Here is a 1153433-nt window from a genome sequence, read left to right as displayed (position 1 = left end):
CAACATGAGAAAAGGCAAACAGCACTCAGTCAGTACTCACCACTACTGCCCGCGTTTCAAAGTAGGAGTCCTATTTTTCTCTGCAAGTAGATTCCTGGTTTTCAGCTCTAAATATTTGTCTCTATCTGAGAAATTCCCCAAGACTGGTTGGATGGCTATAATCTGGAAATCTACCATCCAAAATTTTGCCAATTTTGAATCTTTTCAGGTGCTGAAAAGAAGCCACACTTGGAAACTCTTCACCTGACCTCCTTGAAAGGCCCCTCCATAACACAGGTGCTGCACACCAGATGAGGTCACTGCCCTAGCTTACTTCTGTTGCAGTGGTAAACATCTTACCCAAAAAACAGAGGTGCTCTCATTTAAAAACCAAACAATAGAAGTTTTTTTTTTTTTTTTTTTTAAGTTTCTCTAAATAAACTAGATTCCATGGGGGGTGGGGGGAGGGGAACAGAACCAAACAACAAATGCTATTGAGGATACAGGCAACACCTGCATACCACTGTAAATATGTAAACTAGATCGGCAACTATAGAAATCTGTGCAAATCCTCTTGAGAAAACTAAAGTTAAAAATATCATAAGATCCAGGGCTACTGCTCCCTGGTCCATACATAGCCAAGGGAATCAGAGCCAATATTCTACAGAGACATTAGCTCAGCCGCATGCATCACAATAGCAAGTTTATGCATTCAGCCTAGGTGTCCATTAACAGAGGGATGGAGGAAGATTGTGGAGTGTGTATACTCAATGCATCACAATCCAGCCGTAAAAATAAGATGAAATTATGGCATCTGTGGGGAAATGAATGGACTATAGGTGATTGTGTTGAGGAAAGCCAAGCCTGGAAGGATAGAGATTGCAGAATGAGGATTCAAAAGCCTTAAAATCAGTGGGAGGGTTTATTCGGGAAGAAGAAGGGGACCAGTGAGAAGAGGGAGTGGTCGGAGGCACTGAGACAGAAGAGAAGTGAAGAACGCCCCACGCATCCATGAGAGTGTCATGATGAAATCTGTCATCTTTTACAATAAATGGTCACTGTTTTTATAAAGAAGACCTCACTGTGAAACAGGCACGACTCTAATCTAATAGTTGTGTTGGGGATGGGATCCAGGACCTCATGCTGGGAAACACTGTGCACTGAGCTGCCTCTCCTGTCCAGGACAGATTCTCATTTCCCCTGTTAGCCAGCTAAAGCTCTGTATTTATTTAGCCCAAACAAGCCCAACTGAAAAAGGCATACCTGATTCAAGTTTTGTTTTGTTTTGTTTTCAGAAAAAGGGAAGTAATATAGTCTTGCTGCATAAGATAGAAGATATATTAGAACATGAAATGAAAATGCACGTTTTTACTTGCAAACATCTTTCAGACTTTGGGAAGCAAAGTGGTAGGAAAAACACAAGGTTGAGACCACTGTTGCTCAAACTGGCCTCAAACATGCTCCTGTGATGCAGTCTCCCAGGTACTAGGATTACCAATATACCACCATACCCAGCTTGAGTAGAGGCTTTGAGAAATCATTTCAATGAGATTTTTCTCTTACTTACTATAATGTCCCCAGAAACAAAGGTAGATAAACAATGTAAGAACCCTAAGAAACAACATGCCATAGAGACTGTTCTGTGCTGTGGATAGAAATAGATGGCACCAAAACAAAGGGAGACATCTGGCTTTGTCTTCTCAGAGGCCAACCGCGGCAGCAGCACCCCCCACACTCAGCTTTGGACGACGCTTTTTGCTTTTGTTTTCCTATTTTCAACCCTTCAGCAAGCCTCTGCTTTAAAGCCTTGATTATATTGGGGAGAAAGAATAAAAACGTTTGACCTTTCAGAGAAAGTGTTAAGCTTTCAGCACTGGGGGCTCTAATTCAGAAAGAGTGGCCAACCCAGTCCTGGTCATGAGCAGAAACAAATAATGACATCTGTGGGCATGTCTCAGCCAAGCCACTTTCATGGTTTTCAAGGTCACACTCCTTCTGAAGTGTCTCCAGAACAAGTTTTATCAAACTGTTGTGTTAATCACGTTGCCGTATGAGGGAACAAACTGCTTTCCAACACAGTTCTGGGCAGAAAATAATCTACTTTTTCCCCTTGATATTTCATGAGATTGATGTGTTCCAAGTTACCAAGGCAAAGGACAGACATAGATGAGATGTTTACAAGAATACTGAAATTTGGAGGGGAAATTCTTGGTATAAGAGCCTTTGAAGATAAGAGGAGACTGAGGCCAACATTCCTGGCAGCTCAGTCAGACTCTTCTTGGAGATGCCATTGAAAGGTTGAATGACCACAGTCACGGCCACGGCCATGGTTGTCCCAGATTCAAAGCTGCTCTGCCATGTTTAACCCTTCTAAGAAGAACTTGTCTCTCCCAGCTGTCTCCACAGGAATTTCAAGATCGATTTTGGCAAATGCCCTTCAGTTCAACCACCAACACAGATTCAGCTCTCCAGACAAGATTGTGAAGGAAGAATCAGAGGAAAACTTGCTAGCAGAGTATTCTCAGCCATGGATTTGGGAATCTGTGAGCAATAGGAAGGATTCTGAAGTTGACTTCTGGCTAATGCATTCATGAATTGGTGGCCTTCGCTCCCAACACACTATGAAATCAAACCTCTGGGCTCTAACAAAAGTAAATAAAAGCTTGGTTTTTATCATTATTTATGTTTTTTTAGTTGAACAGAATATCATTTGTTTTTAATAACATTTTTATTTATTCTTTGCACATTTCAAACACTTATACACTATGTTTTGATCATATGTATCTGTCATAAATACCATTTGGAATAAACAACAACAACACCAAGGCCACACTCGTCAAAGCCTTTCCTCCAGTGACAGCTGTGAGGGCTTGGAAGGACAGTGAGGCTCCTGGGAACAAGAGTGAAAACCTCTTGATTTTCTCCAGGCTCACAGCAAACCCACCTGGTTCTCTCAAATTCAAAACTGCTCCTCAGAGTTTTTCTTACCCAGCCCCTGGGGAAGCCTCCCACCAGAGGAGCCTCTGTTTTATATGTTAAAATGTGTCTCACCAGCAAGGAGCACTAGTGGACTATCTCAAGATATCAATTCCTGTAAAAGAGACACAATAAAAAGGATGGTCTGTGGTTCCTGTTATAGACATAAATAAATAAATAAATAAATAAATAAATAAATAAATAAATAAGACCCATCAGGTAAGCATCAAGGCTGAGCTGCTGCCCAGAGCCCACTGCACTGTGGACAGATAGCTGGCAACTGCCAGCAGCCCACCCTACACTCAGTTTTTTTCGAGACTTTTGATGTAATCTCTTCTGTACTAGATGCCTCAAGACCATGCCACAAGTTTGACATTTACTTCATTTTCTGGAGGAAATAGAATAATGTTACTGTTACAAATGAAACAAGTTACAGGATAGACCAGATGGGCAGCTTGTCTGCATGCTGTCCGTAAGTTTTCATAGGCCTCAGGCAAAAAACTAATCCAAAGCAGGGTTGTGTGATTCTCCTCCCCAAGCTGTTATTCTTCTCAGCAATCCTGTAATTAATATTTAACAGGCCATGAATGAATTAATAAGATAATGTATATTTAAAATATGAATATTGATACTAATATTAAATATTCTATAATACAAAGTCACTTTGCAGGTGACCTGGTAAAGATAGATGCCCACAAAACTATGAACAGGACTCCGTGAAATAAAGTGTACCTGTCTTTGATACTATCCTTGTCACTTAATCTGTTTTTCTTTAAAACTTAAACTACTAGTGGGTTTCATCAATTGATTCCTCAGCTCTAATGTGTCTAGACACTCAGACCAGAGCACATCATGTTAAATAAACTAGATTCCCATGCACAGAACCCCTTTCAAGGGGAGAGTGCTCCTGCAATCAGCCCTCCCTGCTCTCCTGGCTATTTCTAACACTTCCATTTGGACTTGGATGTAACTAAGCAGTTGTTGAGTCATGAAATTCCTCTGAATGGTATTTGCTGGTCAAAGTCTTGGTTTTCACCAACATCTCCAGGACTTGACACTACTATGATGGAAAGCAGTTAAGAGGGTGGCGATCTGACTGTGTTTTCAAGAGTGGTTGCCAGCTCTCTCAGTGTCACGAACTTCAGGCCATAGAAGCAGATCTCTCAAAGCATGACTTGGCCAGTGGAAGATAGCTAACTATTCCTTTATCCAGAAATAATAATTTTAAAATGACGTCAAAAGCAAATTTCCTTGAGAAATGTTCAAGATGGAACTGTCAGAGCACAAGCAGATCCAGCCTGAAATCTCCTTTGGGTTATGAACCCCTGTCACCCAAAAGAGCAGCCCCCAACCACAGGACCCATGGAACACCTGAAATGTACCTGGTGTGACAAGTCACTGTGAGTTTTTAATTTCCTTTGTTTTCCATTATTTTCAATTTAACTTGAAATATGATGCTCAACTGGGGACTAGAAAACCTGGGAAGTATATTTCAGCATATTGGGATTTATGAGTCTATTTTTAATAAAGTCAAGTACTAAACCCTTCCAATGAAAATGTAGTTTCTCAATGGTGATGTGCGGTACATATAGAACATACCTGGCTTAAAACACTTAAAAATGCAAATTTTGTGATTAGTAAGTTTTTATGCTGACTTCATATGGAAATAGAAATATTTTGGTATTGTCAACTAAGGAGTCAAACGGGTTATGTCATGGTTTGTCAGGCATGGTTGAAGACAACTAAATGGTTTATTTGGCTCACCTGAGAAGTCTGTTGAATGGAGTTGAGCCAGGTTTTTCTCCCTTTCCCATCGCCCACACTTTGTTCAGACATCAGTAGAACAATATCAGTGATGAAGACCTCCCTCAAAGCTCAGCCATGTCCAAGCTGCCCAATGTCACTATGGGTTGTAATTCATGGAAGAGGAAACTTCCAGCTGCTCAGAGTCAATCAGAAAAAAAACCTAGACTCAACCACTAGTTTCTTATTTTATTAGCACTTAAATTTATAAATGTCCATCTTACCTATGTTTCCATATTCAATTTTCTCAAACTACTTTTCTCTGTCAAGCACACATGTTTCAGACCAAGTGATACATTAAAATGTCCTTAAAATTGGGGCTACAATTATCCATGTATGAACTATATGATTATCAAAGCCATTGTTAATAATTTTAGAATATGTAAAGATAAATGGAGGGAGTTTAAGTGACCAAAGAATGTGCATTTTTGTATCTATCAAGTTTAATCTATTCTCTGTACAGAAACATCATGTTAACAGTAGTTACTAGACAATGGAGGCTGGCTCTGTTGCTAATTGTTTTCAATACTTTAAGTCAATGGTTCTCAATCTATGGGTTGTGACCATAGATTGGGGGTCAATTGACCCTTTCACAGGGGTCAACTAAGACAAATACTTATATTACAATTCATAACATTAAGAAAATTACAATTATGAAGTAGTTATGAAAATAATTTTATGGCTGTGGTTCACCACAAAATGAGGAACTGTATCAAAGTGTCACAGCATTAGGAAGGTTGAGAAGAACTGCTTTAAGTAGATACTTTATTTCACTTAATCCTCAAAGAAATTAGCCATTTGATGTCAACTCTATGATTGCATTAGGAGTTTCACATGAAATGTGAGATATGAAGGACTTAACACCCTGATTCAGGAAGAAACCTCAAGAGCAGAAGGAATTGGGCTTTCCACTGCCCTCAGTCATCACCTGTGCACTTTGTCCCCTCAGTAAGATGTCTAAGGACATTCAAGTTCTGTGCCTATTCCTGCATTATTCATAGTCATACAACCAATAGGATAAAAATGGGTGTAGAAAAGAAGCAAAATTTCCACAAAATCTCAGCAATATGATTGCATAAACAAAACCTGCACAATGGCACCATCAGTTGGCATGTCAATTTAAATGGGGAAGTTCCACAGGTCTCATGCCTAGACAAAGAGCTACAAGCAATCAATAGATGCTGAGAGAGAGAGAGAGAGAGAGAGAGAGAGAGAGAGAGAGAGAGAGAGAGAGAGTGAGTGACTCTTTTCCACGGATGACCCCCCCCATGGATTATTCAATCCCAAGTGATCAGCCCTAGGCACATGCAAGTATGAGCAACACTAAGTGGACTAACCATGTAGCATGTATATATACACATTCACACAATGTAACAATAATAAAGAAGAGGTTATAAATTTCAGAGGAAGTAGAGGGCACAGGAGGAATTGGAGGGAATAAAGGGGAGGTGGAGATGATGTAAACCAATGGGGAAATGGAAAGATTTACCCTGACCCCAGCCCTTCCGTTCACCTCTGTGATTTCTGGACCATAAGATAGGCAGAGGTAGCCCCTGCCACAGGCTCCTACACAGTTCTCACTCACCTTAGGCCCAAAGCAGTGGATCCAGCCCACTTTTGATTGCAAGCTATGAACTGTAAGCACAAAGAAATCCCTCCCCTTTCTAAGTTGCTTCTATAGGAATTTATCACAGTAATGAATATCTGAAAAACACAGATGGCCAGCCATAATTCCAGATAAATTACAGAAGCAAGTAACTTATACATTTCAATAACTCTTAATATAAAGTGGTATTTATTTTATTCTTATTTATATTTTAATGAATTTATTTTTAATTTTAATTATGTATGTGTGTGTATCTGTGTGTGGATTTATGTTCACATGTGCATTTGCACACAGAGGCCAGAAAAAGGAGGTTTGCCTGGAGCTGGAGTAATATCTGGTTGTGAGATGCCTAATATGGATTCTGGGAACTTGATCTGGATCCTCTGCAGAGCAATGCATAATTTTACCTGTTGAAAGATCTCACCAGGTTGCCTTTATTACTACTCTTAATCTCATAGTGTATCTAATTTATACAGCATTCTTTGTCATAGGCATATCTGTGTGACAATATATACATATACATATGTATAAATATATATTTATATATAGATTATATATATTTATTATGTAATATAGTACATATTATTCATATTCTATAGATTTCATACAAATATAGGTATAGATATATACCATCAAGTTTCAGGTACTCACTGATGATCCTAGAATGCTTCCTTGATGGGGAATGTCCTTCTGTATATATGTTTCTCTTATTGGTTGATGAATAAAATACTGTCTGGCCAAGAGAGGCAAGAAGATAGGCAGGACTAGGAGACCAGGAGAATTCTGGGAGAGGTAGGAGGAGAGAGACCACAAGGAGACACCATGTAGAGACTGGGAAGATAGGGCACACCAGGTGTTCTCTGATAAGATAAGGCCATGTAGAAATACATAGATTAGTAGTTATGGGTTAATAATTAAGAGAGGGCTAGCCAGTAAGAAGCCCTAACCATTGGCTAACAGTTTATAAATTAACATAGTGTCTGTGTTTATTTGGGGCTAAAGGGCAGTGGGACCTTGTAAGACAAGAAACTCCAGCAACAAAATGGTGCCCACCCACAGGGAGATTTTCCACATAAAATCTGACCAAAAACTTCAAAGGGGATTAAAGAAAACTCTGGTTACATTCCCCCCCATGCATAAGGCAGTTACTACTATAAAATCAAACAGAGTGAACAGGAAATAATTATCTCTACTATGGGGAAAAGGTACTGGTCTTGATCATTTCAGCACGTCTAACTAGTCAATGAATTTGTGCCTCACTTTAAAAAGTTAGTGTAAAACAATTATTGTAGATTTCCACTTCCTATATTTATAATAGGAACTTTTAACAAATGAAAGCAAAATAAAATAAATATATACTGAAAAAAGTGGAAAGCTAAAATTAAAGCAGTAGTTTTATAGTTATAGACCCATTAAAAATCAATTAACAAATATGTGGCCTAGTGCTAGTTACTAAACATAGTTGACTACTGGTTCCACTGTATTAATTGGGCATTTGCTTACCCTCATACTCAATGGCCATCATTGAACAACCATCATACTCAAAGCCAACTTTCGAATGACTCTGTAGAACTCATGAGACTGAGCTCCCATGGGGCACAGTGTAGAAACAACTCCCCAAAGGCAATGTAGGTGGTACCATACCTCTGCCAAATTCCCCTTTATTGTATTTATTGTATTCAAAAAGTACACTGGGGTGACACCATCAGGAAAAAAAAATAGAAAGCTAAATGGAAATCACTGAGGACACCATCTGTGTAGCTAAAAAGATATAACTATAGAGTCTTCCTCTCCCATCAGAGACCCAAGAAGGATAAAATATTACCTAAGTAAACAGGAAGCACAGTACTATAGATATGACAGAAACAGCTGGCTGCCTGGCCACCCAAGGTTACTCTGCAATGTTAGGACACCTGTCTTTGGCCTACAGGCCTAGAATATCTGCCAGACTTTTCTGTGAAGCATCCTCTAGTGTCTCCTTCACAAGAGCCAATTCTTTCTCAGCCTCAGCTGATAATTTTATTGAACTATGTAAGTACTTATCACTTTATAAGGTTTGAAATAAATTACTTAGTTTATGAGTTGTTTATCCAATCAAGTACCATAGACAGAAATTTCGAAAATCATTAAGAGTTTGTAATTGATGTCTCCTGATTTGTAATTTGTGTGGTTGAATTTTTTGGAAACCTATTTTATATCCTAGGTAATTAGTAGAATCTTGAAGTGATTTGAAAAAAAAAATGACCCCAAATGAAATGTCACTATTAGGAAGTGTGGACTTGTTGGAGGAAATGTATCACTGTGGGGATGAGCTTGGTGTCTCTTTTGCTCAAGCTTCCTTAATTGTGACTGTCAGTTGACTTCCTTTTGCCTGCAAAATGTAACACTCTCAGCCCCAGCACCATGTCTGCCTGCACCACACCATGATGATAATGGACTAAACCTCTGAAAGTGTAAGTGAGCCACCTCAATTTAATGTTTTCTTTATAAGACTTGTCATGGACATAGTGTCTCTTCACAGCAATAAGAACCCAAACTAAGACAAATCTCCTCTTCGTATTCATTCAAGAATTTGTAATCCCCAGTATGGCAAAAGTTTCCTTACTTCTTCCAACATTTTTTCTAAGGTACATCTGAATCAGCTAGTAAGAAATCATCTATATAATACTAAATTATAAATCAAGAAAACTGTTTATGATTTCTGATAGCTGTTGTAGAAAATATTGACACAAGGTGGGGCTGTTCAACATCCCATGTGGAAAAACATTCCACTGATAACCTTTTAACAGGGTGGTAATTATTAGAAGTGCTGTGAAGACAAAGTTTTCTTTATCCTATTTCTGTAAAGTAGAAAGCAATCTTTTAAATTAATCACTATAATAGACCACCCTGTAGGTAATAAAGAAGGCAAGGGAATCCCAGGCTACAAAGAGCCCATTGACTGAATCACTTTGTTAATAGCTTTCTGATCAGTTACCATTCTCTATTTTCCAGATTTCTTTTTAATGACAAATATAGGAAAATTCCAAGGGATGATCAACTCTTCAATATGTTGAACATTTACTGCTTTTCTAGTGCCTGTAATTCTTCTTATGTCAAAGGCCAGACAGGTTTGTCAGTTAACCATTCTAAAGGTAAGGCTGTTGGTACCTTTAAAAGATCAACAGCCGTTAAGTCCTTGCTTATGTACAACTTGAATAGGCAGGGACTGTTTTTGATAATACCTTCAAATATTTCTCTCAAAAGAACTCCCTATTTTGTGCTTTGTTTCTAAGGTTGGAGAAATGTTAATCTGTGGTTTCCATTTCTGCAACAAATCACAGCCCAAAAATACATTGCTATGTTAGCTACACAAGGCTTTAATTTCCCTATCTGTCCTTCTGACCCTACACACTTGATCTACCTCATACATTGTTTTACCTGAGATTGCTAATCCCTAGAAGATGAACATCGACCTCCTGAAGAAGCTAATCTGGATGACAAGACTTTGGTGAAATTACTGTTGTATCTGTGTCTGTGATGACCAAATCTTGAGTTACAATGGCATTTATTCGTATTTTTATCTTTGGTCTTTTATAGAAGTTTGCCAAAATACTTGTTTTATGGTCTCTTTTGAAAAAAAAATGCTTTATCTACTGAAAATATTCTGTCATCCAGAGCAGAATGGTTTTAACAACAGGCATTAAATCACTTAATTGCTCTCTGGATGAATTTCTCCAATGCTGACATGGAATGATTAAACCAAATTTGATACTAAAGTCTGTGAAAGGCCCCTTGAGCCATTTCCCAGTGGCAAAGGGTTACCTTGCATGTCCCTTATTGACCTGCATTCATTAGTCCGATGCTAGTCTTTGCTGAACCTTCTGCATACTACAGAAGGCTTGGCCTTCTATTTAGATTATCTCTAGAGAAAATATTGTTTTTAGGAATGCCTTGCCTATAATACCTTTTCAGATGATCTTTTTCACCACAAGTAAAACAACTGGCATTTTAATTCTTCTTAAAAGTTTTAGAATCACTTCTATCAAAGCAGCATCAATATCAGCTATATTTTGGGACACCAAAGAAGACTTTGCTGATTTTTTACAAATATTGACTTCAGTTGTGAATTCAATAATATCAGATCTAGAAGTTAGACATACATAAATGAAATCTTTGGCTTTTGAAAATGCTAATTCAGAAAGCAAAAGCATGAACAGATCTTTAAAAGGCAAGATCAGCACCTGTAAATGAATGGATCCAAAATACAGCTGATATTGAAGCTGCCTCAGTCTCCATGTTGACTTTTGACATTTCATCCAACAGTTCTAGATCCATCCATTTCTCTAGGATCTCAGTTTCCTGTGATCAGATTTTTGGATTGAAAGCCAAACTCTAGAATTCAGATGAGCTCATCACTACTGGAATATTGTCACTTCTAAATCCTACCACCTGGCAAAAGAAAAGATATGTGTATTCACTAACCCAGGAACGTGGACATATTTGAAAATACTTTTATAACTAATACATGTGAGCTAATATGAGTCACACTAGAGCCTTCAACTCCTACCTATTCCTACATGGTTTACTGCAGCCTCCTCCTTATTGTATCTGTGAGTCCATTTTAAATGAAGAACTCTTGACTACCACCATTTATCATCCATTTATTATATATATATATATATATATATATATATATATATATATATATTTGTGTATATGTGTGTGTCAACATACATACACACATACGTTAGCATCAGAATCATTGGCTCATATCTGTGTGGGAAACAGTCTTCCCAAGCAGAGTTTGGACATTTTCTTTTTTCTTTTTTTACTTCTCTTGCCTTTAGTTTTATGTGTATGGTTTATTTTCAAATTTGCCTAGCCATCTCCTTCCACATTCTCTAAACTTTCTTTATTATTTACTCACTTATAATAAAATTATACCCTTTTAGCTCTTCATCCCTGATGCTCCCCAGATATCTACTTTTATTTTACAGACATTAAGGTCCACTATGTACAGTCATGTTTCACAGGAACCGAGGAATACGTAAATTCATGTCTTCATGTTGACAGTATCACACAGGATTATTTGGCTTTCTCAGAAATATTTGCTGAACTTCACCACCCTTTCTTTCTCTAAACCCTAGTCACCCAATGGCCATTTTTTGATGTATTAGGGTTGGATGATGCAAACACATGTGCAGGTGCCCACAAAGACTGGAAGAAGGTGTCATTACAAGTGCTTGTGAGCTCCCAATATGGGTGCTGGGAACAGAACTTGGGTTCTCTTCAAGAGCATACACACTCTTAACCACTGATTCATTCCCAACAGCCTTTAGCCAATGGTTTTAATTGTCTAATTTCATCCTAACAAGAATACCCTGTAACTGGACTCACACAGCAGGTAACCTTTTAAAAATTGCTTCTTTCTCTTAGAACTATTCTTCTAAGTTTCCCTAATGTGTTCCCATGGTATGCCAGCTCATTTATTTTTAGTGCTAAATAATTATTCTATAATTCCACACAATATTTAATCATTCATTACTGAAGGGCATCTTGGTTTTAACATTTCTTGACACAGAAGGATCCAATGGCTATAAACATTTATGTTAGGTTCTGCACATACATAGTTTTAAATTTTGTTGAGTAAATACTTAAAAGCACAATGCTGGATTCCAAGGTATGGATATATTTTTCTCCATAAGCAACTATGAAACCATCTTCTAGAATAGCTGGGCCATTTTTGCATCACACAATCAATATCCCAGGGCTCCTGCTATTCCAATGCTCTATGCATGATACATGATGCTGTCGTCCCAGCATTTTAGACTTTCTGAGGTATGTGCCAGCAGCTCAGTCTGAACTCACAGTTTGAATCTGCAAGCGATCTTGGTGTCTGTTCATGTGGTTGGCTTCCAGGTTTACATCTTCTTGTATAAAATGTCCCTTATTGGGTTGTTTTTGTTCCTGTTATTGAACTTTAAGAGTTCTTTGTGTGTATTGGATATGTGCTTCATCAGATATGACCTCCACACATATTTTCTCCTAGCCTGGGGCTTATGTATTCATCAAATTGTGATTTTAATAGAATGAGTTCTTTTAATTTTAAGAAATTATTATTATGTAAATTATGTATATACATGATTGTGTGGAGGGAATACACATGCCACCGTACTCATAGATTTCAAAAAATAACCTTGTGGGGTCACTTCCAGGGATCACATTCAGATACCAGGTTTGAACTGCCTGCCTTGAAGATTTTAGTTTTAATAAAGCTTGGTTGTCAAGGATTTTTTCTCTTAATCCTGTTTTTATATTGTGCCCTCCAGCTTTACATTTGGGTCTCTGATTTGTTTTGTGTTATTTTGTGAAAAGTAGCAAATCTGTGTCTATATTCCTTTCTAATTTTTTCTTATTTTTGAGAAATTCACACAGATACACAATGAAATATGATAGCATCTACCCAACTCCAGGCCCCTCATACCTATGACAGCACACTTAGCCAAATTCATATTAATTTGTTTGTTTGATAACCCACTAAATCCAGTTAGTACTACCCCCTTGTGCTCAGATATGGAGACATCCAGGGAGCATGGGCATTCCACCAGTAGTAAATGCATGTCCAGCTAATTCTGTACTGTTTACTGAGATACAGCATCCGTCCTCCATTGCTTGGCTTTGGTATGACATCAAGGCTCAGTCAACTGTTTGTGCACTGTTCCCATTCTCTCACCAGTCCTGGTTACCATAGCTTTAAGTAGTGTGGCATCCAGCTTTGTTCTTCATTGTTCTTCTGGTTGCTTGGTTGATTTCTGCGAAGCAGCCCACTGGTAGTTTAAGACTGTTGAATATAAGCCAGGCATAGTGGCACAAGCCTGTAATCCAGCACTCACAGTCTGAGGAAGGTAGATTGCTACAGTGTGTGGACTACCAGAGCTACCTAGTGAGTACTGGGCCAGCATGGGCTACAGACCAAGATGCTATTTTGAAATAAGAGACAGACATGCACTTAGGCTGTGCAAAGTAAGAATAGCAGATGTCCCCTGACATCCTGTCCTCACTTCTACCAACAGAGACTTTCTCTCCACCTGTTTGATTTCTTTCATTAGACTTTTGCACCTTTCCTCCTGTGGGTTTTGTATGAATTTCATCAGCAGTATAGATAAACATTCTCTGGTACAAGAATGAATTACACTGACTTTTTAGCTTCAAGTTTCAGTGGCCCCTTGCTGGGGCATAGGAAACCATTTGCATATGAGCCCTGCACCCTGTGCCCTGTGCCCCATGGTGCCCTGTGCACTATGCCCTATGCCCCAAGTCTTGAGCCCTGAATCCTCAAGTCCCACATCCTGCACTGCCCCCCCCACCAGACCAAACCTCAATAATATTAAATATCGGTTGCAAGAAGGTCATTTACTCCTAATTCCCTAAAGTTATTTTAAGCTAATATTTCAAGATTTAAGCTACTGATTTTCTAGATCTTTCTTATTTACTATTATATATATATATATATATATGCATATATATATATACATTTTATTGCTATGTGTTTGACAAGTAGAAAGTATACACTTTAAAATATACAATTTAGTGATTTAATACACATATGCATTGTAAAATAGCCATAAGGTTAATAAAATAGCAATCTCCTCAGCCATTTTCTCTAGTGCATTTAAAATTGAAATTTTCCCATCACACAATCCCATCCCATTGCAATTTTCAGTAAAAACAAGTAACTTCCATCTTACTAATGTGTTCTCTTGAAACTTGCCAATGTGTTCTTTAGAAGTATCTTGTTTAATTTCCAAGTACTGAGGTATTTTTTAACTATTTTTTGTTATTAATTTGTGGTTTAAGCCTGTGTTGGCCAGAGAACATATTCCATAGGTTCTGTCTTACTTAGGGTTACTAATGCTGTGATGAAACACCATGACCAAAAGTAGTGAGTGCAGGAACTTAAGCAGAGCAGGAACCCTGAGGCAGGGCCTGATGCAGAGGCCATAGAGGAGTGCTGCATACTGGCATGCTTCCCATTGCTTTCTTATAGAACCCAGAACCACCAGCCCAGGGGTGACCAAACTCCATATCCATTGCTAATTAAGAAAATGCCTACAGCATGATCTTGTGGAAGCATTTTCTCAATTGTGGCTCTCTCCTTTCTGATGACTCTAGCTTGTGTCAAGTTGACATAAAACTAGACAGCACAGGACCCCTATTGTTTTTAGTGAGTTAAGGTATGCTTATGTCTTCTCTCTGGTAATATTTCCTGCATCATCTTTAGAAGTGTGTTGCTGTGTGGCTGTTGGATGAATAACTCTACAAAAATCCACACAACCAGGTTGATTATATTGCTCTCAGCTCAGCTGTATGCCACTGCTTCTTTCTCTTCCTTCTTGAAATTTTGATGACATACACACACACACACACACACACACACACACACACACACACACACACACACACACACGTGATCTACCAAAGGACTCCTTGTCCTACCATAGAGACACTGGCTTGCCAATGCCTACTACCACTGTAATCTTAATAGCAAGGCAGTGGCATCAACTGTTCATTGGCAAATGAGTAGAGACTAAAATGAGGTATATACACACAGTGAAATTTCACTTAGCAATAAAGAAAAACAAAACGATAAAATCCATAGGGAAATGGATAGATCTGAAAATTATATTAAGTAGGATAACACAAATTCAAAAGTACAAATAATGAATATTTAATTGTGTGTGGGGGGGTTGCTTACATCACTTGGTATTCTTTTACTACCCAGGATCTACTGTTTGCTATGCCATTCATTTTGTAATTGTCAGCCATTATTGCTTTGAGCATTTCTTCTGCTCCTTTTCGTAGTCTCCTTTTACTATTTCAAATGTACATGTGTCTCTCCTTCATCAGAATATGTTGTATGAAAAAAGTTACTTGTTTAATATAAATAAATAAATTGCACTTGCTTGAAAAAGTTAAAAATAAAATCTTCCCATGGTTCCTGGACATAAAGCTCTGTATTTTTGTTCTTTTCCCAGTTATATTTTAGTTAGGATAGATTCTCAAAAGTTCTCTCTCTTCCCTCTTCTCTCTCTCTTCTCTCCTCTCTCCCTCCCCCACCCTCTCTCCTCTCCTCCCCTTCTTCCTCTCCATCTCCCCATCCTTTGTCCACTTTTTACATTAAAACCATTAGTATATGAATTATGATTTTTTTAAATTTCTGGGTCTTCTCATGCTTTGTTATTTCAGATAGTCTTTGTTGTTTTGTTTTTGCCTGCTTAGCTTGCCTTCTAGTTTCTATTGAAAACTAGGCTTGCTGTATTGAGTAAGAACTGAAGTAACCTAGCTGTTAGAAGGATAGGAGACATCTTGTGTTGCTATGCTGAAGCCAACCTTCACTTCCAGGTTTCTGTGTTCGTGGTATCAGAAGCTAGCCTGTCTTCTGACATCTGTGTTTTTCTTTCTCCAGTGGTCTTTAGGTGTCCCTGAAAATTTCTTAATTAGAGCTCTCTCTTGTAGCATCTTCAGCTTCAGTCTATTTACCTCATGTCATACAGTGGTGAGGAAAGTTAGTGAGAAATCTACATTTTTACGATCCAATCTCAAACTCATTGCATCCATGAACTATGATCATTGTAAATATTTCTTGCTATTCTCCCCTCTCCCTTTTAGGAGAAACATTAAGGTCAGCACATGCTGGAACTGGACAGTCATCCTTCCCTCTGTGTGAGCTGGGTTCTGACAAACTCTCACTAGAGAGAGAGAGCCTTGGTCATGGAAAACACACTGGGCATGTTTCAAAGGGTTAGCTCACTTTTCCTCATGCCAAGGACACAAGGTAATTTTTCTTGGATCCTACCCTGAGAACCTGCTGGTATCCTTTCTGTTAGACTTGATGAAGCAGAACTTCTTCACTCTCTCTTGACTTTCTACAAACTTAGCATCCTGAAATCCTTCAAGTTACCATCCAGGCTAGGCCAGCCTTTTGGTGTCTGCAGTGAGCTCTATCACAAATAAGCAGATCTCGGCTGTCTCTTAGAACTGACTGTTCAGGTGGCAGGTGACAGTTTTCCCTGGTGACTCAATACTCTCACACATCTAAGAAAAACCATTCGTTTCCTGGTTTTCCTTTTTTCCAGTGGCTTTTTAAATGTCATGACAATAAGAGTGGCAGTTTCCTAATACTTTCGAGGTGGGTACTGAAGCCAGAATGGATTTGCATCTTTTTTTAAAGTAACATATTTAAAAGGAGTGACACCATGGTTAACATCTGGTTGCTAGATTAAAATTTTGTGGTTAGGAAAATATTTTTGAAAGTACGAGGCTAAACGATCAACCCATAAAACTTTGTGCAAATGAACAAGTGTTCCATGGATAAAAATCTCTTTAGCCATTGGGAGGGTGGTAGCCATAAATCCGTTTTTCTTGCAGGCAATTCTACCAATTCAGTAGATGAATGCCTAGTTAAAATGAAATCTATCATCAGAGCAAACTCTTTCCCTAGTTATTGAGTTAACTGAGGTGTGGCTAGATTTTCTTAGGAAGACATTTGTCTTCTAAGGAACAGGGCTGGAGTTTATGTCTAACAGTTTAACTCACTTGCCTGGAGTTCAAAATGTAAAAAGAGACCAAAAGAAAAATACCTTAGTAATGAAGACAAATAATACTCTAAGGCAGCAATTTAAAAAAAAAAAAAAAAAAAAAAAAAAAAAAAAAAAAAATAAATGAGTGGAGAAAAATTCATGAAGAACAAAATACCAAGGCACATTTAAACAAAGACAGAAAGAGAAGCAGAGCCAGCCAAGAGGAAAGATCTCCACTGCGCACTTTGTTCACGCGTCCTTAAGTTCTGTACACACAGCAGTATGTCAACTTCAGCCTAGTCTTAAGAAGGAAAGGTACAGTCTTAAGACATGGAAAATCACCTTCCAACGTGTGTAATAAATAAGAGACGATTAAAGAATGCTTGATACAGAAAGGCTTCTACGTGAAAAGTATTGCTTACTCCTTTTTCTTTTATTGTTGTTGTTGATTTTAAATGATGAAGCTGTACTTCTACCCAGTAGGTCTTTACATTTGGAGGAAAGGGATGAAGTGATATGAAATGCCTTTGTTTGCAGCATGGGCACACACCCACCTATGGGGAGCAGAGGAAGTGTGTGAGGTCCTTAGTGAATGTGTGTTATGGTCATGTCAAAGACCCCAGCCTCACACCCAGAAGAGAATGTCCAAGCCTTCCCTTCTAGTCCACGTGTGGATGTTGATAGTATGTACAGAGAATATCCAGCATAGATGTCTCTCCCCTTTGGAGTTTACAGCTTGAAGATAACTCCCATACAGAGACTGCTCCTAAAGAGATTAACTAAACCTGCTTCCTTGATCCACATATGCACCATAAACCCTGCCTCCTTGTTTATCTGTGTCTAATAACTCCGCCTCCTTGACCAGCTGTATGAAATAACTCTGCCTCTCTGTTCAACTGTATTTAATAAACATACGGAGCTTCTGAAGTGCTGAGGTTTCTCCATCAGATAGCCTAGTCTACCTGACCCAGATTTCCTCTGTGTGTGTGTGTGTGTGTGTGTGTGTGTGTGTGTGTGTGTGTGCACGCACGCACGTGTGTTTCTTTGTTTCTTTGTTCATTCTCTTGCTGCCTAGTCAGATCCATACCTGGAGTCATGTTGACTTCACATATGTGAACACACACAGACACACACACACACACACACAGACACACAGACACACACACACACATACACACAGAGGGTTGGGTGTGGAAGGGGCCCAGAAGAAAGGAAAAACCAGCCTCATCACCCTAAGAATCTTTCTGTGGCTGTCTACAATTAGGCATCCAGTCTTCCCATGTCTTTGAACTCCTAGGTCACTCACTGCTTTCTCAAGCTGTTTCTACCCTTAAATACCTGCCTTTTTATTTTAAGTATATATGTCTTTGCTGTTTAAAACAGTAAACACCGAGTGTATCTTGATATCTGTTGTGATGTGCTTCCTCCCACACATCACACATGTCAGTCACCCTCACAGAGGCCCTTCTTTACACAGGAAACGCACCTGAAATGCCTTCCATTGCCAAATCTGTCTGTTCCTCTCTTTGTAGCTAAAGAGGCTTGAATTTATACTCAGATGCCAGTTTTCTAATAAGAAGAAAGCTGCCTTTTAAGTACCACTGTCTTTTTAAGTAAATATATTTTATCACTTGTATAAATACATATTCTTCAGTTATATAAACATATTTAAGACAGTCCACTACACACTGTGTGATTTTAAAATGTGTTAGAGCAGAAAGGATTTATCTTATCACTGAAACATTCCAGCATTTCTTTTGATCTCATTATACATGATCAAAATACACTCAAACACGTGGGTTGAGACTTGGTGGGTGGTCGTCATGGAGGGGAACAGTTTCCCTACGTGTTGATTAGTGGCCCAGGTACATGCAAGCACTCAGCCCACAGAACTTTCAGGAATAGATGTTGAGAAACAGCCATGAAGCTTGTTCTCTTGTGAGCCCAGATGGTAATCAGGGCAATCTGGCATTTAATATTTCCAAAACTTTAATACCCATAAACTTTTAAACAGTAATAAGAGGGGGTGGAAATAATCTGAATTCTGTAGGTAAAAATTGTACATTGAGTACTTCCAAGTTCATATATCAAGCCAGAGATAGCAAGCTATGTGTATATGTTAAATTTAATCTATAATTGGTTTTGTTGTTGTTGTTTCTTTTTTGTTTTTAAGTTAAATATTCGATTAAGACTACATGCCAAATCAGAAAAACCCAGGCTACTCTCAATACTAGCTATTGATTTCATGTCCTGAGTCAAAAATTCTTTAATCTCTTCCTATCACAATTTGCTAATTCCATGTAACTTCCAAAACACTTTCATCTTAGTCCAGCCTTGCCATTATAAATTTTTTAAAAAGAGAAGAGGGAAATTAGCCCAGCATATGTTATATTGCTTAGACATCTCAATAGGGTAGTGTGTCACTATAAATTTATCATGTCATGGACACGGATTAGGGAAGAAAGACCCATCTCCAATATTAAATTTCATGTTTAATTATTTCTTAGTCGAATCCTTTGAGTGTGCTACTTTCAAGATTTGCTGTAAAATCTTGTGAACTCACCTAAGGACAAAGTGAAGGAGACTAGAAGCTAAATAAACTGGACATGGCCTGAGGCCTTGTGACGCAGTGCATCAATACAAGAAGGGGCCATTTCCACTGGAAAATGCTTTCTCACTCCACAAATTTCCATCTTGATGTACATTCAATACCAGCACAACCAATGCACGAGTAATGCAAAGAATTCCTGTGGGTTGAAAAGGCTGGAAAAAGAGATCAAGCAACAGTGTCAGTAGCTCTGGATGGTTTGATCATGGTCCCAGATTTCAGGCAGATACTTAACTGCATTCTTCACATAACTGCATGCCCAGTGTTGCATCTCAGAGATGGGAGAGGCTTTGTGTTGCTTTTATTTCTGAGTGGGATCCTGAAAGGACTTCCTAAGTAAAATGTTGGCAGAGAAACAATTCCATCACTAAATGTCCCTGTCATTTTTGTCTTTTATGTGATTAGAGGCAGATGTTGCTTCACAGAAATCCTCTTCTCTCTGTCCAGCTACCCTTTGCACTCTCCAAACCCCAGCAGGATAAATGTCAAATATGCCTCTTGCCTATTATGACCAAGCTCGGACACATACATATTCTTGTTTCAATGGACTGTCACTTATTTTATACAAGGAATTTCCAAGTGGTTTCAGATTATATGGTGAAAATGAGCACATTTGTTAAACATGATTTTTAATGTTGGTTGAACTATTTTCAATTGTCAAATACAGAGAAGCCTGACCAAAAGTCAATTCACTGGAGAGTGGATCTTCATGGTTTCTTAGTCTGACCTATCAGAGGTATAAATGAAATGACTGGGAAGTTCGTGCATTTATGTTCATGAGTGCACACACTCACACACCACAGTGTATATGGGAGGTCAGAAGACATCTTGCAGGATTCGGATCTCTCCTTCTACTGTGTGTCCCAAGATAGAATTCAGACCGAGGCTTGGTGGCAGCACTTTCAGACCCTAAGCATCTCACCAGACCATGTGTCACTTCTCTTAATCCTTCTCCCTGGTAACCAAAAGGTTTCCATGAGTATTGCCTCATCTTTGAATCAATAACACTACAAGGTTCCATGCAGATAACACTGCATGAAACATGCTAGCTCTTTTCCTTTGATTTATTTACTGAACATTCTTTTTAAATGTGCACATGTTTTCTTAAGTGTGGTTTGATAATTTCTTACCCAAACATGACTTACTAGAAATATTAGGGGGAAAAAACAACTCTTTTGAGTAGCTTCTTTTTGTTTTATTAATACTTTGATAATTTTTTGAGAATTTTATACAATGTATTTTGTTTGCATTCATCCCAAACTTGTCCTACAGCTATTTTCTCAACTTCATGTTTTTGTTTTAATGACTATTGTTGCCTGGGGGGAGCAGGGCTCAGAGGGAATCCACTCATGGAATCCTAGTATTACTTTTCTTATCTGAAGTGGTAAAGGGAAAGAAACTCACATACTCTCTTGGCAGATCTAGAAGGAGGGTTAAGAAAAGAGAATTATAGATCTCTCTTTATTCTCCCATATTCTCTCATCTTTAATGTTTTCCTTCTAACTCTACCTTTATTTTTTTCCCTACAACTCATATATTCCAGCAAAATTTTTCAAGCAATATAAAAATTACAATGTAGTGACATTCTATTTTTCAAGTGAATGATTACAATGAATATAAGTTAAAAAGACAGGATGTTTTCCATATCCTTTACATGAGTAAACACTTTAGGTATTACAGGTAAAAAATGAGTTATCTCAAGAACCCATGTACTTTCATATCCAAGCAACTTGTTATAGATTAACAGAGTGTAAGCAAGCAAGGTGTTCTTCTCAGCCAATTCTTTTACTGGCAAGCTGCATTTTACAGTTACAAAGAAAGGATAAATCATTTTATTATTTATCTTGAAAGGTAAATGTATAAGGAATCAAAGGAATAACAAGCCTAAACTTTTATACATGAAAAAGAGTCAACTCTCCTTTAAATCTTAAGGATGCATACCTGCTCATCAATAGATTTTTATACCAGAAGATTGGGGGAAGCAATGGGTACAAGGAATTAATTGTCATCTTTGATCATCAGCCAATCCTTGCAAGAAAGCTACATCAGCTAAAGATAATTGGGATGCTTTGTTTTTTGGTCACTAACCTAATGAATCTATAACTCGGCTGAATGTCCTTGTGAACTTTATATTGTTTTCTAGGATTTTACATCTCAGAGCTAGTACCAAAACATCCTATTTAAAGTGGAGTCATTTTGAGGCTTTGTTTCAGCTATGATACACACTGAAACCATCTCTCTACATTAAGATTAAAAGAGTTTAAGCTACCTGGGATACTGGGACTCCATTGTTTATCTTAATCATTAACCTAAGCCACAGTCTATACAGCTTCTCAATAGACAACTCAGTGTTCTATCTGTGTGACACTCCCTTGTTTAATTTTTTATTCTCTGCAGCCTCTGCTTTATCAGAGGCAGGGGCAACATCTTATCCTACCTTTACCTATGTTAATTTTTTTTTCACTAAACTAACCTCTGTCACAATACTAATACTACATTTATTAAAAACCTTCAATCATCAAAATCTTATTTAAACTACCACTATTATTGCATAAAATCATTGCTTCAGTAAAACAGTACAGTTTAAGAGTAAATCATCTGCATAATAATCCATGGGTAAAAGCGGGTCCAGTAGAATGGATTATTTCTATGAGATAAACACACTGCATTATAGACAGTGGGGAATCTCCCCACACCCATTCACACCAAGCCAGATATCAGAGGAAAATGGCAGAAGCAAATGCCTGAAGGCACATCAGAAAAGACATTCTGGAGTCTGTGGTCTCAAGGACTTGCCTATCTGAGATTCATCTATCAGGGATTCACTTCCTGGTGGGCTGATGCTAAAACTTCATTTGTCACCTGCTGTTCCTATGACAAGGCCACTGACAAATGATTCCTGTTCATATTGCCCATATATTCCTGGATGTAGGGCCTTTCACTGGTCAACCTACCAGGAGCCATTCCCTTAAAGAAAGCTTAATCTCTGTCCCCTGGAAGCCATTAATTGTCCATAGATCCTCAGTTACAGAAACTCCTCCTTCCAAGCTAGAAGACTGTGGTGGTTTGAATGAGAATGTTCTTCAGTAGGATCATAGGTTCAAATACTTGATCCTCAGTTGTGGAACTATTTAGGAAGGATTGGGAGGTGTGGCCTTGTTGGAGCAGGTGTGTCACTAGAGATGGGATTTGAGGTTTCAAAAGCTCATACAAGACCTAGTTGGTACCCCCTCTCTCTCTTCCTATTTTTAGACCAAGATGTGGATCCTCAGCTGCTTTGGTCCTCATGTCTTTACTGTTATGAATTCTAACCCTCTGAAACCACAAGCCTAATAAAATATTTTCTTTTATAGGGTGTCTTGGTCTTGGCGTTTTGTCAGAGCAATGGAAATGTAGCTACTACCAATGCTGACCAGATTGATCTTGTGCAAGCAGTCACATTTACTGTGAGTCTGTGAATGCAGTGATCCTGCCACATCCAGAAAGCACTGTTTCACCACAGCTGCCCTTGAACTCTGCCTACACTTCCTTAATGATCGCTGAGCCCTGAGGAGAGGGCAGTATGGATGTCCCATTTGTGTCTGAACACTCCACTCACACTTATTCTCTTCAGTTTGATGTGTTGTGAGTTGCTGCATTAGCTAACTGCTTTGGGTGGCATCACCCACAATGGGCTGGGCCCTCCAGCATCAACCATCAAGCCTTCAGGCATGCCTGTAGGCTAAAATGAGATGAAGACAATGCCCCAACTGAAGTTCTGTTTCCAAAGTCAATCTAGTTTGCATCAGGTTGACAAAAAATGACCATCACAGTAGCCCACACCTGGCACTGGCCTTTTCAATTGGCACTGTATGGCTTTTGAGAGGCCTGTGTAGGATAACTCCAATTAAGTCCTTCCTATGAATAATTTTATTCATTTATATGACTATATATGAAGCTTATAAAATAGTAGGTTTCCATATGACTTTTCAACCATCCTTGGTCTTAATTATCCTTCCTCTCCCCACTTAAACCTCCCTCTCCATTGTTTTCTTCTTCTCCTTCATATAACCTTAGTTTTCTTTTTTGTTTACCTAATAAGCATGATTTAGTGGCACTTCCAATTATCTTGCTGTTAATATTCTCATCTAAAACTGTTGATGCTTATGTGAATGAGATTTCCATAAATACTTTATATGTTGTGATTGTATGGATGAAAATGGCTTATAGAGTCAAATGTTTGGTCACCAAAGAGCGGCATTGTTTGAAAAGATTAGGAGTCATGGCCTTGTTGGGGGAAGTTTGTCACTGGGGATGGATTTTGAAGTTTCAAAAGTCCATGCCAAACCCAGAGTCTCTCTCTTCCTTCTGCCTACAGATCCAAATGTAGAATTGTCAGCTACTTCTCCAGCACCATATCTGCCTGTGTGTAACCATGCTTCCAGACATAACAATGGGCTAACCCTCTGAAACTATAAGCCAGCCCAATTAAATGTTTTCTTTTATAAGAGTTGGCATGTGTCTCTTCACAGCAAAAGAGCACTGACTAAGACATAAGTAAACTATGTTTTTATAAGGGGAAAAACCCAAGTATTTTCTATTATGAGTGCCACAGTTCTTCATGCAATACAGAAGGTCAAGTGAACAGGCTAATTAGCTTTGATGACTTCAGTTCATTTTATCCAACAAATGACATAGGTAGCATATCCCTTTTTTGTTGAAACTGAATCATATGGCTACTTAGTAAAGGCTCCCAAAGGAAGGAGTGATAGCTCTGAACCCTCTGAAACCAACCTTCCCAGCTATCTACCATAGCCTCCATCTTCTACCTGACTGTGATGTCTACTGATAGCATTCCCACACTCAGCTCTAAGTGATCTACCAAGCCTTATTTGAAGGTATACACAGAATATCTTCCATAGTGCCCAATAGATGAAAGCCTGTCAGCCACACTCATATTTGCTAAATAAACAACATATATCCACTGAGCACCATGAGCAGACTCAGCCTAAAGTCTCAGAAATGATGCTTGATCAAGTCAAATTTTATTTTCCTATTTCTGACATTTGTTTCTAATAATTTCTTTTTAATTATATTAAGCATGTTTTGAGTACTCTTCTTAATTTTTTTGGTTGCCTTGGTAATTCTTATAGCCTAAAGCTTCCATATGAAATACCAGAGCAAGAGGTTCCAATCCTTTGTCTATAGCTTTTGATTTCCAGTTTCTCTCTTAGTCCATCTTCCAATTTCAACTTCACTGCCTGATAAAGTCACCAAACAAAAATGTAGAGAGAAATCTTCATGCAAACAGTTATTTTGTTGTTATTGGATAAGAAAGAGTAGGATTGCAAAGCAGGGCACCCTCACTCTGGCCGGGACAACCTATGGCCTTTCTGGGGCACAAAAGGAAAGACTAGAAGGCTGGTGTTCTATTTTAGGTAAGAAGTGCTACAGAAGGTTTCTGAAAGGCTGGCACAGCACAGTGCTGTGGCTGATGGGTGGGAACAGAGTAGCATCTACTAAATGAACTAGTTAGAACTATAGCAGGCAGTTTCAGCATGTTGGTTTTATGAGATGGGTATGTCAAGCAAGTATCTTTGTATGTGACTTGCTGTCTTTCTGTTGCTAAGCTGTCCTCATATGATGTACTGAGTGAAGTGTGGTTTGAAAAAGTGTCTTATAGAAGTTTCTGGACTGAGCCGATCACAGAGCACAATTTTCTTCAACAACCTGCCTCTCTCCCCAACCCTCCACCATTGCCTGACACCTGTGACATGCAGCTTACCCACAAAGCCTCTGTTTGTATTACACCCTTGAAACACACACCAGACCCTGGCACCTGTGTTGCCATCTTGAAGCTGTCAGTTTTCACATTAGCTATGATGGGCTTGGCAACTCTTCTTAAATCTAAGGAGTTGGGTATCTGAAGACATGGATGTAAAGGAAGTGTGAGGCACTCACAGGTAGCTAGCTTTCTTGGGTTCTGGATCTAAAAGGGGGGAATATTTCATGTGTTATTACTACAATGTAAATAAGAGTTGGAGTCATCCTAAATCTTAAAATATAGCTAAGATTGGCTCCAATCTTAGTCAGTGTCTTCGGTGTCTCTATATTTGTGAGAACCCCTGGTGTTTTGTTTATTTCTGAGACAGGCTCTCCTAGTGTAGCACTAGCTGACCTCAAACTCTTAATCCTCCTGCCTCACCTTTCAGAATGTTGGAGTTAGTGCTGTGAACTACTACTCCATGCAAGAACCCCTAACATCTGACTTACACTCCTCGCACTGCTAGCAAAGGGCTGATTAGGCTTCATGGGTGACCTTGATGAAGACAAGTGAGGAGTTACATTGCTGCTCCATTCAGTGGCTAATTTGACTAAGAGTAAAATCCTTTGGCACCTATAATACTAGCCCTTGGGAGAGAAAAGCTGAGGCAAAAGGTCTATGAGTTTGAGGCCAGGGTGAACTACCTAATAAGTCCAAGGCCAGTGCAATGAAACAATCTCAAAAAAAGAAAGAAAGAATTGCAGATTAAGGTCCTCGAGCACTTCTCTTGACAGAAGATGCAGGGTCCTACTTGGAGCTCATCCACTCTCTTGTCTCATCTAATCCACACTCTCTTCTAGGCTCATTCCCATTTTCAGTAAAATCTTTGCCAGCCATCCCTTAATGGTGGTCCTGGAGGCTTCAGCATCACTCTGTGCTCTTTTGTCACACAGGGAAATGACTCCAAGAAATTTTTCTAAACCAGAAGTAGCTCTTTCATTTCAGTCACTAAAATACTGTCAACTGCTCAGCTGCTCACCCCAAAGGCCCTTAGGTAGGCATGGCTGCCATTTCCTTCCTTGCAGGGACAGATCTTCAAACCTCTGCTCTGCACATGGGTGAGAATATGGGATACTTTATGTTAGGAGAGCCTGAAATATCTAGTAAGAGCTTTTCAATGACCAGTGATATTTCTTTGCTGTAGAAAAATCTTGGTACACTATAAATATGCATTGCTCTCATTGTTAATAAAAAGCTGATTGGCCAATGGCTAGGTGGGATTTTGAGGGCAGAGAGAATGCTGGAAAGAAGAAGGGTAGAGTCAGAAGAGTTGCTAGCCAGACATGAAGAGGAAACAGGAGGTTCAAGATAAAAGATAGGTAATAGCATGGGACAGGATGTAGATTAATATAAATGTGTTAATTTAAAATGTAAGAGTTAACTAATAGCAAGCCTGAGTTATTGTCTGAGCATTTATACTTAATGTTGTCTCCATGGTGGTTATTTGGAAACTGGAAGACAGAAAAGTCCAGCAACATTTCTTCATTTCATTTTGTTAGAAAACAGAAATGTATTGTTAGTGTTTTTATATAAAAATATAGAACTATGCTTCAATGGGTAAATTCATGACAACAAATGTCATGATGAAGCATGAATAGAATCATACCCTGCACTTATGAACATTCATATATATAATAGTTCTATACATATTTTAGATGTGATATAACTGTGTTATTATATTTTATTTTATCATTATTATATTTTACATATAAATGATACACTTAATTATGTGATTGTCTATGAAAGCTAATTCACAACAGTACACAAAATGTAAAAATACTCATATATCAATTATGTCACACACATATTCACCGTGCATTCAATGTTATGAACACAGTGTATGTCTGTGTGGACCTATCATCTGCCTATGATGCATAGTGAGTCTACACCTCCCATCTTTTTCTCTCTCCTGTCATGTTCCTTACAAGCAAGATTTTCACTATCCCTACCACTTATATGTCTATTCATGACCCCAGAAGTGCTATGAAGGAGCAGAGGCAGATCCAGCAATGACTGTCGGTTATACCTAATGTGTCTATTCTAGCTGTCAGGGTCAAACCATGGAAAGGCATGGGAGAAAATCTGGTTCTATTACAATCAAATATTCAGCTCAGACATGAAACTCAGGTCTGACCTTGTGCTCTGGCTCACTACACAGTTGAGAGCTCTGTCCTTCCTTGTAGTGAAGAGGTGAGTTTGTCCTCTGATGTCAGGCCAGCCCCCATTTTGTCACACCGATTATACTCACACATACACACGGGGTACCATGGCCCCCTCTGTGGCAGGTTATGTACCTGAAGAGTCTGACATCATATTTTTCCATCTTCATCCTTTTGAAAGCTCTAATATTATTGCTGTAAATGTGATTATACAAAGCTATAAATTTCTCACTTAATCTGTTTTAAATCCCTTTGACATATGAGCAGGAGTTGGAAATACATAAATGTTAAATTTTATGGTTTTTTTCCATGTTACCATAGCCTGCTCTTCTATTATAACCTGTCATGTCACCCAATCAAAGGAAAATGGGTAATAAAGCTTAGGTTAGTGCAAGGAACATTCCTTTTGGTTTGGATTTACCTATTTTAATAGGATGTAGTCAGAATGATAAAATTTGGGAGTGTTCAAAATGGTAGTGAAGAGTAAGGGAAGAATTCATCTTAGGTATCTTTGTTTCTCCCTAGCCCCCCTCTCTCTCCCTCTCTCTCTGCCCCTCTCCTTCTCTCTCTCTCTCTCTCTCTCTCTCTCTCTCTCTCTCTCTCTCTCCCTCTATCTTTCTCTCTCTGTCTCTCTCTCTCTGTCTTTCTCTCTAGGGTCCGTCTGTTTCCATGTGCCCTGTGGGGAGAAACACATTTCTGTAACCCCAGCACATGCCCTTCTGATCATTTTATAAATTACACTGGGACTGTCTCTCCAAGGCCTCTTACCCGGGAAGAAGAGAGGGCAAGTGATCACGGAGATTGCAGTTTTTCATAGCGGGAGGCTAACACACTGCTTCTGCGGCACTATTTCACTCTAGCAGCTGAGGTTGACTACTAGCTGACCAACACTTTGGCAAAAGGAAAATTCTTGACCTTTGCTTCAGGTTCTAAAGAAGTGAGTGCCTTTGACGCTTGAAGAGCTCCTACCTCAGAGCTGGTTCCAGCCTTTTCAGATAGAAGCTTTCTCTTAGCATGCATTCTCATCAGCAACATGGCAGTAATCAAACACTGTGATGGATTCCACTGTGGTTTTGTCTCATCCAAGGAATGAGGTCTTTAGTCCCCCAGCCCACAGAGTAGGCTGCTAGCCTACTAATCACCAGTAACTACTAGCAACAAATTTTACAGTACCTGTAGCTTCCAAAACAACCTTGAAATGTCAATATGGTAGGACTCCTTAAAGAAGTGCTTGAGTGCAGGGTTATGCAGCCCCCTGTGGTTCATGAAAGTGAAAAGGTAGTGTCTGGAGGGGTTATCTGGGAGCCAGCCTGAAGAATGGCTGACCCTGGAGTGACCTTCTACACTGCTACCAGGAAAACGCAATGGATAACCCAGGAGCTAGCATCCTGTTCTAAGGAAACAAGAGGAAAATCAGCTCCCAGGGAAGAACCAATAGACCTCTGTAGATTTCCAGTCAACAAATGGAAGAGAGGTCACAGTCAATATTAGGAGCCAGAGACAATCATTGTCACATACATATGGCCTTTCATTTCCCAGTGTTCCCCTTCCTGGCCACCAGACTCATGCATATGGCCCCCCTCCAGCCAGCCTACAATCCTAAGACACACTGACTGGCGATGATGACATCACAGCTTCTATGCCAACGGGTACTAGGACTCTGGTCCCCACTTCAGGGGCACTAATGGCTACAGCAAGCTCATGACTAAACCAAGAGAAAGGAGGCAGACGTGGCTTGGGACCACCATGTGAAATAGGTGGGTGGAAACCGGTCCAGAGAAATGAGAGAAACAGCCAGGGAATGCCCGGGGCAAGCTGACGTCACCCAACTCATCCTCACCCTATTCTCCATTGACCCACTGGGATTCACTTTCAAGACATACATCTTCAACAGAGAGATCACAGAAAGAGTGCAAGAGTGAGCCTTGTGCAACAGTCCTTTAGTGCCAGTGAGTGGAGTGAGATAGACTCTCCCAAACAAACGGTGATCAGCTCATCAGAGATAAAGCTGGTGACTTCCTGGACTCACCCACTGGACACCGTGGGGCTGGCATTTGGCCAACTCAAGCACAAAGCCCAGTAAGATAATGACAGGGCCAGTTACCAGGAACACCAGTCAAAGCATGAAGCACAACCTCTTGCTAGTGCAGTCACAGCAAGACTCTGATGGAGAAGGAGAAGGAAGGGGAAGACAGTCTGTTCTACTTTCCCTTCTGAGGCTGTTATAAAAACTCCGTGGAAAGGAGTTTCCAACTGGCAGTGGCCGCCACCACCTGGGGGACCCGAGATCTGCTGCAAGGAGTCTGAGAAATCCATAGAGTTTTCTTGGGGAGATGATGCGGTGTTGGAAGATGAGCCTGAAGAGCGTGCAGTATCTCCAGAACAACTGAGAGAGAGACAGAGACAGAGGCAGGTCTTATGGGAAGATGCTTTTAAAAAGTGGTTTCATGAAATTGGAAAAGAAAAGAAGAGAGACGGCAGAACAGAGGTGCTGCTGGGGAAAATAGCGGAGCTATAGCTCCACAGTGGCGACAGGTATGTCATTGCCTATAGGGACAGCATAGCCCCATCACCACCCATTAGGCTGGGGACGCTTTTGGGCCCACAGGTTTGACCTGGACCTGGAGCCACCCTCGACCGGCAGGGTTGCCAGAGCAGAGGATGGGGTGGTGTACAGCATCCTGGAGCTCTTTCCGGTCCTCCTCCCAGACACACTCCCAACCACACACTCACCCTGACTCTGAGCAGCAGCAAGGTATCTGATACAAGCAATGGTTCGTTTTCTGGATCGAGCCTCCTCAAAAACAAACTTACGTGGTCCGTGCTGCCACCAGAGTGACTGCTGATCGCTGCTGGATCCATATTGCAGCTGCTGCAGGCTGCTATGGGAGAGAAGCTTCTTTTGCAGTGGAATCTGATGACTGCTGACTCATAACCAAGAATGAGAGACATTGAAGGCTCTGTCACAACCTCTCTCCTGCAACCTCCAAAAAAGAAAAAAGGAACAGTCCAGACAGGAAGCTATTAAAAATTGTGATAAAGACTCCAAAGTGTAGCTCTTCACAGTTGATGGCTTCTAGTGGCAGTGGGTGTGGGGAGGGTGACAGACTCAGTCATCTTTAGGGGGCTGGCCACTGGAATATACTCCACTGAGTATATGGGCGACACAAATTATACTTGGGGGGAGCACAAGGGTGGACCTGGAAGGAACAGGAAGCGAGTGTGGTCAAGAAGCATAATTAATAAAAAATGTTATGTTAGAGGGAGAAAAAAACAAAACCAAATAAAAAAACACTCTGACCAAAACAACTTAGGGAAGGGGAAGATTTATTAGGCTTCTGTTTCCAGGTCATTGGCCATCATTAAAGGAAGTCAGAGCAAGAACTTAAGCAGAAACCATGGAAGAACATTCCTTGCTGGCTTGCCCTCTGCTCACTCTCTGGTTCATACTTTTTAATGCAATCTGAGACCTTTTGCCTAAGGATGCTGCTGCCTACAGTGGGATGGGCCCTCCTGCATCAATTAACAACCAAGACACTCTCTCAACCACATGTTCACAGACCAACTTGACTAAGGCAATCAATTGAGACTGTTTTGGGGTTATTCTGGGTTGTGTCGGGTTTAATGTTAATGCTAACTAGGATGCATCCTTAGAGTGCTTGGGGTTCCTGGTTACAAGGGGCAGGACCCTGCTCATGAGCAGGCTGAAAAGTGGGTAAGAGAAAACAGACAGCTGTCTGCAGTGACTCCTGTGCTGAGGGACTAAAAGCAAAGAAAGGAATTAGATCTGTCCTAAGAAGCCACAGGAAGCCACTGGAGAACCGGACCCAAGAGGTTCTCTGAGGAATCAAAGAAGACTATATGGCCTATAACCCATGATCCAGGTGGTGTGAGCAGTGGCAAATCATTCTAGAAGTCTAGTCGCAACAATGAATGAAATATGAAGGGCAGCCTCTGAATCCACCGTTGAGAGAGTCAGACTTCTGGGTAGTCGGTAGAGAGAACGAGTCCCTCTCAGGGAAGTCTTGGGACTTCTACTTCTGTGATAAAGATATGTGAAGGAAAGGGTTTATTTTAGCTTTACACTAAATGAGCCCATCACTGAAGGAAGCCAGTGCATGATGTCAGGGCAGGAACCTAGGGGCAGCATAAAAGCAGAGGCCATGGAGGAGTGCTGCTTATGGGCTTTCTCCCCACAGCTTGTTCAGACTGACTGCCTTTTTTATACCATCCCAGACCACCAGCCCAGGGCATGTAACCAAACACAGTAAGCTGGGCCCTTCCTTATCAATCACCAATCAAGAAAATGCCAAACAATCTTGCCTGCAGGCCAGTCTTGTGGGGGTATTTTCTCAGCTGAGGCTTCCTCTTTTCAAATGACTCTAGATGTGTCAAGTAGATATAGAATTAGCCAGCACATGCTTGAAGAACATGATAAATATTCCTGGCCTCCAAGGTATGGGAGTATATCATTGTTTATGGAAAGGCTTCACATTTTACTTGTGTGTGTGTGTGTGTGTGTGTGTGTGTAAAATGACACAAGCCAGACAAGTGTTGGCAGCACTGAGATCCTAATCACAGTCTTGGGCCTACAGCCTCCATCTCTACCCCATGTTCAAAGGGACATGTAATGTAGATAAGAGTCCAACTGGGCCTGAGAAGGGGCATCATTCCTGCATGGCATTTACTACAGGTTCTTTGTACCCAGTCAGGTCTGTGCACTTGGGGATGCATTATGTCACTAACTGAACTTTCTGGATCATTACCATCGGATTTGGAGTCTTACTTGGTCTGACCAAATGTACCCAATTTCAGTTCCTCCACTGAAGAACATTCACAAGGAAGGTATGTGTGTACTTGGATGGCAATTGACTCCTGAAGTCCATTGTGCATGCTAAATGCTTCTCTCACCCCAACACACACACACACACTAGACCTCTCTTCAGAGTTTACCTGTATGTTCTGGTTCTGTGCCTCTCCCAGGAATGCAGAACAGAGACCCGCATCCTAGTTTGCTTCCCTATTGCTATGATAAATACCATAACCAAAAACAACTTGGGAAGGAAAGAGTCTGTTTGGCTCAAGCTTTCAGGCCACATTGCATCATTGTGGGAATCCAGGCTGGAGCTCAAGCAGAAACTGAAACAGAAACCAGGGAATACTGCCCCTTCATGGCTCATCCCCCTTGCCTCATGCCCAGCCAGCTTCCTTATGCAGTCTCGGCCTGCCAGCCTGGGGATGGCACTGCCCACGGGGATTCTTCCACATCAAGCATCGATCAAGAAAATGCTCCAAAGACATATCCACAAGTCAGAGCAGTACCTCTTGTAACTTTTGATGTTTTAAATCAGCAGGTGAAGCTAAGAGATCATGTTCACAGCCAGATTGCCACAAAGAAGGGCAGAGGCAGTATCCAAAGCTCTAGTATCCCTCTTAACATTCACTGAGTTGGGCCTTACTCAAAGTTCCCTCTTTATGTACAGGTAGGTAGGCACATAGATATGATGTGATATTATATGATATGATATGATATGATAAGTAGGAAAAGGTAGGAAAAAGGAAAAGAAATGGATATGTTGATTTAATTCAGGTTTCAGAAAATAGTCTAATATTGGTGTCTAAGTTTCCCAGAACTACCATAAAAAAACAAAGACCAGAAGCCTTGAACAACTACAATTTTATTTTCTTCTAATTTTAAGAGCAAGCGGATATATCAAGGTGTCAGCAGAGAGAAACGCTGGTTTCTCCTGAAGACTTTCCTGTCTTGTGTAGATAGATACAAGTACATGGCTGCCTCCCTGCCCAGGCCTCACATCTTTCCTCTCCCAGAGAATGAGCCTTATGCGTTTGTATAAGGTCAGAGGAGTAGAGTCCACTCCAATAGCCTCATCTCACCTTCATTAACTCTTTAAAGAGCTTTTCTCCCAATGTAGTCACATTCTGAAATACTGAGTCAGCTCATCCCATGTGGATTTTAAGGGACACCACTTAGCCCACCACAGCGAATTCTCCTGCTGTGGTGATAAACCCTATGACCAAGAATAGCTTGATGAGGAAAGGGTATGCTCTACTCACATATCATGATCACAGTCTACCACTGAGGAAAGTCAGGCCAGGAACTCCAGCAGGAGCAAAGGCAGGAACCATGGAGCAAGCTGCTTCCTGGCTTGCTTCTCTATGGCCTCCGCTTTCTTTTTTATATAACTCAGGACCACCTGACCAGGGGTGGCCACTCCCAAAGTGGGCTGGACCATCCCATATCAGTTAAGCAAGATAATGTCCCTAGGAATTTGACTACAGCCAATCCGATGGAGGCAATTTCTCAGTGTAAGGTCTCTCTTCCCAGGTATCTCTAATTTGCTCCCCCTATACATGGATTTTGTGTGAACAATTGCAAACACCGGTCCAGGGCTCTACTCAGTATGTGGTAGACACAGCTCAAGAGTGAAGTTGACATATCTGATCCATTTGAATCTGTGTGAGAGCTTTCAATGCAGAAGAGACAGCCATTTGTGTCTGCTTTCCTTCATTCTATCTATTTAAACATACAGGGGGCTATAAACACCACTACTGTGCCATGGTTGGTAAAGGATTCCAAGATTTCTAACACATAGTCTCTACTTTCACTTTTAAAAGGTTCCATTACTTTTAACTCTGTATGATTGTATGTGTTTGTGTCCATGCCTGGGTGTGTGTGTGCACTGGTGAGTGTGGATACGCACTGGGTCCAGAAGGCGTAGATCTCACAGAGCTGGAGAAACAGGTAGTTGTGAGCCACTCAACATGGGTACTAGAAACCAGGCTTGGGTCCTCTGAAAGAGTAGTATTTACTGAGCTGAACTAGGACAACAGCAATAGGCATGCTAACCTGACTGGGGAAAGGCCAAGAGGCTCTGCACTACACGAGGAACTATAGGCAAGTGAGGGATGCTGGCAGCAGGGGAATAGTTATTCCCAGAGAAGAACACACCACAACGAAGGGTGTACTTATATTTTTAGGGGTATGTGATTACGTACACATACACATATGTAACAACAATTAATAATTTAAAAAAGAGGCCATGAATTTGAAAGAGAGCAAGGAAAGATACATGAGAAGCTTGGTAGGAAGAAAGGGAGGGGTGATTATGTGATTATATTATGATCTGAAAACAAGAAATAACTTTTAAAAAGACCAGTATGCCCTCTAAACTACTGAAACACTTCCCTATCGCCCCCCTTTCTTTCAAGTTCTCACTAAAACCTAGTGAGTGCACTAAAAACTGCACAGTTGCCACTTGATAAGCAAATACAAGCAGTCCTCGGAACCAATGTGACTGGCATGTGGCAGTCATGAGCATATGTGCAGGATTGTGTAACATTATCTTTCACATGTGATGAGGGAGAGAGTAAAGTGATACTGTGCTTCAGAAGTGTCTCTGTGACATGTGTCTATAACAATGGAGCCCTTAGACTGACAGAGGAACAAACAGTTGTCAGAGGAGAAAGTCAAATGAAGGAAAAAACCCTGCTCATCTTCACTAGCCATCGGAGAGATGCAGTGTGACATTGTCTCTTCCTCCAGGTAGGGTGGCCAATAGGAAAAAGACAAAATTCTGGGCACAGCTGCACATGCTCACATGGGGAGTTTCGGGCAGGAAGGTCACGATCTTAAGATTAGCCTGGGGGTTGTAGTGGGATCCTACATGAATATTTAAAAAGCAAAGCAAAGCAAGGATGTGGAGCAAAAGGAACTCTTCTGAGCTGTTGGTGGGTATAGCCACTGTGCACAGAAATGCAGTTCTTAAGGTAGTAAAAATCCAGGCTCTAGGATACTGCTGCAGCTCTTCTGGAGGTATGCAAAAGGGAATGCTATTGGCCTACCAGAGAGACATCTGAGAAGCCATGAAACACTAATGCTTCTCAGACACTACTCATAATGCCAAAGGTATGGAATCCATCTAGATGCCTATCAGTGAATGAATAGATGCAGAGACCATGAAACAGAGATAGATAGATGATAGATATATGGCAGATAGGTAGATAGATGATAGATAGATATAGATGATAGGTAGATTATAGATGGATAGATAGATAGACGATAAGTAGATGATAGATGGATGGATAGATAGACAGACAGACAGATAAAGGGTGCCTTATTATTTGCAGAAAAAACTGAGATCTAACTGGAGGACCTTCTGCTAAGTGAGATAAAGTCAGATGAAAAAAAGACAAGTACTAAATATAATACTGTATATTCTTTCTCATATATGGATATTTTTAAAGGCTAATATCATTTATAAGGGTAATTAATAGGGTGTGGGTATGGTGGGGCAGTGGGAATAGTTAACAGTGAATAGTTGTATATTTTGTGAGTAACTAGAAGAGAGTTCAGTTTCCAGACACTAAGCAAAGGTGCAGAGATGGATGCTGGTTGATTAGCACATTTTATAAGCAAATTGGGGGTACCACTATGCACAGCCTAATACATTCAGTTATTAAAGGTTAATCGAACCATTTATACATTATTTAGGAGACAGAACTGGTCACTGTATATGATGCATTCACTACAAATTATTACAATTTACTATCTACCATTGTGTAATCAAAATAAGTTTTTGAAAGATTAAAGCCAAGACCATACCTTACATAAGCTGGATGTTAAAACCTTAATGTTGGCAGCTCAGGACCACCTGTGTTGATTCAGCATACTTTTCTCCCTGGAAGAAAGGCTTTGAAAATTCCTTAAGAAAGATCAGCCCTGCTAAATGGAGGGGCAGTAGGAGACACAACTATGGGATGGCTCTCTGTGTTTTTAGATGTCCAGTGTGTCTGGACCATAGATTAACCCACTGTTAAAGTAAAATGCTTCCTGGGTTTCCAGATCTTTGTCACCTTATTATCTAGCAACTGTCATAGCACATCTTTTTTCCTCCTTAGTGAACATTTTTTTTTTTTGTCCCCTTTAAATATCATGGAAAAGATCCCTTTGCATGGACAGCCAGTGTGTCACACTTTCTTCCTTCTGGAATTTCATCTGTGCCAAGCAAAATCCCTTTATACTCAGTTGCTGATGGTGACCCAGACGGGCTGCCTTTGAACTGTGTCACACCCCATGCTAGAGTCTCTTCCAGCTTAAGGCCAAGACTCGGGCGGGCACACAGTATTTTCAGCTCTGTGGCAGTTTGGTAACAAAGGGACCGTAAATAATTCCCGTGTGAAGTGTTCCAGTTTTCATCAGTAGTTTTGACTGAACACAAAGGCATTTTAGAAGCAAAGCCCCATTACTGTCTGCGGAACAATGCAAGCCTGCGGTAGGTCTATTTGAGACAAGATTTTACAGCCATGTCATAAAACATATCTGAGTAAAAACACATGCTTTCTTGATCATTAAGATTTTTCCAAAAGAAGGGGCCAAACTTCACAATACAGCAGAATCTCGGGTTTGCTTTGATTCCTGTAATGAATGACCAAGCAATCCCAGGAGTCATGGGTTTTAACACACACACACACACACACACACACACACACACACACACACACACACACACAAATTAACCATTCCTGAAACACCAGAGGCCTTCTGCTCAAGTACCCAAGCAATTTGCCCTCTTTTCCTGCTCAGTCTAGAGTGAACCACAGGCTGTAGACTGAGCCCCACTCAGGCTCAGAGCAGGTTCTTGCCCTGGTGTCAGTATGTACTGTCTGTCCCAAGTCACTTCCTAATGACAGACAAGATTGTCTCCAAATTAATAATGGGGCAGAAAGAATCAGGCAGAAAATTAACTAAAAATGTCTGGTTAGAAAAATATTAGCAAAAATTCATTCCTAAAAATTCCTTAAATTAAACAAACTCCTAAGATTGCCAAGATTTCAACAGGCAATATGTTAACAGTAGCTGTCCCAGGGAATGTTAGCTCTCTGAACTTATTTTTCCAACACAAATGCAAGCCCCTGCCCTGTGGTCAACTGGTCCTCCTTCCTCCCTGGGAAGGACTCATTTCTCATCCATATCTACATGTTTGATGTTTCAGATTCCACTTAGGAGTGGGATAATGATGTATTTTTCCTTGATTATTCTTATGTTTTTACTTTTCAATAATGTACAAAGCAGTAGGTTTCATGCATATCTTATTTTGGCTGTTCCTTCTTCCCTCTTCCTCTTTTCCTTCCCATCCTCCAAACCTCTGTACTCTTCTTCCATACCCAGAAGTCTTCCTCCCCTTTCCATGGCCCCATGTCCTGTGACCCTTCCCCCTTCAAAATCCCCCCATAATTCTCTTTCTATATTGCTGACCTACATACACACACACACACACACACACACACACACACACACACGCATGCACGCACACACACGTACACAAACAATCCACAGGAGGAAATGTGTGTAAATTAAAAGCTAGGATCCACATGAGTGATGTAGTACTTCAGTACTTGCATTTCTAAGTCTGGGTTACCTTGCTTAAAACAATCATTTCTGAACACATCCATTTTCTTGCAACTTTTATAATTTGATTTTTCCTCACAGCTGAATAAAATCCCATTGTGTCCGTGTGCCACATTTCTTTATCCATCCATCTGTGGATGAACAAGCAGGGTGATTCCATTTCTTGGCTACTATAAACAGAACAACAATAAAATGAGTGCACACTTCAAAAAGCTTCTGTACAACACAGAAAAGTATTAGCAGAGCAAGCGCACAGCCTGCAGAATGACAGAAAGACTTTGCAAGCTATACTTCTGACAGGGACTTAATATCCTGGGTATACAAAGAGCCACAAACAGTACATACCTAAAAAATAAAACTGCCAATCAATAATAGGCCAGTGAACTGAAGAATAACTTTTCTTTTATACCAAAACATCATATTGTAAGTCTTAAATGTATATACATAAAAAGAAATGTGGCCAGATTCAATGCACACCTCGGTTTCAGATTTCAGGTGATTGGCCTGAGCATAGGGCACATAGCAATTGCCGTTCCTCTGAGTATATTCCCATTGCTTTATTGTGAAAGGAAGTCACTGTGTCCAATAGCTAAAGTGAGCTATGTAATGCTTCCAAACGCCATGTAGGTGGTTGGCATCCATGTCCTCCACACTCATCACAGACCTGCCACCTCCTCACACACAATGTTGGTGGCCCCTGGCCCAGGACAGCCTGTTGCTATGAAGGGATATGTGTTCTCCAGGTAACTTCATCTCCCAGCAGGTTCCTAGGAACTACCACCCTCATCCCTATTCTAGCTTTGGCAGCGATATTTCAGATTTGGAAAAGTACTGGGAATAACCATAGGACTCAGTAACTCCCTTAGGCAGGGTGTTTTTAATGCTACTTGGCTTATCCCAGGTTCTTAAGTTACATTCCTTCCCGGTGTGCTTTTCTGGCCGTGGGTGGCCTGAGTAAGTCACCCCAGCTCTCCATGGCACATGGTGACCTCCACCGTAGCTGCTCTTTGCTTCACTTTTGGCTGTGGTTGAGAGACGTGGAGAGCTCCCTTCAAGTAGCAAGAAACAAACAGGCTAGTTCGGGATTTCAGAGTATTAAACACATTCCTACATTGAAACTTGAAGTCTGTGGCCAGCTCACATTTCACCTAAGAGACCAACCAAGAGCCTGATAACTTTTCTGGATACCGAACACACACACACACACACACACACACACACACACACACACACACACACACACACACACCACACACCACACACACACCACAGAGAGAGAAAGAACAAGGAAGAGCAATTAACAAATCACTCTCAACAATTAAGTAAAATAAGCTTCCCAGATAACAAAGGTATATGCCTTTATTACTCACCATTAGTAGATAAAGCTATTTCCAGCAATACATTATATGTTTATATAGCCAATCTCAAGACAATAACGGGCATATACAGTAATCACAAAATGTTGGCTAGCTTTGTGATTCAAACAATAAGTATTAATATTAGGCTAGAAGTGGATGTCACAGCCCTTTAAATGCTTTACAGGTTTCACACACCAGCCAGGTGGACTAAATCAAGGCAGTAAGGCTCACAGAAATCATGTGACCAGTCCAGGGTCTCAAGTTGCAAGCAGCTGACCTTGGATCTGACCATGAGTGCAGCTTCACCATCTAAACTGAGACCATGCACACAACGTCAAGCAAAGAAAAGCTGCTCAAGGTCTGCTTGCTGCTAGCCATGTAACTAAAAATCCAGGAAGAACAGTGACCATTGATAAATTCAGGCAACTGACTATTTTGTCCCTACATGAAGAAACAGAATGTTCAACCTGTTTCATTTAGATGCAGGAACATTAGATACATTTTCTGTCATCATTTTACCTCCATCCACATTTGTTGGCTTCCTAATTTTCATTGTTTTTCTGAATTGTGAACTCATAGGTCCATCAAAGGCAAAAATATTTTTATGTGAAAGGTATTTTGGCAGGTCAGGGGTGAGAATTGAATTCTTTAAGAGTTAGATGCCCAGCGGAACATTCTGATTTCTGGATAGGTTCAGAGCCTTCATTTCACTAGTACAAGTTTGATGATGGAAACTGTGTGACCTTAGTGACTGTCTTAATTACTTTTCTATTGCTGTGATGAAACACCATGACCAAGGCACCTTGTGAAAGAAAACATTTCATTTGGGACTTACAGTTTCAGAGGGTTAGAGTCCATGATGGCAGAGCAAGGGCATATCAATCTACAAGTAGGAGGCAGACAGTGACTGGGAATGGTTCAAGCCTTTTGAAACTTCAAAGCCTTCCCCCAATGACACACCTCCCTAATCCCAGTCACACCTAACCTGTCCCTAATAGTTCCACCAACTGGGGACCAAGCATTCAAACATAGAAACTTATGGAGGCCATTCTTATTCCAATTACTATGTTATCAAGACTAAATTGTGTTGATCATGTGTAAGTTGAAGAAATAGGCAACAGCAAATGGAATTTTCACTACTCAGCCAGGTGGTCTATAGATAGAAAGGGTCACTATACTGCCTAATAAGGGGAGAATGGTTATGATTACTGAAAAAATGTTTAAGGTTTGGACCTGATAAGACTTGACCCATATTTTCCATTCCAGATGCAACCCTGCAAAGGTTGAATGCCCCTCTTTGCATTTTGTCACCTCTGTAAGATGACTGTGGATTGTGTGAGATAACACATTTAGAAGACTAGCATGCCTGACCTTAAGGCCCTAAGAAGTGGTGTTTTAAGTTATATGTGGAGATGGGCACATAAGCAACAGGTTGTGTCCTGTTAGGCTCTAGTTATGGCCTTTGTTAGGTCAGGGATGTAACTTTTCCATTTTTCCTGTTTGGAAGAAGGTGGACAGGATCAAGTGCATAAAAAGAGCTTGGATGCTGAGCTTGGGCTGCAGTGGCTGAAGGTCAGAGAGGGTGGAGTAAAGGGCTACCTACCCAGATGACTAGACCCTGTGCCGGCAATAGGGCTTGTCCAAAATATGAGATCCCTACTTGGTGTCTCTTTGAACATCTCCTCATCCATCCACCACCATCATACAATCCATCACTATCCTAGGGGCTTGAACCATTGATGTAAAAAAAAGGTCCCTGGGTCAATAGTTCTCAGCCTGCCTGTCACAATCCTTTGAGGGGTCAAATGACTTTCACAAGGGTCACCTCAGACCATCAGAAAACACACATATTCACTTTATGATTTGTAACAGCAGCAAAATTACAGTTATGAAGTAGCAATGAAAATAAATTTATGGTTGGGGGGAGTCACCACTACATTAAAGGGCTGCAGTATTAGGACATTTGAGAACCATTGTTCTACATTGTTCAGTCATTCATAGAATTACGTTAAGTTCCAAGTACTCAGCTTGGGGTTAAGGTTGAGAAAAGGGGGGTATAGTGTAAAAGCAACAAACAATATATTGTGGGTGTTGAATTGAATACACAATAGAAAATAGAGCAATGAAACAATAACAAGAGGCATTTTCTAGGGAGGATTTGACAGAGGCTCCAACCTGGGCTGCTCCCATCCTGTCCATCCAAAACCACCATCTCTCCCAAAAACCCCTGAGATTGGTCACCTCATTCTTACAATAGCCACTAGCCTATCTCCACGGCCCTGCACTGATGGGAGATGTCATTCTGTAAATATGTTTCTCATACTGGTTAATGACTAAAGCACTGTTGGCCAATAGGAAAGCAAGATAGGTGGGACTAGGAGACAATGAGAATTCGAGGAAGTAGTAGGGAGGAGTCAACATGGGGAGATTGGAGAGAGCAGAACACCAGCCTGCTCTCCGGTAAGATGAGACCACATGGAAATATTTAGATTAATAGAAATGGATTAATAATTAAGACAAAGCTAGCCTATATGAAACTAATACCTGACAGCATTATGTCAAATACAGTCTCTCTGTGTTAATTGGGCTGGCGTGGCGGTGGGACAGACCAGCGGCGGGAGGAAAAACCTTACTCTTAACTCTGCACACCCCATGCTAAGGGACTTTCTCAGCAATGAATGAATGACTGGCTTCTTACACTGCCCATAATCTTTCCCCCGCCTCTTCAGTGCTCTGACAAACATGGCACCCTTTGTGATGGTCAAAATCAATTATAAAGTAAGGACCCACCATATAGTGGAACTAAATGTGATTGTCATAGAAATGCAGGGTGGGACTGAACCCCATAGTCACATGTGCTCAGAGAGCATTTCTTACTTATTTTTTTGTAGGAATTAACTAGATGTATGGGAAGAAATAAAGAATGCTAATTTGGATGACCTCAACAAAGAGGTGAGGCTTTCCTTGAGAGGTGGAACCTCAGATCTGGCTACACGGTAATCAGGGTGCAGGGCCAAACAACACACTAGCCAGATTGCAGATTGCATGCTTCAAGATAGGGTTTCATATCTGAGGGAAGAGAAGGGGAAGGGCGTTCCATTAGGGCAAGACTGGGGAAGTTAGCTGTGTTTCCTAGATAAGCTGTTCTTGAAACTGCAAGTCTTCGTCTCTTTTTGCAACCAGCGGGTGTCTGGGTTCAGCTGCTTTTCTGTAGTCTCCAAATAGCTGTCTTCCTGGAACACTGAGCTCAGTTTAGGGCCTTGGCCTTCAGGGGGTATTCATTTAATTTTAAATAAAGGAAAAATGAGGGGGGCAGTAGGGAGACAACACAGAACATTCTCTCTCCCACCACACACACTTTCCCCCAGTTTGTGTGAGCTATTATACACTTGATGGACTTACCAGAAGGAAGGAAAGTGCAGTGAAGACAAACAGAAAGAAGACTGAGAGCCAGCACATCTTGTCCAAAGTGACACATGGCCCTGTGCTTCACAGCCACAGACATCCCCAAATCTGGTAATGGTCACAGGACACTGCCCAGAATAAACAGATTCTGAAGAAAGAAAAAAGTTCAAACTCTCCATGCACCATCATAGTTTTGCCCAACTCAAGATGGTGTTTATTTGACAGATGCCACCGTCTGGCTAGATGTTATGTGCCCTAGTGGCTCTGGCTGAGCAGATGCCTGGACTCCCAAGTCCTGTGCCTCCACCTGGCCACCGAGCTGCCCAGCACTTCATCACACAAGGAACACAGAAGGCAGGGCAAGAAAATTGGCTTCCCAGCCCCAAAGCAGAGCTGGAAGATGCTCTGGTGCCTCAGTCTAACTTTACATGATAAAATCTCTAAAGCTCTGCCCATGTTTATCCTTCTAATATTTTTCAGCCATGGTTCTAGATACTAGTGTGGTATGGGAGACTTTTCCTGGGTGGTACATCATACATAACAAACACACACACACACACACACACACACACACACCACATCTATTTCCCCCAGAAAGAGACTCCAAGATTAGACAGAACTGAATAAACTAATAAGAAGTCCTGGGGTTACTAACTGGCTGGGAGACTCTATGGCCTGTAGCCCACTCCATGAAGACTCATGGGAGAAAGCTGCATTCCTGAACAGTGCCACAGTCTGAGAGCCCTCCTTGCAGCCTGGCTGGTCCATGGCTCCTCCCCCATCAGTTGTTAACCACATCTATAATCCTAGGGAGGGGTCCTCATGAATCTTGCAAGTTTCTGCTGTCTCAAACTTGTGAAATGTGTTTCCTCCTGTATCTCATGAGTATGTGACTCCCTCCTGGAGGGAAAGGTTCAGTTCAAAGGGGACTTCCCACGGGACTGCTAAGGTGTGACATGAAGAGCTTGTGGCTGTACTTGTTCTTCTGTCCTTGATCTTCTTTCAGTCTCTCCCAAGCCTGAAACCCTTCCTCGGCACCTAACCATACATACATATATGCATCCATGTCATATGCATGTGCACACACATACACACACAAAGTCATGACCTTCACTGTTTTCCTTTTATCTAAAAAACAATACCTTCAACATTACCAAGAAGTATTTCTTCCATTACTCTACCAGTCAGGCTCTCCCAGATTTCTTTGAATAAAAACTAACTTCTACAAGAAGTTAATTCTTCTGACAGATTTGTCTATGCTAAAACCATCTGAGATGAAGGTGAGGACAGGATCCATGATTTCTTGCTCTATGCTTCATCCCTTCTTTGCCCAGAGCTCCACCAAAGTGTTAAAAACAAAATGGAAAGGAAACAGGCATGTTTTCTGCTTCTTCTCATCCCCAAGGCCAAGCCAGGGCTGTCCAATGGCACCTCCTGATAGCAATCACCCAGATTAGAAGGCACAATGCTATTTCCATAGAGAAATCCATCTTGTTATGTGTGACACATTTGTTTCCATTGCAAAAACAGCAACTTTTGGCTATAAACATAGCTGAACAGACATTCTACTGCTGTTGTGTGGACTCCTGATAATGGGTCCATTAATCTTCACGTCACTCAGGCTTGAGGAGACCCTAGCAGGTCTGCTGTGGTGAGAGCAGCTGATTTCATTTTTTCTGAGCTGTCACTGATTAAAAAGGAGATGGCATAACAGCAGATGTCACCTGAAGTGGCCCTCTACCATAAATAGCTATTCACCACTCTCTCCTCTGCTTCTTGGTCTCTACCCTCCCCACGTCTCTGCAGGGAGAACATGAGGGGGTACAGGAGATGCAACTCTTGTCATGACGGACTGACTAAGAAAGGCATTTGGACTGGATGTTCTGCTTCAGTCCTTGGAATTTTTAATCAAATTTTCAGTCACCCTGAATCTGCTCTGGAATTCAAGAAACTTAATAATGAGGCCATGGAAAGGAATTATTGCAGATAGCGACATGATCCCGTCCAAACGATCCTTTACATTGTAGAAAAATACCGTCTTTGAAGAAGGGCCGTCCAGAAGGGCCCGTTGGCTCCCACCGACCTGCATACTTTTGATTTCCTAATACTTCAAGCCCACTGTTGGCACTCCACCAGGAATCTGGGATAGGAAAGTTTTCATTTAGATACTTGCATACAATAAATTTTAGCTGACAAGCCAGCCACTTTTATTACCTAGTCTCATTTTCCCAGGCACATTGACTGAAGATGCAGGAGACTCAGCCTGCCTCACAGGAGAGTAAGTGTGCTTTGTGCAAAGCCTTCCTTGAAAGGGTTCGAATGAGACCATGTGTCTAATTATATTTCCTAGAGAAAATTTAGTGTCTTGCAAAAAAAAAATCCTACAAATTTATATGAGACAAGCTCACTAGCTTAATTAAGTCTTTATGAATCCTGCTATGACTAAACTATCTGTCGTGTCCTGTCTGTGTGAGAAGCTACCTAATTGTTTTCTTCTTTTATGCTAAGGAAGAGGTAAGCCAGAGGGATTTCCATTAGTTCAGGGACTTAAAGAGTGACTCCTTTAGGTGTTCGTAAGTGTTAGGAAACTTTTAAGTGATATTGCTGCGTAAATGAATGCATGTATTAGATCTTGGGGAAAGCAAGGTTCAAACTACTGGTCATAATGCTAATAAGACATGGAAATCTCCCAGCAGTGGAGAAGATGCGTAGGCACCAAGCCACAATGAAAGACTGCACCCTCTCACTGCCCATCCTGAAGGACAGGTGGGAATGTGCCCCATCCCCTCACCCTCCAATCTCTCAAACCCCCAGAAGCTGCTTGGGGCCTCTTTTCTCTTTCTGAAAACCATTCCCTGTAGTGAGAAAGGAGGAAAATTGTACCAGGAGCTAAAACCCTAGGTTTTCCCCACCTAGAGCCCCATGATTCATTTAATCATGAATGCTCACTGACCTCTGGATCTGACCTAGGCCCCATACATGGCTCCTCCCAGGAGAGGGGCTGCCATCCCCACCAATTTCCCACTTGTAATTGCAAAACAGATGTCAAAAATGCACCAATTGGCCCAGCCTTTCTGAGGAGTAAAGTCTTGTTCCCTTTGTTATCAGGACTGACTGAGAGCTCTGGTCATTGCTAATGGCCCTGCATCGGGCCCGATTGTGGAAATAAAAACTCTTAAATCAGTCCTCCTAAGATGAAAACTGTTTCTGAGGCCTGCAGAAACCATGCAGCCTTATCTATGTCTTGGTTTGACCGTAAGCAGGGAGACACTGGCCCCTTCACTTGGCCCCAGGTGCTTTTATTCTGCAGATAAAACCCACAACTTACCCATCTTGCAGAAGACCACATAACAACTGAAATGCATAAAATTAGAAATCATCAGATTATAGCCTTGGGATCCTATTTTTGCCTATAGAAGAAGACTATCTGTGAGTTCCCTAAACTGCAGGCCACTTAAAAAAAAAAAAAGTACAAACCCACTGGTGCCAGAAATTCTAATATTAGCACCTATTCCTTGAAGTTAACAGTTGACCTGTTCTTACAGTACCTGGCAAAAGTGTCCAGGAGCCTAGAAATGAGACCACATTTGGTCTGTGACGTGCCACTTGTGTAACTTCATCAAGTCGTTCTTGAAAGCAGGGAAGGTGGATCAGAAAAAAGAACTGCCGTCTAGGGAGACTAGGGACAGACACATGAAAAGAAAAAGAAACAGAAGCCCTTGGTGGCCTTGCAAAGTCTTGGGCTCCTGGACACCTAATCCTCTAGGGAAGCCCTGACTGCAGCCATGTCCCTGAAGCTGAAAGTAGCAGAACACACTGACAGCTGAGCAGGCTAGACAGAGCCCTGGGGCTTATCATCTCACAGAGGAGCCCTGGGGGGTGAAATTTACACTGTCATTAACCACAGTGAGGTTGCAGCACCTTCTGGCTGTGCTGATAAACCTGGCCCTGGATGGAGGTTGGTCCATTCAGGATGGAAGCCAGGGAACCAGGTCCTCACTGTTTTTCTTTCTCTGGTTTTAATGAGGTGCCAAGTATGCAGTTTGATTATAAGTGCATACATTCCAGTGATGTCAGTGTCTTAGCTGCTGAAGGACAGGCAAGGCAGTGGTGAGGCTGGAACCAGGGATCTGGAGCCACCATCACTCCATAGGAACGCATGCACTCAGCACCCAGGCACGCGCAGGGCAGCAGGCCTTTAGGTAATGTCTAGGAAGAGCTGGCTTCCATTCGAGATTCTCTGGAAAGAACAAGGCAAGAAGCTAGAAATTTCTGGAAAGATGAGGAACTGTAAGTCTACTAGACACAACATAGGATATGCCTGTATGTACAAATTCCCTTCTGCTGTTTTCAAGTAGCTTCATGGAAAAGTTCATCTGACCATGCCAGTTACAAATGCATTCAGTGGGCTCAGGGATGTTTTCCCTTCTGTGAGATAAACAAAGCCATCACCTAGTTTGATTTTCTTTTATGCTGCATTTTTAAACATTATTTTCTACATTTTAATGTCGAGCATTTTGCTATAGAATTCAAAGTTATTTTACTCTAGTTCCAGGGGGTCAAGGTCATGATGTGTGTGTGGGGGGGAGGGTGACCCAGAGACAGCTGACCTGAGCTCTTGGAAGCTCACGGACTCTGGACTCTGGACCGACACCTAGGGAGACTGCTTGGGACCAGCCTAGGCCCTCTTCATTGTGTGACAGTTGTGTGGCTTTGTTTGTTGTGGGGCTCTTAGCAGTGAGGTCAGGGCCTGTCTCTGACTCTTGAGCTGGCTTTTAAGAACTCATTCCCCATGTTGAGTTGCCTTGCCAAGCCTTGAGGCGGGGGAGCTTGGCCCTGCCTCAACTTGATATGCCATGCTTGGTTGATTCCCATGGGAGGCCTACCCCTTTCTGAATGGAGACAGAGGAGTGGATGGGGGAGGGGAGTAAAGGGGGGTTGTGGGGAGAGGAGGGAGGGGAAACGATGGTCAGCATGTAAAATAAATGAAAAAAATTGAATAAAAACAAAAGTTACTTTTGTGTGTGTGTGTGTGTGTGTGTGTGTGTGTGTGTGTGTACTGTGCACACGCATGCTGGTGCCCAAGGAAGCCAGAAGAAGGTAGAGGCTGTTGTGATGAGGGTGCTAGCATCAGACTCTAGTCCTTTGCAAAACCAGCAAGTTCTCTTAACTTTTTCTCCAGCCCCTCAAAAGTAAATGCTAAAAAAAAATTATTGATAATTCTTCTTAGATATATATTATGTATATCCTAAGAATGCATTTAATCTAAAAGATAAGATAACATTTGTGTTGTCTTATTCATGATTTGAACAGGTTACTTGCTATAAGCATGTCAAGATTACATTTTTAAATTATTTTTATGGTCAGGATACAAATGAATAACCAAATGCTTTTCACTGCAGGCTTGGTCCTCAGGTAGTTGCTATTGTTCAAGGGTCTGGAGGCATCAGGGAAGCTGGTCCCTGAAAGCATGTCCTGAGCCACCACTTCTGTTTCTGTCTGCTTCCTGGTGTCCATAAGGTGCACGGCTCCACCCCTCCACTCCTCTCTCAGCACACAGAGACAACGGAGCTTCTGGAATGGACTAAGACCTCTGAAACAGTAAGCCCAGAGAAACTGCTCATTTTTTTTTCTCTAGTTTTTTCAGATGTTTGTCACCATCACAAAGGAAGCTAACTACATAAATGTCTAATTGGTGACCTCTGACATATTAACAAATTACTAATATGTAGTAAGCAAAGTTATTAATAGCGTAATTGTATATTTAAGACTAAAGCTTATGGAAAAGTTCCTAAACAAAATAATAACCAACATGGTGGAGAATGTAGTTCAGTGGTAGAACACTTGCCTAGCATAGGCTAGGTTCTGGGTTTGATTGCCAATGCTGAAATAAAAGAAAAGGAATGCGAAGGGAAATGAGAGGAGAGGAGAAGAGAGGAAGGGACGGGAGGAGAGGAGGGGAGGGGAGGGGAGGGGAGGGGAGGGGAGAGCAGAGGGAGCAGAAAGCAGAGAGGAGAGAGAGAAGAGGTGGTTGCATCCTAACATTCTAGTACTCGGTGTGTCTTAGCCACACCTTGCAGTTTCATGCCCATAGAATATAGCACAATTGACTTTTACTATGCTTTTCTTGCAAATGGGTAATATGGTCATTTCAGACCAGGAGACTGTAAGAACCGATTGTCTGTCTATTGTAAAGCTGCTTCCTTCCTGGATTTTTTCCTTCTCTGAATGTTGGGATGTTAACAAACAGCAGCTGCTGGGTACAGACTAGATCTAGTACATTCTGTGTAAGTGGTGTGGCCACAAACAGCAGCCACTGGACTGAGAAAAGATGGTGCATTCTGGGTAGGTGGTGTGGGCACAAACAGAGCAGCCACCAGTCAGAGCAAAGCAAACTCAGTAGAGTGCCTAGATAGAAGCCAGATGATCTGGAGAAATATCACACCTCATCAGTGAAAAAAACTATCTCCATCCAGCCTGTGCTGTGAAGGTGACAGGTAGATGTTTTATATTTACAGATTTACATATTATTAATATTAATGCAAGTGCATAAATATGTAGCTGTTTATTACACATACATATGCACATGTGTAGGCAGGCTTTCATAATCAAACAGCTGCCTTAACATTTCTCATTTTCAACAATTTCATTAATATACACAGTCAACAGGACAGACATATGTGGATATCTCTTTGACCCCAAGGCAGGTTTAACCATTCTTTAGCAGGATGTTAGATCTACTTACTACATTTTAAAAAACACTCCCTTTTTAGGGAGGGGAGTGTGGCATGAGTCTTAGTCTGCTTTCTATTGCTATGATAAAGCACTGGCTAAAAATAACTTAGGGAGGAAAATGTTGATTTGCCTTATAGGTTATAGAGGCCATCATCATCATCATCAGGTGAAATCAAAGCAAGAACCCAAGGCAGGAACTGAAGGAGAAGCCATGGAGAAGTGCTGCTCATTGTCTTGCTCCCCATGGCTCTCTCGAGCTACCTACCTATACACCCTGATCACTTGCCCAGGAGTGGCACAGCCCACTGGCTGTCTATCCTGTGTTAATTATTAATCAAGAAAAAGACTTACAGGTTTCTCAGTTGAGGTTCTTCCCGGATGACTCTAGCTGGTATCAAGTTGACAAAAACAGGACAGGGTCTCATGTAGCTCAGGCTGGCTCCAAACTTGCTGTGTAGCTGAGGATGGCTCCTAATCTTTTTGTCTCTGCCTCCTAAATGCTGGTATACAGGTACACAGCACCATTCCCAGCCTATATTCAGTCGACACTGTAACTGGGGGTTTCCACTGTGTTTCTCTTAAGGAGCTGACCTGTCCTTGGGAGAGGCACAATCAAGGACATGCCTCTGAAGTCAGTCGTCTTAGGCTTGGTCCATGGTTACATTCCTTAGTGGTTCCTACTGCGAAGTCATTTCCCATCTATGCGCTTTACTTCCATCGTATGTGAAAAGTGTTGAACGTATTCTAATGAGTGAAGTGAGCATGAAGGAAGTCAACATATGGCATGTGTCTGAGACAGTACGCACGGAGTGAGCTGATGAGAGTCTTATTACTGGCAGGACTGGGTACATCTGTGTCACTGTCACTGTTGCTGAATTTGTGGTTATCGGGGCCACCCTGTTAATGCTTTTGATTAACTTCCATTGTTTCTTTATCTGTGTCTATGTCACACAGTTTAGCCAGCATAATCGTCACCCATGGTTCAAACCCATTGCTTCTTACCCACAGTTTTGATTAAATCTAAGAAAGTGACTCTATAACATCATAGTGTAGTCAGCTCTCCATCTGAGAGAGTCAACCTAAAAAGAGCAAAGATTATTTTAGGGCATGGTATAGAGGATCCTGACTGGTTAGCCACTGCCAAGCCACACATCATTGTGAGGAAACAAGACAGAGCAAACCCACTCACCTCATAGCAAGGAAGCAAAAGAACAAAAGTACCACAATCCCTTTCAAGAGCACACTCTCACTGTCCTCACACCTTTAGAGGCTCCGCCAGGGCTGGGACAGGCCTGTGATGTGTAGGCTAAGAAGCAACCAAGAGCCAAACTTCAATTACCTCTTCTTGTGTTTTGCTTTGGTTTGTTTGTTTGTTTAGTAGTTGGGGGGGGGGGACTGGACCCCAGGGTCTCTCTGGCACTGAGCTAGGGCCCTTTTTTATTTTTCATTTGATCTGAGACAGGGTCACAGCCAGGTGGTGGCGGCACACACCTTTAATCCCAGTAGTTGGGAGGCAGAGGCAAGTGAGTTTGAGGTCAACTTAGTCTACACAGTGAGCTCCAGGACAGCCAAGGCTGCACAGAGAAACCCTGTCTCAAAAAAACAAACAAAGAAAGAAAATGGAGGTGGTGGGTTTACTAAGTTACTTGCATTAAATTCACTCTGGATCCCAGCAGGCCTTGAACTTACTTGTGATTCTCCTGCATCAACTTCATAAGTGAATGGGATACAGGCACTAAAGCACCAGACCAGGCCATGGTTCATCACTTAACACTTTTCCCAATGCCTATGAACAAGAACATTTATTTGCAAAGCTTCTATTTAGCTTTGAAATAGAAATAATCAGAGGCAAATTGTCATTCAGTTTTGAAATTTTAAAAAAAATTATCTTAGCTAGGGTTTTATTGTTGTAAAGAGACACCATCATAGAAACTCTTACAAAGGAAAACACTTACTTGGGGCTGGCTTATAGTTCAAAGGTTTAGTCTGTTATCATCATGGAGGAAGCATGGCAGCTCGCAGGCTGACATGGTATTGGAGAAAGAGCTGAGAGTTCTACAACTGTGTCCTTGGGCAGCAGGAAGAGACTGTGATACACCAGCCGAGCTCGAGCATTTGAGACCTCAAAGCTTTCTCCAACAAGGCCACACCTCCTGATGGTGCCACTCTTTAGGAGCCTATGGAGGCCATTTTCTTTCAAACCACCACAGACATTAAGCCATACTTCTTTAAATTACAATGTATTGACTACATGGGAAACCCGATGAGACACAGACAGAAAACAGAGGCACACTACTATAACCAATAAGTGGATTTATCTGGGTGACAGAATTACATTTCCACACAGCTATAATCAAAACTTTGAATATGGTATTATAAGAGAAAACATCACTTAAAACATTTTGAAAAGGAATCAAACTTACTGAGACACTATAGAAAAAAGTTATCTTTACATACATCTCAGAAGTGATGTGTGCAAGTTCCCAGTAAGTAACAGATGTCAGTGTCCAATACCCTCCCCTAACTGGAGCCATCATCTCTCCACCACGGTGTCTTTGCAGAACGATCTGAGGGTGTGAAGCAGCCACATCCTGTGTTGCTGGTGGCAGTAATAAGTGATAGTTATGGTGGGAGTTAGTGTGTTTCTGAAGGCTAAATATGCTTTTACCAACTCATTAATGAATTCTAGGTTTCAGAAAACACACTGTTTAATTATGTCTTTCATTAAAGAACTAAGTGGGCCAGGAAGATAGGACAGATTTATTTATCGGAAAGCCATTCAAAGGTCTAAGCTTGCCTTGGAGTCTGGTTCTGTGTGACTGCAAAGCTCCACAGTTCAACATGCTGGATGTGGCCCAGTGTTAATCTTTTAAGGGTGCTCACATGCCCAAGAGTTCCTTTGAACATAAGAAATAAATTACTGAGATGTACACATATGGATTAGGCTATTTTATTCACACCCAAGAATGCTGGGCAGCAAATACATGTGTCTGTAGAGTAGTGTGACTCTCTAGTCATCACTCCAGTTGACTTTTAACATATGTGTTAGAAGAAATCAACAAGCATGCTACTGTCTGTTTCCTGTCAGTAGTCCTATACATTATTAAAAGGAACTGAGTGATGGCACATGCCTGTAATCCTAGCACTTGGGATTTGAAAGTAAGATAATTGGGAGTTCAAGGCCAGTCTAGGCTATACAGTGAGTATGAGGCTAGCCTGGAATACATGACACCCTGTCTCAATGCCTCTCTCCACACCCACCTCCCAACCCATTACAAAGAGTAACTTTCTCAGTATTGTGAATGCCTTACTGGCAAGATTGGTTTAGCAAATTTAGAAATATGTTAGGAGCAAAACATCATAAAAGGATTATAGCCATTGTGCTTTAAAAGCAGCTCATTTTTACCTAAAATAAATAAGCCAGGTGTCTTATCTGCTCACAGAAGTTCCATAGCAGTGTGTGTGTGTGTGAGAGAGAGAGAGAGAGAGAGAAAGAGAGAGAGAGAGGGAGAGAGAGAGAGACTTGAGTATTCATGAGTGTGTGAACATAAGGATGTATGTGTGTTTGTGTGTGTGAGTGTACAGAATTTTTCAAATCAACCTACACTAAAGTAGTAGCAACAGTCATCTCAGGTCCCTTGATGCCTCAACAGTATGCATGGTCCCACGCTGACTGTCTCAGAACAACCCAGAAGTTGCTCAGTTCACCAGGATTGGTTCCTCCGCATTCCCAATCTGGCAAGGAAAACCTGAAAATCCCCTTAATGTAGTCACAGCTGAAACCTGGGATGCTGTAACAACAGCAACAACAAAGGGAACATCTATTCTGCAGCAAAAGCAAAGGCAGACCAGGCAAGACCGAAGGCCAAGGGGAAAAGGAAAGCCAAGGAGAATGGTCTTGCTTTGGCCATGACCGTTTGCATCTAGGCTGCTACCTGAAGGAGCCACCACATTTGAGGTGGGTCTCCCCACTTTGGCTAAGGCAATTAAGAGAGCTCCTCATCTGAGGTTCCCTATTAGGTGATTCTAATTTGTGGAAAGTTGACATCAAACCAACTATCACAAAATGGCTAGCCACCTACCACTATGGTTCCAGTGTGTGGAAAGCCATTTCTAATGATTGCTTTCATTATGACTTTCCCTTATTCTCCTGCATGTATGTGATTTTAGGATGTTTGTACAGAAAAAGAAAGAATAATCTCTTGGCTGCTTTGATAACATGCAGCATCCTATTTGCTCGTACCTGTGACCTGCTTGCAGGTGTCCTAAGATTGTGATGGTGGGTGGAAGAAGAAAGGTAACCAGAGATGCTGACACACCTGTGTTCCTGAGTTTACCCAATCTAACAGCTGCAGTTTTAAAATTGCCCTTGTAATTGTTACCAACGTGGACCTGTGCTTTTAAAAGGCCACTAAGGAAGCATTTGTAGTCTTTGCAATCCTAAATTCCTAAATTCTAGCATGGATTTTGTGAAGTATGAAGCCCACGCTGATATTTTCAGTGGCTTCTTAACTCACAGGTATATTTCTTCAGTCTTTCGTTGTAACTATATCATATTTTCACTTTGTTTTGAAAACGCTATTAAAAATGTAAAATTGGCACTACATGAATTTAAAAAAAATACTAATGCCGTTTGTGTGTTGGTATGGTGTGTGTGTGTGTGTGTGAGTGAAATGTGTTTGTGTGTCCATGCACACCACAGGCTGCTTGGGGTGGGGTTAAGTGACAGGATTAACCCCAGCAGTCCTCTTACTACTCCTTACAGGAAGAAGGCAATTGTTTAATTATTACTGACCCAGGGCAAGGGGAAGGAGATGGGGAAACTCCGTGGAGCATGGTCCATGATCTGAGAGCCACAACAGTTGTATGGAAGTGGTGACTGAGTGTCGATGTTTCTTAGGAAGAACGTTAGAGCTCCGAGGTCTCTGAAAGACCGAGGAGGGGAAGGAAGTGGGGAGGAGAAGGGGAAGGAGGGAAATCTAAGAGAAGGTGGTTATCTGAATGTATAAAACTATGACACGTGCTACATGCGTTCTCAAAATGAGAATTCTGTGTTTGAATGCCATCTGCCGTTTCTCCGCTGTGACCCTGCTCAGGATGAGTGGTGTGGACTGGAAGTCAAGGCTACCTACAGCTCTTCTCTGTGTATGAAGACGGCAGGAGGGACGGTTAGGCCTTTGAGAACTAAGCTGTAATCAACTATGCTGAGGGCAACGCCATTAACGCCATACTGTGCCAAGTAGGATATTATAGCTCAGGAAATGTCTGTCACGGGAGGGGTTCCGTAGAGACTCCTCCTGATCCTCACCTCTCACAGGGCTCTGGGTGCCAGCAGGACAAGAGGAGCTCAGAAAATCCCCATTCTGTTTCCCTTTCTCTGCTGGTCTCCAGGCAGTCTGCTCTATGGGACTAGTAAACGTTCTTTCCATGATGAAACATACCCAGACAGAGTGTCAGATGAGAGACTGAAAGAATGTGCAAAGTCCATCAGTGATGCCAAAACTGGATAGAGAGGAGACGCCTAAATCAAGAAAACCAACATGCCTGGCATGCCCAGGGCACCACAGCACGCTGCTTCAGGAGCACCATCATTTGGGTCCTGGTGTTATATCCCACATGACTGTGCTTTGCGGGAGCAAGTGTTTGTTATTTCCATTTTCTCACAAGTGCCCTTTCACGGGTGCCTCAATATGCTATGAAAACAATTTAAAAGACACTTTTGAGTACAAGCCAGGCCATGGGTTTCCGAAAATTTTGCTTGAGAAGTACAGAAAGTACACCAACCCAAGCATCCTCAGAGCTGGAATGCAACAAGCACAAAGCCCTTCCCTTCCTCTACTTTTCTAGGTAGGGGACTGCTACCTCTTCAAGGATCCTGGAACGCCCATCCCATCTTTCCTGACCTTTCTCTTTTCAAATCTTAATGCATTTCCAATGTGTTACAAATGCTTTTCTGAACTAGTTCAACATCTTTTACTACTTGCATTAGTTGTGGTTTAGATCTACTGTAAGAAAAAAAGCGGTTTCTTACCCCAGGAGGGCGACAATCATGGGAGGAGGGGGAACATAAGAAAGAAGGCATCCTGGAGAAGCATCTCCCTTTCCAAGAGGCCTCCAGCTTCCTCATGGTCCTGTTCTAGGTGCTTCCTCTCCCAGGACCCTCTCTCAGACTGAGAATCCAACCCTCCTTTTTTCCAGGTGGGAATTCCCAAGGTTTATCCTTAACAAAGAGGGCGGGTTTTCTCCCTGCCTCTAGTCGGAGCCCATAGCAAGGCAGCAGCCATAAATTGACTTTATGCAGCTACTATGAGGGAAAACATGTACCATGGGTGGCTATTAGAAAGGATTTGTTGTGTTGATTGAGGGGAGAATATAAAGATTTAGAAACTTGTTCTACAGAGGACATTGCTAGAGAGATCAAACACATCAGTAAATCTTAATCATAAGATGGGAGAGCTGGAGATTCAGTCTGTAATTGAAAAATCAGTAGCAGCTGCTTGTAGTGGACAGGATGGGGATGTCTGATCACATCATGCCATGTGGATTGACAGCAGACATTTCTTTCTGCAGTCTGACTTGATTACAACATAGTCTTGTTTCTTCCAACTTCCCAGAGTGGCCTGTATTTGGCCACTGTGAGCATTGGTCCAGATCCTGCAAGCCATCTTGTTCTCTCCACAAACACCTGGTTCTACAAAAAGGAAAACATAAAATTCATGTTCTTCAGCCTGATACCATGCTGACACTTTGCTGATAACGCTCAGTATGTCATAGGATGAGTGTCATATCTCTCATCCCAGGGGATTTGCTGGATCTTCTGCTGTGACATGTGCTGCCTGGAAGTCTTAAAGAGTCCTTTTTGTTTTGTTTTGTTTTGTTTTGTTTTTCAAGACAGAGTTTTTCTGTGTAGCTTTGGAGCCTGTCCTGGAACTCAGTTTGTAGACCAGGCTGGCCTCAAACTCACAGAGATTCGCCTGCCTCTGCCTCCAGAGTGTTGAGATTAAAGTTGTGCACTACCAACACCCAGCATCTTGAAGATTCTTACAGAGTATGTTGGCTGGCAGACTTTAACAAAAGCAGTTACAGGGAAAGAAACAAAAGCGCCAGCTCTTGGGCCAAGTCCTGTCTAAGCATTGAACCCTTCTGGGTCTCTTATTTGCTTTTCTCTTTTTGTAGTGTGTGTGTGTGGTATGGTGTGTCTGTTTGTGTAGTGTGTGTGGTGTGTGTATATGTGTGTGTGTGTGTGGTTGGGAGGAATTGTAAGTGGTTGGGAGGATGTATGCACCCATGCTATATGCAGAGGCCAAAGGAGATGTTGGGTATCCCACTCAATCACATGCCACCATAAGACTGGTTCTCAGCCTGTGGGTCATCACTCTTTAGGGAGTCTAACAGTCCTCTCACAGGGGTCACATATCAGATATGCTGAATATCAAATATGTTATTTACATTATGATTTATAACAGTAGCAAAATTAGTTATGAAGTAGCTAAGAAATAATTTTATGGTTGGGGTCCACCACAACTCGAGGAACTGTATTAAAGAGTGGCAGCATTAGGAAGGTTGAGAGCCACTGCCTTAAGACAAGGTCTGTCATTGAAGCTGGACCGAGGCTGGCACTTCAGCAGTCCTCTTATGTTTTGTTCACCCCATACCTGGGGTTACCACCAGGTTTGTGGGTTCTAGAATTCAAACTCAGGTCTTCAAGCAAGTGTTCTGACATATTCAACCATCTCCTTGGCCCTTTATCTGCTTATTCATCCATTCATTCATCTATTTCCGCCATGCTAGGGATAGAACTGAGAATCTCATAAATGGTAGGCAAACACAAGCACACAGCCACTAAGCTCCACCCACAACTCATGACTGTATGTTAGAAGGCCAGGTGTTTCATTCATAGAAATGTAGCAAGTGTTCATTCTGCTTAAATTACACCTTGGTTAGTTAAGAAAGCAAAGACTGATCCGCTGTTATCACAGTGACTAACGGTTTAAATGTGTTTGTCAGCCTCTTACATGTGTTGTGTGAGTGTCCAAGACAAAATTCTTTTTTTTTTTTTTTTTTTTTTTTTTTTTTTTTGGTTTGGTTTGGTTTTGGTTTTTTGCTTTTCCAGATAGGGTTTCTTTATAGCTTTGGAGGCTGTCCTAGAACTCTCTTTGTAGATCAGGCTATCCCTGAACTCACAGAGATCCACCTGCCTCTGCTTCCCTAGTGCTTGGATGGGATTAAAGGCATGCACCAAGACATGAAGCCATAGTGTCCCTAGGAGACCTGTAGTCAGCATTGTGTGTAGGGAGGGTCATTCCATTTGTCACTTCGGGGAATTTTGTGTGTGACCTTATATCACCTCACTTCAAAGTTTCTGGGTAATTTGTTTTTATGGCAATATAGTAACCTAGAAATGCTATCATCATAAATTTTTTTCAGGCTTCTCACATTTATCTTATATATAATAGGTCCAGAGATGTCAATCCAATGCAAGCCCTTTCCATACAGGAAAGAATGCCCTGGTTGTGCAAAATGCATTGGAGAACTGTCATTTACCATGGCAGATGTCACTGATTTCTTCTGAGTGGATTTTAAATGGACTTAAGGTATCTTTGAAAGAACCAGTTGGTCACTGGGGCCAGTATGGCCCCAAATTGGTCTTTTGGTTCATTGATCAGTTCCTCTTGAGACAACTGTTGTGACCTGGAGGCTGGAGCTATTAGTGTCAAGGAAGGTACCTGGCTGCCATGTGAAAAGGGATTTACTACTAGAAGTGACTGCAAACTAGCTATGGGGAGGTAAGGTAGGGGTTAGGGTGGAGTTAACTGCAGCACCAATGGGCTGGGACAATGCTTGGGAGAATTCTGTGTGTCTGTATGTGTACACACTTATTTCAGATTGCCTCTCTATAGTCTATTTCCCACTTTCTCAGAGCTGAAGGATCATTATCCAGTTCCAAGATACAACCACCATTGCTTAGGCTTCTCTAAGAGGCTAAAACCCTTGAACAGTGAGTGCTTCAGTGAAAAAGAAACATGATTTGGAGCTATAAATATCTAGCTTCTTTGGAGTTTGGGGGAATGGATCTCTGAATCAGCTAGCCTTCTGAGACTTAGAACAGAGGCAGGCTAGACCACACTTCTGCCATGTTGACTTGTAGACAAGGAGGAAGAACTAAGCATTATGGTGACCTGTTCTAAACATGGATGATATTCACTTGGCCTTACAAGTAGGATACCAGTGTTAGAGAGGACGACTTCGTTGCAGGAGAAAGAATTTCAAAGTGGAGTTCTGGAACATGTATCCATTCCCTAGGAATCACTGAGTGCTGGTGAGTTCAGAGGCCGTGCCTCCAAGCACTTTGTATCCAGCACATTGCGCTTCAGAAGTGGTGGGCGGGAAACACTTTCTTTTTATTCCCCTGTCTGTTTTCAAAACATCATTATGTGCTATTGAAGTTTGTGGCTCCACTTGTCACCCTGGCACCCACCAAGGATAAGATCATTAAAAACACCTTTTTTTTAAGTTTTTATTTATCAGAACCATGGAAAGATTACATTCCTATTAGCTGTAGTTGGAAATATTGGAAAGGGTATTGTAGCTCGTTCCAGGTAATATCTTTCTTTGTGTTTGGCTATTACTCAACTCGATCTAAAGAAATACTTGAGTGTGAATTATGTCAAAATCAAAGTCGTCTCTTGAAAATTTGAAATGCATTACACACCTGAGGTGCTGACAGCAGAGCCCATGCCAAGCATTTGATCCACTAATACCCATTTCCAAGCACTCCAGAGCCTCAGATCTGTGTTTCTTCCATTCTTGCTCAGGCCAATTTTCAAATAAGGGATGGGGAAACAGTTCAGGGATCATAAATCACACTGATGGTTGGGGAAAAATGTTCTTTCCCTTCCTCAGATGTGGCTCCACGCATTTTTACACATCTTTCAGTTAAATCAGAAATCCAGATGCATCATTGTGGTGCTTGCGTATGCCGTGTCTATTTGTGGATATTCCATGGAAGAACGGAGGAGTGCAAGACTGAATTTGGAGACTTTGGCATAATAAAGTGTGCTGAATACAGTAGAAAGCACTGGACAAAAATGCTCTTAAAAGTGAAGGTGCTTTCCACTTCATGTGTGCAGTCAAAACAGACCAATTAGCTCAGCCAAAATAGAGTTTCACATACACACACACACACACACACACACACAAGTGAGCTAACAGCTGATTGTGCTCAGTGATGGCTTCAATTTCACTAAAGGTCTGAGCTTTCTGGTAAAATAATGGACTATAGTTTTTCTTAAAATTTTACATTTTAAAAATTCTCATTGTTTTCATAATAATAAAGTGTTATTTTTTTAATCATAAAATATATGCCTAAGGTCAAGGGATATGGCTCAGTATAGCAAAACACTTACTTAGCATGAACCAGTCCTGGAGTTTCATTCCCAATTGAAAATTAAATCCCCAAAAAGGATATTGGTTGTATTATTATATTATATTGCAGTGTTATACTACATCATATTGTATCAAAAGTCTATCCTCTTCCCTGGCTGCTCTGATCATGATGACCCCTTCCTAGTTTTCCCACTTGATTTTCAGGTGATGGAGGTTCCTCCTGTGAGGATCATGTTAACTATCCTTCAGTGTACATGATGTCTGTCTTCACGGCAGATATGCAAGAGTTTCAGCTGTAGGGATGATTTACAGGGGGCTCAGAGCGTCAACACTATGTAGACGCAAAGCTTTCTGCACTTTTGTGAGAAGAACTTACTCCTGCTTCTCATGGCCCTTGTCATGATATCAATATGAAATGATCCCCACAAGCTCGGGTGCGAAATGCTTGGTTCCCACATGGTACCTCAATTTTGGCAAGTTTTGGAAACATTAGGAGGTGGGGCCTGGCTGGAAGATTGTGTTCACTAGTGGGATGCCTCTCTGTGTTATAAATACTCCTCCCAGCTTCCTTTCCACAGTGCAGTCAGCGGGTCTTCTCCAGCACAAGCTCCTCCCACCATGATGCTCTGCCCAAGCCAAGGGCCACCCAACTGTGGACTGAAATCTGTGAAACTGTGAGTCTTCATAAATACCCCCCTTGAGCTGTTTCTGAGAGTTGTTTGTCACAGAAAGAAAAGAAATTCGCCTGTTATTTGATCTTTTAAAGACCCAAAAAGAGCCAGGTGTTGGTGGCACACGTCTTTAATCCCAGCACTTGGAAGGCAGAAGCAGGTGAATCTCAGCGAGTTCAAGGCCAGCTTGATCTATCGAGTTAGGTTCAGGACAGGCTCCAAAGCAATACAGAGAAACCCTGTCTCGAAACACACACACACACACACACACACACACACACACACACACACACACAAAAGACCCAAAGGAAATATATAACAAATCACAAACCCTTCAGCTCACCACCAGCTTGCCAGGTTGTCTGCCTGTCTTTTCAGGAAACACCTTCCTTTCTTATTGAATGACATTTCTGGTCATTACCTCAAAATTTCAGATTCTTCTCCCCAATTTGAGAAGAAAGGCATCATTTTTATAATTATTTTACTTATTTGAATTCTTATCCTTTCAATGAAATACATCTCCCTTATTGATACCAGTTTCGAAAAAAATTTAATTATGAAAATTTTATTATTCTACATTATTTCATTTGACCTGTAATCTCATTATTATTTATTTTTCAATAATTAAATTAATGATTGTTTGTTGTTTTTTAATGTCTTGTGTTTTAAAGAAAAATTCCCAGATAGTTGAACCTTTTCAATAAGAGAATGTACCATATGCCCTACTCTAAACACAATCTGTTAGGGAGCTCTATTAGTCATATTTATGTCATATATACAAAGTGCAATGATTTATCATGCCCTCATGCACACTGCTGTGTGTTGCTTCCCACTTGATGGATTGATTTTGTAAAGTTTTTGAAACATTATGATATTGGACCTTGTTGGAAGAATTTGTTAGTTGAATTGGCATGCCTGCCTAGTGTATTACCTACTCATACATACGTCAAATGGCCTCCTGACAGATCTTACTATTCCTACTGATTGTCTTACTTATGTTTCTGTTGCTGTGATAAAACACCCAGACCAAAAGCAAGTTAGTGAGAAAAGGGTTTATTTCAACTTACAACTAACTCTCAGGTCACATTCCAGAACTGAGGGAAGTCAGGGCAAAAACTCCAGTAAGAAACTGGAGGCAGGAACTGAAGTAGAGGCCATGGAGGAGTGCTGTTTAGTGGCTTGCCCCTCTGACTTGCTCAGCCTGCTTTCTTTTGTATCCCAGAACCACCTGCCCAGGGGTGACACTGCCCATAATGAGGTGGGCCTGTTCACAACAACAATCAATAAAGAAAATGCACCACAGACTTGCCCACAAGCTGCTCTTATGGAGGCTTTTTTTTTTTTCAATTGAAGTCTCCCCTTCATAGATAACTCTAACTCCTGTCAAGTTGACATAAAACTAGCTAGCACACTGATGGTGTCTTTACCTCCTTTGTTCAGTGTATCAGTGACCATAGTTCTTTGAAAAAATGAAAGGCAGAGCTTGCCCCTATTCAAAGCTGTTCTGTGGCTCCCCATATCCTGCCAATTAAAGCCCAGGGTCAGTGCAGCACATGGGACACGATCCCTTTTCAGACCTCTTCCATGACTCACTTTCCTCTGCTTACCAATCATACAATCATCACCAGCTTGTCCTGGCTCACTCTTGACTTGTGGTCTTTGAACTGGATGACCCACATCAGGGATAATCTTCCCCTTCACATCCAGGTAGCTAAACCCCTCACTTTACTGAAGACTTCTCAAGTGTTGCCATCTCAGGGTATCCTTCCCCAACCCACCTATTGAAGAATTTATCCCATTCCCTATGCTAACATTCACAGCCCCTCTCATTTCTTGACGTATTGTCTCCTTCCCCATAACATATTAAAACTTGGGAAGTTTTATGTGGGTCAGTGGTGTTGTTAACTATCTCCCTATCAAGCTAACATATAAGCCTCATGTATGTTGGGATTTATTCTATTTATTCATAGATATTACCTCAAACACACTGATATATGACAAATATTCAATAAAAAATCTTAAATATTAAATTAACACAATTTCAATGCCACTACACACTCTGTTTCAACACAATTGCCCTTAGACCTTGCCCAGTCCTAAATCTACATTTTTTCCTCATCTGCCCCAAACCTTTATCAGCAGAGTAGAGACACTGATTCCAGCATCCTCATCATTGACATGTTCAACAAGTGCCTCTTTAGACATAGAATGACATGCTAGGCATTAGACTTAGATGATTTAAAACAAATTTCTTAAATCTCAATCATTACATTCTTTCTAATTAAGAAGAGCAGGGTTGCTAGCAAAATGTGTGTTTAAAAGAGTAAGAAAAAATATTCTTTTAGATTATAAAACTCTTATCACTAAGGCTGGTGAGAAGGCTTAGCAGGTAGAGGCTCTGACATACAGGCCTGATGAGCTCAACCCCAGTTCCCCCACGGAGTGGAAGGAGAGAACTGACCGAAAAATGTCCAGAGTTGTCTGTCCTCATCTTAGTCTGCTTTGACTACTAGGATAAACACGGTGGCCAAAATCATGTAGGGGAATAAATGGCTTTTTTTCTGGGTAAGTAAGTCAAAGTAGGAACCCAAGGCAAGAAGTTGGAGGCCAGGGAGGATGCTGATTACTGACTTGATCCCATGGCTTTCTCAGCTTGCTGTCTCATACAATCCAAGGCCACCTACTCAGGAGTGATACTAACCACCTATAGTGAGATGATGGGCTCTCCCATATCAATCATTAATCAATAAAGTGCCTCACGGGCTTGCCTAAAGGTCAATCATATGACTCTTATGGGGGTATTTTCTCAGTTGAGGTCCCCTCTTCCCAGATGACCCCAGCATATGCTGACAAAAAAAAAAAAAAAACTAACCAACATAACCTCTGACTTAGATAAGCATGCAGCAACATGTGTGCACCTGCTCTCTGTCTCATACACACACTCAAATACACACATAGTAAAATAAATTTTAACTCTCTTAAAACCACAGGCCACTTCCATCGCATCACACTACACCCGTTGTCACCCTACCTCATGACTATCATGTCACCAGTATGACATCATCATCACAATCGCTACTATTAGAACCAACCATCAACATCATAATCACCATAACCACTGCTACAGTTACCATCACCAGCACAACCACCAGCAACACTACCATCACCATCATTAACACAATTACACCATCGTGCTCCTTGTGATGGGCATAGTCACCTTTCACTGTCACCTCTGCATCATCATCAATATCATCATCCTACCAACAAGTCATCTCAGTTTCTAGGAGAGAATTGAAATTGCTCCTATGAGGTAAAAATAAACATGAATCCACAAACACATTGTCTTATTGACATAATTCATAACTGTGCTTGCTCTGGGCTTTAATGGGAGCATATATTTCAATAAGGCAGTAGCTAATGATCTAGGGATGAGCTCCAGAGCTGAAGTTCTTTTCTTGTGGTATTATTTAAGGACCTAAAAGAGGATGTTACAAGATTAGCCTGAGACAAGAATTTACTGTAGAAACATTTAAATTATCTTAAAATATGAAATAAAACTGTATGTATGCCAAATGGTATTAGTGTAGAGAATGTTAAATACCAAACAGCAATAGATACTCAGAGGTAGTGAAATGAACATCAGTTTTGTCTCAACTTTTGCTATGCAGATACTGAATCTCCCAAAGACATTTAGTTAAAACATTGTTGATTAGAAAACATCTGAAACGTATATAAATGCTTATATACAGCTTTTTTTAAAGTGTAATTACCCTCCCAGAGTCTCTGTCAGACAAGGAATGAAATAAACAAATTTCACTTTTAGTAGATGGTATAGATACATTTAAACAAAAGAACAGCAAAACAGTTTTTACCCCTCTCAAGTGGGAGACATGTCTTGTAGATGCCATATCATATGGAAAGAAAAGAAGATATTGGTATTATTTAAAGACATTTGTCATGTACTATATTTTTCTCTAGTGTTTAATTATAGGCAGCGAACTATGGGGGTAGCTATCTGGCATATAAGGTTGTGCACTCTTAATGTGTTTGCAAAAATGACATCATTGGAGGAAGAGAAGTGAGGAAATAAGCATGGCAATCTTACTGAATGAATGCCCTTTCCATGGAGGGGTGTGCCAGCTGAAAAAGCAGTCTGGAACACTGTCACAGACAAGGTCTGGTACTGTTCACTTCTAGTTTGTTTGGATACATGGTGAGGATTTGTCTTCTTCTTGGTGTCTCTTTGGATGTTTTCTAGTTCAGAGGGATTGCCTGGCTCAGTTTTTAAACCCAAAGTGCAGGTGGATGCTGTTTCTGGGCCTTAGCATGCGTTTCCTATTAATTTCCACACAGTGCCTGGCTTGTTTGCAAATGTGGACAGGTAGGGTTTCCTCTGTGTGTGTGTGTGTGTGTGTGTGTGTGTGTGTGTGTGTGTGTGTGTGTGTGTGTTTTAAAGACATAGGAAGCCACCCAGCCTGTCAATGACGAGTGTGTTATCCCAATGACGTGTTCTTTTGAATACTGTGCACCTGGAGCTGCTTGCTAAACCAACCAACCCTGCTGCCTGCAAACCAAGTGCCCTGTTGATCTCTCATGACTTCCTGATGTGCCCCTGGGTGTGCTCTCTCTCTCTCCCTCCCTCCCTCCCTTTCCTTCCCCCCCCCCCTGCCCCCTTGGATTCTCACTGCTTCTTTTCCCTCATTGTCATTGTCATTCACTTGGTCATCTTCCCCAACAGGAACCTAAACTCCCCCTGGGTTTCAGCTAGGTCAGCCTCCTGGCAGACTAAGATTGCTCTCAGTGAAGAGCCTGACACACTCATCCCAGTCAAAACGATCTGTCTGCTTTGCTTTGGTAAGTAGAAGGGTATATAATTAAAGCAATATCTTATTATTTCTATGAGTTGTTTGATTTAAACATCAATAAGCTATAATAAGCATGAACTTATTTTTCAAAGCCTTTTAGGAAATCCTTATAATGATACCAAGAAAGGAAACTGTGACTAGAAAAGAAAGTGGTCCTTTCCCTTGAGTGACAGGTGGGGTGTAACAATGTAAAACAAAGCAACAAGAAGAAACAGAAAAAGAAAATCCAGCTCTCTGTGGGATTTGGTAAATTTGCTATAACAATGACTGAAAACAAAGCACAAGGTACTAATAAGCTTAACTTTGGGAGGGAACTTGATGACCCCATCAGAACAGTGTGAACACTTCACACTGGATGGATTTTGTTATGAAGAATTGTACATAAATGATCATAGGGTTTCCATATAAATTGAGTTTAAAGTGTTTGTAAATAATTTAACTTCTTTTTATTAGAAAGTAGCCCAAGTGCATCACATTGCTATGCTTTTCTGTGCCACAAAGGAATACATAGTGAACGACCATGTCTAGGTCCATGTTCCTACCACAGTCAGGGTCTGTGTGACATCCAGGGCCTGTGTTACCACCAAACCATACAGATGCTCAGATCTGGGCTGCCACCTGTGGCTATGTTGGTGTCCAAGGGTGTTACTGACATCAGAGCCATGCCAATCAGAGTGGCCTGAGCTGCCACCCAGGGCCATGGTATTGTGAGACCCTGAGCTACTGCTGATGGCCATGTCTGGGACCCTGACCCTACAGGAGCCAGGGTCTGAATTGATGTCTGTGGCTCCAGTTACCACCAGGGGCTATTCAGAGTCTGGGCCACCACCTAAGGCTATTTTTGGTATATGAAGGTCATGCTGCAGCCACAGCCACGCTGATTTGAGTGCATGTATATACACAAGCTTATCACACCACACACTACACACACACACACACACACACACACACACACACACACACACACCGACTCCACAGAATAGGACAGAGAGTTATGAAGCTGGAAACTGACATCCCCCCACCTCTGCTAAAGGGAAAATTACTCAACATGAAGACTGAAATCTGCCTCTTGAAATGCAAAAAAGAAAATCTGTCCAATATAGTAGAAGGAATGTCATCCTTTGCTACATAAAGTAACCTCAAAAAAGACATCTATCTCTTCACCAATTCCATTCAACATAACTTAATTAAGGCAGGGATATCTTGACATCTTTGTCATATTTTCTTAGACATAAATCACAGTTTCCATCCACAGAAGACAAGATGACTAAGCCAAGTCCTTGATCTCAGGGGCCCAGCAGTTCTCCCGTGGTATGAACGGTTCCTGTCAGAAGTTACATTGCAGTTTCCTTCAGCTCGCTATGACCGACCCAGAATCTCAGCAGCACACTCTTTCCTTTCCAATATGTATTTAAAATATTCAGTGAACAATTGTAACATTCAAAAGGAAGAGAAACAGGCCATTCAGTGGGAAAGAGCTCATCAAATATGTAGAAATTAAATGAGAGTAAAAACCTGTTGACTAAGGACATAGTTCACTCACAAAGCTGAGTCTCAGAATATGCAGGAGGACATGGGCACACACAGCAGGGATCCACCACTTTCAGCAGGTGGGGGTCCTATGTCAGGGGAGCCCTGAGTACAAAGAGCAGGAGATTGGGGGGGGGGGTGCTCAGTAGGCAGTTTGCTTAAGCTGTTCTAACCCTGCTGTGCTCTTTTTAAAGCCAGTGTTCATTTAATTCCCACCTAAGGAGAATGCAGAGTTAAAATGTGGGGAGACTCTGCTTCATTTACACACCTAGCAGGTCTTATTTAAAGAATGAGTTAGAATCTGCCTCTTTAAGTGCCCTGATTTCCCTTCCTTTCTCTGTGGGAAAAAAAAAATGCCTGGCAAGGGCAGCTTTAAAGGAGGAAGGACTCACTGGCTTCTTGCTTCCCTTGCCAGCCCACACTGAAGGGAAATCAGAGTACAGCACCTAGAAGCAGCTGGTAACATACATGATGTCAAGAGTAAAGAGAGAATGAATACTTGCATGCCTGGTCTTTAGCCCGTCCCCTTTTCATATAGTCCGGGACCCAACCCCGGGAGGAGTTGCTGCCAATTTTAAGTTTGTGTCTTCACATAAACCAAAGTAATCAAGGCAACCCATCCACCCTTCCCCAGCTGATTTTCCAAATTGTTGAGTCAACAGTTTGAACTGACCGGTACACTGAGCACACTTTATTTTTAATTGTTAGTGTGTTAACAGTAACCATCAAACAAGAAATGGTGTCTGCCTTCTGGGTGGTGGTGGCACACACCTTTAGCCCAAGCACTTGGAAAGCAAAAGCAGATGGATCTCTGTGAGTTCAAGGCCAGCCCTGTCTACAAAGTAAGTTCCAGGACAGCCAAGCTACACTAAGAAACCCTATCTGGGGGGGGGGGGGGGGAGGAGAAAGAAAGAAAAGCAATAGTGTCTGAAGATAGCCCATCCTATTTGGAACAGCAATTTTCAAACAGTAAGCATCACTCAAAGTAATTCTTGTCCATTAGTAAAAATTCAAGAAGGAGAGAAAAAACAAGTAAGGAAGCAAATAGCCATAAAACTGTTCCATGATCATTACATTTAGGATTCTTTGGTCTTGTGACTCTTTAGTGTACAGTCATAGCACAAATAAAATGGTAGGTTTTCTTTGCTAGGGAAGCTAATCAATGCCTTACTCAGTATCAGAGAAGCTTCTCCTGTAACAGATGAAACAAATACAGAGAGCCATAGCCAGACATTATGAAAAGAGTGGGAGACCTTGGGACACGAAGATCTAAATGGGATGTTTCCATAAAACCACTCTCCTCAGAGCTCAGGACTCCCCATGGGAGAAAAGGCAGAAAGAATGTAAAAACCAGAGGGCATGGAGGACACCAGGAGAACAAAGCCCTCTAAATCAACACAGGCAAACTCATGTGAATCCACAGAGATGAGGCAACACGCACAGGGCCTGTGCGGATCGGCACCAGGTGCTCTGCCTATGTATCATGGCTTCCAATTTAGTGTTTTTTATGGGACTCCTGAGAGTGAAAAATGTGTGGGTCTCTGTTTCTTGTGCCTTCCCTTGGGCTCTTTTCCTTCTGTTGGTTTGTCTTGTCCAACTCCAATGTGTTATTATGCTTTGTTTTATTGTTATCCCTTAAAAGCCTATTTGTTTTTCTGATGAGAGACAGAATGAGAAGGAATGGATCTGGATGGAGGGGAGAATGGGGAGGAAGTGAGAGGAGAGTGCAGGGAGGGGAAACTGTAAGCAAGACAGAAAATATGGGACAAAAATCTATTTTCTATAAAAAGAAAAAAAACAAAGAGAGAGAGACAGAGACAGACAGACAGACACAGAGAGAAAGAGAGAGAGACAGAGAGGGAGGGAGAGAGAGAGAGACAACATGTATAGTGTATAAGAACTTGGAAATACTCAGAAAAAAAAATGGTTGGTCTCTCTGGAACTCTTTCTTGTCCAGTTCTGAATAGCAGATTTGAATTAGAGAAGATATAAAAATTTCAAACTTTAAAGGTTGATGAGGAAGAATTTGAGCTTTTTATTTATATCTTTGTTCTTGGGTGGGGATGGGGGGGTAATTCTTAGACAAAATGCTTTTCCAGGTCGATATACCAAATTAAGAATGATTAAAAACAGCTTAGCATTTAGAGTCTGGCACTCAGAGGCCTTTAAATCCCCATCAAACAACAAAACTGATGATTCTAAGACTTCCATTAGTGTCAGGAGGGCTGGGATCCAGAAGGAGAAAATTAAAAGAGTTGTCCCCAGTTGTAAATTCAGAACAGGTCCTATTCCAGAAGAATGATGAGGACTCAATGCTATCAACTACAGTGAGCCTCCTACAGCACCTCCAGCTTTTAGGCAATCTATTATATCATCCTGCAAATATTCATCCAAGGCAGATTTTATTCACAGCACTTGCTTCTCTGAGGTAAGTAAACAAAATTCCAGCTGTCCAATAATTCATTGCTGGCATTTTTCTGGATTTTTTTTGTTTTGTCTTGTTTTTTGGAATAGTAGCATTATGAGACTGCAGGGTGGATAAAATATCTTCTTTGAATTCCTTCTAATCTCCTAATTTTATTAAATGTCTTGTTGCCAATTCAAGAGGTCAACATCTTCACTCCAGCACATTGGTAAGAGCTTAAACAAATATATAGTTATTGTAGGGCTTTGGAAAGGATATTAGCTTACATACCAAGGAGCTAAAGTCAACATAAAGACACATGTATGCCTCTGTCTCCCCATGGCAGCATTTTGATCCCAAAGAACTCTTGAGTTGAAACTGTTTATTTAAGTATCTCTCCAATAGCACAATGTCAACAAGTGACTACACTGGCTGGACATGTGATTCTTTTACTACGTAATGTGTAACTATATCTAGCTGTTTCCAGATGATCCTACTGGCTTTAGACAGCTAAGACTGAGCACTTCTTCCCTCTCTATGTTAAGGTACCTGTAGAGCTAACACGATCTATGGAGCAGTATAGGTTAGTGAAGCCTCATTAGTATAAAAAAATCAGGGAGTGCTTTTATTGCAGAAGTACATAATATCGTTGGTTTGAATGAGTATGAATGCTCATGTGTGTGAATGCTTGGCCCATACGGAATGGCACTATTAGGAGGTGTGGCCTTGTTGGAGAAAGTGTGTCATTGTGGAGGTAGACTTGAAATCTTTTGTACTCAAGGTACCTCTGAAACTGTAAGCCAGCCCCAATTAAATGTTTTCCTTTATAAGAGTTACACGGTCATGGTGTCTCTTCATAGAAATAGAAACCATAAGACACTTAAAGACATGAATTATGCATATTTATGCTAATGTGCAGAAAGAGAGTTCTGTGAAGAAGAGGGAACTGCCAAATTAAATCTTTCCATGAGTCAAGGATTCAATTTTGTAGTGATTCTTTGCAAATTTGTCATTCTTATTTTAGTTAGAATTGTTTCAACTTGAGTGGAACTGGACAGGGGAAGCTGAATACATTGCCTGGCACCATCATTTGGGATTCAGTGAAGGTTTTTTTGTTTTGTTTTGTTTTTTAAATTGCTTCCAAAACTAATTTCAGAGACCATTAGGTAAAAATCACCAAGAACATTCAAGAACCACTCTCCTCTCTAACCCTATCCCCAAGGGAATACAAAGATCTCCTTCCCAACCCCACCTTCCTTCCCCCAACTCATCACATTTACCCCAGCCTCTAACTCCAGCAGGCACTCACTGGGCACATATCAATCAAACAGAGCAAAGGAAAGGTAAACTACCTGAAGACTCACTACTCCCTCCTCCCCTCCAATCCAAACCCCTGGTCTCCTCCCTAGTGCTGTGATACCATCTGCACTTCCCCAGTTCTGCTCCTGTGGATCCCATAGACCATTCCCACACCTACTTCCTTCCCCATAGTCTTACTGTATCCCAGTCCCAATGTCCAGCAGGCACCTGATGCTAAACAACAGGCCATGCCTTTCAGAAAACCAGGTAGGCTTCCCACAGACTTCTTTCTTTATTCCCTGAGGTCCAGTCCTCATTCTCATCCCCAGCTCCACAAGAAAACACCTTTGGCAGGCTTCTCTGTCCCCCTGCTCCCATCTCCTATTGATTCCACAGATCTTCCCCTTCTAACTTTCTCCTCCACACAAGTTACTTTGTCCCAGATCCCAATCCCAGCAGGTACCCAAGTGCTATTCCTCCCAGGGCAACAAGTAGGCTGGAGGTAGAGCCACACCTCTCCCACTGCTTCTGAGATCCCACTCACCTTCCCACCTGGTTTCATCCTAGCTCTGCAGCAAGAAATCTGCTGTGGTTTCCTGTTCCTCTCTGACTCTATCCCCAAGTGACTGATCCAAAGACCTTCCCCACAAACCTTCCTTCTGCCCAACTCACCACAGGATTCAAAGCTCCCAACACCACCAGGCATCCCTTTTTAACACACCAGCAAAGCAGTCCAGGAAAACAGGTAACACACAGCCATCACATTCTCCTAAAATTCAGGAACAAAACAGGAAGAAGAGAACAAAACTCCCACCCAACAAAGACAAATTCAGAAATCAGCACCTAGACCTATAACCATCCCAGACAATCAATGATGTCCAGGGCAATATGTCTCTGTTAAAGCCCAGATATCCTACAACCCTACCACAGCAGGTCTTGACTATTCCAACACAGCTGAAACATAAAAAACAGATCTTAAAACCAACTATATGAAGATGATAGAGGTTCTTAAAGAAGAAATTAATGAGTCCCTTAAAGAAATCCAGGAAAATGTAAAGAAGGTGTAAGGAAATGAAAAGAAATTCCTTAAAGAAAGCAAGGAAAGCACAAACAAAAAAATTAAAGGAAATGAGTAAAATCCCTTAAAGAAACCCAGGAAGATTCAGTTGAAGGAAATGAATAAACTGTTCAAGACTTGAAAACGGAAATAGAATCAATAAAGAAAACACAACCTGAGGGAATTCTGGAAGTAAAATATCGAGATAAGGGAACAGGAACTACAGATGCAAATATCACCAACAGAATATAAGAGATGGAAGAGAAATCTCAGGTATTGAAGATATGATGGGAGAAATGGATAAACTGGTCAAAGAAAATGTTAAAAAAAAAAAAAAAACAAAAACAAAAAAAAAACTCCCAACACAAAACATCCCCGAAATCTAGAACACTGAAAAAAAAATCTAAGGAAGAAGAAGAAACCCAGCTGAAAGACCCAGAAAATCCTGTAAAAGAATTTGCCTAACACAAAGAAGGAGATACCTATAAAAGTACTAAAAGTACAAGAAGCTTACAGAACACCAAATAGACTGGACCAGAAAAGAAAGTCCCCTAGTCACATAATAATCAAAACACTAGACATACTAAACAAAGAAAGAATATTAAAAGCTGGAAGGGGAAATGACCAAGTGCCATTTAAAAGTAGACCTATTAGAATTAATATGACCTCTAATTGGAGACTCTAAAAGCAAAAAGGACCTGAACAGATGTGCTGAACACTCTAAGAGACCACAGATGCAAGCCCAGATTATTATACCCAGCAAAATTTCCAATCACCATGGAAAAAATAATATATTCCATAATAAAGTCAAATTTAAATAGTATCTATCTACAAATCCAGCCCTACAGGTGCTGTAAGGAAAATTCCAACAAAAAATTAATTATACCCATGAAAACACAGGAAATAATCTCATATCAGCAAAATCAAAAGAAGGGAATCACGCTCTCTCCCTTTCTCTCTCCCTCTCTTTCTCATATACACATGCATACCTACACGCACCTGTGCACACACAGCCTCTGCTACCATCAACAAAATAACAAAAACCACCAATGATTGCTCATTAATATCTCTTGATATCAATGGTCTCTGTGGTGATACCTTTTTTTGAACAAATAAAGCCTGTCTTGGGATCAGAGAATGAAGCCTGTCACTAACTAGACATAGAGGTCTGGAGATCTGTACAGACAGACAGGAAATGACATAGTTGGGCAGAAACAGGATATAAGCAGGGAGAAACAGGAAATTTCTCTCTTCTCTGTGGAGACGCTTAGGAGGTAAGGTGGCTGTGGCTTCCTCCTTCTCTCTGATCTCTCAGCATTTCCCTCTATATCTGACTCCAGCTTTTTATTATCTATTTTATTATTAAGGACTCCCTTTACAGGTCTTAATTTCCCAATAAAAAGACACAGATTAACAGAATAGATACAAAAACAGGATCCAGCTGGATGGTGGTGGTGCATACCTTTAATCCCAGCACTCAGGAGGAAGAGACAGGCAGATCTCTGTGAGTTCGAGGCCAGCCTGGTCTACAGATCAAGTTCCAGGATAGGTAGGCTCCAAAGCTACACAGAGTAACCCTGTCTCCAAAAACCAAAAACCAAAACAAAAAACAAAATCAAAAGAACAAAAAAAAAAAAAAAAAAAAAAACCAGGATCCATTCTGCTGCATCCAAGAGACATACCTCAATATCAAGTATAAATATTACTTCAGAGTTATGAGTTAGAAAAAGAGATTCCAAGTAAATGGACCTAAGAAGCAAGTTGGCATAGCCATTTTATATCCAATGAAATAGACTTCAAACCAAAATTAATCAAAAGAGCTAGGGAAAGACATAACACACTCATCAAAGGAAAACACCAAGAGTACATTTCAGTTCTTAACATCTATGCCCCAAACAAAAGGACACCCATGTTTGAAAAAGAAACACTACTACAGCTTAAATCACATACTGACTCTCACACACTGATAATGGGAGATGTCAATAACCCACTCCCTCCAATGGATGGGACATCCAGACAAAAATAGAACAGAGAAATACTGGAGCTAACAAACACTATAAACCAAATGTATCTAACAGATATTTACAAAACATTTCACACAAACACACAAGAATACACCTCAGCACCTCATGGAACTTAACTCCAAAACTGACCACATACTCAGAAACAAAGCAAGTCTCAACAGATACAAGAAAATTGAAATAACACCCTGTATCCCATCAGACCAGCACAGATTAAAGCTGGATAAAAATGACAGAAACAATAGAAAACTTACAAATTCATGGAAACTGAAAACTATCTACTGAATGAAAAATGGATCAAAACAGAAAAAAAGAATTCAATGAAAATTAATGCCCGACATACCCAAACTTACAGGACACTGGGAAAGAAGTGCTAAGAGGCAAGTTCATAGTACTAAATGCAGACATTTAAAATTGAAGAGATCTTATGCTAGCAACTTAACAGCACACCTGAAATCTATAGAACAGAAAGAAGTAACCACACCAAAAAGAAGCAGATGGCAACAAATAATCAAACTGAGAGCTGAAATCAATAAAACAGAAACTAAGAGAAAAATACAATAAAATCAGTGAAACAATGAGATGGTTCAAAGACAGAAAAAACCCTTATCCAAACTAACTAAAAGGTAGAAATCCAAAAGGAGAATATCCAAATTAACAAAATCAGAAATGAAAATGGGCACATAATAATAGACACCAAGGAAATTCAGAAAACCATAAGGACTTGAACTCCACAAAATTGACAATCTAAAAGAAATGGATAATTATCTCAATACATACCACTTACCAAAATAAAATCAAGATCAGATAATTTAAACAGACCTATAATTACTAGTGAAATAAAAGTCATTAAAACTCTCCTAGCAAAATAAAACAAACAAACAAACAAACAAACAAAAAAAGCCCAGAGTCAGATGATTTTAGTATAGATCTACCAAACTTTCAAAGAAGAGTGAATGCCAATACCTCTCAAATTATTTTGCAAAATATAAGCAGAAGGAACATTGCCCAATTCATTTCATGAGGCCATAGTTACCTGACACCCGAACTACATAATGACACAACAAAGAAAGAGAATTATAAACCAATTTCTCTTAGAAACATAGATGTCAAAATATTCAATAAAACACTGGCAAACCAAATCAAGAACACATCAAAAAGATCATCCACCATCATCAAGTAAACTTCATTCCAGAGACACAGCGATGATTAAATGTATGAAAATCAATAAACTAAAAGAAATAAAAGAGACACATAATCATCTCATTAGATACAAGAAAGGCCTTTGACAAAACCCAATAACATACTTAAACGTAATAAAGACAATTTATTTATTTTTTATAAAGACAATTTATACCAAGTCTATAGCCAACATCAAATTAAATGGAGAGAAACTTAAAGCAATTCCACTAAAATCAGGAACAAAACAAGGCTGCCCACTCTCTCCATATCTATTCAATATACTAATTGAAGTTCTGGACAAAGCATTAAGAGAACTGAGAGAGAGATTAAGGGGATTTAGATTGTAAAGGAAGAAGTTAAAGCACCATGATTTGTAGATGATATGACAATATATGTTAAGTGACCCCAAAAATTTCACCAGGAAACTCCTGCAGTTGATAACTATCTTTGGTGAAGTTGCTGGATATAAGAATAGCCCCCCAAAAATCAGTGGTTCTATATTATATACACAAATGACAAAAAGGCTGAGAAAGAAATCAGAGAAACATAATAGCCACAAATAATATAAACTATCTTCCAACCAAGCAAGTGAAAGACTTGTATGACAAAAATTTCAAGCCTTTGGAGAAAGAAACTGAAGAAGATATCAGAAGATGGAAAGATCTCCCATGCTCATGGATTGATAGGATTAACACAGTAAATATGGCTGTCTTATCAAAGCAATCTACAGGTTCAATGCAATCCCCATCAAAATTCAAGCATAATTATTTGTAGTGCTTGAAAGAACAAGACATCAATTTCATATGAAAAAATAATAAACCCAGGACAGCTAAAATAATCCTGTATAAAAAAAGAACTTCTGGAAGTTTCACTTTCCTTGATTTCAAGCTGTACTATAGAGCTATAGTAATAAAAACCTCATGGTACTGGCATAAAAACAGACACATCAATCAATGGAAACAAATCAAAGACCCAGGCATAAATTCACACACATATGGATACCTGATTTCTTATAAAGAAGCCAGAAATACACACTGGAAGAAACAGCATCTTCAACAAATGGTGCTGCTGAACATGAATGTCTTCTTATAGATGAATGTAAATAGATCCGTACTTATCACCCTGAACAAAAGTCAACAACAAATGGATCAACAACCTCAACATAAAACCATATATATACTGAAACTGATAGAAGAGAAGGTGGAGAATAGCCTTGATTCATTGGCACAGAGGACAACATTCTGGACAGAATACTGATAGCTCAGGTACTAAGATCAGCAGTTAATAAATGGGACCTCATGAAACTGAAAAAGATTCTGTAAGGTGAAGGACACTGTCAGTTGAACAGAGTGGCAGCTTACAAATTAGGAAAATATTTTTTCCAACTCCACATATGATAGAGGACTAATATCTAAAATATATAAAGAATTTAAGTAACTAAATATAACAAAACCAAATAATCAAATTTAAAAGGGGTATAAAGAGCTAAGCAGGAAACACAAATGGCTCAGAAAAAATTTTTTAAAATATTCAACACCCAGAAGACTATAGATAGATCCATATCTATCGCCACACACAAAACTTAAGTCCAAATGGAACAAAGACCTCAACATAAATCCTGCCACATTGAACCTCTTAGAAGTGAAAGTGGGAGGTACCCTTGAATAAATTGGTACGTCAGACCACTTCCGGAACATAATACCTGTAGCACAGACACTGATATCAACAATTAATAAATGTGACCGCCTGAAACTGAAAAGTTTCTGTAAGGCAAAGAACACAGTCAACAAGACAAAATAGCATCCCACAGAATGGGGAAAGATCTTCACCAACCTCACATCTGACAGAGGCTGATCTCCAAAATATACAAAGAAGTCAAGAAACTAGTCACTAAAACACCAAATAATCCAATTAAGAAGTGGGGCACAGAACTAAATAGAGAATTCTCAATAGAGGAATCTAAAATGGCTGAAAGACACTTAAGAAAGTGCTCAACATCCTTAGCCATCAGGGAAATGCAAATCATAAGAACTCTGAGATAACATCTTCTGTCAGAATGGCTAAAATCAAAACAACCACAGACAGTTTATGCTAGAGAGGATGTGGAGAAAGCAGTATCCTCCTCCACTGCTGGTGGCAGTGCAAACTCCTACACCCACTTTGGAAGTCAGGATTGGTGGTTCCTCAGGAAAATGGGAATCAGTCTACATCAAGATCCAGTAATTCCACTTTTAGGTATATACCCAAAAGATGTATATTCACACAACAGAAGTTATATCTCAATTGGGTTTAACAGACATCTATAGAACATTCCATCCATACACAAAAGAATATACCTTCTTCTTTGCTCCACCTGGAACCTTATCTAAAATCGACCATAAACTAGGCAACATAACAAAACTCAACAGATATAAAAAAATTGGAATAGTCCCCTTTATCATATCAGACCACCATGCTTTAAGGTTGGAATTCAACAACAACACAAACCACAGAAATCCTAAAAACTCACGGAAACTGAACAATGCACAATTGCACCATACCTGGGTCAAAAAAAGAAATAAAGAAAGAAATTAAGGACTTCCTAAAATTCAATGACAATGAGGACACAACATACCTGAACTTATGGGACACCTTGAAAGCAGTGCTACCTAGGAAGTTCATTGCACTAAGTGCCCATCCGAAGAAAACAGAGGATAGTCACATTAGAGAATTAACAGCACAACTGAAAGCCTTAGAACAAAAAGAAGCAAACTCACCCCAGAGGAGTAGATGCCAGGAAATAAATAATTTGAGGGCTAAAATCAATAAACTAGAAACCAGAAAAACAATACAAAAAAATCAATGCAAAAAAAGAGTTAGTTTTTCAATAAAATCAACAAGATAGACAAACCTTTATCTAAACTAACAAAAAAAGCAGAAAGAGAACATGCAATTAACAAAATCATAAACGAAAAGGGGAACATAACAATGAAAAAAGTATGACCTGAAAATCTAGACAAATTGGAAAATTGTCTAAATTGTCTAGATTTTCAGGTCATACTTTGAAAACCTGTACTCCACAAAATTTGAAAATTCTAAGGAAATGGACAAATTTCTGGATAACTATCAGTTACCAAAATTAAATCAAGAACAGACAAACAACTTAAATAGACCTATATCCCCTAATGAAATAGAAGCAGTCATCAAAAGCCTTCCAATCAAAAAAAAAAAAGCCCAGGGTCAGGTGGCTTCAGTGCAGAATTCTATCAGAAATTCAAGAAAAGCTAATACCAATACTCCTCAAATTGTTCCACAAAATAGAAACAGAAGGTTCATTACCAAACTCTTTTTATGAGGCCACAATCACCTTGGTACCCAAGGCACACAAATACATAACTAAGAAAGAAAACTACAGACCAATATCCCTCATGAACATTGAAGCAAAAATACTCAATAAAATAACGGCAAACTGAATCCATGAATAGATCAGAGAAAGCATCCACCATGACCAAGTAGGCTTCATCCCTGGGTTGCAAGGATGGTTTAACATATGAAAATCTTTCAACCTGATCCACCATATAAACAAACTGAAAAATATAAACCACATGATCATCTCACTAGATGCTGAAAAAGCCTTCAATAAAATTCAACACTCTTTTATGATAAAGGTCTTGGAGAGGTCAGGGATAACAGGAACATACCTAAACATAATAAGAGCAATATACAGCAAACCAACTGCCAACATCAAACTGAATGGAGAGAAACTTAAGCCAATTCCTCTAAAATCAGGAACAAGACAAGGCTGCCCTCTCTCTCCATATGGCTTCAGTATTGTACTAGAAGATATAGCTAATACTATAAGACAACAAAAGGAGATCAAGGGGATCCAAATTGTAAAGGAAGAAGTCAAATTGTCTCTATTTGCAGATGATATGATAGTTTACATAAGTGACACAATAAACTCTACCAGGGAACTCCTACAGCTGATAAACACCTTCAGCAAACTAGCAGGATACAAGATAAACTCAAAAAAAATCAGACGACAAAGAGACAGAAAAAGAAATCAGAGAAACATCACCCTTTACAATAGCCACAAACAACATAAGTCATCTTGGAGTGATGCTTACCAAACAAGTGAAAGGCCTATATAATAAGAACTTTGTGTCTTCAAAGAAAGAAATTAAAGAAGATACCAGAAAATGGAAAGATCTCCCATGCTCTTGGATAGGTAGGATAAACATAGTAAAAATGACAATCTTGCCAAAAGCAATCTACAGATTCAATGCAATCCCTATTAAAATCCCACCACAATTCATCACTGACCTAGAAAGGATAATAATCAACTTTATATGGAAAAACAAAAGACCCATGATAGCCAAAGCAACCCTGTTCAGTATAGGAACTTCAGGAGGAATCACCATCCCTGACTTTAAGCTGTACTACAGAGCTATAGTCCTGAAAAGGCCTGGTATTGGCACAAAAATAGACAGGTAGACCAATGGAATAGAATCGAAAATCCTGGCATTAACCCACACACCTATGAACACCTGATTTTTGACAAAACAGCTAAAAGTATACAATGGGAGGAGGAAATTATCTTCAACAAATGGTGCTGGCACAACTGGATGATGGTGTGTAGAAGACTGCAGATAGACCCATGCCTATCGCCATACACAAAACTCAAGTCCAAATGTATCAAAGACCTGAACATAAATCCAACCACACTGAACCTCTTAGAAGAGAAAGTGGGAGCTACCCTTGAACAAATTGGAACAGGAGACTGATTCCTGAAAATAAGTCCAGTAGCACAGACACTGAGATTGACAATTAATAAATGGGATCTCCTCAAACTGAGAAGCTTCTGTAAGGCAAAGGACACAGTTGACAAGACCAAACAGCAGCCCACAGAATGGGAAAGGATCTTCAACAATCCTACATCTGACAGAGGGCTGATCTCCAAAATGTACAAAGAACTCAAGAAACTAGTCAACAAAACACCAAATAACCCTATTAAAAATGGGGTACAGAACTGAAGAGAGAACTCTCAATAGAGGAAATCAAAAAGGCTAAAAGACACTTAAGAAAGTGTTCAACATCCTTAGCTATCAGGGAAATGCAAATCAAAACAACTTTGAGATACCATCTTACTCCTGTCAGAGTAGCTAAAATTAGAAACACCAATGACAACTTATGCTAGAGAGGATGTGGAGAAAGGGGAACACTCCTCCACTGCTGGTGGGAGTGCAAACTTGTACAGCCATTTTGGAGATCAGTATGGCAGTTCTTTAGAAAAATGGGAATCAGTCTACTACAGGACCCAGCAATCCCCCTCTTAGGTATATACTCAAATAATCCACATCCATGCAACAAAGATATATGTTCAACTATGTTCATAGCAGCATTATTTGTAATAGCAAGTACCTGGAAGCAACCTAGATGTCCCTCAGCTGAAGAATGGATAAAGAAGATGTGGCACATTTACACAATGGAATACTCCTGTGTGGAAAAAAAACAATGGAATCTTGAAATTCCCAGGCAAGTGGATAGAACTTGAAGAAACCATCCTGAATAAGGTAACCCAGTCACAAAAAGAGGAACATGTTATGTACTCGCTTATATATGGATTTTAGACATAGAGCAAAGGATCACCAGCCTATACTTCACACTGCCAGAGAAACTAGGATACAAGGAAGATTCTAAGAGATTTATATAAGGTCCCTCACAGAAGGGGAAATGGACAAGATCTCCTGAGCATATTGGGAGGGAGGCAGTGAGTGGAGAGAGAGCTAGGAGAGAGAGAAGGGGAGGAGAGGAAAGCACATGGGACTAGGATGATTGAGTTAGGGAAAGAATAGACAAGAGAAAAGAGAGAGAGAGAAAGAGAGAGAGAGAGAGAGACCATAAAGAGGGAGCCGTTATAGGTTTGAAATGAAAACTGAACCTAGAGAAATGTCCAGAGACTTATAAGACTAACCCCAACTAACAATTTGGGCAACAGTGGAAAGGCTACTGTAATGCTCTTCCCTGATAATGAGATTGATAACTAACTTTTCCACCATCATGGAGCCCTCATCTAGTAGCTGATGGAAACAGAAGCAAACACCCACAACTAAACACTGAGCCAAACTAGAATCCAGATGCAGGGAGGAAGGACAAGACCAAGCTACAGAAACACATAGAGACAGCTGACCCGAACAAGGAGGAGATAATGGGCCCACCAGACTGATAGCTGGGAATCCAGCATGGGACTGACTCAGACCCCCTGAACATGGATCTCAGCTAGAAGGCCTGGACAGTCTAAGGGACCTCGGACAGGGGAACCAGGATATATCCTTGGTGCACAAAAGGACTTTGGGAACGCATCCCTCATGGAGGAATACTTACTTAACCTAGAGACAGGAGAGAAGTCCTAGTCCCTACTCCAAATGACAGGTTTAGATGACCCCTTCTGGAGGGCATCACCCTGCATGTGGAGTGGAGGTGGGGTTGGAGGGGAGGGTGGTTAGGGGGTATGGGAGGGGGGAAGAGAGGGGAAGAGGGAAGGAGGGAGGGAGGGAGAGAGAGGGAGAACTGGGATAGATATGTAAAATAAGAAAAGACTGACAGTGGGGGCCTATTGCAGAGAACAACACCCACCCAATTCACTGAACTTGGTGAAATAGGATTGGTGCCTACATCAAGCTTTCACCCCTACGTTCTAGTGTATTTTATGTGGGAACGTATTCTGCAAGCTCCTAAAAAGAAATATGGATACAACCCAGTCACAAAACCTTTGACCTACAATCTGTCCTACCTGTGAAATATGCTAGGGCAATAGTGGCACAGAACTTGTGAGAGTAGCCAACCAACGCTTGATATAACCTAAGACCTACTCCATGAGAAGGAACCCATACCCGGCAGGGCTAGGGTAACCAAGAACTAAAGACTAGATAGCCCTCATACTTGGATCAAAAACAAATGGCCCTTACCTTGTGAACCTGAAGACCAAAGTAAACAGATTGTTCCCCCATGTTTCCAGACTCCAAACAGACAGGGAGAAAGAAGTTTGTCTCAAGAGAGATTAGCATTGTTGAAAGATGGAGGGAGGGTCTTCAGCATTTGTCCCCTGGCCTGGGTTCATGTATTCCTTAGATTCCCTTATCCAATGAATGCCTGGATTTGCTTTGCTTTGATACATGATCTCACAATGTAGCCCAGGCTAGCCCGAAACTCACTCTATGTCCCAGGCTGACATCTATCAGGGAAAGGCCCTTACTTTTCAGGTGTAACACTCCATCCCTACCTCCCTGTGTTTCTCTGCCTTTGGGCATGTCTCTTATGGTACAAATGCTAGCCACTAACTTTAGCTCACATCCAGTATAGCAAATGTTCATCCTGATTTAGTTCTACCTCTTCTACCTATTCCAAATCAAGTCTATCACTGAAATCCTTGGATGCATGGGTCTTGGAGGATGCTATTCAACCTCCTGCGTTGTTTCATGGCTACAGTGTGTTGATTCATCTTTGTGGCTCCAGTGGGTATTACTGGTCAGTACTTAGGAGGCTCAAGTAAGCATATGGAGGCCCTCCTTCATTAAGTGTCAAATAGGATCAGTTTTAATCTTACTGTTTAGATAAATACAGCAACTGACACCCACTTTATCTGAGCAAACTTTAAGATTCAGACTCAACTTTCTAATCTTTGGCTTCTAACAAAACTGGTGTTCATCTCACAGGACTCTCTTTTGACTCCTGCATCTGTGAATGTCCCCAGGTAAGCTCACCTGAGCCTACCATCCACTCAAGCCATGGTTTTAGAAGTTAGCCATTTCTGGTTAAAGCTATACTTCATCAGCTCTTTGCTGACCTCTCTTGTGGGGGATGATCCTTATAGACCATGGATGCTTCTGAATGATAAGACTGTAGCTGTCTGGCTTTAGCAAACAGTTAACATTCTGGACTTGCATTTCTTCATTTGAAAAATGGGGATAACAAGGCTACCTACAGCAGAGTATTGTTATGAACATCCAGTAAACTATTATTTTTAAGGTTCTTGAACCACTCAGGCTCAGAATGCATTCTTCCTCTATAGTCATTAAGTAAATAACTCTTCATGTTAATCAGACCTGAGGAATTATTATATATCTGTCAAATGCCCAAAAAGTGGAGATTGTTTCTTATGATTTTCATACAGATGTGGTGGCTTCAAGCCAGTTTCATCAAGGTAGTTACTAAATTCAGCAACATGAAGGAAAATTTTCTGAGAAGCATTTTCCTGGCCCAGCTTAAAGGTCTGCCTCCCAAACACTTCTGTTTTGGAGATATGACACTTCATAGCATGAATGGAAAAAATTGCCTGGAAGTTACTTTGTGTGTGTGTGTGTGTGTGTGTGTGTGTGTGTGTGTGTGTGTGTGTGTGTGTTAACATAAAACTGTTGCTCATGGCATCTTACAGTTTGCAGACTGTTTGTGCTAAATAGTCAATAAGGGTACAGACAGTATGCCTGATAACCATCTTTAGCTATGAATGGAATATAATCTGAGGAGATCCAAAGGATGTCTTTGGCTCATAGTTTGCATGCTCACTTGAAGGGCTGTCAAAGTTGGCATTACTTAAATGTCATTTTTCAAGTAACTGAGGACTTAAAGTCAGATCAAGGTTCTATGAGTCTTCTCTCTCTCTTTCTCTCTTTATCTTTCTCTTTCTCTCTCTCTCTCTGTGTGTGTGTGTGAGAGAGAGAGAGAGAGAGCACATGTACACACACACACTAGCTATAAGCTGTGTGTATGTCTGTGTATACAATGAGAGCCTTTTTAACAAGCATTCCACATTATTGAACATGAAAACTAACACAGACTTCACTTACAAATAGCCACACTTGTCATCTACCTGTAGGACTGTTTCACCCAAGTCCAGTCAATGTGTCACTAAGGAGTTGTTAAGAATGACATTGACATGAGAAACATTCCACAGATCTTAATTCCCCTTCTCTTGCTTCTATCCCTACCCCCACCTTTCTTCCTCTGCCAGAGACTGAAATCTGTTATTATTCCCCCTGGGAGGTCCGTTTACATTGAATGAACATCTGGCTTAATTGGGTTGACAGCTGCTCCAGGTACTGTTGGACAGAGTCCAGCCATCTCTGCACGTCCCATTCACCTGACAGTTTTAACCTTTCACAATCAGTTCTCTAGAGTGCCCGTGAACTCAAAGAAGTGTGCTTTGATTATTTGTTAATACATGCTCATTTTCTGCCTTCCTATCCAGATCATTATCAACAGAGACCACACCAAGATGGGAAGGCTGGGCCCTTGATGCCAGTTGGTGATCTGTGAAGCCCACACTCAAAGAACCCAAGATGAGGAGTCCAAAAAGCAGAACAAGAAGCCAGCCAGAGTGGTTGGAGAAAGGGCTAAGGAAACAAGCTGGTTTCAAGGCTTGTGGCTTAAGTTTGCTTTTATAAAATATTTAGGCAGTAAAAAGTGATTACAGCTATGACTGTCTTCAGCCACAGCTGAACGTGGTCTTCAGAGTCCCCACAGACTCGGGTGGTTCCCATTTATACTGTTGTTCTCCCAGCCGCTCAACACTTTGCTCATGCATATGGGACAAATCAAACAGTTGCCAAGCCACTTGGTCTGCATTTTATATCACCTTTAACAAGAGCCTTTGCAGTTTTTAAATTGATTTTTGCCTCATTTTGGTCCACAGTGCTCCACCCAGAAACAGTGTGAAACATGACAATTGCCCTCGGCTGCCTCCATTAAGACACAACCCAAATTCATCAAAGCAAAGGTTATTCCAACAGACCCATCCAAAGAAGAGCAGTTAGCTTTACTTTACCCTTCCCTGCTTACTATGAGAAGAAAGCTGTCTTATTTAGCAGTTGCTCTTGGCCTTCCTGGATGCTGGATGTTTAAGATCATAGGCTATTTGATTCTCACTAGAGACTACATTGTTTTAGAAGTAACACCCTAGAGGAGCCAGAAGACAAAGGAACTCTTCTGAAACTAGGCATCCTTTGACTTATGAAAACTCTGACTTCCCATCATCTTAGCAAATTTTTTCCTATCCTTTATAATTTCATTTCCTTTTGTTCCTATACGTGCATCATACCAAAACTTCACTATGTGGGACCTCCTCCAAAAATTCCGTGCTGAAATATGTTTTCTCTCATAAACTGGGCTAAACAGCTTATTTTTCACCTGCTCACTTTTGTGGCCTTGACTTCAGATTTCAAATATTTCATTTTCCTGCAGGCATTTCATGGAAACTTGATGAAGTTCGTGGCATGCAGCATACAGCATTCAGGCCCCAGTGTAGGTGGCGGGGACAACGAAGTAAAACGAAGTCAGTAGTAGGAAAACTAGGAAATAAGGCCATCCGGAAGGATTCTCCCCAGCAAGACACAGGAGTTATATGGGCAGCTGCACTCCTTACAGTTCGTAGAGGCAGTGCCACTTTGGGACTGACTGAAGTCACAGTATCAGGCTCTTCATGTGGACAGAGGAGAACTGCCTGCTCCCACAATTCCTACTACATGTGGGGGAGGGGGAACTTCCCAACCTTTAGGAACTGTCACAAGCTAATTTCCCTACTTAGAACAGGAAAATCCATGCCAGAGTCCTCATTCTTGGGCCCTAACCGGTCAGTGGCAAGGGAGCATCCTAGTGTGAGGAAACAGAAGCCACCTTCTCCAGAGCAACTGGAGTTGCAGGTTCTGGTGGATAGAAAACAGCCAAACTTATCCTATAAGTAAACGACTTCTGAACATGAATCCATGGACTTGCACAGATGAGGTAGGACACCGGGTGAGGCCTCATCAAGTATACCTTCTCCACCACCCTTGGAAGCCCTTCAGAGGCTAGGATGCCACCAGCCTTAGGTCAAGATCTAGTTGCAGCCATCTCACATTTTCCTTTCAGAACAGAGTAGGAAACTCTCCAAGCAACCAGGGACTTTGATGAAAGCAGCTGATGAGATGACTGGGGACCATCACTGCATGATCCCATGGAGATGTCAGTAGCTCCAAGAGCCATCTCCTTGCTCCATAGCCGGGGTGCCTGTGAATGGCTGAGAGGACTGCCTGCCCTTCGGTAGCTAGTTTGTTGTAGATAAACAGGATGCCAATAAAACCCAAAGGCCAAGTAAGCAGTTGTTTATTTTGTTACTGAGAGATGCATATCTACAAGAAAATACAGCTTCTTCATAAAGCATTTACCAGAAGCTTTACTCACAGTGTGTTGGAAGATGGGATACAAAAAGGTTAGCAGGCTTAAAATTAAAAAACCTGACATATGATTCTTCCTGTTGCTGCTCCAGCCAATGAAGTACACTTTACCTATGCTATTAAAAGGCATTCTCGACCAGCTCAAGCATCCCCTTTTACATCCATCTCCTCAGAGCAGGGAAAATGAACTATGCTGTTGGGCCAGCAGAACATTAAGTCATGTGTTCCCCCATTTCAGTGGGACGATCATCCAGTCTGCTCTTCCAAAGCAGACACTACCAGGAGAAGTGACATTTTTTCTTTTGATATTTTTCAAATCTGCATACAACTCAGCTCCATTGTCTGCTTTAGTTTCTAGAAATATAAATAAATAACCACACAATAAAATTTTATGATCTAATCACACATCCTGCCTGAGATATTAGTCACAGGGCAGGCGCAGAGCTTCCTATGGCTGTAAATCACTCGGCATGCTTACAATAAACTGTTTTTGACAAATGCAGTGCAGCCTCCCCCTACCCCATCTCCTCCTCGACACCCCTTATTAATTAATATACTCAACAAACACTGAAACTATCCCTGACACAACAGCACCCTTCTGTTCCCTTGCCTGCCTCCTTGTCCTGCATCCCCCCACCCAGGCCCCCTCTGTAGGTGTTGTTTCCTCAGTGATTAAAGGCAAGAAAGTGAGGCTAAGCCATAGGTTCAAATAAGCAAGTAGGTCTGAGTGATCCCACACCAGTCAGGAGCTTAGGAGCCTGCAGAGAGAGCCTTCCCACCATCCCTGGCTCCTACAGTTGTCATGCTATGACAGCAAGTTCTTCCCAACAGGAAGGCATTTTCTTCCAGCTTCCCCAAGGTCTCTTGTCACCCAAAGCCACTGCCAATATGTTTCTGCAACTCACATCTTGATTTTCATTTATTCACTTTTAAAGGCGCTAGTCTTACCAGTTGGTACAGAGAATCCAGTTTAAGCATGAAAAATACAGCACAAAAAACAACAGTACCAGCTACTTGATTTATTTTAGACCAAACATCCGCTGTTTGAAAGCCTGTTTTTGCCTGAACTTTTATTTTCACCCATCAGATGTCTGGCATTTTTCTAGATTATGTTTAACTGCCTGCATTAGCATAAAAGGGTCCATTTCAAAAGGAAAAGTGATGTAATTTGGCCAAGCTGAAAGAGACCTGTATCTTTCTCAGCACCATCCAAACAAACTTTCCTCACCTCCTTACAACCTCCCTGCTCAAAGGGGGGTGGGTGTCTCTATGAAATCACTCTTCATCCTCTTGCTAATTGTATCTAGGGTAAGGATTGTTAGGCCAGGGCCAAAGCTGGGAGGCCCCTCAGCAGCCTGTTTGCTTCAGCAGGTGCCGTCCTGAGGAACACCTGGCCCACTGTCAGCAGCCAAGCTCCAGTCCAAGAGATGTTGCCATTCCCAAGGAAGCCTCATTCCAAAGCAGAGATGTGGAGTGAATTTGAACCCAAGGAATCTTCCTACTTCAGATGCCTGTCTCACTAGGTGTAGAGCCACCATACCTGAATCCTGAGGCTGGACCACCACTGGGATTTTCTGGATGCTCAAGTTTGGAACCATCCACGTAGAACAGATAGACACTCCATGAAGTGTCCAAGTGCCCTAAACACTGTAAGGCGAGACTTGAGCCCTGTAGACACTAGGGCTGTCTTGGCCTCCCTCCCCCATCTCTCTGTCTCTCTCTCAAGAGTACATGGCTTGGAGGACTCAGCAACCCCACTGCAGGTACAGGCTTGGAGCTCCTCTGGTAAATTCCTCCAACAAGGCAGATAGCAATGTGCTGAGACCGATGAGTAAAGAGTGGGAGCAGTTATTGACAGATATGCAAGGTAACAGTGGGTTATTTTGTAAATAGAGAAGTATTTCTGCAGCCAGAGGTTTATGCCAAGTCTCCTCCCAAGCCTTCTTGCCTTTGTGAATGTTGCAACCAATTCCTGGTGAAGATGAAGAGAAACTGAAGTCTTTTTCCGTGAGGTCATGATCTGGAAGGGGAGTGTGAGTAATCACTTGTTCTCAGGGTTCCAATTTGTACAGAATTAAGCACAGAGATTCCAAGCACTTGAAACAATATGTTTGTCAAAACTTAAATCAGTATTAGTAACTGTCGCTGTTTTTTAAAAGGCAAGGGCTGGAGAGGTGGCTCACCTCTTAAGGGCACTCGCTGCTCTCCTAGCAACCAAATGAGTCAGCTCGCAACTGTCTGTAACCCCAGTCCAGAGGACCTGAAGCCTCTGACCTCCACAGGCACCCACACTCCTAGGTCCATACCCACACATGGACATGTACAAGTGCACATACATTAAAAATAAAACAAGAGTTGCTATGGCTTTTGTTCATTTTCCATCGTACAATAAAGTAATCACAAAAACTGAGTGGTCAAGAGCCCAGACATCATCATCAAGATTGTATACATTGTTTACCACCCAAGTGATGAGGTTGGGAGTTGGGGATATGGCTTATCACTTCTGCACACATATGAGTGGGTGCAAGTGGTGAATAAGAGACTAGATTTTTCAAGGTTCATGAACCTCACGTGTTAGGCTGCCATACTTCACAGACCATTTAAGCGAATGTGTGGAGAAGGGTTTGTGCGGGGAAAAATGTTAACTCACTTTGCATTTTTAAATGTCATTCTGGTTGACATATAGAAAAGTGGATTTCAGAGGCATAGTAGAAACAAGGGGGTTTTAAGAGCCTATGAAGGTGTTTCACCTAAATGGCTAAGTCTGGATTATGATCACACAGACGGATTTAGTAGAAAATGGTGACCATTCAGGGCATTAGGAAGCCAAGCAGTTGTGAGTGCTTTTGTAGGACTTGGGCAGCAGTAGAAATGGTTCATACCTAGAAAGACAGGGTGAGGAATGAGTTTAGAATGAAAAGGATAATCCAAAGAATCAATTTGGAATATGTTCAAGCCAAGTTGCCTGCAGACACCTGTAGTGGGCTGTGAGCAGGTGGGAGGTAGGGCCTATATACTAAAGACGGTGTGTCAGTAGAGGCCCAGATTTAGCCATAAGCTTAGGAGATAGAGAAGGGCCATGACTCGGTGGCAGGGGACCCAGGAATTCATGGTCAGGACAAACAGCAGAGGCCAGGGGGCAAGTGGTCCACAGAAGCCTGTCTGGACTGTCCTTTTTCCATCACCCCAGATACAGCATTAGACTTGACTCTGACTTTCACAGCACTCTCCAGGCTCTGCCAGGAGTCTTTTACACCATGTACTTTTCTCTACAAAGACGAGGGTTGCTTTCCATTGTTCTGTGCCCTGAATGTGACCCGGCTAAATGGTAGTATTTGTGGAAGGAAGAAAACTCAGCCCTCAAAAGGTACTTAGATAGCCTAAACTTTCAACCCATTTCACAAGTAACTCCTACTAGTAGCAGCTTAAATTCCACACAAAATGCTAGTCTGTCACTAAGGCATGACCCTTGGTATGTCTGGAATGACACACATTACCCACAGTGTCTTTGTTGTTGTTGTTGTTGTTTTCAATATGTAAGACAAAAAGAAAAAAATCTTATCTGCTCTTTCTGTCCACTCCCTAGTCTCTTTATTTGCTGCCCCCTCCCTCTACTCTCTTGTTTGGAAAGTCACAAGTTATGGCTGGAGAGAAAGCGCAAAAAATTAAGAAAAGCAATTCTGAAATATCACATTGAAAATATTACTTAATTAATGTGCATGTTTATGATGGGGAGGGCACTCATGCTACAGCACGTATGTGTAAGTGAATGAATAACTCTGTGGAGTCGATTCTCTCCCATCTGCTGTCCACGGGCTGGAACTCCGGTCACTCGCTTGCAAGAGCCTTTATCCACTTAGCCACCTCATTGCCCTCCCCAGTTGCACAGTTTGGCTCATTGTTCTTTATCTGCATAATGGCACTGTGGCAGCCACCTCCATTCCCACTTCGGCCTTGTTCTCCTCCGTCCCTCAGGATCTCCATGCCCGTCTCAGCATACTCCTCCACTCACACACATATTCATCAGCTGCCCCTCCTCCCTCTCTGCTGATTTACTTCTTGCACCATATACCTCCTTGTTATGTTTACAAGATGACATGTGCTAACTCATTTTTATTATCAGAGTCCCTGCGTCTCATTTTGTAAATGCAATGCTGCGCATACATTTTAATGAACCGGGCACCTGGAACTGATAGATTTACTATGAGATATCATATCGCTAATGAAATAGAACTGAAGTGTCAGCCTCATTAGCTCTTTCAACTGCCCAAGCCATCGTGTTGTAGGTGATGTTTCATACGAGGCTCATTTATGCCCTCTAAGTATCAGCCTCAGTGCTTCTGACCGGTGAAATGGGGATAATATCAGCAGTCTTTCCGTCTTATGAAGTCATATGTATTTCTAAAGAAAAGTTGATTTCCTTCGACCTGTGTTGTTAAAGAAGTCTTTCTCCTTAAAGCTCATGAGCTTTGCCCGAATCACAAGAGGGTCCATCACTGTTGATGTTTGCTGGCAACCACAGCCTGAACCAGAAATTTCCATAGAAGCTGACCAAGTCATGTCCATGATTGCAGATGAAATCTATGGGGACAATTAGCTCATAAAATTTAGGATGATGAGTTTGCTAGGATGAGAATAACATCTGTAGTTGTACCGTGAAGGATACAATTGCCGGGGCATACAATTGCCAGGGCAACCAATCCTTTCCCTTCAGGAGGCCAGCTCAAGAACAACAGCTGCTTTGAGATTTTTCCCACTCACATTGCCGCTAAGATTGGGCATGGAAATAAGCAGAACTCCTAATCCAGGTCCCTGTCACCAACAAATACTGGTTTATTAGAGAGCAATTCTTCTCCCTTCCTCCCAGGAAAAAATTTATGATGTCTTGTTTTATTTTAAGATTTCTTTTAATGTTTGTGTACCAGGGTTTTGCCTGTGTGTAAATTCATGCAGTACCTGGGGCAGACAGAAGAGAGGGCCAGATCCCTTGCCACTGGAGTTAGTTGTGAGCCAACTTGTGGTTTCTGGGAACTGAACCCAGGTCCTCTACAAAAGCAGCAACTGCCCTTAACCAATGAGTACTCCTCCAACTCCAAGATCTATGCTTTCTAAGGAAATCAGCAGACTTTATGCTCGCGGAAGGAGCTCAGTCAAGGGTGAAATTCAGGCAAACAGGAACAAGAGCCACAAAAATACAAAACAAAACAAAAACAAAAACAAAAAACCCTACCACATGATTACTGCAGGACAGAGCTGACTGATCTAAAGGACAAGATCCTTACTCTGATTTTGCTGCCAAACTTCATGGGCAGCTCTGAGGGCAGTCAAGTCCCTCCTTTGCATGTACCTCTTTCTGACCTCTTCCATCTATAAGGCAATGAAAATGAAAAGTATTTGGGAATTGAGGTTCTCATCTTAAGAACTGTTCAAGATGGGCAAATGTGGGAAGGAAACCTGAACCTAAAGGTAGGGTGGCAGGCTAAGCACAAGACATAGAAGAGTCATTGATGTCATAAATCAACAAAGGTGAGCATAAATCAGTAGAGGCCTGAGGGGAGATTTTGCTGTGGAGATTACTAGGGTAAATGGGAGTGTTACTACAGAGAAGAGAGGGAAACCCTGAAAGCTTCTGACACAGCTTCAACAAACACCCAAAATCAGAAACAAAGCTAAAGGAAAAATGACTAAACTGAATTTCCCAAAACCAGTGTGCTTTAGTGACTTTTTCTTTCAGTGGTGTTTTTTACAGTTCTTTATTAGTAGTCATATCTAATTCTTGGCTATCTTATGGATAAACAAAAATGTATGTTGCTTAAATTGACATGTTTTACTGAAGAAATGGATGAGAATTGCTCTGTGAGTTGATGATAGAGATGGATGGCTTGAGCAATGTGCACCATGTACACTGGGCTCTTAGCAGAAAGATGAGTGATGCATGGTCTGGGTGCTCTCGGTACAGCACTCTGTTCACATAAATAAATATCTCTGGGTGTGCACCAAGCCACCATTTTACACAGACACCTATAAATGTGTCAATCTCAAGCACTAGGCAACCATCTGTTCTTGTGTTCTTCTGAGAACTCCTTCCTAGGTATGCTAAACTGGGATAAATCCCTTCTATCCCTTCCTATGGGCAGTAGCATCCTTGGTGTTTGGCTGGAGGGAGGAGGGTGGGCACAGGACAAGGACACCTTGACAGTGTTCTCTTGCTCCCTTGAAGATTTCCTTTCTGTCTGCTTGCTACTGTCCTCATTATTGCCCCTCCCCTCCCAGAACTCAATAAGCCCCTTGTGAACAAACAATCATGTGACTGAAGGGTTAGATAAGTGAATGGGAGCACCTTTGACATGATTGACCCAGACAGTCCTGAGATGCGGACAAAAGAAAGAAAACTATTTACCTGGACCTATTTCAAAAATATTTTCCCTGAAATTATTCATGGATAATGAGCTAGAAATTCATTTTTAATCAGAATAATGTGCTAAAATTTCCCAGTTTCTCTCTAATGCATTTTGCTGCATAATTTAGGACTCATATTTTGCGGGTTAGTGTGGTTTCTACAGCATTCTTTGAAAACAGCACCGCCATCTTTGTTAATAACTATTTTAAAAACACTTCAGAACGACTACAGCTTATATACAGACTCTACCCACAGTGCCCATGTGAGTTATGTCAGGGGACAATCCCAGCTACTGATAAAGAGAACTTTCTTCCATGGTACACGAACAAGTTTACCCATTTAAATGTTTCTTGCAGATTTTATAATGAAAATATTTTCTATCTTGAGCAATGGTGGTTGTCAGCAATCTGATACACTCCACAGCGGGAAAAAATCTGGGTTTTCTGACAGAAGTGGATTTCCTGGGCAAGATTAGTCATAACTTGTTCTTATGAAAACACCCAAGAAAGGGGGTACAGCACATTCTTGCCTGGGAGTGAATGGGAGGAGTTTTGAACCTAAAGCTTAATGGCATCATTGTTTCACTAATACACTATAATGAACCAAACTGTTCAGTTTGAATTACTAATTGGGGGAATCCCACAACAGGCCTGAGCCCAGGGCTCCTTCTAAACCTGTTGCTAGACACCAGTCTCATTAAGTCATGCTTGCTTGCCACACCTGGACTTCCTAAGTCTCTCCCTGTGAAAAACCCCTCCAACTGGGGCATTTTCTCTGCTTTGTAATTACTGACTCCTACAAGAGACACCAAAGAGCTGACTTAGAGAGAATGAAGGGGTGCCATCAACAAAATACAGACATGCGTGTGATTAATGGAGTGGGTCATATTTCAGATGCACAGGGGATTTGCAGCATCAATTCTAGTTTTTAAAAAAACCACTTTTGATTCCTTGTCAAGTACTTTTCAAGGCATCTAATCTCTTCTTTTCACCTCACTTAAACTTATATTAAGTCGGCTGGACCTATCATCTGTGTGTGAGTTGAGTTTTTGTTTTTGTTTTTTTTTTTTCCCCTCAGAAGAATCAAACTACTTTATTACAGAGAAGCAGGCACCAAGCAGATATTTGAATCCAGGCCTGCTGGCTCTGGTAGAAGATCAATTTTGAAAAACAAACAAAATGCAACTCTTCTCTTTACTCTCTCAGAATGTAACATTAACTCTGTCTGTCTGTGACAGTAAGTTTTATTATTTGTTAGCACAGACCCAAGAACTGAGTGAAGCAGTCAGCTGGTCAAACAGCCAGGGCTTGGTTAGGATTTCACAGGAGAGTACAGGGCTCCACACTGGTAAACCAAGACATGTGAAGGTCATGATCATTGCCTTCCCTCCCCACAAAAGAAGTTTGTCTCTTCCCTTCAGAGACTCTCTGGACTAACAAAGTTTGGGGAGTCCCTGATGTAGACAGTCAACCTTTGAATTTCATAAAACTGCCAAACACTTCTTAGCTTGAAAGAATAATCAAGACAAGAGAAATGATTGATGCAGACCAAAGGGAGCTGTATGCTTCCAGAAGGCTGGGCCAAAAGGGAATAAAACATCCTCCTTGTCCGCAGCGCAGTGAAAATAAAATGCTGCAGTGAGGAGTTCACAATTTTTCACCGGGCAATTGGAAATTGAGGATACAGGAGCTGTGAGTCCTGGGAAGCCCTGGTCCTTGGCTCTCTGCTGATCTGCTGTGTTGCCTAGGAATGCTTGAGAACCCTAAGTCAGGACAGAGATGGAGCTTTTGTGTTCCCTCAATTCTTAACACCTTCCAAAGGAAATGGCTGTTACACTTCACAGTGGAGTTCTTTTCTATCCCGTTTTTCTCCAAAGCTGTGGTCCTACTAACAATCCAAGGTATATAAACTAGAGCAAGCTAGGGGAAGGGGAGAAGACACCTACACCATGCATGGAGCTGAGTAAGATGGCCCCTTCTTGCAGCTCTAGGAAGTCTCCTGCATTTCGCAGAAAGATTTAGGATTTACATAAGAACCTTGAGACAACATGAATTAGAGCAATGACCAAAAAAAAAAAATTGAATGAAGAGAGCATGAAAAATGGAAGAGTACCACTGAGGACAAATAAAAAGTACATTATATATGTATAAAAATGTTCATCTGTATGCTTAACAAAACGTTATTTGGGAAACAAAATGCAAAGACAAACAAATAAAGAACCCCTCCCAAAGGAAAAAAATGAACTTTGACCTGGAAAGAATCCACTACCATATGCAACCTCATTCAGATGCAGCCCCTTGAGAGATGTCCCCAAGCTCCCTACTCTAGAAGCCCCATTTGGGCTGGGTTGTGCACACAGCCCCTCTTGCAATAATGTTCTTGGCAGCCTTGTTCTTCCCCCTGCAAGGATTATGCACACACACATCCTTCTCCAAACAATGTGCTTTGTAACATCAGAACCCACTGACCCTCCCTCTGCATTGGGGCTCCAGATATTCCTGCCTGGAAAATAGTCTGTTTCTCTACTTTATACTATATCACCCTACACTATTCTGGTAATGATCAAATTTATATAGTTTCTATTCAAGTGTATTCCCAACACATCCAGGTATAAAAAAAAAAAAAAAGGCTGATCCAGCCTGAACTGTTTTGGGTTGTACACCTTCCCTTTTCATGTAGTAAAAAAAAAAAAAAAAAATATTTTGCTTGACTTCAGTTCTTCCCTGAGTACAATTATTCCTGGAGAATATGGTGTGGCAATTTCTTCTGAGTTGAAACAGAGGGAAAACTAAAGTCTGGGAGTTCCAAAGGGAGGCTGGTGAAGGCTCTGGAAAAGCCTATCACAAGCTTCCTCCCCACATGATATATGAAGAAAGGACCACTGTGTGGAGGGGGCTATCCAAGCTGTCTGCATTGTGCTCCAGGGTTCCAGCTTTCTTGAGCTGTCACTCATACTGGGGTGGGCTTCCAGAGATATGGCTGCCTTTGACTCATTCATGATCCTGTAAGGAATCCCTCGCCTTCCTCCCTTCCTGTATTGTAAGCAATAAAATAATAGCCAGAAAGGAAGACATGGTGGTACATGCCTTTAATCCCAGCACTCAGGGGCGGTGGCAAGCAGATCTTTGTGACTTCAAGGAGAGTCTAGTCTACATAGAGAGACCTTGTCTCAAAGACAGACAGACAGACAGACAGACAGATCACATATATAGATATATACACAGGAAAATGTGAAGCTGCATGTGAGGGTAGTCACAGAAAAGGCAAACCACAGGAACTTTCACACGGTTTTCCACCAGGCCAGGTATTTGCCTGTGAGGTTATTTTGCTGTCAGTAAAAAAGCAGGAGCTCAAGTTCCTCCGTTCTGTCTGCTGCAGGGCATCACAGCATATCAACAGAGACAAATGCTCTTAATTACGGGCACTCTGGAGTTCTCTGCGTGGGTACAGATGTGGCTGCTGCCTCGACCCGGCTCTCCCACTGCCCCTCCCTGGAAGAGCTTCTTCACGTGGAACCCCACTGGAAGGCGCTTGAGTATTTCCAACATCATTTCAGAACAAAATTGCTTCCACAGGACTTGGACCAATTCCTAGCCCACAAACAATGATGAGGAGTATGGCTCACTTCTGTGCCGGGCTTGGTGCTCTCACGGGCAGTCTGGTGGGTGCCAGTGGCCTCATATCAAGCTTCAGTTTCCATTTCTGTAGTTATTACTTAGGACAATCCACACAATGTTGCACATGGCAGTTTCCCTAATCTTAAGTTCCAAAATCTGAAACTCTTTTGACACCAACAATAATGCTACAAGTGGAAAATTCCACATCTCACCTCACATGATGAGTTACAGTGGAATCTTAGACCCACTGAAAACATAGTAAAATTACATTCAGGCCATGAGCATGTGGTGTAATTGCAATCTCAATGTAATTCGTATTTAGTCTGGACACTGCCTACCAGCTATGGCTTGTATGTGGTTTGAATGTCCTATGTATTAGAAGTGTAGTCTTCAGTGAGGTGGTGGCCCAGTGACTGGGCCATCAGAGTGCCACCCCTGAACAGAATCAACTTCTTACTGTGGGGACACCAGTGTGTTCTCTCATGAGAATGGATCACCTTCCACTCTGGCTCCCCATCTTGCCCATCCAACTTTCCTTTCTGGGACCCTCTACCCACTAGAACATAGTCTGCCACCAGAGTGTCATAGGAACAGAACAAAAGCAGGCAACAACATGCTCTTGAACTTCCCAAAGTTCAATATAGCAGAGGAAAATGGAGTCATACACATCCTGTCATCCTTGATTACGTCTATCCAAGCATTCTAAAATCAAATATAAATTCAAAAGTCAGCCTGCTTCTTGTCCCAGGATTTTAGATGGGAACACTAGGCTCAAAGTATAATTTCTACATAGACAAAACCTTATTCCAAAGGTCTGTCATTGCACTTAGCTTAAGTGGCATTGGTTGGACACAATTTGCAAAACTTATTCTTATAAAAATATTTTTCCCTTCTTAGTGTTTTCTTTTTATATTTTATTTAAATGAAATAAATCTCATTGATAAAACAGTCTTCTATAATTCCAGGTCAAAGAGACCACCTAGGTCTTCACCTAACCATTTCAAACTGTGCCCTTCACGTTTGAACTTCAACCAGGAGAGTTTAGAGTTTGAAATAAACTCATATTTCTAGCTAGCCCTCCGTCCCCTTAATAGCCAGTAATTGCACCATTTTCTGAAGCACATTCATGGTTTACATGGCTCTGGTCCTGTCTTTAGAGAGTCTATCCCTGGACAGTCCCAGCTGAATTCTTGGGCTTTACTAATGTTATTTTCAATCTGGAAGATGCCTTCATTATCCCCTCTCTCTTTCTGTTTTCATCAATATTCTCTTATGAATTAGAATATTTCCAATGTCTCCATGTAAACCAATGCTTAGCTAGTCAAGTTTCATTTTTAAATGCCAATTAATAATGTGATTATGACCTCGCTGAATTTGTGCATTTTTTTCAAGCAAAATTAACCTCTTATTTTCACATTTTAAATTTATCCTGGCTTTCTGTCTGATAAATTTTACAAACTTTTTTTTCTGGGCAGGCTTGAATAATTTTCTTTAAATATATTTCTAAATAAAAAGAGTGGTTTTGATGATGTGACAATCAATTAGTCTACTTTATTATGTTGCTAGTGTTATAAAGTTTGTCTCTATTCTAAATGTCAAAGTTAATCTGTCTTCTTTCTCATTTCAAGGGCTCCTCTACGCTGGCTACAACCACAGAGACGTTGTTGGAACTTGCTGTGTGCATGCTGTGCCGTTTCTGTCCTCCTGGACCCGGGACCCTAGTATGTTCTCTGTTATAAGGACACTACACTCTTGCTCTTCGATTTCTCTGTTCCGTGGCTGATACTGTTACATTCTCCGCTCCCTTTGTTGTGATCTTTTAAGAGATGAGTTCTTAAGTGGATTCCCTTCCTACTTTTAGTTCCCAATCTAAAGTTTCTCCATTCACTTCCTAAAACGATGTGTGCACCATCCTTTTGCTGTGTTTAAATGCTTTGTCTTTTGATGCTTTCTTGGGGTGGGAGCATCACCTCTAAAGTCTCTAAGCTTGTCATTGAACAGTGGTATCAACTACAACTGATTTCTTTGGGTGGATTTTTGCAGTTTTGTTTGTTTGTTTGTTGTTTGTTTGTTTTGTCCATGTGCCAACCACAGTGGCATCTGTTTTGTTTATCTCTGAGTATTTCTAAGCTTTTCTGTTTTTCGGAGTCTGTGGTGCAGCGCAGCACAGATTTTCTCCTTTTAAAACAATCTTGTTACACTCACTTTGCAGTTCTTGGTATTTTGCTTGAATTGATGTGCTGCAGCTTTATTGCTCATTGTGTTCAGACAGCAGTCTGTTTGGTAATCTACTCAGGTGGAGGACTGACCACATTTATTTCCTAACCCAATGTAAGATCTGAAACCTTCTCCCAGACCACAAGGGCTTCACTATATTTCGGCTCTTCTCCCATCTTCTTATTTCATCTCATTTTCATATGGGATGTGAGTATTTTGATGATCAACTTTTAAGTACAATAAGATTTTTTAAACGTTGTTTTAGATTTATTCAATTTATCTTTATGTGTGAGTGTTTTGCCTGTGCGCATATATGTGCACTACTTGCATGCCTGGTATCTTAGGGGTTAGAAGAGGGCATCAGATTCCCTGGAAATGGAATTACAAATGGCCGTAGATTACATGTGAATTGAATCCTGGTTCTCTGCAAGGACAAGTGGTCTTAACCACTGAGCCATCTCTCCAGCCCCTAGAGTAAAATTTTTAACATTTTTTTTCCTGCCTACCCTGGTCTCTGGTGTGGCTTTCTTCACAATGTGCACGCCATGGTTTTTAATCCATCTCTGTTTACACACTTCGTGTTGGGGCCTGATTCTTTCTGAGTCCAGTTCATGTTCCCTGTTGTGCAACTCTCATTTGTATACTTTATTGTTTATGCTGGCAAAATTATTTGTTACAATTATTTTTATTTTTTAAAGTCCCCTGTCTCTCAGAAACAGGGGACTGATTAGATCTGCCCTGCTGAGGACAACAGACAGAATGGACCTCACCAACCTTTCCCCAAGATTCTGAATAAAGTGCTTTGACTCCAAAAAAAAAAAATTTTTGAATGACTTTTGTCAAATTATATTTTGAGATTTCAATTTTAATTCATTGATTTGGGGGAAGAGTCAACATTTGAGATTGTTGCAATGTAATTGTGTCTCCTGAGACCATGGCCCCGGCCTCTGCATAATCTGCCTTCTGCCCCTCTCGACCACTCTTTCTCATTTCAAAAACAGCATCTCTGTCCTTTTGAGGCATATCTGAGCAAATACCACAGGGTTGGGTTTCAATTCTCTAATCCTCTTTGGAATTAAGACATTTGGAATTTGGATTTGTGGGCACAACTGGTATAGCAAATCAATCTCCTCCTCCCTCCCTCTCCCCACATACCCCCACCCCATGCACACTGTTTCTTTTTCTTTCTGGAAATCATTGTTTCTCTCTGTCTGCCCCCAAAGCCCCACCCCTGAGCTCTGTTTCACAAAGCCCAGAGCTTGCTCCAGATTGATCCCGGGACTAGAGCTGGTCTAGCTGCAGTGGAAGCGTCTTGCTCTATATTCTCAAGGCACCCACTTCTCAATCACTTAGGGACAAGGGGCAGAAGGACCCTCCAGCCCTTGGCCATGTGGTATTGCTATCATATTCCTATGGCCCCTTCATCAGGGTCTTACCATGACTCCATTTCTCCATCCCTAATCTTCAAGCCAATCACCATCTTCTGAGGGCATAGGGCGACAACAGCACAATCGTGGAAACATGGATGCAGAGATGAACTAGTAGTGATGGCACTGAAGACTAGGCATTAGCCCTGCTGTGGGCGGCCATGTTCAGTGGAACACTCCTTGTCCTGCAACCCCAACTCACCACCAAACACCTCAAGTCTCTCTCAAAGCTGCTGGTTCTCTCTCTCTTACAACACTCTCAAACTCAGCGAGGTAGGAATAATTCTGAATTCTTTTTCAACCACACCAACCAATCAAAATCTGCCTTTGTGTCCTTATTTGTTGCTAGAGTCTGTCTTCTTTGTGTCTGGTCTGATGGGTGTCCTTGTATTCATCATATTTTCACCATTGCATGGTCCTTTCACTAGAAATCCAGATGTAATGCCTGAGTAAAGTTTAAACCCTACTTTTAAAATAAACATTATATCTCCATTAAATAACAAATTGCCATTAAAGTTCATTATCATTCACACAACACTCAGCAGACACCATTGCACTTGTTTTCAGTTCAGTTGTAAAAGACGCACAATAATAATACATCAGGATTATGTGATATTTAAGCTAGTAAATATATAGACTAGATATGACAGGCTGTTTTTGAATAATTATTTAGGAAAATGAGGTACATAGTTGCTTTTCATGCTGCTGGGATCAAACTTAACCTTATAAGAGCAATATGAAGAAGACGGGGTTATCTGGCTCATAACCTCAGGAAATACAGTTGATCCTACCTTGGAAGCTCGGGGGCCATAGTTCTGTGGTAAGGACAGCATACTGGGGAAATTGTCACATGCTCTTCCCACACAGATCTGCAATTTTCAAAAAAAAAAAGAAAAAAACAAAACAAAACAAAACAAAACAAACAAAAACAAAAAAAAAAAAAAAAAAGGTGCCAGGCTAGCTGTGGGGTCATGGCCATATCTTCTAGAAGTAGCCTTCCCATGTGGGAGTATATTTGCATGTGCTTGTTCATGGTGCTGTGTAATTTGCTAACATGAATAAGGAGAGACACAGACAAGCTTGCACTGGCTTCCAACTTATTTCACAGGATCAGTGTATATGGTACCAAGAACTAGAGGGCAGAATATACCCATTAGAGGGAAAGCCAACTTGAGAGGCCTTTGGCTCCGTAGACCAAGCACGGAGAACTATACCATAGAACTATAGGTGATATTAAATATTTGATTTTGTGTTTAAGTAAATTATTCACTCAAAGACTAAATACAGAGCCTGGAAGGCACTGTAATCTCATGGGCCTGTGTGAGAGAGGTGACCACTTGGAAGCACTAAGCTTTGTATTTTTGTTGAAGAGCAAGTGTGTACATGCCTGAAGCCTACATGGTACTTATATGTTATAAAGGTTAAAAGTCAGTAGACATATACATGCAGATTATTGTAGATTAGATTACAGTTCTATGAACAAACCCAGGCTACTCTCTACTCTTCATCTCCAATGAGTTTTGCAGTATGTTAGGATACTTGCAAAGGGACCAAGTGACAGTTTCCTCTTCCCCGTCTTTATCAATAAGATGTTAAATGGGCATAAAAAGCATTGTTCATGATATATGTCTCTTAGGTTTATGTAGGTTATTAGAAGAGGTACAAAGAAGATGGCCATATGCAACAAAAGTTTCCAGTAGGAAACTACAGCTCTCAGTACAAGTTCATTCTCTCAGCACTTGAGTCCTGTGAAGAAACTGTCCCTGGATTCATAGGAAGAATCAATGAAGAATGATACTAGAATGATTTCCAGAACAATGGACCAAAAGCATCTCAGTTTTCTTTTTAGATACTTAGATGTGATCTGTTTTATTGTCTTCCTATTCTTTATCACACAAGTGGCTCAACCCAGACATGTTCAACCTTTCTGTGTCAAATGTGTCTAAAAGCCTTGTGATGAACAGCAACATGTATGTGTTCATATTTAATGAGAGAGTATTTACAAATTTATGGGGCAGAATTCCACCCAGGCACAGTGGACTTGACATGACACATTGTAAACGTCATGGTTTGAATCTTCTGTTGTATTGTACACAAATCTGCGGGTTTTGCAGGACATGGGATCACGATGGGGAATCAGACTGTCAGAGCCCAGCGGCACTTCCTTCCTTTTGTACACACAGTAGACAGAGATCAGGGTTAGATTTGACAGCTTGAGCCTTGAATTCCAAAGAGAAAAGCCAAAGGATTCGTGAGGAGCTAGTGAAGCGGAAAGAGAAATGGGGCTGAGAGGAGATGGGAAGTGCAGAGCCTGTGTGGACTAAGGCTTCCCTCCTGCCTCTAGATGAGGGGAGTATCCCTTCATGGGGAATGTGCTCCCAAAGTCCTTTCATGCCCCAAGGATACATCGTGGTTCCACTGTCAGAGGTCCTATAGACTGCCCAGGCCTTCTAACTGAGACCCACGTTCAGGAGGTCTGGGTCAGTCCAATGCTGGTTTTCCAGCTATCAGTCTGGGGTCCATGAGCTCCCCCTTGTTCAGGTCAGCTGTCTCTGTGGGTTTCTGTAGACTGGTATTGCCCCTTGCTCATCACTCCTCCCTCTCTGTAACCGGATTCCAGGAGTTCGACTCAGTGTTTAGCTGTGGGTGTCTGCTTCTGTTTCCAACAGCTACTAGATGAGGGCTCTAGGATGACATATAAGTTAGTTATCAATGATTATAATTTTAAGTTTACCTGACAAAAAGGATAATTTCAATGCAAATAAAAAGGGAAGAACAAAACAGAAAAGAAAAATTCAGTTGGCAAAAGTTGACCATCTGCCTAGTGTGCATATGAATTGTATTATGGTCTTGTTTTTTTTCTCTTCACACCAATGACCCTGACACTAATAGGTAGACAGAGTTGAAAATTCTGAAATGCATGCATGTTGAATTTGTAAAACATGAGATTTGGCCTCCTATCTTTATATTCAGTTCTTCCCTTCTAATTAAAACAGGCTGGTTACTCAGCTGCTAACTCACTATCCACCTACTGATTTTCCCCCAATATAATATTTTTATTAATTATTTGAGAATTTCATTCAATGCCCCCCATCATTCTTGCTTCCCATTCCTCCCAGGTAATCCTCCCACTCTAATGCTCCCCCCCCAAAAAAAAACACCAAGTACAATTTGTGTTACCCACATACTCTTTGGAACATGATCGAACTCCCATTGGCCAGTCTCTTAAAGAAAACTGAGTTCTTCCCCACCCAACCCCTCTGCCAGAACCCATCAACTGTGAAGAGCTACACTTCAGCATCTTCATCACAGTTTAAAGGACTCTCTTTAATAACTTACTGTCTGGACTGTGTCCTTTATTCAGGGGAGGGGGTAGCAAGAGGTTGTCACACAGTGTCTCTCATTCTGTTATGAGTCTGCAGTCATTGATATCACCACAAAAGAAGCATCCCTGCCCATAGCAGCTGTCAGCACAGAATGCAAACATCAACATGACTTTAGGGGGCAGCAAGGACTACAGACATCAACATGGCCGATGGTGGCAACACAGACCACAGTCATCTCTCCAGGAGACCCAACCCAGAAAATAAGCCATTCTCCATCTCCAACATCTCGGTGCTGCCATTTAAAAAAAATGGCATTGTTCAAAGATGTTCAACTCATTATCAGTATATCCAAGCATCATGTGTACGTGTTGTCTGTTGTGGTCAGTAATTCTGAAACAGTTTTGTCTGAATGTGTCTGATAGGAAAACCAATGCCACAGAGTGAGACTTCCTCACAGCTTAGCTAAACATTGTTTCACTATGCTGAGCAGTTCATGACTTTTCAGACCAGCACAAAGACTTGCCTCAGTCATGATTTTGTTTGGAGACAGCATCTCAATACGTAACCCAAGCTGGGCTGCAACTGGCAGTCCTCCTGCCTCAGCCTCCTGAACTCTGGGACTGCAGATTAGTGTGATGGTTTTTCAGACAGTGCTAGATTCAATAATCAGATATGGGTTATCCAACAGCCTTAGGAAATGAAAAGTAGTTCCTAGAAATAGATTTAACTATATCCTCAAATCTGTTGGGTTCTGCCTATCTCTAATTTATGTTTTCACTTATATGCCAGGGGTCTTCTCAATAGTAAATAACTATGTCCCGTTAAGTTGATCTGCTAAGTTAAACATAAACTCATTTTAACTCACCACACACCACTTACAACTCTGAATGTTATGTATGTCCAGTCATTTGTCATATGATGTGTACAGTACACTCAAAAATAAGCCAATCACATCACAAAATCAAACACAAACACCTCAGAGACCAACCACCACAAAATCGTTAACCATCAAAGTGCTGTCAACGGCCACAATGTCTCCTGTAACCAGTGTCTTCTGCCACCACAGGCCTGATTGTTGAACTCTAGCAGATCCCCGAGACCAAACCCGCTGGTGATATTTCAATTACTCTGCATTTGGGGAATTACAAGCTCTCCACTGTAAAAGAACAAGAAGGAGAAATTTCAGAACCTGATCACTGATAATTTTGGTTTGTCCTCAAATTAGATGTACATTACTTACGGACTGTATTTGTCATCTGGAATCCTAGTAAGAAACCAGAGCTGGGTAATTAATCATCTCACACAAGCATATGCAAAGAAGCCAGGACACTCTGAAATGCATATGTAAATTAGACATAAATTTCAAGAAAAATGAAAACACCAAACCTTTGCCAGACTGAATATATTCTTTGTTCTCTTCTTCTGAAAGGAATCTCATTAGAAAAAAGGTGTACTGGATTTCTGTGACAAACCTGCTCACCACAAGCTAGCCTTTGTGCTGAGCTCCCTGCTGTGTGGGTGAGAGATGAAGCAGGTCCCCAGAAGACCCACTAGAGTACTTACTGAGTGTCCTGCTGAGGCAGTTTGCTCTCCTGCAGCTCCTCCTCTCATGGGTGTGTCACAGGAGGGTGTTTGAGCACACCTCTAAAGAATGACTCACTTCTTCAGCGCTGAATTGTAGCCCCTCACTGAATCAGGCTCAAGTCTGGAGCACAGTCAGCGCTTGTTCTGATCACTTGGGTTCTGTTTCTGGTTCCCAAATTAGTTGTTGCTCTAAGTGCTCATTGAGAGCACCTCTGTACATGTTCAGCTTGAACATTATTCCCCTTCTGTTTGGCTGCACATGCACAAATCTCCCCTAAAAGGCTCAAGGAGCAAATAAACTCCCTAGTTACTACATCTCTGTGCCATATACACAACCCAACAATGCTCATAAGTCACTTAACGAATGAATAAATGACCTGCACCCCAAACCTGTTGGTCCTCTAAAATCCTTACACTTACATTTATATATCTAACCAACAGTAGATCAAAAATATCTGGAAAAAAAAGAGCTATACATGAACAAAATGTCATTGTTCTTGTCATTGATCCTGAGATAGTACAATGACTACTTAGATAGCAATAACATTGTCTGAGTACTGTGATGTGACTTTCCTTGGGGGACAAATGCCTGGTCCCTCTAGACCAAAGAAATGATGCTACCCAAGTCTAACATAGCAGGTCGGTGGGTTCCTCAGGTTACTTACAGGAACCTGGGTATCTTAATGGTAGCTGTACATCAAAAACAACAACAAACCAGTGTGAGTGCCCACTCATGAAGGCTGCATTCAGGAAGCTTCCCACCCAACTTTCATTCCACTCCCTGGAGAGAGTGGCTTCTCTCCAGCAACCATTGATGCTTGTGTGATCTTGGAGAGACATCCATCCTGTGGATCTCACAACTTTCTGAACTGCCTAAGTGAGCCTTGCAAGCCTCACTCCATAAAGGAGTAAATATACAAGAAGACATACTGAGGTTGTATGCAAATACTGCATCATTTTATAAAAGGAATGGGGCCATCCATGGTTTCAGTACTGGAGGGGCCTCTGGAACTTCACAAACCCCAGAGGCTGTCCTTCCATATAGCCTGAAGATGAGATAGAGATAGTGTTGTGAATAAATTTCCCTGAATGAAATTAAAGGCTGCTTAGGTATTTTTATATTATTTTATTTGTTTATGCAATGTTGCTTATAAAACCAAACCATCTATAGAAAGACTCTAAATAGCCCATTTCACTTGGCACTGTCTTCAGATTGTAAACAGGATTGTAAATGAAAATAAGGAACCTCCTAAAGTTTTTTGGTGTTTAATTGTATTTCCATATTAGAAAATTATATGTCCTGAATATTTGACATTACATTTTACATTAGTACATTTTATTAATTGAAAAATATTTACATAAAACATTTTAAAACTCATTTCAAATTAGTGGTTCAAGTGTAAAGACAAATTGAATAACCTTTTCTGCCAATACCATCTCTTTGACAGTTCCTACTTAAGAGGTAAAAGAAATATTAACATGGATGGTTCAGAATTGCTCCGGGCACTTAGAAAAATGCTTCCCTTCACTAGGCACATTTGTTTATCTTATATCTAAGACCACTCTGTGTAAATAGGAAATGGCCACAAACTGTTCCCTTTTATCTTGTAAGGCAGAAAAATGACATGGAAGTCCCTACCTCAGAAATACATCAACATGTAAATGACTAAAGGTCACTGCCTTTGTGGCCATAATGGAGAGGCAGATAGAGCATGAGGTGGGAGGTGGCACTCTCCTGGACACTGGAAATTCTTCATGAGGGTACTCTGAAGTTCCTAACTAGTTCCTGATGGAGATTCTCCATTTCCCCCGAAGGGTGGAATCCATCTGACTGAGTTGTGATGATGGAAAGTTAATTGCGCACCTCTTTCCATCTCTGTCTCCCATAGATTCTACACCTGTGAACAAGACTCCTTGCAACATCTATGCTCAACAACAGAAAGTAAACAGCTTTTCAGGATATGACCTGGGAAATCCACCACACTGTGCAGAGGGTGTGACCACTAGTGGCTGTAACTGGGGCCCTTTCTTATTGAAAGAGCATTTTGCTACAAACAAGGCAATTTGGAAAGCTGTGGCCTGTAAAGCCAGTGCATGAGAATTGGTTCAGCAGCTCACAGAGGCACCATAGTGGTGAGAAATGTTATCAACAGGAGAAATGAGCACTGGGTGTGGGAACTCTCCTCCCTTGCAACTGTCCTGTAGACCTATAAATACTCAGGCAAGTACCTGAATGCTTTCATTGCTAACTAAATTATTGTAACTAAGATGAGGTCTTTTCAGGAGGTTGGGATTAGCCTGGAGCATTTCTGTATCCCCACCAATTACAGGAGAGACTGAATTCAGGAAAAAACATCTTCTACATTTGATTTTCATAAAAGAGCATGCTTCCTTCTGCTCATTTCTACGGAATAATGAGGCAGGTTAGGTGAAAATGGGTTGACAAAATGAATCTGACTACAAAACACCATGAGTTATTAATATGAAATTAGTAATGTTTAGTCTTGGAAGTTGTACAAAATAGTCTCCAGGGGACCAACACCCATTGAAAAATGGCACATTCAAAGTAATAGTCCATTTTATCCAATAGTTGAGAACAGGATGGGGAGTCACATCACGGTACGAGGAACCATCTGTCTGGGAAAAGAACATGGCTTCCAGCAGCTCAGAAGCCAGCCAGATCTTGTGTGGGACTCTGCATCTCACCTACTGAACAATTACAGCAATCAGAAAGGATGGAGGATTTCTGAGTCTCTTAACTATGATTCATTTCAAAATTATTTCCCCTGTGTTTTCCCAAGCATGTCCAGCATCACTGTGAGTAAGAAAGACAAGAACTCCTGGCAGGAGCCACACCCCTTAGTCCCTATGAGAGCCAGTGAAGCAAACTGTGTTCAGTTTGCCTCTTTTTCAAATTAAAAAAAAAAAGTGTTTTCTGTATATTCAAGTTTGTATATTTACATATATGCATGTGTGTGTGTGTGTGTGTGTGTGTGTGTGTGTGTGTTTTCATGGCACCAGTAATAGAGTCTTGTCAGATCTGTAGAGACAGTTATCAGTCACATGGTTGAATTGGGGACTCTATGGACCTATGGCCTTAGCCTGAAGAACAGCTCATCAATTGCAGAATTTCTTGTAGCTTCCAGTGGGGACCAGACTTATGCTAAATCTCTCTTGTGCTTAGACTTGTGCAAAACAACTTTGAAGATTCCTTAAGAAAGACAACTTTTGACTGAATTCAATACCTCAGCCTATATTATTACCCTGAAAGGGGTCTTTGTCTCTTGTGAGGGATCTGAGATAAGGTCTGAGTAAGGGTGGGCTCATGTCTGCACTGTGGCTGGCTCCTGGAGAAGGTTTGGAGCAGGCTGCTGGGCTATGGAGAGGGCTGCTTTCACACCTCCAGCTGGAACACCAAAGAGAAGCGTGCAGTCCCAAAGCCACTCTACCACCTGCTTCCTGCAGGTCTCCATACAGTCCTGAGGCGGGTCTCCATACAGTCCTGAGGCGGGTCTCCATACACAGTCCTGAGGCGGGTCTCCATACAGTCCTGAGGCGGGTCTCCATACAGTCCTGAGGCGGGTCTCCATACAGTCCTGAGGCAGGTCTCTATACAGTCCTGAGGCGGGTCTCCATACAGTCCTGAGGCGGGTCTCCATACAGTCCTGAGATTGGTCTCCATGCAAAGTCCTGAGGCAGGTCCCCATACACGGTCATTCCCAGGGTGCCAGCTGGTCACCATGTCTGGGAAAGTTCTCGAAAGCTGAAATGTCCCATCAGACTAACAAACTGAAGAACCAACAGAAATACCAATAAGTAGCAGCAAGACTCAGCCCAGGATTCCTCAAGTCACAAACAGCTGTCTCGTGTCTCTATGAGAGGCAGGCAAGAAGTTTTGTAGAGTGCCTTTCCGAACCTCTACTGTTCACAAGAATGTTTGAGCTTCCATACACTTACCATGAATGACAGTCCAGACACTCTTTGTCTAAACAAGAAGTGGGTCTACCTCTGCAAAGCAGATTCAAGTGATGCACTACTGGGTCCTTGCCCACTGTGACCCAACAGAGTCTTGGAAAGACCAAGATGTCAAATGGCTTTAAAAGGGAAAAGAGTAAACAGGCCCTCCACCACCTAACTGAAGTGGCTCCTTAAACAAACCTCAGTTTCCGTCACTGCAAAGACAAAGCAGAGTTACCACCCACCCACCACCCCCAGGTGCTCCCTGCACTGTGGCCCTCACCCTAGCCTTTCTCTTTACCTCTCTCCACCCTGGTTTTTCAGTGACAGAAAGGTAAATGGCTCTCTAGGCTTGGACTCTCATTCCACTGTGAGGATTCTAGATGTATGGCTGCTCCTTGAGAAAGAACAGACCCCACAAGGCACTAGTTATCAAAGGCCAGCCATTGACATGGGGGAGCTGTGCCTCACTCTGCTGGTGAATCTGTGGTGACCCCAGAGCTGCACTCTGAGTGCCCAGCCCTGTCAGCCCCCTCAGGAGGAATAAGCTATGATAGAGAGCCACTAAGACAGTGCTACACTGCCCAGTGATCCTTGGCCCCTCTAATGTTCCAGAAACTCATTTTGTTTGAAGCTACTGTCAGGTGGATTGGCCTCTGGTTTGGAGTGGCTATTAAGGAACAGATATCAAGGAAACATGGCTCCTGATACATGCTTCTGCCTCAATACCATATAGTTCAAGGGATGAGAGGGGCAGGGAAAAGGGGTGGGGGGAAGAAGAGGCAAAGATGGGGAGGGAAAAACTAGAGAGAGAATTCCTGAAGAGACTTGAAAGATTAAACACTCAAGGTTTCAACCACCAGTAAGCTTCAATTCTTAATAAGAACTGCCAATAATGGTAACCCATTAGACATCGTTTCACATAGTTTAGAATTACATAGTTTAGAAGCTGATGCAGGAGGGATGGCAAACCACATCCTCATTCCTAAAAAAGCATTTTGGTTTCAGAATGGAGACATCAGTAGACATCAGAGCAAGATTAAAGAACATGATATGATACCCAGGTCTGCAAGTGATGCATCTCCTGAATTTGTCCCCAGCCAAGGACATTACTTTCCCTCTGGAACTTGGCAAAATGATGAGACACATAAGAAATCAGCTGTGCACTTCTGTTTCTGCCAAGTGTGGTTTTCCTTTCTCTGCAAACACAGCATCCATTCTCAATATACTCTCCCTCAGATCAACAGGTATCCATGCTGTTGTGAACACAAACACACGGCCGCATAGCTACAATTCCAAATAGCTTTAACACAAGCTAGGATAAAGTAGCATTTTCAAGTATTTTTTTCCTTTTTACTTAAGCTTGAGATGTATTCTCTTCATTTTTTATTCATGTTAGATAAAAATAAAATCTCATTAACTGCAGCTCTATCACTCTTCATTTCTAACTCTAATATAAAATTCACCTCTGAGAAAGCTTCAATACTTTCCAATTAGCCCTATAACTAAGAATGGCACGTGGAATCCAAGCTCTACCTAGCAGCATAGCTGCCTCACAATGCTATTGTTCTAGGAGGCGCTGAAATAACAAGTGACAAAAATGCACCTGGACCCAGCCTAAGACAAAGAATATATTGGCTTAATCAGCTATGAAGGGGACAGCTGACCTTGGGCTGACAGGATACAGTAGAGTCAAGGATTCCTTGGGAGTCTGGTCTCCTCCTACTCTGTAGCCTCTGCTATGAAGTGCATGGCCTCGAGGTTCTGCTGAGCTTCCTGACTGCAAGATTTCTCCCAGAGCACAGAGTTGGCACTGCATGTAAGCCTTCAAACCCAGAGATAAGACCATCATCTTTTAGATTTAACTTTATTTTCAGTCTGATTTCATTAACATGATAACTTCACATGCTTACAAAGAACAAAGCAATGTTTCATTTGAATTCATGAATCAGAGCAGTTAGCATATTCATCACCTCCAACATCAACTCTTTCTGGTGGGAGCACTCTAAATCCTCATTTCCAGATGTTTTAAGGAAAACAGGGTCTTGCAATTAACCACAGTCACACCAGAATATATTTCTTATCCCAACTATGCCTTCACATGGGTATATGTGAGGAGAGTAACAGCTGCTGGAGAGTGTGGAAAGACAAGGAATATGGGTAGCACCTAGAAATGGTCTTCTAGGACATTCTGGGGAAAGGTTTAGATGGATTGTTTGGGTTTGGTCCTGCCCAGTGTTCTTGGGTTGGTCACTGCATCCAGGCTGGTCTTGGGAAGCCAAACTGAGACTGTCCAGCTCCTGCTGTGGCTAACAAGTTCAAGCTCACAACCCCTCTCCCAGCAATGGGCTTTACATTGGGTGACATGTTCTCTGTGGAGACAATTGCAAACAAACAGTGCATCCAATGACAGACAGATTTCTCTCTTAGATAGTCTCTTTTTATTTTTGCTTAATACACTTTGGGATTGTTTTGTGTCACTTTAAATAAACCTAAGCTAATGTATCCTACCATTTCCATGTCTATTAGTTCTTTAAGGTTTTTCTAAAAGAGCCTCTAATTTTCAGACTATTGGACCTTTATAGTCTTTCAAAGGTGATGGTACCACAGTCAAGAAACTAGAAGGCATTTTGAACTAGTGGTCCTGGTCTCCAGGCCAATCCTAACTCTTACAAGCCTGTGAATTCTTGCACATCACTTCATCTTAGAAAACCCAAATGTTAGTAGAATGGTGTACCCTCCTTGGTGGGTTGTTGAGAGACCCTAATTAGATACTACATGTCTGTATACTGCCAAAAAAAAGTTTAAATGTGTGTTTCAATTTTCATACTAATTACAACTAATTTTACATACTTGACTTTTATTATGGTCTAGTTTTACTCTTTTGCTCAAATCAGACATCATTTAAAATAAATCATTATGTGCTGTATCCCTAAAATAGTTTAATAGCCTAGCAGGCATCCAGAAAACATTTGTTTCATGCTTGGCTCTGAAACACACCTAAGGATAAATAGTTGGGCAGTTGTAATCCTATAACTGTGAATGCTGACCTACTGCAATACCACTCCAGCTCAAATGAAAATCAAATAGACTCATCACACTAGGATGGACAATCTCCATCTGCCCATCATTGTCTGAAAAGAGTGTTTAATTCACACCTTTTTAAAGGAGGAAGGAAAGGGACTAGAAATTATATTATATATATAAAAAGAAACTACTCAGTCTGTCACTATGACTTTATGAAACTGGACAGAATTTGGGGGCTATAGTCCATTTTGACTATGGTGTATAGATTGTACTAACCCTTCATTTGTCCATTAACTGAGAGAGCGTCCCTGAAACAAAGTGAAGCAATATGCAGCGTGAAGAGAGAGGGATGGTCAGGTGGGCAGAAGTGAATGTGTGTAAGAGACATTAAGTAGATGCAAAAATACCTCTCTAATGAATGGCTTCTCCAGTTGTCTTTGAAAGTGAACTGCTTTGCTATGATGTATTCTGTGGAATTCTCACATTCTTATGATATATTTCCTTGTTTCCTATAGATATCTTAAGAAGAAAAAGGCCTTGCTAGCCTAATGGCACCATGCCCAACACATGAAACAAATAGGAATCTCTTCACTGCCCATTTCAAGGGGAGAAGGAAAACATTAGATTAGTAGAGGATGGAATGACAAGGGAAGGGACAATTCTGTTCTAGTTGGGAGTAGAGACTTCATACAAAGATCACACACTCATGTCCCCATGCAATAGAAAGTGGGCCTCATCACTAACATTATATTGACTAAACTTGTTTCCAACTGTGCTCTCAAAAACACAATATCTATGTCACACATCCAAAGGTCACACATTCTCTCTTGGCCCATTTTTCCTCTTGGTAAGAAATGTAGATAACTTGAATCTATTACATGGAGTTGTGATAACTGAATGTTAAAAATAATGTACCAGCCAATGACACTATCTAACAACTATAATTGTCTTATTACTATGCTATGGATTTCTACAGAATTCGGGTGAACATGGAGCTGGTGTGTATCCCCATGGCAGAGTGTTTGCTTAGCATGACCAAGACTCCTAATCTGAGTTCCCAAGAGACAGAGTCTTGGGGCGGAGGGGGGGATGACAACACGAAAGGAGAAAAAAAACAACACTTAGAAATAAGGTCAACAGCCTCTTCTTGATAAAAAGAAAATGACATAATTTGAGATCAATGTCAGTCCATTCAGGATGTTCCCAAGTTGGGTCATCTCAATCCCTAGCTCTGAAATGGCCCTGATCAGAGCCCATTTCTCCTATGACGTACACTTGAGCTCAATATCACAGTCTGCCATTATATGCCTGTTATACCCTTTCCCTGTAGTCTGAGCACTGGAATTAGAGAAATCAGGTGCTGTACCATCAACAGTCACTAAGAAAATTAAAATTCTTTTTGCTGAATTTAATTATGCAAAAAAAAAAACAAATTGGCCTACATCAGGAAAATATTTATCAAAGCAAAATAAAACATGTTTTTACATATGACTCCAAATTTCAATTAATGACTCTATTGCCCAGATATTGGCCTTATTATTTATGTCTTTATATTTATCAACCTATTCATCTGCAAATCTTTTGTTTTGATGGGATCTCATGAAGCTGAGGCTGGCCTCAGACTCAAATCTAGCTGAGGCTGCTCTTTTATCTCTGCCTCCCAAGTACTGAGATTACATAGGAATCACCATGTCTGGCTTTCTATTTGCCAATTATGACAGTTTTTATATGTTTTGTGAGATGTTTTTCCCCAGAGAAAAGTGACAGAAACATCTATTTATTCCAGATAAGGAACCAGAAGCAGCGACAAACCAAAATAATGATCTGACAAAGGACAACTTGGCAAACCAGTGCGTGTGTTGAGGTTGTACACAAGAGTGTAGGTGAGTGACCACTCAAAGGCAGCTATATCACCAAAAAGCCAGCCTGGATGTTGGCTGAATCACAGAAGACACATCCATGAGCTCTCTACTCAAGGGCCAGGCAGGTCCACTGGTCAGTAAGTTAGAGAGCTTCCTCATCACAGGTCCTTACTGATTATAAAAGCTTAGAGAGGAAGATACCTTGTGAATCTGATAAGTTTCAGGGGTATCCTCTGAGAGAAGTCTAAGGATCCTCCCTCTGGTATGAAATATTTCAAATACAATATTACTACACATCACCAGAGGCTACACTCTATCTTCCTAAGCATGTTTGTTGTGTACCAGTGCAATTTCAACCTCTCCTCATCAAAATGAGAGCCCTTTCCAATCTTTACATCCTGTTGAGGGAGAGAAAGGAGACCCCATTAAGTCATTATACTTTACTAGTCATTAGCATTTTCTAGGAAGACTTAGGTGTGGTAGAATATAGAAACCTGGATTAAAGTAAAAATAGTTTTCACTTCATTACACAACTGTTTCCATCATGTGCATGGAAAGTGAGGTGTTCACTGGAAGATCTGTCTCAAAGGGTAACCTCTAAATAGAAGGGCTTTTAAAAATTCTAATTTGGTGTATTAGTTGAAAGATGCTAAAAATAAAATCAAAACTGGGCTCCTTCAGGGGAAATATTAACATAAATTGCAGCCAGCAAAAGTACTCTATGAAATGCCATGCCAACAATAGTATTAAATCATATTTTATTTTATATTTTGTGTATGGATGTTTTGCCTGCATGTATGTCTGTGTGCCACATGAGCGCCTGGTCCCAATGGATGCCAGAAGAAGGCATCAGATCCCCTAGGACCACACTTACAGTGGAGAGCCATCATGTGGATGTTGGAACCTCTGGAAAAGCAGCCGGTGCTCTTAGCCACTAAGCCACCTCTCCAGCCCCTTAAGTTTTAGTTTTGAAAATACTTTTTCTTCTAAGTAAGCAGTTAGTGTGACCTAAATTTTTTTGTGATCTAAATTTGTTAAGGGGCTTTTCACTGCCAAATGGGCTTGCCGCTTCCTTTCTGTATATTAATGCTTTACAGTGATTTAGCGGCTTCTCTCTGATCATTCTTTCCAACTTAATCTTCAACTTAAGAGATGGGCACAGGTTGTGGTTTGAGATGAAATTATGACATTTTAACTGTGTCTTCTTACTCTTCTATCCACTTATATCCATCTCCCTTTAACCTGGAGCCCTGTAACATGAGCGCTTGAACTGCCTTTCTTACACACATAAAGTGTTTACATGCACAGGACTATTCAACGCTAAGGAGAAAAAAAAATAGCTTTTCCCCTTTCTAACCCACTCTCTACTGACACAGAATCTCATTGAAAAGTCACTGTTGAGTCTGGGAATGACTTTCTGGTAAAGTACCCATTCGTCTACCATCTGTGAGGCCCTGGGCTCATTCTCATCACTGAAAAAACACAAAATAAAATGGGAACACTAAGCAAATAGCAATATCAAAAGACCCACCATCTACTTTGCAGAGCAAATGATTCTAATTTCTTTACAATTCTACGTATAAAGATTCTACCTTCTTGCCGGCTACAGTGTGGGCATGAGCTTTGGACAGCTTGTGGGCTTTGTGGCAAGCCATGGAAAACAAGCAGCCTGCATGCTTGGCCCTGGGCCACCAGTTACACCAAGGAGGAAGAGGGGTTTTCCTAAAATTAATCCTTTTATCTTTATAGTAAAATCTCCTCTCAACACCAACCCCCTGGCTGCCATCAGGGATGGGTTCCCCACTAAATACTCCTATGAGATCTCAGCGGTACTAACTGCCCTGCAGAGTAAATAAGGACACAAGAAACGGCAAAAACATAACAATTGATCATGCTGACAGGAGATTAGCATGCATCGTGCTTTAAGTCCATAGATGGATTTTTGTGATTAATCAAGTTCTTTCTATTTTAACTATGTTTACCCCATTTTAAACAATGTTAGCAGACAGACAGATACCCCCTCTCAATGTACTAGCATGTTAATTCATTCCTAAAAGTCCACCGAAAGGTAAATGCTGGAACTAATGGATGTGTAGCCATTCGATGTGTGTTCCGCAGTTTTCCCACTGCAGGTGACAAACCTATTCCGAACTTGCCCTCACCCTCAGAGAACTGACTCCATGCGTACTGACAGCTTTTCAGTACCTACAATCTTTCGCATCTTTGCTGTTGTCACACTGGTAGCCATATTTTAAAATACATTCCATGCTTAACGTCTTACTGTTGTTTTTTTAATTTTTAAAACTTATTTGCAATTGACACATAAAAGTATAAAAACTACTTATATCTATGTGTGTTTTCTAATGAAAACCTTGTGCAGTGTTTAAATCAGGATAAATATTTTTAAATTTTAAAATGTGTTTATTTATGGTAGAAATCCTTCTAATTTTCCTTTCTCTGGCTTTTAGAAGTGCACAGTAAATAACAGTGGCTGGCAGTCACCCTGCTGCTCAATATCAGGCTGTAGCTTCTCCCTGTTAATTGTGACTTCGTTCCCATTGATCTATCTTTCCCCATCCCTGTGTAGCACAGTTGATAATATTTACCTGCTGGTGTATTGATTGCTAGTTGAGCTATGGACAGCTAAGCAACTACTGAGAGCTCCTGGAAGGATGAATCTAGATTATCGTTTTCCTCAGTTAGAATGATTGTATCAAAAGCAAGATTGTGATGTTGGGGGTGTTTTGTTGTGGTTGTTCCTAAATTTGCTTTATGAATTCATGCAAAATATTCCAGATCAGTGTGTTTTAACCCCCCCTCCTCCTCTTCATCTTGGTTAATGTGGAAGTAATTTACTCTCTTTACTGTTAGTGAGGATAAATATAAATTACATAGATTATTCCTCAAGTATTTTTTGGCAAGATAGTTGAAGTCTGTTTTGGGCAAAGCTACCACAGAAGTCTCTCTTCCTCTTCTTCATGGTTGCAGCCTCCTCCTGCAAGATGTCCTGCTGGGCCATTCATTTTCATTCTCTCCTGGATGACCTGCTGGTGAGTGCCGTGGTGGCAGCAGGGCCAGAAAGGCTGTGATGTTTTGTACAGTGAGACCTGTGTTAGCATACACAGAGCTTAGAAAATCTCTTCTAGTTCTGAAGTGGGAGTCTCACCAGCAGGCCATCTCATGGGTACTACTGAGGCAGAGTCTCCAGTCAGACATAACTAAGCTGAAGAAGTATCAACGCACCTTCTAAATATAGTCCTGCCTTGTCAACAAAGAATCTTTAGACTCTAACACATTGTATGAGACACCTGAAGACTGCCAAGCATCGCTTCCTTTCCAGAGGGGCACTGAAGTATCACTCAAGAGAAGGAGATGAAAATCCATGCCAAGGAAGAATATGCATATCATGTTTACACACAGGGGCCAGGCAAAGTCACACAGTAACTGTTCTCTCACAGGCTATCTGGCTGAATGGCATTTTGAAAGACAATCTCATAATGCATGCAACACACCACACTGTCAGGAGGACTAATTAACAGAGTGATTGCTCTGAGAGTTTGAGTGATCTGGGAGCTCTCCAAGGACCAGGGAGTCAAGCTCACATCACAGAGAACAAATGGCTGTAGCTGCATCAGCTGAGAGCAGGCACTGGCCAGCCCAGGGCTCCAGGCATCTTTTTCCAGGGAGTAAGATGAAAGCAGCTTTTGGGAGGAGAGAACATGCTTCCACACTTAATGGAGCATTATTTGAGCCTCAGAGCTCAGGATGCTTGCACACAAAAGCCACAGACCCTTAGCTTCGACACTCTGATCAAGGTTAGAGGGACACATTTGCATCAACATTGAGTTCGAGACCAGGTTGTGTTTTCTTGAGTTTATTAGGTGGGGACCAGAACACAGACTGAGGTGCACATCTAGGGGAGCATTGGGAGCCCACAGACTATTATCAGAGACCAGAAATTGAACCACTTCCTGAGCGGGCCTCAGAGACATGAGGAATGGAATTTATGTGAAAATTCTGGTGCCTTTCCCAGATGTTTCCCATGTCTAGACAGTGAGTGAACAGAGAATATCTTTACTCTTACTTCATGTAGCAAAAATCTCCCCTTTTAACATGCCTGCCAAGACTTCCACAGTGGATGGAGAGACCTAGAAATGATAGTCAAAGGATGATTCAAAAACGAGGAGCAAACTAGCATTTGCCTCTGTTTTGTGTTTTGTTTTTGTTTTTGTATGAGAAAGCCTGACTGATTCTTTTGGAGCCAGGATCGCGCGCGCGCACGCACACACACACACACACACACACACACACACACACACACACGGTTGGGGGTGAGGCCCTAATTCTGTCGCCTGACCAGAAACTGTGACAAATGGGTCTCCTCTTTGCTTTGAACTCACCCCCTCTACTTGGTATTTTCCTGTGAGAAGAGGTCTGCATCAATCCGGTGTCCCAGCTCTCAGTTCCAGTGAAACTGAAAGCCAGAGTAAGGAAAGACTTGAAGATGTGACTCACAGAAGCCAGAATGGAACCACGGAGTGCTTATTATAACTAATTAATCTATTGATTTGCTTATGCTCTTTTCAATTTAAGTTTATTTTAGCTGACTTAGTAAATACAAATTACACATGCTGGGGGCTGGGGAAGTGGCTTAGAGGTTAAGAGGTCTTGCAAATTTTACAGACAACCCAGATACAGTTTTTAGCACTCAAATATCAGCTCATAAACTCCACTTCCAAGAATCCAACTCCCTCTTCTGTCCTCTGCAGGGACTCGGCACATACATGGTACACATATGTACATGCAGGTAAACCACTTACACATATAAAATAAAAATACACAAATCTCAAAAAGAATACACATGTTAATGCACAAGATGACACTTCAATCCATATGTGCATTACACAATTAGGTAGACCAGCTCTCCTATCTCCTTAGACATTATTTCTGCATAGTGTACTTTTCTACATGCTTTTATGGAGCTTTATGAAATGCACAGTTTATGACTGTCAGGGAGAGTCACCCTGTTATAAAGAGCTAACCCTCCTGCCCAGAGCTGGTAGGGACACTACCCAGGGATCAGCCTTTCATATAACCCTAGATCAGTGTAACACGTTAGGTTTATCATAGCTGAAAAGCAATGAGTAAAGGAAAATTATGTCTGAGAACTGAAGGGCTGAAATGATTTAAAGAGAAGGTCAAAGGAAAGAAATGGAATCATTGCTGTTTCCTTTTCTTATTTTTTGTAGTAATGTGTATGGTTATATGTATAATGTATATGGATATATATGCACACACATACGTGGGCACACCTGAGGGAAGGGGAAGGTGTGCATGTTGAAGACCACAGCTTAACATCAGATGTCTTCTCCATAAGATAGTTTCTCCCTGAACCTGGAACCACTTATCTCCAAGATATTCCTGTCCCTACCTCCCATCTCTGGCAGGACAGGCTCATGCTGCCAACCTTGGCTTTTCTGAGACTTGCTTGGGTTGAACTCAGGTCTTCATGCTTGTCCAGAAAGCACTTTATTGACTGAGCCATCTCTCCAGCCTCAACTGTGGGGTCTTGGGATGAGGTAGCCATGAATTCTGATAAGGCTTACTTTGGATGCCTCCTCTGGGGTTTACAAGCAGTTGACTTCTTGAAGTTTTGCTTACAGAAATATCAGCACATGTGATGCTAATTGTCCACGAGGTCTTCACTTCCCTTCCGCACATTCCCTTCTAAGTGCTGACAACTACAGAATACTTCAAAATATCCACGCTAAACACAGACATACTGATTAACGTCAGATACTTACAACATGGCTGTATGGTAGTCTTCAGGGCCCAGGGGTGGAATTGCAAGATCCAAAGTCAAAGTCAGAACTCCTGACCACATGTGCATCAGATGAGGATGAAAGGCCACCCGATTAGTGAAGGCCATGCAAGTCACCTGAGCTGCATGTTTGTTTTCATTTAAATTTGATGTTGTCATTAAAAGAGGTACCATAAACAAACAGACACGGAGAAAAAAAATCTATCAAAATAGTAATCAAGCCTTAAATGCACTGCCTTTATCAGAGACATAGCTCAGCGGTAGAACATTTGCTAAATATGTACAAGGTCACAACTTCATGCCTTAGCACTGGAATTAGTGAAATAAAACCAATACAGCTTTGAGAATCCCCATGGCAGACAAGGGTGTTTGAGCTTCAAGAGTGTATGCCATGACTGAGTTATTGTCTCTCAAACTTGGTATCAGACGCATTTTTCTGGATAATTTTTAATAGTACTTGTAACATCTACTTAATATATATATATATATACATACATATATATATATACATACATATATATATATACATATATATATATATATATTTACATCCTCCTATGTCCCCATGCTGACAACTAAAACTGAACAACATACTGTTGAATGTTTGCTGAAGGCTAAAATTTCCCCCCAAATATGAAATGCTGCAACCCAGAACTGTTTTAATCCCTATTTCTTCTTCTCCCCCTCTTCCTCCTTCCCTTCCTTCCCCTCTTCCATCCCCTTCCTCTTCTTCCTCCTTGTCCTCCTTCCATTTCTTCTTCAGCCTAGGTAGGCCTGGAACTGGCTGTGTAGATGAAGCTGGCCTCAGTCTTACAGACATCTACCTGCCTCTGCTTCCCACCTGGAGAGAGTCAAGGTGTGAGCCACCATGCCCAATAATGTGTAATGACAGCTTCTGCCTCAGGCCCACTCTGCCTCTGCTTTGAATTCAGTAGCCTATATGCCAAACACCCCAGGACAGGATTAAACAGTCAGCTTTCCTTTCCATTAACGTACTTATATTCTGGATTGTTCATAAGACTGTAATATTTTCAAAGATTTGCTTGTTGTTTTATCCACTCTTTCTATATAGTCTCCTAAACCAATGAGTCACAAAACCTCATTTGACAGTTTCACTCTGAATCACCCCTAACAAAATTTTTATTTTGAAGAGCTGACTTAGCACCTGTAAGGTTCATTTTCATTCATAAGCATGTGGCATAAACACCTTGGCTGGTAAGGAAGGAATTTAAGTGGAAGCCTCCACTCCTGTCCCTATGGCCAAGAACTGTTCCCCTGCACATGTGAGACTGCTAATTTACATCTGAGCAGGTCAGGAAGCAGAGGGATGGAAAGCCAGATTCATTAGGGTTTCACCTCCAGGCTAGGGTGGAGGTGGAGGGCCATCTCAAGTCAGGGGATTGTCCCTCCTCAGTTAACCTCTGAAGACACCCTCACAGACATGCCCAGAGAGGTGCCTCCCAATTCTGAATATAGTCAAGGTGAGCATGACGATTAAGCATTCCAAGAACCTCTAGCAGAACTGAGAACGCAGCTCACAAACCCTGAGGTGGGCCTGGGCTTCGTGTAGGCAATTGATTACAAAAGCCTGTGTGTGGTTTAGGCAGCTGCGATCCTTGGTGAAGGCAATATGAACCCAAGTCATCAGGACAGACCTCAAAGTGGTAACATCCCCAAGTTTTGCTTCCTGTATTATTATTATTTTATATTTATTATTATATTTTAGTTGTCCTACTTCAAATACATATATTTGCAGGAGACTATATGAGATATGGGGTTATTTTTTCCAATGAATATGTCTCTCACCCCAAATATTTATATGTCTGAGTTGGGAACACTCAAACCCTTCTATATTTTAGCATATAGGATAGTTATTGCTCACCATGGCTACCAACTGTGGTACTGTTGTAACCTGCTACTATTGAGTGAGGATGTGTAGCATTTGGTTGCTGTACCTAGCTCATTTCAACATTACCTATGTTTTATGAGATAGATAAGAGGTATAGATGACAGTGGTGGCCATGGTGACCCTGGATCCAACACAGCTGTCTCATTGCTCTCAGGGAACGCCACCTGACTCGGGAGAGACATCTGATGTCACTCTGCTGCCGTGTCTGCCTTGGTGCCAGAGTCATTCTCTAAATGTTACACATAGGAAGGAGCTCCTGTGTAATACCCACCATAACTATTCACAGCCAAAGGCTTGAGCCTCATCCCCAGTAGCTCCCAATAATCCCAGGGTGATCCCGTCTGAAATGTGTAGTACCAGAAATGTTTCAGATTTTTCTTTATTCTTTTCTTTTCTTTTTTAATTTGGAATACTTGCAAATACCTTATGAGATCTCTCGGTGACGGGACACAAGTCTAAATATGAAATTTATATTCTCCACCCGCCCCCCAGCTTCTCTCTCATTACTTTCATATTGGGGAAGATATTTTCCAGAATTCTTTGAAAAATGGTGCTTGGCAGGTCAGCTTCTTGAGAAGGCTCGTGACTGAACATGTCTTCATTATCCTCATTTTTGGTCTGTGGTTGGCTAGGTATAAAACACTAAATTCTCCAGCTTTCATTGTACCCTCCTGCCACTCACTCTCTGCACAGCTGGCTAAGAATCTCAGCACTGCTCTAGTCTCTTCTCCCCCCATCTCCCCCGTTCCTCTCCTGGGTTTTGTTTGTTTTACCCGTGTGCATTGTGTAGACTCTCAATTCTGTAACTCTTAGCTCATTCCCAAAGCTCCATCTCGATTCACATGCAAATTTACAAAAACCTTTTGTTCCTTAATTGCAAAATGTATAAAGCAACGGAAGAGAAATTGTACAGCTATAGCAAACAGCATTACTGCGTGCCGGATGAGATTGTCAGTCATGATGAGGCTGAGCAAAACCATTAGCAGGACATGTGACCTTCCTGTGTGGGTCTAAGGCTGTCTCCTGAGCTGTTAATCTCAAACCTAATAATAGTCTTCTTGTTTCCTTTTCCTCTGGGCCTTTCTCCATTTACAAGTTAACCACTCAGAAGTGTCCAAGTTCTCTTCCATCTTGTCTCTTCTTCTTTCTGATTTTATGTTTTGTTTAGTGTCTTCTCACACTGCTGTTCCTACCCCCAAATAGGATTTTGTTTCTAGAATTGGTCTCAAAATATTTATTTAGTCAACTTATTTTATTTTGCTAGTCATATTATTGTTCTCTTATTATTTTACAGTGTTAATTAAACAAAAAATATCAGAAAACTAGGCCAGAATCCTAAAACAGAGGTTAGCAAACTTATTCTGGGAAGGTCTGAACCATTCACACCCCAGACTTTGCAAGCCAGTGTCTGCAAATGCTCAGATCTGCTGTTGTGGTGTGGACATGGCCGTGAAAATGCACTCTGGAGGGCTATGTTCCTATCAGACTATTGTCAAAGAGGTAGTGAGCCCTGAGCTGAAATGTGCAATCCCTTCAGAGATGTGAGCCTGTCCCTACTTGCACTAATCACCTGTCTGACATCAGAAACTGGGTCCATTGGCCCCAGTATCATAAAACTGTTTCAGTAGGAATAATTTCTTTTTATTTTTAGTTGTTATTATTATTATTGAGGTTTCTTCCTCTCACCTGCTATATCTTATGCACCCACTGAATGATTTTTTAGACCCAGTTCAAATGTCCTATTTCCTTCATTTCAATTATACATCCAAAATACATTTTAAGTACCAAGTACCAAACACCCATTCTTATTCAAACTCAGCTACATACGATATTTCTATTCTCATAAGTGATTAACATATTGTAAATCTGAATTTTAATTTTGTTTTACCGATCTCTCGTCAACTCTTGACTTTGAAGTTAGCCCTCAAAGTCTCAGTGTTTATGGAATTAACTGGTATGTCCTTTGCACTCAGCACTTGCAAGCATTTTTGTGATATAGTGACCTACATACCTGTGAATTAACTTTAGAGTTAAAAAAAAAAAGGTGTGTTCTTTCATTACTTACGTTTTATCTAAAATGATCCTCTTTTCTTCCCATATATGTTTCTATTCTTGTTAATATCAGTCAGTCATCAATCTTCACTCCCCAATGGCTAGCTAGGTAGTACACGTTTGGGCATGTTGTTTCAGGAACAGAAACTGGGCAAACAGGCATGAACTTGAAGTCTAGTTGGATCCTGTGTATATGGTTAATTTATGTAGGACTCAATTTCCTACACACACACACACACACACACACACACACACACACACACACAAATGGAATGAAATATATACTACAAGAGTTCTGCATACCTAAGTAAGTCTGTGCTCTAGCCCATGGCTAAGACTAATCCTCTGGAAATGAAAAGATCTCCCTGTGTGGACTGTGTCATACCAGGGAGCCTCATGTCAGCAAACTCCAGTGAATGTCCTTTTCTCTTTAGCCTTTATCTGCTACCTGATGCCCTTTCTCCCTAATACATGACGTTTCCCTAATACATGGAAAATTCAGTGAGAGCTAATTCCTTTTAGAGACACATGATATGTCAAGCTCCATTTCATGGCCTATAGCTAAATGAGTTTAAAATTAAGTGATAAATATTTAATTGGACTTAAACTTAAGTTTTTTTATCAAAGGGAAATATGCCTTGGTTTACATTTATAGATATACGGAATCAAAAAAAAAATCACACTGGCCTACTGTCTCTTAAATATTCCTTAACATTTTGTATAGATCTTGAATTACAATAAGTTGGACAATGGGATATTTTAATATTTTATTTTAAAGCAGAAACACTGAGATAGTTGCTGAATTAATACCAAGTCTTTCTGTATAATACAAACTCTTGGGAATGCAAAGCTCATCGATTTGGGTCTGGAGTAAGCTTTTAATTGATTATCCATACACTTCTGTTATCACTAGATTGGAAGGTGTATGCATGAATTAAATTCATTTTCTTAAGATTTGGATTCTCACTCTGAGTGTTAGTACTACATGTTGTGGATATGTTTCATTCTTTTCTTATCACTGGGTTTAATGTTCCGTAAACTATCATCAACAAAACAGATGATCTTCACAACCCTGTCCCAAATGTTTCTTGATTCCAAATGAGAAACTTGCTGCTTTTAGAGTAACAATTTGCTGGCTTTGAGGAAAAGCTGGTGAATAAAAGAAACATGTCCAAGTATTCTCAGAGAGCTACCATATGACTAGTATTGTAACTGAAAGCATATAGTGTATAATATCTTTTCTTCCTTTATTTATTTAATTTGATACAAGATCCCACTCTGTTGCTCTAGCTGGCCTGGAATTCTCTGTGTCATCCAGTCTGGCCTCAAAATCCCCCTACAGATCCTCTGTCTCAGCCCCCTGAGTTCTTGAATTAAAGGTTTGTACCACCACAGCATGTACTACTGTCTTACCAACGGTGTATCATGTAAAAACTATTGCATAGGCATCATGTCCCATAACTGCCTTTTTGTTGGAGAATTTCTTGGTTGAAAAGTTGTTGCAGTTATTATTTATCTTTGCAACACTTTCAGAACTGATCTACTAAGATGCAGAGCAGGAATCATCAGTAGAAATATAAAAGTAAGCAGTGAGTTCCACAGGAAGTTTATCAGACTTAACAAGCTAGTAAGAATTGCAAAAAAAAAAAAAAAAAAAAAAAAAAAAAAAAAAAAAAAACATTTTACACAGAACAACCATCCAAAAAGTGAAAGCCACGAACTAACCTTTGTCCACCAGCCCCACCGCATGGCAGTGTGAGAATTTACAGTTCATCAAAGGAAGCTATTTTTAACAATTATGAGAAAAGCTTCACAGTGGTTGAATTCTTCCTAACAAATGTTAATTTCAAATGGTAGAAGTGCTCAGCATCCCAGGAGGAATGAATGTAGTCTTGGCATTGTCCCAAGCCTAAGAGACCATAGGAATGGAATGCTTTTTCCTGCTGGATGCACATGTTACAGTAGACTAGCCTTGCATTTTCAACCCTAATGCTTACAGAAAACTTTGCCATATTGTTTTCCAGTTTAAAATAGTGGATCAGAAGGGTCCATGGTTTGCTTTATTTTAGGCAATAACATTTTATGCCTTAAAATATGTCCAGGTGTCATGTTATCTATTGTGTGTAGTAGTCTTGTGTCTCCAAGCAAGTCATAGGTAGCATTTCAAAGAATGAGGAGACATAAAACACTACAGCACCACTCACAACTCTAAGAAGCCTTCAGAAACTGAATCAGTGATTTCCCCCTTCTCACTTCTACTTCCTGTCTCCTACTGCTCCCTCAGTTTGTTACCTAAATTGTAGCCCACAAGCATGGCTCTTAGTGATGTTTTCTTTTATGTGAGGGATTTTTTTCTTCAATCCAATGTATCCCCTTTTCATACATTTTATTGTATATATTTAAGTTATGCAACAATGACGCATAAGAAGGTTGCTATGCTGAAGCAAACTCATATGGCCATCATCACCCGGTGTTACATAGTAGCCCCCTTAGGGTTTTTTGTTTGTTTGTTTGCTTGCTTGCTTGCTTGCTTGCTTGCTTGCTTGCTTGCTTGCTTGCTTGCTTGCTTGCTTGCTTGCTTGCTTGCTTGCTTGCTTGCTTGCTTGCTTGCTTGCTTGCTTGTAGGGGTCGGGGGACAAGAGCAGCCAAGGTCTCTTCATGCACTGTGAGTTCTACTTAAAGTTTACCTTTACTAAGTGCAGCCCTTGTGTTTTACACGCAGCCTCTGGGCCTCATACCTCACACCTTCTCCTATAAATCTAAGGTCTTTAAAACACAGAGACTTTATGCCCATTTTCTCAGACTGGAGTGCAGTAATATATTTTAACAAAGTAAATATATTTTTAAAAGTAATTTCTCAACAAAATTGTTATAAACAACAAACCCCAAAACTGAATCACTTTAAGACACAAAACAGGGGCCTTGAGAGTAACTGACACTCACACAGACCCACATCACTGATGACAAAAGCTCAGAGCAGAGCCCACTAGGTGCCTGTGTGGCGACACAGGTATGAATGTCTCTTCCGACTGTCCCATGACAGCTGTAGTTAGGTTTGCTGAACGCGGGTGCCACTCATGAACTCGCCCACTATGCCCACAGTAGACTGCACTGGCTCAGACACCTGGGAAGCAGTTACAAGGCACCTAGGATGACCGGATGGAGTGAACCAGGTCATATAGAATACGCACCTAGAAGGCAGTGAAACCAGCTGTGGCAGAACACTGTCCCTAGTCCCACTGGGTCCAGGCCAGTTACTAAAGCTACCCCGACATATTCTGTGTTGCCAGATAACTGAACATTTGTAGCCCACTAGATTTAGGTCAGAAATTTGATGAACAGATTTTAGATGACAAGTTGAATACTGTGTGAGAACTAGGGAGCTCTGCATATGTCCACAGGCTTTTTTCTGGGCACAGAACATAGTAGCTCACCAGCTGCAACACACTATCCATCAAGAGGCACTGGGTCACACCCAAAGTATTAAAGAACAGGAGAGCTGAAAGACTTTCCCAACAGCACTCATGAATGGCATTGTACACGGTGATCTGGCGGGTAAGGGCGGCTCATTGGGACTGTGATGAGAAAATAGTATTTAGAGACAGGGCACGGTTCTCCCTGGAATGCAGTGAGTGTCCAGGATGTGATGGTGATACATGGCATATGCTGCACGAAGGGACCCTAGGGGCATATGCTATGTGAAGTAAACTAGTCATAGAAAGACAGCAATGTATGATTCCACTCATGCCATGTCTACACAACAGCCTACATCATGCACTCAAGTCGATGGTGGATTTCAGGAATCATAGGGATAATGATGTAAGCTGCTGTTCCCTGGGTACCAACTTCTGCTTTCACAGGAGGAGAAGAATTACAGAGCTGGATGCTGCTGGTGGCTGAACAAAATTACCAATGAATTTTGTATCACCAATCATTGTACCAAAATATAATTAAGATGGCAAATTTTGTTGTATTTTTAAACAATTTTAAAATTGGGAAATGTGTCTGAAAATATGAAAGACACATTTTAAGATTGCATTGAGAGATAAACTAAGCTCTCCTCCAACTTGCTGAAAAGGATACATATTGTGCAAATACAACTGCAGTGTCACTCCTAGTGAGTAGTGCTAGCTTGAGGCCAACACAGTGGCTTTTTTTTTTTGGACCTGAGGCTGAGCAAACAAAAATAAACAATACTCAGCTTGAGGGCCACAGTCTTCAACCCTCTGAGATCAGCCAGTCACAGAAACTAAGAAAGTGTGCACAGAGAGACTGGAATTTCTACACAGGGCAACAGCAACCCTCTGTAGAGCACCCGTCAGCTGCTTTTCCTACCCTGTCATGCTGAATCTTTTCCATGCAGGTGTTAGACTGCTCCTACCACTTCCTGGTAACAGGTGAAGAGAGAGACTACTTAAGTGGCTGTTCCAAGTATGGGGTCTGGGCCCAAGTATGTAAAAGCTGGCTTTTGTCCACTTTTTTTAAGTTTTACTTTTGATTTTGTTTTGATTCAGAAATTTATGCTTTTTCTTTACACCTCTAGAAAATAATTAATGTTTGTGAGTTCAATCTCTTGTCCCCAGATACACTTTGAGTTTCAGGTCACTCACTGCCCTGTGCCAGCAATATGAGGCCTCCTAGGAAAACCACTGGTACTGGAATCTCTAGACACCATAAACAACTCTCCCTGATAGTTGTGGATGTACAGCTTTTACATCCCACTGGTCACTTCTGAGAAATGTGACTGGCTCTGGCAGCTATAGTGACAGTATTCAGTCAAGAACAACTGGTAGAATCCTCGAACACTTTTCTGGCATTCCAACTGATGCTTTCTCTCTATCAGCACCCATCCCATCAAAAGATGAACAAAGATCACGGCCCTGGAATTCAATATAAGAATCATGGCCCCTGAATTCCCTTTGTCGGTAGCATAGCCAGTGTTCTTCAGTAAATGTGAACTTGTGTGCAGTTCAGTATGTGTAAGACGCCACCAACTAACATGACTGCAAATGTTGTTTGTTTTGTCTGTGTTCTATATCCCAGTGGACTTCTTTTGTGAAAGCAATTCTGGGTATTCCTTGCCAAGGGTTTAACCTCTTCTGTGGGGCCAAAGGAATGCTTGATTCTCGCATTTGTGGGATGCTTAACAACTGTCCATTTATCCACTTTGTCTTCCCCCTGCCTGAAGTAGCTTGCCCGGTCTAGATATTACCACTTTCATACATAACTTTATTTCCTGTTCTTATCATTGTATTGTTGACTTTTGGATCTTCACAGTTGATCTGAGTCTTTTGTTTCAAAGGAACACTCTATTGCTGAGGCCTGTGAGGTTTTTCCAGTCGTAAACTCAACTCTCTATTCCACCCAACTATTCACTTTCTTCTTAAAGCATATTAAAATATCAAGCCTTGAAATGAACTTTTAAACACTCTATCCATCATGTTTGGGTACTCTAGAACTGGGAACACCCTGCTGACCTTTATTCCTCTTTGCTGGACAATAGTAAATATTCCGAAGCAGAAAATGCCATTTGGATATGAGGGAGCTGTCTGGAAACACTCCTCTCAGACAGTCACTGGCCTCTGTCTAGGACGATTCATTTTGAAGTGGTTTTGAAATCATCCATCTCACTGGGATGCATTCCTTCTTTGCTCCTCCAACCTGATGAACTTTGAACTGGTTGGTCCTCCCAGCAAGGGACCACACACCTCACTGCTGGACAGATGCTGTCTTGTCTCTGAAAGTTACAAGTGGATTTGGTTAAGAAATCCTTTCTTTCCTAGACTCTATTCATCTTTTCACAATATAATATTGTATTCAGCCACCATTTCCCTAACTATGTGCTTTAAAGTATTTATCATAAAGTGCTAAACAGCACCGTTTGCTCATTTAGAGGATTCTAGAACACTCCTTTGTGAAGCTTTTTAGGGGAATAGGGAGAGTATTTTGAAACTATATGTCCCCACAGGGGGATGAAATATTGAGAAAACAAATCTCTGGAAAGTGTGTGTGTGTGTGTGTGTGTGTGTGTGTGTGTGTGTGTGTGTGCTCGCACGCATGTGTATTCATACTGTGAGAAGAGAAACAGGTCAGAATAAAACACATTAGAAACTACAAACTTCAGATATATTATAATGATATATTAATACTGTAAATAACAAAAAAAATGGGGTTTGTGGGAAGTTTTCTTCTCTGAATTTTAAGTAATTGTTGCAACATAACTTAAATAAAATTTGTATTACATTTCAGAAAGTAGACTATACAGACGTAATTACATGCTGTCCTAGGCTTACCGTGATGACCCAGTTTACAATGGTTAGGCTCACCTCTGTTCAAGCTGGTGCTGGTGGGAAACAACCAGATGACTTATTCTTCAGATTCCCTTTTTTTCCTGCACTGATGATTCTCATAGAGAACCCCCAGGCACATGCTCTCTAGGATGGCAATGAATGAAGTCAAATGTCAAAGTACAAAATTACTTAAGACATTACCAGATTCAAAAACAAACAAACAAAAAAACACTAATTATTTAAACTCCACTGTTCTGTTCTTGAGCATGAATTTTGTAGATGGCAATGTCTATCACAATGTCAAAGACTGTACATGAGTGACAGATTGATCATTTTTCAGGATGCTGAACAGAATTTGAAGCCACAGTTTCCAGTCAGCATCACCATCATTGACCACAGACCACCAGAAGAAACTCCCATGGTGCACTGCACTCTGCTGCTAAGCTTACTGTTCTGTAGGCTGCATTCGTTCCATGAATTCAGTGTAGTCTGCAATTGCTCAGCCTATGATATATTTGTCTGAATGTAGCTCCATCATAAATCAAACAGCACCGGTAAATGTTAAAACAGTTGAGCTTTAAAGTTAGTCTGTCATTGTAGAAAACACAGAATCTAAGTTGCAGGCTTTTAGTATTATTGATAAACGAATTTAAAAACAGACTCAAAAGGGAATTTGGGTGTAATTTCTTAGAATTGGATCAAAAGGATGGCAGAGCAGGAGAGCTGGAGGTCTGCTGGAAGGAAGCAGATGGGAAGGGGACAGAGAGCACACACCAAAAGACTTGTGGGAGAAGAAGGTGAGCATGTTGGGAACAAGTAAAGCCAGGTTTCTGGGGCCCTTGAGTCCTGTAGATTTTAATGTAGGGGCTAAAACCTTGGCCCTCTTGTCATAGTGATATGACCCTTGGGTTTAAAAACACAGTATTTCCTCCTTTTTAGCCAGGGGTTAAATATTTAACAGAAGGTGAGGATGTAATTATTTCACTAGACCTGAGATAGGTATTTATTAGGAAACAACAACACAGAAAAATACAAGGACCCTTTTTCCGCTTCCCTCCGCCTGAAACCGCACCCAAAGTGGTGTGGCCACCATTACAGGCAAGACCACTATATTTAACCTTCATTTTGCTCAGTAGTGTTGTAGTCAGCCAAGAATTTCTCTGGGTAACCTAGTATTCAGGAGGTGTCTAAAATGGAAGGGAACATCCGCTATCACTGAATCACTGTTTACTTTTTCAATTTAGTTAGCATCGAGCCAGGGAAGAAATACACTGCAGAGCCTGCTGATGTAAAGTTACTTTTGGACCATTTTAAAGCTTCTTTCACTGGTCTTCCTTAGCTGTGAAAAGAGCTACAGCCCCTGGATGTCTATTGCTTACTGAAAGGCCAGCAATGGTTTATTCCCACAGCTCCATAGGAAGAAAGCACTCAGAAATCAGTTACAATCTGCTGGAATATTTTCCAACATACTGTTTGAAATCCATCTCTTTTAGAAAGTATTTTGATTCCCTCTATTCCATGGTGGTGCTGAACACTGATTGTGCCGTTAGTCTCAGAAGAGGTTGACACAGTAATGCAACTGTGTTTGTTTCGGATGATGCTGTAGACACTGCAGGTGCCTTTTTTCCTCCCCTCCTGATGCTGAGCAACCCTTCCTCGGTGACCTTTTTGTGGAAATAATGAAATGCTGACGAGAAGTCACCTGAACCTATACAGAGCACAGAATCTATACACGTTTTTATCGTAATTATTTGTGGGTCATGCTGTGAGCCTCTTACACATTGCTCCACCCCTCCCTGGGTTTGGGACTCATCACTGCTGCTGATTTCCCATCCTCTTGGGATAAAAGACAGAGTGGAATGCAGGTGTTTCCCAAGCACACAGTTCAGGGAGGCAGGAAACCACCCAGCAGACTTACTTTATTATTCTCCTCGCAAAGAGCACAGACCTTTGATAGCAGCAAGCATGTCGCCTGCATCTCAGTTTGCTTGCAGCTGTGTGTTTCCTTCCAAGCCTCCTGTCTGCTCATCGTCTAGTCAAGGACAAGTGACATGTGTTACAAAGTGGTAGATGTCTGTGCCGTCTTTTTACCTTTCTTGCCATACTGCCCATTTCCTTCTTTCTGGGCCCTCAGGCCCAGGAAACACATAGACTAGACATTGTCAGATGATGTCACGCCATCCATGGCCTGAACAATATCTTGCTGACTTGGTCTTTTCAGATGCCCTGCCCCTCACATTATTTCCTTATTGTCTTGCTTTTTGTTCACTTTTTTTTTTCTAGTTTTGTTTATAGCAAATTCAAATTCCCACTCTGGATAAAGTCTGTTTTTTCACACTCTGAATTTCATCAAAACTAGTTACACATATTTACCCTTCCCTAATTTGGGTTTAACTTTAACTTTAAAATTAACTAAACTGAATTCAACTTAGAAATAAATAGAGATCATTACAATTACTAAAGAATCAGAAACAGTCTACATCTATCCAGAAATAGCAGCTATTGCATTTAAAGTACTGGTGCATTTAAAGTACTAAAGAATCAGAAACAGTCTACATCTATCCAGAAATAGCAGCTATTGCATTTAAAGTACTGGTGCTATGAGGTCTCTTTGCTCATATCCTTGAGGCCTTGTAGGAAATGTACAGCCTACTCTTGGTTTTATTGTTTGTTTGTTTTGTTTTACTGCTGCTGCTGCTGCTGCTGCTGCTGCTGATGATGATACTGATGATGATGCTGATGATGATGCTGAGGTAGGCTCCTTCTTTGCAGCTTGAACTTCCCTGAAAGTCACAAAGCTTCAGCTTCAGTCATCTGAGTGCTAGAATTACAGGCATGAGCCACCCACCGTGCCCAGCTACTTAGCCATTAAATTAGTAAGTTTTACATCTAATACAATGGAGAACCACACCTGATAAAAAAGGACACAAAACTACATTTGATGTGATTTCTAATATCTGTAAACATGAACATATCTCATATGTATCTGTTACTTATGTATAAATGTGCATGTGTATAACGTATAGGGTGATGGTAGATGTCATTCTGTAAATGTGTTTCTCTTATTGGTTAATGAATAAAGCACTGTTGGCCAATAAGAAAGCAAGATAGGTGGGAATAGGAGACAAGGAGGTTTTCAGGGAGAAGTAGGAGATTCAACATGTAGGACAGAGAGAGCAGAAATCTGAACCCTCTCTCTGGTAAGATAGGACCACATGGAAATACTTAGATTAATAGAAATTGGTTAATATTTAAGACAGAGCTAGCCAGCAAGAAACACTAGTAACAGGCCAACAGCTTTATATCTAATACAGCATTTCTGTGTGTTATTTGGGGCTGGCGAGGTTCTGGGACCAGGCTGAAGTAAAAACCTGCTCATAACAATAAGGTTTGCCTGAGTTTTACATATTATATCGTGAACAGTTTTGCAGTTCATCAGATGTTTCCTCACTCTACCTATGTATTACTGATTTAAAAGTACCGCCATTTATTTGTCCGTCCCTCTGAAAACATTTACATGTTTCCCAATGTCCACACTATTATATCTATTGTTGCATCATCATTCTTGTATTTGAATTCTAGATCAGGTCTTTAACAATGACCCTGGACTCTGCTGTAAAAATTGACTAAAAATTAAAAACATTTTAAAATTTTGAAACATACTACTAATGCATTTATAGAAAACATTTCCTCAAAGTATCTCTCTGACCTCAAATTAGTTATACTACCATTGTGCCCTAGGTCAGAGCCTTCATATTCTGGCTATCACAGATCATATCCACACTAATAAATTTTGAATTGATTTGTCATTTACATGAAATTTATGAGTTGACCTTGGATCATTTGCATTTGTGGCTTCATTTAGTTTTTAATGTTTATAACAAGCTATTACATATTGTAGAAATTGATAACTGATATAGCATTTATATAGCAAATTTTCTTAGCCTTAATGACTTGATCTTTGGACTTCAAACAAGTTGGAACACATTCATATTCTCCTCTATGACCTCAATTATTTTCAATATATTGAGCATTGGTGTTTTTCTGTGTGGTCTCGTTAAAGCAAATGATGACTGATGAGAACAAAGCTGAACTTCTCCAACTACTTCAATTAGTGATTTCCCCAACACTGTCAGTCAAAGGAGCCATTCTCCCATCACTTTCATGATTCGCTCTCCTGCCCTTTCCCTTACTTCCTCCTCCTTCCTCTGTTCCTCCCCTTCTCTCTCTGACAAGGGAGAGGACATTCCACAGTTTGCACTATTCCCTATGTTAAAACTAACAACATTATAGTGATTGCGTTTAAATATCATTTTATATCTGATAGGACTGCCCACATTCTTATTCTTTGTTGTTCACTTTATCATGCTATTACTTTCTACTGGTATTTTATGTTTTTTATTAAACATTTTTAATGTCCTCACCAAACCTTGCTTCTTCGTCCCCTGAGTAGACACTCCAGTTTTTTCAGAAACACTCAACATATTTTCCATAATACTAGAATTAATTGATGTGCTACTGACTATGAAACCCATCTTTCCCTGAATACATGCTAGCATCTATTATTTTTTTTCTAATCTTACTAAAGAAATACTAATTCTACTTCACAAAACTGCCTAATACATTATCACTGGAGCAAAGGCGAGTCCAAAGTCCAGTCCTGGATGCCGTTAAAGCACGGCTTCAGTTTTCAAGTCCGTTTCCCCATCTTTAAGTTGCTTTGTTTACATAAACAAGGCACTCTCTTGAACTTGGTATGCTTTCCCAGGTGTATATACATGCATATTTATTACCTCAATCAAGACACAGAATATCCTCATTGCATTCAAGAGTTTTCCTGAAACCTTTCTCCTTGCCGAGAGGAGCCCTTCCAGTTTTTACCACTAGAAACAACGGAAGCAGGAGAAGAGGTATCACCAGATGAAATGCCATTAAAAGCCATAGGACAGTGAAAGTTGATGGACAAGGGATGGCAGACAGGACAGGGAAGAAAGGTCAGACCTAACCGTTTAGAGTGGATGGTTGAAAGACAAAACAAGAGGAATGACTGGGTGGAGCATGGGTTTCTGGGATAGTAGAGCAACTCTGTAAGATACTAAAGTGGTGTAATAATGTGATGGATACAGAGCATCCGCACTGGTCCAAACAGCATGAATGAAGACTGTGTGCACTATGGACTTCAGTGATAAGGCCATGTCAGTGCAGGTCCATGCTCTGTAACAAATGCCCCTGTGTGCAAGATGTTGGCAGTGGAGGAGACTGGGTATGTGCAAGGAATAGCAAATACACTGAAAGGTTCTGTGCCCCCAATGCTCAATTGTTCTATGAACATAAAACTGCTATGGGGAAACAATCTATTTTAAAATGAACTGTACTATACCAGAGAACTCCTCCGGAAAGAATCAAAAATAGATAGCAGCTGTCTTTAAGCTGGAGCCTAAGGGTGGCCTGCAGGTGAGCAAATGGGTGTCTCGGGCCTAAGAAGCACCACTCATACCTTGCACCAAAAGGCACGCTCAATCACCATGCTCCCCCCTGAGTAGGAGGCAAAGGCTTCCTATCAGTGGGTACCGAGACAGAATTCTACAAAAGAGGAGATGGACACCATACATACTGGGAAAGCACCACACCAAACACAGACACAGACACAGACACACACACACACACACACACACACACACAAGTATACACACAAAGACAAGAAAACAAAAGAAATAAGAACAGTGGGTTGAAGGGACAGCTAGACACTCAGTGGCCAGATTAGCTACCTTCCAACTCCTTCCCTTGATTGATTTTCAACTTGGAAGAAATGTCTGTAATTTTTTTCTAGGAGATGTCAGAGTCAATGTTGGTAGAGAGGAGTCAATGAAATGTCCAAGATGTTGGTGGTGGGATGAAGAGTAGTATGCATGCCATGCTGCCATGCTCATGACCAAAGAACAGCCATCGGGGACACACGCACACGCACACACACACACACACACACACACACACACGCATGCACACACGCACATGCACATGCATGCACGCGCACACCCACATGCACGCACACACGCACATGCATGCACATGCACACACGCACGCACACACATGCACACACACTCCCAGGTTACCTGATCTCTAGACTAAATAGAAATGAATTCTATAGCTCCATCAAAGAACAAATTTGTTGATGGGTACCCAGAAGGCCTGTAATTTAGAAGTTAAACACTGTGATTCTGACAAAATAAAAACAAATAAAAGATATGCATATTCAAAATGTATGTGCCATCCATGAATGGAACTTACCTGATTACAAGTCACAAAAGCTAGTTATTGGTTTAACCAAAGATTGTCATAAGTGAAATTGAGAGATCGGATGCGGCAGCACACAGGTCAAGGGTGTGACCATGTAGGGCTACTGTGCATGTACTGGGGTGGAACTGATGAAGGATACAGGGGAAGTCTAAATGGTGAATGAAAAATTAATGGACATTTCAGTGTGGTGTTTAACACTTAACATGAAGGGCTGGGGAGAGGGCTCCATGGTTCTGAGTACACATTGCTCTTACAGAGGACTGGAGTTCAGTTCTCAAGCACCCACACCCAGCAGCTCACAACTGCCTGTAACTACAGCTGTAGGATCTGATGTACTCTTATAGCCTGTAAATTTGTTCACAGATCTACATACATAATTAAAATTAAAGGTTTAAATAATTAAACAGCAAACATGATGGAAGCAATTGCACATGAGAAAGGGACTAGATCAGCAGGGCAGGTGTGGCCTGCATGGTTGTTGTGCTCTAACTTTATTTTCCATGTGCATTTGAGTTAGATCTGACCTAAGTCCCACCCTGGGGACTAGCTGTCACAGTGGGGAAACAGAAGCGGAAATTATATAATTATATCTTAACTAAAATTTGTTTGAAAAGCATAAAAACACGTGAAGATCTGAGTGACATGGGAATAAAGTTAGCAGCAGCACACTAAATGAGATGCTCCACTGCATGCCACTGACCCCAGTCCACTGGCATCCCTGCACAGAAGACCCCATTACCTGCATTTGGGAGGCATTGGAAGTTCTGAGAGATGGTTCTGTATGCAGACAGACTTGCACCCTGGTTATCTCACCCAAGTCCTATTATAGATCCCACAGTGTGGCACCAGAGAGCCCACACCTGAAAGTTGTCCTCTGACCCCCACGGGTACATCTGAACAAAGACAGACAGTCAGACAGACAGATGAATAAATTACATTTATTTCCTGTTTTTTTTAAATCATCAAAAAAAAATACTCTGAATTTCACATCCTAATCTGATGCATATAATGTGCATACAGGCAACTGTACACAGAATGTGAACACACGTACACATGTGCATGGTACCATTATTAATATACCATCACTAGCAAAAGAGTTCACTGTCAAGCCAGCCCTTATTTAAAATCCATTTCCACGCATATCATTCATATGCTGTTGCACTGGATGCTTAAACTTCCATCATTCTTTTTCTAAATTTTTATTTTTTTAATTTAATATTTTTTACATTTTAATCCCCCTCCTGTTTCTCCTCCAGCTCCCCCACCCCCCTCCCATCTGTTCCACAGAGAAGGAAGGCCTCCCCTAGGAAGTCTACTGGGTCTGTCCCAACCCTGTGTCTAGGCAAGGTATCTCTCCATATAGAATGGGCTCCTCTAAGTCAGTCTGTGCATTAGAGTTCGATCTTGGATCCAGTGCCAGTGTCCTCGTGTATTGTCTCAGCTGCACCATTGTCACCTATATTAAGGGGTTCTAGTTCAGTCTTATGCAGGTTCCCCATTCTCTCTATCATTCTTAAAGGATAACAACGAGTCACTCAGGCTGCCATGGAGACTAAAGGTAATTATAGATATTGCCATTTGTAGCTTCTATACAATATAGATGAGGAAAATATTGATTATTAGTCCCCAAACATTGGTAAATGGCAAAAAGACTTCAATACAATTATGCATAGGTTTATAGGTCTTGATGAGTTAATTTATGGAAAGGAGACAGACTATTAACAGTTATGTGATGTAACAAACACAACATGGACTAAGACTCTGTGAATAATGGGTGCCTATCTACAGAAACAGGCACAAAACTTCACCAAGTCAGCAAAAATTCTGGTTCTGGGTTGAACAGAAACCCAGACTCAGTTGGAAAATTCAATGCCTAGATGATGTCTTTCTGACCTCTATCAAGATCAAAGCATCACTCAGCCCCTTTTAGATGGTCAAGGTAGCCTAGCCCCAGGTGGAAAGTGACTAGTGGCCAGACCAGGCACTAGATCTTTTAAAAGCACACACCCTTCCCAATCCCTAGTAATGGCTATTCTTCCAATGCTGAGTTTTTCTGTGTAAAGTCTCAACTACATTCTTTGTACCTCCTCGCTGGGCCCTCCAGCCTCAAAGTGGTCTTAGGCCTCAAAGAGAGTCTGTATGTAAAGGAAACACACAGTTCTGCTGTTGAAACTTTTTAAAAAGACATTCCTTAAAAATGTCTCCTATTAGTTACAACTCGAGTGTTGATTACAAAGAGAAACAATCTTCCATTCAGGGCTGCTAAAATCCCATTTCCTTTAATATATTCATTCAGTCTATGTTAATTCTCTCAAGGTCTTCACCGGGTGTGCGGGCATCCCCTCTACTCACCCCCACCCCAAACTCTGAAAGGAACATAAAGGATACTGGACAATACACAATGAAGCAAACAGAGGGACAGAAACAAGTGGCTGTTGTGATGGGAAAGTCAAGAGATGCTTGATCAAGACTAAGGGTCAACAATCGATGCGACCAACAGTGATGGCAACAAGAGAGCCTTGTCCACTCAGAAAGCTGTGCTTTGTGAATGAAGAGAAAGCGTCCAAAGCATTTTAGAAAGTTCTCTAATCTTCCAGAACACAGATGCTATGAAACCAAGAATAGTGGCGTGGAATGGCAGCTGATTCAGCAAACTGGTCTACATTGTCAAGGTCTCATCATAGCCAACAGTTAAGTTCAGCGTACAGTTTTTATCTACAATCTTTATCATGCTAGCTTTGACTTCCTGATATTTGCACTCACCACACTGGCATGGAAGTTTCTTTTTGCCTGGGTGTCTGAGTACTCATAGCTTTCTATTTAGCCGAGAGCCAGGGTGAAAGTCACAGTTTGATGAGAAGAAAACATCCAAGAATGGGCAAGAATGCCTTCTCAGCAATGGTGGGAGTATGCTTCCTAGCCAGAGATTTTCAGACATGGAGAATGGAGCCTTCACTTCCCTGAATATGTGGATAGAGAAGGAGTGGGGAACTGGTAAGAAGTTAAATGGTCACATGGGAAGAGAGGACATTTTCATGTTACATCCTTGACCCAGAGGGGACTGAATGAGAGCCTTTAGCTACCTGTTGTAAAGGTTCCATAAACGAGCACCTGTTCTGTTATAAAACAAGGAATGCTTTGTGTAGGAACATGTAATTATGTATAATTTTTACAAGTAATTTTATGTATGTATAAAATTATATGTAATTTTACAGTGGTCAAATTAGAAAGATTTCACAAAGAGAACATATTTTAGATAAAACTATCATCAAAATATTTATTGAGTTCAACCAGTTGCAACATCTATTCATGGCACATATTAATGGGTTCTATATAGTGATTCATGCATACACACGGGGCACACAAGTCACATAAAGCCACCCATCCTCTACCTCCCCAAGACCACACACTCTCCCCAAAATCTGATGATTTCTAACCTCTTTCTAGGTTGATATTTTTCAGATTCCACATGTTATGACTCATATCCAGAAGTAACTTCATTATCACATGCACGGTTCATATCCTCCTTAAGGTAGATATGAGAACAGATCACCTGACCCGGCTTTGTAGCATGAGTAATTTAGATGCAACATAAACCAAAAACAAACAAAAAACAAAAACAAAAAAAAACTTCCAAGGTAAAACTCAATCAGTGTGAAAATAAACTCTATCCTATTTTCACTGACTCTATGATATTTTTTTCAATGATGGATTTTATAGGCATTATATTTTTATTTGAGAATCTAATGACTTAGCTATACTCTAGTCCTTCGTGCTTAGCCAAACATAAACGTTTTGTACTGATTCAAAGTGGATTGCCTAGACTGAGATATGAAAGTAATGCTTACTCTGAGTGGTTGTGGAAGAACTTTCCAATTTCTGTCAGAAGGGATAGTGATTTGCCAGCTGCCTCCATACACCCTTGAATATTGTCTTGTCATGAGTGCATCTGCATGTATCACAACTAAATCAAAACTATAATGACTTGACTTCAGATGTAAGTTTATAACCAGGGGTAACTACAAAAACCAAGAAATAAGAGGGACTGCGGAGGAGCTATAAAGAAGGATACAGGTTGTTTGAAGGGGTAAATGGGAAAAATGGGGGAGGGAGTTTTAACTACGGAAAAGGAGGGAGGTGGATAAAATAGCAGTAAGGATGTCTGAAAATTCCCATAAAGAATCATATTATCTATTTTGAAGTTCATATATGTAAATATATATGTCTGTGTACACATACACAGAAATAGTTTCGCCATGTAGGTTGTCAATGTTCCACCACTCCACACCCAAGAGTCACAGACTACCTAGCAAAAATCCCAACATTGGACATGAGAAGTTCCTTTTGAGTTGTTGGTCTGGATGGTCCAAGAGACTCACAAAACATAAGTTATCAATATTGAGCTTGGTTGCCTCTCAAAGGTAGAAGGTGATTACCTATTGCAGAAGACACCATGAATATTGGATACAGGATCCAGAGGACCCCTGACCTGAATCTGACCTGATTGCCCCCTCGCTGAGGACTAACTTTCATGGTGCCAGAAGATGCCATGTAAGCTTCCTAAGGAGGGAAGCAACCAATAGTAGTACCTTGCTATAACACCTATTAATGACAACAGTTACCAACATTGGCACAATAACTCTAAGGATGCAACAGTGACACCCATAACTTGGTGGTAACCAACAGCTCTATAGTGGAAGAAGAAATGTAGAAGAAAGTGTGAAATTATTTTATAATTAGAGGAATGGGCAGTTCACTGTGAGATTGTCTCCTGGAAATGTCAGAAAGACTACATCAATGAAGTCTCATCAACATGGCTTCCTAACAAGGCCTGAATAATGACAGCACCAATGGACATGCTAGCATAGCAGGGGAGGCAACTGGGAGAGGCTTATAGAAGGAGAAATTGTCTTCCTCAGAGAAGAGACCCTCAAAATACCAAGTGTTCAATCAGTTCTGAGATCATGTAATATAGGTAACAGTATATAAACTGATCAGGTTGTGTTTGTACTTAGGTGTGTGTGTGTGTGCGTGTGTGTGTGTGTGTGTGAGAGAGAGAGAGAGAGAGAGAGAGAGAGAGAGAGAGTATGTGTGTGTGTGACAACAATTAAAGAAAACAAGGTCATGAATTTGAGACCTTGAAAGAGGACAAGCAGGGAAGGTACTTGGGAGGGGGTAGAGGAAGGAAATGGAAAGGGAGAAATAATGTAATTTATTTTAACTATGTTATTTTAAAAGTCCCTTTCCCTCCCCACCATGTACACACACACACACACACACACACACACACACACACACACACACACACACAGATCCTTTATCACATCTTAAAATTCACCTGTGACTTAAACACAGCAATGAGATCTTACAAGTATATCAGAACCCATCACCTTAAATTATTTTCTTGAAAGCCTGAGGGGTCAGGTCATTAGTAGCCCAACACTGTTATATATTAATTCAAATCTCAAAAGTTAAGTTTTCTAATGAGAAAAATTAGATGGGGTAACTGACGTGCTTTCTCTGGATGCCAGCAGGAAGAAGACCCAAGGAGGAAGAGACAGCTCTGTAACAAATGGTTCCAGAAGCACTACCCATCTATAGGAGAATGAGCATAGAACCCTACCACAAACTGCAATGAAAAGCAACTCCAATTAAATATCTAACGTAAGACCAAACTCAATGAAACTGCTACAAAGAAACAAAGGGAAAATATTCACGACATTAATATGACAAATGATTTCTTGGATGTGACCCAACAAAATAGCAACAACAAAAAGAAAGACTCACAGCCAGATAATATGTAGAGACTGGGAGACCTTGGAACACTCAGTTTTAAAGGGGGGGTGTCTCTGTCAAATCCCTCCCCTCAGGACACAGGTGACTCTGTGAAAGAGGAGGCAAATTGGTGTAAGAGTCAGCCTGGATGTAGGACACCATGAATTAAGGCCTCTAGACAGAACAGGGTTGGCACAGACAAGGACTCCCAGGGAAGCTGGCAACGTGCAAAAGGCCTGCATGTGTCGGCACCAGGGATCCCAGAGCTGAAAGGAGAAGTGGACACATGTCCCATCCCTAACCCAGAAGCTACTGAAAAATTAGTTTTCTTTGACAAAAATCTCATGGGGAAACAAATCCCTCTTAAGGGTCGGCCCCATGCCTAGCAGTAGGTGGGAAGCACAAAACAAACTCAACAGCATCTTTGGTGGTTCTTTGTCTCATAATGTTAAGTTATAGCTTTCTTGTTTGTTTGTTTGTTTACTTGTTTATTTATTTGCCATACAGGTTCTTTTATATATTATAGCTTCTGGATCTGGGATTTTATAGGAGTCTTGTGTGTGCAAATGTGTGAATCTCTATGCCTGTATGACTTTCTCGTGGTTTTCTTTGTTTCTTTTTCCTGTTTGATTGTTTTGTCATAGTACAAATTGTTTTTATTTTACTTATTATCATCCTTTAGATGACTGCTTGTTTTCTAAGGAAGAAAGGTGTTGTCTTAGGTAGGGTTTCTATTGCTATGAAGAAACACCATAATCACAGCAACCTTTTTTTTTTTTTTTTTTTTTTTTATGCCGAACACTTCCTGTGTCCCCAAAGCTACTCAATTTTCATGGGTCACCAATCTTCACACCAGTGCATCGTAACTAAGGTCAATTCTCTACCCTGACCCTGTGTGACCACAGATATGTTTGGGTGTCCCCGGTCTCCACAATGCATAGTCCAGACCTCATGACATGGAGTAAGCCAGCTCAAAGTGCCAACTGGGCTGAGGATGAAGAGCCCAGATGAACAGGAACATGTGTGAAGAGTATCAAGAACAGCTGAACAGCCCTTCTGTTCCACAGGCCTCTCACAGCAACTCTTATAACGAAAGCATCTCATTGGGGTGGAGGGGAACTCACAGTTGCAGAGGTTTAGTTCATTATCATCATGGTGGGCTGCATGGCAGACATGTGGCTGGCTACATCTTTATCAGAAGGCAACAGGAAATTGTCCCCCACACTGCACAGTATCTTGAGGATAGGAAACCTCAAAGCCAGCTCCCACAGTGACACACTTCATCCAGCAAGGCCACACCTACTCCAACAAAGCCACACCTCCTATGAGCTTATGGAAGCCAATTCCATTCAAACTACCACATGAATGGAAGGGGAGGTGGAGAGGACCTAGGAGGAGTAGGAGAGGGAAAACCATGACCAAACTATATTAAATGAAAAATCTATTGTCAATAAAAGAAAAGTGAAAGTTTAAAAAGTAGACAATGGGATTTCTATCTGTACAGAAAGGGAAAAATTCAAGAGAATTAGAAGAAAGCCTACTTGCAGAAAAGGACATATTCTAGGCTACACATTTTCTTAGAAGTTAATATGTAAATATGAGAAATTCAAGATAACTCAATCACTAAAAACAAAGAGCTCAATATAATGTAGATAAGAAACCTGAGTAACATTTCCCCCAAAGACTTACAAGTGGCCAACAAGTCTGTGGAGAAAATGTGAATACTAGTACTTATGGAAATACAACTTGAAACCACTCAGATCCATTGCTCCCACCTACTAGAACAGTTAATATTAGAAAGATAAAAGGGTGCCCAGCAATGGTGGTGCACGCCTTTGATCCCAGCACTCGGGAGGCCAAGGAAGGTGGATCTCTGTGAGTTCGATGCCAGCCTGGTGCTCTACAACAGCTAGTTCCAGAACAGGCTCCAAAGCCAAAGCCACAGAGAAACCCTGCCTCGAAAAACAAACAAAAAAAAAAAAAAGAAAGGAATGAAGGAAGGAAGGAAGGAAGGAAGGAAGGAAGGAAGGAAGGAAGGAAGAAAGGAAGAGGGGGGCTGGAAAAGCAGGTGAAGTGCTTGCCATGCAAGCATGAGAAACCAAATTCTGAACTCATATGTGTGTATGAATGTATGTATGTAATATATATATATGTATATATTAATGATTATTGTTTTTTGAGACAGGGTTTCTCTGTATTGCTTTGGAGCCTGTCCTGGAACTAGCTCTGTAGACCAGGCTGGCCTCAAACTCATAGAGATCCACCTGCCTCTGCCTCCCGAGTGCTTGGATTAAAGGCGTGTGCCACCAACGCCCAGCTCACATTAATATATTTTTAATTAAAAAATAAAAACAAAACAAAGCATGGTGGTATGTGCTTATAAGCACAGTGTGGGAACGTGGAGGCAGGTGGACCTGAGGGGCTCCCTGTCCAGCCAGGGTAGCCTGTTTGTCTAGTCCCAGGCCAATAAGAGACTATCTCAAAAACCATGTTGGGGAGCAACTGAAGAATGACAGCCAAGGTTATCCTCTGCCCTGTTGAAACATTTGCAGGTACACTCATCAAAGCATATTCATTCATGCAGACACACACACACACGGTGGAGGGAAGAGAACAGGTGTTGGGGAGGAGGAAGAGAAGTTTACACAGTGATGATGATGGCAATGCAAATGAATTCAGTTATTACAAAAAGCAGGGCAGACTGTTCTCAAAACAGTCATATGAACCCACCACTGGACTCAACAATCCCACCACTGGGATCGAAAAGAATAGAAGTGCCCCTCAGCAGGCGAGATACCAGAACACACAAGACCTTGCGGCTGCTGCTGAATAGAAACTTAGTGTAAAGCCTTTCTTACATTGAATTTGACTAGATGTGAATGGGAAACCAAAATAAACACAGGAATCATGTATCATCAAAGATTTCTTGTGTCAAAATACAAACACACTGGATGCCTGTTTGCTAAGGGTATGGATAAATCCACTCTTGGCAATGAAACCTTGTTACCTCCTTTCCAAGTCCCTGCTTAAAGTCCTACATGCAGCTGGGGCAGAGAAATGAGAAAAGGGAGGTCCTTAACCCAGAAGATGCCACAGATCTACACCTGGAGGAGGGTGAAGACAGACAGATCCCATCTTCAGTGTCAGGAAATCTGAGTTGGATTGGTATTAAAACATGCAAAGGAATTTTTTTTTCAACTTAAGAGTAAGAAAAGATCCACAAATTTTGGTTGTGGTTATGAAAGTATTAAACTCTTGCTGTTATTGTTGTTGTTTTAATAATTCAGCAAAGGAAACAAGGGAAGTAATGTAAAGAAAATCGTGCTGTCTGTTGAATCAGTGTGATGAAATTATGCCGCTCCTTTCCTTACATTTAGTATCATTTTATCACTAAAAAAGAAGTGACAGATTTCAAAGCAACACTTAAAATGTTTTTGAATAATTCACTAAATCATCTGAAAAATCCTGAGGTGACCCACTTTCTGAACACATGCTAAAATATAACAAGCACCGTGCAGTTTATTACCTTCAAACTGATGCTCTCCCTCCCCGTTCTATTTCTTTTTTATGCTACCTCAAGTGAAACAATGATTTCTTATTTAAACACATGATCTTAATAAAGTACAGAGTGATTTTTGTGATTTTAAGAGCCAACTACAATATGAATTCTTAAAGTTAACCTTGTCCCTTTCAAAACCATGGTTACTGAGTGATCTGGATCCTTAAAAGATAATTGAGTTTTTTATAGATATACTGAACATTTTTAATTATTTTATTTTATATGTGAAAGTATTTTGCTTGCACGTATGTATGTGCCTGCAGAGGTCAGAAGAGAGCATTGCATCCCCTTGAACTAGAGTTATGGATGATGTGAGCCACCTTGTGGGGACTAGGAACCGAACCTATATCCTCTGCACCAGCATCCAGTGCCCTTAACAGCTGAGCAGTCTCTTCATCCCCTATATTTCTTAAGGAATAAGTAGACAGCCCTGTGTAAAGGGAAACAGGCACACAAAGGAAGTAAAATGTATGTGTGTATACAGAAATATTTGCATTGGGCATGTTTTTCAGGGGTGATCAAAATAGAAAGAAATGTGGTGGTGTATTTAGCCAAGTAAACTGGTGTCCTGTTGCTCATCAGGTATGGACAAGTGGAAGTATATAGGAAAAATACTAAATATGACTCCCTACTAAATTATTTTTAGGCTGGTGATGTAGCTCAGAATACGTGTACCCAGTATGTACACACGCCTGGCTTTATGCATCAACACCAGGAAAATAAATAAATAAACAAATGCTAAGCTGTAATTGGAATATAGCCAAAAGCATGCATTGTGTTATGTTATCTTTAATAAACATGGAGTGCCCACAAGTAAGATGTACAACCCTCACTAAAAGTGAGAAAACTCACACCATCAAATCTGGCTGTGATTTTTTTCCCATGGGGAAGAATTACTAAGTATCTGGTACATGTGTAACTGCAGCTACTCAGGGTGCTTGAGATCAGGCCAGGCAACTCAGGAAGACCCTGTCCCTAAATAAAACCAAAAGGGCTAGGGACGTAGGTGAGAAGTCTAGCACTTGTCTAACATGAGCCCTTGATTCAACCTCCAACACACACACACACACACACACACACACACACACATCACCACCACCACCACCGTGTATTTTAATTACAGTTTGAGGGGGAATTAACAAAAGAAAGAAAAATAAATATCCTAACCCAGCAGATTGAAACTTTCTACAAAATATTTTAGTTGGTTTTCAACTTAAAGATTTTAAGGCCCAGTCAAATGCCAGGCAGCCTGTCATATCTTTCTAAACGCTGATGTACTGACACTGTCTGACAAGGTTTTTAAATATCTTTACTGAGAAATCTATTGTAGACATTGTTTAACAATATCAATTGTCTTTTCACCAACATTATGGAAGATCTAATGTTGCTCAGAGAACTGAATTTACTTCTCTCTGAGGTTAAGTTTAAAGAAAGAAAGTTCCTAGGAGCACAATTTTGATCACCCTTCTGGTCTCTGAATGAAGAAAACCGATATAAAAGCTGATTAGGAGCAGTGTCCTCCTCTGAAGCAGCATTGTGAGGACCCTCTCCTGGGGCCGTGAGACACCCAGTGCTAGCCAGCCTTCCATGAGCATCAAAACAAGCTAGTGAAGCCAAATGCCTTTGAAAGGGTTGCTTTATTGCACATCGTAAGCCCAGCTGAGGAGCCAGATGAAGCTTGAGGCCATGACCCTGCATACCTGGGATTTTTTCAGTGAGATGGGAAACAAAGGATGTTCTTCTCTAACTCAAGGATGATTAGATTTTTTTTCCTACTTTCCCATTAACAGGCCTATCTCTCTCTGACTCCAACCTCTCTCACTTCTTGCTCAACTATTTGAGTTTGTCTATCACTAAACATGTAGCATATTCCTTGCAGAAGCTTCAAAGTGATGTTCAAATCGGAAGATAAAACATGTCAGGCCCTGTCAGAGTGGAGTACTGCTACAGTAAATGGACAAGGAGGACAGAAGCCCATGATAGCTGGAGCCCAAAAGCTCTTTTCTAGCACAGGCCACCACACCATAAGCATACCTCTGTGAGTCTGTGAACTCAAGAATCTGTACTCCCCTTGAAGACTCCCCTAAAGTTGCTGACACCACTCGACAGAAAAAGATCTATCCAAGTCTTGATCTCTTTAGCTCAGCACAGGCCAACTCCAGCTCACTGTCAATCAAAGTGCTGGAAATGTGACCCACTCTTTGCCAAAGAGAAAAACTGCCCAAGACAAGGCAAGTTTCCCACCTCCCAAGGGTCCTCACTGGACAATGGGTAGACACACAGCAAGTGAGCTAAAGACAAATGATGCTTTTATCTTGCATGCCCCCTCCTGCTTGCAATTAAAGTTTATGTTAAAGCCACTTAGCTGTCTGGAGCACAGCCTGGTGGATTACCTGTTGGTTTGAACCAAGTTCATTACATGATCATGTGACCTGGGAAAGGTTGAAAGAGGGAGTTGTGTAAGGTTGGTTTTGCTTTGAGAACACCTTCAGCCTCATATTTTAAGTCTCACAAGAACTTGGCTCCCTACCCCCACCCCCCCACCCCGCTGCTCCAAGGAAAAGGGATGGAAAGACAACCAAATACCAACCAAATACAACTTCATCTTGATTTAAAATTAACTAAATTGAAAGCTTAAAAATGGGTCACTTGCAGTGGGATAGAAGTACAGAGAGAGTGGTGAAGGAAAAGCTTATCGCTGGGATAGGTTCCAAGAGCTTTGGGGCAAAGCATCCGGTGGAATTCCAGTCAGCCTTCACAGGTAAGGTGAAACTGGAAAGTCCTGAAGCCACTTTTGAAGGTCAGTATTCTGAGGACAGTCATCTTCCTTGTTGGCAAAGTTGGACCAAAACACCTGAAGTGATAAATTGATCCATCTCAAACAAGGTCAAAGCTGTTCTTGTTCTTCAAATGGATCTTGATTCCAAGAAGGAATTCCTTGTCGCCCATTACCTGAGTGAACTGTTTGTTTCGTGCACACAATTTTATCTCCTTCAGTAACCCAGGATGGAAACAGCAATACACCAGAGTGGTTCCTTTCTCGTCTTGGTCCCACAGCCTAATCTCAAGGTCTCACAACACTGTGTTGCTATTAAGGGACTCTAAGGTCAAAAGTGGATATGGATACCTCTGCATCTGTCACACCACTTTTTTCTTTTCTTTTCTTTTCTTTTAAGCGTTTTAAATTATTTTATACATTTAGAGAATTTCGAACGTGAATATTATATTTACACCATTTCCACCCCATTCCAACTGTTCCCATGTCTCCCACTCCCTTTAAAAACCATGAGCTCTTAATTATCATTGTTATATATACATGCATGTACACTTATACACACATGTAAGTACAAACTGCTAAGTCTATTTAGTTATGAAATCAGGATCCAATAACCTACCAAAGAGCTCATCGCTGGAGAAGATTGATTGTCCCTTTCTCGGCAGCCATTGATAGCCTATCATTCTTCATCCAAGAGTGGGACCTTATGTTGACTCTACATTCTTATTTTTAGGACCAAATAATTGAGTGCCTGTGAAACTGGAAAGATATCTGGGGCATACCCTTCCCTGGTGCCTACAAGGAAAGCTGATGTCTTGATCTAGGACTTGGTCTCTCCAGATCAGCAATGGTCGACCTGGAAACTGATACAGTCACACAGTAGGGAAACGCAGTGAGCACTTTTTGTGATATTCTACCCTATAGCAGGACCCTGCCTCATCCTGGTACCTACCCTTGATCTTTGCTAACTTGTTCTCAGAGATGGCTGGATGAGTCAACCACCTTGTGTTCTCAGTCCCATTCTCTAGGCCTAAGAATAAAGGTGTCCCCACCTACCAAAGAGCATCCTTGCTTGAAATAAACCAGGTAATATCATTTGCCTCTATTTTGTCACCTTGAAACTGGACTGTTTATACATGTGTGTGTACACATGCTTGTGTGTGAGGGAGGTGTGAGACATGAAAATAGAATGGAGACATGAGAGGAAAAGAAAAGATCTTAAGAGGAAGCAAAATATGGAATGCATGTATTATGAAAACAGAGGGCATACTACATGAGAAAGGAAGATGGAGACTGGCATGACAGATGGGGTGAGGAAGGTCAGTGTGGGAGAGGAACAAAACATAACAAGTAGAATGCACATATGTATGAAGATGCCATAATGAAACCCATTACCTTGTGTCTTAGTTACTTTTAAATTGCCACAAGAAAACACCATAATCAAGGCAACTTATGTAAAAAGCTTATCAGTAGCTTACAGTTCCATGACCACCAAGGCAGGGAGCATGGTAGCAGGCAGATGAGCATGGTACTGGAGCCATAGCTGAGAGCTATGGTCGAGAAAGCTAATTGGAAATGATGTGGGTTTTTAAAACCTCAAAGCCCACCCCTAGTGGCACACCTCCTCCAACAAGGACACATCTGGTCCTTTCCAAACAGTTCCACCAACTGGGACCAAATATTTAAGGGTATGAATCTATGGGAGACCATTCTCATTCAAACCACTCCACCTTGTATGCTAACTCTGAAACTTAATAAAAGCAGATGGGTGAGTTGCAATCCCATTTCCAGCTTAACTTTCTAAGGGCAAATGAAAACATTACTTCTAGAGGTGAGTGTCTCCTCTTCTCCATCCCATCTCTCCCAGTTACTCCTTTGAATTTTGGTCCGAGCAAGGTGGAAACCCTCCAGTGGCCTATATACATGAGCCCTTCTCACTGGTCTCCCAATAGGAAAATTCTCACAACAATGACATATATTATGTTGACATTATTCTTTCCTTTGTCCTAAATTTGTTATCAAAAAGCACCTAACTGCTGTGACATGAGGTTAACCTGTAAGAAGCTGAATATCCACAGCTGACTGGGTTCCACCCCTTTGCTGTAGCACAGATGGCTTAATTCCTCACCCACAAAGCCTATTTGATCTCCACCTCACACTTTACCCTCTCTTTCTCTACTGTCAGGATTGTTCATTTGTGCTGGGGATGTAGCTCAGTCATATAGGCATGCTCAGCATGCACAGGCCCTGGGTCCCAACCCCAGCACTGAAAAAAAAAGTATTACTGTGTGTTTAACATCTCTTTCCCTAACTTATCATCTCCAATCCAACTTCACTGAGAAAACCAACTAACCAACCATGAAATAGCAAGTAACATTCCCTTGTTCCCCTGCATCCTCAGAATCCATAGCTCACCCTAGTAAACCTCAAGGAGTTAAGATGCCACCAGCAAGTTCTAAGAAGTGTTGTCTAAATATTATCTAAGTGATCATGTACCAAGTTGGGGGAAACATTGTGTATATTCTTGAAAGAAACTAGCAAATGTGAGTGCATCTGGGGATAAGCGAGGGTATCTGGGGATAAGCTTTCTCATTTTATTTTGTCAGTTTTATTATTGTGATAAAATTAAAAATTCATAAAGATAGAAACTACAGCAGTTCCTTCACAGCTACTAGTAACTAAAGGTGAAAAATAGGAATGCTGAGTTTTGACTTTGATAAGAATTTTAAATATTTTTTAAACCATAATATGCAGTATATGTGTTTTGCCCATGCAAGCCATCTTTCAACGTTATTTTTGTATTGATACATAGCAATTTCACACCTGTGTAACATGCACTGTGATCTTGCAATACACTCATCACTGTATAATGCTTAACTAAGGACATGTGGTTTATCCATAATCCAAAACCTCGCTCATTTCTTGTAATGAAACACTCAGGGGTTGACAATGTAGTTCAGTGCTATTGCACTTGCATAGCACATATGAAGATCTTCATTCAAACCTCAGGACCAAAAAACAAAAGACAAGGAGGGAGGGAGGGAAGAAGGAAGAGATGGAGGGATGGCAGGAGGGAGGAGGAAGGGAGGGAGAGGAGGCGGGAGGGAGGGAGGGAGGAAGGAAGGAAGGAAGGAAGGAAGGAAGGAAGGAAGGAAGGAAGGAAGGAAGGAAGGATGGAAATATCAAAGTACTCTCTCCCAAAAATTTTGAACTTTGCAATACAAGACTGCTGATTAACTTCCCCTCTTGTATCAAAACCCCAGGACAATTTCTCCCTTCTGGTTGTGCTAATCAGCTTCTGTTGTCCCCTTCTCTCAATCCTCTCTAGCATCTGGTAACCACTTCACTACTCTCTGTGATCTCTGTACTCCGAGATTATATACCCAACATCATACATTCTTAGTCTTGTTGTGCCTGATTTATTTTACCTAATGTTATCGATCTCAGTCCCATCATGTTGCTACAAATGACAAGATTTCAACCTTACCTTGGCTGAAGGGTACTGTGTGTGTGTGTGTGTGTGTGTGAGAGAGAGAGAGAGAGAGAGAGAGAGAGAGAGAGAGAGAGAGAGGGAGGGAGGGAGGGAGGGAGAGAGAGAGAGAGAGGGAGGGAGGGAGGAAGGGAGGGAGAGAGAGAATGGGTGAAACTTAGACACCCACACAGAGAGAAAGAGACAAAGACAGACAGACAAGACAAACAGATTTTCCATATGCCCCCACCCCCATTGATGGACACCTCACCTCCTGTCTCCTGTCTTTGCTAATGTGAACACCAGTGTGATGCAGACACAGACATCTCTCTCACATGCTGCCTTTACTCCTTTGGATACAATCACCACAAAAGTGGGATTTCTGAATCTCTTAGCTGTTCAATTTTTAATTTCCATAGCATTTTCCAGCATGGCTGTACTAATTTACCACTTCTACCAATAGATTATTGAAGAAGAACCCATCTCCCAGCCTTCACACATTGCTTGTGATGGGGTTGTTCTACTTTGTCTTTTGTTTGGAGAGGCAGGTTGGTTTAAGATGGTGGTGATGGTGGTGGTAGGTTGCCTTTTCTTTCCCCCTTAATGGGAGTGTACCTGGAGTGAAATGACATCTCATAGTGACCTTAATTTCCATCTTTTTGGTAATGAGTAATGTAGCCTATTTTTTCATAGACCATTTACAGTTCTTTCTGGAGAGTTAATTGTTTGGTTCTTTTTTTCTTCTTGTTCTTCAAGTTTCAAGGTCATTATTTATTTCCTGTTAAGGTCTTTGAATTCATCAAGAACTATGGATGTGATCTTCCTGTACAGGTTGTACACAGTGTCTCTCGCTCTTCGGTGTCTCTTCACCAATGATTACATCCCATCCTTTGTGCTGACAAAACCTTTCAGCTCAATGTGAAAATATCTGTTTTCTTGTCCTTGCCTATCTTTTATATTCTTTTCCATAAAGCACTGCCTAAAACCAGTCTTGGTGTATTAATGTATTTCTAGCAATTAAGAGGCTGAGACATAAGGATCCTGAGTTTGAGGCCAGCCTGGGCCAGATAAATACACACACACACACACACACACACACACACACACACACACACACACACTCCAAGGTCATAGAGCATTTCTGCTACATTTTCTTCTAGTAGCTCTACTGTTGCAGATTCTTCATCTAAATCCTGATCTGTTTTGAGTTAAGTTTCATAAATAATCAGAGAATAGGGTCTAGTCTCACTCTTCTAAATACAGATGCAGAATTTCCCTAGTATCACTTATCAAAAGAAGAGTTTTCTTAGCCAAATATGTTTTATTCACACTTTCACTGAAATCCATGTGTCTTTAAGTGTGTACATTTATTTCTGGGCTCTGCTTTGCATTCCATCAATCTGTGGCATTTTATTGCTGTGCCACATGGCGTTGGTCATGATAGCTCTGAAGTATAGTTTAAATCAGGTAGCGTGAAGTCAATTGTTGTGCTCAAGGGTGCTTTGGCCACTTGGGGTCTTTTATGATTCAAAATGAGTTTGGAGATTTTTCTTTCTTTTTTCTGAGATAGGGTTCCTCTGCATGGCACTGACTATCCTGAAACTCACTATGTACTATGTAGACCAGGCTAGCCTCAAACTCGGAGATCCACTGGCCTCTGCCTCCTGAGTATTGGGATTAAAGAGGTGCACCACCACTGCCTGACTGAGATTTATTTTTCTATTCAATTAAAATTTGATAAAGATTGCATTAAATATGGAGAGCTTTTTTGGTAATATGGATTTTTAACTATATAAATTCTTCCAATCCATAAACACAAAATGTTTCTCTTTTTCATAAATACCTTGTTTTTATTGTAGAGCCTTTTTAAACCCTCAATTAAATATATTTATAATTATTTGGACCAATCATAGATGGGTTGCTTTCTTAACATCTTTCTCAGACATCTGCTATCTATCAGAATATAGGAAGGTTACTGTTTATACATGCTGATTTTGTATCCTGTAACTTAAATGGTTTTATTAATTTTCTATAAATTTTGGCACAATCTTTATGATTTTCTATATAGATAATTATGCCATCTGCTAACAAAAATAAGCCCCAAGAGCTCGGCTCATCCTGTAGAACCTTGTTTTATATCATGAAGCCCTTACTGGCCCAGACCCTCCTTGCTGTGGAGACCAAACTGGCCTGGAACAGAGTTTTGTTTGCCTCTGTCCCCTAAATGCTGGGATTAAAGGTGTGTGTGTGTCCCACAGGGTCAGCCAAATCTTGGTTTACAGCAGTGTCTCAGCAGGCAGGCCCCATTCATAAGTAGCAACAGCAAGTCCCCTCTACAGAGAGAGAAGGCAGCCTTGATTACTCACATGAACTTCTTCATTGGTGAAAGGGGAGGAAGACATCCACTACAAAGCAACCCTTTTACTTACCTGTTTTCTGAATCTCAGTTGTGTTTCCTATCCCAAACCAGTGAGCAGTAAAGGAAGAGATGCCCCAATTAAGTGTGTGGTTTCCTTCAGCAAATCAGAAATACCTCTTTGGCCAGATAACTATGTAAATGCAAAGGATAAATTATGTTCTACGCAACATGCATTGGAATGTAGTGCATTACAGGTTAATGCATTTTTATTTACTATTTCTGAAATTCTGTCTTTTCATTTTCAAGCTCCAGGGAAAGAGCTGCTCTCAGGAAAAATCTCTCTCTCTTTCTTTCTCTCTCTCTCTCTCTCTCTCTCTCTCTCTCTCTCTCTCTCTCTGTCTGTCTCTGTCTCTCTCCCATGCACCCATGCATGCATGCATTAATGCACACATGCAGGTATAACATACTGTTATAACATACCTATATTGAAAGAGCTATGTTGTCTTCTACATAAATCAATGAAATGCTTTAATTCTTTTTTCATTGCTAAGGCACTATGAGTATATTACTGGGCTTACACTGCCATCAAGTGGTAAAAATGAGAAACTAATTATTAATTTTTAGTTATTTTTTATGTTTTTTCAAAGGTATTTAAAATGTATAAAATAATATAACAAATGCAAATCCAATATTTTGTTTATAAAGTTATTCACTTACTTGGTTGCTATGTTTCTGTAATTTTTATAATATTTTAATTAGAGCCAGGTAAAAATTATTTGGTTATATAGCGGATGCAACTTCTAAACTCAGACATGCACAAGCAGACTCTCAGCCTTGGGGATGCCTTGTGGGCTCCAAGACTCATCTGAGGCTTGGGAAAGCTATTTATTTTGCTGTCCCATCACAGATATTACAAACCTACTTGTTCTTGCAAAAAAGATCTTCAGAAAATGGCATCTAGAAACCTGCTTGAACTACTGCCATCCTATAACAGTGTCTGGTGAGTCAAGGGAAGGAGAGAGAAGAATGTGGGTTTCAACCTATGTAGAGTTCCATCTTAATTTGTGTAATATTTTCAAATTAAGCATCATTCAAATTTTATGTTAGATTTTAGATGTTTTCCTATTTCCTTTCTTATTTAAAATTTTTCATAGACTATATCTTGATCATATTCTTTCATCTCCTCCCACTCCTCCATACCCACTCCTGGGTCCTCCATAACCCTTACTCCTCCCAACTTCATGTTCTCTCTCCCCACCCTCAAACAAAAAACAAAAAAATTTTAAAATCCACACACAATTAGAACAAAATGTCCTGTACTGGGATGTGGTTGATATTTAGTGATATTTCATTGGAGAAAACAGTTTGTCTTTTCCAGTAGATATCAACTGCAGATGGCTTCTTGGTTAGGGGCTAGGACTCTGTCTGTTTCTGCTTGTCTGTGCAGGGATATTGTCTAGAATTTGTTCAGGGCTTATGCTTGCTGCCACAGTCTCTGTGTAGCCATATGTGTATCTGTCCTGTTGTGTCTAGAGACACTGTTTCCTTGGAGTCATCTACTATTTCTGGATCTTCAATCTTCCTACCCCCTCTTCCACATAAATCCCTGATCCTTGAGGTGAGGAAGCTGGTAAAGACATCCATCCAATTTAGGACTGATTCCAAAGACTCGTTCTTTGCAGTTGTGAGTCTGTTTTAATTAACATATGTTGCAGGAAGAGACCTCATTGATGAGGGTTTTGCAATGCACTAATCTACAAGTTTAACAATATACCATTAGGGATCGTTTTATTGTTATGTCCCCTTAGCAGAACAACAGTGTTAGGTTTTGCCCTAGGGCCCATGACTTATCTAGGCTCAGGCCCTTGGCCACTTTAGCAGTGTTAGGTATGGGTTCCATCTCATGGAGTGGGCCTTAAATAAAATGAAAAAAAGTGATTAGTTACCGCCAAAACATTCATATCACTATTGCATCAATATCGAGCAGGCGGGTCATTGTGGAGGTCATAGAGTTTGTAGCTGAGTGATACTGATTACTTTTCTCCCCCAATAGTGTGTAAAGTGCCTTCCAGAACCATGAATATTAGTGAGTATGGGTGAATGGGGATCCCTGCAAGCATCATGGCAGGCAGAGAAACTAACAACAAAGACATAAGAATGAAAATTCAGTTCAGTCCAATTTAGTCAGCCAGGCTGGATCAAACTTCAGGAGGCTGATGCCATGTGGTTTGTTGCTAGCATATGTAAACACAATGCAGTTTGGGAAAAAGTTTCCTGTTGTAATGCAATTCCCAATGCTCAAGGAGGCATAATTATGTCAAGATTCAACATAAAGTACATGTGATTTCTTCCAGGAAGATGGGTTCTAGAAATGGGCTAACTGTTTAGCTCAAGGGTCTAAGGAAGATCTGGTGTGGTTTTGGTCACATAGATAAAGCAGAGGACATTTGGACTGTTGACCATCTTCAGTCCTGCCTGTAGAGGCTTGATATGGCCTGGCCCTTGGGATACTGCAGGCTATTAACCACCTCCAATCCCCACCCTTCTGGATGAACAAAACAGATTATATGTTCCTTCCCTTTGAGAAGACAATTCTGAGTGCTTAACATCCCTGGTTTCCCTAGAGATCCATGACCACAAGGGTTTGTGCAATCCCAATAGCAATGAAATGAAGTTGAGCATCAGCTAGGTTCCTCCATGTTCAGTAACATTCCTAAGTAGGGTCTTCAAAAAGAGAGGTTAACAATCATGTTGTAGAGAGCAATCAATAACCTTGGAACTACCCTGTGATATTTGGGGGATGGGTTTCATGGAACACCTTTGGTCAATTAATCAACTAGATGTAACTAACCTGTTCCTGGAACTGGATGTTTTAGTGGGTGGCATAAAATACTTAGTTGGTTCACTGTCTCCTCTGTTTAAATTCTTTAAACATATGTATATATTTTAGAAATATTCTATAGTAGTGAACTTTCATATGACTTTTCAAAAGGTCCTTAGCGTTAATTGTCCCTCCCCATATTCCCTCCTTTACCCTGCTCTCCCATCACTCTCCTTATTCTACTTTCCCCCTTTATTTCTTTAGAAGACTATATTCTATTTATCCTTCCTTGGAAGATCCTCTACTCCCCCTTCCTGCACCCCCACCCTTACTAGCCACCTAACCTCTGGTTATTCTGCTTGAAACACACAAATCTAGAGTTTGAAAGCTAGCCTCTCTGTATAAGAGAAAGCCTCTTTGGAGATCTGGGTTACATCATTCAGGATGATTGTTTCTAGCTCAATCATTACTTGTAAATTTCATTTTTCTTAACAGCTACATAATATTCCATCATGTAAATATAGCACATTTTCATTATCAATTGATTATTTGGCAATGGATATGAACTGTTTAAATTTTCTGGCTGTGATGAATAGAGCAGCAATGAACATGTGTGAACAAATATCTCTGTAGTATCATGTAGAGTCCTTCAGATATATACCCAAGACTGATAAAGCTTGATCTTGTGGTAGATTTATTTTCAGCTTGTTAAGGAACCTCCATAGTGCCATACCAATTTGCATTCTCATTAGCAATGAATAAGTGTTTCCCTTCCCTGAATTCTTGCCAGCATGAGCTGTCATTTGTTTTTATTGATCTTGACCATTCTTACCGGTATAAGATGAAATCTCAAGGTATTTTTAATTTGCATTTCTCTGAAAGCTAAGGATATTCAACAATGAAATGTTTCTTGAATATTTGTGTGTCATCTTCTGAGAACTCTTTGTTTAGCTCTGTACCCCATGTTTGAAATTGGGTTATTTTTTTCTTGATTTACTTTTTCATTATTTGTATATTTTAGAAATTAACCCTGTGTCAGATGTATAATTTGTGAAGATTTTTTTCCATTCTATATGCCACTGCTGTGTTTGGACAATGGTATCTTTTGCTGTGTAGAAGTATTTAGCTTCACGAGATTCCATTTATTATTGGTCTTAGTGCCTGTGCTATTGGTGTTTTGTCTAGAAAGTTCAGTTTTTGACAGTGAGTTCAAGTCCACTTCCTGCTTTTTCTTCTATCAGATTCAGGATATCTGGTCTTATTCTGAGGCCCTTAATCCATTGGGGTTGAGTTTTGTACATGGTGGTAGATATGATATGATGAAAGATGCTGCCTTTTCTCTAATGTGTGTTTTTTGGCTTCTTTGGCAAAAATCAGTGTTCATAGATGAGTGAAATTGTGTCTGGGTCTTCAATCCTATGTCAATGATCAGTGTGTCTGGTTTTCATGTCGATACCATGATGTTTTTATTCCTGTATGTCTATGATTCAATTTGAGATCAGGGATAGTAATGCCTCTGGCAATTCGTTTATTGTTCAGGATAGTTTTAACTACCCTGAGTTGTGTTTCCACATGAAGTTGAATTTATTTTTAATTTCTATGAAGAATAATGTTGGAATTCTGGTGGAGTGCATTGAATTTGTAGATTGCTTTTGATAGGGTTTTTCACAATATTGTTCCTATCAATCTATGAACATGGGAGACCTTTACACCTTCCAATGTCTCCTTCAGTGTATTTCTTCAATAACTTAAGGATTTTATTATGCAAGTTTTCACTTGCTTGGTTACGGTCACTCAAAGGTATTTTTGAGATTATGAAAAGTAATGTTTCCTTGATGTGTTTGATTGTTATTTATATATTGGAAGACAACTGGCTTTGTGTGTTGTTTCTATATCCTGCTACTTTGCTGAAACTGTTGTCATCAGTAGAAGTTTCCCAGTGGAGTCTTTAGGGTCTCTTAGATACAAAACAATAATATCATTTGCAAATAAAGATACTTTAACTTCTTCCTTTCCTATTTGTATCCCTTTAATATCCAAGTACTATATGTCTGGACTGTTTGACTTTGTGCTATATAAACTGGACATGCAGGACCCACAGAAAAGTGATTGCTGATTCAAGATGGACATTGCTATAGAGTTCCTGCTTCATGGAAGAGTCTGCCAGACAGTCTGCAGGACACAGAAAAAAGTGACGGACAAACTGCCAATACAAGAAGACAGTTTAAAGTCTCCTGCTTTGCAGAAGAGTCTGCCAGACACACTATGGCCTAAGGGCTGAAGATGGAAGATTACAAAAGAACTTCGGGTGACCAGGCAATGAGATGTCTCTGTCATTTGTAGAGTTTATATACTATCCTTCTATGGTCTTTGAAGGAGTTGAAGACAGTAATGGTTATAGTTTTCATTAGTTAGGGTTAAAGATAAGTTACTTAGACTTTAGACACACAAAGATAGAATAGATGATGAAATATTTTCTTCAAATCTTGCTAAATGTTAATGGACTAAATATTGATAAGTGTGATTCTTGATAACTGTTGTATAATATATTTTGCTATGTTAAGGTTAAAACCCTTCTTTTTATTTAGACAGAAAAGAGGAGATGATGGGAGATGTCATTCTATATATGTTTCTCATACTTGTTAATAATAAAGCACTGTTGGCCAATAGGAAAGGAAGATAGGAGTGACTAGGAGACAAGGAGGAAATAAGAAGTAGGAAGGAGGAGTCAAGATGGAGGGTCTGGAGAGAGCTGGACACCAGCCTCCTCCCCGGTAAGAGAAGGCCATGTGAAAATACATAGACCAGCAGAAATGGGTTAATAATTAAGACAGAGCTAGCCGATTAGAAACTAGCACCTGGCCAACAGTATAATATCAAATACAGAGTCTCTGTGTGTTATTTGGGGCTGGCTTGGCTGCGGGACAAGACCAGGCGGCGGCAGGCAGAAAAACCGTACTCGTTACACAAAACAATAATATCATTTGCAAATAAAGATACTTTAACTTCTTCCTTTCCTATTTGTATCCCTTTAATATCCAAGTACTATATGGAATAGGTACGGGGAGGGTGGACATCCTCAGCTTGCTGTTTATTTTAGCAAAAATGCTTTCAGGATCCCTCAGTTTAGCATGATGTTGGCCATGGGCATGCTGGAAACTGCCTTTATTATGTTGAGATATGTCACTTACATCCCTAGTCTCTCCAGGACTGAAATTTTTAATTTAAAGATCCATCCTTTTCACATCAATTACCACACAGGGTGGCAAAATGCTTGAATTAACCATTGCTTTCTACAGCTTTTCTAATTTATAAAAACAAAATCCCTTTTGGTAGTCTCACATCCATGGATACTTTGTTCTAATGAATGGAAGATTTCTCATCCTTTCTCCTGAGATCTCCCTCCATATTGTTGGTGGGATAACAGATGACAAACACTTTGTTTATACCAGCAGAAAACACAATTAGATTTGATATCCAAGTTTGTTCTGTTGCTGAGTGGAACCCTCATCGGTTTCTGTCTCTAGAGGCCCTGCCTTTTCTGTTCAGGGTCTTCACTGCAGCAGGGTGTTAAGGAATGGGTTGGCTTTTGACCAGCCTCTGCCTACTTCCTGTGGTCTCATCACACACCCCTCTCTGTGCTATGTACCCTACCCTCATCCTCTTTCATTTTGTTCCTCAGGGTACCATCTTGTTCTCTATTACTTGTAGCCCTGTACAGGGTTACTCTGCCATGTCATCATCTTGATCTCTGATCATAACTTGGGTCCACCATAGTATCACATCTTCAGAGAAGTTCAATCCAGTTGGTTTGTAAAGCATGCTCTTTCCTAAGTCTCCCATCTCAAACACTGTTCTAGTATTAGTCAGGGTTCTCTAGAGTCACAGAATACAGAATATATGGAATGAACCAGGAGAGAGAGAATTCATTCATATACATAATTAGATGATAGATAGCTAGATAGATATCCTCATCATAATATATATAAATCTATTTCATATATGTGTATATATTTTACATGTATATCCATATATACATATATATGTATACGTATATGGAATTTATTGGAATGACTCACAGGCTGCAGTCCAACTAATCAAACAATGGCTAGATGTGCATAAAAAGTCCAAGAATCTAGTAGTCGGTCCTACAAAGCTGTGTATCTCAGCTGGTCTTTTGTATATGTTAGTATCCCAAAGAAGTAGGCTTTAATGCCAGTGAAGTGATATTAGAGACAAAAAGTTAGATTACTCTTCCCATGAGTATTTCAGAAGTGCCTATGTAGTGTTGTGTAAGACCTGTGTCTGAAGAAACGTTGGTACTGTAGGTAAGGCAACATTCTGTAAAAGCCAGAGAACTAACAAAAACGTGCCTGTGTAAGTTGAATTTCTATTACTTCAATAAAATACATGAGACTAACAATTTTCAAGGGGGGAATATTTATTTTGGTTCATGGTCCTGGAGGTTTTGTTCCAGTGGGTCAGGAGTTGTGGTGAGCCAGTCCAGCATGGCAGGAGCACATGAAACAGGAAGAAGCTGTCAGATCACTGCAGCCAGGAAGTAAAGGAGAGACAGGAAGGGGCAGAAGCTCTGAATCTCTTCAAAGGCACACACCATGACCTAAATTCCTCTCACTAGGTCTCATTTCCTACAGGTTCTGCTACCTCCTGGTATCCCCCACAGGATGCCTACCAAGCATTTAATAAACATACCTTAGAGGGATGTTCCAACTATGCCTGTGATGTTGCCCAAAAATAAGACCATACTTCATTAGGACAATTGTTTTGCACATTTCCTAAGCCACAAGTGGACAATGGAAATCCCAAATTCAGATAATTTTAACAGGCAAAATATTAATATGTGTAATATGTGTATACTACAAAAAGGTTATATTTGGTGCTTACATTCTTACATTTTATAGCTTCCAGGAATTAAACACAGGTCAGTGTAACATGAATAATAAAAGCCTACAGACAGATATTGGGGTTCAAGCTGAAAGATCATAGAAGCAAAGCAGTCGGCCACTAACTCTTACCTCTACCTCGGGCTTAAAGGGCTGTCCTGTCCTCAGTGTAGCTGGAGAATAAATATCTGAGACTGAATACTGAATGCCCTTCTCCTATCTTATATACCTCTCTAGAGCTGGGATTAAAGGAGAGAGATCCCAAGTGCTGAGACCTCCTTTGTGTGAGCTGTTTCTCTTTTAGACTGATTCACTCTAATGTGGCCTTGAACTCACAAAGAACCATCTGTCTGTCTCCTGAGTCCTGGGATTATAGATGTGTACCACCACCACCTAGCTTCTATAGCTAACTAGTGTTGCTGGCTTTGTATTCTGATACTTCAGGCAATCTTTATGAAATCATAAATAATACATCATCAAAGAAAGGGGTTGGCTTAGCTCACAGTTCAAGAAGATACAGTCCATCATTGTAGTTGAGGCATAATGCTAGAGTTGGCAACTGCTCATTTGATATTACACTCACCAGGAGGCCAAGAGCTCATACTGAACCAGTTCAAGTCCTGAGTCTCTAACCATGTCTCTCTGACTTTGTTGGCCAGTTAGGATCTAAGGATAAACACTGCTAAAGCTTTCTCATTTTAGCACAAAGCCTTAAAATATATGTGTTTGTACAGGGCTTTTCAAATTCAAACCATATCATTCTGTCTCTTATCTCCACAGGCTCATGATGATGCAAAATGAATTCATTCTAACTCACATGTCTCTGTGTACTTAATGACTTGGTACTGCTCAGGATAGCATTTAAAGGAGGTTCTGAGACTCAAGGCACTCTCAAAACTCAGGGTTCATACTTGCAATATATAATGGCTCAGAGTAAACATTCTCAACACAAGAGGAATCAGGGGTGGGTGGGTGGGTGTGTGTGTGTGTGTGTGTGTGTGTGTGTGTGTGTGTGTGTGTGTGTGTGTGTGTCCACAGAATGATGGATACTACTACCAGAAAAGGAATGCATCAGTAAACTGTGTAGCTCCATCTTTCCTTTGGAGCTCCTAGAAACATCCTGCTTCCTACATGCACATCCTCTTTTTAGATCATCCCAACTCATTACCCAGCTTTCCCAGAAGAGGACCTCATATTCCTGGCATACACAGTGTCCCAGGATCACCATAGGTGTACACACTATCCTTTCACTGCTTCATGCACAGCCCAGTGAGGAGCTCTATGCAGAGGACCCAAGTGTTCTATGTATGTGCTAGCCTTGGTCCTTTCCTGGACTCTTGGTGCAAGCTTCTATGACTACCTTGATTCACACATGCCACAAAGCAAAGCCAGGCACAGACTCTTGAGTCCACTGCTCCCTAGAGATGTCCTTGTCCCTCTATTCACCACTGCCAGGGTTTCTGTTTGACCGGATCTGGGATCAATTTCACTAGGGAGTTGTTTTTGAGCAGGGATCTCTTCAGGTTGCGCTCAGTTCAGGCGTTCTCCATTCAGATGAATTTGTATTCTATACTGCTGCCCAAGGCTACAATATGAGGTTTTGCTTTAATTGGGTTTCTCTCTAACAATTGCTGTTGCACCAATGGCTACATTGCATTGTCCCAATTTTCTTTATGAGTCACTTTTATCGTAATTGTGACCAAACAGGTTTTTGACAAGCAAGGTAATAAGATTTTAATTTGCTCCAGGGGAACTAGATACATGCCTTCTAAGTGGGAAGGTACGGTAGTAAGAAGCCTGTCTGGGTGTAAGAATAATAGAGGGAAGCTGTGACATGGTGACAACCAGGAAAAATGTGTGGCCCCTGATTTGACCAGACATTTAAGATACTGACCAACATAAGTATTTGTTGTCATGTTCCACTTGCTTTTTTTTTTAAGGACTGCTAATTCACAACATAGTTTCTTACTGTGATTTCCATCTTTGTCTATAATATATTTTGAGTCCATTTTCGTGAAGCACAAAACTGTTTACAATGTTGGAATTTCAAGTGTTTCTGTCTGAACCACTGTACCAAAATTCTTTATTCCATTTTGTTGTCTTTTCTTTGGTGGCAAAGATGAGTTTGCCAGATTTGCCTGTCTATATCTGACCTCTTTCTGCCCTGCTGACATATGTGACTGCTTTGTTTCAGGAAGACCACTCTAGGCTTTGGAGGAAGTTACTATTCTAAGAAGTACAAATTCCCTGACTTAGCTCAACTGTACTATTGAGTTTCTTGGAGTCTTTTCCCTCCTTTGTAACTTTTAGGTCAGTTCTTTGTACCCACAAAAGGAATTGTGGTTATTTCCCTCATAGTCATTATCAAGCCCTGACCATAGAGACACTTTTACTCAATTTCAAAGCACAGGTTTTGTGAAGATGATAAGCATTGCTGTGCTTAACCATTGACGCATCCCTCCATCCAGGAAATATTTTATTATTTAATGGTTATGGGTAAATTTTTAATTTAGTGAAAGCTTTTTAAAAGTATATTTTTATTGTAATTTTTAAGAAAAGATACAAAGCAAAAAAGTTATTAAAACAATGAAGGTATAAAGGTTTACTCTCTCTTCAGTATCTCTAAAAACAAAATAAAATAATCCAAATTGACACCAGAATGACTGTAGTAGAAGCTCATGGGTTTCCTGGTTTCCAGAGAATGACCACACCCAAGTCTATGCAAACCACTTCTGTGAAATGTCTGTGCATTACTTAGCCTATTAACAACTGAGTTCTTCACTTCCACTTTTAGCTTGAGACCCTTGGTGTGTTCAAATGAGTCCTGTGCTCTATGTGTGCATTAAGTAATTTATCACTGTCTGTAGCTTCTTTCACTGTCATGATGGTGAACAGGCACACAGTATGTGTGGCCACTTTCCAAGATGCATGTTTCACCTGAAGTGCATGGAGAGTCTGAGCCATGCTGTGGCTGAAGCAGCCACAGCTATGTTTGCTGTGGTTGTGGTGAGCTTGCATGAGCCATGCTAGAAGGTGCAGGCTTCCACCTGCATCATTTCCAACTCCACACATCAGGTCACACACCTAGGTAAAGGAGGCAGGATATGAGTTAAGTAACTTTGTCACAATATTTGCCCAAGTTTTCAATTAGTTACTTGACTTCTGTTTATCTCCCTGCCCTCCTTCCCTTCCAGTCCTCCTCCTTACATGAACACAATGATGTCATTGGCCAAACTCTGCATAGGCTGTCTCTAACAGTTCCCCAACTGAGACTGACTGAGGACTTTCACGTTCATCTCTACATTGCCCAGTTTTAACACCAGATCTCCCAAACTGAGTAAGCCAAGACTTCTTTCAGTAACCCTACAGGTATGGAGCACTTTCCATGACTGTTAATAGCTATGACAGTAATCATGCATGACTTTTCCTCCTACCACTTCATAAGATGCTTCAGGCACATCGCATTTCATGAGAAGGAAAGAGCACCAACCTGCTTCAGGAAACTGGTAAATTGAATCTAGACTTGAATACAGGCAAGTCTAGATTCCCACCTGTCTAAGCCACACCTACTTACTATTGAGCAATCAGTGTTTACTAAGTGAAATTCACCACACTTTCCAAGTACTCTGATGCTTGCCCTTGTGAAATGTCTGTGTCTCTGTTTTTTTCCTTGGTCTCTGATAGTCACCAAATGACATTCGAAAACCATACACAAGTCCCTCCAACTTGTGTAAAAGAGCCTTTCTGTGGACTATAGGCTTGTCCCTTGCAGGGCTTAATTCCTTTAAATCTGCCTTGTTTTCCATTGTGATTAAGTATTGAATTGAGACCAACAGAGAAATCAATGAAGAGATGCCATAGGCTGATTGTAGACTCCATCTGTCTGGGATTCAGTCAAGGAGAAATCCTGAAATATATTAACAAGAAACCCAGCACCTCAAGATGATTTGCTAGTGGTTGTCCCTCTAGTGTTTTCCTGTTTTGTCAACTACAGCTTGTCTGCTTCTTTGGTGTCAACTGAGTATCTAAATAAATCATTTAACTCAGTGTGGTTGGTACTTGGTGGGGTTGAGAGGGATTGTGTTCTTAATGAGGATTCCAAAGTAGGAACTGGTGAAATGGGAAGAGTCAGTACCCCAAGATGGTTGAGTGCATTTCTCCAAAGACTGCTGTAATTATCATCATCTCTGAGTGAATGCCAGGTGAATAGAAATGCAATGTTCTGTCCTGTTAAGCAAGATGAGCAATCTGCTCACTGTGGTTGGAGTTGTCATAGATACGGCAGTCCTTGACTTTATAGATAACATGTAGACTGGGCCTATTTCCTTGTCTCATCAGAAACCGGGTCATTTTAAGATAATAACTCACTCCAGCTGTACAAATATTTCTGTCTTTGTTGTAGTCTATTAGTGGTTGTCCCTCTAGTATGTTCCCATTTTGTCAGCTACAGCCTGTCTGCCACTTTGGAGTCAACTGAGTAACTAGATAAACCATTTTATCACCCCCTTCCTTATCAATTATACATCTTTTTGGAAACTCTAGGTCTTGCCTTGAATTCTGAATGAAATTCCTTAGCCTTGGGTGAAATATAGTTGGAGACAGCTTGTGTGGATTTTTGCCAATGACATCATCGTGGTCATAGGAGAAGGAAGAATGGAAGAGGAGGAGGACAGGGACACAGAAATTAAGTAACTGGAAACCTGAGCCGAAGCTTTTCATACAGTCAAAGCCATTGAATTCCATGTTCACATGACAATATTTTGTCTCGGGTGCTGTGGGATGCAGTTAGAGCAAAGTATTCCTTAAACTTTTAATATATTTATCTCACAGGAACCATGCAAAACATGTTCTCTGCCACATTTTACATGAGATGCACAGAGCACAGCCATCAGCGGAGTCCATTCTCCTCCACTGCCTGTCTGACTTCACTGCCTTTGAAGATTATCTATCCTAAAGCACTTCATGGCCCCTTTATAATCACCCACACACTGCACCACCTCAGTAACTGCCTCAAACTTATAATTACTCCATTCACTTACAAGAAAACTGAGTCAGGATGCTGTTTAATGTACCCACAATCATATTCAATAGTAAGGATCCCAAATCCTATCTGGAGACATTGGCACAGCCCTCAGCTTCCTACCCACACTGCATTGCTGCTGTGCCCTCCCATCCTCCACCCCCAGGACTTCACAGGTGAGGAAACCACACTTACTCAAGGCTTCAGTTCCCAACCACTTTCTTCACTTATAATCTTTGCACCCTGGGACATTTTATCCTTGATCCTGAAGAACAAACACAGTGGAGGAGATTCAGTCACCACATAAAACTCTTCCAAGTTGTCCTATAAGAGAACAAGCTTACTTGGTGTCTCTGCAGAGTAGCCTTTAAGGACTGGTTTCTCTCAGACTGAGAGACTCCAGGCTGCATGCTCACTTCGCCATCCTTGTCATCCCTGAACTCAGCAAGTCAGGCTTCTAGGAGCTAGAAGTCCTGAAAGCCATGGTCTGCACCCTTTCCAACTAAGTTTTCCAAGAATCAGACTTCAACCTACCCAGTCTAGCAGTCAGTGCCTTCGTGGTGGACATGGTATGAAATACCATGCTTTGGTAGGACTGTTAGGAGGAGTTTGGGGAAACTTAGAGCAGATACAGGAAGGGGAAGAAACAAGAGATGGACACTTAACTGGAACTCTGTCAATAGAGGAAGAGGAGGGCATGTGGACCATTAAGGTGGGGAAGAAGGAAGTATGCCTTATAGCAGGGAAGTGGGTAGGGTGGTAAACAGACAGGGAATTGGTCTTTGCAGCAGGTCTAGGGGTGGTAACTGGCACAGGCAGGAAATGAAAGGAGGCTGGAGGAAGAGAGAGAGAAGGTGGAGAAGGCTGGTTTCGTAGAGAGCCCAGGGATCTAGGGAGCTTTCTGGTCATCTTTTCAGAAGACACAGCTAAAGTCTGTGAGCAACGGAGATTGTGCCAAATGTTGTGGCAATTATCTCCTAGGTAACCAATGGCCTCACAGATGACATACTGCACATTGTGATGCATACACTCTCTCCCTCTGGTACAGTACACCAGCCTAGTCAAGCCAGGGTCTGGGTATAAGGGAATGGATGCTGACAATGACTCTGCTCCTGGGATCACATGGAGACTGGCAGTCTGTTAACCTAGAGTGGGCCCAAACATGACTTATGTCCATGTGCTTGGGGCCTTGGAGAGCTTTCCTGGACCTTACAAGACCTAGAACTGGAACAAACCAGTATGCCACTTTGACTATGTATTTTCCAGGACCTTCTACCTTTTTCATCATGTGGAAATGTGGAAATGAAAGAGAATTTCAGAGGAATAACCTTGTCCGTCATGGTAACACTGTAACCAGGAGGGAACTATAGTAGGCAGTTCATCATTGTATCATATTTACATTTACAACTTTTAGTTCCTATGTTTTTCATTTAAGAACTAAACTTGAGTGCAATCTACTTTTATCCTTTCTACTCCTTTTTTCTCTGGTCAGATCCGTACTGCTCCCCCAACCACCCCCATCTCAAATTCATCACCTCTTACAAAATTATTTTTATATAAATATACATGAACACATAATCTGAGTATAATTAGTGTTACCCTTATTTGTTTATATTTAGAGATGATCCCTTAGAATTGTGGCTTCTCAGAAAAAGAAAGGAAGAAAGGAAGAGAGGGAGGAAAAGATGGAAGGAGGAAGGAAGGAAGGGAGGGAGGGAGTTAGAGAGGGAGGGAGAGAGGGAGGCAGGGAGAGAGGAAGGAAGGAAAAGGGAAGGAAAAAAGCTGGTTCTTCTTCAGTAACCATTGACTGCCTATAGATCTTCATCTAGGGGTTAGGCCTTTTGAAATTTTCTTCCATCTATGTTGGAATATTAACTGGTATTATTTTATTCAGCAAAAAGATTCTTAATAGTTGATGGGAGCAACCATGCTGTCTCATCTGGAAGAACCTGTTACTTAGTAGTCATCCTGGTCCTCAGGCTTGTAAAATCTTTGTCCTGTCTCCATGTTTTCTAAACCTTAGGCGTAGGATTGGGTTACAGATGTCTTCTTTGGAGCTGGGTGCCCTACAATCACTTATTCTCTGCATTTTGACTCATTGTGGATCACCCTAATGGTCTTCATCTACTGTGAAAAGAAGCTACTTTGATGAGATGTAAAATTGCACTCACCTATGGGTATAAGGATGAAAATTTGGAAGACAGTTGAAAACTATAGTACTTTAGTAATATGGTAGTATTATGTTGCCTCTAGAAACTTTGATTTCTCTAGCCATGGATTCTTACATATATTTACAATGCTATGTATAAATTCTCTCCATAATGTGGCCTTTTGGTCCAGTAGGACAGCTGTTGTTGCCCCCAAGATACAAATGCCTTCTTTGTTTTATATCATCTCTCCAATCATATTTTTAATTGGGTTGTGAGAAGTAGGCTTTCAGATGGCTTTTCATCTGCCCTTCCTTTGGTTGGTCCGACTTTCCATCTGGGCTCCTCCATACCCCCAGACCCTCCTCATTTAGCCTTTCCACACCCGGTTTTCCACCTTTTTATTTTCATTTCCCTTATAATCCATTCCCTTTCTTTCTCCCTTGTTGTATTTTCCCAGCTTTCTGGCTCCCCTTGTGCTCAAACTTAAAAACACAGAAGACTTGAAAGTAGACTCTACGTGAGAGTGAGAACCTGTGTTTCTTTCTAGGCCTGAGTTGCCTCACTCAGGGAAGTGTTTTTTTCCTGTTCTGATGTTTTCCTGCAGTTTTCATGTTTCAGTTTTTCTTTACAGCTGTGTCCATTGTATGACATTTTACTTATTCACACATCTATTGATAAACATTTAGATTGATCCCACTTCCTGGCAATTTCTAATAGAATGGCAATGGACTGTGCAAGGATCTCTGAAGTAGGATTTAGAGTCCTTATATACATTCCCACGAGTAGATCATGTGGCAGGTCTATATCTAGTTTTTTGAGAACCCCTCAGACTAGTTTCCAATGCAGCTGAACTAGTTTATGCTCATTGTAATGCCTCTCCTCACATCCATGCCATAATGTGTTGACACTCGCATTCCCAGTAATGCCCATGCTGACTACAGTGAGTTATGTAGTCTAGACAGCAATCCTCCATCACAAGAACAGCTGGCTAAGATTTTCGCTCATTCTGTGGACTGCCTGTCCCCTCACTTGTTTCTTTTGCTGTTTAGCTTCATGAAACCCCCACTTATCCATTGTTGGTCTTACTCCCTGTGCTTTGCTTTCATCGGAAAGTCCTTAGCTGTGTCCATAAGTGGAAGAGCACCCTGATCTTTCCTCTGGCAGTTTCAGGGTAGCAGATCCTATGTTGAGGCCCTTGATCCAAATGGAGTTGAGTTTTATACAAGATGAAAGTCAAGAGTTTCATTTCACTGTTCTGTAAGCTGAAGTCCAGTTTTCCCTGCATGTTTGTTGAAAACACCATTCGTTCTTCATTGTGTATTTTTATCATCTTTGGAAAATTCAGATACGGCCTCATATCTGGGTTCTCAATCATAATCCATTGATCTATGTGTCTGTTTTATGCCAATATCATGCTGTGTTTGCCATGATAGCTTGGTAGTATAATCTGAAATCAGGTGTGATAACATCCCTTCATTGCTCTTTTTGTCCAGGATAGCTTTGGCCATCCTTGGTTTATTGTGCCTTCCTATAAATTGTTGGCTCATTTTTTTTCTATGTCTGTGAGAATAGATTGGTGTTGGATTTGATTTGGATTGTATTGAATCTACAGCTTGCTTTTGATAAGATAACCATTTTTGAAATTTTAATTCTTCCCATCCACATACAAAGTCATCATTTTATTTCAAATGCATGTATGTGATCACATTTAAACTGTAATTTTCAGACATCATCAAAATTAATTTTTTTCTACCTTTTGCTACTTAACCTCTTTAACTGATTATTATAAACATTGAATTTAAAGTATTATCCCTGATCCACACATCTTTCAGCCTTCATCAAAGAAGCTTCTCTTTACAATAGATGGTGATCATTTTAGAAATGTGCAACTGCTCAGTGTGCAAAGAATAAGAGACCATGAACTACTTAGACCTAAAAGGGACATCTATTATGATATTCTCTTTCTTAAGGCTTAGGCACCATCATGGAAGAGGGACCACAAAGATTGTAGGAGTCAGAAGTAATAGGAGTCTGCAGCAAAAAAATATTTACTGGACATGACAAAGCTTTTACACACACAAAATCACTGCACACAAGACCTGTTCAATATCAAGCCAGTCAAAATCCTGGTGTGGATAAGAAGGCCTCATGAAGTCCCATCCCTAGCTAAGATGACCTATGAGGGGAAGGAGAGTTAGTTTTCTTCAGGGATATAGTCAGTGAGAGGCTACCCATGTACCAGTGGTTGGTCCTACACAACTATGTGTGTATAGGCAGTACTAACTGGTCTCCATGTGTTTTTGAAATTGAGAGTGTGTGAAGTTGAGAGGCAAGTGATATGGCAAATATGGGAGGGATTAGAGGGGAGGGATTAAAGGAAAGATTTTATCAAAACATTATAGGTTTGTATGAAATTCTTAAATCATAAAGAAAATTCAAAGCACTGAATTTAAGGTACTTCCTAGTCAAACTGATACCTATTAAATCTCTTACATGTTTCTCTTCCTGTCATGTTCCTTGTTCCCATGTTTTTCAGTCCTGTATTTTCTGCCTTCCTAACTAGTGAAAATTTTATTGGAATCCATTTTTGCCCAGGATAACCCATATATTCTATATTCTACATACACTGGATTGTTTAAAAGATGTTTTTAAATTCTCAGATTTAAAATATACATTTAAAACTAATTCATCTCATTATGCTACTTTATGTATAGTATATGTAATAGTGAAATATCTGTAACTTTTATTTTAATTCTCCTTGTATTAGGCCACCAGTTGAATGAATTTCTCTGTGAAGTTCAGAAACATACATACATCCCCTGCTCAAATTCATATGTTAAAATCTGTATTTTAAAATACTCCTAATTCTCCTCCTTCCATTCTCATGTCATTTTTCTTACCCACAAGTACTCATATGGTTATTTATATTTACATTTGCTTACATAGATGGACGTGGAGGAGCAACATATTCTTACTAGTACTTTGGAGAATTGCTTTTGGTGAGATGTTTGATGAGAGTAATCTTTTATATTATATTCACTCATTTATTTGATTAAATTTTATGTTATATATTTAAGATTATAAATCTTATTAGTTTTTTGATAGTTTTATTCAAAAGTTTTGATCATATTCACTCCTGTAGTGGTTTGAATAGGTATGGCCCACATAGACTCATGTGTTTCAACGCTTGCATTTACAGAGTGGCACTATAAAATGTAGAACTCTCAGCTCATTCTCTAGTACCATGTCTGCTTGCAATTCTCCATGCCTCTTTCCAAGATGAAAACAGAATGAAACTGTAAGCCAGCCCCAATTTAATGTTTTCCTTTATAAGAGTAGCTTTGGTCATGGTGCCTCCTCACAGCAATAGAAACCCTAACTAAGACAGAAGTTAGTACCAGGGATTGGGGCATTGTTGTGAAAGGCCTGACCATAATTTTGTTTGGAGAAGTGTGGACTTTGGGGTTTTGGATTAGGAAAGCAGTTGAATGCTTTAAGTGGGTCTTAATGGGACATCCTGGTAGAAGCATAGAAGGCAGAGGTACTTAGGATGATTGAACTGTCGGGGGCTGACTCAAGAGGTTTCAGAGGAGAATAATTTTTGTATGTAACCTAGAGATCATTTTGTGAAGTTTTGGTGAAGAATGTAGCTGCTTTTTCCTTTATCTGGAGTCTGCCTGAGGCTAAAGTAAAAGGATTTGGATTAATTCTGTTGGCAGAGAAAATCTGCCAGACTTATATGGAGTCTGTAGTATGGTTATCAGTGTTAATTCCAATGAAGATTTAGAATGAAAAGGAGCAATCTGAGAAAATTAAAATATAAAATGTACAATTTGAGGAGAAAAAAGAGCACTAGGAAATGGAATAGAGCTAAGTCCTGTGTTCAAAGAGACAAACAGATTAAGAACTGAAATAAAGGGAATGATCTAGGGGCAAGATCCCACACCAGCTAAATTTCTAACATATGAAAAAGAATTAAAGAAAAGCTTAGAGCCAGGTGTAATGGTACACATCTTTAATCCCAGCATTTGGAAGACAGAGGCTGGTGGAGCCAGCCTGGACTACAGATCCAGTTTCAGGACGGACAAGTTTAGGCAGTGAAGGAAATCATCAAAACAAAGTTGATAAAGATGTAATTGAATAAGGGGGCCATGTTCCAGCCCCAGCAAGCAGCAGCACTTGGCAGTTTTGGCCATGTGGTTCAGGCTTTAGAGTCAAGGATAGAAGAAGGGGTTATGGAATTGTCCTCTGAGGCTAAAGAAAGCCACTGAGGTCAGGCATGTGTCAAGGGTGTCCCTGAATGGAGACCCAAAGAGGCCATTGTGTGAAGCTTTGAAGCTGAAACCTGGATTGCCTTAGAGACCCCAACATGCTGGAAATGCCACAGCTGTGGGATACCTGCCCAAGAAATCTAACAGGGAGTGGTACCTGTTAGCTCAAGAGAAAGAACTGTGTTGCAGTCAACAAAGCTGAAAGAAGTTGGACATCTGAAGAACATTTTGATATCATACATGGAAATGCTGAATTTGGAGTTTGCCCAGCTGGCTTTCAGTCTTGGTTTTGGTCCAGTATTTCCTCACTATCTTCCTTTTCTTCCATTTTGAAATGGTAATGTATATCCTGTGTCATTGTATGTTGAGAGTGTGTAATCTGTTTTTTTTTAATTTTGATTTTACAGGGGGTTACAGTTAAGAGATTGCATGAATATCAGAGACTTTGAATTTTGGACTTTTAAATGATGAGACTGTGACTTACTATGGGGACTTTTGAAGTTGGACTAAATACATTTTGCATTATGATATGGTTACAAGCTTATGGGGGCCAGAGAATGGAATGCAGTGGTTTGAACAGGTATGGCCCCATAGATTCATGTGTTTGAATGTTTGGCCTGTAGAGAGGGTCACTATTAGGAACTATGGCCTTGTTGCAGTAGATGTGATCTTGTTGGAGGAAGTGTGTCACTGTGGAGGCAAGCTTTGAGGTTTCATATGCTGAAGCTATGCCCAGTCTCCTTCTACCTGCAGATCAAGATATAGATCAAGATGTAGACCTCTCAGCACTTTCTACAGGACATGTCTGGCTGCATGCCACCATGCTTCTCACCATGATGATAATGAACTAAACTTCTGGAACTGTAAGCCAGTCCCAATTCAATGTTTTCCTTTATGAGTTGTTTTGGTCATGGTGTTTCTTCATAGAAATAGAAACCCTAACTAACACAACTCCCCCAAGCTCTTAAGTATTTTGTATAAATACTTAAGGTTGGGGGATAGAGGGTGGGTGAGTGTATATTGATATACTCACCTGTGACTGTGGGTATTGAGTCTGGAGACAGATTCTCTCATTGAAGCTGTAATTCCTATAACTCAGCACTTTTAGCTAGTCTGGCTGCAGGTAAGCCCAGGGAAGTCCATGTTGAGTCTGCCCAATGCTGTACACTGCTGTACCCATCCTGCTGTGTCCATCAGAATTGAGAGCTGAGCTCCACTGCTCTTGTTTGGGAAACAGGCACTTTGTCACTAAACTGTCACCCTAGATCCAGAGGTAGACTCTCACTCACTTGCTCATCATGTGACCCAACCCCAACTTTAAGTATTTTCTTAATCATTATTTTAATATGAGGAAATAGGTATCATTTCATCATCTATCATTTATTAGGTGGAATTTTTTGGTGTTTACCTGCCTTGCAACCCTCTGATCTTCATGGCAATGCAGTCCCTGGCCCTGCCTTGTTTGAGAAGAAATTCTGACCCACTATAGCCTCAAGTGTTGTGCTTGTTCCCTTCTCTTTCTGGCATTCTGCTATACATACAATTGGTATTTTCCAGTTTCCTGGCTGTTCTTTGCTATTCTTACATTTTTATCCTGTTCTTCCTCAAGTATCAGAAATTTCACAAAACTTCTTTGGTCTCAGAGTTTGTCCAGTCCATGTGCTATTTGCTCATTGGCCCATGAAAAGTTCCTTTCATTTCTTATATGAAAGTTGAAAGTTATCAGTGAGTTTGTATTGTCAAGTTGACAAGTGCTAGAATCCCAAATGACACAAAGCCTCCTGGACCATGTAGGAGACACTATCTAGATTAGGGCATGCCTGAGAGGGAACATTTAGATTATTAGGTTAGCTTCTGGGTACACCTGTGCAGCCCCATGTTCAGCAAGTGTTCTAGCTCTGAGTTACATCCTGAATCCCAATAATTGATTTATTTTAATATATGCATATTGATGCAGGAAATGAAAAACGTATATTTTGGCAAACTGCTATAAATAGTCATAGGCCTAGATTGATAGTTAAGATGAATAATAGACTGTTTGAGGGTCTGGTGGACACTGGAGCTGATGTAACTATCATATCTAATAAATCTTGGCCTCAAAGATGGCCCCTGCATGAGGTAAATGTTCAATTCTTAGGGATTGGAACCCTGGCTCAGGTAAAACAAAGCACGAGATGGATTGACTGTATAGGACCAGAAGGACAGAGAGGGAGGTTGAGACCATATGTGGCTGATGTAGTGATAAATTTATGGGGTCGTGATCTATTACAGCAATGGAATACACAGATTAACATTCCTCCTGTATTAGATAGGAACCATAGACGACCTCATGATTGTGGAAAGAATACTGTTAAGTACTATACAAGACAGAGACCAAATATCCAGGCAGTACAAAAACAAAATACAAATGCTGAACAAACAGAGGAACCAAAAGCCCTACCTTTAAAATGGCTAACAGAGGAACCTGTCTGGGTAGGACAATGGCCTATGACCTCTGAGAAGTTAGAAGCTTTAGAAAGCCTGGTTCAGGAACAGCTAAATGCTGGACATATTGAGGAATCAACCAGCCCTTGGAATTCTCCTGTATTTGTGATCAAAAAGAAATCTGGTAAATGGAGAATGCTTACAGACCTGAGAGCCATCAATAAAGTTATCCAGCCAATGGGCTCTCTACAGCCTGGAATGCCCTTGCCTTCTTTGATACCCAAAGAATGGCCTATTATAGTTATTGATTTAAAGGATTGCTTCTTCACTATACCTTTACAAGAACAAGACAAAGAGAAATTTGCCTTCACGGTACCTAATTATAACAATTCTCAACCGGTGAAGAGATATCAATGGAAGGTTTTGCCACAGGGAATGCTAAATAGCCCCACCCTGTGCCAATATTTCGTACAAAAGCCGTTAGAAATAATTCGTAAACAGTTTCCACAATCCATAATCTATCATTACACGGATGATATATTGTTAGCTGACTCTAAAGGAGAAATATTAGAAAAAATGTTTGAGAAAGTAAAGGAAGTTTTACCTCGCTGGGGATTACAAATTGCACCTGAAAAAATACAAAAAGGAGAGTCTATCAACTACTTAGGATATAAAATAGGTCTACAGAAAATTAGACCACAAAAAGTACAGATCAGAAGAGATCGCTACCAGACTCTTAATGATCTTCAAAAATTACTAGGAGAGATTTCTCAACTGCAAACCATAATTGGAGTAGAAGGGCATGATTTGAAAAACTTGAAAATGGCCCTAAAAGGAGATAAGGACTTGAATAGTCCACGAATACTATCAGCTGAAGCTGAGAAGGAATTAGAATGGGTAGAAAAGAGGATACTAGAAGCACATGTGGACCGTGTGGATCCAAACCTAGACTGTATTCTGGTTATATTACCATCTAGAGAATATCCTTCAGGGATTTTGATGCAGAGAGAAGATATCATATTAGAATGGATATTCCTACCACATAAACAGAATAAAAAACTGAAAACATATATAGAAAAGATCTCTGACTTGATTATAAAAGGTAAATTAAGACTTCGTCAGCTAATAGGAAGGGACCCAGCAAAAATTATAGTACCTTTAACTAATGAGGAAATTTCTTCCTTATGGAAAGATAACGAATATTGGCAGAGAGCTTGCAGTAACTTTTTGGGAACAATTAGCAACAACTATCCCAAAACTGAGAGAATCAAATTCATAAAGAAAACGATTTGGATTCTTCCACGCATTGTAAGAAAAACACCTATTTCTGGAGTTCATACATTCTACACTGATGCAAATAAATCAGGTAAGGCAGGATATAAATCAGGAAATATTAGTAAAGTGGTTCAAAGCCCTTACAATTCTGTACAAAAGGCAGAATTGTATGCCATTCTCATGGTACTTATGGATTTTAAAGAACCCCTCAATATAGTTACTGACTCTCAATATGCAGAGAGAGTCGTTTTACACATTGAGACTGCAGAATTTATTCCTGACAATACAGAATTAACTTCATTGTTTATACAGTTACAAGATACTATCAGAAAGAGGACTCATCCTATATATATAACACACATCAGATCCCATACGGGTCTGCCAGGTCCTCTAGCACAAGGCAATGATGAAATTGATCGTTTATTGATAGGAAGTGTGCTAGAAGCCTCAGAGTTTCATAAGAAACACCACGTGAACAGCAAAGGTTTAAAAAAGGATTTTTCTATCACTTGGGAACAAGCCAAGGAAATAGTAAGGAAATGTCCTACTTGCTCATTCTATAACCAAACTCCTTTACCACCAGGCAGTAACCCTAAAGGTATAAATAGGAATGAAATATGGCAAATGGATGTGTTTCATTTTGCAGAATTTGGAAAATTAAAATATGTACATCACACTATAGATACATTTTCAGGGTTTCAGTGGGCTACTGCTCTGAGCTCTGAAAAGGCTGATTCTGTTATAACGCACCTTTTAGAGGTAATGGCCATTATGGGCATACCTGCACAAATAAAAACTGACAATGCTCCAGCATATGTCTCCAGCAAATTGAAACAGTTTTTTGAGTATTACAAGATAAAGCACATAACTGGTATACCACACAATCCTACAGGACAAGCAGTGGTTGAGAGATCCAATCGTACTTTAAAAGAAATGCTCCATAAACAGGCAGGAGGAACCAAAACACCCAAACACAGATTACATAATGCTTTATTAACATTAAACTTTCTTAATGCTGATGAAAAAGGAAAAACAGCTGCAGAAAGACACTGGACAATAGAAAAAACTTCTGAACTAAATCAGCCAGTGTATTTCAAGGATGTACTGACCTCAGAATGGAAAGCAGGATATGTGTTACGTTGGGGTAGGGGTTTTGCATTTGTATCTACAGGAGAAGAAAAACTATGGATACCATCTAAGTTAATCAAGATCCGAGTTGAACAAGAGAAGCATCTTAATGAAGAGAAATGACAAGTCATCCAACAAACTAGGTCCTATGAGGTGTGCGGAGGCCTCTCAAAGGTAGGGGAAGTGTTCTGTTCTTGTTTTTACAGGAAAACAGAGAAAACCTATCATCAAACAGCCAAAAGACACTGAACATGTAGGTGCCTACAGAAGAGAAGACAGCTCTTCAGAAACAATCACTTAAGGAAGCAGAATCTGATATATGGTAAAAAAAAAAAAAAAAAAAATATTTAATTGTAGTAAACTATTTCTATATAGAAATCTATTTCTCTCTATTATCTAGTATTCCTGAAGTCCCAAATTTTGTAAACCAATGCTGGCTTTGGAGTTGGATTTGGCTTTCCTTCTCTAAATTCAAGCATGTTGTTAAGATTAAATTCATGGTTTCTGCCTTAAATCAAGAAGCCAATTGGTGTAAGGCAGAAGAAACAAAATCTGGGGACTCATATCTTATGCAATTTTCTCTCTGAAATCCTAATTTTCTCACATACTTTTAATGCTTATTGTTGTCTTTCCCTAATGCATACCTTAAAACTTGAAAATTTTACTTTAATATTGATGTGTAACTTTTCCACAAGGAATAATAACGATTCTTAACAGCAGTCTTTGAACTTTCCGGAAAGAAGATGGGGCCCCACATCATCATTTCCACTTGACTCAACCTGATGCATCGGAACTACAAACATCACCCTAAAACCGGTTTGAGACTGTTTTGCTCGAGACAACTCATGACTAGCTAGCTGTAATGGTGCACCTTTTTATTACACCCTGGCCAGTTTCAAATAGAACTACAGTCAAGAATTTTCTGCCACACAGTGACTAACTACATATGTCACAGACAGTTCTGTTGAGAAATTTGGTTGCTAAAAATTTTCTTCCTACAGGATCCATTGGAGCAATCATCGTCCCATTTCAGCAGGAAGTAATCTTAATATGACTACGCCCCCTTTCCCTACCCTTGGAAATTTGGGATAATAGTCATCGTCTTTGGGTTGGTTTTAGTTATTTGGGATTGGGTGATGCTTACACTCGGGTTTATCTTTTAGACAGGAATAGGGAATGGTGGGTAAAGGTATGGTTTAGATGGGATATAAGTAGATTAGCCTATTTCCTTGAGAATTTGAGTTTGAATGAGATAGTATTTTACAGCTTACATTGTTATGCATTCCTATGTGGTAAGCTATGTAAAATTAAGTTTATATTTTGTTATATTGTGTTAAATGTTTCCACTTATAATATTTATGCACATTATTTTTTACCATATTCTATGTATGTATACTTTTCTTGTGTTCAAGACATTTTGTATATTGATACAATTTGGGATATTTATCTTGCTGCCCTTTATAGTTCTACCTCTTGTCTTGACACTTATACTCTACCTCTATTTTAGGGATTTACATGTAGGTATATGTAAATAGTTATATTGTTTAAGTATTTGTTCCTGCTTTACTCAGGAAAGTTTTAATCAGTCTTTTTAGCTAAGTTCCCGAGTATTATAGATTATCTTCACTCACATTTCCTGTACCTATGAGATTAGTCAGATATAGATGCTTAATCTTCAATCCTTCATAGACATGCAGAACATGGCATTTAAATGTTTTAATATTAGTACTCCTTTGACATGAGACACTGTTGCTCCTGACAGCACCGTGCATTTTCCCGAAAATATGTTGGACACTGTTGTTGCTCCTGCTGGAGTTCAATCTCGCCTCAGCTAATGGCCTGTTGGGCATAGAATTGCCCCCACCTTGACCACTGATTTGGACATGCAGTCCTATGTGCTTGCAGGAGACAAATATAGAAGACTGCTTGACCTTGCCAAGTCAGGGTAAGACAGCCATTCTATTTCCCTGCTGTTGTTGTGGTCTGTCAAGTTCTCTTGGCCTTAGCCAAATCTGGGTGTACCAACGTCACTGTGAGACCTAGGGTGACTGTTCAGGTGGCTTGCTGTTTCTGTCCTTGCTGCACCGTTTTGGAAGTTGTCCATCCGCATTTCCTGTCTACTCTAGTATTGTTATTTTCCTTCTCAGGTCTTGATGAGGTTGAAGATTAAACTATCACAACTATTATTCTCTCTTCCTAGTTAGATATATTAGGTACTAGACTTACGTTTTCCAGCTTAGGACAACTCTATTGTAAACTCCATTATGCCCTCACCCTAGGACTAGATATGTAGGTCATTTTGTTCTCGATTTTCCTTTTCTTAGAGCACACTTGTTATTCACTGTTTTGTATATAGTTTTGTATTAAGCGTAAATCTTTTCTTTAGACTAAAAGGGGAATTGTAGTGAGGTAGTCCTTCTGTAGCACTGACCACGCCCATTGGGGGGTGGAGCGATGGGCGGAGGTGACCTGAGGAAGGAGGTCGGAGGGGGCCAGGAAGGCGCTCTCTTTCTGGCGTGACTCGGACAGGAGAGGATCGGGTTGAATTTCCTGGTGTTCATCTGTCTAGGTTGTAAGTTATTTCTCCCTGAATAAACATCTATTCGGCCTATTTGTTTATCCTGACCCTTATTTACCGCAATAGTCTCTTGTGTAATTTTTTTATTAATTATGTCTTTCCAGGAATAGCTTGTTTTATATTTATGTTAGCTTAGAGTGAGGCAAATTGTTTACTAATAAAATTCCTTGTTTTTCACATAACTGGCCTGTGTATTCTATATCTTCTAAGATTTCATTGGCAGGTGGGAGAAATGGCTCAGCCGTTAAAGGCTAGGCTCACAACAAAAAATATAAGATTTCATTGGCTACCACTATAATTTTTCCTTATGTTTACTTTTGATTTTATTCATTTTGTAGTATCTGTATTTTAATATAAAAGTATAGCTGTTTTCCTTTTATCTCTATTACATGATTATTATCCTCTATGCAATTATTATGTTTCACACAGATTCACACAAAGTTTGTTTTATACCCTTTATTTAAAATTATTTTTAAAATCCTAAGAATTCTTTACTCACCATTACTTTATATAAAAGTATGTTATTTCGTCTCTGTACCTAGGAAATTTGTATTTCTCTTGGTGCTGGTTTCTAGTTTAACTTCCTTTGATTTGAGAGCTGAAACTTTGATTTCTATTCTTTTCAGTTTTTAAGATGTGCTTTGGGTTTGACTGTCGTCTATCCTGATCTTGACTGTGTTCTGTCCTGAGCTTGACTGTGGTCTATCCTGAGCTTGACTGTGGTCTATGTGAGCTTGACTGTGGTCCATCGTGAGCTTGACTGTGGTCCATCGTGAGCTTCACTGGGGTCTATCGTGAGCTTGACTGTGGTCTATGTGAGCTTGACTGTGGTCTATGTGAGCTTGACTGTGGTCTATCATGACCTGGAGAAGGTGTGACCTGCTGCTGATACAGGAAGTAAATGATGCAGTAGAGCTTGTCCTTGCTGATTTTCACTGTTTCCTTCATTCCCCTTCTGATAAAGGGAGGTCGAAGTGTCTAATGAAAATACCAGTTTCTCCTTATTTCCACTTTCAGTTTTTATAGTTTTCCCTCAAAAAAATTGAACCATTATATTCTATCAGCACAGTTAAAGGGTTATGTTTTTTCTTCCTTCCTACTGACCCATTATCAGTAAAAATAACTATTTCTCCCTCTTAATTTGTTTAGAAATCTGCAGTCTAAAATTGATAATTTGCAAATGAGACATTTATTCCTGTGAATCATGTCTGCTTAATTTTACACATGGAATAACTACATGGGAAGCATGCAGTGTCTGATCTTCTTACCCCAGGTGTTATATTTTAGCTTTCTAGACAATAACATCCTCTGTGGGTCCTGGAGTTCCTTGGGAATCTGAGGTTCCATCACTGCAGGTTTCCTTGGAGAGAACACAGGATCAGATAGGCACACATAGAAGCATGGACCTGATTTAAACAGCCTCTAAATGTCCTTACTGGTTATTTCCACAATGGAGTTATCATATGACATCAGAAGTGTAATGAAGTTGAAGGAGAAAGTGCTTCACAGATTTGAGTCTCTCTACCTTCCACATAGAGAGCTAGCTAGCTTCGTGAGAGCGCATAGTTAGAGAACTCTCAGGGATAGTTGTTTCAAAAGGTGGCTGGTGCCTGTAAGTCTTGCTAGGATTCTAGTATTACTGGTCATCAGTGTCCAGGGTTGGATGTTTCCATGTTCTCAGCCAGGCATTCAAGGAATTGAAATAAATGTACATTATAGATTGCAAAAGTAGCAGGGAGACATTGAAAGCAGAAACCATTGAACAGGCCAGAAAACACTGCAAATGGGCAAGTGGCACAGAGTAAAGTTACTTGGGGACCCAGACTGTTGCTTGGCACTTGCTTTTAACGAGACTTGAGAGAAGGGTATGTGGTTACTTCTTCTTGCAATTGGTAATGGTTAATGCAGACACTCCTAACTGGGCAAAGTGCCATGTATTATGAGTAACTGAGAACTCATCTGGGGTCATCTATAATAGATAACCCTCTATTTGGGGAATGAGGAACATCTTGGGAGAGGGTACAGAAAGAATATGAGAGCCACCGGATGGGGAAGGAGAACTGTGAAATGCCAACTTCTAAACATAGCTTGGTTATTGCATACATTAATTCATATATGTGATAGTTCCCACACAGACCTTTACAAGATCAAGCCAGTCAAAATTCCAGCATGGCTGTGTGAAGGGCCCCTTTGGCCCCTCCATTAGTGGAGGAATTATTGGCTGTTGATGGCTACTGAAGGAGGGAGGGAGAATAAATCTCCTTTTGGGACATGACTACTGTTAAGATTCCCATACCACAGTGGACAGTCTCTCTGCTCTTGACTATGGATATAATTGACTAGCTTGCTTCAAATTCCCATCTTGACTTCCCCACAATGATGGACTGTAACTGTCTTGTAAGCCAAATAACCTTGTCTCTCTCAGGGGTATTTTATCACAGCAACAGAATGGAACTGATCATGTTGTTTTTCCCTAGTCATGTGCAAGAGACTAAAACTAAAGTATTCCTCTAGATCCCGGGGAAGTACACTGAAGTTTATAGGAGGGATACAATCTTAATGCGTAATTAATAAAAGGATGAGTCTGCTGAAGTCTCACCAAGAAGTGAATAAAAGAAAAACAGCCCCTTAGGCTAGTTTCTGAGACTCTATATTGTGCAATTAACGTAAAGGACAAATATTCAGCAAATGTTACAAACTGACATGAGGCAGTTTCCCATTGGGTATGACTTTCCCTTTCCCTGTATTAAAGAATGTAAGGCCCTCCCAGGGCAAAGAACCCCACATGGGGGACAATCAAGTCTTTTCTGGCCACAGCCACATTGTTCTGGAACTCCAGATTACGTCTTAAAGATCTAGGATTCCTAAATCTAATGTTTATTGAGGTACTGTGTTTGCCAATGGTGACAATGAGGGGTGTTGTCCTCAGTTTTATAATGATGTACAGGCATGTGGAATTTGTTAACCATCTGTAAGCTGGACAAGCACAGCCTCTGATCTGAAATGTGCAGAAATGGCTTGTCTGTGTTCCTGGCCAGGACAGTCACACATGTGCTGCTTGTTTGTCTGTTTTTCTTTTCGGGGGGTGTTTTTTCTTTTGGGGGTGTGTTTTTTCTTTTGTTGTTGTTTGTTTGTTTGTTTGTTTGTTTTGCAAGACAGAGTTTCTCTATGCAACTCTGGCTGTCTTGGAACTCATTTTGTAGACCAGACTGGCCTCCAACTCACAAATATTCACCTGCCTCTACCTCTCAAGTGCTGGGACTAAAGGTGTGTGCTACAACTGCCCATCTCACACCTGGGCTTCTTATTTTGATGAAGCTGCTATGCAATCTCCTAGAAGATCCAAGTTGCAGCCCTGTAGACAGCAGTGTCTGCCTATGCACACCTGCACACCAGGTGTGCATCATCTGTGAAAGGGGAAGTAGTGTGAGGGTCTGAGTTTCCTGACTTGCTAATGGGGAAAGCTTTTATCTTACCCTTTCTTTTCTCTATCCCAAAACCATTATTTGACCAAAGACAGCTCAGGCTATCCTGAGGTATTTTTTCAGCAGACCTGATGTTTAGAGGCTTCCAACTTCATGTCTATATAAGCCAGTGTTAGTCATATAAGCCCAAATCTGCAAGTGTGTGCCTATATTCATTGAGGCCTTTTGGTGTGACAGGCACCATAGAGAAAATTAACCAAGGCCACTTATTTATCACTCCTAACTGGTTCCAGACTGCAGTCAATCTCGTTATGACAAGATTGCTGGGTTATCACACTGGTCCCCAGACAAACCAATGTCACAAGTGGGAAGCTGAATCCAGATTTAAACCCCAGAAAGATTGGGCCTCTGTTCTGTCTTTTTAGGTAGAACCTCCATTTCTACTGTACTTGCCAGAGCTTACTGAGTGAAATCACCAAGCTTAAGCAGGACTTGAGTATCCTCCACTTCATAGTTTCTAGTTTGCGTCTCTGGATGCTGTTTCTCTGGAACCTGAAGAAACAGTGAATGGGGTTCATGACCAGTTCTAGGTCCCTCAGTTTATCAGATAAAAGCTTGGTGCCATTATTCTGACAGTTGGCAGTAAAATCTTTGGGGCACTGGTTTCACTCATATATCTGGGATATTATCTTAATTATCAGCCCACATCTATAAATTTTTGTATTTCCATGTGTTTTCGGATTACCAGAGAATGCCTGGCATGTCCTATGCTCCCAGTCTCTACATGGTGTCCTCATCTAGTCCCACCCATCTTCCTGCCTCCACTGGCCAAACAGTGTTTTATTCATCAACCAATAAGAGAAACATATATACAGAAGGACATCCCCCATCATTCCAGGCAGCATAGTGGCTATGTCACCCTCTTCTCATGTACACCTGGCATAACCCCGACACTGCTAAACTTCATGTGTGCCGGGTAAACCCTCCCATGGAGGAAGGTTGATTCATCCCATGAAGGGTGACTGCCTTGTGTTGGGGGTTAGACAATAGGGAACTATTGAATTGCAATATTATAGGAGTAGGTCCAATAGCATGTACAGGGTGCTCAGAGAAAAGTCTGGAAAAGAGGAAGAGATAGGCATAGGGCTAAGGGGGGATAATGGGAGGAGTATGGATCAGAAAACAAAGGATGGGTTGGGCTGGGGAGCAGGCTGAAGGGTACTGAGCTAACAGGACAGGATGGGGGTAAGGACTGCTGGAACAAGAATGGGAAGACAGAATAGGAGTGGGAAATTAAGTTTAACATACAAAATGCTCCAAAGCCATTTTGTCATCTCTCCAGAAGACTCTCCAGACCTCTCTCTTCAGTAAAAGCAGAGACTAACTTTGCATGTGCCAGAACTGCATGGCAGTCACCTTGCAGTTCGCCTCATGTCTGTTGGACCTGATGAACACTGAAGCACCATTGCCTCCCTCTTTGTCCAGTGCATCAGCCTGAGCAACCAGGCAAGAGGCCCCCATGTCTGTTCTAAGAATGATCAGGGCAAGTGAAATGAAAGAAATGGAGCTGTAACACTAGTGTGTGCTGGTAGGATAACATGGGCATCTCTCTCCCTTCAGATGGCAGGGATAAGGCATGAGACAGAGGAACTTTGTTGGGACCTAGGGGAGCTTCCCTGAGTCAAGAACTAGGAACAGAGTCATTGGGGCGTGGGGACGGGTGTGGGTGTGGTAGATATCTCACTACAAGTCAGCACCACATGAGTACATCTTCCAAAGGCTTCTCATACAATTTACAGCACTTGTAAGACTCGAGCCAGCAGAAAACAGATACTTCTTCCTTTTTATCAAGCAAGAGGAGTGCACAGACCAGGACAGGAGGGAGGTCTCCTCTGAAGGCACACCAGCCTCTGATTTTTAACATAAATGTGTTCTTCTTCAAGCCAGTTTTCACATAGACAACAAATAGGTGGGTCTCATTTTGTTTCGGTCTCATTTCAGCCGCTCACCTGGTGAACTTAATATGCCATATAGATTTTGGGTCGATACCTGCTGCATCTGGAACTGATTACTGTCTGCTGTGATGTGTGGCTCTCCTCTCAGTACAGGTGTTGCCCATATTTACACGCCCATATTTACACCAGGGGTTTATATGAAACATTGGTTTCTTCCCTGTCAGTTATGCCTCCTTTATAAGCTTCTTGGCGATTTCTCTAGATTTACAGTATACAAACAACCTCAGAGCCCTACACTCCTCTTGAGACAACACAATACATTCTAACTACAAAATGTCCATTCTACTTGAAAGTTGTTGCCTAACTAACTCATTTGACAGTAGTGCTTCCCTCTGTAACGTGTGTGTATGTGTGTGTCTGTGTTTATGTGTGTATGCTGGTTGAATACCCTACTCCCTTATTGCGTGTCCTTTCCTTTTCTCTTATGAAATATCCTAAGCATTTATTGATGTCCTTGCACAATTGTTAGCACTTGTCACTACATCATTGACCCCTATGAAAATGACTTACTCTACAGTATCTCCATTTCATGGCAAGGAAACTGAGTCATGAAATGGTTTAAGATTATACTTCCAATGGACCTAAGGTGAACCCAGAACCCTGAACAGGCAGGCCTGTTCCTCTTAGTTGATACCTGGGGCACTACTGAGCTTGCTGGTGCTCACTAAGCCATGCTTACCAAGGGTGTGGGGTTCCATCTGTCACCTCCAATTCCAGGATCTGTGTTTGGAGAATTCTTCAACTCCCGGAGGATATGCTGAAAGACATCCAGAAACGTGTGGATCCCTCTGAGGAAGGCTTTCTGATGACTGTGGAAACCTCTTCTTAGGATTCTGATTTCTCTAAACCCTCTAGGAAGTATCTCAGTTAATGCCAGATTCAGCGAGAGAAGCCAATACAGAAAGCAGGGGAGATGACCTCCAGGCTGTCATCTGGCTACATCATCCTGCTTTCCCTGTGTTCGCCATGATGGGCTGCTAGGAAAACAAGCTTGCCATTTCTGAAGTGAACCATCTACAAAACCCTTCTGTGAGGTTTTAGACTTACCCAGTCTGACTGAGGGTAGCCAGCTTCCTGATGGGAAAGAGAAACTAGACAACTCTCCAGTGGTGAGCTTTTAGGAGAGGTAGTCATGAGGGTAGACAAATAGGAAGATGGTTCGAAGAGAGCAGGGTGTTTAGAGGAAAGTTTATCTACACAGGAGGAGCTGGGCAAAGTGATCATAAAGGTGGGGAAGTAGGCGGTGTTCTTTAGAGGAGGGAAAGAGGTAGGGTAGAAAACAGACAGAGAGTTAGTATGAAACGCAGGCTGAGGGGTGGATGGCTGAGATGGGAAGAGGCGAATGCTGGCTGGATTAACAGAGGGCTGGGGAGCCTGAGGAGGGAGAGGATTGCGTAGACTTCCCAAAATTCTTGGGTGCTTTCTTCTCATCTTCCCAGCATGCTGCAAGGCCCTTACTTTACTAATGGCAGTTAGTGACTGAGCTTCGCTAGCCCTGCTGTGGCAGTTATGTCACAGGTCAGCCCTCACCTCATTCCATGACAGAATGTCCATTGTGAAGTGCACACACTCCCTCTGCTCCAGTACATCAGCCCCACCTTCCTGGGAAACGGGCTCAGGGTCTAGGGGTAAGAGTGACTGTGGCAAATAGCACTGAGTAGTGAGGCTGTCACATTAGTCTTTGTCATCAGATAATGCTTTCCTTTCATTGGTGGAGACTAGACAGACACATGGGCTAGGTCCACATGCCTGGGTCCTGAGGCAGCAGCCCTAAAACAGGAATTGGGAAAATGCGTGGATATCAGTTTAAGTGTCTTTTTAAGGGCTTTCATGCTACACAGTGAAGTAACTAGAAATGATTAGAGATCTGTGTGTGTGTGTGTCCCTTTTTAAACCACACTTCTCTCTCTGCCTCATGCCTCATGCCTCATGCCTCATGCCAGTGGATCAGATGTGAGCTCTTAGCTACTGCCCCAGCATCATGCCTGCCTGCTGCCATGCTACCCATCACAATGGTCATGGACTCAATCTCTGCAACTGTAAGCCCATTAAACTCTTTCTTGGGCTTGGCCACATTGGTCATGGTGTCTCTTCCCAGCAACTAGGACAGATGTAGTACCAGAGAGTTCTGGTCTTGCTGTGACAGACCTGATCATGCTATGTTTGGAGCAATGAGAAGACCGGCTCTTTAGACAAGAAAATAGGTTAAACATTGTAAATAGAACTTAATGGTGCATCCTAATAGGATCTTGGAAGACAATATTGCCAAGAGCCATGTGTACCATGGAGCCCCAGCTCAAGGGGTTTCAGAGGGAAACAATATTTGCAACTGGGCTGGAGACCATTCTTAGGATAGTTTGGCAAGGAATGTGGCCACTCTCTACCCTTCCCCCACTGTGCTCCTTTTCCTGCCTGTCATATGTAATGCATATTCTGTGCCATTGTGTGTTGGAAGGGTGTAATTGATCTTTGATTTTTATATAGGGTTCCAGTTAAGGGAGTGTGTCCCAGAACAGACCTTGAGTCCCTGAACAGACTTTGCACCTTTAAATTGCTGAGACTGAAAAACATGGGCTGGGTTGTTACATAGAGAAACCCTGTCTCAAGAAACAAACAAGGTATTTATTTCAGAATAAATTTCCATCCCTAGCTTTTTTAAATTAAAAAAAATGAACTTTATTATAAAACACACACACACACACACACAAAATTCGTACCTAAACTAACTAGACCCAAAGATTATAAAACTCAATGAATTTCTCCATAGAGTAGTCATGCGAAATGGAAATTTTAATTCTACAAGAAGCAATATAAATTTAAAACTCTTTTTACTGCTACATAATGTCTTACAGTGATTATATTCAATGTATATCTTTTATGATTAAAAATTCCTGAGGAACCAGGCATAGTGGCTCATGCCTTTAATTCCAGCACCCAGGAGACAGAAGCAGGCAGAGTTCTGTGTGTTCCAGGCCAGCATGGTCTACATAGTGAGAAGTCCTGTCTCAAAATAAGAAATTTCTGGAAAAATATGAGGGCCATAGAGACCAAAGAACAAGTATAAATAAAATATAAATTAAGGAAATGTAGAGTTGGGATAATGGCTTAGTGGTTAAGAACACTGGCTGCATTTGCATAGGACATGAATTCAGTTACCAGCACCTACTACAGTGTAACTCTAGTTCCAGGGGATTTGATGTCTTCTTTTAGTCTCTGCAGGCATTAGACATGCACATGGTACACATACATACATACATACATACATACATACATACATACATACATAGATATGAAAAAAGAATGAACAAAACTTTAAGTACTGAGCGGACTTTATGATGTTAACAGGATGACAAATTTGAACCCCATAGTCTGTACCTGTAGAAAAGGAAGCTATTTCTCAGCTTTCTGATCATGTAAGGAAAGCAGCAATAATGGGAGCACATGCATTGACACTATCCATTCAGGCAAACACGTTTTATTTTTAAAGGTTTTTTATATTTTGTTTTTTGAGATTGGTTTCTCTACGTAACAGTCCTGGCTGTCCTGGAACTTACTTTGTAGACCAGGCTGGCCTTGAATTCACTGCCTCTGTTTTCTGAGTGCTGGGATTAAAGGTATGAACTACCATTGCCCAGCAAACATGTACTTTTAATGTATTCATATTTGTGTGTACATGTATGCATGTACATACACATTTGGGTGCTGATGGAGGCCAGAAGTGTCTGTAGAATTCCCTGGAACTGGAGTCACAGATACTTGTAAGTTCCCTAACATGTGCAACCGCTAGGAGCTGACCTCCACAGGCGCAGCAAGTGCTCTTACCCTGTGAGCCATCTCTCCATTCCCTAAACCACTTACTAGGAAAAACTGGATCTGAAATAATTTTTAAATTATAGATAATGCAAAATGAGTTAAATGGAGATTATTTTATATGCGATTTCACATAAAAGTGGGGTTAATTTTTATGGGAAATGTTCTTACATTTCTGTTTGCTTGTAAGACAGTATTCACAGAGGGGGTAAGATGTTGGGAGTGGTCTTTGTGGGACTGCAATTGGAGCCAGCCAAAGGGCCCCAAGTCCATACCTAAGTGGGGGAGTGTGGATGAGGAAACGGATAGCTATAAATGATAAGGAAAGAAAGAGAGACAGAATAAAGGTCAGGAGGGCAGATCAGTCAGTACTGAAATGCCACGAGTTTATTTTTCACCACTCTTACATATCTTAACCAAAAAGGAGAACACAGTATCATGTATACAGAACAAACAGACTTTTCTTCCTCACTTATTCTAAGGATTCAGTAACCACACCTTAGCTCCAATTTCTTGTTTCCTAGCCTTGAGGTCAGGAATAGCCATACGTCAGATTCAGGTCTGTTGTTATTTAGACTAAGACAGCCAAAACATCCTCCTGTATCCATCCACACCTTTGACCATTAGGTCTTGTGACTTGCTGACAGCTTTGAACTCTCTACCCTTGTGCCAAGATGGAGTGCAGCCATCTTTACCCACAGTAAGATTAGTGTGAATCTGAGTTGCCTTTTCTGTATCTTTGCAGATTTTTTACTACTGCGTCTGAAGACGTTGGCCAGGGCAATTGCTTTAGTTTAATATGAAATGCCCCCCCCCCAGGCTTGCCTGTTTGAACACTTGTTTCCCAGCTGGTGGTGCTGTCTGGGAAGGTTGTGGAACTTTGAGGAGATGGAGGCTCTCCAGAGGAAGTGAGTCACTGGGGCAGGTTTCTGCATGTCATGGGCCAGTCCCACTTCCTGTTCAGGCTCTGCTTCCTAAGCACGCCTGGACACAGATCACACCTCACACCCTGAGCATGCCTGGACACAGACTCCACCTCCCACCACTGAACATGCCTATACACAGATCATACCTCACACACCCCACACCTTCCCCTGCCACAGCTCTGTCTTGTAATTAGCTGGTAGTCTTCTCTGCCAGCTGCCACGTGGTCTCAGCTGCAAGGGAATGATCCCCTAGAAAGATAAGCCAGAATAAATGCTGTTTTCTGTAGGTAGGTATTTTATCATGGCAAAGAGAAAAGTAATATGCTTTTCAACTAAGAACTTCCAAATCCATTAAACCTACTTCAATTGAAAAAAAAAAAAAAAGTTACTTCATCAGGAAACAATTGATAATGTCTCAGAAGAAGAAAGTTGGGGGAGGTATTTTCAACTAGTATATGGTCACACTGGCTGAACGGATTCTAAAAATCCTTGGTTTACATTCAGTGCACTTGTGGTGTTGGCAGTAGCCAAGCAGACAGAGGCAGGTGGTTAAGCACTTCCAGTCAGTTAACTACTCTGTGATTGTTGCTGAGGCCAGTAATCCATTATGTGAAAGCTTTGAACACATATTCTCATTTTTTTATGTCCATTTCCAATTCTTTCTGGGAAAGTGTGATGCTAGCTGTGACAGAACGTACCTAAAACTTGTTTCCATGAAGACAAAACTTACCTAGTGAGATAGGATGTGATGGAAAGCATTAGACTTTTGTTATAGTTTTGTGACAGACCTGTGATCATCACCTAAGATGGCTTTGGAGGTTGAGTTGTGGCTTTACATCCCATTTAAGTCATTCCTTTCTCTCCAAATCACTAAAGGTAAGTAAATTGTGTTCAAATCCATCAGTCAGTTCACAGTGTGTTATTTTGACAAATTTAACAACTCTGTAGTGGTTGCAATGAGTGTCTGATAGTTCAGTGTATTTGATAAAATGGAGAATTAAGAAATTCATTGTCTTAGTTATTTTTCTATTGCAATTACAAAACACCATAATTAAGGTAACTTACAAAGGAAAGCATTTAATTGGGGACTTGCTTACAGTTTCAGAGCATTAGTCCATGACTATCATGGCCAAAAACATGGCTTGGCAGGCATAATACTAGGGCAGTAGCTGAATCGTCACTTCTTGGGGCAACATCCAAGAGGCAGAGAGAATCAGCTATAATGGTGTCGTGTTGGTTTTTGAAACCTCAAAATCCACCTGCCCACCCCCACCCTATGCCCTCTGGTGACACACCTCTGACAGTCCTACCTCAAATCCATCCCAAATAGTTCTACCAACTGAAGACCAAGCTTTCAAATACTTGCTCTTACTGGGGGCCATTCTCTTTTGACCACTATATCTGAGAATATTCCTGAGCTTTGAAACAGAAGGAAACACCATACTGCCAGGTAGCAGATGAACCAAAGGAATATAAGGAGAAATAGGAAAAAGCTTTGCAAATGTGTAGAATGAAGACAAAGACATCCCTGAATGTATCAGATGAAAACATCTTATTGCAAAGAGTAAGTTTGTAGTTTGAATGGCACAATTTTTATTATTAAATTTATTCATTAACTTTACATCTGACCACAGTTTCTCCTTCTTCCTCTTCTCCTATACCCTCAGCCACATGGCCACATTTTTTTAAAGAAACATGCCAATAACTTAGCCTTGCTCATTCATATTCTAAAAGAAAGGGAATTACGCATAAAGTGAGCAGAATGGAAGAGCTAATACAGTTCAGATGAAAAACTAATGCATTGGAAAAGAAAATAGAAGAGAGTAAACAGAATGAAAAGTGACCCTTTGAAAAAATCAGTAAGATTGTCAAGCTTTCAGTTAGAAAGGCCGAGAAGAAAACAAACTCAAATTATTAAAATCACTTGCTGAAGCCATCAACACAGATTTTGTAGGAACTTAAGGAACAATCAAGGACTTTAGATGACTTAGATGAGTAAGAGTAATGTTTTATTTTTTAAGACCAAGTCTCACTATGTAGCTCTGGCTGCCCTGGAACTCAGTTTCTGTGTAGACCAGCCTGGCCAGTTGTGATGCTTTATCACAGCAATAGAAATCAAGATACTCCTTAAGATCAGGAACAAGACAAGGACGCTGACTTTCACCTCTATACATATTTCCTGGGATGTGCTAGCAGAACACACTGGTTACAAGTTAAAAAGAATTCAACAGAGGAAGTGAAACTGTCTCTCTAGATCACATGGGGATCGTGTAGACAATTCTAAGGGGACTTCCTAAGCATATTATAAGTACAACCTTTCAGTAAGATTGCAAGATTCAATAAGCTGAACAATACTTGAACATATCTATACTTCAAAGCCTACAGATATATCCTGTTATGTGACAAAAATTACTATATGCGATTAAAGATCTTATGTTGGAAAGTTATACTGGCTTATCAATTAGGTCTACCATAATCAAAATGGACTTCAGCCAGGCATGATGACACATGCTTTGATACCATAAATTGGTAGAAGGCAGAAGCAGGTGTGTCTCTGTGAGATTCAGGCCAGTGAGGGATACATGGTGAGGTTTATTTATCTCAAATCAGTGGTCTTTATAAAAAATAAATGACCTTTTTAAAAAGGTCATTGTCAGTGGAGCCTGGTGCACAAAAGGACTTTGTGAACACATTCCCCATGGAGGGATAACTGCCTTAATCTAGAGACAGGAGAGAAGCCCTAGTCCCTGCTTCACATGACCTGTCAGATCTACATGACCCCAACTGGATGGCATTCCCCTACATATGGAATTGGGGTGGGGGGATGGGAGGGGAGGGTGGTTAGAGTGCATGTGAGAGGGCAGAGAGGGTAAAAGGGACAGAAGGAGGGAGGGAGGGAGGGATGGAGGGAGGGAGGAAGAGGGAACTGGGATCGACATGTAAAATAATAAATTTAAAAAAAATGCTTTGACTCCAAAATTTAAGTTCAAGGACAAGTTACTGGGGAAATGGATTTCTATTTTTGTTTCCACAGAAAATGAAAAGATGTGGATTCCTTCCAGACTAATGTGGTTTGATCACGCCAGACCGCCTGAAACAGAGTACCAGGTGATCCTACATTCAAAACAGCTGAACAAAACAGCCCTACAGACTACAGCCAGGATATCTGAATCTTCTTCGAATCCCCAAGACAGTGCCCCTTACCAGCAGGAAGTAGTTTGGAAAGAACAACGCCCAAATTCCCAAATATTGTGTATATATGTTTGTTTTCATTTAATTGGACTTTGTTATATAAAATAAAATAAAATAAATTAATAAAAAAAGGTCACTGTCAGATATAAGATATGAAGGTGCAGATGTTATAGTTTGGATCCTGAAGATCTCTCATGCAGTCCTGCATTAAAATCTTGGTCTTCGAGTACTAGAGGGATGGCTCAGTGGTTAAGACCACTTGCTGCCCTTGCAGAGGACTCAGATTTGACTCCCAGCACCCACATGGCAGTTATCAACCATTCTAATCCAAGGGGATGCAATGTCCTTTTCTGACCTATGAGGGCACCAGCATTATAGGAATCTTTCTGGAATAAGCACTCCAACACCAGTGAGTGTGGAAGAGAGGAGCTGCCAGTTGTGGACCAAAGCTCCTGAAAACCTTCAATAGTTTGTATTATCGTTTTATACTCTAAAACCACAAGGTCAGACAAGCAAGCAAGCATGATTTTATAGAAGCATACATGGCATTCCAATAGTGAAATCACACTTGGCAAGCAGGCAGTACAAGCAGTGCTTTAGTAAACCAACAATAAATTAATAAATAACATCCAATAATGGGTCTTTTCTACCTTATTCTGTTTCAGAAGGAGAAAGCCAGTGCCTGAAAGCTGTCCTCTGACTTCCAACCCGTGCCATGGCATGTATGTGTCAGCACACATGCACGAAGACATGCACAAGAAGCCATCTAATCGATGCTGGGTGAACAGAAAAGAAGCAATTCTGAGAGCCAGTCAATTGCTGCCCAGAAGAGTCCTTCCTTTGAGCGAAGCAGCTCTCCTCAGCTGAAGCAATCAATCCAAAGAAGACAGGGGGCTGAAGCTGAGGCAGGGCAATGTCTTTCCTCAGCCGAGTTCTAGAGGACCTCATTTCACGGTAATAGCTGACGGAGGTGAGTGAGATGAGCAGTGCCCCTTCCGCTGTAACACAGTGACCCTCTCCCTTCTGTGCTGTGTCTTCAAGACCCTTGTACGGATGAGCACTTGTGGAAGTTTACATGATTTGTCTAGTGGACTGTTCCATTTTCCTTCCTGCTCTACCTTCTCAGGACCTGCTAGCACTAAGAGTTGTATATGCTGATTATCTCAATGTCAAACATATGCTTCAATGGTGTGACAGAGCTGCTGTCTCTGGATGACAATCAACCACTCCAAGCAAGATTCTCCTGTTCCTGATCAAATGTTGGGCTTTGGCATGAGGGGCTCTAGAGTCGGACTTTGCTTTGGGCTGCCAGCTCACAGCAACATGGATACTTACGACGATGTAAGCTTGGCCTTAGCTTAGGCTTGTTCCTAACTAGTTCTTCTAACTTAAATTAGCCCCCTTCCCCCCTTTTTTAAATCTACATTCTTCCACATGGCTCATTACCCCATCTCTTTGCTGATCATCCTGCTTCCTCTGTGTTTGGCCGGTGACTCCCTGTGCACCTAGATTTCTTCTCTTCTTCCTTTCTCTCCCAAGAAATCCTGCCTATCCTCTCCTGCCTCGCTATTCAGCTTTTTGTTACACAAATCACAATAACACGTCTTCACACAGTTTACAGATATTCTGCAACAGAACCCAAAGTGTCTGGATAGTGATGTAACTTCTATTTCAGTGAGGACTTTTGCTGTGTTCCCTTTAGGAATAATTCCCCACTGGGAACAAAAACCTTTAAACTGATGGCCTATAGATGTGATTAAAATGACAAGTTTCCCCAAGTGGGGTTGATAAGAAATAGGAATATTGCCGCTGCCATGCTTCTATAGTCCCACTCCTAGGTATTCTCTTTTTATCAATACAGAACCGTGCAATGGTCAGTTAGACCATCACTGTCCCCTGTAGGTAGTGCTTTATCTACACAGGTTATCATTTCCAAGCTGACTCTTCAGTCGTACTGTCTGCTGGCTGATTCATTGCTTATCCGGTCAGTGGATTCCAGGTGGTGTACCATGTGACTGGTCAGGTAAATTCTGTGGAAATGTGAGCAAGGCTGTCTCCTTTGTTGTTAAGTGGGTCCCTTGTTTTGATAGAATGATAGGTGGAATGCTGTGTTGGTGGATCAAATATAAACTGGTGAGATTGTTCAAGCCTAATGATCTGAATTCAATCCCTGGAATCTCTGGTTGAAAGAGAACCAGCTCCTGAAAGTTGTTCTCTGACCACTACATACACACTGGTACATGTGCAAGTGCATACAGACACATATACAGATATACTGTATGTGTATATATGTTATACACAACAATAATAAAAATTTAAAAGGTAATTATAAACTTTAAGCCCTTGAGTAGTCATGTTGGCTGAGATCCTGAAGTTAAACTCATAAAGAGTGTCCGTGCCTGTTATTTTAACTTCAGCACAGTGGCTGAGCCTTGATCTACTAGCAAGCAATGGCAACTCCATAGTTATTGGCCTGCTTTTCTGGTCACTTAGACTGAAGCCTCGTGGATTTTGTTCCTGCAGGTGCCAGCTCTGTCCCTGCCACTAGAGGTAGCTTTAATCTCTGTTGTTCTATTTATAAATCAGACTTGAGATTCAAAGGCTGGGATGAAAACCAGCTAGCTCAGAGAGGTTGAGTGCAACTAGGTAACCTTTTGCCCTTGCTGGTGTCTCTCCCAGAGAGCATCTGTAAGCTCCACAAAAACAAAACAAAACAAAACAAACAAATCTGTGCCACTCAAAATCCCTCCCTACTACCCCTGTTGTGTCTCTCTATCTCTTCCAGAAGCCCTCTGATGCTGTATGATTACTTTCTGTCAACCAGTTGCTAACTCAACCTCCTGATCCAAGGCCAATTTTACTTAACAGAAAGGGAAACTTGGGATTCACCATGTGATCAAATGTCCCCCAACATCTGCCTATCCCATTAAAATAAATGGCTGACCTTCCCCTGTGTGTTAAGAGTCCAATATGATCAATTTACCACCAACTGGATGGTTGGTATTTTCATGTGTTCCCTACCCACTTTATACCATGCTGGATCTTAGCAACAGTCTCTACTGATGGCAGTTTGTAGTCTTTACATTAACACTGGTAAGTGAGAGATCATGGAGCAGGTCTATGTGTAGCTATTATCTTCATAACCATGTCGTCTCTGTTTGTGGATCTGTTGTGCCAGTGCAAGGATGCCTGATGAAAAAGCTGACTGACAGACCACTGTAATGGTTAAGCAGGGAAAGGGGTCTGCTGCCAAGTCTGGTTATCTGAGTTCAATATGCAGGATCCACATAGTGGAAATTAAAAACTGACTCCACACTTGAGCTAAGACATCACACACACACACACACACACACACACACACACACACACACACACACACGGGTGTCAGTGAATTGAGAGGCAGTGGAGGGGCATGGGAAGAGTTGGAGAGAAGGAGGGGTACAGATAATGCTGATACAGTAGTCATGCACCAAATTCTCAAAAATGTCAATTAAAAAGAAGTGATTTGTAACACAGATTTAAGCTTAAGGTTACTAGAGAAGCACTTGAGCAGAGGGAAGTATACCTCCAAGTGTTCGTGTCTGCTTCTCAAGAAAGAGCACTGTGATTATCTTTATCAGCTGTGATATAGACTGGTCTGACTCTGGGGCCACCTGCTGAGGTTCCAGGTTCTTGTTTCCTGGAATAAAATCGATCCAGCACCCAGGAATATGATGGAAGTGCAGGTTTCATAGCAGAAGTTCTCCATAGAGAGAGGGCAGTCTGCTCCACCCTTCTCTCACATTCAGAGGGCCACTCAGGAGGCTTTTCCCCAGCATGCTCTGCTTTGTTTCATGTAGCTCCTGGGAGGGCTTTCCAGTCTTTGTGCAAGCTGGCTTCTTTTATGTTAATCTTAATTTTTTTAAAGCCCTACCATATTTTGAACTTGTTATAGTTGTTTATGACAAATGTTGGTGGCTTCTGAAGTTCCTAAGGGTTCTTACAGAATATAAGTGAGACTATAGTGAAATCCTGGTAGGTTTACTATCAGGATTCTGATAGGAACTGGCTAGGATTACAGCTAATAGGTTAAAAAAAAATCTAGATACAAGGATGTGTGGGGAAGTTGGATGTTTTCAATGCCAATCTCCATAATTTTCCCTTTCTATCCTCCCTCAAGTCTACCAAATTGCCATTCTTTTGGTGGAGCTACTCCATTTAGCAAATAGATCTAGCCAATAGTCAGTTATTATAAGTCCATACAGTTCTGTTTCAAAGAGTTCATGCTGTATGAGAGCACATGAGAAGAGATAATATCTTAGAGGAAATGCACAGTAGTACATTGCCCTGCACTGTGAAATCCCTGTTTTGACTATGCAGTGTTTTTGGAAACTAGAGTAGTTGCAGCTGAGGCTGAAGATGTCGAGTCTGCAAGAAGGAAGGGTAGGTCGTGTTTGACCTCAATTTTGAAAGATGAGAGAAGACCGATGAGTATTTTGGGAATTGAGAGAGAGAGAGAGAGTGCTGGAGTCATTAAACTGGTAAAAATAGATTTTATTCAGGAACTAGTACAATAGGGGAAACGACATTAGAATACAGAACAGGGCTCAATTCCTATATTGCAATAATTTTTAAGTAACGTTTTTTTAATCTCTTCACTGCCTGGCTTTTTTTCCCCGTTTTTCTTCAAGGAAGGAGGTGGTGATATTGGACATTTCAGATCAAGGCAAAAAGAATGAACGAACACTGAGAAACCTACATCAATTTAAGGAAAAATGTAACGCACCGAAAGTTTAAATGCTCAAGAGAAACAAGAATTCTCTATAAGCAGTGTTGTACTCGGGGAAGTATCAGCGGATAGTAAGGGTTTTGTAGGAACACATCCACTTACTAGCAGCGGTTCTCAACCTACGGGTCTCACATCAGAGTCACAACTAGAAAAATTATAGCAAAGAAGTAGCAACGAAATAATTTTATACATGGGGACTGTATTAAAGTGTCACAGCGCTAGGAAGGTTGAGAACCACTGGCTTCGAGGTACACGGAAAACAACGGATATTTGTATTCACTTCTGGGAGCTCCAAAGTGAAAGGTTGAGTCTGAACAGGATTGCTACAATGCTGTGCCAAGGAGTTTGGACTTTATTCTCTAGTGCCAATGGGAGCTCCCGGGGCCCTAGCGAACTTTATAGCTGATACTGTTCTGCCAGGCTCGTGCTGCACCAAGCAGCCACTCCCTTCCAGGACTCAGTTTACCCGCTTAGCACAAGAAACGTGTTGAGGCAGACAGCTTTCAGTCTCCTGGCCTCTGTCTCCCGGGCTCAGACGTCGGTCCAGCTTTCGTCTGGCGTTTTCCATCCAGGACAGGGGGGGGGGGGGGCGGAGAAACACGTGTTCTGATAAACAGCGGCCTGGAATAGGCGGGGCGCGGGGCGGGAGGAAGGCCACGATCCGCCGCCATGCTAGGTAGCATCCGTGTTCCGGTTCTTCCAAGAGAGGCGAGCCCTGGCCGCGGCTACCCTTGCCTTCTGTAACCCTGCGCCGGCGCCTGCGGCGCGGCCTGGAACAGCAGCCCCGTCTGGGGTCTCTGTGAGCCGCAGGGCGCGCGCCGCCGGGGCGTCACGTGACGCGAGCCGCCCACGTGACCGGTGGCGCTCGCGCTCGCACCCGGGCTGCGGGCGGAGCCGACGGAGGCGGCGGCGGTGAGGAGCTAGCGGAGCCTGGGCCCGGCGGAGCGGCCTGGCAGGTAGAGCGGGGCCGGGCGGAGGTGCGAGCGGGCGGGCGGGCGGGCTGGCCGGAGCCGTGCTAGGCGGCTGCGGAGCCCACGCTCGGCCCCTTCCGAGCGCCGTGGGCAGCAGGCGCGCTCGCGACTCGACTCTTGGCAGACGCGGACTCCGCGCTCCGCGATTCTGTATTGCGGGGGACTTGACCCAGGTGTGCGGTGAGCTGAGCAAACGGCCGTGCCCGCGGCCTTCCCTGCTTGAGAGGACCATCGAGGCACGCGGGTTAGCGCCAGGGAGCTGTCTGCTGCAGAGCGTAGACGCTGAGGGCTGCAGTTTTATGAGACTATAAATGTCTCTTAATAAAAAAACAAAACAAAACACTTGCGGTCTCCCTTGGCTTTGCTAGTAGGAGGCGAAATCTGAGTTTCTGAGACTGGTGTGTGCTATAGCAGGGGTAGTATCAAAAAACAAGAAATGCTTGCAGGCGTGAGAAGACGCTTGTACTCTAACGGGACTTAAGAGTATGCTTTAACTTCAACTGTGTTTAGTTTCTCTTAGCACGTGGGCTGGCTTTTAACCCATCGTGTGAATACCAGTGCATTTATTAGTTCCTCTGTGGCTCTTTTTCTCTCCTCTCTTAATTTTGTTTTGTGCCTATTGAGGAAGAAGTGATGCATCTTTGAAGTGTCTCTTCTACAAGTTATTTTTATGACTTATGATCCCAAAGGGTTAAGTAACACGGATCTCAGAAAACCAAAGTTATGGAACTTGTAGCTTAAAGTTTGTTTTTTAAAGATTTTTCAATTGAGTGTCTGTGTGTTCCAGGAGCTTCGAAGTGTGGGATCTTTATCTGAGAGTCATGAAATTGAAAGGCCCCTTTTGTATTTGGTACTTTAAAAAGAAGCATAGGAAGCAAGGGTTGGCCTTTCATGAGTCTAGAGGCCAAGACACTGAGACACATTTTCTTTCCTACTAGATTTTAAAATGTTGCATTAGCTTGTGTGTATTGAGCAATGTGATGAGAACTGATGGACTCTAACTGGAATGGATTTCCTAGGATGTCAGTTAATACTCTTCTGCTATGTATTTTATGGACTCAGTTTTAAAGTTTTCAAGTATATCTAGACCCCAGTGTATAGCTTGTAAGAAGTTTACAAGCAGAGAATGGAGGAAACTTAGAAGAAAATGTTAATAAATATAAAGAACAATGTACATAATCTGTAAATTTTACTACCTAGAAAAAAACATTTTGTATTTTAGGGTGTGAATTCTATTTACTGTGCAAGTCAGGGGAGTTGTGGAGTTCACATAGTTAAGATTTCAGATTGTAAGAGAAAGCCACTAGCAAGTGTTTGGGGATTGAAGCTGCCAAAGTCTGCTTGACTCTAGAATTTAGGTAGTTTGAATAGCAGTTCAAATAACTAAGCTACTTTTGTGTCCTGAGAAGTACATACACTCTTAAAAATATGATCATACTTATGCCCCCATAGTCACAGATGGTTAGGTGTGAAATGACTTCAGGAAGTGTCGGAGTTCATTCAGTGAGGCCTTTTCTGGAACCTTCTCTGAAGTGTTAGGGGAGCCCGTAATTTGCAGAGGTGTCCAGCTGTTTGCTGGAATAACTGTGATGCACTAGAAAGAATTGTAGTAGTAGAGATGAAATACCCTTTCCCAGATGGGTCAATCCTGGATCAGCATAGCAGAGGTGGCTCAGCGCCATCACATAAACTGTGGGATACCTTTCCCGAGATACCTAGAGCAGCCTCGCTGCCTGCTCCCTCCTCAGCAGGTGCAGGTGGTTTTCTCTGCTTCATTTGAATCTAGGCCTTTATGGGGTGTTCCACCTATTCTGGGTGTGGCCCTTAGGAGGCATGGCAGCTTTAGCCTTCACTATGGTGAAGGAAGTCTGTGGGCAGTTCTAGGCTGGTAAATTACCAAGAGATGACTGAATCTCAGTACTTCTGAGGTGGAGAGAGAGGATCTTGAGTTCAAGGCTATCTTGAGCTGTGAAGTGAGACCCTGTTTAAAAAATAGATAATTGGAACAGCATAACCTCTTGTACCTTAAAACCCTTGGTGTCAATCTGGGCCACTATAATTGAGTTCCAAGATTAAACCCTGAGCAAGGATTGTCAGCATGTCTGGTAGCAGGCTTTGGTGACAGATCTATAAATCTTATACTATAAGACATATACTGAATTAAAGTGAAGTTGACAACTGGCTAAATATAAATACAAATTTTCTTCTGTATCATTGGTTATTACTGATGTGATTATTGTCACTGGTTTTGCATTAGCTCTTGTGATATTATCCGAATGATGAATGTGTGACATTCCCCCTGTAGTTTGTCATTTGATGAAGTTTAGCATCATGCATATAGTAAATCCTTATTTCAGAAGATGTTAGATCTTCCATGAACATGTATAGGAGAAGGAACCTTACTTAAGTCGACTGTCATTTCTAATGTGTCTGTCACATGGCTTTGAGCAATTGAATATTGGTTTTCTTAGGAACACTTTTGTCTCTGCCTTTGAGAAGAATCATCTGAGCAGCTTCCTGTTCCACTTTAGGCTAGAGCCAAAAAAAAAAAAAAAAAAAAAAAAAACAACAACAACAGCAGAACAGAACGAAAGAGAAACAAACCTCTTTCCTGGAGAAGGAAATTCTGAATCAGAATATCAGAATATACCTCTAGACTGTAGAACCTGGTGATTGTAGTGTCCAGTTTCTGGCTCTGCCTCACCTGGTTGGTTTGGTTTTAGGACATGGCTGGCCTGGAACTGTCTATGTGAACAAAACTGGCCTTGATCCTCCTGCCTCTGCCTTCTGAGTGGCGAATTAAAGAAAAGTGTCCTTTGTCATAGTCCACGTCACAGGATATGTTTCCTCCTACTAACCCTATAGCCACTTGGATGGTTTGTTTCCCAGTCAGATCACATGGTTTCAGTATTATTGCTTTTACTTAACAATGAGCTGTCAGAGTCTCTGTCCTAGAATTGCCAGGAACTTCTGGGCAGTGACATGAAAGCAGCCCCTTGGGTGACAGGGCTGCAGAAATGCTTCCAAGGGCCATTACTGCAGGTTGTGCTACAAATCAAGTAATTTCTGTCTCTTAGGGAAGGACAACTATAGAACCTTCCATTCTCATTTCAATCAAGTATTAAATTTAGACAAACCAATTATGCAAATGTGAACACCATCAGTGTTAGGAAATTCTAGGATAGTAGTCACGTTGTCTTTAATGAAGGTGGGAGGATGATCCTCAATGACCTCTGTGCAGGTGGCCTTAGCTGTGTCTGAAGAATGATGCATCCACAGATTCCGAGTCTTGTGCAGATTGAAGGCATGCTTTCCCTTTTATTCTCCCAGTTCTATAAGCTGTTCTTGTGGCCGGGGCAGTGATAGAATTAGTGTCCTGGCCAAACTTTGAAGTTGCATTTTACTTGTAGCCCTGTTAACATTGAAGGAGAGAAGAAGTTTTAAGTCATATTTCCATTCTAAAAGGTTTGAGGCTGGTCTGTCTTAGAGGCTTATCTGGACCTGGGCACTGTACTACTGAGTGTCCGAACAGGAGGGTTCGAGTCTTGGCATCCTAAAGCCCACCCGAAAAGGTATGGAAGAAGTTGCTACAGGTAAAATTTGCCTCTACAGGAAGCCAAATAATTTTCTGATCTTACGTTGTAACATAGATAGATGATAGTTGCAAGGTTGTACTCCAAACAAAAAGTTTGCCCCAAACCCTAGAACCCTTTTATTTGAAAGTTTTCCTAAAATACAGATACAGTGAACTAAGAAATGGAGAAGATGACTATATTGTTAAATCTTCATGCATTCATGGGCACTTAGAGCTGGGCAGGGTGGCACCTTCCTTTCATCCCAGTATGTAGAGAGATTGATAGGCAAGGAAGAAATTTAAAGATGCTTGCTCTGGAGGGAATATGATGTTTTTTGCCAAGGAGATGCTTATACTTTGTTTTTGCTAGAACACATGACAGCTTTTGTGTGATAATTTTCATATAATTGTCATTACTTTGCAGATTTAGCACATGATTGTGTCACATGGATTGTGTACTTGCATGCTGTCTCCTCCCATCATTTGCTTAATCCAGTTTGGTTTTGCATTTAAGGTTTGCACTTGGGATCAGAATCCCTAACAGGCATTTTGACCTTCAGAGGGCATAGGCCCTGATTGTAATGCTCTTTACAATGTCCTTAGCATTATTGGTTCCTAGGGTAATTGCAGAGGAATTAGTTAGCTATACTATTCATTTGGTTCATATTATTAACTTTGTGTTAGAGGTGTGTGTGTATGTGTGTACCTCATGAACTACAAAAAAAGTTGAGTTTTGAGGCATCTTAACTTCTTAAACTGATGGCAAAAAGCATATCCCATCCTGTTTATAAAATAGAGACGTTGCTGTAGGAATCTTCAGCATATTATCTAAGTGCTTAGTTAAACACAATTTGAAATTCAGAGATCTTGGGTATATGACATTGCAGATTCTGATAGTGTAAGTGTGGCTTTAGAGCAATCGCAGGGACTGTCCAGCCTCTGGGGTCCTGTGCTTTCACTGCCTGGCTATTTCCATGCTGGAGAATGTGGCAGACTGGCCTGCTCTCCACATCACACCAGACTGGTTAGAATTTTGGTGCTGGCTGGATTTGAAGAGTTGCTTTCTTTATTCTCTTTTCCTTTAGTAGCTTTCAGACCAGCAGAAAAGCTGTTCAGAGGGAGAAAGTCCTGTTGGTGACGCCATTCCCTTTGTTCCAGATACATTCTAGATAGTCTGGGAGAGGATCCCTGAAGTTTATGAAAGACATGCACTTACAGGTCAGCTGTAACTTCTCAGTATTTTTTTAATATGAGACAATTTATTTCATCAGAAACAAATGTTCTATACTATTGATCTTGATTTCCTGTCTTTCAAACTCAGTAAACATATTCATATATGGTTTTTTTGTTTTGGTTTTGGTTTTGTTTTTTTTTTGCCAAGTCAACAAAACAAAAATTTTCCCTATCTTACCTTACTTAATACTTGATTCCTAGGGCAAAGTAAAATAAATGAGCTCTTAAGAGGATTGATTCCCTGCTCCTTCAGCCATCTATTCTAAATGTAGATTTCTAAATTTGGAAGGTTAGTATTCAGAGTCCCTGAATTTACTTTAGAGAATATAAAATGAAATAAAATAACCTTTCCTGTGTATACCACAGGCTCTCTGAGCTAGGAAAAGCCATGGTGGGGAGTGGGTTATTGATCTGCAATGCTAATGGACAGAGAGGAAGCAGGGTCTGTTTTCAGTGCCAAAGATGCTCAAAGTCTACCTCTGCTCGTCATTTCTCTGTCCTTCCTGTTGTTTATTATATCCACAAAAAAAAAAAAAAAAAAAAAAAAGATAATTCAGAAATCCTGGCTGTAGCCTGTAAGGCTGCTTTGTTGGACTTGGTTATATAAAATAAATTTTAAGAAAAGGTAATTCAGGTTGGACATGTAAATGCAGATGGTGAGAAAGCATTTCCTATAAGAAATTCAGGTTAAAAAAATTGCAAAAATTACTTTTAGTTAAGCACTACAAGAATAGCTATTGAATATGATGGACATGCTGATTACCCCTCATGGTTATGATTATCAGTCCAGCCCTGGGAAGACTCATTACCTTTGTGATTTTTATTGGATATGTTATATTGCTGTATGTGATAGAAAAGCCCCTTTTTCTTTTAGAAATGTTCTGTTGAATATACCTATAATCTGTATTTAACATTCAAAAGATAGAATTAATGAAGCATAATTGTACTTTTGCAGATCCACTTTTTCAGGATTGAAACCTTTTTATGTAAAATTTTAATAATGCATCCTTGAATTTGCTGAAGGATGATGTGAACATATTATCGCTCAGATTTTTGTTGAGGCAGGGATTCAAGTCTCCCAAGCTAGTGTCAGACTCACTCTTCAGCCTAAGGAGAACCTTGAACTTGTGATCTCACTGCCTCCACCTCTGGAGTAGAGGGTGCCAAGATCGCGCGTGTGTGTGTGTGTGTGTGTGTGTGTGTGTGTGTGTGTGTGTGTGTGTTTCCATGACTGGTTTTATGTGATACTGCTACTCAACCCAGGCTTTTGTGCCTACCAGACAAGCACTCTCCAGCAAGTGAACTATATCTCGGCTCATCAAATTACTGGATTTTTAAAAATTATGGTAAGGTATATGTAACATAAGTTTACATTTTAAACATTTTTAATTTTTAAGAATTTAGGCATATGAGGGTTTTGCCTACATGTATGTACATGTGTGAGAACCAAAACCTGGTCCTCTGCAAAAGCAGCTGGTGCTCCTAATGTTTCAGCCATCTCTCTAGTCCTATATCATTTTTAACATTTATAAATGTCTAATGGCATTAAGTACATTGTTTATTCTGTTCAGTTACCCCTACTGTCCATCTCTAGAACTTTATTGTCTCAAATTAAAACTGTACCCTTGGAACAATAGCCACCACCACCACCCATTTCCTCCAGTGCTCAGTTCTTGACAATCACTATTCTTTCATTCTTGTTTGTTTGTTTTCTTTTGAAACAGGGTCTCACTACATAGCCCTGGCTGGCCTGGAACTAACTGTAGACCAGGCTGACGTTGAACTCACAGAGTTCCTCCTGCCTCTGCCTCCTGTGTGCTTCTGTTTTTGACTGTTCTAGATACCTCACAGTGGAATCAAGAATTTGACCTGTGTGATTAGGCTGCCTCACAGTAACACAGTAACTTCAGGGTGCATCCTTGCTGTAGCATGTTCAGAGTTTCTTCCCTAAGGTGGAATGTGTGGATAGGTTACATTTTACCTACTATTCACTGTCAATAACATTGCTTGTCCACTGACTGCTGCAAACTGAGTTTGTGCTCTTAAGTCTTCTGGCTGTACTAGAGTGAAATGGTTAGGTAGTTCACTTGTCTGAAGAATTGTCCTACAGTACTCCTTAGCGCCTGTATCATCCTGTAATCCTATTTTTTTGTTTTTGTTTTTTTAGTAACAAGTTCTTGTTGTGTAACCTAGGTTAGCTTTAAACTTTCAATCCTCCATCTCCAGGCTCCCGAGTGCTGAGATTATAGGCATATGCTGCAATGTCCAGCTTTATATTCCTACCTTTTAAATAATTTTAGAGATTTTAGAGCTAGGGCAACGGCTTTGCAGATGAAAGAAATTCCTGTGCAAGCCTGATGATCCAGATTCGATCCTTGGAACTCAAGAATGAGATAAGCAATCCCACAAAGTTCTTCCCTCATTTCCCATATGTGCACCCACACACAGTGCAAACTACATACAATATAGTGGTAATACAATTTTTAGTTGTAGATTTGTGTTGTATGTATGTGTTCGTGTATTATTCTGTGTTCGTGTATTATTCGTGTGTGTGTGTGTGTGTGTGTGTGTGTGTGTGTGTGTGTGTGTGTGTGTGTAGGCCAGAGATCAATTTTAGGTCTCTTCTCTTACTGTGCATCTTATTTTTGAGCCAAAGTCTATTGCTGAATGAGCATAACAATCACTGTACTACTGAACTATACCCCAGTTCCCCCAACTTTAAAGATTGTTGTCTAAACAGTCCACTCACTACTCTAGGTTGTAAATCTAAGACAGGCATAAATCTTAAAAATTCTTAGGAATTAGACTAAAACACAATTCAAATAGTCATGGCATTCTGGCGGAGTTATCTGTCACCCCATTGATCATCATGGTTGATTTGGCTGATGTGGTTGGTTCTTTCATGGCTCAATGTGCTTCCCTCCTGAACCTAACTACATGCTTGATCCTGCATGGTGGGCGACAGTGTCCCCCATGAGTAAAGGAAGATGGGTCTTTGTTCAAGGACATATGAGTAGTGTACGCCTGTGCTAGAACCTTCAAACAAGTTCTCAAATAGTTAGACTTGTGTTTTTATTTAAAATGCGTATCTAAAAACTATAAAATTGTATTTATTATTGCATGAGTATGTATGATGTCTGGGGGACGGGGGCTCATGCCGTAGCATCATGGGGATCAGAGGAAGGCTTTATGAAGTTGGTTCTCATCTATTTTTATGTGGATCCCTGGAATTGAACTCAGATCACTGGGTTTGGTGCTGGGTATTTATTTTTATTGGTCAGAAAGTATTGGAGAAATCTGAGGATATGTTTTTAAAATATAAAGAAAATGTCACCTGTAACCTCTAGAGATATATGTTAGCCTTTTTCTGTGTGTTTTCAAGATTGTAATTATATAGTATTTGGTAACATATCTATTAAATCTCGCGGGTACTTTTTGTGCTTTTGTGTGGATTTCATTTGTACTTGATTAAGCACATGGCTTGGCTGTGTTAGATTTTCCTAGTGTCTTTCTTTGTGTGTTTCCTTAGGAGTAGCTTTAGTTTGTAGGTTCCAGAATAGCATGAGAAAGACAGCATTGGATTGTGTGTGTGAGGAAACATAGTTGAACATTTTTGAACCTGGAGGCTGGGCTGAGTGTGCCAGTTGAAGCTTCTTGTCAGCAGTGGTGACTCTCAGCACTCAATAGAATCACTTCATATCTCACTGTGTGAAGCATCAAAATTCTTCTACAGCCTCTGTGATGATGATTTAAGTGAAGTTTAATTGACTGGTAATATCTCTTTGTGTTATGACTTTAAAAAGTAGAGTGAAATCAATTTCTCACTGCCCCCCCTTGGCCTACCTAAATTTTTTTTTGTTGTTGTTTGTTTGTTTTGTGTATGTGTATGTATGTGTGTGTGAGAGACAGACAGACAGACACACACACACACACACACACAGAGAGAGAGAGAGATCCCAGGCTGGTCTCAAAATCACTGTGTAGAAAGGATGGCTTTGAATTTATGATTCTGCCTCAGTTTTTATAGTGTTGGGATTACAGAAACTGAACCTAGGGCTTTGTGCTTGCTAGGAAAACACTGTATCAACTACGTTAGTCCACAGTCTATGAAAATTGCATTTAAAATTTCTCAGATTACACTGTTTAAAAATTCTGTATGAAGATGGGAGTGTACCATGGTGTGGACATGGAGGGCTTAGCTGTGGAAGTTGGTTTGGTCCTTCTACCTTATAGGTCTTGTGGATTGAATTAGATCCTCGGGCTTGACAAGAGGTGACCAGTTTTGATCAGTTTTGCTGACCCTGAAACTTAATGTTTTCAATCAATTGTATGTCATAAAAATGTGGATGGTTAAGACAAATTCCTTGTGCAGGTTGGGCTGTTGGGAGAAGTGTCTGGATGGTAGGAGCTGAGGCTGAAAGGCACTCTCAGAAATGTTAAGTAGGAGGTAGGAGGTGTTAGAGCAGAGAGAATTGCCTCTCCCTAGCTGTTTTCAGAGAGCAAAGGTGAGAAGTGGGAACTTGAGCAGTTTGGGTCCTCCTTAGGAGAGCCTAGTTTTGTTATTTGCAGAGGTTAGAGCCAGGATGAAAATTCAATAGCATGATAGGGCTTGTGTTTGTACAGATCCCTCCCCCAATATTCCCACCCCTACTTTTCAACCTTGCAGAAATAAGAGTCCCATCTAAGATTCTGGGCATAAAACTCCATAACCAGAATCATATCTACTTCATGTAGGGCACCTTTTAAACTAACCAAGCCTGGCCTGAAGGTACCAGCTCAGCACCCAGATTGGAATAAACTTGGTTTTCATTGTAAATGTGAGGTGAAAGCTGTGTGTTAGTATGTAGACAGTTTCATTCAGTGCCTCTTGCAGCTTTACCTATTCTTGGCTTTCTGAGGGATGCCACGTTCTTGTCATGAAGGGTTGCTTGTGTGCCAGGGATTTTCTGTAAGAAATGAGTTTTTCAGGTGCCCTGGGTTTGTGTGAGTGTGGAGGTAGAGATAATGTTGCTGATTTTCCTAATTCCCACCCTCGCCTGGTTAAGAACTAGCACACAAGGTAGGATTGTAATTTTTTTGTTTTTGTTTTGTTTTGTTTTTGGAATTTGGTTGGTTTTGGTTTTTGTTTGTTTTTCTCTGTTATGTAGCCCTGTCTGTCCTGGAACTTGCTATATTGCCCAGGCTGACCTCATACTCACAGAGATCACCTGCCTCTACCTCCAGAGTGCTGGGATTAAAGGTATGAACCACCACAACTGGTTTTAGTACTGTAATTTTTATCTGAATCCCTGAGTGAAATCTCCCAGAGTGAAATATCATGGAGGTTTCTCTTTGTTAGATAGTAACACGTGCATGTGTATAACAGTAAGTCGGCTAGTATTTGGCAAGAGAAACTCCTGGTTCTAGTATGCTGTGTTCTCATTTCAGTGAGAGGCTTGGTTTTGAAGGCTGGAGGATTGGACACTCTGGGGAAGTGAATGTGACTCATTTCTATAAAGGTAGGTCAATTTTTCTGGGATTATCTTTTGGTGGCTTTTATTGATAATAATTATGAAACTCTTGTAAAGTTGGCTTAATGGTTATTACTTTTTTCCTGAAATATTTTTTCACTCTTGCAGCAGAGATGTCAGCTTATTTATAGGAATCACCCAAAGCTAGAGTCATGGTGGATGTGGGAAAGTGGCCAATCTTCACTCTGCTCTCACCCCAGGAAATTGCATCAATCAGGAAAGCATGTGTCTTTGGTACCTCTGCCAACGAGGCCATCTATGTCACTGACAATGATGAGGTAAGACTGGAAGCTGGAGTTTTGTTTTGGGTCCTGTTTGGGGTTGCATGTGAAACCCTATAGTTTGAAAGCTGGGAATAGGTTTGGGATAAAGAGAACCTGAAGTTCAGGAAGAGTGCCTCTGATGTGTTTTCCAGTTTTCATATTGTAATGCCTTCTGCTCTATGGTATAGACTAATCCTGAGAAGCCTGAGTATTGTCGGCAGAGGCTGAAGATTTCTTAGTGTCTTCAGTAGTCTCTTCTTGTGGCCTGGGCTATCAAGCTAGACTTGAGTGTATCTTATTTTCTGAGTAGGGAAAGGAGATTTCAGTGTAATTTCAAGTCAGGTGACTTAGGCAAAGGTATTTGTTTTCTAGGTCTTCGTGTTTGGATTGAACTGTAGTAACTGTCTAGGAACTGGAGATAATCAGAGCACTCTAGTGCCCAAGAAACTAGAAGCCTTGTGTGGAAAAAAGATCAAAAGCCTTAGTTACGGGAGCGGCCCCCATGTCCTCCTCAGCACTGAAGGTAAAGAGGGAAAACTGGCTTTGGGGTTGTGGGTAATTGAGCAGTTAATTTCTGAGCCAAGGAAAAGAGAGTGCTATATCAAGTAACTAACTTCAGACTGTTCTTTATTTCTGGAGCGTATACAAAGAACGTATAAGTTAAGACATGTGAGGCCAACAGGAATAGCCACAGTGTGTCTTGTATAGAGACAGTCTCTAAGATTCTAAGACCTCCATGTAAATTGCAGAATGCTGGAAAAGTCTGACTCAATTTTTTCATTGGATGTGTGGACACAAGGTAACAAACTGTGACAGGGTTTCAAATACACACACACACACACACAAATTCAGGTTATATGTATATGTAGTATGGGGGGATGTTCACATTAGCACAGGGCCAGAGGTGTTAGATCCCAATGGAGCTGGAGTTACAGATGGTTGTGAGCCATGTGATGTGGGTGCTGGGAATTGAACTTTGGTCCTGTGGAAGAACAGTACATGTTTTAACCATTGAGCCATCACTCCAGCCCCCTTTGTTGTATTTTTATAAACATCATAATCTATGTTTTCTCCTTTGTGTAGTTACTGAATCTTAGGTCAGCTTGTTTATTCTGAACATTCATATGGGTGCCATATTGAAGGGGTAGGAGAAGTGGACAGATTTTTGTTCTTTGACTGTCCCTCACCAAGGTAACCAAAGAAGCATGGATAGTCTCCTTTGGTAGTTGTCTGTACTGTGGGCAAGTAGCACTCTGAGAGTTTGTCACATGTATCTTCTTCCCTTTGAGTCTTAGGTATTTTATTCTAAGACTCCGTTTTGTTAGATGGTCCTATAGGGCAGCCTGTGGGAGACAGAGTATCTCCACTTCATGTGTCTGCACTAAGGAACCTCAACTTCCACGGATGCTGTCTCAGCCTTTGTGCCTGCCTTGTGTGTGGCTTCCAGTGACTCTAATCTGAACCCAGTCTGTGTTCTCTGCATCTCTGTCAGGGCTGTTAGAGCCAATCCTCATACAGGAGTCTGACTGGGTTTGAGCATTGTGAGGCAGCTCTGTCACAACTTCTCTGAGTGATCATTGGATGGCCACCACTCGGCCCTTTGAGCTGATGTTCTCTCTACCAGCTGGTCCACTCTTCCCCATCATGGCCTAAGGTTTGAAGTTTTCCAAACACAGCCCTCATAACCAGTTCTCGATATCTGACCCTAAATACTAAAGAATATTTTTATTTAATATTGCAAATATACTTTCAAATTACTAGCCAAATTAAAGGTCAAGTTGTGACCTTTGGACGCTGTCATGATCCTTAGGAATTATGCTATAGTCTAAACAATGTTTTAAGTATTGAATATTAAATTTAGTATGAAAATAATTAGGGCTTGCTGAGAAATATTTTCTTGTTAGGTTTAATAGTACACTTTATGCAATATATGTTAAGCAGTGTATACATTGTGTGCCATATGTATGCTTGATTACTATATTACGTGTGTTATAATCAAATCATTTAAAACACTGTGTGTAAATGTATGTTATGTTTGAGTATAAATAAGTATAGTGCGCGCATACGTGTGTGTGTGTGTGCGCGTATGTGTGTGTGTGTGGTGCTGAGGATTGAGCTGCTGTTTAGAAGGAATCGATTCTCATATTTATTATTATTGTTGTGTTTGTGTATGAGTGTGAGCACATATGCCACAGCATGCACAGGATTTGAGAGGACAACTCTTGGAGTTCTTTTCTCTTGCTCTCCTAATGAGTGGTTTGGCTGATACCAGAATTCTAAAGTGGGAGTCTGTTTTTTCATACTGTTCAAGTCATGGTTCTTTTTGAAATTTAGTATCCACACTAAAGCCTTTCTCCCTGCCACTCTTTCTGTGTGCACATGTGGAGGCTGGGGGCCAGTGTCACTCTGTTCTTTCCACCGGTATCTCTGAGACGGTCTCTCACTGAACCTGGAGGAGTTTATCCATTCACAGATTGGTTGTCCCCTGAGCCCCTGGGGTCCTGTTTCTGCCTCCGAGCTCTGAGATCACTGTGCATGATGCTGTCAGGCCCTCCATTTTACACACGTGCTGAGGTTTGAACTCAGGTTCTCATGCTTGTGCTGCAAGCACGTTATCCATAGAGCCATCTCCTCAGCTCCACTTTCACTTCTTTGTGTGTGACTGTTTCCCCTTCTTTTGAACATTAGAGATCTTTTTCTCTGTTCCAAATATCGAAAGAGCCATGGTTGTTCTTGAGTGGGTACTTTTTAAGCTTATTAGTAACCTATAGGTCCTGCCTTCATTTCTAGGAAACATTTTTATAACTTTCCATAGATAATTTCTTTCTTTCTTTTTTTTTTTTCTGCTCTGTCCTTTTTAGAATTTTTTTAGAATCTGGAAAATTAACTTACTAAAACCATGTGTAAATAAATTTTATTTATGCCCATGTTTGTGCAGTGTGTGTGTGTGTGTGTGTGTGTGTGTGTGTGTGTCCGTGTCTCCGTGTCTCCCAAGTTCTCACCCAATTCTTGCAATACCACAAATACCATACAACTCCATTCCAACTGGTGATGACAGGAGAGTCACAGTGTATCCTTGCTATGTATCTCTTAAAACTGATGGCACAGCATTTTGGAAATTTAGGGCTGGAGTTGCCTGATGCCTTTTCTTGTTTGCTTTGTTAGTTACAATATCTGTCGGTTTCCCATCTCCAGAGTTTTTGTTTCAGGTAGCCTCGGCTGTCCTTAAATACATTCTGTAGCCAAGAGTGACCATGAACTCAAGATCCTCTTAACCTAATGTAAGAATCCAATATAGAGAAACCTTATTTTTACACATAAACTTTGACTTGACCACAAAACTGATTTTGTATGTAAGTGCCCAATTCCTTTCATGAAAGGTTTGCCTCTGTCATCTCCAATCCTTTGCTCCCTGACTCCCAAATAGTGGTTATCTTACAGAGAGGAGGACACATACTAGAGCAATGGAATTGCAAGGGGTTACCAGTTCTGCTGGAGCTAGTGCTTCGTGTGCTTGTGTGTTTAGATGGAGTTGTCTACGCCTGGGGCCATAATGGATACAGCCAGCTGGGGAATGGGACCACCAATCAAGGCATTGCTCCTGTCCAAGTCTGTACTAATCTCTTGGTCAAGCAGGTGGTTGAGGTAGCTTGTGGGTCACATCATTCGATGGCTTTAGCAGCTGATGGAGAGGTAAGTGTGCTTTCGATTCCTTTAAAGAATTGTCATAAACTGCATAATACAAAGCTTATTACCATAAGCATGTTGAACACACAGCTTGGTGTACATTCACACTGTTCTGTCTGTCCACTCACAGACCTCTTTCATCTGAAAAAACTGAGGCTGCAAATCTGTTAAATGTCAATTCTTGACATTGTAACTCTGATCATTCTAGGTACCACCTGTTCGTAGAACCAGATAGCTGTCCTCTAGTTCATTCATTTCTCTGGTGTGTGACAATTTTGTACACTTATGTGCATTGTATCTTGATCCTCTCTACCTCCTTGCTCTACTCTTCAGGACCCCTCCTGCCTGCTCCTCCTACCTTTATGTCCTCTTTTGGGGAAGGGAGGTAACCCATTGAGTTAGTGCTCCTGGACTATTGACTAGTCTTGTTGAGTTAGTTCTGTGTAGGTAACCATAACTGCAGTGAGTTCATTAGTGCAACAGCTGTGTCATGTCCTGAAGGCATTTCATAGTACTCTTCCGTGTATGTCCCTTTTAAGGCTGAATAATACTCTATTGTATATATGTTACATTTTGTTCATGTACGTATGTATGAAAGGGATATTGGGAATTGAACCCATGGCCTCACATATGCTGGCTAGTGCTCTACCTCAGGCCTATTTCATTCAACTTGATGGTTCTATGGGGCATTTCCATTCTTCAGCAGCTATTGTTAGACTTTGTAGCTAAAAACAGTTAAACAGTAAAACCCAAGTGGATGCATTCTTTCTCAAGGAATGCTTGTGTCATGTAGTCAGAATTACCCTTAGCTGGACTCAGTGTATACAGGTACATAGTCCTAGCACCAAGGACTTGAAAGCAGGATGGAGATTTCTAGGCTAGCCCTTGCCATAGAAGAAGAACTTGTCACAACAAATTAAAAAATAGACTTAACAAAAATATCTTAAATAAATTTTTTTAAAAAATAATTTATTTGCATTGGTGTTTTGACTTGCATGTATGTCTGTATGAGAGTGTCAGATCTTGGAGTTACAGACAGTTGTGAGCTGGAAATTGAACCCAGATCCTCTGGAAGAGCAGTCAGTGTTCCCTTAACCACTGAGCCATCTCTCCAGCCCCTAAATAAAAGTTTTTAATTGCATTTATTTGGGGGCTGTGCCATGATGTTCGTGTAGACGTCAAAGGGCAACTTGGGGGAGTCGGTTCTTTCCTTTTACAATGTTTGTCTGGGAATAGAACTCAGGTGTCTCTCTTTACCTGCTGAGTTACCTTGTTGGCTTCAACAAAAAAAAAAAAAAAAAAAAAAAAAAAAAAACCCTTTTGCTGCCTTCAGCAGCTCTGGAATTGAGGGGGAGCCATGGAGTCAGCAAACCAGTCATTCAACTTGACTCCTTGAGGGAGTAAAACGTAATTCTCTAGGGCCAGTGAGCAAGGCAAAACATAACTGTCTGGGGCCTTCGAAAAAGGGAAAAGCATACACATATACCTTTAGGGTCTCTCCATCACCTCCCTCTCATCTCTTTATTTCTTTTTTTCTATCCAGATGTATCCCTTCTGTCTCTTCTTAATTTTTCCCTTACAACTTATATACCCCAGAAAAATCTCTCAAGCAGTATAAAAATTATAATGTGGTTACATTCTATTTCTTTTAAGTGAATGATTAAACTGAATACAAGTAAATAACAGCATGTTTTCTATGTCCCTTACATGACAATACTTTACATATTATAAGTGAAAAACTATCCCCAAGAAGTCACATACTTTCATATTTAAGCAACTTGTTACAGATTAACAGAGTGAACTCAGCCAGTTCTTTTACTGGCAGGCTGCATTTTGCAGTTAACAAAGAAAGGATCAGTCACTTTATTATTTATCTCAAAAGATAATCTTATTAAAACATCTTAACTACAAATTTAAACCTTTACATAATGAAAAACAATCAGTCAGCTCTACTTTAACACCTCAGAGTTCATACCTGTTCATAATAGTTTTTATGTCAGGAAGCTGAGTGCAGAAATGGGTAAAAGGAATTAATCATCACCCTTGATCGCCAGCCCATCCTCCCAGGGATACATCAGCCAGCAATAGCCAGGCTGTCACTGTTTTTGTTCCATGACCACAGTGAATCCTTCGCTCACCTATTAAAAGTGCACCTTTCTAAACTTTAAATTTTCCCCCAAGGTTTTCTCCCCCAAAAGCCATTAACAAAAACATTGATTAAGCTTTATTTCAGCTAAGATGCACACCGGAGACCCATGAACAAATCTCACAACATTAAGATTAAAAGAATTTCAGCTGGCCTAGCTGGGACTCAGTTGTTTTCCTTAATCATTATCCTAAGCCACAGTATATCCGGCTCATAAGTCCTAGCTGTGTGACACTTCCACGTTCTTTTTTTCTATCCTCTGCAGCCCCTGCTCTACCAGAGGTGGAGGCAACATTATATTCTACTTCTACCTTTACCTAAACTAACCTCTTAATAATCCCTTACTATTAAAACCCTCAATCATCAAAATTCTACTTAAACTAACACTGTTATTGTATAAAGTCATTGCTTCTGTTAAACAGTACAGCTTAAGAGAAAATTATCTTCATAACAGTCCTCAGCTAAAAATGCCCAGTAAAGTGGGATATTCCCATGCGATACTCACATTGCATTAAAGCAGTGGGGATCTCCCCACTCCCATTCACACCATGCCAGATGGCAGAGAAAAATGGCAGTGGCAAACATGTATAGGCACAGCAAGAGACATTATGCAGCTGAAGACCTTGGAGCCTTGCCTGTCAGATTCACCCATCAGCGCCTTGCATTCTGGTGGGCTGGACTCCTGAATTCAAGTCCCACCTGCTGCTCCTCTGCGGTGGTCCTCCTCTGCCAGCACCTTCTGATGACAGAACTCAATGTTCACAGTCATGCTCTTTGCCATGATCACAAATTACATGTTACATGAAAGCTTCTGAGGATGTATTTTGTTTTCAATGTGAGTGGTAATTCTGGAGAAAACAACTCTCCCAGCAGTGTGTAAGTAACTTGTTTAGCCCCATGTCTCTGCTTATCTGCTCACTCTCCCTCTGACCTCTGTAACCGCTCCACCTGTACCTTTGCTGGAGGAGTCTTGCCTCCTGCCTGTGCTGTTGCCATTGGTCTTTGTTAATAACTTTGAGTTCATGCACCCGGTCTTCCCTGGCCCTCTGTGATTTCTAAAGCACAAATTAGGTTAGTTATATTGTTCGTTACTTAAAGTTCTCCAGTGGTATTAGTTAGTTCTCCCAATTGGGAACAAGTAGAGAGGAAAATACCACAAACCTGATGATGACCTGGTTTTATGGTTGGGATATACCAGAGGTAGGCATAGCACACAGGCTGTGTACAAACCCACTGTTCTTGTCCATTGTCTGTTCAGTGGAACCATGGTCCCCATTTAAAGGCAGTGAATGCTGTTTTTAAGGAACTTGGAATGTTCCAGAAGTACCTGAGGAGTGATCAGGAAGTTAGACAAATCTTGCTCATTTCTGAAGCCTGGATTCTGCTTTATTTTAATCATTAACATGTGTTAATTTCAGTAAAGGTGCAGACTCCCTGTATTATTAAACTAGATATTTCTATGACTATCCCTTAGTGAAGTATATGTTATTTTTCTTCTACCTGTAAAATGCATATTTCATGTGGGTTTTCATAGTCAAGACATCAGCAGTATCTTGGACTGTTGTCTGGGCAGCATCAAACATGTAAAATTATGACGTATTAACAGGGAAGAAAGATGTAGAAGCCACACTGAGTGTGTGTGAAGGCTGCTTGTCACAGGAAAAGGAGTGGGGTGAATTAGGCTCTTAGACATTCTGCTCTGTTCCAAGGGGTTCTTTCTTCTTCTTCGGTTAAAGCTCTCCATTCTCCACCCCCAAGTCCTCTTCCTATATTCTTTCCTAAACACATCCCCATCATTTTCAGAAATTCACAGCAGTTGTGTTACCCACATAAGACCAAGTCAACTCAAATCCCTGCAAGAGGTAGGGTGATATCTTCAAGCTCCACTCCTTACTGAGAGCTATTGGCAGTTGATAGCTACTGTGGGAGGGCCAGGGAAATCATTGTTTGTTTGTTTGTTTGTTTAAGGGTGTGGCCATTGGCAGAACATTGGGGTTTTGTTTTTCATATATTTATTTCTGTTGTTTGACTAGCATAGAAAGTCATTTGTGTGTCTCTAACAAAAATCTAATGTTCAGTTTATGGTAGATAATAGCAAAAGTAAGTTGTGCAAGGTTGACAGTTAGCAAGTGAGAACTCAAGTACCCAGAAGAACATTGTAATAATCAGTGGTATTTTTGTAGGAACAGACATGTCCTTAGGACATATGTATGACTATTATTGTATTATGGTGAGAATTTACAATGGAAAGTTATAAGCTTGATGGTTTTTGTAAATATACTGTGTCAGAAACATAGACCAGCATGTTTGTATCTACATAATGTCAGAGTTTTTCGAGTAACAGTAAATTGACAAGGTGCAGCACGTTGGGAGCAATTTGTCAAGTAGCCCTGCTTTCCTTGGTAGCCCTGGCTGAAGGCCATCACAAATTATATATCCCAGTCTTTTAAAATTCCAATCTTAATTACTTACATTAACTCTCAGAGCACACATTATACTGCTCTCTGTGTCTGTGTGTAAAACATAAATATTATAGAGGGCTTAAAGAGGCCACAGCTGAGCCAAAGGCATTTCAAAGAGACCTGAGAGGCAAAAGCTGATAGAGGTTCAAAAAAGTCTCTGTGGGAGTAAGATGAACTTAGGCTGGATCTCTCTGGGAGAGTCAAAGTGTGGGGTCAGAATTGAGCTTCAGAAGTGAGGTGAAGTAGAGGCTCTAGAGGCAAGGGTTCAAATGGATGAATGGGCAGGTGGATGGACAATAGGTCTAGACAGGTGCATAGCAATTTGAATTGGCCTTGTTAACAGGGTGTCCATGTTGAGCTCAACACCTTACGACAGTTGGGAGTTCTCTGCTTCCTGTACAAAGTAGTCAGATGACAAACTTGTGGGGTCATTACCATTGCAGAGTTAGTTGTGTTGTTTATGGGACCCAAGTGAGAGTGTTGCACCCTTTTCTTAGTCTGGTATGTTCTTGTGCTTGGTTTTTCTGATGTAATTTTAATGTGCTGGTGGGCTCCTACAGTCCCAGTTTACATTGATAAGTTTATACCGTCACACTCTTATTTATCATTCTGTGTCCTGTGGGTGGGTGGCGCCAGACAGATGGTGCTATTTAGGTGTTCACCAAGTGCAGAGTCATCATCTTTAGTAGAGTAAGAATCTGCTCATGAGATGAGCTCATGAGATGAACTCTGTCAGGGCAAGGCACAATTTGAAAACCATTTTACACATTGTGAAGTTACTTAGAGCATGGCACAGCCTGATCTCAACAATAGTCTTGAGACAGCAATTGTGAATTGGTGAGACAGGGAAGAGAACAATAAATTTGGAAAGCTTTCCATGAGAAATAACAAAAATCTGTGTTCAAAGATTTGAGTGTGCTTTTTACATCATTGATGCTTTGCCTTATTAATTCCAAAATTAACAAAATATACCAATCTATGTAGTTGTCAAACTTAGAGGGACACTATAGTACAGTTGTCAAAAGCATAGTGCAGTATTTGGGCTCTATATATCTATTGCCCAGTGGATGGGAATACTTGCCCCAGGGCTACTATATGGAATTACTATGAAGATAAGTGGGTAAGTGCACATAAAGCATTCAAAACCATGGCCAATGGTCTAATGCCTGGTTTCTCTTGTTCCTTGGTTTGTAGGTATTTGCGTGGGGCTATAACAATTGTGGTCAGGTGGGATCAGGATCTACAGCAAATCAGCCAACTCCTCGGAAAGTTACAAGTTGTTTCTATGCTAAGAAAGTGGTCAGCATTGCCTGTGGTCAGACCTCATCCATGGCTGTTCTGGACAGTGGTGAGGTTTGTACTCTGCATTTCCCTGTCTCTCCACCTGCATTCAAAGGTGCCAGCATGGATAGAAGGAGTTTGTTAACTGACCCCTAAGGAGGACCTGCCTAGTGCTCACTTAACCCTGAGAGTGACTTCAAATCAAAGATGTCAAGTAAAATTTCTAATGTGTCTTTAGTTTTTACAAGATCCCTGTAGCATCATGGTAAAGGCAGAGGGTGGGGTAAATGTTAGACCCCGGGTAGTCTAATCTGTGTAGATATTTGGATTTAATGCTGTCGACTGAGAAAGAAATTCCTTTTTTCCAGTGGAAGATTCACCTGGGTATTTTTAAAGTCGGCTAATGAATTCTTCATCAACCACCCACAACATTTCACATTTTATTGGAAGATTATTGTTAGCTTCTTGCCCTGTACCATGGTCCCTTTTGAGCTGATGGCTACTTCTATGAAATGACTGGTGCCACTTAAATGGGCCCTGTACCACCTACACTTTCATTTGTGCATGGTGATTGAACAGTCTTTGGGTATGGCATCATGCTATGAGTTTGGGGTGCTGTACATGTTACTTAGTACTCACCTAAGTTGACTTTTTCTTCTTTTTTTACTCAATCCTGCTATCATCCTTGAATACTTCAGAATTCTATGGGCAGTCTTCCAATAATCTCTGTTCAGTGTTCTCATGCTTTTATTTTTTAAGATTTACTCCTATCTTTTTTGATTTATGTGTTTATGCATGTCTATGTACATAACTGTGTCCATGGAATTCAAAAGAGGCTGCCAGGTCTTCTACAGATGGAATTATGGGCTGTTGGGAATCCTCTGCTGGGAACCGAGCTAGGTTGTCTTCAGGAACAGTACACTCTCTTAACTGCTGAACCACCAAGTTTAACTTTAAAATAATTGCTATGTGCTTACTTTTACAAAGGGGAAGACAATGAAGCATGCAAAGTAAACATTAAGTAGCTTTTTCCAAATCATTGGTATTTTCATGTGTGTTCTTGTGGACTTTTCTTTATAAGCAACTATCTGCAGATGAGTTTGATTTACCTTATTTGACAAATGTGACTGACAATTAGCACTGCTGTCGTCTGTCATTCTGTGACTGTTCCCTCACACAGCACGTGTTTTGTCGGTGTGCTGTCTCAGATCTTCTGTAGCTCTTTTCAAAACGCTGCTTAGTTTGCTTCTGTAGGCGACAGACAGCTGAACTCTGCTGAAGGGTTTTTCAGTTGTTTGTAATCTTTGTGGTTGTGAAATTACGTTACTGAAATTAATGTTACTGTGTGTATGTCTTGGTACCATGTAGGTATTTCTATAGAATAAATAACCAGCATACAATTTTTAGGTCAAGAAGTATGCCATTAAGAATATGAATAGCTGTTGCCAATTTTTTTCCAGAAGACCAGTACCTGTGACATGAAATATCCTGTAGCCACATCTCACCCTCTGCCCCTTTCTACTTTACTTTGTCCTGAAAGCCCCACTGTGCATTTGCCTGTGCCCATGTGGAACTTGGTGCCACAGAAGTTTGTAGGCATCTAATTTGAACTTGACCTTTTAAAGTCTGTTCTTGGTCAGAATGTATTACTATGGCCCACACTGGATATTCCAATCCATTAACCCTCCTGACTAGCTACTACTACTTCCAACAGATGATTCATGTCACAGGAAGCACCTGAGAGACCACCCAATTTTGTGATGCCCATTCTGTCTCTTGGTCCTCTGACAAGTCTTAGCTCAGAGCCTTATGAGTGCTCACTTGTTTCTTTTATTGATGGGACATGAAATTACCTACCAAATAGTTTTTTGTCTCCATTCACCCTTGTCTCTGTGATCTTTTAAAACTGAAAATTTAATCTCTATTTTTGAATATTGTAGTAACAGTTCTTTGAAGTTCTTTTTTGGTTTTTGTTTGCGTTTGTTTTTTGTTTGTGTGTTTTGTTTTGAGGTAGTGTCTTGCTGTGTAGTCCTTTCTGGTACTTGATATGTAGCCTAGGCTTACCTTGAATCTGTGGCAATCTCCTGCCTCACCATCCACAGAGCTGGGATTATAGGCATGTACATAATGCCTAGCTTTGTTTTTGTTTGTTTGTTTTGTTTTTCCATTGGTTTATTATCTGGCTCCTTCTTCTTTTCTTCTCCCACTCTTCTTCCTACTTACTTACCTTCTGCCTCCGCCGTGACACTGTGTGCCTTCTGCCTGGAGTGCCATCATCTAACCCTGCTCAGGCCTCCACTTTCTAAAACCCTTCCCTGACATTGCTTCTTAGGAAGAGATTCCCACTGTTCCTGCAGGACTTTGATGGGCTCTCTTGTGGCTCTTCCTACCTGCTCACCAAGTATGCACATGTTCATTGCCTTTGCTAAACTTGGGATAAAGACTCCTTCCTAGAGCCTTTTACTGTATAGGACACATGGTAGGTGCTTACCAATCATTAATGAGCCTCAATGGTCTCATTCGTGAAGTCACGGGATAGGAATACAGTTAGTCATCTTCACCCTCAGAGCCTCCGAATTATATATGTAGGATCGCATAGTGTACAGCACAAGTTTGGGAATGATTTGTGTAGGACAGGACTTCTATTCCCATTGGCAGTTCCCACAGCTTGTCCTCTCTTCTCTCTCTCAGGTGTATGGCTGGGGCTATAATGGCAATGGACAGCTGGGCTTGGGAAATAATGGTAACCAGTTGACCCCAGTGAGAGTGGCAGCTCTGCACAGCTTGTGTGTGAACCAGGTATGCATTGCATTTCTTGCCATGCATTTCATGGCAGATGAATTGGACATGAATTCTTTTGCCATTCATTTCTGGCAATTCTTTATGCCTTCACTTTTCATGTTTAATGTTTAACCTTCCTATTTTTCTGTTAGAAAAGGGAAGCCCAAGGTATTGGATGTGGTCTTCTTCACAGGGTAAAGAAATTCATGAAGAAGTCCAGTGGCTAAAGAATTAGACTTCCCCGATGCTTCTGAATATTCCAGCAGATGCCAGTCCACACATGCAGCTGACCTGGCATTCTGCAGAGGCCAACTGTGGCCTGAGCAGGTGGTTGCTTTGCCCTGTCTGTCTTCTAGGATGATAACCATTTGTGTTTACTTTCAGATTGTCTGCGGGTATTCACATACTCTAGCACTAACAGATAAGGGCTTGCTGTATGCCTGGGGAGCTAACACATATGGGCAGCTAGGAACTGGCAGTAAAAATAATCTACTAAGCCCAGCACTCATCATGGTGGAAAAAGAAAGGTAAATTTACCATGCCATGTCTTAAAGACTGTGTGTGTGTGGCCTTGGGACTGTGGCAGGGCTGTGGTATTTAACTTGTATTTTATAAGTCAGAATGAACATGTATAAACTTGCCCTGTCTTCTGAGGCACCACCTACCTGTGATTGCAAGGAACTAAGGCATCTTAGTTCTGAAGGACTTGAGCTATGCGTTTTGTAAGGAGGTTCTTCAGGGTCTGCATCACTGAAATTCAGTGTGGCACCAGCTTTGTACCCACCAAATTCACTTTTAAATAATAAGCATGGCTCTTTAAAGGACATTATCTATTTAAATATTGATTTGGCTTATTGTCTGCTCCTGGAATAGGTACTTATTATTTGTTCATCAAATTGTGAGGTTTTATGCAGTTTGGTTGGGACCCTGCCTTAGGAGCATTGTGAAAAATGAAGCCGCCTGGCTTGATGCCCTCTTGGTTTGGAATGTTCAGCGCCCATGAGCCTCAGCCCAGTGGTATTTATCTTAATGAAGATGTTGAACTCTGGGTGGAGATGAGGGAGAAAAAAAAATGTATCTATAAGGAAATGCTTATTGAAGTTAAAATATACAAGGGGGGATGATGGAGAGGAGAGGAATAGTTGAATCAGGAAAGAGCTTGTAAGTACCAGAGTTTGATCACCAGAACCCATATTTAAAAAGCCAGATGTGCTGGTGTGTACTTTTAATTGCTAGCCAGCCTAGCCTATTTGGTGAGTGCCAGGCCAGTTAGAGACCCTATCCCAATAAAAAGCTTTATAGTATCTGAGGAATTATGCCTGCGGTTGTCTTCTGGCCTTGACACAGATGTGCACACTACTGTCATCACCACCGCCCCCCATGAACACACACACACACACACACACACACACACACAAAATAGGGTTAATTTTTTTTTTTAAATGTAACTACATGTATGTATGTGCACCGTGTGTGTGCCTGGTGTCTGTGGTGTCAGAAGAGTGTGTTGGATCCTCAAACGAGTTACAGATAGTTGTGAACCACCATGTGGGTGCTGGGATACAAATCCAGGTACACTATAAGAGGAAGAAGTGTTCATAACCTCTGAGCCATTTCTCCAGCCCCAGTATTTTTTGTTTATGTACTGTTTATATCCCCATAACAGTGAAAACATTTTGTCATTGTCCATTGTCCTCACTGACCTTAGCTTCAGTCTCTTTCCAAGTTTGCCTCAACAGTATGTATTATTTATATATTCCTACCACAAGATGAACTTAGGTGAGAAGTGGGCCCTTAGAGACACACAGAGGGAGGAGGTGGGAAGGTTAGGGGAGCTCTTTCCTGACCTTTGGTTTTGTAGGCAGGGTGTGTTGCTTACATCACTGACCTTGGGCTCACTTGTGAGGTGTTCAAGCATGAATTTCTAAATTACTCTATAGAGTAAGCTAGAGGCACATGGGATAAGGAAATAACATGAGTTTTTCTTCAATGTTTCAGGGTTGTGGAGATTGCAGCCTGTCACTCCAGCCACACATCTGCGGCTAAGACCCAGGGTGGGCACGTGTACATGTGGGGCCAGTGCCGGGGCCAGTCGGTGGTCCTCCCCCACCTCACCCACTTCTCCTGCACCGATGACGTGTTTGCCTGCTTTGCCACCCCTGCAGTCTCGTGGCGCCTCCTGTCTGTGGGTAAGCCACTCAAGCCTGCTTCCACCAGGGTAACCAAATCCTCTTCCGTATGTATTTGGTAGCTGTGAGCTGCTTAGGTCCTAGGATGTTTTCTGTGTGCTAGTTTTAATGCTTTTCCTGAATAATAATCAGATTTATTCATAGGTCATGAAACATTCTTATAGACTCTTTTTTTTTATTCCTTAAGTAGTTTATTTTAGTTGAATTCATATTTAATAACAAAATTAACCAATACAATCAAGTGGAATTTAGTCAATCTATAATGCTTTGTACCCACTGTTTATATTAAGTTCCAAATGTTTTTATTGCTTTAAAAGGCAACCACAACTCACTAAGCAGTCACACCTCATCCACATCCCCTTTTCTTGAGGGAAAGAGGATGTTCAGGAAGAATTAAGCTGCTAATAAACTTCAGGAGAAACAAAGAACATTTTTTTAAAAATGTATTTTACCAGGTCAGTCAGTATAATACAAAACATTTGGTTCAGTGAGTGTGGGACCATTAGGTTGAAATCACATTTGTGTTTAGCATATACAGCCAAATAGGTCAGTACAGCACAGCCTGAGGTTTCCATGTACTGCTCCAGCCGGCCTAATTATGAAGGGTTTCTCTAGGTTCTTGTTTCTTAAAATGCAGAAATCTTATTCAGAACAGTATTTATTACTGTTTGGCGAAGAGATGAACTAGCCACTGACCTAACTGTAAATTGTTTCTTTCCTTCCAGCCACTAAAGTCAGAGGACTTCCTCTTCTAGCTGTGAGTTCAGTAGTTAGAGAAGTAGTTCTCTTAAAGCCGGTTATAGTGGTCATCACAAAGAGGGAAGGTTATTTCCATCCTGTAATGAGATGCTGGAATACCCATAAAAACCTTTGTTTTGGGTGGGTGGTTAGCCATCACCCATATCCTGGACCCTGCCCACCTTAGTTATCTCCTTTCTTTTCGCTGGAACACTCTAGGCTATGGGGTCAGGGAGGCAAGTCCCTACTTTTTCCAAAGCCACCACGCTCCTGGCTCAATTGTTGTTCACAGCCTAGGCAGTAGAGAGCTGTCTGCTTTGGCTCAGTACCCAGCCTCCAGATGGGTCTTTCCCAGTGTCATTTGTTAAAATTCTGTTTCCCTGTAGATATAAAGTATCTGATGTGTTTGTGTTGGATCCTTGACTGTGTTCGCAATCACACTGTGCTTCTTGGGTAGACTCCTCACAGCAGCTCATATCACAGACATCATTGGTTTTCCTGCAGAATGCTTGAGTCTTTACAAGGAAAGTTGGCTACTTCTAGATAGTGTGTAGTGTGGAAGGACTATTGTGATAACTTTAACTTTCAGGGTTAAGAGTAATGTTTAGTTATCAGATGGCTAAGAAGTTCCTCTTCCTAAGAAATGCTTGCATGGTAAGGTGCTTTGGGTTCTTCACCTTGATTTGAATATGTCATCCTCTAAACTGCTCAAAAAAGAATAAGATGTCAGTGTGACAGTCAAGGGAAATTGGTAGGCAGTTAGTTCCAAAGAAAAACCACTCAAGTTATGAGAGGTTGGCTGTGTCTCCATAGACTACCTGTGAGGTTTGTTTGTTTGCTTGTTTATTTTTATTTACATATTTTTGTTTTAAGACAGGGTTTCTCTGTGTAGCCCTAGCCACCATGGAACTTGCTTTATAGATCATGCTGGCCTCGAACTCACAGAGATCCACCTACCTCTGCCTTCCCAGTACTGGGATTAAAGGTGTGCACCACCACTGCCAGCATGAGGTTTATTTCTAGTGCATATTTTCATGTTTAATTATACATGAAGACTGTTACTTGAACTTTCCCAGATACTCATTTTGTTTTGTTTGTAGTTTATAGATCAATTACTTTAATACTGCAAATTTGAATTGTTAAATGAGTCATGGACTTTATTGGAATTATGTACTATAATTATCTTTTGAAAGCTTCTCATGCCTGATTCTGTGTCCTGAGCTTTGTGTTAACAGTATGTCTTTTGCTTCAGAGCACGAAGACTTTTTAACAGTTGCAGATTCACTGAAGAAAGAATTTGATAGTCCAGAAACAGCTGATCTGAAGTTTCGAATTGATGGGAAATATATTCATGTCCATAAAGCTGTTTTGAAAATCAGGTATTTTGCATGAATTTAGCGTCATCAGTAACTTTACTTTCTTTTTGCCATTTCTGTTTGTTTATTACACCACAGAATAGACACTAAGAAATTGCTATGGCAGTACAAAGAATATGACAACTTAGTATTTTTTGGCAGTCATTAGTTCTACTTGTTATCAAAGAGTATCTTTTGCTTGTGTTCATGCAACTTTTGGGGAATATTATTTATGTTTTTTTCTGTTGTTTAGTTTTCTATAGTACTGGAAATTATATATACTTGTGCATAGTAGGCAAATGCCCCTAGTTCTTACTTTGTTTTTCAAATTACAAATTGGACTGGGAATGTAGCTCAGTAACAGAGCACTTGTCTAGCATGAGCAGTGCCCTGGGTTTGATTCCCTAACAGTAAAAACAAATGAATTAATAAATTAATTACAGCTCTAGTAGATACTTACTTGTGAGTAAATATCCGTATATATTCTCTTCAAAGTTTTCCCAAGCAGAAAACTTTTATAATAAGAAATGTAAATTGCCAACTAAGAAAAGTTGTTTAGATAGAATAAGTGGCAGGAGTTCCTGAATAAATGTGAGGGGACTGAGCATTAATTAGTAATGACCAAATGATTGTTTACCTAGATGCCTTTACAGAGAGTACACACATGAGCTCAAACCACTGAATTGGCCATGTCTTCAAGAAATTCAGTTAAAAGCCTATTTGTGTGTGCGGGTACAACTTGGTTGGCAGAATGCTTGCCTACCATGTGAGAAGCCCTGGGCTAGATCTCTTGCACTTCAGAAAACTGCTCTTTCCAAGCATTTGTGGGGGGAAGCAACAGAATAGTAAATTTTAAGAGAACAGCATAGCCATATGTCATTTATTACTTTGAGCAATAGCTATATGGACACAGTAGTGGATGAAAAGATCATTAGACATATGACTCTATCTGTGTATGTGCTTGTCTTTCTCATACAGCCTTCCTTACCTGTTATATCCATTCTGTATTACTTAGAAATATTTTTAACCCCTCTGAGTAACTATCACTGAACCTTTGAACCTTTTTTTCTTTTTAAGAATTCTAAGTAAGTGCTGTGTGTTTCTGTACCATTTCTAACTCTTCCACTAAGCTACATCCCCAGCCCTTGTTGTGTTGTTGAACTGCATTTCTGTGTACATAAAACCAAAAACAAATTATCCAAACACTTGATGGAGACAGTACTGTTGAAGTTCTCGTTACTTCTGGGCTCTCTATTTAGTTGCTACTGTTAAATGGTGATACCAAGATGAGAGTGATTTTAGCAACATTGCACATAAAAGTCCTTGCATAGCAAATGTTTTTGGTGCTAATAGTGAATGATCCCAGCTTGTGCCAGCACAGAAGGTAAAGGATACCTGTAATATCTTTTATTTGCTTTCAGACCTTTTGTTGGTACGGTTTTGCTTTTGTTGTAGGTGTGAGCACTTCCGATCCATGTTCCAGTCCTACTGGAATGAGGACATGAAGGAGGTGATAGAGATAGACCAGTTTTCTTACCCTGTGTACCGTGCCTTTCTCCAGTACCTCTACACAGACACAGTGGATCTGCCACCCGAGGATGCCATAGGTACTGCACGGGCACTGGTCAGGCCATATGCCCATGATATGGTCTTATTCTTAGAGCAGTGGAATATAGTAATTTAGAGGGGTATTGACTTTTGTACACTTAAAAATGTTTGAAGTAAACATCTATGAACTGCTACTATTATTGAAAATTATGGATATACTTTGTAACTGCAAATTTATTTACAATTTATAAATGAAAGTATAGGTTTCTAATGCATTTAAACTTTTAGAAACAAAATAAGGAGGAGAATCCCTTTTTTATTCTTTGTTACATGGCAGAAATTGTATAAAGTAATTATACGACAGGTAAATTTTTAGAGGTATAAGAAATGGAGTTTAAAAAAAATATTTACTCAGATTGAGAATAGTGCTTACTCAAAAACTGCTCACATGAAATGAAAGTGGTGTGTTTTCATCTGCCGTGGGTACCGTGAACTGGAGTGACTTTAGTGCTTCTGCCTTTTAGGTCTTTTGGACTTGGCAACATCGTACTGTGAAAACAGACTGAAGAGGCTTTGCCAGCACATCATCAAGCAAGGCATTACTGTAGAGAACGCTTTTTCACTATTCTCTGCTGCAGTCAGATATGATGCAGAGGTAACATAGAAGTGCCCCAGCTCCCTCTCTGCAAGCCCACTCCCCTCTCCTGTGACACAAGGAGCATGGCTAGCTTCACCTCTCTTTGGTGACTCATGACAAGGCCTTGAATGAAATTGGCCTTGCTTCTTTCGTCTCTGTTCACTGTTTCAGGACCAGTTGTGTTTCTGCTTCTGCTCTTAACTAATTGGCTGAAGGCTGCAGTGGGAGTATAAAGTGCTCTACTCACTGGACTGGCAGGCAGCCTGCTTTAGTTCCATCTTTTGATGTTAATGCATCTGTGTTTCTCAAGACCCACTTTGCTGAGTCCACCCTGTCAGAAGCCCAGGATACTGTTTGCTTTACATCTGTGTGGGTCTGCAATTCTGTCATTGTCCTGTAGCTCACTTAGTCTTGTGTAAAGAACTTACTGTGTACTCCTCTTCCCCCCCCCCCTTTTAAGGTTTTAGTGCACGCACGTCTGTGTGTGTACACATGTACATGACTGGAGACTAGAGGACAACTTTCAGGAGTCAGTTCTCTTCTTCCATCTTTGCATGGACTCTAAGGATCAGAGTCAGTTGTTAGCCTTATGCAGAAAGTGTCTTTACCTATTGAGCCATCTCAGCAGTCCCTATTCTGTTTATACTTAGTTGTATTCAAGTCTGGGTTTCTCATATTTCTAGAGTCTGATGAGTGGTGTTCTGTAGTGTGGATTGCATTAAACTTTCCTGAGTTGAGCAGAGCCATCAACTGTAGATGCCTCATGAGCAGAAGTTGCACCTGGTAGAAGCAGTGATGCATAGCAATGCTCTTGAATTGTGAAGACAGGCCACAGGAGGGCATAGGAGAGAGAGTTAATGAACATAACAGGTTCAGAATGGCTGGCTTTGCTAAGTACACCATGAGCCTGTATTCTAGAATTGTTTTGTCATTTGATAGCTGGAAATTTATTAAAGATACACATGTGACTTGTGAGGTATAACAGGATAAACTTATCTGTGACACTTAAGGACTGAGTTGACCATTATGCCTTTTATTTTCAAGACATATCCTATTTTTTGCTTGAGGTTCTTTTATGATAATAAATATTTCACAAGGTCAGTTGTAACTGACTTTGGAGGCTAGTAATAAATGGAAAATGGGTTACGGAGTCAATTGTATCTAGTGGAAAATGGAGATGTGGTTTGTTTTCTTCCCCTTCCTGTCACACCTTGAGCCTGTCTGTAGCACAAATTCTTCATAATAAATAAAAGTCCAAAGTCAGATATAGGGGAAAATGCTGAAAGATGAGACGAAGGAGCAAACTACAGACAGCCACACCTGACCTCACTAACCTTCTAGCCAAAAGAGCCTGAGCTCCTTTCTCCTCCCACCTTATCACTTCCTCTCTCCACGCAGCCACATCACTTCCTGTCTGTCTGTACAGACCTCCAGACCTCTATGGTTAACTACTGACTAGCTCTACCCTCTGATCTCCACACAGGCTTTATTTGTTAGAGTATAAACAAGATATCACTACAACTGTCTTGTTACAATTGCTGTCTCTTTAGACTTCATTTCTCTATAAGAATATAATTTTAAATTGGGTTGATATTGTTTCCATTGGGGTTTGACTCTAGACTCTTCTTGTGCCTTTCCACACTTCTCCACATTCTGAGCTCAGGCCTGTTGATTATAACAGCCAGGACAAGCTGATGAGAGGCTGGCAGCCTAGATCCTCTTACTGGAAATTCATTCCCTACTTTCACCTAAAATCAACCTTTAAAAGTTTACAGGGCAGAGCCAGGCACACATCTTTAACCCTAGATTTGGGAAGCAGAGCCAGGAGGATCTCTGGGAGCTTTAGGCAGCCTGCTCTACATAGTGAATTGCAGTCCATCCAGGGCTACACAGTAAGACCATGTCTTAAGGAAAAACAAAAACCAATCTTACAGGAAGAACTCAATGCCATGTTGAGTCTCAGCAGCCCATGCCCTTTGTTTATTTTCACTCACATATAAATTCACCTTTAATCCCAGCACTTGGAGGCAGAGGCATGTGGCTCTCCAAGTTTGAGGCCAGCCTGGTCTACAGAGTGAGTTCCAGGACAGGCTCCAAAGCTACACAGAGAAATCCTGTCTCAACACCACCACCACCCACCCAAAAAAAAAGAGAGACCAAAAAAAAAAAAAAATTGTTTCTTAGCCAGGTGTGGTGGCACATGCCATTAATCCCAGCCCTCAAGAGGCAAAGGCAGGTGGATCTCTGTGAGTTTGAAGCTACCTGATCTACAGACCAAGTTCCAGGACAGCCAGGCTCTTACACAGAGAAACCTTGTCTCAGAAAATGAATGTGATTACCTGGAGCTTATCACCATGTGAGCAGAGCCAGCGCTCAAAAACATACGCTGAATTGTATAAATAAACATGTTTGAAACACCAGAAATATATATCAAATTGAATGAATAAATAGTTCATAGCACTTCACTACAAAGGGGTGTGCATATATATATATTATGTGTATATATATAATTATTATTATTATTCAAGATAACAAGCAAACCTTAGCTCCACAAACATGACACATTCAGCGTGGAAATAGTACAATCGTTATGATACACTTCTTAGATTTTCATACTGAGCTATATGGTCAATGAGTATGCCTACACATTTTAATTTATTTCATTAGTACTTTTGAATGGCTTTCAAATCAAACCCATCACATACCTTAGTTGATAGGAGGTGACTGAGATTGGTGACCAACTGTAAAAACTAATTTTAGAAGCCTAGCTTTGGGGTAGCAGATGCCATTGGGTCATGGCTAGTGCTCAGTTACCTGCTTTGTAACTGGTACTCCTCCATGCACCCTTTGAAGGAAGCTTTTGAACTTAACGTTCAGCAGAAGTACAGGCATAGTAGTTGTACCTACAAAAGCAAGGCCATGGTGAAAGTGTTAGGAATGCATACGGTCAGACTTGACCTGTTTTACAATGGACTGAGTGAGAGGAGCCACAGTCCTCCATTGCAGAGCAGTGAGAAGCTAAAGTGCTGCCTCTGGTAGCAATTGTTAAGTGCAGCTGGAGGACATGTCTTTAAACACTGAAAGAAACATTAGCTGAGTGAACTTCTGAAGAAGGGGCAGTGTTTGACTTATCTCTGTCAAAGTCTTGGGCTGCTAGAATGTCACTAATTGCCATTTTAGTGCTTTAAACAAGAATGTTAGGGCCCCAGCCAGGTGTTTTTAGAAAAATGGTAGACATGAAAAGCAATTTGGCTTTTCAGATTGTGTAATGATTGGAATAATTTCAACATAAAAGATTTGGACTGTGAACCTGGGAGCTGACTCAGTGGGTAAAGGTGCCTGCTACCAACCCCAGCAGGGATCCAACTCTCTAACTCGGTTGAAAGCCACACGTATAGAAGGACAGAACCAACTCCTGAAGTTGTCCTCTGAGTTCTGTGCCTGTGTCCCCTCCAAGTTATTTTTTGGAATATTTTTTCAAAATAGGCATTTAAAAATTTGTTGCTTCCTGCTAACTACAGTGAATCTGACACTGAATCTGCCCTAGAGCTACTTTGTAATTTCTCCACAAATTGTAAATTTTAGTTTCTAGTACAAAGGAGACCTCTTAATTTTACATCCTCTCCTCCCTGTCCGTGCAGCTTAAGATTCCTAGGTTTTATTATGTGTGATCTCTGCTGATGAAATGCCCCTTCATCTACTCTGATTTATTGTAGATGTCTTTTAATCTATGGGTAAGGTGGTCCCTCTTTGGAATGTTTTATATTTGAAGTTTAACAGTTCTTGATGGCTGGTGTCTAACACTGCAAAGGTTGCAGTTTTGTATCTTATTTGTGTTTTATGTTCAGTTCATTCAAGAGCTGGCCGTTTGCAAATGAACATGTCCTGTGCATTCTTAGAAGGTGAGGGTAGTCTCATCGCATCAGAGGAAAACTGACTTACGCATCCATGGTTAATAAGATGGCTCAGGGGGTTAGGGTGCCAAGCCTAACAACCTTAGTTCAGTCCCCAGGACTCCCATGGTAAAAAAGGGGAAACGACTCCTGCAAATTGTTCTCTAACTTCCACTTGCTTACTATGGCTTGCCTGTGCTACCTTCCACCCCAAATAAAGAAATGCAAATATAAATAAGAAAGAAACATGGATCAAGTCAGGTGTGGTGATATCTGCCTATAAGCCCCTAACTTGAGGATGAGGCAGGAGAATTCTGAGTTTTTTTTATTAGGGTCAGCCTGAGTTACATGGTGAGAACTTGTCTTTAAAATTATTTATAAACCACACAAAAACAAACGAAAGCCTGGATCCAAAGATATGCTAACATTGTAAATGTCCTTTTAGTTGTCTGGAAAATAAAACTTGGGCAGCAGCTGACTGAGACAAATTAGCTGTGGTTTCTTTCTTAGTGGTTATTCATCTGGGTGAGTTTTCTAGGAGTGGGTCTTTTTTTTTTTTTTTAGTCTGGTACAGTGTTGGAAGCTGTCTTTGTGGGGCTGCCCCAGGTTCGCACCTGAGTGGGGGGGGGGTGTGGGTGAAGGACAGGCTACTAAAACAGGATAACTGTTGAGAGGGCAGATTCAATACCGAATGTGTCTAGTTTATTCTTTCACCATCTTAAGTATTCAACTATCTTATGTATTAAACCAACAGTGGGGGGGGGGGGGATAGCAGACGACTTCTACCATCATGTATAAGAGGCAATTCTCCAGGTATTTGCTATCCACACCTGCCATCCAGCCTTCAGGGTCAAGAGTAAATGTACCTGGGCCCAAGTCTACCAAGGCCAGAACATCTTATAGCCAACAAGCTATAGACTTAAAGACATAAGGACATTTTAAAACTCTCTGGCCTTTAGTCAAAATGAAGTGGACTCCTTTTCATGAGTCCTGACAGGACGGAGAATCCTATAGTAAGGAAATAGAGGTGTTCATAGGAGTCTGCCTGAGTGCAGAAAGCGGCACTCTGTTCCCCTGCTCTGCTTGTAGGGATCTTCCCTGAACTGTTTAGGAATCTCACCCCAGGGCAGCTAGACGTAGGAAGTCCTATGAGTGGATGTGTTAACACAGACAACCATTTCTGTACGATGCGTTATTGCTTAATGTTGGCAGTTGGTGACTTTTCATTCATCTGCCTGTCAACTCTAATCTCTGTAAATACACTTGTCTGGGGCTAATTAGGGGCTTTTAATAGCATGCTGAAAGACATATATTATTGGGGACTTTAAAAATGAATTCAATTTTATTAGACCATGAAGGTAAAGTTTTGGAGATACTCTTTTTAAATATCATTTTGCTTTCTTAAATGTAACAAAACATGTATGGACTAAAGTGGCATTGGGATTTGTAGAGTGGCTTGAGATAATTGCACTATTTGACAACCATGGAAGGCCTCTGATGATTCTGTGTGTCTGTCATACTTGGGTTAAGGAAACCATGCTTTTCTCTTGTGAGCAGATGGCAGGTGCTTTTCTGAAGATGTGTAGTCCTCTTGCTTGCCTGGTTTGAGCTATCTGGTTTCAGGTATCTCTTCTGGGAAGGGGAGAGAGTTGGGATGAGGGAATTTGCAGAGAAACAGTTCATGGTTAATAAACAAAGGCCTCTTCCTGTTCTTATTTTTGTTGTGTATGTCCAGGATTTAGAAGAATTCTGCTTTAAGTTTTGCATCAATCATTTGACAGAAGTTACACAGACTACAGCGTTTTGGCATATGGATGGCCCCCTGCTAAAGGAGTTCATTGCTAAAGCCAGTAAATGCGGAGCCTTTAAGAACTGAAGCCTCAGGCTGCTGGGCTGGGTGTGAGTGCTCACTCTGGGGCACTGTGGGTGATGTGATTCTGCAGGTAAAACCCCACTAGATGGCTTTTGTCACAGCAGAGACAGTGCTCTGTAGGATGTTTGCTTTTCATAAGCGTGTTTTACACAACTCTTGTTTCTAGATACATATATTTCAAATGTGATTTTCTTACATTTGGCTCATCTCTGTGAAAGGATGAAAGTTTAGTTGCTTTTGACTTTACAGTTTTGATGAGAGGATCTTTTGAACTTGGATTAAGGAAGTCGGTGAGCCGTCCCTGGGCCTTTGGCAACTGCCTGTGAAGGACAAGCCCTGCCCAGTGCTCCTGAGTGCTGTTCACTGTCCCACCGCCACCATCCTGAGAGTGCCAACACTGTGGGAGGCTCCTCAGAAATACTGTTGAATACACATTACCAGCCAACAAGTGTTTTGTTTTGCTGAGGGTCTCTTAAGATGTGGGCATCTAGGCACGCTGGAAAGAAGGCTCAGCAGGTAAAGGCTCTTATCATTAAGCCTAATTAATGGCTTCAGTCCCCAGGACCCACATGGTGGAGAGCGAGAGCAGACTTTACAAATTGTCCTCTGACCGCATACACATGCACGGTGATCACACGCTTGCACACAGTAAAGGAGTGTAATTAAAGAGAAAAGTTTTGGATGCTGAAGAGTAGTGACTAGAACTTCCCGCGAGACACAGGAGAAAAGCAGCAGCTTGGTTTGATAAAGGAGAGTAGGATAGAAGTTACAGTCTCCACTAGTTCTGGACTTAGCCTGAACACTCACAGCAGTGTTTCATTAGGGTTGCATTTGAGATTGGTGCATACTACCCCTCAGCCCCACCCTGTAAGTACTCACAGTGGCAAACTCGACATGTGTGCTCCTTTGTGAGATGATGGGACTGTTAAAACCACCCTTCTTACAGGAATCCACTTTTTGGGTGGGGGAGTCTAGGCCACATTCCATTGCAAATTTATTCAAAGCTTCACCTTCCAGTATTGGTTTTCCTTTCTTTAATTGTGTTGGGAATAATTTTTGACTGACTTTAGCCTTGAAATGGGGTTCCCCAAGTCACAGTTTCCCTAAAAAGGCCATTTTTAAGAGTGTTTGTCCTTAGGTCTGACTGTGAACATTAGTGGGATGCAGGAGTGTTCGTGTCCCAGCTTTACCCACTGAGCTTGCTTTCATGTGAGCCATTGTCTGCTCTCTGCTCCCTGAAACTCCTGCACGTGTGTGTGTTCAGTTTCCCCCTTACATGGGGCCTGGACTTAGCCTGAGTGTGGAGCCGTGTTGACAGGGAGGGAATGCTGCAGACAGTGTGGCAGTGATGCTTTAAAATGAGTGTTACCAGGGCAGAGGGGAGCATTGCTGACAGGTGAGATAAATGCAAACCCAGAACTCAGCCCCCTTTTCTTGATTGTGTCACAGTGATTGCTGCCTGGCATATTAGTAAGTTAGAATTGACTCTTCTGTGACCATTTTTCTTCCTAGGACAACAAGTGCACATTAATTTGAATTGCTATAATAGGCCGTCTGTACAACCACAGTCCTGCAGACTTAGGATGTCAAGGTGGTAACTTCAGTATGTTTACTATTGCTCTTACTTGAAAATTCTCTCCACAAAAAAGCACAAATTACAGCTGTAAATCCATAACCATAGATAGTTCACCTGACAAAAACATACTAAGTTCTGACACAGCTGAAGACGCACTTCTCAGCTTCTTAGGTAGCTTGAGTGAGTGTTTATGAAAGTGGAAGATCAAGTCCTTTCAAAAGTGTCTGAGTATTTTTTTTAATGCAGTCTTTTTATTTTTCTATTTGGTTTTGTTTTAATCATAGAAAACAAAAATTATTCTTGAAATTAGTATTTTCTTTTGATGTAATAATGGAAGCCAGAGAAGTCACAATTCTTAAAATAGCATAAACTTTACTGGACTTTATTGACTTTACTGGAACAATGTTTGATATACATATTTAGGATGCATTTATGTAATTTCTTGAATGGCATTAATAAATAATCTCTTAAGGCAGGCACGTACCGTTGTGGTTGTTTTCTCCTTTAGAGAAAGTAATATACAGCCTGAAAAAGGGAGGAGCTTGTTCTTTTTGTACAACATGGATTAATTTGTGGACTTCAGTGAAAAAAAAAAAAAAGTCAGCTACAAAAAGAGAAGCAGTAAGTGGTCCAGTTCCTAGAGACAGAAAGAGAGTGGTTGTCAGGGACTGGGAGAGGACAGAGCTGTTAGGTGGGCGTGTTCTGTTTTTCACGAATGAATGATAATTTTTGACTATATTTGATGTTACTGAACTGTATATTCTTTTTTCTCATATACATTATTTGAGTCACACAGCTGTATGAATTAAGCACAGATTATTTTTACAGTTAGCAAAGCTTCATAGACAAAGAAGGTGATCTTAAAAGGTTAGAAACAGTAAATTTTATTACATATATCACAATTTTAAAACTTAGCAACATTAGAATAAAAATAAGATACCACTGTGTGCTACAAACTGCAAGATCACCCAGTTGTCCCACAGCCACCATTCCATGAGATCACCCACCAAAGCCAGGGGCCCTGCATGAAGGAGTTCAAACCAACGTGAAGGTCATATGTGGCGTTATAGTCTTGTAAGTAAAAGTGGCTGTGTCTTGCTGTAGATCCTTCTGGTAACTTTCTCCTTTTTGTAGCAAACTTGGGATTTACTTCCCACAGCTCAGCACTATATGGTCATTTACTGGGAAAAGTTTCTCCTGTGCATTTGGAGTTTCCTAGCTATGTGTAAGACCTGTTCTCCATTACCAGGTGCTAGTTTACTGATTACACTAGCTGTAGGTGAGAACTGTTTCCCACTACCAGGTCCTTGTTCCCCAGTCCTGTGTAATGGCAGAGATCTGCCTTCCTGCACTTGTCCTTACTGACATGCATTTGGTCAATATTTAGGGCCCAGGAAAAGCATTCCACCTAAGACATTTCCAGGTATCCAGGGACATAGAATTACTACATGCCTAAAACTGGTGATTCATAGCCACTTAGATAAGAAAACAAGCATGCCCTGGTTTTACTTCACTGGTAGATAGAAAAGCAATAAACTAAACTAACCCAGCTCTAAAAGATTCTCAAACTTCCGCATTCACCTTCATCCTGGTTTATTAAATCAAGATCTTAGCTTAGATTTACTGCTTGTGTTTCCCCTGAGGAGATAATAGCCTACTTTCTCATCCTCAGGAAAATGTACTTTCCTGGAGACCGTGCCACTACAGAGCACTGGAAGGTGCTAAGTTCTCTTTCTTGTACAAATTAAACTTAGACCCTCTCCTTGACTTACAGTCCTAAGCAAATGATGCTAAAAGCTTCTCTTAGCAGGAAGTCATAGCAAAAGTACCACAGCAGACCAAAAGCTGCTTGCTTGCTTTCTCTGTTATTTACATAGGTTGCCTGGTTACTCGATACTCTCTGTGCATGCTAGGAGAAAAGCAGCCAATGAATATAAAGACCATCTTTGCCATACTCGTGATTTTACTAAATATACACTTTTTAGCTCTTTATCTACTTAAAAGTATATCATAGCACACTGGTGTCCCTTTCTAGAATTCCCTAATGATTTACTCTCTCTTAACTAACCTTCTCCTTTAAGGCCTTCACAGGACATTCACAAAGCCACTCCCACCTTTGAGCTGACAGCTATGACTTGTCTATGTGTATGTAAATTCTTATCTGTCTTTTATGGTGCAAAAGAATTCCAGTCCTGGACCCCACTAGGGAGCTGGGAAATTGCTCCTTGCAAAGGTATATAAACTGGAAACATTGGTTACTGAGATACAAAAGAAAAAAGATACAGAAGAATAAAGAAACATGCAGAGATGCAATTGTGTGTGTTGATTTTTTTACCTCAGACCCCCATAATTATTTTTACCAGGAATTTTGCCAGGAATCCCAAAAGAGTACTAGTACCTCAAAAAGATCCTGAAAATTGAATGTGTCAACTGCTTCTCAACTATCTCAACCCAATATTTCTGTTAAAAGGATATAGTTGAATTATCAGAGTGGGAAAAGCATTTGAATTGGTAGGAATTAAAAATGAAAAGTAGCAGCCACTGTCCTTGTGATACATATCAGTTATTAGGGCAAAATACAGATTAGGTTAATAACCAGTGATATAATGGGATATTTATAGTTTTCAAACAGTTTTGTATATGGGCTGGGTGTCGGGTGTGCAGTACATATCATGGCACTCTTGTGGAGGTCAGAGGGCAAATTGTAGAAGTCAGTTCTGCTGTGTGGGTCCCTGGTGTTAAACTCAGGTCATCAAGCTTGGTGGCAAGTGCTAAGCCATCTCACCATCTTTTTTTGTTTGTTTTCTTTTTTTAAAGAATGGAACCAAGTGGAGTTGACCCATTTGTTCTGAAGATGGTTTGTGTAGAATAGGGGGAGGGAACATAAACTTATTTTTGCTCATCTGTAAAACAAGATAACCATGGGCGTTGATGAGTCTTCCCCTAGGTCTACAAAATACATCACTTCCCACAGTGCCATCTACTGTACCCTGGGCTTCTATACATTCTCTTATATGGAAAGATGGATGTAATTATTTGGCTCGTTTTTCAGTAATAACAGAGCAGGCTTATTTTATCAGTTTGCCCAATATGTTCCAGCATTATGAACCCAAGCAAGTGGTGCTCCCTTTTGCCATGAAATTACTGTGATTGAAAAAGTTGAATGAAAGGCAGGAGAGGAAGCTTTAACATGATGCCCCACTGATTCTGATGATCGCAGCCATTCCAGTTTACCCTTCATGAAGTGACATTGGTAGCCACAGTAGTGCACCAGGAATGATTCCTTAACAAGTATACTTTGAGCATTCACTCCAAACTGGAAACCATGCTGGAGACACGGCTCAGTCCTGTTTTGAGGGTCGTGGTAGGAATTAGAAATGTGACTGTGAAGGAGTGAAGCGGCAAGAGTGATGTGGGCATGCAGATCTGAACTGCATATTGTTAGGTGGAAAAAGAAGTCTTCGTTTTTCCCCATTCCACATTCCTAATGATGTTCTTATTCAAAGCGCTAAGTTCCTAATGTTGGTGTTGCCTTGAAGATGACACATGCTCTTGCCTTGTAATTATAACTGTGGCCACAAAGACACTTTTTTCTCATCATCTAATTTTTTTTTTTTTAGTTTTGATAATATTTTTCAATTTAAATTTAAAACAAACTTGTTTTACATGTCAATCCCAGTTCTCTCATCCTCCCCACCCCCCATCCCTATCCCATCCCCTTTCTTCTCCCTGGGGTGTGGGGTGAGGCCTTCCATGGGGAGTCCTCAAAGTCTGTCATATCATGTGGAGCAGGGCCCAGGCCCTCCCCCATGTGTCTAGGCTAAGAGAGTGTCCCTCTAGGTGGAATGGGCTCCCACAGTCCATTCGTATACTAGGGACAAATACTGACCTACTATCAGAGGCCCCATAGACTGCCCAGTCCTCCTAACTAACATCACATTCAGGGGTTCTGGGTTGGTCCTATGCTGGTTTCCCAGCTATCATATGGGGGTTCATGAGCTCCCTCTTGTTTAGGTCAGCTGTTTCTGGGTTTCTCCAGCCTGGTCTTGACCCCTTTGCACAAAGACACTTTTAAAGAGACTAATGAAGACCCCATATAAAATGGATAAGACAGAGCAAAGCATTCAACATGCTTACAGCTGAGGGCTGCTGTAAACTGTATTAAACAAGCTGTCCACTCTATAGAAAGTGTATTCTACAAATGTTTATTGAGTTGTTAAGTCTTGGAAATGTGGTAGTGAGCAGAAACCCAGGTTAACAGTAAGCAAGGCACAGGAATGAGTTTCTGCCCTAGTCTACTGGCGTCAGTAATACTGAGAGGCAGCTGTTGTGAGATATGCAAAGGCTCTGGTGCTGCTGCAGTTGACTGGGGTGGGAAGGGAAGGCACCAACCAATAGAAAGACTTCCTCCTTGGAGAACAAATGGGGAGAGCTGTTCTCAGCTGATCCAGTTGGCCTGAGGAGGAGGTTTTACTGGCAAGGAAAAAGGACAAGAGATGGCAAGAGGACTAGAAACACCCAGTCAGGTATAAAATAGCGATCAGCAGGAGCAGGTCAGAGAGGGATGGGGACCTATGTGGCTGTCTTTTGAGCCTGCTTGCATTTCAGCAGACTCCTAGCATTTGAACTGGTGGTTCTTATGAAGACGGTGGGGATCTTGAAGTAGAACTTCAGTGGCTCAGGTCTCCATTTTCTTGAAGTGAGCACAAGGTTTGTTCTAAATTCCCAAGTGCCTCAAGCTGCTGTTTCAGCTTCCTCTGCCTTTCTTCCTGTTCACAAGCTTTATTCTGTATTACTTTTAAAAGAAATGATGTGGCTTTAGTTTATGCAGTGATTTGATTAAAAATTTACTTTCTCTAGTCTGGATTAGTTCAAATATATACTTCATAGTAGTTGTGCCTCAAATGAAAACAGTGATGTGAACAGAAATTAATATTTCAGAGTTCAAATGGGAATGAGTAACAGGAAACCAAACTTAGAGAGGCTATGCATATTGAGGTGACACAGGGCAAACTCTTTTCTCACAGGAAAAACCTGTTGTCATGTCGTTAGTTACTGATAGGTGCATCTGTAAAAATGAACATTGTAAGACAGAGTGTTAGGCAGTAACAGAAGGAGCTATTCATACCAGTCCTGTGGGAATCTGGTCCTCACCCATGTCCATGGGTGCAGTGCAAGAGGTATTTAGTACTAAAATGGGGCATAATAAATGCATGCTTCTTATGTTTGTCAAACAATGTTTCACTATGTACCCAGGCTGGCGATCCTCCTGCCTTACCCTTTCAACTGCTGGCATTACAGGTGTGCACCACAATACTCAGGTAACTGCATCTTAAACACACACACACACACACACACACACACACACACACACACACACACACACACACAAAACATTTATTAGCTATTCTGCTTTTTTTCTCTCTCTCTCCTGATGAATTTTAGAATTACAGTACTCGCTGCTTCAGGAGATGAGCTTTGAAAATAAACCTTAGGAAAAGATACAACATTTCTTCAAGTGAGAGGGAGGTGAGCTGCAGGATGGGTCACTGTTTCCTCCATCATGCTGCCTGTGGGCAGAGAGGCTGCAGGAAGCCTCATGTGTCTGTATATGGATAAAAAACACTCTGCAGTTTTAGAATAAAAAACTTTTGTTGTTTCTGCCTTGTCAGTTTTTCTGGTTACAGAAGTATTTGTATGTCTCTGGAAAACACTGAACTATAATCTATCCACCTACAAATCACTGCTATTTCTAGGAGGTGATCTGTCTGTCATCTGTGTCTGTGTATATGTGTGCAACTACAGTCTTTTGCATGTATTTCTTCTCTGTGTGTCATGCTGTTTTTGTAATGGGATTTTTTCATTTGATAAAAACTCTTTTAGAAGTATGTTTATTGTTTTGTCACCTGTCATTTTGATTTGAATCAAAACTCTAAACCACACTGTTATTTTATAAATCACCTACCTTCTTGGAATTTTATTAATGTATCTTCAAACAATCCATGGTCAAACAGTAAAGTATCAATGTCTTCATAGTCTAGAGGGAGAAACAGCTTCCTGTGTTAATTTTAATGTGAATAAATCCCATGAGGAAAAATCAGAACCACCCCCCCCCCATGGAAGAGTAAGCAACCAAGCAATGCAGCACAGCTCAGAGGCCATCAGGGAACCCATGAGAGGCATCAGTTCAGTATCCCTGTATAGCTAGAACCTCTGGGGAGGTTATAAGAGGTCACAGTAACTATATCCTTGCATACTGCAAGTGGATCTTTTTATTCCCTAGGAACTCATTAAGAAAGAAACTTCTGTTACAGAGTTGATCTAAACAACTACTCCATGGTCTGGCAAGATGGCTCAGCAGGTATGGGTGCTTGCTGCTACCTGATAACCTAAATTCAATCCCCAGAACCCACATGGTGGGAGGAGAACGGATCCTCCAACTTGTCCTCTGCCCTCCGTGTGTGTGCTGTGGTGGGTGCACAATGCAGATTTAAAAGAGATTTTATGTGTGTGCGTGTGTGTGCGTGCGTGTGCTTGTCTACATCTACAAACAGGTGTAGGTGTTCTCGGGGTCCATAAGAGTGTCAGCTCCCCAGGCTATTGAGGTACAGGCAGTTGTGAGCTGCCAAACACGATGTTGAAAACTGAACCTAGGCCTTCTGCAAGAATAGTGCTCTTTACCACTGAGCTGTTTCTCCAGCCCCTGTAATGATTTTTTTAAAATCTTTGGTTTATTAAGGAATAGAATTTGAGGCACTTGAAAATTATAGCCTATACTTTAAATATAAAGAAAAGAATAAAATTATAGCCTAGAGGCTGCTTCCCAGTACCATGTTGGGTGGTTTATGACTGCCTACAATTCTGGCTTCTGGGGTATCAGTTCTGTCATCTATGGGCAATGTACCCCCATGTACATACTTCCCACACACATATTTACATATGTAAAAATAGTAGAACTGTTTCTTAAGACATTAGCTGTGGCAACAACAACAAAACCAGTCAAACCAACACAACACAGTTGCGATGAATGTACCTTTACCATTCAGCTGTGTGTACCTCTGGGAAACAGTCTTCCATATCTAGTTGATTTACTATGGATAGTAGATCTGGCAATAACTTGATTTTTTAGTTTTATTATTTTGTGTTTGGGTGTTTTGCCATTATGTACACACAGGTAACATGTGCATTCCCAGTGACTGTACAGGATAAAAAGGTGTTAGATTCCCTTTGAACTGGAGTTATGGTTGTGAGCCACCATGTAAATGCTAGGAACTGATTTTGGATTTGCTGCCAGAATAGGAAGTGCTCTTGAGCCCTGAATAATCTCTCCGGTCCATAAACTGATTTTAAAGAATAATTTAAAGAAGGGAGGGAAAATGCATGTAATGATGGTTTGTTTTCTAGTATTCATTTACATTTAGCTGATTCAGTACCTGATTCTGAAGCAGTCTCATTCAGGAGTTTTCCTTGAATTGAATCAAGTTTTTCTAGTATCCCTTCAAATAATTCATTAAGAAGTCCTGCTTCTTTGCATTTCTTCAGAAAAGGAACATGGGAAATTGCACCTAAGAACAAAAAAAAAAAAAAAAAAAAAAAAACAAAACAAAAACAAAAACACGTATTAGGAGGAAATAGTCTTAGGGCAGCTATTCTCGTCATATGATTACTTTATACTTTACCAGTTGATGGGTGAACATAATTGTCTGATTTTTCTGTAGTTCAAATAATAAATAGTAGTACAAAAATAACTTTTCTCTGTTTATAGTAACTATTTGAATTAATATGATTTTGTAAAATTTAGCTCTAAGTGCTTGAGGTGACAGCCTCTCATTTTTGTCACAGATGCTGGAAGGATGGCCCCTTATAGAACAAAAGCTACCCTGCCACTGTGAGTTGTAGCACACCACTAGATTCTGGCCTCAGGCAAACCTACCTTCCTTAATAATTGTGTCTCAGACTAAGAAGTAATGGTCCATTCCAACTCAAATAATTTTATATGGCAGGGGTTCTAATAAGAGTGCATAGTTGTAATAAAATAAAGACTGTTGTTCTTATTGGGTACCAAAAGTCCAGAAGAATAGAGACACCAGCATTAGAAGAGATGGGTCAACATTTTTGTAAGTATTTGGAGGCCACTGTATTTGTACAACCCTCACTGAAAACAAACCTTTGTGCCCGAGGGGCTCATCTGTCATGTGTCTTTTGGGTCTACCCAACTTCTTTGGTGGCTAGAAGAGAAAATCAGATTATATGTTTTAATCAAATGCAACAAAAAAGCTATGTTAGACAGACTTTTTTTTTTTAAAGTTTAGTTTTGGTAAATTGGATCCAAATGGCACTCTGAAATAGCTGAGACCTGTATGGTATGCTGTTTGTGGCCTGCAAAATAACTCTTGAATAAACACTAAGAAGGAGAGATTGTTATCTTGTACTTGGTTTATATACACTGATAGAAATGTTGTGTCAAATCTTTCCAAATCTTTTAAATTCTAGGTCTACAAATCCTGAAATTTTTAAGTTATAAATTAGGTGTGGACATATGTGGACATGTAGCTGGGAAACACTTGGTTCTGAACAAATGCTTGTCTGTACTCTCAGCCCATTTAGGACTAAGTACCCTGTAAGGTCACATGTTTTCATTAAAATGCTGCCAAGGAATGCTTGATAGAAGCCAAGGGGACACTGTAATCTCCTGAGCTCCTTACTAATCTCAGTGTGATTCTAACACATCAGGACCCTAAGACTAGCTCCAGCTCCACCAGGAAGAGAACACACATGAAGGATGGTGTGTAAATGCAAGCTCCTCCGAAGATTTGAAAAGTGTGAGCCTCTGACATTCAGAATTTTAAGTAAGGACTTTATGTGAAGAAATGATAACTGTAAGTTAAATTACCTGTTCAGGGACGTCTAAAGGGAGACGTTTCTTCCTTCCTCTCTTTTTCTGCAAGCTTGGGCCCTCAGCTAAAATAGAAACCATTTAAAACTTAGAATATATAAAGCAAAAGATTGCTGGGTGGTAATGGCTTTAATCCCAGTACTTGGGAGAAGGCAGAGTCAGGAGAATCTCTGATTTCAGGGCCAGCCCGGTCTACAGAGCAAGCTCCAGGGCAGCCAGTGCTACACAGAGTCGGAGAGAGGGACACACAGAGAGAAATGGTTACTGTTTGTATAAAATAAAAAACATATGCCAAAAGTTGCAGAAGACTGGGTAAACTTGGACCATAGCATATACAACTTACAAAAGGACTGATTTTAATTATAAGTTCATAAGCCAATGTTAAACTGATAAATGACAGGTGGTGTTAGACAGAACAGAAAAATCAACTCTGGTCATAGTTGTTGAGAAGGTGCAGTAACACATTTTCATTATCAAGCTGACAAATGTCCTCTAGCTAATGCTTGCAGAGATTTGGGCAGATGTGTTTTCTTTGTCTAGAGTAGGATTTTCATAAGATTACTAGCCATTGATGGCTTATCCAGAGTTTTATCATTTATATCCTTTGGTCCAGTGATTTTTCTTATAGCAACTATACTTAACAGTGTAGTTAGGAAGTGAGCAGGTTTGATGGTGAATAACTTTTTGTTTGAGATGAGGTCTAACTATGTAGCTCAGGCTGTCCTGGAACAATTCCCCCCCCCCACCCCACCCCATACATATATATACCTATACACATATAATTATCATCATTCCCTGTCAATATACAATGATGGCAAACAACCCTTTAATGGTACTTTCCAATGAGTTAAAAATATAGTGACTATAGCTAGAGATAGATGCCTCAGTGGTTAAGAGCACTTACTGCTCTTCCAGAGGACCCAGGTTTGGTTCCCAGCACCCACATGGTGGCTCACAACCATCTGTAACTTAAGGTATCCATACAAATAGGAGCACATACGAAATTAAAATTGAGAAGAAATTAGATTATTTCATGTTTTACCTAAATAATTAACTTTCCTTAAACCCACTTTAGAAACTTACCACTTTGACTGGTCCCTGGTAGTTCTGGAGCATGTTGTTGGCAAAATAATCTGAAAATATAGAATTTCAAAGAATCACCAAATTGATGTCATTCTGTAAATATGATTCTTTTATTGGTTAATGAATAAAGCATTGTTGGCAAATAGGAAGATGAGATAGGTGGGACTAGGAGACAAGGAGGATTCTGGGAGACAGAGTGAGAAGAGTCAAGATATAGGGACTGTCTGAACTCTGCAGTAAGATAAGACCACATGGAAACACTTAGATTAATAGAAATGGGTTAATATTTAAGACAGAGCTAGCCAATAAGAAACACTAGTAAAAGGCCAACAGATTTATATCTAATACAGGGTCTCTGTGTGTTATTTGGGGCCGAAGCAACTATGGGACCAGGCTGGTGGGAAAACTGTTCATAACACTGAATCTTTTAATTTGTAGTGATCTACCTGCCTCTGCCTCCCCAGGGCTGGGATTAAAGGTGCACACTGGCTAACGCATTTTTAAAAAGAATGTGTGTAAGTCTGTAAAATCATTAACCCACATTAAGTGTGGGAGAGTCTGGCCAGTATCTTTGTACTCTTTGAGCATTAGAAAGGGAGTCTCTTCTCTGGAGGCATGAATGCTGAGTCAGGATTTTGAGCAGTACTATGCTGTGATGAGGGGCATCTAAGGAACTAATGTCTCAGGTTCTTAAGCTTCAATCTGCCTACCTGGAATTTTGCTGCTCTTCAAAAGTAACACAGAAGCATGTGCATTAATCTGGAGGACTTTTCAGGACCAGAACATGCCTTCACTAGAGCTTGTCTTTGTAGGGCATGATGCTCTCAGATAGCAGCAGAGCAGGCTACCGTGAGGAAGTTGTAATGGATTGCCAGCTCCTAGGCTTGATTTGTCTTAGCCCCTGATGGGACCTAGTGCCCCCTTCCCCTTTACATCAGTGCTCCTCCATGCCTTCCCCAGCAGCTCAGTCATCTCCTTTAGACCTGGTACCACTGAGCACTTTTCATCTGGTTTCAAACTTGTGCCTTCCACCACCTCTCCTGCTTTGATTTGAGGCATGCACTACCATGCTTGCCTATAAGTTTTTTTTAACATGTAAAAGAGTAATAGGAACTATTAGGATAGGCCTCTCCCGCCCTCATGCCCGCCCCTTCCTCTTGCTTCAGCCCCTCCCATGAGCTAGTGTTCATAGTTGCCTTTTTGTGCCCCTCCCCTAATCTGATGATACTTTCTCTTAGGTTCATTCTTCATGTCCCTTAGTCTCTTGTGAGGTGTCTCAGGTATTCTCTGCACCTCAATGTTTAAATTAAAATTTAAATGGCAGAGACATCCACCTGTTCCTTATGGAAATAATTAAAAGTTTTTTTAATTGAGTTAATTAAAAAGTTCTGTATCTGGGTCCAACACTAGAAGAAAAGAACTCATTCCCACCAGGCAGGTGTGTAGCCCCCTGAGCCTGTGGGTGTGAAGTGAAGGGAGAGCTCAGCAGAAGAGCAGGCTTGAAGTAGTGCCTGTCTCTTCGTGACCCATTAGGAGGGCATGTTGCCTGCAAATGAGGCTCTCCAGAAGGAAGACGGTACAGAGAAGTGTTCGAAAGTCAGACAGATGCTGAGTGGTTCTTTTCATGTCATATACAGCAATGTTATGCAGCGGAGTTCCTGATGGGTGTCCCACAAATCCTGTTCTCGGGTAAAAAACACTTGCATAAACTAAGCTTTAGAAGTATGTCACAATCTAGCCATTCCTTACCCACCCACCCCCTCTGCCATGTAGTTTTAAAGCTACTTAATTACTTATAAGTTCCTTTAACTCCATCAACTTGTAGAATTGTGTTGTCCTTCTTGGCACAGAAAAAGTGGTAATTCTTGGCACAGGATTCTTTATCACATCCCACGGTGGCTCCTCCTTCATTGCAAAGTGTGCATTTCTATAGAAAAATAGGTCATACTAGGTAAGTGCCCATTTCTTTGATGTCATTTAAGTCAGAAGCCCTGCATTTTTACCCTGGTTATCACTGGTATATCCCAGCCTCCATACCCACACCAAATGTGACTAGGTCATATCCAGACCCAGGCAGGAGCCCAGCACAGGCTTAGGTATTCCAGATCTCTCTAGCTAAGCAGAGGAGTAGACAGTGGTGGCCATGTGGGAAGAAGGGGCCAACAGGATGTGTCTATTTTCTCAGGAGAAATAAGGTGCTTGTGCATGTAGGGTGTGGTGAGTGGGTGACTGATGAGTACTAATAAGGAGTCGATTAAGACACAGCTTGTGGTTGGGTAGGGAGAGGCTTCAGAGAGTAGCTTCAGAGGGTGGAGGGAAAAACAGGAAGTGGCCAAGGCCCGGCTGTGGTTTTTAGCTGTGACTTGAGTATCAGGCAGTACACAAAGAAGCTTAAATGGGCATAGCCTTTTCCAGAGACAGTTTGTCAACACAGGTCAGCATTCTAAAATGGACTTCTGAGCTGTCAAGGTATACCCTGAGAAGTACTCGAGTAGGCTAGGCAGAAATGCCTGTCTCAGCACTGCCTGTGCAGTGAAACATTGGCATACACTTGTTACTGAGTGAGGTCATTACTTCACTATGTAGGAGTGAGGAGTTTGGTAGAGAGAATAACTACAGTGACATCCCAGGCTGACAGTGATCCAGTGTGCCTTGCTCCTTCTGGCCTTTAGCACATTGGTTTCTGTGCTGGCTACTTCACATAAGCTACAGTCATCTGAGAGGAGGGAACCTCAATTGAGAAAATGCCTCCAGAATATCTGGCTGTGGGCAAGCCTGTTGGGCATTTAATTAATTAGTGATTGATGAGGGAGGCCCCAGCCTATTGTGGGTGGTGCCAACCCTGGGCTGGTGGTCCCAGGTTCTATAAGAAAACAGACTGGGCAAGCCATTGAAAGCAAGTCAGTAAGCAGCACCCCTCCATGGCCTCTGTATCAGCTCCTGCCTCCAAGTTCCTGTCCTGACTTCCTTTATAACAGACTACAGTGTGGAAATGTAAGGCAAATAAACCCTCCCCAATTTACTTTGGTCATGGTGTTTTGTCACAGCAATAGCAACTCTAAGATAGTTCCCTTGGGAATTCTTTATTCTTTCTTCTCCATCCTTGGAAATGGTTTGGAGGTCCTGCTTCAGGAGAAGCCTTGTGTGAGGGTACTACCAATCCCTCCCAAAGTATATATACAGCTGTTCTGTTACTGCCTAGGGACTGGCTTCTCTCCCCCATGAGGTATGCACTGAGCAGCTGTCCAGACACCAGGTTCCAGAAGCAGTAGTCGGTGGGTAGCCATCACCTCATATGACTTGCTTTGCATTCCTACCATTGTTATCCTTCAGTTCAGTGCATCTGAGAGTTCTCCCATGAGGAAGGTCTTTGAAAACTGTCAGGTGTAACAACCTCTTCCTCAATATTCTACTGTACTCAACTGCCCTCATTCTGCAGTTGGACTGTTTGTATGTAGGCAACCTCTAGAACACTGGTTCTCAACTTGTGGGTGGCAACCATCGGAAAACATATTTTCCATGCATGGTCTTAGGAACTGAGAGATTGCTCAGTTTCAAAATCACAATTATGGTGTAGCAACCAAAATAAGTTTATGGTTGGCGGTACTTAAGACTATCAGAAATATGTGTTTTCAGACTGAGAACTGCTGCTCTAGAATCTGACGGACAGCTTTCTTTAATTCTATCCATAAACTCCCTCAAATCCAATTAGCAAATTATTGCGGTAAATAAGGATCAGGATAAACAAATAGGCCGAATAGATGTTTAATCAGGGAGAAATAACTTACAACCTAGACAGATGAACACCAGGAAATTCAACCGGATCCTCTCCTGTCCGAGTCAGGCCAGCAAGAGAGAGCGCCTTCCTGGCCCCCTCCGACCTCCTTCCTCAGGTCACCTCCGCCCATCGCTCCACCCCCCAATGGGCGTGGTCAGTGCTACAGAAGGACTACCTCACTACAGCAAATAATGATAAAAAATAATCTTTCAGTTGAGGTTGTCCTGCCACTTTGTAATTGGAAGGAGAGTTTACATAGAGCCTGCTGGTACAGATCCTGACACTTCACAAAGAGCACATACACGCCTGTGTGTCCCCAGTCATTAACCCTTTACTGTGGTGTGCTCAGCCATGAGGCACTAAGACTTGCTACACTGTTTACTAATCTTCAAATGGCCTTTTACAAAGGAAGCCTGGAGACCCAGTAAACCTAAGAAGGTACTATCTGAGCCATCCTTTACTGCATAGGCCATTATGACCACAGCTCCAAGGCAGATGCTGACCAGAGATAAAAAAGACACGTAGCAACAGTAGACAGTTAGAAAGCATCCTACTCCCAGTGAAGGGTCCAGCCCGGAGCTCCGGGCCTGCACCTTTATGCTTTGGGGGTGGGAGAGCAGAAGGATGAACCTGAAATTGGTGTTTGCTCTGGTGAAATGACAGTAAGGGCCTTGGTAAAGCCTGTCTGATTGGAGTGTTTTCTCTCCGACAGAAACATCGTAAGCCTACTTTACCTACGTGTGGGATAGGCTACTGTAAGTAGACAGTGCTTAGCCGAGTCTCACTTTCTCACAGTGCTACTTTCAGTTCTCCATGTTGCTACTCCATGGTACCAGTAGACTTCTTTTTAGTGAAAAGTTTTATTTTTACTTCTGCATATGTGTGTCTGAGTGAATATGCTAGTGCAGGTGCCTGTGGAAACCAGCAGAGTGTTTCAGGTGCCCCAGAGCTGGAGTTACAAGCAGTTGTGAGTGTCCATTTTGTTGCTGGGGACCAAACTCAGGTCCTCTGGAAAAGCAGCAAGCTTTCTTGACTGCTAAATTGAACCATCTCTCTAGTCCCGCCCCATAGACTCTCCTTTGACTGTAGCCCCCAAGACTCATGCTGTATGAGTAATAAAACCATGTCAACTTACCAGTCTTCTTCCTCTCCAGATCTCTTTCTTTACTGATTTCACATCAAAATTCCTAGCTTTATTAAGGCCATCATGATCCTCACATTCCACCAGTGCTGATGAATACAGCTGCAGGTTAGGGGGAAAAAAAAATCCAGAGTTGACATGAAGTATCCTGAGCGGTACAAGTCAGAGAGGGTACTGAAATGGCATTCCAGGGAGTGTAGAGTGAATGATGGTCCTGGGGATTGTGCAGGTGTATGAACAGACACAAGCCATCTGGCTTCTGTGAGTAAGCACAGTCTCCAGACAGGGTTTGTGCTGTGTAACTTAGCTCCACTGTCTCTGAAGCACTGACAGTGGCTCCTACACCACTCTTCCCCTAGCCCAGGAAGGTGCCACAAGGCTCAGCAATGGCTGAAGCCATGCAGTCAGAGTAGTAAAAGGACAAGAGGCCATTCCTAATGACTTTCCAGGGCTCACTTCTTAAACTTCCAGAACCACACCTGCCTCCACACCCCTTCACTTTTGTTGTTGTTGAGGCAGGGTCTCACTGTAACCTAGCTGGCCTGGAACTCATGTCCACTGTCGGCCATCCGAGTGCTGGGATTAAAGGCACACATTACTATACCTAGCATTTACCTGGACCCTGGCCTCTTTCCTGAGCCTTCTGAGCACTGAAAATGTCTGTATGGGGCACCACAGCTAGGCACAAACCCCTGCATGTTTTAGCTGGCACAAGTTTCTTTCCTCTTCAATATTTTAGGGAATGGAGAGATGCCTCAGTGGTTAAGAATGTGTATTGCTCTTACAGTGTTCAGAGGACCCACATTCAACTCCTGGCACCCACTTTGAGCAGCTCAGAGAGTTATCTGAAAGGAAGAAACCTCAATTGAGAAAACACCTCCATAAAAGGTAGGACTGTAGGGCGTTTTCTTAATTAGTGATTGATGAGGGAGGGCCCAGCTCATTGTGTGTGGTGGTCCTGAGTTCTATAAGAAATCAGGCTGAGCAAGTCAGTAAGCAGCACTCCTCCTTGGCCTCTGCATCAGCTTCTGTCTCTGAATTTCCTGCCCCATTTGAGCTCCTGTACTGACTTCCTTTGATGATAAACGAGATGGTAGTATAAACCAAATAAATACTTTTCTACCCAGTTTGCTTTTTTTGGTCATATTTTGCTGCAGCAATAGAAACCCTAACTAAGACAGCTTTATGCCTGCCCTCCTGTATGCTTAAATTATTTCTGGAGTAGTACAATATAAATGCTATGGAAATGTTGTCTGCTGTAATTCTTAAGGCAACAGGATAAGAAAAAGTAAGTGTATGTTCAGTAACAGTTGCATTTTTTCTGAATATTTTAGAGTCCATAGATATAGAACCCAAAAAGGCAAAATGCACATGGGGCATAGAAGAATCTCCAAAACCCTGCTGAGCAAAGGAATCCACACACTAAAGATCCCGTTCTGTAGCAGTCCTGTCATATGGTCTCTGAGAAAAGATCAATCTAGAGGGACTTGGAGTAGGTGGGAGTTGATTGCAAAGAGGCATGAGGGAATGTTTTAGAGTGCTGGGAGCTCTCTGAATAGCGACAGGGATCACATGGGGTCATACATGTCTCAAAACTCAACTGCACACTTAAGTTAACAACATTTTGTTTATGAAAACTGCACCAATAAAGTTCACTAAAAAAAAAAAAAAACAGCAAGTTAACAGTTCATCAGAACTGGTTTATCAACAGGGAAAAAAAAGTAAGTACCTAACAAGTTAAAAGGAAAAGGCCTTAAGGGATAAAAGCTTCATGTAATCCATGTGCTGTGCATTAACCCTTTGTCATGTTAGGACAGCAGGTGAAAACTCAAGTTGGGGGATTAAATGGTACTGTAGACCCAATGCTAATGTCTTGTTTTGATGACTAAATTGTACTTACTGGAGAGAATGCCCTTGCTTGTAGCAATACTACATTCACAGGGTAGATGGTACATAATTTAAAACAGATCTGACAAGTGGGTGCAGGGTGGCACACACCTTTAGTCTCAGCATTCAGGAGACAGAGGCAGAGGTAGGTGGATCTCTGGTGATTTTAAGGGCAGCCTGGTGTACATATTGAGATCCAGACTAGCCAGGGAGTTCTGTCTCAAAACACACAAGAAAAAAAGCAAGCCAGACCAAGCAAACAAGCAAACCTAAAATAAAATAAAGCATCCAATCCTGCTGTGGCCAGAAGATTAAAAAATAAACTTATAATACATCTCAACAAATGTATACAAAACATTTTAACATTAAATATGCTAATTTTAACAAAATAAGTAAAAGATAACATCTTTGTAGAAATATTAAAGTCTAAAGCATATGCAAATTTAGATAAGACTATAAAGCTATACTCCTGATAGAACAAGACAGGGCTCCCTCCTTTAACTGTTCCTAATCATCACTACAATGAATGCTCCAGAAAAACACAATAGAACAAAAAAAAAATTAAATCATATAATTGGGGGTTTGGAGATGGCTCAGTGGATAGAGTGCCCTCAAGGTGAAAGTACTCATGTAGGGGTCATGTTTTGCTTTCAATCTTTATTTTGTATGTATGTGCATTTTGGCTGCATGTCTGTCTGTTAAAACATAAGTACCTGATGCCCTCAGAGGCCAGATGAGGGCATCACATAGCCTGGGACTGGGTTATGGGTGGTTATGAGCCACCATGTGGCTCCTGGGAATGGAACCTGAGTCCTCTGGAAGAGCAACCAGTGCTCTTAACCACTGAGCCATCTCTCCTGTCCTACACATGTAATTTTAAAGATATTTATTTTCAAGTAACTTACCAAACAATTTTCATGAGCAGCTATATTTTCTGATGGTGCAAAGTATATCACACTCCAATCTTGGCCTTTGGGGCAGAAGGCACATATCCTTTTTTCCATCTTTTCTTTATTCTGACAGATCCCTATAATAACATCCAGGTTAAAAGCAGCAAAGTGTCAGGCGGTGGTGGTGTTGCACACCTTTAATCCCAGCACTTCAGAGGCAGAAGCAGGAAGATCTCTATGAGTTTGAGGCCAGCCTGATCTACAAATTGAGTTCCAGGACAGGTTCCAAAGCTACAAAGAGAAACTCTATCAAACAAAAAACCGCAGCATTTATGCCTTTGGTAGCTCTTCCACTTTTAAAGAAGAAGTCAGGGCCCTATTCTTATGGTAAAATATTAACTCCTGGAATAACAACAAAATCAGCAGTGTAAGTCAGAAAAAGCATTTCTTGTGTGGCACAGACTCCATTCAGTGTTCTAGACCAGTATTGCTAACAGAAACAGAGCAAGGCACAAAGGTGGGCTATGGTGTCATTGAAAAGCTCTAGGACCTGTACTAAAATATATAAAAGCTGCAGAGGCAGGGATTTAGAGTAATGTTTGATACCATATCTATTAAGTACAAATAGTAGTAGTAAGCCCATCTCTGGGGCCTATGAGCTCCCTTACCATGGGTTCTTTGTCAAATTTGCAGTACCAGATATGTGCTTCCTTCTGCTGGCCTTCAATCCAATTAGAGATCAGTTGGTTACCCCTCTAATATTCATGTCACGATTGCATCCATGAGCATATTTTGCCATGCTGGTTGTTCTTGTAGCTTATAGTGTTCACAGCTATATAAGACTGTTAGTTACTTTTTTTCTCCAACAAGCTACATTGTAACTTCCAGAACTATGAAAGCTAGCCAACAGGGAAGAACTTCCTGGTAATTGCTTAAGTTCTTTGTGTCTTGTGACTAAAAAGTGTGGTATCTTTGGCAATAGAGTCTTATTGTCTTATTACCAAGTTCACAACTTGTCAAAGTGTAGAGAATAAGTATCTGTGGAATGCTCAGCCACAAATGAGACACCCACAATAACCACCACCTCACCCAAGGCTTAAGGAACATTCTGGAAGAGGGGATGGAAGGAATCTAAGATCCATAGAAACAATGTCTTCTAAACATGACAGAAATGCTGTAATCATAAACTCAAAGCAGCTGTGGGTGCAGCTGTGTTTGCAACTTAGGTGCAGCTGTGGATGCAGCTGTGTTTGCAGTTTTGGGTGCATCTGTGGCTGTCTGCCCAAGGTCTGCACAAGAACAAAGCAGTCAAAATTCTAGCTTGCATGATGGTAGAAAATAGGGGGAGGGTTGGTGAGCATCCACCCCTAATTGAGGAGCTATTGCCAGTTGATGGTTTGTGGGGGAGGGAGTGTCAATTTTCTTTTTGGGTGCAGCCCCTGATAGGTCCACCATGCTCTAGTGAGTGGCCACATGCATCCGCACATAAGTAATGTTCATCACAAATTGGAGATAGTAAACTGGTCCAGATGGAGAGAGCAAAGGAAGATTTGACGAACACAATTCAAGGGAGGAGCATGATAAAGATCCCAACAGACATAACAGAACACCTGGGTCTGAATCAGAGGCTAGATACAGCAATTCCACCCCACTTCCCCCAAGAAGGCTTTAGGCTTTAATCCCAAGATTAAAGAATTTGAAAAAAGCAGTTATTAGGTAAGACTACTAGGGAATAGATACTGAGGCAGGCTTGGAGAAACAAAACATGGTATCATATATGCTTGATTTCAAATCCTATGTTCATAGAACCACTTGGACAGATGGTTAAATGAACAAGTCAAAGAACAGACAGTATAGGCAAAAACAGGTCATACCCCACATTTGTAAATTCAATGGCTGATACAGTGCCATTTGCATTTCTTCCCTAGAAGCAATGTCTCAGCCCATTTTTCTATTGAATTATTATATTTTTACAGATTTATTAAGAGCTTGTCACATGTTCAGAGTATCATCACTTAGAGCAGGACACCCAGCATCCTCCCCTGGCCTCTTCATGCACACCAGTGAGCACTGACACACACATGTACATGTACCGTACACATACATAATTAATATTTTATAAGTCTTACATGCCACTTGAGAGGTAGAGGTAGGTGAACCTCTGTGAGTTTGGGGCTAGCCCGGTCTACACAGTGAGTTCCAGGACACCCAAGGCTACACAGAGAAATCCCGTCGGGAGTAGGGAGAGAACAAGCGTCTACATTCTTTATGTAATAAATTCAAAATTCTTTTATGGTTTCTACCCTTAGTTAAGGGGGATATATTTAGAAAATAGTTAACTCTGGTTTTATAATATTAATATGGAATTTATTTTAAAGTACAAGATGAACATATAATTCATTTTCATAATGGTTAGCCATGAGTATTTCTAGTCCTATAGCAGATACAAAGTATGGGAAGTGGCTTAGAGCCTCTTCTCTCCTGCTCCTCACCCTGAAGTCTACACACAGATTAGCTAAATGAAATAGTTGACCACCTGGCTAGTGGTTGCCATGTGTTGTGGAGATTGGTACCTTCATTTGTGCCAACTTCTCTGCCTAGAACAACTTTTCAAGTTTTCTATCTCTTGACTTGAAAAAGTAGGATGAGGGAGGGGAGGGAGGGAGAAAAGGAGGGAGGGAAAGAGAGAGAGAAAGAGAGAGCTTGCTGTTTCTCTGGAGGACCCAAGTTTGGTTCCTAGCCCTCATATTTGGGAGGCTTACAAATATAACTTCAGCTCCAGGGTCTCCACACACAGCGATATGAACACACACACACACACACACACACACACACACACACACACACACACACACACACGGAGCTAGAGCCCACTTAAAGATTTAAGCTTTCACACTGACACACACACACACACACACACACACACACACAAACACATGGAGCTAGAGCCCACTTAAAGATTTAAGCTTTCACACTGCTGAAAGCCCAGGTCTACCCTTAGCAGTGTCCTGCAGTCTCCCTGGTGACCAAGGCTCCCTGAGCTGGGGAAAGGGAGAGTGGAGTGTGGCCCCTTCCGGCTGGCCACCACTTGGTACTTACCAGCAGGGACTGGGTCACCAGCTGGTGGTGCCTCTTGGGCCATGATTGTGCCGCTTCACTCCCAGATGCAGGACTGATTGTTTGTGGCTTTTAGTTTCATTTCTCTAAGTCTGGGTGGTGACAGCAGGAAGTAAGCTGGGAGGAGGTGCAAACTGGGGCAGTTAGCTTGCAGATTTTCAACTCTGAATAGTATTTTAAATGGTGTTCTCATTTGGTTTCTCTGTCAATGTGATGAACACCATGGCTCAAGATAACTTAGGGGAGGGGAGGGTGTATTTGATGAATATATTACAGTCATACAGGGACGAAGGGAGAAAGCAGGAGCAGCAGTACTTTCTGGCTTGCCTCCCTTGGCTCTTGAACCTGCTTTGCAGTACAACCTACAACCACCTGCTCAGTGGTGGTACTGACACAGTGGCCTGTGCCCTCCTCCATCAACTAGTGTTCAGAAAAATGCCCCATAGGTCAATCTGATGGAGGCAATTCCTTGAAGTTCTCTTTTCCCAGGTGTGTCAAGTTGACAACCCCAAATAGCCATCAAACAGCTTAAGAAAAACCACATCAGGAACCCTGATTCTTCCTTCCTTTTTTTTTTTTTTTTTTTTTTTAAGCTTAAGAACCAACTGATCTGTATTTCTGAAAATTCTACCATACCCTTTGACCTATGCAGTAGTATCTTTGAACAACACAAAATTAACAGTCCTAGACCTAGTTGCCAGTAAGGAATCTTTACTTAGCACCAGTGGTGTACAAAGCACCATACAAAGCCAGAGTTTTCAGTCCATGTAACAAACAGAAATATCCACACAGTCACCAACATACAGGAAATATAATTTTAAAAGTTAGGTGCTTTGCTGGAGAATTCAAGATAAACTTCAGGGAGGCTTGGACTCTGACAGGAAAAGGTACAGACTTGGCCTGGCAGAAGGAAGGTTAACTAAACAAGGCAACTTGGACAGCTTGGATAAAATGAAAGGTTCTAGCACAGGATGGAAAGTACCTTGAGTAGGTACTGCAAAGTCCTTTCTCACACTCTTCAGTAAGAATAGATGAGCAAGCTGGGAAGTGGTGGTACAGGCCTTTAATCTCAGCACTTGAGAGAGAGAGGCAGGTGGGATCTCAGAGGGTTTGAAGCCAGTCTGGTCTACAGAGGGAGTTCCAGGACAGCAAGGGCTACACAGAGAAACCCTGTCTCAAAAAACAAAACCCTAAAAAAGAATAAATGAGTAAATTCTGTAATTCTAAGAAAAGCCTCTAACTTCAAATAGCCACACGGGAATGCTTGTATGGGCAGATACACACAAAATACATTTAAATAGTATATTAAGCTTTTATTAGTATGTATTTCAAAGTGTGAACATGTGTGCCATGGCACACGCATGGCAGTCAGAGTCACTTCAGGTCATAGTAATTGTCTCCTATTATGTGGGTCCAAGGGACTGGTCAGGTTGTTGGGTTTGGCAGCATGTACCTTTACCTGCTGAGCCATCTCTTTGGCCCATAAACAATATCTTAAAAGACATATAACTATTGCAGCTATGGATCAAAACAGGATTCTTTAAAGGATTCTCCCTGGGCATGGTGGCACACACCTTTAACCCCAGTACCTGGGAGACAAAGGCGGACCGGTCTCTTTGAATCCGAGGCCAGCCAGGGCTACCTAGTGAGACTATCTCAAACAAACAATTCTCAAAGAAGAAAGCCCGTAGAAACAAAATTTGCAGGGGCTGGAAAATGTATCAGTGGTTAGAGTTCTAGCTGTGTAAACACAAGGACCTGAGTTGTCCACTCCTCACCACTCCATGCAAGTCAGGGGTGGGATAGGCACCAGTAATTTCAAGGCTTTAGGGGACAGGGACAGGAGGATGCTGGATGAAATGGCAAACCAGGTTCAATGCAGACTCAATGGGATAGGATGAAGATTGATAAAGTCAAGCACACAACGTCCATACTTACATAAACCAAAAGAAACAAAAATTAACACATTAGAAAAATACAATGCAACAGATAGTTTGAAGATCAGGTTCCCATAAAGCAGAGGAAGATAAAGCTAAAAATAAAAAGGTAAGAAATCAGAAAGCACTGGGAGGGAGGCAGGGGAGCATAAAGACAGGAGGGAGAGGAAGATGTTAAGTAAGGATGTCTGGAAAAGTTATAAGGATCTAAAATTATCTAGCTAAAACACCTATAATACACTTCAGTCTGTATGCACGTGTAAGTTTAAATGGAATCTTCCCATTCTGACCAGTGGTGCTCCCCCCACCCCCAAGTGCCATAGACTTATCTAGCAAGACCTCCAACACCAGGCACCAAACGCCCTCTTTTGATTGGCTGGCAAGAGTTGTTCAAGAGATTCCCAAAACATACAGGCTATTGCTATTGCCTTTGATTGCTCCCAGAGATGAGAGGTTAAATCTCTATTGCTAGAGATACTATGCATTCAGACATAGGTTCCAGAGGACTTACATCCAACTTGAGACCCTCCTTCTTAAAGATTGTCATGGTACCACCAGGCTCTATGTAAGCTCCTGAAAGGGGGCAGCAACCAGTTACCTTAAAGACTGAAAGCATTCACTTAATAAGATTGGTTGATGAACAACATTCATAGTACTGCTTGTTGTGGGGGCCAATGGGGATCAGTTGAAGCCAGTAACTTAATCCTTTGTAAAACTCTTTTAAAGATTTCTGAAAAGTATTTTATTCCTTCCCCCATATGATCCTTTCCATGCTGTTCAATACATAACAAACCCTGTTATGAGGGACATCCACACAACAGACACACACAAACACAGACAAACACAACAGTTACATACAGGGACAGCATTCTTCTGGTGGGCACAGAAGATAGATGACACAGGGAACATGAAGTGGATAATTAAAATCTGGACCAGCTATTGGTAAATAGACTTCAAGATGGAGTGCTTTTATTTCTTGTCTTAGTGTAACACCAACATATCACTGGCAACTCAGTGTTAGTTCCTAATGTGTTTGTCTAATTGATATACACAGTAACTAACAGTTCTGTAATTGGTCTTAAGACCTGCTCAACAAGAAGGAAATCATGCCTGGTACTGGAAACCTAGACAATTTACCAAGGTTAGTGAAGTCATGGATTTTGGAGAACCTACAAGTTCCACTTTACAAAAGTAGCATAATCCCTAATTACATTCTAAATATTTGTCCTTATACCCACAGATAAATATAGCTCTACCTTTCATCAAGGAAACTTCTCTTCGAAAAAACAGATGAAGAGCATTATAGAAAACTACAACTGATCAAAATGCAGTTGTAGAGCCCATTCCCAACAAATACATAATTCCTATACCTAAGTAAGGATCATTGAGGTAGAGGAGGCAGAAAGATTAAGAGCCAGAGAAGAGGAAGTTTACTGTGAGAACTGTATTTTCTAGAAATGACAGGGAAGGTACAGTCATGAAGTCTCACCAAGTAGCTGCCTAAACATAAGCTGAACAAGGACAACACCAAAAGACATGCTAACTGGAAATGGAAAATCCCAGAAGGCCTGAACCCTAGGCAAAGAACTACAGGTTATTGAGTAATTCTGAAAGAAGAAATAGTCTTCCCCAGGGAAAACACACCAATTATTCATCCAAAACCAACCTTAAAAACATGTATACACAAGTAACATTATACAGACTGAGTAGGATGTATTTGTTTATTTAGGAATATACATATTCCTAAATATACACACACAAATGTAATTAAAGAAAAACATAATGAATTTGACAGAGAGCAGGGATGGGGTGGGGTAGAACATGGGAGGTATTGGAGAGAGAAAAGTGGGGAGGGGGATGATGGAATTTTTCTAAATCTCAAAAAACAAAGAGTTATAACTAAAAAAGTCAGAAAGCTGGCTCAGAGATTGTTGCAGGAGAATTGGCAGAATGACTGTAAAAGCTAGAATTTCAGGATGGAACTGAAAGTCTTCTGGACATGACAGGTTCTCTATAGTCATGAACTTAACAGCAGCTATGGTTGGTTGCTTGTAAGAGATCAAACCTGTCAGCCTTCAAGCATGAGATGGAGCTCATCAGCCCCAACCCTGAGAAGCTATTCATAGTTGATGGTTTTTAGGGGAAGGAGAGTGAGTTTTCTTTAAGGGTGTGGCACCTGGTGACCACACGAGTATATGGGCAGCATAAATTGGGAATTGGTGGGTTATTAAAAAAAATACAAAAAAACAAGACATGAAGTTGGAAGAGAATAGGAAAATGGTGGATGGATGTAGGAGAATATGACCAAAGTATATTGTATGAAATTCTCAAAGAACTAATAAAAATATTACATTAATAAGTCAGAAAGCAATTTTTTAAAAATTCTAACATTTTAGTAACTAATTCCAAAGCAAGAGAAATCCTTAAATTGTTTAAGATTTTCTTACATGGAAGGACTGTTTTTTAAGGCTGAGAACTTACTAAGCACCTGACAGAAGGGGTGAAAACAGACCCGTCACAGCAGGACAAAGGTAATACTACAAATGTCAAGTGGTAAAAATTCTATACAGTGCCAAAATACCAAGAAAGTCTAAAACAGACATTCTAAGCATGCAGCCTCAAAACATTTACTTCTCAATTTTTTGTTTTCAAAAGTTACTGTTTCACCTTCTTTTGGGGAAAAAAACAAGTAAGAGGGAAGTCTGGCCTGTAAAGTGGCATGTGCTGGCTGGCAGGCACCAACACCAGGAAATGCAGATCAGGCTTTCTGGAGAACTTTGTCCAAGAGGATGATATTGATAAAATACCTTTTTCTGGAAGTCGAATGGACTCCAAAGTGAAATCTCAAGAAAACAAAGGTGTTTCACAACAGTCCCTTTTGGACAAAACAATTTTCCATAACAATCAGGCCTCCTCACTTTGTTTTAGTGCCTAAAGCCCTCACATCATTACCATGAATATCTTGACTACCTGCCTGCAGTTCAAAATGTTTCTCTTTTTAATTTGATTTCCTTCATTCTACGTTACACAATTTTGACTAGCTTCAAGATTACCTTTATTTGTATCTCTACTCTGTGTTGAAAAAAGTATTAATGTTCTTCCAGGTTTCTGTGTTCCTTTTGTCTTGTGCACCAAGGTACTACAGAGTTACCGGAAATGAAGTTCTGTCTTCAAAGAGTGTATTCAGAATGGCCTCCTACTGGAGTGATAAATGGGAAAATGAAGTAATAAATAACTTGGGAGGGCTGAAGATATAGCTTTGTGGTAGACTGACTGCCTAGCATGTAAGAGGTCATGGGTTCAATTCCCATCAAAGAAGAATATGTTCAATTAATGTACATAAAGTTAGCACCTACACATTCTTCAGACTCTTGCCCCTTATTTGTAGTTTATAATGGTCAGTGAACTGTCAGGAATTTAACAGCAACTTTGTAAGTTAAAGATGTAAATTTTGGTCCTTTGGAACATAAATTAAAAATAATAACTCCCACCCCCCAAAAAAAGGACAGGTGGTGGCGGCATACACCTTTAATCCCAGCACTTGGGAGGCAGAGGCAGGTGGATCTCTGTGAGTTTGAGCCAGCCTGGTCTACAGAGAAAGTTCCAAGACAGGCTCCAAATTTACAGAGAAACCTTATCTTGAAAAACAGAAAAAAACAAACAAAAACAAATCACAAAACAATTTATAAACATACAAATTCTATTATAATTTTTGTCTTAATATATAAAATACAAAGTTATAAATTATACAGTGATATGTACACAAATATGCTATTTACATTCTACTCATGTAAAATTAACAATAATAAGTGATACTTGATGCATATGAGAGTGTCCTTATTTTGTTTCTGACCTAAGTTATTCAAAATCAGATATAAAGCATGAATACCCTGAATAAGGAAAACAGAAGGATTAACCACAATTTCATTGACAACTGATATAGTTCCAGCTTGACCAGATCATTTCCTCAAAAGACATCTGAGATAAAGTTATATTATTTTTTTCCGACACTTATTAACTCCACATTGGCAGAGGATTTCCTTTTCAGGTATGGTCCCAGCTTCATAACCATAATCCCATGTTAGTTCTGTTCTTGCTTTCACATACCTGTAAAGTATAAATAAAAAAGAATCATACATAATCCTAAATAATTCCACATGAATCAACCTTGAATATGCCAATTTTCAAATTAACAAAATCAATCATTCTAAAGTTTATCTATTCTCTCTCCACATCATCCACCATTTAAGATAATCATTTGACTTTAATTTCAAGTTTCCCAAATCCTATGTAAGAAGTGTATCTATGAGGAATGGTGTTTTGCAAACATGAAGGCTGTGGTACACAAGCAAATGGAATAATTCCGACTGTAAAGAAGATACAAGAAATGGCTGTATTCCTTATATGGGATAGTTTTCTTATTCAATTGCTATTTTTACTTCAGGATATTAATGTTTTCCTTTGGGCAATGATTTTGGGAATTAAAACCATTTGCTATTTTTTTCTCAATATTTTTCTTCTTGTATTTTTCTCCTACATTTTTAAGAACTATGGAAGACAGTGTACTCCTCATTCAATGTAATTTTGCTTGTGGCCATTTTAGCACCTCTAAATTGGGACTCATTGTTGTGCTGGACTCTAAGCTGATTGATTATTCCATCTCTGGCAGACCAGGCAGTCAGAGATAACTGCTTTCAGAATCAGAAGGAACCTGCAGGAAGTTGCTAAATAAACCTTGCTGTCTGAATAGCAGGATCTGCATCCTGGGGTCCTTCAGTACCTGTCTCTCTTCTATGGACACAACTAACTGTGAACATGATATATGCAAACAATACTGTGTGTCTGTATCACCTGGCATTAGCCTGTCTAAGAAGTGTTCTTTGTGTAGGTATAGGCTAGTCCCACTGGTTTCCTCAACCTCTCTACCTAGCTACGATAATCATGTAATGATATAACATTGACCCTTTTATGATAGTTGGCATTTGCTCTTTCCTGGAAATTCGAGTGTAAGTGTCATATGTATTTGATGGCCAGTCACTTGTCATTTGTCCTAAAATGATGCATGCAAAGCCATAGCGATCCATGACATGCTGTCTCACAGCACTGACTACACCTCAACTTGGCAGGACTCATCCACTCTTTCTGTCAGAGCAATACCTTTGTGTGTGTTGGGTGTTCTAAGGCCTGGCTATATCCCAGCCTACAAGTTACTTTACTTTTAAAAAGCTGTTTAACACATGTTAAACATCCTGTTTCTTCATAAATAAAACTCTCACATTTTCATACTAATACTTTTAAACAATTCTACAGATTATTAAACCTTTCTGTGGAACTGGGATTAAATTTGAAGTAGATAAAGAAATTATCTTTAAAAAAAAAGAAAAGTAAAGGTCTAGGTGAGGCCCTCAATCCCAGCACTTGAGAGGCAGAGGCAGGCAGATCTGAGTTCTAGCAGATTACACAAAGAAACACTGTCTCAAAACAAGATAGATGGATGACAGATAGATAGGTATGTAGGTAGATAGATAGATAAACAGACAGACAGATGTGTTCATGACCAACCTGGACTATGTCTTGAGTACCAGGTCAGTAAAGGGTAAATGGCAAGACCCTATCACAAAAGCAACAAAAAAGCTAACTGAATCTCTTCTGCAGAATTACTGCAGGTTTTCTCCAACATATACAATTTTATTAACTGTAAAAAAAAAAATGTATTTAGCAATAAATCAAATTATACTATTACACACTGAAGTTTGTTTTAATACTATTTTCTGAGTATGCACAATAAAAATAAGAACTCTGCTGATAAAAACAAAAAGGATACAGCAATGTTCCTGTTCCCCTGAACTGACCAGTGTAATCTGATGTCCTTGGCCCCTTAAGAAATTAATTCTAAATGAGAATAAAAGTAGAAATCCCAAGTGTTCAAATTTTTACTAATAATTAATAGTTTAGGATAACTGACTGTTTTAAGATACCAGAAATTTGGGGTTATGTTTCATCTTTTTATACTTTTTTCATATTTATTAGTTTAAAAACCATAGGTGCAGCATTAAATTGTATAAGCAAAACAATTAAAACCTGTTGGTAAAGAAGGCGACCAATGGAAAATTCTTGTCATGTGTTTCTACAAAAACATTCTGTATGCAGAGATTCGGGGAACAACTGTGCTGTTAAAAAAGAAAAAAGAAAAAAGAATTAAACACAAAGGTTAGACAGTCTAAAATTTAAAACCTTGCTATTTAAAGTATGTGAATACCATTGTTTCCTACACATCTCACTTATTTTGTCTTTCTCATTTTAGGTAATATGCAATCTACCACATCTCTTAACAGTGTAGTTAATAGCAGAAAGCTATTCAGTAAAACCACTTAGATATCTTGAAATATATTGTTTGTCAGTACTTAATATTATTATAAATACATTTATCATTCAACTCAACAACACTATATTAAAAATGTATTGTACAGAGCCATCTGACAGATATGTAAGGTTGTTAATAAACAGTTTTTAAACATTTGGAAATAATACCCACCTATAGGGAGCTATTTAATAGTGACATAATAGAATTCTATGCCGCATAAAGGGAGAAACATGCTAATAAGAAGAATCATGGCCATGGAGATAGTTCAGTGTGTAAAGGCATTTGTCAACAAGCCTGATAACCTGAGTTTGATTCCTGGAACTTACATGGTAAAAGGGGGAGAACCAACTCTCCAAGCAGTTCCCTAACCTCCACACATTCAAGTGGCATGTATGTATCCCCAGGCCACATAGAAAATAAATAACTAAATATAAAAAAAGAAAAAAATCAGGAGCTCCTGTGTACTGACACATACTGATCTTCAGGATAGTATATTGTTAACTCAAAAAGTAAGTATAAGAGATAGCTCAAGCAGGGCAGTGGTGGTACACACTTTTAAATTCAGCACTTAGGAGGCAGAGGCAGACCGATCTCTCTCTGAGTTAGAGGCCAGCCTTGTCTACAAAACAAGTTTCAGAACAACTAGAACTACATGCGCGCGCACACACACACACACACACACACACACACACACACACACACACACACAGAGAGAGAGAGAGAGAGAGAGAGAGAGAGAGAGAGAGAGAGAACTCAATTAGTAGTGTATTGCTATGTAAGCAAGTAGACTTGAGTTCAATCCCTAGACCCTACGGGAAAAAGCCAGGTGTGGTGGCACAAGCTTGTTCTATCAGGGATAGAGAGGCAGAGAAAGAAGATCCCTGGGGCTTGCTGCCAGACAGCCCAGCCTGATTGGTAAGCTGCAAACCAATGAGTAACCTTGTTTTAAAAAACCAAGGTGAATGGCACTAAAGGAACAACACTCAAAACTGATCTCTGGCTCCTAAACACACAGGCACACATGTGCATGCAGTCAAGCACCCATGCACTCACACACACTCATTAAGTGAATAAGCTGTACAAAAGAGAACAACATATGCATTCACTTGCATTAGCAGAGCAGGGGTAGGGGGTAGGGGCAGAATAAACAAGAGCCACACAATTGAGTCAGGGAAGTTGGCAGCACAATACTTTTCAAGAGAAGGCCTTGGCTGGGCAGTGGTTTAATTCCAGCACTGGGAAGCAGAGGCAGACAGATCTCTGAGTTTGAGGCCAGCCTGATCTACATAGTAAGTTCCAGGACAGCCAGGGCTACACAGAGAAAACTCTGTTCCCAAAAAACAGAATTACATACATACATACATAGAAAGGGCCTTGAAAACAAGCAAAAGTGTTGACAGAGTTTTAACACGAGAGTGTATACAATCTAATCCTTGTATCCTAATCCAAACCAGTACCTCTGAAGAGGAGACATGTATAAGCAATCAATTTCTCTCAACATAGCATGCCATGTAACTTTTCCTAGGCTTGCAACATGACATTACTCTCAATACCACCATTCCAGCACTTTTTAGCTGCCCACTGTCTTCTCAATGTTGACATCTATTACTATCAACAAGACTCACAAAGATACCAAATCTCTCCAATACTCTCGAATATATCCATCACTTAGTTTCAATGATGATTATTTTCCTATTCAATTATTTTGTGCAACTTAGACAAATGAATTTGAAAACTGTGTGTTTGATGTATGTGTATATGAACCTATCTATGGAAGCTGGAAGTCAAATGTCAGATGTCTTGATTGTTCTTCACCTTACCTTTTCATACATGTAATAACTTTATAACCTTACTTTTTGAGACAAGGTCTCATTGAACTTGGAGGTTGATGATTGGCTAAACCAGCCAGTAAGCCCCAACATCTTCCTGTCTTCTCCCTGCTGCTAGTGCATGTCATGATGCTGCCTTTTTTTGGGTGTATGTGTGTGTCTGTATATGATGTACTGTGTGTGGTATTGTGTGCATGTGTGTACACAGGTACACGTCTGTGGATGTACATGTGGAAGCCAGAGGTTGGTTATGCAGCTTTCTCGTGCTCCACCATAATCCCTTGAGATACCACCTCTCACTGACATTGGATCTAGCAAGTCTGTTTCCATTCCCAAGAGTGCTGGGGGTTACAGGCATGCCTATTGCCACACCAGATTTTTAGTGGGTGCTAGGATCAAAACTCAGGTCTTCATGCTTGGCAATCACTTTACTGACTGAGCCATCTCCCCAGCCCTGGAAACTGGCCGATGTGTTTATTTTTCCATGGCTTTATGTTTCGTTTTGTTTTGTTTTAAAGACAGGTTTTCATACTGTAGCCCAGGCTTGTCTAAAACTCAGGGAATCCTCCTGCTTCAGCCTGAGAAGTGCTGGGATTACAGGCATGAGTCACCATGCTCAGCCATTTCTTAAGTTTTCTAATGCAAATGATTACTTTATGGTAAGTACTTTCAAGCAATTTATATTAATTAGTATGATCCCCCAAGACACCCTAGTCATTCCCAAATTAGCAGTAGGAATTAAGCATCAAGAAGTAGCATACAGAGGTACACAAACAGAGGAATGAACCAGTCTGTCTTTACAATCTATTAATCCCATCTTCCTGATAAATTTTAAGGAAAGGAGTGCTTAGAGATAGGAATCAATCCTGATACTCACATTAAGGAAACGGCCCACGTTTCCTTCTTTGGAAGCATCCAATAGAAATATATTCTCTTTACTGAGCCTTGTTAGAGAAGGTGGTGGTGTCTTTGTCCTTTCACTTGGCAATTCTTCATCACAGAAGACCTGTTGATCGTGAGAGGCTGCAGATTCTTCTTGGGACTTTTTTACTGGAACTTCAAGCACCTTTTTAATATTCTCATTATTCAATGTGGCTATGTGCTTACACCTGCCATCTGGTGAAGCGTCTTCTCTACTTTTAGTTATATCTATCATGTTTAATTCAATCAGCTGTTTGTCTTCAGAATATCCAAATTGGTTTGAACTTAAGTCCTCTAGTAGACATTGTTAGGAAGGAATTGTCAGGGCATATACTTGGTTGAATCACAGTACTAAGATTAAGTTAGATGACAGTTACTTTAATTAGCACTAATCCTTATCACACATTTTCTTTCTATGGCATCACATCTTTTAATAAATCTACTGTTGCTTCCTCATCAATGTATTTATATCAAATCCAAAAAAAAGGTGGCTTTCCATCCATTGACTCTAGAGTCTGCACTTAAGTATATTCTCGATTTGAATAACAAAAAGAGGAGCGAGGCCTTTAACATGCCATAGTTCTAAGAAAACTCTGTCAGGAGTTCTTTTTTTTCGAACTCCAGCAAAAACAACTGCATTTCCAAGGGCTTGCACATACTGATGTTTGGTGCCTTTTTTAAACGACCAGTCAAAAATTGTACTTTTATAAACCAATTAAGGTGTTGAGCTTAGTTTTTGTATCCAAAATGGAACTAATTCTTTGTGAACATCCAAAGTATGAATACATGTTAGATAGAGTAACTAAACTCAAGGTAAAAAAAAAAAAAAAAAAAAAAAAAACCAACCCACTCATGCCCCACCAAATTATACTTAGTTTAAAAGTTGATCTTAGGCTGAAGATATGGTACGGTGGGTGAGAGTACTTGCTGCCAAATGTAAAGTCCTGAGTTCAATCCCTGGCACCCCTTGTGGTGGGAGGAAGAACAGATTCCCAAAAGCTGACCTTTGACCTTGGCATGTCAGGGCATGTGAACATTTCTATCCCTCAAATAAATGGATAAATATTTTTTTTAAAGGAGGGGGGAGGCAAAAAAAAATCTTTGAAGATATTTTCCTGTTTTTCTTAAAAAAAAAAGTTAATGCAGAACAGTGGTAACTAGAGCCAGAGAAGGATCTGAGGAAGAGGGAACAGAATAAGATGGCTAATAAGTGCATGGGTACAGTAGGATAGGAGGTGTAATTCTAATGTCCCAAGTAGCAGAGTAAAATAGCAATGGTTGGCTATAATTAATGGTATATTTTCAAATAGCCAATAAGGACAATTTTAAATGTTCCCAATATCAAGAAGTAACAAATCCTTGAGGTAAATGATCATTACACACTGTATACTAAATGCCATACCATACTTATAAATATATGTAACTATTAATTTAAAATATTTTAGAAAGAAATTCTACTTACTAAACAATAAAGGCTCATGGTTAAGTCATTATCATATAGATGTTGATCCTCCAGTACTTGTAAAGATTTCTGATAGTTTCTACTAGCTATATGGTGTTGTTATTTGGACTGCATGCTACATATATTTAGCAACTGGTGAACATAGAGAGTCAAAGCAACCACACTCATTATGGACCATGTATATCATGTAAAATGCTCATTCTTAATAGAATCTCTCAGTCAGGAGCAATCTTACCTCCAGCAATCTATCCTTTAACTCTAGGTGGGGAGTTGAGTTGCAGATTAAGGGTATGAAATGGGACAAGAGGCAGCAGTGGCAGGCCTGTTCTCCAAAACAGGGCATCTGTCATCCGTATCTCTTTATTAAGGGATCCATCAAAATACAAAAGTTCCTAAACCCAGGTCTGTCCCCAAGCTGTAACATTTATCACACAGAGGCTGTACTCTGAGACAGTCCTCTGTGGAGGGAGATTTTGTACCCTTGGTAGCATTACACTGAGGATCCTACACAGTGGTGTGGGCAGAACTACTAGAATAATGTATCTTTAAGAGTCCAAAAGGAAGACTTGAAGTGTGGCTGCTTTGGCTAGCGCTTCCAAAATCACAGACACCTCAGAACCACACAGTCAGAGCCATCCACTCTACCCCTCCTGACAAGCAGTAGGTCATTGCTAAAAGCAGACCAGAAGTTTGCAAACTCCTGTAAATGTAGCACTAGTCAGCAAGTATTTAGAAGTCATATGAACTCTGTTGTGACTATTCAATTAGGCTGACATAGAGGGAAAGTAGAAACATGTAAACCAATGTCTGTAGCTATATTCCACTAAAACTTACAGACACTCATGTTGTAAGTTCTTATAATTCTCAAAGGTCATGAAATATTATGCACCATCTGGTTTTCAACTGTTTAAAAATGTAAAAAGTATTCTTTTATCAACCATAATTAACATATGACAGGCCAGATTTGGAGTACAGTTTACCAGTTTCCCCATGACAACCCCATCAATGTTATAAAGTCTATGGAAAGAAGTGGTATATATTGAACAAAAGGGACAAAGAGGCAAGGAAGACAGTCATATGGAAATGAAGCCTACCGTGAGCTCTAGCTTTAGAGTTTATGTGTTCTTGAGCTGGTTTAAATCCATTCTTATCTTCAGAGGCAGCAGACTCTGAGGAAACAAATCCCTTCAAAGAAAGTAAGAAAGACAGCTGTGCTCTCTAAGTCAGGAAAAAGTACTCAGCAGTAAGGCCTCTTTCACTAACTATCACTCTTTACAGGCCATGCACATTAGGTTAGTTCCGAAAAGCTACAAAGCTGGTATTGTAAGGAGCCAACACATGTGCCTCTTTTACACTGTCTATTTCTAGGCATTTTAATAAGCTACAACAATTGTCAGATATTATCTCGGCTAAAAAATATAATAAATTTGTCTGTATCTCAGACTTGAATAGCTTGTATGTTCAAAAAAATAAAATAAATCCTACATAGTATTATGCAGTCTAAACATTTAAGTAAAGGCTAGAAAGGTAAAATAATGGTTAATGTCTTTTGTTTTTCAAGACAGTGTCTTGCTATGGAGCCCAAGTTGACTTCAAACTCATGATCCTCCTGAATTGGTCTCCCAAGCACTAGCATTGCAGGCATGCCACTATGCTCAGTTTGATCTTGTCTTTACCATGTTTTTCTCATCATAATAAAAAACAGCTGTCTTGAATTTAGGGCTTCTAATGACTGAATGACGCTGAGTTCTTGAAATATTTCTGTAGTTCATTTCCCTGAAAAGGAAAAGAAAAGTTATTCTGTATATCACTAAAAGTTTATTTTATTAGACTATAAAGTATAGGTGATATCACTACTTTACAAACTTCCATTATTGTTAGAAATTAATCTAGGGACTGGAGAGATGGCTCATTGGTTAAGAGCACTAGTTTCTTTTCCAGACGATCTGGGTTCAATTCCCAGCACCCACATGGCAGCTCACCATCCCCAGTCCCTGGGGATCCAAAACCTACTTCCCCTGAGTGCACCAGGTACAAAAGTGGTAAGGCCAAACACCCATACACATAAATTAAAACTAAAATATAAAAAAATAAATTAATCTATATATATCACATCTACACTACTTAATAGAGGAAAGAAAAGGTAATCACTAGATACCAATAACTTTAAAATGTGTTTTTTAAAAAAAGGGACCCTAATAAAACTTACCAAATAGAATGGTGATACAAAAATAAAATTAAAATGTATAACATTCATAAAGAGCCAGATGAAAGTTACCCACCATGAATTCAGAAATGGGTACCAAAGGAAATGTGTTGGCTAGATTTTTAAGGTGAAGCTGTAAGACTTCTAGATTTGTTAAACTTTATTTGTGCAGCAAGAGGATGTTTAGAGGAGAGAAATGGAGAGACATAGAGGGGGGAAAAGCCCAAACACTCCTGATCCATAACAAGGGGGTATACCATATGGAAGTTCTTACTTACATAACAGGTTCATTGATATCACTGCTAAAGTTAGGAGGACATTTCTCTGAACATTCAACTTGTAGTTTCCTCTTTTTGGAAAATGTATTTTTCACAATGTTCTGTTGTTCTCTTCCATTTCCATCGGCATTTGGTTTCTCAGGAGTGGCTCTGCTTAATAATCTTCCTGAAATACAACAGACAGTGATCAAAACAGGAAACAACCACTACCAACAGGTAGGCATCTGTTCTTTGTAAATAAAGACTTGAGGCTAAGTGCACTGTATTTCTAGAAAAGAAACTCACCCTAAAAATTTTAGAATCTAGGTAACTCATCCAAGAAAACCATTCCAAGACACTATAAAAAGACTAATGGGAGACTTCTGTCTTACATTCATAATAAATATGATCTGAAAGAAGCACCAGTTCATTCTGGTATTTTAAAAAGAAAGATCCACAGTAATGTAAAACAAAAACAAATAAAGTGCTCTAGATAATGAAAAGTAAACACTTAAATTTTCAGTTTGAAACCTTAAACTCTTCTGAAAACTGACCTATTTAAAATGTGTGACAGTCTACTTACCATATTCAGTTTAATATTAAAATCTTTGTCTCATTTAATGGATTTTCTTTTCAGAGTCAAAATTATACTCCCTTCTCAGGTAGAATTAGTGACTAGATATTCCCACTCATCTTTTTAGGTCACCTTTGGGTATATGTTCTAAGCTCTGCAGACACTGCCAATAACGCTTTCCTAGACACCTCTTAGGGTGCAGAGACAGCTCCCACTCAACGGTTAGCCAGAGAAATAGGACAAATGTCTAGGTAGGCTAGGTAGTGTATGCATGTCAGTGGTGTATGACAGATTCATGCATGACTGACTATTCTGGAGTCCCTGAAACTAAGTAAGTAACATGATTAAAGTAACAGTGTGAATCACCATAAGCAAATACTCATTACAATATTAACTTGTGAAAAACATTAAGGAGTTTTTACCTTAGTGAGTCATTTAGTTCTTATTTAGAATGTTCCTTCCCTTACCCCAGAGCATCTGTAGCTATGAAGACAATGTGCCTTGTAAGTCTTGAGCATTAGTGAAATAGAGCTTTCCCTTCCTGAAGTACCAATGGCATCTTAGCTCTTTGGGACCCAGGATCCAGTCACTTGTCTCCTTTAGTGCTCCTCCTACATCTTTTTGTTCAGCACCTTGCTAAAAATGCCAATGGCTGTCTAGGACAATCTATATTCAGATGTATACAGATCCAACTAGGAAAAGTAATTAGAAAACAAGTCTTTGCTTTACCTGAATAAATGCACACAAATGTCCCTCGGTCAATGTCATCCAGGCAGCGTACTCCCCAGCCCTTCTTCTCACTTTTGAACACCTGTAGCCTCACCTGGGGACCATGTTGGACAACTCGGTTTTGACACAACTGACGGTTACACTTGCACAAAAGGTTGCACTCATAAATGCTGTAAATAATACACAAAAGACAACATAAATTGCTATTTCATTTAACTAGTAGTTAAATTGAGATAAGTGCAAAAGCTTAGGGCTAGATTGCCTGGGTTACTAGCTATAGTTTCTGTTTTAAAATAGTTTATTTTTATTCATTTATTTACTTTTATATACATGAGTTTTTGCCTGTGTACATAACTGCACCATCTGCATGCCTAGTGCCTTCAGAAACCAAATGAGGGCACTGGATCCCTGAGACCAGAAGCACAGCCCAATGTGAACCCTCAGGTGGGTGCTGGAATTTGAACCTGAGTCTTGATCACTGAGCCATCTTTCCAATCTGAAATGAGAAGTTTATATAACAGAGCTTAACCCACAGGGCTGCTTCATCAACATCTACACCATAATATTTACCAGATATGTAACATGTTGCTCAATAAATGTTAGCTTTTTAAATGTGTAAAGGAAATACAAACTCTTTTAATTCTAGTTCTATAAGGTGTTATTACTTAGCATCTATTTTGATAGGCTGAAAATTATCAACTGACAAATTAGTTTCCTACATTCAGTTCTTCTTTTAATAAATATACATTTTAATATTATTAGTGCGCATGTGTGTAGTCATGCTCGTGTGTGTTGCACACAGCCATACACACACACACACACACACACACACACACACACACACACACACATAGAAGCCAGAGAAGGATGTCAGGTGTCTTGCTCTGCTTTAGTCCCTTGAGACAGGACCTCTTCACTCTTTTCATTGAACCTAAAGCCAAGCCAGGGCCAGCAAACCCCAGAGGTCCTGTTATCTTCAGCTTCTAATAGCTCTGGGATTACAGGCACACACAGCCTCTTAGATAAGTTCCGAGTATTTAAACTCAGGTCCTCATGCTATTTCCCATTGAGTTATCTAGCTCCTTAGTCCTTTCATATGCTTTTGAAATAGCTTCCCTATGTAGTTCTGGCTGGTTTTGAACTCAGTATCATCCAGCACATGTGGGAGGCAGATGTTTTAATGGGAAAATGGCTACTCAGAGTCACTCATTTCCTGTAATTCTAGGCTTGAAGCAGATGAGTGTTTGAGTATATACTGATGTATGTGTGGTCTCTGACTTCCATTTCTAAGAATATGCTTGCATGTTATTACCTCTTAGTAATTTAGATTTTCAGTATTAGGAACAAATATAAACAAAACCTGTAAGAATGTAGACCATATTAAAAGGAAGTACTCTCTGGGCCTGGGGAGATGGATCAGTGGTTAAAATGCTTGCCATGAAAGCATAAAGAGTGGAGTTCAGACCCTTAGAACTCATATAAAAGCTGGGCATGGTGGAACATATATGTAACCCCAGATTGGGGGAGGGCAGCTGACCAGCCAGTCTAGCCAAACTAGGAAGCTCCAGTCTCAGTGAGAGAACTTATCTGAAAAAATAAATAAGATGGATGGTGACTGAGGAAAACATCCAGTTTTAACCTCTGGCTCCCATGTTTGTGTGCATGCACAGGCACAGGTACCACCCCAGCATGCACACAACATACAAAAGTGCTATCCTTCACAGACACACACACCCTGTAACAAATCACTAAGGTCCCTCACCCAGTAGGTATGAGTCTCTGCAGTCTTTTGTATTTATATCCAGTACACACTCCATCAGGTAACAAGGGACATGCTTTAGCATTTTTTGCTGTCAACTGAAGACATGGACATTTTTTTCTAAAAGAAAGGAAGTAGATAGATAAGTCAAAATAAAAAAGATCAAATTATGAGATTTGGTAAAAGTGTAAATGACATTTAAAAACACAGTACTTTTATTTATAAGACAGGTTTCTGCTCAAGGACTATATGGAAACTCCTCTAAACACAATAGGTGATGTGGAAAACAGTATCAACCAAAAGCTTATTACAACTAATATAAACTGCACTGAACTATATGATCATGCAACAGACATTTAATTATATGGGTTTTAATTTTTCAAAATGGGTGTTTTACTCTTCAGATGCTTCTTTGTTGATAGCCTTAGTTCTGCTCTTCTATTATAGATTATTTTAATAGTTATTCCCTCATTAGTAGAGAGGTATAGTCAAGGATCCCAAAATGCTTAAAACCTTGTATTAGTACCAAAGTCTATCTATTTGTGCTTTTGCCAATACTCTGAAAAACTGCCACATAATACCAGAATTAATCTGTCCTTGCATGCTTTATTTTCCTGCATATTATTACTTGTGTCCTTTGGGACCATTATTAAGTAAAATAAGTCTTACCTGAATGTATTGCAAGTATGACACTTGATCTGATAATCAATGTGACTGTTTCATGACTAAGTGGAAGGTCATGAACAGTGTGGACAAAGATGATTCACAATCCAAGCGGGATTGAGTGGGGCATAAAATGTATGAATTAAGTATATATGGAACTCTCCACCTAATGTTTATCATTATTATTATTTATATATGGGTGTTTTGTCAGAATGCAATACTATGCACCACTTGTGTGCATGACACTTGTTGCCTGGGGACAGTAGTGGATCTCTTGGTGCTAGATTTGAATTGCCATAGGGGGAGGGGCAGGTACTGAATCTGGGTCCTCTGGAAGAGCATCTAGTCCTCTCTTATCCTCTGAAATACCTCTCCAGCACAATACTTTTAAACTACAGTTGACCATAGGTACTGAAGCTACTTTAAAGGAAAGAACTGCTGTAGCGTAGATAGTTTTCACCATCTTCTCAATATGAAATAAAAAATGACAGGCAGATCCATGGTTTACCAGCCAGTTAGTCACTCAATAGCCATACTAATTATCAGATCAAGCTACCTGCAATGTTTCAGAGCATGTAGAAGAAACACAAATAAATAAACTTTGTTTCTAATACAAGATTTTAAGCATTCAGGAGTCCTTGAATAAACCTCTCTGATGATGAGAGAATAACTGAAATAAAATAATTTCCCTTTTACTTTTACTTAGTATAAGTAGCTAAATTTGCATAGAGTTATCATATATATAACACAAATCTATTCTATTACCAGAAAACTTACAGATGCATATGTATTACACACACCTTTAAAATAAAATGTTTCTCCATGTTTTCATTTTCTTGATGGAATGTCAATACAATATTAAAGAATGACAGTTGTAAGCACACTGAAATTCCAAAAAACTAGCTGGTAATGATACTTAATTTGTAAAAGCAAAATATAACAAGTGACATAGAAATTAGGAAAAAAGGTTCTAATACTGCCTCTCCAATCTGTCTGCTATGACCTCTTTGAATTTGTTTCTGAGACTAATTTCCTTATTAGCATGACAGAAATGTATTACCTACCACACAGATTTTTGTGATGATAAAGAGAATGAGTGTATTTAAAGTGTTTGGACATGTGTAGTACTCACAAACAGCTCTATAATTGCTATTATAACTGTGCTACTACATAAAAGGGAATACTCATCCTTAGAAGAAATAAATTTCAAATTACCATTTTTGGCAAAGAGCTACAGTTAATGAAATTCTGTCTTTTCATTTATTTCAGACAATTTGTGCACAGGGTTTAGACAGCCAGGATGACAACCTGGTATACACTTGGATTAAACAAATGTGTCTACATCGAGGGACTGAAATACCATGTTTTTCACTTACATGTCTACGCATCCCTCAGAACAGTCACATGAATCAGAAAACATGCTGGAAAAGTTTAGGTAGTATGCTCGGGGCCATACTGTCTTCCTGTACTTAAACTGTGGAAGTTTCCTACTGTCAATTTCATTACAGAAAGAAATTGGCACTGATTCCACTCCATGACTAATATCCACATCAGAAACAACTGCATCTTGCTTTGGGTAATTCCGAGTCAACTGGACATAAGTATTGAAAGAAAAGTTGTCTGTGAATAAAAAGTTACACTCTGTCTCAATAAGGTAATGAAAAACTTCCTCCATGTTTCGCAGACTCCGACCACAGGGGGTTTTATAATTCACATGAAGAGCAGAAGAATGAGAGTTTGTCTTTGCATGTCGTCTTTGGAAGTGACACCTGATGGGTAGCTGTAGAGGGTTTTCTCCCTTCAAGGACAGTGGTGTTTCCATCAGACAAGCACTGGAGCAGACGTGCCTATGGAAAGACACACTTGAAGGGGATCCCTCCTCTCCCAGGTCTGTAGCTTTACTGTTCTCAGGGAGAGATGCTTTGTTTCCTGTAGACCTAATAGAATAAATTAATATTAGTATGTCAAATTTATAATCGAGCTTCATTTTTTTTAAAACACTGTGCACTAATGTGGCAATTACTATATCTTCTTGGACAGCAGTAAGATAACTCAGACTCTGAAACATTTTATAGATTCTCAAGGCATTCAAAAATCAGAGGTAACTTAAACCATTCCAGGAAGTTTAAGCTAGCTGTGACTTTCTACTAGGCTCTGACACATACACTTAGCATAGGCTAAAACCAACATTTCTTCATGTGGGATTTGCCTAGAAAACTAAGGTAGCTGAAAAATTAGTTAAGAATCCTTTACAAAACCTCCATCTAACAACTGTTTAACTGATTTTTCTCCACAATATATAATCCAGCTGTCAATCATATTGATACTCTGAGAACAATAGCAAACTGACAAAAGAAAATGGGATGATATTTAATTTAAGGGGAAGAAATCTGAAAATAAAAGTTCTTGTACTTTAAACCTTTTTTATTCTTTTCCCGATAGGGTTTTTCTGTGTAGCTTTTTGAACCCTGCCCTGGAATTCACTTTGTAGACCAGGCTGGCCTCTGCTTCCCAAGTGCTGGGATTAAAGGCATGCACCACCACCTGTCTTGAACCCAATTTTTAAACTTCTTCAAAGTTTAAATTTTATTTTACTACATGTCTACTATATATTAAAACAGATATATTGCTTTTGTCTAAAAAAAAACCCCAAACACCTGTGTTTTAATATGTAATAGACATTGAAACACATGGAATGCTCTGAGATTACAAATCATCACTCGATTATCAGTGGTTAAGTGAAGCAACTTCACAGTGTACAGCTCTCTCTACCATTCCCGTTAGTCACATTATACTACTGTAAACCAATTTCTGTTACTATTGACAATTTTATGTTGGAACTTTCTCCAATTTGTCTCTGTGTCAGTGCTTTGATGAACATCTTCAGACATAAATCTTTGACCAAGTTCCTGATTATTCTTACATCCCTTTAAGAGGAATTACTGCTACACATTAAAATAACAACAACAAATCCTTGGTAAATAAAAATAGTCACATACAAGAATATATTTTCTTATAAAGACCCAGATATCCCTTTGAGAACTACAAAAATCTCACCAAATAAGGAAATTATCCAAACTTCTGCAATAGAAGATAACTACACTGTCAAAGTTCCTAGTAAGCATAAGGCCACATGCCTATGATGATTCATGCCTTCCTTTGAAAAACATGAAGGATTGGGTTTGCAGTTAAGTGATACAATGCATCTTAGCATGCATGCATACGGTTTTGGGTTGGAAATACAGAATGGTAAAAACAACAGCAAAAACTAACAAAACCCAAATTCTTCCTGAGAAAGTTCCACACTACCAGGGAGAATATAAAGTTGTTCCAGGATCTAATGATGGGCAGATGCACTGCCAGTCCTCCCTACACTTTCTCTGAGGACTACTGAGAGGGGCCAACATTCATGATCCCTTCCAGTTTCCTACTATGTCTTCCATACAAAATTTTCTCAAGGATGTGAAAACAATGCTTTTGGGGAACAAAAGTAATTTGGGGGCATCAGTATTCCAGTTTCTGTAGGAGAATGGAATTCTAACTTCAATAACAATGGCATTTTGTTTTGATCCTAGGGCTAGCAGACCTTGTACATGGTGGCAGGGGTCTACCAATTAGCTACATCCCAATTTGATAATGTTAAATGCCAACAATAGACACAGCTGTTCTAATCATTCACACTGACCAAACATTTTTGAGTTCTTATGTGAGCCCAAGATTGCTCTGTAATTCATAGCCCTTCAAGATGCCCAGTTACTCCTACACAAAAAAGATTGGAGTTTAGTTCTTTCTTTACTGTCAGTAGTATTAACTGAAACCTCACTAATATGGCCGTCTCAACCTTTAAGTTTGACCAGGCTTTACTAATTATTGACATTTTTAATTTATTCTATTCTTTTCTTTCTCTTGTCCATTCACTTTCTTCTGCAGTATTTTAAAGCAAGCTTCTCTCATCACATCTTTTTACCCAAAGCAATTCAGTAGGTGTTTCTAACAAAGTTCAGTTTTTTTTTCAATGACTCACATCATCTATTTGTCCAAACCCAAACTTAATGCTATACTTAATTCTAGTATTTTTTTTTCTTTCCCTTTAACCTAGTATCAATGCAACCTCCCCTTTGTTTTATGATATCTGTTAAAATTGAATTTTGTCACTTGTTCTGTCATTTATCACACTTTGGAAATTAGCTCATGCCACCTAGTGGTGATGCTATTTAATTCAATTCTCTACTTAAGTACAATGTAAGTTAATTGGTAATCCTAGAAACTAAGATTCAAGTTCAAAATTTTGTGGGGGAGGGGGACAAGAAGAAATGAATCACAGGTAGTGGTGTGAGTTTCCAAGAGATATACAATGTCTTGAAAACTCACTCTTTGAGATGATAAAAACTGATAAGCAGAGTTTGGGTATTTCCAGCCAAACAGTCATGAATACTTCACTTAGGCCTTGTGATCATTTGAAGTGTGGAAAAACTTTCACAGCAATTTAATATTGATACATTTTGTAAGACCATTGCTTCTCCACAAACTAGAGGTTTAAAACCAAATAATGTCCTCACCTCAACTAGATGGGAGGTGCCTTACTCCTCGTTTGGGCTATGAAGGACGCAGACTTACAACCAAACCAACATGTCATCATTGACTTCTCTGGGCTGCAATATTTAAAAACTTGGCCTTTTTTACATTTGTTTATTGTGTGTGCACATGGAGGTCGGAGACTACTTTTGGGAGTCTGTCCTCTTTCCATTAAGTGGGTACCAGGGATCAAATTCGGGTTGTCAAGTTTGAGGCTTGTAACCTTACCTGCTGAGTCATATCACTGACTGAAATTATTACACAAAGAAACTTCCTTTATTCTCAAGTTATCCTGGTACATAACTAGAACAGGAGAAGTGTAGTGTTTGATGCTCCCTCTCTTGTCTATTTACTAATATCCAGAACAATAAGTTATATCTCAGCAAGTATCAAGGTGCCAGAGATGAAAATAGCATCTTGTTTTAAAAATATCTTTCTCTAATAAATACGTTTATCACTCTCTCTTTGGTGAAATGATCATTTACAAACTTTTCATTAATCATCAAAGAATTCCTCAGTGTCTGATGCAATACAAACTACAATGAGAGTTCTTGGAGAATTAGTAGAGAATTAATTTTTACAATAAATTATAAATTTTTAAAGTAAATGTGTTAGTTGGGTTTTTGTCAACTTGACACAAACTTAGACATATTTGTGATGAGGAAGTATTGAGAAAAATGTTTCCATAAGATTGGCCTGTAGGCGGGGTGGTGATGTCACATGCTTTTAATCCCAGCACTTGGGAGGCAGAGATAGGTGAATCTTGAGTTTGAGGCCAGCCTGGTCTACAGAGGGAGTTCCAAGACAGCCAGGGCTACACAGATAAACCCTGTCTGGAAAAACAAAAAAACATAAAAAGACTGGACTGTAGGCAAATATATAGGGCATTTTCTTAATTAATGATTGATGTGGGAGGGCCCAAACCACTTTGGGTACTGCCATCTCAGGGCAGATGGTCTAGGGATGTACAAGAAAGCAAATGAAGTAAGCCATGAGTAGTAAGCCAGAAAGCAACTTCCACCATGGCCTCTGCTTCAAGTTCCTGCCTGATTTTCCTCAGTGATGGGCTGTGATCTAAAACTTCCAAGCTAAATAAACCAATTCCTTGAGTTGCTTTTTGTCTTGGTATTTTACTATAACAACAGATATCCTAAATAAGACAGTCATAATATATGCCATGGGAACACAAAGATATCTAATCCTTATTATTTTAGGACTTTGGGTTCTTTTCATTTGTTTTCTGTTTTTAGAGACAGGGTCTCACATAGCCCACACAGGTCTTGAAGTTGCTATGGAGCTGAGGATGACCTTGATCATACCTCTACTACTACCAAAGTACTATGATTACACTTAAAATTTAGGTTCTATTCTTATAGTTTATTATGGACTGAACATCCAACTTCATCTTGACTCTATTTTTCTTTGTGGTGGTGTCTTCTTGAGACGTTCTGTAGCCCAGGCTTACCTGGATTCTTGGGCTCCTACTGCTTTAGTCTCTCAAGTACTTGGCTAAGAGGCATGCACTTTGGAATTTATTTTGTATCAAGAAGACCCAACTTGAATCATACAAATAAAATACAATTGTTCTAGCATATTTCTTGCAGCAAATCCTCTATGTCTCCTTTTAAATGTGTTCTGAATATTTATTGATGTATCTTTTGAGGTTAAATTTCTAACAAACAACTTGCCAAATAAAAGCTCCAATGCCAGACAGTGGTGGTGCATGCCTCTAATCCCAGCATTTGGGAGGCAGAGGCAGGTGGATCTCCAAGTTTGAGGCCAGCCTTGTCTACAGAGTGAGTTCCAGAACAGCCATGGCTATTCAGAGAAACCCCGTGTGTGTGTGTGTGTGTGTGTGTGTGTGTGTGTGTGTGTGTGTGTGTGTGTGTGTGTGTGTGTGTGTGTGTGTAGTGGGGTTGGGGACTCCAAGTATAGAGTGGTGGTAGGGTGTTACTTGGTAATAGAGTATGTTCTTTAAAAGACCCTATGTTCAATGCCCACCTCTACCTCCCACTACCCCAAAACTCCAAGTACCAGAATCCCATACAAATCAAGTTAAATCTACAATTGTATTTGAGAAGACATTTTTATAATAGTCTTTACATCAAGAAACACAGAAATCCGTTACAATCTCTAGATTTAGCTAGGCATGGCAGTATGTAACTTTAGTTCCAGCTCTTTGGGAGGCTGGCATAGGAATATGAGACCAACCAGAAACAGTGAGAGACAGCCTCAAGAAACAAAATAAAATGTCAGTTTGAATTTTCTTGAATATCTTTGCCTTGTAATTACTTTCATATTCTAAGCATTATCAATAAGAATTTTATTTCATATTTTTCTAATAGTGTGGCTTACATTTTCTATTTTATGTGTCTACTTTACTGAACCACATTTTAGCCAATCGATTAACTTAATATTATACTTTCTAAGCAGATTAAATTATCTACAGTAGGCTGGGGGTATAGCTCATTGGCAGAACATTTGCCTAGCCTGGGCTTAAAAAGATTATCTGAAGCTTGGTGGTTATAAGGTTAGTTTTCAGTACACATGGTGGCTTAGAACCACCTATAACTCTAGTTCCAGGGAATCCAATCCCTTCCTTTCTCCAGTCTTCAAGGGTACTTATGTGTGCATAGTGCACATAAACTCATGCAGTCAGGCATGCACGCACATGTCTTTAAAAACATCAACAATTTTACTTCACGCATTGCAATGATATTTTGGACATCACTATGTTGGCTACAAATTCTAGAAAAATCCTGGAAAGTAACTATGACAGTAGGAGAAATGTTTCTAAGGTTTTATTAATATGATTATGGGCAATGGTTTGATAAAAATATTCTCTATAAAATTAAAAATTCTATTTCTTGCTATTATTTTCTAAAATGGCTTGACATTTGCTTTGTTGAGACTTTTTTATGTTTACTTTTGTAAATAATTTCATACATTTCCGTCTCTTAAAAAGTAAGACTTCAGGGCTGGATGATGGTGATGCACACCTTTAATCCCAGCACACCGGAGACACAGGCAGGTGGATATCCCTGAATTCAAGGCCAGCCTGGTCTACAGAGTTAGTCTAGGACAGCCAAGACTACACAAAGAAACTCTGTCTCAAACAAACAAATAATAGTGTGACTCCTCCAATCTTATCTTTTATGTTTTACTTACCTTTGTGAGTGGCTGAGAGTTTTCTGGAAAAATATGTAGGAAAAAAATTTCTGAGATTTTACCTAAAATTGTTATGTTTTAATTTTGATACTATGCCTTTTTTAAAAACTTGTTTTCATTCTAGATAGATGACTCAGTGGTTAAGAGCAATAGCTGTTCTTCCTGGGTACCAGGGTTCAATTCTTAGCATCCACATGGTAGCTCACTCTAGTCTCATGGGAACTGATAACCACTTCTGGCCTCCTCAGGCACCGGGCATGCATGTGGTGCACAGACATACATGAAAACAAAACACCCACACACATAAAATAATTAAAAAAAAAAAAAACAAAAACAACCTATTTTTGTCCACTAGTACTCTGTTACTTATAGAAGTCTTTTACCTCCAAACTTGGTATTTTCTTATTCTCTCAAGGCCTTTCAGTTTTGAGTTTTTTGAAACAGGGAGTTCAAGAAGCCCAGGTTGGCCTAGAAGTCACTATATAATAATGATAACTCCTGATCTTCCTGTTTCCAACACCCAAATGCTGGTTTTATAACCCTTTGATCCACACCTAACCAAAGTTTATCTTCTTGTGTTTAATCTATTGCTAAGAATTTCCTTTCTTTTTCTTTTTCAAAACAGGCTTTCTCTGTGAAACAGTACAAACTGGCCTCGAACTCACAGAAATCTGCCTGCTTTTGCCTCCTGTGTGCTGGGACTAAAAGCATGCACCACCACTGCGCAGCTTGCTTAGAATTTCTTGCTTTGTATGTTTGGATGCCAAGTTCCTTCTAAGCATTTTCTAGTTATAAAGCATAATAGCAGATAATAAACTTTTTAAAAGGTTTATTTTTAATACATTTTTAAAAATTATGGTGTGTGTGTGTGTGTGTGTGTGTGTGTGTGTGTGTGTGTGTGGCTGTGTGTGTCGAGTATGCCATGTATGTTCAGGTACTTGCAGAGGTCAGAAGAGGACATCAGATCCCCTGGACCTGGAGCCAACTGATAGGAGTTCTGAGAACCAAACTCCTCTGGAAAAGCAGCAAGGGGTCTTGACCACTGAACCATCTCTCTATCCCTGCCAATTTTATTTCAAATGATTTTCCCAGATGACTCTAGAGTCATCCCCCAATACCACCAAAACAAAAATGCATATGTGAGGGTAAGGAGAGACAAGGAGAGAGAGAGAGAGAAAACTATCAGACATGTTTGCTTTTGCTCAGTCTCAGTCTCAAAGCTGTTGGATTATCACATATATACATTAAATATCTAAAACCATCTCTCAAGATTTAAATTAAAAATACATCATGAAGTAACATATAAAACTAGGAATTTATAAGAATTTAGCTGAGGCAGCTATGTAAAATGCTGTGGTACCAGAAGACCCTGCATCAGTGAAGCAGCATCTCAGCACCCACTTCCTGGTTCCAATTTAGTGCCTACACTGCTTGCTGCGCCCTTTGTGAATATATACATGTATATACACAAGAGTCATTCTGCCAGATTCACATGCTTGTCTATGAGAAACCAAGTAATTTATATTTATACCTGTGTGTTTTAGCAGCTGGAAGTTAACTGTCATCTTGTGTGTTGGTCAACACTGCACACTGGTATAGCTCTAATAAATTCTACCAAATTGTTCTTGATGAACCAAAAAGCACTTGACTAAGAAAGAAAAATGAATTATGCTAATTTTCATAGAGACATCCTTTTTTAAAAAATTAAATATTTTACTGCATCTACGAATTTCAAATTCACCTATGTGGAATGGAAATTCAATTCCACTCAAAACTGAAACGCTGAAAGCCTACTTCCTAACCCTAAGACTTTCATGCTTGATTTTACCACTATGACATGTTGTTTATCTTGAGCAATGCAGAGGGCTGAGAATCTACCATATAGCTTATTAACCTGCCTATGTGACTACTGATCAATTAAGGGGTTTTAACTACTGAAAGAAAACAAAACAAAAATAACCAAACACACACACACACACACGACAAAAAAACCAAACCAAAAACAACTCATAACCATCAGGGACATTCAAATCAAATTATTTTAAAATAATTCTAGTCAATAGAGTGGTGGTGCGCTCCTTTAAACATTCCAGCACTATAAGCTGGGCACTGGTGGTGCACGCCTTTAGTCCCAGAACTTAGGAGGCAGAGGCAGGAGGATCTCTGTGAGTTCAAGGCCAGCCTGGTCTACAGAGTGAGTTCCAGGACAGTTAGTCTCAAAAAGACAAAAAAAAAAAAAAAAAAAAAAAAAAAAGGAAAGAAAAGTAAAGAAAAATTCCAGCACTCAAGAGACAGGAGCAGACAGATCTCTGAGTTCAAGGCCACCTAGTCTACAGAGCAAGTTCCAGGACAGTCAGACTACACAGGGAAACCCCGTCTTGAGAAAAACAAAAGAAACCAACCAAACAAACAAAATTCTAGTTTAATGTTGCCTTGGAATTCTTAATGCAAAGAAGAAAATTCTGAGCTTAATTAGACATATTCTTTCATCTGAAAAGATGTCCCTGGATATATGAACTCAGGTCTGATCTCTGAGTAACAGACAGCCCAGTCCAAGAGCTCTCAGAAGTTCTGAAGAAATGAAGTTCTGAGTGTGCAATCGGGAATATACCTAATGGAATGGATTAGTGGCTAAAGAAGTCACTTTAATTTCTTTGGGAAGCTTAGCTATGTACCTACTTATCAATTAATCAACAAGGTCTCCAATGTAGACCTGACTGAACTGGAACTCACTGACAGCCTTGAAGTTGCAGTGGTCTCCTGCCTCTGATTTCCTAGTGCTCAGATTAAAGTTAAGTGCTATTTGCCCAGCTGAAGCTTTTTTAAAAATTTAACAAAGGAAAGATGATCAGTAATAAAGATATTAGTCCAAATTTATACAGAAAGTACTATTAAGACTTGAGCCTGGAAAGAATTGGGGCTTTAAAAAATGTAAATGAAAATTTTTTTTCTTTTTAGTTAATGCTAGGCTTAGGACAAGAAAATAATATTGGGGGGAAGATGGCAATTAACAGAGAATGAAGAGACTCTAGAAAATAAGTTTGTTGTTATCTTTTTCACCTGTAAGTATGGCTCTCAGTTTTATAAAGACCAGACTAAAATGGAAAGGAACTGAGGTTCTAACAGTTAAAAGAATATAATAGAAGTTGACCTTACTTAAAAGCATCAGGGACTCTATATTCAACTCTGGAGTTTTGGGGTGAAAAAACAGTACTTCAAATACTGAAAAACAATACAGAGAAAATGCTACCACCTGATTTGCTAAAAACAGGGCACCAAGCATATAATTCTAGGTATTTAGAATTTGAAAAGGCAACACTAGTTGCTAAGTAGACCAAGAATTAAGTCAGAAAACTCCAGGTCAACCAATTTTTTTTTTTTTTTTTGGTGTGTGTTTGTGTGTGTGAAAGTTTTCATAGAGTTTAGTGATACTACAGAATCCTAAAGCAGTAAACTAGTTTCTCATGACAACCACATAAGACATGTATGTAGAACAGACAGTAATAGGGCAAAGCAAATTTAGAGTTGTTTGAACAGATATTTCTAAAAAGTGGTAAAAAGAGTCCCTGATATAGTAAGCAAAGAAGGTTTTGGCTTTAGCTATATTTCATTCAGTATATTTTCAGTGATCATACTAAAAGATTTGAAAGGTATTTGTCCAAGATAATCTAGAAAGACAAGATGTGTAAAATTAAAAGCTTTCTGGTATGCTGTTATAATGAACTTATCCAAAAAGTAAAGTTTACCAGGAATAAACCAAATCTTCTATTTTGGTCTAAACGGTAAGTGCTTGGGGCTCAGTGACTACAAGTGCTTCATGCTGATCCAAAGGACTGAGCTTAGTTCCATACTGGGTAACTAGCAACAGCCTGTAACTCCAGGTCCTGAGCCTGGACCCCCTCTTCTGGCTTCTGTGGGCACCTGTACTCACATGTGCACATATCCATACACATAATTAAAAATAACAAACTATATCTTTAAAACTATGTAATTACCTAAGCAGAAACTGAAAGAGAACTTGTTAGGCAGAAATTTTTGTGAAAGAAACATCTTATATCGAATGGTTGGTTTGTGTTTAAAAACTAATGAGATTTTATGCTGTATATAAGGTTAACATTCCTAATTTAAAAACATTGTGAGCTACTAAAAGCCAGTGAGGGGAGTTATAAAAGTGTGAACTTTGATTTCTATAAGAGCATATTAAATTCTTTTGAGACTCATACTACATTGATGTCTCAACTGGGAGGCAGAGGTCACAATTCAAGGCTAGTCTCAACTCTCTAGTGAGACCTTGTCAGGCAATAATAATAAGAATAAGAATAAGAATAAGAATAAGAATAAGAATAATAATCAACCAAACCCAACAAGACATCTCTACTTTTTATAAAATCTGCAAATTACATCTAACAGTGTTTATCTATATTCTTCAAAGTACAGAAAGTAAAAATAGGAAAAGAATTTTTTTCTTGAGAATTTTTTAAATGGGCCGGTTTAATTTGACAGTAAAATTAAAGCAGCAAGACGGGGGTTTTATCAGCACTTGGAGGTTTTGGTGCAGGCCTTGTTGTCAGCCAGGCCTCATATCTGCTCTTGCACAAGTCTCCTGGGAGCTACAGAATGTTCACTGAAGTCAGTGGCAGAGCAGACAGGGTAAGACAGCAGAGTTTCTTCTCAGACTTGACACTCATAGGTGCTGACAATATTGAACTGACATTGAATGCAATTTTAATACACCCAGATATTTAGGGGTTTTTCCTCAAAGTTGCTTTGGCAAATTTCAGTTGATTAACAAAACATAGACATCCTAAGCTAAATTTTATAAAAAGAAGTAATTACTTAGGGATGTTTAGTAAAGAGCATATTAAGGGAGTATTACACAGTAAATGTATACATACAGAATGGTACAGTCCTCAGGAAAGGAGTTTTCACATGATGTAGAGGGAAATGCATTTGATTTGTTTTCCTGTTCATTCTGAGTCACTGGTATATGATCTACATGGAAAAAATACAAATATGAACAACAGAAATACAAACAAGAATCACTCACTAAAATAGCTAAATCATATCTTCACTGATTAGAAATTATGCCTATATGGAACACTAAAATTTGCAAAGATACTAATATTTTTGAGACTCTGCAATAAGACTGTCAATATTTTCAAAAGTATTAAGAAAATAATTCAGAATAACTTAAAAAATCTTTGAAGAAAGTACTCCTGGAGAATGAGTTTAATATCAATTTAATCAAAATAATAGCTATTTCAGGTGAATATCAAGTATTGGTAGTTCTGCCTAAATTTTATAGACAAATAGCATGGTGTTTTAAGGCCTTTAAAGGCCATAAAATGTTAAGTTGGGATATCTTGTTTCCTTTTGTTTGAGGAAGGGTTTAAAGCATTTGATTACCTCCTTTGATTTATTTGTCATCTCTTATTTCTTTATATATCTTTTTACCCCCGATCTATTTTTTTTCTTTCTTTCTTTCTTTTTTTTTTTTTTTAATGAGAAAACAACGAGTAATTTCAGTTGTAACTACGCATGGGAAGGAAAGGTAACTAGTGGTTTAGTCAGTGTCTAGGGAATGCAGAACTAGATCTCCAAGGGCTTGTTTAGATCTCAACACCAAGCCTTTTTGTTTTTCTATACTGGGAAATAGATACACAGACATTTTTATTCTAATAAAATTGTTCCAATTCAGTTGAATAGACTATATAAAACAAAAATCATGATGTAGCATTTCTATTGATAATGATTCAAACAAAAACCCAACTGAGTTGAAAATACCTTGTTTTAGAAAGGAAAAGAAGTATCTCTTAGGATTAACTCCTTGTACAATTTCCTCTTTCCCTCTCCTACAAAACTACTGTAATCCCTTAAGGGTGTGTTCACTATGAACGGATACAGAGGTGCTACAGTAGCAAAAGGATTGTTCTGAGCTGAAATATTTGAGAATCAACAAATAAAGGAAAAGCTTTTCTTGCCTATGGATTTTTAAAAATTGGATCATCAAAGAAAAAGGAAAATCGAAAGCTATAGATCTCCTCTTTCAGAAGATTCAACCAGAATACTGAGCCATCACAAGAAAACACAGAATGCTAGCACTATGCCCATGCAGACACTATTACAATCTAGAGTATAGAGTATAGAGTATTTTCCTCAGGGCTCATTCACCTTTCAAAGGTCATATGTACTTCTCTGTTCTCCACTCTCTTCTAAGAAACCACCTCCTCTACAAGTGCCCTTCTGCCTTACCCTCCCTACTAACATATCAGTTTTCAAAACTCACTGCTATGTTGAGTATTCACTTCTATGTAAACTGAATGAATATACCTATGCACCTTTTAGACCGCAATTTTCTTTATGAGTTTGATTTATAGCCCCAGTACCACACACACACTTCTTCCTTTATAATTCCAATGTTACTGAAAATTCAGAAAGGAAAGAATTTTTTTTTTTAAAGAGGACCCATCTTAAAAATATAAACATACACATGAGCACTGAAATTGAGAGTACTGAGAAAAAAAATTACCCAAAATACACTGGTATCATGACACACAACTTTTTCATAGTTAAAAACTTTAAGCCTCCAAATTTTGATAGCAAAACAAAAACTATCAAAATTTTCTGAGCATATCTAACAATATAAATTAAAATTTGATAAATGCACTTTCAAAACTTAGGGCAAAGTTATGACAGATTAAAATTTATGGAATGGTAATACTGATAAAATAACTTCAAACTGTCATTTATAGTCTTGGTATATATGGCACAACAAGAATTATATATTTGGTCTGCCCTAGTTCCTGACAGAATTACTATAATCCTTATAATTTCCTGAGTGACAGAGTGAGAACAGCATCTTCTATTGTAACTTTGGTCTTAGTTCCAAACACTTCTAAAAGCTTTGACCCTCCAGGGTGATGTTTGTCTAGTTCACTACTGAGATGACTGCTAACTACAATCCCTAGAGAGTTTCAGCATGGTGGCTGGTCCATTAGAAAAACAAAGCAAGAAAGCACAATTACAGGGCTGGAATTTTCAGACTGAACCAAACCATGAAGTAAGAAAGGTGGGAGGCAGAGTCAATCACCAGTGGTCAGTGCACTACTCATGTATTTATGCCTATATAATGAGCTCTCCACAAATGCTCTATATAATGGGGTCAGAGGCTTTGGGTTGTTGAAAGCATTCATATCCTAGGAGGGTAGCACACTCCTCAAACTTGAGACTGGGATACCTGCATTCCTTCAGACCATCTCCCACATGCTTCTTCACCTGGCTGTTAATCTGTGTCCTTTATAACACTTTATGACACTTTTCATAATAAACTGTTAAGAGGACAAACTGAATTTCCTTGAGTTTCCTGAGCTATCACAGCAAAAATTTTAAGAGATTTATTTTTATTTTTGTATGATGCATATACATGTGTATCTGTGTGTGGAGGAGTATGTGCACATGAATGCAGGTGCCCACAGAGGTCAGATTAGGGTATCAGAGCTCCTGCAGGAGGAGGTACAGATGAATGCGAGGTGCCAAGCATGGGTCCTCTGGAAAAGCAGAAAACACTCTTAACCACTGAACCACCTCTCTAGCAAATGATTAAACCTATAGCAGGTATTAAGAGAACCCAGACAAGTCAGCCAGAAGTCACAGAGGCCCAGGGTTTATGAGTGTCATTTCAAGTAAGGGCAAGTATTGGGGTATTGACTGTTTAACATGTTACACCTCACCAATAATGACATGAAACTGGAAACTTGCTTGCTGCAGAAAATGTACACACCTGATGTCAAAAGTCTCATGAATATAAGTTTTAATTTGTTATCTTTGATTTTTTGTTTGTTTGTTTTGTTTTGCTTCTAGAGACAGGGTTTCTCTGTATTGTTTTGGGGCCTGTCCTGGAACTTGCTCTGTAGACCAGGCTGGCCTCAAATTCACACAGATCTGCCTGCCTCTGCCTCCTGAGTGCTGGGACTAAAGGTGTGCACCACCAATGCCTAGTTTTTTAAACAAGTTCCTTTTTTTTTTTTTAAGATTTATTTATTTTCTGAACATGAGTGCTCTTTCTGCATGTATGCCTTTATGCCAGAAAAGGGCATCAGATCCCACTATAGATGGTTGTGAACCACCATATGGTTGCTGGGAATTGAATTCAGGACCTCTAGAAGAGCAGCCAATGCTCTTAACCACTGAACCATCTCTGCAGCCCCTATCTTTGATATTTTTAAATTAAACATGCTTAGCTATTAGAAGACCAGCAGTTTGAAACCAAAGTGAATTAAAAAAATAATTATCCATTAACTTACCTATAATGGGATGTGCCTCCCTAACAGTGCTCTTTATAGAAAACAGGCTTACAATTCTTTAGACTCTTAGAATCTATTTGCCCTGTTTATATGGCATTTTATGAAGAAAAAAAAATAAACTTTCATTCTCCTTGGGTGTGTTCTCAATCTCTGGAGGGGGTAGGACTTTTCATAAGGAAACTGTGGTTCAAAAAACATAGGAGTGTGGATCTTAACAAGTTATTTCAAGTTATCTTTAACATGACAGATTAAGATTGGCAAGGAAAGAACAAAGAATATTAGGATTAGAATAAGTAATGAACATACCCTTTGCTGGACTGTTACTTATGGTTGCTTCATTTACCAGAATCATTGCTTGGACATAGTCTGTTAAGATAAAAAAAATAAAGATAAAATAAAAGGAATAAACACAATACCAATCACCTCTATTCAGGTTACCAGCTACAATACTAAACAATTTACATTTAATCTTTCAGCTCCCCTGAGAGAGGCTTATGATATCTGCACATGAGACTGAGAGGTTAGTTATTAATGTCAATTAACTAAAAGTGATAGAATTGTATTTAAACTTACATATATCTCACTCATGAAGGATTGAAAGTTGCTTTATAAAAATGAGAATAAACAATAGACTGTCATAGTCTGAAATGTCACTAGCATAGTATAGCAGTGTTTCCATGCTGAGAGAAAAAGCCTCTGGCAGTGACAAGAAGAACCTGTCCCCAAAGAAACTTTTAACCTGTATCTTTGCTAAATCTATATTTGCATTATTTGCTGGCATAATTCCATCTTTCCCACACAATTTAATATTGTTTCAGAATAGGTAGAGAAACATCAGAGTTGTTCTCTTCTCACTTCTAAACAAAACTGTAAAAAAAAAAAAAAAAATCCTCCCAGTACCAGCACCTATCTATCTTCTGGTTTTCTTTTACAACCAGGGAGAGTATCAAGAAATAGCAACAGTTGAAGACATCTTTGCTTTACAACTATATCCTCATGAGCTAGAAGATCTGACATTTACAGCCTCATGTTCTATAACCAACTAGAGTTGAAAACACATAGAAAAATAAAAAACTGAACTTTGTTTTCATAGAACTAGTACAGAAAGTACTGTTTGAAGCAGGCAAAGCAGTATATGTTAGTACAGAAAGTTTTGTTTGAACCAGGTGATATTTATGCTGTTGAACCTAGGGCCTTACACATGCTGATCATGCCTTTTAACACTAATGAACCATATGTGGACCAGTTGTCTAAATGATGGAAGAGACATTTTTTTGTTAGATTTTCCTATTTATGTCAAACTTATACAAGAAACAGGTATTATTTGCACAACATTCTTCCCCTCCACTTCAAAGACACAAAGGTATAAAAAGAATAAATATAAATAAAGGAGAAAAATGTAGCCAGATTTCAACTACTAGGGAGGCTAAAGGATGAGTGCTTAAGCCTAGTACTTAAGAGGACTTCTGGGCCACACATACAGTGGGGTAGACAGAGAGTCTTCAGAAGCTATCATTTACAAAAATCAGGTTTACCCACTTTTATGGGATGCATGGGGAAAGCAAGTTCATAGAAGCAAAGCATACATAAAGTAGGTAAAGCTCAAATTAGGGTCTTAGAAAATCGATAATCTGTTGTTTAAAATAACCACAGGAGAATTATACTGCATTACGTATGTAACAATAATATTCATTTTTCATACCTTTATTTGTGGCAGACCCATCTTTTATCTTCTGTTTCAGCGACTGCAGCACATCTTGCGTTTTTTCAAACATAAAATCCACTTTACCATCATCTTGTAACTCCATCCAGAAACTCCTTGCATCACCTAAAATAGAAGTGGATAATCTAAGAGGTTAATCGAAGTGCACCAATTTCCCTAAGGCACAAGTTAGAGAAAAGTCTACTTCATTTCTAGGCAAAAATTAAGATTCAATTGGTCTATCACTTTTCTTGAGGAAAAAAGATTTGGAGCATATTTCCTTACAAAGAACTAGATATAAAGAATACAACCCAATTATCTTGCTTATGGTGGTGCATGCCTTTATTGCCAGCACTTGGGAGGCAGAGGCAGGTGGATCTCAATGAGTTTCAGGCCATCCTGATCTACAGATCAAGTTCCACAACAGCTAAGGCTACACAGAGAGATCCTGTCTCAAAAAATAACTACAACAAAAACAGAAAGTGGTGCTGGAGATGTAGCAGTTGATAGAGGAGTACTTGCATCACATGTATGAAGTCCTGAGTTTGATTATCACCAGCACTGTATAAAACTGATAGTAGTACAACCTAGAATCCCAGAACTTGGGAGGTAAGCAGGAAGAAAAATTTCAAGGTCATCCTTGGCTACATTGTGAGTTCAAGACCAGTATAGGCTACCAGACATTTTTATCTTAAAAAACCAAAAAACTCAAAACTTCAAAGATACTAACTGGAAAACAGAATGACTCCAGGCTAGAATCATAATAGGGCAAAGATAAATGTATAAATAACACTCATCTTTAACATTTCCAAGATACAACCTCTATTATGTGTAGAAGTAGATAAGAAAGAAACACCTCAATTATCAATTGTTGAAATGGCTAAATGTCTAACAATATTACTTTTTAAAAAGTCTTTTATAGGAGCTGGAGAGATAGCTTAGTGGTTAAGAGTTCATACTGCTCATCCAGAGGACCTGAGTTTGGTTCCCCTCCCACTCATGTGGGGCAGTTCACAATTTCAGCTCCAGGTATAGACCTGAAATCGAATGCCTCTGGTTTCCACAAGTGCCTGCAGTTAAGCTTACTCTGTTTCTGTCTCTGTGTCTCTCTCTGTCTCTGTCTCTCTCTCTCTCTCTCTCTCTCTCACACACACACACACACACACACACACACTTAAAAAATAATTACAAAACAAATTTTAACATATTACATATTAACCTGGTTTTTACAAGGAAATTTATGCAAATTAAGGGCTATCATTTCTGATATACAGCAAACTAAAATCTTAGTCAGTTTTTCTAGAAGTTTTTCAAGTTAAAAATAAATGACACAAGTAACCAAAACTAACAAAAACCAAATCTTGTATTTACATTATTACATTAAAAGTAACAAAAAACCCTAAAATGTCAAACACAGAGGGAGACAGATCTCTAAGAATTCCAGGACTGTCAAGGCTACATAGTAGAACTCTGTCTCAAAACAAGCAATATAAAATTATTTAACATTAATAGGATCTTAAGGAAAGAAAAGAAAAAAAAAAGGATATAATAATTGAAGTTTAGAAAGGCTACCTGAGTAGCTATTGAGAACAAAAATTAAGTCCTAAACCTGCAAGTTGACAATGGAGGCAGAATCTTCATAGGAAGGAGGCTGGGTCCTCTGATTCTCAACTCCTACTGGGAAAGTCACCTTCCCAAAGCAAATGTCTGGTTAATTAGGGTACTGCCAAGAAGTAGCCTCAGGAGGGGTGCTATTTCTCTGATACATACTCCACATTAGAAAGTCTGCTTTTAATTCCCCATAGCATAGCTACAAGGCTTTAAGATTTGAAACAAAAGTAACTTGAGAGAACAAAATGGATGACAAATCGTTAGGAGGGGCCATGACATCAAGGGCCTTATAGATCATGCTAACTTTACTTTTACATATAGGGCTGCTCGGGTTTAAGCATATTGTGTTGTGATTAGATAAAGCTTCTTCCACCACTTAGAAGTCAGGCATGGTAGCACACACCTGTGACCATGCACTTAAAAGGCAGAAGCAGCTTTAGAAAAAAGGAAAAGTACAACTTTGAGGCCAACCTGGCTAGTCTAGGCCACATTGAAAAGATCACACAAGTAGTTGTGAAAAGACTGAAGAATGACTTGTATTGTTCTATGGGAGGCAACCACAGGGACAGTAACACTATGTGCATTAAGATAAGGAAAATTTGCAAGCACTAGGTTGCTTTAAAAAAAAAAAAGGCAGAAACAGGAAGATAACCCAGTCCTGACATGTGATTTCCACAAGTGGGAGCCTCTACCACGAATGTGCATATATGAGACACGTGCACACTAAAGAGGTAAGAGGAAGAAAAAAAGAAATCACTGAGAATGAAACCGCGGACATTCCACAGTTTAGAACAAACTGTCTACAAACATCAGGACATGATGTAACAATGTGCTCCATGACCTACCATTTCTTTCTCCCATCTTTTGGTGTTACTAATATAAAATTCTTCAAAATTCGGTGAGTCAAGAGAACCACTTTGATTGGAGCGTATCCTGGAGTCCAGATGGAGTCTCTATGAAGTTTGTAGTCCTCAAATAGAGTATGTCTTTATACCATTACATAATATTCTTTGATACTCAAGTTTTCACATAGAAGCCATGCTTGAAGTCTTTCAGAATGACTACTAGTCCACACAAAACATCTCCATCAATGTCAAACTGACAGCTGAAGCAGGACCATTGACAATGTCTTTTCAAAAATAAAAATAAAGTCCATGCTTTGGTCCACAAATGCACGAAACATTCTGTGGGAAAAACAGAGAATGGTGCATATTCACAAAGAAAAAATAATAAGAGGAACAAGATACTATATAACAACTCTATCTTTAAAAAATAATACAAAGCGTTATAAAAACATACATTAACTTTAAAAAAAATCTATAAAAAATTAGGAAAAATACAGAGAAGAATCACCCATAATCCTATTGCCCATGTTTAACATGTTAGTTAACACTTAACCTATATTAATAATCAACAAGCTAGCCCTCTTAATACTTCATAAAAACTTTTAAAAAATAGGAGTGATCATGATAACAGCCTCATGCATTGTTGTGAGGATAAAATTATCACTAGGAATAGTATTTGACACATAGGAGGAATTCAATAAATGTTAGCAATTATCTTCTCAGTGTACAATTTAAAAACAAAATTTAGATTTTAGTGTACGTGCTTTTTCCATGATCACAATATCGATTCTTTCCCCATCATTGATGTTTTTATATAAGCTAAATGGCTATATTATATGTTTTGGACAATAATTCATACACAAAGGCTTTAATACATTTTTAATTATTAATTGACAATATAAAGTTCTGTATCAGACATTCAATATTTTTAAACTGTTACACATAATAGTAAAATAAGCATTTTGTACATCTTTCTGATTGTTTCCTTATGATATATATCTAGTGATAGAACTAATAAAAATTTTCTGAATTATCAAAGTATTAGTACACGATAAATTTTTTTGTCTTTTCCACATCATAAACCAGAGGAATATTAGAAGGCTTTAAAAGTTCATGTTTAAAACTAAAAGAGAACTCAATTGATACAGTCCATGAGGCCTCTATGAGGAAATGAAAAAGGAAAAGTTCAAGATAATGCCAAGCAAAATCACAACACAAAAGATGACAGGAAACCTCCCAAGGAAATGGGAGTTCTGAATACATGAAAATTACTGTGAAAATGAGAAGTAGCAAGCCCATTAAACTGCTGGGGCTGTGCTTAAGATTAAATATTTCTAAAATAAATGTGAATATATCTGATATCCTCAAGGGGCAAAAGAAATGTGCAATTCTGAAAAATAACCAATTAAGTATCGTGGATATAAAACCAGTTCTTCAATCAGCTGTTCAGGTGAAAATCACAGAAAAGACTCTTGGGAAAAGCCACCTAGTACTCTAGAAAATGGTAGTTAAATTTATGGGGTTAAAATAAAGGAATGAGGTGATAATGACCAAGAATTCCTCAAAACTGGAAAACACATAAGCTGTTGTCCACTGAGTGCCAAGTAGAATATACTTTTTCAGACAGGCTAGCCTTGAATTGGCTAAGACACCAAGGACATGGCTTTGAACTTCTGATCCTTTTGCTTGTACTGGGATAACCTACATGTGCCACCACAATGGACTTACAAAGGGATCAGATTCCAAACCAGAGCTTTGTACAAGCTAGGAAAGTATTCTACTGATTGGGCTATAGCTTTACCCCAGAACAGACAGGCTTTGCATACTACACCAATCTTGATATGCTTTAGAATAACAAAAAATGAAGCAATTCTTGGAAACATGAAGAAATGTCTGTTAATTAAAATGGAGTGTGTATCAAACCGGTAATGACACTCAGCAGAAATACAAAATGTTAAAAGTATAAACCAGGAACTGTATCTCCAGCCAAGCAACCTTTGCATTGTAAGTCTACAGATACCCAAGAGCCACTAAGAGACACTGCCCAGGTGCCTTTCAGGATGGGTCTAGTAACTTCCACACCTCAACACACTCACTAACAGCCTATCATCTCAGCAAAGGGCAGGGGCAAGCCAGAGGACAGTTGTTCAAAGTCAGTCTCCACTACACTGAACTTCAGAGAGCAGACAACAACAAACTGAATAAGATCTCACCAGTGTAGCTTGAAAACTACTGATTTACAAAAGAAAAAACTTTGCAAAGCAGAAGCGTTAAGAAAGAAAATTTAAACCGTAAGCTTATCTTCTGGAGACAGGACTAATATTTCATTGTCAGGGGAATTTTTGTTTGTTTTGTTTTTGGAGACCAGGCTGGGCTCGAACTCACAGATCTTCCTACCTCATAATAAAAGGCTTGCACAACCACCACTTGGCTTGCAGTGCAATTGTAAATTTGGTTCTTTTCCGGTCTCTGGCTTTTATCTTGTAGAAAATACAGCCCCTTTGATTTAGATCTACGTTTCCTTTTTACTTGAAAAAAAAAAAAAAACCAAAATAAAAAAGGCTAAGATACCACTATCTTCCTGATTCCTTGAGAGGCATGACATTTACAGTAAGTCAGGGGTCGGGTACTTACATTACTCCATGTGTTCCAATGTAACCCACACAATAATAATGGAGGGAAAGCTTCTGGCGTTTCCTAGACAGTGTTATACCACATGTGGCAGCCCAGTTGGAAGAGCTCATGCTCTGATTATCCCAAGCTAAGGTTAAACGTAAATTAACCTCCCCACCTCGGTCTTCTTTATTCACATTTAGAGAACCATGCTAAGTGTCCACAAGCCAAAGAGCTGTCAATCACAATCCTTTCTGTCCCGACTTCCCTGATCTTGGACGTGTCAATCAGTCGCTCCTAAGATACAGATCAACTTCGGTCGATAAGCAATCTCATCTATTCAGGGAGTGTGACACCTTACCTGTGGAATGGACCAGCTTCCAGTCCTGCTATTCTGTACTCCGCTGCTCACAGCCCGTTACAGACAGCTAGCAGCCTAGAAGGCGAGCGCCCCGAGACAGAGGCGAGCGGGGAGATCGGGCCGTCTCCGCTCCCGGGACTGCGAGCCGCCTGCTCGCGCACGTTAGAAGCTGGCTGACCCGCGGAGCGCCGCGCCCCGCGCACCCCACACCTGAGCGTCCTGCCCAGAGACGCCCTCACCTCAGCCCTGGAGACTCAAGCCCTAGCGAGAGAGCTCCGCCGCTACGAGACGCCCGCCTTCCCCGGCCCGGCCAGACGCTCATTGGCTACAGCCCCTGCCGCTCAACACCTCGGAAGCTCCGCGCGCGTTCCGCGGCTGTTTAGAGAGTGCCGCCACATGATTGGTCAGCCCCGCTCTCGGCGGGTCTCGCACTATCTGCTGCGGCCAATCGGGATCCCCGCATTCTAGAGGGCAGCCTCGCTGGAGTGGTGGCGCAGCTTTTTGCTCGGTAGGTGCGCGGCTGCCATCTTGTGTGTGGCTACGTGGGAGGGGGCTTTCTGCTCTGGAAGTGTGTGTACTGTAGCAACTAGTCCCAGGCGACTCCGGACGGTGACCCGAGTGATGGAGGGACGGGGAGACTTCCCCACAACCGGTTCTTCTCCGCCGGGGTCTCCTCCCTGGGTTTGGGAGGCAGGCGTGGTGGCGGCGCTGAGCCCAGGCTTTGTTTTGCTGGTCTTTGGAGGCTTTCACGGCTCACCCTTGATTCCTTGGTTTCCGAGAGTTCTCTCGGCAGAGTTTGTGGCGCGAAGATCCCCGCCATCGATCCCTCCCATGGCTGCAGGATTCAGAATGGGAAACCGGCCATGACACGGTGCGGGATGTCTCAACAACTAACCTCTGGGTCGATAGAGAGCCCTTCCTTTTTTTTTTTTTTTTTTTTTTTTTTCTCCTGTCAATTGCCAGGGATCGACTGCTGAACTATTGCCCCTCTCGAGAGCTCGTGGCAGTAGCCCTTTAGACTATGGCCACATCCTTTGGTCTAAGTGGACATCAGGTTGCAAGAAAGTAGTTTTATTCAAAGTGTGCGGCCAGCATTTCGTCAGTGGCCTGTAAATAAATAAATTAATTAAAAAGTATTGGTCTGCAGAAATGGCAAGTAAGGGGAAAAGGTCACATAACTTTTTGTTGTGAGACAGAACCCTACATACTCCAGATCCGATTCAAACTAGGTATGTAGCTCAGACTGATCTTCTGCCTCCACTGTCCCAAGTGCTGAGTTTACAGGAGCGCCTCACCATAGAACCTGTTCTTGTTTCAACTGTGTTGAAAATGTATTGTAAATTTCTCTTCACAAATTTTTTATTTTATAAACTTTATCATAAAAGAACTTGCAAATAAATAAAAATATCACACCAAAATTTACCAAACCCCACATCAGTACAACTCAATGAACTTCAATATAATTAAAATTGGCAATTCAGAAAGGAAATTGTGAAGTTTCACATTGAATTCACACATGCTGAATATGTTCTATGCACTTAGCCACAACCAAAACAAAACAAACAAACAAAAATCCACTACAGATTTATACATTTCTGGATCTGTCTGTAACTATGCTCGGTATTCTCATCATGGGGCAGGGCGTTTTTTAAGGAGAATGTTTGAGTTTGCTGTAGGGCTGGGAAGAGCAAGACACTGCACATTCCTTTTCCCATTCATCTGCTGCTCTTGAAAAGAATTAAGACACCCAACCCACCCCACTTACGCAGTAGAAAGCATTAGTTATATTTCATTTGAAAGAATCTGCCAGATCTGAAAATCTGTCCAGTTAGAGACAAGATATTATGTGATTAACTTTAGCAGTTAGGATAGACATGAGAAGCTAAGACTTTCCTCAGTGCCTTCATTTTAGTTTTCAGTTGTTCAAAGTTAATGTGGTTCTGCTGAGTCAGCAGTACAGGAAGGGGATATTTTGTGATATAAATAACCAAACAAAATTGGGATCCACAACAACCCCAAATTTCTAAGATTAGTTTTTAAAGCCAGGATCCATACTAAATCTTTCTTGGAAAACAGAAAAGGATAAGTTGATGATCAAAGTAAGCATTAGGTAAAGGATGTATGTATGTATGTATGTGTTGGCTGTGTGTAGTGGTGGGAGGAAAGTCTGAATTCCTCCTTACTATGCCAGTAGCCATCTTAATTTGCAGAAAGTTTTGGGACAAAGGCTAGAACATATGAAAACTGGGCTATGAGACAGGTCTTTAAGATGTAAAGATGTAAAGATTTCATTGATTCAATGACTTCCATAAAGTGCAGTAGTTATTTTGACCTTTAGAGTTCTAAATCTTTATTTTTCGTTGCATTGTTTAATCTCATAATGGAGTCTATTGATTGAAACCAGTAAGTTGACAGCTAAATGTTCTAAATTAAAATGGAGTATACAGATATTTCTTTAAATTCAATTGTTCACAAAATGATAGTTTATAGAATCCGCTCATATTAAGGTTATTTCTAGCACTTGAATAATTTTGAAAGGTTGAGAGTATGGCTCATCGACAGAGTGTGTACTTAGCATGCAAGAGATTCTGGTTTTTATATTCAGCACCCAATTCAATAATAAAAGTCACTGGAATTCCTGTAAACCAGTGTGCTGAAACAGTGGGATATTTGAACGAGATTGTTTAGCTTAAAATGGAAAAAAAGAAAAAAATTGAGAAGTATATATTTGACCTGTTGTCCCTCATTCTCTCACAGTACTTAGTATTGTTGGTTGTTTTTGCTCTTTTGGGCTCTTTGTCTTTTATAGGGACACACCCAACTCCCAAGTAAATCACATGGAAGCTTAGTCGTAGTTTTGAATGCCTGGCCTTAGCTTGGATGGTTTCTAGCCAGCTTATTATTTTATTTTCTATAACAAAGTCCAATTAAATGAAAACAAACATTTATACACAATATTTGGGAATTTAAGGGGCGCTGTCATGGGAGATTCGAAGAAGATTCAGAAATCCTGGCTGTAGTCTGTAGGGCTGCTTTGTCCAGCTGTTTTGAATGTAGGATCACCTGGTACTCTGATTCAGGCGGTCTGGCATGATCAAACCACATTAGTCTGGAAGGAATCCACATCTTTTCATTTTCTGTGGAAACAAAAATAGAAATCCATTTCCCCAGTAACTTGTCCTTGAACTTAAATTTTGGAGTCAAAGCATTTTTTTAAATTTAATTTATTATTTTACATGTCGATACCAGTTCCCTCTCCCTCCCTCTCTCCCTCCCTCCTTCCCTCCCTTTTATCCCCTCTGCCCTCTCACATGCCCTCTAACCACCCTCCCTTCCCATCCCCCCACCCCAATTCCATATGTAGGGGAATGCCATCCAGTTGGGGTCATGTAGATCTGATAGGTCATGTGAAGTAGGGACTAGGGCTTCTCTCCTGTCTCTAGATTAAGGCAGTTATCCCTCCATGGGGGATATGTTCGCAAAGTCCTTTTGTGCACCAGGGATACATCCTGGCTCCACTGTCTGAGGTCTCTTAGACTACTCAGTCCTTCTGCTAGCCAGCTTTTCTTATCTTAAATTATTCCACTTACCTTTTCCCTCTGGGCTTTTATCTTTCTTCTGTGTATCTTAACTTTCCTTTTTTTCTCCATGGCTGAGTGGCTGAGTGACTGACCCCAACGTCCTCCTCTCCTTATATTACTCCTTCTCTTTTCCTCATTTTCTCCTTCTATTTATATTCCCTCCGCCTGCCGGCCCCACCTATTTCTCTCTCCTGCCTCTCTATTGGCTGTTCAGCTCTTTATTAACCCATCAGGTGTTTTAGACAGGCACAGTAAGTAACACAGCTTCACAGAGTTAAACAAATGAGCATAAGCAAAAGCCACACACCTGAAAATAATATTCTACCACAACTTAGATTAACTTCGGGGCCTAGTACATGCTAGCTGAGCTCTTGATCTCTCATCTACACCCTAACTCTATTTGGCTTTTTGTCCCTCTCAATACTGAGAATACATGTAAGGCTTCCTGGAAATCATTGTCCTTGTTGCTTTACTTTTCTTAAAGGATAATGGAATCCTTCCTGGTCAACCTTTAACTTCTGCATTCACAATCTCATTTGTTCCTGTTGCTTAAACTAACATTTTAATGCAAGTGAGACCTATATGTCCAATTCTTGCTTGAGCACTAAAAACACATATCTGATGGTCTTGGCAGATCTTAATATGTACACACTTCTTCCCTCATGTTTCCTATATTACCTTGACCGTTAATGTGGGCATCTTCTCTGTGGCTCAGATTTAAAATCAAATTCTTCCTTTTGTCCCACTTAATAACCTGTCTGTAGCTGCAATTCCTGTAATATCTTTCCTTTTCTTTCTGCTCTCTCTCATTCACTCCAAGTACAACATTTAGTGGTGGCAGTGCTGACCTCAGTTTCCAGGGAGACTGGGGCAGGAAGATCCCCATGTTGAGGCTTGTCTAGTCTATGCAGTGAGATTCTGTCTTAGTAAAACACAATACTTATATGCCACTATGGTCATGACAAATCCTGTGTTCCTTAGCTTGGGATTTATTTTAATTAAGATCCAGTTTGGCTATGATGATAGAGATACTAAAGAGTAAGTGTGGTCTTTGAGAATAAACTTTATCTCTACCCTACATAAAAGAATATTAGCTATCCAGGTGTCTTTGTTGCACATAGGTGTCAGGGACCTATATTCCTGCCATTTGGCCACTCTCATCATTCACCTCCTTTTTATATATACCATATTCTTAAATGGAATGACAAAATCTGTTTTGTTAGAGGATAAATATTTGCAAGTGGTAATAACTAAATTTTGTGCCTTCATTTGTTTCAAGTCACTTTTACATGGCCACATTATATTCATGTACTAATTTCATCACTTTTGGGACCATTCATGATGGTTTTTGAGGCAGGTGGGTAGAATTTGTCCTCCTCAATATCATGTGTATGGCCTCTTATTTATCTATGGACATAGTATTTGTTATTTGTGTTTGCAGCAGTGGTTCCCAATACTAACAAGTATATTCTTTTGGTAGTAATTAATGCTGTTACTTGATCCAGGTCTGGCTGTTCCTCACTGCTCCCCAGTGATTTGGGGCAAGAAAAGATTTGGAAAGACAAAAACCACAGAAGATGGGAAACTGCCACCAGCAAAGACTGTTTAGAGAAGAATTTGGGTGCAAAGAGCTTTTCTAAAGAGGTAAGAGAGAAGCAAGGGGCAATAAGTCTTCATGCTGAGTGGGGTCTCCATCACCCAGAGCCTGTGTTTTGTTTTCTACTGGGTTAGCTTTGAGGTATCAATCAAATTTTGTCTCCTAGGCCAGTCCTTGCAGTTTTTAAGGTAAAAACAGGTGACTTCTGAGCCAATTAAAGACGATTTCTTTTTAGTTAGAGAACAAGATAGCAAATCCTTCATCTATTCTTTGATACCATCCAAAGACAGATACCCTGAGTTCTGTAAATCTAGAGAAAAGTAAGTTGTAAGATGCTGGCCTTAGGGCCTGAGTGATAACTCAGCTACCAAACCTGAGAACCTGAGTTCAATTCCAGACTCACATGGTAAAAGGAGAGGACCAGTTCCCACAAGTTGCCTTCTGACCTCCACATGCATGAGCACACATAGTAATATTTTTTTTAAAGAATCTTAGTTGTAAAAAGAACAATGTCAAATACCATTTGGACTTCTTAAAAAAAGATGTCTGTGTGCAGATACTTCCTTCCTTTGCCCAGGAGTAGCTGACCTTACAGTTAATCTCTAAGTTACTAGAAGCAAGCCAGGGATGTTTGCTCATGCCTGTGATCCTGGGATGAGGCATTAGGATCATGAGGTCAAGATCAACCTGGGACATAACATACTTAGAACAACAGCAGAAAGCAAGACATAACAGTTTGAGCCTATTAGGTAGGTGGGCTAGTAAGAGACTGATCAAACAGAATCTTGCTGTGTAGATTGGCAGCTTCCTGAGTGCTAGCATTGTCAATGTGTATCACCACCAGTGATTGTTTGCTTGTTTTATTTTTGAGAATGGGTCTTACTGTAGTCCATACTAGGTTGGGACTTGAGAGCACTTCTGCCTGACACATGCTGGGATTAGGGCCTAAACCAACAAATCTGACCAGAATTAGTGTGTGTGTGTGGGGGGGGGGTTGCTTTGTTTAAAAGTCAGATAAAACCAAGGAAACTGGAGAGCTTATATACCCTTGGGTTATAGTGCTAGGCTCAGCCTCTTGAAAGTGTAGACAGGGTTCATTCAATTAGTTAAGCCAGAGGGAATTCCTTGAGATGAAATACCTTTTACTGAGAGTAATGGTGAATGTTATGTGTGATAAGTGTGTGCTCATTTAAAGTATATCTCAAATAAAAACTTTGGTGGAGAGGTTATGATGAAGACTTTAAGGCTTTACTGAGGCCTAGGATAGCTATTGTTTGTAACTTGGTTGCATAGTATCTTGCAGCAACCTTGATGGAGTTTATAGTTGACAGCATTGTATTGCAGTGTCAAAACATTGGACACACTGGTGCCAGAAGTCTGTATTATTATTTCTTCTTCTTCTCCTCCTCCTCCTTCTATATAACTCATATGTAAAGTGTATTGGGGGTAGGTGGCGGGAGAAAGGGACAGTGAGACAGTGATCTGCCTCCTCAGAGAAATGGCAGAGAAAGAGAACGTTTGTATTTTCGTAGTCTATTACTTTCCTGCAAGGAAATAACAATGGCAATACCAGATAGAAAAGAATACAAAAGAACATGGAAAAACAGCTTTGCTTTTTTTTTTTTTTTTTTTTAAAGAAAACAATAACAAGAACTTGGTAAAAATGAAGGACATGTGGAATCAGTGAAGTTATTTTTTAAATTTCCAAGATAACTATCTCTGAGATATAAGAAGATAAAAGTCCTTAGTAACTGGTTCAGATAGGTTTGCATCATTTTTCAGGATGCACCTTAAGATATGCCAACAAAGAAGTCTGTCTTGACTTTTTCTAGGAGAGTCCTGAGGAAATTAAATCAAAGCTTTATGCTCTCCTGTAACTTTATCCTTGTGAAAAATTGAAACTACCAGAATACTCTATACATTGTGGCATGACCATTGTGGTGAGTTGAGTTTCAACTTTTTGAAAGGGTTTTTTAGAGATCACTGTTTTGTGTCTAATGAAAAAAGTGTGGATAATTGGAGAAACAACCTGTGAGAATTGTAACATGTACTGTTTTCCCGCCTGCCGTCGCCTGGTCTTGTCCCGCCGCCGTGCCAGCCCCAAATAACACACAGAGATTTTGTATTCGATACAATACTGTTGGCCCGGTTACTTGTTTCTTATCGGCTAGCTCTGCCTTTAATTATTAACCCATTTCTGCTGATCTATGTATTTCTCTTACCAGGGAGCCGGCGGCATACTGCTTTCTCCAGACTCTCCATCTTGACTCCTCCTTCCTACTTCCTATTTCCTCCTTGTCTCCTAGTCCCTCCTATCTTCCTTTCCTATTGGCCAACAGTGTTTTTATTATTAACCAGTATGAGAAACATATACAGAATGACATCTCCCATCATCTCCTCTTTTCTGTCTAAATAAAAAGAAGGGTTATAACCTTAACATAGCAAAATATATCACATAACAGTTATCCAATAAGAATCACAGTTAACAATATTTAGTCCATTAACATTTAGCAAGATTTGAAGAAAATATTTCATCATCTATTTTATCTTTGTGAGTTAAAGTCCTATATGTAATTTATCTTTAAGCTTAACTAAGGAAAACTATAACCATAACTATCTGTCTTCAACTCCATCAAAGACCACAGAAGGATAGTATATAAACTCTAGAAATGACAGAGACAACTCACTGCCTCGTCACCCGAAGTTCTTTTGTAATCTTCCATCTTCAGCCCATAGGCCATAGTGTGTCTAGCTGACTCTTCAGCAAAGCAGGAAACTTTAAACTGTCTTTTTGTATTAGCAGTTTGACAGTCACTTTTCTTTGTGTCCTGCATACTGTCTCGCAGACTCTTCCATGAAGCAGGATCTCTGTAGCAATGTCCATCTTGAATCAGCAGTCACTTTTTGTTGGGTCCTGCATGTCCAGTTTATACAGCATAAAGTCAAACAGTCCAGACAAGAGCAGTATCTTGTCCAAATGGCTAGTCTTGCCATATTGGAAGTAAACTCCATAATGAGTTTCTTCAATGTCCATCTTCATCTTCCTTTCTGACGCAGGTGGTGTTGCCAGGAACAATTATGTCTCATTGTCAAGAAAAACCCTAAACCATTTTAAATGCCATATTCTGTAGGTCTTTGAAAGGTTTGAAGAATTCCTATCTATCTCAAATACATCTCTGTGTATCTTGAAAAACCTAACTAACTTAACTCTAAACTTTGACTATCATAGATAATTATCTATTATCTGTACTACATTGTACATTACATTTCTAACTGAGCTCAATAAACACGATACCTAAACAAGAGGAGAAATATACATATCATAAAATTGACATTAAATTGTATCAATAAATGAAAATCCATTCCAAAACAAAGTAATCATATCAATACCATAATTCCCTTTTTACCTTTAAAAATAATTGGCTGTGATCATTACCCATTTATAACCAAGTCCATTTAAATGAAAACAAACATTTATAAACAATATTTGGGAATTTGGGCGTCGTTCTTTCCAAACTACTTTCTGTTGATAGGGGGCGCTGTCGTCGGGATCCTAAGAAGATGGCTGTAGTCTGTAAGGCTGCCTCGTTCAAGCTATTTTGAATGTTGGATCACCAGGAACGCTGTTTCAGGGGGTCTGGCTTGATCAAACCACATTAGTCTGGAAGGAATCCACAGCTTTTTATTTTCTGTTGAAACAAAAATAGAAATCCTTTTCCCCAGTGACTTGTCCTTGAACTTAAATTTTGGAGTCAAAGCATTTTTAAAATATATAAATTGAATTAATGTAGCAGCATTTCCTTTATCAGTTGTTGTTTCCTCAGCAGTCAAACAATACAAAGACAATATAATATCGTACAGTATACAAATTTTCTCCATCTGTGGCTTTTTATTATTTTGTTTCATTTTTATTTTTTGAGACAGGGTTTTTCCTTGTAACTCTTATCTGTCCTGGAATTTACTCTGCATACCAGGTTTACTTTGTAAATCACAGAGATCTGCTTGCCTCTGTCTCTCAAGTGCTGGGATTAAAGGCGTGTGCTACAACACCCAGTTCCTCTTTGTCTCTTTAAAACCATTTTTTTTTTCAGTTATGGAAAACAAAAACAAGTGGCTTGGCACAATGTAACCCATGGATTTGGTGCTTTGGGTAGCTACATTTCATTCTGGATAATAAAGCAACAGTTTAAAAAAACTATTAAAGGAAATATAATAATTCATATCACCAGACTGTCCTTTAAGAACTTGAGGACATTGCTGGGTATGGTGGCATACCTGTAATCTTAGCACTTTGGAGCTTGAGGTAGAAGGATCGGAGTTCAAGATCATCCTGGCCAATGTGGTCTACCAAAAGGTTCAATCACAAAACAGTTTAAGGATTGTTTCAATGCTTCTTGAAGGGACATACTAGAGAACAGATTTCAAACAGTTAATGATATGGGAAATGTTCAACGTAAAATCAAGTGGTAAGCATTAAATATATTGTAATGGCTCCACTATGAAAAGATGGGAATGATAGTTTTAGAGCTATGTGGTCTGACAATGTAGAAAAAATTTAACCCACCGTCAGGAAGTCTATTTCAAAGGAAATAAAAGTACTGTGCTTCAGCTGAATAAGCTCAAGCCATGTTTTAGAAACATGAATTCAAGTTATTCTGATGGGAATAAATTACCTGAGGTTTATAGTCACAGAAAATCATAAATCAATTTAAATAGTTTTATTCCTTGTTAGTTTCATACACAAATCATAAATATGTATGTAATATATTTAGATCATATCAATCTCCACTATTTCCTCTGACTCATCCCAGACCCATACCCCTTTCAACTTTGTGGGTCTTTGGTTTTTTATTTTTTGTTTTTTCTCTCTTTTCCCCCACTAAGTCCTTTTATTGTTGACCATATGTGTATGTGTATTGATTACCGTCCACTGGCATATAGACAACTTGCCTTGGGCCATACCACTGAAGAAGACCTACTCTTCCTCTTCCAGCAGCTATCTACTGACCATAGTAACTTGCCTAGGGGATGGGACCTCATGCATTCCTCCCCTTTCCATACTGGAGTGTTTATTGGCTTGAACTTGTGTATATTTTGTGCTTACAACCACAGATGCTATGAGTTCATAAGTGCAGTGGCTTTCGTTTTATAGCAGTTCTCCAGACCTCTGCTCTTAAAATCTTTTTGATTCCTTTTCTGCTGTGTTTCAAGTCTTGAGGGATACAGAAGTCCCATTTAGACTGAGCACTCCCCAGTCACTTAATCTCTGCACTTGACCAGTTGTGAGTCTTCATATTGTTTTCCATCCATTTCATAAAGAAGTAATAAAATTTGAGAGTTGCACTGGTCTATGAGTATAAGGATAAGTATGTAGAAGGCAGTTTGATACCTTGCTGCTTTAGCAAAATAATGGTGGTAGGGTTTATGACCTGCCTAGCCATGGGTTCTTACCTTGTTTTAAAAGTACCAGACATGAATATCCTGCTGTGAAGTGGGCCTTAAGTCCAAGTAGAAAGTAGATGGTTAACCCCATAACATTTGTGTCACTATTACACAGTGGACACACCTTCCAAGCCAGATGTTATAGCTCACAGGTTCCACAAGTGGGTAAGATGTGATGACATTTTCCCCTCAGCAGCCTACATGGCACCTTCCACCATATGTAAGCTAGCCACCAGGAAGGAAGCTTGTAAGATTGGGGATGATTGCCTGATGAACCAATTATGTCATCAAATAATTGGAACTTCAGGTATGGGAAGATAGTTCCATTGAAAAGTGCTTGCCTTGCAAGCATGAAGATAGGAATTCAGTCCCCAGAAAGCTAGATGTGGTGACTCAAACTTGAAATCCCACTATGATGGAGGCAAATATGGTGAGCTCCTGGGACACCCTTGCCAACAGCCTAGCCTACTTGTTGATCTTCAGCCTTTGAAAGACCCGGTCTCAAAAATAAGATGCATGGTACCCGAGGAATAGCATTTGAGGTTGCCTTTAACCTCTGTGGTTACACTGTGGTTCACTAGCACACATACACACTAGGATTTCCCTTCCCTGGAAGTGAAAGGATGTTTGAATTTAGTCCCTAGTGTCAATTATTTAGTCAACTCATGCCTGCATAGCTGAGCCCCCATTAAACTTCTAAGTGATAATGTTCCTGGATAGTACACAGACATACTAGGACAATGGTTAAGTCTAGGCAGGGTATGGAAGCTCTGCCCATCATCCTCTTGTCTGTTTGGCTGTCCTGAGTTAAAGACGTTATAATATATTGATGGTGATATTACTGAGATTTTCTGCTATAAAGCTTAGCTGTGGGTTTCAAGACTTGCTCTAACCCTACATTAAGATAGAGGGGGGGGGGAACAAAAAAACAAAAAACAAAAACCAATTATATATGTAAGTTTATGGGAATGTGAATTCATTTATAGTTTGGCCAAACCTGGTGAAATAGAAGTTCTCGATTTGCCTCTGCTTTGCCTGTATCAGTGTCATAAATTATAAATAATAATAATAATAATAATAATAATAATAATGAAGGAATCTGTAGATTCGGTTTTGGATTGTGGTTATTTTTCCTACGCCAGGACTTTTGAGGTGGATGTTATTTCCTATATGGGCCACATTACAGTGCAAACCCATTTTCTTGAGTTTGGTAAGTTCTGCAAATTATTGGCTCCTAGTAGGTGTGTTGTGCACACCTCTAATTCATAACTGGTTGCTCAGAAGATAACAACCTATGTTCTGTAACTGGTGTGGAAAATAAGTGACAGTCCTTAACCTGCTAAATGGACAATCTTGTAACTGAATACTAGGATATCCAGTGATATAAAGAGACTTAGACAATCACCTACTGTGGGGAGAAATCCATGTAGTTGGTGTCCCTCCAACATGTGAATGTGTACATGTGCATGAAGTTTGTCAAAAAAGGAATTTCAAGTTGTTACATAAAGGAAATGCAGCATAAGCATGAATAGTAGAGGACAGAATAATGATAATATAGTTATTAATAATAGAATAGGGGGGTCAGGGTGTACTAACTAAATGTAAACATTTCAAATCTTAGTAAAAGATGAAGGGAGAGGCTTGAGATATGGTTCAGAGATAGAACACTTCTGACTCATGTTGTAAAGCTTCAGTTCAACTCCTATCAGATCCCAAAACCCCTAAAAAGAGTTAGACAAGAAGAAGGTAGTCTGGAAAGTATTTAAGGACATGAACAGAGCAGGAAGCTGGCAAAATGCTTGTCATGCTGGATAGAAGGAAGACCCAAGGAAATACTGAGATATATGAAACCTGTATATGTGCCCAACAGGCAGTCTCAAAAATGTGCTGATTCAGTGTGGCTGGATTTATATTGAGGTCTTTCATCCATTTGGACTTAAGTTTTGTGCATGGTGATAGACATGGATCTATCTGCAGTCTTCTACACACCACCATCCAGTTACGACAGCACCATTTGTTGAAGATGCTTTCTTTTTTCCATTGTATACTTTTAGCTTCTTTGTCAAAAATCAGGTGTTCATAGGTGTGTGAGTTAATATCAGGGTTTTCAATTCAATTCCATTGGTCTACCTGTCTATTTTTGTGCCAATACAAGCGTTTTCAGGACTATAGTTCTATAATAGAACTTCAAGTCAAGGATAGTGATGCCTCCAGAAGTTCCTTTATTGTACATGGTTATTTTGGCTAGCCTGGGTCTTTTTTTTTCCATATAAAGTTGAGTATTGTTCTTTCAAGGTCTGTGAAGAATGGTGCTGGGATTTAGATGATTATTGCATTGAATCTGTAGATTGCTTTTGGCAAGATTGACATTTTTACTATGTTGATCCTACCAATCCAAGAGCATGGGAGCTCTTTCCATTTTCTGGTATCTTCTTCAATTTCTTTCTTTAAAGACTCAAAAGTTCTTATCATATAGGTCTTTCACTTGTTTGGTTAGCATTACCCCAAGGTATGTTGTTTGTGGCTATTATAAAAGGTGATGTTTCTCTGACTTCTTTCTCAGCCCCTTTTTTTGTCTGTATATAGTGGGACTAGTGAATTTTTTGAGTTAATTTTGTATTCTGCCACTTTGCTGAAGGTGTTTGTCAGCTGTAGGAGTTCCCTGGTAGAGGTTTTGGGTCATTTATGTAAACCATCATATCATCTGCAAATAGTGAAAGTTTGACTTCTTCCTTTCCAATTTATATCCCCTTGATCTCAGTTTGTTGTCTTATTGCTCTAGCTAGAACTTCAAGTACAATATTGAAGAATATGAAGAGAGTGGACAGCCTTGTCTTGTTCCTGATTTTAAAGGAATCACATTGAGTTTCTCTCCATTTAGTTTGATGTTGGCTTTTGGTTTGCCGTGTATTGCTTTTGTTATGTTTAAAGTATTGACTGAACCTCTTAGAAGAGAACGTGGGAGGTACCCTTGAATGAATTGGTACAGGAGACCACTGTAGCGCCATTGCTACAATCTGTTCCATGAATTAGGCTAAGGCTTAGAGATTGAAATAAGAACCAAGACAGTGTGTCATTCGTTCGACAGCAATGTCGGAATGTCAAATGTTTATTGAGGGGATGGAGTGGGCTTATATACTGATTCACAGCACAGTGGAAAATAACAGGGTTTTCAGGCTTAGCTTCTCCCCACCAGATGTGTATTAGCAAAACAGGAATAGTACCAATGACAACTCCTGGTGGCAAAAAAACAGGAAGAGTACCAATAACAACTCCAGGGCAAGATGTTCCAGCCAACAGCTTCAGGCTTGCTCATTGTGCCTCAGGGAACCATGCAGGGCCCTACAGGTCCCCTTTTCTTTTAATATAAACTGCCTTAGGTGGCAGATGACATCAGCATAAGTGTTCCTGTGGGAGGCTAGTTTGTAGATGTAGTTTTAAAATGCCAATTTGTACTAGACAGTTGGGTGTATTTTGGGTGGTTAAGTGGTACTATTCCTGCAATAGACTAAGGGTCACCTTTGAGGAACTTACCCAGTCCTCTTCCTTGGTCAGCCAGCATATTTTTAACAAGCTCAGTAGTAAGGATCGCTCCTATGGCCTAAAGCACATCTCTTCCCCAAAGATTAACAAGGATATAACTTAACACAAAAGGTTGAAAAAGGCCTGAATGTCCTTCATCAACTGACTATTTAAGAAGCTGAGTGCTACATTCTGGAGCCACAGCAGTACCAACCCCTTGGAAATGAGTGGAGGCCGGCTGAGAAGGCCATGCTTGTGGCCAATGTTTTTTTGCTATTACTGAGGAGTCAGCCCCAGTGTCTACAAGTCCAGAAAATTATCTACCTTATGTGGTAAGGGTGAGCATGGAGCCTGTTCAAGACTTGATACCCAAAACCAGCAGATCCCCTGGTATTCTTTAAAAAGGGATTGTTGGTTTTGAACATAGAGAGAAGAACCAATTGTGCTATCCGAGCAACCCATGGTATCATTAATAACCCCATTATGCCCTAAACATGATTTTTATTTCTCCTTGAAAATCTGAATCTATTATTCCTGGATTGACTCTAATTCCTTTCAACAGAGCACTATTGCATCCCAACAATAGCCCTGTCGCTCTTAGGAGAAGAGGCCCCAAAACTCCTGTGTTTAAAGCTTGAGTGCCCATTTATGGTGTTAAAATTGCTCGTGTGGCGGAACAGAAGTCTAATCCTGTGATTCCTGGAGTACCTCTGATAAGGTCTTGGACATAAAAAGGGCTTCTCTGAAGGATCATCTGCATTGGGTGGTTTACAGGTGTATCCATTGTCCTGTACACCTTGGCTTGAGGGGCCTGAGGCTGGCCCTGCTTCTCCGTTACTTGGAGCCGTAAGGGATTACCAAGGGCATCTGTTTTGATTTACATTCATTGCTCCATTGGTGACCTTTATGGTGATGGGGGCAATCCTGGCCCAGGACTTGATTGCATTGCCGCACTTTGGAAATCAGTTCCTTTTGAAATGTCCTGTTGTCCACATCCGAAACAAGTCTTTGGCCTGGCTCCTCCATTGTTCCCATCTCCTTTCATGAGCGAGACCTGGCCCATAATGGATGACCATCTATGTCTTGACATATGCATATATAGTTATTAAGACTTTTTGCCTTGTGGGGACGTAGAGCCTCTTTATAATATTTATTTGAATTTTCAAATGCCAATTATTTAACTATGGGCATGGCATTTTCAACATCACCAAAACTGTGACCGGCCAGCTATAGGAGGCGGTCTGCAAATTCTGAATAGGGCTCAGATGGTCTCTGTAATACCTTAGATAGTTGATCCCCTGGGGCCTTATTAGGCAAGGCTTTCCAAGCTTTAGTAGCAGCAACAGCTATTTGTGCTTAGACTGCTGGGTCAAAAAGAATTTGAGCTGCAAGGGTAGTATATTGTCCATCATCCGTGAGCATATCTAAATTCCTAGCAGGAAATCTGGCATTGCGTTGGGCCGGTTCTTTGCAATATTCTTGAAATTCACCTCTGTAGAGCAAATAATCACCCCCACTCAGCATGGCTCTACACAGCTGCATCCAATCACTAGGGGTGCAATTTAACACTGCAAAAGACTCAAAAATCTGAGTAAAAGGAGCATGGGGCCCATAAGCAGTGACGGCCTCCTTAAGTTGTTTTATATCCTTGAACTTTAGTGGGTTGTGCTCCCTAACCCTGTGATCCTGAGGATCCACTGTATGAATTACAGGAAAAGCTTGTCTTTCCTTTTCTAATGCTTCTACCTTGGTTATTAAAATTTTGACCCCCTCCTCTATCCCTTTCGGCGCAGAGGCCCTATTAAAGGGATCACAAAAGAGGTTTGCTGCAGCGGACTGCAATTGAGCTCATCAGCTTCAGAAATTCTTTGTTTTAATTGTTCAATTTCTACTTCCAAAGTATCTTCATCAGTTACAATAAGACTATCTCCTAGTTGAGATCCCTATTGTTTCCTCATAGATCTTACTGATTCTAAATCTTGTACTTTCTCAAAAGTCCTATTCATCTCTGTCATTTGTTCTTTTACTTTAACATTGTTGCTCAGGAGCACATCTTTAACTAGATGCCAAAGGGAAAATGTGGCAATAGGGAAATTATCAGACCCCTCTTCTTTATAAGCCTTTTGGAGATCTCTTTTTACCTGTTCCCAGTCAGGAATGTTGAAGCCTCCAGAGTGCATAAACCAGGGACTATGTTTCTCTAATATGGCAATGAATTGTTTAGCTGTCTTAGTTTTAATCCTGGTGCCCTTTCTTTTCAATAGGGCCACTAATTGCCCACTGAGAATTTCCTTAGAGTTATTGGACCCATCTCTCAATACACCCTCATTCACTTACTTTGCTGGCTGGCCTCCAAGGGCGATCTCTTAGGTGATCCTTTTTTCCAGATCTCAGTGGGACCTCCATTTGTAGCGCCCATGCTATGATCTGTTCTGCGAATTGGGCCAGTGAAGGCCTAGAGATTAAAATAAGAGACAAGACAGCAGGTCATTCATTCAATGGCAGTGTCAGAATGTCGGATGAAGGGGATGGAGTGGGCTTATATACTGATTCACAGCATAGTGGAAAAATAACAGGGTTTTCAGGCTTAGTTCCTCCCCACCAGATGTGTGTTAGCTAACCAGGAAAAGTACCAACGACAACTCCAGGGCAAGATGTTCCAGCCAACAGCTTCAGGCTTGTTCAAGATGCCTTGGGGATCCTTGCAGGGCCCTACAGACCGATTTCTGTACAAAACACCAGTAGCACAGACATTGAGATCAACAATTAACAAATGGGACCTCCTGAAACTGAAAACCTTCTATAAGGCAAAGTACACAGTAACAAGACAAAATGGCAGCCCAAAGGCTGGGAATAGATATTTACCAAACCAACATCTGATAGCAAGCTGATTTCCAAAATAACTCAAGAAGCTAGTTACGAAAACTCCAAATAATCCAATTAAAAAGTGGGGTACAGAACTAAATAGATAATTCTCAATGGGGGAATCTAAAATGGCTGAAAGATATCTAAGAAAGTGCTCAACATCCTACATCCTTAGCCATCAGGGAAATACAAATCAAAACAACCCTGAGATACCATCTTACTCCTGTCAGAATGGCTAAAATCAAAAACACCAAAGACAGTTTATGCTGGAGAGGATGTGGAGAAAGGGAAATACTCCTCCACTGCTGTTGTGAGTGCAAACTCATACAGCCACTTTGGAAATCAGTATGGCAGTTCTTCAGGAAAATGGGAAACAGTCTACCTCAAGATCAAGTAATTTCACTCTTAGGCATATACCCAAAAGTTGAACATTCAACTATGTTCATAGCAGAATTATTTTTAATAGCCAGAACCCGTAAGCAACATAAATGACCCTCATCTGAAGAATGGATGGAGAAAACGTGGTACATTTACACAGTGAAGAACTCTGTGGGGGGGTGGGGAACAAAAAACAAAAAAAACCAATGGAATCTTGAAATTCTCAGAACTAGAAGAAACCATCCTGAGTGAGGTAACCCAGTCACAAAAAGATAAACACGTTATGCACTCACTCATATGTGGTTTATAGAAACAGGGAAGGAGGGGAGGGTGTGGGAACTGGGATTGACATGTAAAACAAGTTTGTTTCCCATTTAAATTAAAAAAAATTATCAAAACAAAACAAAAATGTGCTGATTCTAAGGAAGGGGGAGCCTTAAAGGAAGGAGGGGGGAGCCTTAAAGGAAGGAGCGTGGAGCCACCAGGCAGTGAAAATTGCTGTCAACAGGAAGAGGTAGCAAAAATCAAGGATCTGTTGGAATTGAATGGAAGGTGAATATGCCTGCCTCCTATCCAAAAAGGATGAAAATAAACAACAGAAAACAAACACAGAAGCAGTTAATTAAGTACCATTGAACTAAGAAATCAGTAAGCCATTCACATCCCTCCTTCCTGTGCATATGTACTGTCATGTGGTTTAGGAAAAAGAAAACACTTTAAAACTGAACAGAAGATGGCAGGCAACATTCATGTAAAGTTACTTGAATAGAAAATGAATAGGGAGTCAAACATTTCAGCTGCCAGTGAAGCTGCTTAGCACACTCAGAAGCAGAGCAAAGGAAAGTGCAGTGCAGAACTTCTTCCTGGATGAAAAGCATTTGCAGACATTCAAATCCAAATCATAACCACCAAAGTGGAAAAGCAGAAAAGATGTGGAGATGAATTTTCTGAACTAAGAAAATATGTCTTGTAAAATGAAGCTAAACTCTAAAGTATCCAAGAAAGAAAAGATGACATTAAGTTAGAGAGAATGGCAAGTCATGAAGACAGCACCCCCCCCCCAAAAAAAGACAATGGGAATAAAAGTTACACAGATGTGTGTGCACATAAAGCAAAGATTTAGGTATATGTTCTGCTTCAAAGTTACATCACAAGTATCTAGGAGTTACTTAAGTTATAAGATGAAAGATTTAAATTTTTCAGTAGAAAAACAGTAGTAGGGCTGATAATTAAACTTCTACCCATTGAAGCACTCTTTTAAATAAAGAAGACTTGGTGTTCTTAATAAAAAGGCCTTCAGACTAGAGGTGTCGGTGGCATAGTGATGTCCTAGCATGACCAATACTGTAATGTCAATGCCTCCCCTTCCCCCCCACACACTTTAAAGGGGAAAGCCTGTGTACTAGGAACGTTGATCCAAAGTGATCAGCTTCAAATTATAGCTTAGTGAAACTTTCAAGACAATGAAGAAAATTTCCCTTGGGTTTCCAGGAAGAAAAGAGGCTAGCAACAGACTTTTCAATAGCAACACTGAGCAAAACAGCCGTTGTACAACCTGGCTAAAGTATGGAAGCAGAAGCCAAGGTTTTTATAACCATGACTCAGTGCCGGAGGAAAATCAGGATAAACCCCAATGTGTTGGTAAAAAAATTTTATTTACATGGTGAAAAATACAAGCAAAGACAAATGACAAAATGGGAGAAATGTGTGAATGTAAATTACAACCCGTTTCTGAAAATGTAGGCAAATCATGGACCAAAGATTTTAAGAGATCTCACAGGAAGAGAAATCAGATGATACAGGATAAAAGAATTCCCACCTACAGTTACACAAAAAGAAGTTCAAATTAAAGCTGTGCTGGGGGACTAGAACTATTGAGGGCTGGGGAGATGGCTCCATTGGTAATGTGCTTTCTCTGCAAGAATTAGAACCTCAGTTTGAACCCCCACAACAGCATAAAAGCCAGGATGAGCAAACTTGTTTCTGCAACTCCAGCATAGGGAGAGTAGAGATAGGAGGTTCCTTGGAGCTAACTAGCCAACCAGCCTAGCCAGTAGGTGAACTATGGGATCAATGAACATTCCTGTCTCAAAACTTACAGCATGGAATGATAGAGGAGAACACTAAAATGAACTTGCCTATATGTACACATGCCTACAAATTATACACACACACACACACACACGATTAAAGATACTCTTAAGCATTTTTCAGCAAATTCTAGAAGTTATACTATTCAACTGAAGGGAAAATGTACACATGGGTACATTGCTGGTAAACGTGGATACATTAACATTACTTATCTGCAGTATCCAATGAAATCACATGCATGTATCCTTTAGCACAGGCATTAAACTTTTAGTAATCTTTTCTAAAAACATTATGATAAAGTACACTCACAGTTCTGTACTCCTGGTCACTGAGAACTGCTTGTTCTAGACAGGGTGCCCTGGTATACAGAACCAGTAAAATGAACATACATTTTAAAAGATTCATTCAAGTGGATAGTCCAAAGATGACTGTATGGTATATGCTGGAGAGTCTAAGAACCCAGTTAAGGTATTCAATCTATGGAACTGTATGTCTCTGTCTTAATTTGGTGCTCAAGGCTTGGAAGATTCTTGAGGATCTCTGGGTTTCAGTTTTGGAAGGCCAAAGGAGCAGGAGTATCAGCTCTGAAATATGGTGGCACTAGCAACAGCAACAGCCATACTCGCTAGCAAGAAACAAAGGCAGGCCGGCCACTCTTCCTTCGCCTCTGGTCCCTATATTTGGGCCAGTTGTTCAAAGGTGCACTCATTCTCCGCCCACCTAGTCCTTTCTGGAAACTCCCTTACAGAACTACCCTGAGTCATGTCTCCTAGTTGACTCAGTGTCTTACCAGATTGACATTTAATATTAACCATCATACTTCATTTAAAAATTAGAAACATTTCAAGTACTCATTAATAAGAGAGTGATTGGATATACTGTAGTGTAATATAGCCAAATAATAAATAATAGGACCATTTCTAGGTAGGTAGATGGTGCCTTTCCAAATCACCCTCTTTCTCCAATATATATAATACCCTAAAGGCAGGAGAAGATGCCAGCAATAAAAGAGAGCTTTCTCTTAAGACAACTTGTTTATATCTTGACCTCAGAATCATGTATTTTTACATATTTAGCCACAAAATTAAATAAAATGGAAGGAAAAAAAAACCCCTGGAAAAGAACTAAAAGAATTTTTACACTTTGGGATCATCACCACACAATAAAAGGAACTTTTAGTGAACATAGATTTGGACTCTCCAGTGGTGTGTGGTATATTCGGCAGTAGAGTTTGGGTGTGTTACTTTTTGGAGAGTAGAATATACATTATTAGGTGTGTTTCATGTTGCTGATAATTAATAAGCTTTCAAAGCAAGTTCAAGTCTATTGCTTAAGAAAATTTACTCTGGAGAGGCCTTTTAGACAGATTGAATTAAGTCAAAATTACATAGAAGAGCATCAGACATAATAGTAGTCCCTTGAGTCAGATGTATTCTCACATATTTACAATCCCAGCACTGGTGAAGTAGTGGCAGGCAAATGGTGGCTAACCTGGATTACAGAACAAATACCTGTTGAGACAAAGGGAGGAGGGGGAGAAAGAGGCAGGAGAAGAGTCAGAAAGGCACAAGACAATTTATACTGAAGTTTAATGTTATGATGGCATTTATTCGTTTGTTGTATTATCATTTGATCTATACATTGCAACCTATGCTTTTTTTTTTTTTTAAATAGGTTCTGAGAGTCTTTCAAGTAATTTGATTCAGTTGATACAGGTGTTAAGTAGAAGACTTGGAATTTAAACCCAGGTCTATGTGACTCCCATAAAACTAAACAGTTTTATTATTGTTATTAATTATTATTATTTTATGTTACTACAGGATAAACATCCACCTTGAAGAAGAAAGAATATCAAGGGTTAAGGTTCAGTTTAAACCTGTAGTGGCTGCTTGGAAAATGAAGATGCGGACTCCCCATTGGTGGTTTATATATTCTTCATACAGGAGCGGTGTATTAAAGGAGAGAGGTGTAAGTTTTCCTAATATATGATAGGATTGTCTTAGTTAGAGTTACTATTGCCACAATAAAACACCATGACCAAAACAGCTTTGGGAACAAAAGGTTGATTTGGCTTGCACTTTCTCATCAGTGTTCATCATTGAAGGAAATTGGGACAAGAACTTAAGCTGGGAAGGAATCTGGAGGCAGGAATGATACAGAGGCCATGGATGAGTGCTGCTTACTGACTTGCTTCCCATGACTTGCTCAGCATGCTTTCTTAAAGAACCGGGACCACCAGCCCAGAGATGGCACCACCAGGGTGGATGGGGCTTACCCCCATCACTCACTAATTTAGAAAATGCACTACAGCCAGATCTATGGACCCATTTTCTCAATTGAGGTTCCATCCTTTCCAGCTACTCAAGCTTGTGTCAAGTTGACATAAAATTAGACAGCATAGGGATATATACACAAACTTATTTATGTAGAGATAAATATTAGATTGTCTTCAATGGCTAAGTAAAAAGGTTTGAATTAAATTATGTTGAAGTTAAAAAGAACATGTAGGCTCATCATATAGTATGCTTACCATACAAGCCTGACAACCTGAGGTTGATCTCTAGAACCCACAACAACTAAGACACACCCCTCCCACACTTGCATCTTGTACCACACACATACACACACAAATATTAACATTTAAAAAAAGAAAAGAAATCCTAGTATGTACAGTTTTTAATGATGTTGTCAAAAGCAAAATCCCAGCTATTCTTTATGATATTTCCATTTTGTGTTTTTTTGTTCTGTTTTGTTTTTGAGGTGTTCCTCCCTCCCTCCATCCCTCCTGTCCTTCCTTTCTTTGTTGTGAAATAATAGAGCTAAGGTATACCAGACTTTGATAAGAGAAAAAAAATTCTTACATTATCAAAGGTTTTACACACCCTTTTGTGGAAGACAAGGGATTGGCTGAAAATTTTTATCTCCTTGTATTGTTCAGGTGCTGGTGGGGATTATGGAGGTCCCAGCGTTCCTCTCCCCAAGCCGGCCTTCATATTCCCACTGGATTACTTGATGATAAGGCACTTTTTAAATATAGCTACCTATTGGAGTAGTTAAGTAAGGATTTTTTGTTGTTGTTCTGACTTGTCTGTATCTGATTATGCCAGAGAATGTAATTTGTAATTCTCTATAACTGAAAAGTATGGGAAACAGTGTTAGATTTGCTATAAAATCTTTTCTATATGGTTTCCAGAATTAATTCTGAGTGTTTTCTGGTTATCAGAACTGTGCTGACCAGTGACTGAAAGCTGCAAGCGCATTGGACAGATTTCCAGAAGACACAAGCTTTCTGAGGTAAGATAATAACAGTCCAAGATCGGGATTATCATTTCTTTTGACAATTAACAGTTTATCAAGAATAAATAAATATACTGTTTGAGGGTGGCTAAACATGAGTTAGCATGTAGCATGTTGTAAGCGCCCCTTTGGAGAGATCTTTTTGGTTGGGGTTTTTATTGTGACAGAAACCTGAGAAAACAAAAGGAGGAATGATTGGAATATTTGCCTCAGACTTTCAGAGATTCTGGTCCCTGGTGGCCAGGAAACAAAAACAGGAAAGGAAAGGTCACGGGCATCTTTCCAGGGTACATTCCCCCAGTGACTACTTCTTACAACTAGACTTCACTTCCGACTTTCGAACACTTCTCGGTAATACCATCACGTTATAAAACCCTCAAGGAATTAATCCATTGCTTAGGTCAGAGCCCACAGGATCCCCATCCAGGAATCTAAGCCTGTTTGGGGGATATGTCATATCCAAATATAACCAGAATTCTGTAGCAGGGAACTGGAGTCTTCTAGTGCCATATGATTTGAGAAAGACCCCTAGACTGGCACCTTAGTCAGAATAACCACACCAATATTCCATCTTGGTATTTAGGGTATTTAGAAACCATGTGATAATAAATCTTAACTTCTGTGCTTTCATTTTATAAATAGGGACAACTGTTCTGCATTAGAATGACACTACTATTGGTAACTGAATTTGAGTGGTACAATAGATCAGCATGCACCCCTTAATTTCTGTGTTGAAACCCAAATCTCAGTGAGATGGAATAAATCTTAAGGCTTGAGCCTGCGTGAATAGTTAGGATCCTTCAGTGAATTCTGCAGGAACTTGCTTAACTTTCTACTGTGAAAATAGAAGGAGGCTCAGATTGACTTCTGTGAATAGGAAGTAGACCTTACCACTCAGTGAAATCTTCTGTGTCCTTGATTGCACACTTTCCAGCCTTCAGAGCTGTGATAGGAATACGCTATGTATTCCATTGTATAAGCTTAAGCAGAGCAAGGCAGATGCTGTCAGAACAAAGAGTTCATTTTATTTTATGTATATAGGTGTTTTGCTAACATGTGTGTCTGTGCACCATATGCATGCAATGCCTGCAGAAGCCAAAAGAGGCCCACGGCCTGAAGTTGCAGAGAGTGTGAGCTTCCATATGGGTGCTATAAATTGAAATGTGTCCTCTAGAAGAGTAGTCAGTGTTCTTAACCACTGAGCCATCTCTCTTGCCTCAGAACAAACAGTTTTTCAAGTAGATGTAGCTTTGAGGTCAGTAGTGGATGACTGATTAGTGGGTTTTGCAGCTCCACTTGAGTTCCGGTTTTATGGAAACTGTAGACTCATGTCCTTTGATGAGGTCGCCAATTAGGACTCAAAGGATAATCAGGGGAATCTAATTAAAAACTGGGGAAAGAAGATCATTATAGGACTGTCACCATAGTTATGTGCAAACCAGAAAAGATGGGTAATGAACTGGGTGATACAGGTAAGCAAATTACCACCCAGAGAGTTGATGATGTTGCCTAGTTTATTCTTGCATCTTACAGTAGAAGGTGAGGGAAGTATGTAAAGAAAGGACTGATATGTTGGTGAATGCCTATGCCCAGCACTCAGAAGCTACAGGCAAAAAGATTGCTGCACGTTCAAGTCTAGCCTGGCCTATACAGTGAGTACTAGGACAACCAGAACTACATTATTAGAATCAGCTCAAAAACAAACAGAAGGATCAGTAAACATCAACACTATCAGTCAGTGAATGATACAAAATGTAACAAGTGGCTGTTTACATAGTTTGGAAATGTAGCTTAGGAGTAGAGTGCTTTCCCAGCATGCCTAAGTTTCTGGGTTCCATCTGTGGTAGGGAGAAGCTGCTTCCAGTTCAAGTACTGTCAGGAAAACAAGTTCTGAGAAGAAGCTGAGAGTCTGCTTGTAAACCCCTTTGTTTTCAGTCAGATGTGTTTTCAGATCCTTTCCTTGGAGCCCTACTGCCTTACAGGCTGATAGTGTTACTGGTGAATTCATCTAGTAAATACTAAGACTTGTATGAATCTTAGGAAATGACCCTCGTGTCAGTTTTTTTCCACAGAATTTCAAGATTAATGTTAAAAAAAAAAAAAAAAAAAAAAAAAAAAAAAATGGGGGGAGACCCCCTAAGAAATCAAAAAAAAAAAAAAAAAAAAAAAGGGAGACTCCTAAGAGACCTGTGAAATTTTAAGAAAACTGAGTTTTGAAGAGCCATGCCGCCTTGAACTTTAATGGTGCACAGAGTACAAAATGCAAAGGAGAGGCAGGAGGCAGCTCAGCATGAGCCTGGAAGATGGTGGCCTTATCTATGGGGAACGATTTCTGGTAGAGGCAGAACGGAGTCTTAGCAGGGATTCCAGCTATTGCCTGCTTGTATTTATTTTCCTTTGTGTGTGTGTGTGTGTGTGTGTGTGTGTGTGTGTGTGTGTGTTTTGTTAGCTTTTGAGTGAGACAGCTCATATTTCTTGTTTAAAACCAATAAGTTTGGGATAGTTTGTCATGTAACAATAAAGAACTAATACACTGTTCTGTTGCTACCATACTATGAAACAAAGGTGGAAGTAAATGCCCCCCTAATTATAAGCTGTTCAGCCAACTAGGAACACTCTGCCTCCCACACTTGGCAGTTACATGCATTACTTAAATTCCTTTAAATCCCTCTCTTCACACTTTTCACACGTGCATAATGTACATGTATACATCATACAAGTCCACTTGTATCTGGGGTATACATGTGCACACAGCAAGTGAATAGAGGTTTGAGGTTGATTTCAAGAATCTTCCGTAGTTGATCTTCCACCATTTTTGCTGAGACGTAGTCTCAGTCCAACTCAGAGCTTACCAGTATAGGTAGTCTAACTAGCCAGCTTGCTGCATGGACCCTGACTCCCTTGTGAGGCTGAAGTTAACAGGTATGAAACTCACCTAGCATTTTTGTGGGCACCCTGTTTTTATGTGGGTTCTGTGGGCCCATTGAAGAGTTCTTCTGGTTTTCACAGAGGTTTGTTCTAAATGAACACAAAAATGATGTAAAAATAATTTTGTACATTGTATGCTGATGTGATCCACTGTTAGGATCAGTTTTTCTGCCGTCCTGGTCCCAGAGCCGTGCCAGCCCCAAACAACACACAGAGATGCTGTATTAGATAGATATAAAGCTGTTAGCCTGTTCCTAGTGTTTCTTATTGGCTAGTTCTGTCTTAAATATTAACCCATTTCTATCAATCTAAGTATTTCCTTGTGGTCTTATCTTACCTGAGAGTGGGGGCTAGAGTTCTACTCTGTAGATCCTACATCTTGAAACTCCTCCCTTCTTCTTTTCTCCTCCTTGTCTCCTAGTCCCGCCTATCTTGCTTTCCTATTGGCCAACAGTGCTTTATTCATTAACCAATAAGAGAAACATATTTACAGAATGACATCTCCCATCAGTCCACATTTTTCTCCTTATAGCTATAACTAATTTATTGCTTTATAATTTCCTGGTTCTTAGGCTAAGACAGCCTATTGCTGTAAAGGGACACCATGACCACAGCAACTCTTATTAAGATAAAACATTTAATTTGAGTGGCTTACATTTTCAATAGTTAGTCTGTTATCATGGTACAACATGGTGGTGTGGAGGCAGACATGGTACTAGAAAAAGATGGAGATTTCTGTGTCTTGACTTGCAGGCTATATTAAGTGGTCTGAACCACTGAGCATGGTTTGAACATATGTGAGGCCCACCTCCACAGTGACACACTTTCTCCAACAAGGCTATACCTACTCCAACAAAGCCACACCTCCAAATAGTGCCACTCCCTATTTTTGTTCAAACCACCACAAAGGCTTTTGAATTTTTCAAAATTTTCTCAATTAAAGATAGCATTGCTGGGGTTGGAGAGATGGCTCTGCAGTTAAGAGTGCTGGCTGCTTTACGAGAGGACATGGATTTGATTCTCAGCACCCACCTGGTAAATCACAACTCCGTTTGAAGTCTTCTGGCCTCCTTGGGAACTAGGAGCACATGAAGTACACAGAAATAACATGCAGGCAAAACATCCATACACATAAAATAATAAAAATAAAAGGACTACATTTTAAAAAATAACATTGCTTTGAAAATCTATAGATACTTTCCCCTCTTATGTTTAATTCAGTGTAATATTTTCTGAACTGTATTTTATGTAAATAAGGGTTGAATATGTTCACTATTATTTGAGTTATTGTCACATTACTCTCCATGAATCTGTAGCTCAAGGATGTTCTCATCTATTTGGTGTTCTCTTTCCCTGTAGTTTTGCTTTCTGCACTTTCATTTACCCATGGTCAACTGTGGTTCAAATGTAGGAAATCCTGATTTAAATCATTCAACAGTTTAAATTGTGTAGTGTGATGAAACCTCATCCAGTCACTCTGTGTCCTGTCTGGGGCAGGAGTCATCCTTTGTTCAGGGTGTCCCCACTTCATCACAGTCACTGCATTCAAATAAACTTTCCTTTGTTTAATGGCCTGAAGGTACAGGAGAGGAGATGCTCCCAGTAGCATTAAAATCTAATGTTGTAGTTACCCATTTTGTCAAGTATGGTTAATCTCTTAGTCTATAAATTAAACTTTACCACAGATAAGTACATATAGGAGAAAACCAAAATAGATAGATAATATGTTTTCTGTGATCAAGCCAAACTGAAAAAGCAAAAGAACAGGTTTATTTGAGCAAAGTAACTCCCAGATGAGTTCTTCTTTACCAGAGATCAGGTAGGAGAAGAGACAGAAGTCATGTACCCAAACTAAAGCAGAGAGCTTATATACCCTGTTGGTGAGGGCTGATAACAAGTCCGACACAAGCTGGGTTTGTGGCCAATTATAACATTTTGGGTGGGGACTTGGGTTGCTGGAAACTTCAGGGGAGTAGCTGTCAAGAATGCTGAACTGGGCTTTTGGGGGCCTTTGTTGGAAATTCTCTGAGAGGGTGGGGTTTAGAGTGGGCGGGGCTTCTCAGATCCTGCAGGAGAGAACTAGCTGGAGGTTCCAACCAAACAATAGTGTTCACTCCTATCTAAGCACTCAAATATACACTATGTGTCTTGGAAATTATTCTCTCCTTATATAATGGGGAACTACTGTTGTAAATTTGCCTGCCCTGGGAATTTACCAAGTCATTTAGCTAATGTGCCTACAACACAGTTTTCTGTGTCTTGGTTCACTTGTTGTATTTCTACTTAGAAACTATTCTCTTTGACATAACATAATTGAATTTTTATATTCATCTTTATATGTATATAAACATGTATTTGTAGCTTTTACACATGTGTATATTTTCATAGGGGATATTTAGGGGAATGGGGCATAGTCTTATATTTCATCCTGTCATTTTTGCTTTATTGATTGTACAGAAAATTTGATGTTTTCAAATATCTGAGTTTGTATTTTTCTTCAAGAATCACGGTTTCTTTCTGCTAAGATGAGGTAACTGACTTCTATTTCATTTTAGCCATTTCTGGAATTTTCTTACTTTTTTCCTATTGTTTCATTTAGTAAATATAGAAAATTATGGGTTTTTTATGATATTTTTACTTCTATACATCTCAGTCCCTTGTGTCAATTCTTGCTCTTGTTTCCTGACCCACTGGAGTCCTTTTTAGAAAGTCATTACCTATGTGTCTATCACCAAGTATATATGTGGTGCCTGCAGATGCTAGAAGAGGACATTAGATTCCCTGGAACTAAAGTTATGGACAGTTGTGAGCTGCCATATGGGTACTGAACCTGGGTCTCTGCAAGAGCAGCCAGTGATCTTAAAATTGCTGTGCCATCTTTCCAGCCCCCCAGAGTTATATTTTGATGTGCTTTCCATATATTTTCCTGTAGCAGTTTCATGGTGTTGAAGTTTATAAAGAGAGAGAAAACAAGGATCTACTCATTCTTTTGCATGTGGATATCAGTTTTTCTAGCATCGGTTTTAGAAGAAACTTTTTTCCAATGTATGTTTTTGTTACCTTGTTTAAAATTAAGGAGGTTATATAGTTATTTATTTCTGGGTCCTCTGTTCTGTCCATTAGTTTGTATATCAGGTTCTGGGTTAGTACCCTGCTGCTCTTATTCTTAAGGCCCTGTAACACAATTTGTCAGATTGTGTGATACCTCCAGCATTGTTGTTGCTGCCTAGAATTGTTATGGCTGGCTGGGGTCTTGTTCTTCTTTATGAATTTGAGGATTGTTTTCTCCAGTTCTGTGAAGAATGATACAGAATTTTTATGGGAATTACATTGACCCAGTAGATTTGAGTAATATATCCATTTCTGTGATTGATTTTCTGAACCATGCTCATGGGAGGTGTTCCCATCTTCTAGTGCTATTTGTTTTCTTTATTCAGTGTCTTTTAAGTTTTCATTGAAAGTTCTCTCACCTCCTTGGTTAGAGTTATTCCTAGTTATTTCATTTTTTTTTTTTTTTTTTTAAAAAAAAAGTTTTTTTGAGACTAAATGAATGGGTTTTCTTTCACCTCGATTTCGTTCTTGGCAAGTTCATTCTTGGTGCACAAAGAGTTACTGGGCTTTCTATGTTCATATTGTATCCTGCTACGTTGCATAAAGTTTATCAGATCTAAGGATATTCTAGTGGGTTAGTATCTTTTTGCATAAAATCAGATATTCTGTAAATAAATTTGTCTTCTTTATTGTCTGTTTGTGTCATTATTCTCTCTTGCCTTACTGGTCTACTATAGAATATGGGTGAACAGAGTGGACATCTGTATTTCTTTCTTGATCTGGGGGAGTGATTTTGGTTTCCCTCATTTGACATAAAGTTGGTGGTAAGTTTGTTGGTGTACCCATTTTCTGTTGGTGTTACCATTGTTCATCTGTTTCGCTCTAAAGTTTCCTGCTGGGCTTTCCTGAGTGAGTCTTTCTTTCCCCTTTGTGTTCAGGGTTGCTTTAATTTGTGTTTGACTTAAAATGTTTCTCTCACTTGACTTTTAATATAACTTTCCTAGATAAACAATGTTCATTGACATTATTTCAGGCTTGGAATACAGTATTCTGTGCTTTTCCATCTTTTTACGTTTCTCTTCAGAGGTCTGTAGTGTTTTCCTTTGTAAATAAGTTGCCATTTTCCTTTGGGTAGTGTTGGCACATGCCTTTAATCCCAACATTAAAGAGGCAGAGGCAGGTTCATCTCTGTGAGTTCAGTCAGTCAGCTTGGTCTATTGAGCAAGTTCCAGCACAGGCTCCAAAGCTAGAGAGAAACCCTGTCTAGAAAAACCAAATAAATAAGTAGGCATTTTCTTATGGGTTTTAATGCTGGCCTTGTTTTTTAGGAGGCACATTAGAAGGATAGAGCAGTATATCATTATTTACTTAGCTTCTCAGTGATTAGCCAGTATCCACCCTTTTGTTCTAATCAGAGTAAAACAATGTGACTCATAATAGGTATTGATTAACTCTGGAAGTATAAATATTTGATTCCTTTAAAAATCACCATCACCTTCTACTGCCCAGTGGCAGGGGGTGCACTCTGTTGGGGAGATCTAATCGTTTTTGAAAAATCAGTGCAAATTGAAGAATCTGTGTCCTTGCTACTGATAGTTTAAATGGCTTCTTCAAGTCTACTAGTTCCAAACTTAGAGCAGACAGTAATGCATTCTAGAGAGGTTTTTTTGTTTGTTTGTTTTTGTTTTATATTTTTGGTTGTGAGCCTAGCCTTTAATGGCTATGCCATCTCTCCAGCCCTACTTTTTTTTTTTTTTTTTTTTTTTTTTTAAATGAAATAGCCTTTTATTATGTAGCTGGCTGGCCTGGAACTCTAAATGTAGACCAGGCTAGGCTTGAACACACAAAAATCTGCCTTCTTTTGCCTCCCAAGTACCAGGATTAAAGATGCATCAACTACACCTAGTGTCCTTTTTGAGAGTTTTCAAAGCACACTAGTATTTGTTGTCAAAATTAAGAGCTCACAGCTAGGTAGTGGTGACCCACATCTTTAGTCCCAGTACTCCAGACACAGAGGCAAGCAGATCTCTGAGTTTGAGGCCAGTCTGGTCTACAGACAGGGTGAGTCCCAGGACAACAAAGCTGCACAGAAAAACCCTATCTTGAAAAAAAAAAAAAAAAAACAAACCAGCAACATCAACAACAACAACCCCCCCCCCAAAAAAAAACACCCAAAAAAACTAAAGAGACAGCCTTCCGTCTTTGCTCAGAACATCCAAGATCAGGTGCTTAGGGTCTGAGTGCTGACCAGCAAGGCAGGAGTTTATTCCCCTCCTGTGTCAGCTGCACTTGTGTACCCTGTGGGGTGATAATGACCTGAGCCTTCAGAGTCAGGAGAGCCTCAGCCTCCTCAGTCCTTGGTGAAGGCACCATGCTTCTGTCATCTGGTGCTCTGCCCAGCACCACACTTGGACAACCCTTTTGTTTTAAGAGTTTAGGACAGCTGTTTCTACAGTGTCTTATTTTCTTTACATATTATATACTGGGCTTTCTTTTTTAATAAATCCTGTGGCCCTAAATTCCTGATCTTGGATATTCTGAACAAGGATGGCAATTTATCTGTCTGTCTCTTTCCTTCACAATCATTATAAACTTTATATGCTGAATTCACCTGCTGGGAGTGGTTGGTTATTACAGCCTGTGATGCCTAAGCGTGGTTGTCAACTTGACTACCCCTGGAATTAACTAGAATCCAGATATGGAGGGCATGCCTTTGACGGATTTTTTTGTTTTGGTTTGGTTTTTGGCTTCATTTGAAGTAGGTGGATCCACTTACTAGTTCTGACCCTTAAGGTGGGAGGACACACGCCTTTGATCCGGATCTTGAGTAGGATCTTGAGTCAGGAAAACACACCTTTAATCTGGGTCACACCTTCTGCTGGAAGCCAATATAAGGACATAGAGGAAGGAAGCTTTTGCTCTTTGCCTGCTTGCTCTCTCCTTGCTAGCAGATCCTTCCTTCCTTGGTATTAGAGCCTACTTCTTTGGGATTCCAGTGTTTGCTGCCGACCAGCTGAGATATCCAGCCTTGTAGACTGAGCAACTTCTGGATTTTTTAACATTCCATCGATAGCCAGCCATTGATGGATTAGCCATACCACAACATGTAAGTCATTCTAATAAATCCCATATATAAAATATACATATGTTGTATATGTTTTATAAATAATTTGTTATAATACATAAGTATACAACATATAAATCAGGTTGTGTAAAAAAAAAAAAGGGAAACATCTAGAGATTCATTCTATAAGTTCTGCTACTCTAGAGAACCCTGACCAATATACAGCCCCTTCAAATTTTCTTGGTTTTGTCTAACACTGAGTGCTCTCTGTCCAGAAAAAGGTCATGGTGACCATGCTTAGGATCTTCCGAATCTGAATCAGTATGTTTTCTATAAGTTTGATATTGCCCTTATGACCAAGCTAAAGGGTCCTTGGTTGCCCAACCTTGTAGATTTAACATGGTAGATCATAATTCTTTTCTTAATAATAAGAAATTGAATCACATCAACAATGGGTAGCTGTAACTCATGAAGTGTTCTGTGGGACTTGTACTTTAATTACATGCATGCTAGTTTGCTGTTGGGGTTTGAGTGAGGTGTACTTTTTTATTGTGGGTCATGTTGCAGGGTGGAAGAGGTTTGCTCAAGGAGGGGATCAGTTCTTCTCACCTGGAACCAGGCTGCTCTCTGTTTGTTCTGAATCCTGTAGAAGGAATAACAGGTTCGGTTTTACCTGTGTCCCAGGTTAGGTACATCTGCTTATCTACGAGTAGCAAGACAATGGCATAAAATCATGACTTTCCTGGAAGATAAGATTTAGTGTACATTCTCTTTTATTATGAGGCAAGTGAGTGCTAAAATTGAGACTTTAGTATGAACCTAGGCACTCCAAGTCTTTCAGGAGAAGTCACCAAGCCTGACAACCTGAGTTCAGTCCCTAAAACCCACATGGTAGGAGAGAGCTCTGGCCAGCTGTCCCTCATCTTTACCTGCCTGTCATGGCATGCACACACACACACACACACACACACACACACAAATATAACATTTTGTTTTTCAAAGTGAGCATTTTAAACAAATATTGGCTTGTGCTTACTGTGTGTCAAGCACTGTTCTAGATGTTGAGAATGGAGCAATAAACAAAACAGACAGAGCCGGCCCTCAAACAGCTTATATCCTAGGGTCATTGACATCAGCTTTTAGCTCCAACAGGACATTGCCAGAGAAGTTGAACAGAGCAGGGAGACCACCCCATGACTTAGTGTCCAGGACTGAGGAAGGAAATGAGAAAGCCAGCTGAGTGCTGGCATTCATTTTTCTTTGACATATGACTGCAGACATGTGACCCATTGTCACAGTCCTGTCACTAGCCTTCCCTGCCTCGAAACAGTGGATCTCCTCAAACCATGAACCAAAATGCATCCTTCCCTCCTTACGTTGCTTTTATGTAAAATATGTTATCATGTTGATAAGAATAGTTACTAAACAATAGTGCAAAGGGCTTAGTTTGTAAGAGCCCACCTTTCCCCCCCCCCCCTATTTCTTTGAAACAAGTCTACCTATAGAGCTCAGACTGGCTTTGAACTTGGCATAGTTCTTCCTCTCTCACTGTGCCAAGTGCTGGATTTACAACCATGAATCACTATGCCCCAGCAGAGTCCACATTTTTTTAAAGAGGCTATTTATAGGGAAGCGTAGCTCCTGCTTTTTGAAAATGTATTTTTTTTCTACTTATGAATGCTAAGATAGAGAATTTGGTTAGTGTAGAAAAACATGAAGAAAAAAGTAATCCATAATCTTAACACTCAAAGAAAACTACCTTTAAAAATTTGTTATATTTCCTGTTAGTATTTCATCTGTGTAAAATTATGTGTGTATGTAATATACATATGGCTACATGTACATGCACATATGAAATTGCATGGTATGTGTGTGCACATAGTTTGAATTTGAAGGGCTGGAGATAGAACTCAGTGATAGAGCAGTTACTTAGCATTAGTGAAGCTCTAGATTTAATTCATGACACTAAGAAAGGGGGAAAGGGAGGGAGGGAAGGAAGAAGGAAGGAACAACAACAACATCAAGAAACAAAACTAATTTATTTCAGGTTTTCCTCTTTTTGTACTGGGCGCTAACATGCAGTAGGACATTGCCCTGCCACTCATTTCCTGACTTTGCCCTTCTCCCCAGAGTGATATAAGCTTCTCTAAACCGTCCTTTGTCACAGAGAACACTGTGCCATAGTAGGCTTACAAAGACACCGGAAAAGAGTTCAGTGTGGTGGAACAATAGTAGGGAATTAGTGAGAGTCAGTTCTCAAATCACACTGGGTATGCTGTGCATTTCAGAAAGCTTTACGTGTAGCTAATTTGAGAATCAGTTCTATGTGTAAATTTTCAGAATTCTTGATAAGATTATATTGAAAACAGTGGGTAGTTTGGATTTTTGGTTTTTTTTGGGGGTTTGTTGTTGTTGTTGTTGCTGTTTTGTTTTATTCTTATATGACTGTCAGCTTTCAGGAACCCACATTAGCTGTAGAAAATGTTTGTTTCTCTTAGATGATCATCTTGAACATAACTTGAACATAAATCCTAATTTATGCTTTGGTTATAAGTGAGCATATTATAAATTAGGAAAACAAACTTAAATGTCTCAGTTTAAAGAAATAGCTGAGATTTGACAATGAACACCATGCTGCTCTTTAAAAAGAATGTTTCAAAGCAGTGTGTTTGATTTTCAAGACTTGTCTTATTATGAATTCAAACAAGCATGTATGTGTGTATGTCTAAGAAAACGGTCTACGGGACAGAGAGCACTGTTACTTGTGAGTAATTGCAGTGCAATAGAAAAGAGAGCAGGACATTTGCAAACAGTAGAGAGGGGTATCAAATAGAGTGTAGATCTTCACGACCATAGAATTTAAATGCAAAAGACATTTTTTTTTTTAATCAAGTAACTAAGAAAAACCTTATTTTGTATTTGAGTTGTGGAACAGGATGTTCTGATTGCAGTTAGAAAAGATATTTCTTGTCATTAATAGTTATGAAAAGAAGTGTGTGTAGTTGTTCCTGAAGGCGATCCTAGCACTTGGTAAATCAAAGCAAGAGGACTGGAAATGAGTTCAGTCCAGCCTGGCCTACAGAAGGAGAGTCTCTCTCAAAGCAAATAAGCCAAACACTACCCTTGTAACACCCTAGGTCACCAGAGCCATGTTAAATGTGCTTTGTGATGTTAACAAGCCAAACACTATCCAACACTATCCTTCTAACATTAGGTCACCAGGGCTATGCTAAGTGTGCTTTGTGATGTTGGTGAAGGGTTGGGAATCCAGCTCAGCAGTGCTCAGCCACCATTCCTGGAGTGAGAGCCTACTTTGAGCCCAGTGACAGTGAAGTCCACTATGATTGTTCTCATTTCACAGAAGGTTTGCTGTTCAGTGAACTCTTTGAATAAGTTTTATTCAAGTACTGTGTTTATTTGTGGCTTTGTTCAAGTGGAAAACAAAATGTTATCTAAAGTATTCCCATTACTCACAAGTTCTTAACTTCCTTGGAAGACACTCTGAGACTGGTTTCCCTTGACATTTTCAGCTGAACTTTAACTCAAGGTTTTCTGTCCTTTTATTCAGCCTCCTCTTTCTCCTGTTGTTTTGTTTTATGTGGAATTTTTGCCCCTGTATTTTTGTTAGATCCTATTTTTGGTCTTGCTTTAGAGCACCAGACTTATTACAGTATTAATATGATTGTCCATAAGAAGAATATTGTAGGTCAGTGGATTTTAAAAAATTGAACATTTGTAAGAACTTAATTAGAGGATTGTGTACCTTATAAGAAGAAAAGGTATGCTCTCTGCAGGGTGGGACTTACTCTTTTATTTCTATTTATTTTTAAGATTTGTTTTTAATTATGTATAAGCATGGGTGTGCACATGTACCAAATACAGGTGTCCATTGAGGTCAAGGCCAAAAGAGAAAGTTGGACTCCTCAGAACTTGAGTTGCAAGTGATTGCAAGCCATGATGATACCCAAAGTTGTGTTCTTTGAAAAGCAAGGGATGCTCTTAACCATTGAGTCATCTCTTTAGCCTCTTTGTTATTTTATTAAAGGGTATTTTATACTGTTGACCTGCCCTCATACTCTTTTATTAAAATGTATTTTCTAGTCTTACCCTAACAACAGAACAAAAAGGGGTAATGAATATTGTTACTGTAGTCTGTGGTTATAGCACCGAGCCCATTCTGTTGGTTATAATGCTGGTGTGTTACTTCTGAAATTGAGAAGTTAATGAAAAGCCATATCATGTGTTTCACTTAATGTGATATTGTTTGGAATTGTAACTGTTAAATGCCATATGTGAATTTTATTATATGTTTTCATATGTTTTGTTTACACACACACACACAGACATGGCAGACATTATGGTACACACATGTAATCCCCACCCTCAGGAGACGGAACTCTATGAGTTCAAGCCAGCCTGGGGTATGTAGAGAGAGCTTGTCTTAGGAATTTAGAAAACAGCTCTTGTAGATCAGGCTTGCCTTGAACTCACAGAGATCTGCCTACCTCTGCCTCCCAAGTGCTGGGATTAAAGGTGTATACCACCACAACCTGGCAAGGAAACTATTTTTTTATTGAGGCTGGCTTACAGTTTCAGAGGTTTAGTCCATTATCCTCATGGAGTGGAGGATGGCAGCATGCAGGCAGACATGGTGCTGAAGAATTCTACATTGGATCCACAGGCAGCAGCAAGAGAGATGCTAACCTTGGCATAGGCTTCTGAAACCTCAGATCTCACCCTCGGTGACAGACTTCCTCCAGCAAGGCCACACCTCCTCCTTCCTGTCATTTTATGTGTAAGGAGGGTGGTAAATTTATATTCAACACCCAACACTGAGGATGATAACACTGTTAATCTCATCTGGAAAACTTACCTGGTGTTAGGCAGGATCATTCTTGAAAGTATAGATGAAGGAAAGGATAGAAGTAGATGCTTGGCAGCTGGATTGGACTGGAATGGTAGTATGTGAGTATGTCCAGCTGTATACACTTTGCAGTTAAACCATGGTGCATATGATCTTATCCAGTGTTCCACTTAATACCTGACAGGAAGCTGATAGAGGACTTTTAAGTTATTCTTTCTTTAGTCCCTGGGACCACATAATAGAAGCCTCTCTTTGTACCCTTTTCTTACCTTTTAGGGTTCTCAGTCTCATACCACTCATGTATATTTAGTAGCCAGGTTGTTCCATGGTTAAGACTAGGGTCCTGTTTCAAAGATTGACACAGTTATTAAGAGGCTTTTGTGATATTGATGACTAAGGGTCTATCAGAACCATAAACCATGAAGAGAGAGCACAACTGTGCTTGGGGAAAGTACAGGAGATAGGAATGCAGAAAGATAATTAACTCAATGACACTGTTTAGGCATGAGCTGAGTCAGCTTTTAGTCCAGGGTTTCTCATCTTTGTTACTGTTGACGTTTTTGTGTGTATCATCCTCTGTTGGGGATATATGTTCTCTGATTATGATTACCACTCCCCCTGACCTTTTTCCCTGAAGATACTAGCTATGATAATCAAAACACCTTGAAACGTTATTATCGTTGGTGGACTAATGAAATTATCTTGGCAAAACCATTTAATTTTACTACACTTTTTATATCTAGCTTCTTATTTATAGGACACACATGGGATAGAGGAACAGGTTAATGGTATCACCATCAGAATATCAAATTTTATGTGATACTTGGCTATATTTCATTTCTTAACAAAAAAAAATTAGCTTCAAAAGTAGGAGGAATAATTCCAAAAATTTGTATCAGGCTTGAAGTAATGACCATATACATCCAATGACTATGTAAATTTTTCAAAGAATCCATTTTTCTTTCATTTATTTTCTATTTTTCATTTGATATATTCTTTTTTGTTTCTTTGGTTCTTGCATTGGTTTTGTTTGTTGGTGTGTGTGTGTGTGTGTGTGTGTGTGTGTGTGTGTGTGTGTGTGTCAGAAAGAAAAAGGCACCATGTGTGGTACATGTGCACAAATGAATTTATCCTGTCTAGATTCCCGATTAGGAAGCTGAGGTCATTAGAAGCCCATGTTCTTTTTTTTCTATACATGTTAAATGTGAAGCATGTCTCTAAATGATACCAGCAGCTCACAGATTTGTGGTATTTGATCATTTTGTTTGTTTTCCTTTAGTTAAAATACTTTCAAATTTACATTTCTTTAAAGTAGTGTGATGGTTTACTTCTCAAACATTTGGGGGTTTCTCAGACATATTTTATTACTGACTTGAAAGTTAATATGACCTAGGTTGTTATTTAAGTTCCAGTATTTGTGTATCATGCAATATGACCTGTCTTGGTAAAGGCATTTAAAAATATATCTACCCACATACATTTAGAAAGAATGTGTGTTTGCTTTTGTTCAGTCTTCTGTACTCCTCCTGATATTCTAACACTTTCCTGTGAATTATTAAGAGATGACTGTTTACATTTTGGACTACAGCTGTAGGTTTGTATTTTTATTCTTTTAAATCTCCCATTCTTTTTTTAATGTATGTTGAAGCTCTTCAATTAGGCACAAAAATATTTAGAATGCTTGTGACCTTAATGCATTGGCCCTTTTGTAATTGTCTTTATCCTTGATAGTAGTCTTGCCTGGAAGTGAAATGTGTTACTTTAGACAACATGTAGTTGGGCCTGGTCTTTCTTTTTTTCTCCTCTTCCTCTTTTTTTTTTTTTTTTTTTTTTTTTTTTTTTTTTTCTTTCTTTCTTGAGACAGGGTTTCATTATGCAGTCCCTGCTGGCCTGAACTTGCTGTGGACACCAGACTAGCCTTGAACTTGTAGAGAGATCCATTTGCTTCTGCCGCCTAAATGCTGGAGTTAAAGATATGCTACCATTCCCAGACCATAGTGACCATGATTTCTGATATTTATTTGTTTTATTTTGGTTTTCTAGTTACCTCTTTCGCTCTTGTGACCCCAGAGCCAGCTGTCTCAGCTGCTGCAAGTAGTAATGGGTAAGGGAGCCATCTTTCCCTCACCCATACCACATGGTAGAGGAGGAGAAGCAGGGTCAGTTCTGCTTTCATGCCCTCAGGGTCGGCTCACCTCCATCCCCGACCACAGTGTTAGCTCTGGTATGCTTCCCAGATGAGGTGCATGCCAATGGAAAGGGGTGGAGCCATGTTCCCTAGGAGGGGGTTAGCTCTCCCCCTGAGGGATACTGCCAGCTCACCTGCAGTATCCAGCAAGGGGCAGGACCATTATCCCAGGGCCAGTGAATAGCAGGTTGGCTCCACACAGTGTATTTCCATTGACCTTCATGCCAAATGTGGGCCATGAACATCAGACCCAGATGTGGTCCTCAGCAGCATATTGGGCCCAGATGCCCAAGCATCATGACCCCCGTGGCAGCACAGGCCATTCAGATAAGCACATATCCTGTAGCAGCATGGCCCCAGGGCATCAACATGGTCACAAGTGGCTGGCCAGACCCCGGACATCTGCAGGGCCCTAAGTAGCAACTAGACCCACAGACCCAGACATGGTCCTGTGCAGTAACCTGTGCCTGGAGGACACCATGGCCCTTAGACACCCTCATGGCCACAGGTTGCAGCCCTGACCTCAGGCATCTATGTGGCCTTTAGCGGCAACATACGAACATCAATACAGCCCCTGACTGTGTTATGACCATGGACACAGACATTGTCCTAAGCAGCCTTCCAGCCTGGATGTCACCATGGTCCCAGATGGCAGTGCAGAGCACCATGACCCTCACAGCCACATGGCCCTTGGACACAAACATGTCTCCATTTGGCAGCCCAGACCCTCTAGCATGGACATGGTCTTCGATGGTCTCAGGAGCCACAGTCATCACCACAGACCCTGGCTGGAGCAGGGCCACAAACCCAAACACTGCTGTTGTCCACAACCCTGATCCAGATGATACCATGGCCCCAGTTGACAGCTCTAGTCATTCTAATCGGCCTGGCCCTGGCAGTGGCATAGCCTCCCTCAGCCACCGACATGGTCACAGGTTGTGTCCCAGATCTCAAACATCCTTGTGGACCCTGGCACTAACATGAGCGGGGATACAAACACATACCTTAGCTGCGGCAGGACTATAGACCCAGACAGGGCCCTGGGTGGCAACCTCGGTCAGGTTGGAATGGCCCTCACAGTAGTACAGCCCTCAGACATCAGTGTAGCCCCAGGTGGCAGCCAGACCACAGGCCTTTGTACAGCCCCCAGCCCCGACAGGAACCACAGGTATCAACACAGGCACCCTCTGCTTCTCCAGGGCCCCAGATCAAGACCTGTGTCATAACCCAGGCCCAGACATCTCCCTGGATTCCAGTGGCTAGCTGGCCCATTCCTTACCACCCTCACCTCTCCAGATCCGTTTCCCCAGCCCATGAACCATTCTGCCTCCCGTCTCTTCCACCTCGCCACCCTGGACTTTCACTACAATGATGCTAACCGCCCAGTACCGGGGCTTTGATTGTGTCACAGGTTGCGCTTGGCTGAGTAGTGCCCACTCCAGTCACAAGGGATAGCATGAAGCTGTTGCCTTTCCTCTCTGCCGTGCCTAGGCCTAGAGACCTGGGGCAGTACTTGGTATGATGGGTCCTGGTGCCAGGCGGGCTCCCGATTGATTGTGACCCTTACAGACTGAAGAGTCTTGGGGGGAGGGGGGAGTCTACATACGTATCCTCCACCGATTCAGGCCCGGGTGGGGCCAGTGGCTCCTAGTTACAACTTCTGTTTTTATTGCTATGGTCAGAGAAGGAGGCCAGTTCCATTTCATCTTTTGGAAAAAGTGAAACAGATGTCTTTGTGTTCTAATGCCCATCTTATTAATTATATGTATTTCTGGTGTGAGAGATGCGGTGGGGCCTGGGGTGGAACCCTAGCCTTTGTACATGCTGGACAGATTAGGTGAGTCCTCTGCCACTGAGCAACATTTTTGTCCCCTAGGGATCTTACCTCCTAGGGTGAGTTTTGAATCCCTGTTTGTTCATACACAGTCTTTTGATTTTAAATATCTGCCTTGTGGTTTTCTTAAGAATCACTCTTTTAGATTCTAAATTCCTTTGATTGTGGTAGGATTCTTCAGAATATATACAAGGTGTGAGGAACTTAAAGACCTGTACCAATTGAGAATGACTTGCTTTTGAAATGGATAACTGGGCGTGTCTGTTAACCCCGCACTTGGGAGGCTGATAGTTCAGGGCTAGATTTGACTTAAACATCAAGGCACTATTTTGAAAGAGGGGAAAAAAAGGAAGACTTAAAGACTAGAAAATAAAATTGATTTTTATTTTCCAAATGTGATGGTTGAAGAATTTTTGGCTGATCTCTAGACAAATTAGATACCTATTCTTAGTTGTTAAATATCTAAATATGTATAGTATATTTAAAATTCAAAACTCTGTTTTAGCTGGGAATATAGCTCAATGATAAAGCACTTGCATAGCATTCTCAAGCCTCTGGATTTGATTTCCAGCATTGTAAAACAAAACCTATTACCCCCAACTTCACTACTTTAAATGAGCCTCATTAAATACACACACACACACACACACACTTTATTTATTTTGTGTATGTGTGCACATGTGCCACTCTGTACATGTGGTCTGAGGACAATTTGCAGTTGTCGATTCCCTCCTTCTGCTCTGTGGGTCCTGGAGATTGAACTTGGGTCACCAGACTTAATTTAAGGCAATCACCTTTATCTGCGTAGCCATCCTACTAGCCCAAGAATCTATATTTCAAGGTTAAATTTTGTATGTTTATTTTTCCTCAGGCATTTAAACAGCTATTTAGAGATATTTAAACTTTAATTGAGCTCACACTCTTAGAGATACTTTAGTTCTATCCAGAAGGATTAGTGTATGAGTAATAGGTCCTGTAACTACTGCTGTTAGATCCATAATTGGGAGTTCTGTCGGGAGAAAAACCACGGACTGTTGCACATTGGAGGTTGGGGGCTGGAATGTAACACTTGAAGGGCTGTAACTGGCTTCTGTATAGAGCTGGGAATTTCAATTCCAAAGAATTCTGAAAATACCATGAGAGTCACCTTTCCCCTCTGCCTTCCCCTAAGCCTAGTCTCCAGCTCTGCAGAAAGTGACATAATTTTAAAATATTTTACTGTGCAATTATGGATGTGAGTATTTTTTAAATGTTCTCTGTGGCCTTTCTAATTCCCACTGAAGAGGTGTAGTGGAGCTTGACCACAAATGCTTATATAGAAATAGTTGCATCTAGTTTACAATAAAACATTAAGAGGCTCTAGTCAGATTTCTGATGTCTGTGTTCTTATAATTTCCTCCTAATAACTGCAAGTGTTGATTTGCATTTGAAAACATAATGTACTAAAAATTAACTGATTTTTTTTTTTTTTTTACAAAATTACACTGTTAAAATTAAATTATAAACAATCCGAAGACTCCCTTGCTTTCTGGTTAAATTGGTAGTGCCTGCATAGCTCTTCACTACATGTTCTCATGACAGAGCTTTCTCCCTGAGGAGCCAACACATTAGTAGTCAGGTCTGTTATTATTACTGTCAATAAGCAGTTGCTGGGCATCCTCATCTATATCGTTAAGTAAGATGGTCAAGCCAGCTTTATCATTTGACAAAATCCCATACAGGAATTGGTTCAAGATTTAAAGGGAGAAAAGTGATGGCAAATTTTTCTTTTGTTTGTCTTCAGACTTTTCTTTTTGCCTAAGAATTAATTTTGCCTCGGCTTAATTGCTATACAGGCATTCTTGTAATGTTACACAATAGAGGAGGGAGGGGGAAAAGGAGCTGTGACTGTGTGGTGTGTATGTCAAACCCAAACCCCGTGCTAGAGAGGGAGAGAACGAATAAGCAAGCTGGTTTGACCAGAAACAGAACTGCCTATGACAGATTAAGAGACAAGCAAGGCTTGGAATCCGAGAGCAAGCAGAGTGGAAATTTACTGCGGCTCTCTGAGTGTTCAAGTGATCATTTTCTTCTAACGTTTTCCGGTGGTAACTGTTACTCTTCAGAGAGTCAGAAAGTCAAGACGGAATTGAGCAGTCTCTCTCCACCACTTGAGTAGGAGGAGGCACCCTTTATTAAATGGAAAAGAAAGGCTACTTCATCTAAAGTGCTTTGAACCTGAGAAAAGAGCTGTCTTCAGCACCTCACAATGGGTCTTCTTTTTGTTGCTTAGACAAGCTGGGGAGTTCCTGTAGCCCTCGGTGAGTATCAGCAAGGTTGTCTGTATTGATTTTGGTTAAGGAAAGTGAATTAATAAGGCATACTTGAGTTCTACAGCCACGCTTACATGTTCACATTAAATTAGACTGTTGCTTGTTTCTCTGCACGATGAACTGCTGTTACTAGGAGAGGTCTGAGAAAACAACAACTACAAAACAATACTTCTCTATTGCCTAAGGCACTTGAATCCTTGCCAGCTTTTCTGTGTCCTCCAAATATCTTATTCTGGAAATGGTTTTTTATTTAATTTCCAAAAATAAAATAGGGGCAGAGTTCTCTGTCTTCATGTTTTTCTGTCAAGTGCTTGTGAAGATTTGGAAGTTATCTGCATATTGTCAATAAATTTAAAGCTATTGCTATGCTGTTTGATATTATGAATTATATTATTCCACAATAATTCAACCAAAGTATTAGTATTAATTGAAAGTGCATATAGTTTAAATGTTAAATGCTACTATGAAATCCAAAGTACACCTTGTTTTTCCAAAGTTCTGTAAGAAAATAAAAAGGAGATAATTTACTTGTATACTTTATCATTGATGTAAGATGACTGAATGTGCATTTTTAGATATAAATCTTAAGCAGTTATTTTCTTCTTATAATGATGCCAAGTTACCATGCAGTCTGAATGTGGCTCTCTTACAGAGAATATAACTAGAAGTATAAGCATATAAAAGAGCAAAGAAAGTAAACTATTACTACATTTATTTCATTCCAAAAAGCCATCATTTGTGTAATCTTCAATAGGATATTGTATGTTCTCTACAGCTACATATATTATATAGGTATAAACATGTATTATGTAAAAACGTGTGTAAAGTATGTGATTATTCTGTAGAAGGAAGTATGCATTATTAACTACTAAAAGCTATTTAATTGATTCATTGCATAAAGACAGCTATTTTGAGCACAGTTCCTATTCTACCCTGTGCTAGCCTCCAAAAATTTGTGCCTTTAGTTATTGATTCAAGTGAGTCTTTTAAGGCAGAAAAAAAATTAATTAAACTGAAGACTCCTGCAGAGAGCCAGTAAACATGAGGCGGCCGTAGAGCTTAGACGTAAAACGGCTTGCTTTTTCCAGTAACTCCTTTACTCTATGTGTACAGAAGCCTGTAGAACAGGTTTTCTTTGGTGGCTTTTTCCCCCATCCAGTTTGTTGATTTAATGTATAAGAATCAACTCAGTTGGTCTGTGGAAACTTCTGAACAAACTATCATACACTTAAAGTCAGTACTTTTACTTATTTATATAATGTCAATACTCCATTCTTAGATGGATAGAATTTATGTTAAACTTGGCAGTCTTCTGGGGAAAAATTGCTGTAGTAAGTCGCTGGTGTTGCATAGTGATGGCACCATTTCTTAAGCCCCACAGTAATGTAAATATAGATATAAAGAATATGTCATGCCAATTTACAAATGCTTTATTTCAGGGGCTCATTTGTGACCAGACTGCTGAGTTTAAGAACCCATTTCCCCGAGAGATCATTTATCAAGTGGTGTGAGGCTTTTATTATAGGCTGAAAATATAATTTATTCACACTACAAAAAGACCATTGTCACCTTGTGAGAGACTAAAAAAAAAAAAAAATCAGTTCTAGTGCCAAAACCAAATGTGAAACAACTATGGGAAGATGCTTTATTTTTACATATTGATTGTTGAAGAAAAACAAGTGTCATACAAAGTAGGTGCATTTGGGAGGATGCTGCTTACATGGGATTCTGATGTACTTCCAAAGTTGCTTTCAATTTTTATAGTGTCAATCTAACATTGCTGTCAGAGATTTCTCTTGGTATAGGAGACTTTCTAACCTTCGCTTCTCTACGTAGCAGTCCTAGAGTCTAATACAGGGAGGAGCATATAGGAGGCACCTGGTAAGAGCACTGGCCTGCTTCTGTGGAGAGGCTGGTGAGATGCTAATCAGTATAGTGTTTGCCATCCCAGAACCCTCTTAAACATCCATTTGTGGTGATATTAGTGCTAGGGAGGTGAAGATAGGATTCTAGAGCTTGCCAGCCAGCCAGTCTTGCTTGCACAGTTGCTGAGGTCCAGGTTCAATGAAAGAGCCTGTCTCAGTAAAATAGGGTGGAAATAGAGGAAGACACTCAACATGAACCTCTGCCTCTATTAGCATGCTTAACTATATGCATATCCACTCATACATACATACACATATATGAATAGCACATTGACACAAACACTGTCCCTCACCTCATGACCACAAGACAGAGGGAGAGACAGAGAGAGAGACAGAGACATAGAGGGAGGGAGGGAGGGAGGGAGGGAGGGAGGGAGGGAGGGAGGAATAGAGGAATAGCTTTCTCAATGTATCCAAAAAAGTATACGGGCTTAAGGGCCTAGAGTGAATTGGTTGAATTATAAGATGTGTACAAAGCAAAATAGGGCAGAGTGATCCTAACTTAACAAGAGAAAAAGAAAAGATGGTGGCACATCTAGATGGCAGTCCTGAGTGGGTGGAGTTGGTGATGAGAGGAGGCCAGGGAATGTGTTAGTATCTTGAATACATGAAGCATTTTGAAGTCAGAGGTCAAGTGTCAATTCAAAGAGATTATCTATTACATATGTATACTAGGGACAGTAGGAAAAAAAATGTGGCCTACTTGAAAAATCCAGATTAGCTCTTTCCAATTCAGTTAGATTAGTCCTGAAATTTTCTTTAAATTGTTCATACATAAAATAGGAAAGCTAGCACTGCCATCAACATGTTCAATGAAACAATATTTGTTGTAAACAATATTTGTTGTAGGCTATGCTTAACTGGAATCACCCTTCTTTTCATTCTAGAATAATTTAAAAGTAGTGATTTTGAGTTGTGCTAAATGGTATATAATAGGTTCTTAATTAATATTTATTAACTAAGTTAATAGATTTGGACACTTTCCTGTTGTGTACACATACATATGTATTTATATTGCCACTTAGTGAAACTAGCCCATTTCCTTTAGAAGGAAACCCATCTATTATAACCATATTGACATGAATATTACGTATGCCCATACTCTTCCATTGGTAATTACAATAATTGCTTAAACAGAAATCACTACTGTCTATAAGAGAGAAAACATACTTTCTAACTTTGTGGCTTAAGCTTCCAGCAGAGACTTGTCAAATTTCTTCCAACTTTGGAAAGACAATGGATTATATTACTATATCGGCAGAAAAACTAAATCTACTGTGGGTGCATTTTGAGTAAGAAGTATCTCCAGCTAAATCATTTTCATGTCTATACTCTTTGTTAATATTTTCATAGGCTGACATTAGGCAAGTGCAGAGCTTACTGATGCTATGAAGTAATTGTTTTCATATTATATCTGTAAACCAGACTAATGTCAAGAATGGAATCTAGTCAAAGTTCAGTATCCTGCACAGTATATAGTGCTTGCAGGGAAGACTGAAAAATATTTGAGTATCAGTCTCTGGATTATTTTTTTATATTTACTGTGTGTGTGTGTGTGTGTGTGTGTGTGTGTGTGTGTGTGTTATGCACACATGCTTGTTCATGTGCCATGGTGTGAGTATGAAGGTCAGAGAATAACTCGAGGTTACTGGTTCTTTCCTGGCATCATGTGGGTTTCAGAGATTGAACTCAGGACAGCAGCAAGCTGTCAGGTTCAGCAGCAAGCAATTCTAACCTGAGCCATCTCATCAGCCCCTGATTATTGTGCTGTAAAGAAAATCATTTGGGGATTTCAGTGAGCCTGAATGCTTTCATTATAGCTACTGGTTTGGGAGGATACTGATTTAACTACACATTGTACTATAAATTGAGATTGTGAAATTCCAATATAAAGCACCACTCATTAATAGTCATTCGCAGTTAATAAATGTAAGTGGTGTTTGTTCCTGTAAATGGCTGAAGTTGTCAGCCAAAATGTTACTGTGAAGCTAATGAAGTTCCTGGCTTTTTTTTTTTTTTTTTTTTTTTTTTTTTTTTTTTTAGCAGTAGTGAGTTCCTAAACTAAATATGTCAGTAGTTTTATGTCTTCCTAACCTCATATATTAATTCTGTTTTTTAAATTTAAGTATCATAGTGCACTGCAAATAAAGAATAGTTACTAAAGGACATGAGTCTCTCTTATAGAAGAGATTTGTTCTCATGTAAGTCAGACCAAAGTGTCTAGATGAATGAGAATGTGTAAGACATTTCTCACAAGTGTTCTATCTCTGTATAAATTATTCACTTTTAGAAAACATCTCTCCCACATAGACACTGTTAACGTAATCCATATGAACGCTAAGTCAAGCCAGGCCTGGTGGTGCACACCTATAATCCTAGCACTAAAGAGATCAGAGGGAGGAGGTCATTCAAATTAATCATTTAACCCTCTAGAGCAATGGTTCTCAGCCTGTGGATTGTGATCACTAGGGGATCAAACAACCCTTCCACAGGGGTCACCAACTATGGTACTTACATTACAATTCATAGCAATACCTAAATTACAGTTTTGAAGTCACAACAAAAATAATTTTATGGTTGGGGGTCACCACAACATGAGGAACTGTATTAAAGGGTCACAACATTAGGAAGGTTGAGAACCAAAAACTAGAGTAAAGAATTATCTGTGAAACCATTTTATCTGTTATTAATTTATTCTTTTAGGTTTCATTTTACATTCCAACCACAGTTCTCCCTCTCCCCACCCTACACCCACTCCCACTTGCAGTCCCAGTAAACTCCTCAAGAGTAAGAACTCCCATGAGGAGTCAACAAAGTCTGGCACAGTGCATTAAAGTTGAGCATGGCATCCTGCCATGGCGAATGTGTTACGAGCACTTTCCCACCAGCCTGGTCCCAGAGCTGCATCAGTCCCAAAATAACACACAGAGACTCTATTAATTATAAAACTGTTGGCCAATAGCTAGAACATCCTATTGGCTAGCTCTGTCTTAAATATTAACCCATTTCTATCATTCTAAGTGTTTCCACGTGGTCTTACACTACATCTACTATATCTCCCAGAATCCTACCTGTCTCCTAGTCCTGCCTGTCTTGTCTTCCCAATTACCAACAGTGCTTTATTCATTAATCAATAAGAGAAACATGTTTACAGAATGACATCTCCCATCACGAATGGGCTCCAAGAAGCTAGTTCATGTACCAGGTTTGTATCATGGTCCTACTGCCAGGGACCCCTCAGATAGATCAAGCTTCATAACTCTCTCCCACATATGGAGGGCCTAGTTCAATCCCCCTGGGGGTCTCCACAGCTGTTGGTCTAGAGTTCATGAATTTCCATGAGTTTTATTCAGCTGTCTCTGTAGAGTTCTCCATCATGTTCTTGAACTCCCTTGCTCATATATTCCCTCCTCCCTCTCTTCATCTGGATTCCCAGAGCTCAACCTGGTGCTTGGTTAGGAATCGCTATGTCTAGTTCCATCAATTACATTTTTTATACATTTATCAGTAGTCTGCTGATTTTCACTTAAGTCTGTCAAAGTACAAAATTCCGTTGTGGTTTCTAATAACATTGGAATTCATATTTAAAAGTTGAAATTTGGTTGGAAGGTACTTTACCATAGCTGGTGCTGTGGCATATCTAACCGTAGTGATGCATTTTATAATTTATCTGTGACAGAAGTTCTCAATTTTTATTTTGATAGGAGTATCTTTGGACAAAGCAAATATAGAACTTTTAGGCCACTTTTTAGGTTCAAAATTCACATCTGATCAAATTTATCCATTTTAAAAGAACAATTTAATCAGCACTGTATAGTCAAAATATAACTCCTTGCCAGTGTGTTTAAAGTGCATCTTTATATACCTAGTCCTTTGCTATTGATGTATTCTTACTTCATTTATTTCTGTCTGTGCTCCTTTTGGAATACAGATAAAAGATTGTCAACCATTGGAACTTTTTGAATGTTTTTTAATGTGGGTAGTGGGTATATTGAGGGTGTTTAAGAAATGTGCATTTGGGAGACTTAGGGTATAGCTCAGTGGAAGGGGATTGTGAAGGCAGGACTCCCATCAACAGCATCACAAAGCAACAAAAGTAGTAACTTGGGTTTGTTTGGGGCTGTGGATGTAGCTCAATAGTAAAGCACTTGTCTAGCATGCAAAAGACCCCACACTTAATTTCCATGCACATGTACACACACATGCATATGCTTTAACTTACAAGCTGTGGGAATCTTGGAAATGGTCTCAACTTGTTCACTGTCAATTGAAAATAAACTTAGGTTTAAAAAAAGAAAGTTTCTTCTGAGTTAAGTTTTTTTTTTTTTTTTTTTTTTTTTCCTAAGTAACAAGTTGGCAGTTGAGGTCAAACAGATGCTTTGGTGCTTGTCCAATTCCTGAGATTTCCTTTACTTCAGAAATAGATTTATCACTCCCTTCAAAATCCTGGTGAAACCTTTGAATTGAGAACTGTTACTGAACAGCACTGTTGGAAGTGAGAAAAGAAGGTCTAGAAATGTTCACTAACCTCCCGAGACAGACACTTACACTCCTTTGAAATATTTGAAGCAAGATACCAGTAACGACATTCAATGCCTCACGCACTCCTTTCCAAATACACCTCTCCACTTAAATTTCTCAGATGACTGACCTTGGCCATCTTTAGTGGCTCTTACATGCAAGTTAGGAGTGCTGCCAAAATCTACTACATACCCTCCCTGCCTGTGTTCACTGTCACAGAGCTAAATGATCCATTTGGCTTTCCAGAACCTGAACCATGTACCACTCTTCATGAAATTTCATAGCCAAACAAAGTATATTTGACAAATGGCTTAAAAAGACGGGGAGAGTCAGAATTCCAGTGTGGACTTTAAAACGAAAAGCCTATTTAGCAATTTTAAGTACATCTACTTTTTTAGGTGTTAGTATTTAGGAAGAAAAAATTTTTTTCAGGTTGGAAAAACCCACAATATCTACTACTAGTATATAGAGTGGTTAAATCATAATTTATTTACTTCCTTTTTTTTTCTTTCTTTCTGAGACATTTAGACTCTTCTTGGGTTTTTCACTGTTATAATGAATATTGGAAAAAAACTTTTATATAAATTTGAATATAAAGTGGAATAATATGGCTCATTTTAATTATCTTAGGTTGTCAGAAGTGAGTTTACTTTTAAGTCAGAGGTTGTAGCTAATATTCTAGAACCATAAGGCCAGATTATTGTGCAACTTTAACTCTCACCAGTTGCATTGCACCATCATTCAGTTAGAGTTTTGTCAACATAATAACAAAAGGCTTCATTGTTAGCCAGGCATAGTGCTGCACCCCCCCACACCCCCTGTAATTCCAGGATTTAGACAATAGAGACAAAAGACCATCCTCAGCTATATAGCCAGTATAAGGCCAGTCTGGACCACATACGACAAAATAAAACAACAAAACCAAAACTTATTGGTTAATGGGGAAAGTAATTTTTCACTTTGAGTTTTCAGCTTTAAATTAAAAGGAGTGGTTAAATGTTTACTATGTGTTTTCTATTGTCTATGTGTTACTTCTCTAATGGATTTTTTCTTCTCTAAGAGATTTTCAGTTTTAACTGGTTAATTTAGAGGGTCTTACTGTGAAGCTCAGGCTGGCCTTGAACTCATGACCCGCCTCAACCTGCACCATGGTCTTCAACCTGGCTGAGGTCCTCCTTTGGAGTAAAGCTAACTGGTTCTCTTTAGAATCCTCAGCACAGAATTCTCTTGCTTGCCTGAAGTTTTAATTATGTATAGAAACTAATTTTTTTTATTTGTAGTATATTTATAACTTGACTTTCCAGTCTCTTTGTTTGAGTTGTTTATTTGTTTTGCTGTTCTGGGAATAATAGAACTCTGAACCTCGAGTAGCTAAGCAAGCATTCTGTTGCTAAGCTATACCCCTAGCCCCTTCTCTGAGATATATTTCATTGCTTCTAAAATTTTAGAGACTTATTTCTATTAACAGTTGTTTTTGATATTTTCCCATTTATCTGTGTGTTTTCTAATGTTACTATTACAACAATTCATTACACATTTTATTTCCTCCTTGCTAATCTTTTTAAATTTTGTAATTGGCTGTGGGAAAAAAAAAGCATAGTCATAGGAAACAAGCTTAGTATACTCAAGCCTAGTTTCATTTTCATTTGCAAAAATATAAAACAGCCAAATCTATTGTCTTTGCTTATCTGCTATTCATTAATAAATTCAGTTAGGGTTTTTTTGTTTGTTTATTGTTTTGTTTGTTTGTTTGTTCCTGTGATTGGAACTATTTCAAACCATGAATGTTAGGAATCATTGATATTTTAATACTATTTAGACTTGCCAGTCAAGCATTGAAACCACTTCTCTGGGAAAACCCTGGCACGTATGTGCATACACACAGGCAAAGGAATGTGTGATACCATAATGTTTGAGGTCATAAACAGTGAGGGCAGTGAGAAGCTGGGACAGATCAGATCACTGCTGCACAGTTACCAGTTAGGACATCCACCAGCAGCCAGAGAGCTTGCTCCCTTTCACCTCTTCCCAGAGACAGATCAGGAGCTTTCTGCTCAAAAAAGTATTTGATTTAGGGGCGGAATGACCCCCAGTTAAAAGCATGTACTTGTCTTGTACAGGACTGGAATTCTGTTCCCAGCACCTATGATAGTTGGCTAGCAAAAGTCTGTAACTCCAGCTTCAGGAGGTCTTAATACCTCTGGCTTCCACAAGCAAATCTGTGCGCACACCTACATACAGACCCACATGCATAACGTAATTAAAAGTGGTGAAATTTTTAAAGAATTATTTAAATTATTATTTGTCTAACCATTTTAGAGCATTAAGACTTTATAATTTGTTAAATAAAAATATTATAGCAAAATAACTTTCTTTAGATTAGAATATATTATTTCATTGAGCTAAAAGTAACAATGAGGAAAAGTGCTATTGAATTTTATTTTCAAATATAGACTGTTATTTGTGTTCTCAGTCACCCTAGGGTATAAGAGCTAAAAATCGATTCCTTCTGTGTATCTGAAAGTCTCAATCAGCAACTGCTCATTCCCTCCCTTCTAAGTTGTCCAGCCTCTGGCAACCATCATGGTACTCTGAATTCCTATGAGTTCAGTTATTTTAGAATACTTGTTTCTCTATGCCTATGCTTGGCTTATTTCAGTAATGGTCCCTTTGCGTAGTCAGAGGTGACAGGACGCTCTCCCCTTGAGTTTCAGTGTGTGTGTGTACATACGTGTTTGTGCATGCACACATAGTGGGGGTTATGTGGAGGTCAGAGGACAGCTTGTAGAATTGATTTTCACCTTTTTCTGTTACATAGGTTGTATTTGTGAAGCAAATTGTTCTGAGTCACAGTTGGCTGATTTTTTAAGTGTGAGTCTGAGTGGGTGAACTAGACATCTGTCCAGCTGTGCCCAGAGAGGTAGATCAGCAGCCAGGTGTGTGTCATGGGGAAGGTAGCAGGCTAAGAGTGGATGGGGATGGCCAGTCTGCAGAGGAATGGGTGTGCTAGGAGCTAAAAGTTACCATGTTTTAACTTTGCATTTGTTTGTTTGTTTGTTTAGCATTCCATATTGGAAGAAGAGAATTTTTAGACATGAAAAAAATGCCTTTGTTTAGTAAATCACACAAAAATCCAGCAGAAATTGTGAAAATCCTGAAGGACAACCTGGCCATTTTGGAAAAGCAAGACAAAAAGACAGACAAGGTATGATTCAAAACAAAACCATTATTAAAGTGTGTGTATTTCAAAGCCAAGCCAATGTAAAAACTTAATGAAGAATTAAGTGTGGCCTCTGTTATATTTGTTTCAGTGTTTGTGCAGCTATTAAACATTGGGTCTGTTGTACTGAAGCTTTGGTTCACTGTCGAGAGCCTCTGACCCACCCCAAGTCTCTGTAGACATCAGAAATATGTCACTGTATTGTGTCACAGTGATGTGGACAAGAGAAGTAGCCCATTCCTTTCACATTGTTGAAGGTCTGACCAAGGGGACTTCCTCATGGGGAGGGCTCTGTTCGTTCTTTTGAAGGAATGTTATGTCCTACATAGTTCGTTCTCGCTGTAGTGACTAGATTCAAGAAGACCTGTTATAAAATAAAAGACCTCAGAGACATAGTATGCTTCTGTCTCAGTATGTAATAAAACCTTAAACCATTGAAGGAATTGGAGAAATATCTTGTTCTAATTCTGATACTCTTTGAGATACTGAGCCAAATTTTGGTTCAAATAGAAACTTAAGATCACATTCTTAAAGTATGTTTAATTTTAAGTGGTAAACAACAAAAAGGGGAAAAAAACCTCCTAGTTTTCATTATAAATTAGGAAAAGGTCAATTGAGCCCACACCACATTCACAGCAGTGCTGATAAGGATTAAGAGCAGGAACAAGTCAGCAAACTACAGGTAACAACGCACACTTAACTTTGGAGACATATTCATTCAGTCATATCTGATGAGTCGACATACCAATTGTTAAGATCCGACGGTCCCACTAATGGTACCTGGACACATTGCCACATTTTTTAATATGTGCACAGTACCAGGCTTTTTCTTTTGGGCCACCAACCATCTCCCAAATCATGACATAGAAATTAGTAGTCTTGCATGCTTGGCCTAGCTTAGGCTCATTTCTGGCTCTTTTGACTTCAGTTAATCTGTTTCCCTTCACCTTTTGCCTCCAGGGTTTTTCCTTTCCTTTCCTTCTGTATATCTTACTTCCAGTACTTCGTGTGTCTGCTGGCTGCCCAGCTTCTGACCCAGGCATCTCACTTGTTCTCTCCTCTCTTTTTCTCCCTTTCTTTCATTCTTCTCTCCAGCCTTAATTTCTCCTCCCATTTATTCTCTCTGCCTGCCAGCCCCGCTTATCCCTCCTCTGCCTAGCAATTGGCTACTCGGCTCTTTGTTAGGTGTTTTAGGCAGGCAAGGTGAAACAAATGCAGCACATCTTTATATAGTTACACAAATGCAGCACAAACAAAAGTAACACACCTTTACACAATTAAATATTGTGCAGCATAAACAAATGTAACAGTCTTTGCCTAGTTAAAATAATATTCCACAATAGCACACCAGGAGAAACGTGAGGATGTACACTGCATTGTAGTTCAGAGCTTCTCACTGAGAACAGCCCCCAAGTGCACAAACAATAGGACCAAGAAAGATGTTGGTTGCATCACACCCACTGGTGAGTGGAGGAGTAGAGATGGTGGCATTTGATGAACTTCTGCCTCCAGGCAGCCACAGAGATGAGTTCCACCAGTGGAAAGCTGAGTAAATGCAGTAAATTGTAAAAGGGTAAAAGTCTTCCTTAAATCTCAAAATTAGAGGAGCCAGGGCTATAATCACACACAGGTAAGGAAAGTAGAGAAAAGTAAAATAGCTGTTATTGTGGAAGTTAGAGGACATTAAAACAAGATACCAGAGACTACTAGTTTATTTGTCCTCGGAGTTTAGGAAACTTTGGTCTGTGGTCTGTGAGCCCCATTGCTCTGGGGCCTCTGGTAGCGACAGCACATTATGTGGGGGACATGTGACACGGCTTGTAGCTGAGTTGGGAAAGGAAAGAAGAAGAAGAAGAAAAAAAAAATAAAGACCATGTGGTTCATCCCACAGTCCCATTCAAAAGCATATATATTCCCAGTGACTAGGAGAAACCTCCCCATAGGCCCTGCCACCACCAGGATTGGCACACTGAACACGTGGATCTTTGGGGACACTTAAGGTCCAAATTATGTAATTTCTCATGAAATACATAAAGGGTAAAATGTGCACAAGTGACTGAGTGCTGAAAGTGTGGTCTCCTCGCTTGGTTCATGAGAGCAGAGAGCTTTTCTTTGTAATTATTCTTAAGCCTGTAATAAGCTAAAGAATTTGAGAAATGCATTTTTAAAAGTAGTGCCATGCTGACATTAAGTTATTTTTTGTAATTTGTCTTACTCCACTCCTTTTCTTCTCATTTTGATGACTGTGATACTGCAATGTAAAAATCAACCAAAATATACTTTTTTTTTTTAAATAGAAACACAAATTGTTAACTAAAGTAGTCTTTCTTTTGTCTATTGTACTAGTTTAATGAGGGTTTTTGAGATAGAATTCTCATACCATATAATTTCTCAACTCTGGGTTTTTACAACTCACAAGATTGTGCAACCATCACCACTATTTAATTCAAAAACATTTCCATCATTCCCGAAAGAAACCCACACCCGTTAGTAGTCATTCCTCACAGCCCACTCCCCGGACTTGACACTAACTACATTCTGCCTCTATGGATTCTCTTATTATTCCTGAACTGTAGTAAACTGCTCTAAGATTTATAAATACAAAAATAAAAATATAGTTGTGTAGGAGGAATAAGTATGTCAAAAGCTTATGAATTTTGACAACTTGGGATTTTATGCCTGAACCATTAGAGAAGATCAAGAGAGTAAGGATCCACTGAACAACTGTAGCAAAAGACTTAAATAAACACTTGTAGCCGTTGATAAGTCCTCAAAACACTCCATTGAATTTTCAAGGCTACACTTTCTTTTTTGTTTGTACCAAATGAGACTATGAATATTGTTTGAGACTTCATTTATATTGTCTAAGAAGAAATATTAGGGATCTTTCCACATACATTTTAGTAACTTTTTTTTTAAGATTTAAAAAAGGAATACCTACTAGTGTTGTTGTTGTTGCTGCTGCTATTGTTTATTTATAGCTAGAAAATTATCTTTGGTTATAAATAGACAAGGCCCAAGAAGTGTGTGTCTGTGCATGTGGGTGTGTGTATGCCTTTGGTGTGGGAAGCTATTTGCTTCCTTAAAACCTAACATTTGTATTCTCTCTGTTAACATACTTTCTGGTCTCTAGGCTTCAGAAGAAGTGTCGAAATCTCTGCAAGCAATGAAGGAAATTTTGTGTGGTACAAATGACAAGGAGCCCCCTACAGAAGCAGTGGCTCAGCTGGCACAAGAGCTCTACAGCAGTGGACTGCTGGTGACACTGATAGCCAACCTGCAGCTGATAGACTTTGAGGTGAGGGCTCTGGGCAAGGCTGTCCCTCCTACTTGTTGAGAGTAAATAATGAGCGTACATGTTTGACTTTAAGTGACTGATGTCTCTCCTGGTTCCCAGCAGCAAATAAGTTCACACTTGACTTAAAACAATTAATATCCACATATGATATTAAATAGCTTTTATAAACCTTTACAGTCAGATTCATTAACAACAAAAAAGGCACACTGTAGTTAAGTTTTCTGCACCTGGGTTAATGACCATTGTTCACAAGAGATAACAAGTACTTGTGTACAAGGTACAATTTCAAGTACACAGCTTCTTCTTAGAACTACCTTTATGGCAAATATTTCATTATTCAATCCATTTTAAATTGTATTCTTTTTTTTTTTTTTTTTTTTTTTTGTGTGTGTGTGTGTGTGTGTGTGTGTGTGTGTGTGTGTGTGTGTGTGTGTGTTCTCTCCTGCCACCTTGTGGGGTCAGGAGGTCAAGCTCATGTTATCAGGAACCTTCACTCATTGAGCCATCTCACTGGCCCTATTCATCCCATGTTATAGATAAGAACCCAAGACTCAAGATTTTAAGTAATTTTCCCAAAGCCATGGGATTACTAAGCTGGATCTATGATTAAAAAGACAATATTATCAAGCCTATTCTCATTAAAATACTATACCAAACCAAAAATTTGTTAAGTGACAGTATGGTGGTATGTTTTGACATCATTTTGAAAGCAGTTTAACCAGTTTTATCTAAGCAATTAGGTAAAATAAAAGCAATAAATGTGGTATAAGCATTTTACTATTCTATTATTGTTTATGATATACCTTACAGAATGTTGGATAACTAAATATTTGTAGGAGGGGCTGTATGTTTACTATTTAGATGGTAGTCATCCTGTTTTCCTATTTCTTGCTTTCTTTCTACCACTATACTTGGTAGTAACAGGTGTTTGTTTCTCGTTGATTTTTTATGAACAGAAGGTGTGCAGATTTTTTTAAGCAAATTACTTTTAGCTTTTTCCACGGACAGGTAGAAGGAAGTTAATTGCAGTGATTCAGCTGACATCAGGTCAGGGTCAAGGTTCTAGGGATCTGTGAAAAACTAGCCCACAACTCCCTGAACAAATGAGATGAATAGAAAAAGTACAGACAAGACTGGTGGTATTGTAAAAATGGAGAAAGTTCTCACAGGACCCAGGCTTCAACTCATTCTTCCTTCAGATACACCTGTCTGTCTTTATCTTTCCCTCCCATATTCTGTTCCTCCATGTGACATTTTCTGGCCCATAGTCTCTGTTCCTTGAGCTTGGCTTGTTAAATCTTTGCCTGTACTTATTCCCATTTTTTTTCCAAATGGCTCTGCATGGAACCAAAGCATACTTTTACTATGTTCATATACTTAAAAGTTCCTTTATTTAGTTTAAAATTACATGTCATGAACATAGTAGAAGCTTGACATAGTGGAAAACACTTGGCTTGGTAATGGAGGTGTCTAGTCCAGCCCCTGCTTCTGATTGTCCAACCAGGAAATTAACTCTTTCAGCCCAAATCTTCTCTTTATAGAGCAATGACAGGAACTCACAACACTTCTGTCAGTATTAAACTATGTAAAAGACATGTACATATATGTTACACTATATAAAAAATATAAATGTAAATGTATAAAATGTCAGAGTATTTTCAGTTCCTCTCAAACTAAAATGAAATACAAACTGAATTGACTTGTTATATCCTTTGGAGTTTTCATTATTATCATCATCATTGTTATTAGTGGTGGTGTATGTATGTTTACAGGTGCATACATGTTCACATATAGAGGATGGAGGACATCTTTCAGGAGTTGGTTATCTATTCCTCCCAGGGTTATAATTCAGTTTGTCATGCTTGAGTGTCAAGCACTTTTGCCCACTGAGCTGTTAGCAGGACCATTTTTATTTGTTTTGGATATAGTTGGACAGTTACCTTGAATAAGAAAGAGTCCCCATTCTTGGATTATAATTATATTCCTGTCTCTCTTATTGCTTTGTATATTCCCTGACAGTAGCCACATTGGAGGCTATTGTTACCATTGATCTGCTTGAATAAGTTAAGAGATTAGCCTTATCTTATATCCCACTCTAACTTGTAGGTTGCTAATGGAAGGAATATGCACAAGGGTTATTATACTTTGAAGACCCAGGGAAGATAGAACATCAGATACAGTAACATAAAACAGGTTCCGAGTGCTAAGAGTGGGATGGGAGGAATAAAGGGTCTGAACAGGACCAATTGACATGCTCACATGGAAGGGATTTCTCAAGGGTCCCAGCCCTAGCCAAAGAAGTATAACCAACAAATGTCTGCTGAGAGAGAATGACCTTATCTCTCTATCTAGTGAGTTCTAAGTTACCGAACTACATAGTGATTAAATAATAGCAAATAGTTCTTAACTTTATGTATTCTTGTGGTAAAGTGCAATGCCTAGAAGAATGTAGTTACTGATGAATTAGATAGTTGGTACATGCAGCTATCCTCCCCTAGTAAATGTATTGATTGCCTGAATGAATGGATGAAAAACATTGGCTCTTTAGCATCCCATCACATCACATAGTGCTGTGAGGGTGGAGACAGTCTCACCAGCTTTCCTAGCCTGCCTACAGAAATGTGCTGCACATCTCTCTGAACTGCAGGGAAGGGCCAGCCAACCATAGGCAATGCTTCTCCTTCTTGAGACCAGAGTACCAATTCAAGCTGATGACTGCTTGATAAAATTCTTCCTAGTTTCAAAACTTATTCTAACCACACAGAAGCCCTAACCCTTGTCTCTCAGTTCATAGGCAGCATTCGGAAGCCCCTCCCATTTTGAAAATACCTTGGGTGCTAGGACTGTGTTTCCTACAGCTGAGCTACTGCTTAACAAAGCTGTGAAACACCTGGAATTTTCTTTGGTGTACTTCTTCCAGTGTTACATAGCACTTGGAACATGGTGTTCTGTGCCTGCCCTTGGTCATACTCCTTCCAGCAGCCCTCTGAAAACAAGGCTAATCTTAGGTTGGTTGGTTGGTTGGTTGGTTGGTTGGTTGGTTGGCTGGTTGCTTGCTTGCTTGCTTGCTTGCTTGCTTGCTTGCTTGCTTGCTTGCTTGCTTGCTTGCTTGCTTGCTTGGTTGAATGTAGGGTATAATAAATGAAGGTAGTCTAGCCAGGCAGTGTTACATACCTGTAACCTCAGCATTCAAAAAGCAGGCTAAGTTGAGAAGATCAGATGTTCTAGGCTAGCTGAGGCTACTTAGAAAACTGTCAAAATGGGAGAGAGAGAGAGAGAGAGAGACATCAGCCAGGTGGTGGTGGTACATGCCTTTAGTCTCAGCACTCAGGAGGCAAAGGCAGGCAGGTCTCTGTGAGTCTGAGGCCAGCCAGATTAAAGAAGGAGTTCCAGGACAGACTCCAAAGCTACAGAGGAATCCTGTCTTGAAAAAAGGAGAGAGAGAGAGAGATAAGTAAATAAACCATTTTTCTTAAGGAATTAATAAATTATTTATTAGACAATTCAGTCTCTTTTAAATGGTGATCATAGCATTTCCCAAAGTGAAATTTTTTACCATGTATCTTTGAAGAGCACAGCAGTCATTTGACTAGAATTTCTGATGTTTTTATAACTGGGAGGAAAAATTACTATTTTAGGGATGGGCTACTGTTCTTGCCAGATAACCCAGGGGAGGAAGCATTCCTTGCAGAGAGTGGGGAAAAAGAACAACAAAAACATGAGATTTTGTTTAGAGTCCACCGTGGTGGCTGTGAGGCGGGTATGCCTTGCCAAGTAGGGGCGGGTGCAAAGCTGAGTGTTCAGGTTAAATAAGAAAACTGCACTGTGAACTAGTGATCATTTCTCACTACTCTCAACAAAAGTGTGTGAGTGAAAAAAGTGTGAGTTTCAAGCCTAGATGAGGATAGCCACCTGAAAAGCCAAGAATAAGTGGAACGAACTGGTTGGTACAGTTGGGCTGGTTGGCAAGAATAGCACAAGCTCTTGCTCACTAGTGTTACACATTCAGGAAAGAACTTGTGATAAGCAGGAAGAAAGCATTCTTCAAGATATTTATCTTTCTAACAGTACCAACTCTTCCATACAGAACCAGGATGAACCAATTAAAGGTTGAATTAACTACATCATGAGATTTCAGAGTCCCAGAGGATGTAGCTATTGTAATAACCCATGTCAGCCAGGCACAGTAGCGCTCTCAGACCCTCTTTCTTTATATATAGCTTCACCACAATAAAAAACCCTACAAAACAGATGCCTAGTCACCTCATTAAGATGCTTTATAGTCCATAATTTGTGGAAATATTTGGTCCTTAAATGTATTTCCCTCCTCTCTGATCCCATTTAAAACCATTCCTTACTTTTGATTTTATTACTTTGAAAGACTGAAATCATAAAACCTGATAGTCTAAGCCTTCCACGAGGAGGTCAGAAGATAACTTTGTAAATTCGGCTCTTCTGGGGATTGAACTTGGGACCTCATGGAGCACTTTACCAAGATTTCTCAACAGCCCTTCAAAAAAATAGTAACAGTACTGCAATACTGTTACAGTTAGTCTGTTTTGTTATTGTTGTTGTTGAATAATGGAATACTTGAGATTGGATAATTCACCAACAGTTATTTGTTGGATGAATGACTGAATGACATGTTAGGGACTTTATTTGGCTCATCACTTTTAGCAGAAAAGTTCAAGAGCATGTCAAAGAACGACTATTTTCCAGCTTTGGTTAAGGACCTTGTCCTAATTAATTTCTCCAGGAAGCAGAAGGGACATAGCTTCATCTGGAGAGAGAAGAGCGACCCAAGTCCCCAGGGGGCTAATCTTTTTTGCAAGAAAGGCATGTAAGCAGAAACAGTGGGTAGCCCTTCAAGGCTGGCTTTCAAGAGAAAGTTGAAGTAGTAAGATTAATACTATAATGACTAATAAGCTTGCTTAGAAAATATGGAGTTAGTCTATGGCCATACCACTCTGAAAGCGCCCAATCTTGTCTGATCTCAGAAGCTGAGCACAGTTGGGCCTGATTAGTACTTGGATGGGAGAAAATATGGGGTTAGGTCTGTGTAGTAAACATAACCATTGTAAAGAAGCTAGGGGTACTTGGATGGGAGAAAATATGGGGTTAGGTCTGTGTAGTAAACATAGCCATTTTAAAGAAGCTAGGGGTAGGAAAAGGAACTAATTAGCCAAGGGCAGAAGGAAACTTTGGAGTTGGTGTTAGCTATCCATTATTACATGTCAGTGCACTAAAAAGGGTGACTGTAACTTATAGCTGCTATGGCTCGTCCCCACCAAGCTCATGTTGAAGCTTGTTCAGAAGTAGTGGGTGCTGGAAGGTAGGGTGCTAGTCAGAAGGACAGAGGCCTTGTGAGTGGGCTAACACTTTTCTTGCTCCTCTTTGAGAATCAGCCAGAATAGGACATGCACTATTATTAAAAAGCTGCTTCCTTTCTTAATCTCTAAGTGTGTAGTAATTTCTCACTGTGAAGGTGTATTAATTCACTCTTATTTAGCATGATTCACTTGAGATTCTCCCCAACTATTGTCTTGACCAGGAGATTGTTTCTTATTGATGGGTTCGTTGTGTGAATGCTGGATAGGACATTCATCCATCCCCACCTGGAGAATACTTGGTATATTTCCAGTTTTGTCATTTACAAATAAAGGCATATATCCATTTGTGTATAGTTTGTTTTTAAGTATGAAAATAGATTTTCATTTCATTAGACAAAGTACCCATGAATGAGATTGTTGGGTGTTGCTATTTGTTTTTGTCTTTTCATTTTATCTGTTCAAGTGCTACTGTTATCTCACTGCTGACTTGCTTTGCAATTTCTTTTTTCTTTTCTTTTTATTTATTTTATATAACCAAGTCCATTTAAATGAAAACAAACAAATATAGACAATATTTGGGAATTTGGGTGTTGTTCTTTCCAACTACTTCCTGCTGGTAAGGGGCACTGTCATGGGGGATTCTAAGAAGATGCAGATATCCTGGCTGTAGTCTGTAAGGCTGCTTTGTCCAGCTGTTTTGAATGTAGGATCACCTGGTACTCTGTTTCAGGTGGTCTGGCTTGATCAAACCACATTAGTCTGGAAGGACAGCTTTTCATTTTCTGTGGAAACAAAAAATAGAAATCCTTTTCCCCAGTAACTTGTCCTTGAACTTAAATTTTGGAGTCAAAGCATTTTTTTTATTTAATTTATTATTTTACATGTCGATACCAGTTTCATCTCCCTCCCTGCCTTCCTCTCTGCCTCCCTCCCTCCTTCCCTCTCTCCCTGTCTCCCATTTACCCTCTCTGCCCTCTCACATGCACCCTAACCACCCTCCCCTCCCATCCCCCCACCCCAATTCCATATGTAGGGGAATGCCATCCAGTTGAGATCATGTAGATCTGACAGGTCATGTGAAGTAGGGACTAGGGCTTCTCTCCTGTCTCTAGGTTAAGGCAGTTATCCCTCCATGGGGGATGTGTTCGCAAAGTCCTTTTGTGCACCAGGGATACATCCTGGCTCCACTGTCTGAGATCCCTTAGACTGCTCAGTCTTTCTGGCTGAGACCCATATTCAGGGCATCTGAGTCAGTCCCATGCTGGCTTCCCAGCTATCAGTCTGGTGGCCCATTAGCTCCTCCTTATTCAGCTAAGCTATCTTATGTGTTTCTGCAGCCTGGTCTGCTCCTCTCCATCTGCATCTGGGTTCTAGTTCGACTCAGTGTTTATGTATGGGTGTTTGCTCATGTTTCCAACAGGCATTAGATGAGAGCTCCATGGATAAGTTAATTGTTGATCTCACTATCTGGGAAGGGCATTTATGGTAGCCTTTCCTCGGAAGTCAAATTGCTAGTTGGCGGCAGTCTTGTAATTCTCTATCTTCAAACCAATATTGGCTCCCTCTTTTATGTTCTCTCTCTCTCTGTCTCTCCTGTCTTCTATTCCTAACCAGGCTCAATCTTCCTGGTCGCACATGTTTTCCTTTCCTCCCCCTCGTTTTTTCCTACTTCTCTCTCCATTCCCTGCCCCCCCCATCCCCTGTGCTCTGGGGGACTTGTCCCTTCCCAGTTCTGTGAGGGACTTTATATGAATACACCGTGTATCCTAGTTCCTCTGGTGGTGTGAATTATAGGCTGGTGATCCTTTAATCTAGGTCTAAAATCCATATATGAGTGAGTACATACTATGTTCCTCTTTTTGTGACTGGATTACCTCATTCAGGATGGTTTCTTCAAGTGCTATCCACTTGCCTGCGAATTTCAAGATACCATTATTTTTTTCTGCTGAGTAGTATTCCATTGTGTAGATGTGCCATATCTTCATTATCCATTCTTCAATTGAGGGGCATCTAGGTTGCTTCCAGGTTCTTGCTATTACAAATAGTGCTGCTATGAACATAGTTGAACAGATGTCTTTGTTGCATGGATGTGGATCCTTTGGATATATGCCTAAGAGGGGGATTGCTGGGTCCTGTGGTAAACTAATTCCCATTTTCCTGAGGAACCGCCATACTGATCTCCAAAATGGCTGTACAAGTTTGCACTCCCACCAGCAGTGGAGGAGTGTTCCCCTTTCTCCACATCCTCTCCAGCCTGAGTCATCATTGGTGTTTCTAATTTTAGCCATTCTGGGAGGAGTAAGATGGTATCTCAAAGTTGTTTTGATTTGCATTTCCCTGATAGCTAAGGATGTGGAGCCCTTTCTTAAGTGTCTTTCAGCCTTTTTTATTTCCTCTATTGAGAATTCTTCAGTTCTGTACCCCATTTTTTATGGTGTTTTGTTGACTAGTTTCTTGAGTTCTTTGTATATTTTGGAGATCAGCCCATTTTCGGATATAGGATTGGTGAAAATCTTTTCCCAGTCTGTGGGCTGCCGTATGGTCTTGTCCACTGTGTCCTTTGCCTTACAGAAGCTTCTAAGTTTGAAGAGGTCCCATTTATTAATTGTTTCTCTCAGTGTCTGTGCTCCTGGAGTAATGTTCAGGAAGCGGTCTCCTATACCAATTTGTTCAAGGGTACCTCCTCCTTCTAAGAGATTCAATGTGGCTGGATTAATGTTGAGGTCTTTGATCCATTTGGAATTGAGTTTTGTGCATGGTGACAGACATGGGTCTATCTGCAGTCTTCTACACACCCTCATCCAATTGTGCCAGCACCATTTGTTGAAGATACTGTCTTCACCCCGTTGTATAATTTTATCTGTTTTGTGGAAAATCAGGTGTTCCTAGGTGTTATGGTTAATATCAGGATTTTCAATTCGATTCTATTGGTCTACCTGTCTGTTTTCAGAACTATAGCTCTGTAGTAGAGCTTAAAGTCAGGAATGTTGATGCCTCCTGAAGTCCTGCTGGCCCAGGGATTCTTTATGTACATTTTATGTATACGTCAGCACTCACAATTTTAAAGCAAGTATTCTCTATCCCTCTGCTCTCATTTCTTGTCTCTCTATTTATCTGCAGTTACTTCTGATCGTTTTACTCCTTTTCTCACTTTCTTGTTTGATTTCAGTCCATACTCCCTTACATGTCATTCATCAATTCATTAAGCAAATAACTGCTAACCTTTTGTGGATTTGCCAGCTAATGAGTGTTTTTCAGGCTGAAAATCCATAGTTAATATGCAATCCTAAATTGCTGCATTAGTTTTTGGTCCATTTTTGGATGTAGATTCCTTCTAATCAACAACATTTTTATAGTTTTCTATTTTCTACCTCTCCCTACCATTCCCATTTTCTCTAATTCTATTTATCTGGACCCTCTTGTCTGGTTTGAGAAGTGGTCTTTGGCAGCAAAACTTGTTCCTGTTACTCACAGGGGCTGCCTCTGCCTCTGCACGTTTGCTAATAACTAGAAGAATGCTTTCCTCTGTGTGAAAGTTGGATGGAGCTCTGTGTAGCTTCATTGCTGCTGTTCACTGGAATGCATGTGGAAATGTTCTTGTGGCATTTTACTGGGAGGTATGAAAAACACAGTCTTATGACATTTCGAACAGGGCTGGTATTTATTCCACAATATTGCCATGAAGAGACTAGGAAGGTTTGCATACCATAGAATTTCTTTCATTTAAGACTACATTTATGGTTACAGATATGCCTTACATTGCTCATAAAGAAAATTCAGGTACTGTGAATATTTTTTAAGATTTTAGCATTGTAACAACAGCTGATTCTGAAAGTGCTCCCCTCCCATACTGGGGTTGGGAAAGAGCTGGTGCATGCCTAGCAAGCACCCTCCTCTGGGTACACCACAGGGTCTCAAGACTCACTTCCTGCATTTTTATTAAAATTTACATTTGGGTATGGTGACTTACTTTAAAGGAAGAAATAATTTGTTTTCATGGTAAATTAAATTGCTTATATTTCCTTATCTCCTCAGCTCCCTAAATCAGCCAGCCCTACATTTTCCTCATCTACCCTAATTTCTTAATATTTCTCTCTGCAAGAAAGTGACAGCAATGGACAACTATAACTATTTCTGATATTTAATTGTTGCTGATATTTTGATATTCAAATTTCTTACTTCTAATAGTTAGACCACATTTTTTTTATTGTGTGTATTTGTGTGTGTGCCAGAGCAAGGGTGTAGGTGTCAGAGGACAATTGCAGAAGATGTTACCCTCCTTCCTGGATTGAACTCAGGTTGTCAGGCTTGACAGACAACACTGTTTGTGACTAACTTTTTTCTTATTCCATTATTTTGTTGTTTTGTTTCTTGAGACAGTGTCTCACTGTGTAGCCCGAGCTGATCTGGAACTCACTATGTAACTCAGGCTAACCTTGAAATTCTGACAGTCTTCCTTCCTCGGCCTCCTGAGTGCTAGGATTACAATTGTAAGCTACCATACCCAGCAGTTGCTGCTCTTTATTATATGACAGCTAAAATAAAGTTCTTTGTGTCTATATAAAAACAGAGCTGAATTTTGTTACCTAAAAACAAGAATTATCAACAAAAAGAAGTATCTTTTGAAAACTTACCTGTTTGCCTTGAAATAGTTGTTGATTACTGGCAGGTGTAAGGAATGGTTCCAAGAAACTCCATGGACCTCACCTACTTTCCATAAGAGTAAAGTCCTGCAAAACTGTGACACAACCAGGATGTCAACATTGACAACATATAATGTGGATCTTTTCCACCACCACAGATGTCCCTCCCTATGCTACCTTCTAGTGACACCCACTTCTCTGCCCATCACCACCACATCCCTGACTTCTAGCTATTCTAAACTAGACTGTTCTCCACTCTAGAACATTATTTTGAAATCCTCATATAGATGGACCCATCTCCAACTGGTTTTTCATAATGGGCACAATTCCTCAAGATCTATCCAAGTTTCTAAAATAAAGCTGTATATTATTTTGGCTACTGACTAATTAGTCTTTAGTGTAGATGACTACAGTTTGTTTAACCATTTGACTGCTGGAGAACTTCTGGGCTGTTTCCAGTTCTGGCTACTACAAGAACGCATGAGCATCATGGGCACATAATGCCAGTGCTTCTTTCTCCATCATGAATGCCTAGATTGCCTGATGATGAGCTAGCTAGTTCTGTGTTTCTTAAGAAAATACTGAAATGTTTTGCATGTCTTATTAAAAGCTTCATGTCTATTGCTATTCTTGTGTGTGTGCATGGCACACCTGCCAGAGCCACCCCTGTGAAGGTCAGGAGTCTGTTCTCTCCTATGAGGCTGCCAGATGTAACCATTGCCTAATTTGTTCTAGTACAATAAAACTTCCGTAGTCAGAAACTGAGATAAAGACCTGAAAAATCCAAGGGAAGCAGAGCGATTAGCTGACTCCGCTCTCCACATTTTTCCTGAACCATCAGCAGTAAAAACTCCCCTAGAACTCCTTCTCTTCACTTCCTGTCCTCTCCTGAGGTGGTGGGTGGGGCCTCTAGATCCTCTAAGAACTTTATGGCCAATCCAGCTCAGCCCATCACTGACACCATCCTCTGATTTAAAGTTGGATTGGCTATAGCAACAATTTTCCTGCAACACTCCTACCATGAATATGGAGTATCAAACTCAGGTCCTCAGCAAGTGCATTTGTCTTTCACCCACTGAACCATCTCCCTGACTGTTTTGCATTTCCATTAGAGTGTGAGATTCTTCATTTTTGCTAGCATTTCCTGTTGTCGCTCTTATAGGTATTTATTGAGTGTATACTATATTCTAGCCACATACATACATACATACATACATACATACATACATACATACATATTCAAATGGGCCCTCTATCCTTTAGAGATAACAATACAAGGAGGAAGTTAGAAACAAAGCCCATTCCTTTCAATGCACTATCTTATGTATTGGGAATCAGTTTAAGATGATGGCTAAGAACTGAGGCCGTGAACTTCATTGAGTGAGGATAGAATCCTAACTGTTCCACATTCCATGCCCTCAGTTTCCTTGTTCATAGTATGCCCCTCATAAGGTTGCTGTAAAAATTGAATAGTGCTTTCTAAGCTGTTGACGTAAGTTCCTGGTACGGATTCAGTACTCACAAAAGGATTGCAGCTCTGACAGAAGGGGGAGGTTAGAGGTAGTCAGGTAGAGGAGGGACCAGTTATTGTACACAAAGGGTGTTGTTAAACTGTAGTAAGGACATTCATCTCAGACTGAATTCAGTCTTTAAAAAAATGAACTTTGGATGTCAGACACAAGAACCTGACACTCATCTCAGGGGGACTGTCCTGAATTGAGTCTTGAAGAATGGACTGTGGAATAGCATGTAAGATACAAGAACAGGAGCCAGAGCTGTGCAAACACTTAAGATAGTGAGCACACATCACATAGTCAGTTGGGAACAATAGGACCTGGTACAGGAATGCAAAGCAATAGGCATGTAATGGAATGCACTGGACTTTTCTAAGCATAAGGGAGATACTGAGGTAACTTAAGGGAAGAGACTGGTATCACTTCTTGGGAGTCGATTTTGCAGAGTGAAGATGCTTTGAAGGTGGACACAGTAACTGTCAGAGCCTTTGGTAGTCAGATGAAAGACAAAGAGCAGGAGTGTTGTTCTTGCCCCCTCTTTTTGTATGTGAAACATGGGTTCAGTTCATGGATTCTTTTATGGAATGAGACTCAACCCAGGTTGTAGGATGTGTGAAGACTCAAAAGCCCTGTCCAGGATTGGCAGTAGTTCCTCTAACTCAGGCAATTAGGACCAAAAGCCTCTTTTCCTCCTCTGGGCTATGTGTAATTCACATAGGCATACATATACAAGTTACATATTACATAGCGGAAACTTGCATTTTAAACTTTACATTTCATTTTTAAAAAGTCTTAAAGGCCTCAAGAAAAAAGAATAAATAAGCTGAAGGGATAATATTACCCAGAGTCAGATGTTAAGAAAAAGAATCCGACTCTCACATTTTATTTATTCTTAACTTCTGGTCTGTTTTCTCTCATTTATGAGGATTTAAAAATATCAGTTACTATTTTCTTCTTGAGAGGGCTAAAAGAAGAAGAATAAAAAAATTAAGTTCTGCTGCTTTGTACCCATCTGTGCCTTTGCGTCCCCAGTTGTGCAAATGGACTTCAGTTTGCCAACTTTCCTACTGCTCACACTGGGTGAAGAGTTGCACCCATTTCGTGGACTTTGTGAAGATAAATGAAAAGAATAAAATACTAGTCCTGGATTTTACATAGGATGACACTATCTCTATGAACGTGTGTGTTTGTATCTCACATGCCATACAGTTTATCCATGTAAAGTATATCATTTAATGGTGACATGTTTCTTTAACAGGGAAAAAAAGACGTGACCCAGATATTCAACAACATCCTGAGAAGACAGATCGGTGCACGGAGTCCTACTGTGGAGTACATCAGTTCTCACCCTCACATCCTGTCTATGCTCCTCAAAGGGTAGGTGCCTGCTTCCTTAGAAGTAGTTGTTAAAAAGTATGCAGTGTACCTCTTTGGCCCCATTTGGAACTGCAGGCTTAGTGTCTGCCATGTAAGAGCAGCCCTCCAGATCTGTCTCTAAATGGCTTAAGCCTAAAGGAAGTCCTTCCTGTGTGCTCTCATCTCCTCAGTGTTTCTGTTTCCTACCTCTTGCCTCTGCCTTTTTGCTGTCCACGTCTCTTTCTATTGTATGCCCTTTGCTTCCTCATCTTCCCTGTTCCTAACTGCCCAGTTACTATTTTTCTGCTTGCATGATGTTACGTCCCATCATCACACGCTCATATGCATTCTAGTTCTCCAACTCAAACAGTAGGGGTAAGCATTGCTGCAGGAGCTAACATGTCAAGGTGGAGATCAGTTATCCCTGTGGGGTCACCATAGATGTTGCTAAGTTTATACAGAGCTATAAAGCAATCCTGAACTCTGGCTAGAATACAGAATCCCTGGTTATTGCTGTTTAAGTCTATTCACGTGTGTGTTGAGCATATTGAGGCTACGCTGAATCCTGGAGATTGGTGCTCTAGGTGATGTGAGGCACGCAACAGCAGGTGATGGTCCTCCCCTGTACTGCGTTTCTCTTCCTCTTCCATACCTCAAGCCAGCACAGCTCATATTACTGCATAGTATTCTTGTTCCCAATGCTGCGGGCCACAGGCTGTCTATTTCACCTGTGTCACATTCCTCCCTTCCTCAATTTATAAATGTTTAATTGTGTGAAAGTGATATGTAACACACTTTGAAATCAGCTGTGTCAACAAACAGAAGCTCTTTGTTTCTTCTCCATCCCTCTGTCCCTTTGCCCTATGACAGCCGTTCTTGTCTTGAGCCTTAAAAATCATACATTCATCTCTGTGTTACAAATAATTCTTAACCTTTGAGTTGGTGGACGCTAGTGGGCTATCAAGTTAATAGATCCCAAAAGGTTTTTAATGTACTAGTCACAGGTGTTCTGACACAGAGGTAGCCAAGGAAATGACTAATTAGGGGCTAAATCCAGCCCAAGATAAGGCTTGGACCTGCAGAATAGAAGCCCCTCCACATCACTGCAGTTCTCATGAGTCAGTTAGTTTTGCAGATACTGCTTCTTTCCAGGGATTCTCACTAGGGCAGTTCAGACTTAAGGGGGGAGGGTGACTAATTGTTGGTGCTTCTGAGAACAGGGCAGATAAGGAGAGATACTGGCTGGAATAGCTCTACCTCATCCATTGTAGGAAGCAGCACTTCATATGGTCCTTTGTTGTTGCTAAATTATCTCTTGGGAAGGTCCTTGAAAACTGAGGCTATGGTCCATTTGTACATCAAGCAGTGGCATTATTGAGGGGCTCAGTGGTGGCATGCTATACTGAACACAACTTCAGCCACAAGGAAAGAATTTGGTACTTGTATAACAAGAAGAATCATCTGTATGCAATGCTTGAATTTAGAGTCCACATTTTATGAAAAGGACTTTTTAAAGGATTGTATCATTCTAAATTACTTTTTCTCCTGGCTGAGACAGATGCCATGTCAGCTGAGGATGAGGTCGTTGAACTTCTCTCAGGGTTCCATCATAGCTATGAGATGCGTTATATAATATTAAAACCACACATATCTACCCTTTTAAATTCATTGGAAAATTTTTCAACCATCTACAAAAGTAACAAATGCAAGAGCTCGTGTACCTATCACTCAGCTGTCACTATTTAGCTAAGTGTGTGCCATCTCTCCCCTGTGCAGCACCCAACCCTTTTAAATTGAGATATTTTAAAATAAATCCCTAAACACTTCAATAAGTGTCTCAAAAAGTGAGATCATTTCATTTAACCACAGTGTATTTAAAGGTTAATAAAAATTCTGTAACAAACAGTACCCAGCCTACATCAATTTTCCTTATATTGTTTTTTCCCTACACTTCACATATTGAAAATACCCTAACAAGGTCTGCTTATTACATTTGGTTGTGATTTTTCTTAGTCAAAAAATTTGAAGTCCCCCTCATTCAGCACCCCATCCACATATTTCTGTGCTATGAGTCTGTTGAAAAGTGAGTTGTCCTGCACAATGTCCTCTGTTGTGGTGTGGTCACACTGCTTTTTCATAGAATAATTTAAATTGTTATATGATCTGGCATGGGGATGGCCAGCAGGTAAAAGTGCTTGCTGTTCAAGCCTGGCACTAAACCCTGGAACCCACTCAAGAAAGTTGTTCTTTGGCCTCTATGCATGGCTCATATATTGCCTCTCCCTGTAATATTAAATGAGTTTTTAGAATAATAGTAAAGATAAATCTTTCCATTATTTCTTGTTTCTAGGCTAGAGTTTTTATTTAAAGACTTAATTAGATTCACACTAAGCTTTTATTTTTGGCAGTAGTATTTTGCAGGTAGTTCCATGTAATCAACCAGTAGACATCCCTCTAGAGATGCTGAGACTGAGTCCTAGGCTGAGACGGTAGCATCTAATTAATTATAAAGCCTTCAGTCATCCTTACTGTGAACTTTTTTATCAACCAGTGATAAGCTTTGTCTGTTCTAGTCATTTTATCAGGGGTTCACAGAAAGATAATTTTCAAAATCAGCCCTTTGTTGGCTAGTTTTCTAAAAAAAGAAAAAAAATGTGCATCTACTATGACTGTTATTTTCAAGTAGAATTCATATCAGAGAGGCAGACTAAATCCCTGTTTTTATTTTCAGCTTGGACAAATTATTGTCCTAGAAACTTCACTGGTGTCAGTGACTTCTTCCTCTCATTCCTCTCTCTTTATCTGCATCTGTCTCTGTTTCCATTTCCTCTCTCACACCCAAGCATACCTGTCTTGTATCTTATTCACTAACTGATGAAATATTCCCACATAGCTCATGTATTGTGCACAATTTTCTTAAAATTCAATTAACTATGGCCTTTTCTGCACACAGTGTTTGACCTCACCAAACACTTTGAAAGAGCTTCTTTGCTTTCTGATGCAAGAAGATCTACCACACCCAACTTCACTTCTCCAGACGCAGATCTAGGCCCCGGTTGTTTGATGAGGAATAGTTTTTGGGGAAATTAGTCTGGACTCTTGGTTCTCACACTGAATTGTTACCATTCCTAACCTTTCACAGTAGACACAGTTAACTCATTATTTTTAAATAATGCAAATGCTTCCCTATTAGGATCCAACCTTCTTGACTATTGAGTAGGTAAAATGTTCAGTAAATGTCATCTTATGAGATGTTTTCCAACAGCTATCACATGACATTGTTTGTTTCCAACAGTAACAACAAGTCATTTTCTTTCATATAATACAGTCTTTGTTCTTGAGATGTTCTTACACAAGATCTTTTTTCTGCTACTTTCTGTGTAATGATCACTGCACTCATTACCAGTTGAAACATTTGCTCTTTTATTCTTTTTATTTAAATGACACTTTTTATTCTGTAAAATGTTATATATTTAATTTATATAAAATAGTTTATCATATCAAGTAATGCCTTTTTGGTAATAGTGTCCTTATGATATGGGGTGAAAAATCGCACCTTGAGTCCTGTTAATGCTGTCTACATGCACACAGGTGTGCAACCATGCACTGAAGTATGGGCAAACTACTAGTGGTTAATCCCTAAAAGAGAGTGACTCTCATTCCTTCAGTAACAATGAATTGCTATTAACTCCTTTGCCAATGCTGGGGCCTCCAAGTAAAATTTTTACTGGCTTGATCATATGAAGGTCATATACAGATAACCATGGGTCCGGTGAATGGATTTTTGCCGCAGCCTTGTTATGTCTGGAAATCTGTACTTCATAGCTCTCCTCCTCATCTGTCATATCTCTCTGGCCACTCTTTTACTGTGTTCTCTGCAACTTGGATGGAAGTTGAGTTAATATAGATTATTCAGCCACAGATGAACACTTATGTTTTCTTGTACTTATTATCTTGACCAGTTATAAGATTCTGCATTCACTGCTGTGCACTGCAAAAAACAACTTCTCTAAGAAAAGTTGAGAACAACACAAATCTATGAGCATAAACAACTACTTAGAAGGCAGTTTAACAATATGACCATTTAATAACAATGGTAAGCATCCCCCATAGAGCCTATGATCTCCCCAGCCATAGGCTTTTGACCAGTTTTACAATACCAGTCATTGAAACCTTTCCTATGGAACAGACCTCAAACCTAATTTTTTAAAAAGTGTTTTGTAACCCCCGTAACCATCATTCCACTGTTGCACAAATGGGCAGTCTTGCCAGCCAGGTTATTATTATAACATACAGGATGCAGTGGTGGGTGAGACCATTTGTGTCTTTTCTCCTACAGCAGCATTCAGAGGACCCTCCTGTGCAGCCTAAACTGGCCAGCAGGGAGGGAGTTTCCTGGTCAGTCCAGGTTGATTTCTTTGAAGACATTTCTCCTATATTTTGCTTTAAGGATCTTCTGATCTGCTGCCATTTTTGTTTGTTTGTTTGTTTGTTTTTTAATGAACATGGATACTGGCCCAACCGGTAGGGTTCAGACTGTGTTTTCTAAACTATAAATCAGGAGGGAAATATGATTCAGTTTTATAAAATAGTGACTGATTTTTACTGGTGACCTGCCCTAGGCTAACTGTTGTGGCATGATTAGTCACAGGCTCCGTTACCAGGAAGCTTATCTAGGAGTAGAACAGATTAGGTAGGATAAAGACTAATTTTGAAACTTAAGGCAGGCTTAGCATATGGGACACTTCTTTATATAGTAAGCAATAACGTACAAAGCCAGAATTGTCAAGTTGAAATGATGAGTGTGAGTTATAAACCCCATAGAGGGCACTGAGGAAAATCAGAAAATTCCCAAACATCCTATTGTGTTCCTTACTTACTTTAAGAAGTGCTGTCACAGAATGACATTTTCCACTGTTGGGGACAAACTGCTGGGATGAATTGATGAGTGTTCTCCCCAGTGGAGTACTTTATAAATGTTCTCTTGGTTCTCAAACATAAATCATCATTGCATCACAGATGGTTCCAATAAACCTCCTGAAATGAAAGGAAAAATAGAACTAATTATACCCAAAACTTAGAGTGGAAACTTTTTATAGATGGTCTCAGCTTGGAAACTATATTCAGGAATGAGAGATGTTGGCTGGAGATCATTCGGCCTTTGTATAAGCCTGAGTTTGACTCTGATTAGAGTTCTGGTATTTGTAGGTTCAGTTTGAGTTTGAGGTTCATTGGATTCATCATATGCCTACACTGAAACAGCATGCTTCGCACTAGAGTTGATGGCGTGGGTGGGGAAAGTAATGGGGTCTGTAAATGGGACATAGACACCTAATGGGGAGGGAGGGAGAGAGGGGCAGAGAGGGTAAAAGTGAGAGAGGGATGGACGGAGGGAGAGGGAACTGGGATCCACATGTAAAATAATAAATTAAATTAAAAAAAAGAAAATATGTCTCTCTTTACATCTTTAATAGCATCCTGTATTATATCTAACAGCAGTGAATTCCAGTAGGCTGATTTCCAAATTCCTTTCATAAGAGATTGCTAATATAAATTAGCATTTCTTACATTCTAAAGAGAATTATGTCTATCTGAATATATTGGCATTCCATGCTATTTGAGCTACTAAGGGAATACTAACATAGTACTGAATAGTGGTTATCATTTAGCATAAATGAAAATAAATCAGTACCACCCTGAACTATCTTTGCAATTTCCCCTATGTTTTTTGTCAATTTAAATATTGTAAAGTAGCCTACTTCCTATAGTGTAGGAAAGGGAATTTTATTTTTGTATCTGAATTTCATACAAATAATAGTCATATGAAAAAGAACATTGTTCTTTATTAACAAAATGTTATCATTTGTAGTTGGTAAGTGTTCATAAATTATATTAAAGTTGTGTTTTTTAATTTGTAATTATCATTATGTGTATATATGCATCTGTGTATGGGAAAGGCACATGAGTGTGCCTATGGAGGCCAGCGGTGTTGTATTTCCCCTCGAGCTGGACTTGCCTGCTGTTTGTGAGTCATCTGACAGGGAGCTGGGACCCAAACTCAGACCCTCTACAAGTGCAGTATGTGCTTTTAACCAACGAACCATCTCCCCAGCCTCTAAAAATTTTATTTAAGAGTTATTTAGTTTTGGTTTTCAGACATAATTTTTTTATTTATTAAAAATGCAATCTTCTGCCACAAAATTAATTTATGTTGGTACTATTCTTTTTAAGTTTTTAAAAATAAACTTTATTATAGAAACACTTGAAATTAAATTTTAAAAAAATCACACACCAAAATAAACCAGCTGAGCTCATACACAGTTCGAATTGGCATTCAAAATGGAAGTTGTGAAGCTTTACCTTGAATTTTACATTTCCTGTATCAAATATAATTTATGTACTTAATCCACCATGAAAACCAACCATCCGTGGCAAAATCAAGAGCTAGGAGGACAATAAGCTGTATATCCCTTTTCATATCTTACTCACGGTACATTTGAAAGGTAAGCCAGTTCCTTTGTGTGTGTCACGCCATTCTGTTCTCAGAGAACACTGCACTAAGCGTCCCTTTTCAAGAGCTGAGACATGTAGAGGTATCTTTTCTGTAGGCCTTGTACTGAAACCACAGATCTCCGTGTTATTTAATTGAAGTGGAAAATGATCCATGTGCTTAAAATCATGGTAGAATCTTCTTGTTTTGACTTTGCTTCTCCATGTTCTACAACTGCAGCTGCCTCTGCTCTGTCTCCCTGCACTTAGCACACACGTGTCCACTGTGTCATTCAGTACAGGAGTTGTCTTATTTGGGCTATTACCCTTTTTCTTGAAATACTACCACATGATGAAATGTGGCTCAGTCCTGTGTTTATTCAGATGCTGAATTTAACATTCAAATGATACGTTATTTGGAAATGGAACAGATCCTGTGTGCCAGTCTTTCTCTGTTTCTACGGTGGATACCATGTTTCTTTCGAGTACCAGTGAGCCAGTCAGTGGGCAGTCCTCTACTCTTCATCTGTTGCTTATAAGATTCTCTCCTGTCTTGTTCTTTAACTCAAGATGGGTACTCTTCTGTCAAGGGGTCCTCACTGCTTGGGTACTAGCATCTCCAAACTAATGTTGACGGTCAATGGTAATTTCTTAACCTCTTTACTGACTCCTATCAGTTTTTGCATGGTACCACCATCTACCCAATTAAGCCAAAAGCACAGGAGTCATTCCTGAATCTTCAGCTTGGATTTATTACTCATCAACCCCACCTCCAGTATCTCTAAATCTTGTTGGCACATACTCTCACAGGCACACACTGAGTAGTCAACTCTAGATTGCTCAATGTACCGCCTTCAGTTTTCACAGCACTTCAGAGTATAGGAAATGACCTTCACATTGTTTCTATTTTGCTTCTTCCTCCCAACAAACACACCCTCACTAAAGTGCTGGGGCTGCAATGACAGTGACCTCCCTGTTTGCTATTGTGTCCCCAACATCTGGAATGGTGCCCAGCACACAGCAGTCAGTGGGTTGAATGAATGGTGTTTGAATGAACTGTGACAAATGGCATCTGTGTTTCTGTTATCAACAGAACTAAACTGGCTCTGGTGCCATTGATGGATTTTGTTGGTGGGATAACTGTTCTGTTATCTCTCTTGTTTGTGCTTTAGATATGAAGCCCCACAGATTGCCTTACGCTGCGGGATTATGCTGAGAGAATGTATTCGACATGAACCGCTTGCCAAAATCGTCCTCTTTTCTAATCAGTTCAGAGATTTCTTCAAGTATGTGGAGTTGTCGACATTTGATATCGCTTCAGATGCCTTTGCTACTTTTAAGGTAAAAACTGTCCCCTAGGACCGCTGATAATGGAACCAAGATGTATTCCTAGTACACGAATGAACTTCTTCGGGAGCCCATTCCCCATAGAGGAATACTACCTTAGCCTAGACACACAGGGGAGGGCCTAGGCCCTACCCCAAATAACTTGACAGATTTTAATGATCCCTCATGGAGGGCCACACCCTCCCTGGGGAGTTGATGGGGGATGGGGTGGGGGGGAACCTGTGGGAGACATGGGGAGATGGGAGGGAGAGGAAACTGGGATAGATATATTAAAATAAGAAAAAATATTAAATAAAATAATTAATTTAAAAAGAAAAAAAGGAAAAAAAAAATCTCTCCTAAGTCAGATAGGTTATTTAGTTCAAGTGGCTTGACCTTCAAAGAGACAATTCTACTCCTTAGACCTACATGTAGCCAGCCATGGATGAGGTGAGGACAGCCTTTCACATTGCAGAAACGTACTCAAAATACTTAACACAAGTTCAGTGGAATGGCTTCTGACATGTCCAGTGAAAACCCACTGCCACACATTAACAGTGCAGGACGGCTCTGGAAGGCTGTGTAGAAACCAGAAACAGAGGCTACCTCCAGGGTGGACCTGGATGAGGGAAGGAGATGGACAGCAACACCATGGAGTATGAAGACATCAAGTCATATATCAGTGTAGCTTTCACACTTCCATGGTGTAAACAAAATATTGATAAGCATATTAGTATTTTGATATGATCAGAAAACTATATGTTTTATGTTTTATTGTCTGACAGTATAATCATCTATATTTTTATCATATATCGTCTCCTTTGTCATTTTGTAGGTGTATTTCACACAACTTAGTTTCTTTAATTTAAAAATGTTTTAGTCATGATACAATGTGCATTCCTTCATAACCATTTTTATGCATATTTAATATGGCTAAGTCTTTGAGAGTCCTTCTCCAGGAGCTTTTTCATCTTGCACTATTAAAACTCTGTCCCACGTAACCTCCCCTTTTCTCCTCTTTCCAGTCCCCAACAATGATTCTACTTTCTGTTTCTATGTGTCTTACCATCAGGAGTTCAGAAAGCATGTCAAAAAATAGTATAACTAATTTGCAAATGAATGACCAATAAGTCATTCACCTTCAAGATTTCATTTTAGAAAGCCATCCATTTATAGTTACAATTCTGCCATTATTTAATTCATTTGAAACTGACATCAATGAAAGTTATATATTCAGATTTTTCAATAATGGAAAACCTTTGTCCTTCAAGGCAGCTAAAAGTTTTAGAAATGGGCAGACAGAATAGTTCAGCAGCCAAGAGTACTTGCCACCAAGAATGACAATCCTGAATGAAACCCATGTACTAAAAAGAAAGAACTAACACCCATATGTTATCTTCTGACTTCTACTCAACTATGCTCGGGTACATACACCAACACATAAAATAAATAAGTAAGCATATATTGTTTTTAAATATGAGGAATAAAAATCTATTTGACACCCAGGTTAGAGTACAAGGCAAATGATTTGTTCCCCACTTTCTCTATCAGATTTAGTGAATCTGGCTGTATTTTGAGGTATTTGATCCATTTGTCAGTAGCAGACAATTTTTAAAGCTTCATGTTGATACTGTGAAGAACTTTCCCCTATCAAACCAAATGGTTAGGAAACAGGATGAAAGAATTCACTAAGTATTTTTTTTTTAATTTAAAATTCTTTAAAATTTCACTTGCTTTTACTTTGTGTACTTCTACTGTTTCCACCCTAGTACTTATTCTGCTTTCTCCCCACCCCCTGTTATGATCTATAATAAATGAACAGCTGGCATGCACATGTGATACAATCCCTCAGTTGAAGCACGTGTTCTTGTATATACGAGTTTGATGGTATGTTGATGTGTGTATCATATACACACTCAAGTATAGATGTATGTAAGGGAGCAACAGACACATCATCCACCACCTGTGCCACTGTATGTGTGCAGGGCTATTTCATCCAACTATATTTCCTGTCACTAAGTTAATTTCAACTTATTTTGCTATTCGATGTGAAGGTTCTGTTTCTAGCAGAACCCCTCCTGATTTCTCTGTCTCTGAGAACACAGATCTGGCAGAACCTTCCCATACAGCAGTGATATGCTGAATGCTATCTGGCTGTCCTGAGGAAGCCAACCCTCACAGTCATGGTTGACTAGTATAGCGGGTAGAGAAGCCCCAGCAGGTACACAGTTTGCAGTATTTGCTGCAACCCATAAAGGTATGCCACCTTCTATTCTCACTGAGCATAGAAAATTCCCCAAGCTGCTTGGGCATCCTGCCAGGTAGGGGGAGGGACAGTTGCAGATGAAGATCACATATCTGCTTAGAGATTGCCTCCAATGCAGTAACTTACTGTTTCCTGGATGTCTTGACAGAGGAACTAGTTGGAAAGGACCCCAGCCAGGCTAGCGTGTTTTCTAACTTGAAAACCCCAGTCCCAGAGTGTCTGTCAGTGCTCTGCTCCACTAGGAAGTGTCACCATATCAGTCAGCACAGTGACCAGTCAAGGCTTGAAGGTTGTAAAACTACAAAGAGCCTCCTTTCATCTTCAAGAAGGGGTATTATATGAAAGACAAAAGCTTGCTGAGCTGCACAGGTCTGCCATCTCAGTAGCTGTAAGGTAGAAACAGGAGGATCAGGAGTTCAAGACCAGCCTCAACTACATAGTGAGTTTGAAGCTAGCCTTGGCTACATGAGACAAAGATGTAGAGAAAAATAAACCATTGCATATTATTTATATGAATTCAAACTAGCGCAGTACTATGGAAAACAGTATGGGATAACCTCAGAAATATGAAATGGGATGATCATAGGACTTAACAATCCTATTTATGGGTATTGCCACAGAAAATGAAACAAGTGTGTTGAAGGGTAATTACTGCAGGATTGTTCACAATAGACAGGGAAAGGAATCAACCTAAGTGTCCACTGACAGACAAGTGAATAAACAAATGAGATAGTGCCTGGTGAGATGGCCCACTGCAAGACTGACATCCTGAATTTCATCCCCAGAAAGAAGCCTCATGAAAAGCATGTGATGGCATGCATTTGTTATGGAAGCCCTTCTGTAGTGAGGTGGGAGCTAAGGGAGGAGATCCCCCAGAAGCCTGGAGTGCCACTCAATGAAAAATGAGAGGACACTGCACAAAACAAAGGTTGAAGACAAAAACAACTCCCCCAAATTGTCCTTGACGTCCATTAGTGCATTGTACTCACACACACCATGTGCACATTATACACACAGACATAAAAGAAAAGAAAATAAATGTGTTGTACACCTACAGTGGAGTACTATTTATCTGTCAAAAGAAAGAAATCCTGCCATTTTTGTCAGCATTGATGCACTTCAAGGAATTATGTTAAGTAAATAAGACACAACAGGAAGACAAATCATAGTATCATTTATACGTGGAATCTGAAGATATTTTTGAACTCATAGAACCAGGAAACAAAATGGTCTTGGGGTAAGAGTTGGTCAGAGAATACAAGGTTTCAGTTAGGCATACAAATAAATGTTGGTTTATTATAGAACATGTTGATGCTTGTTAAGAGTACTTTGTTGTGTTTTGAAAATCTCTAAGAGTATATTTTTGTTATCACCACAAATAAGTTAATATATTAGGAAATGCATATGCTAAATTACCTGACTGCACTGTGTGTTACCTTCCCACAGTTTGTATGACAAAGTACTTGAGATGTACAACCTAAATTTCATTTAACTTACAGTTTCAGAACATGGTCAGCTGACAGGTACTTTGGGCCTGTGATGAGACAAAATCTCATGGCAGGAAGGGGGTGGTGGATCACTGCTGCACACTTCAGTGTAGACCAAGAAGCAAGAGAATGACAGTGCTGTTCCTTTCAAGGACCTTGCTCCTTCCAGCTGAGCTCTTGTGTGTGCAACCTGTAGTCCCAGCTGCAAGGGTCACTGCAATCCAGGAGTTCAAAACCAGCCTGAGTCTGAGCAGCATAACTCAGGCAACAGTGCTGCCCTGGGCCTTTTGGGGACATTTAACCTAAGGTCTGTTTGTGGGTGACCCTCAGCACCGTGGGGATATGATGCAAAGCATAACAAACCATTAGATATTGGACAGTACCTCTGTTTATAGTAATATATTTACAGCTAAAAAAATGAATTTTTAAAAGTATGCAAAATGATTTAAACCATTTACTTCTTGTTATTTAAATAGAAATAGGGGGATAAAGAGATGTCTCAGAATCTGAGTTTAGTTGCAAGCACAATTGTCACAGCAGCCTGTAGCTCTAACTCCAGGAGATCCCGTATCCTCCTCTGGCTTCTACAACTCCACTCACATGCTCTCTACTCGCCCCACACCTACTGTGTGTGGGAGGAGTAGGGGGAATTTTAATTAACTGTATTAAAGTATTGGACTTTATTCTGGAAAGATTAAAAAGAAATCTTGTTTTTAATTAAATTTTCACAATACCTAAGTTGAGTATTTAGCCTCTAAGTATATAAAAGGGATTAGATGAAGCTTATTTTCTTTTTTCAAACATTGAAGTGAAATAGGGACACGGTTTAGGTGTGAGTTGAAGACAACCAGAAGTTCCTTCATGGTTTTTTGCAGTCTTCTGCAAGTTTGTATTTGTAGTAAGGTAAGATTAATCTCTTCGAGTCTGAGAGGACACATTATGTAACACAGTAACTTGTGTATCTCATGGCCCATTCACCTGATAGCAAGCGGACAGTGATGAGAAGATATATTAAATGTCATCCCTGGGCTTCTAGAGTCCGGCAACCTCCATTTGGGATCTGGGAGCAAAGATGGCTCAACAGGTACAGGAGGCGCTACACAGGCCTGATCGGAGATTGACCCTTAGAACCCACTTACAGGTGGATGAAGAGTTGTTCTCTGATCTCCACATGAATCCTATGGCATACATGCCTCTCCCCAAACCATACATACACAACAACAACAATAATAATAAAGTTTAAAAATAAATAAAGAATTGAAGTAGTCAGGGGGCTGGGGAGATAGTCTGATGTTTTAAGAACATAAAAACTGAGTGTGCCACACATCAACCTGTTAACCCCAGTGCTGGAGAGGGCAAAGACAAAAGGATTATTGGTGCTTGTTGGCTACCAGGTTCAGTGAGAGACCCTGTCTCAAAGGAATACAGAGACAGAGTAGGACTCAACAGGCTTCTCTGACCCCTACCCGTACATGGGCAGGTGCACTTGAACACACTCTTATTCATCACACACACACACACACACACACACACACACACACACACACACAGTGGTTAGGAGAACAATGAAAGATTGGAATGTTTGAAAATGTTTTATATTAGTTTTTGAGATCAGGTATTGTACCATTCAGAATTTGTGTCTGAAAAAATTAGTTACAATTGGGCGTCATAGTATGTGTCTGTGATACCTGTATTTAGACTGAGGCAGAAGGACTATTTGAGTTCAGGAGTTGAAGGTGTGAAGCTGATGATTAGCTACTGGCCTTCGATAAAGATCACCAGACTTTGGTTGTTTATTATAATCGCAATGTAGAAATATTCTGTAAATTTACCTTGTTGGTGTTAATGTTTACCACTTAAATTTTATTTCTACTATTTAAAACACTAGATTTGACACTCAGTGTTTTTCCATTGTTTTAACCTGAAACAAACTTAAACTTCACATCTTAAAGTAGGGATGGAAATAATTTCATGTCATAAATGAAAATGTTCTTTTCCAGCTTCTGTGCGTTTGAAGTGAATGCATTTACTCACCCATAGAAGCAAAGGTTATTCTAATGATAAAGGTCACTAGCTATAATAATGTCTTGTCACTGCTTGTTCTTTTTTAGGATTTGTTGACCAGACATAAAGTGTTGGTAGCAGACTTCTTAGAGCAAAATTATGACACTGTAAGTAGAATCATTTGTAAGACTTCTTTCCTTTTTCCTCTTGTTACTCACAGGCTGGGGACCTTATGTTCTGTTTAGATGGAAACTGTGTAAGGTGGGAAGTGCAGAAGGCTTGGGGCCTGGGCCGACAGCCTCCAAAGCTCGTAGTTTCAGAACCTGAGAATAAAGAGCCTGTGTCCTTTAAAGCCAGAAACAGGCAATTCTAGATGCCCAGGCTAGAGGCACGGGTTCAGATTGCCCATTGCCTGGTACTTGTTTGGCATAGATACCTGTTCTTGTCTTTTCTGGGTGGGTGTTGCATTGTTTGATGCTATTGCCCACTCTGAGTCCTAGCCACATGTGATGGCCATGGTAGAAAACATTTCTGCAGCTGGTGGGTGTCACAAAGGAATGGAGATGGGCTACAAGGAAAGGCTGAAAGGGACAATGGAAAAGACCCAGGAGGACTCTGGGTCCACTGTATTTATAGTTTAGGTTCAGAATTAACATAATTTACCTGATGAATATACTGATCTATAAAATGTCATGTGTTGGTCATCTTTTTGTTGCTATGCCAAAATGTCTAAGAGCAATAACTTAGAACAAGAAAGAATTATTTTGGAATATGGTTTCAGTCCATGGTCACTTGGCTCTGTCACTGTACCTGTTGTGGGTCAGAGCATCACAGTGGAAAACATGTGACAAAGAAAAGATACTTACTCTATAGTAGGCAGAAGTCAGGGGAAGAGTCCAGAGACAAACTGCCCCCTTCAAAAGTGTGCCCCTGGGGATGGAGGAGATGAATAAGCAGGTATAACATGAGGACTAGAGTTTAGGGTCACTAGAACCCACTTAAAAAAGTCAGATGGACATAACAGAGCCCCAGCAATCCCAGTGCATAGGAAACAGAAACAGATGACCCTTGGAACAAGCAGATCAGTAACTAGCTGACATTTATTGATTCAATAAAATGCCATGTCTCAATATATACTGTAGAGCAATCAAAGACAGCCGTCAACATGTGAACATGCATGCATGTATACTGCATACACACATATAAAGAGAGAAAGATCATGACCCCTCGTGGCCTATCTCTCTCCTAAAAATCCATTCCATTGTGAATTTATCAAGGGATTGGTCTATTGATGAACTAACACTCTTATTATTCATCTCTTCCCAGTAGCACCACAAACTGGGGACCAGGTATTCAATACATGAGCTTTTAGGGAGAGCCTCCATATCTGAACTGTCATGTTTCCCCTACATTGAACAGTAGAACAAAGTGGCTTATGAAAGAGAATAATGTGACTTTAATCTGAGCTGCATACTTGTTCTTCTCATTTCTAAAACAGAAGTTTTGATGGGTGTGCACATAAGCCTGTCACTGAGTCCCTGAGGCTGTCTGGTCCTTCTCTGTACCTGTTTTGTTGTGTTTTGTCTTTGCTTCTGGCTATTTGCTCCTCCAGCTGCAATACTCTCTGAATGATGTGCCCACAAATGGTGGGAAGCGAGTTAACAATCTTCCCCAGTGCTGCCAAAGGGCCCAGCCCATGGCCAGTGACTACATTGAGATGCAGGAAGACCCATGTCCCACGGTCTTGTGAGAATGATTAAAGTTCACACAGGCCAGTAGGGGTGACTTGGTCACTGCCTAGCAGTGGTCACCCCAATCCTCACCTGTTAACATTATGAATTTGATAGCCCTAAACCCTAAATGTAGTTAACCCTTTTCCCAAAATGTGGGCCAGCCACCACCAAACTACAGAAACAGATTTCTTTAAAATGAGTTACCTTGAAGCTTTTAATAGATTGAGAGGATTCAAAGTGAGTCTATCTTTCAACTCAGTTTCTAGTTTGTAGAACTAATGAGCAGCATGCGTCCTGTCTACCCTCAGCCCCCTGTGCTGTTCCTTTCTGTGTCAGAACAGTAGTGAGCTACCGAGCCCTCCCTGTCAGCAACGGTGATAAAGCTGGGTCTGAGGGACCTTCTGGAGGAGTGAGCCCATTCCTGCTGCAGAGAACACACTGCCACTCTCACAGACTTCCTTTTTTCTTAGATTTTTGAAGACTATGAGAAACTGCTGCAGTCAGAGAATTACGTGACAAAGAGACAATCTTTAAAGGTAATGGTAGATTTCCTTAAGTCCTTATATGCTGACATCTTGATAGCAAAGTGTCTACATAAGGAAATACTGAAAATTCAGGGTCCTTCAGTTTGAGAAGGAACTTGGGGCTATGTTTTATCCTCTGGTTGAGCTTTGTAGTAAAATAATGTAACTGTCCTATCTTGGATACTTTCTGGAAACAACAACATGCTAAAGGCAGATGTGGATCTTTCACTAAGGAAGAAAACCAAGCCTTAACTGACTTAAGCAGAACCACATAGTTCTCTCCTGGGTATGTTCTTAGAGGTGAGAAGAAGCTGGTCAGAGTGACTGGGATGGAGGTGACTGTCATGAAGACCCAGTGAAGTCCCTAGAAATCATGTCAGTGTATCTTAGAACAGCAATGAACCAATTGAGTGCCTCTCCTGCCTGTCTGTTCAGGACACTCAGATGACAAGTGGCAGTTCCAAAGTACAACACACAAAACACAGATGTTTAAGTTCCCCTCAACGCTTTAAGTCTGGAGATGATAAACCTAATGTTTTTTAATGGAAAAAACTGTTAGGTTTATAGAATTGAAATGTCATGGGAACTCTATATTAGGAGAAGCATTTCTCTCCCAGGTTTGTAACATTTTTCTAAAATGCATTTGTCAACCACATTTATCGTCAGGTGCCATTCTCCAAGCACTTTGGTTAGCCAATGTTGTCATTGAACTTGATATGCTCAAATTATATTCATAACAGAGAAACAGAAGAAATGGTTATTTCCTAAGAGTAGTGTTTTAAATATCAGCTGGGCTAGGGTATAGCTCACTTGACTGGCATGCGCAAGGCCTTGAGTGTGATGCTAGTAACACACAGTAAGGGGGACTAACAAATGCTTTTGTGGGGGGAAAAAAACTGTCTAAAGTAAAACCTGACAGGACTTCACTGGGAAAGAATCTAGAAAGCTGTTAAGGAGATGTAGTTGGCTAGGAAAGAAAGCAGTGTAGGGCTGAGGAGCTGGCTCTGAAGATAAAGTACTATCCAGAACCTGTATAAAAGCAGGAAGCATATGCTAGAAAGATGGCTCAGAGGAGGATCTGAGTTCAAGTCCAAACACAACATCACATAGCAGCTCACAACCATCTGTAATTCCTCAGAGTGTCTGATGCCCTCTTCTGCCCTTCAAGGACACCAGAAACACAAGTGTATGGACATACATGCAGACAAAAGACGCATGCACAAAAAATTTAAATAAAAATATTTTAATATAAAAGCAGAATGCAATGGCATGTGTGTCTATAATCCTAGCATGCCCTTGCAGGGAGATAGAAGACAGCTAGGAAAAATCACAGAAGCTTGTGGGGCATCTAGGACTTAAAATACAGTGCCAAAGTAAGATACGAAATGAACATCTAAGTTCCCCTGAAGGTTTTAAGTTGAGTAAACGATAAACTCTAATAAAATTTTTAACTTGGAAAACAACTGAAATGCTATGGGACTTCAATTAACAGAGGCTAAAAGCAAGAGAGATTCTGTTTCAAAATGGAAGGCTAGGACCAAACCCCAGGGTTGTCTGCTGAACTCAACACAGTTACTATGGTACCATGATACACATGTGCCCCCCCACACACACACACACACGCACTAAGGGGGGTGGTTCCTAATTACTTACAAATGCTGGGTGAAGTGTTAGGGAAAGCAGCCAGAGGGAGGTAACAGAATGTTCACTAAGCAAATATTTACCTGCTGCTCTGTAGACATGCAGTGGCAATAAGCCAGCACTGTGACCCTGGGCTCTGCTGTGGAGAGCAGGTGATCATTGTGTGGCTCACAGGTGCTCTCATGCTACAAGGAAAGGTCAGCGACTGAGGGGCACATTCCAGTACAAACTGCAATGTTCCCACTAAGAAAGAAAGTCTTAGCTAACAAATAGGATCACACTTCTGTGAGGGGACGATTGAACGATAGAAAAAAGCCGTGACTGAGGGACTAGACGTGTGTCATAGCAGCTGGAATAGCAAGGACACTCCAGCAGTTAGCTTTTGAGCAGAGGCCTAAGTGTGGAAATGTTAAGTAAGTCTGAATAGCGTATGTATGTGTAAGACCATTAGGCTTTTGCTGTCTGAAGCCGTGTCCCTATGAAATGCCAGTTGAAATAAATGCTCAGGAGCCCAACAAGTATGGCCCCAGGTCCTAAGTGCCTGCCCCCGCTCCCGAAAAACTTGCTCGGAGACAGCCAGGCCAAGAACAGGTGGGGCAGTGCTTAGCAATGCCGGGTGAGCTAGTGCTGCACCTCTGTCCTTCAGATCCCACTTATTAGCTAGCTGTGTCCCCCCCTATGGAATTTGTACACCTTCCAGCTGCTGAGCAACTCACACATGCTGCAGGATGGTGACTTACACACAGGACAGTGCATGTGTTCTCCACGTGTGATGCAACTTTAAATTACGGCAGTGAACTAAGTCTGCTTTGTCTATTTTACACTTCTTTTGCTGTGGTTTGTATTAGTTGTGCTGTGTTCCCCTGTATTTATGTTGTCACTGTCCCAGCTTCTAACTTAACTGGCAGGTCAGTTTTCAGCCAGTCAGTCAGTCAGCACTTGTTATTGAGGCTCCCCTTGCACAGAAACCACTTCAAAGTGATCCATTTAGAGAAACTTTGGGCTGTGCCAAAGCTCCTCACCTTGAGGCCAGGAAGCTGACCTTAGGCAGAGCAATGACCTCAGAAATGCTGGACTGTGTCCATAGATGTGCTGTAACTCCCTGCTTAACTGTCACTACTGAAAATTCTGAGATGAGGAGAACTGTTTGTTGTGTATCCACTGATATACCCATCCAGCCCCATTGGCTAGCTCCAAACCTATGATCACACTTGGTTAAACAGAATGACCTGAATGTAGGAAAAGACTTGTGGGGATGAATGGGGCTTAACAGGAGGAAGGTCAGAGTAGGGGACAAAGGTAATCAGAATGTATCAAATGCACAGAGTTGTCACAGAGCAAATTTGATTAACAAGAAAGTTAAGATGTACCCCACTGTCACAGCTTTAGACTGATATAAGGGATGGAAGGACAGCCAGAGGAGCTTACAGGAGAGAGGCTCTGGAGGGGAGGTAGCACTGGAATAGTAAAGATGAGAGTGCCCTAAGACTAGCATGTGAGAAATGGCTTAGAGCAGTGGCTCTCAACCTGGGGATCACAACCCCATTGGGAGTTGAATGGACCTTTCATGGAGTTCACATGTCAGATATTTACACTATGATTCATAACAGTACCAGATCTACAGTTACGAAGTATCAGGGAAAATAATTTTATGGTTAGGGGTCACCACAACATGAGGAACTATATTAAAGGGTTGCATTAATTAGGAAGGTTGAAAACTTCTGCCTTAGATATTTCCAAGTCCCTCTCTTCAGTGTGAGTCTGACAGATCTGATCCAAAGTAGAGCTTGTAAGACACCTAAATGATTGAACCAAACTGAAGGAAGAAAGATGAGAGTCTTTACACTTTATCCTTGCTCTTTAAAGTTTATCCTTGAGCCATTTATTTCAGCAGTGGCAAGAACTTGAACCAAACTTTTCTCGTCAGAGACCTCAGGCCCAGTGAAAAAGCTCTCCCTTCAGGCCTGTCTTGCCCTCTCTTTCTGACTGATAGATTGTCTCCCCACCCACATCTCTAGCTGGCATTGTCCCATCTTGTCCTCTTTTCCTGTCCATATTTTAATATGGTTAGAACAGAGCCTTCCTTGTGGTTAGAACTACTGGCTTTTTTATTTATTTGATTATTTTTATGGTACTGAGGATGGAACCCAAGGGCCTCAGTCACGAAGCACAACTGAGCCACATCCCTGCCCAGAAGTTCTTTGAGTAAACCTGGAATTAGGAGGCGGATGGAACTGTCTCCAATGGTGCACATCTGCACCTCACTAGGAGTAGAAGCTACCCATCCAGCACTTGAATGATGGACAGCAGAAGAGGGCAAAAAGTTCCCTGTCTTTGTTGTCTTGGTGCCCTTTCCCTGCTCAGAGGTTGTCCACTTCAGGCCTGGAGCTGACTTTTATACCTGGTTCAGAAACACCTTGCAACTCACCCGTTCCTACTTATTTGCAAATGCTCCTGTGTACCCCAGAGTATTGTTTGCTGTTCCCCATTAATCTACTGAGTCTTGCTTTTCTTGTCCGAATTCCTTTCCAGACCAGAAATCTCAACTTTGACAGACATGGTAAAGTAGAGCATTGCTCAGATGGGGCTGGGAGGAGCACATTAAAGTATGTGTCAAAATGCAGAACCATGAAATGGTACTTCAGGGCAAGTTGGCTTTGGAGTGCTGGTTATAAAGCAAAGATGCTGCTGAAATGGTGCTGCATCCGTGGCTGAGCTGCTTCCCATGTCATCACTGGCTCCCTTCTCTGAAAGAAAAGTGTTGCTCTGGGGAGCTCTACTGATGCAAGCTTGGTTTTTTTTTTGTTTGTTTGTTTGTTTGTTTTTTGTTTTTGTTTTGTTTTTGTTTTTGTTTTGTTTTTTGGGTTTTGTTTTTGGGTTTTTTTGGGGGGGTTTTTTTGGGTTTTTTTTTTTTTTTTTTTTTTTTGGAATTAGACATGTGGTACTACTATGCCTATAACCACATTTCCAGTATGGACCCTGTAAGGTTTTGTCTGTGATGTTCTGTAATTGTAGGAAATAAGAAGTTAGATACAGGGACACAGTATAAAGTGACTAAAGTGCCAAAGTATTTGCTACCTGCTGCCTTTTGTCAATCGTGTTCTAAAGTTTCCTAGACTTTCTTGGTCTTGGGATGCTTAGATTCCTGGTGCAAATAAAAAGTAATTAAGAGAAAGATTCCTTTCCCTCATGTGCTGGAGCTTAGGAACTTACCTTCTTCAGAAGCCCAACATTTAATTACTAGCAAGAAAGATTATAATTAAAACAAAGCTAGATGGAATTTTTTGGGGCTCTGGTCAATTTCATTAAAACAACACATTTGGAAGAGAGCCTCTTAATTACACTAGCTACATGATTACATGATTTAGTATTAAGTATTGTGTGTGTGTGTGTGTGTGTGTGTGTGTGTGTGTGTGTGTGAGAGAGAGAGAGAGAGAGAGAGAGAGGAGAGAGAGAGAATAATATTCTGGACATCACAGAGCCTTGAACATGCTGAACAAATTCTCCTCCTCTTAGCTGTACTCCCAGCCCTTTGTTTTTTCATGATAGAGTTTCTTCATCAAGCTTAGGCTGGCCTTGAACTTGCTTCATGTTTCCACAGCTCGTATTTTTTAAGTGTGCACCACATACCTGCCTAAAGTTGTAAGCTTGAATGAATAGAAGATAAAATTGGAATGACTTACTCTGAATTGAACTCATAAATGTAACTTCAGCAAACCCTTACGGAAGAATCTATAAATTTTTATGTAAAAATTTATTGCATTATACTTATTGTATGTAGTATGGGGGCTTCATAAAGATATTTACATACTGGTATATCATACACTTTGAACATACTCATTTTTCTCTCCTTCCTCTATTCTCAGTTTTCCAATGTTGACTTTCATCTTCATGGTATATATGCAAACAAGTGATTTTATGTGTCTGTATAAGTGAGAGAAAACAGGTGATTTTGTCTTTCTGATTCGACTGTTTTGCTTAGTATGGAGATCTCCAGTTGCATCCATTTTCTTCTAGCAAACAATGTACTTCATTCTTCACTATGACTAAGTGAAACTCCACGTAGGAGGTTGGGGAACATTTATAGCTTAATTGGTAGAGTCCTCGCCTACTATGCAGAAAACTCTGGATTCAGTCACCACAACAACATAATCCAGGTGTGATGACACATGCCTGTCATCCTAGCACTAGGGAAGTAGATCAGAATTTCAAGGTCATCCTTGAAAAACTATCTCAAAAAAATCCACGGTGTTAGAGATCCCCTTTGTTACTTATGCTTGTGTTAACATTATTTTATTGTGTGTTTGTCGGGTAGAAAGGTAGATATTTTGAAAGCTGAAAAGCCCTTGCTGGCTGTACAGTCAGGGGTGCTTTATCTTGAAGGCTGAAGAGCCCTTTGAGCTAAATTAGTTCGGGAAGGCAATACTCTTGTGCCCTTCTCCAGGGGAGCTTGGAATGAGAACTCTGCCAAGCTTCTTGGGAAGATAAAAGAGGTTTGAATATCCAGATAAAGACAATTTGCTGAGACAAACAGCTCCCTGGGTGACCAGGTGAATTTCAGGTGAACCGGGAGAAATAGGGGATGGTGCTGAGAGTTCTCCCCCAGGGAAAGTCTACCTGCACCCAGAGACTCTGGAAGCCACCTGAGTGATTAGCTGTGTTCCTACAGTAGGAACACAGAGGGGATCTCCCTTGCTAGGACAGCCCCTGCAATCCACACCACAGGGTTAGCTGGGAAGGGCACAGAGGAGAGAAACAAATAGGAGTCCAGAGGCAGCTCTGGGGAACCCAGCGGGAGGGAGGAGAGGTGACAGTTATGGGGCTGAGGAGCGATGGCATGGCTCAGAATTCAAAAGGAGTCTAAGCAGACATAGCAGGCTGCATGGGAGTGAGGAAGTGAAGGAGATGTCTTCTCTAAACCCATGGAAATGAGGCATATTTTTTTCGCTTTATAAGTAGAATTAATAGTAAATACAGCTTTCGGGAAGATTATTTTACTTGCAGAGTGAGTGGAACTAATAAAAACTGAGGGAAATCATGATTTTGGAATTATTCCTATGGAAGGAGGAGTGTTTGAATAAGAAGCTGGTAGTAAAGATGAGGAACTGGCTGTTCAAGAGTCACTGGAAACCAGAAAACCAGCAAACCTTGAATATTAATTTGCTATGGAAAGGAACAAGAGAAAGGGAGCTGAGGAAGACTTCACGAGCTGACAGGCCTCTATGTCACCAACAAAGAAAAGAAAAGCAATTGCTTTTAAAGGTGTGAAGTTAATCAGCCAGCAACATCCAAGCGGGTCTGTATAATAAATGGAATTGTGGGTCAGCGTTGACTAGAAATTCTGGAGACATCGGTGTTAAAACTGCACCTGCTGATGGAGATGTGATGGCTTGCAGGAAGGGAACCAGTTGTGCAACCTGCAGACTTCCCCAAATGTGGTGCCTAGGAAAGGGGCAGTGGTTGCAGGAGTGAGAAGCCAGGAACAAAGGCAGCTTCCCCAGCCCTGGGAGCTTTATTTGCTGCAAGGGGAGGTTGCAGGGACAGTGATTTAATCACACAGTTCCTCACTGATATGAGAAGAGGCAAGACAGCCAAAGGCTGATTCTTGTAGTGTGTAGTTCTTACTGTTGAATAGACAGAATAAGGAATGTAAGCACCCCTTCTATACACCTGCACATACATTCACACCTAGAATTCTACTCTGAAAGACTAGCTGCTAGGGCTGTGCTCTCCTTCCCAGCAGAATTTCTGTAACCAGCTATTGCAGTGTGCTGCTCTAGGGTTGGGAGGAGGAAGGAATCTCAGGAACAAGCCAGAAAATAAGAAGAGCATTTTAGGATGTCGTTTGCATCATGATTGTGCCTGACTTTACAGCTAATATCCACTTATGAGTGGGTCCATACCATGTTTGTCTTTCTGGGTCTGAGTTACCTCACTCGGGATGATTTTTTTTTTTTTTCTAGTTCTATCCAATTTGCCTTCAAATTTCCTGATGTCATCATGTTTAATATCTAAGTAATACTCAAGTGTACCACATTTTCTTTATCCATTCTTTAGTTGAGGGGCATCTATGTCATTTCCCGGTTCCGGCCATTACAAATAATGCTGCTATGAACACAGCTGAACAAGTGTCCTTGTGGTATGCCCGAGAGTGATATAGCTGGGTCTTGAGGTAGATTGATTCCCAATTTTCTGAGAAACATCCATGTAGGGGACATGGGAAGGGGAAGTGGAAGAGATCTCCTGGGTAGATTGGGGTGGGGATGTGAATACATGAGGAACTGGGGTTGTGGGGTGAATGGAGAGGAGAGTAATGAAAGAGATGACTTAATGGAAGGGGGGCATTTCTGGCTCAGGTAGAAACCTGGTACAAGGGAAACTCACAAATCTATAAGGATGACCCCAGCTAAGACTCCTGGCAAAAGTGGATAGGTAGCCTGAACTGACCATCTCCTGTAATCAGATTGGTAACTGCCCCAGTTATCTGTCATCAGAGAGCCCTCACCCAGTAACTGATGAAAACAGATGCAGAGATCCACAGCCAAGCACTGGGCTGGGCCCAGGGAATCCTTTTGAGGAGAGGGGAAAAGGATTGTACAAGCCAGGGAGTTCAAGGTCATCACAGGGAAATTTACAGAAGCAATTGAGCTGCTCATGGGAGTTCACAGACTATGAACCCAGTCCAGGGAGCCTGCATGGGACCAGCCTAGGCCCTCTGCCTATGTGTGATGGTGTTGTGGGTTGCTCTACTTTGGGACTCCAGGCAGTGGGAATGGGGCCTGACCCTAACGCTTGACTGGCTCTTGGCAACCTGTTCCTAATGCTGGGTTGCCTTGCCCAGCCTCAATACAAAGAAAGAAGCTTAGTCCTGCTTCAACTTGATATGCCATGCTTTATTGGCACCCATGGGAGGCCTGGCCATTTGTAAAGGGGGGGGGGCAGAAGGAGTGGGCGGAGGAAAGAACTTCAATTGGGATGTAAAACAAATGAAAAATTTTAATTAATTAAAAAAAAAGAAGAGTGTCTTGCATGTAAATTATGCAGGTGCATTACTTAACTGTCTGGTGTGGGGAGCTCCTGCTGCTAGAGGGTGGGGTGTGGAGACGGTGGTGCATTCACCTACTGCTAGAGAGACTGCAACTATTCTCACTTTGAGTAGTTTCATTTTGCTTCAGAGTAGTACTACCTTTTGAGAACCATCGATTTGTCACCATAAAATGTCTTGATTATACCTTTTTTAATGCTGTGTTAGAGATTCTAGGGTCTCACACATGCTAGGTAAGCACTCTACTTGTCAGTTGTATCACTAGCCCTGTTTACTTTTTTATACAACTTTTGAGCCAAAGGATGGCTCAGCAGGTACAGATACCTGCCACAAAGCCTGGTGACCCAAGTTTAATTCCCGTGACTCACACTGTAGAAGAAAACTGATTGACAACTGGTTCTCTGCCCTACATGTTTGTTGTGGCACACACACACAAACACATACACACACACACACACACACACACACACACAGTGTAATTAATAAAAACCTTCCTGTATATTTGATATAGATTCGGGGTGTTCATTCAGTCCGTTTTGCTACTTGTGTTCTGCCTGAATGTTCTTAGAGCAGTACGTAGCTGGAAAGCAGAGTGATGGACACAGATGTGCTTAGTACACTAAGCAGTGAGTGGCTGAAAAACTGCTTCAATAATTAACCTTAGCAAAACCAAATGAAAGCTTAACATAATAACAACAATACTGGTTAGTTATTTCTTTTGTCTATTTGTTTGTTTGTTTGTTTGTATGAGATGGGGCCACACTGAGCTCACTGGTCTGTAGCTCATGGGTTCAAGTGGTGATCATCCTGCCTTAACCTCCTGAGTAGCTGGGGTTACAGCAGGTACTACCATGCCTGGCTTATGATTGTCCTTTAAGAAGCCTCACAACTCTTCACACCAGTGCTGGGTTTTGATTCCATTTTGGTGAGATATATCTGAAGAGTCAAATAATAGCTTTGGCTTTGTGTCTTGCAGCTGCTAGGTGAGCTGATCCTGGACCGCCACAATTTTGCCATTATGACCAAGTACATCAGCAAGCCAGAGAACCTGAAACTGATGATGAACCTGCTTCGAGACAAAAGCCCTAACATCCAGTTTGAAGCCTTCCATGTCTTTAAGGTAAAAAGCTGGTACCTTGGTATGTTTTTCTCCAACTTTGAAATGGCAAGGTTCATGCTTTTTCCTTTCCTTTACTTTAGAGAAAGTTAAATGACCCTTTTGTTTTGCAAATTTAGATTATATTCTCCCACTAATCTAATTGCAGGAAACCATTACTCAAGTGCTAGCTAGCTACAGCTGGGCAAATCTGCCTCTGGCTTTTACATACAAATTTATAAATTTAAAGAAGTTTGACATCCGCAACAAGCTGTCCTAACTTCAGAGGGTCTGCAGTCCACTACCATACAGTAAGATAAGCAGTTGTTTTCAAATTTAAAATCAATTGGAAATAAACAATGTGTGACCCACCTGGTAAAGGCCTCTTTAGTATTCACTAGAAGCCAAGAGGATGGGAAACCCAGTGTGGCCATGCTTCGTGGAGGCCCTGACACCATACTTAGCAGTTCAGGGCTGGAGAGGCGGCTCATACATTAAGAGCACTTGCTACTCTTCCAGAGGACCCAAGTTCAGATTCCAGCATCCATATGTGGTTTCTGACTATCATCTGTAATTCCCACTCCAGGGTTTTGAGGCCTCTGGTCTCTGAAGGCACCTGCAGTCACATGCACATGCCCATATGCAGACACACATACCTACACATAGCTAAAAATAATCTTAAGAAAAGAAAGGCTTATTTTCCCCTTTAGATTAAATGGAAGGCCTCTGTTTTCTCCAGTCTCCTCTCTGACCCCAAGGAATGTCCTGAGGTTGTACCTGGCTCTAGGACTCATTTGCTACCTCTTTAGAAATGGGGGTCTCTGTTCTAACATTTCTCTCTGCTGAGTAACAAAATCACCTCCCAGAAATTTTAGGTAATCGACTTAAATATATACAGATACAAGGTAAAAGTTATTTGTAATCCCATACTCCTAACCACTATGGAAATAGCTGAGTGGGTTTCCTCAACTGTATTCACATTATACTAATAATTTATATCCCAGTTTTTGCCACATCATGCTGTGACATAAATGAAAATTTGTGCTATGTGTAATTTCAGAATAGTAGGCATCCTACTTCATCATTGGGTATTTTTATCCATAGCCCTGAGCTGTGGATAACTAATTCCATTTCTTACTGCTGTAAGGTATGCTGCAGTTCACACTATGCATCTGGCCAGCTTTTGCCAGTTTCCGGTAGTTTTCTCATAGTTGATGTCTAGAATAGACATAAAAGTTCAATGAACAGCCCGGCGGTGGTGGCACACGCCTTTAGTCCCAGCACTTGGGAGGCAGAGGCAGGCAGATCTCTGAGAGGTCAAGACCAGCCTGGTCTACAAGAGCTAGTTCCAAGACAGCCTCCATAGCCACAGAGAAACCCTGTCTTGAAAAACCAAAAAAAAGAAAGAAAAAAGCTCAATGAAAGCAATTTTGGTCTTAAAGTATATATTCAGGGGACAGAGTTTTTTATCTTTTAGTGGAGAACAGCAATTTTAAGGCTATAGTTCTGACAAACTAAAAACTTAGTGTTCCTGCTACCAGATATTTTCCAAGAAGCCACCAGGGTAATTAAAATGCTAGCTTACAAGTTTCATTTATTTCCACCTGAACAGAATTGATTGATGAGCTGTGTTTTGTTTTGCTTTAAACTTGACTCTGGATTCATGAATTCGCAGTCACGGTCTTACAGTGTGTATTTGGGATGGTGGTCACCTCAGGAGAGTCACAGAGGAAAGGACTGGGGACAAGGGAGGTGTCTAGCAGTTGCACTCTGGTTAAAAGCAGGCCAGGCTGGTGTTGTACAGCGTTTGTGTATCTGAGGTGCCATGTGACATCTTACTCCCTACAGTCCTCTCTGTTAGAACTGTCTCCTGAAAAGTCAACAAACAGAATGAAAGAAAGAATGAATGTGTGGTGCCAGCATCAGAGAGTGGCACACCTGCCTTGGAGCCTCCTGGGCAATGACAGCAGAAAGCTGGGTGCCATGCCACTCATGCCTTCAAGTGTGTACCTGTCATACGATACAAGATGAGGTCCAGTGTCATCTAATTTTGTGCAGAAATGCATGATTATAGAGAGACTAAATGTGTGGCAAAGTAGAAATAGGCTGCTTCTGCCCTCACACAATCCGAATTTGGTTCTGCTAATCGTCAGACTGAGTAGGAACATTTAAAAATAGTTGATCACTGTTTACTTGTGTGCATATGAATTGGGCCTACCCTGCACTTCAGCTTTTTCTTACACTCAAGTATGACTTGTTTACTTCCCAAAAATAATGTTTTGCTACTTAGGAAAGCAAGAGCCCTAGACTTTTTCATTTCTTTATGAACAGCTGCCCTCCCCTCAAGGGGCCCCTTGTAGAGATGCAGAATCTGTGAGCATGCTGCTGGAAATGTTTTGCAGGCTAGCAGTGCCTCTCCCATTATCTGGCTGAATTCAGGGACTCCTGTGCTACAGCATTTGAGGAAGTCCATGGCCCTGGACAGTGCAGCTGCAGCATGGGAAATCCTGGGGTGAAAGTCAGGAGAAGCAGTCTGGGTTCTGCACCAGCAGCAGGCATGGGCATGTCCATCTGCTTTCTTATTTGAAAATGAACTGCTTAAATTAAAAACTAAGTTACTCGATTCTGAGGCCTGTATCTTTGTGTCCATGATGTCCCAGAAAAGCACTTGAGACGCTGTTAGCTGACCTCTCCCCATTCCTTCCCTTTCTGACTTCCCCAGTAACAATGAATGGGCCATGTTGCCATTTCCCACCAAACCATAGGAAGGGTTTACTCTGGGCTTGGGCTCACCCCTAGAGCCACTAGAAATCAAACATAGCCAGTGCCAGGAACAACTGTGCCTACACCATGGTGCACTCGGGACCCAGTTACTATAAGTGGACATTTGCATGAAAACTCCAGGTACAAAAGCCAATCTGACAGTTGAGCAATAAGTTAAGTAGCACCAGGCGTTAGTGGTGCACACCTTTAATCCCAGCACTGGGAAGGCAGAGTCAGGCTGATTTCTGTGAGTTCGAGGCCAGCCTGGTCCACAGAGCTAGTTACAGGGCAGGTTCCAAAGCAATACAGAGAAACCCTGTCTCAGAAAACAAAACAAACAAACAAAAAGTTAAGTAGCACAGTGCCCCCTCAACAGGAGTTGCTTTCCTACCAGTTGCTTTGGAAGGAATGTGGACCATAGGCCAGCTGCTGAAGAACCAGCCATGAATCCCTATCTTCCTTGAGGACAACTTCCTAGCAGAACACCTGCTCTGCTGACAGCAGCTCCAAGGACATTCCTGGACTAAGTGAACTTGGGAACTGATGGTGATTTACTAATACTCCATATTGTAACACATGTGGCAACATGTGTATTTGGATATGGTGGTACATACCAACAGTCCTAGCTCCTCCAAAGTCTGAAACAGGGCAGTCATCTGAGTCCAGGTGTTCAGTGTTGCCTTATGCAACTAGTGAGTCTGTCTCAAAACAGCCTGACTGCTTGAAGTCCCCAGCACTTCCCAAAAAGTGTTTACAAAAGAAAAATAAGGCCTATATTTAGTATCTATGATGCTATTCAGAATAAGAAATAACCATTGAGCCCAGGACCTCATGTATGGTTAGATATTACTCTATACCCTAAATAGACACCCCCCCAAGCTCTAGAAATTTTTAAGTTGTTTTCAGTATAATTTTGGAATAGATACATAATCTTCTACATTATTTTCACAGAAATCTCCAAATTGTATCAGAGTACCCAGGCAAGGGTAGTGTCAGCATTCCACCCCCTGTGTTGTTCAGTGCTTTCTCTAGCAGAACTCCATGCCCCTCACCCTCCTAAAGTTAGGCAAGTCAAGGACCCTCATTTTGTGGCTGAGGAAGTTGTTTCTGTGGGAGAATCAAGAACAAACTTAATAGCATGCACTCTGCCACTGAGCCTCATCTCCTCCTAGCTGTGGGGCTTTAGTGTGACCTTGTGTATTTGGGGAAGCAACTGTGTGGTATCGGTGATCATTTAAGAAAAGAGTTAATGTTGTAAGCAGTTACTGTTCAAGGGTGACTGTGCCAAATGCATACAAGCAGGGATTGCATCCTTTAATCCTTCTCAAAACTCAGTAATGTTTTGTCAATAAGAATGTGAGGAACTGATGCCTCATATGAATAGATCATGGGAACGCTGTGCAGAGTTGCATGCTGCCATTGATATGTCTGTCTATAGGAGGTAGATGGCAGTGGGGGGGGGCAGCAGATGTGACTGCTATAAGGCTTCTTTGGGGTGATAAAAATATCTTAAAGTTGAATCTGTTGATACACAATTCTGTGTACATACTAGAAATCATCGGAACATATGTATTTTAAATGGGCAGTCTACATAATATGAGTTATGTCTCAATGTGATTGGTTCTAAAAATTTTAAATCCTGAATGCATACAAGTCATCAGAAAGCTGCAAGACTTGATTTGTAGAAGTCAAATTAATGTATTTTGTCTCTGAGTGAGTTCTTAGAGACATCAAGGACAGTATGAAGAATGCTGAAGGACACCAGAGGAAAAGCCAAAGGCTCTCTGGGTCCTTTAACCTGCTCTTTCCTTTTGAAGCTGTTTCACAGATGGGGAGTGTTTTCACCATACCCTTCTCTCTCCTTGCTCTTGTCTATTCATAAGAGCAGGCACTTTAAACCAAAGGCATGATCTGCCTCCATGGGGCACCAGCAGTAGCCACCTCCTGCATGAGGGCTCCAAGCCTCCCCTAGAGAGCACAGCAAGTAGCCCCCAACCATCCACCCTGCCCCGCCCCTGCCCCAGACCTTTAATGATGAGAGCAGGTATAAACCATCTAGCCAGTACCTAGGCAGTCCACCTTGGCTCTTGTCCAAGTGGAGACCCGCTCCTAATATACAAAGAATCTGTGTTAAAGGCCTATAAGACTTGTAACAGCTGCTCCTCCAGCTGGCCAAGAAGATATGAGTTCAAGGCTTGCCTAGACTATAGATGGTTTTAGGAGCAGCCTGACCAGCATAGTCCCCAAAAGTAAAAGAGGGCTGACATGTGTGTGGCTCAGTGGTAGGGGCTTGACTATATGTATGAGGCTCTGGGTTCAACCCTTGGCACCACAAAAACAACAACAGCAACAGCAAAAGTACTGAGTGAAAGAGCATGCAGACCAGTCTGTAGAACAATGTAAGGTCGGTTTTCTTTAAGATGGAAGGCTGCATAAGCGGCATTCACGGTGATTATGTCTGAGTGGAGGAGTTAGAGGACTAGTTAGTATTATTTATTGTGGTACTGGGATGGAACCCAGGGCCTTGCAAGTTCCCTGCCACTGAGCTGAACTCCAGCCCTGTAACTGCTTTACTTTCTTCTTCACTTGTCGTTTCCCTGGGTTCTCACCTGCACTCTGGGAATCTGAAGAGGAGCCAGTTTCCAGCCTGCTGGCCTCTCCCACCTCCATCCCTGCTTTGGTGTTGAAGGAGCCTAGTCATCCATGCAAGGGCACCTCCCTTGTAGAGCTTGGCCAGTCCTTCTGTAACAGAATCAAGCTAGCTGTCTAAGATTACCAGTTACTGAGTGTGTGTGTGTTTGCGTGCATGTGTGTGTTTAAGAATACTTTATTTTTACTTCTATGGAATAGAGTTGTACAAATGTCCTGGTGGACAGCAAAGCTTGTCCTGAGGCAAGCCCTCCTGGGCCTCCTCAGCTCAGACCCTTCCTGGTGAATAGAATTTGGATGAGATCGATGATGATGCATGCAAGGTTTAATTCATAAGAAGAAGCATTTACATTTTAAGTGAAGAACAAAATATTTTGTTTCCCAAATTAGAAATGTTTGAATGTGGCTACTGTCTTTTACTCTGTGCTTGGAAACTCATATTTCTGAGACCTATTATGTAAACTGAGGGATGCAGGCAATTAAGACAATTCTAAGAGCAACAGGCAGTTTTCCTGTGTTTACATTTGTTTAGAGGTACTTTGAAAAATCACATTTTTTTTTAAGGAGGGAGCAACATATCTATTCTGTACACTTCAGTCAACACTTCAACTTGGGGTCCTGCCACCCCACCCCATAAAGCCTAAGACAAGCAGTGACCACATGAGAGTCTGGTGAGCTACTCCCTTCTAAACAGAGGGCTCTAGAGCCATAAACAGAAAACTAAGGGAAGCTGTTAAAGCCTGCAAACCAACTGAACATTTTTGCTAGGTTTTGGTGTAGGGTGTGGGCTCTCGAGTTCATCTAGCATGCCTGCCTGCAAACTCCACCAGCTTCTAAAAGAAGCTCGATTTTCTCAAGGTATCTAGTCTCTCTTTCACTTTTAAGCAGTGCTTCTGTGAGTTATTTATGTAGTTACCACAAAACACCAGGCAATCTGTAGTTAGAACTTTAGCAGCTCTATAAACAAATGTCAAACCAGAAAAACCAAGAGCATGGCTGGTGAGTTTTACCATACTCATGGATGTTCTGTCAAGAGCAGGCATTTGCGTAGCAGGATAAACAACCCTGGAATACCTTTTTTTTTTTTTTTTTTTTTTTTTTTTTTAGTAACAATTTTAGTTTATTGTGGCAAAAGTTGAATCTGTAAAAATTCACATGTTGACTGTTTTAAAAGGCAGGGATCCGTGTTTAGAGTTGTCACCCCCAAGGGCTATATCAGAATGCTCCAGCACCCCAGAAGGAAATCATGTGCACTAACTAGGCAGTCTCTCCTCTACACTTGGAAGCCATCAGTCTGCTTTTCACTCTATGGATCTGTCCGTTTTGACAAGTTTGTATAAATGGAGTCAAATCCATGGTGTGTCTTGTTCAGCACATTGTTCCTTGTAATGTCCATGACAGACTCTGTGTCGTCATTTGGTTGGTGGGTACTCAGGCTGTTAACACTTGGGGTTGGTGACTACTCCTGCTATGAACACTGGAGTACCAGTGTTTGTTTGAACAATCCTTTTCTCTGTTCTGGGACAGCATTTTTAAGTCATATGGTCAGTCACTACTTAGCTGAGCAAATAGATGCCAGACTTTTCCAGGGCAACTACACCCTTGTGCATTCCAGCTTGCAGTGTCTCCTTGGCTCAGCACGTTTTCTGTTTTACATTTCAGTGCCTGTACCAGTGGTGTGCAACGACATCCTACTGCAATGTGACCTGCATTGCCCTAAGTCTCTTTTTTCTGTTGATAACTGGTCACTTTTATTCTCCTTTGGAGAAAGCTGTACTCAAGTCCTTTGCTTCTGGATTATGCCTTGTTGTTGAGTTGTAAGAGTTCTTTATATAGTGTAAATGTGAGATCGGAAAGATCTATGACTTGCAGATATCCCCCCACACACACACACCAACAGTGTCCTTTATACAGAAGCATCAGCTGTTAGTAAGTTCATCTGATGGGCAAGGTCATGAATGTGTACTCTCTAGTTTTCTCCAAATGTCTTAGTAGCTCTTATATTTTGGTTCATTTTTAATGATTTTTGTGTAGGGTGTGAGATGGGGCCAGCTTCATTCTGGAATGTTTTTTTATCTGAAAAGTATTGAACCTTGTTGAATTCTGAAATAATTAAAATGACCATGTGGTTTTCCTGTGTTCACTCAATGTGACATCAGCTCCATAGGGCCATGGCAAGGTACCACAGAGGGCTTGAAGGGACAGAAGTATGTTCTCTCCCAGTTCTGCAGACCAGAAATCCAAGGCCAAGGTGCCAATAGAGTCTGTTCTTTTAGAAGACTTTTAGGAGAATCTTTCCATCCTCTCCCCTAGCTCCTGGTGATTGCCAGCAGTTTTTATTTGTAGATACGTCACTTCATTCCCTGTCTTCATGTGACCCACTCCTCTCTGAATGCCTATCTGAAGTTCCTTGCTACCAGTCATTAGATTGGTGTTCTTTACCTCAGTATTATCTTATCTTAGCCTGATAGATATGTAAAGTCTATCTTGCCATAGAAAATGGCACCTTCGGGGGCCGAGAGTTAGGCTATAAATACATATGTATGGGAACACAATACATCTGGTGTTTCGTTGTCTTATGAGGAACTAAGTTCCACTTGGTCATTCTATATGACCCTGTTAATTGCCTTTTAATTCACAAAGGCTCTTGCCCAGTAAGAACACTCTAATTGTTTTATCTGACTTTTGTGTCAAATGGGCTACGAACACTCCTCCTTCTCTGAAGAATTTGAGAAACTGCATTTATTTTTTTTTCCCCCCTTTAAATGTTAGGTAGAAATTTACCAGTGAAAATCAGCTGGCCTAGGCTTTTCATTGTTGTGGGTTTGAATTACTGACTTGATCTCTTTTAATTGATTTGCTGAATTTTTTTGTTTCTTGAGAAATTTGAACGTTCTTTTCTTAGCTATCTGTGGTGGTTAATATTCCTTGTCCACTTGTCAGGACCTAAATAAGTTGTAGCGCCCACACTACGATCTATTCCACAAATCAGGCGAAGGCCTGGAGATTGAAATAAAGAGACAAGACAGTGGGCCATTCGTTCAATGGCAATGTTGGAATGCCAAATGCCGTTTATTGAGGGGATGGAGTGGGCTTAAATACTGATTTACAGCACAGTGGAAAATAACAGGATTTTTAGGCTTAGCTCCTCCCCAGGAGGTGTGTGTTATCAAAACAGGAAGAGTACCAACAACAGCTTTGGGGCAAGGAGTTCTGGCCAACAGGTTCAGGCTTGCTCAAGGTACCTAGGGGGTCCATGCAGGGCCCTACAATAAGTGAAGAGACAAGGCTCTGGGCACATCTCTGAGATTAGTTTGCTTGAATTGGGATGACCCACCCTAAATGTAGGAAGTGTCTTTCCATGGGCTGGAGTCGGGGGAACAGAGAAGGAACAGAGTACTGGCCTTACTGACTCCTGTCTCTCACCCTAACTGTGGGTACTGCAGCCTCCACACAGTGAGACCAGGAACTAGTACATTATCTGGATTGGACCACTCCTCACAGCTTTTGTTTCAGGAAAGTTGTGTTTCACTTTAAGTTTAGCTTTTCAGAATCCAGCCACAGGCTCCTCAAGGTGGTTCATCTCAAGAGCCAGTTTCTGGGGTTAGTCATTCTCTGTGGTTTCTGTCCTCCATCTCTGTCCCTGTGTTTATTGCTCTGATTCACTGCTTTTCCTAGTTCCCTAAAATGTGAAGTTGTCTTTCTTCTGAATGTAGACATTTACAGCCATGATTGGCCTGCCTGAGTGATGTTTCTCATTTGCTTTCTGTTCTGGGGACGAGGAGGAGCCTAAGATACTGTGTAACTAGGCCAAGGCCTGATCCTTGTCACCTTATGCTTCTGGACATGCTGGGTGGAAATCTGGGGACCCTTTTGCTGGCCTGCATGGGTCTCTGGCCTTCTGGGGGTGTAGTTACTGTGAGTAGCAGAATTCCATCATGAGCCCTAAGGACCGCAGGGTCCATGGCCTTCTCAGGGGAGTCTGTGCTGCTGAGTCCCTGCAGAGGAAGCAGTTGCCCTAAGACTGGTGATGCAGCAAACAAGCAAGGATTAGTGTGTCATATTACTGTCACTTGTGTATGAATCATTTCAGGAAGGCATTGCTCAAATGTTTCTTCTGTTTTAGGTGTTTGTGGCCAGCCCTCACAAAACGCAGCCCATCGTGGAGATTCTGTTAAAAAATCAGCCGAAACTCATTGAATTTCTGAGCAGCTTCCAGAAAGAAAGGACAGATGATGAGCAGTTTGCTGATGAGAAGAACTACCTGATTAAACAGATTCGAGACTTGAAAAAAGCAGCCCCGTGAAGATGGGCTCTGCCTAACAGCCGTTTGTCTCCCTTGCCCAATGTGTACAGTGCCGCTTCAACAGTCTCCCTTCTTCGGAAGGGTCAGGGTGCCTGTTTTCTCAATTGATTGTTCAAGGTAGATGGAACATAAACATTTGAATGAAAAAAAAAATCAACCTAGAATAATATATTCATTTTAATCAAGTATATGATGCTTATGTGAAATCAGCCATTATATTAAACATTGGTAAAAAGCAGGTGTAACTCTAGAGCTGGGCCCTGGGTCACCCAGGCCACCAAGTAGAAGGAGCATGAGTGTCTCTTGGGACAGGATGGGGAGGGAACCAGTCTGTGAGCCTCCATTTAGACAGGCTGCTTGAGGCAGTAGAGAGAGGGCATGGCTGCACTGTCTGTGGGTGTCACTTTCCCTTCCTCCCTGCTACCTCCTAAGTGGCCTCCAGAGGAACAGTGCTCAGTTTCTGCTCGCTGTCCCTCATTGTGTCCCAAGCTTGATCCAGGGCGCATGCCCATTCCAACTGTAGATGGCTAGCCTGGGAGCAGCTGAGGGCCAGGCAGGGGAGTTCAACTAGGGCCACAGGGGCAGAGAACACCCATGGGTGTGGCTTTTCAGAGTAGGGTTGCCACTGTTCTGTATGCCCCTGAGAAGGGTCAGTGAGTGTAGGGACAGTTCATTAGCATCTGTGGTCTGGAGAGAGCACTCTGTGGGGACTGTTTTGAGAGGTGGGATCTCAGTGGGTACAAACCCTGGGGCTGGAGGCTGTGGTAGAGTTTGATCAGTGGAGGACAGAGTGATTCCTGCATAAAAAATCCTCCAGTGACCAAAGGTTCTCTTGTCCAGTTTGTTCTGTGATAAAGTGTAATTCTGTGCCTGCCCTTCAGTGTCTTCGGTGAGAAAGAAGCTCCCAAATGTTCTCTTGAGTACTGGGATAACTAAGGTGTTCATCTGTGTCCCCTAACAGGCACAGAAAGAAAAACTAATTTTTTAAGTCCCGGATTTGTTTTCAAACCTCTAAAATGGAATTTTGAAGCGACATTTCCCAGACACTAAAGCTTCAAACCCTTCTCTGCTCTCCATACCCTGAATTGCCTTGGTATTTGACTGCTGTCTTCCCTGTCTTTAAAGGGCTACATGTCTTTACCCAGCGACTGGAAGAGAAGAATTCCTCTGGTGGGTCTCCCACCCAGAGAATTCCCTGGCAGGGCCACTTTGCATTTGCCTGGGGTTCAGATGTGTTGCTTCCATGCAGCTCCTGGTGACCTCTATTCTTCAGTCACACGAGTCAGATTATTTTTATAATATCCCCTGATAATCGAGAGTCCCTTAGAATTTGACCTTTCTGGATTTACTTATTTGATTAAAAGAGATGAGAAAAATGCTTTAGTGCGTTTCTGTAGCATCATCATGGGACACAGACAAAGCCATGTTCTAATTTTATTTCAGTTAGAAACATTTCTCTGAGTTAGGATCAGCTGTCTCTCAGCCTCCCTCTATCATGAGTGTGTGCCTGCCCAGGGGATGTAGAGCCTGAGATGCAATCAGGGAGGGCCAGGGTTTTGATGTGAGTCTCTAAGTTATCCAGGGGCACTGGAGCTCACCATCATGCTGTGAGACTTGAATTTGGAAGAGGTCACATTTCATAAGAAGCACAGTTTAGAGACTGGAGAAAAAGTACCACATACTTACTCTGTCTTTTTCCTCTCACTTCACTTGTGCAGTTGGGTTCTTGTCCTGGCTCCAAACAAGAAAGGCCCCAGGCCAGGAGGGCCCCAAGGCCACATGAAGCCCCCAGTGCTACCATCCAGTGCACTATACACAACAGAGACCCTGTCTACATCCCATGAGCAAGCACCAGCCAGCAGGTGCTAAGTCTCACTGTTGCTGCCTCCTCAGTTAGGAGCCATTCCCATTAACAGATGTGGTGGAGGTCACGAGAAGAATGTTCCAAACCTAAGGTGGGACACATCCCACAGATGCCCAGAGTGACCTGAGGCCCAGTTCCTGTCCTTTTAAAAACTATCGCCAGGCTGTGACCTGAGGAAGGTCGTGGTGTTGAGCTCTGTGGTATTCTCCTACTGAGACCTTGAAGGTTCTCTGTCAGGGTCCTGGAATGTAGCCAGTGGGGATTGAGATCACAATGTTCTTGGATGAGGCTCTTGCCTAAAGCCAGGCATCTGCCCAAAGTTAGGACTGTTCCTGGAGAAAAGGCTGGGAAGCAGCATACGCCCCTTGTAAATGTTCTTAACTCGAAGCCTCAGCCATTTCTCATCCTGTGGTGCCTCTCCGGGAGTAATGTGTGAGCATCTCCAAGTCTCCATCACTAGCCTCTGGCTGTTAGGAGCCTTTTGCAACAGACACAGCTGCCATGGCCACAGTGGCATCTGGAAAGTACACAAGTCCCAGAAGTGATTATAATATGAAGGGAAAAGAATTCCAAACCACCACAATTGTCTTCTTTCGTGTGTATTCACTGTCCAAATAATGGGTCTAATTATGACATCCTCAAACTGACCTTCACCTTTCATCCACTCCCCTCCTGTTAGTTCCCTTCCTCTTCCCTACTGCTCTCCACCCTGAACTGTTTCCATATGAAAAGATAGTTGCTTCACTTGCAAGCCACTCTAGTTTGTGGTATCAAAGGCAATTAGCATTTTATGCATTTTGTTTCTTTTTCTGCCCACCTGCTGTGTGGTGTGAGTAGCCACCTTTTCACTGGCATTCCTTCAGAAAGGCTTTGGATATTGTAATGAGAGTTCACCCTTAGGTAAATGTCTGAAGCCTTCCAGACCTTGGAAGGTTTGACTGAAGAGGCTGAAGGTGATTGTGTATGGGGACATGATTTAGTTTTGACATGTAAAGAATGTCTGTGTGGCTGCCATGATTAAAGCATAGCAGAGTTACGCCTGCCTATGCTGGGCCATGCATACATAGCCACAACTGCCATGGTGGGGAACATTTAGCCTAGAGAGTGTGATGGGCCAGCTCTGAATCCAGCATCTGAATCTTAGAAGACAGACTGTCTCCACTAGGCCATGCCTCAGCCTTCCTCCCAGACAGGCCTTTCATTCCCCCATGACCCCCAAAGAGAGAAACTCAGATCCAGCCTTACAGACTACTCCTAACTGCTCACAGGCATGCATCTGGGCCCCTCCCAGGCCTGTGCACATGCAACAATGTTCTGCTAGCTCATCATCCAAAGGCTTGGTCACCCCTCCCTACACAAAATGGGTTAACATTTAGAAAAGTGACATCCACAGGCCATGTCTACATCTACAGCCCTAACTAAGCCAGAGACTGAAGCAGGAGGACCATTTGAGCTCATGCACTCTAGACCAGCCTGGGCAGCCTAGTAAGACCTGTCTCAAAAGGGGAATGTCAGGCAAGAGGTGTATCTGAGGTAAAATATGTTTACTTAGCAAGCATGGAACCACCGGTTCAATCACTGTATAAGCCAGGCATGCTAGCACTCAGGAGCTTATCAAAGTCATCATCCTCAGCTACTGGTCCTCAGGACCAGTCTGGGATACCCAAGACCCTATCAAACAAACAAACGCAGAAAACAAAACACAAACAAACAGAACCCAGAGTGCCATCATTCCTAAGGAGTTAACCACAGACCAGGGTCAACTCTTGACTCGGGACTCAGAGGAAGAGCAAAGCCCTAACTGCAGACTATATAGTCTCTGTTAGGGAAGAAAGCTCTGCCCTTTCAGCAGGCACAGAGTGTGACATTCACATGGCCATGCCCTGCCCTGCCCTGTCTGGATGAATGAGCTTCTGTATTGCCTGGGGTGTGGGAGGGAAAATAAGGGCACACCCACAGCTGGCTGGCCCGCTTCTGGCAGCTCCAGCTCTGACCTTCACCTTGACTAGAGCATAGCAACTTTACCCAGCTGTCAGTTTGCTGTGCCCATCTGAATCCAGGTGGGGCATGTGGCCAGCAGCCAGGGAATGTACACGATGAGAAAGCCAGGCCAGGGCAAAGAAAGTGAATAGCACCCCTGAACCTCTGTGTGAAAGGCTCCCGCCTTGGCCACAGGCCCTCAGGCCAGATGATATCCCTTTCTGAGCTAGGCCCCGAGAAAGGGTCTCTTCTATGCAGACCCTACCAACCTCAGACGACAAGTGTGCCAGTTTGCTATAAAATGAGACATCCTGGGATTCAGCTTGGAGTGTTGCCAGGGATGGCAGTGAGGATAAGTTTGCCCTCTAAACTGTGGCTAATCTAGGAACAAAGGCTGCAAGAGAACAGAACCCAAAGAAGCCTGTGTCCAGCCATCTACACTTGTCCCTTCCTAAGTGGCTGAACAACCCAGGCCAGCTCCCAGGTACCTGCATCTCTCCAACTTGGGGGAGGGAGGTGACATTCTTAGCACTCGGGTACATTTGCTGCTGTCTCCTGAAGTGGGTAGGTAAGAGGCTCAGTCGGGGCCACTCCTACCTGGGCACAAAGAGAGGTCACCTTTTGCCCTGAGGGGTCTGTTTGGCTCTGGGGTTCTGTCCGCACACCTGTGCTCAAAGGCAGTCAGCCCTAACCCTTCAGGCTGGTGCTGGACACCTGCTCATATTGCTCAAAATCTGGTTTAGAAGAGACTGCCCACACGGAGGAAACAAGAGGACTGGCATGCTCACAGGGCCGTTGGCGTCGCCTCTTGCCGCTCCCTTCACGTGTTTTCAGTGGTGTTGGTCCTCTGAGTCTCCAAGCAGATCCTTTAGCTCGGTGCTTCTCAGCCTTCCTAACGCTGTGACTCTTTGATACAGTTCCTTATTTTGTTGCTACTTCCTAGCTGGAATTTTGCTACTGTTATGAATCATCATATAATTATCTGCTTTGCAGGATATATGATACAAGGCCCACAGGTTGAGAACCGCTGTTTTAGCTGATAACTGATTTCCATTTGTCTTTGCAGAGTCTGAATCCTCTGCCCTCTCAACACCTCAGCTTGTCAGGCTGGGAGAGCTATCTCCCATAGCGCACTATCCTACCTGTCTGGACCTTAGGCTCTCCCTTCCACCTTTCTCATGCTTAATAATGAAGCTATCAAAGTGAACATCTTCAGATACTAGTTCCCCACCACCCTCTCCTGCTCTGCCACCCTGCGGGCTCACCACCAAAAGCTCATTGTGTCACTGCATTGCCTTTGCCAGCCACAGATTCCCTGCCCCCTTCTAAGTCTTCTGCAACCTATGAAGGGTCTACACTCTTAACTCATCCTGAAGCAGTCTTTTCACTCAGCTCCAGAGCACCAAAGGACCCAAATAGGACAGGACCATTTCAAGTTGCAGGGCATAGAAACCCATCTCAAATTAGCTTAAGGGGAAGAAAATACGTACGTACGTACATACATACATACATACATGCACATAAAAACACATCTGGGAACTCCTAGGACCCAGTTTGAGGTATGGCTGAATCCGGAGACTCAAGCCACATCAGTTGGGCCCTTTCCCACAGCCCTAAATATACAGTTGCACTCCCAGGCAAGTTGTGTCAGATGGTGGGAAGGGTGTCACTAGCCTGCCAAGGCCAAGACAGAGTGACACACTATTGAAAAGGGGACAGACTTCCTCCCAGTGTCTATTCAGTTCCTCTCTGATGACTGTGTCTACAGTGTTGCTTACCTCTGAACATTGTCCTTTGAAACACAGTCACATACAGAAAGAATGTTGGGTCAAGGAGCAAGGGGCACTGTGGAGTTGGGGCAGCCTGGCTCCCTGTCTTTCCTGTTGCTGGGATGACGTGCTCTACTCAAGCAACTTACGGAGTAAAAGGTTGAGGGGGTTTTGTCTTTAACATCAAGGGGAGAGGTCAGGCATTGTGGGGAGGGTACATGGCATCCAGAGGCAGAAAGTGAAAGACTTAAACTAGCAAAGAAATGAAATGAAACCCAAGTAATTGGAATGCTGGGCGGAATTTGCTAACCACAGGCCCTAAGTTAGCAGGATACCAAGAATCCACACTGCCTCTCCTTTCCGTGAGTCAGCAGGTAGTAAATAGTGTCCTTAAGAAACAAAGAGATAGCTGTAACTCCGGTTTGTCCAGACAAGATTAATTAGCACACCTCAAGGCCCTAAGGTCTGCTTACCCTAACAGTGAGACCATCCTGCCTCAATGGACAGAGGGTCTCACCCCCTCCCTAAGCTTGGGGTTTGCCTTTAAAAACGCCTGTGCCCAGAGAATGAGGCTTCCCTCTAGCCTGCGTGCTGAGGGAGCCCGTTTGCGCAAATGATTCCTGTTCATTAAAGCCTCTTGCGTGTTGCAGCAACTGGACTGGACATTGAGTTCTTGGGGTACCAACCGAAGCTGGGAGACTCCTCATTCCAAGGGTCTTACAAAAGTAGAGAGACACCAACACTGCCTCTCAATTCACTTCCTCCATGATCCCAGCCTAGGGAGCTAAATGCAGACCAAAACCATCATAACCAATAGGCAAGCAAACAAATAAAACATAGTGAGTTCCAGCTAACCTCAAATAACAGACAGACAAACCAAAATACCAGAGGCACTGCTTTATACTCACTAGAATGGCTAGAATCAAATGACTAGGTAACACAAAAGATACAGAGAAATTGAAACTCACGCTGTGTGTGAGGGTATGAAATTGTGGAAATCAGCCTAGCAGTTAATGAGGCACAGTGCTGATCATGTGACTCAGCAATTTCGCTCCCAGATGTACACTCAAGAGAAATGAAAACATGCCCATATAGGAACTCCAATGAGGAAATGTTTTATAGAGGCATTCTGATGAGTGCTGAAGGCTGGAGAGAGGGCAATATATTGATAAGTGAACAGAATCTGCAGTACCCACATGATGAAACTATCTAGTCACATTAGTAGATGATGCTCTGATCCACTCCACTGCTAAGAGAAAGAAGCCAGACAAAAGATGCCTGCTGCTCTAACAATATATGAGCTCCAGTCATGTGAAAGGAGCAGAAATTCTTCAGCTCATGGCTCTAGATACTGGGATGTCCAGCACCAAGAAACTGGCATCTGGTAAGGACCCTTTCACTACATCAACACAAAATAACAGACACCAAACAGTAGTAGCACCATGGCTGTGCACAAAAGCAGAGCCCATAACTTAAACATCATGTCTTTTAGATTTTTATCATACAATACATGCCCCACCAAGTAGACATTGAGGCGGTTGACCCCTAGAGAGACATTTTGCATTTCAAACAAGGTGACACAAGAGGAATTTCAAAAGTGTAAGCAGGAGGCCTGCTGCACCAACCACAATACACCAACTTGTTCTTGAAGTAAGGCAGTTTGCTGATTTAAGTTAAGGAGTCCAAACTGAATATGAGCATTCAGGGCATTCTGCGTAGCTAGAGCTTTGCTGACTCTGCCCGCCAGCTGGTTAATAGTCTCTGCGTTGGCGGCAGACTGAGCGACAGCAATCCCTGCAACCGTGGCAGCAGTTGCCAACACGGCAATGGCAGTAATGATGGCAGCAGTAATATCAAAGTCCCTTCTTGGACAGTAGAGGAGAGGATAATCTCTTCTCCTCCATGTCTATCTTCCACCACCATGGGGGCAAGGGCAGGAACTCCAACTACCAGGCCACCGGTGTTCGTCGGGGACCAGCAGTTGCTCAGGAAGCAGGTTCTGGAAGAACAATTGAGAGATTCTCCCTCCCACAAGGACCCATTAAAGGTGGAGCACAGTGTCCCCAAGGCAAAGGCCTCTATGCAAGTCATAATTTTTGGGGAGCTTCCAGCATAGGGGCCCAGGTCTAGGGGGCCATATAGCAATATTTTCCTGTTCCTGCTGGAAGTTTATGATATAGGACTTCTCTAAGTCCCAAGCAATTACTCATACTGGCATTGGGGTGAAAATCAGCAATGGAAGCATTACTCAAAGCTATGCATGACACCAAGAATGACCCATTGGGCAACTGAGAAACATTAAAACACTCTCTGGAAGCAAAGGCTCCCCTGTGTCAGGAAGGTCAAATTACTCAGTAATGAAGTTTCCAGTGGCACATTGGCAGCCGGTAGTCCCAGGGTATGATTGGTGGAAAAGAAAGAGGGAAACAGGGAGCTCTCCTGACTAACTGGCATCAGGACGGGGGGGGGGGGGTGAGAGTGTGTGGGTGGGTGGCGGTCCTCATCAACGCCCAAACTGTCTGTCCCTCCATGGGCCAGAGATCCCAGTAAAGCAGGACTAGATTCCAATCAAGATCCACAGGGCGAACATGTTGTTCTGGTATCCAAATAGGTTTCTCTGTTCCTGGGGAAAAAACACAAACAGCCCCTCGAGCCCTAGCTAATGGGGGGTGGGCGGTTGCCATTGTCCTGTAATTATGTCCTTCCATCTGACCCATCCCAATGTTTGAGAGGGTTTGTTCTAATGTCTCTCCATGGCAGACAAGTTATTTTTATCTACAGTCAAAAAATTTAAAATAAAAAGTATGGTAGATAATTGAGAATTGGAGGAGGTCCTATACTCCTCCTTTTTTTATTTTATTAAAATATTGTTTAAGGGTGGCATGAGTGTGTTCCACGATGGCTTGTCCCTTGGGGTTGTGTGGGATGCCAAATGCGTGATTAATATGATGTTCCTTGCAGAAGGCCGTGAAGCGATGACTAGCATATGTGGAGCCATTATCTGTTTTTAAGATATCAGGAACACCCATATAGGCAAAGGCCTGTAAACAATGAGAGATGACATATTCAATCTTTTCTCCAGAGTGTAGAGAGGCAAAAACCACCTTAGAATATGTATCCACAGAAACATGCATATATTTTAATTTTCCTGCTTGAGGCAGGTGGGTGACATCCATTTGCCAAAGATGGTTAGCCCTTAGACCCCAGGGATTCACCCCCTCATTGGGGGAATTATGATAAGGGGCACAATCAGGGCATCAAGAAGTAATCTGAGTGGAAACAGGTAAGGAGCACTTGGTATGAAACTTAAGGGAGTGTGCATTTAGGTGATACCGCTCATGAAGCTGGCAAGCGTGTTGCTCCTCTGTAAACATGACTATTGGGGGCCGAGTTAAGGAATCAGAAAGTTGATTGCTCTGGGCAAGGGGTCCTGGGAGGCCCGTATGGGCACATATGTACCCCACAAATGCAGGGTGTATCTGCTGCCAGATAAGATGCTGAAGCTTAACTAAAAGAGAATGAACTTGAGAGGTGGGAAGGACATATGGAGAAGTTTCTAATGGCTTTACAATATTAACAACATAAATGCTATCAGTATATAGATTAAAAGATTCTTTATCAAACAACTGAAAGGCCATTAGGCAAGCAGCCAATTCGGCAGCCTGGGCAGACATTAGCCCTGTAACAGGTGTCCTATTTTGCATTTGACCAGAAACTACTATAGCAAAACCCTTAAAGGAGCCATCCATAAATACTGTGCGTGCCTCTGAAAGGGAGACCTCCTTTATAATTTAGGAAAAATTACAGGGTGCTGCCTAAAAAAGGACAGCAAGGGGCTATTTGGGTAGTGGTTATCAAATCTGACTCCCATGGATGTGATAAAGAGCATCCATCCATCCATCATGAGAGGTCTGTAAATGCTCAACCTCTTTCTTGTCATAGGGGAGAATGACCTTATCAGGGGGCTTTCCAAAGGTTCGGATGCTAAATTTATTCACTTTCCATAACAATTGTAATATCAAACCATAATGGGGGACACCACCTTCTTAGGGGAGGCTGACAAATGAATCCAATATATAGGGCCATTTTGCCAAAAAAAAAAAAAAAAAAAAAAAAAAAAAACAGAAGTGGGTAAAAAAACCAGAGGAAAAAACAACCACAACAAGGGGTTGTCCATAATCTAGGCGGCAAAGATGGGCCTTTTCAATGCTTTTTAATAACAAGTGGATGGCCTCCTTGGCCTCTGGGGTAATTTGTCTGGGAGAGGTTGGAGCTGGATCCCCCAGAAGAATATCATAAGGGGGTCTAAGCTCTCCTGTTTTAATGGAAAGGGAGGGGCGGATCCATTGAACATCTCCCAAAAACTTTTGCCAGTCATGAAGAGTTTTTAAAATTTGAAAAATCAATTTGGAGTCTTTGAGATCGGAGGCCAGTCTGTTGGATCTGATGGTCCAGATAGGTGTAAGGAGGTTTCTTTTGAATCTTCTTTGGGGCCAAAATAAATCCGCAGGCCTCCAGGAGCTCCTGCAATTTAGCAAACACCTCAAGACATCTCTCCTCGGCAGGTGCTGCCAGCAGAATATCATCCATATAATGGATAATGTAAAGATCAGAAAACTTGTGCCTGATAGGATCCAGTCAGGCAACCACATAAGCCTGGCATATTGTAGGACTATTAGCCATCCCCTGGGGGAGCACCACCCATTGAAAGTGAAGGGTGGGTTCCTGAAAATTAATAGAAGGAAGGCTAAATGGAAACCTGGTAGCTATCTCAGGAATGCAGTGGAATGGAAAAGAAGCAATCTTTTAAATCAATAACAATTAGATGCCAATCTCTAGGGATAGCCAAAGGCAGGCTGAAGGGCTCCTATAGGCTGCATTGTTGCATTAATGGCCTTCAAATCCTGGAGCAATCTCCATTTTCCTAAAGCCTTTTTAATCACAAATATAGGGGAATTCCAGGGGAGGTGCAAGGGATCATATGACCTGCCTCCAATTGTTCTTGAACTAGTTGATGAACCACCTGAAGTTTTTCCGCTGGTAAGAGCCACTGTTCCACCCACACTGGCCCATCAGAAATCCATGTAATGGGTATGGGGGGCTTGCGGCGCAGCAGCCACCCTCATTAAAAATGGCCAAAGCCCTTCTCCAGGTATGGAGGGGGACTCTTTGCCCTTTCTGTCTGATCTGTGATTCTGGCCTTTCTCAATTCGTTTTTAAGAGCCGCGATCTCAGCGAGCAATTGCTTTTTCTCTGACTCTGAGTCAGGATCTGAATTAGTTTCATTCTCTACATCTGACAAGGAAGGATATAGGAGGCTTTCAGGAGGGCGCCTCTCCTTGGGCCGCTCTCCAGGGTCCTTAGGAAAGGCTCTGTCTTCCCCTGAAGATATGATCTTTCTCTGATCTGCCCGGGCACCCAGCGGCTTCTTGGATACCCTCTTGGGCTCATCTTTTTCACTTTCCAACTCAGAACTGCCAAGTCTCTGTCTCCTGTATCTCTTTTAAAACCTTGTTACCAGCCTGTATCGCTTGTCTCAGGCGGACCTTATCTGTTAGAAGTGCATCCTTTACCAGTCTCCACAAGGAGAAGGTGGAGAGTGGCAAACTGTCAGGCCCCTCTTTCTCTAGCAATTTCTGCAGGTCGTGTCTGACCTCCTCCCAATCGGGCATATTCAGGCCTCTGCCTGTTGTGAACCAAGGACTAGCCCGTTGAACGGATTTTAAAAAGCCTTTGAGTTTTTGGTCTTTACTGCAGTTCCCTGTTCCTCTAGACGTTCCTTTAATTGAAATTTTAATTCAACCTTTCCGGGTGAATTCCCCATCTCTCTGTTTTCTATTTACCCCAATACATCCTGGCTGGCACAAGGGATGACCCTGTCCACTTACCTTGCTTTCAGATCTCCGTGGGACTTCCAATTGCCGCGCCTGCACGGCTGGGGACTGAGAATCTGCGGAGGGTGTCGGGATTAACAACACAGGACTTTTGCTTGATGGAAGAGAAGGAAGCGGAGGGGGGCTGTTAGTCATCTCAGGTTCCAAGGACCCGTTAGAGCGTTCCAAGGTTGTGGAAAACAAGGAACATCTTGCCTCAGTAAACCTGTTTTTGTTTTCCTGCAGTTACAGCTGCCTGCCCTGAGGGGCAGGGGGAAGTGAATTCTTAGCCAAGGTCTTAATTCCCACACCACTGAGCTGCATCCAATGCCTGGTAACCATTTTATCTTGAATATTTTGTGCCATTTGACATGTTTTAATGTGCATGTTCATGTTACATATTATTCCATTCACTTGTGCCAGACAACCCAGCTGATTTTGGTACCTTATGTAAATGTGAATATTGGCATAATGAAAGTGTTGATGCCCACTCATTGTTCTCTCCTTGTGAGCAATCCCGGAACATGGAGGGCAGGGCCACCCATGCTATTCCCTCATGCCATCCTCACAGCACTAGGGAAAGTGCTTTGTTCCCATGTTAGCCCCTTGTTTCTCCGCTCTCTAGGTGAGTCTGATGCCCTTCTAGGTTCCTCTCTAGAGGGCCTTCCTGCACAAAATGTGTTCCAGACCCAAACTTATTTAGCTTTCTCCTCCGAACTCTCAGATTGTACTTTGTTATGCTTGACCATCAACCCAAACTCTTGATTTAAACCAGCTCCCCCCATTATGCTAATACATATGGGGGACCTCTGAATTCCAAGGCAGGTGAAGGTAACTGAGGCGGGGGGACAAACATGCCAGGCAGACAAAGCATGTTTTATTAGAAAGGGGAGGGGAGGGGGGAAGGAAGAGAAAAGAGGTAAAGAGACACAGAGGGAGGACAGAAGAGAAGAGGGAGACAGGAAAAGTACTGTCTGCCCCAGGGGAACAGCAGGGAAAAGAGAGGGAAAAGAGAGCATAAGTGGGCAGGGTCTTTCTTTTAAAGAGTCTTTTGCACTTTTCTGTAGACTACACAACCATGGAACACAAACCTGGGCTGACCAAGGTACTGCATGAGTACATTCTGCCAGGTGACTGGGCAGCCAGCAAAATGCCAGACTCCTTACACACACACACACACACACACACACACACACACACACACACACACACACTGTGGTAGTCAGCTTTCCCTCACTATGACAAACTCAGAGGAAAACAACTCAAATGGTTTGGCCCATTTGTCTGGCCTCACACTTTTAGGTGTGCTGCAAGACATACTTCCCTCATGGAGGCAGGAAGCAGAGAGGGACATGAAGAGGTTAGGACCATAACTCCTTCCAGGGCATGCCTCAATAGGCCCTGAAAGGATTCAGGCATTATGCTGGCCTGTTCCCTGTCACCTGGCAGCATGCACTCAGGCCATACCCTGGCCAGCCCAGGGTTCCATGGTTCCTCCATCATTACATAGTCTACACACAGGTGCAAGGGGCCCTTTAAGAGAAAACTCCACCTCTGCTCTCTTTCCCACTATTCCTCTAAAAGGGCAGATAGGACTCTTCCTTTCTCTGTCTTTCTCTCCCTCCTTTCTCTTCTTTCTCCCCCTTTTCCTTCCCTTTCTAATAAAACGTCTCACTTAAGCTCTGTCTGCCTGGCATGTTTGTCCCCCACCTTGCTCACCATTGCAATATATTACAACAGGCCCTATTCGTATAGTTTCTACCACTGGTGAAAAGCATCGATGACATCATGATCCAGTCACTTCCCAGAAGTCCCACCTAATACTGCTTGCCTGGGACCTGAGCCTTTGAGAGACATTTCCTATGCAAAACTTTCCAACTTCTGTTACCTGTACTGCCTCTTTGTCCCCATGTCACACACTGATCCTGTTTCTAAGCCCTGGGTCTGGGTTGCAATAGGCATCCACATGACCTCATTAGCTTCTGCTCCTCAATAAGTTCCCTACATCCCACGTTAAAACCCTTCCATTCTTCATCTTGCTCACTCCAAACCCTGCTTCTGTCCCTCAACACATGCTAAGTGAGTACATGAGCTGTTATCTCTTCTCAACCAGAGGAACCCCACAAATCATCCTTGCTGTCCTCCCATCTCCCCTGAGATCCTCTTTCCAGGCCTTCAGGGTTTCCAGATGCAACAGGTCACATTCTGCAGTGGATCATGTCCTGCGCCCATCTGATGCCCCCTCTCAACTACCCAGAAAGAGATAGCCATTCTTTTATGACAGAGTCTCATGTATCCCATAGTTGGCCTCGGACACCCTATGTAGCGTGGGACAAATATGAACTTCTGACCCTCTCTCCCTGCCACCTGCAAAGATTGCAGTGCTGGGGGTTGAACCTGTGGCCTCCTGCATGCTAGGGAGGTACTCAGCTAACTAAGCCACATCCCAACCCAACCCCTTGTCACAGCTCTACCTTCTCTTAGCTCTCACAGGCCTCACGCTCTTTGATCCTATGCTGGAGTTCAGCTCTAGTGGGGTTCAGGTCCCAAAGAGGAGATGTGGATTTGCTGAAGGGAAGGAGGAGACTGGCACAATCTGAGGGTGAATTGGGATGGCTGCCCCTTTATTGAAAAAGGCAAACCTTTTAGACTCAATAGTCACAAGCAGGGTTGAAACTGGATTCAATGATTCAAAGATGAAAATGGCCATTAACTTCATAACAGTATTTTTCTGAGACAACAGCAGTAAGTTCAGGAAGTGTCTAAATACCTATTGTTCTCAAAAGTTCACTAAGTCACAAGTTTTCCTGCCAGAGATAAAGAGAATGACTGCTTTTAGCAACCAAGAACTTTCTTCAAGCCCCTGAGGGGATGGGGAAAGGACTTCTGGGAACAGGCACGCCACTACAATTTAAAGTCAATTTTATTCTTCAAGGGGCAGGATGCAGTGTTTGCACTGAGCTGTTCCCCAATTGCATCCCTTTGTGTCTTAGTCTTACTCTATGGACCTGTTGCCCTCATACACTCCCAAAGGGGAATGTCCTGATGTCTTACTCTTTTCCCATTATACCCTACCATTCTGATCTCTCTATACTTACTAACTGAACTCTTGCCCTTAATAGCTTCAGGCTGTGGATTTCTATTGTAGGCGTTTTATCCTTGGGATCAGGTGTATCTAGTAAATCTCTAACATTCTTGTTCTTGGTGTAATCAGGAGGGCACAATGGGATTCCTATGTGCAAGAGTCATCATGCCACATGGTTCCACCATGGTGGGGATTTTTACCCCAAGGATTTTGTTTAAATAGGCTGCCATTTTATACATTTTTCACCCTTCAAAGCCAGCACAAAATTTCCCAAAGGAAGAGGCATAAGGGAACTCCAACAACACATAGTGAGAATAATTTAAAATGAAAGTAAAAGGCTGCTCGAGAATTGTGATCATAAAGTCAAAATGCTGGAACTTTGTCAAGCAGCAATGACCATGTGGTCCACACCAATTCCCAATCCTACACCTCAGTGACGATAAACCTAACATTCTGCCTTCATTTGTCTTCATGTCTTGGCTTTGTATTCAGAATCTGTGCACGCTGATGACTTCATCTCTGAGCTCTCAATGCACCTGCCTGTTGATGGTTCACAGGCTCTCAGCACCAGGGTTTGGGCAGATCTGTGACTTCTTGTCTTTCTTCTCCTCCATTCCAGAATCCTGTTGTTAATACAAGGTAGCATGTTATTTCATCTCTTCCAAGGGGCCTTTTCTTCAACTTCTGGGACATGCTGCCCTCTGCTGGCTATAACAAACAATGGTCTTACTGGAATCCTGAGGAGCTCTTTAGTTAACAGGATCTGTGTGGCTTAGCTGTAACTAACTCATTCATCAAATGCCCTTGTGTCAGGAGTCTGAGAGGCCTATTCAAAGAGCATACACAGCAAAATTGACAAGGAGCTTAGCAAGATGCAAGATTGGGTTAAATGTAACCACAGGCCAATACATAGTCGCATCCCTGAGTCCTCAAACAAAATTCCTAAGCAAGGAATGTAGCCACATGGTACATTTAGGCAGAGTGCTTGCTTGCCATGCAGGAGGCCCTGAGTTCCTCCCAGCACTATAAACACTAAAACTGAGCTGAAAACCCTGGACTTTCAAGTTTCTACTTCTTTAGGGGTACTCTAAGAAAGACATATGGTGACCCCAGTCCCTGCCAGATTATGTCACCTTGCACTTGGACTCTTCAGGTATAGACCTGGGTCACTTCTCTCCCATACACCCATACTTCTCTAGCCAGTGGCCAGACCCTTCTGAGGGAGCTGCCAGGTGGCAGTTTACCTGTGGGAACTGGACCTGTGGGTGTGGAAGATGAGGACTCCTAAGAAAGGGACATCAGGCAAGAGTAGAGTGGGTGTGGCCTGGGGAGTGAAGGCAGGGGCAGAGTGAGCACTGGGACAAAGCTGAGGGAACCAAGAACCTGGGGGCAGGGATTTCCAGGGGTGAGTGAGAAGATAAGCTGTTTAATGGGTAAAGGCTATGGGGACCCATGAGGGCTTGGCCTTTAAGCATTTCTCAGGCTGTTCGTTTATGAATGGGTGAAGTTGAGGATGCTAAGGAAGTTAGCCCGTGCTTCCAGGCAAGGAAGTGACGGCTAAGGGAGGTCTACGATACTTGAAAGTTGAGTAAGAACCACACTACAAGTTCCCCCAAAGTACAGTAACATCACACCCAGGAAGGCTTTCTAGGCCAGTAGCCAAGGCTGCAATTGAGTATCCACTGGCCACAGGAGCACAAACAAATCAATGGAGAGGCAGGCCCGATGATGCCCTATTACAATTCTTGTACTTAAGAGGCTGAGGTAGGAGGATTTCCAGCTCAAAGTCAGCCTGGGGTATGTGTGTGACAAGACCCTGTCTCAAGAATAATTTTAAAAGGAAAAGCATGTAGGGACCTGATATCACAACTGAGTCAGGTCATTTCTCTCTTGCTATTGAACCCGAAGTCAAGGATGGAGAAATCTGTTCTACCTCCTGACAGGAGGAATTTACAAAGACATTTGGTGAACAGTGTTGGGATTTGAAGGCCCCCATAAGCTCACATATTTGAATGCTTAGTCTTCAGGGAACAGCGCTAGTTGAAAAATTAAGTGTGGCCTTATTGGAGGAGATGTGTCACTGGGGGTGGGCTTTGAGTTTTCAAAAGCCCATGCCAGGCCCAGTCTCTGTCTATGTGTCTGTCTCACTCTGTCTCTGTCTCTCTCTCTCTGTTTGTCTATCTGTCTGAGTCTCTTTTTCTCTTGTTAGCCTATGGATCAGGATGTAGCTGGTAGCTGTATTTCTCCAGCACCATACATACCTGCTGCCATGCTCCCGCCACGGTGATGACAGACTAAACTTCTGAAACTGTAATTGAGCCGCCAACTAAATGCTTTCTTTTATGAGAGTTGCTGCAGTCATGGGGCCTCCCCCACAACAGAACAGTGACCAAGACAAGTGTGAAAACAGGAAAGGTAAAATTTGGGACCATGGATGTCTCTCACATAGGAAACGGGTCCTCATGAGAATGTAGATAACATCAGAGGGAGAGGGTGGACAAAAATCATGCCTCCCTGCAGATTTTGGATTTGGAGCAGTAGGCTCAGATGTTGCCCTGTCAATCATTACCAAACAGTGAAGGGGTCAGTTATCCTGAGGGTCTGTCTCCTTGTCTAAGTTGGAAGTTGCCCCCATTTTGTGTTGTGAAATTAAACCCCCATGTAACAAATCCTCTACAGGCATGTGCAGTCCTCTATATACTGACACAGTGAACCTTCAGAATGGGGGGAAGGCTGTCATGGGATGGTGGAGCACAATGACCATCTTCAGGTAATCAAGTGGTGGAGAATGAAACAAACAGGTCTGTGTCCCTGCTGAAGGACCAAAGGCAGAGAAAAGGGGAATGGCTGGGGTGAGCCTACTTCACCAAAAGAACAGTTTGGTGTGGAGGTCCATCCCAACATCATTTTAAGAGGGGGTGGGTTCTTCCTCATCTGGGACTTAGAACCCAGCCTGAGTGACCAGTCACATCTAGAGAAGACCTGAAAAAGATGGCCACACAGATGGGGTGGGGTGAGGGACAAGGACCATCCTCCAAGCATACCACTCAGTGTGAGGATCCTGCTGTTGTCGAAGTTTCAGATCTCTGTTTGTTTAGTAATTAAAATATTGTGCCACCAGTCTGTCGGCACAGTGTGGTGTTGGGAATTATACAAGGCAGTAGAAGCAGTTATGCAATCTTTTCTTAAGCCAGCAGATGGGGGGCTTTGTTGGCTGATACTACAATGCCTGGTAATCTGAATTAATAACCCTAGGACAGACATTTAAATCGTTAAACGTCCCAATGCTTTTTCCCCAATAAGAGCCCCATGGATCCTGTTGGCAGAGGGCCAGATATCTGTGTCTAAAACTTGGATATTTTGATCATGAGTTTGAAACTAAACTTCTCTTACCTTTAAACCAGCAGCCACACCCAGGAGTAGCCCCAATGAGATCTCCTCCTTTGAATCGTATTGACTTCCCTGGATTGTTGGTCAGGGAAGGGGCCTACCACAGGCTTTCCTGAACTAGTTAGAAGCTTGTCCTGCCTGTTTATCATATTTAGAATGAAGGCAGTCTCATCACCATATTATTATTATTATTATTATTATTATTATTATTATTATTATTATTACATTGCTGGCATAACTTTGATTCTTTTTTCTTTTTTTCTATTTTTAATAGTTCTTAAACAAAATAAAACATAATAAGATAAAACAAAAACCATCACATTGAAGTTGGACAAGGCAAACCAACAGAAGGGAAATAACCCTAAGAGAAGGCACAAGAATGGAAGACCCGTCAACTGGTGTTATAGCACACCTTTAATCCCAGCACTCAGGAGGCAAAGGCAGGAGGATATGGGAGTTTGAAGCTAAATTGAAAGCTATAATACATATGCAGAAGGCCTGGAGCAGACCCATGCAGGCCCTTACTTGCTGCTTCAGTCTCTGTGAGTTCATACTCACAGTTGAGTGAAAGGGAGAGCCTTGTTCTCCTGGTGTCTTCCATCTTCTCTGATTCCTACATCCCTTGCCCCTCCTCTTCTGATGGGTTCTGTGAGTTCTAGGGATGGGGAAGATTTAATGGACACATTCTATTTAGGGTTGTGTTCCAAAGATTCTGTATGTATGTTTTGCCTGGTTGCCAGTCTCTGTATTAGTTCCCATTTTCAGCAGGAGGAAGCTTCTCAGATAATGGCTGAATAAGTCACTGATCTGCATATAGCAGAATATCATTAGGAGTCATTTTAATGTTACTTTTTTAGATTAGTAGTATTTGGATTTATGCTAGGTCTCTGGGGTATCTAATTACTAATTTTTGTTCACCCAAGAAGTATCAGTTATGGGTTCCATCTCATGGAGTAGGCCTTAAGTCAAATTAGACATTGGATGGTTACTCCCATAAGCTTTGTGCCCTAGCATATTTTGCAGGCAGGACAGATTGTAAATCAAAAAGTCTGTGTCTGGATCAATGTTTTTGTTTCTGTTGCTGGCCTACAGAGTACTTTCTTATATCAAAAAACACTAGAATATGGGGGTAAAAGTTTTATGTAGCCACAAGCTTAACTTCTCCATGTTCTGTGAGTTGTATGGGTGCTGTCTTCAGCAATGGGGAGAGCATCTTATTCTCTTGTCAACAGCTTGGTTTCTCTGAGGATTTCCATGGGACTATTTTGGTCAGCAGCTCAATTGGATGTAACACAGTCCCAGCACTGGAAGCTTAATTTAGTGACAAGATATGGCCAGCTGGAACTCTGTCTCATTATTTGGAGACTTCATTAGGATCACATTCATATATTTTAGGAAGTTTCCACTGCACTAAGTTTTCAAACAATCCTCAAACATCTACCAATTCTAACTGTCTCACTCCACTTCCCCTCCCTCAACCCTATCTCTCCTCTCCTTCCCCATCAGATCTTCCCATTCCTGTTCCTCCTGCCCCAATCCACCATAAAACTTATTCTATTTCTCCCTCTCAGGGAGGTTCATGTGTTTCCCCTAGTCCCTTCCTTACCCTTAACCTCTGGGACTACAGATTATAACTTGGTTATCACTAAGTTAATGGCTAATATCCACATATCAGTGAATACATACCATATGTATCTTTCTGGGTCAGTATTTTTTTTTTCTCGTTCCACCCATTTGTCCACAAATTTCATGGTGTCTTTTTTTTATGGTGTCTTTTTTTTTTTTTTTTTTAACAACTGAGCACTACTCCATTTTCATTATCCATTCATTATCCATTATTCTGTTGAGGGACATGTATGTTGTTTCCAATTTCTGGCTATTATGAATAGATAATCAATGAACATAGTTGAGCCAGTGTCCTTGTGGTAGGATAAAGCATCCTTTGGGTATATGCCCAAGGGTGGTATAGCTGGATCTTGAGGAAGATTGATTCCCACCTTTCTGAGGAATCCCCATACTGATTTCCATAGTGGCTGTAAAAGTTTGCACTCAAACTAGCAATGGAGAAGTGATCCCCTTGCTCCACATCCTTGCCAGCATGAGCTGTCATTTGTGTATTAGCCATTCTAACAGATATAAGACAGAATCTCAAAGTAGTTTTGATATGAACTTCCCTGATGGATAAGGATGTTGAACATTTAAGTATTTTTCAGTTATTTGAATTTCCTCTATCGAGAATATGTTTAGATCTGTACCCCATTTTTAAATTGGATTATTTGGTTTTTGATATCTAGTTTTGATATCTTGAGTTCTTTAGATATTTTGGATATTAGTCCTCTATCAGATGTGGAGTTGGTGAAAATCTTTTCCCATTCTGTAGCATAAATTATGGTGTCCTTTACGTTACAGAAGCTTTTCAGTTTCATGAGGTCCCATTGTTGGTCTTAGTTCCTGAGTTAATTGTATTCTGTTCAGAAAGTCTTCTCCTGTGACGTTGAGTTCAAGGCTATTCCCCACTTTTCTTCTATAAGGTGCAGTGTATCTGGTTTTATGTTGAGGTATATCTTGTGCATCACTAATCTCTCCAGGACTTTTATCATGAAATAGCATCAGATTTTGTCAAATGCTTTTTCTGTATGTAATGACATACAGAAATGGTTTCATTTTTCACTTCATTTGTGTGGGAGATTGTATTTGTTGATTTATATATGTTGAATCATCCCTACATCTAGGATGAAGCTTACTTGATCCTGGTGGATGATCTTTTTGATATATTCTTAGATTTGGTTTGTATATATTTTATTATTTTTGTATCTGTGTTCATACGGGAAATTGGTCTGTAATTCTTTCTTCATTGGATCTTTGTGTGGTTTAGGCGTCAGGGTAAATGTGACCCCAAAAATGATTTGGACAATGTTCCTTCTGTTTCCATTTAATGGAATAATTTGAGGAGTATTGGGGTTAACTCTTCTTTGAAAATCTGGTGGAATTCTGTGCTAACACCATCTGGCCCTGGACTTTTTTTGCAAGGGGAGAGGGCTTGTGAAACTTTTAATGACCACTTCTATTTCACTAGGGATTATAGGTCTGTTTAAACTGCTTATATGATCTTGATTTGGTAAGTGGTACCTACTGAGAAAATTATTCATTTCTTGTAGATTTTTTTTAAAAGTATGTCTTTATGATTCTCTAAATTTCTCCAGTGTCTGATGTTATACTCTTTCCTTTGCATTTCTGATTTTGATAATTTGGATATTCTCTCCCTGCCTTTTAATTGATTTGTGTGTGTATAAGAGAGAGGCATGGGAGAGAGGAGAGAGTTATTGTGTATATTTTCTTTTGACTTTTCAGGTCTTAGACCCTTGTGTTTTCATAGTTGTAGTTGACCTCTTTAGATTGTAGTTTCCCTTCTAGCATCTTCTGTAGGGCTGAATTTGTAGATAAATATTAAGGCATGTATGGCTACAATAACAAAAAATCCTGACAGTGGACAATCTCAGAGTTTGATATTGATTACAGTGGAGTTAGCAGGTGATCTTCGGAGCAGCATCCATTACCTGTAATGCTGCTCACATTCCCTATTCATGTCCTATACCTGTGAAGGCTGCTGCTACATGAGCAGGGGTCTGGGTTGTCCTGTGCTTATCTCTGGAAGGCTAGTGGTAATATCCATGTTACCCCATGATGCTGTGAAGGGGGCAGAAGGCAAAACCAGTCTCTTCTACCCAGCCATGAGGCCCTCTCCCATCCAAGGGCGAGTGCACACCCTCCACTCCTCTACATTTCATTTGTAGACTCATTTTCTGAAAATTTCTCAGCCAATAGATAGAACCCACAAGGCATAATTAGAGATGGATCTGTTTATCTTTTAAAACCCTGATTAGATTTATTCATTTTATATGTGTTTTACTTGTACGTGTGTATGTGAGGAGGTCAGAAGAGGGCATCGGGTCTTCTGGAACCACCATGTGGGTGCTGGGAACTGAACCTGGGTCCTCTTTTAAAAGAAACAGGTGCTGTTAACCTCTGAGCCATCTCCCCAGTCCCTGGCTATGTTTATTTTTTAAGACTGAGTGTTTCTGAGGCTTGCATATGTTAAAAGGCCTTCTCTTCCAACATCAAAGCCATAAGACACAAGCCATTAGGTTCGTGGATGGGGAGTCATGTAGGAGGTGGCATACAGAGGAAGGTTTCTAAATAGTCTCAGTGTTTCACGTGCAAATGGTTCTTCCCCACTCACATCATGGTCAAAGTCTGTGTGTATATGCAGGGTATGTGTGAGTGCTCACATGGAGAAACTTGAGCCATTGTTGCTCAGGTGCTAGCAACCTAATTTTCTGATATAGGTCTCATTGGTCCAGAACTCTCCAAGTAGGCTAGGTTGGCTAGTCAGCAAACCCAAGAGAAACCTCTCCAATGCTGGGATTACAAGTGTTTGACACCATGCCTAGGTTGTTTTTGTTTGTTTTGTTCTATGGGTGCTTGAACTCAGGTTCTCATGCTTGAAAGGCAAGTACTCTACTGCCTGAGTGAGCCATCTTCCCAGTCCCAAACCATGATCAAATTTGTGACCTCACAGTAAATCAAACAGCAGAATTGCCTGAGAGTTGTATTCTCTTCTTGTTGCCACCAAAATCAGTGACATAACTGCACTGTAGTCCAAAAAGCTGCTATGGATCTTCAAGCAAAAATATTAGGAGAGGATGGGTATGGTGGTACATACCTCTGAACCCAGCATTCAGGAGACAGAAAGAGGCAAGACCAGCCATGAGCTCGAGACCAGTCTGGACTACATGGTGATTTTTTTTTTGAGGTGAGACTGGGCTACAGAGCAAGACCCTACCACCACCACCATCACAACAACCACCACCACCACACATTTAGGTGAGATTGACATTTTATTTTTTTGGGGTGCTATGGAGGAAACTCAAGAGCTTGCACATGCTCTCACAGCACAGCTCCACTGGCCTGACTCCCCAGGCCACTCATAAAACACACTTCAAATGGGGAACAGGCAAGGCAACTTTGAGTTGATCCTACTTCAGCAAGTTCTGGCTAGAGGACTTGGTATAATGCAGCCTTTTGGTTAGTTCTACATGGATGGCCCGATCATTTTACTCCCTGGGAAGTTTATTGATTGTCATCCTTGTAATCCAAAGGAATTACTATTTGTCCAAAGAAGATCATCTCCTGTGAATAAGCCCCTTTGGAAACTGGCTGCACAGAGTCTGGATAAACAGCAGTAGGTACCATTGGTCTTACACGGGTCTCAAACCATTGCTACACCATTTAGTGTAATGAAAGAACACACTGTGTGCTGAGAAACACATCTAAAATAAAAAGGTCCTTGGTAATATTACTAATAGGCTAACTAGAACTCAGCCCTGTCAAAGCTTCTCAGTCATTCACAAACCCAGAGGCTGAATTTGAGAGGTGCAGTAAGAAAACACGCAGCTTACTGCAGTGGTGCCCGGCCTGCAGAGCGGGTTTCCAGACGAGGCCTCTTGCTGCTCTGCTGTTCTTCCTTTGTAGACCTGTGCCTCAACACACCATCTAGCATGCAAGAATAACTTCATGTCAGGAAGCACACACAGAACCCATGGGGACTTGTTCCAGCCATGAGGCTGGGAGGACAGATCATGCTAATGGAAAAGGAACAAGTATTTTATCTTGACCTTCAACTTCTCACCCATTTCAACATCCCACACTCTAAAATGCATTCAGTCCATATTGACTAGACAACTCACAGATCTGACAGCCCTTGAAAAACTAGATTCACTCAGCAATGGTTAGTAAAAAAACTCGCATAACTTTCTTGGGGTGGGGAAGTACGCAGGAGTTATTATTCATCTGGAAGAGACACAGACTCACACTCCAGGCCCCCAGAACGGGAAGATGGCCTTTGGGAGGGACATGCCAGGAGGAGGACTGGCTTCATGTTTTCCCTGGCTTTTGGTTTCTAACAACTTTACTGGCATCATAACGTACATGCGCTTAAAAGATATTAGGAGTGTAAAACCCAATGAGTTTGGTGTAAACACATTTGTGTGAACCCAACAACAAACATACCCAGCACCTGCAAGTTCCCCTCCACCCTCTACTTCTTCATAAAACTGCCACAGCTGTCTTCCCGGGGGAGGTGCAAGCCCTGCCCCCTTTTGTGCTATATTTGAAATACAAAATTTATTCATGATTTAGCCAGATAATCAAACAAAGAATTGTCTTCCTTAAATGTGCAGCAGCTTTGTGTGGGGACAAGAGAACATGCTATCCAAAACAATTGTATCACCACTAGTTCCCACATGCTATGACTTCTCAGCCCCCTCCCCAACTTCGGCCCCACCCAGAGTGGGCTGAAATTCTTAAGTATTTTTATCATATACGTGACACAATGCACTGATTGGCTTCCTCTTGAACATTCTACCGTTTGTCATCGGCAGTTTCCTGCCTTCATTCAACACTGTTTCTGATTCATCCATATTGAAGAATGTAGCCACAGATCACTTATTTCACTTCACAGTAATCCACACTGTGTGAATACACTACATATTTCTTTAAAACTCTAACCTCTTCAGAGAAACTTTCATTTCTAACACCTGTTCTCAAGAACAATATTACACTGTTTCTCCAGGGCTTGTACTTGCAAGCTGACTTGTTGGGCCATGGGATGTACCATGTGGGATTTTACAGATAATCTCTAATCTAGACAATGTGATTTAAAATTGCAGCTCTGCCCAACGTACAAAGGAACTCTGAACCCCCATCTCTTGCTCACTTGGCCCTAGCACCCTTGGTTATGTTCTCTGAAAATGCTTGAGTCTGCTCATGGATTTCCAGATATTTGTTTCTGCTGCAGTGATGCTAGGAATGTATTCTAATTTGTCAATTATTTCCTCTTATAGTTAGCATTTATTTGTGTCCTAAACAAGATTTATATGTGCTACATATTTTTTCCAGGTAATAATAATATTTAGATTTTTTTTTTAACAAAACCCCCACCTTTTTAATTATCTTTTCTTCTAATCTTTACTTCTTGGGATTAGTCTTGAGTATTACTAAGAGCTTTTCATCAAGTTCTACATGAGTAACCCACTTGCCAGTAATATGCAGTAGGTAATCTATTGTTAAGATGTAACCTTCAAATACCAACAGAGTGCCTATTAGAAAACAGCAGCTTACCTTAACTACTGTTTAGTAACTAATTTTCATTTTTCCAAATTCCATTTTCAAAAATGCCTGATCCTTTTTCATAATACTTTGTTCACATTTTTTTGCCCAAGCTGTCCCCCAAATCACAATCCTCCTGCCTCAGTCTCCCTGGAGCAGAGATTAGATGTTTATGTCAGCACATGTAGGTCCGCTTTTCAATGGGCTCTTAGATGGTTTACATTTACCCTGTCTGGTAGTTCCAGCACAAGTTCCCAGGTCTAACTGCAGAGCTAGCTGCTTCAGTTCACTCCATGAATGGAGTCCACTCCCCTTAATGTCTGTTGGCTTGTCAGTTATAATGTCAAGTCTCATCCTGTGAGTCTACACTGGTGCTGCTTCCCCTTAGAGAAGACTGCATTTGCTTCTGATGAGGGACTCCAGGGAATACTGAGTGGAAGCCAGAGGCTCCTTTCAAGGCTGGAAGCCTTTCCCACCTTGAAGCAGACTCCACTGACTCTTGCGGCTGCTTTCCCAGCTGTCCTGGATCACTTGACTTTAGTGTTTGCATACTTTGCTACTCAGATTCTAGTAACAAGTCCCTCTTACCTCTATTTCTTGAAGGGACTATGGGTCTCTGAACATTTCCTTTATTGTCTTGAAAGTCTATATTTAAAAAGTGCTTTGGGCTATTTCTACAGCACAGGGTACTTGGGACCAGTCATTCATAGTCCTACCTCGAAGTTTAAAAGGGAACCACACACTGTGTGAGTCCATGCATATGAAATGGACAGCAGAGATAAATACATAAAGCTGCTAGCATTGACTAGGCTAGAGAAGGGGAGGAAGGACAGGCGACTATAATGGTATCATGTTTCTTTGTACAGTAATGAACCATTGCAGTGATGGGTACTTAGCTCTCAATATACGAAGGCTGGGTAGTTCTGTTGTTTAAAGGAGTGAATTCATGGTAAGTAAATTATACACTAGAAAGCTGTTCCAAAATTGAAAAGGAAGTAAGAATATTATTTATTGGTATAAAATTCTTTTTTAAAAATGCATCAAAACATAAGCTGAACTTAATGAACTGTCACAAGAAGTAAAGCAATTGCTCGGGTAGTTAAGAAAACTGCCTGATAACCAGCAGCCTTCCTTGTCCTCTCTTGACGTCACCTGCAGACATGTCTTCCTCCTCCTGAGGCGCAGGTGTGGGAAATCCTGGACACGGGCCCTTAGCTGATTGTAAGTGGCATATGTCTTCTGTTCCGTTTGCACCCTCTTAGAGGGATCTTTTGATGGACAGATGCTCTTAATGGACACAGACAAAGGAATATGTCTTTCTACAGTAAGCACTCTACATTCTTTCCCTAACCACAGCAACACTTTCCCTGGCCCTAAAACACCTTTGATCGGTGTCACATCTTTAATTTCTTAATAAAATCTTAAAAAGAAAATGTAATAGTTATATTTTTCCAGATTGTAAATAATAAATAAGACATTCATGTTTTCATAGAGACCCTTATATTTTTGGATTTTTAAAAGATAATCAAATCTTTGCTGCTCTTAAGAAAATACACAGGAGTCACAACCAAGCTACTATTCCAAAAAAAAAAAAAAAAAAAAAAAAAAAAAGAAAGAAAAAAAGAAAAAGAAAAAGAAACTGCAGAGTATGATCAAAATCATGCACTTACAGAATTTTAAGAACTCTCAAAGATAGACTACATCCAATATGGCTTTTCTTAATATGTAAATAATAAATGTAAAGACTAGTGATTCCTTGTGGAAATTTTTGCTTAATTAGGTTATTGAAACTAACAGATTCTTTCCATTCTCAGAGCAGCCTGGGCCACTGCGGCTTTACTCTACAAGAACACAGATACCCTCATCACTTGGCCTCACACATCTGTGCTAAGTATTCACAGTTCCCAAGCAGCTTTTGCTCTGTGTAGAAGAGTGTTGTTGCTCACTGAATTACACATTCAATTTGTATACAGTCATTTATGTTACTGGAGTAGTTAGCAAGCAGCACTTCACACAGACCCTCACATACAGCACACATGTCTATCAACAAAATAAATGACTGAATCTAATCTTGAGAAAAGAATATCCTGCATCTACCCACACGGGTCCATCACCTGATCTTAGGAACTCGCTCTCTCTCTCTCCTCAGCATCACAGCCTCAGCAGAACACTTAGAAATACTTACTTTCTCTCCTTTCAAGCTCATTTGGGTCGAGACTATAAGCTTCAGATGGATTCAACTGCCACTGTAGGAGGTACAAATATTTTACTCATATTAAAATGAGTTAATAAACGGCATATCAGTATCTTGCTTTGTTTAAAAGTACAAGAAATGGAGTTAGCGCATCTATGTGTACATGCCTAAGGCACTGACCTTGAATGACCCTGAATGAGATTATTGAGATCATCTGAACTAGAATCAAAATTCTCAGAGAAGAAAGGGACTCTAATGACCCTTTACACTCATTGTGTAGGTGCTAAATAAAAGACCAGAGAAGTGTCACAGAGATAGAGTTAGAATCTGCATGAGTATGCTGAGCACCACAACCTGTCTAACTCCAGGACCTACTGAGGTGTTTCTTTATGTTTGTTACTATTGTTGTTTCTATTATTTTATCTTTATATCCCCAGTGTTATCAGGGTTCCTGGTGTTTGACAAATATCTGGTCAGATCATATTAGTGTAAGAAATGTTTCAAGTCACATTTCCCTGCAACAATCTGCACGAGAATTTAAATACATTATCACTTAGATTTTGTCCCCCATCAAGCCTGCTACAGCATGGTATCAGACACGCCTGGCTAAAAGGACTTGAAAGAAGTGAGGTGCATGCTAGCAAAGAGGGAATCCACCAGGCAGTCTTATCAGATGATTTGTCATCAGTACTCTGTGTTGTAGGGATATTCTTCTATACACACTGTCTCAGGCAGCAGGCAGGCCCTCGTCTCTGTTGAAGCTGAGATTGGTGGCTATCTCTTCCTCACTCAACTGGAAGTCAAAGTTGTCATGTATGTGTTCTGGTGACATAGACTTGGGGATCACTACCACAGTCCTCTGGATATGGAACCAAATCAGAACCCAGGCAGAGGTTTTTCTTGTGCTTTGTAGAAGTCTCTTTAATCTTGGGGTCCTCTAGTACTCAATGGTCCTCTGGATTAGTCAAAGGCCTGTCTGGAGAACCCAGGGGGCTATGATGCTGATGCCTTTGGAGTAGCAGTACTAGATCAGCCTGTCTGGGTTGAGGTGTGGGTGACAGTCAGCCTGGTTGGTCACTGGCTTATGTTTCAGTCCAGGTTTTGTTCGGGAGTCTTTCAATCTGGTAGCTGAAGTTGGAGAGACTCAGGACTTTCATTAACTCTTCATTTACTAGTTCTTCCACATCTTCAAGAAGGTTATTTTACTGGTGAGAACATTGATTTTATTATTTTGGGGGAACAACTCCTTTCTGGGCTGAAGTCCCTGTGGTCAATGAATAAGACAGAGGTCCAAATAATCCAGCTTCAAAACTGGAGGGTCTTCTGAAGGGTTTCTCCAGCAGCTTTCTCTCAAAGCAGGCACACCACAACTTGCTGATGACGAAGTCTTCTCACTTCACATCCTTCTCTTTGATCTTACCTTAGATGGCTTCTCTCTCTTCATTCTTGCTATATAAGTATGTGCAGTCAATGTGGGAATATCCTGCAATAATGGCCACCTTGCTGGCTTTCTTGACTTGTTTCTGGGGAAGAGTTCTAGGTGCCCAGGCCCATGACAGCCATCTTGGTACTAAGCTCCAGGAAGATGTCATGATTGCAGACATTTTTCTGAGCGAGTAGATATCTGTGCTATTTGCTGTTACTGTTGCTGGTGTGTGTGTGTTATTTGGATGTGTATGTCTGCATGCTCATGTATTGACCAAAGGCGATGTCAAGCATCTTCTGTTGCTCTTCACCTCATTCCCTGGAGACAGAGTCTCTCACTAACCCTGAAATTCTGTTTTCAGCCACGCTGGCAGCCAGCAAACCTCCTCTCTTTGTGTCTCCCTTTACTCATCTCTGAGGTTATAGGCACTCTTGTTCATGCCCTTTTTTTTACATTAACTCCAGAAATCCAAACTCAGGTCCTCATGTTTGCACAGCAAGCATCTTCTCCACTGAGCCATCTCTCCAGCCCACCTGCTACATTTCACACTAGCTAAAGAAGGCCTGAGCACTAAAGAATAAAAATGTGAATCAGATTTTAGTCACTTCTAAAAATAGGATGGCTCAGGTTAGCCCAAAGCAAATGACAAAAGGGTAAGGAGATGGCTCAATGGTAAAGTGCTGGTTGCATGAGGACCGGAGTTCAGATCCCTTGAACCCACAGATGCCAGGCATGGTGGTAAGTGCCCGTAACCCTGGAGTTCAGGATTCACTAGCCAGCCTGTCTAGCTGAAATGGTGAGCTCCAGATTCAGAAAGAGACCCTGTATTAGAAATCAAGATGGAGAGTAACAGAGAAAGATGACATCAACCTTTAACCTCTATATGAATATTCATTGTGAGCTCACACATATACCACACTCACAACGGAGGGCTTTTTAAAAGGTGTGTGAGAAATTATATAAGAAAATTTCAAAACAAAGGCATGTTTTGAAATACACCAAATCACCAAAATCTATTAATTTGAGCAATAACAGTATATATATATATATATATATATATGTATATATATATATATATATACATATATATATATATATCAGTGACTCTAAACTTTAATTTCAAAATATTTATAGAAAGGTTTTTATAACTATAAAATGAGAGATAATGTAGTTATCCAAAAAGGAAATAATTATATAAGCTATGTATTCAGGTTGTAATATTAAATATAATTTTTGGGAACTTTTAACAACCCAGAAAATACAGCGGTATTTATAAGTTACAGAATAATACATATTTTGAAGTGTTCCTAGTCTTCTATTGTGAACACATATTTCATTAATAACATACATACATGTGTGTACAGTACATGTATGCTCTGGCTCCCTGTGCTCAAACTATATATAACAGGAACAGGAACATAAGGCTGAAATTTTTAAACAGTTGTTTATAAACTTTTCTACTCACTGCACATTCTAGACTATTAGTGGGGTATTAGATGCCAGGATTAGGTCCCTAAATGACACAAAGGGGGTTCTGTAACCCTGGACAAGAGGGCTCTCCCAGAGCATCACTAGGGTAGCAGGAACCTTGGCTGGAACCTCAGATTCACTGTAGCAAGGTCTCACTTTATTTCTTGATTCTGAGGCTCTATCATGCTCATCGCATTGTGGAAACAGAGGGCAATTTGTTACTAGGCCAACAACCTCTGGAAAATTTTTTTGCAGAATTCTTACAACTTTACTGTATGCTTGAGAATATTCAAAAGTAAAACACTTTTTAAAAGCCTAAGTAGTAAGAAGTATGTTAAAAGTTCTGACTTTTTCCATGAATCACCTCTATCCCTTTTAAAACAATATTAAATATGTACTTTTTCTGCAATTTCTCTCATGAGAATGTGCATATTGTATGTGTGATGTCATTATTTAAATTAGTTGCACCTCTATCCACCAATCCAAGTCCAGAGAGATGCTGAGCCACCAGAGGGCATCATCAAGACTTCTAAGGTCAATGCACAATCTCTAACACTGTAAACAAATGTGCAGGGCAGGGATCGTTGGCTGCACACTTATAGTTTGGTAAACTTGTACATATAAAAATAAACTAAGTGATGATAACTCACTCACAGTCTGAAAAAAGTGAGAATCACTAACTCACAATGTTCAGCAGGTCACCATCCAGGAAGTACACTTTGGGGAAAATGCATGTACTTACTGTAAATTTGCGAACGCCCTCAAGCTCCCCAAACTTCATGTAAGAGATGTCTGCTTTCTTTTTCCCAACATCCACATCCCCAGCATAGATCTGCTTTATGCCTGCACCTTTAATTAAAGGCACACATTCATCACAAGGGCATTTTGTTACAAAAATCATGCTGCGTTCTTCTGGCTTTATATCTTGACACCTATAAAAATTATAAAATATTACAATATCTGTTATAAAAGAGCAAGTAAGTTTTTAGAGAAAGCCTTAAACTTTAAATTTGAGGTTTTATAAAACAAGTTTGCAGTACTACAAATAAGGGTCAAATCATATTCTTGCTAAATGTCCAAAATATGCAAAAATATGACAATCATTATAACTGAAATTCACTGATTGCAAGGTAAGCCAGCAGTATGTTTGACATCAGATTAAAAAGGAAGGGAGAAGAGAGGATGGGGGAGGGAGAAGTGAGTGCACACACATGGGGAGGTCCTTTCTGCATACTCACCTTGTCATGATACTGGAAATGGGGTTCAGTTCCCCAACAGCCGCGTACCTGTCTGACTGTCCTTAAGCCACCACGACAGCAGAAAGATCAAGCTCTACCTGGATATACACTGGTAGCTGCTTCCTTGATGATTAAGTACTGATGCCCAGTTTTGAGCTACAGTTTTCAACCTTCCCCAACCTTGGATATGTTGTATAAACCTTTATACAGAATACAGCCAGTGAACCTGCACTGAAGATGATGGGAAGAGAGCAGAGGATATTCTCGGTGTGTGCTACAGTAGCTTGGACTAAAGAGGCTTTCTTGTGGCTGCAGGGACTGTAGCTCCAGGTCCTGTGCGCCGACTGTCCTCAGCCAGCTGTCTTCAATTATGCATCTTCTCTATCTATCCTGCTGAGTTTCTTTCCTGCTCACCTGGCCAAGGACAGCAGAAGCCTACACAGATTGTGCAGATACCCCATCTGCTACCTAAGGAGTCTGTTCAGTGTTGCTCTACGAATACCATGCCCCCACCCCAACTATCTCCCAAGCAGTCTAAACTCAGGGTTCACCAATACCCCATCTCAACCCACCCTTGCCATCAGTACTTGTCTCACTCTCTACATTCTGGTCAACTGGAATATAAATGTTTCTAAGCACATGAGAATTCCTTTTCCAGAGTAGTTTTTCCTTCAAAGATATGTCCCCAGTAATCTCCTCCAGCTCAGCTCAGGTGCCAGCTTTCCCAGATAATTCGTCTTGTCCACAGCAGCTGGATGCCCACAACACTGCCTACCTCACAGAGTCCCACACATTAGGAAGACAGAACTTATCTGTATGTTTGGTTTGAGTCTTGTGGAACTTTTAGGAAGCCTATCCTCAATGGAGAAAGCAGGTCACTGGTGCTGGGCCTTATAGGTAAGCCCTACCGCTTTCTGTCCACCCTGCTTCCTGACTTATAGATACAAATAACCTGATCAGCCTTCTCATGCTCTTGTTGCCATGCCTTCCCCACCATGGTCCACTGTATCCCTTTGAGCTGTGGACCAGAAAAAACCCTTTCTATAAAGATGCTTCTTGTCAAACAACAAGAGAAATAATTCAACATTATTTGTTGTGCACTGGAGCACCCCTAGGATAGGAGCCATGTCTTATTCAGCCTGTAGTACTCTAGCCCCATCCTCTTAATGGTAGGTGCTGAGGAGTTTAGCAAACATAAGCTAACCTCAGAAGGAAGGAACTCTAGCTGTAATCTCTGACAGAGCACCCACATTTTCTTCCGAGAATTTCATATGAATTCCATGGTTACCTCATCCTTCTTTCTCCCTGCACGCTCCAATTCCTCCCACTCCTCCAATTCATGATCTCTTATTCTTTAATTTTAATTGTGTGGGTGTGCATGAGTGCTTGTGCACATGTGTCTATAAACACAACCTGCTGAGGTCATTTAGTGACTGAGCTCTTAGGATTGGCTAGCCCATCAGAAGGCTCATCAGTGGAGAAGACTTCGCCTTTTCTCCACTATTACTTGCCTGTTGCTTGCTCTTCTAGGGGATGAGGCCATCTGAGAATTTTACTATTCACACTGACACTGACATGTCAGTTACTGGTATAATTGTTCAAGTTTCATTCAGTGAACAAAATTGCTACAATTTCCTGGGTGCAACTTCCCTGTCATATATATGCAGACGACGCTGTTTCAAGCAGACATCTTGCCCCAGTCTTCTCAAACAGAGGCTCTTTAAAATACGTTAGTTCATAATAAAGTCTGTAGGAGTGCTGGCTAGTCTTATGTCAGCTTGACATAAGCTAGAGTCACGGGAGAGCAGGAGCCTCAATTGAGAAAATGTCTCCATAAGTTCAGGCTGTGGGCAAGCCTATAGGGCATTTCCTTAATTAATGATTGATGGGGAGGGTCCAGCCTCCTGTGGGTATGGCCACTCCTGGGCTGGTATTCCTGTTCCTGGTTTCTATAAGAAAACAGATTGAGCAAGCCACAGGGTGCAAGCCAGTAAGCAGCACTCCTTCCAGAACTCTTCCATGGCTTCTGTATCAGTTCCTGCCTCCAGATTCCTGCCCTGTTTGAGTTCCTGTCCTGACTTCTTTCAGTGATAGATTACAATGTAGAAGTATAAGCCAAATAAACCCTTTCCTCCCCGGCTTGATTTGGTTATGGTGTGTCATCACAGCAATAGTAACCCTAACCAAGCCAGTATTTCATAAATGTAACAGATGTGCTCTAAATTTAGAAAGCAAAGGGGGATGCTAACATCCAAAAAGAAACAGCTGGGAAAGCTCCTAAGGACAAACTTCCAATAGTTTTATACTAGAGAGACTAGCAAGAAAGAATTTTCGAAGAAATGGAAAGAGCTGGGAAATCTGTGACCATAGCATCCAGTGCAGGAGCAGGACCAAGCTTTATCAAAATTCTATTTCTGAACATACCTCTTAAGAGTTTTAGTAGAAAGACAAATGACAACAAAAGAAAACTAGTCCGTCCAACCAACCAACCAACCAACCAACCAACCAACCAACCAACCAACCAACCAATCAATCTCTGCTATATTTTAAAGGAAAGAAGGCTAAAAATGTCTCATACCTAAATGTCAAAGCATTCTGCTCGGCATGTATGATGTATCTGAATTTCCGTATTTCTCTGTCCTTATGTTTGTCATCCATGTGGGGGAAGTCAGCATACTCAGAGCCAACAGGAAAGGCATTGTAACCACATCCTACGAAGTACATAGCTCCAGTTCCATCACAGCTTCTCTGCAAAGGTCGGCAGAAGCACCGTATGAGTGTCAGCATTCTGAAAGGCATTTTGCCTTCATACTTCATGTAAAGAAAGTACACTACATTCCTGTAACAAATGGAGCCCCTGGGAAACACAAGATCTGAGCTGGAGAACTGGCTGAGCTGGTCAAGGAATGTGCTACCAAGCCTGGTGAGCAGAGTTCATTCCCTGGAATCAACGTGGTGAAAGGAGAAAATGGTCAGTCATGCATCTTGATGCATATACATTCCCTACCACAAATAAACGAAATTTAAAAATTGAAATAGAAATATGTCCACCATCCTCAGAGGTGATCTCAAGGTTGTCTTTGATATTAGCAGTTAATAACATTGTCTTTAACTAATGAATCATTTTACTTGATTCAGACAGTTCTCTCCAAGCAAACTATAAATGCTAAGGATCAGAAGCCATGTTTTATACTTTGACCCCCCCCCCACTTTGGCACACATTAGACTGCTATGCACACAGAGGTGTTTATAAGTAACATAAAAATATTTTTGAACAATTTATGTTGTTGGGCTATAATGTGCTATTGTGATTTAGTTGGAAATGAAAAATGAACTTTCCTTTAACCATGTTTCTGAGTGTCTATCATATGAACATATAATCACAGAACTCACCTGGTACCCCTTTCTTATTTCTCTTCATCAAGAGTATGCTAGTGTTAATATCAATACTTTATCAATTACTGGGATGATGACTGCTCAAACTGACAGTGTCTATAATAATTTAGAATATGCTATAGATCTCACTAAGTATGCAAGTGGTAGGAATCACTGTAGATGTGATAGAAAGTAGTAGATACATCCTTGTCAAGTATAGTAAGAATGATTGTTATCTGGGCCAACAAAAACTGTCAAATATTTCATCAATAAGTTCGTTCTATTTACCGAATGCCAAACATCATGCAGATCTCATTTCTTTTTTTAACTTGTGTGTGTGCACACATATGCATGCAAGTACTCAAAACAAACTTGGGGCCTCAAAAATGCAGAGCCAGCACTCTGGCTCAGCACAACTGAACAATACTCCCGGCACTGCCTCCACTGATTAACTTGGAAACTACCTACAGAGTAATACCATTGTCCCTATTTCACTTGTAAGAAAACTGAGGTCAAGAAAGATTAATTATTCACAGTCACAGAGTTAGTAACATGGCTGAATTGAACCTCACATACCTTTCTATACTAGAGGTAAATGGATATAATTCTCCACAAGGCAGTGCAGATCAAGATGCCATGCTGAGTGTCTTGCTGAGCATCCGCTTAAACATCAACCAGAGCTCTAGCCACAGGCCAGGTATACAGTGCTCTAACAGAGTTGCAGCCCAAATAGCTGCCTGCATGAGCCTTACCTGGAACAGGTTAGGGACTGGCCACAACTTTAACTGGGGAGGTGTGTCATGTAGGAATCACATCGAATGCTATGAGAACTTTTGGCAGAGAACCTATTCTAGTAGGAATTACAAGTAGGGTGGTAGTTATTAAACGCTTCTTAATTATGGTTCCTCCTAGCTCATAACTCTGAATTCTCATCATCCTTTTTTGTTTACTTAATCTCTATTTACCTCTTGTCCAAGTACTTCCTTTCACAACACAAATCATTTTCATTTCTCATTTAGAATATTATTGGACTGTACTGTCTTATACAATAGCTACCAGGCAAACATAGTTAGTCTAAACTAAATGTTGCAAATACAAAATATACACAGAAGTTTGAGTAATGATATAAAAATGCAGACTATTTCACTGATAATTTTATACTGTTTATATGTTGAATGTTTTGATATTTGTGACTAAGTATGTATATTATGTTTTACTTATTTTTAACTGATTCATGAAAATATACAACTATCTATGGGGTACAAGTGATGCTTAAGTCAAATTAAACCTATCTATCTATTAATTACCCACTGTTTATGATAGCAGCATTCAAACTTGTTTCTTCTTGAAATATACAATAGTACATGATTATCAACTAGTCAACCTGCCATGTAATGACCGCCAGTACTTGGCACTCCTTACTCCTAACAGTAATTTAGTCTTCACAATCTACCTTACACACCCCACCCTCCTACTTCTCCCAGTCCCTGATAACCATCACTGGGCTCTCAACTTCTACTAGCCATTTACATCACACACACACATACACACACAAACAGAGTGAGATCAAGCTTTTTGTGTGTGTGTGCCTGCCATATTTCACTTACTATAACGATGTCTAGGTCCATCTATACTGTTGCAGATGACAGGATTCATTCTTTCCATAGGTGAACAGCACCCATTGTGCATGTGTACATTTGTTTATCTATTAATTGGCTGATGGACACTGAGGTTGATTTTAATTCTTTTCTTTATCATTTACCTAGTTTACTTTTTAAACAAAACTCCTACTTAGATGGTGGCTTTATGTTTTACTGGTTAGTGTTATGGGAGCATGAACATTGCCTAAAGTATAAAGCCCACATTCTTCACAGGTCTATAGTGTCCTCCATGGTCCAGTATAATGCTATGCTCACTTTACGTGGGATTTTGGCAGCCACTGTGCCAACTCACATCTATTTTACATCATCTCTCTCCTATGCCTGCCTGTGTACATTTTCTTCCTGATCTGCCTGACTTTCTCTGCTGACCTCTCACTCATTCTTCAAGACTAACTGCATTCCTACACTGCAGGAGTATCTCCAGCATTTCTTCAGGCAGAGCACAAGTCCTCCTCCATGAGCTAGCAATATCAGTCACAATTACACTCACATGATAGTCTTTTCAACCTCTTTGTCTCCATCACTCCCTACAAGGCCATGAAAGGAGAATGTGGTATTTAAATCCCCATTGTTGGGCTGGTGAGATGGCTCAGCCAGCAAAGCACCTGGGACCCATGTGGTAGAATCAAATCAAAAGTTTTTTTTCCTGATATCTATGTCTGTGCTGTGACATATATGTCCCCTCCTAAAGAGAAGTGTAATCTAGAAAACTGGAACTGAGAATTGGGCCCATTGCTGTAACAAAGCCAACTATGTGATTCTTAGGCTTTAAAGTCAGTCTGTTGGTGGAATGTGGGAAAGTTTGTAGGCTAGAAAACTCCTGGACTACCATAAGTAGAGCATAATAGACTATTGTGGTGGAAACTTGGAAGACAAAAGTACTTTGAAAAAACAAAAGTGATAAAAACCAAAACCAACAAGTAGCGGAGGGCTGACTCTAACATTTCCAGGAGCTGGGCTATGTGCTGATATTGTGACATCATAGAAAAAGAGTCTGACTGTTTTCTTCCCACACCTTGAGAACTTGGTTGATGCTAAATTTACAGACATTATACGTAATTTGTTTGGTGGAGGTTATTTCAAGACAGGACGGCATTTGAGCTGTGGAATGGTTACTGCTCACTGCTCTCAAGCAGTGAGAGAGAGCAAAGAGTGGAGAAGGGAGAACATGAAACTTGGGAAAGTGAGAAAGTTTAAAGTTTTAGGTAAGAGAGTGCAGATGACAAAGCATCAATGCCAGGTGAAAAGTTTAGTGTTATTAAAGAGAAGCCTGGTGTACTGGTTAGATTTTATAGTCAACTTGGCAAAACCTGGAATGAGACCCTCAACTGAAGAACTGCCTCTTAGACTGGTCCATGGGCATGTCAGGGGGACACTTCCTTGACTGCTAATTGATGAAGGAGAATACAGCCCACTGAGGACAATGCATCCTTAGGCAGGCGATACTGGACTATATAAGCTAGATGAGCATGAGATAGAAAGCTAGGAGTAAGTGCCATTCCTCCAGGGTGTCTACTCATCTTACCTGGAGTTCTTGCCCTGACTTCCCTCAATGATGGGATGTAACCTGAAAGTTAAGCTGAAATAAACCCCTTCTTTTCTTAAAAAAAAAAAAAAAAAAGTAATTAAAAATATTTATTGCCTAGGGCTCACTGTGACAGTATTCAACTCACAGAACTAAATGGATGAACCCTGAAAACTGTTGGGGGATGCGCAGACATTTATATAATTTCATTAACACAAAAACATTAATGTCAACCAGCCAATACAATCCAATTCTCAGCAGGTTAGAAAGCATGAGCTGTGGCTGTTATCACTCAGATGGTAGAAGGAACGATGGACTGAGCTCAGGAGTTTGAGGCCAGTCTGGGCAACAAAAGGAGGCCCTGTCTCAAACATCAAAATGCAGCACCTTGAAGACTGACTACACACAACCCAGGTTAAATATTTAAATAATTCTTTTCATACTTACAGATTTCCCTTCTGCCCAAATGACAGCTCCAACTCCAGTTTTATGATCCTCTGAAAGATAGGATGTTTATCTCAGTAAAAATCAATGCTGTCAGTTTCATGAGTCCATTCTTTCCAAATCATAAAAACACATTTACTGCAGCATACATCATACCTACCCACACAAAATTCTTGAGATAAATTCTTCTAGGTATAGAATATGGGAATGAGGTACCAACTAATGAGACAAGGCAGGGCTACCATTGACCCTCACACACAGTGTCCCTGTGACAACCTCTCAAGAGGCAGTGGCACATTCAACCCAAGCTGTAGCGGGAACAGACTAGCATCACTGACTCTGGCCTAATAAGTCAGGATCTAAATGGCCACTTCTAACATATGAAGAAGCTGAATGAATAGAAAGTTTCTGAAAGAATGGATTTAGTGGAATAAAATCAAAATTGTCCTTTTCTAACTTTTTAAACACTCTAATCATGGAAAACTGACTTTACCCAAGGCCATTTATATTGCTGAGGGTTGAGTATAACAACTGTATCCCCCTGCAAGTTCCTTCAAGGTACGTTCTCCCATCAAAGTGCATTTAAATATCTACTTTTCCATTATAGACAATAGAGAGAAGTTCTGCCACTGTTGTATTAAACATTAGGGATGGATGCCTTAAAGTTAACATAATAAAATCATAATTATGCAATAAAATTTCTTATTTCCAATAGAAGCACAATTAGGTTTTCAAAGTTATAGTACAAAATATGTATTTTCTAGTAAGCATTCTTTTATACATGATCTCATTTTTACCAACCAGTAGTTTTATATGGAATTCATTAAAATTGAGTTCTCCTAAGCCAACCTAGCTGCCTTTTGACCATCTCTTTCTAACATTAAGAACTTCTTAAAAATGATTTTTATTTTTTGAGTGCTGCATGACTGTTGAGTCATGAAGGGAATGGCAAGCCTGTCCTCAATCAGCTAACGGCTGAATGGGGCATGGCAGGGATGAGGAAGTTGTGCTAAGAAGAGTTAACTATGACACTAGGGAGTATATGGTGATGATTAGGTATCAAAATTCCCTTCTTTCTTAGACCTTTATAGTTTAATTCAGGGGAATAATATAAGTTAATGCTTTATGTTCATTTCTAAAGCAGTGGTGGAAATTATAACCAAAAAGTTATAATTACCCTCAAAATCAAAACCTAAGCAAAGCTGTACTTAATACATGCATAAATAAAAAGCAAACCAAACAGAAACTCTCCTGCACCAATACCTTTCTTACACTAGGACTTTGGACTTGGGAGCTGCCCCCTCCATCGGCAGCACTTCTGCTTCTTTGCAAGGGCTAACGTGCAAGAACCTTCACCACCTCTTTTTGACAGAGGTGACCTTGGGTTTTCAGTTTTGAGATGGATCTTGCTGGGTAACTCAGGCTGGCCTTGAACTTGCAGTCTTCCTGCCTCAGCTTCCTGAGTGCTGGGATTAAATGTATGTACCATATCTATAATAAAATTATCCCTGATAATCTGATTTTTCTTTAGGGGCTTTATTCTGCAGTTTTGAAGGAAAGGCCAATTTATGATCATAGAACAGTTCCCTGAGGCTTGTTGATGCCTGTAGCCTGAGAATTCTATAATCTATTGTTCATGCCTACAGGCACATCTATTTCTTCTTTAATTTTTAACATTTTACTTGTGTTTATCACAGTGCACTTGTAGGAGTCAGAGGACAACTTGTAGGAGTTCTCTTCTTCCATAGCATGTGGAACTTGGGCTGCAACTCAAGCTGTCAGGCTTGGCAAAGGTCCTTGATGCTCCAAGCCAGATAGCTGGACCCTGGGCATGTCAGTTTTTGTTAAAGTTCTATGCTAACATTGGTCTTGATCTAAATGTGCTTCACAGAACACTTATCAAAATTACTGAGTGTCTGATAAAAAGGCTGACTCCTGTTTCTGGTGAAGATTCCTGTTCAATCAGAAGAAAGCAGCCAGAGCCAGGGACTTGCACTGTCCACAGCTGCCTTCTGATGCCACTGACTCACAGAGCAAATTAGAACTGCTTTTTTGGGGGGTTACTCCTGCCTACTTTTATCTTCAACACCATGTCTACAGAGCACTGCCCAGCCAGAATGGGTAGTACCTGCTGAAATATGTACCACCTTATACTCTTTTTTGTTTGTTTGTTTTTTGGTTTTTCAAGACGGTTTCTCTGTATTGTTTTGGAGCCTGTCCTGGCACTCACTCTGTTGACCAGGCTGGTCTCAAACTCACAGAGATCTGCCTGCCTCTGCCTCCCCAGGGCTGGGGCTAAAGGTGTACGGCACCAAAGCCTGGCTTGCCATCTTATACTCCTATCATCCCTGAATTCTAAATTCCTTTACACTTGCCCCAAGGGCTTTAATAATTATGAACTCGGTGTATATGTATGTGTGTATGAAGTGTGCGCCTGTGGAGGCAACACGCTGACATTGGGTGTTGTACAACACTTTTTTTTTAACTTATTTAGGAGTAAGTTCTCACTGGAACTTACTGATTGGCTGCACTATCTGGCCAATGGGCCCACACAACCTTGTTTTAGCATCACTCCTGGGATTATATACTTATACCACAGCCTGCCTTTTAGGTGTGTGCTGGGAATCAAACTCAGGCGTGCATGCTTGCACAGCAAGTGCTTTACCTGCTGAGCTACTTCCCCAGCCCCTGAATATGAAAAGATTCCCCCATTTAATAAACACTCTTTAGTTTGCAGGGAAAATGGTAATTATGCCAGTTCTCCCTTGAAGAGCTCACATGGGTGAGTGACAGTCAAGTTTCATCTTAACTAGAGTTGAGGTCCAGAACCTTCCCCTGCAAAAAGATCCACTGTCAAAAACTTTTCCTCGAAAAACCTTTTAAATCAAATGTACCAGCATGGATTTATACATAAAACTGAATAGTAAGTGAACACATGTATAATTCAAAATATAATTTATAGTAGAGTATATAAACTCTACAATACAAATCAGACTTTGATTATCAACCCTGCTGAATATCAGAACACCTTGCAGAACTTCTAAAGACACAGGCTGTACCCAGTTGAGTAGGTCTGGGTGGGTTTGAACATCTGTACCTTTTAAGGTTTCCATGGAGATTCTGTACATTGTTGGTTGAGATCCTCCATTCCGCTTACTCGACCTGTGGTCTTTTAAAGACCAGTGCCATCTGTACAGGCCTTTCTGATTTTCCTTCTCTTCTCCTCTTTTCTTGGGATAATTAAAAGTTTCTGGACAAGGGATGTAGCTCAGTTGGTGCTTGCCTAGCGTGCATGAGGCCCTAGGTTCTTTCATCTTCAGCACTGCACAAATCAGGTCCAGGAGGTACATGCTTGTAATTCCAACACGTGAGAGGTGGAGGTAGGAGGGTCAGAAGTTCAAGGTCATCCTCAGCTACATAGGGAGCTTGGACTGCATAGGACCCTATCTAATAAATAAATAAATGAACAAATAAATAAGTCCTGCGATAGCATATGTCCCAAATAAGTCTTACTTTACCGTTTTTCCTATTCGGGTTTTCCCTGCTTACTTCAAAGTTGAATTTTAAAAAGTGGTAATTCTACACTGAAAAACTTTATATTAGGTGAGATATGAAAATAATGTTCAGATGCTACATTTTATACATGTACAACAGAGTAAAGACTGCTTAACTTGCTGACAGAAACATACAACCAGAAAACTTTTTAACAGCATTCTTTTAACTTGATTTTTTTTCCTTTTAAATTTGTGCTTTAAAATCCCAGAATTCTAACTTTTTATACAAATAGAATACATGGGCTGGAGAGATGGCTCAGCAGGTAAAAGCACTTGCTACTTTTTTTACAGAGGACCTGAGTTCAATTTCCAGCACCCACAAGACGGCTCACAACTAACTGTCCATGACTCCAGTTCCATAGGATCAAGCACCCTCTTCTGGGCTCTGAGGGCACCAGGCACAATGTGGTGCACAAATATACATGCAGTCAAAACATTACTACACTTCCAAAAAATTCCTAAACAAAAAGGAAAGAGGGAGAAGGAACTGGGATTGCTATATAAAAAAAGATTGTTTCTGATTTAAATTAAAAGGAGTATGAATAACAACAAAATGAGAGTTGTAGTTTTCTTTCTGTGCCATCTTTACTGAGAGACTTGTGAATAGCGGGATCATACATGTAAGAAGCAAGCAGGACTTAGGTCTCCTGGTCCTGGTTTGTAAATATAGTGCTGAATGTAAGACCACAGAATACCCAAGGGTCTAGACAACCTCTTTACAATGTTGGAACATCAATACTTCAATGTCTAAGAGTCAAGGAACTCCACCACAGACGACATGGGTGTCACTGGTAACCCAACCACTCAGCCCTCGTTTATGAACTAAGCATTGAACTCACCAGTTCGATATGCCAATAACCTGGCCTGCACCATGCAGTGCCTTGCAACTTCCTGTGGCAAACTTTGATTGTGAATTTCATTAATCTGTTCTGGATTGCTACAGTAGAATCCGAAGTGTTTCAAGTTGGGCACACTGGAAGCTACTGTGGCCAAAAGTAGAATCAGGTCTTTCATGTTTTGCCTTAGATCGCTAAAATAGGGGTTTTCACACAGGTTCTCCAGACCTATAGTCATCAGTATCTGCTTATGCATTTCTTCATTTGAAACCAAAAATAACATTTCATACTCTTTTATTCTTTCTTGTTTACACTCAGAATAAAAGTCAGTGTCAGCACCCGACAGTGCTTTTGCAGTTTTTTGGATAAAGTCACATTTGTAAGAGGTTTCCTCTACGAACTGTACCATATAACACACCAGTGGCTGGAGTAAGACACACACGTGGGCCCGGCTGTTTGACTTCAATCGTTCTGCTGCTTTGGCATCTAGCTTTGCATCTTCAGAACTAGAAGCCTCGGTGAGCAAACTTATTTCTGGGTCAGAAGGCCAGTAAGAAATTCGGTTAACTCCAGCTAAAATATAAAAATATAAAATGTCATTGTTTTGATATGAGCTGAATAGAGGTTTTCCATCTAAATCCAAAACAAACCAAACAAACATCTACACTGTCACTTAACACAATGTGAGGGTTAGCAAACAAATACCCACAGTCCAAAATGGGTCTATGGCTAGTCTTTTTTCAGATAATAGGTTAAATATGAGCTTTACAAAAGAATATTCTATATCACATGATATCATTAGAAATTAAAATTTCAGTGTTCAGCTGGGCTGTGGTGTGCACACCTTTAATCCCAGCAGAGGCAGAGGCAGGTGGATCTCTGAGTTCCAGGCCAGCCTGGTCTCAGCATGAGTTCTAGGACATCCAGGACTGTTACACAGAGAAACCCTGTCTTGAAAAAACAAAACAAACAAACATTTCAGTGTTTATATTTATTCAAAGACACACCCATTCATTTACGTATGTACCGAGTACCCGTGGCTGTCATGTCAGAGCTGACTAGCACAGTAGAAACTATACACTACCTATAAAACCTACAGTATTTGTTCTCTGGCTGTTTCAGGAGATTGTCCACCAACCCTTAACAAAGCCCAAGTGGCATTTGTAGAGCTCCCAGCTTTGCTAAGTGTGGCTGCAAGCTCAGCCTGAGTGTTACACACCAAGGTTTTCCATGTCATCATGGTTGCCTCTGGAAATGTTACAGCCAATACTTGGTAAAGCTCAGAGGTTTGTATCTAATTATAAATAGTATATTTATGAACTAAAAATGTTCCTGTTTTGGATTCAGAATTCTTCTGAAAAGTCATATTCTAAAGAGAGAGGGAGAATGTTCATATTTTAGTGCAGCATTCTTTGAACTAAAACTGCAGACAATCAAGATAGGGGACTAAATATTGTGACTCTTCATCCAGACAAGCAAGACAGGGAACACATGATGGGACCTTTTGTAGTTATCATGCATGTCCATCAAGAAGTTTCTATTTTAAAAAGTGTTGCTTTCATTTTCTTTAACCTTGGTTTTGTTAACTAGTTTTAAATTAGCATTCCAAGCAACGAGTTTCATGATGGTAGTTTTTACCCACTCTGTACTTGTTGACCATAAAGAATTTTTAACAGAAAAATATTTGTAGATGAAGATAGAGTGATGAGAAGGGCATCACCCATCTTTTAAAAGCCTATAAGTCAAAGAGAAAACAACTTGAACATTTTTCACTCAATGACAAAAGAAAGTTACAGAAACATAATTAGCTCATTAAATAAAAGTACATACTGACAAGAAAAATAAGACCTTAAGAGAAACAAAAGCTATGTATAGACAACTTGTAAAAGAAACATAACTAGCTAGCAAACATGAAAAAGTAAGGTGAATAAAATTGTTATGCAAGCATCAAATGTCTGTTAATCATGAATAGTTTACAAAAGAAAAATTTCTGCTGTACCTTGCGTGATTTCAGCTCAACAAGATTTAAAAGGTTTTGCTTATTCATGTGCATGTGCAATAAGATTTATTTTGTGAGTCTGATTGAGTTCTAGCCCATGGAGGTCAGAAGAGGGTGTGGATTCCCTGGAGCTAGAGGTACAGGCAGCTGTGTGCCACCTGACCTGGCTGTTGGGAACCCAAACTTGGAGCCCACAAGAAGAGGAAGTACTCACAACCACTGAACAGCAGTAGAAAACCTAAGACACATTCAGAAAGCAGGTCAGTTCACATTGAACTCAGTCACTTAGGTGGTCCTTAAAACAACCCCCATACTCTGATTCGTAGCAATTACTTTATATACTTATATATTGGTAACAATTACTTCAGCTCTGATTCACGTAGAACACTAACATGAGGTACATTTGGCCGAAGGCTAATGAAACAGATGGCTTTTCTTATTTTTTATGTGTTCTGTTCTACAATATTTCTATTTTCACCAAAAGACTACCAGTCTTCTGAAACTCTCCATAGAAGCCCTGACAGATCACCACAATCCAGCCAACACTACTCCACAAGAATACCTTTCCAATTCAAATGCCCAACCTTGCTTTATGCCTCCATTATTATTCATGTTGCTATCTTGGCTAGCAACATGAGGACCTCTGTTCTACACCCAACCCACTGTAGTGGTTCTAATGGGAAATGTCTCCTTTGGGCTTGCATATTTGAAGCCTGCACCTGGTTGGTGACACTGTCTGGGGAGGCTATAGAACCTTTAGGGGGTACAGCCTATGGAGGATCTAACTCACTGGGGGAGGCTTGGGCAGTTTGTAAACTTACCACACTTCCTATTCTCTCTCAACTTCCTGTTGTCACGCCTCCCCCGCCATTTATGGACTCTAAGGCTCTGGAACCACAAGCCCAAATAAACTTGTCCATAAGTTGCTTTTGGTCATAGTACTTTATCATAGAAATGGAAAAGTAACTAATACACCCATGAAGAGTCAGCTTGTGCCGCACCCTTCACAACACAGCTTCCAGACTATGAGCTTATGTGTCATTTATAGCCTATGTCACTTATTTGACATCAAATAACTCCTGAGGGAAAGGGCTGGAAGTCACATTTGTTGTCTTCATTCTTCTAGAGCTACCAGGTACCTATATGTAAGATATATTCTTTAAAATTATAACAATCATCTGCATATTTACCTACCTATAAAATAGAATCAGAAGCAGTTAGGTATCTACACATTAAAATTTTGTGTGACCCTTTCAAGGTTTATAGTAATCTTTGAGGGTGTGCTGGCTAGTTTTTGTCAATTATACACAAACTTATACATATTTGGGAAAAAGGAATCTCGAGATATTGAGGAACTGCCTCCATCTGATTGTCCTGTGGGCAGGTTTGTGGGGCATTTCTTATTAATAACTGGTGTGTGGTGGTGCCATCCCCAGGCCTGAGTTGTACAGGAAAGCAGGCAGAGCAAGCCACAGAGAACAAGCCAATAAGCAGTTCCTGAACTGAGTTCCTGCCTGACTTCCCTTAATGAATGAACAACTTTGAAAGCCAAATAAACCCTTTCCTTCTCAAGTTTGGTTTTGCTCATGGTGTTTACCAGAGCAACAAAAAAGAAACTAGGATAGAGAGACAGCTGCCCAGCCAGAGCCTACAACTCCCACAACGAAATGAACAGAAAGATTGTACGTGGCTTTCAGATCAGTTTTTGTTCTGTGGTCCTGGGAAAAACCAGGGCCTCCCCATGCTAGGGAAGCACTCCCCCAAAGCTACAGTCCCCAGCTGGTCTCCTCCAGGCAGGACCTTTAAGAAGCAGACATGCCTTTTCTGGATGCAGAGGACTCAAGTGAGGCCCCAGGATGCCGAAAGCAGGGAGAAGAATGATGCCTAACCCCACAAACCAACCATGTCAACAAAACTGTCTGCTGGGCCTGACAACTGTAGTTGTCTTCAGCCGCTGAAATTCTGGGGTTCCTTTGTAAACTACTCAGCTTGTAATTTATCAAGGGTCATTCAGCAGCAGATCAGTAGGCAAAGCTGAGCTCAGAATCCATGCTTTCAGACTTATCCCCTTACAATGTGTAAACAGTGCTCAAACATGCATTTCTATTCCCACATTATCTGTGTATTTAGGCGATGTGTTCCCTCATGTCTGCTCTCAGATAAATGAGCTCAACTCCCAGCACCACCTATCTGTACTCACCATTCACAATCATTTTCAAACAAGCAGAACACGGTTTCCTTGAAAAATAAAGATCACAGTTTTTCAGCCTGGACCCATGCTTGATAAGAGCAATTTGCCCAGTGTGTAAGTCTTCACTAGAACAGTGAAGACCAATAATTTTCATGTTTTTCACCACCACAAGACCAGTTTTCTTCACCTAATTAAGAAATAAAATAATAAACCATTAATTATGACACTCACTACCCTTTCATGGGTAATATTTGATTTTCTAATAAGATGAAAGCTATGCTTAGTTCTTACTTAAAAAACAGTCTGCATGAAAATAGATTACTAATTAGGTCCACAAATAATTCCTGAGAGCTTCTTATTGACTTTAGATGGGAAACTTTCAAAACTAAGGCACTATTAATTAATCAGTTACACATGTGACTATTACTTTGTTACAGTGAAAGATGAGTTCATTTTAACCTAATAGAGGCATAAGCTGAGTCAGCCGACTGGTTTCTCCCACCAGCCAGGCTAGGACTATTTAACTGTAAGCTTATCATGTTTTGAGTCCTTTTAAAATAAAAATAGCTGGGCATGGACATGCCTTTAACCCCAGCACATGGAGGCAGAGGCAGGTAGATCTCTGAGTTTGAGGCCAGCCTGGTCTACAGAGTGAGTTCCAGGACATCCAGGGCTACAAGAGAAACTGCTAATTTTGCTTCTAGTTAAGGCCAAAATATCTAGTTTGAGATGGAAGTTTCCATCCCAAACGGGAAGCCCAAATTGTGTTCAGCCTGGGACTTCTAGTTACTGCAGCCCCAGCACACTGGATTTCTGGGCACCGCTCTTCTGAGCCCTGGTATGTTTCACTTCATGCACATCTTGGCAAGTTTCTATAAGACTTTAGAGGCTTACATTAAAAGATGGTAGAACAGGACCACCTTTTGCACATGACTCAGGCAGTATATTTACTAAGGTGATTCGATATTTTTTCCCCTTTGTGCTTCTCTTATACTGAAAACATCTAAGCATTCTGAGGCAAATTATTTCTAAATTATTTCTCACTCCCAGAAATAATCAGGAAGCTTATACAGACAGACATCAGAATAAAACTTTTTTCAAAATACATGTGCATATTCTCTGCATACTATGAACAACATTTGGAAGCTAAAGGCAAGAGTAACAAGGAATACCAGGTAGAATCATGGAGGACAGATTTGTCTTTCAGTCTGACTGCCTGAACTCCTGGGTCAGGGAAAAAGGACTCCGAAGAGTGGGAAGCACATTTGTGGTGGTCCACATCCTCCAGTCCCCAGGGAGTAATGCAGCTGAGATCACATGGTTGCTTGGACCCACATCGGCTACGCTATTAGGAGAAGACCATCAAGGCTGGGATCCTGGTGTTTGAAGGAAAACAGTGAACCAATCTGTAGTCTGTCCTAGAGGGAGCTATTACCTCAACCCTTAATTCTTGGGAGATGACCAAGATAAAGACCAGTTAGGCTTTGAATTCTCACTATAATAACCAAGATACACACATATGTGGGGGAACCTGCAGGGCACTGCTCAACACATCTGCGTGAAGCAGGGTTAGAAATGACGTCTGAGAATTAAAAACAAGCAGGAGAACATTACAGAGAGAACCTATGAGTTTTTCAAACAGGAAAGACATGTAGGCTTGTCAGTACACAGAGGCCTTCACGGAGAATCTGAGAAACTTCCCTGCGCATGGGAGGTCTTGCACAGGGCTTTATCTACTCCTTTGCTTCATTATTACGAGCTTTACAGCTTTTTAAAAATCACAACAATTCACCTGTTTTTTGTCAGTAGATACTCTGGCCAATTCTTCGTTATCTCCTAAGGGGCCACGGCTTTCTTCTTCGTTTTTCTGATTAAAATCAGTTTAAGAGGGAAAATGATTAATATGATGAATTATATGTGTAATGTATAATCAATATGATAAATACATTTCAGCATTTAAGGACTGGTTTCCTCTGGATCATTTTCCAAACCCCTATGAAGCTCTGACTTGACGTCTCACTTTGCTCGGGTACAGACTCAGACTATACCTAAGATAGCAGGAAGTTGGATCAACCCTTGTTTCTAATGAAGTTTTACAACCTTGAAACTTACTTGGAGGCATTTTAATCAGAATGATAATAGCCTTATCTCAATTTTCTCTATATGAATGAGGAAGTTTCATAATAGAAACTTACACATTACATTTCACTATATTAAGAAAAAAAAGTTGTGCATCAATAAAGGACTCAATTTATGTGTGTGTAAACAGAATTATAATGAGATCATATGTGGCTAATAAAGCTAAAAGGATTTTCAATTTTAGTATCTAATTACTAACAAAACTGACTTTTTGTACATTTTAATCCCCGATAATCAAGACTAACTCTCCAGACCGGAAAGATGAGCTATTATGCTATGAGTTACAAGTAACGCCATGAAGCTATTTCTCAAGTCCGAAGGCCTGTTGGATTTAACTGTGAGGACTATAGGTGGGCAATGAAATCAAACATAGACTTCTGCTTTTCCAGCGGTAAAAACTATCTATAGAGACAAGTCATACCTGAGACTTTTGCCCTTGGGCATCTACTCCTGGGAAGAGCTCCATCCAGAGGCTGAGCAGAGTGAAAAGGTTGACTTTAGAAAGCCTTGGTATTTGACCTATGAAAGAGAGGGCAAGTACTTCAGAATTTCACTAGCAATGGCAAGGGAGTTAAGCTCAAATCTACTTGTGAGATGCAAATGGATTGGCAGGTAAGGGAATCATAGCTTCATTAGCAAAAGTGGCTCATTTTCAGTGACCTTGGGTAGTTCTTTCCAAAGTTGAGTCCCTTTTTCCTCCAGGTCACCCCATGGGCAAAATAATACAACCGACACAGAAGCTCCAAAAATAAATAAAAAGGGGCAAGTCTTCGCCTCTGACGTTGTCGTAGAGCAAGGTTTTTGTTATTTTGTTTTGTTTGCGCTGTAACAAGGTATTACTTCAAAAGGAAACGGTTAGAACACGCCTGGTTTTCAACCGTAAGTCGAAACGCGAGGAAAGCATCACATGCGGTGAATTTGGAAATCAAAGCAAAGGCGCAATTTCAGACTCTTCAGCCTGGGGATACTGAGTCTAGGTCCTGCAACCAGGAGGGCAGGGCACGGCGCGTGCGTGCGCGACCCGTGAAGCCTGGGCAGTACCGCCACAGGCGCCTGGCATGAGACCAGGAGCAGCGTCGCTGAGAGAGACCGGGAGGGCAGGGAGCGGGGAAGGAGGGAAACACTAGGCTAGCAGGGCGGGACGGAGACACAGTACAAGTAGGGCGACGAGAGGATGGAAGCACAAGGCAAGCAGGGCGGGGACGGTGTGGGTAGGACGCGGAGCTGCAGGACACCAAGGGCAGGCGGGGTGCCAGGCAAGGGCAAGAGGCAGGGCGGGAGCGAAGGCGACGGGAGCAGGACCCCGCACTCACCCGTCATGCTGCCGGTCTGCGTGCCGACTGACCGCCCGGCCTCCGAGCCCTCCACACTCTGCATCTGATCTGCTTCTTTCATCCCCAGCCCAGCGGCCTCGGCCCAGGACAGCTCGTCCGGTCAGGCATGATAGACAACACCACAGCTCCCCCAGCCGCCTCCGCGGCCTGTCAACAACCGCTCGTTTTGCGCAGCAAGATGACATCTCAACATTCCCATCTCAGCATTCCGGGCACTTCCGGCGCCTGGCGTGACGTCAGAGCCGAGCGAGCGCACCGAGGTGGAGGTGGGAGTCGGAGCTGTAGGTCTCCTGAGGCTGTGTGTGTCTGTCTGTGAAGTTTGCTTGGCCGGATCGTGGGGACCGGGGTGGAGGCCTTGGACAGAGAGGGACGAACGTGGAACCTGAGTGGGCGAGGGAGGAATTGGCCATCAGAGATGGACGGATCCCAGGGGATTTAGTTGTGCTTCTTACCAAGCACAGACAAAAGTTGAGGGAAGGAGGGTGTCCCTGGAAAATCTGAGTTGTCAGCTCTTGTGGGTTTGTAAGGGGAGAGAGGAGGAGGGGAGTGGGGGAAGAAGAGAGGGAAGGGGGAGGGAGAGGCTTCTCGCGGAACCTGGAGTTCATTGATTGTTGGCTGGACTGGCCTGCAAGTCATGGAGATCCATTCTCCTATCTCAGATTTTTCACTGTAGTGATTACAGGCTTGTGTGGCTTCACCCAGGGTTTTGTTTTGTTTTATGTGGAGGAATCCAAAAGAAACTTGGGTTCTCAAGTTTATACTTAAAACACAATGAACCATCCTCCCAGATTCCAATCAATTTTCTTAAATGTCCCAGGCATGACTTAAAATGAAGCCTTGGAGGTCTAGAGAGATGTCCCGGTGTTTAAGAACACTTCTAACTTTTCCAGAGGACATGAGGTCAGCTCCTATTTAGAGATTCACTACAACCTGTAGCTAACTCCAGGTCCAAAGGATCTGTTGCCTAGCCTGGCTTTTGGGGGCACTACACACGTGGAGCATTCATCCACACACAACATACACATGAATATTTTAAAAAGAAAAAAGACATTAATTGTTGCTTTCCCAGTGATTCAGAGCCTTATTTCTATAACTTATTTGGTACCTCAACATGAAATAGAAATAGCAAAACAGAAGTTTCTTTCTGGTTATGAAGGCAAAAAAAAAAAAAAAAAAAAAAAAAATGAGCATTAAGGAAATACATCATTTAGAAAGAACCCAAGTGGGAATCTTCAGTATTGATGGTGTAGCCAAAGTTAAGTGATTTTTTTTTAACCACTATATAGTATTTGATTATAGATTGTAAACAAGTTTCTCTCCTGCCTGCCAGTTCCCAAATTATAACATAAAGGCTTATATTAATTTCAAATGCTTGGCCAATAACTCAGGCTTATTACTAACTAGCTTTTACATTTTAAGTTAACCAACATTTCTTATTTATGGTCTGCCACGCGGCAGGACCTTTATCAACATGGCACATTCATCTCCTGCTCCCTCTGTGTCTGCTGGTGACTCCTCTGACTTGGCCCATTGTTCTCATCCTGTCATTCCTCAGTTTGGCTTTCCCAACTAATTGTATTCTGTTTCTTGGTAACAAGGAAAACTGTAACTATAACTATCTAGTCTTCAACCCCATTGAGAGCTGAGAAGGATATAATATTTTATTATCTGAGTAAACAGGAATTGTAGAGCAAGCAACTTCCAGAAACAGCTGGCTGCCTGGACAGTCACCCAAGGTTCCTCTGTAATGTTGGAGTATCCATCATCAGCATGAAGGCCTAGAATATCTGACAGGCTTTTCTGTGAAACAGGAATTTTGAAGGGCTGTCCTGCCTTGTTTTTGGCAAAGTTCAACAGTCTTACTCCCTTGTATCTTGCTTGTCCAGTCTGGACAGCATACTGTCAGTAATCTAGGCAAAGGCAGTTTCTTGTCCATTAGCTACCTTTTGCTACAAAGAGAGCCAACTCCTTATAGAAGTCCTTTGATGTCCATCATCCTTTTATGGAATAGATTGGTGCTACCAGGAGCAGACATATTTTACTGTCATGAAATGTCTTATGTTATTAAAATGTTTTAAATTGCCATATTCTGCCAGTCTTTGAAGTGTTTGAAGATCACCTATTTACCTAAAATATATCTCTGTATGACCTTGAAAACATACCTATATGACTATAAGTTTGATTGTTATAGATGACTATTAACATATTTTTTTGTTATCCTGAATAGCTTTAAAGGACTAGAACTTTACATTTTAAAATAAGATGCATAGGTACAACACCTTAAACAAGAAATGGAAGCATGATATAGTATGACAAAATAACTTTAAATTTGTGTCAATATATAAAAATGCATACCATTGTAAGATATTTGAGACTAGTAGTTGCTTTTTTGTTTGAAAGTAGATACAATAATTTACTCTTTTATCCTTTCATTTCTATATTCCCCTTTTTCTTTTTAGAACGAGATCCCAGAATCTAATATTCTTTCCTTAGTTTCCTCCCTGACCATGATAAATAACAGCTTGTGACTAACCCCTCTAAACAGTGACAAACATCTATATTCCACCTCTTAGGAATATGAGCATTTTATTCTTTAGACTGCTTCCCGTTGTTTGGGGGGTGATGGCATCTTTAGAGGACCCTCAGAAAACTGGGATAATGGTCAAGTTCTGGGAGAGCTAGCCATAACATTTGTTGTCCAGTCTCTGTGAAATGGAAAAGCACAAAGCTTATCTGTAGTCCTGATTGGAATACTATGTGAGACTGTACCATCTCAGTCAGCAGCCTCGAAGCTGTTCAAGATGTAGAGCTGAGTAAATTGCAACCGAGGTGCTCTGAGAGCCTGAATCACCTGGGCCCCCCATATTCATTGGTGTCTCGTCCCTTGCTCTGAAAACATATAGAATGTTAAAGGTAACATACTTATCTGCATTAACACAGCTATACACTGTTGTGCATAGCTAGCCAAAGATGATACTTTGTTTTATGTTTGAGCAAGTAAAATATACATCACCTGTCTTGTAGTTTTTCTAGACTTATTTATTTATTTTGTCTGTAGCCAGGATTTTCAGGGGGCCTCCCCCCCCCATTAAATGTGATCTCTATCAACTTTCATTTTCTGTGGTAATAAAGGCATAATCTCTTCCCCATCATGACATTTTTTTACTTCTTCTTTGAAGTTAAGCCATTTTAAAAAAATACTGGTTGGTTTAATTTAGTAGTTTTTATAATCCATTGTCCCTCAGCAGCTATCATTCACTCATCAGCAATCAAATATTTGAAGTCAAGATGACACCATCTAGAATTTAGACTCTATCGCGGTTAAATAAGGATCAGGATAAACAAATAGACCGAATAGATGTTTATTCAGGGAGAAATAACTTACAACCTAGACAGATGAACACCAGGAAATTCTGCCCAATCCTCTCCTGTCTGAGTCACGCCAGCAAGAGAGCTTTTTCCGTCTCTCCCTCCGACTTCCTTCCACAGGTCACTTCCACCCATGGCTCCACCCCCAATGGGCGTGGTCAGTGCCACAGAAGGACTATCTCACTACAATTCCCCTTTTAGTCTAAAGAAAAGGTTTAGGCTTAATACAAAACTATATACAAAACAGTGAATAACAAGTGTGCTCTAAGAAAAGGAAAATCGAGAACAAAATGACCTACATATCTAGTCCTAGGGTGAAGGCATAATGGAGTTTACAATAGAGTTGTCCTAAGCTGGAAAACGTAAATCTAGTACCTAATATATCTAACTAGGAAGAGAGAATAATAGTTGTGATAGTTTAATCTTCAACCTCATCAAGACCTGAAAAGGAAAATAACAATATTAGATTAGACAGGAAGTGTGGATGGACAACTTCCAAAAGGTGCAGCAAGGACAGAAACAGCAAGCCACCTGAACAGTCACCCAAGGTCTCACAGCAACGTTGGTACACCCAGTTTTGGTTAAGGCCAAGAGAACTTGAGAGACCACAACAAAAGCAGGGAGGTAGAAAGGCTGTCTTACCCTGACTTGGCAAGGTCAAGCAGTCTTCTATATTTGTCTCCTGCAAGCACATAGGACTGCATGTCCAAATCAGTGGTCAAGGTGGGGGCAATTCTTTGCCCAACAGGCCATTAGCTGAGGCGAGATTGAACTCCAGCAGGAGCAACAACAGTGTCCAACATATTTTCGGGAAAGTGCACGGTGCTGTCAGGAGCAACAGTGTCTCATGTCAATGGAGTACTAATATTAAAACATTTAAATGCCATGTTCTGCATGTCTATGAAGTGATTGAAGATTAAGCATCTATATCTGACTAATCTCATAGGTACAGGAAATATGAGTGAAGATAATCTGTAATACTCAGGAACTTAGCTAAAAAGACTGATTAAAACTTCCCTGAGTAAAGCAGGAACAAATACTTAAACAATATAACTATTTACATATACATACATGTAAATCCCTAAAATAGAGATAGAGTATAAGTGTCAAGACAAGAGGTAGAACTATAAAGGGCAGCAAGATAAATATCCCAAATTGTATCAATATACAAAATGTCTTGAATACAAGAAAAGTATACATACATAGAATATGGTAAAAAATAATGTGCATAAAACATTGTAAGTGGAAAGATTTAACACAATATAACAAAATATAAACTTAATTTTACATAGCTTACCACATAAGAATACATAACAATGTAAGCTGTAAAATACTATCTCATTCTTACTCAAATTCTCAAGAAAATAGGCTAATCTACCTATATCCCATCTAAACCATACCTTTCCCAACCATTCCCTATTCCTGTCTAAACACTTCTGACACCAGATAATGCGGTTAAATAAGGATCAGGATAAACAAATAGGCCGAATAGATGTTTATTCAGGGAGAAATAACTTACAACCTAGACAGATGAACACCAGGGAATTCAACCTGATCCTCTCCTGTCCGAGTCACACCATAAAGAGAGCCTTTCCTGGCTCTCCCTCCGACCTCCTTCCACAGGTCCCTCCGCCCATGGCTCCACCCCCAATGGGCGTGGTCAGTGCCACAGAACTATCTCACTACAGACATCCCTGCCTTGCTCTCTGCTGTCACCATTTTTTTTTTTCTACACTCATTGGATGCTTGCTCGTTTGGGTTGCTATTAAGGGAAATATCAGCCCAGTGTTGTTTTGCTTGGCCTTTGTGTCCTTATTATTGTGAATTATAAGTTTTCAATGAAGATCTGGCTGTACCATGTATGATGTTGAAATCTGTGATGTTTGGTCACCTTTGGAGAAACTGAAATGCCAAGGGACACATTCCTGTCACTACATTTGAAGAGTGACTACCACAGGTAGTAGCAGTTGGTAAAGTTTCAGGTCACAATTCCTTTGGTTCCCAAGGTGATATCTCTAAGGCTTCCTTACCTTTATTTCCCTCTAAAAGTTGCTGGGGTGGTGATGGGAAAGCATTGGATGCTTACCAAAGGGAAGTCCTCATGAATGTAAGGAGATGCACCAGGTAGAGAGCCCTCATGAAGGATCATGTAATCATGATGCTTGTCATGAGGGGAATCCCTAACACCTTTCCCTGTACCTTGGCCATGGGAGGAAAAGAGGAAATGATTCGATGTTTTCCATAGCATACATGGATATAACAGCCAATAGCACACCATGAAGGTAAGTCTTTACTTACTTTATGAGCCAATAGATGCAATGAGTTCCCATTTATAGCCTTGACCAAAAGCAGACTTAACTGACAACACAGCATTTCTGAAAACAAAGTAGAAGAAAAAGCACATTTAGGTTCTGCCCCTCATTGACTTTTACATATTTATTTTCCCTTTAATTTGTTTTGCTGTTGTTTTGCTTTGTCTTGTTTGTGGCCCTGAGGATTGAACTGAGGGCTTTGTGTTTTCTGGGCAAGCAATGTGCACTGAGCCACAAGCTCAGTCCTCATTTACTATGTATTTTGAGACAGAGTCTCACTAAGTTGTTAGGCTGGCCTTGAATTCACTCTATAGCTCAGACAGGTCTTGAGCTGTGGCTCCCCCTGCCCCAGCACTGATTACAGGCCTATATTGCTAGGCTCAGTCAAGCACTGGTTTAGGGTTTGTCAGTCTGCATGGTAGAGAACATTGAGACTGGGTCACTGAGCCCATGTGTGTTTTATTTGCAAGAGTTTTGGAACTCAAAACCTCTCAAGGCTAAAACAAGAAATGGATGGGCAGGACCCCAACTATTTCATTCAGCTTCTTTATTCATTGTGGTACAATAGATATCAAGTCTATGTTATTGCTGAAGAAACTTATAATTTGAATATATTTTATAATATAAGAACATTCTATTATACCTACCAGTAAAGTTTTGTAATACATGATGACTTGACCATATTCACCTCTCATTACTCTCTCCTGACCCATCTCTCACTAGTCTCCTTTCTCCTCCCAAGTTATTTGCAGATTCACACCATATGTATTATATAGGTTCTACAGATGAGCAAAACGTTGCATTTTTCTTTCTGAGTCTGTCTTATTTCATTTAACATGATGATCCAAGTTCCACCCATTTTGCTGCAATTTTGTTCTTTTTAGACAATTAAACTCCCTCCTACTTCCTTTTCTTATTTTTGAGACAGGGTCTTACTGTAGCAGGCCTTTCTTTGAACTGTCAGCTCCTGAATAATGACAGAGACTTTCCATTAATTATGAAAGTTTAGCTTGTTCTTAACTAGCTCTTAAAATCTATGTTCTACCAAGAGGCTCATTACCTTTCCTCAGACAGTCTGGCTGTCTAATCTCCTGTGCCTCTGATTCTTTCCCAGAATTCCCATCTTGTCCTGCCTATCCTTTCTTCCTAGCTATTGGCCATTCAGCCCTTTATTAAGCCATCAGAAGGTGCCATAGGCCTGTGAGGAAGGACAGAGACATACCCTCACAGTATACAAAAAGATCTTATTGTGTATCTTTGCCTGGCCTGGAACTCAAGGCAGTGCCTCCTGAGTCTGAGATTACAAGTGCATGCCACCATGCTTGGCTTTAAAATTTTACAAAGGGGCTGGGGAAGATGGCCCATTTGCTAAAAGACCTAACTACAACCTACAACTCCAGCTCCAGCTGATCTGAAACCCTCTTTTAGCCACCTGTAGAGTACCAGTGGTGCACATTGCATGTACATATACACAAGCAAACAAACCTTCCTACAAATAAAATAAAATCAAATCCTTAACAATCTTAAAAGATTGAAGGTATTTTATTTTGTAAAAATATTTTCAGTTATTTACATGTGTGTGGGTTTGTGCCTGTCTGTGTGATGATGCTGCAAGCCATCTAAGTCTCCAGAGCTGGAGTTAACAGATGGCTGTGAGTAGCAACTCCCCTTCTCTCCAAGAGCAGTATGAAATCTTAACTGCTAAGCCATCTCTGTAGCCCCTAGCATACTATTTTATTTAACTAAAAGTAACATAAAATATCTGTCATGAGAAAAATACCCAAACTGCAAATGAAGTCAGGACCCATGCTGTGGGTTTCTGCCTCCCTGCCTCTCCTGCCCCTACCTGCTATAACCCACACTCCCTCCACCCTAGCTCTAGTATGGCTGGGAAAGACACTGTGGTCAGTCTTCTCAGGCTTGTCTCTTTGCTCAACATTTAGCCGAGGACAATGCTATTACGATTGTCAAAAGGACAGCATGGAGAGGAGCCTGGCAGCGAAGAAGCACTCTATCTTTTTAGCAAAGTGGAGCATCTTCCAGGAGGAAGTCTTCACTGATTGAAGATCACTGAGCCATGAGATGAGGTGGGGGAGGGGGGCTTCTGGGAACACTGGGCTGTTACTGTGGCCTTTCCGAAAATGCCTTCCAAATCAGAGGCAGAAAGGTAACCCTAAAGGTTGCCACCTTGAAGAAGCAATGGACTGTTGTGCCTCACCTGGAATGACACCATGGACGTCACTGTCCACACCTCCAGGGACACACTGGCAATGACTTTGTACCACATGTTGGTCATGGACATTGGCCTGTGGGTACAGTCTGGCCCAGGAAGGGTGAGGCTGGAGCTGGGTGCGCTCAGCCTCCTCTCTGCCAGTACCTCACCTCATCCATCTTCTCACTCTTTGCCTACCTTTGTCCTCTACCCTTCCAGACGAGTGTCAACCGCTTCTTCATCAGGGAAGACACACAGGATCCTCACTCCTTCACATGTCCTCTGCTTCCCTGGAAGATATAACCACACATGTCAAGCTCTGTTCTGCTCTCTCTCTCTCTGAGACCCCAAACCTTCCCTCAGTCTTTGCTATGACAGTCATAGTGATGATGGCAGTTGACACAACCATGTTGAAAATGACAGTTTTCCTTCTTTATTTGGGAGCTCTGCTTCTGCAGATTCACCCAGTGCTGCAAATACTTGGAAGGAAACTTTTTACGTGTGTTAGACACTTACAAACTTCTTGTGATAATTATTCCATAAGCAATACAAAATAGCAATTATTTACATTGCTTCAGAGTACTGTCTAACTTGTTAAAAGTACACCAGATGATATCCTTAGGTCTTGTATGAATATGACATTTTATAAAAAGGACTTGAGCATCTATACAAACAGGCCTGGGACCAATTCTCCATTAATGTCCAGAGAGATCTGTACTGTTATTTGAACTGAAGGAGAAGTTAAGTAGCAAACAGTGAGTAATGGAATCCAGATGCAACCTTATCTGTTTGACAAGTGAGACATCAAAGCTCATGTGTAACTTAGTTTTAAATGCTAATCATCAGGGGCCTGCACGTAGCCTGCTTCACCAAACAGGATAGTGACACTGCTACCTCGTCCATCCAGTGGGAGAACTTTTGTTCTGGCTGCCTCTCGTCCAGCTGACACTTTCATGTCCATGTGACCTCTTTTTGGGGGTTGTTTTGTCAGAGCACAGGGCAAACTGTTACTGTATAGCACCTGGCTCTTCAAAATACAGTCACACCTGATGCCCATGAGGACTCAAATGAACCATTTCTAAGCTGTACAGTAGAGAATGGAAATATGAACTCAATCCTATTGAGACAGCCGAGCTAGAAGAGATAATAGCCCTCTGTCTCCAGTGGCTCCATCTGTATGCATTTACTAACAAAGGATCAAAAATATTTTTAAAAAATAAAAATATGGCCTGGAGAGGTGACTCAGAGGCTAAGAACACAAGTTGGTCTTCCAGAGATCCTGAGCTTAATTTCCAGCACCCACATGATGGCTCACAACCATCTGTAATGAGATCTGGTGCCCTTTTCTGGCTTTCAGGGATTCATACAGACAGAACACTATATACATAATAAATAAAAATAAAAAATACATCTTCTTGAAACATGCACAGACTTTTTTCTAGTCTTTATTCCTTCAACAAGACAGCATGACAAGTATTTGACATTTACATTGGGTGGTATTGGACATAGTCTAGAGGATTCATTATGTAGGGATGTGTGTTGGGGTGGTTATATACAAATATACCATAATTATATAAGGGCATGATCATAATCATCAGAGTTTGGTGACCATTAGGTCTCCTAGAACCTATCCCTCATGAACATTAAGGGATAACTAAGAGGTTAGTTAATCCTAATGTGGAGAAGAGTCCTGGAGCATTTATCCAGACCATTCAACAAATGTTCTTCATGGTGTCCACTGTGAGAAACAGCCTTCTAGATGATCTGGGTAGAAGCTCATTGTCACCTGCTTAGGATCCTTCCCTCAAAATCATTCATTTAGGTCCTCCACACAGCTTGTCCTTGGTTCCATTTAGGATCTGTGTCTGGCTAACACCAGAAAATGTGTAAGCCATTTGGTCACCTCCCAAACAAACCCGCTGTTCTTTCAAGAAGCATGAAACACTTAGGAAACCCAGAGCACCTGGCTCTCCTTCCTTCCTGGTATTATTGTCTTCTTGGTTCATTTTTAAAAAAGATTATTAGCTATTGTTACTTACAAAATGCTTACACATTCTATGTAAGTTGTGAAATACACCTAAATAAAGAACAAATTGACGTCTTCCCCCAGTCACCTTACCTGTCTGAGGCAGCCAGGGACTGTGAGTCACTCCTCCTCTTTCTTAGTGCTTATGTGAGCATATGGACATGGACATAGAGTTTTTGTGCGATGTCATCACAAAAATGTGATCAGGCCATGCATGTCGCTCTGTAGCTGGCTGTTTTTCAGTGCTGTCTTGTAAGCCAACAGATGGAGATCTAGTGTGTGTTTCAGTTGGCTGCAGCCCATCCCTACAGACTGACAGATTTGTCAGGCTTAGTGTGCTGTTTTAGGTGAATGTAGCACAGCTTCCCAACACTGGAATGAGTGATTGGAAGGTTGTATATTCACTTCATTTTTGAATAGATTACTAAGCAATAGCTGAGCATGCTTGATGATCTCATTTTTGCTCATGTGCTTCACCAGTCTCTCTTGAAGAACAGACTCTCCTTAATTCTTCAGTTTGTACTTTCCAGGTTCTCAGTGAGATTGTCTTTTCATATCTTTATTATTCCTTGATTTTTTTTCTTTTGTGAGTAGCCAGTTTATTCACTTTTGTGAGTAGCCTTGTTTTGTTGATCCCATTGGTGGAGAATAAAAACACTACCACGATTTAAAGCCAAACTTGAAGCAAGCTTTAGTAAATACTGGCCAGGAGGGTAGACTCTGGCTAGGTCCATCTCTGGGTCTCCAGAAAATGTCTCCAGTCATGGTTTACAGGGGCTTAAGTATTTCCCATCAGGTCCAATCAGGGGCAAGTGTACATCCTGATGTACTTTCTGACCTTGAACCTCCTACCAACATGTGATCAAGCACATCTAGTGAAGATGGGTCAAACAAACTTGTTTAGGTGAGTGAGAACATGTGGCTTGTATTTTTGTTTCCATAGATCTCTTAGGCAGAGTAATTAAACTTAAAATGTAACTTTGACTCTCATATTCCCCACTTGAATTGTATCCTGCATCAAATCCTTGATGCTGTGATGGATATCTGTTTATATTGGGATCTAATCAACATCAGCTTAATGGTACCCAGGCAGTAATTATCATTTAGTTAAGGCATCTCAAAGGCCATGTAATGGCTGACATCAGATTTACTATCTAGACAGAACCTGGAAATGAGAATACAGCCAGTTATTGACTTCATCTCAGGCCCCCCTTTTTTGCAATGATTTATTTTTTAGTAAACCAGATTATTTCTAATGATTCCTGAGTAGTTTGTATAGAAACAACGACTTTCTCTTAAAGCTATACAATAGTCTCTTTGTTTTTCATAGTGCAGGTTGAGTACTCTATGACATTGTATAACGATTTCAGCTATGAATCTACTGTTGATAGAATCTACTGTCTATTTAGTTTTAACAGGCACCTTTCCTGATATGCCAATGGGCACTATAGGTAGCTATTTATTCCCCTATGCCAGGGAGTTTCCTTTTGATCTAACATCCCAGCCTGTTGGGGAACAAGGGGTGATGTACTCTCTTCTGTAACTACTTCCTGCTGAAACTAGGATGTTGTTGTCAGGGCCCAGGAGGGCTGTAATGCTAGTCAAAGACCAGGAGGAGATCCAGGCAATGGTGTATTCATTAGGAGCATCTGGTTTACTGGCCCAGCTGAAGAGAAGGGGAGCAATCACATTGGCTGGACTAGTTTACACTAGCTTTCAGCAAGTCCAGGGCTCACAGTCATTTGGAACATGTTGTAGTCAGCAGCTGTTCCGTGAGTGAGTGCCGGCCAAGTGGAAGTTTGCCGACAAAGATATAGAACAAGGATAGAATTTAAAATTTAGGGACTTAAAGACAAATCTTTCGTTTGGAACTTTTAGGCACATAGTCCTAATAGTTGGGGGAGGGGAGGAGCCCCTAGACCAGGAGAGAGATCCCATCCTCAGAGACAGACGGATGGGGAAATTTAGGCTCTCCTTATCTTGGAGTCCTTTTGACTTGTGAGAAATGAATCCAAGTCTTATGACTCCATAGATTCTCTGAAACTTACATGAATTTTTTTTTTTTTTAGTTTACAAAAGGACACAAAAGTTTTAGATATATTAGCATTGCCAATCTGTACTAAAAATCCGTGTTGTAGAAAAAGATGGTAACTGATGTTTGTAAAACAGCTGGAATAGACTCACACATTTGAGTCCCATCAAAAGCGATAGATCTGATCTAAAAAGCATGAATATTTTTCCTCTGTCCAGAAAGCCAGATATAGATTGTACAGAGATGTCTTTAACTCATTGAGAAGTGCCTTTAAGTGACTGAACAGTAAGTAGTCACTGCTCTACCAGCTTATCAGAACTCCACTGACCAATGTTAAAACTCCACACTTTTGAAATCTTTGTTTAACAATGGCATAGAAAGGGGGAAAAAAACTTAAACCTCTCCCATTTGCACACACCTTAAATCACATATACCTTTATAATTTGCATTTATATATCCTAAATCATTTTCTGAGATACTCAGAACTTAGGTTTCACATCCTCAGGTCTTTATATAATCTTAAAGCACCTTGGCCCTCAAGACTTGCATACACTTTAACCACGTTTCTTCCCATCTAACCGTTTACTAGAGAACACAAGTAGTTGTTACTGAGAAGAGTCATTGCAAAGCATGTTCCTTTATGGTGAAACAATAGCTGGAAACTGTCTACTTTTTAATATGAAGCCTGTTACCAAGGCAAACACGCCTGCCTTTTCACAATATGAAACCTAGTCGCTCTAGAAAAAGCAAAGTCTTTGCCCTGCAGCAGTTTGTCTCTTGCATTCAACAGGATATTTTGGTTTTTGTTTTAGGCTCTGCTATCGAACAATCACATGACAACCAGAGGTGACTTCTGGGCTGTTGAGACTCTAGCATGGTAGTTGGTGAGTAAGCACTACCTACATATTGTTATCTACTGAGGGGCTTGTATTGCCTCATTTAATTTAGATTATATATATATATTTAATTTAGATTATATATATATATATATATATATATATATATATATATATATATATCAAACAATTTTAAGTTGCCAAGTCTGGAGTTTTTTTTTCTGGGAAGTGGAGTGGGGACATGGTCTCACCATATATCCCAAACTGACCTTAAAGTCAATCCTCCTACTTCAGCCTCCACATGTGCTGGAATTACAGACATGCACCACCACATATGGCTATAATACCACTTAATTAGTTGTTCCTAGTAAGTTTTCTGCCACAAATAATAAGTTTCTCCACTGATAAAGTAAGCCAGTTGAAGCTAAATTGAAAAAGTATAACAGCAGGTTGCTTGAGAGCAACTCGTGGGTGGGTTCACTGGTCTCAGAGAATGAGACTAGAGAAGTCACGCACTCGAGTTAAGGCAGGGAGGTTTTATACACGGTAGGCGAATGGTGATTATGTGTTAGCCACAAACTGTCTGTGCCCAAGCATGGTCAAAAGCTCAGCACTAGGCAGGGACTTAGGCAGCTAGTGGCAACAGAGGAGGAAGCTGCAGTAGCCACCAAGAATGCGGAACTGAGCTTTTGGCACCTTTCCTTCATTTGGAGAATCTGAGTGGGCAAGGTTTGGAGAGACAGAAAGATAAGAATGGGGCTTCCTGGACCATGCAGGGGCAAACTCCACCTGAACAGTTTCCTTTACCCCTAAGTAGTTTCTTGCCTAAATGTCCCCATATGACTCAGTTCAGTGCAGCAACCATCATTAGGTACCCAGCATGCACAAAAAGTCATGTGAATTTCAAAGACATAGAGAAGACATCCCTTGCATATGGAAGTGCATTTTGGAAGATGAACACACATTTAATACTGTGTGTTACTGTTACACTGTGTCTGTGTGTGCCACAAGGATTGGGAGAAACAGATAAGCTGAATAGATGTTTATTCAGGGAGAAATAACTTACAACACAGACAGAGGAAGGCCAGCAGTTTCCTGGTCCCAAGGATGCCTCTGGATGCTCTCTGTCTCCATCCAGCAAGCAAGAGAGTGCTCCACTATGGGGGGGGCTTTCCCAGACATAATTCCCCCAGGTCATGTCCTCCCCAGTCCCCACACCCCAAAGGGTGTGATCACTGAAACAGGTGTGTAGTGACTATCTCACTACAACGTGAGAGACAGCACCTATAGTCTCATGCAGCAGCACAGTCTTTAATGAATCACCACACAAGCAGGGACACTGGGTGATCAGGGCCCCAGGACAAGGACCCAGGAATCTTGCTTCTCCTGGCAGCCTGAGCAGAGGGCCAAACTGGCTTTATAAACACCATCTCCACAAACATCTGTGCCATGTCACAGTCAATTTTTTACCAATAAGGAGTCAAAGGTTAGGGGTTTTCCTGTGTGTTTGATTATTGTCTCCCAATACAGAATGTTCAACCAATCACATTCATTTGTTCTTTTTGTCATTAGGAACAGGTTTTGTTTTTAGGGGAGCTATTGTTGCTTACAGAGGGTCTGGGAACTTAGGTGAGATGGAGTCTAAAGTCAAAATGGCAATACTTTGGACAAGTGCTTTTTGCCTGTTCCCAACATTACATTGTGGAATGGGAAGGCAATTAGGAACGTCACAGGACAAGTGTGGCTGAAAGATACATGTAAGTTCACGAGGTATGGCGACATAGGGGTCTTAGAATGATGGAGTGAGGAATATTTTCAAGTACATGAAGTGAGGAGAGTATTCTGGACAGAGAATACGGTACAGGGCAACTTGGTGCTACTTGGAGGGGGATGGCAGGCTGGAGTTGAGTCATTTCTTAGTGTTGTGTCAAACCATTTATTGATTTACAAAGTGACTCCATCTAAGGAAGTGACTCATAACCCTCAGCAGCAGAGGCAGGTGCTGATCCCCAGCCGTGTATCTGTGCCAGTGGGAAGCAGGCAGGGATATGTGGGATTTTCATGTTAAACCTGAGCCAGGGCCACATTACAACTCATTATGCAAAATGTATGTCTGCTTCCACATGGGGACTTAAAGTACATTTAGAGAACTTGGTAAGAGCTGGACGTTTGTTTAATCCATTATTCTTTGTCCTCCAGTGTTAACTAGACACATGGGGGAGAGTCAGATGCTTTTCTTTCAGGTAACACTTCATAGGGAGAAGAAGTCTTGCCTCTGGAGAGAAAGAGCTATTGTTGGACAGGAAGAGGAACATTCAGTTGTTAATTCTGATGGACCCAGGAACTCAGAGTTAGCCTTGCTCTGGTTAACTGGGAGGTACACAAGTTCTTTTTAACTCAGGTTTCTGGGAATTGAACTCAGGACCTTTGGAAGACCAGCTAATGTTCTTAACCACTGAGCCATCTCTCCAGACCCTGAATTACATTTTAATTTGATTCTTTTAAAGCCCAGTTTAGGAAAAGATTGATGTAGAAAAGAACTATTTGTGTTAGAATGCTACTGCATATGAATATGCCTTAATCTCAAGTGTTTGTATATATTTTTTACTTATAAGTTTCTCATCTTCAAAATATAATTATTTTATTTGATCTTGCCTTAATTTTGCTATTTCTTTCCATCTAATTTGGAGTTTGGTGTGTGCTTGGGTTTTTTTTAGGCTATTAGATAAATATTTAGTTTATTCATTTGAGATTGCTCTGTTTTTCATTTGCTGTTTTTGAGTTTTTGAGACAGAGTCTCACTATGTAGTTCTGGCTGTCCTGATACTTTATATGTAGACCAGGCTGGCTTCGAATTCTCAGAGTTCCACCTGCTTCTGCCTCCTGAGTGTTGAGATTAAAGGCATGTGTCAACAAGCCTGGCTCCCTAATTTTTAAAATGTAGGCATTCATAGCTACAAATTTCCCTGTTAGTAATGCCTTCACATCATTCCAAATGTTCTGGTAAGTTGTGTTTTCATTTTGTCCTCAGAGCTTTTTTCTTTTATTCCCAATTTTTTCAAAGACCCATGATTATTGCACATTGTTCAATCTCAGTTGTAAGATATTTTCTGCTGTATTTTGCTATTGATTTCTAGTCACATTCCTTTGTGTTTTGATAGGAGAAAAGAAATTCTTTTCTATTTTTAAGAATTGCTCTGTGATGTAAAATATGCTCTGGGCTGTTGAGAATATTCTGTAACTGTAGGATAGAATCATCGGTAAGTGTTGTGTTACACCCAACTTAACTAGGAAGTAGTTTTGCTGTTATTAAATCCAGGTGGTCTGTCTGTTATTAGCAAGAGTGAATATGGAAGTCATTCACTATTATTGTATCTGGACATAAGCTGTCCCTTTATGTTTGAAGTAGTGATTTTTAATATTGGGACCACAATATTCAGTGCATATGTCTTTACAACCATTGTGTCTTTTGACAGCTCTTTTTATTTGCATGAGAGGACATTTTTTATTTTTTGCCAGACTTTACCTTGAAGTCATATTTGTCAGATGTGAGGCCTTTTCTGATTGCACTTCATAAATGTGGCATGGCTTTCCTCATCTTCTCTCTTTCCAGTTTTTCTAGAGTGGTGTATTTCTTACTGGACAGTAAACATTTGAGCCTTGTTGTTTAGGTCAACCAAGCATTTTACATCTCTGCATCTCTGGTTTTTTTTTTTTTTTTTTTTTTTGGTTAGGGCCATTTACATCTAGACTAATAGGTGATGGCTGGTCCCTGTGATGCTGCCCCTCCTTAATCTCTCCTTCCCACCCTCATTAGTTTGCCTTCTTTCTCCCTGCTCATTTTAGGAATTTTCTGAGTTGCACATGCTTGATGCTTTCCTAAATTTTACTTGTGGGATTCCCCCCCACAAGCCTATGTCTGTATCTGTCTTTTTCTCTCATCTGTGTTTGGGGTTCCTGTGAGGTTCTTATTCTGCTCTTTCATAGATTTTTGGGGTGTTTGCTGAAAGGCCTTATGCTCTTCTGGCAAGTTTGACTTAAGTTTTTCTTTTGTGTTTGTTCATACAGTTTCTTGGTTCTGTGATCTGAGAATTTAGTTCTGAGGCAACTTGTGGAGACTGGGCTTCTCCATGCATTCTCATTTGTTCTGTATTTATTTTTATTTGATTGGGGAATATTTCTGCTTATACTCCATTATGGCTTAGGTGAGGTCTTCAGTTTCTATGTGGCTTACTCACTGGGCCATTAATGGACAGAATGTATCTGAGCATAGGTCTTTCAGTTGAACCTGTTGGTTGGCCATAAGATGCAGATATTCTCATCTCCAAGCTCCAAAGTCTGAGCACGTGTGTGTGTGTGTGTGTGTGTGTGTGTGTGTGTGTGTGTGTAGTATGCACAAGGGCCTAAGCTGACCTCATTGTCAAAAAGAATGGGTTATAAGCAGGTTAAGTCCATTGCAGAGTGGACAGGAAGAAAATATTTTTGTATTTTTGATGCACTTTAAGACACTTGTGCACCATTTGACCGTCTTTTTGCCCAGGGGAACACCGTAAAAGAAAATTATTTGACCAGAAATATAAGCATAGATAGCAGCTAGTTTTCTTTTTTTTTAATTTTTAAAATTTAGATTTGAAACAAGCTTGTTTTACATGTCAATCCCAGTTCCCTCACCCTCCCCTCCTCCTCTGCCCCCCCCCCAGTCCATCCCCTGTTTGCTCCCCAGAGAGGGTGAGGCCTTCCATGGGGAGTCTTCAAAGTCTGTCATATCATTTGGAGCAGGGCCTAGGCCCTCCCTCATGTGTCCAGGCTGAGAGAGTATCCCTCTATGTGGGATGGGCTCCCAAAGTCCATTCCTATACTAGGGATAAATACTGATCCACTACCAGAGGCCCCATAGAGTGCCCAGTGCTCCTAACTAACACCCATGTTCAAGGGGTCTGGGTTCGTCTTATGCTGGTTTCCCAGCTATCAGACTGGGTCTATGAGCTCCCCCTTGTCAGGTCAGCAGTTTCTGTGGGTTTCTCCAGCCTGGTCTTGACCCCTTTGTTCATCACTCCTCCCTTTCTGAAACTGGATTCCAGGAGTTTGGCTCAATATTTAGCTGTAGGTGTCAGCTTCTGCTTCCATCAGCTATTAGATGAAGGCTCTATGATGGCATATAAGGTAGTCATCAATGTCATTATCGGGGAAGGGCATTTAAAGTAACCTCTCCACTATTGCTTAGATTGTTAGTTGGGGGTCCCCCTTGTAAATCTCTGGACACTTCCGTAGTGCCAGATTTTTCTTTATACCTATAATGGCTCCCTCTATTATGGTATCTCTTATCTTGCTCTCCTCTATTCTTTCCTTGACTCAATCTTCCTGCTCCCTCGTGACCTCCTCTCCCCTCCTCTTCTCCCCTTCTTTTTCTCCTAACTTTCTCTTCCATCTCCCCATGCTCCCAATTTGCTTGGGAGATCTTGTCCCTTTCCCCTTCTCCAGGGAACCATGTATGTCTCTCTTAGGGTCCTCCTTGTTTCCTAGCTTTTCTGGCAGTGTGGATTGTAGGCTGGTAATCCTTTGCTCTATGTCTAAGATCCATATATGAGTGAGTACATACCATGTTTGTCCTTTTGTGACCGGGTTTCTTCTAGTTCCATCCATTTGCCTGCAAATTTCAATATTCCATTGGTTCCTCCCCTCCCCCACTGAGTAATACTCCAACATAAAATACCATGGGGTAACACTAACCAAACAAGTGAAATACCTATATAATAAGAACTTTAGTCTTTAAAGAAAGAAATTAAAGGAGATAACATAAAATGGAAAGATCTCCCATGCTCTTGGATAGATAGGATAAACATAGTAAAAATGTCAATCTCGTCAAAGCAATCTACAGGTTCATTGCAAACCCCATCAAAATCCCAGCATAATTCTTCATAGACCTTGAAAGAACAGTACTCAGCTTTATATGGAAAAACATAAGACCCAGGATAGCCAAAACAACCCTGTACAATAAAGGAACTTCCAGAGGTATCACCATCCCTGACTTTAAGCTCTATTATAGAGCCATAGTCCTGAAAACAGCTTGGTATTGGCACAAAAATAGACAGGTAGACCAATGGAATCAAATTGAAAACCCTGGTATTAACCCACACACCCATGAACACCTGATTTTTGAAAAAGAAGCTAAAATTATACAATGGAAGGAGGAAAGCATCTACAACAAATAGTGATGGCATAACTGGATGCAGACTTGTAGAAGACTGCAGATAGATCCATATCTATTGCCTTACACAAAACTTAAGTCCAAATGGATCAAAGACCTTAACATAAATCCAGCCACACTGGACCTCTTAGAAAAGAAAGTGAGAGACCACTTTCTGAACAAAACATCAGTAGCACAGACACTGAGATCAAAATTAATAAATGGGACCTCCTGAAATTGAAAACCTTTTGTAAGGTCAACAAGACAAAATGGCAGCCTACAGAATGGGAAAAGATCTTCACCAACACCACATCTGACAGAGGGCTGATCTCCAAAATATACAAAGAACTCAAGAAGCCAATTACCAAAACACGAAATAATCCAATTAAAAAGTGAGGTACAGAACTAAATAGACAATTCTCAATAAAGGAATCTAAAATATCTGAAAGATACTTAAGAAAGTGCCCAACATCCTTAGCCATCAGGGAAATGCAAATCAAAACAACTCTTGAGATATCATCTCACTCCTGTCAGAATGGTTAAAATAAAAAGCACCAATGACAGCTTGTGCTGGAGAGGATGTGGAGAAAGAGGAACACTCCTCCATTGCTGGTGGGAGTCAACAAGTACAGTCACTTTGGAAATCAGCATGGTGGTTCCTCAGGAAAATGGGAATCAGTCTACCTCAAGATCTGCAATTCCACTCTTAGGCATTTACCCAAAAGATGCACATTCATACAACAAGGACATCTGTTCACTCTGTTCATAGCAGCATTATTTGTAATAGCCAGAACCTGGAAGCAATCTAAATGCCCCTCAACTGAAGAATGGATGGAGAAAATGTGATATATTTACACAGTGGAATTGGGTTTCTTTACCTTCTTCTATACCTATTATTCTTAGGTTTGGCTGTTTCATGGTGTCCCATATTTCCTTGATATTTTGTGTTAGGGATTTGTTGGACTTAAGATTTTCTTTGGTCAATGTATTCAATTCTTTCATCTATCTCTTGTGTTCTATTGGTTATGCTTGCATCTGCAGTTCCTGATCATTTACCCAGCTTTTCTATTTTCAGCATTTTCTCAGAGAGAGAGAGAGAGAGAGAGAGAGAGAGAGAGAGAGAATTTCAGCTTTCAAACTTTGAAGTTGTTTGAATTGTTTCTTGAATTTTTTTTGTTTGTTTTTGTCTTCCATTTCCTTAAGGGGTTTTCTCATTACCTCTTTGAGTGTCTCTAACATTGTCATAAAGTTGTTTTTAGGGTCGTTCTCTTCTGCTTCATCTGTGTTGAGAGAGTTCAGGGCTTGCTGGTTGGAGTCCCTAGACTCTGGTGGCATCATATTTATCTTTCTGTTGTTGACTGTGTTCTTATACTGTCGTCTACCCATCCGTTCTTCCAGTGCGTACCAGTAGGGTCTCTGCCTCTCCTGGTGGGTACAGGACTAAGGTTCTCTTCTGGTTGGTGCAAGCAGGTCCAATACTCTGATGGCTCTCTTCTTCCAGTGGGTGGTAGTGGGACTTTTCCAGTGGTTGGAGGTGGAACCAGGATGCTGGCAGACTCTGGATGGGCCGGTCCACTGGGACAGTCCCCAGTCGTCAGGAGGCTCCAAGCAGGGCACTGGAAGGTGGGCTCCTCCGGTGAGAACAGCTAGTTTTCAGTTTTAAAAAAATCCGTCTCAGCCAGTGTTTTACGGTGGTGATGTCACCCTTTTGTGTACGCGCCATAGTAAGCTCTCACTGAGAAAGTCTATGTCCTCAAAAATGATACACCAGAAAAAATTGGCCAGCAAAAATTGTAAGAAAAGTTTACAGTTAAGTAGCTTAATAGGGAACAATAAAATGATTTTTAATCCATAACCCAGAAGCCCCCAGCCACCTTAGCTTAGTCTCATATTTCTTGGAAAAGCTGAGAGGACCTGAACATGAGCCCTGTAGAGCAGGGACTGGGAGTGGACTGTTATGCAAAAAAGAGAACATTAAATGCTTCTACACACTGTTAAACACAACATGAATGTAGGACTTTCTCTTTATTTCTTACCAGAAAAATCAGAGGACAAATTGTTTTTCCAGTGTGGTGATGGAACATGCAAATGAAGGCACAAAGTAAGGAAAGTTGGGGGAGAACTTTCCCTTTATCATTCAGAGAGAACAGTTTTTAGTATGGGGCTTGGCCAGATGGTGCAATAGTGAGGTCTGGAGTTCGGGTCCCTAGAAATCATTTTGGATGACAGATGGGCATGTGACCTATTTGTAATTCCAGCCTTGGCAAGTGGACGTGGATGCTTGGGGGTGGGGCATGGAGCAATGAGGGGAATAAGACTGTTGCATTCATAATTTGATAATGCAAGTCTCATATCAATGAAATGATATAGTGCATATTTTCTTAATGTTAAGAGCTCTTGATAAAGGCCTCTACCTTCATAGTAACTTGTTGTTTCTATAAGTTGTATTTGTAAAGCTCTTATCACAAAGACGTTCCAGAAACAGTATCTTAAGATACTGGGACAATACTTTGTAAAAATAGAAGATGTCAGTCAAGCAAATGTGTTTTCACTCTCCAGAACTTGAACACACTGCCTATCACAATGGCAGTCCCTCAAGTGCCTACTACATTCAGTGAACAGTGTTGGATGTATTTGGGGAACTAGGAAACCACAAATAGGATGGCTTTTATTCATATGATGTAAGTAAGAACATTCTAGACACAGAATATACTTTAGAATATGCCTAAATATTTTATAACTAGGTAGATAAGTACAATTAATCAAGTATTATTTTTAAAAAAAAAATGGTTCTACTTTCTGTAAAGAAGTAAAATTTATAATGAGAATGAGTTGTTTATTGCTTTTCTATTTTCTGTTCTAAAATGTCCTGAATCAAACTGGAGTTTGGAAATTACCTTTAATCTAGATTTATCCCCTTTTTTATCAAACCAATGACCATGTAAATATTTGGTCTTAATCGGGGACTGTAATGGTTTAGAATGTTTTCTAGCAGCATTTTCACACCTGTGTATCTAAGATCCCATGCTAAAAATTATCATCCCAGACAGGAAACTTTATTTCCTAGAAGTAGAAAATGAAATTGTGTCCTTTAAAAAAATATACATCCTTTGGTTTTCAAGACAGGGTTTCTCTGTGTTGCCTTGGCTGCCCTGGAACTAGATCTGTGAATCAGGCTGGTCTTGAACTCACTGAGGTCTGCCTGCATCTGTCTCCTGCTTGCTGGGATTAGTGACATGTGCCACTATCACCCAGCTGAAATGCCTTCTTAATGGACGTGTCAGCTGAAGCAAAGAAGCTGATTAACTTTTTGTCAGGGCAAGTCTGTGGTTGAGTGTCACAAAGTAATGCTAGGTATAAAAATATCAATAGCACTTATTACTTAGTCATTTGCTCATAAAGCATTATACCTTCTCTCAGATTAACATAGACAGCATTATACTGTCTATGTATTATTTTATTGGGATAAGATAGATGAATAAGTTATAAATTAAGCAATCATTTATTTTATATATGTGGTTATTTCTAAGCATTTTAAAAATTAGATCAATTTTCTCACCTTTTTTCATGATGTATTTGATGTATTGTTGCCATGGTAATTTTTTATTTAATTCAATAATAGGAACAGTTTCCTTTTCTCAGATGTCTCAGGAGTTGCAGAGCAGGTGTAACTAGAGAGGCAAAAGAAGGGATATTGCTAAAGCTCATCAATTTCTGATGCAAACTGTAAACAGCAAGCAGTACCCTTTACATCCTCAGTGGGTAGAGTACACTTAAAACACATTTCCTTACAGGGTCAAATGAAAGGTGTAGGACACTCATGTCCTACAGCATTTGAAAACATCTAAAAGTCTTTTTCTGGCTCAGCATTTCCTCCACTAGCCATCCCTGTGACACTGTGAATGTTCCTGGAAAACAAAGTTTTCCAGTGTGCATCCCACAACAGACTCATCTAGTAACACTTAGCTGTTTCAGTTCACAAACCGGTACCCAGACCAGCAACGCCATGATCTTCTGTCATTTCCTTTGTCATGGGTTTACCTTTTCCTCTCAGGAAAAGTTCCAAATTTCTTATAATGGAATAAAAATGCCCAATTCAACTTGAACTTGGACGGTTTCTCAAATTCACTCTTTGACACGGGCCCCTGGGCTCTTGCGCTAGCCAGACGGCTCTTCAGTCCCACGAGTGCTCTTCCCACCTCTTTGTGTCTGCAAGTCCTTCTGCCCTCTTTCTGGAACAGCTGTCCCTATCCTTCAGATATCACCTTCTACATCACCTTCTCCAAAACATAAGACTGGGAGGCACTAGAGGTTCCCTGTCACAGTGTCTATGAGTCAGTGGAGATTTCCTGCTGATCTCATTCCCCCTACCCAAATCTTATTTTAGTATTTTTGAGAACTTAAAACCATGAACTCCTAACTGTAGAGGAATGCCATTCCAGTGCTCTCTGCAGCACCTCAGCCCGTGGCTGCTGTGGAACAATCTTTGTATACTGTGAACATATGTTGCTCTTATTGTTAATGAAAAACTCATTGGCCAATAGCTAGGCAGGATTTTCAAGGGAGAGAGAATGCTGGAAAGAGTCTGCGTAGTCTCCAGCTAGATGCAGAAGAAGCAACACGGGAGTTCATAGATGAGATAAACAAGCCTCCTGGCAGCACATAGATTAATAGAAATGGGTTAATTTAAGTTGTAAGGGCTGGCTGGTACTGACTCAGACCCCCTGAATGTGGGTCTCAGCTACAAGTCCTGGGCAGTCTGAGGGACCTCTGACAGTGGAACCAGGATGTATCTCTGGTTCATGAAAGGACTTTGGGAGCACATTCCCCATGGAGGGATACTCCCTTAGCCTAGAGGTAGGAGGAAGGGCCAAGTCCCTACTCCAAATGACTTGACAGATTTTGATGATCCCTCCTGGAAAGCATCACTCTCCCTGTGGAGTGTGTGGTGGGTGAATGGGATGGGAGGAGGGTTGGGGGCATGGAAGGGAGGGAGAGGAAACTGGGATCGATATGTAAAATAAGAAAAAAATCATATATATATATATATATATATATATATATATATATATATATGAGCTGGCTTGTGACAAGCCTAAACTATCAGCCAAACATTTATAATTAATGATAAGTCTCTGTGTGCTTATTTGGGAGCGGCTGCTAGCACACAGAGAAAGTCTGCCTGTACATGGCTACTGAGTAAATGAAGAACAGGAAGCCAGAAGCACCCACATTTGGCCACAATGATAGCTACAGAATGTGACTGTGTGCAAATCATATTCGATCATAACCTTGCACTGCATCTTGCATCTTTTCCATCTCTGTTAGCCTGTGTGACATTGCTGTCCCACCACTGAGTCATTGCTTAGTTAAGAGCGAATGCAGACCACATCGGCCATTCCTCTTTTCTCTTCAAAGCACCTGGGTCTTGCATCACTCCTGCCCTGCTAATCTTTCCAGTCAAAAATCTACATTTAGAAGAAAAAGCAAGAATATGTAGAAATTCTAAAGACAAATATATCAACTGAAGATATTTATTAGCTATTAATATATTTTTCTTATTACATTACATGAAAACCTAATTGAAGGAAAATATTTTGTCATATAGGAATGACAAAAATTCATAATCTCTCTTAAGTTTTCTGAGCATCAAAATTGACTTTTAAATAGAGTTTGAAACTGGAAACAGCATCAGGAGCTTCTCGTACTCAATCTGCTCAGACGTCATTCAGTTGTCAGGAGTAGTCTGACGCAGTTAAGCTTTGCTTGAGTGAGAGCAGATTTGTGTCTTCCAAACTTTATCACTGTACATGAGCCTTCACCTAATTTAATTATCTGAGATGGAGTTTTTCCACCTGACCACGAGCCCTCCCTCCTGAGTGGCTGAGATTTAAGACATGTCCCAGTGTATGCTGGGGTGAATCTAAAGCCATAAGCATCGTTTTTGGCATATGAGTACTGTGGCCAGTGCCAGTGTTTGAGGTACTACAGGTGTTCTAGTACCATCAAGCTCTGACACTTTGATTTTCTTAGGATTATAAGTTTAAGTGGTAAAGTTCTTTTCTCATGAAGAAATATTTGCCTAAGCCTGTAACATGGTAAATAAAAGACCCAGAGACTGATATTGGGGTTCAAGCTTCAAGCTGAAGATCAGAGAAGCAAAGCAGCCAGCCACTAGCTCTTGCTTCTACCTCAGCTCAGACCAAAGGCAAGGTCCTCAAACTGCTCCCAACTTCACTGCTCCTCAGACGCATTCAGACTACTATGCTCTCCTCAACGTGGCTAGAGACTCTTGAGAATGACTGCCTAAGACACTGCTCCTATGTTTTATATCTCTCTAGTGCTGGGAATAAAGGCATGAACTCTGTTACTCTTTTAGAATGATTCAATTTTGTGTAGCCCTGGGAGGCCTTGAACTCAGAGAGATCCATCTGCCTTTGTCTCCTGAGTCCTGCCTGATCTCTATAGCGCAAGGCTGACTTTGTTTCTGAAGCCTCAGGCAAGCTTTAATAAATCATAAATAATATATCAACACAATTCCCCTTTTGTCTAATACAAAAAGAAAAATTACAAACATAAGAAAAACTATGTAAATAAGTACAATAAGTATATACTATATATATACATATATATGCAATAAGTTTATCAACAATGTGTAGTTCATTTGCATTTGACAAATTCAGAGAAACTATCTAGTCCATTTGCATTTGAAGAATTCACTAAAAATACATCATTATCTATCCCATCTTGGAGATTAAGTGACTTCCAAAAAATGTGAGAAATGATAAAAACAGCTGGCTGCCTGGATAGGCACCCAAGTTTATTATGCAATGTTGGGGCATCCACCTTCGACCTATAGGCCTAGCATCACTGATAGACCCTTCTAAAGCAGAATGTTCTGAAGGACTTCCCTACCTTGTCTTGGCAAGGTTTGCAGTCACTCTTTTTGGTGCTCTGCTTGTTCAATTTGGACAGCAAACTCTCACCAGTCAAGACAAGGGTACTTTCTTGCCCAGTGGCTAATTTTTCTACAAAGAACATAAGCTCTATGTGAGTTTCTTCAATGTCCATCATCTTCTCTTAAGTAGATTGGTGCTGCCAGGAGCAGACATGTCTCATTGTCACAAAAAAAGAAACCAAATTATTGAAACATTTTAAATACCATATTATGTAGGTCTCTGAAATGTTTGAAGACAATCTGTCTTTCTAAAATATATCTGTTTGATCTTGAAAACATGCCCAAAATGACTACAAGTTTGATTGTAACAGGTGAATAATTACTTACCTACATTTCTTTATTATCTTACATAGTTGGTAATAATACCTTCAAGAACAAGAACTTTATATTTCATTGATATATGATCCATATAGGTGCAATACCTTGAACAAGATTAGAAATGTATGTACAATGTCTTAACAAATTATTCCCGAATTTGTATCAATATGCAATATTTGCATACAATTTTACAGAAGTCCAATCCAATGTAAAATATTTAAAACTAGTACTTTTACAAAATAGATTCAATAATCTACCTTTTCATCTTATCATATCTACATCTTCCCTTTTTTGCATTTCAGAAAGGATTTGATAATCTACCCTTTTATCCTATCATATCTGTATCCTCAAAACAGAAACCTTAAATCTAATCCCCTTTGTTCAACTTTCCTCCTGACTATAAACAAAAATATTTTGTAACCAGTCTCACTAAACAATAAAAAAATATCCACAACCTATTGAATGACCTGTGTGATGGCATTCTTAGCTTTTGGGTTAGAGGAAGCTAGTATCACTGTAATACGCTCCAATGTTTTTACCTCATAGTCAAGAGGATGTTAGGTCTGATAGACGGGTGGCTAGTAAATGTCTATTGAGGGGGCCAATGATAACTGAGGATAGCAGGAGCTCCAGGTACACAACACTCAGCCTCCCATAACCACAGAGTTCTAGTTTAGTCTGGCTGCAGCATCTTCATTGCAGGTGTGACACCTCTTTTTTTCATCATAGTTTCTTGTGTCTTTAGAAGATCAGATATTTTGTATGATTTAAAATTTAACAGCTCAACTTCATGCATAGATAACCATGTTGTAGAAGCTCGTTTCTTAGAAACTTAGCTTTTAAAAATACTCCCCGAAGGGATTTTTTAAAAAATACACTGTTCAGGGTGATCCTTTATGTGAAGTCAGAGCTTGATTTGGGGATATCATGTGTTTGCAGTTCCCACCTGCTCATGCAAACACTTCACCCTGGACACTTTCAGACTGATTAAGATATTGGGGTCACAGAAGAGAATGTGTGGATCAGGCTAGTATAGGGCATGCTGCCCTCTATGGGTGCTATGGCTACAATGATTGATTTGATTTAGTCCCTGTGTGTAATTTAAGATGTAGGCATAGTTCATATCCTTTTGATTCTTGGGGAATATAAGCCTGACTGTTGTTGTCAATAACCAGTGACAAAAGGGCAGAGGCACCACCAGAAGATAAAATTTTCTCCTCGGAACAGAAGAACATCAAACAGGACGTTGTGGGCTGGAAACATCTATTATTCCCAAACTTCGGATTCCCGTAAGGTAAAACAGGGTGTTCAATCAGGAGAAATTGTCTTCTTCCTTTGAATATAATTGAATTACCTTATGATAATTTGACCAGAAAGATGTTAGCGGTTAAATCTCATTAAGTTTTTTGAGCAGACGAGGTTTCTTTCTGAAACAGAGCCTGGCAAACTTTGATAATGATTCTTTGTAGAAAAATGAAGATCTGGGGAAGGCTAGAAATGCCTTTTCTTGTGGGGAGGGAACAGTAGGTGAACTGGACCATCATGAACTCTTACAGAACTCTAAAAGAACTCCTGAGCCATGAGCATTGGCCTCTCAGAGACCCACATACAGAAAAGTGAGTTCTTGAATAGTACAAAAACAAGCAACTCCTGAGAGTAATACACCAGTTGCCACAGCAGGTCTCTGGCTCCAGGCTTAAGGGTGCAGCCATTAAGGTTTCAATGCAGCATGAGCCAACAAAGTTGTTGAATCATGTGTTCTGTTTCCTCTCTTTCCACCCAAACCCACATTCACTCAAGAACTTATTTTCCCCAAATCAGCTGTCCGTCTTTTAAACCTTTCCATGCTCGTTGGAGCCTAGCTATTTTTTTTTTATTACCAAATTTGGAAGCTTCTAATCCAACTGGTAAGTACAGAGGTACAGAAATCATTTGTTACCTGTTGTTTTGCTAGAGACAAGCAGAAATTTGCGTGGCTCCTTTAAGGGGGTTTTCCTGACTCAGCAAAGCAGCAAAAAACCGCACGGCTGCTAGCAATTTGATGGTGTGTATGAGCAGCTTGTTTTAAAAAAATAGAAAGAGAATAGCTCAGGTATTGGTGGCCCATGCCTTTAATTCCAGCACTCGAGAGGCAGAGGCAAGCGTATCTCTGTGATTTCAAAGTAAACCTGCTGTATGGAGTGAATTGCAGGGCAGCCAAAGTTACACAGAGAAACCCTGTCTCAAAAAATAAAAATAAAAGAAATAGAGTAATAAAAAGTGAAGATGGAAAGCACACAAAGAGTCTGGATACTGTATGCTATGGTGTTGTCTTTGAATTGTTTAATTGCTAAGGGAGGAATAATTGCTACAATACACTTGGTTATCAATGCTGTTAATTAATCCATTTATATATTTTTAAAATGCTTTGACTTCAAAATTTAAGTCCAAGAACAGGTAACTTGGGAAAAGGATTTCTATTTTTGTTTCCACAGAAAATGAAAAGGTGTGGATTCCTTCTAGACTAACATGGTTTGATCAAGTAAGACCGCCTGAAACATTGTCCCAAGTGATCCAACATTCAAAACATCTGGGACAAGACTACAGCCAGGATTTCTGCATCCTCTTAGGGGCCCCAAGACAGTGCCCTTTACCAGCAGGAAGCAGTTTGGAAAGAACGATGACCAAATTCATAAATATTGTTTATAAATGTTTGTTTTCATTTATATGGGGTTGGTTATAAATGGTTAATAATCACAACCACTCTTTTTAAAGATTAAAAAGGGGATTATGGTATAGATAGGAATACTTTGTTTTGGAATGAATTTTCATTTATTGATACAATTTTAAGGTCAATTTAGTGATATGTATATTTCTCCTCTTGTTTAGGTCTTGCATTTATATAGCTCATTTAAAAATGTAGTGTATAATTAAATATAGATTACAGATAGTTACCTATGATAGTCAAAACTTAGAGTTAAGTTAGTTAGGATTTCTAGATATACAGAGATGTATTTGAGATAGATAGGCATTCTTCAAACATTTCAAAGACCTACAGAATATGGCATTTAAAACGGTTTAGGGTTTTGTTTTTTTTTTTTTTTGGCAGTGAGGCACAATTGCTCCTGGCACCACCACCTGCGTCAGAAAGGAAGATGGACATGGAAGAAACTCATTATGGAGTTTACTTCCAATATGGCAAAACTACTGCTCTTGTCTGGACTGTTTGACTTTATGTTGTATAAACTGGACATGCAGGATCCACAGAAAAGTGACTGCTGATTCAAGATGGACATTACTACAGGGTTTCTGCTTTATGGGAGAGTCTGCCAGGCATTCTATAGGACACAGAGAAAAATGACTGAAAAACTGCCAATACAGATGGACAGTTTAAAGTTTCCTTCTTTGCTGAGGAGTCTGCCAGACACACTATGGCCTATGGGCTGAAGATGAAACATTACAGAAGAACTTCGGGTGACTGCCCAGGTGAGTTGTCTCTGTCAATTCTATAGTTTATATATTATCCTTCTGTGGTCTTTGAAGGAGTTGAAGACAGATAGTTATAGTTTTCCTTAGTTAGGATTAAAAATAAATTACAGATAAGACTTTAGACTCACAAAGATAGGATAGAATATTTTCTTTAAATCTTGCTAAATGTTAATGAACTAAATATTGTTAACTGTGATTCTTATTTGAAAATTGTTTTGTTATATATTTTGCTGTTAAGGTTGAAGCCCTTCCTTTTATTTTAGACAGAAAAGAGGAGATGATGGGAGATGTCATTCTGTAAATATGTTTCTCTTATTGGTTAATGAATAAAGCCCTGTTGGCCAATAGGAAAGCAAGATAGGTGGAACTAGGAGAGGAGGAAGATTTGGGGAGAGGTAGGAGGAGATTCAACATGTAGGACCAAGAGAGCAGAGGTCCGAACTCTCTCTTGGGTAAGATAAGACCATGTGGAAACATTTAGATTAATAGAAATGGGTTAATATTTAAGACAGAGCTAGCCAATAAGAAATGCTAATAACAGGCCAACAGCTTTATATCTAATACAGTGTCTCTGTGTGTTATTTGGGGCTGATGCAGCTATGGGACCAGGCAGGTGGGAAACTTACTTGTAACAACTACCCACTGTCTATCTTCCCTCAGGATCCTCCCTGTGCCCCACTCTGCTTTAGATCAGGCTGTCTTCTGGGCACACTCCTCCCCTGCCAGAAACTCCTTCCTGTCGCTCACCCCTAGCAGAGAAATGGCAGGTTTTCTGCTGTAGGGAAGCTCCCTTTACTCGCCTCCTACTGACTGGAACTAAACACCACACATGGCAGCCCTGTTGGGTCTTTCAGGGAGAAGCCCCAGCTCACCTGCAGTTGGCTTTGAATAACTGGAGACTTGGAGGCCCCAGAAGCACAGACTCTCTCCTCTCTCCCCCAAAGCCTGTCTGTGTAAACCAGGAATCCTCCCTTTGGCTGTCATGTAGCAACCTGACATCTCAGAAGCTCATTCCCCCCTTTCTGTTCTCGCTTGTCCTCTGAGACCCTCATCCCAGAAGGATTGAGATACTAACTCTTTCTTCAAGAGGAAGGAAAGTCACACAGAGGCCATTACTGTTAACTTCTATCCCCTGAAAGCTGTCTGCTCTCCATCTAACCTAAGCATTAAAATGGGCTTGCCACTGGGTCTTCGTGCACTTGTTTCTAAGGTTCCCATGTCATATAAACTTTTCTGATGTTTATCTGGTGTGGTTTTCTTTTTAACCTGTCTTTCTTTCCTATGTGCTTGTTGACTGTGACCCTGAGATGCAGGAAAGGGGATTGCTTCCTACATGCTCATCATATCACTTTTAAATCTCCATCTGCTTCTTCCTATACACCAATGCCCTTTTATCCCCAATGACCAGCACCACATCTAGCTCAACAAGTGACCACTGGGTAAGTAAAGTTATGGGCACACTAATAGTGCGGCTCTGAGCTGCATTTTTCTAGTGCTTTGGTGTCTTTGGACAATGATGATTGCCAAGTTTTACATGACCCTTTAAAATTCATTCTTAGGGAGAGTTAAACTTAGAGGATAAAACTGTCAAATGTATTCTACAAGGCACTTTTTCAGTGCATCTAGTATCTCTCAGAGTGTTCCAGAATACCCAGGCCAAACAACCAACCAAGAGCTCACTTCCCCAGAGGCTGCATGGTGGATTTTATCTTCAAACTCTATCATCTTACAAATACGTGGCAGCTTAATTTCTTCCTTCCTTCCTTCCTTCCTTTTTTCTTTTTGTTTTGTTTCATTTTTTGAGACAGGGTTTCTCTGTACTGCTTTGAAGTCTGTCCTGGAACTCGCTCTGTAGACCAGGCTGGCCTTGAACTCACAGAGATCCACCTGTCTCTGCCTCCCGAGTGCTGGGCTTAAAGGCATGCACCACCAACACTCAGCTCCATCTTAATTTCTTGATATTGACACAAGAACTTTATAACAATAAATTTTATAAAGGTCAGCCTATTTGAACAACACAAAAATCTAGTGTAGGAACACAAAAATCTAGTGTAGGAAGATGATATCACACTTCTTTGCATATTTCTTTCTGTGTGTGTGTCACTCCTTAATGTTGGGGGTGAAAAGTTGAACTTTACACACACACACACACACACACTTTTCTTGTCCAGTTTTAAAATAGCAAGTGCAGCTGCTGGCAGACAACTCTTCAAGGATTTTAAAGTCACTAATCACTTTCACAGCTGGAGGCAAAGCCCTTTGCAGGGAAATATTTTGCAGAGGACTTGAGCTCTGACCTCATTAGGGCAACCAGGGCTCTGAAGGAACTAGAGATGCCGCATCACAGAACTTCTGCTGATAACAGGATGGCTGCAGCAGGGCTCGGGAGCTGCATTTTGGGGCTGGCTGCGTTCTCTTCACTTCTACTCCCATTTGTGACAAACTGAGCCAGAAACAAGGGAACTCCAGTTTAAAAACTTCTGTGGCAGCCTTTATGGTCTGTGACCAAGGCCTAATTTGAATGCTGATAAGGCAGGTAAATTTTCTCTTATTCCCAGAGCCTGCAATGCACCATAGTCCAGAAAGGATGCATTAAAACACACCACAGCTGGGTGTGGTGGCTCATACCATAAACTCAAGGCTTGGGAAGCTTAGGCAAGACAATGGCCTCCAGCTTCAGGGTAGCCTGAGCAACATAGTGGGTTCTAGGCCAGCTTGGGCTACAGAGAAGGTCCAGTCTCAGGAAGCTAACACACACAAACACACACACACCTACACACACACACACACACAGAGAGAGAGGGGGGGGAGGGAGAGAGAGAGAAAAAGAGAGAGAGAGAAAAAGAGAGAGAGAGAAAGGTGGGGGTGGAAGGGAGGGAAACAGACAGACATTGCTGGGAGTGGAGTCTTTGTGCTCAGTGGGGGCAGTATGAAATATGTCCTGCCTTCCTGACTCTTTTTCCTCTAACAATGACTCCTCCTGCAGCAGACTGCCCATGAAGGCCTGATGGCAGAGTTCTGATACAATGTGTTTAGCCTGAATCCTGAGACCTGGCTTTGCGTCTGCTTCCGTGGCTGGTGGTCCTGAACTGCCCACAAGAATGGTGCTCTCTTCCACTGAAGTATTTGCTTCATTATGGCGCTGTGTGAGGGGAAAACTTTTTGCAGTTCCGAGCCACAGTGCCGTCCCTTTGTCTGTGCGGGAGACACACCCACCGCTGCACAGTGCACTCGCCTCGGCAGAGGTCAGTTTGGTAGGCCCTGCGGGCTGTGGTGAATTCTCAAGTTGAGCCACTACTCTTGTGCCGTCATGCTTCAGGATGGCAACTGAAAGGACTACATTGTGAGATCATTTTAAGGGATTTCCTTTCCATGAGCCCCATAATCTATTTCCCCAAGAAGTGCTTCTCTCGTTCAGTGTGCTTTTATGGAGCATCTGTTTACCACTGTGTGATGAGACTGGGGTATTTCCTGCTCTTCAAACCCATTCTCCCCAGAAGCAAGTTAGTTTAAGGCAAAGATGCCCGCTTTCCAAGGGAGGCAGTGTGCTTCATTTCCCATCTGAAAGGAAACAAGCGCCATGGGACCTTTTCAGACATGGAGTTAGAGAACTGTGTGGAATGCTCAGCACAGAGTTCTAGGACCCTTGAGGTGGCTCAGCAGTAGATCACTTGCCCAGTATGTGCCTGAGTTTGTCCTCACCACCATTTAAAAAAAAATAAGTAAAAAAGAACTTATAGTGTGTGTAATCATGAATTGGAGATAGTCCTTACCTAATAGAAATGTAACATATCCACAATCTCCCCAAATTATAAACAGCCAAGTGTTAAATTCAAAGCCAAAGCCACCACCTTAACATGGATTTTTTTTTTTGGGAAAAAAGAAAGAATAAAATGGTTATAAGATGTAATCATTTATTCTATCTATTATCTACTGCCCGCGAGATGGTGTCACCACCAACAAGACATCTTGGTGTTGTTTGATAATAAACTTGTCTTGTGGCAACCTGCAGGTTGGTTGGGTGGTTCTGCTTCTGCTGAGCTGGGCCAGATTCCATGGTTCCTCCCCTGGGCTTCTCTACTTCTGTGGCTATAGTCACTTGCCTGCTGCTTGGGACTGGCTGGTTTGGGCTGCTCTGCCTCATAGCATGGAGAGCCTGTTGTCATCTCTCTCTGATCACCCATCCTCTAGCAGAGAACTGAGCTTCTTCTCATGGAATGGGAGGGTGTGAGGTTGTTTACACGAGAAATGTCCCCTATAGGCTCCAGTATTTGAATGGGTAGCGGTGTTGTTAGTGGAGGTTTAGGAGGTATAGCCTTGCTGGAAGGACATCACTGGGCCCAGGCGCTGAGAGCTTAATGCTTTGTGCTTTTTCAGTTTCCTCACTCCAGGTTGAATTTGAAGACGTTAGCTTCCTGCTCCTGCTGCCACGCCCTCTGCTTCTGCTGTGCTTCCCTGGGCTGGTGGATGCTGATGCCTCTGGAACTGTAAGCCCAAATAAGCTGTCTGGTGTTTTATCACAGCAAAGAGACACAACTGATACATATGTAAAGGCTGGCAGCCGAGGAGACAATCCTCTTCAGCACTGGGCTGGGGACCCACATAGCAATTAGTTTGTTAGCCAAAGGCACATGGATTCAAAATGTGTGTATGAAGGCCTTGGTCAGGAGACTCCAAGATCATTTTGGAAAGCTTCTGAATACATAGAAGAGTAAAGAATTTGTGTTATTTTGGAACTTATATTAACATACCTTTTTATCATTGATATTTGTGAGGGTGTAGCTCAGAGTGTGCTTGCATGCACAAGGCCCTAGATCTGATTTTCTCCACCCAAGAATGAGCTCCCCAAACTTTTTACCAGTTAGGAGTTGTAAACATGATGCATACAAAAAGAGTGATGCTTTCTCCATTATTCGCTACTATGTTTCCTTTGTGTGATAGTTGCCAATACCGTAAGCAGGGCTCATTTTCTACTTTGCTATAAAGGCAAAGTGGAGCTGATTTAAAATAGATTGTTACATCTGGATGAGGGATGATTTATCATGGGCTTTACTGCAGAAACACATAGGAAATTTTCTTCCTTGTGAAAGTCTAAGTGACAAGACCAAGTGATTGTAAGGCACTCATAAAGTACTTCGAAGCAGTATTTTCCTGTGAGAAAATTACGCCTTGAACAGATTTATAAAGGAAAGATGGACACAGTTCTAATGTGTTACTGTAATGGTATGGATGCTAGTGTGCCAGAACAACCCATGAATGTAAGATTAGGACCCAGTCTATTATCCTTTATCATCCTCTTTTGAATTGTTATTTAAATTTGCATGGACATTTGCTGACTTAAGAAACAGGATTTGTAGGAGCTGAAGTGATGGCTCAGGGGTTAAGAGGGCCTCTTGCTCTTCCAGAAGACTCAAGTTTGGTTCTCAGAACTCACTCGAGGAGACTCACAACCATGTGTAACTTCCCCTAATGGGATCCAACAGCTCTGGCCTCCTCGGGTAACATGTGCACATACTCACATGCATGAGCACGCACTCACACACACACACACACACACACACACACACACACACACGTAAAATAAATATAAAAGGATATGTTCTCTAAAGCTAATGTGCTTGCTCTTATGTAAAATTAATGACTTTCACACTAATCAGATTCTCATGATAATAAAAAACGAACTCACATTTCCAGTGACTACTGTATATATAAAGAGAATTTTACTATGAACTTCACACAGCATGTTTGTCTTCATTTGAAAATGAATGCTGTGTTTCAATATTAACAAATCTAAACATTTTTATTTCACAAGTTATGTAATTAGTTGGAAACTCATACAAGCAGAAGACCATCAATCATACACAAGTTCAGAAATGCCAGAAATACCATTCCAACCACTTCCAAAGCTGAAGCCAAATGCAGATGGCAAGGTTGGCAAGGTTTCAACATTATACCCAACCAGAGCTGAGTCCTGAGACAGTGAGTGGGTCAGTGGATATAGAAAATGTGTGGCATACAGCAGGCCATTGAGATATATATATATATATATATATATATATATATATATATATATATATATATAGTTATAATAATATATTGATGTTTGGGGAAAGCTAATCAGCAAGGCTTCTTGGGTCAAAGCATAGAAGAGGGGAAAAGAAGGAGATAAGCGCAAAAATCAAATCAAAGGATCCTGGTGTCTGGGGGTGTGAGCTGAATGTACTTAATTAAGAAAGCTGCCTGGGGGCCTTGCTGTTCAGCTGTCCAGAACCACCACCTTCCACTGTGTGGACAGCTGTCATCTGTCACCGTGTGAACATTCTCAGTGCTACAGCATCAGCATCACAGCTATTGCCTCACCTCTTGCACAGGTGCACTTCAATGCCATCATGCCCAGAGTAGATTCCCAAAGGCCTTGGACTCTGCTGCTGGAATTTAGAGAGTTACTTAGGATGATGTTAAAAACCAAGTGGGTAAGTATTATGTTGAACATAAAGTATAATCATTATAGGTCATGCTGGATCTGGAATGTTAGAACTGTAAACAAACACCAGATTTCTGCAAGTAGATTTTAGTAGCAAAATGAAAGATGACAATTTAGAGCTATGCGATTAAGTTTGGGTACTTAAAAATCTTAGTTCTAAGGGGCGTGTGTGTGTGTGTGTGTGTGTGTGTGTGTGTGTGATTTTCTCCCTCCTCCTTTTCCTTTTTCCCTCCATCCCTTCCTTCATTTATTTCTCCCTTTCTGACAAGATCTTACCATGTAGCTTAGGTTACCCTCAAAGTTAGGATATATACTAGTTACTTTTAATCTCTGTGCTAAAACACCATGAGCAAGGATACTTAGAGAGAAGGATTTATTGGGGCTTACAGTCCTGAGGGTTAGAGTTCAAGATGATGGGGCAAAGTCATGATGGCAGGAGCAAGAAGCTGAGGGTTCACATCTTGAACGGCCAGCAGTAGAGAGAAGAAACTTGAAGTAACAAGAGTCTTTAAATTCTCAAAGCCCACCCAGGGACACACTTCCTACAACAAGGTCACATCTTCTAAACCTTCCAAACACCATCAATTGGGGATCAAGTGTTCTGTGGCAGCATCTCATTCCAATGGCCATTAGATCCTCTTGCCTTTGTCTCCCATTATCACTTTAATATTTATATTTTGGATTAAATGTAACTGACAAAGTTCTGTACGTTAAAGAAAACCAGATACATTCACTGATTGCTCTTTTATTCTTCTTCTTGGCTACTTCTTTAAAAAGCATTATGCATATATAATGTATAAAATATGATGCTATGGGATATATATGTATACATGTACATATATTTGTTTCAGTTAAGAGTTTATTAAAGTGAAAAATTAGTTATATCTCATAATTTCTCATTTTAAGTATCTGTCTGCAAGAACAGCGAAAATCTATTCATTTCACACAGATCCCTTATAAACTATTTGATTATTCTGAATTCACTCAACAAGAAATTAGGTTGTCTATAAATGACACATTGATATTATCTATATGAGATATAGTGGACTAGGTTCGTGCCTTCGAAGAGCCTAGAACCTATTTGGAGAAAGTTTACTTAGGATTTAAAGTCGTGACAATCAGAAGATTTTTTTTTTTTTTCATTGCCTTGGACCCAACTTGCCCTCTTTCTCACCCCAACACGTGGTCTCAGTTTCTGGGTCTGGCACCCTAAACTCAGGTGGAGGCGATTATTCCGGCAAAGAGAGCACAGAAGAGGACGCTGTGGCTTCAGCCAGTGCTCTACTCTCTGGATGCATCTCAAGCCCTTATTTGTATAAGGGCTGCCCTGGGAAACATCACAATTGATGCGGTGATCAACTTAACCGTCTCCGGTGTTGCCTTTCAACCAGAAGAGGGCGCACAAGAGCCCCGACAGGGAAAATCTGGAGAATTTTTATGACCTTCATATATTTTTCTCTGTTCTGAAAGACCTGGAATTTCATTCTTCAATTTAGCACTTGGAATGGGCTACCAAAGCCGTGTTCTAACAGCACATGATTTAGATTTAATAATTTGTTGAAAACAGAAAAAGCATAAATCAGCCACCGATACTGAAGAATGGGGCTTTGGTTCCAGCCTGTCAAACATGTGCAACCAGCAACCCTTGAGTCTAGAGTCTAAACGACAGAGTGCCGAATCAGAAAGGGCAGGGTTAAACCATTTCTGTGTCACAGCATGAACAGGAACCACACTGCTGTGAATGTTAACCATTGGTGAACTGGAAGAGGGAGTAGGGAGTCTTCCGTGCTCATTCTTATTCTTGCAACTCTTTCTTAAGTTTGAAATTATGTATAAATAAGAAAAAAATCCTCATTTGTTTTGGTCAGTCAGACCCAGCATGATTTTACTATTTGGTAAAGTCAGAGCTCTGAACCCACTTCTCTGGGGGCAGGAATCAGTAGTGAAAAATCACTTGACAGGGATCCATCCGTAGCTGACTGGACAGTGGGACACAGTCACCACTGATGAATGAGGTGTAAATATTTGTGTGCATGGATGGCCTGGATTCCACTTTTCTTCATCCTAGGAGTCATGGAGTTTCCCCAATCTGAAGACGTGACAATCAATGGCAAGTATGTTTTCACAGAGAGGTGATGCTCACTTAACAACTGTGGGAAGCCAAAGAGAATCTTTTGCAAAGAATTTCCTGGCTTGGAACACTTGCTGCTGTTCATGTGACACCAGCGATGCCAGCCTGTGTCATAGCATTCTGCCTCCTGAATTGTAGGGTTATGTTGTGAAGGAGAGATGCAGACTCTACGCTGACACTAGCTGTTTATTTGCTTTTGAGGTAGAGTCTCCCCATGTCTCCTGGGCTGGCCTCTCGTTCCTGAGTTCAAGCAGTCTTCTTGTCGCACTCAGCCTCCGGAGTAGCTACGACTACAGGTGCACACCACCACACCCGACTTCCCTTTGGATTTTAGAATAAATCAAGGCAGGTCTTCTGTTTCATCTCCAGATCTACAGCCAGGACCTGTGGTGATGAAAACAGGTCCCCAGGTCTGTGCTGGAGAACTGGTTATTCACTTTAAAAATTACTGCTTTAGAGTCCGGTTTTCTCTTCCTATCAGGCTGCACATGGATAGCATTCTCCTCTCTCTCTCTCTCTCTCTCTCTCTCTCTCTCTCTCTCTCTCTCTCTCTCTCTCTCTGTGTGTGTGTGTGTGTGTGTGTGTGTGTCCTTCTCTTACTCTCTTTCTGGACTTTCAAGACAGGGTTCTGTATGCTGTCCGGGAACATGCTTTGTAGACCAGCCTGGCCTCCGCCTCCCAATCACTGGGATTAAAGGTGTGTGCCACCATCCCCCGCCCATGTATGGAGAATATTTTCTCAAGAATTCAGTAGAATTTGAATCCTTGAAATGCAGAAATGGGCGGAGGTTTGCTCTCAGAGTTTGTTTTGCTTTCTGTTGTTGATGTGTTTTGTTCTGAACACCTTTGTCCACTCACTCCCATTCACTATCTGAAATGGAACAAGGAATTTGGAAGTTCTAGTACAGTTTTGCTGTCCCTGCGCTCAACATCATGACCACTGTGTTCAATCCAGCTGGCAAGATTTCTCCAAGTGGAGAAAGACAGAGGTTTTACTACAGTCCATAAATATGACCATTTATTGGCTCCAACATATTTATGTTCTGCTCATTCAATGCTCACTTAAACTGTCCAATTTGCTTGACCCAGTCTATAAATGTAAATTGCCTGTGTTGGAAAGTGACTCTGGATGGCTTTTACTGTGTGTTGGAATTCTATGGTTTCTACAGGTGAACTAGCATTCTGACAGAATCCTTCAGGTCTCCTGTGGCCCCGGCAGAAGGCTGCCCTTTCCATCTCCCTTCCTGCCTCCTCTCAGAAGCACTAACTGGCAGCTCTGAGGTGGTCCTCAGTGACAGAGCCCTTGCCTAGAGTCTCAGGCCCTGTTCTGTTTTGTTTTTTCTTTCCTAGTCTGAACCAAAAATAGTAGTAAAACATTAAGTACACATACATTGCCAAGATTTTCACTAAAACATCGTTGGATGTATAACACAGAGGTTACAGTTTGTTCTATATAAAATGTTTGCTTGAGAAAGTTTGCAAGTTCGCTTGGTGTCCTAGGCACAACGGCGTCATATTTCCTATTTTACCAAAGCATTCTTGTTATATATTTATTGGTGTGATACCAGTGAGAAATCCTGAGCATGTAACTAGTCTGGTTCTATCAATTGCAGTAATTACACCTTATGATCACTCAGCACCTGCAAGGTAAGGCTTGTTTAGTTTGGTTTTGCTTTGCAGGCTGGGGAACAAGTCTTGCACATTAGACAAGCTCTCTACCCACTGAGCTGCACCTCTAGACCACTCCTTCATATCATATCCCATGACTTTTTTGTGCATAATGGTAATTATATCAATCTACCTTTTCCTGATTTTCAATTCCCTTCAGTGTTTTCTTTGTGACCTCATGTTCCAACATAAATTGATCCATTTCCAGGAATAAAATAAAGATGTGTGTGTGTGTGTGTGTGTGTGTGTGTGTGTGTGTATCTTTACAACATATATATATATATGTATATATGTGTAATATTTATATACATATTTGGGTGTGAATTTGTGGATATGTGTATCTTTACAACAAAGATATATATATATATGTATATATATAATGTATTTATATATGTGTGTGTGTTTCCTCTATAAGATCACACTGTATACACTAACCAGGAAACTGGTGATGGATAGTAAGAACACCAGTGACTTGTTTATTTTCTATTGAGATGTCATCTCATCTGGGAAATAGTAGAAGACATCCCTTGCAAGTGAATAGCAGTAAAGGAATCCTAGCAATGCTTATGTCACAATTACTTTCGTGACATTTTGCAGGAACTGGAAATTTCTTTTTAACTTATTAGGAAATTCTAGAAAAGAGGGAATGAAATGAAAACCTCTGAAAGCTTACTTAATGGACTTATTACAGGAGTCACTATGATGATGTCAAGGAATTCATCATGACGCCCAGGATGTGCCAGACACCCAATCAGTGGTTATTAGTTGAGCCGAGCTTTCGTCTGTCCCGGGGTATTTTCTAACATAAGAACATTTTAAAACCCTTCCTTCTAATTAGGTACCGAAATGAAGCACGTTGGAGACTCTCCAGGTGACTGTTATATAACATATGAATTGACACTACAAAGCAAGACACGTCTTGGACACTATACAGCTGTGAAGTCTGAAATCCTGAAGGAGTCTTCCTTCAGGTGCCATTGGGATGTTGATGCTTACAAGAGATGGATTTCATTTAACATTTCCTGCTTAGAAGAATACACCACACAGAAAAGTCTCTTCTGCTTTTCCAGCCAAAGCTTCCTGCTCCCTATTTTTTTTTTTTTTTTTTTTTTTCTGCCCTGGCACAGAACCTAGGGCTTTGTGCATGTTGGGTCAGTGTTCTTCCGATGACGACAACCCCAGCCCGGGGACAGATATGGATTACTATGTAAGAGCTCTTTAAACAGACAAAGTTCAATTCAATTGTTTCCTGAGAGACTGACTTCTGGCAAAAGCCAAAGAAAATCACAGATTAATCCAAAAGGTACAAAACTAAGGTTGAGACTGTAAAACTAGGGGATGGGGTGAAAACGTTAGTGAGCATGGACGGGATAATTACTCCTATTCTCAGTGCAAATCCCTCCCTCGACTTCCTGCCGCCACAGGCAGCACAATGGCTCTTTTATCTGCTGAGGTGGCTTTGATAAAGGAAATTATTATTTATATCAAGTCTAAACACCTACAATAAGAGGGCTTTTCCTCTTCCTCTCCTCTCCCCTTTTCCTCCTCCTCCTCTTTGACATGGTCAGAAAAAAACAGTGATCTTGCTAATTAGAAATCCCAAGGAGAATATGATTCAAAACTGCCTTCCTTCTGCATTGTTTCAGTGAAAGACAGTGAAATTACCTTTGCATAATCCAGTTTCTCATCCTGGATGTGAGATCATAGTCTCTCATCACACCACGACCTTAGACATTTCTTCCCTTTCTTGCTGCTGGGACTAGGCTCTCCTCTCTCAGAAATCGCTGTCTGCTGACGTCCTGTAGTACAGGCAAGCATTTCTCTAATATCTGGTGATCACCAAGAGAGTAGGGATTTCTGGTTGTGATACGAGGTTTCAGAAATGCCTCCTCCAGAGTGGGAATTGTGCTTAGAGCCAGTACTAGCCATGAAAGCACCCATATTAGTCTCCAGGCAGCCAAAGGTAGAACACAGGGCCACCTTTTCCAAAGAGCTGCTGACAGCTGTCTGTAGAGCTTGTCTCTTCTCTTGCTGGGTCACATGGAGATAACTGTGTCTGTGGAGGGCAGAGGAAGCCCTGAGTGAAGGATTAAAGGGATGCATTCTGCTGACCTGAGCAGGCCATGAGGGCATCATATCCTCAGACCCATGGGAAAATAGCAAAGACTTGTTCCCTACCCCACCAGGACGGGGTTTGAGGGTGTGTACTCAGTAAGGGGGTTGTAAAGCCTTTCTCTGGTTGGAATACGCGTGTTGACAGTGTGTATGTGTAATGTCCCACCTGGATATTTGTGGCCTGAAGACTATTCCCTATAGAGACTGCTCCTACAGAGATTAGCCAAATCCATCTCCTTGGTCCAACTGCGCACCATAAGCCCCGCCCCCTTGTTTATCTGCCTGTGATAGCTCATTTCCTTGTTCAGCTGTATGCAATAACCCTGACTCTGTTCAACTGTATATAGCAGACACGCAGAGCTTCTGGGCTGAGGCCTCTTTATCAGAGAGCCCAAGCCACCTGATCCTAGCCTTTTCTGAGTCTGGGCCTCTTTCCTTTTTTCCTTCAGGTCTGTCCCTGGATCCATGCTGAACACAGAAAATTCCCTTTCTTCGTGGTCTTTCATTGCAAATATCTCTCACTTATTGAAAAAAAATACTGATTTATTTCTGAAACAAAGGACATTGTGAATCTATTACAGATGTTAGCCAGAAAGTACAGATCACTGGGATGCGTTCCTGTGGCTCCCCAGAGGAAGCCTTTCCACCTGAACAGAATTCTGCCTGAATGTATGCCTTCAGGCCAGAAGAGGGCACCAGATCTCATTACAGATGGCTGTGAGCTACCCTGTGGTTGCTGGAAATTGAATTCAGGGCCTTTGGAAGAGCAGCCAGTGCTCTTAACCACTGAGCTATCTCTCCAGTCCTCAAGGATACTTTTAACAAGGAAATCTTTGGAATACTCAAATGTTTATAAGGGGCCTTCACGGGCTTTAGATAAGGGGTGAAACTGTAAGGAGCAGGGAGGCCTTAGTGGTGGGGACTGGGCTGCCAAGAGAAGTACATGCAGCTTCTGAATGGACTGAGCCTAAAGGGTCAAGATGGGACTCGATGACTTAACTTATCTCTGAGACTGTGACAGAGCATTTTACTCTTCCCTGGCCTGTGGTAGGTCATTCTCTTCCCCAACCCCAGCCCTGGTGAGCAACTCTCCAGGCCCTTGAAGTTAAAGCTAGGAGACCTCATGGTTTTTCATCATCATTTCTTCCAGTGTCAAATCTGTGGACATGGGAACTACAGGACTCTCTGTACAAGTTCCAGCTTAATCAGTTCAGTTACGGGGGGGGGGGGTGGGAGTCAACTGCAGTCTGAAAATGTTAAGTGGAAAATTCCAGAAGCAACTCACACTTTAAGTTGCATGCCCTTCTGAATAAAATGATAAAATCTTGCACTGTCCCACTCTGTCCAGCCCAGAACTGGAATTATTTCCTGTCTGTTAGATTCATAAAGAACACTCTCCCAGACCATCAGTCCTTCCATGCCCACCCCAGATACCAACCTGATTGTTACGGTATCACTGTGTTACATTCAGGTAAACTGTTCTTTTATTTAGTAATGGCCCGATAGCCCAAGAGTAATGATGCTGTCAGTTTCAATACACTATACCTATTTTATCATCAGTTATTATATAGCTTTTGATTACCTTTTTTATTAATTAAACCAACATAGATATCTTTGTGGGATCTGAGCGCTAACCTGTGGAATCTGTCTCTGGTAGACGATTGAGAGAGGTCGGACGTTTGGCTGGTCAGTTGCTGGTGGGCTACTTGCTTGGTATTGGAAGGAGAAGCTCCCACATATCTGAGGGCACAGGATTATTTTCTGTTGTGAGGGTGTAGGAGAAACTTTTTCCCACATATCCTCAGAGTGGCAAAATATATACACATAAAGCATGCCACCAATGACATTCAGTGTGTAGCCGTTACCATTCTCTGTTTGAGGCTATTTCAACTTACAGCTCCATACCCAGAATCAGCCACATCCTCTTCCTTTCTCTCAGCATCTGATAATCATTAGCCTATTTTCTGTCTCTTTGCATTTGCCTTTATTAGACATTTCTGTAAGTCATGGTTCACAACCTTCCAAAACCTCAAAACTTTAATAAGGTTCCTCATGTTGTGGGACTTCCCCAACCATAAAATCACTTCATTGCTACCTCATAACTGTAAGCTTGCTACTGTTATGAATCATAATGTAAATATCTGTGTTCCAATGGTCTTAGGCAACCCCTGTTAAAAGGGTCATTTGACCTTCAAAGGGTTGCAACCCACAGGTTGAGAACCTGTGCTATAACTAGACTCATATAGTTCATGTTCTTTGTATCTGTTTTTTGTCCACACGTGTTAAGGCATGTACCTAGGCTTCATTACTTTTGAGGTAAAACTTTATTGTAGTTGTATGGGTTTAGTACATTTTGCCTATCCATCCTCTGGTTATTTCCACCCTTAGGCTATTGTGAACAGTAGTGTTTGAATATTAATGTAGAAGTTTATGTGTAGACATATTCTTTCAACTCTTTGATATATATATATATATATATACATATATGTATATATATATATATATATGTAATAAAATCAATGGATTGGTAGGGTCACATGGCCATTCTGTACTTAACTTTTTTAGGAACTGTCAAACTGCTTGTACAATGGCTAAGCCATATTTCATTCCAATAGCAATGTTTACAGATATCAGTTTTACCATATGCTCACAAGCACCATTTTTCTTCTTGTCATCATCATTTCAGGAGTAATGTGATATCTTGAGGTTTTGATTATGGCAACCAGTGACTAGTGACAAAGAATGAATATTCATCCATATGATTGGCCCTTTCTTGGTGAGGGAGCTGTTCAAACCTTTTGTAAATTGGGTTGTTTTCCTTTTCATTCTTGAGTTGTGAAATGTTTATGTTATGAACACTGGACTTATTATATATGATTTGCAAATCTTTCCCAAAAGTCGTGGGCATATGTTAATGTGTGTGGGGGCCTGAAGTTGGTGTTGGATGTCTTCCTTGATCAATTTCTACCTTATATATTGAGATAGAGTCTTTTTTTGAACCCATAGCTTGCAAATTCTGTCTAGTCTGTCTCCTAAATTCTGGGATTATGGTGTTGTGGAATTTTCCTTTACACTGTGTGAAGGTATGTCACTGTGATTAGTTTAATAAAGAGCTGAATGGCCAATAGCTAGGCAGGAAGAGGTAAGGTGATATTTCTGGGAACAGAGGGGTCTCAAGGAAGAAGAAAGGCAGAGGCACCAGCCAGACACAGAGGAAGCAGGACATGCAGGAGGAGAGGTAAAGGCCATGAGCGGTGACAACATATAGATTAATAGAAATGGAATAATTTAAGTTATAAGGGCTTGTGAGAAACAAGCCTAAGCTAAGGCCAGGCTTTCACAATTAATAAAAGCCTGCAACATTGTGAGTAGCCAGTGCACCTACAGGTGCAGCAGTAGGTTTTAAGGAGATAAACTCTGGTCTTCATACTTCCATAACAATGCTTTACCCATGGAGACATCTCCCCAGCCCTATTGCAATCATTTTTTATATACTTCCTGATTTTGCCTTCATGTACATAAAGGTCCTGGATAACTTCTAACTACATATTTCCAAGGAGAAAATATAAAACAGTAAACATTCCAATAGGGGTTTGATAAAATGATGGAGCAAGATGTAGAGTTAGGGGCTGGAAAGATGGCTCAGCGGTTAAGAGCACCAGCTGCTCCTTCAGAGGTCCTGAGTTCAATTCACAGCAACCACATGGTGGCTCACAACCATCTGTAGTAAGATCTGTTGCCCTCTTCTGGCATGCAGGCATACATGCAGGCAAAACACTGTATACATAATAAATAAATTAACTCTTTTTAAAAAGATGTAGAGTTAAATTAATATAATTGTTTAGATTTGAGTTTGTATTGGGTAACACAATACTTCAGCAAATATGAGATTTGCAATACTGTTCGTGTTCATGAAAAAAGAAACATGAAATTTTGCTCTCCTTTAACAGACTACTGCTGTGTGTGCAGAAGGTGAGACTCCTGATCCTGCTAAGACTCACTAAGAAGTTGCTGCTTATGTGCTGTGATAGTAAGTTTTGTTGTCTCAGAAGAGAGAATAAGTTAGGTGGCCTGTTAAGGAAAGTGAGGGAAATTTCTTTATGTTTCCTCTGGAAAGAGCAAGGCCATCTTAAATCCTCTTTGATGGGAGATACCATTCTGTATATATGTTTCTCATACTGGTTAATGAATAAAGCACTGTTGGCCAATAGGAAAGCAAGATAGGTGGGATTAGGGACAAGGAGGAAAGAGGAAGGAGTAAGGAGGAGTCAGCATGGAGAGTCTGGAGAGAACAGAACCGCCATTCCTCCGCTCTCGGTAAGATCATGTGGAAATACATAGAAATGGGTTAATACTTAAGACAGAGCTAGCCGATAAGAAACATGTAAGTGGCCAACAGCATCACATCAAATACAGAGTCTCTGTGTGTTAATTGGGGCTGGCATGGCAGCGGGACAAGACCAAGTGGCGGGTGGAAAAACCGTACTCCTTACACCTCTCTGCAGCACCCACAATAGAAAAGCAATTTCTAAGTTATTTTGTAAGATTTCAATACAGCATATTAGGTGTACAGTAAAATAAAAACAAACCAGATGAGATAGAAGGAGCGGGACTTTTGAACCCTGAAGGCAATGATCAGATTAAGTCCCAGTGAAACAAGTCTCCCTTGATTTTAAGGGGATATGGCTCAACAACAGAGCATCTTCTTAGAATGGACAAGACTTTGTGTCCACCCCCACCCCCACTGGGTTAAAAATAAAGAGAAACAGACAAAGAGACACACAACTATTAAAAAAAAGAGAGAGAATGAATGTCCTCAAAGCTACAAACTCCCAAATTTACCAATTTATAGAGTAATTGTTGACTGTTTGTGGAAAAAAATCCAACAAGATTGTACTTAAACCATGGAACAACCAAACCTGACCAATTCAATATGAAATATTTAGCCGTTTTGGCAAACTATAGGTTTTAGAGACCCACATAAATAAAAGAGGAAAGAGGGTATGGAGCAAGCATTCTCTGTACTAAATACAAATATATCAAACAACAACTAAGAGCCACCTATAGAAGATTGGAGTAAGTTTTCTGGAAATCCCAAGGGGCAGCTCACAAGTGCCTGTAACTTCAGCTCTAGGGGATCCAATGCCCTTTTCAGGCTCCTGAACTCACTCACACGTTGTGTACATACCCACTCACAGACAAACACATATACACATAATTTAATTTTTTTAAGGAATGTACTTAGCTCTCAGAATACTAGGTAATCAACCTATACTGACATAGGAAATGCCAACTGTGCAGACCAGGTTGGTAAACGGGCTTTGGAGTCCAGCAAGAAATGAGTGAGTCCAGGAAAATTGGCACTTCCTGTCCACGTGGGCTGGGAGATTGATCCTCACCAATAAGATGAGAAAAGTAATATCTTCCTCACAGGGTAGTGATGAGGATTAAAGGAAACTGCAGATGTGACACTCTTGACATGATGCCTAGGCTACAGTAAGTTCACAGTAGATGGTAGCTAACAATACTGACCAAGATAACGACTCCTTCCAACAAACCTTGGCTTCTCCCAGTCTCAGTGTAAATACCAGTCCTCTGATGTTTCTTTTGGCCTTTCCTCTCAACCCAGTGTTGTAAAGGGACAGGGAGATGGATCAGTCAATGAAGTCTGTGCTATACAAGCATGGGGACCTGAGTTCAAATCCCCAGCACTTACAGAAAAAGCTAAGTGTTGTGCCATTGGCCTGTAATCCTCCCTCCCTCCCTCCCTCCCTCTCTCTCTCTTTCCCTCTCTCTCTCTCTTTTCCTCTCTCTCTCTCTTTCCCTCTCTCTCTCTCTTTCCCTCTCTCTCTCTCTTTCCCTCTCTCTCTCTTTCCCCCTCTCTCTCTTTCCCCCCCCTCTCTCTCTCTGTGTGTGTGTGTAGTGGTGGTGGTAGTGGTGGGTTGGGGGCACAGACAGGCAAATCTCTGGAGTTTATAAGCCAAAACCAGTCTAGTTCAATTGGTGAACTCCATGCTCAATAAGATACCATGTCTCAAAATGGAAAGTAATTGAGAAAGAGGCCTGATATCAACCTCTGTCCACCATACCCATGCTCATATATGTGGGCATATGTGTATATACCCATCCCTCACATGCATATTGGCCCTGTATATTGCTGCTTGTAGATCCCACCATACTTTATTATTTTTACTTGTTTGATTATACTTCAGTCCAACTTCTCTCTCAACTCTGAGACTCAAGAGTTTTTTGTTACTCCATCCTGATTGTGCCCAGTGTCATCTGATCTCTGATGCTAAGCAGGGTTGGGCCCGGTTAGGATGTGGGTGGGAGGGAGACCACCCTGCTCAGGAAATGGCCAAGGTGTCTGGCTTCAAGGCAAATCTCCAGTATGCCACACAGAATGTTGAATGGCCCCTGCATGTTGAAGTTTTGTTCATTTCTTGGCTTATAGAAGATTGGCATTTGGTTCATTTAAAGTAAATGATTTCAGTACTGGGATGGAGCTCAGTGGTAGGACATCTGCTTCTCCAGTACAGGCCCTGGGGTCCATGCAAGTGCATTAAGTACTTGGAGGCGCTTGAATGATAAGTGTTTTGTGAGTACAGCGGGCACACACATTTTTGGAGTGGTGACCAGAGGCTCATTTTTGATGTCTGGGGTGAAGAGTTGCATTAAGAGACCCATAGTGGTTTAACCCAAAATGTCTTTGCTATGGATAAAATTATTTTGTATCCTGTAGTCGTGGACCTGAAAAGTTTTAGTCACAGCTGATGTTTCATTAAATACACGAAGAAACAGAGCCCAGCAACATGTGAGAGCTCCTGAGGGGCTGGGTCTAGAATTTACACTGACTGACTCTGGCTGAGAACGGCACAGTGGTTCCTTTAAAAATACCCATCGTTACTTCAATAGCATCAGCACCTGTTCAGCTTCTGCAAGAGCTGACTGATACCCGTTCCTTCTCAGAATCTCTGGCGTCTGGATCCTCGCCTTCTTCCTGGCAGCAGCTGTCTAAGCCACCAAGGTCAAATGTTTCATGGGGGCACCTTTCTGCTGAACTTCGACAATCACCACACCCAACTGTAGGAGGAGGGGAGACCAAATAAAGTGACCTAGATCATTTAGACAGTGACCACATCATTGGTGACCTTGCTGACCTCTTCACTCTTCTGTGCAGTGGTTGGGGGTGGGGTGGGTGTCACACAGCTCAGATCGTATCTGTGTTCCTCCTGAGCCTAGAGGCTGGAAACCGAGTGACGACCGCGTCGTCTGTAACATGGAAAGCAATTAGTAATTATCCTTTGGAGGGTTGTCAGAGTAACTCAGAATGTTGAAGATTAGTACTAAACTTTTGCTTCTGCACGCCTTGCTTTAATTGTGCTTTCCAAGGCGTGTCTGACTTAACACAAGTTTCCCCACACCCCTGTTTGGTTCACTCGCACCTCTGCCTGCCCCCCCCCCCCCACCACACCTTTGGTGTAGGAAAGCGAAGGGCTGCGGGTGTCCCCTGGCATCCCCAGGAGGGAAGCCCTCGCAGCACGCATGCGCGCAGGGAAGCCTCCAGACCCTCTTAAGAGGGGAGCGCAGCGCGCAGCTCAGCAGTCGGTGCTGGATTGCTGCTGTGCAGAGCGAGCATGGGGCGACCGCGCGTTCCTCTGCTCCCGTAGCCGGAGGGACTGAAACTTCCGTGGGCGTCTCCCACCGGAGCTCACTGTTCCAGGCGCACTCGCGACCGGGAGAAGGAGACAGGACGCGAGCTGCAGCAGAAGCCGGGGCTGGCAGCCCGCTGGCCCCGCGCCCAGCAGCAGCCGCGGCAGCCGCCAGCCGGGCGGGCTCCGGGACTGCAGGGGAGGTGTGGACACTCGAAGCGTCCAGAGCGGTGGCCGGAGCCATGAGGAGGCTCGAGCCCGGCGCCGCAGAGCCAGAGCTCGACTGGCCGCTGCACTTGCCGCCGGGAGCTCTGCTCACACTGCCCGCTTCTTTGGCTGCTTCTTGCTCCGGAGGTGAATAGAGGGGAGACGCACACGACCCGCGCGGGACCCCGCCGCTGATTCTCTCCAGCAGCGGCCTGGCTCCCGGTTGGCAGCGGGTGTCCCCTCGGGGATGCACAGGGAAGGTCGGATCGCACGCCAAACCTCCAGGAACATCCCTTCCGTGATGCGGCTGTGAAGGCCGAGTCTAGCTGGGACGGCTCACTAGCAAGGAGGGATGACCTAGACCCTGGCGCTGCAGCCTGGGTGTCGCGGCAGAGGGGAGTGGCCCTCACGGAAGGTCCCTGGCGTCGCCGAGCCATAACTTCTTGAGGAGATCTACGTCCTCCAGAGACATCACAGGACAGTGCCATGTGGGGCAGACGAGGCTCACCCGCCACCTCTTCTGGGCACCGCGCGTCGCTGTTGCAGCTGCTGTTGGCGGCGCTGCTAGCGGCGGGGGCGCGGGCCAGCGGCGAGTACTGCCATGGCTGGTTGGACGCTCAGGGCGTCTGGCGCATAGGCTTCCAGTGCCCCGAGCGCTTCGACGGTGGCGATGCCACCATCTGCTGCGGCAGCTGTGCGCTGCGCTACTGCTGCTCCAGCGCCGAGGCGCGCCTGGACCAAGGAGGCTGCGACAACGACCGTCAGCAGGGTGTGGGGGAGCCAGGCCGGACAGACAGAGAAGGCCCAGACAGCTCAGCAGGTAGGGCATGAACCACCAGGTGCAAAAAGGGAGGGCAGTTGCTTTTCCTGGGCAACAGAGACCTGGATGCTTGGAGAGTTTAGGAAAGGACCTGGGGACAGGAGAAGTCCGAGGTTTGTTTTGTTTTATTTTTTTTTTTTCCTACTCAATAACTTTGGGTGAAGTGGGGCAAAAAACTCAAGACAAAACTTGTTGCTTCTGTTCAGGGTCCTTCCCCTCTCTGTGTCACCAGTTTCCATGAGGCATGGTTTCTTGGGAATACCCAAGGAAATGGCAAGGGTGTACCCCCTCTGGAGAAGGCTTGTCCGGGGTTCTCCTCCAAGGGTCCTCAGAGGGAAGGCAGCTCTCGGAAGTTGGGGGGTGAGGGGAACGAGGTGGGGGACAGCTTTCCATGGGCGATACAGCTTTTCACGTCCTAGGGATCTAGTATCTTCTGGATGAGCCAGTGCACAGTCCCCGGTGACTCCCTAGGTCTCTAGGAATCTGGCTTGGTGTCCTTAGGCAGACTTGATAGATGTGACATTGGAGCAGTGCCCAACTTTGCTAACTGAGGCTTTGATTATTTAATGGTCAAAGCCAGATTTTGAAAATGAGCCTGTCAAAAAATCTAGTAGATTGCATTTCCTTGTGAGACATGTTCCCTTCGGTGGAGAGGCTGCGAGAGAGAGAGAGAGAGAGAGAGAGAGAGAGAGAGAGAGAGAGAGAGAGAGAGAGAGAGACAGAGAGAGAGAGAGACAGAGAGAGAGAGAGACAGAGAGAGAGACAGAGAGAGAGAGACAGACAGAGAGAGAGAGAGAGAGAGACAGACAGAGAGAGAGACAGAGAGAGAGAGAGAGAGAGAGAGAGAGAGCTACCAGCATGTAGGAATGGCATTGCCTGAACCTTGGCATAGGTGGTTTCTGGTTGACAGTGCGGTCTCCCCTGGCATCAGCACTTTTCAGGAGTATCTTCTTTGCAGTCAAGCATTTTGTGAGTTGATTGCTCTGACTGTTGTACTGACTTGAGTCTGGAGAGGAGAACTGAGGGTAATTCCAAGAGAAGGTGTCATCCAAACCCCAGCTCAGCTTTGCAGAGTGTGTGGTCTGGGAATAAAGCCTGGAGAAATGAGCCGAATGGCTACAATAATGTGTCTGTTAAGTTGGGCTTGTTAATATTTTCTAAAAAGTCGAGATGGCATTGACCAAAGCTGGAGGCAGCAGCCTGCTCATACTGCCTATGTTGGGCATGGGTACCCTCACTCTACTCCTAAACCACCCCCTTTAAATCTCCTGCTCCTTTCACAGCCCTTCTGAACCGAAGGACAACATGCCCAATTAAGCCTCTGGGGCTCCTGGTAGCTCTACATTGTTTATCCCTGTATAGTTATTTACACTTCCAATTAAAAATCCTGGAAAGAGAACAGTTATTTTCCCCCAAAACTCATTATGTGGGTTGAGACTGGTTTCAGCTAGTTTTTGCTATCTCATTGGAGGTGAAAATTATCTGTGTGTGTGTGTCTTGTTTTGTTTTTGTTTGTTTATTTCTTATAACATGCGTGGGCTGGTATCTTAATTTAGGGAATGGAATATTTATAGTGTGTGTAGGAAAAAGTTTGCCTTTCACCGTTCCCGTCTTTGACTTGGCCTCTAGTGCTGGTGTAATGAGAGCGGTACAGCTGTGGGAGCCAGCTGGGCTGCAGATGGCAGCAAGCCTTCCAGTTGCCCAAGGGACCCAAGTGTAGCAGTGGCTCTCTGCTCAGCAGTGTCCACTGCCCACTTGTTCCGAACCTGTGGAATATGTTCAGTTGTAAGTCAGTATGTCTCCATGATTCGGTGTAGTATGTGAAAAGCATGACTCCCAGAATGTGTGGGGTGTGGGCTCCATACTGCCCCATCGGGTACTGGCATCTGTGTGTCTTCGCCAATGTGGGCAGAACCCATGAAGTCCCTGTTGGAATGGAGTAGTGAGGGAGGGCTGGCCTTGGCTCAATGATGGACCGCTTCCTAGTGTGCATGAGGCCCCAAGTTCAATTCCCAACACCTCCCACCCACTCTCATCCCTGCCGACAAAGGGAACAGAGTCAGGGACACACCAGAAAATACAAATTCCTTGGATGTAGGTAAAATAGCTCGGAAATGGCTCAGAGGTGTTTTACCACTCACTCTGCCTACTTGTGTCCTGAACAGGCTGTGGGACCACTTGCTAGCATAACTTGCTAGCCCTGTGTGGTTGCTATTCCTACAGCTCCCACAAACATTTTTTACAATTTTATTTATTGTACAATATAATGTGCAATTAAAAATATACATGAAGACAAAGTCTCACTTTACAGCCCACTTTATAGCCCAGGCTGGCCTGACTCACTTCTCACTGTGTAGCCTAGGGTGGCCTTGAACCCAAAATGGTTTTCTTGTTTCTGCAGTGCTGAGGTTACAGCCATGAGCCACCATGTCAGGTTCCCGAAACGTTTTTTTTATCTGTTTGGTTTTTTGTTTTTTGTTTGTTTGTTTAAATAATTTTACTGGCTTTACTAACATGCTTTCATTATCATTTTATGGTTTTATTTTTCAGAATAACTCAATACCCACTGGCTCTTCCCATCCCTCCCTTTCCCCTGCTCTTCCTTAGCCTCTGGTAACTATTTTTCTATTCTCCCCTCTTAGTAAGTGGCGTTTTTAAGATTTGTGCACTTTTTAAATATTACATTGTTTTTTTTTTTTTTACTTTTATCCTGTGTGTGTGTGAGAGTGTGTGTGTGTGTGTGTGTGTGTGTGTGTGCGCGCGCGTGCGCACGCTGTGGCATACATTTGGAGACAGAAGGCAGGCTCTCAGAAGTAGGCTCTCTCCTTCAACTATATGGGTTCTGGGGGTTGGACTCAGGACATTAGATTCAGTGGCACGAGTTTTTATCTGCTGAGACATCTAACTGCCCCAGAGTTAGGTTTTTTTTTTTTTTTTCCTTTTGTGACCACCTATGTCTTATCTCCTATTTGGAAATGATAGTGGTTCATAATCTGACCTAACTTACTTACTTTTTATTGTTCTACCTATAAGAAAATAAACTTGTTGAAAATAATGGCAAAAAGAAGTCAAGGACTGTGCAAAATTTCCTAGAAGAAAAAAAGCTTTAGAGAAGTATAAATTCATTTCCATTTAGGTCCTGTGGCTTTCTGCTAGGGAAGACTTATATTCAGGCTTCTTGGCTATTGTAGGATCATCTAGACCAAGCCTGTACTTTGCCAACTTGGATAGGGCGTCTGGTGTTGTATCAGGGGATTTTAGATGGGATTATGTAGTTTAACTTCCAGGGGTCTTGCCATGACTTGGCCGCTTTCCAAAGCAGCTGGCCATGGAAGTCGCATCCTGTGCACTGGTGACCTGTGACCAAGCTGACTATACTTTTGTCCCTCGCTTCTGAGTGCACTGTTAGTGCATATCTGTCCCTGGCCTTTGCTGCTCACCCGGTTTTATGGTATTCTTATGTGAACCATGATGCTATGTTTCTGTTCTTTCTCCAGTCCCCATCTATGTGCCATTTCTCATCGTTGGCTCCGTGTTTGTTGCCTTCATCATCCTCGGGTCCCTCGTAGCAGCCTGCTGTTGCAGATGTCTAAGGCCAAAGCAGGATCCCCAGCAGAGCAGAGCCCCGGGGGGCAGCCGCCTGATGGAGACTATCCCCATGATCCCCAGTGCCAGTACTTCCAGGGGGTCATCGTCTCGGCAGCCCAGCACTGCTGCGAGTTCCAGCTCCAGTGCGAACTCGGGGGCCCGGGCTCCCCCAACAAGGTCGCAGACCAACTGCTGCCTGCCTGAGGGAACCATGAACAATGTGTACGTCAACATGCCCACAAATTTCTCTGTACTTAACTGTCAGCAGGCCACCCAGATCGTACCCCATCAAGGGCAGTACCTACACACCCCATATGTGGGGTATGCGGTACAACATGACTCTGTGCCCATGACGCCAGTGCCCCAATTCATGGATGGCCTGCAGCCTGGCTACAGACAAGTACAGCCCACCTTTGCCCACACTAACAGTGAACAGAAGATGTACCCTGCAGTGACTGTATAGCTTGAAGTCACCAATTAGACTTTTACCAGACTGAGGCAGAAACGGCCAGATTCTTGTGCCAGAAGTCTGTTCAAGTTGGTGGTATTTTCATCAAGGTTAGGGTTCTCCTGGATGACTCCATTGCCTGAGAGCATCTCCAGAGCAGTGTCTCTGTGCATGTTTCCTGATTCAGAGTGGAAAGACACAGCCCCTGGAGTCGCCACCTGTGTCCTCAATTTTGTGACAAATGCTTGAGCCCCTAAGTGCCCTTGAGGTGTGGCTGCCAGAGCCCGAGATTGTATGGTGTCATTATTTCTTTTTGTTTCAGCAGCACAAGAGAACACCTGTGACCTCTCTTTTACCTGGGCTGGGTTTTTAAAGCAGTGTTCAAGGCTGAAAGAAGATGTAAATAATATAATTATTATGAAAAGAAGCCGGTTTGAGCTTGGAACTAGTCAACAGACAAGCCTCCAGAGGCGTGTTTTAATTTCTTTGTAAAAGATATACTTTGTCTATTTTTATGCATTTTGAGGGAGGCTATTTTGTGTGTGTGTGTGTGTGTGTGTGTGTGTTTAATAACCATGTGTTGATATCTTATTATGAAGTGATTTTCTACCTTAAAGAGAAGAAAAGGAAATGTACCCATCTAAAGAAGACATTAAGAATTCTAGTAGATTGTCACTGAAGCCATTCACTCCTTTTTGATGGAGCCTTTTTACTTCCTGGCTCTACTGTGGCACCTGAGAAGTAATTCAATGCTTTTTTATTGAAATCGTGAACTATCTGTCACCTGCTGCCCTCCAAGTTACTTCTATCCTTGCCATGTGATATGGTTTGGGGCTTCATTTTGTTCTGCCTGGTTTCAGGATCCCCTTGTCCAAATAGTACCAAGGGCAAGGAATTAGCAATGTGTGGATTAGTGATGCACAGATGCTCAGTGTGGGTTGCAGAGATGCTCAGTGTGGGCCACAGAGATGCTCAGTGTGGGCCACAGAGATGATCAGTGTGGGCCACAGAGATGCTCTCAGTGTGGGTTGTCAGCCAAGGACCACTTTGCAAATCAGAAGGCTTTTTAAAAATATTCTTGTTATCGGAATGGCCTGCTTTTCCTGCAGCAGGAACTATAGCATCCAGAGAAAAGCTCTCCAAGGAGACATGACTCCTGGATCTCTTTCTCAGTCTTCAGCAAACTCTCCAATCATTGCCAATGTTATCAAATTCAAGTGAATTTGTATGTTGATTACTTATGAAAAAGTTTAAACATGTGTAAGTAAATTTTCAACTGCTAGCAAAGCCAAAATTTGTTAAATAACTCTGAAGTTTGGTTTTCTACACATCCTACCCACAGCATCTTTCATCTAGTCTTCTGTCATATGCCCATTGTCTCATGATGTGAATAGTAAAGTCACATTATTATTGGCAATTGGTGTCGACAGAGATAGGAATCAAAGATTTTTAATAACCAAAGCAGGAGAAAATCATTTTAAATTTTTAATAAATATTTTATGGTGTGAATTCCTTGGGGAGTGTTTTCTTTATAATTGGTCCTCGTTAATAGAACTCAGAATCATAAGTATGCTTCTGGAACCATGAGTTTCACTTAGGTGGTAGCTGGTACCTAGGAAGGTTAGATGTATTTGTGGCAAACTTTGACACACAAAAGACAGTTTTTTTCTTGGTGATCTCCTATCATCATGCTAACAAAAAGTTTAGGAACTAGTTGACTGAAACAACATCTCAAATACAGCCAAGGATGCTGCTTCACCATACCTTGAGCAAAGCCAAGCTCTCACAAGGCCTTATTTAACCACTTATTTAGTATTACATCTATTTACTGTGTATGTGTGGGTGGGTGGGGGTGAGCGCATGTGTACAATGGCATACCTGTGGAAGCCAGAAGACAATTTACAGAAGTTGGTTCTCTCCTTTCATCATGTGAATCCCAAGGGTCAAACTCAGGTCATCGTGAGGCATGACAGCAAGCACCTTTACCCACTGAGCCATCCTGCCAGCCCAAAACCTGGTTTATAAACTCTGAGATTTGAGTTCCAGGGAATTTCAATGTCACAAAAATGGTTTTCAACCCATCCCCTTCACCCCAGCCATCTCAAAGGGTAAAACCCAGTCTAAACATTATTTCTACAAAGCCAGGCAAAGCTGGTTTTGCCCAGTGAGCTGTAGGTGGCCAATTTTTAATCTGACACCAGGACTTTGCTTGATGCAGGGTAACCCCTGCATTTCTGAAACAAAGGATGGTGGGTGTGTGCTAATATGAGATTGTCTGAGTTACTCCCCTTTTCTGGATGGAGAAAAGGTAACTTTTATTAAATGAAATGAGAGTTTTTGCCCAGTGAAGCTACCTAGTCTTTCCAAGGGTGATGTCACCATAAGCAATTGCTGAGCTTTGGGACTTTGAGGGGGGCTAGAGAGAGTTAGCTAGCAGAGTGGAAGGACAAATGCCTAGTTCCACTATGCCTTTCTTACTCCCTTGGGAGTATAAAAATTCTGAACTTCTATGATGTAATTTATAGTCTGTCTAAAAGGGAGATCATTTGCTGATGGGAAAATAGTCAACACATTTTCTACTGTGTATAAGCTAGCAGCTTTTCTCTAGGTTTTAGGAGAGAAAAGTCAGATCTCTGCAAGGAAGAATAAACTAAGCAGCTCAGCTATTGAAAATATGGGCCTAACATAGTTCAGGCTTGTGATCTCAGCACTTGGAAGGCAGGGGCAGGAGGACAGGCCAGGGTTCAAGGTCAACCTGGTTCGGAAGGAGACAGCTACAAACCAGTGTGAGCTGGTCATGGTACCTTATCGCTGTAACTCCAGCATGTAGGTTCTAAGGCCTGAAGGTAGAGGCTGGCACAGGCTCAACAGTGAAATGTGTCAAAGAAGAACAAAACAAAAATGGGAACTCTACTTCTACTGTTTCTATGGCAGGGAACAGTTAAAATGTGCCAATATCAGGCTGGGATGTAGCTTAATACTTCACTTGATTATGTGTGGGAGGCCCTTTGAGCTTCATCCCCAGCACCAAAAATTAATGACATCAGCATCCAGGGTGGCCAGGTTTATTCTGCTGCATGCGCCTTCTTTACCCTCTAGTTGCTGAACAAGTTCCCACAGGTGCCTGGTTGTCATGTTTTTAAGATTGTAGAATTTTATTTCCCAAGTTCAGTGACCCATATGTTCCCTGTTTTGTTATAAACTAAGATCTATGATTCTCTCGGAACTAACCGGATGTCCATGATTGCCCTTGACTGTGGGAGAGAGACTGAATGGTGCTCAAAGCTGTGGAGGGGAGGGAGGGCTTTGGAGCTTGATGCTTTCCTCAGGCAACCCCACCTTGAACCAGCATGGTGACCTTTCTTACGGTGCCAAGCCCCCAGCACACGAATGCACATTGATTCCTTGAAGTGGCTCAGCCAACTGATAAATGGCACACACACTTGTTTTCGTTGCTCAAGCCTCTCAGATGCCAAAGAATAAAGTTAATGGACTTCGGAATTGTGACTCCTGTTAACTCAGCCTGGTTAGTCAGAATGGTGTCCCTGAAGTGTGTGTGTTTTAGTACAATACCCAAGACAGGCATTGTGTCACATTAGGATCTGATCCTTCTGGAATCTGGAAGGAGGGTGACCACAGGCAGAGAAATCAGACTGTCCTGTTGGTCATCTGGGCAAAAAAAGCAAGTCTCTAAGCACATGCTACCTTATAGGACTTCACTAAACTAATGATGTGTCTGTATTAATGGCTCACTGAAATTTTTGGGAAAAAAAAATCTTGTCAATTCCTGTTTAGGCTTATTCCTCTTGCTTTTTATGAATAGAACAAAGCTGACCAGTTGGCCAGGGAAAGGACTTGAGCCAAAGACTCAATGCATGGAGTGGGCTCAGGCAGCCTTAATCCCTAAACACATTAGGCACCTACAAGGTCTCTAAGAGGATGGAACAAGGCCACCTGGGGCTAGGGAGCTCTGTACTGGGCTCTCTCAGAGCCATACTTTGATGACATGGTTTTGGTTCAAGAGGCTGAACAACCATAAGCCACTGTGTCATCTGTAACTATAATATAAAATTGCTGTGTGTGTGTGTGTGTGTGTGTGTGTGTGTGTGTGTGTGTGTGTGTGTGTGGTGGGGGTGTATGCCGACTCAATCCTAGACACTTTGAGCACAATGGACTATGTATATTTGGTGACTCACACAGGACTCTGCAATGCTTAGCTTGCTTGGACTCACTCAAGATCAGGCAAAACTAATTTAGAATAATTTCTACTGCATCCCCAGTGGCCTCTGGTGAGAGGCTGGTCTTCTCACTTCACCTCTGGGGGACAAAGGGACATCACCTAGCATGTACCAGCTCCTATTTAGATATTTTAAAATCTGTTCAATATAGAGAAATACATATATTAATGTAAACAAATACACCAAACAGAGAAAGAACCTTAGAAATAATTTAGGGCAGGCCTCTTATTTTCCTTCTACCAGTCACTCAATCTGTTACACTGGGTTCACCTAAACATCCTGTTTTTCAGCTCTCTGTCCCTCAATCAGTACTTTCTCTGTGATATGCCTGGTGGGCCGGTCTTGTTCCTTTACACTATGGTTTTATAACCCACAGGGGTTCTCTCATCCCTGGATCTCTCTCTAGCATGGCTGGTCATCTGAAACCTTCTCTTAGATAGAACCAGATTCAGAGAATCATAGAGTAAGAGCTGGACTGGGGATGAATGCTAGAACGTTTGACTGGCATGCAGTTATGTTCCAGCAAACACACACACACACACACACACACACACACACACACACACACACACACCATACCACATGTCCTTCCCAATTACTTCACATTCTGAAACATTTAATTTTATCATTAGTTTTAGTTTTGATTAACACTGAATTATGTCATTTAACGTTTCTAAAAAGCTAATTATATTCGCTCACAGCAAGCACAAAATTCTAATTGTCTAGCTCAACAAACCATCACCCAGGTAAAGGACTTCTCTATTTGTGACATGAGCTAAGCTTGGTATTGAGCCCCATATATATGAAATTGCACCACATGGTATCTTTTTTTGATAATGCTGATTGTGAAGGTTGGTTTTAATTGTCAACCAAACAGCCCCTAGAATCATCTGGGAAGTCTTGATGAGGGCTTATTTCCATTGGGTTAGACTATAGATGTGTCTGTGAGGGATTGTCTTCAGTAAGTCAACTGATGGAGAAAGCAGTCCACTGTGGGTGGGGCCATTCCTTAGGTATTGAACTGTGTGGAGAAAAGATCACAGTGAGCACAAACAAGCAAGTGGGCATTTACTTCTCTGTGTTCCTGACTGTGGATGTGATGTCCTTAGCTAAGTGAACTTCTCACCTTGCCTTTCCCACAATGGAACTGTAGCTGAAATAAAACCTTTATCACAGCAACAGAAACAAAACCAGGACCTGACTGAGCAACCCGTATTGGAAACATCTGCAACCAGAAGCATCCTAGAAGGTAGCTTGTGTCATGCTTTTCAAATAATTTTGTAGATGAAATGAAGTTCCACAGTGTGGATTTTCCACTTACAGTATCACATCAGGTTTTAATAGTTTTAGATTTGCATGCCAGGGCTATGGATGAATGGTAGAATGCATGCCTACTGTGTGGAGGCTCTGTGTTTCACTCCTAGAACTGCAAACGAAAGAAGGAAAAAGGAAAGGAAAACAATGGCAGGCAGCATAGAGGAGGATCTTTGGATCCTCAGAATAGATATATGGAACATATTATACCTGTGACGTAACAATGCAAGGCTGGGGTGAAGCTCAGTGGCAGAGCACTTGCCTAGAATGCCCAGGGCCTAGGGGTTAATCCCTACATTGGAAGAAGGAAAGAATAAAACACCCATGTCATGAGTTGATGCTGTCTTTTCCTGATAGAATTTGAACAGCTCCCACCCAGTTTGCAGGAACTCTGAGATGAACCAGGAGGGAATATTGCTCTAGATACAGTTCTTTGCTTTGACTGATACATCAAACCCTGCTATGGCCTTCTAGAGCCTTTTCTCATGAAGGGGCCTGGTTATAGTAACTGCTTATGGGTACAAAAGGACATTCCAAAATAAAGTAGAGTCCAATCTTCTGCTTTAACAAATGGTTTATTTGAAATGGGTTTGTGTAGACAACAGCCAGCTAACAGGATTGGCCAAGGCCTAATCAATAAAACCAATGTACAAGGCTGACATCCTTGGTATGAATTCCCTTCCGGGAGGGAGGCTGACTTCATACCACCATGCTGTTGTCACTTAACAGCCAGCGGACATTAACAGCCCTGAAAATCATTACACTTCCAGAGAGAGAAAACAAAAGCCCACACATGTCATGGAAGTGTTCACACATATGCAGGCAGACAGTCTAACATGATCCCTGCCAGCTTCCCTCTGCACAGCTAGCATAAGGCCTGTCCTTGGCAAACAGTATTACAGGAGCCAGGAGGCACACAGCTTTGCTTACAGGAGAGAAACAAGGTCACTGTGGGTTCAGTAAGATGTGGGTCTCTACCCTGTGGCTGACCCTTGCTGTGCAAGCTGCATTGCTCTCTGGGAAGGAGACACAGATGGAGGAGCCAGGTGCTGGTCTGCACTTGGTCATCCTTGGTAAGGAGGGAGAGGAAATGAGCAGGAGGCTCAGGCCTTACATAGACTTTATGACTGGAACACCAGACAAGTCTTTACCAGCACAGGGATCTTGTTTGTAATTGCCATGGGATAATTGAACATAGTTATGGGCTATGCTGCCGGGATCTTGCTGGAAGGAGAGAAACTCCATGACCAGGCAGGTTTCCTCTTTTTTTTTTTTTTTTTTTTTAATTGGTGTCTTCTGCTTGCCCTGTAAGCACCTCCCAAGCTACCTCTAGGAACACAGCTGGGTCCAGTCCAGCCCTACGGCAAGTGGGTCACCGTCTGCTCTTAGCTTTCCTCCCCTCTTTCCCACACAGGAAATCAGAAACTCTTCTCTGCACCCACCTTTTATTTATCTTATTATATAGGACCTTGCTTGTGGCCCAGGCTGGCCTCTAACTCATGATTTGCTGCCCCAGCCTCCAGAGTGCTGGGATCATAGGCACGTTCCTCTAGGAAGGGCTCCCAGCTTTTGATAAGCCCTCTTGACCCCTGCTTTCCAGGGCAGGATGGTTTGGGTAGTGATGCTGTTTCAGCTTTCTCCTGCCCATCTCTGCCATAAATCACCGCCACCTGACACTTTGTTCCTGATTTCTCAAACAAACAGGTCTCCTTCCTTTCTTGAGCCAGGTCAGAAGAAATGCCTGTGGGCTAATCCTGTGAGCATGTTTTTCTTGGTCTGATGCCTGGGAGAGGGAGCGGAGGAGCTATCTCAGAGGCAAGAGAGCAGGAGTTTGTCATCTGAACAGGAGCCAGCCTGGGTGGAAAAAGAATCAGTCCTTTGTCTCCTCTCCCCAGGGATGGCTGAGGTGTTCCTAAGGCTAGGCTGTGCTGGGGGTGGGGTGACCTCTCCCCTGCTTGCTCACAGCATTGGTTCACACAGCTTCTGACCACTTGGATTTATGTTGCTTCCATACCCTCCTCTTCCCACGCAAGAAATCACTCATCCTCGGTGAATGGGAAGCTTTAGAAAAACAGGGCACACATAGTCTGAGATGTGGTATTCGGGGAAGCTCATGGAAGGGAAAGGAAGGGTACCATACACCACTTTGAGTACTGGTCTCTTTTAGGCACACTTGATAGTGTGGGAATCTTGGGCCTGTACCTTTGTTACCTGTGGCAAACCCTTCATGATGATCTTCAATTAAGGCTAGCCTGAGTTAATATCCCCCTACTATACTGACATAGGAATGGCTTTGAAGCCAACATAGAATTAACCAACACAGCCAATTGATGCACACTTTCTTATTTTAAGGGGCCTTTATTTTAACTTTCCCATTGTTGTTACATTTGTTAATGTAAGCATGTTCATGCAGAGAATATGACATCTGTTTATTTTTTGAGACAGGGTCTTTCTATGTAGCCCAGGCTGGCCTAGAACTTACCATGTAGCCCAGGCTGATCTCTAATTCTTGCTCCTCAGTCTCCTGAGGGCTGTGATCACAGGTGTGCGCCGTCACACCAGATGGCACGCCACCTTTTGATTTGACCTGATAAACCAATTTCTTTACAAAGTTATCACTTCAGATCTATTTGGCCAGTCTCCCTGTTCAGTTTTTAAAGACCCCAGGAGATGAAGACTACATTTCAAATGCTGAAGCTAAATCACTTCTTGAATTACTTTGGAACGATGACCCTGGGCAGTAATTCAAACCCTGGCTGAACTGTACAGCCCTTTCACATGTTCCAAACAAAGGCCGTCTCATCTGACAGCAGTGCTTCAGACAATCAACTTAGGGCTTAAGACAAAGTCCCAGGACAGGAATAGCTGATGGAAAATTATCTTCCTTCTGATTCAAAAGAAAAGCTCATTATTTTAACAAATGAGAGATTATGGGTGATAGCTTTCTTTATTTAAAAAAAGAAATCGACCTGAAAACCTATATATCCATTTACATTTTCAGACTCTTGTTACCTAGTTTTGCTTAAAAAAACAAAACAAACAACAAAAACACTCACTGATTGGGAACATATGTAGCTCAATGGCAAACACTAGACTCACATTCACAAGGCCCTGAGTTCCATTCCCCAGCACAGCAGAACAAATGTACACTTTTTACGAGGCAAAAAGGGTCAACTGTTCAAGGGCAGCTTCGGCTACATAGTGAGTTCAAAGCCAGCCTGGACTACATAAGAATGTATCTCAAAAACAAAATCATTCTTGCTTCTTGGCTAGTCATTATTGATTTTCACTGTGCATACTTGAAGGCTTGTCAAAGAAAAGAAAATGCCCAGCTGGGCTCTGGGGAAGCCCAGATTCACTGTTTAGTATATTTCTCTACAAATATTGAAGAACCTTTATCACTTTCACCAGAGCAATTACATACCTTGCTCATCAGTCTTTGTTTTTGTGTTTGCCTGGGGGTTGGGAATTGGGAAAAGTAATACTGACCTAAAATCTGGAATATTCTGCACCAAGACAGAGCGGATACATCAACTCCTGCTTCCTGCTGTATCACAGGGTAGACCCTGACCAGCTAGGCAGTGCTAATCCAGGCTGACTGGTAGACTTGAGCAGTGTATTGCCTCCAATTATAGTGTGTGCTGTCCACACAGCAGTCATGCATACCTATGGGTGTGAGGAGAGTAGCAGACCCCAGAACTAAGTGGAAAGGACACCGGCTGTACTGTTTACAGTTTCAGGAACAGGATCTAGCCATATATAAGAACATTATGTGAACCATCCTAGCCCTAGCCCCATCTTAGCTCAATCCTGGAAGTGCTGACCAAATTCGACTTGATAGTCCAAGATTCACAAACTATGTGACAGGAGTGACATGTCCCACATGACATTTCCACTGAGCTGACAACCAGAATGTGCAACCTAGTCCAGTCCACTCTACTCCCCAGGGTGGGGTTATGTGTGTGACATTCTGACCTCAATTTAAAGACAGGACAAATGACACAGCTCCCTGGTGGGCCCTGCATAAATAGTATACATCACACATCATGACAACTGCTTTGCCTAGAAACCCAATTTAGTCATTTGGTTAGGAGAAAGCTTAATCAGGAAGGAAAAAAAAATAGAAAACAATCCATCCCAGAAATGCTTTCTCCTGCCTGTATACCCCATTATTTCGGAGACTGTTTAGTCTACTTCTCAAAAGAAGAAAATATGCTCCAGAAAAATGCACACTGTACTGTAAAGTCAAAAGTCAAGAAAACAAACCAACAAAAAAACCAAACAAACACTTTCATTCACTAATCTGATTTAAAAGCCTTCAAGTTCAAGAGAGGGCTAAGTATCTGACAAAAGGTTGAATTTTAATTCAGTCTTTCCAAACGGGTTTAGTTCCCAAATGAAAATGAATAGTGGAGCCTTAGCACCGCCCCCCCCCCCACATGATGGCCTCAGCAAAACAAAAGATTCAGAAGGGGAAGTTCATCTCCCCTAACAGACTATCTGGTGGAGGATGAAGGAAGGAAGCACCTATATCCCCAAACCAGTCAGCTGGGCTGATGAAACAGATGATCTGGAAAGAAATGTGTCAATGACTCAATGACTCAGCATAGAAATGATGAAGAAACATGTAGGTGCCTCCAACTGACTGGTCCATCCTTTCCACTGCTCCGTGGGTTGCTCAGGAACCAAATACCTACCAAAGCTGTCTTCCCAAATGGCCATCCTATACTGTTTTCCTAGGGAAACTGCCCTATGATGCGACAGAAGATTCCATTAAGAACTTTTTCAGAGTATGAAATATTAGGGTGGTACACTTGCCTATGGGAACCCAGCAATCCAGACAGGTTGAACGGTTTGGGCTATGCAAAATTTGAGGACCTGGGTGCTCTGAGTCTCTAGGTAACAGGTTTTGTGTTGCTGATCAAGCACTAGATAAAGACAGGGGTGATCGTTCTTTTGGTCAAGAAAGAAATTTAGATTCTAACTAAACAGAGGACCCACCCTGCTGCAAACAGCTTTGAGGGCTAGTTATCTAGAAGAGGTAATGATAGCTTCGGTACAATTCAGAGTGATATCAGGATGGGTTTCAGGCAGGTATCAGGATGGTCCATGCTGAGACATGGATATTGCTATGGTTACTGGGATAGTAATGATGACCAAGGCAGCAGAGGCTATGACCAAGACTCTAGGATAGGTAGTAGCAGAAGAGCATTTAGTAGTGGGTACTTAGGGTTGATGACTACAGAGGGGGTGGGGACTACTATGAAGACAGGTATGGCAGATGGGACCATCTGTCATGGAGCTCCAGAGATGATTACTCTCGGGACAATGATAGGCAGGATGACAGAGTCTCCCCCCAAACTCCACCCCCCGCCCCGCCAACCCCAAACTCAATCTAAAGTCTTGGAATATTTACAGGGAAGATGATAACTCTGCTAGCACCTCCCGGTCCAGTAGAGCAGCTTCTGTCTTGGGAGAGGCAAAGCCTGTTGACACAGCTGCTAGAGAAAGAGAAGTAGAAGGGGCTATGGAAGAAGCAGGAGAAGTTGTAACGTCAGCTGGATGAAACAAAACTAGATGGCCAACCCCAGGAGAGATAACAAGTGGGCCAAGTGAAGAAACCCAAGAAAGAGAATGGTTGAGGACAGGAAGTGAGTCATCACAGACTGGAGCCCCAGACACATCTGGCAGAAATACATGAAGGAGAGAGAGCAAGAAATCCCAGAAAATGAAACACTCAATAAAGAAGACTGTCACTCTCCAATCTCTAAAGCCAAACTTGATTGGCCTCTAAAGGTATTGCTAGCCCCTTCACCAAAGGAGAATGATGGGTAAAATGATGCTCTAACCCTCATGCTCAGTCTCAGAGCTCAGACACAGAGCATCAGTTCCCTACAAGTGATGGGGGGAAAGTAGCTCTGGCACAGCCCTCTGAGGAAGGACCAGCAAGGAAAGAAGAAAACAAAGTAAGTGGGGGTGACTGTCCTAAAAGGCCAAAGTGGGAACTCCAGCTGTGGTCCTGGAGATGGACGAAACAAAGACCACTGGATAGGAAAAATGGCGAAACTGAACAAGACTCCAGATTTGCACCTGAGCCACAGAGATCTGAGGAGAATCCAGCCTCCAAGTTCAGTTCTGCAAGCAAATTGCTGCTCCCTCTGTGGATGGTGAAGATGAGAATGGGAGAGACAGGCATGGAATAGACCTCCATGTCCTTTGCTTTCTCCTAGTCTCTCCTGGAGCATTCAAGAGCAAGTCAAACTAGTCTTCCGGATCCTGCCTTGCCCCTTCTCAACACTGCCCTGTCTAAATTTTCAAATATGTCCACATTCTTTCAAAACCTGATCACCTCATGTTGTTGATGACAGTGTTAGCCTCCCCAAAGCAGTCTCTGTAAGTCACACAGCTGATCTCACAGGCATTTTATCTTGGCCGCCAGAAGCTGTGGCCTGAGCAATCACTGTTTTTCTCAAGTGAACCAGCTCGGTGATGTCTTTGATTCCTGTCCCCATCATCCCCAGTCTGCCTGTTTCCTGATGCTCCTGGACTTGAAGGTCATAGTATTTCAACTGATGGGCTTGGGTGGTGAATGGGGGTGTGTAAATGGGGAGAGTTGAGTTGGAGGCCTTTAGCCTTGATTGGGGTGTTTTATGGAAGCTCATGTTAGTCTCTAGGTTTATAAAGTGACCTATGCTGTGAGATTTTCTGCTCAGGAGGGTTTTAGTTTCTTAACATTCCCCAAGAATAAAGGCTAATGCAGAGAACTTGAGACAAATGAGACCTTGATCTTACTGTGCAAGCCCTAGGCCTACTGTGTAGGAAGATTGGTTTAGTGGGCTGCAGCAGTGGACATAGTAAGGCTTGATTGGTTAGTAACAGGATTTTAGATAGAGACCCACAGCTGAATTGGTTTTTAAACCATTGGTTGTAGACAATGAAGAGGTAGTTTGCCCTCTTCATGTCTATTTCCCTTACAGGCAGTTACATCTAAAAGAAAACTGCACTGCCCCACTGTTAAAATAAAAGCAAGGGCCAACTTATATGTTCCTGATAAATGCAAAATGTGTGCAGAAATATCTTCTATGAAAGTGATTTGAAATCTGTAGACATTACTTGGGGGATGTCTTGAGATGTAAAATCCCATCCTTAGGGTTGAGGGTTTTTTTTTTCCTTCAAATAGATCTAGTCTTTAAAGTTGAAAGAAATAAAGAGAAAGAATGGAAGAAGGAAACAAAGGGAAAGAAAGAAAGGAAGGGAGGGAGGAAAGAAGGGAAGGGGGAAGGAAGGGAGGGAGGAAGAAAGGGAGGGAGGGAGGAAGAGAATAATGAAGAGCCTGGGCCACATCCAGTTGTCTTTCCTTTTCTCTCCACAGCTCTGCTCTGCTCTCACCTCTCTGGGTAAGATGCACACCATGGCTGGCCCCACTGGTCTGAGGCATACTTCCTGCTGTTTCTCCCACATGGTACAGTCTGTCAGGATTCCAGCTTGCTGGATACACTAGATTTTTCATTTGCATCGGGGAGCAGATGGTCACTTCCAGGATTCTTGTTAATGACAGCACCCTGCCCCGCTTTAAGCCATCTCAGCATCCTGGCCACTCCCTAAGTCAGTGCCAATCATAACTGAGTTCTTTTTGGTGCCCTCTCATCTCTGATGTTCCATAATTAAAGGATTAGGAAGCAAAATGTAGCATCTTTTCTTCCTGAATGCAGCAGGTTGGACTGCTCAGTCATCCCTACTGCTGCTTTATTTTCCAAGACAGCACACATCCCTGGCGGTATAGTACCACTTTACCCAGTAACGGGTGCCCAGCGGTATTTACTATTAGTCATTCAAAAAGTCTGGTTTGGCAGCCAAAGTAAAGGGAGGAAAGCATGCTGCCGCCAGGCTGGCATTTTCTGAAAGCCCCAACTTCTCACATGTAGGCTTGGGGCATCCAGGCTCTGTCCCAGTTCAGAGTGGGGCCCTGTGGTGGACAAAGCTGGAAACTGGCACTTCCCTTCATTGTTTCAGAGCCCGAGCCACCGTTCAGAAAGAGGCCCTTGGGCCTAAGACTTGCTGGGTACAGGAAGGAGACCACATTAATATTTTTTAAAGTTATGATCTTGAAAACGTTTGGAATTGTTTTCATTAGAAGTATATGGTGCTGAATATGGTAACACATCTATAATCCTGATGTGCACAAGGCTGAGGATTGCTGAGAGTTTGAGGCTAGCCTGGACTACAAAGTGTGCTCAAGGCTAGATTGACATACAAAGACTCTGTCTCAAGAAAATCAACCAAACAAAAGGTCTGCACAACAAGGTCTGGTTTCTGCTACAGTGCATGTGGGCTGATCATCACAACTGTCTGTTAAGAGCAGGACTGGAGAACTTCCACTGAGATACGGTGAAAATGTCCTCTGTGTCTGCCTTCTGGGTTTTGTGTCCTTTGTCACCTTCCACGGAGATCTGGGGTCCTCTTCCTCCCTGCTCTCTGCTCTGTGCTTACCACTTCCTCCAACTCACTCTGATTCTAGAATTTCAGAGTGGCAGTTTTGCCCCTTTAGTGCATAGACACCATTATAAACTCACTTCCAAACTATAAAAAGTCTAAAACGTGCTTTGGGCATCCAGGAAGCAGGTGCTGATTCTAAGAGGCTGCCAGAGGCCTAGCTCAGAAGTGGTATGCAGATCCTGCCACCCTCACTCACAGGGTCCCTTCAGAAAAAAGACAGCTAGGTATTTAGGCCAGGTATGGGACAGCCACATCTCTTCAGTTACAGAGCTAAAGGGCAGCAGTGGGGTGGGGCGGGGTGGGGTGGGGGTAGGCAGGAAGAAAGACTGACATCCTTATTTGAACATATAGAGGAACAAGGACACACAGAACCTGGATGGCTGGCTATCAGCTGTGAGGCACTGCAGCCAGCCGCCAGCTCTGCCGATCTGAGGACAACAGCACAGGCTAGCAATGGTAAGACTGAAGGCATGGAACATTGGCTGGTTGCCTTGCTGGGGCTAGGGCCGAAAGAGCCAAAGAAATGTTCTCGGGTTTGTCCTTCAACCGTAAGTTTTCCTGATTTCACTGCAATCAAGAAGTTTATGGCAACTTCACACAAACAAAACAGGAATCAAAGCGAGTGAGCAATCTGCAGAAAGCGAGGCTTGTACGATCTGTGCATGCACCAAACAGGAAGTGAGTGTACCCTGTTCCAATTACACAGGACTGGTCTCTAGTAACACAATGCCCCCTTCCTCTCTCCCAGAACCACCACTATTGATGTTTGAGCATTGGTGAAACATAGTTTTTAATTTCACACCTCACAGAGCCCAGCTGAATGCTTCATAACAACGTAAACAGAAGTTGGGCCAAGCGCTGCAGACAAGCTGGGAGAGTCGCTTCCCCTGATGCCTATACCCTGGGACTGCAAGGAGGAGAGACAGCTGCTAACAAACTGGTCGGCTAAGGCCACAGAAATGTGTTTTCTGGTTTTGGGCTGAAGGCGCCAGTCTCTTCTTACAAAACCGAGTTAACACTGCGTGCAACAAACCGAATCTCTTTCCCTGGAGCCATGGGTAAAATCGCCTCTTATTTCTTCCTTGACTGAGTTTTGGTGGTGTCATAAGAACGGACTATTTCCTCCTGGGTGACAGCTCCATGTTCTTCTTGAGAAAAGGCATACCCATCTGTAGAGAAACACACAGAAAGAAGCAGTTAGAGAACGTTCTAGACCAGTGGTTCTCAACCTTCCCAATGCTGGAATCCTTTAGTACAGTTTCTCACGTTGTGTTGATCCCCAACCATAATTTCCTTGCTACTTCATAACTGTAATGTTGCTAACGGTTATGAATCGTAATGTACATATTTGATATGCAGGGTATCTGATGATTGACCTCTGTGAAAGGATTGTTCAACCTCAAAGGGGTCAAGACCCACAGGTTGAGAAACGTTGTTCTAGACTAAAGATGAACTACTTTCCAGGGAGACCCCCATTGGACTGTATGGTCATGGGACCTTCTTAGCCATGGATACAGACATCTGAGATGAAGACACCTGCAAAAGCTAAGGGGTCCCTGATCAGGAGGGCCCGTGGTAGCAGGGGCCTGATCACACTGGGGTGGGAATGGCTGAGAGTAGAAGGAGTATGTTTTCTGCAGCTGTAAAAACATACCGTGGACCAGGTGAGATATAAGCTGGAAGTCTGTTTGGTTTACAGTTCTGTAAGCTGGGAGTTCAATGTCAAGAGGCAATACCTGGTGAGGAGTTCCTTAGTGCAACATAGCATGGGGGGGGACTCCCCACCCCTGGATTGCAACATTAATCCACTGTCTGGAATAAAGTCCATGGGACACTGTCACCTGTTACCCTCCCCCCTCAACTCCATCATCAGAGCAATTCCATGTCACATGCATTCTGGAGGGCACTCAAACCACAACAGGTAGATTTTCTAATTTTGGGGAGCTCAATATGGAAAATGTAAACTTGGGCTAGTGGGCCATGTCCCCTCTACCCTACCACCCATCAAGAGGCAATGTCCCCCATCTGCCTGATGCTATTTATGAGACCATAAGCATGTATAATAGTGAAGCCATGAAAGCAGACAGGATGCTTGGAAAGTTCCAGTTTATACACTGGACTGGTTCTGCCTGGTAAGTAATTGAAGAGGGTTTGTTTGAGTAACTGAGGAGAAAGAATGCACGGAGAGCAGAGTTAGCGGATGGTTCCATAACCACAGGAATAAAAAGCATCACAAACTGTTCTGCACACTCCGTGAACACAGCTCAAGGAATTCACCCATGATCGACAAATGACTTCACAGTTGAGGAAATTAAGGCCCAGGGTTTTTACTTGCCCAGGGTTACAGGAAGCAAAGCTGGGCAGTGTGACCTACTCCTGACAATCCCTGCTGTAGCAGAGGGACAGGAAAGTCCTACTGCCCATCAGTTGGATGTTCTGGCCAGAAGGTGGCTCAGTCAAATTCGGATGCCTGTAAGGCACCCAGTCTTCCTGCTTGAGCTTTATCAATGGATCTGTCTGGTCACTGATGCACTATTTTTAAACAGTTTTTTTCTTCTTTATTTGCGGTGTGGAACCTCCTGCATCCTAGGTAAGTGCTCTGAGTCATACCCTCCTCCTCCTGCCATATTCTCTAAAAGGAGAAAAAGAGATTAAAAAAAAGTGGGCAGCTGAAAGCTTATTAATTTCCTCAGCTGTTTGACAGAGAGTAAAGTCTGCAGGGTGGGTGAAGGCACAGTCACAGGACAGAAGGCTGTAGAGGAAAACTCCATGCTGTTGTTCATTTGTGTGGCCAGAATCCAGAACCCCTGTTCCTAGTCTGCCTTCCGGCCCTTCAGGAGAAAGAGCCTGCCAGCTACTCCCATAAAAGGCTTGGGTGGGCCCCAAGGATTCCTATGTAGAGTGGGCAGAGGGCACTGGGGTGAGGGCCCAGGGTTTGAGCAATAGAGAGGAGATTGCAGACCTGTCAGTCAAGGAGGGAGGAGGGGGTCAGGAAGACTGAGAGGGCTGTGAAATGGGAAGATGGAGCCACTGTAAGCACAGAGGACACACACACCCAGGCCTGCTGCCCAATTCCAACAAAAAACGAATCCCCCCAAGCAGGAATTCCCAGCATGTGGTTGACATAGGGAAGCAGTTCCCAGTGTATCATGGGCCCCCAAACCAGGCAAAAGCCAGATGGATGCCTGGGAGAGGGCTCAGCAGGTGCTGGCTATTCAAGCTGGGGAAACTGACTTTGATCCCAGAACCCACACAAAGGTGGAAGGAGAGAGTGAACCTGCAAAGTTGTCCTCTGAAGCAGACCTGGATGGGAATTTCCACTGAAGATACACCCTACCCTCATACCCTGGGGACAGGAGCTTTCTTATGTTATGATGCTGTCCACACAGCTCCTATGAGCTCCACAAACCCCGCTTCTGTGAGGTAAGGAACAAAGGCTACATCCCCCCCCCATTCCCAAAGATCTTCTAGAAGTGGACCATGGCTTGCTGGAGCAATCTGGGAAGGGGAGGGGCTGCTCCCTCTCTGCCGCCTCCCTGTCCAGGTCCCTGCCCTGGCCACACACAAGATGTGCTTTGTGAAGCATTTTTTATTGCAGTCCAAGAAGACAGCCTTTCTTTGGGATGGTTCAAAGCAGAAAAATCTAGTTCAAAACAACAACAACAAAAACCCAGTGTGTCCTTTGGTACCAAGGCTATTTTACCACAGTTAAACTTGACAATGTTCATTCTCTAGTCTTTTTTTTTTTTTTTTTTTTTTTTTTTATTCTCTAGTCTTCTAACAAGGAACATTTTGTGTGTTCTTGAGGGCCATCAGTCCTAGAAGCTGCTCCCGGATGGGATGTACTGCTGGAATGATGCCTCTGGCTTCCACTGTAGCTGTGGCTGTGGCTGCTGCAGCCCACCAGGGAAGACCCTTCAATCTGAAGGAAGCCATTGTGATCAAGGACAGGCTTCCCAGAGAGATTCTAGAAATGAGGCAAGAGGGGAGAAGACTACTTTGCTCCCTGTAAGAGGATGGCATTCTCAGTTGGCTGCAATCTATCTTGGATGGTGACCAGATGGCTGGAGTACCAGGGGCACAAAAGGGAACTTCTTGTCCTTGCTTGGCCATTACTAGGCTTTGTAACCTTGGACTCTTGAAGGTGTTTGGGTTTGGGTTTGCTTCTCTATAAGAAGGAATGGCCTGGAACAAGGCATGCCCTACCTCTAATAGTGCCAGCCATTCCTGAGGGCTCCAGGTTGCATCAACCTTGGCTGATTACACTAAGGCTGCAGCCTTGCCCTGGCCTGTTTCATGCTAGTTTACACTCTGCATGGAAGTCAAGGTCTCTGCATAAAAACCACGGAGAAAGGAGCTTGTCTGAATAGTCAGTCCAATAGGAAAAAAATCACTAAACCTTTTTTAGGCCTCTTTTCTTTCCTCTCCTTTCCTCCTTCTGTGTGTGTGTGTGTGTGTGTGTGTGTGTGTGTGTGTGTGTGTGTGTGTGTGTGTAGGCACTGTACTGGCTGGTTTTGTGTGTCAACTTGACACAAGCTAGAGTCATCAGAGGAAGGAGCCTCAGCTGAGGAAATGCCTCCTTGAGATCCAGCTGTAAGGCATTTTCTCCGTTAGTGATCAATGTGGGAAGACCCAGACCATGTTAGGTGGTGCCATCCCTGGGCTGCTGATCCTGGGTTCTACAAGAAGGTGGGCTGGGCAAGTCATGGGAAGCAAGCCTGTAAGCAGCACCCCTCCATGGTCTTTTCATCAGCTCCTGTGTCCAGGAGCCTGCCCTATTTGAGTTCCTGTCCTGGCTTCCTTCAATGATGAACAACAATGATGAACTTTAAGCCAAATAAACCCTTTCCTCCCCAACTTGCCTTTTGGTCATGGTGTTTCATTACAGCAATAGAAGGCCTAACTAAGACAGGAGTTATGGATGAAGGTTGTAAATAAATGAAATGTTAAAACATAAATATTATTAGGGTTAACAAAAAATAAGTAAATTAATAATAAAGAATAGTTATGGGTGGCCTTTTGGAACCCAACTTTGGAAGTATCTTAAGCTCATGATTATAAGGGGTCCTATTGGCTGGCAAGGGGCTGCCTCAGTTAACTCTGGGTGAGGGTTTCTAGGGTTCTCTGCAGAGAGACAGGCAACACTCTCATCCTGACCTGTTCTCTGAGTATGATCAAATGCCCTTCTAGAGGCAGAAGGATGGCAAGTTCAAGGCTAGATGGGGCAACAGATTGAGAACCCATCTCAAGATGGGAAGTCAAAAGAGTGCTGGGTCTCTACATCAGCGGCAGAGACCTTGCCCCGTGTAATGCTCTGGTTCCCACTTGAGAGCAAAACAACGGGAAGGAAGGACGATGTGCTGATAGATTTATTCTAGGTAGGGGTAAGGCTTTCCCTGGTAGAAAATCTCTCCTTTTAGAAACCGGGTCTGGTGGGAGCTAGGCTGGCACAGGTCCAGTGAAAAGATAGGCCACGGGTCACTCACTGACTCTACCTGACAGCTCTGAAGCCTGGCCAGGAAGCAGGATTTCTTTCTAGGTTAATTTGGGGAACATTTAACTGGTATCTGCCTCCTCTGGGGAGCAGAGGAAGCTCCAGCTCTTTGCATTTCCCATGTGTTCATCTTCAGGAAGTCTTGGTAGGGAGCTGAGGTCCTAGAGGAAGCATTCCCTGACCCAACTTGGGAACTACCCTGGCTCCTGTTTCTAGACCCTGCCAGAATCTATGTTGGTCTCATGGGAGAGGGCAGAGATGGAGTGGTGTGTGGTTTATTCTTTAGTTGTTTTGACTTGTTGTGGGTGGAACTTTTGGTGAAAGTCAAGTTGATAAAGTCAAATCATCCCCATCCCCCCCCCAATTTTAGAATAACATTCTTACATTCTATTTCTTTGACCCTGAGATCTGCTAGTCATTTAATAAAAGTAAAGTTTCAGAGATGATGTGAACCATGTGCTGATGAGGAAATTTAGGCTGTGTAGGAAATACTGACCTCAGTTATTAATACCGCATACCAGCTTGTCATAAGGGCTGTGTTAGTCTATTTTTCATTACTATAATGAAACATCCAAAGCTAAGAACCTTATAAAGTAAGGAGATTTATTTCATCTCACAGATTTGGAAGTTAGAGGTTGAGGGACTATAACCAGTGATGGACCTGCTGTCAGGGTTCCAAGGCAAGCACAGGGCATCACATGGCAACAGGCAGGGATGTGCGTGTGACTTCTGGTCTCTGTATCTCATCTCTCTCTCTCCACCTCCCTCCCCATACAGCCCTGGTGACTGAACATAACTCTAATTATTGCTAAAGATTCTGACTTAAGTTTTACCCCTTATACAAACCATGGAGACAACAGAGCACTAAAGATAGAGCCTGTCAGGTTTCCAGGGAGGCTGGGGTCTGAGACAGCAGGACAGTTGGAGGGGGGAAGTCCAGGCTAAGACATTACACAGGCCTTCTTAGAACCAGAGCTCTGAAAACTTGCAAGTCTCCTTGTGAATGGGAAGAGCATCCTAAGCTATTTAACAGACTCTAGCACTACCCATCAAGGATTTAAAGTTTTTGAAATTCATTTATTTTTATTTTATGTGTTTGGGTGTGTGTCTCAATATATGTCTATGCACCCTGTGTGCCTGCAGAGGCCACAAGAAGATATAAGATCCTTCGGACGGGAGTCACAGGTGGTTCTGAACTGCTACGTGAGTGCTATGTCTTAAATCTGAGTCTTCTGGAAGAGTAACTAGTGTTCTTACATATTGAACCATCTCTCCAGCCCTTCATTAAAGGTTTTAATAAATGTGGTATAGTTTTAGGAGCTGTCTTATTTCTTGCATTTGTTCATAGACTTCTTTGACTTAAGAAAATAGTGAGGACATTGTTAAGATAGTTATTGCTTTCTCTTAGATATATGTAAACATGTAATTGTTTTTGATACTGGAGAATGAGCCTCAGCCTCGTGCATGCTGAGTAAGAGGTTTCTTACCAAGCCCTGTCTGCCCTCACTTCACTTTTTGAGACAGGATCTCACTGAGTTGCCCGGCCTGGCCTTGAACTTACTTTGTAGTTCAAGAAGCTTTGGACTTGTGATCCCCCTGCCCCAGTCTCCTGGCCTGACTGAATGTAATTCATTAAGGAAGTAGTGTGATCCACTGCTTCCCTCCTAAAGGCTTTATATACTTATAGATGCCATATAATTATATTTTCTTTTTCCAGAGAAAAAAGTAGAAACTTTGAGAAATCTATACATTGTCCAGAGCTACTCAGGTAACTGAATAATAACCACAATATCTTGCTAGTCCTGAAACTTTTTAGTCTAACACTCTTCTAGACCCCCGTATATATGAACTTATTTTAACCCCCCCCCCATCAATAGCTCCATCTGGGTTCTCACACTGTTCCCATTTTCACAAATGTAGACATAGGTCAAGAACCCAGTGCTATGAGTCCAGAGGGGCCCCTGCAGTGTGAGTCCAGAGGGGCCCCTGCAGTGTGAGTCCAGAGGGGCCCCTGCAGTGTGAGTCCAGAGGGGCCCCCTGCAGTGTGAATCCAGAGGGGCCCCTGCAGTGTGTATCCAGAGGTGAACCCTGCAGTGTGAATCCAGAGGGGCCCCTGCAGTGTGAGTCCAGAGGGGCCCCTGCAGTGTGAGTCCAGAGGGGCCCCCTGCAGTGTGAATCCAGAGGGGCCCCTGCAGTGTGAGTCCAGAGGGGCCCCTGAAGTGTGAGTCCAGAGGGGCCCCTGCAGTGTGAATCCAGAGGTGAACCCTGCAGTGTGAATCCAGAGGTGAACCCTGCAGTGTGAGTCCAGAGGGGCCCCCTGCAGTGTGAATCCAGAGGGGCCCCTGCAGTGTGAGTCCAGAGGGGCCCCCTGCAGTGTGAGTCCAGAGGGGGGCCCCTGCAGACTGCTGTCCTTGGAGGATCCCATAAACCCTCATACCTTGACTTCTACCTTACACCTCCAACATGGCTGTGACCTGGATGCTATGGTGATGGCCTGGAAGCCACAACATAGCACTACAACCTGTTCTAATTGAGTGTTCTCTGCTTGAGCCTTTGAATTTGTGCCCTTGGGGCTGTGCAGCAGCCTTCCTATGGCTGTGGGAAATAGGGGGAAGGAGAGAAGTGCTGACAGGTGACATAATACCAGCCTTCTCTCTCCACTGAGGAAGTCTGTGCTGTCAGGCAGAGCTCAGCTGAACTGCCCAACGGACCATCAGGATGTGTTCCTGTGAGCACCAACTGAGTGTCAGCTCTCGGAAAGTGTTCCCACTCCATCAGGTGTGGCAGCCATCCCTGACCCGGCTGCCCCACCCACCCTACTGCCTGCCACCCACTGCTCCCCACTGTCACTTACGGGTGACACACTGCTGGATGGAGCCTGCTCGGAAGAGGGTTGGGGGTGTCTTCCTGCTGAGCCTCTTGATCAGACGGTCACGCTCGTTCAACCTATAAGAGAGTAAAAGAGCCAAGAGGGTCAGGGCCCAGGTCACCCCAGCACCTCTCGAGGGATCCAGATAGCTTCAGCCTGAGAGAAGGGGAGGAGTGGCCTCCTGTGTCCAGAGGCATCAGGAGCAGTATGTATGCCCCTTCACACCAGGCAGACCTCTGTCTCCCTCCTCCACCTCCCTCTCCATGTGAAGCCAATCCCAGAATAGGAATGTACTTGGAGACGGGATCTGCCATAGGGTAAAATGACATACAGATGGGCCCTGATCCTTATAAAGCAAGATCAGGACAGAAACACACACAGAGGAAAGTCCATATGAGGGCCCACGCAGAAGGCAAGAAGAAACTGCAAGCATCAGCCCTGTGGGCATTTCTAGCTTAGATTTGGAGCTCAGTCCTCGCTGAGGCACTAGGCAGAAGCAGCTGGAATTCTGAGCAGACAAGTCTACCACCCCCACTAGTGTTTGCAGACAGCTCAAGCACCCTAAGAGCCTCAAGTCTGAGGATACCAGTGCTGATCGCAGCCCCTTGTATGAACCCAAAACACAAATAACAAAGAATAGAGTTGATTGCATTCAAATTAAAAGCTTTAAACTGGGCACAGTGGTGCACATCTGTAGCTCCAGCCACTTGGAGGCAGAGAACCGAGCATCACTGCTACCTGGAAATTTGATGACAGCCTGGGCAAAACAGATAGCAAGATCCAATCAAAACAAACAAACAAACAAACAAACAAACAAAAGTAAGTGGGACTAGAAAGATGGCTCAGTGGTCAAGAGCACGTGTTGCTCTTGCAGAGGACATAAGGTTCAATTCATCCATTCAAATCCTTTGTTCATGTTTCAGTTGAATTGTTTATCTTTTTTTTAAGTCATAGTGGTTTCTTATGTATTCTAGACACCAGGTCACATAATGGTTCACAATCATCCATAACTGCAGTCCCAAGGGATCTGATGGTCTCTTCTGGCCTTGGACACCATGCATACATGTGGAGCACATACACACAAGCAGGTCAAACACTCACACACAAAACTTTAAAAATCTAAAAAAAAAAAAAAAGCTAAAATATATCAAAGAACATTACAAATGAACAAGAGGCAACCTCAAAATGGGAGAAACATTTGCTAATTAATCATATCTGATAAGGACCTGGTATCTAGAATATATAAACAATGCCTATGAACGAATAGTTGGATAAACAATCCAACTGAAACATGAACAGAGGACTTGAATAAATTTTTGGACAATGAAGATGCACACCGGTCACCAAGCACATGCAAAGATGTACAACATATTCAGGACTGGGAAAATGCTAATCAAAACCACAACGGGATGCCATTTCACACCCATGAGGATGGCCATGAAAACAGCAAACAAAGTACACTTGCAAACAAGGATGAGGGTTGGAGAAGGTGTGGAGGAATTGGAATCCTCTTATATCACTGAAGGGACTGCAAGATGGCGAAGTCACTGGCCCTTAGGAAGTTAGCTTGACTCAATGATGTCACTGAGACACTCTACTCCTAGACACACACTCAAAATAACTGAGAATGGAATCAGAAGATACCTGCACACTCATACCCACACCAGCATTATTCACAGACATGAAAGGATGAAAACCAAATATCCATCAACTGATGATGAATAAACAAATCATGGCATATCCATTAAAAGGAGTATTATGCTGTGTAGTATAGAGGAATTCAGCCATGATCCATGATACACACAGACACGTTTTGAAAGCATACTTGGTCCCAAAGGTTGGGGATGAGTATACAAAATTTCCAGAGTAGGCAAATGTGTGAAGACAGAAAACTACAAGCTAAAGCTGTCAGTGGCTGTAGGGCAGGAGCTGGGGGGTTGGGGGACAAGAGTGTTTAAACTGTGATGGGTTCCTAGGGAGATGGACATATCCTGAGACACTGGCAGGGATTCATAATATCCAGAGCGCAAATGCCACAGAGCTGTAGGCTTTAAGATGACAACTTCTAAGTTATATAAATTTCATCACAACTGAAAACAGGAGAAATCGATTTTTAAAAAGGAGAAATAGGTCTCAACTTAAGACCAGTTCCTTCCCATCCCCCAAATTGCTGGCATTTTCACAGCTCATTTCTGCAGCACTGTGGGGGCGTTGAAGTAAAGTGTTGTCTTTGATTATTCCCCCCCCCCCCCCCGTGTGCTGGCACAAGCGGGTATGCTAGCTGGGACCTACTGGTATGGAAGGTGTTAGGTAAACACGAACTCAGCCTAGCTATGAGCTATGTGCGGTCTTGGTGCCTCCCCAGTAACGATGTTGAAACTGAAGCTCCAACAAGTCCTCACAAACAGGCTCTTTTTAGAAACTGACATACCTTGGAGGAGGCATTATGTTCCTGTCCTGGAAAATAAGTAGTCTGAGGAAGGAAGGGCATGCTGGGAAGGGGTGTGCTAGAGAAAAATAAACTCTGAATTCCTGCTAGGAAGCAACCCCCCCCCCCAGTCACATAAGCCTGGAAACTGAGCTGCCCAAGAGCAGGAATACAACGCAGCCAGTGACTACTGCCTATCTTCATCTCCCCGCAGCAGATCCCACATCACAGAAGATGCCATAATAAAACCCCTAAAAGATGAGATTTTAGAAGCTGATGGCTAAATTGGCTGTTGGGCACTCTTGAGAGCATAGATGTGCAGGGCTTGCCTAACAGGCTCAAGATCCTGGGTTCATCCACCACCTTAAAATAATAAAAACCAGCAACAAGAACAAAATGGAGATGATTGTGATAGGTCCCTTCCCTTCTGGCATAGCCTGACTCCTACCAACTCAGAAAGCACTGCAAAATCCCACTTGTCTCATGTGATGGCTATTCTTGGTTGTCAACTTGACTACATCTGGAATTGTCTAAAACCCAAAAATGGAGGGGCACACCTGTGAGAGACTTTTGCTTAAGTTGAAGTGTGAAGATCTACTTGTAATCCGGATCTTTGAAGTGGGAAGACACACCTTTAATACATATCTGTTGAGCTGGGAAAACCAACCTCTAAACTGGACTACACATTCTATCGGAAGCCTATATAATGGAATGGAGGAAGGAAGCTTTGTCTGCCTGCTCTCCTCTTGCTAGCAAGTCCATTCCTTCACTGCCATTAGAACTACCTTCTTCAGGATTCCAGTGTATACTGAAGACCAGTTGAGACATCCAGCCTCATGGATTGAGCAACTACAGGGCTCTTGAACCTTCCATTCCTAGGCAGCTACTGTTGGAATTTCTTAGAGTGGATTACAGGCTATGGCACAGCTAATATATATTATATATGACACATATATACATACATATATACATATATATATACATATACATACATATACACACACACACACATATATATATATATATATCTAGAGAGAGAGAGAGAGAGAGAGAGAGAGAGGGAGGGAGAGAGGTTCATTCTAGAACCCTGACTAACATACCTGAGAAGCAACCGGAAGTATTCACATCTCAAACTGAATTTGTTGTGTTTCCACAAAACCCATTCCAGCAAAGACTGACCTATCTATTATTCAGGCTGCAGCTCTAATGATTATTGCTCTGAAAAATTTCTAGAACCTTCTCTGAGTTGTTTCTTCCATTTCACCCTGTTGAGTTTAATACAATCTCTACCAACGCACCCCTGGCCTTATACTATGTTATTTATGTGCACAGTGAGGTTCCTCAGAGTTTGTCTTCCTGCATTTCTCCCAGGGCCTAACCCCAGGCTGAGGACTGAGGACTTAGTTAACAATATGAGGTTTCATGGACTATGCTGTGACTACCTGTCATCTTCTGATATTTATCTACAATGTGATCATGCCAAGCTTTGCCTCTTCATGTGTCTTCTAGGACAGTATCAAGCTCAGGCTACAGCAGGTTAGCCACAGTGGCCCAAATCAATTCCTCTGTATTATTCTTTGGAAAACCACTGAATATCTATTGTCTCCCAGGGAGGAGAGCTCATTCCAAATGTAGAGAATGTGAGCAAAGGCTGAATTTATTATAGAGAAGAAAACACTGTATTTTCTTTAAAATTCCGGTTGTAAGGAGTTGTAGGAGGCCAGTGTAGCTGAGGGTGGGCCAGGTTAATGAACAATCTAAATTCCATTCCAAAAATAAGAAGGTAATATATTTCCTGTCCTTCATGGACTCAACTCCCATCTCACTATCAGCATTGGGAGCTGAGAGGCAGAGCTGGCAATGGCATGCTGCTTTCCTTGATGCCAGACAAGGTGTCGGATGGTAGGGACTAGGGGATGCTTCTGAGTATTGGATGAAATATTATTTTCTTACAGTGTAGTTTGGGTGAATTCTTGCCAAAAGGAGAATTTGTCAAAGAAGTACAATACCAAATGGGTAAGCAAAGTAAAGGGGGAAAAAGATTTTCAGCTTCAGATAGATGCTATCTGCCAGTCTACATGGCCAACAGTCAGGGTAGAGGAAAAAGCTGATAGGCTGTGTGCAGAATGCTGAGGGCAGCATCAACAGAAGACAGAGGCTCAGAAGACAGGGGTGCTCCTGGCATTTGAAAGTGTTCTGTTGTGCCTGACATCTGGGATAGTAATATGAATAATCCAGTAAGGTCAGGAGGAAAGTCCAAGAGGAAACATACACCGACAGCAAGTGGTCACCTTGTCCTTGGACCTGTAATAGCAGCCAAGAGAGAAATGACCACATGGCAGCTTCTGAAGACTGGTATCATATAATCAGAACCTGTTAGCTCAGAAAAATAACAAAGATCATGTCAGATCCCTTCTTGGAGAGGCTTGGAGGACAGGGAAATGGAGGGGATGCATTCCAATACTCCTGCTAAGTAAGGCTGATGAGATGACTAGGGTCCCAGGTGTAAAAAAACATAATGAGTCTGAAAAAGTGGTGGGAAGAAGGACCACCTATGAGGAAACACTGGATGAAAACCCAAATTTCCACTGACTTCACACCCAGACTGGGAACTGAAGAGCTCACAATCCCAAAGGCTCACAAGAGCCGATAAAGAAGAGCTCAGGCTCCACTCTCTAGAACATGGGGCAGTCCAGCAAGATAACCTTCCAATGCAAGGTGCTGTATCCAAGCCAGATACCCTTGAGAAATGTGCAATTCTCTCCTACCCATGACAGCCATGACCAAGAGGAAGTCTGGGCTTGTACCCTGAAGATAGTGTCAAGAGGCTGTCCAGCAGCACCTCTTGCAAACAGAGAGCTCATAGTCCTCCCTGACAGCCAATGGTGCATTGGTCCTGTTCCCCAAAGTGTCAGTGGAGAAGAGTCTGATGTTCACAGGGAACTGGAGGTCTATCTCCAACCAGGATAGTGTAAAGGCTTCCCCCACCGCTCAATGGGAGTCAGGGGAGCTCAAACAGTGAACCAGAACCCACAGTATCTATAGAGAACATCTAAAGAACAAGACCTTCTACCCCTGCCCAGCAGGCATCAGCAGAGCTGGAGTTTATTTCTATCCCTTGACAAGGATAGGCTGCCATTTAAAATCCAGAGTCTCTAATGTCCAGATTTTATCATCAAGATGATAGAGACAATGCAACCATCTAATGGACTTTAAAGTGGTTATGACAAAAATACTTCAGTAAGGAATTATAAGCAAACTTAAAACAACAAAAAACTTTGGCCAGAAGATAAAAAGAATTTTAGAATTAAGAAAAATAATAACCAAGATAAAAACTTTAGCAGATGGGCTCAACAGAAAAATGGCAGGGGAGTAGAAATAGTCAATGGACTGGAAGGAGATGGAATAGTAGAAATCACCCAGTTTGAATAACAGAGATAAAACAGATCAAAAGGACTGAAAAAGTCTCAGGGACCTGGGGGCGGGGGTGGCAGAAGATCTAAGGTTCCATTCCTCACAGTCACAGACAGGACAAAGCATCTGGGATTGAAGGCACTGGGAGAAATTACAGCTAAATGAGTCCCAAATTTCTTGAGAAATAGGAAAGATTTTAATTCCGCCTATCAAAGTTAAGATACAGGTAAGACCTCAAAAGTAGCCAAGGAGAGACAACACCTTATCTATAGGGAAGGCCAATTGGTGTGTTAATGTATTTCTCAGGAGGCCAGGAGAAGGAGGAGGAGAAGGAGGAGGAAGAATGGTGTTGTCCCCCCCCATAACACACACACACACACACACACACACACACACACACACACACACACACACACACAGAGAGAGACAGGCTGGAGAGCAGCCAGTCGACCAATGAACTGTCAGCCCCAGGAAACCAAAACAAGGAGAAGTAAAACATTCCAAATGGAAATTGAGAATTTGTAGCTGAAGACATTTCTACACACAAAGACTAGATGGACTCGGACATAAGATGGAGGGCAAAAGAACATACACAGGATGATTTTTTTCCTCTCCAGCTCTTCAAGTTATATTGGACAAGCTTAAGTAGAAATTAAGCATTATCTGATATGTGGTGAGGAAACAATTATAAATGAAGATGGAAATGATATAAAAGGAAGTAAGGTTTTGGTGCTTCACTAAAATTGACAAAATGAATAACAGTATGCAGTTATGTATCTGCAATGAAGTGCCTAAAGCACAGCTAAAAAGTAATTCTTGGATGTAGCTCACAGTCACAATAGATACATTACAGTGGAACTCTAAAATCATGTTTTATAGTGGGGTTACAAGGATGGTTCAATATACAGAAATCAATGAAAATAATTCACCTCATTAATATGCTATTTTCTTTTTCAGGTAAAGCGTCTTATAATTTGACGCCCACTCATGGTTTTTAGAAAAAAAGGTCTTCTTAGCATATTAGATGGGAACTTTTGTGGTTTGCTTATTTTTCATTTATTTATTTGAGACAGGGTTTCTCTGTGTAGCCCTGGCTATCCTGGAACTCACTCTGTAGACCAGGTTGGCCTCAATCTCAGAGATCCACCTGCCTCTGCCCCAAAATGCTGGGGTTAAAGGTGTGTACCACCACTGCCTGGCTAGATGAGAACTTTTTAACTTGACAACAAAACATCTACAAAAAAGCTCCACAGCTAATATCATACTCAGTGGAAAAAGTCTGAATGATTCCCCTTTGGGAACCATAGCAAAGACATTTGTTCTTACTATTGTTTTGTTGTTGTTGTTTTGAGACAGGCTTTCTTTGTATATCCCTAGTTGTCCTGGAACTTGCTCTGCAGACCAGGCTGTCCTTGAATTCAGAGATATGCCTACTTTAGAATGCTGGGATTAAAGGCATGTGCCACCACTGCCTAGTTGTTCTGACTATTCATATTTAACTTGATGTTAGAAGTTCTAGACTGTGCAATAAGGCATGAAAAATAAATAAAAACATGGGATTCAGGATATAAGTAATAACAGTGCCTGCATTTGTAGATGATAGATTGTCTTTAAAATTTCAGGAAATACATATCAACATTTAGAAAGAATATTTGTAGTAATAACACATGAGCAGTAAAGTCACATGATACAAACAATCAAAAATAAAAAAAAAATGAGCCTGTAGTAATGAATATATGGACTCTGGAACTAAAAATACACAACTTACAACTGCTTGAAGAAATATCTATATGCAAAGCTAACAAATCATTAATAATATTGTTAACTGAAAACTGCAATACTCAAGTCAAAGATCTAAATAACTGTGGAAAGATTAGTCATTTGCCTGAATCATAAGACTGATTTCTTTAACTCTCCTCAGTTTGTTAAAGGATTAATGAAATTTCTAGCAAAGTTTCAACAACAGTTTTTGTAACACAGGTACAAGCTGGCTATCTAGCCACCACAGAGCCACACCCTGCCCTCGACTTAACCTTTGAGAAATGAGCAAAAGGAATTTGGTGAAGAAGTCTTCTCAACAAATGGTTCTGGAGAAATCATCCACACACAGGCAATAAAACAAAACAACACAAGACACACTAAGTCACGAACCTTATACAAGGTTAACTTAACATATATCACAGACTTTAAAGTGAAGTATGAAAAGATACAAAACTTAGAGGAAACAAACAGATTTGGGGGGCAATGAAGGGAAAAAGAGTTCATAGACTTGTCACTAAAGACATAACCCAGAAGGAAAATGAAACTCAAAAGTTTTGTGAAGAAATATTTATAAGCATTTGATTTATTTCTCAGGCCCAAATTCATGAGTGAATGACTAAACCAGGCATGGAAAACCATTATCATAGAATACTACTCAGCTATAAAGAGGAAAAATTAGTGATAGAGTCAACAAATGGGAAGACTCTTTAAAAAATTATGTTGGGTGTGGTATCACTGCACAAAGGGAATACATTATGTTTTTCCATTTATATACTTACTACCCTCAACGTGACAACATTGTCAAACTAGAGAACAGCTCAATGGCTGCCTGGAGTCAGGGGGCAGCAGTAGGGGGCTGTAAAGGCACCACATGCAGGACCCTGGTGGGATGGAAATGTTCTGATGGTGACCATATCAATGGCAATTTCCTGGTTGCGATGTTGTGCTAAGGCTTTGGATGATGTCACCACTGGAGGGAAATGGGAAAAGAGACCTGTGACCCCTTATTATTCCTTGATTGCACATGAATCTTCAATAATCTCCAAAGGAAAGTAAAAATCCCTGTCCATTTTTTACATATCTCCTGTTTCATTCATGTCTCTCTTCCCTCACATCTTTCTAAGCATTACAAAGAAATGCTATCTTGCCAAGCTTCGCTGAGGGGGCAGGTCTCTCTCGTCCACCTCCTGCAGGCACACCAGAGGGAGCAGGCAAAGGAGAATTTGAATGACAGCTCCAGCACATGTGGAAGCCATTACCTCATTCCATGACCCGAAATGAGGTAGTAAGACCTCTCTGAATCAGGCTGGGCTCCATGGTACAGTGGGTGAGCCTAGAGGAGGTCAGGCTGGAGTCATGGCTGCTAGGAACAGATAAATTAGGAGACCTCAGGGGAATACTGTATGTTAGGGTAAGGAGCGCTAGATGGAATGGGGGCAAGGAACAGCCTAGGTTGTGTGCATTTGCCAGTGGAGGCAAAGGGCAAAGCAAAGGCTCCTGTGAAGCAGGAAGCTAGGCACGAAGATTTTTCAGTTGCAGAAGCTGGAGCCTCAAACAGAACCACACATACTGCTTATTTCAAAGCCACACAGTCAGAGATTCAAAGGCCCCCACGTCCTCACAAGCACCTTCTAATTGCTCTGGTTCCCTCCCTCTGCTCCAGCCACACAACTGTTATCCCTGCTTCTGCCAGGCCTCTCTATTTGCTTTGCTTCTCTCTCTATGTTCACCCCACTGAGGAGACTCTCTTCCCAGCCTCCTGAGAAAGCACCCCCTCCACAGCACTGTCCATGAAGGCACCCACACTTGGCTTTGTTCTCTGGGTCACATTAATTCTTGGATTCTCATTTAGGAACTACGTTCTACAAGGCAAGAAGTTCATCTTTTGGTTTTATCTCCAGCACCAGAAAGAGTGCCTGGCATGATGAGGGTACTCAGAGGTATTTGCTGTGCTGACAGGTGGCTGAGTGGTAGCTGCTCACTGAGTGTCAGCACACCCCAGGCTTCTGTCCCCAGTGCAGCTAAACAAGGAAAGAGCATGCTTGTTTGGCAGGCTGAAGAAACGAATGGATGAAGGGATGAATGGATGAGTGGATGAAAATGCAAAAGCTATGACAGAAAACACAAGGGTACCGGGCCCTTTGTCTACATTGGCAAATTACATCTTTTAATCGCTTTCATCTAGAGGGCAAAAAGAAACTGGACCACTGATGTTCCAAGATGTAGTTGTAGGGACCCCCTTTTTATAAGATGAGATTTCCAGGAACAGGGGATGACAAGGGCCACATCTTGTCACCATCACTTCTCAGACCTACCCACATCACTAGGATCCAATTTCCTGATGAGTGGGACTTTCACCTGGGTTCAGCTTCTTCCCTAAGACTGAGTACAGGGATGAAGGAGGGAAGGAAGGAGCTGAGGACGTGGTGGGAGCGTGTTTAAAAAGACAAAGATAAACCTTTACAGTGTGTGGCTGCCACAGCTAAGAGGCAGGAGGGAGAGAGAGCACTGGGTGCTAGAAGGAAGTGGGCGTGAGGTGAGGCTCAATGGTAGATGCTTGCCCAGTGCGGTTCATCTCCATCACTCACAGCCAAGGATACAGATTAGCCTCTGAACCAGAGCCTGATGGTCTGGGATGTGGATCCTGAGTGTGGGGGGATAGCTTCAACGTGCCAACACCAGAATTTAAGTGCTGGCAACCATGTACTGCTGATGACATATAAAGATAGTCTGTAAGACTTCCCCCTCTCTCCCCTCCCCCAGCTTTCTCTCTGTTTCTGTCTTTCAGCTCCATCTTCAGACCTATTTTCATATAGTTTTATGTTTTGCACACATTCGATGTACACGAAAATGGGATTCATTATGGCATTTTTAATGCATGTCTAGCATGCACTTTAATGATACTCCCATCCTCCCCCCTTGCTACCTTTTCTCCACAGATAATCCCACTTCAGCTTCCTGTTGTACTGTTTTGAAGCCTAATTCTACATCTAAGAGAAACCATGGTCTCTGGGTCTGGCTTACCTAGCTTAATAGATCAGTTCTAACCATTCTGCATCTGGCAGGCACATCCTTGGTGTGTATGGTGTATATACACCATATTTTCTTTATTATTCATCGATTGATGAACTTAATCAGCTCTAGTTTGTAATCAATTAAATTCTTTTAAGAACTTGCCCTTACATGACAAACAGATTTGCCTGTTAGGGTTTCGGGTTTGGATCAGGTTTGAAACTGTTGTCTGTTTTGACAGTTACACTCCCGAGGTCCCTAAACCTGCAAATTAATTACAGTAAAACAACTGTGTCCACCACTCTGAGGTTTGCCTAGCACCCCACCAATGCCCATCTGTGCAGTAAACATCCGACTTTATCAATTCAAATTAGCAGGAAGACAAACAGAATAATTCAAAGCTGGCTTCGAGGACCCCCTGCCTTAACTGCTGAAGTAATTAAAGAAAGATGAGCCTTGCCACTAATTAACCTCCTAAACACTAATTAAAGATAATGAGGGTTCAAGGTGCTTGGCACAGCCTGACCTACTGGCTGAGTCCTCATAGAGGGAAAGGACAAAGTGGATGCAGGTGTCTGCTCTGAGCATCTCCCTGGGAAAACGGCTGCCCAGTTGGGGGAAGTAGCCATTTTCTGTAGAGGAATTACAGATGGGACATGCTGCCAGTCTCAGCTGGAGTACTGGTCACAGCACTTTTGATCCCAGGTGAACATTCAGTTCAGCTCAACATGCAGAGTAAATCAGGGGTTGCAGAAATTGTACTTTAAATTCCATTCATGCTTTGGGCTGCCTGGAGTTCTTCCTAGAACAGATCAGTCATGGGTGGATACGGTGTCATGAGGGGTGAATGAACTCCAGATCAGGTGCACTGTTTATTTTTTCTTCTAGAGCCAATACATGGAGGCACAGATTTGGTGTCTGCCTCCTGCTTCCTGGAAGGTGAGGAAGCTGGGTTAACTCCTTGGCAGATGCAGGAAGAGCCAAGGAAGAGGCAAAAAGTACGTTGTCTGCAGCTGAACCCCTTGCATCTCAGTGACTGTGCACTAAGCAGGAGGACACAGTCACTGCACTGTGGTCACTAGGCACTGCAGAACAGGCTGGTCAGGTAAATAGCATGGGACAGCCACCTTCTTCACCTTGCAAGGTGACCACAAGCACCAGGGGAGGTGATGTCATTATGCAATCATGGCAAAGCAAAGTCCTTATCCAAGGGGTTCAGGACTAGGCCACGGCCACCACAGGCCACAAAAGGCTAAGGCCATCATCCTCATCTGTGCTCAGTCACATGTGGACACTGCCTCCTGTCCTTCAGTCACCAGCCCATGCTGGTCTAGTAACTGGCTCAGCTGTATTTTGGTAGCAGGTCAAAGGGCTGGGCTAAGAATCTGAAATTCTCCCTTTTAAATCTTCTGCTCCACCTCCAGTGGCCAAGTTAACCTGTGGATTTTGGATTTACATCAATGGGAGAAAAGTGTGCAGCAGCAGCCTTTCCTGGGGTTGCCAGCCGGACACTATCACAGCTACCTTCTCAGGGATGCAGGGAGTATACTCATCTACAGTATTAACTCTTGACTTTACCCAGAGCATGCTCTGGAAAGCCAACAAGCAGGATGGTATGTCATTCGTGATGACTCAAGCTTGAAATGAGCTTTAAGGGTTCATCCTAAGCATCACTGCATGTGTGAACAGGGAACTGTGAGGGTTGCACATGCTAACTAGCTTCACGGTGACAATCATTTCACAGCACAAACAGCACGCTGTGACACAGGAACACTTGGAACACACAACTGAGATTTTGATTTCTCACTTATACTCCAGTAAGTCTTTAACAAAAAGAAAAAAAAATTAAAGAATTATAGACCTCAAGGATGTAGTAAATCCTGAAAAAGCTAATCAAAATGTGTTCTGAGAGGGATGGAACTCATCCCTGTGGTTACCAGAGGTCTGAAGGAAACATGGTAATATCCCCCAAAGCCATCCCACCCTGAGTGACACTCTACCCTTCCTCCCCAACAAGAAGATGTTTGGAAACTCAATCCTAAACCAATATTCAGTTTGCACAACTGAACGGCCTAGCATTTGATGGTGTCATGGAGGACAACAGGAAGTTCTGTTACCTGCCTGTGAACAAGGGTGCACACAGCATGGGGCAGAGTGGCTCATGCCTGCAAGACCAGCATTTGGAAGGCAATGTTTTTGAGTCCAAGGCCATCTTCAGCTATATAGTAAGTTTGAGGCCCCACTGGGCTACATGAAACACTGACTCAAAAAACCCTATCAACACCCTCACCCCCAAATGGTCCCCACCACTCAGGACAATGTCCATGTGATGATGTCAGATGCCAGGAAACAATATTCTTGCAGCCTTGTGGGCAAGGTGGGAGGTACAGAGAGACTGGTAGGCTTCTCATGACATCTGGATGGGGACTCTTCAAGCTCCTCACACCCAGAAAGTCAGTTGGCGTGGGGTCTCTCTACTTGTAACTCAGAGCATGTTCCTCTGATCCAGGAGTTATTTATTCAAACTAATTCTGGACCACTGGCTTGGGACAGACTTTAAGGAGCCTGGAGGGCAGGATGCAGTGTGAAGGTACAGTATAGATAGAATCCAAGAGGAGGGAACTTGACTGTGTTTGCCTTCTGACCTTGAGAGATCCTCAGTGATTATTATCTTTACAGGGTACTTCCTGGATGGTGGTTAGTCTTCCATGTCAGTTTGGCTACTTTAGAATCACCCTGGAGACACACCTCTGTGTTTGCCTGTGTGGGCATTTCCAGAGAGGTGTGATTGAGCAGGGAAGGCCAACCCTGCGTGTGGGCAGCGCTACTCCATGAGCTACGGTCAGGGCTGAATGAGAAGGAGGAAGCCAGTGGGCACCAGCGTTCATGTCTCTCTGCTTCCTGACTGTGCTTGCATGTGACAAGCCACCTCATGCTCCTGCTGCCATGCCTTCCTGCCAGGATGGACTGTACTCTCAAACCCCCTCTAGTTGTTTTGGTCAGGTAGTTTAAAAAATAGCAACAAGAGAGGTGATACTGATGTGATTCATAGCTGCTGGCATTTAGAGTTGCATGTCTCCCACTCTCATGCTGAACACGTTACTTGTTCTAAATGAGCATCACTCATGTGGCTTTGAATGACAAGCCATATTTCCCCCTGTAAGAGTGTTTAGTCAGGGGACAGCACTCTATGGTCATACATGTAGCTGTTTTGTGGTTTTTATTCCCATGATCACTGCAACTCTTATAAGGGAATTGAGGTGGACGCTTAGAGTTTCAGAGGTTTAGTCCATTATCATGGTGAGGAGCATGGCAGCGTGCAGGCAGAGGTGGTGTCGGAGGAGGAGCTGAGAGTCCTATATCTTTCAGGCAACAGGAAGTCAACTGAGACACTGGGTAGTACCTTGAGCATAGGGAACCTCAAAGTCTACCCCCACAGTGACACACTTCCTCCAACAAAGCCACACCTCCTAAGAGCGCCACTCCTTATGAGGTTATGTGAGCCAATTACCGTTAAGCTACCAGTGTCCAAGGGAAGGACAGTTAGTAAACTACAGTTTCCTTTCTTCCCCAATAAGCATGAAGTCACTCCAAGGAAACCTTTCTATAATACAAACTATTCTGGATGGGGGGGGGGGGACTCTCAGAGCAAACGTGTATTTCCTAATATGTTCTGCTTGGGAGAATAATTCTGGAGACATGTGACTTTGGTTCTACATGGCCATGTTGCAGAACCCTGGATGAAGGCAAGATTTAATATTCTCCACTCAAGATTTCTACCTGTAAATATGCGCTCCCATGATTTAGAGAGGAAAGCTCTAATTTTATCCTTTGGAATGATCCAGCCTTTCTTACTTATTCAGGGTATTCTTATTATCTTTCTGAATTCAAAACTCAGAGTCCAGAAATCTCATCATACCTACCTGGGCACATCTACCAAGTCATTCTCGGTAGCAGGAATTCCCCACCTACCTCATTACCTGGCAAGAAATTAGGACCCACTCTGGGCTGTTCTGGAATTCTCCCCATCACTATGTGTCTTAGGGTTACTATTGTTGTGATGAAACACTGTGATCAAAGTAACTTGGGGAGGAACGGGGTTTTTTGGCTTACACTTCCACATCACTGTTCATCATCAAAGGAAGTCAGGACAAGAACTCAAGCAGGGTGGGCACCTGGAGGCAGGAGCTGATGCAGAGGCCATGGAAGAGTGCTGCTGACTGGCCTGCTCTCCATGGCTTCCACATCCTGCTTTCTCAGTTAAGAACCTCTCCCTTCAGATGACTCTAGCTTGTGTCGAGTTGACATAAAACTAGCCAGCACAGTATGAAAACACTGTTAATATTGAATTTCTATCCTTGGACTAATCATCTGTCACCATTACCTTGCTTCTTTACTGCCCACTTTGATGTTTGACAACTGTCAGGGTTTGACCCAGGGACTTGCTTATATCAGTACCACACAGAGGAAAGCAGTCTGGGGTGTAGCTCAGAGCTTGATGCCAACCAAAGGGTCCTGGTTCCATTCCCAGCATCACAATGAAACATGGCATTTAAATGGCATTTTAAATGACACATGAATGAAAGGTTCACACAAGTTCTCTGGTCCCAGTTGACCCTGAAGATTAGGAGGAATCCTGAGCAGATATTAGCCTCTGAGCATGACTTCTTCAGTATTGTGTGATCTTCACAAGGATGCTACAATTCCAGCAGATATTTGTGGGCAAACATTTTGTAAGGACTAGAATGTGAATGAGTGATGGTGTATGGAGGAGAAATTACTTAGGGGAAAGTGATGGTCTGTCTGCTCCCGATGCACGCACCAAGTCTCACAAGAATTAACTGCAATACCACCACCAACCCTGTTGTCACTGTATCCCACTGAAGCTGACAAACAGACGGCAAAGGAAATCAAAATGGACAAGGTGATCCGGGAGCCAGAGCACTGCGGCTACTGCTGTCCTTGGCTGGACACACTCCAGCAGAGCTTTAAAAGAACGAAAGAGCAGGAAACCTGTGCACGCTACCCACAGCAGTGTTCAAGAAGCAAATGTGCAGGACAATGACGCAAACTTGATGGGACATCGTGCTTATGTCCTTTGAAAGTACATAAAGTGGGGGGAGAACCCATACAGGATGGAGTTAGAACACGAATCTAGTGTTCCAACAGAGGGTGTCTGCGGGCCTTGTGGGAGAATTCCCCGAAGAGCCCGGGGTCACATGACACAGTTGTCTGTAGACTTTGTGTGCAACAGGGAACAGACAGGAGTCAGCTGTTTTTGAGGATGTGTTTTCCTTTTCAAATGCAAAAGAAACAAAACTAGAAACTTCACCAAATGGCAGAAGTACAACACCAGAGGGCCACATCACCACCACATAGCTGCTGGGCCAAAGAGCCAGGGCCAAAGTGGCAGAAATGTGTGGCTGCAACATTTCTCTGGGTTATGAACTAAAAGCGTATTGGGGCTTTATTGTGAAATAGTCCTATATGTCAAAAGCTCCTTATCTAGAGGGTGCCTATGGCTGCCAGTCACAGGACTCATTTGTCAGGTAGCATGGCAACACACATGTTGTGTCGACCCAGGCCCGGGCTGCTTCTGGCTTCTGTAAGTCTCTTCTGTACCATGTAAAAGGGCCTGTCCACAAATTGGGTACAAGCAGAACAAAAGGCTCTGTGGCCAGCTTGTGACAACTTGGACCATTCTCTAGCCTTGAAAAGATTTGTGAGGGTGGTGAAAAGATAATAGCCTATCCAAGGAGGCCCACGGTGGCTATACAAGAGGGTTTTCAACAGAAGCCCATGTCCAGGTCGTTTTTAAAAGGCAAGTGCTTTCTGAATGGGTGAAGGAAAAGTGGGGGCACAAAGGGCTTGGGTGACAGATCAATGCTTCAAGAAAACAAGACAGGTGATGTCCTAGAAATACCATGATATCTAGAATGTCTTCCATTTGGAAATTCGGTCTGACGAATGAGCATGAGAAAACCAATGAGATATTTAAAGGGCTAAGACTGTGGCCATGAGAGGCTGCCACTGTCAGGAAATTCAACGGAAAACTTAGACTACACCCTTTACTCTAAGTATCAACATTTAACATTAATTAATTTATCATCAACTATCAATCTGAACTGCATGTGTAAATAACATGAAAATAATTAGATGTGCTTTACTCTATCTAAAATAAAATTTCTATAATCTATTTCAGGTCTTTTGAAGAATGCATGAATCTGGATTTAGTGACCAAGTTGAAACATAAAGCTAATAGATGCTTTTAGAGTTCTATCAGTGTTAGTTGTTCTTTCAACACTGGTTTTTAAATTATAATTTTATATATCTAAGAATATTTAACCCAAATGAGAATACATGCTTCATGTAACCCACATCTAATTTGAACACATTGAGACCCATAGATATTTTATGTGAATATGCTTCTACAATGGCTTTAGCTCAGAGGAACCTAATTCTTGGTTCAGACAGGGTTCAGAGGAGGAAGGCTTTAATCACAGAATGCCCTACTTTCACACACACACACACACAATTCTTATAAAAAGTAGCCTTGGTAATTAATCTATTCTGCCCCCCCCCAGACAGGGTCTCACCATAGAGGCCATGCTGGCTTCCAACTTGTGATCCTCCTGCCTCCATCTCTCAGTGCTGGGATTATAGGATTTTTGCCATCACACCCAGGGAAATGAGCTGCCAATGTTCAAAGCATACGAATTGGCTAGCACACAAGTTCGCCATATAACAAGAGCACTGTCACTGCTATTTCTGACTTCTGGTAATGACTTGTGCATTTTGATAAGAGATTTAAATTACACACAGAGAAATACACAGATGCTAGGTCATCTGAGGCTGCAAATGAGCTATAGAAACACTATCTGCATACAGGAAGGCTTTCCAGTCACCATAGGACTGACTGTTGGGACCCAAAACATTACTGCAGAATACTGTGAACTGGAGAAGACTTGAGTTGAAGGTCACTGTCACCTTCCTGTGCCAGTGAGAACTGTGAAGCAAGGGAATTTTCTGACCTACTTTGCTTATGATTAGACCAGTGGTTCTCAACCTCTGGGTCAAGACCTCTTTGGGGGGAGTGGATCACATGTCAGATAGCGTACATATCAGATATTTATAGCATGATTCATAACAGTCTCAAAATTACAGTTATGAAGTAGCAATAAAGTGATTTTATGGTTGGGGGCCACCACAGCTTGAGGAACTGTATTGAAGGGTCATAGCATGAGGAAGGTTGAGAGTCACTGAGTAGACCATAAGACCCTCCTTCTGAGGTCCTGTCCCAGATGGGGGCAAAGGATTCTGCACACAGTGGCCTTGTAGAGGTCTCCAAGGTTGACTGCCATTAGATGACTCCATTGTTTTGGTCTAATCACATTGCTGCAATATTGTCCATTCTTCATGGACCCTATGCATGAAGGATCCCCTTCTTCCTAGCCCTTTGGGTCCTCATATCTGAAGGTTCTCATGTGATATACAACCTTGATCAGTAGGTTGGGTTCACTGTTCTCCCAATTGTCTGTGTTTTGCTATTGGATTTGCTGTTCTCTCATTAGTCTGTGTTTTGCTATAGCAGAGTCAGCTTGCACATCCTCGTGAGGAAAAGAGAGGACCCCCAACCTTATGCTTCCTCATAGGCTCTGCTGAGCCCTGCAGCCGTTTCCTCTGCTCAGTCTATCCCTCTGCTCACTTTCCTCCCAGAAGCCCTCACTTCTCTTGCTTCTCACTGAGAGTTCTTACTCCAGGGCAGCAGAAACCTGCCACTGTCTATTTGGCCACACTCTCGCCTGGCACTTCCACAGTTTTCCATACTCGCCTGTGGCATAGATGAATAGTGACTCGCCTCGTATTGTATCAGGCCAACCTGCTGGCTGCAGCTGCAATGAAGCCAACTTGTTTACTCATTAATAAGGGTAACAACTTCCAATTACCACCACCTGAAGTACCCTGAGAGCATCCTAATTGCAGGGGGAAGGGAATAAACACTGAATAAGCGTATTATCACTGCCATGCCAGAAAGGGAAGACTTAACTGGGGCTCAGGGTGTAGCTGATGACCGAAGCTCCAAGGTCTACAGAGCAGGAGGCCCATGATAATAGCATTCAGAACCAAGAACAATCCCCTATCCCAGGGGGAGGGTTAGGATGGTATTTTTTAAATTTCTACTCTATTAGTAAAAAATGTCTCCAAAATTCCTATAAGCAGACTGCTAAATGCATTGAGTTCTGTGGACTGTCTGCCAGAGGTAACTCTAACATTCTCTAACCGTAAGGCCTATGATGTCATATTCATCATATCCATCAGCTTCTGAGTCAGGCCTTGTCTGGCTTTTCTAATACCAGATGGAAATAGAACTTTCACACCCGTGCCAGAGGCTACACCTGGGGAGTGCAGGCACGCTCTGTGGCGTAAAGTGTTGGTGAAGCCAACTGTTCAGTACTTCCCTGTATATTCTCGTTTCCTTCCATAGTCACATGCACCAAAGAGCCTAGAAATTCTCCTACACACTGTACAAAAATCAGACTATTCTAAACTCTAGGATGCCCCCACTAGAGTTTCCCCAGCCTACCCTCTCAAGGAGCCAGATCCCGGGGGTGTAGACTGTTAACTCAATTTCAGGAGGACTGCAGGTGGCCATAAGGCTATGCTGCCTGGAATGTCTTAGTCTCAGAGAGCTTACACAGTTGGAGCTGGGAGGAGAGGGGTCCACAAGAAAAGCAAACAATTCCCCAGGACTTAACAGCTCTCAGCAGAGACCTTCGGGTATCTGAGGACCCAGCTGCTGGCTGGAATGTGCAATGCCACTGTTCAGTATGCCTCCCACAGAACAACCACCCAAACATCAAAAGTCTCCTATTGATGTTCAAATGACTGAAGTAGAACCAACTCACAAGGAGCTGGACAGTTCAAGCAGCCTGTCGGTACTTTCAAGGGATTCAAGTATCTGTCAGTACTTACCAAGGCGTTCAGCACGCCTGAGCACTGGCTGAGCTTGGTACTGACGGACATTCGATGTTTAGTAGAAATGATTCTTGAAAGGTAAAGTGGGCATGAAAATAACTCGTGACTCAGAAATAATTACACTAGAGGCCTCCTGAAGCTGAGACCCGAGGCTGATCCTCAGTCCCACCTCCTTCACACACCAGCCTCCCTCCCTGCTCTGCCCAGTTCCTACTGTCTATAGTCTGTCTCTGCAATGGAGAGCAGCTAAGCCTCTGATGTCTCATCAGCTGGCACACCATCTTCCTGGGGGAACAAGATGACTTTTGCTTACTTCAGTAATCAGTATCAACTAGTGTTTAAAATTGCTTTAAATTATTAAACACTAGCCCATCGAAACAAAGGCTCTAGGGATTTCACACCCATAAAGTAACAAAGAATTGATTATTTTCAGTTGACAGGGGCAGCTCAGGGGTTCCCTAAAGGCTAATGATGTGTTTTACTTCTCTAAGTGTTTACTCTCCTCCTCCTTCCTTCCTGTGCCCGGTTTGCAGGTTTCAGCAATCCCCCAGTGGGTAATCCAGTCAGCCCTTCTGCAATTTCCTGGACCATTTACTCCCTTTGTCCCACTAATGCCTTTCCTCACCTGTGTTTGTCAGCTCCCTCCCCACCCCCTGCCCAAGAGACTGGGCAGCTTTTGCCTGCCTGCCAGAGCTGTTGATTTCTGCACTTGTTTTTCTAAGAGCACTCCCTCGTGTGTAGGCCTTATTGGTGGTTCTCCCCTCTTCCAAAATGAAATGCATTTATTAATTTCTTTCACAGGCCATGCTGGAGCCCATTTAAGCAGTTCTGTCTGGAAGTCAAGACAGTTGAGAGGCCCGTTAGCTCCTTTCCTTCTGCTTTGAATTCTTCACTTCTGCCTGCCTTGGGGAGCTCCTATGCTTGCTTCATGTTTCTCCTGCAAGTAAGGAAGCCTTGAAAAGGCAGCAACAGGGTTGGAGAGACTGCGCAGTGGTTAAAGCACTGGCTGTTCTCCCAGCACCCTCCTAGTGGTGGTCCACAACTGTCACTCCAGTCTCAGAAGATCTAATGCCCTCTTCTTAGTTCAGGGGGCACCACCAGGCATACATGTGATGCACAACCAGACACATGGATGAAAGGAGAAAATAAAGAAAAAGAAAAGAGCAAACCCAAACAGGTGACGTCATGCAGCCTTCATTCCACGACTTCCTCCAAGTTCCCACACATTCCTGGCAGGCCTGCCTGCTTTGCCCCTTTTTATCAGATGCTTCAAACAGGTAGGCATCCTGCTCAGGCTATTGTGTCTCCACATTCTTCTGGGCATGCCAGGGAGGGTGAAATTATAAACGGAAGCACTGGAGAGACGCAGTCCCCTGGCCATGCGCAAAGATGCCTGCTACAAAAGGGGCCACATTTTCCTTTCTCCTTATCAGACAATACTGGGCAGAGTGCACACTCCTCTCTAAGGCTTGGGCCTCATTTCCACTGTTATGGTAAGAAAAATGGGACTGCAATGTGTAAGTCCTTGGCATTAAAAATAACTTCTGTAGATGGAGAGAACACTTGAGTAAGTTAATGTGGTCCTTGCTTCAGTTCCAGTATGAGCCAGCTGGCCTGGAGCAGGCAGGCAGAGCCAAGGCCATCTGTAAAGTCTATTTACAGGGCATGTCTGTGATGGGCGCTGAGGGGTGATCGCCAATAGTTAGATGTGCTCTGAGCCTGTGGCATCACAAGATTCATATTTGACAGCAGCGTGGTGCACGTTGTTATAATGCAAGCTGCACTGTTTGGGGAGAACCATGAAGTGTGTAAGGACAAACAGTGCCCGTGTCTATGATCTGCTTTTACATGCCCCAGCAAACTTAAATCTAGGGTCAAACAGGGCTAAATACAGCAACGCTAGCAGAATCTTGATACCTGCGAATTGGGGACATCAGGACCCCTCTGTGATAGTCTCTCTGTTTTTGTGTGTTTTAAAGATGTTTAAGTACTTTTTTTTTCTTTTTAAAAATAGGGTCTTTCTATGCTGCTTAAGTGTATGGCCCCTGCCTCCTTAGTTCAAGCCATCCTCTCTGCTCTCAGTCCCTGAAATGCAGAGATTACAGGTGCATACCAGTGTGCCTTGAACAAGAACAGCAGCAGCAGCAGCAGCAGCGGCAGCAGAGGCAGCAGAGGCAGCAGCAGCAGCACATGTTGATTTAAGGGAAGTCTAAGCTGACATGACCACAGTGGAGAAAGGCCAAACCTATGAGTGATGTCCATAAGAAGGCCCTTGTTCCCAAGGCTTTGAGTTTATCTGGGACAATTGGCAGGAGCCAGTGGGGACACTGTTTCAGATGGGCATCAGAAGAGCCTGGAGTATAAGGGACAGCTTACACATGGGCCTAGTCTCTTACATATAAGAGTTGCTCCTGGAGGCAGTGACCCAAAGGCAGACTGGGTGAGCTGATGCCATTAGATGCGGCCTTCTCCCTTGTCCAGAACTTAATCTGTGGACTGGGGGAGTGGCTCAGTGGTAGAGCACCTGCCTTGCATGTGTGAGGCTCTAGGCTTAGCCTTAGGACCACAAAAACAAAACAAAACAAAACACCAAAAAACTAAACCTCATTCTGGATGCCTCCATCTTCTTGATATGCCAGGGGTTCAGCTACATTTCTCCACTGATTCAATAGGAAACAGTGCTTGCCATGCCCTTTGCTGGGGGAAAAGCGCTGGCCTTTGAGAATGCCCAGTAGAGACAGACTACCCAGCTTTTAGGCTAGAGGATGAGGTGGGAGTTTACTCTCTCTACACATGGTGTGGCTTTATTGTGCATTTTTCCATTTCACCCTCAAGGCAGAGTCATGCCTGGGAAAGGAAAGTTCAGAGACGTTAATAAACCAGCCAAGGTCGCACAGCTAAGTGAGAGGCAGGCCTGGAGCCCCAGTCCCTCTTGTCTGTCTCACAACTGGGCTCCTCGGTCTACTTCATGACACAGTCATGGAAAAAATGTAGCTGGAAGGCAAATAAATCTCAAGCAGGTGTTGGAAGCAGACACTTGCCACCTGGCGTGGAGAAGTTGGCTGAAATGATGCCATAATTTCCTACCCTTTTGGCCAATAAAAAAAAGTAATAGTCATTTTAGGAGAAAAATGTGGATGGGGTGGAGGGAAAATAAAGAGAAGATGGAGGTACATGATGCCAACAGCCATAACTCTGAGAAAACACATTTTCCCCCACTGAACTGATGTAAAGTCAATATTGGGAAACCTACACTGATGCTGGTGTCTCATGGGAAAGGCTTGCCTAAATCCCACCTCCACGTGGCAGTCATTCTGCTACCAAACACCTTAAACATTATTCTGATTTCATTTACTCATTCACTTGAGCTGCTAGGGTCGGAGTCCAGGGCCCCTCATGATAGTGAAGTGCCCTACCCCTAAACCCACACTCCAACCCTTAAACACTCATTTAAAGATGCAAGAATTTCTATTTAAGGGTCACAATGTAACAGGTGTTTTGAGGTTAGTTTTAGGATGATTTGGTTGTATTGTGGACTTTTTGTTTTGTTTTGTTTTACACACACACACACACACACACACACACACACACACACACAGAGAGAGAGAGAGAGAGAGAGAGAGAGAGAGAGAGAGATGCACCCTTCTCCCCAATCCAAAACTTAATCTGTGGGCTAGGGGTGTGGCTCAATGGTAGAGCACCTGCCTAGCTTGTATGAGGGTTTAGCCTAAACACCACAAAAAACTAAACCTCGTTCTGGGTGCCTCCACTATCCTAACATGTCTGGGGGTCAGCTAAATTTCTCCTCTGACCCAATAGGAAGCAGAGTGCCTGCTGTATCCACATCCTTTGTTGGAGAAACATCTATGGTCTTTAAGAATGCCCAGTTAGGAATGGTCAGTAGAGGTGGAATGTCTAACTTTCAGGCTAGAGAATGAGATGGGAGTTTACTCTACATGTCTACATGTGCTGTGAATCAAATATATATATGTATGTATTATTCAGTTTCAAAGGTAGCCCTAGGAGAGCATGCTGTGGCAGGATGACTTTGGGATGAGTCTGGGAATCCTGGGAAGGCTGCAGGCGCTGGCTGCTCTCTTCATCAGGGAGGACTGTGCTAGGCTCCTCTGGTCATGGAGAGTAGCCCAACCCCCCACCCCTGTGGAGCTTGTCAACATACATTCAGTCTGTCAGGGAGGCTGAAAGGGAGAATACAGGCTTTGCAGCACCCAGCTGGGATCAGATTCCCTCCTGAGGTCACTCTATGAGAGGCCCCAAGAGCCACGCATCAGTGTTCTCAGAGAACACAAAACCTGAGGGAGACACTGGATCACTGGCAGAAGAGTCCAGGCCAGACAGGCTGCTGTCTTTACCCAAGGCCCAGCCGGCCTCAGGTCAGGAAAAGCACTTAGATGAAAGAGAAGCTGCATTTTCCTGGGAAGCCAGAGGCAGCAACCAGAACTGCTTGGCCTTGAAACAGGAGAAAACCAGCTTGGCCACCTGCCCCCTTGAACCAACTGTGATGAACAGAGAGAAGGCTCTAGAATGAACAAGAGGCTCCTTGTTGATTATTCAGACTGAGATAACACCATCCCTAGACCCTTTCCTGGGCTATTCATCTGTTTTCTTGCCATATGTGAAACCCAGCATCACAGAACACACTCTAGCCCACACCACAGAAGAAAAAACACTAGGGGGGGGGAAAAGCTAGGCTGCTCCTGTACATGATGGTTTGGACATTCGCTTCTTATATCTATAAAAGTAGTTAGTCATAGAAGATTTTCTTTCATCAGCAAAAAAATTTCTTGAGTTACACTTTAGGAATAAAGAAAGGAAAGTATTAAAACACTGAAGAAATAGTTCTTTCATTTAGGTCTTTGTGTTTTGAACATTCAAGTTAATGCTATACAGGGTAGCCCTTCTAGACAGGGTGGCCTGCATCCTTCCCCTTACAAAAGGGCTGGGAGGACGGCTTAGGAGAGTGTTTTGACCAACAGACTGCAAGAAGTGTTAGCTAGCTTCTTTCCAGTGTACACTCACACACAAGCAGCCTCTGCTACCAGAAGTTGGAACAATGTTGCCCTTGGTTACCAAGCTGTTCTCTGTAGCCTTGTGCTCTCCACATGTCCAACTTTCTGACCGATCTTTAAGATTAATGTCTTAAGCGTGGGGCTTATTTGAGCATGAATTCCACAGGTTAACTTGATTTACTGAAGGAATAGCATAGAATTATCGAACTAGCTACTTTCCCATCGCTATGACAAAACTGAAAAAGAAACAACTTAAGGGGGATTAAGCCTGATAGGAAAGGGAAGGCACGGTGAGTGGCAGGTCTCAGTTCCTTCGCATCATGGTGGTGGGGGCATGTGACAGAAGACAGCTGTCCACCCCAGAGTGGACTGGGAGGCAGTGAGGCTGAACCCTGGGCAGGTACACCTCCAGAGATTTTACTTCTGGTCAACCACACTCCTCTCTACAATGTTTCCAGAACCTCTCAAAATAGCAACTTAAACGAGAGACCAGGCATTCAAAACCTTGAGACTGTGAAGCACATTCAGACTCAAACTGAAACAGGCATGCTAAAGAAGATGTCATGGCTTATTAAACTACAGTCCAAGACTGGGATTTGCAGAAGTTCATCCAAATGGTAGGTTAAATTAGTTTATGGCACTGGAGAGATGGTCCACCAGGTAAAGCTCAGCTTGCTGCTACACCTGACGACTTGAGTTTAATTCCCCGAACCTGAACGGTAGGAGAAAAGAACTGACTCCCACAAGTTGTCCTCTGACATCCACACACATGCATGGCATGCCTGTGTCACCCCCCTTCTGCCCCACAGATAAATGTCTATTGAGTTAAACTGAAAAGTCTATTGAGTGAATGAGACACAGATGGATCTTGGATATCATCTCAAAACAAATTTGGCACAAAAGAGATTTTAAAGGTTAATGCCTAAAGGGTTTTCTTTTATTTCCCATGAGTAGAATCCTAATGAACACTGCTGGACTCTCCACTACTGAGTAGGACCTAGATGCCATGGCTTAGCATCTAGAGTGTCTGTAAGAAGTCCCTGGAGAATAGTGAGAACGGGGTGAGAGATGGAGCCTGGGGACTGGGTGTAGAGGCTGGTCCAGGCAGGCACTGCTACTGCTAGTTTAACCCACAACACAGAACTAGTGCCAGCTGGGTCTATCTGAGATCAGCTCCTGTGTGTGTGTGTGTGTGTGTGTGTGTGTGTGTGTGTGAGTGTGTGTGTATAGTGTATGTGTATGTGTGTGTGTGTGTTTGTGTGTGTGTGTATGCATGTATACTTCATTTATTTTAAGAGTATGTGTGTTTGTGTGCCACACAGCACATGTGTGAAAATCAGAGGACAACTTTTTTGTTTGTTTGTTTGTTTGTTTATTTTGAGACAGGGTTTCTCCATATAGACCAGTCTGGCCTAGAACTCACAGAGATCTGCCTACCCCAATGTCCCAAGTGCTAGGGATTAAAGGTGTGTGCCACCACTGCCCAGTCAAAGGACAACTTTTGAGAGATGGTTCTCCCCCTCCACCATGTGAGTCCCAGGGATTGAACTCAGGCAGTCAGGCTTGGCAGCAAGTGGCCTTTACCTTCTGAGCTAACTCACTACCCCTTAGATACATTCTTTTTAAAATTTTTATGTTTGCTATTTAAAAATAATGAGTATACATTCATGAGTTCATGAATTCAGGTGTCTGCAGATCCTGGAAGGCACCAGGTCCTCTGACGTTGGATCCACAGTTGGCTGTGAGCAGCCTGACATGGATGCAGAGCCAACTCTCCACCTCCTCTATTAACTGGTAAAAGAAATGTTTTTTTTTTTTCCTCTTGGAAAAAAGTGCCCATAACTCCTTTAGCTTTTCTCCCTGTGGCCACCTCCAAGATGAGCCAGCAAAGCAGGCACCAGGTCACCTTCCTTTTCTCACGGCTACCTCACTGAACTAGACTTTTTTGTTTTGAACTTCCTCTATGAGCCAATCTCTCTCTCTCTCTCTCTCTCTCTCTCTCACACACACACACACACACACACACACACACACACACACACACACACACACCCGGCTGGGGGAAGTAAACTGACAGTCAAACGGAGTGGGAGGACAGTGTGGTCAGTACTGTAGCCAGAATCTAGAAGATCTTCAGAAGGAAGGTTGAGCTCAACCCTCTGCCCATCCCCCACTGGCCCCTCCCAGCATGGAGGTGCCCAGGAATCCAAGCAGGTGTGGGAGAAGCAAACAAAAATGATCAAAGAACAGGGATGAGGCAGTTCTCAGGAGGTCAAGTGGACGAAATGGCCTCCTGAAGAGAACAGCGGCTCTATTATCCAGTGGGCAGATGGCCTACAGCAAACCTGGTATATTCAGAAGGGAGATAAACAAAGGGTAGACACTGGGAGCAATCCCAGCATGAAGCGCTGGACAATGAGGAAAGGAAAGGCTGACCTTGTGATGGCACATGTACTCTGAACACATGCTCATGTAGATGTGTACTTATGAAATCACGGCAACTGCAAAGTCATGGAACTCACCCTCGGTGAGGACGGCTCTTCAAATGTGGCAAGTAGAACACCACATACAAACTCTACCTTTGGAGATCTGCTTGAACATTTAGGGGTAGATTTTTCTAAGTGGATGTTTGTTTATTTGTTTTTTTTTTTTTTCTTTGGGTTTTCAAGACAGTTTCTTTGTGTAGCCTTGGCTGTCCTGGACTGGCTTTGTAGACCGGGCTGGCCTTGAACTCAGATGTCTGCCTGCCTCTGTCTCCTGAATATCGGGATTGAAGGTGAGTGCCACCACACGGGACAGGTGTTTGAAACATTCACAAGGCCTGGGGAGGGAGGTGAGGGGTAGGGTGCTTGCCCTACGTGCCCAAGGCCCTAGCTGTTCCCCATTGCTCAGGACGCTAACTGTGGTGTAGTGGGGGGAGCATGCCCATCATTCTGCCACTAGACAGACAGGAAGATACACATTAAAGGCAAGATTACAAGGCAGGAAAATCTTGGAGATGTGAGAAGAAAAAGGACCACTAACCCAACACCTCTCATCAGCAGTGAAGCAAGAATGTCAGTAATTAACAACTACCAAAGGCTTTTCCCTTCCCTACCATAAACCTGCAATTTTCTAGGAATCTGACCAGAAACTTAATTTACAGGGAAAGGACATGTACTGCACCCCTTGTACAATCCTAATGGATCCTGGTTTTATTCTACCAGATTACAAATGAGCTCAAGGCACCCCTGACTACCTTATAATTTCTCTTATCAAGAGAATAATGGGGGGGGGGGTTCCTAAAAACCTTTGAAATGGAACTTCAGAGCCACCAAAATGTCATATCTGAGTAATTCTAAGACACTCCATTGCCTCTCTCTCTTGAAGAGCCCATACTTAAACTTGAGTGTATCTTAATCTCCTCCCACCCCCCTTTGAGAAGCAGAGACCTACCCATAGGGATGACTTCCTGAGTGTCTTATTCTCCTAATCCTTGTGCTCAGGCCTATCTCAAAATATCTTCAGTAAAAATCTCCAATTCTGCTTCATACTGGCTCAGCCTGAGATTTCTTTTTTTCTGAATTGAAGCTGCAAATCCAGGCTTAGCCTGAGCCTCCTCAGGCTGCTTCGCCTAATGGCATGACACTGTGTTTCTGTCCCCTCTCTGTTGTGTAGCTCAGTGATGGAACATAAGCAAGGCCCTGAATTCATTTCCTAGTACAGCGCAGAAAACAAAACAAAAAGATCCTATGTTTTTATGAAGGAGGATGGAGCTCTCGTCTGTTTTGATGGTTAACTGCCCACAGCTCACACTCCGCTCATACAAGACTCTCTGACCAGGCACAAAGTTGAGACTTTGCACTCTCACAGTGGCTCAGGAGCACATGGTTAACTGCTCAGCCATACTCCAGATCTCTGCAAAGTGCTTGTGGCTCTGCAAACTAGGGTGAGGGGATAGCTGTGCCAGCACATCTCCACTGATGTCTTTCCAGGGGTGACCTCTGCCTGACACACACCCACTACTGCAGTCCTCAAAGAACGTGTAAGTCATCGGCAATCTAATAGGTACTGAGTCCTGCAGCTAAAGTGTTTGACATATAAAAGAACCCTGCCACCTAGTCACAATGTTGCACTTACCTGGTTTTGTTTTTCTTCAACTGATGGGGATGGACTAGGCAAGCACTTTACCATTGAGCTATGTCCCTATTCCCAGTTTTAAGCTTATGGAAGACAGTGATTTTTGTTTTGTTGGTTTATAGATAAGAACACAATGCTTAATGCACTCACTTTGTTGCTTTTACAAAGGACCCAGGTTCAGTCCCCAGCACCCACATGGTAGATTACAACCATTTGTAATTCCAGTTCCAAGAGATCCATGGACCCCAGAGAGCAGTAGGCACACACATGGTACACATACATACATGCAGGCAAAACATTCATATAAACAAAATAAAGTAAATAAATCTAAAACATTTTTAAAAAGTAAGCCATAAACAAAACCAAAACTAAAATGCTAACCATGTACTCTGAAAACTTCCCTTAAATATCTATAGCTATTTGAAACAATATTTCTAAAACCTCTAAAATACTAGATTCTTTGCATGTATTATGTGGTGTGTGTGTGTGTGTGTGTGTGTGTGTGTGTGTGTGTGTGTGTGATGTGTAGGTCAGAGGACAACCCTGGGTGTCATTCCTCTTACCTTAATTTTTGGAGACTGGTTTCTAACTAGGCTAGGTCAGCTTAAGGGGGCTTCACGAATACACCCATCTCCACCTCCTCCAGTGATGGGGTAAAGAACTCACTGTGTACAGTTATACTGACTTCTTTCATGGAGTATCAGTGATGAGGCTTCTAATCCATCATCTTACCCAGAAATCTCTGCAGCTCTGATCGGCTTCCAAGTGCTGCCATGCTTGGCTTTTTACATGTTTGGTGTTGAACTCAGGTCCCTATGCTTGCCCGCGAGCATTTTTTGGACTGAGCTACAGTCCCACACCAAATCCCCTTGGTTACAAACCAAGGATCTTTGATGCTATTGCTGTAAAAGATAGTTCTGTTTTGTTTGTTTGTTTGTTTTTTGAGACAGGGTTTCTCTGTATTGCTTTGGAGCCTGTCCTGGAACTTTCTCTGTAGACCAGGCTGGCCTAGAACTCACAGAGATCCACCTGCTTCTGCCTCCTGAGTGCTGGGATTAATGGCATGCACCACCAACGCTTGGCAAAAGACAGTTCTAACAAGTACAATATTTCTAGAAGTACTTCTAGGTCTTTGTTTCACTAGTACAGATTTCCTCCTTAGGAGAAGAGCACTCAGAATTTTCTAGATTTTCCGCATTAAACATGGGTGTCTTTCTACACTACAGATGATCCTTGGCCCAGAGCCATACAGATTTCTGATAAATTTATCTTGACTAGAGAACTCATGGGAGGAAGGGCAGACTCTTCGCAGTCACCTGGTGAATGTAGGGCCAAGCAGCTGGATGCTTGGTTACAAAGGAGGTGAAGCGGCAGCTTCTATGCTGTGGAATTGCCCCCATAAGCTCATAGAGAGTGGCACTATTGGGAGATGTGGGTTTGTTGGAGTAGGTGTGGCCTTGTTGTAAGAAGTATGTCACTGTGGGGGTGGGCTTTGAAGTCTCTTATGTTCATGATACTACCCAGTGTCTCAGTTCACTTCCTGTTGCCTCTGGATCAGAATGTAGGACTCTCAGCTACTTCTCCAGTATGCCTACATACTGCCATGTCCCACCATGATGATAATGGACTGAAGCTCTGAACTGTAAGCCACCCAATTAAATGTTTTCCTTTATAAGAATTGTCATGGTCATGGTGTCTCTTCACAACAATAAAAACCCTAAGACTTATTCCAAGAGTGTTCTCAATCTTTCTCAGATCCAAGTCATGATAATTTCATCAAAAATATCCCCATTCAGGGGACAGGAGAGATGGGTCAGTGGCTAAGACCTTTTACAGAGGACTGTAGTTCAATTCCTAGTACCCAGATAATGACTTACAACCATCTCTGTAACTCTAGACCCAAGGGATCTGACCCTCTCTTCTGGCCTCTGTAGATACTGCACACACGTGGTACACAGACATACATTAGATACAGGCAAAACACCTATACACATAAAATATAAATGAAGGGGGAAACCCCCTCAGGTCTACTGAATTAGACAGTATGAAACTTTCATGGACAGCTAAAGCTTTCCATCACTAACCACTACTCCTCTACTTGTTCAGCCCTGGGTAACATGATTGGGCCTGAAAACAAAAGGCCTGGCTCTTGCATCCTCTTTAAATTCCATCTCCTCCCCTTCAAGAGAATATTGCTATGCTGTCAGTTATTCACTAGACTGTTCTGTCCACATCCCAAACCCAACAAAACCACTACTATTACCTGGGGACAGGCCCAGTGACCCAGAAACTCAGACGCAATGTGAAGCTCATCATGACTGCATTCCTAGAATGTAATCAGAACGCCTGAAACTGAGCCCACCATGCTCCCCTTGAAAACTAGCCAAGGAGGAGAAATGCGAGACGGCAGGGGACAGGAGAACATGCTGGGGGCAGCCCACCTCTTTCCATTACTGTCTCGAAGCATTGCTTTCCCCATCACTCGGGACTTGGTCTCCAGCTCCTGCACCTCCTCCAGCAGCGTCTTTTTGCAGGTGTGCTTGGCCCTAGAGCAGAAGAAACAGACAGAGAAGATGGCATGTGACCGTGACACAGCTGTGAAGACTGCTTATCACCCTCCTCACCACCCCTTAGGTGCCCTGTCTCTGGACAAGCTGAGCACATCACAGGAGCTTCAGGTCCCCAGCCCAGAGCATCCTGAGTATCCTGGAGGAGACCTGAACTGTGAACTGTATGTATCATACCCCATAAACGCTGGGGACCAGGCAATTCTGACCAAGGACAAGAGGAACCCAAAGATCAAAATGTTGGTCCCTAGAGCTTTCACTACAAGGCATGAAGTACTTGAGGTAGTTTAACCCTTTCTCTTTGCACAGGCTCTGGTTCCTTGTTTTCTGCTAAGCTGGGTCACAGGGCCTGGGGTTAGCAGTTCTTGTCTCCCTGTTTACTGTGGAAAGAGCCACTGCCTCAGCAGAGATGAGGTTTAGGATACTGGAGTTCATGTTCTCAGTGCAAAACCTTGGTCTGAGGTTTGGAGTCCATACACACCCAGTGCAGCTTTCCCATCCTCCTCTGGCCCTGGCTTACTCAGGCAACCCAGTGCTGGTTTCCTGCCACAATGGGAAATCTGGCCTGAGGCTCAGTTCCTCTTGGGTAGTGGGGGAATTATCTGCTCCCTTTTCCTGGCTAAACAAAATCGCTCGCCATGGTCAAATAATCTGTCAATCTCAGGTTCCTCTAAAATGAAAGCTAAACTATAATCTGTTGAATTCATATATCCAACTCCTGTGCTGTACACAACTAGGCTGTGTACAACCTGGTACAACTAAAAACAACATTGTCAGCACCAAGGCAGTATCTCCTAAAGATCTCACTTTCTGGTTTCAAGACATTCTATCCCTCTGTTTTTGCTATGTGGGAATTGAGCCCTGGCACAGTACATGCAAGGCCAGAGCTCTTCCACAGAGCTACCCATCCACTACTCTCGCTTAATAATTAAATATCTTTCTCTCTCTCCATTCTATTTCCTCATTAAATAAATCTTATGTCTATGTGTTAATTTTCTAAAATTTGAAACTAAGCAAAAACTACATGAAACTAACATTGATTCTCTGGATGGAAATGCATAGGAGAAGAAAAGGCATTTAACAAGAAATAGGCTGGGAATATAACTCACTGGTAGAGCACTTATCCCTGTGTACAAGGTCCAAGGCTCAATTCGTAGCACCACCACCACCACTGCCACCACCATCAGCACCACCATCACCATCACCACCACCACCATCAGCACCACCATCACCATCACCACCACCACCACCATCAGCACTACCATCACCACCACCACCACCACCACCATTATCACCATCACCATCACCACCACCACCACCATTATCACCATCACCACCACCACCACCATCAGCACTACCATCACCACCACCACCACCACCACCATTATCACCATCACCACCACCACCAGCATCACCACAGTCACTACCACCACCATCATCACCACCACCACCATCAGCACTATCACCACCAGCACCACCACCACCATCACCACCACCAGCATCACCACAGTCACTACCACCACCAACAAAAAGGAAAAGAAAGAAGGAGGCTAGATAAAGGAAGCAAACACTGCATAAAGAAGGTCATGACAATTGTAAGTGAGCAGTGTTGCTAATCTTTCTTAGGAACAGCTCTTTGACAGCTTCATGCTGATGAACTAAGTTCAAGGAGCTTGTTCGGCACCAAACACAGACAGAATAGGAACCAGAACTGAGTGTGACTGCTCAGAAGTGAAAATGGTGACCGGGGACATTTGGAGTTTGTTCCTCCCAGCATCCCTCTGCTGGGACAGTGGACCTGCTCAGATAAAGCCGGGTCACCAGCATTTCATGTTAATCTGTAATGGAGTACTAGCAGGAAGACATGGGAGACGCGCCTGCCATCCTTCCCCATAGAATAAACAAGCCAAAACCACACAGGCTTTAACACATAATACCTTAACTACTTCAAACGGAGTTCTGAAGCTCAGTGTTGATAAAATACCAAGTTCAGAGCGGGGACCATGGGATTTTAAGCTAAACAATAAATGAGAAAATGAACAATATTTTTCAGGGGAGAGAAAGGACATTAAAATGTATGCTGTCAAATATTGCTCAATGTTCCTGGTCTTTTGGGCCATGCTGATAATAAACTAGAGTGTCATGTTCCACCCAGCTCAAAGTCATTTTACACTGGGGTGGGCTTGCTTCCACACATTGCCCTCCCTTCTGCATAGGACAGTCAACTTCTATGCTAGCCCTATTGCTATCTTCTGGGCCAGGAGAGACAAAGTTGTTAAGGCTTGAGATAGGAAAAATAGGCATGGAGTGAGAGCAGAATAATGGACCCTGAAGCCTAGGCCAAAAATAAAGAATGTGACACTCAGCATGTGATCCTTGCCTTGGGAGGGCAATGGCTTGCTCTCTTCCACAAACCCAGAAACTGTTTTCTCTGAGGACGCAGCACCATGAGCTAGGCTTGAAACCCAGTAACTGTTGAGAGCCCTGGGTTGTAAGCCTGGGGAGGCATGCAGCACTTGAGTAAAGGATGCTGGAAATTTAAAACCACTGCCTCAAGTACTATGACCTACTGAGGGCTGGAATAGGCAGAAAAGTGATCCCGAGTCTCCCTGTAACACATGCATCAGTGATTTCACACTGACCAGTTATCAAGACAAAGCTATAAGCATTTGCTATTGGTGTGGAGTCAAGTCTCACTGAGAGCTGGGGTTTGGGTCATAGCTCTGAAGTCAGATCATCTGTGTCTTTCCTCCAGTGGCCCAGGTCCCTTCATCTCATTCAAGACACTAGGTGACTACAGAAGGGATAGAATGGAGATATCTGGGGGTTGACAGATGAGTCACTGTGAACTTTCTGATCCAGGAAAAGGCATCTCTAGGTTTTAAGGAACTTTTTTAAAATTAGCTTTAGTTTTACAAAGGAGTGAGTTTAACTGTGAGATTTTCACACATCTATATGAATATATATATATATATATATGTATGTATGTATATATATATATGTGTGTGGGTGTATAATATGTATACATATATATGTATACATATATGATCATTTTCAGCCCCTCCACTACCTTCTCTAGTCCACTTCCCTTTGATCCCAAACCTTCTCTGCTTTCATGTCCCCTTAGCTACTTTAAAGAAAAATCGGCTCGGGTAGGTATCTTGAAATTTTCATCTTTTTGTTTCTAAAACTTACTACCTGAGCTCCTTCTTTTGCATGCAAGAACAGTAAATCAACCAGAAACATCAAATCGCAACTGTGGATGAAAATAGAAGCACAATGTGCTTCAAGAGAAATGGGTTTGGTCAGGATGTTAAAAAACAATCAAGGCCCATTTGTACACAGAAATTGCTTTTATTGCCATTTAACTACCTATCGGGAATTATAAGGAAATGAAGTCATTCTGGAACTGGGGAACGTACTGTGTGATGCCTAGTAAAAAAGACTGGAGAATAGTTTGATAAAAGAAAGCATGTTCCTCCATGTTTGGTGGCCTTGAGCTATATGCCATTTATAGAGAGTGACAGTAACCAATTTCTCCTGGATGCAGAGCCATACCTGGCAGCTTGCTTAAGCACACTGTCATGGATGAGCATTTTGGGAGCATGCAGGCTAACGGATATTAAACTAGTTCTGGATAATTTACACTCCATGAGTCTAGCAAGAGTCCTCATTAGCCAGGGGTCACATACAGTCAATTACGTTAATAAACGATAGGACCATTTGAGCCTTCATAAAGCATTTGAGAAGTAATAGGGCAGGCTTTTTATGGTGTTCCAAATCTGACTTAAGATAGTCTCAACATGGGTCTTCGTCCAGAAACCTGCCAAACCTTGTGGAAAAGCGAATTACCTCATTCCATTTCTCTCTTTGTACTCTTAGTAGCCCAGGTCGTGGAATGGGAGTGCGGGCTGGCCAAAGGAAATAAGAGGTGCCTAGGAGTGAGTCCCTCACTGTCTTGGATGCTCATGGATGTCCCCTTGAAAAGTCAGGCCTGATCTGTGATGAAGTTTTCAAAGACATGCCAACCAGTTCTGGGGTAGCAGTGCCTGCAGTACCAACATTCATGAAACCGAGGCAGGAGAATCTTGACATCAGTTCTAGTCTGTGCTATGCAGAAAGAACTTATCTCAAAAACCCCAACCCAAACCAAAAAACAAACAAACAAAAACAAAAAAATCCCAAACCTACAATGAAAAAGCAAGGGCTGGGAGTATGCCTCAGTGGGAAAAGACTTGCTAGCACAAGTATTGAGAGAGAGAGAGAGCAGAGATCAAGTGATGGGCGGGTATGACACATTGGCTCTCAACCTTCCTCATGCTGCAACCCGTTAGTACAGTTCCTCATGCTGTGGTGACCCCAAACCATAAAATTATTTCATTGCTACTTCATGACTGTAATTTTGCTACTGTTATGAATCATAATGTAAATATATAATATGAGTTCTCCAAAGGGGTTAGGACCCACAGATTGAGAATCACCGATGTAGAACATGGTAGGGCATGGGAATATGGAGAACATTTCTGAAATTTTGCATAACTGCAGTTCAGATGCAAAGATCACTGTTTTTTGTGAGTTTTGTGGCTTTGCCGGGGCAATCAGTCTACCACATGCTTTTTCTCCTTGGGAGGAGCCACCAGATTTACTTGCCTTGGCAAATGTTTCCAGCTCAGAATATAATGTCATCTAGGATATGGACCCCATGCTCCGTGGAACAATGCCCACATACATTCTTCAGGGTGGGGATGGCAGAAGGTTAGACATCAAACAGATATTGCAAATGGACGTATACTGTGGGCACTTCCAAATGTCAGCTAATTTAACACACGATTCTAGCTCCTCTCAATAATGCAAGAGCAAAATGCTTTCAGAAAGTGGTTATGCAAATCAGTGGGGCCTCTTCTGGCTCTGTCAGGTGATAGAATGCCATTCTCAGGAGAAGCTGTGCTTGCCACCTCTGCCATGCAGCAGGCAGCAGCTGCCAGGGCCTCAACAATACAACAGGCAAGGGGTAGCCTTCCCCACTGGCCCCTCAGACTTCTCTGTGGGGCTTTGGTCCCGGCTGGAACCCAGCTGGCAGGCTCCTTGGAGAGGAAGTGACTTTTACTCTTTCCATATGCTGGAGCTGGAAGCAGTACCATCTGATTTATCATCATTAAAATGTAAATGGTGCTAATTTTATAGCCTATGTCCTCAGACAGAACTGAGACAAGTCTTGCTGGAGGGAGGGGATCATTTGCTTCACGGTGACAGAGGATTTGTACGTGAAATGCATTGGAGAAGGTTATGCAGACAGGAGGCAGGGCCTTCGCAATGAAACAAAGATACTTTTGCTGAAGACCCACTTGGCAGAAGGAGTGAACCTCAATAAAACTCTGTTTTCATGACATTAATTTAAGATAGCTGAATTAAGATAGTTGGGGATGAATTTGTGCGCCTATAACTACTTCCCATCACCTACAGTCAAATCAAGAAGAAGTTTGCCCCTAAAACTAACTTATTTGCAGAGCTGTACTAATTCATCTAGGGAATAAACATGTTGTGTCAAAACTGGACCTACTGGCTCAAGGAACAAGTAACGGAGTGAATATTTCCTCACAGTGCACCTATTAGGTTAAGGAAATACCTTTCCTGGCTATAACCATCCCAAAGGATTCAATTATGCCATGAACAGAACATAGTTGTAGCAAATGAAACAAACAGTTAGTTAATGAATGCATTTTAAGACGTAAAAATTATTTGGATTTTAGTAGTAGAAAAACATAAAAAAATATTCATTTTAGGAAAATTATTGCCTCCCCTCTCTCTGCATCAGCACAATCAGTTGTCAAGATAATGGCCAAATGAAAACTTTTTCAAAAGATATCCCCCGCCAGGCAAGGACAATTCCTGCCAAGTGTGGGAGGGGTGAGAAGAAAAAAATGAGAGCCAGTGTCTTTTTCTGGAAGGCTTGGGTTAAAAATCTCATTTTGCTACCTCAGGGCCCTGAAATAATTGTGGTTTGCCCAACTTAGAAGTCTCAGTTTTCATGGAACTTGGCCATATTTCTAGGAGGAACTGGGCCCATTCAAACCTAAGCCAATACTATGGGCGTGAGAGCCATCTCTCAGCTACTCCGGAATGGATCTTGGGACATAAGCACTTCCTTTATATTTTAGGAATGATAAAATTTCAAACATAGGAGCAGGAAGCAAGTCTGAATCAATTCCCATTTAATCTGCATTATTATTTTATATTTGTGATATGATTTTCTTAGAGTTGTAAGTCAGCTCTTGAGAAGAGTTTGATTGGCAGGATCCCTGCTGTGAGTTGGTTAGAAGGATGAGGCTTCCTTCACGTTTGTCATGGAAGTGACTGACATGCATATGATTTTCTACTGTACACGGGGCTTCAAGCCCAGCCAGGCACTATTTGTGATTGCTTGGCATCAGCTTTAAGATGTGAAATGAGTGTCTGGTCCGGTTTCCAAAGCATGATAAAACGCATTGGTGTTTGGAAACAGCCTTGTAGTCACACCCAAGGCAATGCTCCACTGACTGTCAGGTGACATCTGCTCAGTACTCACTTTCTGCTGCATTTTCCTCTCAAAATGAAGCACAAGCTAAAACTTAAAACAAACAAATAAACAGAAAAAAACCAACCAAACAACCGACCAACCAACCAAACAAACAAAAAAGAACCCTTTCATTGGCAAGTATCAGGATTCCTGCTTCTTCTTAATCCTCATGGCCCCCATGTGAGAGGCAGCTACAGGGGCGGAGGTGCAAGGCCTGAGGGAAGGACTTCACTACTTACGCTCTCCACACCACATCTTCAATCAAACATGCAGTTGGAACCAGGAACAATCCCAACCAGAAGTATGCAGAGCTCAGGACCATAGTTGCCTGCAAGAAACAAAAGTCACATCTTATTACAGGTTCTCCTTCAAACAGTGGGGTGTGCAGGTTGAAAGCCTACAACATGGAAACAATGGAGAGTATGAAATCCAGGGACAGGCAGGGGACAGACAGATTGGCTCCCTGTCTGGTCTCTGCCGGCTCTCACTTCCATTCTTTCAGTTTGACTTGTGCTATTGTCCCTGCCTTGGGACTCCTGGACAGAATACTCCCCTAGAGAGAAATGTTGCAGCCATCCTTGTTGTGGAATAAACTGCTTCCTGGAGCTCCCTTTATTCAGCTGACCAGAATAAAGGTCATCGCTTCCCCACATTTGGAAGTGGAAGATGTCCATGTTGGAGAGAGACCCTGACTTCAGGGAGTTGAAAATGTGGGGTGTCATGGGTAAGCATGGTAGTTATGGGAGAGTGTCTTTGTTAGGTTTTATTTGTAGTGTTTTACCATTTTTCTGTCTTTTTTTTTTTTTCTTGAGATAGGTCTCTGATCTGAAACCCAGGTCTTTCAACTCCTGATCCTACAGCCTTAATGTCCCCAGGCAAGGGACCATATATATGCTGGGCTTAAGAAGACAAGGTTAGGAAGGCAGAGTGAGCCGGTGGTGATGGATTCAAGAGAATCAGTCCAAGGGCCAGCCTGGTTATGTGAGATGCTGTGTCAATATCTCCTCCCTCAACTAACAACAGCATCAGCAGCACAACAAACCAACCCTAAACACCACAAGCCAAAGACAGCTAGAGTGGGACAGAGGGAGAAGATGGGAAGGGGACAGATGGTACAGAGCACAGAGTTTGCCGGACTTCCTTGCTCCCAGCAGGCTAAGCCCAGGACAGTTTGGGTTGGCAACACAGAGGCTGGGAGGCAGAGCGCCACAGCTAACTGTGGCAAGGGAAACACTTGGGGCACAAGCAGGGGCAGGAACAACTTGCTCTGAACAGAAATGGGGACTGGAGCATCCTGGCTCCTCATGATTCGGTTTCAAGTAAACAAAAGTCAGGAGCATGAAGCCGCTGATGACTGGCAAGGCAGCTTCCCAGGGCAACTGTGGGGCTAAGGCAGCAGAGTTAAAGCATGGCTGGGTCCTGCTGCCCCCTGTTTTCTTTGCATTTCATTGACATGTTTTGCTTAGACACAGTCTAAGGGCACAGTGGGGTGAGGCACACAGAGGTGAGGGTTGCCGAGGTGAGGTGTGAAGGACGAAAAGGGCAGAGGGGCTGAGACTGTCATCTCGCCACCTCACAGGGATTGCAGAGGTGGAGGATGGGGGATCCCAGAGCAACTCCTGTCCCAGATGCACCCTAGTCCCAGCCTGCCATCCGAGTATCAACTCAGGCCACTTAGTTGCTTTCTCTGCCTGCAGGGCCTCTGTGATAGTGTCCCCAGTCAGGAGCACCTATACAGCCTGTCTGGACAAGCCCACGTCTGACCACAGCCTTTTGCCTCTGAGCTCCATCTTATGGCCCTGCTTGTGGCTCTTGGAAGCCATGACAATTATACTGACACACTGTGAAGTCTGAGGCAGAGGAAACAAAGGCACAGCTTGGCCTCCACCTTGTCCCAAAATTGAAAGTATTAATTTGTTGTAAGAGACATTTATAAGTATTAAAATATGTGAGTATATTTTCCTACCAATTATCCTTCTGAGAATTCATCTCAAGAAAGGAAAGCAAGAAGAGGCAAGACAAGAATATTCTTGAGAGTGCTCTGTAGCATAGAAATGAGAAGGAATACAATGGCTTCCTGAATGGATTATAGTCTGCAGTGAAAGAAACATTACACTTACTGTATGGACACAGAGATGTCTCCTTATATTGCTAATTTCCAGATGGATTTTAAGATCCCTCCAAGGGATCCTGTCATGGAGTCTATGGAGAAGGCAGCACCACTCGTCCAAGCCTCAAACTAAGCCTGAAGAGTTCTTTCCAGACACATTGAGGAATCCCAGGGAACATCACCCCCAAATACTGCATCTGGGAACACTGAGTAATTTTAATCATGCATATAAGGGCCAGCAAGTGTTGATGGGCTTTTCTCTGTCATTCCTGCTTCCGAAATCTGGAGAACAGACCCAGCAACTATGGTCTCGATGGCCTTCAGTCTTCTTACTGGAATGCCATCCATGAGAAGGATTAAATTTCTCTCATGGAGGAAGAAACCCCAAGTCAAACAAGACACCAAGATCAAAGGGGACACCGGGAACCTTGAGACCCATCTCATCCTTGGAGATCATTTTTTCTTCCTTGGCAACTGCCTGCATCCCTGTTTTCTCTCTTCACTGCAAAGCTTCTAGGTCTCCGAGAGTAACTGGGCACTCTCTTTCTTATGGTGCCCAGTGTGAGAAAATGCATATACACACTTCCCCAGCTACTCTCTGCCCATTGCCAGTTGATTTCAGTAGGTTTGAAGTGTCACGAGTTGTAGGGAAAAGAGAAAAAAAATATTTCCCCAAAACATATCCCAGCAAGTCCTTGCATCTTTAGATATTAGGTTTTATATAACACTGCTAGTCTCTATCAAAACACACCATTGTGTTTTCATTTTGTTGTGTTATACCCTCACCTTTAATAAACTTTGCAGGCCAGGTGTGGTGGTGCACACCTTTAATCCCAGGAGCTGAGGTGGCTGATCTCTGTGAGTTCAAGGCTAGCCAGGTCTACAGTGAGTTCTGGACCAGGAAGCACTACATAGTAAGACTATGCCTCAGAAAGAAAATAAAACCAACCAAACAAACAAAAAGTTCCAGAATGTAAAGTCAGTGGAGTGGCTCGTACCCTGGTGACCTGGACAGGATTTGTCCTGTCACATATACAGCTAATTACATGACTGGGAAAAACACATGGAATGGCACATCCAACACATATCTGGGTGGCAGCAATAATGAGTTGTATTCTCATACCTCTACTCTCTGTTTTTCAACAGAAAACATGTGTTATTTAAATGACAGCAAGGTCAACTTCCACTCTATACCCAGGCAACCTAGGCAGGGGCTGGACTGGCTTCTCTGACTGACTGTCTTCAGAGACGCCTAAGGCTTCATGTCACTATGAAGGGCCAGGCTGGTGCTTAGTTCCTGGAAGGATGGGATCAGGCTCTACTTTGGAGGTTATGGGCAGAAACATCTGTTAGGTACACTTTTAAAGAGTCCAGGTATTCCACAACAATGATGCTATGTCAGAAATTCAAAGAACCATGGGTGCTGAGGGAAAGGAGGAACATGAACTTGGCCTCCCTCCAAACTCCAAAGCCTCCTCCCAAATGAACAATGGCTTCCTGCAGATTTTTGGTACTACCTTTCCACTGTTCATCTTTAAAGCTAGGGACTATGAATACAGAGCATGCATGACTGACATAGAAGGCATGTCTCAGAAAAGTTGGAAAGATGTATGTAGTAAGTATAGAGAAGGCTACAGTTTATCTGTACGGAACAAGAACCAAGGCTGTTGTGTGCCCCTGTGACGGGGGATATCCTTCTGTATGCTGTGACTATATGTTTTTCTTATTGGTTGGTAAATAAAGGTGTTTCAGTCCGTGGATTAGTAGAGTAAAACCAGGTGGGAAATCCAAAAATGATTAGAGAGAGGTCATAGTTGGGGTGGAGGAGATATCATATAGCGTCTGGGGTGTGGATGAAGGTTCTTTTCTGCCTGGCTCCACAACCCTTAGTCCCAATATTAATTATAAACTGTTTGGCCAATGACTTAGGCTTCTTACTGGCTAGCTCTCTCTATTAATCTACATGGGCTTATCTTACTGGAGAATGCCTGGTAGCTTCATGGTGTCTCTTTGGCAGCCTCTCTCTGCATCCTTTCCCCAGAATTCTCCTTGTCTGGCATCCCCGCCTATCCTTCCTGCCTGGCTACTGGCCAATCATCGTTTTATTCATCAACCAATAAGAGAAACATATATACAGAAGGACATCCCCCATTATGAGGAGTCAAGATTTCAGGGCATCACACTGGTAGCCAAGGCCACATGGTTGTACACAGATTAATAAAAATGGGTTAATAATTAAGAGAGAGCTAGCCAGTAAGAAACCTAAGCCATTTACCAAACAACTGTTACAAATATCAAGCCTCAGAGTGGTTATTTCATAGTGGCTTCGGGGACTCAGTGGGCAGAGAAAAACTGGTCCAGTGGGACCAGACTAGACAGAGAAAATTCTCCTTCTACACTGCTGTGTGGTAAGACTTCCTTAAAATACAGCATTTAGTCCTCTATAGACAAATTTTAAGGAATAAAAGCACTGCAGTGTTTCCAAGCACCTGTTGCCAGAGAGGAATCACCCCACCTGAGGTGGCCCTGCCTGCCCTTGAACCAGTGCCCTGTTCTAACTGCAGGGAGATGAGCTCCTCCCAACTCCCCGAGTGTCTACAGAGGAACGAAGCCCTAGAGTCCCAACACAGAGGTCTCACCGCTGGGACTTAACTTCTGCTCCCACAAGAAACCCCAGGCACCAGCTTCACATTTCACATATAAGAATTTTTGTAGAAGGTGGGAAGTAATAAAAATAGAAACACTGAAGGGAATGATAGCTCCACCCTGCCCAGCAACACATGGATAGTTTAGAATATGGGCCTGAGATACTCTTTGGTTGTGGCCCATGTAACTTCTCTATCCATCACTTACCCCATCCTTGGAAAATTATACTAGTCAAAGGCTAAATGAGCTTCAGTTTTGTTTTTGGGGTCTTCCTCTCCAATGCTGTGCTGTCTATGAATGTGCATGTGAAGGGTTAAGCACATTCTCTTCCCTTTCTACTGGGAGCTCATTTTGTTGGTTTTGTTGTTGTTGTTGTTTTTGTTTTGTGTTTGAAATAAGGTGCTACTCTCTAGCTGAACCCCTGCCTCAGTCTCATGCCTTGGTCTTCTGAGTGCTGGAATTAAAGGAGTCAGCTTTAGGGTGAGCTGTTTTCTGTAGGGTGGTGACAGCTCTGTCTGCCCAGGGTGGCAATGCAGCTGTGTGACCCTCAGAAGGCCTGGCTGACAGGCAAGTGTGCTGTGCACACATTGCTAGGAATAGGGCCCTCCTTTCCAGCCAATTCCTGTCTCACAAAACAATAGTTGCCCTAATCCATGGCATTATAGCAGTCTAGCTCATTTTGGAACATTATCTAAATGACACAATAGAGTATGAGTTTGTTTGATTCAGCTTTCTTCACTCAACATAAGGCCTTTGAGACTGAACCATGATGTATGGTGGATCTGTGAGATAGATAGATAGATAGATAGATAGATAGATAGATAGATAGATAGATAGATAGAGATAGAGATAGAGAGAGAGAGAGATAGATAGATAGATAGATAGAGAGAGAGAGAGAGAGAGAGAGAGACTCTGTCTCCAGTAGTCATTTGTTGTGAGTCTACCGCATTTTGTTTACTCACTCTCCTGTTGATGGACATCTGGGTTGTTTCCACATTGGGCGGGTTGTTAAGAATAAGGCTGCTGTGCAGGTCTTTGCACAGTCTTGTTTTATGGACACATTTACATTCCTTTCAGGGAAACACCAAGGATTGGGAATGCTCCGTCACTCAGGAAGCCTATGATTCACTTTACACAAAGTCCAGGAGGCCACCAGTGGCTGCACAAACACAGCAAGCAGTGTGTGAGCACTTGTGGTGGCTGGCTTTTTGTCACTCTAGTGGCTCCCTGGAGCAAGGACACCATTCACAGAGAGAGACTTCTCTCACTAATAGTCACCACCCCTGGGGATGAAGAAGAGGAAGCTCCAGGACAGAGGGACACTGTTCTTTTCTGAGCAGGTGTGGTGGCTCACACCTCCTGTGAATCCCAGTACTCAGAAGGCTGAGGCGGGAGTCCTCCTTTGAGTTCTAGGTCAGCCTGGGCTACATATGGAGTTCCAGGCTGGCTTGGAATACCGAGGACTGTATCTCAGAAAACCAGAGAATAAGCAAGCAGGCAACACATACATAAACAAATGCTGTTGGAAGACAAAAAAGAACCTGAAGCAAGCAAAGCCCTCTTCCCCTCCAGCACTTAACACACAGTGCTTTTGTTTTGACCGGAAGACAAAAGCTAACCTCAGGACAGTCACCAGGCTGGTGAGAGGGCACTGCCCAAACAGGGTGTGAACAGCAATTTTCTTACTAGAGTGAATCGAAATCCTTCAGATGCGTAACTTTTTTTTTCCTTTTCAAGTGCTCATGTGATTTCTCCAGTTTTGTCTCGAGGATCTAGTTTTAGAGAATGGATGGTTGATTTCATTAAGTTCCTGTTATTTATATTTTTTTGGTTTCCAGTATCTTATTTCATAGTCCTTTATATCCTTGGGGACCCTGGAGATACCCAAACCCATGGGTGCTCAAGTCTGTCACTCATGACAGCGCAGTTCTGCATAGAACCCGCACATGTCCTTGTGGACTTTCAGTCCTCTCTAGGTGACTATGACACTAAATCCAGTGTTGGTACTGTGGGAATGGACGTCATGTTGTATTATTGCAGGAATATTGAAAAGAGAACACATCTGTGTAGATTCAGTAAGGTTCCTTTTATCCCTGCAGATAATGCCCAACTGTGGTTGGTTGGATCCCCAGGTATGGATTCGGCACACACAGATACTGAGGGCTGAATTTATTTGGATATAGAGGTGTGGGACAATCCTCACACTGTAGGGCATTGGGTGTGGCATTGAGAATTAAGGCAGGGAAACAGCTGCTGCTGACAGGCATGGCTCTCTTTCCCAGGCGGAAACAGGGCAAAGGTTAAAACCGTGTTGGCTACTTTCAAATACCGAGCCTCTGCTTCTACCCCCTTCCCCCGAAGCAAGGCTTGCTGCAAATGCTTCTGTTAACTCCCCCATCCCCTATCAGCCATCCTCACCAAGCAGTGACTCCTCAGGCAGGGGTATGCCTGTGGCTTCCAGAACCTCGCTGGGGGCCCAAGCATGTGCAGGATATCGTGTTTATTTACAGTTAGAGGCAAGTCCAACAGACATAATTTCTAGGTTGCTAACAGAAAGCCTTGCCTGGACTCACCAAGTCTTCCACATTCCTAAAGAAACAAGATGCCTACCAGTCCAAACCTCTGGTCTTTTGGAACATTAGGTCCATCCGGAAGACAAGCACTAATGAACAGAGGGCAGACATTCTTGTGGCCCTCAGACTCTGATCACAGAGGAAGAAGATAAGCCCCACCCACACCGTTCATGACCAACTGTGTCTGGGACATTCAAGGACCGGGGCTGGGGTTAGGCATAGCTGAAGCTGCTCTCCTTCCTGAGAGTCCAGAGCTGGAAAAGATGGTACTACTCTCATTTCATATTCATTCCCTGGAGGCTGGGGTACCTCTGTCACAGAGAGACACAATCTGCATACCAGCCACAAGCCGCAGGGGTGATCTGCTGCCCTGTCCTCCCACAGAGGAAACTGGGGCATCTGATTACTCACTAGGTGGATGCACTGCCAAAGAAGAACTTCTGGAAGGACCAGAGAGAGAGCAGTGTGTGCTTCTGGGGGCACAGGAAACCTGTGAGTTTTCCTGAAAGGGGCTGGGAATGCACAGTCTTTAAGAGCACTAAGTCCCCTCAGGCTACTGCCACAAATAATAACCAAGGGCTGTGTGGAAAAACAATGGATATTGATCTCTTTGTAGATCTTGAGGCCAGAGGTCTCTAAGCTGGAGGCAGAGGGCTCTTAGTAGACACCCTGACCATGTGTGTTTGACTTCTATTGCCAGTATGCCCAGAGAAAGAGTTCCAGAGAGCTCCTGGATGGCCCTCTTGTGAGGTCACAAGCTACCAGAGGGACCTACTTCATGACCGTTCTAACTAGATTTACCTGTTCACAGCCCTACCTCTTATTCCAATCACAGTGGAAGTGAGACCTTCCACAGCTGAATTCTAGGATTGCCAGGAACATCCAGACAGGGATAGGCTGCCACTAACCTCCACTCTGCCATTTATTTCTTAGCTACAGTGCCTCAGTTTCTTCCTCTGAGAATGAAGAAAATGTCATCATACCTACCAGAGCAGTGGTTACCTGAGGTTTAAACGAGTTGATATGAATATGTGCCACACAGGTTTATCAGACCTCACTGGTCCCCTTATGCTGATGACTCGAACCACTGGTTTTTGTTTCAACATCTTAGAGGTGATCAAGATGGGCACACAAATTTGGGGATTCATGGGATTGAAAAAACTGACCTGCTGTGGTGTGCTGAACGGCCACACACTGCACTCCTCAGGTGGGTGGCCCGTGGAGCTAGCTGCATGCTACCAAGTTCCTACGCAATACCACTAGCGAGTTGCTCATTGACAAGAAGCAGTGTTAACAGCAACAGCGACACAAACAGAAATCTCAGAGCTCTCTATACTCAAGGATCTGCACTGCTCATGTGTGCTGCTGTCCACCAGCAGCCTGGTTTTAATCGACTAAGATACTACTTACCTCTGAAGACACTGCCAAGCAGGCACTCAGGCACTGCGTCTTGGGGAAGGATGTTAGGCAATACGTTTGTACTCAAAAAGAAAAGGAGGAGAAAGGAGGAAGAATTACCCATGAAAATGGCCCCTTCCACCCGGTGGCGGGGCATCAGTAGGGTTGCAGATGGCACCTCCTGGATTTCCAGCACAGAAACCGCTGAGTACAAGCTATTCCAGAGGCTCTGCTGAAGTTAAGGAGCAAGTTGGGTGGAAGAGGAATTTCATAGAATTCAGAGCTGGGAGCCACCAGGCTTCCGGAGAGACAGGAGCCAAGCCAAAGACAGATAGCGGCCACCTCTGATGGTGACAGATTCTGCTCTCACCTGGAGTGCTGGCTGTCCAGGTATTGAAGATAAGCTGCGATATGTGGCCTGATAAGATTGATGCTGGGAAGGACCACCTCCCAACCTCTGCTTTTCTTGGTGGACTGAATAGACATGGCAATGGAAACCATGTAATTTACAGCATCTTAAAATGCACAAACACCCTAAATGTGGGATATTTTATTCCACTGAACAGCCCCTATCGTTCAGTCCTTCTTCGGTTCACTAGAGGTTTGGGAAGAAGATTGTTTCACATCACAAGGACCATTTCACCAAACACCAGGGGCTTAAGATGACCTTTTGAGAATCAGTGCCATGAGGTCAATGACTGGCCTCCTAGGCATGTGGCCTCTGTCCTCCACTATTAGAGGCATCCATCCCTGGGGCAAGTTCAAGCTAAGTAGAGCTCAGAGCCAGGAATGAATGTCACCATCTGAAAGCAGCTTGAACCTCAGGTGGTTTGTCGGCCGGCCTAGGAGGCTCGCTGTGATAACAGACAGGAGAGGCACACACTCTGTGATGCAGAAGGTCTTAAATCTATTCTAGGATCTTCCTGAGGCTTGGGCTTTTCTGAGATGCTGAGAATCAAGGTCGTTTCTCTCTTTGCATCTGGTGGTGTGTCTCGGTCTGCTATCAATATCTCAGAGCTATGCTCTATGAGTAGGATGCTCAACAAGAGATGTCCCCTGGGAGGCAAGGCCACTGGGCTCTCACTAGCAGTGAGAGGAAGGTGGTAGGAGGGTGGTAGTGGGCTTGTAGGGTGGGTCTCAGTAGCTGAGTGGTGGAGCTGGGGAACGGGACACAGCTCCTTCAAACCACAGCACAGCACCCTCCTCACAGAGCCTAGCGTTCACCTAGCTGCATTTCTTACTCCCATGCATTCTATTTCCCCAGAACCTGAGAAGCCCCGGGGCTAGCCCTTCACAAATAAGCACCAACTGCTTGTTTCCTGCGATTCTGTGCAGCTCCTCCCCTCCCCAAACGTCTGCACACAGCAGCGTGCTAATCTCAAGACAGCTCTGCCTGTAAAATGACTTCTCTGGAGCAAATGAGCTCAGTGGCTGGCGCAGGTACCTGGTGTCTGAGCCCCTGCCAGCTGGCTGTCATCCACCCCTCAGCTGCCTGCCCGGAGCAGAACAATCCAGGGACCCCTCGATGAGACATTTTCTCCAGTGTTTTCTTAAGCCCTGACAACTGCAACTGAAATTTAGCAGCAGCCTGCAGCCCCCATGGGATTCCTCCTGTGTATTTCTCTCTTTCTGTCTCTCTCCCTCCCTCCCTCCTGCCTCGTTCTAAATCAAAGTCTGCCTCTTTCTTCTCTCTTTTCCTCCCTCTCTCTTCTTCCCTTTCCCCTCCCTCCTTCTTTCTTTCTTTTTAATGAAAAGTTTCCCCTGGAAGACGACTGATGATAAAGAAATGTATGGTTCTGGATGAAGACTGAAAGTCTCTACCATCCTGAGGACTAGATTAAGAACCTAAACTAGGATCTCCTGCTCTTTACTTTTGAGTATACTGGTTTATTTATGTGTGTGGGTGTGGCATGTGGGCCACAGTGCACATCTGGAGGTCTTAGGACACCTTGTGGGGGTCATTTCTCTTCTTATACTATGTGTGTTCTGAGGATAACTAACAGGTTGCCAGTCTTGGTGGCAAGTGCCTTGACCCCCTGAGCTACCTCTCCAGACTGCTTCCTGCTTTGCAAGCTTATTTATTTCTATGATGAAAGTGCCTTTCACAGTGACAGCCAGGCTTCTGTCTTGTCAGCAGTGTTCAGGTATCCATGCTGTACCACCCTCTTGTTACTCAGGGGAGACACATATGCCTTCCTCGTGGCTTCTCCACAGGCTTTAGCACACATCTGACAGAACCTGGTGCACATTAGACTGGTTATTTGTCACAGAGCCACCCTATTGGGTAGACAGGATTCACCAGCATATCCTGTAAAGACTCTAAACTCCCAATAGGGACATCAAAAAAATACACCTGCCCTATCGCCTAAAACCGATCTTCGATCTTCACTTCCTCCTACTTCTGTTTCCATTAGTGGGATCAATGGCCCTGGGGACACTTGACAGGTGGGTCTTGCTTTCAGCCTCTATTCTTCCATCAAACCCCTTTCCTGGGTCCTTCTGCCTATATTACTTTTAAGTCCCCCAGAAAGGGAGGGGACTCCCTGCGAGGGAGACATTGCTCCTGTTTCACAGAGGAAACAAGCAAGTTCAGCAGTTGAGTGGCTCGTCTGAGGTCTCTGGGCTGAGTGGGGACACGGATGCAGGCATGTGGGATCCTGGAGCTGGTGCCTGTGCTCCAGCTGGCTTCAGAGCCCCGTCCTGTCCTCAAAGACAGCAGCCGCACTGTCTACTCTGCGCTGAGCCAGTGTGCCCCCCTCATTCCATCTGCTGGCATTCTCACAGCTCTTATTTTAATGAACTGCCAATTTTTAAACATGTACAACCCAGCTTCTACTTCCCAGAAATCCCAGCCCGGTGTTACAGACATGCTGAGCTGCCCTTCTCTGCAGCCCCTGGAATGCAGCCTTTTAAGATGGTGGTTGTGGAGGCTGGACTGCTTTTGGGGGCTGCTCTGACAGTTGTATGGGCTGGGCAGGCAGCTGTTACTCTGAACAGCAAAGCTGCTGGCTGGCCAGGCTGTGGAGTGTGACTGGCCTTCATGGCTCACTAACAGAAACTAGTCACTACTGACAAAGTGACATCTTACTTTTTACACCATCCTCAGAGGCTGTCCACCCCCGAGGGTGTCCACAAGTACTGAAACACCATTTTTATAAAAGGATGGTGACTGGAAAAGAAGAGCTCATCTTGGGTCCATAGTTTTGATTGTTCAGTGGCAATTAAAGTGAAGACATTAAGATTCTGCTAAGGATCTTTCAGAGACTAGACCAGCCACACAGGCATGGAGGTCCATTGTAGATGCCAAGGACAAGGTCTTGCTTGTCTCAGTGTAGCAAGCAGTGCTTTTATGTGGCCCTTTCTGCAGATGCAGGGGATGTGCAAAGAAGCTTAATATATGGCTCCAACACACACATGTACACACACACACACACACACACACACACACACACGCATACACACACCACAGCGAAGGGAATTTATAATCTCTCCTTATATATACAATTTCAAATTTCTGCAAAGTAATTATGTACATTGTATTTCCATAGATTTGAATTGGAGAATTGATGTACAAACACAGTGAACAATAGACTAAAGGGAACATTTGTCATCAAGGGATGAGGAAGCTGGGGCAGGGGGAGGTGACATGGGCAAATGTAGCTAACGTGTTAGCCAGCTCCAGATAGATTTACATAAGTGGCATGATCATATCTGAATACACAGGAAACTTTATTCTGTGGCTTTTGTCTTTTTGTAAGGAATTTGTCACAATTTGGGTAAATTTCATTCTCAGATCTCAGTGGTTGGCACAGTAGGTGCAGAGAGGTTCAGCATGAGAGACAGGTTTTTTTTTTTTTATTGTTTTTTTTTTTGTATTGTTTTGTTTTGTTTTTCTGTGGTACTAAAGCAGGAATCCAGGTTCAGGTAGAATCCAGGGTTTGGTGCTAACCAGACAAATGCCCTACCACTGAGCACACCAAATACCTTGAGACACTGAGTTCAAGAGGTGGCTCTTGATCACAGACAGCAAGGTCCAGCTGCCAGGACTCATGGGAACCCAAGGAATAATGCTTGTCCTAACCTGGTCAGTGTCAGGGAGCAGGGCTCTTTGCTGGAGCAGAGCAGAGTCATGTGGATGTGCAGATAAGGACTTTGGATGGAGCCCACCTTGAAAAGGGAATGGGGGGGGGCACCAGGTATAAGAGCCATCTAAGTAAGGGCAGGAGCTAGGCCAAAGAGGCCTCTTCAGAAGCTGGGTATGAGCTGGCAGGAAGGTGTCAGAGGGGAGTGTGGAACTCCATAGAAGCATGGACTGGGCATAGGGGAGGTGGGACCAAGCCCAGAAGGCCGAGACTGTGAGAGAAAAGACAGAAGGTTCTGGCTCTGGAGAGACCCTAAAAGGGCAGGAACAGGAAGTTTAGAGAAGATGAACCCATTGAAACTGCTGAAGGTAACCATGAGAATGGGAAATGGGCCCAGCTGCTCCAGTGTGTAAGGGAGGGTCCTACCAACCCAGCGGATGCCTGAAGTCCATGCATGTGCTAGGGGAGGGGACCAGAAGACAAGGGCAAGAACAATGTCTTAATGACAGCCAAAGGGAGATAAAGATGGGGGTGGTGAGGACAATGGTCAGAGCCTGGTGTGGACTATAAAGTGGAGAGACTGATGATTGTGAGGGAAGGGAAGACTGAGGGGCGTGAAAGGCCGAGGCAACAGGGGCCAGAGGTGGGGGGGGGGGAGCCCAGGAGTCAGAGGGAAGTGGGTTATAGAGGAGGGGCCTTCCTAGGGATGGGGAGGGCGCAGAGGAGGGGCACTTCACAGGCACTGAGGAGGCCCGAGGATTGTGCAGACATGCTAATAGATAAATGGCCCACATAGGAAAACCTCCAGTGACATCAGATCAGTCAGAAAGGAGAGTGAAAAATCAGTGCTCTGTGGGGCAAAGGCCACGGAGTGGAAGGGAGTTCGGGCTCCTTGACCGATGGGTCTGAAGAGAAATAATGCTGGAATATATACCATTAGAAGTTGACTGAAGGTCAGTAGCAAAGGACAACAAAAAGTCAAAGAAACCACCAGATCTATGGTTTGGATGCTTTCAAAGGAAAACGCTATTTGATTGCCTGTAATGAGGTCGTATTGGTGAAGGCAGGGTGATGCAGCAGATGCTTGCCAAGGAAAGGAAAACTCAGGGGCGGGGATGCATTTATATCCAATGGCGGCTTTTAGGGTGAGTTACAGACATCCTTCCTTCTAACTTGACATGTGCTGACTTCTCTGCAGTTATCAGGAAATGTGCAACCCTCCTAGCTCCTTTGCTAAGCACTGTGACTCAACTCAGGTTGACTCCAGGTTCATTCTATTGCAACATGCAGAGCAGCTAGGCTCTGGGGCCCCTTAGTGACCTGTTGCTGCAGCAGGCAATCTGTTCCTGTTCACACCTTTGCTCGCATTACAACGGTGACTCCCGCCAAACAAATGCACATGTATGTTTAGGTGTGAAAGTTAACACCAGACAGTGATATGAAATACTTCACATATGCAAAGGAATTAATTTATAGTTACTGCGGGATCCATAACTTTACAATTTCCTGGCTTTGGTCTCTACAGTTTTTCAGACTCAGCATGTGATTGGCCTTCTCTCTGAGGTAGCTCTCTGTCTCTGGGCTGCTATTCCCCGCTGTATTAGCCTGCCTGTTTCCAAGTGGAATATCGTGTTCTCAGAGTTTGCTCACTTCCTCTCATCTCTCTCAGCCCATCTGTATATTTTACATCTAATCTCCTGGGGCTTCACCTTCTCTGGCTCTGTAAATTTAATTAATGTACTTTTGACTTTCTTCACCAGGTCACTCTTGAAAATTTACATGAAACAGACCTCCCTTTTTCTCATCACATTTGCTACGTTTCCCTCTCCAATCTATTTCAATTTATCTTTTCCATATATCTTCCCTCGTTTAAATTTCTCAGATACATTCAAACATGGATACTGCAAAGGAGAGCCTGCTGTTTGCGGCATTCCCCCATCTTAAAGCTGAGTTAATATGTAAATCACACTTGCTATCATATGCTCCTCATAAACCTCTAGACCCTTCTACGTCTTTGCTCTCCCACTGAAGTATTTCTTAGGCTTTTATAAAACTGTCTCCTATTTCTCCACTAATTTTGGAAACTTGGATGTTTTTGGAGAATGTGAAACAAACCACAACCAGCATTTTCCTGCAGTTTTCAAAACCAGAATCAAGGAAATTATTTTGAGCTGATGTTAAAAAAAAAAAAAAAAAAAAAAAGAAAGAAAGAAAGAAAGAAAGAAAGAAAAAGCTCCCAGTGAGTTGAAGGAATGCATTCTACAAGTATATTTGAGATTTTCCCCACTTTAGTTCATCGTCTGTTAAGTGAATTTCATGTTAACTGAAAATGTAAATTAAAAATTTAGCTAGATAAAGCCCTGGGTTTGCCTATAATCAGCACCAGAGAGTGGAGGAGCAGACATTCAAGGTCATTCTCCACTACATGGCAAGTTAGTGACTGCCTGGGCTGTATGAGGCCCAGTGACCATCTTCTTCCTCCTGACCTGCTCTTGGAAATGTCACCCCATGCGGCATGTGGAAAACAAATGGCCTCCAGAGATCACATGCTCCAGATTAACTGCAAAGGTGTGTTTTGTTTTCTCCCCTACTTCTATATACTTTACTCACAAGGGTGCTCAGTACCAAGGATGTATAATATTATGTTGACGTTAAACTGTTTTCCATTTAAAATGTCTTAATGATCTATTGTCAGTTGTATTGTTCTCCTTATTAAATAAGCAACTTGATTTCTCCTTAGCAGGAACATTGCAAATCAGCTTGTAGAAAATATCCCTGACATCATGCTGACCCTGAGCAGCCCAGCTGGGCATGCCCCTCACTGCTATACATTCTACCAAGACTTCAGAGCACTGCAAATAAATCAGCAATGAAAGCCACTGGGGGAGAAATCGGAAGATGGTTCCTGAAATTTATTTCTTCAAGAATCTTTATTTAAATACTTGGCAAGCAATCTGGTTTTAAGGTTACAGCACATACTGAAATATAGTTACTATTAATATATTTGGGTAGCTATGAGAAGTATGATATCTAGGGGTCATGAATTCTGAAGAACACTGCTAGGGTGGGGGTGTGTGGTGGATACAGTTGTAGAACACCCTGGGATCCATTCCCCAACATGGCAATACAAATAAGTAAAACATGCTTTTCTAAAAAGTAAAAATAAATATGAAAACAATCCAGGTATGATGGTGCACAGTACTTATGAGGCAGAAGCACAAGGATCAGGAGTTCAAGGTCAGCCTTGGCTATACAGCACATTCAAGGGCAGCCTGGGCTACATGGGACTGTTTCAGGAAAACCTTAGCATGACCACATGGAAACACTTCAGCAAACACAAAGCCTCTGGCCAGCCACCTACTGGGAACTACTTCAGTCTGGAAGTGAACCATGGATCAGAGCTGCCCAGTTCTGTTCTAACCTTCACCGTTGGAGTCCTCAAGCCTCTCCTGGTGGAGTGGACAATGCCATGAGTGAAGCCATGAGATAAAGAAATCCAGGGTACCAAGGAAGAAATGGCACACTGGGGAAGCTTGGGCTCAGCCTCGGGGGATGAACTTCCCCATGTTCTGCAAACTCTTCCTAAGAGTCTCCATGGAAACCAGAGGGTGCCCTCTACGGCTTTGGTACCAAGGCCTGGCTAGTTCATTCATTGATTCAGACTAAATTGCAATTTGTGTGGCTGGGAACATTTCCTCTTCTCTGGTCAGCTTGCCTTGAAAGTACTGTCTTACTAGTGTTCTTCTGAAAAGCACTGGGAAACATTTGTTCTAAGCCCATGGTCTTGGGCCCACCAAGGCTTGCTTCCTCAAACTTCTCATCAGAGCTCTGGCAGGGCCTGTCTGCTTCTCAACAATGAATTATTTCCACAGATGCTACAGCCTACAGCCTCCTCAAATCCTTTCCAATAATCCCCAACATCTGTCCTATGTTCAGTGCTAGCCAACATGGGACTTGGCCAGGACTGATCGTCAGATGAACAAGTGTGCTCACATCAGCTGGACTTGTTTTCAGCTGAATGTACTCCACTTTGGTTTAAAACATCATGGCATAGAGGAGGCACCTGCTTAGAAGTGTCCCCAGGGAAAATATGCCCAGAGTAGCTCATTGGGTGGAACTGATAATAGTTCATGTTCTAGAATTGGGTTTATGGCAAAACTGAGCTCCCTAAAATACCATTACGTCACTAATAGAGCCTATCATTCAGGGCCCCACTCCTGGGCCTCAGACACCACAGCCCAGTCTCTAGCTATGTTGACCATTTGAATTTCTTGAGCTCCTGGCTGTCCCTGTCCCTCCCCCAGCTTGTCACTGCCATCTTGTTCTCTCAGTTGACAATGCCCTGCTCCATCTTTGAGAAAATGTCAGGTTCAACGCCTGCCCAGGATCCCTTTGAGATGATGAGCCAGCTCCCAATTAGCCAGATTCCTCAACCTCTCTAGATACAGCTACGATGCTAGCAAGTAGTTCCCCTGGAGATCTGCCTCTGAATTCCTTCTTCACAGTCATGGGATGCAGTGACAAACTGCCTGCTGCAGGAGTCCTAATCATTGAAGCTGCCTGGTGGATATGCCAGGTTTGTAGAGATAACTCGACAGACTGTGGTGTGTATGCATGGCTACCTTAAACTGAGCTTGAGCGTGACCTTGAAACAAAGTCACCCACTTCTTTTGGGAAAGCAAATCACATAGATCTCCCAGCCATTTTTGTCTCCCAGACCCATTGACTACAGGTGACAGGGATGGGGGCAGTCATCATCACTGTCACTAGTTAGGGAGCACTCATCTGAGTCAGGCACACAGTGTGAATTTTTAAAAATATGAATTAGCCAGTAACCCTTAAGATGTCGGTACAGTTTCTTCAGTTCTCATCTCTGTTTTGCAGTTTATGGGACCAGACACCAGACACAGAGATTAGGATGACACATAGAAGACCAGACAGACAGAGTGGTCCATTTTTGAACCCTGTTACTCTACCTCATGTCTTATTACAACAAAGATCACAGTGAGAAGAAGGAGAATCCAGGAATGTGACTACTAACCCAGTCAGAAAAGTGAGCCACCAAGCTGGCCTGCTAGCCAGCAACCAGGAACTAGCTAAAGCAGACCTGTGCAGGCGAAGTGTGAGGAGGAGACCATGCAATGCTCCCAACCGGGCACTGAGCCTTGGGAGCCTGAACAAGGAGATGAAAAGGGAATAGCGGACATTAACTGTGGCTCCTTTCAGGGTTAAACTCATGGCTGACTTCCTCAGCAGGCTTTGTGCAATCAAAACACCCAAGACAAATCCCATATGCGCACCTAATTAAATAATCCAGGTTGTGTTTGCTTGGCTTCTTCGAAGCATCCAAACAGTTCCTCTATACGCTTACCTTGGCTCCTCTGCAGTTTTAATTAAGCCTCCCAAGGCTCACAAGTATATTAAAATTAGTGGAAAGAAAACCTGTAGCGTTTGATGCCAAGGACCACAAGGTGCGAGTATCCTGGCTTGATCTCTCTCTCTCTCTTGAGAGCCACCGCTGATGTTCAGAGGCAACCTAAGGGAAAACTTTTGTGTTTATTTTCCTTTGCAAGGAGGGGACAGTGATTACCCCGGTGATGAAAAGGGTTCTTTCTTGTGGGAAGCTGAGACAAAACAGGCACAGGGGCTCCCTCTGCACGATAGTCTGGTGCTACATCTCAGACTAGTTGAGATTTCACTCCAGCACTACTTTTTCCTACATTAGGAAAAAGGTAGGACAGGCCCTGGGCCTGAGGGTGCATTTATTACAGTTCTCCACTCTTATCTAGCTCTGATGCCACTCTGAATTTCTTACTGAACATCTCTTCCTTTATGGGTTGGCCATGAACTTCAACATTTACTGATTTCAAGCCTTTGCAATTTGACTTTGGTTAGGTTCAGATATTGTGAAAAGGCTTAGTCAGTTTTCTTCTCCAGACTCTGGTGAATGAAAAGCACTGCTGGTCACCCAGCATGCTTCCCAAGCAAAGCTTTATCCCAGCTGTGGAGACGTAGGGACAACTCTAAGATCCATGCGTGCGTGAGGGAATGTGCGGGCATGCATGTGTGACACTTGCTTCTCTAGCCTCTTACATTCTAGTTCAAAAAAGAGGAGACACATTCTACACAGCTGTACAGCACTGGACAAACACATGATAATGGGCCAGGTGCTGTAGTTGGTTCTTGCTGGGGACAAGATTCAATATGCATGGTAAGGGACAAGACTTGGACCATGAAGAAAAGGTTGAGTTTTGATATCATAAGACAGCAAGGGAAGAGAGGGGGCTGAGGTAGAGGACCAGCAATGGGGAAGGCATGCAGTGACCATGAAGGGCTGGCATTTGGCTCCTTCACACAGGTAGACAGGAGAAAGAGGGAAGGTCACTAGAGTCGGACCCTAGACATCACTCAACAAGCCTAGGGGCTCAGGTTCTGGGGTGAGGGCTGAGGTAGCTCAGAGCCTTAGTTCCTTATTTCTTCAAAGTGTGCTTTTGAGCCTGAGTTGTACAAGGTTGCTGGACACACAGTGATGAAGGCTCCTCATTTCAAGGTGTTTCAAGATTTGGGATGAGGAGAATGAACATGGAATATAGATGATGAGGTTGACATTATCGCATTGAATGGCAAAATGAAGGAAATTTCTGGTGTCATTACCAAGAATAAAGAGAGTACTAAGGCCTTAGGACACATTATTTGAGAGCAACTCCCAAAATGATATAAAAGTGTGGGGGAAGGGTCAGGAAAAGTGTGAGCAAAGGTCCTGAGTGGGAAGGACTTTTGGGAATGTGAGAAATGATATGATCAGTGTGGATGGAGAGTGTCTCACCATGAGCCCCATGAGGTGACAGGGCTGGATCCAGCTGTTTGCCATTTCAAGGCTTTTGGTTGTAAGTATAATTGGAAAGCAATGAATGGTTTGAACAAGGGGGGGTTATAATTTGATTCATTGTTAAAATAATGTTCTGGGTTCACTTGAGACAGACCAAGACTAGAAGGGTCAGACAACTATGTTAGAGGCAATGACATTGTGGTGGCTTGCAGGAGGAGAGGGCAGTGGCGATGAGGACAAATGGACAGGCTGGGAATATCTTTAGGGGACACGTGGACAGAACTTAGTGATAAACTTAGGTACGGAGAGAGGAAGGGGAAGCTGGTATACCAGGATAGACTGAAATAGAAAAATCAACTCAGTTATTACAGTACTTGCCCAGGAAAGGAAGAGCTACTACAGAGGGGTGTAACATTGAAGGGAGAAACTGCAGGAAAAGGTTGAGGAATTTTTCTGGTGAAAACTGAAGACAGGCTTTGAAGGAAGAGAGCGAAAGGACTCAAGGATGGCTTGGAGATCCACAACACAGAGCTGGAGGTGATGGAAAGGGAAAACAGTGACTATTCATATGGACATGATGCTCGGAGCTGGGCACAGTACAGTGACAATTGTGGCAGCAGAACTCGTGAATCTCTCAGGAGATATGTATGGAAAGGACTGGATGGGGCCAGGGGCTGGAGTCGGACCAGAGCAGGGGAGAGCTAACATCAAGTGCTACTGAGACAGGGCAGAAAAAAGTAAGAGGTGATTCCCCAAGGCTAAAAGGATGCTCAGGATCGGTGAGAGAAAAAGGCTGAGTAGAGATGCTTCAGTCCAGTGCAAGGGACATGAGGACGGCAGAGGAGAAAGTTAGGGAACTCTCTCAACAGGGTTAAGGATGCGACGGAGCAGCATGGCACAGAGGTGGGGGAAAGGGGGGCAGAGGTGTTTGGGAGACTCCAACCAGAGAAGCTTGAACAAGTAGAGGAAAAGCGAGGATGGGGAGGAGTGGGGGGTGGGGGGAGGAAGGAGAGAGAGACAGAGACAGAGACAGAGAGATCCTGGGTTAGACAAAGTTCTTGTGCTCGAGGGTTGAGCTGGAGCAGAAATTTCTGTGAGGTTGTATTTGTGTGTAGTGGGAATTCTGCTAACAGTGTGGCCCTGGGTATTTGTGGAATTCTGTGATTGCTTCTTGCTGCTACCAAGTACCCGGGTCCTTTTGGTCCCGGTGCAGCGCCATGTTCAGGGACGGCTTTCTTTCCTTCCTCTTGGATATCTGCTGTGGTAGAAGAGAGAAGGCAGCCCACCCAGTATCATCCTCATGCTAGAAGCTACAGCCTGTTTCTCTAGTGCCCACTGGGCAATTCAAGTGATCACTAATGGTTACAAGGCATGCTGGGAACACATCACCTTGTCCGTGACCTCAGTGGTAGATCTGAAAGGGGTTTTAGTCAAGCCAGGGTGAGTGTCCCTAGGGTGGGAAGGTGTAACTGAGAATGGTAGGACCTTGAGGAACTGGGCCTAGTGGAGGGCCTTGTGACTTTGGGGGCATACTTTTGAAAAGGATGTCAGGGTCCTGGTCTCTTCGTCTGTTTTTTGCTTCCCTGCATGAGGTTCATGGTCCTGTTTCACTATGAGCTAGCACCAGGAGTCCCCCCAAATGAGGTAATTCATTATGGGATGGATCCTCCCATAATCTGTCAGTCAAAGTAAACCTTTGCAAGAGGTTTATAAGAATAAGTAGATCATCTCAATGTTTTGTTACAGCATCCAAAGCTGCCTGAGTCGGCTGTGTGAATTCAGACAGTAATATGGGGAGGGGGCTGCTAGGCCTTGATGCAGAGGGGTCATGTCCCTGAGGAGAAGACGGATCACACAGAGGAATTTGGAGAAATAAAGGCAGGAACCTGCAGGTGTGTGAGACCAGAGAGAAGGTAGTCATTCCTGGGAAGAGAAGCAGCTGAGAGGAGGGGGTTGTGAGCCTGTCAGCTTGAGGTACAAGGTCAGAAGAAGACAGGCCACCCCTAGAGGCAGACCACAGTGAGGAGAAATGACTCGGGGTTAAAATGTACGCTGCTCTTTCAGAGGACCTGGGTTCAATCCATGGAGCCCACAGCAAGTTTCTCACAGCCGCCTAGCTGTCCAGCTCCAGGAGACCTGCCGCCTCCGACCTCCCCAGCCACCTGCACACACACACTCACACATACACACATACATGTAGTTAAAGAATAAATATACCTTTATATACCTGTAGATAGTCCTTGAAATAGTTCAGGACCAACGATATCACCTCTAAGAGGGAGGGGAGAAGTACAGTGCCAACCACATAAAAAGAAAGGGTTGAGGGGAAAACCATCTAGAATCAAACAACTAAAGCTAATGAATGAGTCCATGTTCTTCAGCGATGGGAAGAGCTAACTCTGAAACATTTCAAAAGATTCCACCATTTACTGTTCCAAAGGGAGGCCTTAAGCATGCACACTACAGGCCTCTTCCTCCCCTGCGGCAGCCATGGCCCTAGCCACAGGTTTCCAGAAGCCCCTTCTACCAGCATAGAGCTACTCTCTCACTGATGGGGAAGATGTAGGGCTGTAGAACTCACCCACTGTTTTCTCTGGGGCTTGAAACCATCACATTTCCATCCAGAGGAAATAGTCTGGAATGTTTATTTTTTCAAACCTCATGAATATTAAAAGTGCTGTAACTGAAGCCAAAACATAAGACAAATGAACGCGGCGGTATCAAGTGTGGGTGTTCCGCTTTCAAAGCTGTCTCCATCAGTGTCAAATGTTTGAAGCAAAAGAAGATAGATGGCATAAACACAGGGTAAAAGCCAGCCCAGCTTTGGAGATGAAGAGAGATCAGTTCTACTCTGGCTCCTCCCTTACCGTAGCCCTAGGAAGGAAGCTGGCCAAGAAAGAGCTGCGCTGCTGTTTGAGGAGAGAGAGCACACATCTACTGAAAATTCAAAATGCCAGTTCCGTTTTAGAGGTTCAGATTTATTTGGCCTGGATCTACCAGGGACCTCTGAGGATTTGCATATCTTTAACATAATGTGGAGAACTAATAACCAGTGAGCAGCTTAGATAAGGCCTTATGAATATTCATACATTCAAATCTCCAGTGCATATTTCTCAACGATATAACACACAGCTTATTCAAACTCTGCTAGTGCAACAGTGGCCCTGGGCCTGAAGAAAACAGGACATTATGACAGAAAAATAAAGTTCAGAATGGGATGCTAATGTAGACAGCTATCGGGCTACTTTAGATTTGAAAATTATTCAGAATTGCCTAAAGTCAAACTTGGTGTGTGTGTGTGTGTGTGTGTGTGTGTGTGTTATACACATGTTTATGAGCATACATTCAGAGCCTAAAGGTTGACAATGGAGTATGTCTTCAATTGTTCTCCATTCCCTCACATCCTGAACCGAGGGCTCCCTGACTCAGCTAGTCTAGAGAGCCAGCCTGCCTTTAAGATTCCTCCCTGGCTCAGCCTCCTGAATGCTGACATTTCACACAGGCCTCCCTCCATGCCTTCCTGGCTTGTGGTTATGGAGATCTGAATGCCAGTCTTAACACTTGCACAGCTATCCTCTGAACCATCTCAACCCCTCATTTATTTTTTTAAGATGAAAGCAAACATGGAAGTCACTGCTGAAATGAAGATGTCATTAATTTGTTCAAGGAAAGAGATAAAACACAGGACTGCGCATCCCTTCTCCAGGAAGATACACTTAAGATGCTTTCTTTTCTGTTTTAGAACTGATTTTAGAGAGCATCTCTAACCCCCAGAGTTAAGTTCAGAAGTACTCCAAAACACCAGACTTCCATAAAACTTTTAGATATTTGGATTAGGGGTGCCTGGTCGGCACAAACTTTTAAGTTTTATTTTTCCAAGTGCCTCCTCTATGCCAAGAATGTACTCCACTGTTCTCCAGCACAGAAATGATACACAGTCCCAAGTCAGGGCCAGCCTCCTGGTGCAGTGCAGACTGCTAGCAGTGCTGAGCGGTTGTCTAAGTGCCCATATCAGCACCAATCATGCACATGAGGCACTGGGAAGGGAAAACAGCACGTGGCTAGGAGAGGGGAAGAGAGGCAGCAGTGGGGGGGGGGGAGGGGCTCTGGGCGTTGGGAGAAAGACTTGCTGTTCCTTGACCCTCCCCTATCTCCTAGGCATCAACTGACTGATGGGCATGAAGGGACTGCCCACTCATTTCACTCCGTCATTCTTCAAACAAACATTTCTGGGCACCAACTAAAATACAAACCATATTGGCTCTGTCATGATTTTGAAATGTAACTTATTTGTGACGACTAACTATTCATTTTCACTTCCAAACTTTATTTCTGGGACAAGACCTTCCTGCCCATTGTTCATTTCTTACTCATCCATTTAGCAAACAGCAGTCACTGAATACCTGTTGCATGCCAGATGCCGTACTGCTGGCAGCAGACACGTTGGTCTAGATAGAAGACACTGTTCCTGCCTCCAAGGGGTCATGTCCTCTGGGGAGCAAAGGCATTAGTGAAGGCCACGTTCCAGGAAAAGTACAAGGTGAGTGCTTGGGGGCTGGGAGAGGTAGGGAGCAATACGGAAAGACTTCCTGGAAGCCTAAAAGTAAGAGATCTTGACCAGGAAATAGGAAGATCACAGCATGTCAAGGAACAACAACAAAATTTGTTCTATGCATGGGCAAGCCTGGGTGTTTGAGAAGCTAACAGGGAGGCATACAGGAGAGAGGCCTTAGAGTAGTGGAGTCCCGACAGGGCTCCTGGATCATCTCACACTGTCAAGGTGCAGATAGTTTTCAACATCAAAATGACACACTCAGATTACATTTATGACATGATTTAGTTCTGGGACTTTCCCCTTCAAATGGTCTTTGGTCTGAAACCTCCAACACCAAACACAGTTTTACAAATAGAAGCTTTAAACTTGGAACATACCTACCAACACATCCAAATTTATTTTAACCCCAATATACAAGGGAATCTTCACCTTGTCCACAGCTAACATTCCTTCCGGACATCTGCTCCCATCATGCCTTTCTCTCCAGCGTCTGTTAAGCACTCTTGCCCCCAAAGGAGTGGGAGGCCCCGCCTCTTCCCACATTATTCTCATCTCTCTAGGTTTTTGAAGTATGCTGCTCTTCCTACGGAGGCAGTTCCACCCTTTAGATACTACAGGGCTCGGTGGAGACTGGGGGGTTTCTCTTACTTTTCCCAAAGAGAGAGAGAGAGAGAGTGTGTGTGTGTTTGTGTGTGTGTGTGTTGCGAAGTACAAATGTGTGGAGAGCACAGGTCAACTTTTCATGTCATTTCTCAGATGCTACTTTTTTTTTTTTGAGACAATGTCTCTCACTGGCCTTGGAATTCACTAAGCAGACTTTGATGTGAACCACTGAAATTGAACCTCAGTGATGCTCCTGATGCACCTCCTCAGGGATGGGATGTACGTCACTATGCCTAGTTTGTATTTTAAGATAGGCTCTGGAGATCACTCAAGCACTTTATCAACTAAGCTATGCCCCTACCCAGCCCCCTCCAAGATCTTCCTGAGGGACAAGTGTCACTATGGTCCTTCATCTCTATCCCCAACATTGACTATTTGTCTTTATGGATTTACATGGAAATCCAGGGTGCATATGTACATATGTACATACTTCCATCATTGCACAGAATAGACCGGACTCTGGGTCCATTCTCTGTATTTTGAGGGCAATGACCAAGCATTTCAGTCTTACACTCTGAGCCTAGCTCAACCAATGCCTTACATAAATGAGCCCATTCAACGAGTCTTTTCCTTACCTCAGCAATTAATAAAGGAATAACAACACCTCAAAGCCCTTGTGTGTTTGCAGGAACAACTGAGAAATATGAGAAACAGGAGCTTAGCCCCCCCCCTTAGGAAGGATTGTACCCCCTTAAAATGAAAATGCTGGGCTAGGAGTCAGCTCACCAGGGGTGTGCTTGTCTGCATGTGCAATAATGTTCTGGGTTTGGCCACCAGCACCAGGATAAACAAAGAACTTCTCAAAGATGACAGTGACAAAACCCAATCAACCTACTAACCAAAACCCCAAAGCAATGACAATAACAAAAAACAAACAAAAACCCAAACACCGGCATTCCAGCATCTCAGTAGTTCTGCTTATGACTTTATCCTGAGATAAGTTACAATGAGGTCCTTACAGTGGTAGGCCCTGATTCTATACAAAGGGAACAACTGGACCAAATCAGGCACACAGGGTAACTCTTCTATAAGCCAAGGAATACCAAGGACTGCTAGCAAACTACCAGAAGCAGGGAGAGAGGTCTGGCATACATTGGCCCTTCCAGTCTGCTGAGGGAACTGGCGCTGCCAGGCCTGTGGTCTCGGATTTGCAGCCTCCAGAGCCGGGACACAATCATTTCTGTTGTTAAAGCCACCATGTCTGTGGCACTTTCTATCAGTCTAGGAAATGAATCCAGATATTTACTGGAGTGCATTCTCTCTAACTTATTTGCTTTTATCAAGCCTTAAGTAGTTTTGCATTGAATGGAAAAGGCCCAGCAAGCCCCTGCTGGAAACAGGGTTGTTTTATGGGGTGGACTTTGCAGGACATGGTGAGCCCATCTTGTTTGTACAGAGACAGAAAGAAGTAGGTGGAGAGGCAGCTGGCTGGCTTGCATTTGTTTCCTTCACCCATGCCAGCTACTTGGAAAGGAATTCTTCTTCTTCAATAATGGAAAGGTCTGCTATTTAAAAAGCCAGACACTGTGAGTATACTAGAACTCCTTGGTAATGTTGTATGGAGGCAAAGAACAACCTTATTGACCTTCCCAATGCTGCAACTCTTTAATACAGTTCCTCATGTTGTGGTGACCCCACCCCAACCATAAAACTATTTTCCTTGCTACTTCATAACTGTAATTTTCCTACTGTTCTGAATTATAATGTAAATATCTGATATGTAGGATATCTGACATGTGACCCCTGTGAAAAGATCTGTCAACCTCCAAAGGTGCCACGACCCACAGGTTGAGAACCACTTTGCTAGCTAAAGGAAGGAAGGAAATATTTAAATCATTCAACCCTATGTCACCTGCAAGATGAAAAAACCTGGGCCCATCGTTAAAAGTTCCTAGCCTGGATAATGCAGTTATTTTGATAGGCTTAAGGTTGAGTTAGCATAAGATATGATATCCCTGGTGCACAAAAGAACCTTGCGAACACATCCCCCATGGAGGGATAACTGCCTTAACCTAGAGACAGGAGAGAAGCCCTAGTCCCTACTTCACATGACCTGTCAGATCTACATGACCCCAACTGGATGGCATTCCCCTACATATGGCATTGGGGTGGGGGATGGGAGGGGAGGGTGGTTAGAGTGCATGTGAGAGGGCAGAGAGGGTAAAAGGGAGGGAAGGAGGGAGGGAGGGAGGAAGGGAGAAGGAATTGGGATCGACATGTAAAATAATAAATTAAATAAAAAAAAATGCTTTGACTCCAAAATTTAAGTTCAAGGACAAGTTACTGGGGAAAAGGATTTCTATTTTTGTTTCCACAGAAAATGAAAAGCTGTGGATTCCTTCCAGACTAATGTGGTTTGATCAAACCTGACCACCTGAAACAGAGTACCAGGTGATTCTACATTCAAAACAGCTGGACAAAGCAGCCTTATAGACTACAGCCAGGATTTCTGCATCTTCTTAGAATCCCCCATGACAGCGCCCCTTACCAGCAGGAAGTAGTTTGGAAAGAACGACGCCCAAATTCATAAATATTGTTTATAAATGTTTGTTTTCATTTAAATGGACTTGGATATATATATATATGTGTGTATATATATATATACATATATATATATACACAAAATACATACATACATACATACATATATAAATATATAAAGAAATGGGCAGTAGGATGGAAATGTGGATTTGACCGCTGAGATTTCAGTTTCTAATTCGTAAAAAGACATGTTGGTTGGATAGCCATCAACAAGAAGTGGACCGTGTTTCTTAAATTACAGAAAGTAATGGTAAGAGGTGGAAAATGATTTTGTGAGTTGTGCATTTCATGCTTTTCATGCTCTTGATCTGCAGGCTGACCCTCTGGCCATAGACCAGCTCAACCTTCTCTGCCCCTGTACGGGTGGAGTGCTGGCTTGAAGAGGGAAAACAATAAATGTTCACTGAAAGTGAAACACAAGACTTTAATAAAGGACTATTTTAGAAGACTCCGCAAACTGGCATGCCCATTGTAGCAGCTCTTGGCAGGACTTTGCTGGTGGAACTGCTTATGGGAAAACTTTACTGTTGCTGTTCAGCAGAACTGGAGCCTCACCAATCCTTCCCCAGTGTGAGCGGGGGTGGGTGCCTCTTCTCACTGGAGACCCGGGCAGACATGAGTTTCTGGGTCACTCTTTTGCCTTCTGAAGCAACATTGGCCCATGTCTACCTCTGTGCTCTCATGGCTGTCCCCGCTTTGAGCTGACAATAAGGAGGGTCCACCTCAGAATCTGGGTCAACACAGCCTAGAATTGTAGCCTGCTTCCCATCAGAGAACCAATTCCTGGGGCTTCCTTACAGGCAATGTTTAGGGCACAGTTTATGCCAAGGGGCTGCAGGGCTCCAATGAGTGCCCGTATAATTGGGAAAAGGCTGGCTCACAGTATCCCTAGATATTAACAGAAGAGCAACAAATGTGTGTGTAGTCCACCAAGATCCCCCCCTCTTTGGGACCCACACCCTCAATACTCTTGTGTGAGGTATGTGGACACATGTAGGCATATTAGCTGTGGCCTTCTAATTCCAAGAGAGAGCCAAGAAAAGAACAGAAAGTTGCCAAGCCTTCTGCTTAATGCTTTCTGAAGGAACTCTAATAACTGCCTATTTATAACCCCTGAGCACTTGGTGGCCTTCCATGGAAGGAGCAGGCAGCTGCTACAGGAAGCCAACTGCCCTGCCCACTGACTGGAAACAGATGTCCCTTTCTGTCATCTTTGTGAATAGTTGCAATTCCATGAAGTGATCATTGTCAACTTATTTCCTTGTGTTTATGGCTCACTGAAACTTCAGTATGTAAAGATCTCATCATCTTGTCATCAGACATGGCTCAGCCCTGGAACAAAGGTGCCACAAGACAAGCCATGCCCATTCTTGGTTTGGGACTCCAATGGGGTTGCCTAAGATTATACAAATTCTGGATATTACTTTAGAATAAAAACTCATACTCTTTTTGGTGATGTCTGGGATTGAACCCAGAACATCATACAAGGTAGGCAAGTGTTCTGACACTGAGCCAAACCCTTGGCCTACTCCAGTGTTCTCAACCTGTGGGTTGTGTCTTCTTTGGGGGTTGAATGACCCTTTCACAGGGGTCACCTAAGACCACTGAAAAACAAGTATTTATATTATAAGTCATAACAGTAGCAAAATTACAATAATGGAGTAGCAATGAAAATAGCTTTATGGTTGGAGGTCAGTACCACATAAGGAACTGTATGAGAAGGTTGAGAAGCACTGTTCTAGAATAAGGACTGTTCACAAGCATGATACTGACCACTTGTTTTCAATTGCTTAGTGCTGTAGCTAGGAGGTAGATGGCTCTCCTAGTACATGTAAAACCCTAGGCTTCCTCCCAGCACTGCATATAAACAGAAAGCATTAAGGGTTGGGATGACAGATCTGCTGGTAAGATTTTAAAGTAGGGAGAACTGTTAGTGATGATGTAATGGTGTGGATAGTTTCACCACCTTCTTTTATATGAAGTCACAGGCAATCAGAATGCCAGGATCTTTCTGATCTACCAACACTCCGAAAATGCAGCTGAGTTTTAAATTTATTTTAGTCATTTATTTATTTATTTTTTAGAGTGAGCCTCAAGTATCTCAGGCTGGCCTTGAACTTCAGATCTTTCTGTCTCTACCCTTCTGAAGGATCTGAGAGCTCAAGAGTGCTGGGCAAACTGGAAAGGTGCAATGTAGACTCTGTCACTGTAGGGTTTGTGTTAGGCTGATGGAGCAGCAGGCAGGGAGACATGGCCAAATGGTGACTGGTTCTTGGCTCCATAAGCTGGTAGATAGTGGAGCCTTTTACTGAATTACAAAAACATACAAGCCGAGAGGGGTGCAGGAGAACACGGGATCTCTTGTCACACATGCCTGGCCTAGGACGTGCACCATCTGCTCTGAGAAGTCTTGGGGTTCTGACCCACTGAGACTGGTGGGTAAAGAGGGGTGACATAAACTTTCTTTTAGGTAAGAAGAGCAGCAGTGCACAGCTATCAGGAGGAGCCAGAAGAGCAGACAATGCTGTGTAGGAAAGCTGAGCTAGCAGTAAAGGCCGGCCTTGGAGAATATCACAGAGAGAAGGCAGGGTGGGCTGGGAGATGGAAGGATTCCCTGGGGAAGGTATAATGAATGACACAAAGGAGGTGTGAGTTCAAATGAATAACATGACAGGGAGATCTGGAAGGAAGAGTAAAGCTGGAGCTGCAGTAAAGAGCTGCCTGCACATATGGATGTAACCCAGGTGAGATGATATTCAGAGGAATGAGAGCCACAGCCAGGTGGAGGCCTGACCTGGGAGTGAAGGTATGCCTGAGCAAGGACCAAACTCCCTTGGGGGTGACTGGAGCTGGAGCAGGGAGACAGTATATGCAAGGCCCCACATTCAGCTTGATGCTCTTGCTAAGTTAGGGTCCAGGAGCATCACCCTCTTCCCCAGGGTGCAGTTCTCAGCACATAAGAGAATACACTGTGTGGTGATATACTATTTATGATATATTAAAGCTTGCCTGAGGATTCAGAAAGCAAAGTTAGCCACAAGCTACAGAAGCCAGGCATATATCCTTAAACCCAGCAGCCAGAAGCTAGGAGGGGGTGCTACACAACTTTAATCCTTGAACTCAGGGTTAAGAGGTAGACCAATCTCTCTGAGTCCAAGGCCACCCAGATCTATAGAAGATTGATCCAGTCCTCAAGAGAAACAGTTCACACAAAGTGCCTGGAATCACATGCCTGTAATCCCAGCATTAGGGGGGTATATAAGACAAGAGCAAGGTCTCAGTATAGAGGCATTCATTCTCAAGCCACATTGAGGATAGGAAGACATTCAGTCTCAGGATTCTCCAGCCACACAGAGGAGAGGCAGCAGTTTGAGGCTTGGTGAAGAGCTCCTGTGTTGATCAGCCCACTTAGCCTGAGTAGAAGAGCCAGTAGCCAAATATTTTGCTTTTATAATCTTCAGTTTGAAGTTTGAACCCCAATATCTGTCTTTGGGTCTTTTATTTATCATGGTACAACACTGGTACATCTTAGAACAAACATTCCAAGACTATTCTTCAGATCTCTTAGGTGCAATGACCTAAATATGATTTAAAAGAAGGTGGCACATTCAAATAGAATCATAGCAATCTTATGATTGTGGTGGCTTATGGCTGATGGTTTGAGGGTGATTTTTGCAATATACAATATGATATATGCAATTATGCAGTTTTGCGATTTCACCAGTATAGAATTTCTAGTCAATAATTGTATCAGTGTTAGTGACTGTTACTGATTCTATGTTATGAATTCTAATTTTTCCAGTTGATTACACAGATTCTAACATAGCATAGTGACCAGTTTTAAAAATAAGTATCCTGGAGTATTTAGACTAAAAATATTTTTATGCCTATGTACATGCATGGTGTATGCCTGCATACATGTTCGTGTGTTTGTGCTTGAATGTGTGCACTTGCATGCATGTATATGTGCATGTTTGTGTGTGTGCATGTTTATGTACATGTGTGCTCAATCACAGATAAACCTTATTGTTTGAGACAGGTCTCTCCCTGAACCCAGAGCTCATGGGTTCAGCTACTCTGCTGGCCAATATAATTGTTCATGGCTCAATCACAGACAAACCTTATTGTTTGAGACAGGTCTCTCCCTGAACCCAGAGCTCATGGGTTCAGCTACTCTGCTGGCCAATATAATTGTTCATGTCCATTTGCACCTGCACTAGGGTTACAGGCGTGTATCACTACATCCAGCTTTTGTGTGAGGATTAGAAGTCTGAACCCAGTAAATGCAACAGGCATATTACCAAGGGAACCATATCCCCAGTCCCTAAATAAAACACATTAAAAGGTAGATTTTTAAATAAAGAGAGAAGACTATAATCAAGGCAACAGTCATGAAAGCCAGATAACACTTTCTATCTTAAAAGTAGCCTCTATGCTAATAAGCTGCAAATAAGAATGGACAGCAGGGGACTTGCTGAGAACACACTAAGTGTGGGAGTGCACTTAAGACTGTTGTAAGCATGGCCGAAGCTCTGAGCCCTCAAGCTCATCAAAGGCTATTCCAATGGTCTGGGGACCAAGACGTTCTCAGGGCACAGCCTCATGGAGCGACCACCTTCATGAGTATACGTGGATGCATTTCTGCTCTTAGAGGACAACAGAGTAGCTTTTCTCTGTCTTTCTCATGGTATGAATAGCATCAGAAACACAGCTGCCCCCCCCATGTTCACATGTTCCTCTTCCATGGTTTCAGCCAACTATGAATAAACTATTATCAAAAGAAAACTTTCTCTACTGAATGAATACAAATTTTTGTTGTCACAATTCCCTAAACAGTGTGACATAACAATAACATATAAGGCCTTTAGACCATACTAGATACTGTAAACCATCTAAAGAAGATTACAGATGGACACAGCATCCATGCCAATACCAAGTCATTTCATGCATCCACAGTTTTTAATATCCATAGGGGTTCCTGAAACCAATGCCCCATAGACACTGAAGGATGAGTGTGTGTGTGTGTGTGTGTGTGTGTGTGTGTGTGTGTGTGTATAAAATACAATTAAAGTAACCAAATATAAATTTTATATCTAGCAAGAACTGTGATGTCATGAAACATCACAGTTCCCAATCCCACATTTCACTCTTGAAAGACATTTAGCACCCACCTCCATGCTCTCAGGGTTAGGGTTAGAGTGCCACATGCTCAGTGTTTTAGCTAGGACCTTGATTGTGTGTCTCTCAGATGAATGGGAGTCACTTCCCTTCATCCTCTCTTAGGACAAAGCTCACTTGAACATTGTAGTAAAAACGAGCATGTGTAATTTTACAATGGAATAAATATTACATCCCTTAAATGCAAGCTTTGTCTTTCCAGACAGGATTTTTAAATAAATGTTCTTAAATGTTTTTATTATCTGCGAACACAGTTTATTCTGCCTTCGAATTCATTAGATGTTAAGTCTCCCATTGCAATCACGCGTATCAGCAGCCTCGCTGGCATGGAATGATACTCTAGATGTTTTCTACTATTAAACTCCACCCAGTATCTACAAACAGGCAGCATTTTACTTTAATAACTCATTTATTGGGACTCACTAATTTTGGTGCCTGATGTTTTTATTTGGAAGGTTTTTTTTTTTTTTTTTTTTTTGGTTTATTCAAGACAGGTTTTCTCTGTGTACCAGCTCTAGCCATACTGGAACTAGCTCTGTAGCCAGGGCTGGCCTTGAACTCACAGAGATCCTCCTGCTTCTGCCTCCTGAGTGCTGGGATTAAAGGTGTTTGCCACCACTGCTGAACAAAAGTTTAATTAATACATTTTATACAATTAAGAAGTGATTTCTTATTAAAATTATATTGGAAAATTAATTTAAAATAATCACAGTAAATAAGACAGCAGCCCATCCTTTGGGACAATAATTACATTATTAAATAAAGTGTTAAGACACTTATTTAGAAGAGCCCGTCTTAAACATTTTCTTCTTGTGACAACTTTTTGCCTGAGAAATGTTTATGTGAGCCCAAACATAGAGGTACATAAGATGGTATGTGAACCCAATACTTACTGATGATAAATCAAAAAAATTAATTTGAAAAATTCTTTGTTGTATGTCTAATTTTACCATTTACTGAAGACAAGAGTGCATTTGTAGACTGGATGTTTTTGCTTGTCTATGACACTATAGCTAAAGACACAATTTGATTGGAAGAATGGTAGGAAAACATTAAATTATTTTTTTTCTGTAATTGAATTATTACGTTTTTTATTAGAGCAGGAAACTTTGAATGTGCACTGAAAATACCATAATTCATAGTATAGAATATTCTAAATATTTGCCTGCTGGCCTTGCATAGTGAGATGGGTTACATGGTATATGATGGGAGATGTCATTCTGTATATGTTTCTCATACTGGTTAATGAATAAAGCACTGTTGGCCAATAGGAAAGCAAGATAGGAGGGACTAGGAGACAAGGAGGAAATAGGAAGTAGGGAGGAGAGTCAAGATGGAGAGTCTGGAGAAAGCAGTATGCCGGCCGGCTCCCCGGTAAGAAAAATACATAGATCAGCAGAAATGGGTTAATACTTAAGACAGAGCTAGCCGATAAGAAACTAATACCGGGCCAACAAAATTGTATCTAATACAGAGTCTCAGTGTGTTAATTGGGGCAGGCGCGGCGGCCGGACAAGAGTGGTGGCGGGCGGAAAAACGGAACTCCTTACAATAAGCTACACGTTTTGTGTGCAGAGCCAAGGCTGCAGCCACAGGATGCCACATGCCAGGATCACCTCGGACTCATTATACTTTTGGGTTTAAATTAACTTTGTATTGTTGTATGTTTAGGAGACCCCCTTATTAATTTATGAGGCCCACACACAGGTGACCAACATTTAAGAACTTAGTACAGCTTCTGATAGGCTGCTGGAAGGGACGGAAATCAACTGCCAATCAAACGAACCCCAAATCACGCTCTCACATTAACCTGATTGTGTGCATGTGTGCAGTATGTTTCATAAGTGAGAAATGGGGCTTTTGGACTGATGTCTCTTTGGTGCCCTAGGTAACAGATACTTTCCCCACTGATCTGTAGTCTGTGCACATTGACCTCTCTCCTCTGTGCTACAGAGTGGGATCTTGGTAGGACAAGCCGAAGAAGGAAGGACAACCACATGACTAGATTCTTGAAGAGAAGGGAACATTTGTTGTGAAATCAGTGATGCTGGCATTTTTTTTGGCCTGCTTGTTTCCTGTTGCAAATCCTCCTGCTCCTATCCTATTTCAGGAACTGATGTTCTCCCCAGGGACACCTCCTGTCTCCAACTTCCTGAAATATCTGGTTTCTACCCAAGCACTCTGGGGTTGCCGTCTTTGGGCTGCAGCGCTGCCCCTGATTTCTGCCCAGTGCTGACCTGGCTCACACTTCCAGCCTACTCATGTGTTTGGCCAGAACCCCCACCTCAGAAAAGAGATCCCTGCTGATCTAACAGCACATGTCCCTCTGCAGATAGTCATTGTCTTCAAACATCTACTTTCTCTTATTTGCTCTCATTTTCTGTCTTTGTAGGCAGCAACCTTGTGGGGCTTCTGATACTCACAGTCAAAAATATATTCTCTAGTGTTACAAAAGTTTAGAATTAAATAACAGATACATTTGTTATTTTAAATAATACATGAAGAAATAAATCTTTATTGAGGTATTAATAGTACAGTGACTACTTTGCTATTTTTGAACCTTATGATAGAATTTTCTAGAAAATTAAGTCCACATTTATGACTATAGTTATAGGAATGACCACTGCTATCACCACCAGTTGGTTGTGAATACTTTAACACAGCACCAAGAACAATGTAGCGTAGTTAGTAATGGTATAGTGAGCAGGTCCACAAGTCCATCAGACTTGGGCTTGAATCCCAGCTTTTTGCAGCTCATCAGCTTGGTGACCTTGACTTAATTACTCCTCCCCCAGCCCCAGAAAGTAGGGCCATAGAAACAATTTCCTGCTGGGTGTTGGTGGCACAAGCCTTTAATCCCAGCACTTGGGAGGCAGATCTCTGTGAGTTCAAGGCCAGCCTGGTCTACAGAGTTAGTTTCAAGACAGGCTCCAAAGCTACACAGAGAAACCTTGTCTCAAAAAACAAAAACAAAACAAAACAGAAAACAAAAAAGAGAGAGAAAGAAACAACGACAGCAAATATAATTAACATAAAACTGCTGTCAGAGTTGTGTTCAACTAGGCACTCAGTTATCTGACCTGCAGAAGGTCCAAATGGGTCACTACAGACTTAGTAGTTTACTTACTTACCTTGCGAGGCTCTTAGTACTGGGGAATTGAACTCAGGGTCCTGTATGTGCTAGGTACATATTCTATCACTAAACTATATATACCTGAGCTACAGAGTCATTAAATGGGGGCAAGGGGAGCAGAGGAAAATAGGAAGGGAAGGAAGGAAACTAGGATACCATCATTATGCTTGACTGTATCCATGGTGACAGCCAGGACAGAGGTGGCATTACTCTGGGCCAGAAGGAGACTAGGGGATGAGTTCAGAGTTCCTAAAGCTCTACCAGTGGAGGTTGCCCCCAAGGGAAGGGTGGGTAGGTCTACTTCCCCTGAGTCTTTTCATGAATTAAGAACCCCCAACTAATTAATTAATTAATCAATCAATCAATCAATCAATTAAATGAGTGAGATCAAAGGGTTTTGGCGTGAGAACAATTGGAGCAATAGGAAAGACACAGAAGCTCATGAAACCAAAAGGAAAGGCAGGAAATATGCATCCTGGGCCCTGCACTCAATAGGTGTCCAACATACAACTTACAACTCCGGTCTAAAGCAATCTAATACAGGTAGAAGGCTGTGGAGACAGCTTGGTGGGACAAGCACTTGCCACACAAACATTAGGACCCGAGTTTAGAACCCAAGGACCCACGTAGAGTGTGATACAGTAGCACATATCTGTCACCCTAATGCTCCTATGGTAAGATGGGATGCAGCTAACAGGAAAAGCCCTGCAGGCCTGCAGGGCATCTAGCATGGCACACACGACACAGCACACATGTAGAGGTCAAAGGACAAGCATGGGTATCGGTCCTTATTGTCCATCAAGTTTCAGACAGCATCTTGTGTTGCTTACCACTGTGTGTACCAGGTTTGTTAGCGGTCCATCTGAGCCAGTACAAGATTCACCCTATCCCATAGTACCTTGTTTTGCCTGGGCAGCCAGCATCAAACAAGAGACTATGTCTTAGACAAGGTGGAAGGGAGGATTGGTCCCCAAGGTTATCTCATGATCTCCACATGTGCACTACGATGCACACAAATACACATACATCTACATACAAGATTTTAAAGAGAAGTACATACAGAATGTTAGTGCACACAAATCACAGATAAGAAGGAGCCATCAGGAAGAGGAGATGCAAACTAATTCACATAGTTAGTAATGGCACAGGAAGCTGTCCACAATTCAGGTTAAAAGTTTCTAGAACTGGATACATTGGGTACTGGCATGTTCAGGCATGCCACTGTCAACCTATGATGGCCACAAAGCACTCTGTCACTTTCCTTAGATTTAATTTCCCCTTGTGGAAGCAGAGGCTGTGGGAGTGTTCTCTAAGGTCTCCTCCAACTTGGTTGGGTCACATGACTCCAATGCTGGGCCTGTGGCACATTTTACATTATAACCTTAGAACTGAAGGATGTGATCTCTGGCATTTTCTAGCATCCCATGCAGTTAGATGCTATAGCCTAAATGCCACTGTGGTGACAGCCTTTCTCCCTGAGAATTTTCCCTCTCAGGGAAACAAAGATCCCTCAGAAAGGAAGGGGCTGGCCAGCTGGGGCAGCTGTGCTCTGCCCCTGTAAGGGCGGCTATACTCCTGAAGGTTTGGACTGAAGGGTGTAGGGGAGCCCAGCCAGAGTAGGGCAGGTATGCATCAGGACTGGGGAGTGTTGGTTCAAAGGCAACAAGTGCACATGGCCCATCTCAGCTTCCCTCTCACATTGTTAGTGTTTGTCAAAGTCTCCATTTCCTCTCCTGTATTTAATCTGATGCACAGTTGGTCGACATGTTTTCAAAACCAAGCTAGAGCTGATAAATAGTTCTGGCTTAATGTTAATAGAGGAGAAGGTTGAGATTGAACTCAAGCATGGGTTTAAGTAAATAATTACACAAAGGCTATGATTTTTATAAAGAAAAAAATTTCAGGGAAGTGTTTTCGTGCTTTTGTTTCAACAGTATGATAAATGGAACCATGCATGGCTGAGAATAATATAATTTCCATCTCAGAAGGAAACATAAGTGCTCGTTTCAATCCACTAAATGTTAAGACCAACATGGTGCTAAGCACTGTGGTTGCAAAACCCACTAAGATGAGGGTCTTGTTTTTCAGCAGCTCCCAACACCATAGGATGAGTACTGAATATGAGGGTATTATGTGAACACTGGAGAATATGACAGGTCCTTGATGTGAAGTATGGTACTTAATGGAGGTCTTGGCTAGACAACTTTATTTACTACATGGACACACACCCACACACACATGCACACGTGCACATATCCACAGAGAGAGAGAGAGAGAGACAGAGAGACAGAGAGAGAGAGAGAGAGAGAGAGAGAGAGAGGGAGAATGAGTGAGGGGAGCAGGGGTCAGGGCAGGTTAAGTCCCTGGAATGGTCACGATGACCATAAAGAAGGGGTAAGGACCCCATGAAGGCCTGAACTCTACAGAGCAACATACTTGATGGGCATTAGAAGCAAGCAGATAAGTTGGATAGGGACAGAGGGGGAAAAGAGTTTTGAGGAACAGAAGATACTCTGAGTGTCTCATGGCACAGCCATCAAGTGAGGTCCTGGCTATCTTCTAGGGAGACATCGAGGCCTCACATCAGACTATCTGGTTCTATTCCCAAGTTACATGGTGGAAATGTATCCTAGAGTGATGGGCTGAACCACCTGAAGGCTCAGAATTGCTTCCTATTGCATCCTGACCCACGCTCTGGTTTGGTGGTCAGCCTGTGCCATCAACCAATGACCCACTCTTGTAAGATCTGTACTTGTTCACATTAACATAGCCTAAGAGCACCCAGTTCTTAGAAGACTGAATTACTCATTGGAGGCATCCAGATAAACACAAAATGTGCTTTCCACAGAGACATCTGGTACCTCAAAAGGTTTTACATCAAGAGCAAGAGTTAGCAAATAGCCTTGTGTTTTAGTTTATATACTGTAGCTTTTTCTCCCTGGGAAACAAGTATCTAGCTGGAGAGCTAATAGTAATTATCTTGACTGTAACTTCTCTTGATGGAAGCCTGCGTAGAATTAAACAAAAACTGGTTTTATATAAAGAAAATGTCTTTGCAAGAATGATTAGAATGGTACACATGAATTTTGTTACCCTGGATTGACACACTCCCCCCCCCTTCTGTTTTAAAAGATGCAAGTAAGTATAATACTTCATTTCCCACCATTTACAAAGTATAGGGATACTTTTTCTTAAGTTCTGTGTGTGAATGATTAGTGAGGTATCCAGGGAATGAAGGCACTAGAGTCAAGCAAATGATACATTGTGTTTGATGCTGGAGCAATGGTTAGAGGCACTGGGGCAGGACAGCAGAGCTACTACAGAGTGCAGAACTCTCACTGCACTGAAGAAAGCATTAGCTGAGCTGCTGTATCGCTGCAATGACTTGATGAAGTTATCATTTTTAACACTATTTACTTTTCCCCACTATAATGAAATACCTGAAGCAGCTACTTTATTAAAAAGTGGTCTATTTAGCTCAGTGCAGGCTCTGAAAAAGGTACAGAATGGGTATCTAGAGTGTGTGAGCAAATGATGTGGTAAAACAGAAAACAGATAGAAGCTGGGTAGGACCTGATTTTGGCTTTTATAGCAACCCTTTCCAGAGAAGTAACCTAGAGACTCAAGAGAAATACTTTTAATCTCTGCAAGGGCATAACTCTATGACAGGTGGGCCTCCTGCTAGCTCTACCTCTTAAAGGTTTTTCCATGTCTCACAGTGCCATGCTGGAGGCAAGCTCCCATTGCATGGACTCCAGGGAACAAAATACAGGCCAGGCCACATTCATTCCCTCTTGCAAAGTGGAACTCAAATTCGGTAGGCATTCAGTAATTTGCCCAAGAGCCATACAGGTGGCTAAGTTGGGAGGGAGACTCAGTTATGCCTCAGTAAAAGGCCACACTGCCAGCCTGTGTGAGACAGTCTCTAGGAGTTTCATGGACACCTGGATAAAATGGGTTCTTACAACCACTGAATGAATGTTCCACATGAAATACCCCCCACTGCTGAGTACAGGGTTCCTGTTATAATGGGGAAGGGGCTGGGGGAAGATTAAATACTAATCTTCTTTAGAATTACTATGGTGAAGAATATGCCTGGCAGTGAAGGCACATACGGGGCAGACTATTTATTTCTATCTGATCAAGAGAATGGAGTCTCTGTCCTGGGTGGAGATGGAATGTTCCAGTTGGGCATGTCAATCACCTGGTCAAGGGACTATCAGGCTAAAGAGATGGGGGAATAATTATCCCTTCTTTAATGAGATGATGCACTTGTTCTTTCCAGAATTCCTGCCCCCTGTGTAGCTGCTGGCCATTCTGAGCCTGACTAAGTGTGCTTTGTTTGGTACTTGGTGGTGGTGAGGATGAAGTGGGGGGGGGGCTGCCTCTTGCTCTGAAGCATTCTGCACTCCTTCTGCCATGTGCCTGTTCACAAGCAATGCTGCTTTTGCTCCATCTTCCTCCTCTGGCCAGGAAGCTGTGCTGAGAGTTACAGCTTATCACCCCCAGGGTTTTCTTTCAATCTCTAAAAACTGTTCCCAAGGTTCCTTTTGAGTTCATTCTTAAGTTCTTTTAGTAATGAGACTAAAAGCCTCTGGGGGTGGGGGGTGGGGTGGGACCCTGACTTCCCTAGTAACACATGGTAACTCTATGGTAGGACTCTCCAAAATTTCTGGTGACAAAATCAGAATCTAAACCTCAAAGCAAGATTTTATCATGTAGTTCATACCATATTTGCATAGTCAAAGAACATACATGTATGTGTGTGTGAACACAGTATTGTTTTGCAGAGCTAGGGATCAGATTATACCCATTAGGCAAGTAGTCTACTACTGAGCTACAACCCTGGCTCTTTTTATGTATTTTTGATACAACATCTCACTATGTTACTTAGATATGCTTTGAACTCTCTATAGAGCACAGGCCAGCCTCAAACTCATAATCCTCCTGTTTCAGCATGTGCCACTATGTCTGACTTAATCTAAAAATTTCAACTGCAAATTAGTAAATTCTATTGGCATTTATTTATGGGGTACAAAAGTATGGTTTATGAATACAATAACAAGTGATCAACTAAAACTCATAAATTCATCATCTCAAGTGCTAATTAAGTCCATCTCCTCACACTGTGTACTTACCACCTACAAAAGAACAGAAGCATATCTTCCTATCCACTGACCTTGACCATTATCTCTCTGCCCCTCACCTCGTATCCCTCAGCACCCCCATTTGACTCTGCTGCTGTGGGTTGGATTGCTTTAGATTCCACATATAAGTGAGCACACGAGGCTGTCCTTCCATATGAGGCCCATTTCATACTATATGTTTTTCACTTCTGTTCATGTTGTTGCAAATGACTATTTTTTTAAGGTTGTATACTAAAGTTGCAGTGTGTGTGTGTGTGCATGCATATGCATGCGTGTGCATGCGTGTGTGTGCGTATGTGTGCGTGTGTGTGTGTGTGTGTGTGTGTGTGTGTGTGTGTTGTACACATTTTCTTCATCCACTCATCCACCGACTGACAGGTTGGTTCCATGATGTGGCTATTATGAACAGTACTAAAATGAACACGGGAGGGGTAGTTGTCTCTCAACATACTGTTTCGTTTAAATCAATACACAGGAGTGATATTTCTGAATCATATAGTGGCTCTATTTTAAACTTTTGTTTTTTCTTTAAATAATGATTATACTAATTTACATTCATATAGGCCAAAAAGAAAACAGTATGGAGGCTCTTAAGATATTAATCGTAGAAATACCTTATGACCCACGAATCCCCCTGAATGTATATCCAAGGGAGAAGAGAAAAACAGCTCACAGTGGGCACCTGACACCTCTAGCACCGTTTACAGTCAAGACAGTGAGTCAGCCCAAGTGCAAGTCTTTCTGTTTCTCTCTCTCTCTGTCTCTCTCTCACACACACACTTGATATTGAGCTGTTTAAAAAAGAAGATCCTGAGGCTGGAGAGATGGGTCAGTGGTTAAGGGAGCACTTGTACTAACCCAGGTTTGGTTGCCAGCACCCACATGGTGGCTCACCACAGCCTGTAACTTCAGTTCTGGGAGATCTGCTTCCTTCTTCCAGTCCTTACTGGCACTGAACACATGTGATACACTTACATATGTGTAGGCAAACACTCATAACCTTAGAGGAAATATAAAGGATTTTTCTTTAAAGGAGATCCTGCCATTGGCCACAGAGTATATGGTGACAGCGAGCATTATACTAAGTGAAGTAAGCCAGACTCAGAAAAATATTGCATGGTCTCACATGGGATGGGGAGGGGGAAATGTTTAGGTGAAGGGATTAAAAGTAGAAGATATGCAGGGTGGAGTTATAGATCAATGATAGAGTGCTTGCCTTGCATGGACAAGCGTGGAGCCCTTAGCACTGATAGAAGAAAAGATCCATTTTGTGGGATTTTAGTCTCACTAAATAAACATTTCAAAAACAGACTCAGAAGGATGCTCAAAGATCAGATAGTTGATTAGTGTTTGAGAGAATAACAGCAGGATAGACAAGCTGGTGATCTGAGGCTTAGGGTGGGGTGTGGACAAAGGGGAGAGGGAAAGTCACCTCTTTTTCCAGTCAAGGTCCAAAAAGCCACTGCAGTGAGGCTGCAATGTTAGAGAGGGAACGGAAAGAGAGTGAGATTGTTCAGAGAGTCCCAAGAATAGAGTGGGCTAGGGACCCCCCCCCCAGGCACCGTGCTTGCCCACTTCTGCAAGCACAGATTAGATGAAACCCACATGAGAAGTGAGGAAAGACTTCTAGTCCTTTGTCTGGAGAGTGGCCTGAATAGCTCCATAGTGGGCAAAGTCTTCCAGGCTTTCTCTGTCAACAGGATTTTTTAAAAAAATCGTTAATCTTGATTGTTTTGGTTTTGTTTTTCAGGCTACTCTCTTAACAATTTAATGCACTACATGAAGACTATCTTGTACATTTGCATTAGGGATCACTGCTAAGGAAGTAGTTTTTAGCTGTTCTTGTTACAGAACAAAGCAAATAGAGTATCTCCGAGAAGACAGGTGGGTCAGAACAATTTCACTAGGCTTTTCCCATTTCACTACCTGTATGTACATCAGTTGTAAACTTCAAACATACAGAATAAGAATTATTTTTAAATAATCTACACTCTCATCTAATGATGTACAACTTGCCTTTTCTCTATTATTTTTTTATTACTAGGCATTGAACTCAGTTCTCCTACATAGTAGTCATGGGTTGTATCAGCATCATCCCTAACCCCTTTAAAACAAATTCTTTAAAAGCCTACTGTTTTTTTTTGTTGTTGTTGTTGTTGTTTAAAAAAAGTATTGCTGCATCATTTGCAAGTGACTTTAAGTATGAGCTAGGTTTTGCTCATTTGACCTGCCATCTGAAAGCACCCCTTCTGAAAGCAGGGGGTCCAGGTGCAGCTAGAAGGGCACTGCCTTGTCCCTGGTGGAAATAAACACAGTGCAAGCCTTTACCCGTGTTCCAGGCCCCGGGCACACACCCTGTCACTGGCTGCAGTAACCCGGCCACACTGTTCAGCCTTCAAAACTCTCTCCCTAGCAGCTCCTTTCTATTTTGAAGTCCCAGTCCAGCACAAATTAGTCCCCTCTCTTGGACTCCTACTGCGAAGCCTTGGTACATCACAGAAGGCTGGCTGAGAAAATGGCTCTTTAGCCTCTGCAAATCACTCTCCTACCTGCTCCGCTGACTAGGCCTGTGCCGTTATTTATTATGGAACCAGCACTAGCTGTTGAGGGTCAATTACTCCATTGACCAGGCATTACAATAATTCCCGGTAATTAAAAGAGGTACTTATGTGAATCTGGATGCGTATTGAAAGAAACATTAGTGCTTTTGTCAGCTTGGCAAGTTCATTGTTCTGAGCCAGGCCCAACCAATTAACATCTTTTGCCAATCCCTGTCAGCAGGGGCTTGAAAAGAGGAGAGAAAGGGGGGCCGGTCAGATGCTAATTTAGATACAATTGTGTCAGGGTGGATGGGAGGGGTAGCTCTGAAGAGGAGACTGCAGTTTAATGAAGCAAACAGCTTGGGTCCCAGTGACCCTGCAGGGGTAATTTTAAAAGGCCCTTCTGTGTTCCTGTGCCAAATAGCAGAGGACCATCACAGAAGCCCTTCCTTAAAGAAAACTAAGAGAAGGATAATCATCCATTTAATCTACTCATTAAACAAACCTCTCAGGCGAACGTAACGGGAATTAGCACTTCTCTGAAAAGGCAGGCTTGACAGGCAGCAGACAGCTCAGATCATTTGGAAGGTCACAGTTTTTTATTATATGAGCCCAGTTGTTATTAATGTATTCATATTCGAAAAAACTAAGCAGAGACCACTTCCATTCAATCTGATGAGCAAAACAATATGTTTTCCTAAGTGGAAAACAAAAACATAAATGCTAACCCAGTCCTAGGAGAAATCAAAGCAAGCTAAATATAGCAGGCACCTTTTTGAAGGATAAGGAGAAGACAAGGACCACAGAATTTGTCTTCCTCTCTGTTTTCTGCCTGACACTGACTAGTTCACAGATGGGGCTAGAGACAGATGGAAACAGCTCAGTTCAACAAGACCACAGTTCCCACAGTTCTACATGGAACCTTCTGAAACCATTTTGCACGTGCTTCTGGGCCATTTGGTTGAAAGAACCACATCTTGAACATCCCAAGTGGCTGTGACATGTGTGTGTGTGTGTGTGTGTGTGTGTGTGTGTGTGTGTGTGACTTTCAGAGGCCCAGAATCTTTCCTTCATTCACATATGAAACAGCACAAGGGCTCAGCTTTCTCATAAACCTGGCCTTCAGACAGACAATTCATCTTCTTTATATTTACTTAGTCACTTCTAAGTACAGTGAATGATCTTGTTGAGATGGAGTGCATGAGGTCTGAAGATGTAGGAAACCCCTTAACTAGGCAGCCTAGAATTTGAGAACAGGGATGGTTTCCCATCTGAGTGTTTTCCACTAGAAACCAGCAAAAAGGTCTGACTGTACCACAAGACATGAAGAGAGGGACATTTAGAAAGAAATCTACATGAAAACAGACACTGTACATCAAAGTTTGTAGCAGCATGATTTACAAAGCCAAAAGGGAAAACCTACAGATGTCTATCAACAAAGAACGAACAAAGATGGAATTTATGTGTATGGGGGAAGTTACTTAGCCTGAAGGAGAGATGAAGTTCTGAATGTGCTAAGAAGAACCTGGACAGCACAATGCTTCTGGAAATAAGCCAGGCACAAAGGATACACTGTGAGACTCTGCTCATGGTGGCTTCTAGATTTGACAAATCTATAGACAGTAAATATGTGACTGTGATGATTATAGCAGTTGATGAACGCATGCAGCCCCAATGAACTGCACAATTAAAATAGACTAAGAAGATTCAAATTAATATAAAATACAATGTGGATAAACTCTGCCATAATTATTTTACTAGCTATATTTTGTGGATAATTTATGCTATTAAGCCTCTGAAGCTATTATGTGAAAACTTTGTTATTGTTATAGTAACATGACTTGTAAACATATTTAATATATGTTATTTACAAGAGACAATTGTAAGAAAATCAACCAGTTACTGTATGGTGCAACTTTTATACATAGCTAGGATGTATCTTGTTGAAATAAATATGTAGTGTGCATATAATACTAGTAAATAAGAAGCTTCAGAGCTTGAGGTTTGTACCATGAAATCTAAACATGAAAAAAAACAAAAGGTGGTCAGAGGCATTATAGTCACAGCCCAGACTCTTGTTCCATTGCAGTGCATTCAATAAATTATTGTAAAGGAAAAACAAACAAACAAACAAAAAACCCAAACTAAAAAACTCAACCCTTAAAACATCATGATTCAAGCATGATTCAGTTAAAGTCACATACACGTTATATAATTTTGCAGACTCAACACTCACTCTTCACTCTGACTTCCATCCAAATAATATTTTCTGCTTTATGGGCTTGTTACCTAAAATCTAAGGCTCCACAGGGAGCACACTTATTTAAAAGCATAGGGCCCCCACTGTCCCCAAGAGGAAACTCAAGTGCTGCACACAAGCCTCCCCTCTGAAGTCACCCCTTTTGAAGACTGCGCGAGTGGTATGTAAGTGTTTTGTCTGTTTGCAGCTTGCTGCTGGAATAGTAAGTCCTGTCAACTTTGGCTCAGCTCCCTTGAGGCCTGAACCAAGTGAGGCCTGAAGTCACCCGTGGTCTAGCAACTGCAGAAGCCATGGGGTGTCTGGAATTTGTCAAGAGCACTGAGCCTTAAACGAAACAGGTGCCACTGTGGAATGCCTCTACAGGACACCTAGGAGGACTCAGGTCTCAAGGACACCCTTGTGTAGTCTGGGGAGGGAGGACAAGCCCACTCCAGTACAGAACAAATTGAAAAGATGAAAGTTTGGAAGAGCAGTGTCAGAATTGACTAACTGGAGAGAGACTAAAGTCCTGTATAATCCCAGCTGGACTGGACTACTCAGTAGGTGAAATTGCGTTCAGCACACCCAAGTCCCTGTCACTACACACCACAGGTGTCCCTGTAAGAGTTGCCCACTCTGTGATTCACAATGACAGCTGACTTAGAGAGAATGCTGTATTAGAAGTCTGCAGTAACCAATACAGGAGTAAAACAGTGTGCCTCAACAAAGACTTGCCCTGAAAAGACCCACAGAGCTAACTGTAAGCAAGACCTCTATGGCCCCACGCTATGGTGCTTTAGCTATTTCAATTTATATCATTGAGCAAGGATCCATCCACTGTTCATCTCTGCATCTTTACCCAGAAAAAAAAAAAAAAAAAAAAAAGAAAGAAAAGAAAGAAAGAAAAAGAAAAATCTGTTGAGCACACAAAACTTCAGGTAATTAAAAAACAAAACAAAACAAACAAACAAAACAAAGCAATAGGCAGTTCTAGAAAAGGCTCCTAGACCCTACTTCAGTAGCCTGAAGGGCAGAGCACTGGCACAGGGCTTCAACCTCCAGCACCTACTTTCCCTTTTCTCTCCAATTAAAAAAAATACTCCTACTTTTATATAGTGCCAGACCTGTTTTCTTTATTTGAGGCCATCGTTTAGAAAACGGAGATCCTCATGCAAGAGCACACTCTACCATGGAGCCAGAGGTTATCCCCAGACCCTATTTTTTACTCAATATTCCACTCTGCTCATTCTGAACTGTAGTATGATACTGAAAGCTAAAAGCACAGGGGTCCAGCCTCGTGGAAGACATAAAATTAAGATTTAAGGAAAACGTATAGGAGGTTTGAGTGTAAGAAGCATGAAGAAAGCCTGTAGTGGCAAAACAGAGAAAAGAATCCCCAAACAGACTTACTAACCATATAAGGTTTTAATTTTGTCTTTTCAGGAAATGCCATTGTTATTTTAAAGTTCAAAGACTGAAAGGCCCCTTAAAGATCAATACGGCCCATTGTAGATACTCATGAAATGGTTTTTAAGTGGCTACATCAGTAAAGTCTGAGAAAAGCTAGTGAAGGAGGAGCAGGACCCCTGTCACCCAGAAACCCAATGATGTATCTACATGACAGAATATCGCGCGGCCACAAACAAAGAACAAAATCTTATCATCTGTGATAACACAGCCGTCATGCTAAGTGAAATAAGCCAGACACACAAAGACAAATACTGCATGAGCTCACTCACACGCTGTCCTGGTTGCTTACATGTCAACTTGACACAGTGTAGTTATCTGGGAAAAGGAGCCTCAACAGAGAAAAGGCTTCTCCATCAGATTGCTGCAGGCAAGCCCATAAGGGCATTTTCTTAATTAGTGATTGGTGGGGGAGGGCTCAGCCTATTGTGGGAGGTGCCACCCCTGGCTGGAGGTCCTAGGTTCTGTAATAAAGCAGGTTGAGCAAGCCTCAAGGAGCAAGCCAGTAAGCAGCACCCCTTCATGGCTTCTACATCTGCTCTTGCCTCCAGGTTCCTGACTTGCTCGAGTTCCTGCCCTCATTTCTCTTCATGATAGATTGTGATGGAGATATGTAAGCCAACATCCTGCTTTCCTCCCTAAGTTGCTTTGGTCCTGGTGTTTATCACAGTAATAGAAAGCAAACTAGGACACATGTGAAAGCTATGAAGTTGATCTCACAGAAGATTTGGGCAGAATGGTGGTGACCAGAGGCTGGAGAGATAAGTGGGGGTCACACTGGTCCACAGATGCATTACAGTTAGGCAGGAAGTTTTCTCGTGTTTCCTTTCACGGGACAATAGCTAAAGTTAACGCAAAAAGTGATTTCAAAAGAGCTACAGATTCTGGTGTTCTCATATGATATGTTCAAAGCAAAGAATATGACAATTACGCATCACTGAAACATGACATCATAGCCATCAAACATGTACACTTATGCTTAGATGCTAGCGCCTTATACCTGCTTCAGACAAGGGCACTGCCATCGAGACACCCTCAGCCTAAGAAGAGGGAACCTTGGAAGAACCTGCTGTCGGAAGGCTGAGGAAGGGAAAAGCTGTATTTGAAGCCTGTAGTACTGAAGGTAAGGTTAGTGTCTACGTGTAGTAGACAACACTGGCTGGTGCTAGGAAAACCGCCTCCAAGAGCTGGGATAAGCATATCATGTTAATAATTTGCTAGATGCTGAAAATGAAATAATGGAATGTTCTCCTCATTCTTTAGGATTTGAGAGTGATGAGCAGATGGGGGAACTGTGGATTATAATGGAATATGATCTGGATGGAGCAGACAATGCCCTGTGAAGGTGACCACTAATTATAGGAGAGAGTGGAGGCCAGAGGAGGTGTAAGACAACACTATACTTAAACTTTGAAATTTGAATCAGGACTTTATCCACGAGCAATTTACCCAGCATAGTGGGAAGGAAGCATTTGAGGCAGAAAATGGCCTGTGTTAGGGTTGAAGAGGACAGAACCACACAGCACACTAGGGAGGAGTAATGCTCCTCCAGGTGGCAGAGTGCAAGCAGGTGAGTGGCAGCCATGAGGCTGTAAAGACCTCTTCCTTCCCTCCGGGAACCAAGAGGTAAAAGGTCTCGGATGTCCCCTTCAAAAATCTGGGTGTCATTGTGGAAGAAAACGGAGGGGGCAAAGGCTTAAGCAGTCTGACAGACAGTGGACAGGGGACCTGTGAAAATGTGTCGCTTGCCGGATTCCACATCCTAGGCTACTGATTCCAGAGGTCAGAGGAAAAATTCACAAAATGTTTTGGTTGTTTGTTTTTGAGGTTGTATTTTAGTTGCAACATTTGTCCCTTTCCTTTTCTCCAAATGCCCCCCCACCCCAAATTCACTGTCTTTTTTCATCGATTGTTACTACATCCATATATGTATTTGTATACCATAAACACACACACACACACACACTCTGCTGAGTCTACATAATGGTACTTGTATGTATGTTTTCAAGGCTAGCCCTTTAGCACTGAACAACCAATTAGTGTGCTCTTCCCTGGGGAGGCCACCTCTCCAGCTCCCAGCTTTGCTCAGTTGCCTATAGTTCTTCGTGTAGGGTTGAGGCCTTGCAGGCTTTTTTCTGTCTACTTTGGCATGTTTGTTGGTGTTCTCCTTGTTCAGCTCACTTTGGGCAGTCATGCTGGTAAGACTTTATGGATGTAGTCTCTACAGTTACTAGGATACACATTATCACAGCAAATTCTCTGAGCCTCTGGTGCTTAGTCTTTCTGTATTCTCTTATGCCATGTTCCCTGAGCTGTAGGTGTAACACAATATTTAAAAATATTCTTTAGACATTCTCATTTATTTCTTTTAAATCCATTTTATTCCTATAGTTATAAAATCAAAGGCTCATATTAATATGAGATATGCCCCAAGATACAGAGTACCTTGCTATACAGAGTACCAAACCCACCTATAATACTTTGATTTCCTTCTATATGCCCTGCAGAGTTGCTGTGCAGGGTTTATTTATCCCTCCATGCGTCTTGTCCTGTGATCTCCTTTATGTCACTATTCTTGTGCTTCCAGGCCTTTACTTAGCAAAATAAAGAAGGTGACTTGATCACTACAATACTCCTACAGCTGTTCTGATCCTGGAGCCAACTATGAAATCACCCACAGGGCAGGTAGCATTTACAGCATGGACAGGCTAAACAATGGGAGGAGTCCTGTCTCCTTAGTGATGGAGCAGACATTCAACATACTAGTTAGAATGAATAACTTATGCGTTGTTGTCTTTGGAATCTCCTATTTAATATTTTGGATCATACATGTGTATAGGTAACCAACAATCAGGAAAGAGACATGGTAGATAAGTGGTGGTCACTCCGTATGTTATGCCAGGAGATAAGTGCCATGGAACACTGATGAGGTGGTTTATGTATGTGGAGAGCATTGTGAGCCTCACAGAGGACAGCACTGACTCTGACTACCAAGGAAAGCAGGTTGAGAGTGTGAGGGCAGGAACAGACAGGTAAGTTCAATGCCCGCAAACAGAGCCTACCTTACACAGATGGTAACGGGAGCAGTATGCAGAGAAGGCATGAGATGAGAAGGGCAGTCTTGGGATCATGCATGGAGTTTGACAGGCTTCTGATAGGTGATCAGCTGGAATGATTTAGGGTCCACCAGGACAGTGGGAGTTGAGGATAAACTGGGGGAGGACCGGGGAGGATGGAAAGGGTAGGACTGACAGGAAGCCAGGGAGTCTGGATACTTCTGAAGGGAGGGTTGCCTTGAAGGAAAGGAGGGGAGCAGCCAGCAGTAAGGAGTCTACCGCTAAAGCACAAAGTACCAAGGAAAGAAAGTACAGGGCAACAGAGAGTTAAAACACCTGGCTCAGGAAAGGCCAAGGAGAATAAGCACAGGGGATCCTACTCTGTAGATCAGGCTACCCTGCAACTGACAGATCCATCTGCCTCTGCCTGTTTGTCTTCAAGCGCCTAAAGACCTTATTAAAGAGGAAACAACTTTTTAGTAAGGTTGAAAGACATGTAGCGAAAATGAGCCCGAGGTTCAGCACAAGGTCTGGGAAGCACGGTGCATTGAGGAAGGAAAATGGGGGGACATCAGAGGGAGAAATGTGTTGAGGAGTCACACATTCAGGGGTGAAGTGAGGAGGAGGGGAGGGCGACTGAGCTAGCATACTGCTCTTCAGTCCGAGAAGCCTCCAGTGACAGTCCATTTATGTTCTGAAATGCAGAGGAGAGGGTGAGGGAATGGCTCCCCAAACTGCAATCCCCATTCCCTTCTTGCTAAGTGGTTGAGTTTTTCCACTGTCCCTTTAAGTCCCACACGCTTAGTCATTTGATTGCCTTTTCTATAGCTACTGGGCTAGTTCCTCAACAGGTCTTGAATCTTGGTTAATGTAACCAAAGTACCGTGAATTAGCTCTAAGTAGTCATTTTCAAATTTGGCAGGACCACTAGTGTTTATAGGCTGCGCATACAATGTTTTCATTCAAATCATCTTGCTCTGTCTGTTTAAAAAGAGATATTCCTTTGAGATCATTGTCAGAGAGACACGATCATTTACAAATAATCACTGTATCCTGTTTGGAGACAGATTCTGGGCCAAAAGGCTAGAAGAAGCCTTCATGGCCTTATTAGCTTAGCTGAGAAAGCTCCAGAGTGACTGAAACCAAACCTAAGTCTGGAAGCTCAGCCCTCCATGCGGCTCACTCTCTCTATCCAGGCCAGCGTTAATTCTCACTCCTCCCTGAAAGTGCTCTGCTCCTGCTTCTGAAAGACAGAATCCAACCCTGTGTGCTCGCCTTCCTAATCGATTGAGCCTTTTCCTTAAGTTCACAAACTCAACAAGGGCATGTACTACAGTTGTAAATTTAGTTCTCTTATTGAAATTGTATTTTTACAGTAAAATACATGCCTACGGGTATAAACCGTAGTTCCTATGAAGGCATACTCACCCACCTGCAGCTTCCTGACTCTGAGCACCACATGTAATCTCATGTCATCTCTTCATCTACAGGAAAACAAGAGCTGCTGCAGCTCCTTGTTTAAGCCAAGCCCTCATGCCTCACAAAACTCCAAAACTCCAAGGCCCTTTCAGTTCTGCCCCTCCCCCAACCCTGAACCCTGCTTTCCTTACAGACATGGATATTTGCAAACCCTGTAATCCAACATTATCCTGCAGCCACTGCCAGGGTCGCCCAGGCTGCTGGCAGAGGTCCCAAGAGCCGGTCCCCTCCCAGGTCTGTCACACTCCTTGCTCCTCCTGAGCCTAGTCCAGCCCGGCTCAAGTAGGCTACTCTGCAGCCCTGGCCTTCTCTCCACCACCCAGCCTCCCTTCAGCCCCAGCTTCTCCTACTTCCAGTAAAGAGGCCAATGGGAAGTTGTTCCCTGGTTCCTTCCTATAATTTCATTTATTAAAAAAGAGGAGGGCAGAGAAGAAAACAACAGTTTCTTATCAATATTTTGAGATGAAACTTGAAGCCACCAAAGTCACATGCATGCATGGCTGGCTACTGCTCAGATGTTCATGTGGGAATCTCCTTCGAGAAGCCACTGGGCACCTGAGTGCTTTATTCTTTCCCGGCGCAGCTTTCTAGAAAGTCGAGAGTTTAGGTTAAACTCCCTCTCAGTAACCTCCAGCTCTGCTTCCTCCTAGGTCCCCCCAACCCCAGAATTCTTTTCTGGGGCACAGCCGAGAATCTTACCTTAATTGTGTGTGTGTGGTGAGATGGCTCAGTGGCTAAAGGCTCATTTCACTTAAGTGGAGGCCACTCAATGAAACTTGCTGCAGGTGGCAGCATTCAGTGGTGTCTCTGTTACACACCCCAGTGCTGCATTGCTGCTGGTACCCCCAATATTCACATGTTGGAAAATGAATCTCAAGTTCATGCATTAGTGGCATTTGAAGGTGGGGCGTGTGGAGGTTAGGGTTGCTTGTCATGGGGTGGGTCCTCATGATGGCAATGATGGTTTAATAAGAAGCAAACCCTAAACTAGTACACTGGCTCTGTTGTCATGGGATGCTTCTGCCAAGATGTAAGAGGCTAACACCAAGCTCTTGAATTTACTGCCCTCTCAGACTGGACGCTAAAATAACCTTTATGCTATACCAACTATCCAGGCTCAGGTATTTTAAAACAGTCACAGAAAATGAACTGAAATAGCTTCCATTAGATTCTTACATAAACAATGCTTCAGACTGGTACAGAGTTGATATTTTCTTACATCTAGATCCAAAGCCCACAATGACACTCTCTGGTCCTCAGGCTGTTTTTGTTGGTTTTCTGACTAGCAACTGACGTGGCAGGAATAAAGGTTAAGTGTCTTGTCATCCCCAACTCCATTCCCCCGACTCCCCAATAAACACACACACACACACACACACACACACACTTACACAGAGACACACACACTTACACAGACACACACATACACACACACACACACACACACACACACACACACACACACACCTGCTCTAGGTCTATTGCTATAGTCAGCAGCTGTACTGCCTTTGTTTGGAACAAAACTCCACCGATTCTCACTGTGTCCTTGAACTTTGAGTCACCGCCTGCCTTGTACAGGCTCTGTATATTCTGAATGCAGTCACCACCCTCATGATACCTGCCCACACTCTAATCTGGCCTCCCTGCTTGTCCTGCTTGCTGAAATATCTACTTCCCACAAAGGCTATCTGTCTCATTTAGAGTAAAAGCCAAGTTTATCACTCTGCCCTTTACAAAGACTTCTGAGCTCTGGTCTCCATACACTTTCTACTCCATCTTCTTACTTCCACATCCCTCATCCTGGCTCCCACCAGGCTTTTACTACCCTAGACTATGATCACACACCCACCATGTTCTTGGGACACTGGCTCTGCTCCTTCAGATCTCTGCCGACACAGCATCCCCCCCAGAGACCTCTATGACCAGAACATCTGGTGTGAATATCCAGTCATTCACCATTGTCCTCCAATTTTCCTGTTTGCACATCATTTATCCCCGCTCACCTACGCTCTCTTAAATGGATACTCTATGGGCATCTTAGTTTCTGTGTGACTCGGTCCATAAGTCTCAGAAGAATGCCTGTAGCTTCTAGGCATGTATATGTTGTACTGAATGGATACATATAGAGGTGTTAATGGAAGTGTTCCTGAATGGTAGTCTGAAGTAAGAGAAGTAAGTCTTCCATGTGTCATTTACTAAGCAATTATTAGGAGTCAGTGGGCCATTATCAGTTATAATTGACAGACACTCATGAGGTTGGGTTCCCATGGCCTCAATTGCTCAGTTATATCTAGGACACTGAATAAGCCATGACATGTTATGTTACAGGGCCAGTGAGTTAGATCCTTCCTATGGCGTCTGCTAGGGTACACTGAAGGCTTATCAGGAGCTGGCACAGAACCCAGACTGGGAGCCAAGGTAGGCTACATCTAGGCTTGCCAACAATAATCTCTGCTGATGTACACCAAAGCCATGTGATTAATATATCTAATATGCTTTATGGAAACAGACTAGATGTGGCCTGTCTAAGGTTCCCTCTCTTTTAACACTTGGCACAAACTCTACTTTACCTCTGGGCATTCTTCTAGGACTGTTATCAGTAGTCATCAAAGAATTAGCCAGTCCTCAAATTCATGCAAAGGACAATCGAACACATAAAACAAAACTTGTAGGCCTTGGTGGCAAATACCTTGGGAGGCAGAGGTAGGCTCTCTGTGGTCTGCTTAGAAAGTTTCAGACCAGGGTTATGTAGGGAGACTGTCTCAAAACAATAACAACCCCCTAAATAAAAAACCTTATGTCCTTTATATAAACCAGTATAGTTTGTGGCTGTATATAAGTCACTGGTCCCATCTAATAGGCCATAGAAAAGGAGGAGGAAAGGCTCCATCTGCAAAGGAGAGGGAACAGTGTGTTCTCAGAGCACAAGTGACACAGATATGTGTGTGTGGTCATTAAGAAGTGGTGGGGGAGGGGAAGGAGGGAAGAGGCAAGAGAGAGACTTATCTCCATTATTTATTTTTTTTTGGGGGGGGGTGTTGGTTTTTCAAGCTGTATGTGACAACTCTGGCTGTCCTGGAACTCACTTTGAAGACCAGGCTGGCCTCAAACTCACAGAGATCTACCTGCCTCTGCCTCCCAATTGCTGGGATTAAAGGTGTGCACCACCAATGCTTGGCATCTCCATTGCTTTATATTTTCCAAGCATCAGAAACATTTCCCTTTTAAAACCAAGTTGAATTCCTCATAATTAAAGAGATACAGCCCCACTACACTGGTCTATCTATTTTCTATGTATGTATGTATGCATGTATGTATGTATGTATGTATGTATGTATGTATGTATGTATCATCTATCTATCTATCTATCTATCTATCTATCTATCATCTATCTATCTCAGTCTATATCTGTCTCCTTTGTAGGATTAAAAAGACTTTGAAGGTCACATATTTTCATTTCTTCAGTTCTATCAAGTCTCAAAATCAAGCAAAAATCAAAAGACCACCAGTCCAACCAGTTGCTAAATATGTCCCCCAGGAGTGTTTTCCATCATGTCAGACAAAAGACAAGCTTTGGTTTTTTTTTTTTTTTTTTTGTTTGTTTGTTTTTTGTTTTGTTTTTTTTTCATTTGGGCCTTTCCTGGAGGGCCATGAGTACACTTAGGTGTGGAGGACGAAGCCACAGCATGAGAATGTGACTCATAAACATGGGGTTCCATCATGCATAAGTGTGTTTAATTCATTGGGGGCAGGGGGGGGAAGGAGACCGACCATATGGTTTAGACCTAGGAAGCAGGACGATTTCTAGACCATTCCCCATAGGATGAGCTGTGAACATGATCATCTTCCAGTGGAAATGCCTTCAAGCAGCATTGAGGATACATGGAAGGAAATAAACCACAGATAACTCGAAACCAACAGCAATGAACAGCATCTGTGAAGGTGCATTTTCATTAAGAAAAGGTAACTCTCAGGACAGGATAGTCTGCATTTTCAAAACTTGGCTTTCCTGGCTCAACCTAGGAAAACAAGTGAGGTCCCTCTATAGCCATGAGAGCTTCAGTCTCTCATCTCCAGCTCGGCGAGAGCCCGTGGACCAGCTCACACTACAGTCCTCAGAGTGGCAGATCCTCCATTTCTGAAGTTGCAAAAACATGTTCCAGGTTGTAAGGAGGCAAACATGACTTAACCTGAGAGTAATGCTTTAAAACAAATTTCATAACATTTGCCGTGTCCTTTTTAAGCAGTACCGTCTGTTTCCACAGAACTTAAACACAGTGTTGTTTTTAAAGGTTAAATTTCACAGGCCTTTGCTTTACCTCTACAGAATATTCCCCTTTGGCAATAAAAGGCTTCTATGATGAAAAACCATGTTCCCAAGGGCGGTAGCATTTCTACACCATGGACTTAAACTCAAAATGTTCCAGTATTGTAAAGAAAACCCTCAGTAAGGTGTCATCTTGGTTCCCACATGACTCTTCTGCAAGAAATCTAACAGGAACTTTAATAAAGAATGAAAATGTGACAGGGTACAAACAAGTACCAGGAAGAGAAAAAAAAGCTTCATTCCTTCTGGCAGTATATCAACGGAGGATAATTCATCAGAACCAAATCCGTATATCAACGGAGTATAATTCATAAGAACCACGTTCTGAAACTGAATTGGAAGTTATTAAGAAACTCTAACCAATATAAGCATGTTTCCCAGACATCTGATATTTATTACAAAGGTACTGCTAGGTATTTGAAGAAATACAAAACATAAAAAAGAAAAAGATCTGTCTCCACTTCCAATCACTTCCAATGAACGGCTGTAGCTCAGCACCCTCGAAGGGATAGGTTTCAGGCGCCCCACCTCTCCCCCCCCCCCACTAAAATCTAGTGGTGTGCAAACACTTTATGCAAAAATGGCAGTGTCTTTGTAGAACCCGTATACTTTACATAGCTTCCAGATGGCTTGTGACACCCTACACAGTGCACATGCTGTGGGGCTCACCCACCGGGCTGCACTACTGTTTGGCGAACAGTGACAACAGAAATGTTTTTTCTGACTATTTTTCCTCCATAGTTAGTTGAATGCATGGACAGGGATACACATACATACAGGCATGGAGGGCCAAATGTAAATCAAATTGTAGAAAGATGTTGCACTAAAGGTAAATACATTTCTTAGCTGAAACTGATGTTTTAGTGGATATTATAGAAACTAGAAAAAAGTAAAAATTAAAGTCACCAAGGAAAGGGCCCCTCAGGCCAATTGCATTTAAGAAACGAGCCATGAAGAATCGTCCAAAGAATAGCTTGGGAATTAGCAGTCATGAGATATAGGAAAGTATGGTGTCTGAGGAGCAAGCGCTGTGGGGGTGAGGAGGGGGTGAGGAGAGCAAGTGCAGGGAGTTGAAGCAGATCTCTGTGCATGGAGGAAAGGATGCAGGTGAGACAGAGCAACATCCTGCAGGAAGGGAACCAAGGTTTGCATAAAAATCAATCCTAGGCCTAAAATAACAGCCCTTCTGGAGGAACACTTCATTAACCCCAGGCCTCCATACCTGGGAATAGAACTGTGGCCAGACCACATGGCAATGTTTTTTTTTTTTAAAAGAGCAGTGGAATTATTTCCCCAACAGTCTTCTTGCCAAGAAACCGAGAAGAAGCAAATGGATGTAAACAAATACTCACACCGCCCTCTACCTGAGGTATGTCCACTTTTTGATACTGGAAAATATTTACTTAAATAATTAAAATTATATATAGTTATATATTATAATTTGTCACAATGTGACATGTAAGCAATGAAACAAATTTCAGAGCAACTAATAGGCTTCAGTCTCTGTTAAGGGGGAAGATCAGGAAAGAGGCAACAAGATGGTGAGATGGATAAATTATTGTTTGAAGACTAACAGTATCTATCTCTTCCTTGGTTGGGGGAAATTATTGTTTGAAGATGATTAACAGCACTTATCTCTAGGGAGAAAGAACCCAACTTCCTCCAGCCATATGAACTGGCGCTGGGAAGAACGGGACACACAGGACACCATTTGAAACAGAAGGCTTCTGCTCAGACAGAGGCTCCCTGGCTCGCCTACCGTAGACTTCCCTTCACTCCTTCAGTGGAAACTTACACTAGGAGTCTTCCTTGGTTTTCTTTGAAAAGTCCCTTCCTGCCTTAGGAATCTTGGGCTGTTACCAGTTTATATTGGATTACTCAGGGCAGGCAGGAACTGTCAGGCTAGGTAAATAAACACACCATTAAGGCACAATGCATGCAAACAACCCCCATGGCTGTGAAAAGGCCAATTTTAAATGGAGATAAATGCCCTTGCTCTACAAATACTCAGCTCTGATAGAATTCCCCTCATCTCGGGCTGTGATTGCTTAATTCTAGGATAAACAAGACCACAGACTTAATAGGAAGAAAATGTCATAATCAGGAACAGTGGGCTGCACAGATTTCCCTGGCTCAGGACAAACTCTGTTCAGGCTGTGGTGACTCCCATCTGTGCTGGGCAGGGAAGAGCACAGTCCTCACACAGGGATAGCCTCTTTGACCACCACAGACGGAGTATGTCAGTCATCTCACACGGAAGGAGGGATGGAGAGAGTGACTAGGCCAGACAGAGGGACAGAAGACAACAGAAGCAAATAAGGAAGAGACTGACACACAGGTTAGAGAAAAATCCCCCCACAACAAAGAGTGGCTGTGTTCCCAACACTGGGACACAGCTACAGGAGGCTCCCTGGAGCCCACTGGCCAGTCAGCCTAGCTGAACCAGTGAATTCTGGGTTTGGTGAGACGCCATGTCTCAAAAGAGGAGGTGGAGGACAATTGAGAAGACACCCAGTATTGACCCTTGAACTCTGCATGCGTGTGCACCTGTACACACAAAGCACACATACATCTCACTCACACACACACACACACCTCACACACACACTTCACACACACATACATACACATACACCATTCACACACCACACACATACCTTACATACACCATACACACACACACACACATACCATGTACATAACTTACACCCACCACACACATAACACACACACACACACAGAGAGACACCGCAATACCCCTCTTACACACATGCATACATCATACACACTCTCATACACCACTGCCATCACCCACTTCTGAGTGGTATTCCTCTGCTACCACTCTGATGGAGAAGGACACAAAGGTGGAACCAACTTCTGTTTGTTGTGGTTACTAAAGGCCACCAACCCTCCTAAGGGTGGGCATTTGTACAAGACAAGCGTGAAGGGCTCTGTCCTTTCACTAACCATTCTCCCAAGAGATCAATTTTGATGGCAGGCTGGGTGGGTGCACCGGAAGAACTGTATTTTGCATCCTATGGATCTAGGGTCTTCCTATCTTACAAACAGAAGAGCCGTATGTAAATTAGAATAAACTACTAAACTGACTTGGGCTGGGCTTTGATTAAGAGGTAGAGCTAGGGGTCGAAATGTCTACAGGGTGACGTGTTCTATGCCCAGGACCAAAAACCCAGTAGGGGAGGGAAGGAGGGAGAGCCTTATTCTGCTTCCTGTCATCCTCAGCTAGGCTTTGCTTCATCTCTCCCAAGCCACAAGCAATATGTCCACCAAGAAGGCCCATTACTGTCTTAAAGTACCGAGGCCTAGTGCTATGCTGGCTTATACAGGCTGTGTCAACTGTACCACCTCCCATGGTGGTCAGCAGCCTGCAGGACTGGTATTTCTGGGGACCACTGGTTGCTGTCTGGATTCTGAAACCTGCTGGAAGGTAAATCCCAATTCCCTCCCAGCTTTCATCACCATGAACATGTGCCTTAACATCCTCAAGGCCTCTGTTTCTTGTATGGAGTAGAAATTGTGGAGCACATTAAATATATGAAGCATACAGTAGATTGTGCAGCCTCTGGTTAGCCACCATCATTGCCATCATCATTATTATCATCATCTTGCCTGACTCCTGGGCACAAAGGAATTCCAGACAATTCAAAAGATGCAGCTGCTTCTCTGTTTGCCACTCCATCAGTTTGTAGGAACAAGGGCTCTCTGGATAATTAAGTTGGGGAACAGGCAACTCTTTAAACAGTACTTGCTGAACCTTTGAGGGTGTCAAGATAGCAAGACCATCTTCTGAGGGTTAAGAGTGTCGTCCCTCAGGATTCCACATGGAGCTTAATAAATGTTAGTTGGTGATGGTCAGTCATGGGTGTGAAGCGCCCCAAATCAAACGTATAAATGTTTCACAATCTCATGGCTTGTCCTTCATCGACAGAAATGTTCTCAGCCTTGTTTCTTCTCAATTGGTCTGCCTGGGAGTGTGGCTGTGAACAGGTTGTCTGGAAATGGTGCCAGGTTGGGGACGACTAAGCACTGTCCTCTGTTCATTAACCCAGGAAATCAGATCTATAGTTATCCCCCCACCCCAGGGAAGAGCAGGCATGGGAGCTTAAGCTGTTCAAATAATGAAGATTTTATCTGCCTACAGCAGCCTCTCTGATTCCACTTGGCTCAGCCAGTGACTCTGCCTTTAAAGCCCCTTAATGCGATAATGATAATACGGTCCCTGCTGTCCTTATCCCATGGAGGCAGCACCATCCGAAGAGGCCCCAGCCAGGCTTCTTGGTCCTCTGGCCCTGTACCCTGCAGGGCACACAGCCCCGCAGCTGCCAGCGTTTATTTACACACATTCCTGACACAAATTGAATTAATGAGTATAATTTGACTCAGACGATGAGGGGTCCTTCCCAGCTCTCTCTCTGCTCCTCCACCCGCCTGCTCTGTCCCTCACACCTTCCCTGGTGGCCTTCTTGAAGTGGGCACAGGCAGACTGTGCTGTGGGAAAGTAGGGTGTGGTTTCCGTAGAACATGCACACATCCTTTGGTTTATTTCGGTTAGTGTAGGTGACTTAAAGTTCTCAACGGGATGCAAATGCTACATACATATATGTTGTGCTGTATTATTTAGGGTGGAGCGGCAAGGAAAAAGTGGTCGGGTGTTCGCTATAGATTTTTTTTCCCTCCAAATTTTTTCAATCTGAAGTGGGTGGGTGAATATGCAGATGGGAGCCTGAGGTCTAGAAGTAAAAAAAAAAAAAAAAAAAAAAAAAAAAAAAAATGCTCAACAGCATCTTTCCCCCTCTCTATAGGTGATGTGTTTAGGCTCATCTACCTTTGACTGCCAATGAACAGAGAAAAGTCAGACCACAAAGCCCACCAACTCCTAAACACAAATTCCAAAGCTGAGAAGCTAAAGAAAGCATGGAACGAGAATGCTGGGACCCCTAACTTTTACACAGAAAGCTAAAGTAACCCCACATGAGAAATTTCAGCGTGGATGTGGTTAGATGCAGGAGGTCTGTTTATTGCCCTGGGCAAACCGACGAGGAATTTCCTGCGTGCTATGCCAAAATCATAGCACCAGTAACTCTGTCTGTGAGAGGAAGCCAGTGGTTGTCCTGTGTATTGACACATTGTATACCTCAGCTACTTGTTTCTGGCAGAGACCCTTCCTTCCACATTATACCAAGTGTAGAAAGGGATTAAAAAAGGAAGAGGGAAAATATTCCTTCTAAAATATCCAGAAAAATGAATAAAAAGCAAAACCCACATCAATGCACTAGACAATGTTCTTCCAGAATACAGACCTGCTTAGTACCTCTAGCTATAAAATCCTAACCTTGGACCCAAGACTGTTTGCCTAGGTCCACATAGCTTTAGCCGTTGGCTGTGCTTGAATAGAAACTGCTTTCTTGTTGAATTCTGCCCAGAAAAGTAGATTTGGGAGTTTTTTTTTTTTTTTGAGGAAAGATTAAATTTATCATAAAATATATTTCATCAAGGTCCCAGTAAAACGAACCACCTTTTTATCCAAACCACAAAGGCTGCAGATTCCTTTGCTGGGAAATTTGGCCACTTCTGTTGGAAAGATTAAGTTCTGCTGAATAGTTTGGGGCAGGGAAAGATAGGAGATCGCTTTGTCCTTAACGGAAGCTCTGAGAAGCAGACAGGGAACCATTTCCTTACTGCAGATTTTTACGGCAGATTTACATGAACTGACCCAAATATGTTCTAGAAAGGTCCTAAACCATGCAGCCAAACCCAAATTCATCTCAAATCTCCCATTGCCCAGAAAGGCCTCCCTGCAAGGATGATGAATCAGGAGCAACTTCCCTTGGCGCTCATAACTTACATGATCCAACTGAAAGTGACACGCTTTCCATAAATATGACAAAAGAGTGTTCGACACACACACTTCCCCTTCCCACTCCCCTTTTGGTTGTTCCTGACCTGACAGCGCCTTGAGGGGAAAGAATGCATTTCTTAATATGGTGGGATATATGTTTGGCCAGCTTATGAAAACTGAGGGTGCCAAGAGGTAGCCCTATGGGTTAGCTGTTCAATTTTCTTAGAGCAAAAATAAAAATTATTTTTCAATTTGATTTAGACACTGGCAAGTTATGGATTGTTATACATGGAGTTAAATTTGACTTTTGGAGTATCTGGTCCTATCCATCTGTATCTCTCAGCCCCATGGGCATCCCAGGCCAAGTCCCACAGGCCTCATGCTCTCCCTCTGGAAGCTACCTTTTCTTTATCACCTCCTTGTTAATTTTGGGGCAGGGTTCCACTATGGAACCCAGGCTGGTCTGAAATTTCTAACCCTCTTGCCTCAGTTTCCTGAGCTTTGGGATTACAGTTGTATACTACCACAGCTGACTTCCCCCAGCTTTGTAAACCTGGTTCGTAGGTGTGGCCGGCTGAGCATCAATCAGTTCTCCTTTAGTAACCGCTATTTGGTACCACCATGGTGAAGAATTTCTCAGAAAAGAAATGCTGACTTGAGTTTTGGCTTTCAGATATGCTTCTGTGGAAACAAGCCACACAGAATACAGTATCCCAAGTCCAGACTTTTTGACCTTGCTGCAGTCACCGTGAAGGGACCACACCCTCCCTCACTCAGGCCACTGCCTTAGCAGCCATGGCAGGCTGCAGAAAAGACCTAGCAAGATAAAGGCCCCTGACTCAGCACATGTGCTAAGTTTCCAGCCTTCTGACCCTGGAGGACCTGCCCTAATCACTAGGAGGTCAGATAACCTCTGTGTGGCAAGGAACCAATCAGAAGTTAGCTGGCGGGCTCTGTGCATGCTTTCTGGTAATAGTGACATGTGGAACATAGATAGCAACTGCCCTGGGCGGGCCTATAGGCCATAACAACCAGTTGATCAATCAACACAGGGCAGGTTGCCCAAGCCCGGAAGTACACCAATCCTGAGACAGCTGCGTACCCCTGGTCTGTCCAATAAATTCCCCATCTTGGGTCCCTTCTCATTCTACCTGCCGTGATGAACGGGCGAGGGGCCTGAGTTAAAACAGTTAACTCGTTAAACAATTAGACTCTTTGCTTTTGCATCGGAATGGGTCTGTTGGTGATTTGGGGGTCAGAATTTGGGCATCACAACTGTCCTTGGTGTCAGACACAAACTCTCCTGCTTTTTTGCACTCCCTGTTGACACATGGATGCAGTGGAAATTGTGTTGCTACCAATGCTCTAACAAGAAGCTGCACCTGTTGCTCTGACGAGGGTGATGAGGGGAAAGGCAGCACGATGGGGAGAAGGTGGTGCCGAGCAGAGAGTGACGTGAGGGAACGACAGAGGAGTGTTCAGGGTCTGAGGGACCAGGAAACCATTTGCATGCATGGGTGACAGGCAATGATCCAGAATGATTTCAATTCACGGTATAGTCATTACCCCGCATCAGTCACTAGTCACACAAATTGTAAAATCATCAGGAATGGTGATAGGGTGAGGGCTCCTGTGGCTTATCTCCTCCCCCAGGTCATCCGTATCCTGTGGGGGCCATCTGTAAGGCCCTATCTAAGGGACAGCAGTGTCCCCCTTTTTGACCAGTGAAAGCAAGGGGTTAAACGGTTAGCTTTTCCTCTACAACCTACTTAGCAAGTTGGTTATTTTCTCAGGCAACCTTCTCAGAGTGGCCTTCACACTTCAGGTTTCTCTATACACAATAGAGGCTCTGTTAGGAAGCCATTAGAAAAGGACTTTCCCCCTTTGTCAGCGGTTGTATACCCTTACTGACGTCCTCAAGGAGCCCCTAATGAGAGAATTACTTCCCTCTAGCAGCCTGGAGGCTCAGGGGCTTACAAAATGCCTTCCAAACTCACTTGAGGAGGATATTTTGGTACGAACAGCTGGAGAGGGCTCTCTTGGCAAGGCTGGAGCGGAGCAAAATCCTGACCTAAAATTGAAACTTAAGCTGCCATGCAGGTCTCAAAAGACCTGTGCTATAAAGAGCAGCAAAGGCAGAGAGGGGCAGAGGTAGCAGGACCAGACTAGTGAGGACTAATTTTAAAAATGGAAAATACAAGCAATAGAGATGCAGAGTCAACAGCCCTGGAAAGCGGAGAGACACATGGAGAATTCACAAACCATGGTTTCCTATCAGACTCCCTGTCTCCTATAAGTTCAAGACTCAGAGTTTCAAGTTTCGGAAACTCATTTAGCTCTCTCTGTGGTGTGTATGTGTGGTATGTGTGGCGTAGTGTGTGTGTGTGTGGTATGTGTATGTGTGGTGTGTGTGTGTAAGAGGTATATGAGGTATGTTTATGGTGTATGTGTGTGAGTGTGTATGTGTGTATGGTGTGTATCTGGTGTATGCGTGGGAGGGTGTATGTGTGGTGTGTGTGTAAGAGGTATATGAGGTATGTTTATGGTGTATGTGTGTATGGTGTGTATCTGGTGTATGTGTGGGAGGGTGTATGTGTGGTGTGTGTGTAAGAGGTGTGTATATGGTATATGTGTGTGAAGTGCATATATGTGTGATATGTGTGTGTTGTATGTGTGGTGTGTGTGTATGGTGTCTGTGTGTGTATGTGTGTGTGCATGATGTATATGTGTGGTTTATGTGTGTCTGTGTGTGTGTGTGGTGTGTGAGTGTATGTGTGCCTTGTGTATACATGTGCACACACATGCAGAGTTCAAGGGTCAATACTAGGTGTCTTCTCAATTGTCCTCCACCTCCTCTGAGATATGGCGTCTCACCAAACCCAGAACTCACTGGTGCAGCTAGGCTGACTGGCCAGTGGGCTCCAGGGAGCCTCCTGTAGCTGTGTCCCAGTGTTGACAACTCTTTGTTGTACAGGGCTTTTTCCTTCTGTGTATCCCGAGGACTGAACTTAGGTCCTTATGCTTGTACAGCAAGAACTTTATACCAACTGAGCCATTTCCACAGGCCTACACCGTATCAGAATTTTGAAGACTAAAAAGGTAGGCTCTGCTGAACATATGGACTAAAGTATAACTCTTAAGAACAGCACTCCTAATTTAGGAAGTTACATAAGGGACACAGGGGAATAAAGAGTAATTACTTTTCTTAAAAAATTCTTTTTGAGAAAGTGGTCTAAAATGGCATCTGGCAAACGCTATTCTTACCAAGATGACCCAAGCCAGAAGAACTACATAAAATTAAATCACTTTAATGCTGGGAAAGAGACTATTACTCTAATAAATTTTCCAAACATGGAGTAGGGTAAGACTTTAAAAAAATGATAAGTCCTTCAGAGAAAGCTCTGCTAATTATAACTGCTTCTTGGTTTTAGTTTTGTATTAAAAACAAAGCTGATGTTGATCATGGTGGTACCCACTGGCCATCTTATGTTTGCTGACCTCAGTGGCACACACTAGCCATTCTAGTATTTGGGAGGTTGACGAAAGAGGATTGTGAGCTGGGGGCCAGCCTGAGTTACACACACACACACACACACACACACACACACACACAGACACACAGAGCAAGGCCCTTTCTCCAAAAATCAAGGGCTGGGTAGGGCACTTGTATAACTTCTGCAGGACCATGACTTCTACCACCATCACTGTAAAAACAAACAACCCCCAAATGCAATTGGCAATATAATTTTCTGGAATCAAAATGTCAGAGTTTCAAAATATTATTTATGATTATTAAGTTTATGTCAGATGGAAGTCTTAAAATACCATAATGTTATGTTTGATTCTCTTTGAATAGTAGATAGATCCTTAAAAACCAAACAATAACAACAAAATAAGCCAAACAGGACGTGACTTTCTAAGGGACCCTTTTAAATAGCCCAGCAGTCAGAAAGGCGTTCATGCTCTCTTTTGATTCTAGAATTACCTTTCCCACATTCATCACAAAAGGGCAAATACAGACATACTCAGTTACAGGACATTTTTCACAGTCACTCTTTTTTTCCTTACCAGACCTGGTAAAGTTTCCCATGGGACTAGTCATAGTCTCCCTGTAGGTCTTTCCCTCCACCTGGCCTTCTCCATCACACTTGTTGCTGGTCCTCCACCTCTGCCCTTTCCTCACCCCTGCATCTTCCTGTCTTCCAGGACTATTGACCATGATGCATACTGCTTTTATTTCCTTTAATTATGATGCAGTGTTGGGGACAGAATTCCAAATACTAGGTGCTTTTTTTTTTTTTTTTTTTTTTTTTTTTTTGTCACATCAGTGAACTTGACACTAAGAATCCTGCATCCTTTTCAGTGGGGATGCCGGATCTACTCACTGCTTTCAAGCTGTGTTGAGCATCCAGTGACCTGGAGTTTCCTGGCCCCTCATCCTCCTAGAGCAATTCCCCAGGAAGCTCACTTCACCCATGAACTCATCTCCATGATTTATTGGAGGCCAGATGCTACCAAAGCCTTTGCCTAACATTTTCTTTGCCCAAACCTTTTCCACAGTTCCACAGCTACTTAAATTTATTACTTCAGATACTTCAGGCCCTTGAACATAATTTTGTAAATGCTGTCTAGCAATGTGTTGGTTTGGGGTACAGTGACTTCTGCTGGTGTGGTCTGGGGTGTACCCATCAGAAATACACTGGATATGGATTAGATTAAAGCCTCCTGGAATTAAGTACTCCAGATCCATCTTGTTCTCATTTTTGCATTTTTTCACTACCACAAGCCAAACATACATTACATGAAATAGTGAAATTTGCTTATTAACTCTTTACAAATACAAATATATTCCATATATTCTCACTGGGTAGCTAGAAGAAATTTTAGCCGGAAACTTTTGGTTTCTTTAGGTAGGAGAATTACATGGGGCTGTCATCTGCTCCTTGAATACACTTCTCTAAGGAGGAACACTAAGTCCACCCATGTAGCCACCTCTTCCCATGTGTAGGTCTTTGGTTTGACCTCTTCCAAATGCTAAGGGACAGAAGAGTTTTACCTGAGCTAGTCTTAAGCGCCCTGGACCCCATGCGATTTTGAATAAAGCTCCTTTCCTTTCCTTTTTTTTTTTTTTTTTTAATTCTTATTAAGATTTCAAATAATTAGCTTGTAATCTAGCTTTTAAAATGCTTTTAAATGCTTTTAAAATGTGGGTTGTTGAGGGGAGATGGGCATGAAGTAGTTGGAGGAAAGGGAGGCCACTTTGTATTTCGTGTTGGTGTTTTTCTATCATATGATAAAGACTGTCAACTTTCCAGAAGGAATAACTTGACCCTGACTGACAACGTTGCCTTCCCTGTTTGAAACTTGACTGATCAACCTTTTCATTAGTCAGACATTTTTACAGAAGTATCAGCATCGAAACTTAAGTCATCTTCGGAAGAAGTGGAAATACAGGATCTTGTGGTTACCCTGCAGGTACAGAGGTGGCTGCCACTCCGGGAATGGGAGGGGCAGCTCACCTTGCTGTCAGCCCTCAGGTCAGCTTTGCTCCTTGCTCAGCTGACAGCAGACAGGTACCTTCTCTGATTCTGCGACAGCCTCTGGTAACTCCAGGCTCATACAACAAACTTGGTAGCCCATGACTTTATTCCCAGAGTTAGCTTTTATAAAGATCCCTGACATATCTCCAGGCAGACCATCATGAGCTCAGTGGCCATTCCTGACTGATGGCTGCAGTGCTTGGGAAGGGACAACCTTGGGGACAAATCCCAGGCTGAAGATCCAGTGTCTAGGATCAGAGCAGAGGTACCAGAGTGTACTTCTTTTTCTTTACAATTATTTTTATTTTAGTAAGTGTGTTTGTGTGTGCACACAACTGCACATATATACACAATTACTCACACATGGTAGTGTTGGGGGGGGGTGTTATGTCCATGTGAGTGTAAAAGCCTGTGGAAGCCAGAGGAGGGTGTCAGTTCCCTTCCAACTGACATCATTATACGCTATTATAAGCTGTAGGATATGGCTGTGAGCTTTCTGAGGTGCATGCTGGGAAATGAACGCTGGCCTGTGTAAGAGCAGTACATTTTCTTCACCTCTTTCCAGCCCCAGAAGTGTACCTCTTAAAAGAGAAGGGATTGGGAGCTGGGAGCACAAAGGGAAACAGACACAGGGCAGGCAGAAAAACTAAGCCACAGTACTTTGCAAGCTGTTTCTGGGCCATGTGGGTGGGAATAGCCCTCATAGCACATTGGGAAATGTAATAGTTCTTTTTCCAGTTCTCTTGTCTCTCATGAAAATTAGGACTCAACCATTAACATGGGGACAGATAGACACAGACAGACCAAAGGAACTCAAACTAACAACAATCACTTACTCTGATTTCCATGATGGCAAACCTGGCACCTGGAAATCTTAACTACTTAAATCCTGTTTGCTGAATTGTCTACCACTAGTTTGGCATTGACATTCAATAAAAGCTTTATACTGTTATTTATATAAATCAGCCATGATTATTACACCTCCATTCCAAGTCCCTGTTCTCATCTAACTTACCCTAATCATATTTTCTTGTATAGGTCTTGGCTCTCTCAATAACCTCTATTCCCTGTGAACATGGCAAACCTAAAGATACCCCTCATCTCTGGGAAGGGGAGCTGCTTCGTTGGTCACCTTCCACTAGGCAGGGCCACCACCCTCTGAAGATGTTTGAGAAGTAGGCCTCTTTGTGAAATATGAACAAAACGTGCAAAAACCCTTTTCCACAGGCTGTGTGGAAGGAAATGCTCAAAAGTGCACAAAAAGACTATGACCACTGGACATGAATATCACAAACAAAGTCAGCACATAACATGCACTTTAATTTTCTGACAGATTTTCACAAAAAAAAAAAAAATCAACATGAATGACTGACAAGTGGTAATAGCACCACAAAGCTTCTCACCAAAGAGAAAAATAACTAACAATCAAAGCCACCTGGCTTCTAACACACAGCAACTTTGAAAGAGAGGGCAAAATGAACCAAGCTACCCAAAGGGAGAGAACTGTGCGCTGGGGGAGGGAGAACTGGTCCCCAAAAGTTGGCACTTTCTATTAAGTTTTCCAAAAACCTCCTGTTGCCTGAAACTTTATACCCATGTGTATAAGACCTTCATCTCACTGCAGGGCAAGTCAAGTCAGAGAAAATGTAATGCAACATTTTAAGGAGGGTCGACTGGCATTTAGCAGATACCTGGTTTATCATCATCCTTGCTGCTGTTTGCAATGACAGAGGTGGTAGCTCAGACCCTGGAGTCTAAGAGAATCATGGGAATCCCCATGCCAACCCTGTCTTGCCACAGAGCTTCCTCAGCCTCATCCTCAGTCTCACCAGACAGTTGTAGATTCATGAATGAACTGTTCCATTCACTGTGTATGTAATTGCACACATACAGTGTATCTATGTGAAATGTATACCATCAACCCCACTACATATGCATGCTGGAAATGTGTATATTCAACCATCACTGAAAATCTTTCTAAAAAATTGTTGGCAGGGGCTGGGGAGATGGCTCATTTCATAAAGGTGCTTGCTGCATAAACACCAGGGCCTGAGTCTGACCCCATATCAGACCACAGACATTAATGTGAGGATAACCTGGTGCTTGGGCAATGCCCACCTAGCAACCCTGGTCCTTGGGAGATGCCGAAGGACTGCAGCTGAGAAGGTGGTCTGCATGCCTTCAGCCTACCTATTGAAGTGCACACAACTTGCAAACTAACTCAATGTTTTCGCATTTCATGTGGACGCTCCCAGACCTGAAATCAAATGGGCAACAAACTCCAGCGGGACAACTTGGGAAGAAGGGTCACAGATTACCACTGACTCAGTGACAGCAAAGGGACACTCCTCCACCGTCTCTCCCTCTGCTAGCACTTCGCCCAGTGGGGTGTGTACTGTATTCCCAAGTATGTTTGGAAAGTTCATAAATAAACCCATTCCCATATTTAGGATGAGAAAAAAAAGCCCACTCCATGCCAGTAACTGGCAGGGCCTGGTGTTTGGCACTGAAGTCAGAGTTAGCAGTTTGTATGCTTTGAAGTGAGAGGGCTTTCCCCCTCTTTTATTAGCAATGAAATGAACTTTAAAGGGAAAAAACGTTGGTGAGGAGTATTTTTCCATGGCAAGCCACGTAATGTCTTTGGTACAATTCCCTATTTAGAAAGCTGAGCTGCCTTGAGACACTTGGGACTACCTGGGATGTCTCACATAACTCTGCCATGAGGATTTGGTCAAGTGTGGGTATGTTCAGTGGGCCACCATGTCCTATACATCTGGCAGTGGCTAAAATGGGATATTGTAGAGCAGTAATTTCTAAACTGGGTCTCTCCCCCCACTCCATGGTGTGTGTGTGTGTATGTGTGTGTGTGTGTGTGTGTGTGTGTGTGTGTGCATGTGTGTGTGTGTGCATGTATAATTACATGCACATATTATCATGAGGGATTGTCATTTTAACAGGCAGGCAGCAGTCAGTCAATAGACTTTACTGAGAAAAACTCACAATCTTTAAAATTTATTGGCCAAGAGAATTGGGGTTTTAAATTGTGCAGAATGTTTCTGTGCAGAAAGATTCAGAACTCATTTGTCCTTCCAGGGAAGGGTAAAGTACGTGTTCCTGACTTCCCATAGGCCATTTCCATAGGCTGGAGAGATGGCTCAGCCATTAAGGGCTCACAACCGTGGGCTATTTCAAGAGTGACTTGGCTGGATGACCTTATTCTGACTTTGCTGATTAGGAAGTCACTTCAGGTCAAGAGATGTGCTGAGGGGGAGGTGGCTCTGACTGGGGGAGGGTCTCCATCTCCTGACTTGGGAGCAAAGGTGAAGCTTGGGGTTTCCCTTCACACAGCCCTGAAATCAGAAGCTCTGGAGCTGCCTGAAGAAAATGCAAACATTTCATTGCCCTGGGTTTAGATCCAGTTTTCCTGGAAGCCCCATACCAGCAGGGGACTGTGGGAACAGAGGTAAACTAAGTTGTGTTCTACTTTAGAGTATGTAAGCGCAATGGAGAAATTTCTATTGCATGGTTGTGGTACCCTGGGGAAACCATTCTCATCGATTCTCTATAGCCCATGTCCATGCTATTCACAGGGTAGACAGACGCAAGCCAAGTTCTTAATTGACTGTAGACCTAAGTGTGCTCCTAGGAAAACGAAAAAAGGGGGATGCCCCTTAAAGTCCTCAGAATGCTGTGTCTTTAGAAGAGTTCATGGGTAGCTTCTTTGAGTTTATAAATGTTCACTGGGATTTCCTGGGTTGTGGCTGGGCCTTTCCATACCACATCACAAGGTGCTGTAGGGAAGATGAAGCTGACAGTGGGAAAGAACTCTTCTATCCTATAGCCCTTCCTTCCTTTTGCCCGCAGGGGAAGACCTGCCTTCAACCCTGTGAGAAAAACTCCAAATAGGATGGACTAGACAAAGAAATACTTAATCACGTTGGTGGGGAAAACCTCAGCGGAAACAATGCATCCTTTCAGTGGCTGAAGATTTTATGAACAGACAGAATCTTGCTGCTCTATCTGTCCCTGGCTCCTGTGGGGAGGGGGGAGATACACCACTTACCATTAGATTCTAGTTCAGTTCCAGAGCTTCAAAGAATTATGTTTGTCTGCCAAAACCCTACTGTGGAGTCAACTACAAAGCATAGTTGATGAAAATTGCTAGAAACATTCTCAAGATAGTAACTTCTAAGAAGCATCCTTTCCCTGGAATGCTCCTTGTCTTAGGAGTGGACATGGCTTGGGCATGCTTGCAACAGTGCCCTTTGGGAACCCTTCCTCCTCTGCCCACACCTAAATCCAGCTGCTGTCTTTTGATGGCACAGTTCCTCTTGTGACTGGAGAGGCCCTTCTGAAGCTTCATGTGGGATGTTAGACTAGTCCCGGGCACTATCTAGACATTTGTCTGTCCAGCACCATTACACAGTGTTTAATAGGTCCTTGCTACTTGGAGAATCAACAGACTGCTGAATCTGGTAGCAGATGAGATGCTGCTGTGGGCCACGGCATGAAAGCCACACATCGTACTGTCACACCTTTTCCATTCGGATCTCACCCAGAGGAAGACAGAGACACTAAAGACCTTTGATGAAAACTTTACCAGCCCTCTGACTTGATGCCAAGCAGAGGCCTCAGTTTGACCTAGCCGGGCTGTTTCAAAAAGACCCATTTGCTTCCTGTTGAGACCAACCAACAGAAAGGAAGAAAATAACACAGTTTAAGTAAAATACAAAGTTTTCACACAAAAGTGCTGTGTAATTTAACTAAATAGGAGCATTTCCTGGCTCCTTTTTGGTGGGAACAGTCCACTGTCTACAAGGATAGCCATGCATCACTTAATGAAGGGGACATCTGAGAAATGAGTCCTAAGGCGACTTTCTCATTCCCCATGGAGAGTAGTCACACCCACCAAGATGGTTAAGATAGGATGTCACTGGGACATATGATATCATGGGACAATCCATAAATGTAAGCTGTTTTTTTGGTGACTGATCTGTTGTCATCCAGCAGAAGACAGTGACCTTTGCCCTTGCTCAGGGGAGCTGTGAGCACCTTAGTGGCTCCATGATGAACTCAGCCCCTTGGTAGTTTGAAAGTCAGCCACTTTGTGATAAGGAGACTTGGCAAATGGCCCGATTCACCACTTTAGAACTGTAGTTGCTAAAGTGAATGTACACAGAGCAGGGCTTGCTACAGCAATCAAAGAAAGGAAGCATTTGCCAAGAAAGGGTTTTGTCTGCCAGTCAGGCACCCTCCAACCCTATCCTGCCAGCAGCAGCTCTTTTCTATTTTAGACACTTGTATGCTGTTTGATTCCTTTCCCTACAGACATCAATGTTGTGGGGTGGGGAGGGCATGCAAGCCCACTCCTGCAGGACAGGGCCAGCATTCATGGAGGTTCTGGACATGTAGGGTATCAAAACTTATTTCACAGGTAAAAGACAACTGATAATAGCCCTTGCCTATCTCATGAACAAAAGCTCTTGGACATGCATCTGGACCCAGGGGTTTGTATTCATTTCCGAGATCTGGTAGGCAGGATTGCCATGCCCTGATCCTCAGTTATCTCTTTCTATTCCAGCTTCTGTTTCCAGTATTGTTAAGTACCCCACTGCACACTCAGGAGGCTAAACCAGCATGGACATCTACTCTGAAAGCATATGACCTATAAAAGGTGTCTCGTATTAGAGACAATGGTAGCCTCACAGATAACTGAGACCTAGGGTTGTACATGTTGGGTTGCATCCAAAGAGATGTCAAAGCAGAGCTGGCATTTTGGGAAGGAAACATAGAGCCTGGAGAATGGACCTCAAGTGGTAACACAATGGTACATCACTTTACAGAGAGCAATGTGCCTAGATAGCGAGGCTTCTACCAGCTTTTAAAGCCTAGGGCATGGAGCATCCCTTGTGGGGATCTACAAGGATTTTAACTGTGTAGCCTGGCTTGGTTTTATAGGTTGCCTCATACAGCACCACTTGGGAACAGAGGAAGTTAGTGCTTTAGGTCATACCCAATTCCCTTCTTTCTACACCTGATGTGATAAAGTCCTATGACCTAATTGGTCATTGTTAGTAGCTCAATCTTAGACAACTGGGCATAGGCAATGTAAAAAAAATCAGAAATAATTCAAACAAATGCAAAATCTCTAATCTCAGACTCTATGGCTGACTTGAAGAGAGGAACAGAGAGAGATTCTGGCACACCAACTATCTGGTTACTGGCATTCTTAGACTGATGTCTTTCTTACAAGTGACCAGTTACCAATTAGGCAGTCAATCATTTACTTAACATTGAACCTGTAATCCACACAAGCTTTGATCATTACTGCCTCAAAACCACTCCTATTTTGTATATAATTACAAACAGTGTTGCATACATCCAGTTCCTAACCAAGGAAATGTGGTACCCCATGTAAGTCAGAGGGTCAGAGTGAAATTTCTCATGGTGTTTAAATGTCTCACACCACTATTGTGTATGAGACAACTTCTTCTAGCTACTTGAGTTTTGATGCAAGCAGATGACAACAGCCTTTACTGAACTTCACTGTCCCAAGACACAGAAAGCTGGTTCACTCACACGTGCGTGAACACAATGGAGAGACACACAGGATTCATAGTACTGACCTGCCCTTTCATGTCAGGAGCGATGGGGATGGTCGGCCAGATGGTTGAGTAGACACCAAAAAACACCAGCCAGATCACCATGCTTCCCCACACCGCCAGGTGGCTGAACTGTGGAGGAAAGGCATGCTTAGACAGGGCTTTCTGCTGGCCTGGGGTTGGGGGTCCACTCCAGCCCATACGTGAAGAAACTGAGGATGTACTAGTTACTGGAGAACTCTGCCTTTCTCTGTAAGTTCCTTGTCTTAGGGTTTGTAATGATGAATTCAAATTACTCAAATTGCTGGTGGCTTACACTATCCTGAAGATAAAGGTGCTTTAAGCCCTCAACCTTCTAAAAACACATGCCCCAGCCAAGACCCACCCATCCCCGGGCTTATCTTAAGCAAGTGCTTTATAGAACAAGAGCATAGCCATATAGTGAGAGAGTGGTGGGATGGACAAATGGACAGAATATTCTTATCATCTAAAGACAACATCTGTCCTATTTATTACAGAGATTATTTAAAAACAACTCCAAAAATTTGAAATATTGCATTTAATAGAGTTTTAAAATATCCATGTACAACTTTTCATATTCATAGGTACAGTGTGACACTCTGATGCATGTATATAATGTGCAATGATCAGAGCAGGGTAACTGGCTTATCTGCATCCACAACACATAATTTCTGGATGCGGGGAACATCCAAAACTCTTTCTTCCAGTTGTTTTGAAAGTGAGTACTCAGTATAGTTACCCTGCTTCCACAGAACACTAAAGTGCCTCCTCCCACCCCGCTCTGCTCGGCATCCATTAGCTCTTCTGTGCGTCTCTACCTCTTTCTCTTCCTTGGCTCTAGTAACTAAATTTCTATTCTTCATTCTATGAGATAAACCTTGGGCACCTTACACCCCGTTAAGTTGTTGGTCTCTCTCCTTTGTGCTCTTAATGCAATGCTTCACTTCTCTTCACTTCTCTCTGTACATTTTTGAACACCTGACTACCCCTTCTTGAAATATTCCAGCCTCAGTCCCCTTCTCACCTCCCACCTGCCATCATGCTTCAACAGATTCCCTGGCTCCATGGTGACCTTCCATTCTACCCTATGTGCTTATTAGCAGAGCAGGAGGTAAGTGAGCTACAGTTACACTGTGGCAGACACTGTGACGTGCAGCTGTTACCCCATCTTGGAAATAACCAAATAGGAAGCAGGATGCTGATAAAAACAAACCTGGATTGGCTACTCAAATTGGTATTCTTTAATCATGAGCAATAGGTCCACACAAGTGTGATCTAAGGATTCAAAATGTGAGATTTGAGGAGAGAAAAAGATGACAAACCTATATGTGCCATGATGTGCCCTCTTATGTGAGATCACACACACAAAGGCCAGAAGACGAGAGACGGCACAGGAGTGCCATAGTAAAGTTATGTGCAAATACTACATTTTCCAATTTGTCCTGCATGTTCTCTCTCTCCTCTCTGTCTCTCTGTCTCTCTGTCTCTCTCTCTGTCTCTCTGTCTCTCTCTCTCTCTCTCCTCCCTCTCTTTATCCATTTCCCTCTTCCTTTCGCCCATCCCACCCCCAGTTATAATGAGAATTTTCATTTCAGGCAGGTAGCAATCAGATTCTGTAAGCTGTGCTAAGAGATGAGCAAATAGAGCATCTGGAGTGGCTGGATTCCAAATTCCAAATTGCCTTCATAAAGATCAAAAACAATTTTTTACTTGCAAAATTTGAAGTAAGACAACTGTATAGTATTTATTGTTTCCCTCAAGGACTAAATGGAAGTCATTGCATTTGACTATCTATAGTGCAGAAAAAAATAATTCCAAAGGCAACTCACTTTAGTCCATGCTGTTGTCTCCAAACCAGCTTTCAGACAAACTGTAACCACAACGTACTGTGAAAAAAACAAGAGAGGAGTTCGGATGACGCAAGTATTTCTTGATCAGTCTGAACTTCAGGGAAGCCACAGCCCATAGACTTGGAGTAACTGGTATTAATGTGGAGAGCCTCCTATAACTGGAGATATAACCCACATGTGTACCCTTTAAGAAAGGCTCAACAGTACTAAACTTACCGTGTAAACAATATTTCCAACAAACAAATAGTCTGTGGCATGACCACTGGCCAGTGGAGTATCTGGAGAACAAAGAGGCCACTGTTAGTGTCAAGAAGGCTAAGTGCAATCTGCTCCCCCCCAGAACATAGAAAGTGGAGCAGTAGCAGCATTTCTCAAAGCATATGGTCATTTCAAAACTGACTCCTCTGTGATTCTAAAAGGCACTGTCTTCAAATGAATAAAAAGAAACCAGATTTTCAAACAAAACTAATGGCTGATTTGCACTGAATTTATATTTTTCTAAAATAAAATTATCTTTCAGTCTGGCTTGAAAACAAGCAGAACAGGACTGGTCTAAGAATGCACCAAGTGCCTGAGCTAGGGCCTTCTCTTAATTTTTGCTAAAGTAGGACTGCACAGCATCAAAATTAGTGCAAAGTGGCTGACTATTTGGGGAGATACTCATTGTTCTTGCTCTCGTGAGTTTCCTCTTCATGTTTCTTTCTTTCCAGGGGTGGCTCTGCACAGTCCCTAGCATCTACAACAGCAGAGAGACTCTGCTTGGTGACATGCACCCTGTGGAAATCTGACTCTGATTCTGAGAATCAGAATAGTTTAAAGTCATGGATGGCTTCCTGAGTGACACTCTCCTCTCCTTCCCCCCTTCACACTGAGGTCAGATTCTGGGAGGGGGAGTGATGACGATGACAGATGACAACACACAAGCTAGGTAGCAGGGACTTCCGTGTTCACATTTCCAGCGCAGCTGCTGCTATCCATGCATATTTGGGCTGGCTTAGTCATATAATATGTTGAAGATTCTGTTTATTTTCCTAACATGGTGTGATTATCAGGTTGAGTTCGAGAAGATTCTGGTAGTGGATGAGTCCCTGGGTCTAGTTCTAGCTTTGCTCCTGGCACTGAAGGTCAGTCTGTGAGAAGAGTGGCAGCCACCAGGGCTACATCAACCACAGCTCTGAACTTCCATGAATGCTGCTGGGTTACACTAGGAGATCAGAAAGAGATTCCAGTCTACAGCCATACCACTCTGAACACGCCCGATCTTGTCTGATCTCAGAAGCTAAGCATGGTCGGTCCTGGTTAGTACTTGGATGGGAGACAGGAAGAGATTCCACCACAGTCATAAACAGAAAGCTCTGGAGAGTGAGGGGAGAGGTGATAAAGAGAGGTGAGGGAGGACCTCATTTAAAGCAAACAAAGAGAAAGTTGGAAAAGGGAGCTGCTAAATTAATTTTGGTAAGACAACAAACTGACCTGTGTGCTGAGTATCCCTCGTCTGAAAACTGAGACTTGTAAGTGCTTTGAAATCCACAGATGTTGTTTGGGTGTTGGATTCAGTGATGTCTATGCTGATTATTAGATATTTAGTGAGTGAAGTCTATCCTGATTATTCCACAGTCCAAAATCTTGGAGCAAGGAAACGCTTCTTGTCCTAAGCCAGGGATATGCAATCCTGTCCTTGCAAACAGCCATTCTAAATGGAGAATGTCTATTGCTAGTAACTGGTCTGGGGTTATTCTAACAGTAAATGCAGCATTTTAAAGACGTACTCCACCAAGGATCATGTGAGGTTAGACGGGGTTTATTCATTTGAGTTTAACAAAGATTATAGCCATGAAAGGGGTAAGAACACTCTTATGTACTCAAATCTAATCCATGCAAAGCATTGTGGGAACTGGGAAGAGAAGGCTCCTGTCTTCTCCTGGAGTTTGGATGACAGTGGGGAATAGAGCATACACAAATGAACAAACTGACACACAATTATGAAGAAATTTAAGATATGCCATTTGAAGGCAGACCATCCTGCCAGAGATTGTGATTTTAGTTAGAGAGGTATCAGGTGAACAGACCAAAATGACAGAGAGGAGTTAGTTCAATGGTCATCAAGAACAGGCTCCTGGGAAAGTCACAAAATTAATGAAAACAGTGTTCAGTGAGCTCGAAGTCCATTCTGAAGTCCAGTCTGTCTAGAGATTCAGGGAGAGAGGAAACAGCCAGAGGCCAACAGAGGCAGGCTGTACCAAAGAGGCTCCCTTGTATGGTACGCATGACTGAAGATGGCTGGAGGATGCCGAGCCTTGGGTGAAGTGGTTTTGAACAGCTCACAGGTAAACGGAAAAGGGACAATGACAAGTACAGTTCCCATTTGGCAGGGATGGCAGCCAGCCGAGCAGGTGATAGAGGCTGATACTGAGAACAGCAGAGTTGTGCATCCACAAAGGCATGTACTGACTCCATTCTGTTGCTTACCTTTAGATTGAAAAAGAAGTCAGTTCGAAAAAGAAATCCCCCCAAAAAATAAATAAAAGAAAAAAAAAAGAAAGAAAGAGAGAAAGAAAGAAAGAAAGAAAGAAAGAAAGAAAGAAAGAAAAAGAAATCCCAGAGGCTTTTGAGGAGGGAGAGGAGAGAAGGAGATGTTGATTGATAAGTACTGAGTATAAGCTTGAGGTGATGAAACAATTTTGCAAACAGCTAGAACAGCAAGTTCACTGTAACTAGTGTCTCTGATTTGCATCTGTAAAATGATTAAAACTGCATAATCTGTTTATGTCTATATCTATTATCACAATCTACAATTAACAAAACATGATCACAGGCCAAAACAATACAACTTTTAGAATAAATGAAAGCATACATCTTTCCAGCCCCAGATTTAAGAATGATTTCAAAAAAGGCACCAAAAGTATGGTGACAAACTGGGACCAATTAGACTAGAACAAAACTAGAGAATTTAATACTTCAGATAACATCAAGAAAATTAAAAAAAAAAAAAAAACAAAAGAACGAAGAAAACACTTGCATATTCTGTGTCTGGCAAGAAGCTTGTGTCTAGGACAAGCAAAGAACCCAACAACCTAAAACTTCTCCATATGAACATGGGCAAAGGACTTGAATAGATACACTTAGCAGAGAAGGTATACAAATGGCTATCAGGGATTCAGAGAAACTCAACATGACTGGGAATAAAGGAAACAATCTCAAAGCCACTTGAGCCACTTCATACCCACTAGGAGGCTACAGCAAAAAGAACAATCAAGAATCAGAGAGCCGGAGAGCCAAGTGGTGGTGGCACACACCTCTAACCTCAGTACTTGTGAGGCAGACATAGGCTCTGTGAGTTCGAGGCCAGCTTGCTCTATAGAGTGAGTTCCAGGACGGCCAGGGCTGTTACAGAGAGAACAGAGAGTCTTGCAAAACCAAAAACCAACCAACCAACCAACCAAACAAACAAAGCCCCAAAACAAAACCAAAAGTCAATTAGAGTGTGGAGATCTATAATAGTTCACACATGGCCGGAAGCTGAATAAGCTGTGCAGACATTTTGGGAAACTATTGGCACTTCCTAAAAGAGATTGTGCACATTTATTACCTGACCTGGTAATTCCCAAGAAAAATGAAAACGCAGACGAAACACAAAAGCTTATACATGAATGTCCATAGAGGCATTATTCCCAACTGCCCATGAAGCCTAAAACAATGACCAGCATTCTTCCTCAACCACAGTAGCCTATTCATAATGCAGATGTCCACCAGCTTGTGAATGAACAAATAAATGTCCATCACTCAGTGAGTGGTGCATCAATACAATAGAGTATTATGACAAAATAACAAGGAATGAAGTAGGGGTACATGCCACAATATGGATGAACCTTGAAAAGTGAAAGAAGTTAGGATCAAAAAGCCACATGCTGTATGCGTCTGCTTACATAAAGTCCTGTTTGTATAAAATGTCCAGAGTGGACAGACACAGTGCAGAACAGCAGCTGTCAGGAGCTGAGGGTTTGGGGGCTGGGTGACAGCTTTTGGGGGTGATGAAACATTTGAAAGTTGATGATGATGCACTGGTTGGGTTGTGTAATGAAATTATACCTTGGGATGGGTGAATTGTGCAGGGTAAATGTAGAGACACAGTTATATAACCGCGAAGTTGCTACAAAGACTCGGTTCCTTATTCACACTGGCCACATTTCAAAAGGTCAGAAGCTGTGTGTGGCCAGCGGCTACTGTACTGGGCGGCAGATACACACACCATCTCCCCACTCCTGGAGTCTAACTGACAATACAGTGCCAGAAGGCCGAGTCAGAGGTAGTGGGAAGTGACAGAAACTGGTAAATATTTTGAAGCAGGAATGATAGCACTTGCTCACAATTAGGAGGTAGAGTAGGAGGGAGTGTGAGGAACCTCAGCCTGAGCAGTGAGGTAAATGGATCAATGAAATGTGGTGGACACTAGCAGTCTGGCCTTTCCCATGGGAAGACTGGCTGGAGGAGGAACACACGAGGACCTGCAGCAGTGTTTTAGGTTCACAATAGGAATGGTCATCATGAAACATAACTGTGAATAAGAGAAAGAATTAGGTAAATGAGGCGAGGGAAGGAACCAGCTTAGCAGGCAACTCCTGAGAGTTAGGACACTCTGGACTCTGGTACAACCTGGCTCTCTTACCCCTTACCCTCTACTGGCAGAGAGCTTTTTTGTTTTTTAAGATTGAGGCTAACATCATGGGGGTTTCATATCAGGGACAGAGGTTAAACAAGAAGATGCAATGGCTGAAATGACCCCCAGGTTTCCCTTTGTGTAGGAAATCCATGATGCTCTTAGCTGTTTAATCATCAGCCCAGGGAATTTAGAGGCAGAGCTGTGAGTGAGACTCAACTCTTCCTTCTCTACTAGGTCCAGATGGATTTCCCAGTCTATCCATCCTGTGTATTCATAAGCACAGAGGGTTTTAACTGAGATGAGCAGTGATCTGGAGCCTTGATTTTCTGTCTACACTAAGTTGTGGGGGAACCTAGAAAAAACTCTGGCCAGGTGGGAGAGTCAGATGGAGAGAAAGACCAAGCCAAAACCCAAAGCCTGCAGTTGTGGTCTCATAGCTTTTGTTGTTTGTGCATCAGGACAATCCCCAAATGCTGGCATATACTACCACATCTGGCCTGACTTTGTCTCTTTTATCCATGGTGCTGCTTTACACACATTAGACAAGTGCTCCCCACTGAGTTCCACCGCCCATCCCCCCTCATTGTTTTGCTTGTGTTTTGAAACAGGGTATTGCTGTAGCCTGGCTGGCATCAAGCTTTTGACACTTGCTTCAGATTCACCAGTGTCGGAATCACACGTGTGCAAAACACACTCAACTCTGAATCTCCTTCAGTATCAATATTTCCAGGACTTAAAAATGCAAAGCATTTGTCTAATTCAGAGGGCTTAGACTACAGTCCACACTTATGCACACATATAAAATAAATAGGAACAACTAATCTGAGAGGAAGGAAGACAGCTCTCAGAGATGGGGAGGACTGATCAGAGAGAGGAGGGAGGACATGCCTGGGGGAGGGAGGACATGCCTGGGGGAGGGAGGACTGGCCTGGGAGAGGGAGGACATGCCTGGGGGAGGGAGGACAGGCCTGGGGGAGGGAGGACATGCCTGGGAGAGGGAGGACTGGCCTGAGGAGGGAGGACAGGCCTGGGGGAGGGAGGACTGGCCTGAGGAGGGAGGACAGCCCTGGGGGAGGGAGGACTAGCCTGAGGAGGGAGGACAGCCCTGGGGGAGGGAGGACTGGCCTGAGGAGGGAGGACAGCCCTGGGGGAGGGAGGACAGGCCTGGGAGAGGGAGGACTGGCCTGAGGAGGAGGGAGGACAGCCCTGGGGGAGGGAGGACAGGCCTGGGAGAGGGAGGACTGGCCTGAGGAGGAGGGAGGACATGCCTGGGAAAAGAGAACATTCATCATCTATTCCTAAAGCCCACTGAATGCTTCCCATAGGGTGAATAAAAAATTCAACCCTGCTGAGTCACACCCAGACTGATCTGCAGGGGTATGGGATAGCCCCACTGTCGTGACGGTGCTCAGGCCATACACGGGAGGAGAGCTGTCCTGGAGAGCAGGCCACTCTCTGAGACACAGACAGTCTGAGGTGTCAAGAGGTGCCCGACACAAGCTTGTGAGTCTGTTCTTCCAGACACATGTTGTTGGCAATTTTTACATTGGGCTCAGGGGCCAGCATAACGTAGGCTTAGACAAATGAGGTCCGGAGGCAGTCACTACAGAAGCAGACTTTTGCAGACAACTAAGACAAAACCACACTGGCTTCTGTATTTAGTAGGAACAGTTCCTAAAATGTTGTATGCAATTGTTTTTTTGAAAACTGTGGTGGGAAAAGCCACGATTTGTAAGAAAAGTATGTCTCATTTTCTGAACAGACAAACTGATCAGGGGACCTCTTTAGAATATTCCAAAGGGGAGACTGATGACTCTTCACAAAGACGCCATTGAAATTAAATGTTCATTAAAAAACATCACATCATTACCCAGCCAAGCCACAACATTCAGGAATGCTCTGACAAAAGGCAAAATGTCATAGCACGGTGCTGTATGGCTGGAAAAGACAGGATGTAGGAATCATGAAACCAGATGGGAGATATATATATGTGTACTTCTGTTGCAGTGAGAACCAGGGGGCAGCTGAAGCGACAGCCACGGCCATCTTGTCCTGCAGAAGGCATTAGGGAGGAGTCAGGAACATGGGCCTCTTCTCCTGCCATAAGAGCGTTTGCCAAGACATTTTGGTTGGAACCAATGCCAAGTCCCCACTGCCTTCTCTCTCTCTGCTTCGAAACCTCCAGCAGAACAATTTCAGAGCAGAGCAGAGCAGACTCCAGACTCTCAGGCAGGCTCCCACCCCCTGCCTAAGCCTCTGGGCCTCTTAAGATTCCAGAGAGGCTACAGACAGCTTGCTACTCCTGGGTGTATGTCCAGAGCAGAGATACTGTCCAGGATTCAGATAACTTTCACAAATAAACTCTCAGCAGCAAACCTGCGGACATAGCTCCACTATCGCCATCGCCGGTGTCGTTATTTCTGCCTCCAACGACAAATTCATAAAGAAGACATTTATTTCCTTCCCCTTCTTGACAGAGAGGGGTATGAAATGTTGGAAAGTACTCTCGAAGAAGAAGGGTTTATACAAGTGTTAGCGATTATAATTACATTCACAACGGCGCTGGGTTAAGTTCCCCGTTACATAAGCTTTTGGGTTTTCTTCTTGTTCTTGCCATCTCAGCTGGATGAAGTTAAGGACACAGAACTCAAATTTCAATATCTTTTCCCCCTTGTGTTTACTAAGAATAGACTTTAAAAGGGAAGTTAAAAAGGAGAAAAGGTAAACTTGATGGCGACACCAAGGATCAGTGTGGCCACAGACAGATTTCCTTTTTATTTCTGGTGCACAGATAATGGACATTTCCCAGCCTCTGGTACCTGGATGGGGCCCCTGAAGAAATCTTGCCAACAGTTATGAATAGAAGTGAGGACAGTACAAACTACTGTACTGATCCTCCCCTGCTGGGGTGGAAGCTGAGGGTGAACTCAGGGGCTGTGTTTGAACCTGTGGTACTGAGCCTGACTGTTGGGACCGGGTGCAGTACAGCATGCAAATATGGAAACCACTGCCATAAAGGAAGGTACTCACACTCAGAGATCCCCGTGGGGGAGAGCGAAGTGCCCAGCCTTAAGTCCATTTCCCTAGTTCACATTGACTTCACAAAAACCCACAGACCTCTCTAAGCACACACAAGAATGGTCTAGAAGGCTGGCAGTCATATCAGCTAGTAACGGATGCAGACGAAAGCTTTTATGTTATCCTCCATCTGCCTAGGAAGGAAGGGCTCAGGACAAATAGGTGGACGTTCTGATGTGTGACCCTCACACAGATCCAAATGGGTGGCTGTCACCTACATTGTGAGGTGACCTCACTGGCTGTGCCCTCCTCCTTCAGTCTTTCATGGACAGAGCTATCTCCTTCCCACCAAAAGAGCACGTGCCATTAGCTCAGCCACCTTGCCCTCCTTGAGTGGCATACTGCCCTCATGGGGTTTCTAAGGTATACAGTGAGAATGTGCGTATTAGTGGCCCAGGCTTATAATTTCAGCTGTTTGGGAGGCAGAGGCAAGATTGAAAGCTTCAAGGCATTATAGAGTGAGAACAGAAACCAGAGCCACTCTGACCAAATTATCATGACCCTACTTCTGAATCCAAAAAAGGAAAAAGTAAAAGGAGAGCCAAGAATGTCGTTCAGCGGTAGAGAACTTGTCTAATATGAACAAGATCCTAGGTTCATCCAGCACCACCCCAAATAAAAAATACATATCTGCCTGTTTGATAGATGAAAATAATCATGGCTGTCATGTTGTTCAAGACTTTCTTACAACTGAGATCATGGGCCAGATGTGTACACAGGAAAATTCCATGGAGGATCCCATTGGAACTTTCAGGAGGAAAGGGCAAAATATGGGTCCGAACCTTCAAGGGTTCTCCCAGAAAGACATGGTTAAGGTGCCCTGAACATGTTTAGGATTGGGAAGTCTGAATGATGTCAGCGGGTTAGGACAAAAGCAGTGTCCCCTGGTGACTAGAGCACGGGCCCTAGCTGACATAAGGAAGAAGATGGGTGCATACAGTCTGATGACGGGATGCCTAGGCCTCGCTACTGAGGGCTTGTCACCAGTCACCCTCAAGAATTAGCCTTCTCTGGAGGAACAGCTTTTGCTGGATCAAGGGCTTAAAGCCAGAGAGAGTGCCAAGAGCACAGAAAGCATATAGTTAGCACACCCATAACCAGTGCACACCCCTGACTGGTGCACACCCCTGACCAGTGCATACCCCTGACCAGTGCATACCCCTGACCAGTGCACACCCCTGACCAGTGCACACCCATAACCAGTGCACACCCCTGACTGGTGCACACCCCTAACCAGTGCACACCCCTGACCAGTGCACACCCCTGACCGGTGCACACCCCTGACCAGTGCACACCCCTGACCAGGGTACACCCCTGACCAGTGCACACCCCTGACCGGTGCACACCCCTGACCAGTGCACACCCCTGACCAGGGTACACCCCTGACCGGTGCACACCCCTGACCAGTGCACACCCCTAACCAGTGCACACCCCTGACCGGTGCACACCCCTGACCAGTGCACACCCCTGACCAGCGCACACCCCTGACCAGTGCACACCCCTGACCAGCGCACACCCCTGACCAGGGTACACCCCTGACCAGTGCACACCCCTGACCAGCGCACACCCCTGACCAGCGCACACCCCTGACCAGCGCACACCCCTGACCAGCGCACACCCCTGACCAGCGCACACCCCTGACCAGTGCACACCCCTGACCAGTGCACACCCCTGACCGGTGCACACCCCTGACCAGTGCACACCCCTGACCAGTGCACACCCCTGACCGGTGCACACCCCTGACTAGTGCACACCCCTGACCAGTGCACACCCCTGACCAGTGCACACCCCTGACCGGGGCACACCACTCCTGACCAGTGCACACCTCTGACTGGTACACACCCCTGACCAGCGCACACCCCTGACCAGTGCACACCCCTGACCAGCGCACATCCCTGACCAATGAACATCCGAGTGGACTGCATCCTGGCTGAAGATCCTCCCTTGAGCTCCTTGCCAAACTACAAGAACAGAATCTTGGAATGTTGACATAACACTCTTTGCTTCACATAGGTACATGCCTCCCTCTGGTCTACGCCACATCTGACCTGGACCTCCCTCTTCAAGCCTTCCCTGGCTGAGAGTGCCTCTCTAGTCTTTGGGAGTTTCCTGGCTTAGAGAATGCACCCATACCTCTGTTTCATAGCAACATAAAGGAGTGCAATTGAATTTAAGAGCTCACAGAATGCTGTGATTAGGCAGACTTGCCTAAATCCAGCTCGGTGTGAAACAAGTCTTTAGGGTTTACAGAATGCACATCAGTATTCACAGTAACAGCGGCAGCCATAACCACCACGGGCTAGCATCATCAACAGCATCATTTTATAGCATGTGCCACAGGCCCGATCTCACAGTAGTAACACACTTGTTAAAGAGCACATAACTGGGTTCTCCAATGTTGAAAAGCCCTGTTTCTTAACCAGTCTCAATATTTAGGGATCTACATTTTCTTTGTAAAAGTGAGTGATTATTTCCACTGTGGATTCTGGGAAACTGAGGTCAATGCTAGAGTTTAGTTCTCTAATGCAACATCACAACCTACAGCAAGTGGCAGAGGAAAGGGCATGCTGGTGTACAGGCTCTGATCACAGTACATCAAAGGGGAAGTTAGGGCAGGAACTCAAGGCTTGAACCTGGGCTTCAGAACTGAAGCAGGGACCATGAGGGGATGCTGCTTACTGGCTCGATCTCAAGGTCACATTCAGTTCCCTTTCTTATATCTCAGGACCACTTGTCCAGGGATGCCACTGCCCACAGTAGGCTGGGGAACCTCTCATATCAAGCATCAACAAAAACACAAAGACTTCCCTACAGGCTACTCCCATAGAGACATTTTCTCAGCCGAGTTTCCCTCTTCCCAGATGACCCTCACTTGTGTCAAGTTGAAAACCAAAAGCCAAAGCCAAAACAAAAACAAAATAAAAAACAAACAAACTAGCCAGCATAAATATTTTAATGGAAATTTTCTCTTCTGGGAAATGTATTCCTTCTTCTCATTTCTTCCTTTATACATTTCATCAAGGAAAATCAGAAAAAAATCTTTTTCAAATCAAAATTAATGTTATGTTCTTTTGCCAATGGCCAAATTCCACTCAAGGAGAGCTGCTCAACTGGATAGACTAAAAATGCGGGCGGAAGTCTGAGAGCAGCCAACAAGGCCTTGGGTCGTGGGACCTGAGGCGGTGCCATCCATAATCTTAACCTACAGAAAGTTTCAGACCCAAGGGTGGGGGCGCTAGGTAAGTCACACTGGGAGCTTGATGGTGGGACTGTCGAGAGGAATCTGATTTACTGATTTGCCTGAGAGGAAAAATTTACTTTGAAACTTGGAATGAGTCACCATGAACTCCACCAACAAGACTGCTTTGAAAGTCTATCCAAAACCATGCAAAAACAAGCAAAGGGAAAATTCTTGGGCACATCCTGGAAAATGAACGACCTGCCCACACCTTCCCAGTATTTCTTCCCTAGATCACATCGACTTGACTAAAATGAATAGGGCTGGTGGATATCTGAGCCTTTTGCCAGGTTGAAAGAGAATTTTATAATAAAACTCACTGATTGTGACATAATTCGTGGTAGCATAAGAAGATGCAAACCCACTATAGAGACCTTAGCCCTGGTCAAACAAAGGTTCCTCAGGATTGTGAGTAGGGGTGAGGCTGAGGAATGGCTTCAGGAAGCAGCTGAGGAAGGAGGAAGGCGACCCTGAAGGCACCTGGTGCTAAATAGGGTCCTTAGCTTTGGACAGCACCCTGGATTGTTCCTGCCATGTTCCTTCACTCTTGGTGATGGAGAAGTTACTATGATTACTGCTATTATAATCATGGATTTATTATTATTATAATTACTACTATTGCTGTTTAATTGTGTGTGTTTCTTTCTGTATAGTTTTGTATATAGGAGAGCAAGTCCCCAAGGAAGTCGGTGGCACAAAACACTCTGGAACTGGAGTTACAGGTGGAGGGAGAGAGGAAGGAAGGAAGGCTTAAAGGAGGGAGGGAAGGATGGAGGGAGGAATGGAGGGAGGGAGGAGAAGAAAGGGAAAGGAAGGAAAGGGAAGGAAATGGAGAGATGGAAGAAGGGAGGGGGAAGGGAAGGGAAGGAAAAGGAAGAAGAAGAAAGGAAAGAAGGGATGGAAGAAAGAAGAGAGGGTGGGAAAAATAGTCCTAGCTCCAGTCCTTCAATAAGAAAATGTCTCATTGCATAATGGTGACCAGAGTCCTGTTCCCAGTTCTTTGGCCCGCTGCCCCATCCAGACACCACCTTTCCCTTTATGCTGTAGTCACCTTGCAGCTCAGCCTTCCACATAGGATTCTGGACATGTGCAAGCACACTCTCATTTACAGGGTCACAGGGCTTGAGGAGGGGAGGGGGAGATGACACTGTCCACTGATGATATCACAGACTGTGACAGCCAACGTAAATGTCTTCCTCACAGTCCAAGCTCAAGGCAACTGCTGAGGGGGCAGAGGCTTCATTCCTCACAGAGGGCTCTTCCTTTTGCATTCTCACACGAAGGAGGACACTCCCCGGTCTCTTCCACAAGAGTACAACACTCACGAGGGCTCCAGTCTCATGGCCTTGCCACCCCAGTGCCCCCATCTCCTACATCATCTTGGGGGTAGAATTTCCATACAGCGACTCCAGGGAACTAGAAACAGCCCATCCTCCCACTTTGGATCTCCTGCCATTCCTGCATAACTGAATGCTACTCGGGTTCACAGCTAAACCTGAGTCTGGCCTCCTTTAAAGGTAGAAATAGGAAATGGTCTCCGAAGCTGTGTTCAGTCATGATGCTCTACCCCCACTTTATTTGAGATAGTTATTTTCTACCTTGTACTAGAATCTTCCTTGTTTGAATCTAAATCCCCTCACTAGAGTATCAACTTTTAAAAGGAAAGACACACAGCCTACATGTGAACATTTACCTTTGTTTTGTGAAAGTACACTTATTATTTATTTTGTGTGCATGTGGAATGCGCACCACAGGATGTGGAAGTCAAAGGAGACACCGTGGGGGTCAGTTTTATCCTTCTGACATGTGGGTTCAGTGGATTGGACTTGGGTCATCAAGCTTAGCAGCAAACACCTTTACCTGCTAGGCCATCTTGCTAGTCCCTAAGTTTATCTTTCACCCTTGAAACCTAGCATTGTTCCTGAGTAATGAAATCATGAGTGCATATGGTCTGTGGTATTAATAATTCCTACTTCTAACTAAGTGAGAAACTTAACAAATTAGTTCAAAAGTAGTCAAGTACTTTGTCAGAGAAATTAGATCAAAAAGAACAAAAATGGCCCCATGCTAAAATACCTAATATGTGTCATTTAGTTCCCCCCAACACTGTGACTTTATAGGCTATTTGCAACTCTGATAAAACTCTTATGCTAGAAATTTATCAAATGACACCAATGATGACAGTGACAACAAATGCAAAATCCCAGTATCCTATTCTTTGCCTTCCAGGCAAATGATAGAACCTGGAGTAATAGATAAGGGAGGCAGAACCTAACTTTAAATTCACTTGGTGGCATCTGCTAGAAGTGTGTGCATGTCGACTTTTAATCATAGGCCACATTTGGGGAGTGATGGAATCTAGGCAAGCAGTAGCAATGCTGCCACCACCTGCACGCCACAAGCTCAAGCCTTAGAGAGTCACCCCGTAACGCATAAACGACCATCTGAAACTGTGCAAGCTGGAAGGCAAACCCTTCTAGGGCCATCTCGACATGAGTACAAGCCTGACTCACAAACACCAGGTGCCACGTGCTCTTCTGCTCCAAAGCACGCCACTCTTATCACAAGTCTATCCTGCAATGAGGACAGCCACTCCTGACACCAACATGCCACAGCTTCAGAAACAAAACCACAGCCCAGGCTCTTCTACTCATAAACTCTTATTTAAAGAACCATCAGAAACTGAATCCACAGCAAATAAAGATGAAGTGAAAAGGGCTATAGAGTCCGAAGAAAACTACTTTGCCACGATGGTCTTTTTGCGGGTGGGGGTGTAGAGGCAGCCAACTTCATTTTCTGGTCTAAATACTTAAGGGCCTTCTAAAGAAAAGGAGCTGTGATGTGTGTGGACGAAAAGCACACAGAACACAAACAGCTGTCTGTACCCCTTCTGACGCTGTGGGATAGGTCAGAGAGCATCAGTTTGCTGAGCCATTCTTGTGTGACACACAGAGCACACTGACAGGAACAGCTTGCAAACCTTATAGTCCTAGGTCCTTTGGAAAATCCAGGGCCCTGACTAGCCAACATCATCAATTATATTTTCCCGGGGCGCTTATGATCATTTGACAGGGATGACATTTTTTATGGCATGTTTTTATCAAGAAGTGCGAACTAGCACAGGCTACCCCTGTGCAGAGGGACTAATGGGACGAAAGCCAACCTGGAGAATCATCCACAACTTCAGAGGTGTGTGTCAAGGAAAACACTCTCAGAAAACATGGGATGGGGTTAACTTTGTAAGACCTGAGTGACTGTGCCTACGGGTATCAGGGACTTGATGCAGAGAGCTTAGTAAGTAATAGGATTTTAAATTCATGAGGAAGAGACATAAATGTTCCCTCAAGGTCAAAGACTCGGTTGTCACAAACTGAGGGTGGAGTTTCTAGTATTTATATAGCAATTTCAAAGAAAATGCCAGAACTGACAGGACTTGCATGCTACAGATTTGGAACCACCCCCTGCTGGGTGATCCGACTATGGTTAATCTCACAGGGTGAACAACTGGGGGAAACAGTACACATGCTGGCCTCGCAGGAGGCGAAGTCCCTTGCTGGCAGTTGAAATCATAGATGCATTACCTACCGTGCTCCAGCACTTTCATGGGAAGCCAGAAGAGGATGAGGGAGTGGACCAAGGCATTGATGCAGTGACCCCAAAAAACCTGCAGGAAGACAAACCAGGGGATCAGAGCACATCTCTGTGTGGGATGAAGGAGCGCTGTGAAGGCTCCTGGTATGGAATGGGCACTTCAGCAAGGGGCATTGTTAATCCCAAATTGAAAAAAAAAAATACTGACAAAAAACAAAACAAAAACTGTTTCCTCCTATTTACATGTAGACTGCAGGATGATCTCCAGATAGTATTACTTCAGTACAAAACCTGCACTGAGACAACACACAATCTAGTCACATCTGAAAACTGAGCCTCAACGTGTGAGTATTCCCCATCATAAGAGGATACTTCATAATCACTTAGAAAAGGGATGGAGGTTAAAACTGGATGGTAAAAACCAAAAGTTTGCTCATGTTGGGAACATTAAAACCCATTTTATATACAAATTTTCATTTTTTCCTCCTTAATGGCTTAAAAAACTTTCCATTCATTTTTTTTTTTTAAATCATCTTGGAGGTCACACATGCTCTGTCAAGGGTCCTGTCTCGAAAACCAAGGTGAAGAATGACAGGTGGAAACATCCAGTCTCCTCTGACCCCTGCAAGCACCTGTGCACACCTCCCCCACTCCATGCACATGCATGCACATACCTCACACACAGAGTTAAAACCAGTAAGTCAGGCTTGTAGCCAGCCTTAACAAGGGCGGCATGAAAGTATATGGCTGATTAGAATGGAAAGAGGCATGAGATGCTGCTGCCCACAGAATACCAGAACTGTGAATAGAAGGACGGAGGCACTGGCTGAACCTGAGGGGATTGTCTCTGGATCACGAGCTGGATGTGGAGGGGCTATGTCAGTGCCCTCTGCCAAGGACCACTTGTCTCATGGGACAGTAATCAGAGCTGAGAGGGAAGCAGGGCTGTGCCTTTCACAGGTGACAGCCGTTTCTTCACATCATGTACCTTAGTGTTGAAGCCTTCTGCATTCTGGGTGATTTTGTAGAGCTGTGGAAACCTCAGCATGCTCTCCTGAGTACAAGACCTCTCGAAGATTCCCAGAGTGAAGGGCGGCAACGCGGTGAAGATCTGTGTGGAGACAATAGGCCATTTAACACAGCTCTTCGGCTTCACACCGTGCCAGTGTTCCGGCCCTGTGGATGATGACCTAACTTCTAGTCAAGTTCAAACCCGAAACTCCATGATTCACAACTCCCCACACATCCTCCAAACAAAACAAAAGAAACTAAAGAAAAGAAAAAAATTTAAAAATCATTTAAAAATATTCTAATCCATGTAAACGAACCCACGGGATGCTAAAAACATAAATTGCTGATGAGCTAAGAACTCAGTGGAGAACAGCTGGCATCCTGTGTAGAACCAGCAGTGACGGTGCTCACACTACTACGGTTAGCTCAGGGAGTGGCGTGTTTTCTGTTAGTGTGAGCTGTATTTTTCCTCCCGATTCTCTCCTCACAGTCGAGGAGGTACATCTGCTTCATTTATTCATTCAGTGGTCACTTACTGTGAAGGAGATAGGGCAGACAATGTGTGGAACACTGAGAATCCAGACACTTCTACAGAGAGGAAGAAAGGCCAGGAGGTTTCTGAGACCCTGTGTCTACTGCAGAGGAGGTGGCCCATGACAACAGAGTGACAGGGTGCAACTGTGTGAAGGGGGGGAGGTCCAGTGAAGTTGCTCAGCCAGATGTTACTGCACCATCGTGAGAAAAGGACTCAGTGCACCAGAGTATGGTCTTGCAGGGTGTGGGACCTACAGGATTTGAGAAGATGATGCTGGATGGGGAGAAAGGTGCTCCTGGTGCCTCCTTTGAGAAGCTCACCCTTCTAAAACTCTCAGGCACTGACAACATATCTTGGGGAAACTTATAGCATACAAAGGATGTGGCTGGCTGAGGACACAGTACAAAGATGAAAGAAGACCACAGAGACACTCTAGGGCACCGAGTCTTGGGTAGGTAGAGCCTCCGAGGTGCCAACTTTCACACGTTCTCCTCAGGAGTCAGCGGTGCCTGTGTTTCTGCGTTGCAGAATAAAGCCAGATGCTGAAGATGGGTTTGAAAGGAATGTGCTGTTTCAGTCTGGGGCATGGAGGTCACTCTCTCACTTGGTTCTGGCAAGTTCAAAGAGACTGGCCTGTAATGTATCCTCTGTTTTGATGGAATCTATACCCACAAACCCAGCCAGCGCTACAGCCGTGGAATCCAACAAGCCCCTCCGAGAGAATGTCAAACCCACTCCAGTTACCTGGAGACTGAGAGTCGGACCAGCAACACACCTTTCCCAAGGCTGCTGGGGTCAGACAGGTGAGTGAGGCCAGTGACTCTCCCAAGTGAGTGTACATCATGTGTACACCAGCACAAACTCTGCTACCTTTCCCTTTTCCTCTCTTATTTGAATCTCTTCAATCCACTTCAAGCCCTCTCCACCCCTCATTACTGGCAGAGAGCCCAGCAAGTTCTAGCATACTTTTACACTACTTAAAGCATACTGCACTCACCTATGCAGCCTAGTTGGGGACACTTTTTTTTTTTTTTAACAAAATGGAGACATTACACACATTTATCTTCATCATAATTTTCTTGCTAAACAATACAGCACAGAAAGTCCTTCAAGCCCCTTGGATTTAACACTAGTGCAGTCTTTTTAGTGCTCTGTAGTGTTTACATAATAATTCACAGCAGGGAAGTGCCATACTTTTGAGTTATTAATCCACTGGCAGGCATTCATTTTGATTCCAACTTTTTTTTTTTTATTGTTACCACGAACATGTAACGAGCATTTATTATATGGTCCCAAGTATGCTTGGGAGGAAGAACTGCTGGGTATAGAAGGAAATGCATAGTTTTAATTTTATAAGATGTTGCCTGCTTGCATTCTAGAAAGAGTTCCAACTTTTTATGTCTCCCTTCGCAAAGAACAAGCGTAATCTTTTGCCAGCTTTCCTATGGGCAGGGGTTATACTCTATGTTTATTATTCTCTTGTCTGAAAAAGTCAAGATATTAACTCTACTCTAAAATTTTTACATTTCCCTGACTACCAGTGAGTCTGCAAATGCTGAGCATCTGGATTTGCCTCTTCTGGCAACATTTAGCTATGTCCTTTCTCACTCCCCACCCCTGAATCTGGAGTCCCTTGAGTTCCCAGCTAGGTCTTCAAGTTGTGTTCGTTGTTTATTGGATTCTTTTCTTCCCCAAATGGTTCTTTTTGCAACCTAAAAGTTTTTAAGTTTTAAGTGGTCAAAAAAAAAAAAAAAAAAAAAAAAAAAAAAAGAGCTTTGGAGTGCCACATGTGGACAGTTTTCCCACCCTGGAGTTTACATATAGTTTTTAGGAGCATGCTGGGGGAGTCCCATGGTTTTATTTTCCCCATTTAAGTATTTGGAATTTATTTTTCTATGAGGTATAGGCTAAGCATTCACTTTTTCCCAGATAATGAACCAGATGTGAAAACACAATTAATTCACACTTTCCCACAAAGTTTAAAAAAAAAAATCACCATTAAGGTTTATTAGACTCTGATATACTGTTGTTCTAGACTCTGGAAGTGAAATCCAGTTCTAGAATCTCTGACTGGGTTTGTCAGAAACATACAGTTCTTAATGGTGCTTTCCAGAGCTAGTCTGATAGCACAGACTGTTACAATCTCTTCTGAATATGTGTTGTGTATCTATTTTCAAGTACTCCTTATTTCCACTTAGACTATCTGTAGCGCCACATGACTGTTCTTGCACTCCTCAGACCTGTTCACACCGCGTAAATGTACACATTAACTTGTGGACTGATGCCTTTGGAGTGACTTAGTCTTCCCATATAAGAAAATAGTACACTTCTGTCTACACCCTGGTTTTAAGTCTCTGTTTCTTTGCTCTTTTGCAGTGGCATCTGGGACTGTGCATAGTGGCATGTACTCTACCACTGAGCTGTATCCTCAGCCCTACTTCTATTTTATTGTTGAATTATGAGACAGGTCTTACCAAGTGGCCTGGGCCAGCCTTGAACTCACTCCACAGCCCAGGTGGTGTGAAGTTTAACATCCTCCAGCCTCAGCCTCTGCAGTAGCCAGGATTACAGGAGGTGTTTTGAGGCCCAGGTGACTTAGTCTTTCATTATGACAGTGGGCCATTTCATATGGATACCATAAAATTTCAACTATGTAATTTATAATTTTAAAATACATGAGAGACAGAAGCATACTATGCTATCTGGCTGGTCCACAAATCTTGAGGCCAAATCATTCTCCCTGCCTCAGTCTCTCAGGTTAGGTAGCTAGGACTTGGGCATGTGCTGCTCCAGCTAGCAATGTATGAGTGTGTTTTCTGAAAGGAGTTCTTATTATGTTTGCAGTTTTTAGGAGCCCATTGAAATAGAAATAGCTTTAGAATTTAGAAATAGTTCATAGACTTAGAAACAGAATTACTGATTACTAGGACAGAAAAAAAAATATGCCCTATCAGGCTCTTTTAGAATTCTGTCATATTTCTAGTATTTTTTTTTTTTTTGTTTCTCCCAGATTTTCTGGATAAGCGATCATATATGACCATATTCATGCAACCATTGTTGCAGTAGCATAATTATTTATATAAGCATTAAAGCTGCTCATGATTTCCTAATATTTGTAGCGGCTGTTTAACTTATTTAGTGGTTGCTGAAAACTGTAAGATGATGCCTAACTCTGCAATGATGATGGTCATTCCCCCTGCTGTGATGTGTAGTCCACCAACTGGGAGTTTGTCGTGGATGGCAGCATGTGCATCTTTGCAAGCATATATCTCCAAGTCTTATTTTGGGAATACCAGCTGAACTGCTTCAATTGTTGATGGGAACACATTTTTATTCACTTTATGACATAGTTAGATTGGTTTCCTTTTAATTAAAACTCTTATATCTGTGACATCAGCCTTGCTTTGTCAAATACTTCACTCTTTTGACACAGAGCTAAGCCCCATTAGCTGACATTTTATTTAAATGTCTGTAACTACAAGTGAAGCCTGCTCATAGTTTTCTTTTATAAGTTATGTTGGCTTAATAGCGGAATTAATTTTTTATTTAAGTAATATTAGAGTTATCTCCTCACTGAAAATGACATAATGGTTAGCTGGATCAATGCAACCCAGGAAGCGTTTCTCTCTGGCAGTCTTTAAAAGTTCTGTTCCCCCCCCACACCCTCAAGCTTAACTGAAATGGAAGTTAAACTATCATTCTGGTGCGGTTCTTCATGCTAAGGGCTTATGATCAATAGACACCTAACAGCTCAGATGGACTCTGCTCAACACACCCAATGGCTTTCCTACACACACCTATCATAAAGTTTAAACTTTAATTGGGAACAGTTATAGTTAACAGTGTGTGTGTGTGTGTGTGTGTGTGTGTGTGTGTGTTGCTAAATACAACCAGACCAGTGTAGTCTGTATAATGTTACGTGTATGTATGTTTTTAAGGCTGACCACTTGATACCAGACATCCAGTTGGAATTCTCTTCCCTGGTAAGATGATTTCTCCTGCTCTCAATGATCCCTAGTCACCTGTAGTTCTTGGTGTAAGGTTGAGGTCTCATGAGCTGCAGCAGTGACACACATATCTTGACAGCTTTTGGACTTAAGCTCCACTCAACAAGATGGACATCATGTCTGGTACTGGAAACCTAGCCAATTTCCTAGGGATAATGAAATTACGGATCTTGGAGGAGAACCTACAACTGCCACTTAACTACACCAGCACAATCCCTAACTACAGTCTAAATATTTGTCCTTATTCTTGCCTGTATAGTTCTCACCTCTCATCAGGGGAAATTCTTTGAGTAATCAGTGGAGACCATTTACAGGAAACTACAACCAATCACAATGCATAGTTGTGGAGGCCAGTCCTAATGACTACACCTACAAAACACTCCTGCACCCGAGCCTCAGGGAACATGAATGAAGAGAGGGCAGAAAGACTGTAGAGCCAGAGGATGAGGGACTTTTCGGAGAGATGGTATCTCTTGGTAATCTCAGAAACTGTACATATGAAGCTTCAGCAACTGAAGCCCCAGAAAGTGCAATCACAGGCAAGCGACTAACAGAATGAGAATCTAATGAGACATAGTCAGTTCAGTATTTAGAGTCATGCAAAAATCAAGTATTTCATTCTGTCTAAAGGGCTGTGGCAAACTGAGAAGCAACAATGTACATTAGCTTGGAGGAGTCAAACTTTTTTAAAAAAAAATGGCACAAGAGGAGGAAAAGCGGGAAAGAAATACTGCAAGTGTTTCACATCTCATAGGCCACCCCTTGTAAAAGGTCTCTGACTGTGGACTGGAACCAAGTTGCATTATTGGACATTGCTGGGACAATAACTGCAAGATTAAGGATGGATTTGAGAACAGCATTGTGCTCCAGCTTTTCTGTTTGATCATCACACTGTAGTTCCACACAGTCTTAGCAACTCTACACTGAAATGAGACGTGTACTCTAGTTGGTTCAGAGTAGGTGTGTGTGCATGCACGTGTAGGAGGGAACATGCATACAGAGAGAGAGAGCAAATGGGAGCAAAGGCTAAAAATGGACTAATCCAAGCAAAGAATAGCTAGGAGTTCTTTGTGTTCCTTTTTATAACTTTCATTTCATTTTTTTCAATTGCCATGGAGAAATCTGCTATAATTTGGCTATGATCTAAATATGTTTTCCAGAGAGTCCATGACTGGAGGCTTGGTCTTCAATGTGGGGTTGCTGGGGTGATGGGGACCTTTAGGAGGCAGGGTCTAGTGCCAAGGGATGAGGTGAAGGGTTCACTAGGGCTGAACAAACATGGCTGGCTAAAAGTTGGACCTTCAGCTTCCTAGACTGTGACTAGCTAAGCCTGTTTTCTCTATAAAGTATTCAGCCTATGATACTTTCTCATGACATCCACAAATGAGTGAAAATTCCTTCATGTTCTCAAAAGGTTTTGAACTTGTGGTGTGAGAAATTCCTGGAATTCCTGGTACAAGTAGAAACACCTTTCTGACCAGCACCCTAGCATGCAAAGTGCCTAGCATACCCAGTACCTAGCATGCCCCCACCTTAGCATGCTCAGCACCCTAGCATGCCAAGCACCCTAGCATGCCCCCACCTAGCATGTCCCCACCTGGCATGCCTAGCACCCTGGCATGCCCAGCACCTACCATGCCCAGCACCTAGCATGATAAGCATCTAGCATGTCCAGCACCCCAACCATGCCCCCACCCTAGCATGCTCCCACTCTAGCATGTCCAGCACCCTAGTAAGCTCAGCACCCAGTATGCCCAGCACCTAGCGTGCCCAGCACCTAGCATGCCCAGCACTCTAGCACGCCCAGTACCCAGTATGCCCAGCACTTAGCATGCCCCCACCTAGCACGTCCAACACCCTAGTATGCCCAGCACCCAGTATGCCCAGCACCTAGCATACTGAGCACCTAGCACCTCCATTACCCCAAGCACACCCTAGCACTTCTATCATGTCCCAGCATCCACTTTAATAACTATTCTATGGACTCTGGTAACCTAGGATCAATTTACCTCAGAACAGATCTGCATACTACAGAATCCTCTATTCTATTGGTTGGTGGGCACTGTATACACAAAACACACTCACAACCCTACACATTAAAGGTGTGGTGGTTCTCAACCTTCCATAGGCACAACACCCCTGGAACATTCTTTCAAAAGGGCATACATCACTGAAGCACTCTGTACTAAGTGACTGTGGACTCAGGGATCTGTAGTTTTGAAAAATAAACCCGTGTGTGTGTGTGTGTGTGTGTGTGTGTGTGTGTGTTTCTTATGAGTGGACTATGGGCCATGTTTTGATCAACATTGTCCTTCAGCCTCCTTCAGCTCATGTGGCTCAGGTAGCCCCTAAAATTTCTTAGGATTTAATTTGAATTTCCCAAAGCTACCCAGAGCTAAGAAAACCATCCTGCCCTCATAACCTGAGCATGAAAAAGGGCTAAACCCTACTCATCCCATATGGCGATATGCATCTTAGGCTGTCCTTAACTCTTAACTCTAAAGTATAGCCTCCCAGGGAATCAACTTCATGTTTGAGCTAAGTGTGTGGCATGGGCTTCTGTGTGACTTCTTTAGCTATTCATATTCTCTATCCATTATCTGTCTAGTCTCTAGCTATCACTACTCTCTAGCTATCTATTTTTTATGTATCTATCTTTCTGTCTACCTGTCTAGTCTCTAGATATCTCTAGTCTCTTGCCAGTACACAGAAGAGAGGCCCTTGAGTCATGGCTGTAGGGACGGTGGTTAATTCAGCACCCCTCTCTACTGCTCACCTTTTAGTGGACCTACACAAGCATGTAGTACACTCTGCAGTGGGCAATACAGTCAACTAACTGTCCACCACAGCTCAAATCAAAAGGGGAGCCCAGCCTGGCCAGTGTCTGAGATCACATACTTGATCCTTTTCACTGATAAGTCAGAGGCCCAGGTCACACTGCGTGTTCAGTGTTTCATAGCCAAGAGGGTAGCTACTGAGAAAAGTGGCTGGAGGCAGTGACTAAACAGCCACCAGTACACACAGTACCATGAGCTGTTTTAGCCATACTTCCTCCATTCCACCTACACCTCCCTGGGAAAGCTACTTCCGCGCTTAAACTCCATGAAGTGCAGGGGAGAGCAGAGCAACCGAAGAGATGAGCCACTATAGTGAGCCACTATAGTCACCAAGGCACTTAGCCACATCTGCCCCTTTGTTCTTTCTGCCAGAGAAACAAGAAAACTAGGCATTTTAGTTTACAATTTTTACTTATTTTTGGCTTTTGGGTTTATGCATCAAGTAATGGAACAGAACGAAACAAAACAAGAACAAACAAACAAAAAAAAAAAAAAAAAAAAAAAAAACCAAAGACACTGCTGAGTGTTCTTAAAGGAGTGGGAAGTCAGAATTTAAAGGCATTCTTCCAAGAAGGGCAAAAAGCTCACTAGGTCATATGTCCTTTGTCCATATCTATGTTTCAGGGTGCAGAAGTAAAGTTATAAGATGGAGTGAGTTTAGATGCAGGACAGACATTTTTACTTGAAAATGTTGCAGAGGCATTTAGCAAGGGGGTAGCCAGGGGTCTATTACCAAGATATATGGGTTAATAATTTCATGGGGCTACTCAAGAATGATCTGCTATGATTGAAACCATGTGTGGAGAGTTTGGGCTTCTGCAGGATGTGTCACAGCAACAAAGGCCCTAAAGATATATTTGTGCTGCCTGCTAAGTACACAGATGATTGGCTTAGATACACTTCCCAGACATAAACAGTGAAGGAATGCCCCCGAAGTCCTGAGTGCTATCAGATAGGGAAGGGGAATGCTTACCACATTGTACAAGCCGATGCACCAGCGCTCAAATAAAATCTGCCCAGAAAATCCATTAACAAAGGCGAACCAAAGCTGCAAGAGAACAAAGTTCGTCAAGTTTTATATCAATATTGACCTAAATGTTTCCACTCAGTGAGAAGTAGCAGGGAATGTGGAGCACCAGCTGGATACAGCTGCCAGGAGAGGCTGCGAGCCATGACTATGGCAGTTACCCTTTCAAGGACTATAAACTCCCAATATCATAAATATCAATATCCTTAAGAAATTCATATTAAGGATGCACCAACTTTGGGAGATTACATATGCTTTATTTACAGGGAATGAACCTAAACCAAATATGCTTTGAGTCAACACTTTCTGATTGACAAAACGAGTCTGAACTTCGTGCATTTACCCTATAAAATTGATTTGATGAATGGGTTTTCTCTTTGTAGGACGTCATCAAATAGCTAAAGATCATCACTAATTAAAAACCAAGAAATGCTTCTGTTTTTAGTTGACAAAATAGTAACTTCCTTGACTAGCTGTCCTCCACCTCAGCAAAGGTCAACACACGATGGTAAGAATCATGCTTACATCATCTCTTATGATAACATGGATATATTAGTAAATAAAATGCTGGCTTATCATTCATGAACAGCTATAAAGCAAAGTGCTGTACACCAGACAACAAATTAGTAGCTAAAATATATAAAGCTTTTGAAAAAGTAAATGTGAAATAAACAAACACTTCAATCAGTGAGAGGATGAATTAATTGGACAGAATATTCTCAGAAGGTGATGTAAAATGGCCAGTAAACACATGAGAAAAGTCAGCAACTTTAAACCTTAGCCACCAGGGATATGCAAATTAGACTACAACCCATCTCAACCAGAATGACATCATCAAGCAAACAAATGACAATTTGTGGAGGTTTGAATAAGAATGTTCTCCATAGACAGAGTGCATATGTGGCACTCAGAGGACAGTTTGATAGGGGTGGATCTCTCCCTCCACCACCTAAGTCTTCTGGATAAAACTCAGAAGTTAGGCTTGGCACTAACTGCCTTACTGGCTGAACAATTTGTCCAACCCACACAATTTTAAAGTATATTAAAATAACAAAAAATAGAAAAGTATTCAAAGATACAATGGAAGAAACATTGCTAAAACATCATTGTGAAAATGAAGGATGGGTTCTTTGATTTAGTAAAGAAAACAAGAGATAGAAATAGGCCAGTCAGCATCCACACATAAGCTGACATAGGAGTTAGTATGTTTATTACTTATTGGTTTATTGACTTCTGGGGCTGGGGCTCCTCTAATCCACAGCCACATGCATGCTAAGTATATGCTCTAGAACTGGTTCTCTCTCCCAGTCTGCATTTTCAGTGTTATAAAATTGATGCAATATATTCAATGAGAGGAGGCCATTAACCGGAAAGGGAAATGATGAAGCTGGCTTCCTACTTCTTTCCCAGACATCAGACTAGACAGGCAGCTAAAGTTTAGAAGTCTCAGTGATACAGTGTGACAAGAACTGCAGCAAGTGACAAAAACCAAAGAAATATCAAACCCTGGCAACATAAAGGGACGAACGCTAAAATTCAGATTGCCCAGCAGACTAAAAAATAAATAAATAAAACATGTTCTCTATACAAGAGACACATTTTAAAAGCATGGGTAATAAACACTATGAGAATAAAGTCAAATTCCTAACTGTCTCACAAGCCAGCAGAACAGACCCCGCCCTGCTTCTCCCCTTCCCTTTCCCTTGCTCTTCTTCCCCTTCTCCTCCCTCCTTCCATCCCTCTCTCCCTCCCTCCCTCCCTCCCTCCCTTCCTTTCTCTCTCACTCCTTTCCCCTTTCTTCTTTCCTTCCCTCCCTCCCCCTCCCTTCCTCTCCCCCTCCCTCTCTCTCCCTTCCTCTCCCCACCCCCTCCCTCCCTCTCTCCCCCTCCTTCCTGTCTCCCTCCCTCCCCCTCCTTCCCTCTCCCCCTCCCTCCCTCCGTCCGTCCCCCTGCCCCCTCTCTCTTTCCTTCTTCCTTGGACTAGCAAGCAGAGCAGCAGTAGCCTGCTGCCCTTTCTGCCTCTGCCTCTTTACTCAGTAATTGTGATGCTAGGGACGAACCCAGAGACCAGGTTATGCCAGGCCAACACTCCACCTCCAAGCTACATCTGAGACTCTCAGAAATTTCACTTTTATTAAACACCCCTCACAGAGTTGTCATTTTACATACCAAGTGGACAAAAAGGTAAGTTTGACAAGTTGAAGAACTAACTACTCTAATCCTTAGCCAATAATGCAGCATGTAAGTGTTCAAAGTACTTTCCTTTGACTTGAGGATTTCACTTCCAGGAACTCAATCTTCATTATTTAAATCTTACAGCTTTAGTCATGTGGCACTCAACCCAAAAAATATAAAAGTGTTTGCTTTGATGGCTGTAGAGGACTCATTTGTTTAATAAGCATAATTATGTCATAATATGGCACTTGAATGATTCCATGGCTGGTGAGGGACAAACACACCAGACAGACAGAACTTAAGTGTAAGTTTTATTGGGGAAAGGGAAGGAATGGAGAAGGGGAAGGGAGAGTGGGGAGAGAGGAGAAAGGGGGGGGGAGGGAAAGAAGAGGGAGACAGAAAATGCTCTGTCTGCCCCTTCAGAGGAATAGCAGGAAAGAGAGCAGGAGTGGGTGGGATTTTCTTAAAGGGTCCTTTGCACTTTTGTGCAGACTATGTAGCGACCTAGCAGCCATAGGACCCTGGGCTGGCCAGGGTACTGCCTGAGTGCATTCTGCCAGGTGACGGGGGCAGGCCAGCATAATGCCTGAATCCTAACAAATAATACACCTAGAAGAGTCCTTTAAATCCACATGCATCCATTGTCACATAGAAAGCTTCTAGACACATGAAAAAAAAAAAAAAAAAAAAAAAACCAAGTGTAAAACAGAGATGTCTCTCGAAGTTCTGCACTTTGGAGGCTGAGGCAAGAGGGTCTTTTTATTTATTTATTTTTCTTATTTTACATATTGATCCCAGTTCCCTCTCCCTCTCTCCCTCCCTCCCATGCCCCCTGACCACCATCCCATCCCACTCTCCCCCCCCCACTTCACATGTAGGGTGATGCTTTCCAGGAGGGGTCAACAAAATCTGTCAAGTCATTTGAAGTAGGAACTAGGCCCTCCCTCCTCTGAGGCAAGAGGATCTTGATTTTTGTGCTCTGTCTCAAAAAAAAAAAAAAAAAAAAAAAAAGAAAAGAAAACCAACTGACATAAAAACAAACAAAATCATTCAAAACAACAAAATCCACACCTATACCTGAAATCCCCCAAATCCAACAAAACTCACACTGAAAGGTCATGACTACAGATAGGAGGTGTAAACTCACATAGCCACAGGACACATCAACGCCAAATAGTCACTATCTTTAGATGGTTCTTTCTGAGCAGCAAAGGGGACACTCACATATGCCCTTCCAGTGCTTTGAGTTTTCAAAACATCTGTGCATTATTTACCTAACTGAGGCAGTTTTCCACTACAGACAAGTTACCAAGGAGACATTTCCTGGTGTGTGGAGATCCCCTCCAAGGGTACCACCTGAAGGAGGGTGCTGATTGTCTTGGAGTCTGCTGAATCCCCTACACAGCCCAGGAGGGCCCCTGACAATGACCTGACAATGACCCCAACTGCTAAAAAAACACATTGTGGAAAAATCCTGGATATATTAGGCTAGCCTGGTGCACCACGCTGTGACCATGGCTGATCTTAAGGGGCCAGCATAGCACTGGAAGTGGATTAAGCAACTTCACAAGTTTAAGCCTACACAGAGCCATATATTTCTAAAATAAATCACTGAGAAGTTGTTTTAAAGAGCTAGTACAAACTTTGTATGACCCACACCCACACTGGTGAAAATTTCTAATAAGAAGGAAGAATAAAATCATCAGAGACTTCTTGTCTCCTTCTCTGGATTGACTGGGACAGTGACAGCTCTCTTCCTGCCAATCACAGGTACAAAAGCTCTGGGAGTCACTTCAGTGCAGAGACTTGGAGCCCCCCTCCGCTGCTCCCCCTCCCCTGCTCCCCCTCCCCTGCTCCCCCCTCCCCTGCTCCCCCTCCCCTGCTCCCCCTCCCCTGCTCCCCCTCCGCTGCTCCCCCCTCCCCTGCTCCCCCTCCCCTGCTCCCCCCTCCCCTGCTCCCCCTCCCCTGCTCCCCCTCCCCTGCTCCCCCCTCCCCCTGCTCCCCCCTCCCCTGCTCCCCCTCCCCTGCTCCCCCCTCCCCCTGCTTCCCTCTCCCCTGCTCCCCCTCCCCTGCTCCCCCCTCCCCTGCTCCCCCCTCCCCTGCTCCCCCTCCCCTGCTCCCCCCTCCCCTGCTCCCCCCTCCCCTGCTCCCCCTCCCCTGCTTCCCTCTCCCCTGCTCCCCCCTCCCCTGCTTCCCTCTCCCCTGCTCCCCCCTCCCCTGCTCCCCCTCCCCTGCTCCCCCTCCCCTGCTCCCCCTCCACTGCTCCCCTCCACTGCTCCCTCCTCCACTGCTTCCCCCTCCACTGCTCCCCCCTCCCCTGCTCCCTCTCCCCTACTCCCCTGCTCCCCCACTCTCCCCCCCACTCTTCCCCCTCCGCTGCCCCTCACCCCAGGCAGCAGCAGCTGTTCTGACAGCTCAACTGGCACAGGCCTGTTTCCTCAGTCTGGGGTGCTGGCACTCATTTTTATCATTTGCAGGTGTTTCTGGGTTTCCAAGTGTAAACAAACTCATTCCTAACATTTTCGTCTGCATTCCAGTCACCAGTCATTGGATGATTAGACCTGTTTATTTGATTGGAAGTTTGTTTTTGTTTGTTTTGGTTTTTTTGGTAGAGGAAAATGAAACCCAAAATACACAAAACAAGCTGGCTCCCCCATCCATCTTATAATTTCAAAACCCATGAGCTATTTGTCCCCCCCCATGAAAATTCAAATTTGATTTCATTTTGGCAAGATTTCCATAGGTAAAGGAAAAGTATGAAAATGTACTGTATTTTCAAACATTTATACCAACGGACTTAGTTTTTATTTTATTTACTTGCGAGGCAGGTACACGATGCCTCTCTGACACACTATAAAATCAGGCTTTCACACCACTTAGTCATATACAAATGTTAATTCATATATAAAAAACAGCACCACCCAATTCCTGAACACTAAGGTCATTTTTGGTGGGCCATTGGCTCTCAAGTTCATAGACCAAACACCACCCTCAATGCAAACAGATGGCCTGTGCCCTCAACTGGCAGCTCTTGGAGGGCCATGTGCTTGTGGCCACTGTGCTTTACTCTTTTGGATTAATGGGAGACAAGGTTCCTCTGCTGTAACTTTCTTATTAACCAGGAATGCTCTTAAATGAACCGAGCCAAAGCCTAGGCTGGGCAGCCTCAGACGTGGTGGGTTGGTGGGAGGCCTGCCAAGCACCGCCACTTGCCAAGCTCCTGGGGTTTGGGTCCTCAAACGTAGGGCTGTTATGAGCAAACTGACCCACACTTATTAAATGGCTTTTCCTTCTCGGGGAAAGATCCTTCTTCTTTAACCGCTGCCGGACTGCCAAAAGCGCAGTAACCTTGTTGCCTAATTGTACAGGCTCCTGCCTGCCTGGAGAAGTGGCTGCCGTTGTTCAGCCTCAGTGGGTCATTGCTCCAGCTAACAGCCATGTTTCATAGATGATTTTGGTTTGAAGAAAGGGATGGCTTGTCCCTCTAGGTGCCTGGAAGAGTACAGGAGGGAAAGCGTCCTACAGAGAAGGATGGAATAAACTGGCTGTCTGATTTCTTACTAAAGGGTGACTGCAACACGATCTAATGGTTTGCACATCAGGTCTGAGACGATGAACTGGGAGTAAAGACATTTGTTTCAATGAAAAATTGCTGCTTTCTTCTTTCTCCCATTTAACTTGGCTATATGAATCAAAAGTAAAAATAAAACAAAAAACAAAAAACAAAAAAAAAAAAAAAAAAAAAAAAAACAAAACAAACTAACTATATCCTTTGTCTAAAATTCTATTTCTGGAAACTAACCCATTATTAAAAGCACTGGTTTATAAAAGCACTGCCTTGCTTCACAACACTGAGATTCTTTTCAAACAAATTTTTGCTATTGTGTATTACCAATATATTATTGCGTATGTGTGAGGTTAAAGAACAGCATCACAGAAACCATTTTTAGTTTATAGTCTATCTGGGTTCAGGCAAATGCTGCACGTCACCAGACTCACTCGGCAATGCTTTACCCATCTCTTTGGCCCAGACACTAAAGTTCTTTAGTAGAGATTGCTTGACTGCAGCAGATCTATGAAATATTAAGCATTTAACGTGGATGGGAAATCAAGGGGAAAAAACAAAGATATAATACAGAGGAAGGGGTATGGGAAACAACAGCAGGAGGCTGACAGGCTTTAGAAACCTCCCCCTCAGGTGATCTTTTGTCTGGTAAGTTATACGATGGAGAAGCCAAAATGAAAAAGACTAAAAAAGATGGTGTTGTAGCCAGGCACTGTCCCATTTTAACTCTTGAGAGAGTTTTCTCTTGTTCAGTCAATATTAGACTGCTAAAACCAGGGAACAAAACTGCAGACCTATAAAGCAAACAATAAAAAGGAGAACGGTGTACATTGGATCTAGGTTTTGTGAGAGCATATAAAGTGGCACATTCATATACATTTATTTGAACCCAGGAGAGAGCACTAAAGGCTGGCCCCACTGCTCCTGCTGATGGCAAAACTACACAGAAGAAAAGAACTTAGTCTTCTGTGTGCCCCCTACCCTCATTTTCCTCTTAGCTCATCACGCTCTCTACTCTTCGTTGCATTTTCTGGCTACCCCATTTGACCAAAGGAACAGAGCTGGGGACATGGTAGTAATGGTTGCTCACAGAATATTAATACTTCAGGATGCTTAACTATTTACTGAGAATGAATCTTTCCTCTCAGAATGGATCCCTATCTTCATTTTCCAAGAAATAGAAGGGAGTATGAAGATGCTAAGACGTCCAAGGTCTTCTTACACTCCCAGTGGATTAGCTCACTTGGACCCCATCACCACCCTAAGAACTACAATTTCATCTCATGGCAAGGAAATTGAAACAGAAAAGAGAAAGGCACACGGTCCATGATAAATCACCTTAAATGGCAAGTCATGCTTATTGAATAAGTGATTTTCAAACATTTAAGGCAATTCAGCATCAAATCTGTATCTATAACTGATTTGCTCCTGATATTTTAAGATGGTAATATCAATAAAACACTTCCCAAACAGGTTTACTGCAAATGTCAAGGTAACAATACAGAGGTTCTTTGGGGGTCTGGGAAGCAGGCTACAAAAGTCTTCATTACCATTTTAGTTTGAAATAGTTCCCAGTGATATTCTGAGCTAACATATTGCTAACACAGTTGAGACTGACCCAGCCGACGACCAAAAGCAAATTTCAAAAGTAAGATTATCTAAATTTCTTGAATAAAAATGCAATTGAATTGCTCTTGGAACAATTGATATTGTTTAAAAGAATCTGAAAAAGAATAAAATAAAACAGAAATCATCACATCAAATGCATATAGCATAAGACGGTGATTATACATTTTATTATTTTTTTCCATTTTCCATTCAAATTTTAGATGAGCCAACAAGTTGAATGTTATGGCCCAAAGCCACAAAGTTAGTAAAGGGAAGTCTGGTAAACATTTTTAAAAGTGTCTTTAATTACTAATTTCTCAGTACTATGAAATGCCTCTGTTTCTACATAATTACATGGTTACACTGTTAAACTATAGAATATCAGGTAAATATGAAATCGTGTTTTGTCCCCCATAAAAGACCATAATTCTGACCAGATGGGCTATGCACAATTAAATTGATTCTTAATAAGGAACTCTTGGCACAATAGAATGTAATCACTCTAAATTGTATCAAGGACTATGTAAAAAAAAAATTTTTTTTAATAGTTCAAGGCTTCAACTCCTCAGTGCAAATCCTGTGCTGGCATGCTATGGGACCAAACAGCTCTGGAGACCCATAAGGAAATAATGAGCCTTTCATCTGGAGGTCACTGACTAGGATCTGCTGTCATTCATTAATGACGCAGCTGCACTCAACCTCCTGTTGCTGGAACGGTGGCAAGGGTTTGTTATGCAAGGGGTAGCAGAAATATGTGTAAGATCATTTCATTTATGGGCAGGACCTATGGCAAGCATTTGAGAACATGAGTTTTATTACCAATAAAACAATGCTCTTAACTTATTGACAGTAAGATTTAGTACTTGGCTCCTCAGACCAAGATGGTCAGACAGAGCTCAGGTTCTCCACTGCCTCTCCATCAGTCCCTTCCAGCTACTGCTGAGAGAGAGGTGTGGACTTTGAACTTTGTTCTGGGAAGTGGAAGGGAAGGCCCCTTTCTCTTGGAGAAGTACTGTAAGCGAAGAATTCTAGTTTTATTTATGCAGGTTTTTCGCATAAATGTGTGTAAGTGTGTGTGTGTGTGTGTGTGTGTGTGTGTGAGAGAGAGAGAGAGAGAGAGAGAGAGAGACAGAGAGAGTGAGAAAGAGAGAGAATATAGAGGTCAGGAAAACCTTGGGTATCATCAGCAGAGTCTCATCAACCATGCTTGACTTGCTGGCCAACAAACCTCAGGCATCCTCCTGCCTCTGCTTCCCAAATGCTGATTACAAGCTCGTGCCATCATATCTGGCTTTTATATGTGGATTCTGGAGAGTGAACTCAAGGACTTGAGTTTGCAAGGAAAAATGATTCGCTGACTGATAAGCTATCTGCTTATATTTGATTCATGTTCCATGCTGCCAGCAGCAGCTACTTCTGTGCTGAAACAATTCAGTCTGGTTGGGGACTAGAAAAGATTTTCTGGGATAGCACAGAGGGAGCACAATATTCTTTCTGGAGGAGTAAGCATAACATCTCCAAAGGGGGTAGGATAGGGGGGTCCTGAACACGTAGGGAGCAGTTTGTGTACAGAGCGTGGATTTTGGGGTGAAGAGAAGGAAAATGAAGTGGGAGGGGCTTCAAATGGCAGGTATTCTGAACAGGGAAACAGCTGTACATATGTCCCCTAACAGAAAATTTACGATCCATGTTCCCCGGGCATTTGAAAAACAACCTCAATATATTTATGTTTTACTGTGGAAAAATATATGTAATAAATTTAGCACTCTGAGCTATTTTTTTAGCTTTCAGTTGGGTAGCATTAAGTATGCTGAACTGGTCATGCAGCCTCCACCTCCCAAGTCTTTGTTCATGCTGACATCAAGATGATGTCCCCAGTGAATAACTCTCCCCTGATCTTTCGGTGTCTCTGGGACCATTCCATGTCCTGTCTAAAAGAACTTGGCTGCTGTGGTTATCTTGGTAATAAGTCATTTTTCTTCTTCATTTAGCTTCCAAGGTTTTGTTCTTTCATTCTTTTTAAAAGTTAAAATGCCAAGGTGGGTTCATCCACATAAGGATGCTTGTGTTGTTTCTCAATTGGGAACCTGAACACCAATGTAAAACATATGTTTGGGTCCTTGATGTTCCGACCTTGAGGTACACAGGGAACCACCAAACTTACACAAAGGAACACTAACCCAGTGGCTCTCAGCCTTCCTAATGCTGCGACCCTTTAATATAGTTTCTCATGTTGTGGTGACCCTCTACCTTAAAACTATTTTCCTTGCCACTTCATAAATGTAATTTTGTTACTGTTATGAATCTTAATGTAAATACTTGTGTTTTCTGATGGTCTTAGGTGACCCCCGTGAAAGGGTCATTTGACCCCAAAGGGCTCACAACCCACAGGTTGCAACCCACTGCACTAAACCATCTTCCATAGTAGTTGTTTCACGATGCCAACCCAGCAGCAGGATGAGGTCTCATCATCCTCAGCAACATTATTTCCTGTCCTTCTATTTCTGGCTGTGCTTTTCTAGTATCCAATCTGATAGGGATATTATTACGATACTGAGGATGAGTGAGGTTGAGAATAATTTCATATAGGAATTGGTCAATTCCACATCTTTGTCTACTCAAGTCTCTTTTTAAAATAAAAATCTGTTTTTTTTCCTTTTGTTATTACATTGCAGTTCTTTCTATATTTAGAATACTAATTCCTTAACTCATTTTGCAAATATTTTTCTCTTTCATTTCATGCTTTCACTCTTAGTAATTTCTTTTATACAAAACACGTGTAATTGGGTTAAATTCCTATTCAACTTTTTCTTCTGTTACATGTACTTTTGGTGTCAAATCCAAGAAATCACTGGAAAACAAAATTCAATGAAACCTCCCTTTTTTAGCTTGCTCAGACTCTGGTCTTTCCCCATGAATGGTCTTGGCACCTTGCTGATGATCATCTCACCATATGTTCACGAGTTTGAGTCTAGCCCTTTTCCTACTCCCGTGGCTCACATTTCTGTCTGCTCACAGTGCTACACTTTCGTGAACACTTTGGCTCTGCTTCCTGAGCCCCTCTACTTTGCTCTTCTCTTGCAAGATTGCTCTAGATACCAGAGAGTCCATCCTTTCCATTTCTCCTGTATTTTTCCTTCTTCTTTCTTTTTCCCCCTGTTTTGTTTCATTTTGAGACAGTCTCACTAAGTAGCTCAGGCTGACCTTGAACTTGAAATGATTCTCATACCTCAGCCTCCAGAGTGCTGGAATGACAGGTATGTGTGACCAAGCCCAGCTCAACTTTTCCTATTTCTAAAAAAACCCAAGGATTTTGATAGAGACTCATTCAATCTATAGATAGTTATGGCCTTTAACAGAAATTGAAGGTAACATTTAAAATTTAATAATAAGGTTAAATAGCTGTGAAAGTTATAATTTCTAGGATATGATATTCTAGATACAGGAATGTAAATGCACACTGATTTTTTTTAATGTCATCAGAGAACTTTATATATCACAGATACTCAGGATAATTAAGAAAGATATGGACAAATACCCTTTGAACAGAATAGTCAGTAGTTTTCATTCCTTTAACCTTGAATTTATTTTCCATGTCACTTGAGTCAGTTTTATCTTAATGCAATTTTGTTTGAATTCATCTGTTTTTGTCTTTGTTGACATAAGAATCATGGATAGAAAAGAGTTTTCTCTTAATGAACTATGGCTAATGCCCAGGAAGAGCTCTGGAACGTTCTGGATTGAGATTCCACTGAAATTTTTAGTGGCATAAATTGACAAAAGTAACATTTTGCTATTTATTAAGTAAAATTGTGTTGAAAATGTAACTTTTACTTTGGATAGTGCTGTTTTATTTGTTAAAAGAAAAGAAGTCTAAGTCATGATGAAATAGATGTGACTGCATCCTCCCTGGCTCATTAGTTCATACAACCATGAAAAATACAATCAGTTGTTAGATTGAAGTAGGATTTATATCACACATAACCTTACTGTTCCTTCTATAGACCTAATCTGGGAAAGCCAGTTCACAAAATGAGTAACAATGTATAATTTCATTAGACAGCATCCATCAATACTGTAGCCTTCTGATTCACATGGGGAAAAAAAGGCAGTGTTCTAATCCCAAAATTATTTTAAACTATTCACCTCCTGACATCTTGATTAGGTAGTTTCGAGAGCTTCCTGAAAGCAAAGATACAGAAACTACTGACCTTCAGAAGTAGCTTTTTAATTAGTCGGGAACTTCACTTATTTTCTTAGCTTCTAGAAAGCATCCCTAAAGTTTGGACACATCCAGGTGCCACACAGGACTTTGAACAACCTGGCTAAGTTCTCATTTAGTTCACCTTTTCTGTCAACACACCCAAAAAGGATGGAGAAAAATAGAAATGCTTCACTTGAAACTGGTTTTTGCTCTCTGTCATCACCACTACTGCCGATGCCACCACCACCACCACCACCACTACCAACAACAACATCATCACCACCATTTCCTCACCATCATCACCACCTCCATCATCATCACCACCATCACTACCACCATCACCATCACCATCAACACCACCATCACCATCACCACCACCACCATCATCACCACCACCATCACCACCACCACCATCACCACCACCATAAACATCATCAGCATCTCAACACTTCTATGCCTTGTTGACATTGTGTTCAGGGTAAATAAGGTTCTCTGAAGAACATATCACTTGCTGTGATCATCCTTCCAAACTTAAAAGTTGCAGATTTATCAATCTGAGGTTTGTCACATTTGTCAAACTGACTGGCAACACTTAGCCTCATTGCTTAGGGAAAAAACATCCCGGTTGTGTATCCCTATGGAAGCCACAGTGTGCACTTAGTGCCTGTACAAAATGAAGGCTAGTGACTTCCAAACTTCCTACCAAAGCTGATGGGAGATGTCATTCTGTAAATAAGTTTCTCATATTAGTTAATGAATAAAACACTGTTGGCCAATAGGAAAGGGAGATAGGAGGGACAAGGAGACAAGGAGGAGAGAGGAAGAAGTAGGGAGGAGATTCAACATGGAGGACGGGGAGAGCAGAACTCCTGCCCTTCTCTCCAGTAAGATAAGACCACATGGAAACAGATTAATAGAAATGGGTTAATATTTAAGACAGAGCTAGCCAATAAGAAACTAGTAACTGGCCAAGGATATAATATCTAATACAATGTCTCTGTTAGTTATTTGGGGCTGGCACAGCACTGGGACCAGGCTGACAGGAAAACATACTCATAACGCAAAGCTCTCTCTGGACTCTTCTTCAGTAGCAAAGTGTCTTTGACCATCATGAAAGGTGGAAGAGGTGAGTTGCTAGTTTTCACTTTCTCTTAGGGCACAGCCTCCTGATTATTTTGTACCACAGTAAGATTCTAAGGAGCAAGATGTCTTCTGTTTGTGGCCTTTGAACAAGACTGTGGGGGAGGGCCATGCAGTGGTGGGCATGCCTTTAATCCTAGCACTTAGGAGGCAGAGGCAGGTGAAACTCTGTAAGTTTGAGACCAGCCTGGTCTACAAGAGCTAGTTCCAGGACAGGCTCCAAAGCCACAAAGAAACTCTGTCTCAGAAAACCGAAAAAAAAAAAAAAAAAAAAAAAAAAAGAAGAAGAAGAAGAAGAAGAAGAAGAAGAAGAAGAAGAAGAAGAAGAAGAAGAAGAAGAAGAAGAAGAAGAAGAAGAAGAAGAAGAAGAAGAAGAAGAAGAAGAAGAAGAAGAAGAAGAAGAAGAAGAAGAAGAAGAAGAAGAAGAAGAAGAAGAAGAAGAAGAAGAAGAAGAAGAAGACTGTGCGACTGTGGGGGAGAAATGTGAGGAAGGAGAGCTGAGCGTACATGGGAGTAAAAGCCATGAAGGGGAACCCTCTTCTAGAAGGCTTATGTGTCCCTAGAGCTGCTTTCTGCTCTAGAATTGGCCCTTTCAAGCCCAGAGGGAGCCCTGTTCATCATATTTAGGCCACATGAATCACATAAGTGCAGTAGACTTTTTGGAAGTTTACCTAATGGAACAGTAGGAGAGGCAGACCCAAGGGCTATTGAGAGTCAGAAAAGCCAGTGGGATGAGCCTTGTAGAGACATCCTGAGAGAGTTTGATTGACAGGAATTAGAGGATGGTGGCAGCTGAGGAGATCTCTGGAAGCCTTTGAAGGGGTTAGACAGGCAACAATGACAACAACCAGAGGTTACAGGGCCAGTGGAAGGTTAGTGTAGCCTGTGAACATGGCAGATGGGCAGCACCTGTATGCTACAGGCAGAAATTCAAAGTGCATGGCTCAGGGGACCGTTTTAGGTAGGGAAATGTCCATAAGCTTAACAAACAGGCAGGAATTCCTCCACTGTGAATTAACAATCACTCATTGCATCCTGTGTAGAGGCAGAAAGAATGTCAAGGACCAGAGGCAGAAGTAAAGACATGATAGTAAATTTTAAAAACACCACTTAACATACACAGTTTATTTATCTTAACCCTAAGTAAACACTTGCTCTGGCCAGAGACTTCCATGTCTGTTATTGGTCAGGGCAAGGGCACACAGTCACTTCCAGAGAAGACTGACAATGACTTCGGGGAAGGAAGGTGTGGATGAGGTTGGGTCAACTCAATAATCCTTTCTGTCTTACCAGATTAGGAACTACATGAGATTTTTGTTTTAAAAAAAAGCTAAAGCTGTGCCACACACCATAGCATCACTCACCTCCTCCATCCTGCACTCTTCCTGGAATGCCCAAATTGCAGCTACAGGCTGGCAAATCCTAATTCTAAATACTAGGTGGCAACTGGTTTCAGGTTTCAGATTTATATCTTTGGAACTTTGAGAAATTTTCATATATAAAAAAATGTCTAGGGGGATGGGACCCAAGTCTCACTAAAAAGTCAACTTATGTCTTAGTCAGGGTTACTACTGCTGTGATGAAACACCATGACCAAATCAAGTAGGGGAGGAAAGGGTTTGTTCACCTTATTATTCCCCATCATAGTTCATCATCAAAGGAAGTCTAAAGGAACCCAAGCAGGGCAGGAACCTGGAAGCAGGAGCTGATGCAGAGGCTGTGGAGGGCTGCACTGCTCTCTACATTGTCAACTTCCTCCACAGAACAGCCCACTGAGCTCTCAACTGTCAATGGTTAGTTTAGCCTAAAGTTCCAACACCCTTGCACAATCTTCTCCAAAACAACACAGTCAGATCTGTCGAGCAACACCCCACTGTGCAGGTACCAACTTGTTTAAGTAGCACAGGGTACAAATCTAGGACTGTTCTTAGAAAGCTGTAGAAGACAAAATACATAAAATAGAAAGGAATAGTTTAGACAAAAGCATGATAGACCTAGTGGCACCTGTTTCCAATCCCAGCTACTTGGGCAGCTGAGGCAGGTGGATCACAAGTTGAAGGCCTGTCTGAGCTACAAAGTAAGTTCAAAGCCTGAGTAACCTAGTGAGATCCTGTCTCTAAACTAAAATGGTCTGGGGCTGTAGCTCAGCAGAAGGGTACTTGCACAGCACACACAAGACTCTGGGTTTGATTCACATCATTGAAAGAGAGGCAAAAAAAAAAAAAAAAAAAAAAAAAGAACAAAAATCATAGAAGAGAGAACAAGTCTGTAGGTTAAAAAGGCCCAACGAGAAAAGGAAAACCACAAAACACACACAGCTTTGTAAATTCTGAACACTCAGTATAAACAGAAAAGAGGAAAAAACTCAGGGTGTAAATAAAGGGTAGAAAAAAATCAAAATCACAGTGAACATCTCTCCAGCCAACCAAAACAAAGCTAAAGGATACACAAATTTCTGAAAGAAAAGTGTCAGTCTAAACTTTTATAACCAACTAGTTTAGCCATCAAATGTAATCATAGAATAAAGATGTATCAGAAACATCATGTGCATTTCTTATGAACCTACTGATGATGTGTGTGAAGAAACAGAAGAAAGGAGTCCAAGAGCTGTTGCACTCTTGAAAAAACATCAAAGAAGCAAAATCTAGCACCAAGCAGAGCAAGAAGTGTGGATGGGACAGGAGGACCAGATACAGAAGTCAGGGGAAGGTGGAGGCGTGAAAACATGGAGAGCATCGAGTGCATATGGGATTCAGATAGGATAAGAGACCAAGGAGGGTCAATCAGAGACAGTTCACAGGCACTGAGCTTAGGGCTATATTCAACTGTGACCCTAGCACTCAGGACGCTGAGGCAGGAGGATTTTAGTTTTAGCCCAGCCTGGGCTACAGAGTGAGACCTTATCTCAAAAGATCAAGGGCTGGGGGCTCAGTTCAGTGGCAGGACATTTGCCAAGGATAAGCAAGGCTCTGGGTTCCATTCCCAGCACCATGAAAATAGGAACAAATGAACAAATGAATGAATGAATACACACACACAAGGAACCATACACACTGAAGAAGAAAATCCCATTCCCCAGCTCTACAATAAGCACAGTTTGCATAATTTTAGAGATGCTAATGCGGATTCTGTGAGTTAACACAAACTCTATTGGGAAGGAGAAGAGAGAGGCAGGCTCACAGGAAAGCCCAACCCACTGGGACAAGAGTCAGCGTGGTGTCTAGACTGGGCTCATCAGTACAAACACATTATTTAAAAAGATGAAGATAATTTTGAAAGGAACGATTTAAAAGTTTTTCTTTTTTTAGATTTATGACTAGAAAGGAAACATCTTTTTAATGACATGCAAATATATCCATAACACTGTATATGCATATATGGATGTACATGTGCACTATGCCTTGGGTGCTTTTCTGTGAGTTTTGATTTGAACACTGTAATTGATTAGATTTTACAGGGACATTGAGTAAGGCCAGAACTACCCGGCACTGTTCAAGGCCTTTGGATCATGGTCAGCATTTTTCTACTGCCAAAGTCATACCACTGATACTGCTATTTCGCACTGCCAAGTGCACTCTCCACACTAATTATCAATTGAGGCTGTGTGGCTACATCACAGTCAGAGTAGTTTATATAATTAAACGGGGAAACAAGTGTGGAAGCAGCTGCCTCTTAATTAGGATGGCAAGGTCTTTTAATATACACACAGGGAAGCAAGTGATAAAAATTTTGTACAACTCTATTAGATGGTCTCTTGTGACCTTTAACTATCATGCTACAGGTAAAACTCACAAACTGATAATAAAATTATAAAATTAAATGTAAACATAATCCATAATCCTTTTAATATTTACTTTCTAAAACGCTGACAAAGTTCAATCATTTGACATGCCATAATCATCACATCAGTTAGCACACACACACACACACACACACACACACACACCAGTTTACCAAGAAACCTGACTGGCTGGTAACTATAGGTTAATTCTGGGTTCTTCTCCCCACCCCTTCTCCTTTTCAATGTCCCATCTCTCTAATTAAGCCACTAATGCCTCCGTATTTGATCTTTTTAGAACTTTATTTACTATTACAAACATCGTCACATGGGATTGCTGCTGGAAATAGGACTCTTAGTTATCAGTGCTGGGCAGCTGGGAGAGATAAAGTCAATTTATTTTTACTTCCATTACTATATCTGTTATTGGGGAACAGTGACGAGAAAGTCATCCCTACCCTCAGAGATTGGGGTTGGAAGAAGCAGCAGACCACATAATTGATTTTTTTCATCCTGAATATGATAAATTCTCCCAAGAACTGAGAAGCAGATGGAAGATCCCCAAGAAGCGGCCCTGAAAGGTGGGTAAGTGAGCACATCTTCCCCCAAGCTGCCATCTTTACCTCACTGGCCAGAGAAACAAACTTATGAATGAATTGGCAGCTGAGGTTAGAAATAATTGGGAGATGAGGTTAAAAGTGTGGATCAATTCAGAAGCATGAGGAAGCTTCATTCAGAAAATGTGCGTTTCCCACAGTTGTCAGTGGAGAATGGTCACAGACTACCGGGATGAAGGAAAAGCTGTTCTGACTGTTAAATTTATGAGACCCAAAACAGACAAAATGAAATAAAAACAAAACCGAAGCAACTTTGTTTATCAGATGCTTCAAGCTGCCCTGAGCAGAGTCTCCCCTGGAGCAAACTGCTGTGACAAGACACCGATGATGATGGGCATAGCTTCCTCTTTGCAGGTGCCCCAGTCTCCAGCCTCTGGAGTACCCCCACTTGATAGCTTATTGATCACAAGACCAGGCTGCACTCCAAGTGGTAGAAATACATGGATATAGATAACATCCTGCTTCCCAGGCCATGATGGACCAGGGGACACAAGGGAATACAGGCAGAACTGAAATCAGAACTTTAGCATTACAAAGAGCAGCCTTTCAGAGGGGACAGAGCAGGGCCCTTGCTGTCTGACAGAGGACTCTCCTCCCATGTTTCAGGTTACTGTAAAGCCGGCCACCCAACTTCAGCATGATAAGCCTTTGGGTGAGTGGTGCCAGCAAGTTGGAAGTTTACAGGGCAGACAGCAGAGCGGAAGGGCAAGGGAGATAGAACAAGAGTAGGTTCTGAGATGAAAGCATCCATGACTTTGTGCACACACAGCTTGAAAGGGCAAACAGTAAAACTTTTCATTAACACACTTCATTTTTAAAGCAGTATGGCACTGCCTGATCACGTGAAGCTAACCGTGTGTATGTCAAACTCATTGTCCAAATCAGACCATTTGAAATGTAGCATGTGGATGTCCATCGTGTGATAAACGTTAGCAAATACCAACCATTTCCCCTGGGTAGCTCTTAAATAGCACATATCCTTCCTCCTGGGGGTTTATATTTCTGTCTCCTCAAATTCTCTGGGAAAAAAAAATCTCTTGCCTCTGAACATATGGACTCCTACTTTAGTTCTAAGGCAATCCATTTATATGGCTGCAGAGGCTTCTAAAAATTAAGTCATGGGTATTAGAGTGTAGGTATTTGAAAGACCTTTAAAAAGCAACTTAAGTAGAAATAGTAGAAATATACTTTAAATAGATATTTTGGTATTGAAAGGGCTTTGGGGAGCAAGGAAAATGGTTTGAACTTTCTTCAAAAAAATGTTTGTTTGGTTGGTCCAGTATGTTCTTACTTCTTGCCCTTAATAAATGAAGGCAACTTGTAAATTGAAAAGATGCTGAAGTTATTTCCGAGTGTGTATTAGGTACAGGGTAAGGCACCCAGCTGATGGCGAGCCTCAGTAGGGTACACACTGAGTAATTCAGTTTCCACGGTTCACCAAGGTTGCTACAAAATCCAAAACACCTGACTCCTTTCTCTGCTTTTGTATTGTGAGTGAGAGACATGTATGGACAAGCTGTGCTGCTCTGTGGAGCTCCTTCTGTCTTCCCCAGTGCACAGGAAAAGAAGTTCAGCACAGCATCACAAGCACTGATTAGGTAGAAATAATAATTCTAAGACATAAAATGACATAAGTGAGACAGAGGCAAGGAATCCACCTCTTCCTGGGACACTGGGTGGATGTGAAATCACTGAATTAATGACTGGATCTTCAAATCCGTGTTGTAAGTATTCTTTCTGGTATTCATGTTTCCATAAATAAGCACAGACACTGGGGACAGGCCAATGTGACTCTCTAAGCGGAAGTTGCACTTTCCTTTTCTGCCTTGCCTGCCCAGAGTAAACAGAAGACCAACCTAACAGACAATCTACCTTACAACCTAGCAGACAGACAGACTACTCTACCCAGTAACCTAACAGACAGACAACCTACTTTATAACCTAACAGGCTACCTTATGCTATCATCTGGTTTTTTTAATGCTCCAAGATGCCTTAAAATAACTATGCAAAGGTCACAGCTTACTGTCTTGGCTCCTGAAGCCCAAGCCTCAGCCCCAGCCAGGATTGTTTCAAACAATTGGCACCACACGTGCAATCATAGGTCTCAATGAATTCTAGATGACTCTGAAGCCATTTCTACCTTTGCCAGAGTGGTGGGAGGATTTCTGTGACTGGTTCTAAGATATATGGCTGTGATTGGCCCAAACAAATGGCCAAATTGGTCTATAATAAACAGCTGTGATGGTCCAAACACCCATTTTTGGGCTATGCAAGCCATAGGCTTACCCTGCTTGTTGGCTGGGAGGCACTCTCCTGTGCTGCCCCTCCCTGGCACTGCAGCATTGGGCCCAATACAAGACATCTTTCTTGACTACCTTAGTGGTACAGGATAAAGTGGTGTCACAAAAAACAAACAAACAGACAAACAAACAAACAAATAAATATAAGAGGCGGAAACAACAGAATGTCGGCAATTCCAGCCCCATGAATGTATGTATGCAAGCAAATGGAAAACACACATGCACACAAAACATTTGTCCATGCATATTCACTGCAGTCTTATCCAGAGTGGACAAAAGGAGTAGTGCAAAGGATGGCTTGGCATGTGGTATGTTCACTACATAGCTTGTTTCACCATAAAGAGAAATGAAATACTGAGAACTCACCACACAACATGGATAAATCTTGAAAATCGTACTCAAAGAGAAAAAAAAAACCCTCCTGTATGATCCCATATATATATAAACTCTAGAAGAGACAATCCATTCAGACAGATGATAGATAAGCTCCTGCCAGGTGCTCCGACAGGGGAGGAGGCAGAGTGACTGCTGACTGATGGAGGTTTCCCTTTGAAAGAAAACAGTCCCACTATGGGATTCTTCTGGAACCACTCAGCTCTGTTCTTCAACAGAGCAAATCCACTGATGCAAAGCTAGACTTTATCTTCATGAAAGAACTCCACTTTTGTTCACACTCCCATTCCAACACCAGCTGTCTTATCTACAGCTGCACCTCACTAACTCGACTCCCATTCTCCCTACGTAGAACAACGTGGAAGAAGAGATAGACACATCTGGAGAAAAGCCCTCTGCTTTAGCCCTGATGCTGTCCCTCATGGACATAGGATTTGCAGTCACTAACCATAACCTTTCTTGGTGATGCTCTCCTTCTGTGAAGATATATAGATTAGACAGGGAACTTTCTAAGGGACTCTGATTAAAAATGGTGCCTTCTATGCAGTGTGTGTGTGTGTGTGTGTGTGTGTGTGTGTGTGTGTGTGTGTGTTGTGGGGATTTCAAATGCAAATGCCTCAGAACTTCAACTTGGCCAATGCCATCAGTTCACTACATGGATATGAGGTAACATCAGCTCTTCGCTGAAGACAGAGATGATAAAGTGTTGGCCTACGCTGTTAGCTTCTATCTTCAAAACCCCAAATCTTGGGTATAGCAGGACCAGTAAACCACCTTGTATATTTTTCTGCCACTAAATCTCCCTGTTTCTTCTGCTCACAGGGCTGCTTCTTAAGGCCCATCTTTTTCTACCATCTCATCCAACTTCCATCTCTAACAGTTTTTTCTTAGGGCTTCTTTTCCAGGGTATAGACCCTGTACTGAGCAAGTGTGTAACCTCAGGGTCCTTAAGTGAAAGGCAGTCTGTAATTGTTTTACTTTCTAACAAATATTAGGTATACATAGAGTAAACTATGCAATAAAAAACCAAGAACCAAAACAAAACAAAAACTAAGCAGCTATCCTGGCTGTCCTTTGGCAGCCACAGTATCTTCATAGCAATTGATTCATCTGAAGAGTGATTTAAATATTTCCAGTTTCACAATTAAGTGTGTCGTTTTATAAACAGGGTTAATATATTCTATAAGGGCCAGTGTGTTTTCAGCTGGACACACAGAGACCGTGCATGTGTGTGAGCTCCAGACTCAAGGTGTGGAGTTTCAAAGAAATTACCACTTTTGAGTAAATTCTACGTAGGAAAGCATTTTTATGACTAGACAAAGATGTTTTGCCTCATGACCCTTAAACAAAAGAGTAGAAAAAATAGTATTCTAATTCTGTTTTCCTTGGTAGATGCTGAAACAAAGAGAATTTTTAGGGAAAGAAGACTGCAGCCATTTACAGTCATTAGACAGGGGTAGAAACCCATGGGCATCATCCAGGGTGTCACACCACGATTCTCCCCTAGACAGCAACTCCACTTTCTCTTCAACATTAGAAGCTCCCATGGATGGGGACGATGTTATTAACATCACAGAATTAATTTTTGTATATGCCAAGTGAAGAAGTCACTTTGTGGGGCCCCAGTTCAGCCCAAGGCAGGCAACTCAGTAGCGAGGCCCCTTAGGTTCAAAGCCTCCCTCCCTCAAGAGCCCTGGGAAGCAAACAACCTCAGCTCATCAGCTCATGGCAAAAGGGAACGTTTACATTGAGACATTTTTAGACTTAGAGTGTGTTTACAGAAAGTCTGTGACAGGCTCTGGGAGCCAACAATAAAAGCAGAAACTAGCTATACACACTATCTCTCAAAAGACAGATGATCAATTCCACATAATTGTTCCATTAGATTCCCATAAAGCTAAAAAACTCATTGTATGACGTTGGTCAATAGTAAGTTGTTTTATTTTTATTTTTTATAGTAAGTTGTTTTAAAATGCTTGTTTTGTGTGTATAAATGTTTTGTTTGTATATATGCCTGTATGCTCATTGCCTGCAGAGGCCGGAAGAAGGTTAAGATCTCCTGCAACTGGAGTTATAGACAACACTGAGCTGCCATGTGGGTGCTGGGAACTAAACCTCAGTCATCTGAAAGAGCAGCCAGTAATCTTACAATCTTACACACTCAGACATCTCTCTAGCTCCAAGTTGGCCAATATTAAAGAATATGAAATCATTTTTACATGTACTAAACCTCTCAAAATGTGTCTCTACATTTGAACAAGATGTTTTGCCAAAGTCTATAATATTAGCGGCATTAATCATTCCCCTATGGAATTATTATTGATATGCCTCCTGTCCCAAAGGGGCAAATGACAATCTCTGCTATGCAAATGTTCTTCATGCTCTGTCTCCTCTTCTCCTCTCTCTCTCTCTCTCTCTCTCTCTCTCTCTCTCTCTCTCTCTCTCTCTCTCTCTCTCTCTCTCTCTCTCCCCATCTGTGTGTGTACACATTCAAACTGTGTGGTCTTACATCAGGTAGACAAGGGGACTGGTGTCTGATACTTAGGGACCAAGGATGCTTGTGCACAGATGTCATGGGCCATAGTCTGATATGCTACTGAAATTAGTTTTATATGGGAGTCAGAAGAACCTGCAGAGGTCTTCATGTAAAGAGAGCACCTGAGTCAGGTTTTGAAATAAAGGTGGAATTTTACTATTGAGATGTGAGTATTGGTGGGTGCAGCCTTTGGGGTTCATGTGCTTGGATGGACCAAATGCTTTGGTGACTGAAACCTGTGTGATGACTACTTGCTATGTGGTGATAAATTGAATTTGTATCTAGATCATGTCTTGACAAATGTGCTATTTAGTAATCTATACTTTCAGTGTTATATATAAACCGGCACCATGAACTTCTGCTAAGTTACAGTATTGTAGGTTTAAATATTCCCCCAATACTGAGATTATGGTTTTAATGCATTTATAGAAAGCTCATTTACCAATCTGTTATAATTCTGTCATGGAATGATTTAGTTTCAGCCTGCAATAAGTCACTTACAATTGAAAAAGCAGCGAAACCTGATATATAAATATTATATTTAAGTTAGAATACACAAGTGTACATTCATCCATCAAAACTTGATTCTGTGGCCAAGAATGCTAGGGCTGGAGTGTCCTGCTCCCCATCACACACAGCTGCCACGGCACAGCAGTGTGCTCCACCACAGATGTCTACCTTCAGGCTTTAGCCTTAGTAAAGGGAAGATGTGCAAGACAATTTGAGGACAGATCCTTCATGAATTGTAAAGGTTTTCACAGTCATCTTACCCATCTCTAATTATGTCAACCACCCTCCCCAGACTCACCTTTCTGTCTACCCACGGTATACAGATTACCATCCATTCAAATTCTTTTCCACACACATGATTTGATGTAACAGTTTACTGTATGTGGTTCTAACAGCTTGTCCCCTGAATCCCCCTGGGCACACACAGAGCTGGAAGGAGTCCCCATGAACTCACACAGAGCCAAGAGGACTCCATATGGATACACACAGAGCCAGGCTTTTCATTAGGGCCTGGAGTTGTTTGTTCTGCATACAGGTAGCTGAGAGCAAGCCCACAGCCCGTCCCAGCTTCCAGTGCAGCAGATTTTAAGTGATAAGAATTTTTTCAGTCCCCAAATCATTGTTCTCTGAAATGGCCCAGTGCATGGGAGTGAGTCCCTACTCTGGGAGAGCTCATATATTAATGCAGCCATGAATTAACTGTGACTTGCCCAACCCAGGCAGCTCTGACAAAAAGGCTTCTTAGAGATGGTGGGTCAAGAAGACCACACTGACCTTCCTCTGTTTCCTTAAAGCAGAAATTCCTACCTGAAAGAGGTTCTTCCTGAATCATGAAATGAAAGAAAATAAGATCCTGTCAGATAACGAACGGTAAGCTGACCACAGATGACATCTTTACAAGCAAATGCAATGAAACTCAGACCTTCCCAGTCACTTCCTCTTGCAAACCCAAACCCCCTGACCTTGTCCCATTCACATTTCACTATGCTCTGTGAATTCCCAATGTAAGTGATTGACAGGGACTGCTTCTTTGGTACTTTAGAGACCATGTAAAGACCTTGTACTGACACAATCCCATGCTTTTTCTTGTTCATCATGCCCAGCTGGAACCTGGAGGATGAAGGTAGAGCTTTTCATCCCTGGTACTTTTTAGGGTTACAGCTCCCCTGACAGGTCAATTAGATTGCCTTCTACCTTCAGGCTTCAGAGTTTAACTCTTTGCATTATGTAAGTCTTTATAGCTCCTTTGGAGGATTGGCTTTGATAGTAAGTATCTGTGTAAGCACAGTCTTCCTGCAAAGCAACTCGATGGCTATCTTACTAAGTACTTGGAACCATTTAAATAGTCTTTCCCCACTGTGAGGATATACCTAGAACCATCTATAAAGTTTGATGGTAAATTGGACCAAAGGATTACATCAAGGCATGTGGATGCAGATGGTGGATGCTGCAGTCAGCAGTTGTGGACATCAACTTTTCATGGTCCTGTACTTCTCTCCAAAGCACACAGAGTGGAGGATCTTCTTAGAGAGCCGGGCAACGTTTCTCATAAGGAACAGATATCTCCTGGAGGGGTTTTCACTTAGAGGTAGCACCGGTCTTTATCGTGTCTTTACAATATAACAGATCTCTACAGTGCACATCAAGCAACTTGCTTTGATTTTAGTCTGGAGGTTCGTTGTCTGGTACATGTTGCTATTAGTAGCCTCCGCCAGATTAAACAGGGGCCACACTATGAGTGTAAGAGTTCTTGAAATAAAATTAAGAGCTGAATATAAAAAGAGTTTCCACTATTGGATGGAGACGTAACGTTCAAAAATTTTCTAAGCATCTTTAAAATAGATTTAACCAAGGTTGCCTTCCCATGAAGAGTTTAAAATGAAACCACCCTGCTAGTTATATGCTGTTTCTCCTTTTGAATATAATGAAATATCAAGGACTTCATTTTTCAGGGGTTCAGCATGGAAGTTTAATATAACCTTAACATCCCAAAGATGTGCCATTCTGCGTAATGGCCTTGCCCTGAAGCAGCAAGAGTCCATGGGGACATCAGTTATAAACAGCTACACAAACCAGCATGGGTTCTCTAGAATGTTAAGATACAGTAGGATACAGGACCTTCATGGAACAAAGCCTGTAGTATTAAGACAACCAGTCAATCAGGCTGCTAGAAAATGTGCTTGTGCAGCTTGTTTTCACAGCCTAAAAAGCTGTCCATTATTCCTCATGAGACATCAGTAAATGCAAAGCTCCTAGAAGACACAAAGGAATAAACTAATACAGAGAAGCAAAGAAAACACAAACTGGTGACTGCAGCAGGAGCTGAGCTCATCTGATTAGTAACATGGCCAAAAGCCCCAAAATAACAATTAAAAAAAATAGGTCGAGTAAAATGAATGCAGAAGACAGACTGTGATGGCGATTTTGTCTTCCTACCACATTGTGGCTTTCATGACCTGAATGGTCATTTAAACCCAGCTCATGCAGAAGTGTGAAAGTCCACTGGACAGAAGGATGATTCTCAATACCCTGCTAACATGTGGGACACTGCTGAGTAATACTTATCTAGTAGGGGGAGTTAATTTGTAAAACAAATAGACTCTTTCTTGACAGCTGAAGGGCTTCAAACATGTCCTGTGATGCCCTGCCTCATGGCTCCCTATTTCTGTGGTGATGGGCCACTTTTGTTCCTGGAGTCTTAGGATGGTCATTTTGACCTTAATATGTAAGCCAGACACAATTTCTGGTTCCTTTTCTTTCTAACCCCTTTCATTCCAGCACCTATTCAAAAGCATGTATAAATAAGCAGTGTATATTTTCCTCGATATAGAAATCAACATACCATTTTAGCATATTAAAAAATCTCTGAAAAACCACAGAACATATCATCCATAAATCTGGTAGCCGAATAATAGCACATCCTCTCCCCTGACTCACCATTGTGTTTCTTTCATAGGCACATGTATTTGTACCCTACGTTTCTATGGCATAAACATATCACTATTTTCCTTAACAAAGCTTCCTCTTGGTCATTAAAAGCACTGATTAATATTATTTTTAAGTACACACAGGGGCAAATAAAGGGTGGAAGTGCCTATGGTCTAGGTCCTGCTTTGGCTAGAGGGAGGGATCTGACTGTACAGGACTGCTGTTACAGCTTGGTCTGGGGGCAGAAGAGAGGCTGTGAAGGGAGCTTGTTTCGGTACTTTTGTTTCCATGGTTTTATTTCTCTAATTATTTCATATAAGCCTTTCTGTTATTCTGTGTAAATTATCATTCCAAGGTGCCTAAGATGACCTCAGGCTTCATGTTTCCTCCCACTCAGAAGACAGGGGCTCCCATCTGAAAGCTTGGTCTACTAGGCCAGGTGACAGAAGTCCCGGTATCTTGAGGGCTTAAGAGGAATCGGGCAAAGGGGAGGGCATCGGCAGCAGGGAAGGCTGTGTCCACACAGGGGTGCTTCCTTTGGGGCCACCATGGGAGAGTGGAGACAGCCCTTAGAGAGGTCAAGCCCATTCTCTGGTATGGAAACAACTCTTCCTAGTTAGGGCCTGAGCTAGTTTCATACTCTGGGGAGGGACTGCTCACAGAAAAAGGGACTCAAGTGTCCTGCTGTCCTTTCCAGAGGCTCCTGCAGGAGACAGTCCCTGTGGTCAGAGGTACAGTGTAGCCTCATACTGAATGGTTTTAGCAGTACCCAGGTCACAGCCTCAACTTACTCCCTAGTCACAGTCAAATATACTTAAGAAGCCTGAAGTCACAAAGATCACGGGACAGGTGTGGGGAGGCCCAGGAAGGTTCTGCAACTTTTGCCTCAACCTGCCAAGTGCTCAGATTACAGGTGTGAGCTTATATACACAGTTTGAAAAATAGATACATTAGAGAAATATTATAAACTGTATAGATTTTTTAGCTTGAATCCTAACAAATAAATGTGAAGGACTATTTCTCCATCTGCCAAGTTATAAGCAGTCCTCCATTTAAAGGGACTGATTATTTACCTAATAAAATATAAGAAGGCACCAGAAAAAAAAATGAGACTATGTTAATTTTTATCTCTTAGGTAAAGGAGATCTGGGGCAAATTTGTTTACTGTATATCCACAACTATCTTCTAAATATCAGAATATTTTTAAACAATTTTGACATCTTTTATTTGAGACATTTAATAGACACTAGCTAGATTGACCTTAACCCTAAATGGAAAAACAATCCTGTAAGTTTGACATATGGAGTAACAATTATTCTTGTTGTATTTCTGGAAAAAGCTCACTTAAAAATCATCCATTCCCACTAAAAATATACATCTAAAGCAATCTGTGTCAGTGTGCTGACAATCTGTCACACCAGAGAAACCCTTCCAGCTGTCACTGGGTAGATATGGAAAAGAAACTAAATATGCTAAGTGTGGCATGGAGGAACTTATATATAGGAGCACTGGCTTGTGGTTTGTTGTAATAGTCACAATTAAATGTTAAGGAAATATACACAAGACACAAGCATTTTAACTATCCTATCTTTGTAGGTCAAAAAGAACGAGAAACATGAATCTGTGGTTAGGTCAATGGTGCAGAAGAAGATGCCTGCCTGACACCCTTCAACCATATGCACCTTCCCAGAATGGGACCATGGAATGGCAGAAGATGTCCTGTGTCTAGTCACACACTCATATGTAAAGCACTCCCAGACTTCTCTAGCATCATGTTGTCTTACAGAAGGCAGAGTTTCCAAACTCCTGATTCAGAAAGTATTGAAGCAATACTGTGATCACAGCCCTGTTGCTCCAAGGAAAACCCAGCCAGGGATGGGTGGACCATGCTTAGCAGGTCTAACTACAAAGGATGCTGATGGATGTGGGTGACACAGAACATGCTATTCATGATAGAAATGTTGTGTGTATGTGTATGTATGAGGGAGAGAAAAACAGAGGAGAAGGGAGGGGAAGGAAGAAAGGAGAAGAAAGGAATGGAAGAGGAGGGAAGGGGAGAGGAAAGGGAAAAGGAAGGGAGATGGAGGGAAAGAGGGGGGAAAGGCTGGGTTTCCTAACCTACTTCCCCCCAAAGTGGCTTAAATAATGACGGAGTCAGGCCTGGCTCAGCAGGGCTTGCACTAATTCAGTACCAGGTGTAGGGCTGGGACTCTATCCTAGGAAGTTCTTTCTCTCTTCTCTCTCTGTCTCTCTCTTCTCTCTCTGTCTCTGTCTCTCTCTGTCTCTGTCTCTCTCTCCTCCCTCTCCTGCCTCTCTCTCTCTCTCTCCCTCCCTCCCTCCCTTTCTCCCTCCCTCTCCCCTTCCTTCTCCTCTCTCCTCCCCCTTCCTCCTCTTCTCTCTCTCTGTCTCTTGGCTGGTAGCTGACACCTAAGAAGGGCTGTTTGTGTATGCCCTGTCTCAGTCATATGCCCCCTTGCTCCCAGTCATGTGTGTGTGTCTGTGTCTGTGTGTGCACACATGCATGTGTGATGTGTGTGTGTGTGTGTGTGTGTGTGGTTGGTGTGTGTGTGTGTTGTGTGTGTGTGCATGCATGTGTGTGTTGTCTGTGTTGTGTGTGTGTGGTTGGTATATGTGTGTTATGTGTGTGTGTGTCTGTGTGTGTGCATGCATGTGTGTGTTGTCTGTGTTGTGTGTGTGTGGTTGGTATATGTGTGTTATGTGTGTGTGTGTCTGTGTGTGTGCATGCATGTGTGTGTGAAAATAATACAGCATGACCACTGTTAGGTATTTACAAAGTGAAACAAAAACCAGTTTATGCTAAAGTGTAAAAGTGGCAGGAGTTGGAAATGGCCCAAATGTCCTTCAGTCAATGAGATGACCTGTGGCACATCCATGCAATGGAATACGACTTAACCATTAAAAGTAGCAAAGAAAAAAAAACTACTGAAGTTCACAATAGCAAGTGTGAATCTCCAATGCATTAAGCCAGGTGAAAGGAGCCATGCATGTGCAACCCAGTCACACACCATTCCAACAAAGGCAGAACTACAGAGTCAGAAAACAAACGAGCACTTTCTAGGCTCTAGGTGCAGGGCTGAACAATGGCAGCAAAGACACCTGGGAAATAAATATATGAAGCAATGGACAATTCTGTACCAGCCTGTGCAAGCATATCTGGTGAGACGCAGAGAACTGTGCACTAAAAAGGGTTAATTTTAGTGCATATAAATGATATGTTTTTTTTAAATGGTATACCGTACTAATAAACACCTTCAAAAGAATTAAAGAAACCTCTACAGTGAGGCTAACAAGGAGTAAAAGCTTCTAGTTAATAGCTCATGTTATGAAAAAGCAACTTTCAAATTGGCAAGGGGCTGACAAAAAGATTACCACAACACCATGCGGCTTGTTCACAGAGCAGTAATAAACTTCATCCTATAATCCCTGGACTAAAGAGAGGCCAGTATTTTAATCGATATTTTACTGGCAGTCTCTGGAGGTATAAACAACATTTAATAGGATAGATCGGTACTGCCTCCCGTTGGCTTGAAAAGCCAGGCAAGGAAGCCTGTACATCATTCCTGTACCTGGCTCTGCTTTAAGGATGCCTGACCTCTCAGGACTCAAGGAGCAGAAAGCAACCCAGCAACCCAGGCCATCAGTCAGAAAGCAGTCTAGCTGCCTAAGTTGATGGCCAGAAAGCAGCAGACCTAATTTGCCACAACAAACACTTGAGAGGTAAGCTTCCTGATAGGATGCATGTAACAGAAGCCATTTGAACTAATGGGAAAGGCAGCAAAACCTGACACTAGGACCAGGAAATGAGTGTGCTAGCATGAACAGTTACATTGAACTCTGCACAGTAAGTGGGCTTTAAAACATAAGCTGAAAACCACATCTCCCTCCCAAGTTGGGGTGACAAGCCTACTGCTAGCGGGGAGCAGAGAAGCCCACATCCTGCTTGGGACTCTCTATAAACCAGTGCACAGCTGTCAAATGCTGGTGACAGTTTCCACATGGGGATGGCACTCCAGATGCACCAGCCATTTGCATGGTCTCATGCCATGATTGTCAACTCCTGCCACAGAACATGGTCTTTCTGTGTCACGGGCTTTTGCACTACCTGTTGCACAGTTCCCACTCTTGAACTGGGTGCTTTATCATTCCTACCAATGAAATCCACCAGCTCAGAATTGGACCACTCGGGTACACAGGAGCCAAAATAGACAGGCTGGCATGATCAAAGAATCTTTGCTCACACTCTATCAGAATTAATTTTGGAGTGTGATTATGTTCATGTGGTGTGCACATAGGTGTGTGTGTGTGTGTGTGTGTGTGTGTGTGTGTGTGCACGTGTGTGGAGTTGTTGTGGATGCTAGTGTCTTCCTCAGTTGCTTTCTACCATATTTTCTGACACCGCTTCCATGGCTGATGGAGCTTGCTGATCAGCTAAAATGACAGCAAGCTTCAGGGACCCTTGTGTCTCCAGCTCGCCAGCACTGGGATTATAGGGAGTGACACCACAGCTGGCTCTGTGAGGTGTGCACCAAGGACCCAGACTCAGATCTCTACAATGGCTCGGCAAGCACTATAGAGACTGAATCATCGCCCTAGCCCAACAGAATCAGTTTTAAAGGATAGACTGTGGAAATTTTAGGTGAGTTTCTAGTACAGTGGTTCTCAATTCATGGGTCATGACCCCTTAGAGGGTTGAATGACCCTTTCACAGGGGTCATGTAAGACCATCTGCATAGCAGATCTTTATATTATGATTTATAACAGTAGCAGCATTATAGTTATGAAGTAGTAATGAAGTAATTTTATGGTTGGGGTCACCACAACATGATGTAGAACTGTATTAAAGGGTTCCAGAATTAGAAAGGCTGAGAACCACTGTTCTAGTGGAGAGAGAGAGAGAGAGAGAGAGAGAGAGAGAGAGAGAGAGAGAGAGAGAGAGAGAGAAGCCATAAAAGAGAATAATACAAAAGAACTGTAAATTGCAAGAAAACCCACTTAGGAAAAAAAGACCAATTAACGAAGTAAAATTAGTTTAACAAAGATGAAAACCAGAGAATTTTAGGCAAGATAAAAATAGGAAAAGGTAGCAATGTGTTTAAGATATGTGATTAAAATTATTCATTATTCTCTCAAAAGACACTGCTAGACAAATTTAATATAAATTGTGGATTCTCAGTGTGGGATACAGGTCTCTATATGAAAATGATGTCATGAAAGATTTAGGTTAGATCAAAAAGCCATTTCATCAAAAGGGGATACAAATATGTCATACCTCTCTTAGAAATCTCCCATAGTTGAAAACACAAAACAGCAACAAACTAGCAGATGCTTACAAGTTTGCCTTCACTGAGTGTGCTCAATCTGTTTGGTCGGGGTCAGAGAGTCCTCAGAGAAGTCACAGCCAGCTTCTACAATGAAAATAACCCATGCAACAGGAAGTGGAGAGAGCTGGAATTCACGAGGCTTTAACTTGGGAGTGGAGTGAGCCACCCCACACTGCTGGCATGTGGCTTTGTGTCTACCCAGCGCCAGCCAGGGAAGGAGTGGGTACCAAATGAAGCTTTAGAACTATGGCCGAACTCTCAGGGTCCCATGGCCGAACTCTCAGGGTCCCATGGCCCTACAGGTCCTTTACTCAGCTATGTTTTTAAACTTGGACTTAAAAATTATTATTCCAAGGAAATTTAAGCATTTAATAGAGTTTCAAATTCTCCATTTTAAACCCATCAATGTCCAAATATGTGTGTGTGTTTTTTTTAAACGCTGGATATTTATAATGATCCTCTTAGATAAAACAGCTGCAAAAACATCATTAAAAAAAAGCTCACACCGTCACACGTAAAAGGCAGTAAGAGTCTATTTTTATAAAGTTCAAAGCGACTGTGAATCTTGCAGGGGAATCCCTGAGGACGCCTGGATGGCTGTTTCTCTGCCGCTGGGCCTGCCTCCTGTCTGTTCCTACTCCCTCCCCACCTTGTGCTAATAAGCTCCTAACTCTGTGCACAAGCAGCAAGCCACCGGCCTCTCAGAGAACATTGCCAGCACATGGCTAACTACTTCCACAGCCATCTTCTGACTGAAATACAAAACCTCCTGTGTTCCTTATCCAGGCCTCCACTAACTTTGACATCTATCTGAGCTGGAATGAATGCTGAGTGTGAATGGGAAAGACAGGTGCTGGCCTCTCTTGGCACACTGACCTATCCATCTCCTTCTGCCCATTCATTGCTCTGCAAGGCTCCTGCCCAGTCGTCCATCTTAACCCATTTCACCCTGGGACCCTGAAGCTCCAACTCACTACCTCTGTGAAACACCATTTCTTAGAGCAAGCAGCCCAGCCAGTAATCACTCGCTGTATGCAGCTTCAGGACCTCTTCCCTGCATCACATTCTCCTCCAACAGAACAGATCCTGGGCCCAGAGCATCTACTTGAAAACTGAGGCAAGGAAAGTGAACTTCAAAATATTTCTATTTCAAGGTAGTTTCCCCATTGCCCCATAGGAAACCCCTCTGAATGGTTTTTCCCACCAACAATTAACACAAAATAGGAACCACAGGTACTCTCAGACTCTGTAAACTGGGATGCTCTCAAGGCAGCTGGCACTAAGTCTGTGCATGTGGTTTTCTGGATTCACAGTCCCCAGGACACTAGGCTACACTCACCTGCCAATCACAGATGGGAGCATGGTAGTGCTTATCCCAAGTCCCCTAATCTTAGCATCTCACTGGCTGCAGGGCTTCTGTAGAGAATGCATGGTCTGTACATGTAATGGGGTCACATCTCTGATGGAAAGGCCAACAGGTGGACCATCTTCTGTGCCTTTGGATGGTTGCCATGTTCACATTAAGTTCACAGCTGCCCATCTGCCCCAAAACATATCAAGAAACACAGAGCCACCTCTGCCAGGGCAAGCACACAGAAAATATGAAAGCTTAGCTATCAGGAAATTTGTCTTTTACCACAGTGACATTTCTTGTGTTAAAAACAGAACTCTGTGTGTGTGTGTGTGTGTGTGTGTGTGTGTGTGTGTGCGTACATGTGTGTGTACATATAGCACGACTGCACAAACACATTGTTCACATGGGAGTCAGAGGTCAATATTGGGTATCTTTATCACTCACCACCTTTTTTTTTTTTTTTATTGTGGAGACAGGATCTCTTACTGAACCCAGAGCTTATCATTTCAGCTGGACTGTCTAGCCAGCAAGCCCCAGGAATCCACCCCCATGCTAAAATAAGATATGTGTGCCACCACCTTGTGTTTTAGGTAGATGCAAAGGATCCTAGGTCCTCATACTTGCACAGTAAACCACTTCACCTACTGGACCATGTCCCTATCCCCAAAACACATTTGAGGGATCTTTTAGTTACATTCTATTTCAAGAGGCTGGGTCATTGGATGGATTGTGTGAGAATGTGTTGTTATGGCACAGATCATCAACCCTAGAGCCTTGTGCATCCTGGGTAGGCACACTACCGCTGAGCTATATTCTTAATTTCTTTTTTTCCCCATGTCTTAATTTTGAAACAAGGTCTCATTAAACCCACAGTGTAGCCCAAACAGGAATCTGTAATCCTCTTGCCTCAGTCTCCCAAGTAGCTGCAGCTACAAAGCCTAAGTCAACAGAATTGGCTTGGATGAATTCTTTTGTCACTGGTTTAAGATGGCCATTCTCCATAGATGCTGACATTTATTATGTTTAGACTTATTTTACATGTTTAACTGTTTTTCCTGTATATACACATGCGCACTATGTATGAGCCTAGTGCCTGCAGAGGCCAGAAAAGGGTGCTGAATGTCCTGAAACTGGAGTTACAGGTGGTTGTGAACTGCCATGCAGCCGCTGAGAACCAAACTGGGTCCTCTGAATGCTCTTAACAGCCAGAGCATCTATCTTATCTCCCCAGCTCCAGATTCTGGCATTCCAGATTACCCCGAAGTCTTCCACTCAGTGGTGCCACAAAGCTGTGAAACAACCAAAGGATATATAATATAATATAATATAATATAATATAATATAATATATATTGTTTTCAAGTTCAAAAATTCAAAGCATTCATGTCCCAAGATGTTTCGGATTAGAAAGGGCAATTTGTACGTAATTGTAAGTCGTTTTACTTTTTAAATGAGAAGCACAGAAGCCAAGACATTGCTAAGCCTTTCCTTGTGTTCTGGAATATCAGGCTGGTAAGTGGGGGGGGGGGGTGAGGCTTGTTTATCTGCTTGTTTTCAGCTTGCCAGACAGACATAGATCTTCACTGGCCATCATCAGCCAATTTCTGTTAGTTCGGGCTTCATTTATGCCTACTAGCCTCTCTTTCATTCAGTGGTAACATTTTCAGACTTTCATGATGAATTCACAGTCTAGAGTCCCTTATCCTGTAACAGTTTAATTGCCCCCAAAAGACCAAAATGTCTGATATACAATATCACAAGTAAGTTGACAGCTCAAATCCTATATAATTCCTTCATTAATAGCCATCATCACAGATGCTGTCTATATCCAGACCAGTCTTGTCTCCGAGACAATGTGGCGCACCGCTCCTAAGTGACATCAGAACTTACAAAAGACTGGTGTCATTGCCTTCTGACATATCACCTAAATGCAAGTATTGGCGCTGTTATTCTACTAAAATTAATGCGTACTGACTTAAAAAGAATCTGTTTCAAAACTATTTTTCCCAGGGGTTCAGGGAGGTGCTAGGGGTGCACTGTCCCAGAAAATGCTTAAAATGCTGCTGGTGGTTGGTTAAGCTGTGCCTGATCTAAAAACCTGAACAACTGAGTAATGCCAGCTCCCCTCGGGACATATCACAACTGGGTAACCATTAGACCCCCTCAGGACATACCAAAGCTGGGTAACCATTAGCCCCTCTTGGGACATACCACAGAGATGACACATCAGGACTTCAAATATTTACAAGCATCCTTCCCTAACTTCTTAATCTCTAATTTTTGCAGTTAAGGCAAATTCTCCCCATTATCAAAATCAAAGAGATTAAAAAAAAAATCTGTCTCTGGCTTTCGTTTAGAAATCACACAAGGAGATAAGTTTCTTGAGGGTCATGAGTTACGATCCAGGCTTAACATTATGAAAGACATCTAAATTCTCCACTCACTGTCTGCCCAGCATAGTGATGGTCAATTTTTTTAAAATCACATTACCACAGAACTTGCCTGTTGCAAACACAGAAAAGGACTTTTTGGTTTCTTGAAGCCACAGAAGCCCTGCTGGGTTATTAGCTCACATTCCTCCGACACTCATGCCTCCTGGCCAGACATCTCTCCCAATCTTTACTGTTTGATTCCAGTTCTGGAACCCGATGCAGACCCAGGGTTGCCACTCTCCTGCAGGCTCCTAGAAGCCCATCTACATCGAGCTGCGGTCTCCCAGCCCCTAGCCAGTTTTCTTTTGGAGGACAGTCCATCTGGCTGCTGCCACAAACTTAGTGTGTAATTGGTTTAATGCAAAACAAACTCCATGTAAAATTCCATACACTCCACCTTTACACTGCATTACCTTCTACGTGGCTAAGGGAAAAAGCGTTGAGACTCTTCCCCACTTCTAGCCTCTACTTCAATTGTGCTAAAGCAGATCGAACACAAGCTCTACCATTTTAGCTCTCTTAAAGTGCACAGCTCTGGAACTCACATCACTGCACAGCTGCCACAGCGTTCTCCTCTGAAGTTCTTTGTGACCCGTGGGAGGCAGACAAAAATTGAATTTCTTTTTCTAATAAAAATTCAGTTTTAGTTAATAGAACTATACACTAAAAAGGGCACATCTTGCAGCATTTTAGCTATACTTCAGCAGCACTGATTGAAAACCAAGGAAGAAGATGCCAGTGAGGAATGGGCCCCAGCTCACACAGGAGCAGGTAGATGGAGAGAGATCACTGGGATCCCCGGTTCCTGGCAGCTCACTGCTAGTGCTTCTGAGTGCCTCTTCCCCAGCCACCCTGCCAGCCACCAGGACTGGTATTTGTATGCTTCAGGGATCTCATCCTGGCTTCTAGAGAGACAGTCGAGAAAGTGCAAGAACTATGAAGGTGAAAAGTACTAAAATGAGGCACTGTCAAAGGAATGGAGGCAGTGGCTATGTCCTGTTCTTAGTTTTACCTGCTGTGGGGGCCTCAAAGAAGCCACAAGGGCCACTGTTTTGTTCCTATTTTCAAATTGCTTCAACAATAGCCACTTGACATCAATAAGTTTTATATGGTGCGTTCAATGGAGTCTTAGTAGATCTGGCAGCAACAAGTAATCTGTTACACAGACAAAAGTCCCCACATCGAGCCCGTGGTCTGTGCAAGGCAGTATGATGAAATAAACTAACTAGACCAACATCATTCTGGAATAGCTATGGCCTCAGGAATGGGAACAGCTAATCCACAGGGCTTCTTATAGACGCAACTGGAAAGGACACAGATGCTCAATCAATACAGGAAGGGTCTAAACAGAATGTAGGGTATCACACAGTGGGATGGCATACCCAGGGTTTATGTGGAGGTGTGGGCAATGGTTCTCAAGGACGCATACCCAGGGTCTATGAGGAGTGGGCAATGGTTCTCAAGGACACATACCCAGGGTCTTTGAGAAGGAGTGGGCAATGGTTCTCAAGGACGCATACCCAGGGTCTTTGAGAAGGAGTGGGCAATGGTTCTCAAGGACCCTTCAAGCAGAACATGAATTATAGATCATGCTCCATAGCATGATGACATTATCCTTTAAAAAAAATCCATGTGTAACTACAGAGAAGCAGGCAAGGGTAGCTAACATGTAAGTGGTGGGAACTTCCTGCATCCAGAATGCAGCACCCAGAATAATGCATATTTTCCTTGCATGGGAACCCCATTTTTATGGAATAGTATACCAAAGAGGAAGGACCTGTTATGCCACAATTGTCACTGGAAATCTGGATAACATGATAGTCCTCACAAAATAAGCTCGGCCACAGAGCAGGTGCGCACGCACATGTTATGAAAATTGCTTTTAGACTCTTTTAAATGTCTGGTGGTTACATATATCAGAGGGCATTTGGGTAAGTACATGTGACTACTGCAAAGGTTCCTCTGTGAGTCACAAGGAAACCACTTAAGACATGAAAGTCACATGCTTAGTTTGTTCTCACTTAAATCATTAACTAGAACCTTATCTTTAGTAGTTTGTTTTTTATTTGCAAATGAACAAAACTTCCTGCAATAATCTTTGATACTGCAGTTCAAAACACACTAAAATAGCATGTGAGCAGTACCGTTCCACTCTGAATGTTATGTTTGGAGTATGTGCTGGTGTTAAGGCAGTTAACTGGCATTATCTGAGTGGGCACTCTGGTCATGAACCAGTCACGGGTTTTATTCTCTTGGTGTCTAAATTTGACCCTTCCAGAAATCCTAACCAGAAATGGAGACACGTAATTGTGGAGGCTTTTACATTTTTCAAAGATTTCAGAGAGAAATGTATGGACAAGCCCTTTGCAGTAGACCGTTTATCAACTCTTAGCTGCAACTGGTCATTTGAGGCACTCACTCAGCCCTGTCAGGGCCCCATTCCAAGCAGCTTTTTGCAGACAGGCTAAAAGGGTGCTCTACTAAGATTTAGCCTACTTGAAGAAGAAAAAGAGAGAGACAAAAGCAAGATAGTAGTTGTAAATGACTAAGGAGTGCCCCTGAGGGGTGCTCTGGGAAGCAGAAGCTTTGGAGCCCCATGTAGAATGTCTTGATAAGAAGTCTAGACTATCAGCCATCTGCTGGTGGTGAGGAAAACCAGATTATAAAGACGCTGTATAAAGCCAACAGCTATAGGGACAGAGTGCTGGGAAACTTGGGATGGTGTGTAGGATCCCAGCTCCCTTTATGCTGCCCATGCTATTATCTATGCCCCCAAGTGACACTAAGGAGTGACTTCTATCATGTGTGCCAAAAAAAGAAAAAAAAAAAAAAAAAAACAGAAAAAAGAAAAGAAAAAGAAAGAAAGAAAAAACCCCAAAAACCTAGCAGCTCTCAGGAGAGGGCAGACATTTCTAAATTCCAAAAATGAGAGTAGTAGGAAGATAGTGATAGCAAAATGTATGACACCAACATCTACAAGGATCTGAACCACCCTACCTTGAATCGTATAGGAATTACATCTACAAATGCCCCTCCAGTCCTGCTATGTATATACTTGCTGTTCACTGTAAGCAGGCAGGACCGCTGACAAAAGACTCAGGGTAGAGAGAATGGGCCAGGCTGGAGGATGTTAGCTGCCAGGTTTCTTCTAATCATTTGTAAGTTTCTCTTAAGGACCAGGGCTGCTCCCAGCACACTGGGATACTGGGTCAACTAGACCAGCCATCCTTCATGCAGAGGCAGCCACACTCCAGCTCACAGAGCTCAAAGAAACTGCCCTTTATGCAAACCAGCAAAATGCTGTTTTCAGATGGGTTTGAACATGGACGCACAGGCTGTTACTGTCCCACTGATGGACAGCCATGCACTGTAAACAAACTGCATGGCTTGGGAAAACCCCTGTCCTAGTGCAGTTACTTGACAAGTGGCATCAACCTGTACGTGTGACCTGAAGGACTCTTTAGGAAAGAGTTAACGTGCTGGCAAAGTAGTAGTTAGTCCCTGTCACAAAATAGTAAGCCACTTGCTTGAGCTGGAAGTTTTAGGAAATGGAACTGGGAAAAGTCAATTTCTCCCTTAGTTATTATTTTTCATAAGAGGTGAAGAATTACATCATAATAAAATGAGATATTAAAACAGAGGCCACATTAATTTCTATTGCTCTAAAGATAGAATTCCACCCCTTTTGGTTCCCCCCAGCTCCCCTCCCCCCCCACCACCTCCTCTTCCTCCTCACCCTTTCAGACAAGATCTCTTGCAGCTCAGGCTGATTTGGAACCCACTGAATAGCTGAGGCTGACCATGAAACCCCCATCTTCCTGTCTACCTTCCACGTGCTGGAATTATAGGCATGTATCACCCTGTATGCTAAAACCTTTTAATGGCCACGTTTAACTTAACTGCCCCTCATTGTCATTGTTGTTATTATTATTTGGTGTTAGCACTGGGAACTGAATCCAGGACTTTGTACATGGTAAGCAAATGCTCTACCACAGAACCCTATTCCCAGCCCTCCTCTCTTCTAGATACATTTGGCAATCTTGTGCGTCAAGATAGCCTCAAAGACACCCTTTTATAGCAGGGCTGTTCTCAGGAAGGAAGACCAAGAGGCCAGTTCCAAACAGTGAACACAAAGCACCTCCTTCACTCTGGGGCCCTGAGCTCTACCCGGCAAGCATTTGTTCTTCTTATAAATGAATTAGCATCTTGGAGAATCGTAGGCCTGTGCTGGTAAGCATTTGTCACCTTGACACAAACTGCAGTCATCTTGGACAGGGAATCTTACTTAAGATAATGCCGCCATCAGATTGGCCTATAGGCAAGTCTGTCTGGCATTTTCTTGACTGATGATTGATGAGGGAGGGCCTAGCTCACTGTGGATGGTGCTACCCATGGGCAGGAAGTCTTGAGATATGTAAGAAAACAAACAGAGCAAGCCACAGGGAATAAACCAGTAAGCAGCCCTCCTCCATGGTTTCTGCATCAGTTCCTGCCTTCAGACTCCTGCTTTGAGATCCTTCCTTGACTACCCTCAGTGATAGACTACAGCTCATGAAGATGAACTGATCCTTTCATTCTTGTTGCTATAGGTCACCATTTTATCACAGCACCAAAAACCTAACCAAGATAAGGACACCAGAACATGAACTCAATGTAAGATTTTAAATGATCTTGTCAGTTTCCTAGATGTCTCGACTTACACCTTTGTCACATGGACCTTAGCATCCCCAAATCCCAGGGTTAGTGAGGACATGTTCAGTAAACAAAAGATTCTATGACAAACACAGCGGAGAATCAGACCTGTTCATGCAAGGAAAGAAAGACACAGGACAGGCTGTTTGGAAATGTCTCAGAGCCACCCAGAAAGATGTCACCTCTATCTTCTGGCACTGACCACATTGGTCTCATTTCGCCTTGGCAAGATAAAGGAGGGAATGGCAGCAGTATCCTTTGCCACCACAACTGACACAAGCTAGTGGCAAGGAAGAGGAACACAGTGACAGGCAGGGGCAGGGATCTTGGGAGCAATGCATGGATGGACAAAGAAGAGGGGTTGTGCTAGCCCTGGCTATTTATTACGAGACTCGAGGTACAGCCAGCTTAAAGGAGACTGCATGAGACTAATCTTAGTAAGACCCAACAGTATGTTTATCTTCAGTTTTCCATTAACAAGACCCTTCGTTAAGATGGACCCAATGTCTAAAGATGTCCTCTGCAGAGGCCTGTCTCCTTAAGGGGAGGGATGCTCCTTACCTCAATGATGTAGAGGACCACATTCTTGTAGAAACAGTAGAGGATGCACTTGGTCACCCGGTTGTAGCTCCAGGCTCCATGAACTAAAAGCAGCTTCTCCAAGTAGGAAAACTGAAAAGGGACAGTGACAAAGTTCAGAGAAGCCTGTCATCAAGGAGTAAAAGACACATACTGTCCTTATGAGCAGAGAACAGACAGGGAAGGGGAGGAAACCAGACTCTTAGGTGGCCAATAAAATGACAACAAAACAAACCAAGGAAAAACAAAAACAAAGCCCGCTCCCCTGAGGTGGGGCTCTCAGGGCAGCTGAGAAGGAAAAATCCCTTCAACTGAAGTGATAGTTGTTGTTCCCAAACCAGTTGCTGGACCATCACTATGAATGCTGTGGAACTTGTCAAATTAAATGCCTTTCAGAGCCATAATTCCGCAAAGAAAGTGACTATACAAACTGTAAGAATAGCACACTGGAGTGGGACACCTCCATAAGATCCGGTCACAACTTCCATGGTGACCATAGGAGAAGGGACACTCACCCAACAAAGGGTTGATTCAAGAAGGGTATGCACATGAATATAGTGTTCTTTCATTTTGTTAGCTAAAAGCAATTATATTTCCCATACACTACAGAGGCACCTGGACAGACTTATGCAGGGACACAGTTATAGAGAAACACAGATATACAAATGTAACACACACACACACACAAACACACACTCCACTTCTACATCATGATGTATTTCTTTATCTTCTACTCAGAGTACCTGGCTGTGCAATCTGGGGCAGCTGACTAGCTCTGGGTAGAAGTGATTTAAAGGTTTTTGTAGTCTGAGACAAAGCCACAGTATTCTGATAGCATATACCCTAAATCAACTGTCTCCCCAGAGTTGTTCAAGACAGACAACAGCAGGGGCAGATAGAATGTTCTCTGGCAGACTAGAGCTGAGGGCTGTGGACACACACTATTCCACACAGTCCCTCTGCCTAGTTTAGGGGACCAATAGTGGCCAGTCACCTGTCCAGCAGCTGATGTGTGTGCAAGCATAAGGCAGATAGCAAGGGCATGAAACCAGGGCTCTCTGTCCACTACCAGGCTTTCTTAGCATCTTTTCTTTACCTTGTAGGGCACTTCATTCAAAACACAATGTAAAGAAATGCAGCTACCCATATCAAAATAATAAAGAACCTGGTGCTAAGTGCAACCAGACATGGTTATCCCTTCAGTGGGGCAGAGGAACTCCCCCAACTGGTGGTGTTTCTGGCATGGTAATTGAGGAAGAGACAGTTTAGAGTCTTGGGCTTGCCACAAACTCAGCCCTGAGATGACAGCATGCCTCTGCAGGATACTGAACAAGGAAATCCAGGCATGGGTTTCAGTGGCTACCTTATGTTCCTTTGGTAGAGGTGGGTACTATCCTGGAGGGCAAAGAAAACCCCCCGATGGACTTAAAAGGCTCTGTGCCATCCCTCTCAGCATGCCTCCTTTTAATAAAAAGGGCTATTTCGCCTTTCACATCCTACCCATGTGTAGCTTCAGTAAGGAATCCTTGCTCCCTAGACAATCTAAAGAGAAAAGCAGACAAATATTTGCCTGTAACTCCTAGGAAACCTCTTAAGTTCCCTTCCAACCATATGATGTTATAACTCAAGTATTTAATAATGCTGGGGTGTATAACATCCTCAGTTGCTGACAGCAGACAGGAAGCGTGGCTCCCATGGGCCTCTGCACAGTTGACTCGGCAAAGTAATGGAGCAGGTGTGTGTGGCAGCCCCCAAGTTCACAGAGGTCTGCTATTCTCTGATGTTGGGCCTATGCTCAGCCCTGAGGCCAGTCATTGGGAGCGCAGGACCTTCAGATTTCTCACCTGCAAAATCAGAATGCCTACTGCCTATTCCAGGAATCAGCTCAGGGATTTGACGTCCACAGAGAAACAAAACTGACTTATTCAATTTTCAAAGCCACGTGGTCAGGGTAATTTCTTGCTGCATTTATAGAACCTCAAGCCAGAAGGAAACATGAGAAGTGATCAAATAGAGCTTCCTTCAGGGATGGGGAGCCCCAAACACGGCAGAGGACCAGACCAGAGCCCCGAGGCTTGGTGGAAGGCTGCTTTCTATGTATGCATCTCCTAATTTTAGCTGAAAAGGTGACAAAACTACTGTTCTCGTAATCATGCAGTTAGGGTTAACATGTTCTTCAAAAGCCTTTCCAGGGAATCAGGCAGTGTGTGGCTGGTGCTCCACAAATACAGGCATTTAGCCACATGATTCTACAACTGGGTGTCTGGGAGAAAATGCTGGTATTTCCTGGGACTATACTTCTGGATGACCTACCAGGCCAGACAGCTCAGATATTCCCTAGAAGTCCTGAGGTTGACTCCTCTGGCAATCATGAAGAGTTAGACATTTCTTAGATTCTTGGAGCACATGTGAGGTCACCAGGAAACACATCAAAGCCAAAAACCATGAAGCATCAAAACCAGGCTGGTGACACTCAGTTTCAAGAATGGACCAAACTCAGCCTGGCTGCAGGAGGTTGCTTGCTACTGACCATGAGTCATATGGCCCCTGCCCTCTCAGCTCACCTTAGAACAGGGGTCCAAGAGGGTTCCTAGCCATGATTGCCAAGAGGGGGAGTCTGTAAGTGACTGCTTTGTTTTGGCTTTAACCACTCACCTAGAGTATGCCAGCACTTCTGGAAGAAGGGAGGTCCTTTAGTGAGAGACTAGCAGAGAATGGTACTCTAAGAACAGCTGTTCTTCAGTGAAGGACACACACACACACACACACACACACACACACACACACACACACACACCAGCAAGAACAAGAGTAGAGGTTAAGAGAGGTTTAGGGACCAGTTTAACCAGGAAAGGCACATCTTTGAAATGTCAGGTCTGTGGGCAGTCCCACCTCTGGCCCAAGGAAACCCAATCCAGAGAAGGGGCTTCAAACAGTTGAAGACCCAAACAACAGAGACACCAACAGGCACTGGCAGTTAATCTAGATGTTGCTTTCCCCAGGCGGGCAGAGTCCCTGGGCTGAGCTCTAGGCTGTTTCCTGTGCCAGTTACCATCACTGGGAGAAGGAAGGCTAACCTGTGCAATGGCGTAATCTGAGTTGTTGGTGGCCTGCATTCCCTCATTCCCGCTGATCCCGACCCCTACATGGGCTGTCTGGATCATCCCCACGTCATTGGCGCCGTCCCCGATGGCCAGGGTGATGGCTTTCACTCGCTTCTTCACAACATCCACGATCTCAGACTTCTGCAGAGGGGACACTCTGTGAAAGAAGAGAGAAGGAGGGAGTGAGGACAGCAGGCACCTTTCCTGAGGGGACAGCTGCAGTGCACAGGCTGCGATCAGAGGCAGTTACCAGACAACCTCTGTAGCACGAATTCTCATTGGTCTTACTAATAAAACTCAGAGTCAGATATGGGGTAAATGCTGAAAGCCCGGAGAAGTAAAGGAGCCAGCCACTAGAGAGCCTTCTTACATCTACTGAATCCTCAGACTGAAGGGGCAATCTTGTCCCTAAAATCCTCATACTGAGTGCTATCTCTATGAAACCTCAGACTGAATACAATGAGCTTCTGTCTCCTCCCGCCTTATAGTCCTTCTCCACCTAGCCATATCACTCCTGTCTCCACCCCCCTAGTGCTGGGATTAAAGGCATGTGACACCCAAGTACTAGGATTAAAGGTGTGACTCCCAAGTACTGGAATTAAATATGTGAGTCACCATTGTCTGGTTCTGTTTCTTTTAGACTGGGTTAATCTTATGTAGCTCAGGGTGGCCCTGAACTCACAGAGATCTACCTGCCTCTGCCTCCTGAATGCTGAGATTAAAGGTGGGTGTCAGCACTGCCCAGTCTCCTTGGCTAACATGTGACTAGCTCTACACTCTGATCTTCAGGCAAGCTTTATTTGTTAAAAGTACAAACAAAATATCACCACATACCTCCAAACCCAGTGCACACATTATACGCTCACATGAGAAGAAGCTTTGAGAAAACAAGAGTTTGTGGCTTTCAAGTGTTTGCCAAATTCATGGATGCAATGCTTGTCTCTAAGTCAGCCTAAAACGCAGCCAGTTGGCCATCCACTGCTGAGTGGAGCCAGTGGCAAGCAAGCCCTCTGGGGCTCATGGGCACAGCTCAAGACCAAACAGATTACCTAGCTACCAGGACCTGTGATAATGTCTTCCCAATAATCCAGAACACTGGAAGTGCCTCCCCACACTCCTGTGCTGTGTTATGCATCCTGTACAGGGTTGGGGCTGGCAAGGGAAAGTTCCAGAGAATTATCAGAAAGAAAAGAAAATGGGCAAGGCATGAGAAACCAGAACAATAGGAATGAAGATTCCATCTATCTCTACCCAGAGATGATGATGTGTTTGCCAGACAGCCAGGGCAGGAGTCTGTGTCTGCATATTCCCAGGCCTGAGGTCTTTTGCTACTGGAGGGGCAGGAGCACACACAGTCCAGAATGGAAAGACCAAAGCACCACCTGCCTGGAAAGATGGGAAGTGCCGAGATGTCAAGATCCCTCCACACTCTGGGAAGAGACTTTCTATGGACCAAAGCACCAATGGTGCTTAATGACCACAGTGCAAGCCCTATGACTGAGCAGCATGAAAAGTGTCACTAGCATCCCAGGGCTCCAGGGCTGAGCTCTTTTAACCCCGAACTGGTAGACCATTATTTGATTTGGGGTATTTTCAAGTATAAGCTCCCGAGTCACCTCCAGAGGGAGATGCAAAGGCTGCACTTACACATGGACTGTGTGTAAACTAGATCAACACTCAGAGACCTGCTTCCTTTTTTTTTTCCTTTTAAATAACGTATCTTTATTTTGTGTGTATTGGTATTTAGTCTGAATGTATATTTGAGTGATAATGTTAGATCCTGGAGTTACAGACAGTTGTGAGTCTCTATGTGGGTGCTGGGAATTGAACCTGGGTCCTCTGGAAGGGCAGTCAGTGATCTTAACTGCTAAGCCAGATCTCCAGTCCCATGACCTGCTTCTTAAGAACTGTGCCACCTGGCATGACTCCCACACTCAAGGACACCCTGGGCAGACCTGGAGCTGCAGCTTCCTGGGTCTATATGTCACCCAACTGAGAGGGAGTTGGCCTTTTATCAGGTGGTATAGAGAGAAAAGGTATCACCTGGAGGCTGGCCACTTCATGCTGAAGCAGGGCTAAGAGGACTAGGGACATGAAATAGGGAAGGAGCTAAATAAAGCTAGAGTGTTGCTTGAGTTAATAGTTGTTGGTTTTCTATTGGATACTATAGTTTGGTTCTTAAGGTGTCCTACAGAGGCTCATGTATTAAAGGCTTAGTTCCTAGGTACCAGAAATGGTGGGGCCTTTAAAAGGTGGGGGCTGTGTCTGGAGAGATTGCTCAGAGAATAAAGAGCACTGAGGTTGATACCCAGCACCTATATTGTGGCTCACAACTGCCTGTAAGTCTAGTTCCAGGAGATCTGATGCCATGCTGACTTCTGCAAGTGTCGGGCATACACATGGTGCATGACATTCAGGGAAAGCACTCATACACATACAATAAATTAATCTTAAAGAATTTTTAAATTAAAGAAAGACGGAGCCTAGCAGGAGGTCTCTCAATCATCAAGAAGAATACGATGGAATGGAACCAAGTTCCTCCTCTTTCTCATTTCCCCTTCCTAGCCTGAGGTAAATGTCTTTGGTCTGCTATGGAGTCCCTGCCTGGAGCTCTGCTACACCATGGGCTCCAGAAAGCAAGGATGATTAATGATGGAGTGAGAGTCCCCAAACCCCCCAAAACAAAACAAGCAACAAAACAAGAAACCCTCACATCCCAAAACTTTCCTTATAGTAACTAAAAGCAGGCTAAAGTGGCCAATAGGATTGAGCTGCAAGTAACCAGGTTTGTTCAGTTTGACTCTGGGATTTGACTCTGCAGTCATTCGTTTAAGCCTATTGCAGTGGCTGGCAGTACATTCTACAACTATCCAACATCTGTCTCTTTCCAACTACTGAAAGCAAGGGGTAATATAAAATAAATATTACCCTGGCTGGCATTGTAGGAACATGAGATCCTCATCAAGGATTTATTATGCTCTTACACTGTAAGGCCTTGAGAAAATATAAGTCTAGCACGTGCTCAGGGTTCAAAACAGATGCCAACTGGCCAATTTCTACAGGATGGACTGGGCACCATCACACTCCAGCCACATCACATGGAGCACTTGATTATGCCAAGTTGCCACAGAGCAGAAAGCAGCTCTTTCCTAATCTTAATTTGTGACCTGGAATCATGCACCATACATAATAAGCGTTCCCAGCATATAATGCGTTCACCCCATAAAATAAAGCCCCAGACCACATCTGAGCTAGCAAGGTGCTTGGCACACTTCTGTAACCAATTTTGGTGTGTTATAAATAAAAACATAAACTCTGAAAGCTCCATCAACTGAAGAGGTAGGCTACATATATAGAGAACATAATAGATTTGCAAATGAAGAATGCCCTCTTGAGACTTAAAAAAGGCCCAGTGCCCCCAGGGCGTCTCTTTGTGTGTGTGTGTGTGTGTGTGTGTGTGTGTGTGTGTGTGTGTGTGTGTCCTGTCTTTTTAAAGCTATTTTCTCAAGTTACTTCGAATATAATGCTTAAGTAAAACCATGGGTGGGTGCTCGCACAGAATTGATGTCACACATTAATTTACCTGAGTTATAAAAGCCCTGGCCAGAGTGAATTTCCCAATCTGATCTTTCAAGTTAGTAGAAGTGGACATAGCAAATCCCTTTCCTGCAGAGTCACCTTTAAGATGGGGCTGGGCCTAGATTATGGACTGGAGTACAGAGCTCCCATGATCTGGAGGGGTTGAAAAAGACTCCTTCCAGAAACATCCAAGAGAATGCCAGGCAGACATGGATATCAACCAACTAACCAGATTTACTTTATACTTTCATTAGCTGACCCCAAATGATTAGTGATGCTCAGGGGATACACAGGGACCAAAGCCATCCACAGACCCTCATTCAGAAAGCCAGGGAAGGGCCTGTGTTGCAGTTTGAATGAGAAATGCCCCCCGCTGACTTATGTATTCAAGCACTTGGTCCCTGGTTGGTGGCACTGCCTGGGAGGGCTAGAAACCTTTAGGGAGTAAGTCACTTGGGCCAGCTTTTGAGTTTTGTAGCCTGTGGCCCCACTTCCTGTTCTCTCTGGCTTCCTGTGTGTCTTTGGAATATAATCAGTATGCTTCCTGACTGCTAGGCTAGCCTCACATACCTGCTGCCACGCCTCCCCAGCATTAAGGGCTGGATCCCCTCTGGAAATGGGAGCCACATAAAGCCTTTCTTCCTTCTGCTGGGTTTTGTAAGGACACCCCTCAGCAACAGAGAAGTAAGAAACAGCCTGTGATGGGAAATTTGAACCAGCTTCTAGGTAATGTTGAAGTGGTTTGTGCCAGTGGTAACGAAAGTTCTTCCCAATTCACATGTTTCCTAGCCACACTTAAATGATACCATAAGTATGTGGAAAGAGTCAGAGAATAATAATAATAATAATAATAATAATAATAATTATTATTATTATTATTATTATTTGCAAAACCATTGACTCTCATTCCCTTTTCTTAAATCTTCCAGAGTCTTCTTCAAAATCAAAACTTAGCCTCAATTTAGGTTGGCATTTCATTTAAGATATCCTACAAATGAGAGTACTTTACATAAAACGGTATTGGGGGAAAGTCAGAATAAGATAGCAAACACTGCACTTCCTCTTTCCTTTGTAATGGTGTAGAAGATAATTACTAAACCCAAGACACAGAAGTGTTGAGCAACAGATTGCCAATTTCACCTGGAAAAGTGTTCACTTTCCTGTACAGGAAACTATAACATGATGGGAATTTTTCTTTGATTAGACAATCCATTGAAATGAAAGACTACCAACTACCACACATTCCTTATAGCAGCCACTTATCTTTCAAAGTTTAAGTACCTTTTGAGGTACACTTAATGTGTATGAGTGTAGTATTTGCATGTATGTAAAAGTGTCATGTGCATGCAATACCTGGGGAGGTCAGAAGAGGACATTAGATTCTCTGGAACTGGAGTTACAAACAATCGTGAGCTGCCACGAGGGTGCAGGGAACTGATCCTGGGTCCTTTGCCGGAGCTCTCATCTCTTCAGTCCCATGTAGAAACTTTGAAAGTCTCTCACTTAGGCTGGTAAGATGGTTCAGTGGATAAAGGGGCTTGCAACCAAACTCAATCACCCAAGTTTGATCTCTAGGTCCCACATGGTAGAAGAGACCCCAACTCCCTCAAGTTGTTCTGTGACCTCCACAGATACACAGTGGCACACTTGTGACCACACATGTATACACACATCCACACAATAATTTATATAGTTTAAAGGTCTTTTATTTTAAGCAGATATACATACTTAATTTGTAGACACAAAACTTGAAAGTTAATTAACGATTCTGCATACATATCTGTTATGTAGTTCCTTGCCTGCCTGCTTGTTTGGACCAATGTGTCCTTTGTTAATTTGGTTTAATTCTATGGGAGACTTGGGGCCGGATGTCCAGGCCATCCATGCAGCCTTCCCTATCTTCCCTGTCTTGTTACATGTACTCTTTCCTGTCAGCCACCCGGGTCCCTCCACCACTTCAGCCCCCAAATACTTAATTATAGAGCTGTTGCCCATTGACTAGGGCATCTTATTGACTAGCTCTGTCTTAATTACTAACCCATTTCTATAAATCTAAGTATTTCCACATGGTCTTCTTTTACTGGAGAAAAGGTCCAGGCCTCTTACTCCATTGCAGTCTATATCATGTCTCCCTGTGCCTACACTTCCCAGAATCCTCCTCATTTCCTAGACCTGCCTATCCTGCTTCCCTATTGGCCAACAGTGCTTTATTCATCAACCAATAAGAGAAACATATTTACAGAGTGTCATCTCCCATCACTGTCTAGAACAGCCTACAAAGCTATCTATACTTTGACCTAAAATGGTCAGCTTTCTCAAAATGTAAACTCCGGCCCCAGTTTGCTGTACATCTCACTGTGGCCCCAACTTCTAACCACAGATAATTTTGACAGTGTGAATGGTCACTACAGCACAGCGGGAAATGAAGGACATTGGATATTGGATGGATAGGAAGGAAGTAGATCCAGAGAGCCTTAGGACTGGGTTATTTGGAGGTGCTGGTGGGTAAGAATTCAAGGGAGTCACTTGGAAGTTGTAAAGGAGACCATAATATCTCCTATATCACACAATCACACACACACACACACACACACACACACACACACACACACACACACCCTTCAGCAATTAAGGGCTGGGTCTCCCCTCTCAAGGCTCCCTTTATTGTTTAATGCCACCCCAATACACATGCACACCCCTTTCACATAGCACCTTCAAAGCAATAAAGATTGCTTTTACATGTCTTGCCCCACCCCCAGCACCAGACTCTTATCAAATTCTGTTATACAGCAGACATTCAGGGAATAAAATGACTATCTGGATCGTGCTTCCAAGAAGCAGTACATCTCTAGTCATAACTACAAAGAACAACAAAAAATTGCACTGGAGTTCCACATGAGCAACAGACCTGGGAACATGCCGTTGTTGGACAACCATGAGAGATTACTGATCCACAGAGAGAAGAAAAGAATTCAAGATTGTCTGGACACCTTTGTGAAATCCATATTTTCCATGAATGATAGTTCACAGAAAGCAGATAAAAATACGTCATTTTACCACGCTCCAGGGACAGATGCTGTTTGCAAACTTCCTGACCAACATGCTGGTGGTCCCGATTCTATTTCCTGTTAAGGTCCTTGAAAACATTCCAGACTTCTTATGACAGCTCCCATTGACAAATGGGCAGCAATGATCTCTGGCTTCACAAAGGCTCTCCTGGGAAGGGCTCACATGTGAGCCTGGTCTTTTCTTCCATCTTGCTTCTTCAGATCACAATGCTTTGATTGTTGCAGGCTAAACATCAGCCCCTGGATATCATCTTGCACAAGCACTCTGAGGGCTTCGTAGATATTTGCTTTAGGACTTTTGGCAACATTGGATAATGAACATCATTATCTGCCTGGAGTCACCTTCTGCCACCATCTGGCATGCCTCATGAGGACCTCTGCACCATTATAACTATTCAGCACAGTCTCTGGTAGGGTAAACATTTAATTTGTGGATTGAATCCAATGCTGAATGTCTATCAATACTTGTGATGGAACTTGGCATAAAACTACATGGACCCTGGTGTGGTCCAACCACCTTTGTAAACTATAGATCAGAATGACATCTGATAACATGCTCAACACCTCTTCACTATCAAACACAAGGTTCTGCAGTGGAGGCTGCTATGGTCAAAATACCAAGAGTCTTTGTAAAGGAGATGTAAAGAGCAGGCAGCAGTGTGAAAAACTGGTTTTTGTCTTGATAGAGTAACTGGACAGTAACTTCAAGAATTTCACACATATATTAAAGTTAAATCGTAGGAGCTTACTACTCCCATGACATATAATTCCTATGACATATAAGCTCCGGAGTTTATTAATAATAAAGTATAAATATCGATTATCAAAATCACTAAGGCACAATGATCTTCCAGGGTAGACTATTTCTGTATGTTCCTGTCCCCACTTTGAGATAGGGAGAAAGGGGTAGCCCAGGATGTCAAAAATTGTGTTTGTGTGTGTGTGTGTGTGTGTGTGTGTGTGTGTGTGTGTGTGTGTATCCCAGGTAGGCCTCAAACTCTCAATTCTACTATCTCTCCAATTCCTGGGGTGACAGGCAGGTGTCATCATGCTTGACATAACTCAAAATTTTAAAATCAAGATTCAAGTTCTTGTTTGTACTTCACAAAAAAAAAAAAAAAGAGGGTGGTGGCTTTAAAAGCATTCTTGTATAAATGTTATTGTGGCAATGTTATTCAAGGGCACACTTACTTCATTGCCAAAATAGATCTTCACTCATATAAGGCTTGTTTTTCCAGTGCACGCACCACCCACAAGATGTAGTCTTGGTTCTTCCATAAACCATCTGAGTAGCTGAGCTCTCAGTTTGAATGACTTACCCGGAGCTATAAATCAATGCACTATTCTGTCCTTCTCTTGTGCTTCCAGGAAACTAAGAGGGGAGGTGCTCTAGCACTGGGCTACTTATTCATAATCCTTGGAACACGAGAATGTAAGACTCGCTACTCCAGTATACTACCATCCCTATCTATCTATCTATCTATCTATCTATCTATCTATCTATCTATCTATCTATCTGCATATCTATCTATCTATCTATCTATCTGCATATCTATCATCATCTATCATCCACTATGTTAATGTCTGTCACTGGTGGCTGCTCTAACCCTTGTAAGCCTTCTCTTCTAGGCACCACACATCATCCTACTGCTGTGTGTAGTCATGGCAACTTGATATTCTTTATTAACCTAGCAAATCTTTATAACTCGGTCCTGCCTGAGGCTGTAAAAGTTGCTTCAGCAGCTGAGATTCAGAAAGGGGCTGTGAAGAAGGGGGAGGCTGCCCGCCTGCCTGAGATAATCTTACCCTGCAACTGAGAAAGGGCACACTATGAAACATAGATATTTTGCTTGCCAGTTCAGAATATACACACATTCTTACTTGTATCGATGACAATTTTATCACTTCTCTGGATACACAACAATTGCTGTGATGTTCTGACAGAACCTAACATCCGAACACCTAACTGGTCCATGGAATGATGTGGAATGTTCTAAGATTTGGGCAACCTCACTTGAGGTGGAAACTGAATCGAGTGCATATTGTGTATTGCATGTTGTTTAATAATCACTGAAAGTAACTGGCTATAGGCTGCCTCTCCCTCAATGAGACTGAAAGAATGGAGCAGTCCAGGGAGGCTGGGGTTTAAGTAAAAGATATTAGATCCTCCTGTTCCCAGACTGGAACAGGGATTAGAATAACACATTTAAATACCTTAATGTTTTTTAGCACAAAAAGCATTAATTCGATACTCTGCTTCCTTGAAGTGCTTTACTAAGGCCCCAAGACCCTCTCAGGAGTGTCTACCTTCCTTGAGTTAACATGCATGGACTGTTCCCACTGCAACCTCTCTGTATTTCACAACAGTGCATCTGACCTCTGCTGTGGGGAAGGTGGGAATAAGAAACAGAGCCGAGAGGAAAGCTGAGAAGTGTTGGGGTTTTGACATTTCAGAGCAGACTTACAGTCCCAACAGGACCAAGCTGCATGAGCTCATGCAGCACTGAAAATTAACGACTATGAGGAGATGCTTAGATCGGCTTCAATCAGACCTTCCCTTCTGCCATCACCTGTGCCAGGGGCCAAAGGTCAGCTGACTCCCAGCCCAGCAAACACGGAACTGTAATGGCTTGAGCTCTGAAAAAGAAACCTGGTCAGCCTGTCTCATTTTGTTGTTCCATCTAACCTAAGCAACTGAGAGATCCCAGAGCCAAAGGGACAGCCACAGCCAATGCCATGTGTGTGCCACAGTTGGAGGCAGTCCGCAGGTCAAAGTATTTTTCTCCTGATTTCATTTCCTGTCCTTTTTAAAATTCAGAATGGGATTTGTAGAGTGGTAATGGAAGTTTCACAAAGTTCTTCCTTCCAAGTAGCACACACACCTTCTAAGACCTAAACCACACCTAACCATTTATTAACTCTTGACCTCAATATCAGGGACTGATGATGCTTCCTTCTCCATGGCCACTTAAGCACAAGTGTCTAAAACAAAACATCTGCTGGCATTCTCTCATTCCAAACCAACATGGAGGTGGCACCTCATAAGTAACACACACCTAGTAACACCCAAAAGAACAACGGAGAAATGCAGATAGAAAGCATCACATGATGGTGTGGCGCCACAGTGGTGGTAGGTGGGACAAATGTGGGCTTAAAGACACTGTGGACATGGTCCCAAGACACCACATATTCAGAGGAAAGAAGTCATACCAATGGCTTATACTGAGTGTCAACTTGACAGTATTTAGAGCCAACCTGGAGGCAGACCTCTGGGCACATGTGTGAAGGGTTTCCTAGGCTGGGTAAACTGAGGAGGAAAGACTGCCATAATCATGGGTGGCATCATCCCATGGCCAAGGTCCCAGGCTGAACGACAGGGATTTATTTACTTATGCTAGCTGGGTATCACCATTGCTGCTCTCTGACTGTGGATACGACGAGACCAATGTTGTCTTTCTGCTGCCTCCATGCCTTCCCTGCCATGATGCGCTGTCCCATGTGACTGTCAGGCACTGTGTTGTAGCATCAAGAATCTGACACACCAATCACATTAGCAGCCAGCACACACTTCTGTAGGTTAGTGGGTAATTTTGTCTCCTGGTTATTAACATTACAATGTCTAATTAGAAATGTAGTTGTGCTATTCCTCCATTGTCCATAAACCACTTGGTATTAGTGACCTGCTTTATTCATTTTTAGATTCCTTAGCACAAATAAAATAGTTAACAAACAAGTTTTTTGCATTACAGTTTCTTTTTTTGTAGTGACCTTACGTATTTCAAATATATCTTTTTATTGTTTTGCTTTCTGCTTTCCCGTAAATTATAATTGTTTCTATTTCATGTTCAAGGTTATAGTCATCACAAATGGCAGTTGTGCAGTTTTGACCAAAGAAAGTGAAATATAAGGACTCTGAGTTGATGACAACCTCAGATTTTTAAATCGTATTTCCATCAAGAAGCCATACTTTTTAGAGTGAACTAATATGCTAATAACCATATTTCTCAACTTGTCACCATTTGTAATTAGCAGCCACCACCTAAAAATAAAGTTTGCTATTACAGGGTCTGATGGATGGGGCAGATGCCACCAACACCTCTCACATTCTTGTGGCTGACAGCTGCAGCTTAAGACAGAGCAGAGGCCCAGCTCCATTTGAAGAGAGTTTAAGACTAACACTAGCTAGGCACATTCCTGATTGAACCAGGGCTGGTTCCAGAGTGGGAGTAGACCAAGAAGAAAGTTCTAGTGAAGAAATGGGAGAAGTGTGTCAGGCATGGTGGCACACACCTTTAATTTCAGCATTCAGGAGGTGGAGGCAGGTGGATCTCTATGAGTTTGAAACCATTCTGTTCTAGACCAGCTAAGGGATATACCATGTCTCAAAAAAGAAAAAGAGAAAAGACAGAAAGTCAGACAGGAATGGAGGGAGGGAGAAAGGGAGGCAGGGAGAGATAAAGGAGAGAAAGAGAAAAAAAAAAGAAAAAGTAGAGAAGGAAGAAAATGAAGACATGACAAGTAATTGGTGATGTGGGGCATGGAATGGCAGTGTTAGTTAATACAAATGGCAGAGGCTCCTAGCTTTAGCAACAAAATACTTTCACTTTGCATTCCTGTGAGCTATGGAATACCATGTTTATACCATACTACCATGACCACCTCTACTAGGAGCCACCAACCACAGTGAGCCCCACCTGGTCTTATACACAGCCCTGACTCTCTCCTCATCTCTGTCTCTCTCCATCTCTCTGTCTCCTTATATTGAACTGGCATAAACAGAATCTAAAGCAGTTAGAGCTTCGGCATAGTAACCTTCTCTCCAAACAATATAATGACAATGACCTAGATAGTTTCCAGCCACTCATATGAGACCCAGTGTTATAAAAGAGATGGCAGCATGGACCCCTGTCCTTTAGAAAAATAGGTAATGTTTTTCTTTCTGTCTTAGGCCCACCATCCAAATCCAGGCAAGGTCCAGACCAGATTCTGTGAGCTCCAGTCTGAGACAATGATCATCAACATGCAGGGAAGGCCTTTGCACATCTCCATCCCCACAGCCCCTCAACAGCATCTAGAAGTACTGTGGACCACACCCTCAGGGAATCAGGATAGTCACTGCTCTAGAAGCCATCAGTACGCTCCTTTTCAGAAACAATGAGAAGGGTGTCAATCCAGGGAAGGCGATGCGTGGCAAATGGCCAGGGGAGGTAGAGAATAACAGTGTTGGTGGGTAGAGTCTTAAGCATTAAGCGGGTAGGCCATGAAGGGAACCTGGCCTCTACCTATCTGGATCTACTTCCTCCTTGTTCTGCTTTCCTCCCTGTGGAGAGCAGCAAGGACATTCCCAGTGCCTCATAAGCTCTGACATGTGTCTTCACGGGAAGAATAGAACTAAGGGATCATAAAATGCTATTATAGAAGGAAGCTTATGAGTGCTGACTCTGTTACTGGGCAGGGAAGGAAGTGCCGTGCTTCCCACACACTGGCTGATCCAATCCCACCACAGCAAAAACACACTATTATTCTTTCCCATTTTACAGATTAAACAAATAAACAACAACAAACCTAGCTTGGAAAGAGTGACTTCATGTGTCCAAGGTCACACACCTATGCTATACCTGAACACAGCTGGGCCTTCAAGGGTCTGCCCACTCAGCCATGCTGGGGCAGTCTTGGCTCTGTGGAAACAGATTCAGAAGCTTTTGTGTAGTTCTTCTGGGTCACTTGGCCCCAGCTAAATGTAGGGCACAGAGTACAGGCAGGAGAATGTCTATTCTTACCACACAAAGCTGATGACTTTACTGTTCCCCTAGTTCCTATTATATGGTGCAATCAGCATTGTCATCTGGCTTACAAGACAGCCACAAAGACCTAACAACTATGAAAGGTAGACAAACACACACCTGGATCTGACCTCACTGGTAGGTTAGGACCTCCAATACCCATGAGACCCAGCTCTATCCACCATCTCTGCTGAGGGCCTATCAGGCTCTCAGTTAGTTCCAGAGTAAGGACTCTCCTCCCCTGGGCACCTGGCCTGGGAACCTCACAATGTGTTCAGGATGGAGCTGGATAAGAATTAGGCCCTCTGTATGTGGGAGACAGTTGTGAAGCTTGAACTACCTAAGGGACCCCTGGCAATAGGACCAGAATCTAAGCCTAGTACATGAGCTAGCTTGTTGGAGCCCATTCCATATGGTGGGATGCCATGCTCAGCCTTAATGCATGGGAGAGAGGTTTGGTCATGTGCCAACTTATTGTGCCAGACTTTTTTGACTCCTCATGAGAGCCCTTACCCATGGGGGAAAATGGACAGGGGATGTTTTGAGGGAGGTGAGGGAGGGCGGGACAGAGAACTGTGGTTGGAATGTAAAAATGAAACAAAAAAATACATTATTTTAAAAAAGGAACCAGTAGAGGAATCTTGGCTGCCATGCCCTGGCTTGGATTTCCCCCTTCCCTTTAAGTCCCATTTCAGATCACTTCCACACATAGTTTTGTAGAGAACTTATATAAGACACAGTACAGGTTGTTCACCCCGATTAAAAAATTAGAAATCTGGCATCCCAAACCGTTTGAGTGCCAACACAATGCCACCAGTGAGAAATTCCACACAGAAAAAAGGCAATTCATTCACAAAACTATTAAAAGTGTTCTATAAAATCACCTTCAGGTTACACAAATGAGATGGATGTAGAACAAATTCCATTCAGTGTTAGGGTTGGGTCCAACTACTGAGATTTCATCATAAAAATGGCAAAATCTGAAGACACCCTGAAACCTGAGATCACTCTGGCCCTGAACATTTCAGGTCAAGGCCAGCCCGTGGTCCCTGCACACCCTGGACATGATTCAGGTCTCAGGAGGAGACCCAGTGCTCGGAGCTCTGCCTGTTCACACTCCACCGTGTGCTCTCTCTTCAATTCCTATGCAGCAGGAATCACAGCTCAGCATAATCAGTGTTCTAAAGGAAACACACAGTAAGGTTTGGAGCAGGAGGTAGAATGGAGTCAGCTCTCCTCCACAGACTCTAATGTCACGGTTTTTCTTGAATGGGACAGAATGGGACAATCAGCTCAATATGTCCTCTTGCCCTAAAACCACACTAGCTGTCAGCTGGAGTAAATTAGAAACACAAGGGAACCGACTAGCACCATAGGCATTATCTCTATGATGTCAACCACCACAGGGGGATTCTCTTCCCTTTGGTGTTGGAATAGGTTTTCTCCCTACTCTCAACAGTACCATTATAACAAGACTTCAAGAAACCCATCTAACTGGCAAAGGAGGCGATGGGGATGCAGTCAGTATAAGGGGAAGGCTATAGTCTGCTTTCTAGGAGAAAATGGTAGGCGGATTATGAAGCAGTTTTTAAGCTCTCCAACGACAGGGGAGATGGAAGGTAAAGTGCTTGCCCAAGGACCTGAATTCAATCCTCAGAGCTCCTATTTTAATAGATGGACATGGTGGTGTACACTTGTGAGCCTAGCTGGGGAGACACAGACAAGTGGATTTCTGGGGCTCACTAAGCAGCTAGGCTACCCTGATTAGCAGGTTCCAGACCAGTGAGAGATCCCATCTCAAAAACCCAGAGAGTATGAGACTGTGCTCTGAACCCCCACATGCATACACACACAGTACATACACGCCTGCACACATATATACACTCCACTAATACACACATATATGTATACACACACTCACATACATACATAAGCCCAACTATGTAAAACAGCACTAGGTGATTAATAAATGAATGGCGTAACTGTCCACTTCAATGGATGACCTAATAAAATCCAATTATTAAAACTAATGGGTTTTCAGTCTGACCAAAATGGACTAGGTGAGTGCCAGGTCTACCCAGGGACAGACAAATCCATAGGGCTCCACAATTGCTGGACAAGTCACACAGATTTGCGGCTATGCAAGGGGAGTCATTCTTTTTGAGTCCTTGAGTAAATGAAAGAGAAAAATGCAAAGGTATGTTGGCTTAATGCGCTTTGATGGTGATTAGGATGCAGCCCATTTCTATGTCTTCCAGATGCTGTGACAGGAAAGGAAACAGACTCTCCCCTCACCCTGGGGAGTTAACTTTCCCTCAGTTTTGTTGCAGGTGGCTTTGTCTTTTGAGTGAGCACTAAGCACAAGAGTAAAGAGACCCCTGACATAACCAGGGGCTTTACCACACGACTCTCATGGGCTGCCAATTTCAGAGATGATGTCAGAGAAGGGTCCATCCCTCCAGTCACCTCCTCCCAGGTGGGTATCCCAGAACAGCTTCCCAGAACAGCTCAACCCCTGGTACAGAGGTGGTGCTGTGTTTGTAGTCTGTCCCACTGCAAAGAGGTGAGCCCATTATAGCTGCACACACTCCAGTCTGCACAGCAGAGCTCTGTGTGCATGGTAGGGAATGAAGCCAGGAACCACACTGCCCAGAGTGTTCGGCCAACCCCGGGCTAGACTGCAAGTGAGCTAGAAGTTTTTTTTTTTTTAAACTTTCCTTTTATTTTATTTTATTTTAACAAAGGTAGCTAGCCATACTACATCCACAAGCCAAAAAAAGATGGAGGCTGGTGCTGGGCGAGCTTCGTCAGTTTCCCCTTTTTATTCAGTCCAAGATGCCAACCCATGATATGTCTCACCCACAGCCAAGGCTAAACTTCCCCAGTTGAACTTCTCTGGAAGCATCCTTATAGAGATGCCCAGAGCTCTATCTCCAAGGAATTCTAAATGGAGTCAAGTTGTCAATAAAAATTTACCCTCACAGGAAGCTGTACGTGAATGAGGAAACCTACCAAACAAGTCGAGTTGTATTCATAGAGTAAGCTGTTTTCCCAGGAAAGTGGGGGCCTTTGTACCCTGAAAATGATGGTACTATCTGTGACCCCAAAGGTGCTTGGAGAATGCGGTAGGAAAGTTTATAAAGTCAGTTTTCCTCACAAAATCTTTGGTTCCTTTGTGTCCATATAACTGGGCACCAAGTCGGTGCTCAGGAATGCAGTGATGGCTAGTAAAAACCCCAGGCTCCCAAGCCCACATCTCTGAGACCTAAATGCATCAATTTCGGAACACATATGACATGGTTGACACTAAACTGAAGCCACCTGACTTCAAAGACTAGATTGGGAAGAGCAGTATAAAAGTGTGGAGGGTTGACAATATTGGAGTGAGGACAGCTGGTGGGAAGGGTATCAGGAGGAAAGGTTTGGGAGGAGGGCTGAGACTCTAGATTAGACTATTTGGGGGGGGGCACTGATCAGCAGGAATTGCAGATGAATGTGGGCACCCACAGGAGAGGTTAATACAGAGGAGAAATTCATATTTAGGACCTCCAAATTTGACTCTGATCAGGCCACCTAACTGTTTGTTTTTTTGTTTTTTTTTTTTCTTCAGATTCTTCTCTACTATGTGTGGAATCCTGATAAATCCACCATATACAAAACAAAACAAAACAACAACAACAACAAAACACCCTAAGTATATACAACTTGCTCATCACACTGGTTAACAGGTCTAGGAACACATCTATCTGCCTATATAGTCAGGCAAAATTGCCTAGAGCAAAGCCCACCTTATGATTAAGAGTTGAGTAGACCACAGAAATGACCCCAGGATCATGTGGCTAACTGTCTGGGTCCTGAACTTGAGATTTCTTACAGATTTTCAGTGTTGGAGATGAAGTCTGGGGCGTTGTGCCTTCCAGACAAGCATTCCATGACTGAGCCACATTCTCAGACCAAGGTTTTACTTTTCTTATCTGTTTTGTGTCTGTGTACCACATGTGTGCCCATGGAGGCCAGAAGAGGATATCCTAGGATAGGAGTTACTTACAGGAGGTAATCAACTACCATGTGGGTGCTGAGAATTGAACCCAGGTTCTTAGGAAGAGCAGCTAGTGCTCTTAACTGCTGAGGCATCTCTAGCCCCTGCTTAACTTTTTAATGGTGTAAAGGCACACACATATAAAAATTTATCTTTTTCATCTTCACTATAATATTAATAAATTCCTTGAGATGGCCAACACTCTTGCTATATAATAAGCCTTGGACTGGATAATTTTGTTCATTGTATGGCTAAGGAAGTGTTCTGAACATGTTCAAGGTAAGCTAGGTCCAGATGTGTTATAGTAATTCATTGCCCATGTGTTCAACTTCTTGTGGGTTTATTGAGGTGTGAGCCACTGTAGGCCCAGAAGCATCTGGAATGTTACCTAGTTGTGTTTGGTGAAAAGTGCAGTGCCTGCTCCAGAGAGCCCTCATGAAACAGTCTGCTACATCCGGGTCACAAACAACCACTGGACACAGCGATCCACCAACCAACATCCCCACCCAAGTAACAGTGTCACCAAGGTCTCCATTCTGTGTCTCCTGACACTGTGGAAATGTCTCTGCCCATGTCTCTATATTTAGACCATTCACATGTCTAAGTTAGAGTTCATCCACATGCAAATAGTTCCCTCTGAAGGTAACATAGATGTTAACTATCAGAAACAAAGGAACTGTGTGACAGATGACTAAGCCAATCAATGACAAGAACATTCTGCCCATGCTTCCTCTCCTTTGTTTATAGAAAACCTTCAGGAGAGCAGTAGGTGCAATGCCATCCACTACCCAGCTACCTCCAAGGCCCTCCCTTTGCTCCTAAGAAGCTGCCATTGCCTCCTCCAGAAAGCCCTTTGTGGCCTCTCCCAGGAGAGCCTGGTTCAAGAGACAGCCCCTCCAGGAGATCCTCCCACGTCCTCCTCTCAAGTGCCCCCCCCCAACTGCCTCTCCCTCTAGCTGGTGCACATGAGTCCTGACTGTTCATAACCCAAGCACTTGCCCCAGTCCTGCTTTTTCTCATGACCAAACCTCCCCTTTCACCTCCCTAGCTTCCAGGCTAGAGAGCACTAACTCAGTCTATGTTTCCATGAAACTTCCCAGTCTCAGGTTCTCCTGTGGCCCAACTTCCTCAGCATCTTTCATCTGTCCTAAAACCTCCTGGAAAGGACCAGTCATACCCCTCCTCCATCATCCAGAGACAATCACTGTGTGCCTGGAAAAGCTGGCTCCTTCAGCATCTCAGTGCATGGCAATTGTTAACAAAGACAACCAAAAAAGGCCCTTATGCTAATGAAAGTGTCAACTTGTTCTAAAAGGAAGGAAAAAATGCTAAGTGCTAAGGTCTCCATAACATTATGATGGTAAGTTACTCTTACCATCAATTGCTGTTACAGCTTCTCAGCCCTCTGGTTACCAAACCATATTGCAGCTTTCAAAGCTTAAGAAAACAGTCATTCATTTTAACCTCTACGCATTGCTGTTGAAACATCAAAAGTATATGTAAGTGGCGGTGACAGTGGGACAGCTCTTCACTACCACCCAAACATATTAAAACGAAAAAGGGAAAAGCTAACCTGAGCCAGACAACTGCTAATATAAACAGCCCCCCCCCCACTCCCATGCAGTGTGAGTGGGTCAGTCACCGCTGGACTCAAAGCAACCACCGTCGCTCTGTTGACTCCCTGGCTGCTGGTGCTGGACGTGTTTCAGCTAATGAACAAACCCTGAAGCAGAGCCCTCTAAATGCAGGCTAATCGCCCAGCAGAGCAGGGATGTCTCTGATTAATCCACTATCACTGAAAGCACAAGAAAGAAACCGTCCCTAAGACAGTTAATCAAGTGACTGCTGCCTCCTCCTGGAGTACCACTGAAGACAGCTGGATGGAGTCCAATGGCAAAGCAACAAACACTGTCTATGTTCACTAATGCTTATAGGGTTTCCCCCTTCTCTATGTTATACCATTTCATTCAGTGGCTCAACCAAAGAGCCTATATAAAAAGCTTTTTAAAAAAGTTCTAGTAAGCTTAAGAGACTCCAGGCATGTCACAGGGAAACTCAAGTCACTCCAAACAGTTAGTTATAAGGAAACTTTAAAACACAGGACAACAGAACTCTGGGCAGTTTGCTGGAATGTTACCAACATCAAGTTGCACAGGAAAAAAAAAATCTTATCCCTTTTCATCAAAAAATTCCTACCTTGACTTTTTTTTTCTATTTTTAAAATGTATTTAATTTTTTCATGTGTAGTACTTTCCTACCAGGGTTGGCTATCTTCCTCTATCACTCTCTATCTTACTTTTTGAGCTAGGATCTCTCATTCAATCCAGAGTTTATTGATTGAGCTGCCTGGCTGGCCAGGGACCCTGGGGAGTCTCCCTCTGATTCCCTGCTGCTGTGCCCAGCTTCTACCTGGGCCCTGGGGACCAGACTTCATGTCCTCACACTTAGGCAGCAAGCACTCTGACATTGTGTTATCTCTCCAGCCCCAGGAGAGAAATTTTCTTAACTCAAGCAATTATAGCTCATTTATCTTGTTAGTACCACTCATATACGGTTGTGAAAATAAATATAGTAGGCTGGGCTATAGCTCAGTGGTAGATTGTTTAGCAAACACGTGTGAAGCCCTCGGTTCAGTACCCAGTATTAAAAAGAAATGTAGCAGGACAAATGAATGGCTTACTCACTAACTTACTTTTCCAAATTGGAATTTAAACACTATAGTAACACTGAAATAGAAATCAAAGGGAATTAAAAATGTCTAAGTAGTTAGCTCTCTTAGACTTAAAGAATGAGCTTCCAAAACTCTAATGAATCTCTGCAGTGAAACTAGCTTACATAGTTGTAGGAAAATGTCTTAATGAAGTCAGATGAGATTGATGACTAACTTATATGCCATCCTAGAGCCTTCATCCAGTAGCTGATAGAAGTAGGAGCAGACACCCACAGCTAAACACTGAGCCAAACTTTTGGAATCCAGTTGCAGAGAAGGAGGAGTGATGAGCAAAAGATTCAAGATCAGGCTAGAGAAACCCACAGAAACAGCTGACCTGAACATGGGGGAGTTCATGGACCCCAGTCTGATAGCTGGGAAACCAGCATAGGACCCACCCAGACCCCCTGATCATGGGTGTCGGTTAGGAGGACTGAGCAGTCTATAGGGCCTCTGGTAGTGGATCAGTATTTATTCCTAGTATGCTAATGGACTTTGGGAGCACATTCCATGTGTCTCTCAGCCTAGACTCATGGGGGAAGTCCTAGACCCTGTTCCAAATGATGTGACAGACTTTGAAGATCCCCCATGGAAGGCCTCACCCTCCCTGGTGAGAGAAAGAGGATGGAATAAGAGGGGAGGGAAGAGGAACTAGGAATGATATGTAAAACAAGCTTGTTTCAAATTTAAAGAAAAGAAAGAAATTGTCATCATATTCAAAAATTCAAACTGGATATTTTTTTCTGAGGACCATTTATCAGGTAATTCAATATTATGATTATGAGTGTCATTTGAGGTAGACACTCATTATGCAACTATACAGGCCTCTAACTTGCAATTCTCCTGCCCCTACCTCCCAAATACTATGATTATAGGTGTGGACTACCACACAAGCTCACTGTATATTGTTTTAACTAATGTCCAGAAACCCAATACTACTCTGCCCTAGCCTATGAATTGGAGATAAAGATGCATTTTGTAAGATTTCTGAGATTAAATGAAAAAGTATTTGTAATGTATATCTTCAAATTAAAGCAGATTAAATTCTTCCCTACACTCTACAACAAATGGGGTTCAATACCCTCACAGTGGGTATTGAAGTCAGTGATATTAACACACACACACACACACCACCACCACCACCACCACCACCACCGCCAGTTTAATCATCTCTACTAATCACTCAACACGTGCTGTGGTCCTAACTTTCACAATCTGAGATGTCCTCGGTTTCATGTATAGAAGATTCTCTGAGCATGGATTCAGCTCAACATAGAAGTTTTCTTTTGTCAACAAGTGAAGAACTCTCACTTCTTTACTTCAGGGAAATACGTTACAAGCTTTTCTTTGACAGAGCCAAGTTGCCAACATCAATGACCTTATGCTGTGGGTAATTATTGAGTAAAGTAAGGGTTACTTGAGCACAGGTACTATGGTACTGTGACAGTAAGTTTCAGGGCTGAATCGGCTAAATGTTGACAGTTTATGAAGCTTCCCATTAAATATTTTACAGCACAGGTTGACCATGGGCAACTGTACCATGCAGGGTGAAACTACCAATGGAGAAAGATATGTTCATACAGTCTATGTTGAACTATTGAAGTATATTCTCTCTGCTTGGAATGCATCCTGCCTGCACTGACTCCTCCCTTGAGTTTTGTAACATCCCCACTGCTTACACGGATTTCCACTTTAGGTTTTTTTTTCTTCCAAACATACAGAAAACAGATATCTGCTATTCTACATCTCTCAAAGATAGTGACACCATTCCTATTAAAAAATAATTTAAAAACTCTTGGGTGAGATCAGGAAACAGAGGGAGAGAGCATTCTCATGTTCAAGAAGAGGCCGAAACTCTGCAGTGGTCCATCCCCTGTGGTCCCTGAGATGCTCCAAGATATAGCTAAGATGGTTCTGTCTACAGCCCTTTGGTCACATGGGTATTTTGAACATATGGTCTAAAAATCTGTATCTGTATCTGCATTGTTTAAAGTTAAATTTGAGAACATCTATGGATTATTCAACAGGGACTTTGACCCCAGCTGTAAAATCAGCTTTCCTGCTACCTAATTATTCAGCTCAATATCTGATAGACTTTCCCTCCACTCTCTGGCTAGAGGTCAGGATGGCATAAATAACATTTGTCCTTGGGAGAGAATACAACATTCACAATTACAGCTAAATATTCTTTTCTAACTATAGCACAATTTCACAAATACTTGCACAATATGCAAAGTTATATGGAAGAGTAAAAAACAATCTCTGAAATAATGTACAAAGTTACGTGAAGTATTTTTTTCTACAGAAACATCACATTTCAGACATCAAAGCCCAAGAATCCAAATTCAAGCTCAGTTTCTGCTCAGTGTCAGTCTGAAAGGCTTCATTTACACGTGTGCCAGACTTCTTTCTCATGTCCCAATCTGAGAATCAACAGGAAACCATCACACACCTGTCACATACATATCCTGCCTCACATCTGTGTCATCATCCAAAGCCAGTGACAGTCTAAAAACTATCATCAAGTCTCCCTTTTTGTTACTGGAATGTTTGCTTGCTTTTAGGTTCTTTGGTCTTGAACTTGTTGTGTTATCAGTTCACTAGAAATGTCATTAAGGATGCCAATCTCAACTGGCAAAGTACAAATATGAATACATGTGCTTAGGAATCCTTTCTGAAAAGCATTCTTTTTTTATTTTAAGCTAATGTTTGTCTTTCTGTCTGTCTATCTAACTATCTATCTATCTGCCTACCATCTATCTATTTTTAGATTGCCATACAAGCACTGGGATTTGACCTAGCATCTTCATGCATACATGCCATTCTACTTAGCTCTCAGTTGCTCAACAAGCATTTTTGATGGAGAGCTGAGGAGCGCTATGACAAAGGCTCACTGCAGAGGCATGAGAAGTCAGTCCCAACAGCATCCAGAGCATGGAAAACCCAGAGTACAGAAATGGTAGATCTCAAGATAATTAAGACTCAGCCCAATGTTCTATCAGGCTCGGGGAAAGCAGAATGTATACTTTCTCATTAAAACACATCTTTTAAACTACCATCACCAACACCAGCAGCAATGCTATATTTATAGAAAATGTTTCAAAATACTTAGGTACTTTTGTTTTCTTGCATGCTAAAAGTACTCTTACTTGGAAAAATAAAACCCAACAAATATTATGTCAGAACTTCATTCACAAAACTCTAAGAATTATCTTTTTGTTTGTACCAACAATACCTTGGTTGAATCTATATTTATTCTTCACATATACTCCAGCACAGCCCAGCTACCAGGAGAATGCCACGCTTGGTCACCGAGCAGATCCTTCATCCAGAGCGTAGGCAAACATAGACCAAACAAACACAATCAATCATTCAAGAGCCCCCATGCAATAATCTTGACAATGATGGTGTATTGGTTTGGGGAAACTAAAACAGGATAGGAAAGTTAAAGTTGAGTATTAGTTGACTTTCACTTCTAGACTGAGCCTGTGCCGATGAGCATGCCAGTTCTCATCAGTACTGATTGGCTTGTGGCATGATGCATATGGCCCTTCACATTAGTGTTAGGAAAACAATGGGCAGGCAAAGTATCCACCACCTGCACCCTCCCTCATACCTCAGAATCCCAGATAAATCAGAACTGCTCTCCTGCACCCCCCTCAACCACACAATGCAACTGCAAAATGCTGCAATTTTCTCCAAAGATGCTTATTTTCCTTTTACTATCTGCAGGATGCCCATGGGACATGTCCCTGAAAACACAGTGTGTATGACTGGAAGAGGCCAAACACTTCCTCTCTGGGATGAACACACTCTAATGGCCTTTTTTTTTTATTACAAATATTATTTGAGGCAGGTCACTTTCATCATGGTGACTTTTGTTTTGCAGCATCAAGAATTGAACATGAGGCTTCACACACATGGAATACATGATCTACCACTGATAGACTCTCCCAGTCTTCCATACTGTCATTCTGTTACTTTGATATTTTTAATCAATATCACATAAGGACATAACATAGCTGGGATCAATATCACTATTTTGATGCCCAGTCTCACTGTCTCCCACTGTCATTTCCTAAATATTGATACCATTGTAGTATATTATACTTTCAAAATCTGGAACCCGAACTGTAAATATTGAGCTCTCCCCTCCCCTGATCCATGTTCTTTGGAAGGACTAAGGAAGGCGGGCATTGATGAAACCTGGGCAAACACAGACAACTTTTCACCTCTTGGAAGCATCTCTCACCCACACACCTACATGCCCGAGCAGCCAGAACCATTCCCTCACAGAGAGTAGCACATAAGCATGGTGAATGAGAGGCAAGAAAGACCTTGGGCAAAGTGTTGACATTTATTTTTCTAGTGGTAAAAACAAAGGGATGATGGTTCCTTCATTAGGAAAATTGACTGCATTGACATTGACTTTTAAACAGAGAAGTAAAGAGGATTCAGGCAACTGGCTAAGAAAATTCATATTCAGGATATTCCCCTCTGTCTTACAAGATGAAGGCACCCATTGGTAGATGTAAAAACTGACTAAACAGATCTATGCGGTTAGATGACTGATGACTTCAGATGTCTACATTATACCAAAGGACGGTGGTTCTTTTTCTCTCCTAAGTAACAGGTGCAGCCACAGGATTAACTTACATCCTCCAGGTTTTCTTGCAACCCAGACTGCTCTTTGCAAGCACAGCCCACCAATGAATAAATCAGCTGCTAACCAATAGCATGTGTGCTCCTTGGAGGGACTTTACCTCACTCGTCAATATGAGTTTTCATAACTAATTAGTATTCTTGCCAGGGGTAAGGGAAACTGAACAACAGGTGAAGTGAATGGAACTGGTCAGCGTGCCGAAAGGGCCAGAACAGATCACTGAGCAACCCCCTTTGCTGCCTTACTCCATACCTCACACCCATCTGTCTAATATTTCTTTACACGTTCCCTGCCCCACATCTGCCAGAAGCTGGTGCACCATCTCCCATTACAAATGAAAAATGCAACTGCCCAACTCCTCCTGTGAAAGCAAGGCTCGGCTCCCAGATTTTTGTGGCCACCCACAATGGGAACAGTTCTCAGTACCTCTTTCCCCGCCTTTGAGAAGGTGGTCCACTGCTTGCTAGAATTCTAGAACCTGTCTGTGTGGGGCCATTTCCGCTACTTTAATGGGTTCTTGGGCTTCTATAACAATGTCACAAACTGGGTGGCTGAAATGTGATGAACTTCCCATTTCTGCAGTTTGACTGAGGTATTGGCATGGTGAGTTTCTTCCCTAGCCGGTGAGAGCATGTTACTCCAGGCCTGCCCTGTTTGCTTTTCTGGGCTTGTTGGCAGTCCTTGGTGTTCCTTGAAGGATGCACTGTCATTATCTCCACAGGGAATTCTGTCTGTGTGCCTATGTCTAAATTTCTCCTTCTTATAAGACAGAGTCATCTTAGTTATATATGAAGTTATCCTATTTCCAAATAAGGTCATATTATGAGGCACTAAGGGTTAGAATCTCAACCAAAACTATGAAGGAGTTATAACTCATTTTACATTTTCAATTTACAATACCCATTCTCTCTCATTCTCTCTCTCTCTCTCTCTCATTCTATCTCTCTCTCTCTCACACACACACACACAATTTCCTACTTACTGTTGTTCAACTTTGCAATGACAAGGAAACATGCATACAACCATTCCTCTTAGTACAGTATTCAGTAACTGGTGTGAGGTATAAATCCCACTGTGTGTTGATGGTTTTGCCTAATTGTAGACTATGGAAATTAAGACAATTAAGGTAGGGAAACTGAGCTAGGATGGTCAGTGGATTATGTTAATAAGGCACACTTTCACTTTCCATTGACATTTCCAACTTACAATGGATTTCCTAGGGTGGGTAATACTGTGATAAGGTGAGGGACATTCACAGCATCTGCTTCCTTATAAATACTATATCTGTCAACTTTTGCATTGCTATGACAAAATACTTGACCAAAAAAATCTAAAGAAAGGAAGGGTTTATTATGACTCAGTTTGAGGGGTAGAGTCAATCATAGTAATACATGGCAGTGGGAACATGAGGCATATTACACAGAAGGTCGGAAAACAGACGAATGCTGATGGTAACCAACTTTCTCCTTTCTTCCTTTATATTCAGTTGCAGACCCCAGTCCATTGGGTGATGCTACACACATCCACAATAGGTCTTCTATCTTCAGTTAAGCCTACCTGGAAACACCCTGGACAGTCATGTCTAGAGGTGTGACTCTAAATCTAGCCAAGTGGACAAAGAAGATTAAATATCACACATGCGTACTGACGATAATGTTTAGGTGTGTGTTCTCTCTGACAATAATGAAAATAGCTAATTATAATAATATACTATAATAAAGTTCTGTGAATGTGGTTGGGCCCTACTGTACTGGATTATACTGACTGAGATAGAGAGCAAAGCCTCGGCTGGGGGGACTACGTAGCTCCCACTCTGTGAATGAACTCCCACCTCCCAAACTACAGCTTGGTTCTCCAGGAAGACCTGTTCTTCACACCACATGTTGCCCCATGTTCCACATCCAGGGGACCAAAGGATGTCAGCTTTACCATAGACATCCCAAAGCCACACCAAGCACCGCTTCTTCTAGCTAACCTAAAATTTCTGCTGAGCATCAACATTTTCCCTTAGACCAAGCAAGCCCAAATATTCATCACCCAAAGAAGATTAAGTCAGATATGTTTGTGAATCACTGCATAGCACACAGCCCTGTTCTGAAAATGAAAAAGGAAATGATGCCAGTAAGTGTTGCTTTGATGATGGATGGTGAGTGGGAAAAAACAAACAAGCAAAACATTTTGAGAAACATAGAGCATTGGTTTCTAATCACTTCTAACACTTCCATGTGACAAAAGAGATGTGTTGTCATCCATGTTAGACATATCGACTGGAGCTATCCGCAGGGCACTTTGCATGGATAGAGCATCTTTCAACCATCATGTGTACCTGATGGCATTTGATTATAGAAAACACCTTTGAAGAATGGTAAGGTTGGGGGTCTCCATCAATAAAAATCTGTATGCCCTAAAAGCCTCTGATGAACAGTACAGGAGAGGAGGCTGTGCCTGTCTTCTGGGATCAAGGACTTGGCTCAGGTACCAGGAACCTTGATAAGCTCACACACCCAAGTCCACAGATCTAACCTCACAACTCAACTCTCCTAATTTCTAAATACATCACCCTCTCTAAAATAGCATGATGTCACACTCTCATTTTGTAAAGGCTATGATTTTATTGAAGATCGGTAGTTCAATTTTCTAAACTTAATAGGCAAAGCCATGTTTGAGTGTATGTATTATGGGTATCTGGGGGACACTTCTGGCTCCCACACTCATCAATGGCCAGTTACTATCCAGGGAGATAATGAAGCCCAAGCATCTTCAGAATGGTAGATGTATGTCAGACCCAGTACTCCACAGCTGCCTCTGACTTTTGAGAATTGGCTGGTGAGTTGTAAACGTTTTTTTTGTTTTGTTTTGTTTTTTAAAGGTCTATCCTATAAAACTAAGGGCTAGGGTGAAGCTTAATGGTGAGGCTCCTACCCAGCATGTGCACAGTCCTCTATTCAATCCTAGCATGCAACACACAAAATAACAAAACCAACCCCAAATTCTCTGAATGTAGGAGTGCAGGTTTGTCATTAAAATTAGGTTTCATTTTCACATGCATTTTAAGAGTCTAGCTATATTTAAGAAGGGCAGAAATCTCATGAAAAGAGTTCTTGCATGATTGTTTTTTCATTATTAGCCAAAGATGACCACAATTTCTTAGCTCTTTGGTAGGAAATGCTGAATAAAGGTCCTGGCACACACTAGCAAATCAAACTCTGCTTACAGACCCACCTGGTTGGACTTTAGTGTCCACAAATACACTACAAACATCTATCAATATCCTATGTGCTGCTGCAACCCAGCCAGGATGGAACTCATTATCTTTCCGTCAAGTCAGAATTTCTGCTCAGAATCCATCTCACAGGTAGTGGCCACCGCCATTGTCACCACTAAGCCACCAGGGAGGATTAATCAACAACGTCTCCTTTCTCCATCTTGGATCGCCACACTGTTGATATTGCTGCCTACATTTAATTCATGTTCACCGCTACAACTGATCCCAGAACAACCAGCTCAGCTCAGATCTTCCTCATTCCAATTGTTCTAGTTCCATCTCCTGTCTGTGTCACTTTCTGTGGGTAAATGGATATCTCTTAAACGGTAAAGTCACAGGAAGTAAAGGAAACAGCTTACTGAAAAACCAACCCCCTTTCTCTGATGGGGGTGAGTAGCCTGGGTGGTCCCTACTGGTCAGCTCATCCCAGGATTTTGCAGTTCAGGACTACTTCTGAAGGTTCTTTGTGAGCACTGTGATGCACATTTCTTCTGTTCACTCAGATTCTGAATTTCACATGATTTCTCCCAGCTGTATCAGTAGGAATTTTTCCAAGCTGCACCTCATTTTGTTATTTCCTACATTTTGATCTCCTTAAGGTATAATTATAATATTTCTGTCCTTATAGATTCTTGAAATCTTTCCCCCATAATTCAGGATTATCTGCCAACCTCATCAATGTGACATTTATTCCTCCTATTAAGTGGGATCCTGTACACAAACCCCACAGCATCAAGCCACAAGTACTCTCTGCCTTTTACACTCCATTTTATTTGCTGTCTTCCATTGTTTTCCATCTGGAACTCATCTTCAAGCCGAGCTGAATGTAACTTCTAATACAACAAATAATACAAATTTTGCTGTTGAAAAACAAAAAGAAAATACCTCGACCTATACTTATCAGTTCAATGCTCAAATCTTCTCCATTGACTTAGCTAGTCAAGCAAAAGCTCACAGGCTGTAGTTTTAACCCTTTCTAGTTTTAACCACACTTTTTTTGTTCCAGTATATCTGATAGCATTAGCTATTTTTATTGTATATTATTATTCTCTGATATAACATATATATGCATATATACATATATGCATATGTACATACATGCATACATGCATATATGCATATATGCATATATACATATATACATATATACATATATACATATATACATATATACATATATACATATATACATATATACATATATACATATATACATATATACATATATACATGAACTTTTCCTTACAAATAAGAACCCAAGATCTTTACGCTTCATTCGTTCTGATGTATGTGTAGGATGGGTACAAGATGATTTGGTCCCTGTGGAGGCTATGTTGCTGTAGGCTTGTGTTCCAGCATATGTGTCGTCACTGAGGTCACATGGGAATCATGCAAACACCCAAGAAATACAGATTTCTTCCTTCCTCCAATGTGTGTGGCCATGCTCCTGCCTGCTGCAGAAGTTCAAGAGAAAAGAGCCCTGGCTGTCACTAATTTCACATGCCCAGGTTCCTCCCAGTCTCTGCTTCTTCCCGATAAGGTAGTGAGTGTTTCCTTCTGGCAAGCCTGCTTCCCAGCACTGCCTTCAGTCTTGGAGAGTTCTGTGTGCTCGCATTCTTTTTTTTAACAAAGCAAAGCCATATTCTGATACCCCATGGCCACAGCTGGGACAGATGCAGACTTATCTTGCCACCTCATTAGAAGGAAGAAACAAGTAGAAATCTTGTAGTACATCCAAAAAGTTGTCAGATGGAAACAAACTCTGGCAAGGATCCAGGTGGCATGTGCCCCGGTCCCAGCCATTTCCCTGGCAGTTCCATCATATGTAAATTGAGAAGCTGTTAGCAGAAGCAAGCCACATGAAACCTGAAGTGTTTAGAGCACACAGACACATCTGTGGGCCCTCCATACCCAGTCCCCCTCATTACAAATCCCTTCCTACTTCCTACTCTGCATTACCCCACCCCACACTCGCTCCCCCCTCCCCTCTCCCATCAGCACAGCATATTTTTATCATCTGCTACTGGCTGAGTTCACATGCCCAAGCCACAGCGGTAGACCTCAGAATGAGAGTACAGGATGTAACAGAATTCCTGAGCCCTCTAACCTCCTTAAAGATTAAACTTCAGCAAATACTGGCAGAAAAAGGAAAAAGAAAGAAAGGAAAAGCAGAAACCGCATAACCAACCAAGGTGGGGGGGATAGATGGCATTGCGGCCTGGAATTTTCAGTGTCTCTGTTTGTGAGAAATCCCTGGAATCTTAGGATTTAAAACCAGTCCGCTACTCTCTCTGGAGACACCATGAACTCTTAAAAAGAAAAAAGAAAAGAAAAGAAAAAAAGCCACCAAGCTATAACTAAAACAGCAACAATAACACTTCAAGCGTAAGGTGCAAACATGGAAGCCTGAGTTTTGGTGCAGGCTTGAGTTAATTTTTACTTGCAAGAGTCTAATTTTCACTATTCAAACTTTAAATGATATCCCTGCCTTTCTCCCTTTGGGCTCTGAAGGACAACATGCATGAAACATTACCTAGATTTCTGTCTTCATGTACTTGCCTCCTAGTCACTCCACTAAAGCTCCTGTCTGCCAAATGAATCCAAGAGAGGCGCAGTCATTATTGCTGCCCTAGCTGACATACACACACACACCCCTCACACTGAACTCAGTCCTATTTACCAGATCTCTCTTTGACACTCTGTCTTACTTCACAACTGCTGGACATGTTTCCCCTGGTTCTGCATTTACACACTTACGTGCCATTTGCTCAACCACTTTATGATAGACTGGGGCCTGTCTTTTAGCAATCATCCATACCATGGTCAAATCTAGCCCACTGCTCATTTTATAAATAACTTCATAAAGTTTTATTGGAACACAGACTCGTGCACACACTTCCCATGGCTACTTCTACTTCTATACAGTGACAACTACAACAAAAATGTGGCTGCACAGACAGAAAACCCAAAATATCTACTAACCAACCCACTGCAGAAAAAGCTTGCCAGCTGTTGGTGCAGATGTGCTTCCTAAGTCACACTTGAGTTTGTGCCTCCAAGCAATCTTGCTAGCCTCCTGTCTCATAGGATGCTCCAAAATGACACATACACTTCATAAATAACATTTTGTCCTCATGTCACAGTTTGAGTTAATGTAAGTATGAACCTCACCCAGAAGCAGCAACTCCATGCCAGACACAGCCTACTCTTACCACACATTGTCAAGTCCGAGTCTATCTGACCTTGTAAGTCTCTCCAAGGCCCATCACTCTGCCTCTCTAACCCTTCCCTCACCACTGTCTTTTCTCCCTTGGGATCCGTCTCCTTCTGCCTCAGTTCTACATCTAACACAAAAACTTCCCATACTTATTTGTTCACCAGTGTCCTCTAAGATATGGCTACCAGCTCTCCATATATATCCAAAATGGCACCTGCCTTGGCATTAGGTACTATAGCTGGCCAGTAAGAGTAAGCCACACTAGGATTTTAAAAATTGAAGACTAGCACTCATCTTCAAAATGGGGTCCTGGAACTGCGGAGTGACATTTTAGCTGCTGGCCTTTTGTCCACATCAACCCCCTTTCCATAAGTGTCTCCTGACCAATAGGTAGACTAGATTCCCTTCTGTGAGCATGGGTCTGTCTGTGTGTCAGAAGCATCATAGCGCATCATGATTGGGTTACAATCTCTCTCTTCCACTAGCCTATGCGCTCCCAGAGGGCAGCCTTTGCACACTGCAAGTGTTGAATACAGTGGACACTCAGTGCATCCTAAGGCACAAATGACTGTGGACAAATGGACTTTAAAGGAAGAGAGAGACACAAGCCTACATTCTTCAGTGTTCTAGCTCCGGCTCACTACTCACTGTAACTGTCTAGAGAAACTGAAGGAACAATCCTGCTCGAGGACTGATTGTGGCCTTAAAGATGGTCTTCCTGGGTATTCCAGGAGGGGGCCAGTTTTCAACAGGACAGAAGGCTGGTGTGCTCCATAGGGTTGAGGTGGGGATAGAATGTGGAGAAGGCAATGGGGGAAGAAAGCAGATGTAACTTTGGGCTGGGCCTCAGTCTCCTCTCAGCCACATGAACACACTGATGTTTGCCAAGTGTCCATGACAAGACAACAGTGGCTGTCTTAGGAAAGGTAACATTGCTGGAGACTTCTTTTTTTTTTTTTTTTTTTTTTTTTTTTTGTTAATTTCTAGTTCAACGATGACCATCTATTAGTCTTGCTGTTGGAGGAGGGATTGTCTCCTAATGTGCAAAGCTCTGGCTTGGGTTTTGGATAGTGTAATCCCTCATGCCTTCTTTATTATGCTGTAAATGGGTTTCTCTGTTCACTGGAACACCTGCTGTCACTCAGATTGCTCCCTTCTTAGGCACTGATGATTTTCACACATGGCTTTCTTCATCTATGCTTCATCATAGGGGCTTGGAGTATTGTTGCATGACTGTGCACTGTTCTTACTTAGATCACACACATTCGCCTTTCTTATTTGTGGGGAAATGACACCCTGATGTGTAACAGAAACTCCAGCCAGCCATAATTAGTCTACATTTTGGGTGGGAGTTTTAAACATTGTCAATAACTTCCAAATGTGTATGCGTTCAGGTTTGTTCACACCCAGGGAACAAAATAACACTGAGGTTGGAGATCCTGCCTCCTTTTAAAGCAATAGGCTAGTTATTTTGCTGGGATAAACTACGCTTTTAAGGTGAACATGGGGGTTTTACCCCTTTGCAAGCTGTCATCACATAGTGTGCTGCTCCATTTCAGCTTAGGGGCTGAATCCCTTACAAAGGACACAACTGGCTCTGGGTGTTTCAAGTAAAATGCAGATCCACAGAAATGATTCATTTATTTGTTAACATTCTCGACAATGAACTAAATTTTAGTTTAGGTAGTGCATTTCATTTATGTCTCTAAGTATTGAAATTTAAGTACTGTCTCCAAGATCCCCCTGGAGAACACATACATCCTGTACTGTTGCTTTAACAGCCCAGAGAAGATCAGTGGAATTTCCATTACCACAAAGAGCTTTGGGGAGACACAATGGTGAAGCTGGGAAAGCTCAGACCCCTGGGCTTTGATGGAAAAAAAAAAAAAAAAAAAAAAACAACTTTTTGTTTGTTTGTTTGTTTGGTTTGTTTTTGTTTGTTTGTTTGCTTGCTTGCTTGTTTTCTCAGAAAGTGCCCAAGTAGGAGAAACGCCTACCACAGGGCCTGGAAACCCTGAGGGCACTCAACACAAGCCTCTCTTCAGTTTTCTGTAGGGCAGAGTGGAGGAACAGAAGAAGGAAGAGAAAGTGTCTTCTGAAACCAGAGCAAGGCATGTGTGACTCTGGGTTATAAGGCTTAGTTTGTCATCCCAGAGCAGAAAGAGGAAAGAAAGTCAGAGCACAAGATGAATTTAAGGTGTAGCCATGGAAGGTAACCCCAGACACCAAGGGAAGCTCTACACCAGGACAGGGCAGGGGAAGTATCTTTAAGATTTACCCTGAGCCTGTGAATACAACAGTGAAACACGATAAACTCATGTTTTGTGAAAGACCCTCCATCTTCTAGGGCAAAGGAAGTTATTTGCACTGTCCCCTCCCCTGAAAAACAGGCAGGACCTTTGGAATGAGTGTAATAGCAGTTGCTTTCCAAGAGGCACACTTGAGGAATCAAGCCTCCCAATTCAAGTCCCACACTTCTTTAAGCATCTCTATGCTCTGATTCTGAATTCCCAGCATGCACTCAGCGGGATGTCTGCTGAGAAGCCCATGCTTGTGGGAATGGCACTCTGTGGGGGATATGGGCTTGTCCTGTTGGCCCTTGCAGCTGTGTGAGGTGGGCACTTCTTGAAGCGAGGTGTCCAGGTGACCACCTTGAATATTTTTGCTAGTGAGGCAGTGCTACAGCCTAAAATGCTAATCTCTCTTAAGTCAGAGATACACACACCACCTGCAATCCAGAAAACAGCGCAAACTTTATTCCTGGCTTGATTGAAGATGGGCTCAGTAGACAAAAGTGGAGAAGACGCTGCTCCTGCTTTCCCCTCCACTTTTAAGGGCCATATATCACACTCGCAATACTTTGACAGACACCTTCATGGGGTATCCACAGCAAATGTGATCCCAGCCACTTCCGCAACAGCTGGTGAATATTGGGGGCAGCATTCAGAGCCAGGTGTGTCTCACTTCCCAGCTTTATCACGTTTCACTTATGAGCGCCACGCTGGGAATTTAGGCATTGTTAAATTTATTCTGAGTTTTTGACATTTGATAAAGATTATAAAAACAGGCTTTTGTTTTGACTAGATGGGACACAGCATGTGGTTCTTTGAAAGATGAGCCCCGTGGTATGTGCAGGAAGGAAACTTGCAGGTGACTCGATCCTGCTTGCTGTCCCCCTTGAGCTGGGAGAACTCAGAGGCACAGAGCACTCAGGCAGGTGAACACTTAGGGTGTACAGCAAAGCCTGGCCCAGGCCAGGGTTCTGGCCAGTTAAAGAGTTCCGTCTGGGGTAGTTTCCCATGTGTAGGTTTTGCAGAGTTAATGTCCTGTCCATAACTGGGGCAAATGGGTAGGAAATTACAAAGGGAACTATATTCCCAGCGGCTTGTCATGCTGGAGGAAATGAAAGGATTTAAGCAGATCTGGCCTGAATAAATATTTTCTCTATAAAAGTTAATCTACAATTACATTTAATGTGAAATATTATATAGAAAAACATCCCGTGTGTTTTTGTTGCTGAAGGACACTTCTAGTTGGTGTTTTATTGCTGGTCTGCAGCTTGGGTTGGAAAACTTCCCTCTGGGGAAGTTTATTTGGGTAAGGGCTGACTACAGCCCTGAGCATCTCTCATCATCTGGGATGCGGGCTCTCATGTGCATGGCAAAGTGCATCATGTCCATGGCAAAGTGCATCATGTCCAAAGGCTTTGAGATTTGCTTTCTAGAACTGCAAATATTCTGCTATGTGGGGCTCCTTTGGCTTTGAGAAGAGGAAACACAAGTGTGGCAAAGCCACATTCATTTCTCTGGTTGCCTACAGCATTTTGTGAGCTATAATGTTTTGCTATGTTTTAAAAAACACCAACAGAGGTACGGATTTCTTTTCACAATATTCGAATACACCAAGTAACATTTCTTAGCAGCATGGAAGAAAGTGTGTTACACAGGTTCAAGCTTAAGCACCTGTCAGGGCTCTGGGTTTATACATCCTATCATGCACACATTAATTTACATAGAAATGTTTTCCTCTGAGGTCTGAGCACCAAGGAGAAGGACCACTTTCAAGCCAGCCACAGTGGACTGAGCAACAGCCCCAAACATGTTTATATCCTAAACCCTGGAAACAGTCTATTTTACCTTAAAAGTTAAAAGGGACATTTGCAGCTATAATTGTGAATATTGATATGGGGAGATTATCTGAGATGTTCCGGGTGAACACTAAATGTAATCTTAAGGGGTTTACTACGAAAGAGTACACCTGGGCAAGAGATGGAGGGACTGCTGGACTTGCAGGTTGTAAAAATGGAGGAAGGGCCACAGTCAAGGAATATATGGACTGGAACAACTTTAGAATTTAGCATCCTCTGCAAATAGAAATACACAAGGAAGTGGATCCTCCCCCTGGAGGTTGCAGAACCTTCAGAGAATATCTACATTTTAAACCATCTAAGCTGTTGGTAACATGGGACACTGGGAATAAGGACACAATCCATTCACATCTCTACCGTATTCTGTCCTTCCCCTTTACCCTGCCATATGCTTACAAAATTAGTGGCAGTAACACCTGCTGTGACTCCGTGGCCTTCCCTATCATCTTAACAAAGTACCCTGTGCCTCTCACCTCAGGGTCCCTCCCTGTCTCCTACCCTCTTACTACAGTGCTTCCTCCCAGTCTTGGCACCATCTCTTTCACACACATCAGTGAGAAAATGATTCTCCTTGCCAGAAACCTCACCAAAGTGTGTCTTTAAATGATGCACACCACGGATGCATTTGAAAGAGACAAATGCGAAATAATTTCCTTAGTTTCCTGCTCAGCCTATCTACCGGCATGTGGACAGATACTGTGTGCACAGGCAAGGAGTTATCTTGAAAGCTAACTTGCCTTTTCTGAGGTTCAGTTTCCTTGTCCGATGATAGGTACTTTTCCACATGAATGGAATAAATATCATGAATAAAACTTCTAATAGGGGTTGTGGCACAATATCAATGTTCAATACATGCTGGTTTTCTTATCACACAGCACATGATGTCTAACCATAAGGTCACCAGACTGAACTTCTGTGGTCCTTTTGGGGTATGACTTAATACTACTAAACTGATCCATAAGCAAAAAAAAAAAATCTGTCTGGCTCTCTCTGTCTTACCATAAGTGTATTTATGTGTATTTCCTTATGGATAAGTCCTTCTCGGTGTCCATGTGGGGGCACGGCTGCACCCGAGGAACAACAAACTTACGGTGATGGAACTGAGACCGCACAATGAATTACTCTCATGGGAATGTCTGGCACAAAACCAAGGTGAAGTCAGTGACAAAAGACAAAGACAAAGCCACACAGGAAGCATCATCTAACATCAACTGAGCAACAGAGAAAATGCTCCAGTAACAGAGGCAGAGTGAGACTGGGCTTCTCAGCCCTAATCACCATCTTCCCAGCATTCCTATCATCTGCAAGCTCAGCATTCCTGTCCCACTGAAGGACATTTCCCCCCAACACTCACAAACCCCCAAGGTTAAGGCCACCTAGGACAGCATGTCATCGATGGTATCTGGTAAAGGCAGCCACTGGCTTCCCATGCTAGACTTTGTGAGAGTCACTCTTGGTGACAACTTAATCAGAGAGACAACCTCATGCCCAAAACGTAAGTGACCATATCTCCAAGATGGCTCCTGTTCACATACCCTGGGGCCTGTACCCTGGCGAGGGGCAAGAATGGTTTCTTGTGTGCTTTCTCTCAGTTCTAGGAATACTAGGAAGGCCTGGGCACAACAAACTCAGCCAAAGGTCTGAAGAGACCTTATACATCACTGTGGCCAACCTGTGCCAATGGCTCTATGACACCATGAAGACACAGACATAGTTTTCATTCATTATTCTGTCCTAACACAAGATACTCCTATTGATGGGGACGGCAATGTAATATTGACTTATTTGTCTCCCTGCTCTAATAGAATAACCCAAGGATTAGAGGTATGTGCTGTGGAGTCATATGCCAAAGTCAGCTTGTGAAATGGAGAAACAGCAGGTGAGACCAGTTGTTCTTTTAGAAACCAGGTAGTCTGTTATAAAAACTCACAGATTTGATCACTTAGATTGCCCTCAGGTAGGACTTGCATCCCCTCAGGCTCTGGATTACATTCAACACCAGACAGCACTGCTCCAGGCCCTGACCTCACCTTCAGCCTGCCCAGCTCATCCTCAGGTCACATTTTCACAGCTTCTCTATGCTCAACAGCCCCTGCCAGAACTGTCTCCCAAATGCTCAATACTTAGGTTAGTTATCTTCTGAATTGCTCAAATATTGTCACAGAACCTTCTCCAAAGTATAGGATTGTATGCACTGAACTCATTCTCCATAGCTATATGTAACAGCATCTGTTTATTAGTCTCTCTCTCTCTTTCTCTCTCTCTTTCCAAAATGGAATTTCTCTGTGTATCCACAATGGCTGCCCTGGAACTCTTTCTATAGACCAGGCTGGCCTCGAACTCACAGAGCTCTGCCTGCCTCTGCCTCCTGAGTACTGGGATTAAAGGTGTGCACAACCACACCTAACTGGGGCAATTCTCTAAGATGCCATCAGATTTCTGTCATCTCATTAACAAGTAGGAAAATACAAAATTAAAACTGGGGAATACCATTTCACATTTAGAATGCTGGAAAACATCTAAAACCATCCAATTTTATACTCTGTCAGCGTAAGTTCCATCCTTATGGTCCCCTGGGATTAAAATCCAGATATTGGCCAGGCCAAATTATTGGAGTCATCTTCCAAGCTTGCATTGCTGTGGTAGAATTCATGTCCATATAACTATGGAGCCAAGATCCCCATGATCATGCCAGAAGCCACCTGGACCACTCCAGGTTCCCAGAAGTCACCTGTTTCTCTTAGTGTTCTGTTCAGCCTCCTCCTTATCAAATAAACAACAGCCATCCAATCATCACTTTAAAAACCTCAGTGGGATGACTGACTGATTGATTTTGTGGTAGAAATAGGATCCAGAGACTTGTACATGCTGAGCATGCACACAGAGTTACATTCCTAGGCACATCCCCATCCCTAGATTTAAAGGGTGTAGTCAGTAACATAGGTAATCTCCATTTTTTTAAAGATTAAATGTTCTGAGTAACAGAACCTAATGATGCAGATGAACTCATAATATCCATGGTGATTATGCAGAGGATGGGAATCCTTGTACATTTTGGATACTTGCTTAACATCACAGCTAGAAACAAACTCTCCCCTCTCCTCTATCCACCGCAGACACGGGCAATCAGCACAGCCCTTGCACAAGTGGACAGAATTCTCCAGCTACACAGATCTTCCAAAAACAAACAACTCCAGCTAAGGGATATTTTTAAAGGATGCAGAAAATCCCAATGGGAAAGGATGGGAAAGGAAGTTATGGCCAAATGGTAATTAGAAGAAACCTTCTGTGTCCAATTCATATAGAATAAGATCTACTAATGTAATAATAACATGTCAGTGCTAAAGACTGTCATTTCACATTTCATTCAGTGTTAAAGAATGTCATTTCATTAGCAACGAGAGAGATATAAAACCAGGAGATATCATTTCATAGTCAAATAAAAAACAAAAACCAAAAAACCAAAAAACCCCCAAACCAAAAAAAAAAAAAAAACCCTAAAAGTACATATAGGCAAGAATTTACACCTAAATACCTTTTATAAACTCACTCAAGGATATAAGTTTTGCATCATCTAGTGAAGATAAAACGTGTGTTCTCTACTACCAAGCATGTCTACTCCCACATATTACACACTAGAAAAATATTTGTACAAGGAGACTTTCACTATTTTTGTAGTCCACATTGCATGGAAAAAACCCAAGTCTGGCAACTGGTCACATATCTATTGACAGGAGAATAATAATAAGTTGTGGTAGTAATTATACAATGAAATTTATGCAGCAGTGAAAACAAATATAATGTGACTAGATAAATTAATATGGATTAAACATAAGGAACTTTCAATGACAAAAGCCAAATTGTAGCATACTATACAATTCCATTTATATGCCCTCAACTATGGAGCACATAGAGAGTAACATGAGACACAGACAGGGCAAACAATATGGAGATGGGGCTGGGGAGAGGATGGGGAGCAGGGAGAAGTAAAGATGCTTGCTACCAAGCCTTATGACTCAAGTTCAATTCCTGGATCCCTCATGGTGGAAGGAGAGCCATGGACTTCCATGAGTTTTCTCCTGACCTCCAAATGCATGCTGTGGCATGTGCACATGTGTGTGGGCTCACACTGCACTAAGTGAATAAACAATAACAATGTTTTCTTATTAGGGAACAATGAAAATAATGGGAATAGCTACCTGGTGCAGAAGGGAGGATAAGATTTTAGGTGCACGGACCAGCAGCAACCTCAGTAAGGAAAGGTTCCTTGGTCAGAGACTAAGAAAGGTATTTTATCATGGCTCCTATGCCACATGCATTCTTTGTATGCACAAACAACAGCCTTAACTAACACAAAACAATGCATTAAGTCCACACACTAATATGTGCTAATATGTAGTAGTTTGGGAGAAGTCTCTTCCAGACAGTGGAGAGTCACTATGTAAAAGAGACTTGCAGGAAGGAAGGTCAGATGTGTCAAAGTGTGTGACACACATAGAATGCATGAACACATCAAAGTGAAAACTGGAACCAGGCAGAGGCCAGTTATACAGTTCCTCATTGCCAATACAGATATCACTTTGGCAGATGGAGACCTCCCAAGGGCCTTCATCAGGGAGAGCTAGAACCAAGTACTTTGGTAAAGTTCTGAGGGTACAACCTACTTAGAATCCCCAGTAAAAGAGGGACAACTCAAAGCCACCCAAAGGAAAGAGGAACTCAACTGAGGGCCACTAGTTAACAGAGAGCATTGCTGAAGGGTTCAGACTCATGGCTTCCTCAGTGAGATGTCAAGTGTGCATATAACATGATGGCCATTAACCTGAGGGCCACAAGACATGGCACATTATAATAAAAAGTCACATGACAACCAGCAGTGGTGACAACCTGAGGGAATGAGAACCATGAACACTGTTGGGAAGGAAGATAGTGGCTACAGAAACAGTTCCACAGGGCAATTCACTGATGGGCAGGAATGAAAACACATCCACACAAAAACTGGTTCATGGATGTTCATAGGAAGAAAACGTGGGAATCATCCAACTGTCCATCAGCTGACAAACAGATAAACAAAATATGCCAGGTACATGCAATAGGGAATTAGCCATCCCTAGAAGGTAATAAAGAACTGAGGAGGAAGTCAGATGAAAAATACTATTAGCTGTGGGATTCTCTTCGCACAGGAAACTGAAATGGATGCATATTATAGAGACAGAAAGTAGATTAGTTACTACTTAGGGTTGTGGCCACAAAAGTACCACAGTTTCTTTCTGAGGTGGTGAAAGTATTCTAGAATGGATTTGAGATGATGGTGTATATATCTGTGAGTAGATTATGAAGCACTGAATTATAGATCTAAATGGTTGAATTGTTGGCATATGACTCATATCCCAGTAAAGTCATTTTTTAAGTACACCCATGGCTTGAACTTTCAGAACCAGGGTCTCTACCTCCAGTTTTTGTACTGGGACTAGCCCAAGACATGAGGTTTTTATAAGCATTTAGTAAGAGGAGGTTCATGAAGCTTGAGTTCAGGAAGGCCACAACACAGCTTGCTGAAGGCTGTTAACACTCATCGTGAGCACGAAGCAGGCCAGGGGATGGTTCAGTTGACGAAACTCTTGCCTTTCAAACATGAAGATCAGAGTTCAATCCTCAAACACTGTGTGGTGGGGCACTGAGGGGTGGAGACTTGTTAACCTTTAGGGCACACGTGAGAGGGACTATCTTTTCTCTCAGCAGCCAGGATAATTTCTCGACAAACAAACAAGATTCCTGGAGGCAGGTAGAGGCTCATGAGGCCCCTCCCTTCCCTGAGAATCAGACAGCCATCCACCAAAAGAGGGACTCACAAGGCTTTACCACTCTCTGAGACTATGCTCGACTGCAGGGAGAATAGCACCCAGTCTGGGGTGAAGAGACATTCACACAAGACACCCACTAGTTTCCCTGATTCCGAGAGCTCCTCTCACTAACTGCCCACAGGGACGAAGCACAGTTGCAGTCACCTCAGGAAGGCCACTCTCTGGTGGAGAGTTCATCATATGGAAGGGACCCAGAGTCTGATTTTTCTTCTGAGGCCAACTGCTTCATCTGGCCAGTCCCTAAGGAAAAGTACAGACTGAGCTGTGTTAGCCTTGAAGGAATGAAGAAGAAAGACATTCCAAAGGGAAGGCCTGGAGCCAAACACCAAATTCCTCCTTGTATTGGTTGGGGAGGGGGTGAGATCTCAGTGGTCCACCATGGAATCCCAGGGGCCGTTGAATTCCCAAGCCATGCAAGAGCTCTTTATTGAAATTCAAACAAGAAGAAGGCAAAGAGGCCCACTGAAAACTAGAGACGCTCATGTCCTGGTTGTCCACACACGGGCAGAGAGAAGCTCATTCCCTTTCACTCGCTCTGCCATTCTGTATCAGCAGGGTCTGCCTCTCTGTGCCAGATGGCAGTCTGTCCATTTCCAAGCAACTCCAGAAGCTAATTATAACAGATAGCTTTGCTGTCATTTAGTAAAAGAGGGTGCAGGTAGAAATCTTTCCTTTTAAAAGAAAATCTGAAGCCTCAATTTAAAACAATTTTCTGGTGACCTAATCTTTGTTGTTCTTGGCTAAAAAGACACAAAAGCCCTAGCTTCCTTCCTTGGATTCACATTTTAAGTCTCCAGAGGTGTCCTCAGTGGATGCTCCCCAATTGCTGCTGGCCCCTTGGCAGCCTCTGTTTTTCTTTTCAGGACAGTATTAACAGCTCATCAGGAACAGAACAAAACACCCCAAAATCAACCATGCAAACAAAAAATAAATTACTAATTGTTTAGACACTATAGTATAGTGGCAGAGTAAGAGCAAAGAGGTTTTAAGCTTGTAGATTGGCCATCACTCACAGCCAAACCATGGAGCATAGGTAGGAAGGGGCCATGAGGTTCAGGACACTAGGGCTATAAATGAGGGCAAAAGCTAAAATAAATGGAATAGTAGATGAAAAACCTTGTATTCACAGGTGTAGTCACTTATATTTTTCTGTCTAAGATGCTCTGAGATATTAAGAAATTCCCTAATAAACCTAATAATTCAAGACTTGTTTCAACTCATGAAATAAACGCAAACACCAAGTTTTGAAATATTTGCTCTTCCTTAGAGAAAAATGGTAATCTCATCCCAACTTTCATAGCATCATTATCCTGCTCTGAAACCCAGCACATATGGTACAATGCAATGATGACCCAGTACTGCCAGGAGGAGAGCAGTCCTGGGGAACACATGACATAATTTTAGAATACACACACACTCACACTCACCCAACCCTTGCCTACTTATGCATAATTATCATTTCCTGTTCTTCCTTAGCCTGGACTTTTAAGGACTATCAACAGCAAGCAGGCTTCACTTCAATTCTTAACCCACCTCTGTGTATTAGACCTGTGCCACACCTTGAGGAACCAGATGCCTGGTATGTACCACAAGACCAGATCCAAGTATACCAGAAGCAACCAGGCCAGGGCTGACCTCTCAGATGGGACACATGGCTGTTGGAGTGCCAAATTGCCAAATTGCCAGATTGTGGGTAAGGCACAGCCTCGTGGCAATACATACATTGATAGAAATGGACTAAATATTAAGAGAGAGAGAGAGAGCCAGCCAGTAAGAAGTCCTAGCCATTGGCCAACAGTATACAAATCAATGTAAGTTTTTTGTGTGCTTATTTGGGGCAAAGCGGCCGAGGGACCAGGCAGCACAAAAACCTCCATCTTCAGGCCACAGTGGTTTTGTTTTATCTGAGTTTTCCCTCCACGTTTTGGTTATTAGGGGTCTGGTTGGAGCTGCTAAATGTGTTTTATCCAATGCTGCTTGGAAAGAACTAACAAAGTAAAAGGAGCTCATTACACTGGTAAAGGGCACCACTGTTTAACAAGCTTCATAGCTCCTGGGCCTAGAGTGAGTGGGCCTAGAGTGAGTGACTTGCCTCCCTAAGCAGAGGTTTTGGCTGGTGAAGGTGGTAGCCTCAGTTTGGAGCTTTGAGTCACTTTCTGAGTGTCACATAAAATAATGCCTAGACAGAGATCAGTAGAAAGCCTACCTCTTCCTCAGGACTCAACTAGTATTACCATCAGGATCCTGAACGCCCCTCCCCCTTCCTCACCTCACTTTTCACGTGACTGTGGAATACACTCCAAGCCACCACTTTGACTCAAGCTGCTGTGACCTAATGTCAGCATAGTTCTCTGTCAGTCTATCACTTACTGGCAATGTTGCAGCTGTCAGATACCACTGAGTGAGCGTCTCTGATGACAACAGCATCTATCTGGCCACGGATTTTGGCTGTGTCTCATTGGCTCATTACCAGAGTTCCAATCAGTGTCTCTTATAATATTCACCACATGGGTGTTTGTCAAATGGATACCCTTCCCCTCCTGTCATCTCCTTTAAGCTCTTTCCATGTTGCAGTTAAGATCAATCTTCTTAAAATGCATATCAGGTCTTTTGTTGTTGTTGTTCCATCCATTTCCCTGCAAAGTTCATAGTTTCATTTTTCTTTACAGTTAGAACATATTGAAGAGTGTGCTGGATACTTTCCATGTCAACAACTTGACACAAACAGAAGTCATTTGAGAACAGGAAACCTCAATTAAGAAAAGTCCTCCATAAGATTCGGCTGTGGGCAAACCTGTAGGGCATTTTCTTAATTAGTGAATGATGGGGGAAGACCCAGCCCATTGTGATGGTGCCATCCCTGAGCTGATGCTCCTGAGTTCTACAAGAAAGCAGGTTGAGCAAGCCATGAGGAACAAGTCAGTAAGCAGTACCCCTCCATGCTCTCTGCATCAGTTCCTGCCTCCAGGTTCCTGCCCGTATGGGTTCCTGTCCGGACTTCCCTATGATTAACAGTGATGTGAAAGTGTAAGCCAAATAAACCCTTCCTCCCCAAGTTGCTTTTGGTCATGGTGTTTCATCACAGCAATAATAACCCTAACTAAGACAGACAGGCAACCCAGATCCAGAAAGATGAACATCTCATAATCTCACTTATCAGAGCTTCTAACTCCAGATCTTCAGGTGTGAGTGTATACAGCCTGGAAACCAGGAGAAAACAGGGACCATTGCTGAGGTATAGGCATGGGGTCCCAGAGGCCATGAATTTTAAAGGGGGTTTAGGGGGCAGTTAGAGGGAGGAAAGGGAAGGGAGAAATAATTTAATTATATTTAATCTCAAAAGTAAAAGAAAAATGAATGTACACCAGGTTAAGACTATTCACAAACAAAAGGCAACTTTCTGCAACACGTGCTACTGGATATTCACATGGAAAAGATAAATGCCTCACCATATATGAAATATGCTTCAAAACAGAGTATTCAAAACAATACTCACATGTAAGAGCTAAACTAGGAACTCTAAGATAAACTCCTAGCAGAAAACAGAGAAAACCATCACGACGTTGCTTCCAGCAAAGATTTATTGGGCACAAAATCAAAAATTAAAACAATAAAAAGGAGATAAGTTGAGATTCAGCAAGATGAAAAGATTCTGTACAGCAAATATTGCCATGAGGAAGTAAAGAAACTGGGCATTGTGGCAGAGATCTGTAATCCCAGCATTTGGGACACAGAGACAGGAGAGGAGGCTCAAGAGTTAAAGGTCACCTTTGGCTATATAGCAGGTTTGAGCCCAGGGACACATGATTTTGTCTCAAAAACAGAGTGAAAATACAACCAACTCAATGGGAGAAAAGATTTAAAAATTGTTATGTTTGATAAGATACTGCATTTAGTCTGACTAAAGAAGACTCATCACCCAGTAATAAAAAGGCAATATTTAAAAGCAGGCAAAAAGTTTGATTAGATATTTCTCAAAGGCACTAAACAAGTGACTCATAAATAAATGCATGAAGCTATTGAACAACATTAATTGTTAGGGAAGCACAAATTTAAACCACAATGAAATCATCCTTTGTACTCCCTAGGATGGTTACAATACAAAGTTTGGGGAAGGACCTGGGAAAACTGGCTGAGAAGAATATAAAATAGTCCATTTTAGCTGAAGAGCAGTTTAGCAAATGCTCAAGTAGTAAAACATACAGTTACCATAGGCACAGCTATCCACTCCTGGGTACAATCAGAAGTAAACACTCATCCACAGAAAACTGAATATGAATGTTGGAGTAGCAATCAATATCCACACCTGTCCCCAAGGAAGCACCACACAAACACTCATCAATGGTGAGTGCACACAAAGCGTGTCAAGAAGCCAGCAGTGGGCTCCAGCAATGACTCCTAACAAAGCCAACCGCCTAGTTCCAATGACACGAAATGCCCCAGACAGGCAAATCTACAGAGACAAAGCAGGTCAGCAGCTACATAGAGTCCAGGAGCAACAGGGTGGGGGATCTGGCATGACAAAGGGGTCTAGGTTTCTTTTTGGTCAGAGGAAACTGTTCTTAAATAGGAACAGTGAGATGGCTCTGTGAGTAGATGACTTACTGCCTCATCACATGTAACAGCTGGAATTTAATCCCTGAGGCTCACAGTGTGGAACGAGAGAACCAACTCCTGCAGGTTGTCCTCTGATCTCCATAGGAACACTGTGGCATGTACCTGCCTACACATATAAACATTCTCTCTCTCTCTGTTTCTCTCTCTCTCTCTCAAAATTAACTTTTCAAAAGGTTCTAAAGTGGATGATTCTGATAGCTAACAGGTCCATGAGTAAACATGATTCAATTGTATGCTTCAAACGTGTGAATTATATGAAATATGCACAGCAATGAAGCTATTATTTCAAGCAAATATCTTACTCTGTCCTTCAGTGATTATGATTTTTCAGTTTCACCTTGTGCCCGCTGATAACCAGGCCTCAATTTTACCCAAAGTTGGTGTTCTGGGTGTTGGCTCCAGCTTGCTCCTCCTGCCCAGCCTGGCAGCCTGGCAGTGCCAGGCATCACGTACACAGTAGTTGTTAACTAAACAAACTGATTTAGAAAATAACTCAACAGTAACAGCTCAGATGAAGCCAATGTCCTCTTAAAAAGTGACATGACAGTAAAAAAGAATAAGGAATGTGAATTTGAAAAAAAAGTATTCGTCTTTTTTTTTTTTTTTGGTCAATTTTTTGTTTTCTCCTAGTATCCAGCTATCACTTGGAATGTGAATTTAGACACAAGATGCTTTTTCTTCCCCTAACAATAGACAGCAGTTTCCTAGAATAGAAGGGTTAGGATGGCTGAGCAGGAGTCCTGAAGAGAAAAAAAAAATATAAAGGAGAGTAAGGGTAAGTGTGACAGCATTCATGATTGCACTGCCCATGTGACAGCCACCTTCATTCTTGCCATAACTTCAGCAGTTGTCACCAGATGGATATTGCCTCAGCCAGTAAAACCAAGGCTGGAGTGGGGCATCATTGTAGTTGCTGGGGATAGAACAAAGGGCAAAAGAGACAAAAGAAACAATATCCCTGCTCTCGTGAAATCGAAATTCTGTAATGGAAATAGGAGCATCAGTAATTAGACAAAAGATAGGTGCGTGCAGGGGAACCTGAAGGAAGAGAGAGGCTGTCAGGGGGAAAAGCTTTCAAGAGGCTCTTGGGTAAGAAAATCTGTGGGGGGCCTCAGCTGGGGATAGGCTACCAGGAGCTCTCAACAGGAGAGGCTGTCGGGTGGGAGGAGCTGTCAGGTGGGAGGAGCTGTCAGGTGGGAGGAGCAGTCAGATGGGAGGAGCAGTCAGATGGGAGGAGCAGTCAGGTGGGAGGAGCTGTCAGGTGGGAGGAGCTGTCAGGTGGGAGGAGCAGTCAGGTGGGAGGAGCTGTCAGGTGGGAGGAGCAGTCAGATGGGAGGAGCAGTCAGGTGGGAGGAGCTGTCAGGTGGGAGGAGCAGTCAGATGGGAGGAGCAGTCAGATGGGAGGAGCAGTCAGGTGGGAGGAGCTGTCAGGTGGGAGGAGCTGTCAGGTGGGAGGAGCAGTCAGATGGGAGGAGCAGTCAGGTGGGAGGAGCTGTCAGGTGGGAGGAGCAGTCAGGTGGGAGGAGCTGTCAGGTGGGAGGAGCTGTCAGGTGGGAGGAGCTGTCAGGTGGGAGGAGCTGTCAGGTGGGAGGAGCTGTCAGGAGGGAGGAGCTGTCAGATGGGAGGAGCTGTCAGATGGGAGGAGCTGTCAGGTGGGAGGAGCAGTCAGATGGGAGGAGCAGTCAGATGGGAGGAGCAGTCAGGTGGGAGGAGCTGTCAGGTGGGAGGAGCTGTCAGGTGGGCGAGGCTCCGTGGTAAAATAAACCAAGTAGAAAAGAGAGAATTCTATACAACAAACACTGCTTCTGCTTTTCAGATTAACTTACTGGCCTTAGGTTGAGACAAGATGTGTCAGGTCAATCTTAGGACAGTTTTAATGGAGGATGAGGCACAGCAAACTAAACATAACTTTTAACTTGCATGAGCACATTTCTTATTTTTGCTTTTATCAAATGACAGAACTTTCCTTTGTCAGAGTGGCAGGGTTTCTAAGACAAGAATTCAAAGGACCATTTGCAAAGCTGTTGTTTCCGGCTCGTGCACTATCCCTATCCTCTCCCATCCTGCTCTCCAACCCTTTTATTTGTCCTCAGAGCTTGAAGATAGACATTCGTGCGTTCTTCACAAGAGTAAGGAGGAAAGATCCTCTTCTAATGGGGAATTGTACAACCCTGTGCAGATGACTATAGACCACACCAAACACTGGTACTGTGTTCTCCTCTCTAGGGTCTGCTCTGGCACACCCATCTTAGAGTCACCTTTAATTGTCTCTCAGTCCACTGAATACCAGCTTCCCTAATATCTACTGCTTAATGACTGTGAGTATGAACCATAGCATCTTCCAGAAAACTAGGAAGTTCTCATTTTTTCTTTAGTACTTAGAAGTGTGCCAGAGGCTTACATTGTATTCTAGTTAAGGGCCTCATTATTGCTAATTTGAAGTGTGACCAGAGCCTCACATACAGACTCTAACTTATAGTTCTGCCTTCTCTGAACCATTATAGTGTTAAAGTACTCAAAAGCCTTTGAATTCTTTATTTTTAAAGTCATGTAGCCAGTCTTTGAATTCTGTTAGCTACTTTTTGTTACTTCGACAAAAGTGCTTGAGATAATGAACTTATGAGGAAAAGATTTTAGCTCACATCTGAGCCCTTGGTCACTCAGCCTTACTGTGTTGGCACTGTGCTAAGGGAGTACATGGCAAGAGTGTGTGATGGAGGACAACTGCTTACCTCATGGCAGCCGTGAAGCAAAGAATACAGACAGAGAGGATCACATCCAGAATATCCCCTCTGAGGCCATGCCCCATTGATCTAACTTCCTTCCATTAGCCTCCATCTCCTAAGGATGCCACCACCTCTCAATGATGCCAAAAGCTGGTGACTGAGCCTTAATACATGGGGCTTAAGGACATTTGAGATTCAAACTATGACAGACTGTTCAGAATCATATGTTAATGCAGGGAAAACACAGCTCTTCGGTGTCTGTTTTGAAAAGCATAAATCAGGGGTGATAGATAAGTTTGCTCTTTGGGATCTCCTTTAAAGATTTCCAGAGGCAGTACATGCCCAGTGTTTACAGACAGTCGGGACACAATGACCACTGGGGAAAGCACCACTATATCATTAGACACCCCTCACCTGGAACCAACCAGTCTCCCTTCAAACAACACACTGGATTGTATTCCCTCTGGTAACACCTGGACCAGCCCTCCTGCAGACTGATCCTCAGGGCAGACAAAGATGGAATCACTAGTACTTACTCAACTAAGCTTCTCAATAAACAGATGACTCATCCCTTGGGCCTGGGTGCCTACCCATTCAACCATACTAAGATAAAGACATCATCATCATCGGCTCCAGTGTTTCATAGACTAGACAGAACAGAAGAAAGACTTTGCTTGTTCTCTACATGATCTAAATGCGTGTGATACTTGGACCAGACAATCTTGAGACACTCTGAGGCAGAAGCATAGAGATGCCAGGTGCCAAGCCACAGACTCATACTGAAGATTCCTGGTAGAAGCTTTCAAATCAAGGTCATATAAATATACACAAGCTAAGGAAAACCTGGCTTGCTTCTTTACCTTTCCTAATGATAAATATTTTACACTTATGACTTATGATTGATCTGGGTCCTAATGCATTTCAGTAATTGTACTGTTAACAGTTGCCTGAACTAAATCTAATTACAGTCCCATAGGACAGAACTCAATTCAATCTAATTACAGTTCCAAAGGACATAAGTTCATGCTGATTGTCACTAAAGCACATTAATATTAAGTAGTGAGATACCACCTGACTCTATTTAAAGTGCCTACATTCATAAAGACAAAAATTAAAGCCAGGAGAGGTGGTTCACACTGTGATCCCTGTCTTCAGGAGGTGAGGCAGGACATTCATAGCAAGTCTGAGGCTAGCCTGGGCTTCATACGGAGCTGCAAGGCTGCAGGTTTCATAATAAGAGCCTATTTCAACCCAAACAAAAGAAAATAGATAAATAAATAAATAAGTTGGTGAAAAAGCAGAGACAGGAGAACTTTGAAATTGTTAGTGGAAATATAAATTAGTCCACTCACTATGGAACACATTAGGAGGTTCTTAGAAAATAGGAAAGAAACAGACTTCCCAAATTATCCCTTTTCTGACAATTCACTGTTGCAGTAGAGATGCTGCACTCCCATGTCTACAACAGCCATTCACATTAGTCCAGGTACAGTGTCCATCAATAGATGAGTGGATTGAAAGAGGATTATTATTCATCCACTTAAAGAAAAGATGAAATCCAGTTGTTTGTAATCTTGTACGTAGAACAGGAGTTTTCCATGTTAAGAGAAAGGACCTGAGAGCAGAAAGCCAAGAGATTATAGTGACCCCTGGAGACTAGGAAGAGCAGGGAGGACTAGAGAGAGGTGAGATCCTGGGTACCAAGATACACAGGAGGTATTAATTCTATCATTCCACAGCACAGTGGGGCAACTATGGTCCCCAAGTTATATCTCACATAACTAAAGCTGAAACACCAGAATTGTCTCAAGACAGAACATACGTAAACTCCAATTATTCCACTCTTTTTTAAAGCACTTTTTAAAATTTTTAAATTTTTTCACAGTATATATATATATATATATATATATATATATATATATTATAAATTTTATCTTATTACATATCGATCCCAGTTCTCTCTCCCTCCCTCCCATACCCTCAAACCCCCTCCCATGCCTCCTCCACTCCACAGGGAGGGTGATAGTTTCCAGGAGGGATCAACAAAATCTGTCAAGTAGGAGTAGGATCTAGGCCCTCTCTCTTGCCTGTAGGCTAAGGGAGTATCCCTCCGTGGGGAATGTGGGTGAGCTCTTTCTTAACTATTCCCCTCTTATTGGCTCACATTGCATATATGTATTGGATACATAAATATTACTCTCAGCTGAAAAGATATTAATGATGCTCATCATTTAAAAAAATCCCCCTTTCAAAATGATTCTATTCCCCTTATATTGATTCCTGAGTTTGATAATTCAATGTCGTTATCTTGATGCAGAGTATCAGGGGTTGGAAGCATTGGGTTTGAAGGTACCCACACATCTGTTCATGCTTTAGGTCGAAGCCTTTAATCTCTTACTGTTGTTATATTCTATTTCAGGAAAATTAATTAAATGTGTGCTCATCCTGATTTTCTAAAAAGAAAACAAAACCATAAGGTTCAAGTATCTATAAAAAAGGAAAAATATTGTGATAACACAGGACTCTCTAATTTCTAAACTTCTAATATCCTCAAATACCACCCACCCATTAAAACAAACGAGAGTAAAAAAGAATGAACACAAGACTGACAGACAGATTTAGCCTGGCGCTTGTGTGTTTGTACAGGGATTATCTCCACACTGGCTCACTTTGGTCTTAATGACTAGTGTGACCAAGTGCTGAAAGACACTAGTTGGAATACTTGCTTAGAATGAGAACAAATGCTTGCTATGTTTCTCAGATGACCCAGGTGTCAAGAATTTGATGGACAAGTGTGAGGAGAAGGTGTCTGTCTGTCTGTCTGTCTGTCTGTCTTCCCCTCTTTCACTTGTATGCCTGTCAGGGAACAAACCACAGGGGATTCAACCCTGGAACCCTGGCAGAGCTCAGCCAACTGATCAAACAGAAAACGACAGAAAGCCAGACATTCAGCAGACATGCTACCTCTGCTGCCTCAGGACCACAGAAACAAAGACAGAACTTTATTACAGTCAGAAAATGAGCCCAGCACAGGCTCCCAAAACATAGCAATCTTAGTTAGCTCCATCATCTACTGCAACTGCAGAAAACTGTTTTAGTGGCTGCTTTTGTCAAGCAGTGTGGTGTTTTTGAGTTCATTACAATAAAATTGTTTCATTAAATAGTGATAATCATTTAAAAAACCTATGGGGGGGACGCTTAAATACCAACCCCTTGTCACAGTTGTCTCTAAGTTAGGCAAATGAGAGGCTGAATCAAAGAGGCTTAAACTGGAGAAGTGAATGGCGGGCGTAGATTTCATGTGGCTAAGTGCTTTTCTGGGCATTGTAGTGAAGCCACAAACTTTGAAAGCATCTGAGATAGAGAAGGCTCAGTGGTTCTCATGATGGCTGGAAAAATCAGAAAAGGGGACATGTCGATAATCCAAGGAGCAGTACGTGAGGCCACATGTCAGATGTACACACAGGAAAATGGAAAACACTATTTTCTTTGGCACCAATTAATGTAAGAAGCGCTTGTATATTCTCAGGAAATACTATGAGGAAAAAGGGCTTTTTGGTTTTTTTCCCATAATGAAAGTCAACATGATACCTTTTTGTATTGATGAATCACATTCGGAACCTCTTCACAGCAAAAGGAACAAACATGCTCTTGAAGTACAAATGTCATCACAAGGCAGGACTTGGGATGAACATACTCATGGCATCTTCCATGTGTTTAATTAAGCTCTATTCTTGACTCTCTCTCTCTCTGTGTGTGTGTCTATCTGTCTCTGTCTCTCTCTCTCTCTCTCTGTCTGATTTTTTCCTCTTTCTCTAGTAGGAAAAAAATGCCAAATATATGAGTTTTTACTTCAGTGTTTTGAACCACAGTTTGGCCTGGAATTACCCTGTTTCATTAGGCAAGCAGCGTTGTCAGGAATGACAGACAACAATGAATTAATCACCCGTGAGCCCTGGAAGTGGGAAACGCAGGGAGAATCGTGGGGAGTGACATGTCAGCTTACTCTTGTGCCACTGCGTGTGGGTCCACACGCTGGCAGTGGCAGAACCAGTGGTATGAGCAGATACGGCTAAAGTTTCTAGACTTCTCCATCCAGAAAAGGGCTTCAAGGATTCCCTTGTTCTACTAGACCCTGCTTCAGTGTGGAAACCCAGTTGCCACAGTCACCTGAGGGCCTTCTGCCCAGGAAACTAGGTTTCCTACCAACACAGAAAGGAAAGTAACAGCAATTTCCAAAGCCAGCAAGCAGAGGTCTCCCGGCCTGTTTCCCTAGCAGTACCGCTCATCTCCAAGGGTCAGGCTCGCCCTGGAGTATCCACTGCCCCCTCACTGGTGACCCTTGATTTTCATAAAAGCCTCTCCAATTCTCCATTTACACTAATTGTCCATTTCTTTGTCAGCTATATGATAGCTCTGCCCAGGTCAACAAATAAGCAACCAAGTCAACATGCTAAGTGGTTTCTAGTTTTCCTCTGAGTTCTATACAGTAACAGTGTATAACTTTTCTGACAGGGGTAGGCAGGGCTGGGTGGGAACAGTTCACTGCACATACAAAACCTGGGTTAAACCTCCCAAGATTCACACACACACACACACACACACACACACACCTGGAACAAAACACCCCAAACCCATAATGTTTGGTTTGAGGGGAGCTAAAATCCCTAATAATCAAAAGTTGATCTTGTAGAGTGTTGGTATTAAGCATTAGGTATATGAATTATTTGATATTAAAATAATCCTTCCTTTATAAACATGTTATCTTTAGACCTAAAACAATACTTTTTATTTTCAGCATCAGACATAATGACTTAGAAATCCTTCCCTCTTCCTAGTTTGAATTAATATTGCATGGTGGAAGCTATTCAGGTTCCTACTGCGGCTTAAATGGATCATGTTTGAATAGACCAATACACACACATCAGTGTGATTTTCAGTCTGGTAAAGTATACCGGGAAAATATTTTCAAAATTCTCAGACTTTAGAAGTGGTTTTTATTCAAGAAACAATACATCTGAGAGCACTCATCCTCAGAAGACTATCAAAACTAGCAAAGATGGAGAAAAATTACCTTAACCACACAAATAACACTGTGTTAGTGCTAAATGAAAAAAGAAAGCAAGTTAAGAATTCCACCTTAATTGCATGCAATCAACAAATCTGAAAATATGCTAAGCCACAGCACAAACAGTCTATAGGAAGGTGTGCAGCCTGGACAAGTTAATAATGCTCTTTGACTTGAAATGCAACCAGGAATCGAGCATACAGCTGGAGGTATGCACTGCTGAGCAGTCACGTCATGAAAGACACCAAAGGAAAGTTTTATTTTTGCAAGTGTGTGACTGGATCCCTACCAACATGGAGGCCAATGAAAACACAATTGGTGATACAATTCTAATTACTGTGCTTTGACATGATTCTGCATGTCACTTGAAGGCTGAAGGATACCACACACAAAATGCCTTGAGCTCCAACTTCCTGCTATCAAGCTGTAGTCATTAATGTGAAAAGCTAAATGGAAGAGTCCAAGGGAAAAGCCATTTCTACATAATCAAAGTTAGGCCCAGTGAGTGACAGGCTTGAGTCCAGAACATGATAGAAGCTGTGAGAATGAGGCTTGCCTGAACTATTCAAAGCTGGCCACCTCTGCTCAGTACAGCAGCATGTGTTGACTTTTCTTTTTAGACTATTGCTTTATTTTTGTGTGGTGGTGGGTTCACATGCACACACATCTTGCTTGGCATACACATATAGCATATACACATCTATACATATATGTGTGCACACACATCACACACAAAATACACACATGTCTATATCTACATCCATATCTATACCTAATCTGTACCTATATCTATCTTGTCACAAAACTGGGGTTCAGAATCCCCAACAAAGACAAAGCTACTGGCACCTCTCTTACGCTAAATCCTTCACTTTCTCAGGCAAAGGGTGCAAATTTTGTTAAACATTTCCAGGTTGCTTACCCTTGGACTCATCATCTAATGGAAATTCTCACATAAAAGTATAGCTGTGAAAAAATCTTTACAGCACCTGTTCATAATAATGAAATACTATTCAATAGTGTGTGTGTGTGTGTGTGTGTGTGTGTGTGTGTGTGTGTGTGTTGAACCCAGGGCCTCAAACACACTAGGTAGTATGGCATTTTACCTCTGAGCTACACTCCAATCTTATTATTCAGTCTCTTACAAACATGGTTTATATTACTACCTCATAACACTTTGAATTTGCATCTGTGGTCCACTCTGCCCACCTTGCAAGCAAACATATTTTCACAGGCAGAGTCCAGATCACAGCACCAACTCTTAAGAGTAAATTGATGGTTGGTGGTGCTTTTGTGAATGCTGTTTCCATTTTATCTCTATTTGCTAATTTCCTTTTCTATGAGATCTATAAATAATTCGTAGGGAGGAAAAGATATACAGTGCACCCTTTGCCTCTCACTCTTGTTTCTCTTCGGTGGCTTCACACCAGGTTTCACATGTTCACTTTGAAATCTGTCCTGAGAGACCGAAGTCTAAACACATCCAAGAATATAAATGATGACCGTGGCTATACTTACCATGCACATCCAGTGCCGACCCCACTGTGGACCTCGTCTCCACTTCATCTCCTGCCCAGATACTTAACGTCATAAATCATACTTGCTAACTAGGCACTGTTGAGGGGCCGCCATCGTCACCTGCACTTGCAGGGGTCTGTGGAGGGGCCATTGCTAACTTCCTCACATGGGAGACACTGATGAGCCTTTCATGACTCTCTTCCTGATGAGACACAGTCACTTAGCATTTCTGAATGCTCCCAAGAGGTCAAAAGTCTGCTCACCCCCCACTAGTCTATGCTATGAAATTTATTTCCATTTTGACAAAAACAAAGAGCTTCAAAGAAAAGGGGAAAGGGGGGAGAGAGAAAACAGAGAAGTCCTTCTTGCACACATTGAAAATGGCTTACACATTTTCTACACAACATTCTCCCTCTGGAGAACCACAAATCTTCTAAAACTAGAAGGGGAGAGTCCTAACCTAGGCAAACTGTTAGTGAAACTGTGAATATTGATAGCATTATGCATGCGTGACTGAAGTAACAGGCACAGCCAGCTAGATAGGCCCTGGCATTAGTCAGAAATGCTAGCATTTTTCTTGCTATCTCAGACCATGTGCAAGATCATACTTTTTTGAGGCTTTTATTTATTTATTTGAAAAACAAAGGTGATGCTTATAAAGGACTGACAAATGAAATGACTTGAATTTCTGATCTCAATTTCATAATGTGTGCACGTGTCTCGGTCTTACAAAAGGTCCCTAGCATGTGTATGAAGCCATATCAACCGATGTCAACAAACAAATGGCTCTCACAATGGAGTGGAGAGTGGAGCCACCAAGGGGGGATAGTAACTCTGAGGACCAGTAGATACTATAAGAATAGATATATAGGCAGAGGTGACAAACCCAATACTACTGATACAGGTTTAGCCTAAGTATGCAGTTATGAAAAAGTCTGGGACACCAATGAGCCAGGGCTCAGTGAGGGGTGGGGTGGGGATCTTATGTGCAAGCCAGCTGGAGAAGCTGTCAGTCTTGGTCCTGACTGCCCATCAATCTCTTAGTGGCTTGTAAAGTTCTCAGGTTCAGGTTCCTTGCTCTTGGGGGTGGGGGAGGATGACCTAGGAATCTTTTTTTTTCACTTGACGTATATTTCATTCTTTTAATTCAGTGAAATTTAATGAGGTAAATTCTTTTATTCACACATGTAAAAATCTTATTGAGATAAAATCCACAGAACACAAAATTCACCCTTCCAGGAGAGATGGCTCCATGGCTAAGATCCTTGCTGTTCTCCCAGAAAACCTGTGTCTGTCTTCCTACCTCTGTTGAGTGGCTCACAACTGCCCATAACTACATGGGATGAGATGCCCCCTGCAGGCACCCACATTCGTGTGGTGTGTGCACATGTCCCACACCCACATGTAAACAAATTTTTAGAAAACTAACCACAATAAAGATTAAACATCTCATGGTGTTTAGCATAGTCACAACACAACCATCTTTTGCATGTAGTTCTAGAGCATTTCCCCATCTTCAAAAGCCAGGCCTGCAGGCATGAAGCACCTTCCCTCTTTCTTGCTTCTAGCTGCTTAGCTTTATGGGTTTGTCTACTCTGAATATTCCATAGGGCTGGAATAACACCATATACCATCTCTTTTGCAATTGGCCCCCTTTGCCAGGCATGGTTTTGGAGTTCTTCACATTGCAGCCTGTTCCACTGCCTCATTTCTTTCTATGGCTGAATACTATTGTAGAGATAGACCTCATTTTTTTAATCCATTTGTGAACTGATGGACATCTGAGCTGTCCACACAGTCGTTGTGAACAATGCTGTAAACAAAGGCTATAAATACATGTTTTGTCTGAGTATTTGTCTGAGTACCTGTTTCGAATTCTTTTGTGTCTATTTCCAGGAATAGAATTGCTTCATCATTTGGCACATTTACACTGGAACACTACCCCCACCCTCACCCCCATGTGCCTCTTCCTGTAAATTTCTCTGTAAAGCTGATACCAAGAAGAGGGATGCACACAGGGCGAAGATGAGAAGATGAGGCTGTGACAGGCCCCACATCCAAAGACTTGAAAAACAACCAAAGGCTTCCAGAAATACAGCGGACATGGTGGGATATATAGGGAGATTGTAGAGATGTCACAGTAATAGAAGAAATCGCCTAAGGGAGGAACCATCAGTGGCCAGCAAGATGGCTCACCTGCTCAATGCACAAGCCTAGCAACCCGAGTTCCAGCTCCAGAACCCAGGTAAAGGTGGGAGAGAACGGACTCGAAGGATTTATCCTTTGACCTTCAGAGGTGCACTGGGGCACAAGCAACCACTCATCCCTGTCTCACTCACACACTCAATAATGACAATAATAATTTTTAAGAAGGAGAAACCATGTGATAGTTAGTTTTTGTGAACTTGACACAAACTAGAGTCAACTGGAAAGAGAGGCCCTCAGGTGAGGAATTGCCTCCGATTGGCTTGTGCGCAAGTCTATGGGGTGTTTGCTTGATTAATGATTGATGGGGAGAGCCCAGCCCACTGTGGGTGTGATACCCCTGGGCAAGTGATCCTGGGTTGTATAAAAGATACAAGCAAGAAAAGAGATACCATAATAGAGGGAGCCATTATAGGTTTAAAGAGAAATCTGGCACTAGGGAAATGTCCAGAGGTCTACAAGGATGACCCCAACTAATGATCTAAACAATAGTGGAGAGGCTACCTTAAATTCCCTTCCCTGATACTGAGACTGACGACTACCTTATATACTATCCTAGAGCCTTCATCTAGTAGCTGATGGAAGCAGAAACAGACACCCACAGCTAAACACTGAGCCAAACTCCTGGAATCCAGTTGCAGAGAGGGAGGAGGAGTGATGAGCAAAGTGGTCAAAACCAGGCTGGAGAATCCCACATAAACAGCTGACCTGCACAAGGGGGAACTCATGGACCCCAGTCTGATAGCTGGGAAACAAGCATAGAACCAACCCAGACCCCCTAAACATAAGTGTTATTTAGGAGGACTGGGCAGTCTATGGGGCCTCTAGTAATGGACCAGTATTTATCCCTAGTATACAAATGGACTCAAGGAGCCCATTCCACATAGAGGGACACTCTCTCAGCCTAAATACATGGGGGAGGGCCTATGCCCTGCTCTAAATGATATGACAGACTTTGAAGATTCCCCAATGAAGGCCTCACCCTCCCTGGGGAGTAGAAAGGGGATAGGATAGGGGGTTGGTGGAGGCAGATGAGGAGGGGAGGGAGAGGGAACTGGGATTGACATATAAAAGATTGTTTCTAATTTAAATTTTTAAAAAAGGAAAAAACTACAAGTGATTAAACACCATTCTTCCATGGGCTCTGCTTCAGTCCCTGTTTCAAGCTCCTGCTTTGGCTTCCCATGATGATCAGTTGTGACCTGTAAGCCAAATAAACCCCTTTCCCCCAGCCAGGTGGCCTTTGGTTAGTGTTCCATCAAAGCAACAGGGGAACAGAACAGGACAAACCATCAACAACAAATACTAAAAGGAACTAGAAGTCAAATGAAAAAGTGAACATGCCAAGTGCTTGTAACAAATGGAAGTGTGGGATTCCACAGCCTCACTGAGGGCCTGAGCCCAAGAACTACGGTGCTAGGCAGATGCTAAGCATTAACACCAACACTCCAAGACACCCTGAAGAGCAGAGGCCACACATCTTCAATTCTCCCAAAACACCCAAAATGTACAATGCCAATGTTAAACTTACAACTGCAGTTGTCTCGGGTGGAAGTTTACAGGTCAACAAACAAAGCAGTGGCAGCTAAGACTCCCCATTAGAAACTGAATGGCACCTATCCTGATGACTGCAAAGGAGCCTGTTAAAATTTTTAACATAGAAAATACTGGAGCACAGCAAACTGTAATTAGCAAAATTGAGCATAATTTAATCAAAATAGGCAATAGACTTTCAAGGTCAAAAACTATATAAATAATATAGGCTAATTTATTCCCATTTACCTAAACATTATGGAATGGGCATTTGAGCGTGTATCAGTTGCAGCAGGCACACTTGAACGCCCAGAAAGCACCGTTAGGGGACCTAAGACTGAGATGGGGTTTTGCTCTCTTCTACAGACTGTCTTGATGTCTCAGGCTCAAGCAATCCTCCTGCCTTGGTTTTCTCAGTAGCTGGGCCTACAGTCACAGTCCCGTGTGTCTGGTTGAAGGATGGTTTTATGGGGCCACTGCCCTCGGAATACAAGGACATTTCCAGCTTAGAGGTGAGATCTTTGGGGGTGTCTGGGCTCATTGGGGACCTGTGTGTGTGTGTGTGTTGGGGGGGGGGGTAAGATTCATCTTTCCACTACTTAAATCTGTCTTAGTTTGAAGGAATTCTTACATTAGATTATAATTCTTATACAATATTCAACCATCTACAAATACATATTAATAAGAAAATATATAATGATTTCCCAGAAAATTACTCTTAAAAAACCCTCCAACTTTTTCTTCTGTATTTAGAAAAAAAGAGTAACTAAAAATGATTATATTTTAAACATAGAAAGTGAGAAGTAAGGCCATCTTTATTCTTAAAGTCACATGTGAAATCTGGCTTACAGTTCTGAACACAGGTGAAACAACCGAGTACTTTGTCTATAAAGTGTGTGTTCAGTTTTTGTTGTTGCCAGTTTTGAATCAGAAGTGTGACACCAGCCAAGAAACGAGAGCAGGGAAGCTGGAAACCACCTCAGGTCTTTCTGATGAACACTTCTGTGTAGGAGATGGTCACTGTATTTAACTTGAAATTGGCTCTCAGTGCCTATTGCAGTTTGAGCTCTTTCTGATGCCAGCCTAAGGTTTGCACCTGTGCGACACACAAAGCCAGGTGAAGGTAGCCTAAGTAACAGGAGGACCTGGTCTTTTCTTTAGCATAGAGCAACTGGCTAGGCTGGAGCCTATTCCTGCAGTCTGCAGGCCTGTTTGGTTCTCCTCTGGAAACCCAGATGGACACATTTTGATTGTCTCGTGAAAGCCTCTATAAGAGGCTACCCTGTTGGCTTTGAGTTGCAGTTTCCGGTTGTCCCTGGTGCTACTGTTTGCTTTAGTCACCGACATGCTAGGGACTGCATCTTGATGAATAATGTAGGCAGCGGGCAGAAGTGAGTGGCCAGCACTTGTAGAACAGGTAGAACAATAATAAATGCCAGTGTTGAAGAACTCGTAGGAGACAGGTCCCACCCACTTAGCAACTCAGCATCTTAGATACAATGAGAAATTACAGAAGACAGGAATCCTAGCATGCTTTCCCCTCTTTCGGATGTCATGGGCCATTTACCATCCTAGTAGATTATTTTTATAATTCTGACTTTCAAATCTCTATCAGAGTGGAACTCCAGGTTATGTGCAGTCAGTGGAATGTTAGCAACATCCACCCTCAAAACTCTTCTCAGATTCTATAGAGAGCCAATGAGGACTTCTGGATGGGTGGTGTCATAGATGATTCTAATTGTCAGTTTGACTAGGTTAAGAGACATTTGTTGCCATAATTGAGCATGTATTTGGGTGTGTCTGTGGAGGTATTTTCAAAGAGCTTTAAGTGGGGAGGGAAGGCCTACCCTGAATGTGCATGCCACCATCCCACCAGTGAAAAGGAATAAAAGTTTGAGAGCTACTTACTGCTTGGATAAACTTATGATTTTGTTTAGCCTTTTCTATACTTAACACAGAATTTGAAGCCTATAATTCGTGTTCATTGACTCCTCCAGAAGCCCACGGCACAGATGCATCAAGATCATGGATTGGGCACAACCTAAGCGTTCTCACCTGCAGCAGATGACAGCTTTACACGACAGCGCCAGGTCCAGGAAACTTCTGCGAACTTCAAAGGAGAGCGCATACTTCAGGGTGTGGCCATCGATGATGAGGGCCACATCATTCTCTTTGCCCAGCAAATTTCCAAGGTCTGTGCAGTGCTGAGTGATGGCAGCCCTTGTTGCCTGAAAAAAGGGAGAGGATGATGTCTGTGGGCTTCATACATACAAGGGGAACTTCAAGTTCCTTGAAATGAGAAGATGAGACAAGGAAAAACACACAGTTCCATTTGGGACAGTCACTGGCATGCCCTCTGTGGCTGTTTGAGAGTGAGAGACCCTATGATATTCACAATGATCTGGCCTGGCTGAAGTGTGCCGTCTAGTGATGCAAATCTCTTCCCCAGTGGGACTCTCTTTCTCTCTCTCTCATATATATGTATGTATGTATGTATGTATGTATATATATTATGTGTGTATAATTATGTACATATATACATATACATTCTTTTAATGCTCTTTACAAAGGAAACTCAACAAAATACACATTTAAAAAAAAAAGCATTATCAGACCTTATAGGACAACTACTAACATGTCTCAGTTTGCACAAGATAAAGCTTAAACAGCCCCAAAATATGTTTACAAGAAGATTAACTTGCACATCTACTTCAGATGATACCGTTATCTCAATGTATCAAGGATATAAGAAATGAGCTGTTCATTCTCACATGGAAGAAACTGTTTAAGGAAATTAAACTGCTCATACCAACCAAACCACTGCCACCAGCCTAAACAAACACTGTGAGGTGTCTATTGTTACAGGCAAGCATGAAAGTCATCCCCATAATTAATAAAAGATGTCCTCGTATGGAAGAATGTATGCACTCAAGTATAAGAATGTACCTTTTGGCAGATTAAAAATGCAACTGATGTTTGTTCAGAAAGTACAAAACTACACTAAAATGACTCTTTCTGGACAAAGGATCTTTTGTCTACCAAGCCACATTTTCATGTAATTTGCCTTATGGTAATCTAAAGTGTGGTTTTGAAGTTTAACAGACAGGCATCTTCCCCCTCATTACACTGAAGCTCATGGCTACCAACAGTGAGAAACTGCTTGTACTGTCTCTCTGCCCAGTTTTCATACTCAATAAGATACCAAGATGCAGAAAGGTTTGTAAGGGTATGTGATCTGGAACTGTTCACGATGGCTGGACATCTTTTTTTTTTTAATAGAAATCAATATAACTTAGTTTGCTCTAGTCCAAACTGCACACTTACCACCTCTTTGACATTGGGCAAGAGACTTCACCTCTTTCAAGTGCCACTTCTTCATGTATAAAATGAGGCTAGGAATACTCCCCAGCACTTTAGTTATGAACAAGTGAGCTGACCCAAATAAGGAACTGAGCTTGGGTTTGGCACCCAGTTAATACTGAATGTACTCCTACCATTTAGTCACGAGGAATGTCTTATATTGAGGAAAACACACATGACAGTGAATAAATGCCACCACTGAGGGCTTTGCCACTGTAATGAGAGGTGGATGATTAATAGAACAAGGCATGCCTGTCAAAGTTACACTGACCTCTATTAGAAATAAAACTTGATGCCTTTAATCCCCAGTTCTACCATTCTGAGTCTAAATGACTTATGCATTTTTATGTTATGTGCACTGGTGTTTTTCCTACATGTATGTCTGTATGAGGGTGCTGGATCTCCTGGAACTGGAGTTACAAACAGTTGTGAGCTGCCATGTGGGTGCTGGGAATGGAAATAGGGTCCTTTGGGAAAGCAGTCAATACTCTTAACCACTAAGCCGCCTCTCCAGCCAGGAAGCATCTATATTTATCTATGGAAACAACCTGGCCTTAGCAGAATAAAAACTATTCCACTTTGCTAAGAGCTGGCTTGACAAGACAGGGGTCTATTCTGCCAGGGGTCTATTCATGCATGACAGAAACCCTCCTGAGACTATACTACTTACGGGATATGGTCCTATTGCTTCAGCAGACCACAGTCTAGCTCAGTGCCTTCCATTCCAGTGACTGCTCCATGGACATGTCCAAGAGGGAAAAGGCTGATGACTAAAATTCCCTGAGATACAGAGGTCCCAGCTTTCATATGAAGGTACAACATACATAGAGACATTGGGGAGAGTGGATTAGGGAAGATTGCTTTCATGTTTGGGTTGTTTCTAGATTGTGTGTGAGGACAGACTAGACACTAGTAGCCTTTCACCATTGTTGGCAGAGGCCCCAGCTTTGGCTGCTGAACACTATCAGCACAGTAGGTGGGGTGGGTGGTGCAGATCTTGGGCTGGAAGAAGGAGGGTGTTTTCAGAACAAGAATGAGCAGTAGGAAGATGACAGAAAGGTGGCACCATGGTTTGAATGTGTCCTCAAAGTTCACATAGGAACCTCATCCCAATACAGCAGTATGGAAAGGTGGGACCTAAGGGTCATCAGGTTACTGTCCCCAGAATGAAGTGATGGAAATATTGCAAGAGTGAGTGTTTTTAAAGAGCAATTCATTCTTCTATGTCTGTTCCACCCAGTTTTCTAATTAGGAAGACAGCAAGAAGACCATGCAGGCTAGTTTTTGCAACAACTTGACATGAGCCAGTAATTGGAGAAGAGAGGACTTCAGTTGAGAATATGCCCCCACTAGATTGGGCTGTGAGCAAGCTTATGGGCATTTTCTTCACGGATGACTATGTGAGAGGCCACAGATTACTGTGGGCTGTGCCATCCTGGGGCTGATGGTCCTGGATGTAAGAAATCAGGCTGAGCAAGGCATGAGGAGCAGGATGGTAAGGAGCACTCCCCCGTGCCTTCCACTTCAGTTCCTGCCTCTGGCTGCTGCTTTGAGCTCCTAGCCTGACTTCCATTGGTGATTATGTCACATAAGCTGAAGGAATGAATCCCTTTCCTCCCCAAGTTGTTTTGGGCATAGTGTTTTATCACAGCGATAGAAACCTAACTAAGACAAAGGCCTTTGTCAAATGCAGCCCTCAAACTAGGATTTCCCAGCCCATAAAGTCACGAGCCAAATACATTTCTTTTGATCATAAGTCACTAGGTCTGGGCTAAGACACAATGCCTGGAAATCTATGATTCTCAGATGTGTACAACCTTCCTTCCCCAGGCAATCAAAAGACAAGGCCTGAAAAAGTCCTGGAGTTTCCAGGCCAGCTGAGGCCCTGGAACAGAGCAGCACTCACACCCACTCTTCTTGAGAGTCTCTTCCCGTCTTACAACTCGGGAAGCAAAGGTCTTAACCATAAAGGTATTCCCTGAATCCTCCCAAATTACTAAATAAAAGCTCTGTTATAAAGCAGAGCCTGGAGGGTGTGGTCATATCACAGGGTGGAGTCTTGTGATAGGATTAGTGTAGGGCAATAGGAGAAAGTGTGTTTGCCTTTCTTCCCCTTTCCCTCCTCTCTCCTGCTCTCCCCCTCCCTCTCCACTCCCCTCTTCTCCATCCTCTCCCCTTCTCTCCTCTCCTCTCCCCTCCCCTCCCTTCTCTTCTCCTCCGCTCCTCTCCTCTTGTTTCCTTTTTTTCCTCTTCCACTTTCCCACCATGTGAAAGACACAACAAGATGACAGTGATCTGCAAACCAGCATCTCATCTTGATCTTGACTTTTCAGCCCCCAGAAGCATGAAGCGAATGCCTGTACTAACCTCAGGGCCCATGGCGGTTTTACTATAATAGAAAGAGCTGACTAATCCAAAAGGCAGCTGCTCAGGGTGTGAACTCCAGAGTTCTTGTCATCAGAGACACACTTGTATGAAACAAGCTCAGCACCAAGAGGTCACAGTGACTGGAGGAGCAATGCTGTTACTATGCTGAGTGTTGGGAAAGGCCTTCCAATGAAGACTTCTACCATCGATGCTTGCATAGTGTATGGGAGAAAACTGCATGCATAAGGAGCTACAGAGCCTGCAGGATACTTCAGTCTATAAAGTCTATAATGAACAGAAACTTATTAGCTCATGGGGATACAGGCTCAAAATCCAAGATTAAGAGGCCAGCATTGGATGATAAGCCTTCCATGGTAGAAGGGCAATGGGGACAGAAAGAGAAAGAGAGGGATGGAGGGAAGGAGGAGGAAGGGATAGAAGGAGGGAGGGAGGGAAAGAACTTAAAGCCTTAAGTTCTTCTATGCAGCATTAACCCATCCACAATTACCTATTGTCAGGCACCAGCTTCCAACACTATTACCAGGGATTAAATTTCCAGCATACGAACTTCAATAGACACATTCACACATAGCAGTCATTAATACAGTGTGGGAAGATAGGACAAAGCTGCTGCAGCTGGGATACATGTAAAAGTGAATAGTGGCATCCCATGGCTCCATTAAACATCAAACTGCACATATATATTAGATACCGTTTCTAAAGAGAGATCCAAACACTACTAAGATGTTTCACATTTTGTATTCTATTGGCCATGAATTTTCTCACAAAATTAAAGAGCATGCACAACTTTCTCAAGCAAAGAAATCAGTCATGTTAGTTCAAGTTATGTGAGCTAAACCCTATTTTAAACAACTAATCATATCTACTCATCAGACAAGCTTCCATTCTACCTAAATAATAAAAACAACATGACACAGACATACACACTTTATGTAATCTACTCTTGTGAATCTTACAGTGCAACCAGGATGGCAAGTCTAAAAAGAGATGAGGGGTATACAAAAGTAAAGATGAAGACAGACAAGCCTCTCCCTTGAGCATTCTGTGTGTCACCACAGATATGGCCTGTCTCGATACCTTGCTCTGCTTCATGTTTGTGGTTGGCTATAGTTACACTAACTTGCAAGCTTGATGAAGTCATTAACTCCTTTTGCCAACCTCTGCCCATACTAAGTCAAAGCAAGTGCACTATGAATATGCTCAACTCAGAAATGAACGGATATAGTTAGGCATTGATTCTAAATGTTTCCCATTAATGTCTATGGAAAAATTCAAGTCTTAGGTATCTGTTTGACTTCCTCATAGTCTATCGAGCTTTCCTTTCAGGGACACGTTTAGTTGTATTTTCCTTTAAAAATTTTGGTTCTTCAATATTTCTTCTTACCTTGTGCCCTTCTTGCCTGTAGCTTCAGCTCATTTTCTATTTCGGCCTCTCCCTGCTCTATCCATTTACGATACCACCTTTACCTTGGAGATTACAAACTTCTCACACATCTGCAGCTCTATCATCCCAGCTCTCCCCTTAACTCTCTCCAGGCTATGCCTTGTTTTTAACTCTCATGCTCTCTGTGTCTACTCAGCAATAATCTTTGATCAAGCCCAGACTAGCTGAGTTCACCACACATGTATGGAAGAATATAGGTCCCGTTGGTGCCATTCTCAGGCAAATCAATGGAAGGCATTGCCATTGCACGCAGTTCCTTATTCTCAAGTGCACTATGATCCTAAAGTCTATTTGTAAGGTAGTTATTGAGCACTTAGAGTCCTTTCCCAAAGGAATGACATTACGCATTGTGGTTGGATCCCAGGGCCTTTAATGCCTACTTAGCCTGGTTGCTAAAGTTTATACTGTACTCTTTCTATTTTAATAAAAAAACAATTACTAAAAGTTACAATGAACTTTGCTATTATGAGGTCCCTAGGGAGTTGAAGCAGGGGAGTTTATTCGCAGAGGGATAAAACACATTCCAACATTCTTAATTGGCATTTGCCTTCTAGGTGTTAACATTGAACTTTACGTTTCTAGCTGCTCATTTATGTTCTACAGTTTCATCTTTCTTGGAATTAAAAATATATGCGATTGATTAAATGCCAAAAGTGGGTGGCTGCACTTGATGACTAGCCCTTACTTAGTTATGCTGAAAAATGACTGTGTTGTTGTCACAAGGCCAGTGCTTGTGGCTGCCCCTCCAGTGTTTAAATAAGACTGTAAAAACCACCATGCCACCAGTCATCTCAAGGGATGCTGCAGTTGCTCATGTACTGATGCTCCCCCAAATCCAGGTTCATCTGGTGGTCCCTGGAGTAGCACTGAGAAACAGATTTACTCAGCCCATGAGCAGATAGACCCTCAAGGTGAATCATCTCTTAATTTCTTCAGATTTAGGAAACAAACCTAAGTGGAACATTGCCAGACCCTGGCTATTTTCTTTCCAATCTGCAGCAAGCAAAGATTTTTTCCTTAAAATCAACCTAGTTCGGTAACTCTGCAACCTGTGGAGGCCAGAGCCCTTTCCCTCCTTGAGCCCAGCAGAGCTGTAAAGGGTTTCTTGGAAGCCTTGGGAGCAACAGCTGCCTCAGTCATTACTTTGATGTTCTGCAAATTCCAGGGGCGGGGGGCGGGGGGGGGGGCTCTGAGTAGACTATGCTGAAAGCTAGGGGAGTTCAAGTTTCATTGCAGCAAGTCAAGAAAGTCATACTTAGTCTTCTAGGTGGAGAAGAGACGGCCTGCAAACTGACCTTGGGCAAATGGATATCTAAGGATGATGAATGTCCCGGAGTCCACAGCGCAGTTGTGTTTTGTTGCTATTTTTACCATCCTGTCCTATTGTGCCTATGCCGTTATGGGTTCTACCTTTCCTCATTGTTTCACCTCCCATTCTTCAGATCTGTCTTATAACCCACCTCTCACATTTGGGGTAGATCAAGTCACCATTTCCTACCAATCCTCCTCTGTTCTTTTCCTTCATTTCTAAGAAAATCATACCTCCTTCTCAATAACACTGATATGCTCCATATTTTTGCAGTTAGGGAATCTAAAAGATGCAATGCAAGTTTGGAAAACTTAACAGAAGCCCTTCCACAACAAAAATCATTTTATGCTGTCACAGGTTGCCAAAGTCAACCCCACAGAAAGGGATCTGGGCCTTTATGCTCAGGGTGTTTGCTTTGCTCTCATGCTGAATGTTAAGTCCATAAGCACACAGACTGGTTAAATGGGTTAGATTCTGAGACTTTCTATAATTCTAATTATTTTAAAGAGACAAGGTGGTGGTCTTCCACTGGAATTATTCCACCATTTTCAAGAGACATTTGTCTTCTTGTCTGTGAACACCAGGCAAGAACCAGACAACACCAGGTACTTGCAACAAAATGCAAACTCTGGTGCCCTTAGTTACTCCTGTGCTACCAACTCCCAACTTTACATTTCCCTATAGCACCCATCCTTCGCGAAATATCACAGTGTTTCTATTTTCATCCTAAAAAGCGCTATCTCCTCAGACCAAATCAACTCTATTTACTGAATTCATAATATGCCACAATCCTCTACAGATTTATGTACAGGGTATCACAGCAGCAGCAGGGAGGAGCACCGACTGCTCTTCCAGAGGATCCAGGTTTGGTCCCAAACAGTGAGAGCACACACACACACACACACACACACATACACACAGTTGTCTCACCTGTGTGGCCAATTCAATTAACCTAATGTTTTGAGATTCATCTGAAACATTTGCTTGTATCAATTAGACCATCCATCCCTTTTGTAGCTGAGTAGTAATCCAATACATGATAGACCACAATCTGTTTATCTCTTCATTCTAATGTAAGCTTGGGCTGTAATCCCTCCACCATTGGCCATGATGTGCTCAGTAGTCACCTCATGATGTACTGCCTCATCAGAGGGCCAAAACCAACTGACCAACCAGCCACAGAGAGAAACTTCTGAAACAATCCAATAGACTTTCTATCTCTGTAAGTTGTTTATTCCAGGTAGTTTTTCATAGCCACAGGAATCCTACTAAGACACAAAGCAAGGACATCTTTATAGGAACTTTGAGGCTTTTCCAAAGTGCATGTACCATTCTGGGTTCTCAGCAATCATGCGCAAGACTCCTACTAATTCCTTACATTCCTAAAACTTGAAAGCAGCATTCGATTTTTGTTCTTCTAGTGATCATGTGGTGTTACAGTTGTTTTTAATTTGCATTTCTAAGATCATAAATGGTGGCTATTTGTTAGGGTTTTTAATTTAATTGAAAATATATATCTATTGTATAAATGCTTTATGATATATAATGTAGTACAAGTCTTAAGTTAATGGTAATTATGTATTTCTAAATTTCACTTAAGGCTTACTGAAGTAAATGGACTTCTTTGGTCTGAGATTTCAAAAAAAATATAACCAAGGAGCAGTCATGGATTAGCTCACTGTATACATAGGACCCTATTAAGAATCTCATTGCAGCTGGGCATTGGTGGCTCACACTTAATCCCAGCACTCAGGAGGCAGAGGCAGAGGCAGGCAGATCTCTATGAGTTGGAGGCTAGCCTGGTCTACAGAGCGAGTTCCAGGGCAGGCTCCAAAGCAATACAGAGAAGCCCTGTTTCAAGAAGAAAAAACAAGGAAAGGAAAGGATAACAAAGAAAAGGAAAGGAAAGAAAAGAAAAGAAAAGGAAGGAAAAAGAACCTCATTGAATGGTGCTGGAAAGATGGCTCAGCAGTTAAGAACACTGGCTAGAAAGATGGCTTAACAGTTTAAGACCACTGGTTCCAGAGGACTGGGATTCAGTCCCCACACCCACATGGCAGCTCACAACTGTTTGTAACTCCAGTTCCAGGGGATCTGACACCCTCACACAAACATACATGCAGGCAAAACACTAATGCATTAAAAAAAAAAAAAAAGACCCTCTATTGTATGATGAATGGGAAACCCAGTTTCCTGGTTTCTTCTTCTCTTCCTCCTTCTCATCTTAGTTCTCTAAAAAATTCTCATTTTCTTAAAAAAGGTACTCCAAAAGAGAGATTTGGGAAGTGGTGAACAAAGAAATTTTCTGTGCCTGCTTGTGAATTAGCAAACAGCACTAAGGAGGAGGAAGCTGCTTATTCACTCCTGCTTTGGAGCCTGCCGAGTTTGACAGCCACCAATCACCCTGTTTATGGAATGGAAATGTGACCAGCATCTGACACAGCTCAGATTGCCGAGTTTAAAAGACAGTTCCTGAAAATATACACTTCATTCCCAAAGGATATTAATAGCAAGCATAATATACTTCATTTGTTTTCTTCTCCCAAACTAGAGTTTTTGTCTTAGAGCAGAGAATCCTCTTGCACAAAAAGCAAATGTTCTTTAATAGCTACATGCAAAAAGAGCTCAAAATTACATGGCTTAAGAAGCATGTCCATTTTAATTTGGAGTGTGGATTCTTTAAGCAATTCTTTAAAATATGAAATTCTTTTTAGAGAAACATTTCCTATAGGCCAATTATTTCAAGGAGTCACCCTCCAGCAAGGAGAATGTGACAGTCACCGCACATGTGAGCTGTCACTCAGCTAGGGTAAGATGACCACTCTGATTCCTTGGAGTGGTGCTTGACCCACCCACAGCTGGCAGCAGAGTGATCCTGAAGACACTGGTCAGTTGATACATCGTGACTCATCTGCCACATTTAGCATCTTCACACTTGGTAGGAATGAATAATTTTACTAAGAACTTCTACATAATCACCAATGTCTTTCATTTTTAGAGGTAAGACTTCTGCCTGTAACATGTCTGTTAAAGTCATTGCACTGACTAGGCCAAAGGCCCCTTGATTCCTAGAGGAAGTTAAAGCCTCCAAACCAAACACAACAAGAGTCAAATTTATAAAGGAAACTATGATAGAGGGTGCTTTCTGAGCAACTACAGTTTGTAGAGTGTTCTCAAGGAACTATGTGACTAAGCAGGTCAGGCAAATTTCAGCAAAGAGATCACTGTAAACCACATTACTGTCTGCACATGGGAACACATGTTAATACCTGTCAGCACAGATGAGCTTTACACATGGGAGCACATGTTAATACCTATCAGCGTAGATGAGCTCTGTACATGGGAACACATGTTAATACCAGTCAGCACAGATGAGCTGCACATCCTAAGAAGTACACTGTGATTTCAATGACTGACAGACCCTCCTGCTTCATGATGAAGCTAGTTTCCCAAATGGCTGTGTTAGCTTCCTGATGCTGTGTAAGAAAATGGACATAAGTAGCTAAGCCTCTTTCAGTTTCTGCTCCTTGAGGGCTGAAACCTTTAACTACATTATTTCAAAACCACCCTCTCTAGTTTACAAAGGATGGGATGGACTACTGTAAGTTTATAAATAAAAACAAATGAATATGCAAATGCCTAGAAAAGATCTAATTTCTTCTGGTACATACCACTGAAGAAAGTCTAAGGGCAGAGTCCCAATAACCTACATCTGTGGCTTGAAGGTTGCCCTGGTAATACAGAGGCAATCACCAACTGAACCAGGTGGGTATTAGTGGCGCTCTGTGCAGGCTGCAGCCCTGTTTGTTTTTCTATATAGGCAGGCAGATTTGAGATAATGGGAATATATTTCGATGCTTAAGGTGGGGGGGATTCTAAAGTGGTGTTTTACCAGTAGGTGCCTATGACACACACAAAATTCTAGTATGTGTGGAGTCCCAGAGACAGAGAGTAATGCACACAGTGTACAAAGTAGTCACATCACTGTATCTGTCACACGTAGACAGGAATGTCCCAGACATGAAAGGCGGGTGAACTGCAGGTCAGAGGAACAAGATGCTATTGTACGGGGAGCCTTAGGTTTGGCGGAAGCCTTGGATTTATCTAGAGCCTTAAGGGAACCCGTGGAGACTTTCAGGTATGAAAGTACAATATTCACACTTCCATTCTTTAATATTTCCATCAACAGTATGAAGGATAGACTAGGTTAAGATTAGACAGATCCACGAAGAGGCTTCTGGGGAAGACACAAAGCCAAGAATGTGTTTAAAAGCCCGGTCAGCTTTTGTGTAAGTCCTGTCACTCTCAGGCACAGTCACACGTGTGAGGTCAGCATGGGCTACAAAGTGAATTCCAGCCCCAGCTCAAAAATACCAAGAGAGCCAGAATGAGAGCGAGAGAATCTTGCTTGGGAAAAGAGGACTGTGAGAAAGAGGGGGTGGGTGGTAACCCACATCGATAACAGACTTCTGCCATTGGCAAGAGAGCAGGAGACACTGAAGAGGAGTGGGATGCTTGTGACTGGGGACCAAGGCTGGTGCTGCCTGAGAGCTGACTGCGACTTCACCTACACTTGCAGCCAGTGGCAGTGGGAAGGCCATGAGCAGGTTGTGGAGTTGGAAAGACTCTTCCTGGACAATGCCCGCAGATGCCCTGTGGGGACACTGCTACATAGGGTACCTCCAGGGAAAAATCTGTCCAGTCAGGACCCCCTTATGTCAATACATTCCTGCTGAACATCTAGCAGCTGGCACTGTGTGGATCATGTAACTTTTCCATTGGCACTTGATGAAGATAGAAAAAAAGGAACCACGAACCACTTGAGTTATTTCTTACCACGCTCCCTGGTGGCAAATGACCTAGCCTAGAGCAGTGCTGAAAACAACGCTGGTCATCCCTTATTGGGGATATGTGCTGCTGCCTGAACCCTGACCCTACCAGAGCTGTTAGCAATGGGTCCCAAGCTCTCCCTTTACCTCCACTCTACCACTCTTATCTATATCTATGATGAGACAAAGGCCTTTTATCAAAAGCTTGAAAAATACCTGGAACACTGGCTCAGGGTGGGGATGTTTACATTCAAGATGTAGTCATGGGGTTTAACCATGGTGACATAGCAAGTAACAAAACAGCAAGAGATCTGCTCTGAAGGTGAGCGAGCACACAGGCATCGTAGAAATGACAGGGGGCAATTCATGGGCTGCAAGCGCTAGAGGAAATTGTCAAACATCCTAGAGAACCAAAACAGAGAATGAGACAGACAGAGGGGTCTTGCTGCAGGCTGAACTGGCTCAGGCCCCAAAGTGCAAAGACTGTGCCAAGGAACACAGAAGATCCTTGACCATTGGGTGTGGCCAGCAACGACACCGTGAGCCTGAGTAGATGATAACTATTCATCCTATATTAAAGGAAAAAAGAAAAAAAATTTAATTCAAGGTTTAAAAGTCAGGAGACTTCTCACAAAAACAGATCACCAGATTCTCTTGAAAACATTATCCTGTCTGGGAGCCCTCCACCCAGTTCACACAGGTATAGTTTTCTTGTCTCTGGGGAGTATTTCCTAAGTGATGGTGGCCTTTTGGCTCAAAGTCCCAACTCTTCCTAGTTTAGGCTACAGAGGCCCATTGGCTATTGGGAATACACTGGTTTATTCCTCTCTCTAGCACCCTCTCCATTCTAATGGGACTGAGATCAGTACAGTGGCTGCAGAAGCTGGCACAGAGACATGGGCCCACATAGAGTGGCTGCTACTTCTGCGTTTCTGTCTGCAGACTGGTGTCACACTTGTCCACAAACACTGGGTGTTACAACGACTCCAAACATCTCCTGAGGAACCAACACACACACACACACACACACACACACACACACACACACACACACACGGCATTCCAGGTAGCCAGAATTCCTACAGAAAAAAAAATAAGATGTCAGTCTTACTATCTTATTTTTTATATTGAATGGAGCCAGTAACTTCTAAAGTGACTGATATGTCTTTCTTCCTGTATGTATCTTTGGGTTCTCAAGACTTAATGTCAAAAGGTATGAGAGAAAAAAATGAAAAATCATTACTCTAGGGAGGACATACTTTTATTTTAGTGCAGATAGCTGTATAAAGGAAGAAGAAACATTCTCTGTATTTGAAATTCTCACTACTTTTGACAGGAGCGTCTGGGAAGATGGGGGTTCATCCACCATCCTTCCAGATAGTCACACACACACACACACACACACACACACACACTCGATACTTCTGACATGAGTGCCTAGGAAGACAGGCATTCACTCATCATCCTCCCAGATTGTCACATATGTACATAAAAATATGTGTATATTTAATGTATATGTGTTTAAATTAACAAGTGTATCTGAAACCATTTTTGCAGACTTCTCAGTTCAACTTTTAATAGGCTGTTTCATGAAAGTGATGCCTGGGTCCTGGGAATGTGAACATTGACACTCCACCCCTCATCTTCAAGGAGCTCATTTTGTACCAGAAACACAGAACAAACAAGGGTAGAGCGTGGTTCACTGTCCAGCCCTTGCCCAGTCTATGTGAGGTCTTGAGTTCCAACCCCAGCACCACAGAGACACAATGACTAAATGGGCAAGTATGATGGCAGGGGATTTCCTAAAAAGAACGATGGAGGTTAAAGAGGCGTGAGGGGCCAGGAGCAAGAGGAAACTCCAGGAATGGTAAAAGTTGTGCCTTTTTTAAAAAAAAAGTTTTTAGGGGGTTGGGGGACTGAGACAGAATATCTATGTAGCCTTGTACTATGTTGGGCAGGCTAGCCTTGAACTGACAGAGATCCTCCTGCCTCTGCCTCTCTGCCTCTTTGCCTCTGCCTCTCTGCCTCTGCCTCTGCTGTGCTGGGATGCCTTTAAAGAGGAGGCATGCAGGGTCACACAAGGGCAGACCAGCAAAGAAGGTCTGCCCCCATAGCCATCTTATCTTACTGCCCCTCCACATAGTTAGGAATCCAAAAGACAGCCAGTCCCAGAAGCAGGAGCTTCGGGTTCCTCCACGGAGGCAAGCTTTGCAACAAGGTCAACCCTACCACCCACTTCTCCACCACCATGCTAACCAGCCACTATATCCCCTGGCCACTGCAACTCCCAACCACTATGCAACCTGGCTACCGAATCCACAGAGCACTATTCCCCAACTACTGTGCCATCCAAACAGCCTGTGCCGTGTGGCCACTGTGCCGCGTGAGCAGCTCATGCAGAGGCAACAGCAAGGTACTGGAGAGTAAGGTTGCAGCCATAAGGCAAAGGTTATAGCATAAGAAACTTTAGCCTGGAGAGATGGCCCAGGGGTTAAGAGCACTGGCTGCTCTTCCAGAGGTCTTGAGCTCAATTCCCAGCACCCACATGATGGCTCACAACCATTTATAGTGGGATCTGATATCTGATGCCCTCTTCTGGCCTGCAGACATACCTGCAGACAGAATCCTCATATACATAAAATATATACAGGAAAGAAGGATGAAAGAAGGAAGGAAGGGAGGGAGGGAGGAGGGAGGGAGGTACTTCTGAATCCTACAAAAAAAAAAAAAAAAAAAAAAAAAAAAAAAAGCCTGAGGCTCAGTTCAAAGATGCTTCCCATCTGTATAGGGCCTCTCTCTGTTCTGAATTTAAATATCAACTATAGGTTAATCTCAAATTTCTATCTCTGGGTACAAACTCTCCCCCAAATTGTAGCTCCACCCATCTTACTGTCTCTCCACACACTTGGGCATCCAAAGCACAGCATGTCCCAAACAGGGATTCTGTTTCCCTCCCCCAACCAGCTTTCTCTGTGTGGGACAGTTCAGGAGCGTGAACAATGCCACTTCTGCCTTCAGGACACATCCACGCCTGCACACATCTCTCCAGGACACAACAAGCTCCAAGTATCCTCACCTGTGTCATCATTCCTGCTTCCTTGATGCCACCCTCTCACTGAGGTCTTTACCTTTGGTGAAATCACACCCTCCCCCATCCTGGATCCATATTTGCCCATCTACTCTTGATCTTCATGGGACAGATACTATGGTCCAACTTCTATTTCTTCATCGTTACTTGCTGGTATCTTCCCCATTAAAACATCAACTCCTGGAGAGCAGCAATGTCTTGCCTAATTCTTTCACTGTTTTTTTATTCAAAGAACATCACAAAGTCATGGACCTATGTACACATTCTTGTGGAATAAAAGGAAGGTTTAGTAGAGGTGGAGATTGGGAGTGGGGAGTCAAGTTCAGAGAACATTAGCAGTTCCTACATATCTACTGAGGCCAGGGCCAGGTAAGGGGCAGGACCGGAGAAGCAGAGCTCAGAGGCAAAGATCTGCCAGAGCCTATGCAGAGGGGCAGGCTTTGTTAGCTGAGGCAGCACCTGATAACCTTCATAGAGATGGATGGAGAAGGCCAGAGCAAGAAGATGTAAGAAGGGAGCGGAAGGAACAGTTGGCACATCTCAAAGACACATGCTATTGTATTTATTACTGCTTCCCTCTTAGGCATAACTAAAGGGCACTAAAGTCTTCAGACAGCATTTTCAAGGTGTAAATTATTCGTTCATTTAATAAGCCCAGAGCCTCACAAGAGCTCATCTTCCAGTGTAACAAACACTATTGGCTCCACACCGTGCTCCAGGCAGAAAGAAGGTCACGTGGAAAGGAATGTGTGGAAAAGGATGGCTTGCATAAGACCCATGTCCCTACTGCCCACAACTGTACAGAAAAGAGCAGCACTGGTCTTATGCCCCAGCCTTGATTCAGTGGGCTCTAACTCCAGCCCAGTGCTGACCTTCACTTTAAATAGATTTTCCTGGAGTGGAGGGAAGAAAACATTGATTCATCCAAGACTCCTGAACAACCTACTGTTCACATTACTTGAAATAAAGTCTGCTTTAAATCAGAATTCTTGAGACACAGAAATAAATATACCAAGAGGTTTCTAATTTGGGGCTTTCACCAATGGATTATTTTCATTCACAACACTGGGCAAACTTGATACGGTCTTCCAGGAAGGCTGGATGTGGAGTGCCTGGTGGAATAGATCAGAGGGTCCGCCTCTGACTTCAGCTTGTCTAGAGACTGACACTTTCCACAGAAAGACTTGGGCATGTGTGTGAATGGAAGATGACTTTTCAGGCCTTTCTGAGGCCCCTGTTAATGTAGCCACATCTGAGCAATAACGGACACCTCTGGACAACATGTTTCCTGGGGGTAAGATCATAATGGAGCAAAGTCTCCAGCACATGGGTTGCCCCCACAACAAAGTAACAACACACAGCCTTCCTTTTCTGCCAAACTCACCCACAAACATCGATGCCTCAGCCTCCAGGCCCAGTGAGTCAACAGTGTACTAAACAGAGGCCTATTTGGTTTATTCTGTGGCAGTTCAGTTTCCTCTCAAGCCTTTTGAACACTTCACTGTTTTAAATCATCATAAGACAGTTGGAGAAACAAAGATGATATAAATCTAATTTGGAGAAGAAACATGGCACTTGGCATAGTAAATGAGCCAGTGCACCAGGCAAGAAATAAAGGTGTGGCTGAAGCATTAAAGAGTGAACTCAGCTGCCAAGCACTTGCTTCACCTAGCCATATTCACAGTGCCATCTGAACAGAATAGCATCACTGGCAGGCTAAGTGTGGCCTGCTGGTCCTCAATCGGACAGAGCCAGGCACAATCAGAGACAAAGAAAAGGAAGGTTCAGGGCTCTGAACATTCCAACCCATGTCCACAGGCTCTGCCATCTGTAATGTGCATTTGTGCCCCCTCCCTTGGCTGCTGCCAAGACTAGAGGAGATTAATGGCAACAGACAACTCAGCTGAGGTGGGAACTCTTGATCTACCAGCCTTCATGCCACGGCTCTACCAATGACCAAAACATAGATGGATGGCTTGAAACAATGAGTAAACCTACATATGTGTGTGTACACACCCATACACATACACATATGTGAAAGCCAGCAGAAGTGTGGCTCTCTGCTACCAACCCAAGCATTCAGAAACCGTGTGCATCTACAACACATGCAATCATGGAAATCAACAGGAGCCCAGAGAGTAGGAGTTTATAAGGACCACAGCAAGCCCCTCACCTGCACACTCAACCAGAACCCGATGCTTCAGGCACATACTAGAAATTAACAGGTGAACACAACTCTCTTCCTTCTAAATTGTCTGCCCATCTAGCTCATCCTCTGCCCCATTACCAAAATACCATGTGTGTGCGTATACTAAAATGCCATGGGAGCAAAATAATTTTTTCTGTGGTCCTTTATTCTGTGTTCAATCAAATACACTATTATAGTCCATTTCACATTTACTTTCTTGATACCTTCGATATTTTAAGGCAAATGGCCATAGAATCTCTAATTGCATGAAGAATTTCTCTTTGAAAACCAAGGACTAGAATGTACAAAAGAAAGCACCAAGTAGCCATGGAACCAGCCAAAGGGACTAACTGGCTCTCACCACAAGCCAACCATGAGCTCCAACCCTAAAGATGCCATGCCTCATAGCGCTAAATATTTGACTGAAGGATGAATGCTTTAATATTCTGCCTGTGTCAATCCTTGGGACAGGCCTGAAAGGGCCAGAACATCAGGGAAAGGCAACCACAGCTGAGCTCAGAGTTCAAGGGACTCAAGGTCCCAGGCTGTGACTCAGTCGCTGGGCTTGCATACAGTCACCTCATGCCAGCAGTGTTCTGAAGGAGGGGAAGAGCCCACCTGAGGGCCAGCGGTGGGCCTCCAGACAGAGAACACTGGAGGCACATAGGAGGGTGGGGAGAATTAGTCCAGTGTTGCTGATGGTGAGGAGAGCAGTGTCCAGTTAGAGCAGTGACACACTAATAAAAGTAACCGACAGAGCAAGCAGGGCTGCTGCGGCTTCTCTTCTAGAAGAGGGCTAGGGTCCCAGTATAGATGTGGAAAAGGATCTTATTCCCCCATTAGCATCACCCAAAACTGGAAGGTTTGAGAAGGGCTGCAGGAAAGATCCAGCTAACCATGAAACCCACGGGGAGCTGTACCAGGCTGGCACAGCAGCCTGGGGAAAGGCAAGGCCCAACAGGTTCTGGTGTCTTCCCTAAAGGCTTGCTTGCATGCACATTTACACACACTCTCACACACACACACACACACACACACACACACAGCCTACTAATGAAGAAATCATCTTTTTCAAACAACAGTGATATTCACCAATTCTGTGCTGCTCCAGCTAGCCACACATTGAGACTGTCATACACAGCCTACAGCCATTTCACCTTTCATCCTTCCTCACACTGGCCCAGGACCAGACTGTTCATTGGGGTTGGGATCACATCCCAACACTGCCACTCAGTGGGGACCCATCCCCATCAGTTCCAAAGGCAGCCAGCCCAAAGACCTCATCTATTCTCACTTCATTTAAATGGTATGCACATGAACGGAACAAGCCACCAAGGGGTAGGTTTTTCTTTTAGTAGCTAGGATCACCATTTTCACACTTTTTGGGCAAACAAATATTTGAAAGTGTTTTTAAGGAGTTGTTTGCTGTTTTCACAGGTGTCTTGGGGAGGTAGAAAGAGAAGAAATAAAAGCTTACTCTGATGGGGAGGGAACAAGGCTGTCTACAAGTTCACACTGGCTCCATCCAGTTCTTTATCCACCAGCATCGTGCACAACTCACGCCAATGGCTGTACAGAGTGCCCCCTGCTGGATTACGCTTTTATTTTTGAAGCAGGGACTGAACAGAGGAGGCTACTGCCCTAGGTCTGCAGGGATGGAGCCAGCAGGAGACACACAATCCAAGCTGTCACCTACAATATGCATCTGTCAATCTCTGGAAGAATTAATAGCATAGACAAGTTACAGGCTAAGTGAGGAGTGTGCAAAGACTTCATTCTGTTCCCAGTATCAGCAAACTCTCCTAAAATCCATCCCAAACTCATATTCTAGTGCAGGAGCTCAGGATAACAAATTAAAGACACTCATTTTCATAACACAGTGCCTGAAGTCCTGGGAGAGAAGTAGAATGAACCATGCCAGGCCTCCAGACGCTCTAAATCTTCAATACTGCCAAGACTGGATTTTTTAAGTGCTTAATAATTTTTATTAATTTATTGTTTGACAGTCCCACACATGTATATATTGTATTCTGCTCACAATCACCCCATGCCTCTCTTGTCCCCCCCCCATCACACCCACCAAGCCCCCACCCCACTCTCGGGTCCTTCTGTTTTGTTTCTGGTTTTTACTTTGTGGCCCGCTGGGCTCAGGCAGGGCTGCCCACATGGGCATGGGTGCAGAGCGGTGCAATGGAACATGAGTAGCTCATCAGTGGCTACATCCAGAAGACTGCCTTCCTCAGCTCCAGCACCCATGACTGCCATTTGCTCTCCTGGATGAGGCAGAAGACTGGATTCTTAGACATTGATTTTTATTCATTCTTTTTCTTCCTTCCCCGTGTGGTTCCCTAGCTATGGATGACTTTTCTCTCCAGAAAGGCAGTCAAGAGTTCCCAGATTTCTTGGAGAGTAATTAGTCACTTCAATACTAACTATTTTCTTCCTTCACAGTGTGTCCTGAGGCAGATTGTCTGTCTGTCTGTGTGTCTGTGTCTGTGTGTGTGTGTGTGTGTGTGTGTGTGTGTGTGTGTGTGTGTGTGTGTTTCTGCTGTGGGTAGACAGTGGGAGGCCCTTGAATTACTTCATCCAGAAATACTCAGCCCATTTACAATCACAGACACCTCTTTCACAGTTCTTCCCCAAACAAGCCAATGCCACCCTTGTCATCTTCTAACCTCAAACTAACAGGTTCACCAACGTGAGCAAAATTGTGAAAGTAGAGGCACCTTTGTGGCAAGTGCATGAGTGGATTGGTTTCAATGAGTGGGATAGAAGGCCTGCAAGAACACTTGAAGGAGGCCCGCAGCTCTGGCCCTGTATCCTTCTCTCCACCTCCTCACACTCATCTCTGTAATGCTTACATCGTTGACAAGTCATACCACTCTGGTCTCCACGGCCTTCACTTCCTCTTAACCTTGTACCACAGTTGTCTTTTTACTGGGGCTGCCATAACCAAATGCCACAAACTAAGCAGCTTGAAGAAACAGAAAGTTATTCTCTCACAGACCTCAATGCTAATGTCTAATCGAGGTATCAGTTGGGCCATGATTCCTCTGGAGCCTCATTCCCACATTGGGTGATTTATATCATTAATCGACTTCAATCCCTGCCTGTCATCATGTGGCAACCATGGCGACCCCCTCCCCAGCCACCCATGTCTCTTCTTTCTGTGATAAGGACACCAGTCATGACCACATTTATGAAGTTCTATTTTCTGTGGGACACAATCGTTTCAACCCACTAAAGCTACACAGTTGGCATGGCCATGAACAAGAGGCCTTAACATAAAGTTTCTCCCATTTCTGCCTCTCTTTAACACTTCCTGTCTGGTTTTAAAAGGATCTATTTTGCTATTAAACCACTGATGATTTACCCTGCAGCTGAGTTTATTGTGATTTTGCTTACTATGAAATCTCATGTCCTAACCCCTGTATCCCTGTTATTTTTACTTTTTGAATCTACAGTCAACAACAATCTAGTGTTTCAACTCACATTCATCAAAGACAGAGCATCAGACTAAAAAGACAGTTGATGCCAGTGATTTCATCTTAATGTCCTTCAACAGTGATCACCTTGGCCTAGTTCTCTCCTGAACTCCCTTCACGGTGACCACCCTAGTTTCAAAGCATCACAGCAACCACCCTGGTTCAGTCACAGGTTCTCTGTAAGGAACATCAGGATTATTCACTGGGGCCCAGCATACATTTGCTTTATGATCAGGGTTCCGAGGTTACCCCAATCCCTATGCTCCAAAAATTAAAAGTGTTAGAAAATGAGCAAAAGAATATATAATACTAACTATAGCAAGTTCTCCAGTCATTAAGTATGGAAACCATGCTGGTTAGTATGTCAACCCAACACAAACTAGAATCACCTAGGAAGAGGGAATCTCAATTAAGGGATTGGCGCTACCATAATGGCCCTGAACGTGTCTGTGGGCTTTTCTTGTTTAATGACTGATGGGGGGGGGACCCATCCCACTGTAGATGGTACCATCTCTGGGTAGGTGATTCTGGGTTGTACAGCACAGCAAGCTGAGAAAGCTAAGGAAAGTGAGCCAGTAAGCAACGCTCCTCCATGGTCTCTATTTCAGTCTCCGCCTTAAGTTCCTGCCTTGGCTTCCCTTGATAATGCACCCGTAACTAGTAAGACAATAAAATTTTCTTCACCCAGGTTGTTTTTGGACAGCACTTTATCATAACTAGAAATCTAACTAGAACAGAAATTAAGGCTGTGTGAGGAAGAGTCAGCACCAAAGGGTGTGAAGTCCCTTATGTGACCAACCACAACACAGGAAATGAACTCACTTACCTGACCATGAGTCCATCCCCAACAAGGGAAAGGGCTTACATGCCCAGTCCCTGCCTTCTTGGATGCACTCTATGCTTCTGCCCACTGACAACATTCCATTCCAAAATCTCACACACTTGTTTCTAGAGACTGGCACCCAACTCCAGCCTCAACTTTCCCTCTGAGACTACAGCCACACTTTCCTCTTCCCCTCTGTATCAGGATGCTCCAGCAGTGCCTGGAATTCATTAAGTTCAGAATAAGACTGTCACCCAGTTCCCATCTCCATCCCTCATTACACCACTATTCTCTTTGTCATTCAAATTCAGGGTCCTGGTACCTCTATCAGTCCTTTTATTCCCTTATCTCCTGTCATTTTGTCTTCCTAATTTTTCCTTTACCATGGCCTGGATTCCTAATCACATCAACTTGCAGCCATTATTATGAAGACATTATCTCACCAGATTTTCTCTGAAAACCTTTCCCATTCTCTCTCTCTCTCTCTCTCTCTCTCCCTCTCTCTCTCTCTCTCTCTCTCTCACACACACACACACACACACACACACACATTACATTTGGTAGCAGAAGGGTATTAAATGCATTGCAGACAGAAGTAATCCTGCAGACTGCAATTGATTTGCCCAAATTCACAGAGCAAGTGAGAGGAAGAGCTGTATTTCACCCCCTGGTTTGATCTTAATTGCACAGATCCACAGTGACACCACTGCCAAAGTCTTCAGAACAGCTTGGACAGCAAGGCTGCTTCACACAAGTATTCGTTAGCAAACTAACTCCTGGGACCACGTGCAAGAGATCACTGCAGTGGTGTGGCGGCATGATTCTGCCAGCTCTGCCCTACTGTCTCAGAAACAGCCCTTCCCTAGGTTCTGTTCTCACAGCCAGGTCAGGCTGATGGGGAGTGTTGGAAGCTGAAGCAGCAGCATTGACTTTGGCATCTCGGATCCAGGGAAGCCTGTCAATATGGCAGTTCCCCAGCAGGGCTTTTGGCCTCAGTGATGTCACCAGTGTTCCCGATGACACCTTTCTCTTGCTGCCAGCCAACTGCTAGGCATCTCTTCTTTTCTCCTCAGCCAGTTCTGTTCCTGAAATTCCCACCTGAGGGGAGGCATGGAAATCCATTTAGCACCCAATCTCTACTACTATTCACCTTGGAAGCCCAATCTTCCTTACAGGAAACGTTAATAGACTCCATTAATCATCAGACAATTTACAGATGCTCTACCTGGATTCACCGACTTCTGCCGGCCCTGTCCAGGGACTCTGCAGCCCAGGCTTGATTTCCACAGCATGTGTGTGCAAACACAGGGTGCCCTCTGCATGAGGAGAATGCTAGGCATCCTAAAGCACCTAAAGATTGACAGCTGCAGAGCAGTGGCCCCAAACAAAGCCTATGGTATAGACACAACACTAACACCATTCCAAAAATTCTGTTTTGCTGTGTGTCAAGGCTCTACTATGTCAGTTCAGTCTGTTCTCTTTCACAAGACTGAATGCTCAAGCACGTGATTGAAATTCAGGGGCAGGGCAAAGACAAAGAGGAAAACCAGGGCTACCCCCAGAAGGGCCTTCTAGAAAAACTGCACATTCCTTCGGTAACTAAGTAATTTGCTCTCACATAACTCAGAAACATAACCTTTGAACTTTGCGTGTCTAAAAGGCCACCAGTAAAATTATTTTGGGAGACTGACAAGCAGACTCAGCAGGGAAAGGTACTTGCTTCCAAGTGTGACAAACTGAGTTTGGTCCCCAGGACTCAAATGGTGCAAGAAGTAAACCAATTCCCACTAGCTACCCTCTGACCCTCACACGTTTGTGTGAGCACATGCATGCCGCACACCAAACGCACTTTCTAATTTTTAAAAATTATCATTTAAAGACAACAGAAAAGTAATTTGATCATACAAGCAACTTCTCAATGATTACCATCCTGATTTTATTCTACTGACTATTATAGCTAGGTTATAATTTTGAAAATTTTTTTCCAAGTTTCACTGACTTGCTGGCCAAGAACCAGGAGGAAGAGTGGTATCGTTGAGAGATGGGGAAGCAAACCCTTGAACACTCTTTGGCTTGAAGTTTGTTCCCCTTTAGCTCCCTGTATCTGGCAAAAATCTTACATTCTTTGGGAAAAGGGAGGGATTAGCATGTTGTAGGGGAAACAGAATGATGACAGACACTCATGTGGGGGGGGGCACCCCCACAGGGAGGCATCATAACCTACTCTGACAGACAGGGTCTCCAGGTATCAGGGGAGCTCCTCACTGAAAATCCTAGAGAGGTCATGACTTGGCTCGGGAGTCTGAAACTGACTAGAACAAGAAAATATACTACTAAAAGATGGGTGAATTATAAAAAGGCTTGATTTGCACACTATGCCCACACATGGTCGAAAACCAGAGGAAAACAGCTACTCAGAGGGCAGATGTAGTTTCTCAGATCAGCTTGGAAAGATATCTTGGTCAAGATGAATTTGTGTATATAAACCCCAAAAGGGACAATAGTCTGGAGGTTTCTTTGATTGCAGAAATGTTAGCCAGAAAATGACAACCCTTCCTGCATGGTCCCTAAGTCTCATGATCACAGCAGGACATAGCCATGTTGGAGTCAAAACTCAACAGTAACCTATAATCACAGCTGCTGAGTATAAAACATTGGTTTGATGATGGTAAAGAATGCCATGGACAATTTAACCTTCACCAAGTGATTGGCACTGCCCTTTACTTATTTCCCCTGACATTGTTGCCCTTCCTGTCTCTCTGTGAAACCAAGTACAACCAGGCCCACACAGGCAAAATAACATTAGATGCGTATTTTTGAATTACTGGGGTCTTTTGGTAAGTTAGTTCAATGGCTTCCTCCCTTCATCTTCTTTCTTGGTAAATCATCCTTTATGAGCCCAAACAACCATTTTCTCTGCTCACCAGCAGCTGTGTTTGGCAAGACACGGAAGATTTTAAACAGGTTTGACGATGGCCTAGGAAAAAGCAAACCAAGGAGAGGAACAAAGCCTCCCAGAACACATGGGAGCGTAAAGGCCAATTTGCAAAATACAAAATTAAGGGAAATTGGTAGAGCAGTATGATTTTCAGGACCACATTTGTTCAAACATTTTTGAGCTCTGTCCCTGTGATTACACTTGCACACATGAGTGAGCCAGAGCATTGAGACTCGCTCCCTGTGTGGCATGTAGAAATCACCCTTGGCTTCAGAGCCACACCAGAGCCATGGCAATCTCCCTTTAGCCCACTCAGAACCTCTGTGAAGTTAAACAAGAACCACCAATTAGAACCCACAGGTATTCAAAGAGCCTCTTGTTGCCCGGCGCAATTTCTGTCGAACCCTGCTAACAGCACAGGAGGTAGAAGCTGACTGCCTCTCCAGCCCTCACCATGGCTGGAAAGCGACCAGAACTATATATGTAGACTCGCCACTTACCAGGGGATCCTGTGTTTTGAAACCTAACTGTTACATTTTTATTCTGAAGAGGGATGGTAGAGAGATTACTTTAAGGGACAGTTGAACAATGATTGTCCTGAGCCCACTTCCCTCTTTCCTACTAATGGCCTCTTTATTCACACCTACCAGAGTCCAGTCTGCAAGCCTGTGCACTCACACTCCGTAACTGCCTTCATCTTCCTCTGCAGTCCAGTCCCTTCTGGTCTTTAATAAGCTTGTTCCCTGTACTAAATGTTTAAAAGCTTCCAGGGCAAGGGTAGAGCCTCCCGTATAGGTTTTTGGCTCTGGAGATGCTGTACCTTGTATATCCCAACCATCTCTACTCCAGAAGAAACAGCACCTGATCACCAGGAGAAGCAGCTAGTGGAAAAAAAGAACCCAGGGAAAAAAGAAAATACACAGCATCCCAAATGACAAGTTTAGAAGGGTTTGGAAAGTACAATATTGATTTTAAAGTGAAGGCACACATTTAAAGAAACCACTCCTTACAGTGCAGATTGAACACCCATTATAATATGTTAGAAAAGAATATTCTACCCTTCTCTCACACCTCTAAGAGAAAAGCAATGACTGCCAGCCTCCAGATGCCCAGGCAATGACATCCAGAGGGGCAGGGCAGTCTGAGAGAAAAGCTGTTGACACTACTGCTGGCAACACAGAAAACGTAGGACACCTTTCCTGTGGGCTTTTACAAGGACAAGTTGAAATGACACCGGAATATCCTTGGGTATCTCATATTGCTCCTACAGGGATATCTGGACTTCTCAGATACAAAATCAAAGAGGGGGAAAGGTGGGCAGAAAGGGAGATACTGACTCCATGCTGTCCCTGTCGAGATGAACTCTGTGGCTATCACATTCTCTTCTGGGCATTGCTTCCCTGTATTTTTCCAGAGGCCATAAATGCACACAGCTGTAAACTGTTAGTAGGAAACCTCAAAGCTCACCCAGTGACACACCTCCTCCAACAAGACCACACCTCCTAATCCTTCCCAAAAAGTTCCACCAATTGAGGACGTCTACTCAAACCAATGAGCCTAAGGGGACATTCTCGCTCAAACCATCACAGCCACACCCTAAGCAGCAAATGACAGCCAACTCTGGTAAGAAACCAGAAAATCAGATTTCTAGAGTTAAAACACAATCCTAAGAGTAAACATTAAAATAGTAATAATGACAATATAGAGCTGGCAAGAATTAGTCAGGAAACTTAAATATTAGACACAGTAGACACAGGATTTAATCAGCTATATTAAAGATATACATAGACCTATAAAAATAACAAACAGAGGATGTTAACATAGAAACAAATAGACTATTGGTAAAGAGGAAGAAATCAGACAATGGAACCAAGAAGAAATTCTAGAGTTGAAAAGTATAACTGAAGTAAAAATCTCACCAGAGGAGTTCATTAGCAGAGCTGAGAAGAGTCTGCCATTGTGAAGACAGGATGAGTGAAATTATAGCATGGTAAACATGCACATGGGGCTTCCAGAAGGAAGAGAGAGAGGTTAATAGATGGAAAGTAGATTAAGAAATACCAGCTGAAATCCCCCCCAGGTTTACAATGCATAACCTACACACCCATATAATCCAACAACCTCTCTGAAGGAGAAACCTAAGACCTACAGTGAGATCCATCTGTCACCACCAAAGACAAAGTGAGAATGTGGAAGACAAAGGAAGAAGTGATGGGCAATGAAGTAATGGGCAGGAGAGGCTGCCATGTTCTCAGCAGAAATCACAGCAGCTCAAGTACTTAGACAAAGAAAGAAATTGTTACAATGGAGGGAAACTGAAGCTGGTCCCAGGTAGGCAAAAGCCGAGCAATCCAATCCCATGACAAGACCTGAGGGAGGAGGTGAAGATGAGCGCATCCAGAAGAAATGGAACCAGCCTTAGAAACAAAGACCTGTGTGGTAAGGCCACACAGGCAAACACCAGAGTCAGTGCGGCTTAGCATTGTGTATGATGTGCCATGTTGTTTGCTGTGTGATTAAAGGACAAGTGGATTTACCAATTATAATCCCACATTAACACTGTCCCTTGTTAGCATCAGAATTGGGGCTGGTGACTGAAAGGCGAAGTGTTAGAGTGATTTGCAAAAATTTCAGTAGTTCTGTGCATTACACATTGCACTAATGTCTGATTGCCAGGAATATACTGCGTCAAAGGTGCTTTGTGTCTCTAGACCCATTCTTAAGCCATGGGTCACGACCCCTTTGGGAGTGTCAAATGATCCTTTACAGGAGTCACCTAAGACCATTGGAAAACACAGATATTTGCATTATGATTCATAACAGTAGCAAAATTACATTTAGGAAGTAGCAACAAAACAATTTTATGATTGGAGGGGTCACCATAACATAAGGAACTGTCTTAAAGGGTCACAGCATTAAAAAGGTTGAGAACCACTGCTCTAGATCACATAATCACAAAGTAGATTCTCATTCTGAAAATCCTACTAGTCTATAAGACCTGAAACTGAGAACACGGGTCCCAAACTGGCAGCACAATTTCCCTTCCATATGGTCCTGAGGTCATTGAATAATTACATCAGGTAACAGGGCTAAATTGAGCCATTCTTGGCTATTACTCAAGTTCATTTGCAAAGCTGGCTTAAAGAGTATTCTCTTCTTCTTCAAAGTATAAATGACACTTATGCAGAAGTAGGGTAAGACATTTAACTCCAACTTAGGTATTCGATATAATAACTTACAAGAGAAAAGTGAATTAATACTGATGCAAAAGTCATTCCTCAATGAATAGAGTTTGAGTGGCATTGGGATGGGTTTTATTTTAACTGACATTTCAGGAACTGCCTCATTATCTTATTCAGAGATGAATTTTAATCTTAGCTCTGCCACTCACACCATATGATCCTGACCAAGATCTTCGTCTCCTCCAAGCCTTAATGTCCCCATGTGCCCAAGGCACTTACACATGCTATTTGTGACATTTGTGTGTCTCCTAGTGTATCAGGTGTCAAAAGTTCCTTCTTTGCCACCTTCCTGCCATGCGAGTTTCAGGTGATACCTTTCCCTTTGTATTCCCGTGGCTGCCATCCATCTGTTGTTCGCTGGCAGACCAATTATCCATGAGCTCACAACGGTACATACAAAATTTTCTTTCATGCATTAAGAGTGCTATAGGCAATCATGACACCTTACCCAAAGGCACCTTAAGCACAGACCCATGTTTTTTCAGGTGCCCCTCCTCAAATCAACCAGTGACCAGCTTTAAGCCTATCTGCAACCCATTCCACACAGGCATTCTGAGGAGCAAGTAATCATTTTCCCCCATCAGACTGATCCCTGATTCATGTTAGGGCAGTGACTGCGAACTTGTGCTTCTGTCTGAAGTACACCACTGTGTGAGTCCACAGGTTTTTATTAGTCTTACAGAACATTATAAGCACACACACACACACACACACACACACACACACACACACACACACACACACGACCTTGCCTATGTTTGATAAAATAAGAAAATAATACTTACTAGGCAAAGATGGACTAGTGATGTTGACTGGAGAACCACACCCCCTCTGGAAGCAGACTACACACAGGCTTATAGCACACACACCCTTAGCTTCCTATGAGAAGGGAAATTCATCTCAGGAGCCCAAAACTTCACCAAGGAGGCTTTTCCTCAGATGCTGTCAGCTATGACTCTATGAGCTGACTTCCTGCCCTACTTCTGCTCATCATAGCAAGCAGAGCGAGAAAATATGGGTCAGCACTTCTTATGCCAGATGCAATACACCATGTCACATCAATGTCTATCATAACCCGTGTGGGTGGGTTTTACTAGGATGCCATTTCTGTAGGCTTCCCACACTGGGAAGCCTAGGCACAGAAAGGTGAAGTAATGTCCCTGGTCAGGGCAACTGGAAACTAAAGAAGAGGACTTCAAATACGGGCAATCTGATGCCTCCCTACCTAGAAAAAAGCTAAATGCAGAAAGCCCTTTGTCCCCATGGGCTCTCCAAACAAACGATGTCATCAAGCCACATTTTCATGCAGCCACTTCAATTGGTATCTTATCCTTTTGCTCATATTTTAATCTAATGTCATGTTGTTTTTGTAAGACTTTATGTAAACAGCCAATTTGCTCAGCAGTTCCTGAGGATGCACTCAACCAAGTGCTGATGCTCATTGGTGTTAAAAAATATAACATAGATGACAAGTAACATCAGACAGACTGAGCGGGCTGTAGACATTTAGGTATACATGTATGTAACAATAAGTAATGAAGGAAGGAGACATGGATTTGGAAGAGAGCAAAGAAAGGGGAAGGAGAAATTATGTGATTATATTATATTTACATACACACACATGTACACACAAAGAAGTACATACCGTGGGTAGACAGGATACACAGAATCTCACCACTCTCAAATTGTGCATTACCCAAATGATACATGGACGGGTCTTTCCAGAACTATACTCTGCATTTTTAATCATCTTCACTGTTTGTTCATGTAGTGTGTGTGTGTGTGTGTGTGTGTGTGTGTGTGTACAATGTTTGTGTACACTATGCATTCCTGTAAGAGTTCAGGCATGTTCATGCACAGTTTACGCATGTAGAGGTCAGAAGACAGATATGGGTGCCCACCCTTGCCTTGCTTTCTACCCTGTTTGAGGCAGGTCTCTTTGCTATTAACTGCCGTATATATCAGCCTAATTGGCCTGGGGGGGGGGATACTTCCAGGAAATGCTCCCACTCCACCTCCTATCGTCCCGTAGGAACACTTGGATTAAAATGTACGTACCTCCTGGAAGGGCTCCCCACTTCCTCCACCTCCTAGTTTCCCTGTAGGAACCCTTGGATTACAGACACACCCTATAGAGCCAGCTCTACACAGGCTCCGTGAGTGCCTCACACCAGTGTGGCAAGCACTGCTATCCACAAAGCCAGCTCCACAGCCCTCCGGTTTTCAGTTGTAAAGAATTTTCAGTTCAGTGCCAGTGTGGGGGATTCACCCAGGCAACTGTGGCTTTGCCAGAAACCAAACTATTCCTCTTCAGACTTCACTCAGGATGTGTTATGAAAATAAGAGGCTGCTTTAACACTGTGGCTCAGTTTAGAATCATGTTTCTTTTCACTACATATTCTACAATGTGATCCTTTCCATCCCCAACATCTGTAATAGTCTTTCTTGTTATTTTAGATTTATAGTATAGAGATATAAACATTTGGTTCCAGACCCCCTCTCTCTTTCTCTCTAGGCCAACATGGGTGTTAAAGTAGATATGATATATGGTGTTAAAGTAGACCAAACCTGCTAGCTAGTTACCCCTTGATTGCCTTCTGGGTATCTGCCATTTCATCAGCCTTAGCACTACCCTGCTTTCCAGCTGGGTATTTTCCATTGAGTCCTACTGAGTGGTGGGGTGTGCTCTCTTCCCAGGCCCGCTGTTCCACAATTTATCATTGACATTTCTGGTCCCTTAAGATTCCATATGAATTTTGGAGTCACAAAGAAGTTTCAATAAAGGTGACTTGTTTTATGCAAGGAAGAAAACTCAAGCATGTCCCCTGAGCAGAGTAGGTGGCTAATGGGTTATCCTACTCCATTTTATTTAAGGAAGAGAGACAGACTTTAGAGAAGACAATTCACAAAATCCCATCATTCACAAGAATCCAAGTGATTCAAAATAAAGGGTCTGGCATGAAAGGCTTTGAGCTTCTTGCTCATTATATCCTACTAGAAGCAGCTGGTGTCCAGTCAGTTAAAGTCAGGAGAAATAAAGCCAGGGACGAGGCTAACAGCAAACTCAAGGGAGTAGCCAGGCTCTCAGTAACTCAATTCTCAGTGTAATGGTATGCTTATTAGAAATGGCAAGTCACTCTCCTCAAAATTTCCCCGAGGGCACAGCTGCCAAGCTGACTTCTGAGCTAGCCTTTGCAGCACTATTAATTCAATAATACAATAAGCTGGCAAGCGGAGGCTGCCTGTTGCAAAGGGAGGGAGATAGCTGTGCTGAGAACCTGAGGCCCTTGCTTGATAGAAAAGTGACCTGGGAAATGAAAAGCCACACTTGCTCTCTCTCAGCACACACCTTCCTGATAAAGACCTAACACAATTTCTCTCCCTTTGGGCAAAAGCCAACTGGGCTGGGCTTGCTTCCCAGCCTCAGGTTAGCAGCAGGGCAGTCTGTTTCCAGGGGAGCCAAGGTGGTTTATCTCAGGACAAATTAGAGGTTTGGTCTCAGAGCACAGCACCCTCACAGGTTCTTCTCGGCTTGGGCACTGTTGAAAGACACCTGGCAGGCAAGTTGGCCTTGAAACCAGGACTTGGCAGCAAACCGTAATTAAATGAAATTTGATCGCAGTATGCTTGTTGATGTTAACTTGTCTAAAGTTCCAGACTTGGGTAGCAGGCTGAAACCTGCTGTGATTATAATCAGTGCAATCGATAGCTTCTAGAAAGAAATTTTTCTAAGTGGGCCTCAAAATATCATCGTCTTCTATCTGCAAGGCTAATCAAACCGTGTCAGCAAATCTCTCTGGCATTACTCACCAGCATTCCCGGACACGAAGGAAGCACCACACATACAACCTTTCAGCGGGTACCACTTGCTAAATGGTTTTTCCTTACATACAGCAGCATTTTTCAAAAGAGAGCATCCTTTAAAAAAAAAATGTTGCTTCCTGTGGGACATCTTCCCACCTTAAATCTTCACAGGCAGCAAGAAGCCTTTAAACAGCTAGCATCACCACCTTCCTTCACCCATGGGTCAGGGGGCCTTAGCTTAGAAAAGGCAGGTCAGAGTCATCGGCTCACTGCAATGAGGCAGCCAGCAGGCTAGGGGCATGCTGGGTGGTCAGAACAGAGAGGTGTGTGGAAGCTGCTACAGGTTTGGGCTCGCTGGGTTTTGCTCTGAATTTAGAGGTGTCTAAAAAGCAAATGATTTTATCTTAGAGACGATGGGGGGGGGGGGAGAAACAAAACAGAAAGACTGATCCATTGTGTTGTTTAATATTGATGGCTCAAGCAGATTGGTTTGGGAGGTGCCTGGGTAAGTAGAGCACTGTTATGGACGCCTGTAAGGATGTTTCCACAAATGACTAAGGGGAGAGACCCACACTGACCGTAGGCAGCGAGCACTGCTCCTCAGGCTGGAGGCCCAGAGGGAGTAGGAAGAATAAGTGGGCAGCCAGCTCTCAGAGGCAGCATTCTCTTTGCTCCCTGGCTGCCATGAGGCAAGCAATGGGCTCCCACCATGCTGCTCCTTCGGGCCATTTCTGCCTTGCTACAAGCCTAAGATATACGGAGCCAGGCCATCGCAGACTGAAAGCCAGAGCCAGAGTAAGTTCTGGCTTTAAAATTGCTCTGGGCATTCTGTTACAGTGACTATATAAATAAAGTCATACAAAAACACCACCAAAGGGTAAAGAGGCAGCCACCCACTTCAGACAGCAAAGGAAACTGCCCGGACCTCTTTTGTGGTTTGGACACAGGTAATTCTAGATGCACATCTGCCCTGCCGGCTGATATTTTTCTTTTTTTAATTCTTGTTTTTTGAGAAATCTTTCTTAGGGGATTTTATAGACAAAAGCACACACTGGTCTACTGAAGCTCTCATTCTGTAACTCAATCAACAAGGACTCACCGAAGCACCAGTTTGCACATCTGGACCAGTGGGCTCGGTACCAAGCAACCTGACACACCTCACTGTCTCTGTTAGGTCCTAACGCTCCACTGAGTTCAAGGCTGCCATTCAGGAAGTGAAGGTGCTATCAGTTACACAAGCTAAACAGGAAAAAGTCGCATTACTACCATCTGACCAAAGAAACATGTGAAGCAAGACACAGGCAGCCCAGACACTTTACAGGATGGCAATTTCTGTTTCTTGGCCTGTAACCTTCAGTTAATAACTCTCATAAGAAAATGTGAACTACACTGTGTGAACTACACTGTGTGTCATCAGGTATACCCCAAATAACCAAAACGAGCATGATAAATTTCACACACACACACACACACACAAAATCAAATGTAGCTACCTGACAGCCTATCTTCAGCATACCATATGTTAAAGGACAGAGATGGTCCTAGAGAGAAGTTACTAAATAGAAGAAATATTTTCTTGTCATGGCAGAGCTTGCAGACTAGTCCCTCAGCCTGGACCTAATCTAAAGTTATGATTTATTGGGCTTCTCCTGTAATACCCTTTGTTAGTGAGTTTCGACGGTACATATTTTTGACATTATAGGTTTCTGGCTTTAGGGATAAGGGATTCTCCTGAGCGCTGTACTGTACTCACTGAGCCCTGCCCACTCTGGTCCTACACCATCCCACAACCCGATAGAGGCTTGCTGTGAACCCAATTTATAAGCCAGTAAACTGAGGTACAGTCTCATCACTGAGTCCTAGGTGACACAGCATGTGGTCACTTCAAGCCCAGAAATGGGACTCGGCCTGTGAAGTCCTTTCAATTTGTTGAAAGGCTTAAAAATAAAACCCAGTGGAGAAGAAAAGTCTATATATTGACATATATTGCAATCCAGTGACATCTGGACAGTTCCTGAGCACTTTCAACTCATTCTGATAATTTTCCACAAGGACTTATTTTGTATAAATTGAAGTATACATTTATAGTGTTCCATGTGATGCTCTGACATACATGCTGTGGAATGACTAAGACAGGTTAATGCATGCAATTAGATCCCTCATATGCTTATTTTTCTGTGTATTAAAAACATTTAAAATCTACTCTTCTTAGCAATTTTCCAATAGATAACAAATTACTATTAAATATGACCTTTGCCTTACATGCATGAATCTCTGGAACATACTCTTCTTGCCTAACTGAAATTATGTATCATTTGACCAATACCTTGCCAATGCCACCACCCCCAATAGTTCCCATTCTGCTCTCTGCCTCAATGAATTCAATAATCTTTATTCTACATATGAGGTTATGTTGTATTTATCTTTCTCAGTCTCTCATTTTTAATACAGTTTCCACAAGGTTCACGTGTGCTTTTAAATGATAGAATTTACTACTTTTAAAGGCTGAAAAGAATTCCGCTGTGTGTAATGCACCACACTTTTTTATCCAGTCCCGTGTTAATAGACACTGTGATGATTACATATCTTGGTGATTGTTAGTAATAACACAATGGAGGCTGTATGCCTTTTTGACAGTGATTTCATTTCCTTCATAGATGTATCAGTTACATCTTTCAGTGCTGTGGCAGGAAATTCTGCCGAAGGAAGGGTTTATTTTGGATTATAGTTTGGAAGTACAGTACAGGATGGTGGGGAAGGCATGGTAGTAGGAACTTGAGGTGGTTGATCACATCGCATTCACAGTTGGGAAGCAGAGAGTGATGAGTGTTGATGGTAACTATATTCAGTCTGGGGCAACAGCCTATGGAATGATGCTGCCCACAGGGTAGGTCTTCAAACCCCCTTAACATAATCTAGACAGTATCTAATAGATACACCCAAAAGTTTGTCTCTTGGGAGGTTCTAGATCCTGTCAGGTCAACAACAAATATCAACTATTACAAATTCACCCTTGCCAACTTGACATGCAAATATATTGCTACTAAGTCATAATCTTCCATCCCTTATCTCCATAAGCATATGGCCATCTCATAATTCAAAATATATCCATTCCACTTCAGAACTCTCCATATTCTTTAATAGTTTAATACTACTCACTGGTGTAAGGGTCTCTTAATTGTAGTCCTATAAAATCAAAAACCAAGTTACATATTTCTGACACACAATAGCAAACATTCCTCTCCCAAAAGGAAGGATGAAGCATAGCAAGAAATAAACCAAAGCAAGGTGGGAACCTGATAAGGAAAGCACCAACTCCTGTAGCTGCATGTCTGGTACCTGGGACTTATGACAAAATGATCTGGGAACCAAAAGACTTAGCTAGCCCTGGGCCCCTAGCTCTGTTGCCTGTAGCACACACACTCTCAGCCCTCAGGGTTTCCTTGCAGGGACTATGACCTTGCTACACATTGCCTGACCTTAGCAGCACTCTGATGTGAGATTAATAATTAAGACAGAGCTAGCCGATAAGAAACTAGTGCCTGGCCAACAGCATAATATTTAATACAGTCTCTGTGTGTTAACTGAGGCTGGCATGGCGGTGGGACAAAACCGGCGATGGGGACAACTACTCGTAACAGCACTCTAGAATGATGATGTAAGACTCTAGGACCCTCCATAGTCCTGTATCTTTCATGCCTATAAAACTAGTACCATGTGGACCATTCTGCCAAGTTTTGCTGGCAGCTTGGGGTGGAGCATTGTTCTTCTTAAGCCTGGACCACCTTCAGCAGTATTCTCAAGTATCTCTTCAGGTAACATTGTACACGTAGTTCAATGAAGTGCCCTTTGGTGACATGTGTCCTGATGATACTGCCACTTCCATAATCTGCACAAAGTCTGATGACACAGCATGCCACTCTTAAATACATGCCAGGGAGGTTTAAGAACGATAATATGTCAGGAGGGGTACAAGAATGTTCACAAAGACACTGTTCTGAACAGCAAAAACGGACACCAAATGCCTGTCAAGAGGAGAAAGGAAAACATGACCTACAATGTAAAGCAGGAAAGAGGGGCTGCATCTGCATAGGAACACAAGTACATTTCCTACATCAAGTTAAATAAAAACAAACAAAGCTGAGAGACCACACATGATATCCTCCAACCTGGAAGTCAACCAAAGCATAACCATACAATACACCTGTTACCCAACTTGAGCTCACAGTTCCCTTGTCCTCAGCAAATCAATTAAGAGCCTAAGTAATAATGGAAAGCAGAAGTAGATTTATTCAGTGTGGCCCCTCTGGAGGAGAGATAAAGAAATCCAGTAAATGCCTCCCATCCCCACCCCAACCCCAAAGCTGTCTTTGGCTCCTGAGTTGAGACTGAAGTTTAAATACAGGGCCAGGATACACACAGGCAAGTGGTCCCAGGTCAAGGTGTGGTCCCACCCACCATTTATCCATCATTGTCTGGGCTTAAGACTCCTGTAAGGTAGTCAACAAGTTGTTAGAACTGTAAGAAGTGTCTTTTCTGGAAACAAGTTTCCTCCCTGGCTAGGGCCTACTCCTGGGGAAACACTCATTGTTTCAATAGTCTGATAATCAAATTAAGAGTCTCATCAGAAGATGTTCATTTCTACCAGGCTACTGACCTACCTACATGAGGGGGGGGGGTAACTTGCTTATAAAGTCAAGGGGAATAAGACACAAACTTTAAGATATGCATGAAAGAAAACAGACTGTGGGATATGGGAAGCCATATACAAGTCCCCAAGTTGGGTGTTGGGTTCATGGTTGTATGTTACAGTTTACCATATCAGTTTTATGCACTATTGATAATAGCTTGTCCCCAAAATTGGTAAGAATGTATTTTCTCCAGAAAATGAATGAGAGTTAGGAAATACTTAAAAACAAGACTATGTGGCCTGACCTCCAATCCTATTCTACATTAACCACGGGAATGCAAAAACATAATGCCATTATTTGTTGTATCTCCAAGAAACTGATACTTGTTAGTATAAGAACATTGAATATTGCACAATATAGCAATCTGTCAACTTACTCTTTTTGAGTGTATAGGAATCCTATGTATGTGCCTGCTTGCGTGTGTGGGTGTACTCACTGTGCAGGTGTATGCAAAGGCCAGAGGTTGATGCTTGTGTCTATCTCCACTGATCACTACCTTAGTTTTGGAGACAGAGTCTTGCTCTAAACCTGGAGCTCACTAGTTCAGCTAGAATGGTGGCCCAGTGAGCACCTGGGATCCACCTGTGTCTACCTGACTCCATGGGATTACATTTGGCTTCTGTGTGATGCTGAGAATCTGAACTCAGGTCCTCATGCTTACAGAGCAGGCACCGTGCCTCAACTATCTATCTCCCAGCCTCTATTTATTTTTGTTTTGTAAATTATAATTATATATTTTATTGAACACAATAATATCAAAACATTTGCGATTCAGAATGCAGAAATGGCTCAATGGTTAAAAGCACTGGCTTTTCTTCCAGAGGACTTGGGTTCAAATCCAAGCACCCATACAACAGCTAACAACAACCATCTGTAACTCCAGTTCCAGAGGATTTAGCACCCTTTTCTGACCTCCATGAGCACTGTATACACCCATACACATACAAAAAACAAAGATAAATAAATTTAAGAAAATTAATTTCAATGCATGACCAAGATTTTAGAATTGCTTTGAGGTTTCAAAAGCCCACACTAGGCTTAGTCTCTCTCTCTCTCTCTCTCTCTCTCTCTCTCTCTCTCTCTCTCTCTGTGTGTGTGTGTGTGTGTGTGTGTGTGTGAAACTAGCAGATAAGATGTGAGCTCTGAACTACTGCTCTAGCACTATGCTGGCCCGCTGCCATACTCCCAACATGATAATCATGGACTAACCCTCGGAAACTCTAAGTAATCCTCCAATTAAATGCTTTTTTTCCTATAGGTTTCCTTGGTCATGGTGTTTTGCCATAGCAATAAAACAGTAACTAAGATAGACATGCTATTAGATTCCACTGTGACATTTTCATGCATGCATCTGGTCACAGTCACCCACAGTGATCACTGCTTCTTGATGTGCACCTTGCATAAAGTAACAACCCACATGAAGACATGACATGGTTGTTTCCTTATAGTTCTGCCTAAATGGAGAGCATCTGAAAGTAAGTGACCTACCATAAAAATGTGAAGAATTCCAAAATATTCCTTCCTATCTTCGAACCCATTCCCAAAAACCTGTCAACTCCACCTTCATTGTCTATCTCATCAATCCCATGGCCTTGAACCTGAGTTTATACAGATCCTTGGTCCTCATATGGGAACGTGCTCTGCTCCCTGTGAGGCAGCTTTATCCTTCCTCTAGGCCTGCAGGCTAGACCTGTTGTTCCCAATCCCTACAACACAATCCCCAATGTAGAACAAGGAGCACATCACCCTGAGGATAATATTGCTGCAAGTGCGTAACTTCCCGCATCAATCCAGGAGCCTTCCAGTTTGCATCTCCACCTGCCATGATACTTTGAGCCACTTGAAGATGAAGTCCAGCACTTTGTTTTATATCCCTCCAAAACCATGAGCCTCCCAATAATCACACAATTCCATTCTAGAAACATGACTGCATTAAAACTATTACACAACAGGAGGGATGATGCTCCCAGCATCCCAGCCCTGGCCATGCCCTCCAGATGCTAACAGACAGCAATCTAGAAACTCAGCAGCAGGAATTGTTCTGTGGAGAGCAAGATTCCACAAGCTTCAAAATGCAGAAGTCCTGCAAGAAGCCACCTCATCCAAGACTCTCCCAAAGGGATCTGAGACATTGTGACCTAGATCTCATTTCACCATAGTCACCCTTCATAAGGACATCTCTGGACACAGTCTGTAAACCAAATGTGCAACAGCTAAGTATCCAAACCATGGAGGTTTCCCAGAAGTAAAGGGTTTTCCTACTTCACATTGCTTTATGCCTTCCTTCTGACTTTGAATATATTCCTATTCCACAATCCTTTTGACTTCTACCACCTTCTCTATGTCTACTTACATGTTTCCAACTTTTTTTGTTTGTTTGTTTTTCCAGACAGAGTTTCTCTGTATTGTTTTGGAGCCTGTCCTGGAACTCACTTTGTAAACCAAGCTGGCCTTGAATTCACAGAGATTCGCCTGCCTCTGCCTCCTGAGTGCTGGGATTAAAGGTGTGCTCCACCAACGCCTAGTACATGGTGTTCCCAACTTTTAAAATGTCATATGGGTCACCCTCTTTGGACATGAGGGATTGGTTCTGTGTCCAGGACAGAGCAAAGTTCCTGGAACACAAAAGTTTCACACAACCTGGAAGCACTGGCACATGGCTACTATTCCCAGGGATGCTATTCCAAGTTGTTCAGGGATGCTCTTCCTGGCTGCCCAGGGATGCCTTCTCTTGGTTTTGCTTTTTCACTTTTGAGATTAGAGGTATACTCTGGGAGGGGAAGGAAGGGAAGGGGAGGGGGTGATTATGCAAGATAGTTTGCAAGATCTCAGATAAATAGAGTGCTAAATAGTTGCTTTCACAACTTCCAAACTAATTGCTAAATGTCCTGATAAGCTTAAGTTTCCTCCTCATTGTGTGGATAACCCACTCTGGTTGGAGTTAGAGGAAGGAAGTGAAAAAAAACGTTTAGTAGAGGCCTTTCATTTCTTATACATACAGGGATAAGTCTACGTGTACACACATATTCTACACACACGCACGCACACACACACACACACACACACACACACACACACACGCATGCACGCACGTGCGCACGTACACCAAAACCCCACATCCTCAGGAGGCAACAGCACAGGCAAACCCAAACACGTGTACTGACTTTCCATGCCACCACTGGGTGAGGGATAGCAAAATAAAACCTTGGTTCAAACTTCTCTGAGAAGCCTGAGGAGATGATGTCGGTCCCCGTTCACATGCCTTCAGACACACTTTCACTCATTAGATTTTGGTTGGTTTTGATTATCTTAAGCAATAAAGACCCATTAAGGAAAACCTACTTCTGGTCAAGAATTTCTGTCCTGGGTGAAGACCTAACCTTCCAGCTGTAGCCAAGGGGCACCAGCTAGAAGGCTGCCTCTCCTTGAGCTATGTTAGAGGAATGGATGGAATAAGAGTCCATTGATTACATGCTATACTTTTCCTTCCCAGAATTCCCCTCTCCCTACTAGCTCAGCAGCGGCTTACAAAACCTGGCTCTTCTAAATTACTAAGGAGAGTGTAACTTCCCCCTTTCTTCTTTCTTTTTCTAAGCATGCTTTCCCCTGACACTTTGTGCTTCTTCTCTCCTTGCATGCCAGCTTAAAGGGTTCTTTGTCTTCTCTCCTCTGCCCTCCTCTTCTGGACAAGCTGCTGGGTTTTCCCGTTCCCTACCCTGAGGGTTTTTTTTTTTTTTTTTTTTTTTTCCTTTTAAACTCTAATAAAATTGGCCGTGAGCTTCTCTTTGAGTTCATTCTTAAATTCCTGTATTAAGGAAATAAGAACCCCAAGCTTTCCTCCATATCCACTCCCTACCTTAGTTTGGGGCTGAAGGAGCATAGTGAGGGACAGGTCAGAGCACGCACCTGTACATTGCCTACCACAGACAGCATCTCAGTATATGGGCTTTAAAGAGACTATTAACACTCAGAGACTCAGCGTGTTCCTCCCTTATTCCATGGGAACACGCTTCCCAACTGTTGTTTCTGTCTCACTAGGAGACTGAAGGCTTTGCTGACAAGTTACTGGGGGATGCTGTCTCCTTAAGACACAACAGGTTTGGCTAAGTCAATCTTTTTCAAGTTCCTGCATTTTCTGTAACGTTTTCATAGCTTTCAGATCAGCATTAAAGCTGGCTTTTTACCCATCACTTAATATTTAGGTTTTTCTCCATTAATCAAAAAATATGTGCCAGATAGTCTATACCCTCATGGTCCTGATTACTGCACAGCCAGTTAGTTTATCTCACTGGATTTCTGGATGGGAGCGCTTCCCCTGGGCAAATTTACAGGAAATAACTACTTGCAAGATTGTCGCCACTGTCATGATGATGTCACTATGACTAAAAAGTGACATAGAAAATGCCAATTGACTTGATGCTGACATGTAAGATTTTCAAAAAGACAGAGATGATCGTTTCTGTCATCCTGCTCATGCCCCTATCCCCAAAAGTAAATGTGTGTGTGTGTGTGTGTGTGTGTGTGTGTGTGTGTGTGTGTGTGTGTGTGTGTCCATCTCTCTGAAGGAGAGTAAGGCTTCAATTCAAACAAACTCTTCTCAGCATAATGATACGCATTACTACCTCTCATCTTAGAAATCATAGCATGCAAGACCAGTCACCCAGAAAGCAAATCTGCCAACAATGCCTGTGGGGGCATAATGGATATTCAGGAGTTAGCTCAAGTACTTCTGAACATGCCACTTTGTAAGAAAAGTTAACTTACCTGGTGTGCACACCTGAATCTGTCAAGCATATCATTATGTAGTTGTATGAACTAGAAGTCCACTTTAAAAGTTACACTTAATACACTTAAACTAAAGACTATGAAGGCCAATCATATACATATATATACGTATATATATGTATGTATATGTATATATATATATTTATGTATATGGAATGTTGGAATGTTACATATCGAAAGCCCAAGATGATATTGAACTCTTTTTAGTCCCTTTCATAGCCCACTTTTGAACTGATATGCTTTTGACAGAAGGGAAATTTTTGGACTGCATTCACTTAACAGCACAAGTTTCAAAAACCCCAGGAACCAGCCGTTCATTAGACAACACTTGAAATCTGCAGCAGGGACTTAGCTGCTTTGGCTCAAGACATTTTATCTCATGTCTCCACCACTGGAACTAATAAAAGTGTATATAACTATTTCTATGTTAGAACAGGTCATTCACAGCAACATGCATCTGTATTCTCAGGGCACAGCCACTCGTATTGGCTTAGAATGAATGCTTTCTTATTACTTTTGGAACAAGGCTGTTTTTGGTCTGCTCTGTAACCGTCTCCGGGGATTATTGTAGAGGATGCCCCTGAGCTCATGAGGAATCATCCACTTTCTTGGCCAAGAGGATAAAACGGATGTAGAATTGAACAAACCAACAGTCTTGTAGGATTCAGTTGAACACTTGCCATCCCAAACACATGTCTTAGGACTCGATATATTTACTTAAAAGGCTAAATTACAAACATTTTGTCACTTTGGCATAAAAGTGTACATAGCTAAGCTGCCTGCCAAGAGGCAAGCTTTGTATGGCCCCGAGAGTATCTTCTGCTGTCACCTCATTGGCGAGCTGAAGAAATCCATGGTAGTGTGCAGGTGGAGCCCAACTTTTCCCACAGGAAAGGGCAGCTTCCAAGTTGAGTCAGAGACTAGGAAGGCCCCTCAAAGAGCTGAAGTTTCCACTCATGTCTAATGCCACCCTAACCATGGTGGACCTCTTATGTTATAGTCTCTGTCTAGAGCTGCAGTAGTCAGGCAGAACAGGGACCTTCACTTCAGAGAAAGACATACAGGAGTTGTGTATGAATGTGTGTGATACCAAAAATAAATTGCACCCATTCCCAGATGCACACACATTCTAAGCCTTGAGACTCTGTGGAGGTTAATGGTTTTCCATGTGTCAGCACAATGGATATAGAAGTGTGGGGGTTTCTCACAGGAAGACTGAGACAGGAAGTGAGCTGCATCCCCACCCCAGCTCCGAAGAGCAAATGGATGAAGGTGAGCTGACCTCAGAAGCCCTCGATTTTATAAGTCACATTCATGTGACAAAGCTATCACAAAAGCTCCAAGAGAAAGATTCAAAGTATTATAGTTGACTTTTCAAATGTCCCTAAGGGCCAGGTATTAGCAGCTTATACTGCTATGCGGAGGTCTAACAGAAGACTGTTAGGTCCCTGGGGTGTGTCCCTTACTGAAGGGAATAGTAGGATATGGCACCTTCCTCTCCCTAGGCTCCTTGGCTGCCATGAGGCCAGCTGCTTCCTCTAAGCCTTGCCACAGCCTCTAAAGTGCCATGGGCTGAAATTGCAAACAAACAAACAAACCACCATGAGCCTAAACTGACCGTTTTAAGTTGTTTCTCTTGGGTGTTTTGTCACCATGAAGGGAGGCTGCCTAACACAGAGAGACAATGGACAGCTGAACTTGGTGCTCCTGGAGGGAGGTGTGCCTAGAGAGGTACCAGATTCACTCCGACTCCTTCTCCACCCTCTGGAATATCTTCATCTGCATCTCTGATTATGTCTTTCATTGCCAGTGGCCATGCTTGAAGAGTGTGTTCTCTGGAGTAAGAGCTGTCCTAGCCAAGTTCCAAACAAGAGGAGGGGGCTTGGGAACTTACCAGTTTACATACGGCTGCCAGTGAGAAATACAGGTCACCACAGGGCTTGTAGCTGGCATCTGAGAAGGTTGGGGGCAGATATGTGAGCCCTTCACAGGTTGGATCTGACTCCAACTCCAGATAGATTATAACCGATGTCTGAACTGAGTTAAATTTTACAACACCCATTGGTGCCTTTTACCTGAGACATGCTGGTGTGCAAAGTATTATTGTGAGTGTTTGAGGAGAGGGAAGACCAAAGAGTTTGTCTTGTGTCTCAAAATATGAAAAGCTGAAGGAAGATCTCAGAGGGACTGCAATTTTAAATAGTTTTGGCAAAACCTTGTTCTGATGTTCCATGGGTCACTGGAAAGCAAATGAACAGCAGATGTCCTTCCTAAGTGTCCTTTCCAGCAACTGAATGAGGGAGCGAGGGCCCTCCAAACCATTGATGAGCTGTGAGGCTTTGCTTCAGAACAAAGACAAGATGCTGCTGTGTAAATAAAGGCTTCCAAGATTCAAAACCACAAGCCTCTGCTCAAGCATCAGGACCAATAAGATAGTCCTACCCTGGCATAAAACCACATCCAGCTATCTTCGGTCTAAAAAGTATTATCTGCCCTGTCCAGCATGGTAACCACTACAGGTTACATGGAGCTAATTACACTTAAAATGAAATTAACACTTCATTTCTGCAGTGGCACTAGCCCATGTGTCCAAAGGTAACTGTTTGGCCCACACAGGTGAGCATTGCCATCACACACAAAAGTCCCTCCAACTCACTAACAAGTCTGCATTTTGTCATTTAGCAATTACCCAGGTGAAATTAATGCTTACTGGGCTAGAAACTGAAAAAAAAAATATCACAATTAGGACAGACAAAGTTTTAGAAAACACAGAGTCAGCAACTCAGGATGCAAACACTGGAGCTAAGCCACGACAACTGTAGTGCTCCGGCCTCTACTTCACTTGTGAAGCCTGCGGCCTCTGGCAGAGCCAAAGATTTCTGAACCAGAATTAATCCCCAGAAAATACCCCCAAGTCCATCCCACAAGCAGTTACTATTCTCCTAAATCAAAATGAAGGATGAGAAATGAGATTCGACGTAGTTTGTTGGTTGGTTTGTTTTTTCCAATAGATGCTGCAGTGGCCTTTGATATATGCAGATAATTAGGAGAAAGTCAAATCCTGATCATTGGCCACGTCATCCTCCAATGCTCCACTTACTGATTGACACCAGCACACATAGTGAGAAGCACATTTGGCAGGTATAAACACCATGGGCCGTCTCCCGACTTCCTGTGCAGCCACTCCCTTAGAGAAGGCCCAGAAGGTTCTCCCATTCATGAGTGTGAGTGTCAGCTAGTTGCACTTAGCAAACCACAGCCCTGTCACTTGAAACTGTTTGCCTCTAGCCAAGTTCCATCAATGAGGGAGGCGCAGCGATGCGTGTGAAATGAGGATTAAAGCAGGGGCCCGCTGGCAGGAAAACTGACACTGTGAAATTAGTGTCACAACATATAAGTGTTGCCTCATGAAAGAGGGAAAAGCCTTAGTTCCAACTAATTAGTCATCTCTCTGGAGATCCACACTGCCACGGCTCTTGGACACACCACGGTGCCTGGAGTGGACTTCCCCCAGTGGATCCTGGGAATTACACATTGCCTCCGAACACATTATCTTCCACTAATTACAAGCAAAACTAGAAGCACTCATAGTCACGAAACTAAATCCCTGAACCATGAAACTTTGGAGTTTCTGTCACCAGATGGCCTCAATTCACATAGAAATAAAACATTAGACACACAGTCTCAAGCCTGGTTTTCTCCTGCTCAGGGGGAAGAAGAAAAAAAAAAAATGTTTTTAATTGCATGAAGGTGGTGGAGTTGTCTCTGCTAGAAACATAACAATGGAATGCCCTGAAAGCAATCACCAGCACAGTTTCACACTTCCAGCAAAGGATGCTTTGCACTAATTAGACAGTTACCGGCTTCAGCCTGCAGTTAGTTAATCTGTGCTATAACCCTGTCAGGGCTGGATAGTGATTGCCAATTTGACATTGAGTTACCTGAGAAGAGGGAGCCCCAATTGAGGAGCTGCTTCCATCAGGCTAGCCCGTGGGCATGTCTATGGGGAATTATCTTGGTTTCATGCAGGAGGGCATAGCCAGTTGTGGGCAGTGCCGCCCATGGGCAGGTGGTCCAGAATTGTTTAAGAAAGCAGACTGAGCTAGCCAATAAGAAGAGGTCATTTTTATGATCTGCTTCGGGTGTGCCAGGTTCCTGCCAGCGCTCCTTACCCACCACCCTCTGGGATGGAGTGTCACCTGGGAGTTGTAAAATGAAACCTTTTCCTCCCTTAGTTGCTTTTGGTCATGGTGTTTATCACAGAAAAGCAGCAAATGAGGACATGTCATTCTCCCTTTCTATGCATCTTAAGTTCCCACTACATGGTGGGCAAAACATATCAGGTAAGCTACAGGAACCTTAACAATACACACTGTACTTTACCAGGGCAGCTCTTCTTGTGGCCAAGGCAGAGTGGGAGCGGCCACTATTCTAAACGAGTAACAACAGTAGGGCCGTGTGGCAGGGAGGAAGGGAGGTGCCCCGGAGAGAGAGGGCAGCAAACGGAACAAAGATGACCCAGGCCTCCTCTGTGAGTTACACAGCCACAATCAATCATTCTCTACCACAACTGGAAAACGCTGGTACCGTAACGTGTCATATTACCTATATTTCAGCTATTACTTTTAAAACTGAAATAAATATTTCTGAAGAGGATTGTAAGGGATTTGTGAAGACGGTACATTCAAGACTGGACAATTGGTTAAGGAATACAGTTAAGGTCATTTTTTTTTAAATCATGAAAATGAAGCTAATGGAATGTATGAATTCATTATAGTGGACTTTTGGGTTTTGCTGGCACAAAAAAAAGGCTATGGGGGAGGGGTGAAGAAGCATACACACACACACACACACACACAGAGAGAGAGAGAGAGAGAGAGAGAGAGAGAGAGAGAGAGAGAGAGCGCACAGAGTAAGACCCTCTGCAAACAGAAGGGATACTTGGGAAGCCAAAGCCTGGCCTCTTCCTGAAGGCTGGAAGTTTTAATGGCTTTGGAGTGATTTATGGTTGGTCAGTTTGAAGAAAGACGGGGAAGCTGATTGGCTCAAAACTGTTGCTTTAACATGTCCTGATCTGTCCCTGAACTTGTTGAGACAATACATCCACAGACAATACATCCAAAGAAGGGATGAAAAGCTCACAAGGCCTTTGCTTCAAGCTTCCAGGGTTCTGCTTCAAGTCAGGAGGATGAGGGAAGATGCCAGCTATCTTGGAAGTTCACCATGTTTGTTACTTCGTTGTGTCTCCTCTCCCTGTCAGCCTACCACAGACTCCGTCTATGTCCCATGTTCCCCATCTCAGGGGTTACCCTCACTACTGTTAGGAGTTTAAGTATGCAGAGCACACCAACTGCCTCTGATAGAACAAAAGGGGAAATGTAGACGGGGCATCAGTCAAGTGACTCAGAGAAGGGTCAATCTAAAGGGTCACAATCAAACTTAACAGATGACAAAGGTCTAAAATGTAAGAGACCCCTGTGATGATAGCATGCCTCCTTAGGGCATGCTGTGTGAGTGAGGCTGCATCTATAACAGGAAGCTTGAGACTGTTGGTACTGCTCTAATCCCTATTGGGAGCGTAGTTAGGAAAATATTTGGGCATATTGGCCTCAAAAGAGGAAGGGGACAGGCAAGAAAGCCATCCAAAGAACCTTTGGCAGTGTCATGAGAGGCATTAGTAAGATTGATGGTCAGGCTTAAGAGCTTCAGATGCTTTCCACTGGCGGGTGAGTTCAGAAGTCAGCCATTGGGTCTCTTCAATTACAGCCCCGTGGGGAACATTAAGAGGCAAGGCTAGTGAGGAAAATTCTTAACATTATGATTAACATAGGTCCTGTCTAAGAATCTTACAGCTGGCTGGACCGTGTTCCAGAGACCTGCAGAATAAAATCATGGCAAATGGTCTCCTCCATATCTTGATTGACACGATTTCTTTGATTGACATGTTTTGTTTGACAGATGGAAGTGTAACTGCATTATGTCAGCCTTCTGCATAAAGACTGAACATCTGAAAACTTTGCAAGATAAGTCACTTAAAGTCATTGTCCTACTGGCAGTGCCATCCCAGCAACAGATGCCTGTGCCTGTATACTGATGCAATGTCTGGTGGAGATGAGCACTGTGGACCAAACCTAAGTGAAACCCAGATTCTGTTTGTTGAGGTCACAGCCAGACATCAATATCTGGCAGTCTAAAAGGGAAACATAATTCCAATGGGTCTTTTTTATATGATTGTTTAGCACTCCCAGGGACACCACTCAGAACATTTTCAGAACATTTAAACACCTATACTTTTCAACTATAAGAATTAGTATATTATTTTCCTTTATAAAGTAAATTTGTAGGGTTCAACAATGCTGGATGACATGATTACAGACACCAGGTGCCCTGACAGCAGCCATGGCTGCCCAGGGTGGGCTGCAATGCTGCTCCTGGTTCAGGTCCTAAAAAAAGAATATGGGCTACAGAGAAGTAACAAACAAGTCACAGGACAAAGTCAACAGAAGTAGTTGAGACAGTTTCTAAATGACCTATGGTTGAGCTTTCCATAAGAGATAATCCATCCTCTTATCAAACATGGGCTCAGAGTGTTTCCAATGCAATGTCTTATACTCAACATGAAGAAGGGACAGAGTTACAGAGTGGGTCATATCTGACAGTAACAGACATGCTGAAGGACAGATCTCTGGTACCATCAGAATATGACCTTATTTGGAGACAGCTTTTCTAAGATGTAATGAGGACAAAGGCATTAGGACACCTAACCCAATCCTTAGGAAGAGAATTTTGCACAGACCTATGCACAGAAGAAAGATGACGAGAAGATGCTAGGGGAAGATGCCATCTACAAATCAAAGAGGGCTGAGGTCACCAGAGGCTAGGCTTGCAATAGGTCTTCCTTCATAGCCTCAGGGAAGCCAATCACCAACACCTGGCTATTCTTGGTTGTCAAATTGACTATGTCTGGAATTAACTAAAACCTAAATGGTTGGCTACACCTGTGAGGGACTCGTTCTTAATTAAATCATGTAAAACTTGAAGACACTTCTAATCCAGATCTTCGAGGTGGAAAGATTCTCCTTTAATCTAGGCTACACCTTCAGCGGGCAGCCTGTATAAACAACATGTTAGTTCTCCCCCTTACAGGCAAATCCATTCCTTCACTGGCATTGGAGCCTATTTCTCCTGAATTCTGGTGTACACAGAAGATCAGCTGAGACATCCAGCCTCGTGAAATGAACTACTGGATTCTTAGAACTTTGTTGGTAGACAACCATTGTTGAGCTAGCTAGACCACGGTCTGTAAGCCATTCTAATATGTTCCATAGATATGTACATATGTATATATAGATATCCCCTCAGCTTGTTCTTCTAGAGACCCCTAACAAATACACCTGATATTGGATATAATAAGGGGCAACTTTCTGCTGTTTCATCTCCCAGTGTGCGGTAGTAGGCAGTGCTGTGGAGGGAAGAAGGGAGGCACAGTGAGGAAAATGGAAAAGAATGCACACAGGCTGGGATCAGCGCATCTGCATGTGTGGGCTGCACAAGACTCAGAGGAGTGCCTGGAATCTCAGAGAGACAGCTCAAGACTGAAGTTCAATAGGGTTACTTAATTCAAAGGGCCCAGGTGAAGCCATGTGACATCATCACAAGGAAAATGAATGGCTCTTGTGCAAGTGGTCTCAACTGTAACTTGTTTGCAGAAATTTACCTTAAGGCAAAAATCTGAATCAGAAAAGAAAAAAAAAAAAAAAAAACCCAAAAAACCTGTGAGGCCCTAAGTCAGCAGCAGACAACACACATTTCTAAGTCAGAAAAGTGGAGCCTGCCTGGGACTCCACCAGGCAGGCAAGAGTGTCACAGACACAGCTGTGCAGTCACTGCCATAGAAATTTTAGTTCCAGAATGAAGCATCCTCCGGAGCCAGGTTCCCTAAGCAGCCTTCTGATAGACAACACAGCTCCTCAGACAGTGTCCTCTGACCCCCAACATAGCTTTCACTGTTAATCCCCTTGCACCTGGCATCTGATATTTCCATATGTTGTCAGGTCTGATTCCAACAGGGCAGAGAGTACCTTAGCATGGCTTGCCACCATGGACAAGGCCCACTCAGCTATGCTGAGTTTCCTGTGAAATAGCAGGCTTCCTCATCTGCTATGATTTGGAACTTAAATTGTCCCCCCAATGGTCCAGTGTCAAAGGCTTGATAACTCCTGGAAAGTGGTGGTGCCATCTGGGTGTGAGACCTAGAAAGAGCTGTCAAGACTGGGACCCTTCCTGACCTTTGCTTCCCGGCTGGCACAATGTGAACAGCTCTGCCTGACCCTGTACACTTATCACAGTGGAGTGTTGCCTCACAGGTCCAAGGCAAGCAGGCCAAATGATCCTGAACTAAAACTGTGAGCCAAAATAAATGTCCTCCCTCATAAATTGCTTACCTAAGAGTTTTTGTTTCCACAGTGACAAAACACTGACTACACCCTCTTAATCAATGCCAACAGGATTTCCTTTGTTGGCTTGGGTTTTCATAATTAAGTGTGCTGACCATGCAGCATAAACACAGATATTTGTTTCTCATGTTCCAGGGCTGGAGTCAAAGCTAAGGGGTTGGTAAGGGGATGTGATGGTCAATCTAGAACAGTGGTTTACAACCTTCCTAATGTTTCGACCCTTTAATATAGTTCCTCATGTTGTGGTGACCCCCAACTATAAAGTAATTTTCACTTCTACTTCATAACTAATTTTGCTACTGTTAACAATCACAATGCAAATATCTGTACTTTCTGATGGTCTTAGGTAACTTCTGTGAAAAAGTCATTCCACCCCCAAGGAGGTCACAACCAATAAGTTGAGAACCACTGATCTAGATTGTCAATTTGACTGGACTGCCCAGGAGATTAGAGAAGTATATATCTGGGTGTGGTGGTGATGGGATTTCTAGAGTGATTATCTGACAGTGAATGTTTTAATTCCCTCACAGATTCATAACATAATGACATTATCAGCTCACGGTGAAAAGTAGGAGACAAGACCCAGGTGTAGGAAGTAGGCAGTGGGGGCATGTCCTATAGGACTATGTCTTGTACTAGCAGTTTCTTGTTTTCCCTTTCTTGGCTTCCTGTCTGCGATGAGGAACAGCATCAACTCCCACTTCCATGATGTTCTGGCCCAGAGTATAGGGCCAAGCAGCCATGGACTGAACTCTTGAAAACCATGAGTCACAATAAATCTTTCTTCCCCTTATCTTAATTAAGTTAGATTTTTGGTCAAAGTGAGAAGATAATGCACTGACTAATACAGGGGTGTCACCAAAGGCTCTCTTAACTGCCCTATCTAAGATGACCTTTGTGGGACTAGGGCAATCATTTGATGAAGTACTTGTCTTGCAAGCCAGAGGAGCTGAGCTTGAGCTCCAGAAACCACATACAAAAACAAAAAACAAAAACAAAAACAAACAAACAAACAAAAAAAGACAGGCTTGGTAGCATTCACATGTAATTCCAATGCTGGAGAGGCAAAGATAGACAAGAGAGGACTTTTAACCTAATGAATTCCAGGCAAGCAAGAGGCACTGTCTATAAAACAAGTATATGCATCCAAAGAATCAACTCTCTTTTATCCCTCTCTTTTATCCAACCCCAAGCATCCCTTAAACCAGCATCTTCTTAATGACTCTTCAAGACTCTTGCGATATCATGTTCATTCATCTGCTGCCAGCTAGACTGACAGTTCCATGATGTACACTTCCATGTCCTTTCTTTTTATTTCCAGTTGCCCATAATTCTGCTTAGCAACTAGAAAACATGACAAATAAATCTCTTCTTCCATCAGGCTTCACTCTTTCAACTTGGAACAGTGCTTCAAACTCACCTTAGATTCATCCACTGTAAAATATTGGGAGCGCCAGAAAAACTGAGATGGGGAATATAAAATAACTACTTTGGAGCCAGGAGGTTGGGTCTCTGGCTGTGTGACCCATAAGAAGTCACTCAAGACTACCAGCCCCATATGTAAATGCAAACATACTACTGCAAGGGTTAAACTGAAACAACTGGCTACACACCAAGACCTTTTGGTTCATAAGTAATTGTATTTAATTTCTAGTCATTTAGAAGATCACACAGAACTCAAAGTAACAGGTAAATGATGCAGAGACCTCTACTTCTTAAAACATCCTATGGACTGAAATGTTAACAATCCCCAGTTTGTGAGGGGCAAAGGCTGTAAGGAGACCCCATCACTCCTGCTTCTCCATAAACCTTCCCTGTTCACTGCTCAAACACACCGTGTTGGTTCCTACAAGAAGGCATAATTTAATAAGCTTTGAATTGCCGAGGCCTGTGTATTTTAAAACCCGAAGGGTCAATTAGCAACTAGAGTGCAAACGCTATGGTAGCACTCATAATTTAAGACAATTACCTCCGGCATGCAGAAGCATAGGGCCGTGTATTTCAAGGCACATTTGTAGTATTATATTTCTTCACCCTTTTATAAATGTTTGGCAGTTTCAAAAACCATATTAGCTCTATTAGAAAGAGGCAGAAACCTTGCTCTCATTAACTAGCACTTCTCAGGCTTCTGGATCCTACTTACCCCACCCCCTGCAAGGCTCAGTCTTCTACTTGCTGAGGTAAGAATAGTCAGCTGCTAGATCCAGGAAGGAGCTTGTTTCCCTTCTACCACAGTTTTGATTGGCCATTCTTGCCTTTATCAACTTCTTTGCTCCAAAACACAACTGCACACTATTGACTGTATAACCTATGTGGTTACTATTTCCTTATACCAGAGAACAAATGTTTAGTATCTTTTGAGGAAATGTATAGGCAAAAGACCTTATAGATCTCAGCTAACTCAAGTTTACCAAAGGCAACACACTCCTGCAGATGGAAGGCATTAATTTTTCAAATAATATCATTGGTTGAACATACAGGAGCTGAAATAGAAGTGAAAAACTAGAGAGGGCCAGTCATCAGGAAAATTGCACCAATCACTTTTTTCGCAATCACTTTTTTCGCGTAAATTGACTATTTTTCAGCAAAGTAACTCAGAGACAAGACCACCCCTGGGCAAGTACAGTTCCCACAGCTTGTGCTTATCCAACTAATAACAGCAAATCGCTCACTTGATAAACACATAATCATATGTATGCTTCCGTTGCTTCTAGAGCAGGGGATATTTTTGAAATGCTGTAATTTGTGCTTGGGAAGTACACTGTTCCAACACTATACTCAACTCCATCATATTTGTGCTTTGTAAAACATTAGATTATCCTGTTAAGATTGCCTGGGTCACCTGACAACTTAGCAAAATATAAGTTACACAGAGACTCAATAGAGAGAAATCGTTTGTCCACAGGTATAGTCACTGAAGGCTATAACACAGGCATTTAGAGGCAGATGCCATATTCTCATTTCCTCTCCTTTTGCTCTTCAGTCTTTATAACCTACAAGCAATGGGTAAGTGACTCAGGAATTCTAGTCCCTTCACCAGAGTGTCTTCCAAAGCAATGGGGACCATTATCTGAACACAGGACTGAGGGAAAGCAAGCCCCGTGCTGCTTCCCCTGCAGAAGCATGGCCACTGGTAATACCCAAGGGAGAGCAAGATAGTCTCCTATCAGGAAATGACATCTTCTTGGGGATTCAATTCAGAAAGTGTCCTAATCACTGAATTGGCACAAAGTATTTTAAAGACAAGTCTCTGAGGAGGAAGATCAGTGGTTAAGTATTAGTGTATATGAGGCCTAAGTTCAATTCCAAGCTCAAAACCCACAAGCAAATGAAGCAATCACAAATATGTAATCTGTTTCTGTGTGTATATTTCAAAGAGAATATATATTCTCTACCATCAAGAAATAGAATTGATTTGATGTCATTATATTGTCAGTGAGTAGTGACTAAAATACTTGGCTATTATCATACTTTAATTGTGTGTGTGTGGGTGTGTGTGTGTGTACCTGCATGCACATGCGTGAGTAGACACATGCATATGTTCACCTATGGATATGGAAGTAGAGATTAATGTAAGATTCCCTCCTCTATTGCTCTCCACCTTAGTTTTTAGAGGTGGAGTCTCTCATTTGACTTGCTACACATCTCAGCCCTAAGTTTCCATTTTTAACTGTCAAGAGACAAATACTTCTTTCAGATGATTACTCCACTTATTTTAATGGCTGTCTTTAATTTTTCATATCTTCCCTATTGGATGTAGTCAATGAGAGGAGAGGGTAGCCACATTTGGGGATGGAAAGACTCATTAATATGAAATACTACTTAAAGGCATTGTAACCTTAAGAGCATTGCAACTGAAAATACTGCATTTGTAATGTACAGACCCATAGTGTGCACACATGTACATGTATGTGTTTGTACTTGTATGCTTGTGTGTGTGTGGAGTGTGCTTACGTGCATGTGTGTGTGCTTGTACTTGTGTGGGCATGCATGTGGAGGTCACAGGTCAAGTTTAGGTAGTGTTCCTCAGAAACTATACAGCTTTGATTTTGAGACTGGACCTCTAATTGACCTGGAGTTCACTGGCTGGCTGTCTAGTGAGCACTAGGACCAGATCCTCTGCCTCTGCAGCTCTGGGATCATGCACTAAGTCACTACACCTGGTTTCCAGGTGGATGTTGATTGATGCCTCATCTTACACACTGATTACACACTGATGCATCTCCCCAGCCCCTCACTGTGGATCTTTTCTTCCTTCCTTTCTTCCTTCCTTTCTTTCTTTCTTTTTTTTTTTGTTGTTGTTTGTTTGTTTTTGTATTTTCAAGACAGTTCTTCTCAGTAGCTTTGGAGACTGTCCTAGAACTTTCTCTCTCTGTAGACCAGGCTGGCCTTGAACTCACAGAGATCTACCTGCCTCTGCTTCCCAAGTGCTCAGATTAAAGACGTGAGCCACCATGGCTCACTGTGGATCTTAAAGCCATCAAAGCTGGAGAAGTAGTTTTAGTCAGTAAACTGTTGTTTTCTACAAGTTTCCTGTTTTGACAACAGAACAAATCTCCAAGCCCTTGAAGGGAATCTGTGCTTTATCTGCAATGCTACTCCCCCTCTCCACCCCCAGCCTTTTAAGTGATAAAAAGCTCACATATCAGGACTGGGGTTTAGTAACAATCAACATTAGTGAAGAAAGGAGCTTTCAGCCTGATAGCTACAAGAAATGGCATTCTATGTCCTTAAGTCCCTGGCTGGACAGACCATGGGTTATAGTGTGTGTGTGAGAGAGAGAGGGGGGATAGAGAGAGAGAGAGAGAGAGTGAGAAAGTGAGAGAGAGAGAGAGAGAGAGAGAGAGAGAGAGAGAGAGAGAGAGAGAGAGAGAGAGAGAGACTGAGACTCTTAACAATACAGGACAACAGCAAGAAAGTTACAAAAGGGTTGAGTAAAATCCAAAAAATAGGAAACTAGATTCAGTAAAGGGACAGATTCCCAGGCTAACTCCTTCTCTCATGTTCCCACCAATTCTTGGCCCAGAAGACCCAGAACAGGAGTCTAACCTGCTCTGTAGATTCCTGCACATTAATTCACAGAGCAAGTTACACTGACAGCATCTTTCGTAAGTGTTAACTGAGCGGCTCTGAGGAGTTTCAAGGGACCTTTTTGTGAACTGAACGGATAATTGGTACAAAGGACCCTAGGATGAACTCACTTCCCCCTAGCACTTCCTAGCAAGGAAGACACTGAGACCCTAACTAACCCAGGCAGGAAGTGACCCTGTCCCTGAGGTGCCCAGCATCTGTATTAAGATGAATGAGGAGACACTCAGAGGGAAAGTAGGGGAGGGGCTGGTTCCTACACCAGTTTCCCAGAACTGCTATAACTTTTCCAACTCAGCATTAAGAAAGAAAAACCAAAGGGAAGAAATTAAACCTTGACAATTTCAGTAAGTCACATGATGGAACTCTGGCAAAAACTAATCAGTTATGTTAACCCATAAATACAATCATTACAGAAAGCCAAATCAGGAACACTTCAGGGAGGAAGGGTCAGCAAAGGTCAGCGAAGGTCAAGATAGTAATCTGGTGTTGCCTTGCTCCTGAAGAGTTGTGACAGATCCACTGAGTTTTCACATTCATTCTGTCAAACTGTCCTGATTGCTCCATATTCATAAAGTAATCCTGTTATTTCTCAAAGGAGGGCACTAAAATACCAGATACACAGTATCAGTCATATACATAAAGTAATAAAATAAGTGTAAAAATATTTTAAAAATCAACTCCCAGAATTAAAATAGAATGTTCAAATTTGTAAATGGCTTGTGAATAAGGAAAAGACAATTAGACTATAATTTTTAAAGACTGCTCCTGGCCACTAGATAATAACTATATAACCAAAGTCAAAACAATTAAAGGAGAAGAAATAAAACCTTTTCTACATCTGGTTTGACATCGAAGCCTCTGCTATTTCCATATAAATGCCCAGGGTTTTCCATCTTGCTTGAATCTGGTGGATCTGATCAGTTGAATCTCATCTTCTACTCAAGCTCTAATTAAAATGAACAGTAAGCTATTTGTATGTCTGCAATAATTTCCTTTTCAGGGTACACCAGACTTCGGTTTTATTCTGCAAAATCATTTCCAATTAGCTATTTAATCGCTACATGTTTGCTTAAAATCCACCTGCGCCACCCTGGAGCCTGATCCCGGCTGGAGACTGGGCAGCAGCTGCAGGAAGAGTCAAGGGCTATTACTAAGCTCAATGGGAGCCACATGTACATGGGTCGGATACAGTCATTTGTGGCTTATGACCCAACTCAACCTATTGGATTCAGCTGGGGTTTTTTGTTTTGTTTTGTTTTGGTTTGGTTTTTTGTTTGTTTTGTTTTGTTTGTTTTTAATGTTGTGAGTTCCTGGTGCTCATGACTGAGGCATAAAAAGTGAATATTTCAGAGACAGAACACCTTAGGACTGCTGTCATTTCTCAGGTGCCCTAAGCAGGAGACAAGGAAGGACATTGAGGACCCAAACAAGCAGAGCTCCAGCAAACACTGCCCTCCAAATTTCAGTTTCATCAGCTGGTTATGAAAGAACAGAAACAAGTAAAGAGTCCAGGTTTATCATCTGGAAAGGAAGAACTGCTCTACAAGTGACCACAACCATACACAGCACACAGCAGGCCAACAAAACGGTACCAGGACACCCTGAGTCCATGATACTGAGAGATGATGCTTCAAGGGCTGATGAGGCAATTCCTCACACAGCCCAGCAGACTTGACCTGAATCAGAGGGAAGGGACCTGCTGGGAATGTCTCCTCCACAGCCAGGAAGTAGTGCTACTCACTGTCATTAGAGGACACTGGAGTGTGGTGGAGTATCCTAGCATACATCCCTGATGTACTAAGGTTTAAGGGTTCTGTCACCGAGGACACAGGACAAAGGAAACTCCTGGACAAGCTGAGTGCCAGAAGACCTTGGATAGAAATTGAACATGTGTAGATGTATTAAAGACAGTTGAGTGGTTCCTTATCTGCAGACATGAACCTGAGAGATGCCTGCCTCTGCAGCACTTGGGAAGACAAGAAGACCAAAATTAAAATACCAAACACTATCTAGATCTAATCTGGCTGCCTGAAAAAAAAAATGACAAAAACATGAACCAGACATGCAAACTGCACAAAGATATCTCAAATATTCTTTCATTGACATGAAATTAGAGAAACTTAGAGACATTATGAAAAAATAATAAGAATGATTGAGAGATTTCCCCAAAATGACTGGACAAAGAAGGGTACAAAGAAGCTTCAACTGTCCCTAATGCTTATTTCTTTCAGAGACACCCGGCAATAAGGTTTTGATCCTATTTATGATTCATCTTTTGCTTCTCTTATAACTTCCACAGAGACAATCATACCATTAATTATAGGTGACTTTTTTCTATTATACTCCTTACACCCCCCATCATAAAGAATCAGGTACCTGCAGTATATTGTTAAAATGAACGTGACAGGGTCATGCCTAGGTTATGATTGGCTTCCCCAAAAACTGTATGATCACTTCCCCATGAGCTTTGATGGGTGATGGGTGGATTAAGTCTTGGCAGGTGTACTACATAAATTTAACAGAGTTTATACCTCTGCCAAGATTCCAAGTCTCTTCCTGATGGTTAGCCATAAATGACTGCTGGTTTTTTCCTACCTCAAGTGAAATAATTCTATTTTTTCTCTTTTCTCTGTTGGTAAATACATGCTTATGTAAGCATAATATATCTTCCAAATCCTATATTAAAGAATTTTCCTTCTTCATGAGATTAACTGATCATTTTTCTTTGTTAACCTGCCTCTATTGGTTTCTATCTGAAAGCTATAACAGCATCTAAGCATCTCGGAAAGTGGCGAGGTTTTCCCTGTTTCATGGGTAACCATGTAAAGTTGGAATACTCTGTTCTCTGCGTAATCTATAAAAATGGTACCATAAGCATCCCAGGGCTTGTGGTGCTCTCCTTGCAGGAAACACTGAGACTGGCCCCACGTCTCTACAGCTGCACATCTGCTCCCATTTTCTACTCTTCAAGTATGAGTTCCCAAGTCCCACATTTTTCCTAAATAATTTCTGACTTCGTTTAGTAGAGGGGTCTCCCTGCATTTCCTTATAGCCATAGCTTTACATTTCCTGAAATTAGCACAGATCCCATTTTCCCAAGAATTCATGTGAACTCTTAAAATCTCTGCTTTAGACTAGAGGGATAATTGGGCCATGGGCCTGCAGTTGAGACCTTTCTACTTGCTAGGCAGGGCCAGACCAATGAACTCTGTGAAGAACAGGGCGGCGACTGTCAGCATTTGCTGCTTGGGTCCTGCATTGCCACCCCCTGGCCTCTGCCCTGGCAGCATTGTTAACTTTCACTGACAGGACATGGACAAGCATGCACAGCTGTTTCCCAATAAAATTTTACAAAATAGATGAGTGCATTTGGCACCTGGCTGGGACCTCTCACTGAAGGATTCTGAATTCCTTGTACTCTGCCACTCAGTATGGGAGCCGACAGCCACATGAAGCTACTGAAATCCAGATTACTTACAACTGCTAATTCTTCCTGAAACCTACTCAGTTTCCAGTAGTTATTTACCACACCTGGTTAGCAATTATTTTGATGGTCAGCAGAGACAGGGACATGAAAGCCCAGCACTCAGGAAGCTAAGGCAAGCAGGGTCATGGATGCCAAGCCAACCAAGTCCCTAACCAGTCTTCTGTTTTTAAAGATTTATTTATTTTTATTTGATGTGCATTAGTCTGCTTGAATGGATGTCCGTACATCACATGCATGCAATGCCTTTGGAGTCCCCATGAAAGTGTTGGGCCGATCTCTTGGGGCCTAGAGTTGCACACAGTTGTGAGCCTCCTTGTGGGTATTAGGAATTGAACCTGGCTCCTCTGGAAGAGCAGCTCTTGCTTTTAACCACTGAGACCACTTTCCAGCCCACTCCTATCCAGTCTTGACTACACAGTGAGATTCTCTCCAGGAAAGGGAAGGGGAGGACAGGAGAAACAGAGAGTCAGGGAGCATTTTCATGTCTCAAAACACTAACTCTATTGAAGACATGTGGCTCTGCCAATCATTTTGTTTTATGCTATTCTTAAATTTAAGCTCCTGGTGTGAGGTACGAACAATGTGTGTTAATACCAAATGAATAAGTTTGGTTGGAGATTAGAATCCATCAAATTCCTAGATATATAAGTAGAATAGTGACTTCTATAACCTGTAGACAAGGTGGGAATGGAACATTATCGTGCGTGCGTGTGTGTGTGTGTGTGTGTGTGTGTGTGTGTGTGTGTTTTGCATGTGTGTGCAGATGTATATGATGTATATGAACATATGTGTATGGATATGTGTACCTGTATGCCCATGGAAGCCAGAGGAAAATGTCAGGTGTCCTGTCCTTATTCTCTAGCTAGTTCTCTTGAGAAAGGCTCTCACACTGAACTTGGAGCCAGGCTTGTGGCTAGCAAGTCCCAGTAATCCTCCTGTGCCTGCTCCCCAAACCCAGCTGAGGTTATAGGTACACATGGAGCATGTACAGCTTTTAACTTGGGAGCTGAGAATTCCCTGCCCTCGGGTACTCATGCTTGTTTACCAAGCTCTCTTCCTCACCAAACCATCCTCTCAGTCTTGAAGATGTTATTTAATGGGCACAGAATTTTAGTCTAGAATGAAGAAAGGAGCTCTGCAAACGGATGGTGGTGGTGGTCACACAGCAATGTGAATGAATGGTTTTAATGTCATCAAGCTGTATGTCAATGTCAAAATGGTTATGGTTTACTGCACAGTGTGAACATGTGTGCATGCTTGCCCACACACAGCATATATCCAGTCAGGAAAAGCAGAATAGACACACATGTACTAGGGAGTGCTGGGAACATTGGGACAGTGTGTCCAAGGGCAGTGCTTCAGAGAATGCAAGAAGTGAGTCCAGAAAATGTGGAATGACCTGAGATCCTGGCCTTCTTACATAGTTGAAAACTCCACAGAGACCTATGTGCTTGGTCCCTAAGCATGGTGTTACTGGAAGGTGGTGGAACCTCAAAGAGGCAGAACCTAATAAAACGTGTCCTACTCACTGGAAGCATGACCTGATTAGAATTATGGGCCCCTGGCTTCATTCTCTGGCTTTTCTGGCCTTCTGGCCCTAGGAGAGTGATAGTACTCCATCACATGGTCCCACTAATGTGCTGCTTTGACACAGCCCAGAGAAATGTGGAATCCAATCATAAGAGCCAATTAATCCTTCAAAACAGTGAGCTGAATGGATCTTTTCTCTTTACAAGCTGACTGTCTCTGGTATAGAGTGACTGAAGTTTGCACACTCAAGAACAAACTTAATGGAGAGGCACTCTGAAGCATTCAGTGCAAGGCTGACATCTTGCAAGTCATGCCCTGGACTCTACACTGAGCCTGGGTTTAGCTGCTGCCCCATGAGACCCTGAAGGAGTATACAGAACTGGCCTTCACAGTAGGAGGTCTCCCAAGTTTTCACTAACAGAACTCCACACTATCTCTCCTCACTTTACAGAATGACTAGCCCACGCATTGCTCCCAGCACTGGCATTAAATATACGACTGTCAGGGGCACTCACTGTGGGTACCAACAGAAACTGCTGGAAATCCAGGTAAATGAAATGTCATATTCAACTAATAGTCTCTTATCAAACAACTCTACAAGGTCCCTGCTTATGCTTGAATCAACCCCCATTGCTGCCTTCTCAGGGGGCTTTGTTAGGGTTCCTGTTGTTGTGATGAAATATCATGACCAAAAGAAAACATGGAAGAGAGGGTTTATTTGGCCTATACCTCCACAATGCTGCTCATCATCAAAGGAAGTCAGGGCAGGAACCTGGTCGCAGGAGCTGATACAGAGACCACAGAGGGATGCTGCTTACTGGCTTGTTCCGCATGGCTTGCTCAGCCTGTTTTCTTATAGAACCCAGGACCACCAGCCCAGGAAAGGCACCAACCACAGTGGGCTGGCCCTCCCCATCAATCACTAGTTTAAAAAATATGTCCTACAGGCTTGTCAACAGCCCAGCCTTATGGAGGCATTTTCCCTCTGCCTCAGTGACTCTAGCGTGTGTCAAGTTGACATAGAAATAGCCAGTACAACTGGACACACAAGTATATCATTTTTAAGTCACAACCTTTCTTTTCTTATCCATCCCCAAGATCTCACATTAAAAGCATAAGTAACTTTAAAAGTCCCACATTCTTACCAAATTGAAACACATTAAAAGTTCAGTCCCTTTAAAATATTCAGCCTTTTTAAAAATCCAAAATCCCTTTTGTCTCAACTGTGGGCTCCTAAAAAAAATCAAAATTAAATTTAATACTTTCTTACTTCAAGAGGGAAGAACCAGGGCACAATCACAATCGGAACAAAGCAAAACCAAACTCTGTAAGTGTAAATGACTCAATGTGGGATTTGCTCATGATCTTCTGGGTTCCAAGAGGCTTGGGCCATTTCTACAGCTCTGTCCTCTGCAGCATACACAACCAGTCCTCCAGGCTTTGGCAGACTCTACACCACTGCCGCTACTGTTGTGGTGGTCATCCCATGGTACAGGCATCTCTAAAATGCTGGGGTCTTCTGCTGCAACTGGGATGCACTTTCTTTCATCAGTAGCTTCTCTTAGGCTCTCCTCATGGTGCCAATCCTCACTGTTCTCCATGACCCCATCTGCTACTGAGACCCACCTTCTCCAATGACCTATCCTGGCCTTTCACAGTAGAGGCTTAGCTGATTTTCAGGTCTCCTTCATGCCTTCAAAACCAGTAGCACCTGGGTGACTCTTACACTACCAAGTGGCTGCCAGCATCAAATGCAGCGTTGGCCACCTCTAAATACCACTTGCATAGGCTGACTCTGAGGAAACACTTCCCAGAAGCTCTCACCTCACTGATGCTGGTCTCTTCTTAGTCACAGATTCTCCAGCCCTTCTGACCAACACCCATTGTCCCAGCAAAACAAAGGTTTCTCTTTAGTGGTTTTGGTCTCTTGTTAGTTATAGCTGGTTCTTCAGCTCCAGCTAATCAGACACTGCAAATTCTTCACACAAATGGCCCAGTAGAATCTTTTCTTCCCTTTGAAACTTCATAAGTCAGGCCTTTATCATCTGTGTTGCTTTCAAAATTCTTATCTTCCAAGCTCCTTCAGAACATCCCACTGAGCTGTCAACACCCAGTGACTTTTCTAGCCCAAACACCAGCAGGATGATACCAACCTGTCTTAGGGTTACTATTGCTGTGATGAAAGATCATGACCAAAAGCAAATTGGAGGAAAGGGTTTATTTGGCTTATGCTTCTATAGCACTGCTCACCATCAAAGGAAGTCAGGACAGGAACTCTTGAGCAGGGCAGGGACCTAGGGGCAGGAGCTGATGCAGAGACCATGGAGGGGTGCTGCATACTGGCTTCCTCCTCAGGGCTTGCTCAGCTGCTTTCTTATAGAACCCAGAACCATGAGCCCAGGGATGGCACCACCAAAAATAAGCTGCCATCCCATCAATCACTAATTAAGAAAATGTCCTACAGACTTTATTATGGAGTTCAATCTTATGGAGATGTTTTCTCATTTGAGACTCCCTTTTTTCCAGTGATACTAACTTACGTAAAGTTGACATAAAAATAGCCAACACAGCCAGGAATATCGTGCCTATAAAAATACTCAGATACCCATAGTGTTCCATTCTCCATGATCTATTGGAGTCTGGCATTGAGGAATTAAGTGCACCTCTATCCTATTGCAGCATAAAACTAAGCAACTACCAGAACTTGACTATTAGCTGTATTTGGAGGCATCTACCCAAAAGAACACCCCTAGGAACCTCCATTGAATCAGCCATTACCATTTCATGCAAATCATAATAGATGCCCTTACTCCATGTAAAACTTCATAGCTAACAAAGTCAAGCAAGAGCAAAACTGACCCTTTTTCAATGTTCAGTCCTATGTGAGTACAAGATTACCAGGTTGTAATATTCTAAGCCCACAACATTTTGGCATTTAGAGATGAGGCTTTGTGGCCTCCATTCACAAAGACAAACTAAATAGAGTAGTTTTACAATTGCCTTTAGCAAAATTTCACTGATTAATAACCATAGTAAATAACTACAGCTCTATCAGATACATTTGAGAAGCAACTTACATCTAAAGAATCCTCCTTCAATAGGATGAGGGCCATGTTCTGTGACACCAACCGACAGGAATACCCTGAAATGGAAAAGGGGCAGCAAGTGAAGGTCATTCTTCCTGAGAATTCCCAATTCAATGGCTCAGACAACCTTTCTCCTTTTTGAATATTTATTAATTTTTTAATTTGTGGATGTGTGTGTATGCACGTGTGTGTGTGTGTGTGTGTGTGTGTGTGTGTGTGTGTGTGTGTGTGTAAAGTACCCAACCTGTACACTTGAGTGAAAGTCAGAAAAGGGTTTCTGGGGTCCTCCTTTACCACACTCTCCCCATTTCATTGAGACAGGGTCTTCCCTTTAACACAGAGCCCATGTTTTCTCTGTCAGGCTAGAAGCCAATAAGCCCTACACATCCTCCTGTGTCCACACTACTTGTAGCTGAGATCGCATGCCTATGCAGAAATCCATCTTACAACCTCCCCCCCTTATGTCTACCTTGTCACTATTGACTAGAGGACCAAGGGCATAGGCCCAACTGACTTTGACCTTGTAAACAGCTTGAAGAGAAAAAGCTGATAAGGTCTTTAACACTAATAGCTAAAATAAATACTTGCCTATTTTCTGTGAATTTTTTCTTTATTCTGGCTATTCTTGTAAAACATTAAGATAAACCTTGGTTTGCCTAAAATAACAGCAGACAGATTAAGGAGATGGATGGAATCTATGTTCCTAGTTAGCATTGCTACTGCACAAGCAAGATCCCCTTTTTCTATGGAAACCTGGCAATCTCATAAGGTTAAATGAATACTAGTATACCAAGGGGACCACTCTCTTGCCAATCTCCATTTAAAAGGGGGAACCTAAATTTAAGTTAATACAAAGGTTTAAAACAAAAGTATTTCCAATTAGAATCAACAATTTCAATCTTGTTCTTAAATCAAACTATCTCTCACTAAGTATACTTGACAGTCTCAAAGAATTATATAATCTTATATTTATCAAAATTAAATTATATTAAATACATCAAAGCATATATATGTGTACATATATATATGAAATTATGCCTATTGGACTAGTAATACTTCTCCACAAGAGCCATAGACTGTCTAACAAAAACTCCAGTATTATGTAGGAGAAAACTCTGAGTTCTTGGACAGGCTAGGCCAAGTGACTCCCAAAACAATATATAGGCTATTGCCATGCCCTTGGTTGCCTCTCAGAGGTTGAAGGCAACTAAGTTCCTATTGCTGAAGACCATACACTTCCAAGTAGAGTCAAGCTGGATCTAACCTGGACGTCTCCTTCCTGCAGTCTAGCTTTCCTAGTATCAGAAAATACAATGTAAGCTCCCATGTAGTGGAAACCATCCATATTCCTATCTATCTGTGAGGTCAGTAAACTGTAACAATGACAAGAATGCCAAAAATATCCTTAAAGGTGCAATAGTGGCATGGCACTCATATCTCTGCAGTAACCAACAGCTGTCTAATTGGACGTGAGGTCTACTTGATAGGAGGGAAATCAAGCCTGGAACAAGAAAACTAGCTAACTACCTGGTCATGATCCTTAGAGAAAAAAAAAACTACTTACTACTACTATTGACAGATGCAAAGCAGTACTCAAAACAAACAGAAAACAAAACAAGAAAATCTTCTGAGGATTTGTTATTGTTTTTTCATAAACAATAAATATTTTTACTCGTGCATTTTGGAATGTACACTCTAATCTTCATTCAGGATTGTCATTTGTTTAAAAGAAATATTTGGTAAAGTGCCTTAGACTACAAATTATAAAGACAAAAATAATGGATTTTAATAAAAATACTATTTTTGAAGCCATATCCAAAAAGTGTATTAATTACACAAATAAGTAACTTGGAGCTTCTCAAGGTAACATTGTTCTTAAAGATCAAAACTGTATTGAGTGGGCAGCATATCCAAAGCGCTGAGACTAGATTTTGTAGATCTTTTTAAAGTATGCATAAACAAAGCATGCCTTAATTTTGAAATGTTTGCATAAATATTATTGGTTGAGCATTTCTAATTGAAAAGTCTAAAATCCAAATGCTTCAAAATATGAAACTGATCAGTTTTGGATTTGGGAACACTTAAGATTTTAAAGTTTAGGATTTAGGTTGCCTAAGGTGTGCCAGATCTCAGGCTCTTGACTTCTGGTTCAGGGCCTATTTAAAGAGATTCCAGAGCTCTCTCAAAACATGCCTTGTGAAATTGGATGTAGACATGGAGCTGTCTCCCTGTTCTAGAACATGCTAACACCGTGTTTACATTGTAACAACTTGACGTCAAGGTGCTTAGGGCTTTGAATGTTCATGTTTTGATTGGCAGCATTTTCTTAGTGGGGCACATCAGAAGAGCTCATTTGTGGATTTAGTGACATCTGCTACATTTGGGATTGTTGGTTTATTTAGCAAATTATCTACATCTGTCTCTACCTATAATAATTTTAGAGCTGAAAAAAATCAATCAAGAATTTTTAATGTGTGTATACATAAAAGGATAACTTCCTGAAGTCAGTTCTCTCCTTCCCCCATGTCAGTTCTAGGTATCATCTGGGTTCTAGGAACCAAACTCACGTCATCAGGCTTGGCAGAAAGCACCTTTACCCACTAAGCCATTTTGCCAGCATTAAAACTTATTTATATGGTACTTGGGTTTGAACGCAGAACCTCCCACTCTAATCCTCTACCACTAGCCAACTGTCTAATTTATTTTAAGTATATCTTAACTTAGTCAAATTAAGTTCTGGGATATTTATGTCTTGTGAGCAACAGTGGTTAATGAGGATAAATGGCCATCTTGCCGATGGGGGCCAGATCCTACAAAGCTGTGCATGCTAACTAGCTGTGGGGGGAACTGGAAAAAAATTTAAGCTTAAAACTTTAGCATGATAAGTTGCTTCCACATTCTGGCTATTATGAATAAAGCTTCTGTGAACATAGTTGAGCAAATGTCCTTGAATCCTTTGGGTATATGCCCAGGAGTGTTATAGCTGGGTCTTGAAGTAGGTTCATATTCAATTTTCTGAGAAACTACCATGTTGATCTCCAAAGTGACTGTACAAATTTGCACTCCCATCAGCAATGGAGGACTGTTCCCCTTGCTCCACAACCTTGTCAGCGTGAACTGTCATTTGTGTTACTGATTTTAGCAGTTCTGACATATGCAAGATGGAATGTCAAAGTAGTTTTGATTTGTATTTCCCTAAGGATGTTGAATATTTAAGTGTTTGTCAGTCATTTGAATTTCCTCTATTTAGAGTTCTCTGTTTAGAGCTGTACCCCATTTTTTAAATTGGATTATTTGGGTTTTGATATCTAGTTTCTTGAGTTCTTTATATATTTTGGATATTAGTCCTCTATTGGATGTGGAGTTGGTAAAAACAAAACAAAACAAAACAAAAAGAACTATTTTCCCATTCTGTAGCATAAACGGTGGTGTCCTTTATGTTACAGAAGGTTTTCAGTTTAATGAGGTTCTATTCATTATCGATCTCAGTGCCTGCTCTATCAGTGTTCTGTTCAGGGAGTTATCTCCTGTGCCAATGTGTTCAAGACTATTCCCCACTTTCTCTTCTTCCAGGTTCAATGTATCTAGTTTCCTGTTGAGGTCTTTGATCCACTAGGCCCTCCGTACATATGTTACAGTTGTTTAGGTTGGTCTTCTTGTGGGGCTCCTAACAGTGGGAGCAGGGCTGTCTCCTACTCTATTACCTGCCTTTGGGACCCTTTCCTCCTACTGGGCTGCCTCATCCAGTCTTAATAGGAGAGGACTGCCCAGTCTCATTGCAACTTGATATACTGTGGTTGGCTGATATACATGTGAAACCTGACCTTTTCTTTCTTCCCCTTTTTAAAATTTTATTTTATTTTATTAACATTTTTTCATTTATTTTACATACTGACCACAGCTTCTCCTCCCTTCCCTTCTGCCATCCGTACCCCTATCTACCCATTCCCCACCCACTTCTCCTCTCTCCATTCAGAAAGGGGCAAGGCCTGCCCCTTTCTGAAGAGAAACAAGGAAGAGTGAATTGAGGGATGGGAGAAGATGGGAGGTGAGGTTGGGAGGATGGACTTGGAGTAAAGGAGGAAGACCAAACTGATAAAAAAAAAGAAATTAATAATAAAAATGACATTTAAAATTTGGGCATTATAGTTTAACGTGGGATTTCAGAGAACTTTTCAAATCCTATAGTTGTCACTTCTTTAAAGCCATCTATCAAACAGTTTTATCAAACAGTAAATGCCAAGTTTTCAATCTTATGACTGTGGGGGTTAATAAGACCCAAAAGTGCTCCTGTGTATTCATTCCACTTTAAAGTCTTGAAGATGAAAATAATTTTCATCTCAAATTATTTCTAAGTTGGCAATGTGAGGCAGTCTCTCATTGACCCTGAATTTTACTACCTATCAACTATGGCTTTTAAACACTTACGATCTGATAACTTTAAATAATAAAAAAAACTCATTGCATTCAGTTAACATATAAAATGATTATTAGAAGCTTACTGTTCACACTCTTATTGACTGTGCAACTATGTGTGCCCTGCAACTTCAGAGGAGATAAACCCTCATTCCCAGATGAATTCAGGCCACACCAATTATTTTAATGGCAGATGTTCCAACCTTAGTGGTTGCTGATTTAAAAAAAAAAAAAAAAATCAAGACTTCCATTTCTATACAATGTGAGGCTAGAGCAGTTGCCCGCTCTCGACAGTGCAGTTAGGGAACCTACATTCTCCAGCTGGGACATGAGTTAATGAGCTCATTAGAGTGTGAATGGATGATAAAATGCTAACTGTGTAGCAGATTGAGCCTGGTTAGCTCTGCAGTGGTCCCTAGTAACATAAGTAATGATACTCAAGGCACCACAATAACTCCTCTCCATCTGACGGTGGCCATTACTTACTACTAATGTAACTGATGATGTTCAAGGTACCATGCTAACTCCCTTACACCTGGAGATGACCATTACTTGCTTTAAAGGTCAAACTGAAGTACAGAGAGAGAAGCAACTCAGCCTGGGTCACACATCCCACAGCATGTGGGGTCCACCTCCTGGCTGGAAAAAGAAATGAGTAGCAAAAGAACAGAGACATGAGAAGAACTAAAGAATTTTTAAAATAAATAAATAAGGAGAAAAAAAAAAGACAGTTCATAGAATAGACAGGTCGGTGCACTTTGAGCTCACAAGGTAAGGCCAGCCCAGCACAAACTTCCATGATGATGGTTCCTGAGGGGGCCTAAGAGTCTGAGGGAAAGGTGCCAGGAACCAGGTTCTGTGAAGGACTCTTTGCTCCTTGACTCTCTGGATAATGGACCTTTGTCTGGATCTTCTGGTTCCTTTTGGAATAGCCTGTGAGACCATCTTGTATAGTGGTGCCTCCCAATGGTTTTCATCCATCCACAGGCAGGCATTCATTGACCAGATTCTCTGGGAAACAACAGAGGAGCTCCAACACATCACATACATGCTTGTGGGTTGGCACCATGTTGAATCACAGTGGTGGGTTGTCTCGTGTTGCTGTGATCCCAGAATATGCAGTCAGGAAGAATAAATTCTTTCTCAACCTTTCAAACATGATGTAAATCTAGATTTAGATGTGTTTGGGAATGTGATCTTATTCTCTCCACTTCCTCTCCAAAGGAGAACACTAGTTGGGAGAGCTCAGTGCTTTAGGTTAGTAATGTTTTTGTTTTCTTTGTGGTAAAATGACATTTAATTGTTTTTAAAATCATGCCCTGCTCTAAGAGCCACAGACTATGATTCTCTGAAAGTTGATCATACTCTGGTAGTGAGAAGAGTAAGTGACTTTGTAGTGCCCTGTTAATTTCAACCTCAGTGAGAAGTCACCCACCACAGAGGCATCACTCTCGTCACCCTGATGGCTGGCCGTTTTACAGATTGTAAGATTAAAGAGCTACACCTCAGTTTACAAGTGTGGGCTGACTTCTTTGCCTGGATCTTCTCCAAGAGTTGATCTCATTGCATTCAAAACCATTAAAAATCAAGGGCAGCAAACTTGGGTCGGTGCTCATAGTTCACAGAGTTAAACATCACAGGTCTGTTGAGGGCAGGTGGTCTACGATAATTTTCTGAGCAAAATCCAACATTCATTTTCCAAGTGAAACAAAACAGCTTAATCTTCTTCTCCTCAGGCGTCTCTAGCTTTCTCTTTAATTCATGCAAGTGTCACTTATTTATTTATTGCCCTTCTCCCACCACACTGGAAAGAAAGTACTTAGGGGTTTCTCTGTAATGCCTTTGTGTACCTTCAGTTGTCAAAAAGCGTTTCACTTAAATTGCAAACTATAAAAATGAAGCAGAAATCCAGGGTTTAAAACTTACAGCTTGCCTAGGCAGCTGTTGTTCAAATAAAATACTTCCAGTAAATCCTTTCACATTAGTGACAGTAAATTTCTAACAGTTGGGCTGCCTGGAGTTGTGGGAAGTCTCTAGGGATGAAGAGTTAGCCCAACATACAGGGAAACGATTAGTCAAAATATCCCCCTTTTTTAAAGTGAAAATCAAATATAGACCTTCCCTTTGGAGCTTTAGGAACATACAAGAGGGAAGAAAGCATTTGTGAAATGTTAAATGGGATCCAGGGACCACTCTCAGAGCCACTCTGGGCTACCCACCACTGCAGTTAAGATGGGTCTGCAACTTCACACAAAACTCTTTTGTGTTTCCTCTCCATCTTTCATTTTTAAAAAGGATTCTAGCATGTTTATTTGTCCATCTGGCTTTGGGGTTTTAAATTATTCCATTTCTTTTAGTTTTAAAAATACCTGGTAGTTTTAACAAGAGAAATAATGCTGTTCCGCTGATATGACTTAAGCGTCCTGGATGATACCAATGGATGTTCTAGGCATGAAAGAGGACTATGGAGTAGGAAGGACACATCGGTGCTGAACTCTGCCTCCTGCCCATTATTCCAGTGCCTTTTTTCCGGGTGAAGTTCAACACCTGGGAGCATGGACATCCAGATATTCTGCAGTAGAGTCCAGACTCCTTCTCATGTTAGGAGTACTACCAACCCTTTCCTTGGCACATACTTGCTGGAAGTCCGAAAGTTTGCATGTTATGAGAAAGGATATGACCCTAGTAGCATTTTCACTTGAGGGTTAACCAGATTTTTCCTATCACTCTAAGAGACAAAAGGCATCCACCCCAGAGCAGCAGTCAACTTGTCATATCCCCCTGTGATTGGGGCTTATAGGTTGCATCAAGGAAACCCTTGTTAAAGACCAAACTTAGAGGGAAATAATATATGAAGGACCAGTCTACACATGTATAAGGAAAAAAATTACTGAAAAAAACAAACGTGCCCCCTTCATTAGAAACTGTTACTGGCACATTAAAGGGTTATAGCCTTGAAGGTTTACTCTCTAGTAGTAGCAATGGGTCTGTAAAGAAATGTCACCACACTGTGGTCCAAAATCACACACTGAGTGACAGTAGAGATCTACACAGAATCCACAGCGGATGTCTCAGAAAACTGTTCCTGTTCTCTTGTGAGTCTAATGCCAGCTGTTTAGGAGCCTACAGTGCATATTTCTAGTAATTATCTCAGAGTTTTAAAAATAATTGGATATAATTTTCCTAGTTTTTAAATAAAAATCACCTCTGTGGGAAGGTGCTGTCTGCAGCCGAGGTTGTCTGGGGGACAGCTGTAGTCCTCTTTTACTTTCATATCATATGTGTGTTTTCATCTACATGTACACCCACTAGATTGTACCTGCTACAGAAACATATAGCACTTGTCTTTCCGAGTCTGGCTTATTTGGCTTAATATGTTGAGACTCTCCAATTCCATCCAGTTTCCAAAACGACATCATTTCCTTCTTAACTGATTATGACCATTGTGCATATAACACCTGCACTTTATCCATTCATCTGTTGGAGGGCATCTAGAGGCTGGTCCATATCTGGGCTATTGTCAGTGGTGCATCCCTAAACATGAACACGCAGGTCTTTGTAGCATGCTGACTTACACCCCTTCAAAAATATGCTCAGGTGTGGTACAGTTGGATCACACAGTAGTTCTACAAAATGTGTGTCATTATCAACATCATTCAGACTTGAAGTTCTTTTTCTTCATCCTTGTGATGCTCAGCAACAAGAGTGTGAAGAGGGATGGGGAAGACAAAAGTGAAAAGCCCCTATAGAGGCCCACTTACTAGTAAAGTCACTTACACTGGCTGTAATTATAAAAAGTAGCAATAAGCATTTAAACCTGGTGAGTCCATCAAAGAAAACTTGGGGAAGAAAACCATCAAAAATAATCTATATCATCAACTCTTAAATTCTCTTTTCTACCTAAGAGCACTTAATTCTTTTCAGAAGGTCATGTGTGTGTGCGTGCATGCATGCGTGCCTACGTGCGTGCGTGTGCACATTTGTAACAGGCAAAATAGACCCATATGAGCATTTCATTGTATTCTGGTGCATCTTAGAAACAAAAGAAAGATTTATAAAATGCCAACACACTTGAAAAACACACTTTTTTTTACAACAAAAAGCAGCATCTGAAATTTTATAGAATTGATTACCGATATTGATTGCAGTTTCTTGCTTGTCTCCCGTTAACACCCATATTTTAATTTCTGCCTTCAACAGAGTAGCTATGGTTTCTGGAACCCCGGCTTGAAGACGGTCTTCGATGGCTGTAGCTCCGAGTAACAGCAAATTCTAGGTCATAAAATATCATCAGTTAAAGGACAGTTCATCCTCAAGATCAGAAACTCTGACATTCCCGACAGGGTCATAACCAATGAATGACACCCAAGGGTGAAGCAGTCACAAACCATTGACAACGTTGAGCCACTCAAGACACTCCCATCAATCATTGTGAGGTGCCTTGGTGTCATGTTTAGTTTTTAGCAACTTGACACAGGCTAGAGTCACTTGGGAAAAACAGCCTCAATTTGAGACAAAGCTTCCATCAGATAGACCAGCAGGCAGGTCTCTAGTGAATTTTATTGATGATTAAAGCAGGAAAGCCCAGCTCACTGTAGGCAGTGACACTCCTGGGCAGATGCCCCTGAGTTTTTTAAGAAAGCTGGCTGAGCAAGCCATGGGGAGCAAGCACCCCTCCATGGCCTCTGCTTCAGTGCCTGCCTTAGGTTCCTACTCTGACTTCCCTCCACTGTAGGGAAGAAGTGAAATCCTGACTGAATGTGTACTCTTTGACATGGGCACAGCCATATCAAGGACCAGTGCTTCAGCACATGTGAGTGACAAAGCCTTCCCTGGGTGAAGCTCAGAGGGATGGCAACACTTCAGTCTGGGCCCAATGCTAATATTGACAGTGTGTACAAAAAATGTCTAGCATAGCATTCTCCTCCCCTGGAAGGGACTGAAGACTGCTACCCTACAGAAACTGCTCCTATGGAGATTAGCTGAATCTGTCTCCTTGTTCAACTGTATACTATAACCCCACCTTCTTCTCAGTATGTGACAACCCCGCCTCCCTGTTCAGCTATATGCAACAACTCCATCCCCCTTGTTCAACTCTATATAATAAACACACTGCGCTTCCAAAGTGCTGTGCCTCCTCCAACCAAGAGTTCAGAGACCAGTCAATCCCAACTTTTCTGTATCCGTTGTCTGTGTGTGTTTGTCATTTTCTTTTTCATCCTGTCACTATCCTAGTCAGGGTTTGGGAACCCAAGCTGTACAAGAACACAATGCTCCATGACAGACTCCAGCCTGTAAGCTCAAGTAAACCATTTCCTCCCCAAGTTGCTTTTAAAAAACCAAAACAAAAATTAAAAAAGCAAAAAACAAACAAACAAAAAACCCCAAAAAAACCCAAAAAACAAAAACACAAGTTCAGGGGATCAAACTCAGGTCCCTGTGCTTGCAAGGCAAGTGCTTTACCAGAGAGCCATTTATTCAGCCCATCAGTACTAGTTTTGACCAGATATTTGAGGTTTCGTTAATACCTGACCAAGGGTGACTAGACGTTTCAGACAGCCTAACCTGAGAACATCCCAAAGCAAAGGAATAATAAAAAACTGATGTCCATGGAGACAGAGTAAGCAACAGCAGCCCAAGAAAATAAATGGATTCTTATCCAAGGATTTCACTTGGAAGTGTGACATCCTTCACTGGGCAGACTCTTTGACACCTGTAATTACCTTCTCGATGATTTCATAACACTCTTCCAGCCTCTGGGCTCTGTCCTTCAGTATGATGCTGGCCTCTTGATAGACTTTCAACCACTCCTCATACTCATTCTCAGAAAGATCAGCATAGGCCACACACAGAGTCCGAAGGCCTGAAAGACAGCACAGGTAAGTGTTGGGGATAAGAACACATCACCTTCTAGGGGATGCCACATGACACTTTTTACATCAGAAATTAGCTATCTGCTTCTCAGGACCCTATAATGTAACAGTCACACCTCTACAAAGGTAAGTTTTAAAATTACCTACTGTGATGGTTAATACTGATTGCTAACTCAATAGGATATAGAGTTATCTAGGAAACATACCTCTAAGTGTGTCTGTGGAGAGTTTCTAGATGCAAGGAGGAATGTCCAGTCTAACTCTGGATGGCCCCACTCTGAGGGCATTGTCCCACACTAATAAAATGTCCCACACAGAGACAGAGTAGAGTGCCAGCTCATCTCCCTCTACTTCCTCAATGGCTGTCTCAAAGCTCTGGTTACCATCCTTCCCCTCCATGATGACTGCACCCTCAAATGCTGAGCCAAAATAAGCCCCTTCTTTCTTAATGGCCTCTGCCAAGTATCTTGTTGTAGCATTAAGAAAACTCATAGCCTCCTTGTGTTTTCATATAAACTAACACAAATGGTTCTTCTTATAAATTTACGAGTGCATGAGATCCCATGAGTGAATTCCCCACTGCAGAGGGGTATAGCTGTGTAACTCACATGTTATGTGTACCACTGGCAGGGAGGAAGCAAAGGAGTCAGGAAGTACATTTCAAGACATCCATAAAAAGCCTATTGTGCTGTGACATGGAAGAGCTGGGCTCTCAAGTGCTCATGCCCTCGAGTGTGTGTGTGTGTGTGTGTGTGTGTGTGTGTGTGTGTGCACGCGCACGTGTGCGCATGTGTGTCTAGACATGGAAGCATACCACACTCAGAGAGTAGCACTCAACACTTAAGCATCTATCACCACCACATTCACCAGCCGGAAAATCTGACATCACAGTTATTCAAAGGCTTCCAGAGAGTTCCTTTCCTTCTCACAGTGAGCAATGGAATTATCTGCCTAATTATTACAAGCCAGTGATAGCCCAAGCAGATCATGGAAATGACTCCTACTGGAGTATCTGAGTGAAGGGACAATTGTGGTTCTATATGCCGTGGGTTAGCCACCTTCTGTTCCCATGCTGCTTGTGACTTAGCAGAGTCAAACACAAGCAACTGAGTTTGGACTCTGCCACCTGCTTCCTCACTGTCACAGGAGGTGAGAGGGGACAAAAGAAAGCAGCTGAAAACTCAGTCCATCAAAGTACGTGGGTATTACATGAAAAGCACACATTTGTGGAAAGATGCATCTGACTGCCCATGCAATAGCCACAGGCACGTGAAAGCTCAGAGGCAAGTCAAAGGCATGTCAAAATTTCACTTACCTTCTGTGGCAAAATATTCCAGGTGGCACAATGTCTCCTCCATGTACTTGGAGTCTTTTGAAAGTCTTTCAAAGATTACATTATCCTGTGAAAGGGGAACAGTCGCTGAGACTGGCAGAGTCCAGAGGACAATCTGCCGGGGGCGCAGAACACACGACTTTCTTTCATGACTATTTACCTAATGTACATGAAAATACTTGACTGGGCAAAGAGTGGGGCTCTCATTTGGGCCAAATGTGAACTTTGTAAAGTGTTCCCAACAGTACCAAAAGCCGTGTGTATCCAAGAAGTCAAAAAGGAACAAAAGGGAAGATTCTGTGAGCAAAGACATGACCAAGGCTACTACAGCATTCACATTTGCACACACCTGCAAAACTCAGACAACGAGATTTGCACAAGCTAAGAACCCTTTATCAGAGTGGGAGTGTTTCAGATTTGGGGCATTTTCCAATTTCAGGGTATATGTGTATACATGGATGTGATTTCTCATGGATCGGGGAGCTCAGTCCAAACCCTTTGTTTCATATCCACCCTGCTCACACAGCCTGAAAGTAATTTTGTATCTTTCCCATGGCTACATTTAGACTGGAACTCATACTGTGAAGTCAGATGTACAAATTTCTCCATCATGTTGGTGCTTAAAAAGTTTGGGATTGGAGCTTCTTTTATTGTGTTTTTGTATTCTCTCCTCTTTCCTCTCTCACAGTGAGGTCAGAGGTCAGCTATCCCCTCTCCCTACATGGATCTAAGGCTTGGCAGCAAGAGCCCTTACCTACTGAGGCATCTCCTCAGCCCAGATGTGGGAGTTTTTGTTTGTTGGTGGGTAGTTTTCAGTTTGTTTGCCTCTTGTTTGTTTGAGACAGGCTCTCAGTGGAGCCCACAGAGATCTGCTTGCCTCTGTCTCCCAAGTGTTGGGATAAAAGGCGTGAGCCACCACTGTGTCCAGCTAATTCGGGATGTTTTTATTAGGGTGTTCACCTTATAACACCTTTATGCAGAAGTAAAAAGAATGAAGTGCATACCCTAAGTTATCCCAATACAAGCCAATAATGGAAGTTCCCATACCCAAAGTGACCACAGGCCTCGCGTTTTTGACTCACTGTTTATGAGAAATACCTAGTTTGGAACATTCTGTCCCTCATGAATGATAGGCAGGAATGGGTGCCTGTATGTCCCTGACAATCCACTATATAAACTAGCATCTCACGACACTAATACTTTGACAAAACTGACCCCGTGAAAATACAATGAGCACCGGCAGCATTTTCATGCCAACACTGTCCTGGTTTCACAGCCTTTCTCCTCCAGCTGCTGCAGCTACAAACAACACACAAAGTCTAAAAACAAGGTCATGTGACACTGTGACCTCGATGGCCTTAACTAAAGCAGCCCTTATTGTAAAGTACAATTCTTTAAGCCAGGCAGGGTGTACAGCTCGGGAAAGGGGTCAGAGCTAGGTGGAACTCCGTAAGGTCAAGGTCAGCCTGGTCTACAAAGCAAGTTCCAGGACAGCCAAGGCTGTTACACAGAAAAATCCTGTCTCAAAAAACCAAAAAAAAAAAAAAAAAAAAAAAAAAAAAAAAAAAAGTGGTCCAAATTTAATGCCTTTAAAAGACTTATACATTATTCATCTTCAAAAATCCCTAGTCACATTGTGTTCCTAACCATGACTGATGAAGATGAGTAAGCTTTGCAGCTCATCATTAATGCAGATATCCTGGCAGAGTCTCAAATTAAGTGTGATAATTTGTTCCTTCATCCCACAGAGCCACCATATAACAGGATACAACTTTACAAGTATGGTCCATAAGCAGTAATAGCTTTCTTTAACAATAATGCCTTTGGAATTTGGTTGTTATTAGTTAGCGATACTGGAGAAAAAGCAAGACATAGGAAACTAGTCCCAAAGGTGTTATAATTAACAACAAAAGCAGCACAAGAAAAAAAAGGCACCATTCAATAGAGCTCACCTGGAGTGTTTTTTTTTTTAATTGGGGGGAAAGGGATGAGAAAGGGGGGTGAGAGGAAAGACCAGCTTCTGGGGACAGGAGCAGCAGAAAAGAGATGTGGGGGACAGAGAGAGAGGGAGAGAGAGAGAGTCAGAGAAGCGGAGAAAGAGGAAGAGATGGACACAGATAGAGAGAGATGGGAGGTGGGCAGGGCCCTTTTAAAAGGGAAAGTAGTGAATGTGCATAGGTGGTGCTCTTAGTGGCTACAGCTGAGGACATATTCTGTCAGAACCCCAAGGACAGGCCAGTACAGATGCCTGAATGCTAAAAAAAATGAGTTATAAAAATAGATCTACACATGTATACAACTCTTATCCACACAGCACAGCCCTCTCATTTCATGAGTAAGAAAATGAACCACAGCAGACAGGAAGAATAGTTTCTGGGAAACCAACAATATTGGAAGACATAAAGTGGATCACAGGTCAACTTTGTCCCAGACAATGATGCTGTCAACTTTATAGACACCAAACAATGGTGGCAAAACCAGATCTGGAATTCCTACTCCAAGGAATCTGTGTGATACCCTGTGTGTCCAAAGCTCACTACTGGATAAAAGCAGGCTTTTCACTGCCCACTCTTACCTAATGCCACTGCCACTGTGTTTCAGCTTTAGGCAGACCGTCGGGGATATATGAACAGCAGTTTGAAAAGCAATACAATGGCAAAGCAGCCTCCCTCCAAGAAGTGAGCCAAGCCCACCACACCACTGATACTTACCGCTCCCTTGCAGTAGAGTCGAAGTTGTCCTGATGGAGTTCGAACAATGACAGACATCCTTTTTCTGTCACTGTAATAGTAAAGGGCAAGGGGAATAAAAAGACATCACTAGTTTGTTTTATAGGACCCAGGTCCAATAACTGAACACAAGTCAAAACCATAGGTGCTGAGCCTAGAAATAGCAAGATCCATTTCTCCACAGCTTTCTCCTCAAAGTAAAACTTCAACTGTATACTTTACTCATGTATTCCAAGTGGACAGAAGCCCACATGCCTTGCTCTGTCATAAGGGCTCGGTGCACAGCTATTTGCCAACAGCCAGCTATGAAACATTTGTGCACGAGCTATGCACGGCAAATCACTATCAATCCCTTCAGTGATCACTCTATTTCACAGCTTCGGAGTCATCCCTCCGAAACAGTCAGGTGGGTGATTCAGCACATTTCAGAAGCTCCTTGCATGGCTTCTTTTTATTGTATAAGGACATGACCAGTTCATCGACTTGTCTTACCCAGCACCAGGCACTTTCTCTCCTCTCACTGGGACAAAGACCCTTTCTTACACATTTATCTTCAGGGTCACGCCCACTTGCTGAGCCTTAGGTACTTCTGCTGCCCGAGGTCCCCTGACTTCTCCTTCCCTACCTCTGCAGTGTTGATTCACTCTCTTCCCTCTGGCCCTCCCATGCATCGCCACACTCCAAGCACACAAGACCCGCCACTCTCTTTCACTCCATAGTCTGCACTGTGCTTTGCTGACATTTCCACCCCGAGGCCTTTCCTTGGGGTGATTGCCACAGACTGACCATGGCACTCTGGGGTGGGTCTTCATTCTCCTAGGCTGCTTCCATTTCTTTTGTTTGTTTGTTTGTTTGTATGTTTTTTTGGCTTTGGTTTTGAGACAGGGTTTCTCTGTAATGGCCCTAGATATCCTGGAACCAGCTCTGTAGACCAGGCTGGCCTCAAGCCTCCCAAGTGCTGAGATTAAAATTGAGCACCACCACCATCCTGCCTTTAATGGACAAAGCAGAAGATCACCAGTTACACCAAGGAAATCTCACAGAAGGAAGTGGCATTAGAGAAACGATACTTCTATTAAAAAGCATCAAAACCTGTAACCACAAAGGACCTTTCTGCCTCTTCCTATTCTCCCATCCCTTTAAACACTAGGCTCTTATGTTTCCATCCATAGTCACCGTTATTATCTCATTCCCTTTACGCTTCCTTCTTGGCTGGCTGTTAATAGCTGGTCGCAGTTAATGCAGCACAGGGCAGAAATTGCCAACAGGAGATGTGCTACAGGCTGAAGAGATGACCCAGTGGGAAAAGTGCTCACAGAGGAAGCATGAGAACCCAAGTATGGATCTCTAGCAGTCAGGTAAAGGCAGGATGTGGTGGTGTGTATCTACAACACTGGAGAGTGGAGACAGGCAGCTCCTGGCTTTTTGCTGGCCAGCCAGTCTAAACAGTGAGCTCTAGGTTCAGTGAAAGACTGATGGCCATCTGCCTCAAAAACTAGGTGGAGGGTAACAAAGGGAACAGGCAGGCCCAGGAGAGGGGGGAGAGGAAGAGGAGAAAGATACAGAAAGCCTGAGGAGGTATCTAGCATAGCTGGAAGTTCCACACAGGTACACTGTGACCATCCCCAAATGAACTGCTGCTGCCATCAGTCGTCCTGTGGCTCATCCTCACCCACAGAGCCACGCTCACAGCTCCAAGCTACATGTTAGGCAGGAGAACATTCCCTTAAAGAGGATAGGAAGACATTGCCTCTTTCAAGCTACTATGAACCATTTCACAAAGTGTCTAGAAAACTAAATGTTTTTCATTTTCTTTCCTGAGACTAGCCTGGAACTCACCATGTAGCTCATGCTAGAATTATATGCCTGAGCCACCACGCCCAGCTCCATTCATTTTTTATTGAGATGGTGGTCTCAAGACAAAAAACAACATGACATCACCCTAGTATTGGAAGGCAGCTCTGCTCACACCATGCCACAACGCTGCCCCTCTGCTAGTACTGAGCATCCAACATTCAAGGCAAGAGGCACATTCAGACACAGCCCCTCAGAATAAACCATGAATGTTCCAGAGGAGTGGGAAAGCCCACTCCCCTGGCAAATGTTCCTAGGTCTTAAAGAAACTATGCTGGGTGTGAAGGCTTAGGAGGAGCCCACGGGAAGGGCTTTGTGAAGCCAAGCCTCCTGAGAGGGTAAATCCGCCCTGTCTGCTCTGTGGTCCCATCTTAGTTTCTTGTTGAGATAGTGATGGAAGCTGACCTCACAGAACCTGGGCAGAGACAATGAAAATAACACTCTTGTCACATTCTCTGAACCATGCTCATGCAAGAAGGCCCAGCTCTAAATGGCTGAAGGCAAAAGGAGGCTGAAGACTTCAACATAGCTTTCAGAAGAAAACAGAGTAAAGTGATGGATAGAGAGTTTGGGGGGCATTTATCATGATTAATGCCTAAATACAAATAATGCCACAAAACCAGGAAAATCTGTAGGTGAAGCAGTTAAGTATATATGAAATGTTTCATGTCAAGTGTATGAAAGAGCAACATACCTAGAAAATTCCAGAACATTGAGGATTCCAAACGTCTGTTCTTGCCCCATCTATAAAACAAAAACAAAAGAAGTGGGGGTCTCTTACCTGAAGTGCAAAAATACTAAAATTTCACATCAATTATCCCTCCCAAATACACACACACACACACACACACACACACACACAGCATTCACAAGCTAGACTGTGTTCTCACAGTCTGTGGGGGCAGCGCGCCCTCTTCTGGTAGCAAGCTCTCATTGTCTTTCCATGACAGGCTCCTAAACTCTGCAGCCACTACAAAGCTTTGAAAATGAAAGATCCAAGCAGTACAGCACCATCTGAAACACTGGGGCCAGCTCTGCTTACGACTGATGTAGGAATTCGTACATTTCTCAATGTATGTATGCATGCATGTATGTATATGTGTGCACGCACACAGGCACACACACACACACACAGGCACACACACACACACACACACACACACACACACACACACACACACACACCGAGTTACCTAAGGTCTCCAGCAGGGTCTGAGTTGCACTCACACACCCACCACGACACCACCACACTGAGTTAGTATCATAAAAAGCAACTAACAGGTCCAGGACAGCTCTGCTAAAGGACTGTCTTCAAACTTAGTGGAAAATCTTGGCATTTAAGGATTTGGAGGCTCTGAATTTCCATGTAAAGAACTCTGGGTCTGAACCTGTTTTGAGGACAACCAATCAAACACTCCTTTACCTTGTGTTCTTCACAGCGGGAGTGTCAATATCCACGTGTGTGTGTGTGTGTGTGTGTGTGTGTGTGTGTGTGTGTGTACCACTTTCCAAACACTTTAATTTGCTATTTCCCCAACACGACATAGAGGAATAGAGGAAACAATGTGGGCCCGGGCAGCAGTACATGCAAGCCTGACTTCTGACTGACTCTCTGTGAATGGGAACAGTGCTCTTGACTGCCGTATCTGCCCACTACAGCTCTCTCCTCTGGCTGCATCCTGACGTAAAACCAACAGCCCAGTAACCTAGCCCTTGTCAGTCCTCTATACCCACCAGCTTACCCTCAACCCATCCCCCATGTCAGGGCGCTGCTTAGACGGGCACCCAGCACCACGCTCCTGCTCACTGCCAGGAGCCACCTCCTCTCTGTGCCTTGGTTCTGTGAGCACCTCACACACAGCTCCTGTGCTGTTGAGATTGTCAGTGAGGAGACTTCATGTAAGCATGATATGACAGATGAAGAATCTGTGCTTCAGTGATTTCCCCCAGAATCAATGATTGAATGGGCATTTTTAATGGTTCTTTATAAGAACTAAATAACCATGGAGACTGCTTTTACATCCAAAATTGTGGCTGTAAAACTTTGGTAAGATCCACAATGTAGAACCTGCTGGCTAGCTATGCCCCACTGGGACACCCACTCCTATCTCCTTTGGGGGTTGCTCACTTTGCTGCTTTTGCTAAATAACCTGGTGAAAGTGGTTATGTTTCTCAACTGAATCATTTTCTTCAAGAAGACAAGAAGTGTAATCATTTTAGGGGGAGAAAACACTCATCCAAATAAAAGAAACCCTAAGCTTAACTTCTTTCTCTCACAGCCAGAGATGGTTGCCCAGTGCTCTGAGGCCCTACTGTGCAACCACGAGACTGACAGGGCTACAGAGATGCATGGCCAGTCTTAGAAAGAGAGGCAGAAGGTACTTTCTCAGCTTTGGGAAAATGAAGAGGAGACTGGCAAATTTTCTTGCTACAAATAATTTCATGTGAGTGAGTAACTGATTATGAGGCACAGCCCCAAGCCGCAGGGCTCTACTGCAGCCTCCCATGCAACCATGGTGTTTCCACAAAGTATTTCTAATCTAATCTTTCACTGAAGGACAGATACAAATTTTGCCATCGTATTTGTGATCAACACACTATTGCATATGCGCCATCTTCCAAAGGGCCGGGCTCCTTACCGCTTCAATGATGACCGAGTATGGCGTTCTGCCGGTAAACACGAAACCAAGCTTCTTAGCTCCTTTTACCAAAGCAGCTTCATCTGCCAACAATAAGCCAACAACATACAGGTTCATGCCTTGTTGTGAGGGAATTCTGCTACGAATCATGTTTCAAATTAAAACCCATCATGATTTGACGGAGCCTGGTGTTATCCACACAATAGCAAGGACTTGAGACAGACACACTCACACACACTGGGGCTTGTAATGTCTACTGGACAGATTGCTACCAACAACTAAGTCACCAGGACCACAGTCGTTTACACTCCTGCCGTGCTGCTGGATCCACTCAAGGGAGGCTCCCTCTGAGGATCGCTCAGCAAGGCTGTGCTTTAGTTGTGGTGCTGCTTGATTCAGACCACCAGGGGATGGACAGAGGGCAACTACTCTGATGTGTGGTTGGCAGCCAAGGAGCCAGCCTGGTTCTCTCTTGAGACCACTGTCTAGCCTAAGATTGCATCCCAGGATGTGCGAGAGAGCCCAGGCTCTTCCTTGCCACCAGAGCGCTGTGAGAGTCAGGACACCCCAGTACCAGCTCTCCTGGGTTTTAACACCTAGGATCATGAACTGGAGGCACTGTGAGCCCAAAGGCAAACAGCAAGGTGCACAAAACATCTTCAAAACTAACAGAAAACACCCCTCAAAAAGCCAACAAGGTGTTTCCAGCAGCAGCCCTCACCTGGGGAGGAAGCCTGGTAGATGATTTCATCTCCATCCTTCTCAGGGACAACGGTGTGACACACAGCCAGCAGGGTAAGGAACTCTTGTATGCAAGGGGCTGTGGGCTAAAAGCAGAAGAGCCAGTTAACCAGTCACCAGACTTATAATGCACAATGGATCCAAGCCATCCCCTGCTAGCCAGAGAAATAGAATGAGACCTTGTCTCAAAACAAGACAAAGAAATCCAGTAAGCGTTTGCCATTGAACTGTGCACAGAGTTCAGCTGCTTAGCTAGCTAGCTGACTCTAGGACAAGACACATGTTCTCACTGGAGCCCACCTCCTGCCTCTCTGGTCTTCAATCAAATCATATCCTTTCTCGGTGGCCCTTCATGCCCACAGCCCTCCAGCTGCTCACAGTATGCTCACCTGTGTAATCATTTCAGCCTTGTCCTACAAGTCCATTGCACTGGGGCCTCAAAACATAGTCACCCTGTGCCATCAAGAGTCACTGTCCTTTCCACCCACTAAGCTGGCTAGTATTCTGAATGGCTGATCTTTCTTGTACCCACATCTAAAATCCAGGGTGCCCCTGTGTAATCAATCTTTTTCCACCATCCGTAAGAAAAACAAATCCTAAGGATGTTAAATGAAATCTTGGGCTACAGTACACTTTCCCATTTACTAAAATCTTCTAAGTCTAAAAAAACCAAGAACCTGGGGCTTTCATATTATTCAAAACAAACTCAGGTAACTAGTGTGCTCAAGCACTGTGTTCACCAAGGTTAGGAGGGCTGAACAAGTGCACTGTGGGCCAACTAAGCAAATCATCCCTGCAACCCCCACCCCTGTAGAGGCCTGAAGCCAATTAGCCAATCACCTAGAAGTAAACAATTACTGAAGTTACAACCTACTAGTTGGCACACTAAGTTTCCTATACTTTTTTTTTTCTTTTTTCCTGAGCTGGGGTATCTCTGTGTAGTCCCAACTGTCCTGGAACTCACTGTCTAGATCAGGCTGGCCTCAAACTCACTGAGATCCACCTACCTCTGTCTCCCAAGTGCTGGGATTAAATGTGTGTACCACCACCTCCTGGTCCTAGCTTGCTTTCTAATGCTTCAGTAAACATTATGACCAAAAGCAACTTGGAGAGAAAAAGTTTTATTCCAGCCTACAACCCTTAAGTCACTCTCCATCACTAAGGGAAGTCAAGGCAGGAAGCTGGAGACAGGGACTAAAGTAGAGGCCATGGAGGATGCTTACTGGCCTGCTCCCCATGGCTTGCTCAGCTTGCTTTTTAAAACTTAAGCATTTTTATTTTTTAAAATTAAAATATAACTATATAATCTTTCCCCTTTCCTCTCTCCAACTCCTCCCATGTACCCCCCCTTTCACTCTCTCAAATTCATGTCCTCTTTTCATTTAATTATTGCTATATATTTTCCTTAAATGTGTAAATACAACCTGCTCAGTCCTTATAATCCTGCTTGCTATGTATGATTTTAGGACTGACCACTTGGTATTACAGAAAACACCCGGTCAAAATGCAGAGAACAAGTGCTCAACCCAGTGCACCAGGGACACAGCTCTTGCCTCTAAGGCTCTGAGATCATTGTGGGGGGAGATGGGGGGTGTCTAAGAGCCAGAGGGACAAGGAGTCTGCTGGGAGAGCGTCTCCTTGAAAAGCCAGGGATGTTACAGCCATGGCTGCCTTAACAAGACCTGGACAAGGACATCACCAATATACATGCTAATACGGTAAGGGGAATCTCATGGCACCCCAACCCTAAAGAAAGAACTATAGGTAACTAAAGCATGCTGAAAGCAGGAGAAATAGTCTTCAGTGAAGAGCTCCATAAGTGGTTATCAGCTTGCTTTTTTTTATACAACTCAGGACCACTTGCCCAGAGGCAGCATGACCCACAAAGGGCTGGACACTCCCACATCAATCATTAATCAAGAAAATGCCTCACAGGGTTGCCTACAGGCCAGTCTGATGGAAACCTTTTCCCAAGTGAGGCTCCTCCCATCACCTCAGATTACTCCAGCTAGTGTCAAGTTCTCTCCTCTCTCTCTCTCTCTCTCTCTCTCTCTCTCTCTCTCTCTCTCTCTTCTCTCTCTCTCTCTCTTCTCTCTCTCTCTCTCTCTCACACACCTAACCAACACAGCAGACATATAATGGCCATCTGTTCCTTGGGCCCCCCTCCCTTTCCTCACACTAGACACTCCAAAACTGAAGTTCCAAGACGACTGCAGAGCACAAACCTCCCCTTTCTGATGTGCAAGTCGGATACCTTGTTAAGGACACCACACATGGCTCAGAAGGTACTCAACCCCAGGGTTGAGTTGTTATGATGACTGTCCCTACTGAATCTACTGTTCCAAAAGAGCTTGTTGTCACCTGAGTGGTTACTGCCTAATGACCAAGTGGTCTGAACCAGATGGCTGCAGGTACCAGGCAGGCTCCCACTACCTGCTGAGTCTTCCTATCTCCTATCTCCTAACCCCACACCAGCACCTGGTCTCTGAGGGGAGTTGACCACATTTCTGCAGTGGGCCATTGGCAAAGGGGCTTGGAAGCCTAGGTGGGGGACTGGAGGGGATCTCTCTGTGCCTGCCCCAAAGGTAGTCCTCATTTCAAACTAGGGTGGGGAAAATCAACTGAGGACCCTGAGCTTATTTTAACGTCAATGTCTTCAATGTGACACTGGATTTGAGGGATGCTCCCCAGAAGAAAGTTCATGTCTGATACCATAAGCCTGGTGACAAGCCCTTGGCTGGAGAGTGCATGGGTCCTGGGGTAAAAACCTTCTATTGTTTTGTTGATTGGCCATGTTGTCAAACTGCCTTCTGAATACTGATATTTGTAACAAAGACATAATGTGCCCTCTGCCTTGGTCAGAGAGCCTTCTTTCTGGAGTGGTCAGCAGTTAGTGAAGAGGCCTGCAAATGGACAAAAGCTGAGAGGTAATGGTTGTGAAGGTCTGAAGTGGATCTTCACTGGGTGCGGGAGATGGCTGTTTTCTGGACAGGACAAGGAGACCTCACTCATGAACTGCTGCGACTGTGGTTATCTGCATAAGACCTGCAGAAGATCAAGCCAGCATATGTCCCATAAAAAACAGTGAACCACAAGCCACTCTTTGTCCTGGAGGTAAGTGGCACACTCACATGTTGATCCTCAATGTTCTTTAACAGCCTGGGATCGTTAAAGTCACATGAGTCACTGGAGCAAGGAGCCATCCGGCTGGAAGAAAGAACAACATTCATTCATTCAGTTGAAAAGTCAGGATAGCTCACACCTAGAGAGAATCTGAGCTCAGAAAGAACCATGGTCTTACATTTGGTGTTTAAGGAGCTGGAATACAAATATTATATCAAGCTTTAAGACATCTTAAATCCCTAAACTTTGCTATAAACAAATGTTACAAGTTCTTATAAGTAACAAAATTCACAAGGGAAAGGAATCATAAGCTATGTTTCAACACTGTAACTGTGAGTTGGTCCTTAAATAACCACCAGGAAAAATAGAGAAAGGGAGGAAGGACTGCACCATGCTTTATCATTCATGGCCAGAGTGTATGTGGAGAAGAGAAGGCAGCTAACAATCACTAGAAAGGAAAGAAGCTATAACAGCTGCACGCTGTCAGATTAGAGCAAGTGTGGGCATCACACACATCCTTCACCTCCTCTAGCCCCTGAAACCTATTCTTCAAGACCACAGCAGTGAAAGAAGAAAGGGCAAAGTCGATGCCAGTCTCGTTGTAAATGGATATCAGAGATTAATACAGCAGATAAAACAACTATTAGCTTGTGGGGAGGGTAGACATATGAAATGCCAGCTGATAGCCCCACAGAACACTAGGAAAGCTGAAAATGGTACTGTGTGAAGGGTGCAAAGTAACTGTGAGGGATGCGAGATACCCGTGAGGGGCATGAGGACCTGTGAGGGGCATGAGGAATCTGTGAGAGGCATGAGGACCTGTGAGGGGCATGAGGAATCTGTGAGGGATGCGAGATACCCGTGAGGGGCATGAGGACCTGTGAGGGGCATGAGGACCTGTGAGGGGCATGAGGACCTGTGAGGGGCATGAGGACCTGTGAGGGGCATGAGGACCTGTGAGGGGCATGAGGACCTGTGAGGGGCATGAGGACCTGTGAGGGGCATGAGGAATCTGTGAGGGGCATGAGGACCTGTGAGGGGCATGAGGACCTGTGAGGGGCATGAGGAATCTGTGAGGGGCATGAGGACCTGTGAGGGGCATGAGGAATCTGTGAGGGGCATGAGGACCTGTGAGGGGCATGAGGAACTGTGAGGGGCATGAGGACCTGTGAGGGGCATGAGGAATCTGTGAGGGGCATGAGGAATCTGTGAGGGGCATGAGGAATCTGTGAGGGGCATGAGGACCTGTGAGGGGCATGAGGAATCTGTGAGGGGCATGAGGAATCTGTGAGGGGCATGAGGAACTGTGAGGGGCATGAGGACCTGTGAGGGGCATGAGGAATCTGTGAGGGGCATGAGGACCTGTGAGGGGCATGAGGACCTGTGAGGGGCATGAGGAATCTGTGAGGGGCATGAGGACCTGTGAGGGGCATGAGGACCTGTGAGGGGCATGAGGACCTGTGAGGGGCATGAGGAATCTGTGAGGGGCATGAGGACCTGTGAGGGGCATGAGGACCTGTGAGGGGCATGAGGAATCTGTGAGAGGCATGAGGAATCTGTGAGGGGCATGAGGAATCTGTGAGGGGCATGAGGAATCTGTGAGGGATGCGAGATACCCGTGAGGGGCATGAGGACCTGTGAGGGGCATGAGGACCTGTGAGGGGCATGAGGACCTGTGAGGGGCATGAGGACCTGTGAGGGGCATGAGGACCTGTGAGGGGCATGAGGACCTGTGAGGGGCATGAGGAATCTGTGAGGGGCATGAGGACCTGTGAGGGGCATGAGGACCTGTGAGGGGCATGAGGAATCTGTGAGGGGCATGAGGACCTGTGAGGGGCATGAGGAATCTGTGAGGGGCATGAGGACCTGTGAGGGGCATGAGGAACTGTGAGGGGCATGAGGACCTGTGAGGGGCATGAGGAATCTGTGAGGGGCATGAGGAATCTGTGAGGGGCATGAGGAATCTGTGAGGGGCATGAGGACCTGTGAGGGGCATGAGGAATCTGTGAGGGATGCGAGATACCCGTGAGGGGCATGAGGACCTGTGAGGGGCATGAGGACCTGTGAGGGGCATGAGGACCTGTGAGGGGCATGAGGACCTGTGAGGGGCATGAGGACCTGTGAGGGGCATGAGGACCTGTGAGGGGCATGAGGAATCTGTGAGGGGCATGAGGACCTGTGAGGGGCATGAGGACCTGTGAGGGGCATGAGGAATCTGTGAGGGGCATGAGGACCTGTGAGGGGCATGAGGAATCTGTGAGGGGCATGAGGACCTGTGAGGGGCATGAGGAACTGTGAGGGGCATGAGGACCTGTGAGGGGCATGAGGAATCTGTGAGGGGCATGAGGAATCTGTGAGGGGCATGAGGAATCTGTGAGGGGCATGAGGACCTGTGAGGGGCATGAGGAATCTGTGAGGGGCATGAGGAATCTGTGAGGGGCATGAGGAACTGTGAGGGGCATGAGGACCTGTGAGGGGCATGAGGAATCTGTGAGGGGCATGAGGACCTGTGAGGGGCATGAGGACCTGTGAGGGGCATGAGGAATCTGTGAGGGGCATGAGGACCTGTGAGGGGCATGAGGACCTGTGAGGGGCATGAGGACCTGTGAGGGGCATGAGGAATCTGTGAGGGGCATGAGGACCTGTGAGGGGCATGAGGACCTGTGAGGGGCATGAGGAATCTGTGAGAGGCATGAGGACCTGTGAGGGGCATGAGGAATCTGTGAGGGGCATGAGGAATCTGTGAGGGATGCGAGATACCCGTGAGGGGCATGAGGACCTGTGAGGGGCATGAGGACCTGTGAGGGGCATGAGGACCTGTGAGGGGCATGAGGACCTGTGAGGGGCATGAGGACCTGTGAGGGGCATGAGGACCTGTGAGGGGCATGAGGACCTGTGAGGGGCATGAGGACCTGTGAGGGGCATGAGGACCTGTGAGGGGCATGAGGAATCTGTGAGGGGCATGAGGAATCTGTGAGGGGCATGAGGACCTGTGAGGGGCAAGGGGTATTTGTGACATGAGGGACTTGATATTCTTGAAAGGAACTGAGGTACTTGTGAGGCACGGGGAAAGCAGGACACAAGATAGACTCTAAACCCCCATGAATAGCCCTCCCTCATCACACGTAGACAGTCAACACAACCAGAAAGAAACAGAAGGTTCATCCTGTAGAGGGGTCAAAACAGAGTCATCCTGGACCCAGATTATCACTCAGTGCACAAAAGAAAGCCTCAAAGAAACAGTAAATGCAGATTACTAAGTAAAAAAGGCAAAGGCATGATGTAGGATTCCAACTCTGACTTTCTGGAGAAGGCAAAACTATAGATACAGACAAAATCCCAGTGGCTACCAAGGGTGGGGTGTCTACAACAGGGGGTAGATAAGCAGAACAAGGACTTTGGAGGCAATGGAAACATCCCTCATGATGCTGTGATTATACATACATTCATATGTACGCACGTACGTATGTACATATATTAGTATACATGTGTCCAAACAGATATAGACTATGGGGGACCATGAGATTGGTTCCTGGATTGGACTGTATTCACTGTGGGCTTTCATCACATAGGTTATTGGGTGAGGCAGGAATTTTATGGGAAATCTCCATGCTTTTGTGATTTTACTGTAAAATCAAAGCTTTTTCTTTTTTTTTGTCTTAATATGGTTTAAATGGCTGGTTTTTACATTTACTATGTTTGCCACAATGAAAAATGCCTTCTGAACAGACAGTTCAGTGTTCAGTGGTTAAAAGCCTAAGTACAGTCCCAGATGATGGAGCGCCATCTTCTGGCCTCTGAGGGCACTGCATGCACATGGTGCATGGACACACATACAGGCAAAACATGGGTACACACAAAAGAAAAATAAAGATTAAAAATGTTTAATTTAAGCACACAGCCAGTGGTCACCAAGTCTGAGAACAAAATCTAGAGCAGGTGTTGGCCACAGGAATCAGAGCGGAGGAAATGGTCAAACAAGAACAAGAGTTGGTGCGCACATCTGAAAACTGAAAGTAAGCATGTATAAAAAGTATTAAGGAGGGTGAAAGGCTAAAATGAATGGAAAAAAAATAATACATGGAAGGGAGGCAAGCTAGATAATAAAATCAGAAGATCAACTCAGACTGTTTGCCTAACAGGAGAGGACAGAGAGACAGGAGGGGAGGCAATTATTACAGAAATAATACAAGGACATTTCCCAAATATTAATAACATGAATTTATAGACAGAAGGAGCCCAATAGAAAGCAAATGAACCACCCAACATAATGAAGAAAAACAGGCTACCTAAGGGTTGTAGATGAAAGTTCATATGCTAAAGAAATACGGAAAGTATTAAGCACTCCCAAGATGGCCTTTGGTGGGAATGGCCTTGGGGAATGGGCTGGGGGAAATGGGTTGGCCACACCAGGGCAGAGGGAGCTGAATCTTCCTCAGAGGTCCTATCGCTACTACATCACTACATAGTTTGCACTCAGGTGAAAAGGTTTCTTTAAGAGGCAAGCTCCACCCACCTCCTCTCCCTCTCTTTCAGCCATCTCTCTGTGGAGGTAGACAGATCCCTGTCTGTTTTCTCTCTCCTGCTCTCTATTTTCTCTCTCTCTCCTCTCCTCTCCTCTCTCTCTCTCTCTCTCTCTCTCTCTCTCTCTCTCTCTCTCTCCTCTCTACCCTTCACCTTCTTTTCCCTATTTCCTTCCCAATAAAACTTCCTTCCCATGTAAGTTCTGCCTGATGGCATGTTTGTCTCCTACCATGGGACCTACCAAGGTCCCACCCTCATGCAGTATTATAACATCTATAATTTTTAATTAGTATAAAAGTGTTATTTTGAAATACAGGAATTTGAAGAAAATAAGTAAAAATGTTGCAGATGGCTGGAAATGGAAGGACTAGGCAAGGGACATGCTGTTGACGTCAAGAGCTCTGTGGTGTGGATTTAAACCACATCTGCATTTAAATCTTATCCTGGCTTGTTTTTAAACTAACATAGTCACAACTTAGATCTAAAACAGTCCTGATACATGCGTCCCTACTAAGGAAGTAAAGCACACTGAACTTTACTTACCAGAAGTCATCTGAGGAGGGCTCTCTGGCTAGTTCTGGGAAGTGGCTGGAAGGAGAGAACAGAGTGGTCAGAAGAAAAGTTTTTAGAGTACACATACAAACCGCAGGTACCCTGGGATCTCTCAGTAAAGAAATAAGTCTTATTTTTAACAGTTTAAAGGTTCCCCCAGGGAATCCATTAAGTTTAACATATTTCTAATAGCAACTCCATATCCAAATCCCTCACAACACTTTCTTTACCAAATAGCAAAAGCTATGCTTTCTTGGGAGACTAGAAATGAGATTTCCTGTAAGTGATAAACACACTCACCCATAGGTTACGCCGGCAATGCTACACTTCTTGAAGTTCATGATATTGCATGTAAGAGTTCCAGTCTTGTCAGAAAACAGGTATTTTACCTAAGCATGGACAAAATGCTTATCAAGAGTGTAATAAGGGGTTAGAGAGATGGCTCAGAAGTTAAGAGAATAGGCTGCTCTTCCAGAGGACCAAGAGCACTAGGTATCACATGATACACAGATACACAGTCAAAACACTCAGACGTTAAAAAAAAAAAAAAACAGGTGCAATAAGATGCAGGATTAAGAAATGAAGTTGTTTTATTTGTCAGTAAATCTGGATGAAATTTTAATGAGAGTCCATAAAAGTAAACAAATGATAAATAATGCACTTTAATTCATAGATCATTCATAAAATTTTTTCTGTTACTAATTCTACAACTTGGGTAATTAAGAATAAAAGAAGCTTCATAACTCCCCTGGCCACTGTCTTTAACAGTGGCTCTCAACCTTCCTAATGCTGTGACCCTTTAACATGTTTCCTCATGTTGTGCTGCCCCCACAACCACAAAATTATTTTCATTTTTACTTCATAACTGCAAATTGCTACTGTTAGGAATTGTGATATAAATATCAGATATGTGGCCACTGTGAAATGGTCATTCTACTCCCCCAAAGGGGTCGAGACCCACAAGTTGAGAACTAGTTTATTAGCATCATCACATGTCATGTTTCTCAGCATTCAGTTTTCACTGAAGATGTGATTCTTTTTAAGGTCCACTGCCTGACTAGATTAACAATGACCATCATGGCAAAATATCACTACAGGTGCAATAATAGCACTCATATTTAGGCAGTAACCAATAGCTGTCTAATTGAACCTAAGACCCATTCAACATGACAGAACCTGGGGTTAGTGAGGTCACAAACTTTTTAAAGAAGAGAACCTACTCCCACCAGACCAACATATCTCCTGTGGTTTTTTTTTTTTTTTTTTTTTTTTTTTTTTTTTTTTTTGGTTTGGTTTGGTTTTTTTTCCTTTTGCCTTGAACTAATATATCTGCCTGCTTCTGCTTCTGGAATTAAAGGCATGAGCCACCATACTTGGCCCAACCAGTGTAATTCCTAACTAAATTGTAAATACATACCTTACACTCACAGATAGGTAAAGTGTAGCTTTCACCCTCATCAAATAAGCTGTTCTTTGCAGCAGCCTGAGATCACCACAGAAAGCCACAACTGGTCAAACTGCAAAGGTCATTGATTAGCCCAGCCCCAAGGGATCTACTGCAGAACAACACCTACTCCTAAGGCTCAGGGATCCTTGGGGAAGAGGAGGTGAAAAGACTGGGAGACCCAGAGGAAGAAGTCTGCTATGAGATTGTGTCTCCTAGAAATGACAGGGGAGCTAAACCCTGGTACCTCAACAATATGGCTGTTAAGACCTAAACAATGACACAGATAGACAGCTAACATGGAAAGAGAAAACCTCACCAGACTGCACTCCTAGACAAAGGACTGCTGTCTTGGGGTTTCCATTGCTGTAATAAAACACAATAACCAACAGCAACCAGAAGAGGAAGGATTATTTATCCTTCCAACTCTCAGGTCACAGCCCACCACTGAAGGAAGTCAGGACAGGAAACTGGAGGCAGGAGCTGATGCAGAGGCCGTGGAGGGCTTGCTCTCCATGAGTGGCTCAGGACCACCAGCTGAAGGATAGCATGGCCCACAGTGAACTGGGCCTTCCCTTCCTAATTATCAATCAAGAAAATTGCCAATCTGGTGGTAGCATTTTTGTCAATGTGGGTTCCCTCTTCCAAAATAACTCAAGCTTGTGTCAACTTGACATAAAACTAGCCATCATACTGAGAGAAAACTAGTTTTTTCCAGGGATGAGCGTCCTATCTGGTTGTCTAATACCAAGTTTTCATACCTAATCATATATGGACTGTAATACTAAGTGGACTCGGTGGGTTGTATGTGTATGTTTATGCATTTATACAAATATGTATGTAACAATAGTACTCAAAGAAAAAGAGGCCATCCATTTGAGAAGGAATTGATTTGAGAGGGGTATGGGAGGGACTGGAGAGGGGAGGGATTTGAGAATATATTTAAAAACACATTTGCATCTTGATCATATTGATCAATGGGATAATTAATGTTTTTTTTCAATTAATAAGACATTTTATGTTTCATACAGAGTAAATCTAGGAACAATAAAAACACAGCAGAATTAGTTCCTTCTCTTTTTTAAAAGAATTAAAAGATTATCAACATAGTAAAAAGGAAGATCTTATAAAGAACTGTAGAATTTGTGATCCCTCTCCTCTTGATCTCCACTTCTCCTCCTTAGGCCACCTGTGCCTGGCCAGGGCGGGGTATTTCACCCTGGGTGCTTTCTTGAGCACTTCGGTCCTTCCTTCTTGCTGGGTCAGTTCAGTTGTACATGAGAACAATCATATACTTAGCCCTGTGAACTGACAAAGGTAGCTGAGGGCTACACATATAGCTGCCTTAAATATCCACAAGGGTAGTTCTAAGAGACCCCGGGGTACCAAAATTCTCAGATGCTCTAGTTCGATATATAAAATGGTATAGAGTTTTTATAACATCTGCATACAACCTCTGGTGTGTTTCACATAATGTTAGATGGTGTATGACACCTAAGACAATACAAATGCCATAAATGTCATACTGTCCTAGCTGGGGGAGAGTGACAAGAATCTGTTATGTATATCTGGTACAGGTACAACCACCATAGGCACAATCACATTTATGCACTGCAGTTGGCTGATTACACAGGGCTTGTGCCTGCTCTAGATGGACTCAACCATCTCCAGAAGGACACAGACACTGTATTACTAATCACATTGTTATCTCTCTCTCTCTCTCTCTCTCTCTCTCTCTCTCTGTGTGTGTGTGTGTGTGTGTGTGTGTGTGTGTGTGTGTGTGTGTGTGTGTTTGGAAAGAATGCTTAAGAGAATAGAGCAGACAGACACCAATGTGCAGGATTCAAAGAGGCAAATATCATCTGATATGTACCAAGAACTCATGGATTGTTATAGAAGTATAGTTTTACCAATGGCAATGTCATCATAGAAAGAAATAATGTAGGTAAATGATAGACATACAGACAGATGATGGATGGATGGATGGATGGATGGATGGATAGATAGATGGCTAGTATGGGTGGATAGGTAGATGTAGGACAGACATACGGACAGATGGATGATAGATATTTGGCACTGGATTCTTCCCCTCATCATGTGTACCTCATGTACACAGGGGAAGGACAGGGACACAAGCCTCACTGAAGATTTGTGCTCTGTGCCAGAGTATTCTCTCTAAATGGCAATCCACCTTGCTACACCAAACAACATGAGTACTCCTGTTAAGCTCTAACTAGAATTGGAAAATACCAAAGGAATAGAATCACCTGAAAATGTGGCTACAGAACCATATTTTATTATAAAACTTGACTGGCAAATTTGAACTTCAGTTTTCTATCAATGAACTCAAACATGCCCCAACACCAACCCAGAACTAATTTTGTCCTTAAGCAGGGAGAAGAGGGAGAGGCCCTCAAACCAATGACAATCAGGCTTACATATTCCCAGAGGGCCACACAGCAGGTGTTCTAGGGGAACAAAGGCCAGATTTGGACAGGCAATCTGCAGCCCTCCAATACCAACCACCTTTAGTGAGGCGAATTAATCATTTTCTTATCTATAAAATGAAGATGCAGCATGCCACCCCTCCCCAGTTGGATTGTTGGGAAGCTTAAGGTGTGTAAAGTAAAAATCACAGTTTAAAAACAACTTTAGGTTAAGAGTAAGTATTATGTATTCACTATGTATTATAGGTTGCAGTAATTCAATGGAGGAGGTAGATATAACACAACACAAAAGTCAGGAGGAAGTAGAAATCAAGATGAAGATACAAAAGTCGCCAACTTGCTGGATTACAGCAGGGATACCTATCCTTGGAATGGCCCCACATTCTTTGTGGAGCAGCCCAATAGCCAATATCCTACCCCATTTTCCTTGTCATCTGTTCTGAGAAGCACATCTAAAAGGATTCAAAATAACTTATGTTTTGTACAATGTTCTATACCCCCCCCCATATGTTCTCAGAAAAATGATACATTTGTGTCTCCAAAACTAAGTAACAATTACATTCACTACCACCTTGCAAACCAGACAGTCACATACACAGTCATGGGTAACTATTTGAACAACCCCGCCCCCTCCCCCAGGGCTCCTCTTCTAACACTGGCTTCCTGCTCATGGCACTTCAGAAAGGCTCTCACCTGCCCAAGCTCTTCATTAAGGTTCGATGTCCTGGCCATAGCAGGAGTGTCGTTTTCAATATAATACATATCTGTGTCCTGGAAGGGTAAATGGGAGAAAGGAGGACAGAAGGGAAAGAAGCCTTCAGAAAATATGTAATTCTAATGTTTCGTTAAGATTAACACAGACTGGCAACTTTAAATCCTTCCATTTTTCATTCAAATGCTGACTTTTTTCATTTGGATTGGTAACCCAGTGACACAATATGCTCCATGATATTTAGGTTTTGGTCTAAGATGATCATCTCATGCCCTAGCTGTGAGTTTGGTCAATGTCTCATTCAGAGGCTTATGAAAATCAAAGCAAAACACACATGACAGTGCCTGGTTTGAAAAAATATGTTGCCAAGGCACAGTGCTTAATGGCCATGGCCATCACAGTACCTTAAAAACCCCACCTCAGCCCTTACAATCTGTCCAGGATTACTGTCGTGATGAAGCTCATGTAGAATGTACACTGGTGAGCACATGTGACAGGCCTTTTCCTTAACATAAAGAGGACTTTAGAAGCACAGCCATGGTGTCCAGACAACAAGCACCCACTGAGCACCCTCTCCCACTTTCCCCACCCCTGAGTCATCAGTCTGGCTGGCTTAATCCCATGACCTAATAATAAACAGCCTCTATTATTTCTTTTCTGGGACTCAATGAAATGGCAAAGGCTTGTGGAGAGTACTAGAAAGCAGAGGCTGGCAGTCCTCCAGTAGCTCATGTTTCCACATTCAGCTTTGAAACTCACCCAGTTTATGAAGAGGGCTTGAGTGTATTTCACAACCTCCAGCGTCACCAGCAGGCTGATGGGAATCAGATTGTTGTACAAAATGATAAACGTCAGCAAGTTGTATCCAAAATTATCTGAGCTCGTGTCTATAGACAAAAAAACAAGCCATCCATTCAGATTTAGTGGAAGTCTATATTTTACTTCTTTCCATTTTGTTATTTTAGATTCCACACCCCACCCTGCCACCTACAGATGCTCACAACAAAAGCCTGTGCACATATCTTGAGACTGAGGAGTTACTGTGCCAGTTCAAACTCCAAAGGCCATTTGAATTCAGTCCCTGTAGGTAATGCTGGCTTCTTTTGAGGGGTTGGGGGAGGAGGCAGAGGAGGGAGCAGAGACAGCCCTCTCCTGAGGTGAATGCCCTCATTGGCCTCAGAGGAGGATGTGGTTATTACAGAGGTGGACAGGCAACAAGGCAGGAGCCATGAGCACAGTCCCACAGGAGGCAAGAGCAAGACTAAGCCCGGGAATCAGGAATCTGTAATGGCTGCAAGCCATACTCATTGAGTTTTCCAGCAGGAAGGCTTGACACATGGTGGCAGATAATGAATCTTGGGATGCTGGAGGGTGGCTGTGATGGAGAGGGGTGATGGGAGCGAGGCAGGGAAGCAAGCACTGCCTGGCCAGCTGACTCCCAGCCTTTTATTTTCTACCCACTCGAAACCTTCCACTCGCCAGCTGACAGCCCTCTTCCCCAGCAAACTATTTGATATCTGGTTCTCTTAAGACAATGGGGGCATTGCTAAACAGGACCTATAAGTCCCAATAACTCAACTGTCCTCAGAGTTCAGCATTTGTTTAGGAATAATATTTGTCTTCCAATATAATTTATTAAGAAATTAAAATTTTATCACTTTATAATACTACATATGACCATATGTCAAAGAGTAGCGACTATGCAAAGAAAATCTTTATCTAAAGCTTCAGAAGCCCGAGAATGTTCAAGTTTGCTGGAAAACCAAACAGGTCCATCAAAGAAAGAAAGAGAATATCTACCCCTATATAAAATGTTCAGCCAATCAAAAACAGTGAGAAGGAGGTTAAGATGGGACCAAATTTGATAGGAAGGAAATCCAATCACCATCAGAGGCAGCAGAACATGAAACTGAGTTCTGCAAACAGACTCATATATAGACCATGCCCTGTCCACACCACACAATAGATACTAGAGCTCAATGTGGTCTGAGCAATTCAAGTGCCAATTTCCCCGAAGCTGTGCTGATGCCATATTTACTCAGATAACCACACTCATATGAACCAGTATTCATGTCTGAAGCAAGTCATGTGACAAAAACCCACACCAGATGATCTGATCAACTACAATTCAAACCACAGCCATGGGTCCGTGTTCATAAAGAAGCAACTGGGACAGGCCCAAGCCTGTAGTCCCAGCACTAGCAAAGTAGAGGCAGGAGGACTAGAAATCTGAGGCCAGCCTCAGCTACAGATTGAGTTCTAAGCTAGCCCATACCACATGATCTTGTTTTAAAAACAAGCAAAAAAGGAGCAACATGAATTTTCCTGCATCTCAAAACCTGAGAGTTTTATGGCTAAAGAAATTGAAAAGTAAAATCATGTCTAAATCAATTTAAAAATACTTGAAAAATGTCAATAACAATAATGCCAAGGCAATACCTAAAGTTTTAAGATTTAGCATGAAATTTTCATCACGAAATTCTATTATTTTTCTTGATTTGCTGAGATCAGAGAGTGGCAGATCTTCTTTCTATTCCCTACCCCCCACCAAGTAGCAAAATGAGACAGAATCATCAAAATTAAGTCTCAAGAAATGGATCAAGTACATGTATTAAGAAAATCTGCCAACTCTTGTAAGGACAGCTGGCACCTTGGACTACTATTCCACTCACAGCCCCTTGCCCTGTCTGTTCTGCTGTAGGGGGTGGTAGTAGTAACCAGGTTGTCTACCATCACCTACTTCCCCTTACCCCGGCTGCAGAATTCAACCACAGGGCAGGACTGGCACACCTAGGCACACACATAATTTGAATGGAGTATGAAAAATGCTATATGCAATGTCCAATCAAAAACAATAAATCTCGGTGGCTAATGGCCATGGAAGAGAAGTACTCCCATATATTGGCAAGGGAAAAACAGAAAACTGGCCTGAAATTTAGCAGACCTATTCATGGGAAAAGGTAGACAGGGAAGTTCCACTAAGAGTTCACCCTAGTCAACACAGAAGACCTTGTCTATGTATAATCCAGAAGCCAGTGAGATAAATAAAGCAAGGAGATAGTAGCTAGTAACTTATCCACAGGAAGACATGGAGACTACCAGAAATGGGAAATGAGTAGGCTACAAGAACCAAGTTCATAAGCGTGTCTTTTTTTTTTCTTTTAGCTCTTTAAGAAACCTAGATTAATAAAGCACTGGCTGTAATGCTGTGTTGTTAAGTTGACAATATATACACACAGTGTACATACGACAACAATAGCACTAGCAGGAAAGAATGTGGAGGTGAGCTGGTCTGATGTCTGTGAATTAAGTTAGGAGTGATACAAAGGGGGTTTCTCATGTTGTCATCCCTAGAACAACCATGAGAAAGTGTCTAAAAATAGCTGAGAAACAACAATCATAACATAAAACAGTCCCCAGATATACCCATATTACTTCCTCTCGTGATTCCTAATCTGCTCTCTCTCAAAGAAGGTCTAGCCTAGAAGGAGTAGCAATGATAATAGAGCAAGGGCATGGCTATCACCCACAGAACCTATGTGGAAAGACCTTCTAAGATGTTTGTCCCACAGAAGTGAGGAGCAGCCACTCCAGCACTCACCCATCTTCTTGATGTACCAGCTCTTTCCACCATGAGACCCATTCCAGAACAGGGCTCCCACTGAGCTCACCAGGGCCATGACCAGGAGGATGCCAAACAGCACCAGGATCTGTACGTTGGTTACCTTCTCGACGTTCGACCTCTTGAGAGGAGCTTTTGTTGAATTCTGTAAACCAGCACCAAAAGTCAGTAACCATCCCAGAACAGGCTTGGGGCAAGGGTAAGCAGAAACTGAGTAAACCACCACATACAATGATGGAAATGGGAAAGTCTATTTCTCTTTCAAATCAATGATGGAACTAAGGTGCATCATACTCCTGAGTAAACAGCCCAGGTTTTAAAAGACATTCTCCAGTTTAAAGACCTCATCTGTGGCAGTTTGAATATGAATGTCTCATATATTTGAATGCTTAGTCACCAGAAGTGGCACTATTTGAAAGGATTAAGAGATGCGGTCTTGTTGGAGGAAATGTATCACTGGGGGTAGATTTTGAGGTTTCAAAAGTCTAAGCCAAGACCAGAGTCTTTCTCTGCCTACTGATAAGAATGTAGCTCTCAGCTACTGCTCCAGCATCTGCCTGCATGCCACCATGATGATAATGAACTGGGCCTCAGAAACTGTAAGCAAGCCCCAATTAAATGCCTTCTTAAAGTAGTTGACTTGATCATGATGTCTCTTCACAGCAATAGATCACTAGCTAAGACAACGCCCCAATTCTACATGATCTTGGCCATACTTTTAATTATACCTTAGCAGAGCCCCAGCTACTTTCATAAATATAGTAGACTCTGGATAATCTGAATGTGCTCTAAAAGAAATCAACACACTGATGATTTTTACCATAAAAATCTAAAGAGAATCTCCAAAGCAATAATTCAGTTCTGTGATAAACGTAAGAGAGATTTTCAAAGCATACATGTCCTTTCCAGTAGGGAGGAATAAAAAGAGACACAAATACAAACACATCAATAAAGCAAGAGAGAACTTGGGTAGGTGTCGAAGCAAATGAACAAAAGGTTCCCTTGGAGAATGTAAACAATAAATAAGTTCCTTAAGGCAGGGCCACTTTGAGTTGAATAAAGATGGTAAACAAGATGGCAGATAGAGGAGCTGAGGCCTGTGCTGGGACCTGGGTACCAAGAAGTTCAGGGAAGTTGCACTCAAGAGCCATTGCATTTCACATGGAAGATGTGAAACTACATCCTCTCCGCTGTGGGAAAGTCCATCATACAGTATCAATAAAATAGTTATATTCCTGAAGCCTTCTTATAAAAGAAATTCCCAGAGATTGTTATGATGAGCCAATGATGGGCCCTGATGAAGGACTTCACAGAGTGACTTGGGACTCTGACATGATCAGATTAGCCTGACTAACTGGATGAGCTCAGTCTAGTGCACAGTGACTCTCACACCACAGTCATCACTCACATCTTTCTGAACTCCATTACAGACCCAGAAAGTCTGTCTACTGTGAGCACCATGGATTTCACCAAGGAAGTTAGGAAACTGTTACACTGGGAGCTTCAAACTATCTTCTGGGTGTCCCCATTTAATTTTTTTCCTGATCTGTTGTTAGTTCACCAAGTTGTTTCTTATGCACTTTGAAGAAAAGTCCTCCAGGGTCAAGATGGATGTTTGCTAGCAAAGGCCATCTTATAATCAGTCAAGCACCATAGGAGGCTCCTTAGAACAACACACCCACATCTGGCCTCATGTTAAGAGCCAGGAGCTGTTCTACTATGAAAATGATTATTCAAACACTTTAAACACTAAAGACAACCCTATCGTGTTTAATTAAGAATCATTAAGTTTTCAGGAAGGAAAAAATGACAAAAGCTGTCATTTCTGTGAGCCTATCAGTTCGCTGAAGTCATTGAAATCCAGCCAGTCACCAGGGTTAGGAAAACAGACTTTTCATCCAACACAAGGAAACAACCCAAAACTCCAGGCTTCAACACATGCCCAGCATGGAAAACCAAGTTCAGCATAATCACTCCCTTTTCCAAACATTGCCACTTGCAACAATGAGTTTTTAATGCTCAATTCCTATTAGAATGATTTCTTTCATATAATTCTTAAAGGACACTATCACTTTGGTGTTTGGAACTATAATAAAAATGGGTCAAACTGTAAGATTTTGCAAATGCTGGAATCTAATCTGAATTGTATATATCTTATTCCTCCTGAGAAAAACATAAGAATGCTAGTCAGAATAAATTTAGAGTATGTCAGCCTGGATTTCAGGCCCATCCTCACTCTTTCTAGATTTGTAAGCTAAGCTGGGGTTAGTTCAACATTGTGCTTTAGTTGTTCTATATTTAAAACAGCAATGCTGGGGTTAGAGAGGTGGCACAGTGGTTAAGAGCACTGGCTGTTCTTCCAGAGGACCTGGGTTCAATTCCCAGCACCCACACCATTTGTAACTCCAGTCCCACGGAATCTGACACCCTCTTCTGTCTTCTGGCTTCTGAAAACACTGAATGCACATGGTGCACAGAAATTCATGCTATTATTTGTAATAGCCAGAACTTGGAAGCAACCTAGATGCCCCTCAACTTCAGATTAGATAGAGAAAATGTGGTACATTTACACAATGGAGTACTCTTGAAATTCGCAGGCAAATGGTTGGAACCATCATAAGTGAGGTAACCCAGTCACAAAAAGACAAACATGGTATATATCACTCATATTAGATATTGAGCAAAGGATTACCAGCCTAAATCCACACTGCCAGAGAGGCTAGAAAGCAAGGAGACATGCATGGTCTCCTGTGAAGGGGAAAAGGGAAAGGGACAAGATCTCCCAAACAAATTGGGAGCATGGCAGGTGGGAAGGGGGAGTTAGGAGAAAGAGAAGTGAAGAAGAGGAGAGGAGATGAGGAGGACACGAGGAAGCAGGAAGATTGAGTCTGGGGAAGAATAGAGGAGAACAAGAAAAAAGAGATACCATAATAGAGGGAGCCATTATAGGTTTAAAGAGAAATATGGCACTAGGGAAATGTCCAGAGATCCACAAGGATGACCCCACTAAGAATTTAAGCAAAAGGGGAGAGCCTTCATCCAGTAGCTGATGTAAGCAGAAGCAGGCACCCACAGCTAAACACTGAGCCAAACTCCTGGAATCCAGTTGCTGAGAAGGAGGAGTGATGATCAAGGGGATCAATACCAGGCTGAGGAGATCCATAGAAACAGCTGACCTGAACAAGAGGGAGCTCATGCACCCCAGTCTGATAGCTGGGAAACCAGCATAGGACCAACCCAGACACCCTGAAAGTGGGTGTTAGTTAGGAGGACTGGGCAGTCTATGGGGCCTCTGATAGTAGATCAGTATTTATCCCTAATGTATGAATGGACTTTGGGAGCCCATTCCACATAGAAGGATACTCTCTCAGCCTAGACACATGGGGGAGAGTTAGGCCCTGCTCCAAATGATGTGACAGACTGAGAAGTTCTTCCATGGAAGACCTCACCCTCCCTGGGGAGCAGAAAGGGGATGGGATAGGGGGCCCGTGGGTGGCAGAAGAGGAGGGAGGGATAGGGAACTGGGATTGGCATGTAAAACAAGATTGTTACTCACTTAAATTTAAAAAATATAGAAGGAAAAGAATAATAATAAAAAATGAAATTCATATAAGCAAAACACCTATACATTTTAATTAAATAAAGATAAATATTTTAAGTAATGAACGTACCTTCCTCATGCCAAGGAATAAATAAATCCATATATATGTGAGGTATAAAACAATGTATGCCTTGTTATAATCAATGTTTCCTATAATTATTTATTACCTCCCATTAAGTCAATCAAAAGAAGAGAACTGAGTGCTTGTATAACTACACTAAGCATGATCTGATGGAGCTCTGAAAGGTAAAGAGTACACAGTGGAAACTCAAGAACCCTAAGGCAATCCAGTTTCCCCTCCATCAAAAACACAAGTGCCGACACAATGTTATTTCACAAACAGAATGGCTTCCAGCTGTATGTGTTACTTTATATATATTCCTTTTGAAATTTCATTGTTCATGTTGTTTCAGCCCTAAAGGCACAGCAAGTCTAGCACAGATGTTTCTGGGGTTTTCCATTGCACTCTGTATGTCAACAGCAGTAAGTCTTGCCAAGGTTTGTCACACAGAGGACGGGAAAAGTGTCCCTCACACTCAAAGGATGCGAATAGCATGGACTTGTCTTGCCCACTAAAGATATGATGGGGATTCTCTGATACAAATTATACTTGGCCTGAGCTTCAAAGCTGTTTTATTAATATGTGATCTAGAAGAACAATAACATACACTGAAAAATCACCCCAGTAAACAAGGGAACTTGGAGAAAGCTTGAACTTTCAATAAGCATGATACAAACCCTAGCCTTAGGACTCTGCCCACTGAGCTACCCACACATGGTCTCTTTACCACTTCATCACAAAAACACAGAAGTTGTGGTGAGCATAGCTCCAAGGGTTTGCTGTGGCTACTGGTAATGGGCCGTGAATGCTCAAGGCTGCTTAAGAGGTAGCAGAGTGTGAAACTATCCATCAAGATAGTCTCTGTGTACTCAGAGACAATAAACTTTGAGTTCTAATCCTGTGAATGAATGAGAACTGAGCAGGAAAGTAGATCAGATACATCTCAGACATGCTGAACACTTTTCATTCACTTAAGGGCTGCTGTGGCAGCTGTTCAACCAGTTATTTGTCTGCTTGCTATGACTGCCCCTCCAACACACACCTTCTATGAGTATTCTTCTGAGTCTGGAGGCCTCCCTGCTAGGCCCCAAATGTTGTGTGTCTTCCCCATGCTTCTGGATCTCTCCTCCTGTCATTCCCCTTATCCAGCTAAGGACATGTAACATCCGAAATCAGACACCTCTTCCCAAAGAGGATGCTCAGGCAAGACTCACTCCACTGGCATCTGGAGTTAACTCTCCTGAACAAGGAGACCTTTGTTCCTCTACATCCATGACAAATGTAAATATACCTTCATCCCTTCCCCCAGCAGTCACGTCCCCCAACCTCACCAACACTGAAAACTTGAGGAAATGGCTCATAGAATTTTTTTCTGCTCCAGTCCTATTTTTAGTCTACCTTCACAATCCCAGCCCATTGTCTGCCTTAATCTCTGATTCCCTTTCTACTCAGCATCAAGGGACCTGGCTGTTTTGGGCCTTGAACTCCCACTGCCTTGGATCAGCCACGGGTCTCCCAACCTACACCTCAACTTCAGAAACTCAGAGGGGAGTACTGCATGCTCACATCCACCTGTCACTCAACTCCAAGGGTCAGGAACTCTCATAGCACTGTAATCCAGATTCCTTCCATTTCTTCAATGCATTAGCAAGCACTCTAAGCCTGGGATGGAAGACTCTTACTTATATATCCACAGAACTCTATAATGGCATAGTTTACAGTAAGTACATCCCTACTTTCTATAATTTCCATATTACCCCTTTATCTATACAGCCCCCCAAAGGTGAAGATTTAAGCATTTTGCTAATGTATCCAGATTTTTTAGCACAAGACTTAGAGGATGGTGGCTGTAAACATTTTTCAACCAAGATATAAGCTAAATGTCTTCAGAAGTTACACAAAACAGCAGAAGACCAACTCTCTTGAATAGTTACAACTAACAAAATACAATGCTGTTACATAGTAATTACCTCTGATATCAAACCTTTCATCTGAAAGAGAAGCCTGTTAAAACATAGGATTTTCTAAGGGGAATTGAAACATTGCATCCTGCAGGAAAGCTAATTGAGCTTGGAAAGTAAACAACCCAAAAGCTTCAGGAAGTCCCTGAAACTGATCAGAATCTCTAAGTCTCTCCCTTCCCAAGAATCTATAAACAGTAAGGACTGCCCATTGAGTTGCTTAGAAGAGGATCAGACCAGGTGAGCTGCCTGGAAGAAACAGAGACCTGGAAACAGGTTCCTGGAAAGGACACTCCCTGACCCTCCAAGCTGCCTGAAGGCTGTGTGCAGTGTGCCCCAAGTTTCTGGGTTCTGTAGCCCTCACCCATATGGGGTAGACTGTGGTGATATAGTTGTCTTTGAGGCATTTTTGCTCTTCTAAATAGCCCCTCATCCACATTCCAAATGGGTGACACTTCAATAAATTCACTGATTCACCAAGTTGAACTTTGGTGGTATCTACACATTGGTTTGCCATTGGTTCCCTGTCAGGGATGAACAGAGGTTTGTTCAAATCTCTCCAGGAATAGTGACACACAACACCAACATCTATCTGAGGAATGTAAGAAATGATAGTTCTACAGAGATGTATGTGGAAGTTCAGAAGACACTTGACCAAATATGTCACAGTATAAATATAGGCTATACAGATAAACAGAACATTAAGAAAAAGCATTAACAGTGAAGAAGACAAAAAAAGCCTTTTAAATTTGTACTTTCTTTAGCATATGAAGAGTAAAAGTTAGTTCAAAGTTCTTTCTTTTAAGACCTAGAATTCATATAAGAGTTTACTATAACATCCTACTTAGTGGAATCCAGAGAAGAGAGAAATTCTTCAAGGGTAACTAAGCCCTCCTTATACACAACAAAGTCTACACAACAAAGACCACTTAAATTCAGAGATAATGTCTCAAGAAAGTGATGACAAAGGGCCAAAAAAATCACATAAGGAAATGAGATAGTCACTTTTCTCTGCGTTTACATTTTCTAATGAATCTGAGAGCATCATGTTTGTATTTCCACCCTCAAAGAACACAGAGAAAAAGGGAGAAACAAACACTAAAGCAACCAAAGGCAGCATAGCTTTCCACAGAAACGTCTTACCTGCATGAGTTTGGTATCATGTCCAGTATATACAACAACGCCAAAGACCCACTGAGTGTTCCTGAGCTGGGTACCTCTCAGTAAGAGCTGATCAGGCCCGAGGGCAACAGAGCTAAAAGTAAGAAAAACATTTGTACTTCTTGATAATCTGTCAAATATGCATGCATTTTCCTTTACATAAGCCTACAATAAACCAAACTCAAATTTGTGAATCTATTCTTTGCTTAATCTACCTACCCCACCCCAAATGTCTGATTTACCCATTCTTCATTGTAGAAGAGGATGGGCTTTTTTCCCTATATCAGAGAGGATTATGTCTCATAATCCTGTTATGCAAGAACACTGACAAAGGGGGTTCTAAAAAGCCTCAAGCTTATTCACTTCTGAAAACCGATTTACTTTATAGACTGTGAAAGAAAACACAGCAGTAAAGTCATACCAAATGGCGCAGTGAATAGATGAGCATCTGAGGGACCATCTACAAAAAGGAATCATGCTGATGGCTGGACATGAAATAGCCACCAAAAAGCAGCCTTCTGCTTGCTTATCACATTGAGCCTCCATAGAGTCTCCCCTCCCCGCTTCCAGCTAAGGGTCTATTCAAAGTATGGGGGAAAGCTCAGACAGTGGACTGTGGAGTATATCAGCAGGTAGACCATATGACAACATCACAACAAAAGATGACCTCAGACAATAAGTCATCCAATTTGTGCATGCGTATGCATGCGCGCATGTGTGCGTGCGTGCGTGTGTATGTGTGATATATGTGTTCACGTCATTTATCTTTCTTCCTTATTTTCAATGAGAGTCTGTCACTCTCATTGATCCAGCTGGCTAGCCAGTGGGCTTAAGGAGTCAGCAATCTGCACTTGCCCAGCACTGGCTTTTATGTGGTCCAAACTCATGCATGGCTAACAGGTATTTCACCAACTGTGCCATATTCACAGCTCCTCTTCGTTCAACTTTCTAAATACAAGCAGAGTTGTAGAGAGGCTCGCTGGCCTAGCATGCATGTGCAAGGCCAAATTGTTATGCACAACAACAAAAACTAAACGAATAAAACAGAAACAATGCTTTTTAGAAGAAAGCTAACAAGAAACTACATATCTGTCTCCATGTGTAGTAAGTCGAATACACACACACATTACCACTGTGCCACTTTCCTGTGCCTTTTAATGCAACTTGAACTATTTGTTTGGCCTCGTGGGTCACAAACAAGAAAGAGTAAGGCACTTCCTATGAACCCCATGTGAGGTCTTTGACTTGTTTCTTTTCAAAACTCCCTTCGTTCCTCTAATGGAAGGGAAGTTTTAGGTGGATTTAAATGGTGTTTCAGTTTCTTAGAAATGAGCTCAACGTGAAGAAATCTCACTATTTTCAAATACTATGGAACTAGGATTTTTTTCAAAGCTCGAGGAATTTTGGGCCACATTTAGAAAATAGGAGTGTGGAAGAGGGGGAGGAGGAGAAATAATTAGGAAAAGGAGATTTGGACCTCTTCCCATCCAAGTGCAAGTTGCCAGTGAAATCGTAGAGGTGGCGATTGGGCCCTTCACACTCAATCCTTCCCGACAGCTTCATCAGCACATCCCTCGTCTGCATCTCGGCTGTGTGGCTCAAGCCCTGAAACAGAACGATAAGCCAACTGAGAAGATCAAATCCTGCCATCCATGCTTAAGAGACAGCCCGGCATTCTGTCAGTCACAGCGGCATAATGAGCCATCTGCCATGCAGTAATTTGATAAGTCATATAGCACCGTCAAGACTGCACACAGTTTGATGCAAAGATGTCGAGATTTCAGTGGTTCCTAACAAAATAGTTTGACAAACTTCATCAATGCTTCTCCAAACAGGACAAAAAAAATACTGCATCATAAGAAAAAGAAAGGTACATGGACAGAATTATGAAATTCAGTTTTATGAAGCAGAAAAATAAAACCACAACAGCAAATAAATAAATAATTTAAATGCTTAGTATTTTTATTTACAAAGGACTATTCATTATATTATAATACAAATTTTAAAAAATATTCTTATCACACATTGTATCTATTTTGTGCTGAATTTTGTTACGTATTATAGGGTTCTCTTTTTTCCTGAAAAATAAAAATACCATCCAATATATTTGATCATGTTTTCTCCCCTCCCTATACTATAGGCTTTGTTCTATTAGTTTCTCCTAGGATGTCTTTGCTTCCATGTAGCTTCCTCTTCTGACTTCGGAACAATGGTTCATTTTCAGTGGAGATCAGCCTGGTGTACCATGCAGCCCAATCAGAGTTAACTCAACCCTGAGCACTGTAAATGTGGTGGCCCAGCTGCAGATCACAATGACTACTGAGTCTGCCTCTAAACTTCTGTTGCCCCAGAGCATCCTTGACTAGAGAAATTACATCTAAACTTTTGTTGCGGTTTTCAGCACATGCTGCAGAAACTCTGTGTTCCTTTTCAGTCACAGAGCCCACTGTTTGGCCTAGACACACCTATCAGCCTGGCCATTGTGACATCTGAAGGTCACACATTGCTTCTTTAAACATCTTTCAGATACTTTGTAGCTTTTCAGTTATGCAGATCCCTGGTGGCCTGGACAGTTTCCTAAGAGTTCTTAAGATGAACACAAAGATTTGAACCTCTTTTTTTTTTTTTTTTTTTTTTTTTTTTTTATATAGTTTATAGGGTTTGGGGGATGTCAACCTGGTAGCGAACCATTGGCTTTCAGGAAAGTAGTATAATAATTTAAGGGTATGAAAGCAGTGTATGTATTGCTTGGCCCTCCTCTAGTAGAATAGTAGCTCCAACTGCAATGCCAGCTGAGGCTCCTGCATCTTCCCACTGTGCGAGCCCAGATAGTTGCTTTCTTACCATTGCCCAGCTTAGCTTGGTGAGAATGCCCCTGTCCTGAGCACTGTGGGCACTGTGTGATATACTGAGCTGATGAAACTCACCTGTTTGCTAGCCTTCTCAGCAAGTTCCCCTCATAATTGAATGCAAAGTCTTCTGTAGCTTCTTCTACTAGGGTTTAACATATTGTTCATGGCTGAACAACTTTTTCTCCCCAAGGTGCATGAGGGATATTTGTATCATATATTTTCAGCCTGACCTCCTGTAACAATGTGAGTCATCAGGAAGTGACTTTACCTGTCGTATTTTAAGGTTCGTCTCCCCATCCAGGTTAGCAGTTTCAACATAGCACATCCCCTGAGGCTCACTATGAGGAAGGGGGAAAGGCCAAGGTTAGTACCGTCCTCTCCACATGAAACCCCTGATGTGGAAACTGTGTTTGCTGGTCACCCTTCAAATACACTGTTATAAACACGCCCTAGTGACACAGCTGATGAGAGAGAAACCCGTACACTCATCTTTTCACCCCCACGTGCTTGGTCTTGACTGGACAATGACAGATCGGATCAGAAGGGAGGAGACCTTGGTACTAGGATGGGAATAAAACATGCCCATGAGGTGGAGTGATTCTTAAAGGCTGAAGAGCCTCCTGCCCCAACCAAAAGTGGTACCCAGGCAGGCCAAGAACAAACACATCTTTTGAAGAAAATTGCCGCCATGGGAGCTAAAAGAAAAGGCCCCAACCTGGCAAGCCTTTGTTTCCTTACATGAATCACACTGTCAAAAGAAAGAAGAGGGTAAAAGTAATCACAGTATACACTATATTCCCATCTCCAGCCTTCTGGTTAAGTTACTCAGAGTTAGTGGTTGAGAAATTACTCTAACCCCTGGCTGAAATTAAACTCCCTCTGACACTAAGGGCCATGAGACTTAGGAAAGATGCTTAAGTTCTTCGTGCCTTGGTTCTTTCATGTAATATGAGAGGTATCAGGAGTCAAAAGCTATTGATAAGACTGCTCACAAAAAACACCCACTCAGATACAAAGCCCCAGAGCCGCTGCTAGCACAGCAAACCATCCATGGTAAGCCAGCTTGCCTGAGGTCATAACCAAGTTTCCTGGCCCACACTGCCAACTGACATATATTCTCATAGTTTCCTCATTACTACTGGATAGGGTCAATGAGTCACACCCCTTGTTAATGGCTCCTTTCCCCTCCATTGCTTTGTTTGGGTCCTATCCTTAGACCTTTTATCCCTTGGTTCCTAACATGGGATAAGTCCTACAAAAGAAACAAGGCTACAGCCCAAGAAAATGCAAACTGCCTGCGGACCTGCATTTCCCAGTGGCATATAAATAAAATTGAGGGGTTATAGTCTTAACAATGCATAATAAAACCTTGAACTCCAGAGCAGGAGGTCTCCGTTACCCTGGATTTGTCTTTCCTTCTGGCCAGGGGCGGTGGTCCCAGCCCTGCACATCCCTGTGTGGCGATAACTCTTTTTAGCACAAAACTACCCAGAGTGAAGCAACTGTTTGGACAAGAGTGAAGAGCAGGGCCACCTGCAGGTTGTGTCTACACTGAGAAAATGCCTCAGATCCTGGGAACACTTGTTCACAGGCAGTGCTGAGGGCTAGAGGACAGACAGACTGCTGGCTGGACCAACAGCCATACTGTCTCTTGGGTGTCACTGAACATTCCCTCCTTTTAATCACTATCTTGACCCGTGAGCAACACCCTAGAGTCGCTGGGAGCTAAAGCAGTCAATACCAGCAAAAGGGTTCTAAAAACCTAAGGGAATGAACAAGAGACAAAACCAACGAAACCAAAGGGCAAAGCTAAGGGTCACAGCAGGAGAAGGCAATTAACAAAGGTCCAGGCTGAGGATCCCTAGCTTCCCCAAAGTGTTTGAGGCTACCAGTACTCCCAACTTTCCACTGTTTGGTATTGTTAAATGTTTGCATAGACTTTAACAACTGAACATCTCAAATCTCAACATCTGAAGTAAAATATGCTCCCCAAACCCAAACTATAGTTCATTAGGGATGCTCAGCTTGTAAAGGTCAGGGCTGTGGGAGGAGAGCTCATGGGATAGAAAAGATAAATCAAGATTTCGGCAGTTCGTTTGGTACTTTACTGTCCTTAACATTCATTCCAAAACCTGTGCCCACTGGCACACCTGACCTGGAGGAGAAGAGGACCATGTCTGCTGGAAGATACTGCCCATTGAGGACCTTCACGATGTCTCCCACTGCCACCTAGAGACCAGGGACAGGGCAGAAGGCATGAAAGAAAAGAAAGTACACACGTGAGAAGGGCGGTTAAATACGTGAAGAAGAGCGTTAGTACATAACTAAGCCACACCCTATGAGAACTAAGGGCAGATGTTTCTACAGTGCCACAGCTGACCTCCATACCCACAAATTCCTCATCTATGAGTGGAACCAACTACAAATGCAAAATATTTTCACAGAAGTGCATTTGCCCCAGAGTGGTGGTGCACACCTGGGTTGTGAGGCCAGCTGAGATGCACAGTGAAACCTTGTCTCAACAAAATAAAACAAACGAGTAAAAGAGAAGCAGTAACATCAACAAGTGAAATCAAAAGCTGCCTGCGAGTGGAGCAGCAGACTCTTTCCCTGCATTGACCCCGCTAAGCTACACACCGTGGCACTGTCCATGGCATTTCCATTGCATTGGGTTTTCTGTAAACTACAGATTTTCACATTCATGGGAGGACATCACACACATGTTCTATGCAAATGCTTCTCTATTTTATATAAAGGACTTGAACATTTCTACTTTGGCATCTGTTGTTATCAACCTGGAACTAGTCTTTATGGACATTGAGAAATGATCACACTGCATTTTTTTTTTAAGTTTTAAATATAGTGTTTGTGTGTCTGTCTGTCTGTCTTTGTGTCTGTGTGTGCATATATATGCACCTAAGTACAGGTGCCTGTGGAGAAGAGAGTGTCAGAGTCCCTGGGGCTGGATGTGGGTTGTTCTCATTTAACCATTGAGCCAACCCTCCGGTCCCAGTATTGCAATTTTACAGTGATGTTTCCTGAAATGGATTGAAAGGAAGAAAGAAATGGAGGGAGGGAAGGAGGGAGGGAGGGAGGGAGGGAGGGAGGGAGGGAGGAAGGGAGGGACAGAAGGACAGAAGGATGGAGGGACGGAGGGATGGAGGGAGGAAGAAGGAAGGAAGAGCAAGTATGAAGGTCCTATTTTCTTCCAATGATCTACCCATTTCAAATATTCAGACATGTTCATGGTAGAGGCGTTACACTTGTGACTCTGAAGCTGGCCTGTGCAACTGGATTTGAGTCACTCCCTAGCGTCCTGAGCAACTATGTAACCATGAGAAAGCTATGGGAAGTGTGTGTTACAAGGATAACAGCACACATCTCATGGAACTGCTGATAGGATCAACTAAGTAAAGTAGCTATGTTCTCTTGCTTTGTAAATGGAGAAACTGAGCCTGAAAAAAAAAAAAACTGACCAAGATCAGGCAGCCAGAGTGTTACAGCCATATTTATTTTTAAAATATATTTTAAATATTTATTATTGCATTCCTTGGTTCATATGTGAAGGCCAGAGGACAACCTCAGGTATGAGTTCTCACCTTTCATCTGTTTTTGAGGCAGGACCTTTCTTGTTATTTACCACTATGCTGCACACTCCAAGCTAGCTGGCCCACACTTCCCAGAGATTCTTCTGTTCCTGCTGCCCATGTGGTCATAGGAGTTCTGGTATCACAGACGCATGCCACCACGTCTCACTTTGACTTGGGTTTTGAGGGTCTGAACTCAGGCTGTTAATATTCCATGGCAAATGCTTTACCCACAGGTCTATTTCTCCATTCAGCCATTATTTAAAAGCAGGCAGCCTGCCTAGAAGGCTAGTGTAGTACACCGATTAGAGGGTAGCATTGCCTTCTCTGTGAGCAGTGTGTTCTGACAAGCTCCTCAATTTGAAAGTGGACAACATCATCAGGTGGGTAGCACATAATGTCTAGTATTTTTTAAGTGTGTGTATGTGTGTGTGTGTGTGTGTGTGTGTGTGTGTGTGTGTGTGTGTGTAACAGAGAGACAGAGTCAGAGTAAGTATCAGACAGACAGACAGACAGACAGACAGAGCATGAGCATATATGTCACCGGGCATGTGTGGAGATAAGAAGACAATCCCCAGGAGTTATCTTCTTGTACCATGTGGCTCCTAGGGATGGAACCTGGGCTAGTAGTAAGCACCTTTACCTACTGAGCCACCTCAGTGGCCTCCACTTATTTTTGAGGCTAAGAAGGGAACACAGCTCCATGGCTTAAGGCATGAAACAGGTGGATAAGGATAGCCTCCCTGGGGGGGGGGGTGACTTAATCAGCTATGTCAGTGTGAAGGTAAATTCACTGATGACTCGGAGAAAAGGTTCAGAGAACAGGAGAGGTGCTGAGGCTTTCTACTCCTACTCATATTACCATGAATGTCAAAAGCTACGCTTGTGGAAACAACTAGATCACACAGACCAGCAGGCACCATGTAACTCTCCTTGGGGGTGGGAGGTGAGACAGTTGGAGAGCATGTACTCAGCATGCAGAAGGCCCAGTTCCATCACTAATGTCACCACCACCACTAAACTCACAAATTTTCTGTTGGGAAATGGGAGGGGCTTGAACAACTATCCTACCCGTACAGAAGAATGCTTATCAAAGTGTGACCAGGGTCAGCATAGACAAGAACAGCAAAAGTTAAAACTCAAACCCCTGGGTCACTTCAAGTTAGCATCAAATCCCAAGTGAGTCTGTAATCTGAAGACAGAAGAAAGGCACATATCAAAGCAGATTCCAGAATAACACAGCAAACACAGGGGATGCCCTTACGCACTGAGGATGCATAGTTAGAAAAAGGCACAATTAATAAAAACTAGAAAGAAACATGAGTCATTTTAAAAAGAAGTGGACTCTTTCCCCCTAATTCAAAATGAGGGGACAAGTGAGCTGGTGTTCTCATCTCTAAAAGGCATTTGCCTTCCAGGAACCAGGTACTAAGGGGCTTCAACTACAATGAGAGGCTGCTGACTCAGAGCTGAAGATGCTTTCCATTTGGGTGTCCTTACACATGATCAACCACTCCACATGTGTGTGCTACTGGCTAAAAGAATCAGTACAGTGAGCAAAACTGTTCTGTGTCCCTTGATTCACTGCAGCTTAGGAACGTCCCTCCTGTCCCTAAACAGCTAAAGACTCTCTTGAGTTGATCCCACTATTGAGATCTTCCTCTCTGAGATTACCAAGGTCAAGCAAAGCCCAGGGGCTGCTGTTACAAATATAACATGTTCACAGGAGTGCAGCTGTGTGTGGCTCTCCAGGATACCCCAGTGTCTCCTATCCTCTGTCTTGAACATCTTTTCATGACTCCTGCCAAGTTCGCCAGGTGCACTGTGCTGCTGTGAGCTGCCCACATCGCCAGCAGTAGCCTCACTGTGAACTTAAAATGGAAACTTCAGACCCTCTGTATTAGAAATTCTGGGAATAGGGAAATGTGTGCCTGACCAGGGCTAGGTACCAAGGATAGCCTGCTTGGTGGAGGACAAGTGCACAAGAAGTCTTCAGCATGAGCTCTATGCTTGGCAGTCTTTGGTCCCTGCTAACAAACCCACTTAAGATGGCTTACCATAATGCACTGAAACTTGAAATCACAATGTACACAGCCAGGCCCATAACAAGGTGGTGATGTCCAGAGCACCTCTGGGAGTAGGAAGGAACTCTGGGTGCCCATAAGGCCACCAGCTCTTAGGCTCAGAAGTCAATAACCACCACTCCAGGTCCACCCCCCCCCACTACTTCAAGTGGTGTCAAGACACTTGGATGCAAGTCATTTTTTATCTGGCCACTGTCTGTGCCTTTCTGAGGATGGAGTAGCCAGAAGACCCCTGGAGAAAGAGAGGAGCTATGAAGATTCTCCACTTCCCAGTGCACAGAAACCAGATATCCCCTGGAAATTCTGCCTTTTGACCAAAAACCGTCACACTGAGCTTCCAAAGCTAAGGAAGCCACAAGGATTACAGTGTTCCACAAAACACTACAAAGGGGAGTTTTCTTGAAGGGGTAGACAGTTTTCCTGGACCGGGTAAAATCAAATGAGAACCACAGCAAGTGCTTTAGGCACACTGGAAGCATTATTTCCTACACAAAGGGCTACAGGAGGCACCTGCTGTAACTTAGATATTTAAGCAAGAAAACAACACTTGAAGTTGCCCTTCTAAAACAGTTTTCTCTTTCAAAACCAAACCAAACCAAATGAACAATAACAACAACAACAAAAACCTATCAGTTTTGAATGCCAGAATGATTAAGGGCATCTCTGAAATCAATACTGTGTGTTCACCAACAAGGCCCAGCTAAGGCAGCCATATAGAAATCTGGCTTTTCAGATACAAAACACCAAGACAGCACAGTTAATGTCAGCCAACAATCAACATCTTTCCTCCATGAACTCAGTTCTCACCCACCAGAGGCAGGGAGGACAATCCCTCTATAAGGATAAAAGCAGCACCTGGTCCCACACCCTGCCTGGGAACCCTGCTCACACTTGGAGGTCTTTCCACCAAACACATCTGAAGTGAGACCCTCAGAAGTTAAAAGACAACAGCTTTAAACATTTGAATTTAGGTGAAGAGAAGACAGGGAACAGGAAATGTTTCTCACATGGGGTTTATAAATTAAGTGCTGTGAGGTTCCAGAACTATCCTTGCAGAATAGGGATAGTCACACCTTGAACATTAGGCTCTTACAGTAGAGGTCAGAAGGGAAAAGCACTTGTCCATTCTCATGGGAAAGCAGATTATACGAGAAAACTCATATAAAAATGGCCTTCCAGCACATTGTATATTGCCATCAACCTCAGCATTGTGTGATGAGTTCCCAAATCAATATTTTCTGGCATTATCTTTAAACCAATCCCTACCTCTTTCCACATGATGGTATGCCACATGCCATTTCTTAACACTGTAAAGGAAGAAAAAATGAACTTGTTAATACTGTTGAGACTCAAAATAAAATGTCAGCTTCCTACAAACCCAAAAGGCTTCTTGTGAAACTTCATTTATTAATCCTAACTAATCATATCTTTGGCAGAATAGTAGATGACCAACCATGCTGATATGGGCCTCTAAGTGCATATCTCTACAACATATGAGTTTATTGTGCATGTAAGCAACCCAAATTTTTATTAGCCCAGGAGTAGAAAAGGCCATGTTACATAATTCTAATAACAGCAGCAAAAAAAAAAAAAAAACCTAAAGTGATATAAAACCAAAATAACAAGGAACGTGTATAACAAACCATGGCTGTGGAGCCATGAAACTTCTAGGGACATAAACTAATTTCTGGAAATCCTGTCATCCAGAGTATACAAATCCCATTGATACAAAGACTAACATTTTATTTTAGCCATCTTCTATTTCTTTAAAGATTTTACAGATAATGTTCCCAATTTAATCTCACTATCAATATCAATGAAGCACAAGACTGGTCCCTAAATTAACAATGGAAAGAGTGACTGAGCACAGCAGCTTACCTATTGTTTTCTTCTTGTTAACTGCGCTGTCTGCCTTATGTCGTTTCTGTTACAGGGAAAAAAAAAAAAAAAACAATGGCTCTTAGATTCAAATGTTCCAAATGAATAATTGAAATGGAAAGTGGTAAAATCAGAGAGTAACGGGGACCAAGCACCCTACAATGCTAAGACTGTAGATTTAAGCTGGGTGGATTGCCATCTGTCAGCACTGGCTAGATCTAGATGTGGCCCCTTGAAGCTTATGTGGTGATAGTTGGGTTCTAATAATTTACAAGCCCTTCAAAATTTCAGGGGGGAATCGTGTGTGTGTGTGTGTGTGTGTGTGTGTGTGTGTGTGTGTGTGTGTGTATACGCGCACACACATACAAAGCAAAGAGATAATGGCAATGTGGTAGATACCAATGAGGAGTGAGGGAAGCATGAGGAGGAAGATTCTTGGAGAATTACTCCAGGCATAAGAGGCACAATGTTCCTTGCAGAGGGTGCTAATTAAAGGCTTCACGTGATACCTGAATTCAGCAGCTCTAAAGTAGGATACAAGGACTAATACCAATGAACACCAACCAAGTTCTAACAAAATGATCCAGAACATAGAAGTGCCTCAGAATCACTGCACAGGCATTTAGGACTCTTGAAGGATACCTTCCTCCCCAGCAAACACCACCACTCCCCTAGCAGCTGGCCTAGCAGCTGGTTGAGCTGTAGCCATTTCCTGTTATAATCATATCATCCAGTCACATACACCTCAAATGTCATAATATGATGTTTTAGTATGCAGAGCCAAAAACTTACAAAATCTTCAACAATCTCTTTGATGCCTGCAATTGTTAAAATGATGATCAATGGCACCAGGGTAGTGTATCGTCCTGTTGGCGATACGTCCGGAATTTGCTGTAAGAGAACACAAGACACAGGAGAGAACATGGCACATGGATGTCTCCATAAAGAAGGAAAACATAGCACCCAACCCTCACTCTTACTGGTCCATTTCTGTTACACAACAAAAGGCCTATTAATTCAAAAACTACCTACATAGTTTACATTTGAAGTTAATCTAACATGGCCATGCATTTGGAAAATGGTTTAAAAGTATGACCTTCATGGCCAAAATAATGCATGGTATATATGTTTGAAATACCACAATGGAATACAGTGCCTAATATAATGACTATGTATTAATAAAAAAAAAAGAAAAAGTGAGCATGACAAAGTGTGCCCCATGAGGACCAGTTCCCCCTCCTCTTTTAGTAACTACTTTTGTCAAGGGATTCCCTCCCAAGTCTGTTCTTTACAAAGATCATGTCTGTTCACTCTAGTGATAATTTGATAAGGAAACTATGTGCAAATATTTGAACACTTTTCCAATAAAGATGCTTGCTAGTAAAATCTCATTTGTACATAATTGAGTTTACAAATTTTAAGTACTTAAAAAAACATTACCTGTAATAAGGCAATGAAAAGGAAGAAGGCATTAGCAGCTCTCCTAATCTGCTCATACAAGAATCGAGGTAGAAATGTCAACACGCTGTACTTGGCCGTACTGAAAGAATAAAGAAAAATACAACTATTAGCAAAAGAGGTAACCCTTAGATAACAACAAAGTGCCCCCAACAGTATGTCCTGTGTAGGAGGGCAAAGTCGATCAGAGAAGCTTCCAATATGATCTCAGTTCAAACTTTGATATGCACATTCAACCTTCCCAGGTAGTGATCAGGCCATTTACCCCCATCCGGGAGCCACATGCTAAGAATAACATGTGCAACACTCATGTACAGCAGTCCAATGAATGCCTGTGCACATAATACGCTGTGTATCTCACCCACAACTGGGTAGTTCCCATCCCCTGCCCTCACCAAGCACCCTTCACTTGGCAACTTTTGCTCAGACTTTGGCTTTACCTGGCTATCCTCTCCCATCACCCTGCAGCCTTTTAATGAGTGATCTGTTTCCCATCTCATCCCAGTGACTTGATTGGCTTCTATTAAATTTGGTCAAATTCTAAAGGGCTCTATCTTTAAACCCACAGTGGTTATTCTCATATCATGTTGTCTCTGCTTTGATTCATACATCAGTCTTCTGCATTCATAGATTTAAAAAAATACTTGAAAGAAAGGAAACTGTATCTGTAATGAACACATGCAGGTTTTTTGCTTATAATCCCCTATAGAAAGCATCTTGCAAGATGGTCTGATTATAAATTGGAACCTAAGATTCCATCTGTGTGGTAAGTGCTCATGTACACACAAATATACACAGACACACACACACACACACACACACACACACACCTTGGCTTATAACTCTTTCTAGGTTGAACCTTCTCCCACATCAGCAAGATGCTGAGTATGTTTCAGGGATCCATACCATGAAGGTAGAGAGAGCTGGGAAGGACAGGAAGCCTGATTATACCAATAAAAACAAAGGAAATATGTACCAAATGGAAGTAAAATATATGAGCCAAAGGTTTTATCCTGAGGCAGACTAAGCAGGGCCAGCTATCCATTCCTCTGGAAGAGGGTCACTGTAAGGCATTAAATATGATTATTTATAAAATCATATATATTAACACCCAACACACACTTGTCCCTCAGATGCACAGGGAAGATATTCTAGGTCCCTCTGCAGACAGCATATCCAGCTACCACGTGAGGCCAGTACTAGTGGTCCAGGGACCATGGCTGGAGCACTGGGACTTTAGAGATGCTCATGAGGAAGCAAGGTAGCTCACACTTCCCACCTGAGTTTTGTCCAGCTGTGGAATCCACATTGAAAGATTTTACAGTGTGAGGTGGAACAGAGTGGCGGGTGATTTAGCAGCCATGTAGCAGGAGAAAGACCATCTTTCTCCTTAAGATTCCCACTCATACATGTGCCAGCACCTTGCCCATGTACCACTGTTCACAGGAAAATGGGGAGGGTCGGCTGGATGCTTGTGAGGGTGATTATTTGGCAAGCAGTAGGACCTGAGAACTGGGGTGAAATGATCCCAAGAAAAGAGTTTACTGCTGGTCACCCAGTCTCTTCCTACATAATGTGTGGCTGAGATCCAAGGCGTGGACCTGAGCTCCGGGAGCTGCTTGTGAAGGTGTACACATTGGGCGCTGGTCATTTTCTCCCAAGTACAAAAGTTTTCAGTAATTTTCAGGAGAGAACAAGGTTGGGGGAGGAATGTTCTATGGGACTGAACAAGTATGGAAGGCAATCTATCAGAAATTCGAGCCCAGCAAAACCATAGGTCTGTAGCTTATTCACTATCCCAAAGCACTAAGCTACCTGGGAGTCAGAGCTTCAGAACACAAGAAAAAGTTGCTGGCTACGCTGGTTCCCCTGCACAAGAAAGGGTGGAACTGATAGTTCTAAATTTCACCATCAGCTCAAAGAGTGAGTTCTCCCAGAAGAAACCTCCAGAAACTTGCCTGCTGGACTGGCTTAGCACACATCTTCCAATTGTGAACAGTAAATCCCCGAGAACCTGGAAGGCAGACACACCACCTCTTCTCTTGCATATATGCAAAACACATCTATCTGTTCAACAATAAAGGTGCCATTTAATAGCCACCGAAAGAGCAGAAGGTCAAGTTAATGTGCAGACTGGTGTTTGAGACCCATGTTCTGGGAATCCCACATACCCCCAGCTCCCTGGAAGACACCATCCCTTCTCTTCTTGAGGACACTCATTTCTCAGACTGGAGGTGAAACCCAGTAGCAAGCACTCTCCTAACATGCTCAAGGCCCTAGACTTGATCCCTAGGACCTTGCTGCTACCCCAAAGCCTGTCAAGCATGAAGATGCACACCCATAACCCTAGCACTAAGGAGGCCAAGTTAAGCCACACAGCAAATCACTGTGTCAAAAACACTGAAGGCAAAGGGAGAGACAAAATGGAAAAAAGAAAGGGAGGGAAGCAGGTGGGGGGGTCACTAAGGAGTTCTAGACTACCAGGATTTAAAGGAAGAGGAGGAGAAGAATATTAAATGTCCTAAGAACTTATGTATGTCTTTCCATAACAATGTATTTATTTTTAATTCATTTATCATTTATTCATTTTATGGTGATTTAGATTATTGTCAAATTCTATTAAAGTGCTTAGTTCTAACTGAAATGCCCCTGATAATATCCCATACACGTACAGGATTGTGCATAAGGCCAAAGTTTGCAGTCTGAATTCTCATAGACAAGAGTTGCCCCCAGCCTTAAAGAGAGAAGCTTCCCTGACAATGAATAATGATGAACAAAGTTTTGATTCTGTCCTAGATGCTGAGAATAAGTGGTAGCCATGAGCTCACCCCAAAAGAAGACATTTTACCATCCCCTCTAAGGCTCAGGGGACACTGCAGCAGAGAAAACAGCAAGTGTGTGAGAACTGGGAGATAAGAATGGAGAGCTCTGGAAGCCTGTTTTTCAACCTGCGGGTTGCAACCCCTTTGGGGTTGCAGATCAGATACTTGCATTATGATACATAACTTTTAGCAAAATTACAGTTATGAGGTAGCAACAAAATAATTTTATGGTGAGGGACACCACAACATGAGGTGGCAGCATTAGGAAGGTTGAGAACCACTTCTCTAGACTCATACTACCATGGCAATCATTAGCTCACAACCACTATGCTCTCTTGCACTTGGTTACATAAAACTAGCCCTGACAAAGATGAGTCACAGAAGCAGGAGGTGCTCACAGGGCCCTAACATGTACTGCTGAAGTGTTGGCTGTTGATAGATTCTGGGAGAGAATCACTGCCTTTAGTTGTGTCCAAATTGCCCTGGCTAAACTCAGCAGGTCATAAACAAAACAAGTAGACATAAACACAGAAAGTCATTTGTGGAGAGGGGTGGAGAGAGCTGCTGGAAATGACCATGAAATGAGCTGAAAGCCAGCAAGTGATTTATTGTGCATGCAATAGGGCAGGGGACAGCAGTTCCAAAACCGAGCCCCATATTCAGTTAAAGAGCTTTTTTTACACCCTCTTCTGTCCCCGTAGCAAGCTACAGTGACATATACCTTGACTGCATAATTAAGTTTGCCTAAAAGAATTTACCTAAGTACCCTATATAATCAGAAAATTTCCTCCAAGTAGCAAAATTTACCATTTACAGGGCAGAGTGGGAGGGAAGAGCAATTTAGTTACACAGAAGTCATAGTGAGACACTGCAAGGGTGCTAGACTGTTGCAAAGGTTTATAATTACAGTATAACAAATGTTTCCTAAAGACACAAAGCTATAAACAAGGACATATTTGCAAAGAGAAAAAAAATCAATTAGACATTGGATTTCTTGCTAGCGACAGAGAAACACTTCAGAATTTTATACCCAGCCAAACTGCAATGTATTTGCACATTCACATTTTTTAGGAAGCTCCTTACTGTACCAGGGGCATCAACAGAACTGAATAGCAATTATTGTCTTACTAGATACTAGATCATTGCACACTACCTATGCATTGAAGAACTTCAATGAACAGCATAAATGTATAAGCATTACATGTAATCACTTTTTTAAAAGAAAGGAAACATATATTGCAACCAAAACATGGGTATATAATTCAGGAAGGTTCTGGGGTGACCACTTTACAACATAGCTACAGAGTGACCAAACTGTTTAGTGAGGAGCTCCTTAGTGTAGACATAGAGACTATTTGACAGGATTATTTCCAAAATACAGAGAAGAGCTGGTGTGAAGCTTAGCACTAGGGGCTCCCCTAGCATGCCAAGGACCAGGCTCAATGTCTAGCACTGCAAAAACAAATCAAAATACAAATATAGAGTGGTTGGATAGTACAAATATATAGAGATATTAATATGCAAAATGGTTTAAGCTGAAATGTGAGGGGGGGAAACAAGTTATACTAAAAAAGACATAATCATGGTTGACCCACCACTTTGCTATTTAGCCCCAAGTTCGGTAACTCATATCTTCATTTGTTAAAGAATTTCATGAAGATAATCTCTATGCTTAATTTTAAATTACAGTGAAGGCCTGTGCAGCTCAGAGGCAGAATACTTTCCTAGCATATGTAAGGCTTTGAGGCCCATCCCCAGCGCAATGATCATAACATACATACATTCTAATATATGCCCATATATGCAGGAAAACTAAATTTCTAATTCTAATTTTGAAATGTGGTAGAATGCAACAGAAAAAAAATCAAGACAGAGTTCAATGAGGTTGTTTCCAGTAGAGTATTCCAGAATTAAGAGATGGGGCCAGATATTATTTGTTGATTTTCATAACTATTTGAACTTTTAACCACCTATATGTGTTGTTTTCATACTAATTTTATACATCTGTGAAAAATTAAGGAGTATCCAGATAGAACTAGGAAGGAACAGTTGTTCTTTGGGGGTAATTTAGAATGACCACACATCAGGAATATTTATTAGAAGATGATGTTGGCATAAAGACCCAACTTGTTCTTCTATTATCCCTATCACAGAGTGGTCTGGCAACCCCTACTATCTGACACTGCACCCAACAACCACTCCCTCTGTCCAGCAGCTATGGAGGAGCCCCATGCTCATGGATGGAAGGAGGAGAATTCTGTCCTGTCCCACAAGGGCCTGACAAGCATTAGTGCTCTGATACACATGTGGATAAACTCTCTTGTCATCATGCTTGGAGATGAGCTGGATGAATTTTGGCACCAGGCTCCCTTTCCTGATACCTCCTCCCACCCCACCCTCCCCACAGCAAATGCAGAGCACAGCCCTTCTCCTGTATGTGGAAGTCACTTTATTCTGAGGAGCTTTAGATCTTGCTAAGTTTTCTGGCTTCTTTCATCCTCTGCCAAATTTTTCTTTGTCTTCTCTTCAAACCACATCCTCCTTTTCTAGGCCAACAGCCCAAGGGGTCATCTACTCCAGCAAGCCTTTCCCCATTCAGGTTAATGCAAAGTTTATCAACTCACCCATTTCAACATAGTGCAAATGAGACATTGAGAGACAGCCAGGCAGACAAGATGGTCTGCCAAAGTAGTTTCTTTTTTCTACAGCAACCTCTAAGATGGTCACATCAAACAGCTTGTTTAGTCCCTCTCTGTACCTTACAGGCTAAGTGAATTATGCAGGCAGACCAACAGACAGTGCCCTCTGCTGGCCCTCACCACAGTGGCACTTTGTTCAATACAACACTGCAGTGTGTCTCAGCAATTCCACAAATCCTACAAGGCATGACACTCACAGCACTACTTCAGTGTTCCTTGACCTATGGGTCATGACTCCTTTAGGATCAAATGACCCTTCGATAGGGGTCACATATCAGATATCCTGCGTATCGGATATTTATATTACAATTCACAACAGTAGCAATATTGCAGCTGTGAAGTAGCAACAAAACGATTTTGTACACTGCAAAGATTTGGCACTCATATTGGTTTAATAAAATGCTGGTTGGCCAGTAGCCAGGCAGGACGTATAGGTGGGACTACCAAAGGGAACGCTGGGAAGGTGAAAGACAGAGTAAGGAGTCACCAGCCAGACACAGAAGGAGCAGATGAACGTGTCACGCTGACGTAGGTACCATCACGTGGCAGAGGGTAAATAAGGAATATGGGTTAGCTTAAAATGTAAGAGCTAGTTAGTAATAGGCGTGAGTTGTTGGCTGAGTGTTTATAATTAATATAAGCCTCTGTGTGGTAATTTGGAAAGCAGCTACCAGGACAGAAACTTCCATTTTCAGTTGGGGGTCAGTCACTTCAATGTGAAAAACTGTATTAAAGAGTTGCAGCATTAGGAAAGTTGAGAAATACTACACTACTTGAATGTCTCCATATACTTTGTTCTTATGCGTCCACTGGTAGATACTTAGTGTCAAAACAACATACTAGCCATTCCTACAAAATTCTATTTATCTTTCCATTTAACTTACTATAATGTACAAATCTAGACCTATATTCATTATACATCACAATAAATACCTGTATATACTAATGTGTTTGGGTGAGCATAATTCGGTAAAACAGACAACTAGAAGCAGAATTAGCATCACTGAGGGGAATATGGCTCCTTTAAAGGTAGTAATTCACATTTCCTACATTCTAATATGTCTCTGTTCCCAGGGGATCATAGATATCTGATTATAATATGCAGCAGAGAACTTCCCAAATATATACTTTATACTTTACACAAGAAGAATTCAATTGCCATTTTGTGCCTCTGTCTTGTGATGATGGGGACTCAGGACCTGAACGTGCCAGGTAAAAGGTCTTCTCCCTAAGCAACAACCTCAGCCATGTCATTTCTAACAGTAGTAAATGGGAGCATTCTTATAGGATACCCTTCAAGCAATAGACAGCAATACTTTGTGTTTTTTTAGTGATGTGTCTCATGTCAATAATGTATCACTGTTACTTAACTGTTTCTTGATCATTATTAAAGTCAAACATGTCTTCATAAAATAAGGGGCATATGGCTTTTCTCCAGCATCATTTCCTCATACATTTTACTCATTTCACCATCTGCCTGTCTGTCTGTCTGCCTGTCTGTTTGCATGCATGCACCTCTGTATGAAGGTCAGAGCAAGACTTCAGATGTCAGCCATGAGGAGACAGACAGACCCCAGACATTCTCCAAGGTCCTGATGAATAGACAAAGTGAACTTCAGTTCTGTGTCATTATCCAGGACTTGCCCGTGCTGTCTGGGGCTGGAGCCAGTGCTTCAAGAGTCAAGGTTGTGGTTTCTGTGGAACCAACTCTTCCCTTGGGCTGTGGTCATCAGTCCTAAGGTGGCTGTATCTGAGATATCCCATATCCTCTTCCTCAGCATTGTCTGATTTAACTGTCTGCTGACCTTGGCTATCTCCCCCCCAAAAAAAAACAGTATATATGATGCTATACTTAATAAACTTGCTTGGCATGAGTCCTCAGCTTATCCAACACCTCCCTTATCCAAGGGTGAAGCTATTGTTTTTGTCTCCTTTGTTCCTCAGTCCCTGGCCCTCCCACTTGCTGTTTGGGACCCTTATTCCTGCATGCTCAGGTTTGTCAACTCTACCATTTGCCACCTTATTCCCCTGAGACACACCAAGCAATCTCCTCCCTCCCTCATTTCCCATCCCCCACACTGCTCTCAAAAGCCAGGACACTCATAATCTTCTGATCTCTTGTCTTCACAACACTGGGGTATAGTGTGGGGGGGGGGGCAAGCCCATCTTTTTAATGTGTCCTGGAGATCCAAACTCAGGTATCTTACAAGCAAGCAGTCTTGCCTACTGAGCCTTTTCCCAGTCTTTGGTTTTTGATGTTGCTATTTTTCTATTTTGAGATAATCACACTGTGTAGCCCAGGTTAGATCTGAACTTCAGGTCCTCCTGACTACACTTTCTAAATGGTAAGATTATAGAAGGGTACCCATATGCCAGAATTCAGTTCTTATTTACTTGTTTTGTTTCTTTTATTTTTTTTTAATCCTTTAAGGATTAATTAGTAAGGATTCTTGCCAGGTAGTTGTGGACTCTAGAGTTTAATAATTAGATATGTGTGTTTCATTTGAAATACCACAGAAGTCAGGAAATTAATAAAGGGCTATAGGGGCAGGGTTTCAAAGGAGGGAAGGAATAACACAGTAGAAAGGGGCAAATGGTAACAATGGAATGGGAAATGTTAAATGGGGTGGAAGAATGGAAGAACTACCAAAGCAGCTTCCTAAACTACAAACATATGCATGTATACAAGTTTAGATGACATTACCCTATTATAGGGGACAAAATATCATCTAGATACCAGAGGACAATAAATAAAACCTCCAACACCAGGAAATAGTTACCTCTTTTTGAGCTGTTGATCAATGGGGTCCATATGCCCACACACAGACAAGCTATTGCCAGTGCTCTTGGTTATTCTCTGGAACTTGACAGTAAGACCCTATTACTGAAGACACCATACACTTGAGTCAAAGAACACTGATGGAGAAAACTGGTATTGCGCTTCATCCCTGCTAGCTAGTTTTCCTAGTAAAGAAAGGTAATCATCAGTCTTATCTAGGTGCAACCTGACAGGATATGCCCACTGATGCAATAGGGGTGCTACTGTCATGGAAGTAACCAACCACTTTATGATTGAATTTAACTCCTTTAGGAGGATGCTGAGAGCCTTTATCATTTAGAAGTAGTGATTGATATTCTAGGTGTCAGCCACCAGAAATAACTCCCAAAAGAGGAAAACTTGCCTTTTAAGGTCTACAAGAAATATAATGACTCCAGAAAAATCTATTGCTTCTGACTTTAATTTTAATTGCATTCTTTCCCTAGCCTAGTCTCATAAATACATTCCTGATCTACTGGGCACATTTATCTGTGGGAAGTCAGGAGGATGACTTTTCATTTGGCTGTGTATTCTTAATATATAGAATATGTAATGGGTGCCTTGTATTCTTGAAAAGGTCTCAGAGAAAGGAAATTCTTCTCACTCGGGGGTCAGCGGGAACAAAGCCACTGCTTGGTCTAGAAACTGGAAGTGCCAGGCCCAGAATTTTACACTACATAGCCCCTTCCTCTATTGACCCTTTTCAGATATTCCCAGGAATTTCACAGCTAGCCCCCTCTGAGACATTAGCAAGATAACAGACACCTGCTTTATCAGTCTTCTTGGCCCTGAAAATTGCATGTCTGCTATCCTTGATATTGCCAGAGAATTGGTAATTGTGTCTGTGTGGGTATATAAACTGGAAGCCTTGTGGGATTGGAGCAACATTTTTGAAGAATAGAGAGATGAGAAGAATGTGTGTATGAGATGATTCATTCACCCTCAGATCCCTTTAGCTCTGTGCTTGCTGTTTAGCATCCTGGCTGAATACTGAGGGGACACTAAGGCTGGTACTTGGAGGCCCCCAATAAGAGGACCCATACCTGGCAGAATTATGGGGCCTAGAACCTGTGGCCAGGTGGGTTATAGGCCCTAGGGGACAATTTACTACTATTACTCTAGTAAAGGGTCATTGGATTAAACTGATACCCATAAGTTAGTAAACCTCCCAACCCTTATCAGAGATCTTCTTACTCAACAGATAGAAATTAAATAGAGACTCACAAATTGTCAAGGTGCAGAAAATAAGAGACTATTTAGTGTTCATAGCTAAATGGGACATCTATAACACACTCCCTTCTATCCAAAGCTCAAGAGTCATTGCAGTAGAGGAGGCAGAAGGATTGTAAAAGAGAGGTAGTGGATGACTGCAAGGAAACAGTGTTTTCCAAACACAGCAAGGTAGCTGAACCACGAATACACAGAAGTTATGATAGCATACACAAGACTTTTGAAAGATTAAGCCAGTAAAAAAAAAATCCCAGCATGGAAGGGGAATATGATCATGAAGCCCTACCCTTAGCTAATGAGCTACTGACAATTGATAGGTACCAATAAAGGGAAAGTTGGTTCTCTATTAAGTGTGCGATCCCTGGTAGATCTACCCACTCATCCAAGTGACATGGAAATCACTAACTGGACTGGATGAGTTTTTATTTTTTTGATGACACTAATTCAGGTGGGTCTGGGAGGTGATGAGGAGGTATACAGATGATCAAAATACAATGTGTGAAATCCTCAAAGAACTAATATGCTTTAAAAAAATTTTCAGTAGTCTGTTTATAGTTATATTTATGTCAGTTTTTAATCACAAATCATAATTTAGGGTTGGATAATCTCTGAAGATTACCTTAAAGTCAAACACCACATAAAGCAAATTCTCAAAAGATCTGGCTTCTAAAACTGCTAAATCAACATTTTTGAAATGTGCACCTGGAGTTTTCCTATAACTTTGTACATAAAGATTAACGAATCTAATTATTACTAAAGCAAAACTCATTAACCTAAGACAAATCCATAGTATCTGCCCAATAGATTGTTCAATTTCTCAACAGTTTGTATTTTTCAGTAAAACAAATAATATGCCTCAAATATGAAAATCTTTGTTTACTGAAAGTTAATGATGATAATATCTCAAATTTTTTCTGCAAAGCAAACAATGAAGACACATAAATTAGAGAAATTCACAAATGCTATGGTTAGAATAAAAGATGTTTTTCATTAGAAATTGAATTATCTCCCTATACAAGGAACTCCTGTAACTCCATTAACACAGAAGTCTGCTTTTACTCCCTGACTCTGTAGAATCACTGGAGACTTGGACCTGGCATGAACAACAATGTCCCATACGTCTTATCTACATCACCATTGCCTCAGTCGATACTCTATTGTCCTCCTTTAGATTCCTGGCTGTATCCCCCACAGAAGGATAGAAAGTGGAGGATTCCACACTTCTCTCTGGGAATGGGGATGTCCCCAAGCTTCAGCTCCTGTGCTGTGGGCCCTGATCAAATCCCACAACCATGTCCACTTTTGAGTGTTCTGCACTAGACACATTTGGAACACAATTGCTCAGGAGACACTGTTATAACACCATCCAAAGACAACATGTATCCTGGATATGGCTGCCTTGCTTTATTTACAGGATATTACCCAGTCCATCCCCAGGGGGAGTCAGTGTTAAGTGCCAAGTTGAACATGGACCTCTGTATGCACCACATAGACAGAAAAGGAAACAAAACAAAAATATTTGTCATTTCCCTTCAAGTGAATCTCACTGAATTAGAAAATAATCAAAATATTTAGAAATAGGAACAGAAACAGGGCTAGATGGAGAGATGGCTCAACAGAGTGTTTGTTGTGCTTTGCGAGAACCTGAATTCAGTTCCCAGCACCCACATCAGTCAGTTCACAACCATCTGTAACTCCAAGGGATCCTCAACTTCTTCTGCCCTCCATGGGCAATGCATGTATATGCATATGCATATTTCTCTATCTCTGTTACAAGCAGTTTTCCCGCCAGCCTTGTCCCACAGCCATGTCAGCCCCAAATAACACACAGAGACACTATATTAGATATAAAGCTGATGGCCTGTTACTAACATTTCTAATCAGCTAGCTCTGTCTTAAATATTAACCCATTTCTATTAATCTAAGTGTTTCCATATGGTCTTATCTTACCAGAGAGAGGGTCTGGACCTCTTCTCTCAAGTCACTACATCTTGAATCTCCTCTACCACATCTCCCAGAATCCTTCTCTCCTAGTTCCGTCTATCTTGCCTAACTATTTGCTAACAGTGTTTTATTAATTAACCAATAAGAGAAACATTTTACAGAATGACATTTCCCATCATCTCTCTCTCCTCTCTCTCTCTCTCTCACACACACACACACATGCATATATACATGCACACACATGCAGCTTCACATGCATGCACATGTGCATGCACACACATGCATGTGCATACTCACAAGTGCACATACCACCCTGCTTACATTTTCTGAATGTCACCAACATACATTATAGTTATTTGGCTGCAGATGTTATATCGACTTGAAAGGTTAACATTTCCCTCCATATATCACCCCACAGGAGGGTGAGAAAAGGATTCTTTAACTTATGTCTATCTAACCTGGACTAAAATCACTTTTGTTAAAATCTAGCCCCCCCCCTTGGGTAGCAAAAACATGATCAGAAAGTATCTGGGCTTTGGTATTTGATGGTAAAACCATTTTTAATGATGCCATATTACAATAAGGCTGGAAACCTGAAGATTTCTGGAGACAGATACTTGTTATTTTTCACATATTTCATGACTTCCAAGGCTACTCTGGCTAGTTAAAAGTCCCTATTGCCACTATCCCCCACTTAATTTCCAACTGTTTTCCAACAGAATGTGTGCCATACTAGGACCCAAGCAATATCTAGTATTTGAGAATGTGTTGTAAGCTGGATTCTTGACCCAGAACCTGTTTCAGCTGGTTTTGAGCCACAGCATTATACCACCTGCTCAACTCAAAGATTCTTATCCCCTGGCATCCTGAAGCCCAAGCTTATTATCAAGCATGAAACTTCTCAACCTGCTTTGTCTTAGGCCACTCTTTATATGTTCTGATTTGGAGGAGGACCCCATATTTGAGTTTTTCAGCATTCATGACTCAGTATCTTTCTACCAGTAGATCACAGTTATTACAATCCAGACTACTGGCTTTGCTATGAGATACTGGGTGAGTTATTTAACCATTCCATGCCTTGGCTTCCACATCTGATAATAGAAGTCATCAAGTAAGTGAACAGAAATACAGTCTTTATAGCTGGGATACAGTAGGTTCTAAGCAAATGTTATCTCTTACTAGCTGCAAGAGAGGAGGAGAGAAAGAGAGGAAAGAGGGGGAAAGAAGGGGCGAAAGATTGGGGACATAACCCAGGCCCTTACACACACCATGACAGTAGTCTAACACTGGGCTTCATGCCCCACTACAAACTTGTACTTCAAAACATTTCTCAGATGAGATAATTACTCTTCACACTGCACCCAGATCTGTGTGTCCCAGCATCCTCTGAGGTCAGCTAAGGTAGTGAATTAACAAAGCTATGGTTTGTTAACAAAGCTCAGTCTCACAACCAGAAGAGAAAGCCTGTCCATTTTTTATCACCCATGCAATAAACATATTAGAAATTAAATTGGTCTCACTGGAGACTCCATGACAACCAGATGTGGACACTCGTGGTAGAGCAGAAAAGTCACTGAAGCAGTAAACAAGTTTCTGATTTCTGTCTAGGATGGGAACCTTAAGAGTAAAATTGGAAATGCTAATAATGAAAATCAACCCTGTAAAAAAGCCAGACAAGAGCACAAACAGCACACTTAGACATGTGCCCTGAATACAAATGCCTCTCTAATGAAGACAGCATGGTGGAAGCTCTGCTTACCTCTCCACTGGCAACCCCAAACTTTGGCCTTGTGGTTTATTTCTCGTCGTGCTGGGGTTGGAACTCAGGGCCTTACTCATACTAGGCAAGTACTGTGCCATTGAGCAGTAACACCAATTCCCCTTCTGACTTTGGGATCTAACACAGAGCAACCTGTGTTCAGAGTTGAGTGTCCACATGAGTGGATGGAATAGTCAACAACTGTGATAGCCAAGTACACACACGCTCACACACATATATCACATACTCACCACCATCACACAACTCGTCACCCACCCACACCCACCACACCCCCATACACACACCACATACTCACATACCCATCACACACACACACATACACACACACACACACACACACACACATACACACTGGCACACACTTATCACACACTCACCCTCACCACCCACACACTACATACTTCCCCCACCATAGACATACCATACACACACCACATACACCTATATACATACACCATACACTCCACACACATGTGTGTGCACACACCCTAGTGTTCTGCTAGTCCCAATGTGGTAAACTAAACTTTGGCTGAACTTGACTCACCTATGTGCTCAACACAGACTATCCCACTTTGTCCAGACGACAACTGTTTCCATCCTGACCTGGGAAGAGATCTCTCCTCTTGTTGTCCACAACTGCTCACTGTCCATCTTCCTTCTACTCTGCTTTGCCCCATACTATGACCCTCCTGAAGACTCCTTGAAATGAGCAAAATATCACTGAAATACAAATCTCCCCTAGCAACAGGGAAATGATAAGTGGGTCCCACTAACTAACACACACTGACTCACATGCGTCTTCTTGAATCTCCTGGGGTCTCTGTCAGCCCTGCACAGCTCCCTCTCCAAAACATGGTGGGCCTGATTGCACCTGCTTAGTTGCTTGTGTCTGCCAGGCAGCATGGTGGGTTTGTTTGGCTACCAGCCCTGTACATATTACCGGAAGAATGCTTCCGGTGGGACTTCAGTATGGCTGAAGTGATTAAGAGGCAGGAATTTTCAGTGCTACCACAGTCTTATGTGAATGCTGCCCACAGTGACATTATGCTGTATAAAACTCTTTGAACTGCTCTGTTTTTATCTACTCAAATGTCCCACAATCTACACAACTCAACAGAACCAAGAGTGATGACTATACCCCTCAATGCTCTCATTTCCTTAGCAATCCTACAATAAATTTCAACAACCAACATAGAGTTGAGAAATAAAAGCCAAGGAAGCAAAACTCAGGAGAATAAAACAAAAATTACAAAGTTGTAACAACAGACTAAGTAACCCACCCCTCCAGGTTAGAATAGGGTCTCTAAAGACATTTTACTTAATTCCAAAATTTTAAAAACAAATTTATGAGCAAAGTTATATAGTATATACTTGAGCAAAAAAGAAAGCAAAGGATCTTAACATCAAAACCAAGGACAAGTTATGTCCTCTCAATGCCCTATTTATGAGAATTTCCACTGTGCTAGGCACATCCTAGGACACAACATGACCACATTCTCTTTGACCAGGGTGTTTCTGGAGCAGGTTCTCAATTTCCTTTCAAACAATGGCTTTCTGCATTCACTATTGAGTGAGAAATCTACCTGTTGCTGATTTATTTCATTTTTTTTAATGGAGAAACTATGTGTAAGACTCTTCACTGAGAGGCTTCTACACACTTCAGACACCCATAACAAATAATGTTGGCAGTAAAAAATATTCAAAGTCAAGGCCAAGATAATGGATAAGCACAGGGTGATAACAAAAACTGTCTTGATATTACCAGGAAATTAGTTTTTACACAAATATAAATGTTGCTTTGTGTGAATATCAGAAATCATGAGCAAGTCAAGCAGTGCAAATCTATAACTGTGTCAGTGGGAAACTGAGGCAGGACTGTGGACTCCAGGCCACCTTGGGCTACACAAGTGAGGCTCTCTCAAAAAAACAAAAATCATGCATAAATTGGCAAATATAAAAAATCAATGGTTGTCCCACTCCTGATTGCAGCCAAATCTACAGACTACTCCAAGGCAGAAGATAAATTTAAATAAAATTCCAATAGGTCCTCCTCATCTTCTCAAGCAGGCAAGAATGAGGGTCACCACATTAGCTGACCCCCAAGTGAATCGTGACAGACCATACATACTGTCAGGGCATAGCTTAGAGGCCATCCACACACAGAACTGAGAGGGACCATCGAAACTTACCATGCAGTCTTTATCTTACACAGGAGGATACAGACACCTTGGGAGATAAAGTGTCACCTCTACAACAGGACACCTCGCCATGAGCAGTCGCAGCAGCTCTTGGTCCCCAGAATGCAGCCAGGGAGGGGAAGCTAGAACAGAGCCCCATTGTAGCTGCCTGAGAACGCAGTTGGGAGCCAGCATCTTACAGTGACACATCTGTCATGGCTAACTCTCAGTTCCCTGCTCTGGGCAGCAAAGCTCACTTTAATAACAACGGTAATGCAAAAACATAAAATTGATCAGAAAGAAACAAAAAAATTAGGGTTCGGAGTACAGCCCAGTGGTAGAGCATGCCTGTACAAAGCATGTAAGCATGTACAGAGTCCAGGGTATAGTCCCCACACTGCTACAAAACAAAACTTACATTTATTAATCTGTGTTTGACCATACTGTGATCAAAGTAAAGTATTTGAAGTATGTCAAGTAAAATAATAAAAACTTATTGCATTACAGAAAAGGAAAAACCCCACAAAATTATGTATCCAATATTCATATTTCCACATTAGCAGTTCAAAGTTTGGAACTTTGGCCACAGGCTGGTGAGAAAAGTTTTGTCAACAATTGTCAAGTGCCTGACAACGGGAGCTAATGGGATCAACACATTTGTGAGAGGTCTAAGTTGGACAGCTACCAAACCACCCCACTCACGTTTCACCTTATTTCTTGATTTGGCTTTCAATCTTAATAAAATCTTAGCAATAAATTTTAATTTTGAGAATATTCTTGAATCCAATGGAATTTTGTGAACATTAAAATTTATATCGATCCAACAAAAATCTTATACCTGGTAATTAGCAACTTTCAGTGTTTTAAAAGTTAGTGGTCACATAAAAATGAGAGAACTTGGAGTTGAGCGTGTAGCTAAGAGACAGAGCATGTGCCTAGCAGACATGACATGGTCTGAGCCTCAGCTATTGGGGAAAAATGATGACAATGACAGAACTGGTGTTTTTCAAATTCTACTTTCCTTGGTACTTGTAAATGCTACATAATAATTGTTTATTTTACAATTGCTGTGAAATTCAGCTATACGTACCATTGTGGGTCTCATGAGGACACTCTATTTAGCTCAAAGTGAATTTTTAAGCCATCCTACTCTTTGGACCTTGCACTCAAAGCAGATAGCTGATATTTTTGTTGCTTTAAAATCCAAGGCCAATCAAAAAGAATAGGATGGAAATCTGTGGTGTGATTTAGCATCTCTGTTGTGGACTTCTGAGGATAGGGTTGTAGTGCCAGGGGCACTCCCGCAGGACTCACTTGGAGAATTCAACATCTTGTGATGAGACCAAGAGATATTTATCCAAAGCATGCATTTGTGGATATTTTAAATGCGTAAGTTGTGTTTCACTGTGCTTCTCCTCATCTGTGTAATGAGGATAAAAGTTAGGAATGGCTCTGCCTTCCTTCTCATGGCTCCTTGAGGCCTGAACTCAGCTAGAGTGGTGGCATCTGTATGGTTTGTTCCTTCTAGGAGAGCTTAAATAGCCACAGCATTTAAGCTATCAGGTAGGCAACCCAAAGAAGAGGAATAGCATGGCCCATTTGACCCAAGCAGAACATGCTAGAAGACTGCTCTATATCTTTCCATCCAGAAACTAGCTTCTCCTTCAAAAGACCGAGAAAACAAAGAGCAGAGAGGTCAATGAGGGCAACAAGCTGAGTTCCAAAAATGGACAATGCACCACGTATATACTCCTCGCTACCTTGCCCTCCCACTCTGCCCAGAAAGCTAGAAAGTAACAGGAAGCTCAGACTCACGGATGCCCAGCCGGGCCCTGTTCGCCAGCACTTTGTCAGGTTATCGACCAAAGGTATTCACTGCTATATGCTAAGTACCAAAAATATATTTGTTGAATGAACAAATTTTAAACCTCAACTGCTATAAAGGACTTAAGGATGCCAACTATCACATTAAATCCCAAACGTGCCTGCATCTGAGGACAAACATCAATCTATTATGTCTGAAGAACTGACACTAAAAGCATCTGATGAGGCAGCTCTCTCAAGAGTAGCTTATTTATAAAAGCATGTCAGAACCACACATTTCCCTTCCCTGCCCATCACCATGGGGTCTACTTTGTTCACTATGCATTGCGTGTGAAGGCAAGTCTTAGAGCACAGAATTAAGGCAACTCCTATTTTCTGGACTGGTCTGAACTTCATCCGTCTACAATGTCCTCTGGAAAAGGGCTCACTCCTGCTACTAACCAAAATCTGAGTGAGCCCCACACTGAGAAGGATCAGGAAGATGATGACTTTGTCATTAAAGGTGATGCAGCAGAGTAGGAGAGTTAGATGCAAGAACAGACACAGCCTCCCGAAAGTACAGAGAGTGGATGGGACACTCCCACCTGCAAAGGGCAGGAAGGGAGAACGAGGAAGAAAACACTTCTTCAGAGAGATAGTAATTGGCCTTAGAAGCCACGGCACACCAGGAGGAAAAGCTATAGAGAGAAAACAAGAGCAGAGAACATCCTGCAATCAAAGGCGGTAGCCTGAGCACAGGAAGATAAAGAACTCTGGGAGGTGGAGCAGAATGTGAGGATAGAATGAGAGTAGCCTTGTAGATGTCACAGGAGACAAAACGGTAGTCAGCAATGGTCCCTGAACAGGAAGAATCACTGGGCATTCCTCAGCAAGCCAGCCTTTAGAATCTACTGTTTTAGACAGAATCCTCCACACAGGAAAGAGAGAAAATGGTATTGTGGTGGGAACCCCATTCAAAAGGAGACATCAGAGACTGACTGCTTCAGAGAGGGAAAGCCACCCACACTGTCCAAAGGCAGATCTAGTTGAAAACCTCAAACTCAGGATGCATCTTACCACAGAACAGTATCCCCATTCTGTTCCAGAATGGTCTTAGGGGCAAGACATGGGCAGTGAAGGCAGCCACCTGGAAGACCGTGAAGGGTTCATGTGACCTTCCCTTTAAATATCTTTTCTATGAGCCATTCACAGATTTTAAAGATTTTTAAACTTCTTAGACAAAGATTTTTTTAAACACACAAGGATATATTATATGTTGACTATACCCTCCCATATTCCCTTAGCTTCCCTTTGTCCACCCTCTCCCATTTGTCCCTTATGGTCCTCTGAACAGTTTTGTTCTAGTTTTGTGTCATAAACACATAATTTTATGTATCTACATAAAACTAATGAATCTGAGACAACATACAACAACTGCCTTTCTGAGACTAGCTAAATTCATTTGACAAGGTTATTTCATCCATTTTCCTTAGGGCTTAAAAAGTCCATCTTCTTTACTCATTTTTATGCCTATTTTTTTTTTGCAACAGTATGTACTGCGATGATAGAAAGACATAAGAAAAAGCACAGAGAGTGGGAGAGATGGCTCAACAGTTAAAGGTGCTTGTCCCTCTTGCAGAGGACAGGAGTAGGTAGGGTTCCCAGCACCCACACTGGCATCTTCTACAACTCCAGATCCAGAACTGATGCCCTCTTCTGGCTTCTGAAGGCAAGTGAACAAGTGTCTGTGTGCCCATAGCCATACACACACACACACACACACACACACACACACACACACACTGAGTAAAATAACCTTTAAATAAGAAAAGACACAGTAAAAAGAACAGAAATGTCATTTTAAAAATGACGTGATAATTTACCAAGACTCAATGATAGAGTTTCAAAGTGCAGTAAGACTATATATATATATATATATATATATATATATATATATATATAGAGAGAGAGAGAGAGAGAGAGAGAGAGAGGAGAGAGAAAGTTGATTGGTGGGCAGGAGCCAAAGGGAATGGGAGAAGGTGTTCTTTGCCTGATGAAAAGGTTTTGTGGGACAGGTTACATAGCAGCATGAATACACGGTCACTGAACTGTGCACTTCCAATGGTTGAAAGGGGAAAGTTTGTGTTATATGTGTTTTATCACTGTTAAAAAAGAAAAGGAGTGATAAACCTACCCATGGCAAACAAAATGGGAGATTCAGTGTGTGTGCTACATTATGTTCTAGACTCCATGTCTCAGATTCCAGACAAACCTTCAAGGGGAGCATGCTCCCATCTGACAGACAAGGAAATAACGCTGGTGAAACTGGTGACCCTGGTATAGCCAAGACTTCTACTTCTTTTTCCAGTATTGGGGCTCCATACCCACCCCCCACATGCCCTTCCCCAGACTGCACCCCTAACCCTACCCCCTTCATTCTAGTCTCCTTATCTAGCTATTTCAAACCAGACATTTCCCTACAAATGCTTCCAGCACAAACCTCATCCAGATGCTAGAAATACTCTTCAAAATTAAGTCACTGCAGAAAGGAAACGTATCTAGTCTGTTCCCTGAACACACCTATCCTACACAACTGTTACATTGTCTTTATCTCTTCCAATGCAATGCAAAGCCTTAAAAAAAAAAAAAAAAAAAAAAACCTTGAGTGGTATGTATCAAGAAGGTGGGAGAGATGTTCTCAAACATACTGTCTAAATGTAAACAATGGCAAAATTGCAACCTGTAAGACACTCTGTGGGAACTGCCTAAAACGTTTATGCATGGTACTCATCTAATGCCCAAAATACACCTACAAAATACCCAGCGAAAGATGGAGGTGACCACAGATCACCTGCAACGGAATCACAAGGAGTGCCAAAGAGCAGCAGAACCCCCCACCAAATGCACTAATGTTAAACATGAGGACCTTATGGAAGACTTGCAGGCAGGTAGGTGCAACAGGAAATGAAAGGGTTCACAGCCAGGGGAATGCAAACACACCAGGGCAACACTGTGAGACCAAGAGAAAAGTCAACACTCACACTGATAGCAGCTTGCAAAGACACTACCAGCTTGTACTTGATTGTTCTATGAGGTGCAGAGGCTCTTCAGTCTTCCCAGGCAGAGAACTTATCCTATGAACAACTATAGAGCTTGTCACACCTACAGACAACAGCCACAGCACTAGTCATCCTCAGATAAATTTGATCCTGTGGGTGTATGTGATCCATGTTATGCCATCCTAATTTTAAGATACTCAACATATTTTAAAATCGAAAGGTGCAAGAATTTCTTAAGACAAGAGTTTTGGGGGTTTTGTTTGTTTGTTTGTTTATGTTTGCGTGCTCTATCTGCATATATGTTTTTATTTTAGAACAGGACATCAGATCCCACCATGGATGGTTGTAAGCCACCATGTGGTTGCTGGAAATTGCACGCAGGACTTCTGGAAGAGCAGCCAGTATTCTTAACCACTGAGCCATCTCTCTAACCCCCAAGACTAGATATTCTTACCTTTTTCTAATGGATTTATGCCAAAAATCCATGATGTCCCACAGCACAACAGTTCAAGACCATGATGAATCGAGATTTAGCTTCAAGTCACCTGTTAGATGGCAAGCGACCATGGCGAAGTTGGTTGAATGATTTGGGACTAGAGAAGCACCGTGATTTTAAACTCATCCCAGTCTGCCATTTCATAGAGGCACCTCTCTATGCACAGTCCTTAAACATCACAGGCTGGTGACATAGACAGCCACTTGACTCTTCAGCAAACACCAGCACTGAGATGCAGCAGCTTCTTATTTAGATAATCATGTGATGAGTGGGAAAAAAAAAAAACCCTAGGGCTCTCAGTGTACCAATGAAACAAGCAAAGACAACACCAGTGAAACAAAAATATGTGTTCCTCTGAAAAGGAACTAGAAACGTGATTGTCAACATGTGATGGGAATCGTCCAGCTTTGTCAATATTTCTTCCAAGTTCATGCATATTAACATGGCGTCTTACAGCTTCCAAGCTTCCAGGTACAATTTTAAGAGTAAAAACATTGAGACTATGTCACCTCTCAATGTTGTTGATTGAGACTTAATATAAATGTCAATAGCCACCAGGTATCTTGGTTAAAATTAGAAGCCTCACTCCTGCCCAAGGACACACCAGAAGACCCCACATAGGAGGAAGGAACTCGCTTCTGCTTCCTCCTTCATACTGAAAGTACCAGCTCTGTAATGGTCCCATGACCTTTGCACCAAACACTGAGGGCACTGATAGGGGCTTGACTGTTCATGAATGCTAATTCAAACATGATACTGGAATGATGTTTTGTTACGTTGACTACGGAGGCTTACGGTTGCTTTCTCACCATTCTGTCCTTGTATGATTAGGGCCACAACCTGGAATCAGGGTCTGGAAGCCACAGGAAGCTTCGGCGTCAAGGAAGCCTTTATAGACAAGCCATCCATGGGCTTGAAAGATTTCCCAGGTAAGCTGTTCCCCTTACTTAGTCACTGTTCTATTGCTGGGAAGGGACGCCATGGCCAAGGCAACTCTTACAAAAGAAAGCATTTAAGTGGGGGCTGGCTTACAGTTTTAGAGGGTTAGTCCATTGTCATCATGGCAGGAAGTGGACAGGCATGGTGCCGGAGTAGTAGCTGAGAGCTTCCCATACTGCCCCACTGGTAACAGGCAGAGGGAGAACAACACTAGCCCAGCATGGGCTTTTGAAACCTCAAAGCCTACCCCCACTTATAAACCTCCTCCAGCAAGCCCACACTTCCTATTTCTTTATAAACAGTTCTACAAATTAGGGACTAAACATGCAAATTTATGAGCCTATGAGGACCATTCTCATTCAAACCACCACACCCTTGGAGCCTGATGCATGTAACAGCCAAGTAAGGTACACACATTGCAGGTTGTTGAATGTACATACCCATGCCCACACTTCATAGTGGAAAGTGGAAAAAAATACAGAAAAAAAAAGAGTCCTTTGTTATATTATTATTTTATTTGGAGTTCCCTGCTTTTACATTACCTGCAATTATCTGAATTAGGGCTTCTAGTGAGGCAATGAAACACCATGACCACAGCGAGTTGGGGAGGGGAGGGTTTATTTGGCTTACACTTCCAATATTGCTGTTCATCAATGAAGGAAGTCAGGACAGGGACTCCAGCAGGGCTGAAACCTGGAGGCAGGAGCTGATGCAAAAGCCATTGAGGGGTGCTGCTTACTGACTTGCTTCCCCTGGGTTGTTCAGCTTGCTTTCTTATAGAACTTAGGATCAGCGGCCCAGGCATACAACCACCCACCATGGGCTGGGCCCTCCCCCACTGATCACTAATTGAGAAAATGCCTTTCAGCTGGATCTCAAGGAGGACTTCCCCCAAGTGAGGATCCTTCCTCTCTGATGACTGTAGCTTGACTTACAAATTTATCTGGGTAAGTCAAATCAAGTCCTCTGTACAGAGCATAACTGTGATTTCCTTTCTCCTTTCCATACAACTTGTTACTTAAACTTACTTCTGTGAACTGTGGAGAAAGCTCAATGGTCAACCCTTTGCTAAGAAGTGGGAGGGGGTGTGCAGGGGAGTGATTATTGTGTAATCATATACATCCTAGTCATGGCATGACTTACACACACACACACACACACACACACACACACACACACACACACACACCGGCCTTTACACAAGCATCAAAGAGGAGAGAGGCAGGGAGCCAGGAAGAAAAGTTAAGAAAGCAGTAGAAAAGCCAGACATCCTGCTGTCTAGTGTATAATGAGCAAACGTTCCTGAAATGGGTGTAGGATGAAGCCGTGAGATGGCTGACAGGCTAAACAGAGGTGTTGAGAGAAGCTACTGTTTCCACCGCCCCCTGGCATCCTCGTTCTACAAATTAATTTAATTTGCTCTGGTGAAATAGCACCGGGCTGATTAATGGAGCCCAATTTAAAGGTAACATTAAAAACTAACTGGAGACAGCTCCAACAAGGATGAATGCTGGGGAGTGGCGATGACGCCACTGAGAAAACAGCCCCACTACTGTCAAAGAAAGAGCTCTGTTCCCAAAAGGCAGGACCTTCAGAGCTCACTGCACATTCTAGACAGCAGATCTACCACCGCTTACTGGAGGAAAGATAGAAGTCAAATGCTTTTTCTTTTTTGGATAATTTAAAGAATATGTCTCAGTATAATAGAATCTCCTATTAAGAATTTAAATTAGTCTGGAAAGAGATGACTAGTGGTTAAGAACATTGGCTGTTCTTCCAGAGAACTCAAATTCAAGTCTCAGCACCCACATAGGGGTTCACAACTATCTGTAACTCCAGTTCCAGAGGATCCAAAACCCTCTTCTGGACTTGGAGGGCACCAGGCAGGCATGAGGTATCCAGACATATACAAAGATAAAATATTTGTAAACATTAAATATTTGTTTAATTTCAGATTAAATATTATGCACATGTTTAGTTCCTTCGGAATATTAAGCAGAATCCAAGTTTCCATAAAATGGGTGGTTCAAACAGGAAACAAAGAAATAAAGAGGACAGGGCAGAAGCTAAGCTGGTGGGTGGCACTTGCCTGGGTCCTAGCTACTGGGGAGGCTAAGGCAGCAGAATCAGAATTTGAAGTCAGCCTGGGAAACTTGGTGGGACTATTTCAAAAGAAAAGGTATATAACTCCATGGCAGAGCACTTGCCTATTTCGGATCAGGCCCTGGATTCAATACCTGGTGCCAGGGAGGCTGAGGCAGAGACACTTTCTCACCCATCATAAGTCTCTACCTATCTGGTTGGACTAGGCTTAAGCTTTTAACCAGTGTATGGTGAAGAATCTTGCTGGGTGTTCCGTTGAAGTGATGGTGAACCTAATATAACCTTATATAACATCGTTCTTCCAGCACATCAAAAGCAAGAATCAGTTTTTTGATTTAACAACAATCCATGCACATGTGCACACACACACACACACACATGCACATACATACACACATGCGTGCACACACACATGCACACACATACACATGTGCACACACACATGCACATACATACACACATGCGTGCACACACACATGCACACACATACACATGTGCACACACACGTGCATGCACAAGCACACACATGTGCACACACATATACACGTGCACGCACACATACACACACATACACACGTGCACACACGCGCGTGTGCACACACACAACCCACCTTTCTTATGTACATTTTAAGTACATACACATTTATATATTAAATATGTAACTAAGTATGCTTAGATATTATATAGGTAAATAGATTAAATCTACACACAAAAAGAAGACCCTGACCCCCCAAATCTACCAAATTATTCTTTATCCCACATAGTTATTCTCTAGACAACATACAGCCCTTGAACAAGTAATACTCTAATCCACTTATGTTTCCCTAGATCATCAATTTATTGTATTATCAAAGAATTAGACAGTGAGTGACATGAATGGCCAAATAGAACAACAATGGTAATCATCAATGTGGGCAAGCAGCCAACACCTGTGGTCTTGTCAAGCTCTTAACTTCAGTATGACGATTCCTTCTCTATAGAGGATGCTGAAGATCTCGCCAATAGAGTTTGGGCATCCATGCACAAGACAACTACTTTCCCTCATGGCACACTGTCAGAGGTGGCACCATGCACCGCTGACCACCCCAGTAGGTCTAACACTGAGGAGAAAGGGTATTTCTGTTATTGTGAGGTCAAGCACTCTGTTCCCAATACAATGTTCAAAATAGTTCCAAAGAAAACAAAACACGGAAGCAAGAGAAACTGCCGGTGCTTTTCCCATTGCTGAAATGGGAACCTAGGAACATGTCTGTTCAAAGCCCCACTCTGTGCATCCTCAGGGACCCTCCTTCTCTTCCAAGGCACCCTGAGGAAGACATTGACACTACTCCTTTTAAAAGCTTTGCTGGCTATGGACAGACCCATATCTGAAAAGATACACTTTGGCTGTTACACTCTTTTGCTGTGGTCAGAAGCAAAGTACCGCCCACCCCCATTTTCTCTGAGGATGGGGAGCAGACCCACTTGACAAAGGAGTAAAACAGAGGGCTCTACAGCAATGCGTAGAAGGGACTTATCCCCAAGGCTTACACTGGCATGTCCCTCTCCACCCTCTGACATAGCTGTTGATAGCCTGACATTGCAGTCACTCTCCCCACTTGGCCCTATATGTTGTGGCTGGAAGGGAAGAGTTACAGGAAACCTCCCAGTGTTGGGTGGGAGAGGAGCGAATTATAATAGATAAAGAATAGCTGAAGCCCTAAATGTGGTGATATTTGTGAGTGGAGTCTTTGGAAGACAATTGATTAAAGGAAGTTATGAGGCATCCAGCTACAACAGCTGGGAGAAAGCACATTTCTTTTTTCTGAGCCACCAGGCCCAATGTTTGACACTTGGCACTGGCGGCCTGGGCTGACTAATGCAGGGTGACAGTGGTGCCCACCCCTCCATCTGTCTCTCTGCTTTTGTTTGTGTCTCCAAGCTAGGTGGACTTGTGGGTTAATTTATCTAACTTCAACATCAACCTCCCCAAAAGAATTATGAATGAAACCACATCAAAAATAATAATGCTGCAAGCTATTAGCAAATAAAAGCCAGCATAGAAGCATCTGCTCCTAATCCACGCTCACCAAGGCCTTTTTTCTAGATGGAGCAAAAGGAAAGCTTAAGTAAGTCTGATAAGAAAGTCACAAACATTCAAAACAACTAAGCATAGGTACTTAAAACTGAGAATCTTAGCAAATGCATGCCCAGGGTTGAGACATGGTGACTGTACAGTCTACAGATATTTATATGCAGTGGTAAAGATTTGTGCTGATGGCCCTCTGATTCTTAACTGTTTTTCTGTCCCCAACCCTGACATGTAATAGGAAGATGCTGATGAGAAAACAGTATACATGTGACTTGTTTTTGCCATTTCCCCCTTTCTGAAAATGTGCTTTTGGCTTTGAGAATATGGCAGAACAGGAATGAATAGTGACAATATATTTTGAGTGTTGATTACAGTCAATCCACTTACTGTTTGTCACAACTACATACAGCCTTTCCCATGTGTGCTCAGAGCATTGGAGTTAGGGAGCTGTAACTTTTGGCTTTGGAAAGCTATCCCAGAAGTCTTGGGTTGGGAAGTCTGGCTGGCCTGTTAGAACATTGAGGTCCCAGTGTTTTATTTTGGCAGTGTAGATAGGCATGTATTTATGCATTTGTAAAATCAAATTTTCAAATAATGTATGTAATGTACTATTACTTAACAGTACGTGGGCAGAGCCTAAAGCTGCTGAAATGTTTGAATGTGAAAACTGTAATGAGAGGATGGGAAATGTACCTGCAGAGGCAAAGCAAATTATGAGTAGTTTCAAATTGTCTTCTGAGCAGGGGTTCTTAGATCTATTGCTTTTGACAAAAATGAAGGTCAGTTCTTGAGTTTTGTGATAATCATAAGATGAATGGATGCAAAAACACCTTGTAATTTCATATGGAATTATGAAAATTAGTTTGACTGGATTATTGGCCTAACAAGAATACTAGTATGTATTGGCTAAAATACATATACTTCACATTTAAAAAGTAATCCGGACACCAGAATTTTCCTTTATTTCAACCTGGAGCCTGGATCGCTTTGCCAAATAAATGTATTATTTTCATAATGCAATAAAATGAAAAATAGAAAAAAAGATTTGTGCTAACAAATTATACTGAGGGGACATGGAATCCAAAAAGTTTGGAGACCACTGATATAGAGAATTTAAGTGACAATATGGGGTCCCACACAATGGAACTCCAAATACAACATCCCATACTAGCTTTCTTTATTTCAAGATGGCTCTTTTGAGAAGCTATAGACAGCATTGACTCAGAGGCTGTCCTTTGACAAATTTATTACACTGGTGAAGCAAACGGGTAGGGCATACAAACAGGCTTTTCCCATACCCCTTTTCTGCCTTGGAAAGATATCACAGAAAGATATGAGGACTCTGATACCCAAATCAGACAGATGACCCTGAGTGACTGTCACCTAGAAAGCCTCATCTGCATCACAAGACAGCTTCCCAGCTGTACACCACCTTCCATCAGTCTCCCACAGTTCATGCCCCTCCCAAAAGCAAGTCCTGTCCCTTTGTTTAGCCATTTGTGAGGCTTGTACTCTGTGCTTGATTCCAAGTTCCTGCAGGTACCTTTGCAATGGTTTCCTGCCCCCTGCAAATCTGTCCATTGTTGATGCATTTCATACACTAAAATCATCAACACTTAAGAAAGACAAGAGAACAGACCTAGGCATTTGCTCTCAAAAGCCTGAAGGCTGAAACAGACCAACTGATGTGGCTCTCCGGAGCCATACAAGTGATGGTGCACACAAGTCCATAAAAGATGCAATGACCCACCTGAATGGCCAACAGTGTCCCAAATTCAACCTCAAATCATTCCATCATCTCTAATAGAAAACAAGATGACTAGCTGAAAACCTGGTTTCTGTTGTGCAGCTGGCTCTCACTAAAGAGAAAAGGGTGGGTCAGCAGTTGAATCTACCCTGACTGTATGGTTTTCAGGAACTTTCTCTATAAAACAGCCTAACAATGGTCAGACTCCCCTTTTGTTCTCTCTAAGCACTGACCCTAGAAAGGGCTGCTGATTCAGTTTCTACCATGTTCTGAGGAACCACAGGTAGCATAGCAAGCCCCTGGGTGCTATTTTCCAGATGGTGAACACAAGATCTAAGACTGAATGCTGGGCATTGCAGAATTGCCCATGACCTAAGTGCCGCAGCCTCTGTACACGGAGCTCAGGTGTCCTGCTTGCAAACTGTGGGCAGGGAGCATAGGGGACACTCTTGGACACCAGAGAGCAAGTGTTCTCTCATCTACTTACCACAGCAATCTGGGAAGACCTTGCCTCTGTCTTTTGTCCGTTTTAAGAAAGGTTTTTTTTTTAAATTATTATTACTTTTAACTACATGTATGTGAGTATGGGTATATGCATGAGTGCAAGTGTGCACAGAGGCCAGAGGCATATTTCCTTAGAGCTACAGGTAGTTGTGAGCCACCCAACATGGATACTGGGAACCAAACTCAGGACCTCTAGGAAAGTAGCACATGCTCTTAACCACTGAGCCATCTCCAGTCCGGAGACCCAGCCCTTTTCTCCTCTGAGATCCACCCCTGTTCTAAAAAAAGACCCAGGCATTTGCCATCCCATCCAGCAGGAATATAAGAGCTTTGAGTTCTTGTTCTCCTAGATTATTTCTGGCTATTTTTTTAACTTTGAGTTTCTTACTGTTGTTGGTTTTTTTTCCCCCTTAATCTTGAAAAAAATCACAGACTTGTGGAAACTTATTAAAGATACAACATAACTATCTACCTTTCACTAAGTTTCCCCAGTCAACATCTCATAAGCATCTGTCGGAAAAGACAGATCGACTGGGGAGACTCTTCTTCCTTTTGCCTATCGGACTTTTGTAACAATGAACCCTGAAGAATGGAAATTTCCCAGGCATCCTGTGCTAAAAAAAGGGAAAAGCTGAAGCCTTTGGACCAGCCAGAGGAGGAACTTGCCTCCCAAGAAAAGATTTCACATATTTCTGACAACTTATCAAAACACCTCACAGGACAGACCACAGCCAAAGCCAGGCAAGAGGGGCCAGCAATGGGCATGCACCATACCTTGATTAGGAATGCTAATTATGTGTACTTCTGGCCCTCTGTTGAACCCTAACAACTTGTCAGGTCCCTGAAAACGGACTTGGCGGTCACCAAATCCCTTTATTTGGTACTCTTCCTAATGTGGCTACATTAAACAAAACCCTCACATTTACTAGCTTCTTTAATGGATATTCTGGGGACAGGTGGGTAAACCTTGCTTATTGAGGCTGCTACAGCCCAAGCTATTAGACTGCAACCTCTGGTAACACCCCCACCACAACCGCATTTGGTCCAAAGGAAGCACACCATGACACTGCCCCGTGCCCAAGCAACAGGTTCTTCTCAGACTCGTCAGGCACCTTCTCCTCTTGCACTTCATCCCCACATCTCTTTAGTTTCCCCAAACTCTGGTTAAATGTTAACTTCTTTCCCAATAATGAGTCTTTGATTCATTCAGTAAGACTGGGATATGCTTTTAAGTCTGCAGGAAACAGTGAGTTCGTAGACTCTGGGAAGAGATCAAGGTCCCTGCCAGCCTAGATGGAAGAGTGAGTTCAAGGCCAACTGGGCTACAGAGTGAGAGACCATGTTTCAAATTTAAAAAGAGGGAGGGGAGGAGGAAGGCAGGGGAGGAGGAAGGGAGGGGAGGGAGGGGATGGAAGGGGAGAGAAGGGAAGAACAGTAAAAGAGGCCACTGATCCAGATTCTCAAACAGAATGTCTTTGCCTCCCTATGAATAGGTAGTGCAGAGGTTTCATTGGCTTCATTATGAACCCACACAAAGGTCAATTTGATAAATATCACCACCAAACTCTTCTCCCAGGCATTTGCTGTTTCCTTAGAAACATACTTAACTAGCCCAAGGCTGACATGTTTTTGGTTTTTTTTAGTTTTTTTTTTTTTTTTTGGTCTGTTTCTAAAAATACAGTTCAAGACAACTTAGGCATCCAGTGGTTACCTGAAATGCATGGTGCCAAGCACCCTATAATTTCAGTATTTTCAAATGTGAGATACCTCAAAATCCTGCCCCAGGTATAAATCAGATAGCACTTTTTTTAGTAGCCAGACTTTTCTGTCGAGCTATTTGCTGCTAGTACATACAAAAAAAAAAAAAGTATTCCTGATCTATTATGATGTTCCTCATCAGGAAATTGTCTGCTTTGGAGATTAACCAAGAGTGTAGGACTCTAAAGTAAAAATAGCAGAGACAGAGATGAGATCTCCAGGGGGCTTGAAGGTAGCTGAGTAGATGTGTTCAACATAAACAACAAATCAATGAGCATTGTATCTTCAGCAAACTTGATGAGTACAGCTGTCCCTGGTCAGAGCTACATAAGCTTTGCTATTTATTTTTATTTAGTTAGTTAGTTATTTGCATGTCTGTTCGTGTGTGTGTGTGTGTGTGTGTGTGTGTGTGTGTGTGTGTGTGTGTGATGTGGAAACCAGAGGTTGACATCAGGTGTCAACTCCATGTGGTCTCCCATTGAACCTGAAGTTCACTTATTGGCTAGACTAGCTAGTCAGCAAGCCCTGGGACCTTCTTGCCTCTGTCTCCCTGCTGCTAGAATTATGAGCACACACTAACATGCCTGACTTTAAAAAGATACAATTTATTTTTAACTATGCAAATGGGTATGCATATATAAGTGTTGGTGCCACAGAGGCCAAGGGTGTGAGGATTCCCTGGAGCTGGCTGGAGTTACTAGCAGTTGGAACACACACACACCCCCCCCCCAGCAATGTGGGTGCTAACAACAAAACTCAGGTCCTCTGCTCTTAACCACTAAGCCATCTCTCCATCTCCCATGCTGAACTCTTTATGTGAGTGCTACGGATCCCATCTCAAGTCCTCATTTTCACCCAGCAAGTGCTGTACTATGTGATTCATATCCTTGGTCCCTGCTTATTTTTGAGATACTTTGTGCAACCCAGACTGGCCTGTATCTGCTACATATCTGAGGATGACCTTGAACTGACCCTCCTATCCTCACCACCTGAGTGCTGAGATTACAGCCATGCACCACCACAGCAGGTTTATTCCATGCTGAAGACTGAGCCTCTGTGCCTGCTTGGCAAACTCTTCAAGGATCTGCACCCCAACTCCTTTAAATAATTATCTTTGCAAATCAACAAAAAATTTATTAAGATTTTGGTAGTGTTTCCTTAATTAAATAATAAGCAGGTTTAACAAAAACCAGATTGTCTAAATACTGTAGCTTTAAAAATTGAGAGAATTCTTTATCTTCATATTACCTAATGCCACTGGCTCTAGTACCATATACACTTGCCATCTGCACCACAGTATACTTACAAATGGACTACTAAAAGCTATTATGCTCTTTCTGTCCCTTATAACAAGCACACTCTGTGACATTTGGGTACTAGCATATAGGTTAAACATCCCTCATCAAAATGTCTGTTTCTGATCTGCCTTGATCACTTATTTTTTTTTTTTTTTGTTCTGTTTTGTCTTTCTTGAACTTAGGAATATCAGCATAGACACAATGAGATTTTATGAGTCTAAACATAGAATCTATTTGTGTTTTACAGGTATTGCATGCCTGAACTACATGTCTTTGCTGTACCTGTTTTAATGGTCACCCACCAGCTGAGGTTACATACAGAATTTTCTGTTCATGATATGATGTCAATTCTCAAAATATTTCAGATTTTTGAGAAGTTTTTTTTTTTAAATTTTGGATTCTCAAATTAGGGTTGCTTAACCTGCTTTTTAAAATGATGATCTTATATACACTGCACCCGATGCTCAGATTCTCTTTCTAGACAGGAGATACTCTATTTTAAACTTACACTGGCAAAGACAGCAATATATTTACATTAAATATAAAACAATTTTCCCTTAAGACAAAGCAACCTGAAGAAACACGTTCATCTGACAAAGCTCCCTCGCTCTACTGTAGATTGCTGCTAGCTGAAACACCCACCTGAAATGAATGAATCACTCCAAACCCAAATGAAGGATCTAGAACTTGCACTGACCTGACTTCAAACATGAAAACTCCCTACAGCTTTGGAAATCAGAATTCCAAAGCGTATACATTGATAACCACAGAAAAAGATGCTAACTGTGGTATCATAAATATTTTCATCATTATTTGGCAAATTGTGCCAAGATATATAAATTAAAGATTTACCAACACATTCCTCTAAGTAGCAACTTTTGTTACACTTTAATTTAAATATGCTACATAAAAGGTTATGGTACCATTCACGGAAAATGCCTGACACACAGAAGCATAAAGTAGATTAGTGGTTATTTAGATGTTGAGGAGGAGGCAGAAGGGAGAAAGAAGGATGACAGATAGATGATACAGTGACAGAGAAGAATAATTGATAGATGATGGTACTGGGAGAGAGAATGCTTGACAGATGGTACAGTTTCTTCTTGAAGTGGTATAAATGGTCTAAATTTTACAATTATGATGGTTACACAATTCCATGAATAAACAAAAACATCACTTTAGGTGTCTCAATTGTGCGTTTCAGTGTGTAAAAGGAGATGAAAGTGTACACCAGAAAAAGGAGATCTGGTTAGGTACATAATCTTCCATACATATAAGAACACTGTAACATCCCTTTAATTACTATTCAATTCTTTTTGCTTACTTTGTTTTGTTTTGAGACAGTTTCTCACTACAGCTCTGGCTGTCCCAGAAATCACTCTGTACACCAGGCTGGCCTCAGACTCACAGAGATCCACCTGCTTCTGCCTCCTGAGTGCTGGGATCAAAGGTGTACATCACCATGCCCAGCTTTACTATTAATTTCCACACAATGAAGAAAATCATTGTCCTCTTTGGTGAAAACCAATACCTAGGATAAAGGTGCTGACCAGACTCTGGCTTCCTCACTGTCAAACTCCATGACTTTAAGTCCAGGGTTTTATGTCAAACCTTGCCACATACCTGCAAAAGTAAATACAGAGTAATTGTCAGGGCAGCAATGGTCTAAGCCAGAAAGGGCCTGAGGTGTAGAGAGGGCAAGCTCTGGAAAGGCACTCCAGTCACTGGATCATTAGGATCCCCAGCTACCCCCTGGGAGCCTTTCATTCCAAAAAGCTTAATTTAGAAGCAACATGCTGAGGAGTATAGCATGTTTTTGGAGTGTATAAGGCAGGTTCCATCCCCGGCATGAGAGGGAGATGGGTAGTCTGAGAAAGACCCCTCCATGTTTCTGCCTATGAGAAGAGTATCAACCTTTACACATGGAAAATTATATTAAGAAAAAATTATTTAGCAATTTCCTTTAATGAAAACATTCCCTTGAAAATCTTAGTTTTTTGTTTTTAAAGAAAAGTCAATGTTTTATAAAGTTGACTTCAGCGCAGCGTTACTAAAGTACTCCAATTCCATACCCCAAACTCTAAAGTCAAGCTTTATAGTCGGTTCTGAATGAACTACAAGTCATGACAACCATTAGTGATCCCATTAACACACAGCAGAAGGGGACACAGAAGTGCAAGGGCCACACATTTAGAAGCATTCTTACAGGATAAGCCACAAAGCCAGACAGAAATTGACGTTTTAATACTTGGTATGATGTATTTATTTAAAATGAATCCAACCATACAATTATACAGCTGGTACATGCCTGCTTCATGCTTAGCTAATTCAATACGCATAGTTATTCCAAACCCTTCTTGCAAAAAAGTATAAATGAAACTACATATCTGATAACCAGTTGGAATCCCTCTAAGGATAAAACCAGCCCTGATACAGACAGGTATTGAGGCCCCATTGTTCCCTAATGTTTGCCTTCTGTCCTAATTCACTCTCCATTGTTATGATAACACATGAGCACAGCCACTTGGAAGCAATGGGTTTATTTCAGCCTACAGATTTCAGGCCATCATGAAGGGAAGTCAGAGCAGGAACCCAAAGCAGAAACCTAGAGGAAGGATATGAAGCAGAGACCATGGAGGAGTGCTGCTTCCTGGGTTGCTCTCCATGGCTCATCAGTCTGCTTTCTTCGACACCCAAGGACTACCTGCCCAGGGATGCTGCTATCCACAGAGGGCTGGGCTCACCTGCATTAACCATTAATGGAGAAAATGTCCCCCACAGATTTGCCTACAAAGCCGTCTAATGGAGGCATTTTCTCAACTAAGGTTCCCTTTTCCCAGGTCACCATTGCTGTGTCAAGTTTACAAAAAATAAACAGTATATTTCCTGTGGAAACTAGGGATTCGGACGAGGAGACCCCTATTTTATTGTCACTGTTTCAAACCACCACAAAAAGATACCAAAATTGGTGGAACAAAGCAAAATTAACTTTGAAGAATTACTGAAGTTCAAAAATAAATATTATGCTCCAATCAAATATCCTTACAAAATATTAAATTTTTACAAAATGACCTTAGTATTTCCCCCCAAGGAATTCAATAAAGATATGAAAGGTGTGGAGACATGGAACTACATACCCAATGTTCATCTCTATGACATTTCACACATTCAGAGTAACACAGTCATCGTTCCAAGCTACACAGTCACTCTCCATTTCCCATACTTCCATCTTCCTTCGCCAGCCCCAGGAACCACTAGTGTATCATGAGATACATCTCTCTTTCAGCTACTTCACATAAATCAATTCCTACAAAATGAGACTTTTCATGACTTGCTCTTTCATTTAATAACTTTTAAAGTTCATCTATTTTGTATCATTGTATAGCCAGACAATATTCCATTGTGTGGCTCCTCCACACTTCCTAACCTCATCTAAACAAAGACCTAGATGTGTGTGTGTTCTGGCAACCATAGTCCTGCTGCTATGTACATGCTGTACATGTATTTGTGAAGACCTCTGTTTCCACATGAGTTAGCTATGTATACCTGGTCTTGGAATTTTGGGTCTTATACTAATTTTATCCTGATCCTTTTGGAGACATGCCAAACTGCTTTCCAAAGCAGCAGCCCCATCTTTCATTCCTATTGGCAATGTATGAGGCTCCAATTTCCTCTCTGTTTTTTTAAGTACATTTACCCTGGTTTATAATACCATAACAGGCTGTTTGTAATATCTGCAATGTTCCATATCTCAAAACAAGCCTACGTATTCAGGAATCACGATTCAGAGCCTAAGCTTTACTTCTTTAAAGGTAAAATGTGTTTAAAGGTCATTCTTGAAACACAAAATAAAGCCACGCAACCTAACACTCCCTTAATAAGATAAATGCACATAGGTACATTGTTATTCTTTCCCAAATCCTATCAGGCTATAGAAATGACCAACAATCATATCTCACTGCAAGCTAGGCAGCCAGTGTGGCATGACTGAGGTAGTGTAATAGTTAGATATGTAACAATAGCAAAGTGTCAGCCAAAGCTTTATTTAAAACAAAACAAAAAGAGTACTAGATTGTATCTCAGTAATCTGCGCAGGACCTGGTCTGTCAGTATCTTCCTGGTCTGAGTATGATGACCTATGGAGCTTACAAAACTATCCTCAGAAAGCACTCGGAGAGGGGAAGCTGGTCAAAGCTTATAAGTTTAATGACATTTCAAAGTGTGTTAACACCAAGCTAAGAAACAAGTTTTGCACAGCTGCTGGGATATGCTTGCTGCTCACGAGTGGGTTTGACTTCTGGCTTTCCCATTCAGTATCTGTTAATATATGAGCATAGTACACCATGTCACATCTCTATCCAGTTTCCTGATCTGGAGGTAATGACTTGCTCCACGAGACACTGGAGATGCTGGCATTGCTAACACAACTAACACACTGGCCAGCAGACAGAGAGCAGACACTAGGCAGCTGCTAAAATGCTACCTTCCATTCATTTTTCTGCTGACTCTGGACAAAGTTTCCTAGCAAACAAGACCCTTAGTAAATGCAGTGGGTCACTGGGAAATGAACATGAGTCCCTGTGGCCTGTGAGTTGCCTAACAAAGCATTTCCCCACAGACGTTCTGCAAACTATTCATAATGACAAAGAGAACCATGGAGACTACAGAGATTCTTGGAAGGCAGTACAGTGGTGAGTAGACACCTTCACTTTTGGCATTAGAATAACTTCCGCGGGGCTCACAGAGGGACTGGGCACAGCACTGCAAAGGGGAGGAAGAAGGCAGCTGTGCTCACATGGCCTACTAGGTACCTGGCTGGTGTGGACCTCTGAGCTCAAGGTAGATGCAGGAGGCAGAGATGCAAAGTGCTGGGGGAAGCAAGTGTACCGAGGGCTGGCCGGGTGATTGAAAAGCCAGGTGAAGGTGGGCGCTGAGCTTCACTCGGCTGCGGCTTCTCCTACCTGATCTGGTTGTCGCAGAATTTGTTGAGATGAGATTGGTTGAGGTAAATTATGCGGGCTGGTGCCTCTAGCTGGTCTCCAACAGACGTAGCCCGGGACATCTCATCCTCTGCCTTCTTGTAGCCCGCAGAAGAACGAACGGGTCCTGTAGAGATGAGGCGCGGGGCAGAAAACAAAACACAAAAGAAGTCAGCCTCCAGGCCTGAGTCTGCGAGCGTGTTGCAGGCGGGTCCAGGAGCGAAGGATGCTCTGGCTGCCTCTGTACCTTGGCTGCCCCTGGATACTAGACTGTAGCCACAGCCGCCAAGGCAGCGGCAGGCCCCGCCCCACCCCACCCAGCCGGGCTCTGGACCTGTGAGTTCCCACCCCTCGGTGACTTGAGACGCCCCACCCCGACCTGTGAATAGGTCCCACCCCTGGGACCCCGCTTCGCCACGGATCTGCGGAGGCCCCGCCCCTGCCTGACGCCCTGCCCCTCCGTAGACCAGTGGAAGCCCCGCCCCTCCTCTGAAGCCCCACCCAACCTGGACTTGTGGAGAAGGTTCTGCAGCCCAGGCTTCTCTAGCTCCGGACTTAACAGATCCCACTCCGGACCGTCCGGAGACCCTGTGGGGCCCTGAGCTACCCTATCCGAACTGCTGAACCCCAGCGCTACGGAACCTCTCGGCAGCCTAGAGCGCTCGCTCGCAAGGATGCAGTTGGCCGCGCAAGTAGCTTGCGCTTGCAGCACCCGCTCTGGCCAGGCTGGCTGGGGGCAAAGGCAGGAGGGCTGCTATAGACAGCCTAAAACTGGAGAGGAGGCCAAGGGAGTCAGCGATAAAGCCAGAAGACAGCTACCTAACCGAGGCGTGACAGCACGCCTCGACCCAGGGACTGCACTCAGGAGCTGGGTTTTCTGGGCCTCGTGGATGGTGTATAATCACAATAAGACAAACAGCCCTAGGAAAATGACCCACGTGCAGTCATCGCAGGAGGTGAAAGAACCTCTACACTGTAGAACCAAAGTCCCGAATCAGGTGGGCAGAGCTTGTGAGCACCGCCATTATGCAGAGCTCTGCTGCTGGTGTCCACAAACAGGTCAGATCACCTCAGAGGTTCAACTTCACCAAGCCGGCTTTGGTCCAGCGCATGAGCTCCCTTGCTTAAGTAGTTTCCGTGGCTCCCACACGATAGCAAGCCCTGTCTCTAAGCTTCTGAGTGAGCTAAACTCCCCTGCACTTTTCGTGAGGTGTATGCACGCATCATGCTTGAGCGATGGCAAACACACACACACACACACACACACACAGGTCCAGTGCAGCATACCCTCTAGGAAGAAGCTGCTCACCTTTAAGGAGAATCAAGGCTCACAGAAAAACAAAAGCTCTGCAGGTAGAACCTTGTCTTCTTTAAATGTTTATCCAACTAATAACCCCATCTTCTCTACCCATCAAAGAGGTGTATATTGCAATTCATTTACAAGACTTGCCCCTTACTGGAGTAAACTTCCACTTACTAGCTACAGAGAGACCTGTTAGTGATATGGAGAAAATCTGAAAAACTGAGGTTTGCGTTAAATCATCTTGTTAACTTGACTATAAGATTTACAATCCTTAGCATGAGATAATGGAAACGGAAAGGCAAACTGAGTATCCAGAGCTGACATACTACTACTACCCAGACTAGTGAAGGGAGAAGGGTTAAGCCTGGAGTAGGCGAAGGCCTTTCCCTTTCCCAAAGTCCAGAGCACTTGGCAGGTTCAGGCTTTAGTGCTCATACCTGGGTCCACAAGCCAGACACACCAGTTTTCTGCTTTTTTTATCAATGGGTGAACCACACCCAGGCTATTTCTTACTGTAAGACCAACCTGGGTCTACCCTGGCCAGTAGACTCTGCCAAGTCCCCTCTTTGCATAGAAGGGGCAGCAGGAAACAAGACTGTTACTTCCGTCCTGGCTACCCTATCAGCTCTGCTTCCTGGATTTCAAAGAATGGGCTTTGTTTTGATTTCAGGCTTGATTTATTTATTCTCGTCTCTCTGTAGGCTAGGAGTTGAGCCCAACTAAGGCCTTGCATGTGCTATGCAAGTGCTCTGCCACTGAACCTTGTCCCCATCGAGGCTGTGTTTCAAAGCACTTGCTACTTTCAGACAGATGGAGACTATTTTTATGACTAGTTGGTACAAAAGAACAGTTTTTCACTCTGCCACATCATACCCAGTTTTGTTTTGCTCCTCGGCATTCATCATCATCACCTGATATCATTTATTTGTGACGTTTTCCCAGACCCAACAGCCCAAGTTCCATGACAGCAGGAATCTGTTTTGTCTACTACAGTCACCTGAATGAGAATCCCAGAGTTCCACAGCCTGACACATGATGGGAACCCATAAAGAATGCCTTGGATTTCCCTGGTAGAACTACAGTGATCAGTGCAGAGATCAAAGACCTACCATTAGCTTGGATCAAACAGTCTAATGCCAAGACTGCACCCACTTAGTGGCTCTCCACTCCTCTAAGCATCACAGCCACAAAATCCTTATCACCAATGGAACCCCCCACTATTTCCTTCTTTGTGAGCCACATCCTCACCAATTCTGCACTGTACTGCTTTGTAAGTAAGCAGCCACATCTGAAAAATCAGTTAGTTAGATGCTGCTGCTGCTGGAATCACAAAATAGGAGGTCCCACCTCTTGTCAAAAATAGCAAGAGATTTAAGGAATCATATGACAATCTACACCATTACAGCTACCTACCAGTGAGTGACAGTTTATGACCAAGTAACTAAGAGTGGGATTGAAGGGAAAGGGTGGTCAGAGGTCACACCATCACTTTGTGCTTTGGGTGGAGAAGTGGCTGGAAGATATGAGAACCTTCCAGGTTGGACATGGATTTTGTTAGGAAAGAGGAGGGCATTGTGGAAGGGGCAAGGAAAGCCCAATTAAATGTTAAGTAAACAAAAATTGTATGGGGACCAAACGAAAAATAAACCCATGTTGAGGATTCAACCTGAGGAAGAGAGCAGACAAGCAGCTCAGGAAATAGAGCCTGTGGGCAGACTGCAGATGACACACAAGGTCCAGAAGGCCCAGCTTTGCCCTGAGCGTTATCTGAAGCCACCGCAAACAATGTCTAAGAAAGAAAATGAGCATGAGCACCTAGCAGTGATGGACAAAGTAGGAGGAGAAAGAAGATAGCTGACTGTATGGACATCACCTGTGCAATCCAGATGCAAGGCAGTAAATGCATGGGCTGAGTGAACAATGAAAGAAAACTTAGACCTGAAAAACATCTCAGAAGGAATCTGTAAGACTGTCTTTTGAGAGTGGGAAACTGGTTGTGTGGGTTATAAAGGTGGAGAGAAACAGATACCCGAGGTTTAAAGCAGACCAGGATAAAAAAAAACATTACAGATAGAAATAACAGAATTATGGCCAGTGGTTAAGGGCATACACTACTCTTAGAACTCAACTTTGGTTCCTGGTACCCATGTTAGGTGATTCAAAATGGCCTGTAAATCCAGTCCTAGGCAACCTAACACCTCTGGCCAACATGGGCACTTGTAAGCATGTGACATATATGCACACATATACACAAAATTAAAAATAATAAGAGAATGAAAGCAATAGTTTGACCAACATTTAAATTCTGATAAGTACTATCAATGGTGAAGGATTATTGACACAAATAAATGGTAAGAGAACAAGACTGACACTGAGTCTCCAAAGTTGCTGGCATGGCACAATGCCCATTTTCCTATACTTATCAGAACTAGACTGGGAGATTTTAGTCTGTGACGAAATGTCAGAAGATAAATTTCTTCTACCACTGTGACCTCATCTTGACCCAGGGGAGCTGGAAGATACATTTTCAAAATAATACAAATTTGTATTGCCTAAGGAAAACACTGTGCCATATATAGCAGAGCACATTATGGTGAAGGTTTCAAATTTGGACTCCTGAGACAAACCCTGAGTTAATGCATTTGACAGATACCACTGTACAAAAGCCAAGTGTATGCTTATAACTCCCCCCACATAACTAGGCATGGAGTCATCAGATAGAGGGGTCAATAGATACTTGGTAGGTGAGAAAGAAACCAACAGGAATGGAAAGATTAAGAGAACAACACTAGGCTAATTGACAAGTACTCAGTTCGCTCCTACAGAAGGCAGAGGACAATCGATGGCCAAGGCTCTGAGGGAAGGAACCTACCTCGCCTAACCCTGAACAGTGGCTACCACATCAGCAGCAGTCATAAGTTTATGATGGATGAATACTTCTAAACCTAATGGACTAGATGCCTCTTGAGGGCACCTATCCATCATGGAACCACCACAGACTTCTTCCTTGCCTAGATATTAAACCCTTCTCTCAGGGACAAGCCAGAGCAGCTACATTTTTGCTGGGCAATTCTGTGGACTAATGAGGATGGCTATCTGCTCAAGGTGAGCCACGGTGAATCAGCAAGCATGGGAACCAGAAAGCAAGGTCTCTGACTGTGGCTGACCTGTGGGCACACACTCTGTAGGTCTGAAGGCTTCTCCTGCCCACAAAGGGATCAGGAGGCAGAGGAAACGTTTCCTTTGAAATAAATATGAAGCCGCTGAAGGACAGCCAGAGTTCCCTACTCTATCCAAGCTGTGCTAAGGTTTTGGTTTCCATGAGTTACACCCTGGCCATTCTATCAATTGCCCATAACTGGATATAGCAACTATCACATAAAAGAGTCCATAGAGAACTGACGTTTCCCTAAAAGCCAGGAGAGCAAGAAAGGTGAGTCAGAAGGAGCGAACTGCTGTTCACTCATAGTTCACCCTGAAGTGCTGTGGTTCTAGATGTCTCAGACACAGGTTTCCTACAAGGTATCCTACTACCTTTAATTTGAATGGTGTCAAGTTATCCTTTTTAGTAAAACTCATTACACAAGTGTACTATGTGCCCGAATTCTCAGAAGGGCTTAATGAGAACTTGTAATTTACATGTAGTTGGTCAGAACTGCTGGTGGTCTGGGAGCCTGAGTTGTAGCTGATGTCACTGAGGAGCGCAAGCTATGGTGTCATGGCCTCATCCTGTAACGCTGGCTTAGTTCTGGGCAGTTAGGGTTGTAATCGTGAACTCTTCATTTATGTTGTGTGGAGGTGTGGTGGATGGAAGTGGAAGTGGCTATGTATGGGAGTGTGTGTGTGTATATGTGTGTGTGTGTGTGTGTGTGTGTGTATGTGTGTGTGTGTGGCATGTGTGCACACATAGGGCGTGTACGCAGAAGCACTTACGAATGGAGGCTAGAAGTCAATGTCATATCTCTTCTTCATTCAATCTCCGCCTTATCTTTAAGACAGAAATTTTGATTGGACCCAAAGCTTATCATTCAATTAGGACGACTAGCCAATGAGCTCCAGAGATGCTCCTGTCCCTACCCTACAGAAGCACACCTTGGTGCATGGCTTATCAGTGGGAGCCAGTGATCCAATTCCAGGTCCTGATTCCCATGCAGTAAGCCTTTTACCTGCTAAGCCATTGCCCCCAGGCCCTTGAACTGTGAGCTCTTGAATAACAAGACTCAAAAGAGAAACCTTAACAATCACAACACATCCCAGGCCACAGGAAAGACAGGGCTAACAGGAACCTGAGCCCTGCTCTTCTCATATGTGCTCACTACCCTGTGAGCCTACCTAGGCAGCTGCCCACTGAGCACTGGCTTCCTCGTCCACAAACTGAAAGCAGTTATAGAAATCTCAGCTTGACAATTGTTTTGAAAAGTGCAAGTTAGTAGATATTTTAAGATTTGTGGCCACATGTGGTCTCTCATATTCCTTCTCCCCTTCCCACACCCTCTTCCTTCCAATCCTCCTCCCTTGTTTTTTTTAGCACAAAAATCTCTAAAACTTTTTCTTATTGTTTATTTCTTCAGAGTCTCCCAAATGCCGTAGGTCAAAGCCTTAGCCACCTATAGTGACATTATTGGAAGGTGCTTGAACTTATTAACGGTACAGTCTAATGAAAGAAAAGTTAGGTCACTGCAAGGGATATGGGAACCCAGAACTCTCCCATTCTCTCTTTCCCTCCCAGGCACCATGAGGCGGGCAGTTTCTTCCCTCCTGGGCTCCCTCCTTGATGTTATTCCAAAGTCAACAGGCCAAGTGACCATGAACTGCAATCTCTGAAAACCTAGGCCCAAACGTCTTCTCCCTAAATCATTTACCCAGATATTTTGTCACAGTGTTGGAATGGGACTGCAACACCTTTACCTCAGCTCAGCTTGAGCCTCCAAGCCATAGTTTGCTAAGCACTGATAGCAGAGGTATTTTTCATAGTTAGATTTGATCCCAGATCCACCTCCATAGATAATAGCTTAAATTTCTATTATTGCACACTGCTGGCAGATGTGGCTATTCAGACTTTTATAATGAGGGGTAAGGAGTTGATACATCTTCCCTCACTTGAAAAGTGTATGAAGGTGCCCCCCCATGCCTCCAGGCAGACCTCCACTCTAGGAAAGCAGTCCCATGGCTGTTACAGAGCTTTTTAATAAGAGGCATGAACACGCACACAAACACATATGCACACACACACACACACACACACACACACACGCACGCACACGCACGCACGCACGCCTTCTCAAAGTTTCAAGCACAGCTCTGGTTTCTATACCGTATTTACAAAGCTGTTTCGTGACTCTTGAGAACACAGGCACATAGCTACATTTTTGGTGCCGGGAGCACAGGGGCTGATTAGCTCTCCTGATCAAACAGACACAATGGAAATGCTGGGCAAATACAAAATGTGGTTATTTTCGCCTTGGCAGACACATTTGAGAGACTTTTCAAGACCCCACTTTGCACAGACTGTTTCTCTCCAAATATAGCAGATGTGATCCACTCCTACCAAGAGCTCCACAGCTGAGAGCACAAAGACAAGATGACAGTGATGGGTCAGGATTTCTTGTTTCTGTCAACACTGACTGGATTTTTTTTTTCCTCTTGGGAACAAAGAAAATGCAGCGAGAGTAATTGGCTGTGGACTGTTTATTCTCTGAAGTGTTGTGGATGCTGGATTCACACTGTTACTGAATACCTCCTACGTAGGAGGCATTCTGGGAGGCAGTGGGGGGATGAAGAAGCACACAGCTGACGCCATAGCTTTTTGTCAACTTGACATAATCTAGAGTCACTTGGGAAGAGGGAACCTCAGTTGAGGAATTTCCCCCATCAGGCAGTTCTCTGAACATGTCTGTGGGCCATTTTCTTGATTAATGATTATGTGGGAGGTCCCTGTCTACTGTGGGTAGTGCCCTTTGGAGCAGGTGGGCCTGGGATATACAAGAGTTAGCTATGCAAGCCAGCAAGCAGCGTTCCTCCATGGCTCTTGCTTCTGGTCCTGCTTGAGTTCCTGCCCTGACTTACTTCAATGATGAACTGGGACTTCTAAGCCAAATAAACCCTTCCTACTCATGTGCCTTTGGTGGTGGTGTTCATCAATAGCAGAACCAAACTGTGAGGCTTTCTTAATAAGACCTGCAATGCAGACTCCGGTCCTCGGAATCCATTCTTTGTCTTATGTTAACTCATCCTGTAAAGTAAGTGAAGATAAATGTACTCTTCTGGAAATGTATTTCATAGATAAACCCAAACTTTAAAGAAAAAAAAAAAAGCTGTTTCATATCCTCAATTCAGAGGATTTGTTTCTTTCTAGGCTGGCTTGGCTAAGGATTAAATACAAGTATAGTAACTTTTTGTAACAATCCCCTCTGCTAGGAGAGATTCCCCTCTGCTCCTGGGATCTCAAATCTGGGCTCCAGGCAGGGACATCAACTGAGAATTACACTGGTACAAATCATCACCCATTGTAGATAGAGGGGGCTGGGTCCGAGATACCCCTCTCTGCTTTAGATACAAAGTCTCCAAATGCTCACACCCCTTCCACAGTGGCACAGCATCTGAACAACACCTACTCCCATCCTCTCACTCGCCTCTAGATAATGTGCTGGGCCTGGCTCAGCCTAAACTGCATGCAAACAGTGTACCGTCCTTTTTTTTATTATTTGCAAGACAGTCATTGTTGTTCTTAATATACAGTTTCTATCCAGGGTTGGATGAACCCGCAGATGTGGACTTGGCTAACACAGAGCATCAACTCCAGTTTTTAAGTTTATCCCATGAGAAGAGCAAACTCCTTCCTGTCACTCATGCTTCCATTTCAACCTCTCTTCACAGAAGCAGCCCCAAAGCAACCCTATCTACAGAAACCCTTGCTCTATTTTGCCCTTCTAACACGGCATTTTTCTAACACAGCATTTACCACAAAAGGAATTTCTTTGCTCTATTTCTGTCTTCAATGTTTGATATGTGCTCCAGGAGGCAGGGCTTGTGTTCATACTATCCATGCACTTCCCATGGGACACAGAAGACATCCAATAGACATGTTGAAGGCATGAACCAAGTAAGCACAGGAACTTCACCTTCATCTTTAATTGGGCATAGGAAGATGCAACTCTTCAAATTCTATGCAGCTACTCTGATCACCTCCCCCTCCCAAAGGCAGTGTATAACACGGCTGGTGAAAATGAAAATGTCTAGTTGCTTAGAGCTTATGCTATTGGGAAAGTTCATGTGAGCCCCTTTGAGTACGCCTTGATGAACGATGGTCTGACTCCACGATCACTTCATTACTCATGTGCCTCCACTTTAAATGATACTATGTGAATAGAGGGGAGGGACAGGGATATGGAGAAGAGCTGGGATCCTTGGCAGAAGGCCTTCTGCCTCCTCTGGTCCACAGAATGAGCAGGAAGAGCGGGTCATCTACAGACTTTGTATGGTCTGCTTAGCTTTTTCAAAGGGTAGGAGTATTCCCAAGTGGTTCTGCCTTACCCATGCAGATACAGTAGCATCTGCCACCTCCTAGAAGCCATCTGTTCACAGCCTTGTTAAAGGGTTCCTAGGCTCAGCACCTGTCCCGACAGCCCCTAAACCACCACCCTAAACCATGGTAGGCCAGGAGACCAAAACCGGTCAACCCTCACAGTCACCGTTAATTATCCCCTCACACCTCAGCTCTCTGCTTGGAGAATTGTCCACAGAGAAAGAAATGGAGGCATGACACCTGTGTTGTTCTCTGTCCAACACTCTCCATTCACTTCTCAAAGATCAAAGGCAGAGGCTGCTTTTCAGGTACTCTCCTCATGCCATGCTCCAAGCCATGCCTAAAATCCCACTGAGGCACCTCTCCTTCCATGTAGAAAAAGCTGAGGTCTGTACCATCCAAGCACTTTGTTCACAGGCTAAAAGGTGGGGGAGTCGCAGGTGGCTCAAAACAAAAGGTTTTGACATGGCTTTTCTTTCCCAGAGAGGCAGAGGCTCCAAGTCTGTGGAAGTCACAAGTCATGTACAAGGGAATGGATGGCAGATTCATTTCCCTCACCTATCATTCACAGCACCCCAGCTTGTCATGTTGGCTCGTCCTTGCTGGCCATAGGAGCCCCACATTCACTTCCATCAGCAATCTTAATGCAACCTTCAAAGTAGTGTGTGTAGTTGGACATTAGCAAGTCAGCAGAGGCCAGCTCATCACCTCCATCCCCAACACCCTGGCAAAACACTTTCCCCAGTATTCTGGCTTTTCCTGACTTCCTCGCTGATTTGACATTTTGCGTATCACATTTTCTTCTCAGACACAGAAGTGAGAATGCTTAAATATAGGAATATCTGTCAAAGAAAGGCATATGGAGTGTCTGCCTCACAACATCCTCAGCCCATTCAGTACTTCCAGACCAACCATGTGTGCTATGTCACAGAAGGTTCATTTATAATTACAATCCTAAAAGGCACGCTGGGCACATACTTGTACCCCAGCACTTGGTAGGTGGTGACAGGTGGAACTCTTGTACAAAGCCAGGCTAGGCTATATAGTGAATTTGAGAACAGCCTGGGCTACACAGGGAGACACTATCTGAGGAAAACAAAAATAGATATGTGTCTTTTGTGGAGCCTACCTAGCATTCTGAATTTACTGACCCATCTAATCCCTATAACAGTCAATGCACTCACTGTGAAGATAATTAATGATAAGGCAATGAGTAATGAATCAGCCAGCCAACATCCAATTCAATTTCCTTATTTTTATGAGAGTTATTTTTATGACTGTTTCAAAGAGTATCCTAAAATGACAATCAAATCTATTTTCAACTGCATCTTTTATCATTCTAAGTTCTTGTCTGAAAATAAAGGTACACTCCTGAACTTTATTAAAGGGCAAGGAAAGGTAAACAAAAGGGGGTTGGGGAGATTCCATTGGCTCACAGACATCCAGGTTTAACCATTTCATACTTAAGTCTAGAAAGCCAACCCCCTTACTAGATATTAACTACCCTGAAATCAGGGACACACAGAAGAAAACAGGATGTCAAGATGTACAAAATATTGAAGACAAGAAGTTATCCATGCATTAGAAATTCTAGGCCTTCTGTATGTCAATCCAGGAGCAAAAGTTCCCCCTGGATGCAGGAAGAAAGAGCTTTTGAACACCAGGGGTGAGAATATAAGCTTGCACAACTACCACAGAAACAGGTATAGATTTTCTCTGAACACTGGAAATAGAAACACCATTCGATCCAGCTACATCACTTCTGAAGAAATCAGACTCGGCACGCAACAGGGATACCTGAAAACTGATAATTAGTACAGCATGAGTCACAATCTCTAGGTTACAAAACTGGCCTAAGTGCTATCAGTAGCTGGATGGGTAAAAATGTGATACACATATATAAGAATGTATACACACCCACAATAGAGTGTGACTCTGCCCCAAGCAAAGCAAAGTCATGCCATTAGGGGGGAAATGGAAGTATAGAACACCATGTTATGGAAAATCGGCCAGACGTAGACAAGTATGCTTTCTCTCATATTGGAGTCTGGAAGAAAGATGTGAGAGTGGAAAGAAACTATTAGAACTGGGGTTTAAAGAGGGTGATGGCAGTCATATGACCAAACTACATCACATGTGGTCTATGTCACAGTGAAACCCATAATTTTGTCCAATTACTATACACTCTTAAAATCCAATCTTTAAAAGTCTCTTGCATTTAAGTATCTTGTAATTCGGCATGGAAACAAGAGAGCCAGAAGAATCTCACAACACTGGATGTTGAGTGCTGCCCTCTGCCAGGAATTCCATTTCCTCACTCTGCTCAGCCTGCCTACAGCCCATCATTAGGACACAGCTTAGGTTTTCTCTCCTCTGAGGTGGAGTTAGATGTCTCTGCTCCAGGTGAAGCTAGTAAGGTTCCAAGAAACATCTTGTTACATTTCACACAACCATGTCACTCATAGCCATACTGTGTGTGTAGTGGCGCTCATGAAATGCTAGTAAGAGGCATCACCAGAAATGAACACTAGACAATGGTTTCTTTGGCCACTGCGTGTCCTCACTCTTGAGAGGATTCACTGCTCTACAATGCTCCCTTTGACCATCATCCTCTCTTGCCCTATAAGGGTGCTCCACTCAATTCTGTTAGAAATGCTTAGTGTCTACACAACTGCATTTCACACACATTCTTTCAACGAGGGTCACAATGACTGGGAAGCTGAGGGAGTACAGAACAAGATCCCACTCAGCTGTAGTTGAACTCTCTTTGCCTTCAGTATCAAAAGGTATGTATTGCCTTTCCTTGAACCATGGAAGTCCATCCCTTTGCTCTTACAATTCTCCTTGGTGTATGCAACAGCCTTCCTTAGAGCCCTTGTGTGTCTATTCGGCACTTGTCCTTAGCCTCTCTGAGATACTTTTCTATTACCAAGGTCAAATAATGTGTGTATGTGTGTATATTCCCAATAATTCTATTAATGTCTCATCTGCTTTAAGTGTTCTACATCACATTATCGTCACTTTAAGTGAACAGCTCTGAGATTGGGTCTTGGAATTTTCATAGCAAAATGGATTATACCTATTATAATCTTAGCAGTGGTCCTATTAGTCCTGAACCCTGTGTGCTTAACTGCTATACTAACTCTATCTTCTTGCATAAACAGCCAACTCACCCTCAGGTGGTCCTATGATGATCTAACTACATCTATCTGGGGTCCCTTGACTAACTTCTGGGACATGAAAATTGGCAAGAGTAGAAGGCTCTTAAACCCTTCTATCACCCTTTCAGCCATAAGTAGCCATATCAACTGGTGATGGAATAGTTTCTTAAATCTTGATAAATGTTAATGGACTAAATAGTGTTAACTGTGATTCTTATTTGATAACTGTTATGTGATATATTTTGCTATGTTAAGGTTAAAACCCTTCTTTTTATTTAAACAGAAAAGAGGAGATGATGGGAGATGCCATTATGTATATATGTTTCTCATACTGGTTAATAATAAAGCACTGTTGGCCAATAGGAAAGGAAGATAGGAGGGACTAGGAGACAAGGAGGAAATAGGAAGTAGTAAGGAGGAGTCAAGATGGAGAGTCTGAAGAAAGCAGTATGCTGCCGGCTCCCTGGTAAGAGAAATACATAGATCAGCAGAAATGGGTTAATACTTAAGATAGAGCTAGCCAATAAGAAAATAGTAACCAGGCCAACAGATTATATCGAATACAGAGTCTCTGTGTGTTATTTGGGGCTGGCGCGGCTGCCGGACAAGAGCAGCAGCGGGCGGAAAAACAGTACACCTTACAAATGGCGCCCACGTGGCTATTAAGAACTTCCACTTAAAATTTAAGAAAAGTTAAAAAAGGGTTTTAGAAACAAAAGAACAGAGACAAGCAAGGTTTCTTGGTAGCAGCATTTTTCTCAGTTGAACTCTGCTTTGCTAGAGACAAGCAGATATTTGCGCAGCTCCTTTAAGGGAAGATTCCTGACTCAGCATAAAAGGCAAAAAACCGCACAGCTTTTAAATAACTCTGCTAACAATTTATTGGTGTGTATCAGAGCTGGCAATGGCAGTGCTCACATCTCCAAGCCGGCAGCATGCAGACCAAGGCAGTGAGCACAGCTTTCACTGCTGGCGGTAAAATAGTCGCCGCCATCTTTGGCAAACCTTGACAGAAACAACTATGACTTTCATTTCAGCAATGTTGTTGTTTACCAGATAAAAGACTCGTGGACAGAAAAAGATAAAGATTTACAGTAAGACAGATTCATATTAAGAAAAAACCTCTAAAGGTTTACAGTGTGTTTTAAAATATACGTAGACATGAAAAAAAAATGGTTTTAAAGAGACAAAGAGGAACTGGGTGTTGTAGCACACGCCTTTAATCCCAGCACTCAGGAGACAGAGGCAAGCAGATCTCTGTGATTTGCAAAGTAAACCTGGTATGCAGAGTGAATTCCAGGACAGATAAGAGTTACACAGAGAAACCCTATGTCAAAAAATAAAATAAATAAAATTAAAATAAACAGTAATAATAAAGCCACGTAAAGATGAAAAGCTCAGAGAGAATCTGGTTACTGTATGCTATTGTGTTGTCTCTGCATTGTTTGACTGCTGAGAAAATAACAACTGATAAAGGAAATGCTGCTGCATTAATTCAATTTATGTATTTTAAAAATGCTTTGACTCAAAAATTTAAGTTCAAGGACAAGTTACTGGGGAAAAGGATTTCTATTTTTGTTTCCACAGAAATTGAAAAGCTGTGGATTCTTTCCAGACTAATGTGGTTTGAGCAAGCCAGACCGCCTGAAACAGTACCAGGTGATTCTACATTCAAAACAGCTGAACAAAGCAGCCTTGCAGACTACAGCCATCTTCTTAGGATCCCCACGACAGCGCCCCTATCAGCAGGAAGTAGTTTGGAAAGAACGACGCCCAAATTCCCAAATATTGTTTATAAATGTTTGTTTTCATTTAAATGGACTTGGTTATAAATGGGTAATGATCACAGCCAATTATTTTTAAAGGTAAAAAGGGAATTATGGTATTGATATAATTACTTTGTTTTGGAATGGATTTTCATTTATTGATACAATTTAATGTCAATTTTGTGAGATGTGTATTTCTCCTCTTGTTTAGGTATTGTGTTTATATAGAAATATAATGTAGTACAGATTATAGATAATTACCTATGATAGTCAAAGCTTAGAGTTAAGTTAGTTAGGTTTTCAAGATACACAGAGATGTATTTGAGATAGATAGAAATTCTTCAAACCTTTCAAAGACCTACAGAATATGGCATTTAAAATGGTTTAGGGTTTTTCTTGACAAAGAGGCACCAATGCTCCTAGCAACACCACCTGCGTCAGAAAGGAAGATAGACATTAAAAAAACACGTTATGGAGTTTACTTCCAATATGGCAAGACTAGCCATTTGGACAAGATACTGCTCTTGTCTGGACTGTTTGACTTTATGCTGTATATACTGGACATGCAGGACCCACAAAAAAGTGACTGCTAATTCAAGATGGACATTGCTACAGAGTTCCTGCTTCATGGAAGAGTCTGCGAGACAGTCTGCAGGACACAGAGAAAAGTGACTGACAAACTGCCAATACAAGAAGACAGTTTAAAGTTTCCTGCTTTGCTGAAGAGTCTGCCAGACACACTATGGCCTATGGGCTGAAGATGGAAGATTACAATAGAACTTCAGGTGACTGACAAAGCAAGATGTCTCTGTCATATCTAGAGTTTATATACTATCCTTCTGTGGTCTTTGAAGGAGTTGAAGACAGATAGTTATGGTTATAGTTTTCCTTAGTCAGGATTAAAGATAAGTTACATATAGAACTTTAGACTCACAAAGATAAAATAGATGATGGAATAGTTTCTTAAATCTTGATAAATGTTAATGGACTAAATAGTGTTAACTGTGATTCTTATTTGATAACTGTTATGTGATATATTTTGCTATGTTAAGGTTAAAACCCTTCTTTTTATTTAAACAGAAAAGAGGAGATGATGGGAGATGCCATTATGTATATATGTTTCTCATACTGGTTAATAATAAAGCACTGTTGGCCAATAGGAAAGGAAGATAGGAGGGACTAGGAGACAAGGAGGAAATAGGAAGTAGTAAGGAGGAGTCAAGATGGAGAGTCTGAAGAAAGCAGTATGCTGCCGGCTCCCTGGTAAGAGAAATACATAGATCAGCAGAAATGGGTTAATACTTAAGATAGAGCTAGCCAATAAGAAAATAGTAACCAGGCCAACAGATTATATCGAATACAGAGTCTCTGTGTGTTATTTGGGGCTGGCGCGGCTGCCGGACAAGAGTGGCGGCGGGTGGAAAAACCGAACTCCTTACAAACTGGACCCCATCTCCTACATGATTTGGGAGCCTCAATTCCTGAAAGGGGTTGTTGGATATTAGCGGGCGTCTAGGTCACTGGGAATGGACACTCTTCATAATCAGCAGTTTGAAAAACAGGAACTGAAACCACAGGTCTCTGCTTAGTGCCCAAAGCACATTCTGTCTGTCTTATCTCTAGCCCCAGTGGGGTTACCAGGTTATGGCAGTCAACTCTCTCCTGCCATTGTCACCACAGTTATGACAGTCAACTCTCTGTCAGTGTAACAAATTATAAAGAGAGCTGGGTGGTGATGGAACACACCTTTAATCCCAGCACTCAGGAGACAGAGGCAGGTGGCTCTCTATGAGTTAGAACAAAGCAAGTTCTAAGACAGAGGACCCCTGTCTCAAGAAAATTTTTTAAAGAAAGAAAAAAAAGTGAAGAAATGAAAAGGTTGGTTTTTGGCTCACAGTACCTGGAAATTTCAGTCCATCCTTTGTCTTGGGCTTGTGACCATATCCCCAGTACACAGTAGAAATGTCTGGTCAAGCCCAACTATTCGCCTCATAGCCAGGACACAAGACAGAAAGAGAAAGGTTCTGGGATCCCACAATCCTTTGGACCTCAACAGACTTCCAGTGTGTCCCAACCCCTTAAAGCCTCTATTCTCTCCCAATAGTATCAAGTAGGCCATCAACCTCTGAGGTGGCTCCAAATCAAAAAAAAAAAAAAAAAAAAAAGAATGGGCTAGGTAATTCAAGCCTAGGGTTGAATTTACAGTATGATACTGTATAATGAAGATGATGATAATGATGATGAAGACAACAATTTCATTCTTTCCCCAAAAATAAGAGGACTAAAAAAATCATACAAGTTGCTAGCCACAAGCACTTACTGTGATTCCTAATCTCTTTGGTTCACAAGCCCTAGCCAAACTCTGAGTATTTTCCTTTGCCAAAAGTTTTCCACCAAAGGCTTGAGAAAAGGTCTGGAGAAAGGGTAGCTATGGTTGACAGAAGCAAAACTTCTGTGTAAGGCATAGCAGAGAGATTATGGTTGATGACTGTGCTTCAAAAGAGCTAGAGGAGAGGATTTTCCATGTCCCAAAGACAAAGGAAAGATGTGGTAATGGAAATGCTAGCCAACCTGGCCTGGTCACTATAAATGATAAACATGGTGTATAACTATGAACAACTGTGTGTGTGTGTGTGTGTGTGTGTGTGTGTGTGTGTGTGTGTGTGTGCATGTGCTCTAGTTTCCACCTCCTAATTAGGCAGAATGACTAAACTCCTTCCTTAAAATGCAGGACTCACTTGTTCTCTAATCCCTGGCATGTACCATGTGCTGAAATTGAACAAGCATACTGTTTTCCTTTTTCTTTGTGGGAATATGATGGTTGCCTTCAGTAATAGCTAACCTGGATTAGTAATGTAGCATTTACCTTTGCAATTACTTACAAATGTTTTGATTCATCTCCTAATCCCACCTCTAACTGTCAGAGAATCCCAGCTGTTCCTGCCACCCACCCCCATCCCTGTAACTTGTGATGGGTTCTGAATCTGACCTTCTCCCTCCTCCTCTCTCCTCATCCTGATACTGCAGTAACTTCCTTGATCAGCCTCTTTGTGATCTTACCCTCAGGAGTAATGGCATCAGACTCACCTGTCTCTCTCTCAGAACAATGAAACTTCCCTAGAGTGATAGCTTGAAGCCACTTGCAAGGGCTGGGTTCCTATAACCCAATTAACTCCTGCAAGCCTCTTTCTCCACACTGATGTATTAGTTATGGGGTTTCCAACACATACCTTGAGGGCTTCATTCAAGCCATCACAGAATGCCAAGCTCTACTCTGAATGCAACGCCTTCTCTGCTCTCATTCATACACATCTAGTCCATCCCTGCTCCTTCTGCCTATAGCGACCTCAGCTGGAACTCCCTTCACATCTCTCATTCTTTATTATTTGGGTCTCTAAACACAAAGCCGATCTCCTCAAATGGAATTCTTAAAAGGAATATAATTTAACTACACACCACACCACAATTCATCATCCACAGGGCCCTGGGCTTGGTAATGTATAATTCAGTCCCTTGCTGCTCCCTTTGTTAGGAGGGTACACATCTGTTCAATAGCTGCTGCTGAGAGCTAAACACTCAGCCCTATAATACACTATCTGAACTCTATAGAAATGTTTGCCCACCTGACATAGGGGTTGTTAACACAATCTCAGCACAGTAACCACACCAGTTTTTTTAAATCAAGTGCGACCCACAGTGAGGACCCCAACTGGTGCTTGAGGAAACCTAAGACTAGGTCTCTTAACCTTAATGACCCCAGATACTAGCAGGCTCCTAAGCAGAGCAGGACATAGATACAAATTACAATGTAATGTCTATTAACTGAGATGGCTGTGGCTACAGAAGGTTCAACATCATAAAGGTACTTGTTGGACACTTGAAACAGAGCTATCTTACTTCCTCGAGATTTACATAAGTCACACTTATCAAAGTCATTTCTTCCAAGAACTCCTCAGTGCACAAGTTTATTCTACCAAAAAAATGCTTCTGCCTGGTCCACTAATGAGCCTGAATTGTGATTCCAATGATTCAGGTCATCAATGTGTCCACTATTCCCTTCTAACTATATTATTGCTGCTCTTCAGAATGCTAAATTTCATCCCATGTTTTGCTTAGACAAAAATATTGGTTGTATCACTAGGCAGACAATGAACCCTTCTTTTCCTATTGTGAAGGGATAGTTCATCTCAAAAGCTATTTGCTGAACTTAATATGCACATCAACTTTCGTTCATAACCAGTACTAAATCACAAAGATCTCTGCCAGACTCAGAACTGGTCAAAGTGCAGAGAATGATTGTCTGTGGATGTTCTCTTCTTCCCAGGGCCCCCCTCCACCATGTTGCCAAAAGGAGAGTAGAAAGTAAGTAAGAGCTGGAGTTTGGGAAGAACTGGGGTGAAGCAATGTCTTCTAGACACAAGACCATTATACTCATGAACTCAGAAGTTGTAGCTACCTGCACAAGACCCAAACAAGATCAAGCCAATCAACATTCCAGCATGAGTGGGAGAGGGGTACATGAACTTCCACCCCTAGCTGAGAACTATTCACGGTAGTTAGTTGCTAGAGAAAAAAAAAGTTTTCTTTAAGGTTATGGTCCCTGGTAGGTTGCTCCAGCAGATGTCCCCAAATCCATGCACACATGGACAGCATTAATTGTATTAAGTACCTTACCAGAGGGGAGGGAGGGGAAGAGAGAGAGAGAGAGAGAGAGAGAGAGAGAGGAGAGAAACACGAAGTTGGGAAGGGAGATATGGAAATAGGGGGAGATGGATCTGGAAGGAGTTGGAAGTGGGATGCTGGGCTTGATGAAAATCTTGGGAGAGAAGGAGATGAGGATTAGGAGGTAAATATCATCAAAATATATTGTATAAAATATTCAAATAATTTAAAAATTATGAAGAAAAGCTTAAGTAACACTTTCATTGGAGTCTTGATGCTTTGTCCCAAGTTATTTTTATGTAGAATTTCCATAAATATTTAATCTATGAAAACTATATTTTCAAACATCAGTCTTTCATGCCTAATTCAACTTCTATTGGACAAGCTAAAGAATATGTTGTTTTAAAAGTTTTGGATCTTCTATGAAACATGTAAGGTCAAAAATAATATATAGTGGTGTATCAATAAATACTCTTGTGGCCATTCAGGTACTGGTAAATCCTCAATATAAACAAGCAGAATATCAGTCTTTAAGTGCACCTTTCTCAAGCATACTACATTAACATGATTTACACAAGTATAGCTACTTGTTCATATAAAGAAAAGCATATTATTATATAATAGACTTCAAACAAATTAATCAGAAGAAATAAAGGAGGATCTTTCATTATTATCAAGGGAACAATTACCCCAAAAGACATTACAATCCTAAACATATGCACCAGAGTTTGGTGCACCCAGTTTCACAAAAACAGTACTACTGGACACAGTAGACAAAGATTAATTCCAGCTTAGTAATAGTGATTTCAACACCCCACTTTTGGAAAATATCAGTATTAAGTGTATCATATACCCAATGGACCTAACACATATATACAGAATATTCTACCCAACACCAAAGAATACATATTCCACACAGCAGCCCATGGAAGCCCCTCTAAAGGAGAGCACAGATGAGACATAAAACACATCATCACAAATTCGGAAAAAATGAAATAACCTCTTGGACTGTTATCTGACCGCAAAGCAATAAGGCTTAAAATCAACAGCAAGGTATTGCTAGTAATTGCATGAACTCACAGAGATTAAACAACACATTATTGAATGAGTCAAAGAAGAAATCAAGACAGAAAATCTAAAATTCCTGAAATTAAACAAAAATGGAAACACAACAAAACCTCTGAGACATATAAAGCAGTCCTAAGAGGAAAACTTGAAGCTCTAAGTGTCTGCACTAAAACATCAGAACAGGCACATATAAATGACTTTTAAAAAAACAAGAAAACTAAACCCAAATCCAGTAGATTGGAAGAAGTAATCAATATCAGATCATAAACTAATGAAATAGAAACAATATAAAGAATCAACAAATCCAAGAACTGATTCTTAAACAAGATAGACAGATCTTTGCCCTAATTAACCAAAAGGAAGAAAGAAATAACCCATATTATAGACTCAAACATGAACAAGGAAACATTAAAGCAGACACCAAAGATATTCAAAATATTGTAAGGGGATACTTTAAAAATCTGTACTCCATTAAGTTGGAGAAAAAGGATGAATTTTTAGGTTAATGCAAATTATCAAAGTTAAACCATAAAAATACCAACAATTTAAACAGACCTACAATAAATAAAAAGCAATCAAAACTAATTTAAAGCCTTCCAACTAAAAAAGCCCAGTCCCAGGTAGATTCCCAGCAGAATTCTACCATGCATTCAAAGACCTACATCCAGTCCTCTTTAAACTATTCAGAAAAAGAAGAGGATGGGGGAGGAGGAAGAAGAAGAAAGGAAGGAAGGAAGAAACAGAAGGAGTATTTCCAAACTCCTATGAAGTCAATATTTCTCAAATACTAAAACTAGGTAAAGACACAAGAAAAAGAAAAAAAGAAAATAAAAACTACAAGCAATATTCCCAATGAACATAGATGAAAAAATTCTCAATGAAATACTTGAAAACCAAATTCAGGCAGATCGGGCACTACTATCAAGTTGCCTTCTCCAAGGGAATATGGGTATGGTACAAGAGATAAGCCAATAAATGTAATCAATCATTAAAAACAGGCTTTAAAAGTCACATGATCATCTCATGTGAAAAGGCCTTTGACAAAATCCATCATGTCTTCATGATAAAAGTCCTAAAGAGAATAGGATGGGAGAAAATATACCTCAACAAAATAATGGCTTTATAGAACAGAAACACAGCCCACATCATCCAAAAGATGTGGAGAAAAAAAGTAATCTGAATTCAGGAATGAGGACGCTGTCTACTACCACAACTCTTTCTCAATATAGTGCTCAAAGCACTGGCCAAAGCAATAGGCAAGAAGAAACTACAGATACAAAGATACCAAAAATACACACTTCTAAAAAGACACCATTTTCCACAAGTGGTACTGGAAAAATTTGATGTCCACATGTAGAAGGGTAAAATTAGACCTGTATTTGTCAGCCTGCATAAAAACCAAGTCTAAATGAATCAAAGACTTATGTGTGAAACCTTACATACAGAAATAGTAGAGGAAAACATAGGCAGTACCTTGTAAGATACAGCTGTAGGAAAGGACTCTCTGAACAGAACACTCCATTTCCCCAGTAATTAAGGCCAACAATTAATACATGGGACCTTAAAAAACAAAAATGTTCTGTACAGCAAAAGAAACAATTTAGTAAAGAGGAAGCCAATGGAAATTTTGCCAGCTCATCTAAGAGAGGATTGATACCCAGAATACATGAGAACTAAAAGTGCCAAGAATGAAAACAGTCAAAACAATTAAAGAGTAGGCTACAGATATGATCAGAGTTCTCAAAAGAAGACATACCTGAAAAAGTTCAACATTCTTAATTTAAAATACATATATAATATATATGAGCATAGGGACATACACATAGATGATGGCGGTGGTGGTGGTGGTGATGGCGATGATGGTGGTGGTGATGATGGTAATGACGATAACATTAAGTCACTGGTAATAATGCTCTACCTAAAAGCCATAGACTAACAAAACCCCAGTGGAAACCTCTTGGAGATATTGGCTAGATGAGCCCAAGAGAGCCCACTAAAACAGGGTAGACTGTTGTGTAGCCAGCATACAATAGACTTTCCTACACTATCCTGTTGTGTGAACTCTGTTTCCATAGAGCTTTGTTTACTCCCCTGACAGGAGTGCCTCCCTTAGCCAAGGAATGCCATGGGCAAGATGCTTCCTCCCCTTCCTCACCAGCAGTTCAGCTTAGCACACCAAAGGGCATCATGCAAACATCTCCCACTTGACCATGAGACCTTCTGTATCATGAACATATCTGATGACAGTGATGAGAAATATTCTGTATGTTTTTGTTGTTTCTCTGCCACTGCTTTGAACTCTGAACTATCTTGTAATAAAAGCTTCAAAGATGCCTAATAACAGGCTCTTGAGCAGTATTGTCTAGAGTTCCCTGGTTCTGTTGAATGTTGAATTTGACTTCAACACCTTGGCAACAGGCACTGGAGGATTGAAATGCCTTAACTTCAATTCCTCAGTAACAGCCACCAGAAGGCCCTGATACTGTTGCCCTTGATCTCACTCTAGAACTTGAAGGCAAGATTCTATTACTGCCAACATCTCGTAAGTTCAGTCACAAGAATTAGGAACAATTGAGCCAGAATTGACCAAGAAACTTCCTTCCTGAAGACCTCATAGTATTAGGTGGTGCTATGTTGCCAATGTGGGGGGAATCAACTTTTCTGCACAGTTATAAAGCCTATGACCACAAGAATAACCAGTTTGTCAAGCTATCCTCAATGGTGCATCTTAGGGATAATCAGCATCTGTATAATTAGAATCAAGGCCCGCTCAGTGTGAGGCAATCCATGCCTGGTACTGTAAACCTAGCTGAACATCAATGGCTGGTAAGGGCCCTAGAGGAGACCCTTGTACTTCCAGGTTCTTAATTTCTAACTCCATTCTAAAATTCCATCCTTATCCACAGGTAAGTGTAGCTCTCACTACTCATTAAAGAAACTTCCTTTGGGCAGTTTGAGCCACGGTACGACAGAGTAAAGTAGGCTCCGGGATCTCGCTGTGCATCTGCCTGGCTTCGTCTCTTGCCTACTTGTCCGATCTTCAAGGGTGGCAGGCGGTAAGGCTGGAAAGGACTCCAGAAAGGCCAAGACAAGGCGTTTCCCGCTCATAGCCAGCCAGCTTGCAGTTCCCTGTGGGCCATATTCATCTACACCTGAAATCTAGGACAACCAGCCACAGACTTGTGGGCGCAAATGCTGCTGTGTACAGTGCAGCCATCCTGGAGTACCTCACCTCAGAGGTACTAGAGTTGGGAAGAAATGCATCAAAAGACTTAAAGATAAAGCGTATTACCCCTTGTCACTTGCAACTTGCTATTCATAGGGATGAAGAATTGGACTCCCCGATCAAAGCTAAAATTGCTGGTGATGGTATCATCCCATACATTCACAAATCTCTGATTGGGAAGAAAGGACAACAGAAGACTGTCTAAGGATGCCTGGACTCCTTATTATCTCAGGACTCTAAATGTAACAGCTGTCCAGTGTCAGTGATTCCAGTGGACTGTATTTCTGTGAAAAACACAATTTTGCCTTTTTGTAATTCTATTTGAGCAAGTTGGAGGCATAATTAGCCTTCCAGCCCACAAAATTTCTGCATCCAAGTCTTTAAGTGTTACTGTGGCTTCAAAGAAGCTATTGATTCTGAAGTAATGGGTTTTGATTGAGTTAACTTCAGTACAAGCTCAAACCCCCACGCCAAAGGCTCAGGGAAGAGGGGGCAGAAAGAGTTAAGACCACAGGACATCTGTTGGGAAATAGTGTCTCCTGGATGTCACAGGGAAGCTGCATCCCCCCCCAAAAAAACCTCAAAACTCAAAAATATTATCACCTAAAACAAGACCTGCACAGAAACCTGAGCTTGGCAAGGCCAGAACCTGAAAAATAGAACCCCAGAGAAACTGTACAAAGCAGAGGCACTAGAAATTTGTACAAGATTGACCTGAATCTCTGGGCTTTCAACCTGCCTGCACAGATGTAGGGCAATTCGTCAAGACCTGAGAAAGTATTATCACTGGTGGCAGAAGAGAAAGATCCAGACTTCAAACAAGGCCAAGGCCTAAGGAACACACCTTGCTGAAAATCACACCCTAATGGTGAGGTTGAAAGTGAACCTCCTAGAATTCAATGAAAATGAAGGCATAACATCCCCAAACCTATGGGACACTCTGAAAGCAGTGCTAAGAGCAAAGTTCACAGTAATAAGTGCCCACATGAAAAAGCTGGAGAATAGCCACACTAGAGAGCTAACATCTGAAAACTCTAGAACAAAAAGAAGCAAATTCACCCAGGAGAGGTAGTCGCCAGGAAATAATCAAATAGACAGCTGAAAGAAAACAATACAAAGAAACAATGAAACAAAGAATTGCTTCTTTGAGAAAATCAACAAGATAGACAAAGCTTTACCCAACCTAACCAAAAAGCAGAGACAGAATGCAAATTTTAAAAATCAGAAATGAAAAAAGGACATAACAAAAGATACTGAGGAAATCCAGAGAATCATCAGGCCATACTTTGGAAACATACTACACAAAATTGGAAGTTTTAAAGGAAATGAACAATTTTCTGGATAGATATCACTTCCCAAAATTAAGTAAAGAACAGATAAGCAACTTAAATAGACCTATAACCTATAACAAAATAGAAGCAGTCATCAAAAGTTTCCCAACAAAAAAAATGAGCCCAGGGCTAGATGGTTTCAGTGCAGAATTCTACCGGAAATTCAAATAACTGCTAATACCAATACTATTCAAATTGCTCCACACAACAGAAACAGAAGGATCATTGCCAAACTCTTTTTATGAAGCTACAATTACCTTGGTAGCCAAACCACACAAAGGCACACCTAAGATAGGGAACTACAGACCAATCTCCCTCATGAACACTGATGCAAAAATACTCAATAAAATATGGCAAATCAAATCCAAGACTACATCGGAAACATTAGCCACCATTACCAAGTAAGTTTTATCGCAGAGATGCAGGGACGGTTCAACATATGAAAATCCATCAATGTAATCCACTGCATAAACAAACTGAAAAAGAAAATCCACATGATCATCTCACTAGATGCTGAAAAAGCCTTTGACAAAATTCAACACCCTTTCATGATAAAGGTTTTGGAGAGATCAGGGATAACAGGAACATACCTAAACATAATAAAGACAATATACAGCAAACTGACAGCCATCAAACTAAATGGAGAGAAAGTCAATGCTATTTCTTTAAAATCACGAACAAGACAAGGTTGTCCACTCTCTCCATATCTCTTTAATCTTGTACTTGAAGGTCTTGCTAGAGCAGTAAGACTACAAAAGGAGATCAAGGGGATACAAATTAGAAAGGAAGAAGTCAAACTTTCACTATTTGCAGATGATATGATAGTTTACACAAGTGGCCTGAAGAATTCTACCAGGGAACTCCTACCACTGATAAACACCTTAACCAAAGTGGCAGGATACAGGATTAATTTTAAAAAAATCAGTAGCCCTACTATATATAGACAATAAAGGAGCTGAGAAAAAATTAGAGAAACATCGCCCTTTATAATACCCACAAACTATATAAAATAATCTTGGGGTAATGCTAATCAAACAGGTGAAAGACCTATATGACAAGAACTTTGAGTGATTAAAGGAAGATATTAAAGAAGATAACAGAAAATGGGAAGTTCTCCCATGCTCTTAGAAAGGCAGGATCAACACAGTAAAAATGTCAGTCTTGCCAAAAGCAATCTACAGATTCAATGCAACCTCCTATAAAAATACTGCCACAATTCTTCACAGATCTTGAAAGGACAATGCTTAACTTTATAAGGAAAAAAAACCCAGTATAGTAAAACAACCCTGTACAATAAAGAAACTTCTGAGGCATCAGTATCCCTGACTTCAAGCTCTCCTAAAGAGCTATAGTAATGAAAACAGCTTGGTATTGGCACAAAAACAGACAGGTAGACCAATTGAAGACCCTGATATTAACCCACACACCTACAAACACCTGATTTTTGACCAAGAAGCTAGAACTATACAATGGAAAATAGAAAGCATCTTCAACAAATGGTGCTGGCATAACTGAATGCAGACATGTAGAATATTGCAGATAGACCCATATCTATCGCTGTGCACAAAACTTAAGTCCAAATGGATCAAAGACCTCAACATAAATCCAACCACACTGAATCTCTTAGAAGAGAAATTGGGAGGTACCCTTGAACGAATTGGCCCAGGAAACCGCTTCCTGAACATAACATCAGTAGCACAGACACTGAGATCAACAATTAATAAATGGGACCTCCTGAAACTGTGAAGCTTCTGTAAGGCAAAAGACACAGTCAGCAAGACAAAGCAGCAGCCCACGGAGTGGGAAAAGATCTTCACCAACCCCACATCTGACAGAGGGCTGATTTCCAAAATATTCAAAGAACTCAAGAACCTAGTCACCAAAACACCAAATAATTCAATTAAAAAGTGGGGTACAGAACTAAACAGAGAATTTTTAATAGAGGACTCTAAAATGGCTAAAAGGCACTTAAGAAAGTACTCAACATCCTTAGCCACCAGGGAAATGAAAATCAAAGCAACTCTGAGATACCATCTTACACCCCTGAGAATGGCTAAAATGAAAAACACCAAAGACAGTTTATGCTGGAGAGGATGTGGAGAAAGAGAAACACTCCTCCATTGCTGATGGGAGTGCAAAGTCAAACAGCCACTTTGGAAATCTGTATGGCAGTTCCTCAGGAAAATGGGAACCAATCTATCTCAAGATCCAGCAATTCCACTGTTAGGCATATACCCAAAGAATTCACATTCATACAACAAGGACATCTGTTCAACTATGTTCATAGCAACATTATTTGTAATAGCCAGAACCTGGAAGCAATCTAGATGTCCCTCAACTGAAGAATGGACACAGAAAATATGGTACATTTACATAATGGAGTACTACTCAGAGGGAAGGAAAAAACAAAAAACAATGGAATCTTGACATCCACAGGCAAATGAATGGAACTAGAAGAAACCTTCCTAAGTGAGGTAACCCAGTCACGGAAAGACAAACATGGTATGTACTCACTCATATATTGATACAGCACATAGAGCAAAGATTTACCAGAATACAATCCACACCTCCAGAGAAGCTAGGAAACAAGGAGGACCCTAAGAGAGACATACACAGTCACCCAGTGAAGGGGAAAGGGAGAAGAGCCCCTGAACAAATTGGAAGCATGGGGGAGGGGGAGAAGGAAGTAGGAGAAAGAGGGAGAAGAGGAGAACATGAGGGATCAGAGGAGAGCAAGAAAGGAGACACATCAATAGAGGGAGCCATTATAGGTTTAAGAAGAAATCTGGCAGTAGAGAATTGTACAGAGATCCACAAGGATGACCCCAACTAGGAATCTAAGCAATAGTGGAGAGGCTACCTTAAATGCCCTTCCCCTGTAATGAGAATGATGACTACCTTATATGCCATCCTAGAGCCCTCATCCAGTAGCTGATGGAAACAGAAGCAGAGATCCACAGCTGAGCACTGAGCCAAACTCCTGAATCCAGTTTCAGAAAGGGAGCAGTAACGAACAAAGGGGTCAATACCATGCTGGAAAAACCTACAGAAATAGCTGACTTGAGCAAGTGAGAACTCATGGACCCCAGTCTGACAGCTGGGGAACTAACATGGGACCAATGTGGGTGTCAGCTAGGAGGACTGGGCAGTCTAAGGGACCTCTGGCAGTGGAACCGGTATGTATCCCTAGTTCATGAATGGACATTGAGAGCCCCATGGTTGGATATTCCCTTAGCCTAGAGACATGGGGGAGGGCCCAGGCCCTACCCCAAATGATATGACAGAGTTTGATGATCCCTCATTGAAGGCCTCACCCTCCCTGGGGAGTGGATGAGGGTGGGATAAGGGGTTCAGTGGGGTATATGGGAGGATTGGAGGGAGAGGGAACTGGGATTGATGTGTAAAATAAGATTGCTTCTAATTTAAATATAATTTTTTAAAAAGTGGACTTAAAGGGAAGGCTACCCCAACCCCTTTTTATAACTGCTTACAAACTAGCCTCAACTGGATCAATTGATTTACAGGGAACTAAGCCAGAAGGATGTCCAAAATAGCAAACAGAAGTCATCAAAACCAGGCACACAGGTTTCAGGGTACAAAATCAGTCAAAAAAGCTGGCAAGAGAAGCAATCCCAAATGGAACAGGTAACCCACGGCTGTGAGAAAACCCAGTAACAAATAGGTCCTCGAGGGAAAGAGAGGTGGAGTGATGTGGCCCACGAGGCAATCTCAGGGCAGTCTATTGTATGCATGTTTGGAGTCCAAGGAACACTAGAAGGTGTGAAGGGAAGTATATAAATATTTGATAAATAATGTGGAGAATTATTTTCAGATTTGATGAAAACTAAAAAGTCAAATGCCCAGAAATAATGCACACCAAACATGAAAAATATTTTAAACACACACACACACACACCAAGGTGTATCTTATCTTACTAAATAAAACCAATAGTAAAGAAAATAATTTACTAATAAACCAGAGAAGATGTGACATGTTTAGGAACAAAGATAGGAAGCTCATCAGACTTCCACTCAGACAGGGAGAATATAATTTGGTGATCTATTACTGCACAGCAGGGTGCCCACAGTTAATGATACTTTCCTGGGGGTAGAGTGGCAAGACCTAGCAAAAGGCGAGCAAGACCCTGAAGCAACAGCTTTACAGCTTTCAAGGCTGTTAGAAACCACCAGTTTATCATTCTAGTTCACTACGCTTACAAATTTTTGAGGTGAAATAAAGATTTTTCTTTCACATACACAAATAGTAATAGTGTTTATAAACCATTAAAGTCAATACACGCACGTATCAAAAACTCAGATCACACACAAAAACTACACAGGATGGCTCAAAGGCAGAGGGTCTGAGCAGCAGGCCCAGGGCCTTTGGTTCAGTTTCCAGTACTGCTCTTTTTTTTTTTAATACTTAAGACATAAATAGGTAAATGAGGCATATCCTTTAAATATTTTTAAGTGTGATTTGAAAGAAAGGTAAACCCAATAGAATACTGTGGGACTTTAAAATACCTCAAAGTGAAACATGTGATGCAATGAATAAAAGAAGAATATGTAAAATAATACTGTAATTAGAGTCTTACAATAGGCACACATGCATCTCATAATTATTATTGTAATATAAATGCTACAAAATGGACATATTGCTATACGGAGTAAGAAAGTGACTACTGGAAAAGATGCATCTAGGAAATCATGAAATAATGACAAAAGCAACAACAAAAACCCAGGAGCTACAGTTAGTAAATACTGTAGGAATTCAAATAAGACACCCAAAATGTTCGAGTTTTTTTTTTTTTTTCTTGAGACTGTATTTTGGTTAAAACATTTCTTCCCTTTCCTCCCTCCAAACCCTCCCATGCATCTCTCTCCACACTCCTTTATATTAAAATATTCTATCAATACTCAGGCAAGAAAAGGAAAGGAAGGAAAGAAGGGATTAGACACAGAAAAACAAGCAGCTAAATGGTAATTTAAATCCAGCCACTTTTAGACCTATACTGAATACAAATGGTCCAAATATGCCAATTGAAAGTCAGACTGGACTAAACAGGAGAGGCCCAACTACAGCTCTATTTTTGAGCAATCTACCTAAATATAAGGACCAAATCAGTTAAAGGAAAAATGAATGAATATATTACACATATCATCAAAAAGAACTGGACTACCACATCATAAATGATAGGTTTTAGGACAAGAAAGATTACCAGAGTTAAAAGGCCCAGTTCATGATAATAGATAAATGGGCCAGTTTCCTAAGGAATGAACAACCCTGTCTTAGCTGTCTTTTGTTTTGTTCTGTCAACTTAACACGCCAGAGTTATCTGAAAAGAGGGAGTCACAATTGAGAAAATACCTCTGTAAGACTGGCTTGTGGTCTAGCCTGTGAGGTATTTTCTTGATTAATGATTGATGTCGGGGGCACAGCCTACTGTGGGCAGTGCCACCCCAGGCAGATGCTCATGGGTTATCTAAGAGAATACACTAAAGCAACATCCCTCCTTCAGTTTCTGCCTCCACATTCCCGCTGTCTTCCCTCAATGAACTGTGAGCCAAATAAACCCTTTCCTCACCAAGTCGCTTTTGATCGTGTCCTTTATCACAGAAATAAAAACAGATATTTTGGCTTCTATCAACAAATAAGGAGAGAAAGTAATCTCTCTATATGTGGAAGTAGATCAAGACACAGCTACCCTCCACCCAGCGCTGCCCTTCCTTCTACCACGGTCACTGACAAAAAAGACAGAAGGCTGAGCATAACATCACCATACAGCAGTTGTACGCCAATGCCACCAGCAGGGCTGGGGCCAACAAAGGAGGGGCACATGCCTGGCAAAGCCGACCTCCACCAATGCCATCACCTACATACTCTGCCCTGAAAACACTGGAAGGTTAGAAAGCATTCTCTCCCTGCTCCAGCTAAAGTGATCAAAAGCTCTTTGAAAAAAAATCCATAGATAATTTGAAAATCAAGTAACATTCAGGGGGAAATCAGGGAGCAATTATAGACATAGCATAAATCTATGTCAAAAATTATATAGACATTCATAGCTTAAATATTTATATTAGATATGTAGATACACACATGCATATAACACACACACACACAATTAAAAACATACATACAGACCAAGTAGAGTAAAAAGAAGAATATAGAGAAAAGAAACATGTGAAATGGTAAATGGTCAAATAGACCTTTGAAGTCAAAATTGACTCTGTGAAAAGATTCTCTTATTCTGTTTATAGATTTAAAAATTATTTTATTATTCTGAGGGAACACATGTTCATCTACATGAAGCCTGTTTAAATGTTACAAATGAGTAAAACTGGAAAAAAAAAGTGGAGAATTCCTAGCCCAGTACACTCGAATTTTAGTCAACATAAAAAAAAAAAAAAAAAAAAAAAAAAAAAAAAAAAACAATCCTTTAAAATCTGACCTGGTTATTACACTATATATATATATATATATATGATTTGAAATGCCACACTGCACTATAAACACATAAAATTCCTATGTGTCATCTTCCCAGAGAGACAGGTGGAACCCCCTAATCTCCCATTGAGACATCTCTTAATTAGCAGCTCAAGTGGAATGACATAATAAGCTGAGTTACACTAAAAGTGTTACTTGTAAAACCTAAGCTCATGGTATTTTAACAAAGAAGAAAATATAAATTAGAAAAAAGTTAAAATTTTACTTGACTCATTTAATTTGAAAAGCAATTTGAAATTAACCTTTGATGTGTAAATAATTACTTAGGAACTTTCTAGCTGTTCTGTAGAATTAGGTTAAGAAAATAAAAGTAGTGTGTACCTCCAAGACTTCCCCACACAGCATCTAAAGAAGTTCCTTATCCTTTTCTGCTTAAACTAAAAATATGTTCAGCTGTAGTCAGACAGATTTGTTTTAGATAAATTTTGAATTTATAATGTCCTTCCCATAATAAATATTTCACTCAGTGAGAAACCTCATAAAATTACCCAGTGATTCAATACTGCAGTCTCCTTGGAAGATGACAAGAGCTTGCCAAGTGATTGTGTTCCTGCAAAATAAAGCCAACTACAACACCCAGGAGAAATGCTGAGCTGTTGAGCCCCGAGAAGCACCATTTTAACCTGACCAGTTACACAACAGATTCACTTGTTCAACACGAGGAGGTCCTACTGCCTGCTGGAACACTCTTGTTGAGGGTAGGACAGGACAAGGCAGCAATTTGAGAAGTTCTCGAGGAACTATATGGAAAACACATTCCTTTCCCCTAGAGCTGTTTAGGCGAAAAGAGAGTTGTGCACAGTGCATTCTGAAGTAGCCCAGATAGCTTTCCCATGCATAAGTCATGGTCAGGAGAAGATAGTGATGGCCTGGACATGTGGAAAAAGAGAGGGCATCCAGTGACAATGGCAGCAAGTGTGGAGGGCAGCCCAAGTGTTGGGCCACCAGCATCACCACTGCCTGGAGTCCTGAGATTCGATATGCTCTAGAGAATCTAGGAGCGCTGTAGGCTTTTTCCTGCGCCCTTTACCCCCACTCCTCTTCATGCCAGCCTTTCTCTACAGGAGCCCCCTTTATATTGTCTGAGACTGAGGAGTTCTCCTTCCTTCCACCTTTCTCAGCAGCCCCTTTAATCTTAAAGTGTCTTTCCTTCTGTGGTCTCCATTTAAGAAGCACACTTGGGGTTTATGTCAGTACATGAGGATGGAGGTCTGGGCTAAAATGCAAAAAAAAAAAAAAAAAAATCAATAGTTGACTAGAGTCAGCATACCTCAACTCAGTCAATAAAACCAGGCCCACTTTGAGCTAGGAATAGTGTATGCACTTAGAACAGAGATGTCGGAGACAATGACCTTCTTGCATGTTAAAGAGACAAGGACAAATGTGTCAAGTGCTATCAGGAGCTTGTGTGCCCAGTCTCACACAAGGACACACAGCGGCCTGATAAATAGTAGCAAGCCCAAGCAAGGTAATGCCCAAGGGGTGGGAGGAGAACTAGGCCCCTATTTTAAGAATACCAACAAAAACATAACTCTCAGGACCAGGAAACAGCTTTGGATAAAAGAAACAAAGGTACATAAAGTCTACCAAGGGAAGAGTTGGTTCCACAGAAACCACAACCTTGACTCTTGAAGCACTGGCTCCAGCCCCAGACAGCACAGGCAAGTCCTGGATAATGACACAGAACTGAAGTTCACTTTGTCTATTCATCAGGACCTTGGAGAATGTCTGGGGTCTGTCTGTCTCCTCATGGCTGACATCTGAAGTCTTGCGCTGACCTTCATACAGAGGTGCATGCATGCACACAGACAGGCAGACAGACAAGCAGGCAGATGGTGAAATGAGTAAAATTTATGAGGAAATGATGCTGGAGAAAAGCCATATGCCCCTTATTTTATGAAGACATGTTTGACTTTAATGATGATCAAGAAACAGTTAAGTAACAGTGATATATTATTGACATGAGACACCTCACTAAAAAACCCCAAAGTATTGTTGTCTATTGCTTGAAGGGCATTTAAGGTAGCCTCCTCACTATTGCTTTGATTCTTAGTTGGAGTCGTCCTTTCTGATTCCTGGAAATTTCCTTAGTTCCAGGTTTTCCCATGGGAGGCCTCACCCTCTCTGAGGAGTGGGGGGGGGGTAAAGAGATGGTGGAGGGAGTAGGAGGATGGGAGGGAGAGGGAATTGGAACTAGTATGTAAAATAAGATTGTTTTTAATTTAAATAAAAAGATTTCACAAAAAAAAAAAAAAAGGCTATCAACAGTAAAAGGCAACCTAGGGAAAAGAAAAAAAATTACTGCAAATCAAATACTTAATAAAAGATGAATACCAAAATATAGAGAGAAGTCATGACTTCAACAGTAACAAAAACCAACCAGGATCAAATGTGGGCAAAGGACATAAAAAGACTTTTCTCCAAAGAAGATAACCATCATGAAGAGACATTCAGCGCCACCATTCACCAGCAAAACACAGCCGGAGTGTCATACGATCTACAATTCCACTTGTCGTACACACCCCCAACAACTGAAAGCATGGTCATGGTGATCTATTTCTATGCCCATGTTCACAACACCGGTATTAACACAGCTAAAATAGAGAAACAATCTAGAGGCCATGAATGGATACATGTGGTACATATGTGCAGTGATCATGTTGGCCACTAAAGAGAAAGAAATCTTAGCATGTGCTACATCATGGATGAAACTTGAGGGTGTTCTGCTTGGTGATATAAGCTAATCAAAGAAAACTATTGTATGTGACAATTATACAAGTATTGATTACACAATGCCCTTAACTGTACATATAAACATAGTAGTGGTGGACCGGAGGGACAGCTCAGTTGGCCACCAGAGGATTGACTGGGCTTGGTTCCAGCACCCGTGTGGTGGCTCACAACTATCTCTAACTCCAGTTCCAGGCACCCTGACACTTCTTCTGGCTCCCAAAGATAACAGGCACACACACGGTTCACATATACACATGCAGACAAAACACTCATACGCACAGAATAAACAATCTCAAAGACATTTTTTAAAGTGGTAATGGTGATGCATTTTATGAGTATTTTACATAACTAAAAATTAAGGGAAGAAACCTGGCTTGATTTAACAGTTGGAAAAAAAATTGTGTATGGATATAAAGTAGAACATTCTAGTGCTGGGTATTATTTACTGGGGAAATTTTCTTATCTATTCAATAATGCTGATAAATATGATCATGATTTGTATCTTGATTGCAAACACCCGAGTCCCAAGTTAAAGCTGACTGGTAAATGAGCTGATGGGACACAAGAGGACAGCAGGGGAGCTCCTCATGCCCCGTGAGCATTCAGAGTGGCTTCCTCAGGACATTGTCTGGTCATGTAAATTCAACAACATAAACATTGCCACTTCTCTGTGCCCAGGCTCCTGAGAGTGCTGTTCTCATATAATAAGGACTAACACATTTGGTGCAAAAGGCAATGCATCCCGGAAAGCAGTGGGTTAGGTCTGTCCCCTGATGACAGCTTTCATCTGTTACCATTGTTACCATTCGAAGGATGCTCAGAATCTGAGAATGAATTCATGTTCTCTGCTCTTTCTTTCTGGTCCAGCCTGTAGCACGCCACTGTTCCTATGCCACACGAACAAATGGGATGCCTAATGATAATTCAGCATGATATTAAACCAAAAGAAACAGTCTCAACGCAAGTTTAGGTGGGAAGAAAAAAAATCATTTTTCCTGGCAGAGCTGAGGAACAAACACAGCCTTCACTCTCAGCCAGCAACTGCTCTGCTGCTGAGCCCCCCTCTGGGGGGGGGGGAGGGACAGTTGAAAACAAGATAAATGTCACGATTTACAATCAGAAGCTGCAGTTCTGACCTTATAACTGTCCTCTAGTGACCATTCAAGCAAACAAACTACTTCAAGACCACAGGAAAATCCAAAACCCTTTCCAAGCAGAGTTTACAGATATCTTACTAACCACATACTGATGTAGACTGACTTTACATCTACATGACCTTACACACTATTTCAAGGATTTCAACACATGCAAAATACACACAGCTAACAATTATAAACAAAAAGAGTTGCCTCCATACACGCAGATGCCTAAATTTCCGGCCTACAATCCATATTGAAAGGGTGTGACATTGAAACCTCCTCACTTCAATCATCTGCTCAAAGCTCTGCTACTTCTGCTATGGCCCTCTCCCATCACATGCCTGGTAGAAGTGATGCCTGTGTTTTTAAAAAGCTGTGGCATCCATTACCTATGGAGCAGCATCTTCTCCAGCCGCAGACATGAGGCATGGTGCTCAGTCCTTCACACCACGGTCTGAAAGCAAAGGCAGCAGGAGTGCACACAGGTTCTGAGTGCTCAGAAAGCTTAAGAGCCTGGGATAATCTAGGAGGATTATTTTATGCCTGCAACTGCCCTCTTCTAATGCACCTGCTCACCGGTGCAAGAAACAGGGTGAAGAGTAGAGAGTTGTGCTGTATCAAAGGGAGCAGCTTTTAAATCTAAGCTGTAATTAGTGCAGTAATTGTCCATTCTTTCTGGAATGCAGAGTGATAGTGTGGCACACAAATCTACTGTGCAATGACCAAATCAGGGTAAGTAGCATCTTCCACTCTGAAGACACAGCATTTCTCCTGTGGGGATGCTCCCGATTCCCCTCTTCTAGATACTACACAATATACAATAATCACAAAAGAGTAACCCCGTAACAGAACTCTAACAGGATAAGCTTATCCATCCTGCCAACTTTGAAAAGTCATTCATTTTTAGAGTGTACACATGTGCGTGTGTGTGTGTGTGTGTGTGTGTGTGTGTGTGTGTGTGTGTGACCTGAGTGTGTCTGGGCACCATGTGTGTACAGTGCCCACTGCCCACTGGGGTCAGAAGAGGATGTTAGATCTCCTGGCGCTGGAGTTACAGTCATGAGTTGCCATGTGGGTGGTGGGAACCACACCTAGCCATCTCATAAATCCCTCAACTCTTCAATAAACGATAAACTATAGTTAATATTTTCTGACTTCTTTAAAAAGATACATGGATTTCAATTCTTTGTTTGTGACACATGATGTATTATTTTCCAGAGTCACAATATCGTTTTAAAACCTTAAATCAGTGGTTTCCTTTCTTTTTACTCTTCCTAGTCTTTAGTGACCACTATTCTAATGTAAATCACAAAGCCAAAACCTTCAACTAGCAGGTTCACAAAGAAGAAAATAACCTGGTATATCCTGACATACAGCATTCCTAAATGGACTGAAAGCTCCTTGATGGCTTAGAATTAGTCAGTTTTGTATCACTGCTACAAATACGTGAAAGGAATAACTCAAAGAGGGAGGACACATTTGGCCCATGGTTTCAAAGGCTTCAGTGCCTAGTTCCTTGATCCTGACACTTTAGGCCTTAGGTGTGACCAAACTTCATGATGGCAGAAGACATTTTCTGCTATATGGTGACAGAAAGCAGAGTCCATGCCTGGATCTGTGAGCTTATCTTTTTAACCTGTGGATGGGTTTTTCCCCATAACCCCTCTGGAGATGCCCTTGCAGACATATCCAGAGGTGAGCTCTACTAATTTCCTAGGTGTTTCTCAATCCAATCAGGTTGATGATCAGGATTACCCAGCACAGGGGACCACCGCTGACACCCCTCTTCATGCAGAATTATGCCCTGTGACAGAACAGTACTTGGTCAGTTAAGAAGAGGCAAAGGCTGGAGGGATAGGTTTAGAGCATGTGTTGCTCTTCTGGGGGACCAAAGTTTGAATCAAAACACTCACAAGGCAGCTCACAGCCATAGCCATATGTCACTCTAGTTTGAAGGGATCTGATGGCCTCTTCTAGTCTCTGTGAGCATGCTTGTGGTGCACAGACATGAAGATAAAGCATCTGTCTTAGTTAGGGTTTCTATTGCTATACTAAGACACCATAACCAAAAGCAATCTGAAGAAGAAAATTTATTCCAGCTTACAACTCTAGGTCACACTCCATCATCCAAGGAAGCCAGGAAAGGATCTCAAGGCAGGAGCTGATGCAAAGGCCATGGAGGAGTGCTGCTTACTAGCGTGTTCCTCATGGCTTGCTCAGTTCGCTTTTTTATAGCATTCAGGACCAACAGGGGTGGTGCCACCCAAGTGACTGGGCTCTCCCATATCAATCATTAATCAAAACAATATCCTACAAACTTGGCTACAAGTCAATCTTAAGAGGGTATCTTCTCAGTTAAGATTTCCTCTTCCCAGATAGGTCTAGGTTTAAGTCAAGTATGAAACCAAACAATACAACACCCGTGTGTTGTTCTGGGATTGCTCTGCATGGACTCAAGTGTTAGAATCCGATTACCCACTCCCAACCATTTTCCTAGCATTTGCAATAGGAGTGTGGTTCCACTCCCAGCATCCTTTTGCTTTCCCAAGGTAGATACCCAGTTCTGGATTCAGCATAGCCTTGCATCTTTGAGCACAACTCTTCTTTCTAATGGACATGGATCCTCCTGATGGATCACCCCTCCAGCCTTTGACTGCTTGAAGGCTGCCAGCCAAATGCATCTTCCTCTTTAACCTCTGACTTTGTCTTAATTCCCCTTGCTCCTGTTTTTCCCTTGTCCTCTATTTTCTACTTATTTTCTGTTACAACTTACTGTGTCATGCTGACATGGGGGATAAATAATTCTTTAGGATTACAATAGGGTGGCTGTGGTGGCATACACCTCTACTCTCAGTACTGGGGAGATTGAGGAGGGAATCTTAAGTTCAAAGCCAGCCTAGGTTATATAGTAAAATTATGTATTAAAAAATACTACAGTAAAATAATATGATAAAATAATTTTAAATATAGGAATAAAAACAAATATACACTGGGTCAATTTGTTAATAGATTTGGTCCAAAGCTGGGACACAAAGATCACATTATCTAATCCATCTCTTCTAGCTCTTGATTATTTATAGAGAACAAACCCACATAGAAACACTGTGAAGGCTGATGACACATTTAAAAACCCTTTTGAAAGTAAGGTGGTCTTCAGAGGCAACTCCTTTCTTTGATGTTAACCGGCTATTTCTAAGTTGTCTGTCTCCAATATGCCTAGCGTTCTTTCTCATCTGCCCACCAAATTGTCTGGTCATACAGTTGAAAGGTCAACGAAGGATCATGGAATGACAAAGACAGTGTCTGAATTAAGACACTAAAGTAGTGAAGTAACAAATATAGCAAAAGAAGAAATGAAATGCTCACCACAATGGCATCTTTAGGTATATTTATAAACATTATTAATGATTCTATAGTCCTACTTCTAAAATAGGGGAGATCATGGACCCCCAGACTGGTAGCAGGGAAACCAGCATTGGACCGACTCAGATGCCCTGACCATGGGTCTCAGTTAGAAAGCCTGGGTAGTCTAAGGGATCTCTGACAGTGGAACCAGGATGTATCCCTGGAGCACAAAAGGACATTGGGAGCACATTCCCCATGGAAGGATACTCCCTTAGCCTAGAGACAGGAGGGAGGACCTAGGCCCTATATCAAATGACTTGACAGATTTTGATGATTTGATGATCCCTCCTAGAAAGCGTCACCCTCCCTGTGGAGGGGGTGGAGGTGAGGTAGAAAGGGGAGTCGGGGGCATGGGAGGAAGGGAGGGAAAGGGAACTGGGATCAATATGTAAAATAAGAAAAAATTATATAATATATATACATATATATTATGAATAGAAAAGGACTAGCATGGGAAAGGTTGTTTCATTTTCTGTTAAATCTTAGTTTCAGTAAAATAGTTTTCTCAGTGTTGTATTAATCATGTTCACTTTAATCACACTGTGTTGACTTTGTGTCTCTGAGACAAAATGTCAAGGAAGGAATTTTTAAAAGGAAAGGTTCAGTATGGTCTGTGGTCTCAGAGGTTCTCATTCATGATCTCTCAGCTCTATTTGCTGTCACCTGAGACAGGGCAAAGTAACCTAGTTGTGGGAGCATGTGGCTGTTCACCTTGAGCAATGGTGTGGAGAGTAGGGGGAGACATCAGAAACAAGTTATTCCCTTTGGAATCATACTCCCAGTGAACTACCTCCTCCAACTAGGCTCCAGCTCCTAAGAGCCATTGGTCAGAATCCTCATGATCCAGCAACCTTGCAACATCAGCACCATCTGGGAAGCACACCACTGACACAGTGTCATTTGTTTCTTAGAAGTAGACATGAAGACCATTTACTAACAAAGAGAATGCCCTCCCAGGAGTAGATGTGGGCTACTGAGTGGGGACAAGCCTACACTTAAGAACCAACAGGAAAATTGAGAGGATATGTTTTATCCAAACCAGAGTGCACGGCATACCAGGTCTACACTGGAACTGTAGTGAAGAATTCTATCGGGAAGCATAATATTACAGATTATCAACATATTTAAAACACATTTCTGCCAGATGTGATGGAACACACCTGCAATCCCAGCACTTGGGAGGCTGAATCAGGGGAAGCATCACGAGCTCAGGGCCAACCTGGGCTACACAATGAAACCCTATTAAAAAAGCAATCAACCAAATAAGCAAGCCTCAGGACTCACGACCTCTCTAGAGCACACACATTCTCTGCCCTACCTGCCATCCTTACTTTTTGCCTTTGAATAAAGTGGGAACTCACTTTAATGCACTTTCTTTAAAACCCATTTGCAATGCTGTCTTTGATAAGAGGTGTAGGGTTCACCAATCCTATTTGACAGTAAAGCTTCTACCTTCCAAAAATTTGTTAGAAATGCTAAATAAAGTCTCCAAAAATACCAGGAAAAGCTCTATTTCAGACAGCCATATTGATCTATGTACACCAATATCCTGAATGTACCACAGTCTCAAAGCTTTTGACCAGTGAAGTCACAGGGCTTTGATCTCCTGGAAAACCCCAGATTTCTCAGCATGGACATATACTTGTGACAGGAAAAATCAAAATATACAAATATCTCCATTTTTACCAAAGTTAAGGCAGTCAAGCATCCTTGGAATATTTTTCATTATTCACCACCAAGTGGTTCTAATGTGGACTGGAATGTTACTGAAGTTCACTGCCAAGTAAAGTTATTGCAACTTCACCTGAGGCAAGTTTGAAATCTCCAGTGAGAAAACCAAGGTACATGCTCTCAGCCCAATGAAAAGATTGCCAGCTGCTTAGATTTGCTCAGAAAAGGCATAGGAGTGCACACGCAGGGGCTTTTTGTTTGTTTGTTTGTTCGTTTGTTTTTTCTAATGATGCTGAATTCTTCATGAGAACAGTTTGCCCTATGGTTTAAGATAAAATTAGGGGGAGAATAAATAAGATACTTTTCCAGTAGGCGTTCCTAAAATTAATAGTCTACTTTATATTTTCCCAATGCAAACCTTTTAAAGAGGAACAGAAACACAAATCAATAGAATACCATCAGTGCATGTTCCGTGGGGGATAAAACCACAAGATCCATTATCTGTGCAAATAAGGCTCAGAGGGAACAGAAAGTCCTGTCCCACAAAAAGCAAGGATTGACCTATGCCATCCATTTTGAACACTTCTAGCATATTTTGAGTAAAAGTGATTCCAGAAGAAATCTTTATGCACAGAGTCAAGCATTTTGTCATAGCAATAGAATGTGAACTAATACAAACCAAAGAGAACCCAAAGAGTCCATCCCCATTCTTTTTGTCAGTAGTTTGCCTGTCACTCTTTAATGCTTTATTTCTGCATCTAAACTGCATGCTCTGGAAGGCAAGATGTACAAGCAAGCTTCTTGCCTATTTCTACCAGCATCAGTGGGTCCCACTTAAGACTATCTTCCTACAAAGACTCTTGCACACAGCACACACCTAGTCAATTGTAGAATGAAAGGTTTCCTAAGTCCAGAAGTTTCTGCAGCTCTGAGGCTTTGCATATTTTCCCTGTCAAGTGCTAATGAATGCTTACCAGCATCCAGCAGATGAGCACAGAAGCTCAAAGTGCCCCAGCATGGAAGGGTGTGTAGGTCCTAAGGAGAGTATTTGGAGTCCAAAGAAGTTTAATGTAGCTGTTGGTCCCCAAACTTCCACCCCTACCCAGAGATGAGATGGCAGAGGGATATGTTCAAGATAATAGAACCTGTTCATATGCACACCACACACACACACACACACACACACACACACACACACACACTAAAATTTGTGATCATTTTATGTTTTGACACATCTAAGCTCTCAAACCATAAAAAATTTATTGAAATATGAATGTGCCTCACTAGTAGAGCACTTGCCTAGCCTGTACAATTCCAGGGTTCCTTGCCCAGCTATGCACAAAGGCAACCCACATTCTATCCACAAGCATGACAGTATTTCTGACTTTCTGCCCCTGAGACAACTGACTGCTAAATATGCCTTTGTTCAACACTAGGAGATCATGGACAACAGCCCCAACTACTATACCAAGCAAAGCTTTCGATCAGTATTGATGGAGAAACCAAGATATTTCATGACAAAACCAGATTTAAACAATACACATCAACTAATCCAGCCTTACAAAAAGATCTGGAAGGAAAACTCCAACCCAATGAAATTAACTACACCCACAAAAACATAAGCAATAGATAATCCCACTTTACTAACAGCCAAAAGAAAAATGGGAAAATCCACATACAATACCACCATCAACAGCAAATCCAAAACAAGCAAGAATTAACTATCAGTGATCATTAATATCCCTCAATATTAATGGTCTCAACTCACCCATAAAAAGATACAGGCTTAAAAGAATGGATATGAAGACAGACTCTCATCCTTTTGCTGCATACAAGAAACACACCCCAACTTCAAAGACAGACATCACCTCAGAGTTAAGGGTTAGGAAAAGACTTTCCAATCAAATGGACCCCAAAACAAGTGGGTGTAGTAATACTTTTATCTAACAAATTAGACTTTAAACTAAAATCAAAATAAATGAAGGTCATTTCTTATTTATCACAGGTGAAATCAATCAAGATGAAGTCGTAATCTGAACATCTATGTCCCAAATACAAAGGCATCCACATTTGTAAAAGAAACATCACTAAAACTCAAACATCACTTATAGTGGGAGATTTCAACATCCCACTCTCAACACTAGACAGGTCCACCAGACAGAAACTTAACAAACAAATAAAGGAACTAACAGAAGTTATAGAACATTCCATCCAAACACAAAAGAATATACCTTCTTCTCAGCGCCACATGGAACCTTCTCTAAAATCGACCACATACTCAGCAATATAGTAAACCTCAATAGGTACAATAAAATTGGAACAACCCCCTGTATCTTATCAGACCACCATGCTTTAAAGTTAGAAGTCAACGACGACACAAATTGCAGAAAACCTACAAACTCATGAAAATTGAACAATGAGCAATGGCACCATTCCCAGGTCAAGGAAGAAATAAAGAAATTAAAAACTTCCTGGAATTCAATGAGACTGAAGTCACCTACAAACATTTTTAAAAGTCTAGTCCTCCTCAAAGGGGGACACCCAGCTGTCCATCTCCCTCAGGGCTTCATCCTCTGCCTGGCTCATGCTGCTGACTGACCCCTGTCTGGACTACCTGCTAACACAACGTCAGGCTCTGGATGGGACAAGGCCCTTACCATTGAGCTAAAAGTACTGTTTTCCAGTTCACCAAATAATGGTCTGTCCAAGCACATGAGGGTCCCTAAAGGACTGGGGACCCAGCAACTACAAATTAAGCTGCTCATTACTCTTGAATTATTCACACATTTGGAAGGGAAACCATTCAAAGAAAACAAATATCTGAAACATGGATAATAACAACTTCTGCTTGTCCATGTAGCTGTCCTATACAATCCTAAACAAGGAGCACAGTAGTTGCTTTCAGTAGAGTGCAAAACTCTACGTCCCATAGAGTGACAGAGACCACCTGCTGCCTACTCAAAGTCCTGTCTCCTGTGTAATCTGAGAATGTTTCCCAGCTGTGAGAAGGAGTCATGTGACAAGTACTTGTGAAGAGAACATCAGCAGAAATGACCCATCTGTCCAGGTAGGTGGAGGTCATCAAGCTCTGCTTCTCCATCTCTCCCTGGCTAAAGGAAAGAAATATGGTAACTTTGGGCGCCTTTGGGTACCAAAGCCTGCTTGAAACTGAGCCTCTAAGAGGCCTTAAGTTACCTTACTGAGAGGAAAGATCTGCACTCGGTAACTGACCTCCCACGAAACACACCACCATGAACATATTAAGTGTTACACTACCTAACAGTGCTCAGTAACACACAAACTAAGAATTAGGAAACACTTGATCCCTTTAGCTTGGAAAGTCTTAACAATGACAATAAATAATAAACAAGTGGCAACAAGTGCTCTCAGGGATTGTCACAAAATTATGGAAGGCACTTTCTTGTGATCTTAGCAGTTGAGAATTGGAGGCAGAAAAAAATGTGAGGTTAAGGTTTATCTTAGTTTCATAGTATAATCTCTCCCTCTACACCCACGCACATACATAATGGACCAGCAGGACCTTTAAAAACAAAAATAAGTATACAATAAAACCAAAAATTCAGTTTCGCTCTTGGACCATATCATATAAACACACTTTAAAACACAAAAACTCCTATGTCTAAGTATCACTTAACAAGTACAAATTGAGAAGCTGAGTTCGGATCCCCAGAACCCACATAAAGCTGTGTGGGTGGCTCACATCTGTAATCCCAGCACTTTCTCAGAGAGATGGGAGGGGGAGATAGGAGAATTCTCCGAAGATCATGAGTCAGCTAGCCATGTGCGCACAGCAGCAAATGGCAGTTGATGTCTCAAACAATGTGGAAGGCAAAGACTGACACCAGGGGCTGCTTGCTGTCTGTCCTCAAACACACATATGCATGCACCCAACCATGCACAAAGATAATAAGCAAATTTCCACCCTAAATCAATGCTTTTAAAATAACCACCCCATAGGTTTACCAGACAAATACTCATGCCAAAATGCATTACTGAGATCAATAGGACGTGTGTTCAGAGAGGCCACTGTATACTTTAAATCCTTAAGGAGACTTTTATATTTTCATAAGTGTCCTGTCTGTTTGGATAAAACTATAGTTAAAGAACAAGCCTTTCAAAAGAAAGCAATGATACCTGTGGTTAGGATGCCATCCACCATGAGGTGACTAGTAGAGCCAAGGTACCTCTAGCTAGAGCTTGAAGTATGCTGCTTGCACTTTGAGCCTTGAAAACTCTGAACTGAGCTCACCTCCTGCTGCGAACACCACTCAGTCTCAGAGAGTGCTCTACAGGCTCAGAAAACAGACTGGTGCAGTATGCGTTGCCTTCCCAGAACCCGAGGCTTGTATCCTATTTATGGCTTTCTAATCATTGCTTCATATTGTCATTTGTAACTGGTGGACTCGGACAAGGAGGGTGGAATACAAGGATCAATTCCAGGTGCTATATCATACATAAAAGGGGGGAGTTAACTTAAGGGGGAGGAAGAGAAAAAGGGGGAGGAAGAAGAGGCGTGGAATGAGGAAGAAGGGAGGAAGGGGAGGGGAGGGAGAGAAGGGAGGAAGAGGAAGGGACTATCCAGCATTTATTTTCCAAAGGAACTTGATTACAATTCTGCCTCTTTGAGACCTTCTGGACCCCACGGTTTGGTAACAAATGCCCATGCACACTTGCTTCATCTTCAAAGCATCCTGTGGCCATCCACAGAGTCACTACAGGCTGTCTTTACTGGCTCACTTATGTGGTTTCTGCTGTGCTGAGATGGAAGCCAATGCTAAGCAAGTACCCACCACCACCACCAACAACCACTTTTATTTTGTTTTCTATGCCATCGATTTCCAGTTCCGTGAAGGTAAGAAGTAATATTACTCGAATATCTTTTAAGTTGCCACATGGTTAATTTCTTTTTGGAACAGGGAGAAACATGGAGAATTCTAAAGAATCTTAGCCAGTAACATTGCTTGCTGTGTAACTATGAGGACCTGCATCCATGTATAAAAGTCAGGCATGGTAGCACATGATTGGAATCCCAAAGCTGAAGAAGCCTGGACAGGAAGCATAGCCTACTTGGTAAGGTGTAGGCCAATGAGAGAGTCCGAGACAGGAGGCACAGCCTACTTGGTGAGGTATAAGCCAGTGAGAGAGTCTGTCTCATGGGGACAGCTCCTAAGGATGTAACTCTAGCATCTATACACATGCACATACACATATGCACATACACACACGCAGGGAGAGAGAGAGAGACAGAGATAAAGGGAGAGAGTTCTCTGTAGATTTAGAGTATATCATACTTCACACAGTAAGATCCTAAGTCCTGGAAGTTGAATCCAAACTTTAGAAATGAAAGGAAAACATAGGCAAAACTTCAAGGCATCCCACGAATATAATTCTTTATAGAATTTGTACAGAATTGTTTGTAGCTATGCCAATTTAGATCTTAAAAGTTACATGTGTCCTTTCATGCCTTATCTTCCTGAGAGAAGGCAGCCCTTTGAGGAGAATGTGGGGATGCACTCCTACAGTCACCTGCTCTGATACCCATGCCTACCACAGTATATCCCAAACACTTCCTGACATTACTTGTGTCTATGCTTGTCTACAGCATGTATCTCTATAGATTAAATATGAAACCCACTTCAGTTATCATCCCAAATTAGGTGTTTACAAGCTCACATCTATCTACAAGCACATCCCTTCTGCCATGTGATGATCCTGGAGATGTCACATTTGTGTAGAAACAGTACTTAAAATGCTATCCCAACAGATATAACCTCCTTATTCAGCCTTGCCTCTGTTCCAGCCATAGGTACTTAGGACTCCCCCAGCTCATTGTCTCTGATCACGTACTGCCCAGCTGTAGCATCTGCTTGCCTGTGTTGAGGTGCTTTTTCTTCAAAGATTTTGATGAGTGGAAAGGAATAAACCTAAGAAACCACTCCATGCAGTTCTTGGCTCAGATTTCAAAATGAGATCCACTCTGAGATGCCTCCAAACTAAAGCTTCGAGGATACACATGTGACTGGGTTTATCCAGAAACTGTCAGTTAAGCCTAGAACACAGTGTACCCATTTATTCAAGACCAGCATGTACAGCTGATGTGGCTAAATGTTCATCCCACCTAGATCTATGCACATACCTGTCTCAATTCCTTGATCCTTTCGAGATCATCACTACAGTTCGTTAGCAGATGGAGAGCTCCAGGACCTGTGTAGGGCATTTTACCCTGGCACCTTATCCCAGGATTCTCCTGCTAGATTACAGCTCACTCCATGCTGTTTCCCATCACTTTATCTTCTATTTCTAACCCAATGTTTCCTAAATCAAGGGATGTTTGAACTAAATACCTTATAGTTTATGGGTAACTAGGAACCCGGCTGTAGGTTCCCAAGAACTGCCACCTGTTTGTCCATACACACTGGATTTTAAAGTTGTTATTACATCTTTATTTCATGTGTGTGCATGCATGTGTGTGTATGCATGTGTGTGAATGTGTTTGTGCTATGACACATGTGTGGAGGTCAGAGAATTACTGTGTCCTAAAGATTGAACTCACCTTCAGGATTGGCAGCAGATACCTTTCCCCACTAAGCCATCTCGCAGCCCTCTCTCTGTTTGAATCCCAACACTCATCACTCAGAATCCAGCTAGCCTGATGAGGAGGATGCACTAATAGTTACTGCAACTTGCTGGGAAGTGATGGCACACGCTTTTAATGTCAGCACCTGGGAGGCAGAGGTAGGTGGATCTCAATGAGATCAAAGCCAGCCTGGTCTACAGAATGAGTTCCAGGACAGCCAGGACTACACAGAGAAACCCTGCCTCAAAAAATAAAATAAAGTTACTGCAACTCTTTGTTCCTGGTTTGTGATCTGCCCCTTCCTTGACTTCTGGCTCCTTTTCTCTTTGACAGAACTCACAGCCAAGGAACTCTGGAAAGCTGAGCAGCCCAGGAGACTCAAGGCCATGTTTGCAAAGGACTGACTAAGTGCCAACTGTGACATACTTTGTTTACACTTTAAAAGGTCCTAGGGAGGAAACCCTGTCAACTGTGAGCTTACACAGCAGGCAGAGAGAAGAGCTTAGACGTGTGAGGATGTCTTCCTTCAGGTCATTCCCCCTTTGTTCTGAAGAGATAAAACAAAGGGACCAAAATCAACAGGGAGGATAGAGCCCTGCTCAGAGACCCACACAATGTCAAAGTGGGAATACTGCATGCTGTGTGTCTTTCGAGATGCTCCATTACGCAGTAACTGACCTTGTTCCTCAACCAAGCTTCCAATCTCTAAGGGCTTCAAGCCACACTACCTCCAAATACAGCACCTTGACCCTGAGAAACTAGAAGAGCAAGAGGGTCACTCTGACTTCTTCTGCCCTTCTCCCCTGCAGCAGGAAGATCCTCATGAGAGGGTTACCCTTTCTACAGCAAGAAGAAAAGCAACTCCCAGAGAATCTGAACAAACAGCCCTCATTAGTCCTGCATATTCATTACCACCTCATTACACTTTCCCATCAGTCACACGTCTCTGCGGCCATTCTCAACCCTTCCATCAATTTTTAAGACACACAATTACTGGTCTGTGTTACGAAGGCTCCTGTGTCGTGTACACATGTATACGTTTCTCTTGTTTGCCTGTCATTTGTTATGGGAATCTCACACTGGGCAAGTATTTTCTCCATGTTTTAAAGTTATGGTATCTGGAGTCAAGTGATCAGAGCTGGGGGTGGGGGGCATCAGATGTTAACTAAGAATGCAGGCCTCTGGGGACAAATGCCTGAAGTCTCTGCAAGACTGGTGACAGTGGGAGCTTGAAGTTTAGAACAGTCATATGTCCCAACCAGGATATGGGAGCCTTTCTAACATGAGCACATGAAGCTCACGCATGTAGTCCCACAGGTGGTTCTGATACACTTGCCTACCCCAGACCCAGCCAACTGTATGAGAACCTCTCCGTCAGAGGGTGTGTCCAAGCTTTATCACAGAGCCTTGGTGGCCCTCTAGCACAGTGACTTTTTAACACAAGGACATAAAGCCAGGAGAAGGGAAATGTGAACTTAAGTAGAAAACCATGAGTTGATTTGGCCTTGGTATCTTTTATGTCTCTGAAGATAAGCAAAGGCAAACAGCTTCATTTCCATCTTCAGACAAGGATGCACTACGAGGCTGTCTGTTCCATTTACTGCTCCTCCTCAAGGAGGCCACATTCATTTCAATATCCCTGCTCCATCCCTCTTAACACCATCACCATGAGAGTTAGGATTCCATGCTGGAGATGGAAGCCAGGTCCTCGAGCATGCTGGAACACTGCTCTGCTCCTGAGCTACATCCTCAATCCAACTTTAACAATTAACCCTTTAACCCACCAAGAGGAGACTGAGAACCAGTTATTTTCCTGTAGATACTTGGAAGGTTCATTGACCAATGCCGCAATAAAGCTAAGATACCACCGTGTCCAATGTGTGTTACCACTTCATCTATGCTTAGAAAGCTTGGTATGATCTTTTTTATAATTTTGTTTCTACATTTATCAGGATTTGTGGAGAAGGCATGTGTGTACATGGCTCACAGATCTAGAGGTAAGGTGACAATTTGTAGAATTTGGCTCTCTCCTTCTAACTTGTAGATGTCAGGGTTTGAGCCACCTCAGTGGCCCTAGATGCTTTAATTCTGTGTGGAGTGGCTGATACTAACTTGAGATTTGTTAATGAATGAATTTGTTAAATGAATGAGCATTTTGCCAGGCACTATGTTAGCATAGAATGCAGTGTTTCTCAAAGCAGATGGTGGGGTCTCTTTGGGGCCAGGCTACTGTGCCTCTTCTCAATCTAGCCCCTCACTGTATTCAAAGGTGAATTTCCTCAAATTGTGTTGAGTATGTAGCTCAGAGGTAGAACATTTGCCTCCCATGCATGAAGCCCTGAATTTCATTTCTGGTCACACGCGCGCGCACACACACACACACACACACACACACACACACACACACAGTCTGAGTCATTCTCACTGCTTACTGTAAATACAGACTTCCAGGCTGCACCCAAATATAACAATTCAGAAATAAAATAAATACTAATATACTCTGAAGTTTGGGACCTGCTGAAATACAATAGTTCCAACTGGTCTAGATCATCCATTTTGACTCTAAGCTCGCTACACTTGCTATAAGGGGGTTCCTATGCCATCTGTACCATGGAGTTAACAATATTCATCTTACTTGCCTAATGAGATCATACAGTTGTCAAATGGGATGATGAATTATCTGTCTCCTGATTGTGGATGCAATGTGGTCAGTTGCCTTGTGCTTCTGCCACCAAGCCTTTCCTGCCATGAGAGACTCCATCCTCAAACTGGGAGGCAAAATTAAACCTGCCTCCCTTCAGACACTTGTTCTGGGTGTTTTGTCACAGCAAATTATTTTAAAAAGTAATTCATACAGGAAGAGAATGGGAATCAAGACTGTGCCCCAAGTGAGCAACGGTGGTGTTAGGCACATAGCCTCAGCTGTGCAGATGGGACATAGTTGTAGTCGGGGCATATTTTAAAGGTAGTATGCAGCATCTATGGCTGAACCACACTGAGAACAGAAAAGGGCCATCAAGCACCACCTAGATATTGGGCTCCATGGTGGGATCTATGTTGGTAGTGGTTCAACTCACTAGTCGATGAAGAAGGTACATAAGGAAGTAGACATGCTAATTTAATAAATTGTTAATAAATTAATAAAATGTTCAAGGAGTCCAACATTATCACAGTCAAACATATGGAGGTGAATAACACTCTGTGCACAAGAATATATACATACATACATACATATATCTGAAAATACACACACACACACACATACACACACACACAGAGTGCTGAAAACACTGGCCAAAGGGGAAAGCTTAGGAATCAACATGGCCATCATAGTTTGCTCACAGTGACAGATTTCTCAGGAAAGATCTCTCATTTCATTTGGGACTGACAAACCACCACACTCTTCTCTGCCTGGTGCATCTGAAATATGTGCTTCCCTTGGTTAATTATTTACAAAGTACCCGTCACATGATACTGACACCTAGGGAAAGGACTCGGACTCGTGAAAAGACAAAATACCACCTGGGTGGTGCCCAGGGCACAGAAAGAGAGGAGGATATATAAATCAACCAAGGATGATTCTCCAAGAACAAAGGACCCACTTGGTAATCAGCCACAAACTAGACAATAAAATCCAGGCTTGTTTGTACTCTGAAACTTTGAAAAACAGAATTACCATGACCACCAGGCTTATCTGGTATGTAGAAAGCCTGAACTGGGAAGATGGAGACTCATAATGGAATAACATATGTTAGAGGAAAGCAGGGACTGGCTTGTGAAATATCCGGGCCATTCCTGAGGTTGAGGACAGCCAGTGTGATCTTCTGAACCGGAGTCTTTATTCTGCATACTTAGAGGTTCAGATCTGTGGTGACAGAGACAGAAGCATTGGGCCCAGACATGGCACTGATGAAGACAAATTGGTCTCCATCTGTCAGTTTCCCAATGTGAGAGGTGAAAACAGACACACATTCATAAAGTTGCCTCTGGCTCTAACATAGGCACCCCTAGTATGTTCCAGGGACCTTTCTAAGAATCCTGTAGGTGCTAGAAACTGCAGGTGTTTCTGAGCCCCATGTTCCATCTGCTCACTCATGCTATGATAGTCTGTTGCCAAAATTATTACATATTATTAACCACTGCTCTCTTAGTGCGCCCAACTTATAAATTAAACTTTGCCAAACTCTAACCCTCACCCCACCATATGCATAAACTTGGTTTATTAAGTCAGTCTTTTCTATCACCTAACACTATAAACACCCCCATAGTATGATAGACACCAACATCTGGGATACATATGGCAGGGTCTATTATTCCTGATTATGTACAAGACCCTGAGAAGGTGAAGGGGTTTGTGAAAACTCATGCGTCTAGCCAGTGGGGAGCCATACAGTAGCCGCCATATTGTCCCTCTTCATCCGGGGCTCCTCTCAGGCTGCCATGTCCCTCACAAGAACCAGATCATGTGGAAGCACCTTGGATTCCCTGCTGCTGAGTGATAAAGGCACAGCACAAGCTGCACCAGAGACATCCTCAGACTGGCAGGTGAAACTGCTGTGCTTAAAACTTGCAGCTTGTATAGCCCTACTGCTGAACTAATGAGAAGCTTCAAAACACTTTGATGGTTTTATAAATAAACATTGTCATTTGCTAACATTGTTGTAATGGACAACGAGAATGATAATACAAGGGAGCGAGGGGATAAGAAGCATCCCTGAGGACAGTCCCCCACCACAGGGATGCTAAGAACTCAGTGGAACAGCTGGGGGAAGCTCATGGGACTGGACAGACGAAAGGATCAATTGTCACAACAAGAGAAAATGATTGAACAAATTACCATGAGAATTTGAATGTGAGCAGACACAGGGGGTTGAATCTAATTTTAAAAGTTTGGAAAAGTTGAATCTCTAAGACAATGTTGACCCAGTCAACTGCTAAGAGAAAGTCTGTAACTATTACAGAGATAGAAATGCATAGAATAATTGTCTGCAGGTGCCCAACCCCAAATGAATCTGCAACACAAACTCTACACCTGTGTATCTCAGGGAAAATCATGGGCAACATGATGGGAAGAGTATATGAGCAAGAAGCCCGGGACATCTGCTGCCAGATCATGTCCCCTTAACATGTCCCCTAGACAAGGAAAACGAACCCATGAACTTGCAAGAATATGGCTACCCAAACAAGCTCCACAAGATATCATCAGCTGACATTTACACATGGACAGGGCAATTCTACATGGCCCCACTCCTAGATGAAGAGTTACAGGTTCTCATTAGATGCTAATAGAAAATCCATTTCTCACAGAAACAAACGCCCACATAGGCTCTTCAATCCCAAGTGGTCATCCTTGGACACATATACATAAGCTAAAAGGATATATGGAATAGACATATGCATACACAGGTCACAATGGTATGTAAGAAGATAACATGAATTTGGGAGGGGTATGAGTGGGAGGGGAGGGTGGAGTGATTCAGCCCACACGTATGAAGTTCTCCAAAGTAATAATAATGAAAATGAACATATTTCTAAATGTGATCTCACAGGCAAGGCCACCCCACTGGACAGGTTGAAGACACATTACCTTGACTTACAGTTAAAATTTTGAGAGAAAAGTAAAAATGCCACTATGGAAAAATAAACCAAACCACAATTTTCAAAGACATGCTTCAATCACCTTTCCCACAGACTATTTCAAGGTATCTATTTTACCATCTCATTCCTATTACAACTTACATATTTCCTCTGGTATTTGGAATTAAAATCTAGATCTTGAATCTGAAACATCCAGTGCCCCATCCTGTTTCTCATAATTTTTCATGCTTGAGAATAATTATGCTCAGGGTAATACTCAAATGCTTGTGACCATCTCCTTCCTCCCCTAAAGGAAATGAGACCCAGTGAAATCCTTTTCTATAAACAGACACAATAGACATTATTATTAGAATTATTATGAAGCCTGCAGCCATTATTTTGATATCTCAGAAGACAGTGTTCGTCACAGCCCACAGGAGATGAACCAGAGCCTGCTGGTCTGGCCAGCTGTGCTAGCTCCAAAAAATACTGTTTTCAGGACAATTTAGACAGGAAAGAAAAATAAACAACAGAGATTGTCCAGCTATAATCTTATTAAATACGTAAATTTTCAAACTGTAACTAAAGACACTGAAGTCAAACATGACAATCAAGCTTTATCCCAATGCATTCTTATAACCCTTGCATAGTTCCCGAGAGTCCACTGTTCTAATTTCGAAGTGGTTCCTTCTGCAGCATTTCAAGGGGATTGGGGGGGAGGGTCATGCATCTAAGATCAGAAATTAGAAGTTAAAGATGCAAAATTAGTTTCTTTGAAGTATCCAGTCAAAGAATGGAGAATAAAGGAGCATAAGAGATTTGAGGGTTCCCCAATTTAATTCTCACCCCATGGGCAGCACTAATTAATTAGATATTCCTGTGATCCTTTGCAATCTTATCCTTTGTTATAGCGAAACCTAGAAACAAAAGGCGCATGCAGTAACTGAGCAGTATCCTACTCAGGGTAGTACATTATCTTGCCACAGAAAGCCACATGGAGCTTCCTCCCACTGACCCCCTGGTCTGGCAGGAACCCAAATGAATGTAGTATGGAAAATAAAAACTCAGAGACAGATATTGGGGTTTAAGCTCCAAGCTGAAGATCAGAAAAGCAACACAGCCAGCCACTAGCTCTTACCTCTACCTCAGGCTGAAAGGACTGTCCTCTCCTCAGCATGGCTGGATAATAAATCTCTCTACCAAACCTCAGACTGAGATCCTCTCCCTTTTATACCTCTCAATCCTGAGATTAAAGGCATATGATCCCAAGTTTGAGATCATCTTTGTGTGAGCTGTTTCTATTTAAGACTGAACAAATTTCATGTAGCTCATTGTGGCCTTGAACTAGCAGAGATCCATCTGCTTGTCTCTTGAACCCTGAGATTAAAGGTGTGTGCCACCACCACCTGGCTCTATGGCCAGCTAGTATGACTGCTGGGATTAAAGATGTGTATCACCATTGCCTGGCTCCATGGTTTGTAGCTAGCTTTGCTTTCTATACTCTCATGCAAGTGTTAATAAATCATAAATATATCACCACACCCAAGCGCTCAGGAACAGCTAGCTCACTTGGGATCCTGAACTAAGATTTTATTACTGACTCAGAGAGGAGTAGAAACATGTTTGACTAGGAAGGACCACAGCACCACATGAATAAAATTATACCTACTATGAGGACCTTGCTGCAGCCAAACTAGCCCATACCCAGGACTGTCCATGTCACCCAGGGCAATAGCACATGACAGAGCACAGATCAGCAGCAGAAATGGCATGCTGATGCTGACTGCAATACCACAGAGGCAAACGGTGCACCATGCGAAGAAACCAGGGCTTCCTCAATCCATTACAACAGGGCAAAACAACTACTGAATGTGATCACCAGGAAGAGCTTCAAAGAGGAGACTTTTCCCCAGTGAGGGCACTTTTTCAAGTTCAGTGCCCAAGGGATGTTGACCCTCCCAACAGCCACACTCTAACTCTTGTCTCTGCACCAGGGGGCACCTGAGAGCTCTGGATATCTGGGAGGAAAGAGGCTGGAACAGTATTCAACACTAAAAGGAAATAAGCCGTGAAAAGACAAGAAGGCCAGGCTGACGATGATTGTTCACAGTTGAACTCTAACTCTGGTGTTCCAGAAAAGGCAAAACTATGGTGACACAAACACAAACCAGGAGCTGCTGGGGCTTATCAAAAAGGGAAGGGTGAACTGTACAAAGCAGTGAACTATCTGGGTAGTGAAATGTTCCTATGCGATGCTGTAATGGGCACGTGTTCTCTGCATTTGTCAAAACCCACAAAATGTACAGATAACAAGAGTGTATCCCAGTGACAGCTATGAGATCTGAGTGATAATAACATGATAACGTTAATTTTTATCATAAAGATGTACTATGAGCTGGGGAGATGGCTCAGTAGTTAAAGTGTTGCCACAAGCCTAAGAACCAAATTTTGAGTCCCTAGCACTCATATAAACAGTGAGAGGCAGTCCATGTGTGGAGATAGATGGATGCTTGGCAATCACAGGCCAGCCAGCCCAGCTGAATCACGGAGCTCTCAGTTCAGTAAGGGATCTTGTCTCAAAAACTAAAGTGGAGAACAGCAAAGGAAGACATCTAACATTGACCTCTGAGGGCCTAAAGGATAGAAGTGCACATGCTCCTGCACACAAATGTACACACATGCATGTCCATGCACACCACACCCCCAAATGCACCATCGTGATTCGAAACACTGCTAGAGGGGGGACAGTGAAAAGCAAAAGTAGGAAAAACTCTGCACTCAACACTTAATTTTTTGTATACCTAAAGCCTAAAGCCGCCCGAATGCAGTCTGAGGAAGGTGGAAGAGAAAATGATCACGCTGGAATGAGGGTTAGACCCAGAGTCTGAGATTCATGAAGAATGATGGAAATGGCTGGGCCAGTGATAGCCTATGATGGTAAATACTCCCTACCATTGCATTAGTCCCCTTTCTATCGCTGAGCTAAAACACCACACCAAGGCAACTTACAGAAGAAGGGTTTATTTGGGCTTGTGGTTACAGAGGGTTAGAGTTCATCACCGCTGTGATGGGGAAGCAGGGTAGCAGGCTGTCATGGCGACCAGAGCAGGAACAACAGCTAAGCACTCACATTTCAAACCACAGGCAGTACACACACACAGTGCACTGCAAAGGCTGCCTGGTCTTTAAAACCTCAAAGCCTGCCCCCCTCTCCAGGGACATGCTTCATCCATCAAGGCCATGCCTTCTAAATCTACCCAAAAGGTGCCACCAACTATTAAAATGGCTGGACTTATGGGTGACATCATTCAACCCACCACACCATGGAGTCCGCTCTCAGAATGAATGATCCCACAGTACTTTCTTTTGTGAGTTCCTAGAGACCACAGTCCACATCTTAAGACAGCTCTGTGCCCCTGCTGTGGTGCTGATGTGATGTTAAATTATTCACAAGGCGAGTAACCATGATCCCTTTGGGAATCCAGGTAAAACTTCCCAACAAAATGCAGGTAGGAAACTCTCCCTGATGGGAGACAGCCTCCAACTTTAAAATAACCAAGGAAGCCTTCCCTCATGGGCAACAGCCTCTTCAACTTTAAAATAAGCAAGGAAGATGGACTACAGCCTCTTGAACTTTATTCACTCTCTTTCAGATACTTCCATTGTTCCCCATTGTTCCCCTCTGAAATTTCTTACATCTTTTTCACTTTTCACACACTGTCCTTTATAACCCTCTTCTAAATGAAGTAAATCCTATTTGCCAACCTCATAGATATTTCCCTAGGCACATTATGAATGGAAGTTCTAGGGAGAAGGTACCAGGCAAACAAATCCAAAAGAGTCGCAGTTGCCTCAATAAGTGGACAGAAATACCGGAGAGTCCCCATTTAATGGTTTACTTCAATTACCTGCTTGCCCTAAGTGATTCTAGTCTCTCTTGTAGGTTATATTTTAGCACTCCAGCAATTAATGAAAATCCCATTTCCAAAATAACTACATTTGGAATAATTTGGCTTTTAAAAAATTATTTCATTATTTGGCATGGATTTTATATGCAATGTTCCCCCATAAGCTGACACTTTTGAATATGTGGTTCATAGCTGATGGCTCCACTTGGGAAGCTGTGGAAACGGTATGTGTTTTTGGAGGAAATGGATATGGTGGCCTTGAGTTTTCACAGCCAACCCTCCCTCCTGTCTAGTCTCTACTTCTCAATCTGCCCAGGCAGGTGTGGTATGCCAGCAGGGCTCCCCAGCCTCTGTGGCCTCTACTCTCAAACCATGAGCAAAAATAAGCCTCACCTCCCAAAACTTGCTTCTTGATGTGAATTTGATTGTGGAAATGAGGAAACTAACTAATAAAGTGAATGAAATGCCTAATGATGAGGAAGATCTTGGTGAACCTAAAGTGGCTCTTCCTCAAGATTCTGAGAATAGGCTGATAAAAGAACAAAATGATGAGGTTTCCACAGCTCTCCTCCTCTGTCTTCCCAAGAACACAGCTTTCCCTGCTTCTCCAGCCCCAGGAGATTTATCAGTGACACATCCCCCAAGGGCTCCAAACTAGATTCAGCTCACTTCTACTGGCAAAGGCATTTCCACAGAGATGTGGGTATTTCCAAAGAGAAACCTGGCTCTAAAAATGAACCTTAACATTTTCAGCTCATACACTACATATAATCATGTTAACCTCAGGTAGACACTAGGGTACCCTAGTGTTCTATGGGAAGGGGACTCTTTCCTCTCTCTCTAGGATATACCAGGACAATAAAGCCAGCAGGACAGAACCAGAAACCTAACTGTAGGTGGACAGAAAGTACCCCAGAATCCTCATTGGATAGTTGTCTTTAGTCACTTAAGGAATCATCATTCCTAGACAGTCCTGAGTCGCAAATAATTCATCCTACCCACAAAGGCACAGCCCTCTATGTCCTAGGATAAGAAAACAGCAGCTTGCATTCACTACACATCTACAAGATGGGCCCAGTCTTTATTCAAAAGCAGAGAACTGACTGCCTCCAGCAACTTAAACTTGGCATTGCACAGGGAACTGTGGAGTCCTTCAAGCTCTCACTCTCCTTGTCTAGAGAACATCTCTTGTATGTCTGTGTATCCTTCCATCTGTATAGACATGGGCAATATTGTGGCTTATGAGTCTACTTTGACAAGACTCTGTTCCGCACTTTGTTGAAACCAAAATACAAAAACATCTTCTGTAGTCTGAAGCGGGCCTCCAGAAAGAAAAGTGCAGCTCGAGATGGAGGATTGTTTGTTTAAATTTCTTGTTGCTGTGATAAAATACCTGACAAAAGCACATTTGTCAGGCAAAATGAATTTATTTTGGCTCACAGCTTGAGAGTACAGTCCATCATGGCATGGATGGCAGGCAGGAAAAGGATGGAGCAGATGGTTACATTCGGTCCCCGGTAGGGAAGCAGAGAGCAATGTATGCTGGAGCTCAGATAGTTTTCTCCTTTTATTCAGCCCCTAACTCCAGCTCATAGGTTGGGGATGCCCAGACTCAGGGAGGGGTGACTCTTCTCTCTTCATTTAAGCCATTCTGGAAACACCCTCAGAGACACATTTAGAGGTGTGTTTCGATGGTGACTCTAAATCAAATCCAGTCTACATCTACACTATACTGAATGGACCTAGTCTCGTTTGGTTCAAATCAAAGTGACAAGTGGCGTCATTATTTTCCATTCCAAGCCATCAGTTCCCTAACAATAGGCTCCTCCCTATAGGCATATGTTGTCTTGACTAAAAACTTCAACATGACAGCTGAGTCATGGGCATTCTCTTCTGGGTCTAAGAATCCAACCCATTCATGCATGGTTATCTTTAAGCAGCCCTTAAAATGGTAAAGGCTAGGGAAGTGTTTCTTCCCAACAATGCTATGGTTGGTTCCAGAATGTAGGAATAGTGGTAGCAGACTGTTACCATGGTTCTCACTATCTGAGAGGCAATAATAACCCTGTGGTTGCCTGAAAGCAAAACCTGAATGTAAGACATTGCTTACTAAGGCATTAGTATACAATAGCATTGTCCAATTGAAAAGATCTTACATGGGAGGGATGATAGATTTTCTAGGCAGAGTTGACTGGCTTCTCGAGACTTTCACCAGAATTGGTCCTGTCTCTGGTCCTCCAAGGAGCAGATGGACGCAGAGATGAAACAGACAGAAGATGTCAAGCATGGATTCAATGCCAACCAACCAGAGCAAGCCAACTCCAAACTAGACCCAAATGCCACAGCCTCTGTGATCCCTCTTTGTCCTTTCTGCAATCCAGATGTAGCATTCTAATGCTTTCTTCAGATCTCCCATGGCCATGAATGCACTTGTCATATTCTCCAGCCAGGAAAACAAACTCCTGAATAGTTTATCTTTGAGTTCTTGGTACCAGTCCCTCCCTGGGGGAACACGTCCTCAAAACAAACATGATAAATGAACAAACGGGTGAGTCATGACTTTATAGTCCAGGATCTAGGTGAAAAGTGGATTGCAGTATAAAAACAAAAGTGGCTAAAGAGATCATGCACCTACAGGCACATCATCTTTTCCAGTTTCCCCTGGAACATTCTCTGCTACACAGACTTGAAGCACAGTACTCACAGTTCACACAGAGCATCTTGACATTCCACTCCCAACGGAGCATATGAGGACTGATCATGATCCAAAACCCATGGCCCTACAATTGGCTTTGCCTATTGGCTTATCATAATCTTCAGGAGAAGGCACAGACAAGAGCTAGCAGTTTCAAACATTACCAAGAGCTGATCTCCCCTAAAATCTGGAGTGATCCAAATAGAAGGAGCTTGTATGCATCATCAGAACTTCACTCTCCATCCTCCCCTCCAAATCCAATCCCCAGTCTCATGCCAGACTCTGCAGCAGACCACCCACTGTAGCCCCCCCTTTCCCTCTGTCCCCATCTCCAGCAGATCATAGACATCCTAGAGCCTTCCTCACCTTCCTCAGGCATTCCCTGGGAACCCCCAGTCACACTGGCCAGGGAACCCCTCATCTCCAAATCCAGCCCTCCAGTCTGATCCACATTCCCAGGAGACTAAGCACATCCTGGTGGCACACCCTGCTCTCTCCCCCTTCCCTGAGTCCTCATCTCTACCCTAAGTTTCAGTCACAGTACAAAGAAACACATTCTATCCAGAACAGGCAGAGGCCACATCTGACAGGATCTCAGAAGCACTGCCGACCAGGCAACCCACAGCCACTACAGTTTCCTAAGAATCAGATAGAGCAACAGAAACCAAGGAACAGAACACTCCCCAACAAAGATAGGAACAGATAGCAGCACCTAGAATTATAGAATTCCCAAACCCAGATGCTTAGATGACAGCATAATAACACAACAGCAGCCATGACAATATGTGTCCACTAAAACTCAGCAACAATACGACAGCAGAACCTGAGAAATGACATATAGCCAAAGCACAAGACAAGAATTTCAAAACAGTATTTATGAATACATTGGCAGTCTTTAAACAGATAATAAATCCATTAAAGAAATCAATGGAACTCAAACTATCAGTAAAATAAAATGGAGAAAAAATCAGTTCAAGACTTGAAAGTGTAAACAGAATTAACGAAGAAAATCCAAACTGAGGGAAAACTGGGGATAAAGATTTAGGAACATGAACAGGAAACTCAGAGGCAAGCCTCATTAACAGAATACAAGAGATGGAAGAGAGAACCTCAGTCATTATGGACAAGATAAAAGGGATACCTCAGTCAAAGAAAATCTTATGTCTCAAAAAAAAAAAATCAGGGAACAAAATATCCAGGAAATCTGGGACACCATGAAAAGATCAAATCTACAAATAATAGGAATAAAGAAAAGGGATGAAACCCAGGTCAAAGGCACAGAAAATACTTTCAACAAAATCATAGGAGAAAATTTCCCCAACCTAAAGAAAGAGACACCTATCAAGGTACAAGAATTATAGAGAACATCAGTCCAGAAAAGAAATTCCCCTGGATATATAATAATCAAACATACATAACAAGGAAAGAGAAAAAGACCAAGTAACATATAAAGGCAAACCTATTAGAATACACCGGAGTTTTCACTGGAGACTCTAAAAGCCAGAAGGGCATGAATAGATATTCTATAGACTCTAAGAGACCATAGATGCCAGCCAAGACTGCTATATCTAGCATCACTTTCAGTCACAACAGACTGAGGGAACAAAAGACATTCCACGATAAACCCAGAATTTAAGCACTATGTATATAGAAGGCACTAGAAGAAAACTTCAACTTCAAGAAGCTAACCTCACCCAAGAAAACAAAGGGGATAGATAATCCCAGACCAGCAAATCAAAAGAAGGGAGGGGGAAAACCCACACTAAAGCAAAATAATAGGAATCAGAAAATATTCATTATAACTCTCAACATCAATTATCTCATTTCCCTAATAAAAAGACACGGGCTAATATAATGAATTTGAAAACAGAATCCATCCTTCTGCTGCATCCGAGAAACAACACCTTAATATGCACATCACCTCAGCGAAAGGGGATGGTAAAAAGGTATTCCAAGTAGATGGACCTAAGAAACAAGCCGGTGTAGCCATTTTAATATCTGACAAAATAGATTTCTAACCAAAACTAATCAGAAGAGATAGGGAAGAACACTACACACTCATCAAAGGAAAAATCCACCACGAGGTGATTGTAATTCAACTATCTATGTGTCAAATCACATATTGATCCTCAAACACTGAGGATGTCCCACTCTCACCAAAGACAGGTCATCCAGACAAAAGCTAAGCAGAGAAATGCTGGAGCTGACATTGTAAACCAAATGGCAGATATTTGCAGAACATTTTACCCAAATACAAAAGAGTGAGCCACTGCATGGAACTTTCTCAACAGTCACATACTCAGACACAAAGTAAGTCTCAACAGACAAGAAAATAAAAATAAATAAATAAATAACCTGCACCCTATCTGACTACCACAGATTAAAGGAGGACTATCAACCACAACAGAAACAACAAAAAACTTACATATTCATGGAAACGGAATAACTAACTACTGAATGAGAAATGGGTCAAGGCAGAAATTGGGTCAAGGCAGAAATTGGGGGTGGGGATTAAAACTCTCTAGAATTAAGTGAAAATAAAAACACAAAGTTATGAATACTCAATAAATGAATACTCAAACTTATGGAGCATGATGAAGGCCCTTCTAAGAAGTAAGTTCATAAGACTGAGTACCTACATTAAAAAATTGGAGAGATCTCATATTGGTAACTTAACATCACTTTTGTCTTTAAGGAAATCAGCAAGACTGGAAAACCCTTGGCCACATTAAGATCAAATTAACAAAATTAGAGATGGAAGGGGAACATAACAAAAGACACCTAAGGAATCTAGAGAATAATAAGGACATTATTTAAAAGCCTTCATTCAGCCAAATTGAAAAATATAAAAGAAATGGGCAATTTGCTTGATATATACCACCTACTAAAGTTAATCAAAATAAGAAAACCAACTTAAACAGACCTATATATAACCCTTAGTGATACAGAAGCAGTAATTAAAATTTTGTCTCTAAACCAAAAAAAGCCCAGGACCAGATGGTTTAGCACAGTATTCTATCAGACTTTCAAATAATAATTAAACCCAAGAATCTTGAAAATACTCCACAAAATATAAACAAAATGAATCTTGGCCAATTATTTTTATGAAGTCACAGTTACTCTGATACCTAAACCACATAAAGACCCAACAAAGAAAGAGAATTATAGATCAATTCCCCTTATGAACCTACATGCAAAAACACTCAATAAAATACTTGCAAACCAAATTGAAGAACACATCAAGAAAATCTACCATGATCAAGTAGGTTTCATCCCAGAGATGCAGGAATGATCTAACATGCATAAATCAATAAGCTTAATCCATCATATAAACAAACCAAAAGACAAAATCCACATGATCTTATAAGATACAGAAAAAGCCTTTGACAAAATGCAGCAAGAGATTAGTGATACAAGGAACATAGCATAATAAAGACAGTTTACAGCAAGCCCATAGAAAACATCAACCTAAAGCACACCCCCTAAAATCAGGAACAAGACAAGCTGTCCACTCTCCTTACCTATTCAATATAGTACTTGAAGTCTTAGCTAGAGCACTATGACAACTGATGGAGATCAAAGGGATACACATTGGATAGGGAGAAGTCAAAGTCTAGTTGCAGATGATATGATAATATACATAAAGGACCCTAAAAATTTCACCAGGAAACTCCTAAAACTGATAAACACTTTTCAACAAAGTAGCTGGGATACAAAATTAACACACAAAAATCAGTAGCCCTCCCATATACAGATGACAAACTGAAAAAGAAATCAGGGTACCAATACCTTTCACAATAGCCTCAAATAATAGAAAATATCTTGAGGTAACTCTAACCAAGCAAGTGAAAGACACACACGATAGAAAAAAAAAAACTTTAAGACATTGAAGAAAGAAATTTAAAAGAAATATATATGAGACGATGGAAAGATCTCCCATGTTCATGCATTGTTAGAGTTAACATAGTGAAAATAGCCATCCATTCAAAAACTAACAACAGCTCAGTGCAATCCCATCTAAATCCTAACACAATTATTCACACAATTTGAAAAAACAATTTTCAGCTTCATATGGAAACACACACACACAAAAAACCCAGAATATCTAAAATAATCTGTTGTGGAATATAATTTTAAGATGTGTTACGTTTGTTTATACTATGGAACATTTGTTTAATGATGTAAAGATGTGATGCATTTGTTTAACTCTGTGAAGCTATATTATTCTTCCTATCTAAAACATCTGATTGGTCTAATAAAGAGCTGAACGACCAATAGCTAGGCAGAAAAGGACAGGTTGGGCTGGCAGGCTGAGAGAATAAATAGGAGAAATTTGGGAAGAATGAAGAGCAAGAAAAGGAAAGGAGGACATAAGAGGCAAGCCACTCAGCTACACAGCCAGCTATGGAGTAAGAAGTAAAGGATGGTATATAGAACAGAGAAAGCTAAAAGCCCAGAGGCAAAAGGTGGATGGGATAATTTAAGAAAAACTGGCTAGAAACAAGTCAAGCTAAGGCCATGCATTCATAAGGAAGAGTAAGACTCCATGTGATTTATTTGGGAGCAGGTGACAGGCCCCCAAAAGAGCTGAAGAGCTAAGAGTAAAATCAACTAACAATACTGAATGACAAAAGAAGTGCTGTACTTATCACCACCCGTGTAACAAACCACACCATAGAGCTACAGTGATTAAAAAGCCACCATGGCATTGGCACAAAAACAGATCTATTGCTCAACTGAATAGAAGTGAACACCAGAAATAAGTTCACACACCTATGGACATCTGATTTTAATTTTTATAAAGAAGCCAGAAATGCACAATGGAAAAAAAGATAGCATCTTCAAATGCTCAAATTGGGTGGCTCCCTCTAGAAAAAATGCAAATAGATCCACACTTACCATACTAGTGGATGGGGACTAGAATGGGATGATCTAGTAGGGAGGAGGAGGGAAGAGGGAGATGAGGGACCAAATGTGGGGAGAGACAACTAAAACTAAGGACCATTTGAGGGATCATAGGGAAATCTAATACAGTAGAAGCTTCATATAATAAGTATATATTTGAAGGGGATCTAAATGAAATCTCCATATAACAAGGAACACAGAACCCCAACTAGATATCTCTCATCATGAAAGGAAGATTCCAGTACCAGTAATGGTTACATCTAATTGATTTCTTGGCAAAAGTATCTTACAGAAACCACCAACCAACCTAGGCTATTGTCAAGGATATTGGTGTCTCTTTACAAATTGATGGTAAGGCCCTTTGCTGAAGATAACACCTACACCATTCATTGAACACTGGTACCTACCTAGAGACTTCATTCCTACATACTAGTATTCATGGCACTGCTACCAAAGGAGAAATATACACACCAATCCAGCTACAAACCCTTTGATCTACATTGGTGACCTGCCTGCAAGCTATACCAGTGCAGTAGTGGCACAAAGCTTGTGAGCGTAACCAACCAATATCTGATTTGAGTTAAGGTCCACTCCATGAGATGGAACCCATCGCCAATGCTGCTTGGCTGTCTAAGAACCTGAGACTAGATAGGTCAGGAACCTAGGGGAAAGCCAGAGAGTACTGTTCTATTAAAGGGTCATATCAATAAAATATATCCTAATGACATTCTGCTATACTCATAGGTTAGTGCCTTGCTCAGCCATGATCATAGAAGTTTTCTCTTGCAGCAGTTGGGAACAAATATAGACCCATGTCTAGACAATATGCAGAGAGTGAGAGAACTTGGAAAACTCAGCCCTAAAAGGGATGTCTCCATAAAATCAGAGGGTTCAGAGAACTCTCTGGAAGAACAGACAAAAGATTGTAAGAGCCAGAAAGGATGAAGAACACCAAGAAACAAGCCTTCTAGACACAACAGGCACACGTACAAACTCAGAGACTGTGGCAGCATGCACAAGGCCTTTATTAATCTGCACCAGATGGGGGTAGATTGTAGAGCTGAAGTTAGAGTGGACACATGCCCCCATTCCTCACCCAGAAGCTCTCTCTAATTGATAGCCACTTGCAAATGAAAAGAAAAATAGTTTCCTCCAAGTGAGACTCATTGGAGAAACAAGCCATTCTTAAGGGCAGGCCTCAAATACAACTAGATACCAGATGAAGGTAACCAATAGGTAACATTCCAGTAAAATCAGATGCAAGATATTACTAGACATGTGTTCCCATTAGATTCTAGAGGAGGAAAATATGGTTACCACTATACAGGAAAAAAAAAAACCAAAGCAAGCAAACAAAAAAAAAAAAAAAAAAAAAAAAAAAAAAAAAAACAGAATCTGGTATAGAATGAAAAATCTAGATGCAAAAGAATTGAAAACTTGTTTAAAGTGGGCCAGTGAGTTTCCAGTGGGGCTGGAGCCAGGCTGCACAGCTATTCTTAATTCTCTGGCAGGAGACAATCCTAATTTCCTCCTCACAGCTCATTTCTATACTCTCACAGTCATAGTTCACGAGTCTTAGCACAGTGTAACTAGCCAAGCTGGGCTGGGCTATACAGCAAGAATCCTGTTCCCCAGTGCCAAGGCAAGCCAGCAGCGGAGAAAAGAGAGAAGTTCTGAAAGAACTAAATAAAAAGATGAACACCCTGTTCCACATAGCAAGCCTATGGCCGTGAAGACCAGCTAGCATCACTAGCTCACATAGGTAGCTGCTGCTTTCTCCTTCCTGACCCAAGTACTGTCTGTATCAGTCACAATTTAGCCTAACTTGCTTTTTAAAAGGCACAGCTCAAAGCAGGGAAAGAGTTATGAGAAATGTCAATTTTTCAAGAGGAAAGAGGAAAACTCTGTCATATAAAGGAAGCAAGAGCCCCCTTACCCATTCCAAGCCAAAATGTATTAGGAATGTCACCACTGGCCCTTTTGTCTGACTAAATGTGTAACTTGATAATATAGGCATTTGCTATTTTGCCCCAAGTTGCAATTGTTTGAGAAAAGCCTTTTTAAAAAGCTAGTCTGCAATGGTTTAAGGGCATGAATAGTGTCTTGTTTTTCTATTGCTGTGAAGAAACATCATTACTAAGGCAAGGTATAAAAGTAGACATTTAATTGAGGACTTGCTTTCTTACTCCATGACCATCATGGCAGGAAGCATGGCAGTGGGCAGGCAGGCACAGCACTTGAACAGTAGCTGAGAGCCTATATCTGTCTACAGGCATAAGGCAGAGATCGGGACTGGCCTTTGGTGTGGGCTTTTGAAACCTCAAAGCCCACTCCCAAGGACACGCATCTTCTAACCATGCCACCTTCCTAAACAGTACCCCAACCAGCACTCAAATACGAGCCTATGGGGGCTATTCTCATTCAAAGCACCACAAATAAATTCAAACTTTACCAAGAGAATCCAAAGTCTCGGGAAAGCCAAGGGCACACACATCACTTCCCAGCCGGGCAGCACACTCATTATGGGCCTGAATCATCTTGGTACTAACCCAGGCTGCCTGACAGTTCCTCAGTGGATAATAAAATGTAACTATGAATGACGACTTGGTAGCAAGAAACAAAAGAGATGAAACCCAAACTTGTCATTCAATAAGACATTACCAAGCTGATGGGCACTGAAGCTTGACACCACAATCACACTATAGCGTGGGCCTAAAATATCCCCTAAAGGCTCATGTGTTCCTGGCTTGGTCTCTCGCTTGAGAGGTGATAGAAGCTCTTAGAAATGGCAGCTGGTGGAAAGCATTAGGTTGTTGGGAGGTATCTGTCCCCTTGAAGGATACTGTGAGACACTGGCCACCTCTCAGCCACCCTAAGCTTTGTTCCACCACACACTCTCCACCATAAGGTGCCACTTGGTTTTTGCTTTTTATATTATTTATTTATTTATTTAAGTTTCATTCTATATCGCAACCCCAGTTCTCCCTCCTCCCCCAGCCCACCCACATATCCTCTCCTCTCCATAGGTAAGGGCTCCCATGAGGAGTCAACAAAGTCTGGCACATTAAGTTGAGACAGGACCAAGCCCCTTTCCCATGCATTAGGGCTGAGTATGGCATCCCACCATAGGGAATGGGCTCCAACAAGCTAGCTCATGAACCAACCAGGTTTGTATCACGGTCCTACTGCCAGAGGCCCTCAGATAGTCCAAGCTTCACAACTGCCTCCCACATACAGAGGGGCTAGTTCCATGGAGAGGATGCCCTAACTGGCCTAACCCTGTAATCAGATTGGTAAATACCCCAACTGTTGTATAGAGCCTTCATTCAGTAATTGATGGAACTGGATGCAGAAATCCACAGCCAAGCACCAGGCCAAGCTCTGGGAATCCAATCAAAGAGAGGGAATAGGGAATATATGAGCAAGGGAGGTCAAGATCATGATGGAGAAATCTACAGAGACAGCTGAGTCAGGCTCATGGAAACTCATGAACTCTAGACCAACAGCTTTGGAGCATCCATGGGACTGAACTAAGGTGCCACTTTGTCACAGCCTCAAACCAACAGAGCCAATCTGTTGTGAACTGAAATTCCCAAAGCCATGTGCCAATATGAGCCATTCCTCTTTATAATTTGATTGCCTTAGGTGTTTCGTTATACTAACACTAAGCTAGCAGATAGTACAGCCTTACTGTTGTAGAGTACTGAAATGCCTCTGTACTAAGGTAAACAGCCATTGTCTTAAGCTCCTTCCAGAGTCCGATGTCCTCAGATCCTTCGCTGGCATTCTCCAAAGCCTTTTCATAAGCACACAATCACAAGACCAGTGTTGCCAAAGAACAGGACACACACACACCCCTCCCTGGCTCCAGGCCTGTCCTGCTTTGTTATGACGGCAGTCTGTGCTGGCTGGCGAGGTCTCAGACTCTTTGGAGTCAGATGGCTTAAATATGACCCCATGTGCATTTCTGAAAACAACCATAATGGATGTTCATTATAGTGGTCTTGAGTCAGCAAGAAAGAGTCGCTGGTGTTCAGATCCCTTTGGATGAGAAAGCATCCAAAGGAAAGGGCCTTCTGGAAGTAAGTGATCTCAAGATTCAAGGCTGGCATTTGAAGTAATGACTTTCTGTTGTCTGGCTACACCGCATACATGGACCACTGTGCTCCTCAGAAGGGCCAAGAAACTGCCATCTTAGCAGATATGAGTAGTTTCCAAAGGACAGTCACAGAACTGTCCAAAATATAGTTCTCTGTCTCCCACTATAACCATGTAAGCCAGAGACCCTGGAGATGGGGTCTAGCTATGTCCACGAGACATCGTGCAAACTTCAATTTGGAAACTAGCCTGAAACTAGCAGTCCCCTGCCTGGCAGTATATGAGATCCCCAGGGATGATCCCCAGAGATACATTCCCCATGTATGATCCCTGGGGTCATACATGTAGATTAGATACCCAGTTCCCATTTGTAGTTGTAAGATTCTGCTTCAGCCAATCTATAAATGAACACATGTGGGTCATGGCTGTCCCCTGCAGCAACTTTTCCAAGCAGAGATAAAGACCAGAAAGGATAAAAGCACACGTGTGTGCAAAGGTTCCTGGTAAGGAAAGATGCTTTGTGTCTCAGTCACCTCCACCCCGCGGAGAATAGATACCTCTTTTCTGTCACTTCTAAACCTTATCTATAGCTTTTTAAGTTTCTATTAAATGATTTTTTTCAGATGTATCTAATTTTATGTGTATTTCACCTGGATAACTCAATGGAGGTTAGAAGAGGTCATTGGATCCCCTGACACTGGAGTTAAGTATGATTGTGAACCACCAGTTGGGTCCTAGAACTGAACCCAGGTAATCTGCAAGAGCCTCAACCTCCAAGCCATCTCTCCAGCCATATTATCCATAGCTTTTGAGAGACTGCATCTTCCTCCTCTCCCAAGTTCCTCAAGGACATGGGGCAAAGCTTGCTCAAATTTCTATCTCTAGAATTCCTATCAAGAGAACATAGTCAACAGTATTCAATAGTGCAGGAGCAAAATAGGGAGGCAACCATTACATGGGTGGCCTTCAGGCACCTGGTGGCCTATAGTTGTCACCTGACTGTAAACATGGCAATGTAAAACTAGCAAATTAACCAGCCTATAATCCACAACCCCAGAGAAGCTAGAACCCTCTTCCAGAAACAGATGGAAGCAGATGCAGAAATCCACAACTGAACATTGGGCCAAGCTTTTGGAATATAATCCAAGTGAGGGAGGAGCGATAATATGAACAAAGGAGTCAAAACCATGATGGGGGAGACCCACAGAATCAGCTGACCCAAGCTAGTGAGAGATCCCTGACTCAGATCTGACAAATGGGGAACCTGCATAAGACTGAACTAGAGTTCCTTAATACATGTGGCAATGCTGTGACAGGGACAACATATGAGGCCACTGGCAGTGGGTCCAAGATCTAACTCTAATGCACAAACTGACTTAGTGGACCCATTCTATATGGAGAGATACCTTGCCCTGCCTAGACACAGAGGTGTGAGGGCAGGTGCCTTGGTCCTGCCTCAACGAGATGATGGGACAGACTTGGTAGACTTCCTAGGGGAGGCCTTACCCTTCCAAGGAGAGAAAGGAGGTGGTTGGAGTGGGGAGAGGAAGGAGAAGAGGGAGGGGTACCTGGGATTGGAATGTAAAAAAAAACAAATTTTTAAAAGTATTTCTAAAAAATGAAAAAATAAATTAAAAAACTAATTTCAAGGTAAGCCTTGGCTCATAGAAATTTCAAGGTCTGCTTGGTCTACATGAGACTCTGTCATAAATAAATGAATAAGTAAGTAAGTGTTGTTCCATGGTGGGGGGGGATGTAACAGTGAATTATAAAAAGAAATTTTTTAAAGAGGATGACTTCTGATAAAGAAAAATAAATTCCAAGAAGTAGAATACTTCTACACTTTCTCAAACTACAAGCTGCTGGTCCTGTGGTGTGAGCATGAATTCAGTCAAGGTGGATGAGGAGCAGAGACACCCCCATGCCTGTGTCTGACTGAGAAGTCACAATTCTGCTTCACTGGCAGCGTGACAAGACGGATAAAAGGGACCTGTGCATCTTTAGATTTCAAGCATGTGTTTCAAACACTGGTTCTTTGGGGCTCCATGTAAATGATCAGGGTACCGATAACAGGCTGGGCTCTAAGAGCCTTCCTAGGAGCATCATAAAACGTTTGACCAGCCACTCCTGTGAGCCCTCCCTGTCAAACTAAGTGCAGGTGTGACAAGTGCAGACAAGATGACTCCTGCCACAGGCAACTTTCTTGAGCCTTGGAGGACCAGCTTGCCCGGTCCCAGGTTTCTAGTGTCCCCAGCTGCCTGTCTGTGATTAAGAAAGCTGATTTGCTTCCCTTGTTTTCTGGGTGCAATGCCTGGACACGCTAGTGCCAGTGGATTGATATCTATGAAGGATGTCACTGGAGTGCCTTGAGTCAGCCCCTGAGATTGCATGTACCCAAGAGCAACTGCCTTGGTATCTGGTTGAACACTATCTGGTGCTACCTAGGGTCAAAGGCAAATTAGCCATGATCCTAGAGGCTGAACCCAAGAGACAGAAGTAAGAGTGACACATAAAACGCCAGGGCCTTTCCTTATGTAAACTTTAAACTATTACTATGTGTCATTGTACAAAGCAAGAGGTTACATTATGACACTTTCAAATCACTATCAGAGATTTTCATACATTAGATTCTGTTCATGAGCGTCTGACTTTTTCCACTTAACAAGATAATCTCCACTTCTATTGATTTTCCTACAAATGAGAGAATTTCATTCTTTTTATGGGTAAGCAAAACATGATTATGTATATATACCACATTGTATTCATCCGTTAATCTGTTGATGGACTTCTAGGTTGCCACCATAACTTGGCTATTACAAACAGTGTGACAATAAACATGATTACATTGGTTTGTCTGTGGTACACTAGCTCAGAATCCTTCAGGTATATTCCCAAGGCCTTTTTCTGACAGGTAACTTCTACTGAGGACATGTCAAAGTCGGAGCGGTACCAACTGAGGATCATCCAGAAGATTAATGACAAGGATAGGGGAGAGAAAAGCCCTTTCCTCTGCCAGTCCCAGCCAGTTCAACAGCTGGGCCCTGCCAATCAAACTGAGAGCTAGAAGATTTCAATCTTAAACTTTAATTGCATTTTGATATTTTGGATGTGCATGGAGGAGATAGGTAGGTAGACAGACAGACAGACAGACAGACATACAGACAGACAGACAGACAGATAGATAGATATGGAAAGAGCCAGTGTGTCCAGAGAGCTTACACACTATCTAAACAACAAATGATAACTGTACAGTTTCAACAAGATAAAGAGGAAGGAATTTCTAGGGTCAGTAAATTGTAAGCAGGAAAATATTCAGGGAAAGCAGAGGAAGATAAGACCCTTGGTGCTCTAGGATGCTGAGAGTCCATTGGAGACACCTTTTGCAAATGGCCAGCTCAGCTTGACACTATCCTTCTGTCAAACAGACATATGTTAGGATGGTACATTCAGTAGGGCTCACAGCCCTAGGAGCCTGTATCCATCCAAGCTACCTCATTGCCTGGCCAGCAATCAGTATCCCCTTCCCCCGCCTGCTCTGATTAGAGGGCCCTGAACACTCAGGAGTCATCTCTAAACTGCTACATTCTGGTCAAATTTACACTTTGTCTTGGTTTTCTGATTGCTACAAAGCAGTAACTTTTGTTTTGATTACAGAATAGAATGAAGATACTGAGACCTTCACAAAGCAAGTGTGAACCCTCCTATTGCAGCATCTTTGCTAGTACCTGCCTCAGTCGAACTTCTCTGCATCACTCCTAACTTCCACTGAGGTTTTATCCCCTGGACCAGTCACACTGCCCTCTCACTCTGTCAGTGGTCTTGCTGGGCACTAACTATAAGCCCAACCCATCTACAGCCCATGAGGTAAACTGAGACAAGAGAAACTGTGCCTTAAAACCTTTGAAACTGGTTTTCGTTTTTGCCATTTTAGTGACTGGACCCAAGTTCCCATGTGTTAGAGGAAAGTTACTCTCCTAGCCCTTGCAATCCATTTTTAAGATGGACTTTAAGGTGACAGTATTTATGGGAAAACTATCAAAGGTCAGGCAACTCGAAGGTTGTCTGGTTCTCAATCCTGAGAAGGTTGGCTGACTGAGTTCATAGTTTTTGCCAAGATTTCATAGTCAGTATCTGGAAATTAAATCTCCATCTGCCTAGTGCTAAAGCTTGGACCTGTTCAAGGCCTGAAGTTAAATGGTCAAGAACTGACTATTGAGCATCTATTATGGTCCACATAAGTACACAATGCAATCAGTCTCAAATTGTTCCCTGAAGGCAAAGAAAGATGTCAAGTTTAACCTAAACACTTTTGAGAATTTTTTTTTTAAATAACCATAAACTCAAGCATGGTGTAAAGTGCCACAATGACTTAGAGAAAGAAAAATTATCCATCTTGATCATCATGGAAGCAGGCACCACTGAGGACCATTGGGGCAGGATGGACATGTGTGGACCAGTACAGGCACAGCATCTCTCACTGTAGTCCCCAGCCCTGTTGAGTCTGCAAGGTCATCGGTGAGTATCTCTACTCTCCAGGCAGGGGACCTGGCATGGTGCTCCCATCACATGGCTCAGCAATGAGTGCACCCAGGGACATCCCAGAGCAAGTGCATTTGATAGTCTTGTTTTTGAACGATATACTTGTAATTGTAAATTATGATATATTGCTTCCCACTGACATAACACAAACCATTTCTTAGCTACAAATACTTGATGAGGGCAATTAATTTCCCTGACTGGGGGACATTAAGGCAGCCTGAGCAAGGATCCCCATGTGCTAAGGATTTCTTCAGAATGGTCTCTGAATGTCACCCTGCAGCAGCAAAAACCTCAATAGATTGTTTCTCTGAGGCATGAAATAGAAGGCTAAGTGACCTTCTGTCCCTCAAAGCCCCACATGGAAAGGAAACAAAGATGCAGAGCAGTTGTTACCATATCTCATCATTGGTTTTGTTCCTTCTTCCATGCTGTCTCTTCTACTGGGCATTAAGAATTTCTTGGAGCCAGGAGGTGGTGGCACATACCTTTATTCCCAGCACTCAGGAGTCAGTCAGGACATGTCTAAGCAACATGACAGTCTCCACCTCATACTACTGTTAGGACTCAGGAAATGGTGTGGTAACTAACAGAGCACCTTGAAGTTTCTCTCTGGCATCCCCCAGCTTGTCTCTTAATCCCTTCACTCTTCCACAGTTGAAAGGGACACTTTCTTAAAGCTCCCTCTTAGAAGAATGGAATTGCTATTCATTAAGCAAAACAAGACCAAGATCATTGGTTTGGGTTTGGGGTTGGGTCAATGGGCAAAGACAGGCCACTGGGGTGATTTTCACCTACTGTGAGGACAACTCTCAGAGTTAGCCTGAGAGATTTTGTCTCCTAAGGCAGCCTTTGTCTGTGTTCTTCCTATGGCTTGTCCTCACACACCTGCAAAATACCCCAAGTTCTCCCCCACCCAAGCATCTGCTCCTCTCAGGAGTCTGGACCCTGCAGGGAGGCTGTCATGGGTAGGGTTTCTATTGCTGTGATGAGACACCATGACCACAGCAACTCTCATAAAGGAAAACACTTGATTGAGAGAGGCTCCTTACATTTTCAAAGATACAGTCCATTGTCATCATGGTGGGGAAACACGGTGCCGTACAGACAGACATGGTGCTAGAACTGAGAAGTCTACATCTTGCAGACAATGGGAAGTTAACAGAGACACTGGGCAGTATGCCCCGCAGTGACACACTTCCTCCAACAAGGCCATACCCACTCCAACAAAGTCACACCTCCTAATAATACCATTCTCGATGAGATTATGGGGGCCAATAACATTCAAACTACCACAGAAGCCCTGTTTTGGGGTGTTACCCCATGAATGCTGTGCAAATTACATTTCACTGGTGTGAGAAAATACCTGAGCAAGCAACTTAAAGAGGGTTTACTTTGGCTCATGTGTTTAGAAGTGTAAGCGATCAGGCACATGGCAAGACAGAAACTTCATGGACAATGGGTATAGGGAGAATAGTTGCTCACCTCAAAGACAAAATACATCCTTCAGAGATTCATTTTTAGTGACTTCAAGCTACACCTCACCTCGTACTTTCCACTACCTCTAAAAAACACGATCCTATTATAAATTCACCAATCAATTAATCCACTAGGTACGTCAGGGCAAACTATCCAATCTTGTCCCAACACTGCATTGGTGAGAAAGCCATCAAAATGAGTTTTGTAAGGTCATTTCATACCCAACTCATACCACATATTAATGCATGTGTTCTTCTCTCAATCATTAGTTCACGTCAGTGAACTTTCATAGAGTAAGGGACATTTCCCCTTGTCCTCTGCAAATTGCCCCGTTACTGTCACTACCAACACTGTCCCCATCCAAGAAACCTCGTGGGTAGCATACGTTGATTTCTTTATATTACTATTACATGATTGGACATTAAAGCAGTGTAGCAAGTGAAAGCAGCCAGACAACAAAAGCATGGGGTGACCCATGCCTATCGTTCCAGCTCTCTGGAGGCAGAAGCAGAAGGACTGAGGCCAAGTTCAAGGCCAGCCTAGTAGTCATATCAAGCTCCAGATGGAGCCGTACAGTGAGACTGTTGAAAAGGAAAAAAAAAATGCCTATGCCATTAGAATTACATTTTGTAAAGAGAAAACTAAATTATACATTTTTTTAAAATCCTTAATTAAATAACTCAAAATAAGAGAATCTAACTCAAATCTTCTTAAAAGTATATCATGCTAGCCAGATGACTCAATAGGTAAAGGCCCATGCTTCCCAATAATAGCCTGATAAGCTGAGTGTAGTCACGGGGTCACCAGAACTCCTATAAAGTAGGAGAGAAACCAGATCAACATAGGTGCCCTTTGACCTCCACAAGCCCTACTCATATACACATCATACTCTCCCTCCTCTCCCCCCAATCTCTCTCAATAATGTTTCAAAGTAATTTTTTAATTGAAAGCTAAAAACACATGAAGGCCCAGTCTCTGCTCCAAGCATTCATACAACACTGTTAAGTCCTCCTCAGCAATTGGTTATGCTTTGTGGAACCTTCCATGGTTACCTAGGAAGAACATTTATTTTCTGTCGTTCCTTTCTCCTATGCCCAGGTCTTATCTCTCAAGTCACAAGGCAAAGTCTTTGGAAACAAAAGCAATGTAAATTTTACATCCTTTATCACCCTCTGAATCCAGGTTGCTGTTTGACACATTAGACATGAAAAACGTTCAATAAATCTTTGTATGTTTGAGTAAGAACTCACTAGATAAAGATATTTTTGGTACATCTTTGCAAAGCTGACCATGATGAACAGGGTCACAAATACACTTCTATCTGTCACCAGACACAATGCTTCCTGAAGGCACTCAGGGCAGCTACATTTCTCATCCACGTATCTCATCCCTGCTACTCTCTACTTGTCACTGGCCTGAGAGAGGATGCTGAATGTCTCCCCGTGAGCATGATCCACTGGGGCCTGCCTCAGCAAGGGTGTCGAGCTTCTCTGAGCTTCCTTACACTCAGTCCATTTTCCTATTTCCTCAGCTAATGAATATTAAGTCCAGATTTAATATTTTAAGGGGGAACATATGAGAAAAATAAAAATTCAAATCAATAAAATCACATTTCTGCATTAATATCATAAAGCCTAACAATTTCTACTTTACTTCCTTTGCCTCTAAAATGTTGGATTTTCCAAATGGAACTGCATGGAATAGGAAAGCAAAGGAGACAATGAACAGAGTGAAGAGGCAGCTACGGAGCTGCAGAGACTCTTTTGCCAGATAAACATCCAACGTTCAGGGGTTGGGAGGGGTGTGTTTAATAAACAAGCACATAAAGAACTTCAAATTAACTACAAAAAGGAATCATCCAATCAACAAATTGAGTTGATAAATTGAATAGTCCTCAAAGAAAGAAATACAAGTGACCAACAGATATTTGAAAACAACTAAAACTAAAACCATACGACCATATATACACTCCCGAGCATATGCCCAAAGAACTTTAAGCCAACACACACAGAGATGTTTGCACGTCCATGTTTATTTTTAACAGCTGGAAAATAGCCAACCTAGATGCTCATCAATAGATGAAAGAATGAAAAAATGTGGTACATACACATAATGAAATTCTATTCAATTGAAAAGAGAAATGAAATCATGATGTGTAAGGGGAAGTTAATGGAACGGGAGATTGTTGTGTTAAGCAAAATAAACCAGACTTAAAATAAAGAACCTGGATTTGCTTGGGTGCGTGCGTGCGTGCGTGTGTGTGTGTGTGTGTGTGTGTGTGTGTGTGTGTGTGTGAGTGAGTGTATGTGTGTATGAGTGTGTGAGTGTGTGTGTGAGTGAGTGAGTGTGAATGTGTTTGTGTGAGTGTGAGTGTGTGTGTGAGTGTGTGAGTGTGTGTGTGCTGTAAGAACTGAGGAAGAAATCTAAAGAGGAGGTGCAGGAAAGGGGAATAATGGAATGCATGTGTGTGTATGGGTGTGTGTGTGTGTGAGTGAGAGTGTGTGTGTGTGTGTGAGTGTATGTGTGTGTGAGTGTGTGTGTGTGTGTGTGTGTGTGTGTGTGTTGTAAGAACTGAGGAAGAAATCTAAAGAGAGGAGGAGCAGGAAAGGGGAATAATGGAATGCATGTGTTGTGAAAGCAGACACTGGGACATTTGAGGGAGGAAGGGGAACAACCAAGGGGATATATGAAGGAGGGCAGTGAGGAGCTAAGAACAAAGTACAATGATGCACATGCGTGAAAATGTCACAATGAAATGGACTTCTCTGTGTGCTAACCAAAGGAGTGGATTAAAATAAGTACATAAATAAGCCAGGGTTTCCTTTTTCCTGCTTATTTCCAGTTTGGAGAAGGCAAAACTTCTGGCTCTGTCTATGTCCACCAGGTCTCAGTAACTGCCACCGTCACCCACACGATTGTTTGCTTTGTCACTTCATGAGGCAATGTCCTTGTTGATCTCCCATGTGAGCAGACAGCTTGTCCTGTGTCATTGATCTCCCTGTGGCTGCAGAATGATCATTCCACATCACAGAGCTCTGCCTGAGACCCCCCCCCCTCAACTTGGTTTACTGGATTTTTCTTAGCCTTCGTGGCAAATCAATTTTCATTCAAACTAGTAGAGATGGCATTTTTAAGCACTCTTTTGCAGACTCACTGAAGAGTTTTGCAGACCCAGTATAGGCTACACGCCTGTTCATGGACTACCTGAATGGCTCTCTGTCATTATGCCTGGTCACCATCTGGACATGGTTCCACCCTTCACCTCTACAGTCTCCACAGGCCTGTACTTCACTGCTGCAACGATGATTACACCAAGGATCAACTCAACCCTGACTCTGGCTTGTCTCTGCAGCTACGCTTCCGGCAGACTGGCAGCACAGTTTCTCATCTTAGTCCTTTCCAGTCTTTCTCTGCTGCCCCATCCAGTCAGGCTCCTTAAGGTCCTTGAATTTGGCTAAAGCCTCTTTAACCCTTTGTGGCCACTCTGTAATATAGACAAAAGGACAGATGATTGATAGAAAATGATAGATAATTGATAGATAGGTGATAGATTACAGATAGATGACAGGTAATAAGATAGATGATAGATGCATGATAGATTTACCTTGTAGCATGCAATGTGTTACAACAGTTAATCCTAGCGGTTAAGATAGGAACAAAAGAAAATAAACTGACACAGCTAATATTGAGGGTAGCTTGTAAAGCCATTGTTATTCAATAAATTCTGACATTGTGGAAAGACAAATGTATCCATCTATGCTTCTGATGTAGCACACTCATGAGAGGGGTTTGTAAAGGGGTCTATTATTGATACCCTTTTAGAGACCAGCAAGGCATATGAGGCAGTGGTCCTTGCTTGTCCCAGGAGGGATGCCAACTGCCATTGTGCAAGGAAACACCACCAACATCTCACCTGGAACCCACAATCAGGATGTAAACTCCGCCTCCCCACAGTCTCCTAGAAAAGCAGGAGTAAGCATTAGTAGAGGCGAATGGACATAAACGAAAGGCACGGCATTAGGACATGGAAAATATACCACTTCCACCCTGCAGCTCAGGCGGATTTGTGCTATTTTGAGTCTTGCTAATGCATGTCATTTGAAGCTCGTGGCTGTTACACTGCCCTGGAAATCCTCAACTGCTTTCTAGGTAGAACCAGCTCAGCAACATTTCCTCTGGTTATGGCAGCACACTTGGCCCAGCCCAAAATGATCCTCTTTGCTTTGCTTTCAAGGGGTTATGAACATCAGCACCCCTGTGACTTCAGAGAGAAGATACAGAGTTCTGTGTTTACAGGACAAGACAGGAAGGCAGAAGATCACTGCTTTGTGAAAATTAAGGAAGAAAATGTGACACCATTATATTGTTGCAAAACCTGGTGCTCCTTCCTGCCTTCCGTCTTTAGTAAATAGAAGATGGGAGTAGTTGGATTCCAGAACACAGTCAAGAAAAGTTTTACTTAAGTGCCAGAGTGAAGGAAATCCCGACCGACTACTGCCACATCCATTCCAGTGGCCAGGGTGTCTGCTGAATCACCGATTCTGATTCTAAGTTCAACAAAACACCATAACCATGCAGGAAAAAAAAAGGAAGTAAAAGCCTGGGTGCACATCTTTGACACTCAGGAGGCAGAGGCAGGAGGGTCTATGTGAGTTCAAGGCCAGCCTGGTCTATAGAATGAGTTCCAGGACAGGCTCCAAAGCTACACAGAGAAACCCTGTCTTGAAAAAAACAAAAGAAATGATCCTATTCCTCCTGTGAGGCAGATCCTCCCACACCTTCAGTGCTCTGTGATGCTCTGGTGATGACTGGACTGTGTTCCATGATGTTGATTCCATGCAGAGTTCAAATGGCACAGAGAGGCAAGAACAGAGACACAGATGTAATGAGGTGGGGGGGGCATGATTCAGTTCCTGTGTCCTTAGCATGTTATTCTAGAATGTCACACCACAATATTATTATCCATTGCTTCAATAATTGATTATACAAAGATAAGCAACACCAAGTCTTGGGCAACGGCAAATGCTTTACAGGTGTTATCTTGCTTAAGTTCCTTAAGAATTCAGTGTATTAGTCACTTTTTACAGACAGGAGACTACCCTGAGGATATTTAAGAAGTAAGTTGTCAGGGTCATCTGGGTAATGTAATAGACTGAATTCAAAATTCACTTCAGCCAAAATCAAACAAAACTAGCATCTTGGGAGGCACACATTCCAGGAAAAGGATGGAAAGACTAAAAAGAAAGAAACACCTCACATGGCTTACATGACCCATAATGCACTGGGTAGGACTATACTTTAACATGTCAGCCTGTGTAAATGGGTAAGCTGTTTTCTTTTCTTTTTTTTTTTCAAGGTATATTTTTTTATGTAATTTGTTACTTTACATGTTGATCCCAGTCCCCCCTCCCTCCCCCCTCCCTCCCTCCTTACCCCCTTCCTCCCTCCCTCCCCCTCCCTCCCTTCCTCCCTCCCTCTCCCCCTCCCTCTCTCCATTCCTCCCCCCTCCCCCATCACTCCCCTCAGCAAAGAAGATGGAGCTGAGACAACAAAGGGGAACATGGGTAGAGAGCAGGGTCTGAGGAGCCTGCGGAAAGCTGTGGAGGGCAGGGGGTCTGCGGAGAAGGAAAGCTTGAAGCTGTGAGTGTTGATAAGTTCTTCCCCAAAGACAAGGACAGAGGCCATCCTCAGGCCAAAGGGGATTCTCAGCACCAAGCAGGTAATAGGGAAAACATCTTTCGAAGTTCCAGAGCTCGAAGAACAGCTACATCCCTGGAGACTGACTTCTCTGTAAATCAGCCCAGCTGACCCAGACCCAGAAGGAAGAGGACACAGAGTCCACTCATCGAACCTGGGGCAGGTGACAACAGAGCAGTATCTCAGGGTGATGAAGGAAGGGAGTGTAGAGCCTAGGTCCCATAAGCCAAAACAGCCGCTTGACTACAAGAGCATAAAAAGGATTTTCTATGACACAAAGAATCAAACTCCACGTTGGGGACTGAAGATAGAGCCCAGTTGGGTAGAGTGTTTGCCTAGCCTGTTCCTTCCTCAGAATTGCAAACACTTTGTACAGTCTCACCTCTGTAACCCCAATATTCAGGATGTAGGAAAACCTACAGTCCAAGATTAGCCTTAGCTATAGCAAGCTTATGGTAAGTACAATGACACATAAGATCCATTCTTGACAGAAAAACAAACAAACAAACAAACAAATCTCACACCCATGCACGGAATCCCCGAGGACCTGTGCAGCAGGAAGAACACCACACAAGGAAACACTGCCAAGAGATGGGGGGAACAAACAAACAATAAACATTAAACAGAGAGTTAAGACATTCCTGGAATCAATTCAGGTAACTGACAAGAAATAAAAATGGGGAGACATCAGACAGGCATGCAGTAAAACATGCCAAAGTGTCTGTCTCCCTTTTATTGAGGAATAACTAGGGACAAAAATAAAGATACTAAAAACTTCCACTGATAGGAACAAAAGTGTGTGTGTGTGTGTGTGTGTGTGTGTGTGTGTCTGTGCATGACTGTAAGTATGACTGTGCATGTGTCTGTGGTTGTGACTCTATTGTGTGTATGTTTGTCTGTCTGTATGTGTCTGTGTGAGACTGTGTGTGTATATGTGATGATTAGTTTTCATTATCAAATTGATACAAGGTAGATTCACTTGAGAAGCGGCTCAATGAAGAATTTTCTAGATCAGTTGGTCTGTGGCAGCCCTAGGTTCCAGTCCTGGAGAGCAGGGAGCTGAGTATTAACCATGCATTCATGTACTCTCTCTCTCTCTACTCTCTCTCTCCTCTCTCTCTCTCTGTGCTCTTGACTGTGGACATTACATGCCTTGACTTCCCCCACAATGAAATGTTGTAACCTGGAATTGTAAGCTGAATAAAGCCTTCCAACCCTAAGTTGTTTTTTTAATCAGGTTATTTTATCACAGCAGCATAAAGTGAACAAGAATAGTGTGTGTTCATAATTTCAGGGTATCCCCTAAAAGATTATGTGAATAAGTTTCAAAATGCTAAGTAAAATATTATTGAAGAAAAAATTAAATACCAAACACATAAAACAAAAATTGATAAATGTGAATTTTGTTAAGCTGGGCTTTAACTAAAATTGAAGACATCTACTTGTCTAAAAGTCACTGTTACATTAATGAAAAGTTAACCCACAAGCTAGGAGAAAGCATTTTAAATGTGCATTTCTGATTAAAAAAAAAAGACTTCAATCATTAATAAGAAAACAGCTCAGTTTCAAAAGGAGTGAAAGATTTGAATAGATGCTTCAGCAAAGAAGATATACACATGGCAATTAAGCACAACAAGATGTCCATCATATATTGGAAGTTTCAAATTAAAAGAACAAAATACTAATGCATGCCTTTTGAGTGGCTAAAATTCCAAATACTAACAATGCCAAAGGTGGGTGAGGATGTGGAATGACATGAACTCTCAACAGGAATGCAAATGGTACAGATGCTTTCCAAGGCAACAGACACTTTCATAAAACAAAACACTCTCACCATATGGCCCAGCAATTTTGCTTCATTATGAAAACTTAAGTCCACATAGAAACCTGCACACAAGTTCTGAGCACAGCTTTACTCGTAACTCACCTGACTTTGTGTGTTCTCCGCCGCTGTGATAAACACCTACCCCAGGCAACTTGGGGAGGAAAGGGATTGTTTCATTTATAGTCTGTCATTGAGAGAAGTCAAGGTAGGAACACAAGCAGGACCCATGAAGGAACACTGCTTACAGGCTCGCTCTCTGTGGTCCAGGGGTGGTATCACCCATAGATCCTCCCACACCAATCATTCATCAAGACAGTGTCCCGTCATTCTTAGCATGCTTAAAAAGTCTAGATACTGAAAAAGTCTACAGAACGGCTCCCCTTCTCTGTGCACGTACAGCATCACTCTATCCCCATGTTTATAATCTAAGATTCCCTACTGAAACCCTTACACTACAATTAGCTGTTCATCATATATGGGACTCCTAGATCCTGAGTGCAAGCATGCTAACCACACACTTCCCAGGCAATGTTAACTACACATAATCACAATGTGTTGCCTATACTATCACTGTGTTTACTGTCACAGCCCAACCAAATCTTATGTGATTTAACAGTAATCCCTAATATATCCAAATCCTGAACAGTTGAAGCATTTTAGCATTACCCTTTCTAATAAAACCTACCTTTACCTTCTCCACACTTGGGGCCGCTAACAGCTCCAATGTGTTTCCACACAGTATTGGTCCATTTTCTGCTGCTCCACTAAAATACTTGAAGATAAATAACTTTAACTTGAAAAGAGGTTTATTTACCTCACAGTTCTGAGGGCTCTGTTGAGGGCATTATGATAGACAGTGTTACAATGGCCAGTACACATGTGTGAAAGAGAGTCACATGGTCTGAGAAGAAGCAAGAGAGGCTGCTGAGTGTTCAGATTGCTGAGTATCCTTCATGTCAACCTTCTGGGAAACCAACTCAGAGGTCACACAAGAATGACTTCAATCTGCTCTGAGCACACATCCCTGTTCTGCTAAGCCCCATGTTACCATATCACCACACTTAAAACTAGGGTTCCAACACAAGAACCTCTGGAAGACAGACTCAAACCACACCCAGACCACAGCCAATTTACACAAGCCCCCCCCCACTTGGCATTTACTTTCTGCATTTTCCCATTACACTTAGTTGAAAAAGTAACACAGAAAGGAGAAGAAGTGCATAGAGAAGGGGTGGGTGGGTTAAAACCTGTTCCTCTAAAACGCAAGTTCAGCTCAACAATAATTAATGACAAGCAAATAAACTATTTCTGAGACAGCGACTGGTCTTGAAGGGCATTGGATACTGGACAGTGAAGATGTGACTCTGTTCTCTCTACATGGTGCCACGTGAGGTCATGAGTCCTTTATCCCATGAGTTCATAGCTTATCACATTCAACAATCTCTATAAACCTTGGCCGGTGATGTCAGATAATAGTCAAAGATTGAAGCCATTTGATTTCACCAGAGAATGGATTCAAAGAAACAGAATAGAATTTCGCAGTACTATGGCCTAGTTTACTTTCAAAATTAAAATAGATTGTTCCCAAAGGAGATTTCATACAAGCTAAGAAGACATTATAGTCCTGGAAGGAATTCTAGAGCAACCTAAGAACAAGGGCTCTAATGTCTTCCCCGGGAAGAAGCTGAGAACCATAGGCACGTGTCCAGAATTCACCTTCCCACAGCCTCAGTTTCCTACTTGGATAATTTCACATTAGAAAGTACACAGTTTCAAGAATAACAGAGCAGAAATGTTTGAAACAGACATGACTCATGAACCCCTTGCAGCTGTGGTCACCCGCACAAAGCCTACAACATATCAAGACAAGACTAGTCACCATTCCATCAAGCAGCACTAACTAGACTTAGTGGGTTATAAAAAGCAGGGGAGGAGGGCAGGAGGGTGGAAGGAGGTATCGAAGGACGGGTATCAAAGGAGGGGATGAGAGGATGAGAGAGAATTGGAGTGGACATCATCAATGTGACATGCATAAAATAGTCAAAGAATAAGATAAAACTTGATCCTGGCCTATAAGGATGTTGTGCAACAGAAATACAACACAATATATAAACATTTTCATTTTTTTCTAACACTAGATTTTAAAATGCCACAGTGATGTTTAATACCTTGTATACTAATTATTTTTTTCATTTTTAGTAGGCATACTAAATAAAAGTAAAATTACAAGCTGGGCCTGTTGGTGCTTGTCTTTGCTCTCAACACTCAAGAGGCAGAGGTGGGGTGGCTCTCTGTGAGTTGAAGGCTAACCTGATCTACAAAATAAGTTCCAGCGCAGTCAGGGCTACACAGTAAGACTCTGTCTTGAAGAAAAACTAAAATTACATAAAATAGTTAATACATTTTTAACCTAATATAACCAAAATACTTTTTCACCATGTAGTGAGAGAGAGCCTACTCCTGAAAATTGTGCAACTTTCATAGTGTGCCATGGCAAGTACACACATACAGCACACACACACACAAAAATACACACACATACACACAGAGAGGGGGGAGAGAGAGCCCACATACACTTTTAAAAAATAAGGCAATATTAGACAAGTGAGGTGCAAACATCACTGTCCTCGTTTGCTTCTCTGTTATGATAAACACACCAACCAAAAGTAATTTGGGGATAGGAGGATTCCATCCTAGAGGGAAGTCAGGGTAGAAGTTCTAACAGCAGAGGTGGGAATCATGGAGAGGAAAGCTGCTTACTGGGTTGTTCTCTGAGACTTGCTCAGAGTGTCCCTCTTTCTTCCCCTGAATTATTATTGCATGCAGGTGTTTTGCCTGTGTATGTGTCTATGCAGTATATGTATGCATTGCCTGCAGAGGCCAGAGGAGGTCATCAGAACTAGAGTTATTAATGGTTGTCAGCTGCTGCAATGTGGCTGCTGGGAATCAAACTTGGGTCCTCTGGAGGAGCAGCCAGTGCTCTTAGCTGTAGAGCCATGGCTCCAGCTCCTCAGCTTGCTTTCTTATACAGCCCAGGACCACCTTCCCAGGGATGACACTGCCCAGAATGGGCTGGGCCCTCCCACATCAACCATTGATCAAGGAACATCTCACAGACACGCTTAAAGGTCAAACTGATGGAGACAGGTTTTTGATTGAATTTCCCTCTTCCAAATACATTTAGGTTTTGTCATATTGATGAAACGAATAAATGGTGCAACCACTTCTCAGGAAAAGGAAAAGCATCTCCCCTCCCCTTTCACCCTCCTGGTTCCACCACTAAAGCAAACAACCATAAAGTTAAAGAGTGATAAAAAGCAAACACTGAATGTTTGTCATTTTATGTTTGCCAAGACACAACCTAACTCTGTGCTTCATTTACAGTCTCCATTCATCTCCGGTGTTTGCATCTAGCCTAGATCATTCACACTGGGAGATCCTGCCCACTTACCTGCCCATATTAATGTGTTCTCTTCGAGAAACTCTGCCCAAACTCTACCACCAGAAAATGAGACCATGGAAGAGTTAAAGAGAGTTGAAGAAACATATTTCCAAGCATTTGGAAAGAGTAACAAGAAAGATGAACTTGGAGTGCATAAACTTAGGTTGTGTTCCAGCAGAAAAGAACAGCATAGTCATTTGGGGCAGCAGCATACAAGCTAGGGCATGGCACAAATGACCCTGTAGTAAACCTTAAACAAACTGCTTGGCTAAAACCCAGTAAGGCAGGTCCCCTGGGACTCTAACTTGTTTGTTATAGAGACAGAACCCACTACTATGGAGTTTAAAGGCAAAAACTCCAGAGTTTTAAAATCAAGACACACATGCTCAATACATTAGGATGAAGAAAGTAAAAAGAAAATTGAAAGTATTAAATGGGGATAATGGTTATGTAGCTAACCTAAAAATAGCTGACAGGAGGCCCTAATCCCTCACTAACTGGATAACAGCAGACTAGCCACAGTGAGTCCTCTGAATATGAATGAAGAACACCTCCTTGCCATTAAGGGTGCCAAGACCTGAAACCAGCACCTGTCTTTGAATGTGGTATCTGTAGTGAAATTCTGCATGGTAAAAGTGCTCACACCAAGGAGTCATTTGCTACCCCAATTTTCTGTCCAATCAATCTCAGTGATGCTTGAAACATTTACAGTAACCCCGAGTACCCTCTGCCTCTGGCTGACAAGGTGCAGATGAAAGGGAAGCTTATGCTCAGTCGCTCCTTGGAAATGTCTGGAATGAATGTGTGCTTCTTACGCAACACATAATAACTCAAATGCAGGAGACCACTTTCCAAATGCAAAAACCTCTGAACCAAAATGAGTGAAGATAAAGTCATTTTTTTTTAGGTCTTTTTTTACTAGCGGTGAAAGATAGCCCTTCATTGCAAGGAGCACAGGCACAGGACACACAGGTAAGGCCATAGGCTGGAATAATGAGCCCTCCACCATACTGCTTGGAATGGACAATATCACATTTGGACAATATCACATGTGCATGTCTGGTTTGGTTTGGTTTGGTTGCTGACACAAGTTCTCACTTAATTGCCCTCATTGTCCCAAATCAGACTCAAGCGATCTATATTCCTTACTCTTCCTAGCAGCTGGGACAAGAGTGCGAGCCGGGTCTGACTGCACTCTCACAGACACGTCTATGTCCCTAGCCTGGGAGGCACATGGACATAACTGTCCCCATCACAGTGCTGCTCAATGCCACAAGGCAGGTTATGCATTGTGCCTGCCCTTGACAATGATATGGAGAAGCTGCCAGGGCATGAATGTGAGCTCACTTTTATTTTTAGCCTTTCTTAGCAGTTGTTAACATTTTCCCTGAGCACTTTCACTGTCCTAAAAGGATGTAAATAACTTCTTGTCTATTGACTGGGGTTATATTTAGTACATGTGAAAAGCCCCAGGGATAAGGAGAGAGACCCCTCTCTTCAGAGTCACTGTCTGAACATCCTCTCATAAGCCATCGAAAGGTTCTAAGAGAATAACTAATGTAATCCATTTGTCTAGCTGGCACCTCCATCAGATGAGGACTTAAGATAAAGCAGGCACTATAAAAGTAAATTAATTATTAAACAACTAAAGCCATCAAATTAAGGGCATAGTGGCCTCCTGCAGGCATAAGACAAGGCAACGTAGGGAAAGTGACAACTCCCAGACACTAGAGAATGGACAGTGTAGGAGCTGGGTAGCTGAGTGTGAATTTCTGCATCATGCAATCCTAGAGATGCCTCTTCTATACAGCCACATTCTGGGTAGGCTGTGATTAGATTTAGAGGAGAGAATCGTAATGGCTGAAGATGTCTCCTCTTCTGCTAACAGATGGAATGAGGATAGGTAGAGAAGTCTGCCCCGGGTTATGATGGGTAATCTAAGAACTAGTCACACTGTCTAACTGGATTGCACATCCAGTAATTAGTATATGTACTGCTGTGCTATGCCAGCATGGTGCGCACGTGCACACACACACACACACACACACACACACACACACACACACACACCACTGACACAAGCTCTTGGGGGAACTCTTTCTTTTCCTCTTCATTCTATAATGTGAATAAAGAAATGGTCCATAGGAAGCAGAAGACAATATCATAGTTTGAATCCACTTCTCTCTAATCCTATAGTCTGGTGTTTTACCTTCAAGATATACTGTCCCCCAAGAACTTCCAAACATAATCTAGACCCTCAGATCAAGTACAAAAGTATCCAGCAGAGATGGTTCAAGTCTGTGTAGTGTGCCCACTGGATAGTACAGAAAATAGAAGGAAGGAGATGAGACCCATGTATGTCTTATTTCCTACCGAGGAAGAGGAAAACATCTAGAATGGGCAAATATACCCTGTTGCGACTGGAGATCCTGAACTGCACTGGGTCTGTGAGCCTTGGAAATTAGTTGGTTTGCTAGAAGTTAACTGGCTGCTCTGAAATAGTTTGCTGTAACGTGAAGGGATTAAGCCACGTCAGTACCATCTTCCAGCTCTTAAATCCTAATATCGGAGCTTCTGGCATCTTCAGCTATCCTCACCCCCTTCCTTTAAAACTCAGGGCAGATAGACACAGGTGACGTGACAAGAAAACTAGGTCCACTCAGGAGCCTATTTAAAAATAAAAACCAAAACACCACCTTACTAACCAGAAGAGGCCAGGGGCGATGAAATGGTTGGGTAAAAATGCTGGAACAGACCTACAAAGGCATGCACAGCAGGACTTGTAGCCATCCAGATCCTGTATTTAATTTAATTTAAAGCACAGGTGTGGTGGTATCTTGTTTGTACAAATAAAGTGTGTCTGAAGATCAGAGGGTGGAGCTTGCCACTAGCTAACCATAGAGGTCTGGACTCACTTCATTTGTACAAACAAGGTATCACCGCACACACGGACACTGTGCTTACTGCCTGCCTACTCTTTATTGCCAATCTTTCATGAAGCCAAATGCAGAAACTCAATGAGTGGAAAGAAGTTTCTACCCTAGAGAAGATGAATGTCGTAGTCCCCAGATAGCAGCTCCCCTTTCCTGTCTGTTCTCATTCCCCCATGGCCACGGCCTGCACTCCTGGACACACATGCCCGCTTCTCTTCCCTGTTCAACCACAACCGCATGCACTGCCTGTGTATGGAGACTCAAAGCTGGGTACAAACTGAGGGCACTGACAGTGTGCTTCGTACTCATCCATAGCCCTTGTGCTCTATCCAGAGAGCACCTATCCTGCCTGGTGCTCTGTCTCCAGAGCTCTGGTGTCTGGCACCCAGAAGGTGGTCAATATACATCCAGAAAGTCACTTTACAGCCTGTCACAGTCAACTGGTCTTTGCATCCCCATCATTTAGTAAGTAACAGATGACTGTAAAAAGGAGCTGACAAAGGAACAACAGGACACCCAGAGTAAGATGGGAGTCCAAGGTACAGTCACCGGAAGTAACGATCCCGGAACTGCTTTACTAAGCAGTTGACTGTTGGGCACCCAATCTTGAAGGAGCTGAGAGCCACAGAATGGCTTTGCTTGCTTGCTTGCTTGCTTGCTTGCTTGCGCTGAATGAGAAGCACCAGGATTCTTCAAAAAGCCACACAGCACTAATATTTTATGGGAGTAGGTGATTGTCAGGCCCTTTGTCCAGGTTTCCACCCCGCCCTCCCTCTTGCCCATCCATGATTTATGTGCTCTAAATAGACCCATCTTGTAAAGTCACACATTTTACTTTCCACACCCCACACCCGTCACCAACAAGGTCTCAAAGCCCTCCACCTCCAGCACTTCCCAAACCTTTCTCTAAACTGCTGTGCTCTGAACCCTGCTCCTCACTGGTGCTCACACCACAGACCATGGAGAAGCCCCTGAGTGAGTGCTCACACTATTGCATTGTTGGACCAAGCAGTCAGTCTTCAAAGCACCCTTCCTTGAATTTACTTTCTACAGCTACCACTCCATTTGCTTTTCCCTCCATTTTCTGCAAAATTTACCCTAAAGTGGTCATGGACAGTCTGTTTTCAACTCCTGTCTTCTAATCCTCTCTTGTACCCTCTCCCATAGATATTTCTCCCCAGTTATACAATAGCAGCTCTTCCAAGGTCATCAGTGACCTCCATGGATAAAACCAAGCATCAATGCCCAGATTCTTTCTGGAACTCTTGGCGGCATTCCTAACTCGCCGGCCTTCCATGCATTCCGTTGCAGTCCCTTCCTGTTGCCCCTATTATCCTCCAACATGAAAATACCGGAATGCTCAGGACACCTGGTATTAGTTATATAATTTTGGGGGACCCAGTGAAAAACGAGATGAGTTCTGTACCCTCCCTGTCCAGGGCTGATTCTTTCTTCATGGATGCAAAGCCTTACATCCGCAGCACTATGGAAAAGCATGCACATCCGTAGCATTATGGAAAAGCATGCACTTCCTTCCCTCTGCTAGCACTTCTGACTGTTCCCCACCTTGTAGCCTTGATGTGTTGCCTGGTGACTCAGGAAAGGATTCTGCTCAAAATGAATGTGATGGTATCCTGATACTGCCCAACTTTAACAAACACTAGTTAAAATGATTTTTCTTCTCCCTCACATCACTCATGGTAAAAATGCAAAGGTCATTTACACTTATATGCCTATTATCTCAAAACAGACATAACTACAAACTGTTAACAAGAAGGCTCAACTCCAAACCCAAACCTTGAACCCTCTTCATCAAAGTTCTACCTAGACTCCATTCAGTGAAGCCTGAAAAGCAAGACAGGGAATCATTTTGGAGGTTGCCCCTCCAGTTTTGCCTTATCTATGTGTCTAGGTCACCTATTATGTGCTGTAGCCACAGAACGAGTGTGCCTGGTCATGGTCCCTAAGTGCATCATACAACAAAAGCATCTAAAGTGACTGGTTGAAGAAGCTGTACTTCCAGTTCCACCCAGGCTTCTGCCAGCGCATGTTCATGAATGCATCTGTGTCTCTGCAACTTCCCCATTCAATAGAAGCCTAGTTTAAGTCCCAACACTTGGGTCGCACATGGTGAAAACACTCAGTAACCTTCTGCTTCCCGAGGCAAGAAGTCCTCCCAGTGACCAAACTTTGTTCACCAGGACTGGGGACAGGACAGAAAACTGCTACTCGGGTCCCTTCCAGCATCTACATCACTGCAAAGGGCGCACTGACCAGCAGGCGCGCTTGTGCGTAAGGCGCGCGCGCGCGCGCACACACACACACACACAAACACACACACACACACACACACACGGACACGGACACGGACACGGACACACGCACCCAACACGGACACATGCACACGCACATATGCATAACTACTGTGCCAGGGGCCTGAGATTTCTCACTTGCTGCTCCCTCGCTCCCGCAGGAGGCCTAAGGCCAGGGTAGGTGCAAAGACGTCCAGCCAGGGGGCAGTAGGGCGTGGCATCCCTGAGTCCCGCAGTCCTAGGCGACCAGGGGAGGGGACAAGGTGAAGGGCGGAACAGTGTCTCCTATCCGCAGGCGCCACCCTCACCCCAGCGGCCCACCCTCCCCGCTCACCCACGGACGCGCCGATCCTCGCCCTTCTCGGCAACGACATCTTAAAAGCCTGGTCCAGGCCCGTGCCGTTCAGCATCGCGCGCGGCTGGCGGGCTGGTCGGCCAGAGGCGGGCGGTGGCGACTGCGAGCGGGGCTGGGAGCCAGGGCCACAGCGCCAGAGCCAGAGCCATGAGCGAGCAGGCCTAGGGCAGAGCGATCGCCGCGGGCCGCCCCAGTCTGTGCCCGCAGCCCCGAGGCTGCGCCGACCGCGCCTCCCGCACCGCAGCGGCCAATGCGGCAGCGCCCCGAACGCCACGGCCGCCTCGCTGGCCCGGCAACGCGGGGGCGGGAACCCGCAGGAGGCTGCGCCGCGAGTCTGAGTCCTGGCAGGTGGCGCGGGAGGCTCCGGCAAGGCGGCAAGGCTGCGGGGCTGGGTGCGGGCTCCGGGAGGGGATGGGCACACCTGGGCGGCTCTGGGCCCCAGAGAGTCTGCTACCTTATCTCCCTGCCGGTCACTTGTGCTGTGCAGCCGTGCTTCCTCCGACTCCTTTCCTTTTCGTTAGCAGCTTCTTTTCTCTTGCATCCAGCCGGAAGGGGTCTGCATGGGTCCTTTGCTCAGAACACGAATTTCCAAGCTGGGACCTGAAACTCAGAGACGTGCTGGGTCTGCAGCCCCTGTCCTCCACGGCTTGTCACAGTCCTGAGACCTCCAGAATGCTCTAAGGGCCACCCAACACACACACACACACAGACACACACACACACACACACGACACACGACACACGCAGTGCACCTTCTACATGCAAACAAATCCACTGAGAGGTAAGGGGTGACTGGCCCAAGGTCATTTGACCTGCTTTTGTTTGATGTCTGCCTTCACTTAATGTTTAAACTGAGTCCTTCTGAACACAGCTCTATGGGGGTAGCAAGGAAGAAGCCAGCTAAATCTTTACTATCTGATGAAATCTTGACTTTAGACAAAAAAAAAAAAAAAAAAAAAAAGCCAACCTGATTGTGCTCCTGCGCTTGTAGAAGTGATCATTACCTTTCCTTTTACATAAAATGGGGAGTCCCTGAGGCCTTAGTGGGCTGCAGGGAGATGAGCTATGAGCTGTAAGCGTTAAGAAAGCACTTGGCTCCAAAAGACTCAGTAGCTGGTGTGAGTTCAAACTTCCCGAGTCTGTCAGCAGACAGTGGTTTATTTTAGGTATATTTAGCAAAGCACAATTTGATGAAATCTGTAGTGATGTTAATTCAGCCCCGCGTGCACAACAAAACATTCATAAATGTCCTTAAGATACAAAGTCAGCTAAACACAGATCAGACGTGACTACATCGAAATTTTCTGTCAAGTCCGTAAGGCTGGGTTCTGTAGATTGACTGAGAAAAACAAATTTATGATAAAGGTTCTTCCTGGGAAGGGTCTGGTCCTAGAAAAGAATCTGGCTACAAAGATAGGTCAAAAGGTCACTAGGCTGGGATGCGAGTCCAGCCTTCTGGACAACGATTGGTGTTACATTCCATCCCTTGAAGCAGCAGCCCTGTGTGCTTAACATTCCAGGGTCCCCACGTGCTTATGACACCTCCATGCCTCCTACAATAAAGCACACCTCTGACCCTCAGAGTGAACACTATTTCTGAGATGAATCTTTAGCAGGAAGGTCCAAGAGGGAAATGTCTCAAGTGTTGAGTTGAGCTTCAGAGTGGCTCAGCGACTCTCCCAGGCTCTCAAAGCTTAGGTTGACTTTTGCACTGAACTCATGGTTCTGCCCACTTTCTGTGATAATGCCTTGAGAAATAAGCAAAATATTGAAGGGGCTTGAAGGAAAACATGATTATGCTCCAGACAGGAAAAAAAAGTAGCCATAACTAGATGAAAACAAGACAACAAAAGTAGGTAATGATTATTTTTATTTGTCCTTTAATTTCACAGAATCACAGCATAAAATGAGTTTATTGCCCCTGCCTCTTAAGGTACCTTCCAATAACCAAACTGACCAAGAGCTCTGGAAAAATGTGATAGGTGTTGGTATAGAAGAGTCTTACTGTGTTGGAGCCCTGGCTGGCCTGGGGCTCATTGTGTAGCCCAAGATAATTTGGAACTGGTGATAATCCTCCTGCCTCAGCCTCCCAAGTATGGTAATTACAGGTGTGAGCCATCATGCATGTTTGCAGGGCTGCATTGTTGCTCATTTGCCACTCCCAGTATAGATTATCAAGGGCAATAGAAGAGAGCTGCACTTATCTCCGTGGTTAATTCCCCTCACTGCCTTTTACAAAGTTGGAAAGATTAGACTGGCACTAGCCACAGAATCCAGACCTTAAGCCCCATCGTCCATCAAGGTGCTAGAAGGAATCATAGGCACACAAGACAAAACCAAGCAATAGCAGTATTTTGTAAGCATGCACAGGATCCTATGGCAATATAAACCAAAACTAACCTATATTAACTTTGAGCAGAAGTATGTAAGACTCACCAACAAGAGGGAGGAAGGGCAGACACAAAATCCAGAGTTATAGGAGAATCCAGGAGATGCTTTACCTCCTCTTGTATGACAGCAGAACTTCGCCCATTCACGTGCATTTCTGGCATTGGCACTGGCCTGCTGCTGGAACTTTCCACCTGTGCTTGTTGAAACCAGGTGACTGGATTCTAAGAGTGGATATTTCAAGACACAGGGTCCCCTGGCCTGACCTGGCCTGGGAGTGCATGCTGTGCCACTTCTACCACCTCCTGGTTGTCCAGTCACAAAGGCTCAGAAAGCACAAGCAGGGAGGAGACAGAACAACAAGATTCTAGAAGAACATGGAAAGATTGCTGCAGCCATTTGGGGAAATGCAACCTAGCACAACTAGAAATCAGCACATTCAATTATTTTAATAAAACATTACGGAAAACCACACTATAAGATAAGATGCACAGAAAACATAATAGATGTGTATGTCCTCCACACTAAATACATGGCATGCAGACTCCCAGAGAACACAGTAAAAGCATTTACCCTGCAAGGAGACTGTAGAGTGTGGGCAATAATAGAGAAACAGCTCATTGAAACAGAACAGACAGTCTAGAATTAGACTCAGAGCCATATGGTAAATTAATTTTGGTAATATACTTTTGGTAAAGATGCTAAAAAGCAACTCAGTAGAGTGTTGGCAATCTTCCAATAGACATTCCTATGACATATTGATGTCCAAACTGGGGGAAAAAACACTTTAACCTTTTATTCATACACCACACTTAAAAGGAGTCATAAACACTTTTTTTTAAAGGTATTTTAATTTCAATCTTCTAGGGAAAAGCTGCCATGTAAGGACATGAAAAGTGCTAGCTGTAAAAGTAAATGTTTAATTAGCATCAGAAACACAGCTTCTACTCAGCAAAAGATATGACACACCACGGTGGAGAAGAGATAGGCCATGGGCTGGGAAGAGATTTTTCACAATTGGCAAATGAAAGGGTTTGATTTTCTTTATGTAAAATAATTCCCACAAATCAGCTTTTTCAAATATGGACAAAATACCTGAACACTTAACAAACGAAGATAAGCAAAAGGCACACAGTCACCTGGAAGGTGACAAATATCAGTAGTCACCAGGAATGTAAAATTTAAAATAATAACCTATTCTGCAATGGCCCACATGTCTAAGTTTTAAAAAATTCCAATTATTGTGGAGGATGATTGCTACCTGCATTTATTTATTGCAAGTGAAGGTGTAGATTGCTGTAACCACTTAAGAAACAAACAAAAAAGACCTAGTGATTTCTCAGAAAGATCCTCATGACTAAGAAGTCTACCTTCAGAAACTTACCCAAGAGAAATGAACATGTATTTCTACAAAAATACTCAAAAATAGTATTAATAGCAGTCTTGTTCATAATAGCTCCAAACTGGAAACAGTCCAAACAGCCACCAACCGGTCAATGGATGCACAACTGTAGTCTGTTCCTAAAATGGAATGTGACTCAGCAGCGAGGAACAAATCAGCAAATAACATAGATGAATTCATTAAATCCAATCCAAGGCAATCAATCGGATTCAGAACAATAAGGGTCAAGTTGTGGAGGTTTACGGAGAGGGGAGGGGAGTCAAGGGAACTTTTGGGGTCAGGAAACTTGTTTGTCAACAAAGGGTAGATACTGGGTGCAGATGTTAAGAATATGAGATTGTATGGTCAGGAGGTTCACAGTTCACTGCAAACTATCTTGACCTTTCACATACTAATGGAAGAGACATTTTAAATGCTAAAGTATTCATGTTATTTTTAACAGGAAAAAAAGGAGAACAAGCCCAGTGAACAAGAAGATGTACAAATAAATAAAAATAACCACGAATTGTTCTTAAAGTTGGTGTGCAAGGGAAGGAGAAGCTCCACTGTGGCATTCTCAAACATGCACTTTGCTTACTTTACCCTTTCCTCCACTGTCATTCTCCAATAACCACCCCAACACGCCCCTAGATAATTCTCCTTTCGTGCCCATCGCTTTTTATTCTGAGACTGAGTCTCATTATGTAGCCCTGACTGGCATGGAACTTGACAAGTAAAATAGTCCAGAGCTGGGACCCAAGGGGTGTGTCACCATGCCCAGCCAACTGCTGGCTTCTCCTCTCATGTCCCTTTTTTTTTGTTTGTTTGACTTTCACAACCTACACACACAACACAGAAATTTAAACCTAGATTCCACTTATGAGAGGAAATGTGGTAGTTGTTTTTCTGGGTCTGCTTATTTTGCTTAACATAATGACTTCCTATTGCATACATTTGCTAGTAGATGTCATTATTTCATTTCCATTGCAGAATAAAATTTCATTTTATACACACACACACACACACACATCACTTTTTCTCTACCATTCGTCTGTTGATGGACATCTAAACTGGTTCCATTTCCTGTCAGTTGTGAATACTACAGCAATGAATATGGATGTGTAGGTGTCTCTGTGGTGTCAATCAGGATCTCTCAGACACAAACCCAAGAGTAGTACAGTTGTATTACATGGTAGTTTTATGTTTAGTTCTCTGAGGAACCTCCATGCTGAGTTCTATGGTGCCTGCATCATTCCTACCAGCAGTGTGTAAAGAGAAATCTTGATCGTCTTTAAATACAGATGTTTTAACACTACTTGATAAATTGAAAAGTATTCAAAATATAACCTTTAAAATTTTTAGATTAACTTTATTATATGTGTATAAATGTTTTGCCTGCATGTATGTGTGTGTGCACCATGTAAGAGCCTGATACCTTCAGAGGTCAGAAGAGGATGTCAGATCCCCCAAAACTGGAGTGGTGGGTGGTTGTGAGCTACCATGTGGATGCTAGGAATTATGCCTAGGTCCCCTGGAAGAGCAACAATTGCTCTGATTCATTTGAGCTATTTCTCCAGCACCTATAATCTAATCTTTAATGAAGGATAAATGCCTGTCAGGAGCCCAAACTTACAGTCCCAGTACTCTGAGGCTGAGACAGGATGATTCTGAGCTGGAGATCAGTCTAGGCTATATAGAGCAAAATCCTGTCTCCAAAAAAATGTAAGTAGATATGTGAAAATATAGATATAGATATATCTATGTTTACATCTAGAGAAGGGAATACTAAAACTTCTGGATCCTTCTTTATACTTACATTTTAAAATTTATTTTTATTTCATTTATGTATTTATTTGGTGAGGATATATACCTGCCACAGCATTCATATGGAAGTCAGAGGACAATCTTCAGGAGTGAGTTCTCTCCCACTAGCAGGTCGGTTCAAGGGGTAGAACTTAATTCATCAGGCTTGGCCATCTCACAGGGCGGTTTTGCAATTTTTAAAATACAATAGGAAAATGTCATCTTTTTGTTGTTTTCAAAGTCTTGATTTTTATCATCCTAATTACTGGGGTCACAGACATAATCTTAGATGAGATACAGGATTACAGAGCGACCATCACTCTAAAAGCTGCTGCTTTCTTTCATCCGTGGCTGAACTTGTGCCTTCGATGAATAGTGAAGGGATCACAGAACTGGTTGCTGCTGCAGTTAGAATACAAGTTTTCCTCACTGTGAGTGGGGAAAAGGGTAAGATCTCAATCCAAGTAGGGTCTTTAGTGGAAGAGCCTTGTGAAGGAACTCAAGATCTGGTAACATCCAGAACCCCATCATGAAACACTGCTAGATCTGTAAGGGGGAGAGAAAATGGAAGGCACAGGCACACCTCCCTGTTAATTGCCAGCTAATGGTCCATACCATCCCAGGACTCTGCCATCAAGAAAGTCACCACCAAATACAATCAATCAACCTTGGAGTGGGATGGAGAACTGCAATCCCTCCTCTTCATAATCTGCCTATTTTGTGGTATTATAATATCAACAGAAAATTGAATAGTGAGGGTATGGAGTGAATAGAAGAATAGACAGATGTCTAAACAAGAGAAAGGCTATGGCTCCATAGTAGAACACTTGCCTAGCATGTGAGTAACTCTACATTTGACTCCCAGCACCATGAATGCAACCAACAACAGAGAGAGACATGGCATCCCTTTGGCAAACATAACACAACCACGGATCATGGGGACTCCCACAGCTAACAGCAGTTTGATGATGTTAGTGAGTCCTCCGTGGATGATCTGGTTTTACAATAGTGATGACAGAGCTTCTACTCCAGATCAGGTAACAGGATACATGAACTCTAGCACTTTCTCTGTTAAGTTTCAAAACAATGCAAAAAAAGTGTACCCGCTTCTGTTTTGTAGATGAGGAAATTCTGGGTCAGGGAAGTTGAATAGATTGCCCACAACATCAAACAGGCTGTAAACAGAATGTGAGGTTGGCCAAAGCAGACTCGCAACAGAAAACTGACAGGTTCAAACATTAATTCTCAACAGTCGAGAGCACAGGTTGAAAACCATATTTTAATGTCCATAGCACAGAAGGCTTCAATTGGGCACTTATACATTCTGTCACAGCTACTCTCAGAGGTTGACAAGGCAACAAGCAGCTACGGACCACTCTCTCTTCACTCTCTCTTGATGGGCCAAAGTCCAACAGTAGCACAACAGCACAGAACCACCTCTCCATCATTTCATCTGGAGGTGATCACATGACCCAAGCAGGACCCACCAGAGGGCTGGGGCTGTGACTCAGAGGTAGAGCAAGACATCAGAGGGCACACACTTTCCATTTGGGGAGGATATGAAGTGGGGGCTTCCTGGAGACTCAGCTGGCAGGGAACAAAGCTTCTGACAATGAGGCTTGCCTGGATAATTAGCCCTTCTGAAGCCCTGTCTGCTTACTGGACTTAATAGGGCAGTACTTTCCAGTTACTTCAGAGTGTTTACAGCTCTAGAATGTGTGTATGAGAAAGATTTGGGAGTTGAAAAAACTTATCCCTGGGGCTGCTTCACTTAGGATATAGACTTCTGGAAGGAGAATGGAGATGGGTGGGAATGGGAAGTAAATGTTCCTAAGCCACAGCCAGGGCAATACAAATTACTGTATCACTCATTCGCAGAATAATACAGATTGATGCAAGTTCCTTCATCCTCCCTGTGCCCCTTGCTCTTCATCAAACTCACCTGGAGCATGCCATTATCAAAAACACGTGCATACACAAGTGTGTCAACATAAAAGGGAAGCCACCCAATGCTTCTCAAGACGTTTCTCAATGCTATTGAACTAGAGATAGCATATGATCATGAGCAGCAGCTAGTAATGGAACCTCACTTCTAGAACCCTGGAACCCCGATTCATTTGAATGGGTTGATTAGCCTGGCTCCAGATGAGAGCTGTGAAATGAACCATGCTTGTCCTATCATGCTTCAAATACAAAAACCTGTAACCTTGTACCTACATGAGTTTTCTTGTTTCCCAGTATGTGAGCTTAGCATGGCTCTGAGAATTCTCCCTCACTGCTCCCAGTCCTGGGATGTAGCTCGGCTTGCCAGTGCAGGCCTGCACAAGACCTTGAATTCCATCCCCCAACAACACACAAATTTGGTGTGATGTTGCAGACCTGTAATCCCAGCACTTGGGAGGCAGAGGCAGAACTCTCACAGGTTCAAGGTTGTGCTAAGCGACGTAGTAAATCTGAAGCCAAACAGTAACTGCCCCCTCACTTCAGGAATGACACAGCTCATCCAACATTTTCTCAATCTGTTGCTTTTCTTACAACAAGCTCAGAACTCCATATCTAACTACACAAACGGCAGTCTTCTAGGGTTTTTTATTTTAAAATATTTCTTCTTTAATTTTTAAATATTGGCATTAGAAATGTCATAGAAATATATAAGCTTTTAAATGCTTTTTTAAAAATATACATTCTTGCAATGTATCATAATGTGGCTCGAGCTGTCTTCAAATTCCCTATCTTGCCTTAGCCTCCTGAGTACTATGATGATAGATAGACATGTACCACAATGCCTAAATATATTATTTCTGAAAGACCAAATTTCATGACTTAAGCTACTTACAATGTAGAACAAAACAGATTTGTATTTTCATTTTGTATTTATTCTAGGCTAATCTGTTGCACCAAAGGAAAGTGATCTTCCATTTTCAGAGGAATTTGGAAGGTGACTGATGCATAATACTCCCCTTCACTGATCCTCTTTGTTTCCCTCAGCCTTTACTGATTCCCCCATCATTAAGTAGATCATTTATGGAACTGTCAGCAAGAACATGTGAAATAAAAAATGTGACTTCTTGGTTTCCAAGTTGCTACATGAATTTTGGCCTTGTTTTGCCACAGTAAATATGCTGTGAGTAGGTCCCTTCAAACTCTGAAAGTCAATAGTTACAAAACGATAAATCCACATTGCATAAAGTATCTAGGGTCCGCCACTAAATAAGGATAGCACTATTAGAGGCAGATTCATCTGTCAGTGGGCCTTCACAGTAGCCTTTTATTTACTGTCAGTTAAAATTTTATGGCACAAACTGAACATTTCTGTCTTTCTCTAACACAGGCTCCATGTTCTGGAACTGAGCATGCTCAACACAGGCTCCATGTTCTGGAACTGAGCATGCTCGGCCATGGAGTCCCTCACTGAGCATGCTCAGAAATGGGTATTTCCCACACTCCTGGTGTTCAAGGATGGCATTGCTTTGGAAATGACTGAAATGTTCTTCTTGACCCCTTCGGGTAACAAATATCTCTTGTGTATGTCTTGGCTGTATATTTTGCCACAGTACAAAATCACCGTCTCCCCTTTATGGCAGAACTCATTCAGGCCACTTGCTTTTCCTTGCTAGGTCTTAGACTAGTAGATGTCCAACTTTAGTCCATAATTTTCTCAAGTTAAACTAGGGCATTTATTGACCTGTAGAAAGCCACTTCCTCCCTCTGCCTAATTATGACTTTGAATAGTCCAGGTGTATCTGAGTTCTCTAAGATTTGCAGGTGATTAGGATATGGATAATCTGTGCCTCTTTCTGAGAAAATGACTTAAGATGTGGCCCAATTTCCTGTGCGTTGCATCAGCAGGAAGCAGGTGTGCCCTCTTATGTCACTGATCCTTCAGAATAGGTCTCTGACACTTGGGGCCTCCAGTGGTGAGCAAAGCTCAGCTGCCTGGTTACCAGAGAGTCAGAACCCCTGTGGGTGGGTCCGGGTAGAGGGAACCCTAGGCAGTAACTGCAGGAATAGGTTTGTGGAGATCCAGAGGGAAAAAGAGGGCTGGGAAGATGACATGGTGATCTCACATGAGATGTGAGAGCATCGTGCATACACAAGTGTACAAGAACAGAAGAGGTCTTTAACCCAGGACCAGGCCAACCTGGTCTACATAGTGAGTTTCAGAACAACTAGAACTACACAGAAAGACCCTGTCCAAAAAAAAAAAAAAATGAAACAAACAAAACCAAAACCAAAAAGTTCAGGGTGTTAACTAAAGGAGATACTGCAAAACATTCTGGAGGCCCCAGCAATATTTGGAGGGGGGTGAGCTTGGATCCCCTGGGCCAATAGTGTAAGGAATGGACAGTTCCTAGGGGATATGAGACCTGAGATGTTCCAGGGTCCCAGGAACTTCTCCCATCTTTGCCAGAGGCTCCAGCTGCCTCTACCCTAAACGCAAAACTGTAGAAAATCATCTGGATCTGAAGACTTACTATTGGCTTTAAGAGCTTGTGTGTTCTCTGAAGGAGTTACCTTGCATGCACACACCACACCACCTACCAATAACTTTTGTGGTTCCCAGGTTTTTTTTTTTTTTTTTACTTAGTAGACTTTTTAATTGTGTGAGTATTACTACAGTTGAAATTAAATAATATAATTAGCAACTCCAAATAATCAGGGATGCATAGACTGCTCTCTCTCCTACATACCCAAGATAGGCAGAGAAGTGTGGATATCTACCCCTGTGCCTACCCAGAAGAGAGGGCACATCAAACACAGCCATGACCACAGCTGTGCAAGCAGAGCAAGGAGACTGACACTAAATCCACACAGAAGTAATGAGAAAGGCAAATTTATTTTTTACTTTATACATTAAAATAATAATTTTCCTCAGATGATGCCGAGATAATTGAAAGCCCGTGTACAAAAATAAGCATTAGGAATAAATAGAACTGCTAAGATGGCTTAGCAAGTAAAGGTGTGTGGAACATAAGAGGGTCAACCTGAATTCAATCCCTGGAAACCACATAATGGTGGAAGGAGAGAACCAACTCCATAAAGTTGCCCTCCGACCTCCACGTCTGTGCCATGCCACACACATGCCCACATATACATCATACATATAAATAGAAAATGTTTAAATAATTAACTCAATTATCTCAACTACTGACATGACCCCGGGTTTATTTCAGAACTAAGGTTACAAAGTTACAGACCATATAAATCACCCCTGAGCAGCTTAGGGAGGGGCTCCTGAGGCACAGTCCTCCTACCCTATCCCTATCACTACCTCAATCTCTGGGGATACAGGGGGAAATGTGAATTTTTCTTCTGTAGTTTTCACATTTCACACAGTCACTGTGTGTATTCACAGCACACAGTGTGACAAATCACACTGTGATGCCAGATCAGAGAAATTTGTACAGTCTTTGTTGACATTGGAAACTTCCTGGACTTATTTTGAAATGCACAACCAAATATTGCTAATCATGGATGTTGGTGTAGAGTGCTGGAAAAGAGCCCTCCTACCTACACACTCTGTCCCCGGTGGACATACTGTCTCCATGTTCTCCTTCCACACACACACACACCCCAGATTGGTCGCCACTATCTTATCCTCTGTAGATGAGGTCATTAGTTAGCATTCCCAGGTGAGTAAGACCAAACCAATATTTGTCCTGTCACTCAGCACAATGTCCTCTGGATCCAGCCACGTTGCAGTCAAGCTTTCAATAGATATGAATTTTTAGCCTTCCCTCAGGATGATCACTGCCCAAGGGCTCCAGTCTCTTTTGAGTACCCTGGACTGACGGAGAGGAAAACTGTGAATCCCAAACCTCAGATGGCTGAAACAGGCAGGGACACGGCTTTGAGACTCAGCCTAGTGAGGAAGGACCCCAAGGAATCCTGGACAGCAAAGGGAGGCTGATCTTTCAGTGATGGGGGGAGCCTTTGTACATCAGGACTAAAATTTTACCTTGGAGCAAGCAAGCTTTGAGCACATATGGTGCTTTTTTTTTTAAACATGTGGAGTCCTGAACACTTTAGTCAACATCTGCAGAATAGATATCAGGAGAAAGCACAGAACAGAGAAATGTACGGGAAAAATAGGAAGACCTGCTTACTCTAGGCTGAGTGACTTGTAAGAGGCCATTATTATACATGTTGTCACTGTCGTCCTACTCTGCATCAGAGAGAGACTGGTTGGGCCCATGTCCTGTCATGGTGGATCTCCACAGCATGCATCTATAAAACATGAGCCCTTCTCTCTCCAGAAGACTGGTTCCTGAATGCCTGCAGAGACCAAGATCCACAGGTACTCAAACCCCTGGTATAGATGTAGACTCCATATGCTTCCTCAAAAATAATCTTCAGATATGCCCAACCTATGGCCCACAGCCACATGTGTCTCAGAATATTTTTAAAGCATTTTTGTAGATGACAAGGTCATACTGCAATGTCAAAATGTTGAACTCCTTGCATCATTCTGAGTAGCTTGTGATACTTGATATGGAGCGAATGTCATACAAATAAGTATAAGGTTGAATTGTTTAGGAAATAATGACATGAAAACAAAGTCTGTGGGTATTCAGTGCAGACACAAATGTTTTTTGTCTATTTTCCATCTATGGTTAATTGAATACAATGTTACACATCTCATTTTCTATTCACCACTAAAAGCTGTTGGAGTACTACTGGTGTATGCAGTTTCACACCTACTTGTGATAAGAGCCAAGTACACATATTCCAACTGTGTGCCTGAAGCTGAGATGAGCAGGTCCCCTTCTGGAAGGACAGGCAATGAGCTGCAGATGGAATACAGGAGTCTTGGTTCTGAGAATGTTTCTGCTTTGCTCTCCTAGCTGTTACCACTAGGGCAGCCACATGGACAAGTTAATCCAGCTTATACTAGAGGCGCCAAGGGCCTCTGTCCTGTGGTAGGCTGTGTCCTGGGGCAGGAGGAGATATCAACCACAGGGAAGTACAGCATCTTGGCTTGTGTCCTTGCAGGCAGTTAAGAGCACTTACAGTTCTTGCAAAAGACCTGGGCTTAATTCCAACATCCACATGGTTCACAACTATATGCTACTCCAGTTCCAGGGCTCCAGTGCCATGTTCTGACCTCTGGGACTCCTGGATGCCCACGGTGCACATTCATAGACTCAGGCACACACAAATACATTATTATTATTATTATTATTATTATTATTATTATTATTATTATTATTTTGCAGGGAAGGCTATAAGGGTGGAGGGTGGGCATGGAAAGACTTGAAAATGAGCAAAATTCCCAAAATATCAATTTAAAAATTATATTTAAAAAGGAAGAAATATACAGTATTCAAACGCTAAACCTTGTGTTAAGTCAACCTTTCGAGTCTAAGAGTTCTTTGAAATAAGGAGTCTATTGAGTGTGCAGATTCTAGCCAAAGATGTAAAGACTGGTCCCAGGGCAGATTCCCTAAGCTCTAGCAGCTCGATCCATTGCAGCTGGGAAATGCACACAAGACCTAATAAAGGGCTTGTTTTATGATGAAGAGGAATAGGGCAGGCTGACGCAGAGGACAAAGCCTGGGATGGGTCGGCCCACATGAGGCCCCTGCACCTCTTCAGCTGGCTCCAAAAGCAGACTCGATCCCAGCAGCTTTGGGGGCTGGGGCTCCATCCAGAAGGGCAGACAGCAATGTTTGCTCTCCCTTTGTTGATCCAGCCTGACACTGTCAGTTATAATCAGTGAGTCTCTTTCCTCCCTTCAGTAGCTGGACTGCAGCTTGATTTAGGCCATGGGAATCCTTATCGCTTGAGAATTGAAGAGTGGGAAAAACTTCAGAGCACCCTTCGAAAGAACTCACTAAATACATAAAACACATAAAAGTATGTGTTTGCGCGCGCGCGCGCACACACACACACACACACACACACACACGAACACACGCTCGCTCGCTCGCTTGGTCCTCCTCCTCTCTCCCCTCAGCCTCACCAAAGGTCATGGAAGTGAGATGAGCAGGAACATCTCCATCTTGGCAAACATGCTTCTCAGTGGTGAGAATTTCTTTCACTGGCAAAATTTAAAGGTATTTTGTGAAATTAACATTGCAAAGTTGGTTTGTGGTTAGCTCCATAGTTGCCATGGGGCTAAAACTACTTCAGCTCGGTATCTGTGTACACCCACATCTTTCCCTCGCTGTTTTCTGATTTCTTTCTCTGACTACAAAGAGGTAGCAAAGGCGGACACATTTTGGCCAAGACTAATTCTGAATAATTTAGCACCCAAAAATGCTGTGGGTTGCACATTGGAGGGACGGAGCACTCTCGGAGTACCGTGACCAGCGAGGCAGGGGAGGAGGTAGCACTTTACAGGCCTGATTTAGACCAGACATGAGTGCAAAGGTTCAGAGATAGGTTCCTTCTATACTGCTGTGCATCCCACAGGCTTCGGCCATTGGAGAATGGACGACCACGGCTGCTGGAGGCTATACAGCACAGAGCAGGTGAGTTCACTTCTGTGGCTTTTGACCAGCGCTCTGTGAACCGCGCTTTTCAATATTTGCCAGAATGAATCCAACTATACCTCCCCGAAAAACAGTGCCAACAGATACCATTTCATTGGTGATTGAACTCTGGGAAAACAAGTCTATTAAATATACCCAGTTCTCCACTCATATTATGGAGAACCAAGTGCTCACTTATGAATAAAGGGCAGGGCAAGCGGGATGTGATGCCTGCCTATCATCCCAGCACCTTCCAAATGTCAGAGACTAGAAGACTCATACGCTGCCTTCGGATCGTGGAAATGAACCCCTCACTTGCACGTCATGATGGGATCCTTGGTGGTTTTTCTCGCCTTAATTGCTGAAGGACATCAGCAGGCCCACAGGGCCCTGAGCATTCAAGTAAAGACAATGCTGCATCTCCCAGCCCCTACTCACCTCACCCCTCCCTTCTCTCTTCCTTCCCTCCAGTACCCAGGCTTACTCAGCAGACTCCAGGACTCCAGCACACACATCTCCCTTAGAGATAGGAGAAAAGGCTCAGGGACAGGGAAGACCTGACCTTAAGAACTTAAGTTTTTCAGCAGACTGAAAAACCACACATTAAGGAAGGTCACAAGCATAGAGAGTTCCACTTAAGAACAGAGTCCCCTGAGAGCAGACAAGCAGCCTTGCAATGCAGATGCAATGCAATGCAATGCAGTGGCTCATCCTCTCAGTGTAGCTAGTCAGGGGCAGCAAATCTCAATTTTGAAAAGCTTTGCTCAGAAAAACTACACATTTTTTCATGCTTGTTGGTGATAGTATTCATTTTGTGATTTTATTTTATTTTATTTTATTAGATGGTCTCACTGTGTAACCTGACTGTCCTGTAACTCTGTAGACCAGACTGGCCTCAAAGTAATAGATCTGCCTGCCTCTGCCTCCTGAGTGCTGACACTAAAAACATGTATTACTATGCCTGGCTGCTATTGATATTCTCATCTATTTTTCTCTAATTGGTACTTTGCTCACACTATACCGTGTTGTTTTTTCTTTCCATTTAGTTTTTGTTGTTTGTTGTTGCTGTTTTGTTTTGAGCTGGGCATGGGATTCCCCACCCCAAGAACAATTATTTGTTAGAGATTCCTGAATGTTAGCTGACTATGGTTAACCCACACAGAACTGATTAAAGAGCATGGCCCTCAGATACCCAAAGTCAATGAACCACTGATCTAGGATGAGTCCTGGGTACTCTGAGACACACATACTATGGTGCCTCATACTGTGCCCCCACACACCTCCTGGACAGAGCTTGAGGAACCAAAATTTAATAGGTCACCTAGCTCACAGGAGTCAGAAGAGGCTGCCTATGGTGACAACCACCCGCAGCACAGGTCCTAGGAGACAAAGGACCAGGAAGGCAAGTCTACAGCAGACAAGGTGCTTTGTGCTGTCCAAGTCTTATAGGTCATCACCTTGGGCTTGATGGAATTCATGTTGGAGAACCTTCTTCATCTCTGATGCCCTTTGAAGCAATGGGTCATTTCATCAAGCTGTGTGTGCATGTGTGCGTGTGTGCATGCATGTGTGTGTGTTCTCCTTTTCAAACTCGAACTTTTATCCCTTTTGGATGATGGTTCTAGAAGGATCATAAAGGATTACTAAAGTCCAGGGGTCAGAATTAAGAATGTGAGGAAAGAGAGGGGCATGGTTGTCCATTTTTACCACATGTATTCTATAATCACTCCATCACCTGAGAAGCTGCTGGGAAAGCAATATCATTTACAGTTTTGGTCTTTAATGTGTTTTCATGGTAAGGTTTTTAACCCTGACCTTCCTAACGGAACTATGTACTCGAGTCAGACCAGGAAATGCACCTATTCCAAAGTCTCTGCAAATGCTTAGCTGGGACCGCAGTTTAAAATGTTCAGTCAAAACAGTGCTGGGGAACCATGGGATGACCTCACCATAGCATTAATGTTTCCCTTCCCCACCCCCACACCTCCCTCCAGAAAATTTTTCAAATTTTCCCAACAGGCATGGACTTTTTCTCAGAGCAGGGCTGAGGGGTGCTCAAATGTCTTATTAATGAATTGGGAGAATAAGAGATCTTATTTTTAAATAAAGACGTGTAATCTACGCCCAGATCTCTCTCATCCTTCATACATTCCTTAATCCTTCTGGAAAGGGGGGCTGTGCATTTCTCCTGGGATGTTGAGAGGGCAAAGGAGAGGACAGGTAAGATATGCCTAACATGTTCTAAACTCTGCAGAGGCAGACCATAACTGGGGACACAGAGATAGGGTTAAGAGACATTCTGCCTGCCTAGTTATGAAGCCACCAAAGTAATGCAGGGGTAGGTTGTTCTAGAGCCCAATAAAACTGTTGCAAAAAAACTCACTGAAAGGCTATATCTGTCTCTACCACTGGCAAATGTGGTTGTGTTTTTTAGAAGATGAAGTGTTTATGTGGTCTTCTCAGGGTTGACACTGTTTGGCTTCCTGTAAAACCATCCCCACTGACCTCCTGCTTTGTCTTCCAGACCGAAAGAACAGTGACTAACAAGGTGGCCACTGCTGCAGACTTGGGGCAAGTGGGTGTTGAGCTCTGTATATGTCCTTCTCTGTTGTGTGACCACTCAAGGAGGAAGCAGTGTTAATCTGGTACCATATACATGAGACTCTTCAGAAGTCTGCATTTTCAGCCACTCTGCTAGACCCTTTTGGGAGATCTTTTCTCTGACATTTAAATTATTTAAATTTTTCTCTCCCCTAGGCAGGCCACAGAAAGGTATTTGTTTAGACAGGTCATTATGTAGCCCCAGATGGTCTCATACCCCAACTTCTCTAGAAAACTAAGTTACAGGCATGTGCCATCCATACCCTGCTCACAGGAAGGATATTCTGTTAACCCTCAGAGTCACCCCAAAGGCCTATAGGGAAAAACAGATTTCTATTAAACACACCTGCCCCAAACCAGACCTGAAAGATAGCTCAGAAGGTACAGTGCATGTCGCCTAACCTGATAACTGAAATTTCATCTCTGGGATTCAGGTGGTGGAATGAGAGAGCAGGTTCCCAAAAGTTATATCACACACACACACACACACACACACACACACACAGATTCACACATACACACATACATATACACTTACACACACATACATACACACACATATACACACACACATATACACACACACATATACACACACATATATACACACACATATACACACATACACACACATATACATATATATACATATACATATATACACACATACATCATACACACACATACATATATACACACATACATCATACACACACATACATATATACACACATACATCATACACACACACACACACACACACGAAACATGAAAATAAATAAATGTAACTCCCCATGCCACATCCCCCATCCAAGGCATTTGTCTACTTTTCCTATGTGGTGATTCTGTTTCCCCAACTATTGGAGCTATCCTATAAGAGTTCTGTATTTCCCTCATGGTGTCACAGCTGTGAGCTGGTCCTAGTCATTTCAGTTTCTCTCTGTCCAAACATAATAATAACCATCCTGTTCTGAGGAATACAGGCAGGCTTAGGTTACCAGCATACCTATCAAATGGCAAATTATGTCAATAAAAGAGAAGCATGGAAGTCCAGGGCAAGGGACAAGTGTGAGTCAGCCTTGTGGGAAAATGACAGGATTGGTACTTTAAAAGTCTCTGCATCAGAAACTAGCAGCTTAGAGATCACTCAGCAAAATGGCTAAAATCCGCAGAAGAGGCTCTGTGGCACTGAGGGAAGGATTCAGAGGGCTGAAAATGTCTTTTGCTGCAAGCTGGAACCACACATGTGGCACCGAGCTATAAATAGATGACAGGCTTTTGTGCTTGTCATCAGCCTCATCCGCTAAGACAACAAATGAATGTATTGAAGAAAGCCTCTGTTGTTCCCAGATCAGATCATAATGTGTTCAATCAAATAAGCCTGGCAGCTGTGACCTCAGAGGCAGCCCCTTGTGGTACAAACGATTAGGACACAGGTCTTGGTCACAGGTAATAGTTACGTAAGTACTCAGTCTGTCTACAATTTCGTTCTCATGTTTCTGCACATCTAGTCAATCCCCTCTGCTCTTTATAATGTTTCTTTCGGAGAAGGCTAACAGCCCAGGGAAGATGATTGCAATGGGAAATAGCAATGATTCCTGGCCTGATAAGTGACGCCATCAAACTTTTGAAAGCAGTAAAAAAGGTTTACAGAAAAAGGTATCAAGAGATGTAGGGTGAGAGGGTAAAGGAGATTGGAAACATTTTCAAGAAAAAGCAGTGAGCCAAAATGAGAACCATGAGCCATGAGGGAATTTGTAAGATGGGCAAGAATTCCCTGAGGTGGTATTTCCCCCAAGAAACCCAATGTAAATAGAATTGAACTCCCTGGGTAAGCTGGAAACCTCCACGCAAAAATATACCTTAAGTTAAAATGGCAGTTTCATCTGGAAAAAAGGATTAAGTAAATCTGAAAAGGTTATTTAGAAATCCAACATGGAGATCAAGAAGACAGAAATAATTAATCATCAAAAGGGTGGATGCCCAGGGGGCCAAGACAGTAGTGGCTGTCAACAGCTGAACACAATGTCAGCAAACAGTGAAAGACAAATAAATTATTCTGTGTGAGCTGTAGAAATTGGAGACAAAAAGGACTACAACACCTCAAATAATCTGAATGTAGAAAAATGAATAGCAACTTCCAGGAAAGATATAACTAAGCTCCCAGCCCCATCCTTTGTGCGGGGACTAGGGAAGTCACCATGGAAGAGAATATAAAGCAAGATGAGCGGGTTTGAGTGAGAATGGCCCCCACAGGCTCCTATGTTCAAATGTTTGGCCCTGGTTGGTAGAACTGCTTGGGAAGGGTGAGGAGGCGGGGCTTCATTGGAGGGCATGTGTCACTGGGGGTGGGCTTGAAGGTTTCAAAAGATTCACACCATTCCCAGTGTGCCCCTCTCTGCCCCCTGCTTGTGAGTCAGAATTTGAGCTCTCAGCTACTGCTCCAAACATTGTCACCATGCCTTCGCTCTGCCATCATAGAATCTAACCCTCTGGAACCGTAAGCCCAAATCAAACTGTCTTTTGTAAGTCGCCTTGGTCATGGAGTCTTCTCCCAGCAATAGAAAAGTAACTAAGAACAAGGGTTTAAGATTTGCCTAAACTATATGCCTGTGCAGCAGGACAACTGGGGGACAAAGGGAAATTTGGGATAGAAGGGAAGACTCATGTCAAAAGTAAATTAAAATGAAAACCTAAGAAGAGAGAAAACTCCTTTCCAAGGGTGACAGCTGAAAATGACTCCTGATGCCACTAAGCTCTGAACACAGGAGGGCTTACCTATGTGCAAGACCTGAGGTGGCGCCATGGGGAACTAAGATTGGCAAGTGAGTTCCCATTTGGAGATTAGTCATGAAGTAAAAAATAAACTAAAGCTGAATAGCATTGGGTTCAATTTCAGAGAGAGAGAGAGAGATGGGACTTGTCTCTTTAGCATCCTCAAAATAATAATAACAACAACAACAACAACAACAACAACATGCAGTTTCTGATGTATCTGTCTTATACACACTGTTCCCTTGAACCAGGAATTTTCTGTGCTAAATTATTCACAAGGACTGACAAGCCAATACCTCTTCTCAGCTACATAAGCCCCTTCATTACGTGATTGGGGATTTGATTCCTCCTTTCTTTGAATCTGGGATAAGAGCATGATTTCCTTTGCCAGCACACAATGAAATTGACAATCTGGGTGATCTGAGAGGAGGCCTCACACATGTTCACAGTTTCCCCTGATATCTTCTTAGGATACCACTGTTAGCACCAAACACTGCAGGTCCAGGAAGACCAAGCTATCCATCCCAGCAGGTCATCAGCCAACCCAGCAGCTGAATGTGGCTTCATGAATATCCATCCACTCAACAATACATACTTATAAGCCACTGAAAATTTGGTCTTAAGCAAGTAATTTTGTGAATATTTGTTGTTGTTTTAAAAGAGAGATGACTGATACACAATACAGATACAACCAACGTGCAGCTATGCAAACCTACTGAAAAACAGAAGAAAAAAAAGAAAAAAGAAAAAGAAAGAAAGCAGAAAATAAGAGTCAAAGCATTTACACCAAAGGACTCCGTGTACAGCACCCTCCTCAAGTACCTGGAGGAAACTCTACACAGTACTCATACAAGATTCAAAGTGTTCTTGTGCTAGAAGCAAACAAGGTTTGGCAACAGAACACTTGCAAGCAGGAAGAAGTGAATGAAATCCAATTATAGTTAAAGGTAACCTCATCTCAGAAATGAAAGTCAAGCTAATTGCTGTTTAGCAAAGGAAGAGTAGACTAAAATGGAAAATGTGTAATGGGCATTGAACAAAAGAAGGGAAACAGCCAAGAACATAAACAAGAAATGAAAAATAAGAAGAAAATGTTGAAATGGGGGGTTTGGAGAAATGGTTCAAGCTCTGGCACTGCTCTTCCATCACACCAGAGTTTGGGCCCCAGCACCCATGTCTGGAGATTTCCATCTGCCCACAACTCCAACTCCAGGGGATCTGACATCCTCTTCTGGCCTCTGTGAGCACTACACTAAACACAACTAAATTAAATCTTAAAAGTTAAAAAAAAAAAAGGTTGAAACAGAAGACAAAAATGAAGGTCTAGAATGTATACTGACATTTAAAAGGGACCGGAGGTGGAGTTTTTTCCAAGCTTTACCCACAACAGAGAATGCTCCTCAAGTTAATCAACACATGACTGCACAAGTTTAGATAAACATAGCCTTGTTAAAGCTTTTAGACTTGTGCCAGGCAGCGCTGGCACACACCTTTAGTCCCAGCACTCAGGAGGCAGGGCAGGAGGATCTCTGTGAGTTCAAGGCCAGCATGGTCTAGGGCTACCCTGTCTGTTCCAGGCAGCAGGGAAACCCTGCCTAGAAAAACAAAAACAAGCAAACAAATAAAAAAATTTAAAAGCTTTTATTTAGATATAAAGGGAGGCAAGTAACTTACAAGGGCAAAAGACTTGGACAGCTACCTACGAGTAACATAGAAAAGACAGCCTACAGAAGCAACACTGCACAGAAATGCAGAAAGACACTGGACCAGAATCTGAGGGAGACAGGAGGCAAGAATGAGCCTGCTATTCTCTTAAAGACATAAGCTACAGGGGCTGGGGAGATGGCTCAGTGGTTAAGAGCTCTTGGTGCTCTTTCAGGGGACCTGGCATCAATTCCCAGCACCTACACTGTGGCTCACACAACCATCCATAACTCTAGTTCTAGGGGATCTGATGACCTCTTCTGACCCTGGGCATGCACATGGTGCACACACATACATGCGGGGCAAACAACTATACACATAAAATAAATCTTTAAAGAAAAGAAGCTACAAAAAAATTAACCAACGGATATGAAATGCACCACATAGTGCTCGTGGCATGCCATCCTGTCCAGGCCCTGAGGAGCAGCTCAGAGGATGAACTGTTTCTGACTCAAAGCAAAAGGCTGCACTGTGAGCACTCAGTGTGTTCAAATGCACTCCTAAGGACAGCGTGGTGAGGGGCTCCGAGTAGGGCATCTGCTGTATGTTTTGACTGTGTGGACGGCATCACTGAGCTAAACTGCAAGTGGGGAAAGAAGGAAGAATACGCTTGTTGATTATTATATAGATGATAATTAGGAGTCAATAATATTAGAAATCAGCAAACAAGAGCAAGACATGGCTGTATAACCCTAGCAGGAGGCAGGAGGATGATGAGTTTGAGGCCAGCCTGGGTAACACAGCAGGATTTGGTCAGAAAATAGGGAGGGAGGGAAGTGGGGTGGGGAGAGGAAGAGATTTAGCAAACAAGGTAGGAAAATGTTAAGTAGGGAAATGGAGAGCAAATGTAGTCGTGAGGTTAAAGTACTAAGCAATCCACTAGAACAGAAACTGAAGTCATGTTTAAAATTGTATTTTATGTGTACGGATGTTTTATCTGCGCATATGTATATTCACTTCCTATATGCATGCTGCCAAGGGGAATTGAGTTATGCTTAAATATACTAATGGTATCGATAAATGTGATGGGCTCACATAACACACTAAAAGGAGACTCATTATATGCTGTCTAAAACACACACCTAAAATATAGTGACTCCAAAGGTCTAGACCAAAGGAAAGGCTAAATCACAATAAAACAGCTAATGTTGAGATTAAGACATCAAGGCAGAATTTCAGCCTATGAAAACATTACATATAACAAAAACATTATACTTCTCAAAGCCTTGACAACAGAGATAGTGAAGACCTGTGCTCCAAATAAACCATCAATCACGTTTACAAAGCACAAAAGGAGAAAAAAACATCAAATTAATAATAGATTTTATTTTCAGTTACCATTTTCAGTACAAATCAAGTGGTACAGGCAAAAATAAGGATGACAACCTAAGCAATGCAACCAATAAGGCAGATGTGTAGGGTATATATAAGGACTTTACACACTGAAAATAATCAACATGCCTTCTGGGCTTCGAGATGGCTCAACAGGTTAAGGAGTTTGTCACCAAGCCTGACAATTTGATTCAAATCCCAGGACCTTGTGGTAGGAGAGAAATAATTCCCACAAGCTGTTCTCTGACCTCCACACATATAATGTTATGCTGGAGTGCCTATGTGCATACATACAATAAATACATAAATGTAATTTTAAAATAAAAAATATATACCTTCTTCCCAACTCCATAGAGAACAACCAGAAAAAGCTAAGCACACATCAGGTGAAAGGGGAGCATTAGAGGCTGGGGATAAAGTCAGTGGTAGAGCGTTTACCTAGCATGTACTAGGCCCAGGTTCAAGACCTGACAACACACACACACACACACACACACACACACACACACACACACACACACACACCAGTGAGCTCTACAAAACAGTTCACATTCAAGCAGTAAGGAACAGATGAAGTAAATAAACTGCTGAGTTCCCACATATAAAAAGAGAGAAAGAAATTTGATTTCTCGAATCACACACACATCTGTTTCCATCAGAATGGCTAAAACTAAAATAATGCAATAGATGAGGATGTCCTGTATCCTAGTAATAGAAACATTTAACATGTTTTTAAAAGTCATACAACCCCATAAAGAAAAAAAAATGAATTCTAATGACATTAAAGCCAAGAACTTCTATTCATGAGAAGACACCATAGGTGGGGAAAACACACCCCAAACTGGGACTAAATGTTGTAATCTAGATAACCAGCCAAAGGTGAACAGCTGAAATACTTGCATTAATAAGAAAAAGATCTGCGTTTTAAAATGAGCACCACCGGGAGACACCACTGAGAACCAACTAAATGGCCAACAGTCAAGGAGTCTCTTGCTGCGCATGCCAGTGAGGGAAGAGCAACGTACAAATTCACACAGAAAAACTGTGTGCAGGAGCATCCCCAAATCTGTCTTCTCCCCATCACCACCACCATAGAAGTAGCCCGTACCTCAGTGTGGGGTAAGAAATAGCCCGTACCTCAGTGTGGGGTAAGAAATAGCCTGTACCTCGAGGATCTCTGAGTTCGAGCCTACATAGAGAAACCCTGTCTCCAAAAAGAGTAAAGAAAAAACAAAAAGAAAGAGCCTGTACTTGAGTGCGGGGTTAGAAATAGCCTGAATCTCAGTGTAGGTGCTCAGAATGCTTACAGGTGAAACTGGTTTAATAAACACACGCTTGCATTTCCTATGTGTGATACCTGCTGACATTTTCTGATTTTTCACATCTTTTACACCCTCCCTGCCAGGATTGCAGTAGACACTCTGATTCCTTACCCTGATGCTTCACGAAGCGGCCTTCCCCAGGTAGAGCATACTGCTGTTTCCTTTGCGTCCGCGAGTCTCTCTCTTTTAGCTTCCATTTTGCGCCCATGGTTTCTGTTCACCTTCAGGAACCTGTCTCAGCTGTGACAGTGCCCAGACGCTCAGATCACACGTCCATCCTCTTGGCAAGCAGCTGTTGGAGCCACCAACCTCAGCCACAGTGTGTGACATTCTAGACTCTGGTTTTGCCATGGAGACGTCTGTGAGGTATTCAGGTAGGCCAGTATTTATTCCCAAATGCCTACAGGGTCTTCTTTGTGACTTCCCGCCGAGCAGGTACAGAGCTGCGATGGACAAACATCGTGTGTGGCCAGGAGTAGATCTGGTTGAAAGCAGGAGCCTTCGCATGCTCCCAACCCCGCTTTGCTTTCGTAATGCCGTGGTGGCTGTTGTCCTCTACATTGACTTTCATGGCATGTATCTTGACCCACAGTTTGAAAAAAACTCCTCCTGATTTCTCAGGAAACACATGAAAAATATTCATGACAACCATTTTTCATAATAGGCAGCAATGCAGAGCTAACAAGTGCCTGCTTTCTGGAGGAGAGGTAAATATTCACAACTGGTGATTACAGGGAAGTGGAAAATGCATAAGTTGTGCATAAATACATGAGCAAATGTCGATAATATGAGTAAGTACAGTGATTTGCAAAAGAACAAACAATATACTCTCTCATAACACTCAAAAATAATAAAAAAGAAATGTTTAAGGAAATATGGACAAATAAGTTATTTTTAAGACATCAAAGAAAATGTAAAATTAAAACCTAGGACATTGACTAATCCTCTCAAAAGACAAGGTTGGATGAGAAGACAGTTTCAATAACATTTTCCAATAACATTCATACACTTATATAATGCGTTTAGACCAAGTCCACCCCTAAGTTTCAGTAATATTTATCTTGTTTTGCTTTCTAAACTGAATACTGATTTCACCAGTATTTATCATTACTTCTCAGATTCTGTAATCAGTCGTGTTATCCTTATTTATTATACCTCTACAGTCTAATAGTCTAACCCCCACCCTTTCCCCAGCTCCCTTGTCCCTGTATGGAAGAACCTGAGACCTGATTCAGTCCAAGACTGTCACATACATGCCCAAATTAGCCAATCTAAAGGAGAATGACTGGGGCGATGGTTCCTGATGACTGCCTCAACGAGGCACCCCTTCACTACTGAGCCCCTTCACTCTTCCTCCATCCTGGGCCCTTCCTCTCTAAAGCAGAGAGCCAAATGGCAGCATTCCCTGTGCAGGGTTTTTTTCTTTGGGGCCAAAGCCTGCTCCCAAATCATGACACATGGACTTATTACTAGTTTTGAATGCTCAGCCTAGCTTCGGCATGTTTCTGGCTAGCTCTCTTAAATTAACCTGTTTCACTTTATCTACCTTTTGCCTCTGTATATTTTATTTTCACCACTTCTCGTTTCTGTCTGGCTTCTCGCCCTGGGTGTATTCCTCGTTCTCTCCTCCTCCTTCTCTTGTTCTTCCTTCTTTGTTTAGCCTAGATTTCTCCTCCTATTTATTCTCTCAGCCTACCAGCCCTGTCTATCCTTTCTCTGCCTAGCTATTGGCCATTTAGCTCTTTATTAGAATAATCAGATGCCCTTGGCAGGTAAGGTGAAACAGCAACACATCTTTACATAATTAAACAAATGCAGCCTAAAAACATTAACACACCTTTGTACAGTTAAAGCAATATTCCAAAGCATAAACAAATGTAACACATCTTTGCCTAGTTAAAATAATATTCCACAACAATTTTGCCTCTGCCTTCCCTCTGCCTTGATGACAACTGCTCCTCCACACCTTCCCTTCCATGATAGACTGAATGTTTTTGAAGCGGGTTCAAAGAAATGTCCTGTAGAGGTTTCTGTCACAGCACTGCAAAGTAACCGGCACAGTAAGATATGGTGTAAGTATTTACAGGAGAAATCATCGGTCAAGACGTTTACCTCATTCCCAAGTTTGTTATCTTGTGTTTTTTGAACACTGTATAGTAGTTACTTTTCTGTTGTGATGATAAAATACCAAGGTTACTTATGGAGAAGAATTTTTTTTTTGCTTACAGTCCAGAAGGGTGAGTATAGAACAGAGGGGTAGCATGAAGGCTGGAGCAGGAAGCTGAACTCTCACACCTTCCTTCGAACAACAGGTATGAACTAGAGAGAACAACTAGACATGGCATGAATTTCTGATGGTGCAAGCCTTTAAAGTCTGAAAGCCTGCTTCCAGTGGCATTCTTCCTCCAACAAGGCCACCCTGGAGATGGTGTTCAAATGCATGGATCTAGAGAGGCATTCTTATTCAAACCAACTTTCTCTCTCTCCTTTGCCTGTTAGAATCTCATTATATCTTTTTTTATTTTTTGTTTATGGTGTTATTTATTGTTGCAACTAGAATATACTTACACTTTCAGGTCTATGTAGTTTTCATAAATTGTAGATTATTTTAGCTATGCATATTTCTTTACCCTATCCCAAATGCCTTTTGTGTTAAGTGATCCTGTATATAATAATACAGCTACTGACAATGAGCTATATAAGATCCTATTTCTACTTACTATCATCCTTTTGTAGGGTGAAAAGGGCCAAGGAAAAATACCCTGACCCTGACTTGACCCCAGGACCAGGGCTTGAAATCACACCAATCCCTGAGCTTGCCCCAGAGTCAGGCTGCAGAATCCCACCAAACCCTGGGGCCTCTGAGTTTGAAATCCCACCAATTCCTGAGGTCCCTGAGTTTGGAATGTCACCAATCCCTGAGCTTGCCCCAGAGTCAGACCACAAAAACCCACCAATCTAAAGTCACTCTGGAAAGCTCTGCTCTCCCCACCCCCAAGATATCCCATATAAGGTCTGCACCCTGTTCAATTTGCAGCTATTTCTCATGCCTGGCAGCCACTCTCCTGGATTCTTCCTTCCCAATAAATTTCTTGAGTGAGATTTGTTGTTAAGTGTGACATTTTCACTGGAGCCCAGCTGTAACAACCTTCCCTGGAGCAGAGTAGAGCAAAACTGTAACACTGTCACTGGGAAACTTTCCCTTAGCAGAGAAGACTAGAACTCTTCTCCAGAACAGAAGGAAGCAGAGTTGTTACACTTGCACTGGGGAAACCTTTCCCTGGAGCAGGGCTGTAAGCTGTTACACTTAAGATGACTTTGTGGTTGGTATTCCTTGGCTCATGATTGCCAGGATGCTTTTCCATCTGAGCAGTTATGCTTACACCTTTAGCATGAAAGGATTTCTTCGTGGTTCTTGAGACATAATACTCTTTTACAATGAAAATGTTTCTACCTTCATCTCTGGAAGTGCATTTTTACTGGGTATAGAATTCTGGATTGACAATTTGAGTTTCACTTTCCTTTGTTTAAGGTATTCTACAGCCTTGCATGGTTTCTGATGATGTGCCATTTATAACTTTCTATGGGGGCTATTTTATTTTTGGCTTTAGAGACAGTGTCTCAAACAGCCCACAAGAGTCCCAAACTCACCACATATTTGAGGATAACTTTGACTGAATCTCTGATCCTCCTGTCTGAGGACTGGGAAGATTCTTATAGAATCTGCCGAGATTCCTATAGAAACTTTAAAAGTTACTGTAATCTTATGTAGTTTGATGATGATATATCTAGGCATGGGATCATTTAGTTTGTTGAGCTTAGAGTTAGGTTATCATTTTAAATCCATAAAATTTTACCTTTTTACTATATTTACCAAGTTTCTGGGCATTACATCTCCAATTGTCTCTGGCTCAACATTTATCTTCTTCTGTTTGAGATATATATATATATATATATTTTCCAAAACAGGTTTCACTGTGTAGCCTTGACTGTCCTGGAATTCACTCTGTAACCAGGCTGTCTTTGAACTCATTTTAAATGTATTTATTTGTATATAGGTGGACCCATGTGGGCTACAGTGCATGTATGAAGGTCAGAGGACAACATCTCTCTTCTTCCACCATATGTGTGGTGGTTTGAATAGGAATGGCCACTATAGGTTCAAATATTTGAATTTTGATCATTAGGGAGTGGCAATGCTGGACAGGGTTTAGGAGGTGGCTTTGTTGGTGGAAGTATGGCACTGTGGGGTGGGGGGTTTCAATTGTTCAAGCCAGGCCCAGCACCTCTCCCTTCTTCCTGCTGCTTGCAGATCCTAATGCAGGACTCTCAGCAGCTCCAGTACCATGCGTGCCTTTGTGACACACTTCCAGCCACGCTGACAATGGACTAAACCCCGAAACTGTAAGCCAGCCCCAATTAAGTCTTTTCCTTTCAGAGTTGCTGCAGTCATGGTGTCTCTTCACAGCAATAGAACACTGACTAAGATAATGGGGGCCCCAGGTCTGACCAGTCAGGTCATCAGGTTGGGTGACAAGAGCCTTCGCCCACTGAGCTACCCAGATGGTCCTGAGATTCTTGCTATACATGCAACGGATATTTTTACAGTATGCCACAGATCCCCGAAAGTCTAAATATTTTCCCATCATTTTTCTCTGTTTCTCAGATTTGACACGGGCTCCTCTAACATACCCACTTTCCTACCATTTACACAGTGACTTTTAGGTTATTTCTGATGTGTACTAGTTCTCTACAGCCTTTCTTTCTCCGATTAGAGTTCCTGTTTTAATGTTTCTATGGATCTCTTTAGCATCATGGGACATCTTCAATTGACTTGGTTCTCTGTAAATGTGTCATGTAATTTGCACTGTGTCCTAAACACAGTGTTTACACCACATGCCCTGAGTTCTGTTTGAAGCCCTTAGAGAAGAGTGGTCCATTGTCCTGGCTAATCTGTGTCTGTTTCTGCCCAACACACAGTTCTTACAAACTTCCCTTCTCTGACTTTTCCTCCTCAGGTCTCTGCCCCTACCCAATATACACACTCACAGGGTTCCCATGACCAGAAAGACCCAGAAGTTACTACTGAAGTTTTAGCCACCTGAATCACATGGTCAGCCACTGGGAATTATCCCTAGCATTGAGAAGAAAAAAGAAATTTAAATGAAACACTCCCTAAGTAGAAACAGAACAGTGGGATACAGACGCTGTGGGCCCCAGGTTTCATGTCCCTTTACAATTTGTTATATACTTTTCAACATGGTTTCTATGTCTTGTGCAGCTTCTTTTTGGAATCAGTGGGAAGCATGAGGTGTAATGCTCCCAATAGAACTCCCTCAAGCCTGCCATGACCCTGCTCTAGTCAGTCAACTTTTTCTCCTTACCACTCACCCAGCCACATGCATCAGGGTGGCCAGAGATTTCCTCTTACCTTTCTCTGCCTGGACAAGCAGCCCATGTGTGTTTGCAGCTCCCTGCCACCACCCTGACTGGTTCACTATGGAGAGTCCCAGACCGAGCCTCTTTCCTGAGATACTCTTCTGTAAATCATCTAGACTGGGGACCACCATGCTGACATCGCATACAGGCCTCTCTTTTGGGTCACAGGCATACCTATTCACAGGCCTTTACCACACTTAAAATGCTGGCTCATACCCAGCCCTCTCCTCACTTGCTCCTGCTCCAGTCCCAATGTTTTCCAATTACTTTCACCCCCACATGGCCTCTTCAGTTTCCTTTGACTCTTTTCCCTTTGTTACCAGACATGCCAGAATTTTGGCAACTCCATCTTCAAATACCCACAGTTCTTTGGTTTCTTTATTGTTTGCTCCACCTCAGCTTTCTCCAAGCCACCCTCTGGACTGTCTGGATTATAGACTGTAAGTTCATCTGCTTCATACCTGTTTCATGACTGTGTTTGGCCTTATTGCATTTCATTGGAGCTTCACACATCAGAGCCTGTTGGCCACCCTGTAATTGAGCAAGTTTGTGCTATTTTTTTTCTAACAGCAAGTGCTCACAGCACTGGGTCACATTTTGGCAGGTTTCACAGTATTTTAAACATGCTCAGTATTGTCATGATTTGATGATCTGAAATATCTCATGTTCCTGTTGCAATTGTTTAGGAGAGACGTACTGCCACCTCTGAGAGGGTGGTGAATGGAATTGACAAACGTGTGTTCATACTATTCACTCACCTTCAACATCTCTCTTCTCCAACCAGTTATTGTGATTTGGCCAATCAGCAACCCTACAAGGAGCTCTCTGCTCTCGAGTATAGAAAGAGTCCCATGTGACTGACCTTAGAGCAAGTTATACATGGTTAGGCTTAGTGAGATAGGCATGTCAAAAGCCAAGGAGAGGCTCAAGGTGCACCTCTTGAGCCAAACAGCCAACTTGTGAATGCAAAGGAAAAGAACTCAGAAGAAATTACAGTCCCATTCCAGTGAATACACAGATGATATGAATGTTTGGACAGTTGTGACAGGAGATCAAAGAAACCAATCATTTCCTTTAAGTGCCAAGGCTTCATCCAGAGCAACAATCCAGTTTCCTTCAATTAAAGAAAGGTAGAGAGAGCCAGCAAGATGGCTTAGTGGGTATAGGTACTTGGCGCCAAGCCTCAGGATCTGAGTTCAATCCCTGGAGCTCACACGGTAGAAGGACAGAGAAGACTCCCACGAGTAGTCTGCCCTCCATATTCATACTGTTACATGCACATCATGCCTCCCAAATAAATACATGTAAAAATTATTAAGATCATTTTTTACATAGTAAATAAAGGTAGACACATATGATAAGCTGCAGAAGGCAAGTGTGAAGATTACCGAGGTTATGTTATGAGGGGTAAGGGAAAAGCTGTCCCACTGAAACCAGTACCAGGTGAGGAATGTGGATTGAATGGGAAATGCACCCATGAACTCGTGTTAATGCTTGGACTCTAGCTGGCAGTGCTAGTTTTTGGAGTTGTAGAAACTTTAGAAGCGGGTGCCGAGATGGAGGAAGGTTCACCAGGGATGGGTTCCTGTGGTACAGTGTCCCTAGCTGCTTTGTCTTGCTCCATTTCTCCAACAGCCTGAAGTGAGCACTTCTCCTTCATCACAGATTCCCACGGCCATGTTTTGCCCAAGCCCATGTGCCATGTGATCATGGACTGAACCTTCTAATGCTGTGGGCCAAATAAAATCTTCTATCAGGAATCTTATCATGGCAATGAGAAGCAGCTAAGACAAGCAGCAAGTGCTGGGGCAGAAGCTGTGTCAAGTGTCCAGATCTAGATGAGAGGCAGGCTTTCGGTGTCAATGAGGCACCCTTCCCTAGGAAGAGGATGCCACCTAGGACTTTCATGGCTGAAGAGAAGGCAGTGCCTGGCTCCAAGGCTGCAAACTCTCTTGTTAGAGGCTTGTTACAGCCAGGGCGTATTTACCATCTGACATCCTCAGCACTCAGAAAAGAAGTGAACTCTACCTGCCTGTGCCCGACAGATGAAACAACAAAACTTGGATGATAATGTCCATTTGTGGGTTAGTGATTCTTTCAAGCCCAATGCTGAAACCTCTTGCTCACAGAAAAAAAAAAGGCACCTTTCCAAACATTAGTGCAAACTGATAGCACACCTGGACACCCAAGAGTCCAAGTAGTGACAGATAATGAGTTAGGGTAATTTTCATGCCTGCTATCACAACATCCATTCCTTGGGTCATAACTTAAGGAGTTATTTTGATTTCAAGTCTTTTAAAGAAATATCCTTCCTAAGACTAAAGCTGCCATAGCAACAATTCTTCAGATGAATCTGGACAAAGTCAACAGAAAGCCCAAGAAGGATTTACAATCTGGAGGCCACTGGAGTTCAAGACATTCTGTGTCTTTAACTTAGTTCATGAACTGTCAGTGTACCCAAACAACAATGTATGTTCCTTCCCGAAGGAATTTTTGCTTGATGTGCATACTTCGCTATTCCAACATTTAAACAATGTCTGGCATGAACAAATATCTGTTGACTAATAGGAGGAACATGAGAAGAGTGTACTCATAAGAATGCACTGCATAATGAGTGGCTGTCCATAAATACGGAAAGATGGTCCCAGTGACTAACCACCAGAGGACTACAAATTAAAACCACAGTGAGGGTTACAGAGATGGCTCCATGGTTAAGAGCACACACTTCTCTTCCAAAGAACAAGGGTTCCTTCATTTCCCAACATTCTTGTCGGGAAATTCACTCAACCACCTGTAACTCCAACTCACAGCCACCTGCAAGTCAAACTCTAGGAACACTAGACACCCTCTTCTGGCCACACACACACACACACACACACACACACACACACACACACACACACACACACACAATCTTTTAAAAGTCAAAATGAGATTCTACTTCAAACCTTCCAGAGGACAGTAACAACATATAGAGTGGAATACTCATTCAGTGTTAGTTAGAATGGAGAATGTACTGCCACTTTGGAAAGTTTGACAGTTCCTTAAGATATTAAATAGAGTTAGTTACCATAAGACCCGGAATTTCTACTTCTTAGTACAAACCCAAGACAACCAAAATCACTTGTTCCCACAGAAATTCCTGTCCATTATTGTGCATAGGAACATTAACTGTTAACACTGAAAAAAGGGAACTTTTTGCTGCCTCATAGATCAATGTGTCAGAGGCACACAACTAAATATTATTCTGGAAGGAATGTCGTGCCAATATAGAATATCCTTGAAATCAGTGTGCTAGTTGAAAGGATCCAGACACATCTACATGGAACAGGGAAATAAAGGGAAGTGGAGAGCGAGAGCTGAAGGAGGTAGAGTGATGGGGGATGAGGGCTAATGACAATAGAGTTTGAGTGGTCAGTAAACACAGTAAAAACCACCTGAGCTGTAAACTTCAGACTAACGTGAATGGTATCTCAAGATGTTAAGAGTGGCACAATTAAAATTATATTCAGTTCACTCTACTTGGTCCATTTTATTATGTATCAGTGTTGCCTACTTCATCTGTTCATTTCCCACAATCCACTATAACTGAATTGGTAGCCAACTTCCCAACCCCAGGATCTAGTACATGATCTATTATTAGTTTGTCCTAAAACATGGAGGCCACGTTTTCCTTCCTGAATTCTAAACATCTCAAGCAAACTCACTCTATGCCTTGTGTTACTCCTCTTAAATAACAAGAGTCACAAAACGAGTGTCAGACGTTCCTTGCAAAGCAGGTAATTGTTGATTTCAGTAACTGCTCAGAACTGGATTTTTCTTCCCAGTTCATTAGTTTCTGTAACACTGGGTTTTCGAAATCCAGTTATAACGTGTGATTTTTTGCCTGAGAGAAAGAGAGAAATAGTTTAGACTGCTATAATGACAGTTATTATTTATTGCATTCTGACCTTGCCCAAGGCATACATTTACATACCTTACTTATGCTAATTTATCCAAGTGTTCACTCTATAAGGTCATTACCTCTTTTTTACTAAGGAGACACAGGATGCTAAATAATTGACCTAATGGCAACACTGCCCAGTGGTGGTGATGAGATCCAATCCTAGCACACAGTTGAATGCCTGTGTGGAGGAGGGTGATTAATTACTGATTAAGAAATATTCATAAAACTAAATCCTATGCTAAGTATTGGTGATACAAACCCAAACAAATAAAAATAAGATAGAACCTCTGGGATTACAGTCTAACAGGGGAAGTCGTTGTATCACTTAACAATAGAAACTACAACATGCTGGGTGTGGTTTTAATATCAACATGGTCTCACATATATGAATAGTTGGTCCCCAGTAGGTGGTGCTGTTTGGGAAGACTTAAATAGTGTGGCTTTGTTGGAGAAAGTACATTATTAGAGGTAGACTTTAAGTATGCACACCAATGGCAGGCGTTGGTGGTGCATGCCTTTAATCACAGCACTTGGGAGGCAGAGGCAGGTGGATCTCTGTGAGTTCGAGTCTGTGGTCTACAAACCTTGTACCAGGACAGGCTCCAAAGCAATACAGAGAAACCCTGTCTTGAAAAAACAAAAGGGGAAAAAAAGTAACTAATGTGGTATTTATCACAGGTATACCATCTGCCAGAAGGAGGTGATTGCATACTGTCTGCTGTAGGACCTGAGGAAGAATAAAGAAAGGTAGGCACCTAAAAGCGAATGTTTATTTCAGATGAGATAAACCACTCATGCTGTGAACTGAAACTGTCAAAGCGCACAAGGTTTTTGGAAGGGTCTCTGAGAGGTCCAAAAGGAAGGCAGAAAAAGCCAGACTCTGAGGGTGCTTGTGTGTGACAAGTTACAACAGAGAATGATAAGTAGCCATGAGTATAGGCTTCACTTGATTAATCTTACATCTGAAGAGATAAACTATGAACTCCGAGAAAACAATTTTGTTGATCGATGAAAGCAAAATTCCAGACTGGATGCTGTGTGAAAAGTTAATTTAAGAGTTTAAAAGACAAGGAGCAAACTAAACAACTGGAATTTCTTCCTCTTTGGAGTATGTAAGCCAGGTATGGACTTATAATCAAAGCTAGCAGCACGGCTTGTAAGAGATGCAAGGCAAACAGCTTACCTAATTTTAAAAGTTATAATAATTGCATTAAGAGTCTGGGGATGTGACTTGGCACTTGTCTAACATGCATAAGGGCTTAGGTTCAGCAAAATACATCGTACATGGCAATAATATGAAAATTACATTAACAATAAATCTTTAAAATCCAATGTGAATTTTACATCTAAATGATCTCAGGTTTTCCTGGAAACTACTTAGTTTGCATTTTTATTTAACATAAATAAATTGAAAATGCCAGGCAATGGTGGCACATGCCTTTGATCCCAGCACTCCGGAGGCAGAGGTAGGCAGATCTCTGTGAGTTCTAGGCCAGCCTAGACTACAAAGCAAGTTCCAAGACAAACAAAGCTACACAGAGAAACTCTCAAAAAGAGAAGTAGGAGTAAAAGAAGAAAAAGAAAATGCAGATTCCCAAACCCAATTTGTTCTAAAAACATTTGATTGTTTAATATTATAGGTGTCATTTTAAATGCATTTTAAAACTTTTTAAAATGTCATGTCAAAGCTCCCATGTTTTAAGGGTTCCCTAGCCTCACGTGGCCAGGAGATACAATTTTAGACAGGGCAGATTCCATTATCATTTCAACATCAGAATCACTTACCAAGCTCTTAGTTAGCTTGTAACAGGTCCACTAATTATATTCATTGTTTTCTGAGAGGGGATTTAAAAGTAGAGAATCACTAATTCTAGACCAGTATCAAAAACCAAAACCAAAACCAAACACATGGGAACAGCTCAGCAGTTAAGAGCACTTGGCGATTCTTGCAGAAGACCCAGGAGTCATTCTCATCAGCTCACAATAGTCTGTAACTCCCATTCCAGGAATCTAATGGCCTCTCCAGCATCCACCAGGTTCAGGAACATATATGGTGCACCAAGACTGGTGGCTGTCAAAGTTTCTAGTGGCTCTCAGGGGGCAAGTAAGCCCAGTCACTTGTGGCAGTATGCTGCACCCACAGCCCCTTAGTAGGTCCTCTTCTGTTTTCCTGGCAGGATTCCGGCTGAGTCCATGACGCCTATGGAAGGACATAGCACAGCCCCACTTGTCGCTGTGTGACTAGGTTCTGCTCAATGTGGTATGCAGCTGTGATGTAAGCCACCTTCAGATCACACCCTTACAAAGAAAGTAAGTGTGCTTTGCACTGTCCCTTTCTTCTGTGCGCTGGAGAGCACACTGACTCCACTATTCAGAAGAATGACTCAAGGACTGGCAGGTTTGCCCTAGAGGAGTTTGTGCGTCCAGATCCACCAAGCAGTCACACTCTGACTGCCTGAATGATCACGTCAGAGAAATAACCCACCTTCCTTAGCCCACTACATTTGAATCACTTAACAAAGCAGCTTTCTGCCCTATTTGAGCCATGTGGGGGGAAAGATCAGTGAAACCCCATAAACCAGGATATTCAGCAAGCTATTTCTGCAATAGGTTAGAAGACATGTTTGCCTTCCCAACTGAACTCTACCACACCCTGCAGAAGTCCCACAGGCAACCTGCAAATAAACAGACATGGCTGTACTCCAATAAAGCTTTATTTACAAAAACAGGCAGTGGGGTAGATTTGGTTCACATGCCATAGTCTGTCAACCTTTTGTCAATTGCCCCTTCTTCCCCCACAAAGTTGTGCAATAAATAAATAAATAAATAAATAAATAAATAAATAAATAAATAACTTGGCTCTTACAGCCTTGGCTTCTTAAAGGGGAAAATTAATCTATATTCTGAGAATTCATTATTTTGGCATGATTCTCAGAAGGAAGTGTGGGCCAAGGGGTAGCCCACACTCCCAGCATTCAGGATGCAGAGCCAAGAGGTCTACACCAAGTTTCAAGCCAGTTTGAACTACATATCAAGTTCTAGGCCAGCTAGGGTTATACACTGTTTCAAAACTAAAAATCAAACAAACAAGCAAAGCCGAAGGGAAGGAAAAGGAGAGAAACAGCAGTATGAACTTTTATTTCTCAAGAAGATTCTCTAAGTGGGATTTATTTTAACGAGGTCCTGTTAGAATGTGCATTCAGGAGCCTCACAGAAACAAATGAAAATTGCTTCTGAAGTATCATCAGCCTCAGGAATTTCCAAATGATAAGTTCCTGTCAAAAATAAGCTTACAAACAATAATAATACAAAAAGGGGGCAGACTAGTCACGATAAACAAATGTCAGCAAGATTCAAACACAGTATGACCCTCAATCGTTTACTTTGGAGTTTTGGGGGGTGGGGTTCAAGACAGGGTTTCTCTATGTAGCCCTGGATGTCCTAGAACTTGCTGTTTAGACAAGGCTAGCCTTGAAACTTAGAGATCTGCCTGCCTCTGCCTCCCTAGTACTTTGATTTTTGAGATGAGGTATTGCTATGTAATCCTTGCTGGTCTAGAACTTCTGATACAGCCTCAAACTTGGGGAGATTCTCCTGTCGCCTTCTCCCAAATGCTGTGACTACAAGCATGCCCAGTCCCTCAATCACTTTAAATATTAAAATTGTCAATGACAAATATAAATGTGTTGAGTACTACTATCAAAAAGTGGCCAGACATGATTTTTGAAGGACCAATTAGAACTTCTAAAAGTGGAAAAGGGAAATAAATTTAAATTACATGAATTCTGAATAATTGATATAATGAAATTAAAACTTCAAAAGGTACCCACAAACTGCAAAGACAATAAGAACAGGAAGCAAGCAAAGGAAGACATGACTGACTCAGGAGATCACAAAAGCTAAATTTTAACCTTAAGCCATTTATATTTCTACCAGTGTAAAGATGGGACTAAAAATGGCCATTTCAAAAAAGAGAAAGTAGAGAGTATTTTCTTTGTAGAAAACAAAGAACTATCAGTCTCTTCCAACTATCAGTTTTTGACCTCATAGAGGCTGTGGTTGCATGTACAAGACCTGTACAAGATCAAGCCAGCCAAAATTTCAGCACGGACGAGTAGGAACTCATAAACTTCCAGCTCTACATGAGGAATTATTTGAGCAAATGGCTGCTTGGAGAAGAGACTTGTTTCTTCACGGATAGTCTCTGAGAAGCTACTCACACTACAGTAGTACATGGTTCTACAACTATAACATTCTGGCAGCAAAATACACTCTGGGGATAAAGAAAAAGGGGGGGGAGGAGGGAGAAAGGAAAAGAGAGAGGAAGGAAGGAAGATAGATAGATAGATAGATAGATAGATAGATAGATAGATCTATTTTCTGGCCACAGGTCCATTCATAGCAGCTGTGGTGGCCGCCGGCCTGAACAAAGTCAAGCCAGTCAACATTCTCTCATGGAGTGGGAAGGGGTTCATGGTTCCCTGCCCCTAACTGAGAAGCAATGGACAGGCTTCTGAGATTAGGAGAGTAAACTTGGTAGGCTTGTACAAACTCCTGGTATGTTGACCATGTCCTATTGGACAGCCCCACACCTGTAAGTATATGGGAAGTTTCAAACTAGAGTCTGCCAGTTATTGGGGGGGGGGGTTAAATTGTGGTAGGGAGGTAAGGTGTATCTGGGAGGAGTTAGGTAGAAAAGTAGAAGCCAAATGATCAAAATTCCTTGCATGAAACTCTCACTAAAGACAATTTCAGAAGATGATCATTTGTGTACATCTACAGATGGCAGGAAAATGATGACCTGGAAAGCATTAGACTGAAAAAAGCAACCCAGACTCAGAGAAAAAACTGTGTTGTCTCATATGTGATCCTGACTTAGAACATCTACATGTATATACATAAGTGGGAAAGGAGTGAAGATGCAGCTATGAGACTACAAAGACCACAAACATGGAGTTGTGCAGAAAAGGGCAGGCAATAAGACACATGTGACATGAAAGCATCAAGGAGGCTGTTGGGTACGGGGGGAGCACATGGGGGGCTTTTGGACCAGAGAAGCTGCAGAACCTGCATGAGACCCAACTAGGCCCTCTGAATGTGGGTGACAGTTATGTGGCTTGATCTGTTGGGTCTAGGACATATCCTGTGTATATGAACTGACTTTTTGGAGCCCAATACTATGGTGGGAATACTTTGCTCAGAGTTGATACAGGGGGAAGGGGTTTGACCCTACCTCAGCTTGGTATGCCAGACTTCATTGACTCCCCCAAGGGAGGCCCTACCCCCTCTGAGAAATGGATGCAGGGAGGTGGGGAGAGAGAAGGGGAAGGAGGGGGAGCTGGGCTTGATATGTAAAATGGAAAAATTTAAATAATAAAAAGACTTTTTAAAGGAAAATCAAGCTTGTAAAAACTTATCTTAAACAGCAAATGTCATAGATGGTGAACATTAGTGATGTATACCTATAATGCAGGCTTCAGGCAAACTAGCAAGATGCAACTTTGAGCTACATAGCAAAATATAGACATAAATTAAAATCAAAAACATACAACAAGGCCCCACTCTTCCCACAAAGGACTACTACTGACAGCTCAACAGCTGTGAGGGAGGGGTGTCACTTTCTTCAGTGATGCAACAAGTATGCTGTCCTTGTTCCCGTAAAGAATGTCCTACTCATGCTCAGGCAAAAAACGTTAAACTCAGGAAATCACACACAAGGGAAAAATGATAGAAGCAGGGTTGGGACTGGAGAAAAGGCTCAGTGTATACACACACTGGCTGCTCTTCCAGAGGGTCCAGGTTCAGTTGCCAGCACCAACATGGCAGCTCACAACACTGTAACTCCAGTTCCAGGGGATCCAGTGCCCTTTTCTGGGCTCCTACAGCAACAGGTACACATGTGATGTGTAGGTACAATATACAGGCAAAACCATAGACACAAAATAATAAACTAGGAGGGAGGCTTGTTGGGTTTTCCATAGGAGAGGAGGCAGATGATAAAAAAAGGTTAAAACAATTCACAAACAAATGAAACAATGAAAATTAACATACAAATTGAAGTGTCCTAGGATACCCCACAAAAAAACAAAAAGAATGAAAAAGAGACAGGACTCTCTGTAAACTTTTCTAGTATATCGTTGTCTTAATACAACCATCCATTTGTAACAGGTTCATTATCAGCTGGAAAAGTGAGGTCTAAGTTAGAAAAGATCATAAGTGTAAAGACATGGTTCTGAACCCAGACAGCTCACAGAAGAAAAAAAAAAAAATCTTAGTACCCACTAACAGAGCTCCTACTATAGGAGCCACCAAGAAAAAACTGTCAAGTGACCTAGTGCTAAAAAAGACAAAGGCAAAACAAAACTAACAAACAAACAAAAAGACAAAGACCGTTACATGCAATTATATGAAAACAAATGGCTAATATGTGTGGGCACACGTATTTAAAAGCTCAACTGATTTACACTGAGAATTAGGATTACAAATCTGAAGAAATGAATACTGCTACACACTGGTAGTAAGATTCAGAGCAATTGGGGGGCAATCAAAATTTAAAACACACTTTATATACTATTTAGCAAATTCTTTTAAGAATCAATCACAAAGAAGCATGGAGCATATGCATGAGAGAGGAAATCAAGGGAAGAAAACACCAAGCTGAGAGCCACAAGCAGTTTTGCTGTATGCAGATAACAGTCCAGCAGACAACAGTCTAAAGGCTGAAGGCCATTTGGCTGAATTGAGCCTTTTATACCCCCATTCCCCTTGGCCCAATCCACAGCAATCCAAAGTGATATATAATTTGATTTCTCAACAGAGTTTGCTCAGTTCCCCCAGAGGGAGAATTTTTCACCCAAGCAGCAGAATTTACAAGCCATTTATAGTGCAGGAAGGAAGAGACAAAGTGAGCTATCACAAGAATGTTAGCCTGTTGCTTCTCGAGGCCATCCGTTACATTCCCCTGCTTTAATGATAGGATCCCTTTTTGGGTCACAGAACATCATCTTGGCTTATCGGCGTTTCCATCGCATCATAAATGTTAGTTTTTATCTCAACTGTGCTTTCTATGAGCATAGAGATGTTTTCTGCCAAGGGAATGAGAGAACAGAATCAAGCAACCAACCAGGATTAAAAGGCACAGCACCTATGAGGCATTTGAATTTCTCCCAAGTGCCAAAACTATCTTCCAAATAAATCCTGGAAGTCCCAAAGCCTTCAAAATTTGGATTGGGGCCCAAGTAAGCTGTGTCATTCCATCTGTGATGTTGTCTACAGTCTTTGCTGGTCTGCTTAGGTTGAACTTTCCATAAAGGCAAATAGTCTCAAGTCAAGTGGTTTTGATAAATTGCACTAATATCTTGTCTTGTTGATTAATTAGCAACTCAAGAGCAGTGTTGAGTTGTATTACTCATAAATCCAAGAACAGTCTGTGGCTAATGTTGCAGTTTACCATACAGAGTTGGTATGCTAGCCCCAGGACCTATCTCCTGTCCTAATGGCTGGACCAGAGAATACTGAGTTATATGTTCCTAGAACCAGTCATTGTCTCCCTGGTCACTGATTTTTACAGCTGGTGTTTTTTTCTTTCTCTGAATATCCAGCCCTTGCATACCCATCCTCTGGCTGTTCCCTGTTCCAGAGGGGGCAGGAAGGAAAAGGCCATGAGAAAGCACCAGTACACAGTCATCTGGCAAACTTGGTGGAGTTCCTGCTATTCTCCCAAAGAGCCAATACACTCCACATGGGGCTCCACATCATCCTGTCTCTGTCAGAGGGGAGAATAGTTTGACAGTATATGGGAGTCTGGTTCATAGCAGCCCTTTTGAGTGGTACCATCATAAAACCTCCAGCCCAAACATGCTGATTTCCACAGGTGAAGTGACATGCTTCCCCACTAGGCAAAAATTTTCCCAGTGATTTAACTTTTGAGGAAACAGACCCCTCTAGTTAGGTGGGGTATCTGGTCTCATAATAGGGCTCTAGAAGACTAAATCATCCAGCGTCCCAGGCCCATTCATCTCCTGGGTCAATTCCCCCATATACATAACAAGACCAGATAGAGAGACTAGGCTACAGTCTGTCATAATTAAGAACAGATGTGAGTGCACCCTCATAGTAGAAAGAAGGATGCATGGGGGAGGCTCAGAGTAAGAAACTAATCCTTCAACCTGCAGGACAGTCCCAAGGTTTGAGTTGGCTGTAAGTATTTCAAGACAGAGGACCTTTCTCAACTCTGGGCTTGCTGGCTTGAAGACAATGAAGTCAACATGATGTAAGCCCCTGACTCACAGCAGGATGTGGTTACACCCTCCTGGAGGCAACCCAGCCACCCAACTGAAGACATGCCATTACTATGTTGTCCTCAGTTTCTTTGGGGAACCAGGTGCCCCAAAGAATTGTAAAACTAGCTTGTCCTAGACCCAGCAGAGATAAGGGCTGTTTATGTGGGAATTGTTTTATTGACTGTACTTTTGTCCTTGTTGGAGTCTGTGACATAACCTGTTGTAATGGATCAAGCTTGTCTTACGTTTCCACATACATCAAAGAGATTGTCTTTGGTGCAGAGGGATCAAAGGCTGTGTTTTTATAATAAGGTTCTGTCCCATCTTTGAATTTCTAACCATTCACAAAAGGGGGCAGGTACTGGGGGTTAAAATAGCTGAATTGATCTTCATGGTCACAAGTTCTTGAGGTCTTTTCCTGGGATTCAAAATGAGTGTGACAGAACAGGGTCCAGGTAACCCCATGCAAGAATGACAGGATGGTTCAGAGACCATGACAGAGCCAAGTTAACAGAAAAGAGGTAATAGCCATGCATCGCAAAAGAGGTAAGAGATGGCTAACCTGAGCCTCTGGCCATGAGTCTGCTGGGGCAGCCATCTGAATCCTTTAGCAAAGGCCCAAGGCAGGATTAGAAGAGGTAAGAGCAAGAGAGTTGGCAACATATTCATGAGCCAGTAAGAAGAGCAGCAGTTTGTTTGTCCCACCAATGGCTGATTTCTCAAGGTTCCATCATGAGGAGGCCAGGCGGCTTTTTGGAGTGACTGAAGCAGGGCTGCTGTTCTCAGGTCTACTTGTACTTCTTGACCTCTTCAGTTCCTTCCGTGGTGCGGCTGGATTCCTTTGGATGGTCAACTTGCATGGTGTCACTGGATCAAGAACACATTCCCAGTTATTGGAAGCTGGATTCTCTTTGCTCTGATGAATCCTGGGAGACATCTTGGCCGCCTTTACTGCAGTGGGAGTGGGATAAAGTAACAGTGAGTCGACCTTTCCACTAAGGCTTCGGGACCTGGACATTCCATTCTTTTACGCAGAGAGCATCTCCTGGTTTAAAGGAGTGTGTGTTTGTAGTTAGGTGTACAGGCAACTGCTCCCTGGCTTTGTGATGAATAGGGGCAATGCTGAGCAGAGGCCCTGCATCTGCTGTCTTAAAGTGATAGTGTCCAATCTTTTAAATTCCCCTGTATTCCTCTGACAAAGAGAGGATGCCCACAAAGGATTTCATAAACAGAAAACCCTGTTGGGGAGTAGATCTGATTCTTAACCAAGCAATTGGCAGCAACTGGTCCCAATGTTTTATGAGCACTTTGTTGTAGTTTAACTTTACTGTTCACATATTCCACCTTCCAAGAACTCTATGGATGACAGATATAGTTTGTGTAGCTTCCAGGTGATTATTTAACCCTGTAGCTACCAATTTGTACTACTATCTCTGCTGTGAATGCTGGTCCATGTCTGACCCTATAGTAATGGGAATCCCAAACCCAGAAATTATTCTTTTAGAAGCCATATTACTTCAAATTCCCTTTCTATAAGCACAGGAAAGGCTTCTATCCAACCTGAGGATGCACATACAAAGACAAACAAGCATTTTCAGCCCCTCGCTTGGGGGAGCTCTGTAAAGTCAATAACCACAGTCTCAAATGGTGCTCCTCTAGCATTCTACTGCCCTCAGCTCATCACAGGTTATTCCAGGCACATGTTTACACTATTCACATGTTAATCAAGCTACATGGGGAAGGAGAAACATAAGTATCAACTTAACATACTTTCCAGAGATGTCCAAATGACATGAGGTTCCTGATGGCGTTGTTTAACAGAGGTAATGGCTTCAGTAATAACTATCTGCATCTGTGAAATTACGACCACCCACTGGGGAGATGATCCCCATTTTCAGTCCAAAGCCAAGCCATTTACCTAGCTGGCTTGGAGATACCGAGGCTGTAGCAACTGTTGGCCCTGCCCTTCCTTGCAAGCTGGTGGTGTTTTTTTCACCTTTTGGCACACTCTGCACTTTCCCCTGGAAGTTGTGGCATTTCACTTCTGGTGTCCCAACACTGCACAGCAGCCACTTGCTTAGGGGCTACACATCCTCTAAGAGTTCTATGATCTCTTTGCCATATTTCATGTCTTTCCTGAGTTGATCGACCCCTTTCTTTATACAGGGCTCTGAGCACATACAACATGGTGCAAGCACACCATGTTCACATTCATCCCACTGCCAGCTGCAGCATGGAAGCTGAGTTCTACACTCTGTGCTGGTCGCCTTGGGCAGAAGCTTTGCCTCAGCAGAACTGAGGGTCATCAGAGAACCCTTCTTCTATAAGACTACTGCCATCACTAGGACTTTAGGTATCTCTGTTAGATCAGCCTGCCAGAAAATACCTCATCAAGACTTCAATGTAGTCATGACTCGGCTAGCCTGGCACAACAGGCAATAATGTTGCAGGGTTTAGATTCTGAACCACTTGTAGTTGAATGCATAGGTTTGCACATAGCATTCATTCTCTGCTATCTGGCCATCCTAGCATTTGTGAGTCATTACTGGCTTTTCTATCCTGTTGAAGTTATCACTTGTCAGCCTTATCAAGAGTGCATGGAGTGCACATAGGCAGGGTGGCCAGCACAAAGCCATAAAAGCCAGCTGTTCATGTCATATTAAAATGTTGGGGTAATGCCAAGACCCCAACATCTGACAGCATATTCACGCACATGTAAGAAAGGTTTATTACATCTGGAAGTCTGAAGCCTGTTAAGTACCTGCCTGATTTCTTCAAACACTTTGTTTGCCTTTTTCTCCATAGTGAGGCTTTCTCCCTGCTCTGCAGCTTTATAAGGCTGGTTTTTCTAGAACATAGATAACAGTCTCTCCAAGAAGCCCTCAGCTCTGAGGGCTACAAAACTAACTAACATCCTGCTTTCTCTCAGGACCAAATGCGACAAATGAAACCTGAGAGTACTTAACTGTATGTGTGTGTGTGTGTGTGTGTGTGTGTGTGTGTGTGTCATGTGGTGCTTTTGTTTTCAGACAGGGTCTATGTAGTCCTGGCTAGCCTGGAACAGACAGTCCTCAGTACTTAACTCTGTGTGTGTGTGTGTGTGTGTGTGTGTGTGTGTGTGTGTGTGTGTGTGTGTGATGTGGTGCTTTTGTTTTCAGACAGGGTCTATGTAGTCCTGGCTAGCCTGGAACAGACAGTCCTCAGACTCTATTTGATCTGCCTGCTTCTGCCTCTCAAGTGCTGGCATTAAAGGTCAGAATACCTGGCCAGACTGGGGCTTTTTACTAGAGTTTATATTTAGTTTTCCATGGCAGGGTAAAGAGTGCTATGTCCTCTACACTTTTTTGTTGACTCCAGCAATAAATCATCTACATATTGGAACAGTGTACAGTTACACTGGTCAACTAGCACAGTGCCAAAAACAGCAAGATAATTTTTAAATCTGGGGTAATCTGATCCAAGTTAATTGTCTTTTGTCACTGTTTTCAGAACTTGCCCATTGAAAGGCAAAAACAGGCAGCCAGGATGGAGGAGTGTGGATCCAGAAGCCGATCCTTTATATCTGAAGAAAGGAGCCTCAGCAGGACCAGACCCTGAAGGGTGTGAGGACTAGGGACAGCTGGATGCAGTTACTGTCATTTACTGCCCTAAGTTCTGCAGTGGAGGGTAATCACTAGTCCTGTGTCTCTGTCCTGGCAAGAGAACTTGTGCCTCTTTGAGGGGCATTGCCTCTGGCGAGTGATGTATTCCTGGTCTTAACTGGAGGAATGTTTCAAGGGAGCCCTGTTGAGCTGACCTCAGCCCATAACCCAAGAGCTGTGAGAGGGAGCTCAGGTCCCTGTTGTGGCTTCTCAGTCAGGCCAAATAGTCATCATTTCTTTTCTCAGGGTCAGTAGCAGTCAGAATTTTTGTTTCAGGTCTTCCCAGTCCTGGGGAATTAACGGTAATTTGAACTTGCAGCTTTCCCAGGTCATCCCAGCAGATGCACTATACAACCAGGATAATAAAGAAAGTCAGGGTAATTTCATGGCTTCCCAGACTAACAGCAAGACATGAGAAGCTGCCTATGGCTTCCACAAATGGTAGTGTTTCTGAAAGGGGCAGAATGAAGGGATGGTTTAGATCACAATAAAATAGGTGGTCCCAGTGTTCATATAAAGTCAACTGGCCAGCTTCAGCAGTTATTTTGACTATGCTCTTACAGGTCCAGTGGAATGGTCCCTAGTCTACTCTTCCTGTTTTCTATAGCAGCTAAGCCTACATTCTCATTTTCCTGGGACCTCTAACTTTCACTGGCTAGGATACTATCATCCAGTCTCTCCTCATGCAGGACCTGAGCAGGCATTCTCTGCCTCCAGTGGGTATTCATTTTTCAAAAGATCTTTCTATGGCAATATGCACACTGGTTGAGCCAATTTCACCTCTGAGCAAGGTGGTCTATCCTATCAGCCTCCCCACTGGCCTCAGTGCCAATTTGGTTGGACACCGCCCCACAGGAGCTCTGAGCGTTCTTTCACAGCAACAGTCACATTTACTTTTCTTTTTAACCTTTGATCTGCCTCACATTTGGCTTCCTAGTCTCAGGAACTTAGACACTCCTAGCAACTGGCTGGCATTCACTCAAAACCTCCACATGTTTTTGCAGCTTTCCTCTGATGTCTCTGAGCCTTGTCAACAAAGGCTGCATTAACTCTGTTGGTTCTTGGCTGCTTTAACGTCCAATGGAACGTGGACTGCTTCAGAGCCTCTCACAGAATAGATCCAGGTCCTCCACAGGTCCCCAAAGCACTTCTGAGACACCCCCCTCCCCACAATGTTTATCACCTGAGCCTCTTTCAACCCTACACCCCACCATCCCACTATCACTGGGGTCCCAATGGGACCTCTTCAAGAAGCAGGTTTGGATGCCATCTGACATTGTGTGTGTGTGTGTGTGTGTGTGTGTGTGTGTGTGTGTGTGTGTGTGTGTGTGTTGATTTTTCCATTTTAACAAGTCAGTGGCAGGAGAGACTGGTAAATTGCCTCCTGAGACCTGTTCTGATTGGTGATGATGCTGGCACTGGCAAGACTAGGGGTCTCAGGGCTCCCTTCCCACCAGGTGCTGGTGGCACAGGTGGTGACAGGGCAGGTGCTTACAGCTGTACATATGGAGAGACTTCTGCTGGCTCCTCAGCTATAACAGGGTTTGTCACTCGCTTAGTTTCTGATCTAAATTAAGGCACCAGTACCCTACCATAATGATCCTGCCACCAATCAATGTAAGGAAACTGGTTGGGATGCTCTCGATCTCCTCTTAAACATCCCAATATCTCTATATCCAGTGACCCCTCTCATGGGGACATCCCACTCCCAAATATAGCTAACATGTTTCACAAAAAGCCCAGTTTTCTGGGAGAGTTTGACATTCACTCTCTACCTTGAATATCTCTTCTGGAAACTGTAATAGTCTAAAGGTGTAGGCTTACTCTGTTGTCCACCCAGTAGAGAACATCCACTTTTTCAGTTCTTCAAATATACAGGGTTCCCCTCTCCCTGCCCATGGTTAGATACTCATTCCACTCCCACCCCTCACCCAATGCTCAGAAGTCACTACAGAGCTGTGTCCTTTGCTGTTTTTAACCAGGTTACTCAGACAGCTCTAGGACTCTCAGACAACTGTTCTCTTCCACTCAGTGGAGTAAGATAGCTGCAACCCAAACCCTATGAACCAGGTTCTTACCAGTCTGATGAGTAAGGTCCCCAGACCTGGTTCATGGGCCTGGATTCAGATGCACATTCAGGAGCTTTGTCCCTCTGAAGAGCCAATCTCCTACAGACTAAATAGCTCATTGGTGCCAGGCAAGTAGCCACTCCTGATGCCCTAGAAATACCCTCTCCCCTGGGAAGTGGAGGAATTGGGGAGGCAAAAAAGGTGAAACCACTTCCTGGTCAATGCATCAAAACTGCAGGAAACCAAGGGAAGAAAACCCCAAGCTGAGAGCTACAAGCAGTTTTACTATATGTAGACAACAGTCTAAAGGCTGAAGGCCACTCAGCTGAATAGAGCCTTTTATACCCCCTGTTCCGATGGTGCCATCCACAGCAATCCAGAGTGACAGTTATATTGAGCTTGCTTAGTAGGAAATGCTCAACTGCCCAATAGGCAAGCAGCAGAATTAACCACAAGCCATTTGTAGTACAGGGGCAAGGAGTCTGGTTATAAAAGGGACAATGAGATACCACAAAGTGCCAACCAACCTGTTGTAGGCACTTCCTGTTACTTCTCCAGGTCTCCTACCATACCATGTGCAAGGATAGTCACAACTACAGATTTGAACCCAACTGACCACCAACAGAGAACAGGTGAAGAGATCCCTGAACAATCACTGGGGTATGAACAGGGAAAGAGTGCGCAATGGCAATCTCTATGAGCTTACACGGGAAGACGGGGATGTGCCACAAAGCCAACCTTCTTGTTTAAAATGAAGCTAGGAGAAAACAATAAAATAAGAATACAAAGAGAGGGGGGAGGGAAAGAGAGGGAGGGAGGGAGAGAGAGAGAGAGAGAGAGAGAGAGAGAGAGAGAGAGAGAGAGAGAGAGAGAGATCACAGAATGACCACTCATATACACTCAAAGAACATTTTCAGAACAGTCTGGCAAGAGCAACCCAAACAATTAAAGTGCACACTTGGCAGGTAGGACTGAGGCTAAGCTAAAGGATCCTTTGCTTTTTACTCCAATGCCCACATAATTAACTGTGATGCTTAATGCTATCAAGTGACAAAGAACCTACTATCCTTGCCTCCCCTTTTCCATATGCGCGTGTGGCATGGGTAGGGAGTACACTGAGGCTGAAATTGGGACTCGTTCGAGTGCTTTTCCACCCTATTCACTGAGGCAGGGTCTCTTGGTTAAACCCAGAGCTTGCTTTTTTGGCTAGTCTCTCTAACCATCTGGCTCTGCCTCTGGAGGCTGCAATCAGGAGGGCCTAGGAGGGTCGTCACATCCATCCAGCCTCTAATGGCATTTCTGATCTGCACACTGGTCTAACAAGCACTCTAACAACAGGGCCATCTGCCAGTCAGAATGTACTCCATTTTCTTTAGCCTTTTGTTAAAAACAAAAGAAGAGAGCAAGATTGTAACTTACTACTGTAGGAAACACTAAATAAAAGCCAAACCAAAGAGAATAAAATAGCAAGGCCAGCCTGGTCTACACGAGCAAGTTCCAGGACAGCCACAGCGGTTACACAGAGAAACCCTGCCTTGAGAAGCTCAACAAAAACAAAACAAAACCTAAGAGAATAAAGAAGCAATAACAAAATTATAAATACACAACTGCTGAGACCTACAAAGATTCAAAGCAACTAACACAATTTTATTGTTTCCATAGTAGGCTCTGGACAAGGTGAAGACAAAGGAGACAAGGACAACACTCTCATTCCTACCACAAATGGATGTTACAAGTCTCCAGTGGCTTAACATATGAAAATGTATATATATATATAAAAAAAGACCCAGAGAAATATAAATATTCAGATATTTGCAGCACAATACAATATCCTTAGAAAACAACAAAGCAGTTATTTTTGTATGGTATACGTAACTGATAGTAATTTAAAATGCCAAAGTATCCTCCCCCATAATCTAGACTGAGGATTGCAGAATTATAAAAATATACAAATAAAAACAAGTTGAGTGCTCAGAGACAAATAACTCTCCTTATTTTAATGCATCAAGATGCAAACGTTGAATTCAGGAATGCCAATCAGTTATATGCAGATAAATAAACAGACCAACAGTACTTTTATAATCAAACCCAACTAACATTATACTAAAAATATATATGTGTATATGTACCTATATACACCACACCTATTTTAGAAAAAAGGTGCATGGTGAAAATGATTCTGAAAGTATTCACTGATGATGAAACCTTCTATGTAAAAAATTAAACTATTTTTGTGCAATTCCATGTTTTCATCCCACTGAAAACTCTTTGAAAAACATTTCACGATGACATGGTCCTAAGGCATTTCCCTCTACAGTGGTTCTCCACCCACTCAACATCAAGATGGCAGCACAGAGAGAGGTCACATGGATACAACCTGACATACCCTTGCGGCACTTACTCCCTGGAACTCCATTCACTCTTGAAACCAAGAAGTTTACAGTTGCTGCAAAGACTTACCAAAAAATGCGGTTTCTCTAGTCCAAATTAAGCACTCAAGATATTAAGAGGCTGAGAAGCCACTTCATTTGGTTTCTCAATAGCCCTATAAGAAAAAATTCTATATTGCAACAGCTAAGCAAGTTCTCATTGAATTAACATTGCATCCTTCACCTGCATAGATTCAAATTTGGCTTAATAGCTCTTTGCCCCAGTACATAAGTCTGGAGTTCACAAACACTCCTAAAAGTCCATTTTATTTGTGAAAAAAGATTCCATAGTAGTACCATGAGAATATACAGGATAATAAAGGCTTCTAAAATCTGTCTGATGAACCTTGGAGCATTCCTCAGTTGGAGTAACTACTAAGGGTATAAATAAAAACAGAACTTGAATGGATTAAATATTTATGTCAATAACCATGTCTAGTAAACAAACGAAATGACAAGGTACCCTGAGCTACTCCTATAAGCACTGAGGATCTGAAGCATAAAATGAGTAACTGCATACACTAGAAAAGGAGAAGAGTCTGAGGCAAGAGTTGTAGGTGTGTAAATATATATTTATGTGCACACACATTGTGTGCATTACTCTCTATATAATTACATAAATATCCATAAGATGCCCTGCTGCACAGTTCAGTCCTAAAGGCCTTATCAAGGGACAAACTACTTCTAGCACAGGCCCTAGAGTTCATACTATCTGCATAAGAAACCAATGTGCATGTATTCACAGCATAAACCTTAGCAACAAAAACATTGCTATTAACATAGGCTTTAGGTTGATGGATTTGTTTTTCACCACTATAAATCAGTAATTTAATCACAAGATTTCTTACATGGAGACTCAAAAATAATAGCAACAAAACTGCAACTGGATTTTGAATTCACAAGAAAGATGCTTGGTAAGGTAAACAAACAAAGTTCAATTTCCAGAGTAAGAATATCAAAACTTTATAAATCTCCCGAGATGCAGTTCAATTACTACATCATTAGAAAAATAGAATCATAGAATGAGCGGCGCCAGCTAAGCATTCCCAACACATTGACCCGTATGTTTATCTCTTTCCTCTTTTGTTTCCAGCTGGAGGTCTCTTCAACTGAAGGAGTTGTCCTCCTGTTCCAAACCCCGCAGAGGCAGGATTGGACACCCCAAATGTCAAACCAGCTGATGCCGTGATGCCAGGATTGCTGAAGTTAAACCCAGACGTACTTGAGCTGCCAAAGCCTTATGTTCAGGGAAGAAAATATTCAAATGAGAAGTTAAATCACAAAAACAAATATATAAAAAAAAAAGGGATGAGTGGAAATCTACATCTGAGAAAACACAATCTATAAGATTAGGAAATGCCTACAGCCCTTAAATTTCAAACATGGAACGTTACAGAAAGATAATTTAGCTAACAGCTAAAGGGCATCTTGAGAGACAGAAACCAGGTGATACAAAGAAAGCAAGCTAGCAGAAAATCACCAGGAAAATTCAAGCTGCTAGAAACTTCCCTGTCTGTATGCTGCCAATGTGTTATATGTGCCATGTGCATAAAATCATATCACTACATACACATTATGTTAGTGTCTACCTCCTCAGGCTCACCAAAAACATTTTAGAAAAGACCTTCAAGGCATCTGGACCTGCTCTTAAATCCTAAGCCTCAGGAAAGCCTCAAGTCACCTCAATGTTCAGGACAATGTCAATAATGTGTATTCCAAAAGCCTTTATAATGAAATACAAGAGTCCTGACTGCCTGGCCATCTGACACAGTCTTTAGATTCTGGTTCTGATACCCTGATTACAAACCTTCCACCACTGGCACTGCTGACTTTAAACACTTATTACAGGTGGAATTGCCTAAATTTGGACACATTTTTTAAGCAGTGTTACATCATTATTTTAGACATACTATTTATCCCTACACATTATACAAAAGGACAAGTTTATTTACAAATATAAAGTAAATGGGAAGGTAAATATATTTTTGAGTTTTCTACTAGGAGTGGATTAAACCTATTTAAAAATGAACAAAGAACCGTTAGTAGTCATTCATAAACTATACTACCCCTTAAAATAATCAGAGGTACTCATAACCAAAGATGACTTGTTGGAACTGAGATGTGGCTCCTGGTTGGGCTGCCTGGTGGTACAGCTCTACAGTGTCAGCTCCTCAAGAGGCTGAGGAAGGAGCACGAGTGTCAGCCCAGCCTGGGCAACTCAGTGAGACTGTGGTTCAAGGTGAAACAGAAAAAGCATGCTGGAAAAATAGCTCAGTGGTATAGTCCTTCCCTAGAGGGGGTAAAACCCTAATGTCCACCCCCCATTACAAAACAAAACACCCAAAAAGTTCTCTTGGATGGAAAAGCAAACCACCAAAATATAATACTGAAGAAAAAGGGAAAAAATGCCTTCAACCATCAAGTCACTCGCTAGGATTCAAATGAATCTCTAGCTATTTGTTTATAAGTCTTGTTACATACTGCCACGAAATGTAAGGCTACACAATTTAGTCAATCAAACATGCTTCCTCAGAATAGAAAGTGAATTAGAGATCTTCAGGAGTTACTGGGAATAAGAATGTGTGTAATCTTTAAATGATTTGTACTTTTTAACCTGCCTGGAATTCAGGCAGAAGCACACAAACCTGCACTAAGACTTCCTGAGGGTTTATCTGTTGTTCCAAATCCAAATGTGGAGGCCCCTGTGGTGCCGCTTCCGAAACCAGAGCTAGCTCCAAATCCTAGTGGAAGGTAATAGAGAAATACACAGTGCACATAAAACACAGATTACAGGCTACTCACAAGAAAACCAACCACCACCACAGGTCAAATAAACGCAGTGTTCACAAACACGACTTATCTAGGCAGTCTGCTACTTACTCCATTTACTTAAGAGGTCTTGAGCAGAGTAATTTTAAATAAAGAACTATTATGTAACTATTCAGACTAGTTCATGACCTAGCAAGTTTTGAAAATGAGGATATTAAAATCAAGATCATATTGGTATTTTGATCACTGAAATGACTATAGACTGTTAACTATGTGCCTGGCTGAAGCATTATTTCAAATTGGAAAAACAAAAAGGCTGACTAAAGTCATTAGCAAGCATGCCTTGCACAACAGTATAAACACTACAATATTCCAAGGCAAGTGCTCTCTGCTCCTTATTAGCTACAGGACAGTTAACCTACCTCCATCTATTCTGTTATAGTAAGTCATGTTACATTCCATCTTAACACTGACAAACTGTCTGCTTCTTACAACATGTATTTCCTCATACAAAGCCCATGAAGAAATTCTAAGTACTCAAGGATAGTTTATCAGGAATTCTCTATACAAACTCCAAATTATTATTATTATTATTATTATTATTATTATTATTTTGTAGACAGTCTTATATTATTTCTTATGTAGCTGAGAATAACCCAAAACTTCTGATCCTCCTGCCTCCACCTCCTGAGCTCTAGGATTCCATGTATGCACAACCACTCTCTATGTGCTGTTAAGGATGGAACCAGGCCTTCATGTATGCTAGATAAGCACTATACCAGCTAAAATGCACCTCCAGCAAAGTTCAAATTCCTTTTGCTCTTCTGCAATGGCTTACTGAATTACTTAAGTTGAAAGTGAACTATCACTGCTTACAAAAAAAAAAAAAAACACTATGGAAAGTGGACTGTAGTCAAGAGGGATTATGCTACCAATTGTGCATGGTTCTAAAATTCTCAATTAGAACAGCTCCCATTAAATAACTGTGGTAACTTGTAGCCTATCTTTACATTTTAATGGAACCTTCATTATACTATCATACTTCTGTCAAAATATAAATTCCCAATTATCCATAGGAATTGAGTGCATTTATAACTAACATGTGTTATAGACTTACCTTACTAATTTATGAAACAATTAGAATCTGAAATGCTTATGTATGCACAGTCAAATATGCCAAGAGAACATAGAAATGACAAAATGTGAACTGTTTAATTTATAATAAAATGACTTATGTTTAAAGAGGTCACACTCATGTTTAAAAAAAAAATAATGACCAGGAATATGTATACGATCTAGATGTAGCCTAGATTTCAAAGTTAAATTAGAACTAATTTTTAAAACTTTAATTAAAACTACATTGACTTAAACTAATTCTCAAGTTCACATTTGAGCACTCTGGTTGGAACACACAAAACTCCCTGCCACTTGGTTTTAGTGCTTTTTTTATATATACTTTCCAGAGGACAGAATGCCTTTTTAAGCTCTGAGACTAAAGCTAGAAAGCAATGGTTATGTTTGGAGAATCCTTTTTGCCAGATGGAACCTTAACTTCCCAAATAGCAGCAGATCCTCTTAAAAATGGGTTATAGGCTACCGTCAGTTCAAATGTAATAGCTCAATGAAATATGAGAAAAGGTAAAGTGTACCTCCAAGGTTTGAAGAACCTAAGCCACTTGATTGCAAGCCAGTGCCAATACCTGAGCCGAATGGCGTTCCAAAACTAACTCCCAGAGATGGCTGTGGCCCTGGTATGAAAAAAAAACGGGGGGAAAACAAATTTGCCTTACTCTTTCAAGATTAAAGTTCCTATATGAGATTATTTTTAAACTGAACATTGATTACTTTTTAACAAATTCCATGTTAAAACTTAGATTTCAAGATGCCTTTCTGACCTAGCTTATCTATCCCAAATGTTTTATCTGAAAAAGAATTTTTAATCTGCTTATAGCTACAGTTAAGAGGCTTACCATAATGAAAAATGTTCAAAAGTTTAATGTACTAATAGTTTGAAATATTTGATGCATCACAAATTATAGTTTTTATATTTCTAGAATTGTTTTAGTTCTTACTACTTGTTTTCTGATACAACTATTTGGTGTAATAAGTTTTACTTTCCTTTTTAAAAAACAAGCTCCCAATATTAGAGTCAAGTCCCAATGATCAAGAGACTGACACTAACATAGCAAAACTATCATGTTACTTCATAAAGTACCCAAAAAATTAGGCATGACTTCTTATAGTATAGAAATGGCATATATAATAGATAAAAAACAAGACAATGTTTTATTTTATTTAATTTATTGTTCATTTTAAAAGCAAACCAATTACACAGTAACATGACAATTCCAACTTGTTCACAACGTTATTATTGAGTTCTATCCTTCAGCTCTGCTACATTTCACCACTCATCACCTGATTAGTAAGATCAAGAATGAATATTCACAAAGGCACATGTGTACCTTGACAGACCCAATACATTCAAGACTTCAGAAGCTCCAACATTCATGAAAATGCACTCAAAATCAGAGCCATGCGTCATCCTCTCCACACTGACACTTTAGGGATTTTGGCTGAGTTTGTTTGGCAAGAATAGCATCAAACTTACTAGCCCCTCATGGTAACTACTGTTTTGTTTTGTTTTTTAAACTAATCAGGATACAAAAATCTAAGAGAACTGTCATTTGATATTGATTTATGGAAACTCCTCAGTAAGTCTCATAATACAGTCTTAGCCCTGGCCTCTGGCCTTTGCATGTAGTGGTTAGTACATCTCAGAGCCGAGGGAATGCCAAAGACATATGCATCTTCAAATTTGACTTCAAAAATATCAAAGCCTTCACACTGTCCAATGAAGAATGAGGTTTGTATATTCAAAAGGTAGTATAAAGTTATAAAGCACAAAACAACAACAAAATGAGGAAGTACATTTTGCTACCCTGGGACAGAAACTGGACTTTTCAAATAGCTTCTATCCAGAAAACAGAATAACTAAATAGCAGCCAGAGTTCTTAAACTACTATTAAAAAAATAAATTAAAAAATATTTTTAAGTTTTTACATCGTTTGTGATTAATTTAAGAATAAAGACCTGACTAGCAGCTCTTTTGTAAAATGTTATAATAGGAAAAAGAAACTTGCTTATTACTTTTTTATGTCTAACAAAAATAACAGGAAAAGCACATGTCCAGTTTCTTCAACATTGGGAGACTGTCACATTTTAGCAGGAGGCACTGCTGGTGAAGATGCTAAAGACCAATGCACACCACAGTCCTCAGCCTTACAAGTTGGGAGAGTCACCCAAATGCATGGTTTTGTCATGTGTGGGTCCATTTTTAAGAGCAACAGAACAGTTTCTGTAATCATTATATTTAGGACATCAGAATGCATCTAACAGTGACAAGACTCCCATTGCACAATAGATGCGAGATAGTTTTGAGTTTTCTACCTTCACACAAATTCTGAAGGCAACATCACTTATAAAACTAGTAGGCAAATGTATAACATTTTAAGTAGTAAAAGCTTACGATAACTTATCTCCCACGCCAAAGTGTTAACATATATGATACTCTGGCCACCATATATATTAGTTTCACTATCAGAAAACAGATTCTAAATCTTTCAGGTAGAAGCTATGTAAACAATTCAAGTCACTTTGAAATCTGAATAGTCATTTAATGAGAGGCTCTTAGTTCCACAAGTGAAATCAAATCAATAAATATAAACCAATGATTGCCTAGAGTGAAATTTCCATGTAAAGAAACATTTTACAAAAGTTTCCATGACAAATTCACACAACAAAATCAGGTTTAGCACTGTAATTCATATTTTCTAGAATAAATATTACCTTATTTAATGTAAAACTGCATTTATAAGAAAAGGACTAAAGTGCTAGAGTTTCTTATAATTTTCCATGGTCACCAAATGTCTAATGTAATTACCACCATTACTTGTAAGTTATCTTTTAAAATAACAAAAATGCCTTCCCCTGGTAAGAAAAACTTACTGTTACTTCTAGTGGGGAATGTTCCTTTGGTTATTAAAACAACAGAATCATAAAGCCATAAGAAACTAAGATGAAATACTTAACATTTCTGATTTAACTCTACACCTTAAATGTCCAAACCTTCACCTAAAGCTAGAAAGCAGGAATTACTCACAAATGCCTCAGCTCTCCTTAAAAACAGCAGCTAAGTCACATGAGAAAAGTCTTATGTAAACATCAACAACTTTTAAGTGTGAAAACACAACAACAAAACTCAACTTCAATACACTGACTGAACAAAATCTATCATAAATCAAGATCATATGAAAATCCCAATATAAAACTACTAAGGTTTTTGGGAGGGCTGAGGAACATTTGTGGACAAGTATACATGAACTTATCCATGCACTGATGCTTATTTTGTGCATGAATACTGGGTTTTCATTAATTCAGCCTTTACAACAAAACAGCCACAAATTGAACATGCCTAAACCCAAATGTATATTTGTTTTTATTAAGAAAGAATGGAGGGCTGGGGAGGCAGTTCAGAATAGAGTATGTGCTCATTAGCATATATAAAGTCCTGGATTCAATCCCAGCACCAACCACTACCACCAAACAAAACAAAGCAAAAAAACAGTAAGTCATTTAAAATTAAGTTCATTCTTCCACCTCCTAGAAAGATAAGGAAAAAAAAAAAAAAAAAAAAAAAAAAAAAAACCAAAGAGGCAACAATCTAAGAAAAGCTATCGTCCTTGTGTCCCTGTTTATACCAATTAAGTCAAGAATCCATATGTAATAAGCCAAATACTTTAAGAACTCAAATTTATACAGCAACTGTTGTGTATAAAAACATTATACAAGTTCTGTCCAGTTTCTCTAGATGGTTTTATATTGGGACTTAGAAAGATTTCATGAAAAGTACCACACAGGAGTACCTCCCTGGGTACAAAACAAAATACAACAGGGCTTTACTAAATGGCAATTCATTAACACCATTATTCATAAACCTAACAGAACTCCTAAACATCACAATCCAGTGTCCTAACCTAAACTAGCATTTGTATAGTGACTACAGAGTCTGAGAGACACTTTCAGGGAAACAAAATGGAAAAGAAACAGAATGCAAACTGTAACCACCATTATTTATCAATACTTCAACAACTTGATATAACTCAAAAGCACAAACACTGTAACGTTACTAAGATTGATAAATTCCAATTCCTGCTACATAATTAGAAAGTCTTATGTACACCCTAAAGCCACAAGAACACACTAAAAGCAGTTATTTTCCCTGGTAGGAAGATGTGGGGTGTGTTGATGGGGAAGCCTGGTAAAATTTCAGGCAAAATTAAAGCACATGAACAGAAGCTCCCAAGAATTCCTGCAAAGTTAAACAAATATTCTATACATTACACAGAGCAAAGGCCTTTACTACATTGTCTACCTTTGCATTCCATAAATCTACCTGATAGGAGACATCCATTTATAGACTAAGCATTTGTCTTCATGTCTGCACCCTATGCACTTCTAGAGATTATAGTCTACACAATTTAAAAAAAGAAAATAGAAAGGAAAAAAAAAAAAAAAAAAAAGGAAAGCCAGGCATGGTAGCACATGCCTTTAATCTCTGCACTCTATACACAGAGACAGATGGAGCTCTAGGTTCCAGAACAGGCAGGGATTCACAGAGAAATTCTAGTCTCAAAAAACAAAGGGGGAAAAAAAAAACACACACAGCATTTTGACAAGTGATTTAGCTTCATATGTAATTATTTACCATAAAGCGATTCATTTAGAGCCCAACAGTTTGGATAGCTCACATTTCTCAAGCTTTATTTATTCTCTTGAAAATAAAGTATATTTTATTAACAGTTACTCAAAACACATTTCTCTGACCTATCCTAGGATGAACTGTGATTAGCTGTTAAGCAATGAAAACTGAAAAATCATACTACTGGGATTGATAGTTCATTACTCCAGAGCAAAGACTATCACCCATAATCTGTCTACAGAAGTCTATACTCCAGCCAGCTAGAGAGCTTATGTGAATCCCCATTAACACGGATCCAGCCATGGATGGTAGAAGATTTGGCCTAAGTCCATCAACAACTCTTTACTGATGGCAGGTCAAGGCTGTCACTCAAATATGAAGAGAGTGACTAGAGCATGCTTCTCTAGTATAGGTGACCTAAATGCAACCCAAACATGTATTTTGTTTGGTTTTCACTTTTTAATATTGCTGTTTACTACTGGATTATATGGAATTTGTCAGGAAGACATATACTACAGAATAATAAGCCTCATTCAAAACTTTGTAAATGACAAAGGGAAAAAAGGTAAGACTACTTTCTATGTCAAACTTAAACCTGATTAAAAAAAAAAAAAACTACCAGGAATATGACAACTAATCAACTCCTAAAATTCCAAATGAATCACTGAATAACCATACCACAGAAACACTACAAATGATGTTCAACCAAGAACTAAGGTCCTACATAATGTACAATCCATCTCAAGCCTTCTTACTGATCTTGCTACTATTCAAGCCACACCGGAGTTACAAAAACCCTAGCATGCACCTTCTTCAAATCTGGTTTGAACTTTTAGAGGACCTGTTATTTTGTTTCCAGTCAAAGTACATTCAAATAAACCTACTGACCTTCAACACACCAACAGTCAACAGAAACATTGCATCCAGAATGCAAATACTCTGCAATCATTATATATGAGAATAAGAATGCACCATCTATTATTATCATACCTAAAAAATGCAACATATGGTTGGGATTACCTCTGAGTTTAAAACAATAAAGGATACAATCACAACTTGAGAATCTAATGTTTTCCTTAAATGTAATTCAGTAGTGAAACACTATGTTCTAAAGGGTATCTATAGCAATACAGCAAATAACAGTAACTAAATTCACAATATTCAACATCTGATGTATAATTATTGCTAAACTACCCTGCCTTTTGTTTCAGGTATGTTTATAATTGTGTCTATCACAATTTTTAGATTTGTATTGGAACAACTACTGATAGAAATTTTGTCAGTGCTCACACAAAAGGAAGACTTATAAAAATGCACATTATGTTCTCTGCATTTGAACAGTAAGAAGCTATAACTTGAATGCATTCAGACCTGTAGCAGGCTGTTGCTGCTGTGTAAGTGTTGCAGCCATGGCAACGGCTGCTGCATTTGGCATGGTGCTGAAAGGAGTAGGTCCAGTAGTTACTCTGGGTGCATTCTGCCACTTCTTGGCTTCTGCTCTCCTGGCTTCAAACACATCTACAGCATCACCCAAAAACATTTTCCTGTAGCTTAGATACTGTTCTTTAAGCACCTTTAAAAAAAAAATAGAGGAGAGGGATTAAGTTCCATGTTGAGAGCATTTAATCATGAAACACGTTGGCAAAACTCAAACACAGTAGTCACAATACACATTCTAGTTCCAGGTGAACTACAGATGAGACTCCTAATAACTGACACTGACATGACAAGGGCTGGACTTGAAAGCTCTATCACTACTGTGACTATTTGTCACTGTTGTCACAAATCTTTAGAATACACCATGTAAAATATTCTGGTTTCATCAGCTAAGATTACAGGCAAGCAGGATCATATTTAAATAGATATTACTTTTCCTTTAAGCATCTAGTTTTCTTATACCCTTTAAATGAAAGTACTAAATATATACCAGTCAAATAAACATTTTTAAACAAGTGGGCACCATATGATAAAGGAAGATTCCACACATTTAGCACAGAAAGACTGAATATTAAGAAACGTGGCATTAATAGCAGGTGAGGGAAACAAATCTCATTACTGTTCTCAAATCCATTCTTCCTTTCCCTGTGTCCTATACACATCCCCACACATAGTGCAACTTCCAGTAATGAAAAGTAATGGCTTAAGACTTCACAGTAACAATGGGGAGGGGGTGTAGAGGTTATAGCAGCAACCACATACCTAATACCAGTATGGTTTATATGATGAATTCTAAAACTTCCCACTTTGCTAATGTCTTTGGGGTATGCTGGATAAGGTAGTTTAAGTCTCTTTCAATTGGTTAATGAAACCAAAGGAACAAAAACAATTTCTCATGAGATTCAAAGATGCACAAATCTAGAGCTTGTATGTTTAGCTTCATACTACTTCAGATGAAAATAAATGGTAACATACTTTCCTGGATAGTTGTTAACTTGACACTTGCTAGAGTCATTTGGAAAGACTGAGAGCATGCCTTCATAAAGGGGGCTTACACTGTCAAGTCTACCAAGTATTCTTAACTAGTTATTTACGTGAAAGGACCTAGACCACTGTGAGTGGTGCCACTCAGGTGGTCCTGAGTTGTATAAAAAAGGAGGCTGAGAAATAAGAAGAAGCCAGTAAGCAAGACTCCTCTCTGGCTTCTGCTTCACATCTTTCCCTGACTTTCCTCAGTAATGAGTGTGACCTGAGATATATAAGAGGAAATAAACCCTTCCCTCCTCAAGCTGCTTTTGGTCATAGTATTTATCACAGCAATAGAAACCCTAACTAAGACACACAACAAAGCTGATCCAAGTCAAGACTTTGGTTCTTGGAAATGTATCTAAATAAAGCACAAAACAACTAGGGGAGGTAAAAACAGCTCCAGGCCTATTTAGGCAATACAGCAAAACCCTGTCTCAAAGAGAAAACACATTAGAGACAACAGATTATTCAAATATCTATTTATAGCAATCTCAGCCAGATTTCTCGATTTTTACTTCCTCTAGATAGTCAAGTTCGACCGTCTTCTCAGCACTCAGCCAGGCCTGTGGGAAGACCCTGGCAGGGCTGATCTAAGGGCCTCACTAAACAATCCAATCGGTAGTAGTGACAGGCGGTGTGTACAAAGGGCAGGGGGACTTAATCAAAGCAAGTTTATGACCCACACTTACTGCGACTTCCTCATTCATGGGGCCCCATTACCAAAAAGGCTATTTTTCAAACCATAGAGGAGAAATCCATTACAGACAACTTTGTAACAAGGCCTGGCATCATAGGTCTATAATCCCAGATACTCCAGAGGATAAGACAGGATATAACAAACTGAAGGCTTGCCTGGAATGTAGAGTAAGCTCAAGGCTGACCTGTGCAACTTATAAGCTCACAACCATTTATAACCCGACTTCCAGGGGGAATCAACACCCTCTTCTAGCCTCTACAAGCACTAAAACATGTTACACAGATATGCAGGAAGACAAATACTCATACATATAAAAATGACTTGGAGCTGGAGAGATGGCTCAGTGGTTAAGAGAACTGGCTGTTCTTCCTGAGGACCAGGGTTCAATTCCCCACAACATGGCAGCTCACAACTGTCTGTAACTTTAGTTCCAGAGGATCTGATACCCTCACAAAGACATACATGTAAGCAAATATCAATAAACATTTAAAAAAAAAAATAAGTATTTTTGGTTGAGAGCATAGCCTTTAACGGCTGAGCCATCTCTTCAGCCCAGAGGGAACTGGGATTGATATGTAAAATAAGAAAAAATAATATATAAATATAGAAGAACAATAATTAAAAAAAAAACAAAAAAGGAAGTAAAAAAATAAATTTTAAAGTTCAGAGAATGGTATAGTTATCAAACAATCAGGATTTGAGGATGGCTTAGGTGAAGCAGAGGAACCCATTTCAATATCCTATTTTGTTTGTTTGGAAACATTCATAATAAATTAATTTTAAAATTAGCATAAGACATACCTCAACACAGAATCATCTTTACCAGTTTAAAATCTTAAATCAACATTTAGCGATAAGATTTTTAAGAAAACCTTATAATCTACCTTCAGCAATTTCCTTAAAAATGCTTTAGTTTCCAATCTGTTTGAATGTGCTAAAATTTTAAAATGTCCCAGTTCAAAACAGGTAACTTCTTAAAAACTTCATTACCATGAATCAAGCAGAAATGACCACACTCAATGAAATGTCTACTTAAATTCAGGTTTTGCCTCTTTGAATTTTCAAGGTTTTATTTTTTTGGAGTATAGATATCTAAGAACTTACATTTGTTTAATTAGCAGCAAAAAGGAAATGTAGTTTATTTTACATTTCACTTAATAAAGAGCCATCAGTCTGGTCTCACATAAAAATTTAAAACTAGCATTATTACATAAAGATCAAATACTCAGTGATAAATTATTTCATTTACATTATTCAGTATATATTACTTAAATAAACATTATATTATTTGGTAAAAAGGTTTCCTGTACTTAGAAGGAATTGTTGTAACCAAGGTTTTTCAGCTTTGTGATAAATATTAATAAAACATATTCGACTGAGTCAGCATAAAAAAGGGTTTACCACTAGGGATATTTGTTTTCTATAGTACTATTTATACTGGGAAAGAGATAGAAACAATCTGAATGTCGGTTACAAGCATCACACAAATACACAATCACCTTCTGTAAATTACCAAGAACACTAATGAGAGAAAATGGGTATTGAAGTCCATGTTATTCCCAAGGTCCTATTTTAAAGCTTTGTTTTTAATCAATACGTGTCTGAGTATGATCACAAGTTATAGTAATCTTGGCCTTTTCACTTACACATTATTTGAGCTGTTTCTGAACAAGCATGGCAATATGTCACCAGATTTGGATCTACATATGCAGACAGGTGAACCTGCAATGAATACTTACCTTTACATTTTCATGAATAGATTGAAGTTGTGCAGCTAAAGCTACAAACGTTTGATAAATTTTCTGCATAGCCATTGATAAATCTGTAAGAAAAAATTAAGAAACAAATATGTAACAATTAATATTATTCTACTACTCTGTCCTAGCTTTGGTAGTTAATGTGTAAAAGGAAAAGACTATTAATTTACAACTAGAGAAGACAGCAGGCTAAGAAGACTGAGAGAAAGTCATTTCCATAAGTGATCAGGAAAAGAAGAGGACTTCCAGACAGTCCCCTGTCACCACAGTAGTGAACTTACAATAAAGATTTCTACATTTCCAGGGAAGCAAGACTTACCAAAGACTTTCCAGGAAATTTGTTTAAAGTAGCTTAAGACAAGCACTAGTAGTAGTTTGCATATCTATTATACAAGTTTAACCGCCTATCAATAACATAATGGTGCTATCACAAAATTGCCATAGCAGGGATGTTACCTTGAGGAGTTATATGTGAATTGTTTGCTTGAGTGGCAAGATGGTTCTCTAGTTCTTCAATCTGCTGCCTGTACTGCTGAAGCTGTACCTCAAATTGTTGAACCAAGACTCTGAAGTAGCTATAAAGGTTACATCAAATATTCAAAACATTATTTCCTTTATACTTAAAAAAGAAAACAAGTAAGTAATTGTCCTCTATTAAGTCAAACTTTCAATTTAGGCTAAGGATATAATTCCCAGATATCACTGAAGCAAACTCCCAGGCACTGAACATTATCGATGTATTATTATTCCAATCATGGAGGGCAAATTACACAAACTGACTTCAGTCTTTAGAAATAACAAGGTCAGCCAGTCGGTGGTGGTGCACACCACCTTTAGTCCCAGCACTCTGGAGACAGAGGCAGGTGGATCTCTGTGACTTCGAGGCCAGCCTGGTCTATAGAAAAATAGCAAGGTCATCCAAAGCAAGTTACAACTAAATTATTACAGGTAGAAATTAAGGAAAATATAAATAAATACAATATAACCCCACAACAGGATCCTAGGAGGTGGAAAAAGCACATTAATGGGGAGGAAAGGAATCACTAAAATTCTAATAAGATGTTTTAGTTAAAAACATTTCATAGGCAAAGGGTGGCAAAGGGCACACACCTTTAGTCCCAGCACTTGGAAGGCAGAGGCAGGAGTATCTCTGAGTTCGAGGCCAGCCTGGTCTACAGATCGAGTTCTAGGACAGCCTGGGCTACACAGAGAAGCATATATATATATATATATATATATATATATATATATATATCAAAACAACACATTTTATCAATGTTAGTTTCCTATTACTGATAATTATACTACAATTATACTACAATATGTTAATATTAGGGACAGTGAAATAAGGAATTTATGCAAATTCTTTGTACTACATTTTTATAAGCTTAAAAAGTTAAATCAAAATGCAGCTATCACTAAATTTTATGGGAGGAAGGGGAGAGGGGAGGACTAAATTTTATGGGAGGAAGGGGAGAGAGAGGGGAGGACTAAATTTTATGGGAGGAAGGGGAGAGGGAGGGGAGGAGAGAGGACAGAGAGGAGATGGGCTTTGAAAGCGTTTGGCAACATGAATTATATTGTTGGTATGAAAAAGGCAAAGTAAAATCATAGAAGCATGTCATATCAATCTGAATAAGATGAGTACTACAGTTATTTCCTGAACTTGGATAACTGGAGTGTTATATAAACAATTATCCTTATTTTTCAGGAATTTACAGTTAAACATAAGAAACCATTAATTTTGTAAATAATGCAAGGTGTTGGGGGAGGGATGTAAATAGATCTCTCTCCACTCCTTCTCTCTCTCTCTCTCCCCCCCCTCCCTCTTTCTCTCTCTCTCTCACACACACAGGAACAGGTGCACACACACCCCTCTCACCTGTTTCTGTGACCTCCAAGGTCATGAAGACTTGGAAGTCACAGACTGATGAGGTAGCACAGGGCCAGAGTTGAGCACTCTGCCAACAGACAGTGAGCATTCTGACCACCTCATGCTATTATCCTATCGAAGATGGTTAGAAATTCAGATCTTAGCCTTTCAGTGAGCCAGGAATAAACTAGCCTCTTAGGATAATTAGGAGAAATCAATATAAAGATCCAAGTTAAGACTTCCCATGTAACAAAAACTTCTGTGTATGATTATAGCTCTGTTGTCTTAAAATGAAAAACTTTTGTTTAAAAAAAAATCCAATAACTTACTCCGCAGGAGCTGTATTTTCGTGTTGAAGTCCAGGTGGTGTTTTCTGGGTTCTTAAAGCAATTTCAGCATTCTTTAACTCCTAATACATCAGAGATTTTTAAAAACACACACAGGAAACAAAACAAAAAGCAAGGTAAGAGTTAAAGTAGCATACAAACTATTTCTGCACTGAGATGTCAAACAACTGGATGGACTGCTTTAAAATCAGGGAATAGAACAAACTGCTTTACACATTGCTGAAACCTCTTCCTGAAGAAGACAAATTGAACTGTCAGTACATTTTATGATAAAATTGTAATGAACTACTGATCTTTTTGAAGAACTATGCATAAAATTCTACAATATAAAATGAATTCAACCACAGTACTGTTTTAGAACCTCCAGCATGCAAATGTTGAAAGCAAGCAGGCAGAGGCCAGCATCAGCTGATTACTACACACAAACATTACTCATACCGATCGCTCAATAAACCTACAACTTCTCTTCTTACATGAGGAAGTGGGGCCACACAGACTTTACTTGCCTAATATACCGCATGTGAAGCCTTAGAACACGGAATATTGGTCTCCTACTCTCCCTCAATGTCATTTCACCTTCTATCCAATGAATCCTTAGGACTAATATTCTGTTAACACCTTATACCCCACATCCTTGTCATTCCACTGCTTTTCCTTTTTTTGTGGTTTTTCCACACAAGGTTTCTCTGTGTAACAGCTATGGCTGTCTGATGGGAGATGTCATTCTGCAAATATGTTTCTCTTATTGGTTAATGAATAAAGCGCTGTTGGCCAATAGGAAAGCAAGATAGGTGGGACTAGGAGAAAAGGACAATTCCGGAATAGCGGAGAGTCAGCATGAAGAGACTGGGAAGAGTAGAATGCCGGCCCCTCTCTCCGGTAAGATGAGACCACGTGGAAATACTTAGATTAATAGAAATGGGTTAATAATTAAGACAGAGCTAGCCGACAAGAAACTAGTAACTGGCCAACAGAATTATATCAAATACAGTGTCTCTGTGTGTTATTTGGGGCTGGCGCAGTAGTGGGCCCAGGCAAGCAGGGGAAAACCTTACTCTTAACAGCTGTCCTGGAACTCTATAGACCAGGTTGGCCCAGATCTACCTGCCTCTGCCTCCCAAGTGCTGGGTTTAAAGGTGTGTGCCAACACTGCCTGACTACCTCTATTATTTTTTAACTCATTTCTTAAAAGAAGTACCTGAAATTTATGCTCCCAATGGTAACTACTTTCCCTTATTAAACCACCAACCTGTCAGATCTAACTAATCTCTAATTTTACCTTCTGTTTGTTTTTAAGACAATCTCCTACTCTGCAACCCAGAGCAGCTTAATCCCCATGCCTCAGCCTCCTAAGTCACTACACCTCCTGCATCACTAAACATGATCTTTTCCCCCTTGAGTTTCTACCACCCCAGTAATGCTCACTACCTACTTCGGAGAGTATGATACAAATATCATACATTTATGGATAGAATCATCCAGTTTTAGAATTACAGTGAATCTAAGTACAATGTTGAATTCACTGACAGCTATTCTTAGTTGCCAACTTGACTATATTAGAGATTAACAAAAACCCACACGTTTGTGAGGGATTTTTTTTTTTTTTTCTTAATGAAATCATCTGAAGTAGAAAACCCATTGTTAATCCAGACCTCAGAGGTGGGAAGGCACACTGTTAATCTGGGCCACACCTGCTGGCAGCCTATAGAAAGGACATGGAAGAAGGAAGCTTGATCTCTCTGCCTGCTTAACCTCACTCTCACAGGTTAAGTCCATTCCTTCATGGACATTAGAGCCTACTTTGGGATTCCAGCATATACTAAAGACCAGATGAGACATCTAGCCTCATGGACTCAACAACTACTAGATTTCTGGATCTGATAGGTAGATGGCCATCACTGGACAAGCCAAACCACAGCTTCTAAACCATTCTAATAAATCCCCTTTCTCTCTCCACATATATACATTTACAGAGTGAATACACACACACACACACGAATGTATAAGTTCTATCTATATATTTCCTCTAGAAAACCTTGGCTAATACAGGTTCTCTTAGTTTGCCACCTCCATTACTGGCTAATTGTAATTTTTTATAAACATATAAATTCATGTATTTCACATACAAAATATAGTTTCATATGACTTCATGTTTAATCAAAGCTTATTCACTAATCAAAAGCATAATTAACATTTTGTTTTTCCTAAAAGATACCTAATGATAAAGGAAAAGTGACTAAAAAGCACACAAAGGAATCTGCATTCTTATTCAATGAAACGACTAGGAAATGGGAATGAGCACAACAAACTTTTCCAATCCTTTTTAAACATCATAGTTTACTTATTTATTGTTTTATTTCAAGACAAGGTTTCTCTGTGTAGCCCTGGCTGTCCTGAACTCACTCTGTAGACCAGGCTGGCCTCAAACTCACAGAGATCTGCCTGCCTCTGCCTACAGAATGCTGGTATTAAAAGCATGTGCCGCCCCCAACTGCTTTAATAATATTATTTAAAAGATTACAAAGTTATTCTTGAATAAATGACTTAACAACTTATTACATAACCACATTTGAACGTATCGCATGAAACTTACCAATAACTCAGTCAAAACAATAGGAAAAGATGACTTTCCATTTACAATACATAAAACACAAGTAATTCATATGTTATCACTCTTCCTCCATGGTGTTGAGGAGATGCACCTAACCATATTATGAGTATGAAGCCATAGGTGGAAAAATTCAGGAGGTACCAGGGGCAGATGACATTACTCTCATTATTCTCATTAGGCAGGGTTAACTAAGATTAGCAAATAACCAGTAAAACTTAGTACTAACAAGGCATGCCATAGTTTTAATAACAAAAAGGTGGAAAATTGTCTGTCCAGGTACTTTCCTCCTTTATAAGATAAACTCAGTGAGATCTTATGAGAGCTCATGGTTAAGGGCAGGACTAGCAGGACTTGTTCTTCAGCGTCTCTAAGTTCTCTGTGCACAAGGATAACAGTACCTACCCCAAATGACTGTCATGCACACTAATCTAGGCTAAAAACAGTATAAACTACTTTGGCTATTGTTATATGTACATTGAAAATTTTATGAATGCTCTGAATTTCTATAAACTTTTCAATTAAGCAAATTCCTATATCAGGAAAAACAACCCTGCGCAGTAATACAGCTGATGACTGGCACACCTGAGCAGTTTCTAACTTCAGTTTGTCGATATTGAGAGTGTTCCTCTGCAACCCACTGGCAGCCAACGACAGAAGCTGCTTCAGAGCCTTGATGTCTTCCTGAACTTTGAGCATCGCTTTGGAAGACATTCGACTAATTTCTTCTTGGACTTGTTTTTGTTCTTTGACAAATTTCCTAAAAGAACAAAGGAACAGAACAAATGACAGGATTGGGTGTGGGGGATAGAGGTGGGGAAAGAGGGAAGGAAATGATGTACATGTAGATGACTCAGCAGGTAAGAGCAATATACTACTCTAGCAGAAGACCCAAGTTGAGTTCCCAACACCCATACGGTGGCTCACAGTCAGCTCACAACCAGCAGTAACTCCAGTCCAAGGTCCTCTTCTGATCTGCACAGGAACCAGGCACACACACAGTGCACAGACATATGTACAAACAAAACACTCATACACATAAAAAAGGAACTAATGGTCTCCATCAGATTGTCCCATGGACAAGTCTGTTGGTCATGGTTTTTTGTTGTTGTTTTATTTTTGATTAATATGGGAAAGCCCAGCCCATAAAATATTTAGCAGAAAGATGTTTCCCCTAAAACATACTCAAGAATTTTTCAAGTTTTATTTACCATTTACACTTGGTACTTACTGGAGATTTTCAACATCCTGACAGATGACAGGAGGCAGGTTTTCATCTTTCAGAGCTTTACTATCCCTAAGAAAAAAGCCACACCTACATTAATGGCATCCACACATGCAATAATACTATGCAGATTCTAGGAACTGACAAATGAGTTGTATTTTCCTATGTTAAGAAAAGAAAATATAACAATGTTCTCTACTTATATTGTCTTTGGTTTCAAAGTCTTCATAAAGAATACAATTTTCCTGATGAAACTAATTTTAGCAATTTATTTGACACCAACATTTCTTACCAAAGACTGGTAAGTAAAAATCAGTCACAAACATTCTTAAAATTAAGTAAATATCTAAAAAAAAAAAAAAAAAAAAAAAAAAAAAATCAGAAAATACTAGACTGAATGATATGTTGGACTATCTTCTGATACAGATCCTATAACTGACATTCAAAACAGTAATGTATTAATTAAAGAAAGCCCATAGCATTTTTCATGAGACGCTCAACATAGCTTAGTACTTTATAACCTTCACCCAAATGGGAAAAACAAGGTCTACTGACATAACTACAAATAACACAGAGAATAATTAAAACTTGTCATGCTATAATAAAATCATTTTACAGTGCTGATTAGAAACCTCAATCATCTCAGATCCTTTATTCAAAACTTTTAAAGCTTTGAATCTGGGTTTAGAGATGTTCAACTTGTTAATCTATATAAAAACTCCAAATCTGAAACACTTCTGATCTCATGAAACTCAACCTTGTGAGGTTAAAGCAATACATGTTTGTGAGGAGTGAACCTATGTCCTTACAAATGACTCACTTAACAGAATACAAATTAAGTGGATAATTGCCAAGAAAAATGACAACAGTGATTGGCGAGTAAAAGAGTGATCATATTCCAAGCACGCATATGATGCATATGAAACCTATTACCTTGGATGAAAACACAAAGGACTAAAATGGTACTGGAATAGTAATTTGTGTATGTAAAACTGATAGTGGAAGAACTGCAGGAATAACTCAGTAGTAGAGCTCACACTTAGCAAGCACAAAGCCCTGGGCTCAATATTCAGCACTGAGAAGGCTAAAACTTAAGTATTTGTATTATTTGAGAAATGTCAACCACCTTCTCCAAAAGAAATTATTTTAAATTTTCTCAATGACTAGTAATCAAAGACTTGACATTTCATAGGTTTTCCAGAACATTTATCATTTTTGGCAAACACTAATTTTTGCCTTCTAAACATATACCTGTTTATAATTTATTTCTATCTATACAATCTGCCAATGATTTAGTAAAGAAAATGTAATTACAATATTTAAAGTTAAATTTTAAACTTACTCTGGCCTTGTTCCTGTTTTATCACCTAGAAAATTCAAGAAGCTTCATGTAAAATAGGTCATTAAACAACACATTAACACAGTCCAAGTTCTAAATAAACAGAAATTAAGCAAAATACAAACACAAGTATTTCGACATCATGCAATGTGATTTTCCCTGTCCTGATTGGAGGAAGAACACAGCATGCTGATGGAGATCTGACCCCAAGCAGACACATTACAGAGCTCAGCTACATCTACTTCCCTCAAGAAGAAACAACTTTTTTAAAAAAAAATCTCTTATATGAACAGTTTATGTCACTGTCTACCAGTTTAATTCTAGAAGCCACCATCACCAGTATTGATGTTCTAACTCCTCCAACCTAACAATCCATAAAACATCCTGTCAATCCTTAAAGCAACTGTCTCTCTCCATGTACATTTTCATCTGCTACAGGCACAGAATGTATCTCACCTTTGACAAAGGGCATCATACTTAAAAATGTCAATCTGCTATCATTCAAACTTTTCTTACAGCAGTTGTGAGGTAAAACATTTTCTTCAAATGTGCAATATATACATTTTCATTTGTGAACTACTCAGTCCTGTGACGTACGATTCATACTGTTAACTTATTCAACATTAAGCAGATTTTTGTTTCAGACATATCACATTTCATTCATCTATTTCTAAAATTAAAATTAAATCTGTGAGACACATGTTGATTTCAGAGATGTTAAAGTGTAGGAACACATATAAAAATCAAGTACTGTACTTTTTAATGTCTTTTGCCACTTATCTTAATATAGATGGGGTCTGATTCAGTTCTTCAATATGACTACTCATATTTATTTTTCCATAAAAACATGGATTCATCATCTTTCATGGATCAACATTTTTGAATTAGGAACCTTCCTTTTCTATAAATGATGTCTAAGACTTGATGAGAAGGTAATAAAAATAAAAACTTACTTTTTTTTTTACCCAAAAAGCTCATTTTCTTAAAACTAATGCACTGTGGTGGTCTGAATGAGATGTCCTGCATAATCCAAGGAATCTGAATACTTGGACCCCAGTTTATGGTGCTGTTTGGGTAGGATTAGGATATGTAGCCTTGCTGGAGAAGTGAGTCACCAGGGTCTGGCTCAGTTTTCAAAAGCCACATGCCATTCCTAGTTTGTTCTTTCCACTTCCTGTTTGCTGTTCCTGATGTGGGCTCTCAACTACTACTCCAAATGCCTGCCACCCACCATCTCTACGGTTACCATGCACTACTACCCCTCTAGAATTGTAAGTAAATAAACTCTTCTATATGCTGCGTTGGTCTATAGTGTTTTAACACAGCAATACAATGGTAATTAAGCCATGTAATGTTTCTTTGATACTTTACTTGTGAGCTATAATTCTCTACACACAACATGTAAAATGGGCTACTCGATTATGGATATTTTGCCTCAGTGGTAACATACTTACAAACACTTCCTATGTCTACTCTTGCATTCTTTGGCTTGCTGCTTTCCACATAACCATCCAAATGTTTTTCATCCTTTTACCCTCCATTTCCCCCTTTTATTTTTTCCATATACCCATACCACTAAACTTGCTTTATTTGTTCACTCCCCATCTTGTCTCAATGGTCCCTTTCTTCCCCTCAAACATTTCCCACTTCTGCTTTCATGGCATACACATCTGATTATCTTTTGTTCCTGCTCCCCTATTCCTTTAGACCTCACACCTCTTTCTCATTTTGTGACCACCCACACCCCCCAACACACACACACACACACACACACACACACACACACACACACACACACACGAGGGGAAGTATGAGGAGAAAACAAGGAACATTTGTGTTATCTGCCTAACACAATCTCCATCCAATGTTCTTCAAGTATCATCATTTCATTCTTTTTACAACTGAAGCCACTGTACTGTGAATATGCCTTCTTTTCTTTTTATCCATTCATCCCTCAGATGAACTATCTAAGCTGGTTCCATTGCTTGGCTACAGTTGAACAGTAAGAAATGTTCTTAAATCTTAAAACAAACCTCACCAAAACCCTCCAGCTTAATTACAAAACAAGGTGGCATTAAAAGTCCTTCATAACTCTAGTATCTGATGCCTGTGTCTTTATTGGCCTCTGTTAATTCTTCAGAAGGGCAAAGCGTTACTCCATGTTGCCTCTTCTTTATTTCCTATTATTCTCTCCCATTTGGCTATATCTCATGCATATAGGGCCAGAGCTATATGCTATAATTAACTGCTATAGTTAATTGATACAAAGAGACATTCTGGGGCTGGAGATATGGATCAGTGGTATTTCAGTTAGGTTTCTATTGTTGTGATAAAACACCCTAACCAAAATCAACAATGGGGGAAACAATGAGGGGGGTTTATTTTAGATAACCCAGGATCCCATATCAATCATCAATTAAGAAAATGCACCACAGACTCCTGATACAGGACCCCTATGGCAGTGGTTCACAACTGCTGCTCATTCCAGCTCCAGGAGATCTGAACCTTGTTCTGAACTCTTGAGCACTTGTATCTTCCAACACACACACGCACACATAACGCACGCGCACACACACACACAAACAAATAGAGAACGTGGAAAAACATCCTGTGATTTAACCAAAGAATCCTAAAAGACGATCACCCACCAATTAAGGGAAACAGAAGGTGACATGCAATTATGGGTATATATTCTCACATAATCTTTGCTCTACTCTAGCTCAGACACAGTATAAAAGTAGTTCAGTGGAGGGGGGAACAGGAAAGGGAAATAAAATTGTACTTTTCTCTTATTCCTCTCTTCAGAGTTAAAAAAATAACAGCTAATTACTGACACAAACAAGAATTCCCAATGTTAGTTGAGTAAGAGTAGATTACAAACATACAGACCATCTTGATTTAAAAATAAGCATTAATATAAACATAAACATTAATAAAGCTTTGTAAGACATATACACGTGCAAATTTGTGAATTATGCTCAAATATAATATAAAGAAATTTAAAGGCACTAACAAATATAAAGCTAGTGATCTTTCAGGCAGGAATTTTGAGTAACCTATAAGTTTCTTCGCAATGCTGTTACAACATGAAATTGAGGTAACATTACTTACTCTTTTTATCTGAGGAGGTACTAAAATCTACACCACCAAGGCCTTCATTGCCTGTAGTTGAAGTAGGTGCTGTTGCTCCCAAAGACAAGCTTAAAGCATTTTGTCCGAGACCTGTAAATGAACCAAATACCATTTTTCAACTTCCCTAACTTTAAAACAATTCCCCCTGTGCATTATTTTGGTTTTATACTGAAAGAAAAATAAGACTATTTAAAAACATGTTCTTTTTAACAAGCTAAATTTAAATGCAAGTATTTACTATTCTGGAAAAAATATTATCAATTACCTGATGTTGCTGTGTTTCCACTCTGGAAAAGTGAACCTCCCAAGCCAGCTAAGGCTCCCCCTAAAGAAAGCCCTGTTGAAGTTGTTGTAGTTGTGGCTGGTGTTGTTCCCAAATTATTTAAAGTAAATCCTGTGGATGCTGAGAGTTAGAGAGAGAGATGAATAAGCCTTCGTATAGAAATAGCACTTAACACCACAGGAAAATAGTACATCAAAAATCTGAATCTTTGGGGAAACCATTTGCTCAAGAAAATTTTGAAAATACTTAGAATAAAGAGGAACAGCAACTTTAACTTTGGGCACTATTACAATAGTACCATGATAACTGATTCTAAGCAACAATATAGTTTGTAATTCCAGGCAGTAATTCTGCCTTTAAAAGCAAATGAATCCTGATTCAGGTGAATTCACAATTGTCTTTATACTTCCTGCCATAAACAGTCTCTTGAAAACTAAGAAGATAAACCTTCTGCATATTTCACCCCCTCTGACCCTCTTTACTCTGAGTAGAAGCAGTATTTCAAGATGACCAAAATGGCTTTAATGGCCAATGCTCTTTTCTCCTAATAAAGTCTTGTTAACATAGCCAAAGTCTTGCCTTGAACGCAAGACCTTCCTGAGGCATCTTCCCAAATCATAGGTATGGACTACTAAGCCAGTTGTTAGGTAAGACAAAATTGCTAACTAATTCAAAGAAAATATTTCCCAAAGTATAGTTGAGTTTAAAAATTTTTTATGCTTGTACAACAAATCCTTGTTTGCATAGCAAATATTTTACCCACCAAACCATCTCCCCGGCCTGATATTCTATTTAATATAAATGGCTACTGATGTTCTTTACCTGTATAAGACTTTAATGTAATCATCAAATTCAATTTTCTTCCCATTCTGTCTTACCTGCTGGAGTGGATGTCAGAGCAGATGAAAGAGTAAGACCACTAGCTGAGGTAGATGTGCCAGGCAGGGCAAATGGTGTGGCAGATGCTGCAGGTTTACTAAATCCTAAACTGAAGCCTGTTGTAGATGCAGATGTAGTAGCTGGTGTTGCTGTTTATTTAAAAAAAAGAAAGAAAAAAAAATCTCATTTTATCTAAATCATATAGATGTTAAGCTGGTTTTAATTAGTATCCTTTACCATAAGTAGGATAAAAAGATTTAGAGGTGTGAAAGAAAATACTTAAGTTGGGACTAAATCATGGTAAATATAAAAAAGATGAGCCTTGATCCTTTGGGTTAAGGAAAAGAAATGCAAGATGAATGTGGTGACACACTCCTCTGATCCCAGCACTCCAGAGGCATGGGTAGGCAGCTCTGTGATTTCTAGACCAGCCTGGTCTACTTAGTGAGTTCCAGGACAGCCCAACCAAGAGACACAGTGAGATTCTATATCCAAAAAACAAACAAAAACCCAAAGAAAAAGAAATACAAACACAGTGACAATTTCAATTCCATCCCCCAGACTTACCTGTAATAGTACTCATCCCCTTCCTTCTCTTTGCTCTCAACGGACCAGTAGTCCCTCCTGTCCCAGACTACACGAGTACCATTTAGTACAGAATATCCTCTTCTTCTTCCTGGCCCCTATTTCTATCAGCGCCAAGCTCTCTTTCTACTCCTCCTTTCCTGCCTGTAGATCTCTTCCTCCATTCAGGCCAGTTTTGTTGCTGCTTCCTCCACTGATTTCCATTTTTATCATTACAAATACAAGTACATGAATCCAACCCTAATTGCCACCAGTTTCTTTGTTTTACTGAGATAGTATCGCACTAAGTAGCCTAGGTTAACCTTGAATTCACAATGCTCCTGTTTTGCCTCCCTAGTGCTGAAAAAGCAAGCATGAGCCATCAAACCCAGCTATGAGTCTAAATCTATATCTACCTGAATCCCCACTGGTTGGTGGACCTTGATGACTCATGCATTTAACACAATACAAAACCTTACTAAGTCCCTCACCTCAATCAATTCAATCACTCAAGGCAGAAACCTTGATACTTCTCCTTCCTTTGCATTGCTTTAATTCCAAAACTTACTATCAAAAAATATCACTGGATTGCAGGCACCCTCAAAACCTTTAGTTTAGGCCACCTCTAACAACAACCTCTTAATGTGTCTGTCTCTTCAATCTCTCATCTACTCTAATATTAGCTCAGTTACTTTAACAGCATCTTGGTGTGGGCATTAACTTTTCTTTAGGAGACATGAACTAGTGTTTATTTACCCCAGATTGGAAAAAAAAAAAAAAAATCATTGGTCAACAATGACTTTAGCTGGGCAACCCAAAGGAGCCTGAGTGAGGGCTTGGGCAACTACACCACTGAAAAAAAAAAAAAGTTCTTTTCTCCACAGCAATTGCAAACTGCTTGTATATTTTCAAGGAAGGGTAGGACCTGAGGACCTGAGGCCTGCCTTTGTGAGCAGCCCAGTGCAAGTGAACCTTTCTTCCCCAAGAGGAAATGTTAATGGGTCCAATCCTATGAGCCCCAGATAGGTGACCATAGTTAATCTCATTTAAAAACAACAAGTGAGAGGACAGTAATTCTGTCCACCTTAAGGACCTTATGAGTTCTCTAGTATGTTTAACAGTCTAAAAGCATGGCAAAATACTACTCATTCTTACATGGTCTCAACCAGCTCTTCAAATATCAATCCTTCCTCCCATTTCCACTTCTGAATCCTAAGCTCCAAGAATAATATTTTACATGTCCTTAGATCCTTTTATGATTACAACTTTATGTTTTCAACTGCTTCATGTAAAATTATTTCCCAACTCCAAATAAGCCTACTCTCCTGTCTTCCAGTCATTCCTGAATCTATTAGCACAAGAACATGTGCATGCACTTGCCTGTCCCTCCATGTCACAGCTCATGAATGCCTTGCCCCTGCACTTCATGGTTTTGAAACAATCATCTTCTCAGTATCATGATCATCATTGCAAATTCAATTAAAACTGACTGTCCAAGGCATGATGTATATGCAGGCTACACAGTTCAGAAGCACTAACTGTTCAAATAATATTAAATGAGGAAATGCAACCCCTATTTGGGATTCTCCTGAAGTTACTGTAAAAGTTGAAAACCATGCTTCTGGATTGCCCTGAGGAGAACTGGAGTTCATCACCAAGCACAGTGCTTTAAAATTATGTGTGGGTGGGTTACAAGAAAAGTCTACGTTTGCCCTCATAGCCAAACGGTTAGTTAATGGGTAAGCAGCATCTCAGAAGTCTGCCAATGATGACCTTAACCCCACACAAAAGACTTTTAACATTCACACCCATGCACCTCTCTTGAAACAGTCTTGCGAGCTATCCCAGGCTGGCCCAGGAGGCACCAGTAGCCCACACTGGTCTTCAACCTTTGATCTTCCAGAGTGTTGGGACTACAGATACGCAGCACCACACTGGGCTTTGCCATCCCTTCACTCCTTCTATTTTATGGGCACCCATTACTTACCGCTGTCCAGAAGAGAGGCTGACATTCTAGTTGTGTTCCCTAAAGCTTACCACTAAGAAACTATTATGTCTTCAAGGTGGAAGAGAATCCAAAACTTGTGTGTGTATGTGTGTGTGTGTACACAAATATATATATGTATAGATGTACTTTTTCTTTTTTCTTTTCTTTTTTCATTTTGGCAGCAGCAAGGATTAAACATCACACACACAGGAAGCAAGTGTTATTCCACTGAGCTATGCCTCCGGCCCCATAATTCTGTAATGTTATAGATAGCTGCTCCAAGGTATAATAAGATGGTTAACATCTCACAACCTTTCAGAGATTCTAAGACTGTCACATAGTTTGGTGCTTACTCCTCTAAAGTCAAATACCTGGAAATGTAATGTGACATAAACTTCCACATCAAAAGTCATCTGTTTAAAATACATCTGTAACTTATAAATGCATGATACAGAAGCATTTGGGTTTTTTAAATTAATTTGTTTAATCTTATTTTATGTGCATTGGTGTGAAGATGTCAGATCCATTGGAACAGAAGTTACAGAGAGTTGTGAGATGCCATGTGGGTGCTGGGAATTGAACATGGGTCCTCTAGAAGAGCAACTAGTGTTCTTAATTGGCTGAGCCATCTCTCCAGCCCAAGCATTGGGTTTTTTATATGCCCAAATACTGAAAAGTTTTTGAAAAATAATTATGTGGAGTCCAGACAAAATCCTTTTTAATTATTTTCCTTCCCCCTACTCTGAAATATTAGATGAGAGGAGAAAAGCTACTCAATTCATCAGAAAAACAGTTTGAACTCTTTTCAAAAATTCTTACCCAGACTTCTATGATTGTAGTTGTTATTCCTGGAGACAAATAGACAAATATAATTGAATGATCAATGAAGATGGCTTTCTTCTAAACTCTACATTCAGAGACTAACACACTTCTAATAACTAGCTAAGCAAGCTTACTGGTTTGTACCTCTGCTATTATTTCATGGAAACTCCTGTGACATGTGCTACACACACTGAATAGCCAATGAAAGGCAGCAACTGAGACCAAGAGGTTCTGGAGGTAGAGAATATAAGTAAGGAGACAGATATTTGAAGCATCTAATATTAAAGCTACAAAGTACTAGAAACAAAAGTTATCACGCAAATGTGAATCAGAAATTTTCAAGATCTATACTTTCTTTCTGCTAAAACAACTGTTTTAATATCAAAATTTAGAACAAATGGATAAAAGTGCTTAAACATTCTTTACTAAAGAAAAAAAATACTGCATTATATAATGTACAAAAGTCACTGTGATTCATGTTTACAACACTCAAGTACTTGTCTAGAGCTGCTTTTTCACCCACACAGTCTAAGTCTTTCCTCCTTTTTTTAAAGATCTACAGTTAGCGATGGCCCCCATTAAATAAAGACCAAGATGAAACTGGGAAAGAACTATCACATTTACCCCTGAGAACAAGAGCACCCTCCTTACCTGAACTTGCTCCTCCTAGAGTGATCCCAGTAGCAGGCTTAGCTCCAAAGAGTCCTGACCCAAAACCACTGGCAGAAGCAGATGTAGATGCTGGGGTGGCAGAGCTTCCGAGAGTTCCAAAGTTGAGCCCCACAGAAGGTGTGCTAGTTAATAAAAAACAAAACAAAAAGAAAAAGCCGATTAATGATAGTATTTACTTTGGAAAATACAGGGAGGTGGGGGGAGGAGGCTATTCAGGACTGTTTTCTCTCATAACATCTAAGATTCAAAAGACAGTAAAAGGAATACTCCTAACAAATCCAAATACCTTCCTTTTCTCCTTTAAAAACAAGTCAAATGTAAAGTTAAATCTTAAACAACACCATACTGAAACACACCCAAACCTGTTAGCTCTTTGGGAGGCCAAGGCAAAGGAATCACAACTTCATGGCTGGACTAGAGTGAATTCAAGGCCAGTCTGGACAACTTAAATTCACAAAGGAAAAATGTGGCTTAAGATATAGTGCAGCAGTAAGATGTGTACCGTTCTGACCTCACTACAACAGGGGCACACAGGCTGGGGGAAGGCAGTCCATAAGCAATTAGGGTTGGCTCACAAACATGCTGCTCTCAAGTTTTTATCTGAACCCTAAAATATTTGAAATGGCCAAAGATGATTGTTTTTCCTTTGAACTACCTTAATATAGTTCACACTTCTAAGTACAACAGTTCAACAGCTACTCACATAAAAAGACACACATTCCAATAAAAGTGACTCTAGGTCTCTACTGCTACCCCATCACCACTATAGTACCACATCTTCTGTCAAGTCTGAATTCACAGGAGAAACTTTTTACAGAGTCCCTAGAAACCTGAATAAAGTCAGAATAGCTAGTCAAAACAGGGCAACATGAACTTCAAAGCGTCTTAATTGTTCATAGCAAGCCTCAGAGGCCCATGTTTGCAAATAAACAAAAAGTTTCAACAATGACACCTCAAAAATCATGTATGAAATTAATCGAAATTATAACATATAAAACACAATGGGAAATCTTACCGCTTTCAGAAAGCTAAAATCATGCCAGGCATACTAATATGCCTGCAATCCCAGTTATTCAGGAAGCTGAGGCAGAAGAATTACAAGTTTGAGGCTATATTCCAATTTATTTAAAAAAGAGCTTGAATTGGTGGCACAGGTCTGTAATCTTATCTACTCAGGAGAAGCAGAGTTGTCAAATCAAGGCCCATCTGAGCTACAGAGCAAGTTCAACATCAACATGGACATCTAAGTTTGCCGTGAAATAAAAAATAGAAAAAGTGCTGGGGATACAGTTGGGCAATGGAGCACTTGCACATATACAGCACCTTCAGTTCAATGCAACATAACACTTGTTTTAAAAAAAAAAAAAAACTGAAAAGAGGTGGGTGGGGACATGGCTCAGGGGTGGAGGCTTGCCTACAGAGTACAAAGCCTCAGGTGCAATCCCCAACACATATGGGAAAAAAAAAAAAAAAAAAAAAACCCAACCACATAGTGATAGAGGACAGAGCTGATTAAGATAGCTCCTATTTAACAAACATATTGCTTGCTAGCTAAATTAAGAAAACCACAGTCCCAGTCAGGATATCACTCCAAGTTACTGAAGTCCAGGTACCATCAATCCCACAGTCAGCTGGAAGAGCCATTCAGCTTTCTGCACACTATGGGAGCCCAAGAGGGCAAGCTGCAATTCAAGCAGTAGAAATGTATACTTCCAATAGGGAAGCTTAAGTTAAGTAGTAGATGATGCCTAATGAGTAGTGGGTCTTGGTGACAAAGGAGCTCTTTGAAGAACTAGAACTTAGGATGAGTTCAATAGCAGGAAACTATTGTGTTGGTAGCCCACTGACTCAAAACAAAAAATATTTTTAAAACATTTTATTGACTACAATTAAAACCAAGTAGATAGAGCTGGAGAGATGGATCAGTGTTAGGGCAAGGTAAATCACTTCTGTTCTCAGCACCCACACTAGGTGACTTAAAGTAGCCTCTGACCTTTGTAACATTCCTCAGTCCACCTTATACACATGCGTACACACATACATACATATACATACACGCACACACACACTTTAAATTTAAAATGTGGTAGCTTACAGTAAGCCTTAACTCCATCCTGGGGGGATCTGACACCCTCTTCTGGACTCTGAGGGCAATGCACATGCATGGTACACAGATGCAGGCAACATACACACACACACACACAGAGAGAGAGAGAGAGAGAGAGAGAGAGAGAGAGAGAGAGAGAGAGAGAGAGAATAAAAACAAATGAAATCTAAAAAATAAAAACAGAGAAGTGAATTACACCATTAAAATGACAAATCTAAAACCAAATAATCCGATCAATCAAGAAAATAAAGTGAAAGTTAAAAAAAGAATGACAGTATAGCCAAGTAGTGCACTCTGGAGGCAGAGGCAGGCGGATCTCTGTAAGTTCAAGGCCAGCCTGGTCTACAGATGAATTCCAGGACAGGCTCCAAAACTACAGAGACCCTGTCTTGAAAATCAAAGCAAAGACAGTATGTCGTACTGTGGTTTGTATCTAGACAGCATAGGTAGTACAAGAAAGTATATGCAAAAACATGACTGAGACAGTCTGATAATACTGTTATTTTGGATTTGCTTCATCTAATATGCGCTGGAAAAAATGAGATTTCTTGGGATATTAAATCTCTAGCCATTTTAGTCTATAACCACATTACTAAGCCTCAGGAAATACCTTGTCCCTCTAGTACAGTTCCTGATTTTACAAACTCTTTACAGAGTTCTAATGATTAACTCCTTCGCCGAAATGGCTTTCTGAAATCCCTAGCTATACATTTTTCCTTACCTGAAGATATTACATAAACTTAATGAATATACTACTTAAAGCTTGTAGTGAAAGGAAACAACAATGTGTGTGTGGTAATAATACAAAATCCTTTGGAATATTATGCATACGGTACAAAATTACGACTGATAAACACTATAAAAGCTTAAAAGACAGACCGGGTCCTCTGTGGCGCAAATCTCGTGAAACAAAAATAATCACAAGTTCAATGCACAATACCAAGAGCAAATGTTTAATTATTCTCCTGATACTTTTCTATTCCTAAAAGCCAGCAACAAGCTCTCATTCATTTAACACCCTTTCTATCCCTGAGACTGAGGCGCGATGCCAGGCCGCTTCCCGCAGTCGGGCCTCCGCGCGTCTGGGGACTGACTGCAGAGCCCTGGCAACAGAGATCCCCAACCCAACCGTCGCCCGCCTGCTGCAGGGCTCGCAGGGCATCAAAGACTTGTTAACACCGTTACCTAGACGTGCCGGTCCCGAAGGAGAACCCGCTGCCCGTGCCAGTCCCTCCGGGGGCCACGGTGGTGGAGCCCAGCGCTCCGGACCCAAAGGAGAACCCGGTGGACATGGCGGCCGTGGGCGCGACGCCGTCAGCAAGGGTGGAGAGCCCTGGGACGCTTCTGTCCCCTCACTGCCGAGGTAGAACGTGCAACATCGCCGTGGACCAACGGGGACCAGGCGGGAAGTTCAACCCCAGCAGCAGCGCGGCAATGATGGAGGAGGCGGGGACACACGTGAACGCACGCGCGACGCCGCCCGCGCGCAGAGCGCACCGGAAGAGCACCCGACGCGCAGGGAACCCTGGGACCAGGGTGAAGGCGGTGCTAGCGTAAGGCGGCCAGGATGGGGGCCCCGCCTACTCTCTTAAGGAGACAAGCACCTGGAGCGCCAACTACTAAAGAGATTCTCGCGGTAGTTTGTGCAACGCTTCCTGAATGAAGCTCCTCCCCCTCAAGTGTTGGTTCCGTCCAGCTTCCTGCCATAAAGCACGCCAAAAGCCCCAGTGTTGGGAAAAACCTTGATGGTCATCTCTTATTCCTCCCGGGGGCATCTGGGTTTTGTTCGGTATCACTGCACCCGAGCAAAAAGGAGGCTGTGTACTTTTTTTTTGATGGTCCGGAAATCCACACACATCCGGCCGTAGCCCCTCTTGGTGCCCACTCAACTTGAGGGCAGGATACCGTGTCCCACGTCCTAGTGAGCAGAGGGTGTGGCGCGTGCCATTCTTGGGGACCTTCCCTGATGGCTGCCTCGTGGTCGTGTGGCTTTCCCACAGCTTGGGCTATTTACTAGAGGAACTACAAAGTGGAAAGTATAAGGACAGTATGATCTAAAAGAGAGGATGTACCGGGACCTAGAGCAACATGGGCACCAAGAAAAGCTTCCTAGCGGTGATCTGGAGGCGCTGCCTTCATGACGTGGCTCTTTAGTTATCCGTCAGAAATTGGCATATCGTTCCTGCTAGTGCTTTGCCCACCTGCAGGGTCACGTTCAATGAAATTGATGCCATCATCCCATCCCTCATAGTTGTGCTTTGAACAGTGGCCTCCAGTCTAGCACTCAATGCTCTCTATATGACAAATCTTTGGACTTTACTTTCTCATAACTCATCCATCATTTAGCACTTCTTTTGTGTTAACCTTAGGCATTGCGGCTGCAGTTGAATGAATTAGGGCACCCTCCAAATCCATAGTATATGCCTAACCTCTCCCCAAATACTTATTGTAAGGGTATCATTAAGATAGAGGATGAGGGAGAAGGGAAAAGGCGTAAGGGATTGGGGGCAGGGATATTTATCCCAGAGTGAGACAAAGAACTGGCTCTGTAGATGTGACCCATAGGAAAATGGTGATTTATAAACGGGAAATACCGTGTTAGAATGAGGTGTTTAATTTTAATTGGGCACGTTAATTGGGTTAGCCAAAAGGGGCATTTGATGGCTGGACTTTAGTATTGATAGCTGGACCTTGGTGGTCATCCTCAGGAGGAGGAAGTGGCCAAATAAGGAACTAGACCTTATGGCTAGCTTAAAGAATGTAAGGGTTTTTGCATATGATGAGTTAGTACCCTCTGAGACTACAGAGCTCTCCACCTTGTGGTGATATATTTTTTATGGTTTATTAAAGCTTGGCTGAGGATTCAGAAAGCAACGCCAGCCACAAACTATAGAGGTTAGGCAGTGGTGACACACACCTTTAATTCCAGCAGCCATACTAGCTAGCCAGGCAGTGGTGGCACAGACCTTTAATCCCAGGATTCAGGAGACAGGCAGAAGGATCTCCCTGGCGTACACAAGAGTGAAGAGTAATAGAGCTCACACCTTTGATCCCAGTACTTGGGATCACATGCCTTTAATCCTAGAACTAGGGAGGTGGAGCCAGGAGTGATATGGCTGGGCAGAAAAAAAAGAATATAAGGAGGAGGAGACAGGAACTGAGAGCTTTTTGCCTCTGAGAATTCATGGAGTTAGGATTGCCATTTCAACTGGATAGAGGTAAGATCTACTGGCTTGGTTGCTTTGCTTCTTTGATCTTCAGCTTGAAGCTTGAACCCCAATATCTGTCACTGGGACTTTGATGTCATGCTACACCACCTTATGGGGGTCTTTCTGAAAGGCAGGAATAAGACCATTTGTAGGAACTCAGTGTGCAGGCACCCTGGTCTTGGTATCTCAAACTCCAAAGCAGTGAGAAATAAATATTTTACCACTGTGGTGTATTGTATATAGGTACAGTAGCCCAATCAAACTACCATACCAACTATGTGTCGATAGAGAGGCCCCACAGACTGCCAAAACAAAAAAGGGCTATTGCCATTTTCTCTTGGTTATCACCAGAACTAGTAATAAGACCCTGTGGTAAAAGACCACACAACACACTTAGATCACAGGCTTTGAAGGAATGAAGCAGGTCCCAACACAAAAAACTCCTCCCTTCTGGCTAGTGTGTGTAGTAAAGAAGGGGCTTTACAGGCTGCTGAGTGAGAACAACAACTGTAGCAAGGCTACAGTAAGAACTAACCTGACAAGATAGAATTATCGGTGCAGTGGTGGCATGAATGATATAGGAGTAACCAGTCCCTTTCTGTGTGGGTTTAAGGTGTAATACACAGGATGGAACTCATGCCTGATACTGTAAACTTGGCCAAGAACCCATGGTTGGTGATGTCATGGACTTTAGGGCATAATATGATATTATTTTGCTAACCAGGTATAGAATCAAACTACCTCCTAATGCCTAGCTCTATATTCATGGATTAATTCAGCACTCAATGCTCATCAGAGAAGCTTAATTTTGCAATAGATGAAAATGAACATGGACCTGCAGATGGCAGAGTGCAGAAAATAAGTGCACACCCCTAAATAAGATATTTCTATCATACCACACACACACACACACACACACACACACACACACACACACACACACAGCTCAGGGAACATCTTGAAGGAAGAAATAGGAAGATAAATGACAGGGTTTAGAAAGTTTGGCTTCTGGATGGGTAAGAACCATTACACTCAGTAGATATGTTAGCCACACAAGACCTACACAAGAACAAGCACTCAAAATACCAGTGCAGGTGAGAGAAAGGTCATGAAGTTCTGCTCCTAGCTAGGTAGCTTTGACAGTTGATAATTTCTGGGGCGAGAGAGTCGGTTTTCTTTGGAGAAGTGCCCAGTGCTGCCCCCTTCTTAGAATGACCATGTTCCAGTGGATGGTCTACACATGCTCATAAAGAGAGCACTGATTGGACTCACTGGGCTATGAAAAGGTGCTGTAAAGTTGAGAAGAGAACATAGAAGGAGTTCAAAGTGGAATAGGGGGATTAATATGACTTAAGCACATTGTATACATGTATGAAATTATCAATTAATGAATAAGCATTTATGTTAAAATAAATAGCACTTTATAATGGAAATCTTTTTTTTTTTTAAGAAAAGGGACATAAACTGGTATAGGGAAAAATCATAGCTATAGGGTAGTAGGACAGCTGTCCTACAATTGAGAATATTTCCTTTTGACTGAGAAAGAAACTTTAAAAATGAGTCCAGATTTTTATAGAATGATAGTCTTTTAATTCTCCAATGTATTCTTTCCTAAACTTGAAGATAGCAACATAAAATTAGCAAGTGAAACATGTCTGGCACTTAGGATACATAGGTCAGTGGGAAAGGATGATTATTTTAAAATACAATAAAGGCTAATAAGTTTATGATCAGAAAAACTGGCTGTGGGCATATTAGAACACTCGGTTGTCATGGAATATTAATTTAAGGTGTGTTACATTCATTTATGCTATGGAATCTTTAATGATGCAAAGATGTGTTGCATTTGTTTAACTCTGTAAAGTTGTGTTACTTTGGCTGTCTAATACACCTGATTGGTCTAATAAATAGCTAAATAACCAATAGCTAAGCAGGAGAAAGGATCGGTGAGGCTGGCTGGCAGAGAGTATAAATGGGAGGAGAAATTTAAGAAAAAGAGAGGGAAAGCAAGAAAAAAGGGAATAAGAGGACACCAAGGGCCAGCCACACAGCCACACAGCCAGCCACGGAGTAAAAGAGAAAGAAAGATATATAGAATAAAGAAAGAAAGAAATCCCAAAGGCAAAATGTAGTTAAAGAAAAATGTGATAATTTAAGTTAGAAAAGCTGGCTAGAAAGAAGCCAACCTAAGGCTAGGCGTTCATAAGTAAGGATATGTCTGTATATTTCTTTGGTAGATGGGTGGCAGGCCCCCAAAGATTAAAAAAATAACACAGCTATACTCAATAACCTCTAAATATATAACTTTAAAACTCAAAGTTTACTAAAAATTTCAACCTGACAGTCATAGGACTGAGGACCTCGAGGGCAGTTTTTATAGGGTTTACAACAAAGCCCACACCAGCCTAATTGGGATGATTGTCAATAGCTGCTGCAGATGCTCTTCACAACCCAGGAGTAGGAGAGAATACTATTGACTTGGGATTCCCCTTGACTCGCCCCAGTTGGGACTTCAACACAGCTGAAGGTAGGAAGAGTTTGAAAGTCTATCGCCAGGCTCTGATGGTGGGTCTCTGAGGTGCTGAGAGACAGCCCACCAATTTAAGGTAAAGAGAGCACTCCTTTTGACCCTACCTCAAAAGCACTGAGAGCTTTGGTGGCTCTGGCCTTCATAGGGCAATCAGCCCTGGGTATTAGAAACTCCAGAGACTAGAAGGGTTGCAGGAAGCTGAGTTATGTGATTTAGTGAAAGAGGCAGAGAAAGGGAAGAGGAGAGAAAAGACAGAAAAAAGAGGAGAGAGAGACAGAGAAGAAAGAACAGAGAAAGTGTAGAGAAGGAACAGAGAAAGGGAGAGAGAGCAGAGAAAAGAGAAGGAAAGAGAAAAAGCGTGACAGAAGACAAGAAAAGAATTTGACTAAAATCATGGCCGCAGTGATTAAAGGGAAAAATAGAGAGAGAGAAAGAAGTTAGGAAATTTAGAACAGGTCCTAGACAGCTAGTGAACCTGGGCAACAGGACCCCACTCGACAAGGACCAATGTGCATATTGTAAAGAGAAAGGACACTGGGCAAAGGACTGCCCCAAGAAGAGAAACAAGGGATCAAAGGTCCTAGCCCTGAGGAAAGGTGAAGATTAGGGGAGATGGGGTTTGGACCTCCTCCCTGAGCCCAGGGTAACTTTGAAAGTGGAGGGGTGACCAGTCGAATTTTTGATGGAGACCAGAGTGGAGCATTCAGTACTGATACAACCATTAGGAAAATTAAAAGACAAAAGAATCTTGGGTAATGGGTACCACAGGGCAACAGCAGTATTCATGGACTGCTGGAAGAACAGTGGACCTTGGCGTGGGCCAGGTATCCCACTTGCTCCTGGTTATCCCAGAGTGCCCTTACCCTCTGTTAGGAAGAGACATTCTGTCAAAAGTAGGAGCTCAGATTCATTTTGACTCTGAACAGCCATCAGTAACTGATAAACAGGGAAATCAATTGCAAGTCCTCACTGTTAGACTAGAAGATGAGTACAGACTCCATGAGGAGCCCCAGCTTGAACTAGACTGTTCAGATGAGACTGTAGCCTCAAATATGGACTGGTGGTTGGTCCAAACTCCCTTAACTTGGGCTGAAGTTTCCGGAATGGGTCTGGCAAAACAAGTGCCCCTGCAGGTTATTCAGCTGAATATCAGCCAAACAGTACCCCATGAGTAGAGATTGATCCAGCAAGGCATCCTGGTTCCTGTTCAATCTCCCTGGAAGCCTATCCATAAACATCTACATGGACGGCAGGTATGCTTTTGCAACTGCACATGTGCATGGGGCTATCTATAAACAAAGGAGGCTGCTTACTTCAGCAGGGTAGGAAGTCAAAAACAAAGAAGAAATTCTAAGTTTGCTGGAAGTCTCACATTTGCCAAAAAGACTGGCCATTATACATTGCCTTGGTCTTCATGGAGGTAAAGCCAGTCAAGTATGGTAACAAGTACTTATTAGTTCTTATAGACAGTTTTTCAGGATGGGTAGAGACTTACCCTACAAAGAAGGAGCCTGCAACCATGGTGGCTAAGAAGATACTGGAAGAAAATTTTCCCAAGATTTGAAACACCTAAAGTACTAGGATCAGACAATGGTCCAGCTTGCTTTTGTTGCCCAGGTAAGTCAGGGAATGGTGAAGATGTTGGGGATTGATTGGAAATTATATTGTGCATACAGACCCCAAAGTTCAGGGCAGGTAGAAAAGATAAATAGAACCATTAAAGAGACTAAATGGACTGTGGAGACTGGCATTAATGATTGGACAGCTCTCGTACCCTTTGTGCTTTTCAGGCACACCCCCTGGATCGTTTGGGCTGACCCCTATAAATTGCTCTATGGGGGGGGGGGCTCCTCCACTGATGGAAATTACTTCTGTACATAGTGCTGATGTGCTGCTCTCCCAGCCTCTGTTTACTAGGCTCAAGGTGCTCGAGCGAGTGAGACAGTGAGTGTGAAAGCAGCTCAGGGAGGCCTATTCTGGTGGAAGAAGACTTGCAAGTCTCACATCCCTTCCAAGTTGGGGACTTGGTCTATGTCAGACAAAACTGCACAGGAAAGCTTGAGACTTGGTGGAAAGGCCCACTTTATGGCCGGTCCAGAATATGTCCTCCTCTTCCCCTGGACCCACCCCCATGCCACTCGAGATTATAGGACCCAGGGACAGCCTCTTACAACTGCTCAAGCAGTCATTTGTATTCCTCTCTTGTTGCTTACTGTTGTAAAATTGTTACTTTTGGTAAAAAATGAATAAATGCGGTCCAGATTATGGTACTTAGACAACAGTACAGGAGCCTCCTGAGCCAAGAGGAGGCTGCCTCTTAATTTCCCTAGTTCTAAGATTAGAACTATTGACAAGAGAAGTGGGGAATGAAAGGATGGAAAAATACAACCTAAGAATACAGTCTAAGAAAAGAAAGGAAGGAAGGGCAAAAGAAAAAAAGCTGTGTTTTCAGAGGAATCCTTCAAGTTAACAAGAAAATTATTCTTTCAGCTTAATACATTTTCATATATTGTTTGATATATGGCAAAGTTTAGTTATTCTACAGTGATAAATGATCACACATTCCACAGAGACACAGTGCATAGACAAAAACAACCTGGCATGATTGATCAATGATATTACCTATCGCATGCTACTAGGAGCACCAAGTTTAAGACCAAACCTAAAAAGTCCTTTCCCTTTGTTGACACTCCCCAGTTATATGTAGTTCGCCTCAGCAGTGGTGTTAGGAGGTGCTAGGGTGTAAAGCTATAGCATCTGGAAAGTTAACTGAAGTGGGGACTCCATCTATAAACTGTAGAGAAGTCACCACTTATGCTGAGCTAAGACTTCAGTGTGCAGCTGTTTTGTACTCATAACCACCCCAACCCATTCTTTTCTTAAAATTTTATTTATTTATATTTTATGCATGAGTGCTCTGCATATATAAGTGCATGTCAGAAGAGGGCATCAGATCCTATTATAGATGGTTGTGAGCCACCATGTGGTTGCTAGGAATTGAACTCAGGGGTGCTCTTTATCCCTGAGCTATCTCTCTTGCCCCCCAACCTATTCTTCTAAGTATATTCAATGAATTTGTTGGCTGGCCCAAATTAGACTTGGATGGCATGTGTCCTTTGTGCTCTAACTACAATGAGTAGACATTTGTTCACAACTCCCCGGGAAAAGGTCACACAAAACCTAGTCTAGTGTAAGCAACAATGCCTTCTTCTAAGTACTGCAAAAACAAATTCTTTTGTTTCCGTACACATATCTAGCATATTTTTTTAGTAAGCTAAGCTTGAATATTATATATTCTCTTATTGTCATCATATTGTTCCTACTTCAAGATCTTTTCCTTGTGTGCTACTTTACTGTGATTTTAATTTAACTTCCCTTGGAAGATTAATTATAATAATTATTTGAGGTTCATTACAGAGAAGATTTGTGTTTGCTACAATAAAGTCTCAAGGCACAATTAACCCCAGCCCACTTAAACGCCACTTACCTCTTGATAACTTGATTTTCAGTTCTTGGATAACTGAAAATGGATCCAGGATATAAACCTGTCTAGTGATATTGTCATGTTGTAATGTCTCCAAGCCAGGCACTTCCGCACCTTCTGTTCTCAGTATCAAGGTGGATTTCCTTCTTTGGGGCACTGGATTGGTTGAGTTTCTCCCTGGCTATGGCTTTGTGTGGGTGGGTTTTACATTAGATTCCCATCTAAGTTGGACCCTGAACTTGGGCTTTTAGCTGGGCACCCTGGGAGGTTATCAAAACAGATAGTCAACTGACCTGATTGAAATGGCCTTCCTGCAGCGTCAGCATCAGTGTCCTGGTCACCTCTATGGACACATACATTCCTTCAGATTTCTATATATAAGTCTCACAATCTTATCAGTTATTTAATGCTTCACAGAATTTGATTTTATAATTTCCATTACTTGAGGTTTTGTTTTAAGCAGAGTGGTTTTCTGGCTTCTCATATTACCAATAAATGGAACTTTAATATGGATTTTGAAAAGCTAGTCAATATAGAATGGCTAATAAGAACACAGACTCTGGAGTCAGACTGTCTGGCTTTATGCCATGACTCTTGACTTTATCTGCTATGTAATATCAGACAGCTTCATTGTATTTCATTTTTGCATCTTTGAAATAAGGGAAGTAACAGTGCTTTGCCCATAACACTGAAAAAGATACTTAGTGTCCTTTCTGTCACTTGATAATCACAGCAGGCATTAGCTAACTTCAGGATTACTGTCTGAAAATTTGGAAGAGAAAAATGATAATTGTCAGGAAACAAGGGGGGGGAGAATGAAAAACAGACAATAGTTTGAATCAAAGTGACGTTAAAGTTTTATGGTGAGAGTCTTGCTATGTGTTATGCAGTGCAATGTGCCTTTATGTACTCTCATCAATTCCATTCTTTTCAGAGCAGTGTGTGTGTGTGTGTGTGTGTGTGTGTGTGTGTGTGTGTGTGTGTGTGTTATGCCACAGGACACGTATAGAGTATAGAGTTTCTGGGGATTGAATTCCTATAGTCAGAATTTTGCTGCAAGCATTTTCCCCACTGAGCCATCTCACCAGTCCTAAACGTACTGTTTTTCTAGTTACAACTGTGAAACTGATGGGTTCAGAAATCTTGGTCAGCATGAGAGAGGCCTTCTCCCCCTCTTCATTGGTGTCCTCTAGGGCAGGAGGATTTTGTTGTGTGGGCTTCTCTGACACACTGAGGCTGACTTGGAACCACTAGATGTCAGTGGTAGTATGTGGAGCCCCCAACCAAGACAACAAAAACATCTCCAGATTTCACCAGACATCCCATGAAAAGAAACTGTTTTTAAATAGTGTTAGAGAAATTACAAAAATCACCCATGGTTCTGCTTGCAAAACTTACAAACCATTTCCTGGTCACATTGAACTTGCTGTATCATTGCTAGCTTTTTGTTCATGTAATAGAACATCATCACATCACTGTTTTTGCTGAAGTATATCCGTCTATAGGATGACAACAAGGTATATGTAGTTTCATGTGTGTACACAGAGGTCAGAGTCTGCCATCAGGTAACCACCATGATCACTTTTTTGTTTTGTTTTGTTTTCAGAGACAGTGTTTCTTTGTATTGTTTAGGAGCCTGTCCTGAAACTAGCTCTATAGACAAGGCTGGCCTTGAACTCACAGAGATCTGCCTAACTCTGCCTCCCAAGTGCTGGGATTAAAGGCGTGGGCCACCAACACCCGGCCACCATGATCACTCTTACCTCATTCCTTTGAGGTAAAATTTCTCATTGAACTTGAAGCAGGTGTTTTTCAGTGAGGCTGGTAGTCAGCAAAACCTAGGCAATCTTGTCTTCATCTGCCCTTAGCTCTGGTTTTACCAGCATGCACAGGACCACATCTGGCTTTGATGTGGGTACTGGAATCTGAGATGGTTAGTGATTATGCGTTACCATGTGGTTGCTGGGAATTGAACCAGGGTCCTCTGGAAGAACAGCCAGTGCCCTTAATTGCTGAGCTACCTCTCCAGCTTAATTTAATTTGTTTTTAACTGTTTCAGAAACTCTTTCTCTGGGGAGACATAAACAAATGACTATCTCTTTCTTACAGGATACCAATGACAAACCTAAGTATGATTCCACCAAAGTCTAACTTGACAAACCAGTGAGTTAAATGAAATTACTTACAGAGCATTGGTGACCCCAAAGCTGCTTCTCATACCAGTAAGTCTCACCTCAATATGACTTTCCCATAGCTGCACAGATTAAGCCCTCCCTTCAATTAACCTTCCACACACTGTATACTCCTGTGTGTTTGGAAACACAAGACCATGTGCAATTAGGGCAGAAACATATAACAAACAAAATCAATTGGGAAGTATAGGAGGAACTGGCTGGAATGTCATGGTCCCATGATCTTCCTCAGTCCTTCCTGCTTCCAGGAAGGACATGAGCTTGCAAGCAGTTGCTGCTGCCCTAATGAAGATGCTGGCTCTTGAGCTTGGAGGATACTGCTCCACAGCATTTACTTACTGAACTTTAAATGTTCACGTAGCAATGTACCTTTAAAAGGAGACAAGACAATGATGAATTCAAGAAAAGGAAAAGGGAAAAAAAGATTCCCAAATTCAACATTTGGACACTTGCCCAATGATGAGCTAGTGACTTTTAAAAAAGGATTTAAAAAAATCTGTATATGCATATAAGACGTCAGTGTTAACTCCCCCCCCCATAGGGTGGGGTGGGGGATATGAACAGTATTTTCTCACTTCAGAGAAAGCACTGATGACAAAGTTACAGTTCCTCCCTAGTCTAGTGTAGGGCACCCATGAGTGTCACGGGTAAAGGTTGAGCGACATGAATGAAATGAAATCTCACCCTAGCATGGATGCTAGTTGTACACTTTATACTCTAGCATTGCCAAGACCAGCACTGGGTCAGAATCACATGTGATTGAAGTGGGGCCCAGAAAGCAGTGGCTGGACTCTCCCATGAGGGTCTGATCACACTCCATCCCCTCTTTCTACAAGAGGGTCCCTTGCAGGTATCACAACTGCCCTGATGAGGATGGTAATAACTTTTGTTCTCAGAGGCCAGCCTTCTATCACAATCACCTCCTATTGTCATTGTGGTCTTAGGTTATGAGTACATTTTATATGGCCTTTGCTGCCAAGTGTCAGGATATAACACTGCCAGGTTTGTACATATGTCTGCACTTTGATGTAAGAATCTATGTGAATGATGTTTTTATTTGAAAGGCGTTTGTCAGGGCAGAAGAGATGGTTTATAAGTTAAGAGCATATGCAACTCTTCCAGATGATCAGCTTCCAGTGCATGTCAGAAGGCTCACAGCCTCCTGTAACTCCAGTTCCAGGGACCCCACACCCTCTTCTGATCTCTGCCACCTTCGTATCTGCAGTGTATACTCACACAAACAAACACATATGCATAAACACAAAACTAATCATAAAAAGAAGTTTGTCAGAATATTATTAATAACAGGAATTCAACTTGATGTTAAAAGTGGGGAGAACAGCGTGGCACAGGAGGCAGAGGCAGGTGGATCTCTGAGTTCAATGCCTGCCTGGTGTCTACAGAGAGATTTCCAGGCCATCAGGGATGCACACAGAGGAACCCTATCTCAAAAACCAACTGCCCCCACACACACACAAATGGGAGGAACACATTTTTTTAAATGAGAACTTTACATTTTTTTGTCATAGATGATTATATATGGTGAATATAAGTCGATGGGCAGGTGTTAGAAACATGGTATTCTTGTATATAAATCAAAGCTTAAAGCGGTAAGGCTAGCTCTCAAAGAGAATAGGAGTTTATCTGGAGCCAGATATGAGTGACTGTGTCCAAGGTTACCCCAGGTTACCCCAAATACCCTGTTATAACATGTTAGGAATCTTAAGAAATTTTTGTGGTACCAGAACAAAGAATGTTTTAAGTCAAGCCATTTTGCAGTTATGTGGGTGGAAACACCTGGAAGGCAGGATGCAGCATGGCAGACTAGTCTCTGCTTCAGTCTCAGGTTGCTCTCCGATGACTTTAGCCTTTAGTTAGTACGCTGAGTTGGTGGAATCTGGGGCTCTTGTTTGTACTTTCTAAAAGTAAATGCAACAGATATAAGGGTGTTAGATCATGCACAAAAAGGGCAATAAGTTGATAATTATTTAGGGGACTAAAAAATAGCTCATGATAATTTGGCTCCCACCTTCCAATCAGATCTGGTTATGAGGCCAGATTCTTACTAAGAATTATCTCATTTCTGCCAAACATTAACTTAATGTTGCCCCTCTTTAAAAGTCAATTTTTGTGAAAGATCTTAAACTATTCAAAATATCACTTACGGAGAAAGTCAACACAAACCAAAATCAAACATAAATTGATTGATTCTGGCTTAAGGATAGCCTGCTTTAAAATCTTTTTAAGAACTTTCCTCTCATGACTCCTTTTTAGTAGAAAAACATTTTGCCCATGGTTATACAGGTACATTAAAGTAGGTGTTCAAGTCAAACGTTTGCTGATGATATCTTTGCTTGTTTGTTCTTTATAGTCTCACTGTGTGGATGAGGGTGGAGTGAAACTAAAGGAGATCTGCCTACCTCGGCCTCTGGAGTGCTGGGATTAAAGGTACCCCAACACACCACATCATAAAGTTGCTCTTTTAAACAATTATTTTGTACACATGCATGTTAACTACTTATTAATAACTAAGGGAGGTGTGTTTCTAATACAGCTCAAACCAAGGCTACACTAATTTGATATGAGCTAAGGAATGATACCAGGAAAATATGAAAAGTTTTCTCTCTGTAATTAAATCGCTGTTTCTATAAGAGTAGAACATTTTGCACAAACTGTAAAAACACTGCAATTCATAAAATACAGTAGATGGAATCTGAGCTGAGGTGCCTTCACCAGTGGTTAGCTGACATGAACAAAGTTCAGGGCTGGAGAGAAGTAATGCCAGAAACAGGCTGTATCCTTTGGATTAACTGCACATTCACTTTTTAGTTAAGTTTTGGTTAGCTACTGGTCCCAGGTGTTGCCATGCAAAGTTTTAAAAGCATTGGTTTAACTGAAGAGCCTTTTGCAGAAGATGGCAAGAGAGCACAACAGCTATTAGTTAGGAAGTCAAATTATCCATTCCCAAACACTTTTGCTTATTTATAGGAAAACAAACTACAGGAAAGTTTCCAATACAAACTTTACTGATAAACCATCACTCCAGTCCTGAAAAAATGTCTTTCAAGAAAAAAAAAAGCCATTTATGTAGCGTATCATCATCATCAACATGTAGTTTTTTTGAGACAGAGTTTCTCTGTGTATCCCAGGCTATCCTGGAACTCTGTACACCAAGCTTGCCTCCAGCTAACAAAGATGCTCTTGCCTCTGCCTCTCAAGTGCTGAAATTAAAGGCGTGCGGCTCACCTAACATCTTAAATCAAAGAGCAGCCGTATCCACAAACCTGTAAGTTATATCCTGACACTTGGCAACAAAGATCATATAAAACGTACTCAGAGTTAATACTAATATTCATAATAGATTTTAATAGTTCATTAAACCAGCCCAGTGCCCAATGGGTTTTTCTACAAGTGATTTAAACTGACATGGTAATGGAGCTCAGAGACATCCAGTCACTTTCTCAATGGCAAATTCCTTTTAGTTCGGACTCATCTTCAAACTTAGAAATTCCTTCTAGTCCCTCAGACGCTTAGCTTTGTTGGTCTTGACTGAAGAGGGGTCGGCCTCGTCAACCTTGGCAATGCCAGTCCTCCACCAGAGAGGGCGCTGTACAACCGGCCATGGGTGCGACCCTGCCAGCGCCAATCTCGGTTGGAGACGTTCTGCTCGCAGCCAGGATCCCCTCGGTGGTTGGGGTTTGCGGAAGTGTTTCTAGGCGACAGCGCTCGCAGACGACGCCTGCGCAGTGCTAGCCGCCGGCGGGCTGGCTGACGCTGGCGGGTTGAGGGAGTTCCTGCCGGTGGCTGTCACCGCCCGGTTTCTCTCCCGATGGTTCGCTCCTGAGGCCAGCTGCCTGCGGGCGTCGCCCCGTGATGGAGCACATTCGGACGACCAAGGTAGTCAGCGAGAGGTCCTCGCGGCCGCTGGGGTCCATCCGGCAGAGGCGGGCGGGCAGTTTGGGGGTGCCGGGCCTCAGCTGCGGGCCGGCAGTTTGGGGGTGCGGAGGCCGTGAGGACGGCGCAGGCGCCTTGACAAGAGGTGCTTGGGGAGTCGACCAACGGTGGTAGCCCAGCGAGCACCGCGCTCTTGGGCAAGATTGGGGCTGCTTTTTACTTTGGAGACTTTGGGCAGATCGCCGCCTGGCTCGCCCCCAGGCGGGTGGATCCCGCATCATCAGTACTAGTACTGTGCGGGGTTAACTAGTCTTGCTCTAGCGAACGTGCCCCGCCCGCAGATTCGGGGTGCTAATGTTAGAGCATCCGAGCCCTCTCACTTTTCTAGTCCTTCAGCCACTTAGATCTGGGACTTCTGTGATTCCAACTTTAGGCATTGTCCTAAGTGTTGGGAGCCAGTTTGACAGCAGTTATGCAGAAGGGGAAAGGCTGTGTCATATTGTAGAAGGTCCATGGAATTTCCCCATAACTGAGCTTGTCAAGTCCGTGCTTCATTTTTCTGTGTGAGGGGAATTTAGAAAATGAGTGATTTTTTTAAAAAAATGTTTTTTTGTTTCAAGTTTAAAAACTGAAATGACACCGGATTGTTACCAATAGCGTGTTAGCCAAACTTCAGCTTCAGAATGCCCAAAAACAGAAACGGAAATGAATAGGTTTGACTATCGTTTTAAGATGGGAAAAACAATTCTCTGGCTTTGCCACGGTTATAACAGTCACTTGCTACCTGTCCTAAAGGTTTTTAAGTTACAGGTCATTGGTGGAACAAACTGAATTATCTTCATTGGTCTTTAAACGTTTCATAGCTTTTTACGTTATAGATATCATGACACGGATTTTTATTAGGATTTATTTTGGATTTTGACTAACCTATTTGGTAAAATTAGAGATGCTGACAATCCAGCTCCTTTTCAAAGACTCCCTTTTTTCTTTAAAAAGAAGAAAAATAAAATAATTGGAGAGTTTTGAGTTGTTGACATTAAAAAATTTGAAAATGGCAGGGTGATTAGCTATCCAGTAGAAGGTGCTAAGGTAGGGAACGGAACAGTGGGCATGAGAGCCAGTTCTTTTCCTAGTCACAGGGCCCTAGCAGCTGTTGGCTCAGAAAATACTCTCTGAACCTCATTGCAGCTCTCATTTGGTTGCTACTGTGAATATAACACACACACACACACACACACACACACACACACACACACACCAGTGAAAGAGTACTGAATCCAGTGAGCAAAACACATCCTATCCCTAAGTGAATGTTGAGATGAAAAAATCCTGATGGTTCCCTTATTATTTAAAACATGCCCTCCTTCAATTTATGATTAATTGTTAAATATCCATGTCTTGGGGGTGTATAACTATAGTTTTTATGATCTTGAAGACTGTTCTTGATTAAGCCTTATTTTTCATAGTGTATCCATGCTGGTTATTTTAGGTAAGACTGCTTTTTGCGGTGTTTAGGTAAGGGTTCTTAATAAGTCTTTTTAAGGTTAAGAGCTTTCCAGCTAGTTTCCTACTGAAGTTGCTTCCTAGGAGGGCTCCTTTGTTACTTTGTGTGACTGTTGTTGCATCCATTCACTTCTCTGGAATAATCTTAAATGGATGTATGTAGACTACAGTGTAACAGAGGTTTGCTAGGTACTAATGTATACACAACTTGACTGATACCCTGCAAGCCACAGCAAGATCAATATGAATCTCAAGATGTATCCTGATAATTGTCATATAGACTGTAACCATTTCCTTAAATTATTATTTGGAAAAAGAGTGCTTTCTTACATGATTGTTTCTAACATAGACAAAGTTTTTGTTTTTGTTACCTGTTGTCTTTCATCTATAAGACATTGTATTTCAAAACTGGAAATAGATTGCTGTTTTAAACTCTGTTTATTGAGTGTGATCAAATATTATTTGTAGGGCTGTTTAGATGGCTCAGTGGGTAAAGACACCTGCTGCCAAACCTGACAACCTGAATTGATTCTCCAGAATGGTGGGAGGAGAGAGTCAACTCCTGAAAGTGGCCTGTTGACCTCCACACAGATTTCTTGGCCTATGCTCACCCATCCCAAGTAAAAATAATAAACATTTTTTAAATTGGCTGTAATGCTGTATGACTGTTCAGTGATTTTTGTTGTTGTTGTCTGTCTAACTGCTGTTTTTTTTTGTTTGTTTGTTTTTTAGTAATAGTTGCCTTCTGTGGTAATTTATATCAGTAGACACAGTTATGTAGTATTGTATTGTCATAATTTCACAATGTTCACATTTCACAAATGTGTTAATTCATTAGATATTATGACTGAGATTGTTTCTTTTAATTGTCAACCTGCTGCAGTGTAGAATCATTTGGGGGAGGGAGGTTCAGCGAGGGACTGCCTGGGTCATGTTTGCTAGGGGACATGCTTGTGAGGAATTTTTTTTTTCCAAATTGATTTTTTCCCCTTAATTGGGTTGGGGTAAGAAGGGTTGTGCTGGTGTGGGCAGCACCATTTTGTGATCTGGGTCCTGAATGTATAAAGTAGAGAAAGTAAGGGGACAGCATTTGTGAAGTAATTTTCTCTCTGCTCTTGTCTCTCAAGCCCCTGCTGCTTCAACCTCCCCACAATGGTGGGTTGTAAACTGAAAATTTAAGCCAAACAAACCCTTGCTTTATGTCAGAGTGTTTTATCACAGTAACAGAAATGGGACTAGGACAATCACTAATTTAAAAATGAGCTCTGGCAATGGTTTTAGAATCTTCTTTTATAGACAGGGAAGAAATTGAATGGCCAGGTTGGCCACGTGTGGCAGTTAAACTTTAATGACTTACTTCAAAAGCTAGGTGTGCTTTTCCCCAGCATGAATAGTTTTAATAAAATTGTTAAATTGGTATTCAGTTAGGAAACAGTAACTAAAAGGTTTTTTCTTCTATAAATTTGTCATCTGTAATGGTTTTCTATTCTTGTTTTTGTATCATTTAGAGTTCTTATTTGCTTTGTAGTCTGCTATCAGAGATGAGTCTTTCTTTCTTGCTGAGTACTAATTAAATAACTTCCTAGCTCCAAAATTCACTGTTAGGTATGTCATCCTATTTTTATCTCATAGTGTCCCTTACTGAACTAGAAGCTCAGCCTTCCAGACAGGCTGGCTGAGCTCTTTAGAGCTCCTGTCTTGGCTCTCCCAGTGCTGGGACTGCAGGGACATGTGACTGTAAGAGACAAGGTTTCTCTGTGGCTTTGGAAACTGTCCTAGAACTAGCTCTTGTAGACCAGGCTGGCCTTGAACTCACAGAAATCTGCCTGCCTCTGCCTCTGGAGTGCTGGGACTAAATGTGTGGACCACCACTGCTTGGCTCAAACTCAGGTTCTTGTATTTGCAGAACAAGTGCTCTTACCCACCGAGCCATCTCCCCACCTTGAGACTATACAGGTTTGTTTTTTGTTTTGTTTTTTTAGGTTTTATTAAGATTTCTTTGTTTTATGTGTGTTTTGTCTGAATATATGTTTGTGTACTATGTGTGTGCTTGGTGCCGGAAGAGGGTTGGATTCTCTGGAACTGGAGTTACTGACCCTGCATGAATGTATGTGTTCCATGTGCATGCCTGGTGCCCACAGAGGTCATGCCCTGGAATCAGAGTTAGGGAAGAGTGTGGGCCACCATGTGAATGCTAGGTCCAAAACCTAGGTCCTCTGTAGGGGCAACAAGTGCTCTTAACTGTCCAGCCCCTGAGAGCTTAGATTTTGAGACATACTTGAACACTTGCTCCAAGCAGGGCACACTAGCCCATGTGACAGGTGAGAAACTTACAGTTTGTCAAGATTACATAACTTGTCCTGTCTCAGCTGACCATTTATTATGGGCTCACTGGTGGCTGGTAGGAGGTGGGTTCTGAGATCCAGGTCTTTCTGATAGGAAGCCTCTCTGGCACCGCAGCACTCTCCTGCCTAACAGAATAGTTATCTAGTGAAGATTAGAATGTGAAGGCAGGGCAGAATGAGTAGGAGTGAAGACGAGGAGGTTGGATGACAGCAACTAGGCCCTAAGGTTTTGTGTAGTAACCAGTTATTCAGGACGGTATTGCACGAAGGGAAAGGTTGGGGGAGAGAAGCAGATGTGGATGTCTAGGAATCATTGAAAGTTTATGGAGGAGAACGCTCTGAGACTCTGTAGAAAAGAGAAGGGTGTTAGGGCCCAGGGACCTGCAGAAAGGTGCAGTCAAGGCACCAAGGTGGGAGAGCTGTGAGTGGGAGGGGCAGAGAGCACCCTTCTTACCCTAATTCCCTTCTCTGTGCCCACTCTGCCCCTCTCTGCCTTCTACTCACCAGACACTGCTCTACATACTAGGAAACAAGGCAGACAGCAGTGAGCTGCACAGACAAAAACGGCTCTGAGAAAATGCATTTTGAATCAGTAAAGATAGCAACAAATAAAGTTAATGGATCGGGTCTACACTGTGTTTGATGGTGGTAAATGCTGGGAGAGCAAGCAGGGACTCTGAAGATTATCAGCATGCTGTTGGAGGGACAACACACTGGAAGTGGAGGGGTGAGGGTGGGGTGGGCAACAGAGGCTAAAACCTTCTTCTTTGCTGGCCTTGTAGTCCTGGGAATTGAACTCAGGTCCTCAGCTTGGCAGCAATTGCCTTTATCCATGGAGCCATTAGCCACCTTTATAAATCTTTGCTTTCACACTGAGATAGGAAGTTCTGTGCTCAACATTGCAGAAGAGCAAAGTGAAATAGAACTGAAAAGTTCCCACTGGAAAAAGATCCCACTGGATCCAAGAACACTTTTTCTGCCTTATGAAGTCCATAATTGACTCACTGATTGTTTATGCTGCCAGATGTCCTAGTAACTAAGGACACAGGATTGAAGAGTCAAAGCTCTCACTATCTGCTACATGCATACCAACATAATGTCCTCTTCCTTTCCTACAGTTAGTTCTCCACAGGATGTCTGTAGAACGATCTGAATGTCTTAGGAGATGTCTGGCTGGAGGGAGGGGGCAGAGTCTCCCAGTAGCTGACTGTGTGGTTTGTGTCCAGGAGCCACAGCTAGCAGTGTAACATAGCTGTGGAATAATGACAGTTCTTGATCACACAAGTTTGGTTGAAGGAGGCCCTTGGTTCATTCCCATCACACAGAGAAAAGAACAGGTGTCTGAACTTCTTATACTGTAATTTTTCCCTTTGTGATGGCTTATGCTTTTCATTTCCAATGTCTTACTGAGCAGAAGTTTGAATTTCTCCTGTAGGCCCTTAACCTGTAGTTGGCAACAGTTAAGTAACATGGGCTGGCACTTACCATCCCTTGCCCCATTATTTTTCATTCTTTTGCCATTTATCTTTTTCCCTATTTACTTTTTGCTTTCTAAGGGTTCTGATGATGTTTTATGGTGCATAAAATAGTTATAGTGCCTAAATTAGTTGTAGTTTTTTCTGAAACAGGTACTGTAAGATGTCCCCGAGAAAAGCCTGGGTACTTCCTCCCCATTGAAGGGTGGAAGAGGAAATGGAAAGGAGCAGGTGGGCTCTAACCTGGCTTGTAATTTGTATGCTGATGGTTATAGCAAAGAAATGATGCACTTTGAACTTTTGGAGGCAGATTTGCCACAAAGCACAGAATAATGAGTGCGTTTCCCATAAACCACTCTTTTGTTCTCCATAACTTTAAGCAGACAGTAAATGTTTTGGTTTAACTTCAGGTTAATGTCTTCATTTGTTACATCCATATGCTTAGATGCTGTAAAAGCTGCTGGTTATAATGTAATGATTTTCACTGTTGTATTTCTTTGTTTTGGATGTAACTTGGCACTTATCAAGGTAGTGATTAACTCTCCATCATCAAACTGTACTCAAGACTGGCTTTTCGCTGACTCACTTTCCCTTCTCTGCATCCAAGCTTCAAGTAGACAGTAACGAATGAAAGGATCCTTCAATTTCTTCCTCTTCCTGACATCAGTTTTGTTATTAGCCTGGAATTATTAGGCCCCTCTGCCTGCTTACTCCAGGCCCTATTATCTCTCTCTCTGCACCTACACTGTTTCCCTAGTCTCTGATGGTTACCCCCACCTAGCCCAGCATTTTCTCTACTGTTTACACTGGAGTGCTGGTGTCGGTACCCATCATGGATGGCCGCACTTAAAAGCCTGTTTGCATTCCTTTGTCAGATAAAATGCTGTTGTGTCTCCTCCGTGGAGAATTCTGTTTGCTCTACATTACTCTGAGTGAAGAAGGTGCTTAGTTCTTGCTCTGAATAGTATGCATTAGAGGAAGTTTATCTTACAGCCTTAGAGCACATAGAGTACTAAATTGACTTTTTAAAAACAAACTATTTGGGGGAGGATGAGGGATATGTGCTGTGGTACACATGTGCCATGGCATGTGTGTGAAGGCCTAAGGACAGTTTGTGTTGGTTCACTCCTCCCACCATGTGTGGGCCTAAGACATGGACTCATGCCTGGAGAGATGCAAGCATCTTCACTTGCTGAGCCATCTTGCTGGCCCTTGAATTTGCTTCTTAAACTACACTTTTCCTTTCTCTTTTTGAGCTTAGATAGGTACAGTGAGGATTAGCAGGCTGCAGGCTGCCTTACCAGATAACTGTAGTAATTTTTGCAAACATTATTTCATTTGTTTGAGCATTCTATTGCCTCTGTTTGTAGGGTACAATACTTGGCACTCATTATCTAACCTGTTCCTCTTTTGGCAGTGGTTGCTTTTATTTTACAGGTGAGTGAATGAGACCCAGGTGGGTTAGCCTTGAGTTAATAGCACATAGATTTTTACTGAGAGAATTACTAATACTGTGTATTTATGTACATACTTGAGGACTTGGAATGAGTGCGCATTTCTCTGTGTGTTTTTAAAGGGTCAACACTGTAATAAAATGATTTTTAAAAGGGGGAGAATTAGATATGCTGAGCCTTAAGTATTTAAGGGAAACAGCCTAAAGGTAGACAGGGAAGCTAGCTTGTGTGAGCTGAGGAGGAGGGACAGGAGGAGAATTCGAACTAGGAAATCTAAGAAGTAGGACAGTTGTACAAGAATGAGCAGAACGTCTTAAATACTGCCTTGGTTTCCATTCCCCCAGGATGTGGTAGAGTTGAGGTGACGCTGGGGACTGGCACCTTTGCAGTTTTGGAGGTTATCCCAGTGAACAACTGGACCTTGAATCTTGAACAGAGCCAACCAAATTTAGATATAGAACTTTGGAGTGCAAGACTGGGAGTGGGGCAGGAAATAAGTACACAGATTATTAGAGCATTTTCAACTCAAATTTTCTACCTTGATAGAAACCCGTATGAATCTGTAGTTCGAATGGTGTTGGTGACTCACATCTTTAATCCCATCACTCAGGAGGCAAAGACAGGCGGATCTCTGCCAGATACCTCCTGGTCTACAGAACTAATTCGAGAACAGGTTCCAAGACTACAGAAAAACCCTGTCTCAAATAAATAAATAAATAAATAAATAAATAAATAAATAAATAAATCCTATATAGTGCTCTGAGAAAACCTTGTAGAGAATTCTTGAATACTCTAAGAAAGGGAGGGTGATTCCCCCCCCACCCCCGCATTGGGTAATGAACTGGGGACAGAGAACTGAAATTACAATTAAGAATTGTATTGCTGAAGTAAATGGGTGGGTGGGTGGATGGACAGACAGTAGAGCAAGGTCAACAGTAACTATTTTCTAGTAGTTTTTCTGTTTGTTTTTAATTTGTGGCTCATACATGGATTACTGAATGAGTGTTTGCTGGTCAGCCACTGTAGAAGGTAAAGGCAGCATGGGGAAACAACAGAGTAATGAGACAAAGAAGATTCCTATTTTATAAATCCCATAACAGATTTCAGCAAGGGCTCACCGGTACACTGCGGGCATCCTCCATTTGCCCTGAGCTAACGCACTGGGTTTTAGTGGGAGAGACATACACTTGAAGAGGGTTTCAACTTAGCTTTGTCATTACTCTCATACTGGTGGAAGGGGCAGAGCCTGAGGGTAGGCAAGTGGACGAGTCGGGAAGTCAGTAGGATGATTTCCAGTGCTGGCAACCTGCTGTGGATGACATGACATAAGTCATGTGTGAAAAGCAGAATTAGGGTTGTGTTGGGAGGGGAGGGAAGAAAAACAGCAAGTTGGGTCTCTGAAGATGTTCAAGTGCAGACAACATAATGCCAGGCTAAGCGTACTAGTTCAGGAGTAAGAATACACAAGGTTGGAACTGCTGTCCTGGTTAACAGCTAGCTGCTGCTAGTTGTAAAAATGAAAATAATATTTGGCAAGAATTTACCATACTACAGTGTCAGGAAATATTCTTACATGTATAGTAAACCCTAAGATCTTGGAGCTTTCAGTCAGATTTTGGGAAGTCAGCCTATTTGCTAATGATAATATATCATAATATGATAGTGGATAAGATTCATATAGAGAATGGACTCTTAGCTGCTCAAGGTGAGGCATGCCTGTAATGCCTCAATCCCAGGTCTCAGGAGGCTGCAGCAAGAAGATAGAAAAGAAAAAAGAAATAATAATAATAATAATAATAATAATAATAATAATAATAATAATAATAATGGCCAGGCAGGGGTGGTGTACACCTTTAATCCCAGCACTCGGGAGGCAGAGGCAGGCAGATCTCTGTGAGTTCGAGGCCAGCCTGCTCTACAAAGTGAGTTCCAGGACAGGCTCCAAAGCAATACAGAGAAACCCTGTCTGGAAAATACAAAACAAAACAAAAGGAAGATGGAAGGAAAAGTCCAGTGCAGTCTGGGCTACCCAGCATATCTACTCCCCTTCCCTTCAAAAAGGAACACGAATCCTTGAGCAAGAGTGAAATCTTCCTCTGGGTGAGTAAAATGCCTGTCTGTCTTTTTTCCTCATTTTGAGACTAGTGTCCATAGAGACATGTTGTACTTTGCTGCCTCGGGAACTGCTGGAGGCCTGCACATCATAGGATTTATTAGTTTGTCCTGCAAATGCAGAGCTGTGAAGGACCAGTAGTTAAAACCCAAAATGAAAACTGAGTTTGTCTCCCATACAGACAAGCTTTGTAACATTAAATAAATAAATAAACTAAAATAATCACAGTGTAAGGCTTGGTTTAGAGAAGTGTTTTTGTGTGTAGCTTCACATGTACTTCCTTTTAAGCAGACATCCTGTTTGTTCAGAGCCACACCCATCAAAACCCTTTATTTTCTCTGAGGAGCTCTTTGAAGTACCCCAAGTCATTGATCTCTTCAGTGGTGTTGATACTTTCCCATAATCCTTAGCTGCATACATGTCACTACTGCTCTTGTTATGGGAAGTAAAGTAAGAGAGCCGTCATGGTCTGGTTTTTGTTGTTGGTTTTGTCCCTTTTCAGCCAAGTCTTGACAATTGGAGAGGAATGGACAGATGCTGGTCCTGTTTGTCTTCAAAGGTGTTTAAACTGAACTTTCCGTTTTCAGTGTGATACAATGAAGCCATATTTTTACTTGAGGGAAAATGGCCCTAGACAATGAAAGCAATGTTGCCCTTCAAGAGAAATCTTCATAGAGGAGAAAGCTTTCTTAGAGAAATCTTCATAGAGGAGAAAGCTTTCTTACCGCCTTCCCACATCCCTCACAGAACTGGCCTTAAACCCCTGATCGTCCTTCCTCCACCTCTCCAGCACACCACCACACCCAGCTTTCCTGTGTTCTTGACATTCATTGTAAAATGATCACTGTATGTCAAATCCACTGTCAGATCTCAGTTGTATGTTAGGTCATATCTCTGAGTGTCCAATTCGGAGTATCCATAATACATTTATTGTCTTAACCATGCAAATAAAGTCTTGTATTAAAATTTTCAATTTAAGTTTTAACTTGCTGAACAGTGTTTTCTCCATGGAAATAAATTATAGAGAGTGAAGATGGGTGAGATGATCAGCCTTTTGTTTTGTTTTGTTTTTCGAGACAGTTTCTCTGTAGCTTGGAGCCTGTCCTGGCAATTGCTCTGTAAACCAGGCTGGCCTCGAACTCACAGAGATTGGCCTGCCTCTACCTCCCGAGTGCTGGGATTAAAGACCTGTGTACCACCACCATCTGGGGATGATCAGTTTGATTAATCATTTCAGAATGGGAGTGTTTTGCTCTTTGGTAATAGAAAAGTAAATACATCAGGAAAATATAGAATTAATGATACCATGGTGAACTCTCTAGTTTGGAGATGTACACACTGTAACGAACTGCCCACAGCCTCCTGTGATAGAGCTGTACATTTGAAAACTATGGTGGTAGCACTTATTTTATGTGGTTTCCCTATAAGATGGATGACATTAAATTTTAAAGCTCTAGTCTCCTGACTAGTCCCAGTCCCACTCTCTCACTCTGCACTCCTGTGGCAGCTCTCTCTCTCTCTCTCTCTCTCTCTCTCTCTCTCTCTCTGTGTGTGTGTGTGTGTGTGTATTAGTAGACATGAATATTATTATACTTATGCAGTGTTGTGGGTCTCAGCCTCCTGGACACTATAGGAGGCCAATGCAACTCAGTACGGTTTGTATCAGGGAACTCAGGGAAGAGACAAGGTGACATAAGTAACAGATTAACTTTCTAAGTAAGAGTTACCTTTGGAGGTAATTCATAGGTGAGTCTGGGAGAAGGCTTGCTGTTGTGCTGAGTGGAAGAGGGCCTTGTAGGAAAGCAGGAGCCAGAGCTGGCTGCATAACAGCTGTGTTTTTTACAACAGTGAGGGGAATATAGATCATAAGCTGGAGCTTGCAAACAATGGTTTCCTGATTTAATCTTCGCAGTCATATACTTCTAGAACTTTAATATGATTACTTGATTTTCCACTTAAGATAAAATTGAATAGTGTATTGTGACAAAACTTCTTGGGGAGACACTACTTACATCTCCACTCACCTCAGATAGGGAGTCCACAACAGACCAAAGTACAGATACCACCAAAGTCCAACTTGGTGAACCATGAGTTTTATTGTAGTTACAGGAATTACTTACAGCATCACACATGACTCCAAGACAGCTAAATCACAAAAGGCCACCCAGCACTGGTTACACTACACAAAAACTGTAAAGCCTGCAGGCAGCTCAACAGGTTGGAGAGTGTCCCTGTTTTTGTTTTCGAGACAGGGTTTCTCTATATAACCCTGGCTGTCCTGGAACTTGCTCTGTAGACAAGGCTGGCCTTGAGCTCATAGAGATGTGCTGGTCTCACCTCCCAGTGCTAGTATTAAAGTTGTGTACCACCACTGCCCAGCTGCGAGTGTCCCTTCTAAATGGTTTGGTTGCTCTAAACCTTGAGGCAGCTCAGCTGGTTTCTAGTCACTACTTCGTCCAGGCAGAGGGCCTGCTCAGAGTCCTCTTTGCAGCTTAGCTTGTCTGGAAATGGCTTTCAGGGGCTTTATTGCTTATTCTGGAAGGGAGGGACCTAGTGTATCTGGCTAGTTTTAGGGACTTCCTGAATCTACTTTAGCTGTTTACCTTTCTGATTAAGGAGGGTGGAAATGGTTCGTTCCTGGAGGAAACCAGGGCACAACAGATACTCGGTGCTCTGTATGGCAGCATATACAGTAAAATAGGCTCTTAGATGTAAAAAGTATTTTGCTCACACACACTGCACTCCTTGTACATTAGTGTTGTGTTTCGTAAAGTCTTTCCTAGGTTACATTGGCATCTAAATAAAATCTGTGTTCCTCCAAGAGACAGATGAAATTTTACCTTGAATATTAAGCAGCTTGCAGTGTTTTGGGACAAAAAGAGGAAGAAAACATAATGATACATGCAGTTCCTAGGATTAGAAAAAATTTATTTGTATTGCTGAAAGGACCTCAAAGTTGGCACAAGACAGCCCAAGACCAAGTTCTCAGAACAAAGATTTATTTGCCTCAGAGGGTCAGAGGGCAGGGAATAAGAGATGAAGACAGGAGACAGAGGACAAGGAAAGAATGGAAAAGGAACAAGGGCGGGGGGCAGGGTCTTTGCCCTGAGGGACAAAGGACTCCATCTGGCATATGGCAGTTTATAAAGGGAAAAAGGGAAATCCCGATATTAACATGAGGTGGTTAATTTGGATTGAGCCTGTTAATTAGGGTAGCCAAAAGGGGACTTTTGATTGCTGGATTGCAATACTTTGATAGCTGGATCTTGAAGGTCAGACTTAGGAGGAGGAAGTGGCCAAATAAAGGAATTATCTTTAGGAATATAATCTAAATGTTTAGCAAGGCAGACAGAATAGGGGAAGGACGGGGTGCTAGAGCCTTTTTTTGCCTTGCTTGGACCTATTAGAGCCCTGGTTAGCCTTAATTATCCACCTAACAGCACAGTGTAGAGTCATCTGAGAGGAGAAGCCTCAGCTGAGGAATTGCCTAGATTAAATTGGTCTGTGGGCACATCTGTGAAACTTGGTTGTTAATTGATGTAGGAGGGCCCAGGATAATAGAGGCAGACCTCTTCCTTGAGCAGATAGTATTAGACTGTTAAAGCAAGCCAGCTAAACCTGAGCCTGTAAACAAGCAGCGTTCCTGCATGGTTTGTGCTTCAGGTTTCTGCCCTGACTTCCCTCAATGATGGACTTTGACCTGGAAGTACAAGCCAATTAAACCTACTCCTGTCCTGTGTTGCATTTGGTCAGTGTTTTATCATAGCAACAGAAATAAAGACTACATTCGAAATTAAAATAACATCTTTTTCTTTCTTAGGTTGAACATGTAAAGTTACTTGATCGCTTTAGTACGAACAACAAGTCACTGATGGGAACCCTGTATCTTACGGCCACGCATCTGTTATTTATTGACGCTCAGCAAAAAGAAACCTGGGTAAGGTGTACCATAGCAGGACTAGCTACTGTCACAGTAACAATGGAGTGGCTGTTTAATCACTGATTATTTATCTCAACCAGAAGTTTCTGTTAGTTTTGCTTTTGTTTTTTGTTTTGAACACGCTCTTATTTTGTAGCCCAGGCTGGCCTTAAACTTGTCATCTTCTGGAGAGCTGGGATTACAGGCCTATGTAACTACTCACAGATCAGCTAATTTTTTTTCTGTTTTCGACTGACCTGTGCCTCCCTTCTAGGAGTCATTTATACCATTTGTAATATGGAATTATGTAGAATACTAGACTGTTCTAACTTCTGTAAAAACTTAGAAAATGCCTTTTTGTTTCTTTAGTTCTTTTAAAAGTGTAGGTAAAGTTTGTGCATGTTAGTAATCATATGGATTGTATAGTATATTCCATAGCATTTTAATGCCAAATTACATTAGGAGATTTATTTTTTTGTATCTTTAAACATTTTGGTATACTTATATAACTATTGTATATGTCCAAATATCTGTTGTAGGCATGCTCTTAAGTATATTTAATGTACATATGCAGATAGATTGCAATGGATGCTTCAACAACATGTTAGATTTGAACTGAGTGGATCCACTTATATGCTGAGTTTTTGGTTTTTTTTTTTTTTTTCCTCTTGGTTTTAAGATTTATTTTTATGTGTATGTGTGTATTTCTGTGTCAGGCTATGTGCATGTATGAATCAGGTGCCCTTGGAGTACAAAAGAGGACATTAGATCTCTGGAACTGGAGTTATAGGTGGTTGTGAGCCACTTGATGTGGATGCTGGGAACTAAACCCAGGTTCTCTGAAGGAGCAGTACATGCTCTTAACTACTGAGCCATTTCTTGGGCTCTTCTTTCTTTTCCAATTTGTTTTCTTTTTAGATTACAACTTGAAAAAAAAAAAACTTACAGGTAAATCATGTAGCATAGAAATAGTGCATAAATCAAGAAAAAGTTAAATATGTCATGGATGCATTAAACATGTGGTTATTTTTTTCATTTACAATTATAAAATAAAATCTATTGCACAGATTTATCAAAATTTGCACAAGGTATAGATGGCACCATTTGGAGTTACATAGTCTACTACTAAAATATTTTTTTATTTTAAAAGGAATTTTATTGGATTAAGTAAAAGTTAATATTTTTGTAGCCACATGTGTTACTAGTGCAGCAAGATGAACAGTTGCAAGAATCTGCTTAAAGTGCTGTGTTGTGGGCCGCCGCTGACCACCATCAAATCATAAGCAGATGCAGTTTATTTCTCCAGGAAATTGCACAGTGCAGTAAATTAGTGGCCCAAGGACCTCATGTACTTTCACTGTGTCCAATGTATAACATAAAATATGTTAATGGCTCTTATTACTGGAAATACATGTAGTCAATAGATTATTAGCAGTGAAGTGTGGGGGGAGCCAAAGTTAAGCTTGGGCTTTTTACTGGGATGAAGGTGTTGATGACCCCAATCTTGTGATGTTGAGGGTTTAGCTTCACAAAATCTGCGTACAGCATTTATTTGTACATATGTGCTGGGGTTTCTCTTGGACATTTCCCTGGGAGTGAGAAGACATTGCTAGGTCTTGTGAAGTGTATGTTTAAACTTTCATGTTCCTTCATAATGGCTGCTTCAGATCACTCCTGTCAGTGGAGTGTTAGGTTTTTCTGTTTCCTCAGCAACTGTGGAATTGCCACCTTAAAGACCCCTGCCTATCTAATTCAGAGGAGCAACTGCCATGTCAACTTGCTGAGTCCAGAGACGTCATCCCTGCAGATGATTTGGCTCTTAAGTTTTCTTTCTATAAGTTGTCTCTCTTTTTTATTTCTATTTATTGCCTTTTAGAGTTAATTTTAATTTTTTTGTGCTAGAGAATGGTCTTGATTGTGCAAGGCAAACATTGCACTACTGAACTGCATCCCCAGCTCTGTCTTCTGATTCTATAGAGTTCTGGGTTTTGAATCTTTATCAGATTGTGTGTCATCATTGGTTTTTCTCAGTTACAGCTAGTTTTCTGCATGCTTTTGTGTACACGTCTTTTAACTAAAGTTCACATTTTTAACATAGATTTTTTTCAGTTTTTTCTTTTATGGTTTTTTCTTCATTTGTAGTATATTTAGGAAGCCTTCCTGTGTGTCAGTGTAAGGAAGCTGCTTTTGTGGTTTCTTCTTCTGAAGCTTTCACGTGTTACTGTCCACATGTCAATTCTTAGCTAACATCTGGGAGAGACTTAGGGGTATGGTGTGACATCCTATTTATTTGATACCATGTATGTATTGGCTGCTTCATTCCCTTTGTTACTGGGCCCACCTCTCTCACGAGTAAAGCTTCTGTGTATGTGGGGGCTGCTGTTGAGCTGCCTGTCCTGCTCTTTTAACATATCAGCTACACTTTACCTGTCTCACTTCTTTGTTAACAGGAGCTTTTTATATGTGTTGATATCCAGGACTGCTGATCCTCTCAGCTTGTTCTTCAAGGTTGTCATTACTACTGGATAGCTTCTCTCTCTTCCCCTCTCTCTCTCTCTCTCTCTCTCTCTCTCTCTCTCTCTCTCTCTCTCCTTCCTTCCTCCCTCCCTTCCTCCCACACTCTTTCTTTTCTCTTTTGGTTTTTTTGAGACAGGGTTTCTCTGTGTTGCTTTGGAGCCTGTCCTGGAACTAGCTTTTGTAGTCCAGGCTGGTCTCAAACTCACAGAGATCCGCTTGCCTCTGCCTCCCAAGTACTGGGATCAAAGGCGTGTGCCACCACCCCCTGGCTTGGATGCTTTTTATCCCTTTATTTATTCATTCCTTTAGCAGATAGTTACTGAATACCTGCTGTGTTTTCTTATCACTATTGTAGGTGTTTTGGAAGTAACAGCCAGTCTTAGCATAAAACTTCTGTTCCCATAGAGATTTGAGAAACAATGATAAATAAGGAAAGTGGAAATTACACCCTACGAAGAAATACAGGAAAGGGGATGCCATACTCCAGAGGGAATGCCTTGGCCACTTTTCTTACAGCCCTGATCATGTCAGGTTTTGTGATCCCCATTTCAAGGTGCAGAAGTTGAAACCAAGGGATGTGTTAATTCAGACAGTTTCACACAGTCTGGGCAGAATAATGAAGGGACTTATTCACCAGTGAGTTGGTACAGCTCCGGGTCAGAGGCTGGCTCTGTTGCTTGCAGGTTGGGTGGTTCCTACTGTGACTAGGTTAGTATCAGACAAAAATGCCAACAGGCTTCTGAAGATTGGGGAATGTGGGGGGTGGGGGTGACTTTATTCAGCATTCTCCTTTTAGCAGGGAGTTTTACCCAGGTAACCCTGACAACATTCCATGATGTTGAGTGTTGCGATATTGGGACATTTGGAAACACCTATTTGAATGCAAGACAGTGAGTGCAGGTTCCTGACATTTTTGATATCTTGGTGAAGATTGGATTATTGCAAGGAGAGAAGGGAAGGAATAGCATACCCAGCGTTTCTGCTTAATACCTCTGCAAAAAAGGGCATAGTATCTGTCATCGTGGAGGGCTTTTGTGAATATTAAGTAAGAGAAAATAGGCAAAGCTTGTGTTAAAGTAGCAGCTCAGCAAATCCCAGATGTTCTTACCCATTTCTGAGCAGTAGAACCAAGATGAGAGATTGTCTCTGTCTCCCAGGGCAGGGAATCACACACCCCTAGGGTTCAGCTCAGAGTACAAAGACTCTTGTTTTCTTTTGTAGAGTTGGCCATCATTGATATATAAACACAGGAAGTAAAGTAAAGTGCTTGTAGATTGAGGGACAGCAAAGAGATGCCTGCTGCTCCCCTCTCTTGTCTTCATGCAGTCTTAGCAGTGTATCCATTGGTCTCTCCTGGGGTCTGTGTAGTGGGAGCACTGTGATTCTAGTTCCTGACATTGGGCCCTCTTTCTCACTGTACAGATAGGCATTCTTTTACACTCACATGATCTCAGCCCCTTTGTCACTCTCCTGAAAATGATTTGGGGTCTTAATTAGAATCCTAATAATGATACATATCTTATAGATAATTGACATATCTTATAGATTATTGTCCCTAGTCCCCTATGGAGATGGCACTGTTAGATGGTTATGAACAACTTTGTACTAGGCCCACTAGACAAATATTAGTGGAACTAATTCCCTAAGCATGAGTTCTGTCTGTGCATGGACCATTAGAGCCGTTTTCATGGACACATTATCTCATTAAGGCTTTTTCAAGCTTTTCTTGATTACTTGTATGTATTTAATCTTGCACGACAGCCTTAGGTTTAATATGTACAGTTAATATAATTAGTAATATTAACATAATATAATCATAATTATATGGCACACATATAGTTTTCTATCCCTCTCCTTCCCACTGGAAACGAACAGATATAAAAAATAACCTACAAAGCAGAGTGGAGTTTGTTGCTGCAACTTATGCTTCATTTTAAGGTTAATTAATGACAGCTGGATCTCTTCTATGATTGAATTTTTATCATTCAGGAACCTAAAACCTGTTCTCCAGAAGTGTTTTCTTTAAATATTTTGAGTGACTAGAAATGGTATTGAGAAAGAGTAAAATTTCTTAGTAGTAAACAAACTATCAAGAACACTGGGAATGATGATTTTACGTTTTCAAAATGCCATCAAGCCATAAATCTGTAGTGAGACTTTTTATTTATATACTTGGTAAACATTAATTAATTAAACTAATTAAAACTTTTATAGCAGTTGGGTTGAAAAGCAGGACCTTGTGCATGCTAGGCAGACACTCTGCTGCTGAGCTTACCCCCAGTCTCTCATCCAGCAGCCAGCATGTATTGACATGAAGACACTAACAAAAATGACAACATAGTCTTGGCTCAGGCATCAAGCATTGGTATGTGTTAAGTGTGCTAGTACACTTAACTTGTACTTGATTGAGCCTTCATATTTATATACTCTGGAGAAGACAGTATGCCAGCGCCTTGTGTGTTGATGACTAGGACGTTTGTTTATGCTGTAGATACTACACCACCATATTGCCTCTGTGGAGAAGCTTGCCCTGACCACTTCTGGATGCCCACTAGTGATTCAGTGCAAAAACTTCAGGATTGTGCATTTCGTTGTTCCCAGGGAAAGAGACTGCCATGATATTTACAACTCTCTGCTGCAACTGTCAAAACAAGGTATGTTGTTCTTAGAGAGCCAGAGTTCTCATACTTAATTGAGATGGGTTTTCCAGCACTCTTTATGGTGTTGTTATTATTTTGTCTTTACATTGTAGCTAGGCTGTATGTACTGTCAAATCCCTCAGTGGTTTAGAAATTCCCCACAAATGTTTAGAAATAATAGAAACTACTGCTTTGAACTGTAAGAATGGTGTCCAATGAAGGAACAATGTTAGGAAAGGCTTTTATAGTACAGCCTGAAGTTACCTTAGATTATATTAACACTAAAACTTTCTTGATAGACAAGTAGCATGTTGTGTATGTATTTGTGTGTGTGGAGATGAGGTAGCACATGTGCGTATGTGTGTATGGAGGCCAGGGTCCAGTGCCTTTCCTTAGGAGCCATCTGCTTTGTTGTTTGAGACAGTCATTTGGGACCTAGGACTTGCCAGTTTAGGTGAGGCTGGCTGGCTGCAAGCCCTGGGAGCCACTTGTCCCCACCTCCCCAGCACTGGGATTACAGTCATGTGCTACCACAGCTGGCCTTTTACCTGGGTGCTGGGGATTGAACTCAGGTCCTCTTGTTTTCAAAGAAAGCACTTTACTGAGACCAACCTAGCTCCCTAGCTACTCACTGGTTTTTTTTTTTTTGTTTGTTTGTTTGTTTGTTTGTTTTTGTTTTTTTAAGTGTGGGTTTTCTCTATTAATGAAAGAGGTATTTCTAAATAAAAAGTCACACAAGGGCATGGTTCTCTAGCAGCAGTTGCTGGGGTAGTAGATACACCAGAGCCAGGAGTGCATCCCCATCTTAATAGATGTGGAGTTGGAGGGATAGATGCCCTAAAAATGAATCTTACCATTGTCCAAGCCTGGGGCTCTGAAGGCTTCTGAAGACTTGGATTACTTGTTTTTGTGGATTTCAGTTGAGCAGTTTAGATGGAGGCCCACATGAGTGACCTAGGAGCAGGTCTGTGTTCTCTTGATGCTCACACAGCCTGAATCATTGCATTGTCCTAGGTGGAACCAAGGTACAAAGATGGTTATGTGCCAGTGTCCTTGTTGGTTTGGGTCCATACTGACCTATGAGAATGGCTAATTCTGGGGCTGGAGAAGATGATTCAGTGGGTAAGAGCACTGTCTGCTCTTTCAGAGGACCTGAGCTTGATTCCCAGCACCCATATAATGGTTCACTTTTCAGGTCTATACATATGCCTTTAGCTACAGTCATTTGTTTTATGGAACTTAGAAAATATTAGATTCAGGTATGTTCATGTCTTGGCTACCCCTTAAAATTTTGAAGAAAAAAAGGGAAAATCATAAAAATTATTTTATTTGTAGTCCATTGCCTTATAAATTACATTGTATTGACTTTTATTGTCTTACAGGAAAATATGAAGATCTCTATGCATTTTCTTATAATCCCAAACAAGATGATTCCGAACGACTAAAGGGTTGGGAGGTCATTGACCTTGCTAAGGAATATGAGAGGATGGGAGTGCCTAATAGAAAATGGAAACTGTGTGATGCCAACCGGGAGTACAAGGTAAGCCAGCTTCTGGAGCAGTTCAGGAAATAGTCCCAGAGGGCAACATGTGGCAGGGTTCCAACCGTCTGAACAATAGCATGCTTCTCTTATGGGTTTTTTGTTTGTTTGTTTGTTTGTTTTTCCTTTTTTAATTTAAATTTGGAACAAGGTTGTTTTTCTTTAAATGTTTTTAAAGGGATTTTTTTGTTTGTTTTTTGTTTTGTTTTCTTTTTTTGCCTCATGGTTTCTGTCCTTTTTTTTTTTTTTTGCCATAGGTTCTGGCTATCCTGGAACTCACTTTGTAGACCAGGCTAGCCTGATCGAACTCAGAGAGACCTGCTAGCTCAGAGAGGCAGAGAAAGCAGACAGCTGACCTTTCTCCTCTTCTGTTCCAAACCAAAAAGGACCTCCAAACTCAAAAGTCCCTTCCTACTATTTCCTGTTTACCTCTATTCATCTTCCTGACCCCTCCTACTCTCTATGACTACTTCCTTTTAACTAGTTGCTTGCTCCGTTTCTTGACCTATGGTTGATTTTATTTAATCCTGTTAATAATAATAAACAGAAAACTCTTGGATTAAGGGTGTGTACTAGGGCTGGGTCACACCTCAGCTAGAGGCAGGTTTTTCCAGGAAATAAGGTAATCTTGGGTTTCATAGTGTGATCAAATAGCCTGCAACTCCCATAAGTTTGGGTATGTTGTGTATTCATTTCCATTCAATTCTAGAAAGTCTTTTCATTTCTCCTGAGCCATTTTATATTAAGTCCTGAGTTGTTCAGTTTTCATGAGTCTGTAAGCTTTCTATTATTTCTGTTGTTGATATCAATTTTAATCTGTGGTGGTTAGATAGGATGCAAGGTGTTATTTCAATTTTTCTGTATTGTTAAAACTTGCTTTGGCCAATTTTAGGGACACTTGAGATGCAGAGAAGAAGACATTCTTTTGTGTTTGGATGAAATGTTCTATAAATATCAGATCTATTTGGTTTACAGTGTTCACTAGCTCCAGCCTTTCTCTGTTTAGTTTTTGTCTGGATGACCTGTCTGTTGGTAAGAGTAGGATGTTGAAGTCTCCTACTCCACACTCCACTCAGTGTGTGGTCAATATGTGATTTAAGATATAATAGTATTTCTTCTATGAACTTCAGTACCCTTGTGTTTGGTGCACAGATGATAAAAATTGCAATGACCCCTTGATGGGTTTTTCCTTTGAGTGTGTAGTATCCTTCCCTATCTCTTCTGATTAGTTTTGGTTTGAAGTCTATTTTGCCACATATTAATGGCTACATTGCCTGCTTCTTAGGTTCATTTGCTTGGAATATCTTTTCTATCTTTTTACCCTGAGGTGATGTCTGTCCTTGATGTTAAGGTGTGTTTCTTGGATGCAGCAAAAGGATGGATGCTATTTACCCATCCATTCTGTTAGTCTGTGTCTTTTTACTGGAGAATCGAGACCTTTGATATTGAGAGCTATCAATGACCAATTATTTTTGTTTCCTGATACTTTAGTGGTGATGGTAGTGAGGACTGCAGTGGCAGCTGTAGTGATGTGTTTGTGCTCACTCTTATGCATGGACTTGCATGTGTACGTGCACACTTCCCCTCTTGATTTTGCTGGTCTGGGATTATTTATTCCCCATGTGTTCTTGTATTGAGTTTTAGTAAGGATCTGGATAAACAGATAGGCTGAATAGATGTTTATTCAGGGAGAAATAACTTACAACATAGATGAACACCAGCAGGTTCCTGGTCCCAAGGATGCCTCCAGATGCTCTCCTGTCCCAGTGCTGCAAGCACGCAAGCGCTTCTGGGGCCCCTCCTCAGATCCAGTTCCTTGAGGTATCGTCTGCCCCTGTCTCCACCACCAGTGGGCGTGGTCAGTGCCACAGGTGTGGGCAAAGTGAATATCTCACTACATTCTTGGGTGTGGGTTAACCTCTTCAGGTTGGAGTTTTCCTTCTAGCACCTTTGTAGGTGTGGATTTGTAGATAAAATATTGCTTAAATTTGGTTTTATCATTCAATGTCTTTATTTTCTCCTATGGTGATTGAAAGTTTTGGTGGGTATAGTAGTCTTGGCTTGCATCTATGGTCTCTTAAGAGTCTGCAGAACATTTGTCTAAGTTCTACTAGATTTTAGAATTTCCATTGAGAAGTCAGGTGTAATTCTAATAGGTCTGTCTTTATGTGTTACTTTTTCCCTTGTAGTTTTTAATATTCTTTTTTTTGTTGTTCTGAACGTTTAATGTTTTGATTATTATATGTTGAGGGGACCTTCCTTCTTAGTCTAGTCTTTTTGGTGTTCTTTATGCTACGTGTACTTTGATAGGCATCTCCTTTAGGTTAGGGAAATTTTCTTCCATAATTTTGTTGAAAATATTTTCTGTGTCCTTTATCTGGTTTTCTTCTCCTTCCTCTATTCCTATTCTTAAGTTTGGTCTTTTCATAGTGTCCCAGGTTTTCTGGATGTTTTGTGCCAGTATTTTCTTTAAATTTAATGTGCTCCTTACTAATATATCTACTTGTACCTGTTTTTAATGTGTGAGATTCTCTTTTCCATCACTTGTATTTTGATGGTTCCTGCCTGAGTTCCTAAACTTTTCATTTCCCTACTTCTCTGAGTTTGGGTTTTCCTCATTGATTCTATTTCCACTTTCAGGTCTTGATCAGTTTTATTCATTTCCTTCCACTGTTTGCTTGTGTTTTTATAGATTTCTCTAAGGGATTTATTCATTACCTCTTAGAAGACCTCTGTTGTATTCATAAAGTCTGTTTTAAAGTTTTTTTTTTTTTTCTTGTGTTTCAGCTGTGTTGGAAATCCTAGGCCCTGCTGTGATAGGGTTGCTGGGGTCTAGTGGACACATACTGCCCTGGCTCTTACTGATTTGTGTTTTCACTCTGGCATCTAGCCACCTTGATTTGGGGGTTATTGTAATTCTAGGTGCTGGTATCTGATCTTATCTTTGTTGGGTGGGTGTTTTATTGCTTGATTTCTGTTTCTTCTTTGGTTCTTAGAGAGTGTGGTGGCTGTGTGCTACCTGGTAGTGAATTTATCTGGGACCCTGATAGGTGTGGTCACTGAGGGTTAGGGTAAAACGTGTTTCTAGGTATTGGGAGCTGACACTTAGGAAGGTGATGGACTGTGGAGGGGCATGAGTAGGTCCACAGGAGGGAGGAAAGCAGGGTGTTCCACCAGGATCTGGCTAGTCCCCTGAGAATGGGGCCACAGAGGGGTGGCCACAGCAGAAGGTGTGCTGTAGAGCTGGGGATGAGACTAGGGGGTTGGACTTGAAGGAAAGGAAGGAGAGGTGAAGATCAATTAGCCTGGCCTCATGGTTTCTGGTTAGAGTTAAGTACTTCCATTTGATATTCCCAGGTCTGTGAGACTTACCCAAGAGAGCTATACGTTCCAAACTCAGCCATCCTGCCAATGATCATGGGCAGCTCCAACTTCCGGAGCAAGGGCAGACTTCCCGTCCTGTCTTACTGCCGGCAGGGCACTGAGGTAAGAGACTTCTCTGATTTTTATAAGCACAGTGAACTCAGGCACCACTCTAAGCATCTGGAAGAACACTAAGGTTTTGTTTGAGATACAGTTTCACTATGTAGCTCTAGCTGTTAACTCACTATGTAGATACTTATCTGTTTCTGCAGCATTTTCTTTTCTCTTAATTTTCTTTGTGTGTGTGTGTGTGTGTGTGTGTGTTTGTTTTTTGTTTTTTGTTTTTTTTTTTTTTCTTTTTAGCTTTTGTTAGTTGACAGTTAAGTTTCCAGTGTAATCCTCCATTTCTGCAGGGTTACTTTCCGCTTTCCATGTTTTTTCTGTTTTCTAGAAGAGTTCTTAGCTGTATTTCCCATCCAACTCTCAGGTTTGTTATTTCTGAGACTGTTTTGACATTAAGGGTTCTTTCTATTTTTTGAATTCCATTAGTTAATTTCCTGTTGTCTGATTTGGTGTCAGCAGCCCTCAAGCAGACAGACGTTTGTTGTTTATTTTTTTGTTGTTTAAGGAATTCTGTGTGCCTCTCCCTCTCCTCATGTTCTAGCTGTGAGACGTTTGCATGCCTGACGTTGAATGCCTTTGCATTTTCTATTTTTCTGCTGTGCATTTGGCTTCTCCACAGTGTGCTTTTGCTGGTGCTTCATCAAAAGGACATTGTGTGATGGTAACAGTTAAGAAGGGTCCCAGGAGCTCACATTCTACTGGGTAAATTATATTTTATCCTTTTGTTTAGGGAACTCCAAGGTTTCACTCCCATCCATTGCTGGGTCCAGCCTTGAGGTTAATCCTCTTTGTAGCCTAAACTTTGAGTCCAGGGAAGAAAGACCCGGAGGCCATAGCTCACCTTTGTGTGTATCTAGCCACGCCCTGCTCCTGCAGGTGCCAGCTATGACCCTGCTGCTAGATTCCCCTTGCTCCTTCCTGTAGCAGGCACTTCCTCTGCCAAATCAGTTGCCTGTTGTCAGTCTGCTGTTACCACAAATGTCACCGCACCTCTGTTGGCATGTTTTTTGTCCGTGCTTATCCTGGCGGCCTTATATACCTTGTGTTAGAATTTTTTCAGGTGAATTTTAAACAGAACGTTCTAATTTACATCTAGTACCTCAAGCCATTGGGAGTTACCTGGCCTCCTTGGACACACCCTGTTAGCATACATTGTTTATTGGAAAGATAGGCTAAAATTACTCTTGGTCTACTTAGTAATGAGAAAACAGGTGTAAAGGGCATGTCGAACATAACTTTAAAACAGTAACAACAAAGAAACTTAAGCTATGAGAACTAGGATATGACATCCAGTAATACAAAACTGATTAAATTTTTTTTCAGAAAAATAGGAAAGAACTCATCTATTATTTATTTATTGAGGCAGGGTTTCTCTGTGTAACAGCCCTGTCTGTCCTGGAACTCACTTTGTAGACCAGGCTGGTCTCAAACTCACAGAGATCCAACTGGCTTTGCCTCCCCAGGACTGGGACTAAAGGTGTGTGCCACCACTGCCTGGCTTACACTTACCCTTTTTTATAGATATGCCTCCTCTTAGGTTTTTGTTTTTGTTTTTGTTTTTTTCTCATCTTTATAAAAAGCTTTCTGAGTTTTAGTAGGGATATAAAAATTTCAGATGTTGTTAATTTATATTTTAATTTTTATGTACATTGATAGGTGTTTTGCCTGAATGTATGTCTGTGTACTGAGTATGTGCCTAGTCCCTATTCAGTCCCCAGGAACTGGAGTTACTAAAGGTTGTGAGTCTCCATACAGGTTCTGGAACCTGAAACCTAGTCCTCTGGGAGAGCAGTAGGTGCTCTGACCTGCTGCCCTATCTTCCCAGCTTGAGATATTGTTAAGGATGGGAGTGAAGGCTCGTGGTTAAGAGTGATTTCTACTCATCCAGAGGATTCTAGTTCAGTTCCCAGCTCCTATGTTCAGCAGAATTTCCTGTTCCTTGTGTATTGCTAGCCCATCTTCTTGACTTGAACTTGAGCTAAAAGTATCTTGTAGCTCATATAAAACCTGGAATACAAGTGTGTCATCCTTGATAGACAGTTAACCAAACTTTGATTTGTGTGTGTGTGTGTGTGTGTGTGTGTGTGTGTGTAAGATTGGTATGAAAATATTTAGTTTTCTTAGGAGAAGAGAATACTGGGAAATGTCTTAGAATGTATTGCTATGAAGAGACAGCATGACCATTGCAACTCTTATAAAACATTTAATTGGGGCTGGCTTACAGGTTCAGAGGTTTAGTCCATTATCATCATTGTGGAGAGCATGATGGCATGCTGGTAGACATATGGCTGGAGAAGGTGCTAAGAGTTAATTCTACCTCTAGATAGCAGCAGGCAGCAGGAAGGAGTATGACACTGAGCCTGGCTTGCGCATTTGGAACCTCAAAGCCCACTCTGAGTGACACACTTCCTCCAAGGCCACACCTACTCCATTAATGCCACTCCATATGAGTCTAGGGGCCATTTACATTCAAGCCACCACAGGAACTGTAGACAGCATATAGATTCTGACAGGTATTTAAATCAAAGTCAATGTCTAATTTTCTTGCTGACTTTAAAATATATAGTGTGTTTGATTTTAACATTTTGGGTCTTTTTCTAAGCTTTTAGAGTCTTTATATAATCTGGTTTGTCTTTTTAAATTAGGCTGCCATTTGTCGATGTAGTCAGCCATTGTCAGGCTTCAGTGCCAGGTGCCTGGAGGATGAGAAAATGCTTAAAGCCATTAGTACAGCCAACTCAGGAAACCACTATATGTATGTTGTGGATACCAGGCCCAAGGTATGTATGCAGGTGCTGTGCAGTCTGTTATTTTTATTGTTTATGTCTCTAATTGATGGGAATAAATATATTTGCCCAGATATAACATACCTGAATTGTAGTTTTAAGTTAACAAAGGCTAATGTTATAAAGAAAATCAAATCAGTCCTCTGAGGGATAGCAATTAGGAGACCAGTTCTCAGTGCCCTAGGGCATGATTTCTTCTGTCTCCTCATATATGTGTATGTGTGTGTATATATATAATATATATTGCACATACCCAGTATACAGACATATATTCAGGCAAAACACCTATCAATGTGCATAAAAATTAAAATATAAATTAACAACATCTGAAATTTTTATTTCCCTACTAAAACTCGGAAAGCTTTTTATAAAGTGAGACAAAAAGATGAGAAAAAACCTAAGAGGAGGCATATCTATACACACGCACGCACGCACACATGCACACACGCACGCACATCTATCATAGCTATACACACACATTTGCAACTGTTTCATTTTTGTTTTTTCATGATAGGGTCTCACTACGTAGCTCTGGCTGTTCTAGATTTCACTATATAGACCAGGCTGGCCTAGAACTCACAGAGATCTTCCTGTCTTTCCTCCCAAGTGCTGGGATTAAAGATGTGTGATGCTATGCCCTGCCACATACAGAACTCTTGAAGATGTATTAAGTCTTAATACCCTCCCTCCAGTTCTTTCTTTCTTTTTTGCTTTTTTTTTTTTTTTTTTTTTTTTTTTTTTTGAGACAAGGTTTCATGAAGCATTTGTACTGTGTAGCTAAGGATCCTGGTCCACTCTGCCTCTACCCCCTAAATGCTGGAATTATAGGCATGCATCACCATATCCAGCTTATTACTCTCTTTGTTACTAAAACTATTAATTGACAAAATACTTTGTGTTGAAATAATTTGGCCGTAATTTGAAAGACTGAAAACTAGAGGAAACAATTATGTAATATAGGAAACACTGAAACAGAGAACTGTAATGAACAGGAAATTGCCGCTCTCCTGGTAACTGTGGTCCAACTCTACATTCTTGTCACTGAGACCGAATCCAAATCTGTGCTTCTTTTTATATGCACAGCAGAGAGCTGATTTACATAGGACCCTGAAATTAGAGTAATTACAGTCTTCAGCAGTGACAGCTAACTTTATTTTGATTTCTGTTATAGCATCGCATGCAGAGCTGGTGGGATACACAAAAGGACATTGGCAGAATTATAGTGAGGATTTCTTCAAAAATCTGGAATGATGAGAAAATAAGAGAAAGCGATGAGAAAAAGCGAGTGAGCACTATAGAACACAAGCGATTTTAGGCAGCACTGTGAAAGGAACCGTAGTGTTTTAGAGTGATTCTCCGTCACTATGCAACCTCACAAAAGACAATGGAAAATACGGAAGATGAGAGTAATTCCAGTAAATTAGAAAGTATTACAAATTAGAAATTGGTATTGATAATCTTGGTAGTGTCTCATAAGAAAAATTGTGTTCTCTTGTTACTGGAGGCTTGTAATCTAATGATTTTTTTAGGCAATGTTAGATATAAAAGGTGATTATAATATGTATGCTTTGAAGATAAGGTCTGACTGTGACCTAATAGTTTTTATTTGTATAATTGCCACTGATACAGAAAATACTGCTTTTTTTTCCGTTGCTTTTCTAAGTTTAAAATTAAGTTGTGATGATGTGGAACCATATTTTAATTTTACTTCAGTCATCATAAGTCCTGATAACAGTTGAGTCAATGGGTACAGACAGTTACCTGTACTTGTTATCAGCCCAAGGCATATTTTAGGTTATTTTCTTTATCCATTTCTTATAATTATAGTAATATACTGTATGAAAGAAGCCAGCATGCTGGACCTAATGGCCTGTGATTAGTCCACAGTCTGTTTTTCCTCTAGGAAAACAGTTTATCTTAGGCATGATTCTTGGAGCTGTGCCAGGCAGGTGGATGATGCTGTATACAACACAGCTGAGGTGCAGTGCTGTGGCAAGCTTCATAGCACAGAGCCATAGTTCACATCCGGCTCTCGGGGCCCCTATGGTTTAGTCTCACGGTCTGATTCTGTAAACTGAGATCTCCAGCTCTGCCCATCTCCACATCTAGATTTAGATAGAAACCATCCCTTCCTTTTTAACTTTGAGTTGCTACATAAATGTGGAGAGCTGCTGAGAATGTAGTGAATTATCTTCTTGAGTTTTTAAAGTCTGCTGGACTAGACTTCCTTGTGTGACAGCCACATTTCCCTGCACACTGCCCTTCTTCACTGCTGGTGACTTGGCAGTTTTGCTTGTTAAAAATAGTAGCTTATTCAATTTTGATGAGTTTCTTTAAATGCTCTCCTGCCTATAAAGTGTGATTTAGTGTTTTTTATGGCATTTTGATAAACTAAAGATAAAAATACTTTGATTGTAAATTTCTAAAATTTTGAATTTTAGCTGAATGCAATGGCTAACAGAGCAGCCGGAAAAGGTTATGAAAATGAAGACAACTATTCTAATATTAGATTTCAGTTTGTTGGAATAGAAAATATTCATGTCATGAGATCCAGCCTTCAGAAATTACTGGAAGGTATGATTATTACACTTTTTAGAAAGTTTTGTGAGATAGTGGTAGTCACATAGGAATTTGAATTTTCTGTCAGTTACACTCAAAAAGGGAAGAAAACATGAGATTAATGTTGATAATATACCTAATATAGTAAAAGTATTGTGTAGCATGTAGTCAGTATAAAAATTCATGGACTAGTCTCTACCCCTCCCCTCCCTCTTCTTCCTTCCCTCTCCCTCTCATTCTTCATCTCCCTCCCCCACCCCACTTGATTGCTTACTCATAGCTTTTTGAGAAGGGTTTTATTTAATGCAAGGAATCCTTGAACTTCCTCTGTAGCCTAGGCTTGCCTTGAAATGTGCATCCTCTTGCTTCAGCTTCTCGGGTGCTGGGATTACAGGTGTGCACAACCACAAGCAGTGAAATCTTTATTGTCATCAAGTCTTAGAAAGCACTGATGTTCTTATACTTTTTGTCTCACTTCGGCTTAGCCACATTTCAGGTGCTCAGTAGCCCCATTTTGGGTGGTAACTTCTCTATCTGCATGGCTCTAATGGTTTTATAGATCCCTATTATTAGAGATCATTGAATAGTCAGTACATTCTAGTTATGATGTAATTTTAAAAAATTACATTTGCACTACCTTTTTAAAAGGTGATTGAACATTTCTTTTAAGCCTAAGGAAGGGCAGAAAAGTGTTCCCCAAAGTATCATTTGGCCTCTAATACCATGATTCATTTATATGCAGATTCTGCAATTCACTTCCCTTGAGATACCCTGAAAGGGTTTATGGGAACCCTAGCCCCATTCTAATGAAAACCTTCCTCCCTGTTTCATAGTGAATGGCAACAAGGGGCTTTCCATCAACGACTTCTACTCTGGTTTGGAGAGTTCAGGGTGGCTTCGCCATATCAAGGCTGTTTTGGATGCTGCAATCTTCTTAGCCAAGGTAACTGTCTCTCATTGGTTTAGGGTTTGTCATGTTTGGGAAGGGATGGACTTAGCATCGGTACAGAGGTCTGTTCTGCCCAGACAGTCTTTGCTCTTCTTTGCCTCTCTAATGGAGTCCACTTCAGTTTGAAGTGGTACCTGATGTAGAGGGTTATGGTCCCCATGTACTTAGAAACAACACTTTTTTGTTTGTTTGCTGTCCTTGTTTTTATTGTTTGTTGCTTTAATTGCTGTGGCAACAGTGCCATTGCAGGGCCAGCTCTTCTTTATGATGTGGGTTTTAATATGCAACCTTGCTGATTTATGTAAAGGATATTTTACAGGAATCTGAGTGTGTCATTTCTCCCCCCCCCCCCCAGGCAATAGTGGTTGAAAATGCAAGTGTGCTGGTCCACTGTTCCGATGGATGGGATAGGACTTCCCAAGTTTGTTCCCTCGGCTCACTCTTGTTGGATTCCTACTACAGGACAATGAAAGGATTTATGGTAAGGATTGATTCCATTGGACCCAATGATTTAGTTAAATACAGTTTTAGACTGAGGTCATGCAGCTGGGAGATTCTGCTAAGCAGTTGACCCTGCTGCACAGGACAGCTCTGGTTAAAGAGCCTTGGGCCTTCGATGTCAGTGCTTCTGTGGCAGAGGACCCTGCAGTTAGACTAATCTCAGTTGTATAACGTTTCTTGGCAAAATACTTCAGATCTAGACTCACACACACACTCACACACACATTCACACACACACCACTCACACATTCCACACACACACTCACATTCACACACACATACTCTCATACACACTCATACACATACAATGACACATTCACACACACACTCTTACACTCACACACACTCTCATACACACTCATACACACACATTGACACATTCACACACACACACTCACATTCATACACACACCACACACTCACACATATTCACACACTTACACACACTCTCACTCTCATACATACACTCATTCATACACACACATTGATACATTCACACACTCACACACACATTCACACACACACACACAGCACTAAAGAGTTAATAGCGGAATTGTTGATATTTTCTCCCACATCTTTAGCTAACGAAAGTAATGTATAAACTATAGTCCTGAACTTTAAATCTTGTTGAGGGAATGTTCCTCTATAGCACCGAGATGTTAAGTGAAACACCGTGGTGTCCTTCTGTCTGTGGAACCAAATTTCTAGTTGAACAGTTTTCTTCTAGGCAGGATTTTTATCTTCTGTTTATTTTCTATTTTGTATTTGATTAGATTAACTTTCAAATTTACTTGTTAAGCCAGGTATATTAAGCTGAGCCTGCAAGCATAGCATTTGAGAGGTGAAGATGGGAAGTCAGGAGTTCAGGGTCACCCTTCACTATGTTATCAGTTTAAGACCAGTCTGAGCTACATGAACCCTGTCTGAAAAAAAACCAGAAATTTACATAGAAATACACAGTGAGTACGTGACCAGATATTAGAGAGTTTTTTAAGCTTATAATTACTAAGCAACGTCCTGTGACAAGGGTCAACACTGTTATTTGGCTCCATTATCATGCCGAATCAAATGGAAATAACAAACTAAATGGAAATAAGAAAACTACATGAAAGTAGTACCACTAAAAAAATAACACTATGCTTACATTTTGAATATAAATGAGGAATGTTATTCTTAGCTCATTTGCCAGGCATTTGGATGAAGCTATGTAAGAAATGACCAGGAACACAGCAGGGGCCCTTTAGGAGATGTAGGTGATGTGTGAGGGAATATGAGAGTAAGCCTGGTGCACAGGAATTGTAGCATAAGAGCCTGAAGAAGACGATGCTGGGATGTGTACTTTCCCCTCTGGGCACTGAGAGCCATTAAATAATACAAAAAGAGCAACTGGTAGCTTGATGAGAGGTGCTTTGTAAAATGTTATCTTGGCATCTTGAAGTCAGAAGGGAGTGGGGGTGGAGGCTGAGGTCAGTCTGAGGCATGCACATCAGCACTGGGATTTGACTAAAAGCTGGCACTTTTATTGACTTTGTTTTATTTCCCAAGAGACAGGGTCTTACCTTTTTTTTTTTTTTTTTTTTTTTTTTTACGTTGATTGATGTAAACAAATGTACAAATAAGCCAAATGGTTTAAAACCCCCATTCTACCCAGAGCTAGCCATTATTACAGTTCTAGTTTACATTTTCCTAGTTCCTCTCTCCCACCCCAACTCCATTTCAGAACAAGGTTTCCCTGTGAAGCTATGACAGGTCTTGAGCCTTGAGTGCGGGGTTACCACTGGCTTTTCCTAACCTTTTTGGTGTAATTTTTATATGTAGAAAAAAATGTAATTCTGCCTTACCAGGTGTGCTCTTAGTAAGTACAACAGGAAGAGATTGTCATAAGGCCACTTTTTATGTATTTTCACTCTTCTGAACCCTCACTCTAGTCTGTAGTGTTTTTGTTTGTTTTGTTTTGTTTTCTGTTCTTAGAATTGTCATGACATTTTTTTTTTTAAGTTGAAAATAGTTATATAGTTGGTTATACTTTTTTTCTCACCAGGTTTTAATAGAAAAAGACTGGATATCATTTGGGCATAAGTTTTCAGAGAGGTGAGTGGCAATAATATCTTTGCAAAATTGAATCACTGTGTTCCTTTTTTTTGGAATTTGCACATCTCTGTGGCATAAGAAATGAAGGTGTGAACTATACGAAGCTGGACCTAATGTCTCTGTTAGTTCTTTCTTTTATTGCCTGTTAGTTCTCATGACCATGGAGGTTTGTCTGAGACAGAGACAGCCTTGTAGCTAGGCTGGCTTTAAACTTCTGGTCCTCCTGCAGGGGTTATAGATGTGCACTAAAATGATGATTACAAATGGGGATGTCTGTATTACAAATGTGATACATGCATGTATTAGTTTTGTGTGTTTAAGTTTCAGTACCTAAGCAGTGAACTTCTTTTGGAGGCATTTTTAAAAGTATGTGCTTTCTGGGGGCAGGTGTGGCCATTTGGACGGTGACCCAAAGGAAGTCTCACCAGTGTTTACTCAGTTCTTGGAGTGTGTGTGGCACCTGACTGAGCAGTTCCCACAAGCATTTGAGTTCAATGAAGCATTTCTTCTTCAGATCCACGAGCATGTTCATTCATGTCAGTTCGGGAACTTCCTTGGGAATTGCCAGAAGGAAAGAGAGGAACTCAAGTAAGTGGATGATATAAAACAGGCCGTTTCCTCCTGCATCACCCATGTCATCCTGCTGTAAATCATGGCTGCAAAATGATAGACCTGAATTTTACTTAAAAGTTTATTTTTGAAGCTAAAGTATACTATTAATATGCCACTCTCCCAGGTAATTGTAAAAATACATTTTTAAGTATAATAGTATCCAGAAAAGTACTGTAATATATGTTACCAGCTCAGTAAATTTTACCACCTACACACACACACACACACACACACACACACACACACACTTATATACACACACACTTATATACACACACAGAGCCAGTACCCAGAATAAGACCCCTCTAATTTCCCTTGGCGCTCCCTTTTTTGTTTCTCAGAAAGTGTTGTTTGGTTTTGGATTCTGAGTTTAGATTTCTATAGTAACAGTGAATCTAGAACTTCCAAGTGACATATGGAGAAGCTGACCCTGGTTGTGGGTACAAGACAGCAATGTGCCCATGTTCCCAGTGGAGCTGACAGCAGAACCGAGGAGACACGGGAAATCCTAAAGGTGTAAAAGGAGTAGCAGATGAGGAACAAGATGACATTAGCTTTGGGCTCTAGACATGATGGCTTATAATAATTGGCTAGGTAACTTTTCTTGGGGTACAAATCTATTTTAGGAAAACTTCTCAATTGGTACCAAACATCCTCAAACAATGAGAAGAGGAAAATAATAATGGATATTTCTTAGTCGTCATTCTTAGAACACAGCTGTGGGCCATCTTAGGACTCATGGGACTGGTGCATGCCCACAGCATCTGTGTTAGGCTCACCTGCTGGCTGCATAGATGCCTCCTCTACAGCCAGCTGTCCATTACCCATGTACTTTAGAGAAGCATGCAGCTGGCATTTCAAACTCCTCCGCTGAAATGTATTTCTGTCCTATATAATAGTAGCCTTCAAGGCCCAGCGTGGGGTTGTAAACCTAAGGTAAAGTAGCTGCATCAGTGCCCTGCTGTGAGGTCAGGCGGCCCTGGTGCAGGAGAAGAATCCCTCAAGACACATCTATTGCATGTGGTCACAAGTGAGGAAGGAAACACAGGGAAAGCAGAACTCAGACAGGAGCCATTGGTCTTCAGCTGGAAGATAGCAGACTACTGTGCATCACTAGGTAACACTTTTATGTTTCCTTATTCTCTAAGGTTGAAGGAGAAGACTTACTCCCTGTGGCCTTTTCTTTTGGATGACAAACCGAAGTACTTAAATCCTCTCTACAGTTCCAAATCTGAAAGCTTGACATTCTTGGAGCCAAATACAGTTTCTTTCAATTTTAAGTAAGTTAGCACCATTGAAGCATTTTTATGTGATCTTTCTCAAACAAATTTTGGGAACTTTTAATTAAAAAATATTATTTATTTTATTTTTATGATTTGTATGAGTACTTTGCTTGTGTCTGTGTATGCATGTGCTCTGTGTGTGTGTGTGTGTGTGTGTGTGTGTGTGTGTGTGTGTGTTCCATAGGGAGGCCAGAAGAGGTCATCAGATTCTTTGGAACTGGAATTATAGATGGTTGTGAGCCTTCATGTGTGTGCTGAGAACTGAACTCAGGTCCTCTGGAAAAGCAGACAGTGCTCTTAACCACTGAGCCATCTCTCATTATTTTGATTACACATTTATGGGGTGCAGTGTGATCGTTGTATACACATATACAATAATGACCAAATGAAGATAGCATTCCCACATTTTTACATTGTTTTCTTGATTTCAACTATAAACAGTGTATGTTTATGAACACCGTGATGTTTGGAATCCATGTGGAGTGTGTGCTAATCAGATCAGAGAAGATGCTGTTTCTGTGTCCTCATTGTTACTGGACGCAAGCTCCTCTCGATTGTGTATAGAGCTTAGAACAGGCCATGAAGAGCTGTTCCCACTCCACTGTGCGGAGCACTCCAGAGCTCACCAGTCCATCTAACAGTGTTTGGTTAAAAACTTCTCTGTTGTAAAGGTTTTGGAGAAACATGTACCATCAGTTTGATCGGACACTCCATCCTCGACAGTCTGTATTGAACATAATTATGAATATGAATGAGCAAAACAAGCAGTTAGAGGAAGACATTAAAGACCTAGAGTCTGTAAGTATTCTGAGTTATCTAAAAAAAACATATTTGTTGTGTGAAAGTATATTCCATTTTGGATTTCTTCCATGATGAGAGTCTCTTGGGCATTTTGTTTCCCTTTGTTGAGAATAAACTTCCAGATTGTACTCACTTTTCTTTTGACCTGTTTGCCTTTTTTCTTTTCTTTTTTTTTTTTTTTTTTTTTTTTTTGTCAGGGTTTCTTATATACTAGGTACTAATTCTCTGCTAGGTTTATTGATAATAGCTTTGTCTGGCCTATTCTTCTCTTTTCCTCCTTACTATTGCTATTTTTATGCTCTGTTAATATGTGCATAATAAATATCTCTCTACAATAAGATTTTCTTATAATCATTTCTCTGCCATCATATATAACCAAAAGGATGAACAAAAGTATGTACACACACACACACACACACACACACACACACGACAGTTATTTTTGTTCAAGGATGTCCTGTCTGCCTCTGAGGCAGATGGTTTTCATTGTTTCTTAGATGACAAAGTAGTTACTGCTTAAGTAAACTGTAGGGAAAATGTTAATGTTAAGGTGAGGAAGGGCAGGACATAGGCAACATGAGACACCTGTCTGGAGACGGTTGACTTGGAGAGCATGATACTCTGCCAAAGGGCACTTTAAAAAAAATAAAAGATTTTGTGACCTTCCAAAGGTCACATGGCGACCCTTAATGAGGGACAACCTGTGAGGATCTTGTCATGGTCAGCAGGACCTTCGGCTGAGTAAGGTGCGATGGTTATAATGACTTCAGGTTGAGCATGTTCTCTACATCCCTGTCCTTATAAAATGATTGCTTGTTAAACTCTTGAATAATATGTGCACTTCTGGCATGTCTTCACAGTCAAATCTGGTTGACTTGGTTGACAAATGTAAAGACTTCATGAAGCATTTTCTCTGATAAGTTTTAAGCTATTGGGATTTTTCATTACTGAGTTTATAACTGTATACCATAAACAAGGGGGACACTTTGGAAAGCACGTTAACTTCACTTACCATAGCTTGATCACCTATTGTCTATAGTTACTAGTGCTTTTTCAATGTTCTGTTTTAGAAAATTATGCAACGCAAAAATGGCATCCTAGCGAAGGACTTGATGCTTGCTAACCCTGAATCACCTGCCCTCAAAACCTCCCTGTGTCTGAAAGAGCAGAGTCTGCTTCCGGTGAATGACACACTTCGAGCTATAGAGGGCAGCAACCCAGCAGATAATCGGTACTGTGACTACCCTGAGGAGTTTTCTAAGTCGGAGCCTGCTGTGGTCAGCTTGGAGTATGGTGTGGCAAGAATGACTTGTTAGATTCCTTCAAGTATCTCCTGGACTGACTGTAGTGTAAGAAACATGTAGTCATGAGGATGGTCTGTACACGTGGGCAGGGGGATTTGTTCATTGACTTTGGGGCTTAACAGAAGGTGAATAGTTGAGAAGAGGATTATAACTGCTCTTGGGAGGAATATGTCGGCTAAGTGCTGTTTGTAGCAAGAGCCATACTCATCTCTGTAGGAAGTGAGTGGTATTGGGTGCACATATTGGGAATGACTTACACAGTACGTCAGTGAGGTGACCGTCTGTTCATTTGTAGCAAGAGTGATACTCATCTCTGTAGGAAGTGAGTGGTATCGGGTACACGTACTGGGAATGACTTACAGTCCGCCAGTGAGGTGACCGTCTGTTGATCAGATGTTAGTTACAGCCAAGCTCAAATTGCCTTCCTCAAGTGTAATTCAACTCTGAGAAGACAGACCTAATAATGTGAACCCTTAATGGTTGACATGGCATGTGCTTTTAGGTCTGCAGATGTGTGACTATTTGTGTACTTTGCCATTTAGTGACATTAACATTGAAGTGTCATGAGAAGTACTTCTGAGATGGCCTTAAAGTAAATTCTCAGTATATTCTTTGGGTTTTACAGCCAAGGACAAGGTGTCTGATTTCTCCTTTACTCGGCCTTACTTCATGAAAAGCACTGCACTCTCGTTACTTGAGAGTCATATGCTGCAGTACTCCTGCATACAAAGTTGTAGACTCCAGTAGATGGCAATTGACCAATCCCGACATATTCAAAGTCAGTGCCTCTGGAGGCTTTGTTCTGGTTGTCATTTGTTTCGAGCACAGCTACCAGTTCATTATTTACAGCTTAGAGGACTGATTTCTTAGACAAGTATAAGCACATTTGGCATTTACTTTCGGATTACTGCATTCTGTTAACTCTTACTTTGTGGCTAGATTTGCTCCTTTTAAAGTGGCAAAGCTCTAAAATGTTCTGAGGACTAACCGTACATAACTGCCTGATTTCCTAGAACATTTCACTTTAGTGTCCCTGCCTACTCACTTGCAGGTAAAAGTGAAAAGGGGCGTACTGAGAGTGGAGATTTTGCTTGGTTTTTTTAAATTTTAAAGCAATCATTTTTATGTGGAATATATTTTTTTCCTCTTAAATATAAAAGGGACAGAAACGGAGCACTGAGGGGAGCGGTTAATGTTCAACAAAAGCAGCTTGAACTCTGGAAAGGGTTTTGTTTGCTTTGTTATGGTCATAGTTTATGCTGTGGACTAGGATATACATATATTTTCAAAAAACCACTTTCAGTTGACAGTATTACTAGCTGGCTTTTAAACAAATGACAAGAGGTACAGTTCAAGGACACTAAGAAATCTGCATAAGTTATCTTACATATCTCCTGATTGCACCTATATCTGTAATATTTCTTATAGTAGTTTTGAACATATGTATCTTTTTTGAAAATGAAGAAAGCTTTATTGTATGTGATTTTTATCTATTTCTGTTTATTTTTCAAGTTCACTTCCATAAGACCTTATGTAATAAAAACAATGCATTTTAAAAAGTAACAGAAATGTACTATAAAGATATAGCATATAATTAATGGTGTTTAGACATTGGGAAAGGAAACTTACCCTCTGTGGCCACAACAGGAAGCTTCTGTGCCTTGGTTCCGTCAGGTTGTGGTTTTAGACTCTTCTATGGCAGACTTCGTATGGTCATCACTTTGGTTCATTATGCTAATCTTCAGCTTCACATGTACGTATGTGTTTACATGCTCACACAGATAACATCCTGGGTAACATACAGGGCATATGTTGACAAAAGTCTGTGTAAATGTCTTATAAAATTGGATTTATGTTGATTGTGTTTTGGGATGTATAGCATGTAAATTATTTCATGTATTATTTAAAGGCAATTAAATGTTCATGTTTTACTTTGAATGTTTTACTGGTGGAAAAAAAAACAAATGAGGATCTTGGAGAAGAATTGACTGCTGTCACTTTACTAAACTAGCAGAATTCCTAACTGTATGCTAAATACTTGTCCTTATACCCACAGACCAGTTTTTCTCTCATCCCTCATTAAAGAAACTTCTCTCTGTAGCAGATGGAAGCCATAACAGAAATCCACAGCTGGCCAAAATGCAAAGAATGATTGACCTTGGGGTGCCCAGTACCAATTGACACAGCACAACATGGCCCCAGGTGTAAGGCTCAAGGAACACCACAGATATGGGGTGGACAGAAAGAGTGTCAGAGTTGTAAGAGCCACAGGACTGGGAAGTCTGCTTTGAGATTGTGGTACTAGGAAATGCCAGAAGCTATACCTATTGTATATGGCTGCTTAAATAAGACCTGAACAATGACAGAACCAGTTGATGGCAACATGGATGGGGAAAATCTCACAGGACCCCACCATAGTCATAGAATTACAGGAAACTAATGATTGCTGAGAGAGGGAGATTGCTGAGATAGTCTGCTCCAGTGAGTGGTCAGCCTGGAAATCATGTAAATATAAGCAAGTCTAAACAGGGAAAACAAAAGACAAATGGCATCAACTTGTGATTTTTTTTCCCCTCACTTTGGCAAAGGGTCTTAAATATTACTGTACCATAACAGTGAGGTTTTTAGCATTTCATTTTCCAAAGGTTGTAGATATACAAAAATGCTTCCCGAATAATTAACCTAGGCTAATGGAGGACAGGTTCAGTAGAAAGTGATAACAGCTGTTGAAGTTCTTCATCAGTGTTGTATGGTCTGTGCCTGCAGGTGGAAGGCCGGGTCCACCAAGTGGGTACATTGAAGGTGAACTGACCCAGGCTTGGATGCCAGTGTAAAGAAGAAATCTTGGGTTAAGAAACGGGCAGCTAGTGGCACACGCCTTAATTCCAACACTCAGGAGGCAGAGGCAGGAGTTCGAGGCTAGCCTGGTCTAAAGAGCTAGTTCCAGGACAGGCTCCCAAGCAATACAGAGAAACCCTGTCTCAAAAACAAAACAAAAACAAAACAAAACAAAAAAAAAAAAAAAAAAAAAAAAAAAAAACAAAGAAAGGAAGGAAGGAAGAAATGGGTAGCTTTGCTAGAAGTGTTTAGCGTTTGGAACCAGTTTTCTGGGTGAGGAGCATGATGGGCACTATGAGAAAAAAGACGGCATGATCTCCCTTCTTCCTTCCCTCTGTCACTGTTAATCTGATGGGCAAGGATGTGGATGTGGGGAAAGCCTCGTTTTTTATGAATTTTCTTTCTTTTTTTTTTTTTTTTTTTTTTTTGCAGGTCAACTTGAGAATTCTGAAATTTTTCAAGCTGGCAGTTCTGAGATACCCATGTAACCATTTAAGTATGTTCTGCTGCCTGTGGGCCTTATGTCCCCAGGGCAGGTATGACCTTAGCACACCACATTTGTAGATGACAGTGTATTACTGCAAAAAAAAGGTTAGACCCTTCCATGAAGGACTTTTAAAGATATCACTTCCATTTTTATTGACCAAGTCTTAATTATTGTCTTTACTTTTCCATGTACAAGTCCAAGTGTCCAAGTGTTAGCACAACTCAGGTGTATATCTATAACCCTTAAACTTTAGGAAGTCTGTCCAGAAGGAAGACAGCCTACAGTCTAAAGTATTTAAATACTGCACATAGTGTATTTGATAGTTTAAAACAGGAAACTTGGATTCTAATGAACAGTGTTATTAGTCCAGCACTTGCTAGGAAAGTGAAATGTCCCTATGCACAGCAACGACGGTATTCATAGCTGAAAGCAACTTTCAGGAGATAGATTCTGAAGTCCCCTTCTTGGTTTCTGATCCCATTCATGGATATGTGTTGGGACTTGGGAGAGGTAAGCACTGAGTAGGAGTGTTTATTAGAAATTAGCATGTTAGGGCTGGAAACACATGTTCAGTTTCCAGTAACATATTGGACAGCTCACAACAGCTCCAGGGGTTCTGTCTCCCTCTTCTAGCTTCCCCAAATACCCACAAACACATTACACACACACACACACACACACACACACACACACACACACACAGAAGTCTTATAAAAGGACAAAGTTGAAAATCATCATTACTAAAACAATTAGTCATTTTTCCTTGATATTCTGATAAAATACTTGAAGAAGCAACTTGAGAGGGAAGGATTTGCTTCATGGTTTGAGGGAGTGCAATGAGTTGGGTGCACTGCAGAATTTACACCTTGTGGCTATGGCAGGAATGTGAAGTAGCTAATTCATGAGGGACAGTCAAGAGGCAGATGTCTCCAGCTGGCAGGAACAGGGCAGACTGTCCTTTGGCCCTGCTTCTGTTGCCCACTACACCCGTACCCACAATGTTCTACAACCTCTCACAACAGCGCTACGATTGAGGATCATTCACATTCCAGCTGTAACAGTGTCATAACACCCAGTGAAGTGGCCAGCTATTGTGAGTGGGTAATTGGCCATTTCTCCAACGAGACATCAACAAGGGAATGACATTTAGAAACTGAACTACATTCTAACTGTGCTCCTTGCTAAAGAAGTGCCATTGTTTCAAGTATTTAATTTTTCAAGTATTTGATCTATATAAAATGTGTTTGTGGATAGAATGGTGAATGGATTCACATTTTTTTTCAAAAGGGTTACTTTTTAAAATTAATGACTTTATATTCTTGTTCATGATACATCACTTCCATGTAATTCTGGAATCTTCTAGAGCACTAGTTTTTGTCCATATGCCAAAGTCCCTGTACAGGTGGCAGAAACCTGCAGTCACAGCCCTCTTGAGGCTGAGGCAGGTGGATTTTGAATTCAAGGCCAACCTGGGCTACCTAAGGAAATCCTGTTTCAAAAAATGGAACAAACTCAGCAACCAAAAAAAAAAAAAAAAAAAAAAAAAAAAACAGAATGCCCTATATGGTGACACAGTTGCAATTATCAAGGCTGCCTGGTCTGATTTTGTCACTCTTCTCTCTGGGGTCTCGGGGCTTTCTTTGGCACCCCCCGCCCCTCATTTTGATCAATCTTAACCACAGAGCAAAGTTGCAAAGAGAGTAGACAGTGCTTTTTTCCCTCAGCTCCTTCAAGAACAAGATACTGATTGGATGCAACAAGATACTGATTGGATGCACTCAGGATGGAAGCCAGCCTGAGCTATATAGTAAGATCATGTCTCAGAGAAATAGGGAGGGGGTAGGTCTAGAATAACATGTTGAACTTAGTTTCCACATGTTTTTAGCCTCTTCAGTCAGGGCGAGTTTCTGAGCATGTAGTTCAGTGGGTAGAATGGCTTTCTTTTTGTATATCCTCTTATGGAGATGCTTGTATAGTCTTGTTATTGCTGCTCTGCACAATGGTAGAGACGTGGAGTCAGCATATCAACAGATGAAAATGAATGGAAGCAGAAAATGCAGTAAGTAAGGTAGCTTAGACTCAGGAAGACAACTCCACATGTTCTCTCTCCTATCTAGAGCCTAGCTTCTTTATTTCTGTAGGAATGAGTGTGTGTTCGGAGACCAGGGAGGTAGAAAGGGGCCCATGAGAAGGGGGAAAGATTAACGTGGGGACCATAGTAGAATGATGTGGGATGAAGGGGGAGGGGGAATATTGGAGATGGAAAGGCTAGGGTGAGAAGTGGAGGTGAGGGTGTATCGAAACTGTGTATGGAGAAAGTGACAAACCTAATTCTTGATAAGCTAATTAAAATAGAAAGTAGGAAACAAAAAAAAAATTGAACATGGGTACTGTACCTTTGTTAATGGATAAAGTTGTTTCCAGAAGCCATAAGTTATTCAGTGAAAACCCCAGGCTTATTAGAAGGGTGAACTAAGGTGCTGCCTGTGGTATTTTTTGTAATCTGGTCAGTTAATAAACAGTCACAGCTTGGAAGAGAGAGAGAGAGGGAGGGAGGGAGGGAGGGAGGGAGGGAGGGAGGGAGGGAGGGAACCCTGATGAAGGTCAGAAGGTGCTCACATGAGCTGTATCAGGAATGAAATAGGGTGGGGAAAGATGCTGAGAGCTTTCCAACCTAGGCCAAGGGTTTGAGTCACTCACTATGGTAGGAATGCCAGTGAAAAGTTTGGCTATTGCTCTCTTACAGCAGAAAATGATGCAGTCTATGATATCCTGTCATCAGGAATGTAGAGTTACCTATCCTCCATTACCTTTAGTTTTCATGGCAACCTCAATGGGCTGGCTGGTATATTTGATTCACATAATCATAATTGGTGCTAGTATTTTTAAAATTATGAAACTACCTTCCAAATACTGTGTGTATTGGGTGGCTGGCAGGGGAACTAGTCATTACCGTGATTTTCAGAAGACTATAAATATAAACATAAATATAAATATGGATTCTTGAGTCCAGTCCCAAATCACTTGGTCTGAATGTTGGCACAGGTCTTCATTCAGATCAGCATTTCAAGACGTTCACATATTAGTTAGCATCTTTTGTTGTGAGTCCCATAGTGACTAACTGGCCCTGGATACAAGTTACTTATTGCTCCCCCTCCCCACCCGGTCCTCCCACCACCACCACCACCACCCTACCCACCATCCCTGTCTGTGCAAGGGCTGTAGTTTTTACTATTCTGGCATTTAAAAAAGGCCTTAACCCAAGGTTTGGGAGATGGGAAGCAAGGTGCTTACTACTTAGGCACGAGGACCTGGTTCATACCCTCGACACCTACAGAAAGGTCTGGTGTGATGGCAAGCACCCGCAACCTCAGCACTGTGGGGCGGAGACGAGCAGTTCCTGGGGGCTCACTGGCTGGCCAGTCAAGACAGAAGTACAAGTTCCAGGTTCAGTGAAGAATCATGTCTTGGACAATATTATGTGGAGAACAATCAAGGAGGACACTTGATGTCAACTTCTGGCCTCCACGTGTACCTCACACATACAACACACACACACACATACACACTCACACACTCAAGCCTGAGAAAGACTGCCAAGTG

General features: G+C 42.0%; 8 protein-coding genes and 2 pseudogenes across 18 annotated transcripts; 5 read left to right on the top strand and 5 right to left on the bottom strand.

Moving 5' to 3' along the window:
- The first annotated feature begins 209674 nt into the window (after positions 1 to 209674).
- On the top strand, positions 209675 to 234994 carry Rcbtb1 (RCC1 and BTB domain containing protein 1). Its single transcript, XM_051195597.1, has 12 exons — positions 209675 to 209734; positions 209855 to 210024; positions 210382 to 210532; positions 213536 to 213702; positions 219499 to 219657; positions 222277 to 222384; positions 222751 to 222893; positions 224365 to 224555; positions 226546 to 226672; positions 228104 to 228255; positions 228721 to 228851; positions 234462 to 234994. The coding sequence occupies exons 2-12, from the start codon at positions 209899 to 209901 to the stop codon at positions 234600 to 234602; spliced, it is 1596 nt and encodes a 531-aa protein (XP_051051554.1). The 5' UTR covers positions 209675 to 209734; positions 209855 to 209898; the 3' UTR covers positions 234603 to 234994.
- Positions 234995 to 240364: 5370 nt separating this feature from the next.
- Positions 240365 to 298991, bottom strand: Setdb2 (SET domain bifurcated histone lysine methyltransferase 2). Its single transcript, XM_051195596.1, is given in 23 exon segments — positions 240365 to 240970; positions 242141 to 242212; positions 243609 to 243740; positions 244343 to 244403; positions 245069 to 245136; positions 246155 to 246204; positions 247948 to 248081; positions 251068 to 251175; positions 253866 to 253987; positions 262929 to 263011; positions 264986 to 265074; positions 267975 to 268312; positions 270575 to 270665; positions 271157 to 271256; positions 271965 to 272130; positions 273247 to 273416; positions 275009 to 275125; positions 277045 to 277605; positions 288307 to 288403; positions 292021 to 292080; positions 293417 to 293542; positions 295873 to 296211; positions 298847 to 298991. Coding segments are annotated over 22 exon segments (2919 nt in total). The 5' UTR covers positions 295889 to 296211; positions 298847 to 298991; the 3' UTR covers positions 240365 to 240812.
- Positions 298992 to 299256: 265 nt separating this feature from the next.
- Positions 299257 to 403181, top strand: Cab39l (calcium binding protein 39 like). Of its 4 annotated transcripts, XM_051195592.1 has the most exons (12): positions 299257 to 299354; positions 303933 to 304071; positions 320143 to 320290; positions 321546 to 321616; positions 351369 to 351511; positions 354660 to 354824; positions 367570 to 367688; positions 375329 to 375497; positions 381347 to 381406; positions 383443 to 383508; positions 393159 to 393302; positions 402817 to 403181. In XM_051195592.1, the coding sequence occupies exons 5-12, from the start codon at positions 351401 to 351403 to the stop codon at positions 402994 to 402996; spliced, it is 1014 nt and encodes a 337-aa protein (XP_051051549.1). In that variant the 5' UTR covers positions 299257 to 299354; positions 303933 to 304071; positions 320143 to 320290; positions 321546 to 321616; positions 351369 to 351400; the 3' UTR covers positions 402997 to 403181. The 4 variants fall into 4 exon arrangements, with proteins under 4 accessions (XP_051051549.1, XP_051051551.1, XP_051051552.1 ...); XM_051195594.1 differs by lacking the exons at positions 299257 to 299354; positions 303933 to 304071; positions 320143 to 320290 and adding an exon at positions 321301 to 321379; XM_051195595.1 differs by lacking the exons at positions 299257 to 299354; positions 303933 to 304071; positions 320143 to 320290; positions 321546 to 321616 and adding an exon at positions 334006 to 334026.
- Positions 403182 to 417871: 14690 nt separating this feature from the next.
- On the bottom strand, positions 417872 to 453700 carry Cdadc1 (cytidine and dCMP deaminase domain containing 1). Of its 4 annotated transcripts, XM_051195587.1 has the most exons (11): positions 453490 to 453700; positions 452598 to 452695; positions 451830 to 451904; positions 450047 to 450224; positions 445851 to 446420; positions 441461 to 441510; positions 437031 to 437200; positions 433957 to 434146; positions 430310 to 430370; positions 426417 to 426510; positions 417872 to 418190 (listed from the first exon to the last, which is right to left on the bottom strand). In XM_051195587.1, exons 1-11 carry the CDS (start codon positions 453569 to 453571, stop codon positions 418037 to 418039), a joined length of 1722 nt encoding a protein of 573 aa, XP_051051544.1. In that variant the 5' UTR covers positions 453572 to 453700; the 3' UTR covers positions 417872 to 418036. The 4 variants fall into 4 exon arrangements, with proteins under 4 accessions (XP_051051544.1, XP_051051545.1, XP_051051548.1 ...); XM_051195588.1 differs by lacking the exon at positions 426417 to 426510 and having other exon boundaries at positions 453490 to 453698; XM_051195591.1 differs by lacking the exons at positions 417872 to 418190; positions 426417 to 426510 and adding an exon at positions 426512 to 426599 and having other exon boundaries at positions 453490 to 453698.
- LOC127230320 (aldose reductase-related protein 2-like) lies at positions 430381 to 431910 on the bottom strand (annotated as a pseudogene).
- Positions 453701 to 503962: 50262 nt separating the features above from the next.
- On the top strand, positions 503963 to 508778 carry Shisa2 (shisa family member 2). Its single transcript, XM_051195586.1, has 2 exons — positions 503963 to 504305; positions 507803 to 508778. The coding sequence occupies exons 1-2, from the start codon at positions 503972 to 503974 to the stop codon at positions 508354 to 508356; spliced, it is 888 nt and encodes a 295-aa protein (XP_051051543.1). The 5' UTR covers positions 503963 to 503971; the 3' UTR covers positions 508357 to 508778.
- A 9554-nt stretch (positions 508779 to 518332) lies between these two features.
- LOC127230497 (eukaryotic translation initiation factor 4B-like) lies at positions 518333 to 519596 on the top strand (annotated as a pseudogene).
- A 3552-nt stretch (positions 519597 to 523148) lies between these two features.
- On the bottom strand, positions 523149 to 1038544 carry Atp8a2 (ATPase phospholipid transporting 8A2). 3 transcript variants are annotated; one of them, XM_051195581.1, is made up of 37 exons: positions 1038340 to 1038544; positions 924576 to 924720; positions 888349 to 888448; positions 887701 to 887799; positions 886909 to 886954; positions 886297 to 886337; positions 881515 to 881588; positions 879628 to 879697; positions 877985 to 878112; positions 876490 to 876601; positions 869703 to 869868; positions 866861 to 866988; positions 866083 to 866160; positions 861799 to 861887; positions 861490 to 861534; positions 856431 to 856506; positions 853280 to 853385; positions 852559 to 852641; positions 850614 to 850663; positions 848048 to 848117; positions 845319 to 845403; positions 843854 to 843993; positions 842264 to 842402; positions 833706 to 833770; positions 771746 to 771918; positions 711665 to 711848; positions 708570 to 708680; positions 668382 to 668456; positions 660007 to 660129; positions 659013 to 659091; positions 644668 to 644729; positions 644431 to 644487; positions 642605 to 642712; positions 568855 to 568943; positions 561934 to 562038; positions 530738 to 530829; positions 523149 to 523558 (listed from the first exon to the last, which is right to left on the bottom strand). In XM_051195581.1, the coding sequence occupies exons 1-37, from the start codon at positions 1038434 to 1038436 to the stop codon at positions 523461 to 523463; spliced, it is 3588 nt and encodes a 1195-aa protein (XP_051051538.1). In that variant the 5' UTR covers positions 1038437 to 1038544; the 3' UTR covers positions 523149 to 523460. The 3 variants fall into 3 exon arrangements, with proteins under 3 accessions (XP_051051538.1, XP_051051542.1, XP_051051539.1); XM_051195585.1 differs by lacking the exon at positions 1038340 to 1038544 and adding an exon at positions 1014903 to 1015112; XM_051195582.1 differs by lacking the exon at positions 1038340 to 1038544 and adding an exon at positions 1014428 to 1014584.
- Positions 1038545 to 1047169: 8625 nt separating this feature from the next.
- On the bottom strand, positions 1047170 to 1096720 carry Nup58 (nucleoporin 58). Of its 2 annotated transcripts, none has more exons than XM_051195580.1 (15): positions 1096505 to 1096720; positions 1093192 to 1093334; positions 1089167 to 1089316; positions 1088271 to 1088408; positions 1087985 to 1088095; positions 1084877 to 1084901; positions 1083541 to 1083606; positions 1082895 to 1083069; positions 1079684 to 1079763; positions 1077938 to 1078056; positions 1077464 to 1077546; positions 1073933 to 1074134; positions 1068453 to 1068551; positions 1066680 to 1066775; positions 1047170 to 1047553 (listed from the first exon to the last, which is right to left on the bottom strand). In XM_051195580.1, the coding sequence occupies exons 1-15, from the start codon at positions 1096609 to 1096611 to the stop codon at positions 1047471 to 1047473; spliced, it is 1677 nt and encodes a 558-aa protein (XP_051051537.1). In that variant the 5' UTR covers positions 1096612 to 1096720; the 3' UTR covers positions 1047170 to 1047470. The 2 variants fall into 2 exon arrangements, with proteins under 2 accessions (XP_051051537.1, XP_051051536.1); XM_051195579.1 differs by lacking the exon at positions 1047170 to 1047553 and adding an exon at positions 1063232 to 1065271.
- Positions 1096721 to 1110465: 13745 nt separating this feature from the next.
- Positions 1110466 to 1148436, top strand: Mtmr6 (myotubularin related protein 6). 2 transcript variants are annotated; one of them, XM_051195577.1, is made up of 15 exons: positions 1110466 to 1110631; positions 1123339 to 1123455; positions 1128446 to 1128608; positions 1129976 to 1130133; positions 1133491 to 1133619; positions 1136265 to 1136399; positions 1137577 to 1137690; positions 1138847 to 1138979; positions 1139798 to 1139907; positions 1140269 to 1140394; positions 1142456 to 1142505; positions 1142893 to 1143093; positions 1144266 to 1144397; positions 1145072 to 1145198; positions 1146272 to 1148436. In XM_051195577.1, the coding sequence occupies exons 1-15, from the start codon at positions 1110608 to 1110610 to the stop codon at positions 1146515 to 1146517; spliced, it is 1965 nt and encodes a 654-aa protein (XP_051051534.1). In that variant the 5' UTR covers positions 1110466 to 1110607; the 3' UTR covers positions 1146518 to 1148436. The 2 variants fall into 2 exon arrangements, with proteins under 2 accessions (XP_051051534.1, XP_051051535.1); XM_051195578.1 differs by lacking the exon at positions 1137577 to 1137690.
- Positions 1148437 to 1153433: the final 4997 nt, after the last annotated feature.

This window comes from Phodopus roborovskii, unplaced genomic scaffold, assembly GCF_943737965.1.
Source record: "Phodopus roborovskii unplaced genomic scaffold, PHOROB, whole genome shotgun sequence".
Lineage (NCBI taxonomy): Eukaryota > Metazoa > Chordata > Mammalia > Rodentia > Cricetidae > Phodopus > Phodopus roborovskii.
The sequence above is the reverse complement of the archived record's forward strand: the minus strand, read 5'-3'. Positions and strand labels throughout refer to the sequence as shown.

Excerpts from the sequence above, each read along its gene's own strand:
- Rcbtb1 (XM_051195597.1), top strand. The coding sequence starts at position 209,899 with ATGGTGGATGTGGGAAAGTGGCCAATCTTCACTCTGCTCTCACCCCAG. Across the intron at positions 226,673-228,103 it reads AAAGCTGTTTTGAAAATCAG|GTGTGAGCACTTCCGATCCA; the intron begins GTATTTTGCATG and ends CTTTTGTTGTAG. Across the intron at positions 228,852-234,461 it reads CAGTCAGATATGATGCAGAG|GATTTAGAAGAATTCTGCTT; the intron begins GTAACATAGAAG and ends GTGTATGTCCAG.
- Cab39l (XM_051195592.1), top strand. The coding sequence starts at position 351,401 with ATGAAAAAAATGCCTTTGTTTAGTAAATCACACAAAAATCCAGCAGAA. Across the intron at positions 354,825-367,569 it reads TGCAGCTGATAGACTTTGAG|GGAAAAAAAGACGTGACCCA; the intron begins GTGAGGGCTCTG and ends TTTCTTTAACAG. Across the intron at positions 393,303-402,816 it reads AAGCCTTCCATGTCTTTAAG|GTGTTTGTGGCCAGCCCTCA; the intron begins GTAAAAAGCTGG and ends CTTCTGTTTTAG.
- Cdadc1 (XM_051195587.1), bottom strand. The coding sequence starts at position 453,571 with ATGAAAGAAGCAGATCAGATGCAGAGTGTGGAGGGCTCGGAGGCCGGG. Across the intron at positions 441,511-445,850 it reads GTTATTGGCATATCGAACTG|AGGATCATAAAACTGGAGTT; the intron begins GTGAGTTCAATG and ends CCTATCTTTCAG. Across the intron at positions 437,201-441,460 it reads TTTGGGCAGAAGGGAAATCT|AGAAGCTGTGATGGAACTGG; the intron begins GTAAGTATGAAA and ends CGACCTTTGCAG.
- Shisa2 (XM_051195586.1), top strand. The coding sequence starts at position 503,972 with ATGTGGGGCAGACGAGGCTCACCCGCCACCTCTTCTGGGCACCGCGCG. Across the intron at positions 504,306-507,802 it reads AGGCCCAGACAGCTCAGCAG|TCCCCATCTATGTGCCATTT; the intron begins GTAGGGCATGAA and ends TTCTTTCTCCAG.
- Atp8a2 (XM_051195581.1), bottom strand. The coding sequence starts at position 1,038,436 with ATGGGCGCAAAATGGAAGCTAAAAGAGAGAGACTCGCGGACGCAAAGG. Across the intron at positions 866,989-869,702 it reads CTGGTACATCAAGAAGATGG|ACACGAGCTCAGATAATTTT; the intron begins GTGAGTGCTGGA and ends TTTTGTCTATAG. Across the intron at positions 530,830-561,933 it reads CGAGACAGTAATGGAAAGAG|GTTGAACGAGCGTGACCGTC; the intron begins GTGGGCTGCCCC and ends ACTCTCTTATAG.
- Nup58 (XM_051195579.1), bottom strand. The coding sequence starts at position 1,096,611 with ATGTCCACCGGGTTCTCCTTTGGGTCCGGAGCGCTGGGCTCCACCACC. Across the intron at positions 1,089,317-1,093,191 it reads TCTAGGAGGAGCAAGTTCAG|CAACACCAGCTACTACATCT; the intron begins GTAAGGAGGGTG and ends TTAAATAAACAG. Across the intron at positions 1,088,409-1,089,166 it reads TCTGACATCCACTCCAGCAG|CATCCACAGGATTTACTTTA; the intron begins GTAAGACAGAAT and ends TCTAACTCTCAG.
- Mtmr6 (XM_051195577.1), top strand. The coding sequence starts at position 1,110,608 with ATGGAGCACATTCGGACGACCAAG. Across the intron at positions 1,110,632-1,123,338 it reads AGCACATTCGGACGACCAAG|GTTGAACATGTAAAGTTACT; the intron begins GTAGTCAGCGAG and ends TTTCTTTCTTAG. Across the intron at positions 1,143,094-1,144,265 it reads AAGGAAAGAGAGGAACTCAA|GTTGAAGGAGAAGACTTACT; the intron begins GTAAGTGGATGA and ends TTATTCTCTAAG.